The sequence below is a fragment of the Chlamydotis macqueenii genome, chromosome 7 (genome assembly GCF_036417535.1).
Source record: "Chlamydotis macqueenii isolate bChlMac1 chromosome 7, bChlMac1.mat, whole genome shotgun sequence".
Classification (NCBI taxonomy): domain Eukaryota; kingdom Metazoa; phylum Chordata; class Aves; order Otidiformes; family Otididae; genus Chlamydotis; species Chlamydotis macqueenii.
The window spans coordinates 8,220,701-9,374,133 of NC_141562.1; the positions used below are offsets into that span (position 1 = coordinate 8,220,701).

The 1,153,433-nt window shown below is 38.6% G+C and overlaps 3 protein-coding genes and 1 long non-coding RNA gene across 8 annotated transcripts; 2 read left to right on the top strand and 2 right to left on the bottom strand.

Annotated features, from left to right (window-relative positions):
• Window positions 1-15,101: 15,101 nt before the first annotated feature.
• OPN4 (opsin 4) lies at window positions 15,102-39,668 on the bottom strand. 2 transcript variants are annotated; one of them, XM_010116984.2, is made up of 12 exons: window positions 39,481-39,668; window positions 32,165-32,307; window positions 30,099-30,232; window positions 28,742-28,945; window positions 26,730-26,901; window positions 25,668-25,832; window positions 21,757-21,864; window positions 20,448-20,628; window positions 17,233-17,385; window positions 16,634-16,702; window positions 16,142-16,180; window positions 15,102-15,293 (listed from the first exon to the last, which is right to left on the bottom strand). In XM_010116984.2, the coding sequence occupies exons 1-12, from the start codon at window positions 39,505-39,507 to the stop codon at window positions 15,102-15,104; spliced, it is 1,587 nt and encodes a 528-aa protein (XP_010115286.2). In that variant the 5' UTR covers window positions 39,508-39,668. The 2 variants fall into 2 exon arrangements, with proteins under 2 accessions (XP_010115286.2, XP_086608199.1); XM_086752073.1 differs by lacking the exon at window positions 16,142-16,180.
• Window positions 39,669-81,530: 41,862 nt separating this feature from the next.
• Window positions 81,531-152,040, top strand: WAPL (WAPL cohesin release factor). 3 transcript variants are annotated; one of them, XM_086751886.1, is made up of 19 exons: window positions 81,531-81,834; window positions 85,178-85,701; window positions 103,201-104,250; window positions 110,015-110,133; window positions 124,087-124,182; window positions 127,365-127,517; window positions 127,765-127,901; window positions 129,659-129,770; window positions 134,790-135,017; window positions 139,895-140,006; window positions 140,992-141,089; window positions 142,727-142,803; window positions 144,076-144,251; window positions 144,570-144,685; window positions 145,391-145,552; window positions 146,806-147,013; window positions 148,177-148,265; window positions 149,060-149,155; window positions 149,528-152,040. In XM_086751886.1, the coding sequence occupies exons 2-19, from the start codon at window positions 85,200-85,202 to the stop codon at window positions 149,591-149,593; spliced, it is 3,597 nt and encodes a 1,198-aa protein (XP_086608012.1). In that variant the 5' UTR covers window positions 81,531-81,834; window positions 85,178-85,199; the 3' UTR covers window positions 149,594-152,040. The 3 variants fall into 3 exon arrangements, with proteins under 3 accessions (XP_086608012.1, XP_086608011.1, XP_086608010.1); XM_086751885.1 differs by lacking the exon at window positions 145,391-145,552 and having other exon boundaries at window positions 81,701-81,834; XM_086751884.1 differs by lacking the exon at window positions 127,365-127,517 and having other exon boundaries at window positions 81,701-81,834.
• Window positions 152,041-230,883: 78,843 nt separating this feature from the next.
• On the bottom strand, window positions 230,884-231,503 carry LOC147600043 (uncharacterized). Its single transcript, XR_015259026.1, has 2 exons — window positions 231,288-231,503; window positions 230,884-231,067 (listed from the first exon to the last, which is right to left on the bottom strand). It is a non-coding gene; the product is annotated as an uncharacterized LOC147600043 (long non-coding RNA).
• Window positions 231,504-231,923: 420 nt separating this feature from the next.
• GRID1 (glutamate ionotropic receptor delta type subunit 1) lies at window positions 231,924-768,936 on the top strand. 2 transcript variants are annotated; one of them, XM_086752572.1, is made up of 18 exons: window positions 231,924-232,016; window positions 234,143-234,298; window positions 454,787-455,071; window positions 534,750-534,955; window positions 644,111-644,164; window positions 657,480-657,653; window positions 668,126-668,287; window positions 669,609-669,728; window positions 713,099-713,200; window positions 714,731-714,928; window positions 716,971-717,295; window positions 718,686-718,824; window positions 740,126-740,321; window positions 748,608-748,774; window positions 750,098-750,338; window positions 750,595-750,681; window positions 759,810-759,845; window positions 768,330-768,936. In XM_086752572.1, exons 1-18 carry the CDS (start codon window positions 231,938-231,940, stop codon window positions 768,756-768,758), a joined length of 3,156 nt encoding a protein of 1,051 aa, XP_086608698.1. In that variant the 5' UTR covers window positions 231,924-231,937; the 3' UTR covers window positions 768,759-768,936. The 2 variants fall into 2 exon arrangements, with proteins under 2 accessions (XP_086608698.1, XP_086608696.1); XM_086752570.1 differs by lacking the exons at window positions 750,595-750,681; window positions 759,810-759,845.
• The last annotated feature ends 384,497 nt before the right edge of the window (window positions 768,937-1,153,433 follow it).

Here is a 1,153,433-nt window from a genome sequence, read left to right on the forward strand (position 1 = left end):
GGGCCGCCGCCAGGGGGCGCCGGGCGTGCGACGAGGAGCGCGAGGGGGATTTGGCGCCGCGGGCGGTTGCAGAGTGACCGTTAACCGAGAAACCGTTATCTGCGGGGCCCGAACACTTTAAAAAAAAATAAAAATCCGTTTTTGAACGGAGGTCACCTCTTGGCCTTGGTGGCAGAGCAGGAAGGGGACACAAAGCAGTGGGGAGCGGTTCGGCTGAGCGCCGGGGGAGCAGGTATCCGTGGGGGAACTGGGCGTTAACGCGTCTGGGTGCCCCTAGGGCCGCGGCGAGGGAATAAATGGCGGCGGGGAGCGGGGGCGGGGGGACGAGAGGGGTGGGGTGGCGCAGCGCCCTCCGGAGGGACCCGGAACGTTCTGGAAGGCGGCGCGCGGGCGGGTGCTGCCCCGGCTTCCCGGCACGCCCCGCGGGGGCACCGGGCTGCTCGTCTGGCAGCGGGGCGGGGGGGGGGGGGGCGATCGGGAGAGCGGTGCCGTGCCCGAGCTCAGCCAAAGCGCTTCAGCATGTGCGTTAACGCTTTGCGGGCTTGGAGCCTGCGGGCTTCACCTCCCCCCGTTTACTGAGGGCCGGAACACGCGTGAAATCGGTGATTTCCCCTTAGGAAAAGTGGAAGTGAAGGTTTTTTTACCCTCAGTGGTTCACTGATGTTGATAGGTAACGGTTGTTTTACTTGAGTGGAAAAGTTACAACGACAGCCCAAGAGGAGAAGACGGGTTTGGAAGACAAATTTTTAAAAAATAAGAGAATGAACAACGTAATTGCGCACCTGAATTTCAGAAAGTCTTTTTTTTCCCCCCTTTTTTAATAAAAAATTTGGTATGACTGCTGAGTTCTGTCACGAGCCAGGCTACCCACTGCACACATCCAGCAGTGCTTTGTGAAGTTTTTCTAGCCTGCTCCCGAAAATATCTTCCAGAAAGACAGCCGCTTATCTCAGCGTAATGGCTGAGCGACTGCTCTGCCAGCTTCTTTAATAAACAACAACAACCACAAAAACTCCGTTCCCCAGCGCTGAAACACTCGAACCCATCCCGTGCCCCACCTGGCATTTTGCACAGGAGAGAAGGTGCCCTGGGCTGGGGAAGCTACCGGCTGCTCCAGCGGTGACACCCGCCGGGACAGGGGCAGGGAGGGGGCCGATCCCCGCCGGGCGCTTCCCCGGCGGCGGCCCCGTCAGCACCAGGGACAGGCGCCGCGCCCCGGCGGGGGCGGCAGCGGCAGCCCGGGCGGCTCCGCGCGGCGCGCAGCTGCCTGCGCCCCGAGATAGGTGCGGAGCGCGGAAGCACGACCGCCCCCCGGCCCTGCGCGGGGTCTCGGGTGGCAGCGGTTAAGCAGGCCTTTAGAATGCCCGACAGTGTCTGACGGGTCGTGTGCGGGAATAAATCCGGCGGTGGCAGCGCTGAAATACAAAGCAACCGTTATTAATAGGTTCTCAGCGCAGCTCTAGCCTGTTGGAAAGAATTGCAGTTGGAGCTTAGTACTTGTCCTCTGTGCAACCTGAGTACTGCCTGTGATGCTTGTTAAGTGGGGTCTTTCGCTCTAATATGCAGGATGCACAGACCAGGCCAGGAAATAATGATTTAAATTATTTCTATGTTTGTATTTGGCCAAACTTCATATTTATATGGATTGAGAAGTGGTAGTGGCAAGAATATTCCGCTAACGAGTCGGTTTACATCCTGAAAGGAAACATTTTGCACCTTGTCAAATGCCTGAAAACATTGCTTTTCATGGAGCATTAAAGTTATCAATAATTACTACAAGACAATGCAGTTTGTGTGAAAGGTTTGTCAAATCTAAGGCAACATGCCAATAGAGCAGATTCGTTTTACCATGGATTATAAAATCAAAATTCTTGCAACTTTTTTTTTCCCCCAAAAAATATGACAATACAGAAAATAATGGGATGGCTGCTGTGGAAGGAAGAAAAGCATGCCATAGCATTGTGCAAAGGCAGTTTTGTAGATCACTTACTTTTAAACAGCATATCAGATATCACTTTTTCCAAAATTCTTTCATAGCTAAAATTATACATCTCATTAGGGAAAAAAGTGTTGATGCTGACAGTAGTATATTCTATTTGTCTTTTAATAAAGAAAGCAATTAGAAAATTGGTTTTAAAGCTGCTCTTTGTGGTTACTGATGCCCCAGGCCATGGAAATACCAAGGTATTTTTGTTTAGAATTGCTTCTTATTACACGGTTATCAGATCTATGAACCATTACCTGTTGGATTACTCTTGAGGCAGCAGTGAGATTGTATGGTAAAATGTAAGAAATGTACTCAATTTATTAAAACTTTGTGTATCTTTATTTACAAATAGTGATGCTAACCAGTGCTGATGATGATAGATACTTCTCTGTCTACCAGTTAATGAAAATAATGGAGATGTGCAGGGGGTAACTGTGCAATGAGGTACTTTTCACATGAGTGATTATTTGATCCTGAACTTGGTATAACAGAAGACCTAAATATCTTTTCCTTTTCTGCCAGATAGCTTCAGAACTTCAGGAGATATTTCATTTTTCAGCTCTGAATAATGCTTTTATCATGCTGTAAGCCTCCCTTTTGTACAAATTCATACCCTGTTTGCATTACGGCTATTTGATTCTCTTTAGGAAGATTAGGTGGGAATAAATGAGGGCAGAATCTGATTTGACTTTCTGTGGCACATGGCTAGGCACTTCTGTGTGCTCTGTACTAGTTTCATTATATGGTATCTGTATGTGCATTTAAAAACCTCCTCAGACCCTCAGTATTGTGTTTAAGGGGTAGGAATTTTGATTGTCAGAGGCTTTTTGAAATGGGATCTATGTTGATGAATATCAGGATGAATATACATGCCTTATTATCCTTGAAGTTAGCTGTAGTTCTTTGTTGTCCTTTGAATTTCTCATCGACTCTACTGTCTCTTAGAAGCCCTCTTTAAGAGCAAAAGCTGCAAAATGATCACAAGTAGTTCTCCTGCAGGTGAGCTAACCTTGTGAAAGTAGCATAATTGATGACTTAGGCTGGAAAACGTGATCCAGATGGAGGAAAATTATTTTTATTTTATTATGAAATAATAAAAGAGTCACTAATAATCTATTAGAGTGATGATTTATTAGATTATTATACTCTACATGTGATAGAAAAATATATTTAGATTTATAGGCTTATACCTGAACCTTTACAAGGCCTTTAGCAACCTGATTTTCTGCTCCCTAGTAAAGACATCAGCAAGGATGAGTGCAAATTGGTCCATAATCCTGTTCTGATAAGTGGTGGATCAGTTTTGCTTCAGAATTTATTTTTATTTGAAGCATAGTAGTATCCACTAGCTTTTGTGTTGCTCATTAAGTCACTCAAGGCCAGGGAATTTGAAAGTATGGAGCTCTATCTGCTCACCACTCTCTAACAGAGCCTACAAACTTGTTCCCAGGAACTTGTACCTGTCTTTTGGAGGGACAAAATCCTCTATTCTATTTTTCTAGTAAGCACTAGTGACAGTAAGTAAGTATTAAACTTGCATTTTAAATAAAGATTCAAAAATACATTGCTGACCTTCCAATGGCCTTGGAATAGCTCTGTGAAACACCTTCAGGATCAGCACTTGGTACGGAAAGCTGAAGACTGGGACTACTCTGGCCAGGCAATGCTATGCAAACAATCCTATTTGCTTTCTGGAAAGGAGCTTACTGGTAGATTTAGCTGTCCATTTTTCTCTATGACTCACTCAGTGTGATTTGCTTTTGAGTCATGAGTTTCATTCCAGCCTAGAAAATTTTCTTTCTTGGGAAATTCTGATAGTTCTGTCAACTGCTAATTTTGGGTTTTCCACAGGTGTTTATCCAAGTCTTTTGTCCTTATTTCTAATCACAATCTGATCTCCCCAACTATTGCATTAGCTATTCAGCCTCAGATCAGTCATCAAAAGATTGTTTTCCTCATAAATAAGCTCCTAATTTTTCATAAATGTCTGCAGTATGATTTCATTAGGGTTATGAGGCATCTTGGTAAGCTATCCACATAGTTTAGTTGCAGTATCTGTAAACTGAAGGTACAGCCATCATGGATGGAAACGTAAAAGAGTGATTGCTGCCCAACAGGTCTGGCCTCCTCAGCTGCTGAGGGGTTCCTCACCAGTGACGGCGTTAGGAAAAGTAGGGTGTAAAGTAAATACACTGCAGCACAAAATACAGGCGTGCTTTCTCCCCGGATGATGCTTGTGACATCTGATCTCATTCCCTGCCCAGCTGAAGGGGTTATAGTTCCGAGTTCAGAAATAAACTTGTGATGGGTGTGGCTTTCTAGGAGCATCTGCTTGTTTACAACCCATAACAAGGTATTGCCTTTGGTTTTGATGGGCTGTGTAGGTGTTATTTCTCTGTGGTGACTTTGATGTGACTGTTCAGACGGACGTGCTAACTTCTGGAGGAGTGCAGATCTGGGGTGCATTTTGCACTATCATTTACCCAGACTATAACAGCTCCAGTAAATGAGGCCTTTGCATTTGTGATTGCATATTGCTTAGCAGTTCTGAGTTTCCCTGTCCTTTGCAAATGCTACATAAAGGGGCAGGAGATTCAGTTATCTATTTCTTCTGTCATTAGCGAATGAATGAGTAATTTGCAAAACAACTCACAATTTTCACTTCCCTTCTGATAAAAGACTGGAAGGAATTTATTTGAAGTTAGGATTATAGATATGTCCCATTAACTGTCTGATTCACGTGGGATTGTAGCTTAATTTCTGGCATTGGCAAAAAAAAAGACTGCCAAAGGAATCTAATATTTTGGATGTTCAAAATTATTTTATTTTGCAAAAACATTACAGAAAATCTTAGGAAAATGTAGCAAGCACAGTTCAGATGAGAATTGTATTTTTAGAGTGACTCTACTTTGGTAATTTTACTCTTGTAAGACAGAGATTCATCATTCCCATTTTCAGTCTTATCTTAACAGTTTTGCGAAGTTCCTAGTGTTGTCCACATACAAGAGCAAACAAACAGGCAAACAAAACAATCAAAACTTCAAGCTGTTACATAGAATTCAATAAAACATTGTGAATTGCAACTCTAAAGTTTTGCTCAAACATAAAAAAGAAGGCTGTCCCTATGCTAACCTCCTTGGACTGTTCCTGTCATCTCCCTGAGCTACATTATTAGCACAACATCCCTAGTACAGGGGAAAAACAGAGTTATGGCAGTAGGTAAGTCAAGATGGACTGTCAGCAGGATGAACCCCAGCAACACAGCTTGACTCATAACCCAGGCTGCTTTCATACTTGGGGCCAATCCAGCCTCAAAATGTCAATGTTGACTACACAATATCCACAAATCTTGAGCTCCAATTTTAGACAGAAGAAAAGCTGGAATTCTCTTTAAGTTTAAGCTTGATCTGTTTTCAGTTAGTTTGTCTAAATAAGCGTTGGCCTCTTAATTCTAGCTCGCTGTTCAACTGTAAGTGTTCAGTTGTAAATGCATGCTGTTTGTATGAAGGGAAAGGTATTATGGATCTCTTCCCACCTGTTTCAATGGGTATCTCTCTGCATCTCTCAGTTGAAGGCTGATTAATCCATTGTTGCATCTTACTTAAAACAGGCACCACTAATCCTCTGTTTGAGTATGGGAAAAAGGTTACAGTTTGCAACCTTTATGCAAAACCTTCCTAATTTTGCCTTGCAGCACTCCAAGAGTAAATGATATGCCCATTTGCCCATTTACAGATAAACTTGGGTTCTTTCTGCAGTAAATTGAATTGTCAAGGTCACAGAGGGAGTTAATGCCATACTCTGGCTCAGAACTTATTATCTCTGATATCTACCATAAAATAGTGTCAGCTGAGTATCAGTCTTGTTCAGTTTGATTACTTGGTGCCTTGATCTGGTGATTTGTTCAGTTGAGCTTATTGATTTATTGAAGCAATTTTAATTGTGACATCTGAAGACTAGGATAAACTTAGCTGAGAAAGCTGCGAGCCAGTTGGCTCTTTCAAATAAGGGCTTAACTCAAGTGCCACTTTTCCTTGAGCACTAAAAAATTGTGTGAGCATTAAAATATACATTCCCAGAGCCCTTTAAGTGATGGAATTCAGGCAGCTCACACCATTGCCATGTTCATGACCTGCTCTAAGAAGCAATTGCCTTTGTGCTGTGACCCAGTAAACATGGAGCAGGTTCAGTTGTGATGGGGATTCTTTCCATGTCAGGGAACAGCACAATGAAGGGAAGCTGCAAGATGCAGCTTTCCAACGCATGCTGTGGCCTCCTTAGCCCTGTCTCTGAAATCACTATGATCTGGCTCCTTTTTTCCAAGAGAAAAAATCAAGGAGGATTGAGTCAGTGAAAGAAGCAAGGAGGAGTCTGACACAAGATCGTAACTCCTTTTCTGATAGTTATGCACAACAGGAAAGACCAGAGGCATGTTTCATATTAAGTTACTGTGGTTTGCAACTCTTCAGGAATCCCTAGCTTGTTTACAGTCACTTTGTTTTGAAGCATTGCTAATGGGTATCCTGAATTGTTTTTTCTCTTTTTCTTCTTTGCTTTTGGCCATCTTCTACTGTGACAATTTGGGGTAAAGCAAGAATTAAAGTGGATGTGATTTATTGAAGTAGAGTTTCACGTGATGTTTCATGGAGTTTTCACTTTTTTAAATTCCTTCAGTAAAAATAAATGGTCTCTGTAGTGCCCAAGGAGAACAGCTTTTGCTGCATGAAACTTACTTCTTATCTAACTGAACATAATGATCCAGGACTTGAAAGATTGGTATGTTTTTTTTTTCTTTTTCAGAGGAATGATTTTCAGAAGGAATCTATACAGTGAGCATGACCAACCACTGAGCTGCCTGATGCTACTACCTCAACTCTGTCCATCATCAGATTAAGTTCTCTTCTGACTTCACTGAGCAGCAGCAGAAAGTGAGTTTTAATCAGTGAATCTAGAAAACAGCACTTCAGATAAGATGTACCAGTTCTGCTATGTACTTGTGTTATTTGGAGACTTCAGCTGAGGACAGCAGCATCAAAAGGATTCATATTTTTAAATAACAGTTGGAGGATTATGATAAAACTCAGATTCTATCTGCTGACATGCTAAGGTGGAAGCATGTGTGGTTTTTTTAAAAGCCTGGAGTGGACTGTGTTTAGTTAATGCTGGATTTGGCACCTGAGGGCACTGGGGACTGCTTGGAAGGGGGTGCTAGAAGTGTGAACTAGTGAAAACTAGAAGATGGTGACACTGCTGCAAGGCAAGACCCTGGAGAGCCTGAAGGCTGAACTGCTCCAGGACTGTCTCTAGAGTGAGTGGTAAGGAAGCTTGACTGCAGGATCTGCTGGGTAGAAGGGAGCTGAGACCTGAATTGACAGGCACTCAAGAGATCAGGGTTACAAAGAGAAGTGAGGTGAGAAACAGCTATTTCATGCCAGGCCCTTGGAAGGGGTAAGTGAAGGCTGCACTCTGGCCCGGTGGGTTAGCTAGCAGAGTTGACTGATTGCTCTCTACTGGGAATAGGGAAAATTAGAAGAATCTCTGGGAGATATGGACTGAGCTGAGCAGGCTCTCTGCAGCCTGCACAACAGGAAGAAGGTAAGCAGTGGTATTGGGAAAGAATTCTAAATTCGGATCTGAAACTTCGGTTAAAAAAGAGAAAAACAATTTTTCATGGTTTGTTTTTAAACCTATTTTTCTTATTTTCCTCTCTTTTTAGAGTAAGCTTGCAATAGCATATCTAATATAGACAGACAGTGGGAGCAATATTACCCGAAACATTGAGATACATTCTGTTCTCTGGTTATGTGTCCACAACTGTGACCAGTCCAGTGTGTATTAATGCTACCCAAAGTCTGATGGAGAACTGATGTCCTCGAAGTCTCAGCTCAGCACTGGGCAGTTACCTCAGAGAATCCAGCTCTCTGTTATAATAGCCACATGCTCCAGGTACTAGAAATGGTTCTATAAGTTTTTAAGAATATAGTCTTATTCTTCCCTCCATTCCTTCTTTTTATGGCTGAGCCTCACTGTATTCTTAACACTTATTGGAGTTTAAACTTTGATGAATTGCCCAACTTTAAATCCTTTGATATGAATGGAGCTCTTTTGTGCATGAAAGTAGAAGTTGGCCTTGAAAAGGGTAGCTCATGTCTGGACAGGATAGAAACAACTATCTGATGTTCAGAGCAGGCTGCACTATGGAATTTTTTCTGTTTTTCATTCCTGGCAATATCCAGGGAAGGTTGTAAAAATCTTGTTGGCTTGATTTTGTGTGCTTCATCCTATTAATGTTGCCCTTGTTTCCTGGATGACACTGCTGGTCAATGACTCCCTTCTTCCATTGATGATTTTTGCCCCATTAATAGAGAAGAAAAACCTGAAAGTGATTCTACTATCTGACTTTGCTAACTTCAAGGGACAAACCTTACCTATGAGGCCTCAGCTTTCTTTCAAGGACCCCTCTCTTAAATGATCTCCTGTTAATTAGTTGCTTCTCCCCATCGATCTGTTTCAGTGCCTTCTCCACAGATAGTTTTTCTTTCTGCTTATGTACCCAAGAGCAAAATTTGATCCAGTGATTTGGTAACTGAAGTCAGCTTGGTGGGCATCTGTAAGTTATTTCTGTTGAGCAACTCCTGTTGAGAAAAGCAATTACTATGCATCCCTATCCACTTCAGTAACAATCTCTGACTTTCATATGTAATAGTATAGTTTAGACTTTTCGATAACCGTAAAGGAAGGAAATGTGAACAGTGGAAAAAATAAATATTTCCAGTTGTGAATCTTGGAACAAACTGCAAAAGCCAGTTGAGAGTAGCCTCGTGATGATGAAGAGCATACTATCTCTGTTTTACAGGTAGAAGTACTGAGATATGAGAAGATTAAGTAATTTTCCCAAGATCACACAGAAGAGACAGAAAACCCAAAAACAGAATCTTGAACTTCTGATTCCGGCTTTTGTACATTATCTCAGGACTGTCCTTCCTCCTCTTTGTAAGGGTTTGCTGTATGCTTTCTGCATCAAATCACAGTAGGCCTAATAACGATACAGTTTGCAGCCCAGATCATCTATCAGTATTAACCTTTAAAAAATGTGAAACTTAGGAGATTTATTAATGTACAGTTCCATGGAGTCAGCAGCATATACTAGACTGGAAAAATATTTTTTAAATTCAGTAACTTTTAGTACTGACCTGTCTTAACTCCTTCATTTCAGTATTGTGTCCTGAGGGGCTGTATAAATTTTTATGCACATGATTAACTTTAGGCATCTGAAAGACTTTATAAAAATCAATTACACCAATCCAAAGGGTGCATCTGGGCATGTGTGACACATTTTTAAAGTACTGGGGCTTTTGAAGAAAGTGCTACTACGTTAGAGGTACAGTCATTTTCTGTGTGACCCTTCAGGCATGGCACTGTGTGGAAGGTTAGGGATTTTCCATTCTATTTTTCCAGTCAGTGGAAAACATATAGCAACTGTAAGTATGCCTAAGTGTCCTACAGCCTGTTCAGAAAATGTCTTTTATGAAACTTTAAATGGGAGAGCTTGTGCTATCCAATGATGTAGTCTCAGATTTTTGTGGTTTTTTTCCTGAACCATCTTCTTGTACATGTGCGGAAGTCGCAGTGAAGTCTAAATGTTGAGTATTTACCCTCAGTTTCAGGTGAATGTTAATCTTGAGAGCCAATTTAATTTCCAAGAAGTGTTTTGTAGGTAGTATTCCAACCAAAAACCATGAGGCCAGCTTTATAGTCTAATATCACGGGATCCTGACATCTCTATACACAGAGAGGTCATATCAGTGTTTGGAAAATGTACTAGCATTTTCCTATGCTGACGTGACTGTTGCAGCATTTTCTTTGCTCTGCGAGCCAGGTACATAGAATTCCTGTTGCCAGAACTGCTGTAACTAAAAGAAGTATTTTCCTACCAAAAAAAAAAAAAAATCTTACTAATTTTTGTGCTTTATATTATACTGTTAAGGCTAGATTTCCTCTAGAGAAGCTTTTCTGGATTTATTAAGCTTACACTGATGATCTACTCATTCTACTGTCCCTAGAAAGGATGCAAATAGGACAACTTATAAATTGAATACTGTGAACTTTGCATGAGTTTGAAAATGAGCATTTAGGCTGTAAATTTGATGAAGTAAGGAAGGTATAGTAATCTTTTTGTTCCACATGAAGTATTTACTGTATGGGATTATGGCTCATGTCTAGGGTTGCTAGGAATAACAGTACTAGTAATTTATTTATTTGTTTTAAGACTGCTTTTATATAAACCTATTTTTAACATGGGACTCCTTGCATTCCTATGATATTAACAGCTACAAGGCTACAAGCACAAGTGTTTCAACTGAGATACCTGTTGCTCAGCCAATGAAATGATGTTGTCTGATACTGTCGTAGTTCAGCCCTGACTGGGACCAGACTACGCAGTCTCTCTCTCAGTCCCCCCACCCCCCGAGAGAATAGGGGGAGATAATATAAGAAAAAATGACTCGAGGTTTGAGATAAGGACAGGGAGAAATCCTTAAAGTTACCATTACGGGCAAAACAGACTCGACTTGGGGAAAACTATTCATTTATTACTAAAACTAGCAGGATAATGAGACAGAGAAAAAGATAATCTCCCCCCACCCCTCCCTCTTCCCGAGCTTAACATTATCTCTACTACCTTCCCCCCCCCACCCCGAGCGGCACAGGGGGGAAGAGGGAATGGGGGTCGCGGTCAGTTCATCACGTGTTGTTTTACGCTGCTGTATCATCGTCGGGTGAAGAACTCCTCACGTTCCTCCCCTGCTCCGTTGTGGGGTCCCTCCCATGGGCCACAGTCCTTTGTGAAACTGCTCTGGCGTGGGTCATCTCTTGCACGGGTGCAGTCCCTCCAGAACAGCTGTCCCAGCGGGCCCTCCACGGGCCACAGCCGCCTTCAGGCATCCACCTGCTCTGGCGTGGGGTCCTCCATGGGCTGCAGGTGGATCTTTGCTCCTCCATGGACCTCCATGGGCTGCAGGGGGACAACCTGCTCCACCATGGTCGTCACCACAGGCTGCAGGGGAATCTTGGCCAGGAGCTGCATTACTCCTCCCCCTCCTTCTGAACTGACCTTGGTGTCTGCAGCTGTTCCTCTCAGAAGAAAAGTTCTTCACAACAGGCTGGCAGACGCCTCTCAGAATCTCTTCACATCATCCAGCTCATCTCCTCTCCACTTCTTGCAGCCGGGCCGGGCTGAGTCGGGCCCAGTCGGCCACCTGGCGAGAGGCCAGAGGGTGAGGCCTGCAAGGCCCATGAGGCCTGCATCTCCCCCTCTCCGCCTCTGCCCGCGCTCAGCTTCTTCACATCTTCTCTTCTTCTTTTGTTTTCTGTTTTCCCCTTCTTAAATACGTTATCGCAGAGGCGTTATCACAGGACATTCTGCTGCCAATCAGCTCGGCCTAGGCCTGGCCGAGTCCACTGAACAAAGGGGAGCAACTTCCAGCAGTTTCCCACAGAAGCTACCACCTTAGGCCCCCCCCCCCCAAACAAAACCACCACAGATACTAACACTGCTTTGCAGATAAGGACCCTCTTTCAATAGAGCCCTGTGGAAACAGTGGTTTCAGAAGCCCTGTAGGAGTTACTGAGATGGTACTGTATTTCACTGACAGATCAGAGGATAAGGGCCACATTGCAGCACTTCTTGGAATAGCCTAAGTAAAAAATGACACGAGTCACACTGAGGAAATTGGGAACATATGCAACTTACCCATGTTATGCCCTAAAGAGCTGTAGAAGCACCCAAAAAGCACTGGAGATGCCTTTTTTTTTTTTTCCTGAATGTCAAGCTTGCTGTTGGTTTTGTAGATGAGTTCAAGAAAAATACTCTTTGCTCCTCTGTCTTACCTGAGAATGTGTGAAAATGTAGTCAATGTCACATGATATGATGACACTTTTTAGTCCAGTGGTGGATGAAAACAGTTTACAAAAGTATGGAAAATGAGACTTTTACCTGCAAAACATAGAAACTAAGATCCCTGGCAGTATATGAAAATTGGAAAGATTGGCATCTTTTGACTGCTGCTTTATGCAGTACTTAATCTTGACTTGCAACGGCCTTTTATTACACTGGTTCTTGGCACTTTCTTTGCAGGACCACCAGTAGTGACCAATTGCTGAGCAGTTTTTCAGAATTGCTTGGATGATCAGACCAAACATTTTCACTTGTGACCCAAGTCTGAATTTCAACTTGAGCCTATGGAGATGAAGAGTTTATCTGTTAACTCCCAACACCGTTTGCTATTGCCTTGGCCAGCAGGCTGCTCTGTGAACAGCTGCTGTAGCACAAAAGGCCAAAGGGAAGCACCTCAGTTTTGCCCTAATCCTTTCATACCTCCAAGTCACTGGAACATATCCAAGTGCATGGTAAACTACAGGCGGTCTCTCCAGTGCAGAACAGGCTGTACAGTTGACTTTAACTGAAACATGAATCATCTCAGTCCTAAATTATTTTAATCCAATCAGTCATCTGTGTTAAAAGGTGTAAAGAGACAGCAAAGCGGAAAGAATGGCTGCCAAGTAGAGGACAGAGGACACAAATAAAGCTGCTAAGATGAGATGAAATATGAACTAATAATGATTTATTCCAAATGCCACTGGGGTTACAGTGTGAATCACTCAGAGAGATATTCAGGTGAAATGGATTTTGTAGGCTTTCCCCTGAATCATTTTTATAGTCTCAGTAGAGGTGAAGGGAAGGTAAAGCTGTTAGTTTCACAGGGAGTACACACAAGAGTTTTGAAGTGCTCCCAAAAAAATTCACCCTAATTAATATATGATTTTCAAGCCTCTTGTAAGTAGACAAGCACAAACAGCTGTAGTTCTTTTTATAGATACGAACTAATCTCTAGTACATGCTAGAGTTGAAGGATATAGAGAACAACATGCTACGGATTTGTAAGGCTTTTCTAGCCATGGAAGTATTCTTTTTATACCCTTTGAAGATGGAAGAGAATGCAGAAGAGAGTGGAGTATAGTGTGGGAACAAAATCATGACAGGAGCAAAGGGTCTAGATCCTAATGACACATACCTTGCTTCATTAACACATGAAGCAGCATGTGTGAGTTTTGACTTATTTTATTGACAGGTTCAGCCTTTTGTGACCCGTATGAAATGGGCAGCATTCACTAGCATTTCTTCCCAGTTTTCACTAGTATGAATGGCCTTTGTGATAAAGGATGGGAAGAATTACATGCTTCTTGTTTATAAGTAATTTTAAAAGCCTAAGCAATAAGTCATAATAAAATTCCTTAGACTTGATTAATATCTTTGAACTACTTGCTTGAAGATGATATGTTTTCTCCATTCTTTTCCTTATTGCCAGCTGTGCATATATTATCAGTTTAATATTGTCCTCTGCCTGGAGACTATGTCCAGTTGTGGTAAGTGAAGGGAGGAACTGTTAATAGCTCCTTTCCATCTCTAATGCCTATTATTTTATTTACATAAAAACATCCTGGCAGTTTATTATGAGCCTGAATGGCCCAGTTTTTAATGGTCTAACATTTGGCTGCTGCACAAGTCATTTTCACCTCAATTTTTAGTTTTAATAACCTTCCTTTTAATAAACCTCAGTTTTAAGTAAGTTTCCAAAAGTTTGCTTCAAAACAATGCTCCAAATCCTCTGGAACCCACTGATTACCTCTTTTTCCCCTCAAAGGAGTAAGCTGGTTACATTTTTATTGATTTTATGGCTTTTTCTGATGTGACAAAGAAGAACTGATTTAGTTAGGACAAAATTACTTGCTGGATTCCCTTCATTATTGCAACTGAAGGGAGAACTACTAGGGGGCCCATGGGGAGGAATTGTTTCAATAGATCTTTGTGCCTTGTGCTTTTGAGCTCAGAAGGTATATATTCTCACTGTGGACTGACTATACCTCATAATTCTTGTGATGTAGACTGCTATAGGATTGCAAATGAATTATGTCCATTTGTTATCAAGCGTTAGAAGGAGCACCAGGGAAAAGCAGATAGTCATTATTTCATGATGGGCGGAAATAAGTAGAATCTTGTGGGTTTAGTCACTATGGAAAAAAAACTCAGCTATAAGGTTGCTGCTGCTGTTTAGAGAAGGGAAAAATGAAAATGCTAAAGTGGGGATGGTGTGGATTCCACATACCTCTAGAACAACTGTTTTTGGAGAACTAACCCTTCTCTTCCCAATATTTGCTTTAAAAAATACATCTAAAGGTAAACCACTTTGAGGTATTAAAAGGCAGATATATTGACTTGCCCATAACAAACGTCAATACAAACATTGCTTTCAATTCTGAATTCTTACAAAACCTGCTAAAGGAAAGTTGGAAGGAGTTCCTTAATAACTTTCCTTTAGCTCTGGGGAGGTTAGCTAAGAGCGGGTTAAACTGGTCACTTAAGTGACTATTGGAAAAAGAAGCTAAGTATGGAAAGGACTATAGTCTTGTCCTCAGTATGATTGCTTTCTCTTCACCCTAAATCTCAGAAATTAAAATAAAGACCTGAGACTTCTGAAGTACATTGCCTTTCAATTGGATTGTAGAAGAAAATGAGGCCAAATGTATCATTAATGAGAGAAGGGAGCACTGACTGTGTGATTAAGCTTTCATTTGGTTGAGGAACATCACAGTAATGAAGAAACCATCTTCAGGAAGTAATGTACATTTTTCCCCAAGTCTCTCAGCTTTAGCTCAGGAATAGCTTTGAAGTTAAACTACACTAAGTGAAGAAAGGCCAGTTTTGAATCTGATACTTCCCTTTTCTCTCAAGTTAATCCTAGGAGGCTTGTAGGTAAGATCTATGCAGTGGTGGAATATACCTGAGCAGAGAAAAATCCAAATGGAAGAAATTGTTTCATGAGCTGCATAAAGAAGAGATAAGAAAAACACAATGTGACTCAAATCAAGAAGTGAACTACTGGAAAGAGTTCTGACGCTGAAAACCTTACTCCCTTTGATTTTATCCTTGCTTGTCTTGTATTATGTCTTTGTAGGAGCATTTCGTAACAATGTAGGAAGTTTATTCTGGGTTCAGCTGTTCCATAGTTGTTCCAGAGGTATTGGCTAAGGTGATGTTCTGGCTTGCACCACTCACTCAGCTGTTTGACTTCTTGTTCTGCTTGTGGCTGTTGATCTTAGGGTACAAGAAACCAGAGTTGTATCGAGAAGGCAGCTCTACTCCTTGGATATTGCTGTATGTTATTGTAATGCTGGGTATCTGTGCTGCAGATGATCTGTTGTGAGACTCTCCTTTCCTTTTTCCAATGCCATTCAGGCTGTCACCTCTCTAAAGCATGCAACAATTTAAAAGAAATGGAAAACACAAACATCTACAAGGAGATCAGGTTACATAATCTATGAAAAATATCTTACATTTAGCTAAGCCGATCCCCACGACTAACTCAATACCAAACTTAAAGAATCGAGGAAAAAGTAAATGAACATTTTTTTAATGTTTCATTAGTAACTTACGAGGAAAAAAACCTGTTAAACAAGTTAGTGTACTAAGGCACAGACTCTGCATTTACTACTTGAGAGCTGGTCTACTTTGATGAAAGACCTGGCTAATGACAGCACATTTGGCTATGAATAAAAGTGTGGTGAATATGCTGAGACAGTCTATGAATTCAATGAGATAAGGAGTCCCTGCATAAAGAGGGACTGTTTAGATTCATTGGGGGAAGAGGTGATATAAAATGTAGTGATAACAGCATGGATAGTTTGAAGGGGGAAGCAAACTAGAGAATGAAGTGAAAACAAGAATTAAGGGAAATATTAATTAGCATTTTTTGACAATAGCAATGTTAGCTATCACTTGCACAGGACCAAAAAAATGAGAGTGTTAGGGTGAGGCTAGCAATAGCTCATAAGGATCGCTACTAACAATGCAGAGATAATTTAAGATGTTTATATTACATTGGAGTTAATACTGCAAAAATAAAACTGGCTTGTTTTCTCCTGTCAACTCTTTTCTCTTATTTCATCGTCTGTCAAGAATTAAGGCAAGTCAACTCACTTGTGGCAGATGTCAAAAAATTTTTCTCAGTATGCTATAGCTTTGTTACATGGAAGAAGAAATAGATACTAGCACAACATCTTACTGAATAGGTGATATGGCATGTTTCAAAAACTTACCTTGATTTCCTCCCAGTTGCATTTTTTAGATATTTGGTGCTACCCAAAACAGAGAACATTAAATAGGTAACAATGTCATTTTATACAGCAGTACTTGCCACAAGACTATGGCTGTCTCAGAGGTACAGCCGTCAGAATGGCTATCTCAGCTTACTGTGTGTATTATTCATACAAAGATGGCACAAAATTAATGCTTCCATGCTTGACTAAGGAAATCACAGACCTCATCAGGGGACCTACTGAATTCAAGAAAATATTCAAGTTCTTTGAAGAAGTTGGGCTTAAGGAGAACTCTGTAGTACATGTGTTCTCCTTCTGCTTGGTTTCAGCAATGATCTATCCTTTTTGGTCATGTTTTCTATGTTCTGCTAGGAGTATCTCATGATTTCTTAATACCAAAAAATAATTTGTGCTCAGAAACTGGGACTGTCATTAGTTTTTGTTCCCTTGGTTAGTTAGACCCATGCCAAATATTAAAATAATAAGTCTTACAGTAGGTGAAGCAGTGTACTCTGTGACATTCAATTCCACCATGGATATGTCATCAGCATCTACAGCTGTCTGAAAAATGAACACAGGTAAGAAAGACATAAATGATGTACAGGTATGTCACAATATTTTACATATGTGAAATGCAAAGTATACAAAAAGGAAAAAGGGCACAGCAGAAGACTTGCTGAAAACTAGCGATATGCTAAAGATAGCCTTGTTTTTTACCTCTTGCCATATGTATTCATTTGGTAGCAAGTGGCAAGACAACAGAAAGATTGACCAAGTAATTTGGACAGTGAAATACAAATATTACTGAATACACACTTAAAACCGAACACAAGACAACATACCATTCAGATCCTAAGTTTACTAAAACGGCACATTTGCTTGTCAGAAATGCAACAAAGACAGCTGAATGGAACCAGAGTGGAAATAAAAAGCTCATGACCTTTTACAGCCTCTAAGTCATTACTCATTGTGTTAACTCATAGGTTATCCCCATCTTCTTGGCAGGAACCTTCATGATTAATTAAGATAAATTGTGCAGATTTGTTAACCTACCAGTTGTCAGAGAATTTAGATATTATGCAGTCTATTACCTTCTCACAAATCCCAGAATCATGCCGCTTCAGTTTAGGTTTGGCTCTTATGTCAGTAGTTTGAGTTGTGTCTTTACCGGTTTCATAGGAAATCTGTTTGATAGCCAGTCTGGAGAACATACTGGGGCTATCAGTTTCTGTGTCAGTACAGCCCTAAAATGAATACAGCAAAAACAATCACACTAGGTTTCTTAGACTTCCGTCCAGTTTGCCCCATAAGAATCAGTTTTAGCTAGACAGAAATTGTAGAAGAGAGAGACAGCATATAAAAGATACTTCACAAGAGTTATGCCATGTATGATTTAATAAAATATTTTCTTATAAGAGGTACAAACAAAACTATCAAGTCTATGACGCTATAATTTTGGCTTTTTTTTTTTTACACAGAATGCACTGCAAAATTTCAAACAAAATAGTATTTTGTTATAGTCTATTGTTGAAAGTTCTCTGATGCACCTTGTAGCTCTGAGGAGACAGTGTTTCCATAGTAGTACCCAATTAGGAAGCACAGCTGTTTGCAGGAATTAGGGACAAAGTTTCCAAAGTGGCTTGGGTGGAAGCAGAAAGCAGAAATAAATAGAAGATATCTGGGGACTGCAGAATCAATGCTTTAGGAGCCTTGATTTTATGAACTTTGTTCCAATTAATGGGAAGACAAAAGAAAAAAAATAGACAAAAACCCCCAACCCACCAGAATTTCCTAGAAATCAAAAATTCTATTCCTTTTCCTCACTCTGTCAGACGTTTTACTACAAAGGAAGAATCACAGAATTTCATAGATCGTAATAAAAGAATGAAACAGCTAATGGGGTTGTGATGAGCAGCTTATGGCAAGCCAGCCTGTTTGCTCTTTGACAGTGTACCTTGCCTTAAAATGGGGTAACGTAACAGTGTGATATACTTTCTTAATTTTTTTTCATGCAGCAAGGGTTTTCCATAAGCAATCTGTGTGCTTTGGATGTAGCTTCCATTAGATAAGAGTATATAATTGCTTGAATAGACTCTGAGCAATTATTGATACTTTCAATATTTGATACTTTCAATTATTGATACTTTGATAAAATTTCCCCAGGGAAGAAAATAAAATTAAGAGGTGTAGAAAAACAAGAACTTTGGTGGAACTGGAGAAATTGGTCTGATGAGTCTGTTACTATTAAGAGAGAACTCCAGTTAGTGATGCTATACCGGGATTTTAATAGATAACGGATTGATTGCTCTAAGGAAGATGAGGATCATTTTTTTCTGTGTAACTTTGGGGAAGGATAAGGGGAACACAGAAGAAGGGGAAGGAAAAATCAATTTAATTTGGAACAGTGACAGTCGAGATTGTATTTTCAGAAGTAGCTTTCTAACTACTGATGATGCAATAATGAACATGAGTCTACAGAGTGAAATATCTCCAGACTGAAGTGTCTCCATGGAAGATTTTTTAGAAAAGCTTCAACAAAATATCCAGGAGGACAATCTAAAGATGTTTTCCTGCTGAAGTACAAGAGGTGGGGTAGGATGTTTTCTGGATCCCAGCATTTAAAAAAAAATGTGTACTGTGCTTCCCATTCCATGCATAGAGTGTATTAGCACCATTTGATTGACTTTTAAAATGGAAGCAACCTTATTTTCTGAACATCTGTTCCAGAGCTTGGCTCTTTTTCCATTGCAAAGAGCTAACTGGAAACTTGTTTCTTTAGAATTTTCCAAAGTGCAGAATATTTTTGCATCCACAAGAGTACAACAAAATTGCATAAAGATAGTTTAACAGCTTACAGCTTGGTGACTAGCCTTGACGTAAAATACATGGCAGCGTATGTACTGCTGTTTTGCATTGTGAGTGTATGTCTAGAAGTCTTATAGCTTAATTGAGCCACATATGGTGCAAAAAAACCCCAAAATAAATTATCAGTGAGCATCAAAGCAGGTTTTTTTTTTGTTGTTGTTGTAAAATTGAGCCCTTCTTTTTGCTCTATACTTCAGCTGAACTGATATTACTTACTAATAATTCTATGGTCAAATCAAATAGTTAAGGGAAACATATATTTGTGTCAAAAAATCTTGACTCTATTGTTGTTCTAAACAAGATCAAGACTTACTCAAGGCTTCTAGAAAATTCCAGACTGAAGCATGCCAATTGCTTGGAATTTTTTACTTTAAGTAATTTTTGTTCTCTATTCCACTGTTTTACCTCAAGTATTAAGAGTTGCTTTTCTAAGCAAAGAGAACTGTTGGATTGTTTCCATGGTTCCCGTTCTCCAGCACTGATAGTAGTACAAGAACACACAGTGTTACTGAAGGAGTCTGTTGGTTTTTTAAGAATCAGGATTCTCAATAAAATGTTCATTTTTAATTAGCCGGTTTTAAAACCTTCCACCTGAATGGTGACTACTAGCCAGAAGAATTTAATTTTGAATAGACTGAGAAGTCAAGAGACTATAGAATACAAAGAAATTGAAAGGTCATTGTTAAAAACAGCTCTCAGAATTCAACACTTGGTTGGATTAGATACTATGAAAAAGAATCACCAAGTAAATGATGGCTTTTCATATATTTGGAAATCTCATGTAAAACAATTACAGTAAACTAACTAATGTGCTTGGTTAGTTAGTTAGTAATGTAACTTCAGGTTGCAAGAGGGAGCCTAAGATGCCAAATATTTTCCCAGTTTCCAGCTGCTGTGCAAAACATTTGGTCTCTCTTAGATGGCAGAAGCAAGCTGTTGAGGTCTTCTGTGAGAATGATTCTGTAATGGATTTACTGATTTGTCTAAATCTGATTATTAATATGTTTACAAGTACAGCCTACTTCACTTTCAGAAAGCATTGTCTGTTTCATTACAACCTTGCTTTCACTAGAGAACTATTTAGTGACCAGCAGTTTCTTGTGTCCAGACTCCATATCTGTCAGACAAGTATGTTCTAGAAGTGTGATCAGACTTTCAAGTCTGCTTTGACTCTAAGCTTCCTTACTTTCTAAAATTCCTGTTGTTGTATCTTTCCTCTCTGCCTTCAGTGTCACAAACTATCAAGTGTACAAAGATTTACATTCTCCTTTTACACTTCAGCCTTCATCTTTTATTTCACTTTCTACCTCTACTTTTTTGTAACTTCTGTAATGAGCACCATAATGCATTTCATCTGAAGAAGGTACCACTTTGAAGGACACTGTATGAAAATTAGTTACTTTGCAGTTAAAAATGAATGTATGGGAAGTGTCTCCCTTACTGATTCACTGTCAGAGAGAGAAGACAGTCGCCTTTTTCCTTTCTGTGGCTCACTTATCTCAGAAGACTGGCTGGTTACGGTCGCTCGTCTGGAAGATGGATAACTGCTGAAAGACCGTGAGTCTTTAGGTGAAACTCTCAGCAGGGATCCAAGGCAAGGAACATATGTTGCAATGGCTGTTCTAGTGGATGAGAGGTAGAACCAGTCAGATTTTTTTCTGTTAGCACAAAAATTCAGTCATCATAAACAATACATTTATTCAGAGAGATGAACTAATGCTGCGTGGACTGGAAAATTACTGGATACAAAAAGAGTTTTCCAGATATCCAATATATCATACACAATCACCCTGCAAGATCACTTATTCACAGTGTTCTGCAGAACTCAAATTTATTGCTTGGCAGGGATAAGGGCATTAAAATATAACTCTTTGAACTGAAGGGAGCTATTAAAATGATGTTTTATCTGCTTTCAGCTTAATCAGGGGAAAAATAAAGCTCTGTCCCTTTAAACTGAACCTCGCAGAAGTACCACATAATGAATTATTTTAATCTTCCCCTAAGCAGCTATTCTAGCTGCCTGTTACACATCTATTTGCCAGCTATCTGTAGAGTTGTACAAAATGTGCAGTTATATTACAGTATTTTTTTCCTCATATGCTGCGTAAGGAAAATCTTTTGCCTAGCTTTCCTCTTCCTCCTGGCCTTCCCCACTTAGAAGTTCATGCCCACTTCTCTTTCCAGTTCCTCAGTAGGTCTTTGTAAGGGGTAAAACAACAGCATATATGTGGCTTTACTGCTGCCTGTCAGATCTCACAGCATGCATCTGAACTTGATATAGTAATGACCCTAGAAGTTACAACTCTGAAGAAATACTATCTGAAATAGGAAGCCTTGAAGAAAGGTGGGGAGAAGAGGTGGATTGACTTACTGAATTGCATCTCTCACTGGCTTGGTTAATTTAACAAACTGCTATTTGAAACACTGACAAATGTCTGCATCTCTCATGAAGATAGTTAAAAAAATTATGGTGCTTTCCTTTGAGGTGGGAAGGTCTCTAGCAGGTAATCTGTAAGTACAGAGCAGTATCCATAAACATCTCTAACTCCCATCTGCATAGTATTTTGTTCTAAGTACAAATTGCACTGACATTTATATGGCGTTCAGAAGTTTTCTTGGGGAGGGCAAGGATGTCTTGCAGAAGTAAAATGTGCAGGTGAAGCAGAGTTCAAGTACTAGTCCCAAAAGTGACATAGTTACTGTCTGATTTTCTTTGCTATATTAAACATAGCTTATAAGAGTGAACTTACCTGTATTTAGGGTGAGTGATGGCATAAATGATGGGGTTATGGATGACAGAAGCTTTGGCAATCACGGCTGGTATGGAGTTCATGAAGGGTGTTAGGACGTGGGAATACCTAGAGTAATGCAAAATGCATTATATATTTAATATTCAGTTCTATGTAGCCTATGCAGTTATACAAGAAAATGCTTTATTACTGCTCCAGAGAGAGTAAAAGGGGGAGTTCTGTATCCAGACAGTGAGAGAACAAATTTTACATCCCTTGCCTGTAAAGATCAACAGCAAGCTAATTGCATTTCTGAGAAACATTATTTTCTTGGGGCTTCTCTTGCAGCACTTCAGTACTATGAACACGGTGGTAATTCCCATGTTATTTACCCTAGGGACCAAGTCAGCCTTCAATAAGCGCACGTGCATTCGTCAGAGTATCTATCTGTTCCACACTCGGGAGATATACTTGCTGAGCAATGTGTCACTAAATAGGTGTGCAGCATGAGGCATTATAGAGAAAGATAACTAACAAATCTGTTTTCCTGTTCAAACTTTAATTTTTGCCTGGTCTGAGCTAAAAAGTGAAGGGGAAGTATTTTCAGGTGTCGTATATTACGCCTACATGTTACTGTGACCATGCATGCGTGCAGGTGATGTGACTCTAAAGGATAAAAGAATTACGACTGATGTCTATCTGCCATGCTGCTGTCAGCTGGTTAATGTTTTGAGAATAGCTTTAAGTAGCCCATAAGGTCTTGGTCAGAAGAAGATCAATAGAACAGCTCAGACCAAAATAACCATAACATTTCATAGGCAGTTTCTACCAGGCAAATTTTCCATAGACCTGAGTAAAGGCTATGAAGACCTCTTCCTGCAACCTCTTCCTGCATTGGTAGAAAGAGTTCTAAGTGAAATGGCCCAGTAAGTCAATCTGTCTTCCCATGGATAACAACCTTTCTTTATCACTGCTCTTCTTCCTGAGAAGACAGTCTAAGCTCCGTATTTCAATTAGCTTTGTATTCCTATAATATTGTGGGAGAAAATAGATTTTCTTCTTGATCCTCTCTCAGAAGGAGGTTTCTCATGTAAGTACTGCAAACAAACAATGAAGAGAATTGCATAAGTAGGTGGCAGCTCATCATCCTGGTGAAGAAATTTCTCATCATACTATTAGAATATTTAAGTTCTGTGATGAGGTGGAAATGGTTTGCCAGTGGTAATATAGGAATCATTTTGTCAGCTGCATGAATGTTGAGATGCCATTTCACCTCTAATTTCACCTCTTTCTCTGATAAGAATTGTCCAAGTAGCATGTTCTCCATATACAATTTTTAACATGGTTTCTCCTAATCATACTTCTAAAGCATTGGTTAGAGGTGTAATTCTTCACAGAGCCTGGAGAGCACACGACAGTATGACCTTGCTGGAATGGAAATTTTGACACTGAAATGAGAGAGTGCTTTGGTAAGACTGATAGAAAGTTCAGCTAACAGAAACAAACAGTGACAAAGGCTTTTGTTTAAGCTAACCAGTCCCAGAAAATACAACAATATTAGTGAGTTCAATATTCCCCATCCAAAATATTTTCTAACGGAATTAAGGTTCTTCCTTCATTTTGTGTATGTTGTTGCTCTGTCAGATGAGTTGTCTTTAGTCCAAGACTAGCCACAGACTCCCATGTCTGCCTCCCACATGTGGCATGCAGTGATTTTATCTGAGTTCATTGTAATAAAAGTCCACAGAAGGCCTCTGAGCTTGGTCTGTTAAGCTTTGAAAAATCTCAGAAGGGTTCCCTAAAAGTCATAGTTTAAAAATTTTAAAAAGCTGAATGAAGCTGCCTTGCTCAGAAGATGTCTTCATGATTCTCCCCCTCTACTCTGCTCTTGTGAGACCCTGCCTGGAGTACTATGTCTGGCTCTGGAGCCCCCAACATAAGAATGACATGAACTTGTTGGAGAGGGTCCAGAGGAGGCCACAAAGGTGATCAGAGGGCTGGAGCACCTCTCTTATGAGGACAGGCTGAGAGAGTTGGGGCTCTTCAGCTTGGAGAAGAGAAGGCTCCAGGAAGACCTTATAGCAGTCTTCCGATACCTAAAGGGGGCTTGTAAGAAAGATGGGCAGAAACTCTTTAGCGGGGCCTGCTGTGATGGGACAAAGGGTAATGGTTTTAAACTAGAAGGAGGTAGATTTAGACTACATATAAAAAAGAAATTTTTTTACAGTGAGAGTGGTGAAACACTGGCACAGGTTGCCCAGAGGGGTGGTTGATGCCCCATCACTGGAAACATTCAAGGCCAGGTTGGATGGGGCTCTGAGCAACCTGATCTGGTTGGAGATGTCCCTGCTCCTTGCAGGGGGCTTGGACTAGATGACCTTTAAAAGTCCCTTCCAACCCAAACTATTCTATGAGCAAAATTTGCAAAAGCCCATTTGTCACATACTGTAGAGTTATGAAACTGTCCATTTGTTCAGATTTTTGTCAGTGTGAGACATGGGTTGGAAGTCAAGTTCAGTTCCTAAAGTAGATGCTGAATCATATGGGACAGCCAGAGTTCTACATAGCTAAAATGCTTAGCATAAAGCATATACTACTTTTTTTTTTTTTTTTTTTTTGAGATATCTTAGAGCAAGTAGTGCTGCAAGGTAGCTGTGCTGCAAGGTAGCTGTGCGGTGTTTCTTTTGTCTGCTTGGTCTTCCTCTGTCTTTAACTGGTCATATATCACCAGTGGTGGGTGCCCAGTACCTATGTCCCCTTGTGACAGGAAATGGGACACTGAGACACACCCTAAGGATTTGTGTTTTTGAGTGAGGAACCTGTTTAACTTCATGCAGAAAATGTTTGCTGCTGCTTGGAATTGTCCCTCTGGATACAAAAGGAGAGAATCCTCTTCCCATAGCATTTTTTCATCTTAAGGATAAGATTTTAGAAGTGCTATGTTTAGGAAGCTGCCTGTTTGGGAAGAGGCCCTGTAGTGGCTTCTTCCTTACATGTGTAACAAAAATTACCCCTGCCTCTCAAAATACACTATCATAAGTAAACTTACTGTGTTTGTCAATTTTAGGAAGACCTACTTTTTATTTCTAACTTGAAAAATATAAATAGAAGTGTTTTGTACTGTCGTAGCAGTCTTCCACTTGAGGATTTGCAGCTGACAAGGCTTTCTAAAGCAGAGAGTCATAGCCATTTTACAAAGGCTGAACTGCAGTACAGGAAAATTCACATATTAACATGGGAGAAATATCTACATCGAGCCAAGGCATCCAGATTTCCAATCCGTTACTTGTACCTGGGTTGTATCAACTATAGTTTGGTGTCAAGCTATGTACAGACACTGTATTAATAGTATCATGCTTTTGTTGAATTACTGTATAAAATGCTGATGATTAAACAGATGAAGAACACGCTTAGATGGTGCATATTTACGATCTTCTATATGCAGCATCAAAATGCTCCCCAATGCAAGTATGTACTAATTTTGAACTTGCTTATACACGTAAGGAATTTCAGCAGTTTGATGCAACACAAGAAAATTAACAGACTTTTGTAAGTAAAAGAAGTGGAGAAAGAAAAGAGAATCAACCACTAGGTCGATCTTCTTGGGCCCTTTATTTGGCATTTTGGTGCTAAATAAAGTTCAGATAGTTCAAATATTCTACTATAGAGAATCTACATTCAGAAATCATCATCAGGGTAATGTTATGTTAACAGTAATAACCTTCCTGTTTTCTTTTACTTTTTTTTTTTTAAGTCAAACTAAGAAAAAATCATAGTCAGCATGTGCCTCATTTTTTAAATGTCACTCCTAAATATATGCATGTTTTGGATGCACTTCAGGCTTTAAGCTTGACAGGTAACTTTCATCTCTCTTACAGTTTCACACCTTTTACTTTCACTGAATATTCCATTGCTGATACATTCATAATTACCCAGCAAAAGCTACCAGAGCAACAACAGAGTATGGTGACCAGGAAATGACATAAAGCAAGATGACAATCAGTGCAATTTTGGCCATCTTCCACTCGTTCTTCATTCTCTGATACTGTTTCTGGAACTCTTTATTTCCATGTTTGCATCCAAATGTCTGAACAGACCTAGGGGAAATAAACATACAACAGCAAAAAAAAGGAGGTAGGAAATTGAGCAAATAGCTTCATAAAATGAGGCAACAGTTACTCATGTGCTAGTTTATGCTAAAATTCATACACTTTTAATATGTTAATGTATGTATGTGACCAGTCCTCCAAAATTCAATGCACTTTTGTTGCAGTAATCAATGGCAAAACTCAGATGTGCTTCAGTGAATAAAATAGTCCTATACCAGAACAATTTCCACATAAATCAGGTATTCAAGCCAATTGAACAAGCTGTATTAAATATAGTCAGAGAAGTCTTTGCTTCCCTAGGTCCCATTTTGGTACCTTACTCTTACTGAGTACTTCTGAGCTATGTGACTACATATGCTGTTACCTGCATGACAGATATCTACAGATCACAAATGTAGTGGCAGACATTGGCCTTTATTTTTACAACAATAGTTTTTGTTTCAGAGACTTGTGATTAAAAGTTTTACCTCTTTTTCACCCTTTGTCAAACATGGAATTTGTAGTATAATTCCGTCTATTTTTCTGTTGAATAGTTTTTGATACACTATTGTTAGATGTCTCTGATGTCCCCTTAGTATTTCTTTTGGTTGGTTAATTTCTGTAGTCTTTTCTCATCCTTTAGATTTCTTTTGCTGCTACTCAGACCCTTTTCTGTATCATTATACGATATACGGAACAGCTTGGGCTTAAATTTAGGAATGGCCTTTCTAAGGATCAGACTTTTTACTATGTTGACTACTGACAGAATTCTTGTTTGGTTTCCTCAGTCGTACATACAAATTAAAAGTGCAAAACTTCCCAATTTTCTTCTGTTAGTCTTCATTTTAAGAAAATAAGTAGTCACTTAAACAGAAGGATCAACACTTAAGACTGTTGGTTACTTACTTGTTGGCCTTCTTGATAGCCTCGAATATAAAGACATAGCTGTATATGATAGCAATCAAAGGAATGAAGAAGACAAAGCAGAAAAGCAGCATTGTGTAGGCACGGACTGATGGTGTGAAAGTCATGTAGTCCCAGGAACAGGAAGTCAGCAGACCTTCGGGAACGTATGCACCTAGACAGAAACACAGGAGAAGGCATAAACCATGAAGTTGTTCTTCTTCTGCGTGCAGAAATTAGAGAAAGATAGAATAACGTGGGATTTCTATTCTCTTAGAGGGAAAAAGAGGTTAAAAGGAGACATGATTCTTCATTTAAAGTACCTCTTTTAATTGTATTTTACTCTGTTGCCCTATTGTATTTATGTTTAGCAGTCTAAGCCTTCAGAAAACGGAATAATTTTGTTTCCATTCTTGAATACTGTTTAAAGCTCAACATAGTCAAAGGGCATCTCTGCAGATACTTCAGTGGGTCTTGAATCAGACCCATATTGCTTTTAAATTTCTCAATTTCCTGTCAACATGCTGTCTTCCCAAGGAGTGAAGTGAAACTGCTGTAGCTACCACTTTTTAAAGCTTGTGCAGGTGAGATAAATTTACTGTACAAAGGAAAGATATTTATTGTGCAGATCAAATTAATTTTGTCATGAAGTAAAGTTGGGTACAAGTAAAAAAAAAATACATACATAATATTCTGCCTGAAATAAAATATAATCTCCTTAAAGGAACTGCGTCAAACTGTTAAAAAATTGTCAACAGCAATGCCTTCTTACCTTTGTATCTTAATTTTCATTGTTTACAGTGATATTTTCTGTTAAACTCTTAAAAATGTGCTTAAAGATGTGCTCAGATGCATCTAATTATCATGAGAGTTAATACTGTGGGTACTATTAGAATCTAATTCCAGGATAACAACACCTTTCAAGCAATTATTCCTCCTTCTCCAATTAAGAATCTAGAATCTAAGACTATGTTGTCATTTTGTTGTTCTAACAGCTCGCATTCAACTAAAGGCTGCTTCTCCCAGTATTGCAGTCTGCCTGCTTTAACATGCTTCATGTTTTTGGGGGACCAGAATAACAATAACAAGACAATAACAAAAATCTGCTGAAATTCTACTCGGTAGCTGAGTTGGTTGCAGCATCCTTTGGGAAAATCAAACATTGCTATGTTCTCACCTCAGCTGAGCTGACACATTCTGTTCTGGAATTAGGGAGCACAAAAATGGGCTGGCGTTTTGAACGATGAATTCATGCTAACCTCCTCACTGAAACCGGTGACTCATAGGAAACAAGGTAATGGTAGTGAAGTGGATTCAAATGAGGAAGAATAACAAACTCTGTTTGTTACAAGTTGCAAGGATCAAGGTGCTGCACGCATGTTCCAATTTGCAGGCATAAAATTCACATTTACAAAAGCAAATTAGTTAGTTAGTACTAAATGGCATCTGTATTGGAAGCCTTAGTGAAGATACCAATGGCTGAGTGGAGAATGTGGCCAACACCTAGTGTAATTTGTCCATCCAGAACACAGTCAAGACTTACCGAAGATGTATTTGCACAAAATACTCAGACTGTATTCCTCTTTTATGTGAATACAGAAATTTAGATTGACACTACTATCTTACACAGCACCTTTAGGGAGGAAAAAGTAAACAGAAAAAAACCACAAATACATTTATTACACTTTTATATTGTTGAATTTGATTCAATGGAAATAGATATGGGATAATAGGCAGGCGCATCCTTCATAAATTTTGGCCTTGATTTTATCTACTGTTCTTTATTCAGTAAGTAATTAGCTTAAGGAAAATGCCATTGTCTTATAATATGCTGTAATACACACAGGATTCTTTTAATTAGACATTTTCAGTTTCAATATGCATTTTATGAGTTTTCTTCAAATTGATTTATTCAAGCCTAATGTGCAAGCCATTGATTCAGCCCTCTTCTATACCTCTAACTGGTTTTTAATCTAATGCTATGAGGGAAAAAAAACTTATTCCATTTCACTTACTCCATCCAAAGAAGGGCGGGAGGCTCCAAGCCAAAGAGTACAGCCAGACTCCTACCAGGATTATTAGGGCCTTCTTCTTAGATGTCACTCCAACAGAAGCCAGAGGTTTTGTGATGACAAAATATCTGTCCAAGGCAATCACCATCAAAGTGATCATAGATGTAATGCCAAAAAGAGCTCCGCAGAAGGCATACAGCTCACAGCCTTTCAATGAAGATGACAGAAGTAGCAGTGAAATTAATCTACCTATGCTAATTAATCTCTGGGAGAGTTCAAGTCTGTGTTTCTTCTGAACTAATATCTTCTGGAATTTGTAAAGCAATGGAACTTCAGTTTTCCTGCAGTTGTAATGCTATTTCAAAGCTGCTCTCTGTCTTGCTAATTACATTATCCATGGAGATAAACTTCAAAGATTTTGTTTGCTTGAATTGCTAGAGATAGTGATACTTAACATATTTTCTCTCATTGATTTCTGATGTTTTTAGTGGGATCATTTCAGCTATCCATTAATGCGTAATTTAACTCCAGCTTTACTGCAGCTCCTATAGAAAGAGCTGTTTTGCTTAACAATGAGTTATAGCTACTTTGATATCGGGGAACCATTTATATCTCAAGGTCAGCGTAACTGGAGTAAATATGCAGATTATGAATATATTAATGAGTGATTTTAGTTATTCAAACAACCTAATGATTAGAAGCAGGAGTTTAGTTTTTTTTTTTTTATATTTTAACATATATGCAATTGAACAATTAATGGAACTAAAAAAAAATGTGCTTTTGGTCATCAGAGATCAATACAGCAATATTACTTCTCTGACCTTCCGCTCTGTCAATACCTGTTCAAGAAGCAAAGACTAGTCTTTCTTTTCCTGCAGTTATAGAGGAAGAATGAAAGCACCTTCATTACACATTTTCTTACTGAACAGGAAATATTCAGTTAATATTTCTGTTGTCAAAACTCACTTTTGCCAGGCTTTCTTGCCTCACTTTGGCAGGTGCAAGTCCCAGAGAGCTATTAAGCAGATGTGTTGGAGAGTGGGGCTTCACTATCATAGGACTCTGCCAGTAACTAAGTTATGAGATGATTGAGGAAGAATGCCAGCAAGAATATTAGTCCTGTGCCTTAGATTGCTGGTGTCGCCTTTATATCTCATATATGTAATTTTTCTCTCCATGGTAGGAACCCATTTATTGCATACAGACAAAAACATTCAAAAAAACATTTGTGTCAACATGGAAACAATGTCAAGAAATGTTCTCAACATTGCAAGGGTACCTGTGGATAAGGAAATAGTAGATTAACTGCCACTATGGTAAGAACATACTTAGTGATTTCTTAGAAAGAATATATACAAACCTTTCTCACCAAAAATCCAGCGTTTGTGGAGGCTGTTGGTGAAAAAAACTGGAGACTGTGTGATGGACATCAGGAAGTCACTAACAGCTAGATTGATGATGAAAACGTTGGCTGGAGTTTGAAGGCTCCTACTCCTACAAAGATCAGAAGGAATGTTTCTAAACACTGCTGCACTGTTAATTATGTTGTTGCTCTTTCCTGTGAGCCTTGGCAGCTTCACAAATGGCAGGGCACACTACATAGCAAGCTAGAGCAGAGTGCTTCTCATTTCCCTCACAAGAGAACATAAGCAAGGCTCGGTTTTACACATTTATACTCCTGTGCACTTTAGAGGATTGTTTTGATAACCGGCTCAGTGATGGGGATAAATCATACTGTTCTTTAAATATTCTGACCCAGTGCACTCCATGTCCAAGATTAAGAGGAAATTGAAGTTGCTGTGTTCTATGGATTTGCTGGATCTGGGTCATGTTAAGCGGGGGGGGGGGGGCGGGGGCGGGGGCGGGGGGGGAAGAGCACATTTTCCACTGCTGATAAGATCAACAGTGATTTCCAAATACAGGGATTAAGCAAGCTCACTATGTACTACATGAAGCATTTCGGTTTACATCAGTTCTTCTCTATGACACTCGTCTCCCTGGCCCAGACACTGACTTTAAAGAGAGCAATAGCTAGCCTCCAGTGCAACCTGCCTACGTTATTCATAGTATTATAGTACAGTGTTTTAAAGGATACACATAAAAGCTCAACTGAGAGCTCCTTAGTTTGGGGCTCAGTGTAACTTTGTAGCTCCTTTCTCAAATTTTCAGTCTTAGACACAATTGAAAAATAACAGAATAAATGATGATTTCTTTCCAGTGATCAATCACTAGGACTACTGTCCCCTATGTGTCAATTTAGGAATAGGGATATATTATTAGTAGACGCTTATGGGCTGCTTTTATTTGTTCAGTAGTCTGCAAAGTTACTGAACGTATTTCTGTTTCAGGCAGCTGGCTATCTTGCAGTTTGTCATTATTTGAGACTGCTTTGTAGGCACCTGATGTGTTCTTCAAACTTCTGATATACTTTTTACTTTGCTATGTCTTCATAACATCTTCAGATGAAGACAAGCTGTGTCCTTCAAGTGGAACTGCAGCTGCCATGACTGCATTTCCTGTGTGGGACCAGCCAAACAGCTAAGCTAGCTCAAGTACTTCATCCTGACATAACTGGTCTGTATGCCAACACCTTTTCTGTTCTTAAGGCCATATCATTCACACTCAAGTGCTGGTATCTACTCTGAATGCCCATACTGAAACCTACTGTTTAATGCACTGCATAAATGTAAGCTCGAGACCCAGACTACTTCCATCCACACTCCAGTGATTTAAGTTAACACAGCAAAATTATCATATAATTGCTATTATTTTGGTTTATTACAGTAGTGCCTAAAGACCAGTCATGAAGTAAAAGCTCATTGGTGTGGACATCATGCCAATATTCTGCCTCAGTATGACAAAACAGAAACAGGATGAGTGAACAGAAACGGTGAAAATATCGCACTGTTGTCAGCGATCCAATTTCCTTCAAATATAAAAGTTGGAATGTGGCCTTAGTTAAAAGCAAATAAGCCAAGTGTTAGAAAATGTGAAAACAAGAGACATGGCCAGTAAGGAACAGAGGGGGAAAAGAAGGTGAGTAGTAATCAGCAAGAGGAAGGAAACATCTAAAATAAGATATATGGGAGACACAGGTGCAAAACATCCCATCAGTCCAGTGCAGACACAGTTCAGCCAGTAGGAGAAAATTCACTGGAAGGTTTCTGCTTTTCTGGTTTTTGGCATATCTGGGTGACTCTTTGCAATTTTGCTAACAATTTTGCTATGGCTGTAGTTAATGGGATGAAGTCAGAGGGAAATGGCAGGTTGCCACTTTTTTTTTCCTACAGCAATGTCTCTTGGTACATTCTACTATGTACGCATACTAGGCTGATAGTTTGCCTGTGCTGCATTGGCAGAGCACAGTCAAGGTACTGTTAATGTTCATAAGTTTGAGTATTTAAAAAAAATCCAAAAGAAAGATACCTGCAGAAAGCATAGATGACCAGGAAATTACCCAGAGTCCCTGTGATCCCCACTATAAGAATGACTACTCCAATTGTATAATGGGCATGGTCTGGGACATCCACTGTAGGAAAGGCACCAGGAACATCTTGCACTGGCATCTTCTGTAGAGTAAACAAGAGGTCATAGGTATATTGTCAGACTTCAGTGAATAAGCTGGCATGTGCTTCTCTAGAACAGGAAATAGTCAAGAATGCAAAAAGACAGCAAGAAAAAAAAATCAGAATAAGCTAACTGCTTTCAAATTACATTTACTGTTGATCATCTTCAGGGGTTAAATATGCCATCATATTTAAAGGCATATTTAAAGGGACAAAGGGCAGTTTATATGTTTATTATTGATTTAGAATTTTGGTTAAAAAAGCAATCTATTCTCACTCAAGAGAAAGGTAAGGATATAGAACAGAAAGAGACAGAAAGGGACCCTTTTTGTTGCATCTGACATCAAGTAATGCAGTACTTAACAAAAGTAAGTTTTCTATTGTTTTCATTTCAGGGAAGTTTCTGTATCTTTGAAGTATGATTTCTGTTGTCCTCTGACACCACTGGCTAGACTTCTCTAACTAAATAGAAATTATCTTCTAGGGAAGATCATATGCATTTATTCCTTTAGTAGGATGGCTATTTAATTTCTCCCACTGAATAACACTGAATTGCGAGCTTCCCTCAAGACTTAGTTACCAAAAGCCTGGCAGGATTTTGGAAACTGAATCAAGGATCAGAAAAACGAAACCACAAATACTTTATACCTTATGTCTGATTTCCATACCAGTTCTGTTTTTGCTCTGCACTGATTGAAGGTATTTTGCTCTCTGTGAAGTATGTGATAAAGCACTTGATGAAAGCATTTGCATCTTAATCAACTAGTAGCTCATAGCAAAATTCAGTAGCCAAGTCTGAAGACTACAGCGTTTTAAATAATAATTTAAAAACACGTTTTAGTTAAGTATCAGGAGCCACACACACATTTTAGGCCAAGTGACCCCAGATTATTAACGAAGCAAACAATAAGGCTGCGCCCAGGAAACAGGATGACTTGGAAGAAACTGAAGAGGAGAGAACAGCTGTTCTCTCAGACATCACCGTTCTGCTGCCTTTTGATAGAAGGTCAGCCAAAGGAGGCTTGAACACTCACCTCTGTGCAACTGCCACTGTCCAAAACGTGTCTTGGCATCAGCTCCAACCAGCTAATGTAGTCATGAAAAATAAGAAGCCCCATCTTCACTCATCTGCATGGACAGATCCTGTCTCCGTAGCCAGGCTTTTCTCATCAAGCGTGGCACTCTCTCTGGAATGGCATGCCATGACCACTGCTTAGAGCTCAAGCCTGCAAGCTGCAGCCAATGGCATTCCTCAGCTACTGAGCTACAAGAATTACATCAGGGTTGAGAAAAGCCCAGGAAATATTTTGGATTGTTTGTAGCCTGCTTACTGTGAATACTGTGAACCTGTCTGTGGCCTAGGATCCAGGACAAGGGAATTGCCGGTACCAAGGTCTGTGCCTGTACCAAGCTTAAATAATATTATGAGGCTGGATATGTTCCTTCTAATCACCAGTACTCGCAGGTGGTGGTACAGCTGTCATATACAGTCAGTCCTTCTCAGGAAAAGGAAGGTTACCGGTAGGAAAGGAAGAAAGCGTTTAGAGACAGGTAGGAAGTTATCACTTTTATGCTACAGTTTTCTTAGTAACTGGCATTCACAGTTGGAGTGCAACTCAGAAGTGCCTTTGACAACACCCCAGCTATCAAAGGAAATTGGTATTTTCAAATAATAGAGGGAGACATTCCTTGTGAATACATCTTTGAGACTGGGCTGAAGTTTTTAGAGACAGTGCGTATTTAAAAATCAGTGTGCCAGTAGCAAGAGGTGAACCCCAGGGGTGTCTGGAGTTCTGGAAGAGAGTGTCTTTGCTTGTGGGCTGAAGATCTGCCCACAGCAATCCTCAACAAGTAGAGCACGCTCCCTGGGTTTCCACATTAGCAGCAGTGAAATGTTGGTCAAATACTCTGATCTTAGAGAGAGGAAATGTAGCTCTGGCTGTTATTATAATTGGAGCAAAATGTTAAGGTTGATACACTAAGTGAATGACAGTATCGTGACGTTTAATGTTCAGGTTCCTGCAGAAAAAGTGTAAGTTGACATAACATCATCAATGGGGATCTTGCCTAGGTAGAAATGGCTGGTTTTAACAAACTGCCAGTAAAATAACAAGAAATTCCCATACTAATAGCAAGTAAGGAGGGAGACTCCAAGATAAAACTGTTTTAAATAAATGAGATGGGGCGTTCTTTGGTTTGGATTTGTTTTGTGGTTTGTTTTTTTTTTTTTTCTCTTTAGACTTGTGGCTAGAACATTTTTTAACTGCTGTTCTACAGAGGGTTAATTATGATTATTAATGGAATGGAGATTTCTGATGTTTTTCCCTGTAGCTATCCATTTAATCAGAACTGGATCAAGGAAACAGAAATGAAGCAACTAAAGGAGCTTGTTTTGGCTACAAAGAACAGATTAAAATTGCTTTAATTTGAATTAAATTTGTGGAGGACGAAGGACAAGGAAAAATTTAAAGGAGAAATATAAATACACAGAGAAATCACAAGAGAGGAAAGGTTATTTAAGGGACAGGAGAAGACTTCAAAATTACTTTTTCAGGAATGAAACAAGTTCAGAGTCAATAAAAATGTCAAGTGTGAAAAAAGGAATAATATTTATATTGGAGCAATGATAGGACACAAATAATGCTAAATATATTGGCAAAGAAAATGTCTGTGGCAAAGAGGAATAAATTCACATTTTAGTGTGGACTTCCTGTAGGCCTGGGATTTTAGCACAGGATCTGGCTCTGGCCACTCTAAGAGGAAAAAGTCAATTATTAGTAAAGTAATTTCACTGTTTTTATTGGAAGTACAGATCTAATTCAAAGCTTCTTTACGTCAAAGAAAGGTACTAGTTGACTGACAAGACATTAGATGAGGAGTAAGCACGCCAAATTCATCAATAAATTGCATACATACAGCTTCCTTTCTAGAAGACAAAAACAGGTGCCTGTATCAAATTCAGCTCTACATCTTCTAAGGAAATTGTAAGTCAAAAAAAAAAAAAAAAAGAACAGGGAGAAAAAGATAAAGCTTGAGGAAATCAGGTCAGCAGGATAATAAAGAAATCAGACAACTCCCAAAGCTTCTCTCTATTCTGGTTCTCTGGCGGATTAGCCTTGTTTAGTCTTCTGTTGTCACCCGCTGGTATGAGTACTTGGTTGGCAGGTGAGAATAAAAATCACATTGTTGCAATCCCCACTGTAGCAATTGTCCTTTGAGAATACTCTGAACAACTATTTCAGTTGCATTGATAATACATAGCATTGTTGCCTTGCATATTTTTCTGTTCAGCCTACGTCTCGTAAGGAAGATAAGAAAAATGAACAGGCAAAACCAGCACTGAATTATTTCTCTTCCAAGTGATACAACAACAGTTTATTTAATGGAATGTGGTTCAAAACATCACCAAATCCATAAAGAAACTGAACCGGAAGCTAAGAGGTTGGACATTTTCCAGTGGATGGACAATGGACTACAGCTTTCTTGAGTCAACAAATAAAAGATGCTTGTACCTCAGGCTCTGGACCACTGGGTGCCAGTATACCCCCAGGCCTAGTATACTGTTCCTGGCTTAGATCGGTATTAATTCCGTAGGAAACAATTCATTGGGAAGCACCAGCTTCCTGACAGTTAGTCAATATAAATACTGCACATTTCTCAAGCAAGCGAACAAAATGGTCATGGAAGCTGTGGAGGACATCAAGATAATAACTGTAATGTAACAAAATTTCTTCACAGTAAATACTGAGGGTCAGATGGAGAACATAAGTATATATAAAAAAAAATAATAATATTATTTATTTACACTACAGTTTGCAGAATCAGATGGATAATTTTGGTGTGGTAAGGAACTTTGGAAGTGCCCCACTGATTCAGACCAGCATTCCTGACAAAACACTAGCCTACCTTTAGCCATGACTGGGTGTTTCACAGAGCTGCGAAACACGCATAATGAACAGTGATGTGGGAATTTCATTTTCAGTACAGAGTCTTAGCAGTTGGTTTGTACCCTAAAACAGGGTTATTATCCCTTTGAAAGGATAATCATAGTGGAGGATATTTTTATCCTCCATATATAGGTGTAATCCTTTTCTAAATCCTACTCTATCATTTGCCTCAATAGAGTCTGTGGCAGTAAGTTATGAAGTTGCTCTGCATTAGTGTATTTCCTTCCAGCACGTTTAAGTGTGTCCTTGTGGAGACACTAGAATACAGGGAAGCAGCTAGGTTTAATGCAGTCTGCCTTCTTAAAATGCTCATTGTTCTCCCTAAAGGAACGCTTGTCTATTGCCTACAACAAAACAGCTACACCAGAACTGACCATGTTTTCAGTTATTCTTCAGGAAACTTGACTGAGACTTACAAACGTGAGATGCTTTTGGGAGTTTGGAGAAAAGGAAATGTTTGATCTAAATTGTTGCTGTTCTGGCTTTGTCCATGGAGGCTGCAGCACAACATGGAGCCTCGTTGTTCTATATTTATGGCCTGCTGCCACAGCTGGTTACAAGAGAGGCAGAATTCTCTCTGGAGGGCCAATCTGAGGAGCCAGCCTGTTTCTTCGGAAAGAGGCAGCGCACAGTCCCTTCTGCTAAGGCTTGGTGGAAGCAGAGAAAGGGTAAAAATGAATCAGCCACAGAGAACATCATTGTAGGGCAGAATTTGTATTTCACCATGAAGTTTGTCGAGACCCTGCAAGACACTGTTCTGAAGAGAGTTAGAAGGATAAAGGAATTCCTTTGCAGTCCAGCGCAAAAACACGATTCCTAAGTGATTTGCCCAGGTTAGAACAAAGTCCAGATCAGGTACCTGTATCTGTTCTGTCTTGGGAATTGGTTTATTATACACATTTTCCTAAAGAGAAGGTTTTCTAAATAGTTATTTCATAATTGATTAAAAAAAAAAAACCAAACCAACCAAAGCAGCTCACCTCTGAATAACTAGTAGAAGACATACTATTTCTGAAAGTCCAGCCCTTTCCCCTGCCACACATAGCATGAGAAAAATATTTTTGTATAAATGAAAAAAGGACAACGTGCAAAGAACACAGTTCAACTGTTACTGGGGAGAAAAAAATCTATTCTTTTTCAGAGTAAGAAAAAAAATCGTATCACCTAATTACTATTCACTTTGAGATGTTCGATTACCGAATTCCTACTAAAGCTAACAATGGTAGGAACAAGGCCATGCACATAAAAACTCATACTGAACAAAAGCCATAATTGATATAGCCTACTCCTCACATTCTCGCAATGGCAAGAGTATAAAGCAAGGTTTAGTTTATACCTATAGTGAAAGAAGAAATCCTTTTGAGGTCATTTGGGGATTTGAACAGTCCCACATTGACTTTGGCAATGTATCAGGTTTCTTTGCTCTTAATTTTGCTACAAACATGGGTAATGAAGCTGCTTATTTACACAGTATGACTTACACAACCAATGGCAGTGTTAGGCCTTTTACATTACAACAAATCATATATTTTAGAAAAATTATCAGGAGAGAAATACTGTAATTTCCTAGGGTTTCTAGGTGCAGTGTTTGTACTGCCTACCTAAAAGAGGCCTCAAACAACTGATAGCACTTATTTTTCTTCACAGTTCCTTGCTCTGATTTCTCAGCTTGCCTCTGTAGGCACTTGCTCTATGATGACAGGCAGCACAAAGAGGAGTGTAATCCCGCCTCAATTATGGTTTCAGCAGGGTGACGCCAACTGCTAAGCCCTCTTTCCAGTAGGCAGCAGGGCTTTCCATGGATGATATTTGTCCTGTTGAGCAATTTGGATAGCAGATTTTTGTATCCTGCCTTCCGGATTTAATTTCAACCACAAGCAGCACATATTGCTTTCAGTCCTGAAACACTTTTAAACCAATCTTTGTGTCAAATTAAAATGCAAAAGTTTGAAAATACAGTCACTGACCTAGGGAGAGGAAACAGACAGCTAACTACTTTGTTCAGCAGAATAAGGAAAAAATCCCTTTTTAATTTTCCTAGGTAAATCACTGTCCCCAGCATCCTCTTCCATTTTGCCATGTGCTTTCCAGTTCCCCTTCTCCCTCCCTGCTATGTTCTGCTATCCTCTTTCGTATGTTATCCATCTAATTTAGCTTGTAAGCGCCTTGGCTCAGGACACTTCTGTGTTTATTTTGCTGTAATACACTGCACACATCCAGGTTTATTAAAAACTTAAATAAACGGACTGCATTTTTACCATGCAAATAATAAAATATTTACTGGTCCATTGTTATAAATTAGGCTCAAACTTAAAGACCCAATCCAGTATCTTATATGCATAAAAACTTTTGGAGTATTTGAAACTTGCAAACAATTTTAAAGTGTCCGCTGTGTTATGTGGGCCATGCCAAAATACCTGGTATGACCACATCAAGATTTTAAGTTGAGTTTCAGATTTTTTAAAACTTTAAAAATCGTCTCAGGTCATTTTTTTTTTTTATTCTTTACTTTTACACAGGCTTTCATATAAACAGCAGACAAACAAAGCTTTGTAGTCCAAATAGCATACCAAGATACACAACCAGGAAGAGGACATCCTTACTCCTTTGGTTTGTGCTTGTGGGGCAGGTTGGAGAATATTTTTACTATGCCCAAATAAATTCCATCCTGAAGTATCATCATAACAGATTCTCACCTTCACACTTCTAAGGAAATTTTCTTTCTCTTTAGTATTTAACAACTGGGAAAGAGCTTTGATAGAACTTACCTGTGAAAACATTCTGAACAGCTCTCTCGGGTAACTGCAAACAACAACTCTTTCACATTTACATAAGCATTCCACTGCACTTACAGACTATTACAGAAGTGATGAGGATTTCCATCTTAAATAATAACACAAGGGAGCATTGTGTTTGAACTGCTAAACTGCTGTTTAATGCGCAAGAACATGTTGTTTTGATAGTTTGCAACATATTTGGTGTACTTTGCCATTAGACATTCCTCCCTGTCTTCTACCCATGCAACTGCTGAAAAACACTACTTCTAGAGTCCTTTCAGCAGTAAATAAATAGTTAAAGGAATAAAAAGAAGATTTTAAAGTTTTCATTATGTTGTTCATTACAGCGTTAAATGTGTACACGCACTTTAAATGGCCATTTACAGTTCTATAAATGCCAGCTTTGCCAGCAGAGCTACTTGCTACAGCTTTTAGTGACAGAAAACACTTACTGTTGGGGTTCTAAGAGGCAGGTCCATCAGTGTGTAGGCATTGGCTTCCAAGTCATTCCATGCATTGAAGGACTCCGCAATTTTGGTGCTGTTGGGGTCCTCAGAGGGACAAGAGATCCCCTTTTGAATGGGCTGATTATTCAGGTGAACAAAATCTAAGTAAAAACAAAGAAAGAAAAGCTCTCCTCTGAATTGAAGTCAGCCAGTTTACCTTTTTGTGTATGTGTAAAGCAGATTGTCAGATTCTCTGGAATAATGTGAGATCCAATGCAGAGTTCCTCACTAGAGCTTCAGTTTGCTTCACTCCATCTTCAGCTTAGCAAAGGGCAGCAGCAGCGGCTTCCATATAAATACAGGAGGCGGCAGGATCCGCACATGCCCAGTTTGAAGCTTGTTCCATCCAGATTCCAGCTTCACTTTAATGACAGTATAAAACTGATGCTCACTTAGAAGTGCTGTTATATTTTTGCCTTTGACAGACTTATGTCTGCATTTTAATGCTATGTCCACATTATCCCTGTATGAAGACAAAGAAGTTAAAAGGGTGACTTTACTGTCTTAAATATTAGACCTTACTGTTCACTTTCACTCTGTTGGTGAATTAGTTTTTTGTAGTCTGCTTTTAAAGAAGATGCAAGTGTACAGTTCTGCTGAAATTGTCTGAACTGAAATAGATTCTGATATTCAACAATGTGCTTGTGTGCACTTCTGTCTTGTAGAATTTAGGTCATGGTTATTTGTTGGTCCACTTCTAAAAATAAACAACAAAAAAAACCCAGGGATAAAATACACTGACATCATCCTTTTCTGCTCTTCAGTTAAGAACAACAACAAAAAAGCACACAAATACCTTAGGCAGAGAACAGCAAATAACGGCTTGTTTCAAGAGTTGTCTGCTTTCTTTTTCAGTTGTGTTTCGTTAGGACGTACGTGAGCAGATTCTTATTCACACAAATCTTCCTTTATGTTACACTGTGCAGAGAGAGGTGAATTGCTGTATTCCCAGTTGAAGGCTGGTTTTCACTGTGGTTTAATTGCGGTTTTATTGCAATAGAGAATTAGGCACAGAGCGTGAAAAAGGTGTTCTAGCAGATACTGCAGCCTGAATATCACAGAGTTTAGGCCTTTCACCCACTGTCAAAATGACCCTAATGCAAGCTATTCATTTCATTGCAGTTGGTAATAAACATAGATGGTGTGAACTGTTTCTGGAAAGCCCTTGTGAGAAGGCTGTGACATTAATGGTGGGAACTGTATTATCTCAGCTCAGCGTGGATTCCCCTTCTGATGTACCTTTTCTTAAATTAGCACTTGCAGTACCTAACCTTAAATTGAGGGATCACATTTCTTTGCATTAACAGGAGCTGTGCCTCTATATCAAAGACACTCATAGTGCTGCATATTCGCTTTCCTTGATAGTTGTTTAAGGAAGGTAGTGTCTACCTTGTGTCACCAGGCCACTGAACATTAACCAGAGGAGACACTTCTTAAACTCTACAGGCTCTCAAACTGTAGGACCTTAAAAATAATTATTAGCAGACCTATTGTGAAAGGCAGAGAGACTTCATTGAGTACCCCTGTCCTGCAGTGTTAGGTATACGCAGCCAAACCAGATTTAAACTAGCTGTGGCAGAACTGAGCTCAGAGGTGCCTAATCACCTGACAGTTTTTAATTTTGTCAGTATCAGAGATTCTGTTGCCATTTTCTAGGATGTGTTCTTCCCCTCTTCTTTGTATGTGACATCAGGCACATGAATATCAGGGCAATGCTGAATGTGGCATTAGTAGTACGAACTTCAAAAGACACCGATGTGAACTCCAAGCCCGTCACTCTGTGCTCTTGCATACACAGTGCTTGTCAGTGGCTGTAAAATTTGAAAACAAGTTTCTCTCAGAAGTGTTTTCAGAGGCCTACTTTTGTACTGGTACCTGCAACAATCTTATCTGCTTAGATATGCAGGTGAAAACTGGTTGCTCATTTTATACAGAAATCTGCTTTCAACCATCTGTGTTCTTTTTGCCCTTTTGCAGCTAAGATCTGTCAGGCTTCTCTCTCTCCCCCACTTCCTAGCTGTTCCCAGACAGCGTACGGCAATTTTGGCACCCCAAATAACTAGCAGGGAGAGAGTTGTGTAATATATATCTTCTTTGTACTCTATTAATCATAGAAATTAAATCTAGTACTTCATACCTGGAGCAACTTGGCAAGGGGACATGGAGGCATGAACACCTTTTGCAAATAAAATTGTTAAACTGAGTACACAAAGTTCTGTATGGCTTTTTATGGGAGCACACTGTTAGGACTACCCAAAAATCAATAGACAAAATAGAAAACAGTAAATCAAATCAACGTGGTTTCTGCACAGCTGTAGAAGTGAATAATTCACCTCATAGGTAGTTCTAATTTGACAGGGTAGCCAGGATCTATGGTGAGCAGCAAAGGCACAAACCGCTGGGTACAGTCAGCAAGCGTGTAATGCTCTTTAGCCCCACAATGGGAGAGTGAGAATGCCAGGGCTGGACCAAGTACAGAAGGGCCAAACTGGAAAGGATTGTTTAGAAAAGTCAATTCAAACACAAGTTTTTTTCTACAAAAAAAAAAAAAAGTTTATATCCGTGATCTCTTCAACAGTACAGATTTACTCTGTAACATGGCATTAGACTGCCACTGCATGGCAAGACACAACCCAGCAGGTGCTCTGCCTTAGTTTCCCCAGTAGTATTTCCAGCTTACTCTGGCGGCTTGCAGCTTCAAGGCCGGGTGGATTGAAAAGGTCCCTCTTGTCCTTTCTCACAGAGTCTGAAGACAAAGTAGTCACACAAAGAGCTATCCAGACCAGCCAAGCTGGATTTGCAGTGCCTCCAAAAAAAACTTGTTACCCTGTTTTGTGGGCTGAGCTCTCAGATTCATCCTTCTCTGTCTCCTGTGGCTTAACGTCTGTGCAAAGCTTACTCTTCTCCAGGAAACTCTGGTTAACCAGACTGTTCTCAAATAAATTCAGCTGGAAGCTTCCCTACTTACAATTGCCAAATAAGAGCTCTCATCTTTCCAGCCCTTCTCACATGTATGAAATAAAGTTGATTGTGTTGGTGCAGTTTAGTGCCTACTGTAGGCAGGGAGGGACAAATCATATTTTTAAAATGATAGAAAAGTTGCTGTATCATTGCAGAGAGAACAACCTCACCATCTTTCAGGCAATAACTAGATACAAAACCAGGGAAAATTCCCTTGCTATTCTCATGCCCTTAATAAATCAGATCTGTGCCTCAGGCAACTGAGTCTGCAGTGGGCTGAAAGATGGGGTCAGCATACGGTGGTCTCCAAGCTGCATTGTCATCTTTGCTGGAAGTATGCATTATGAAAAGTCTGCTTATGCAGAGATAGAGCAGAATAGTGCATTTCTCAGCTAGGGTAAGACTCAGATTAAAAAAGAATTACTGGTTAGACAAGGCATGAGAAATAAAATTGCAGAGAAATTCTATTTATCAAGCATTTCCCCCCCAGTTAAGTACTGACTGCCATTAGAGGTGCACACAGTGGCCAGTGAGAGACAGCAGCGCCAGGTTTGGGTCAGCATGAATAGAGACTTTGTACTGCTTACAAAAATAACAGTCATAACTCTTTGTTTTTTGATTGTTTGTTTTTTAGTCTCACCTGCTTATGTAGTAGTTACTTCTGAAATAGAAGGAACTCCGTTACCAACGCCTATCATGGGGAGAGGCTGCATAAATATCTTGATAGGTAAGATAGAGAACAGTAATGGGTACAGCCAGGTCTCCGATGAAAAGACTAAGTGGTGAGGAACAATAAAAAGCGATTTGTACCCACATACAGCAATCAAAATGAAAATTCTGGAGTTTGAGCAGTAATAGTTCATGATAACCAGAAGGTAAACAAAGTGTGGTCTCATTATCTCTCCTTAGATAATAGCTCCCTCTTTTCTATTAAATCAGATCTATATTGCTGGTCTTCACTTCCAAGGGCCTTGATGGATTACCTATCTCCAGCTTACCTATAATCTTTCATACAAAATTGGCTTGCCAGCTCTCACATCCTGTCAGCCAGTGATGCTCATTTCCATCAGTCACTGAACACAGTTTCCAACATGAATGAATTTGCTTGTCTTCATGCAGTTCTTCATGCTGGTGGGAATGTCAACAACAGACAGTGACAATAGCTAGGCTGCAGGCACACAGAGCCTGCTGGCCATATTGTCAGCCCTGACCTATATTGTCTTATTGTTACCTGCTACTTTCCTGCCAGTTTGCCTCCATTTCTTGTCTCACTTTGATAACAAGCTCTTTGGAGCAGAGACTTTTTATTGCGTGCTGGTATAATGGATCGACTTGCCTAACATTTTGAGGTGTGAGAGTAGTGAAAACCTTGTGGGCTTCTATTCTCTGGTAGTGTCATGAATTTCCTTAATAAGTGTACTCTGCTTTATTTTTTTCTCATGAATTGGTAAGCAGTTCACAGTATGGTTACAATAAAAACTCATTTGAAGCTCAGGGCTTTCTTTTAACAAAAATGTGGACTTCTCTTTGAAGATTGTTTTCAGAGTTTAAAAAGAAAAACAGAAAGCCTTCTGAATAAACAAACATCTCAAAAACAAACCTCTATGAACTAAAGTTATAAAAAATACTGGCAGTGATCCTCAGAAAGCCAAACTATTACTTCTCACTTTACTCTACTTTTATGATTCTGTCTCCTCCCTACAAAACTGGCATTCTTGTTCATGACTTGCAGATGATGCTGCAAATAATGAAAACATAGTTGGGTAGTAATTTTGCGGCACAGCAGACAAACGTAGACAAACATGTTGTCTCTATTTACCATAAGAATTTTTCACTGAAAGAATACCCTGAACTTCATATATGTGATTGGGAAAGCTGGGCACTGTATTCCTTCTGCTCTTTCTAGATGGCTACAAATATGCTGGAAACACCAAAAACACATTAAAAACATACATCCTTGATTATGGACTTAATTTCTGGGCCTGATTCCCCAAAGCAGTTGAGCTATTTTGCACATCAACATACAGTTTCCTTCTTGTACCGACTAAAACCTAAGAATATTCTTATCACCAGTAGGAAGTGACTGACCTCTCCCTGGATAATAAACAGGTGGATCCCATAATGAGGGACATCAGATGTAGACAAGCCTTACCTCACTTCTGGGTGAATGATTCAGCTACTTCTTATCCTAGTAAGAGAATCAACATGCTCTTTTCTAAGCAGAGTTTCAGTACTGGGACTTAATACTGCAGAACACCTTGATAAAGAGTGGACATTTAGGGGCGTTTTTCCCTGCTTACAAAAACATTTTCTTTGCATGTTTTTACTCCTGTTTGCAGCATTTAGTAACAAAAAGTAATTTGTTAAGAGTAAAATTCTCATCTTCTCCTTGCTCCCCCCTAAAAAGAACTCTACCAAGTCAAAAAGTTAAGCCTTTACCCTTACTACATAAAGAATATTTTACTGAACAACTGCATTGCTGCTGCCTTTGGCATAAGAGGTGAAAATGCTACATTTTTTCAGTGTTTATAGTAACTAATTGTCAGGGAGAAAAGGTAATGAGAAATACAGTCACTTCTGTCTTCACAAATTTAAGTGAGGGGCAAAAAATCCTAGCCATCACTAAAAACTGTTGCTATTGTATTGCTGACTATGGACATACTTAACAGTCTGCTCAGTCTTTTTGTTTTCAGATTTATTGACCTGTGGGAGAGTTACTTTCTTGTATTTCTTTTAAAGTGAGGAACAGGACTGTTTATTTTGCAGTTCACAGAGAAACGTCCTTGTGCAGCAATTGGAACTAATTACCATCATCAAACAACTGCAGTGATCTCAGTGTGCTCTAGTGTCTTGCAGACAGCACGTCAGAAAGGATCACATTGGTTACTCAATAAAAACAACAGAAAAATTGGCAGCATTCTAAAGTTTGATACCAAAGAAACTCAAACTTATATTCTGAGTATGAACATTTCACATTGAAGGAACAGCATATCTGTTAAACCTCCATTTAACAGATATTCCACAAAACATACAGTAAGCTTCCAGGTCTAATCACCCTCACAGCATTTAGCAGTTTTGTACTTTTATAATAGACCCACCCCTCAGATAGCATAAGTCAACATGGCTCTACTAACTCAGCTTCTGCAAAGCTAGAATAAACTGCCCAAAGAAGATGTCTGCCACAGAACAAGTTTCCAAAGCACGTTCCCTTCCTAGGGAACTTGTTATCTGACAGATTCCAGTTTCTGGACGAGCCCTCCAGAGTTGCTTTACAGTGGGAAAACAAAGGAGGTTTTTTTTTCCATTCACTCTGATTTGAACACTACAGGACCTCATTCTCCAAAGGAACTTCTTGTTGCTTTAACAAGTGACCTGGCTCCCCTGCAACTCCAGTTCAATAGAGAAGAAAAAGTGGCATTTCTTTTTTCCTCAGGATGTTTTAAGATGATCAGACACTAAAGAAAACAAACTAAAGTTTAACTAAGAATAAAGAAAAGCAAGAATTTAAAATTATAACATGAGTGTTAGACTATGTTGGGGAACAGCAAAGCTCTGTAGGGGCCAGGAAGCAGAGTGTCGTGCTTTAGCTACAGTCAGCAATCGAGTACCACGCAGCTGCTCAATCACCCTCCCCCTTCCCAGCAGACAGGGGAGAGAATCAGGAAGAAAAGAGAACTCGTGGGTTGAGATGAAAGCAGTTTACTAGGATAGCAAAAGATAAGAAAATAATACATGTATATAATAATGACAGTAATACTAATAGAAAAATGATAAGAAGAAGAATTATTTTAAAATAAAATAAACAGACACAACAAACGAAGCACAATTTCTCACCACTCAACAACCCGATGACTGATACAGCCTGTGCCGAGCAACAGTCACAGAACAAAAAGAAACAAACTTGTAAACGATCCTGGAATGATTCCAAACAGTGAGAGAGAAAAAAAGAAGCCCTTACTGGCTCATCTCCCTGCTTAAGTGCTGAGCATGATATTTATGGCATGGAATACTCTTTTTGGCCAGTTTGGGTCACCTATTCTGGCTGTATCCCTCCCAGCTTCCTGTACCTACACATTAGAGAAACAAAGAAAAGACAGTGACCTTGGTCTCTTTAGCAACAACTCACAATATCACTGTGTTTATCAACATTCTTCTCAGACATCCAAAACACATCAGCTACTGAGAGGAAAATTAACTCCATCCTAGCCGAAACCAGGACACAATAAACCAGAAGGGCAGGAGAGTCACCAGCCAGGGCACCATCCTACAGCATATGAGCGAGGTGAGCCAGGCAAACCTGGGGGTGGGAGCCAGGATCAGCTGAGAGTCTGTGCTATCAGGCAAGTCCATGCCAGCAAGGCAGGTCTGAGGCAAAGCTGGGAGCAAAAGGCAGCAAGTCAAGGTCAATGAGAGTACCCAGGGCCAGATCAGTGAGGTCCATGGCTAGGTACAGGCATAGCTGTGACAGGCTCAGGAAGGGAGTGCAGCCCCAGGCCTCATGGGTGGAGAGAGTTGATGATTGTGTCAGGTGAGGTTGGGCAGGGCAATTAAGATCTATTCTTGCACTCAGGTCCTTGACACACCCTGACTCTCAAATTCTTATTAAATTCTCACTACTAAATTCTTCCTGCTAAACTAAATTCTTAATAAATGAGCACATTTTCTCAAATACAGAGTCTTACCACCTTACACTGATGTCACCCTAAATACTTATTTACCATCTGGCCATGTATTTAGGATCTTAAATTTGGATTTGGAATCTTCTGATATTTTTAAAGTTTAAAGGAAGAGATCTCATGAGGGATTATTTATTTATTTAGTTAGTTTTTATTTTAAATCATCTGTTGCATTAGAGAAAGATGTGTCAGTATTTAATAAGTATCTCTAAAACCAGAAAAGTATGAGAATTACCATTTTGAGTCAGTCCTGAGGTCTGTCTAATCCAACACCCAAAGGCAAAAAGCAGCATGCTGGGAAATAGTGCAAGAATATGGTGAGATTTCCCTGGAATCCTCTTTCAGCCTTCAACAATATGCAGCTCAGCAAATCCATGCCTCTCAAACTATATTTCAGTGATCTAAATCAAACATGGTTGGGGCTTTTGTGGGTTTTTAAAAGGATTATGGATGTAAGTAAGAATGTAGTTTCAAGTTGTCAACATAAAAGTCAGGGAAAAGAAAGGCTGCAGCCTGAACCATGAAGTTATTTTGGTCCATGTCAAATTACTCTTTAGCTTGAGCACAAGCACAGAAATCTGAAAGCTAACACAGTCTCTCTTGGAAAGCTTTGTATAATTTAAAACACAATCATACTACAAAACCAGTTTTCATCTCAGCAACTCTCTTCTTGATATGCAAGTGTCTTTCAAACAAGTTGCCAGAACAAACCAGCTGAGACACGAGCTCCCTTTCCCTTCTTTCTCTTAAGAGCTGGAAGAGAAATAATTCCTCTTAAAATGAATTTTTAGTTCACCGATTTTAATGCAACATGTTTGTTTTGGTTTGTTTTTTTTTTTTTAAAAAGATCCTAAGCAGCCTTATTAAAAGCTCTGATTTTTAAGGCTCAATGATCTGAACATCAGGATTCACATTCCAGAGAAGTGCCTGCAACTGAAGCACCCAGAATGACTAGCTGAAGATTTAGGAACATGGTTCTTGTATAAGAATTAGGCTTTAAGAATTAAACCAGAAATCTAACAGAGTAATGCAACATTAACATTAGCTATATTGGGAATAGTTTCTAATTACTGCTATTCTTAGTCTTTTCTTCCAGTACTTTGATGGTGCCTCTACTGAATTTCTTACCTCCCCTCATGAGACATTAACTGCAGTGAAATGCTGTTCATGATTCAATGAGCACAGAAAAGTAATGTATGGGATACTTTAAAAAGATCAACTGTTGTGCATTCTCCAATCGTTTCACTGAGGCTGTGTTCTTAATTTTTGGTAGCCAGTACAGTTATGAATATATATGCTCCCAAATGGGGAGATGTTTTGCAAGTTTTGCTTTATGATCAGTATTGAGAGCTCAGATTAGAGATAATTCAATGAGAAATAGTCACTCACAGGGAGCTCCTTTAATGATTCTTTAATGATCATCTGTGCATGTGCATTGTGGAGCACCGGTTCTGGAATTTCACCCATATATTTGTGAGGTCACTTGATGCACTTTTCATAAAGTGCGTATGTAAGACTCAAAGACACTGATGATCTCTGTACAGGGTACTTAACTACACTCAGAGGAATTATTTGCAATTTGTTTTTAGTTTTGAAAGGTGCTGCTTTTACCTGCCCTGCCAGCTTGTTACCACACATTGATTTGTATGCATCTGAAAACTATATAATTTTTTTTTGTTTAGTGCAGCTGTTATTGAGATAATGTTAGTATCAGAACAAATATTGTACAATTGAAATACTATTTCAGACTTTTTGCTTTAATATGAAGAATGAGATAGACAGGACAAGAGGCAAAGGGCACAAGTTTAAAAAGCCAGTAGTTCCCATGTGAACACAAGAAAGCACTTTTTTACTGTGAAGGTAGTCAAACATTGAGACAGGTTGCCCAGAGAGGTTATGGAATTTCCATCTTTAAAAATATTCAGAAGCCAGCTGGACACAGTCCTAAGCAGCCTGCTGTAGCTGACCTTACTTTAGCAGGGGAGTAGACTAGATAATCTAGAGAAGCACCGTCGAACCTCAACTATTCTGTGACTGTAGGAAGACAAGTGAATTCTTCCTTGTTGACTGGGGTTTATTAGCAAGAACAACAGTAGGAACATAGCAGAGGTCAAAAAAATCTAACATGGATGTAATATGCAAACAACAGTTCCGCACCAATGAGCTGAGAATGCAGCTTCAGGGAAAAAACCCCATATCTTAGGGAGATGAAAGTCTAAAAAATCTCTCTCCTCTCATGAAGAACCTAACCCCAAAGTGAATGCTGGCATGAGGAGCTACCCATGTGGATATTCATTCACAGACTATGAACTTGTTAAGTACTTTTGGAATAATCTAACTCAAATTTGCTAAAATCTGCTTGTAGCTTGTTTACTTTGTAGACATGAGCAAATGGTAACCAAAGTATTTTTTTCCCAGAGTATTCCCATATACTAATACCTTTTGTTAAAATAAAAATATACTAAAAATCAAATTAAATATTATCTTTGTCTGGGCATTTGCAAGTCATTTCCCTGTTCTGGTACCTGAGAAATCACAATAGAAGCACTTTTTGCCTCACACCTGCTAATAAAAATCCAATTTTAAACTCAATTTTGTCCATCTGACAGAAGTAAGATTTCACAAGTTAAAATAAATGCTCATTGATCAAATTAATATTCTAAGTTATGGGTAGTGTCTTTATTGATATTCTACATTCAATAGCAACTTCTCCTCTATAAAGAAATACATATACATGCATTTTTACAGTTTTTATTACTAAGCAGTCCTACTAGAAATTTATTTGGTTGATGTTAGCAAAAATGTATGTGATTGACTGTGGTGTCTTATTCTGGAACAAGAAGGTTGTTGGCTGCCCAAGAAAACCTCACACTATGCTAAGGAAATAGCCATGAAACTTAGGTGTGCTTTTAGGGCATGTGGGGCTCATTTACATTACTCTCATCAGAATAACCATGGCTGCTGTAACTGAAGCCTTTTGCCATTTGACACAACGTGCAGGTGTTCTTGGAAGTATGGGTGCCCCTCTTCAGTTGAAGACAATACAATAGTTGTAGCATGATATTGATTAAAGATTTACTATTTTAAGGCAAAGAGTCAGAGCATCCACCTATTGGACTTGCATAGCAAGAGATATAAAGTAAGGGCAGTGTAATTATTCTTGTGACAATGTATGTGCAGATCAGCACTTAAATTGTGTTCACTGTAAAACTGAACCTGAATTTTAGACAGGTGGTCCTCCTGCAGCGCCTGGGTTCCTGCAGGCAAGGGGCATGTCAGCCGGGCAGTTTGGACTTCTCCAAACCAGGTCCATGCAGCCCTGGCTGTGAAAGAAAGCAATTACCTTCCCAGGCCTTTCTTCCTTCTCTGAACTATTTCTCCTCTTCAGCATCTGACACTTTTGTCTTGATTGAACAGGACAAAAGTTGAGTTCCCTCTTTGTCTTTCCATTCTTCAGGAAACAGTCACAAGTCTTCAATTATGCAATAGTCCAACTGTTCAGAATCTTTTCTGCATTGGGGGGTTAAGGTAGAAACCTTTCTTCAGGCTGGACTGCAGTATCTAGAATTCTATCAAACATTTTTGTTTGCCATGTTTTACAAGAGGCTTGGAGAGTTTACAGTTTTTCCTAAACATCAGTTGTTAGTACAAAAAGCAAGTATAGAAAAGCTGACATTTCCTCTGTCCTTTTTCAACAAATTGGAGTAAAGAACATTATTTGTCAGCTATAATGTGAATTTCTCATTTCCCCTTTACTGAATTTCAGAAGCAAAGTACTGTGCTGAAACTGAAGTGGTCTTCAGGTAAAGTATCTTTTCAGAAAATGTTGGCACTCTAAACACAAATTGGAATAATAATAGAGGGCTTTCAACTGTAACTTGGGCAATTTCTCAACAAGTCTAGATTATGGTTTATTTCTTTGCAAGATGTTAAACAGTTTGTATTAAACAAAAGAAAAGCAACAGGCAAAGTAATGTATATTGCACAAGATAGTGCTTTCTCCATCCCTGAAGTTGTTGTGGTCAGATTTAAAGCTTTTTCTTTTCCTCTGTCCTATTTTACTTTTTTGTTATTGTCAGCATATTTGAAGTCTTCTGCAAATGAAATAATTTGTCCTTTTGGCATAACTGACCTCTGTACTGTAAGCAAGTATTGTCTGCTAAATACCACTCAGTTTTAAGCTTGTCTGCAAACTGTAAAGAGGTAAGCATTTACCTAGCCCATATGAAGCTTTCATAGGGCTTCATTTTTATTTGTCTTAGTCCATGGAAGAGACCAGCTGGGACCAGCACAAATGCTACTATCTGATACTATGGAGCATACCCACTGGAAATTCCAGAAAAATTGTCTCTCAGGCCAAAATAATCTGTATCCACGTTAAGGATAAGTGACAGAAATGTTTTGATATCTCCTAAGGCTCCTGTAACAGCTTTCTGGCATTGTAAAAAGAATTACAATCACAAGGGATAAAATTCTTATGATTGACAGGAAGTTTTTATGCAGAGATAATGTAGACCTTAGAAAAGTGAGTATTCCTCTTAAATAACCTCAGCCATTGAAAATGTAGTTGTCTCTTCTGAACTAGCTGTGTGCCCTCTCCAAACAGCTCCATCCCAACTCATCCCATTCTGAGATAGGTGTCTAATGTTAGCCAGAATAAGCCACCCTCTAGGGCTGTCTGTCTCTGCTCTACAGAGAGGGCATAGCAGAAACAAGGTGTAAAACTCTTGCTAAGGTTGGCTGAGTTGAATCCACCCTCAGGATACAGCTGTGGGAAAAATACAGCACATGGGAAAAAACTTAGTTGTGCTAGGGTCTGGCTTTTTGGACATTTTTACTTTTTCTTTTCACTAGTACTAATGGACCCAATGAATGAGTCTTGATCTTTCTGTTGTTATTTGGACTACTTCACATACCACTTGAACAGTAGCCTCTATTATTTAAACGTTGTACATTCAAACCACACAGGAGACTGTGGTCTGTGTATTGAAAGCAATTCCTTTTTGGGAAACAGTGTATTAGAATATTACATTAAAAACCACATCTCTCCTTAAATACCTAAAAACCTCAAAGTCTTCATGATGGGACAGTGCCAGCAAAAAGAAATTGTAAAGGACTTACCACTGTAGTGATAGATAATACAGGAAAATTACTGCATCTGTTCCGAAAGCAATCTTAAAAGAATCTACAAGTCTGAAAGAAAAACTACTAAAAATCACCAGTGCTGGAGCTAGTGAAATCATTGCCAAACAGTTCCAGTAAATAACAGTGTTAATGCAAATACAGAGCCATTGCATTGTGTCGTTTGAACAAATTCCTTGTTTTGCTCCTCTGTTTTCATGTTTCTGTGATGATTATTTCAGTTGTTTATCTATAGGAATGTGCTCTTACCAAGTCTAAAAACAAGAGCTTCTCCTGCTGGAGCTAAAGAATGAGGATGATTAAGTTGCAGGGGTTAAGCCAGGCTAGGTATTAGGGAGGAACAAAATAACCTGTGTCATAATGGGCAGTGCAGTTCTGACATGGTGCACATAATTAGTAAACAAATGTACAAGAAACAGATCATAGAAGCCCTTAAATTGCCAGAGGTGCTCCTGGTTTTTAACTCCATCTCTGTATCTCCCATTCATGTTCAAAATCCATCTATATTTAGCAGGAGACAGGGAGGACAAATTCATGCTTGAGTTTCCCAGAGGTCAGCAGAGGCACTGGGGTACAGCTTTCCTGCTGTAGAAAAGGACAGTTCACCATGTGCTCTTCAAGAGAGCACCACAGCCCAGCATTTGAAATTTGAATTTCCTGAAGGTCTGACTCGTTTATGGTGACACTGTCTTGTCATACAAGGGGGCAAACTGTGTTTGAATGGGAACAGATCCTTGTATTCTGGCTGTACTACAGAACCCCTCTGCTTGACCAAGGAGCAATACAATGTGACTGGGAGATCAGAAATGATATTTCAAGTGGCATTTTCTTTGTGGTTGCTAGGAGAGTGACAGAAGGAAATGGGATCTTTTGACTATTTTCTTTGGTTTGCTAGTAAATTGGCGCTAGAAATCCTAAAGCTTAAGGCATACATTTTTCTATAGTTATTTACCTGGGATCAAATAGATACTTCCAAGTTAATATTGCTTATGTGTTCATATTAATATAAACTAGTAGCATCTGTATTTGTCTTTTGAAATCTAAGGCTTGTGCTTGTAGGTGTGGGGGATGGAGTTATAAAAGACTTGCACTGATTATCCCAAATTTCTTGGTTTAGGATAGCCAAAGGAAGCAAGAAAGAAGGAAAAAATGTTCCTGAAGGAAAGTCCTTGTAGTATTTTAAGATTGTTGAAGTCCTGAGGTCCAAAATGTCTTGGGCAAATGACAGTTGTATTTCTAACCATACACCTAGAAAAATATTGCTTTGCAACCATATGGCTCTGACAGTACAAACTAAGTAGCTTGGGTACTTTGAGACAAAGTAGTTTTAGATTACAATCTCTCATGGGTTGCCACTTACATGGGAACAAGGTGCCTAAATGTCCTCCTGTGTATTCTGAAGTCTCTTGTAAGGTCCAAATGCTGGAGAGATAACCAACAAGGGGAAAAAAATTAATGCTAGCAGAAATCAGATAATAACCACTCTTTGCCTTCTGTTATGTAATGTACTATCTTTAGGTGATGAGTGAAAAGAGAAGGTATTGGTGCCAAGGAAAGAATGAATTAGCATATGAGGCAAAAGATTGACACTTAAAATTAAGGATACATCTTTACACTGACTGATTTATTTACCAAAACGTGGATACTACTGAGCTGATTTTATTTTAACCTTCTTCCTTCACAGACATTACCAAGAAAACCTTTTTAACCCCTTGTCACCACCTGAGAAACTTTCTGCTCCACTTCATCCTGACTGCTTGGCTCTGGATCTCCTTGCAGAAAAGCAATGGCTATTAGGTGAAAAGTTCTAACAGAAAAACACCACCCAGACATGTGGAACCAGGTACATTTAAAACATCTAAGGTGTAACTTGTTTTACAGCCACCTGCACTATCTTTTATATCAAATTCCCAAGCCTTAATTTACGTAGGCTTATGATCTTTGTATTGCTTTGTCCCACAGCTGACGGAGGTGGCACATTCTCATTTTTGAGAATTAGCTTAGATGACAATCTTACAGATGTTTGATAACCTGCTATTAAGTAAGCTTTTCCTCAAAGTGCCATTTAAGTACTTAAAAAAACTGTCCTTGAAATATAGTGTAGATTATCAGTGCTGACAGCCTAATATGAAGTCTAGTTGTAGCTGTGCAACAAAACCAGTGAGGGACTTAAAAGTACAGGTGATGAGTTAAATACTATATGGAGCAAAATGTCTGTGGTCTATCAAAGACAAGCTATTAGACATCTATAGAATAGCACGCAGAAAATAACCAAAGATACATAAACTGTACTGAACAGAGATGCTAATGACTGAAGTACATGTATTCAACATATAAAGTAATTTCAAAGTGCAGAATAGGAGAGAATAGCTAGAGGAACATGTACAATGTATAAGTTACTAGTTAAAAAGATAAAAGGAGCTGGAGTTTGTAGCCTTTGAATTCAAGAGATTGAAGAGCTGGATAGGGTTGTATGGGGCTCAGTCACAGACTCAGAGTGCACCATACTGCCCTGAATGAAACATGAGAAAACCAATACTAAGTAAACCCACATACTTGGGCACCACAAACAATCTGGAACCTGGAAGTGGTGGGATAGGAGCTGTTGCAGTGACTGAGGAACCTGCACAGTGCCAGCAGCAGACTCTGGTCCCTGGAGAGCGGTAGCAGCCAGGAACAGAACAGCTCATTGCCAGTGGCAGAGTCAGGCTCTGGAAAGAGCAATGAACACGAAGCATCACTCTGTTACCTTTAAAATATCACTGCTGCATATGCATGAGCATTCCATTTTTGTACTACCTTGTACTTTCCAAAGTTTAGTGCAAATTCCTCTTACACAGAAGGTGGATGGAAAGCACTTAACATTTAACTGAGTATTAGAAAAACATAGGAAGGGGGAGAAGAGTACAGTGGCACGGGACAGACAAGAGCAGAGGAAAAGGAGACACAGCAAGGAACCGGCTAAAGCAAGCAGTAACACAGCATTCATCTAACAACTGTAACAAGAGGTGCCGGTCCTTTATTCTCTAGCAGCAGAAATAAATCTTAAAGCATTATTCAGTAATGCTTGAAATCAATAATACATAACAGACTAATGGATCTGAACAGTCATTAGTGGTGTGTAGGAAGCTTGCTTCCTAAAAGTAATCTGCATGAACATTAACATTAGAGCTAGTCAGAGAATGGATAATCTTGCCTGTGCAAAAACTGGTATTTTTAAGTGATATCAAAAGCATAAATTCTGATTTTTTGCTTTAAAATAAATGTCAAAATAAGTCACTTTATAAGTCCCTTTCAATATTTTTGCATGAAGCTTCTAAACTAAAAATATTATTTCAAAAATGTTGTGAAAGAACGCAGATATTTTCAGGTGGGTTTTTTTTTCAGGATTACATCAGTAAAACTACTGGAAAAATATCTAGTTAAACTGGCTTTTGCTAAGGGACAACTATTTAGAATTTTTTTAGTAAAGCTCTAACTAGCACCAGAAGTTAATGATGTGGGAAATAATGAAATACAGTGACTATACCATCTTGCTACCTTTCCTTTTAGCTAAATAAAAACCCAAATAATTTAATCTATTGTATCTAGACAATAAAAGGCTGCTCCATTGCAGGAATGTTTTGTTGCAGATTTTGTTATTCTTTAGACAGAAGGAAGAGAGCTAACAAGGGCCGTGACAAGACTAAGTCAAATTAAATGTATTTTTTATAAGGAATATCTACTGACACAAAATATGTTGATCTTACTAATGTTTCTGGCATTAACATTTATGTGAGAGGACTACAAAACTGTAAAGCAAGTCTGCCACAGCAATCATCTGTTTAAAGAAGGGACTCCTCTGGAAGAGCAGCTGTACCTAAACAAGAATGGCCTTTGAATGTACAAGGCAGATGAAAAACATCCCTTCCAGGCTCTGCTCAGCAAAAGACAAACATCCTTATTAGTAAGTAGCATAGAAACAGAATAGGAGGAGGTGTCTCTCATTCTCACCACCCATGAAGGGGGAAAAACTTCTAAGATAGATTTTTTTTTCAGAAAACTGTCTGAAATTCTGTATGAAACATTTATAAAAGCAAGCAGCTTGAGACCTCCAAAAGTTAACACAAATGCTGATCATATTACTTTCCTCCTCACTCAGAGATTTAGTAGCTTCAGGCTCCACTACTAGTTTGCTTTCCTTTGGTTTATCCCTTTGGTCCCTTTTCTTTCTGTTTATGCGTAGATGTTACTGTTTCCTTGAAAGGCAGGTTAGAAACTGAGTGTGAGCTCTAACTGGAAATAACAAATGAGGTTAAATTCACTTGTAAAGCAAATTTTATTAATAAAACTGGTTTCTGAAATCTGGGCAAGTTTCCAGAAGTGTTTGTAGATAAAAATATATAAAATAAGATCACAGGTCTGTAAGAAACAGTGTAATAACTTAGTATAACTAGTATCACTTAACCTCTGTCAAACCTGATAAGGACATGAAGCTTATGGTAACTAAAACTACAGCATATGCTAAGTCATACTGTTTTTAATGATGTTTATGTGTGTGGAGATTAAGGCATGGTTAGCTTTAACAGCCCCTTTGCTGGTTATGAAAGTATTGATTTGCCCATTTCACCCACTAACATGAGATCCTTGCTAAACAAGTGAATAACTTCCAGCGCTCAAACCCTAGAGATCTGGCTATAGTCCACTGAACTGGTAAAAGCAAAAACTCTCAGGTGAGTTATCAGTCATAGGAGCTCCAGCCACACCTGAACACAGATGTGTTAAATCCCATAATGGCAGATATTGGAGGGACATTGTGTTCTTTCAGGAGTTAATATATTAAGAGAAGAATCACTTCAAATAGTATTGTACATACCAATCTACCAGTTCAGAACATGTCATCCTAAGGGTTGGAGTCCTATTGAAAAGAAATGGTGAGTATAACTGGAAGAAATTAACAGCAGCATGGCCTCAAAAAATTACTGAGAATTAAGTAGTGTTCTGTGAAAGCTTGAGAGTTCAAGCAACAACTAGTTCATTTGCCCATTTGTGCTGTCCTTGTTGCACTAGAAATATTGGCTTAGTGATGAAGTAATTTATTTTCTCACCTTTTTCACTGTACTCAATTCTTTCTTATTGCCAGCCCAACTTATTGTTCTTTTATTTTCCTCCTACCCTTAATTTCTCCCTTCCTTTCTTCCAAATAGTATCTCTCATTCATTCTTCTCCCTTACTTATCCTTTCTTCATTTTGGTGTCTTTCAGTCTCTGTGGACAACTAAATACTTAGTTTTGTAGGAAACTGGAAAAACACAAAAACAAGCTATTTTTCTTAACAGGAAAGTAGTGGACCATATCTGCAGCAAACTAATCTCTGGGAGTCTGTCATTGCCTGGAATAATTGTTTCATATCTGCCAGTCCCAATCTAATTTGGCATTCAAGATTTCTTTGCACACCCAGCAAGCTAACAAGTACAAAAACTTTGTAACAAAACCTTTAAAAAGCTTCCACTGTAATATCTGGCACAGACTTAAACGTTTTGTTGGCTGGTGAAGGAAGCCTCCTTTATAGAGGATAACATGACTTAATGATAAAATGAAAACAAGGAAACATCGTTTTCCCCACAGAGTAAAGGCATAGTACTACATGTTGCTGCACATAATGCACTAGAGTCAAATTACAATCATTTGGAAAAGTCTACACTTAGTCTGACAAATAACCAACAGTTTAAAAAAGTTCCATGCCTAGTGCTAGAAGAATTTAACTCTATGGAAGCTATTTCATAGATAAGGCTGTAATGTTAAAAAGATATTGACTTGATTATTTGTAAATTAGTTCTAAATTAGCTTTAGAAGCTAGCTAAGTAGAATGGAGGTATTTTCTTTTAGCAGATAGCATTAAGGGGAGCTTTGGTAGTACTTAGTGAACTACTACAGAATCTCTTTTACAGTCTAATAGATTCTGTTCAACACTAAACAATTAAGCCGGGTTTGTGTGTATTGTTCCTTCATTTGATTACATTGTTCAAGCAAATGCAATCACAGCAAGATTAGCTACCTTCTGAGATAAGGCACAGGGCTCAGCCAGAGGCAGCTGATAAAGTTTCATATCTTTCACAAGCAATTAACTTTTCAAGTAAGCAATATCTTATAAGGAAGGGGTGCAGAAAAGCTTATTCTGCATGAAATAAGAGGACAAATTCTGATTTCTTTAAATACAGTTTCATTTGAATAGCTATTGATTTTTTAATTTGAAAGCACTGACAAGGCACAGTCCCTTTACCACATATTTTATCACATGACACAACTACACTGCCTTTTATCTCCATCTCTTCTGCAGCAGGATATCCAGGGTACATTTGTTACATTATAGAAAGTATCTCTTAAAGTTAAATGATAGCTCCAACTAAGAAAGACTTTCTGATATAGTGCAGAAAAAAAGAGTATTTTAGCAAAGAGCCCAAGTCTTTAGAAAGACTTCTTGCCCACTTTTTCTTTTGTTCTGAAGCTCGTCCTCCATAGTCATGTCTCTCCTTCCTTTGTTATCAGCTGTGATGAAAGATATACAAGAACCTTCTGTATCTATGGAAAAGTAATGTTCTGCTATTGGACCTGTCCTTTCCCTTAATGGAACCTGTGAAGATCCATGTTTCTCAAATTTCTCTCCCTTGGTTCTGCTTTGATATAATCTCAGTTGTATACCTCTTTATTCTCCTACTATCACTTGTTCTGAGCAATTCTCTACTTAAAAAGCAAGTTACACCATGACTTACCTACCATTCATTAGTATGATTAGATTATATTATCTGTTAGATTATGATTAATCACTAAGTAGATCTCTAGGAAATTTAATTTTAAGAGAAGCACATACTGTTTCTGTTACTGCTCTAAGCCACCTGCTCTACTGCAGCTGGAAATGCTCCAGCTGTTATGAAACAATATCATATGATCGCATATGTTTTTCCTAGCCAGCTGATCACTTTGACTATAGCAAGAGGAAAAACAACCACAAAATAATTTCTTAATTGTTAGAGGAAAAATTGAATATTCTGACATACTGATCAGGAGAGCTAAGACAAAAAAAATAATCTGAAGCATGAACAATGAGGGAGGAATACCATCTCATAATCACTCACCTTTTAAGGAAGTTCCTCAATTGGGAATTGCAGCAAAATTGATGACACCTTTATGGACCTGGTTCAGCAGAGAAAGGCTGAGAACTGTTGTTGTAATCCACAGTAAGCATCAACAATTATTTCTAGCACTTCTAATATATGACAGTATTGTCCAATTTAAACTGCAAATTTTAATTAGCAAAGAGAGCATCAGTTAGTCTGTTTGTCAAGGATACGGGGGCACTGCCACAAAGCTAGCACTTTAACAAGAGAGACCAACTCATGAAGAGTTAAGTTTCAAGATGAATTGCCTTTCCTAAATGGGGCTTTATTGCAGGAACTCTGACTTTAGCTGAAACAGTAATTCTCAATTGCATTTGCCAGAAACAATTTTTGCATGTAGTAAATCAACACAGGATAATACCCATCAGTGGTTCCTGCTCCATATTTATCACTTAAGATTACAAGTTGAGAAGACTTATACATATTAGTGAGCCCCACTACCTTTATCTGAACCCTGAAATTCAGGGCCAGCTTGCTTCTGAAGGATCACAGGGGATACCAAAGATATTACCAGGGTGCATATAACAGGATGGATGAAGTTGTTAATTTACTCATCACTTAATAGTGGATACCCTTGCTTTAATACTACAGAATTAATATTTTATATGTAGAAAAAGGATTAACACCAGCTTGAGTTTCATATAAGAATCAAGTGCAGTTTATACAACAGTGATTTCTAATGCAAATAAGAGCTTCATAGATACAAGAAAAAGAATGCTTTGGTAATATATTATTAACAGAATTGAATATGAGGCTTTAAGTGAAAATGGAGTCAGTATTTTTAGTGAAACTGACTGCAATAGTCTGAATTAGTCTTTAAAGACCCCTAGAAAAATAGTGGAGGTGATAGGCAATCTCACAGGATCAAGCTCTTACTTTTCACATAGAATGTTTTAAGGCATGGATCACCAGTGGAAGTTTTATTGAACTAAGCCCATTCATGACACTGTTATCAAGTTAGTGCTATTTACTTACAAATGCAAGGGAACAAGAGAAGTACTTGATTTGAAGTATGATTTTCAGCAAGTGAAATTGGCACAGAAAGCTTTGCACCAAGAAACAGCAAGGGGCAAGGAGCTCCCCAAGGGACTGGAAACACATGGCAGCACACCCAAGAGAACAGGAACCTCCACTAGCCAGGGCCCAGCCCCACTATACCTGAGAAAAGCAAACAGGACAGACCACCAGATAGCAATTATAAGTCCCAATCCTTATGCATGCCCATGAGAATGATGAGGCAGACCTGAAGTTAAGCTGAGAATCCATATCAGTATCAGACCTACTAATGATAACCAGGGAAAGATACCTCCACAAGTAGATCTAGAGTCAAGCCAAAAAACCAGAGCCAAAGCAGCACAAGCATAGCAGGACTGAAACTACACACCAGCAGCAAACCTACAGATCAGCTCAAGCAAGAAATAAGCATCCAGGGCTGAGCTTAAATAGAGCTCCTGGGCAGGAGTGGGTGGAGGCAACAGGTGATGCTGGTCAGGTGTCCTCGTTTGGGCTAGAGCTAATTTTCTCCTCTGTAGCTGCTGTGTTTTGGGTTTAGCGTGGCATTTAGTATGTGAAGAATGTTGATGAATACACTGATGTTATTAGTTGTTGCTAAAGAGACCAAGGACACCATGCAGTTGCTTGCTCCCCCTCCCCAGCAGGATAAGGGAGAGAATCGGCAAGAGAGGAAAACTCGTAGGTTGAAATGAAGACAGTTTACTAGGATAGCAAAGGAAGATGACAATAATAACAAAATATAGGGATACTAAAATACACAAAATGAACAATGCACAGTTGCTCACCACCCAATGTCCCGATGACCGGTACAGCCTATCCTGAGCAGCAATCATAGAAATGAAACCAAGCAGCAAGCAAAGGACCAGTTAAGGCCTGTTAGTTCACTCAAGACTGACATTTTGAATGCACTCTTGCTTCCCCTGGGAGTAGGTGATTTACTAATATCTACATAGATATTCTTTTGGCTTTTCTTGCCAGACTTGCCAAGGTAAGAAGTTGAAAAGAGAGCACCTCTTTCAAAGTTGCAATTTGATCACACAAGCTTGCATTACATCCCCAAACATTCCTTGTGTCGCATTGAAGTTCACCATGGTTTCTCTTCAAGTTCCTGAAGTAAATGATATTTAAGTGATTTTCAGCTTCCCTTTACTCTCTATAACTTGGACTTTAACAAGCTGTCAGATCAAATAGACATGAAGCTGTTCATGTTTCCACTCATTGTATCAACAGAGCAAGAATACTCTGAATCGGGGAGAGAACAGAGGGCATGACAACACCATACAATGAGCGCCAAGCAGAGATGGTAGTTTTGATTGTGGAAGCAGAATGGGCACATTGGTACAACACTTCTTCCCAGCTAATTACTCCTTCTGAGCATTGCTTTTCAGTAACATTAACTATTCTAACCATAGTGCTGTGCTAACTTTGTTCTGTAACTTTTGCTACTACTAGCTTGTCTGCACGGCACAACAGCACATGGTATAGGCACACTAAAAATAAAAAGGTACAATAAAATAGGTGGGGATAATAATCAAGAATCTGCACCACCTTGTGCTCTTGGATATCCCTGTGCTGGATACATAAAGATCCCTGATATGGGGAAGGTATATGTATAGCATGTTCTGCAAGGCACTTTGGGATATTCTTTAAAATAGCAGTTGGAGGAAAAGAGAACTGGCTGCATTGATTCAAGGCACATACTGCTGGGCTCCTGCCATTTTCCAAACAGTAAACCGAATGGCTGCAAATAAGCACAGGCAGGGAAAAAAGTTTCGAGCTGTCAGAAGGCTGTGAGGAATGTGATCACATGCTGTGCAAGCACAAGTTACGTGCAGAGCCAGCTGTGCCAATAATCACTTGACAATTAAATGGTAAGAGCAATAGGTCTTGTGTAGTCCTGTGATACCTGTTTGAGACAGTACAATTCTTCCAAAATATCCTTGGTTTGTGCAAATACAGTATTTATGTAGCTGTGGATTCTCTGAAGGGTTGTGTTGCTTTTTTTTTTTAATTAAGATAAATTATTTAAATGTGTCAGGGCCCTGAATGGCCTTAATGGCACCAATCAGCCTCATCTGGGACGCACACTCTCTGCCCATTGGCCCAGGAGCTCTACTTAAACTCAAGTCTGAGCCTTCAGTAACTAAGTTTTGTTGTAGGAGTGTTAGTTTCTAGGTTAGTATTAGAATATCTGTATATTGATCCTAGTTTTGATTTAAAGGTTGCACTTATTGCTTTATTTCAGGTTTGTGTTGTTTTTGTGGGGTTTGCTGGGCACTCACTGGACCAGACCTGATCTGTAGATTAATTTTGGGATTTGACCTTGAACCTGCATCATTACCACCACTTGCTGGATACTTGATTAAGCCTGGTTACTGTCTCTGAGTCTGCTTTACTCAGGTACTGTGGATGCTGCTAGCCTTGTTCCTATGCCTGGCTGATTATCTGTTAGGGAACAACTAGTCCTTGGTGCCTCCTGATAAAAAGCCTAGCAGCTATAGAACTGATCTGTATGGTCTTCAGGTTTTCTCAATGACTATATTTTTATACAATGTAAGCTTTTTTCATAGTGCTACTGTTAGCAATGCCTTACAGTTCAAAGAAATCTCTCTGTTTGTTTTTTTCAGCTGCCCTTCAGGCTGCTCTTACAGTTTGTGATTTATGTAATGCATTGTCACATTGCTTCCTAAAAGCATGGTTTTTCTTTCTTGTGCAATGAGCCAATTCAGAGAACTGAAAACAAAGTATGGCAGAAATGAGTAGAGAAAGTTGATGGAGGCTGAGCATGAGGGATAATACAGCTCTATTCTGGCATCTTTACATATGCCTATTAAATTATTTGTAGTCTTTTTCCTACAGTAAAGAAATGCGGAAGTTGGAGGGTGGCTTTGGTTGTTTTACTGCTTCTTGAAAGCAGTTACAGGGCAATTGTTTTAGTGAAGATTTCTGTTATTTGGTGGTTGAGGTATCCCTGTTGTCAAATCCCAGGAGTAAATTAATGACAGGACAATCTATAGGGCACTGGATTACTATGTGAGCATTCTGATTTTGTCTCATCTTAAAAATATGAGAAGGCAAGGGTTTGTAATGGAGCATCATGGGCCAGACTGCAACTCAAATGTGACCACTCCTGTTGTATCAGGCAAGTCCTACCACACTTAACAAGGCAGGCCAGCCAGGCCAGGTGCTGTCCTCATAAAGCATCCTGCTGAGGAAAGGGAAGTAATAACACTTTGTTCTCCCTGGTGGAGGATTTCTCACTACAGAATGGCTTTTTTAGTGAGAAGCTGTAAAAGACTGCAAGGGTCAGCAGGTTTACATTCTAAGAGTGTCAAAAAAAGGGGGTTTCCTCCCATCCAAAGCCACACAGAAGAAAGATAAAACACAAGAAGGCAAAAGTAGTATCTTCATCTTGTAGTTCAGAAACGGGTAGTGAAATGAGTATGAATGGTGTAAAGCCATTCAGGAAGTCCATAGCAGAAATACAGGCTGCCCAAGTCTCAGCCTTTGTTAAAAGACCTGTCTCCTTGCTTGCACAGAAGGCTGTGTTCTTCTAGAAAGAAAAAAAAGAAATTACTTCTGTCTTATAGCTACTACCAGAGAGGATGTGGGCTGTTCAGTAGCAGAGTCTTTATTTGTGGGTGTGAATTTGCTGAGGGATGAAAAAACTGAAGGCAGAAGTATAGCTGCTGGTTATGACTGCCTGGCAGCCTGGGAGAGGTCCGATGTGGCAGCAGGTACAGCCTACTCAGATGGGGACTATGGCAGCAGAAACTATCTCAGCAGCATAGTTACACAAAACAGACCAGATGCTATTTACAGCATATGAAAACTATTTATTACCATTCAGATACTAATGATAATAATATTAGGTGCTACCATAGGAAATATTTAAAATATTTAGTTAACCCTGTCTGACTCTACCACATACCCAGAAAGGGCAAGAAAGGAAAACTATATCCTCTTCTTGCCTTCTGGAGATACAACTATCTGTTTTCAGTGTAGGACTTGCATATCAAGTAAGTTTCTTTTGCATCAGCGTAGAGGAGGATCATGCCATTAGGCAGGAAAATTACTTTCTCCCCCACCTCTGCAGTTCTCACAGCCTTATCATTCTTCCACCTTCTTCTTAGAGGCTGTCTGCATTTGGTTGTTAGATCACTTTTGCTCCACAAAGAACTGCTTTTTTTCACAATGTTCTGTATGCTATTTACCTAAGTAATTTGTCATGAAACTGTGGTCATAGAAATAATGTTCTACCTAAATCACTGGTCTTTCTAGTATGTCAGGCTAGTGTATGTCAAAGGACATTGCCTTGCCCTTAGCTTTCATGCTGTTCTCCAGCTTCCTTAGAGCCTTTCTTCAACCGTTGCATCCTTCTCAAGGCAAAAGCTTCCAAGGCACCAGTGGCCCTTGGCCCTTCCCTTAGGGAGGCAGTGCCACACTCTGTAAATCTGTTCAGCTGCTCCCAGAAACCTCTAAAGTCATCTGCTTTGTGGGAAATGCTTTTCATAGTGAGACAACTGTCAGGCCTTACACTAGCATGCTCCATTGCACCAAATTAACATATGTAGCTCTGTCGTAACAGTATCAGAAGCAACAGCCCTATACTGACAGAGAAAGATTATACGTAGAAGAGATGCAACTTTTTTATCTTGTAAAACAAGTTTCAGGTTGCCATGTTGAGTTTTTTTCCAAGGAAGGGTGACAAAAGCATAAGACAAAACCAATAAGATATCTGTTAAGGAATGACAAGTTGCATGTTAACTTTGGCTAGTAGCTTTTCTTTGAAGTGTGTAGGAAAACCTAAGCTAAAAGCATGTTACTTTGTCTTCACAGCTATTCTAGTCTGAATTAAGAACACTTACATTTTTTTCTAGTATAGAAAAACCTCTAGATTTGTGTGTATCTTAAATGTTCCTTAATTACTGATACATTGTGACATTTCAAGTAAATATTTAATATACATAGGGTTTTATATAAGGGCAGACACTTCCAAACAATGGAAGTGTAATATTCTGACATGTCAAGGTCTGGTTACAGACTAACTCTTCAGTACACTTGTTTAACAAACAGAGCTGTTCAAACCTACTGAATAGCAGTAATTCCTGCTGATATTTGGAGCTGTTACAGTTTTGTCAGGACCTACATGGACCAAAAAAAAAAATATATATAACTGAAGAGGTTAGGAGCAAGAAGTGGATTCAGATATTCAAAATTACCATGGCACAATACACTGTTTATAAGGAGATAACTGTAAATGCAATTCTGTAGAAGAGAATTGACTGTACTTCCTTTTGGAACTAAATTAATTATGTTAACTCTTTTCCTGAAAGATAAATCAAATGTTTGTGAAGGTTTTTTTTGGTGGTAAAAAATAGTTTTTTATTAATATGGAAATGTATTTTTATAAAATGCATATTTTTTTAAAAGTAATGTTTGACTGAGTTGTGCTCGTCTAGTGATGAAAGCTTTTCCTGAGGAGTGTTGGTGAGAAGGTGTAAGGTTAATTTTAATTATTGGCTTGTATGAAGCCAAGCAATGTGATGGTGTTGTGGTGTGCAGTAATTTGCACTGGGATAGCCTTTTGCTGCTGAGGATTTGCCTGTAAGGAAGGAGCAAACCCCTTTGCCTAGTTAGCCTAGTTTAGTTATTCACTTGGTTGTGCATGCTTCCCTTTAAAAGAACTGAAGCCCAGTGCCTTAGAAAAAACCTAAACTTGTTCTACTGATACAGCCAAAGAGCAAAGTTCCATCTAGCTGGATGGAAGCTAAACACAGTGATAGGGTAGCTGCATTATTGTGCCATCCTCTCTAGGTCCATCTTCTCTCCTCTTAAACATGTCAGAGGAGCCAAGGTAGAAAATACAGGAGAAGCAGGAAAGGAAGAGAAAGAGGTATGGAGAAATGGATGTGGATGTGAAATCTCAAAGAATCAGTGAGCAGATTAAACAGACTGAATGAGGAATGGTGATGAGAGACTACACACTTGCTTTTTGCTTGAGAGTAATGGAGAAGTTTCTGGTTTGTTAGTTTTCACTCCCTGTCTCCATGATGATTACAGACTGTGCAGAAGGACTGACATTCTGCAAGATGCTGTGTGACCTGTCTTCTACAGCTGCTGCTCGGTAAAGATACATATGCTTGGCTGATCTGGGAGTCTGTAGACCATGTCTGTAGTTGCTGTATTTGAGAACTGTTTGGTGCTCTTGAACCTGTGGATGCAGGAGCCTGTGGAACCAGCTGCAGATGGACATTGTCATGCAGTTTGAGGAATATCTGTGCCAGTTGTACTGTCAAGTTTCAAGTGAGACCATTTCATGCCTCTGAGTGGCTGTCCTACTCTAACACTACTCAGAGTCCTTGCTTGCTAGGTTCAAATTACATCTTTTTGTAGCAACTGTCTGGCTATTAGACAGCCAGGTCTGACATATGGAAAAGTAGATCCCTTTTTGTTGAAGAACAGCATTTGCAGAACTTTCTCAAGCAGGCAAAATCAGGAGTATGTGTTACAAAGTTCTCAGTAGAACTAAAACAGCTTTATGAGGGAGTCTTCAGAGTTTGGAGAAGACAAACTTGCACATTAAAAGGTGAGCATTGGTGGCCAACCTCATGTGTTGTTCTGGACTTGCTGCTTTTACTGATTTCCCTGTCTCTGGTAGTCCTTTTGCTCTGTGTGAGAGCTGCGAGTGAGCTGAATGTCACGTTGTATGGTATCCTGTTGTGCGGTGTGTTGGCAAACTCTGCAGTGGGGTGGGACCAATGCTGCCAATACAGCAGTTCCCAGGGAGGCTGTATTTGCATTCCTTGTAAAGTGCTACTGCTGCCTCTGCAGGATTCAATTTCCTTTCTATTTTTGTATCATTTTCTAAGTCTGCAGTTAATATTAACTGACGGGGCCAGCTGAGAATCTTGGGATTTCCTATTACAGATAATTAAGGAAAATACCAATTCATGTACAGACAGTTGCCTTGTTGTAAGTTGGACTGCATGAGTATCACTGCCTTCACTGCTAATTCTCTTTGCTACTGATTACTGAATCAGTCTTCTAGTATAAGGTGCTACGGGTATGCAGCAGGTTTTCCAGCAAGTAGAGGTGTAAAGAAAGCTGCAGAGAAGCTCTTAGTCTTATTGTTTCTGAAGCATTGCTTTTATGGGCCAATTGTCATAAATTATTCTGAAGCTAGAATATATGAGAGCTTGCATTTTATACTTCCTTAATGGAGCTTGGAGAAGGACCTGGGAGGGGAACTTGCATTCATCAAGGACTTTTCCAGTTCACCCTAGTTACTGTCAAATTGGTGTATGGTTCCATATTCAGTTAGAATGGAGCTTCCTGATTTATTCAAGAGATACTGCCATCAGGGAGCAGCAAGAGTGGACTGCTCAGCAAGGTAGGCCAGCCAGGAGCCAAGGATGACAGCAAAGCATGTGGAGGAAGTGGCCTCACTAACAAGGGTCCCAATCCCACAAGACTTCTGCAATAAGAGCAGGGAAGGGCCAGTGGCAGTAACCAGGGGTGGCCACAGTCATCATTAGTCAAGTCTATAGCAATGAGGCATGTTCAAGATCTAATGAAAGCTGAGTCAAGGTTGAGATCAGCAAGGCATGTCACACATAGTGAGGCTTACCTACCACACAGCTCAGGATTAGAGGCTACACTTCAGACCTAGTTAGCCAGACCAGTGTGAGGGTCTGAACTGAAACGCAGCTTGAAGCAAAGTGGAGGAAGCTCTGAGCCTTCTCACAACTCTTGCACACAAGCCTGAGCCAGTGTTGCAGCTGCAGTGTATCTGAGCTGGCCTTGAGCACAGGGTGTGCAGGGGCAGGGGTGTTGGTGCACTCATACAGCAGTTGTAAACTACTGCATGCTTGCTCTGTTCTTGAGCTATTTCCTAGACAAAGAGGCAGGATATTGGGTCAGATGGATCTACAGTCTGCTGTGGTGCAGCCACACCACACATACACACACCACATGGGGTAATGTGTTAAACGTTTCTGGCGTCAGAATAATCTAAATTTGGACATAAAGAACTGGACTTCTAAATTCAACTGAATGAAGTGCCTCAGGTTGAGCAGGTCTGAAGTGTCATACTTTTGTAAAATAGTATCTCCTTATTAGCTGTCAGCATAAACATATAACCAAGTATTTGAACAAGCAGGTAGTATGAATCAGAAGTACGAAGCTTGCCTCTAACATCTTTTGGAATAGATGTGTTTCCTGGGAGACTGTTTATTTTGCCAGTGAAAAGATCTGATAAGTTAATCCCTGTTCTCCAGGAAGGAATGTGCTGGAATCTCCTGACTCATAACTTATCAACAAGCAGAAGGGTTAATGTTGAGTGTAACATGTCTGAGTACAAAGAAACATGAGCAGAGAGGAAGGAGATCTGTGCTTGCCTTTCACCTTCTCAAGTGTCTCTTCCAAAGGATATGACAGCAGCTTTGCTGGAGTCACACTAGATTGCTCTGATCTGCCTGTGCTGGGTCCCAGCAGCAGAGAAGCTGTGGCAGGTCTGGTTTTTGCAGCCCTCTGCCTGACAAAGAGCTAGTTTGAATGTGGAAACTTGGGCCACGAACATCCTGCCTGCGGTACAGATGTGGCTCCCAACTAATTAGAGTTGCTACTTTGGGCAAAAGAATAGTTTACAGTTGTAAATTGATCAAACTTCATCAGGAATCAAGGAAACACACAAGTATGACCTGAAGCAGATCAGAGGTTACACTTCAAACCAGCTTAAGCAGAGGCAGTTCATTCAGTTCAATTTTGAAGTCCTCTTGTTTTATGTCCAAGTTACCAATTTGAGGGCACTTGGGATGAATCAAAGCTACTAGCAGGCATGCTTAACGCTAACTTCCTTGTGCTGTAGAGAAATACAAACTAGATTCCTGGAGTTTAGCACGAAAGATGCAAAATCAGTACAGACAAACAGGACATAAGTTTAATATAGCATGTATGTACTTGGTTGAGGTTGCTGAGTGCCCTTTAAGACAAGAATAGGGCAAAGCGTGGTAACTGGATTTTGACAGGCTCCATTGTAACAACTTGCTTTTCTAGCTCTGTTGTGCCTCTACTTTTGTCTAATTTTATAAGTTCGTATCTCAGCATGGTTAACCCTGATTATGGTCATTCTCATATCTATTAAATGAACTGCTTTTTACCAAGCTTTGTTTCAAAGACCCTTAAAAAAAACCCCAAACACTAGGTTTTGCTATTACCTAGTGACAGAACAAAAGCAATGTGTGCATCTCCAAATGGATACTAATTCTTTATCTCCTCTCCCTTGGAATACTGCGAAAACAATGTCTAACCACACACATTTTTTTCTATTGATCTGAATAACTCTGAGTGCTGAGACTTGTATCTTCTATTCAGGCACTGCAGCCATCCTAACCTACAGTGCTGTGTTACAGAGAATGAGGTATCATGTAGGCTCTATGCAGCTAATATTATAGAGAGCTGAAGCTAATATATTTTAGTGTGTAGTTATTACTGTGTGTATCTATGATGCCATTTTCAAAAAGCATATGGATCACTTGGATGTGTAGTTTATAATCTAATCATAAAATAGTCCTGGTGAGAAGGGACTTCAGGAGGTCTCTCATCCCACCTTCTGCTCAAAGCAGGGTCAACTCTGAGGTTGGGCCAGATTGCTCGGGGCTTTATCCAGTTAGGTCTTGAAAACCTTCAAGAATCGAAAATGCACAGCCTCTCCAGGCAACTTGTTCCCCTGTCTGCCTGAAAAGGTTTTTCTATATCTGCATTTGGAATGTCTCTTGTTATTACAACTAAATCCGTAGTGTAAAACAGGTATGTTGGATTGTAGTTCAGCTGTTCAGTTGGGAGTGATGTCAGATGCGAAACACAACACTGAGAACCTGTGTGGGCCATAGGTGAAGTGCTGGTGACAGGGACAGAGGCTGATGTCTGTAAAGTCTAAGGATGTAGAGATACAAGGCCCTACTCATGTGGTACTTAATTGCACATGGAGCTCAATGTTTGTAACTCAGCCAGAGCAGAGGCTGTTACAGTAGCAGTGCCATGACACCACAAGCACCCCAAAGTAAAAGATGTGTTTGTACAAGTTATACTGACTGGGTCTTCCGTGCCTTCTTTTCCTAACAAGTTTTACACATCTTCCTCCCCTGCAATCTAGGCATGATTTGTGTCTGTGTCTGCTGCTCATATCTTTGTAGAGCAGCAAAACCAGCATGAAATTGATGTGATCTTCTTTCATTGCTGCCCAAAAGGTTCTGAATAGCAGCCCCGGAACAGAGCAGGCTTGTTGACTTCATTCTGCAGCTGCATGACAAATCTGCCTCTAAGCCTGCAGCTTCAAGAAGACAGCACAGCATCTGTTCACATAAAAGATAGCTTTTGGCTTGTCTTTTTTTTTGGATATAATGAGAAATTTAAGCTACTGGGTTTAAATGGAAACTTATAACAGGTGACTTGGGCTTCCCTCATTTGCCAAGAAAAGCTTCCCACTTACTTTTGACAAAGGACTGGATGGATTATCCTCAATTTCAATTAAATATTTTTGTTCCACATGTGGAGAAATTAACACCTAATTTGCAAGCAGCTTTAATCTTGGTATAATAATTACATTCTATTATGTGAATCTCTGTTTAGTCAAGGTGCGAATAAAAGGTCTCTTTGATTTTTATGGGCTGGTTCTTTCTATATGCATCTTTTTCTATATGCATTTGCTTGTCACCATGACAACTTCCTACCAGTTTGACAGCATGCTCTTCAGAGAAGTCACAGTTAATTCAGGGCCTGAACGCACAGTACCATGGAGTAACATCTGAGCATCTGCTTTCCATGGGCTCTGCTGAGGTCTGAATCCATGCATGCAAGTTTAAGAACAAAAAACTACATTTTCCACCAGATCTTCAAGCTGCAGCATACTGCAATTTTTTCAATATCTTTTCATTCTAATTACACAGGTTTGTAAAGCCAATATTATGGATGTGTTTGTAAAATCAGTGTTTAACTATCACTTAACAGATTTGTAGTTATAAAAATATCTCTAAATTTCTTTTAGAATTTTTTCTCTTTATAGTCTAGCTTATAAGGTTTTATTGAGTAGTGGGATCAGCATTTATTTGGCAAGTATTCTACTGTAGAACTAAGCTGCCTTACACCTGTCTCTATCTGCTCTCTACTAACCTAGAAATATTCCTGCCTGTGTAAATCTGCCTGATCTGTATGCTCTGTCAGGAGCAATTTTTCAATTTAAACCTTGGTACTCAAAAGATCTGTGCATTCTTTGATCTGAGATGGCTGGACTGATGCTTTGTGAGCTGTGCTGATTTGTGTTGCTGAGTGGTGGGGGTTCCTCATTGTCATGCTTCCTCACCCTTCCATACAGCACTTTTGTTGTCTTGGGAGAGTTTGCACTGGAGACTGGCAGAGTTGACCAAAATAGACTTTCAGATAGGAAGCTTCAGTTCCTTGAAGGAAGGATTTGCAGGATAGAGTTGAAAAATTTACTTGGGGCATGTGGCTTTGTTCAGCCATATCTGAAAGTGCCTCAGTGTTAGAGGTGAAACTGCGACAACTCAGTTTTCAACAACTGCCAGAGGCAGTAAAGGGCAAAGCTTCCTAATGATGTGTCAATGGATAGACCTTTATCGGTGATGTTTGTTGCCAATTGTTTGGCAAGACTGTGGTTTAAAAACCTTGCATATGTTATTTCCCTGTCAACCTCAGAAGAAACCATTGATCAGAAATGGTCTTTAACAGAAATATTCATGCCCATACACTGAACTAGCTTACACAGTGGAGCCTAATAGTAGATGGAGAGATTAGTCTGCTGCACAGAGCAGAAGTACTGCTTTTGCTTACTCCATGGACTCAGCCTGATCCAGCTAGCAGATGGTGTGTGTGCACATCATGCATATTACATCCATTTTCTGTGTAAAGCCTTCTGTCATGTTTGGTTTTTGAAGAGTTGTAGTTAATAATTTGAAGGGTGCATGGGGATATTCTCTTTTCATAAACTAAACACTTGTCAGACCCCACCTGGAATACTGCATCCAGCTCTAGAGCCTCCAGCATAAGGATGACGTGGCCTGTTGGAGACAGTCTGGAGCACCTCTCTTATGACGACAGGCTGAGAAAGTTGGGGCTGTTCAGCCTGGAGAAGAGGAGGCTCCGGGGAGACCTGATAGTGGTCTTCTGGTACCTAAAGGGGCCCTACAGGAAAGATAGGGTACAGCAACAGCAGGGCCTGTTGCAATAGGATGAGGGGTAATGGTTTTAAAATAGAGGGAGGTAGATTTAGATGAGATACTAGGATTTTTTTTATAGTGAGGGTGGTAGAACACTGGCACAGGTTGCCCAGAGAGGTGGTGCATGCCCCATCCCTGGAAACAGTCAAGGCCAGCCTGGATGGGGCTCTGAGCAACCTGATCTGGTTGGAGATGTCCCTGCTCCTTGGAAGGGGGTTGGACTAGATGGCCTTTGAAGGTCCCTTCCAACCCTAATGGTTCTATGATTCTATTAAAATGTCTCAAGTATCTGAAAAGGAAATTGGTTACCTGTGGCTGCATTATCTGATCAGAAAGCTGTGTAGAAATGTGACAACTAAAGTATTTCCACCATAAAAAGAGCTGCTTGTTCCAGTTTTTGCTAAAACACCACTGGAAATATCTTATTTGAATCATGGTCCTGGAGATGGGCTATTCTTTCTGTTTTGCCATGGAAATAAAGCCTTCCAGGAGCTATCTAGACATCATCATTATAAAATCTCACAGTAAGAGGATAAGAAAGTTAAGTTTTGTTATTGCCTAACAGAAAAAGAAGACACAAAACACTTAAGAAGGAAAAAAAAGGCTCCCGACTATCTTTTACAAGTGCTGACTGAGGTTACATTCAGAAATATCTATATGACCTACAAGACTAATACAAGTATAACAAACCAGTTTAGTACTAGAAACAGCAGGGATTTGTCAGAAGCAAAGCCATTATCTCAGCTGGTTGTGCTACTGGTGATGAGATTTTAACTTTTGGAATCCATGCTAAAATGCATGCAATTGAAAGTAAATGGAGATGTATTAAATTATTTTTTACTATAGTTGTATTAATAAAATGACTAAGGAAATCATTGGAGACATGTCCCACTGTACTCTAGTAAGCTAGAAATCCACCGGACTATTCTAATGTACTGCTGCCAATAGCAAATGTATTACTTGATAATGTCTTTAGAGTGATAAAAATGCAGTTCCAAGTAGTTAATAATCAGAAAGTCAAAATACTGTTTTGAAAAATAAACACAAAATGTTTCATTAACTGCAATACGAAATTGTAACATGGTTCTCAGCTTGAGCTGCCAAAAAAAATTATTAGTGATCCTAAGGTGTATAAATTAATACTTTTACATTTTCAATAAATGTGTGGTAACTTCTGTATTTACCAGTAGGTGTCACTGGAGTCCAGCAGAGAGCTATTGTTACTTCAAAACATCTTTTCTACTTACTCCAACATTTATTTCATAGAGAACATTCAGTGTTTGTGCATGTTGACATACATCCAATAAAACTGAAGAACTGCAATCAATGCTCTTTGAAATATGTTTTTTCCTGCCTCAGATACTGATAACCATTGGTGGATAATTCAATGGACTGAGAAGAGAATTCCAAGGTTTTTCTCTGGAGTATGCCTGATTCTGGTCTAAGCTGATAATGACCAAAGTGGTTATTTGAAGGAGAGATGAAGCCAGTTAGCAGTGCCTGTATGATTACTCGGCACTTGTCCAGTCTTCCTCTTTGCTGGGGGAAGAAGATGGAAAATCAATCAAAAAAAAAAAAACCCCCTAAATCTTCAAATTTTGTCACCTGTGCTGAAAATTAGAGTCTGGGAACTGAATGGGACAGGAAGGACTTGTCAGCCACAGAGCAGCTCTCTGCAAGACTGAGAAAGCATTTAGGGAGGACAAGTAGTGGGAGCTCCACTTTTGGTGTCTGTAGGTACCTACCTCTGTAAATAAGCAGTATGGTCTTACTAATGTCAGATGTGTTTTTCCTCCAGTCTTAAATGTAAATTACTTCTAAAGAAAACAAAGAATCTATATAATCATGTGTCATTAGTTTTATGCACTTGTACTTTACTATATGGATGTTTCTCTGAAGATCTGGATCTTGTTTCCTATACCTTGCATTAGAAGACACAGCACTGTGCTGAACAAGACTGCTTAGGGTTGAGCTGAAGTACAGCATGGAATGATTTTTTTTGTTTTAATAATCTGTAGTTCTTGTCTTCTATGTGTTTGCTAGACAGGTGATCAGCAAAGGTATTTTGATTGAAATGTACCTGAAAGGTACCCTCAGGTATTTGCCACCTGAAAGGCACAAAAAACCACCAAGTAGACACCTGTGGCTACTACATAATGTTCAAACCACTTGATATCATGTAAAAAGACAAAAGTAGAGTTAGGATTTCTTTCCCCCCAAGGTATGTTAAAAGGCTTATTCTTTGTGAAAACCACCAGGGAGATATTAGTTAGCTGAAGCAGTCTTAATTTGAGCCAAGGCTCTTGCATCAATACATTTCTCCAATCTCTTTCAAATGTTTACCAAGAAATGACTGTGCTACACTGTAAACATTTATCTCAGAAATTCAAGGTTGCAAATCCAGTAGAAAACTGTGGCATAAGGATGCTGCTGCAGGCCAATGTATTCTTAGGATAATAATGTGCTTTTGGACAGTAAATGCGCTGCCTGTTCTGTTGCCCTTACAGGTGGCTAGTAATAAGCCATTTGTTTGATATGTCTAAAGAACCAAACAATATACAGGTTGTTTTTAGCCTTTTGCTGTCTTCTTTAAAAACATTTCTGAAGTACTCTGCCACCACTCATTAATGGGCTCTCTATTGCGTGCTGTAGGATGATCTTTGACCGTTTCATAGGACACAGTTACATTGTACATGGTGAATCTTGTTAAAAGCTGACAGGACTGCAGAACTGGCACAATGGATGATCAGGGTCTTGTGCAACAGGCAGAAGACATTGTTGCTTTCTTCATGGTGCTGCATTGTAATTTGAATAAAGGTGGAAGTAATTTGTTCAGGGCTGTATTCTGGCAGGAATCTAATGATGTCCCTATCCAATATTTTTTTGATTCCTGCCTTCCCATGAGGAAATATTAATTTAATTATTTTTTGAACTCTCATGTTATGAGCTTGATTTGCTAATAGTACATTAATCTGCCATAGTGTTCAGGGACATGTCAATCTAGTCCTCCTTAGTCCCATAAGTTTTGGTTCTTTGTGGATTTTCTTTTGCAGTTGTTGTTTGTTGCTGTTCTTTGTACCATCTCGCACAACCCTCAAAGGCCACATACGGGTCTCAGTGCAGCAGCTTAGTTGTTTGACCTGATAGTGCTTGTATGTTTTGTAACTGCTATAGAAGTGCATAGTTACTGACCAAGTTCTATTCTTTCTAAAAATTAGAAACAAGTACTTGGGAAATACAAAGGTGAAAACAAAAATCTTGCAAATAAAAACTCAACAGGGGAAAAGAGTTGTTACAGCATCTGCATATGAGTCACACAAACCTAATCGAAACTATGAGGAGAAAGGAACATAAGGTATAAGTGTTGGTCATGTATGTGCCTTTTTTAACTGAAGGAAGCAAAATAAGCTGCTACCCTGTTGCTGGAAGGACAATAGAATAAGAGAATGACAACCCCACCAATGAACTCTTCATGAGAACAATTTAGAATACTAGCTGCTTGTTGCATGTTTTTCTTTCCCTAATAAGCATTATGTTGGAACATTTTGGTAGCTTTCCTTAAGGGCTGCAATCATAAGACAGACATAAATTCAACAATAATGTGAAACAAGTTATTTAAAGAAGAATTAAAAAAACAGACTCCAGAAAGGGGATAAGGTTGGTATGAAATCTGGTCCTCCTATAAGGCTGCAACAGATCTGAGGCATTTGAGAGAGTCAGCCCCCTTTTATTCCATAACAAAACAGTGGAAACTTTAGCTGACCAAAGAACATAGACTTTTCACTCAGCTTTAAGGTTAGGCTGCATCCTCATTGCAAATGAGGTATTTTTCCTGAAGCACCTTGGCGTGTTGAAAAATCTTCATGGGAAACAGCCCAGGTGGTTACTTTCCCAGCAGAGCTTGCTGAGATAAACTGCATGGCAAAATAAAGTTACGACCTTGACAATTATAACAAGGTGAAAACTACTTTGTGCTTTTCCCACTAGTATTTCACCGCAGGTTTTTCCAGTACACTTGCAGGCCGATCACCTAGGGAAAAAAGACTGCCCAGAACAACCCCTGAGAACTTAGGCATAGGTGAATGACTACTCTTGGTTCGTCGAGTAAAACTAGTCTTTCCAGAGGCTTTTACATTGCAGAGATGATGCTGCCTTGCACAAGATTGCAACAGATGGGTGTGCAGGCTACAGACAAGGTGGAGTAGCGCAGGTTTTTCTGCTGGCTGCCTGGGTCTGGTTTATTAGTGCCAGGATCCAGGAAACTCCTTTTTTTGTTTTGTTTTGTGTTTGTTTTTTTTTTATCATAGAGAACTGGCCCTTTGCTGCACTCCTATAAGTGTTTTTTTGTTCTGTTCAGTGGTGCTTGTTTTAACCTTTCAGTTACTAAACCTAATACCTTGGTTTGACCACCTCATGAGGAGACAGCTACAATTGATGCAAATACTGAAAAACATGATCCAAAACTGTATCAAGAGCCTTCATTTGAATGTCTTTCAGTCTTGTCTTCTCAGGGTTCGGCATCAGAAATAAGCAGTATGCTGTCCGTTGGAAATACCTCACTAAGAAAAGCATATTTTTGACAGAAATCACACTTCCCTGTATGCTGGGTTGCAGACCTGCCCTCCCCACCCGTGTACGTTCTGCTTTATGGTCTGCTCTGATCCAGCAGCTGCAGTTCTCAGTGCAACCCAGCTGCTCTCGCCCACTCCCGTGCTGCTGCTGGTGGTGCTGCTGAACTTCCTCCTGCATGCATTAGTAGTGATACTAATGTACAAATGACTATTTTCAGAGCTGTTTCAGAGAGGTTGACTGAAGCATAGTAATTAGTTACTTAATGTGTCTCTTTACCCGTCCTCCGTCTTTGCTATGCAAATCGCAAGGGGGAAATTCTAACCCCAGTGAAGCGAAATGGCACAGCCCTGAGTGCTTTCACCCAGGTGTGCTCTGTGACACTTGAAGGACAGAAACAGGAGGAGACTGACTTTTTGCAAAGGAAAAGTGAAACACACTGATAAGTTTTAGCATTTTAAGTGGCACTAATTGGGACATGAAAGCACCGCAGCACCTGTGAATGCAGCAAGAGCAGCAGGACATCCTCTTCTTCCCCATCTCTTCCCACCTGGACAAGAAAGGAAGTACTACAGGAAGCTGGAGATAACTTGGGAAGCAAATAGGGACTAGGCTGAGACACTGAAGAGCAGTGGTTATTGAGCTTATTCTCCTTTGGTGGGAAAGGGAGTGAAGCAAGGATGCATTATGCTGTAAATTCATGTACTTGATATAAAGGATACCTAGTTCTATGGTCCTTTTAAAGTCTGTTTGGAGCCTTGCTTTAAGCTGGTATTCCTGCCAAATGCCAGTTTTTGTGCATGAGGCAGCACTGAGAAAGCTTCCTGACACCTTCTGGAAGGATACAGCTGTGTTCCTCTCCCCCCAGAGTATCTGCTGCATGGGAGACCTTCCGTTTTTCTACTGTGTTGCCTCTATTTTCTTTTGGAACAAACTGAAACCGTTTCAAATGTTTTAATGGCTGCCTCAAGACTGAATTGTGTGAAGGGGTCCGTACTAGGCTACAGCTTTTTTTTGAAAGGTCTGTGTTGTTTCCCCCGTGGAGATTTCTGTGCAGAACCTCAAAAAGAGAACTGGGAGGGCTCTAGAGTGTATTAAGAAGAGATATATCCAAATAACTGTTCTGTCCTTCTTGTATGTTTCTTCTGCTGTTACACTTTTCTCTCTTATTTCTAGCTTTGGTGTATTTGAGCTGTGTTTTTCACTGCTTTCTGACTTCATTATAAATAGCAAAGATGCTAGTTTCTCTTGTAGGGAGGAGTAATGGAATGCAATAGGAAAGCTGTAGGACTCACTTTGGCTTTCCCAGAAAAGTTTTTAAGATGGAAAAGCTGAATTGGGAAGATGGCTGCTTGACTCCCTCCACTGTTCTCATGGAGGCAGATGCTGAACTGGAGTGTTCTGTGTGCTGCTTTTGTGTGGTTGGGTTTTGTTTTAATTTGTGAAGGGAGATGGCAACTATCAATAACAGGATTCCACAAAAGACATAAGATGTTCGTTGGATTCCACGCTCTTTGAGAATTAAACTTACCAACTGCCAAACATTGATGGGATTTGGCTTTTATTTGCTCTGCCTTGGTACTTGCATATTTGAAGTAAGTCAGATCAAAATGGAAATAGCAAAGCTTAACATGTTAATTGGCAAGCTTATTAAGTTACTAGGTGTAAAATTTTAAAAAGTATTTAAAGTAAATTAGGTGGAGAAAAACTGGCCCATCTCTGAGGTTCTTGAACATTACAATGTTTGCTTTCCATCATCATCTAAGTAAAAGGTTTCATTAGACTTACAGGCTTCTGCTGATACCCAAGATAGGATAGGCAGCGCATAAATTAGTTTAATTTATCCTCTGTTAGTCATGCGAAATTCCATCACAGCCATGAATCTGCAGTGGTTCAGAGGACTCTGTGTGGGGATTCTACAGAGAATGAAACTACTGTTGGAAATACGAAGCTAGTCCAGGGGGTATGGGGTGTGTGAGAGCTTTCAAATGGCGTCCAATTACAGTCACCATACTGCAGAATTCCCGAAGTTACTGCTTCAGTGACTTTAGCCATGGCTTTAAGTTAGAAATGTATTTAGTTTCAACTTGTAACTTTATAGCCAAATAGAAGCTATTTCCAAATAGTTTATTGGTGTCACTTCCGTACTCTGGCCATATTTTTCACTTTTTCTGGTTCTCAGGACAGACTCTTTTTGATGTTGTAAGGAACTCCAGACCCTCTAAGTATTTTGAGCTCTCACAGTACTGCTTTTTCCTCTGTGTCTAACAGATCAGTTAGTCACCAAATCAGACTTTTAGACTCATGCAATAGTATGCAAAACTCAAACTGGTTTCGCTATCCATTTTACTCTTGAAGTTTAAACAAGCTAATTAGTAGCTCTGATACAGGAATACTCAGAGGAAAAAAAAATTCCCTTTTTGTATTCATGTTATGTATTTTAAAATTTCAATCCTGTTTGCAGTAGCTCTCAATAACTGAGTCAGGTGGTTACATATAAACTTGTCGGCCTTCTTTGAAACACAACACAGCCTCGATCGTATCTCAAACCAACCTTGTACATCTCAGCACAAGACCCAGTCCATTTTATCTTCACTTTCTGTAGCACCAGTTGTATACTGGCTTTAGAGAGCGCATTCAGAGTGTGTCAGTTCTTCAGAAGTAATACCTAAAAGCTACCAACACATCATAGGTACCAGGTAAAGGCCAAAAATTGATTTACTTACAGGATCACTACACAAAACCATAGTCTTGCATGTCTTTATTGAAAGCCAGTAATTCTGCATTGGTAAAATTAAGGAAAAAAAAAGTAATGTTTCTTAACTAGAAGTATAGAGATAACTGACCTCTTCTGTACAGTGAAATCAGCCTGGTTTTTTAAAATTCATTTTGCATTTGGGACCTGTATTTTAAAACCTTTCCTCAAATGATAGATGGCTAGTATGATTGCATGTGTTGTGACACCACTTCAGGTTCCAAGGTTGTGGAAGTGTGGAATTTTTTTATTTTGCTTTTTTCTTTCTTTTCTGAGCTCCTCAGACCCCTTAAAAATTACCAAACTGCATCTGTGAGTATGACATTCTTTTTCAATGCACTACTTTTCTAGTAGTTCATCCTTAGCTTTCTGTTCCACAAGCATTTCATGAAATACTGCTTACAAAATGTAAAATAATTGATTTTATGATCGTTGGACGCCTGTACGTATTTGCTGTATGACACAATGTCTATGGAGTATTTTTTTCACTCTACACAGAGTTATCATTAATTAAAGTGTCAAAGGCGTGCATAAATATAATGTACGTGGGTGGATGTAACTGCTTTGTATAAGCTAGTGCTTGTGGAAGTAGGAGCTTGTGAAAGCCACTGTTTCACAGTCTGCACTATGTTCGTTTCATGGGACTTCTCTGCAGAGCACGTTTCCTCCCCGGAGCGGCTGTAAAGGCTGGGGACTGCACCCGCTGTGAGTAGAACAAAGTGCTGCAAGGAGCGGAGGGGGCTCGCTTCCCCCGGGACAGGCTGCCGGCTGCGGCTTGGCATTACAAACTTTTAATGGAGTCGACCTAGGGCTGGTTCAGTGCCCGCCGCCTTCCCAAACTCCTACGGAGGGTTGCAACCTCAGCGCGGGCCGCCCCGGCTCCTTCCCGCCGCCGGGCCGGGCCGCAGCCCCAACGGGCCGCCCCGCAGCGCGGGGCCGGGGCTGCCCCGAGAGACCCCGGGCCCTGCGCGGGGACCCTCTCCTCGAGCCGCGGCCTCGTCGGGCACTGGGGACGGGCGTCCCCGGGGCTGAGCCGGGCCGGGCCGGGGTGGGCTGCCCACGGCGAGCCCCGCTGCCCGCGTCTTCAGAACTTCGGCGGCGGCACGTCCTCTCTTGGGGGCGCGGGCCCGAGCGGAGGCCGCTGCCGGGAGGCGGCAGGTCCCACCAGGCCGTGCCGCGCCGTCCCGGCCGCCTCAGGCCGCTGTTGAGCGGCTGAGCCCCCGTGAGCGCAGCGCAGGCCCATCCGGCGGCTCCCTCGGGCTGCGCCGGGGCCCTGCGGGGTCCATGCCGGGAGGGACGCCCCCTTCGCCCCCCGCGGGGCCCAGCCCGCGCTGGGCTGCGAACTACAGCTCCCGGCAGGCGCCGCGCGGGGCGGGCCAGCGGCGGCGGGGCGGGCGCGTGCGCGGCGGCGGCGCTGTCGGTTGAGTAAGGCGGGGTGCGATTGGCTGCGGGTGGCGGCCGGGCGTGGGACGCGCAGTGACGGAAGGAGCGGGGCAAATGGCGGAGAGATGGTCCCGGGCCCCGTCCCGAGAGCGGCGATAATCCCGGCGCGGAGGAAGCGGCGCCGGAGGAGGCGGCGCCGGGGGCCCTAACGTCCGCGCCATCCCGGGAGGGTGCCGCCGCCGCCGGGCGAGGGGCGGAGGTATCCCGTCGGCGAGTGCCTTTCGCAGGCGGCAGAGCGGCGGCCAGAAACCGCGGCGAGAGCCACATCCGCGGCAGTGCCCGGAACGCGCCGGGCCCGCGCCTGGGACCCGCCGCCCGCCCGCCCCCGCCGCCACAACCGACGCCGAGGTAGGTGCGGGGCCAGGGGGAGGCCGACTGGCGCCCAAGGCCTGTGCGGGCCGCGGAGCAGGCCCCGGCACCCCGGCGAGTAGGAGCCGCCGGCCGCTGCCCCCGGCGCTGTCCCGCTTCCGGGGCGGTGGCGGCGGCGGCCCTGGGGGGGCCTGGGGAGCAGCTGCGGCCGCCCCCGGCCCGCCGGGAAGTTTTCGGGGCGGGAGTCGCGGGACTTTGCTCGAGGGTGAAGTGCGGGCCGGGGCCGGGAGGGCGGGCGGGGAGCGAGGGAGGGTGCGGCCTGCCAGGCCGGCGGCTGCTGGCGGGCTCTGCCGTTCGCCCCGCGCCGCGGGGGCACTTGTGTAATGGGGGTTGGTTTTCTTACGGGGCGGGGGGAGAGGGCCGGGGAGGAAGGGAAATGACATCAGAAATCGTCGGGCGTGCACGGTGGGGTGACCCGGTTCCGCTAGCACCCTCCCCACCCCCCCCACCCCCCCCCCCCCCTCCCGCCGCGGGGGGAGGGAGGAAAAAAGAAACTGTCACCGTGGGATTTCATCAGCTGCTTCTGCCTCCGTGCATTTAACCTATTTTTCTTTCCTTTGGTTATGTAAGAGGAACGGTGTAGAGAGGAGCGAGAGTGGGGATGGCTGATGGGCTTTCTGGGGATTTATCGGGTTATTTATGTTTAGCTGGTCCGCAGAGTTAGCTCTGGGGAATGCCGTGGATCTGTGTCTCAGTTTTTTTGCTTGTATTTACACTTCTTGCACCGCTCCAAATATTTCAGTGCAGTGCAAGAGAGGGAGGCAGGAAGTAGAAACAGAGTGAAATTGGCCAGTTTTTTTTATTTCACGGTGAGTGAAAAGCAAGGGAGAATTGTAAGTGAAGAGTAAAAATCCTGTTCTATTGATGTTCTTGTGTAAGGAGGTACTTCCTTGTCTTTAATCTCAGTTTAAGATACGAGTTTATAGCGTAGCCTATTTATAGTTTCCTGATACTCATTTTTTTTTAACCCATTTACATCGTACGGAATGTTTATTTGTTTTTTGACATTTTGGTTCAATACTGCTTATGAAATGATCTGAATTCTTAAACTTATAAATAGGAAAATATAGATTAAGGAGCTATATTTTCTGAAAGTGAGGTCTGCTTGACTACGAGAATCTTCTCTTTGAAACTGCAAGCCATAAGTCATAATTTAAATCTACCGTTATTTTTGCGGATATTGGAAATACTTATTTGAGTCAGGGTTTAGGGAAAGAAAATGTACTGTGACTTTCTTTTTTTTCCTGTAAGACTTCTATAGAAACTGAGATGTTAATAAATATGTCACTTTAGTTTCTATAGCTCTAAATCTGGCCTTTTGGTATAAAATATTTTGGTTACTGTTATAAGTATTTTCAAGCATCAGCAAAATAAAAATAAGAAACTAAGTTGGGTTTGTTTTGCTGTTGATTTTCTAAAATATGTGGGAAAGTTTTAGTTTCACTGTTGGATGGAAAATAGGAAATTAGAGCTACTTACAGGAGAGCAAAAGAAGAACAAGTTTGGCAGTGATGTATTTGGAGCACCACAGAGTAGGCTGATGACACTGTGGGGGAAAAGAGGGTGGAGACAGGGTTAAAGAGTAACGTCTACTAGGAGCAACTGGAAGCAGTCTGCAAAATAGCAGAATTCTGGTCAGTAGATAAGCACGTACCTTTGCCATCCATCTGATAAACTGCTGAGGAGAAGAGTATTTCTCAAAGTGATTCTTCCTGTATCTCTTCTGCATTGCAGCAGCATCTGTCTGGTAAACTTCAGAAGTTCAAATTTGATACTTTTAAATCCCTTAAAATTTGCTCATGCATGGATGATCTGATGAATTGCTCAGTTCCTATGAGAAGTGAAAGCTGGCCTGATCTGATAAAGGGAGACAGTTATCATTAGTGAGACAGTCTTGCTAGAACGAGCTGATAGAATGACATTTCTGGAAGCCAGTCTGAGTATTTTGGTAGAAGCTTGTCTAGCGCTTCAGGTTGAGAAACTGTGAGTGTCGAGATAAAAACTAAAATGTGAACGAAGAACAGTATGTCACATTCAGGGGAATAGTAATAAAAACAGTAGTCTTGAACAAATAGATCATGTGATAAGTTCATTAAAGATGATTTTAAGTACTGTTTTTCATATGCTTTACTATATATGAAGGTAATTGATGCTTTAAAAGTTGGATTTCTTTGATTCTGTAGGTTAAATAAATGCCCCCCTTTAACAGAATTTTCTCCAGTATGGAGAGTAATTTCAGAGAGAAGCATGGACTTGATTAGATTCAGACTAACTAGAAAGAATTCCAGTTTGCTATTCATGTTTTGGGAAAAAAAAAGGAGAGAGGGCACTGCTGGTTTACAAAATAGATATGATTGGTTTGTTTTTATATTGTCGTTTGTCCAGTAGTTGAAGTATTTGTCTTGGGAAAAAGAAACAAAGTAGTCTATCTTCCTCCTTGAGTTAAACAAAAGTAGGAGTAGAACACACACAGTGAACTGTTTAGATGTGTTCCTGTTTAATCTGTTCATATTTAAACTCTACTCTTCTGAGAGAGCAAACTGTAAATTGAGCTACAGTTTTAGCAGCCAGTAAACAGTCATGGTTTATGCTGGTCTGCATAAGTTGTCCTCCATGTTCTTAGAAATGGATTGAGAAGTGTCTTTGTTCCTGTCCCTTGATCAATCACATTTACTCGTGGGGAATTGGTATGTACCAGTCTTGACCGTGCAGATGGCATAAACCACACTGTAGTGCCAGATAATATGCTTGCTAAGTAAGTCTGAGTGTGCTAGAAGAACGTGGGGTGAAGCTGTCATCGTTATTTGTGATTAATTATAATTTAAAATGTCTGTAGCAACTTGAGATATTCTGACAGGTTTTTTCATTTAACTACAAAGAGTCTTTTTAGAGCCACACTGTGTTATTGGACTCTAGCAGAGAGCTGCATGTTCAGATGTGGTGAAAATATTGTTCACTTTTCTGAAACAACATAAAGCAGTGCCATCTATACTTGAAAATATAAAATTAGAGCAAAGCAATGCCAAAAATAATGTATTTGCAGCAGATTTTTCTTAGAGATCCATTATACTGTTGTTTTATAAATGTGCAAGTAACTAAGTTTTGAGTTAAGTTGGTAAAGTACATTACTTATTGCAGAAACTTTTGACATAATGACATTGACATGTAAATGAGTTAGTGGATGGAAAGAAGCAGATGACATAGGTGTTTGTTGCTCATGTGAAATGTACATGCCTGGTGCTTGTAGGCCCAACAAAGGATGGAAGTACAATCATTTGTACTAAAAAGTTGATGATTTTGTTTCTTCTTTCTTTTCAAACAGAGAATATGAAACAGGAGCCAAAATGACATCCCGATTTGGAAAGACCTACAGCCGGAAAGGGGGAAACGGCAGTTCCAAGTTTGATGAAGTATTTTCCAACAAACGGACCACCCTTAGTACAAAATGGGGAGAAACCACCTTCATGGCCAAATTAGGACAGAAGAGGCCCGGTGTCAAACCAGATATTTCCGAAGTTCCTAAAAAACCCAAAGTTGAAGATGAGGTAACAGAGGATCCATTTGGATTTGACAGTGATGAAGAGTCTCTTCCTGTATCTTCAAAGAATGTGTCACAGGCTAAAAGCTCCTCTCAGCTGGAACCTGGTGAAGCTCCACAGTCTGAGGACTTCACTCCTCTACTTGAAGCTAACAGCAGAATTAATCAGCCAGACAGTGGAGAAAACGTTGCATCCAGCAAGTGCGTATCTCTTGAAAATGCTGTTCCTCTCTTAAAAGAAAAGAGCACAAGCAAAAATGTGGAAGATGGAGAATGCAAAGGCAGCAGTGCTAAACTTGTAACTGCAGGTACGTTTACTCAACTGTCCAGATAGTTCTGTTCTCTTCCGATTTGCTGCATTCGGACTTTGTGTTTTCAGGGGTTGGCTAAATGTTCCGGTAAGACTGTGGGGCAATTAATTCTTAATTATAAGAAATTGTAAAGGATGTACTATTTAATTAAAATGGCAGGTAGCATTCTGTTTTTTACACACTCATCGGAGATCCTTGGCACTCTAATCCTTATGTCTGCAAACTGAGATAGTGCTTTAGATTCCTTGCGTAGAATGGAATAATAATCTTCCTTTTCTAAAATTTGTTCTGAGCTCAGTGCATTTGTGTTTTTTAACATGTAGTATTTTGAAGAGTGATGAGTTTTTAATAACAGAATGCTTTATTCTTAAGTTCTGACTTTAATGTAGTGCAGGTACGTGGCTTCGAGCTTGCAGGTGCAGATACAGATACATCTTACAACCTGCCTTATTTAATTATTTGGATGGAAAAAGTAGATTTCTGACAGTTGCACTAAGGTAGGTGTTTTTTAATTGGCACATCTTTATCAATATAGATGTAGAAAGCTTCAGACCCGTGAAACGGAATTCTGTAAAACTTCTTTTAGGGGCTGTTTTCAGGCTCTGAAGTGTTTTTAAGTTATCTTAATGCTTTTGAGAGGGAGTTCACAAACCCCGTGGAGCTGAACATTGTTATAGTCATACTTAGACAAGTTCAGATGTTAATATATCTCATTAGAAGTTGTCGTATAATGGGATGATTAAACCGCAGCTTCTAAAACTGGGCAGAAGATCGTGTTAGATGAACCTTGGTGAAGATGACACCTACTGACTTGCTCTGGGTTATCATAATCAACTTTAGTGAGAACAACTTGAGTAACTTTTAATTCTCAGATATAGTGAACTTAACCCTAGGATCAGAAATTTGTGAGGACTTGTTCAGTTGCAGTACTGTGGTCAAGAAGATACTTAATAGTGGAAGATATGCGTAGCTCAGTTATTTGCAAGATAATATTATTAGTGATACAATACAGCAAAAACCAAGAAATGTTGATTTGAACTGTAGTTTGACAGACACATTGGTGGGACACGTGGTTGTCTTTTGATCTTACCCTTGTTTTTGCTGCTGAAATATTTCTCATTTTCATATCGGTTTCTGCAGTTTGTTTATCTCCGAGTATGATCCACCTTCAGTCTGGAAATACAATTTATCTTTTGCCAGGTTTGAATACAGTTTTCATAAGAGGTTGAATAGATTCATCCCCTAGTATTTAAAAGGAGAAGAAATAGTAATGAGTTTCCTTGGTTGTTAGTGAGAGATTGTAGCAGAGCAGGTTTTACAGTGAGATGATTTAGACATAGAAAAGCTTTGTTAGAACAATATTTTTTTGGGTTGGAAAAGAAAATGTGATAGCTGTGGAAGAAAATGTCATAGAGCTCCAAAAAATTCATAGTGTGTGAAAGGCCAAGAGCAACAGACTTCAGCAGTTTCATTGGTGCTTCCTGGTTCCAGTATTGTGGAAAATAATAAAATACAATATTTGGCACAGAAAAACTTTTTAATTTGATGCCTATTTAAATTCTAGAACTCCTTGTTAGACAATACTATATATAGCATAACTATGTACAGCTCTAAAAGGAAGGAAGCTGATCAGACTTGGTGGATAAGTCCGTCGGTGGCTGTTGAGTGTGCTGATGGTCCAGATGCAGAGGGGGAGGTTACCTAAACAGCAGTCTACTGAAGGAATTCCGTTCTTGCGCATTTTCCTGAAGTATTTGTTGCTGACTGCAGTTCTCCCAGAAGTAGTGAAGGACAAGGCGGTCATCACCTGATGATATTGTTCTTTCAGAATCTATTAAATTCTGTTTACATCCAGTCAAAAGAAAATAAAACCCCATTTCATAACTTTCTTCAGAAATCAGATTCAACTGAGAATGAATCTTTGCAAAACATCCTAGGAGGGACTTTAAGTAAGAGTAAGAAAACCAAGACTCTGGTTCTGGTGATACTGTTTGTTTTGGACACTTAGTGTAAATGAACCTTGGGATGGTTTAAGCAGCTATTATGCTTGTATGAAGACTGATCCAAAATAAATAAAAATTGTCTCAGAGTACGTCACTCAGAACATTGAGCAACTAGAGATAGTGGTATAGTTAGCCAGTGTAAATGTAGGTACTTCAAAGGCTTCTTTGTTATATTGACAGTTAAGTGACGTTTGATAGTATGAGGCTATCTTTCAGAACTGGAGAGAGTTAATTTTATTAATTTAGAGTTGGGGATATGGTGTAAGAGGGAACTTGGGGGAGAAAAACTGAGTAACAACAAAAAGCTTGTTTCTTCTTGTGTGGCCTCCTATGGTCTAGTGTATGTACTTCTACTGCTTGTATGTCCTCACCATCCCCATAGCCATTTTCCTCTTCCTGGTGACTCTTGAATTCCACCAGGTTCAACCAGATTTGTTCAAAGGGCTTATAGATCTGTGAGACAGCAAGGTGTACTATTCCTGAAGAGGAGAGGAGAAGGAAAATGGGGGGTGGGGGGGAAGGCAAGCAGATAAAGCAATATTAATATTCCCAGTGTGAGAGACACTGCAATGTGAGCTCAACCTTAACCCACATACAACGGTGTGTCTCTAGGTGTAGGAATCTAGGCTACATTGGTACTGATGTTCATGAAATTGCTTGTTAATTTGTTTTAAGTACAATTTGCTATTCCTTGTCCTCGTACGACTAGACAGCGTGTGAATTAAGGTCTCAAGACTTCCTGATAGCATGTGCCATCATTGTATCTTGATTCTTCACGTAGAGTAAGGTGAAAACTGACTTAACGTGGCTATGGGCAAGCTGAGAATTACAGTTTAGCCTGGTAATTCTGCTCCAAATGTACTGTCCTGCCTCAATGTCTGTTTCTGTGGGCAGTAAAATGAAGGTGATGCAATGTCAGTTAACTTTAACTAATGTTTGGTATTAAAAAGCAGTCAATTTTTTGGGTTGTTTTAATAGTTGTGCAACTGTGTAACGCAGTTGAGGATCTGTATCTTTTATTTACAATGGTATGACTTACTGGTCTTTTTTTTTTTTTTTTTTTTAATAGCTTTCCGCTAGTGCTTGTACCAATCTCATTCTAAAGGCTTTGAGAAACTCTTAATGTGGAAAGCTTCTCATAATCCTACCCTAATGTTGCTTGATCAAGACTTAATACTGTTGGAAGAATGGTCTTGAGTAATCCTATACGTAACAGGTAATTTACAGATAGTAGGAGATCAGGCAAATTAGAAATAGCAAAAGAGTATTAGTATTAAGTTACTATTAGGTCACTTTAGTTAAGGTAGGTGGACTTGGTAGCTAGAAAGTAAGTTGTGTCGTTGGAATATTATTGTACTGGTAATTCATATAAAGTAAAAATGGAACAATTAAGTAGTTAGAAGGTGAGGTTTTTTATGAGAGTGTCTTACAGTAGGGTGAGGTGAACTCCCACAGAGCAATAACTACTTGAATTTCTGAAACACCTTGGTGGATTTTTGTTTATTTGGTTTTTTAACTATTAAGCTTGCTGTGTAAGACAATAGTAAACCCGAATAGTATCTCACACTAAACTGACCTGCACACAAGCTTGAATCTAAAAACAACTATAGCCTTGCAGAGCAACTTGTGAGGTGCTAGTTTCAACAAAATTTCTAATAACTTTGTTCTTAGGATGTTTGTGTTAGCTCGTATGTTGAAATTAATGTAGTATGATTTTTCATATGAAAATTAATGTTTGATGAATTTTAAAAGATGATATGGCATTTCAGAATCTTATTAGTGTATGAATATGTTTCAAATTAAATAACTACTTCCCCTGCTCGGGCTGTTTCAGTTTAGGGAAATGCTACTTCTGGCTTTCTTGCGTGTGAGTTTGCCTTTTGACTTTGGATGTTGTGATCACCTGTTGTCTTTTGCTTGTGTGTCACACCGCTGAGCTCTGCAGCTCAAGCCTTTGGAAGGTGTTGTCTGAGATGTTGATGATTTTCATCAGAGAAGGCACTTGGTTTGAGAGATGTCTCAAGTGGTTGGACGATGTCTCTCATCTTTGTACACCTCATCCCTGTTTGTGAACTATGAATATGAAATAATCTTGCTTATTTACATGAATTCAAAATTAAAATATTGGGTATTTAATGATGTTTTTAACTGAGAATTATTTTAATTGGGCATGGATTAAGTCTGATCTGTTTTAAAGCCTGTGAGTTGATTTCTTGAAAATACATTTTGCTTGCTGTGGATAAATAGAAAACAGGATGGCCTAAAATGTCTTTTCAGAATATAGAGCAGTGTAGGAATAGTGTCCCTTCGTGCTGTGTTATGGTTCTAAGTACAGATTTTGTGGTTATTCCCTCGGCAGTGCCCTTTGAGGCTTTTAAAGATTAAAAGGACGAAATATTGCATGCAAAGTATTTGTGATACTTGCGACTTTCCCCCCTAACTTTTAAAGTAATTATGAAAATAGTTATTCTATGTCTTGTCATCTGTTACTATGTACTGGTGTGCAAACACTTCTTTTTTCTGGAAGAGTTTTAGTTTTTGTGCTGTAAGGAAACATTTGTCTGCTATTTGGTTCTTTTGTGTTTCTAGGTAGTTCTTGATGCCCTCGTTTTTCACTTAGGGCTCATGCACATGGTAGCAAATCAAAATCGCAAATGCAATCCTGCTTAATAACTTGTGCTTATGCAGTGCAGGAGTGAAGGGATACAACTGTGCTTAACCACTTTGTGATCCGATATGCAGAACCTAGTTGAGTTTAGCTGCTTAAAAAGCATACGGAGTGAATAATTTGCAGAAAAGCGTTGCCCTGAAAAGAAGATCAAGTAATCGAGTCTGTTCCCAACAGACTATCCTGATAGTACCTTAGAGAACATGTCTGCAAAGCCTCTGCATCCTGATTATGTGGGTGGGGGAACCCTATCTTTAGAGATAAGTTTCAGCTTCTCAAATGCAAGTTTGTTGCATAATTACATTTGACAATGAGATCTGCCAGAATCTTCCTTTCAGATTGTTTTGGGCTTTTATTTTGTGTTTAACCATGACATGGGCATTTAAGATAAAAGTTGGGTCTCAGTTATCTTATTTATCTTCCTCTGCAGAGTTGTTGAGTGCAATGTATTTACCTCTTGAGGAAGAATTTCAGTTCAGTCATTTTTCTATCCAAAAATGGAGCAAAAAGTTGGGGGAAACCAAATGAGGTCTGAGCATGTGACAGTCTTAGAAGACAGCTGGCAGCAACCATGATTAAAAAGAACTGCAGCTGTGCTCTGGCTGGCTCAAAGCATTAAGAAACTGATAGCATAGAATGGGAAAGGTCTGCCAGAAAACCTATATGCCTGTAGAATTTCAGTGTTATGAGGTTGGTTTAGATGGCAGTTGTTATGTTGGGTTTATAGATAGCTGGAGTTTATCAACAAGTTCTCTCTTCTTCAATTGTTTTTATTATATTTCCCCCTTTTTAAGAAAACCCTTCTCCCCTTACGTTTTCTTGCTGTGTCAGTAGCCCAAGTTCAAACTAATGTGATAATTGTTCTAATTTTTTTTTTCCTTTGGTATTACTCTACTGCTACTTTGAAGATTTGGTGTTGTGTTTTTTTTTTTTCCTTTGATTTTTTTCGGAAGTCTGAAGTGACTGAAATTGTGTTTAAATTTTAGTATTTATACTGGTTTGCTAAAGCAATAACACAGGGAAAAAACCCCTAGTATTTAGGAAGGAATCTTCTGACTTCTGCAACATGTTTCTCCTAACGGCAGGGAAATGCACACTACATTTATCCATGTAACTTTTTTCTGTCATTCTAAAACGCTCCTTTCCCAAACAACAGTGAGATATTCAATACCTTTTTTAGAATCCATGTTTTTAAAATTGTTCTTTCTTTATGGATTTGTACAATAAGCAGTTTTTAAAAGGTCAAACTTTTGACTGCTTCTTAACTTCTTTCATGTTTAAAAACTTGAAATAACTTTGCATTCAAAACAGTTGATCAGTGCTCATAGAAGAATAAAAACCTTTTAACGTGCATACCTCTTAAGTGGGCCAAAGCATGCAGGAAAGCAGAAAACAGTTGGTAAGGAAGCAGTATCAGATTCAAACTGCTGAGACCTTATTAACTGTATGGAAAATGTTTTTCAAGTTCCAACTTAGCTCATATTTTCTTTTAAGAAGCTGGTAGTGTATTCGGTAAAGGGTTTCATCGTATTTATGAGCAGTGTCTGAATTCAAACTGACATAGCCGAAGAGATGCATTTATTTTGACCAATATTAATGCTGCTGTGTGTTATAATATGCTTTGATACTTTTTTCATCAGGACTCACACTGTGAAAGTTGTTGAAAACAAGCTTTTTTGGGATATGCCAGCCCCTTGTGTTGGCTATGATGTTTTGTCTTGTTTTCCCTGCAAGACGGAAGTAGTTAGCTTTCTCCTGCTGCTCTGAGCAAAAGATGCTCTTCTGAGCTTCCAGTGAGGAAGAAACTGCTGTTTCACTGGACTTTCCATCAGAGGTGAACACATGATACAGCTAGTTCAGACTCTGACAGCTCTTGTATTACAGAGTGTAGCAGCTCTTCTGACCACTGGATTTGCATAATTTGCATAATTTCTTGTCTCTTCAGGACCATTTCATTTTTAGATTGTCAACCAAGTGGTCTTGCTTGCGATGTAGAGTTCTTCAAAGCTGAATTCTTTGCTGGAAGACAAAAAATAGTTTTCTTTCTATAGGAAGGGATTTTAGCATTGTTTACTAAAACTGCAATTCATCCTTCGTTTGAGAGTTGTGTACTTTGCATGCAAATTGGGTGTGGGCGTTGCTAAGATACTGGGTGGTATGTTGGGTTTTTACAAAATATCAGTGTCTCTAGAGTCACCTTATAATTTATATTGTTATGAATGTTTAAAAAAATCATATTTGTTTTGTAAGTATATACTCACTAGAAGAAAAACAGACTTTAAGTGAGGTTTTCAGAACGTTGTAGAAGAGTTTTAAGCAAGACTAGAAAGAAGAGTGAAGGAGCAATGATAGTTACATCAGCTGTGAAAGACAAGCTTTAAGACTGTAGGTGCAACTTGGACAAAAATTCTTACCTGGGAAAACAGAAAGGGTCAAAGTGCAAGGGAAGTTGTAGTGCTTTAATTTGATAGAAATTGAGGAACTGGGTATAGCTGATGACAAGCTGTCTAGGTTATTTTTTAGCTATATTTTAATTGGAGAAGGAAATGCCTTCAGTAATGAAGGAGTAAATTAGTAATTTTGAGGTTTGATGTTTTTTCCCCTGAATGTTTGATAAGAAGGCAATTGTGCTGAACATGGCACGATGCGTGGCTTGGACGGGTACCCGTGTACAGATTGGTGTGAAGATGGTATTGAGAGACACAGTGACTTAAGATACCACATGACATCAGTGATCAAGCAGAATATCTAATAACTGCTAACTGAAGAAACAGAAGGGAAAAGCAGCTAGATGATTACTTCAGAAAACATCTTCCCATAGCATTGAAGACTGTGCCTCAGATAAAGGCAAGTGATGAGCTCTGTGAATATTTTCTGCACAAGAGAGAAGGTGGTCACGTCGGCCTGCGCCCCTGTGAAAGACTTCCATTTCCATTGAAATACAATGATTTAATAAAAAGCTGTATACTGACTGACAGGAGGTGTCATTTTTGCACCAGCATAAGACAACCTTTCAGAATACCTGCTGGTAGCATGCTTTTCCAGTGGGGAAGAAAGTCTATAAGGAATTAATTCTTATGGCTAGAACAGGAGTCCAAGGTGAAAAGCAATAATGTGGTGGTTAGAGTTCAGCCTTTCACAGGGTGAAGCCACAGGATGGTGGGGTGTTGTGCTGACAGCAGCAGAGCAGTTCATGTTCTGAAAATGTGGAAATCTATTAGGTTAATGGAATTAAAATAATGGTTTATTAGGGATGCTGAACACTGTGTTACCAAACTGAACGGCTCCGTCTAGGTGATCTGAGAGGAGAAAAGACGTCTTGTGTCTCACAAGCTGTATGTTTAGAAGAATAGCTACTCTAACCGAAATGATGTAATGTGATTGATAACTTGTTTCATACATAGTCTTAATAAATAATAAATTTAACCTTTTTATATAAATTGCATTAGAATTTTGATATTCAGCATGCTGGAAACAAGAAAAGCAAACTATTCTTAAGGAAAATAGTTCCATGATGGCAGTAAACTAAATCTCATCACTTCAGGGTTTTCTGTGGAACTCTTCTGCGAAAGAAGGTACTGCTTAAAACATCTGCAAAGAGGCAAACAGTGTCTATCCAACCTGTATGTGAGCTTGTTGGGAACACATTTTGATTCAAAGAGAGCAAAGAATCAGGATTACGTAAGAATTTATGATCGTAGTTATGGATATGGTAGTTCTATTATTTTAGTGATTGTCAGCTGTGAAACTGGTCTTAAGAGTCTAAATCTTCTGATGCTCTTATGCTTCTTATATTCTGTTTATGCCTGCTAACAGGCACTGCTTTTTGAGATCTTATGGGCATCAATGGATAATGACAGATCTAAGTAAATTTTCCCTATTTCTTAGAGTTGTGTATTTTATATGCGTAAGCTTTTTTTTCTGTGTTTCCCAGATGTTCAGTCATAGGCAGAAAATGGATCAAAGGAGTTTAGTCTGTAACCTTTTCTTCTTACCAACCCAAACATTTCACTTCCAGTGTAGAGTAGAAGAGAGAAACTGTAATGAAATTAGTTTTCCTATTTGGAGAAAAGCATGGTTTCTTTGCAATTGCTGATTTTCTATCCAAATGAGAGAAGACACCGTGTATATATCTTGTTTGGGCTCTCTTCCCAGAAATGAAGAATGTGATACAAGCACCTGGTAAAGATTCGTCTTTCCCGTTGGCTTGGTCAGCTTCAAGCTGTAGTGTAAAGTGATGTAGCTTTATGCTTGGGAACATTGGGGATGGTGTAACAGAGCGGTAATAAATGTTTCCAAGTGTTCAGGAACATCAGGCAGAGCTGTAGCTCGTAATGAGCTTAACAAACTGTTTCCTACATCCTGTGTCAGTATGTTCATGAGCTGCAGCCTGTCAATTTATGTGCCCTCAGTTGCTGGAGGGATCTGAAGGCCCTGGATACGCTTTTAAAAAATATATCTTACTGCCTTCTTTTTCCTGGTGTTTTGTTTTCTTGCTTTTACATCTCTCTTGGTAGCCAGGTGTCAATTTGAAGAGAAATAGAGAGAAGTATAAAATTGGCATCATGTCACCTGCCTACCCTTTTGAAGATTTCATTGTTTCTGACTAACTTCATACATTTGCATTGAGTTCTGTGAATTTGTGTGGCTAATACTAGAAGAAACCTGGTTGAAGTTTGTAGATTTGTTTCCTGTGTATAATAATTCAGTCATGCTTCTTTCAGTATTAAAATAAAGGCTTCTGCAGCTAGTTACACAGCAATGAAGGAGCATAAGGTCTCATGCTACAAAAATAATGTCTTTTATTTGTAGCTTGAAGGATGCTTCGGTTAGCATTCATCAAGATTTGCTAGAAATTGGAGAAAACTAACCTGAATTTCAAGTTAGTAGGGGTAACATTTAGTACTGGCAACTCTTCTATCAGTAAATAGAAGAAATAAGCATTTATTTTGCATATGTGATAGTATTTTGACATCTTAGCATGTTTGCTTAGCATACCAAGGCTAATAATGTCATTTTGTTTTCTTCAATTTCCTAATAACATACATACTTGTTAGCCAGTTTTGATCAAACTTTGGCAAGAAGAGATTTTGAAAATAAGATGCTATTTAAAATGTCATAGAAAATGGTGGAGTGAAAAACTGAGTTGAATTGATTAATCTCTTCCTTTATCTCTCTCTTGTCTGCATGCTGGTAATGAAAATGCGATTGTAACTGGGTCCCTAATCCATTTGAAAAGACAGCGGCAAGCTGGCTAGCCAGCACATGTTGCTGCACGTGATCGGCTGTATGTGCTGTCTCCTGCCCCGTCAAAGAGATTGGTGTTGAGGAGGCTGCGGGGGGTGGTTGTTGAGTTGTGGGGCAACGAGCTTTGTTTGTTCTGTGAGCCCCGAATCGGTTCAGGACAGAAACTCACATTGAGATGTTGCTCTCAGCTTGAGAGACTACTCTGTGCTCCAAGTAACTTAAAAATAGCACTTAAGGTTCTGCAGCTCTATCATGGAATCGTTAACAAAAGCATATACTGTTTGACTTTAGGAAATTAGTGTTAAACTGTTAATGGTGATTTGATTTTTATGGAGCTGAAAATGAGGTTTTCAGACCTAGAGCCAAGTAAGTTAGTCTTACAAGTTAAATGGAAATGAAATGTAATTGAAATTAGGACTAGGCTGGAGGACACATTTCTTGACGGTTGGTTTGGATTATGGTAATTTTTTTTTGCCGAGAAGAGTGTTTGGTTTCCTAAAGGATTTTTTCCCTTCACTTTGTTTTGGATTCCATCTTGATATATGCTATACTCTAAGGATCAGGATATGAAATTATTGACTCTGGAAGCTTCGGTAGTTGATGGAGAGAGTGTTTATCTTTTCTCCAAATTTTAATGTTTCCTCTTCAAGTAAGACAAGAAGCATATTGGAAGTTATTTTTTATCTTCAATTAGGAACTTACCTTGTTTTCTTCATAACATTCAGTTTAAAACTTACTTTATGGATGGCATAAAATAAAAAAAAAAAGTTGATTCTTTTCACTCTGACAGTTTCTGAAAGCCTTGCAGGTTTTTTTTAGACCTTTCACCATCTCAACGAGTCTGTAATTATATAGTGTCTTTTATTATTACTGTGATTGAACTAAATGTTTTGTGGATTGGGGAGATACTCCTTCCTTTTCTCATATAGTGCAATGAAGAAATAGTGCTTCTGAGGGCTATTTGGGAGCACATTTTCAGGTAGACATTAGTTTCTTAAGAAGAAAAACCTTCTAAAATAAGGGTGAGATGTGTTATGGGTACTTAATGAAAAAAATTGAAGTTGAAAAAATCTGAGACGTGTTTAATGTTAAAATTGTGAGAGATGTCCAGCTGAAGGATGTAGGTATCTTATCTCTAAAGAAAATTAATTTCTCTTAAAAAAAAAAAAAAAGTCGAGAATTGCATTCTTCCTTTTGTGCACAATCTTAAAAATGAAAAGGCAAGACAGGCTACCACGAGTAGCCATAGTGAGACTAACATGGCATTTTCTGTTTTGTTGGATATATAGAATATAATTTGTTCCATCTAATAAGTGAGGGCTTATATTAAATATATATTTTTTAAAATATGTAGACAGAATAGTCTCTTTATATCCATCTAGTCTAAATGGTATAATAAATCTAGATGCACATTTGGTTAATGTTTAAATGTTTGTTACTGAAAAAGCAGTGGATTTTTGAGAACTGTTACATTCCCTCTGAATGTTTTCATATATCTAGAGGAGTGTAAACCATTACCTTATACAAACTGAAATCTTGCAGTGTGTGAACTTGAATTTTTGTCTCTAATGGTCATCTTACAAAGGTTACTTGGGACAATAGTAATCCATAATCACTTAAATATAGCTTCAGAAAGTTTGGTTGCGTGCATCTCTGTGTGTGTGAAAACATCTCAGTGTGTTTAGTGAGAAAGACTAGAAGTTTCACTTTTTTTTTTTTTTTTTGGTAATTCATCAGCAATGCTTAAGACATCCCTGTCTTGCTAGTTTATATAAACGAGCGCTTAAAATGAAGCGAGAGGTATGTATAAATGTGTAGATGTTTTTCTTTATCAGTTAATGTTTAATTTAGACCTGCTAGTCATTTAGGTTGATTCTGTTATACTTTGGTAATTATGTTCTAGAGATTTAAACAGAAAACAAGAAATTATTACTACAGGAGACTGTAATGGTTCTTAGGAATATTGTGCTAGTACCTTGGGGGGGGAAAGACACTCTGGTGGATTATTTAGTTGTATGCTATTGCTGATCTGAATTTACTTGGGAGACTTATTCTAGTCTTTGAGCTCCAAAAGAGCTTAATTGCAAATAAAATTGGGAGGAGAAATTACAGTCCTCGTTTGAACTACAGAATATCTAATAATTCAAAATTAGTTAACTTTCTCATATTTTCTCAGTGCTTTCTATTTCTGTAAATAAAATTGTGGTGTGTTTCCTGCATTCATGCTAGCTTCTACAGTAATAGTTACTGCAGATACATACAGTAATTTTTAAAATCAACGTTGTTGAAATTGCTGGTATTGTACACCTTTGGGCAATTAGTAAGTGATTTGCAGTAATTTCTGGCATAGAAGCTTCAGCGTGACAGCGATTGACCCATTGAGCAGTTGGAGAAGGTCCAGAGGAGGGCCACAAAGATGATAAAAGGGCTGGAGCACCTCTCTTATGAGGACAGGCTGAGAGAGTTGGGGCTGTTCAGCCTGGAGAAGAGGAGGCTCCGGGGAGACCTTATAGCGGTCTTCCAGTACCTCAAGGGGGCCTGCAGGAAAGATGGGGATAGGCTGTTTAGTAGGGCCTGTTGCGATAGGACGAGAGGTAATGGTTTTAAAATAGAGGGGGGTAGATTTAGATTAGAAATTAGGAAAAAAATTTTTTATGATGTGAGTTATAGAACACTGGAACAGGTTGCCCAGAAAGGTGGTGGAGGCCCCATCCCTGGAAATGTTCAAGGCCAGGCTGGATGAAGCTCTGAGCAACCTGACCTAGTCATGGATGTCCCTGCTCCTTGCAGGTGGGTTGGACTAGATGACCTTTGAAGGTCCCTTCCAACCCTAACCATTCTATGATTCTATGATTCAATGAGATGAAAACAGTGGCTTGACAAAATATCCTTGAAGGAAGTATTGTTTAAATGTCACTGCTTAGTTTTCCACTAATGCATTATGATGATCCAGTTTTAAAGCCAAACATTACCTGGTGTACAGCAAACAGTTTACTGGTTACACTTTGCATCAGCCTTGCTTATTATTGGAAACAGAAAAACCTCCCTACTGCAGTTACCAAGACTTCTGAAGTCTGGGTGGTTTTCAAATTTTGGTGTCTGATAGGCACAAAATGAAGAGGGTGGTTAACTGCAGCTTATTTGCTGTTTAAGATTAACTTTGTATTAAGTACTAAATTACTATCTGAGAATGAAAAATGAGATGTAACGTTTTGTTGATAATGGTGGAGTCTTTTCAGACACAACTCAAAATTCTAAGTTGCTTATGCACATACTTAAAATGATACATAGCTTCTACAAAGGCAACAGGAGTCCTACCATGGTACAGAACAAGCTGTTAATGATGAGTGTTTGGCTTTTAAAATAGTTTCTTGGAAGCATCAGTAAAACTTTTTGACTGGAATAGAATAGATCTGTTATTTGTTAGTTAGCTGAGCTGACTGGATAAAGTGATTTTCCTCAAAGTTTACAGATGAAGACAAACAAGAAATCCAAGGCAGGAAGGACTAGATGTGTGGGGCTACTGCCTTAATCCAGTCTGAACAAATTTTACTTATATGCAGGTGTGCTAATGCCTTGAAGTACCTGTGCATTTTTTGGTGGTTCTCTTAGAGGTAATGGGGACTGGCATTGAGAAATTAATAGCTAGCTCAGTTTTGCAGTTGGGACTGTTGGGAACGAACACAAATGTGAAATTGGAGATGAGGATATGAGCCACTCTGTGAAGAAAAAAAATGCAACAGCCTCAGTGCAGCAAGTATAGAAGAATTGACATGGAGAAAATAGATGTGAAGGAGGATTGTTCTTGTCATGATACATCTCAACTGATGCTTCAGTTTGTCCAAATGAGGTTGCTGCAGTAAGAGAGTAGAAAGTTTTGTTCCCTTAATAGGTCACAGACGACTAGATGAGACTGTGTTGCTTGCTTAGAGTCCTGCAAATATTAGGCTAATTTTAACACATTCTGTAATATTATAGAACAATTTGTAGAATAGTGTTTCAGGGTATGTAACTACATAATCAGAATTAATATTTTCATTGAGTGAATTTTAGTCATCTGTTTGGATTTTTTATTTCTTAGTGAAATATCTAATGCATGTTAGAAAAACTTTTAAAAATAAAAGCAGCACTGTACTTGCTGTAAGATCATAAGGATCATCTTTCTTACTAAGACCTAGTACATGATGGCTTTAATTCTTGTTTACTGACAGAATAACTTCCTGGCAAGGGACTGAAAAAATAGTGATTTCAACTGCTAAACACTACTTCAGAACTGATGAATGAACAGAACAATTCAGGGAGTATGTTTTAGATGAAATGATCTTAAGTGAAACACTTAAATATACGTTCCCCGAATATATATGCTTTGTGCATATTGAAAATCTGGAGTTTTAGGAGGACATATGTGGAAGTATATACAGGGTAGTAATGATTTTTGTGATGGTGCTAGTGGCAGAGTGTAAAAAAACAACCAAACAAAAAAACCACAACCCAAATTTTTTGAGAATAGTTGATTAACCTTAATTTGGAGACAGAATCCTTGGTAATTTTTTTCCATTTTTTTGTCAATGCTACTGATGTGTATGTGCTGTATACGTATATATGTGTGTGTATGTGTGTGTATCTATCTATCTCTCTCTTTATCTTTGGCCTCTTCGGTCTGTTTTCCAGGCTTGATGTGTTGTTCATCTTTTCTGGTTGAGAGTACAGACTGTAACTGAGAAGATAATGATTCAAACTAAGACAATGTAAAATTAAGTTTCAGCTTTTTTTTCCATCTCAAACCAGATTACTGAATCATTTTACTCTTGAGTTGTAATGTGCATATGCACATATATATTCTGTTCCTTCCCTGGGAAGATGAGATTTGATTTGGTCCTGGTATGAAATGCGGCTTGTTAAAATCCCAGACTTCCTTAGAATGGAAAAACCATTGCCTTTTCAGATACTTATACTGAAAGATCTTCCTGACAATTCAGTAAAGCATTGTTTAGTAAGTCGAGAGGCATATTTTAAATGTATGTATTTTAAATGTATGTATTTTAAATGCTGCTTAGACTTTATTAATTCAAGTAAATATTCGGTCAGATATGCAACGGTAGTGGAAAGGCTGCAAAATAGTGTATTTTAGTGAGGAAGTCTGAAAAATTAAGTTTAATTTGCTGGTTTTAATGCCTAAGTATTATGGTAGTATTCAGTTGTACAATAATATTAAGCATATGGGGGAAAAAAGAACATATTGTACAGTGTCAAACTCACTCTGATTACAGAAAGATTAATTTTGGTTGGGCCTCTTAGATTATCACTAGCATGAGATTGAAATGGGAATAACAAGATGTTTTGTGTAACGTATTGATACTGAAAAGGATTAAACAAGATTCCATCACTGAGATGGCTAGGACTGATGTTCTTTGGGGACTTTAGTTTTGCATTTCATATATTCTGTGAAGAGCTTGCTTTATTTCTAGCTGCATGTGTAAACTTCTATGACAGACCTCGGCTGGTCTCCCAGAAAACTTAGATGCAGTTTGTAAGATATTACTTGTCCTATCTCCCTGAGGTGTTTCAGCCAGAATTAAACCAGTTTTGTGCAAAACTTGATTTGGTAGTAGTTTTCTTTTACTAGAATTTTCTGCTTGCACCTTAAAGTTCTTCTATAAACCATGTGTGCAAGGATGACATTTACATTTAGTTGGTGCCCTTTTAATTTGGAAACAACTGAATAAAAATCCCCGGAACAGCACCAGTGCTCTCTTTCCTTGTCAGGAAGGTTGAAACCTTTTGGTCAGTGCCATGAAACTTCTGTGCCACTTGGGTAGATGGTAGCTGATGAAGTTTAATGCAGTCAGGACTAGTGCTAAAGGATGCTAACGGCTTTATTGTACCAGTGGGTTTAGGAAGTATTTGCTGCCTAGCAAATTTGAACGTTAAAGGTTGCATTCTGCCAGTGGTGCCTCTTCGTTATTGTAGTGCTCTGCACCTGTGTCTTCTAAGCATGTTCTCTTCTAGCATTTTTTTTTTCTACTTGTCCCTGTCCCAGATGCTTCTGTTTCTCGAATTTATCTCATCATGTGCTACTCTTGTATGTGTCAGGATCTTTTGCATTCCAGTCAGACTTCTTATCTTGCTTCTCCTGGCCCAGGCGGCCAGTACAGTGAGCGTTGATAGTAATGGTAGTCACCTTGGTTCCTGTGTTTTGTTGTGCTGTCTCAGAAATTTCAAAGAAATTCCTGCTTGTCTTGTTTCCAGGAAATAACATACTTGTATTTCTGGATATCTTTGTGCATGTGGTGCAACAACAGAGTATGGCAGATACAAGCTTCATGAAACTCTGGTACCAAATCCACGGAGCTTTTTTGTTGGTATTCAAGGAAACTGAAGTGAACAGTTTCCCTACCAATTTAGAGGACAACAGGTTGAAGACCTAGTACTGCCTTTCCTGGCATTACTATTGTGTGGGTGCTGGTCGCCTGGAAACAAATCTTAGAAAAACTGGTTTCTTACAGTGGAATTTGTTCTCTTTGACAGCATAAGATGCAAGTGTGGCTACGGGTTGGAAAAGTGTAAGATTAACTTTTGGCAGCAGCTCTTCTTCACATCTGTATAAGTTCATTGTAAAAACCTGCATTTCAGAAGTGATTTAATTTAAAATTGTGATTCAAATTGCATTCTCTGTATTTCTTCTGGAAGTCCAAATATTTTAATTTGAAGCAGCAAAATAAAATAACTAGTGCTGAGGTTGTGTGCTGTTCTATTGGGGGTACATTGAAGCTTACGATACACTGTGTAACAGGGACTGTCCTGTTTCTAGTACAGATATGTTAGTCGATTACTTTAACTGATTTTAGTAGCTGTACAGTTACTGTGTTAGGCAGTGAATTATAGGATAATTTGCAGCAAATTTACTTAACTTCATCAGTAGGTTCTGTGGCCTGTGCTGATAATGATGCCTCACTACCTGTTCTTTTCAAGTTCTGTGCAAAAGCAAAAAAGTACTTTAAGGCATGTGAAGCAAATCAGACACTAAAATCAGCATTGCAAGACTTTCATTTGGAACACTAGTGTAGTTGCAATAGCTTGATGTTACAAGGATTTGGGGGGATATGTTTACATAAGAATAAAATGCAGCACATTTTATATACAGGAAATAATTTTTTTCTTATATAGTTAGAAAATGCTTTATAATTATCTCTGTTCACTGTAAATCACTTGTCTGTAGAACATTGAATGGCAACTGACTTCATTGAAAATTTCACTGCAGACTCCTGTTTTGTGTAGGTTGTATAGGTAAATAAGTGGCTGTATTTAGGATTTACTGGGTTTTTTTTCATGATGCAGAAGTTTTCTAAGTGCTGTTCATTTCAAGTTAATGTGTATTTTTGCTAGAAATGGTGAGAAGATTTTATTATAGCAAAAATATTAAACTAGAAGGCTTAAAAAGTATGAACCAGGAGGATAAGGACCTCCTTTAATTTTTTTTGTCATTGAACACTACGTATTGTGACTTTTCAGAGTTGCCTGCAAGAGTGATTATTTTTTTTTAATGCTTTTTAGTAATAAGTTTATCTTTTCTTCTAGATAAAGTACAGAATTTGAATGAAGGTAATGAGAAGAACAGCCATTTAATCTATGAGAATGCTGAGGACAGTAACAAAACCAGTGCTGAAACTACAGACACTTCTGGATACAACATTGAAGCCAAGGACTTGCCTGATTCTTGGGACTCCCATGTTGGAAAAACAGCAGACTCTCCATCAGAAACATCTCAGACAAAGGGGCCATTAAGAACTCACTTGTATGAATGGGAGGATGAAACGGAAGACACCAGAACTGGAGAGTATGTATTAGATTTTGACAATGAACATCTCTCCGAGATGAAGAGCAAGGATGAGGAGTGTGATAAAGAAGATACTGAAAGTCCAAAGGAAGCCATTAGTGAAGAACTTGTGCAAACTATTCCTAGGCCAAGCAACTGTAGGACATATTGTCGATCCAACAAAGCAAAACCACAGGGGGCAACAAATTTTGACAAGTTAATGGATGGCGCTAGTCAATCTTTATCCAAAGCAAACAATGAGTCAAATAATGATGGTCTGAATCCAGCAAAAAAAGTTTCTTTAAGTAGCGGGACCAGTTTTAGAGGGACTGTTGGACGGACTAGAGACTACACTGTCCTACATCCATCTTGCTTGTCAGTTTGTAATGTTACTATACAGGATACCATGGAACGAATTGATGAATTTACCACAGCAGCCCCTACTGACTTGGGAGAAGCCGGACGCTTAAGAAAAAAAGCAGACATTGCTACTACAAAAACTACAACCAGGTTTCGACCAAGCAATACTAAATCCAAAAAGGATGTCAAATTAGAGTTTTTTGGGTTTGATGATCAAGATGAGGGAGAGGGAGATGAAGGCGCCTCTAGAAGTTCTGGGAGTTCCAATTACAAAATCAAGTACTTTGGGTTTGATGACTTGAGTGAAAGCGAGGATGAAGATGAAGAGTGGCAGGTAGCAGAAAGGAAAACTAACAAAAAACGAAGTAGAGCTGCACCATCTTCTTCGCTACAGTCAACCTCTGACAGCAATGAAAACTGTTCCCAGGATAGCCAGCTCAGCACTCATGCAGGTCAGCAGAACTCTTCTGGAATACATACTGAACATTTAAATTTAGTTGATCTTTACATTTTGTTATTTTTGCAGTATACCTAAGAGTTTGTTGAACAGTACTACTGATTTGGAAATCTAAAAGTTAAAATTGCTTCTTTCTGTTGTGATCCTGTCTGGTGTTTCATAGCTGCCTTGAAGTATGCTTTATACCCCTTGATCTCTTGCCAGAGGTAGAGATCTTTTTTTTTGTTTGTTTTGAACAGAACATTCTTACCTTTTTGGTGTGTTGAGCATACAGTACCTGTGCCTGGAAGGCAGATATCTTAGCACAGAAGCTCCACATCAAACTAGAATTATGGAGTTGAATGCAGAAATTTAAGTAGCTCGTAGAGATATGAAATATCTTTGTTGGTTTTTTAACATGTTTGTAAACAATTTGGACCTTTCTCAAGTTCCGTCTTATTCAAGGATGCACAGCTAAAGGGAGAGGTTGTGGGGACCCATGCAGTGCCAGTCAGATAACTGGCTTTGGGTGTGCCTCTGCATATTGATGTATTTCTGCTTTTGCTTCCAGTTTTCAGATATCTCCATCTTCTGCATAGGTGGTATATGTGCGTGTATGTATATGTTCACATGCACACACGAGTAAAACTGTTGATGCAGAATTTGCTGAACAAGTTCTGGTGTTTTAATGCCTTTGAAAAATTAGACTTGCTTGTTGGTCAGTTGGCTCCTGTGTAATGACTTGGATCAAGGTTGAAGTGTGTTGGTGAAGATGAAAAGGAATAACTTTGTTGAAAGCTTTTTCTTTTTGAAAAAGTCTAATGCCGAAGTGTCATGCATGTTGGAATAAGTGTTTCAAAACACTGCTGCTGTTGTAGGGAATATTTTGGTCCTCCATTTTTGGAGCATGAAGCATAAGAAGTTTTTACCCATTCAATGAAGTTGTTCTAAGACTTTGGCAAGAGGTATTTCATTGTGCTGGGCAGAGGAAAGGACTCAAGTCCAGCCTTGCAAGTGTTGAAGAAGTCGTTTTTTCCTACGAATAGCTTCTGCTAATATAATCCGGAAATAAAATTTCATGGTAAAAGATGTTCATTTCTTTGTCCTAATTACAGCATTCTCTAAAGCCAGAATTGTCTGTAAGCCTTTTACTCAAAGGTAAACATGAGTGCTAGGTGTTTTTGTAGGTTCCAAAAGGGCTAAATTGATACTGATGTTATGAGAAGATTGTGTTTTCAAACAAAAAACCCTAATGGATTTGTTTTCATGAAATTTAATTATGATGAGACACTTGTGTGCCAGCCTCTTTGGAAAATGGATTTAACTTACAGGGCCACGTACGAAATATTCCATCTGAGTCCCTTTCTCCGATGAGTCTTTGTTCACCCATTTATTCCAAGGAAAAAAGTCGCTTATACAGTTAATGCAGCTGAGATGCTGACCCATCAAATAATCCTTTCAGCTGCTGTCCCATGGAGTCTCAAAATATCTACAGTTTGCATTCAGCACTGCATTCACTAAGGAGGCCATTATAGTAGTAGGTATCACAGATTATTTCTCTGTAATGTTTTCCTGAGAGATTCCTGTGGCACAGGTAGATGTAAATTTGTATTTTGTTAGTTTCTTAATACACTTCTCCACCTCTCTGGTAAGAGATGCCTCTCAGTGCCTCTACTGAGAGATTTTTTTTGCATCTCTTTTGCTCATTTGATAGGTGTTATGTGCTACTGTAGCCAGGTGAGATTTGACTTGGGTTTTTCTTCTGAAAATTGAAAGGGGGATATGAAGTTATTTCCCTCAGTTGCAGCATATTCCCTAGTTCAATCGTGTAGTACAGATTATGAAAATAGGGACTCTGATGTTGCGCTGAAGTTTGTAGGACTCCTTGATATATTTCCAGTATCTTCTCTCGGATCTTTGAAAATTTTGAGCGTCATGATCACACAACAGCCATATTAAGGTCCTTAAGTGATACAGAGTCTGAGAATTTATCAAGGACTTCTGGATTTAAGCCTGAAGTTGAGGTAAAATACGGGGCATTGCTCTGAGATACCATTATCTTTACCTACTGAAAAAAAGTGACTTCTGTGTCCATGTAAAATGCCAGTTCTGAATCTAAACCTCAGAAAAAGCTTTTATAACATCTTGCACAATAAAACTTTTTCCTGAAGTTACAAAAAGTACTGAGAGGTGCTAATGCTACCCGAATTCTGTGTGCGCTGTTCTTTTTTTTTGTACTAATGAATAATCCGCAGATAAAAATCCAGTGTTCCCCTTCCAGGTTAACAGGTGAGATGCCAGATTGCCTCTCTGAATTCCAGCCCCAGAAATTCCCAAGACTGATTTTGTTGTTCTGTGCATGAGGAATGTTACATGGCATAGTCAGTTTTTCAAGAGACTTTATGCTTTCTGTTAGTCTTGCAAAACTTTTGCCATAGTACTGATTTGGTTACTTACGATAGTCCAGGCCTATTTTTGTGAAACATACTTTTTAGAATCTTAGTATAAAACAACACACACAGATTTTCTAACTGAACTGGGAATGGACTATTCCTTCCAGTCTAGTAGCTCACAGTTGAGGGAAAGTAAGTTTAATAATACATATTTAAATTTTTCTGCAAATAAAACTTAAGGAAGCACTAAAGACTAGATGGACAATATTGTTAGTTCAGGAAAAAATGCAAAGTAGTTAAATTTGATGTTAATTAGACTGTTGTTTACTGAAGTGTCCGTTGTTCACTTGGGACACCTATGACTATGTTAATACATGTTTTACTACATTTCATTTTAGCCAGTGACAGTAAAATTATTACAGAACGTGACAGACACACACAAAAAAATCTGATTAAAGCTAAACATTTCCTTATCTCTCTGTAGATTGACGTAAACGGGATAGGGCAGTTACCCCAAAGCCTTCTACTGAAGGAAAATATGAAGATCTGTCCTTTCTGATATAGTTATTTTTATTTGGTTTACCTCGTTCTTCACTATACATCTCATAAGCAGTGTAGTAATGAAGAACTGTAGTATACTTGATTCACATTATAGTAGCAGTTATCCTCTTATTGTAGTATAAGTATTGCAGCTTAGCCGTTTCCTTTGTAAATCAGTTTTGATACACAACTTTACCTTTGTTTCATGCATTCATTTTCCTTTCAGTGACCAGGGTGAGATTCCTATAATCTTTTTGGATAATAATATAGCTTTTGTATATCAGCATCTAGCACTCAGTTCATTTCTGATGAGCAAACTTGTCCTACTTTTTTTTTTTTTTTTTTTTTCTTCCTTTGCATCTCAAAAACTGAATTGCCTTAATTGGGTAAATATTTTTAGCCAGTTGAGAGTACATCAAAGTCCTCAGAGTCCTGTTTGGACTTCAAAATCTTTGCAGGATCACCCTCAGGCATTTAAACAAAACTGGGTTGTTTTCCCCAGGTAATTTACTGTGGTGTTGTCTTCTAGTTGGTCTTTGAAGATCTTTCCAATTTTGACTGAGATAGGCGGATTATCTCAAAGATTATAAATGTCTTGAAAATTATTTGATTGAGGAGAAAATGCCTTGCATGCTCCCATATTGAGAAAAATGTCAATATGTTCATCTTGTCTGTGAGGGTGGCAGGAGGGAACTGTCCATACAAGAGGGAGACAGGGGAAAACAAGCTTCATTAGCATCACTGTTTACCAAACTACTCACGTCTTTGCCTGGCTCAGTTAGTGTTAAAAAAGACTTCTCCACACCCTGCTTAGTTTAGATTTGAAAATCTGGTAGGATGTGTATGCAGAGTGCGTTTAGGGTACCTAGAAGGCATCAAAGAGCATTGCTCAAATAAAAGCATTCCAGATAATCTTATGAAACTAATCATAAAAGTGTTTGATATGCTAGCAACATCAAAAATGCAAGATTATCCTATTGTAAGTAGGAGTTGAAACATTTTTATAAAGAAGTTTATTTGAATTTAAAATTATCTAATTTAAATGGGGTACTTTGGCATCACATAGGAGTAGAATTCAAACAAAGAAAGTTAGATGATTTAAAAATTGCAGCTTACTTGATCTAGAACAATATTAATCATTATTAACCACAATACCAACTCCAAGTCTTAGCATAAGGCACAAATTATTGTGCTGAATTGATGGGTGAAAAGACTTCTTGCGTTTCTAGTGACTTGCCTGTTTGTAATTGCTGTGGGTAACTGGGTTACTTTTTAGCTTTTAATCTATAATAGGACTGTCCAGTTCTATGGATTTGACTTCCTTTGAGAATTCTGTTCAGGGCCTGGCTTCTTCAAAAGTATTTCAGGATTTGTAAGGATGTGTATCAAAGGAATTTGATTTGACTTATTCAATTGGTAAGTTCCAAAGTTAGCAAAGGACTAAGCTGACTTTTATATAGATTTGGAAGCAGTTTTGCTTTATTTAAGTTAATGAGAATTGGTTTGTAATATTTTTCTTCTATTCGATGAATTTTGTCAAAACATCTTTTAAAGTCGGTAATTTTCAGAGAGATTATTCATGTTAGGTTCTTAAGCTCTTGTGCTAACATCCTGCTACTAAACTGAAAACCAGTGGGCTGGGATGCGAGAGGCTGGCTCCAGTAGGTGCCTTACAGTGGGCATGGTGCCTGCCCTGGTGCTGCCAAGGCTGTTGAAATTTACTGCAATTTAAGAAACTTTTGAGCCTTTTTTTTTTTAAGAATACTTACTATCTCCTGCCCGTTCTAGATAAGTTTTGTGTCCTTGTGAGCACAGTTGGAAGTTTACTTGCCTGATTTGCTTTTGATTGCCTTCTTACTTGGGTGCTTGGCCAATCCTCTTTACAGGATGTGAGTGCACTTGGGATTAGAGTAACTGATCCAACCTGCTTGTGTTTTTGTAGTGCAGTTTTCAAATAGCAGCAGCTTCTCTGGAATAAATTGGTTTTCTAAACTGTTTATCAGATAAAACAGTGCTTCTCTGTGCTTGTCTTTATTTCCATCTTGAAATTTATGGTAACTTCTGGTTTGTGCCAAGTAGAAGAACATAAGCTGTTCTCCAAAGGATAGTGCTTAAAATACAGCACAAGCCTAAAGGGAAGGAAAACAAAACAAAACAAAAAAACAACAACAAAAAAACCCAAACAAACAAGACAAGAGTTTAAATTGCAGGTTTACAGTCCAAAACTGATTACTAGGACTACTGGTAAGGCAAGTATTGAATATATTGAAAGGCTATTTCAGTGATTTCTTCTAGCTGACTCCTTTCTGAGCTGATGACCGCATTTTTTTTTAAATACTGATTGTAGCAGAATAAGCAAATATAAACAGGCTGTCTTCATGAGAAGTGAAGTAGGATCAATTCTTTCATCCTGTAATCGTAGTGAGAAGTATTCTTTTAAATCTCTTCATCTCACACTTTTGAAGATCCTGATGTACTGTTTAATTTATCTACTGCTCAGAATTGTAGCAGTAAACCATAAGTAAGCAAATGTAAAAGGTACCCTGGGATTCACAGGAGTATAAAATGGGAAATAATAACTTGAAACTTACACAGTGGGGAAGAGGTGCTATAATAATTATGATTATATACCTTGTGTATCTTCTGTGTGTTATGTTAGTCCAGTCAGTAAACCTGAGCTCTATCCAGAACTGTACTTGGCTTTAAAGATGATTTTTCTGATGAAGATTGATTGTTTATTATATAATTTCAAAAGCTGTACATGTGGAAATGTCAGATGCAAGAAATGCTCTAGCAGTTCAACAGCTTTTGGTATGGTAGTTTCATGTCTATATTTACCTTTTGCAGATCTTCTGGAGTTTTCTGAGGATGCATCTGGTGCGCCTGAAGGCAATAAGAAATCCACAAATAAACAAGGTGATAAATCTAAGGAAAACACCAGGAAGATTTTTAGTGGGCCAAAGCGGGTGAGTAATAATACTTTACACCAAGACAAAGTTCTTATTTTAATTAACTCTTCAGTATTGAAGTTTCTTCCTATATGTATAACAAAGCTTTTGTCCCAGCTTATATCTGCACTTGAGATAATTTGTTGGCTTTTAAGATTATATTTGTAAAAGTAAAACCTTCAAGTGCAAAATTTTTTTATTGATTACTGGGAATTTCACTTTTAGGATTCAAATCTGGAGTTGTATAATGGTAACACGCAAGCTGGATGTATTCCTGTCTAGATGATTGTTAAAACAAAGCACCATAAAGTGCTGTGTGGTTTTTTCTTTTTTCTTCGCTCTCCCAAGAAATATCTATCACATTATAGGATTGAACTTTTTGAAAGCTTCAAATTTGACATTGGTATAGCCTTTATAAGGACAGGTGCCATTATAGCATGTGGAAAGGTGAGATTTTCTTTTAGTTTAAAAAAGTAACCCCTGATCTCACCCCCGTATATCCAAACTATGTAGTATTCAGTATGAATTTGCCCTTCCATACTGTGAATGGAGATTATTCATTTTGTTGATGCTTGATGTGGTTTATCTTACCTGTTATTATAGATTAGTCAGTATTTTGAGGCTTTAAAAAAGTGCATACAGCAAAAATTTTGTTTAGCTATTAGGTGAGAGTTTGCAATAGTGGGGTCCATGTCATCTCCATTAAATGAAGTCTTTATTGTCCACCATACCCATTTCTAATTCTTAAGGCCTTTCATATGCTTTTTGCATGACACATTCCTGTGTCCTGCTGAAGACAGTAGCTGTCTTATCATCGTTGTGATCCAGAACTGCTATAATAAGATGTAGAGGGAAGTGGACTTGTATTTCTCCTTTCCCTTTCAGCTCCATAAGTTTTGCAAGACCCAACAGTTGCTTGTTAAAGTAGAAACTCTCTTTTATATATGTTCAGCAGTCTATCAGTTCTAAGAATTTTTTAAAAACTTATTTTCCATGTTATTTTTCCTGAAGAATTCTCATAATTAAATCACACTTTTTAAAATTTTTTGTGAAGGTAGATAATTACTTGTGTTATATGATAGTTCCACTTGAAGTAATTTTTAAGGTTTTTTATTTTTTTTGTATTCCAGAACCAGAAGATTTATTGTCTCCCCACCTATGTTGATACATAATCATTTTCCATTTTAAATGGTGGATTTTTGGGTGGAGGAAGGAGGACAAATTTTGTTTCTCAAAACATGCAAGGGAATATTTTCATTTGGGAGGACATGTGACTGATAAGTACTGTCAGTGGTAATGCCCTTTTGAAAAGAAGTACGCTTCTTGTTACTTTGTGACTTTGGACAGAATGGGAAGCTCTTAGCTGCTAACTCTTGCCTCCAGAGTTTTTTGAAGTCAGGCTGTCGACAAGTGAGAAGGGTCTTTTCAGAAGTGAGATAGTGTTTCTTGAGGATGAGAGTTCCTCAGCTTCTGCTGGTTAAATAGTAAATTTTTTAAAATCATGTTCCTATCAGTGAACATGTTACAATAGACTGAGAAACAGAGGTACAGGGAATGTAAATTTAACTGAATATTTTTTGCTGTATTTTTTAGCAGTGTAAACCAACTGTGGGCGTTCTGGTAAACATGGACTTTTTTTCCTAATGTTTAAATATTTATATGCTTCAAATACCATTCAATAACAGCATTTTATGTGTTTCTTGTTTAATTTTTAAACTTTAAATGCATGAAGGTTTATATGAAAACTGTTTTAATGAATTTTCAGTGTATATATCATGAAATTATGTGGGAAAAAAACACTTGCAGCAAATATCATACTATATGAGAGAAAATGGTTTCAACTCTAGAAAGTTCTCAGTTCGGAATAAACTTAATTCAGGTGGGAAAGCTGAGAATTACACAGCCTTTTTGACCTTGTAGAGAGATAATGGACCTAGAAGTAGAAATTGCTGTAATTGCAGTTTAAATTTTAAACTTTAATGTTCTCTAATAATACAGCTGTTATATGTAGCTACTAAAAAAGCATATAAAGCTTGTTCTGATGGTAATTAGAGATGCTATAATTATCTTCCTAAACTATAGATACAGACTGTTAATCTCAATTGCATCTTAAGGGAATTCTCATTCTGGAAAATTTTAAAAATAAACTAAAAGTATTAACCTGACCATAACTAAATCATCTTAAAAAAAAAAAAAAAAAAACAACTCCGGAACTTTTTCACTGTCTCATGACCTTTTTTTTTTTTTTTTTCTTGTAGAAACTAGCAGATATAGTACTGATTGTTTTCTCATGAGTGGTGATGTTAGAAATATGGCACTTTGCATCACAGTGAGATGCAAAGTAAACAGCTCTGTTGCTCAGGATGCAACAAGTGGTATTGTTAAACTTCAGTAGATCCTGAAAGCTGAAGTATGTTTTCAGGTTCATAGTCAGCAGGATTCTTGCCCATGTTTGTGCTTTTGAAACCTGACCATTGTACTCTAATTTTAAAGTCCAGTTCCTGAAACTTCGTGCATACGTGTAATAAAAGTTTCCAAACATTATTGACTTACTGAATAACAGTGTTCCTAAAAACTGTTTTTAACTTAAGGAGTCTCAGTGAAATCACTAACTATTCACACACGTAATAATGAGCATGGAAGTTGCAGTAGCGTGTACATCATCATGGGTTTGTAAAGTCTCAGCCAGAATTCTGCTTTTAAGTGCATTAGATATCTTTATGCTGAGCCAGAGTTACAGGGGGAATATTATGTTCCATAGCAACATAATTATGTACTTACAATACATAAATATTGGCATTACTTGACTTGCAAATTATGGGTGTGAAGCATACATGAGTAACATCTGCAGAAGTTTGTTTGCAGCTGTGTACAGTTTTAATTCAACTGGTTCAGTAACTTACTTGTACTCTAGTATGTAAGTTTGGGAACTCTGTGGGGCTGTGATATACCCACCACGTGCTGATCCCTTTCAGCTTAGTTTCCCTTCCACAAATAAAACTAATTCTAAATTATCAGGCAAAAGCCAATGAGGTGTATAAGAACTTTTTTTGTTGCTATGGTCCAAATCTACTCAGACTAAAGACTTGAAAATAGAGAACATAAAAATTATTTCCTGAGATTTCTTGCTCCTGCCCCATTCACCACAGATTTGGGCTAGAGTCAGCAAATTAAGAGAATGATCTTTGTAGGAATACTCTGGAATAGTTCCCAGTGGTCTTAGCAAACTATATATGTCTAAATAGGAACCTGGGGAAAAAAAAAAAAGCCTTAGAAATATAAGATCAAGAGAACTAGTCGATCTCCAAACTTAATCTTTTGGTCAGTCCTAGAAGTTGATAACTGTGCCTGGTATTTTGTGCCAGAGCTGTACTGTCAGTTCAGTGTTTCTGTTGTCCAGCGTGTCATTAAGGACCACCAAAGCCTTTGAACTGCAAATTTTCTGGGATGGCCCACTGCTGTTAAACTTGAAATGTATGATGAAGTGTGGCTTGCAACTCTGTGCTGTCCTAGTTCTGCCTGTGGCCATATGAAGCCAGCCTAGACAAGGTGAATACTAACTACCTTTGAATATTCCTAGGTAAAAATGTAAATAGAGTTGCCAGTCATAATTTAAAGGTATGGGAGCTGTTCAGCTTGAGGGGCAAGGGAGAGTGAGAAGACTATAATCCTTCTGTTAGTGCTCTTCAGTGCTGCTAAGACGTACAGGACGACTAAGTATGTCACATGAAGTGAGACAAAGGAGGTACAATGTAAGAAAGCACTGTTTCTTTCGAGTGGACATACCTCAAAATGGTATCCGTGTTTTGTTTTTTCAAAGTAGCATGAAAATTCAAGGTATTACATGAGTGCTGCATCAGGATTTTTTTTTTTTTAAGAATGAGTGCTTTAAAATAGATGAATTTTATAAATTAGTCTTTTGGAATTAATTTCTTGGATGTTGATATTTTTTTGCACTGAGTCTACTTCACAAAGCTTCCATGCTAGTATCAACAGAATGCAATTTAGCACCTATAAAAGACTGGCATTTTCTTGAGAGGATAAAACATACTTTTTTGATTGGTAGCGTGAGGAAGAAAGTACTCACAGCACAGGCAGTCTACATTCGTGATTCATGGACTACTGTTCAAGTTAAAAACTAACCTAATGACTTCTGACTCCAGTTAAATTTGTGTATTTCCCTTAACCTCCTCACTTTTGCAATGATAATTGAATGTTTGTAAACAAATTTAAACTAGCTTAAATATTTTTTCTTATTCTCTTGTCCTGCTGTGCCTGGAGAAGTATCTCTAAGCTCGCTTCTTCAGGTCTTAGCTCTAGAAAACCTGTCTGTTTTGCAACTGCATACATTTTTCCACATGTACACAGTGAATGGGAAGAACAACATTCCATCCATGTGCTTTTTTTCCCCCTCCTGTGCACGCATTGGGTTGTACAGGAAAGGTATGGAAAATCCTCTTTGCCACCGACTTGATTATCGTAGTGTTTTCTTTGGGCCACTGACTCGAGTACTGAGCCACAGAGATCCCCATGCAAAACACTTTCCTTGTTTTTAACAGTGGCATTACTTGAAAGTTATTCCATTAGTTTGGAATGCATTTGTCAGGACAAGCTGAGATGTTCTTGTATTATGCATTAAAAACAACAACAAACCCACCCACCCACTCCCCCCAAAAACTCAGACCCAATAGAAGCCAAACTACTGTAAGGACTGGTTTTGCCTGAAAAAGTCAAAAAATACTGATGGAAGTATTTGGTGAAGCTGCCTTTGCTCTCCTTTTGCTCCATCTGCTCGGCCCTGTTCCTTTGCTCTTTCAGCCTCCCAAGGTTGTGTATTGAACTACATTGAGGAACTTATTATCTGTGTTTGAAAAATAATTCACTAAAAGGAAACACTTAACATAAATCTCAGGAGGCTGTAAATAATTGTATCCACTCAGCTGAGGGAGCTGAAGAAGAGAGATTAAGTCATCTTAACCTGGTTAAGTCAACATTGCAACTGAGAAATGCTCACTAAACAGAGCTGGCGTTAGCAGGATTACATGCAGTACTTTGATCAAGTGACATTAATAGTTAGTCATGACAGTAGTGTTGAATACATGAATGAAATCATTGGTGAATTCAAACATGGTTTAGCCAACAGAATGTTTCTGAACTCTGTATCCAAGATAAAAACTTGATCCAGTCATAACCCAGTAACTATTTATTGCTTTTCATGTTTTATTCAAGTTTTATGAGTAACTGCTGTGTTTTGTGCCCAACAAGGTACAGAAACGTGCAAGATCTCAAAGTGGGGTTTTTGTACAGATCAGTTGGAAGGACGTGTTAAACCACTGCTGTGTGAAGAGCACTAATTTTCAGTTATCAAGTGCAAAACCAGCAACGAAATGCCACAGTTTTTTCTTCTGCGTAACTTCAGTTTGATCTGCAACTAGTCCATAGTTCATTATTTAATTACATCTTTCTTGTCCTGTAAGCAGGGTTTTTTCCAGGAATAAGTTGGTTTTGTTGAGTTGCCGTATTCCTGTTATAGATTGTAGGCACTGTGAGAAACTGTCGAACCTTGAGAATAAAGCTGTGTGTCATCCTGTTGTTCCTAATAGGATTTGCTGTAATACAAGTTTAAGGATATAACCTATGAGATCTTTTACAGGTTGGTGTGAGCTTTTTCCGCTGGTGCTTCATGGTGACTAGAAGAAGCTATAAATATCAGCTTGAAACAAATGCTGTGTCTAAGTTTACTTGAAGTCCAAGATGAAATATGTGTACCTAATCTTTGAAAGCGTTTTGAAATTGAAGAAATACAAAACCATGCCTGGCTCTTGATTTGACTGAGTCATCTTACGGCTAATATGACAGTGACGTGTGTGTGGGAGGGGAAAGAAACTAGGCTGTGCTGTGATCTGTTGTTTTCCACTTAGCTTGTATTATACGTTTACAGTAGATGGTTATCAAAGACATCCTGCAAGTAACACCTGTTTTTGCTCGCCTCCAAATGAATCTGCATTTCCTCAAATTAAATTCTTAATTTTTTTTTTTTAAGATTTCGGGTTTAATGTATGTGAAGATTAATCTGTCTGAAGTGCACAATCTTAGGTAGTTTTGGTTAATTATTTTTCCATAGCTTATTTTAAGTAAATAATCTTGGAAAAGCAGCAATGGAAGCCGTAATTCTTAAGTTTTGCTGTATCAGTCATAGCCCTTTCTATACATTCTATACATTTAATGGTAGGGTCAGAGTGGACTGGTCAGAACTAATTTTTAAAAGGACCACTTGTCTTTATCTTTTGTAACCCTTAGGAAAAGTGTCTTACCAAAAGGATGAACAGTTAAAACATTCTTTTTCGGTGGTGTTGAACTGATGATACTGCACACATTGAGCTGCTATTTGCATCCTAACTTGGGATGTGAAAATTGTGGATTTTTACTAAGAAAGATTATTAGTTGATATTTGCTATTTTGACTCTGCTAAGGAGTCGAGATGAAATTTTGACAATCAAAATATTCTATGAAATCTCTGGCTGGTATCAGTTTAGCGCTAAGCCAGAAGTCTGTTTCCTCAGCAGTTTGACAAACAATGGTGGTCAGATCTGACAACCTGTGACAGCACGTTGCTGCTTCTGCAGCACATTCCTTTCATTTACTGGTTGGTGCTTCTGGCAGATGGTCTGCCCAGTCCTGCACTGAAGTGTTTTTGTGGGTTTTTTTTGTCCAAGAATTATTTGTTAGAATCATGCGCAAGAGATGAGCTGTTCTAAGTGCTAACCAGTCATAAAGAGCATGTGTATTTTAAGCAACTTTTATATTGCTGGAATAAAAATGAATTTTTAAAAAAGACAAAAAATGATGAAAGGTAAGAATAAATGTTTCTTAAATACTTGAGTTGTTAAAAACCCAAGCTTTGTATTGATAAGATTATTTCACTTAAGCTTTGCAAACCTAGTTTTTTCAGTGAGCGTATTTATTTAATACTGGCTTCCTAGTACCAGGGATTTATCTTTTTTTTTCTATTATTAATATAGATAGACCAAAACCAATTCTTAATTTTTAAGTTGGTAAACATGATGCTAATCAGGACTGACAGGTTTTTAGATTAGTCACCTAATTTGAAGAGTGAGGTAGCCATTGTAATTTTACTGAATTTAATTGGGGTATAACACCTTGAAGCCATCTCGGAGTAAAAGCAAATACCAAGAGTTGGTCTGTTAACCTCAAGTTAGTTGTTTGATGCTGATCAAAATTGTTTTCTTCCCACTCCTTCATATTAAACCATTGTGAAGAAGGATGTATTCTGGCAGACGCCAAGCTGAGATCCATCCATCTGGCAAAGCTGCTTCTTTGTATGTCCTCCATATGCAACTTCTGTAGAGCTGTGGTAGCAACACTATGGGAAGTGCATTTTTTTTCTCCTATGCAGTGTCAAGAAAGATGTTGCCAGTTGAAGCATAGCTTTGTCCTGAGAAAAATAGGGATACGAAGTGCAATGTGAAGGTTACAGGCTAAATCCTTCTGTAGAGGCAAGCTGAACAAATGACAAGTAAGCATGGAAATCCTTCTCCCCTTGTGTGTATTTACACTTTTCAGGAAGGTAGAGAATGAAGGTGGAAAATATTTAATGTCACAGTGGAAACTTTGTCTTCTATACTCCTGCTGGTATTAACTCTTAGGCAAGAAGCAAAGATGCGCTGAAACATTTTTGAAACCAGATTCTCTCTTGTATCTTCACATTTCCTCCCGCCATCAGTTGTGTAGTTCCCAGTAATTAACTCTGTATTTTAGTAATCAGGCAATGCAGGCTAACTGTGTAAGATAAATGCTACGTTGCACAAGGCCTCAGCCCTGTAGAAACTTCTAAAACAGGAAAAATGCTCAAAGAGATTAAAAGATATCAGTTTCATTTGCCAGTGGGAGCTTAATTTATATGTAGATGAATATGCAAAATTGTCTTCACAGCTCCCGTGTACTGTATGAGCATGGTAGGTTCACTCAGCTGTCTGTGATTTTTTGTACGTTAGATAATGTTGTGATGCAACACGAGCACGTCTTGAGAGTGAAACAGTTGGTGTTGAGGGCCCAATATCCCCATTATACACATCTAGAAGGTTTTAATTTCAGTTAGCTTTATTCTGATCTGCTTTAGGGAATGCCCAGTAACAGCTAGCATGAGGTAGGTGCTCTCTGGAAGAGCATCTTCAAGTTTGGTTTCATCGGAAAAGAATCAGGTAAGTGTACTCAGAGACTCGGTCGTGTAAACCACAATGTCATAACTGAGGGCATCTGGGAGATTTATTTGAAAAAATATTTTACTGATCCAAATGAAAACAGTTATGTGGGTGTGCACTGGTACACACATACCCTGACCATATGGCCTCTGGAATTTCATTGCTGTTGCAATTTTGTAAGTCTTTTTTGTTAGTAGATTGATACGCTCTGAGTAGATCAGGATTAACGGAGGGGTATGTCGGGGTGTGAGGGGATGTGCATGTGTGTATGTCTGCCTTTATGTTGCAGGAAAGAGGGCAGAAATTTTGTCTAACAAATTGTACAAGGATGTGTTTGTGCCAGTACAATTACTAGCAGACAGATGTAGGTTTTTCTTTTCTCTTAAGTGATATGTTTCCAGTATTGTGGTGATATGTCTAAACTATTGTAACCTGTACCTTTTAGTTAGGCTTAACATACATTTCAGGCCAAATTAGTAACCATAACCATATGGCTTCAGCTTCTGAGCTGACCAATTTTGAATACACTCAGTGTATGCAGCATACAGAACACCATTGACTATTGCTGTTAGAGGATGAATCTCCCATTTATCAAACTGTCTTGTTTCTTCCAGTTAAATTTTCATGTTTCACTTGAATATTTGACCCATCATCTTGTTCTTCCCTGTAGGCCTCCTTTTGAGCTTTGAGGAAGAAAAATAATTTTGCAGTTCCTCAGAAGTCTGATGCAAGAAAACCTTCAGTGACTCCCCCCCCACCCTGCTCTTTCTGTTGTCTGCTGCTGATACTCTTCAACCTTGTCTGACTAGCAAGTTGTAGCTGTCTAGCTATGTGCATCCATAATATTTTTTGTGTACTGCATTAAATGGTATAGCAGCTCACAGCTAGCTGGTCCACAGCACCCAGTGGTGATTTATTTGCACTAATCTATTGCTGTGGTCCAGATAGTGGAGATTTGGTTCACATTTTGAACACTGAATAAATCACTTGGTCCTCGTTTGTTTCTGGTTTTTAACTGCTGTTGGAAATGGAGTCCAAATTAACTTTTTTTTTGTGCTATGTTCCGATGGCTCAGCCTATGCTGAATTGATATTCTATCTTCCTGTTTTGAAGCCTAATTTCTTTTTCTTTGCTCTGAATGGATGTTCATTCCTTTCCCTTTTCAAAAGAAACAGTTCATTATGAATAGTCCTGTGCTGCATAATATGCTTGTTATTTTTTTTCCTGTTCAAAGTGAGACATGCAGGACAGAGTAATACTTTTAATGATTTTGAATATTGAGTGGTAAATAATAATGTATTTTGATTTATTGGGGTTTTTTTGGGACTTCCTTGTAGTTTTGATTAGCATCTGGCATACAGTCTTACTGAATGCCCTTCAGATATAAATAATGCACTTATGAGGATATCTGTTGAAAATGATTTTGGGGTTTTCCATTGTCTCCTACCTTGGAAGGCTTTCTTGCCTGCAAATAGCTGCTTTCTTGTTTTGCTAGTATTTTCAACATGACTCATGTCCCTGGCTCTTATTTTCTGCTATTCTTATATCTATGAGTGGCAGGCAGTGCTCCATCAGTATGTCCTGAAAATTTCAGCTTGGAGGCTTTCAGGGCTGGGACGTTAAGCATGACCCATAGTTTATGCCATTTGGAGATGATGTTACAAAACTGACAGCCCTGTGCGTTTTGTAAAATCCCTGGCATCAGTTCTGGTTTTGCATCTCGGTTCACCCCCCAGAACCACATGCAGAGTCTCACACTATAATATGCTTTATAACCCTCACTGGGTTATTTGCACTCTTTTCAGACAACTATCTGTGTGTAAACAGCTGTCAGCTCTGTACATATGAAAAAAGGTAACTCTTCTGCTATTCAGGAGAAGCTCTTACAGCTGATTAATATTGCAGATTTTATTTGCCTTAAGAACACAGAATTCAAAGGAGCGGTGTGCTTCCACTTGCATCTGTTCTAAGTTAATCTTGAGAAGAATTCTTAAAGAAAAGTCTGCGTTATTTGAATAATTGCAAGGTTGTCTTGTCTTTAAGAGAAAATAAGTCAATTTCTTAAACTACTGCTGCTTAAATATCACTGTTGCTTCTTCAGGGAAGCTTGTTATCACAAGCATTTGCATTACATTAGAAAAACCCCACCAAACCCAAACAGACAAACCCCTTCGCTTTTGTGATCAAGCTCTTCTGAAAAGTCTTTGTTCACTAGCATTCATTTGGTGTTTGCTTTTCCTGGCTTCAGTTCTGTCACGCAGTAATCTAAAGCAAGTCTATGTGGTACTTATGATTGATCAATATTGATGCAGTTTCTTTGCAATTGTTTTGGTAATTGATCTGTTTTGTGTGGCAAGGGCAAATGTTGGAGGTTGCTTTAAGAGGTGATTGTAAAGGAGGGATGCATTTGCCGCATCCACGTCCATGGGAGTTGTGAGAGAGGCTCCAAAGTCTGTGAATAATGTGTTAGAACTGATGAGAACACATTTCTTTGGAAAGCAGTGTTGGATTTTTGCAGGTGTGTTTGGTGCTTGAGCTGTGTGCAATCAGTGTGAGACAGGATGCTGGGGAGCAGTGTCTACTGTCTAACTAAATATTACAGGAAAGGCATGGAATTACAGGCAAAACTACTTTGATCTAAAAGTGAAAGATATTACAAGGGATAGTGGCTATAACTAACCTTCCATAGGTATCTGAGGTTTTAAATAATTACCACTGTCAGTTACAGTTTAGATTCTGTTACGAGAGGGCTATTAAATGAAGACATCTTCATTTCTCAGAACAGGCATTGATTGGTGGCATTGCTCGATTTCTTACATAAAATGCGACATTCTTCTGTATTGCATTGGTAGGGAAGCAAGCAGTGAAGTGCCTTGTCACAAAACACTTTAGGATGCCCTAGCTTTTGATTTAGTAAGGGATTAAGCAAAAACAGGGAAGAAAAGCCCATTTTTTGACTGTTAAATAAAAAGGATACCATTTTTGACTCGGGAAGCCTCTGAGCCCTGCGTATTTAGAAGGAATTGTCTTTATCTGTTTGCCCTGTTGAGCTATTTCCCACGCATCAGCTGTTGCTCTCTGCTGAAGAGAACACACTAATGCTGTGTGGACCTTTGGATTATGCTGGCACAGCTGTTTGTATGCTTTGTTCTTATTCTGTATTGAAGCACTGAACTTGATCTCTGTCATCTGTGCTTCCTTGCTGTATACGTGTGTACGCAACAGAGGTGCTAAATTTTGAAAAGCCAAGACTGCAAACACTCCTGTTGCGTGGTCAGCAGGGGCCTGTCCCAACTGCTGCCTCACTTGGATGCCAGCGTCTGCTCCCCGTGCACCTGACAAGGCTGCATTTGGTTCATCACAGAGCACAAGGCCTGAGGAAAAAGGAGCACGTAGGTGGGGCACAGGCAGAGGCTTTATGTCCCAGGGCAGTGAGTGTGGCATGCTCTTCCCTTGAACTTCATCAAAATGGGAGTCCTACAGCGGCAACAGAACCTACCTTGGTCTGTGCCCCCGTTGCTCCTGCATCGAGCGAAGAGAATGGTGTAAATCGAGGATTCTGCTGTGTGGGGTGCATCTCCCTGCAGCATCTCCCCCCCAGGTGGGCAGAGCCCGACGGTGGTATTGCGGGGAGCTGAAAAGCTTCTGTGCAGAGTGTAGCTCCCTGACAGGAAATTCGGGAATATTAATACGTTAGTATCCTTTAAGCAGGGATAGAATACTGTTTGAGACTGTAACCGGGCTTTGGGACTATTGATAAGGAATATTCTATGTTAATAGGACTGCTGGCAGCTGTAATGCAGTACACTGCTGTCAGAATTGCAGTACTTAACTTCCCTACAAGGTGGAGAATTATTCATCAACTGAAATATGCTAAATGATACTAAGTATATGCTGTACTTTCATGCTGGTTACTTGATAAGAGTGCCTTATTTCCTTGAATTATCCTGTATACCGGAAAATGGCACCCAGAAACTTATACCTTCTTTTCCCAGTGTTAAGTACGCAGTGAGATAATTTGTGGAACATTTGTGAGTAATTCAAGAAGGAAAAAAGTGACTATCTAGAAAATATTCAGTGGTTCTTTCCCATTACAGACGTTTGTGAAACACTTTATCTTTCATGATTCAAAAAGCATTTTTGTTACTAAGTTGTCCTTCCTTTGTTCATAGCAAACCCTGAGTCACGTTCTGGGGAAGAATTAGCTACTCAGAAATATGTAGGAGAAAAGAGAGTAATTTTGTCAGCAGTTAACTTTTTTTCAAGTAAGGATCTATATGACCCCTGTCTTCCTATTTGTGGACAGAGATGTCCTCTTGTAACTGTAGCAGCCTGAATTTAAAACTGGTTTCTCAGTTTAACTTTGAGCTTGGTGAGATTGTCAGGAAACTGGGCAAGTTAGTGCTTCCGTTACTTGGAAGAAGTTAAAAATTGAAATTATCAAAACCTTTGTTTTGGTATTCCTGCATGTGGCTACTGAAGGATTTTGTATATCCATCACCTGAAAACATATTTTTTAAAAGAGCTTCCTTGTAAAATAGCCAATGCTGTTAAGATGATGGCTACTGTATACTTGTTGCTGAATGGTACATGAGCACTGCTTTAAAAAAATAATTTGAAAATCCAACTAAATTAAGTTTCTTATTACCACATCAGAGCTCACTGTAGGAGGGAAAGAGGCTTTTCTCTGATCTGGAAACTGAAATGCTTTAGTGTTTGATAGGTCTTTTGGGATTTGAAAACTCATAGCTGAGATTTTAATAATGCTAATATTCTTTGAAGTTCTGTTAGTCAGGGCTTTCTCTCCTTGCAAAAAATGGAAGGATGCAGAACAGTATAGTTCTAATAGTAAACCAGGAACTCTTAACTTACAGAATCTACTTCTGGCTTTTGATGTGCCAAAACCTCACTGTGCTTCATAGAATGGTATTCAAGCTATAACTGCTACTGCTAGGTTCGCTGCACGTAGCCCTTCTGTGGGCTATCTTTTTTAAAATATATTTTTTCCACGTTTAAATGCTGTATAACTGTGTGTGAGGAGGTATGGAAAACTGAAAATTGTAATGGTATAGTAGTCTGGAGTATTATTATGTAATTAGTTTCATAAACTCAGATCCTAGAAATGTAATTCTGTCTTTGCTTCATCTAGAAATTATATTTTATTTCCCCAAAATTCAAGGACAGTAAATTTTGATGCATTTTCGTTTGTCTTGACACATTTTTTGAGCAGGAAGGAAAAAAAGACTTATTAAATTATTAATATGGATTAATAAATTTCATTTGAGTGCTTTCTATTCCTCCAAGCATCAAAGTCTTATCAACTTCACATTTTGATTCTAAACTAGTCATATTTTCTACTGACACAGTGTTTGCCAACATGTTTGGTTGGTTGTGGTTTTTTTTTTTTCCTCCCCAATTGGTTTTGTCTTTAGGAAGGTTACAGACCTTTTATCTTTGAATAATTTCTAAAAGTAGAAAAACTGGCAAATTCTTGAAAGACATGCACATCATGTATTTTTGCCATTTTGAATGCATCTGCGTGTATCTTAAACCATCAGATGCTTCAAAGTCTTTTAGGTTTTCTGATATAGACGATATTGAGAGCTTGTGTTGCTGGGAATATGGAAAGCGGGAAAAATGAAGCTCATTTGACTTGTTTGGCTAGATTATTGCTACAGTAATTTTAAAAATATATAGTGACTACTGGTAGATTTGCTTAAAAAAAATAACTTTTATTTTTATATTTTAGTCTCCCACAAAAGCTGTGTATAATGCTAGACACTGGAACCAGCCAGAATCAGAGGTTTTGCCAGCACCGCCGGTTTTGAAAACTCCCAGTGTCCCAGTAAGTAGACTGTTTGTTTTTTCTTAAGTTTAGTAAATATCTTTTTAAGATTCACTGAAGTGTTTTGAAACACAAGTTCTTGATAGCTGGTAACATCACAGTAATTCAGAATGAAGTCCACTTTGTAATGTAAGCCATTGGGTATTTGATCGGAAAGAAATTGTCAATGGAAATACTTTAGAACGGAATCTTCTGTATAATTTCAATATACAGATATGAAAAAATACTTCAGTCAAGTTACGTTCTCTAATCTGCTGAAGTTAAACTTTCTAACAATGGACTCCATTTTGTCTTCTGTGAGAACCCCTAGGATTGACTTGCTAATAGTCATAGAAATCAGCAAGTTACGGGTCAGAAAGGAAAAACTTAAAAACATATTTAATTTATTTTTCCTTTCTAATGGAGTAAAGTATTGTGAATTGCTGACTTGAGTCTTTAGTCAGCATGAAGAAAACAGATTTTTCTGTATACAACCATAAATGCTAATATGAACATATCAAACATAAGCATGTCTACAAAAAGTTGACGAGAGGGGAAAACAGTTCTTAAAGTAATTTGTTTGTTCAAAAATCAGTGATTGTTCTGGGACTTAAGGTAATTGGTTTTTAACTCTTTTGAGACCCTGAGAATACAGGATCTTGGGCCTATATGTGTGTAAGAGTTGTTACTGATTATGCTGAGAGAGCGTTGTACATTGTCAGTTAACTTCATTTCATTTGGTGCCTCGCTTACAGGTACTTGCCTGAGAAGAGAAAAATCAGAAAGTAGATATTTTTACAGTGATAAGTCTTTAGCTTTTGTTGTTTTCACCAGTTTTAGTTGTGGTTTTCTTTTTGGTGTTGTTTTTTTTTTTTTTTTTTATTCCACCTGTATGTGTGTGGTTCTGGTACTAGCCCCTCTTCGATTTATGGTTGGTTTTGGTTGCATTCTCACAGTATTCTGAGCAGCCTTCCTTCAATGTTAACTGCACTGCTTGGAAAATGCGGATGATTCACTTTAAAATAACCATTGCCACCAGTGTTTGAGGAAAGAGCAGAAATATCAGTCCTGGATTTCTCCTAAACCATTTTCTCAATTTAAATTGTATGCATTTGAACTGAAGCTTTTGTTGCTTACTGAGTTGTTTGTATTGATACTGATTTTTGTGAAGTACTCTAATAGCTAACTTGAAGGCAGATTTTGTCTGAGTCTTTTCAGACAGACTTTGTACATATCTTCTTCAACCTAGGAAGATGTCTGGATCATCCATATTCAGACAAGCCATTTTCTCTTCTGTCAGACTTCCACTTTTTAACTGGAACCATCAAATATAAATTGAGGAATATGGCAGAGGTTTGGCTGGACATGCCGGTTGGGGGAATTTGTTATGATGTACATCTGAAATTACTTCAGGCACTTTTTTTAAACCTTGATTTACATGTGTGTAATTAAGGTTTAAGAGTTATAGGATAAATGAGCCTCAATCCAAATGTTCAATGGTAATGCCTGTGCAGATGATCCTGCCTCTTTAATTTCTGTATAAATCAGTTACCTGAAGATCTGGATAAATTTGTCTTAGATTTACAGTGAGAAACCCATAGCATGCAAACTGCTTATGCCAAGTAATCTTTCTTACGACCTTTCCAAGCTTCCTTGGAATTGGCTTTGAAGGGGAAGCCGATTAACCAAGACGTGTATGAGATACTGCAGTGGATCTCCTGTGTTCACAGACTGATAAGATCAGAGTCCTCCAGGATGTGCTCTGAACTTTATTAGCATTTTGCCACTGGAACCTAAGTGAGCAAATACTGAAGTGCTACACAATGATAGAGGCAGCATGTAAAGAGTATTCCATTAATATAGCAGGTTATTTTGACTTATATTTTAATTTTGACTGTCAATGTACAATGCACAAGAAGGCTTTCTCTCAAAATATCCCATGGAGTGAGTAACAGTTAATGCATCCTCTATGCCTGCATATTAATTCTATTTTTTTTCAGTCACACTTCAGAAAAATATCTAATTTTTCCATGTAAGGAGACTATGTGATGGTACTTAAGAGATTGAGGGTGAATAGATGACCACTGGTGTTGGCACTTGTATGTTTACAATTTGGCATTTGGAGATCTTTTTCCTGCATGCCTTGTTTTCTCTAGTTTGTCTCCATATCTGAAGTTGTGCCAAAGAAGTAATCTGAAGATCACTAAGGTGACACTTAAGCTTATAGTAGTCTCAAATGAATACAGAGGTGTAGGTCAAGGAGAAACCTGCAATACTTACCCGAGATGGCTGGAAACTTGTCAGTAGTTATTCTAGACCTAACATCAAGTTCTCTACTACCTGTTATAAGTTTATAATAGGTGTTGCTGTGTTTCATGCTATAATATGTTGCTCCTTAAATATTAACAGTGCAAATATGAATAAGGACAGTGTACAGAGAATACCATGAATTTACAAGAGCGTACTCTACGCATGCATGCACCATGCCTCTCCTATTTCTCCGTGTGGCAGTTTTTTATGGTGCTGCAAAACTTATATCAGTAGTTTTCTGCCTACAGGCAAAATACAATTTGGAGTGTCAGGTTGGAGAGGTTGGTTTTCTGATAGCTACACTCTGAGTACAGTAGTGTGGTAGCCTCCAGTTTTTAGAGATGAGAACCGTAGGCACAGAGCTTTTCAGTTCAGGCAGTCTCGAGACAGTGGTTGCTCAATGCTGTGTTTGTATCCAGAGCAGCGTACTTAATGATGGTTCAGTATAGCAACCAAATTAGTCAATCCTGGAAGCTCCAGTGTAAGGGGGTAAGGTACTTGTAAGTATCAACAAATCATTGTTTTTAAACACTAAACTTGGTTGGTTTACTTACCCTGAAGCTTAAGGAACTAGTGTAAAGGACTACATTTTTTTCCTTTTCCTTCTTTTCCCCCCTCTTCCTTTTTTAGTTTCAGAATTCCACTGGAGCTTTCCTGACTACTTAGAACTGGTTTTTGTATTTAAAAATGCATATAACTGCTGACATTTTTTTTTTTTTAAGAGTAGGTATGTTATCACATGGCTCAGGTACATCTTCGGTAGTGTAAGGCAAGGACTACATAGTCCCAAAATGTGAATTTGACAATTGCACACCTGTACTGTTTCCTGATGTATTTAGTGTATGTTTACATGCTGAAAACATCTGCCGATTTTAGCACTTTCTTATTAATAGGTAAGGCTATCTTCAAAGGAGGCAATTCATAAAGATGATGGAGTTTTTAAGGCTCCTGCACCACCTCCCAAAGTGATAAAAACTGTGACAATACCTACTCAGCCCTATCAAGAGATAGTAACTGCATTGAAATGTAGGAAAGAAGACAAAGAAGTAAGTATTCTTAACAAATTTTTAAGATAAAGAATTATTGGTAATCCTAAGTACTGAAGGAACAGTGTGAATGAAATCTGGCTTTCCTATTAAAGATAATATTTTTATCTAAATAGTTGAATGGCCTTCCTTAACTTCTTAATGTTTCCTTGCACTCAAAACCGAATAGATTTTTAAACTGTACTTGTTAAGGTTATAATCAATCCCAAGAGCAACTTACCTAGGTCAAAATATTTGTCTCTTCCAGTTATACACTGTTGTTCAGCATGTAAAGCACTTCAATGATGTAGTGGAATTTGGTGAAAATCAAGAGTTCACAGATGATATTGAGTACTTGCTAAGTGGATTGAAGAGCAATCAGCCCCTAAACACACGTTGCCTTAGGTAAGATATCTTAATATAAAACACTGAACCTATATTTAAAAGAGGTATTGAATTAAATATTCATCAATGAAGTGACCATACTTTAAAATATTGTTTAGGTAGTTATCTGACACTTCTGCTATAAAGAAGACTGTAAAAGATACTGTTTAAATCTAGCCACTTGTTCTTTATCTTCCTGTTGAGAAGTAACATAGCTAGCATGCACTGGAAGTATTGTAGCCTCACTATTAATTGGAAGCTTCCCTGAGTTGTCTTGAACTATTTATTGCACTTTTTAATATTCAAGTTATACATTTTTACAAATTTAGTATCAGAAATGTTAGTCTTGCTTTGAAAAAGTTTGACTTAATATTGGTTTCTATTCCTTGGACAAAAAAAAATAGTTAGAATGACGTTCAATAACCATGTAGTATTTTTTTTTTTTAATAGTTGTAAATTTTCCTATCTATTTAGCAAAACTAAAATGGTAAAGAAAAGCTTGAATCCACAGAGACAAGTGATAAGGACACATTACTTGAGATTTGATGGTGAATGAGAAAAAGCTTTATATGCTTCTGAAAGAGCTGTTTTAAAAGTTTATTCTTCATGTTCCTCAAAAACTAGCAATGAATGTTGTTGCTGGAGTATAAACACAACATATCTATTACCCAGTTTGTGTGTACATTATGATAAGAAAAAATTCATACCATAATGACAGTTTAGGAGTTTTTCACATTGAGTGCACTTAATGTGCTCATATGGCAAGCTTCCTAAAATCTTAAACTGACTTTTTTACTTTCCAAATTTAAATCTTGGAATGTAACTTGTATAAACACAATAAAAAATTTTTTCTTTCAGTTATCAAATTAAAAGAAAAGTATTTTTCCAAAGGAAATCAATGTGTAAGGATAGGAATAGACGTAAAAGAATCAGAAACTGGTAGGTAAGCTCTAACTGGTGCTGTTGTGACAGAAAGACTGCTTGTTCTTTAAACCCCATACAGTATGAATCTTTCATAGTAAAGATTCCTCAGTAGTCATGGAAGACTTGATTGCAGAATCACTCCCACATTACTCCATGTTTAAAAGCAATATATTTTTAATAGTCTGTATGCTGCACTGTGCTAGAAATGGCAGACAGCTTGCAAATAAAACTAGGGGAAGACTTCCGTTTTTAAAATAGAACTGTTATGCTGATCACTGATGAGATTAATATATTTGCCAGATTTTTCCTGAAATCTATAGTGTTTCCATCAACCATAAATGCAGCAATAAATATTAAAAATGTTTGGTTTTTTGTAGAAGTCCTGTCACATGTAAGTGAGACTAATCAGTCAATTAGCTAGATAACTGTTACATGGCCATGGAAGTTCACATTTATGATTGCTGGTAATGCCTTGATCCGTAGTACGGTCTCCTGTGCCTCTAAATAGGAGCTTCATGCTTAATCCATGAACATTTTACTTCAAGTGTAACTATTTGAAATTATTTCATCTTCTGTTTGAAAGAAGCAAGTTCAGGGTACCCTCTCAAATCCTGTTTTTAGCCAACCTTAAAATAAAGCACACACAGTTTGGTGCTGGTAGACAACTGTTGAATAAAATGCTGCTCTGTCCCCCAATTACAAACTTGCCTTATATGAATTTTAGAAGAAATGTCCTGGCAGAGTTTGTCAGAGTCTCAGGTACATGGTCAGTCATGTTTTGCAGACTTGTTTATCTGCCATTTTTGTAAATGTGTTCATTTTAGTTGTTCTAATCCAGAATTAATTGTCTATAGTGTAATCAGCTTGGCGACAAAGTGCGCCATGCCCAGCTTCCGGATGCATCTGAGAGCACATGGAATGGTAGCCATGGTTTTCAAAACACTGGATGATTCCCAACACCATCAGGTATGGACATACCATGTGTTTCACCAAAGTTTCGTGATACCTGTCTACTTAGTATGATGTGTACATGTAATTCAAGCACAAGCATCCCGTATAGTGTGCGTCTAGGATCAGTGGCTCCATTTTAGAAATCTATAGTGAAGTGAAAAATAAGAGCACTTGTGTTCCAATGACAAATTCCCCTTCTGCTATTTGGGTTTGGAAATTCTTTTAAAAAATACTTAAGCTTTTCAAAAAAACTGAATACTCTCTGGATTGCTATTTTATATCTTCTCTTAAGCTTTTTTCAATAGTTTTATTGTTTCATTTCATTTCATTTATAATTTTTTTCAAATAAAATACATTTGAAAGGAATCCTTTCTCCTTTATATTTAAAGATGACTCTAAGTGCTTATCTCCAGACTTGCTTGTATGTCAATTATTGCTTTTTCTGTAGCCATTTTGGGGTATTTTTCATGTCTTGTGTTTGTCTCCTTGAGCAGTGCTGTAATTGCAGTTGTAGGGGACCTTGAGTATGCAGTGTTCTATGATAAATCTAGGAAAAGTAAATTTTAACTACTTATTGAACATGACCCAAGAGTTAAAAACTGAAGCAGTTTGGATTTTCTTTCTTATCAACTTTACAAGTTCAATTCAACTGTAATAGAAAACACTTCTTGCTGTTTTTCCAGCAGTTGGAAACTGTGCCACTGTGGAGTATCCCTTGAGGTATTTTTACAAAAGCTGCACATAAGACATATTACTTGAAGTGGGTCATAGATAGGTATATCCAATCAGATTTTTTACTTTTATACGGCATACAATGTGGAAGGAAACTTTACACCTGCAGAAACAGACATTTAAGAGCTTATATTTGACACCTTACTGTGGGTGGGGGGAAAAGCTGTAGAGCTTTACGTAACTAATTTAAAATAGTAGCTTATTTTCTGTCTCTCTCACAAATTAGCAATGGCATAGGAATTGGGTTGAATGCGTTAATTATTTTGTCAGTTGTCAAAATAGTGCGAAGTGATAGTAGAAGTAAATAAAGTATAGTCATGCTATTCAGGACAGTTCCTACCACTGAGTTGCAGGAGATCTGCAGAGGACAGCTACGGTTCCTTGGAAAATGTACAAGCTTGCTTGGTGTATTTTTGGCTGTCTTTTAACAGTTACCATTATTCCTTCATTTGCAGAAGAACTAGCACATACAGTTCAAAAGGAAATGGCAAGCTATTATTAGTCTGCAGTAACAAAAACCATTGATTATATTCACTCTTTTCAGTATATTTCATTAAATGCTCCATCTTGTCAGGAAAAAAAAAATGGTAGCTAAGGTTTTAATATAGTTACAGTGCATTTTTGTTACTGGTTATAGAGTATTATAAAATTACTGATTTATCAAACTGGTATTAATAAATGCGAAAATATGTGCTCTGACTACTGACAGTATATGCTTCAACAGTGACCTTCTCTGTATAAGCTTGCTGTCTTTATATACTACCCTTTCATTCACTAATTATTTCACTAAAATTTTAACTTGTTAAAAATGAATAGAAATTTCTCCACTACATCTCAGTGCAAACTAACTTAAGAATACTAAATTCACACTAGGTTTTGTTTGCATGGTTCGAATCCATTTAAGGTTAATAAGGATTGGGGGAAAAAAAATACAATTATTTTGTTAATATTTTCTTTCAAGTGTGTTGGAGATGGGAAAACCACCACAGTGACATTGCTAATGGAAACAGATGTAAGCATGTACAGCGTTCATTCTACTGATACAATGGGATAGACCGAGAAAGTAGGGGACTTTTATGTGTCCATAAGGATATAAAATACCAGTTGCAGAGGGGTTTTTTTTGTTGTTGTTTTTTTTTTTTTTTTTAACCAGCAAAGAAACCAAAATAACCAGCTATCTTACCGAGCTATCCTCCAAGATATTTACATGAAAATTACTTATTCCACCAAATTTTTCGTGTAGATTTGTCTTCAAGCTGCAGTTTCAGTTTTTAACTTTGTCTCTCCAGCTATGCTCTAAAGGTTTTGGAGTGGTATTAATTTTTAAAATAAAAACTATATTTACATTATAGCTGTCAATAGTTAAGCACAGAAATGTGGTTTTGTAATGTCTTCAGCATGTGAATAATTAAAAAAAAAATGCATTAAATGTAGTGCTGAACCCTGGAAAATAACCATCTGTTGCCACAAGCTGGAGTATAAATAGAACAAGCAAGAGAGACAAGGATGAGAGTGGGTGTAAATAAATGGTCTGCCATTTCTGGAGTATATGTTCAACTGGGATGTTTTCCTGAATTCTGTAGAATTATGGAGTGCAACTCCATAGTTAGATATGCCATAAAATTTCTGTCTAGAGCAAATTCTATTTATTTTACTTCTTTTTACTCTCCACATTTCTTTGGAAGCAGAATGTATTTTAAGCATCTTGAGGAACAGAAAAAAAAATCCCACTCAAAAACCAGCTTCGCTGCTGCAATCCATATGGGTGGGATTTTGAGGATTTGATTGGGTTCTTTGGTTGTTTTGCTTGATTTGTTTTTTTTTTTTTTTCTTTAGGATATTGATTAAAAATGAGTTATACTAACAATTTTTCCCCCGTTCTTAATTCGGAATTCTGTGTATGGTAGGGCATAGAACCACAGACTCATAGAATGGTTAGGGTTGGAAGGGACCTTCAAAGGTCATCTAGTCCAGCCGCCCTGCAAGGAGCGGGGATATCTTTGACTAGATCAGGTTGCTCAGAGCCTCATCCAGCCTGGCATGAGATAACTTAACTGTTTTTAACACTTAGAGAAGAACAAAGCAAAATGTAGAGATGTTATGTTCAAGATTAAACCAACTTGCCTGTAGGGACTAAGAAAAACGAGTTTGAGAAAACCTGTATCACTGGCATGTAGCTGAAGCAGGTTTGTTCCACATTATGAGCACCATTCACATTTGAGGTCCTTACTTTTGTAACATCACTATTTTTCTGTTGCATGTTGGCGTTTGGAGCCTTATTGGCCTGACTGCCGTCTGTATAGATGCTGTTGCAGGAACCTAGTTCTTATTACACATAGCTACTCCACTCCTTTTGGCTTTTCTGGCAATCCTCCTGCAGCTTGAAACCTTCTGTGTAATGTCTTAGTCCCCTGCTTGGGTTCCTTCCGGTCACATTTCAGTATCTTAAAGCCCGGGTGGAAGGTCTGATGGCAAGGGTTGAGAGAGCTTATGTGGAGGGAGAACGATTGCTCTGCGCAATAGGAAGTCAATTGGATTGCAAAGAAGGAAAGGAGCCTGGGACAGGCAAGGGCTTGGTACAGAGGCTTGCAAAATGAGTGTCATTGCCCTTATCAGACTTTGGAGTATCTATAAAGAGTTTCTGAGTAGTGATCTAAGAACAGTCTCTGACTTCTAGAAATGCCTAAGTACTGGCAGCCCAGATTAACAATTTAGCAGTTAGCCTCTATTCCCTGCTGCATAATTTCTAGTTGATAGAAAGTCCTTTGGAGGCTTCAGCTTTTTTTTTCAGTAGTGATACTCACAGCTAAGATTTTTTTAATTTTATTTTTCAAACAATGCTGTGTCTTTAAGTTTACATTAATGTTGGAAACTCTTGCTTGCTTCCTTTGGTATTACAAATGCATAGTTGATATTAGCCAGATTAAAGTCTATTCGGCTGAGTGTTTCCTTGACTCAGACAGGAAGAAGTTTTAACATAGCTTTTGATAGACTGTCAGCTGCCTAATCCTGTTTCGGAAATGCTGATATTGTTTAGTGTGACCAGGTATAATTATTACTTGCTTCTAAAATAAATAGAGGCAGCTAATGATTGCTTTGGTGGTTTGCTGAACTCTAAACAAGGTACTCATCTGTTATGACACAGAAATCCAACTCTTTCCTGTTGAGCTGTGCTACATTAACCTCCCAGAATTAGTTTGTCTCGTATTTTTTTTTATTTACTTTATGCGGGGAAAAAAAAAAAGAAATTGATGCATGCAGCATGTTGACTTTTGAGAAATGAAGTCGGTGAGGCACACACACCCCCCCACATGCCTCCTAGCTCTTTTTTCCTCCAGATACCATCAGAGGTTTCTGGAAGTATTGTGCCCAGCACAACTCAGTTCTCCATAAACACTTCTCTTTACTGTAGCTTGGAGCTCGCCTGGATAGATGGGTCTCTTGGTGCAGGTGCTATACTCACCAGGGACAGATAGCTTTGCTCTGATCTCTTCACTGTCGTTTGTCCCTTCCTGACAGTCACCTTCTGTTGTTGCTGTTCTGGATCCTCATGAAGATGAAATTTAATTCCTTCTTGAATTAGAATTAAGTATTCTTTAGGCAGTAAGGAGTCCCTATACACGGATCCTGTGTAAGATAGGGATGGTCAAGATGATAACGTTTGCTTGTTAAGGACTGATGGGGACAGGAGGAAGCTGGTTTGTACTCTTGACTGCTTCCAAAAAGCAGAATTCCCCTGGAAATGGAATGTGTTTGTGCCAGAAAGGTTTGGGTAAACTATTGACTGACAGACTTGCTTGGCAGAATTGGAATGTATGTCACCAGGCTCTTGTTTTTTTTCCCCTCCTTTCACATGCAAACACTGTCTCCATGATCTGTATATTTTCTGATGCTGTCACCAGCTTATCCCATCAAACCAGAATGTTCACCTACCTTGCCATACACCCTGTGCTTTTTTGCTTTGTTCCCCTGCCATCTGTCTCTTCTATAATGCTGGAGTTACCGTTTCTTATTCTGTCTGCAGCACTGACTCCCTTAAAAGTAGAAAATCCTGATTTTCTTCTAGGGTTTTGTTAATGTTTTAAATGATCCTGTCTCAGTGGTACTGGTTAGGAGAATGTATTAGTAACTTGCTAGAAGGAATCTATGTACAACAGTAAGTACTTATACAAGTGCTAGCGTAGATTAGGACGTATTAGGCTTTTTCTTTTGTAAACCTTCAGCTTGTTTATTAAAAATTGTAAAAGATCTGCCTGACATGATTACTAGAAACTAACTCTTTCTTTGTTCTCCCAACCCAAGAATTTATCCCTTTGTACAGCAGCTCTAATGTACATCCTGAGTAGAGATCGTTTGAACATGGATTTAGACAGAGCTAGTCTGGATCTGATGATACGACTTTTGGAATTGGAACAAGATGCTTCTTCTGCCAAGCTGCTGAATGAAAAAGACATGAATAAAATTAAGGAAAAAATTCGGAGACTGTGTGAAACTGTTCACAACAAACATCTTGATCTCGAAAACATCACGGTGAGTATCATGCTTTTATTTGAAAGCCTTGGAACTAGTGGAATGCTTAGTAAAATGGAACCTGTAAGCATCATTTTTCATCTTGTATCTCCCAGCTAAGGAGTCGCAACATTTTGTCTACCTCCTATGTGTATATAGCTGCACTGCAAGTATTGTTGTCTTTAAATTTTCAATTTCCTTTCTAAAAGGCTGTTAGTAAGATAAAGTTACCATGTTCTTCAGCTGTCTGATTCACCACTCACTCCTAAGGGTAGCTAGTTAAAGGTAGCAATTAAAAGCAAGTAACACTTGAAATCACCATGTTAAAGACCATGCTTAGATTGTTTAACTCTTATTTCTTTGCCAAAGTTTTATACATATATTCACAAACAATAGGTGTTCTTACATGGGAATAAGAGTATATTGTGTGTTAAATTAAAAACTAGTGCAAGTTCTTCTGGGGCAGGGGGGGAATCTGTTGTGCAGAAACTGATTTCTCTGTGCCCAAAGCGTAGTGGCAGATCTATTGACTACCATAAATGTGCATGAATTTTTTTCCTTCCCTTCTCAAACATGCTTGTTTTTTATGAATGTATCTTCAGCTGCAACAGAGCGAACTATTTTTGTTTAAAAATAAATTTGGCCATGATTTGATGCTAGCATCAAGCTAGCTTGAAAAATAAAGGGTAAGCTGCAAGTCTTTTAAAAAGACTGTATTTAAAGAACTGATGACAGATTGACTAGATGAGTGGTCAGAGATGGCAAAAATTAGTAATGTGTTTTTGTTTTCACCATATTTCAGTATAACAGATGTTAGTATGATCTTATTTTTTTAAACATCTTGTAATACATTCTTTTAATGTTTTAAAGATTCTTCTTAAGTTTTTGCCATTTTCCATGTAATACTTATACTCAACAGGAGAAGCTTCTGATTTATTGTTTAAGAAGAGTGCTTTTTAGAGCTTTATCTCTGCAAGCAGTGTTCCAACTCCTGCCAGTAATCTGCAGTTAAGATTGTATTCCATCTTAGGTTAGATTAAAAGATGATATACCTTGTTGAGCTGGCATTTTCTCTTGTAGTTTTTGTGAATTTTTTTGTCAGTTTAGAATTTTCTCCAAAATTCTAGCTATGGAACAGATAGCTGAATTGGTATAAAAAGTCAGTGTTATGTGGCAGTAGAAAGAGCTGAATTTTGAGGGAGGAAGATGATATTGATGACGTAATTCTTAACCTTGGTAATCAGTTTGTGGTGACAAGGAAGAATTGTTTCAGTTTTAGGCTTGTTTCCTGCAAACCTATGAAATGTGCATGTAAGGGGCTCATATTAATGTTCTGGCCTTTGAAATCTACAAAGGAAGAATGAATTTGAGGTTATTTTAGCTTACTTTCTGAATTCACATGATACTATCTGAAGATACCAGCACAGAATAAAATTTGTTCTCTAGGTGGTGATCAGCTAGGAACTGGTATAATCAGTGTCTTATTTCAGTGCTGTTTTGGCACTGAAGGCAGCTCACGTAGCTCCCAGTCTGTCAGTGCCAGGATATCTTTTGCACTGCAGAATGTAAGACAGCTCCTTTTATTAAGCATGGAACAGCTGGTACAGGTTCCTCATTGCTAAAGCATCCAGCCCCACAGACCACTGTCTCCTATTTGAGCTTTTCTCATATTCAGAATCTGAGCTAGCCTGATGGTTTTTTATGAACTGTAAGTCTGTTCTTTTGTTTTCTTAGGGATGGGTTTTAAAGCAAGAGGATATATTAAAAGGGACTCTGTCTTGTAAAAAAGTTGTCCATGAGTAAAGAGAAATATTATTTCAGGCCATCAGTTTCAGCTGTTTTGTTGTTGTTGTTTTTTCATGAGACATCTCTGTTTCTTAAAATTATGTTGAGCTGTTGTTGTGAATGTGTTGACTACTATAGTACCTCACAGATGGAAACTGGTTCCCTCCCAGCTGCACCATCTAGAAGTAGAGACTGTATAGTGTTTAGAGAACATATGCAAGCCAAATAAGATTATTAGGTTGTCTTCCAGTTTATGATAGTAGCAACGGTAAGTTGTGACAATAATAAACTTCATATGTAGAAGAGAAAGTTGCTTTCATATAGATCTCTCATTTAATATAAGAAGTAATTTCTGTTTTGTACTAGATGACAGGCAGAAAATGCTAACAAAATGCAAATCTTCTGGAGGTAAAGAAAAGATCTGTGCTTTTTCACACTCAGACATATCCACTGAGAAACAGGAGGATTGCAGCAGATGTTTTGATGACTCCAGTTTGTGCCTAACCAATTATACCTTAGTTTTTTTAATCTTACACAGATCAAAGAAAGATGATCAATACTGCATATCTCTTTCCACAGACCGTGTTGTCTGTGTGACTGTCTAGGAGTTAATCAGACTAATTTTTGAGTACTCAAACAGGTATTCAGAGGGTTCTGTTTTCCAAACTGTTATGAACGTTAAAAATGTGAATCTAGAAATTGAAATGGAGTTCTCCATGGGTTGAATTTGTTCCAGTTTTTTTGCTGGCTTAGAAGATAAAACCTGAAGAAGTTATCCTTAATGTTAACAAATGGCACTTGCGTCTCATGAACACAGCCTGCTGTAGCTGATGTTTGCAGATAGCTCCTCTCTGTTGCATCATTATGAAAACTTTCAGAAGTGACTTCTCTTTTCAGTTGGTGAAAGACATTATTCTGTTTTTCACTCTCAGCATAAGGCTGAAAGCTTAAGGAAACCATGTTTTGAACTGTTGGTGTTAAAATTTTGTAGTAATTGACATCAAAATTGAATAGAATTAATTACTTTCCTCAAAGCAAAAGAGTTAGAAGGTTTGATTCATTTTATTTTTTTAGAAAAGTGAAAGTTGTGTTTTTATGCTCAGTAGTATAAACATAAAATTATATTCTCTTTTTTGAGGTCTTACTGCCCTTTGACAGAAAACAAAGCATCATATTTTAAATAGTGTGTGACTTTTGAACTTTCATGGTGAAGGCATTTAGGAAGTTAAGTTAATATTTTGTAACTATTAACATCTCTTAAGGAGAGTTTTTAATCGGCTTGTATCAATCTGGTTTAGGTTATGCGTGATTTCAAATATCCATGTTACAATATTTTCAAGCTTGATCTATAAAAGTGAAAGGAATCATCTGAAGAAGATGGGAAAGCCAGAGAGAGAGGAATCCGTTAAAGTGCTGTCTTCAGGTTTTCTCCCTCAAAACACTTAGTCATTTAGTTGGCTTAAGAAAGGAGGTTCTCCATCCATTGCTTAAAATATCCTCTTCTTCTTTAGCATTATGTTTTTAACTTACAGTTTCTAAAAGTGTGAGGTTTTGGATCTTGCATCTCCCAGTGATGAGATAAGAACACCCTGTAACCAAGTGTGTTTAGTTTCCATGCTGTTGGAAGACTCCTGCAAGTGACTGTTGGCAATTACAGGTAGTTAGCAATTTCCTGGATGGTAGAACAGTTGCAGGAGTAATTGTAGCTTTGTCTTTGTTTCTTCTGTGGTGGGGAATTGAGATGCTGCTGACTCAGGGAAGAATGATTTATTGTAGATTTGCTGCTGCTTGTGTTCTCTTGTCCTCCACAACACTTCCATGACACAAGGGCACTTCCATTTGCATTGGAGAAATGCTGTTACTGATAGATGCTCATCAGTGACAGTGTGCTGCAGAGCTTGCTCCTAAAAAACAGAAATGTCTAACTTTGAGTAGTAACTCTTCTTTGTCAATATTAATCTTCAACTTTATTTTCCTCCTTGGAAATGAATATTTTTGAAAACAAGGAAAGCAGCTGAAGATGATGGGGGGGGCAGCTCATGCGATTTATAACTTGGTTTTCCAAGACAATGGGGTGTTTACTCAAGCCTGGTGAGTACTGTTATTCCCAGGAGCTGCTGAGGTTTGAACTGGTATCCTAGAACATGCTGCACAGCTCAGAATAAGCACAGCCATCCTTGAAGCATTACAAATCAAATGTGTCAAGGAGGGAAGATGAATCGAGTGGTTAAATTCAGTTGACTTTAGTGCAATCTTACAGCTTTTTCTCCAACCTTTCATTGTTGCATTTATGTACCTTATATGAAATTATTAAGCTTATAGTAGTCCCGATTTGCCTGTGTGTTTTCCACGTGTTTCCAAGTCTATACTGGTCACTTTTGTGTATGTGCAAATTTATATGTGTGGTATTTTTTTTTTATTAACATTTACCTTTTATTAGAGGCCTTTGGAAAAAAAAAAAAAAACAATTTATAGACTTGACTTTATAAATGGTGTTAGTTTTGTTTAAAAACATTGCAGGGGCTTAATTAAGATCATAATCTAAAATCTCTTCAACTTGCTTTTGCAGGGAGTAAACTTGTCTTCGCTGTTGTTGCATTTTGATATGTGTTCCTCTTAAAAAAATTAGTAAATGTAATAAGACTTTCTACAGTGTTTTAGTTTAATTGCTGTCTTAGGTGAGTTTAAAATTGAAAACACAGAATACTTCTGTGAGAATGAAAAGTATTCAACATGCATCAGAGCCAGTGTATCTGGGAGGCAGAGAATCAGTGTTCCCTGTGGCTTTTCTTGGTTCTTTTACTTGCCTGGCTGATTTTTCCATTTCCGTCCTCCACTTTTTCTGTTGATAACAAGATAAACAGATGAAAGGAAGATGCTTAGGTTTTCTAAGCGATTAATAAAATCAAGAAAAAGTTGAAAATGCCAAGTACGTTTTTTATCAGTACCAGGTTATTTTTTAGATATGCATGTTTTTCAGTCTGTCCTTGCTCCCTCTGGTGGTGGTTCTACTCAGAACCCATAATGTTGTTTTTATGGTTTTTATATGATGTGATATATTGGCTACAGCTACATATGATGATTTCACTAATTCTGGAACCTAACTCTTTCAGACTGGGCATTTGGCAATGGAGACGTTACTGTCTCTCACCTCAAAACGAGCTGGGGACTGGTTTAAAGAAGAACTGCGACTTCTAGGTGGTCTTGATCATATTGTAGATAAAGGTATTTTGGAGATGCTGCTTTGACAGTGTGCAATATTTGTGAATCTTACTAAGATATTTGCTTTCTTAATGTTCATTTTTCTGTGGTTAAAAATAGAAACACGAATTCTCAGCAATGTTAAAAATAAAGCACGCAATTCGATATCAAGTCACTGGGAAATATTAGTGACTTTAATATGTTGCATGTGGGATTGAAAGTAGGTCTAAGGTTAAACAGAATGTGTATGAAGTTGCATATGATGTTTGAGATAATAAATATTTTAAGCTTAGACAGTATACAGATTACTGTGTAACATATCTCTGTAGAGCACCCAAATACAGCACACTTGTTCCAGACTAAAATCTCCTTTACTGTCTTCTAGAATTATTTTCAGGCTTGATATTTTTTTAACTGAATATCTCAAAGGAAGTCAACTCTTCAAGAAGAAATGATGGGGGTTTTGTTTCCTTATTTTTTTAAGATATGTCTTGATTAGTTTTTTTGGATCAGCATCTTAGAGTTAGGAAAAAGGGACATTTCTAAAATGAATTCTTGAGCTGAATAAAGCCTGGTAAAGTAAGCAGAGGAGCGGACAAAGGAAGGATTGAAGAAATGAAAGTGTTCAGCTTGCACACGGTTTCAGAGAGAGTGTGCGTGCTATATGTTTTTTATCTTCTACAAAACAATGCATTACAGTTATGGAACATTAGTCATGTGCTGTACAATCTCTTAATTGTCAATAGAAAATAAAATATACAGATAGGTAATTTGTGGCAACAATAACAAACATGTAAAGCCAAAAGGTGGTGGGTTAGTTTTTTTAATTTACTTGGAGAAAATAAAAATTTTGGAACGCTGATCATATTTTTGTGATTGTTTCCTAATATTAGGGTTTTGTAAAGCGTAAACCAAGGTTGATAGCAACTTTCTGAATAGCTGGTTAGTTTGTACACTTGGCTTTTGAAGACCTCTTACTGATAGCGAACAACAACTTCTTTCTGTTTAGTTAAAGAATGTGTGGATCACCTAAGCAGTGATGAAAATGAAGAGAAATTGGTTGCTTCATTATGGGGTGCAGAAAGATGTTTACGGGTCTTAGAAAGCGTGAGTATGAGCAGATGTATTGCATTCCTGAAAGCTGCTTTTTCTCAACCAGACCTTTTCAATGTTAAATTCTTTCAATATGTACTTACATAATAACACTGTAAGGTTGATTATTTTTTGTAGGCAATACTAGCTTTTTGGTGTTTATCAGTGTTCCTAGAATGTTCAAAAATGTCTTACCATTCTGTATGTGTGTACAATACTGTAAGGTGTTGGGTTTTTTTTTTAATGAGAAAAACTGAATGTAGCATGATGCTTTTTCTTAAGTTCCTACAAAAAGCTGCTGTTCATGGATGTTGTTTTTGAGGCATGAATTTAACTTTCTTAGTGTGTTTCTAGTAATAACAGATCCTGATAAAAGCACCGTTTTCTTAGAAGCAATAAATTGATGTATATTTTAAACATTACTGCTTTTAAACGTCAGCTGGCTAAGCACTGAAAGAGAAAACTGCCCTGAAAGTCACACTAGTCCTGTAATCAGCTGAGTGTGTATATTGAGATGGTAAATAGTTTTTTATGAGAACTTGCAACAGAGTTAAAATACACAGTGCTTTTGTAGAGCTTAATTGACAGGAATTGGGAGCATCTGCTTCTTTACGATGCCTTTCATATTTGTTACTAGGGTTACTCTTTTTTTTAGTGTGATACGGTAAGCAAGCAGAAGAGCGTTGTGATGTTCTAGCAGTACATCTCTACGCATCAGAAAGCAACATTTGGGTTCAGAGTACAGGTCAATAAATTTTAGTAAACACCTTAAACCCAAGTTAGGGGGTAAATAGCTACAGCACCAACTTGTTTTCTTCACTAAAATAGGACAGAGTCAAAAATAGTGTAAAAGTAAGCTAAAAACTGAGGAAGATGAACAAATGCTGAAGTACTAATTCCAGTGTGCCTACTTAAAAATTAGTGGCACCTAGCTCTTTACCTGCCTTCTGAACAGTGAGAGAAAAAATTTCAGATCCAATTTTTGCTTTTATAGTTGATAGGTTGAATTACCAAGCAACAGAAGAACCTTGTTTAGTGGTAGAACATTCAAATTTGAACTTGAGGATGGTTTGTGATGTAGTAAGATCCTTAAGAACTTGTGAGAGATGACAAAAATCAACACACTGAATCATGCAAACTTAAAAACTTTTACTGTTTCTGAAAATTGATTCTGAATTTCAATCAAGGAAGTAAAGGAAAAACTTGATTTTTTTTTTTTTTTTTTTTGTGGTTGGGTGCCTAATAAACTCTTAGAATTGAAGTTGATGTCAAGTCCTAAAAATAACATGATGTATATTCTTGTATTCTTTGTTACATTTATACACACACACACACATATACATACACACTTGGGACACTGTAGTCCCAGGATATAGATTCAGAGTTCTGCTGTGACAGAACATTCTGCCACATGGTTTCGTACTTACTACATCAGAGAAGATAGTTTTATCTTCTGTGCCACGATTTTTTGTGATTTAATTACAAGGCAAAAACTCCAAGGAAGTATTGAACAGTGATAAGTGAAAGTTTACACTGAATAATAACCAAGAAATGTGGAACTGAAGAAAGTGGAATGGTAGTGGAAGGGGAATGTTTCTGTTCCAAGGAAAAAAAATATAATTTTTAATATTGTTTTGTCCTTCTCTTTTTAGGTAACTGTGCATAATCCAGAAAATCAGAGCTATCTGATAGCATACAAAGACTCACAACTCATAGTCTCCTCAGCTAAGTAAGTTGTAACAAAAAGACATTTCTGCAGAGCACTGCACATGATAGGGGAAAAAAAAAAAAGTTATACCAGAAGATCTGGGGGGCGAGGGGGGACAACATGACTCGGTAATTTCCACTGTTGGTTTTCATGAAGTAATGCTAAAGTTGATTTAGATGAGCGTATGGGTAGCTACCTGAATACTGCCAGTATGTATTGCTGCTATTATTGATCCGCTAGAAGCTATAAACTGTGGATTCAACTCCTTCTGTACCAATTTAATGTGAACACAGAAGAGGGCAGTTGGGAAGCTATACTTACTTATTGTGTTTTCATTATGCTTAAGTGTTTACTGGAATGGAGCATAACAGACCTGACAGTGTAACTAAGAATTCAAATAGTGAAATTCTGTTCTTAGCTGTTCTCCCTGGCAGAGATGCTTGTACAAAAAACCTCTAACCCATTTATCAATCTGGGTGAGGTCTCAGTTGACTGGCAGAGATTGTGTCCCTCTTGTACCGCTCTTCATAAGAGAACAAATTAAGCTGAAAATTTGACTTTGCAGACCTCACTGGAAACATTATTTCATGGTTGTAGGTTAGGTATTTTCACTATTTCTTTAAATTAAAAAAGAAAAAAAAAAAACAAACCACAGAACACACACACACACAAAAAAGCCAAACTACAGTTTACTATGTTGTTTAGACCAATATATTTTTTGACATTTTTGGTTTTTTTTCGTAATTTAAATCAATGTTGTCGGTTCAACATCAAACTAATGTCATGCAGTAGAATCATGCCTGTGGTCCAGTAGTGATATGAGATTAAGATTTTACTGCTAGGAAGTCATGTGTCATTTATTTCTTACCAAATGGAAATAACTTTGAGAACATTACAAGAGAACATTTAGATAACACTGTCAGAATAACATTGCTTTGATGGTCAGAGGATATGAGAGGCTGGGTTGGTAGGAAGTAGAGGAGAGAACTTGTACTTGTAAGACTATGTGATGAGGTTGAAAAGAGAAATTAACTTTTGCTCTTAGAATCTCAAGTTGATAAAGCTCTAAGCCACGAAACTTTCCAGGTTTTTGTTTTCACAATTTCAGCTGAGGTCATAAAAGATTTTATAGCTGATAAGTTTATTATCTCTCCCTTCAGACTAGGCATCTGAGCATCAGAAAAAAATTAGTGTGAGCTCTCTATTTGAAGTTTTTTCCTGGTGAAACGAGTATAAGGGTGGAATGTCCTGTATGTCATTGAGGTAATTTTGTTTTACATCTTCTTCCTGCAGAGCCCTGCAGCACTGTGAGGAGTTAATCCAGCGATATAATCGTGCTGAAGACAGTATCTGTTTACCAGACAATAAGCCTCTGCCTCACCAGAATGTAACCAACCATGTGGGTAAAGCAGTGGAAGACTGTATGAGGGCCATCATTGGTGTCTTGCTCAACCTAACAAATGATAATGGTAAAACAAACAGAAAAAATTGTGCATATTCTGTGTTAAAGCACCCAATAATACATTACTGTAGCTTTTCTTCTACTGATTATGATTTTTCCATGTACAATGCCATAAAGCAGTTATATATGGTAGATGCTTGCTTTACAGTAATCAGTAATTTGTCTTTGCAAATTGGATAAGTAATTGCAAGTATTAAGTGTTAAATTGTGTGCTTTGGCTAAGAGTCGCATTTGTCTTTAGGGCCAAAAGGTTTTAATCAATTTGCTTACCGTTATGAAAATGAGTACTTTCAAAGTTGAGCCTCTAAACTCTTTTTGTTTCCAGAATGGGGTAGTACAAAAACAGGTGAACAAGATGGTCTGATAGGCACAGCCATGAATTGTGTGCTTCAGGTTCCAAAGTTCCTACCTCAAGAACAGAGATTTGATATTCGGGTGCTGGTAAGCTATGGTATTTATTACATTAACATAAAATGACTTCCCCCCTTCTTCTGCATTTAACTACTCCAGTTCCAAATTAAGGAGCAGCCTCTACAGTTTTCATTGACCTTATATATACTCAGTGAGGTAATTAAAGAAAGTTGCTAGAAGGATTTAGTGGCTTTGAGGTCTGACCGTTTTCCCAGTGTTTTGGGGGAAAAGTTCACTGCTAGACGAATGAAGAGATTTAACTAAAGTCCATGAATTATCTTATTTTCAGATGCCTTTTCAACTTTAGATTTGTGGTGGATTTTACTGTTTGAGATAAAGGCTTTGCCAAATTTACCTCAGCTGATGTAAAATGGAGTCTGTGTGGCCTGAATAGCAACAGTGAAATTGTGTATGTGGAGGGTCTTTTAAGAATATAAGCTGAAGGTTGGACACCTGAATCCCTAATCAGTAAATGAGATATCATCTTGAAAAATGTTTTCGTGTTCAGAATTGGAAAAATGGAGTTTTCTGCATGCAAGTTCTAATATACAGGGATGTCAGTTTTGCTTTATATTTATTTATATCCTGATCCCTCTGTCAAACTGTTTCATAAAGGTTAGTAAATTATGTATCCTCAGACAGGTAAGGCCACAAGAAGACATTTATCTGGATGGTTTTTGCTAAATTATCCTTTTTTAATATGTGTAATCCTCTTTGGCTCTCCAATTCTTGCAGGGATTGGGTCTGTTGATCAATCTAGTAGAATACAGTGCTCGGAATAGGCACTGTCTTGTCAATATGGAAACATCATGTTCTTTTGACTCATTTTGTGCGGGAGAAGGAGATGATAGCCTAAAGATAACTGGACAGATTGATGCTGTTCAGGCTTTAGTGCAGGTAAGAAATGTTTTTCCTGTAATAGTTACCATTTCTCATTATCAGACTGTCAAGGGGAAAGAGAGAACCCAGTAATGAAGTTTTATGAGATGGTTTTTTTTCTGTTTAGTATTTTGAATAATACAGCATAGTGGGGGAAGAGGAGTACTGCTCACAAATTTTACTTTTTCGGTACTGACCATTGCGGAAACACCTTTCCTGATAAAGGACAGTAGTATCATTACTAAGACATCCAAAGGCTGCTCTCATGCTCTATAAAGCTTTCTTGTTCCTATATGGTTTATTTCTAGCTTTCTTGTTCCTAAATGGTTTACTTACAGTTTTGTTTTAAAACAGCTGTAAAAATTTTAAGTTACTCTTATCTTCCATAGATTACTTCTTTGAAGTACTCTCTTTTGGGTGGTTTGCAACTTTAAATTAATAGAAGTGTAATGCTTTATAAAAGCAATAAAAGATGTATGTAATGATTATGGATGTGAAACAGCATTCTTAAATATTGTATTGACTAACTTGCTAAAAAAAAAAAAGCCATTTTGGTGAATGACTTCTACCATGCAAACTAAAACAAAAGAGTTGAAAGGAAATTACAGCCTTTTTATTTCAATGGAGATAGTTCTATGGACACTTTTAGCAGTTCTTCTGTTTAATTGTGTGAAATAACTGTCCAGCAGAAGCCCCCAAAAAATCAACAGTAAAAATAACAATATTAAGTATCTTAATGTATGCAGCTTGGCAAAGCAATATTTAAAACTGGTGATTGTATGACTTGGGAAATAATTCACAAGATAGAAGTGCACAATGTGAGATTACTGGTTCAGTCACATCCTTGATAAGTAAGTTTAAATTACTCTTTCAAATTTTTGCTTTTTTACATATCAAGGGAAAAGCTAGAGGGGATAGCTAGCATGAAAGGAAAATGAAGATTGGTAGAGAACAAAAATGGATGGGAAAATGTCACCTTTTAGTCTTCAAGCTGTCTCTCAAGGAAAATGACCAAACATTTACGATGCCCGGGAGCCTGCCAACTGGTTGAACACTGGGGAGGGAGGGAAGCCTTTTCTGTAGAGCACAGTGTTAGTGTTGGGATAAATTACATTTTTCTTTGAAGAAGAAAAGGATATTGTTAAGAAAAGTATTGAAGACTAACTGTATTAAGGGGCAAACTGTGAAGGGGAGATGAACTTTGAAGTATTTATTCAATGTGTTTAGAGTTTAATTTATAATAGAAATTCTCCTGAAATTTTCTCCGTTAGCTATTCCTTGAGCGTGAGCGAGCGGCACAGCTGGCTGAGAGCCAGACAGACGAATTGATTAAAGAAGCTCCCACTGCTCAGCATGACAAGAGTGGGGAATGGCAAGAGACAAGTGGGGAAATACAGTGGGTCTCCACAGAAAAGCCAGATAGTACTGAAGAGAAGGATAAGAAGGAAGAAGATGATGAAGAACTTGATCTTAATAAAGGTACGTTGTCTGGTCGTGATGAGCTCAGAAAAGGCAGAGAACTCTGTGGCTGCATAAATTCCCACCTTGTCCTCTGCTTCCTATGTACAGGCAGTCTTTTGGGCTGAGATTTCCTCAGTGTATCCATCAGGTGAAACTCCTACAGATCATAAGTAGGAGCAGTTCAGAGATGAGGCATAAGAAGTAGAAGTTTTTACGCTACTTTTTATTTTCTTAATAGTACCTTCTCTCAGTTCCTTCTAAAACAAAAAAAACCCACAACAAACTCTTAACATTTTTAGGGACGTTCTATGTAAGAAATAATCTGAAAGGGACGGCTGTTAGGCCTTTATCTTGTTCTTCTGAAATAGTCCTTGAAAGTTAGCTGCCTTAACTTGTTTGCCAAGGTATCATGACCAGTTCTTGTTTCATGCTACTTCTAGGGTTTTTTCCTCGCGCCCTCCCCCCACTTCCATTTGCACACATGCTGCTTCTATTCCCATCTTCTGTGTCTGAGATACCTGTGCAATGCCTTGTTGTGCTGCATCTTTGATAGTTTGTTGCAGGAATTTGAGTGTCTCTCAGCTGAATTATGTAGTTTGTCTCCGGAAAAACATATTATGTCTTGAAACATCAATCCTTCTCATTTAATCTAATAATAGGTGCCGTGTATTAATTCTAATAGTATTTTAATCTTCTAATAGTAGGTGCCGTATATTACTTTCTGTAGCCTTGCTTTATATCCTTCCTCCTTTTTGTAGCTCCATCAACTGGTGTCTGCAGCGCTTTGTGGCTTGCCCAAAAATGCTGAGTCATTGGCAAAAAGTGCTATATCTGTTATCCTTAATACAATGAACTTCTTTTAGTAGAAGTCTTTACTGGCTTATAGTATCACTTGAAACATTTATATTTGCATTTTGGTGTGTTAAGCACGCAATTAATAAAGTACTATACAATGTTATGAGTTGAAAGCCAATGAACATCAGTTTTCTGTTCAAGAATGTGCTGCTGAGTTAGTAAGTACAGAGTTTATGTGATTCTTGCCTCCGAAGTCTCTGTCCAGAAGCTCATTTTGTTTGAGAAAAAAAAATTCTAAAAAATTATAATGAAAGATTGTATTTGAAGCAGTAAAAGATATCAGCTGCTTAGAGGAATACAGTACACATGGTTGTTTCTCTTTACAGCTCTTCAGCATGCTGGGAAGCACATGGAAGACTGCATTGTGGCCTCATACACAGCGTTGCTTCTAGGCTGTCTCTGCCAAGAGAGTCCAGTAAGAGAATAAGTCAATAACTTGCTTTTAAGTCCAGTGCAATTTTTAGTGAAGTAATAATTTGCAGTATTGAAAGGGGTTTATTAAATTAGGGTTCAATGTGAGCTAGTACATTGATGAAGCTACATTGATGTATATAGTTCCATGGAAAGTTGCCAGAGTTCCATCCAAAACAAATTTTCTGAACATCAGTGTGTTTATCAAAACCAGTTGGAATTGAATATTTAACCTCTTCCACCTCTCTCCCCTTTGCTGTTAGTCCACAAATAACTTGCTTTGGAGAGGCAAAGGCAAATGAGCTTATCTGTTCTATGATTATAAAAGCTTGCTTTACTTTTCGGTAGTTTCAAAAAGCAAGTTAACATTGGACTTACTCTGTTCTATCAGTCTGGTTTATTTTTTTTCTCTGCTGAAGTTACGTGAAATTGTGTATGCCCACATTAGTTGAAGATTATTGCCTCAGGTTGGAAATACATAACAGAAGGCTGAAGTTAAAACTTGGTGGTGATGATCTTTAGTGAAAGGAGAGATTAAAAAAAAAACCACCATTCAACCCGCAAAACAACCAAGAATAGCAGAAAAAGATTTTAGCAATTGTTTCCTAGAAACATAAACACCATAAACATGTGAGTACTGCTTAAGAAAGACTTAAATCATAGAGATGACAGCAAAAGTCATCTTAATAATGCTATGACTGTTTGTCTTACTGCATCTCACATCCAGAGTAATGTAGTTCTGTGTTAGAAAAATAGAAAAATATTTCCCAAATTAAAATAGATTGTTTTATGTCTTAGATCAATGTGACTACTGTGAGGGAGTACTTACCTGAAGGGGACTTCTCGATAATGACTGAAATGCTGAAAAAATTTCTCAGCTTTATGAATCTTACTGTAAGTAACATATATTTTAAATTTATGGAAATAGTTATTTTATAATTGTGTTTTCTGTTAATAGTCCATGCGTTTTTAGAAGCTTTTAACATTTTTCAGTTATTTCTTTAGAAGAGCACAGGATGATTATCTGTGTGATTATCTGAAGACCTGTTTCTCATTATTTTGGTAGTAAACTGAAAGAAGCTGCTTTCTTTCCATTTGAATGTGACTGGTCAGGAAAATATTTTTGAATCCTCTGCCTGAACCTGATTGCTTTTACTTGATATGTAATTCTAAATACTAAAATTTTGAAATTAGCATAGCTCTCAAATTTTAAAGAGGTATTACAAATGCTTTTTTGTTACTTTTGTTTTCTCTTACATTTTCCAGTGTGCTGTTGGAACAACAGGCCAGAAATCTATCTCTAGGGTGATTGAATACTTGGAACACTGCTAGATACTTAACTTCCGCTGCAGGCACTCTAATGCTGGAGCTACCCTTAGACAGAAGAAGAAGTCATGAAAGAAGTCCTTGAAGGATATACCAAGAGCATTCATCTGTGTCATTCGTGTTCGGATTTTTAAGGCTACCTGGTCTCTTAACCATGCATACGGCAATTTCTAAAAGACAGTTACTACATCAATCTGCAACTATCAAAAATGAGGGGAAAAAGGTTCTGAGGAAAGTAAATAAAGAAACCATGCTGTTTATGATGCAGTGCAGTATTTAAATATTTTTTGGCAGGGTTTACCCTCCCTATCTCTCTTTCTTGCTTTGTTCGTGACAAGTTTCAAGGGGAAAACTTGCTGCTGATAGTGCAACTGCTGTTTACTGTTGAGCCACTGTTTCATGCCAGCCAGGTGCAAAGGCAGCTTAGCTACTGAGGTATCAAACAAATATTCTAATAAAGAAGTTCTGGACAGCAGCACCGCTCCTATTTGAGTTTAATTTGCTCTTGCTTTTTTATTACTAGATTATTCCAAATCATAAAATATAAATTTTTAAATACTTTTGTGATTTTAACTACTGTCTATATTTAAAATTTGTTGGAATCCAAAGAGGCGAGGATTGGATAGTTTATTTTTTTATACTGTTTTGATTGAAATTAGGTTGTTGAACTATTTCTCAGTTCTAAAACTATCATGGCCCATGTACTGTAAACTAATAGACCATAACACTTTGTAGTTCCAAGAGGCATGCAAACCCAGAAACACACAAAGCCATTTGAGGGTATGTTATCCACAAAAGAACTAGTAACTGTTCAAAGTTGTGCCCTGATTAAAAAAAAAAAAAAGGAAAAAAAAAAAAGAAAAAAAAAGAAAAAGAACAAAAAGAAAAAACCAACCTCAATCCCAGGGTAGTTTACACTTCTAATAAGCAAAAACTTTGAAATGCTGTTTTAATTTGTTTCAAGGAAGCACTCAAGATGTATTTTATAATGCTCAGTACAAAGAATTTGGATGTTTTAGGGGGAAGAATTCTAAAGAAGCTAAAACACCAATGGGGATTAATGTTTCCAGCTGACATAATCTTTCTATTTCATTCTTCTGTAGTATGACAAAGCTTAAATGCATACAACACAAAGCCTTAAATTGCTGATATAGCTAAGATTTTGTTCAGTCTGAGGTCTAGTTCACAGCAAAGCATTGTGTTTGAAGACTTAAGTGGAACAAAGAATCCCAGAAAATACATGACATTTTTTAACAATTTTTTTTCTTGCACTCGTTATTCAGACCAACAGAATTGGTAATTATTTTTATTAAGCTGGTCTTGAATATTTGCAGACTGTTCTGAGATCTGCTTCATTGACATTTTAAAATACCTGTACAGGTAGTTACATCATGTTATTCCATTGAATTTGTAAAACTTGAAGCCATAAAAATATTAGTTCTATGTATAATGAGGGGGAAATAACAGGAAATCTAACCTGCTTTTAGATCTTGTGTTATCTCCATGTACAAAGTTAAGAACTCGTGCTTTTGTATCAGTGCCAGCTGTAAATTTTTTACATACAGTGGCTGCCTTCTATGTCTTCCTATTTTTGATAATGCAGATTGTTGAGAATTCTGTAAGGAAGTAACTGATTAGCGGCAAAAATCCTATGTTGGTCATACTTTTTTTTGCGTTTTCTCTCATCACCTTCTAAAATTTAGTCTATCAGTGTAACTTAGAAAAGTTTTTGAGGTTGTGTTCCCCTTTGTTTAGAAAAACCTTAGTATTGAGAAAGAGAGAAGCTGTATGTAAATGATCTGCATTAGGAGGAAATTATTGAATATTTTGCCCATCTAGTTTTCTGATTTTGGAGATTTTCACTTATAATGGGGTTTCAAATTGATTATATAGTTTTCTTTGGAGAGATGGCGAGAGAAAATAAAATGCAGATGTGATGATGGGGAAAAGCAGGGACAACTACCTTTCTTTGTTACACTGGTAATTGTTTGGTAATTGATTTACCTCAGTGTTTAACAGTTTTTGGGGTTTTTTTTGTTTTTTTGTTTTTTTTTTTTTTCAAATGTAACTAATTGTCAAGCACTGACAAATGCAGATTTTTTTTTTTTTTTCTTTGAGGGTGGGGGGAGAAATCACCCTGTGAACTGCAGTGCATTTTTGTGTGTTAGACCCTCAAATAACTCTGCATTAAAGGGTACTTGAGGCCAACTTGCAAATTAAAGTAACTTTTTTTTCCACTGTAAATATTTGTGTAAATACTCTCAATTGGAAATTAGAATAGTAGAGTACTTTTCTGAATCCAATCCTATTTTTATTTTATACAGTATTTCTCAGCTGTGATCTTTGGAGCAAAAGCCAACGGCAGGAAAAATAGTTTGTACCAGTTTCATGAAGTATGTCTTTGGGTTTTTGTAAATAATTTTAACTCAAATAAAATTGCTACTTTCAATACATATCTTGTCTTTTAACATGTAATGAAACACTCCTCTGAGTGATTGCGGAAAGAAGGCAGTGTCAGGTGAATTGTTAAAAAGGGAGCAGGGGGGAAGAGGAGGGGAAAAAATGATAGAGGAGCATCCTGAAGGTAGTGTTCCTTTTATCACCGGTGTGTTGGGACAACAAAAATTCAGAGCCTGGACCTGAGGCTATGGTCAGTCAAACCAACTAAGGCTTGAAATTTTCTGGAGATGATGACTCAATCTCTTGATGCATTTTGGAGTTCTCCACACAAGTTGCTATTGATCTTTTGGCTGACGGGACGGGGCATGTAACAACTCTGAGAAACTGTAGTTAATAAAAATATACTAAAGCGTAGGGGAAGTGGGGCAGTTCTTGTTATGGTGATACTTCTCACACAATGGGGGATGGTAATGGCGGCTTTCTTCAGTGAAAAATGGGAAAATTATCATAAGCATTGCTTTGTTTCTCTATTAATATGAATTACGCTTTAATTTCAGGATGGATTTTTTTCCCCATTGATTTTTTTTTAATTGATACAGCTAGGTACAGGTGCAATATGCAATAATTCATGAGCTGTAAAGCGAGTTGAATGTGATGTGTCATCTCATTGCCACTTTAACAAGCATCAGCATAATATAATTTTATTTCTGTGCTGTAAAGGGATGTTGCTGGAATTTGAAATCTGGAGCAGTATGTTAGTATGTTGCACCGTAGGAGGCACATACAGCTTTATGTATGCAAATTTTAAAAAAACCACATAAATATCCAGTAAAAGTATTTCCTCTTGGTTATTTTATTGGTAGATATGTAATGGCAGATTACATTCCACATGATGTGGAATGACATCAGCATTTTCAAATGAACAGGACAACTGTGAAGCTTCTATAGAAGATTTAGGAGTTAAAGCCTTTCACATAAATTATTTCACTTTGACTGTTTTGAAATGTATGACTTGCATAACAACAAAGTGGTCTGGCATGATGTGTGCAGCCCCGATTTATCAGAAGTGTAATGTAAAAGCAGGTACTGGTGCTGCAGATGATTTCGCCAGTGTCCTAATGGAGTTGTTTTTGTATATACAGCAGATTGAGTCTCTGAGCAGAAGACTGGACAGTGATCACAAATGTATAAAAGCTTCCTTCTTCCCCCTGAGCGGAGCATCTGTGCCAAGCGTGCAGCTGCAGTCCTGCGGTTCTGCTAGGGAACTAAATAATCACTGCATGGCTGCTTTTGGGTAGACGAGAAGATCGTCGGAATTCTTATACCAATTTTAGGATGTTACATTTTTAAACTTTTTCTGTAACAGAGTATTCTAACAGGAGTTCTTGCTTTTACTGTGTTTTCAGGTTCAAGTACCTCACTGAATTGATAAAAATGTTTTTGATGTCAGATGCACTAGTGAGTATTCTGTCTCCCTCATTTTTCCTTTCTGGACACCAATGATTCCTCCTTTTGGGAAGCAGAAGTCAAAGCATACTTGGTTAGCTGGGGCTGTTACCTGGCAAACCCACCTGGCTTTTTCAGTCAAGTTTTCCTTCATTAATGTGATACTTATCCTGTTTAAATAGCAAGGAAAACAAAAACGTGTATTTGAGTTCAAAAGGTAAAGAGGACTTAAGTAGCTGCCATTGGTCTGCTTCAAGCCCTTCCTTATAGGATGGCGCACTAATTGGGTTTTTAAAGATAATGAGATTGGAATTTGCCCTGAATCCTGTTAGCCAAGTATTTTCAAAACCAGGCCAATGTAATTCTTGATGCTACTGCTGCTTCTCTGTGTAATATGTTAATTTGTCTCCAGGTAAAGGACACTACTCAATTCTTTTAGCTGTGTGGAACAGAAGCCATTTGTCTGTGTTTTTTTTACCTGCCCTAAAGGTCCCCTGTCTAAGGGGCTGTAACTTATTAAGAAGTTTGCAGTGTCATTAAGTGCAAATAGTCTTACTGTAACTAAAAGGGAAACTGTTATAAATAATGCAACTGCTTGAAGTCCTTATCCGAGAGTAGATTGATTTACTAATGCCACAAGGATCTTTATTCCAAGTGTGAGAATGGAATGGAATTTGCAGCTGTAGAGTAAGCCTTGGGTTGCCATGCTTGGAATGAGGCATCTGTTTGTGACAACAGGCACTCTCTGGTGATGCAGAGGGTGTTGTAAGGAGCCCTGGAAAAAGCAATCTTTACTGGGAGGAGAGGGAACTACACTAGATATTGCCTTAAATTTGAAAGACAGGATATTTTCATCTTTCACCTGCTGTCTTCCAAACTGTATCTCTAAGTCTCCGAACACCCAACTTTTGCTACTTTGTGTTCAACTTCCATTTCATCAGTGTAGAGGAGTAAAGGCCAAAGAATTTCTTGAGATGTATGGAAAGTTACATTGCTAAGTAATAGAAAGAGTTGTTCAGACAGTAGTACCTGTTTCCTTTTATGCTCATGGCATAACCTCAAAATTCTAGTCTGTCTTAGGTGGTCCAGAGTTATTTAGAGAAAGGTTCATTGTTGTATAAATATTAATTGAAAAAAAAAAGTAAACTTTTGCAAGGTAAATTAGGTGATACGGAAAAGGGCTCTCGAGTAAAGGAAAGTAATGGGAATTTTGTTTAGCTTTACTGTTCAGTGTGGAAATTCTTTACATTTCCTGTATTACAACAGAAGAGTTAGTTGTATCTCTGCATTTAATTTTTTTAAAATGGGGAGGAAGAGACTTATTCTGGAGTGCAGTGAATTAAATTATTTTCATTCCACCTGTAAAGCTGACTGTGATTGTGTCCTAGAACAACAGTTCAGTATTGGTCAGGTGAGTGAGGAATAATAGTTCGTGTGTGTGTAGCTCTTTCCCTGAACTTTCTAGCTCTGTCAGCGTACCCTCTTAGGAGCATTAAATGTATTCTCACCACTGAAAATAAGGAATAAATACACTGAAAACAGGATATTCTACCAGGAGAAAGATGTGAGTTAAAGGTGCACCAAAGAGTTTCATGTTTAATTGTGAAGATGACTTTTTACCACCTGGCTAAATATATCTGTTAAAGACCCAAACCAGACTTGTTCAGCAGGTTCTTAACCTGCATTGTTTCTTCCTCAAATTCACTGGTGTTTAATCAGTAGAAACCAAAGCTTGAGAGAAGTTATAAGGGCTACAGTTTGAAGGAAATTTAAAAAAAACAAACAAACCAACCAACCCAGAAATAATTTTAGGTTTTTTTCCAGCCAGTAATAAAGCAAAGAAAATGTGTTTAATGGGTTTGTTTGATGGGAGAAGGACCTGTGAATGTGGCAGTGATTATATGTCCCAGTGACAGTTGCTGCTGCTTAGTTTCCTTCTGCATTACAGTGTGCTGCTTCGTGGAAAGCAAACCTTGATGAAAAATATTTGGGAATTTATGTATGTGTGCACACACATATATACGCATCACTATATAGAGTTATTTTGTTTCTTTGGCGTTATCAGTAGTTAATGCATGAAAATTGAGGGGTGTTTATGCAGAAGTTTGAATGAGTAAGGAAGGAGAAGTGTTGGTGTTGGATCAAATCAGATCATTCAGGAGCTATGCACACGCCTTACTGCCTCTGGGACTGATCCCAAAGTTGTGATACTTTGGGTTTTTTCATGCGTGTGTTGTTGGCATCTTAACTCAAACATGTGGCTCTTGAAAGTGTTCCTGGAGCAAAAAGTTTTAAAATACCTCGATTATGTTGTTTTCTGATCTGCGGTTTAATTTATACTCTCTGTTTGGAATTTAAGTAGAAACCATAAGGAGAACTTGCAGTAAAGATCAGTCTTGTGTCACAGCTTTACGCTGAGGCATGAATTTAAGTTCAAAGCCAGGTTACTGAGCCTCAAAAAGTAGTTTAGTGATGTGTTATATAATCTGCTGTGTAACATCTGGTGTCATTTTGCTGGGTCATATTTTGAATTTGTCTCCGTTCAGTGAGGAATTTTAAGGCAGAGCTAGCTTGTCCAAATTAAAAATGCCATCATGTTTGTCTAGGTTAATGTGCTATAATGAAATTAGACTTTAGCAGGAGAAATGGAGCATTGTAAATTAAATAGAAGTGATGCAATTACTGTTTGTAGTCTCCTTTGCCCTAACTACTTCTAAAACCTGCAAAAAAAAAATGTAACAAGAAAAATGTAATCTTCCTAATGGAAAAATCCGATTGGAATTTGTGTGCTGAGTATATTCATGCATATCATACATCCTATTTTAAGATGGAGCTTCATCATGCAAAACCGCATTTATTTGTGTACCTTAGATTACAATGAGATTCTTACTGAGGGTTTTTGTAAGAACAAATTTGTAGCTATTTTATCCCAGGTAATAATAAAATTTCCTCCTTCCCTATTTGGTGTAGGTTGTAATGGTTCTTCAAGTATTATTTCAAATGTGAGACAAAACCATTATCGTATAGGACTTCAAATGCCATTTATGTATTCCTGTAGAACATAAATTAAAATTGCTGGGACAAACCAGTACTCTAGAATGATTTGCTAGCCTATTATACATCCAGTCTAAGACTGTAAATTTAAAAAAAAAAAAAAAAATCTGTTAAGAGAACTAAATCATTTTTTACGTTCCTCACAATAAGACATAAATATATGGCTATCCTAGTGTTGTCATACAGTGTTAAAAAGTTTATGCAAAGATGAAATATTTCTCAACTGTAATTTTAATTCTTCTGATTAGCATTCGCAAGTTCTCGGGTGAACTGGTTTGTGCTGTTTGATTAACATACATAATGTAGCTTCAGCTTTTTTAAATCTTAAGAAAATTGTGTAGAATGTGCTTTGGTTTTTGAACTTTGCTAGCTGAGACCAAATGAAGTGGGCCTTGAATCGCAGTCTTACACAATCCTACCTTTCTCTGAGGGTGAGGATTTTCACTGAACAGTTTGCAAAATGCTGAATTCAATGCCTGATGCTGTTGGCCTTAGTCTGTCCTGCATTATGCTGATATTCTTTACAGCTGAGCTCGGTGTATATACCTTTTCCTGGGATAAACCCTCCGCAAATGCTCAGTATGTACCTAGTTGGCAGCAAGACCAAAAGTCTTCCTAAGTCAATGTAAGCATGAGGTCAGACCTAGAGGAGGTAGGCTTGTAGAGGCCCATGTGGCCAAGCCTATGCACTTGAAGTCTACAGAGCAGAGTCCACACCAAATACATCTGAAGAAGCTGGCATGTTTATAAGGGTTTTGCTGAGGTCACTAGAAGTGGCCATCTCAGGCTCTGGCCTGGGAGCTCAAGCTGTTCCCAAAGGAAAAGTTAAGATGAAGTAGGGGAGGGTACCTGCTCAGGCTCATTTTGCTGATACTGGAACCCTGCTCTGTGTTTCCTCAGCCAGAATTCAAAACCCACCTGGTTGCTGAGCCATTGTTAGCATCATCCCAGTGCGAGGAGCATGCCAGCACCATTGGAATGTACTTTCTCTTGGGTCTAGCAAAAAAATTGTTGCACTAAGATGTTGGAAATGGTACAACCAAAAGTCCTGAAGGAGTTCTATGAACCTGGACTTCACTACCTAGTGTCTTACGTGAGATTCTACTTAGAATTTGAGAGTATGTGGCTTGACTTCCTAACCTGGAGATGAGCTCTTGCAGAGGTGGAGATTATCTCCCTTTCAAAGAGGATGTAAGACAAGGATATCCAGAAGAGCAGGATTGTTCTGCACAGCCCAGGTCATTGTCTTAATTGATGGTGTTTCCTCAGCACCAGTGAATGTCAGATTATTTCAGCAGCATGTGGAATTGTTGACGTTGTGGAGATTAAGTAAGAATTCTAGAGATTCAGACTTGTGAAAGAAAATAGCATTTGTTAGTGTGCTAGTGCTGAAACTTGCCATCAATCTGTGACCAGTGGTGGGGACAGGGAATACCCTTAGTTAACAAGTTTTCCATGGAGGTGAAATTGGAGACATAGAGGTCTGACAGGGTGAAGGAGGCCCATCATGCCAGTTACGTCATATCAGAAGCTGGATCAACATCTGGGATTGGCATGTGGTTGCACAGCACTTTCTGTTCTGAAGTGTCAATTATTTCTTGCAAGAACAAGATGCCCCTGAGAGCTCTGAAGGGCTCCAAATAGGCTAGCAATTAGCTCACAAGTGCCTTTCACTTCCCAAATGAGATTCTAGTAGTATCGTATGCCATCTAGGATTAGGTTGCTATCTCCCAGCTTATTACAAAACATGTCACCTACAAACAGTTGCCATGATGATTGAGTACACTACTGCACCATAAGGAACTTGGTTGCAACACGGAGAACTTACCAAGGTACAGCTACGGTCACTATTCCGCCTTAAGCTTGGCAGTACGCAGTGTAACTTCTGCAAACGTGACGGCAGGCTCCAGAACCCCGCTGGCACTAGGCTGCCAAGTGCTTTCTTTGGAAGCTACTTTGCTCTTTTCCATTAAATGCAGTTGAAAATTGTAGTAGACAGCTAAGAAATATCTTTATATCATCCTCTCTACCTCTTCCCCCATCTTGTTTCAGTATCACCATCAAAATAAGATTTTACAAAAGCCAAGTCCTTGTCAAGTGGAAGTACCTGAGAGTTGTTCTTCAGCACCAGGAAGAAATTCATTCTATTCTATTCTTGTTCTGGGGGAGGGAATCATCCTGATCCACTGAAAAGACTTCAAATGGCTGCTGCTTCAGGATACTGAGGTTTGCTTCCATCAGTCCAAGGTCCAGGCTGCTTAATGGCTTATGGTTCATGCCCAGCTTTCCAGTGCCAGTCCCACAGAAATAGTAAGCATATGTGAAGTTACCAATGCTGAGTTTTCACAGCACTGTAAGGACCAGCCCTGACTGGTCTGCCGAGTACCACACAGTACGAGTAGAAAATATGAGGTGGTTCACTCAGAAGTGAACTCACCATTCACGATATCCAATTGTAAGAACAGATATTTCCTAGAGTATAACTCTTATTTTTTGAGATGCTGTGAAAGGTGTGAAACCTATAATCTCTTGCTCTCAATGTTTGAGAATAACTTATCGTAAGCCTTAAACTGCAAAGGAACAATAGGAAGATTACAGAAGGCTCTTGCTCTCTTTACTCTCATAAGGAGAGAACCAGGAGGCCCAGGAACATTCACAACTCAGCTTTAAGTAGTACTTGCCAAAAGAAGCTCCTCAAGATCCTGAGCTCAAGAGCAACAGGTATTCATCTAGCAGGTTTCATACTGACTCCTTTATCTCTGTAGCAATACAGTAACTCTTGGAGCCATGTTGTGACTCTGCCTCCTCTGATCTCCCCTGCAGCTGGCAGGAGGAGAGGAATTTTCTTGCGGAGTTCCTGTGGTTCTCCAGAGCACTTGAAGGGTTGTTGAAGCATGTCAGAAATCCTGTCTCTGTGGTGCTCTGCCCCATGGCGGTGGGGGAGATCTGAGATCTGCCCTGCTATGTCTGTATGAGTACCTGGAGCCTTATGTGGGTGATACAGACAGGGAGAGCAGGGGAGCTCATTGCTACTTGGAAGCTGTCGTACTGGTTTGTGCTGTGCTGGCCACACTGGCAGGGAACTGCTCATGTTACTGCGTAACCACACTCTGGTCAGACTGCAGAAGTGTTCAAAGGAGATCTTCTGAACACAGAGATCGTTGGTAATAATGTGGGATTTGGGGTGGGAATATGAGGATTTATGAAATGCAAGTGAAAGTAAGGTATTAAATTGTATCTTGGGTAGGGTTAAATGGATTACAAAACATGAGAAAAGAAATAAATTGTACACGGTTGTAGGATGTGTTTAGTTAGCTTCCTTGCAGCACTTCTGCTTAAACACAGGATTAACTAAAGAGACATCACCGCCAGTGTTCTGGCAGACACACCAATGCTCTGGTCTCTTACTGTTTGTCACTATTTGCAAAGGATTTGAAGACAGAGAGCATATTGATTAAAAATAGACTTCTTGGGAACCTGGTGGAGGGAAAAGTCTCCAGAAGGTGCTATTGTCAAAGCAAGAACTGTATAGGAATGACAAGAGCTAATTATCAGTGACTATCAGGTCCAACTGGTGGGGACCAAGAGCCCTAAAGCAACTCAGCAAATGGCTGTGGTTTATAACTTGTCACTTACAGTTGGAACTAGAGGAAAGACTGTGACCACAGGCTTTCAAAAGAGCTTCAGAAATAGTCCTACAAACCACAGGCTAACAAGTTTAACTTCGTTCCAAAATAAATTGGCAGAAGTTATACGCTTATAGTAAAGCAGAGGCTGCTGATGAGGTACTTGGCTAAAGGCTCGGGGGGAACCAGCTGCTGTAATATTAAAAGGAACCGTAAGTAACGATTGCTCCTGAAGCTCCTAGGGAGCTCATGCGTAAGCAGACAGGTGTGACACAGTTAATATGAAACCATGGAAGTGTTGGTTGAAAGGAACTTGGGAGATGGTGTAGCCCAGACTTGTGCTTGAAGTGAGATGAGTGACCAAGGTAGTTCAGGTCAGCCCTGGCTTTGTCTAGCCAAGTCTTTAAAACCTCTAAGGATGGAGATTTCACAGCCTCTCCAAGTAATCCACACCAGTGCTGTACCACTCTCCTGGCGGGAGGGGGGGGGGGGGGGGGGGAAGGTGTATTTGTCAATTTTGTTTTGTTTTTCTTTTGTTTTAGAAAATAAAAGTTTTCAGTAAAGCTTTCTAAAGCCTCCTAAGCTACACATAGAAAGGTCCTCGATTGGACTGATAACCTTCAAACCAAGGGCATAAAAGGTAAGAGCTGAGCAGAAGTAACAATCCCATCCCTGCAGGAAAGGAGGACGCTGCTGAGTTACCCAGGGATGTGGGCTGGGTGCTGCACTGTTGCGTGGGTTCATGACTGGCTTGACAAGGGGAGAGTGGTGGATGGGAAGGGTGATGGACTGCAGGTGTTCGGCAGTCTGTGGGTATTTGGTTATTTAGGACGGTCAAATACAAAGCTGAATGCAAAGAGCTGCAGAGGCTCTAACAAATGACAGCATGATGAAAGGCCCAATGAAATGCATGTGAGGAGAAATAATTCTATATGTACATCAAGTTAGACTACAAATTAACTGTTGCCACCAGGGAAGGAAGAAAAAAAAAGTCTGACTATTCAATTTCAACAGAGGGCAAAAAGACAATTGTAACATTAGGTGTTACTAGGAAACAAATAGAAGAAGAAAATGGGAACCATCTTCATATCACAGGATGCATCAGTGATGTTGCCTCATTTTGAATACGGCATGGATTTTACGAGACAGCAAGACAGAGGCAGATACACAGCCCAGCCTCTTTATCTTCCTTTCTTCTACTTTATACCCTGAATAACCAGCAATATGGAATAGTTAGAAGAGGTTAAATAGCCCAGAATTCTTCAGCTTGAAGAAGAAATAATGACCGGAGGTATACAACTGGGAACAAAACCACACAAATATGATGCAGATAACATAACCAGGAACATAACAAACACAAACAGGAAATGACTGCTTGTCCCAGAGCTCTCCTTCATTCTTACAAGAGAGAGCCCAGTTCAATCACCAGCTAACAGAATATGAGATAAGCAAAAGGAGGTACGTTTTAACATAACACAGAATTAAACTGTGGAACTTCCTGCCTCAAAATACTGGGAATTGTTTACTCTGAAAGTTTTGCTACTAAGCATTAGTCTTTGCATACTGGGCAGCTAAAATTGACAGCAATGTATGAGGGGGTAGTGGCAGGTCTCTGGTGCCTACAAGAATTGGTCTCTTCTTTCAAATTTTGCATCCGTCCCCTCCTTACTGGGCCATTAGTTTGTGGCAGCGCATATGCTTTCCCGTGTGTACATGCAGGAGGAGCAGCTTTACTTGGAGGCTAATTCCTCAGTTACCTAGCAGTGCCCCAGACACCACTATGCCTCAGGATTAGCTGGGCTTAAAGAGTCGTGTCCCTGGCTGGCAATCCTAGAGTGGCAGACTGCCCAGAACCCTGGCTCAGCTGTGGGGCAGGGAGAGGGGTTTGCACACCCACTGCTAAAGCAGTCTCCTTCCTACTGAAGGATTTCCTTGCATCTGCTTGGATGGTAGCATAGGTCTATTCCCATTTCTTCCGTACTTTTGGTACGCATTTTCTAGAGCTTACTGTATATCCATTTATCCCTTTCTTGCTTTTCTTCTAGTTCTCATTTCCCTTCACTTCCCTGCTTTTTCCCAGTCTCCACATGCCCACCAACCCCCGTATAAATAATTTGTATTCTCTTCAGAAACAGTTTGAGTACCCTCTGAATAATCTGCTACACTCAGATTGCGTTTCCAAAAATACTAAACAAATACCATGGCCGGACAGATATGCCATGGTAGCAGATCTTGCTCACATTTTGACCCTGGGTAGAGTTCCAAATTCTGATGGCTGGAGGTGGCTTCAGTTCAGTTATCACACATATCCCCTTGAGCTGTTCGGGTCACATGAAACCAGGCTGGTGAGAAACCTCCTTAGCCAGCCTTTCTGCTGCTCGCTGCTTGGCACATCGCACATGCCTTTCAGGAGAGCTCAGCTCTTTCTTTAATGCTGTTCTCCCTGTGGCTTCTTCAGAGTGACAGGGAGGGAGCTGTGCGATGGATGTCCAGCCACGGAGATCAGTGAGGGGGCAGCTGGAGCTGTGGGCACGCTCCCACGCACCCTATGAAATGCTGGTCTCAGGGCAGTCTGTATGCTGAGAACAGCAGTTCGTACGCCCATGAAGCGGCAACGCTGAGCTCAGCCCCAGTGCTGTCACACACTGCTTGTTCTGAGTCCATCCAAGGATGCATGAGGCTTTTAACGTCATTAGGAAAGTCAGACTTTAAACAGGGTTCTGTAAACTTAATTGCATATGGAAGTGACACAAATTCGGAGAGCAGCTCGCAGAAATCTATATCGCTCTGGTGTAAGCCCAGCTCTACGTTAATTATTAAGGAGTGGTATTTTTAGTCAGCATTTGCAATAGATTCCACATGTCTGAAACCCTGTTCCCACGAAAGTTCATCACAATGTCAAGTATTTAATTAATTATAACGTTTATTTTAAAGGTGTTACTGCAATTAGTAGAAATGTTTGTAAAAACCTGTTTGCTTCCTCTCTCCCCCCTGCTGGGAAGGTTAAACAATTGTATGAATTTTAGCCATGCTTTCTAACATCACAGAGTGCCAAGGTTGCTAAATATAAGTCCATAGAAGGAGGGAGGCAGGAAGAGTTGGTTTACAAGAATAAGGAGATTCTTTCTAAGACATACAAAAAAATTTTAACAGGTAATCTGTGATTTTGCGAATAAGAAATGTATGCTGTTTAAAACAAGTAAATAAAAAACCCAGTTGCAACACTTGCAATCTTTCCTACAAAAAAAAAAAATTCTTAAACTGTTGGCAGCTCTTAGGATCACTTGCCTGAATTCATAGACTAATTTACATGTAAAAGTACATTGCCATGACAACTTTTAAATCTTGCTGAATTTTCTTCTTACTACTTCAATTATTTTTGCTGTACTTTCTTCAAGAAAACTGATCTGTAGTCTGCAACCTCCTCCACACCCAAGGACCTTAATTCTGCATCTCTAATTCTGAGTGCACTTAGAGTACTACTGCGACAGTGTGAAGGAGGTTTAAAGCATGTTATAATCAAAATCTTGTTTACGAACGAAGAGGAAACATATCATATAGAGTAAGTCAATAATTTAATGTTACTATAATTAGAATCTTAACTCTAAGCTAAGAATCATTATTAGTCCAGATCCTAATTGTAACAGAAAAAGAAAAAAAAACACTTCTATACAGAAAGAGTTGCAATAATAATAAAAATAGCAATACAGATAAAACTGTTATACTCACACTTCCTAGCTTCTTCCCTCTTTCCTGGTGTTACATTCATCCTGCCACTGCTTCTTAGGATCTTAAGGATGATGGCTTCAGCCTGGCATGAGGGGTACTAAGGCCAGTCACCAGCACGTGGGGTCTTATGCTGGGAAGAACGTAGTGTTGATGGCTGCATTTTTCTCACTCCGGGATCTACCTGGGGTCTTTTTGGTGTTTGCCAACAGGCTTTCACACCTTGCTGTTTCATCACTGGTTTGCAATTCTACATGATGTCCAAATTTACCATATATGATGTATCTTGCATATGCCAGAAACTTGTTCTTTGTTCTGTTATCCATAAAAAGGTGGTTTTGTCTAACTCTAGGTTTGTGTTTTTTTCTAATGGAAAATAATTGTTAATTTGTTTATAGCTGTGGGGTCTCCAGTGGCGAGGCTGTGCCTCATTTTTTGTCATCTTGTGCCTGTACTTCTCCCCACCGCATCCTGTGTCTCCATCTCTCGAGGCCTCTGCTGCCATCCCGGGCCTGTATTTCTCCAGGCTACATCACTATGATGGTTCTGCACAGAACAACTACTTGTTACTCCTGTCTGTACAGAACTACAGTGGTACCACAGAAGGACAAGCGAAAATAAAACCAAATCATCTATAGCCATCTGGTCAGAAGAAAAAAATGCTGTTGCAGCTAAGTGAAGTTAAAAGAAAACTTGCAGGCAGGTCAGCAAATGTTCCGCTGAAACAAGCCTGGCATGACTCAGTGCTGAGGCCTTGCAAACTCAGTGCACAGCACGTGGCCCATTACTAACAGCGGCAAAATTTGACACGGGGCTACAGGTTACGAGCAGGCAACTGTCGCATCAGCAGAATGCGGTGAGCAATGCAGTAAGGCTGCTGTGTTACGTTCCAGCTGCAGTTCCGGCAGCGCCTGCCCTGCTGACAAAAATAAGGCTGTACGGGTGCAGAGCAGCAACATCTGGGATCTTAATAACTGCTCGTACAATGAAAGAACCCAGCCTGGCGTTGCACTCTCGCTCTCAGTTGGCTGGGCGGACTCTCCAGTGGAAAAATAGCTTACTGGTGAGATCAGCCTGTTCAACCCAGGGAAGTGAGAAGAGCAGCTCGCTATTAAAATACAAGGCAAAAAATGAGGCAATTCCTCCGCCTGTCAAATAACTGGGTAAATCTCAGAGTCTTTGCTCCATGTGCTTTGTGAGATTAGGCTACCTCTGTCCTATGAGAGTAAAAAATTCATGGCAGAGGAAATGCTTCTTTCACGAGTGCCAAGCTTTTAAAAACTAATACTGTGTAGAGACCATACCTCGTTTCTATGAAAAAGCTGTTGAAACAGCCCAAGTTTCAGGCAGATTTTAAATAATACTTTATGTATTTTCAGGAAGAATGCCTGGCTCTCACTGGAAGCACAAGGCTAGGTGTCTCTGGGTAGCTACAGGTGAGTTTTTTCTCTGTGAAGGGGGAAGGGAAGCAGTAGTCGCTGGCGTGTCTCCAGTCGGAGGGTTCGAGGTGTAGCTTGGCCATTGTGGGTCGGCAGCTTGCGCTTGGCCAGAGGCCTCTCCAGTGGCTTCGACCAAGTGTCTTTTGACGTTCTCCACCTGGAGCCCTCCAAAAAGTTCATCCACACTAATGACAGGCAGGCTGCACCGCTCAAAATTTGATTAAACCTGCAGAACGGACGCTAAGCCTCTGCTTTAGTTTAATTCCCAAATGGGATTGAGCAAAGCATTTACCAGCCCTCCCTGACCCAAATCCCTCAAGGCTCGCTCTGTTCGCCTACGAGCTGTGAGCTTAAACGTCTCCGCAACCCTGCTTCTAGGCCAGGCTGTAAAACAAGGACGCCGGTGTCTCCGTGTCGCCGCCGGCGGGCGCACACGCCGGGAGAAGGGCAGCGCTCCTACCCGGGCCGCCGCCGGCCTTGCGCCGGCCGGCCGCTACCCTGCGCGCAGTGGCCGTTGGCCGGTCCCCGCCGCGAGCCATTTGCCACCCTGAGAGCCCCCCGCGAGCTGCGGCACGACCCGGCCTCCACCGGCCCCGGGGGGGGTTGCGGCGGGGCAGGCGGCAGGCCCCGAACAGCTCCGCGGGGAGGGAGGCGCGGAAACGTGTCGCGTAAGGTTTGCCCTCAGTGTCCGTCCGGCAGTCCGGCTGCTGCCTAGGTGTGAAAATCGAGATGCAGCAAATCGAGATGCAACAAACGCCTCAAGAGGTCTGCGGCACCCCGAGGTGAGTGCCAAGCGCCCGCAGGGTTGGAGGCTGCGGCCCCGGCATGGCACTGAGGGGTAGGGTTGTGCCACCCAGAGAGGCTGACCGCCAGCCCTGCACCACTGCAGCACAGTGCCCGGTCCCCCCTGCAGCGCTGCATGGAGCTGCTGCTCCTCAGGGGCAGCGGGAGCTGGGGGCTTCCAGAAAGTTCCTCAGGTAGGTGAGCGGGCAGGGCCCTCGCTGGGCCGGTGGCAGCTCTGGTGCTGGCTGGTGGTCTCTTCCCCCGGGTTTCGGGCAGAGGTGACAGCTCTACACCAGCAGGTGAGGAGGAAGTGACTTTGTGCCCCCATGCTTGTGCACCACACCAGAACAGAGGACCACCCCTCTGAGAAGGGCCTGGCAGTCAGCGCTGCGTGGCAGGCTCGACCTGTGACCCCTTAAAAAAGCTCAGATGTTTCACTGCTTTTATTTGCTTTTAGAAACCACCAGAGGGTGACATGCTGAAATTTTAACTTTAATTGCAGAAGTGAGGCATTGAATTCCTTAAGGGTGAGAACTCATGATAAAATGCTGCAGGTAAAGAAGGCATTTTCTTTTGTGAGCTAGGCACTCCTCTGCTGCTCTCTAGGGCTGTGCTGGGGCCATGCTAGCCACAGCTGGTTGTGAATTTCCTGTGGAAACCTTTTCCCTCATGGAAAAGCAGTGACTTGTTAAAGTTGAAACTGTGAGAAAATAATTGAGAATTCTGCATTTTCTAATGTGAAGGGGGAAAAAAAAGAACTAATTTTTATATAGTTGGTGTATCCAGTTTCACTAATATTTGCAGTAATATGTTTATTTAATTTACTGTTATGTTTGGAAATTTACATTCTCTTTTTTCCTTAAGAGACCAGACAAAATGAGTAAAGCGTGTTTCTAAATGTTAACATCCACATTCTGAAGGTGTGTTGTTTCTCCTCCACCCAGAGGGAGACTCTGGTCCTCCATGCTGCTATGTCATGCATCTCATTTAACCCTGCCTACCAAGCCGTTATCTCCCCCACGGCAGTAGTGCTTGATGCTGCACGATTTACTTCTCCCCACCGTGTACTACCTAGTTCTTTCATGCCAGTCACTGTCCTCTGTGTCAGCTCATGATCTGCTTTTGTTCTATGCAAAGCCTGAGACCGAGGCTTATGTGTGCGCAGCAGCAGCCTGTGGTAGGATCAGCATGACTGTGGAAAAGCTAGATGTGGAAAGTTAAGCGTGAACAGTACTGATGGTTTGGTGTATGGTGGAGATTGCTGTAGTTTATAGATGTACAGATGGTGCTGATGTGAAACAGATCGGATTTTGAGTGACCAATGTTGAAGACTCATATTTCTGCAGAGATTAGAAAAAAACGTCAGCAATAACTTTGGGCGTGTTTGGCTATCCATAGCAGACAGTTCTGAAAGCTACTTGGTGTCACACGTTATTAGGGAGCTTACGGACAAGTGGATCCGTGCTTAACAACATGATCCATTCAGTTGCAGCTACTTCAGTATTGAACACTGTTGTTCCTGTAGGTGTGAATTCTGTGTTGTCCTGGTTCTGGCAAGGATAGAGTTAATTTTCACCTGAGCTGGAAGAGCAGCTGGAGCTGGTGGCCCCTGTGGCTGGGGCACACAGCTGGGATAGTGCAAATTAGCCAACAGCTGGGATAGTTTACCCAAATTGGCCAAAGGGCCCTTCCATCCCATGTGACCTTGTGCTCAGTAGATCGCTGAGGGGAGCCTCCTGCTAGTTGGGAAGAAGCCGGGCATGGGGATCCACTGTGAGCTATTGCACTGTAAGTTACGTGTTTCAGTATTTTCTGTTATTGCTTTTGTTTGTTTGTTTTCCATCTGTGTTTTCTTTTATTCTGTTGTTCTCTTAAACTTTTTTTTTTTTTTCAGTCTCAACCCATGCGTTTTGCTTTCTTTTCTTTACCAAGTCTCCTCCCTATCCTACTGGAGGGTGGGGGGACTTGAGTGAGAGACTGTGTGGCTTGGCCCTGAGTGAGGCTAAACCACAACATATGTGAAAGGATGTAAGCATCAAACTGCAAACAAAGCATGAAATAGACCCTGTCCCCTAGGGATTCACCAAGGCTGCGCAAGGCACACGCTTCACCTAGATAAAAAGACAACAACACAAAGAAGGTTAAAGCGGGCCTTTAAAAAAAATTCTTTATCACGTATGTGCAAGTGAAATGATGGGATACTCGAAAAAAGCCCCCCGTCAACTAGTAAGTGGCTTAGACTAGCCATCATCATGCTTATACTATTAAAGATCTTTGCATAAAAGAGAGAATGGCACTGCAGGAACTAAGCAGGTGATGGCTGGAGCTTATGCAATTAATAATTCAGAAATAGGAGACAGAAGATGCTACCTGAGAAGAAAAAGTGCTGTGTAATGTAGAAGTGACTGACAATGCGTACTTGGTGAGGATGTGATTAGGATACTTTATTCCTGGGCAGCTTTTTGTCAAAATACAGCTGTGTTGGAGACTTAAGACTCCAATGGAATATAGATTAATTAATAAAAAGGGATCATTATTGTAACTGTATTAGTACTTGCTCAGTTTTGGAAGCTTAGGAGGTTTTTTTACTTCTTAACTAGTTTCACTGCCAAAAGCACTTTCTAATGTCAATGGTTAGACAACAACTTAGAATACATACCTTGTTTTATGTTTGTGGGTTTTTTTTTCTTTTCCCTGATCCTGTCCATTACCCAGGGAATGAAACAGGCTGTGAAGTGGTTCCTTGCTGAAATTCAGGCATAAAGTTTCTATTTTAAAACCCAAGTGTATATTTTTATGCTACAATACTGCTGTAGATATGCATAGTTTCTTGCCCTTTGTCCAAGCCATTTTTAGCTCTACTGTTCTGTTTTAAAGAAAACTAGATTGGAGAAAAACATGCTTCTAGTTCATTATTTTTTTTTTTTTAACCTCCGTGGAGATGAAAATTGAAGTTACTCTTGAGGTAGGAGTAGTAGGTGGACCAGAACTGTTTAATATCAGAGTCATAGTTCATGCTGTTCACATCTCGTCACAGAAGTACAAATTGTACTGTTCTTGGAATTTCAATGCTTCCCCCCCATTTAAAACAGGGATTCAATTTCTTCATTTTGTGTAAAGAATTTGGTGTCTTCGTTGACTTCACAGTACAAAATCTTCAAGCAAAACCTGGCTTCTCTAAGGATTATGAGGTAAATGTTAGCTTGATAGTAATAATTAAAAGCAGATGTTTTGTTTCTGCTGAGTCACTTCTTTTCTTAGCCCATATGTTTCTAGGTAATAAAAAGCTTGTTATAACTTTTTATATATACTTACAAGTATAGGAAGACTTGTGAGTAGGCTGCATTTGAGAAATTCAATTGCAGCTCAGCCAAGTTCCTAATGATTATATTTAATTGTTATGACCAGGGGCCCAACTCAGTAGCTGTGAACTTCAGACAGGCACTGCCCAGTGGCAGAACCTCAGTAGCCTAGTGAATTCAACAGGAGTTTCTCTTCTAGTGAAAATAATGAAGGTAAAAAGTCCTCTTGTGGATCCATGTGTGCCAATTGTATTGCTTCCAAGTGTTCATCATTGCTCCCTGGCTGTACTTTCTTGCCTTCACAGCTGATTATCCATTGACAGCCAACTGAGCAGTCCTGTACAACTCTAGTTTTGCTTCAGAAAAAAGTGTGTCAGACTTACTGTGACCTCAACAAGGTCAACAGCTGATTTTTGTCAACTGCTTGTCATAGTTAAGATGCTGGAGCTGCGTTCTTCACTCTGTTTTTAACTGACATAATTATGCTGTCAGAATGTTGTTGTGTAAACCAAGCTGCAGTGTGTTTGCAACATTTGCACTAATGTAGCTAGCCTAAGGCTTCCTTCTAATTACAATTTGCATATTGGAGTTCTTTAAGTTGAAAAGATTTAGTAGGGTAAGTAGGGTTGCCCTTCTTCTTGGAGCTAGAAGACATGGCTTCACTTTCCACCCAGCTACAGAGCTGTCTCAGAGGCTTTCTTCATGGTAGAAGAGCATACAAGAGCCTTGTTAGGACAGCAACTGTCAGCCTGGATGGATATGTATGCGGTTAGGAAGAGTGTGATGATGGTGGAGACTATAGTTGGCAGAAGAATTGACGCTATGTGGACCCCTGTGATAGAGGCAGTACAGTTTTTTAGCTGCTTTCTACCCAGCTACAAAGATTCCCCAGAAAACTAAAAGGGCCTCTAGACCAGATGATATTACTAACTGTGTTCTGAGATCTGTATTTCAGCACTTGCTGGAAATTTGATGTAGTACTATACATGAGGCAAATACTTCATCAGGCTTAGAGCAGTCATCAAAGAGATTCCTTGGGAGTGGCAGGGATGGCAATAGGTAAATACTTACCCAGACAAGCTTTACAATTTCTTCTGTGACTTGTAGTGCACAGCAGAAAGAGGAGCCAGACGTTTTTCTGTGATAACCATAGATTCTGAAACGAGAAACAGCAGATAGGAAGACTAAGCCAATACAAGACAGGACTATGTAGCTAGCCACTGTAGTGAGCTTTTAAGCCTTTCTGTGCTGTGTCTTCGTATCTGAAGTGTTACCATGCATAGATGTTGTTTAGGAGAGATGTAATGCAAAGAATTTTTCACTTTGATCATCCTGACAAACGCCCTGCAACAGAGAATGCCTGAGTAGGCAGCATAGACTTTGATTCCTTTTTGCTTAGCTCAAAAATCTGCAAAAGTTTTGTGTTGTTAAGTGACTCTCAAATTGTGAGCATCTATTAGTATTAGGTTCCACAGCAGACTTGTTTCTCCTTTCCTAAATCCTTCTAAATTTGCAGAGCGCAATTTTCTGAAATCCTTGGTCTAGATAGTCATCAAAACTTATTTGGGGAACATAAGTGATTGGTACTTGCTTTGGTACACAACCATCAACTGCACCTCAAAGTGCGGTTTTTCTGCTGAAAAAAAATGCCTCAGTCTTACCACCTGCCCTCCCCCCTCCCCCCAAGGCAATATCCAGCTTTTATGGTTAAAATAAATAGCAATGGGCTTCTTCAGAGCAAAGTCACTGAGAACTATCTGCAAACACACATTTCCTTTAGCATAAATAGAGCGTGGCCTACAGCTCACAGAGCAGTGGCAGCCACCTGCACATGTGTCCTCGAGGGCTGGACAACTCCTTGTTGGCTCACTTGGCTTCTGACCTTCCCCATACAGATCTGCTCCTGGGGAACTCGGGCAGATGTTTCCTGATGAAATCTGTTGGAACAAGAATGCAGATGTATTTTTGTGCGTCTCTCCCTCTCCTACCTTTCAACTCTCGTCTCTGAATTGCTAGCTCCAGAGCATAAAAAGAAAACTGATTTTTTTTTTTTTTAATAGGGAAAACAAGAAACAGAAATTATGCTAAATTAACAAACTCATTGATACCCTGTTTGTTTGGCACAGACATTGCAAGACTAATTGGCAAAGAGGCGTGAAGCAGAACTGACTGGCAGGGAGCCCCGTAATGCCCTGCACCGTGGCCCTTTCTGCCTCGCTTGGAAGAAAACATGGTAACTCGCATCCACGGCCTTGAAAGTAATCCTATTAGACAGTCTTCTGAAAAAAAAACCAGGAGACTTAGAGCTTTCCACTTTGATTAATCCAGTGTGAATCTATTGTCAAGACACCCCCTCCCATTGTGCCTCACATTTTCACATGCTCTTGAATAGGAATGAGCTCAAAACTGTTGGGAGCTTTAGCTGTTTCAGAAATCTAGCAAGACAGGAAGATGCTGTGACAGCTTAGTCTGCTCTCAATTAATAGACCATCCAAGGAATGGAAAGGTTATGAGACCTGTCACTGTCCTCAATGTTCCCTTATGGGTTTCAGGTTTTCACAAGAACAAACTGTTTGCTCTTGGGGTGAGGGGAAAAAGACCCTTTTCCATAACTGAAATACCCCAGCTACTCTTTGTCCGAGCCTGTCACCCTCTTCCTTAGACCCTTCCTGAAGCAGGTAGATATTCGTAGGGATCTCTTCTTGGGTACAGAGGTGCTGTTACCACCTTTCAGGGTGGACACCAGTCTTAGAGTGATTTACTTTTCTTCTCTGCAATAAAACAGAAAAGCAAAGGGTGAAGTGAAAAACTTTGGTACCACTCAATGGACTGGGAAGGGGTGGGGCTTTTCTTAGTGAACTTCATTATATGAGTGGTTTTATCTTGAGGAAACAAGATGTGTGCTATTGCCCTGTCTGTCTGCTTGATTCTTCTCTAATACTGTACGAACATTTAGCTAGTTGTCTCAAAGACCAAGTTTCTGTAAACACTATGGAAGATGGTGGCTGCATAAACGGGAGAAAGACCCCAGTGGATTCTTCCACAAAGGCAATACTGACAGATTTCAGGTTATTTTCTCTTCGGTGTCAGCCAACTTTAGAGGAAGCACAGGCTTAGTCCTACGCTGGCTGTCCCTTCCTGTGGAGTTATCCCAAAGAAGATGGAGCTGCAGCTGCTAAGAATGAGGATAGTGGTGGTGGCGGCCTCAAGTGCATAGGAAACAACACTTTGTTGATTCCACTATTCTTGTTGTTTACATGGGGTGAATAACCTATTTTGAGCAACTTGATTTGAGAACCCGAAAGACCTTTAAATCAGCCACACTAACAATTTGTATGCTTTCACTGTCTAACTCTTCAACACTCAGAGCCTTTGGAAACTTTAGTGTTTGGTTTTTGTTTTTTTTTTTTTCTTCCAAATAATTTCTTTTGTCTGTTGTGCACGGCTGTTGTATAAATAAATCTTTTTAGTGTTTTCAGTTAAAAAAAAAAAGACAATAACATGAGTGAGAAAAGCACCTCTGAAACACACTCTGAAGTTAGAGAAACCCCTGCAATAGGAGAAAATACTGAACGGTAGAAGGAAAAGAATAATTTTAGGAGGGGAAATGTTGCTTCATTATTACTGCACTGAATATTAGTAGTGAGACTTGCAGAACTTCTGTCATTGAAAAATAGCTGGTTGGTTTGTTTTGTTTTTTTTTTCTTTAAGGAAGATTTGCAACAATTATTTTAGGTTGAGGAAAAGGATCATGGACCCTGCTATATGTGGGAGGTTTTCTGTCATCAGAAACGTGGAGATTTTTACTTTGTTTTCAGCAGAAGTGATAAGAAGTGAGTGTATCTGCTGGATTTCTGTCCATCCTTGTTAGCTCTGCTCCCATTACAGTCCCAGAAATGTAGGGCTCGGGAAGAGGCAGTGTTTGTGTTTCCTGTTGCCCTCTACAGGGCCTGAGAAGTAAAACTTGAGCTTAAAAATAGGGAAATATGCTGTATTAAACATGAAGCAAAAGCAATTTACACACTATAAGGAAGAAACCTGAAAATATGTTTATGAGCATTATTTACCTCTGAACAATACACTGCTGCTTTTCTACAGCTAAGCTGGAAAACTGCATATGTAAGTCACTTATTGATTAAAACAGCTTTTAAATAACCACAAGACTCCACAGTAATCCTTGCTACTTTCTGTTGTCACTGGATGTGTTGCAAACCCAGTGGTATTGTGTTTTGTGGGTCTGGAATAGGCTCAGATTGCTAACAAGCCCCTCTCTCCCCTGCTCTGAAAGCAGAGTTCTTATTTTCATAATACTGCCATTTGAATCTACACAATTTTGGGAAAATCAGCATACTCCTATCTGTCAAACAGTGCTTTTTAGGGTGAATGTAACTCCACTTCTGAAGAGCCAATATTTGAATGCATTCAGATCGCCATTGTAACTCATGCTTAGAAGATAAGTCAGGCTGGAGATCTGCAGGATAGCTTAGTTACTTGAAAACAAACATCACAGCACTGAAGAAGAGTCCCTTAAAATCAATGGGAGACTTTTTTTCTATTCACTTCCATACATCCTGAGTCTGAATCTCTTTGGACAAAAGGTTTCAGGCAACTGCTTGCACACTCATCTTTGTGTAATGTTTAATGTGTCTCTGCTGGGCAGTTATAAAGATGGAGTATGACTCAGCTCTGCCTCAGCATTCTTATAAACTGGATCTTTTTTCCCACTGTAAGTAGGGCTGGTATTGCTTGGTATTACATCAATTTCTGTTATAACAGTATCTGTAACAGATAAAACATTTGGTCTGAATTTTTTCATACTGGTGCTGTTTTTTTTTTTTCCTGGAATAAAAACGTATATAGATTTTTTTGTTTGTTTTGTTTTTTGTTGGGGAGGGCAGGAGAGAGAGAATGGGGTAGTAATATCTTATTTTGGAACAGAGACTTACTATACAAATAGTAATGATGCTTCATATCAGGGAAAACTCTTTTACTCTGTACCCGACTTCGAATGAATTTCAGATTATCAAAACACTGCAGTTCGTACATGTTTCAGCAAAGACTGGCTAGAGCTTAACAGCTGAAATTTCTACCCAGATTAAAACTTAGTTTGTGAAATAGCTAGTGAGCAATAAGTTCACACCTCCCTTGTTTTGTACTAATGCCCTGTGTAATCAAGCCCTGAAGGTGCTGTAAATTATGTTGCTTATGAAAAGAGAGGTCAGAAAAACAAAATGTACTAGAAAAATAAACAAATCAGAAGTTCTCAGCAGTATGATGAAATGTGATATGTCTGTTGGCACAGGATGCTTTATTGCTAGATATTGCTATAACATCAGGAGGCCACTGAAAGTCAACACTGAAATCAGAACTAATTCCTACCTATATGTTCTTTTATGTTTTGGACTTGAATAACATCTAGCCAATGAAAATTGTTTGTTTCATGGTTTTCTTAAGGCGGAGTTCTAGTTTCTCACATAGATGAGTAATTAAATTTGTATGTGCTTGTTTTTAAATCTGTGAGCAATTGTGTAATATTTGTGTTTTGACAAATGCTACTCTTGGCATATGGGCAAAAAGGAGTAGTAGCCATCAAAATAACTGTATCTACCATGTTGCATCATTAAGAGAACAGTCTAATAAAACATGTCATTCTTATACCAGACAGTTATGTAGACAAACTGCTGTTGATCTTCTGTCACTTCCAGTGATCCATCCTTCTTTTAGGAAAAATGGGTAGGTGCAATTTATCTTTCAAAAAAGAAAGGCTTATTGTCATGTAGATGAGAGGCAGGGAAGGTGTGAACTGGTCTGTTGCTCTTTCTTCCCTGGACAGTTTAAATCCTTAGGCCACTCCTTATTGGCTTTGTTATACCTGTTATGGCCAGATAGTCATCATAGGATTTATTTTTGCATTGCAATCTTACTGAAACTGTGATAATGAGTTTGTCTTACTACCTTAATGTCTTCAGAACACACAGGTTTAGAACTTGTGGGTATGCAGTTCAGGATGATTTCAGAAGAGCAATTAAAGTCACAATTTGTATTTAGGAAGACAGGATCATTCTGCATCTTTTTTTTGTATTGTAATAAGTAAATCTGTGACACATCTCCGTTTCTGTCATAACTGTATTGGAGATACTATTCAAATCTATTCAATCTGTAATGCTGAAGTTCAAATCTTACATGTCAGCTATGATGTCAGGCTCCTAGCATTGCTTTGAGTATGCTGTGATAAATAAGACTGTAGGCTGAATTCCTGAATCAACCCTCATTTTGCCTTTTCTTTTTAACTTTTCATGGTAGAGCTGTCCATAGCTGCTAAATCATGATTTCAATGGAATACGTGATTCAGCATTTTCTGTTACATCTTGTTCCTTTTGTTGACATGCTAGTTAGTGAAGCTAGCATATAGTGAGAGCCATGCTCAGCTGCTGCTCTTGTCTATAATCAGGAAGATAAGGTAACTTTAAACACTTTTCTTTACCCCTCTTACAAGATGAAAGTGGATCAATAGAGAATTCTATAGCAAACTGAGCTGGTTTTGTTATTATAATAGCTAGCAGTTGAATCAGGTAAGATTAATTCCCTCCAATTGCTTATCTAGTGTGGATTTTTTAAAGAATCCTGCTTCACAAAATATCTTTTCACGTGAATACGTTTTTAAAGGAAGTGTCACAAAGCATTTTGTAGCATAAGATGGGTTTCTTTGGCATGCAGGTGACGGCTGAATACCGTAATGAAACATTCAATAACTGCACACAACTGGGGAAACCCTGGTGGTCCCACTGGGATCAATTACCAAGTTCGAGTCATTTGCAGATGAGTGGCTGAGTAAGCAGTTAATCGGGCATGTGCAGTAATAATAGGAGACCTCTGTCCCCTGTAGGAGACTGAGGGCCTATAGTGGGCCTTGTCTCACTTGAATAGTTCTTCTATTAAAATGACTGTATTACTAATTAGACATCTCTAAGCTTGTTTTCTCTTACATCAATATCCATTCTGTTTCCCTTGTCTTTTAATGACCTTACAATTGACCTATTTTCTCTTTGATCATGGTTAGCTGACTGCGGGTGGGAGGAGATGGTCAGTGTTCCATTGCAGTCACCTACTTGTTGGTTTTACTTGCTGATAATTTCCTTAGAATCATTGTTACTAATTTCCATGGATTTATTTTAAGTTGGGAGATCAGAAACAGCTCAGTGTCAAATCTTTACCGATAAATAGAAGGAGGACGGAAAAAGAAAGTTCAAGTTGAGCTCATGTGAGCTGTAAAAGGCAAAATACAAACTGTGACCCTAAAGGAAGAGTGATTTTATTTTTAAAAAGCTTACCAACACAAGTTGCCATTTCAGGCTTTGTGTTATTTCTGATGCTCAGAGGTGTTGAATTAGTTCTGTTTAGCCTACAGAAAATTTAGACTTTAAGAGGTTACTAATCTGATCATCTAGTTAATCACTACAAAAGGTAGGCAGTAATGTAGATATTCAGTGTTTATTCATGGTGATTCACTTAATAATTATAGGCTACTTAGGCTGAGGTAGCAGAATATCATTTTACCTGCAACCTTTGCATCCCTTCATCTTTGATTTGCAGTATCTTTGCTTCCTTCACCTACTCTGTGTACAATTTTAATTGACATAGGGCATAATACTTCTTGAATAAACACCTTTTAAAAGAATTCTATTAAAAAACCCTTTAAATCTAAAGGGTTTTAACTGCCTAAAATATTATGGCAGAGGGTCAATGGGAGTTGTTTGCAATAACTGAATAGCTTGCTGAGTCATGATTTTCTAGGCTTGACTGTTGCTTCAGCATTTATATTTCTGTAACATTTTTATTTTACATCTGTGAGTTAAATTAATAATTGGGACAGTTCACTCAATGTTTGCTAATAGGTGACTTCCAAACGCTTGCAAATGTACAGATTGTGCTAGAGGATGTTGCTTTGTTGGAGAAAAACACAGTTATGTTTCAAGGGGGGAATAATTTTATTCTGTATAGACTTAGTCATGAGCCTGGGTTTGCCAGTCTAGCTGAGTTCAGTGAGTCTGGGCTGAACTCTCTAAATTTAATTTTTAAACTTGAGACACAAAAGAACGAAAGGCTGCTTCATGTTCCACATAGGATACTCTGTGTGGAAGATCCCACTTGAGATGTTTCAGGTTTTCAGCCCCAGCACATCTGGTCACCATTTAGCCTTGTGCATTGATGCCACAGCCTCACTTGGTGAGCACTGTAATGTAGGAAAGCAGAAAGGTAAGTACAATGGTTTGGCCCTTTCCAATCTTTTATGATTCACCTCACCTGCCTCCTCTGTGTTACTGTTCTGAAATGCTCAGGTGAGCTGGGGAATTCAGTGTGTTCTGTAGGGTAAATCTGATCTGAAATACTGCCCCACTGTGTGTCAGGGAATAAATTGAATGTGTCTAATACTGTATTCCAAACAGTTCAGTTTCCTCTGATTTATGAGCGGAGATTTAAAACTATCCAATGAAATATTTCTCCCACTCAGTCTTGGCTTCTACTGATCCTTCAGAGTCAGTTTCCTGAATTGTAATGTACTTACATGTGAGCTGGGGCAGCACAAGATGCATAAACATTCTGTTGTGAGTGCTTACGATTACCTTACAGAAGTCAATGAATTTAATGTGTTTTCTCCGGGGTTCCTTGAAATGTACTGATCAGCAAATATGCATGCCTGTAAGCCAGTTCAGTAGAACAATTGTGAAATAGAATAGAACACAAAGCAGACTTATTGTAGGACTGGGGTTTTAGAGTTTTCAAAAGCATCTAGAGAATTTTGGAAAACAAATCACGTTGAGACAAAAGGATTTGTATGGTTAAAGCCTTCATCCATTTTGGAAAAACTTCTCCTAAATAAATAAAACAGGGAAACTGCATAACAAATCAGACTATCTTTTCCCAAAGGAAGAAAATAATTTCAGGAAACAAATAGATTTCACATGGCAGCAGGCAAAGCAACCTGAAAAACTATAGATGATTCAATGAAAAAAAAGACTCCTAATTTTGCTTGTGTGGGGTTTTTTTGGGGTTGTTTTTGTTTTTGTTTTTTTTTTTTTTTTTTTTAAGAATACTTATCCTAACTGCTGGCTAAAGGCTGAATTGTTTCTAAATGTAACTGCTGTGACATCAGAGGTTCAAATTTTACTCCCAGTGTTTTAGAGAAATAGATTTGGGGCTGGCTGGAACACATAAATTTCCGTTATCCTGCAGTGGATGTTGTCTCCTTCACTGCTGTCTTTCATTTAAAGACTATATAACACTGTGTAATATCCAGCACAACCATATTATATATATTGCTTGCTTGGGAAGATGATCTTTGCACAGGTTGGTGTTTGCTTGCAATCTGTCAAGTAGAGTCTAACTCAGATAATTTGCAGTCTGATACATACTTACCTTAAATCCAAGTGTGTAGGATGGAGCCCTAAAGCCCAGCAGAAGTCCAGTCAAATGACAGTTAGCAGTATGCATCATTATCTCGTTATTTCTGCTGAGATAATGTTTCTGTTATTCTGTTCAGTGCTGAAGAAATGGTCTGCTTATTACTCTGAGGTCAAACATTGATGGCAGTGTAGGTATGGGCATCCATCCTTTTTATATTGTTATCACAGTGCCGGTAATTCCTCCCCAGTTCATATGGGTACATGGAAGTAAATTGTACATGCTCTTTGTTCATTTTTAAAACAAACTAGTCACTTTTATTGTTTATATTTCAAGAAAGGTCTGAAGAAAACCTGGGATTTAAATATATCTCAGCTTCTCTTGTTGCCTTCTGCAGAAACATTGCCTTTGTAGCTGTTGTGGTAGATAACCAGATGACGGTTAGTTTTGTTGGAAGCAAATCCAATCAAAATTATACTAAGACTTTATAGATCCCCAAGGTATTATTTTTTGCATGAGGTGTGATGTAGCAGCACAGAAGATGAAAAATCTGGTTATCATGACATCTAACTATTATCAAAGTTTGAGGGATAGTTTGTGCCCTTTCCTCTTCCTCTGCCACATTTTGCTAGTAAGAGGGATTATTTTCTCTAGTGCTCTGATATATTAATAATTATTTAGATGATTTAATAGAAAAATAAGCACACACCCCAATTAAATTATCCCCCCAGCAGTCCCTGAGTCATAAATATCTACAGATCCAGTTGAAGAAATGCTGTGAAACAGAAGACAGGTTCTTCCACCCTTCCATTCAATAAGCTAGTAGAAGATACATCCTACAGAACAGACCACTCATTTTAACAACCACCACCACTCATTTTAACAACCACCACCACTCATTTTAACAACAACAACAAAAAATACTTTTTGGTTTTTTTTTGTAAATTAAAAATATCTTATTCCTTACATCTAGAATAAATATAATCAATAGAATAGATTCCAAGATCAGTAAATCTAGCAGTGTACTGACTGGGGAGCTCTGACACTGTGCAGCTCTCCCGTACTGAAACATAAAAGATAGTGACAGAGATGAGACAGTGTTACTTTGGTACTTTCCCGGGCATTTACTGCTGAGAAAGCTATCCCCATCCCCTTTTCTAAATTTTAAGACAAGATACTTGGCTGTAAAACATGATATACAATAGGGAAACTGCTGCCAGATCCCAGTAATAATGGTAAGAAAGGAATTTTTGACAAAAAATTATGACAGGAGAAAAGAAGTAACTTTTAACTCTTGAAATGAGGAAACTGTAAAAAGGTAGTGAAGTTCTTTAAGGCAAATTGTATTTACATCAACCTGGAACTCGAATGTTCTGAGGCCTGGAGTTTGTAGAAGGTCTATAGGAGCTGCAGACAACAAGAAAAATGAAGGAGAAAATGTAGAGATGTAAACGCATCACATTACCTATCTGAGGGAGAAAGCTGAGAAAAAGATGAACATTTTGAGTGAGAGAGACTAGAACTGGGGAAGGATCTTTCAGTCTCTTGGTCTCAAATGGCTTATTTCACTTTGAGTGAGTAAATGAGGGACCAGAGGAAGGGCATGATTTGGTTTGGGAGATTGGTTATGAACTTTTAGAAAGCAAAGAGACGACAGGAACAGAAATAGCTGGGAAAAGATAATTTCTGTGTGGAGGTCTATGAGCTTCCCTTATGACTGAGAGAAACAATATAGCAGTGTCTGTGCTAACTCAGAAGAGATGGAATTTGTAGTTAGGGAAAAACAAAAACTGATTGGTGATTAAAGCTACAGAAATGAGCCACTTGACTGTCACAAAAATACCTCTGTATGTGGTCCTCAAATTTTATTCTATCTGAATTTTCAGTATGCAAGAAAAATTCTTTAGGACTTGCAGGAGTATGAGTCTTTAAAGTATCACTTGCCAACACTGAGACACTTAGCAAGAGCAAGACCAAGGGAAATGACTGATTTTGTCGTTACTGGGAACAGATGTGGTTGAGGAGCAAAATTCTGCGTGTGCATATGGCTGCCTAACTCTGCTGTAGTACAAATTTAAAACACAGCTTTTCACTGAGGACATGGACAACTTTGAATCTGTGAAAGGGAATGGCTGAAAAATGTGTTCTGGACAATTAATTTGGCAAAAATCAAGTATCTTGAAATGAGCTATTTATCCATATAATAGAAACAGCAGAAACACAAGCAGTACAAACTGCCCTGGCTGCACCTACTGGTATGCCCCTACATTACTGTAGAGAGCGAGAACCTCTTTGAAGGCACAAGAGCAGTGAGTCTTCAGTTCACTTTGCCATTGGCAGCTTGTCTGAGATTGCCATAAAGATGCTCGCTAGTGCCAACTGTTAATCCTGAGAGGCTCTTCAGATCAGGCACCCTACAGCCAACATAAGGAGACTGCTTTATTTTCACAGTAGTAGTTCTCAATATATTTTCGTTGATGCAGAAGGGAATAAAAGTCCGTTAGTTATGCCAAGAAAAAAAAAGGTGCAGGGAGTCATTTATCTAAAATTCAAAGTGAAGATTATCTAAATTACTGTCTGATAATGGAGGCACACAGAATTAAAGACAAAGGTACTTGCCTGTGTATGTCAGACCTTTGACTTTCTAATCCTGCCCAATTGCTGCAGCCAGGATCATTGAGATTATTTTTGCGAGCTATTGCTCAGCAAAAGCAAAACAGATCAACCATAGTTTGTGGAATTAAATCAGCCCTGTGCTGAGGCATCACGCACAAAATACAAAGCTTGGCAAAAATAGAGAGAAAAATGACCAGCTTGTCCTCCTTAAATCTGAGTGACGTAAGGGCATGTGGTGTAGCCATAAAATAAGAAGCGACTCATTTTAAAAGGAGAAAAAACCATCAAGTTGTCACTCTGGAGCTATGTTTTTTGCAGTTCACAATTGCTGCAGGGATCACAGCAGTCAGGGATAGAAAAAGACTATTAATTGAGTCCATTCTCCTGCACTCATGGATGTAATCCCCTGATGCAAATACATGGTTTATTAAGGTTGCAGTGTACTTGCTATGAGAATCGGACCTCTAATAACATCGTCTCTGGAGCCCTGGAGGAATAATGCTGCTTCTCTTTAGAACTGTGATGTGGATGGTTGTGCACCAATGCTATAGACTGCTAAAAGGAGTAGACCATGGAAATGAACACAGAGCAGTTAGGAAGGCCTTTTGAAAGAAGCCATGAATGTTCAGGTTATCTGCAGGCATTAAGTGCTTTTCAGATAGGTCAATATTTCATGAGAAAACTGAGATATGTTGGCTAGAGACATGCTTGAATTCTCCCAGCAGATCTTGAATTTCAGATCCTGTCCTAGTACACTTCAGCCCAGAGGGGAGAGCTGTATTAAAAGCCACAAAAAGTCTGAAGGACAAGTGTGAAAGAGCATTAAAAATTCTGGTGTTATTGGAATCTCCATCAAATAGCTAAATAAAAGACCAAAATAATAGTTTTAGCAGCACAGACTGAATGCAGGGTAGAGACTTATAGAGTCAAGTAGCTTTATTGTATTTATTACTGATCATAATTCAGTAGACTTTTGCCAAGTTCTCTGTCCTCCTCTCTTCTATGTGGGATGGTCCACAGCTTAGCTGTCCCAGCAGACTGGGAAACACATCCATGTCAGTGGTTGTATCTGGCCCAGAATTTCCTTCCTACTTCTCCTACTCCAAGCTTTTGCAGTTCCTGTGACAGCCTCACCTATACTAGTAGACACAGTGGTAGGAGCACTATGACACATCAAGTGATGGGTTTAAGCCACTGTGTTTGTATATTGCAGTGCAGGCGGGGGCCTAAGCTGTGAAACTTGCAGATAACACACTTGCATAAACACCTAACTTGCACCGGAAGAGTGAGCTTATGATACAAGCCTTATTTTTAACCAAGCTGATGTTTTGGTTTTTTTTTTATGACAAGAGATTAAGTTAATCACAATAATCTTTCACTTGTCTGCCAGATACTCAGGGCTGCTTCACTTTTTTCTATTGTAGGAGACAATGTCTGTGCAAAGGCACATGAAATGCAGCTAAGAATAGTATTTTTCTTTACCACCTATTGCTTTACAAGCTCAATGTAGCATAGGACCATACAGAAAAGAAGCCCTGAAATTGAAGCTATTGGTTTTCCTAGGATTTTGAATGAGGTTTTTGAAAGTTGTAACTCACTCTAGGTTTCCATTTGACTTACTGCCAGGGTCCATAATTGAGGGAAGAAAACCGTAACAGTCAGAAAACAGCTCCTGGTGAGGTTGGTCTTTCAAAAATCAAGACATTTAATTGCTAATGATTTTTAAAAAATATGTCTTTCGTTTAAAGCCTGCTGCTAATTGCTCATCCATGCATATATATACACAAATTTTGGATCTGAAATAGCATCACTGCAAAGCTTTGATGTTCACCTTTTAGAAAGTTAGTTACAGTCATTTTTACCCTTCTTAAAATAAATGTGAGAGGAAACATCAAATTAATCACAGATACAAAGGCTGCCGGTAGCAAGATAGCTCATTAAGCTTCCTTCTTTCAAGCTCTGTGTTTCTTTCAGAATTTTAATCTCTATAGTTGTTTGGTTTTTTGTTTTTGTTGTTGTTGTTGGTTTGTTTTTATTTTTGAGTGTGTGTAGTATTCAGCAACAATGAAATGCTTTGCTGGGTCATTTGTCATCCTTTACCTTGAGGAAAGTCTATACAACTATCCTAGTGCTTGTGTTACACTCGGAAGTTTTATAATCCAAGTGTCTGCAGGCTTCTGGAACTTGTGCAGTGGAATATGTACATTAGAGAAAATGCATTGCTGCTTCTGAAAGCCCACCCTTGAAAGTTAAATAATTACATCCCCTTATACAAAGTAAACTGTTTATTTTTCTATTGCTGTTCTCTGGCTTATAGCACCACCTACAAGTTACTTTCAAATTGCAGGTACAGGCTGATGATCTTTGCATGTGTACGCTCTTCCACTAAGTAGCTGCAATTGCCCGCTCTTCTGCAGCATTAGTGACTTCAGTCACGGCAATTTGCTGCTGTTAAGGATACTGTGGGTCAGTGATTTTGTCTGTCTTGGGAAGCACTGAACTTCATCCAATTCCAAAGGTCAATACAAGTTCCTACATCCTATTTATTCCTCAGCTCTGGATTTTAATTAATGAGAGAGGAGGAGGAGCAGCCATGGAAGAGAGTCTTTGTTGGCACAAAGGATGGTCCATATGCCAAAACTTGGTAAAATAGTGTAAAAGGCAGTGATGTAACATCAGGTCCAAAGACAGTCATTACAGGCAACCAAAAACAACCTTATTGTTCCTTCATCAGGTGGAGCTTCATGCTAAACCGTTGGGTTTTTTTTGCTTCTACCTCAAACTCTTGTCAGTTTAACAAGTTTGACTACTTAGGTTTTATGAAAGTGAAATAAGTTGCGCTCTTGCAGAGGGATAACTGAGTTGCATGCCCCAAATATCAGTAAATTATTGCAATGGTTGTAATGGCTTTGGTTAATTTTTTTCTCCTCTGCCTTTTGAAGAGCACAATATTCCTCACATACTTTCATGGTACTACGTGCAGTTCAGGAGAAGTTTACCTGTAACTCTGCTGTAGGTTAATGCCTCTCCTCAGTGTAGATGATACACTTTGTCTCTGGTGGAAATTGTGATGATACTCTTTATTCTTTCTTTTCTGTTCCTTTTTTTTTTTTTTTAAAAAAAAAAAGGATGTTATTTGTACTCACAGAAATAAAAGGCACTTACAAATATGGATGCACTCTATAGCTCTTAGAACAGTTCACACACTGCTATTGCAGCTACTGTAACAATAGAAAATGAAACCTGGGTTCATACAGGTTCTTCTTGCTATTGTTAAGCAGAAGAGGGAGGAGATTATTCTGTTCCATTTGAGAAAAATATTGTTTAAATTGAAAAACTTTCAATATGCTCCTTAGTTAAACCTATGTTTATTAATTTATCCAACCTGAGCATTAATCATGGCTTGTTTGATGTACGTCAATCTAAAACTTCTTCTACAGCATTTGTAATGCAATCCCATTCAAATTCTCACTGGTTTGACTTGGGTGACAAGGCTAGGATACACAGAAAATACCTGAGGTAAGTATTCCCAGAAAAGCACAGGGAAAATAATAATAATAATAATAATAATAATAATACTGAAAAGTATTCCTAGCAAGAGAGTGCATAAACTTTCATTGTAAAAGGAACTACTACATTCCCAAGTGTATTACTATTAGCAGTGGGTAGCTTATCAAAAGGATTTTTCTGCCTGATAGTAGTCCTACTTCGTCACACAGACGTGAACTTCCTGACAGCGTTACTTACTCTTCCTGGTATACTTTGAAAAGCATATTGTTGAGCTGCAATTCTGCAGACACTTTTGTTTTATTTCTCCTTCCCTCACTTCATTTTTTTTTTTTTTTTATGGCCAAATACTTTTGCATGAGGATGCAATTCAGTATTTGAGAATTCATAGGCTCCTGCTGCCTCTTCCCTGAGTGAAGTTATAATCAACTTGTGACATCAGAGATGGCTGTTGTAGAGGTGATTATGCCATAAGAATGTGGTTTCTGGTGGGGAGAATAAGCAGTAGGAGCAGAAGAAATGTCAAGTAATTATACAGCTTTCATGTTAGCTGACCATAGTAACACAAACAAAAAACACACCTAGTCCCAGCAAAGGGGCAAAATTGTTTCTAAGATGATAATAGCTCAAAAGTTTTACGTGTCACATCAAGTGCTCTTTTGGATTCTGTTAATTTGACAATCAGATTACCAACCAGTAGACAGGAAATGCTTTGTTTTAATGTGTATTGCAGATTTCACTGAGCTTTTTATTATATGTCACAGATAAGAGAGATAATAATACTATGTCTGCAACAGATCACAGTTCTAGTCAAATAATTTTGACAAAATCTGTTACCTGACACCAGTGCTTTAGATGTTGGTAGGAACAACTGAAACAATTATTTAATTATTTCTTTTAGCAGGACACCTTGGTGGCATGCAGAAAAGAGGGAAGGCCAGATGATAGCAGAATACTGGATGTGGAAGGTTTAATTATAAGGAAATGAAACAAGGGCTTTAATTCAGGGGTTTAAGATGCTAGCAAAGTTTTCCACAGTCATATCAGGAGCAAGTCTTGTGCTGTTCTTGCATACATGACTGTTTGCTTGAACAGAACATGTTTTTCTGCAAAGACACCCTCCTTTACTCCCCCCTCTCCTTATTCATTTCAAGAAGAGCAATGGAAGTAATACTCTGAGGCCTCATTTAGCCCAGCATCTTCTCTGTCCAATTAGCAAATATCCTGCATCACTGATTCTAAGAATTAACGTGACCATAGTCCTCTAAGTAGTTACAACATATCGACTCCATCTTGAGCAGTATTAATTTCCAGTTATCAGGGAGTAATATATGGAAATACTGACAAGAAAATTTTGCTTGGAGTCTTCTCCCACTGCTTTTTAAATGAGGGCTCAGTGTTGCAAGTTTTGTCCCATCTGACCCAATCTTATTGCTGATATTGATCTACTGCTATTTCTTACATGGAATTACCGCTTTTGCATCTTGCATGAACATTGCATTCCCAGCAGAGTTCTTGTATTGGTTCCTTAGCCTGAGTTTGGGTACGTAGACCTGATCATAGCAGCTGGGAGCTTTGATTTGCAGATTAAGGAAGTCCATTTAACCTAACTCAGCCACCAAGCACCTCTGTCCCCTTGACGGATTGGTGTACTCTGCTCCATGTCTCAGTTTTCCTTCTGTAAAATGAGGGTAGAATAAATCCAGCTGGAAGGTGAGGAGTGCAAAGGTAGTAAATACTTCAGCAGATAGGAACAGTATCTGCTGAAGCCTCCATCCTTCATTCTCAGGGAAGAGTTAAGCTTACAGGGAAGGTGGAATTCTAAGTCTTTGTTAGTCACTGACCTCATATCTGTGCTGCTCCACTGGCCCTTATGCTACTTCCTATGAATCTTCCCATAAATCCGTCCTTCCTTGTGTGTTTTTTTTTTTGTACTTTTCTAGAGAAACTATATGTACCAATTACAAATACCCTTGCCTAATATTTCCTTTTTTTTCAGTCGTAACCTAACAAAGGTTTCATTGGGAATTCAGAGCAATATCCAACTTTACCACCTGATACAATGGTCAATATCAGATCATTGATCCTGATTTCACAGTCCCCCTAAGTAAATTATGAGGACACTCATCCTTTTTTTTTTTAATGCAGCAGCGTGTAACTCTAGTGGTCAGTGTTTCACAGAATGCTGTGGTCACATGCTATCAAGTCAGTGATCCCACCTGTAGTACAAGATCTTCAGTTCTATTGCTTTTATTCTTACATTTTCTTGTCTTTGGATATCATTGGGAAATGTGATGGTCTTCCCTATTTCACTGTAGTAATAGTAGTAGAAATCACATAAACTTCTTGCAGTTAAGATAAGAGTTATTATCCTGACAGAGCAGAAGAATGTACTAGGTACTAGGGGCAAGAAAAGTTGCACCATAACTTTATTTTATTCCTTTAATAAGTAGAAGATGAAATCAGATGATCTCAGATGGGCAGTCCTCTCCAAGCTTATTGGATTACTGCATTTGAAATGGAGAATTTTTTTTTGTTTATTCTTGCTCTCCAATTTTATCCAAGCATTTTAAAAAATAGGGAGATTTTTCTTTAAGTATTCAGTATCTTCACTTTGGATTTCAATAAACAGTTCCTACTGTATATTTCTGGTTTACGCAAGTAATATGTAAAAAGTAGGAATAAATTTTCTGTTTGAGTATCACCCTCCTGTGTGTATCCGTGCCTTTTTCTTCTCTGCAGTTATGGGCACTTTGATTTATTTGTATTACCTTTTTTTTTCTGTACTCACAGTTGCTATAATTTCTCAACATCGCTTGATAGTCATACCTTTGTCTGAGTGTGTTACTCCTCCAATGGCAAGATGACCCACTAAGCTGACTCCATCCAAAAAAGCCAAATAAGGTACAGATAAAAGTTCCTGGTTTCAAATATAGCTAAAGAACTAACCAACCAACCACACCTTTAGAGAGCCTGTGAGAAGTCTTGAACTGCTTACTTTCCTGCAGAGAGCGATGTGGCTTGAAAAATAATATATTTTTCACTATTTCTACTCTGCAGACCACGTGTGTAATGCAGGCAAAATCTGAGAATCACTGAACATACTCGTAACTCTCTGTGCACACAAAATCTGCAATCAAATTGGCTATCATCATGCCATCAGATTCTCTTCTATGGCCCTGGCTGACTCAAATGGATAGTAAATGCTGGCTTTGCAGCTGACTTCTCAATCACAAAAATACTGCTGTCCTTGCATCTAACTGTTCTCATATAATGCAGGCTCCCTTCTCCCAGGAGTCCATTTCACTGCCACTGAACCAGTAATAAAACCTGAGCACTGACAGCATGAACAATTGACTTTCTTAAAGGTAAACATGAAGCCTTATCACTTGGCGGCTGCCGCTGTAGATTGCGATAGGGAGATACGTGCTGGGTAGTGACACTTCAAGATGAGATATTGCGACAAAGGGGGAAAGAAAAGGCTCTGTACTGGTAATGAAAGTACTTAGTAGTTCTGACATAGATCCTTTGAGCAAGTTACCTCCCAATCAAGTTGTCACAATTCAATACACTTTCAAACCACTCAAACAATGTAAGAACTAACAATATTTTTCACCTTATATTAGCTTGGATATTTTTACCTAATGGGTATTAATGCTGTGAATTTGACAAGAACAGGATGGGCAAGAATTCTAAATGATCCTGTATGAAGGGGTTATCATGTTGAACTCTTTCTTCTATTTCCTTTGCTTCACAGGTTGCAGGTGCTAAGATTTCAGTATTTGAGTGAGAGTTACCTTGATTTCTAATGAGATTGGCCTATCCTTTGCTCCTTGGCTTTGGTTCATAGTTTCTCCAGCCCTAGAGACTGTATAATATGGATGATCAGACCTGAGGCATACTGGCAATGCTAGCCACGATACTAGGTATTTTTTCTGTTTACCAATATACCACGTTTTAGCCTGTACAGGCACTCGTGCTCTCCATAGAGCTAATTTTCTGAAGTGCAAATTCACTCCTGTGCAATTCTGTTTCTAGTTTCACATTTATCCAATAGGATTCCTGGCTGGAGGTGAGTCATCTAATTTCTTTTCAGTATTCCCTAGAGGTCAACATCCTAAAACATCTAGAATGTTTCTTTTGATATCCACCTCCTGTGCAGTCTCTGTAGAGTCATTTGGAAACTTGTGAATTCCAGTTAATCCAAGGTTATCTGAAAGTTAATTTTTGTGTTTTGCTGAATCTATGCTTAGTTTTTAACTTGTGAGGGAGAAGGAAAAAAAAAGAAGAGCAGGTGTGAATGCAAACCAACTCAGAGAGGTAAATAACCTCTTCCTAGTACATTGACAGTTTGTAATTAGCTGGCAAGGTACCTCAATTTCTTACTGGTACAGGATTAAATATGCTGCCCCGTGACAGAGAAAGAACATAGCTGTCTTCTAATAGGGCCGTCACTCCCTATGGGACCTGCAGTAGGTAATTCCACCAAAGAAGGTGATCCAGGCTTCCACTGTGTCTTCTAGACTTCACATTATGAAGCTATTTACCGTGAAGACCATTTATTTCCTGGCCAAGAAAGGGTCAAGTGGATAAATGATTGGACAGATGCTGTATATCCAGGACTTAAAAATACCTCTGTGAATCTGGAAAAAGGCAGAGGTACCCCTCATGAGGGAAGGGAGAGTGCTAATTGTATTTACATTCATTACTTCAGGAGCATGAGCTATTGATAAGGTGTTGATAGCTAAGATAACAAGCTGCATCCCCATGCAGCATCCCATTTCTACTTGTTGCCTTGCTTCCTAAACCATTTGTACAGTGTGTCCCTGAAACAAGGTTTCTTTCTTGACCTCCTGGTGTTTTTTTTGTGTGGGTTTTTTTTTTTGTTTTTTTGTTTGTTTTTTTTTTTTTAATGAAAAAGCTAAGGGCAAGTATAGCACTAAGGCTGTTTCCTCCACTTCAATAAAATAGCAAGTTTCTGTTAAGGGGAGTGGCATCATTCGCGTAGGCTGTATTCTAGACTTGCTTTGCCATTGCTTGGGATATCTAATGCCAGGATGTGCTCTTTGTGAGATCTCTTAGAGCAGAGTAGCTGTGTTTGAGCCCCTCATGAGATATACCCAAAGGCTTTAGACTTCCTTTGAAACATCTCAATGTTGTCTTTATTGTGAGTGGCTTTTACTGCTGTTAATTAATATGAATTAAGCCATATTGTTTCCCAAGTAGAGACAGCAGTGTGAAGAAGGCTTGCTGCAGGAGTTCCTTGATAATGCTCTTTGGTTTTATTGGTGCTGTTTGAGGGGAGAGGGACTTCTGACCTGTTCCCTTAAGAAAAGAAATAGTGTACTAAGCTTGAAATTATGGAGGCTTTTTTAGTGTTCACCTTTAACCTATGCCAGCCTCTGGCATACAGGACCCTGACTCTTACTTTGAGGAATGTTTTACCTTGTAAAGGAAGTCCTGCATTGACCAAAGCTTCAGGTGGGTTTCAGTTACAATCTTTTGTTAATTGTACTCAATCTGGGAGCATGGGACAGCTGGGATCGCTGTCCAGGGTTGAAAATCCAAAGGAGAATTTCTTAAATGGTTCTGGGAAAATTTGTAATGGTTTCTCATCTTGGAATGGGATCTGGTACATGTAGGAACTCTGTACTTCTCAAATTAAGAGGCTTATTTACATTGATAAAGATATATATATATTTTTTTTTTTTTTTAGGTTATAGTTGGCCAACTTATATCTGGAATATTGTGGCATCCATTTTCTCTCATTCTGTTTTTTTTATGCCTGTTATATTAAAAAAGCATTATATTATACCGATGTGAAATGAGCTTTTCACTGCATGGATTGCAAGGTGCTAAAGAGTGAATGCATACTCTGATTTTGCTCCTTTGAATGTTCTTTGTGGTAGTCTTCAGGTTTATAATTATGTTATATTAAAAATTCTTTTTGTTTGTTTAAAAATTATGCTTTCATGTACAGAGAGTGGCAGCAGAATAGACAATGAGAAAGAATAGACTTTTTTCATATTCTGCATTCTTTTTCATGGTGTGTTTGTGTCTGTCTATACAAGCTTAATAATGCCTTAACCTAGTTTTTTGCCTTCTCTATGAAATAAGGTTCATAAAGGCTCATGATTATAACCTCTGTTTTGAATCAGAGGGGGAGGGGAAAGTGCACCTTGAAAATACTGCTTTAGACAGTCAATGCTGGATTATCTGGAGTTACACAGACAAACTCTGTTTAGCTCTTCCCAACGTGGGTTGGCTATTTCAGTAAATATAAGCACATACAGTAATCACTGACTATTTGAGACACCTGACCAGATTAAAATAACTTCCAAGTTGCATTGTCACACTGTGAGCACAGTTGAAATGTTATCTGAGTATGGTAGGAAGATATGATATGAAACGCAAGCTCAATTCAGAATTCTTTGGTGTTGTGTATTTCTTTATGTTGGGAACAAGAGGTCTGGTTTTGAGCTTTAGACATGAGGACGCTGAGGAAAGTAAAAATGTAGCACCTTCATAGCTGGCAGATCTGCTTTTGTGAGGGATGATAAATACAGAGGTTTGTGTTCTGCAGTACAGACAACAGGAACAAACAGCTACTGGAGAGCAAAAAAAAAAAAAAAAAAAAGATTCTCCTTGGCTTTCTGCACAATCAAGGGGTCTGTTATCAGAGGCCCTGTTGCCAAAGGATGGCCTGGAGAATAGTATGTACTGTAAAGAACTGTAGGGAGCCACATCTGCAGATAATCAACTAGAATGAAGGAGTACACCTTAATTTTTTTAGAGCTCAGGTTGAATTTGCATGGCCACAGCTAAGAAAAAAAGCACTTCTTTGCTTATAAACAAGACAAACTTGGTCAGTAAAACAGTGAGACAGAATAAATGTGTAATCTCACAATATTTTACTAAGTCACTTTTCAGAGCAGAGCACCACGTCACCTTCACTTTTAACATTTATTTATCTCTGAGGGACCCTACAAAAACTGAGACAACAAAAAGAAACCCCAAAAACATGAAAAAAAAGTCACACTGAGCTCTCAGATGAGGTAATTTTCCACAAGACTGCAGAAACAAGAATGGAAATTGACCTCCAGGTGTTCAAAAGCAGTAGTCGAAGCTGTTTTACTTAAGCAGCAGAGTTTATTAAAGTTAACTCTTGCATAGTTTTGTCATAGATTATTTTTGTCAGACGGCTAATGTGACACTTAAACCACTGAAAAACTGCTGCCAACAGAATGCAGCTCATTCTAAGCCTCATTTTCCTATCGCAGGATGGTTGACTTTGTATCCTGGGTGAATAATAACATACTCAAACCTCTGGGAAAAAAAATAGCTCATAAGAGTATAATTCTTCTCCTTTAGTCTGCATGCAGATCATTGGGATACACTCAGCAGCTGCTCTGCATGTGAACACCTATATCTGTACCACTTTTCTTCCCTCTTTTTCCTGAATGGAGATGGTGATGAAAACCCCTTCTTGCCCATGTGTATGGCAAAATTATTGCTGAATTAAGTCTTCAAACAACTCCCAAGTATGCCGTGAATGTCTAAACATTCTGTTGATTTCATAGTTTTTCTTGTCAAAGTCTCACCGAGAGAGTGTGTTTCTGGAATAAGAAATTTGAGACAGCTTAGAAAAGTATAAGTTTGCAGTAGTTGTTGGCCCCCTTATTCCTTCCTCCCATCGTTAAAAAGAGACCTAACTTAGAAAAAGTAATTTGATACTGAGCATCAGTGAACATAAAGTAGTACCTGGAAAGTAGCTCTCTAAACTTATGATGTACAAGGGACAGCCAGAAGGATACTACGCTGAATGCTGGTACAGACCTGGTTTCTCAGTAGGTTAATTTAATAAATGCCTTAAAACGACTTTTTTTTTAGTAAGTTTGAGATAATTGCTAATCAGGATTTGAAATGTGCAGTAATGAAAAAAGTAAGTTAGATTTTCTTTCCTTCCCCTTCCTTTTTCCTTAAGGGAGCAAAGAAATCTTCCTTATTTCAGAAGCTGCTAAAAACACTAATTCAAGATTTGTACCTGCAGACTCTGGGCAGTACATGTGAATTGCTAAGTTTTCATCCTCCAAAAGGTTGATTGAGAGTAATTTTCTCAGCTCCTGAGCATAAGCTGAAGCAGAGAACAGATTGGGCAGATACTGTGCAGTATTGTGTGTAGATATTCTCAATTCTGAGACCCAAAGAGCTGTTGAAAATGTCTTGAATGAAGAAGATCTAGAAGCAGCCAGGAGAAGCAGAATTTTTCTGTGCTACCTGGGACATCATTGGTGGTCTATCATCTGGGAATATTCCCCATGGTGACAGGCCAATCACAGGTAATCCTACTTGGAGAACACAAAAATACTTCAGTTCTCCCAGATGCCTTTTTTTTTTTTTTTTTTTCCTCTTGCATTGAAGCATCCCAGAAGAGACATCCTTGGTGAAAGAAGAAATAGGAATTACTGTGCTAGGAGATAACACTTTGAAATCTGATACCCATCTGCACAGTAGATAATTAGTCTCAGAGTTCACTACCAGTAGTAATCACTTCAATAATCACCAGTAGTAAGCACTTCAGTAATCTAGGGCCCACTTCCCTGAGAAAGCGATCAACACCATGAGCCAAAAACTGGAGCAGTACTGTGGGGGCAATACTGTGATCCCAAACCACCAAAAACCTTTGCCCTCAGTGGAAGGGTGGAGAAACCTCCTCACAGCCACCATGCTCTCCAGTCAATTTCACAACCAACGTTGCTCATAATACAGGCAAGGAGATAAACTCAAATGAAATGCAGGAAATGTTAAAGATCATAGAGGAAGGAGGAAAAAAAAAAAAGAACAGTAAAAAAAAATGCTGAGTGTAATTCATAATGATAAAAACAAATTTTTGTTTTCATTTAAAAAAAAACAAAAAACCTTCATTTCTCAGCTAAAAGGAGGATCCAGAATAAAAGTTGTGTTTGCTTTCCAGCTGCGGGGTGGGAAATGATAACAGTGGTTTTCAAGTATGAAAGTCTAGGTGTCTATGGGTCCTCATGTAAATATTGATAACAGTGATAGGCTTTTGTGGTGCTACCAGTTATTTCATCAGACCCCTCTTCAGAGCCAGGAGGTAAAATAATTAATCTTCACATTATGTCCAAAAATGCCATTGTTCTTTCTTCAGATCCTATCTCATACCTCAATCCACCATAACTCAAGCAGAAAAACACTCAAATAATAAATTGTGATTCATATTCTTAGTTCAAGGAAAACGTCAAATCCAGGTAATTCTGTTACTAAGTTAGCCATCTTAACTGGGATGGCATTTGGCCTGCATATAATACTTGCTTCAGGGCAGTACAATCATCTGATTGAGACTAATTATCTACTGTGCAGATGGGCATCAGATTTCAAAGTGTTATCTCCTAGCACAGTAATTCCTATTTCTTCTTTCACCAAGGATGTCTCTTCTGGGATGCTTCAATGCAAGAGGAAAAAAAAAAAAAAAAAAAGGCATCTGGGAGAACTGAAGTATTTTTGTGTTCTCCAAGTAGGATTACCTGTGATTGGCCTGTCACCATGGGGAATATTCCCAGATGATAGACCACCAATGATGTCCCAGGTAGCACAGAAAAATTCTGCTTCTCCTGGCTGCTTCTAGATCTTCTTCATTTTTGGATTTCCAGAGGAATGAGAGTGAATAGAGTTTTTCTTGGTTTGTTTTCATTGTTTTGTTTTGTGTTCTTCCCTCTCACTGCATTCCTAAACTCCACCTGCATCCATACCCTGAATAACAGTGAAAACTAAGTCAAAACAGCCACTTGATCTTCCACTTGAAGTGTTTAAAAAAATTTCTTGTGTATGCATGTGTGGTGGGTTGACCCTGGCTGAATGCCAGGTACCAACTAAGCTGCCCTATCACTCCCCCTCCTTGGCTGGACAGGGGGGAGGAAATGTAACAAAAGGCTTGTGAGTTGAGATAAGGACAGGGAGAGATCACTCAACATTTACTGTCACAGGCAAACAGATCTGACTTGGGGAAAATTAATAAATTTGCAATCAAATCAGAGTATAATAATGAGAAAATAAGAATGAAATTTTAAAAACACCTTTCCCCCACCTCTCCTTTCTTCCTGGGCTTAACTTTACTCCCAGATTCTCTACCTCCTCCCACTCACTGGCACGGGGGGACATTGAATGGGTGTTGCCGTCAGTTCCTCACACACTGTCTCTGCTGCTCCTTCCTTCTCAGGGGGAGGACTTCTCACACTCTTCCCCTGGTCCAGTGTGAGATCCCTCCCACAGGAGACAGTCCTCCACGAACTTCTCCAATGCGAGTCTTTCCCACAGACTGAAGTTCTTCACTAACTGTTCCAGCATGGGTCCCCGAAATGGTCATAAATCCTGCTGGTGAACCTGCTCCAATGTGGGCTCCTCTCTCACGGGGCTGCAGGTCCTGCCAGGAGCCTGCTCCAGTGTGGGCTTCCCATGGAGTCACAGCCTTCTTTGGGCATCCACCGGCATGGGGTCCTCCATGGGCTGCAGGTGGATCTCTGCTCCTCTATGGGCTGCAGGGGCACAGCCTGCCTCACCATGGGCTGCCGGGGAATCTCTGCTCCAGCACCTGGAGCACCTCCTCCCCCTTCTTCTTCACTGACCTTGGTGTCTGCAGGGTTATTCCTCTCACATATTCTCACTTCTCTCTCCATCTGCAGTTGCGGATCCAACTTTTTCTCCTTCTTAACTACCTTGTCACAGAGATGCTACCACCATTGCTGATGAACTCAGCCTTGGCCAGTGGCAGGTCCATCTTGGAGCTGACTGGCATTGGCTTTATCGGACATAAAGGAAGCTTCTAGCAGCTTCTCACAGAAGGCACCCCTGTAGCCCCCTTGCTACAAAAACCTTGCCATGCAAACCAAATACAGCATGGGACTTGTGCTCCACTTAAATTTATTTTTGCCCCAAATAAGGATAAAATTTAAGTTGGAAATTGAACTTTTCTATTTAGTTAAATGGCAATTCAGCTTTTGCACTCACTGCCTAGTTAGTTAAGACCTTAGGAAATTATACTGTTCTCAGTAATGGGTTGTTTATTTTGAACAGTTCTGAAAGGCACTCTAGCATTGTTGGATAGAAATGTTCTATGTCGTGGTACATTTTGTGTAAAATACTTGACATTTTAAAATTTGCTTGGAAAGGTAAATGGATTAAAATGTTAATTTGTTACAATGGATTTCCATGATGAAAAATTCAAAAGGTCTCCTGCTTGCATTTTCAGGTCAGGAGAGAGTTTGACTTCTACAAGTCAAAATAAAAGGAATTTCTACATAATGCATGAATGACGTGTAACTTCAATGGGAACTTACCTGCAGCAAGGTTTCAGTCTGCTCTTGCATAACTCCTCTTTACTGGAGGGTGTAGGAGATAAGGGAATAGGCACATTGTGTTACTTGAAAGATTAGTAAAACAGTAGAGAGACTTTCACTTCTGCAGTACATCATCAACTTGAATTCAGCAGAACTCCTTGCTACTGACCAGCTGTTTAGTGGTCTTTTGCTTATTACTACTCATCTTTACCAAGAGGGTGATGACACTGCAGTGAACATCAACTTGAGCTTGAGACAGAATGAAACACTGAAGTCAGTTTACAAAACTACTTGATCTGAAGACCTAGTGAATTTGTGTTATAATCTATGGAGGGAAATATATTTTTGGACTGTGGGACTGAAGAGGTTGTTGAATTTCAGCAGCTGTGTAATACAGTCCTTGTAATAAATGAATACTCTATATTAGAATGAGTTAGGCTGGGTCTTTGCCCCCGCTGCTTCTGTTGGAATGCTGCACCAGGTTTCTGTAAAGCTCATCTCCTTTGCAGTCTGTTCTGGGCTGACTTTCCTGGAGCATCTTGTCCTGCAGGGCAGATGTGGGATGCATTGACAACAGTTTGCTGTGCTGTGTTTGAATATAAGTCCAGTGTTGGTGGCAAATGCTGTAGTCCCTGAAAGACATTTGAACAGACTGTTGACCCTGTGTGCATTAAAATAATCTATATGTGTGTTCCAATACTTGGAGTTATCTTCTTCTGTAGGAAAGCAGGGGAAAAAATACATGCTTTTTGGTTTGTTTTCTGTTTTTAAAACATGATGCCTTTGTAGTAGGTGTGATCAGGTAATTAGTTTTGAGTTGTTGAACTTGTGTTTAAATTTAAAATTAGAATCTGGACATGTCTCAAAAAACAAAACCAACCAACCAAGAAAATATCTAAGAAACTAGAAACCATTTAAGAAATCATTTGATGGAGCTTAAATTCTATTTTTCTGCTTTGACAGCTATTGTGTTAGTGATCATTTCAACTCTGTTTAAAAGAAATCCAGTTCTAAAAAATAACAGTTGTAAGATAAGTTCGTGTTTCCCAGGGACTGGGAATCATGAATGTAATTTTTCAAATTAATGAGAAGACGTGGATGGAGTGTGTACTCTTAGAACAAAACTGTCTTGTTAAAAAACACTGTGTTTAGACAGCTTGCAGCAAAAGGAGATTAAATTGCTGGATTGGCCTTTTATATAGCTTGATTGATGAGAAAAGTATGCTGCAGTATTCATTGTTTATCAAATGCGACTCGGCCAGTGGCACTAACAAAAACAAATATTTATTGAAGGCAAGATTAAAAAAAGATACTGCAGAAATGTGTGACTAGTTTCAGTAAAGATTCCTGTATCTCTGTAGGGGCAAAAAGGTAAGATATACTGAAACAGTAATGAGAGGCACTGTGCAATGTAACCAGGGAGACATCAGGCACTGTTTCTTTCATAGAAAAGAGGTGGTTGTTCATGATCCCTTACTGAAGGGCATTGCAGGAATAACGTGCATGTGTTATAAAAACAACTGTTTTCTACAATTCCCTTCTTTTCTCCTCCTACTCCTTTAAAAAATAAACAACTTGAGTCCTTGATGGATGTCCTTTTATTGTCACTCTTCAGATGTAGCTTTCTCTGTGATGGGTTATACCTGTGCATTACAATTTATCCACCTAGCTTCAGCACTTTTATCCACAAGCAAGAACAGGAGCTTATCCATACTATTATCTGGCTTAGGCATCATATATGTTGTTTTGATTAGGGGCGATGCTGTGGGCTATCTTATCAGAATGAGCAAGAACCTGAAAGATGAATTATCACATTGTTAACTATTTAGAAAATAAAATAGTTGTCATATGGTGACAAGCACATTCTGGATATATTTGATATACTGTCTTTTCTCCCTATCTGTAGAAGTTAATTTAGCAAATCACAGCTTTTCGGGATTTTTGCATGTACGCAGAAAGAACTGACGTAGGATCCCATTTCCTCTGTAGTTGCATACCATGAATAATGTTCTTTTGCATGGGGTTCTATGTGTGTTTGGTTTTTTTTGGGGGGAGGGGTTTAAAATGCTTATCTAAATATAATGTTTGTGAAAATGAGTCTCGTATTAGCTGTAGGTTAATGTAATGTGAAAGAAACGCTGGGCAAGGTTGTTTGGAAATAGCTATGATCTGTGAAATGTTATCTTGGCTTGTTTACATCATTCCCCAGTGAGTCTGTTTGAACTCTCTTCTTTGACTGGATTATTATTTTTTGGAAAGTAATTCTCAATACATTTGTATTCATGAGGCAATAGACAGTAGGTGGTTTAACATCTGCTATCTACAATCTCTGTCAGCAAATGACCTTCTCCTAGTGGGATTTACAGTTACTTCGTGTTTCAAAGGCGGAGAATTCAAATCCTATTTAGTTTGCTGTGCTGTGACCAGACTTACGGTATGTGCCTTCTTTCCTACCACCTTTTACTCTGGTTTTAAACTAACACTGCTTCTTTTATTTTGAAACAAACACAACCTAAAACTTGGAAGGGTTTAACAATTGTTTCATCCCATCAAGGTCTTTTCCCTCTCTAAAACAGGAAAATGTGGGAGTGTGGTGAAGAAAACTAAGGAAAAACTAACCCTAGTCCCACTTTATTTACTGTGAATATATTATAGGCTTATTTTCTTAGTTTCTGCATTGTATTCTCCTATTGATTTTTGAGGAGGAAGAGTCTGCATAGGTATGAGGGAAAATTGAGATCTAAAGCTGTAATGCCCAGAGGTACGGACTGTATATTTGTGTCTGCATAGTTCCTATTGGGACATCTGGCTTAAGGTCCTTTGCATACCCCTTCAGCTTTGTTTCAACTTCCAGTTCTAGTTTCATACGAAAAGTGTAGAGAAAGTGTAAAATGGGAGGGGAGAAAGAGATTTTAAGAGAATACTGGCTTATCTATTACACCTCTCATTTGAAAGAGAAGAATGTAATGTTTGTGACTGGTTTTTTTTTTTTTTAATTTTTTTTTTTTTTTCTTCTGTACCTGGTCTGTAGAAAGAGAGCATATGCTACCACCCTACTGCAAAGGCCCTGCATTTGGGAGATCATTCATATCAGCAGTGGTTGCTCTAATGTTAATCAATAGGAATAAGCTAAACTCCACTAAATAGTTTCAAAATCAGAAAACTGCCTTTTGGTTAAAAGAGCAATCAGCATTGCCTGGTAGATAATAGACAATTATTGCCTTTTCACAGCGAAATTCTGCATAGAAATATTCACTCTATCTGGCTGAGAGACTGTTAAACTAGATAGAGTATTTTTGGGTATCTTGGCCCACATGATCACTAACTTATTGTTGACTTCAGTCACTTGCTTAAGATGAACTTTATCTCTTCAAAGAAAGGAAAAACATTTGAGGAGGAGGAGTACCTCCCTTCACCCCTCCCCTAGGAGGCTGTGACTATTTACAGTGCTTATCAACCTTTCAAAGCTGTGTAGATGGAGTATATTATAAAGCAAATTCTCCCTCTTCTGACTCTGCATCTTTTTTTTTTTTCCTTTTTCCGTCTGTTGGACAGAGGAAACTCTCTCAGTGTTCTTTTTAGTGTTAGAGTAAAAGCAGCCTTTGCAATCTTACCCTGAATTTCTATCTATCTCCCTAGCCTGTGACTGGGCTGAGCTGAAGAATAGAAAGCCTGTGCTCCTGACTGCATGTCCCCAGTTCACCAGGAATACATTTTAGACACAAATGATAGAGATATGAAATCAGAGATGTAAAAGGGATGTACCAGAAACACTTTGGAAAAGCAGAGAAAGATGTTTTTCCTGATAAGGCTTTCTGCTTGAAAAGTATTGGAGACAGTGGGAGTTTGCCAGAGAACATGCTCAGTATGAGAGAGGGTAGCTAGCTGCCTCGGGAGGAGTAGTTGTTCATAGTGCTTGGGTCAAACATGGACCGTACAGGAAGATTGCTGGTGTTGGAGTGTTTCACACAGAAGCTGTAGATAACCTTGGAGACTGGGAAGAATAGCTGCTTCTGCAGGAGAAAGCCTGTAGCCTCACAGAAGCAGGAGAATGGAGCAGGTGGTTGGACTGAGTTCTGGAGTCAGGTTGTGCATTGTTGGCAGGTCTAGTGGAAGAGAAGGGTTTAAAACACCTTGCAGAGTGCTGCAGCCATCCTATGAGTACACTAGAAAAGCTCAATTTGGATGGTGGAGTAGCCCATCCTTTTCAGCTGTGTTCCTTACTGGTACGCCATGTCAGGGAGCTAGTGTTACTTCTGTCCAGATGAAGGCTGTCCCACAAACAGAAACGATTTGGAGGCATGTCAGTCCAGCACCTCCGCAGTGCACTAAAGCACACCTCCAAAAGGCAAAACGAAATCAACAAGCAAACCCCAAACAAAACAGATTCTTGGATGATATATAAAATAGATTTTCAGCTCTGCTTCACCTTCACGGAAGCAAATACAGTTTACGTCTGTTAAGTAAGGGCTTTCTGTTGCCATCTGTTGAATCTTGCAATTTCTCTTCCCTCCTGCTCTAGCATCTGTGAGTCTCAGTAGCAGAATTGTTGCTTGGAAACTCAATTGTCTTTTTGCATTTACTGATAGAAAGGAGCGTTCAATTTCAGTAACTTGGTTATCACAACTTCTGCATAGATCTAAAGCTCCTTAGCAAAGGCAGATTCCTAAGTGACAGGCTAAATGCTGCAGATACACAAGAAATGTTTAACAGTGTTTTCAGCAGAGGTGGAATTGTTCCGATGTGAACATTTGTTGGTATCGTACTTGAGGCATCAAGTAAGTTGAATAGAAATGAACCTGTTGTATAGGTGTGTATTGATGTGCCACTTCTGATTTTTTTTTTTTTTTTTTTTTTTTTTTTCTTTTCTGTGGAGTAGAAGATCACCTATGAGTATTCAGGTTGCCATCATCTGACTGTGGGTAAAATTGGGTTTGTTTGGGTTTTTTCTTTTTTTTTCTTTTTTTTTTTTTTTTTTTTTTGTTTGTTAAACTTTAGTTTAACAACTGACAATTTATTTTGTCTTCTGGAGAAGTCAAACTTGTAATACATATCAACTTCTGTTAAAGATTCAGTCACAGCATGTTTCTCTGGTGTTAGAAGAGAATGCAACGGTGTATTGAATCTTTTTGTAAATATAGATTATTTGTAATGTAGTTTGTCTGAAAAAAAGAGTAAGTGTGTTTTGTGACTCATTGTATCTAATTGCTTGATTCAGACTGCTTAGGAAATAGATACTCCCTCCTATTTATTGAGATTCATGTTCCTAAATGGAAAAACTGATGTCAGGAGGCTCTCTTCATGATAGATTCACAAATATTATGTTTGATGCTGAAAATTGCTTTTTTTTTTTTTCCCTACACATGTTAATTTAAATAGGTGTTAATTTAAATAGCCATGCTGAGTGTTTGACTTAAAGGACTCCTAAGGCACAAGAAGGATTTTGAGTTGAGGAGAGTTTAGAAAGTAGTCATAATACCAGGAAGCCTGACACGCACCATCCTTTTTAATTTTATAGCTGGTCACACTGAACCTCTCTTATATTTTGAGGGAACAGGTAGAGAAAAGAGATTCTGAATTGCTTCATAACACTCTTGGTTGAATAAATTTTCTGTCCTCCTTTTGAATGTGTTCTTTCTCCAAGGTCCTTTTTTCTCCATTTTCCCCTGTCCTTTAGGAGCTTCTTTGAGGAGCATATTATGGATAAATGTTCACAGCTTGGCATGAAAATTTTTGTTGGGATTTTTGGCTTGATGGAACTCTTCTTGAATTTGGTTTCTTTGGGAGTGTTCTTTGGAAAGTTTGGCATGAAGTCATAGTGAAGTTATTCTTCACTCAGTTTCCAGGAGGTATCACAAGGACTGAAAACTGAGCTAACTGCCAGAGTAGGCTATATGAAGTGTTAGATCAATAATTGAAATTGGCACATCTAATGACAGCTTTGAAACTGATGTGCATGTGAGTGTGATTAATAATTGCATTGAGAGCCTCTTAAGAGAAGCTTGGGGATTCATTTTGTTTAAATTGGAAGGAAAACAGTATCTATACAACACTATCTACTACACTTGATGCTGAGTGTTACAAATGAAGGCTTCAAAGAGTCTTCAAATCCTTTATGCTAGTCATTATTGTCAAGAGTACTATTAAAATCAGCATTCTAGGTTACAGAGCCTGTGGGATGTTCTTTCCCTTAGGATGGAGAGGGATGGTAGCCTTTGTGGTTTGGCTAGTGCTGGGATATTCCCCCCCGCCCCCCTCCCAGGGGAGGATTTTAATTAGCAATTATCTGGATTTAAGAAACACCTATATAACAGCATATTAATAAAAGAATTAATACATTTGTGATGTGTACTTCTTTTAAAGGATGGGTATGCACTAGCAAGAATTATCACTTGATCAGTATTTCCACATCACACCTCTTGTAAAGTTTAGTGGCATTGACTTTATTCTGTGGACCATATGGGGCCTGAAAGTATGGGATGATACCAAGGTACTTAATTACCCCTGTTATTCTGTGTACTCAGAAGCATAGGCTATTTGCACTGCTGAGAAAGTGATTTGACAGTGAACCGGGACTGTAAAGGGTGAAAGGAGAGCAAAGTGCTGCTTTGGTACTTTGCCATAAAAGGCTACTGTTGTTTTCTGGGAGAACATAACCACTAAAAATGACTTAGAGCTTCCCAGTTAGGGACAGTCCCCAGTTGGGGGCTAGGTTATTGTGTTCCATTTGTGGCTTGGACGTTTTTAGCCAAGAAGACAGCAACCTCCTTTTTTATTTTCAGGATTTGAGGATCTTCAATATTGGACCCTTAAGCTCTTTTACTGCTGTCTGAAGTTATTTGGTATCACGTAGGAGGCAGGACAACAGTTGTTCCTGCGTAAGTCTTGCTAGGCTTTGCTCTTAAAACTGACCTGCTAGAAAAGATTTTGTAAAGGACATGTTCTCAAGCATCTTTCTCTATGGAAACTGTTGTTCTAACTTCCACTAATCACTTGGAAATGAATTCTTATAATTTAGTGTTTTTTATCTTGTTTATAGATATTTTCTTCTTTTAAAATCACCCAAGTAGTGGGCCGAAAGTTTGCTTTGGCATAACATAAAAATGAAGATGACCTACCATTTTTTGAAGCAGTTATTGCTGGAGGCATCAATTTAGTGTGATTTTTAACTATACCTGTTGTTTGGATCTGCTTAGCAGTCTGACTTGTTAATGTCTGAGCATGTAGCTATGTTAAAATTGGTCTAAATGAGGTTAACTGGAAGGAAGAAAGCTGCTGTTGGCATGAAAGAGAGGCTGCAGAGAGGTGAGTCAGCAGAGGTTTAAAGCAAAACCTGACTTGCTGAGAAGTGCAAGCAGCAAACTGTGAAGTACGTTAATTAAATGCTAGTAGTGAGCAGGTGGGGAAGACTAAATGTAAGGAAAGAGGGAATTGTGTAGGGTTTAACAAAAAAAAAAAAAGCAAAATCTTAGGACATAAATTAGCTGCTTTTTTTCATCTTTTTTCCTTGCCTAGTTGTAATATAATTTAAAATTAAAAAAAAAAAATCTTTGCATGCAATTCAGAGGGCTTTTAGGCTGATCGGGAGTTTCTGAAGCAGCTCTAGAATCCTGCTGTTGGCATAAGGTTGGGACTGATGGTTCCACTGGCTAAGGCAGAAAGGTCATGTTTAGAAGCCTGGCTGAGACAGTGTAAGCACAGATGTAATTCTGTGCTAGTAGCTTTAAGGATACAAAATGGGGTTCCTGCAAATGTGATGCTTTTCACAATCTGTAAATATTTCCAGTCAGGGCCAACAGATATCAAGAGTTGAAATGTTGTGGTGTTACGAGTTAACAAAAGGCTTTGGATGTTGGGTAGGGAGGGTTGTGTTTTTCTTTCTATCTGTTTATGCTGCACATTCTTGTCTAGAGAATGTGCTGTTAAATCCTTGACCTTTCATATGAAGCCTTGAAACATCCTGTGGCACTTTACATGGGAGTAATATCACTGCTCTGAGGGTGCTGGCTTTTGCTAATTGAATCTGAACTGGCCTATTCTGTGATGCACTTGAAAAAAGTCTTCTACAAACTTTCTGGTAGCCGAGAACGTTTATTTTGGTGTTCTTCTCTCTTTTTATGCTGCTAGTAGATTCTGGGGTAAGAACTCATTTTCTATTGTCTGGTGCAGAAACTGTGGCTGCTAGCACAATATACAAGTGTTTTAAAAGATGGAACGTAGTGAGGCAGATGTTATACTCATAGGATATTTTACTCTTTCTTCTTGCTAACTTTATCTTGACATCTTTTGAAGGCTAAGTACTCTGCCAGCAAGATTGCTTTAGCTTAGGAGGAAATAATTCTGTTTTAGAACTGGCTTAAAGTAGACCTCGTTCTACTTAGCATAAAAATAACAGTATTCTACCCACAATCAACCGCGTATGAAAATGAATTGCCCGTATAAAATTTGTGTGAATGTTTCTTCAGGAAATACTTTTCTTCACTTTTCAAACAGCAGCAATGAATATATAACGGAGAATCTGCTGGAAGAGGTTCTGCATTTTACCTTTCTCTGCTGAAACATTTCTCCAGTTTCCTAAGGTGGTGGAGTTCTTTAGGATTTGGGGTTTTTTTTTTAGTGGCATCGTGTATATTAATCATGAAAGAAACCAAAGAAGAATTTCCATGATCCTGGATCCAAATGTCACTTTCATACCGCTCCAATTGCTTGAGGTTCTATTTCTAGGGAGTAGAAAGAAAATCAGTTGCTTCAGAAAAAGTTGTTTCCAAGTATACTAACTGGACAGAGATGAAGGCCTTCCATGCCTTTGCCAGCTTCTAGGGTAGTTTTTTTTTTTTTTTAGGCACACCATGACTCTCAATATTGAACTAAGAAAAGTTGTAGTTCCATGTAGGCCTCAATTTTGTATTTTCTTCAGTGAAAATGATGATTAGGCTGCTTGTAGTAAGAACTGAAAAAGTAAAGGCCTTTTGTAAGGGAAAAAAAAAATCTCATATCTCAAGAAATGGTGTCTCTTCTGTGTAATAACTACCAAGTATGCATGTTCAAAGGAACCCCGTGTGAAGAAGAGAGCCTCAGAACTAACCAGGTAATTATGTTAAGCTGGTGGAAATAGTTTGCTGTTTCGTGAGTCCAGGACATAGCTTAGGCTTCATATTGTCCTCAGTTTTATCCTGTAGCTTGGACTCCCTAAGTTTTCAGTATGTTACAGGCAAAATCTGTGTATCTCCTTAGTATAAGGAAAATGAGGCTTCCTATAAATTCAGTCTAGGAGTAGGGATGCTCAGAAGCACGACATGAGGAAACCTCTCAGGAAATTTGGTAGAAGTACTAAGATTATGTCTTCCTAGAATAATCCTGCTCCAAGATTATATCTAAATCAGAGAGGGAACTTGAAAAGATGATATCTCTTCAAAGAATTGATGTAATTTCTCTAGTAAAATGAGCATTTCTAACAGTATCACCTGCTGGGTCTCGTAGCAATGTTGCCTCAGTAAAGTATAACTCATGAACTTGCCCCTCTGGAATAGGTGGCATGGGTAATTCTCAGTCATATCGATTTGTCTGTAGTTTTCTTGCTTGTGTACGACTGATCATTGATTTCTGTTCACGTGGGTAGGTTGATCTTAAATTCTTACTAGTCTGAGACTTCCCACAAAACCGCTTGCTACTGTGAGCTTTTACAGCAATTAAAACCAGTTGTTAGATAAATATAGTTAACTCAAGGTAATTGGAAAATATTTGAGGAGGAAGAGGACACATCAGCCTTCATAAAAGATAGAGATGACCAGTTATCTCTAAGGTGAAGTTACCTACTATGTGCTAACTGGTAATTTATGGACTCTAGAAGTTAGGTTTCATTTGTTTTTTCTCCCCTACACCCAGCTTTTTTTTTTTTTTCTGGAATGGCTCTAGCTATTAGTTTTGATTATAACAACCTGTTCACAACAAAGTGGAAGCTGATTTGCTTAGTGCAAGCTTAGATATTAAATAGCTATCAGATGCTGCTTCCAATATAGACAGGATTCAAATAAAATATTTCAGGCTTATGAAAATAAGAAATAAAATATTTTGGGCAATGTGTCCTCTCGTTTTTATCACATCCCACATGGAGCTGCTTTATGAGCTTTGAGCTAATACCAACTGCAGATTGAAACTGGAGCATTAATAGCAAGTTGAACCTGGCGCGCTGGCTGGTTATCTAGAAGATTATTTTACTACAAGGGCCCATAACTGCAAAGAAGAAACCTGAGGTTTCTTGGAAGTATTTTAAGGACGGCAATGAATGAAGAGTAAGGTTTCTTTTCTGCTTTTCCAGGTATGTTTTCATTCTGTTATCCTAAAGAAACATGAAAAGGACATATGTGACTTGACTTGGCCAGGCCTTAGTGAAGTCTCATCACTGGTTCCTTCAAGGAGGGACAGTGTGGGTGTAGATGAGCCAAAAAAGAAGCAAGTCATTAACATTTCAATTTTTCCTAATGAAGCAAGGGAATTACAGGGCATCTGCATAAGAACTGCAAAATATGCAGTTATGTTACAGCAGCAGTTTCCCAAGAGACTAACTGAAAGGGGCAATACTTTGGACTCCAGTGATTTAAAAGGCTGTAGTTCCCTGTACCTGTTTGGTGGAAATGACCATAATAAAGACAATACAAAAACATGACAAATCAGACTCTTTAAAGATGATTTTGAACTCTGTTGATTGAAACAGGGTAATCAGAGTAAACGACTTCTGAGATCTAAGATTTAACGTTCCCTTAAAGTAATCACATAGTAGCCTATAATAGAGGATTGATGGTATGTAAGAGATAGGAGACTTCCCCCTCTTTAGAAGGTAGGCTTGCTCTTGGTTTGCAGGATTGATTTACTATTATACTGGAAGAAGAGAAGATTGGAGGATGTTATGTAAATGGCTCTGGGTTTACTTGCACTTAACTGAGATATCAGTTAGGAAATCAGAAATTAGCACTAATAGTGCAATGTACTAGTTGTGTGGTGTGGGTATTTTTTTGGGTGTTTTGTTTGTTATTTTTCTGCTGGCAAACGTGGATATCAGCATAGAATTTTTTTACATGGTTTTTTGGGGGTTTTTTTTTTTGTTTGGTTTTTTTTCATCTTCAGAGAAGGAGAGACTTGTAGATGACACTTAAGTTGCTCCTAACTCTAGCAAACAATGCTCAGCTTGAATTTCTACTGTCAAATGCAGAGAACTGGTAACTGTGCATGACTAATTTCGTGGTCAGCTTGTTGCTTAATTTTGGTTTCTTCTTGTTCTTGTCCTGTTACCATAAAAAGGATGAAAATTAGCATTTAAAATAGACAAAAAAGTAGGGGTCAGAGCAATTGTGTCCTGCCTGGGCCCTTAACACTTGGAAGTCCCTCTAGGAGTCTTGTAAATGAAAAATACTTGTTGGGTACGCAACAGCATACAAAATTCTGGGGAGGAATACCTTTGAGCATACTTCTGACTGCTTACTCCTAAATTCCTTTGGACTCCTGGTCTGTGTTTCAATATTCTGTTCTAATTCAGTTGTTGAACTCTGTATGTTGAGCTGTGAAGTGTTATAACTAGTACAGTTCTTGGACAGATATTTAATAATAAGTGCTCCTTGCTTCCAGCAGAACAGGAGTGGATGTGCAAGCAGTAGTACAGATGAACAGATTTTCTTCAAGGATGTCTAGAAGTGTGTGGGAGTTTCTTCCTTTCTGCTTACTACAAAAAGTTGCAAATTGCTTTCCCTTTCCCAGACTGCACACTGGATAATATCCCGAAAACTGAGTTTAAATGTAAAATTAGTGGAATCTCTTGCAGTTTATTTTGAGACAAAATTGATGCTGCCAGCTAGAAAGAAAGTTCTTTCAGAACTTAGCTTGTACAGTGAAATTCCCAGCAGCATTACTGCGATGCAGTGCACATGGCACTCATGCTGCTGTTCTCTGGTAACCTTCCATCTAGATACGGCAGGCACTGGTGGAGCGTTTTAGCCCTTGGCTTTTCTGAAAGAGACAATGATTTTTGCAGACAGGGGATGGCACTGTTGCACTGTAGTTCCTCAGCCTTCCATCCAAAATGTCTATAAAAAGAGCTTGGTATTTACCAGGAAGGGAGTAGATGAACCAGGTGCATTCCTGCAAGATTTTTTTGAAGTAGTTCTGCATAAAGTATCAATTTTATATTTTAGTAAAACCTAAAAAGAATGCATTAGCATGCATCCAAATTGGACGCTAGCAGTAGACATAGTTTAAGGCACTCTTATTTATTTTAAAGTGAAAAACACTTGTGTGAAGCTCTGAGAAATCATTAATAATACAATAAACTCACAGCACCATGGCAGCAATAATTTCAGTAAGAATTCAATCAGCAAGCACTTAAAGAAACTCCTTTCTACCTTTCTCTTGTTCTGGAAAATGCAGAAGTCCTTTCTCTGAAGCCTTAATATGTTGTTGTCTTCTGCAGTTCAGCCAGAAATTCCCCAGGGCAAGAAGCCAATTTGAAGGATGCCCGGTCCACATGGGCTGGCACATGTGTGAGTGTGGAAGCAGCATTCAGCTTCCTTGTCTTGGCTCACCACAGCCATAGGAACATGGCAGATGGATGAAAATTATTTCTTTTGAAAGATGGGTTTTGGCCATATAAGGCAGTATAGATCTTTGATGACCACCTTCAGCTTTAGCTGCTAGTTGAGTGCAGTCAGAGCTGCTACTTGAGCACTGACATCAGCAAATGGCAGTGAGGTATCCAACTCAGCTTCAGTCATTTGATGATTCTCAGATGGAGTCCCATCTGGGATGTGCTGTTAACAACCTCAGGCTTGAGGTGATGAAAGTATAGATAAAGGTGGGAAAGTCTGCATTCAAAATACAAGTGGTAGGAAAAGCTGACCAGGCTATTGCTGTTATGTGATGGCTGAAATTAACTCACTGATTTAGCCCTTTTTCTGGGAGGGGTACAGCTACTTCTGGCTGTCTTCCACCAGTCCACTGTGACTCTCTTAGTTTTACCTGAAAGGCAACTGTCTCAACTTCACCTGCATATTTATTTCAGCAAAGCATGGACACTAGTCCTGACATACACCGTACAGGTTGGATGAGGTAAAGCTGACATGAGTCAGTACACAAAAAGTGCTGGCATTTGTATTTCCTGCCTGGGCCTGTTGTCACTGACCAGCCACTTCAAACTGGTGGTGTGAAACCTCTAGTGGAAAAAAAAAAAGGCCATGTACATGGCTGTCAGCAGAAACATCTGAAGTGAAAAGAAAAATTAAACTGTACCAAAGTCTTTATCTTCCTCTATCTCTCCTTTTTTTTTTTTTAAAAAAAAATTGTTTTCACCTCCCCTGAAAATGCATAACTGAGTCAACTGAAACAATCTATGTGACTTCACGTAGTTTTTTTTTGGGAGGAGGGGACAGAAAAGATAGATTGTTTTGGTAAGACAATTTAATTTGGCGCTGCACTTAAAAAAAAAAAATTCAACATGACATTTAATTTCAAAAATAAATGTAACGTGTTCACTATGCTTACTTCCGTGACACACACACACACAAGTTATTGAACTTGAACTCACCTCTTCCCATCCCCTTCTCTCTGCTTGCTGTGCGAAGAACTGAGATAGTGAGCAGCTTTACTGCAACTTGATTTCTCACTTGAAGGGCAGGTCCTATTGCTGCCTGCTGAGCTGTGTAGGTGACTCAATGCTGAAGCCTCCTGCTCTAAGGAAGTAAATTTATTTTCTGGACAAGATAAATCAGATTAGAGATAACCTGTATGCTTCTGTGACAGTATCAAAGGCAGCCAATCAAGCTAATAATAGCAGCATTATTACAAGGCGTCTGATTCTCATCCATCACTAGAAAGAGGTAATTAAGAAGTTCTCTGGCTTATTCTAAGTCCATACCTGGATTACAAGGGCCAAGTGCATGGAAGGCATATATACACTAAGAGCAGTCTCATAGTCTGCCTCAGAAAGAGGAGATGAAACGTTGGTTAGCTATTTTATGATATTCTAGTGATTACTTCTGCAGTATGCTTCTTTCAGAACTATATTCAACTTGTCTTTCCTGAGTCACTGACGATCATTGCTGGCCAGGAGTTTGATAGTTGTGTTTAGGACTCCTTTAGAAAGTGATTACATAGTTCTAGTGGAAAAGATGCCAAATTTTTTTTTTTTTTCCTAGTGCTCCTTGAATTTTAGTGAGCCAGTAAATAGCTGGAACAGGTTAAGGGCCGGCAGAGTAGCCAGGGAGCTGTCTCAGAAGATTCCTTGTCTACCTGCTAGCCGTACAGTGACACCACAGTCATGTTCATGTAGTAGCCTGAGAATAGCATGGATAGAAATACACTAAAAATGTCGCAGCTTTGTTTCATTTGGAGGCTTGCATAGTGAAGGTAGTGTTCTTTCAGGTGCTCGTTTGGACAGACTCCTTTTCATTTTGCTTGTTGTTTTGGTTTCATTTTTGAATTTAGAATATTCCCAAAAAATGTGTTGGACTGAAGTGGATTTTTCACCTTTAAGCTTCACCTGATCATGCTATGCACGTTTGTCTGTGCATAGCATTCCTAAGAGAATTCCTGAGAATTAGGAATTGAAAAAGTGAACTTTTAAAGATAGAAGCACTGTTGGAAAACTATTTCATGAGGTAAATAGTTGGTCACCAATGACAATGATTTGACTTAAAAAGGTAAAGCTGGCCTGGAAAAATCATTTAAAAATATATTGTAAACCTCATAACACTTCAGTAATACAATAAATTGGAAGAAGTAGAGAACAAAAGTTACGTGTATTCATAGTGACAAGCACTTTTTGATAGATATTAACATGATTAAAAATAGAGGTATTGTTATTCCCATTTCAGAATGGAGAAATCGATGCACAGATGCTGAATGACTTCTTCAAATTTACTCACTGCGTTCCTATCAAGGTCAGGCTTCCTAGTAATATCAGAACATAACATAACCTCAGGGAGATAAAGAAGAGTTAAACATTTTCTCACTTTAAAAACAATTATTATCTTAACCTAGAAATTCAAACTGACCACGTGTGTTAGAAAGCGTTCTATGGAATGTCATACAAAGCTCCAAGTGCTCTGCGTTAAGACCAAGCCAAGATACTTGATCATGGTGTTCCTCCTGTACTTTTCTTTTCCCCCTCACAACACTGGTGTGTTCTTGGAACATCCTATCTGAACCTCCAGTGTTTTCAGCAAAGTTCTGCCTGCCATTCACAATGAGAAACGTCCATGTGAAACTAATCTAGGAGATGAGGTACTTATGCATTTAGTGCTGTTGAAACCGGGCTGTGAGTCAAAATGTTGATGACCTACCATGCACTGAAATGAGGCTGATGATGCGTAAAGCAGTGAAATGTTTATTTCAATGCTTAGCTGATGATGCACTATTTATTTTAAGACTATTGAACTGTGTAGTTGTAATAAGATTTTGAAAGGCAGTTATGAAATGTCCTGATTGTATATCTGCCACAGCTAAAGATGGATCTGAACTTTGGAGGCAAATACTGCTGGGTTCCAGTTGTTCGATATCTAAACCTGGTTCTGAATTGCTGTAGCTTAGACATATGTCATCACATGGAGGCATGTATCTAATTACATAGAATATTCCATTATAAAGCATCCTGGTTTGGAATTTCAGATGTAAATTCTTGCAAAGCTCTGTTTGGATAGGGATTTTGGAGGCCTTGTAAGGTCACTGTTGGAAGGTTAATTCAGACTTATTTATTCCTTTACAAGAGGGGGTGTTCATATCAACAAAGTGAAGTTGTGGATTTATGGATAAGTATCCAGAATTTTACTTCCCATCATCCTTGTGTTAATGTTGCCTCATCCATTTAAACTATATGTCTGGAATCTTAATCTTTTCCCTCCTCTCGAGGTAAATTCCTTTAAATTACATAGAGTTTCTATGCAAGAAAATGAAATAAAGGAAACTTTCTTAGAAGGCATCAGGCTTTTAAGCTCTGGGTCTCTAACTATGAAATCTACCTTCTCATAATTTCTTTAGGACTCCATAGATCCCTTTATGTAGAACTGATGTTTCCCCGGGGAATGCAAGGCTTCCCTGAAGGGCTTCCCTGGAAAAGTCGATTCTAGCTTTCTGCCTAGCAGGTAGTCCGGCATATGGGGTGGGTAAAGTCATCTCTTTCTTTAAAGCATGTATTTGCTAGACACATCAGAAATCTGAGAGAAGGGTTTTGGTTTTTTTTTTTTAATGATTTTCATTGAATAATAGAGTTTTCAAGCTCTTTAGCAAGTACAGTTTAGAAGGCAAGTGAAAATCTACTGGCACTGAGGGCATAAGGAGCAGAGCTGGTTTTGGATATGCTTTATGACTAGGAACAGTTATTTGAGAATATAACCTACTTCTACTACTAGGAAATAGTCTATCAGTTGCCTGTTTTTTAATTAGGAAACTTTTTGCATTGTCTTCTGAAGATTTTTTTTTTTTCACCAGCTGTTTAGTATGAAATTGAGGAATGAATTTAGAAATTCTGATGTGCTTTGTGAACCGTTTCACAATGCAGTCTAGTGAGGGCAAACATTGCTGGACCATAAGCCTACTTACTGCATCTAGACCCAAGAGCCACATGAAAGGTTCTGTTTCCTAGTATGTGTTTGACAACCGTTATGGAAATTGTGCTTCATAACCTGTTAAAGAATTTGTGTTGGTGCTGAAAGTACCTAACAGCGTAAGGTACTTTACTTGTAAAACTGTATTGTAAATGAGAGATCTATTTCAAGGAACAGGCTGAGTGATTTTGTTGCCTTCTCCCGTTCGGTGACTTGGTATGCCACATTGTCTGAAGGTATCAACAGAAACAAATGTCTTCCTATGCAACTATGACTGAAACTTGTGAAAAAGTGTGAGTGATGGCCACATTAGTACTTGGTTTTCAGGAAGACTTTTTCATAAAACTGTTACAAGTTGCAAATAAAATAAGGACTTTCTTTAACCTGCTTTACTATAATTGCTTGTATTTTGAAAATAAGATATGCGTTTTTCACTTCTTAAGATTGGAAGTAAGTGCTTTAATTACCTTTTCATTCACCTTAAAGTACCTGATCCACAGTTAATATTGCTTACACTAAAAGAAGAGAAGGATTTGACTGATGTATTCAAGGTCATTGAGTTACAGAGGCCTATAATGAAACTGTCTTTGGGGATGATTAAAGATGCCAAGCAACAGTGGCTGTCAGTGCTGCTTGGGCTGCTATATCCATGCATCCTTTCTGTTTAGAGCTACTGATCAAGGGGAAAATTTACAGCAAAGTCACGTTTTTCAAACTGAGAGGTCTAAGGGATGGCAGGTTCCAAAGTGTAACGTGCAGGGGCTGAGGGAAAAGGATGTGTGGGAAGAAAGTGTGTTATCCAGATGGCTCTGCTTTACTGTTTTTGGGAGACCTTGAAGGAAGCGAGAGAGAGATCAAGGCAGCAAGTTTCTGCTTGAGCATAGTTTCAGTCCAAGGGAACTGTGTGTGCTCTTCACCTCACTGGTTCAAATCAACAAGGCTCAAGGTATATCCTGCTGTCATGGTTTAACCTCAGCCAGCAACTAAGCACCACACAGCCACTCACTCAGTCCCCCCACCCCCCTGCCCCAGTGAGATAGAGGAGAGAATTGGAAGGGAAGGAAAACTTGCGGGTTGAGATATGGACAGTTTACTAGGATAGCAAAGGAAGAAATAATAATAATACATATATTAGTAATGATAATAATAGAAAACATAAAATGGACAGTGCCCGATTTCTCACTGTCCAATGAGCTGATGACCAATACAGTCCATTCTGAGCAGCGATCACTGAGCGGAACCGGGAACAATCCCAAGCAGTGACTTTGGTACAGTGATTTCCATATTTCTTCCCACTGGCCAACCCTACTTATATACAGAGCATGATGTTTATGGTATGGAATACTTCCTTTAGCCAGTTTGGGTCAGCTGTACTGGCCATACCCCTGCCAGCTTCTTGCACCTGCAGATTAGCAAAACCTGGGAAGCTGAAAAAAGTCCTTGATCTCTCTGCAACAACTCATAACATCAGTGTATTATCAATATTCTTCACATGCCAAATCCCATACTAAATCTGAAACACAGCAGATATGGGGAAGAAAATTAGCTCCATCATAGCCAAAACCAGAATACCTGTAAATAAACTCCTTTATGCTTTACCTTTCATCTTTCCAAGCACACTACTGTTGAATTGGATGCTCTGTATGGTACCAGTGGGGATCCTCTTTTTTTTTTTTTTTTCCTGGAAATGTACAAGCCCCTATTTGCCTTTACATTGAGATAATTTTTTTTTTTTAAAAAATCCAATTTTTAAACTGTTTAATTACAGCACTCCTGTTCATTATAAGTTCCAGGCAATGGGAAGCAGTCAGTATTTGGCTCATGGATGTCTGTGTGCCCCTTGGTGACCTTTAGAACAGTTTAATTAAAATGACCCAAAATACCTCTAGAGACCTGTCTCTCCAGGCTAAGTATGGATAGTATCATCCTCTAGGGCTCCGTTTAGGGAACTCTGTACCATTTTAAAGGTAAAGCATATGGGGCTTCTAGGCTACTGCAAAAGCACAAAGCAAAATATAGGAGTGAAAATATGTTGCATAACCTGTAACATCAGTCTAACAAACGTAGCTATTGCTGAAATACTCTGTGGTAAATGATGTAAGAGCAGCCTTTAATCTAACAAATGAGCGGAGAAGGAAAAGAGAAAGATATTATTAGTAAGCATAAGCTGAATCATGACTATATATTCTCCAAAGAGGTGAAAACAACATCTATTTGTGTTTCCACTTAAGGCAGATTTCAGCATGAGGGTACATCGATTATTTATTTGTTGTATCTAGACATAACCATTCATTTAAATGAGTTTGAACAAACTTTAAATAGTGGCATTTAAGTAAATTGCAGGCAATGTTTTTCAATTTTCATTTTAGAATTATTTGTGGTATCTGAAAGCATTTTAGTTCCTCATCTCAGCTTTTCTTGATATTATTCATTATTCCTCTGCTTGTTACTGCATTACATTTAATAAACTAAGTAAGGTTGCTGTGATTCCTGCTGACATGGTTTACTGAATTACCTTGATCTCCTGCTAAATGTGTCTGCTGTTAGCTTAAGACTGTCTGAGTTTTGTAAGAATACCTCGCTGACAGTGGTCAACAATATCGTTTACTTCGTCAGGTATCTGTAGGACACAAATATGAACTTTTCCATATCCACCCTAAAATTGGCAGTCCATTTGCATTCTAGCCTTGATCCTCTGGTCAAATTCCAGTGGTTCCTGTAAACTGTGTCTCTGAGAGAAGAGAGAACACTGGTTTGCGGTTTGGGCACATCACTGAAAAGATGGAAACTGGAGGTTGTTTCATGAAACAGAATGTGGTGGGTTTTTTTTGGTTTTTTTTTGTTTTTTTGTTTTTTTTGTTTGGTTTTTTTTTTTTGTTCTTGATGGTCTTCCTTTTCCTGGACTAACAGAGTCTAGGCTATAGGCAGCACATGCTGCTTTGTGTGTGTAAAAAATGCAAATGTCAAGTTCTTGTCAAAACTTTTCAATTTCCCTCAAATACTTATGCGAACCTGTCTTAACACTGGGAGTTGAGAACAGTTAAACAGCGACCTCATTTTTGGTAGAAATGCAGCTATTGCTACCATTTATCTAACCTCTGAGAAGGAGGTAAATCCTATATTCTGGGATGGAAGGCATTATAATGCTGTTGGTTCAGACATCAGGCTGCTTTGTTGCAGTGCTGTAGAGAAATAGCAAAGATGACAGCTCCTGTCCCAGCCAGCTGATACTTGCAGTTATCTGACAGCCTATGATAGAGGAACACAGTGAAGAACTGTGGCAAGGCAAGGGTGGAAGACTGAGGCAATAGCAGAGACAGCAGTTGAGGTGAAAGCGATTGAAAGTGGAAACAGAAATAGTATGTTGATATCCCTAAGAAACTGCCAAAGTATAAATTGTCCCTGACAGTGCTTAGCTATTTCTTCCTGTGTTTGCTTCCCCTGTGAGCAGCTTAGTGTTTATGGTTTCTGTTGGAGTCAGTAATCCTAATTAGACCTTTAGCCAGTGATACAACTCCCTCCAACTTTATGCTGATATGAATACACAGTGACCCATTTCAAAAAAAATCAATCACCATTTCATTAATTGCATTAAACCCAGCAATTTATGCTCAAAGGGAAACTAAGCTCTGGATATTGGGCCATTTGGTGACTTAATTGAATATAGAAGTCAATGACAGTCAAACTTACTACAGCTGATACACTCCAATAATAAACTGCATTACGAGTGCTTTATTTTCATGGTTAATGTGTGAGAAAAAGGCATCCTTTTAGGTACTGGCATATTTAATGCAGATATATCCAATTCCAACTGTCTGTGCTTTAAGAAAAAATATTTTTTTTTTTCTTATTTTACAACTCTATTTTGTTTGGTGGGTTTTTTGGGGTGGGGTTTTTTTGGTGGTTGGTTTGTTTTTTGTTTTTTTTTTGTTTTTTTTAAGACAAGAAGAGTAGTTGCCATTTTACCTGTAGCAGTTTTAGATCTCTGTTAGCTTCTCTCATAAGACGTCATCTCTTGTGGAGATAAAAACCAAAATCACTTCTATCACAATTGAGGATTATTGCAATGTATCATTTTGTGTGCATCATGCGATTTGAATGACTGATTGAAATAAATTACATGAAAGTTTTAAAATTGCATTTTAAATAGATTAGAATAAGAAAACAGGAGATAGATATCCTGAACCTGCTTCTTGATGTTTAATGGCTCAAGTTCTCGTAACCAAAGGCTTTACTATTACATTTTGTAGCACTGTCAACACTGCTGAACTGCAGCTCCTGAAGTCAGAAATCCTATACATTAAAAAGAAAACAACAGATGGCATTTTATAAACCCCATGTTTCATTGTCCTATAAATACAGATTATGAAATGCATAATGAGCACCTGGCAAGAATAATATTCTTTCTATGTTAACTACTTTATTAATCATAAGCAAGCAACTTTCCTGCCTCTTGCTGGTAATTCTGTTTGTAATATACATGGTGGTGTTACCGTAAGGCTATGCTCATCTGCGAGTTAACATTTCAAGTTAGACACTGAGAACACAAGTGGCACCCAGTATTTTTTGTCTTCTGCTAATCATATTCCTATAATGTGCATATAGTGGCATTATGATTACATTGTAGTTTACAATAAGGATGGATTTCAAATAGTTGGAAATCAGATTTTCTTCTCTAGAAGGCAGGGGGGTAACTGGCAATTAGGTTTAACGTAAGTCTTAGTTGAAAGGAGGTGAAAGAAATAGCTTTTAAAATAATAATAATGCCAAGTAGACAGAGATTGCTTATGGATGGTGTAACCAGCTGTGCAGGAGAAATGTCAAAAGATGGTTATGGGAGCATTTGGAGTATAGAAAAAACAATCTAAAAGGGTGTTACACAAAAACTGTACATTTTATTATGATGTTGCCTTAAGACTATTATCCTGTATCCTGTCATTATGAGATTCTTTCTGCTGTAAACTTACTCTACCTTCTCTCATATAACTCCCTTAATGTTATTTATTGTCCTTTGTGGAAGGAAAGCAATGTGCTGCTTTTAGTCATGTAAGAAGTAATGAGCTAAACCATCTTGTTAAAAGAAAATAGATCAGCAAATCAAAAGTGTGCTTTGGAAAAGAGAAAGCATTAAAGAGAAAAGAACCCTTATTCTTTGATACATTTCCTTTGTGCATTTAAAGTCCTGTCAGCTTATTTAAGGCCTTGTTGATGCTATGTCCATGTAAAGGCTTTGGTTTTGCGTCAGCAGTTTCTAGTGATTCCGTGGCAAGGATTCATCTTTCCCAAGATAACGGGTCATCTGAGAGTTCCTCAGCTCTCAAGAAGGAAGCTAGTTCCTACAAACATTTATTATGACTTGTGGCATTCTGGGGTTGATTTTTACGTGTAGAGAGTGGTACTTATTTTGGATGTTGCTGTATTTTTATTCCAGAAAATACTTATTTTTGTAAGGAAAAATTATTGCAAATATGCAAAGGGAAGCTTTGTTCTGTGAATTTTTTTTTGCACTGTTATTCAGCAGATAATGTCATGAAAGGAATACAACTGCCTCTTTGTCTTAATGAAGAGCAAGACCAGTAGCCTTTCATTAATAGCTATTTGTCTATTAGTCAAAATGCATAAAGAATTATTATAGAACTGGGATTTGGGCCTGTGGCCATTAATGCTGATTTACAAGTGGAACTTGAGCTTCCACTACAGTTTTTGTGATGCAGCCACTCTGCTGCAGTAGGCTGGCCCTGAGAGCTACATTAGCTTTTCTGGATCCCTCCTGAGAGACAGAAGAGGCTGTGGAGGAGCTGTGGCTGTGCTAATCCAACTGGGGTGGGGATGGAAGGAAAAACAGCCTTAAAACTATCCCTGGGATGAGCCCACAGACTTGGTACTGATGCAGTCAATCAATTTGTTGCCCTTGTCTATGAGGGTGTTCATTAAATCATAAACAAGGGATTTTTATGTTCCAGTTGCCTTTTTAGAGCAATGAGATATAGAAGGCTGGATTCTGTTCTAACTTACACATCATTATCAAAGTACTAGAGGCAGTCACACTTCTTGATAAACTTTGCACTGGTGGGAAAATTAAAAAGAAATGGAGAGGTGGAAATTTGATCTACTGCTAAGAAGTCAGCCTGGAAAAATTTTGTGCATTTCAAACTGGTCAAGATTTTCTGGCTACTGTATGAGCTAGAGACCAAGAAATAAAGTATTAGAGAAGTGAGCTCTTAATTTTTATCTCTTGTTCCTAAAGGCACACTTCTATATTTTATTTTTCTGCCTAGTTTTGTAAAAAGTGGGAAAGGCTTGGGTGATTGAAGTCTATGTGTGTGTTTCAGTCACTTCCATACCTCTTCTTCAGTAATTTAAAATAAAAAAAAAAAACAAAAAACCAAAACAAAAAAAAAAACCAACCAAAAATGAAGTTCCATTACAATGCACATGTAGGTAAAGAGGCCAAAATCAATAATCCTGCTGAGAGAAGACTACACTGTAAGTTTATAAAACAGTCTTTTAAAGCTCTGTTGTGTACAGAACCACACGTTGTGTTAGTGGGTGTGTGGACAGATCACCTCAAAAAATTTCCTAAGAGGAAATTCACTGGACTGTAAACAGTGAATTAGTCCAGTGTATAAGTGAATTAGTAGATTTTGAGAACTAAGCAATAAAGCTGAAAAGCTACTGCTACAGGTTGTCTTTTGGTTACTGTAAAAGAAGAATTAACACTGTACAGTAGGATGTGGTAACAATGAAGGACAAGCAGGAAGTGATGTTGCTGTCAAGTCCAATAAGCACAGCCTCACTGGTCAAGAGCCAAAGGACACTGCCCTAGTGTTAGGAAACTTCTCTTGGCTTGAGTTTGAGGTCTGACCTGCTGCTGACCACTTGGCTTTGTTTCCTCACCAATGTTTTATTGTGTCTTGAAGTCTGAAACAGTAAACTGAGCAGTTGCCTGTGCTCCTCACCAGCATGGTTTATGAACTACATACAAGCTCGTGCTGGCTGTGGCCATGTGTTGAGAGGGAGCTGCCTCTTCCTTTAAATCCTCTTTGTATAGCATTAATCCAGATAAATTAATTCTTTTTCCTGCAAGCTAGAAAACTTATTCTTCTTGTGAGCTGATTTGGTTATCCGTTGCTATATTAATTTAGTGATCTGATCCTTTGAACCTATTGATTTAATTGTAATTGTTCACTCAGTTTTGTTCATTGCATTATTCTGTTGCTAATTAGTTTAGTAAAACTGTATAGTCAATCAGCTTAGTACAACTCTGGTTATTTAATTTTTTTTATCTTGTTCAGCCTTGAAACAAAATCCATAAATGCACAGAACAGATTTATTCCACTACATTGCAACAAGATGAGCTCAAGGTTACAGAAACCAACAGATGAGAAATTTGCTTGTCTCTTGGTTTTGTTTCCTCACCAGTGTTCAAGCATCCCTTTTAGTCCCAGGCAGTATCCTGAGTCTGTTTCCCCTCTATAAGCAATATAAAGTTTGATTGCGTGCTAATAGAAAATCGTTTGAGCTGGTGTGTTGCCACCTTCATCAATAGAAGGGTGTTTTCATTCTGTCCGCAGAAAATCACGATTCACTCCTAACTGCAGATAGTGAGAGCTTCCACTCCAACATTTAGAAGTCTAAATAGAAGAAATGATTCACTGTGTTTTTAAAATGGATCCTCTAAGATCATATTGGCCAAAGCCCAATAAAATACGGTGGCCACCACTGATGGAATTGGACAGGCTGCTGCCACTGAAAATGAGAGAAGCTACAGATGTGTGTCTGTGTACCTGGTTAGTAGGTGTCATGCAGGAACCTTGCATGCCCCTTAACCTTGAGGTAGGGTGCAGAGCACTTGTACTTTCCATCCCTTTAATACTGTTTGGCAAATTTCTAGGGTTGTTGTCCATCTAGTGGCAATTGGCCCTGTGGTTGACCTACACAGCCAGGGTATGTATCCACATAATGGAAGCTCGTGATCTTGTGATTGTGCTAGTAATGATCTAGACCAATATAGTATGAGTGCATGAGCAGGTGATGATATGTGGCTTTGAAAGACCTGATAGATTTTACTTCTGCTCATGTGGTTTTGTAGTCAAGCAATGGTGTGTGTGGGTGGGCAAAAAGAAAAGGAACAATGTCACTGGTGGAGGGCTTCACCTTCTGGGCCCAGAAATGCTGCTGCTGAAAACAATACTGAGCTCAGATTATAATACCAAGTTACTGCAAATTGATAAAGTGTACCAAGAAGCATGGTTTTTCAGGGATATGTTTTGTGCTAATTGTTCCTTGCTATAATAGCATTTCTCGTCAGTGTGGAATTGGAGGGAGAAGTTGACTAAAAGGTGTCTGTAATGTATTTATTAAGAGGTTACTTTCATGTCTATAATGTAAAGGTGGCTGGTAGCTAGTTTACAGTTAAAAGGAACTTCAGACCTTTCAAAAGAAATCCAAGTAGATAGCAACAAAACAGCAGGAGAAGATGGAGTGGCTGAAGCAGAACGGTTCAGCAGCTCTCCACGGAGTAACAGTGCTGAGAGCAATTGCATTCCTTTGGGTAGGGAAAGGCTCTGAACAACCATGGCAGTGACATGAGGGACCTAGGGAGAAGTGACAATTTCACTGTGGTGATCCTAGGCCAATCTGATTTTCTTCTCTTATTGTATGGAAATCTTGGTTTTGCCCCGTGCTGAGGGGAGGGCAAGTCACTCTGTTGTGTGGACTATTCCTGAATCAAATACAGAAGGTTTTCAGGATTCAGGAGGACTATGGCACTTGCTGATGGTCCTCCTGTGCCACTCTCTATAAATCCTGTTAATTCAGTTGACACAGATGCAGGTGGTGGAGCAGCTATGGCTTTTATTAATTTTTTAGGATGGTTTGCCCTTATTTAAGGGGAAATCCATGAATGCAGGTTGCAAGGAGAGGCTTGGAGTAAACAATAAGCCGTAAGGGTGGCAAATGCTGCTGTATCACCTACCTCTTCTAAATATATTTTACTTGGGAAATTACAGGGACTATGTGGGGTGACTGAATAATGGATGCGTCTTCAGTTAGTGTTTCTACTGGATTTCTTTCAACCCTGACTGTAAATCTGCCCCTTGAAAGCCTGAATCGGGGTGGAATCAAAGCTCTTTGAACAAACCGCTGAGGAAGGTAAAATATAATTAATCCATAATGGTAAGTCCATCAAAAACATAAGGGACTAATAACAGTTTAGAGATGATGCTGCAAGCAAGGCTCAGAAACAGAATCTTGCTTTATTGTAACACATGACATAAAGGTCATGTATACTGTATACATGTATACTTCAGGTTTTTATATTCCTCATGTTTATAAGTCCTGAGAATGAAACGAGGAGTTTGTGGTAAGAAGGGTAAAGCCTGACTATTCTTGGGTTTTCTCCATCTATTTTGTGAGGAAAAAGGTGTTTAGCTACTTGGGTAACAAGTTTTGTGAATGTGCAGGTGGACTGGCACAGGTGAAGGCCCTGATGCACTCAATGGCCTTCATGGCAGGAAGAAGTCAGAAGTAGAAAAGTATGGTCCTTGTATGCTTTTGCAAGAAACACACTTGGCAAATTGGGATTAAGCTGGCAAAGCGGTAAGATAACTAGGAAATTTGTACCAACATGGGAGCCATTGAGGGTATGAGAACAAAAGCACAATCTTCATAGAAATCTTGGAGGGATATTTAAAAGTTATTTTTGGAATGGAGTAAGCAGCACCCAAGGGAAATTGGTCAAGTCATGATGTGTCAGTGATAACCCTCGAGGACTGCTTGGGAGCATGAAAGCTCTGTAATGATTATACCATCAAATATGTCATTTAAAAGATAAATGCAAGGATACGCTTTGGGTTTGAGGCTGTTTTTTTTTTTTTCTTTCTTCCCCTTCCTGCCTGTGTATAATTTATTTAATGCAAAGTATTCTTCCAAGAGTGGTTTGCTTACTTGCTTGCAGACTCTTGCATGACTCAGAGTACTATGTGAATAATCTGCCTGTGTTTCTAGGGAGCAGAAATCCCTACCTAAGTATGCTCTTAAAAGGTCAAATTCAATTTAATGAATTTATCTCTCAAGAAAACAAGCATCTTAGCTAGTGGGGAAAAAATGATTTTGCATTAAAAAAAAAAAACCTAAAGTGTATTATAGTTGTGTAAGTGTGAAGTGCTAAAAGCTCGTATTACTGAAACTGTACTGGTGTAAATCCTCAATATGTGTTGAAGTCAGTAGCATTACTCGTAATTCTGTTATATTATCTCTGTAAAGCAAGGAGGGCTGCTGGGAAATGCAATTCAAATTTGGTCTTAAAGTACTTATCTAAGGGCTGTATCCTGCTAGCATTTTTAAAATAAGAGTTGTAATCAATGCCATTGCTTAAAAATCAATGTTGCCTAGTATAGTCATGTGTGATAATACAGCACTGCAGCAAACAAAGCTATTTCAACTGCAGACCTGCATTCAGCTGGATAGTATATAGCTGTAGTAGAATACATTGCTGTATAATGCAGCACAGTTGAGAGTGGAAGCATGATAGAGTGTAATTAATGATATTATGAAGATACTGGAGAACTTGGGGCTTTAGAAACCGTTGGTCACTGAAGTTTCAGAAGGGTGCTGTGACGAACTGTGACTCATGGAGCACTGGACCCTTGAAGTGGCACCTGCTTTTTATCCTCCCTGCCCTTTGCATAAACCCTTTAGTGCAATATCTCTGAGTTATCAGAAGACCAGAAAAAATGTTTGGGTCTCTTTATATTCTTTCTCTCAGAACTGGTGAGCCAGGTGTGTAGAGTAATAATTTTAAGTTCATTTCTAACAGGAATCAATAAAAAGAGGTCATTGCTTGCAGGTGTTGTGTGCCAGGAACAGAAATGTTTTTGAGCTCTTAAACTAATTTGTATTTTTTTTTTCTGAGGCTTAAACATACGTACTGTGGCAATAACACTCAAATGGTGCTATGTGGAATGCTGCAAAGCCATGTGTACATGTAAAGATTACTGCAAGTGTATCTGTGCTACACACGTTTTCAACTGAGGCTGTGTAAATGGGAATGGATAGGTGGTGAAGGGCTGAGGCACCAGTAAGACGTGGCTTATGTGGCTTAAGCCATTGCAAAGGCTATGAATGCCCAGGTGTATTCACAAGCAGGAGTGTTCATGCAAATGGCTGCTTTTCAGAGAGCAGTATAAAATGCCCACAGAAAATCAAGCTGGCATGAACAAACTTCTTGACACAGGGAAACTTGGGTTAGAAAGCTACTACTCCATTCATATGCTCAAACACCTTCTACAGCCTAGAAGTAGGAAGGAAGCGATATACTTTCCATTTTCTCTTATCTCTCCCTTTCTCACTAGGCCATATGGAAATATTTCAAGGTGGTGGCTTTCTGGGTTTTTTTCCTCTTTTTCTCAAGAGGTGTATATTCTTTCCTCACTCCTTCCCCAACACCTAGTCATCAGGACACCTCTTTCTCAAGTTGGGAGATCTAGTTCACATGTCTACTCTAAAACAATTGAAGAAGTGACTTGAATGTAACTAAGAGGTGAGTATAACCACCTTGTGATTATGGGCGAGCTTGTCTCTAGACCTTTTCCTACCCATCTCGATATAAGGTGTTTTCTCCTCTTCCCTCCCCTCACTAATAAAAAAAAAAAAGATAAAAGTATCATTAGACAGCTGAAGTTCTGCCCTTCAGGTCAGCAATGGAGCTTGGATACTGAACACTTGCATCCAGACTCAGTTACATGGAACGGACTGGTCCCAAGGACCACAGGAAGCACTTTCTGATTGAAATTATTTTAAATAAGTGAATTTTTTTTTTCTGATCTCTGAATGATTTGCAAACTTAAAATTACTTAGAATTACATGTTTGATCAGCAAAAAATAAATCTACTGTGTTCCCCCTACACCTCCTAGCGAAGTAGGACAACTGACTGACTGAGGAAAGGAACTTGATGTTCTTGTTCACCCTTAAATTGAGAGCTGAATACAATGTTCATGCAACAGTCCACTCAATTAGTCATGAAATGAATCAATGACCGTGGTGGGAATGGAGCCCAGGAATCACAACCCCTCTGCTCCAACTGCTGGATTGCACCGCCTTTAAAAAAAGATACCCTTTGAGTAGGAAATTTAAGAAATACTGTGACAGTTTACCATACAGTTTGTCTGATTTCTTTTTTTCCTTTTTTTTTCTTTCTTTCTTTTTTTTTTCCTTTTCTCTCAGAGAAATACAATAAGCAAAGGCTTTGCTAGGATAAATTTTGAAGTCAGTCATACAATGAGAGTCAAGCTGATGTTTCTGTTATAAAAATCTTCATTTCATCCCTTCCTGGAAACATGAGTATGAATTATGAACTCCATGACTGGCAACCTTTTCCTGAAGAGAACACAGATTCCTAGGAGAATATATTCTTTCCTGCTCTGTGTGTGTGACTGCCATTAATGCTAATGGAGTCACTGAGAAGGCAAATATGTCCTTGTTTGTACAAATGTCTGCAAAGTAGATGTTGCAAAAACATGCTGGAAAAAAAATACTCCATGACACAGCACTGCAAGTCAAAAGAGAGACCTTACCAGCTGGGAGAAGTGGCCCATTGTGAGACAGTCATTAAATATAATATGGTTTAGAACAGACTGTTGAGAAAGATCAGGTTTTCTTAGAGGTAAAATTACTTTCCACTTAGAGTACTTTCCGTTGTGAGACTTCTAAAGGACTCTGCACGTAGAAACTGCACCAGTGTTTAGTGATGGCAGAGGACTGAGTGCAATTGAAAAGGTCCCTATTCTTTGCCTGAGACGCAGCAAAGGGCAATGTTCAAGTTCCTGGCTTGTAGCAAAATCTTTCTGCTTACATCACTTCTCAGTGGAGTTTGCAGTGAAGTAGGAACAAACACAAGATCAGTTACCATGTCTTGGCTGGAGGGCAGAACTTTTCAAATATACGTGTTCAGACTTCTGGCTATCTGCTTCATGCAGCAGTATCTACCAGTAAGGTTTTGCGGCTGTCTAGATGGGTAAAGTGAGAAGCAGCAAGAATATGTTTCCAGAGTCTTCAGCCAGCTGAAGTGAACTGCAGGATAACTTCTAGTAACTTGCTTTTTCCTCTGGCTGACATACCCACCCTGCAGTTTCAAACAATTCTTGACAAAGCAAGGATATAGTCTTACAGTCAAGTTTTGATAAGTTTTATAACAGTGGCAGTACTGGGAAATGTATTCACAATGAAGCATCTACACAACATAGGTGTCTCTCTTGGCTTCTTATTACCCAGGAAAGTGTGAGACTGGTCAGTACGCATGTATGGTGATTAAACAAGTAATGAGACCTGGAGGTTCTCTTGTTCTGGTTTTCCTTTTCAGAATCACCTGTCTCTTTGGGTTGCTGCAATAGCAGTGGACAGCTGTCCCAGCAATGTCTCGTCATCTGTAATAGGCAGCTCATGAGACTGGCCAGTGTGTATGATGTGGACACATCAATGAGAGGCGTGTAAGATGTTTTTGAATAGCTTGTAACCAGCTGGACAATGGATGCAATATAATTTCTACCCTGTTGTCTGCCTTAACATCCAGGAGCAGGAGTTTCCCTGGAGATATTTTATCCATTTTTTTGAGAAACTTGTGAAGTTAGTTCAGAGATTATCTTGATATGGCTACTATTAATTTATTAATAATTAACAGATGTTTTTACTTGGGGATCTCGCATACTTATGTATCTGTACTATAACAAAGATGGCAACCACATCGACTTTGCTCCTTTTTTTAAAAAAACAAAAAATTTAAAAATCCCTGCTCAGGAAAACAAGCTCACAGAGTTTAGTCTTTTCCAGTCAGTGCCTGGTGGATATAATGACAAGGGTCTTGCTTAGCAGTGAAGCAGAAAAGGTTTTTCCTGTAACTATGAATTACACTTGCATCTTGAATGGTAATGACAGAGGATTCTTTGGCCACCTGTGTATTAGAGCTCTCCACAAAATACGTATTGGTGGTATTAAAATGTTGTGAATAAACAGATTCCTTTTTGGTTTCTTCTGAATCAAAATATTTATTAAATACAAATGCCAAGATAGAGAGTAAATTTACCAACACTGATACAGCTTGCCTTGGACTACATCAAGAGTGCATTTACGCAACTACAAAAATGTGGGAGGCTGGAAAAGCCTATATAGGCCCTCATCTACTGTAAAGAAAACTAGGGCATGAAAAGGCACAGTTGGAAGAGTTGAGTAGGGAAGTAAATATGAATCTTATCAAGATGCAACAGCTACTGAACTGATGGAATTAAGCAAAAAAAGTATGAATTAAATCAAGAATAGGTTTTGTGTACCCTGCTGAATTAAATCAAGTAAAAATCTGGAAATAATAGTTCTTTGCCTTCTTTATGGCATCTTAAAAGGCATGTCAATCCAAATAAAGTGTTGACTGTATCAAAGTTTCAGATTGTTAGTAGGCACACAACAAATTAATCAAGAACGTCAACTATCCCACAAAGAACTCTATAATTCAGCAGCCTCTTCTTACAGAGAGACTCTAGTTCATTACTCCTGGAAGATTACACTATGCTATTAACCATGAAAAGAGAAAAGAAGGTTTCAATAAGTTAAAGGAAGCTTCAATAAAGTAACTGAAACCTTGGTCTGTCACGACAGGAGAATGACAATTAAATGACTTTTTAAACATAAACATCCATAAAGTAAGGCATGTGTAGTGGGTTTGAGTTTTTGCATTACTTTTTCAAAAAAGCAGGACTGTTAAAGTTTCTCACTCTAAAATGCAATGAAATTTGACTTTTTCTGTGTGTGTGTATGTTAACTGTAGACATCTTGGCTGTTGGGGAAGGAGGGAGAGTGTTACCGTGTTGTGTGTTAGAATCTTTTTGAATACTTTTTGTTTTCATTTTTCCAACTCTATAGACCGAGCAGCTAACAATTGGAGATAATAACTGCATCTTTATACTTGTATAAATGATACAGAGGAGGAGTTCCGTTTAATTTCAGAGGGAATAACAACATTGCTACATGTACACATACACACACACACGTGTGTGTGTATATATATATGTAATACACACGTATTTTAAGGGCTAGCTCTTAACTTAGCTAGGTGTAAGTGCATGGGCCATTATGGATTTGTGCTGTCAGGGGGAGTAGAGAATGACACCACCCTCCTCCTCCTGCTAGAGAGAAAGATTCTTGAGAAAATTCTAGGAGTAGCTTTGGAGGAGATTATCTAACTCATCTAGACTACCCAGACTGTGTCTTTTTTCTCTTCTTCCCCTTCCCAAGCAAGAACCATAATCTTCCTCCACTGCTTCTCACACTGTTTTAAGCACTTAACATTGTCCCAATTTTTACATGGGGAAGCCTCAGCTTAGCTGTAACAGAATGGGTGGAAGTTAGAAGAAGACAGAAGAAATGCTGAATTCTTAAAGGCACTCCATTTATTCTGAGCATAGGCTAAGATACGATAACAATCTCAATGTTCTAGTCTTGCAGAACCCCTGCTTATGAAGCAGCTTTGTAAATGCTTGGTAAACATGAGGGGCTTTCCAGATCCAGGCGTATCCTGCAGCCACAGTTCTGGTGATGTTTTTCAAAATGTGCCTCGTTCTTGTTGTGGCAGCACAGAGGGGCAGAGCCCAGGGAGGAAGGCTCTGTGGCGCTGCACAAGCCTTTCAGTTCACCTTTCTAGGATATTCTGTGTTTCTAATTGCAATGTAGTTTTCAGAGCCTTATTCAAGCCATTCTTTTGTGGTAGCAAAACCTACTTGGTACAGATGTCATGCCATGTTTATTCTGACAACAGCAATAAGCACAGCAATAGCTCATGGTAGGTTATCTTTACATCACCACAGTGGTTTGCGAAGGTAATAGAGCTGTTAGAAATGTGCGTAGAACTGCATCCGTTGCCACGGAGTTGAACTTTTAATAGTGACTGTCACTTGAGTTGGGTACTTATCTTGTGTATTTCTAATGAGATTATATTCTTCCATTGGTACTGCAAATCCAGTGGTACCTTGTGTAATAATGTGTAATGAGTTGTCCCCTACACAATGATGATGGAATATCACAGTGACTTATAACATTCTTAATATGCAAAATGTTGGCAAAAGGATTAGCCTTTTAGTGCTGACCACTGCATCTAAACAAAGTACACCCACCGCAAAACATCAGTGCTCTTCCGATTGCAAACAATGAATGGCAGAAATTAAATGAGTTCTCTCATTTGTACTGGGCTTACAAATGCAACATTGATAGCTTTTTTTTTTTGGAAGGAGAGAAATAGTAGGAGAAAGAGGAAAGGGTAAGTGTTATGAAAAACATAATCCAAGCCAAAGTGTTAAAAAAAAAAAAAAAAAGAGTGGAGGAGGAAGAGAAAGAAAAGATAATGCAGATAATGGGAAAGAAAGTAACGCAGCCTGACTTAAGTCAAGTTTTAAACCAAATACAATGAAGTTTTCATGCTGCAAGTCTCCATCTTGCAGAGATGCTACTGAAGTTGCAGCTCTCTTTGGTGTGCTGGATCCGTTTAAGTCTCATTGTACTTTGAATGTTACAAATTGGGTTTTATGGCATTTGAGACTTCTTCTAGGCATTTTCCTTGTTTGTTGCTGTGACAAATAGCCTTCTGCCCTTTTTGGAGGCCTGTTTGAGTTGGTCTGTTTTATAGTGTTATGGGCTCCTGTCCTTTTTTCACCCTCTTGGCTGGAACTGGATCCTTTTCTGCGTGCAGAGTGTTTGCTTATGGATGTCAAAAGAAATTTTGTAACTTGTTCAATTAACTGGGTTTAAATTTTTAATAGTTTATCTTACTATTTTACTGTTATTAAAATAGTAGCCAGAGGTGTCCCTGCTGAAGTCAAGACCTCACTTTACAAACTTAAGTAAGAGGCGAGCCTTCTCCCAGGCGCTTGGAGTCTGACTGGTGTTTGGATGCCTGCATAAATTGCAGAGTTAATAGCTGCGTATTTCTACAGGTTTCAGGCTACGATGCCAAAGCACTTTTCAAACACAAATAAATTTAACTTCCTTTCCTCTGTGGAAGTCAGAGATTGGTTCTGTGGTAACGCTTCCCCCCCTCTCTAATTCCCACACATGTACTTGTTACTGGCATATATATGACTGTGGTCAATATAGGTGCTTAACTTTTTAAAGAGCCTGTGTAAGTCACTAAGTGCATATTGATTAGAAGCAAATGTAAATTAGAATTAATTTTGACTCACTAACGTAGTCAAATAAGGAACATTTCTATTGATCTTTGTTCCAGAAGCCAATTATCTAGATAAAGTGTTTTTATTACATGAAATATAGCTTGTGGTATATATCATTCTGTATTGATCAGTGTGAAATTGCATATTTAAGACAAGGACTGTAAGTAAGAGTAGTTAACAAGTTATTTATTTTTTTAAATATGTCTTGTTTTGTTTACCCCCTGCTTTTCCCTGCTCAAAAGCTGTGCTTGTGACTGCTGCTGGATAGGAGGCTGTTGACGCATGTGGATCAACAGGGACTCTTGTTCATATGATTTCCATTTCGGCTTCCTTCCCCTTTGCCCCGCTCCATCTACACTGTGCTCCCTCCCCCTTCTGCCTCCCTAGCCACTGCCAAGCTTTATCTATATTTGCTGCTCCTTAGCATTAAGCGGGTTTTGCCGTTTTGTGATCTGCAAGGGGAAAAATGTTTTCTGTATGTACTAAGTACGTTGCAGCACTCATGCAAGGGAGCGATGCTGAGTATCTGGAGAATTCGGCAGCGCATGTCCAGGGTGACGGCTGTAAGAAATAGGCAGCGCTAGTGCAAGGGCAGGGGGAGCCGGGACCGTTCGGGGAGCCCCCTCCACCCCTGAAGCCCTCTCCCCCGCCGAGCTCCCCGTTACCTCCTGGGAGCTGGGTCCAGCCCCAGCGCCCAGCCGCCGGCTGCGCTGGCGAGACGGCGACCTCCGGGGTCGGCTCTGCCTCCCCCCTCGCCCCGCCGAGCGCCGGCACGACCCGCACGGATGGCTGGGGGGTGCGCGCCTCGGCCCCGCGGCAGCTCAGTAACACCCCGCTCCAGGCCCGCCTGCTTGGCAGTAGTTTTAATTACGTTTCGGGCTCCTGAATGAATTTGTTTTCTCTGGATCCTCGGCGTATTAGGACGCTTGTCACGTTTGGGTGGCTGCAATCAGTGCCGCGTTTGTTTTAGGGGATGAATTCATCTTCTGAGCCTGAGTATGTCCACTTTGAGAGCTGGATTTCATTGAAAGCTAGAAAAAAAAAGAACAAAACAAGAAACGGTTTTGCCCTACCGCTTTTCTCTTCCACCCCTCGCCCCCTGCGCGTGGGGGTAAAAATCTGGCGTTCGCTCGTTAAACGCGGATGATGTCCCGGGCCCGTGGAAGGGGCACCCCCCTCTCCTCAGCGCGGTGGCCCCGCACCGCCCGCGGTCGCTGAAGTTGGGCGAGCGGCAGTGGGCGCAGCCCTTACCTCCGGGGGCGACCCCCGCCTCCGCCGCGTCCGGCCGGGCCGGGGGGTCACGCAGTGCTGGTAACCGAGGGGCTGCGGGGCTCTCTGCGATGGAACATCGGCCGCCGACTCCTCTCCCCCGGGAGACAGACAGACAGACATACATGAATGATATGTGTAATTCTGGCTGTTTAAGGGTAACCGCCGTCCCGGTTCTGGCAGGGCCGTCCCGCTCCCCTCCGCGCCGCCCCGCCGCCGCCCCGCGCCGAGGCTCTGCAGTCACGTGGGGCGGGGGGCGGGCGGCGACGGCGGGGGGGCCGCTCCGCAGTTCGCGGTCTGCCGGCGCCCCGGCACACACCGAGCGCGGGAGGCTGCGCCGCGCCGCCTGCCCACCCGGGATCTACCACCGTGCTTTTTCAGCCCCGGCTTTTTTTTTTTTTTTTTTTTTTTTTTTGGTATCTCCACGTCGCCCGTTTTTCCTCAATCTTGGAAAATTCTTGGCGTGCTGGGAGAATTTGGGATTTTTTTTTTTTTTCAAAGGGGGGGGTGTGTGGACATCTCCCCCCCGCACCCGCTCCCTTGTTCTATCTGTCCTTGCGCCTTTTTTCCTTCTTTTTGCCCGTCTGCCTCTCCCCCAAACCCGGGCTGATGTGCTGTGCGAGAGGCTGGAAATGGAAGTGTTGATGCTCTGGCTTTTCCCCTGGATATTTCAGTGCGTTTCGGTGCGGGCGGACTCCATCATCCACATTGGTAAGAGAGAGAGCGGGGGCGGGGGGTCGGAGAGGGACGCGGTAGAGAAATAAATAAAGGAAGGGAGCGTCTCTATTGAACCCCGGTAATGTCACAGGCAGCGGTTGAACCCAGGTCCACGGAGAGAGAGAAGGGATGGGAGGAAGGCAGCTGAATCCCCCCTGGTTGTAAAGTTAGGGGCGAAACGCGGGCTGCGGGGCCGGGGCCGCCGCTGCGGTCTCCCGTGAGGCTAGGGAGCCCTGTGCTGGGACCTGTGTGCGTGGAAAGGCTTTCATCTCCCCCCGCCTCCCGCGCCACCGAAACCAACCAACCGGCCCCAGCACCCGGGCAGGAGAGAGGCATCACCCGAACGTGCTGGGAGGGAAAACTTTCGGGGAGATAACCCCCTGGTTTTCATCCTCTGCCCTAGCAGGTGTCAGCCGAGCCGGAATGCGGGGGGGTGGCCGGGGGCGGGGGCGGAACTTGGCTGGGAAAGCATTGGAGAGGCGAGATTTGCAGTGGCTGGGTGCGTGTGTGTGTCTATGCGCGCAACTGTTGTGGTTTGAATAAGATCTCATTAAAACCCCTGGGCAGCACGGAGGCTGGATCGGCAGCGGGAGGAAGAGGGGGGTGAATAAGAGGCAAAGGGAAGGCTGATGTGAACTTTTATGGCTGCTGGGAGCGAGGCATGGCGATGTCCGCGGGAAGCCTGGCACGCAGAAGCCAGGCTCTGCAGTCACCTTTTGGCTGGTGTTGAAAGGTAGCAGCAGGAAGGAAAATGAGGATGTGTAGGGGCGGAGAGGGGGGAGAGAATCACTTGTAGAGGATGACAGAGGAGGAGACGGGAGTACGGCCGGGAAATGAAACGCCGTGATTCCCACCAGCCTTTTGGGGAGGATGGGAGACGGAGAGAAGGGGAAAAAAAAAAAAAAAAGGGGGGCTGAGGGGGGCGATCCTGGCGAGGGGAGGCTCCACGCAGACAGAGGGAAGTCCCGTGTCGACCCGGGGCGGGGAAGGGGAGAGGGGCACCAGCCCTCTCACAAGTTTCCTGGCGGGGGCGGCGACGGCAGCAGCGGCTCCGGGGCTGGCGGCGGAGCCCGGGGGCGCAGCCAAGGCAGACGGCATTGCAGAGCCATTAAGGAGACGGGGTCAGCCCTGACCGCAGCGGGGGCCTCCGGCCCGGGGGCGCTCCCCGGGGCTGCGCAGACCCTGGCCGCACCGGACCCGGCCCGGTGGTGGGGCCGCCCGGGGGACGTGCCCAGGCCGGGGGGCGAAGCAGCCTCGGCGGCTCTCCCTCTCGGCCCCGCTGCTCCCCGCGGGTGGATGGTGTCACCTGGGCTTCTCCCCGCACGAACTTCGGCCCGAGCGGTGTGTGCTAACTAACTCGTCGCCGAAAGAGCGGTGCGGTGGGTGGGCGAGGAGAGCGGCTGTGTGCGGAGCCGTGATTTCCCCCGGGCAGCGCACGGAGGCTCTAGCCTCAGGCAAACACAGTGTGAATCAGCAGGACTTTTCCACGTTGGGGGAGAAGGGGAGAACGTTGGCGTGGTGGTTTGTTTTTTTTTTTTTAATTTTTTTTTTTTTTCTGCTTGTTTTGTTGCCAGCACTAAAGATCCCCCAGCGCTGCGCAGCACAGGGCAGTGAGCCTGATGTGGGCACGCACAGACACAGACACGCTCTGTGGAGAGGGGATCTTACGTAACACACATTGCCAGATGTTTTCACGTTAACTGCATAAACAGGACCGTGAAATTAAAGCTTCCAGGTTACTGGACACAAATCCTGGCCTCACGTTCTTGTGTGCGTGTGAGCTGGGTAAAACCGCTGCCTGAAAGGCAGCGACCCAGGGAGCAAAAAGTTGGTGGAATTTCCAAGGCTGCTCCCTTTCCCATCACTAGCAAAGCGCGTCCCTTGCCCCAGCAGAAGGGAGCAGAAGCGGTCGGGAGGCGGGTTGCGCTTCCCCTGACCCGGGATAAAGCCACGCAGCCGGCGGTGGCCGCCCACGCGTGGGTCCCGGCCCCACGGTGCGCCCGGTGCCTTTCGGAGCTGCCCCGCCTGGCACCATGCGAACTGGGTCGAGATTTGCAGGGCCCAGGGAGGAGCGGGAGTGGCCGAGCCCTCCTCACCTGCTGCCGCCTTCCTCCCCGCAGGTGCCATTTTCGAAGGCAATGCTGCCAAGGACGACGAGGTGTTCAAGCAGGCGGTGTCGGATCTGAACCTCAATGACGACATCCTCCAGAGCGAGAAAATCACTTACTCCATCAAGCTCATAGAGGCCAACAACCCCTTCCATGCGGTACAGGAAGGTGAGCCCCCCCGCGGCGGCACCCACGGCGTGGGTGGGTTGGGCGCCGGGACGGGACGGGGCTGCGAGCGGACCGCCCCCCCGGGCCCGGGCCGTTGGCGGGGGAGGAGGTTTCATCTCTCGGACCTGTCTTGGCGCTCGGCTGGAAACTTTTCTTCGGTCGGGGGTTGGCGCTGTCTTACAAGGAAAGGGCTGGGACGGCGCGGTGCGGCGGCGGTTGCGGGGCCCGGCCGTGCCCAGCCCGGGGCTGGCAGCCGCGGGAGCGCCGGCAGGGCAGGGGGGCTCCCGCATCTGCAAGCGCCGCTTCTCTCCGCCGCTGCGGAGGGGAGGCCGGCCCCCCCGCCCCCTAGCAGCGCCCACGCATGGACACGGCGGGGCAGGGGCAGATGAGGAGGGGGGGTTCGTGCGGCGCCGTGGGGCTGGGGAATGGGTGGGGCACGCGGTGGGGCGCAGGCCGGCACCTCTCCGTCCCTACCCGCTCCTGAGGGGCAGCTGGGCCGGGGTGGGCGGCGGCCCGGCCCCCCGAGAGCGGAGCCCCCGCCCGGGGAGCTGGGAAGAGGGACCGGCAGCCGAGTCGCCGGCTGAAATCCTTCCCAGAGTTTACAAGATCTGACAAGTAGCTACGTAGGTAAATAATTTCCATTAGATTTTTGCGAAGGGAAACGTTTAAATTAATCAGCTTGCATTTACAAATAGGACTTTAAAAAGATATTATTTGTGATTTAATGAAGCTAAGGTTAATTATGGCCTAGGTTATTTCAGAAGCTATGTTTTTCAGTAGTAATTATTCTAGAAACAGAGAGCTATTTATATACCCAGACTGGAATATTTAAGAAAATGATTCATCACCAGCCTTACCCTTAGTTTTACAGAGCACAGAGCGAATCTTTCCCTGTATGAAAATTTGCATTAATCCATATGTATTTATGTCTGAGTTGTGTACATGTAAATGATGGCTACAAAATTACACCAAATGTTAATTTTCATGAACTCTGAACAATTTATTCTGCTATCTTTTCTCCTTGAAGTAGGTGCTAGTTACTATCATGGACATTCAGGAGAAACAGAAATCTATGTCTTTTCAAGGGCCTGGTCCCATTAACAACAGGATTCCTCCTGCTGCTCTGAAAGCTTAGCAAGGCAATATGAAAAAAATCTTTGTGAAAATAGGAAGAAGGGGACTCTAAAACAAAACTCCGCCCACATAGTCAGACACCAGAGGAAAATAAAAATCTCAAAATAATGGTGGGTTGATTTATTGGCAAAGATTAACTCTGAACAATTGGATATTCTTACATTTGCAAAAGCTCAGTGTCCTATATTGGAGCTTATTCATATTCACAGAAGTGGCAGTAGTTGGCTGGCTGAACAATCGCTTTCCACAATGTCTCTTCTCAGAAGTAAAACTTTATGAAGCTATTCTGAATGCCCTGGGATCTGAGCTGACAGTCTTCGGGACAGAGACCCTTTGCTCAGTTTTATTGAAAGCAGAAAAGCGTGACCAACTGGAGGATTTTTCTTGATCTAGTAGGATTTTTTTTTTTTAAATTGGTTTATTTGCTAACCTTGACGATCAGTTTTGCATTTATGAAGACTACTAAGAAAATAAAATTTCACTGTTGGAAATCCATGCTGAAGCCACAGAAAAGATCCTGGTCAGGTTTTTAATCTTTTTGATAAAGAATTTTTGTGCTACCTGAGTATATGTAAATAAAGATGTTTCTTCTAATCCTTTCCAATATACTCTTGCAGGGCTTATATGTCCATTGCAGTTAGAATTGCTCTTTGGTTAACTGATCCTACACTGGAGAATTAAGGAAGTGGTTGATGAATGTTCACAATTCCAAAGAGAAATTGTTCTCTGTCACTACTTCATTAAAGCATATCAATGTGTCTTCTTTTGGGAGCACTACGAAATGATCCTATCTGCAAGTAAAACCTTGCCACAGTGGGAGAGCTAAGAGAAGAGTATCAGACTTTTCTCAATTTCCTGGTTTGCTTTGTTGGTTCAGGTCAGATCTTTTTTGTTTAAGATTTAATTTCCTATTTTTGAAACTGTTACACAGCGCGCTGACAGAATGATCTGCAGGATGTACAAGTTGCTGGGCTATTCTTACTGGGAGGTGCCTCTCTACCCAGTGTTACTTGGTGTCATTCTGACTATTCACAATCTTGTTGTAGCTCACTGTACGGATGTCCTGCTCATTTTGGTAGAATATTGCATATAGTAGTCAAAATAACCTGGAACAAATCTGCTGCTCTGACTGCTTGCAGAATCTTGCCGCTGCTACATAAAATGCCCTGACATCCACGTTATTTTTCTGCAGCGTCTTTCGAAGCAGCGCTATGGAAATCAATGTTGCAAGCGTCAGTTTCATAGCAATGGAACTTTTTATAGTAAAAACCAATCTGGAATAAAAATTGACCATTGTGCTACTACCACCAGAATAGTTCACACAATCAAACCAATCACAAGTATTGTTTTTATTTGAAGCATCTTTTGCACGGTCTTGTGAGATGACATATGTTATTCCTTAAGTCCTTTTTAAAGAATGCTGAAAGCAAGGATCTTCATTTCAATGATACTATGCTGGTAAAATTATGGAAAGTCATCCCTCCATGTAACAAGGTCTGTTACACAGTAACAAGCCTTTAATTACTGATGGAGATTTTTTTTTAACATGTCTATGACCTGGCATTTACTGTTCAGCTGGAGAAACTCTGCATAGGTAGGAAGCATGGAAGAACAGTAGTGGTAACTGAGTAGGGTTTTCTCAGTAGGAGCAGCGTCTGCAGAGCTAAAGGCCAAAGAGAAGATATCTTGCCTTTCATAAATTGAGTGGTTTTCAGTGCTGAAAGGTGCTGAGAAATGTTGTAAGGTTTTGAAAAAAAAAAAACTTTAGGGACTTTGCTTTAGAGACAGAAGGGCACCATTGTGATAATTTCTGGTGACTGAAATAGGTAAATAAAATTCATAGATCCTTTTTCTTCAGAGACTTGGTGGACAGTCATATTAATGGTTGTGTCGAGTGTCTGAGAATGGTATAACAAAGAGTGTAAATTGTGTTCCATCTTTACGTTTCATTTTAATATACATTGCAGAAACAATATCCTGTTGTGCTGATAAGCAAAGAGATTGTTTTGGCCCCATCATGCTTATATTCTATAAGAAAGTGTGGCAAGTGGGTGGCAGGAATTCTAGTGGCAAGGGATTTAACAGTAAAGAATAAACAGATCCTGGTGTATGCATAAAATAGGACTTTGTTGTTTGTTTGAGCTTACGAACAGTTGTCGCATTTTGCAGAATATTGCTTTTATGTATATGGCAATTATTTGAGGGAAAAATTGTTTTTTCACTGTCTGTCATGGGAGAAAATATGCATGGGGAATCATTGTTCTTTTGATATGATTTTAAGGAAATGAGCTCAAATCACAAACATGATGTTAAATTATGTTTCTGCTTTGAAAAGAGCGATGTGCTCAGCTTCTGTTAGGTGATTGAGATGTGAGATAATAAGCTCTTGTTTGTGTGTGGTGTGTATTTAAGCCTGTACTGTGGTAACCTTTTTGTGATTCAAGGATTCAAATAAGCTCAAAGGTATGAGAAACTTTAAAGCTTTCAGTTCAAATTGGGATTTTTGAGCCTGCCATTGGTGTTGAAAAGGGATTTTGTATGTAACATATGGGTGGCAAACAAGTTTCCAGCTGGGCTTGGAAACGTGATGGCATGTTTAAACTGAAAACCAAACAAACCTGATGTGTAAGTTTTTTAAATGTTGCTTTTGGAGGGGGAATAGTTAGGCTTAGGTCAAAACTGGGGCAGAGGAAAGCTAATACTTAACTTTTCTAGAGCTCTTTTAGAAGGGACCCAAAGGAGGTAGTTACTCAGAAACTGTGAAATTTTAAAACTCTTTTTCTCAGTGGATGATGTTTGCACATCTATGGAGCTTTCCTGGGGCTGAAACTTGCTGTTCTCTCTGCATAGCAATTTCAAATGAATTGTTTCTAATTTGAGCAGCCTTATATGTGCGCTTGTTGATGTTAAAATGCTGTCAGCTCTGGAAACCAGAACAAATTTGGAAAATCAGATGTGATTTGAAAGCAAGAATGATGCTCCATAAATGGGTTTATTGTCAGTCCTGTGTGTGCTGCTGTGGTTTCAGGGCAACTCAGAGCAGCTGATTTTTTGTGTGTCTGTGTTGTATACCGCTGAGTGAATTTGGTGTCTTATCACAGCCCATAGGACTTGGTAACAATACATACTTGACGTAGTTCTTGAACTATCTTGTCTCAGCACATATATTTCAAGTTACTACTACAGTTGCTTTCTAACAGTTTTGTTTGTTGAGAAGGTATAAGCTGATCATTGTGTAGATAACTAAGATGAAATATAGACCTGGAGAATGGAACTGGATGGCTCCATTGTTACTCTGGCATTCATTTACCTGGCGAAAATTCCAAGCAGAGCTATACCTGTCATACGTGCATTGCGCAGTGCTAGGGAACTGTGGAGGAGCAGAGTGACTGCATGCTTGTGTGTATGCTTGTGTTTCAGGACCCTTACACATAGCTTTTTTTTTTTTTTGCAAATCTGGCACTCTCTTTCAAGGTAGTGCAAGTGTCCCTGACTAGAAACCCACAGGCGGGCTGGAAGCTGCGTCCTAGTTTTGGCGAAATACAGACTTCAGGCTTCAGGTAAAGGACTGTTTTCTCTGTTGGGAGAATTTAAACTTAGGTGGCTATTAAAGATAGAAGAGGAAGACCTAACAACAACCACAAAAAGATACCCCTGGGTCATCGTGATAACCCTCCCCTTGCTGTTGGGTAAGTCCACATCCAGCACCCTATGAAGCTACGCCAAATACGTGTTTGTATAAACGCGAAGTAAGACATTTTGTTTTGTTGAGCTACAGTTTCACATGCGCCAGAAGTGAAGGCCATTGTTTTTAGAGTTAGGATGTTTTAATACAGGAATGGAAGAGGAGAGAGAAAGGAAAGAGAAGCATAACAAATGCAAACAAAAAAAATAGGATGAAAATTCATAAAATATGACATATACAGATTATTTTTTTTTTTTTTAAATAAGAAAGCTTTATTGATTTAACTGCATTGGGTTTGGGGAATTTAATGCCTGGCTAGAAATCAGAGGCTGTACCTAGATTTTTAGTGTAAAACAAAAAATAAAGAATTCTCATCTGCCCAAATTGCAAAGAATTGCTTTATATAGATAAAGCCTCAATTAATTTTCCTCCAGTGGTTTCTCTTGAGACTTTCATTGTCCTGTAACTTTACCTCTGTCTGCTCTTCTTCTGCGGCTTGCTTGAACACAGATTTCACACTGTTTTCATCAGGATATGGGGTCTTGTTTTCAAGTTTTTGACGTGTGAACTCTGAGCTCTCCAGAAAGAACATACTGTTACATATACTTTTTTTTCCCTAGTTTTAATCTGAGATTTCGACACTTTTTAAAAAAACAACCAGAAAGAGTGCAGGTAGGGGTTCCCTCCCATGGTCAGAGAGGTCTTAGTGTGCAACTACATGTTTTTTCTTCAAGTCTGCTGCAGTAAAAAGCTGTTGCACAGTGGGATGAATGTGCTTAACAGTTTTACCTCCTTGTACCCTCTGAGACCAGACCAAGACTTGTTAAGGACCACCACAGCGAAGACATCTGTGACACTGTCATCTCATTGTGCTTGTGTTTTTATGCTCTATAGTCGTGTAGCTCAGTATATTATAAACCAGTGTTACACAGAGCTAGAGGAAAACAACAAATTAAATGGTTTTGTTATGCTGAAAGCAGGGACCTGCAGATGTCTTCAGCAAGAAGGAAAGGAGCCAATAGCCCAGGAAGGAGTCTGCTTGGTGTGGAGGATGCAGGCAGGTTACAGACTGCGGGCAAACAGCCGAATATGTGTTTGTTTTGATGCTTCAGTCCACTTGCCATTTGTTACTTTGTAGCCACAGCTATTTCCATTCTGGTCACTGCTTTACCTGTAGGTGCAATATATTTTGTACTTGCAAGAGGCAGTCCCTCTGAAATGCATCCCGGCCTATAGATTGTTTTTTTTTTTTTTCCCAGGACGTACTGGGGTTAGTTCCACCCCAGCCATATTCGCTGCTTTTGCAGAGACTCCCATTGTTTCGGGCTGGAGCTGAGCTGCCCGGGGAGTGAGATCCAGAAGGTGCCATGCATGCTTTGCAGTTAAAAGGTTTTTATTTTGTCTGAAAGATTTTATTTTTTTTTTCCCCGCTTTCTATCTGCATAACAGACTACGCTCATTTCTTCTCTCTCTTCTAATATGCAGACTTGCTAATACCTTTATTTTTGTATTGGGTGTGGGCCACCCATCTGTTTTAAGGGTCTCATATGCAAGAGAAGCTGCAGGTTGGGCTATAGTTCTTTCTCAGTGATCCTGCTGCCGATCCTGCTCATTCATCAAGGAGCTGCAGTTCAATTTCTTATTCTAGGGTTGTATTGTAGAAAATATGCTACATTCTTAACTAGCATGCTAGAAATTATCCCAGAAGATCAGAAAAAAGGAGGGTTCATGCTAATATGTTTCAGGATTAAAGATTTTCTTTGTTTCTCTTTTTATTTTTGTTTTTTTTTTTTGGTTTTTTTTTTTAATAAAATAATTTTCTGAGTGCTTGCTTTGTCTGTGGTAGCTTTTCTCAGTCAGTACTGTGGAGGAGGATCTGTAAATGTGAATTGAGTATACAAAGCCACCTCAGCCTGATCTAATTAAAATAATGGCTAAAGAAAATGATCCTAAATTGTGAAGTACAATCTATATATATGCACACATATATATACATACATGCATGCCTATATACCCCGTACAAATAATTTAATTGCTAGACTTACTGCAATGTGTCCAGCAGGGAGTATGCCTTGAGCCTTCTCAGAGTCTTCCAGCTACAGATAATTAGAGGATTGACTATCTAAGTATTACATTTTAAATTACATCTTCATACTTGCAGAATGAGGTGAATTTAATATTTTGATGTCATTTTTCATGCTATGGCTGTGACATACAGTGGAAGGAGTTAAAACTACACATTCTTTGAATAGAAGGGATGTCATCATGTTTATTAAAACTGTTCATGGCTTACTATAGTTATTTACTGGTAGGAAAACAAAACAAAGCTTACTTATACAACTACAGTAATGTCTGACCGTAAGACTACAGCAAACTAAGATTGTGACTGAAGTAGTTACTTCGGATTTAACTTTTTGTCATTTCAGAGGAACAATAACCAAACTCTTATTTTTTTAATCTTTGCTTAAAAAAATTAATACTTTAATTCATAATAAATTCACTCTGAGGGGAATTCGTGCTATGTCTTTGTCTGTCTCATCTCATGATTACAGGCGTTTTTTCAATTTGCCCCTCAGAGAAGTGATTTAGAATGCATTGTTGGAATCATACTGCCGTGTGAGTCTTATAATTATATGAAATTAAACTTTGTTTTTTTGTTTGTTTTTTTTTTTAGCAGATGTCTCTGTTGATCTGAAAGCACCCTGCTAGAATGGGAATGGCCCACACAGCTATTGCTTTTTCTGACAAGAGATTTCTCCATAATTTATGGATACTTGAGTTGATGATTTCAAAAAATGGCTTAAATGGTCAATTTTACGTTTTGTCAGGATTGTTTGATGTAACAGAACTTGCAGTGATTTTTCTTACATACAGAAATGCTGTGTGGTTCTTTCCATTTGTAAACCTGTTGAAAGAGGCCAAGTTTCAGACCAAGGAATGAAACATTTTATGCACAGGGCACATACAAGTTGTGCAGGCTACGTTACACAAAAATGTGTCAGCTCTGAATTTGGAATCTAGGTGCCATTCTGAGAATCCTTTCCACTTCAGTCTTCACTGAGGAAAGGGGGCAGCTAATGCTGATCCTTAGTGTAGCTCTTCAGTTATTAGGATGTGTCCATGAGAAAATTGAAGTGAGACTGTTAAATAGCATGCAACATTTTGAGAACTTCATTTTATATCGTATGTAGATCTGTAGTCATTTCAAAGGCAGATAATAATGATATGCTAATATGCCAAGATTTCTTTCATTTACATAACTTTAAGGCAATAAATATGTGAAATGAGAAATATGTTGAAAGGTTTCCTTTTATGTTTTCCCTAATAGCTTGCATTTAATTATAATTTGGAGACCTGACTGCTGTGCTTGAAACTGCATTCAGATTTGTGGGTTTGGAGTGCTTTTTATAGCCTGAAAGGTTTGCCTTGTCAAAAGAGGCTATCTATACTAACCCTGCTTTTGTGAAGTTCCTTTCCTTTGACCCTGTTGTGGCATCTTGGTGCCTGTCCATTTTTTTCCTTTTGCATGTTATATTATATATTCAGATATGCAGTAAGAATTAATACTGGAAAGCACTAATGGCCAGTGCTTAAAGGTAAAAAGAACCAAGAGACATTAATTTCAAGTGGTGTTTGGCTACATTAAAACACACAGCAGGGATTCTACTGCTTGCCCTTACTGAGAACCATTCCCTTAGCAACCTTTCATAGAGGGAGTAAAAGGACAGTAAGAAAACAATTTTTTCCCCCTATATTCAACAGAATAATATCTAAGAACTGATTTTCTTTCTTAAAAAATGCAAAAAGCTCAAACCAAAAATCTCCTAGTGAGACCAAGCTCTCATTGTGTATCCTGTTTCTCAGTGCAGTCATTTAATCCTCTGCTTTTTAACTTACTTATCTGAGTCTTTGAGCTTCTAACTAGTAGCATTGCTTGATGGAATACTTTCAATATCCTCAAAGTCTCATTGGCAATCTGGTTTGTTCTTATTTAGAGAGTGAGTACAAGGATTTTCCCATATAAGTGAATGCTCGTAAAGTTAATGAGAATTGTCTTTGTCAGTGGGTAAATGACTCTACTTTATACCATTACTTGGTATTTAGGAGATACCAGTTATTTGCTGCTTGGTAATACTTTCAGTGGAAAAACTGTATAATGATCTAGAGCAGCATTTCCATAGCCCTTTGTTTTCTTAACCTCTCTACCCCTGGATAAAGATAAAACTTGGGATGGTGGAAGGAGGAGTTGGTTTATGGGAGACAGCTTTTCAGTGTCTTTTATGTGGTTTGTTTTTTTTTGCAAACCCAACCCTTGACTGAATTTTACATTTATTTTAAAAATACTTTAAAGGAAACTGTTATAAATTGAGCATTGTCTTGTGTGGAATGTTAGCTGCTTTTTCATCTAAAGGACCGATGTTTTGTCCATTTTCTATCCTACTTGAGGTTATTTTTGGAATGAGAACAATTATCTGAGAGGCTTAGAGAAGAGGGAACTTAGAGAGTGATGTCTGCAAGGGTCAAAACGTAGAGGGCTAGGATGTTGAAGTGTGCAAAAAATAAAAGGGAGCAACCCAATCATCTGCTTTAAGTTTATTTTAACATAAACTTTATTTTTCTTTTCTTTCAGCCTGCTTTTGATCTCACATAATTCAGTTACTGTGGAAGTGTGTATTTTTGATTTAGGTAGGACTTAGTGACCCAAGCAGAAACAGAAAAAGCTTCTACTTCCTCTTGTCTGAGTGAGATGCAGTATGGGTCTGGATTTTTAAAGAGGCTGTAAAAGGGCAAGGGTGCCATAGCGTTAACAAGTAATCAGTCTGCAACTAAGCAGCCCGTGGCAGGCATTTCCCTTCCTGAGAGAAGAAAAGGCATTTCCAAAGGGTACTCACAGGACAAGATGGGGAAAGATATGGTCTAGCAGAAGTTGAGGTTGACCGATCCTCTGCTTGTAGAAAGTCACTTGTCCAGGGCAGCTTGAAATGAGAGTGCCTGCATCTGGATTAAGGGGCTTCATAGTCCATAGGGAAAGTAATTTCACATTTCACCACTATCTAGCTTTTTTTTCTTTCTTTTTTTTTTTTTTTTTTTTAATCTTTAAAAAAAACCCCAGCAAACTGTAAGGGAGCTGTGATGGACTGTGTGGTGACTTAGGGAACACTTGGGAGGAAGTTCTTGCAGCAAGGCTTCTAGACAAGCAGTATCCTCAGCCACGAGTGAGATATGTTGCAGTGCTTCAGCAGCCAGTGGGCTCTGGCTTTGCTTCTGGATGGGTACCCATGAAATCAGCTGTGCAGGGAAGCAGAAGTGCTGTTGTCAAGCGTGACTATAGCCAGCCTTCTTAAAGCAAGTGGCTGGAGTCATCTTTCCTTCCTTTCTCTGCCGATGGCAGGTGGCACTGGTGTGGCAAGACTGGTTCACAAATGGGTTTCTAAAGACTTAATGCCTTGTCATATATTGAGGGCAGTTTACATTTTTGTGACCATAGTGTGTTCTCTTTGCTTTTACATCAGTGCTTAAAAATAAAATATGTCAGCTAAATCTCAGAGTCGTCTGGGCAATGCAGTGACTAGTGATGCCTGATTCTTTCTGAATCAAATCTGCAGTCCTAGTTCTCAAAAGGCATTTTGCAGTCTTTGATTAGATTTGCAGTAACCTAATATTTATCTCAAGAAGGGCTTCCTTCTGTTATCCGTTTGGTTTATTCTTAGTGTCTTGTTGCCAGTTCAGCGATCATATAATTGTAGCTGGTATCTTTATGCCTGGGCCACCTCCTCACTTCCAGTCATGCCCCGTTTTGTATGAACAGCAGGTTCATCATCCTACTTCCCAGTGGAGTTTGTAAATGTAAACTATTTCTCAAAATTCTAATATCTTTTTAACCTGCCTTCTCTTGTTTGACAGCATGGTGCTCCCCTCTATACTTCCCTCTTCCCTGCCCCTGCTCAATGCCATAGATTTTATGAACATGCTTTTTGTGATTTGCTGGATTATTCTATTTCCATTGCATTTTAATCATCATGATGCCAACATCTGTTGGCAGCAGTACACAGATGCTTTTCAGAGCATATTCTAGGGTTTGTAAATGGTTATTATATCTACATGAGAAAACTAAGGTTTTGATTTTTCCATTGGCTTTAAAAGAAGTGTAACTGCGTTACGGAAATGAAATGTGTGTCTCTGGGAGACTTACCGCCTTTTAGTGACTGTCAGGGGAAACCTTTAAGTTTTGCACAGCTTCCTCTCCGTTACCTGCTGCAGTGAGCCTGGGGTTTGTATCACAGAATCAAGTCTCTCATTCTGTTTTCACTGATATGATGGGTTATCTCCCTCTTTTTATTTTATTTTAGATTGTAACCTTTAAAGCTATGTATCTTTCACGTCATAAGGAAATGGAGAACACACACCAACAAGAAGCCAGAGGTGCTCCTCGAGAGCATCACAGTGGCTCTAAAGAATGGCAAAATATCAGGGACGTAAAAAAGAAATTGCAACAGTCGTCAGTTGTATTTGCTGTGATGCATTTGGCAATGCTGTCAGTTAAGTGCATTCAGACTAAGACGGTAATTTGGTCCAAAAAAACTTCATAAAATGTCCATGAATGAGAAGGCAGATTATGTATTGCCATAACTTTAATGCCTTCTAATTCTATTTCTTGTGCTAATTTTCTTAAAAGAGACATGGTCCTTTAGGTGGCTTAAGGTGCAGAAAAGCACCTGATGGGTATGCAAGAAATAAAGTTTATTGTTCAAAGATGGGAGTTCATGTCCTGCACTCATGGTGGCAATGGGGATCTAAACTGGATTTTGCTAGTTGTTTTTTTATTGTTGCTGGCCTGTAGGGACATTATTTGTAAACTGAAGTCTTGTCTCTTGCACTGAGAAGTTATGAATGGTTGTGTTGAGTCAGTGGAACTGGCACATCTCCTAAAGAAATCTATAAGAGGAAGGCTTGGAGCAGGATATGTGTGATGTTTTGGCTCTGAAATTTATTTTCTCAGAAAAATAAATGAATAAGCTGTTACTCTTTTATGTTTGAAAAAAGATAAAATGTGCTTTAAAATGTTTATGTACTTTTGGGCTTGCAGGCGAGAAAAATTTAGTCTGTAACTTGTGACAGACTTATAATGTATAAAGTTTGGTTTATTTTACTTTTTTTTTTTTTTTTTTTCAGAAATAGCACTGCTAGTCGTTCACAGGTGTAGCTTACCTCTGTACAAACCTGTGCATGGAGTGTAAATTAACTGTAAAATGTGTACACTGTAAAACGCAGTGCATGAGACCAGAGAACTACTGTACAAGGCCCTACAGAAAAATATGTATCATACATACACATGGCACTTTGCCCAGTTAAATTCAAGATTAACTCAGTCACAAGATGATCAAGGCAGAGAAAGGCATAAACCTGCATTGCTCAGTTAACTTCCTGGGTCAATTTGGTGAACTAATATAGTTCTCTCTGAGGTTGAAGAAGAAGTAGGAGAAGTTTCTCTGAACGTAGAACAGCATAGCGACAGCTGGAAATGCTCTGTTGGCTCCAGTGCCCCTGGAAAGTGCCTTCAGGCAAAAGGAAGGCTTGTGTCAATTTGCTGTTTAAGTCTGTTCCCAGCTATTTTGTTGATGAGGTGCATTAGACTTAGGAAGTACAAATAAATATATAAATTTAGAGAGTTCTGACTTTTAAAAATGTATTTCCATCTCTTCAAGGTTACTTGGAATGTATAACTTGCAAATAGCTTGTCAGATTATTAGATTAACTGGAAAATAGTCATAGGTCCTAGAACCTTTGGAAAATATACTTTGAAGCTGAGAATTCTAAGTGGGATATTCAAGATTTAGCATGTTATTACAATGTTAATAAATAGCTTGAGAATTGATAGAAAAGCTTATGATACACTTGATAAACTGCAAACCAGCTGAGGAAGCTGGTCTAAAGCTCAAATAAGCATGCAGGACAGAAAATGAAATAACTTCTGAAAAAAAGATCTGTTTATATGTGAACTTTGCAACTCTCTTTCTTAAAATATTTCTGGTGGTGTTATATTTTTTTTTTTAAGTCAAATTATTTTAGCTTTTGGCTAGATAGCTTTCTAAGAGATATGACAAAATCATTATCTTCATGAAACCGTAGAGGGAGACTAATGCAAATGTACTTGGGTCTTGGTCTCATAAATCTAACTTTAAAAATGTCCTTTGAGTTTCTTAATGAGAGGTTGTTAGCATGAAGTGTGTCTATGTTCTTTCCAAATGATTACCAGTTACCTTTTTTCCCAGGGTATCCATATTTGCAAATAATGGCTCATGTGGGAAAAGTGTGGCCATCAATGTAATAGAGTGTTCGTAGTGCCTTAAAAAAGTGCGCCTGCAATGCATTCATCTGGAATAATATTGAGATTTAAGCTGAAGATGGGAAATATTTGCTGACAGGGCTGGCCTCAAGGCATTCTTTTTTCCTTCCTAAATGCTGATAAAATTGCTTGAACTGTTCTAAGGTATATTGAAGGTTGTCTCAAGATAGATATATTCGCTTAAAAAAGAGTTCTTCTATTCTCCCCATAATTATATTCTCTCTTTGATGAGATTTTACAAGAAACTTATTTTATCTCATTTTCTGTAGAAAAATATTAATATAGGAAGTAAAGTTGTTGAGAGTGTTAGTTATCTTGATTCAGATAAACGTTCATTGATTTTCTGAATGCTGGTCCTGGATTAAGTTTTAAATTGTGAAAGTTTGACTCTAACTCTGGTTGCTGGTGAATGAGAATTGCTAGCTGAAGAGAAATGGGACTCCCAATGCATTTTCTCATGTGCTTGCCAAGCTCTGCTCTGCATAGCAGGATAAGGAGGACAAAGCTTCATGTTTGTGACCTAGAGTTCCTCTTCCCTGTGCTCAAGTACCGTTATCACATACTTCCTACCTCCTTCTGACCTGTTTGTAGGGCCCAAGAAAGGTTCTAGCTCTTGAGACATGGCTTAAAGTACATGGTAGACTTTTGCTTCATCCCTTATTTTCTTCCTCCTTCTCTTCACTCTCATTCTTAGATCACTCAAAGTACCAGATTGGTCAGAGGAATGATGGAGTGTATGGTATGTTAGGCTGGTGCACTTATTGATTAATCGTCACTGCTAAACTGCATTTGCTTAAGCCAGAAATGGTTTAAACTAGATTTGGACTTGTGGAGGAATTTTCTGCCTGGTGAAATAAGTGGAGACTTATTTCATTTTTACTCTGTGTTGTGTGGGTTGTGATAAGTTTCTTAGGATTGTCTGAACTATTTGACATAACATGTTTCTTGATATTGTTCGGGCCAGCATGATGGCCTGAATTTCCTCTGCTCTTCTCTTGAGTTGCATTGTAGAGCTGGCCTTTGGCCTCTTACTGTAGAGTTTGAGATGGCTGTAGGTCAGTTGTTTTCAAGTTTTTTTTCATTTTCTGTGCCTCTGGAAAAGTTTCTGAGTGGGATGGTAATTTAAATCTACTGAGAACTGACTTGATTTTTTTTTCTTTTTTTTTAAATTGCCTAGATTGGTCTGTGAACCACAGGCTGAAAGCAGTGGTATAAGATTTAGTAAATAATCCTTGGTGTTAGCAGAACTGATGTGTTCTTAACCTCTTGATTGTATTTTCCTGTGACTGCAGAGGATTGGAGTCAGTGACCCAAATTATCCTTCCTGCTTTGTCCCCCAGATGTGGAGCATAAGTATGCCAAGTCATTGATCTTGTACTGTTTACTTTTCTAAAAATGGCCTTTTAAATCTTTGTTTTAAGTACTGGAGATTTGTCTTGGTATTAACCAACTACAAAGACTAGAAAAATTGACTGACTTTCTTGAATGACAAGCCATCATCTAAGTGCTGACAAGCAGATGAACAACCCCCTTGAATTTGCTATTCTCAGTTTCTTTCTGTAGGGAAATATAATGTGAAGGAGTAGAACCCTAGGTCTTTGGAGATGTAAGCCTCAGAGATAGAAACTGAACATGGGAATTTAGGATGTCTGACAACCATAAGCTCAGATACTGGTCTGTTTGCCAAGCATGACTGTGCCACTGTCATAATGCAGACCAGAAATCTTTAATAGCTGTAGTTCAGTGCTTGTAAACCAGTGAGTGATTATTTCATCTTCTGTTTATACCATTCATCAAGGCAGCCTGGGCTGACAAGGCCTGGAAAATTCTCAAGGGTTTTGCTGCCGTTAATGCAGTGCGCTGCAATGGCACCTCTTGTACAACAATGTCGCTGAGCACTTCTAATATCGCAGTCTATATTGGCACTAACTCGCCGAATTACAGGAGTTGCATGTTCCTGCCCGTCTGTCTTTTTTGAACTGATTGCAACAAATTCCTTGGAAGTTCTTCCTTCTGTATAGTGCATGTGAACTTTTGAAGTTGCTTAAGCTTGTTGCCGTTAATAGCACACAGTAACTTTTTGATCATTTTGTAAAAACTCACGCCATTTACTTAAAAAATAGAAAGAATTATTTCTGTGTGATTTTGAGGAACTTACCTTTTTTTCAGAAATATGAATAAATGTCTCCAAGAAATCACTATATGTGCTAATATTTTACTGTTCTAATTTATTAAATTTATTAAATGCTTCTGTATTGTTCTGTATGTTATCTGTATGTTCTAAATTGAACAGCCTTGCTCACTTCATAAAAGCTTAGTATGAGGACCACAACCTGCTTTCTTTCTGTTCATAGAGATCTGAAATGATAACCTTGTAACCATCAATAACTGTGTGAACTTTTTCCTGGCTTGATCCTCAAAGACATTACAGCTTAGGTTGTACACCACATGTAACCCCATGGCAACTCTTTGATTTTAAATAGTACAAATCACAGTTTTTTTTTTTTTACAAGCAGGCTGTGAATGTGTGCATAGAGAAGCTTTCCAAGGCCCACATGTGTTTAGACCTGACTTGTGACCAATTCAGTGTAAGTACGGTGAACATGAACCAGATCCAGTCCTGGGGATACCTACAGGCAGAGAATGCAAACTTTGTCTCCTGTACCCTGCCATGTGTAGTAGAATTTGGCACACACATGAGAATCTGCTTTGGAATGCATTTCTTCTTTCCTTCCAAGTTAGCTTGGCTCTGCAGCCTCGGTGAGTAGGCATCTTATACAGCAAAGCAATTAAATTGGTATATTGCTTATGCTTATTGCAGTCACTTGAAATCTTTTGCAGCTATTTCTGAAATATGATACTTGATACTTTGTCGTAGTTCAGCCCCAATCGGGACCAGACTACGCAGTCTCTCTCTCGCTCCCCCCACCCTCCGAGAGAACAGGGGGAGATGATATAAGGAAAAATGGCTCAAGGTTTGAGATAAGGACAGGGAGAAATCCTTAAAGTTACCGTCACGGGCAAAACAGACTCGACTTGGGGAAAACTATTCATTTATTTCTAAAATTAGCAGGAGAATGAGACAGGGAACAAGATGACCTCCCCCCACCCCTCCCTCTTCCCGGGCTTAACATTATCTATACTACCTTCCCTCCCGAGCGGCACGGGGGGGAGGGGGAAGGGAATGGGGGTCGCGGTCAGTTCATCACGCGTTGTTTTACGCCGCTGTGTCATTGTCGGGGGAAGAACTCCTCGCATTCCTCCTCTGCTCCAGCGTGGGGTCCCTCCCACGGGCCACAGTCCTTCGTGAAACTGCTCCGGCGTGGGTCATCTCTTCCACGGGGTGCAGTCCCTCTAGAACAGCTGTCCCAGCGGGCCCTCCACGGGCCACAGCCTCCTTCAGGCCTCCACCTGCTCCGGCGTGGGGTCCTCCACGGGCTGCAGGTGGATCTCTGCCCCTCCATGGACCTCCATGGGCTGCAGGGGGACAACCTGCTCCACCATGGTCGTCACCACAAGTTGCAGAGGAATCTTGGCCAGGAGCCTCATTACTCCTCCCCCTCCTTCTTCACTGGCCTTGGCGTCTGCAGCCGTTCCTCACAACAGGCTGGTAGATGTCTCTCAGGATCCTTTTTACATCTTATTCTCATCTCCTCTCCACTTCTTGCAGCTAGGCCGGGCCGAGTTGAGCCCGGTGGGAGGCCAGAGGGTGAGGCCTGCAAGGCCCATGAGGCTCGCGCCTCCCCCTCTCTGCCCCCCGCTCAGCTGCTTCACATCTTCTCTCCTTTTTTTTCTGTTTTCCCCTACTTAAATACGTTATCGCAGAGGCGTTATCATGGGACGTTCTGCTACCAATTGGCTCGGCCTTGGCCAGCAGCGGGTCCGCCCTAGGCCCAGCCGAGTCCACTAAACAAAGGGGAGCAACTTCTAGCAGTTTCCTACAGAAGCTACCACCTTAGGCCCCCCCCTCACTAACAAAACCAGAACATACTTCCACAGGCAGATTCTGCACATGGGAGGAACTTTTCATATGCATAGGTTTAAAGGCAGGATGGCTCAAGGCACATGCAAATCAGGCACCTCTGGGGCAAGTGACTGTAAGCATAGCATCACCTTCAGTTCTAGCAATGAATTTGGCTGCTCTGTGAGGCTTGCCAGCATTGCTGCTGCCCCATGGAGAGATTTGGGAAAGGCAGCTGTTGCTGGGGTCAGGGAAGAAGCACCACTTCTCATATTTTCCATTGTCTCCCAACTGACATCAGGAATAACAGGATCTGCTTAACTGAGTGCACCAGTGGGACTTCACCTGTGGTTTGTCCCTTCATATTTCTTTGCTATGGCAGAAGCAGCCTGGACTTAGCCAGAAACAACCTCTTATCCTTGTGGCATCACAATTCAGTTCTGCTTAAACTGCTGAGAATTATGTGAGCTGTCTCTGCTTAACAGTCCATATGATATATTGCCTGCTTTGCCTGTGTGGGAAGTGAGTCTGTATTTCGGAAGGGTACAGCCAATGGGAAAAAGATTTCAAAGATGGAGCTGCACCATGAACAAAATTGAAGGAATATTCATTGTTCCTAAAGTTACACCCCTTTACCTCAGACATGGACAATCATCTCAGAGGTGATGGCATGCTCAGCTGGCTAGAGAAAGACAACCAGGACTGTCACTGGAGTGACTGCTTCCAGTTGTGAGTCACAGCAGGCTTGACTGATCTGTATAGACTTGAAGTGGTTAATTTCTAAGAGCAAGAACTGCAGTTGGATATATGATATTCAATATAGACACAAAAATAAAGACTATGCTGGAGGAAGTTATTTGTTGAAAATTATTCAGTCGCCTCTAGAAGAAGTAGGCAATAAATCTGCTTGACTGTCTTCATTAAACCCAAAAGCATCTGTTGCAACACTTGTTATGGTAACTGAAGTAGGTATTAAGTCTAACTGTAAAAGTTATAGAAAGCATAGCTTTAAAAATTCATTGCCTGTTTTACTAGTGATTGGCAAATAATACCTAAAAAGAGGCTTTAAAGGGTTTTGATCTGTGGAGTTCAGAGTTCTCAGTGTCTTGATTTGGGTTTGAGAGTATCTAGCTCTTTAAAGGAGAGTCTGCAGATTTGTGATCAGTATCAGATGTTTTTCTAAGCTCAGAGCTGACTACTACACAGAAGTAAGCAAGAGCTAGCCAAGTATGGACGATGGGAGAACAAAATCAGAAAATTCCCTACAAGGGTCTTCCAGGCCCTGGTGCCAGTCATGCAAATGGAGCTTGGTATCCCTTCTTAGAAATATCCTTAAACTGTAACAAGAGAAAGGATCTACTTAGTCCAAAACACCACACTGCATTTACTGATTTACTGTAGCTTCAGAAAGTGAATCTGGGCACAGACATGGCACGATCTATGGCAGAGCTGTAGCTGCTGTTACAGAATAGTATAAAGCATACAGAAGATAAGAGTTCTGAGCCTATAATTTTTGAACACACAAAAATGCCTACATATAGTACAGAATGTATTCTGTAGTGGATTAGAGGTCTATCATTAGTTTTTAAGCACTTTGAGCAGCAAATTATGAGAACGGTTTTTTGAAAAGGCATGTGAGCGTCTTTGCTCCCTTATCATCTTTCTGAGAAAATGTAAAACAGAAAATGCAAACAAGATTAAACTCCTAACTGTTTTTTAAAAATTTGTTTCATGAGATTGGGAACAGCAGTTGTAAAAATCCTTTAGTTCATCTTTTTGAAAGCTGAATAGAATGCATTTTTTTCTGTTACAGATGACTTATTTAAAAAAATATTCCTGCTTCAGAATGTGTAATTTTTGGTGACAGTGATGTTTTCTGTTACCTCTACTCACTGTCCCAAATAAAATCCAAGGAAATCCTTGCTGTCAGTGCAGATTCTTCTTGTGGTAGGGAACATCTTTGGTCTGAAAACTAAGGAGCTGATCAGGCTTGGGCAGTGGCAGTCCGTAGAGAGAATGACTGCCTTTTTTAACCTCCACAGTCCCATTGGTTTCATATCTTGAAAATATTTTGGAGAAACCCACAACTCAAGTAATCTACAGGGAACTGTTCGTTTTTTTTTTAGTGTAACTGCATATCTGACAACAAAGCATCATTGTATTTTAGAAGACCTAAAAACAAATGGGAAATACATGACGTTTAGGCAAAAGTTCTAGTGGGCTTTGTCTTCCCTATGGACAATGGTTGGTGGGTTCAGGGCTCGCTGAGGCACAGCTGATGCTGTCCTACCGCTGCGGAACTGCCTTACACCTGGCTGGTGTCCCTGCTTCTGTGCAGCTGGTCCTCATGGGAAGGAGGCAGGAGAAGAGTGGTGCAGTAGGCTCTGCTGCCTGGGCAGCCGGTTTGGGGCTACTGAGGCTTACAGACAGGCAGACTTCAGCGGTCTCTGGTCTGACTTTTATGGGCCAGTCACAAAAGGTACCTAACAAAATTGTCCTTGGGACTTTTTTGTCTAGTGAGGGAGCAGGATATTTTGGGTTGCTCACGGTATTGTCTGATCTCTCTCACAAGAATTGCTACTGAAGTCTGTACATGGGCAAAATTTCTTTTTAACTTCAGCAAGGATGGTACAAACCGTGGCAAGGAAAGTGCTGAAGGCTGGAACCTGAACCAATCAATTGACCTGTATTTCTCCCGCCTCTGTGAAATTAATTTCTATGTTTGTGTGTGTGTATATATATATATATGTATAAATATTTGCTTACTATTAGGCAGACTACGTGCATACTAGGGAACACTTCCTTCTCTTTCTAGGAGCCTTTTTCATCATTCCCAGCTGCGGTAAGCAATACACAGAGAAAGATGTTATTTTGTTACGATAGAGTCACTGTTCTTAGCACTAGCCTTTATTTTCTATTGTCTATTATGAGACTTAAACCTGTTGTTTTCATGGAACTTTCTTTTTTGAGTAAGAGTTTCCTAAAATATATGTCTTGTTTTATGCTAAAACTGTCCTTCATAGGAATTTCTTCACGAAAGCCTTGCAGCTAGGACAGGCGGATTGCAGCCCCTGCAGGGCATTGCACAGTAGTTTCTTGACCACTCTTGTATCTCCCCTGCAGGCCCAGCCTCTGCCAGGCTGGTCTTGTGCTCCAGATGACCCAGCTGTCAACTCCTGATGCACAAGGTCCCCGCAGCACTTGCTGACATATGACCTTGTGTTTGCATTTGCACTGAAACTGTTAAATCAGGTACTTAAATGACCATCTCGGTGTCTTTATTTCTCACAGAATATTGAACCTGCCATTTAATATCTCCTTTCATAAGGAAGGAGTCTATACAAGCTTTAACACTACTTGAATCTTATTAAGAATTGCTGGGATGCTTAGCAATATAGTGAGAATACCTAGGGAATTTGCTGTGTACCTGCACTGTGTGTTTGAACATGAGCGAGCAGTGTGCCCAGGTGTCCAAAAAGTCCAACAGCATCCTGGCTTGCATCAGGAACAGCGTGGCCAGCAGGAGTAGAGAAGTGATTGTACCCCTCTACTCGGCACTAGTGAGGCCGCACCTCAAATACGATGTTCAGTTTTGCACCCCTCAGTACAAGAAGGACGTTAAGTTGCTGGAGCACATCCAGGGAAGGGTAGCGAAGTTGATGAGGGGTCTGGAGAACAAGTCTTATGAAGAGTGGCTGAGAGAACTGGGATTGTTTAGTCTGGAGAAGAGGAGGCTGAGGGGAGACCTTATAGCTCTCTACAACTACCTGAAAGGAGGCTGTAGTGAGGTGGGTGTTGGTCTCTTCTCCCAGGTAACTAGTCACAGGATGAGAGAAAATGGCCTCAAGATGCCACAAAGGAGGTTTAGATTGGATGTTGGGATAAATGTCTTTACTGAAAGAGTGATCAGGCACTGGAACAGGCTGCCCAGGGAAGTGGTGGAGTCACCGTCCCTGGAGGAGTTAAAAAAAACGTGTACATGTGGCACTTTCGGACATGGTTTAGTAGGCATGGTGGTGTTGCATTGATGGTTGGACTTGATGATCTTAGAGGTCTTTTTCAACCATTATGATTCTGTGATTAGGGAACACTTTCCTAAAGCATGGGAAATAGAGGGGCTGCCATTCTTACCTCTAATGAGATGCCTCAGAGATGGAGCTGTTAACTGCTCTGGAGATGGCACTGTGGATTTCCCTTTTGAAACAGTCTTGAGAATTAATGCTGCCTCACCCAGATCCCTGGTGACATGAAGGGCTCGGGAGTGTGTATCTCACTTACAGCCTCTCAAAGCCTTCTTATCTAGGGGAAATCTTCCCAAGAGTCTCCAAAAAGAAACTTGAAAAGAACAGGAGATCACTGCTTGCACAGGGCCATAAGATCTGATAAAAAGGAAAAGCTTTGCAGAGTGGAGGATTTTTTTTTCTTCATATACCCGCTAATAATTGAAATTGGTAAAAAACTCCAAACTATAGCCTGTTACACAGCAAAGGAGGAGGACTTGGGTTAGACAATGTTTTTAGCTTGATATAAACCTTCTTTGTGTTTTGTATAATAGCTGTGTGTCACTGTGAAGGACTCTAAAAGGGCTTTTATCAAGAGGGATTCAGATGAATACTGAAAGGCAAGGTGTGATACTGGTACTGACTTGTTTCACATGTAGTCTTTGTCATTTTAGCAATGTCAAAGTTTCTTATAGCCTGGATGTTTTAAAGAGGCAGATAGGTACATGTAAATGCATTCATTGTTCAGGATGGTTGTAAGTTTCAGGCTTGTCAAGCACAGTTCAAAAATCTCAGTCTTTATTCAAAGGAAAAAAAAAAGGCAGTCGCTTTCCAGTAAATCTGTATTTTCTTAAACAGAAATATTTTAGCTATTCCAGACTTTTTTACTGTCTATCACTGTATAGATACTGATATGGTTGCTCTATAATAATATAATCTATCTGTGCTACCTACTTGTGAGGAGCATTGTGAGAATTAATTAACAAGTCCTGATAAGAATATTCGTCACCCTTTCAAGTATTTTATTAAGAGATATCTTGCCTTCACTACAAGAACCGGGAATGCTGTTCTTTTCTGCATTTGCATTAGAGTAAAAGGTCAGGAAACAGCATTGTGGCATTTGACCTGAGGGATATGTTTCAGATGGCGGGAGTAAGGTGGCTGGCTGCACCTCTTACATGAGAGAGTCTCTGAAATCGCTGTTTTGATTGCCTTTCGATGGTTTTGCACCAAAAGTTTTCTGAGCGTAGCTGTCCCTTCCCTACTGGTGTCAGAATTTGAATCTGAAAAAGAAGTTGATAGCACGTCTGGTGAGTCACCAAATTAAATGGAAAACTGGCAAGGTCCTGTGGAAGCTGCAACCACTTGGCTGCGTAGTGTTGCCTATTCTGAGAATGTTTACAACTTTGTCTGACATTTTTCTGCAAAGCATTCAGTAATACTTAATCAGTTGATTAATCACAAAAAAATAGGGGAGCTCAGTGCATGAGGATCACTTTTACTTAAAATAACTATCTTTGGTCTTACAATTTTTTTTCCTGGCTTTTCATCTGTTCCCTGTGATCAGCTACAACGTTTAGAAGGTCTTTCTTCATTGGAAAACTTACTAAGTGCCAGAGAAGGCAGGCTTTTGCATGGAAGGAATTTATATGATATTGACAAAGGACTGTTATTTTGTAAATCTTGAGAGTGGCACTATCCTGTCATTTGATGAAAACTCCCTGGCCAAGTCCATCAAGCCTTTCAATTATTTTTGCAACCTTTTCCAGTCCCTCCTGTTGTCCCTTTGTTTTTACATTTGTCCTCAGAGAGCTGTGTCAAGGCATGATTTGGCCCTTGGTATCTGCCTGTAATTTTCTAAAGGAAAATAAATGAAGACTGCACCATTTCTGTTTACCTTTTAGGCTGATCTTCATTTCGTACATATCTTTGATAGCTGCCAGAATGCATTTCCAGCTTCCTCAAAGGTTGAGTTTATCTCCCTTCAGATCTCATTATGTTCTGCAACTTTACTGCCCTAGGAAGGAAATATATATGTATGTGTATTCATTGTTTTATTGTTTTTTCCTTTACAAACATAATCTCTTCTATTTTCTCCCTTTTCTGAATGTGTGGGTAATAGTGGTTTTCCAGAACATTTGCTTTGTATTCTGTAAATCACCGCACCACAAATAAGTTCCCTTTTTGGATATGTTGATGTTTCTTTGGCCCCTCTTAGTCTTGTCATCACACATTCCTGCATCCTTAAGTGCCTTCTTTAAACTCATCTATCTCCTTCCCCACTACTACAGAATGTACTATTTTTTTTCTCATCCATCTCTTTCTTTTTCCTTGTCTGCCTTTACTTCTGGACCTCTTCTCTCTGTTTCTTCTACCAGTGCAGCCACAGTCATCAAATGTTTGTGATGCAGGATGTCTGTTACCTTAGTACTTTCAGAAAGCTTATGTGAAAAGCCTTTATGTGAAAAAGAAAAAGGAAGCAAAACCACACATTGCTTAGAGGTGAGGGAGGCTGAAGTGCAAGGGGCCCTTGCGCCAGAATAAAATCCTTGTGTTCCTCACTCAAGAGAAATATGAGGACTTCACCAGAGTGGAAGTGTTTTCCCCACACCTTTCTATTTTGCACACGTTCTCCCCAGACTGGATGTACATAAATGGGTCCACGCGACAGGTCAAAGCAGGAGCCGTTTAAACTTCCTTGAACTGTCCAGGTCTCAAAAGCACCACATGTGCACCTTTCCTACAGCAGTAATGCTTTCAAATTTTGCATAGCCTGGAGTGCATTTTCTCCCTCTCTATCTAGACTGTATTTCCTATTTACAGTGGAAGAACTGATACATCTCATCCTTTAAGATTTTTTTTTTTTTCCTTCTCTGTGCATCAGCACAGCTGGAACTCTAAGGGATACACTTCAAATGAGCACTGAATTCTTATATTGTTTGCAACAACAAACACTACAGTCACAAAAAGACTTCCATTATAGTCTCCAGCTTGGCTCTCACCTCTCACTAGTGCCATGGATTCCCCTTTCATTTCTACTATTCACTTTATACAGCATATGTTATCTGCAGACACAATGGAGAGATGAGCTCTTCAGAAACGTGTGTAATAATAATCCATTCTGCATGCTGTTCAGCATGAGGTGGCGAGTGCTTTGGAATTTGTCCTTCTGTAGGAACACAGTGGCATTGCAAATGAACTTTATTTTGGAGAAGTAAGGTAGGGCAGTGCCCTGTTTTCCAAAAGAGTAAGGGAAGTGCTTCATGTTAACCTGGCTTTATGGATTTTATGTGTAAACATGACATGCTCAGTTATTCTCCTGAATCGAGGTGACTTGAATCTAGTATGTTGAATCAGAAAGAACAAAGAGTGTTTGTTTTTATCTGGAGTGTACAGTGGTGACTATCAAACTAGCCCAGTGCTGTAGGTTCAAAATCCATCAGTCTCAAGCTTGCTGGTGAACATGGCTCTTGAGCAGGATAGGGAGATATGGGATTTTGGTCTTCCTGAGATGAGTTCCACTGTCTTAGCAAGTGTGGCGATTTAATGCACTGCAGAAAGTGCATTTTGGGCACAATGATCAGTAAATGAAAGGAAACTTCTGTGTATGTTGGTAGAAGAAGGAGGAAAGCTTTAGTTTCACTTTGTTCCCTCTATTTGTCCGTGCAGATTTTGTTAAGTAGGATGAGTTTTCTTAGATGGGACACCAAAGTAGGCACAAATGCTCTCTTCTCAACTGGGTACTTGATCATTGCCTGTTGATGAATTAACTATGAAATTTGGATGCTCAAGTAGACTGTGGTTCAACCTACCTAACCCAAAGGATTTGATTCTCTGTGTGAGACAAGGGTCCAGCTTTATGTTTTCTAGTGGTTTCAAGACAGCTAATTTGAAGTCTTTGTTAGTAAAAATGTATGTTTAAATGAATTGTGCATTTGCAGATTTATGTTCTCAGTTTGGCTGAGGCTCTGGAGTCAATGTTTGCTGCCATTAAAGGAGGGTTGTTTGCAAGATCTGTAAAGTAACAAGTCCAGACCCATGCAGTCATTGTGATGTAGCTACACGTGAAACTTATACTGTGGTTTCCAGTTTTCTAAAAATTTGTGTTGTTTCTGCAGAGAACAACTTATATATTTAGTAGATAGAAAAGAAATTAGACTCATTGTAAGAGACTTTGTCGCTCCCTCCTCTCGTTTGATTCTCCCTAGTTTTCTGTCTGAGAGGGAAAAATGTGTCTCACGTTACCATTACTGTAAAATATTCCTGCTGCTAAACTCTGCAATTTTGCTGTGACACAGTATGTACCAGGAGGATTATGATCTATATTGTACTCTCCCTGAGCATGCTGCTTTGTGTCTTCCTTGTTTATTTTTGTTTTTTAAATGTCTTCTGTTTCTAGTTTTTCTTTCTAGCAAAAATAATTTATTCTTATGCTTTTTGATGAAGGCAGAAATAGGATGGACGTAATGAAAGTTGATTTTCAAATACTTCTGATACACAGTCATCTCTTTTTGACAATTTAACTGAAATTTAAGATTTCTGAAAAATATTTCAAAAATCTTCATGGCACTCTTAGTAAGAAGGATAATCAAATAGGTGTCTTCTTTAATGCATGCCATTCTATTGAGTACTTTCTTTGGGTTTCCATCAGAGGTTCAAGATTTGGGACTGTGGGACAAGATAGTGACAGCTTCTGACATTGTGGCATTTGGAAATATGCGCCTTAAATGACTGTATATTCACTGGATTTTTTGTAAGTTATACAGAAAATCCAAAGTGCTGAACTTGCCTCTCCAATTTAATTTTCTTCCATTGTTATAATTAGAAATATAGTAATGCATAAAAATTCTATGTAATGTGAGAGTACATGGCTATCGAAAAACTGCTTGTACTATTCATGCGAACTTTTAATTAGATCCTGGTAGATTCTGTACTTGCCAAAACCTGGAGTTTTGGGGGGTGGAAGGAGAAAATAGACAAATTTAGTGTGAAATGCAAGCAATTTTTGACAGAAAGAAATCAAATTAAAAAGATTTTGCAAGTTTTTTTTTTTTTTTTGCAGTGTCTTCACATAAAATATTTTGACTTTTTACTTTTGGAAATTATGTAGTTCAGGGATGAACCCTAACACTTGTTTATGGAAAGCCGTGATTGGGAAGTTTCTATACCTTTTGGCAACTTTCTTATCTCTCCAGGTATTACCAACCAATCTATCCTGATTTTTGGCTATAAAGATTCCCTAAAATATCAGGAAGTATTGTTGAAAGGATAAAAATGACAGATATGCCTTGCATGAAACATTAGGTCTTTTAAGGAAAAAAAAAAAATCTGCTTCAAAGCAGTATTATTTTTTTTTCCCAGTATTTCGGTTCTGTAGCAGATTTTTTTTTTGTGTGTGTTAAACCTTGCTCTAGCTATAATTCTAAAAGCTGTAACTGGTAAATAATCATGGGTAAATGAAATATCTCAGCATATTTCTGTACATGCAGACAACTTGGCATTCTAATATTCCCTTCAGGGAAGGAACACGTTGTGAGAAACCAAGTCTGCAAATTATCTGCACTAAAAATGTATTATTTCTGGCAAAGCTACAAATGGGGTGCCTGTGTTGATGCATGCCAACAGTGTCATTAACCATGTTCCTTAATAACTATTAATTGGTTTCACTGGAGCTCTGGTAGTCCAGATTAATTGCAGTGGGAGGGCCAAGAGGAACTAAACCACTCTTTTATTTCACTGCTGTTAAAGTGGACTGCATTTAATGATAGCAGGCTGCCTTTGGTCATTCTGTAGCTGTTTGAGCGATGTTAGTTTCCTTGGGTCTTTTTACATGTCATGACTGAAATAACACCTATTTACAGTATTTAAAATTATGATTACGAAGAAGAGCACTCTTGTCCTCCTTTGCATGCCAGTATGCAGCTTCCAGGACTGCATGCAGATAGTGAGCAGGAAGCATTATGGGATTTTCCTTCATCCAAGTATTTTCTCATCCGGTACCCTTTGTTGCAAACTTTGTGAACAAAATGAGGACAGAAAAGCAATGTGGGATTGGCCAATTCCCCAATGAACACAAAACAGGAATGCAACAGGACAAGTCATAAGAATCTCTTCCTTTGCTCTTTGAACAAGTTTCTCTTCCCATGAATCATAAGGGAGCTCCCATTATACATCAGTCTGCTTGAGGACAGCTGTTTTGGTAGAAATTGAATCTTCTTTATCAGTTTTAAGAACTAGAAACTTGTGATTTTTTAAATAGTTCTTCAATAACTATATCACAGGATCAGGTCTGTTGGCCCAACTCAAAGTGGTATACCAGATAGCCATAATTACTATTAATATGTAGCTTTGGTTGGGAAATATCAGTATTTTCTCAAATTTATCTATTTCCAGTTATTATCAAGCAGTCCCTCCATACAGGAATTAGCCATATTAAAAATTAAGCCATATTTTAAAGTTGTTGCTGAACAGCAGTTGTTTTTCTCTCATTTCAGACTATTTCATTCTTTTTATCAATTTCTGAATGGTTATTTCTGGTATCTTTGTTCTCCAAATTCCTTTGAGTGCTGTTAAAACTAGTACAGAAGGCTTACCTGTTGTTATGCAGTCACTGATGTCTCCGATATAAATGGTACGAGTATATTGCAGCATTTCAGCAGAAAAGAAAGACTTCCCTGTGACTCCTTACTTGTATACTGTATTTTCCAAATACATTTTTCGGTTTTATATTGTAGTTGAACTTTGAATAAAATACAGTTTAGGCTCTATTACTTCCACTCCCTGTGAACCTCCCACATCCTTTCTCCAAACAAGCATTTCCATGACTGTTGACTCTTCCTCAAACGCTCCATTGTTGATACACCAATGTGTTTTAAACAGATATTTATGAATTACTGATTGTTTTCTTAATTCTAATTCTGTTTTACTCTGATATAGTAGCATTAATTTGTCAAGAACACAACAGTCATAGCTTGTTTCTTGAGAAAAGCAATTTCATTTATTTATTTTGCAAAGTTAAAGTGCTTGTGCTAGTTTTAATTCTAGCTTCCACATCACCATCAATGTGTTGGAAATGCATTGTAAAGTTTGATGATTTGTGTTGCTTACAGATTTTTGGTGGTTTTTCTAATTAATTTTAATTTGGAAGGGATAGAACAGAGCTGGTTGATATGATCGTCTTGTAGTTTATACAGTTGTACTGGAACTGAGTTAAAAATATTAGTCTAAAACTGTCAGGTGCGTTGGTTTAATTAAAGAAGTTAACATTTAATCTTAGACTACTGCAGATAAGAAGGAAGCACTGTCTCATTCAGGTGGCTTTCTAATTAGGAAGGAGGTTGGTTGGACTGTGAGCGAATTGCAGGCTTCCAGCTGTAATAAAGCACTCCAAAGCTTTTAACCCAGTGATTTTTAATCCAGATTTTTATACCACTTGGAGTCCATATGCTTGAAGAATTTTCGAACTGTTGTTAAGGAGACTAAATAATAAAACTTGGAACAATCCAGGGGGAATAAGAACTCCAGAATTACTACAGTCTGTTTTTGATGGCATTTGCTGGTTGCCTTTAGAAATTCTTGCTGTTTTCTGTGGTGTTTTGTTCTCTGCAGATTTTGTGTATTGACTGATCTTTTCAGAGGCAACCTGCTGGGAATTGGAAAACTGCCAGTTTTTGTAATGTATTGACTGAGATCTTTAGAGGTGGTTTAGAGTGGAAGCGGAGGAGGGAAGGGCATGTGGTGTGTGTTAATAAAATCAACTGCACTTATATTCCTTCAGAATATGTCCTCCCTACAGAGCAAGATTTAAAGGATACCAGCTGATACTGGTTACTTCGTAAAGGCAATGGGCTTATTCATTATGTCTTGGGATACTGGTGCTCCTGATACTTGAAGTAAATGTGAAGCCTTCTATATAAGTAGCTAGAAAATTATCAACTGTGGTTGTCACTAGAAAGTTGACTGTCCTCAGCAGCAGGACGGTAGTATTTGTAATGTTTCAGTATTTAATTTGAAGGATACTGAAGTTGTCTTCAATTGTCTGCATAGGGATAAAAATAAATATAACAATAGTTGTGTCTTCATGTGGCATTTCTTCTAGTTATGTTTAAAAATAGTGCATCTTTTGTTCTAATGCAAAGCACTGATAATACCTATTTTTCCTGGTCATGATATAAGGCAGGCAATACTGTATTCTTGTGAATTGGATAAAAAATTATTCTTTCGAATGGATTACCTCTGTGAGCAAGAGAGGTTGCTTTGTACTGTGAGATTTAGGTTGCAACCTTCATTTGTATGTGACTTGCTCTTTCTAGCTTTTATTTAATGATAGACTGATGAAATTTCAGCCTGATACACAACACAACTGAGTGCTGACATTTTGGTTTTATTATAATAATTTTGGTCTTGCTCTTTCTCACTTTGAATTTTTATTTATTTTTCCCTAGTATCTGAAAGAGTGGTGTGGTCATTCTTTTAATATTGATCTATCCATGTAACAAATGCAGGGTTGGTCCACTATTGCACTTTGATTTTGTAAGCCAATAAGGAGTGAAAGATCTTTGTTGGGACTGCACCTGATTGGTCTGTCTGTGTGAATGTGAAGCTAACTTAAAATTGATCTTATTTCTGAATAGTCGCTCTTTGTGATTTAATAAATCAGAAAACATTCACTTGATGAAGAAGATATAAAAGTATCTGTTTATGTATTCATGTTGCCTAATATTTATGTGAAGTTAAATAACCAAAAAAGAAAACCTCAGGCCTCCATTTTCCATTATTTAAAAGGAAGAGATGTCACAGTATCTTAATAGCAGATTGTCTCTACATGTAAAATTCAGAACCATTCTACTGTACCTTTTAGCTCAGGTAGGGTAAGACCAATTTTGTTCTCATTAGATTTATAATCCCAGAATTACTTTCAGCATAGATTGCTTAATGGAATGAAATTATGTCTACATTAGATCATATAGCAAATTTTTATAAAATTGAAGATGTGGGTATGAGCAAACTTGAATATACATCACTTGGAGCCTTTTAAATTATCAATTAACTCTTGGCTTCAGTAATATAAAATGAATATTAAAATGTAGTTTAGTGATTAATCCTTGAGCTTTTCTCTGTTCTTATACAAGTGTTTTTAGTAAAGTTGCAATCCTAATTCTTTGTACAAAACCATCATACATCTGTTGCTCAGAGTAGGCAGGATATTGAAATTTTGAATAGGTAACTTCTTCAGCCTTATGATAGACATTAACATGTTTTTAGTTGTAAGATGTGGGTATTACATGGTGTTAACATTTACCGTCTTATTTTATGTGATACTCATTATGATACTGCAATTTCTTTAAATACTGGTGGACACTTGGAAGCTGAAGAGGGTGAACCCAGGCTTGGATGTGTCACCAGCAACAAGGATGTTTTAGAGGACAGTTTTCTGCATGCAGATTTGTGGTTCTGAGGTTGTGCCTGTGCCACTATGTTTTACTGCTGTAGGTTAGCCTTAAAAAGGAGAAAGAGGCAAAGGTGAAAATGATCTTCTGCCATGGAAATGTAATTGTCTGGTGGCCTTGTCTGGTTCTGTGTGTTATTCTGTGCAACTATTATGAAGGGGGATACATTATATTATGCTAATGTGGAAGAGACCTAGTTTTTGCTCCGATGGCATGCAATGTCTCTAGGATGTCATTTAATCCCAATTGTTCTCAGTCTGTAATTCTGTTGTAGCTGTGATTGGTGGAGAAAAAGCTGCTTGGCATATGGTGGTCTTACTGGGCAGCAAAAATATATGAACTATTGAAAGAACAGCTTGCAGGTGTATTACTGTAAGAAAACAGAATTGCTTCATGGCAGAAAAAAAAGCAGAAATAATGTATGTCTATTTGGGTTATGCTTCAGTGTGGTGCATGAAACTGTGTTACTTTGTCTCTTGGAGGATGAGTCTCAGTGAGAGAACAGATGAAATTCAATATGTGCTGGCTTTTAATCAAATTTTAAAATGCGATAGAAAGTTGTAATTTTAACATTTTTTTTTATACTTAATGTTGACGGAAAACTTAGCCTTTGTAGTCTCACTAGTTCACTGATATATATTGTGTAGCTGACATTAACTTTATCTTGAGGTGTACCAATAAAGTCTGCAGAGGTCCTAGTGAACATTTAAGCCATGTGTAACCTAATGCTTAAAATTTCTGTTGAAGTAATATTGTGGGTTGGTTTTTTTTCTGATTGACTTGATATAGATTTTCTTATTCTAGGAAGTGAGGTCTCCCAGGATATTACTGGGAGATGCAATATGGATTAGGTAATGAGATTCACGAATAACTTTATGTCTACTATTAGGTTTAGTGTTGCATGTATGTTATAAGACTGCTGAAACAATACTGTTAAGTTTAGTGGTGGTGTGAGTATGTGCAAGCCTAAAAATGTCATTTTGCAAACAGTGTTTCCTTCACACTGGGACCATTTGTGCTGTGTTCAGACTTTACCTGTTCTTGTTGAAGGTAAATGAAATTCAAGGAAGAGTTTGTCTTATCTCCAGAATTATACAGGTATAGTGATTTTTAAAATGTGAACCAAAATTTCGTGATCTTTCCCGTTTTGCAGTCTTTGTGTGAAATATTTGACATCATCTTTGAATTATTTGCATTGGTGGAAAGCCTGTGTCACAACTGAAGGATGTAGCCAGATAAGGAGTGAGAGGGAGAGTTGTTGGCCCTGTTCTACAGGTCTGTGGTTTTACTCTTCTTAGACTTATCATAGGCCAAACTGTTTTGTCTGGTACTATTTAGATATGTCCATATCACTTTTCAGCATGCAATATCTGGAGAATGCTTAACCTTTGTTCTTTTATACTGTTCACAGGAGTAAGCCTGCTGGAAGATCTCATATGAATGTAATGTAAGCCTTTATGACTGTAGCTCTGCTGTGATTACCTTTACAAAGGAGGAGTTACAAGCCTTGTTAACAGCCCCCACGCAGTACTGAGCTTATTATACCTAAGGGAAAACTAATAGGAATGATATTGTAGTATGGCATTAACAGGAGGGTGACAGTTTTACTTGTACTATTGGTTTCAGGTTAAAATCCTGGAGAGCAAAATATTTCACGTGCACTTGACTATAATTAACCCCTTGTCTTTCCCCTCTGGTTATGTCATTTAACAAAGCTTCGTTTGCAGTGGCTCAGTAACACAGCACGTGCTCCTAGGCAGACAGAGACCACTTCAGGGGTTCCCTTCTGGTAGAGGCTGGTTACAGCGTAGGGCCCCTTGCCGGATTAATTAGTCGCTCTCTGAGTTTCTCACTGCTGTTGCAAATTTTAAATAGTAAGATAGGAGGCAATTGTGCATTCCCAGAGTCTGTTACTACCTTCTGCTTTGGATTCTGTTTTTATGTAAGTGCTTATTGCTGATTGCTTGGTTTGTTCAGCATAGCATGGGTATATATAGGACATTAAGTGCTGTTTTTCAGGAGAAAAGAGAATGCTGGTGAAGTTGTATGAAACGGAACATTAGTTGTGTTGTAGTTGGCATAGAGTTTGTGCACTGTTTGTATCTTATATCCACAGCACTTAGCTGTAGCGTCAAACTGTGTCCTGTACTGGTCTAACCTTGAGAAGGAGGGTATGTCCCTTTGTCCTTCCATCAACTTGAGTGCTTCCCTTCTCACCTCATGCTGGTGATGAGCTGCAGAAAGGGAACCCTCCACTGTGATACCAGTATTTAGAAGAGGCAGGTGGCTGGATTCTTTGCTGAGTTTGCAAAGGGCTGGGGTTTTTTTGGCATAGTGAAATAAAGATCCTGGCTGGACTAACGTAATAGTAACATTCCCTTGTTACTATTAGCCAGGAGAGTTTGAAATCTAGAATAGTAACTATTCTTACCAGATTTATGGCAAAGGGAGAATAGAGGTTCGTGACTCAGCACCTTGCAGATGATGTTGTTGCAAGTGAAATTGCTTGATAATCTGTTAACTGCAGATCAGTTGCTTGCATGGTGACTGTTGAACTACTAACAAAAGTGTTTTAAGTCCAAGAGCATTGTAAAATATACTAGATACTTTGTAAGTCAAAGTCAGTCAGTGTTAAGAAAGCTAAGCTTATTGAACTGGAAGAGGGGAACAAAGAAAAGTAATGGAACTGGATAAATAAAAAAAAGTTTTACTGTTCTTTCCAACTTGCTTCATAGAAGCATAAAATGCATGATCATGTTAACATGTGCAGTGGTAAAATACTCCCGTGAATGCTCTATTTGCATGTTTTTCTTGCATGTTATGTACCATCCTGTATATTAGATATGTAGGTAAATTTCTTTCCTCTAGGATTTGCATTTGCTATAAATTTGTGCACCCATATTTGCTGAATTTGATCTGTAGTAGACATTGATTAATGGAACAGTAGTCTGCAATAGCAACACAAAAATCACAATGATGTTTTGAGAAATTTATTTCTAGATTGTTTTCTAGTGTTTGAAACTTGCACAAGTCACATGCTTTTGAACGGGAAAGTAAAAATATTACTGCATGGCTGGATTAAATAAAGTAATGAAAGAACAGAACATAGAACAATTCAAATTATTTCTGTTTAAGATTAAAAAAAAAATTAATGAACTGTAACCACTGTGAAAACTGTTGCATCTCCACGTGGTTTTTTTTTCATATTGATTTTAATATTAGTTTAGAGAGAATGCTTTTTCATTTTGAAATTAAGGGAAATGACTGAAATAAACAAATACTCACAAATCGGAGGTATCACCGAGGGAGCTGGTAAAGTATAGCTGCACACTGGAACCATATTTACTTATCAGCTGTTCAGTTTCTCCTGGTCTGCAGGGTCTAGACGAAATCTAAAACTATTTTGTGACTAGTCTGTCTAGACCAAATGAGATACTAACCTTCCCTTCTGCAGCAGCAGTAGTATGATAAATATGCGTGGGATATTCCAGGACTTGTAATCTTTTTTCAGTCTAAATGATTAAATCCTATGTGGGGAATGGTGTACTTTATTTAAAGGGCAATTACTACAGCCTCTACCATTTACTTTAGTCAAAATTAATAATTGATTCCTTTTCTCCTGGTGTGAACCTAGCTATTCAGAATGATATTTTCTGAATTTTCATAATACAAATTCTGAATTGCTTCATTGCTGAGCTTAAAAGATGATAACTGTACCTCAGCTGCCTAAAAAAGGTCATAGAGACTTGGATCACAAATTTCCTTTCCTCTTTTTTCTCAGTCATTTTACAAAACCATATCCTGCCCAGCAGACTACTAAATAAGACAGCTGCAGCAGGCATCCTTGCCGCAATGAGAGACATGACCATGTTTCAGAATTCAGAGTTTTGGACATCTCCACCCTGAAGGGTGATTACGTCTCATAAACATTGAAGACTTGTAAACACTATGTACCAATGACTTATTCAGGCCTTGCATGTGAAAAGCCTAGTATCCTCTTGCTTATGCGGTATTTATCCATGAGAATAGATTTGCCTCTTTTTAAAAAAAAAAATAAAATTGCTGATGCTGTATGACCTCTGAATTGAAATGAACATTTAAAAGTGTGTAAAAAAAATCAGGGCAAAACAAAGAGATATTCTTTTTGTATGCTGCGAATTGCTGCATGGCTGGTGATGTTGTAAGGAGTTAGTGATGTGAGATGGGAGTTGTTTTGCTGGTGATATGTTCTTGTGCATTGCATAACTGTATTTTTATTACATTTGTGCTCCTATTTAACTGTAAGTAATATGACAGCTACATTTATCAAGTTATATGAAGAAAATTATAGAACTGCTCTTAAAATAAATTTAAAATATAGTAAATATTAACATTAGAATTAATACCTTGCAAGTTTGTACTGGAAAAGAGTGGTAACGCTATGATTCTCTCTTTTTGGGTGGTCCTTTTGAATACAGAGGTGCAGAGAAGTTTTTAACAGAACCAGATTCCTGTGAAGTTCAGATGAACATTTCTGCACAGTTTCAATGTCACAAATACTTTTTTCTTCTCCAATATTTAATACAGAATATTTGCGTTTAGTTTTAATAAAGGAAGCTATAGCTTATGTATAATTGAATAAACAGACTTTCCTATTTTGCAGCCACTTCCATTTGTGTACTTTCTTAAATTGTCTGGTAGACTGTTCTTCTAATATACTGTCTGTATTTTTTTCTAAAGAGCAGCAGTTCTTATTTTTTTTTGTAATTCTACTTCTACTGCTAGCATTACTGTCTGTAAAACTTGACTATAAGCACCTGTAACCACCTGCCATGAAACAGAAGAAATCTTCGAAACTGAAAAATCAAATTTGGCTCATAAACTGTTAATGTGAGTCACAAGCCTAGAGATGTTTCTCATGCTCTCTGGAGTTCTCAGAGGGAAGTGAGAAATGTTTCTATCGCTGCCACATACTGATCCTACAGTCTCTGTCTCTGCTTCTATTCCTACAGTGGGAGCAATGTTTCAGGTAAAGCCTTGGCTAACCAAACCTGTCTTAGGAGGTGGGTGTTCCCTTTCGAGTAACTTTCTCTTTTTCTTTTGGTTGTTTTCTGAAAAGTCGCAGGATATGAGTTCACCTTCAGAAAGGTCCACAATGTGTACTGCGACGTCAGTAAAAAGCCACAAATTCTACTACATAGTCAAAACTACTGACTTTGGTGAAGCGTCTTGAACAATTTGAAGAAAACAAGCATTTCTTGCAAAGTAAAGGATACATATCTTATCAGGTGATTTTTTCCTAAAGTTAGCTGAAAATCTAAAATGCGAGCTTCTGGCTGCAGTCTGTTGAAGCAGCAGGTTAGGAAGGTTCTTAATGCTGTTCATTTGCAAACTTAGGTGGGAATGCTTTCATTAAGACTTGCAAGATTACAACAGGAAAATCTTTCTGTTTCTCATAAATGAAAAAAGAATAGAACAGTATTTTGCAAGATAAAATTTACAACAAAATTTGATCAGATGATGAAAGCATTAAACTGAACAATTAGTTTGGTCACCATCCAAGAAATACACTATGTTGGAAGAATCCAAGTGGTGTGGTATGTTCATGAAACATGTAAAATGTTTCTTGTACTCTTCTGGTTAACAAGTGTGGGGTACAGTATGTTCTAGTTGCTCAGGATTACACTGTTTGTGTTTCTCTTTCTTGTTTTATCACTATCAGATGTCAAGCCTCTAAATTCATTGGTGCATCTAGTGATAATAAAATATGAAAATGTCAGTTTTTGTAGTTTTTTACATGTATGTGCATCATATTGGCTTTGATTGCAGTAAAACTCCAAGATAGACAACTATAGTCTGTTCATTTGTGAACTGGATGCCTTATGCAATGTAACAGTTCTGGAAATAAGCATTGCATATGTGCAAAATGTTTATTTTTTTTCTGATATGATATTTACTGTGAAAGTTTAAAACATTTATTCCTTTCCCTTTTTTCTTTTTTTTTTTTGGAGGGGGGAATAATCTGAAAATAAGTTATTGCAGAACTTATTTTAACGGTTACAGGTACTGAATCATTATTAGATGCATTTAAGTGACTGATAGAGTTCTAATTTCTGCTAAGCTTCTAATAGTTTTTCAACACAACTGTCCATTTTCTTCTGAACAGAGGGGTGTCTGGATTACAGAAGAATTATCAAACATGGTTATAAAAAGTCCGAAGGGCTACCTGTGGCAATATTAAGTGCTGTAATGAAAAGCAGACAGTATTTTACTGGTGTCTGATTGTTCAGTTACAATAATAGCTTTCATGTCTGTTGCAGTAGAGTGCCAAGTCTGGTAGAAGATATACATTGCAAGTGTTTTTTTTTTTTTTTTTTGATAGACAGAATCAACTCTCAGAATCCATACTCTGTAAGCCTGGATTCCATTAAATGAAATGTTTGGTTTATTCAAGACTAACCACCTTCTTTATGCTCTGGAGAGTCTGAAAACAAGAAAAAAAACCTGATAGGATTTCTGATGTTCACTGACGTAGGGGTGGAGGGAGTCCCTCTAAATGAACTCAAAGTTCTTTGGAACAGCATGTTGTTAATGATCAAAGCTATGTAAGATGAAGCCTGCGAAAGTTTGGCTTTATGTAATAAAAAGATGTCAAGCTACTTAGCTGGAGCTAAGAGAATTAAATTCATTAAAGGCAGTGAACTCAGGTTTCCAGTGAGTACAAGCATCCCACTGATCAATATAGCATGTTAGAAAGTACTGAGGAGGATCTGTTCAGAATGCGAGTGGCGTGCAGCTCACTAGAAACAACAGCTGCCAGCTGGGGAGCTGGGTCAGGCTTCCTTGTGTGCCCAGTGCATCTCCTGGCCACACAGCCAAGGGGCTGAGCCTGTTTTAACTGCCACTAAACTGTGTGGAGGGAACAGCACAATGGTGGTGATAAGAAGTGGATTGCTAGTCCTGAGTTCAGGTTTGCAGTAAGGCACATTTCCAACTGGGAAAATGCCTTTGTCTAAATGAGACTTGGTGAATTTTGTCTGTCCGGCGTCAGCTGGGTGGAAGGTGCAGCTGCCTTGAGTGGTCAGCTGTTGGTGTCAGCCCAGGGAACCAAAGCTTGTACCAGGTCTTCTACAGTTTTACATTTAATTTATAAAAGCTTTCGGGAATAATTTACTGAAAAAACTTTCTTGACTGCTTACTCTAAGATTATCTGAAGCCTGATAATCTGTGTGTGCTAGGAAGGTATGTGTGACAGTTGAATGGAGCTGGAGATTTTCTGCTGTTTTCATACAGTGCAGTAGAATCTGATTATTAAACTGATTATGCAAAAAGCTGCTACTACTGAGCAGCTTCTTGCACTGACAATTGTGAAAGCAATACTCCAGTTTATGAAGTGAATCAGAATCCTTGAAAAGGACATGAAGTAAACTAAGGGAATGATCTTGTTGGAAGTTTTTGCCTGAAAAAGATCTGTCATAGCCATGAGCCTCGGCACCAAGCCTGTCAGCCATACTGCGAAAGTCTAAATTTAAAGAAAACAATGTTTATAGTAAAAGTTAGAGACAACAAGAGTTATGTAGTTTTTTATTGCCTATGTAGTGAACAGGCTTAGTTGTTTGTTATTTTTGCCCAAGGTAAGTGAGAGGGGAAACAAGGGGGTTTTTTTTTTATCTGGGCTGATGTCTGCTCTGGTTCTTAAAGAGCCTGAGGTTCACATTGCAGCATGCCAGTTAAATTGTTCTGAACAAATATGAATTAAAGAATGATCATCACTGTACTTTCATTGTTTTTGTAGCTAGAGATGAGTACAATAGTTTCTCTTACTTTTAGACTAGAATAGTCTTTCTTACTTTTAGATCAGTCGACTGTACAGACTGGTCCTTGTTTTAAATTGCTCAAGTTCAGAGACTCTTCAGAAGTGTGTAGGTACTTGCTCTCTAAATATTTAAACATTTCCCTTTTTATACTTACATGTGAAGTAATATTTAAAGAACTTGCCAGTGTCTTTCAGGGTGCAATAAGAAAAAAATAATGGTGAAGAATTACTAGAAGTATTATTTAAATGCAGCTCTGGGAGGCAGAAACTTGTGACATTTAATCCCAGTACTAAAACTAATCCTCTGTGGCATTTACTTCTCCTAGGATTCTCCTAATCTTATTACTATAAAATTATTTTTATTACTAACTGTCAGGCACCTAGCTTCAGCCTTTAGTAGTTAATCCTCATGCCTCATTGAACCCATTGTATGGACGAAGATGCTGCTTTTCTGCATTCTGTCATGAACATGCTGTGATTGTTATGACTCGGATTCGGGAAAAACCCTAAAGTCTTCAATCCATTTTGTTTATGACTTGAGCTATACATGTGCACACGTTAACTTTAACTGGATGCATGTGTTTTGTTCTGGGTAAGACTTATTTGGAAGAAGATTAGAAGGGGCTAAGTCCGACTTACTTTAAGTTTAGTGACAATAAAATGCTTGTTCTAATATGTCCTCACAGTAACCAACAAAGGGTTATCCCAAATTTATTCTTTTAAAATTTTTTTGTGAGGTGAAATGACCAACTGGTTCAAGAGACTGGTTGCCTTTATCAGACTATTTCTTAGAAATGGACTGTTGAGATAAATGCTGTTAATTAAATACAAATCATTTTCTCGATTGTACAGAAACAGCTTCGCTACTGGTCCCTCTCCTAATCTCGTTATAACAGTCCCCTGATAAGTCTCATTAGGTTGTCTTGTTAGCTGACACAGGGTCTATTTCACAGCAGAACAGACAGAAAAGTTAATCTTAGTCAGTGGTAATGTGTCTCAACTGCTAAAGGGTTTTTTCCTCTTACGTTATTCACTTTTGTTCACTCTCATAATCTAGTTCCTTTTGTTCTGTTGCACAAAACAATAGGCATGTGAAACTAGTAATTTATTTACTTTGGATAGTTTTTATTTAATCTGTCATAGTTTATTGAATTTAATTACTTTTAAATCATTAACTTAAACTGAACAATGTGAGTGGGGAGAGAAAAGCCCTGAGTGTCTTGTACAGTGTGAGTGGGACATGCCATAAGCTAGTTTCTGATTTGCCATACTAAAGGAACTTCTTCGGACATAGAATTCTAATCAAGAAAACCCTTTATTTTGTCAGGAGAATTTATGGAAATATTGTCACCCATAATGGCACATGTGGGATTTTATCAATTTCTTTCTCTGTGACTTTCTCAGAAAGTCAACTGCAGAGCTGACTGTCTGTTACTTGAGAGATCCAGAAGACCAAGGCCTCTTGAAAAAAAATGACTCTTTGTAAGAATGAACATTTGTATAAAGTAATTTCAGTATTTGGAGTTGTCCATGATTGTACTAATTGAGTTTACTGGATGGCCTGTGCAGAGCTCTCTTCTCTCTGGTACTATCTGCTTTTCCTTCTTCCAATTTATCCCTTTGCCTTTCAAGCCTTACCTTGGTTAAGAATTCTGAGAAGTGAGAGACTGGGGATTTTCCTCTTCCTTCTCAGAAATCTTTGGATGAAGTGAATGTATCTTAAGAGGCGGACATCAAGCTAAATTGATCTTCTCCGCAAAAGACAGATACCGATGTGGAGTGCAGCATCAGGTGCACAACTCATCTGTCCTGGCTTCCAAATCTCCTCCTTTTTCAAATGTAATTTTTTTCTCCTGTCTTTTATGCTCTGTATTATATACATGACAAATCCCCAGCCAGAACTGGCTCTCTGAGGAGGAATATAGGTAGAAATAATAATGGCACTCTTTATGCTACACTGCACATTCACATTTATTAGTCATTCTTGTATGAACGCAGTTGTATTCCATTTGGAGCTGCTGCTCTAACCTTTCTACTGCAGCATTTGTAAATACATCCATGATACTGGCTCGGTGTTCAAAGAGGGAAGAATGAGAGTATCCTCGGAGAACAGTATTGGGAGTCTTTGCCAAGTAGCTGTATGTTTTAAGGAGCAAAGGATGATTGCTTGGCAGATGAAAAGTGGGTGGGCTGATTCAAGAGTGGGTGCTGGCATGAAAGAAGAAATAAAACTGAGAATAAGTACAGGAAACAAGTGTGCAGGTAGGAGGGCCAAGGGAACTGTTTACTCAGCAACCTAATAGACTTTGACTCCAGTGTAACAGAATCGCAATGATTTTGGTGATTTTGACTTAACTGGTCCACAGCCACAAGTTTACTGCCCAAGCCTTTTTAAAATTCATAAAGTGTATGGGTTTGATGAAACTTGTGACCTGTTAAACGCTGTATCTGGCTACGCTGGAGCAAATTGTGGCTTTTAGCATGAATTATCATGTATGGTTTAATTTGAATTAAGAGTGTTCATAAAAATTTTTTGAGTATGACTAAGTGGTCAGCTATTCTTATTTCTGTAAATCTGAGTTCAGACCAGGCCTAAATATCAGCTGGCTTCTAAAATATGTGGTTAAGTTTTGATCTTCTAACACTTTTGTTTTATTTCTGGATAGAGCTGCTTTTTTTTTTTTTTTTCTTCTGTAGTTCAGGCTTTGTGCATGGGTGAAAGGAACAATAAATTCTATTAAAAAGGGCTATTAAAAAGAGGGCTATTAAAACTCCTTTTTGTGTGTAGTGCAAGAAGAGCAAAAGTCATGACTGATTTTTTATTTTTTTTGTCCTGAAAGATGAAAAGTCTGTGGGTCTTTAAATACATCAGGATACACTTGAACGACAGCCATTCTAAATTCTCCTTTGTATAATGTGGATAGTACGGACTTGAATAAAAATTGCTCCCATTTCCCTGGTGAGCAGAGCTCTGTGTATATTCTAGCTATGAGTATATCACAAATTATTCTGTGGGAAAAAATAAACCTTTTCCTCAAGCCCGTATTGGGTTTTTAACATGCATCTGCTGCTTTACCAACAGCCTCCCACATGCTGCCGCAAAATCATAACTTGCACATTTTGGTCTTGCAAATGTTTCCTATAGGCCTTGACTTCTACCTCGGAGTCCTCAAGGATGATTATAAAATGTTTGCATAATTAATTTTTTATGGGATACAGCTTTTGTTTATTTAAATTATACTGAATGTAAAAATATCCAGGTGTCTTAAACTCCTACCAGTGGTAACAAAGGAGAATTCACAAGTAGTATGGGCTGAATCCTCCAGAAAAGACCGGCACTTGCAGGAATACAGTGAACAGCCCCTGCTGCTACTGAAACTACTTGGATGAAGACTGGGCATCTGACCACCTGTGGTTCCCGAGACCTGAAGAGTGTTTGGCATCTCTTGTAGACATAGGCAGAAAAAAATCCTTCCTCTCACCTTGCAAAAGTTCAGTCATTAAATCAAATGGTACTTTCACAGGTAGCTAAGCCCTCATAAAATGTGAGTGTCTAAGCTTTTAAAAAACAGTTCTTTCAATTTTTAAGACCTTTAGGTTAGGAATAGAATAGAGCCATAGATTTAGGAATTGATAGATACCCCAAATTTTAAACAAGAAACACTTGAAAATTTATCCCCCCTTTTCTTGCCTAATTAAGTGCTGAGTTCTGCACCTCACCCTGTCATTATAACTGGCCATGTCAGCAGTGAAAAAAGGAAAAAAAGTTTACATTTTCCAGTCATTGCCAAATAGACATTAAAGAGCAACCTCACATTTCTTTTGCAAGCTTATGATCGCAGTGGTGAAGTACTAAGTGATGCAATGCAGAGCCAGCGCCTTCCAGTGACTTCCAGACCAGATTCTCATGTCTAAGCCTGACCTAACTCCATCTAAATACAATGTAGTGTCTCCTAATATCTTCTAATTTTGTAGGAGTATTTCCAATTTACCTCAGAAGTATTCTTGCCAATTATAGGGGCAGTAGCTTTAAGCTGTCAGTGTCTTTTGTGTGAAGCCAGACAACTACATTGGCTTCCACAGTTATCCAAAACTTAAATGATTGTAGCAGAGTATGGCTGTACAATCCGCAGTGCAGCAAAATAGGTTAAAGTAGAACGGTTAAAGGAGAAATGGGTTGGTTCTTCAGCTATCAGTGATGAGTAAGTCCAGGGACTTTTACTGCCTGCTTAATGAAAATGCTTCCATTTGGGGAAGGAAAGGGATTCATATTCTAAATGCTTTTAATCTAAGGGCTGATAAAATCTCTGATTGGGTCCTATTCTTGCCTGGTCATATTCCTGCAAGCATTTTAAAAAGTAAAATAAAATTGTATGCTAAATAACATGAAATTTCAAAGAGGGATAGGAAGAGATTTTTTTGTTTATAGGTTTCTCTTTTTTTTTTTTGTTGAGTTTATTACCCCATGGACCTGTTCAATTTTTTTTTGTGATTTTATTTTTTTTTTTTCTTGGTTGTTTTTCTGTAGATTTTAATTTATAGTGTTGCATTTACATAATAAGCATAATTACAACTAATTATATGTCATCTCCCCACTGAAACTTGTAATTACAGAATTATGATGTATAATGACATCCATGTTAAATTTAGTGGAGGAAAATATAAAGGAAGACCATAGCAAATTCATCTTAAAAATGAAATGATATTTAAATACACACACCTCCCTCTCCTCAAAATAATTGAATTTAACTAGTTGAATCTTTACTACATGGACAAGTTCTTATTTTGGTAGTATTCACTCTTTTTTTCTTTTTTTTTTTTTTTTTCTCCCCTGGGAAAATGTTTTTTTTCTTTTTTTTTCTTTTTTTTTTTTTTTTCATATAGCATTTTGCTTTCTCAGATTCAGAGACTACATTTTAGGATTTTTCCCCGGCCAGTACTTATGCAATGTTTTGTCTAAGAATTTCACTTATGGTGTACAATTAGGTTAAACCAGAGAATTAAAAAGCTGCAAACTGTGTGAGGAGTACAGAAATAGATACGGATTAAAGGAGAAGATCTTTTGTATCTTAAAATCTTGTACATTTTAAGGAGAAGTAAGGCTTTAGCAGTAATAAATATTTAATCAACAAACCCAAACTTCTCTTTAAAACCAGAAATTACTGCCTTCATTACCCGATTGGAAGAAAGCTGTAATCAAAGCCACAGACCACAATTTTAGAAGTTGATTTTACTGTTGCAAACGTGTAATTAATTTTATAACTGGGAACCCACCAAATGATGAAAAATTTTCCAGTCCTGCTATAGACAGGATAGCAGCTAGATACACAGGTATGTAGCAGCTGTGAGCCTTTAAACAGATGTTTGAACAGACTTCTTTTCTTTCCTGGCACTATGTGATTTTCATCTCAGGAAGGTGAAGGACAGAACTCAGTGACTCTCTGAGTTACTTTGTGCTGAAGGCTGCATGTCTAGCAGAAATGAACATCTCGTAGTGGATTCATAGACTCTTAGGCATCGTGTGAGGTATGGAAGCACTTGTGTAGCAGCAGAGGCCTTTGGGAGAGGGCCACCATGCAAAACTTCTCACCTGTCTGTCTGTGGAGAGTCTAGAACATGTGCTGCTTCTGGTAAAGTTGCAGGACTTCAAATAATTTTAGTAAGGATACTCTGGAAATTCTGAGTAGTCCATGAAGAGGAATGAGGTAGCCTTTTCCAGTTCATCTTGGGCACTCTCTGAATGATGCTCCTTTAATTATTTTGGTGCCTCATACTTATATTGTTCTAATGGATTTATACTTGTTATGAGTGACAGGGAGACAGACCTTTTTATAATATAAAATATTCAGAGCAGACTTTCCTGAGGTCTTGAGAATAAAGTGCAGTAGGTGAGAGATGGGAAAATCCTGACTCCTGGCACATCAGGGTGAAAACCCTAAAAGATTCTGATTGTCCTGTGTTGGTAGCTAATCCTTTCAGAAAGCAATGACAGTTGCTTGCAGTTTTCTAAAGGAAGCTGATCTGGCCCAATTCCACCTTCAAACAACTCCTCTTCTGTTGCCTCCTGAGAGCCTCTTTTGCCTCATCAGTGCAAGGTCAATGTTTGACCTTGCAGTGAGTTATCTTGTGACAGATAATTCTGTTCACAGTGCATTCTTTCCGCAGCACAGCCTTGTCAATAGCCTCCTCTGAAAAAATGCTTCCCGGGATTCATTTTGCAATTGCCACCCTGTTTATAAATGGGCTTTTTCAGGCAGATGATGGCTGAGCTGAATTCTACCACAGTCAAGCCACATCGCTTGTAACATGAAAGGGACTTTCCTCGATAGGCTGGGTTTCTGGACTTGTTTATTAAAACACAAGAGTTAAATGCTGTACGCCACTTCCCCTCGCAGTTTCTTTATGCTCTTCCCCTCTTCTCCATTTCAATCATCCACAGTGGCAGACTCCTTTACGTAACTGCCGGCAGCACACACTTTTCAACTGTACAAACGAAATGAAATCACTGAGCATAGCTGAACCAGAGGCATGATTAAATGTATTATAAACTACTGAGAAAAGGAGGAACATGCCGTGAAGGCATCATCTATCACAATGTATGTGGAGGGAAGGAATCTGTCAACTTATTCTATGCTAATGCTGTGATAAATTGGTACTTACTTACACACGTGTATGTGTATAGCTGTTTAGTCTCAATTTCTTTGTAAATAGATGGGAGAACAGCTAAATGCCTGTGAAGACCTCTCAAGCTATTGCTCTGAAGTTAGCAAATTCTTGGCTCAAGTAGCTTTCTTGCAAATGAAGTCTGAAAGCTGTTTATGTTTGACTGAAATACCATAATAGAGAACAAATGAATGACACATTTAATTACATCTGTGGAATTAAATAAAACACACTGCTAGAACATATGCAGCAAGGAGTTTTATCTTCTGAGAAATTAATTGGTTTGTTTATTATTCATAAACTAAAATCATACAAAATTGTATTTGATATGTCTGTGCTCTTTAGCATATATTCATTTTCTCTGAAACAAGATTTGTTGAAAGAGCTTTTGTCTGTTGATGTTTTCAGGAGATACTTTCTGAACAACCCTTAGATATTTCATAGTGGTTCTTAGTTTTCCACTTAAATTTTTGTTTAAAAAAAGAAAAAGAATAATATATTTTAATATAATATGTGTGTGTGTGTATGCTATTTAGCAAGAAGTTATTTCGTAAAGTGGGGCAAAATATTCATGCAAGAAAGAGAAAAATTGATCATGGTTTGCTGTAGCTGGGATGTGATCTAATTGAGGGGTGCACAGAATAAGTGAGGACCTGCAACTGAGTGCGTGTGTGCACAGTTAAAACGTCTGGTTTGGAGTATCCCTGTACTTGTCTGTTATATGCACAGGATCTGGGATCGGTTTCCTCACCTCCATCTCCAAACACTGGGCTGGAATATGATAAGAAAGCCAAAGTAGCAAGACAGCAATTTACTATTCATATTGATTTGCCTGTGCAGTGACCCATGCAGCACCCTTGAGCTTAAGGAGTCAGAGCAGTTAGGTCTGCCCAGGTTCTCTCAGAAGCAAGTGGCTGAGGGGTAGAAGATTACATCCCTCACCTAGGGGACATTTGGGACTTCTTCTTGCGAGCTGTTAGTTTCTGTTACACCATGTGGCCACACACTGTTTCCCAGAACTGAGTGTCTTACAGTTTCACTGCAGATGACTTTTGTTTAGTCATCCAGGTGTTAGGCAACAGTCTAAAGCTGCCTTCTTTATATTCAGCGATGAGTATGTGGGTTCTGGGCTATACTGTTCACATATGCTACTTGAATCTAGGTGGACTGTTAACTGAGAAACAGTAAGTCAAACATTGGTGAAGTTCTAGTCAGGAAAGAGCTAAAGGTAGTTCTGTGAAAAAAGCAGGCAGAAAGGCAAACATCGCTGCTTCTCTGAATACTGGGAAGGGAAGAAGGAAATTCCCTTTGGAAGAAGAGAAAAAAGAATGAGATTGCACCCAGATGTCTTTGTTTTCAAAGCTAGCTGCATGAAGAGCTCAGACTGTGGCTGAGAGCCACTGAGGAGCAAGCAGACCTGAAAAGAACTCTGAGATGTAGCAGAGGAGAGGAAAAGCCTTAAGGCAATTGTAAAATACTACACTGTCATTCTTGCTGAACCCTGGGCTCCCCAGGATGATGCAGCGTGGACCTGCTGCTTCCCTATCACAGCAGGAGTGGGAACTGTGGTCTTGGAAAGTCACAAGTAAGGATCAGTGTTGACTGCAGGAATAGAAATAATGTTTTCTTCTTTTAGTTCCAAAGCTGCATATCTGAGGAAGGAGGAAGCAGAGGACGAAAATACCAAGGTGAATTCCTTTCTCCTGTCTTCTTTTCTTCCCCTCTCTTCCTCTAATCCACTGTATCCTAGTAGCCAGACTGCAGGTAAAACAAGCAGTGTCACAGCTCCAGAGGGAGCAGTGAGATAAAGCTATTTAAATACCAGGGATTGTGTTCTGGTTAGTCATGCTTGGTTAGGTGGTAGAAACAGTATCAGTAGGTAAGCTGTTGATGACTTTATGTTAGGCACCACTGCCAATGATTGAATTTATCCATATTGCCTGTTTTAGGACAATGTGTCTCAGCAATAGTCTACAAGTGGAACAGCACAGAAATATTTTTGAAGCTGTGTTACCAGTTCCATTATGAACTCCCAGATAACGTTAATAAAGCTCATTCTTTTATACTTCTCATTATTAAAGCTGAATTTGCCATACAATATTTTAAAATTTGTAACAAAACAAGACTTTCCTGTAAATGCTTAACATGATGAAGTTTTTCTCAGATGGCTACAAAAAATATTTGACACGTCAAGCTCAATGTGGTGCTTATGCTATCTAGGAGAAAATCCAAAGTACATTGAAGTTGATGATGGAGTTTTCAATACGCTCACTGACTACTAGAACCCTGACAGATGTATTTTCTTTGGCTGATTTTCAGAAATAGTTAATTAATATCATTCATGCAATTTGATGTTGCCTGTATTGCCTTTGAATGAAATCTGATCTGAAGTTTGACAGGAGTGAAATATCGTGAATTAGTTAAATAAAGACCAGGAACGAATAAAAATGGAATATCCAGTACACAGCTCTTGTGATTGATCGAAAGGCAATTACAGAATCTATGGGCAGACATGAAACTGAAAATGCAAGTTGAAATAGGAGGAATGGACAGAAAATCAGTGAGACCAGATGAAATTTTTTCTTTCATCTATGTGAATTTAAATTAGATATGAATGCCTTTGGAATTAAGTCTTATGGTTTCTCCACCACTTGCACAAAAATGGACAATTTAAATGTTATGTCTAGAGCAAGGGAATGTTTTCTTCATGCCGATCTACCATATGACCACAGTTACCTGTTCCGTTTTTAATGACAATTTTCTGCAAATAGGGGGGATTATTCCCTTTGGGTATTTTGTCAAAGAATAATTATTTCTGTGCAAGCAAACTATGGAACATCTAAATTTCTTTAAGGAAAAGTCACTAAGTACATATGATCCATTTTAAAAATCAATTTTCTTTCATTCTAGGTTTCTTGTACTCCAGACAATTGCTTTTTGTGTCATGATGGCTTGGGGTGACTTAAGGCTAACAAATCTTTCAAAATGACAGGGTGCACTTGGTGCTCTGAGGACATAAAACGGTTTCTGTCTAGCACGGTCTTTAGAGAGTTATATATATGTTGGAAGTTGTGTCAGAATTTATCTCGATCAAAACTAATATTAAAATCACTGTCAGTTTCCAGGCACCTTTACTATATCAGAGAGTGTTGCAATTGGTTAAGGTAGTCATGTTTACTGATGTCAGCTTGTGATGGATTGTGCGAGTAAACTGAGGAAGAAAAATATTTAATATCTATTGTACCAGACATCCACATTTCAGTGAACTATGAAAAAGTACCTATGGGTGAAGTGTGTTATCTCTTAAAGTGTTGCTAGTCACAGCACTTTATATGAAATATAAATGTTCTTTTTGCACTGTAATATTTGCAGTGAATTTCCCTGGAGGAAAAATAAGTGTACAGCCATAAAGCAGAAAATAGTTTTCTTGTTTGATAGATGTATCAAGTTCCATCTGGTAATGAAGACAAGACTGGATGTGAATAGCAAACTTCCCTGGTCCACACACGTTCCAGCATAAACTTGATGTAGCCACAGTTGTCAGAAAAGTCACCTCGTGTCACCTCATTTAACCTATGTGGAACAAGGGCCCCTGAATTCAGTTCCAGTACTGACTTGTGCACTGCTGAGGATAAGAATCAAAGAAGTTAGGGAAAAACAGGTGCTTGAAGGAAGTTTAAAAGAGGCAGAATGAAAATCAGAGGTGTGTTTCATTGGTTGCAAGAGATCAGTTCAGGCTAGAAAATGAAAACATGGAAGCTACTTCTCAGCTTGTTAAAGAGAACGAGGAGTTTCCAGTGTGCATGAAAAAGCAGTTTCAACATGAGAATTTCATACACCTACACCAATACAGCTCTGATAGCTCACACATCAGTGTGATTATAGGTGTAATACCTGGATTTACATTTATTTCTTTATGCAATTCTTACTTATGTCAACTGTATAAATCTGTTACGTGGCAGCAAGGAAGAAGCTTATTTATATTATCATATATAGTATATTGTTTTGGAGAGCTCCCTTTTTTTTGTATACATTAAAATGAATTACAGTAATATTGAAGTTAGAATCCATATTCACAACAATTACATTCTCAACAGCAATTACCTCCATCAACACTGAAGTACGTTCAATTACAGAAGAAATATATTTCCAGCAATACCTGAAGCACATTTTAGAAAATGTATGTAGGAGTAGGATGTTGCATTTGGCAGCTGTGTTTAATTTCGACACAGGAGACAACTAAAGGGACATTAACGCAGTAAGAACGTGTTTTTGCTGTGAAGAGGTTTCACTGTGTTCATCCCCACTGACTTTATAGGGGCACTCGTACAGCACTGGCAGAAGGAATGTTTCAGGCTGTTGTGACTGTTGGATGCTAAACTACTGGGTTTGCAACAAACTTTGAAACTCTGTACCTATCAGAGCTAGGAATGGCACAGTGAATCTCCCGCATCCATTTTAAAAACAGAGAACAGCCTTCACTGTGATGAAGAGTGGCAAGGGGGTTGTACCAATGGGATACTCCAAAATATGCACCTCTGGTCACAACACAGGAGCACAGGCCCACATCTAGGTGAAGTCATACTTACAGAAAGATTTTGAGAAACAGTAAATGGTACATATTTGAAGAATTTCTTCTACTTTGAGAGCTGTTTTGAACAAAACTGTCAGAGTGATAGATACATGAACTGTAGGCACTGCGTTTTGTGGAAAGGAAGGATATGTGAGCTTTCTGAGGATGCTTTCTGTACTGAGGTTAAGTGCTTGTGTAAGTGAGGGACATGAATTCAAGTGCTGCGTGAGCTGGTTTTGCACTTTTTTTCCCAGCACATACCCAGCAGTCCATTTCTAGGCTTTTTAGGTGCAGAAGCTGCACCTTTGCTCAAAAGGAAACAGAGGAGGGTTTATTCTCCTCTACTTTTGGAAAAATATTTGCTTCCTCTTTCTCTCTCTCTTTTTCTTCTTATTGGAAAAATGAATAAGAGTCTCAGAAAAGCCCACCAGAAATGGGGAGATCCAACCTTAAGTTCAAGAGAGCTGTGTTTAGACATTTGTAATCCTACATTGTTTCTTGCAATAACCTTGTGCTCATGAGTTTTCTTCAGTTTCAAGATACAGTTTCTTAATGTTTCTAAGCTCTTTTTAGCTTCTCTGTTTGAAATATGAGTTTATAACTTTACAAGCAGTACCAGCTGGCAGAGGTGAGAGTGTTGAAGGGGCAGGGCTCCTCATGCCTGGGTTGTAGTATTGTATTGGATTTTTGAGTTGGCTGTCCTTAAGTTGTCTTTGATGTTTTAACATTTCTACTATAAAAGCTATCATAATCCAATTTGTATAATGGGTTAATTGGTAATTGCTATCAATTGTTAGAAAAAATAAGCCTGATAATTACCCTGTACTAAGAGCTCTCTGCAAAGAGCAGAATTCCCGTTCTTGTTTGGTTCCATCATTCACTTGTTCATCTTGGAAAGCACAACCCTCTCTTTCATGGGAGAAGTCTCTCTTTTTGATGGAAAGGTATGTCAACAAGGTCTGTCACGAAGAGAGACCAGTTCCAGGAGGGTATGTGCCTCCAGAGAGAGTGCTGTGGTTTTGCTGTTTTATATATGTAAGTTCTCAACTGTTGACTTATATATTGCCTTAAATTAGTGTGAAGTTGATCTGGCTTTAGAATGGGTCAGGAAGAAAAGTAAATGGGTACAGAAATATATTGTCAGTGAACTCGGCAGTCTTAACTGGTAAACAATAGAGCTGTAACTATTTTATTTTGATAATATTCACTAACAGAGTAATTATAATTTTAATTGATATGTATGAACAGGTGCTTACACTGAAAGCAGTTTCAAACTGGGATGTGTTATGCTTGAAAAGTAGCCTAGGTGATTGTTCTCATTAGCCAAACAGATGGCTGAACGTTTGCTTGCCATTTTATGGAGAGAGAATTACAATCTGACAATATTTTACATAGTGTGAAGTATTTATAAATCAATAAAAGATGAAATTTATACTCAGTATTAGTGTAGAGTAAATGCAACTCACATGCTGGGGAATGGCATCTCCGTGATAAATATCAAGCTACTGTTCTAATTAACTCTTTTGGAGGGTTTACATTTTAGTGCAATGAGGCTAGAGCATTGACACACCTAGGTGTATGTGGAAGCAGACCTTATTTTAAATGATGGATTTTAGATGCCTAGTGTCCAGAGAAGGGCACTATCTGTTTTATTCCTATCTATTACCTGGTTTTTTAAACTTTAGGGCTTCTTAGGAGGAGCCTCGCTATGCATCTCTGAATGTTAACTGGGCATACTCTAAATGTTGGCTTGTATATCTTAGCCTTGTTGAAAATGAGGTTGTGTGGGGATTCCAAAATTTTTAATCTAAATTTACTTTTAGGTTTGAGAATCCTGTTTCATTGTCCTCTCTATAGTGTAGGGTATTTCTTTGTAATTTGTGGAACAGCTGTGATGGATATTAGGAAGAAATTTTTTACACTGAGGGTTGTAGAACACTGGAACAGGTTGCCCAGAGAGGTGGTGGATGCCCCATCCCTGGCAACATTCAAGGCCAGGTTGGATGAGGCTCTGAGCAACCTGATCTAGTTGGGGATGTCCCTGCTTCCTTGCAGGGGGGTTGGACTAGATGACCTTTGAAAGGTCCTTTCCAACCCTAACCATTCTATGATTCTATGTATTGTGCTCCCTTGTCTCGATAGCAATGTGGTTTTGATAAGTGTTCAGTCCAGTACTACTTCAGATCAGTCCAGAAATTCCTTTCAATTTGTTACTGTACTTGGCTCCGCAAAAATGTTTGAAAGCTTCTATTTTATGTCAAAATGAGTGGTTTTGTGGGCCTTTTTCTCAAAAAAAATTGAGAGAGAAGATATATTTTGTAAACAAGGCAGTACTTCTAATTTCGAAGTGACAGAACAGAAACGTTTGCGTTGTCTTCCCATATTCCCATGAGTTGCATAGACACTGGGCTAATAAGTGTTCTTTGGTGTACGTCTCTTCTCGTCTTCATTCTGGATCCAAAAGCCCTTTTCCAGTGAGACTCACTGGACCTTGTAAAGTCTCCTGAGAAATTTGACTTCTAATCAAAACCAATCAACACCTGAAAAAATAAATCGCAGAAATCTGCATCAGAGACTTCTTATAGAGGCTGCTTGGGAGTTGGTGGTTTTTTTTTGTTTTTTTTTTTTTTTTTTTTTTTTTAAGGTATTTTAGGTACAGCTGGTTTGTTGGTGGCCAAGCATCTGTTAAGTCTTTTAGATATCAACTTCTGCTCTGAAATTCTGCACCAGAATGAATCTTCTTTACTTGGCACTGTAATACTTTACAGAATGTTGACTGCAATATCTGAAAGCGAAACAAATGATCAGCTTGAGGGATCAGCAATAGCTCTTCACAGACTTAAGAGTTCTTGATGATTACATTGCTTTAATATAATGTTCCTGTTACTAAATGTCAAAGAAAAAGGAATTATTGTATTGTAACATAAATAGAAAACTTAGAAAAAAGAACTCATATTATTAAAAATATTCTAAAGTGCTGGCAACATTTTTTTTTTAACATTCAAATGCTGTAAAAGCTCACATAATTAATTTCCAATTATAGCCTCAAACCTGGAAACAGATTTGGGGGAGGTAGAAGGGCTTTTGCTTAACACTGGCACCGAAACAAAGCTGTAGCTACCTGACCTTTTTACCTCCTGCTTCTTTTCATGCCTCCGTAGCCACATAATGAGCCTTTTTATTTTAGACTTTATTTTAGCCTTGGGATCCAGACAACCCTGCAGCCACACAAACGGTTATGCTGACATAAAGGCTTAGAGTGTCATGGACTAGGTAGAACTTTTGGGACTAGAGGAAAGCAGGACTTCTCTTGGTAACAGCAATAGATTTTGCTGCCTTAAAATATTCAAACTCCTGCCGTGCGTGGAGTCCTTTGAGTACCAGGCTTGATACTGTCCCAGCTGGGGAGCTCCTCTCTGCAACACAGGCTACCCGATCAGAGGAATGGCAGCGTGCTGTCCCTGTTGCACCAAGTGTTACTCTGTTAAATAAGCAGCTGTGAATGTCAGGTGGCATTGAGTTGAATAAAAATTATTTTTAGCACTTCCTTGTTTTCCCTCCTGTATGGGGTAATGTCCCAAGTCTACAGCTTCCAATGATTATCCATAGCTGCGCCTGTACAGTCTGTATTTTGGCTAAGCATTTGAAGCTAAGATGCAGAATCTTTCGCTCCAGACAGACTGTAATGCAGAATGCATCTAAAATAAGTTGTCCCCTCCTTGTTCCTGTGGAGCCAAGTGATAAGGCATTTCATGCTAACCACTGAAGACATTTTTGGTGCTGAACAGCATTCCTCTTCATTTGTTACTGCCAGGGGCTTCAGAACAGTAAATAACATCAACAGATTTTCTAATGTTTTAGCCATATTGTTCTGCAATCCGAAGACAAGGCAAAAGACAAAGCTAAAAAAGAGTTGTTTCAGTCAAAATATGATGAACAGCACAGTTTTCTGAAACTCTGTTACAAATCATTCTGTCAACAAACTGAAATCACTTGGCCTTCCAAAGAGGTGGTCACCATGGTAACAAAATATATGAGATACTTCATTTTCCCCAAACCTTTATTCATGTCATAAATGGAGTAGGAGCCCATCCTTCTTTTACTGAGAGATCAGGAGAAATATTTTCATCGGTGCTTGTTATCTGCTGAAAGATCCTCACAAACTTGCACATTACTGGGAAATATTTGCTAGGGCAGGTGTTCCTGTAGCCCATCTGTGGTGCAGAGACTCACTTGAGAAAGAGCTGAGACCCAACTCGGTAAAGCATAGAAATTGGCCATAATGGCTGATGAATTGCCAGGGGAGGTGAGACGAGGAGACAGGGAGAAGGGAATGTTTGGTACTGCTTGTATATGAGTACTGGAAGATAAAAGCAAACTTTCTCCAAAGCTAGTTATCTTTATTTCCCATGGTGAATTTATCATATTTCAGGGGCCCAGAGCTCATAAACGCACACCTGGCTCTTGAGCTTCAATTTGCTTATTGAAGCCTCTTGTTGTGAGGTTGCTGTATTGGAATAGGCAAAGGTGTTTTACCATTATTGTAGATGCAGTCAGTTCTTGCTTAAATTAATTTTATAAGCATCTCCATGTATTTTTTTCTGCAGCTCTGGTATACCATCTGGAGCAGTCTTGTTTCCCTTCTTTTACCTTTGCCAGTTCCACGTTGAATAGTAGTCCTTCACTTTGTGGTTCAATTATCCTGGGGAATGTAAGGAACCAGAATGAGTCAGTTCAAACTGAAAATGGATCTTGAGCAAAGTTCCACGTCCAAGACCATGAAAAAGAAGCGGTATGAGTACTGAATTTACTTGAAATACTTCAGCAGAGTCTTTCACTGGAATAGGGCACAAAGCCGGAGTAAAAATTGATGAAAAATTAAGTTTCCTCCTTTTTTTTTTTCCTTCAATTTCTCCCTCATTTTTATTTGCTGTAACCTCTTTAAAGAGAGGCTTATTTTCTCAGAGCTGTTTTGTAAAGCTGTTCTTTGCTCGGCCCTAAGAAAAAGCTGGAAATAGTCCCTGATGGAGTTAGTTTATCAGGCTATATGTATGTATTTTTGGGGACTATTGTAATGCCAGAGTAGTTTGATTGTGAGATTTTCTAAAAACATCCAAACTGTTGAAATTCCCTCTGACATCAGCTTTCACTAGCTGTTACCTTTAAGGAGAAAGTCTATTGTTCAGGCTCAGAAATTTGTACAAACAACTATTTTAGTTCCCAAATGCAGAGATGTTTTTGAAAGGCAGTAATGTTTCCAAGTTAGTTTTGGAGGTTTGTTTTTTTTTTTTTTTCCCCCTAAATCCATCCTATGTACAATGTTTTGACTGAAACCAGTAGATTTACTTAAAAAATAAACATGAGGACCTCTTCTATAATGTAATCTTCATTATCGATCCTGTCTTTATTTTTCATAGTAAGATGTAATGGGATTTTCTTTTTTCTGCTCTTTTTGTTCTTTTTTTTTATGTGATTCTATGATGAAACATTGATCTTGAGGTTTCTTGTTTGCAGTCCTTAATTATAATTTAGACTTTAACTTGAGAGTATGGTATTTCAGATTAAAAAAGAAAATAAGGTATAATATAGGTACATAATCACCTGTAAATTGGCTTCTGTTTTAAGAAGAGAAACTAAATGCTAACCAGGATAAATTTTCACCAATTCAAAGGAAAATGTTGGCATTATGAACGTGATAACTTAAAACCAAAGTTCAGATAATTCTATTGCACTATTGAGCTGAACAACAAAACTGAATAGTTCTGAACATACCAGGAGGGAAGTTGTCCAGCTTTCTTCTGTAATTCCTTTTCTTTGTCCTCCCTGGTGATAGATTGCTACTACCACTTTACTACTCACAGAAATATTGTAAAGTTTAGGAAAGCTGCTCATTTGGGATGCTTTCAACTATATGCCTGTTTCCTGTAGTCTGTTTTGCGTAATCAACAAGTAGACCTGGACGACAATATTAAAAATTATGAGAGAGACTAATTGTTTGGCCATATAAGTCAGTCAGAATGAGAACAGCTTGCATATTCTTAATCTTGTTCATTGGTGGTTTGTTTTTTTTTTTTTTTTTTTTTTTTGTATTCTGAAATAGTGCTGTCATGATTATTTTCCTATGAGTACTTATTTATATTAAATAATATTTATAGTGGAATTGCAGTTTTAGTTTGTTAAGACCCAACTACTTGCTTTCTTCCATATGTCATTTTGGTTAAAAGTAGACTGCAAAATTCTTTGTGGAAACCATGCAATGAAATTTAAATGTGTTTATAAAAGTATAGGAAAATATTTTTCCTGCTTTTTTTATTGCTAGCAGGTGATAATATTTAATGTATATGACTGTGATACATAATACAGCCTATCTATATGTGCACAACACAAAGTAGTATTGCAGAACTTAAAACTTTCTGTGGTGCAACTGTTATCGATATGTCACAGTTCCCCCTCCTCCTCCTTTACATGATAAGTATGAATTAATGCTTTTACTCAATCTAGGAAAAGAATAAATCAAATGTCATCTCAGACTATAATGTCTGGTCACGTACAATATATTTTGAACCATGTAATTCCTGAAGGTTAGAAATACTTGATGGAAACCTTAATTTCCATCAAGGAAAATTTTAATACCTGTAAAATTACTGGTGAAATAGGCTGGTTAGGTCCATCGGTGTGAAAGAATGACACATGATATCAAGCATTTGATAGAAGAGATTTCATTTTAATATACCTTTTGGGGAGGTGAGGGGAGGAAATACTTAATGCATGATTATCTGTCTAGGGGAAGTACTTCAGTTTCTAATAACATCACCAGGAAAATTTTGTCTTTTTAAACACAGGTTCATGAAGGCACTGGGCAAGGGTGGTGTGGGATCTTTGTTGACTAGCTGAGGGAAATAGCTTTACACAAAGATCAAAGGAGAACATGAGCAAAATACCAGCAACCTGGACAAGTGTATAAAGATTAAAAGCCATAATCCCACAGTGCAAGGAAAAAAGCTTTTCATTTTGATAATTTACAACAGATGATGAAATCAGGAATCTGGTGAGGTGGTTTTTAATGAATGATTTTATAATGACACAGAACACAAGATTTGGCAGACTGTGAAGTTTAAATAAAGAGGCGGGTAAAAAATTGGTGGATGCTCAGCAGTGTCTTGGAATTCATCAGATTGATTAACTGATAAGTATTTTTTATTGATGTGTTCTTGATAGAGACAGTGTGAAAATGGAAATTGTTCTAACAGCCTTCGATCTGATCTAGAAAATCCAAGACTGAGGAAGTCAAGCTGGGTGAGAACTGCTAGAGGGACAGAGGAAAAAAAAGGTTTTAAGAAGGCAGACATATAAAACTTTAAGATCTCCTAGGGCACAGTCTAAGAAAAACAGAAAGTAAGGCAGCCTGCTTTCAAACAGATGACAGTAACGGCATAATTGAAAATTATCCATGTGCAGAAGAAGGATAGCAGAGAAAGATTTTTAGACTAACTTAACTTGACTAAATCGTGAACTTCTCACTGGCTTTATGTAGAAAAGAAAATTAATTAGTTTACTAAGAACAGATATAACAGAGTAACACTGGTTTATAGAGAGATACTTAGAAAACCAAGACTCAAAATTAGACGCATTTAGCAAGAAACATTAAGGATGACCAGAAATACTTCTATAATTTCTTTAGCGGCAAAAGATAAAACTTCAGTCTGCTTTACTAACAGAAGGGAGATTTCTCAGGAGATGATATTAAGAAGGCCAGTATTCTTAATGTCTGTTGAAAGAGATCAAATACAAACAAGAGCGTAACAAAATTAATACTAACAATAAAAAGAAGAGATATCTCCCAAGTTCACAAAGACCTTTGCATTTAGCACTTGGATAGTTAAAGTGTTTTCACATCAGTCCAATAAGACTTCAAGATATTATGTTTAAAAGCTTCTTGAATGAGCCACAGAACCAGCAGTATCTTTCCTTTGGGAGCTTGTGGAGGGTGGCTAAAGTTGAAAGAAGACACAGGTTTGCCCATCTTTAAAGGAGGTCAAGGAAGAGAAGGAGAAAAGCATTATTGATTTGGGCAGTTCAGTTCCTACATACATTTCTGAAATATACAAGGTTTTTGTAAACACCTATGATTTAAGTAGCAGCCATGCAAGTCAAATAAGTCTCATTTTCTTCTATGCGAGGAAGATAAGGTATTGTATGCAGGGGAGAAGGAGTGGGTGGTTTCTATCTTGGATTTATTACTTTTCTCACTGTCTTACATGCCCCATTCACTTTAAGCTAGAGAAATGGTCTTGATAGAGCTCCTAAGGCGTGACTACAAAGACTATAAAATTAGAAGGAAGAATTAATAAATACTGTGTGTACATATTGGTTAATTTGTCATACTTTAACACCTGTATTTTTCCTGAAGGATGAAACCAACAGAAATACGTTTGTATACATTTCTGATAACATTGCTTGCTATTTCCTCCCCCTCTTCTTTAATCCTTGTGATTGCAGAATTTGAGTAGAACATCCCCGGAGTCATGAGGTTACACTGTGCCCTGGGCATACTCCTCCTGATTTGAGGTTGCTGTTCAAAGTGCTGGAATGAGTAAAAGAGTGGTGTTCCAAAGAAAATTTGTGCAAGGCATGCCCAAACAGAACTACAATAATGTGTGGATATTTGTGAAATGCAAGCTTCATTGGTGACTTCAGGGTTTACTTTTTGCATCCTAGAGTTTTGACTTGTCAAATTTATAGTCACTTGCACTATAATCGCGGGAAGTTACCATTTCTATGTTACAGTTAATTCATATATTTATTCTATATTTTAACAGAACTTGAATATGTTCTTTTATGTTGGAAAGAATTGTGGTTGGATTGGTTAATTGGATACATGATGTTTCTCATGCAAATGCTTTTGAACAAGCTTTCTGCTAAAGTCAGTGATAGAAACCAACTCCTTTTTGGAAATGATTTTTTAAAATGAGTTCTTCATTTTTTTTTTTTATACAGGTGCATAATAAAAAGGTGTCAGTGCTAACCCATTGTATGAAATAAAGACAAATGTTTCAAAAGAACAATTAAAAATATTTTTTGGCAAATTTATAACTTAATCTTGCTAAACTTTAGAAATAAACAGACTTACTCCAAATCAGAATGAAAACAAAAAATTACCTTTTCACAATGAATGGGTACCTCTCTAGTCAAGTGCTTTTATTAAGTGTTAGTGTGTACATACATTAGATGTATACATACATATAACTTTCATCTTCCAATACTTACTCGATTTTTTTATGATTACCTTTTTTTTTTTTTGCGACTGTGTTATGTTTGGATAGCTCTCACTAGCTTAACCTTCCTGTCATGTGTAAGAGTACAAAAAATGTTTTCAACACTTCACAGGAAGTCTCTTGTTTTTAGAAAGCTGCTATATTCTTCTTCACATTTTGCTGTTTCCTCCTCCTCCATCACTTTGTCAGGAATCTTGTTTAGCAGCTCTTGCCTGGTTTCTAATTGTGGCTTGCTGAAGCAAACACATAACCTTGCATTTCTTTCCTCTGTGGTTTCATATCTTACTGGGAATTATGCACCATTGATTACCGTACCCATCCATCAAAAAATATGTAATTTTCTAAGAAACACTATCTTCTGTATCACTCTTCAGTTGCAATTGGTCCTTTCTTTTCTGTCAAGATTCTGTCTTTATCTTTTGATCTGTTGGTTGAAATAGTTGACAACAACAAAAAAAAAGAAACAAATCTGTTTACAAAGTCCCAGAAAGCCTTTTGTTCTGTTTATGCCATTTTGTTTACCATATAACATAGGACCGGGGAACAAATTTGTCAATAGCCTTGAGGAATTTCTTACCTTCAGCTCAGTAAGAGAGGTAATAAGTATTAACCTATGTATCTGTGGCTTTTTGGTGTTTGATTTTTGTTTGTTTGGTTAGTTTTTTGAACACTTTAACACAGAGTCCTTAAAACAGGAGTTAGTTTTCTTTCAACAATCAGAAGAAAATATTCATTTGACAGATTCGAGAGGACCTCTGACTCTGAAGTAAAGGTCACTGTTTTACTTTAAGAAGTTACCAAGAGTAATGCAGCAAGAAACAGAGGTCTCAAAATGGGGCTTGCAAAATCTGATGACAAATGAGAACATGATAGGGTAAAATACTTGTGACTGATTGATTTATAATGTTTTTTATTTCTTTCTGCTCTACACTTTCCATGAAAATACAGAGAAATGATCTTGAAGCACTTGACAATTACTTTTCTGTGAAAAGAATGCAAAGCTATGTTATGCCTATGCTTCATGTGTGGATGAGAAAGGACCCTAGTGAATTTTTTATTGTCGAAGTGGATATGACAACTGGAATGGATAGCAAATTTTTGCTGACTGATAATACAGGCTAGAGAAGGTGTGACACCCTACAGATACTCTATATGCAATGCTGTTTTAAAAAAATAAAACAAAACTTAGCAATGAACTCCATCAAATTCTCTGTTAGCCCTGATATCTCTATTTTGGTAGTCTTGGAGATTCAGAGAAAAAAAAGCTTGTAAGGGAGATAAATATCCTTTTATCTTTCTATTTAGTTCTATTCTGATCATGTTATAAACTTAGGTCATAGTCAGACTTGTGTTGCGTAGGAAATACTAGGTGATGCGAACATGAATGATCTTAACAGGTTACTTGACCTGTGAGGCCACGGAAAGATCCACGGAGCCTGTGCCTTTCCTTTCTTTTTCCTCAGAATTTTCATAATTGCTCAGGGAAGACAGAAGACTTGTTCAAAAAATCTCTTCTCTGCTCCATTTCCTAAGGTCTCATGGTGCCTTGTCATGTCAAACATCATGTGTGTTTTGTGGCTGAAATACACTTGTCTTGCCTTTTACACCAAAGAGGCAATTTTGTCACAAGGTAGGCAAATTTAATGTCACATGCTGAGCACTAGGTAAAGACTGCTGGGATGCCCAGATGATCCTCTGAGATTGAAGATATGGTATGGGGAAGACATTCCCATATAAAATACGATTTTAGACTCGATTATGCTTCAGTCCAGCTGAGGTTACTAGTGGCTAGTCCATCCTCTAGAAGCTTCTGCCAGCTGATGCTGCATTTCAGGCCATGCAAGCTCAGATCACAGATCCTTTTTGGGAAAATGAGGAAACAACTGTACAGAATAAAACCTGCTGTCTTTTTTTGTGTATATATATATATATTTTTTTTTAATGGTAGTTTCTATAATCTTCAGCAGGCAGAGCTGAAATACTGTCAGATTTATGGTTTGGTGATATTTGTTTAGATGCTCGTACCAGATTATTTTTTTTTAAACTTTTAAATTACATTATTGCATCCTAATTTTTGCATAGGACTCATATTCCATTCTATGCACAGCAGGATGCATGGAAGTTTGGTTGACAACAGCCTTTGAACTTAGTTACTTCTATTTTAAGAAACAGAAAAATAAAATACAAGTATTTGAAATATTACATTAACTGATAGTCAAAGTTAACTTTTTAATAACGACAGTACATACGGTACAGTTAGACACCACTAATTTACGCTGCATAAGTGCATAGAACTGGGTATTTAATTTGAATTTAATAGTATAGTAATTGCTTGCAAAATAAATCAGTTAGTAACATGTATATTGTAGATAGATATTAACCATTGCATGAGAAGTAAATGTCTTGTAACTGTTTAATGTGTTTCATAATTATGTATCATTAACATACGATGATTAACATACTATTAAATCCTAAATGATAACAAATTGAATTAGTTAAGCCACGCTCCCTTTCTTCCCCCTCATTACTGCAGCCTTACACTGTAACTGGCCGGCATTCATTATTTATACAATAAATGTTGCTGCCTTTTTTTCATACAGTATCTCTGTGCTGTTTCCCTCTGTGTGGCCTTGTTCTTCACTCCACGTGCATGCTTAGGCTGCAAAAAACGGTTTTGCAAATGCCTGTTAAGTATTGTGTGAATGTGCAGGCTTACCTGCTGACTGATTACTAAATGTATGTGTTGCACCTTTACAGTTTTTCATTGGACTTTCCAGTAAATTGGAGTTACCGACTTTGCGGGCTGGAGCAGGATTGCTAATTGGGATATATCCCCTTAGAAAGTGAGTGCTTGAAAGTACAGTAGGGAATAAAAAGGAGAAGGAAAGGTGGAGATTAACCAGTAAGGCTGTATTTGTTAGATCAATGGGACCTCAGAGTCTTTTTCCTCTCCGAGAGGTAAGAGCCTGCTGTCAGAAGCTAACTGGCTTTATCTTATTCTGGTAAAAGGTAACAGAACCTGTCCCTGCCACCTCAGGAGCTCAGCAGAGGCTGGGAGCTCAGAGTGGCTCTCTCAGCCAGCTCGGCCAGGCTGAGGCACAGCTGTGCGAGTGCTGTGTGACCCTGCCTAAGTCACAGGTAGAGCAGGAGACGTGCCAGCCACGTCTTCTCTGACACCTCCAGGTCAGCATGGGGCCACTGCTCCATTGTGCTTCTTGCTTGTGCTTCCCACTAGTGCCCTGGAAGTGGTAGTGGCAGATGAGCGGGGCACCTGTGAGGCAGTGACGCCAGTCACTGTGGTCCTGAGGAGCAGGCCATATGCTCTGCTGGTGAGCCACGGTCCCGGCTGCCCCCAGGGTATTGCGGGACTTACAGGGCTGTGAAAGTGGCTGCCTTAGATTGTTCTGACATATGTGAAAATACAGACCATCAGATAGCATGGCAAGAGCCTTCCCCTGCGCTGTGTGGCCGCTTTGCTCTGGAGACAGTGACTTATTTGTAGTTAGAGCCCAGGTTTGAAAAAGATCTCATTATGAGGATGGGCAGGCAGTGATGACTGATGCCTGAAGAAATTGCATACTCCCGATGGCAGTCTGGGAGCTGAGCAGAATTGTAGAGATGGAGCCTTTAGTTACCATAAAGAAGGAAACTGGAGAGTGAGAAGGAAGTTAGGGAGAGCTTCCTCCCAGGCAGAGCAGGAGTTGTGGCTACTTGTTCCTGGGTGCCTGTGGCTGTGTCCCAGGGATGGATGTGTGATGGGGCATTGTAAATTGCCCCACCTGGGACTCTGCTGAGGACCTGTGTTGCAATCTATAATATATATGAACAGCATGCAGTCTTGTCCCTTCTATTATTGCCACCCTTGCTGAGTTTTGATGCTTGGTTTGCTTTTCCTGTTCCCTGTTGTCCCTGAAACATGAATAGACAATTTTATTTCTCTAACTACTGTCAGCAATGGGTGATCTACAATTTAATTTCCTCTCTGCCTTTCATTGTGTTGTCATCTAGCTACAAGAAATCCTTATCCTTTATTTCTCTTTGAAAAATTGTGTAGTATACAGAGTTAACTTTTCTGTATTAGGGATAACCAGCCAATAAAATGGGCTAGTGATAATGTTCTATGGTAGTCATATTACTGTTAGAAGTGTAGTTGAGTTCAGAATTACATTTGTAACTTTAGATTATCACATTGGTCATATCTTCAAAGAGGCTACATACCGGTTCTTGTGTTACAGGAACACAAATATTAATTGATGTGCTTCGCATTAGTGCTGAAGAGAAGAAAGTTCTTTCCATTCTTCTGTCAAGGCAAGATAGTTTCTGGCCTGCTGTCTTGTCAAATTACCTTAGTTTTTGCCGTGTACAGGAACATTTATTTATACTGTTTTATGGGCCACCCAAAAGTGGTTATTCTAGTGGGGCAGGAAAAGTAATTCTCATTGTTAATACTGTAGTGTAAAAGATACAATAAGCATTTGACTTCCCATTATCCATTTGGCAGGTAAATTTTTTTTTTGTTGAGTTAAGGTGGTGCCTCTAACCTCTTTTGTCTAATTGAAGAAATGGTGATATTGTACTAACTCATATTTTAAAACTGATAAAACAAGGCATTACTCTTTTAGAGTGAAAGTTAAACTTTGAGCTATGGCTAAAGGAAAATCCAGTGCCTAATATTTTAGTTTAATTTTACCAACAACAAAGTTTTTATTTTCTTTTAAAACAGGGAGCTCTGACATGAGAAATAAACTATGCAAACAGGCTTTTATTGACTCATAGGGTTGGCTTTGCTCTTGTCTCTTTAGTTTCTGAAATTGTTGGCCGTCAGTTTGTCTTATCCTAGGACATTTTCTTGATTTATAGGAGTGAATGTTTTCATTGTCTCTTAGAATCAGAAACTTGTATGTGCTGGAGTATTACTGCCAACAGAAGTAATGTGAGCAAGATGTGGAACTTACTTTTCATTTCTTTAGAGAGAAAGATAGAGCTTCAGCATGTTTTATAGTATATTGCAGGTTTTATAGTGAAACAATAACCGATGAAGAACTGCAACCAGAAATGGCATGCAGCATAATGAATAAAGTTGACTCAAATCTGACTTACCTTCTTGCCAGAATCTTAGGTCATTTCTTTCAGCAGATAGGTGGGAGCAATATTTACGAAGGCAGAGGAATGACATCTGTTTTATAGATACTGGAATAAATATGCCACAGAGGATTAAGACAGTCTTTGCCCAAGGTCATGAAATAATTTAGTCAAACAAGTTGTGAGTAAATACGATATCTACTACTCATATGTTGAAGTGTGACAAACCATTCCCTACTTTTTTACATTCATTATTATTAGGCCTTTCTCCCGTCACTTTAAATCCTTTCTCTATCCTTATTCTTTTTTTTTCCTTTAGGCTGTTTCTCTTATGACAGTTTTATGTCCCCTTTTTTCCAGATATGTTTGTTACTGTGATGTCTGAACATCAAATATACAGATAAATACAGTTTGTCCAGAAAAACACAAAGAGAAAAACAGTTCCCATCTTTGTGAAATTCTAGGAATTTAATAAAATTAATTAAGATTAATTTTGAAAATAAAATGTTAATATTCTTTAAGAAAACCAAAACGTACTCTCAAGAATTTGTTGCTGTCACTAAAAAAATTGTATAGTAAACTGTAAGTAAAAATATTAAAATTAACCTTCCCATTTAGATATTAGAAATTGGTTCTCTCATGAAACCTTCGGATTTTAATGGTTCAACAATCTCAGATTAAAAAAAACGCTGGAGAATTTGCAGTAGGTAAACTATCATTCTCCTTGCTTCCTCCATGAGACTGTGTTGTCATGCTAATTTGTAGCAATAGTGTCAAAGCATGGTGAAAAGAAACCCATCCTTATGGGTTATATATCCTTGATGTATAACCAGTAGTAACAGGTTTCTGTAAAGTGGACTACTGTTCCTTCTATATCTCTATCCTTTTTTTTTTTCTTTCACTTTCTTAAATAAATTATGGTCTTCTGGGAGAAATAAGTTTCTCTTGTTTTGTCCTCTGTTATAAAGTGTTTTGTTGTATCAATTTCTCCTTTGTTATGCTGGCTGCACTGACAATCCTGTTTTTGCTTTGTGACTTGTCTCTACCTGCATGTTATCATTGTTGACTGAGTATTTTTGGGAAATCTGTTCAAGTCTTCATATTGCTTCTCCTACTGGGATTGTTTTCTAGGATGAGATCTCTGTTTGCATATGACATAAAATTTTTGCTCAGAGGCATCTTTTGATGGCGTGGCCATGCAGAGGACTATGTTGAATTTTATGCTTCATGAAAGTTATATGTTGTTTTATTTTCAAGTTAGATTTGCAATGCAGAAAATTAAAATCTTTGTTAATACACTCTCTGATGTGTCTTTGTGGTTTTGGCTTTTTTTTTAATTCAGAAGTTTGATAAGCAGCTGTGTTCTTTTTCTATAATGAAATTTTAAAGATTTATTTTTCTAACTTTCATACTGATTTTGTGCCATTTTATCCATGTGAAAAAAATCTTTCAAACTTCTCAATTTTTATTTATTTTATTATTAATCTACAAATGAAATTAAAATTTAAGAGCTTATTTCTCTCAGGAATGACCTCGAAATTTGAGTTCACGTATTTTCATTTAAAACTTCGGACGAATTGAGTTTTCGATTTGTACTGCACACCTGCATTTTGTCATGTCTCAAGTGCCTGTAACATCTTCCAAATGAGATGATCCTTTTCACACCTTGAGCACTGAGAAGTTTTACTAGGTTTGTACTTTTGTTTGTTTTTATCTTGTGTGTACTTTCAGAGGCAGTTGCTCTTAGGAAAGTATGCCAGTTGGGCCAGTGTCTTCGCTTTCTGTATGCTTTTCTTTAATTTCTTCTGTAGTAGTTAATTCCAAATCAATGTAACAAGGTGCTCTAGAGGAACCCACTAAGTCTCTTCAAGGGCAAGCACTCAAGGATGAGCTGCAGAGGATATGTCGTATGTTCCTGAAGAGGTCAAAGCACTGCTGATACACTGAGGAGCGCTCTGCTTACCAGTGCTTTCCTTTGGAGATTTACAAGCTGCAAATAAATTAATAGGAAGGAGTGGATGTTGCTGAAAGGTAGTGATTAATAGTTAGTCCCTTAAGAAACTGCAACATGATGGCTCTATGGGTCTAATTTTCCCCTTTGTGCACACACAAAACTCCTCCTTCCATTAATGAGAATTACATGCAAGTGTCAAGGGAAGAAGAAACCCTGACTGTAAACAGTTGGAATGAGCTGCCTTATTTCTGTGCAGAAGCGGAGACGGTAAGACTAACTCTCTGCTTTACTGGAGATAATTTCATTAAACTAAAAATCACTGTTGGCAATACATAAGTCAATTTTATAGCAAAATGTTACAAGCTTTTATACAGGTTTAAGCCTCTCCTTGCCATCAAATTCCTAGCCAAATGTGAGGGAACAAACTGTCTCCTGGACCTTGGAAAAAGGAGGGTACTTTTCTTTCCAAAGCATTGGCCTTTGTATCTCCTCAGGGCAGTGATGGCATATTGCAGTAATTACCTTCTATCTCATCTTGTGTAGGCAGTAAAGCTGTGTGCCATCTCTATGCTGAAGTGCCAACACACCCATCAGATCTGTTGTATCATTAGAACAGCTGTGTGACAGTGAGAAAATCATATAGTTTGTGCTGTGAATGCATATAATCGAAGGAGGAGTTGGGAGGTTTGACACAAACCCAAGTATTTCAAGGCTTTTCCAGCAAAATGCCTTACATTCTTTACACTCTGTAGGGAGAGTTCTAGGGACCTTATGGTGACAAAACACCTGTGAGCTCATAAGTGAAAGTGGGGATTTAGCAAGACCAGTAAGGTTGTAGGGTTGTTCAATGTACTGATTTCTTGTGACACTGTGTGGCTTCTCACAGCTTGATAACTACAAAGGAGGAAGAGGAGTCTGCCTTTTGGCAAAGGACGCCTCTCTTTCGTGGTGTTTTTTTTTTTTTTTTTTTTTTGAAAGTAGATGGGGAGGCGACATGTAAGGGAGCAAAAAATATTTTGATGTATTTGCTGATCCAAATGATTAGCAATCTAATGACATTGTTGATGTCTTAGTCGCATCTTCTGTGGGTACCAGCAGTGTGTGGGAGGTGAGCTTTTAGGAACAGAAACCAGCAAAATCCCTGTTTGCTGCTTTATTGATTAGAAGGAAAGTTCAATAGTACTGCTGCGTTACAGCTAGGTAAGTTGCATTCTGGTGTGCTTCTTTTGGTGAAGTCAAGGCATATTTATGCTCTGAAAAGTAATTTAATATTTATAAGAGTTGCAGATTGGGTGACAGTATACTTCACGGTGCCCTTTTGATCTGTTTTCAGAAAGGATTACTCCTTCCATCTTTTGTTAAGTTTTCCTGTAGTTCTGTTTGTCTAGAAGCTCTCAAAAACATGTGTGTTTGGGACCCAAAACATCAGAAGTTGTAGTAGAATCTTGAATAAATATATCTACAGCTATTAATTTGAGAAGCATTTGTATCGAAGCAAAAACGTTTCTTCCTTTTGTTCCCTTCAGCACTTGAAATCTTGCTTGGCAGTAAATGTCTCCAAAGAGAAAAGCCATTTTTGTCTATAAAACACCTGAAAAACTAAACAATACCAAGGATAGTGCACCTCTTTTCCCTTTCTCAGCTGCTTGCCTTTGGCTTAAATTACATGGATTATTTTAGCACTGTACTTAAAGTTGTATTTCCAGAGAAAAAGGGAGTCCTGTAAACAAAATGATTGTGAAATGCACTCCTTCCAATTTTCTTTCTCCATACCTCTCCTGCCATGTTGAGTAGCCTTAAGCTTTGAACTGTGGCTGTGGAAAAATATTGTAACAAAGACATTTTGCCCCATAATATGCTGCCTATCTCTGCAGTTAACATGAAAGCTCTCTGTGGCATGATATGAATTTTTTTGTGTTGACTGATTACTTTTTGATGTATTGTACATTTATGTAACTGAGACAATAATGATCTGGGGATAGTAGCTGTGAAAACTGACAGGACTGCTACTCTGTGGTTTACTGACAAGGAATGAGTTACTAGAAGTTGGTGTTGGTATAATTCTGTTGTATGGTATCTGCCACAACTGTAGAATCACTACGTTCTTCAAAAAATGAGTTTAGTTTTCAGTGAAGCAAAAAACACTCGGGCAAATGTAACAGGTGGTGTGCCTTTGACAAAACACATTGGTTGTTAGGTTATACTTTCTAGCTTTCTTGCTCTCTGTCTTAGTCATTAAGCACACTAGAGTTGCCCAGTGATGCTGTGTTGGGCCAGTTCTGGGATGGAAGACCTTTAGGGACATACCTTTGTGCTGGAGGGGAGTCTAATGATTGTGCACCATTACTTGGACTTGTGTTGTTCCAGTTCTTTCACTTGTCTCTGATGATGCTTTTTTTCTGGCTAGTAAAGAGAGTAGATCCTGCAGCTACTTTATGGTATTAAAAATCTCATAACACATAATGAGAGCACTGGTGGTTGCCACTTCCTTTTAGTGGAGTTTCCCTGTTTGCACGACTATTCCATCATCTTTCGGTGTTTTCATTATACAGAATGAGTTAAAATGCAATTATCTGAGTTTTGTTTTAATGATTGTGATAGGCTTCCTCATTTCCTGTCCTAAAATTGCTGTGATTAAATAGCTTATCTGCATCTAAGAACTGGCTGAAAACCAAAGACTAGTGATGTGATTGCCAGTCTTTACATGTCAGCAGTGTGACAGCATTTTGAGGTATTGGTGCCCTTATATTGTCTGCAGTTAGGTATAGATGCTGGCTAATTCTTGTACTGTGGAAAAAAGTCTTACATTTGGCTAAGAAAACAGAACTTGTAAAATTCTCTGCTGTTATAGTTTCCCCACTGGCCTGAGAGACAAGAGTGTTGAAGGTCGGAAGCCTGTTCCTCAGTTATTTTCCAACATGGGTTTATAAGCAGCTGTTTGTATTTCAGTGTCACTTTTCGCTAAAAATCCACAGAGAAAGGAAAAGAATAGAATAAAATAATTATTCTGTCAAGGCTAATAATCTTCATTAAAATCTAATCTGTTTAGTGGCTATTTTTCAGGTTTTTAAAAAAGTCTTTTAGAAATCAAATTATCAATAGTGTGTTATACAAGTCTTTTATTAATGCTGTCAGTTCGTCTTTTCGAAGAAAACTACGTAGCAGTCTGTTTCTCCATCTTTTTACTGATTAGTGTTATTTTTCAATGGAAAGGCAAACAGTTTGCAGAAATTGCAGTTCATACGTTGCCTTGAAATCACTGGTTTTAGGTTGATTAGTTACATTTCTTTATTTGATCTGATTAATATTTGATCTGATATTAATCTGATTTTCTCTTCATGGTGAGAATTTTGAGATTTATTTATTCTGAAAGAAGAAACCATGCAGTCAACCTTGACACAATATAATGTGGTATGAAATCGTATTATGTTCATCCCAACCAAACTAATCTTTGGAAGCGTTCATCTGATTCCTCTCGTTACACTTGACCCTCCTTGGTATGGTTGATACATGGAAAATCTCAGTGAGAAATCTTAATAAAACAATACAAGCAGATGCATTTGAAGTGTGAAAGGAACTATCGGAATGTCATATTCTGAACAATTTTTTTTTTTATTTCAAGAATACTGAAGAACACAGCTCATTAAACAGTCAGATTTGTATGCAGTAAACAGTCAACATATGTTATTGATGGCGGATTAACCTAGTCCTGTTTTGGGGTTTTTTTTTTTGTGTTGTATAGCAAATATTTTGGATTGGAAAACAAAGCCAGACTCTATTTTCTGTTTCTGTTAGCACCTGAAAGTGTTCAAAGACACAATTGGTTAGGACTGGCTTGTCAGAATGTACCCATCAGTTTTCTACCACTTTGTGTGCATGTATAGTTTTTGTGGGTTACTTTCAAGTTCAAGAAACCTTTGTGTCCTCATGAAGCAAAAATCTATACAATAGAGTTAGCCTGAACTGAGAAGTTGAACTTGTGATTTTAACTGATTTTTCTATGAATATATAAATCACTTTCTAGCTTCTTGCCCAGCTTCAGAAATCTGTACAACAGTGATTGATGTTCACCCAGTCAGTAGCTGAGACTTGTCGCATTATTTAGGTAATGTTGGCTCGCTCTGTCCTTGGAACCATTCACTTTATCCCTGGGATGAAAGAAAAAGCACTTACGGTAGTGCATAGTAAAATTCCAGTAAAATAGTAGGGTTTCTTTATTATATATATATATTATTATAATATAGATATTATAAATATCTATATTTATTCAACTATTCTTAATTGAAAGTTTGCAAGCAAGTGGCATATGTTTAAATCAGTAGTGATATGTTATCTAGCCAGTGCCTGTATTGTTATTTGAATGGCAGTCAAATTTCTTAGTTACCTTTGGGAATACCACCTCCTCCTCTTCTAAAAACCCTCACCATTCCTGCAAATAGCTAACAGCAGCAAATGTGTAGTAGCCAGGCCTAGGCCAGTCACAAAAACTGTACTGTGAGAATTTGACTTGATAACATGCTTGATTTTAAAGAAAGAAGTGCATATACTTCAACTACCTAAAGAACTAATAAACAAAATATGAACACAAAAATAATTGCACTTAGGTCTCTTTGTTGTTCTGTAGTTATTGCTATTGAGAGATACTTACCAGTTCTTCAGATATTGTGCTCTTCCTTCTTTTTTACTTCGCTCCTGAAGAAAAAGTGTGTAGTTTCTGCAGCTGCATGTAGGTCATCTGTTGCAATCAAGAGATTAAACAATTGTTAGAAGTTACGGAAAGATTTAGCAACACAAGCATGATACTCCTCTAAGCTGTATTAGTACTTAATAATTAGCTATCCTGGCTACAGGTTTTTTCTAAGTCTCCAGGAAGTACACACATTGTCAGAATATCAGGGACTTTAACTTACAGTTTCTCATTTAGGTGTACAGGTGTTCTGATTCCAGATATTTTTGTTGTCACTGTCTCTTTATAAAACAAACAAAAATAAAAAATACAGGACTTTTCACAGGGACTTTCAGGGGAAATTCCTATTCCAGTTAATTGCTTCTTCAGTTGAAGATTGTGATAAAAGTTGAAGAAAGAGGTTTGTTTTGGAGAAAGATAGAAATATGATTAAATAGATGTTTTGTTTGAACGTAAATTCCCTACTTTAAATTCAATTAAAAATGAGATTTCAGTCTTTATAACAGGTTTGGATCATCCAATATTTTTTAATTTGTCATTTTGTAAATATAGGACTCAGAATATATTTTGGTCAAATAGATGTGCATGCTCTGCAGAGATACCCTAACAGAATGACAGTGCAGGGCTGTACAGATGCGTGATTAACATTTAATATCCTTTTTGCTAAGTGGTTTTTTTTGGTAATTGATTGTTTTATCACCATGTCTGCAGCGCTCTGTGTTTATCACACTCTCCTTGGATTCCTTCTTCTTAGTTCCCATGCCCTCCTCCCCCATTCTCCTCCAGCTCTGGCCTCTTTCCTGACACACTTTCGTCCTTTCTCAATACACAGTAATTCAAAACACATAGCTATACCTAGTTCCACTAGTGTGCTCCTCCCTCTGTCCAGGACAATGCTATCTTATGTGTCTATACAGTGACGTCTGTGTAATTGCACTCAATAATAATATAGAGCATCTTCCCTCCGCTGATATTTCCTACACCTGAAAAATGATAAGTGAATATTTGATCTTATCTGCTGGGGCAAGAATCAGAAGTGTTAAGATAGAGTCACTGGTTTTGTGGCCACTTGTAAAAGACTTCTGTTCATTTAGATATAATTAATGTACTTCTGACCTGTTAGGGCATCAAGAGCTGCAGAGCTAATTAATTAGGAAATTATTTTTGTATGCATACAGGTGCACTCATTTAAATGTCACTGACTTAATTTAATAGCGCGTTGTGAGTTTGGACATGCTGACAATTTGATAGAGTTGTTTATTTCTTTAATTTATAATTTAGTAGGATTGTTTGGTTTTTTTTTTTTTTGAATCTTTGAAGAGTTCAGATGATAAATAATTTTCTTCCTTTACAAAAAGAAGAACTTTTTTAAAAAAGTTGGTGATTAGACATCTTAAATAGTAACAATTATTTAGAAAAAAATTCAGTTTAAATATTTGGACAAAAAGAAGAGAAAGAGAACTACATCTTTTTCAAGACCAGCGCTTTATAGAGAAAATGTTTGCTTTTTGTAGTGTTTTAATGAAGACTGAATAGGTGTTGGTAGGTGAATTAACATTTCTTGGAAGCATCTATGTAATTACTCATATATTTTTTTTTTTAATGATTTTTTTTTCCTATTTTTTGAGAGGAAGCCATTCATTGTACGGATGGGAAAATAATATTGCAACGTGTTACATATCTAGACAAGTCACCTAGAACCTGATCTTGAGGCAAAAATTCCATGCTGTTCATTCTCTGTCCCAGCACGGTTCCCCAGGCCAGGTTTAGTCAGAACAACTGCCTGGCAAACTACATAAAATAGTGGTCGCCGGAGTGAATCCCATTGGGCGTGCTTCAGGGCTCAAGGGCCCAGAGGTTGTATTTTATTCTTGTCCTGAAGAAATCAAACCTTACTTATTGGAATGAAAGAAAAATGACTTAATGTTCTGTGTGCATAAGACTGAAGTTACAAAATCTAAAAGAGTTCAGAGATAAAATTTTAAGACAAGAACACAGTCAATATTCTTCATGTTCATCCTTTGTTGATTTATTGATATTCTTGGTAGCTTCCTTAGAAGTCAGTTCTGGAGGGTTTAAGGCTTTTAAATTGTTCAGAGGATTAATGCAATGCTCTTAATGTCTGAACTAAACACAGTCCAGTTTAAGCCATTAATTTGCACAGAAAAATAAAGTCCTTCTCCTTCCAATCAAATCAGACTAAGCTGAATTTCTGGTTGTCTGTCTTAGCCAAGGATTTTATTGCCTACCCTGTTCACAGAGAGCACAATCTCTATTACACTGTGATCTTCACTGTCTTACGTTTCAAAGTTTACACGCTATAAGAAGTATCAACCAGTGCAATGACACTTATTCACATGAGGGAACAGTCCTTGACATTTTCAGAGAAGAAAATTTTGCCAAAGACCTTTCTCATGTTGGGAGAAAACTGAGCTTTTTTAAAAAAAATACATTTTAACAATACTGTGCAAGAATCAAAGCACCTTTTTCCTGTGTGAAAGGTATTTAAAGTGCAAATCAGGATAAAATATGTTCAGTTTTGTAGTTCAAATATGCTATCTTTACAATGTCTTTCTAAAAGAAATTATCTCAATTTCTTCAGTATGTGCGTGATCAAATCTATATCTGAAACATCTACTGAAAATAGCTAGGAGCTATTCAATTAAGGCATAAATCCTGTCTCTTGTACAGACCTTGTGTGTCCAAGAGGTGCTAATGCCAGTAGGCCTGGCAGGAGGATGACTGAAACTGGAAGATTCCTGCCTTGCTTTGGGCTGTAAAATGTCATTATAGCTCTTCCCTCAATTATGAACTTGGGATTCACAGCTTAAATGTCTGCAACAGCACCAATGCTTATCCTTCTAATCAAGGAAGAGCTACCTAATGAAGTCACTAACCCCAAACTATTCCCAGACAGACAGCTTAGTCCAAATTGTATTGGCATTTTCTACTACCACAGTGCTTACCAATCTCAGAACCACTTTGTTTCTTCTCAGTGATCCTTAGACTCCCTTAGCACAGCCATTTTTGCAAGTTTCTCCTTTCCATTGCTATTCAAGTTGAGAATTATTTCTGATTCTGATTTTCTCTGGTTTGTTGATTGTTCTCTTTTCCTAGCTGTCATTTTTTTGCACTTATTTAATGTCTCTCTAGTCTTTAAAAAATATTTTCCTGCCTTCTTCACTCCTGTTTATTGCACATTCCCATTTACCAATTAATGTCCTTAACCTTTCTTTCATCCAGTCTTATATCAGATGTTAAGTAACAAGATCTAAACCAAATTATTTTATTTTGACACGTTTTTCTTCTTACAACTACTTAATTTTTTAACATATTTAAAAATGTTTTTCATCAATGTTTTCCATGAATTTTGAATACAAGTAAGAAAAATTCCCCTCTCTAAGAAGTTATTTATGCAAATAAGTAACTATGCTCAGAGTCAAAATGCTTCCTGAACAAGATCTTTTAATAGAAGGCAAAACTCTAGGAAATAATTTACCAAGTTATTGCTGTCAAATTATACAGAAGTTTTGCATTTTTTAAATCTCAAAATATATCCAGTATTGCATGGTACTGTCTTTGTGACCACTTGCTACTCGTCAATCTCTGTTTCGTTATACTCTCAGCTGAAACTTTTTGTTAGTACTTGTTCTGTTATTTTACTTACAGTTACAATATAGATTAACTTTATTTTGTATTCTGAACATCTACTCAATGTTTTTTTTTCTGTATTTTCTATTTGTAAACTATTTTTCATTATTTAGAATAATAGCAGGAGTCACAAAGACATGAGATTTCTTTTCTACATTCCATAAAACGCTAGGATGTATCTTCACTCAATTTATAAACACTTATATTTTCCAAGAACTTCTTATCAGCTCTTCATCAATGACTATTTCTAAACTGTTTGTCATATCGCTAAATTGCCTTTTTTGTTTGTTTGTTTCTATCAGGTAATGGAAGGATATGAAGTTGTATGTGTAGTTATTTATTATGAAGTTTCACACAATTTAGTACGATTAAACTCTGATGAACTTAAGGAAAGAAAAATGATTTTGCTGACTATTTGATTAAGTCACTTCAGAGCTGAAATTACTATAATTCAATATTAATAGTAAGAGAAAATAGTTTCTATAAAACTTTTGCTTTCCCACTTCCTTTCATTTTAGATTTACACGTAACACCAAGTCATCTTTATTTTTTTTTCCTTCCAACAGGGACTTTGTGCTGTTGAAATAAGGAGGAATGTCATCTGTGAAAAGAGGCAGGAATTTAATGGGCCCACCTGCTATCAACTTCATGTTTTGGTACAGCTTGTTTCAGTCTAGTCTTCGTGTTCGTGCCAGGGCAGGGTGTCCAAAGCTACCTCCTCTACTTTGGTAGTTTTTTCAGTGTTGTCCAGGAGGCTGTGAGGTTGGGTTTTGAATTTTGTATTGAGTGAGGCATGCTGCTCTTAATCTCAGATGGGGTAACAAAAAGAGTTGATTTGGTTAAGTGCTCCTAATGGAGTTTCTCTTCAAGAGGTTTCAATTTTTCATTACCCTGCGTTCTCATAGTAAAAAATAAGAACTTATTAAAGTATATAAAAAACAATTGAATCATCTGGAATGACTTAAGAAAGTTTGGGAGGAAGGAAAGAAAAGCATTGTGAAAAAGTTTGCTGTGTGTAGTCTGCGAGCTTGTTTCGTATTAGTATTTGAAAATCCAAATGCCATTGAAGATAGAATTGAGCAAAGTGAAATTCGAAATAAAAAAAAAAACAACAAACCTATGAGTTTTGCATGGTGGAATAAGCTTTCAGTGGTGGTAACAGCCTCATTGCTTCTGTTGTTTTAAAACTGGAGAGGACACAAGTGTCAAGTTTGTTGCAGGAACTGGCTTACACTGGCTTTACGATACGTTGCCCACTCTGAAACATGCTTTCAGTCTGCTGCAATTTTTAATGTGGTTTTATATAAGGATGTGACTCACTTAAGATGATAAGTGCTTAACAAATCTAATCTAATAAATATGTCTGTGGTGGCTGGTAGTCAGAGTTGATGCTTTAAAATTCTGTCATGTCAAACAGAGGGCAAAGCACTGATGAAAATTTTGATGCTCAAATAAGTGATGTGTACTTCCTAAAAACTGACCTCTTCTGAATTACTTATTAACTGAGTGTCTGCTTACTTTTGGAATATCTTGACTGATGTAACAAATGAAAATCTCCATTCCTGAGCTCTGGAGAATGTGGGGTTGTATTTTTGCCCACACTTCTCATGGGTTATTCAAGGTTTTGGAGGAGAGTGCATCAGTTCTTATGATCAAAAAGTTCTTCCGTGAAAACAAAGGGAAAGTTACCTTTATATGAGGCATAAGTGAAAGCTCAAAACTCATTTCTTGATACACGTAAACATATACTGCCTTATCACAAACATTTTCCTTCACTACTGAATTTTTTGATAACACTAAAGCAACTCTTGTCTGATGTTACCTGGAGTCCTTAGATTTCCTTTACCCTTTTCAGACTGGCTTAGGCCTCCCTTTATATGTTAAATGCTATTTAAGTTCTCAAGTTGTTATTGATTTCTAATGGTTAATGGACTAATGCCAGGTGTCTAAATTAATTATTTAAACATGTTAGCAATCTGCAATATTATTGACCATTCAGGAGTATTTGGGTATTTTTAGGACCTTGGACTCATGCTGGAGTAGCTCCATTCCCTCTTCTTTATCAAGGAAGAATTCTTGAGATTTATTATGCACAGGGAGCTTTTTGGTCTCAAGTGGCACAGGCATATGCCATCACCATTCTTCCTCAGATCCATTTGTATTTGAGATCACTAGGGGTAACCATGGAATACTTTGGAGTGCATTGCCATAGGGAAGCAGATTGTATGCTCCTCCTTACTCTGTCCATGTCATGAGACTTGAAAGAGACTGTCATCCAGTGTGTGCTACAACTTTTACCTAATCATCTGGAGTTTTACAATGAGGATATAAATGTAATTGGTTCTTTGTATTTCAAGAACTTTTCAAAATTTAAACTTAAACTGTTTCCTGTAGTGATAGTTCTAGGGCAGTCGACTATCACATGTATTTTATGTAAAAATTTGTTCAGAAGTCAGCTGCATAACTACCTTTTGAAAGTGAGACATTTCATGATAAAAGCATTATCTCTAAACATTGTGTTGCTGACTTCAGTATTTGAAAGCAAAGGTCTGTCTTCCAAGAGCTACGCTTTGTTGATGGTCATCCTTAATCAGTTACAGTGGAATGCTATATTTTCCTTTATGTCAGGAATTCAGCACTACAGGAAAGGAATTTAATTGTTTTAAAAGAAGTAATGTCAAAATGTCCAAATTCCCCATAGTTCAAATTGGGCCACTCGAACCATTGGTGATGACAGTTACTGAAAGAGAGAATACACACATGGTATTTTTTTTTGTGGTGTTGGGGCTGTAAATGCTTCTGTGATTTCTGAAAAGCTCCAGGGTTGTGGTTGGATTTCTCCTGTGATGTACTTCTTGTAACACACCTTCACAACGATGCATCCCTAAAGATAAGGTTATGACTCTTTAACCATTGGGTTGTCTGATAACTGCTTGCTCTTCTTCAGAAATCCATCAGTGACTTTGTTGCTTAGGTACCAGCAACACTGGCTAGAGTCCCTTGCTGTATGGGCAAGTTTCAGATGGCATTCTGTGCAAGCTTCCTCTCAAAATTTTACTCATATGTCTCAAGCTTGCCTGCAATGCTGGCAGCTGTTCTGCATGACACTGAGCCTTCAGCAGAAACTGTGAATTGTGTCACATCAGGCGCTGGTATTGTGAAATGCTATCCCTTCATTCAGTCATTTCAGAGTGTGGATTTGTTCCCCAGGGAGTGAAAAGTCCTCAGTATCTCACTGCACCAGCTGAGATACTAAATGTGCCCATGTAGTTGTACAGTGAAACTCTCCTGGTCTGTGTTAGAACACACATGTAATTTATTGAAAGCTTCACCTCTGGCTAGTCTACCATTCTTTCTGTTGGAGCATTCAAAACAAATTAGAAATAACTTCAAAAGGGTAAATGCTGATAATGAGTTGATTTAATTCAATAGCTTCAACTTCCAGCAAATTACAACAGTGTTCTAGTTCTTTGCATAGGCGGGGAACTTTCGTTGTCAGTCATGAGCTTGTGTCTAAGGGCAAGCTCTGTGAACATTTGTAGAAAGATATTATAGGCATTTCATGTCTTGCACAACTCATTTTAATTATCTTGTTTTAAAGAAATAGTTTAGCTTGCAATAAATGCCATGCCATGTGTGAATACTAATGTTTTATAATTTAGTCCTTAAAATGTAGTACAGAATACAGATAAGACACAGTAGACCGATGCCTTGAGAAGCCCGATTGCTGTTCTAAAATAACTTAATCTTCTTTTCTGTTCTCCCCTGCTCCTTGTCCCCTTCTTCTGCCTCAGAAAACACACAGAAGAAACCACTACCTTCATTTGGAAGAGGAGATTCCTTTGAAAGTCTAAGGGAGATACCATTCCATGTTGTTATTACATTTTTGTTGTATTTTGAATGATATCAATGTGCTATTGCTAAAAGCCATGTACCAGTTTGAGCATACGCTGTTAGCATGCAATAAACTCCATAGAGCTGACCAGATTCTCTGGTGTGTTTGCTTTATTGAAGAGGTCTTTCATTATACAGTGCATTTTTATTTTATTTATTTAAAAGAAATCCTAACCGCTAATTATTGTAAGCCGTTTAATATATACCATGTGTTTAACACAGACTGTGACTTTCCCCTTGCTTTTGTGAGCTCTGTGCTAATGCAATGCTATTTCTGACTCTGGTTGACATGCAGTTCTATAAATGGAGATAATTTGTTTTGCCTATTGAGACGCTAAGTTGTCTGAGCTAGGACTGTCTCCTGCTATAAACAGTACTTAAAATGAGGTGACTGTAACCTCAGCTAGTGTGTCTGGGTACTGTCGCATACTAATGCTTGTAATATACATCAACTGCCAAAAATGAAGGATTTTCTTTAAGGTCCCTTGCTACCTGGTTTTCTCGCATCTGTCTTTGCATATTCCCAAGCAGTTTGTAATTTCACCTCCTTTCTTCACATGTTTTGAAAGTTCAGACCTAATATATTCAGTAGTAAAAGGCCCAAGGCACTGCTGTTGCATAGGCAATTAAATATTCATGCTCTTTTCAAATATTTATTTGAGTACTCTTAATAAATTAGCAGACAGGAATGTGACCTTTTCCTCTCTGTGAGTGAGGACAGCTATCTGACATAGCAATACCTATAATAAATAGGTCTTAACAGTGTAATCACATGGATCTAACACTTAGTTGCCTGTTATGAATTTATTTCTTAGTGGTCATTCTGGTAGAGGGCTCCTAGATTTTCAAATAAGGCTTCCATATATGAGGGTTTCTCTTACGTGGGAGGATTTTGATCGTTTGAATTTTAAGTGAGCTTCTAACTTTTTGACAATACACCACAGGTTTTAAAATGCAGGAATTACATTTTTATATTTCCATGTGTATTTTCATCTTGAATCTTGTCAAAATATATTTCTTCCTCTTTAAATCTTTACTGTTAAAGTGCTGTTGTTGCATACTTGGTTTGTGAAGGAGAGATTGATTTGGTAATTTAGATTGCTTGTAGGATTGTAAGAGGAAATCCAGCAACTCATGGACATACGCAGCTGTGTAGTAAAGTTTGTATGTGTAATATTTATCCTGGCTCACAAAGCAACAGGAGAATTTTTGAATCTGTAAAGTAAGTATTGCCAGCTGGAGCTATTTAGGTGAGTACAGGCCTCAAGGACTTATGTTGGAGGTTCATTCAGGAGGGAACAGCAGGATGCTGGGGTTTAAATTTATCATGGTCAGAGGTATTTAGTAAATCTATACTTTGTGTTGAATATAAAGCACAACAATGTTAGTTCTAGTTCTCCATGGAATATTTGCATGTTATAGTTCAAATACAACTTGCAAACAGATTATTCCAAAAGCAATTTAACTTGATGGAAACACACAATTTCAAACTGTTTTGCTAAAGAACTTCAGTAAATTAAAAATATCTATGAGCAAAATGATAGTAAGCAGGTTAGTGTTAATGGAAAAAGGCTAACACCTGCCTACTCCCCCCAGAAAAACCCCATTGAGTCTTCCTAGTTACTCAAAGAGTTCATTACATAAGCAATTTCTAGTACTTGTAAGTTTAATGAAATGTGGCTGTCGAAATTAACTCAATTCCTGGATTCAGATTGTTCTTAAGCTTATTATGCTTAGTTGTTTCTTGTATTTATGTTCCTCTTCTGAATAAGAGAAATGGGAATTTCAATTTGATTCTCCTAGGAGCTGTGGCTGCACACATGAATGTCTTCCTTAGGATACAGTATAACCTTCAGGACCTTCATTTGTTTTCAAATTATTATTTTTTTATTTCATCAAGGGCTTCAGTTTAATGGAGCCTTACTGGATATTCTGGAAATTACAGAAATAAGCAAGAATGGAGCATGTATTTGGTGATGTTTTAGGGCTTTTTCTAAACCTAGTAAGTTTAGCCATAAATCGTAATTTTTCTAGCAATGTAGTCATTATTTAGATGCTGATTCTAAAAAAGCTATATTCATCCAAAAAGTTAGAATATTTGGAGTTTTGTGAGTTGCTGGGAGATCAAAATTAGAGCTATATAGGGCTTAAGTTTTGTTCTCTCTTCCTTTTTGATCTCCATTTCTCTGCAAAACCAAAATAGTGGCATAGAAAGGGCAGGATATAGGGTATACAAGCAATATTTCCTTCCTTTTCCCCCTTCCCTATTGATTTTATCAGATGTCAAGTTTTTGGAGTATGCTTTATGATTTGCAGAGATGGTTTAGATGTACCAGCACCCTGGACTGCCAAGTGAGATAGATGAGCATTCTTCCACTGAAAGTTTTGGTGGCATTGCTATTTTCTTGTAAAAGATTCTGGTTCAGTTAAATTAGCTTTTTCTTAGCAAAAAGCTTCGGTTTTGGTCAGTTCCCTCTCCTCATCTCTTCATTTGCCTGGTTTGTTTTCTGAGCACCAGTGTATTTTAGGCAAGTGTGTTTTCAAAGCAGCTTTTCACAATTGACTTATGCTTCCGTTTTTCATTTGAATACTCCTTAGTATGGCTGAAACTTCAGGCTTATGTCAAGGCTTGTTCAGAAGCACAGCAGCGTTGGTGAACAAACCTTGGGGCAACCCTGCCAAGTATGATTTGCATTGCTGCAGTCTCTGTATGTTTACAAAGTATTCTTGTTTTGACAGTGTCTTAGAGGATATGTTTTTGTTGTAAGGATTATTTCCAGGTAGTCCCAATTTACCTCCCAATGGTCATATGTCTGCCCTCCAGATTAACTTTTTATTGACAACTACGTTTTCCTGTGTGCCTTCAGGGTAAACATCTGTGGGATGGAAGTGCAGTCTAACTTGTCAAAGGAACTATTTGTAGAGCAATATGCAACTCAGAGCAAGGTATCAAAATATTTTTAAGTTATTTGTGTTACATTCAGCACTTTAAATCTGTCAGATGTATCTGACAAAGAATTTACCTTTTGAATGTTGAGAGTATATTCACAATGTTTGAACATAAAAATATTTGGATGTAATTTTTTCAGGTATCCTTGAAAAGAGTTTAGTGTAGCTTGATAGGAAAATATTCTTGGGCATGTGGGGCTTTTACTTGTTTGTTTGGTTTTGGTTTTTAAACAGTATTTTATTGTTTCATAACAATAGTATGCCTTTTTTCCCCTTCCCTCAAGTGTGTCATTGGTGTCTTATAAAATGAAGCATTGTATACACACTAGAAAAATGCAAATTTATGCAGAGTCACACTGCTTTCAAAATCAAAACTAACAATAGCTTTTCCTGAGTAGGAGAATTCTCCATTCCTTCAGGATTGCTCAGGGGTTCTATTTTCCCATATTCATGGCAAAAAAATAAGACTTGCTAGCTGAATGGTGAAATCTTACCAACAAACAAATTCTTTACATAGCAATGAAGATCTCCTTTCCGTGTGTCAGCTACCAGCAGTTTCATGGGTCCTTACTCTTAATCTGTCCTTCACCCTATCTTGTGAACATTGCTTTTTTTTTTTTCTTTAAAAAAAATAAAAGACATAAATGTTGCATCTTTAATAAAAAAGGGACTTTAATGTGGTTTGGTGTATATTTTTTTCTTACAATTGGAACAGGCATCTGCTCTGTGTATGTGTTGCTGTCCTGGAAGAGAGGGGAGCTTTTAGTACAGCTCTGGGGGCAGCGCTGCTGTTCTGCTTGGAGTCAAACACCAGTCTCTTCCCTGGAGGCAAAGTGACCAGCAGTGCACCTCCCGAGAGTCCTACTTTCAGACAGAGAGAGCCTGCTCTCTGAACATAGCAGTGGATCTGTTGTCATTTTACATACTTTCATACCTAAAGTAGTAGCTGACCTACTTTTTCGCTTTGATTTAAGTCTATTCCTTTCCCCAACAACTCTTTTTCTTTTAGCAGTAGTTACTATAAGTTCATCTGGCAAATCACTGCACATGTAATCCCAACTCTTTCTCTTTCTTTGGATTGCATTTTTGTTGTACTGAATCTGATAATTTGCACTCAAATCTAAGCTTTATTTTCAGATATTATATTTTTTTACTTTCCTTGCTCTTGTAGAATTTTTGACAGGGGAAAAAAAGAAACAGAAATGAACTAAAATTAGTAGAATGTATCAGAAAACATTAAAGCTTTTAGAAAGAGTAAATATAATTGAAATTTATAGTGCTGATATCTTGTGCGTGTCCTCTAAAATGACATCCTTGTTTTTCTATAGAATATGCTTAGATTATGGAATAAGTTGAGACAAAATATAAGGTTCTGCAGGAATCCATGTTCCACTTTAAAGATGATTGTCCAAACTTTTATTCCTTTTTCAATTATTTTTTTGAGACAAGCCCACCCCTGGGCATACTCAGTCTCAAGTGATGAGGTACAAAGCTGGGAAATGGAAGATTCAGATCAAAAGATGGATTGTGTGTGTGTGTGTGTGTGTGTTTATGTGTCCTGAGAGGACGGAGGAGGATGTTGAGCTTCCTATGACCCAGTAAAGTGTCGTAATCATTATGGGTTTTGGAGAAAAGGCATCTCTGTTTCTAGATGTCTCATGAACTGTCCAAAGCACCAAAATATTTTTCAAGCCAAAGGTATTCGATGAGTTTCTCAATTTCACCTTTTTTTCCCCCCCAAAAAAAAGTTATTCTAAAAAATAGCTCTTCCAGCCTCCTAAATTTAATGCGTGCCTTTCACAGACATCTACATATATACATACACAGAATTATGTAGTTTCAGAAAACAAATATATTCTGGTGAAAGGTTTATAGCCACTAAATTGCAAACCAGTTATTTCCTAGTATTTCTGGTTTTGAATAGGGAAGGCTTTGTCATTGTTATACTTCTTACTAAATTTTATGAGCAAGATTTACAAACATGGTACAAATGCTGTTCTGTCAGAGAGAAAACACAGTCTCTCTTTGTATACTTACTTGATTCTATTTGTGCCTGAGAATTTTACATTTAAACTTGAGTTTTATGCTAATAAATAAAATCTTGTGATTGTCCTGGTTTTGGCTGGGATGGAGCTAATTTTCTTCTCAGAGGCTAATGTGTTTTGAATTTTAGTATGGGATTTGGTATGTGAAGAAGTTGATAATACACTGATGTTATGAGTTGTTGCTAAGAGATCAAGGACTTTTTCGAGCTTCCCAGGTTCTTCTAACCTGCAGTTGCAATAAGGTAGCAGGAGTATGGCCAGTTCAGCTGACCCAAACTGGTCAAAGAAGTATTCTGTACCATAGACATCATGCTTAGTATGTAAGTGGGTGGTGACTGGTGGGCAGCTCTCTTTCTCTGGAAATTACTGTTCAAAGATTGCTGCTTGGAATCGTTCTGAGATCACGTTCGGGTCCACTCTGTGATCTTTGCTCAAGATGGGCTCTCTCAGTTGTCAGGTTGTTGGGCGGTGAGAAATTGTGCATCGTTCATTTTGTATATTCTATTATGGTTATATCGTCCTTTGTTGTCTTAGTAAACTGTCTTTGTCTCAACTCATGAGTTTTCCTTTCTTTCCCGTTCTCTCCCCCATGTCACCTGGGAGGGGGAGAGTGAGCGAGTGGCTGTATGGTTCTTAGTTGCTGGCTGGGATTAAACCACAACACCTATATATTTTAATAGACAGTAATGAAAATAATTCAGTATCTTGTCACCACTGAGGAATTTCATTGTCATTTGATTATCCTTAATGATAATCTATTTAAAAAATATTAGTGTTCATTATAGTAGTGGCAGAAGCTTTGCTACACTCAGTCCATGCTTATTTATTGGTGAAAAACAGATTGTGTGATGATGATAATAAGAAAAGAAATGTATACAAGATTGACAAATTAGCCTGAGTTGTGTTTCTGCTCTTACTTAAAGAATGGAGAGCTAACCCTCCCAGTTTGCAAGAGTACTTGTGCAGTGCAAGGAGTGACGTGCTTTCTTTTATGCATGGCTCCATTAGACTAAGCACATTCCCATGCCTTCGTATCAGCTGCATTGCAGTGATCTTGTCTAACACCACAGAACAAACTGTGTGCGAGGCTTAAATATCACATCCTTAGTGGCGGAAGAGACTACTGAAACGTTGCAAATTGCAGACACAGTGAAGAGACTTTGATTTATAGGCTTGTTGTTCTTTCAGCAGAGAGATAGGAATGCTTCGTTTGACTGAGTTCTGTTTCAGATTATGCAAGTTGTGAGGGAGATAGCTGTCTTAAGTGATGAGACATTGGAGTTATTAATCTCCAGGTCTCTGTTTCAGATTCTGCATGAGTCAGAATGATTGTGAAACCTTGCTAGCACATTGCTGTTTGGCCAAACAGTCAAGTTTCCTGTATGTTTTTATCCGTGTTACTGGCTTATCTCTAATGATTAATGTACAGATTAGCAATTTGAGCAGTGACGAAAGCCATTGTAAATATGGAATCTACTTTTTCAAACATAAAGATACCTTTCTAAGTTGATGGCAGTGCAAAATTGGCACTGTAGGGAAGCTTGTGCTTCTGCTGTTTTCTGAGCACAAGAGTTTATTATCCAGAGTTGTTAGGCTGGAATCTTCTATTAGTTTCTTGTGATAAATAATTAGCAAAATCTTGATGATGTGAAATTTGGTGTATTTATGTTTAAGTCTGTCAGATTCTAATTTCCTCAGTATTTTAAACCATTTGTCTTGTCCCACTGCATTTCTCAAAGGGATACATGTCCATATTCAACTTCTCATAGCTGAAGAATATGTGAATTGACTTACAGAAAACCTACAGAAAAAGACCCTTTCATGGTGAGAATGGGCCAACTGTGAATGGTCTGTGTCCCTCTGAAGTGACCATGTTTAGTTTTGTGGGACGAAAAGTTTAAAAGAATAAAGATACTTCAGAGAGTTAGATGCTTTCCTGCTAAAGATGTCCCTTTAGAAGTTTCCATCATGGTAATGTGAGGTGTGGAGATGCAGCAGGTCCAGGCTGGAACATTTTGCTAATTGGTTAATTCTGCTTTAGTGCCTGGCCACCACTTGGCATGATAGCACAGACAATTTTGCACAGATCCAGCAGGGAAGCTTCTGCTTTTTATTATCCTGAAATAAGGAAAACTTTGAAATGAACCTTTTTAGTGATATTTTCTTAAATTTTAGCATGTTTGAAGATCCCCCTCTTTAACCCTGCATGCGTATCACCTTTTTGAAGTTGAAATTAAAACTGAGTCTTTCATTTTTTCGGTAGGATCTAGTAGCCTTAAGATCGTGGCTAGTGATGCTGGAAGTGAAAAACTGCATTTCAGTAAATGTGCTAATAATAGATTTTGCTTATGGCCTGTCATAACTACTGACTAATGGATCTGTGGGCAGGATGAGTGCACTCGACTCTACTAATTCAATAAAGCAAGTACCTTTCTGGATAGTGGGACAAATTTATGCTTGGAATTACTCCATACACTTAAATGCACTTACAGCTGAGCTGAATTTGCCCCCTAAGGTCCTATTTGGAGAACAGTATTCATCATTTGTTCAGTTGTGATCACAAAGTACGGAGGCATCTTATTTTTATTATTTTATTTAAAGACACAGAGAAGTTCATAGCACTGTAGTAATACCAAGCTCTGCAGATCCTACAGTGGGAACTAGATAGTGGGAAAGAAGGGAGTATCTACCTTATGCAGATGCAAACTTGCAGCACACAATTTATGGTAGAGATGAGAGTTACTTTACTAGTTCTTTCTTGAACTTGGCCATTCCTTCTGAGCTTTGGGAATATATGTTTTCATTATTGAAAATGAAGACACAGGCTTCCCAAAGGCTTTATCAGGAATGACTTGGGACTAGGAATGGGCAATTTTAGAAGAAAGATTTCCTCTAAGCGTAGCGTACTTCTCAGCTACTCAGTATACTTATCATAGGTTTGTAACCCCATCTGTTACATTATATGAGTAATGAGTATATGAGTAATGAGTATTACTAGAAAATAAAAATTGATACAGAATTGAAAATGGAAGTGCATAGGAACATGGGCCAGGTTAGCTTTGTCCATGACATGGAGCTTGGGATTTGGATTGAATTAGTCCTTCTGTTTTACTGCCATTTACAACACTGCATTTAACAATTGTGGAGTCATAGAATAGTTTGGGTTGGAAGGGCTACCAGCGCACATTCTCAGCTCATGTCTAGCTTTTCCTCCACCAGTACCTCCCCCAATACCTTTGTCTTATGTACTTTAGCGATGACAAAGAGATATTGCAGATCTCTCTCTCCAGTGAGATTTGCTATGAGGAGAGATAAAGGAGGTTTTTAAAAAAAAAAAAAAAAGGTACAGAACCTTTAGCATGCCCAAGTGTGTAGTAAGTTGGGAGAATTTTAAGAGGAATAGCGTTAAACATTCATGCACTTTTTGTAGAGAAATGTTTATTACATTTTGCATTAGGTGCTTTTTTTTTATTCTCTCAGGTGTGTCAGTTGCCATACTAGTAGGCTATTGCATCTACAGTATATTTACATTTTCTAAAGGCATTCCCATTCTTGGTTTCTTGCAAATATTTTCCTGTTTAGATGGTAGTGGGAGGAAGTAAAGAACCTCTAGTCCTGTGGTGAAGTGAATTTAAAGATTTAAATACCAAATTCAAATCAGAAATGAGACACTTAAAGTGACATTTCAGCAATAATTACTTTCTGCAGGAAGATACATTTGTGTTTGCGTAGGCATGTATATGCACACATTTATACCTCATTTATATTAGGAAGCATAAAAATATATTCATCAGCTATTAAAAGCTGACTTTGGCTTTTATGTCCAGAAATTTCAGTGTGCTCCATGTTGTCATGTTAGCCTAGCCCACGCTATCTCTGCATATCGTTACCTGATCACTGGCTGAGAGCTTTTTTTCATCCTCTGGCATTTGGGAATCCTTTTTGGGAATCTTCTTGCCAAAGTAGGCAGGCATGATAATAACTTTATGGAGACCATAAAGCTCATTAGAAATAGGTCATTAAGCATATATCAAGATAACATGCCTAATGCTTTTGCCTAATACAAGCTAGGTTCTAATCAGCTATCTAGGAGGTAAACAAGTTCATTTTCTCATCTCAGTCTGCCAATTTATCAGTTCTTCTAGTGGACAGTTGTGCTTTTTTTTTTTATCTAGAAAGATTTAATTTTTAATTACTTTTGTTTTGTCAGGTGGTGAAGTAGAATGGCATCTTGTCTTCTCTCCATGACACTAGAACTTTGCAAATAAATTTAAATGAATTTAGAGAACTTTCTTCAGTCTAGAAAAGAGGCAGCTGCAGTAGAATATCACAGAATTCTATAAAACCTTGACTGTCATGGAAGTGGGATCAACTGCTCACTGTTTCTTCTAATGCAAACACTACTAGGGTTCACCAGATGAAAGAAGGAGGTAGCAAGTTTGAAACACATGGAAGCAGGTGGCTGTTCTTGCTACAGATTGTTGTGAAAGTAAAATTTTAAATCAATACAAAAGAGGCTAGAAAAGTTAATAAGAAAGAAAAATACACTGAGAGTAATTAAATACATAGAAACTGTATCCAGGTCCCTAGTCTGAAAACTGTTGGCTTCCTGAGCCGTGAGTATTAGTTTGAAGTAAGGAACAAGTTTACCCTGTTCTTTCTGTCTCCTAAAGGAATCTTTGCATAACCCCTGTGTGGTGTTATGTGGAGGTAGTTGAGAGAGTAAGAGTGTGGGTAGCAGAAAATGTATAATTTCTACCTGGAAGAATGATCAGCTTGTTTATGGTCAACCTGGTGATGAAAAGAACAGATTTATTGAGCATATGATTTGGAAAATATTTATAAACTTTAGCCAGTCAAGATTTTAAAATATTTCTGACGTAATAGTGAAGATAAAAGAAAAAAATGAAAAGGACTGTTTTCTATAACCTGTAATATCTTTTTCTGTTCTGCAGTTTTTTTGGGCATGACATAGTCGTATTTTCATTCATTCCTTTTTCAGGAAAAATACAAGATACAAAGCACGCTTTTGCCAATCAGTAATCAGCTTTGCCCACTATAACTTCTATATCTGCTTCTGTAGGAAAAAGCAATGGTAGATCGAATTAGCTGAAAAATGCCACAAACTGATGGTGTTCTAAACTGTTCAGGCCAAAGTATTACCAAACTGGAAGAGGGTTTTGGTTTAGTGGTATTGGTGAGATGGTAAACATCTGAGTGTTTCAGAAGAGAGCTTTAGAATAGATTGAGTGTGGAAATATGAATTAGGATGTGTATTTGGCTGATCCTTTGGGATTATTAGCATATATTTCAATAGTTGAAATGCATAACAGTACTCAGGAAAAGTGTAGTAGGTAACATGGTTCTGTCTATTTTTGATTTATATCTTGGTTTTATGTATTGTTTCAACGTCAAGGAAAGCATGAATACAGACAGGTAATTTGCACTCAATGTTTTTTTCAATCCCAGTAAACAGAGTTGAGATTCCACTTGGAAGCCTCTCTGAATGATGTCCTGACAGAACCTGCCACCCATACAGCTGCTTCTGCTTATGTTGTTGCCTAATTTGCAGAAATGTGTTATCCCGTTCACATTTTTTTTTTTTTAATTTGTCTTTCCCTTCGTAACTTAAGGAATCTTAAGAGACATATGGAGGTCTTTTCCATGCTCAAGAAAATGCAGAAGGACTCTGCTGCAAGAAATTAATTTGCTGGTGCAGAAAGTAATTGAACACCACCAGGTGCTGCACAGAGCCTGAAGTAGTACAAAGCAAACATGCCCTGAATAGGGCCCTTCGAAAGCGTGTGTCTGCTCAAAGCTTGTGAAAGAATTCAAATACCAGAGGGAAGAAAGCTTTGAAGAGTAGCTGTTTATCACACATTCTTCTCCTTGCTCCTATTTAGAGATGCTTGCAGCTACTTTCTGTTCAAGCCATACAAGATGCATAAAGAGAAGCAGATTGCTTACAGGCTCGTAGCATAATGCTTTTTTTTTTTTTAGCACAGAGAGCACTATATTAGTTCCCTTTAATGCTGTGCATGTCAGTACCTTGCCCAGCTAATACTGCCAACACGTTTTCCCCAGAAAGCTTTAAACAATATGAAAAAGCACTTTGGGAAAGCTTGTAAAATTCAGTCAGTTTGTCACAATGTTTTATGGTTTTATCACCTTAGACAGTGGAGACCGAGTGCCGCATATCAGAACAAGCGGGAACTATCGCTGCTTTTACATGTTCTAAATAGTCTCTGACATGCAAACACCATGTTAAAGGGCTGCCTAAAATTGACTGTAGTAGTAGATTCATCGAAGAATGCATGGCAGACAGACCACCTGGACAGCAAAGTACATATCTGGAGGTGATTGCTCTTATTTTTCCTTGTTTTTAATAGCAAAGGTTATTATGGCTTAGGTGAGTCTCTCTAACTTCTCTTAAAGGTAAGCAAAACAAGTCAGGTGAAACAAAAACTGCAATGGATTCCTTTAAATGCATACAAAAACAAATAAGGTCAGAGAATGTAGCACTGAGCAAATTATTTGTGATAACTCTCAGACGTGAAATATATAACGTGAAAATTTTCTACAATTGGTATGTTTTTTTCTAATGCTAACTATTTGGAAGACAGGCTCCTGTAGCTAAGAAGGATGTGGAATATGAAATTGCTAATTGTATGGGCTCCTAGGATTTTTTTAAAATATGAGTGTGGTGTACATGTATTTATATGAAAGTAGTATTACTTTGATGGCCTAACGTAAAGCTTCAGACATGAACCAAGTGCTATAGTAATTCTCATCTAGAAGAAACAATAGTGAGGGGATGCTGGCTGGCTGGTGTTTTCCTATTCTGAATCCACATTTTCAAGGAGTATTTAGTCTTATCTGAGTCTCAAATGGGCTGGCCCTCCTCATGCTCCAGAGACCCATAAGACCCTAGTGGGAAGTGGCTCTTTATGAAATTCCAGGAGATAACAAGGAAGATGTTATTTTGTGACTTGATTTGGATGAAACAGCAAGTTGAAGCAATGCCCAAGGGAAAGCCTGAGTGTATAGCAGAGTGATTAAAAATTTAGTATCTTATTTTTGAAACCATCATGTCTCTTAGCCTTTGTCTTAGCTGTTCATAAAACACCCCAAACAACTTTTCCTTTGTTTTTCCCCAATAATACTAATTTTAAAGTAATGGATCACGTCAGATGGTCACAGTATGTTGTGCTCAAGTTCTGCTACTGTTGTGGAGCAGCTAGTCTCCTACAGCTATCTTCCCGGACCCTTACGTCCTCCTGCTCTTCTTGTCCCAGCAGACCTGAGTTTTCATTTCTTTCTTTCTTTGTTTTCATACAGACAACTGTTCCAAGATATTCTGCAAAAGAGAAATGTGCAGGCCTTCCTTGACCTTGACACGGTGACGTTGGTCTTAGTGTTCAGGCAGTGCTTGGGTTGCACTTGCTCTGCAACTGGTATTCCACTTGCTGGTATAGCATTTGGTCCTCTCCCCTGTCTGCTCTTTAGTAAGAAAGCAACACCTCTGTATTTCTGCCATTCTCTCACCCTTTGCAGTTTCACTCAGAAGCTGAAATTCTGTTCCAAGGCATGAAATGTCTGCATATACGATAGAACAGTGTGTACAGGGGTTCATGGCCACGGAGCTGTCTGTTCCCCAGTCGGCTGCCCTATGGGGCGTGCCACATAAGTTGCGTGAAACATGGTTGTCAATCAGTAATTGATTTACTGATTATTGGTTTAACAAATGGCAATACATTTGCTTTTGTTGGTTTTGTTACAGTCTTCTTAATAAATTTAGCTAGAAGTCAAAGTGGCATTCAGCACACAAAGCAGAAATCTTGAGGGTGGGGAAGGATGGGGTGAAGCAACTACAGAAACGTAAAATGTTCTACAAAGACGGCAGGTTTGCTTCACTTCAGATGCTGCTTGTACTTTATTCTGAATCTGTTGTTTGTTTAGTGGTTGTCATGGAGAGAAGAAGATACAGTGGACTAATAATGTTTATCAGGGTTTAATTTTTTTTTTCCATCTGATTATTGATGGCCTTTACAACATAAAAATTAACAGCTCTAAAAAGATAGAATTGATAGGCACTGTCAGTATAATGGTATTATTGGAAGCTTGATGTGGAATAAGTACAACTTAAAATTAATCTGGAATTGGAGATGAATGTGTCAGTAGGATGAAAAAATTTGTACCTAAATGTGATTTACTAAGTAATTTACTAAGCATTGTATTCCACATGCAGAATAAAATTGTATGGATACCAAATCTAAGCACTTGCAACATTTCAGCATTTTTAGAGTATAATGATTACTGTAGTTATTTAGCATAATGACTGAAATAGTTGCACAAAGTACTTTATTTATAGCAACATTTTTAATTAGGTACTTGAACATTTATTTCAGACAAGAATGTCCTGTAGAGCTAACCCATCTGAAATTAATTCTCTAGTTAGTGAATTTACACATCATGCTTGTTTCTACGAAAAATAAAAAGATATTTCTTTTTCTTGGAATTTTTGTTACTCTTATTTTATTTTTTCTTTTTTAAGGAAATAGTATAAAAATAACTCTCCTTTGCCTTATTCTTAAAGTCAGTGATTGTGTACTCAGTGAACAAACATCATAATTATTTTCCAGTTGCAACTCCCCAGATACTATTATTTCATGGGCATAAATTGATATACTTATGGTCATGAAGATGCATCTTACTCTTGTAGCTCTTCTGCTCTTCCCCCTTCCTTTGTCCCTGAAAAAGAAGAAAAACTCTACAATACCTAACACAAAAAAACCTATGTATGAAATATTCCTCAAAATGAATCAAGTTAATTCTTTGCAAATTAAATATTATCAAGTCCCTTAGTAAGTTTTCTGTTTCTTTTAGCAATGTTAAATTAATGTAAATTAGCAAATTAGAGATGATTGTGTCTGGTGTACAAGGCACAGTATGATGAAGACTATTCAAATGCAGCCGTCTAGAGGCTGCCGAAGATGTTCCCAGCACACAAAAACTTTGTCTAAAACATTAAGGTTTAAGAAAACTCCTTTGCCACCATTTTGAATACCAAACATAGGAAGTGAATTAAATATTTAGATAACAAAGATTCTCATGACCTCTAGTGAAGTAGTTTCTAACCCCACGGTGGGGACTGAAGTTTTTGTGTGCAGGGGTCTTCTCAGTCCAAATTTCTTTCTCTGTTCATGCACAGGACGTTGTCTTAGAATGTGGGAAACTTATGGTCAAATGCTAGTTCCTCTGCTTGGTTCGAATCAGAGTGCTGAACTCAGGTTTCCTACTTCCCAGGGGCTGTTGTGATTACTAATCCTTGAGTTAAAAAGGATCGTTCCTGGTCTCCTTTCTTCTTTTCCATGTGACCTAGCTGAGATACTCTGTAGATTTAGTTCATATCTTTATTCTCTACAAGCCCCATAGCTTTTGTCGTTTGCATTAGTGGACACTCAAGCTCCTGTTGCACAGTCTGGGGAGTCTGGATGCTCATCACAAGGCTCTGGGTGCCTGTTGGTGAAGGGAAAAGTTTGACACTCTAATGGCTGTGTCCCTGGGGGAGATGTCTTCATTTTAACAGGAAGGCTTGGTTCACCCTTGGTAAGACAAAATATCTGATTTGAAAACTGTATACTGTGGATGTCTATATAAGACTGTATGTGACTATAATGTGTTTCTGACTTAAATGGGCTTTACTAATTTGTAGTTGTTCAGATGGGAGTGACTGCCAATGAAGCACACTGTTATTTCAAGCTTTAATTTTGAACTCTGAAACACCTCAAGAGAAATAGAGAAGTTGTGAAACTTCTACTTTTCTTGGAAGCAAAACTAGTTTGCAGGCAGTATTACCTCAGCTTGCATTTCCAAATAATTTTGCTGAAAGTGAAAGGATGAAGAACTTGTCATGTGGGAGATAAGAAGTAACTATGATTCTGGGATCTAACCTGTTGGACTGGCTTCGGGGTTAAGTCAGTGAAACACTGGTAGTGTTTTACTGTTTAATAGATCAATCTTAGTAGATTAGTAGATTTTTGGTAGTAATAATAACAATGCATCACTGTCTTATGGCAGTTTATATACCTTTATTTAAGGGTGATAGTGCCCCAAGCCAAATTAGGAAAGAAAATAGTCTCTGGATAAGCTCAAGTTGTAAGCATTTACTACTGTGAAAACAAATCATTCATGCTCATTAGCACTGATGTTAGGTTACAGAGGTGTGTTTGACATTCTCTTTTCTTAAATGTCAAATACTGTTAGATACTAATATATATACTTCTATTTCCAAAGATCCTTTATTCCTTTGTAAGAAATTATTGCTGTTCTTATTTTTCTGAAGAAGCAGAAGAGGTGGTTTTGTACAGCAGTTCACACTTTGCTGGGAAGCAGGGAAACAGAAGCTGTTCAAGTACTCTTACTCTATGTCTTATGCTCAAGCAGCTGAAGTGTTTCTATAGCCCTTAAAAACACGCGTAAAAGAATTGGTTTTGATCAGAACATAGCAATTTCTTGAAATGGTACCATCAGGGATAGATGCCCAGGTCCATAACAGAATTTTGTGAGAAGGAGACTGATTCTGGTTTCAGACAAATGGATAGCCTGCTAATTGTGTCTAGCCATCGAAGGAACCTGGGGCCAGTTTGTTTGCTGTTTTACTGAACAGAGGATTTTAAGTCAGGCTATTTCTAGTTGAATATTTAACTGTTTGGCATTGAACAGTTAGACAAAGTCTTGGCATCCCTTGGGTGGGGCACTTGCTAGGGTGGGAGAACCTGGTGTTCTAAGTTGGCCAGAATAAAGCTAATATGTAGATAGGATTTGAATGCTGTGGTCACCAGGCTACTGGCTGATATCTGCATGCTTCTCTCTGTCTTGTAGTTGATGAAGGTTTTCCCCCTAAAGAACAAAATTCCAAAAGTATTTGGAATACAGGGCACAGGTTTCTTATCCTATCTTACTGATGCGTGAAAGGGTAAAGGCCTATGGCGGTTTCTTCATGACAATCTCACATCTCTCACATACAGACCTTTCAATGGCACACCAAAGGCAGTGTCATGGTAAGGGGAACATGGTAAAGATTTTTGCCTGGCCTATATATGCACCTTTTGTTAAGTTCAAGACCTGATTGTCAATTCAGAAGAATGTAAAGCCCTCCTTTTTTAAAGGTGTATGTTAACAGCCTATTTTAAAGGCTATATTTTGGAGAAGCAACACTATATCCATAGTGTAATGTTTTAGTAGGCATTTACAATTTCAAGCGTGAGCTCTGTGAAATACTCTTTTAGCTTACAGAATGAATAAAAAAAGGTCCTATTTCAAATCCTTTCCCTTTTATTTTCTGTGCTTTTTCTGTGAGCTTTCTAATGTGCCTGAATGTTAATCTAGAACATACACTCTGATTTCTAAGAAAATACATTTTATTGAAAATTATTTCAGATTTCTAAGAAGTGTCATTTTCTTTTAAAGTACAGCTTATTGCAGTATGATTGCTTTTGAAACATTATAACACAACACAAATGTGGTGCCAGGTAACATGACTAATTCAGCACAGTCTGATGTGTAATTAATGTAATACTTCACAATATGAATGCTTTTTGTAAGAAATTAAAATGCAGTTTTGTAAAATAATTAATAAGTAAAATAACCTGAAAGGGGTGTCATTTAACTGTTACTCTTTGGAACAAACAATGGCTGTTCAAGACCTGGTAATGTATATCTCACATACTTGCAGAGTACGCAGTTGGTGCTATCGGTAAAGGTAGTGAAGGAATTGATGGCAAAACTTGAAAAAAAAAGGATGATAACTTCCTTTAGTTTGGAGAGGACAACTGGGCATTGTTTGAAGATAGCAAAAGAAAAGAAGATTTGCTGGAATTTATTATTTATAGCTAAGGATTTTCAGCATGCTGAGATTTATTTAGAATGTCAGGTAAGAAGAAAACTGTTTATGCTTTTACCCAGTCCTTGGGATTTGTGTGTGGTTTTGAAAACTATCTTGTGAAAGTGAAAAAAAACAAAACAAAACAAAACTTGAAATCGGACTTTTTTACTGGGAAAAAAGGAGTCCACAATCAGAATAGTCCATGTCTTGTTGGTAAAAGGGATTATGGCAAATCTCAACAATAGTAATTTTGGCATTTCACTTTAAAAAATCCCAAACTTAAAAAAAAATCCTGTAAATTTCAACTTTTCCGAACACAAAGGTCAAAGCAGCCCAGGAGAAAAGCTGTGAGTGGTGAGGAGATGTTAGGGAAAGGCGATATATACTGTTCCTGGAAATGACAGAAACCCTGGTCAGATTGGATATTCTTTAGTTCTACCTCATATTCATTATATGTGATGTGAATCATAGATGAGACTTCCCCCTTCCAGAAGGGAAAATGCCCATGATCTTTCTCAAGCCCTGCAGGCTTTGCCTGGAAAAAGCTGTCCAGCTCCTTGAAGCATTACTGATCTAGTGAACTCTGCGTCTGTGGGAAGAAAAGAATCAGGACTGGGCACCATATAATACCATGTAAACACTGTACACTTCACTCCAAGCTTGAGAGCTGTTTATATCCTGAACCTTGACATGCAAATATTCTTCTCAGTCATTGCCTAGTACCATAAAGCAGCCACTTTCAGGGCAGATTTTTGTTCTCATGAATTACTTCCATGCCTTAAGAGTGCACTTCTTCAAACATTGGTAAACATGAGTATCACATGCAGATTTGAATAGCTGGTAAGTTACATTACAGAACAAACAGTGTGTTTAGAAGCAGAATACCTACCAAGTAAAGGTAACTCCCGTGCATCCAGCAGCCTAAAAATGCACTTAAATAAGACTTACCTTCTAACAGTGCCAGGAGACTGCTTTAAGTGCTCAAGGGAATTCAGAGAAAAGGTTGTCTTCGCTATTTTAAACTCAAGCTGTTTCAAAAAAAGCATCCTAAGCATGTGAGAGCATTGGGTAGTCCCTAGAACCGCAGAAATAGTAGCAGATTTAAAAATAGAGTGTACCTACTTGATAGTCATGCTAATATAGCATAAGAAGGCCTGTGATGGGAGGAGTATTCTGGCTACAGCTGTCTCAAAGATTATGCCTAGCTAAATAGTTTTTAACAATTAGTTGTTCAAACATATACAAAATGCCGGGCTCTGGAGCCAACATAGGGTTATACTGGCTCTGCGAGTTCTTCGAGAGACGTGGAAACTGATCAAGAAAAAAACGCAAATATATTTCTACATGTATGTTTGTGTGTGTGTGTCCCTAAATGTGTGCTGGGATGCAGGGATTCTTCTCCTTTTTGCAACAACTTCTGTGTTGTTTCTGTTTGGCAGCCAAGCAGCTACAGTGTTTTACAAACAAATTTCTCCTCTGCTGCAGGCCTTGGGTCAACGAGGCCCAGAGTTCAGCTGGAATTAGTAAGACTTAGAGATAACAACTAAATGAGATGTTCCCCTTAGTGTTTTGCTGACTATGGGGTGTTTTAATCCTTTGCAATGTCTATATGCCATGTTCTTGTTTTCTCTGCTAGACACCACTGTCTTCTTTTGATTGTTTCTCTGAGTATACCTGTGTCCCTGCAAGGGTCCCGCTGCATGGGAGAATGGGGCGCAAAATCTAGTAGGCTCTCCTTACAGGTGCCAAAGCAGGTGGTTTTGCTCTGCAGCTGGCTGAATACACAAGTGTTTTGGGAAGCCAGGAGTGCACGGCCGTGTAATAGCACTTGACTGGACAGCAACTAAAAAAAAAAAATAGTAACATAAAAAACATTAAAAATAAATAGTAACATAAAAGAAGAATTCATAGTCTGAGTCTTCTAGAGGCTGTGTGGTCATGCACCTCACCAAGGGTTCTCCTTGCCATCCAGCCCCAGGTGCTTTGCAGCAGAAGAAATCCATATAGTTGTTGTCTGCTTTTTGTTCTGTGAATAAATTAACAATCGCAATTAAATATATACTTATTTTGGCATCTTCAATACGTGAACATGCAGGGTGAGATTGTGTGTGTGGGTGTACGTAGTCAGAAGAAAAATAGCTCTAAAGTGAGAAAGGTGTTATTTTGGTGAAACATCTGTATTTCTATATTAGCATGTATACTAAATAGCAAACCTTAGAAAATCATTTAACTGTCTTCAACTCTATATTTTCATAGTTAGCAAAGGATGCAACATCTCATTTTTGCTTTATACCGTTCATCCCTCCTGTGTCTTGTGTAGAATTTAAATGCACCTCATTACTGTTCTCAGTTATTTTCTAGAATGTCTTAACTTAATTCCCATCCGTTCTCCCCTGTGGCCTCCAAAGAAAAGAAAATAGGTGGGGCAGACAAATTGGAAAGTAGGAAAACACTCTGTCAGCTTTTCTGATTGTGTTAGGTGCACTGCAGAAAAAAAACCCAACAATCTACTTCATTATTTCCTCCTTCAAGCAGAATACTAATCAATATAAAGGACTGAAAGAACAGCATTTGACAGATACAAGATGCTACTTGACAGTTCACTTTTTAAAGTGATCTTTCTTTTTTATAGCAACTTGCAGTTATCTATTTTTTAAAATGTTTTTAGGTGGGTAAGTCTTTAAGAGCACTATGTTACCACTTATGCCCTTGAAAAGGAGGTGTCACTGAATTGTCCTTTCAACTTCTTTTCCTTCCCCTCAAAAAAAAAAAAAAAGTGTTAAAATATCTTTTCAGGATCATACAGAGCAAAAACAGTCTTTCTCATGTAACTTGTTCATTTAGAGAATGAGCATAACTAATTCTGTTTTTCTAAAAACTCTTCTTCCTTATGCTACATTTTCCTTTCTGGATCAAGTTTTTTATATGTTTGTATTCATGATATGTAGAGAATGTAGTAGTATTGAAACAAGTTACGTAGGATGCAACCTCAAAAATAAAAAAAAAAAACAGTACAGATATCATGAGGAATATTATCTACTTAAGACAGTTTTTACCCTATGAAGTCTCACTTTGGCCTAAAATTAGTAGAAATCTTCATCTCTAGGAGAAATAACATGTATCACCTTGCTTCTTTTTGATAAATTCTGAGCTAAATCTGAACTCATGAGCTTTATCTTCCCCATTTATCTCTTCTGTTCTCTTCAGCAAGGTTATAATAGCAGCAGCCCTGGCTGGATCAGGAGATTTAGACAGGTGACAATCCACCTTCTTAGATATGGGCTATTTGTAAATTTAGTCTCTTATTTTCAGTACACAGGGACGCAGATCTGAGCTTAGTACCCAGCATCTGGTACTGTGACAACTGAGGTCAGATTGCTAGTGTTGAAATACTCCTCTGGGCTTTTTTTTTTTAAAAAAAAGAAAAACTTGCCTTCTTTATCCAGTATTAAGAAAGAAGACTTGAACCCAGTTTTGAAATTCTGATCACACTGTTTCTGTAACCTGGTATCATGCAGCAGTTAAATGAAGAACCTGTATATTTTCCGTGGGGCAATGGTATGTAAATGAATTTCCTAGGATAGTATTTTTGTGTGATAGACAGTGACTGTCTCTAGATGATTTCTGTAGCCAGCAGACTAAAAGCCATGAGCCAGAGCAAAAGCCATGCAGTTATAGACACTGAATATTAGAACTCATCTTGGTGCTCAGAATTGCAGCATGTGTCATTTTGCGTGGAGGTTTACATTCCTTCTCTGCCAGCACACCTGTGAAGCCATCAGGAGGTGGCTGTGGTGTTTGGTCTTGCTGTTCATTTGCAGATCATTGCTCAGCTGTAGAAGATCTAGGTCCTCCAGGACAACCTTAAAAAGGGGAGAGAAGATTTGAGTGGTGCTCTTGCTGGGTTTGTGCCTGCTTTCCACTTGAGAGTGGGCAGGCAGCTGTTGATGCCCCAGCCCAGGGTCCTCTGTTAGTGCCCCTCTGGGGACATGCAGCCTTGGCTCCAGAGCCCATATGCCCTCAATAGTCCCACAGGGACTGAGCTGGAGCTGCTGCTTCTTGTTTGTTGATGGGAATTAAGACAGCCCCGTGTTTCATCAGTGAAGGTGCCAGCTGGTTCAGCAAAACATGAGGTAGTGTTTTTAGTCTCCAGTGTGCCTGATTATTGTTTTGGAGGGAGGAGGTCAGGAGAAAGAGAAGAGGTCGAAGCTCTCGTCTTGTTTTATCTGTTAAATTACACTTCACACTACTTTGTGTTCTTCACCAAAAAAAGGAGTTATTAAAAAGCAGTCAGTAGAGTGTCAGGGTGGTCCATTTACGGCTCATGTGACTAGAAAGAAGTATAAAATCCGTGTTTAAATCTAGTTCTTATTGCTTTACAATATGATGATGGTAATGATGTAAGTTACTTTATTACATAATGCACCTGTTTATAGGCTGCGATTCCATTCTGCCTATTCTTTTAAAATTGGCTAAAATTTATATCCTTCTGTATTTTGTCTAGTACAAGTTGCAGCCATGAAGGTAAAAAATTTCAGGTCTCTTCCTGAACTCTTGAAGAGCTCTTTATATCAAACCCAAACGTTTCTTTCTTAGGAAATATTCCTCTCTGTATCTGCCCTAGAAGAAAAGGTGTTTACCCCCCTCCTCCTCAAGGTATACTTTGCCACAGTAAGAGGTGTTTACTTTATCTACTTTAATACCAACTTCACATGGTTTAATCCTTACTAATGACTGCAGCTTGGCTCTGTGCCATGAATCCACCTATGTCTGTAGATTTCAGAAAAAAAAACAAACTGTGAAGAATATTGGAAATCTAGCCAGAAAAACCCTCTTTACCTTCTTTGGCAGAGTGCCTGGGAAGGAAGAGAGAACATGGAATCAAAATAAGTTACAGGATTCAGAAGCACATTAAATTAACCCTAAGAAATTGCTTTCTTCTTGTGTTAGTGACTAGTGATAATTTGAAACACTTCAGCTCTGGTCACTTTGATATTTTAAAAGAAATGGAAAGAGAGGTGTAAGAACAGAAAGCTTGAATAATAGGGCCATTAGTTACATTTCAAAATAGTAACTTAAATCAAAATATTTTGGTTAAGAGGAGACACCCTAGTGAGGAGTTAATTTGAAAAGGAGTAAGAGAAATCATAGGATAATTTAGTCTTGAAGGAATTTCTGAAGGTCCCCTTGTCAATCCCCTTCCTCAGAGTAGGGCTGTTGAGACAAGGTTGCTCAAGACTGTGTGAAGTTAAATTTTGAGTATTTCCATGGCTGCAGATTTCACAACCCGTGTGAGTTTTAAAGGATGAGGTACACATTTCTCAGCACACATCTGAGAAGAGTTTTGAACCACAGGTTGCTCGGATTCTTTATAGGTGCCTTCCTTATGTATTTTTGTGACAGAAGTGCATTTTGATTGGTTGAGTTCCTCTCGCCCTAGTTAATAAATAGTATAGGTCTGTCTTTATGAAGAAAAAGAGGTTCAAATTCCAGATGTTCATTATTTAGAACAATATTGTTTGGCCATTGTTCAAATGGTCCTATCATGTTATTTGTTTTCTGTGAGGATTAGGAATCCCCCCAAAGCGGTTATGTAGGTTCAATATAAAGCAAACACTAATAGTCAGTGTTTGTGAACTGACTCATCCATGCAAATCTGATCAGGTTATTTGGTTGCTGTGCTAATCAGCTTCAAAAATAATTACAGCTAGGAGTTTGAAGCTTGCCTAGTACAAGCACGCAGAGTGGTTACTCTTCTGGATGCAAAGATCTTTCCACTAGTTTAGACTGCAACTTCACCTTTTTTTTTTCCTCCTAAAATTTGACCATATCTGTAATGTAGGAAAAATAATTTGGAAAGGACAATAGTTACTGCAGTGTCCTCCATGGCTCAGTGGGGAAAAAGACTGTATTAACAATGAAAAATAATTTACAGAGTATGCAGCACAAAGTCTTCTTATTTCCTATAGGTGAAGATAATCCTTTATTTATTGTGCAAATGTATAATCCCAAAGGTAAGGATTTGATGCAGAAAGTTACATATTCACCTCAAAGGAATAAATGAAAAAATCATCACTCCTCACAGTTTTTACACAATCATTAGTCTTGGATTAATTTATAACTACTAGAATCAACTTCTTTCTGCTTTACTTGTCATTAAATGCTTTTATTAAGAGAATTTCTGAGGATGTACCATAAAGGCTTTATAAATGTGGTATTAAAGCTTTTATCCCATTGGAACCTGTTAAAGTCCAAGGGGAATAGGTTTGAAAAGGATATTCTTTGGTTCATGTCTGCGTCCTGAGTATCTTAACTATTTTTATTTATTTATTTATTGTGTCTTATACATATTTCACCAGCTGTGACTATCAGAGGCATCCTTCAGGATTTGTTTTCCAATATCTGTCTCTTTGTCTTCCTTGATGACTTTATTGTAAGGGAAAAAAGATGCAGTCTGTTTCCCAGGAGTTATCTGGATCAGCATCCTGTTGTCTTAGAAGTTGGAGATGTACCAGGTAATGAATGCAGTCACACAATGGAAGAGACAGATGAATGGAGATGATAATTTTTTTTTTTTTTTTTTTAAGTAGAAAGGAATAGTGTAGACATGCCTGTTAGTACTAAGGGAGTGTAATGAGTCTCCAGAGAGTAATTCAAAGATACTCTTTGGAAAATAAAGGTGGCATATTCCCCTGTAGTTTATAGGAAGCAAAAAGAGGGTAATTGGTAGTCTGTCACATTAGAGGGGACAAGTAAATGATGAGCCTTTACTTCAGGAAGGTCACAGGCTAAGGGATCTCTAGTTACTTATCAAGGATATCACTTTGGTACAAGTGTGAATTAGCTTTATTCTAGTTGTTATAGGACAGTTGTTCTACACTGTAGGTTTTTTATATAACACATCCTGTAATTTATTTTGTTTGGCTCTTTGGAGTCTGTTTTACATAGAATGTTGCTGGCAATTTCTGCGGCTTGCTGGCCTTTGGAACTAAAAAGTATTAGCATATGCCAATGTAACCTACAAATAAGTAACTTGAGGGAAGAAAGGATTTTAAGTTGTTTGTATGAAAAATAAATGAGAGATTATTTGCAAAGAGAGATCCAACGTAAGTTTAATGGAATATATTTGCATTTAGAATGCAAGAGTTTAATAACTGTAAATTTAAGAAATTCATGTGCAATAGTAAGCTGCCTTTCAATGAGAATAATGTGTTGGAGACATTTCTGGAAAAAGAAAGTCTACAATCATATTTTCTAGTATTTCTCTGGAAGAGCCACAGTGCTCCCTGAGTTTTTATGATCTTTTATTATAGTTTGCCTCAGAACAAACTTCTGAGGCAGAAAAGTGCTGTCCTTAGCAGAAAAGGGCCGTCCTTATTTAACAGCTGGGGAACTGAAACACATGATAGACTGTGGCTTTCCTAAGGTGCGGAAGATGTGTGAAGCAGAGCAGAAAGCAGCAACTCAGTTTCGCATGTCCCAGACTGGATTGGTAATTCCCGAATATGTCTGCATTTGAGATTGCAAAGGGATCTGGTTGCCTGGGCTTAAACAAACTGGTTTAGACACTGGTGACAGTTTCTATGGCAGAATAAATTTCAGTGCAGTGCAGATTACTGTGCTTCTCATCTCTGTACGTTATATCCAAGACTACTGAGCTTTGTGAAAACGTGGTTTCATGTTTCTAGTCTAGCTAATGTAAAGGTATTTTTAGGGTCTACCCACTGCACTGAAGTGTGTTGTATAAACACACCCTACTGTATTATTCTGTGGAGTAAGAAAGCAGCTTTTGTAGGTTAAGTCTTTTTAAGTTATTGTGTTAAGTCCAGGGACTTCATAGTTCAACCAGAATCTCCCAGTTCTGCCACGGATGCACGGATGTGTAATGCTGGTCAGAACACTGTACTCTACAGTTTTGCTTCTGTAAACTGGAGACAATGTTTCCTTGCCTCTGGACAGGGCCACAAGAATAAATTTGTGTTTGTTAAATGCCAGGAGCTGGGGGGAAGACAGTCATAAAAATACAGATCTAAACACCTTAGGCCATTAAGGCTTTGCAGCTGTGTAACAGCCCAGTGCTTTATTGCTGTTGAAGAGAAGATGAGTATGGTACAACGTCTCCATCCTGTCAATGTCTAGAAACGCAATTCTGGGAGAGAGTACGGAAGGATGAAAGTTTGATATTTCTCTTGCTTATTGTTTTGAAACAGAAAAATGAATTTATTTTTATTGCTTTAAAATTAATCTCAATTACTGACTTGTAGAGTAAGCTTGCAGCCTGCTCTACGCCTGTCACTGACGTGATTTTGCAGAGCTCAAGAAGAATGTTGTCAAATAAATGTATTGATGAGTTTTCTACCTTTCATTAAATCTTTATCATTATACTTTGTTGCCTAAAATTCTTTGTTTCTTCTGCTGCTGTAAAAGGAACCACAAATGTTTTGAGTGAGTATAATGCCATCTTAATGTAATCACCTGAATGTGGGCTGCCAGAAGGGTGTATACATGCACAGACAGATACACACACGGACAGATGGATACACTGCTGTCCAAGGAACAGAAGTTTAATTGAGGAATACTCTGCAGCTAGGAGTTATGGTTAGGTAACATTTAGTGCCTCTTTGACTTGGAATAACTTAAAATTGAAACAGTTTTGGAAGCCCCTTCTCCCTACCTCAGCTAAAGGCTCCAGGAAACAGGATTTGCAGACCACCTTGTTTTAGAACAGAGTAAACAACTGTTTTAAAGGGTTAGGGAATGGATGGGTTTTCTTCTCCTTAACTGTTGTTATGGATAATCTTTCTGGAGTCCAAAAACCCTATACAAGTGATGGCAGAAATGATCTGTGATTGGATGGCTGAAGTGATTGATGAGAATATAGGATATTTCATGTTTCTGTCTTTTTTTTTTTTTAATCCAGAGCAGGTTAAAGGGTTATGCTCTGACAGTTGCTGAACAGTCTGTGCAAAATAAAGCAGTGCACATTTTACAAAATGTAAAACTTTTGTGAAGAGTTTAGATTATATTTTAGAGCGATGCAGTAATACAAATATTTACTGCAACACCAATGAGTGAGGGGAATTCTTAAGGCCAGACTTTTAGAACTAAAAACTACTGGCCTGAAGTTGGAAAGGAACCACTAGTACACCTTATGCAAAAATACTTACACAATTTCTAACAGCAAAGACTTAATAAAATCAAGAACTTGGAGAACAGTTAAAAATAAGACAGACTTGATGTTGCATGAGGAAGTATTTTCTTGCTCTCCCAAGAGATTGAGTTAGTCCATTCAGGAAGCTTTTTTGTGCTTCATCACCAGATCTATGACACTGGCTTTGTTATCAGCTTTCTGTGTTCCTAAGCTCCACTGAGGAGGAGAATGTTACATCTGAAAGCTCATCATCTTTCACTGCAATTCCTGTGCGTTATCCTATGTCAGACATTCATTAACCCATAATGCAAGATGCAAATTAATCTAATGAACTAGCACATCACAGAGCACAAAAAGAACAGATTTCTGTCTCATAAGCCTAATGTTTGTAAATTCTGCCAGCATAGGCACTCAGGTCAGATTTCTGTGCTGAGAGTTGTCATGAATTTCCAAGTAGTTGTATAATTAAGCAGAGTCAGCAGTAAAATTTTGATCATATTTTGTTTTGCTTTATTATTTTTCCTCAGTTACTAAGGTCAGAGTCAAAAAAACTTGTGAGTAGATGTGATATCTTTTGCCTTTGAGATATTCTTTGAAAGTGCCCACTGTTTACCTTTTCCATATGTTTCCTTCCCTAACTAAGGGTACTACGGAGGTGTAGTTTGGGATGCTTCCTCAGAAATTCACCCTGTAGTGATTTGGGTTTTTCTTCCTCCTTGAATGATATTGGGGAACTTTAAATCTTGGACTCTTACAGACTGATCAAAGTGTATTTTGTATTTCTATGCCTCTTGCCTTGATGTGAGTGTTTGAAAGCAAGAAAAAACTCTATTAGCTTAATAGGTTTGAGAATGAAAAACGCCCCAAAACGGATAACTGAACTGGAGTTGAAAGCCTTCTAATTACCCGGGCAAGAGCAGAAATTGTGCTTCATGAATCATTCAGAAGAAGCATGCTTCTAATCTGCTTCTTGATTATACTTTTCAGTTGATATTCTAGAAACACCCTCCTTCTTCAGTTCATTTTGTCAGTGATGAGTTTGTCTGACAGAACCAGAGCAGAGCTGCTCCTTCCTTCTTGGCTCTGAAAGGTTCATCTTTATTGGTTTCATTCTTTAATCATGGCAAATTTGCAGTTTTTTAATGGAAAGGAAGCATGTAATCTTAGAAGTTAAAGCGATGCATGAATATAACACTATTGATTTTCAGTGAGCAAAACCTTTAATTTAGCATATTTGTATTTATATGAAGTGAATTTGAACTTTTGCTGTACTTAATTTGGTGGTGGCCTTATTACATGGTTCAATACAATCTAATAATACAGGACAGCAGAAGATTTTTCTTTGTGGTTTAGCTGGCAGCAAACACTAATCTTTGTGGTTATTATCAGAGAAAGACATCTGAATCTATAGCAGTATTTGCCTTTTCCTGGCACTCAATTCTCAGTGTGTCAGGGTTTTGTCTATCATTTCCGGTTGTTTCGGGCTCCTAACATTCATCTTCATTTCTGTGGGTTTTTTTCCTTCTCTCTGTGACTCACAGCAATAACTTATTTTCCTCTTAGGTTGGTAAACAACATACTGATATGTATTCTGAATCTGATGTGGGACATTTCTGTTAGATCAGAAGCGGTGACTCAGCTTTCTTTAGCCAGCAAGTGGCCAATTGCTGAGTGACTTTGGCAAATGTCTGTTTTATGGTGAACGGTTATGAATCTGACAGTATTTAAGGAGCTCCTGAATAAAGTTACTGCTCATTTTGAACGCTTTAAAAGCTGATACAGGCAAAACTGAGGGACAAAAAGTGTGTTTAAAGAGTGACCTTGATCATTTGGAAGAGTGCATTCTGCGATACAAAAAAAGCTTGGTTGCTATTCCATTGTGAGAAGATACCTAATAAATTGATTTCATTCTTGGCATAGCTGCTGAATAGGTAAATCAGTAATAAAATTGTCTTCCTTTTTTTTTTGTACTTCATTTTTTTTTTTTTTTTATAAAACAATTATGGAAAAATTCCCCACTTGTTTTGTATGTGTGCATATTTTCTTGATTTGTAGTATGGTATGTTATTTTAGACTGCATAAAAACATTCTTTACTAATGAACCTGGACTGCTAATTACTGCAATATGATCTCACCCCATTCCTCCTCCTTTCCTTGTCTAGTGACTAAAAAGTGATGAATCCAACTCATCAGTCATCACTAGTATAAACCTCTTACAGTATTATTTTATTTTCTACTCTGCAGTTTCTGCTGATAAGCTTTAGATGAAGACCTTAATAACAAGAGAAATTAAAATAACGGGAATCACAGTGGCTTCTAGAGACAGATGGTGTTAATTGATTTCATTTTTCTCCTTCACTCGCTTTCTTAAACAAGAAGATAATAATCCCTCCTTGTCACTGATATTTAGAGAGGTTTGTCTTAAAGCCTTGTACATTTTAAGATTGTAAATAGGATAATGCTGTAAGTGTACAACCTTAATACATGAAGATTGGCAGGACTAATCAGATAAGTAAGAATGTGCTTTTCATACATTTACAATTTCCTCTTGCTTTTCTGTGTTGTGTTTTTTTTTACACTGCAAGGCCCTATGCTATTATCAAGTTAAAGTGATTTTGTTATAGTTAGTCAGATTTTGTGGTAAAAGTAATCTGCTAGGGATGACAAACAAATTCAAATGGAGGAAGGACTATTTTTTAATTTAAAAGTAGGGTTATTATTAAACAAGAATTGGATGTTATGCTTGGATTGAGGATACAGGAACTGGTAGAGTCAACGTAACTGAACTAAGCCAAAGTTGTGCCATGATCCTGACTTTTTGCCAATTCTTTTTTCCTTCTTTATGAAGCACAGTAAACATTTCCTAAAAGGAAAATGTAAATTCATACTTGGTTATATTTCTAAATCTGTGGCTAGATTATCTGGTCTTCTATACCAAGTACTTTGTCTGTCTTTGCAAATGGGTATTGGAAAGGAAGTGTCATCTAATGTATATAATGTTGGATATGCAGCAAACAGGCTTTACCGACATCTGTTCCTTTTAGAAAAGCTTTTTGTTTAAAGGGAGGAAGGTAATTTGATCTCATCCTTTAGAGAATGTGCTGAAAAGCACCAAAGTTAGGAAAACTTGGGTATCTTACGCAATTTCTGAAGCCTTGTACGCTTTCTGAATTACTGTTAGTTCCTGAAAGATTTGCAGAACACATCACAGAGTTTTGCCATTCACACTTGACACACATTTACCATTCTGGCTAACTCAGTAACTGCTTTCTTCATTTTCATGTCTCTACAATGACATCCCTACTGTTCAAAATGGAAAAGAAATGAAAAAAGTGGGGGAAAAAAAAAAGGTAAAAGTGATGAAGCATGTCTGTTTGAGTGAGTAAGTGCGGCAAGGATCACCTAATAAACTGCAAAATAGCTCCAGAGCAGTGGAAGTGTCAAGGAGCATCTTATGATGTCCTTTTCTGAAGCATATGTCTATGGAATCCCAGCAACAGAAAACTGTTATGAAGGATAAGAAGTATTGTTTTGCAATTAGATACTATGAGGGAAATACAGTAGTGGCCTAGTGAATGGCAGAAATCTCCAACCTTTAGATTTAGATTTTTCAGAACTACCTGTAACTTTTCTGGCTGAATGTTTTCTTTATCTTATAAAAGTGAATGGATATGTAAAATAAAAATAGTATCGTATGACTGAGAGCTAGTGAATACATATCAGGACATGGTTTAGTAGGCATGATGGTGTTAGGTTGACAGTTGTACTTGATTATCTTGGAGGTCTCTTCCAACCTTAAAGATTCTATGATATATTTTAGGGCAGTTAAAAAGCAGTGACTGATTTTGTTATAATTATTTACAGGGATAGTCTATTGTTTACTTACTGCTTTCCTTCCACTTTTCTGTGTGTTTGTCTCAAACAGTTGTTTAATCTTATCTTTCATGTATTTTACTGGCTGTTACACCTTGTGAATTATCTTTGCCAGAAATTGTCGTTTATTTTATGTCTGTACAGGGCCTAGCACAAGGAGGACCAAAGCTGTCAAATCTCTGGTTGCAAACAGTAATATTAATAATTAAAAATTGCACAGGAAAATTAGGTTGAGACTGGAGTTTGTATGAAATGTAATATCGAATGTAATAAAAGAGAGTCTTTAACATATAAATGGGTTTGAGAAGATACACAGTAATCAAATTCAACTGCATTTTTTTTAGTACTTTTCATGTCATGTCTCCCAAGGTGCTTTACAGCACAATAATCATGATTAACTCTGGATTTAATCAGTGAACTAGCACAGTAATCCACAAAGTGGGACAATGAGTTAGAAGAGCTTGATGTTAGTGAGGACTCTGGTGACCATGTTATAATTCCTGAAGAGACGTCAGTGAAACCCCTGAAGTCCGGGTGTGACAGAATACATTGGGTGGTCAATTCAGTATTTCAGAGAAACAGCTGGAACAAAAATCCACAAACATTTCTTAGATAATGTAATAATCTGAGGCTGGGATGTTTGGGATGCATGCTTTGTTTTAGGACAATAGTGACAAATCGTAAGAGGAATTTATACCACATTTTCTGATTTACTTCAGTTTTGCTTTCATAAATGTTTGTAAGTGCAAATATCTCTCAAATGTGAACTCTGAATCACAAGTACTGGTTTCCTGGCAACCACATCAGGACTTTGCTATTTGCAGCTAGAAATGAGGGTGCGTTTTCAAATAGACTATAAATTTAAAGGGTTTGATGGCATTGATAGTAATGGAGGTTTGTGGCCTGTTTTTTAATTTTTGTGAATCTCAGTCCTCAGACCCCGAAGTGCAATACACCATCAGTGTGGTGAGTACCAAAGTAATCTTTAATTCCAGAGGTAGTGAAAATGTGGGTAGTTTTTCCTGGTTTTTAGAAGACAATTTTTGAAACACAAACTTTCCTTTTAAGGATATTTAATCACCAAGTGAATTAAATAAACTACTTATATAGTGCATTTTGGTTGGATAATGATAAGGGTCTCCCTCTCCATGTTACTGGGAGGTTGTAGTGACAGGAGGTGAGGAGATAGTGTTCCTGCATGCATGCCTCGGGCAAAGGGTGAAGAGGCTGTTCAGGTATGAAAGGGAAAAGCTGGGAACAGGCAAAGGACATTTGATGCAGTGACCCAACAAATTTCAAGTCTAGTTTTCCTCTTCTTTCTACCTCTCTTTCATCTCACTGCCTCAAATCTAGGGAAAGTATTCACTGACTTGGGTCTCTGTAAAGTACAGAGAAACTGATGGATGTCAGACAGAGTAGGCAATAATCCAGTTGCTAGGGTCCAGATGCCTGATGAACAAGCAGTACAACTTCAAATCTTAAATGTATTTTTCTCTGTCATTCTATATGGTTTATATAAAATAGTATTAAAAAGTAATAGTGTGGATGAAGAATTCCTTTCAAGTCTTATTATGGTGAACAATTAGGATGATTTATATTAAGATTTTATTGCTTACTGAACAAATTAAGTCGGTGGTTATGAGAATTTTTTCTGACTTTGTAAGATACTGATTCTAGTGCAGTTCTAGTGAAGAAAAGAAAAAGGTCAGTGAAAGGAGAAAAATGAGACATTTTATTCTTATTTTGTGGATGTTGGTGCAAGCTCTGGAATGCATGTTCTAAATGTGTGTTGGATCAAGGTTTTAGACTGTGGACCCTTAAGATTAGAGAGAGTTTTACTATTCTACCATGAGGGATTTGTACCCTACTTTGGATAAATGCCGGCTAGTACTAATAAAACAGCATAGTTGTCATGACTGTATCAAAGTTTATTATAATTCTAATTTTGTGGCACTGCAATCTAAATGCCCTGGCACGTTTAACAAATGTAGATGAATTGACCTTCCCATATTTTCAGAGAACAGATAATTTTCCTATAGATAAGGAGCTTGCAATAGAAGGTTCTAAAGGAGTTCCCAGGCTTATTGTGGAGTCACAGCTGGGAATCGGATTTCCTTCTTCTTTGCCCTTTCCTCACTTTACCCACCTTTGCTCATCTTTAGCCTTTTCTTTGGAGTTAGGCTCCTTCGAAGCATGTGTGTTATTTTGATTGGAGAGGTTAGTCCTCTTGTCTTTGTCTTTTTAAAAAAACCTTAACTTTTTTTTTTTGTTCTATGAAATGGAGAGAGATGTGCTTATATAACCTTCAAGGGGTTTAGTAGTGTTGGCTGGTTCAAAGATGCAGAACATCTTGAGCCAAGGAACTGGGATTTTACTTATATATCCAGGCAGGGAAGAAGAAATTAACACTCCCTTCATACCTGGAACTTCTAACATCTCCCTGGACTACTGATGGATGCAGCCAATGGATCATGTCTTTCTCAAGCTTACTCTGCATGAAGTCACATTCACCCATCTATTTATTATTTGTTAAATGAAATATTTATTATTTAACATCCTATTATTTTCAGAATCTCTTGACAAAATTATTGAATTATGTCCGCTTACAGGTATGTTATTTTGTGCAGAGATGAAGACAGCACCACATAGATATCAATTTTTAGAGTTAAGTAAAATCTAGCTGCGTATGAAGAACAACATATTCAGATGAAGTATCTGTCATGCTAAAGTAAGTGGTGTTAGTTTTTGCTACTTCCCCCTGGAAAAGGGCCGTACTTTTGAGATGAAATCCAGCATCTCAAATGAATTTTTTATATTACTTGCATGTAGCAGGATTCATTTCCTCCATCATCTAATGGATCATGTTTATAGAATCTGACAAACCCCAGAAAATGACCTTTCAGATATGGAGAGCAAAAAACTGACTGCAGTTGTTTGGCAGCATTGATTTATCAAGACTTTTCTCTTGTGCAGACGATTATAGGTTAAGTTTCCATCCCTTTGTGAAAAGTTCCATTATCTTTCTTAAAAAAAAAAAAAACAAAACAAAAAACTAGTATTGAGGGAAAAAATTATGTTTAGGAAAACCACCAGAAATATTTTATAGAAATTTTTTAGGGATGCTATAGAGTAAATGAGTGGTTATTGCCTTTCTGTTCATTATTTTGATTCAGTGGAGAGGAAGAATATGATTTCTTGAAGGAAAAAATAGTCTTGATCCTGCTTTTAGCAAGGTCAGTAGCAAAACTTCTGCAGTTCTGCCTCTCAGAGATATGGATACTCAGCTCTTTGGGCTAAAGAAAGATATTTTATTCTGTTGATAAGAGATTTTGCATCTGCAGCACCACTTCTGGTTGAACTGTCTGGTGGTGAAAAGACTGGTTGCTATTGTCACTGTGGGACAGAAACCTGTATCTTTTCTCCTGATGTGCTCCTTTCTGAACACTCCTGGCAGGAAAACTGACCTTTCTGGCCTTGTTGCATTGAAATCAAGTGGAGAGAGTTACCACTGACTTCAGCAGGAGCACAATGCTTTTAGCAGATACCTTAAACCCACCTCTCTTGTGGTTTGTGGTTTCTGCCCGCTTTACACATGCCATAGATACGCAGGGCAGCAGTGGGCAGTGCGCTCAGGGGCCAGTAGCCGGCTGTGGATGGAGAAGCGGGGTAGTGGGCAGGTGGAGGTGATGGACAGCAAGGGAGGGCAGCTGTGAGGGAGCCTGTGATGGGGAATTTGCACCACCTGGGTGGAGGTGGTTTTACCGGCAGCAAGGAACTGGGTGTGCTCTAGAGAGGAGGTGGTCTGCTGGAGATCTGCCTTGGAACAACAGCTCTCAGGTAGGATTTCTGGTTTAGAAGTTGATGATATAGCTCATCTATACAGGTAATAAATAAGGCTTATTTGTTTCCTTTGTGGAGTCAGTTTTCTTATTGTGAACATACTTATTTGTATATGGTTAGAAACCTGTTTTATATCTGTGACCTAGGTAAGGTGTAAGTCCTTTCCAGGATTGCCCTAGAGTGAGAAGATTAATGTGTAGGGAGTATCTGGGGCACGAAAAGCCAAACATAAGCTGGAAAACGTAGAAAACTCTGTTTCAGACATAGTAACCCCGTTGGGCAGGGAGCTGTTGGGTTGCTCCTTGTCTGCTATTTGGGCAGGGAGCTGTTGGGTTGCTCCTTGTCTGCTATTTTGGGCACCTGGGAGTCACAGGCAGATAGCTGTTGTGCCTGCAGTAGACAACTTTATTGTGTGTTCAGTAGCCATATACAATATTTTCAAAGTATATTTCACTAGATGTGCACATTGATTGATTTAGTGCAGCTTGGCTTTTGCATTGACTCTTCATTGTTAGTAAACTAGAATGAGATTAAATTTTTGTGTGTTATGGAATTCAAATAGATGGTACAAACTGTGAAGGATGTAGAGCAGGAATTACTTTGGATTTGCTTCTCGGTTTTTATGCAGGGTGGTAGATGTTACACCCTGTACTCCACAGGTTGATTCTCTCCTGCTTGTTTTATGAAACTTCTTTCACCTGTGAAAGGTGGGCACAAACGGCAAGCAGTGAAGTCTTACTCTTAATGTTGCTATGGGTGTAAGAAACGATTCAAGTTGCAAGACAATCAACTGGTATGCATGGCTCTCTTTTCGTAACAAACTAGAGGATGTATAGTTAGAAGGGTGATTAGAAAAACTTGACTATGCAGTTGTTAAGCTCTAGTCTTAGGAAAGTAAGACCAAATTTCTTCAAGCACCAGCTGAAGCCTGTTGTGGTTTATGACTGGGTACACCTCTCCTGCAGTTTAACAGAGACTTCATTTTTATTCTTCCTCTCCCAGATCCCCTATTCATTCAAATTACAGGAGTTTGAAATGAAACAAGGTGTATGCTCCGGGGCCTTAATTGCTAACTATTAGTAAACTGAAGTTTTTTGCCTTTACTTCTTGCAAAGGCTGCTGAGTAACTGTTGTGTGGTATAGTTTCCTTTTGTTTGGAGAGGACTATTTCACCTTTTGCGAATGCTAATGGCACATTTTGAATGACAAGTATTTATTTCGGAGGCTGCAAAAAAGAGGAGACGTCTATCAGCTGGAAGGGAGCTCAATGTCCTTAAACCGCCAGTGTGTCGATGAACGCTGGGATTGTATTCCTTGGGCTCTGGGAAGTTGCTGTAGTGTGTGTGTCTCCAGCTGTGAAGGATTACTGCTGATCCCACCAGCTCAGCTAGAGAGAGGTTTTTATTTTAGCTCACACTTTGAATGACTGATTCATGTCTCGATGGTGTACATACATAAACGTAATCTATTGATTATTTCCTACTGCTCATAGGCACTGCTTGTACATTGCTTTATCAACCATAAACTTTCATCACTGTCATCGCTGAAAGCTCTTATCTGGAGTGCTGCTAATAGTGAGAAAGCTTATACTGTTGTTAGCTGTCCCTGGTGTGGCAGAATGGCTTGCTTTACCTCTTAGAAATACATCTGGGAAGCAAAAAAGGGGAAATGATTAAATGAAATGGTGATGTCTGCAAACTGTCCTTGGGAACCTCAGCCAAGCCTTCAGCTCCCCACCAACTGAACCCATTCCTGCTTCAGACCTAGAGCAGAAATTGAGGTAGCTCCTCTAGGTTTAAAATAAGGAGAAACAAACTCAATTAGTTGAAAACCAGTCTGAGCCACAGGTTTTTTCTTCCTGCCTCAAGTAAGAATTATGGGGAGGATGTGTTTATTCAGATTTTATAACGGATGTTAGAGACTTTTGCTTTGTCTCTTCACTCTTTAATTCTATGACTTACATCTTCACGGGCAGAAGCAAAATTTCAAGGTTGGGCACTGGCTGTTGATGAGGCATCCCACTGCCCAAGTAGGGCAGTGTATTAACAATGGTTATTGGATGTACTCCAGCACAAGGTGTTAGAGCTACTAGGAGCTGTGTCCTGTCCAGAAGCTGGGGCATGATGTGTTTGGAGGCTTGTATAAACAGTTTTATTTTTTTTTCTACAAGTGATGTCAAATAATTTAAAAACCTAATTGTAAAAAAAATCTAAAATTCAAAGTTAAATCATATTTTTTATGTAAATTCATCAGACTTTTTCTTCTGACATTCAACAAACAGTCAAAAGTTGAATTCAGCCATGAACTGTATTCTGAATGTACAGAAACCTAAGAAGACGATTGATTTCAACCATGGTGCTATGACTTCTCAAGGTTTTCTTGTAACTGCATTGTGCATGAAAAAAACCAACCAAACAAACACAAAAAACCCCAAACCCAACAACAAAACAAACCCAATAGTCAACTCGCTGTACTCCAAACAACATAGAAATACGTTCTACAATCTGAATATTTTAACTGAAAATGTAATTGTTGTGTATAGAAGCTTTTGCTGATTTTTTTTAAAGACATATCCATAACAGTCTTTGTATATCTAACTCTCAATACACTTAGTAAATTTAGTCTTAGTACACTTACACCTTGCAGCTTGTTTTAACCTTTTAACTAAAAATAAAAAAGTACTTTTTAAATCCAGTGTAGGTTGGTTAGTGACTTTTTATAGAGAACTTAAAAGAGGAGGCCTGCACATGGAAGCTGAGGTTTACGAAACAAAAATTGATAGCAATTTACCTCATAAGAGGTTTAAGCTTTTGACATATTAGCTTTTTACAAGTTAATATTGGAGTGATTTTATGCTTCAGAAGGTGAGAAATGGATCATGCAGTGAGGAGCCAGGTGTAGTGTGTGTGTAGGGGCTGTACCAGCAGCACCTGGGTTTCACCTGCCACTGAATCAGCTGGGACTGAGCCTGTACTTCTCAGCACAGGTGAGAGCTGTGATAATATTTACTTACATGTACAAATTAAGATGGGAGATATCATCCACATTTTCTTGTGTGACTTTCACAAAAAAGTTGAAATCACAGCTTGAATTTAAGTGTGTGAGTGTGTGTATGTGAGCTTGAATCACTAGGTTAGTTTTGAAATGGGTCCCTGCTCCAGTAACCACCTTTTGGTTTGTGTCACAAAGCCCTTTCAGACTGCACAAACTAGGCATTTCAGATGAAGTTAAACTGGAAGATGGTCTCCAGGAACACACCTAAAGCTGATAAGAGACAGCCCACAGCACTGGATCAGTGCTAGTCCCAAGTAAAACCCTGTAATCCTATTATTTGAGCACTTGGTCGTCATCATCAGCTTGTTCATCGTTTACAGTGAGACATCTCCTCACATTGTGTTGTTGCCTCTGAATATATACAAAGCGTGGCAACTTTTTTTTTTTTTTTTTTTTTTGGTGCAGTTGGAAAGGGTCATGAAAGGGTCATTTGGGACTGAAGTTGAGAAGTAGAGAACTGTGTAGTATCTGTTGAGGTGAACTGAAAGCATCAGAATAAAAGTGCTTCTTGTTTGAATAAAACTATACTTGAGTGTATATTATTTTAATGAGAATAAATTAAAATCTTATGTTTCCCAACTGTTCACAAAGGACGAGCGATGATTATGACAGCACCGCTCCAGCTGGCAGGAGTCAGTGAAACATGTAGGGTGCTCTTCTGAGACATGGGAGAAACGTCTTTTAATCTCTCCTTTGATGAGACTTAGACTCTTCCAGGAGCAAGGTGGATGCCAGTTTTGTAAGTGACTACAGGAGAGTTTATTTTGCTTTCAGTATTTCCCATGGAGGAGTTCCACTTTACATACAGTGTATTTGCCAGACTAAGAAAGTGAGGGAGAATGACCCAAGACCATGATAATTAACCCTCAGGTCCCAGTCCCTGCTCCAGTCTTACAGGAAAAATGGGGCAGCTTTAGCAATTTGTATTGCATGTGTCATGTTCTTCATAATGAATATTAATCTAATTGAGTGCCAGTTTCAGGACTGTGTTTATAAGAATATTTAAAGAAAATGATAGTTTGGATTCCACAAGATTAAGCAAATGCAGATGGGGAGGAGTGAGGCCATGCCCAAACTCAGTAATTAAGGTTGTGTGAATATATCGCTTTCATCTTCTCTTCTGCTGTTCCAATTTCCCTTTTCATCATATTTTATAGATACTCTTTAATCTGCCTCCTGGGTGATATATTTTTTTTTTTTTTTGAGAGCTTGTTGTGCCATTGTGACTGTAGGGGATAGTGTGCCGTTTCTCCTTTCCTGCCACTATTTACCCTCAAAGATAGATTGTGATTTTTGTATGTTATATCTAGTTTGAGAGCATGCCAAAATTTTTTATAGTTTGACATGCCTGGTGTCCTTTTGCTGAGGGGCTGGACTATACCTTTTGCAGTGTTGAAAAGCTGTTTTCTTTAGGGGAAACGGGAATCTAGCATACTGGAAAATCACATATGCCCGTGCTATTACTTTTTTTTTTTTTTTTTGTAGGTCTTCTGTTAGAGCTTTCATGCCTTAAAAGTAACATGAAAACTGTGAAAGAACTACTAAATGAAAGTAATGCCAATCAAAATGTAAAACTATATATCTTCACTAGAAACTACAATAATGTATTTTCATGAATGATGCATTTTTGATGCGGAACTTAGTGGTAGTTTTTTTTTGGTCTCATAACATAGGAAGTTGCCGATTTATTAAGAAAATAAAATATAGAGTAGTGATTCCTGGGCAAAGTAATTTAATCTTAGTTCCTTTCTTAAAAAGTATTCCTTTTGACTTTTTTTTTTTTTTCTCCCCGATTAGCATTTTTTCTTGCATGAAACCATTGGGTAACTAAAAGTGGTTTTAGGCTTCTGCTTTTTTAGAGGTGAAATAATTCTGAATAGCCAAAAGAAGGAAGAGTATACCTTGTTTTGCCTTTTATATATGCATATTATCAGACATTTATGTTAAATATGTATACACGGACTTATTAATAAAATGGGAAGTTTAAGACAATTTTGATGAGAACTTGTAACATCCACGGCATAGTATGTTTCTGCTTTGCAAGTACACTATGTTCTATGCTAATTACTAGCTAAGAGAAACATTTCGTCTTACATTTACCATTTAATCTTGTTTTCCAGAATAAATTCATTAGTACTTGCATGTGTGTTTCCTCTTCCCTTGTAGTTTCTAGTTTTGTTTAATTTCAGCTGAACTTGTCAGGAGAGTAAAATCCAAAGGTTTGGGGAGATCTCATTAACATTCCCTGTTGTGAAGGAACCCCTGCACCCGCGAAAGTGCTCCCTTGCTTTTACTGCAACAGAAACTCTAGACGGGTGAGCAGTCTTGTGTGATTCTGGCCATGGAAGCCGTGGTATTTTTGAGACAGTTCATGCTCTAGATTCCAGAATCAGGTACTGCCAGGGCACAAATCCATGGGAAATGGCACTTGAGTAGTTCTGCTGCTTAAAGAACTACTTGTTATTCTTCCCTCTCACTCCATGAAACTACCATAGAACAATGGAAAATTACACTTTCTTTCAGAAAAATAAATTTTAGGAAGTGTGTTCTGTTAAAGCAGTAAGTGGACTGCAGTGTCTGATTCTTGTACAAAGAACATATCTTTAAGCTTTTTGGTTGATCATATTTCTAAATTATTTAATTTCAGAACAATTGAACAACATTTCTTGAAGAAATAAAAGCAAATGTGCTAAATATTGCTTTACTTAAGTTTTTTTTCAGGGTAGTTCAAAGTCATGTTGTTGATATCAACTTTGTACGACTATTCTGTATTTGAGCTGTGTGACTGTCATGGTACTAGGTGGAGGGGAAGAAGCCTTTTGTGGTATTTGATGTTGAATGAAATTATTTAAACTATAAACAAAACAGTTATGTTCTTTGGATGGGAGATGTATCAGGAGCAATAGTCTGCATTTATAATAAAGATGATGATCTGCTGTTTTGTAGCAGAGTTGAAGAAAATGACATTTTTGACTTTTTGGAGGCCATTGAAAGAATAAGCATTTCTGTAGGACTGATATATTAGTCAAGCCCAGGAAAGACTAACCTTCTCATAAAGCAGTAGTGGAGATACTGAGCTTCTTATCGGTTCATGGAACAATATATGAGGCAGATTACAAATGTTTGAGTGCTGGACATTCTTGGATGCTGAGTTGTTTGATGAAGTACACATGAGTTTAACAGAGCCTTGAATGTAAATCATCCAGCTGTTATATGCTGTGAACTGGCATGTTCCAAGTACCTGCAAGCTGTATTTAGAGTTAGTGCTTTATGTGCAACACATTAAGTCTTGGATATGATATTGGAAGCTGGGTTGTAATGTTCTGCATAACTCCTGTGTTCTTGGGGAGTGAATAATGAGAAATAGATAATTAGAGTTTTACAACTATGATAGCTCTCTGACTGTAATTGTGGAATGAAGCCAACCAAATACTAATATTTGCTATGTGGCCTCATCTGAAGGAGTTTTTTTTGGGTACTACTGGATTTGTGTATATAGTCACTCAGCAGTTGCCATGGAAGATCCTGGCTTTGCAAAGCATTACACATTTTGACTACAGTTCTGAAAAGTGATTGTCGCGCTTCAGACAGAACACACTGATATCTGACTGCGGGTGTCAGATATATGCAGTTATATCACTGTCTTTTGATAAGGCTGTGAATAACCTGTAGCATATGATTGTCATCTTTGTTCAAGGAATACAAATAATGCAAATTTAATTGGGCCTTTTGGGTAATGAATTTACAGGTTTAAGCGCTTAAAACTTATTTCTGCTCTTTAAACTGAATGAGATATGTTTTGTTAGATGGAAGACTCACACACAGGTCCTGCAGGATAGCCCATGTGGTTTTTGTCCAGCTGCTAAGCAGCCATGCAGCTCATGACATTGTGTGAGGTCAACAGGAGCCTTGCATCTCTGAGCCTAATGTTTGTCTAGCTATCTTTTTGAAGCTTTCCCAAGGAAAGGAGCCACAAGTGGAAGGATGATAAAGGGGGAAATGATGGGGAAATGAGCAAGAAGTACTAGTTTTGCATCCAAAAATGCAATTCTGAACTTTGTTTCAAACTTGACTTAAAACTTAGCTGTATTTTCCTCTTCCTTTTTTATCTCTTGATTCTGCTGGTCCTATGAACCAAGGAGGGAAAAGCTACACCTTTAACTTTTTTTTTTAAAAAAAAAGGGGATTACCTTGGTTGATGTGTGGATTCGTGGAACTGAGACAGAGAAGACTTGTTTGGAAAAAAAAAAACCTTGATTTTCTAAAAATAATTCACTTATCTGTTTTGTATCTAGTCTTTGCCACCTGATTTCTATATGAGTGGAGAGCAGTGCTTGACTACCTTCCAAATATTTGGGATTTGCTGATTATTCTTTTTAAGATACTTGTTACTTACCTGGGTATGCTAGGACCTTTGTATGCTTTGTTTTGGTTTTTAACAGTGGTTATGTTACATATTTTTATTAGAGATTTGACTTCTATTTTACTTATTTTTTTAATATCTCACTAAATTGGAAGTATTTTCTTCAATAGCTTGTCTTGTAGCAAGAGACTGCTCATCTAGCAGTATATTTGCTTGTATGAAAGTTGGTACAGAATCCTGCTCTTGCAATTGTCAAAAAAACTCAATTTGTGTCAATGTTACTGGCCTGTCTTTTGTATAAAGAATGCAATTACATTTACGTATAGTCTAGTTTTTCTTTTTTTTCAAATGCTGAGTCTATTTTCCTTCTTGGGAAAATCTATCCTTTAAAACTACTGTGCTTGATGAGAAATGTATGATGTGGGTCAAGCTATTAAATTTAATTTGAAAATAGAGCTTCTGAGAATTGTCTGCAACTTACTGAAAAATGGTTCTTAAGTTCTTTGAAAGATAAATACAAAAGTAAGTTACTACAGCTTTTTTTTTAAAGGTAATAATTACAGTAAATGCTATTTCCCCTATTTAAAACCAAGACACTTTTAGTATCTTTACACTTGTTGAACTGTTCTTTTAAAAGATAGAGATGAATGCTGTAGAAGATAGAGGTGAATGGTACCTTAGTAAAATAAGGTAGTTAGGATTCTAAAACCAAGGGAGTTAATAAGATAAAAGCTGAATTTTCAGCTACAAAGATTCATTCTTCAAGATTAAGTATCTTAAAAAGATCTGGAGGCGACATGTTATTAATAGTAAAATATTTATTAAAAAATTGTAAAGCCCTCTGAGGAAAATGTATGATTAAGTCAAAGATCCTAATCTATCAGTGTAGCTTAGAGCTGGTTTGATCAAATTTGAATCTCAGTAGTGGTACTTTATTCTTATTAAGCTGAATAAAGTATATTTATTTGAAGCACAGTAGTTCTTCATTTCTATTTGTCTTCCCTCCCCCCTAAATAACCTTAGCCACTTAGCTCAATATTTTAAATACTAAAGCAGGAGGTGAATAGGAGATAAACCTTTCTAAATATCAGAACAAAGATATTTTGAGTTTGTGTGTGGTGTTTTTTTAATTGCTGAGTATGAATTTTTTTTCCACATAACAAGAATAATATGCAGTGCTTTATGGTATTAAAAAGCTTAAAACCTGTCTATAATGTTGGAGTTCAACTTTTTGGTTAAATTTCTAATTCTCCAGAAATTTTTGCTTACCAATTAAAAACTATTCGTTAAACAAAATGTTTATTCTGAAGCTGTTTCTAATTTGAACTATATACTTAGAAAGAATTATAATGTTGATGTCATATCATATAAAATAGACTTTACATGGATTCAGAGGTGTCCAAAGGTATCTTGAATGATTAAATGCTGTGTCATACCACACTGTAATGTATTTGCTATAAGCAGTCTCCTTTATGGAATGAAAGAGTTGAAATATTCTACAGTGTTTTTTTTCTGTTTGCTTTTAATCTGGTCATTTTCTTGTTCCCTGCTACCTATAAAACCTCTCTTCCTTAAAAACTGAACTCTAAGAAAGGGGAAGATGAAAACTTGTAAATTTTAAAACATATCATAAAAGTGATCTAAACCAGCCTCATGATCTATAAAAATGTTACAGATCGTAAGTCATGTATCTGGGGACCTTCCAGAGCTAGGTGCAAGTGCTGCTGCTTATTGGGCAGTTCCCATTTCTAATTGTGTGGGGTTTTATGATGTTGAAGCTGTAACCTGTAAGTGGAGCAAGACTGGATGTGATTTTCTTTTTTTTTTTTTTAAGCTGAGAACTATATTTATTTATTTTCAAATCTGGGGCTGGAGCAATGGGCAAGAATTAAATATTGGATGAACAAATGTAAAAATCTGTGAATCTTTTAAAGGATTAAGTGTGTCAGATGTTAGTATGAATATTGCCTCCATTGGGTGGTATATATGCAGAAAATGAATTATTATATTATGAATGTTAACAGAAGCTTAAATGTTTCAATTCCATTGAAGTTAGAATTTCTGCCTTTTGCCTTCCTCCGGTGGTGTAATAGAAACTCCTGCTCTCACTTGCAATGATAGAATTTGATGTTTTCTTTGCAATTGTTAGGTCCATTAGACCTATTTCCTTTTTCTTATAAAGTGTTACTTGTTAATTTCTTGCTTTATTAGTTTTTATTGCATTAACTTTTGCCTTCTGTAAAAAGGTCTTGATTAACCAATGGGAAAATCATAACCTGCAAAGCAGATATAGGTGTAATCTCCAAGTTTTGCCAATGAGCTGCCTCCGTCCTTGGGGAACTGCTGCAGGAGAGATGAGGTCACTTAATTGCTGGAGCCATGTGGTCTTTAGCTTCTATCTGGAGAGCTGGATATAAAGGAGACAGATATAATGGGGATAGTTTTCTATGTGTTTGTACTTGGAGTAGTGAAATGCAATCACCTGCCCCTTACAGACGTGTCAGAGTAGTCTCTAGACATCGAAGTTAGTCAGATTCTGCTGTCAGAGCTTGAGATCATTTAGCACCTCACAAGATCCAGCATCAGATGGTAACAACCTTTGTGCAGTGTTGACTTGGAAAAAATCCAAACTAGTGACCTATAGCAAGAAAAAAAGTGCTTTTTTTTTTTTTTTTTTTTTTTTTGGTAGAATTTCTGCTGCCAAGGTTTTCTCTTTAAAATTTGACAATCCCACTGGCACTATTTGTTTTTGCACTGCAGGCACAGCATCGATCTTCCCCTTGTGTCTGTGATGCAGGAAAGGAACAAGGCATGTAAGATAAGTAGCTGTGCTCTCCAGGATACCATCACTGTCTCTTTTTGGGCAGGAAAACTTGCAACAATAGAATAAAGCTTGAGATGACTAGAGATTACATACAATTCACATCAGTCAAGTCTTTGTTAGTTTGAAAAGATTTTGTATGTGTCTGCATCTATGTAAATTGGTAAGGATTCCTGATGATTAATCAATGTATATTATATAGTGATGGAGAATAAGTTTTCATTTTGACAGGCTTTCGTATAACAGATTACACAAGATTGTCACTCTGGGGAGTGGTGAGGGAAAATAGGTGGGAGTGAAAGAGGAAGGAGTGTGGTTGTATGTGAAATCCTATGGATTTCACCACTGGGTGCACTTACAATGCCATTGTTATCGAAGATAAAAAGGATACTGAAGAAAAAAAGGACTCTTCTCTGTTGTGCACTGAAAATATCCATAGGAGGTTCTAGTTCCTTCTTAGTAGAATAGGAATAGAGTTTTAAGATAATTTAGACAAGTGAATAGTTAGAAGATTTTTAGTTCTTGCTTGTTAAGGGACTGGAGGGCTACACAGAATTCACGGATTTCTCTTCAGTTTTCTTTTGCAAGAAGAAAACTGTTTATGTGCTAGCAAAATCTTGGCCTTAACTCAGAAGTGCTAATTATCCTAGCAAACTCTGCTGTCCACTCCTGGGGCTGAACATCCAAGGGATTGCTTGTCCAGCTGTGGATGGGCCTCCCTAGCCTTGTCTACTGAAGATGATCATGCTGACCCCAAGTAATTACATCAGAAATTCTTTGACTGTTTGTGGTGTTGGTCTTTCCACCTAGAACTGGGGTTGTGCAATGGATTGTACTCTCAGTATATCACTGTGACACAAGACAAGTTTATTGCTTTTTTTTTTTCCTTTGTAGTTAGAACAAGAGTTGGCCATATGTAAGTAGTTGCTTTTGAAAGGAGTCTCCTGTTGACATTATGGGAAAACAAAGTGCATGCATAGTAATCTAAAGGACTATACAACAGGTTTGTATTTTGATATTATGCTCAGAAAAATTGCAGAATTTTTGTTTTTTTTCTTCCTCCTGCTGTGATTTAAACAATAGTAGTCTCACTTGGTTTTCATTGCAAGCCTGTTCCTGAGTGATAGTCTTCATTAGATTTCCACCCAAAACTCCCTTTGGCTTCTGATCTAATCTATTCCTGCAGTGAATCAGCTAGTTATGACTGATTTTGGATTTAAAGAAATTCAGGGATTGGTTAGATAAAAAGCTGAGGTCCCCATTTCCTAATGTAGTTACCTCATACAGAGAACATCGGCTCAGAAATGGCTGTTGCAGCACACTCTTCCTTGATAAATACCTGTAGCAGTTGCTGAAATGTGACACAAAAGCTCTTCCAGTAATAAAGAATTCTTTTTTTTTTTTGATGGATTTTGTCTTTTGAAAATAGACTCTCTATTCTCACATCCGTGATGGTTCAGAACAAGAATATGCTTTATTTTCATCTCATAGAGAACACTGAAGAATACTGAGCTGACGAAAGTACCAGTACTTATATCACTTATTTTTTTTCATTGATGTGACAAAGCTACATGCCCAGTTGCAAGCACAGGGAGACAGACAAGCCAAAAAGGTTAATTCTTACCCTTATTTTTGTTTCAAATGCTTGTCTCTTTTGGTGCCTGAAGGTGGCCAATTAATCTTATGTATTTTTGTTTCTACCGAAAGAACTGTTGTGGTGTGTCTTGCTTGTCTTTATAAAGGTGTGGAAAGTTTTGCTTTCAGAAGCCTTTTTGAAGGGCTGTTTAAAGCTACAACTTGTAGTGAACTTGGCGTGAAAGTTCTTCAGTCAGGAAGATTGTGGGTTATACTTGGAGAAAACGATGGTGTCTACCTTTTTTCAAAGCAGAGCCATTTCATTCCCTGCAAGTTGTGTTCAGAGGTAAGGCTTTCAAACAGAAACACAACACCAGGAAGCCAAGCCACCTCCCTTAGTACAATGTCTGTACTTCCCAGCTTCTCCGTTGTTAAATGGTTTGCATTGCAGTGGATTTGTCACTGCATACTCTGACTCTTCCCAGGTTGTATAGAACAGGTGATGGAGCTCTGCTTACTGTTGCACTTACTATTTTCATAGCTCCATATAAATAGAATAAATAAGTGTGAGTTTCTCCTGTGATGCCCTTAAATATGAAGCAAACCAAATGCTTGGTTTTTATGCGTATTGCCATCTGTTGTATTTTCTGTCATCTCTATTTTCTTTAAGAAGCTATATGGATACAAAAAATTGTCCAACAGTGTCATGGTTTAACCCTGGTCAGTAACTGAGTACCACATAGCTGCTCACTCACCCTCCCACTCTTGAGAAGAAAGGGAAAGTGATGGGTTGAGATGAAGACAGTTTGCTAGATAGTGAAGGAAGGCTATAATAATAATAATGAAATAATAGGGATAATAAGCAATTATTGACTTCTGTATTCACTGTTAGCTATTATTTTGTCTACTGCATCAGAAACAAAAATAACTTATTAAAACAAGTGTAAGAAAATATCTTCTCTTTCTTTTTTTTTTTTTAAATAATTAGTCATCCTCCCAATATTTTTTTACAAATTCTCTGCCACAGTATAGTGTTGAAATTAATCAATATTCAGTTTCACTATCTGAAAATTGCCTCTTGGCTGGCAAAGAATCAGTAATATATCAGGAAATTTATGTTGAAAGGATGTCAGCATGAAGCCACTGTGCAGAAAGTAGAATCAGAAGTCCAGGAAGCTTAATTATTAGAAATGATGTCTGGAAGATAAAGGCAAAGTACTTTAGAGAAGGACCTAAAGACTTGTGTGAAGGGATCTCTCTGTGATCTTCATAAAATAATCAGATATTTTAAAATATTTTAAGACTTCTAGCTTTGTTTTTTTTTTTAAATAGGACACCTCTTTATTCCTGTTCTTCTATCTTTTTCTTTACTGTTAAAAAGAGTTATTCAGAGCCACCGATGATACCTCATTTAGGACGTGTGTGTCCTAAGGGCGTAAAGGCTAAAAGGCATAACCATAACAATACTTCAGTGCTGTGTAAACTGTGCCAGGAATGTGGTGTTGAAAGGAAAAAAGCAAGAGAAGCCAAGTAATAAAATGAGGATTGATACAGCTGCATTGCCTTTAACAGGTAATCTAAGCAGTCCTCTCAATGTGTGTTACAGTTTACCTTAAATTCATTGAAGGGAACTCCCCAACCCGTTGTTTACTCATAGAAAGTGTTTTTCCTCAACTACTACAACGAAGTTTTGGAAAAAGAGAAGTTTTGTGATGCTCCAGGTGATTCTAGTGAAGCCTCCCTGGATTCATACATCTATTCTTAAATCTGTCAGTGGACACTGGATCATTTATTTTCTTACTGGGAGCGAATGATTTTGGGTGGGGGAGTGCTAACATGCAAATATCTGGGAAATGTGGCTTACTCTTCTTTGAATAAGATGGAAGGCTGTATCTTCAGAACTGAGAAACATACTGTGTGTCTATTCTCCTCACAAAGCTGTGCTTTGTAGCTTTTCTCGTGTTTATCTTGGAGGAAGGATGTGGTGGTACTGTGACTGTATTGGGCACAAGTGGTTTTCAGTAGTTCTTGAATAAGCATCATGCTGGTAGGTGAGAGGCTCTGGAAAGGTTTTTGTGAAATATGGTGTAAAAAGCTATTTATTTTCAAGCATAATAATGACCTAGGAAAAAAATGGAATATTTCCAAATACAATTTTGCTAGGCTTTGCTTCTTGCTGCACTTTTGGGAAGCATTTGTGCTTTGTGATGCAGTATACCATGTAACGGGAGAGCTGGAAAAGTTGGAAAATATTCTTTGACAGTATTTGCTTTGGTATGTATTTATCCTTCGTTACTGCACCCTGACAGTTTAGTCTGTTGAAGCCTTCCATTAATAAATACCATTTATCAGAGTTACGATATTAGGAGAGTGGGAAGTGGTTGGAGTAGTTTAGCAAGTCGAATACCAGATGTGGCCTCAGGAGGTGTCTTCAGCTTTGTCCTTGCTTCTTTCACTCCCCAGAGCATGTCCAGTTTGCTTTGCTATCACTCAGTTTCTTCCTCTTCAGAGCAGGATTGTTTATCTAGAAACAGTTTAAAATAGTATTATCTCACACAATGAGATGATTTTTTTTAACCCTTCTTTCCCCCCTCCCACCTTAAAGTTGCAGTTCAATGGCTCTTTCTATTGCTACTTAATGAAACAAAGACTGAGTTGTTACAACTTTATTGATTGCTTTCCCTTTCCAGCCAGGTCATTTCCCTGGACCTGAATTTGATCTCTGGCCTAGAAGAAACTTGAATAAACAATACTAAGAATTAATGATTTCTCTACTTAGCAAGTTGTGATGAATGCCCTTCCTTACAAGGCTTGAAAAATACCTAATTTTTAAAAATAATTCTCCTTGGATATTTTTGTGCCTGTTCTCATTCTGCAGTAGAGGTTAAGATTTGAAAAACAAGACTTCTCAGACACTTTCTTCTTCTTTCTCGAAGTACAAAGCTAGTCTTTACTGGACAGGATTTAGATTGGATACAATGAAGCTGATGGGTGGTGAAAGACTTCTGTGTAAAATAGCAAAAGAGTGGCAAGAGCATTCATGTGATGTAGGGTATCATCAGCCTCACTGATAAAGGAGATCACTAGCCAAATGAGTGCAGAATGAAAAATTCCTTGCTAAATAAGCTTATGAAAAAAAGGAATGATAGTTTATTAAAGCCTCCTAAAGTTGAAAATGTTCACACTTCCATTTTAAGCCTGTTACAATTGTGCATAACAGAGATCATACAGAAGTCAGTACATATCTACTGTATAGCTCTTCAACTTTTTAGATGGCTGTTTAACACATGGTAATTATTGTATTCGGCTTTAAATAAGTCATGCATATTAGAAACCACAATTTACACATTTTTCAGAGTGTAATGATTACAAAGTTATTTTTGGGGGCATTTCAAATCTTGATTATGAAAGTAAGATTCAGTATAATTGTTTTCCTCTTGACAAGAACTGTTTCTAGTCTAGCTGTCTTGACCTGTCACTCCTCTATCATATCACTCACTACCATACAGTAGGATTTCTAAGTCTGCAAAACTGAGATTGAATGGTTAAGTTCCACTACTCTCAAACCCTGCCAGCCTGTACTCAGTAATCCCAGAAGAATTAAGAAAAAAGGGGATGGACTGTGTCACGTTCATTCACATCATTTTAGCTTGTCATCGGGTCACAGGCTAAAGGGAACAATTGCGTAACTGCTAAGGCAGAGCCTGGCACTGTCATTAAGGAACTGTGAATCAAACAGGCTGCTCAAGAATGTGTGTGTGCAGCCCTTGGGACACTGCTAATCACCAAGATCTCTGTATGCTGAAGGTCTTAAATTGTGGAATGTGTGCACACTGAAGTCACCATGATGCCACATCAATGTATTTATTTTCTCAAATTCTTCTCTTTTTTTTTGAGCTAGAAGGGAAATCCTTAAATATAGACATTTATATGAAACTCTTCAGCAGCACTGTATAGATTGAAAATATGCGTAGCAGTGAGGAAGCAGTGGCACTTCTGTTGGAGGCCCTCTGACTGTGTCTCCTTTACTTCATGAAGCATGACCTGTGCACTCTTACCTGCTTACCTACTGTATGCTTCGCTTCTCAAGACCTGAGCTGGCATCCTCACCTGCAAAAGCACAGCTTGGTATCTGCATGCTGTTGAAGCGGGGGAAGGTGGAAGAAGACTTTGGTCATGCACATTATGAGGTTTCATGTACCTTCTGACCTTGCGAAGAAGCCACTTGATGCAATTGTGCAAGCTCTGTGCTCAAGGTATATCAGCTGCGGCCTCAGGTTGTGGGGGCAGGAGGGCTGGACTGGGAGCTCTAGGGGCAAAGATGCCCCGTAAGCCTCAGACTGCTTGTTGTCAGGATTGGCCTTGCTTGTTGCATTCACTCACAAGCTTTCAGGTGTCTAACTGGATTAGTGAGAAGAAACAAAACTGTGGAGACCCCGTGGGGGGAAGGGAAGGGATTCTCATTGCTACTCTGAACTCTAATTATTTTCATCTATGCTACTGTGAACTTCCAGATGGCGTGTTGCTCTATTTTTTTCCAGTGCAATGCACTCTTTGGGGAATTTTCCTGAGGAAGAATGAAACATATTGGAATCTGCATTCCATCCTAGTACCCTGTGAATGCCTTGTAAAAAAGACTCCCTTGTCTGGCAAAAAGCGTCTGTGAATTAAGAGCAACTTGGGTTAGGAGTCCACATGCCAAATTAACTTAGTTTCCTTCAGCAACCCCAACAGATTTTGTTTAACAGGCAGTCTGTTCCACGTTTCGATGATCTGCTGACATCATGTGCTCCCTTTCTCTAAATAATCCAAGCTGAAAACGGGGATTTTGTCACGCATTGAACACATACCTACATTTGCTCTTTCTAACTTACTACTACAATATGGAACTCGCCTATTTTAGCTAAACCAGCTCTTGACATGCGTACACACGAGTGCTCATCATAAATACTTTCTTTTAAGAGTCCAAGACATATCAGCATTCGTATTTACAAGCCTTGATGCTCTTATTGCAAAATATTATATACTATGGAACAAGCTGCTTGCTACTTCAAATATTTTCAGTTGTGATTTCCTTTTTTAAACTTCCTTTTGTCTCGCCTTTGTACTTGCTTTACTTTTCCTTCATTTAAGCTTTGAAGTTACTTTTTTCCCCATATAAAGACATAATCTGCCCTGCATGATGCCACAACTGATGATGAAGCTGTAACTAATAGTGATTTTATAAATAGCAAACGTAGATTATTTTTTTTTAATAGAAGAGGAGCAACTAGAACATAAAGTCTTTGGTAACGAGTAGCCTGTTTTTTGTCTGTCATAAATTAAAAGAAAATGGAAAAGTATGTGAAATAGTGACAGCTCTTATCTGCAGGTATATATCTCCATTGATTGCTTTTTTTGGTTTATGATTTGAAACCAGCAGGCTCTATAAGAATTTTCATTCCAAGAATTGTACATCCTCTGTACTCCGTAGGTAAAACGCTTAATCTCCAGCTATGACTGGTCGCTATCGTACTGTGATAGAGTTGGCTTCCCAGCCATAAAGCACTCTCCTTTGAAGAGAGGTAGTTAAGATTGGCACAGTTGTGCTGTCTTTAACTTTCTGATGTTGCTTTCCTGTCTGCTTGCAATAGGTGTGGTGATACTTGATGGAAATTCTGAGAGAATAAATTTTTGTGTCAATGTAGCTTTTAGTTTTCTTTACTGGAGTTGGTTCCCTGCTTTAAAAAGGGCTCAGATTCCAATATGCTTGTTTCATAACAACACTTAAGGAAGAGAATTCACCTTTCTGTGAGAGGATTTCCAACTCATGTAGTGCCTGAGCAATGGAATTACAAAATTAGAATTACTGTCTGACTAGCAAAGGGATAAATCCAATTTAAAATAGGGGATTTGTGCTTGTCCAGCTGTGCATCTACTTTAGGACTACCAGTTACTCTGTCAAGTACCAGGCTTCTTAATGATTTGAGAAAGATGTTTTCATGGTAGGAATTGCACTCTAACTGTCCTGTTTTTCAATACATACAAACAGCTTACCATTTATATTTTTATTTCCAGTCAGGTAACTTTCATTTAAAACAACAACAGAAAAAAAACCCTGACACTTCTCAGGGTAACATCTTATCATGAAGGTGAAAAACATCCTGTTGGTGTAAAGTTACTCTGAATGATGCTGGAATGGAATTTGTAAGGATTCCTGCTTTCACTCCAGATCCCCTTGAGTTTTAACAGACAACAATGCCCTCAAAAATCAGCGCAGCCCTGGCAGTTTAGGACCACCTTTTGGGTGACCTTACTTAGTAGAGCAAAACTTGATGGTCAATATGTTCCTTGAATGATGTACACTATAATGTAGGATCTATAGGTGATCTATCTATCTGTTTTTGCTCAGAATTAAATAAAAATTCCAGAAAGCTTTCTTTTCCTGTTTTTGACTCTAGGAAGGAGTCAAAAACATGTACTATATGAGCAGTAGGGAAGAGTGTGAAACATCCTCATTGCTGTTGAGATGGACATAGTCTCCCAGTGGGGGTGTACAATAAAATTATTGTATGTAGGATGCAGTAGGTACCCAAAGACTCATATTTTCTGAAAGTGTCTACTGAGAAATATGTGCAGAAGTAGGAAAAAAGATCACTGTTCCATCTCATCTTCCTCTGTTTTGTGCAGGAATTCTGAACGACCATGCCTTTGGGAATGGGGTGATGTTTCCACAGCTCAACTTTTCATTCACTGGGTCAGCTTGCAGTCCATTGGGGGTGTGGCTTTATGAATTTATCACACCTATGTTTGTCCTGTGGTTCTGATGTCCCTTAAGGAAGGGCTAGCAAAGTCCTGCTAGCTTAGGAAATTGAAACTGTTGTAGCTGTTGCTTTGTACATAGAAGTAGACTAGAAAGGAAAGGACAAGTATCTTTTCTGTACCTGTTTCCCATCTCCTGATGTCCCCTTGCTCCCCTACCCTCTGTGTGTGTTTGTGTTTTGTTTTGCGGTTTTTTGTTGTTGTTTTGTTGTTGTTGTTTTTTGTTTTATTTTTTAACAGAAGCAGTTGAACTCTGTCTTTATGCCAGTGGGTACTGAATAAAATGAAAACTCTGGAATGTGTTTGCAAATTGGTAAAGATTGGCTAATGCTTTCTCTGTGTGATTTATATTGTTACTCAGAAGGTTTGATCTGGTTAGGTGACTTAGTCTATTTTTATGCTGTGCATTTTTATCTGAGTCTTGTGACCAGCTACTGAACACTAATTTAAAGGAAATCTTCTAAATAGCAATGTAAAGTGGTGTACATTTTTGAAAGTTATAACTGAAATGGAGGATGAATGATTAGAAGTAATATCTGCTACCAAAAAGTTTGTCTTACTAGTTCCTTATGCACTGAGCTATGGTAGAATTCCAGAAGCTGGAAGACTTGCCCAGCCTCATGTGGTCAGCAGTAGTAAGACGCAGCATTGAGTGGCTCTAGGTGTGGCCAGCTATTTTCTTCAGTCCTAGCTAGATACAGCACTGGTTCATATCCTCACTGGTGGAATCATGAACAGTGAAGGCTTCTCCCTGGTAAAATGAATTTTTTTTTTTTTTTTTTTTTTTTTTTCTCACTTGCTGCTATCTGGTGACTCTGTGTTTTTTTTCCACATGTAACTTTTGCACAAAATTGCCACTCTGGGGATAAACACTTCTGATTTCAAGACACTTCATGGGAATGAGTAAATCTTGCCATTTTCATTTTATATAGCTCATAGAAACCAGACTTGCAGGTGCATTTCCAGACTTCAGAAACAAGCCAGCAGGTACTGCTGGTGTCTGCTTTCTATAGGCTTTCTGCTCTGTCTGTGAAACACCAAGAGCACCTGTGGCATTGCATGCAGAACAAATGTGGCATAGAAAGTACTTTGTAAATGAAATTGCACACCTTCTCCAGTTGCTTGTACTGAGAAAGAATTTGGGATAGCTAACTAGGAAAGAAAAGTTGTACCTCGTTTGATTCATATGTCATTCCAAGACAGATTCTGCATATAAACAAGCATTACTGTGTAATTACAAGGTTAAATGCATGAAAACTTTGAAAATATATAATGCTGTTCTTTATTGAATCATAGTACTAGCCATTTTTTTTAATAGGCATTTTATTTTTGCTATCATTCATACAGAATGCTTCAATTAATTTCTGTTAAGTTATATGCATAGTCCATGGAAGAAATCTGCTTAAAGCCTGCCTGCAGTTATCAATACTCATCCAGTTTATTGTGACTGTGGTGACTGATGCTTTTGCTTGCTTGTCTATACAGCACTTAAGGAAAGGCCACAGTTCTTAATCAAGATTCTAAGTCTTATCTCAACATATATAATTCAGTAATTACTAAAACTATTTCCTTCCTGCCTCATCTCTTTGTTACTGTAATTCACACTTAATAATTTGAGAGGTTGAGAGCTGCTGGCAGAAAGTCAGCATTTACATGCGTTCATTTACTGGTTTATTACTAGTGTTCTGTGAACTGCAGTAGTCAGTTCTGCCCCCTCTATCATGGACTTATACTCAAAATATAAAAATTAATACCTAGTTACAGATATAGATATTCAAGAGATCAATGAGACGGTACAGCATAAACAGTAGTATTAGGGTGCCAACCACCTGACTGGATCAGCCAACAAGAGTTACAGAAAAGTATTGTGGGACAGATCGTTGAAGTAGTAAGCCAAGTCCCTACAAATCATGTTATTTTGCATTAAAAGAGGTGGATATTTTAAATGCCTCATTTATTGTTTGAAACTCCAGCTTCTGGTTTTATTGCCAGTGGGAAAGGGAGAATGTAGTCACTGAAAGCTCTTGAACACTACACAGTCGCCACCTCTCGCTCTCTTTTCATTTCAAACTGAAGCATCTTCGGGGAGCTTAGTGTGGATGAGGTGGTGTTCTGCTCTTTGCTCTAGGAGGCAGAGTGCTGTTGCAGTAACCGTGTGCTGAATGCATGGATTATGAAATATAAAAAGACTATGTCCCTTTTAAACTTAGAGTAGCTTTCTGTGGTCTGTGTTTTTCTATTGCTGTTGCTATGCTCACCTATACTTGCAACAAGTAGCAGAATTGAGACTAGCACAAATGCCTTTCCTCTGTGACTAGAAAAAATAATTCTGTGGAAAAAAAAAAACAAACCCAACCAACTCCTTGACATCTCCTCTCCTCCTGTTGTGCTCTAAACTACAAGCCAACCCCCCTCAGCTTTGACTTGGAAGTAATTTAGCTCCAGTCTATGTCAGAACATGTTGAATCCTTGAATTTGGAAACTACTACTTATAAGTATTTAAAAATAAATAAAAATGCTGCACTGTGATTGTCATCCTGTGTTGTAATTGGCGTATTGAAAATTGCATATTCTGCCGAACATGTTATTGTGGGTAATTATTTTGGAGGCTTTTTTTTAAACACTGAGGTGTCAACAGTTAGAAATTCTAGGGTCCTGCTTGTGAGTCCTGAACTGTACCACTTCCAGCAGCTGTGTGGCCCTAAAGCAGGCTGCAACTCAGGGATAGAAAGAGTTGTGTTAACTGGATGGTGTGAGGAGGTAAATATCTCAAACTGTTTAGATTAATTTGAAATCTGGGTGTTGTAGTTGTACAGAAGTTCCACAGTCCTTCTGATTGTGAGGTGCAAACAATTTAAGCAGTTTCCTGTGAAGTTTTTTTTGTTGTTGTTGTTTTTCTTTTTTTTTTCCTCCAGTATTAAGTCTTGCTCAAACTATGTAGACTCAGAGTTTCTAACACACTGTCTTAGTTTTGGCTGAAATCAAGTTAATTTTCTTTACAGTAGCTGCTGTGTTTTGGATTTAGTATGGGATTTGGTATGTGAGGAAAGTTGATAATACATTGAAGTTAGGAGTAGTTGCTAACAGATCAAGGACTTTTTCAGCTTCCTAGGTTTTGCTAATGTGCAGATGCAAAAAGCTGGCAAGGGTATGGCCAGTACAGCTGACCCAAATGGGCCAAAGAGAGTACTCCATACCATAGACATCGTTCTCAGTATATAAGGGGGAGCTGGCAGGTGGGCAACATGTTTCCTCTCTCTTTGCTCAGGATCATTCTAAGATTGCTCTCTGTTACATTCTGTGATCGCTGCTTTGGATGGGTTGTATCTGTTGTCAGATCTTCAGGCAACAATTAATCATTAATTTTGTATATTTTATTATAATTATTTTTTATTATTATTACTAATATATACGTATTATTATTATTATCTCTTTCTTAACTGTCCTAGTAACCTGTCTTTTTCTCAATCCAGAAGTTTTGCTTTCTTTCAGATTCTCTCCCCATCCCACCTGGGAGGGGAGAGGGTGAGCAAGCAGCTTAGTTGCCAGGTAGGATTAAATCACAAGACATATATAGCAAAGATGAGATCATCCAATAAAAGTACACAGGTTTAATTAGAAATTTTTGCAAAGATGAAAAGGAGACATTTGTAGCTTATCTTAACTAAACTTCTGTTTTTTTTTTTTTTTTTCCATAGTATAAAGCAGTACAGGACAGTATTGCTGATGCATATATGTGATCAAGTGCTGCGCTAAAAATTCAGGGATTTTTGTGGTGTTCCTCTTAGTGTGAAGTGGTGGACCTAGTTCTAATTTGAGTAGAGAAACATCTGCAAAACCCAAAAATATTTTAAAACCTTTGAATCCAGATGAAACCAAGACAGGTAGAAGTAGAACAGACTTTTATGGTCTGTGCTTTCCAAATCTTATCAACTCTTAAGGGTTGATGAGGTTGTTGTAGGGTAGAACATGGAACAGTGTTCACATAAAAAGGTTTAAATAGTTTTCCTATGCTTTCTTAGAAAGACCCTTGGCCTTCTGGTGTATGCTGTTAGGTGGCCAAGGAGTGCAAAGGTTTCCTAATTTGCATCATAAAAGATAGTGTTTTCCAAACAGTAAAGGGAAGAATGCTTGTCTTGTTTTACAGCCATCACACAGCAAAGGACCTGTTCTAACACTTGCAGTTTTAAATCTAAAAGAATGCATAATATTAATGAAAACCATGATTTCAAATTATGAAAGGAACTACTCAGGAAACTAATAATGAACTTGAGGGGGGAAAAAGTACAAAATCCATGGTAAGACTGTAGAAGTAGTTAAAATAAGAAGAGACTGTGGAGCACTGAGTAATTTTGCGAAGTGTGGCAGTTTCATGTCCAGTTTCCATAAGGTCATATAATTTTCAAAGGGGTACAGCTGCTGTGTGGAAATGATCTGCAGGAAGGCAATGTGATGACAAAGTTCTATATACTAGACATTTCCTCAAACTGTGAAACTTGTGCATGTATTTGCATTTGTTTACAATAATGACAGCTTGAAAATGCTACTTGCCACTGTTAAAATTTCTGTTAGCATTTTGGTTATGTTCTCTGAAGCTAGCTAAAGGTTAGAGAGAAGAAACTAATTCATGTCCCATTAATTAGCAGCACAAGAATAATAGCCAACATTTATTTGAGGTCTGAACTTTAGGATTATTTACAAAAGCTGCAGAATTAGTGAAAACTCAGGAGGTTATTCTCCCAGGTGTAATATTCCCTTAGGATATGGCTTAAGGTTAGGTGCACAGATTGCCGTAACTTCTTGACATTTGATTATGGGGCTGTTTTTGGAGGATAGGCAAGGACATAGTGATACTTACACTGTAAAGTTTCTTTGTTTAAATAATGCAAAGTAAAGCTCTTTTATTTCTGACTACATTTCCAAAACAAGGGTGCAAAACTGCATTTTCAGTATCTATATTTTAATATGAGACTTTATTTTTGGTAAAAAAAAAAAACCAAACAAAAAACCAAACCCAAACCAGTTTGGTTACCATAGAGATCGAGTCTATAGTGCTCACTTTATTCCATACACTGAGGCATGTGGAGCTCATGACTGGACTCCTCTTGCAAAGCAACAGGTTTTGGTGCTCTTTCTGCTTGCTCTTCTCTGAATGCAGCAGCAGTTTGATTGTTTTGAGATGGAGCTTTCCACCTTTTTCCTTTTCTCCCCTGTGCTTCTCCATTATGCACAGGACTATTGCTTCCCCTGAGAAGACTTCCAGCTGAACTGGAAGGTGAACTGGTACTGTGGCAATATGTAAAGACATTAGAATGCACAAAAGGGACCCAGTGTTGAAATGTGAGTGAGTGCAGCATGGAAGACTCATTTGGTTCTTGCAAACAAGACACAGAGGAGAGTAATCACAATACAAGCGAAAGTCATGGCATTTTCTTGTTGTTTCTCCCTTTGTCATGCTGTTTAACAACCAGTACTGTGTCAGTGGCTTAACTAACTGCAATTTTAAGACCAACTCTGGGAAATATGTTTGCTTGCCTGAAAAGGACCTTGTACATTTGTTTGGTATAGAGAACAGGTTTTTTTTTTTTGCTGCTTAAGGGCTGTAGCTCACTGAAAACATTATTGGGTGCTTTGTAGGTGCTGTAGAAGCTGGTTTCCATTATATCAGTAATGACATGAGTCTAGTATTTGAATTCTCATATTCTGGAAGAGTTAATCCAAAACCCTGTGAAGTAAGGGCAGAGAACCTAGTGGCTTTTCAGGACTTAGCATCAAACTGTTGATCTGAGGAGCCTATAGGCTTTTCTACAGTCCCTCCTGAGACGGTGCATGAGGGCTTGTTTCCTGTCTTGGTTCCACAATCACTCTGCATTGTTTAAAAAACAAAATAATGACAACAACAAACACCTCACCAAGCAAATCCCAGAGAGTGTGTTATCGTAGAATCTTTAAGGTTGGAAAAGACCTCTAGGATCATAAAGTCCAACTATCAACCTAACACCACCATGTCCAATAAACCATGTCCTGAAGTGCCGTGTCTACACTTTCTTTGAATACCTAGAGGGATGGTAACTCCACCGCTTCCCTGGGCAGCCTGTTAAGTCTGTTTTTACACTGACAAGTGAAGGTTAATAAGGCAAGAAGAATACAGTTTCATACAGCTCTAGTGTCAATGATGGATGCTGAAGAGTACATCAGAGGAAAACTTGAGCAAAATTTGTTATGGTAAGATACTTACCTGGAAAGCTTTTAGAATGACAGTGTTACCGAAATCCGGAATAAAACTCCTTAACAGCAATGAGAAGTTAAGAAGCAGGCACTTCTTTATTGCAGCGCTGGGCACACGGGGGATCGCTCCACCTAGCATGCGCACCCATTTGATCAACAGCACGGGTTAAATACACATTAATTATACATATTCATTAAATTCCAAGAAATAATATGCATAAACATAAATTTTCTGAGAAACCATTACATCATTTCCCCACCCACTCGCGCATGCCCAGTCTTTTGAGTCGAGGGTCTTTTGGTGGTCTTGGTAGTCGTCAAAACGCCCCCTCCTCGAATTCGCTGGTCAAACTCCTCCTTGAAATCTCCATATATGGTCTTGAGAACAGGTCGCGATGCTCCTTGATTTTCCTGGCTCCAAAGTGATGGCTCAGGGCCTATTTCTGCAGGTGGTGTTTGGGACTTACCATTGTATTAAAGATATGCTAGGCTAGCTTCTAACAAATGCATATTATAATATCTCTAGGGTCCCACTCCCTTTAGGAACAAACAAATTTTATGAAGATTTAACCTATGTGACTACAGTTCTACAGTTAGCAAGAATCACCTCATATTGATATTTAATTTTCAACGTTTATGTCATGTAACAACAGGAGATTTACACCATATTGTGTGATATGTCTTGGAACTCTCTTGAATAGACCTGTTGCAAGCCCACCAGTGTTCCAAAAAAATATTCACTGAATAGACACACAAAAAAAAATATTTCTTTGATAGCTTGCTGTAATTGCCTTTCTGTAGTTCGTTCTAATTTCAGGTTAATTGTATACAATTTGATGATAATATGCGGTGCCTACCAAATGCAAATTCTCCCAAGTCTTCAAGCAGCATTTCATCTTAATGAAAACGTCATTGGGAAGGGAGAAATGTGATTTAAAAGCAGAGGTCAATTTTGGCAGCTAATGAGTTGATGTAAATGAACAGAAATGTCTTGCTAAGGGACACTTTTTTTAAAAGTAGCGAAACATGGTTTTTTTTCTCAGTCAAGTCTTGCAGTGACTTAGGAAGGTAAGTTCTCTTTCTTATGGCAGTTCATGAGAAAGTGTACTTTGGCAAGGCTTTGTGAATCTGGCCCATTTCTGTTACAGATGAGAAGTGCCCCTTTTCTTATAGCCAATATCATGTTAACCAGTGATGTGAACATAGGGACTGAAGCAGCAGACTACGCAGAGTAGAAGCTCATGTGAGTGTTTTGAATAATCCATGGGGACTCAGTAATTGTGTATGATTCTTAACGAGATTAAGATGTTCTAATAGGATTTTTCTGAAGCAAGAAAAAAACTGATATTCAACAGACTGAGAAAATGTAACTGTAGTCCAGTGTTAGCTTTGTTAAAAACCTGCAGTGCCAGGCTGAAAACATTTAAGACTTATTCACATGTCAAGGAAAAATAACATTGACTGAAAGGGTGGTGACTTCCAGTTTATCTGTGGGAAATGACTTTGCTGCATGCTTTCTGCTCTTAAAGGTGGGGGGATGGGAGTCGGGGGGGGGTAATACTTTTTTATTCTGCGTGGTTCTTCAACCTGTGCTGCTTATTTGACATTGGCCAGGAAGCAGATGGGATTTGAACGTTGATTCAGCCTGGACATAGGGACAACTTGTTTTTAATTACCCAGATGGACGGGAAAAGTTTGTATCCCATCAGGAATCCTCAGACTAAAGCACTATAAAGTGTAATCACTTAACAATGTGTGTCTATAGTAGTAAGCACATTTGAATGAATGCCAATGAATGACTTGTAAAATGTAACCAGTTATGAAAATCTTGGGGAATATCTAAACAATGTTCGTTTTAAATTTCAGAAACAAACATCAATTAAAAGCCACTGAAAATTGATTTATATGGTTAGTCTTTTCTCCTCTCAGATGGAAAGTAATTTCCTCTTTGAAGGAAATCTTGTACCATAAGCAGTGTATTCAGTGAATACCAATGATATTTAATTGGCAAACCCATGAAGGAAGATTTTTTTATTTTTTTATTTTTTTTTTTAGTGAAAAATTATTTTGTAAGAACACTTTTTTATTTCTAGCTGAAACCATGGGGTCTGTTGGCAACAATGCTAGCATCGGAATACAGATTTTTCTCAAAGAGAACCTTTGGCAAATGATTGAGCTGTGGCAGGGAGACTTTTCAAATGCCAAATGGGTATTAGGTGCCCAGTTCTCACTGACTTTCAGCATCTAACTGCCGTTTATTCTTTTGTTAATCTCTCTTTTTGATCCAAAATAATTGGCTTCTGCCTGTGTTTCTTTATTTCCTTCTGTGAGGCATGTGTGAGGAGGAATGTGTGGCAGGGAGAGTCAGACTGTTCGGGAAAAAGAGCATAATCTGTGTGCGGGCAGTTTGTTGGATGTGACAGCATGCTGAATGTGGATTGCAGACCTGCAGAGTGGGAGAGGATCAGAGCAGGATTCACCTTCTGGTGACCTTATTATGCCAACAACCAAAATGAATTTGCTCAAATATGCAATAACCAGGTAGAAGCTGGATTCAGTGGATTCACTGCAAGCTCTGTATTGACTGCCAAGGCATCGCTGCTCTGGGTGATAACCTCAGACACTGTCCCACTCCTGGTACCTGCAAGCTTCTTGACTTATGTTTGAGATAAGAGGTCTCAATTTTGTTGCTCTTTCAAAACTTAAAACAGCTCTTTGCTGCTTCAGAATGGAGGGGGAGGGAAACAGAACCAACACCAACACCACCTTCAAAAAAACTGAACCGCAAAGATCAGGCTGGACATAAGGAAGAAGTTTTTTGTAATGAGGGTGGTGGAACACTGGAACAGGTTGCCCAGAGAGTTGGTGGATGCCCCATCCCTGGAAACGTTCAAGGCCAGGCTGGAGGAGGCTCTGAGCAACCTGACCTAGTCAGGGATGTCCCTGCTCCTTGCAGGGGGTTGGACTAGATGTCCTTTAAAGGCCCCTTCCAACCCTAATGGTTCTATGATCTCTTAAGATTCTTTGAGTCTGAATGGGGGAATGTTAGCACAGGTAGTCGAAGTTAGAATCTTTTGTACTGAAGTTTCAAAAAGACAAGAGAGAAGTGTGCGTAAAGACTCTTTAATACTTTTTTTTTTTTTTTTTTTTTTTTTTTTTTTTGCAAAATTCCACCATAATGCTAAGTAAGTTGCCTAAACCAGTCTTTTTATAGGTTACTAATTCTTCCTGCGTTGTCATGATGTCTTAGCTTGATTTGCAAAACTCCTGAGCGTTAACAGGTGTCAGAAATATCACTGGGAGCTGAGGTAGCCTGTGTGACAGATGATACTGAGGACCTGGATCTGGGCTGATTTTACTGGTTTTGAAATGAGTAATCAATGTTTTCTGTGTTTGTATGTACATCAGCCTGTGTGTAGAATGAGTGCAATGTTTTTCTAGTATTTGTATGCTTGATAAAAATTAGCAACATAAAAAAAAATCCTGGTAGGAAGTGAACATTTTTTTTAAAGATAAAATTGTGAAAAATAAGAGGTAGGCATAGATACTATTCTTTGTTGCTCAGTCTACTTAGAGTTCCATTTTTTTTTTTCAGTGCCTTGGATGGCATGGGAAGGCTTATGGGGGAAGTAGGATCATATAATTAACGATTGTATAGCAACACAAACAAAGCTGAACCAATTCTGGTCAGGGCAACCAGTGCTGTGTAGCTGACTTTGTATTGTAGGGGTGTTTGTGGAGATGTGGAGGTGTGTGCAATTCTGTTGCAAAACAAATAACAGTGGGTAGTTTATGAACATTAATTAAGCCATATGGTGTTTTTATAAGGGAATATTGTTCAATAGTTAGAAATGTTACACAATATATTTTTTTTTTTTTAAAGGGCCTTCAGTGACACAAGGTAAGTCACTACACAGAGTAAATTCCTCAGTTCTTGACTCACAGGCATAACTGCAAGGCAATGGTTCTAAATAGTAATGAAGTAGTCTTCTGTTATTTCAAGTAAGGAATGTTGCATTAGGTTTCCTGGTAATTCCTAGGCAATGTGTTTTGAGAACAATGAAAAATTGAAATATTGACAAAACTTTTTCTAAAAAAAATGTGCAGGCAGTTTGATTGTTATGAAGACAAATCTGTTAATACTCCTTTCAGCACCACCTTACCAAATGCTGGTGTTAAGTTCTTTTGGTTTTCTGAGTTGAGAGGAAAATCGGGACTGAAAGATTTTACCCAGCCTCGGCTTTGTATCCTCTTGAAGGAGGCAGATATTGTGAAATAAAATGTTGTTCTACGTCTTAAAAGTTCCAGAGAATCTACTTTTGCCTTTGTTAAAGTGGTCACAGGGTTGATAGTCCCTTGGCAGCTACGTAAGTGTGCACGCCAGCCTTTCCCACTTAGCTGCTTTTGCTCCATTTTACTGTTTGGAAACAGAAGTTATTTTCAGGTTGTGCCTTACACTACTTCACAGCTCTGTCCACAGTTTGGCTCACTTGGTTGCCTTAGCATTAGAGAGGCTGAGAGTGAGGTAACGGGAGGATAAACTGGTTAAAGCCAGCCTGCGGCATGGGGAGGACTCTGCGGGAAAGCAGCTCAGAGCCTGTCCAGGAGCTTGGCACAAAGCACCCTGCCACTTGCTCGTGTTTTCGAACTATTGTTTGATTGTCTTCTTCCAAAAATCAAACACTCCTCTAGATACTGATCTCCTAAGAGACAGTACAGCCTAACAATTTATGTACTGTGCCCAAGAAATAACTGGCTCATAAAGTATATCTTTGTGTTTGGAGGCACTGAAAAGCCAACCGGGGATAAAGTGTCCAATATTGCCAAGAGGAGATAGCGACACCTTAAAAAAAAAAAAAAAAAAAAAAAAAAGGTAAAACATGCATTGGACATACAGTATTTGACTTCATTGCACAAAAGAGACTTGCAAGCCTTTAAGTTTCTTGTCTAAGGGCTCTGTTTGGTATTTGATGTGCTGTAATGGCTGCATGTCAACTCCTACAAAGGTGGCATAAATACTTGTCAGAATAAAGCTCCCTGTGGGAAGATCTAGGAGAGGAAGCTCCTGCTGTGCAAAAGCTGCAATGAGGAAAATCTGTTGCTAGCAATGAGAAAGCCAAATGAGAATCCACTTAACTCAGACCGAGGAATTACTGTTTGGCTGATCTGGATCCAAGCAGAAGTGTTTGTACCTATAAATTACTTGAAAGTTCTTAAATTTCTGATGGGGGAAAAACCCTTTTAGTATGGGCTTGATATTGGGAATAGGATGTATTTCACTGGGACTTTCAGACCACTCCTGTAGCATCAATCTAACCTATTCTGGTGACTTTTTTCTTGCGATTTAATGCTTTTTTTTTTTTTTTTTTTTTTTTCTCCACATCTGTCTGCCATTCCCTGTAGGGACCCTTACTCCTGAGGCAAACACAACAGAGTACTTACTGACTTGTGAGGGACTTGAGTCATTATGGAAGTTTAGCTGGGGGGGGGGGGCGGGGGAGGACCAAGAATTACGTTGAGGTTCTGTTCCTTGGTAGATGATTTTCAAAACTTTGTTTAATTGATATTTTGTGGGGGTGAAAAGAAAAAAAAATTATCTTGGCATGAGAAACCATTTAGAATTGGAAGTGAATGGCTGTAAAAGCTCAAGAATTGTTTGTGTTTCTGGACTGCTAAAAGCCACTATGCCACTCTAATTATTGACTATATTGACTCTAATTAGTTTGGGAAAGGATAGGTAAAGCTTATGTAGCAAAGGTTTTTCAAGTCTGGTTCCACATTGTGGCCCATGCCTGCTCAAAACTTCCCCTTTAAAAATATTTGTGTGTTTGATCACACCAAAAATTGGTCAAGTAGAAATCCTAAGTGGAAACTGAGTCACTAAACTTAATATAAATTTCCTCTCTGTTAGTTCCAAAAATGGTTGGACCATAGGACCGTGTGGTGAAACATCTCTGCATTTCCTTTCGTTACGGGATTCTGCTGCCAGACCAGGATAGTCCCTGGGTGCTCCGAGACCTGCCACAGCTCTGCTCCTGATACCAGCTCAGACAGCTGTGGCTGGCATTGCCTGTGGGTTATTGGCTTATGGCGAAGTGTGACTCTGTGGCCAGTATCCCAAGGTCTCTGCCCTAATCTGAGCCTTATAATATCATATTAACAGATAAATACGACTCCTGACCTATTTATTTTCAGAACGATTTGGGAAGTGCTGTGGGTTGCGTGATGTACAAATCTAAGGTTTAGGGGATTACTGGAGAACATGAAATTGTTATGGCTGGATGACATTCAGTCTAAGAATAGATTTTTTTTTTTTTTTTTTTTTTTTTCTGAAAGTTGATACGTAATGTAATTTTATCCTTAGTCATCACAAGCTTCCTGTTTTGTTTTGGGTTTTTTTTTGTTTGTGGTTTGTTTTGTTTTGTTTTATGTTTGACTTCTTTGCAGAAGCCAATAAGCTACTGACAATATCTGTCAGCTTAAAAATCAAAAAGATCCAAAGGTTCATGAAAATAAAATTCCTACTAAAGACAAGGAGTTTTGTTCCCTATCTGGTGAGCATTATCAGATCCTGTATGACTTGAATGAAGAAGGGTGCGTGGGAGTAGCTTCTTAATACGGCACAGCTCCTTGCACTCTGGTTTCAGTAGGCTGTTGGAGAAGGAGGCATGTACTATTATATTAATGCAAGTAGCAGCTGGAGGCCTCGTTATGCTGCATCTTTAACTCAGAGTAACTACTGGGCTTAATCACGTTAGCAAAGTAAGCATTTCCCCAGCATAGATGGCATCTGTGCCTTTACAGTGAGTAAGGTTTAATGTGTAGTGGATAACAAAGCTATCCAAATAATACCTCGCTTTCTAGGTCAGTGCTTTCCTTTAAAGAGCACTTCTGTTCTGAAAAACAATCAGTACAAACGGTCTGTTGGGCGCCGTATTACGTTAGCGTCATGTTTTCACTTATTCTATATGTTACAGTGCTATATATGATATTGTGTCTGTAAAAGCTGTGCTACAAAAGTTGTCAGGCTGTAGATAAGTGTGCTCTTCCCTCAGGAGGTATCACTCTAATTTTAAACATTTGAAGACAGGATATAACAGGAGTAAAGATGGGGGAGAAAAAGGTGAGAACTGGATGTATTAGATTGGTAAACATTCTGAATTTACTCAGTAAAAGTGGAACGCGTAGAAAGAAATTACATAAAAGAAGGAATGACCTTTGTTAGCTGATCCTTACAGTTGTCAGCATAAAAAAGGATGCAGAGGAGATGTGAATCAGGAGAACAGAGCAGATGGGTATGTTGAGGGTACGCTGCAGCTGAAGAGTGAAACTGGGAACAAGAAATAGAGGTTTTTTTATGGAAGAAACAAGCGCTCTGTGGAGCCTTGTGTGCCAAATCCAACATCCCTGAATATTTGATCATATTTAACTATGGATCCAGATGAAAGAGAGAAAATGTACTTAAATATACAGAGAAGCCAAGAAGGTCAAGGCTAAAAACAAACTTTCTCTTGTGTGAAGAAAAGAGAATTAGTAGAGGGACTTACATTAGTGAAAGAATCAAGTCAAGGAAATGCAGCTCTTGGCAACTGGATTTTGCTGGGAGTGTGTCCTTATGTCTTGTGTGTGCAAAATGAGAAGGTTTTGCTAGTCAAATCTGTGTGATGAGGGCCTGGATGAGAGTTTTAACTCTCAGAGCTGAAAGAAAAGGTCACTTCCTAGACACTGTGGTCTTTGTCCTTTTAGTTTTGCTCTTAGGGAAGGCTCTAAATGAGGTAGTACAGGATGAATATGTGGCCTATAAAGGGTTTACAGTGGAAAACAAACTGCATTAAATTGAAATATGCATAAAAACTAAATTAGACTAGCTTATAAAGTGAAGTTGAAGCCAATTATGAAAATTAAGCATGATGTAATAGTTAATGAAACCAGTGTAGCAAGCACAGTGAAGCTGTGCTGATTGCCAAGAATGTCTTGCTTTTACAGTACTTATGTAACCATCAGGAAAGGCCTCAGAGTATTTTTAATAACAATAAGCCTTTTTAATAATGTTTCTTTTCACTTCTTTTTTGCTTTTTTTCACTCTGTGACATTCTGTGCTGCAGGTGGAGTGGAGGAAGGAGTAAAAAAAAAAAAATTGTTTGTAATTTTCCCAAGCAGTATTCCAGGTTATGCATGTATTTTTATTGCCATTGTGAGCTTCTGTGAATTGCGTATGTGTACTTCATTAACAAGGAAAATTCTATATCCTGAGGACTTTAATTGCCCTTACAAGCTGATTGGAAGATTTGTGTGGTTGTCTGCCTTGATTTTCTTCTGTTTTCAGCAGTTCAAATTCAATTTTTTTTAGACGAAAGAAATACCCAACAAAACACAAAGCAATGTAATATTGTGTTGGTTCTGTGATAGTAGCTGCTCTCCAAACTTAAAAAATGGTGTAACATGGATCTGAGCATTACAGAACTTGATTTGTCACTTCTCAGAATTTCTCAGCCTTGTTTCCTTCATGGAAAAGTAGATTTCACATTGCAAATGCTCGTCTGACTAAAGTAATCATAAAATAAGCTTAGTGAACAGGAGTCTGCATTTTAAAATAAAGATATGTTCTAGTATAAGCTGATAGAAATTTACCTACTACAGATCCCCTTTTGTTCAGCATCCAGCAGGTTTTAAATTAATTCTGTGATCTACAGATATAAAGTAAAAGCTAAACTTACGACTAACATGCTGGCCTGGAAGCTGAGATCATCTCTTCATGAGCTTCTTGTAAGATCTTCCTATGTATATAATAAATGTTAAAAACTGAGAGATTAGAAGGTTTAAAAATGTTCTCTGCATTGTCAAGGCCAACTTCTTGTAGAAATACCAGTATTTGACAAAATTTTATATGAAAGAAGCATTGGTGGACGAGTATGTGTACTTGGGCATGAGAAACTAAAGTGCCGGGCTCTGCTGTGCCTAAACCTTCAGCGTAAACCTTATTCCTGGCATCAGAAGGCTGCTTTATTGTGGTTTTGAATCACAATTAAATGCTACAGTGTGGTGCTTTTTTTTTTCAGAATACCCAAAGCATTCATGCTTTTTCATGTTTAGCTTTTTTTTTTTATACTTGTAACAAAGATCCTCTGCTTGCCTTAGTATCTGGAGATTGCTATTGTGGTTACCCCTTCTGTTTCTCTGATTTAGGAAGGCTAAAGAACATATTTATTCTTTCTTGTATCGTGTCGTCTTCTGGCTTCTCCTCCTGCAGCCAACTATTTGGTTCGTCCTGTATTTTCCTCAATTAGCTGAATTTTGCTGGCTGCTATTGGCTGGAAAACAGACCATTAGAACTAAACTACTGGGTGGAGCAAGGGATTTACCAGACATCAAAGAGTATATTTAAATAGTCCATCCAACTGTAACTCTTGTTTGCCTTAACAAAGGACCATATACTCAAGACTACTGTTAGTCCCGTGAGAGAATCTCTAGATCATCTGTGAATTAAAGAAGCAGGCTGTTAGCCTTAACCTGAGAAGGTTGATTCAAAGATGCTATCAGTTTGTTTTCAGTGAATTTATGAGAAATACAAGGTAGATTAAGTAAAAATTTTTGTTTGAGCCATTGTTGTTTATTTGTGAAACATCATCTCTTAGTTGGAAAGTGACCTGAAATGTTGAAAAAAAATAACAGAAGGAAAACATGGCTCTTAGACTTGGTTGCCTTGACATGTGTTCTCCTGGGCATCTGTGTTTGCTCAGTACATGTTACTTCAAGTTGTAGAGGAGAATGTCTAAAGAGGGTTGTTAAGAGTTTTGCATCATTAAACAGGCCATAATCTGAAATTGTGTTAATATCATGCAATGAAGAGAAACTGTTTCTAAGTACTTAAAAGTTCTCCCCTCTGAGTTAGACACATGGTAGCAAGATACACCAACTAACTAGCATTTTTGTCCTACCAAAACAAATATATTGAGATGGAATCAAACCCTGGATTTGAATTACTAGTGTTGGAGGGAATCAGTGTAGGTACAAAATAATCAGAAGCAGTTGATGCATAAGATAGTGCTTCAAAGAAGTGCAAGCTTTTGAAAGTGAAGTCGTACTTTATTTAAGCTTCACTCTTCCTGGAATGATGTGGTATGTTTTTGATAATGGTGCTACTGTGTTTGTGATCCCAGGCTAGCTTTAATTAATTTTTAAAAATGAATTGAATAGTTTTCTAATTTTTTTTTCCTCCTCCTTCTGCTTAGGGAGTTGCCAAAAAGAGTTTGAGTCACTTTGCAAATAATTTCTGAGCTTGAGAGCACTGGCTCTGTTAGACATGAAATATTGGAAACAAGGCAACAGCTCATTGCATTGTATCTGTGTTTTTCCCTTGTCATCTATTCTGCCTCATAAATCAAAAATCCCAAACAAAGGATAAAAAAAGAAAGCTTAAAAGGAAAGAGGAATAAGACAAGAATAGGAAAGGAAGAAGTAAGCAGATTAATATTATTTCTTTTGTTTCAGAAAAATTGATTATAAATGAGACATAAATGGGTTTCTAAAATACTAAATATCACTTTCTTTCCTATATTGACCAAACACAATGGTATTTTGTGTCTGCATTGAATCATCACATACAAAGAACTTGATGTTTCTTGTTTCTATAGCTACAGTAAACATAATTGCTAAAGAGTATCTTTTGCAGATTCTATTGTAACTTCAGGTAACTAATGACATTTACTTTAACTGTCTGGGGCAAAATGTTAATTTTGAATGTAACACAAGTAATACCATTTTTTTTCATCTTAGTTAAGTACTTTGTCATAAGACTTATCTCTGCAGAGCCTGAGGATCTGTCTGTAAGCACCTTACAAATATTGTTACTTATTTTCTGGAAGGAAGATGCAGTACTCTGCATGTCCAGAGAAGCTTCTCTTCTATTTTTACTGTTCACTACATACCACTGCAAATTCAGCATGAAATCACTGCAGAGATAGTTCATACTATTTTCCAGTATCTTCCATTAAACCAGAGGCATCTCAGAGACCATAACATTATCTCTGGGAATACAAACTATGTAAATATAGACTTGGGATGCAGGGTTATGTTAGACTGCATAATTTTCTTAACAACAAAAAAGAAACCAGGTAAAGAATGTTTATTTTTCTTTTGTCTGTGAGAACCAGTCTTTTGCCTAACTGCTTCCTAATTATTCTGTGGGAGGAAGGAGCCTTTTTCTTTTTTTAGGAGAGGTTTGTGATGAAAAATGATAAATTCAGACTGAACAAACTTTTAAATTGTGGAATATGAAGCATTTAAGGGATATGCATATGACAGGAGTTTGTTCTGAACCCATGAAGGACACAGCAGAAAATATGTATCTGAATTTATCTTGGAAACGTGGAAAATTAGCCTGGAAAGTTGTATAACCTCAGTTATTCTCTCAAAAGAGCTCTGGTGAATTTTGACTAGGCTAAAATCAAGGAAATAACTTTTATCCTTTGTTCATGACTAAACACAGGCTCCAACTATCATCAGGTCAGATTTTCAAGGTAATGGGTAAATTAAGACTTCAATTTACTAGCCTGAAACAAACAGTAGAAGCAAAATTAACCCATTTAAGGATATTCTTCTTATTTGACCTATACTTCTTAACTTTGTTCATCGCTTACACTGTGCAACATGTTGGTTTTGTAAATAACATATGCAAAAAGCATTAAAAAAAACATTGCTAGTCCATAGACAGTTTTCTGGGATGCCAAAAACTCTGAGAGAGTAAAAAGTCTGCAGGGGTGAACATTTTGTCCCTCCAGAAGAACAAACCGACTTCAGTGTCCTCCTTTCTTGTACGCAGGAAATGCATTTTGAAATGTGGGTTTTTTTTTTTTTTTTGTTTTGCATATATGTATGTGTATAGATATAGAAATATGAAACCCCTTTTATATATAGCTATATGTGTATATAAATTTGGAAGTGTCTATATATTTAGCGCTTTTACATTAAGTCAGAAGAAAATAGTTTTTATTCTAGTACAGAGTTATCCTTGTTGACTATATTGAATGGACTTACTGGTCTTGATTTTCAGTGCATTGGTTAATGATACTTCTCTTAAACTACTTATAAAGATACAAGTTTATTGGTTTTGTACATGAGACTTTGTTCCACTACCATCTTTGTCCCTGGTGGTATTTATACTTGTCAGATATTTGCCATTTTTGTTCTATTTGTCATTTGACAGATTTAGAAAATTATTTGTGAAATTGAGCCTAACTGGGCCGGTATGGAGCATGGTCTAAACTATTCAAAATGAGTGCAGTGACAATGGCAATGAATTGCATGGCCTGAGCGCGGCCAGCTTTCCTAACCCTGTGCTACATCGTATTGTGGCCAGCAGTCTCAAGACATGGATCAGATACCTTGTAAAACTGGAAGACAGGAGCGTTCCAGTAGAGTTTCACAAGCAGAACCTGACGGTGGTTGCTCCAGACTTTCAGGATGGAGTTACTAGTGGGATGTGTCTTAGCAGTTCCCTGTCAGTCTGCTTTTTTTCCCCGTAGCTGACAGCTGACTAACATGAAAGCAGCTATGCCAGGGAAGTCCTGATGCTAACTCTGTGATTCGCCTTAGCATAAATAACAGGCAGTGCTTGACCACGGCAAGAAAAACCAAGGAAATTACAGAGTTGAAGTTCAGCAGGCAGGGGTTGCTTGCATTTCGCCTGCAATTCTTTGGGCATCAAAAGGCATAGAAACCAAGTTCACAGATTGCTAATTCTTTTTCTTTCATATAACACCCGTTACAAAAATAGAAAAGGAAGGAGGAGGTTTGGGCTTATTCCAGTCAGGATCCCAGTTCCCTCCATTTGGTACATGGGTGGTGTTTCCTCTTCTGGCACTTGGGGATTTGATTGTTTACACAGGTTTGCTTAGCGAGTGCACAATTTAAGAAATGATTTGACAGGAAAACAGACTTGCACCCATGTGTGCCCAGGCACATAGAAATTTATAAATTCTGTATGAATCCATGGTGTGGATAAGAAAGAGCATGTTCCTTTTGACAGTGCGACGGTTGGGAATGATGGAGATGTCACAGAATTTTGCCCTGAGCTCAGATTTTCTCCAGCAGCCCGTTGGTGTGTGGTGCCCTCCCTGCCAGCTTGCGGTTTGCTGGGTTGAGCAGAGAGGTGGCCAGTACGGCTGCTAGAAGAGGGGACCTGAGGACCAGAGGAGAAGGATGAAATTATTTTTCAAGACTGGCAATTATTACTTCTTACTGTAGGTACTTGGTGTTTGGGGCACTGAAAGCCTACTGGGGGTAGATGGAAGGAAGACACAGTGTCTCACTGTGGCTTGCTCAGCTGTGTGTGTGCATTTACTTTACATGCTAGTAATAGTGATTTGTGTATGCATGGCATCTATATTGCGTGTGATGCAGCAGTGGTACTAGCTGTGGTTGTGTTGTTGATGACAATGTAGATAGTTTAGGAAAAACTCAGAAATGCAGAGCAATGGCTAAAAATATTTGGATATTAATTGTATGCTTAGGAGGTTCTTTCATTTAAGTTCATCAGGGCACTCAGCGTTGCCCTTACATGTTGATGAAGGTCTGTCTTCTCTTCAGATTTTTTTTTTTTACTACTTAAACCATACTATTTGAGTCTTTCGGATTGTTTTAATGACAGTTCTTTTAAATGAAATAAAATGTGAAGAGAAAGTTAATCTGAATTTCTCTTACATTCACATAGTTAATTGTATGGTTGCTTAGCTTGTGTTTTTCTTTGCGACAGATCCTTACAAAAGCAAACATACAGTTCAAATTTTCAAGTTTGATATTAAGATGATGTAATGCCAAAAGACAAGTGAGTACAGTATAAGAGTTATAATTGAGAGAAGTCTTTTTAAAGCCTGCATAAAATCTAATGTTATTAGAAGTACTACAGTCTTGCGTAACAGATTGCAAAATCTTTGGGTGTCACATGTGCTGCTGCTTTAAACTTAACTGATTGTCCTGTGTAGTCATCCTGTTCTGTTATGTGAATCGTAGACTGAGTTGAAGAAAGGAAAGGTATTATACTATTTCACGACAGCTTCTTCAGTGATTTCAAATGAATCAGGTTAGCACTTTCAGTCATCTTTTTCTCAATTCACATTACTCCATGGCAACACTGATACAGAATAACATGCAGGGTGGATTGAAGGATGAAATGACAATCATACAAAACTTAGAGCAACTTTTTTTCCCTTCTCAGTCCAGTGAGGCCAGTATTGTACTCGTATCATTTTGCATTACATGGATGTGGTAATCAGGTTAAGTGTAAGTAGTGGAGGTTTTATCAGCAATAGGGAAGCAGAGGATGTAGTCTGAAGGCTTTCTGGGTCCTCCTGTTTCTGGGGATGAACATGCCATGTTTTACAATTTGAATTTTTTTTTCAGTAAAGTTGGACTGGACACACTTGTTCATTCTTGTACCTGCTACGCTTTTCTTCCCATTTTAACTCTGCTGCCAGCCGCGCATTTCCTGCCTGCTGGGTGCTTTCCATACTTCTCTATCTTCCTGATGTCTTTCTACATCTCTGCATTTCTGTCCCCCACTTCCTGCCACTAATTAGCACTTTCTGGAAGTCATATTGACAGAGATCCCTCAACCTGATCCGTGTCGATTGTGCAGCCAACAAACAATGGCAGAGCCAGGGCTGTTCTCGAGCCCTGGTGTCAGCATTGCTTGGCAATGTTGTAGCAGCCAAGAACTGGCTGGTGATAGTGGGATATTTTTCTTTTCAGTTTTTCAGAACCGAACAATTTTTCTGAGCAACCTGAAAAAGACTGGTTTTGACTTTTGTTTGTTTGATTTTGTTGGTGGTTTTTTTTAATGAAGTTGAATCAGTATAAATTTCTTTAAGACTGATCAGAGCAATGCAATGTAATTAGATTGCATTTGCAGGATCTGGTTTAACTTCTGGAAAATAACCTTTCAACTGACAAACAACCCTTAATAATGCTGTCTGACTCTCAAATAAAAAGATAAATCTTGGGCAAACGCATCATGGCAAAGTTCTTTCAGATTTTGAGACAGGCAAAAACTGTTTTATACAATGGTGTCACTTTGTGTTGTAGGAATGACAAATAACAATCAGCGATTATGAAATGCTTTTGTAGAGTTATTAGAGAGGCATTTAATAAGCAAGAAAAGTAGTTTAGAAAATGCCAGTGTATGCTGAGGGTATGGTTATAGAAGGGATGGCAGCATTTTCTGTGACCAATAACCTGTCTAGTGTTGAGAATTCATTTGAAACGCAAAGTATAGGATAGGTCAAATAAATTGTCCATAGCATATCTGGAAAAACTGAGTGGCTTATTACAAAATGTTAAATGATAAAACAAAAAATACATCTTGATACCAAACCAGCTCATGCTTTTTTTTTTTTTTTTTTTTGACAGAAGTGAGTGTGAGCTGTGTTGTGGAGGCAGTTTGGTCCAGTTGAGTAAAACTGGCTTCCAAGTCATAGCCATTTCCTGAGTTGGCTGCTCAATAATGCTTCCCCCAAGCTGTGCAGCCTGTTATTGCTGGCCCATCTCCTGGGAGCTGCACTTCCCGTTCCTAATTAGATGAGAAAAAGGATGAGCTGTTCCTCTCTTTCTTCCTTCAAGCTCATGTCTGGAGGATCCTGACTCCAGTGCTCAATAGCACAGCTCACTGACCTGGCTGCTAACCTGAGAGCCCACCTTCAGTGAGAGGATCTGCTTTGCGTTCTCAGCTTGAGAAGAGTAAATTCCAACTGAAATTGCTCCTGTGTAAATATCAAACCCAGTGTGACTGTGGTTTGGAGGAAAGAGAAAGTGGAAAGTTCCCAATGTCTTTGTCATTTTGGGTATCTTCATAGTTCTGATTTAAAATCTTCCTTTCCTGCTCTGAGTTATGTCAATATGTGGAAAAATACATCCTCTTCCCTGATGGCAAAAATGAGTCCTGGCAAATACAGTCCTCCCCGTACCAAGCAGCCAGAAATGGCTCAAATGTTCCAATATGAGGAAACATCAAGCTTGTCTGGAAAAGCCAAATCTAATAGAGGCTAAGCTGGATCAGCTGAGTTCTTGGTTTCTCTAAAATGATGTGCAAAGGGTACTAATCAGTACCATCTCGGCAGGCCTATGTTTGAGTTTGTTGGGTAAACCACCAGTGATGAGACTCAGTGGTAACATTTGCACCAGCCTTGTCAGTAAGGATTAAGGTTCACACACAGGTTGTAAGGAGGTGGTATTAAATGGGTCAGCTGCATTTAGTGCCTTCCATCCCACACAACTGGGAGATGGGGATAGAAAGCAAAACTGTACACTTGCTGTGGCCGCTGTTTTTATCTGATTAAGATAAAGTCTTTGCTATATCCGCTAAAAGTATTCACTTTGTTGTTAGAATGAATCCATTTGGGTTACCAGTATTTAAATGCAAGGAGAAAGAAAAGTTTCAGGGCTAGAATTTCTCTAGCCTAGGTGTGCCATTTCCCCTACTACTGTGAGTGACCCCATGCACTTCTACAGTTGTGGGACACTGACTTCCCTGCTGGGAAGTGACGTGGGAGCCCTGAGGCTGCCCTCTTTCTACCCACTCCCCTCTCACTAATCCATCTTCACTGCTACCTATATGTAGTTTTGCCTTTTGCATTATAACAGAGTAATCTCAAATTAAAATTATATTAACATGCATACACACGAGCAATTAGTAACAGTAGATAATTACTCATCTTTGTTTATAAAAATACGTACGTAAGGATCGCTTACCTTTCTAAGGAGGATGCAGTGAATAGCTTATTGTAAGAAGTGAGAACAAGACTTCTTAATACATTTCTTTTGAATTTAGCAAAATATTGGGGGAAAGTGGGAGGAGATCAACCTCACTTGTTACAGTATTTGAAACCCTTAACTGTTCCCAGGTGGTTATAATGAGTCCTCTGAAAAGCTGTTAGAGGATTCAGACAAAGTTCTGTCATTCTGGTGTCAGAAAGGTCAGATGCTAGAATTTGGAAAAATTCTTCACCTCAGATGCCAAGTGCAGATTATCTGAAAATAGCCATATGCCAGTTTGTTATGGTGATGTGCACATGCTTGAGCTAGTATGTTGCTTCTGATGCCAAATGTCTCTCTCAATGAGACGAGTAGAAGCAGAGTGATGCAGCGAGTATAATCCATTCTAATATTAGAACGTGGGGCTGGGTCCTGCGAGCCAGCCTGCTCTGGCAGCTCAGCAACTGCAACGGCAGCTGAGGGTGCTCAGGACCTTAATGGTCCATGCAAATAGCATTCACTGTTTCTAATAATTTTCTTTCTCAGAAGTATGAGTAAAGAACAGCTAATGCCCTCACAAAATATAGTTGCAGTAGAAAATATGGTCTAGTGGAAAAGTACTATGTTGTATTTTTTTTTTTTTTTCCCCAATTAATGCACTTCTATCTTGATGGACAACACTATCCATAGTCATCGTATCTAGAAACAGAGTTTTCAAGGGACAGCAGTAATACCATAAAAAAAGACACGAAAACTCCCCAAACCCTAGCTTTAACTTACAGCCTCCTCTGGATTTGAATGCAAAGGACAAAGGCTTTTGAAAGTTATATTGTATGTGAAAGTTGCAGTGGCTAAGAGTTGGGGGATAGGTGGATAGGCAGGTGTGAAGTGTTACTTCTTGGACTCTAACTTGCTTTGTTGTTATGAAGGGAGTTTTTCAGAAGTGTAAGTGGCAGGCAGGTATCTGTATCCCACTCCAATCTCTTGGGAAAACCCTGCCCCAGAGACCTGTGTTGACTTTGAGATTGCAAACTGGGTAAGACTGATAGAAGTGAACTGTTCAGAGCTGATTGCTGCCACCTTTAGGCCAGCTGGAAATTATCTCCCCATGGTGTTATGGATGTCTGTCAAACTACCAGTTGCAAATATAACTTCAAATTCCCTTAATCTTTAGAGATCTGGAGCGTTGATCTAGCCCAGAATTCACCTTCATTGCCGACTTGAACTAACCTTAAAAACAATATAGCACCTACATCACATTAGGCATTTGTAATAAAATTTACAGCTTGCAGTTGCAAAGAACACGAGTGCTCATTTTAGTCGATACTAAAATTTACTGTCTCCTACCTTTTATTTTATTTCAGTTGATATTGACTTCTAATAAATACATCAGTGCTGGTGTTTAATTCGGTAATGCATTTGCTTAATACTCGTGTTAAAGCATAAGAAAAATAATGAAGAATCTTTTTCTTTGCAACCCCTTTCTACTTAGATTTGATAGGTGGAAAATGCTGTCTTTTTAAATGCTTTTGGTTTTTTGATCTGTTTTAAAAGCATTAGGGGAGGATAAAGAGAGTTCTGTAGTTTATTACAAGAGGACAGTTCTGAACATAATTGAAAAATAAATATATGTTGCCACGAATGTCTGTTGCTGTGTCTCTGGCTATGGTACATATAGGAAAACCATCACCATAGTAATTAAATCTCTGCTAAATAATTACCAACAGATCTGTTCTTTTTTTCTCTTCATCTAACTTGTATAATATGTCTAGCCTTGACTATAGTTTTAAGTATAAGAGGTGTGTGTGTGTATATATATATTTGGACACTGCATTTGTAGGATATGCAAAAGAACTCGCCATATATGATCCTATTCTTGCATATGCAACTTCTGGATTCTAGGTGTCCGTGGCTGTTGTGTTCTCACAAATGGAAGAAAACTGCTGACAGTTTTAATAAAGGCAGTTTTAGTGTTAGAGTAAGATGTAGCTATCAGGAAAAAGCAAGCATTTTCTACAAAGCTAAAGCAATTTCTTAAAAGACATTAGATTTGTATTTAATAAGCAACTACTTCGAATACTGTAGCTGAATTCCCTGTCTTGACTCTTCCTCCCACTCTACCAGTAGCACTTGGGCAGTACCTTACTCAGCAGCAGGTTGGTGGTGTTGCGTTTCACCTGCCTTTTTTTTTTTGTGCACTGTATGGAGCAAAGCAAATCTACAAACTTGATTTGTAGGATTTACTGTCCTGCAGGCTATAATCTGTGTGAACACTGAGCAGAGAAGCCACCTGTAGACCGATGGGCTTTATAATTTTCATGCACTTTTTCAGTTGCTGATGATCATTTCTCTGAACTCTTGTCATGCAGAGTGACTATGCTTACTTCAAGAGAATGCTGGAGTGTTTTACAAAATCGGTGGCTTCTTATGGGGGAAGTGGTCTGTTTCTCCGTTGCTTTGTTCCCCAGAAATGCTGTTTCATGGGCATATTCTGGTTGATTGTGTCCCTCTTCTTTTGGGAGGAATCTACCAGCTTTTTGTTCTACTCTTAGCAGCGAGATAACTTCTCAGGATTTCCTCTGCACAATAAAGTCTTAGTTCTTAAAATGTGTTCAACTTGATCAGTTAATCGTAGCCATACCTCAAACACAGTCTTGCCAAGCATTGCATTTGGGTTGAGTGCTGCTGACATGGTGAAGTTTTCGTGCTTCTGGCTGAGCTCAGTTTAATCTTGTTGGGAGATCAAATTGGTTTATTTGCTCTAGCAGCTAACGCAGCTTGGTGCTTCCAAGAGCTGGCAACAAATGATCTCTGACTTCTAGGGTTTTCTTTGTAAGAGAGTTGTTGCTCATTAAACAGGCCATGAGACATTTAGGACCAGACTTCTGAAGCCAGCAAATTAATTTGTCTGTGTACCTGTGCTTACAACAATTAATTGAGGTGAGGCACAGATAAGCACAAGTCTGTAAATTGATTGTTCACCTTAAATTATTGCGTTAAAATGGCCTTTTTTCCCCTGATGAGAAATAGTGTCCAGATATCTGACCAAGGACAAGGTTCACTTTGTCTTTTTTCTTTTTTTGGGGGGTGGGGAATGGAGGGAGGAAGAAAATATAAGCGCCAAGTGTGTTCTTGACTTGCTTGTGAAACTCTGGCTCGACTTATAACAAGCTGTGGGATTAGGGACCGTTATTGTAGAGGTTGGGATAGATTTTTCTGTGGCTTTTTTTTTCTTTTTTTTTTTTTTTTTTAATGCTGCTGTGTGAGTTGGAGCTAGTCCATAAAACATTAAATATTTATCTGTTTGAGGTATAGGTATGAGGTCTCTAAAGACACTGGCTGCACTATATGGTCTTGAGTAGAATGTGGGTTACCCTAGAAACAGTAATAGTAGCAAGACCAGTAGCACAGAGGATCCTGTCATGTGGTATGTTGAAATTACGACAAGTAACAGCAGTAAACTTGGAGCTGTATTACACACACCTTTCAACACTATAAAAGCCATTGGTTTTAGTAAAACATGTATTTAAAATTGGATTTTTCTAAATATACTCTTCATTATATTTGTCTAATTGTTCAAGGATTAGGAGATGAGAAAGTTCAGAGCAGTTTTTCTTTCTATGACTATCATATAGGAGGCATGTACAGACATACAGTTTAATAATTGAACTGAATCAATGAAATGGACCAAATATTAAACAAGCTCAAATTGTTTTCTAAGGGATCAAACAGCAGCACTCCTTTGAAATATATGAACTTAAACACATTCCTGAACTGGATGTGTAACATCTCAGTAAATGAGAGGGTAGATCCACTGAATGTGTTATGAAATTTGTTAAGCTTTGGTTCAGCAGGACATAAAATGTACATACATAAACTTCATTAGCTCAACTCATGTAACTTATAGCTGTGATATGTACTATCTCAGTCAGTTATCTAACAGCAATCTTCTAGAAGGCAATATGTTCAAACTCCAAAAATCTTTATTAGCGTAATAAGCGAAAACAGCTTTTCCCCTTCTGCAGATATGATTCATTTTGGGAAATGCCCTTGAAAAAATATCCTTGTATTCTAGCTGAGGACACGCATGTTAAGTCTAATCTACAGTTTTAAATTCTACTGGAGATGAAGATTTATGATCAAGGTTAGACTAAACCATGACAATATTGTCTTGGTTAGTATAACAGCAAAGTATCTAAGTGAATGTTAAGCTACAGAAAGTACAATTTCTTGTTCACAGTATCTATCCCATTTAATCTCTATCAGAGAATTCATGGATATAACGTCTCAATCATTATTACTTTTAACAGACAATTACTCTTCTACTGACTCATGTCCCCTGACATACGGTTTGCTGCTTTTCAAGCCACTTCCAGACTGTTAAATAGCCACATGTCCAATCTGAAGTAAGTCCAGGGACTTTCAATTGTAGCTTCTGTTTATACATTTGACTTTTTTGTCAATGTCTCCCATTACTTATTTTGGCTTACATATCCTAGTTTCTTTCCTTTTAATGTCTATCAGTGATTCCCTAAAAACATGACTGGATTTAATTTTTTAAAATTTATTACTGATCTGAATTGCCTTGGAGGATATTATTATTACAATAAACCAATTTGCTCTTGCATACTGAACAATACTGAGCTATATTTCTAGGAATTAATACTATTCAACAACAGTTCTGCATGTTAGTGGTCACTAAACAGTAGTAAGTAGTTTGACAAAATTTTTCCAGTTTCATCTTAAATGTTTTGGTTTAGTATGTTTAGTTGGTAATTTTATTTACTGTAATATGAATATGTAATATCACTCAGGAACTTGCTTAAAATTATTGGATATAAATCCATCACAACTGAACTGAGAGAGATTTTAATCTACATATACCTCACAGTTTCAGACTTCAATATCACCATTTCCATTTATGTTCCACCAAAAGACAGAAAATCAATGCAGAGACTAGATTTCTTTCAAATTATTCTCTGACCTCTATGTAGTGTAAAACATGAAGTACAGAAGGATTAACTAGGTCTGGTTTGCTTAGAAAATGGCATCATGCCATGTATGTTAAATGACAGTCTATGTTGGGGAACCTCACTGATTAGGAAAACCTAGTCTAACTGGATTTTGGCAATAAATAGTGTAACAATCAGTGTGAGTGAACAGCTTATGAGAAATGTGCTTTTTAATAAAACTATGTAGTGTTTATATTGCATAATATTTAAGAAGGGAAGCCTAAGAATTCAGTAGGGATGAAAGCAGCCACATAGTACAGAGTTTTCTCTGAAGAGTCTATAGAATTAAATCCTTTATCCTGAAGAGGGATTTTCATGCCAACTGCTGAGTTGTGGAAAAGTTGTTCTACTCTAATGGTTCTGGGGAACCTGCTGTCACTGACCCTGCATGAGTGGAGTGGAGTCCTGGATCCTTGAGAAGGAGGTACCAGGGAACTCTGATTAGAAAATAAAACCGCACATAAAAAACCAAAATTCCTTTAGTTGTCAGCTGAATTCCATAATTTGTCTGCATGATTTAAGGTTTCTAGAAAATAGTTTCTGTGGTGATTAAATCAGTCTGCACAATGTGAAGATTTCTAGTAGATTTTTGAAAACAAGATTGCAGCAATATAGCTTGAAAAACTTGTAAAAGTGTTGTTTTCCTTAATTATGAGAATCTTCACACTTTAAAAATTGAGATGGTTTTGCCATGGAACGTTAAGTGCCATAAGGGACCTCCAATTGATATTTTCAGACTGTTCAGCAGCCTTTGATTGTAACAGTCTTTACTATAAGGAATTGATCAACATTTTTAAAAATAGAGTCTTTGTTCGTGAGCTTATAGTGAATTTCAAAATCTCCCACTGTTCACATAGAAATAATAGGATTCATTATGTCTTAAATTTTTATTACTTATCGCCTGACTGAAATACATGTCTCTCTATCAGGGTGATCTATATGCCTATTCTCTACGAGCTATTCATTGCAAAACCGCTAAGATGTACCTTGATTTAAATTATGGAGAGGTAGATGTCGTGGCAGAACACAGCATGCTACATTCGTTGCCCATTGAAGCTGATTTTAAATCCAAGTTTCTGACTTCTTTACATGTTTATTAAAACCATAAATTTCAGTTATTTATCTGAACCTCTTATTCTGAGTGTTCACTTATTCCTTCTCCTCCTTCACCTTATTTTGAATAAATTCTCTGTATATACCAAGAGCTTTCCTGTGTCCATATTTTTGTCATTTTTAAGAGCTACATGAAAAACATTGTGTTTTCTCTTGTTGAAACAGATAACATGAAAAAGATTCAGAAACTAGTGTCATGGGTATTTCCAAGGGCATAACAGTGCTAATGTAACACAGAACAAATAATAAAATCCACAACAGGTGTATTTCAAGTCTACAAAACAACCTGCATGAATATGATAATAGGCTGATTGGATATAGAAGTGATTTGCATTGATACAGCTACAGGTCTGTTTTGAAAAATGTAGCTGAATATCGATTTGAATATTTTCATAATCTGAAAGCATCACTGTCAACTTTCTATTCAGAAATTCTTATGCAGGGATTGCAAGAAAGCTGTGTTAATACAGATAGGTTGGAAATAACGACAGTGTGAAAGAGGTTACATAGCTGAATATAAACATCTGAAAAGTGGAAAATTAATTACTATTTTTCATTTTCATACTTGAAAATTTTAGCAGGAGAGTTCAAGTTTGCCGTAAAGATATGCCACAGGATGTGCCTTTCATTAAAGACTTGTATTGAGCCTTGTACAATTTTAGCTTTAGTAAGAGGCGAGTGGAAGCAAAGTGATGAACACTTTGAATTGTTAGCTTTCACTGTGCTGTCGCATGAGCTAAAGGAACAAGCAGCCTGCAGGGCGGTGGAAAGACAGAGCCTTAAAATGACTTCACACGTGCTGGGATGAAATATGCTAATGCTTGGCCCCTTCCTTGGGCATGCTCTCACTTTCCAGTAAGTGACCATGTGTGCAGGCAGATGTATCTGATACCACTCTGATAGATGGGATGTCCTTGCTACTGCAGCGAGAACTGTAGAGTCCTGGAGCCCTGATCTCCTGCAGGCTGGAGGCCAGCAGCACTGGTTGCCCCAGTCGGTGATGAAACTTGAGGACATAAAGCTTTGAAACCACTGTAACAGTATGTGTGTATTTGTTATATTTATATACATATTTTAAAACATGAATGTAATTCTTTTTACTCTGTGAGATTGTTACTGATTGATGCTTGTGTAAATGAGAGCAGATTATGGCCTCATTTCTGCTAATGTGCCTGTGGCTAGCTCTGGTTATGTGCCTACAGGATATAACCATAGAGCTGGGTGCTTTTTCTGCGTGTGCAGTCGCTCAGTAAAGGCATGTGATGAGTGTGTGTAGATATTAAATTTATGAAATGAAATTTCAATGAAATTTCAACCTGATTAAAGCAGGTAAAAAATAACTAAACTTGTTTTTCAGGGGTGAATTCAATCCTTAATAGAACAAATCAAACAAAAGCAAAATATTAATAAGAATAATTTTCCGAAGGTGTGTGTTGGGGTGGAAATCCTTGAAGTCAGCCTGAATCATGCCTGCTACAACATAAATACTTGAATAAAATAAATTTTCTTCAGTTTTAATTCATTTTGCAGCTTAAAAACAAGCCTGCATCCTAAAGATACAGGTTCAGATTTTGGTTGTGTTACTTGTTTTTGCAGTCTGAAGCTAGTTACTTAATCTATATTTTACAGCTTTTATTCAGTAAATTACTTAGACAATATGCTTTTCTCTTTTTCTGTGTGTCTTGTCTGAAACTTACTATACTTGCCTAGTAGAACTCCCACTGCTGGCTTGACCTTACTTGGTTTTTAGGTACAGCTGCTTTGCAGTTTACTAATTCAGACCTATTTCAAGCTAACTGAATTGTTACTTCCCAAGAATTAGCCCATTATGAAACTCAATTTTTTCAACAAAAATTTATGCCTATAATACGGAACAATTCAGCAATACAGATACAGTTAACACCTCATTCACACCTCAAAGAATTTAAATGCTGACTCTAGGAATTTAAGTGCTGATTTTAAATGCAATATTCTAGCATCATTTATTTTGAAACTTGTAGATAAAAGATGAGTTTAATAGAATTGTGGCTCCTCTTGTCTCATGTCTAACAGTGTAGATATAGATCATATATCTCTTCAGTGTGATTATATACCTGTTCAAAACAGCAAAGGACAAATGCAGCCAGTAAAAACACCTTTGAGGGACTAGATCAGCCTTACACTACATAACTGGGGCAAAATCAGATACAGAAGGTAACTGCTTAAGTCAAATGCTATAGTATGATCTCAATGTAAATTAGCTGGAAGTTGCATTTAGTTTATGAACATTGTGTATGTGTTTGGTTTGACTGTTGTGCTATTTTGTGTGGGGATTCAGGGAGCTTCTGACAATAAAAGGTGTAAGAGGAGTCTAGAAACATACTATTAAGGACTTTATTGACTTTATATTGCGATGTCACTTTACTGACGCAAGTGTGCTTTTACAGTACTTTTGCCACTGATGCTAAAACTGTATTTGATGCCCAAGGTTTCACAGGTCTTCTGGGGAAAAAATAGTATGATAGAGTAAACTTCAATCTTTGAATTTAGAAGACAGTGTTTTACAGAATTGGTAGTGACTCTAATCCCACACTTTGGGGATTACACACTTAAGGTTAGTCTGCCTAACCTGATCTAAGCATGGGACAAATCTACTGGGCATTTTGTATTGTTTTCATTGAATGAGGTATTTGATACAAAATCTGCTCACTGGTTGCAGCTGCTGATATGTGGTGGCCTGTAAGTGTAAAACCTCTTCGCTTTGTTAAGAGTCACAGTTGGCTGCAGACCAGTGGTCAAATCCCTGAGCAAGTGAGGAGTACAGCCTGCTAGTGAAGAAGGAAGATGTTGTCCTCTGTAGCTGCGCAAGCCGAACAGAGGCTAAAGAGAACCTGGAGATGCAGGTGATGAATATAAAAACAAAGTAAATCTGTTTCTCCCAGGGCAGTTTTGCAGTGGGATATAGGATGGGAATGATAAGCAGGGAAAGCAACTGCTCTTTTTAAGAAAACCCATTGAGGACCCAAACCTTTTAGATCATCATTGGCAGCTCAGATACTTAGAGGACTGAGGGGAATTTGATTTAGCTTCATTAAAAGTTCATGAAGGGAAAAGATTGAAAGAGCTTATTTTCCAAGCTATCATAGAGAAAATCTCTGAAGACTGCGTTCTTGAATGTAATTGTCTGATCAGGATGGTGCGAAGAGGGTGAGTGCCATAAACGTACCCCTTGTTTTTGTGAGAATTATGTGGATTGAGATTCCGTTTTGGTGAATTGGTTATTTAGCTCCGGCATGGTCTGGCAGAACAAATGATGTAAGATAATATCTATCACAGATAAATTAGTTATGCCTTACCACCAACAGTGGGCAAATTCGGGAATGCTCCCAGGACTTACTCAGGTCTCTGAGAAAATGTCAGCTCCCACGTAGGGAGTTTATTTGCCTCTAGGTGCGAAAAATGAAGATGCTTGTGTTACTGTGTGCTGGGAAGCAACATAAAATGAGCTACTCCATGGAAAACAGCATTAAGGACAGGGAAGCTATAACAAGTGCAGTTAGCTGTCAAGTAGCCACAGGTGTCAGCCTGGCTCATGTGGTTTTTGCTGCCAGACTCAGCGTTTCCTCTTTCTAGTTTACAGGTTCTAACCTGGTAAGTACTACATGGCGCTTCCACCCAGTGGTGCGGTTGGTTGTGTATTTTTTTAGATCCTCAAAGCACATCCTAAAGCTCTGTCCAAAATGAAAATCTGAGTAGTAGCAGTGCACTGATCCTAGGAAATCCCAGTAGCTATTAGATGGTTAGCAATAGCTAAAGCTGTGGCTAGTGGTGTCATTTTATGGAGAGGCTCTGTTGACCAGTACATAATGAGTGATTCCCTCTACACGTTTTGGAAAGAATCCTAGAGTCCTTAATTTCTCTTTTAAAAAGTCACTAGAGATAAGGAAAATAGACCTTGTTTTAAGTGCTTACCTGAAAGCCGGTACTTCTATCAGCATAGCAGAAGCTGTGCCGCTTCCCCATGCTGCATAGTGCACCAGCAGGAGTACTTTAAGTGCCGTTTTTTTTCTGGGGATTTCCACGTATAATTCCCTTCTAGTTCAGCCAGCCTGCTGACACCTCTGAGCTGATGTTGTTGATCAAGTGCTTAGTGCATTCTGTATCCACACCGCCAGTGCTGCTGGATTCCTGATCTTGAAGAAGCATGGGTAAAAGGAAACTGGCTTGAAAGACACACTTTCTCTGACAAACTCTGTAGCATACCTGTAGTTTTTTGAAATAACAGTACTTGCAGGCTTCACATACATGCAGTTCATTCTGCTAATTCACTGCTCAGAATACGATACTGAAAGGATGTTCAGTCTGCATTAGCAACAGCAAAACTGCCAAAATCTTTTATATAAATGACAGCATACTGCGGGGTTTTAAACCCTGTTGGTTTTGCACAAAGAAAGCTTAAGGTAGAGATGTTGCATGCGTTCAGGATGCAAAGGGTTGAATACTTGCTGAATGATCAGATTGTGCTGTTGGACAATGCCATGTCTGATGGAGGTGTGTGTGTGTGTATTTGCTTATGGGTTTTAAGAAGGGTGTGAGTTTGGGGGAGGAAGTTGAGGTGTCTAAATTGGTAAAGTTACATTGCTTTGAATGGAGGTATGTTGGTTTATATTAAAGATATTTGCTAGGAAATTTATGTGGGCCTGGTAATGGCTGGGTTACTTCTGAAAGCAAAGATTGAAAAAAAAAAAAAAAAAAATTGGGCAGAGTACTTTTGAGTGACATGTCATTAAGAAACTACCATAGTTTGACACTATTATTAATGTCTACTGTCTTCTCAGGTCCTTCAAGGTGAAAAAATTCTCACTATTAACTCTTCCCAAAGTATCATTAAATCTCCTTGAAAACTGGTCAAACAGGCAGTATTTGGCTTGTAATTCAGTTATTACTGATTACTTCATCAAGTGTTTTAGTGGTTGTGTGTATAAGCATGTTACTCTGAACAGATAATTCGCATCTTAAAGAGATCCTGCAGCCTTGGATCAGTGTTAATATTGAAAAGAATTTTTCTTCAGACAGCAGTATCTGTCAGACCCTGATTTTAGGTTTAAGTACTTGGAAGGAAGATGTCACTGAAAGGTGATTTTGTGCTCAAGTATTAGAAACTTACGTTCTGAAAATACATGTTAGGATTCTGAAGCTCTGGTCTATTTAGGAGCTGTGCTTTTCATCTGGATCAGTGTATTCTGAGAAATAGTACCTAAGTGCTTTTTCATTTTACAAGGAAAAAAATGTTTTAATGAAAATCCTCTTAGTAACAACTATATAGCAAATAACAGCTGTTCGCATTTACTGCTAAACTCTGTCTGCGCAAGAGTGAACTTGCAATCCACTGGCAGTAACAACAGAGCTCCTTTACTTGAGTAAGAAAATAAAGCTTCCAACCTACTAATGCTCTTTGCCCTGCTCAGCGGGTACTTGTTATCTCAGTGGTGACTGAAATTTATGGTAAAGATAGCTTACTTTTTGTTATTGTGAGCCATACTCTTTGTGAGCTCTACTGTATGTTTTGCTTGCCTTCATGCAGCAGAGCTCCAAGAATAAAATGGTACCCCACTATGGCACTCTTGGCAGCCTGTAGTGGGCTTGAGAGAGTCACTTAGAATACAGTCTGAACAGGAGATGGTTGTGTAAAGTGAGAAATAGCCTTGTCAAAAGGATTTAGGGACCCACCTTTTGCTAGTAGCTACAGTCCTATGTCATACATTGCAGATATCTGCTAACTCAATTTGGAAGAGGAATTAGGAAGTGAATTTGCAGATTTGTCTGTGTTTTTTTTTTTTTTTTTTTTTTTTTTTTTTAAATGGCAAACGAATACATTCTGCTTTTGACAAAAGAACTATTTTGCTGGGAGGGGTGGGAAAGAGAGAGGTTAGTCAAGCCAAGTCGGTTTTGAGCCTCGTAGCAGAGGCAAGGCTATGAGCTCAGTCAAGCTGTTCCTTGCAAAGAGTAATTTTCACATGTGCAATGCTCCTTAATGTGATGTGAGGAAAATAGTTTCATCTTACTTGTTGATTTAATTTTATTAGACTTGTTGCTTTGTCATTGCTCATACATTTTCAACAGCAAGAGACTACATTTTTCAGTCCAGGGAAAACGCAAATGGAGGAATTGGGAGTACATGCACCAACAAAGGTTCCTCCAGTGACTCTTAAGGCAAATTTTAGATTCTGCTAGCCTTTTGCTTTTGTAAAAGATGGAGCCTACTTCCTTGCCCCATTGATCCTTACAGTGGATTTTCAAAAGAATTGCCAAAAAAGAAAAGGTGAAATTTTACTGTCACTGAATTCCAGTGGATGTCAAAGACAGGCAAGTCCTTGGTACTTGGTTCTCTGCTTTGGATAGTCCCTGGAAAGAAGAGGAGCATAGGAAGGGAGGATAAGAAGCTAGGTCTGGATGTGCAGGAAAAATAAAAGAATGACATCTAAAACTAGGAGCGTAGTTTAAACTTTCAAGATGAAGTGATAAAAGCTGTCTAGAGCAAGAGGGATGAGCTGTGGTTCTGAAAGCATAGCAATATAACAAGATAATTTTTAAGGCAATTTCAGTAGTGGAGAAGAGAAGGAAGTAAGACTTCTACCAGAAGCAAGGAACAAGGTAGAGATTAATTTTGGCAACTTTTCCACTGCTGCTCTTTAAGTAGTGACAGTTACTTATGCTCAGCACTTCTTTTTTTTTCGCCTGGGAATGGCAAACAATTGCTTCTACACCTGGTGTCTCTGATAGATGTGGCCAGTTGGCAGGGAAATGCTTCTTCATGGGCTGAATGACCCCGTCCCCTGGGAGACTGAATGCGCCTGCTGCCTCCACTGACCAAGGGAACGAAGGGCATTCTGTGACTCTCTTCTCCAGCTTGTTTCTCCTGACTGGAGCTCACCATGCTATTGCACACCACTGCTTTGCCAAGAATGGTCTTGCAAAATCCTCTCTTTGAAGCCTAATGAGCTTGGGGTGTTGCAGAACTGGGGAATATAGGTAGTAAAAGGTCATGCCCCTGGGCCTTGACTGTGCTTGTATCAAAGGATACTTTTAAAATTCCTGATAATCTGTCAGGCACCACGATGAGATGTAGAGTAAACCAGAGTCTCTTTGATTTCTTTGTTGGTAAGGTTATCTGTATGCATGCCAGTCTTGTTTTTCTGTTCTTAGCCTTAGGCTTTATACAGCTATTGATTTTTATTTTATTTTATTTTATTTTATTTTTTAAACTGGTTGTTACAACATTAATGCTTATTCAGGTAAAGATATTTGTTATTTTCCCAACACAGCCTCACAATTCATTAAGAATATGATGGGTTCCTGTGTGCTGGTAATGACTGCTTTAATTCCAGCAAACAGGATGCCTTACAAACAGCAGGTTAGATATTCACAGCTAGTTCTGTGGTCTATTACAACAATTCCTTTTTGTTTTTCGCTACAGCTAGCATTAGTATTCAAAAGCTGAAAGCATGCTGGTGGAAAGCTACCTAAATATTTATGGACTATTGCTAGGGTCAGAGTAACAAGGGCAGCAAATGAAATTTAAGATTTACACCAAGAAACAAACCAACTTATCAATCACTCTTTGCCAAGTTGCTTATGCTGTTTAAAGAAGAGATTTTCTAAGAAGATTTTTTTTAAAAACGAATTTCAGCATGAAATTTTGATCTGTAGTTTCACTTCAATGTCTACATTATTTTTTTCCAACAAGATGAGCAGGTGGAGAAGATATTGCACAACTGAAAAAGCTGGCTGTTGCATAGCTGGATTTCATAAGAACAGTACTGCACATCTTTTATCTGAGTATATCAAAGTCTTTACCAAACTTTAGGGTCATAAATACCAATGTGTGAGGAAAGTAATGTAAGGGGAAAAACTGAGATGCAGCAACTTCAGAAAATTTGTATGCCAAGTCAGACTTGAGAATAGAAACCAGGAGTTGGGCAGACTTTGCAGTTAAACTTTACAGTCAAACCTCGGGCCAGACAAGGACGCTGGCTGTGCTGAGCAGTGAGCAAGCTGCGATAGTTTTACGTTTTTCTGGAGGGGTAGAAGAACCTGCATAACCTGGCATCTGCTTTAAATGAGAAATGACACTTTTCTGTTTTGTGGAAGCATGGCAGAACATATATTTGAAATGGAAATTGCCTTGCTTATTCAAATGAAAACCTCTGAGCACAGAAGCCCTGCTTTCATTATTTTGATTAGAAGCTCAGTATTTTGCAATAGCAAGCAAGTAGGAAAAAAGCCAAATGGGAGAGAAATAAAATATATTTTCTTTTCCTTCAAAATATGACTTTTTTGCTTTGAGATGTGTGTAAATTCATAAAACCTAAGTAAAACATGATTTTTTTTTTTTTTTTGTTCTGAGGTAAACGTAAGTGATTATCTAGTAATGCCTCCATAAGGTGACAGCACAATGTGAATAAATAAGTACATCACCTAGAGAAAACGAACTGAACTGTAAGTGGCTTTAATAAGCAGCATGCCAACTTTTTTTTTTTTTAATTTTAGCTAGAGATTGCATAAAACAAAGCCCCAGGAACTGACTTAGCATTAATGCATTTTCTAGTTTTCTCCCAAAGTAGTGTTCAGTATTTAAGCAGAATAAGGTGGGGTATTTTATTTCAGTAGAATAATGATACATTTAAAAAATTAAATTTATGTAAAAAGTGCATGAACATCTGTAGGATATCCTTTGGTTTGGCTAGGAAAATTCTAAGGTAGATCAGAACCTGTAAGAACAGGCATACAATCTTCCAGTTGAATATTGAAATAGCAATTATTTGCCCTAAGTAGTGCACGTGCGTACCAGTGTCAGTACAGTTGTGTAGTTTGGAATCAGCATTTGTATTTTGCAAATGAAACTGGTCTCTTTTAATGACTCACTAGAGCAAAGTTGTGTTGATAATCACCCGAAAGGGATTTTGGATACGCTTGGAGAAGATACACGCTTTTTTCTACTAGTGGACTGCCTGAATGTTAGCATTTGCAAATGTTTTTGTTTGCTGATAATTTGTGGTGGTTCTGCTTTCCAGGGAAATAAGACCTCCATTAAGGTGAAAGGGGAAAAAACAAAAACAAACAAAAAACAAACAAACAAAAAAAAAACCCAAAAAGCAAAAGAAAACTAAGAAAGGCACAAAGTGATTTTCATTCTTATTATATAATGCCAAAGGATTTACAGAGAGGAACTGAAATTTATTGTCTCTAGATGATGTTGCATCCTGTCCTGTCATCTTCTCGCCCCCTGCTCTGAGGACGAAAGTATCTGCAACTTTACTGGAATTCGTAACAGCTTTAGGCTTGGCATTGCCCAAAATCACATCAGTGATGAGGACTTTAATTCAGAAAAGTAATTTTACATATTTTCCAATATTGCGAACTGCACTGTGATTTAAAATGTAATATTTTTCTTAGAACCACAGCAATTCAGAGCCTGGATATATCAATCAAAGAACATCAATTGGGTCATAAAACAAAGAAATTAGGCTCTCTAGAGATTCAATTTTTGCTGATTCTTAGCCTGAAGAGAATCTTGACCTGAAGAATAGTTCTGTTGCCTAGTCATTAAAGAAAGCTCTGACTCTGGTCTCCTTATTCTGGCTCATTAATATTGGGCTGCTGTTATGTATGCTGTACGGCCAGTGTGGAAATTCCAAAAAGTTCACCAGCTTCAGAGCATCCCCCCTTATTTAGCATTCATAGACATGCCTGTCTAAACATAGAGCCTTCTGTATTTTACTTAAACTGTATAATCTTTTCCCCAGTGAGAAGGAAGGCTTACACAGCCACAGATGCTTGAGTGAAATATTCCTCTTACTGCCCTGTGAAAAAATTCTGAAAAGTCCCTATCAGTTAAGAATTTTAGATGAAGATATTTACCACTAAGGATCATTAATAATAAATATTCATGATTTTTTAATTAAAGCTTGAACTTCTGATAAGTGGTTTCCTCAACTTTTGAACCCTGTGCAATATTTAGTTGAAAATATGAATGCCTCTAGATGAAAGACATCTAACACTTCACAGGTATTTATTTTGGCTAGAAGAATTAGTTTATTTTCCCTGTGAAAGAGAGAATTTCTCCAGAGCTTGTCATGCCCTCACTCTCCATTTACCAGCTACGGTACTGCGTGTCTCTCTCAGCCAAGGAGATGCTGACAGCGTCAGCAAAATGTTTCAGCGCAAAGAACAAGTTACAGAGCAGCTTTAACTAGGTCTGAAGAGTGGCTGCAGGGAGTCCATATGCTAAATTACCTTCTGGCACCGACCACCTTGAGAGATGTAAAGGCATGTTGTAGAAAGATGAGGTTTTATTCATGCAGGTACTTCATGCAGGACCCTAAATACATAATCTTGTTTTAAAAAATAATTTGGGGAAAAAAAAAATAGTTCCTGATGATGACAGGGGAGTTAGGTATGTTGTAGCTCTACAGCACAGAATACTGGAGTCTGAGTAGTAATCTGTCTAGAAAAATGCACGGGAATGTGGAATGGATTTTCGTTGCTTCATTTTTTTAATATGAGTAAATGCACACTGGAATACAGTGCTTCAGACACTGAAAAATGTATGCCTGCTGTCTGTTTGCCGTATCTGTTTTCCACAATGTGGGCTGTAGGATGAGCTGTACCTTTCACACTTCTGTCAGTCATCTTGGACCAACTCTTTTTGTATGAAAGACTCCTGAGGATTTTTCCTGCTGTTGTACAGAATTCTTGGGTCTCAGAAATCACCTTTGAAGGGGACTCTTCGATGGTGAATTCGCAGTACTGTGGATAGTGTGTTATACACTTACTCTGTTTTGGATTAGCTGTGTCAGAAGAGATATTTTCCTAAGATGTATGTAACAATTTTTGCCTGTGTGGAAGCTGTATCTATATGGTTGGTTTTTTTCTGTGGTTTGTGTTTTTTTTTTTTTTTTTCCAAGCAGCCTTGTAAGAATTCTGGTTGGTTCCATGTATGATAAACTAAATACAATTTTGGTTCCATTCCCATCCTCAGGTTTCATTTATTGTGAGACATGTCTGACTTCCCTGAGCTGGTAGATTTGAGGAGGGGAGAAAATGAAGATATATTGAATATCTTGATATGATACTTGGAAGTACACAGTTTTTCTTTGCCAGCAGGATCTGGTTTCCATATTGTGTCTATATGTTTTTCTTACCTTTCTCACAGAGAGGTAGTCAGTCACCAGACAAATGGTTTTGCATGGAACTGCAATTCTTACATGATATTTTCTACTAAAGGTAGTTTTAAATGGTAGATGAACAAAGTGTTGTCTGCTATTCGCACTAAGTAGTGCAGTTCCCATACTTTCCCAATTTTGGTGGGGGCTTTCACATGGGGTACTGTAGTGCGAACAAGGCCTCAGAGTATGGTTTTTTTTTTCCTCGAAATTGAAGGCAATTTAATATATGTAAGACTAGCCTAGCTAATCAAGCTGTCTTATGTATGCCAGCAAATGTAGCCTACTGATCAGGAAGACAACAGCAGAGACGGATGGCTTCCTGTCTGCCCACAGGGAGCCTGGCTGTAAGCGACGTCGCCAATAACTCTTCAGGAGTTACCTCTCTCAGTGGCATTTGGGAAGCTCAGCCCCACGAGGTGCACAGTTGTCCTGGTCTCTGTGCTACATTACTGCGTGGTTCATTTCCGTACTGGCTTATTGAAAGAAAAGCAGCTAGAGGCATAATCTCCTAGGGATATGATTTGCATTCTGTGTTTAATTAAAGCATGACAGTTTATGCCAGAGGGTGATAAAATGTGAAAAGAAATGCTCTTTGCCAAATATTGGGATTTTATAAAGACTTGGAAACTCGTTAGTAGAGAATTTTATTCATAATAAGTGTGCAGCCTGTTTTGCAGGGCCCATTGATTTTGGTCTTGTTTTCTTTTGGATTTCTCCCTCACTGAGTTGTTATTTCAGCCTCACATAATGTTGATGGAAATACCCTGCTCAGTGACAAAACTATTTGAGAAACAGGGCACTAAGCAAAATGTTTGTCTACTAAGGAGTTGCTCCAGGGGATTGTTAATGAGATAGAGAACCTCCTTCGCACTAGGTCACAGGCTTCAATTTGATCACATCAGTCAAGTTTTAGCCACCTGGTAAGTTGCTGGATGGCCTTAAGAAATGTGGTAAGCATTTTATACTACTTGTTAGTTTTTACAGGACACTTGTGCAAACCTTGTGACCTGACAGCTTGATTGGTAGTCTCGGAAGTGAAGTCAAGTATTAAATAGGGATTAAATGTGGGTAACTGTGCATAAATACTTTGTACAGTGGTTCAACAATTCATAACAAGGTACAAGTATTTATCACCTCCCTTTGTGAATTAGATCACTGTTCTGGTTTTGTTAGTGAGGGAGGGCCTAAGGTGGTAGCTTCTGTAGGAAACTGCTAGAAGTCGCTCCCCTTTGTTCAGTGGACTTGGCCAGGCCTAGGGCGGACCCACTGCTGGCCAAGGCCGAGCCAATTGGTAGGAGAATGTCCCGTGATAACGCCTCTGCAATAACGTATTTAAGTAGGGGAAAACAGGAAAAAAAAAAAAGAGAGATGTGAAGCAGCTGAGTGGGGGGCAGAGAGGGGGAGGTGCGAGCCTCATGGGCCTTGCAGGCCTCACCCTCTGGCCTCCTGCCGGGCAGCCGACTGGGCCCAACTCGGCCCGGCCTGGCTGCAAGAAGTGGAGAGGAGATGAGAAGTGAATAAGATGTAAAAAGGATCCTGAGAGGCATCTACCAGCCTGTTGTGAGGAACGGCTGCAGACGCCAAGGTCAGTTCAGAAGGAGGGGGAGGAGTAATGCGGCTCCTGGCCAAGATTCCCCTGCAGCCTGTGGTGACGACCATGGTGGAGCAGCTTGTCTCCCTGTAGCCCATGGAGGTCCACGGAGGGGCAGAGATCCACTTGGAGCCCGTGAAGGACCCCACGCCGGAGCAGGTGGATGCCTGAAGGAGGCTGTGGCCCATGGACGGCCCGCTGGGACAGTCGTTCTGGAGGGACTGCACCCCATGGAAGAGATGACCCACGCCGGAGCAGTTCCACGAAGGACTGTGGCCCGTGGGAGGGACCCCACGCTGGAGCAGGGGAGGAATGTGAGGAGTTTTTCCCCCGACCATGAAGCAGCAGCGTGAAACAACGTATGATGAACTGACTGCAACCCCCATTCCCTCTTCCCCCCCGTGCCGCTCGGGAGGGGAAGGTAGTAGAGATAATGTTAAGCTCGGGAAGAGGGAGGGGTGGAGGGAGGTTATCTTGTTCTCTGTCTCATTATCCTGCTGTTTGTAGTAATAAATGGTTTTCCCCAAGTCGAGTCTGTTTTGCCCGTGACGGTAACTTTAAGGATTTCTCCCTGTCCTTATCTCAAACCTCGAGCCGTTTTTCCTTATATTTTCTCTCCCTGTTTTCTCGGAAGGTGGGGGGAGCGAGAGAGAGACTGCGTAGTCTGGTCCTGATCAGGGCTGAACTATGACAATCACAAACATCATTTTGAAATCAGCTATTAGCAAATGAATTGACTTAAAGTATCTGTCAGTTTTGATTAAGCATGAAAAGTAGTATTATAGTTACAAATGCTTAAAATGTCTGACCTGAAATTTAAACAACTTTTTTCTACAAAGTTTTAACAGCAATCTGATAGTATTTACCCTTCTCTTAATTATGAAGTGAGGTGTCCAAGATGGGGGTCCCTTTCCCCTTTTTCCTGACCGTGTTGTAACCACACTGCAGCGTACTGCAGAGCTGCTCACTGGGGACAGGCATGGCTGGTCAGTCAGCTCTGCCCATGAGTTATTAATGTGTAGATTCCCAGTTGTTAGAATTATTTGAAATCCTGTTCTTTCATCAAAAATTGAGCTGTACCTTCTATGGTAAGAAGTGAAATTTTCATGTGCATGAATTGAACCTTTTAAAAAGTCCTTTCTTGATATTGTCAGATAATGCACACAACGTCAGAGAAGGCAACAGAATTTGCTATTGAGGGTGAGGGAACTGGCAATGAGGGTCAGAGACTGGGAAACTATTGGTGAAGAGTTTGTGTGATAGACTTTTCTTGTGATTACCACAGACATCCAAAACATTACTTGATTTGCAAGGGTCTAGTTTTTCAGATAATCCCGAATGGTGTGTGCAGTTATTTAAATATTGCTCTCTACTGCCTACCTAATGATGCTGAAGGGTTTACCTTGGAACCAGAGAATGGAGACAAGTCCCTGCTCTGCAGACTGTGTGGATTAGTGTAATTTATGCTAGAGTCCATGTAGTCCTAGGCAAGACAGGAAACGGTAGAAGTTAGAGCAGCCTGGACCATGTTAAGCTCCTATTAGGTTTAAGATAATTAGCAGTGGATTCCACTGTGAGATTCATCCCTGAGTTGAACCAAGGAATTTTGATGAGTTATAAATTTCTAGCGTGTCTTATGATCTTGCTTTACTTTGTATAAATTTATAGTTTATAATTTTGTCTTTTTCAGTTTAATGTTAAATTGTACCTATTTAATGAAACTTGTTTTGCTGCATAAGGAATAAGGCCTTTCAAAGATGCCTCTCAAGGTGACATTTTTCTGGAGCACTAGGAGAAGCTAGGTTGGGCCTTCTTAAAGAACAAGGGAAAGGCCACAGGGAAAGGCTGCTGTTGTTAACTTGTTCTCTTGTACTTTTTCCATAGCTATTAATACAGAAGAATTGTACAGTGAGTGATGCATTTTGAGTTAACATCTTCAGTTCTGTCTGACACATTACCCCAGTGTTTCAGTAGCATGTCCATTCAGGTCTAAGTGTCAGTGGTGGTATTTATCTTCCTCTGGAAGAAGACAGTGGTTTTGCACCCCTGGATTTGTAACTCTGGGCTTTCATAACTTTTGTCTGTGTGTGTGGCTTCTGTTTGGAGACTGTGATTTCAGAAGGCCTTGGGAAATAATAGATGCAGCAAAGGGCTAGGTTTTTCCTGGTTGTCACTCCTTGTTGTGAGGGCTCATTCTTTCCTTGTCCTTTTAAGTCATGGGCAGTCTCCCACCAGGTCTCAGCAGAGCATGGGCAAAAGCCCTTGCTTCACTCCCTTGGGCTGTGCTGCTGCCCGGCACTTTCCGTTCTGCAGCTGCAGGAGTTCTATAAACTGAAGCAGGGCCTGCAAAAGCATGTTGTAGAAAACTAGTTTCTAATGACTTATTTGATACAAAGGAGCCACAATAGTGTTTAATAGATGCTTTAACAGAAAGCTCAGATGTCCCATCATGGAGAAGTTTATTCTACTCTGAAATACCGATGTGCCATGTTAAATTTAACTTTGAATTGTTTATTTTTTGACCTAAGGCCTGAAATAAGGGGGAGTTATGGTTTTACCCATAAGTAGTAAACACTCATGCTTTTAAGTGAATTTCAGATTGTACCAAGATAGTTTCCTTTGTAATTAATAACACAGATATAGCTGATTTCTTATTTAATTCCTACTCTGGAATTGTCATGTAGTAAATCATATACTGGACTGTGATTTCCTGTTGATGCAGAACTATTGTAATGTAATGGTCTACTATGCTTGTTCATGGACATCCAGAAATAGATAAATCAAAGGAAATAGTCTGTTAAAACACAGTTTCAGCATAATTACTAACACTTTAGATGAACAACTCTGTGTGCTATTTCTTGTAATTAAAAGATATGAAAGATGTGGCTTTTAATCAGTTTCTGTGGGAGAGGCTTATTAAAAAGATCTTTGGGGATTAAAGAAGCAGAGCAGAAGAGATTAGAGTTGTTAGTGAGGCATCTTTTAGAAAAATTTCTTCATATTTTTATCAAAGATATAGTGTAATCTATGGACACATGATGACAGAACAGACAGCATCCAGAGAATATCCTTTGCAGTACTACATACGTATGATAAGACCATATTTTTTGTTGCGTCTGGTTATATTACATATTATGATGTTACATCACAGCCTGTTACATAACGTAAAGCCTTAACAATGGGAAAGGGGGTGGGGAACTGAGCAGAAGTGTCTGTGATCTAGCAGAAATATGGCTGAAAAAATTCAGCAACTCAAATATTTTTATGTATAACTGCAAATGATTAGAAAATGAGGCAGATTTAGCAGCTTTTGCAGCTGCAATACTAGAATTTTTCAACGATAGAGCAGAATTGCAAATGAGATATTTAGAAAATTGTTGTATGGGCTTTTTAATGTACAGTGCTCATAGCATGTATTCAACCAAATTTGAATACAGAAAATAAAATTAGATTCAGATTGCAACTAGTATTTTTCTGAAATTAGAGATTCTGTACTACAGTGCACTCCCCCCCCCCCCCCCGATCAGTGGAATTTCTATAGTCATATCAGTTGCCTTTTTAAAATACTGTAGTCTTGTACTTCCGGTTCATCTTTTAAAATACGGGTATCATTTTTATTTCTATGGTTAGGTAAGTATGTGTCAAATACTTCTTTCTGAAATAATTCTGGGATCTGATCCTGTAGATGTGAACTGCCAGCATACATACTGTGTATCTCCACTGAATATGCAGTGCTGCCGTAAACAGATAGATGGAATCAGACCTTTTACCCAGCCAAGGACAGGTGGCCATCCCAAAGACTTGTGGATGTGCTTATAGGATATATGTTTACTGCTTTATTGTGCCATTTAGGTGACAGTAGTTCAGTGTGAATTAATAGTAAATACAAAGCACTTTGTATTGTCGTATTAAAAAATGATGTTAGTGTGTCTTCTAGGTTGGCTACAACCAAGGTGTTTTTGTTTGCATTGCTACTACTTTCACTGACAAGATTTTCATAATAATTGCAAATAACTTAAGAAGGTTTTTCTTTTTTTTAATCTCTTATCAAATCTGTATTGTGGCTGGCAATTCATTCACATCTGCAAGAGATGTTGGTGGGCCCGTGCCAACCTCATGAAGTTCAACCAGGCCAAGTGCAAGGTCCTGCATCTGGGTCGTGGCAATCCCAAGCACAAATACAGGCTGGGCGGGGATTGGATCGAGAGCAGCCCTGAGGAGAAAGACCTGGGAGTGTTGGTAGACAAGAGGTTCAACATGAGTGGGCAATGCGCCCTTGCGGCCCAGAACGCCAACCGCATCCTGGGCTGCATCAAGAGGAGCATGGCCAGCAGGTCGAGGGAGGTGATTCTGTCCCTCTACTCTGCCCTGGTGAGACCCCACCTGGAGTACTGCGTCCAGTTCTGGAGTCCCCAACACAAGAAAGACATGGACCAGTTGGAAAGGGTCCAGAGGAGGGCCACAAAGATGATCAGAGGGCTGGAGCACCTCTCTTATGAGGACAGGCTGAGAGAGTTGGGGCTGTTCAGCCTGGAGAAGAGGAGGCTCCGGGGAGACCTGATAGCGGTCTTCCAATACCTCAAGGGGGCCTACAGGAAAGATGGGGAGAAGCTGTTCAGTAGGGCCTGTCGTGATAGAACAAGGGGTAATGGGTTTAAATTAGAAGGAGGTAGGTTTAGATTAGATATGAGAAAAAAATTTTTTACAATGAGAGTTGTAGAGCACTGGAACAGGTTGCCCAGAGAGGTGGTGGATGCCCCATCCCTGGAAGCGTTCAAGGCCAGGCTGGATGAGGCTCTGAGCAACCTGATCTAGTCAGGGATGTCCCTGCTTCTTGCAGGGGGGTTGGACTAGATGACTGTTGAAGGTCCCTTCCAACTCTAACTATTCTATGATTCTATGATTCTATGTTGAATTCTACTGATAGTACCTAAAAAGGTCAAAAGCGTATACTGGCTCACACCTGAGACTTGCTGTGTGACTTGAGGTCCAGAGCAAGCTAATTAAAATATCATGAGACAGACAAGCTCTGAAAATCTTCTAGGCTTCTTTCCTTACCTGAAAATCCACGTGGTTGTTTTGTTTTTATCAGAAATTAAAGAATGATTTTGGCAATTTTCTCTGTGGTCTGTCATACTTCAGTCTGTGTGAAGGGAGCCAGAAGGCTTCAGTGAGTCATGAACCATTTTACGTTACCTCATAGCTCTTTCTCATTCTAGCTCAAGGGTCATGCATTGCCCAACCTGTAGACTCCTCTGTGTAAAGGAATGTCTTTGGAGTACATAGAGAGAGTACCTGCATGCCTGAGAGTCTTTGGGGAACTGGTAGGAAGCCATTACCTGGCCTCCTGGCCATTTGGAATAGGGTACTTAATTCTGATGAATCTCTGACTCAAATACGGTTGATATGGTCATGAGTGAATAAAATCTCTCAGGGGAGCCTGAATTTTTTTTTTTTTTTTTTTTGCCTTGAGGCTTTTCTCAGAAATGCCAGGTTTCCATAGCTAGGAAGCAGTATGACAGTTGAATTCTGCAATGAAGTAATAAAATTAAGAGTGGGCTTTCACATAAAATAAATGTCCATTGAGAAGTATTTTATTTGGGTTTCAGTCATAGACAAAGTTGTACTCACATACTTTCAGCATACCTTGTTTTTCAAATCAGCAGCCAGGAAATACAGAATGCAGGTGGGAAGTTGTGAATTAAAATTTCTTGCTATGGAATATTTGTAAGCATCATGCTCAGTATTTTAAATGGGGGAGGATTAAGACATAAGCACCAGAAAAAAAACACCAGTGTTTGTATCTGCAGAGCTCTGTTACCCTAGGTGGTTAGGTGATAAGGTCGAATTTGACCAAGGTGAAGGACACTCATCTTAAATGTGTAGTGACTGGGATGTTATGGGTGGATTAGAGTACCCTGGAATCTGGATTGTACCTTGAAACTTTTCAAAATCGTACAATGTCTTTCTGCCTGCAAAACAGTAGTAGAAGATAAATGCAGTTTTGGTAAAAATCCATTGTGGGAATGTTTGTATTTTGGTGAAAAATTATTTCCATTTTTTCTTCCGATAATAGTTAAATCTTTTGATTAGTGTTACACTGTTTTGTTTGTTTTTTACATGTGTGTTTTGAAACTAGTTTAGCTAATATATAACGTATGAGATTTTAATTTGCCTTTTCCACCACCATTGTGTCATGCTATGAAATGAATATGACTTAGCAGCCTTAGAGTTTTAGTGTTTTCTTCTGGTTTAGAAAAAAAATTATCTGAAATGTCAGGATTTTCTATAGAATGAAAAATGTATTTTTACTCTAGTTATTTCCAATTTGGTTGTAACTGCAAGACAAGGGAGGATCTTTTAACATAAGGAGGAGGATGAACAGAATTACAGTGGAAGACTATCTGTCTTGAATTTCTCAGAGATTTAACTTGAACTCTTATTGAAATATTGGGTGACTGCTAATTGTCTGAGCTGTGTTTCTCTGAGAAAAAGTAAAATTTCAGATTACTTTATATGAAGGTGGAGCAGAATCACTTTTTTTGAGGAGAGGAAAAAAGTGAAGATCTGGCCCTGAATGAGTTAGGGAGAAAATATTGAAGGAGAAAGCAGGGGGAAAAAAAAAAAACAAAAACAACAAAAAACCCCAAACCAAGCAAAAAAAAAAAAAACCACAAAAAAACCCAAAAAAACCAACAAGCAAAACAAACAGGAAAAAAAAAAAAAAACCCCCCACAAAAAACCCTAAAATCCCAGGTTGCAGAGGTTGAAGACAGAAGAGGATGATGTGGGAGGGGAACATGAATGAGAAATTTCTTTTTGTGGGTTGCCCAGTATGCAGTGGAAGAAGCTGAGGCTTGATTTTTAGCTGCCTTACAAGGTACTCTATTACCAGTTTCCCATGTGTGTGCCTGGTCTTAAACAAGGCTTAGATGTGGGTTAATCTTTCCGTTAGCTGTACACACAGCCCTCTGCAGAGGGAAATGTCCCCATGCTGCCCCAAGTAGCTGAGCAATGCCTTCCACTATGCTAGGGGGAAACAGCAGTGGTGAGTGTGTCACTCGGCATTGTTGGGAGGGTGTTGGAGGCATTGAGGGGTCTCTGATGAATGTGGGGAGCTGCTCATGGTGTGGACATGGCATCATTAGGCTGTGCCTGGGCTGGAGAGGCCCATGGGATGGCAACTGAAGAGCTCTGCTGTGGGAAACTAGGTGTGATAATTCAGACATCTGAACAAGGTCTGTAGCATTACAGTCAGTATGAAAGCTAGCATTAACAGGCAACTGATTGTGTCATTTCTGCTTCTGGAGCAGGATACATGTGAGCTTTTTAATTTCTTACTGTTTATTGTCTCTTTTTTTTTTGGTCTCAAGGCTATGTAGTGTTTTATTACCTGCTTTTGCCAATACTTGTTATAAACACCTACTGAAGCTTCATATTAACGTAGTCTCACTGTTTGTATTCCAGACTAGACTTCTCGATTCAGATTTGCGATAAATGCAGTTTGTGAGCTAATTGTATTAGAGAGAACTGCACTCTGCAAAATGCTTTAAAAGCTGGAGTATAATTAATTGTAAAGTGACCTCTTAAAGAGAGTAGATTTATTTCTTTAGCATGAATTAATTTCCTGATAGAGATTTTGGATTGCCATCAAAGCAGAATTGATTCTGTCAGTGTCTGTGTCGCTAATACCACATCTAGCAATATTTAGCATCTTTGATGTGATGGGAAACTCTTCGGTGGGAGAAAGGGCTGCTTGGAGGCCAGAGCTTTCCAACCCTTTACTTCCCTTCCAAGTGTCACAGTAGTGCTGACAACTATTGATGTGTCTACCACAACTTACCAGAAACTGTAATGAGATCAACGGCTCCATTCACAGAAGTGGCTGTGTGCCAGTGAGGAGTCAGCTGGTTCAGTCCAATTTGTATCAAACTCTGATTAAGACAAGGATGATGGAGGTTTGTAGTTCTTTGCCACTGCACTGCCAGGGACCATAGCATTGATCAGCATCTCGGGTTTTTTTTGGTCTTTTTAACTATCTGTGCTATATCGCTGCAGGAGTTCCAAGTCCTTCAATGGATAAGCCTTGTTTTTCCTTTGTTCATTTAAAAAAAAATACAGCTTTTTATGTATAAGCTAGCTAGACAACGGTTCATTTTGGATATACTCTCAATTTCTCTGTAGCTGCTGATGGTTCTGACTTAAGCTGTATTTAGCTCATCCCCTGTTGAGTACCGAACCTTTCAAAAGCGCTTGGCTGTGGCCAGCTGATGTGGATCGCCCTGTGCAGAGGCTGCTGTTGGTTATACCGGTGGGTTAGAAACTGTGATGTGAGGCTGAACACATCTTTCTGATTCATGGGTCTGAATGATAACTAAAGCCACAAGGTAAGCAAACTAGGGCAGGGGAGGAAGAGAGGAAGTATCTTGCTGGAGCTGAACTTCGTTGGAAATGTATAAAATAACTTAATGAGATTAGAAGGCATTTTGTTTCACCTGAAGCAACAGGTGGCTTGCACAGCTTTAGTGAGAGAGTAAGTAGGTGCGGGTTTTGAAACTCTTTATATTTTTAGTAGTTTTAGGTTAACTGAGGCAAAGAAAGCTAACAACCAAAACCTATTAGAAAAAAATCTGGTAAGAAAGACGTAAGAATTAAAGGCGAAAACCGGTATAAAAATTTGAGTTCCAAGATTCTGTAACAATGCATTCTCATTATGAAATGAGGTTGTGGTTCAAATGTGCAAAACTAATCCTGGATTTTCCACAAACCCATCACTATAATGTTTGATAATGTGTTAAAATTTAGCCAACTTAGAAATAGCTATCCATTCCAGCATGAAGAGTGGGCAGTGCACTAATCCCAGGGATAGAACAGAAAACTGTAAACACTTAAAGAATACTTGAAGGAGAAAGGCATTTAGAGCTGAAAGTCAGGTCAAGTGTCAGCCTGGCATTTGAAGAAAGAGATGAAATTGCAGTACGTAACATGAATTTGCAAGGACCAATAAATATGTCCAGATGACAAGGTGGTGATCTTAAAAAGTACTTCTTTTAGAAGCGGAGGATGAAAGGATACAATAGAGTGGGACATTTATGAAGTAAATGGGACTTCTACTGACTTTAGGGTAAATGTATCAGTGCAGGACCAGGAAAACCAGTATTATCTAAAGAAAAATAGCATATGGGTGAAAATGAGGCTTAACGGCATCATTTCATCCTTTCTGTACAAGTAAAGAGAGTGTCTACGTAAGAAATAAGAACAGTAGTGATTTTTGTTGTTGTTGTTGTACTGGAGGAGGGATATTCTTTACTGGAAGAGGAAAGAGAATCCACTCCTTAGGCCACTCTTATAATTGGCTTGAACTCGATCCCTATTATGCTTAATTTAACAGGATGACAGAAAACAAGTGCAGTAGGAAATAATAAGATACATCGTAAGATGAGTGCATTTAGAACTGATCATAGAGCTACAGTAATTAAACATCAGCGGTCACCCTCTGCTGACTTCTTCAGTGGGAGAAATGAAAATGAGAACACTTCTCACAAGGTGGAAACTAATGACTGAGATGCTGTGAATTACATATGTCCAAAAAGAAAGACAAGAAAGGCAGAAAAACACTTGGGTGTTATTTAGGGTCCCAGGTGCTGCCACTACTTAGGAAAATGGTTTGCATTTTTTTCCCAGATTAGAAACAAGTCTCGGAACTGCCAAATTATCACAAGGTAGAGCTGTGCGACCATGTGTCATTTCAGTGTTGGGCAGCAATGTGAGGTTACCCCATGTGGAGCATTGCTTAAAATGAAATTAAACAAAAAAACCTCATAATTGAAATTGTTCCCAAACCATACATTTTGTCTGAGTCCACCTTATGCTATAGACTCCTCTTCTTTCTTTCATCATCTGTGGGGAATTGTTTCTTGTGATATTTTTTTTTTCTGTGCTTGCAATGGTAACTGTGGCATTGTACATTAGGCTCAGGAGAAAGTGTTTGTGGGAGAAACACACTGAATGCAACACAACTCCATCCAGTGAGCCCTGGCACAGCAATACCTTCATTCTCTTTCTGTGGTTTGGTCAGGATGTGCTTCTGCTTTTTACCGTCTATCAGCATTGCATGTGTTTTATTTCCTCTTTCTCTTTGTGTTTGTGTCACTACTTCAATTCCTAAACACAGAATTAGATTATGTTGCATGGTCTATCTATGCTTGGGGAATTTTTTTTGCATTAGCACAGTAATTTTTAAAGTCATCCCTCTGGATAACAGCTTTCTGTTATCTCCGTCAGCTGGGATGCCATATGCATAATACAAACATTGTACTATAAAGTAGTGTTACGGAGTGGAACAGGGAAGACAATCAGAAGTGATGCTATTGGTACAAATACTATGCTGAAACCGGAGCTGAGATGACAAAAGAAAATATCCAAGTGACATTGTTTGCAATGTAATTAATAGATACAGACCCCTAAGAAGGGATGGGGGAACAGTGGTGATGGCTCAGTAGCTACTGTGCCCTAATAATCTGGGGAGCTGCTGTCTGTCAGAGGGCAGGACTTTCTTGCAGTCTTTCTTCCGAGACTTTGGTACCAATGAAATCAGGGATTCGGGTTGTGTGGATAACTTTTTTTTTCCCTTTTAAAAGATCAGTAATTTTAGTGCCATCTATGGCATTTGGAATAGGATTTACTTTCTAGAACTTACTCCTTTGAAGTCTGGGTTAGTGTGGTGAGTAATAGTGTTTTAATAGTCTATAACACATTAAGTAAGTGACTGTAAGTGAGACCTCATTAGAATTCAAGTATGTGGTACTAAAATGGCTCGATGTTGAAGCAGCAAGGGCTGGGAAGCAGTTTCGATTAAGACGCTTCCAAGAACATGGGCTCGATAGCTAAGGACTTTCAGGGACATTGGTAGGTAATACAAGAGTATTTATGGAGTGCTGAACCAAATTATACCTGACTTTGTGGTGTAGCTATCCTTCAGCTTCTATATATGTAAAATAAATGTCTAAACAAAGAGTATCTGAATTTATGGACTACTCTGGTTTTGCCAGGATGCTTTATTTCTGTGCTGATCATCTTTGCTACATCTTGTGTGGTTTGTCTAAACAAGAGACAAACTAAAACCTTAGATATTTTTCTGTAGTTCATTTTCTAGTGATTTGAGGATTAGAGACGATATCTCAAAAAACACGTATAGACAGTAGAGCACTGAAGAATTTTAAAATAATAATTGTTTTTAATTTACATTTAATTCTCATTGTGATTTAAACTATTCATTATAAGTCCCTTAATTGTAATATTACTAATCCTATAGAATACAGGTAGTGCATCATTTGTTAATGTTGAGATTTTTTCATGACTGACAGTATATTTACAAAGAGTTTCTGCTCCTAGATTTACCTCTATTCAGCCCTGATACCAATGCCAAGTATATGAAATAGATTTTGTTGTTTTTGTTCTTGATCTTCTGTATTTCGACAACTTAAAAGTATTGGCAGTGAGTACTTTAAAAACAGAAGAAATGGAATTATATCCTTGAGACAGATTGGAGTATTTCTAGTTTGAAAGGTGGTTTTGTATGTTTGTTTTGGAGTAGTCAATTAATTCTCTTTTCAATGCCAGGAACAAGCTACCTTGTGCTGCACCCTGGCATGTGACCGGCACAGAGGGTAATGCGTGCTGCTTTGGCACTGTCAAAGAAAATCGCTAGCAGTGATGTCAGATTTAGCCTGTCGCTGTGGGGACTAAGGAAGCCTGACATCATGATTTGGAGCCTGCCACCTGTGCTCAAGTGGAAGAGTATCTGATTGCATGAATGCTTGTGCTGAGTGGAACGTGCTGCCTAGGAAGCCATAATCAGAGTGAGCAAGAGCGGCAGCACTTGCTGCACAGGAGTGTTACTGCAGCGGGCTTTGTCCCAGCCACGCAGCAAGGTGTGCCGCAACGAGCGGCTCACCTCATTCTGTGTCGGTGTGGTAGTGGATCTTCAGAGTAGATAAATAACTCCCACCTAGAAGCATGGTGGGAGAAATTGTCACTGAAGGATTCACAGCAGTACAAGAAAAGGAAAATGCTGATCAACAAGCATGATTTTTGTGTGTGTAATTCTAATTCTGCTGCAGGGACCAACTGACACATCACAATGTACTTTGTATGTCTTAGTGTCAACTTGTGATTCTCCCAAGGGGAGATGTGTCCCACTGGTGGCTCTGAGATTAGCCTTTCACTGAGGACACATGAATATAAATATCACAAAGCAGCCAGAGCAGAGTGAGACAGCATGCTCTAGAGAATTAGAGTGAACTGTATTCTCTTAGATCATTTTGCTTTTTTGTTTTTATTCAAAACCATAGCATGAAGAGCTAGTAAGCTGTACCCAGTGATCTACCCAGCCACCCTACCTGGGGATCTGCCTCTCACTTAATGGGACTTGAAGCCCAATTCACTTCACTCATGCAGAAAGTTGGTTGTTTTCTGGAAACAATTAGCTTTGACTTGTACTCTTTATGCAACTGTCCCTTATTCTTTTAAAATAAGATGGTCTATACTGGTGTAATTGGGGATATATTGAAGAAGGTCTTGCATAGCAATATTCAGTCTATGCCTTTGTCCAGTGGTTGTAGCCTTTTGCTTTCACAGAGCAAAATACATGCTGCAAAATAAATGTGGATATTTCTATATTTGAATCAAAAAAAGGAGCCTCCAGGTGCAAGCTGAGTAAGGGTGATTCCCTAGCCATCATAATATGCATTTCAGAGCCAAGAATGAAAGAGGCTAGCAGATGAGAACAGTGATCCGTAATTTCTGTCTTGCTTCTACTGTTATCACAGCTTGACCTCAGAAGCAGCCATGATGTCTGGCTTTGGGAGGAAAAAATATAGTTGGTGTGTATTTGTTCATTAAAGGACATGTTTGTTGTTTAGCATTAATAGAATGCAAAGCCAAGTGGGTATGGAAGTTGATTGCATGCTGTGATTTGGATTTTGGAGCTATATACAGTTGTACAAATTGTATCAAAGGCAGCATAATCACCCTAGATTTATTTGTGTAGATGCTGAATGACAATGAGAGGTCAGCTATCTTATGAGGAAAATGAGATTTAAATGCGTTCAGCCTGTGCTCGTGCAGTGACATTTGCTCCACCTCTGGGACCACAAAACTATTTCTTTTCAGCTTTGCATGTACAGTGGTTCTGCATTTTGCAAGTACAGTGTGATGAATATATTTTGGCTTGGAAATGTGAAAGTTAAAAGTGTGGCGTGAAAGGCATATCAAACTAGATTACCTTTCTGATAGAATTACAAATTTAGTGAATGAAGGGAATGCAGCAAATGTAATATATTTGGACTTTAGTAAAGCATTTGATACTCTGTTTCATGAAATCTTACTTGAAAAATTGATTCAAATTGACTGTGATGGAGATGCTGCCATATGATCTAAGACTTGGCAGCGCAACTGTAAACAAAGAATAACGCTAACTGGATGAGACTGGAGCTTTGGGAAAAGGCTCCAGTCTCCAGGGAATAATGCTATATGTGTTCTAATGTTTAATATCTTTGTTAATAGCACAGCAAATGAAGAATATAAACTAAATTCTGTGGAGGTACTGAACCATGATAGCTCCAATACAGAGGAAAATAGTCTACACAAAAGAGCCTTGAGAGTTATTAGAAATGTGGATGAAAAATAGGAAGAGAAGATGGATGTTGAAAAGCATAATCTGAATCATGGCTGAAGGGAAGAATAACACATAACAGAAAATTCAGAACAAGCTCACAGTGAAACTTAAGAAATAGTTGTGGTTTTCTTTCCCCCCCTTTCTAATTAACTCTAATTGAAAATTGAAAAAGCTTTTCTTCAGATTTTCTCTGTGTTATGCACAAAGACAGTCAATTGTCTTAAAAAAATAACATACCCCCAAATCCACCTAAAACCACACACACAACCCCCTCTACCTGAACCACCCCCTCCCTCCCCCCCCCCCCCCAATAAAACACCAAACAAATAAAACCTTCTTCTCCTCACTCTACAGTGCTTGAATTGAAGTGTACTCATGGAACACGGATTGCTGAATTGCTAAATGCAGAAACTGATGGCTACTTTGAAGCTTAAATATATGTTCCTGTTGTGACTGGTCCTGAAAGTGAGCCCCTTCTTTAGGATGAGAATCCTTGCTGTGTGTCTGGCTTTTGTTGAATTCATGGCTATTCTGTTGCATGCCACATGCTATTCAGGTAGTGAAATGCTTAAAAAAAAAAAAAAAGCCAAAAAACCTCGAAACAAACCCTGAAACCCCACAAAATTGAAACCTTTAAAGAAACTGTCCTTAACTCCTTAGTGCTGCTGCTGATGCTACCTTTTTGTATTACTAATAAAATATATATGTATATCCAAATCTACAACAATTTAATTTTTTTTCAGGAAAAATCAGAGGCATCTTGACATTTCTCTTGAGAAAATAGAAAAGGACACCTCTCAAAACCACCTGTTCCTGTTCTCTCTTGGTATTAATGAGCTCAATAGTTGCTGATACTTCTGTATGGGAATTCTGCACTTCAGTGTTAGGCATTTCAATACTACAATTGTTAGGAGTGCAGATCTTTCCCAGGAAAATGCTCCCATTCTAAACTGTACTCTCATGCTTGGGGAAAGCACCACTGAAATACACAGCCTAGGACAGCCAAAGAGTTTGCCCAAGAGCTCTTACAGGAATTGTTACTTAGCAGACTACAGTTTGGAAGAGCCCTATTGGTGAAAGTGTGGCTTCAAAGACTAAAATGTTATTTGTAAACCTTATTTTTTTTTTAATCCCCTAAAATGGATTGTTACTATGAAGCCTGTCAGTGAAAAAAAAGAGAGACATGGAAACTAATGAAACTCTGGTTAAAACCAAACAAAAAAAACCCCAGCAGCAAAAAAACCCACACCTCAACACACCCAAAGGGAAGGAGGAATGGATTTAGCCTTCTAATCTCATTATTAATATGGGTTTTGATGTTCCCGTTAAATAAAGAGAACTTTTCTTTCAATACAAGGACTTTGTGGTGACCCACCCCTAAATCGCTACCTGGCCCTGGCATGACCAGTGCTGAAACATCTCCTGTCCAAAAGGGTTTTGGGAAGGCCTGCTTGTTGTCTGAGGGGATTGTACTGTGGAGCTGAAATGGCAGTGGATGGCAAAGCAGGTCCCTGGGACTCTGTGTTTGGGACCCTGGAGCGCTGCTCCCGAGGGCAGGTGAGCAAGTTTGCCAGCCTGGCCCTGCAGCACCTCCAAGTACAAACCACGCAGAGAACTTTCAGCCAGCACACACACAGTAGGCTGCTGTATGGTTAGCTATGAGGGATAAAAGTGCAAGGACTACTCTTCACTTGGAAATTTTTTTTTTAATATCATGATTGAACAAGACTGATAAATATACAGTCAGTAGGAAACAGATGTGATAAAATAACAAAAACAACAGGAAAAAAGCCGCCCTTGCTGCCTTTAACATACAATTAAATTTAGGTTTTCTATCTGCATAAATGCATCTTGGGATTAACACTTGTTGTACAAGTGATGTTTGGCAAAGTGGATATGAAAAAAATGCAGTACACGATTTCTCTGACAGTGTACATGTAATCAAATCAAAGTAAAAAGCAAGGTCACTTTGTACTAATTCTCTTTGTATTTTATGAAGTTGACCTTTTCCTCTGTATCCTAATTAGTATATGCAAACCTGCTGAGCTGTGACTATAGATTCTAGGAGCATGCAACCTTACCTCTGAGGTTCTTGGTGGTCTTTGATCATCCTGTAGATTGGAATTTGTATTCGCATCCCTTCTGAACGATGGACAAAGTGAGTTTGGCATTTCTCTCACTCACATAGTTTTTCTCTGACTGATGGATGCTGGTGTTACTAAAGATGAAGATAATCAGCATTTGTAGTCTGGATATGCATAAATCTAGATGTAGAGTGGGAAAATACTGACTTCCGTTTTCAGTAATTCATACGCCTACCTCTACATAACACCCTGTTTAGGATTTTTATCTTGGGAGGGTACCAACAAACTGCAGCTTCGTTGGACATGGATGATTTTTTTATATATCAGTAAAGAAGGGGAGGAATCATTAAATAGTAAAATGGTAACAGATTGGTTAAAAACATGAGTTTGTTATAGTCCTATGTTCTCTACTCACCTAAATGTAGTGGCATCTTTGATACCGGTGAGTTACTTGTGTGCCTAATAATAAGTTATTATCCAACACCTTACTGGTGTTGCGAAGAGTGTTTCTGTTATGCGATCCTATTAAATGATGTGAGCTCATGTTTCTAGGAATGTAGGATGTGTATAGTACTTGCATAACATAGGAGGGTATTTTTGAGGACTTGTGATTTAGTAAACAATATGGATCATTACCTTCTGTGACTTCTAAATATAAACTCTTAGAGATTCGTAGCAGCTATAAGAGCAGAATATTGAGTAACAGTGGTAGTACCACTGTGTTACTGTAAACAGCCTTAAAATAGCCTGGCTCAGTTGTGTGGGCTCTATAAAGGATATGGGCAAGCCACTACAGGGCTGATTTGACATCTATTTCTCTTGTTCAAATAAATTAAACAAGGTTCACGTAGTTCAGAAAATAAAAGTTTGTCAATCTTTATGTAATGATTTTGAGACAGTACTTTAGTAGTAAAGAGCTCCATACTCTTGTAGAAAAGGCCTTTACAAAGTGGAGGACCTGGAGTTAGGAAGAATTGAGGCTGGAACAAAAGAGACTTTCTAAAATAGAGTGATAAATTGTTGAATTCGTGAAGCTGAATGTGTTGTGGTTCCTAGAAGGTCTAGACTTGATGTGAGAGTCGTTGGATAACATTTCATAGCAATATGATGCAGCAGTTCAAACTAGATGTCTATAATGATACCTTCTGACCTTAAAAAGTATGAATCTTTATTATACTCATTTCTAGATACTGAAATGAAGATGTCAGATTTTTAAAGGGGGAAGCATTATTACTATTGCTTTTATATTACTGTTTCTATTAGATTTTACCAAGTGATCAGTGACAGCTGCATATTGACATGGTGTAAATTTGATGTAGCTTATTTTGGAATATATAAATTTTACTGAGTTCAAGATTCCTATTGTGGAGCCTGGAAGGGAATACTACAATCTCCTTGTTATAACATCATCAAAGTCTTGCTAGCCATCTCCTCTGACCACCTGCATGCAACAACCAGAGATTCATGTCCCCTACCCAAGTGTCATTTAAAAAAATCTTTTGGTCAAGTATTTGATATTTTAAAGACTGAGAACAGCAGTACGTGTCCTTTCCTCAGAGCTGCTCCAATTTTTGACTCTTATCACGTCTAAAAGTTGCATCTTTGGTTGGAAAAGAGGTGGGCAGAGCATTGAACTGTGCTGTCACTGTGGGGACCGCAGGAAGCAGGGATGCAATTGGGCCACCTCCACAGCGATGAGCAGCCCTGTCCAGCCCTTCGCTTGCACGTGGTGGCCCAGGGTAACCGCTTCTGCCTCCAGTATTCCTGTGGGGACATTGCCAAGCTCAGTGAGCTGGGAATTGCTCCAGAGGCTTTTAGTGCACGTGCCCTTAAGACTGTCACTTCCAGACTTTGTGGGGAAAAAAATCTCATTTTAAAAACGTGCAGATGACCTCCTGCCTGAATATCAGCTGCTTTTATGGTGCCTCTAACTCCATCCCTAAAGCTACAAGTTTCTGAAAGGGGTTGAGTTCTGAAAATGTTGCTCTAAATTTTTATTTGCACAGGTATGCATTTATAGATTTTTGTGCTTTGCTCTGATGACTAGATGATTTCTGCTGTGCTATAGTCAGTGGAGTGTTGCAACTGAAATTACTCAGAATCAAGAAGCAGTGATTCTGTAAGATTTATTACATCCTCAGTTTACTTTTTTGGTTTAAAATATGCTAGTATGCCCAGTAGCAGAAGGATAATGACTTTTTGAGGGGAGGGAAAAACCATACCCATCTTCCTAGCTTTATAACTATCTTAAAGCAGTAATTTTACATATATTATTTATAAGTGTTGTTAAGTATTGCTTATGATGTATAAATCATAAAGCAAATTTAAAATACATATAAAATACTGTTCATGCAAGACATTCCATATATTACAAACTTTTGAATACTGAAATGAAAGATTTTTCCAAACCAAAACCAAATTAGTTTAATTTGGTTTTCAACGTTTCTTGTAATTTCATTCTCATTTTTCCTTTTCCTACTCTTGTTCATCGTAGGCCACTTAACAGTGCATTAATCTTATAATTGTTGGTGTCACTTCCATATAATTTCCCTGAACTAGAAAAAAATAACTTGCACCACTAATTTTTAGTCAATGCTCCAAAGCCTCTTGGAGTGCCCTGGAAGACTGCTAAGCGTTTCGGAGAAGGTGGCAAGGTGAGTCAGTGGTATTTGCTATGCTGCTGTTTTGTGAAACTTTCAGGGTCCCATCCCTCCACTGGAAAACCTTCCTGCAAAGAGAGAAAACCACTGATGAGAATGAACATGATCAAGACTTAAAAAATGAATGATGTTATGAATAAACCTTCTAAATATTGATATGAGACAGATTGTTACAGGTGTCCAAAGACACAAATGCAGTGAGTTAAAAATGTAACTCTGTCAGTCTTCTGGCGTGAGGCACCACAGAGCCTGTGAATGACTGCGTTTTATTGCACAGCATCTGGAACCCACGTAAACCCCTGTGCCCTTTGAACATCACCGATGTGGTCTTCATCCCTCCCTGGGTAGGAGCCATCGTTCAGCCTCTCTTTACCTACCTATCCCTCCTCCAGGCAGTGCTTTTTCACACAGTTGCATCTGTGACCCTGTGGGCAAGGATCACCTGTGAGCAATAGAGCTCTAAAGCCTGACTAACTTTTCAGCATGTTGTTGTTAATATGTCTCAGACAAATAGAGCTCCTGAAAGACAAAGGATGTTTTCTTTCTGCTTGCCATCTTTTCCTTTTTGAAGTAATGCTGAAGTAAGTACAGGGTTGTCATCAGTTCTTTGTGATATGAATCAGGCCCTGATGTGCAACACGTATGTTCAACTGCATGATCTTGAGCTGCTATTTTAATAAGGAAAAAACAAATATACATACAGATCACATTGCTCAGTGAGAGAATTTTACTTTCCTGAACTTTGAATGTGGAGCGATTCGGGCTTATAAAACAAATGAAGAGTTATTTCAAAAAGTAAATTGGTTAAACTCCTCAAAACAAGCGTGACACGTGTTTAAGGTTAAAAGGTTGGCTGGAGATGAGAAATGTCTGCCAGGCTTCCAGCTGTGTGTGTTAGAGTAAGAATTTCTGTACTGCTTGGGAAGTGTGTGAGACATACAAAAGAGATGTAGAGAAGTGTAAGAAGTTAATGTTATGAAAAAAACCACTGAAATTTTATGTTCTTGAATCTACACCACTTTTTCCATTAACTATTTACAGCATAAGACATGCTGCTTCTGATAGGATCCACTTTGAGCATTATATGAACTTGGCATTTTTTGAATTAGGGAGTATATAAAGGCTATGTCACAGGAATGCTTCGATTGATGTGCAGAAATTGAAGGCAACAAGATTACATATAGCCCATTCTTTAGCCCTGCTAGGATTGCGCATCTTTCTGATGTTAAAAACAAACTCTGTAGTTGTTTGCTGCTGCAGTGTAATTTTTCACTTATTTGAAGCAACATGACCTGTCCCGCTATTCTTTTCTCTCCTTTAAATTAACTGTGGATAATGGAGGATTTATGCTGCAAGTACAGATAATAAAATAGGTTAAGGAAGTATTTTTTTCCAAGGTGGTTAGGACTAAGATAAGATTTCTTGGTTTCCTCTGCCTTATAAAATGAGAATTACTGTTGCTAGTGTGTAGTTCTCCTTGGGCACTCAGGTTCATTAGTTCCTGTTTGTGGTTGTGCCGTTCCTTTCCACCGCTTGCCCCAGCATCTCTGAGCACGTTGCTGGAGCAAGTCTTAAGGAGATGAGAGCTAATGTAAAGAGAAATCACTCTTCGTTTGTGCAAATAATTTGCAGTGGCAAGTTTGTAAAATTGAATAAAGTAGCAAAACAGGATGATAGATGCTAGGAGATGGAATCACCAACTGGAAAACAAAAAGTTATTGCAGCAGATGAGCAGGTCAGTACAAAGGAACTGGTGATGTAGCAGTGCTCAATTGGGTGCAAATGAAAAAACACCCAGACAATCAGAAAACACAAATAGAAAATCTGGCAAGGAAATAACTTCTGGTGCTTCATAATATGCTATTTGATTTCACTGAGACAGGTAAAGATGTTCACCATGTTTCCTCAAAAATATGAATTTAAATGTAGCACAGATTTTTTAATTTTTTTTTTTAAGGAACACAGTTTTATTTATTTGCAGTTACTAGAGTTTGAAAGAATTTCATTGTCCTGCGCTTCTACAGAATAATTTTTATCTTTCCATTTTCCTAACAAACGCATTCATGCCTACTCTCTCTGGTGTATCTATCAAGCGTTTGTTAACAGGTATGTTCAGCCCTGTGTGCTAGTTATTTTCCTGGGTTTAGATGCATGTGTTGACAGCAAAAAACAGTTCTGCAGCCTGGATGCAGAATCCTCCAGTCAGAGCACGGATGTGCGCACGCACACGTATTGACATGGCCAAGAGCTCTGTATGGCAGCCTTCACCCAGCTTTTTCTTACAATGCCCTGAAAGGACCTGAAGCTCAAAATCTCACGTGCTATGTGCAGCGACTTCCAGTGACCTTGAGGTGTCCTAGATCAGGCTGTGAAGTGGTCTTGCAGTCCCTGCATCCTGTAAGCTGCATATTAGCTGACAAAGCAACTTCTTTACCTCTTTGAGCTGAGGTGCTGTTTCTGTTTGAGCGGTCTGAGAGCACTGACAACAACCACCTGCAACAGATGTGTGGTGTGGGTGGAAAAAGCATTTGGTGGCGACTTGCCTTACTAGCTGGTGAGGAGGACATACTTATGTTTGACTTCTTTTTGGCCCCTGGTCAAACACCATATGTGCAAACGTGTGTCCTCAGTTCCCTCTGTGTGCTTTTATAAATAATCGTCGTTTTGGGGGGAACGGACATAAGGACGGGTAGATGCATATAGTTCAGTTGTTATTTTGATCTGTTACGACAGATTGTGGTTTTTTTTTTTTTTTTTTTTTTTTTTTTCTTCTTCCTGGGCATTTTGTTTTCTTAGCATTGTGGGGCTGTCAAGAAATATTTCCTGCTGCAATATGCTTTGTGTGTGTTTCCACACAGAATATATATGCATTTGTGTATGCAGTAGTAAATTCTAAACCTATTATTACCCCTCAGGAAAGAGATCTTGCATCTATTGTGGATATTTCTTGGAAAACGTTAGTTGAATGCTTGGTGGCAGTAAGAAAAGAAAAATAAATCTTAGGGATTCTTAGGAAGGGAACGGAGAACAAAACAACCTCATCTTTCAAGTGTATCTCTACATCTCAAATTCTGTGTGCAGATCTGATGATCTTGTTTCTAAAAGGTCACAGTAAAACTGATAAAATATAGAAGGCAGCCAAGAGAATGGTTAAAGGTGCGGAACTGCCTGTAAGGGAGAAGAAACGCAATAGATTAGGATAACAGCATGAAAATATATAATAATAGTATAATAGCAGTATATAAAAATATAGTTAAAATATAAATAAGGAATGAGAATTATCTGCATTTTGTAACACGGGAACTAAAGGGTGTCCAACAAAAATAGGAGAAGATTTAAAATGAGCAAAAGGAAGTACTTTTCTATGGAAAGCACAATTAAATTGCAGAGCTTGTTACCACACAATGTTAAGGAAGTAAAATTATAAAATACTTAAAATTCATCAGTTTTTACCAGGAATAGTTCTTTTGTAGATTACTGAAAAAGTGAATCAGTAGCCAGCTCTAGCTGGTTAATTCTATTAAGCTACTGGAACTGTTGTCACTATATGGACAGGAGAGTCACACAAAAAAAGTAGTGTGAAAGTGGTGCCATTTCGACATCACGTTCTAAACTACTGTCCAATACATACAGTTTTTCTTTTAAATCATTGCTGTAGAGTTTCAAGCTAGGAAAGCAGAAGATTTCCTGTGATGTTATTGACTTTTTTTTCGTGTCTGCTCAGAAACAGAGTTTTCAAAGCAATGACAGGATACCTAATGAACAGAAAAGCAACTGTCAACACTGCAAAAAGTATTTACTAGATAGTCTCAGTTTTCTACATAGTGATACCAGCAAAGCAGTATATGAGAGATGTATTTACTATGAATGGCATACTAGATCTGCTTTCTTATTTCTATGTTGTAGTTGAATATTTTAAACATAATATCTAAAATTAGTTATTGTTAGGTGTTGCTACTATTTCAAGAAAGCATCTCAGGATAGTGCTTTTTCCTGTTTTAACTAAACTGAGTGTCAATATTTGCCTTCGGTTTCATCCCTGGGCAGGGGATGAATTTTATCATGCAGCCAAGTGTTATTCTAAATGTTTTTTGTGTTTTTTTTTTTTTTTTTTTTCCAATCTGAATCATTGTGTAAATTTCTAGAACCTGTATTTTCATTCAAGTTCTTCTATAATAAGAACAAAGTACTGTGCGCTCAAGTATCTAACATTATCTGAAGTATCTGAAGTGGTCCATATTGTTAAGCCGTAAAGAAGTGAGTATGTTCATTAGCCCTTATTAGCCCTTTTCCTGTTCTGTTTAAATCTGGGAGTTGTCCATTTTGGCAAAGCCAGGTTTTGAACTGTGATCAAATATTTCAGTTGTGGGAAGCTGAGAGAGGAAGATAGGCAGCAAGAAGAATGGGGATGAAGGTTTTGGGGTTTTTTGTTGTTGTTTGTTTCCTTCTCTCTTTTTTTTTTTTTTTTTTTTTTTTTTTTTTTAAAATAATAATTCAGGCCATCATTTACCTGTGTAGGGAGATAAAAGGGTAAAAGAAGATTTTGAAGTGTGATAACTCCTTCCTAACTCAACTACCGTATTTTTCTCAGTGATTTAATGAGCATTTGAATTTCAGATTTAGCGTTCCTCAAGTTTTGAAGTAGGGGCTTCTAGTGACATCAAGAAGCTGAAGCAGTGAGCAATAGTTATTTAGGCATACTCCTAAGAAACTAAGCTGTAGTACAAGCTGTAGTTTACTGAAGAATATAATGTCTAATTTTCAGTTTATCTTAAATCACAGATCTGTCCCAAGAAAAGACTGTAAAGCCTCTTGTCCCCTTGGCTACTTGCTGTACATTAAAGGACTACTTGTTATTTTTTCTATGTCAAAAAGGGAGTAGTGGAGTTCTTTAGAATTAGTTTAGTTTCTTTGTAACTGTTGTCAATGCCTGTGTTTCTCTTGGATGTTCATGGCTGGATTATGGCTGAGTGCAAAGCCCACGAAGAGCCAGTAAATTACTAAAGGTCACAGAAGAGCATTATGCAAGTCAGTTGACTTTAAAATGGATGTGTACACACACACGTAAAAAAAAAAAAAATCATGTTAATATGGAATCTTATTTTTATTCTAGTCCAATGTGTCTTATTCCAGCTCTGACTAGTAGACTTGTCTCAACTGTTTTAAGATTAGGTCTGAATTTCTATTCTGTGTTCTCAGAGGATATGAAATGGAGAAGGTGTTATGATAGTCCAGCAAAAGTAATGCAAACAGAAATGTGTTTTGTCAGGGGTAAGTGAATACTTTTGTACAAGATATAATTGGTGGATCAAACAGAGTAAAATCAGCACTGCAAACTCTGAGATGGTCCTCTTCAAAGGTGGGAACTCTTGATGCTGTGACAAGGCTCTGTTTACATTATTTGCTTTTTGTTTTATCCAATGGTGTATGTGAACCCAGTGTTTTTAATTGATGGTTGTTGAGGCAGTAAAATGAAAACTCTGACAGTGATTCTACTCTTTAGGTCAGAAAAAAAAAACTTTGATTTTTTTGTTTTTAGTGTCCTCGAGGTTCATTCTTAAAAGTGCAGTTTAAATACTTAGTGTTGGTCAGTAAAGTATTGGGATGAAATACTAAGGTATGTGATGTGCATGGATCTCCACCTGCTTTACTGAACTGCAACAAAAGTCTCCAACTGCAAGAAATGAGATGAGTGGATTATGAGATGCATCTGTGGGTCCTGAGGAAACTGGCGGAGGAAGTTGCCAAGCTACTGACCCTCAGCAAGTTCATCACGACCAACAAGCTGTGTGATGCAGTCAACACACTGGAGGGAAGGGATGCCATCCAGAGGGACCTTGACAGGCTGGAGAGGTGGGCCCGTGCAAACCTCATGAAGTTCAGCCAGGCCACGTGCAAGGTCCTGCACATGGGTCGTGGCAATCCCAGGCACAAACACAGGCTAGGCAGAGAAAGGATTGTGAGCAGTCATAAGGAGGAGGACTTAGGAGTGCTGACGGATGAGAAGCTCAACATGAGCCAGCAGTGTGCCCTTGCAGCTCAGAAGGCCAACCACATCCTGGGGTTGCATCAAGAGGAGTGTGGCCAGCAGGTCGAGGGAGGTGATTCTGCCCCTATACTCTGTCCTGGTGAGACCCCACCTTGAATACTGCATCCAGCTCTGGAGCCCCCAACACATGAAGAACATGGACCTGTTGGATCCAGTCCTGAGACGGGCCACAAAGATGATCAGAGGGCTGGAGCACCTCTCTTATGAGGACAGGCTTAGAGAGTTGGGGCTATTCAGCCTGGAAGAGAGGAGGCTCTGGGGAGACCTGATAGCTGTCTTCCAGTAGCTACAGGAAGATGGGGAAAAACTCTTCAGCAAGGCCTGTTGTGACAGGACAAGAGTTAATGGTTTTAAAATAGAGGGAGGTAGATTTAGATTAGGTATTAGAAAGAAATTATTTATGCTGAGGGTGGTAGAACACTGGCACAGTTTGCCCAGAGAGGTGATGGATGCCCCAGCCCTGGAAACATTCAAGGCCAGGTTGGGTGAGGCTCTGAGCAACCTGATCTGGTTGGAGATGTCCCTGCTTCTTGCAGGAGGGTTGGACTGGATGGCCTTTAAAGGTCCCTTCCAACCCTAACAATTCTCTGATTCTAAATATTCTGAGCTGCAACAAATATTCTGAATAGAAAATTTGGTATAGTCATGATCCAAGTGAAATATCAGATAAAACTTCCTCTAAAATCAGTAGCAACATTGTAGAAGTTCATGATGATATAATAAATCATTCAGTGTGTTAAAAGGGTTATCTGTATGTTCTGAAACTGTGTTTCCATTTTAAATGTCTTATGAGGGTAAAAGAAATAAGTCAAGAATTCTTATGCTGACAATAAGCAGTACATGGTAATTTTTTGCACCTCAGCCATGAGAAGGAACCCTCATTTCCAGTTTTAAGTGGTAAATCCTATGTTTGAAGTGCATAAAGAGAGATTTGTACTGAGGGGAATAACATCGTCTTCCATTTCAGCTGAATAATGGAGTGAAAACCTTGTTGAAAAGTTCTGTACAGAATTTGTGAAGAATTATGAAATATTTCTAAGGCATTTTTAGACCATGCCTTCAGCCCATGAATTCCAGAGCAATGGTAACAGCAAGTTAGATCCGGTTCAATACTGAATCATTCCTCTTTTGTGGTATCAATTTTCTAAGGAAATTATGTAGGCTTCTACAGCAGATTCTGTTTGGCTGTTGAGTCTTGAATTGCATCACATTTTGTAAGGCTTGTTGATGAAGGAAACCAATGCAGTATAACTACTGCATTGTCTCTGCATCAGAAACGTGAGACTTAACTGTAACGTCAGACCTCCTGCCCTACTTTGCATTTGTGAGATATGTGCCACTTAGAAGCTTGCCTGCACTGCTCAGTGCACTGTAGCACAGAAAAACGCGAGTGACTTCAAAATTACCTAGCTCACATAGCAGAAGGTGATGCAGCTGTAAGCTGCATGGTGTAGACAAAATGTAAAGTCTTTTTATAGGTTTATATTGGTTTGACTTTTCATATTTTTTTTCCCAGAGATGGCAAGATTTGACACTACTAAATCTTTTTTTTTAAAAAAGTAGAAGCAGCTTTAAAATCAGCTCATTATTCTTTTGGTTTTGTCATCTTTTCAAGGAATCAGAATGAGATGTTTCGTTGCAACACTGTGAAAGCAATTTCGTTAAAGCAGGACTGCTGTGATGCCTTTTGGATCTTGTGAGAGAGCTTGTGGCTTTTGCTAAAGCCACAACACAATTTCCCAAAGCAATACCAAATTAAACACATAGTTATAAAACAACGTGAACTTCACCAAAGGGAGAAACATTGACTCTAAGGTATAGATAATTTTTTTCGGAATGCTCAGACAATGCTATTGTAGGTCAGTGGGTTACTATATGGAAAAACTGTGCTCTGGTACATGCTCTCAGAAGAAGCCAGCAGTGAATCTCCGCAGTTCTGGAGCAAGGGAGAATGGAGGTAAGAAGCCATCATTAATTAGGGAGCTGTCTATGAAAGCATGTGAAACACAAATGATCAGCATAGCAAAAACCTAATGCTGAGATCTCCTCAAGTTCTGTACTGTAAATAGTATTTAATGTTCTCATCTCTAACCTGGAATTGGGAAGAACAACTATGTACGGCTGACGCACGTTCAGATTAGAGAAGGCCGGAGCTTTAGAGACTCCTAACGAGAGCTGGTGAGCGGGTAGCCCAATGGTGGGTGCAACTCACTGCTGAGACTTGCAAGGTTGTGCTCGTGGAAAAACAATGAGTTTCACAGCTGTATTGCAGTTTGGGGGGGGGGGGGGGGGGGGGGGGAAGGGCCCAACTGTTGCTGGAGAAAGGTCAATGTAAGCATGTTAGAAATGTAATATTTTTGCTCTTTCTGGTGACTTTTTTTGTGAAGATTTATGCAACACAGGCGTAAGTATTTAGAGGGAAGAGAAAGCTGATTAAAGGTGAGGTAAAGCGCAAAATCTTGAAGCTGTTATGTGAAAAAGAGTATTCATAATGGAAATAGGAAAAAAGGTGGTAGAAAGAAAGCAAGTGGGATTTTGCTATTTTAACTGCATAGGAAGCAGAGTAACAGCTTAAAAACAGCAAGAATTTTCGGACTTCAAGAAGTTAGCATGTTGAATGCTTTAGGATCTTAGGATCTTTAATTTTTTTTAAGGATTAGACTTTATACAGATAATTAGCAAATGTACAATCATATTTGATAGGATTAATAAATTATAAAGAATTTAAATCCTCATACTCCAGCACAAAAGCTAATGAATATCAGCATATTCTGAAGAATATTCTCTTGTGAGAGTTTGGTTTCGTGTATGTCTTCAAAAGATTTTGCAAGCTTTAGTAAGACCTATGGTATTGGTGTCAGATATGGGAAAGACACTCCCCTAGGCAATCCTAGCTAGCTAATATGATAGATTCAATATTGTACCTACCTTCAATGAAGGTGTTGCTTATGCAAGGAGTGCAAAATTGAACCCTGACAGAGGAACAATTGGAAGGTAACAAAAGTCCACAAAAAATCCCCAAAAGTTTTGCTTCAAAAGGAACTTCATCCTTAATTTATCTTTCCATAGAACTGTGCCAGATGACTGCAAAAACATCTTGTATCATATTGTCTAATGGAAGTGAGCAGATCCTGAACTGCACAAGAAGTACATGGACGGTTATTTACATTAAAAATAGTTTATAGGAATTCAGATTTCTGGTCATTTGGTTTTTATAGCATGTGCACTGTTTTGCTTTCTGTAGCCCAAAATAATATTACATATGATTTTGCTGTGCAGGACCTGAAATGTCATGACAAGTATGGATTCTCTTCATGCTGTATTAACCTCTCAAACAGAATGCAATTGCCCGCCTCATGCAAGTATTCCAGGAAAACACAAAGAAAAGAAATAAACAGGAATGACTACACAAAGGAAATGAGACATTGCTATCATTCATTTGTCTGTATAAATTATCCATGTGACTCCTTTCTGTCTGTGTGTAGAGATCAGAAATAAAGTTTCCTAGCTAAATCAAATTGACCTTGTAGGTAACCAAAGTTTAGTCTGTTCTAATTTGTTTAAGTGGCTTAAAGTGCTGTGCTTATTGTGGCCCTGACTGCATTCTAAACAAACATCGGCATTCTTGGTGAAGTAGAAAGCCTGTCATTTTTGGACAGGGTTTCTGAGCAACGGATACCGGGAATTGTGTTTGACAGATTCAGTCACCATTGTAGCTGGCACACACCCAAAGCGAAGAGGGGAGCCAGGCAATGCTTTATGCTGAAGGCTTTGTGTGTAACTTGCCCTTCAGATCTCAGACTCTTCATAGCGAAGAACTGAAGCAAGAGGTTGCCAGCTGACACTCACCCCAAACTGAGTTTACAGAGGTCAGTCTGTTGCCAAAATCTTTTAGCTTGCAGATCCTTGAGAAAAGGGACTGTCTTGTGGGCTGAAGTAGCATATGGGCTGTATGAGGTGTCGGGTGTGGGGACTGGTTAAACTTCAGCTGAGACCTACAGGATCTCCTGGATGCTTGGGGGTGACATCAAGTGTGGGTCAGTAACTAGGGGACTCAACCTGAGTCGTCAAGTGAAAAAGGAGGAATGGGAAAGCTTGGTGGTGATAGGAGAGGGACCAAAAGTCTTCTGGAGAAATCACCTAGCAACTTGGCAAGGGTTGTCAGAGCTTGTCGTGGCCCTTGGCTGACACACCAAGAACCTCCACCCCTGTCTGTGGCACCTCAGAGAGATGGTCAACTTGAACGTTACCCCATGAGGAATATAAAGGGCTCTGTGAAAAGCGCACACTTTGGGATTTACCACAGTTTAGTCTACTGTATAGGTGTGTTAAAAATTGGCCGGCAAGGAATTTACTTCTTATTGCATCAACAGATACTATATGCATATGTTAGATTGAAAAAAACACTGTATGTGCACTTGTGAGTTAGTGTTGTCCCAAATACAGCTCGGAGAAAGCCTGTAGGTGAGTGCAGGGGGGTGGTTAGCAGTACTGATTTGCTCTGGCAAGACAGGAAGTGTGTGGTGGATGTATCCATTTACAGTCATCGCTGCTAATCAACATCATGTTTGCACAAACCTTTTCCTTGAGGGCTTCAGATAGAACATGAGCCACTGAACCACGGCTGCTCATTTTTTGTTTGTACTGCCTGGTGGTGATCCATGGGAGTGGACTGCTGGGATGGACAGGTACTGAAGAGATTTCAACTGAGAGTGCAAGTTCCAGCTGATGCGGGATACTTCAGCTCAGTTCTGATTTTCAGTTTCAGAATCAAAATCAAATTATGCATTTATGCTTGCTTTTTTGCAAGTATATAGGTTGTGAAATTAAAAATAAAAGGCATTATCTGGATTGAAATTTCATTAGATTAAAATAAAATTTATTTAGTCTTTGTTTAAAAACAATTTTATATGTTCTTCACATAAAACTTCTTGTGGTTGATCTTTTGCTTTGTAGAGCTTTATATTTAAATGGCTTCAGCAAGGGTCAGTAGGGAAGAAAATTGTAATTTCAAAATACTTATTCTTTTTGGATCATATTCACTTTCCAGTGCATTAGCACATTGTGGGGCACGGAGAGACCATTTAGCTGCTTACCTCATATGGGGCTCTGCATGCACCCCAGGTGCCTATTGTCACTAGAAGTCTTGTGTTGGCTTCTGGGGCTTGGTGCAGTCCAGCTGGTTGGGTTCTGAGAATCTTATCCTGAGTGTTAAAAAGGGTATGCTCACACAACGTTAAAGTTTTCTTCCAATTAGCGCAAAACAGAGACAAGGCTAGCTGAGCCCATTGGTAGAAAACACTGCCTTTCTTTTCATTATGCATTTCTGTATGTTCTACAATTAGTCTTTTCATTGATTGTTACTTATATGGAAAGCTCATCAGTTGTCCGTGTATCTGAAGTATTATTCTAGTATTACATTAATGAGTCTTCTTCATTCAGAGCACATCTGTTTGGTGAAAAGATGGATACGATGCAAGCTGTGTGTGATTTTCTGTATCACAAGTGACCTGGTTGGTCAATTTGAAATCTTCAGACTTGTTGAGCGTAAGATCATAAATAAATGACCAACAGATGTTGAAAAATGTCTTGCCCAAGGTTTGATCTAGTTGTCATTCTCAAGAGGGAGCTAGTGAAGACTTTGTATTAGGACTCTATACATTCTTTTATCTAACTTGTACAGTCTTCCTGTTTTGAAGTCTTTCTGACAGTTTAGCTGATATGTTTGGTCATTACTCACAAAAACCTTTTCATCCAGTTTTGATGTTCAGAGAAGCTTAACTCCTAAGAGTTACCTGAGAAGTTGTGATCAGTGCAGTTACTCAAGTGTGTAGTTAATCTGGAAAAAAAAAAAAATATGGACACTCCTCCCATTTAGAACGCGCCCCCCCACACGCTTAAACAGATGCACCACAACACAATCTCCTTCATTCACAGAAGTCCGAAGAGATTGGGAAAATCATAAGTGAGAAAACAAAATGTTGCATTTCATTACATTGCACAGAAACGTCTCTTGGACTGGAAGGGACTTGGAGTGGAAGGGAGGAAAAATGATTTTCCCTAATTGTCCACGTTCCCTGTCACGAAGTAGGTTTAAGTGTTCTTGACAATCACTCTCCTGCTAGAGAGACCTGGTCATGCAGCTGACTTGCAATATTTTGCTATGCTTTGTTGTAGCCACTTGGTCAAGGAAGAGAAGCAGCAATGTGTCCTTACAGTGGATGTTGGCCTTGGTGTCCAGAGTGCCGAGGCTGTGTCTGGTATGTGGCAGCCAGCTAGCACTAGGAGAGGGCTGTGAGGAAGGAGCATCTTGTACATGCCTCTGTTACACCTAGATGTAATGTGTAAAGTGTACAAGAAGGGGCTAAATTTCCCCCAAACTTTAAGCTTGCTTCAGGCTGGGACTTCATTAGCTCCATTGGTGCTGTGACCAAGGATATTGTATTATGCCTTGGGCTATACAGCTAAGGAACTCTATTATCAATGGAAAAAAAGAATAACTTTTCTCCTGTAGAACTGAAGAAATACTTGTCAGTTTAAATATATATATAAAATAAGACTGATTTCCCTGAAATTTCAAATAGTAATAAATGTGCAAGATTGTTGTTTGCCAGACAGACAGTTTCAAGATGTAGGTTTGAACTATATAAAAATATTCTTATCGTGTAAAGATGGAGAGTCTCTCTGACAAAAAGCCCCCCTGAGAAATCAGCTGACATGTCTTATCCAGGAGATAGTTTTCCCTATTGCACAAAATAGTTTCAGCCTGGTGAGGGAATAAATTCCAGCTGATTTCAAAGAAGTTGCTTATTTGGATGAATCGAGTCTGAAATATGAGTGGTACTGTCTGTACAACAAATACTGTAGAAAATACTCAAGATCTCTGTAGAACTAACTTTAGGGGATGTGTAAGGACTGAGTAAGCGTGTGCTTTCTAAAGTGTTTTTTAGCACCACTGTGCACTTTCGTTGCTGAAGAATCTGGCTGTCAAGATTTCAGGAGTTTTCAAAGCTAAGGCACTAGATAGACTTAGCTAAAAATTTGATTGTCATGGTCCTAGCTTTAAAATGTAATTGGAGAGAAGATAAGTGAGCTGTGACAAAGGTTGAAAGGGACAACAGTAACAGAAAGCATTTAGATAGGCTGTTAATGTGCAAACCTATCTTAGTGATTCAGATCTGCGATAGTACCAGTCTGAAAGTACTGTTTCTGGTACAACAGAGAGTTTTCTGTCTGCATTAACCAATATAAGCCCTTAACATACCTGATAAGAGAAAAAAAGAAAGGGGAAAACCAAAGCGTAGCTCTTTCCTGAAGATGAGGGAGTTCTGTAGTGATAAATGATTTACCTTGTGCGGAGAATGCATCTGCTGTGCTGTTAAGTTCATATGAAAAATGTTATGTGATATGTGAATCATTTTATTTTGAAACTTCCTTCAGAATTGGCTTATTTACAATGTGTGATTTCTTTGCAAGATTGTAAACTCTATACAAAGATACACAGCAGCTGAAAGTCTGCTTTAAAAATGGATAGTCTCTCTTCCTTTTGCCTCTTATTTTTGACAGAATTTTTTTAGTGGTAATATGAAAGTAGGAATGGAAAGATCCACAAATCACCTGTGATTGTGTAAGGTCCTTGAAGCAAGGATTGGTTACTGTTCAGGAAAAAATCAGTTTATAAAGACCAAACTCTAATTAAGGCAGGAAGCTAAGTTCTTGATGTGTTCTTCAGTCAGCTGATGATAAAAGAGTTCATCACAAAGTTTACCATATTATGAAATAATCATATAAGGTTATAAAAGCAAGATCTTTCACTGCTCATTTTATGGAAGGAGAAGTAAAAGGATACATGAAGGAATAGATTCTATAGTCCAGGAAAGAAAGACGGTTAGATGAGTCTTCAGTCTGAAGACATCAGGTAAATCTGGAAGAATCATCCAGATGAGGCTAATGTGTTCAGGAGGTTGGAAAATGGGGTGTTAGTATTTCTACACTATTTCTTGTGTTAGCAACTACTTCAAAAGCAATAGTATGTATTTTAACTGTTAGAGATACTTCAATGAAAAATTATAGCCTAGTCTAGCACTCATGAAACTGGATCTTTGGGAACAGGTTATTTTAAGTAAATTGGGAAGCTGGGAACTAATAGTAACCATTGAGTGCACAGAGGCAGGCTAGTGTGTTTGATCTCTCAGAACCTGCACCTTCGTGATGTGTCTAGAGAGCTGACTTAAGATGGCAGTGCCTCACTTCTGGAGAGATTTAAGAAACTTTAAAACCCCACAATGCCAATTATGTAGGTTATTAGAAATTAGAAAAGTGGGATTCTAGAGAGGAAAGTACCATCAGGCCTGAGTGTTGATTTCCCCTGGCACCCCACCTTACAGTCAAGTTACTTTATGAAAACAATTCAGTGTTTATGAGAAAATAATAAAAGGTATAAAGAATGTGACAATTTAGCTGGTATGCATAGCATGTGTTCTTGATGGGGCAGTGATTTTGTAAAGATGATGTACAATAAAAGAAAAAAAAATCAAAGCGAGTATAACAGTCATACAATGATAACTGAAAAAACCCTTAGCCCCACAGGGAATTTAACATAGTTATTGTCAGTATGTCCAGGCTCCAAAGCTGACATTGTGTTGCCTATGGTGCCCTGTGTGATTTTTAGCACTCCTAGAATTTGGGTAGTTCTCTCACAGTAAGATTCCCTAATGCTTGGGACGGTGTGGGAATTGCAACAAGGCTGTGGCTGCTGTGGTTTTCTAACATTTGGCTTCTGAATTTTTTTACTTGGCTTATGGCTTGTGCATGTTCTCAGAAAATTTGTGTGACCCAATAATGAATGCACGCTTAGAGATGGGGTAAAAACCTTTAGTGAGAATTTGGTTACCTATGAATAAACAAGCAAGTATCTTCATTTGTAGTGGTATTTCTGATGAGAAATTCACTTTTCTAATAAGTCATTTATTATTTTTGTAACTAGTAAAAAGAGAATTGATATTTGAAAACAGGATCCTTCTCTGACCTACTCCTTCTGCTTCTATATTTGAGGTGCATCTTTTCTTTAAACCAACCCTTCTGCCTGCCCAGGTTGGAATTTGGCACTAGCTTCTGTGATATGGAGTCTATATTGTCAGTTTAAGCGCTTTCCTTCCATCTGTGTTTAACTCTCTGCACAAGCAATGGTTACTAGTGTTACGATGCCCTGTAGAAACAGATTCAGGAAGATGTGATATTGTAATTCCTTATGCAGCGCTACTTGTCCTATCACATGTGATAATGTCTTAGTAGCTGCTTGTCCTTCAGTATCGAATCCTCTGACCACAGCACACTAGTGGCTCCCGTGGTCTTACACAGGATTCGCTCAAATCCTATGGTAGAAGAACAGGGGAAAAAAATCCTTTTGGTTTTAGTCTGGGACTAAGAAAGTTACCTGGAGGTTTTACAGAATGAGATTTTATGAATGCAAATGTAACAGTCGGTTAAACTTTACTAGTAACATAGCCTAAGTAGTACCTCATCGGAAGTGTGGTAAGATATTTATGCATAGATAATGCCATGCGGCTCAAGTTATCCTCTATTATCCACTTTGATAATTTTCAGTTATGCAGTTACTGAAGTCAGATGAAGTTGAATGAATTGTATAAGAGTGGATAGCAGAGTCTTTCAGTGAAACAGTATCTTTCAGCAGAAATTGAGGTATTTTAATAGCAGATCCTTTATATGAGGTTTCTTCTGGATTAGTCATTTTCGGCTTGCTTACTGTTGAAACTTTTGTTGGTTAGATCTCTCTTCCATTGTGCAGTCTATAGTCTTTTTAAAAATCTAGTTTAATAATTAGTTTCTTAAATATGACTTGGTATCTTATTTACCTCAAATTATTCAATAAAATGTGTAAGCGTTGCAATAATTAATTACAGGTCTTTGAAAATATGATGCTTTAGAAAAAATTAGTAGTGATATCAATGGTCTTATTAATAAAACATTTTAATTGTTAGCAGAGTATTTTATCCATAGAAACCTAATTACAAGAAGTACTTTGTGTAATTATAATGAAGGTGAAGAAGGAAGAAATATAGAGGACAAAGCTCAAAGTGAAGGTCAGATGGGCTAGTTGGTGATGGACATCATTTAGGGCAGAATAAGAGACTAGTGGAAAATATTAATATACATTTTTGTTCAATTAAGTACTGTATAAAGCTGATTTTTTTTTTTTCCCCTGTATGAATTTGATATACCTGTTTCCTATCTCTGGGTCACTTCAGCAAGTAATTTTAAGGCTTATGCAGTAAAAAGTAAAATTTGCTCTGAATAGCTTACTGAAACTTGAATTACATTAACAGATTCCTTCACAGCTATGATTTGGGTGCTTTAAAAAACAATAATTCTCTGAGTTCCTAGAACCCAGTCCCTAGCTGAACAAAGGGGAAGTAAAACTTTTGTATTAAAAAAAATAAATAAACAAATGCAGTTACTGTAGTGCTCCAGTTCTAAGAGAGATTCCATGGAATCTCTGTGGGATTGTAGCCCTGTGGCTGCACCCATCCTTGCTGATTTCCTGGAGGGATGTGAGAGGATTCCCCATCATGCTATCCTCTTGCTGTTTCTGTATTTGTGTGCATACACTTGGTGTAGGCCCCTTTCTGTTCTGTTTTGCCCTTCTCAGAGTGTCTCTTGTGCGTGTCAGCCTGTGCCCTTGCTCATCAAACTCATTCTCCACTTCCTCACTTTATTTCCCTTCCCCGTTCCTCCTAGTTTAAAGCTCTCTTCTCTGGTTTAGCCAGGTAGTGGCAAAGATGGTTTGATACCACTGATTAGATAGGTCTTCTCTCTTCTCAGAAGTCCTTGGTCTTGAAAGAAGGTTCCTGGTTGTAAAAGCCCTGTTGACACCAGCTGTGCAACCAGGTATTAAAACCACAGGCTTTGTCTACTCCTCTGCAAGCCGTTTCTCTTCACCAGCAAGATCAAGGGGCGAAACACTGGTGGAGTCCTGCTCTTAGCCATTGCTCTTTGAGCTATGTAGACATGCTTGAGATGCTCCACATCTCCCTGGCACTGTCGTGGGTGGCCATGTGAAAGAGCAGCAAAGGGTATACCAGTGTGTGGCCTTTGTGTGCTGGGGAGGTGTGTGCAATAGAAGGAGAGGGAGGGAGACCTTCAGAAGCTCTCTATAGCTATTTGATAGGAACATGAATAGAATGTGTCCAGCCAAGAGAGAGGCTTGGCTGCCTCTGGATGGCTGTCCTTGCCTTTTAGTGTGACTTTTCTTTGCATTTTCCACCTTCACAGTAGATGTAGCTGAAAAGGCACTTGCCTCTATCAAACCTGTCCACCACTGCAGGATACCTTGCTAGTTTTCAAATTAGTGTCTTCCCTAGAGTGACTTTTATGTGTAGAGAAACCTTAGGTGCAAGGTGTGATTAGGCCAATTTTGAAACAATTCTGAATAATAGGAGATTAAAGAAATATCCTGCATCTGTGCTGGTGTGAGGTAAGCCTGATTCTCCACAGTGTAATGTCTGTTTATCTACAAAGATGGAGGTGAGATAGTTAAAAAAAAAAGTGCAGTTCAGAATGAGAGCAACTTTCAAGAAGCCAGGTCTCATTTAAGCATCAAAAGAAGTGGCCTGGTCTTCAAGCAGCTTCTAGGCAAGAGCTCCATAAATATTGAGGTTTTTTGAAAATCTGTCCTAAGGTTCAGGGTGGGAACTATGAGATTTTAAACACATTTAAACAACTGGCTGATTTCACGTATTCAGATGAGAACTCTTGAAAAACTCTTGAAAATTTGAGGATTTTTGTTTTTCCCTTAATTTGACTCATGCAGAGCTGAAGGGGACAGAGAAATTAATAGTAACACTCCAGTAATTTAGAGTAGCTTCATTAGGTGTTTAAAAAGTTACATGTGGTGTCTGAAGTTACTCTGGGTCTATTGCTAAAAGGAAAACTGGAGAATGCAGATTTCTGGTATTTTAATGCCACCTATTTTGTAGCACTGGATAGTCATGGGGATTTGAGATCCGTAAGGAAAGTGGTTTTTATGTAAGGAATAGTGGTGTTGAGTGAGGACAGGATCTTTTTCTTAGTATTGAGCAAAAATAATTTTGACATTCATTATGTGTTTCATGGGTGAGGAAAGAAGAAAGTGTTCCTTTTCAAGTTGATTTTAGAAAATGAAATAGCAGCTTTAGATTGCTGCTAGTCTTGGGATATTTGCATAATCCTTGAATGCAATTGCAAGTATGTGATACGTTGCAGAGATCTTTCAATAGATCAACCTCCAAAACATGTCGATAAATATATGCTATAAATATGTACTGAGTCACAGCTAGGTTCATGAACACTACAAGTCTTTCAGCAGTTGGCATAGATGAATGAATATTTTTGGATACGTTGGCTCCTTCACCATGGGCATGCTTCCCCAGCTATGTGAATTGATTTCTGGTGTCTTGTCTGCCTTACATAATATTGCTGTCCACTTTACTGGTAGAAGTAACAGCTTTTGGAGAGGGGAAATCATAGACACGATGATAAGGATAAGTTTTAGGGCTGTACGTTTCTTGAGCTGCTTGTTGGAGTATGGATCTTGCTGTCCATGCATGAGGCAATGGTAGCTTTTGTGAATTTGCCTTTGGTCTCATAACTTTTACCTTCTCATAATGCAGCAGCCCTGATAGTATTATGTATACTCCAGAGGCTCCTTTTTGAGTCTCCTGCTTAAAGTTTAGGCTAGAGGGCATGAAATGCTGCTTTGGAGTGATGTAGGCAGTTGTTTGAATTTGTTGTTGTTTTCAAGTAGGCATTTTAATGAGGGACAGTGGCAGATGGGTTATGGAAAAGAGATCATGCCCTCAGTGTTTTGGTTTGCTTGAAATATCTAGGTGAGTATGACTGGGCCGTGAATGGTACGTGCCCCTGATGTGCTGGGGAAACAACAGAATAGAGAAATCTCTTGTAGTTAGTTCAGAAGCAGCGTTGTGATGCTTAGACTGATGTTCATCCCTCCTGCTTTCAGCATAAGGCATAATACTAAGGGGAACAGTCTGGGGGGCGGGGAGACTGCCCAGAAATTGGATTTTCTATTGGCACTTTCTGCGCATATGTATCATTGCTGCTAATTAGGCAGACAAGCAGGGCTAACATGTTCCTTGCTTGTCAATACTGCTCAGAATCCAAATGAGTTTCTTGGTACCAAGGAACTGGGAGGTTTTATCAGCTTGTCTAGAGCTGCTATGTTTGACTGCTTTTTGTAAATGGCAGGAGAGCATTTTCCTTTTGTGCGTGCCGGAACTGAGCCTGAGCCACACTGACGTTAAAATAATACTCAGCCTGTACATGTAAAATAGTCCCAAAGGAGACAGCAAAGTCAACCATCCCTGCAGAATGCTAATGAAGGCATGGAAAAAAAAAACTTTGATATCATTATGATTTGTAATGAAAGGCATGTAATGAAAAGCAGAGGGTGAGAAAGTGCAGTTTATTCTATGCTGAAGGGCAAAAGAAAACATAATTATGGAAGAACTTAGGAAGAATGGAAATAAAATACACAGTATTCAGAAAAGCACTTGTTTGTGTCCCTTGAATAACTGAGATGGTTTGCAGTTAATTCTACCTCAGAATTAGTGTTGAAGGGAGAAAAGAAAAAAAAGCCAACCACAATTCTACCTAGTGCCTTAAAATAGTGTTGGTGTCACTGTGATTAACGTGTAGCTCTGTAAAACCATGCTCTATTCAAAATTATTAAAAATGCTTATTCACATTTTTAAACATCATACCAAGCTATGATTCCAGGAGAAAAGCATTGCTAATGAATTATATTCACTATATTTTGAGGAAACAAATACAGTTATTCTGGGGAATTTCTGTGCTGTCAAGTACTATTTATCTGCTTTAAAGATTTATTATTATTCTTAATAATTAAGAAAAAACTCAAAAATGTTCAAGTTCTGTGATATTTCACATCCTTAACTGCTCACATTGCAAAATTGTCTAAGATGTTTTAATTTTTTTTTTTTTTTTAATACATAATGTAATCTTTACTGGCTTGGTCTTCCAAATCCACCCAACTGCAAAGCCAATAGCGAAACTCGGCTGTAAAGCAGATTATTAGCTGTAAGGCTGTTTCAGCTCTCAGACTCTTACCTTCTCTGGAGGAGCTAGAGAGCAGTATCAGATCTGTCTTTTGTAAAAACAAGGCCATCTCTTATCTGTCATTAGTGCTTTAACTTAATGCACTTTTATCAGTGGAGTATGCCTTGTACTAATTTCATGGTGGTAGCTTATCCACGCAAAATGTAGTGAGTTCAATGAAGATTAACCCAGAAACCTTACTTGGAAAACAACTTGTGCGTTGACCACTTGATGGCATCACTTAGTTGTATGGAAAGTAAACTGTTTTGCTAGTAGAGTAGTTTTCCTTGTGTGCTTGGTGTGAGAGCAAGCATGTTTAATTTTAGACCATTAAAGACCGAAGAGAGCTATTAATACACTCCCGTAAATTAAATGAAAGCCCCAACTCCAGTTTTGATAGCTGTTTTCCTTTTCTATGGTATATTACTTACCATTTTGAAATAATTTCTTTACCTACATAAACACAAACAAAAGAGTGGTCTAGACTGCTCCTGTTCCTCTCCTGGTTAACTTTTAACAGACAGCAGCTAGTGGTTTATCAGGTTGATACTGACACAAAGAACTTTGTCGGGCACTGAAATATCTTTTTGGTTTGGTTGTCCAAGAAAATTGCTTTAAACCTCCAATTGCTGCAGTCAATATACATTCTAGGAAAAGGATTTATGCAGTTTTGTGTTTTCACTGTAGGTCCTGTAAAATAAGTGTTTTGCAGCCTTTGTACCCCAAACTAGATGATCTCTGTGTGTGTGTGTGTGTGTGTGTGTCTGCGTGCAAGCCAGCAACGACAGTTTACTGCAAATGCTGAACCAAGGGGGTAATGGAAGAAACAAGGCACAATGACTATGATTTAGAGTTCTGGTAGTGTCAGGGGAGCTCTGAGAGTTTGTACGTGTTGAGAATTGCTCCACAAGGCCTCAAGTACTGAAGCATATATTTGAAAGCAAGTTGAGGATCTAAATACTGCTTCTTCTCTGCAGCCAGTGTCAATGAGAAGTAGTAACGAGGCGCCCTGTTATTGCTCCCAGTAGTGACACAAAGGAGATGGAGCCAGCTTCTGAGCCCAGAAGAGGTAAATAGGCAGCGTGGGCAAAGCAGCACAAGGAAGGCAATATTGTCAGTGTGCGTGTCTGTTCTGCGAGTGATAGTTATTTCATTTCTGGAGGGGAAAAAAACCTATAAACTTATAAAAATATAAAATTCCATTCCTCTTTTTTTCCTCTTTCCCTTATTGCTCCTTCTTGTTCAGCTGAGGCTGCTGAATGCTGGAAAAACAATAAAAACACAGCCCAAGAATGAGGTGGGCGAGGATCTTCAATAACACTTTCTCTGAAATTTTTTTTTGTAAATGTTTCAAAATCTCGTGCTTTCTTTAGCTTTTGAGGTGTTTTTAGATGTTGCTTTGTCAGGGATACTCTGATATACTGTTTACACATACGCTTAAATATGCACATTAATATATGTATGTACCGGTTTTACTGAATACATGTACTAGTTTTCTGGATTTTTTTCCTCATAACTGATGGCCTACTGAAATAATTATCATCATCTTATAAAATATAAGCAGTGATATGTATCTAATTTTTGGATCATGAAGTCCTTCGAGCTGGCCTGCTGAGAATTTTACCTAAGTTGGAGGCTGAAATGTTCAGCTATATATATCCATACTGTTTATGAGACGTTTTTCTGAAAGAAAAAAAAAAAGTGTTTATTCACTGACTTAGCAGTATTATTTCGGTTGCTAAGATTCAGTTGCTAAGAAAAGACACATAAGATTCCCTTATCTTGTGTTTGCTAAAAAAAAAAAGATAATGAAGGATGGAGAAAGAATTCAGAAATAGAATAAATGTTAATTATTTAGTTTTTAAAATATATTATCTAGTGTAATGGTTTTGGTTGGTAGTTATTAGGTGACTAAGTAGGAAAAAAAAACATGGAAAGCTCACAATGACAATTTCATTGCTGACAAATATTTCCTCCACAGTTGCACTGAAAGGAAAAATTCTGGGGGTCAGCAATGAGCTTCTCTAATTTTCATGGAGTTTAATGGTAGTCTGTGCCTAGCGGGCAGTGTCTCATCCATACATAGATGCTAATGATCCTGCTACAGATTGGCTTATACATCTTTTAAATTTGTTGCTGTAAGTTTATGATTTTAGGGCACTAGGTTTTATTGTTGTTGCAAGTCATTTTTTAAGGACGTTGCATTGTACACATTTACACAAGGGAATGTATCAGCATCTTGTCCAGAGATGCTCTGGCAATAGGGTGCGTGTGTCAGATTTTGAAGCTCTTCCTGAACTTGTGAGCTGGCAGAAGATGCACTTGGCTTCTTGAAACTGGAGAGAGCCCTGCAGTGATTTATTGTGAATTCTTCCCAACGTGAGTTTCATGGCTTCAGGAAAAGAATACATAAAGGGAGGTTTGTTTGATGTGAGAGTCCAGAAATTGGAGATTTGGAGCATTAGTTTACTTTGTCTCTTTGTTGGGTGTATGGTTCCTTTGTTTTGAGTTTATATTTTGTTTCTGTGAAGTACAGCTAGAGTGTTACTTATCTGACAAACTTCAGGCACGTTCTGTCCTCTTCAGTTCTCAGACTGGCTATTAATTTATTTATTTTTATTGCAAGAGAGTCTGCAGCATTGATCATTGGTTGCATTTGGAATGCCGGGCTTGTCACTGATGCTCTCCAAGGTCTTTCTTGCAATACTTTACTACATATGGGGAATACATAGATGATTTGAAATTCTCATCTCTGGTGGAAGACTTGGCATCACATTTGGCCTCTGAATGCTAGCAAGCAGGGGAATGCAATTGCCATCAGGAACTACAGTAAGACTACGTCAGACTTTCATGTGGCTTCCAAAATAATCACGTCAAGAACTGTGGGATTTAAGAATGCCTGTATCCTGGTCCCAGACACAATAGAGCTGTTTAATGAAAGGGAGGAAATATTTATTGTTCTCAAATCTTATATCCACAAAACATACATATCTAAGTTGGGGTCGTTAGAGGTTTTGGTTGGTTTGATTTTTGCATCAAACCACAGTGGACTAATTGCGAATTTGCTTTCTTATTTTAAGATGCATTTTGTTTTGATTGAATGTTTGTGTAACGGAGTAAGAAATATTCATCTTCACTAAACATAGGGTGATACAGCAGTAAAAGCACTACATAAAATAATTTTGCTGTCTATGTTATCTATCTTTCTGTTAACAGTTATTCTGTGATGAGTAACTATAGCTTTTTGTAGGGTTTTCATAATAAAAATAATAAATTCTTAGTTATTTGAAGAAACATAGTGTAAGTACAGAACATAAAGGTAAGTAAAAGCCTTCATAAATAGAACAAAGAAAAATGTATTTATTGCTGAATATCCAAAGGAAAGACAACTGCGTAGCATGACATTAGGTGCCAATGATGCAAATTCATTATGAATTGCCTTTCTCAGTAAATAAAAGAAGCTGAAGAGTCAGTAAACATCATAAAACAAAGTAAGGAAAAAAATATGGAGAAACTCCATTTAGTGAAGCATCAGGTTGAGTAAGTTCATAGATGACAAATTTTGGTGTTGTCCTTAATTCACCAATAGAAGTGAATCTTTCTGTGGATCAATATTTTAATGGAAGCATTTTCAGTGATATTAATAAAATTATTCTATAACTTTTTCTGCCTGATGGACCGGTTTAGCACAAAAGCATTGAAATTTTAAAGGTCTTTTCAGGCCTAAAGAGAATTAGAATGTAATTCTAATGGTCTTTTGACATTTTTCTGTGTGATTGAATTAGCTATAGGTTTGTGCCCCAGATTTTCTGGAAGTTACTTGTGTACTACAACAGAAACATATGGGTTTTGTTTAAGTATGTGTGAAAATGCCCACTTCTCTGGTTTGTGTTATTTTGGTTTTAGCTGAAGGAATTGTATGATCATCTTCTCGATTTTTTTTTTTTTTTCTTTTTTTTTTTAAGTATTGCTTGAGGGGTTGCAGAATTTTTCCTTGTATCGTCATCCTTCCTTTCTTGTTTCAGTGCTCTAGACAAACCTACCAGGAGGACTTTTCTATTTAATTTAAGAATAACATTATGGATGCATTTCCTGAAGACCTTATTGTCTTGATTAAAGAAAGACACAGCTTATCATCTTTCTGGACTGATATATTTTTATCTTATGAGTCTTTTGTCATTCTGGTGTTTCACCCAAAACTTTTGTTGTGTGTATCTGTTTATATATAAATTGGCTAATGAACCGATTTGCTGACTAAATTTTGTACACATGAATAATACAATAGCTAATTCCTTGTGTGTTTATTTCTATATAGTATATGATATTCTGCATCTGCTTGCTAGGCCAGTTGATAGATTTTCTTACTATGCACTTTCAGCAGAATAAATTCCAGAGTTTGGTAGTCTCATGGAATACTAGGATTTAGGTTCCTGAAGTAGTTGTGTTGTGTGGTTGGTTGGTTTTTTGGTTTTTTTTTTTGTTTGTTTTTGTTTGTTTGTTTTTTCCTTTTCCCTCAGAGTTTGCTATGTTATCTGGAATTTGATGTTTTAATGATCAAATTATATTTTTTTCCCCTACTGGTTATCAAAGATAAACAATGTGAAAAATAGTTTGATTGAGACGATAGTACTAATGCAATCATGAAATTCCTCATCTCATCTCACCTCAGCAGGATGTTAGCTTTGAAACCTGATTACAAGCACTTTAGTGTCAACTTTGTTAATTATTTCATTGCAGAGTACCATACCAGAAATACCAGGTATATGCAGTACGGCTGAATTTCCATTCTCTTGCCAAATATGAAGTTTTTTTCCTTGATTTGAAAAATCTTTCTGAGCAAAGTGGCAGTAACCTCTCAATTTTCACACAGTGTCATTTTTTAAAAGGCCAGTTATTTGTGTTTAGGATGATTCTCCACTTGCAGTGCAGTAAAGACCTGCTAAGGGTTAGTCAAACTGAAAAAGAAAAAGAAAAAGAAAAAAAAAATTGAAGTAAAAATAAAAAAACAATTTGGAGAGGATTTGTCAAATATTATCAGGTGGTGTCCAAAGTGGGTAGGACCAGCTATAGTGATGTACAGAAGTGAGAGACAGAAAGGCACTGGAGCTTGAAGATGTGGTGTGAGTGCCAGTAGGTGGATATATTGTTACATCTGATATTACAGTGGCAGTTGGTCTGTTGATAATTGTGGAAACAAAGGAACAAGTTTCTACCCTTTTCTGAATAATAGGAAATTACTGGAAGGGAGGCTGAAATGCAGTCCTATCGTCATGTTGCCAGGAGCAAGATAACAGTTTCACTTGGAGTATTTGGATTCCCTGCTGTTTTGGGACGGGGGGAGTTAATTACAGAGACCTGAGCTGAAGCTGTTAATACAAATATCCCTAGGAAGATGGTGACAAATCAGGACTTTGCCATCTGCATCTGTCTTCAGAAACAGGATGGCAGTACGGGAGGGAATGGTGGAAGAGCAAGACCTTAAACATGGTTGTACCAAAGCAGGATTATTGCATCATCATATGTGCTCTGAGGAGTCCCCCTGATTAAATAGCTCACACGGATAAGGTGCAGTCTGAAAAATAATAGCTGCTCTTCCAGTTGTAAGTGTTGTCTTAATGGGATATGACTGGAGCTAGAGATGTGGGTCACAGAATGAGAGAAAAGTTTAGTATCTGTTGCTATGATGTAACAGTCAAGTTAGACAAATGGGTCTTAGAAGATGCCCAAAATATGTTAACTTGTGTTACTTCTGCAAACGTCATGACAGATAACGTGGAGAAGCTAAATGGAAAGAAGCAAGGCAATAGATGGAGAAGAGAGCAGACAGTGTCTTGTGAAACTCTGTAATGGAAATAACAGTTCAAAACGTAAAATGTCAAGCAGATGTGCAAAGCAGAGTTTCTGAAAACAGACTTCAAAAGAGTAGGTTAGGAGAGATATTTCACTGAAACAACTGAAAACTTGGATTAATCAATAATCTGGGAAACTTCAATGGAATCCAAGTATAAGCTTGAGGTCTGTTAATGGAGGCCGACATTGATGGACAACTACCATGACACAATTTAATCTACTCAAATAGATGAATGCAGATTTCTTCTTTAGCTATGATGATGTTCATGTTTTTGTTTATGTTAACATGCACGCAAACTTGATAGAATCATAGTGATTTGTGTTGGAAGGACCCTTAAAGATCATCTATGGTTTGTAGGACTTTGATATCCTCTTAAATTGCAGCCTGATTGTGATGAAGGCATTCAATACACTAAGCTAATAACTGTTGCTACTCATATTACAGTGAAATCTGGAGGTAGGATTGCTAGAACATTGTGTCTGTTTATCTGTGGAAAAAAATACTTCAAAAGCATTTTTTTTTCTTGAAACATCTACATAAATTTAGAGGATAAATAAATATTGAAAGCATTTTAGTTATAAAAATATGAAACTCTTATAACTACAACTATAGTAACTAAAGATCACTGAAGATCTCAGGGTGTTTTGATTTTCCCTTTCCTTCCTGTTAGTAGGTTGACACGAACCAAGGCACTTCAATTCTCTGTATTTCAGCTTTAAGGAAATCAGAATGGGGGTTATGAAATTCACATGCAAAACTTGCAGGTTCTTTTGAGTGCTTATGAAGCAGCAACTGACATACAGAACTAGTGATTTACTCCACTACGTAGTCAGAGATGTTTGACTGTTGCTGAAAATCCATAGGAAATATGAACTAAACCAGAAAACTACATGCCTTTTCTCATGTCATAGTTTTGTAAGCAAGGAAGTACAGGCATGTGTGGGGAAATCCCCCCAAAAGTGTCACCAGAGTTTTCTTCTGGGCGCGTATAATTCTTGAACATTCTCTTGCTAAGTAATTTCAAGAAGTCTTAGGAGTTATTGATTTTTTTTTTTATTTATTTTTTTTTTAATTAATTGGAGTGTGTTATGTAGTTGTTCGCCGTTGTGTTACTCGTGTAGAAAGTAGTACTTTTCTTCTTTATGTGCTAAAAGCTTATTCTCACCCGTCGATGTAATAAGTGTGGAGAGATTGAACTTCTTGGAATCCATTGTATTTCTATATCGTGCAAGTCTTCTGTTAGAAATATGACACTGTTTCACATTCTGTAATTTGACTAAAGAAAGCAATTCAGAAAATATGAAACCTTTTTTCCTTAGTCATTCCAGTTTTTTTTTTTGCCTGCTGTACTGTTTCAAAACAGAAAGGGAAGAAGAGATAACACTTACTGTGTACCATATGCTTTCAGGCAGAACATAATCAATTGACAAAATATCAGAATGTAGAAGCGTATTGACTAATTCTTCATTTTAACCCATTGACACAAACTGCAACACATGGGAAAATGCCTTAACCAAAATAGTCTTTGAGATATTTCAGCTGCATTGGGTGAGCTGTGCTGAGAGATAAGGGAGACCGTTTGCTGTGGTCTGTTGTATCTCCAGTCTTTTTGCTGCTAATAAGTGATTAGCGTCCACCACTGAATGAAGTTGTCTCTTGTTATACGACTGATGATCAGGTCTATATTTCACAAATAAGTGATTCTCTGAATGCAGCCTCCTGTCAGAAAGGGCTTTGTTTTTTCTCTCCTTCTGTCTGCTTTGCAAGTAAATTGTTCCTTCTACAGACGTGTGTGGCTTGCTTCTCATCCTCAGCGACAGCAAAGCTCGCTGGTTGGTGATCTCTGCAGGGGGTTATAGCTCAGATCCTGCTGTTCCTTCCCTCTGTTCCCACTTCCCTGTTCCCTCCCCTACTGTGACTAAATAAATTACCTGTATGACATGTTCAGTTTTCTCTGGCAAAAAGCCTGGGAAATCAAATCTGTTCCCAAACCTGGGTCTCCCATTTGGCAAATGTAATGCCTCCCTGCTGTTAAATCAGGTCAGCTCTCAGGAAAAACAAAGAACAATTTCATGTAACTATAATCAAAACAGAGTAAATTTAGATAATGCAACTGACATGTTTATTGTGAAGACCATCAAGGAAATAATTTTAAAGGCACTTCATCTTTCACTGTTGCATTAGGATGCATGTTGAATGTTCCGTGCATAGAGAAGATCAAACATTATCTTTCTGTTATCTCATATGAAAGTGAAATATATTTATTTTCTGTTTGTATTAAGAAGATATTTGATGAAATGGTTCATTGCTTGCATTAGAAATGGTTTTATGTATGTAATTACTGTGGCTTTAGGTAATTAATATTAATTGATAATTAACTCTTAATTACTGTTAATTATTCATAACCTGTCAAGTCCCTTTGACTTCTTGGCCTCTGAAAGTGAAGATACACTTAAAAGTGTTTAGAGGAAGAAAAAAATAAATAATTTTAATACTTCATGTTCATTTTCCACATTTCCACCAGAGCTTGGAGGTGGTGTCCGGTAAGAGGGTACCAGCGTCTCTCCTCCATTCCAAGACCTTGACACATGCCCCAGCAGTTCTGCAGCACGTGCCATGCGTGGGTGGCCAGCTCTTTTGCGTGCTGAGGCGATCACCTTGGATGGGGGAAGCACCAATGCAGGCAGCTTCCCCTCTTCAGCTGAAAGCTGAATCTCCTGCTCACCTACCTCTTGTGTGTCCCAGAGGGGCTCTGAATCACACCCTGGAGGCTGGGGTTTTTGCTCGGGGTCTTGGCTGGAAACATTTACCGACTCCAGCTGAATACCAGCTTATCTTACTGGAGGGGTCGCAGGAAGTGTGAGACATGCGAGAGGCTGCTGGCTGTTTTGAACAGCAGAGCCAGGCTGCACAGGGCTCTGCCCAGGGCTGCCCCACCAGCATGGTCTGTGCTTCAAACTCACCTAACACTTGGTTCTCAAAAGCAGAGGGGCTCACATGAATATGCTGTGGTTTTAGGTGGTACATGCTTTTCCAGATCTTTTAAAAGACAGCTTCAGTGTTATTAATAAGTTTAGGCATTCATGACCTGGCTTTGTTCTAATGAGTGCCTTTGCTGTTTCTTCATTGCTCTGAGACACACACAGTGAATGTTTTTTCATCAATTTAAAAATCCTTCAAAACTCTATTGTACAAGACAAATCCTTGAAACTGCAATCAGTCTTTATTGTTCAAAGTCATCATCCAATGTGCACAACAAAGATTAAGATGGGAAAGCAGTGAAGTGGGCTTTAAAAGATGGGAGTTCAGTTCCTGCTTCCGCCAGGAATGACCTGAAGTGAGGACAATAACCTCCATCCTCATCGCCTCCTGTCTGAGGAAATGACAGGAGCAGTGTTATCTGTCCTCAACTTTGTCTTATCAGTGCAGACTGCAGATACTGTCTCGTACTGTAAAGGTACAGGACCTATCTCTGAAAAGCTTCAGCTGATACCGTAATAGAAATAACTTCAGCTCTGTGTTAGTGGCAAGGGCAAAGCCTGTCTTGTTCCATTCTTGGCATCTAGGTTGGTCAGAGGATTTGCTGAGCCTTGTCCTAACCCTGCGTTACTTCTTGTGTTCTCTAGCCTGTGACCTGATGACCCTGGGGATCTTAGCCTTAGTGACGTCCACTGGTTGTGCCTCAGCCAATGCCCTGCAGTCTCTAACGGATGCCATGCACATCCCGCACCTTTTTGTACAGCGCAACACAGGAGGCTCCCCGCGCACGGCCTGTCACCTGAACCCCAGCCTGGAGGAGGAGGAGTACACGCTGGCCGCCCGCCCGCCGGTCCGCCTCAACGATGTAATGCTGAAGCTGGTCACTGAGCTGCGGTGGCAGAAATTCATAGTATTTTATGACAGTGATTATGGTAAGTAAAGTGGAGAATTTCAGACACTATTACATTAGTTTCTTTTTAACTGGGAAGTGGAGAGGAAAATATAGAGGGAGGGGTGGAATATAACTTGCTGGATTCTTCATTGACAAAGAGAAAAGTGTTTCAAGTGGACTCAGGTCTTTGGTTTGGAGGAAAGGTTGCTGTGAAAACTAGTTCTCAGACAAGCAGCAAAGTTGCTTAGCAACACCTACCAAGACAGCCAAGGTTTGAATAATCTCATACTTTTTCAGTAAAATATTAATAAAGTGTTGACATTGATTGGCAGGGGTCACGCAGCTGTGCAAGGAAGTTCAACATGGCCTCTACCCATTCTCAGAAAACACTTCCTATCAAAGCTGAGTACTGTTCTTTTTAAAAATTAATTTTTACAATAACTGTTATCACTTATTTTTTCACATGCATCCTCACACTATTCTCCATTTAGACTAAATTTCACAGTGATGTATTTCCTGGCATTAAACCAAAAGGTAGAGTTAGGATTTTCACTACATCTGATGCGTTTCCTTCAGCAAAATTTTTACTTTGGCCTGAAACTTGAGGAAAAGGAGTCTCTGTCCAAGCAAAATTTAATTATGATAAGTGTAAAGAAGCAAAGAAAAAAATAAATAAAAATCTTATTGTGCCAAGCTCTCAGAGTGGAAGGGAACTGTGTATGTTTAACCTGCAGTATTTTCAGCACTCTCATCTTAGAATATAGGATTTGTAATGGGGAAAATAAATTTTCTACAGTATGTTTTAAAACCCTGCGAACACTTTTGATTTAAAATGTGATGGGTATGCTTTTGGTGTGGTAATTTACTACGAACAGAATACAAAGGAAGGAAATGAAGATTAAATTGCAGTTGGAAAAATAATCTTACGTGTATTTGTGCACATAGTTCAGATTTTATACATAGTATTTCACAATTGCAAAATAGATCTTTATTTACATTCTTCCCATATAATGACAGATTTTCAGTGGTAAATCAGACAGAAATAACATCTTTGGTTGTGAAGTTGAGCTACTCCTAGTTTTAAAAAAACCAACCAAACAAACAAACAAAAAAACCCCAAAAAGGCTATGTAAAGGATCCTGAGTTCAAATGAGTTCTGAAAGTCTTGAGTGTAGCTTTCTGCTCTCAGTTGTTAGGGATGTCACTTGCTGTTTCTTCAACAGGCAGTTTGAAGATGATAAGGGTGATTTTAAGTGGGATGTCAACTGAGACTCTATCAGCATTTTAATTGTATAGAAATATTTTAAGCATGAGAAGGCTACCATGATACTTGTGGAGTTAATCTATGGACTCAAAAACCTACCAACCCAGTGAATAAACTGCTGTGTAATTAGTGTCCTATGTAACACTTGAGCAGTGAATACTTTAAAAGCAAAACCCACAACGTATGTGGTAGATGTCTTCTGGTGGCCTTCTGATAGTAATGAGGAAATTGCTATGTAGCAGAGGATTGGGCTTAAAAAGACAAAATTATTCTAACAGTTACTTCTAAACATGAAAAGTGAATTTTTTTAAAGGGATGTCTTGCAAATATCTTTTTGTAGCTACTGTTGTTTCTCTCCTACTAATTTGTGGCTTTAACCTTCCAAAACTGTGTGACTCTGGGATTTTCAAAGAGTGTGATTTCAACCCTAGGAATCCTGGCCATGGTTACACCACAGATGCTCTATGTACAAACTGCTGTCACCCATTTTCTCTCTTAGCAAACTTGGTCACTGTGCTACGCTATCGCTTATTCCAATAGTAGATCCATGTTTCATTGCCTCTCTCTGCAAAGGGTTGATATCTCGGTACAAAATACTGAAACCCTTAATTCACATACTCTGTAATTTGCTTGTGATCAAATTTATCTTTTTCCATTTGTCACAGACTGACCTTTGGTCTGTACCAGTAAGGCAGACACTAAAAGGGGATAAAAAATTGCCACAGACATTCTGCTCCTTTCAGTGTAGAGCATGTTGCATAATGCAGCTGACCACGCGTTGTTTCCTCTCCTCTCAGATATGCCAACCACCTTATACTAATTCCACTAGAAGGATTTTTTTCCTAAGAATTTGGTGGGAGGAGTTTCTGTAAAGAAGCTAACTGACTCTTGCCAGCTCTAGGCAGGCATTGGTGCATAGGGGATGAATAACCTAGTTCCCAGGATATGGCACACTGAGCTCAAGAACAACAGCCTGGCTCTCTGGGTGTCCTCATTGCCCTCGTCAGTTAGCTTCAGCAGAGCCGTGCTTATGCATCTCTGGCAACACTTCCCCACTTAATGTGCAGGAGTTGACAACTGACCATGAGGAGGGAGGTCACTTGAAGAACACGTGTTTATGATTACGGATACTTTCCAGCACTGGGCTTTTGTGGTTTACTGTAATAAATGGTTCTTTTCTACCTGCTCTCTGGAAGTTATACTATTCCCTTGAGCAATGTTTTAATTTGTCCATCTGCTGATCTCTAAAAACCAACTAATCCCTTGGTGTCCTCCTTGTGGAAGCTGTCAGGTTTTCTAAAGGCAAAATAACATTGCATAATTTAAAGAAGTCCCATGTTTATAGTAATGCTGTGCTGTACTGGAGCTGAAAATTATTACCTCATAAATTACTTGTCACTTATCAGATGTACGTTTTGCATTATAGTTTCGGCACTGGCTAAATTAAGGAGAAATAGCAGACTTGGCAATTAGAAATAGAGCAGTCACTGAACAACCTAACAAGCCCCTTAATATTGTTGTGTTTGCCATAAAATATGCCTTATTTTACACTGAAGCTACAGATAGAAAACTGCACACACAACTACTGTGAAGGTTCTTTCCAGTAAAATGTCTTAAATTGTGTAACAAGAAATGGAGAGATTTTATAGGAAAGATGTGGAAATTTTAAAGAAAAAGATTGCTAGAATGAAAATGGTAGAAGCAGAGTACTAACTGTGGCATTCCACCTAATCTGATACTAGCTTTCAGATTTTGTCACTTATGGTGAAGAAATGAGTAATAGCAAGAAATGAGTAATAGATTGGTTCTGGAGAAGTGACCTTTCAAAGACCTCAGACTTGATAATTGCAGCATTCAAACTCTTCTTGATGATACACTGTTCTCCTACTGAGCAGTACCAAAGGAGGAAAGGTCAGTTGATACATATCTATACAGTTCTCTTGTAATTTTATAAGAAAAATAAGGGTTCATATAGATACTGCATCTTCATGACTCAGACCTTATTTTTCCATTTCTCTCATTTATGGTTTGTGCATAATTTCAGAAGCTGCATGGAAATCTGCTCCCCATTGATCACAATGGCTTTCTGCTGATGAGACTGCTGCCTGATATAAAAATAATGGTTAGGCACTGTAGCAGTTCAAGTAAGTCATAGCTAAGAAAAGACAAGTCTCTGCTTTTGCTAACATGCTGTAGAGCTGTTGGAGCTCAAGGCCAGAATGAGACAGTCTGAGCCCCTCTCTCTGTCCCTGCTGTTCTTTGCCATGTCATCTTGAGAGGCTTTCTAGCCCCTGTATGCTTCCCTTTGCCATTTGTGAAATGGAAAGAAAAACCTTCCTCCCAGGGTGACAGAACTGGTATTTGAAATTTCTTTGACCCTGCGTTTGTCAATGTCTGTCAGATGGTTCTCTGTGGAAGTAGGTCTACCCACCTGTTAAAGAACCTGCAACTGAAGTCAGATCTGTTATGTCATCCTAAAAAGCTTCAACTATGCTGAATTTTTTTTTAATTACTTTTTTCTCTACCTGAGCGTCTTTTGGGCCTCTACGTACGTTGCATCAGTGTGTAAAGGCCTGCTGGCAAGTTTAATTTTTATTTTGCTGACCTCCTGGATGTAGAATAGAATCATAGAATAGTTTGGGTTGGTAGGGATCTTTAAAGGCCATCTAGTGCAACCCCCCTGCAAGGAGCAGGGACACCTTCATCTAGGTCAGGTTGCTCAGAGCCTTGTCCAACCTGGCCTTGCACGTTTTCAGGGATGTGGGGCATCCACCACCTCTCTGGGCAACCTGTTCCAGAGTTCTACCACCCTCATCATTAACAATTTATTCCTTATATCTAGTCTAAATCTTTCTCCTTCTATTTTAAAACCATTACCCCTTGTCTTATCACAAGACTCCCTACTGAAGAGTTTTTCCCTATCTTCCAGTCCCTGAGGTACTGCAAGGCCACTATAAGGCCTCCCCGGAGCCTCCTCTTCTCCAGGGTGAACAGCCCCAACTCTCTCAGCCTGTCCTCATAGGAGAGGTGCTCCAGCCCTCTGATCATCTTTGTGGCCCTCCTCTGGACCCACTCCAACAGGTCTGCATCCTTCTTATGTTCAGGGCTCCAGAGCTGGATGCAGTACTTCAGCTGGAGTCTCACCAGAATGGAATAGAGGGGGACAATCACCTCCCTTGAGCTGCTGACTATGCTTCTTTTGGTGCAGCCTACGATGCAGTTGGCTTTCTGGGCTGCAAGCATTGCCGGCTCATGTTAAGCTTCTCATTCATTGGTTACCCCCAAGTCTTCCTCCTTAGGACTGCTCAGAATCTATTCTCTGCCCACTTCTGCAGCCTCTCAAGGTCCCTTTGGATGGTATCAGTAATCATATTTTCTGACACAAAGGTTGGTAAAGTGGCAAGTTTCACAAAGGATCTTACCAGCCTCTAAACTTACTATATGTTAAAAGCAATGGGTGCTTCCCACAGTAAGATGAGACTGGGTAATAAACGAATAAATGTGTGCTTCTAGGGTGAGCAAATAAACAGATGTCTGATTGGAAGAAAGATTTGAGAAGTTTTTAGAAGCTGGATGTGAAAGTGAAAACAATGAGGAATACTAAGTCATATTTCTGAAGAGAAATGTGAGTAATAGCTATGTTTTCACTAGATTAATCTTACTGTTGAAAAACACTTTGTGGTTATATCAAGTCTCTGCTCTCCTACGTATATGCACACATATCCCTATTACGAGATGTAAGACAAAACGGGTTTTTTGAGACTTTGTTTTGTTAATTTAAATGTTATTAGACTTGTAAAAGGGAGCTGTAATATTTTATTCATAATTTTGGATGTCAGTAAGTGAGTGTTATCTGATTAATAGGTCTTGGTACTTAAGTTTAACAGAAGAAACTTTTGAAGAATTTTGGACCTTTCAAACCTATCTATAGAGCTTTGTTCCTATGGACCAGGGAGAACAACAACAACAATAAAAAAAACCAACAAATCCAAAACCTCAACAACAAACGCACAATTTATTGATTTATAACTTTTTTCTTTTTTTTAATGTTAGAGATATACTTTTTTTTTTTCATTTTGGTCATACCACACTAATTTTGAATGCTTCCTGATGAACCTTTCTATGTAGAAAGAACTTGGTTTTCAATGTGGTGAGTTTCCTGGGAAGTTTTGTTTTCTACAGCAGTTACATGGCAGTTTTATTTCCGAGTCCTACCTGTCAAGGGCCTCACCTTTGATTGGAAGTTATAGGAATTATGCAATCAATAGTTTTACAACTAGCTATTGATCCTGGATGGACTCTTCTTTGTAAAGGTCCCTTTGTGCAGGCTACTACCCTTGCAATTATTTCATTTACAAAGGAAGATGGTAATGAAAATTGAGAATTACATGCTTTTACACATTCCATGTGTAACACTGCAAATCAGTTGTGATGTGAAGCATTGGCCATCGTGATAAAGGCTTTTCCAGTGAGCTTGCCTTGTTTAATGCAAATAGAGGGAATCTCATGCTTAAGAGTGTTGAATTAACTGCACATGTGTTGGTAGGTGCTTGTTCAGCAAATCTGATGCTACCAGAAAGTGTTAAACTTTTTTTTTTGTTGGTGTTTTTTTTTTTTTTTTGTATATGCTGTGTGGCTGACTTTGCATGTATTATTAAAAATGCCTGGGTTTTTCAGTTGGTTGGAGCACCCCAGCTGAAACTGTTGTAGAGAAGTTTGAATTGGTATTGCTGTGTTTGAATACTAAAATGTATAGAACTTAAGCAACCAGCCATAGAGAAACGTAACTTCTTTATAGTCATCAGTCTACAACAGCAAAGACTTAGGGAGGGGATCCTTGGACATCTCTGTCATTGGTGCTGCTGTATAAGATGATTAAGGGAGGAATAGACTGGGTCTAAGCACCTTTTCATCCAGCAACGAACAGAATCCTCTGAGCTTTTACTCTACACAAATTCAATATGACCTAGTTATTCATGCATAACCAGGGATATTGGATGTCTAGATGTGAGACAAATATAAAATCTTCAGTTTCTACCTGGAAAAAAAATGAAGGCTTTCCTGTGAAAAATGTGTGTGTCGTAACATAATATATAACCGTAATTGCTGCTGCAGAGAATGCCAGGAAAGAAAGAATTCAGCCAGGTTCTCCAAGTCCTGCAGGGAGTTTGTGGTGCCATGGAGTAGAGGGGAAAAAAAAAAAAATAACCTTTTGACTTTTACATTGAATTTGATCTGGAAGCTGTTGAAGAAATGGCATTGTGTGTTCCTATATTTATCCTTGAATCACTTTTCTGACTGTAGCAGCACTTAAAGTAATTGGCCTACTTAAATTAAGAATGGATTTTTGTCATTTTTGATAGTATTTTTTATTTAGTAACGTATTGCAGTATATAACATCAAATGTAATTAAAGAAAGTCAATTTCACTTCAAATTATTACTTATAAATTAATTTAGGCACTTTGATTTTTTTTTTTAAGGTATACGAGTAAGCGTGCTAATAGCAGAAGTAAGACTTCCCCCCTCTCTACTGTCCCCAATTCCTAGCAGGGTATAGGAGCAGTGGACAAAGGTTCTTTCACATAAAAGCTATTCACTAAATACTTTCAGGGCAATTCCTGACATGATATACAAATGATCTTAAACTTATGGTAAAGCCTTTATTCTGAATGAATGCTATCATAGTGTACCTGGAAGTTCAATGTAGTAGAAGCGAGTTGAAGATCTTTGGACGAATAGTTCGGGCAGTTTCAGGCAACTTGTCTTACCCATAAATTCAAGGCAAATTATGGAAATAATTTAGACCTTTCAAATAGTTTGAAAATGTTTTGCAAAGAGAGAATGCAAGTTTTTTTTTTTAAATTAAAAATACTGTGGATTGACACTTTGAAAACAGAAGACTTGCTGTTTTTATTCAAAGTCATTATTTAAAAAATCATTTTGGATGTTAAAGGACTTCGGAAGTATGTTTCTAGGGGGAAGCTCGTGAAAAAATAAAATGAAAGGCTTTACCAGATGCAGTTTTCCACCAGTCTTTCAGCTCAATCATTGGGTCAAAAGTGATTATTAGTCTAGTCCTGAAGGCACTCATTGTGCATTCTTTACTGTCTCTTTTTTAACTCATGGTAACATTTTAGTGAACAGTCTCCAGGCTCAACTTTGCAGAAACTAGTGGCTACTGGGGACTCTGTTTTTTTCCCCTTTGTATTCTGAAACAGAGAAATGTTTCATAATACAGCACACACTGTCTAAAGAAATGCAAAGTTCGTCAGCCTGGAACTGGAGAGTGCAAACTAATTCATTTTGAACAAAGAGGTCTTTGAAAATTGTAGATGTCATCTGCAGAAGGTCTTAAGTTCTTGGATTTTCTTTCCCTGACTGATGGTAGTTTGAATCTCTTGACTTTTCAAGCCATGGCATAAGGCTAAACTGTTTGTTCAGGCATGTGCAAGAGACAAGGAGAAATGCAAGGATGATTTGGTGTACTTGAGCTTGGAATCTGAGCAACTCATTCCAGAAGGGAGTCTCTTTAGTTCACATTTATTAGAGAGTGAATGTTTATACATCCATTTAGAAGCTGTTTGACAACTACATAGCTGGAAATTGAACAGCAGAAGGATAGAAGTCTCTACTGGAGGACGTATGTGGGGCTTCAGGCAGTAACACTGTAGTTCTGAGAAAATATATTCACGTATCTCAATATGCAACAAACTTTGGTGGATAAGTCCCCAGTCTCTATTGTCTTTCATGGAAAGTGGTAGGGGAGAGGGAGAGAATACATGTGTGTGTATATGTATATATATATACACACACACACACACACACACACGTGTATTTATATATGGATTTCAATGAAAGTGTCATAGGAGTGTTGTGTATATTTACATAGATATGTGTATATGTTTGTGCATTGTCTTCATAGAAGGGATTAATTTTGAGGACCACAATGAATGTGAAACTTCTGAAATATTTTTAGAGAAGTTTGAGGGGGAACATAATTTTTAAAGCCCTAAGGGTCAAAATGGCTTTCTACTTATTGTGTGACTATCAACAAATAAATGCTATTACCGCTCCTGCACGGTATTCATATATTTATGATATAGTCATACATTTATGAAGTGGTAGACTAGTGCATTTTTGTGTGTATAGTGTAGCAAAGTTGTTAGACAGATCTAGCCTTTTTTTTCAACACTCAGGAACTGGAAAGTCCTGATCCATGCAATCCAAGATTACATTAAAATGTAAAGCCACAATTTATTTTTTTTTCCTTCCCCCTTCCTTTTTTTTTTTTCTTCTTCTGAAAGACCAGTTAATACTGTAAATAGTCTGTACTGCAGTGATCTTTGTGGAATATTAAATAAGTATCATTCATACTGTGAATTAAAACAAACACAAGGGCCATTTTTCTAGCTCTCATGGAAACACAAGATAATTTCTTATTTTGTAACAGCAAACAGAAAAGGAAGATACTTTTCCTTAACTGAAAAAAAAAGGGAAGAAATCATCAAGAAGGATATGCAAAGTTTGGTTTTTCAGGTGCAAACAAAGATATGATATGTAGACTGCTTAGGAGATTGTTAAATGGTAGAAAATGAAGAAGTGTGAATTCCTGTCAGTGAAACACTCTTGGGATTTGTACTGTACAGGTTTCTATCTTGATGCTCTCTCTCTTCAGGAAGTAGTCTGTGAAACTGTGGAGACTCCTTCGACCATACGGTTCTTAAAGCCTTTGGAATTGTTTGGGCTTAGAGCAGAATGCTCAGTCAATACTGGAGTCATCTGTGTTGTACACTGCCTTTATGACTTTATGTTGAACTATCCGTTTGGCGAGGTTCTTTTACAGTAGCATCCGAGCAATTCACAGTTTATTGCATCCTCCTACAAGATAAGGTAGCTGTACCTGTCCCATTGTGTAAAAATTGCAGAGACGTGGAGGACTATTGGACCACTAAGTTATTTGTGCGACTATAAACTAGGCATCTTTCAGTAAGGTTCTGAAACTTGCTTTTAATGTCTAACTAGCTTTCCACGGCTATGCAAGGTTTCCTTCCTGGGAAGAGGCGTGCAAAGGTGGCAGAGTTTTGCTCTTCCTTGAATTGTGCCTTCTGCATTTATGTCCTGGTGTGTTTAATGTTTAGATCTGTTGCTTTGGGAGTTATTTTAAGAATTACTTCAATAATTTTAGAAGCAAATGCATCATTAGACTGTGGAGAATTAAATGAAAAGTGGAGGAAAAAGGCTGCACAATTTGGATTATTCAGAGTCAGAGCCCATTAGGAATGTAATCTGGATGTCTGAGTTCCATTGGAGAGTGATTTACTATTAATCGTGTTATTAGAGCATTTGTTTACATGGAAATAATGCATTATTTTTTTTTGTACAAATTGAGTAAATAGGATTAGTCTCATTACTGGGGAACATCGAGTCCTACAGAGATCCTTTTAGTACTAGCTATTTTGTTTTTGTGTCTCACACTTTAGTAATCAAGACCCAAATAGGCTTGGGAGACATATGGGAGACTCGTAGATGGCTTCACGAAAGAGAGGAAAATTGAGTGAGGACATACCTCTTAATAATTTAAGTGATGATTCCCTGAGATGGGAGAACTCTGAATGGAAACATAGATACTGTAGCACTATTTGCAGGCAGTAGCTTAGTTCATCATTGGAAGGCCTGATGGGGTCAGGAACTATTGACAGTCCCCATTTCCCAGCAGCCCTTCTCATCTATCAGTAAGAAACAAACCCTTGGATGGATAAATCTTCAGCTATTGCATAGCAGACTTGGAAGGGAACTCAGGATAGTAATTCAGCTCTGACATATATTATGGCTGGCTTGAATTTCATTTCCAATGTGATTGTGATTTCCTCTGGTCTACTTCTAGCCACTATTGGCTTTTATCATCAGCAAAATATTTTTTGTGACAAAGCACCCATGCGGAGTGAGGAAAATAGAGAAACTATACCATGGAAGAATGATTGTTATGTTTATAACAAAAGACCCAGGAATATTCAGTCCCTGAAAACAAATGCCTTCCTTGCATTATGGACCATAACCCAGACATCTCATTTGTCCTAATGCAACTCCTGAGTGATTTTGAAAGTAATTTTGCTTTGGCCTACTGATATTAATATTTGACATTGCCATTAACAGGAGTTAAGATATATCTTGTCTTCCAAAAGCCATATTATAACATCAAGTCAACTTTGTTAAGAAAGGAATATCCATTAACTAGAACCAATACTTCTCTGTAATCACCTTTATCCTTCAAATGACAGTCTTTACAGGAAGGAACTGTCTTTGTTCCATTTATTTTTGTAAGTAGGAATATGAATCCCCCCCCCCCACCCCCTCCTGCTGTAGAAGAATAATTAAAGGTCAAAATCTGGCGTTGTATTCATAAAGCAGCACAGCCTGAGCACCAACACCTAGCTGGATACCCTGCCAGGCGCTTGTGTAATAGAAATCCTGTTGGCTGAAGGAACAGCAGTGTGCTTTAATTTTCAGTGAAGATCTTCCCTTTTGCTGTGCATTAAGGATGCTGTTTTATGATTACCTTGTATGGAAGTATATATAAGCTCATCAAATTTTATAAAAAATAAATAAATGAAAAATAGTGTGGAGTGCAGGTATTTGATTCCAAATGGCAGTTCTGGTGCCCGTGGTGCAGTCTCTCTTTAGCAAGCAATATTTGGTGCTATACTCTGTCTCTGCTACACAAAGTAGTATCTGTGGGAGTCTTTATGGTGGTTTGTATCTTTCATTGTTGCCCATCTTGAGCAGTTGCAAAGGCTGGACAAGCTGTAATTAGGTGAAACAATACATTGCAGTATTAAAAGAGGAATAACAGGGGCATCCTTGCAGTGGGAAGGGTGGGAGGCAAAGAAAGAGAGACACTTCATATGTTGGATTATTTGTCAGTTAGTGTCATCTGAGTACTGATGACAGGTGTATTTAAATTTTCTTTCTCTCGAGTACTACTTGCACCATTGGAAAGGAACAAAATTATAAAACGTGGTAACAGAAGGAATTGGAACCCTAGAGGTAAGTGAGGATCCTCTCGGTAACCACAAACTGGCCACAGGGAGATGTTACACTGCTGTAATAGCAGTAATGTCACTAGGTGAAACAAGTATTTTTTGGTGGAATCTCAGACCATCCTATTCCCTCCCATGCTCATAGTGGTGCCCCTTTTGGCACCACTCTCCCTTTCTTCAGCACTTCTGTGCTTCCTGTCCATCTCTGTATGCAGAACAGAAGCAGACCCTGTATTTATTGACTTTTCCGTAGCGTCCAGCAATGCTCTTTCTGTTTTAACCAGATCACTTTGGATCTGGTTTAGTAACTCCTGCTGTGCAAGAGTAACAGAAAATTATCTAATTAGCAATAATAGAAGTCTTGAATGTTTTCAGTTCTGTCAGAGAATAATAAGACTTTGAGGGCCTCTTCAGACAGTTGTATCAGAAAATAATTTGATGGTTTATAAAATGATGTGATTGAAAAAATTCTTATTAGACTTAAGTGGTGAGAGTGAAAACTACAAAGTTAGCAGTGAAATTTGTATGCTTCCCTTTGTGGGCTTAGCTCATGTAGTGATAATGACAGAAGGGCTGAATTTCAATGACTCGGTAACTTCACTGCAGTTCATTTAAAAAAAATATAATGTAAAAATTAACTAGAAGCTTCATTGGGAGGGGGAAGAGAGAAGGAAGTTTTTGTAGACCAACATCTATTTTCATGTTTAAGTTAAAGAATCTGGATTGGATTGGTTTAAATAATAAAGAATAAAAATGAAAACCTTATTACCTTATTTTTCAGTGAAAGGACATGTACATGATTCTTTAATTATGTTGTAACTGATGTACCAGTGTAACTTTACATGAGCGAATACTCTCCTTGAAATCCAGATATAAAAGAGTAATCATAGGAGGGGAATTAAAAAATTTATAGCCTATCTAAAATACTCAGAATGACTCCTGAGTTCAAATCCTTTGGCAGAAAGGTCTGCCTGATGTGAGGAAACACCTGCATGAGGCACTTCTAAGCACCAGAGTCTGATACTTTTTTGTGTCAGAAGGCCCGTGAAACAGGACCAGCTCCTGTCCTGCACAGTGCATGCGTGTGCCAAGTGCTCTATCTTTAGACTGAATAGATGGTCTGTAAAGGCTAAATATAACCCCAAATTAAAACACGCATAACTGTTTGTGGAATGAGCTATCTACATGTATGCAAGGACTGATTTGTTCAGTTTGTGTTGAATTTTACTTGGGTCCTGAAAAAATGCGCCTTCTGTCATTACACTCTGCACGTGGGAGATCATCTGTCTGCTGGTGTCCTGAATAATTTTGGTATTGTTGAGCAGTTTCAAACCAATCTAATATGGCAGAGGCCTCAAGCCTTTTCTAAACATTTAGAAAAAACAGGTGATCAACACAAAGGGAGAGCTCCAAATTCCTGCTGTGTGAACTCAGTTGTAAAGCTATTAGACAGCAAAGAATCAGCCCAGCAGCAGCGGGTGCTCCCTTAGGTTTGACAGTCAGAGAATCCCAAAAGAAAAAGGGTCTTATTGAAGATTCAAGAGTGCTAAAAGTTTTAATCAGACATTATTAAACATGAGGGAATCCAGCCATCAGACACAAAGTCACAGGGCTTATGACTGCCGTTGCTCAGGGAAAGGTTTGTTTCTAATGTTCCAGTGTTTAATCTCTTTTGTGTGCTAATTAACCTTCTGTGTTTTATCTTTCTCAGCCTATGTTGGGAAAACTTATTGTTGTTACAATCAATAATAGATTGGAATGGAGTAAACCATCTGTAAAATGGATTTTAAAAACCTTGGTATGCAATAGTCACTGTGATGTCTTAGGACCTGCCAAAAAAAAATTTGAATTTCATCATGGTTAATGCAACATCTACTTTTCTTTTATTTACTTTTTAAAAAATTCCTCTGAAGGAGACCTTTTCATGATGTCCCAAGCAAAGGAAATTTATTCTTCTGTGCACTGTGGTCATTAATCACTTTATAGTAAAAGCAGACAAATTTGAAACCCTTCTGCTCCCAGAGGGCTGGCAGTGTCACCTGAGGGAAAGGAAAATCCTGAAAATAATAATCGACTGGGGCAGGGGCGAATATTTGAGAAGCTCTGACTCTTTGCAGGAGAGGAGTGCATTTTTGTTGCAGGTTTTTAATATTAATGTAGGAAGAAAGATTACCCTTGCTATCTAGCAAAATAGCTAATTAGACCTTTGTTTCTTAATAATGATGAAAGCTTAAGTGTTCGAACATCAGGAGAACCATCTGGTGATTTGTAATGATTGTTTAGAAAACAAAAAGCCTAGTTGAATTTTCTCTTGTTTGTGGTCACTGCTGTTTTTCAAGTATTGCTCCAGTAGAATCTATAGGGACCCTTTTTTTTATTTTTTTGTCATGGATTTATTAGAGAATTAGGAGGTAAGAATACCTATGGCTTTTGCATGGAAGTGTGAGTGATTTTGGAGGTATTTAGATCAATGTGTTCCTGAATGTTCTTATTTATTTTACCCACCCAAGTGAAGAAAAAAAAAAATCCCTTGGTTGAAATGCTGCTATGAGGAAATTGGTATTGATTTGAATATTCTCTTTAAGAAAACATGCTAACAAAAATTCATAGCTGAAAGTTTTTTTTTTTTTTTGCCTTAATGACTTAAAGACTGGAAATTGGCAAGCAAAAGGAGACCTGTGGGGATATATGCAAATAGTTTTGTTTCCCATATGTCGTGGGTGGGAGGATGACTGCTTTTTATGTAGCTAATTTTTTATATGCTAAAGAGATGTTTTGTTAGGGGAAAACATACTTTCTTTTTTTGTTTGTTTGTTTTAATTTTAAGGAAATAGGAGAGATTGATAATGATCTGAAAGAAGAATTTTAAACATTTAGTGTTTATTACTGTTAATTACTGTAGTAATTGCATAGAAATGGCAATGTGTGATGTTAATTCTTAGTTTTTTATATTTGAAACATGTAAATGCATTTATAAGCAAGTTTTTCATTAAAAAATTGTGTAGCACGTAGCCATGTTTTCAGACATCAGAATGTCCCTACAACCTGTCTTATTGTGAGACATCTCTTACAGAGCTTGACTTGTTGATATGAAATGTCATATGTTTTAAACAAAATAAAGCCAAAATAGTCCTTAAACTTGAAGACCACAGAAGCTGGCAAGATGCTTCATCTCTATGCTTTGAACTTTATTTAATTTCCAAGGAGAAGTTTTTAGAGGTCCAATAGCAGGGAAATGACCAAGTTCCATTGGCTTCTAAAGTCATCTAAGTGCTTAGTCCAGTGATTATTTTGCTTTTTCCATATGTTTTTACTAAGACCTTTTTAAAAAAAATGTCAAAACTTATTTTTACTGAAATTTAATGGAATCTTCCATATATCAGTCTAATATAGGAGACTGCAAATCCGTATGGAGAAGGATTTATTTATACTCCTATCATCTATGTTTGTATGTACATGTCCTCATTAATCATATTAATACTGGTTCCAATCAGTCAATTGGACTTTAATGCACCTTGTTGTTATCAGAGTAGTTTGCACCTGGCCCTCATCAGTCAGATTTGCATACATGGCCCATAACCTTCCAGTTGTCACATGGATTGGATCAGCACTAAATCTTGTACTAAGACCAAGTGATCTTCACATTCCTCTTGCTGTGACTTTTCCACAGCTTCTCCATCATTCTCAAATGTTCAGGTCTCAGGTATGAGAGGGGTTAGATTTGTTTTGGTTTTTTAAAAAGTGATAAATACTTATTACGAAGGAAGTTGATGGCTATGGTGAGAATTGAGCTGAAGTCCAGCCCCTAATGCTTCTTATTAAAATGGCAGCAAGAGAAGCCAACCTAAAAACTAGTTGTTCATATGTTTCAAACAGATCTCTTGTGAATTTTTACATTTAGAGAAAAGATGGTATAGCCCTACTTTATCATTAGTTCTGAAAAGTCTGACTATTACTTCATTATAGGGGTTATATTTGTTAGTATTGCTGTTGGAGAAGGCTCTTTCTCCTCTTTTTGATACTTTGACCCAAAGTGCTTAATAAGGCAAGGAATTATTGAACTGATGTTTATATTTTCCCAAAGTACAAACTTTGGGAGGTGCCTTACTGGACTCACAGGCAGTTTTGTTCTCTTTATTTTAAGGATGAGGAAGTTAGATCAGTATTAAGTCCGAAGTGGCTTCTGTTTTCATTTGTGGTTGATCTGACAGCCATGCACTTTGCAGTTAGTGTGTCTATTTGAGATACAGTCTTTGTCTTTTTATTTCCTTCATGCAGCAGTGGGGATGGAGCCACCCCTATTAGAAGTAATTGGTGAGAAGCCCTAACTACTGTCACACTATGCAGCGAGGCTTATATCTCGCTTGAGTTGCTGAGGCTGCATATCAGAGCCTTCAAAATGATCTGCCATTCTCCCTTTGTGATCACACAGTGCTTCAGAGGCTTCACTCAAATCTAAATCTCATGGACTGTATTAGGGCTCTGTCCTTCTCCTGCTTGTGTGCTTTCCCTCCTGACATGAAAAGCTGTGGAGTCATTCGGGGGACATTAATCAGGGGGCTAATCAGGAGCTGGTTGTCTTCCTTTCCCTGCAGTCTTTGCAATTAGGGACAAGCCTCTTTGATAGGGGCTGCTTGTACTGTGCCCTAGCAGCTAACAAAGCACAGGCAGCTTTCTGAGAAAGTGCTGTTTGTTTTGGAGGTCTGTCCTTACGGCTAGCCACCTGTTGCTGAGACTAATTGGTAATGTTTGAGGATCAGTGAGGGAGAGGAGAAAAATGAGATAAACACATATTCACACAACACCCATTAACATATGTGCTTAGACTATTTTAAATGTGCATTTCTGTGTTTGTATTCATGTCCTCATGCTCTGTGTGTCTAGTCCATATATACATTACGTATGCACAGACATATATAGAGCAGTCTGCACACACGTGTATGCGTGTGTGGAAACAAAGAGCGAAGTCAGTTTGGGCTTATATCAATGAACATCAGTTACCTGCAATCTGTAATTCAGGTTTATATACAGAGGTAGCATCTCTATGCTTTTTAGGAATAGAGGTTTGGTTTGGTATCATTTAGACACATAAAAAACCTTCATTGAAAATGTGTACAATTTCTTGTGGTAGCTCCTTTGTGTGCACACACAGGACAAATGTTAGCTGTGTGAACTATCTCTGCAAGTATACATGGAAAAAAACCCAACACAAAAACCCCTGGAGAGAAGGAGTGCCTGTTCTTGTTAGAGCTAGAAAGCTTTTCAAGTTATAACTTTGTTTCCATGGAGCCCAGGTAGCTTTATTTACCATTCTGCTTTCTAGATTAAATTTGTTATGTTTGGTCTGTCCTGGAGAGTGAATTATTTTGGCAAGGTCAGGCTATGTAGGTAATGTGGTGTTGATTCTGAATACAGAGTATCTTGGCAAACGCAGAGGAGTTTGTGTATTTAAGTACTGTGAGCTGGCTACCTCCTAGGATGATGTTCTGTTCTTGCTTTTTCCCCTCTGTCTCTCTGGTATATCAAATAAAAAAATCTGTGATTTCTATCACACAACAGAGCATACAACCAAGAAAACACTTGGTTATCAGGGACTTTCCAAGGTAAGACAGCTCTGATAATGATGTCTTCACCATACATGTATGGATGTATGAAGTTTCTTCTCCCTGACTACTTCTTGTTCAGTCAACTCTCCATTATTAACACGTGATATAAAATGGGTGGTGCAAAGAAGTCTGTGTTACCTTAGTTAGCATTCATGCTCAGACTTTGCTGAGAGCTTCTGAGAACTTAATTTGATAGATGTCTTATTTGAAGTTAGTTCCATGCTTATTATAATTAAAGTCAGACAAGCTGATAAATATTGAAAATGGTTGGCTGTAAATCCTGATGATAGTTGAGGTAAAATACGTTGTAACCTACATGATATTGAAGTAAAATAAACTGAAGGACTTGTCTCAAGGTCAAATTAAACTTCTTTTCAGAGATTAACATATGTCTTATGTTAAATTGAAAGATAAAAATTAAAAGTAATTTTAAGATGCTTGAAAGTTATGAGGTAGTAGAATATTTTAGTCTGTATTTAATCACTCTTCAAAGGACTTCCACCTGAATGGCCATATGTTAGAAGACTGAGTGCTTAGGAGACTGTGAAGAGACATGGCCTTGCTGTGCTGGTCTTCCCTTTTAAACAGCTTTGTTTACTGTTGGGAATTTAAAAAAAAAATGTTAATAAAGCCTCCCTACAGTTTTCTTTCTATAATGTGTTGTGTTTCACATCACTATTAAGGCAGTTGATAGAAGGTATACAGGCCAGCAGAGACATCGTAAGCGTAATACAGCAGAATGAAGATGGCTAAGCTAGTTCCCCACGCCCAAAGACATTTTGAGAACTTGTTTCTGCTACCCAATGTGCATTAAAAGGGCAATAATTGCAGAATCTCAGTCCTATCATGCAGTATTAATTTTGAGTTCCCACTGCATTGGTCTCTGTTTCATTATACTTGGACACTTATATGGCAAATATTATGACTAGAAGGTAATTTGCTTCAGATAATACTCTTTCTCTAATGTCCTTGTGTACTGATGATTGAAAGTTTAATATGCTTACACAGAGAGGTTTTCTGCATAAAAGTGATTGTTTTCTTTTGAGAATGGAACTTGTTTAGTTAGTAAATGTTTAATTAATCTTCCTATTTTCTTCTCATGATTCAAGATTTTTTAATGGAAGGCATCTATTACTGAAAGGGGAGAAGGACATCAGGAGAGCAGAGGGGTTTTATTTTTGCGGTTTTGTTATTAAGAGTGTATCAGGGTAGGAACTATTTTAATAATGCTCTGAAGGGTAATTTGTTTATTAGAGTCTTTTGTGTAACATTATGCCTAGACAGTGAGGGATATGCCTGTCCCTTGGCAGTGAAAGGGCCGTGCCACCACTCAGAGAGCTCTGCTTTGTGCTGTAGAGCTGGAGAAAAGGTTTGGTAGCAAAAGCAGTTTGGGTTTATGCAGTACCAGAACAGAGGGAGTGCTAGCAAACCTTAATGGTAGAGACCAGTCATGGAAAAATGACTCTAGATCATAGTAAAAAAGGTATCTTTCCCGCAACTCTCCTCTCCTTTGTCACAAATCATTATGTATTACATGGATTCAATACAAATTGACAACACAAACACATACGATCTGTTTCCAGTTTCACAGTGGTAGCCATGAAGGAGGCCTGGGTTTTGGTATTTGCATGGGAGAGTTCTCTGCATCCACTAAGGGTTTCTTGCAAGTGAGGGCTGATGAGAAAGCAGCTACGATGTGTTTAAGAATAATTGAGCTCTTAGTCATTTCTAAGCTGCAAAATACTCTAAAAACTGTTAATATTTTTCTTTCACAAAAGTGAGAAATAGTTTTTGCTAGTAATTCCTGACTACCAGAAATACAGAGACACTAGGATCTTCAGACATTAATAAGGAGCTGAAACTCCAGAAATACTGTTTTTGTTGTGACAGGACAGACCTGCTGCCAACAGACATTTGAGTCAGTTGGGCCTGTTTGCTCCATGGAAAAAAAATTCAATACCTTGATCATGAGTTCAAAATCATAAGATCATAGAATGGTTTGGGTTGGAAGGGACCTTTAAAGGTCATCTAGTCCAACCTCCCTGCAAGGAGCAGGGACATCTCCAACCAGATCAGGTTGCTCAGAGCCCCGTCCAACCTGGCCTTGAACGTTTCTAGGGATGGGGCATCCACCACCTCTCTGGGCAACCTGTGCCAGTGTTCTACCACCCTCATCATAAATTTTTTTCCCCTAATGTCTAGTCTATATTTATGCTCTTTTAGTTTAAAACAATTATCACTTGCTCAATTGCTGTTGAAATGTAAATCTGCTTTTATTTGACTTCATTTTGATTTTCTTTTGGAACTCTTTAAATTAGTTTTGTCAGCATATACAATAAAGTGCTTTAATACATATATATTTTATCTTTAATAGATTTTTTTTTTTAATCTTTAGAGGTAAATATAATTCCTCTTGCATACACATCTTTCTGGAAAATATTTACGAGAGAAGGACCAAATTAATTTGATACAGATGCTTCTTTTGGATGTTGATCTTCCTAGAACAGCAGTAATGAGGAGTGATGTTTTGAAGGCAGATGTCTCACTTTATCTCCAGAGCTTTTCTGTATTTTTAAATATATTGAACAGAAAAGCAAATGGGAAATGTTTATTTTTCTCTGGAATTATTGTTTCCTAGTTTTCTGCTTGTTGGTAGGCAGGCACTTTGTATTTCATTACCGCACAACTTCAGTCAGCACATTGATCTTTATATTAAACAGGCACTTAGTGTGGAATTTACCAACGTTTGACATCTTTTCCTTTGCTTGTTTCCTTTTCACCCTTGTATTTAAGAGCCCTTTCAGTACATCAAGCTCTACAGCCTTATTATGTTTTGCAAGTTCTACTGTACTAATAAAATGGAAATAATCTACAGCATTTGAAACACGACACTGTTGATAAGCTTTTTAGGGGACTTGATTCAGCTAGACTACTAGGTCAAAAGCTCATAGCTGACTTACTCTATTTTTTTTGTATGTGCAAATTGCTTTTCAAATTGTTATACACATATACAACATCAAGTATTAATGAAAGATTACATTAAACCTAAGCATTCTTTCCCTTTCTACAGATTTGTAAATATATTTCTGCCCAGTTTGCAATATATGCTACTTGAAAAAAATAAATTTATGAAAAAGTGTTTTCTTTGCATGATTTCAAGGTTTTGTCTCCAGTTTAGAAAGCCCAATTTAGATTGCCTGAATCAGAAATTAGCATTGACTAAAAATTAGCAAAAAGCATTGACTACAAAGGATTATTTATTTTATCCCTTGTCTTTTCCAATTTTTAAAAGCATTTTAAAATTGCTTCACATTTTAAAAATGCTCACACTTTTTCCATACCTTTATAGAACAAATTATTTTAATTTCTCTTTTTCAATTAGTTGTAAATCCTTTTGAATTTATGTAGCCACATAGACATCCTTTAAAAACACGTTTGAGGAATGCTTGATTGTGTACGTGCATATGCATATGAAAGTATTTATAAGTAACATGATTTGACAGCTATGTTAAACTCATTGTCATATTTTTGTATTTATCAGAAACTATAGGTCTTTGTACATTATTAGGAAAGGCTTGGGTGGAACCAGTTTTTTTCTGTAGCAGTTAATTTGTTTATTTCTTTGCACCAATAATTACAGTGATAAGAAGAGGTTCAAAACTATCCTGGAGTGTTGGGAAAGATTTATTTATCCATATTCTCAACACAGAATCCAAAGTTTTGAATGGAGTTTTTTGACCCATGTGCTACATGGCCATGCCTATAACTGAGCATGTTATTGAGGCTAGCAGTCGTGTGTCCATCAGTCTCTGTTGTTAACCTGTTGTAGATGAGATCATTCAACAATGGATTCCTTGACAGTTCTTAAATTATGGTGTAAAGAGACATAACATATTGCCAGAGAAAGAATGAACGATCACCTAATATTTTCTCTCTCTGGAGGGTCACTTGTTGAGGGTCAGTATGTTACTGCATTTGCTTTTGTAACCAATATGTGTTTCACTGTATCATCTGCCACATCATTTCAGATCAGATTTGCGGGGTGGTTTTTCACCGGTCAGGTTGCACTATGTGCTGCTTCAAGCTGACAATATGTAGCAACGTGGGACTTAACATGACCTGACATAACAGAGTTGGAAATTTTGTTAGAGGTGGCCTACGGTGGTCTTTATGGGGTGACTCAACAGGCCAATGAGCTGTTGGTTTCGTAGGCTGCTTTGCTCACAAAGTAAGCTCTGTAAGTTGGGCTGGAAAACGAATGCTCTTGTTTCTGGTTGCATCCTTTACAATAATTTACCAAGATATGAAAATACAGTTATGTTAGTGCCAGGTACCTGTTGGATTTTAAAATGATTGGAAACTCGCTCCACTTGCCGCTGCAGAAGTAATGAAGACTCAGTATTGGTATGTTAGACAGCAATAATGCCTAATCCTTTTAATATGTTCACTCTAGTATTGAAAACAAAAAGAAACTCCGAACGTAGTAAGCATAGAGAAAATATTACAGTGAGTATTGTAGTGTGTTGAAAAGAGTGGGCCAAAGACCTGCCTGTGGATGTTGCTGCACTCTGAGATTACTGCCTTATTAATAGGACTGTGTTCTTTAAAGTCCATAGATCTTTAAAACTGTTTGGAACCGAGTTCTGTGCTAACTTGATAGTTAGCAGAGCATTTGATGAAAAGAAGAAAATAGGTGACACTAATGTCAGAACATAGCCTGTAGAACATAACATCATAATAATGCATGTAAATGGACTATTTCTTGTCTGTGCCATGTGTTGTGTCATCTTCTACAAATTACCTATTTTACCTATCTGCTTCTGAGCGTTGACATTAGCTGTCAAGGCTAGTCTGATAGTACTGTGAAAGCTGAATCAAATCAGAGTTGAGATTCCTAGCAATAATGCAATACAAAAGCTTTTAATAATTCTGGGGAGCCTCTGTGTGTGTGTGTTGTGATTTCTGCACAGAGGTAGTGAGGTGCTTTATGAGCCATGCTACCTAAGAGAAGCCAGAGGGAATCCCAAGCTTTCACTCTGTTTGTATCTATATATTCATTTTCAAATGAGACCCGAGTGCTGAGATGACATGCTGAAGTGGTATTGTTCTGGGGTGATGTGACACCAATAGCATCCTTTAATTTGCAGGCCTACACATCAGTAGATTTTGAGAGAAGACATGCAGGAAGACACATAGTCATGGGACGAATTGCAGTCATTTTTTTCTGAAGAGTATTTTCACTGACTTTCCTCTGCACAAGGTGTGCTTTCCTACGCACAGTCTGAGGGGACATGCAATCACTGAAACATCATGGCCTTTCAGAGGAGAGCCAAAAGTGAGGGGCAGGAAGCAGGAAAGCTCCTCTAATTAGTATAAAGATATAATAAAAGAAAATAGTAAAAATAAACTTGCCCCTCTTGCCCACTCATTTGTTAGGGTGCAGGAGAGAATGGAGCAAACTTAGGATTTTGTACAAAGTTCGTTTTTGGACAGCTCATAGTAAAAGATTGTTTCATTGGAAAATACATGTTTTAACATGGTAATTACTAGTCACTTGCTGAGACTGATTATACTGTAAAGGAGCAGTCTAAAGGCCCAAGGGGAAATATATGTATTAGAAGAAAAAGTTGTCAGCCACCCATGCAATCACCAGAAACAGAGAAAATTTTTACGCTGTAACAGGTACAATTGTGGGGTAAGGAGCCAGGAGCCAAGGAATCGTCAGCCTGAAAGGCAGCAAGAAAGCGTACAGTGAGGAGCTACTCCTGACAAATCGGTCTCCATCTCCATCTTAATAAAGCCGTGGGTCAACTGAAAACCTGCTCAGAAATGAAATTGAGTATTAATATTGATTGATGCTTGGATGATATTATTTTTTAATTTTTTTTTTTTTTTTTAAGACCCACTGGAAGAACTAATTTGAATTCCTAAGTTACTTGTAATGTAGTTCTTTGAATGGCTGGAAAAGGCACTGTGTTTCTAGAAATACAATTTGGAGTAGGATTTGGTTGTACCACAGATGTACCTGATCTGTTGATGATGAGAGCCCTGTGCTGCTTTTTTAGGTATTATTGAATTTTTAGTCAAAATTGGAGGATTTTGGTAGTTCTTCAAGCCTTGGGTTTAATCTCACGGTATGTGAAGGAAGCAGCTGTTTGCCTAAGTTGCTGTAAGAAATGAGAGAAAGAAAGACTCTGTAGATACATGGTTATATACAAATAATAAAAAAAATAACTTGAGGTTGAGTATGGTAGTTTTGACTAACTGTCAGCTAAGATGAATAATACAGCTAATTTAATTCTGCTTTTGTAGGTTTTATGTTAAATTAATTTTAAACAGCAGAAGTATGAAGATAGGAACTATTTTCTCTTTTTCAGGGCATTCTTTGCTCATTTTTAAAACTTTATTTCTTAATCTTGGCAAGTTGAGGAGGATGAGTTATGTTGTAGGGACTATCAGACATTACTGAAACATTCAAGAACTTACAGATGTAAGAATCAGTAAGGATTCTACATCATCCACTTTCTGTGAGTATGGGAGTTAGATATACTCCAATGCAGTGAGAGTCCAGTCTTGGAACTCATGTTCTTGAGTATGTGGAGTGTGTGCATTAATAGTCACTTAAAGAATATTTCCAAAGATAAAGAAGTGGAGGGAGTCAAAGAATCAAATGTTAGGGGAAAGATGTTTGTGATTCAAGGATGAACATTAATGCTCAGAAAAGAACACTTGCAATGTTTTTTTCTTGTTTTTTTTAAGCTGCTTTTCTGTCTGTGTTGACCTGGAGATGGAGCAAGATACTGCCTTTCCCTTTGATCTCTCTGTAAGAAACCGTAGAAGTAGGAGAAAGGCAACAACATGCCTTGCTCATCAGCCTAAGTTTGAGATGTCTCTGTGGTTTAGTTCTTTGTTTCATCTTGCTTGTCATTCAGTTTCCTTCCAACAGCATCTGGCTTCTCCTTCATGCTGAGTGTATTGAATGTGCAGAGGCTCACATTGGTCTTTTTGAATGCAGGAGAACACAGGAGCACTTATCAGAAGGAAAAAAAAAGATGATCCTGAACCATTCTTTGTCATCCTGGTTTAAAGAATGTAAGAAGCCTGAATCAGCCTGGGGTTTTTTGCTTGTACAAAACAGGAATGAGAGCCTGTGTTAATGTAACAGATGTTTGGCTAGTGAAGACTTGCAGGCATTGAGGTCCTGTAATGTTTTCTGATTTTACTTTTCAGAAAAGCTATGAATAAAACATTATTTTAACCAGGTCTTCTCCAGCAAACCTGGGCATGCCATAGTCTTGTATGTACCTGCAAATGTAAAGACCTCAAAGCCTGACTTTCTACATCACCTATGTTATGTGTTTTCCTTTTAACTGTCGTATTAAAAAGATTATTGGACCCATTTATTGCACACTTCTGTCCACAGGAGCTCAGATCTGTATTTTCAACTTCAAAGGTTAAGTGCCAGATTTTACAGTTGGGGTAACTTGGACAGAATGCTAATCAGCAGCTCTAGAAGCTCTGTGAAGGGCTTGTTATAGTCCACTTCAGGACTTTTTATTGTGAATAGGATTATCATGAAAAGAATAATTACCAGAAAGGCATTTTGTACTTTGTAACAATCACCTCCCGCTTCCTAGTGAGACTACAGACAATTTCAAAGTTACTTGCTTTCTTTATAGCACACATGTCATAGAAATATGGACACTGAATTTGGCTTCCAAGTGAGACATCCACAACCTGGAGTGAATTACACTCTAATATTCATAAAAGTTCTTGATATTTCAAGGAATCCTTCCACCCAAAGATCTCAACTGTTCATATGCATGGATTAATATGGCTGACTTTCACTGCTGCAGGAATGAGCCTCATCCAAACAGCAAAGCAACAGCAGAACTTGGGACATCATATTTCCCACCACGTTCTTTTTCCCTTGCAGTTCTTTCTCCTCTTTGCTTTCTGAAGTCTGTTTAGATGTAGCTTGTGCTGCCTGTTTTGGCTCACACGCCATGTAAATCTGTGATATCTAAATATCCATAAAAAACACTGTTTTATTTGACCACTCTGTTCGTATAGTAGAAGCACCTTTCTATATTCAGCCAGAGTTGATTCTCAGGTGAATGTGGCAATGTAACATTTGTGAGGATGGAAACACCTATTGCTGACCTGCATTACTTTCTTCTTTAAATCATGAGGTCAGTTTCCTGAGCTTGTCAATCATAGTAAGCCGATTTCCTTTCTGATATCTCTCTCCATTCATAAATTATTTTTCTCTTTAGCTATATTTTTCTTTAAAAGAAAAAAAAAAATCTTTAAGATCAATCCTTTCCAACAATCCCTATCATTCTCTCTACAGAAGACAATTCTCATTCTTCTCTTCTTTAAAAATATAGAATGTACTACTAGAGTAATTCCTGGAATGATTATTGATAGTCCTTGAAGCCATTGACAATCTAACCAAGACACAACAATGTCAAACTGTGAAGAGGCTGGATAACGTGCAAAGTAACTGTAAATGCGTTTCATGAAGAAATAACAAAGGGTAACTTTAATATACACACTAAAATCTATGAAGACTCCTTAATATGACTAGGACAGACCCCCGCCCTGGCCCCTGGATATTTCATTGCCTTCAGCAAAACTCTCTGGGACTGTTAACCAGTTTAAGAAGAAGCTGAAAAGACTGTAAGATTTCTGTTTTATTTATGTGTTTAAAAAGTGACTAGTGGGTATCACAGATAATCCTTGAAATGTCCTTGAGAAGATTAACATTGACTTTCCAGTGAATGGATAATTATCTTACGCTATCACATCTGAATTCATATAGAGTGGGTGGGCTTTGAGGTGTATGTGACAAAGAACTAATGTAATAGCTTCAGGCAGAACGCTTTGTAATTGAACGCAAGAGAGTTCAAATGTACTGCAGGCCATTAATATGTGTCTAACTTCTCTCCTACCTCTCCTGGGTAATGAGGTGGAAATTAGGAGAGATCATTCTGAAAAGTCAGTTGCTAAAGATATTGCTGTTTATTGGAGATTTGGTTTCAACTGTTGCTTGTGGGTTTTTTTTTTTGTTGTTGTTTTTGTTTTAATCTGAGTTTTGTTTGTATGATGGAGATGTGTAAACTTCTGGTAGTGGATTCTTTCTCTTTTTGATCTCTTTCCTCATCTGTTCTTCCTTTCTTTATTTGTTTACAACATTTAAATGTGGTTGGTTCTTTATTTGTAGAGAGATGCCTTAGATATTAATGGATTTGAGGAACCATCCCTGAGACGCTTACGAGAGACTGTGCAGGTAGAGGATCAAATCCCGTTTAGTTCGCTGTAAAATGAAACATGTCTTACACAGATGGACGTGTGTACCTGACTTCACATTGCGAACATGCTTCTGCCCACATGAGGCAAGTGCAGTGTTTTGATCCCAGTGGACTGAGAGAAAGGGGCAGGATCTGTGAAGCAGGGCAGGATGCGTAGAGGAGCTGGCTCAATTCATATCGCAGTCGCTGGGGAATTTTTTTCAATTACTTCCTTCATACTGTCCTGCAAACTGATGGAAAGGTTCATGTGCTGTGACTCTCCGGGCAAAACAAGCTCTCACACAGTTTTGCTTCTTAGGCATATTAGAGCAGATATTTGGAGTCTTTGCAATATTCTGTTGCTTTTAATTCTAGGTGGGAATGCAGCGTTGGTACTGTAATGGGGTTCTGCCTCTCTGACCTCCGACTACAGGGAATACTTTATGGGAAGGAGCAGTGCTGGAGTTGTGGGCAAAGAAAACCTCCACTAATTTGGAGTATAAAGAATCTCATATAAAAAGCAAGGGGAGGTTTTTCTGGACAGTGACAACAAGTGCCTGCACTGTGGTTTGTTTTCTCTCACAAATTATTATTCTTTTCTTCCAAGCACAGCTCCAGCAAAGAATCAGGTCTGTTCTCTCCTGGGGAGAGGATATCCAGCTAGCTAACAAACTGATTCTACCTTGCCACTGCCAGAAAGCAAAATTCCTACTGACTTAAATTTAAAGAAAAACAACAAGAAATAATGCTTATGGTGGTATCTCATAGTGCTCCTTTCCTCCTTTATCTCCTAGAGCTCTGTGAAACTGTTTCACTGTTTTTCTTCTGGAGAAAATGACTTCATCTCACTTTTTGTTGTCGCTTTTCTTTAGAAACAAAAGGGAGACAGGCAGTAAATAGCCTGTTTGTTGATGACAACCTGATCTCACTTTCTGCCAGAAATGTGCTTAATTGATGCAATACTGATGAAGTCAGTATCTTTTTCTCTTTAATTTTCAGGAGCTTTTGTCACAAAGGGTTGGACAAGGTTTCCCGCTACCTATAATAATGTAAAGGTGCTTAATTTTAATTATTTTTATCTTTTAATTTTACCTTGGCTAGTTAGCTCTCTTCTAGTTTTTAGCCCATGTACAAAGACCGTATCTTCCATTGCCTCATAAAGAGATATAGCAATGGTATGTACGTGTATTTAAAGCTTATTGTATTAAAATATTCTTAATATAGATTTAAAAATTATTAGTTTAATAACTTCTAGTCTTCAAGTGAGAACAGAACTACTGTCTCAAAATCCCCTAAAGCACTGCAAAAAGAAAATCTGTAGCCTTGTAAAATTTGGAAACAAATTAAAAAAAAAAGTTTTCATTTGCTATTGTTTGAATTTAAAGGCCAAATTGAAGCACTACTATTGGAAGACAAATTAAGCAGTACAGCAGAGGTGTTGTGCAAAGAAAGAAGGGTCTTGTCAGTAAAGACTGTGCAGTGAATAAATCTTTACTTCCTTTTTCGTGCATAGCTTAGGAAGTCCAAAAGGAACATGAGAGAGAAGTTTGCAAACACATACTAAGATCAGCTTTCATGAGAATGGGATTAACATTTAAGAATTATTTATATCCAAGGTGTTAAAATAATAGTGAAATTAAGTAGTAATCAAATTTTACCAGAATACAACCACTTCATTTCTTCAGTGTTTGTTATGGTTAGCATGAAAATAAACTTTGAATTTAGTATGCTGTTTCAGCAGTTAGAGCTTTCTACTTACTTTTAAGGACACAGATGGTAAATGTCTATTGTCCCTGAGTTTAAGGCAGTGGAAAAGAGCAAATAATTATAAGATTTACCATAGGGTTTTAGTGTATAAAACTGCTGTTATGCGAGTGTGCTCCTTGTGCTTTTTACAATGGTTTAATTAGCTGTATTTTACATTTTTACAAACTTATGTGGTGGGGTTGATGCAGAAGAGAGTCTCTTTGCATAAAGATTGTTTATGGATTATTTTTTTTCCCCTGTGTTTTTTTTTAAAGCCATATGTTCATCTATTGCCCCAAGATCAGGGGATGGTAGTCAGGCGGCAAAATGAACAGAAAGCACCAAGTCAAGTAACTAGAGCAGGAAGCGATATCCAAGGTTGTCAGTGTCTGGTTTAAAAAAAAAAAAATTACTTGACAGCCACAGCTTCAGAGCCAAAAGGCAGTAGTTTGCATTCTGTCTTGCAAGATATACTGCCACAAATAGAAAAGTAGGCTTGAGTGTCATTGGCGTAACAGTGATACAATTGCAGTGATAAATTAGACATGCAAATTCACCGAGAAGTGCCAAGGAATTTTAGTTATCTATTTTTAATGCCTGTAACTTTTTTTAGCTGCAGCAATTCCTAATATTAGATTACAACATAACATTATTTGGAGGATATTGCACGTTTGCAAAATATGTTAACAGTGAATCCAGTGTTTATGGAAGGTAGGAACTAGTGCTCCAACTTAGACTTTTTTTCATGTCTGTTAACATGGACCTGTCTCATTTTTTAGCCTTAGGATTCTTTAAAAATTGCCAAGCAGAGTACTTTTGTTACACAGATAGAGCACATGAAACACTCCTCGTTCCTTTCCACTTCTGTATAAACTAAAATTTGGGTCAATTTCTTTGAGGATAACTATGGAGGATAACCAAACCAGCCCCACCTGGAGAACTGCTTTAAAGCAGAGATGGGATCAGCCTTCAAGTCACTGAACTTTCTGTAGCAGCAGAGTCTTTTAGTCTGTAGATGCTGAGTAAACTGTAAATCATCTGTTGTAATCCTGTGTTTTGACTGTTTGAATATAGGTGGGTAATACTGTGGGCCAGGAAACAGAAATACACGTACTGGCAAACCTGTATTCTCTGTATTCTAGCTGCCTCCAGGAATTAGCGCGGGTTACTGCTAGCTGTTCATGTATCTCTCTAGGCTTAGCTGTCATGAAGACTCCCTCCTTCGCCCTTTACAACACCTGCCCCCTCCTTCATGACTTCTGTTTAGAAAAGATACTTTAGCACAGACCTCGAAGGGTGGTATGTACAAGTGGATGTAACATCCCTCTGTGGATGGATTTGCAGAACTTGGGGCTGGAAATATTTCTGGAGCCTTTTCACCTCTTCTCCTCCACTGTGATTAACCACAATTTAAGAAAAATCTTGCATGTCACACTTATTTCTCACTTTGATTAAGAAATAAACTAGAATTGGTGTTTTGTAAGGCTGTGTTGATGAAGACATCAGGTTAAAAGTATTTATCTGGGCAGGAAGTAAAAATAATTTTATAAAGCAATGGTTTGGGGTTTTGTTTCTGAGCCCTCTCTTGGCCTGTTGCTGACCTTTCTCTGTTTTCTCGTGCTTTAGCTTTTCTACTTGAAGATTGGTACTTCATTTTTCTGTTAAGTATTCTGGGGTCTGTTGAGTAAGAGCTTTGTGGCAATGTTTGGGAAATAAAAACCTTTTGTAATCAGTTAGCCTGCTTTTCATGTTTGAGATCTGTGTTGCTTTTCTGTTGTTTATTTAAAAAGAAAATAGATACACAAGCTGAAAGAAAATTTACTTAAAAGGAAAAAGGAAACCAACAAAAGCAAACAAACTAAATAAACCTTCCCCCTGCCCCAATTATCCTCCCCAAATATTACTCTGAAACTAGTATTTTTGTGGCTGTCAGGGAAGAGGCTGAGTAAATATATTTAGAATTCCTTCCTACTAAACTGTTATTATCAGATAGTATAGATAAAGTAGAAGTTTGATTTCTATGGCATCATACTTTTCTCAGATGTTTATATATAACTTCCTTAGATCAGTTTTTAGGGAGAATAGTATCCATAATGACGTGAAAGATGAAACAATATCAATTTGAACAAAGTATATCAAAGTGATTTTTTACTACGTAAACATGAAAATATTTCAGAAGGACTTCAATTAATTTTTCCCCTGCCCAGTTATTCAATTAAAGAAAGATAAATCCTACGTATGCTTAAAATATAAATATGGACTTACATGTGTAGATGTATCAAGACCAAAAGACAAGTCCTTGTGAGTTTCATTTTTTAATAAATTGAAACAACAATATCAAGCCTTGGTCAGCTCAGCAGAGAAAGTGCAAAGCTGGAAGTTAGAGATGATGATCAGCATATCAAAGTTTCAGTGTCTTCCATTGTACTTCTAAAGATTTTTCTTGTATTATGTATATCACATTAGATCTTCATATTTTCAGCTTGATCTTGCACTTCACAAAGTGCACCCAACCTTTTGCTGAATATATGTGACATCTTCAGTATCTATTATGTGTACAGGATGGGCTTTTAAATATAATACTGTTTACTGCCCCTGGGCCCTGCCACTTTTTTTTTTTTTTTTTTTTTTTGTCTGTGAACGCAGCACACCTCTTTCAAGGACTGGGACTAAAAATTTAGGGTGAAGTTTCCATAGTACTTGTTGGACGTTTAATAATGTTCTCAGTATTATTTTTTTTATGAGTCTACTTTGCTCAATTACCTGTAATTCCTTTGTGTATGTTTTATTAACATGTTTTTTCTATGTCTTCAAGTGAATAATTTTCTCTGGCAATATGTGAAGAATGACAGGTAGATTTAAAGGAGTATCTTAGCAGTGAAAAGAGGAGCCAAAAGAATAGGTTGCTCAGCTGTGACTATGAACACTATGGGGAGTGACTCTAAGGGCAATACACTGGCACTGAATCACCATCAGATTTGTTTGTAACTTTACTCCAGTGACGCGAATTGAATTCACAGCTTCCTTCAGCTCCTTCAGCAATCAATGCAGCAGACAGCAGACCTACCCCAAATAGAGTGCAAAGTCCCCTAGGCTTGAACCTTTTGCCTCAAGACAGTGAAATCTGGTGTGGTGATTTTTTGACATGCTCAGATGCTAACTGATCTGGTGAGCTTTTCACCAAATACATTTCAACTTCTGGGTTTAACTCATGTTGTGACTGCTGCAATGATATGACCTTATTCAGAGCACTCGCTTGCACAATCAGTTTCTTCAATAATGAGACATTAATGTAGAAAGGAGCATTGTTTATTGGTTAGTTTGTGTGGAAATACAAGAAGATAGAAAATGTTAAATGTTCTTTCTAACATCCCTGCTTTCTATTGCAATCTGCTCCCACTAACCCTTATGGCAAAGTCTGGCTTCTGACTTGCCAAAGTTGGTGTTAATTGGAACTGTCTGGACAGTCAGAGGTTTTGGGCAACTATTGGGACCTGGGTGGCAGCAGAAGTCAGCTGGCTATAGCCTGCCTTGAGACAATCACTCATCTTTTGAGTGCTCATTTCCTAAATTTTAATTCTAACTGATGACATAGGAAAACTTCAAGGTACTTTCTCAGCAATTCTCATCTGTGTGATGGGACTGAGCCTAAAGGTGTCTCGTGCAGAACAGTGCTGTGAGTGCACAGGTATGGCTTCTGCAAGGGACTTGGAAATGGCTCATGAGGCAGGTTCTACACAGCTGTTTCATGTTGCATGTATTTCCAAATATGCTAGTTATTGAGTTAATGTTTTTCTTGTATGCTATCTTTATCATTATGACAAGTGTTTAGCAAACGATTTTATTTGAATTTGCTGCTACTTGCCTCGTCATCATTTGTGCTATACTAGCATAATGTCTTTGAGAGAAAATGAGTTTATATTAGGTTTTGTCTTTATTGGAGTCCAGATAATATTTTCCTTAAATTCTTTGGCTAAGTCTTTCAACAGCTTAAGATATTTAAAAAGCCTCTCTCACACCAAGGCAATAATATTTAATGAAGAAAATTCTGTTTTGCAAATAAGGATACTAAAAAAAAAAAACATTTTAACATTTGTTGCTTAGTGCCTCATTTTCAACATGCCGATGTTGGGCTGAGGATCTCCCAATACAAATGGCAACAGTAACGTGGAATAACAAAACCCATGACTGTCTCGAGTTCTATGTGTTGAAATGAACTCAAATGATGTAGTTGTCTATTTAAAATGTAAGAATACTATTGTGTAGGACTACTTTATTCTAAGGCTTTGTCCTTTGTCTTATGTTTGTGTAACTGGGTGTTGTACATTTAACTGAATGCGCGATTTAACTGAATGCGCGATTCTTCGACTCTCAGTTGCATATTTAGTGTTTGTATATTCCTGCTAGTATATCTTCTTTCTAGCTTTGTTTTGTTTCCTTACTTTATTAAAGGAAACATTATGCAAGGACTCTCAATGTCAAAAAGGGGGAAAAATTAATATTAAGTTTCCTACAGTAGCTGTAATGTAACTTCACAAAGGGTATATAGTCAGGCATAAATTTAAACTCACATTAAGTATGAAACATGAAGTGTTCTGGGGCAACTTTCAGTGCCAGTAATAACTATTTTATTGTACTTGAAGTCTCTGCCACTGAGTTCTGTCTTTGTATCTTAAATATAAATTTTCTGTCATGCAAACTGTAATCTTGTGTGCAATGGATTTTCAAGCAAAATAACTGTGTAATTGCAAACTTGGACTGGAAAAATCTGCTGCATAAGAATACCTGTTAATTTTGAGAATACAAAAGGTCTCAATCTTTCTTTTGGGAACTTGTTTGATTTGAGTTGTTGGTGCTCTCTACAGAAGAAGGAATATTATTGAACTTTAAGAAGTGATAAATAGGAAATACTTGGAAATTTCATACCATATGCTGTTTTTGAAACCTACCGGGTACTATTTAATAAACTACGGAATATCTTCTTTGAAAGGTGCAGAGTGTTATGGAGAGTTGCATCCTAAATTTTTTTTTAGGTTTTTTTTTTTTTTTTAAGTTAAAACTGTTGAGATAATTGTATTTATTCAGTGTTGGAAAGAAAATAATATTGGAGAGTACATATCTATATAAAAATGAGAATTATGCTCTTAAAAATTCCTAGTGTGGTTACACATTTGTTTTGAAACTTGAAAACAGTGAGAATTTCTTTGTTACCCTTTTTGAGATAGGTTATATCATTCTTCAAGTTTTGCCCTTCCTATCTTGTAACCTCTGCTCACTTCCTTCCTTCACTATCTGACCCTTTTACAAATTCATGTATTTTAAGGCCAGAGATGATTATTTTATTTGGTCTATCTTGAATATCACTTATGCAGTGAACTAATTGAGTAATAGTATATTGCTTGGAGAGCTGTTCATCTTGACCAGAGGATCTCAGGTGAAGGAGAATCTGCCATTTGCTTCAAGTAAATGGTTTACGTGGTACCACTAGTCCAATTCTCACCTCCATTTTTGTCTTGCCTTTTTAGGCTTTGCACTTGGTTGTTTCTTGAGAAGTAGAAAACAAAACAAAAAAGTCGTCTTTCTCAGACATTCCTTTCCTCTGTCTATCTTTTTCTGTTAACCCCTCCACATATCTTTCATCCTTACTTGGTGATAAATACATCTTTTAGCTTCCTGTTCCAGTGAGAAGGAGGGATTGATAGATATTCCTCCTCCTTGGACCTTTCCTTTCTGATCTGCTCTTGTTCTTTGACGTTTGGGCCCACAATTGCCAGCCAAGACAGAGCAGCTGCATGTCTTCTAAAGTTTCCAGGAAGGCATTGTTGAAAAGGGTGTTTTCATTGAATCATTTCTGTGTTCATCTGTTTTGATCTGAATCTGGGAGCACTGCACAAGGAGAAACAGGCTACTGCATGGCAGGAACTTGTAGGTAAAATGAAATGAAAGGGCATTGGCAGGAACATTATCTTAAAACTCATCACAATGTGACAGGCTTCAAAAAAATGAGTTTGGAAATGTTCTACAAGAACCATTAATGGTGCCTCTTCTACTGCATATAAAAGCAAATGAATTATGCAAAGGTCACATAAGAGCATTTTTGGTTCTTAGGCTTATTGTCGACATTATTGCTGAAAATCCAGAGAGTTGTCTTCATCTTGGTCTTTGGAATTTGTAAGCTATTATGAATCATTCTGTTCAGACAGTCTTGTCTTGTGTTATGCACTGTTCCTTTCATGGTGCTTTTATGATGATATAAATTTTTATGAAACTAAATGAAAATTCCTTTCCTGTGTTGCACAAACTATATTGAGAGATGATCACATGCGCAAAGATTTATTAGTAGGATCTGTAGCTGATGTCATACCTTTATTGTAATGATGAAGATTACTTTTGGGGAAAAATTAGAACAAAAGAAATGTGTTGGGAAAGTGTGTTACGTGGCTGAATTAATATTTATAAATGTTTAGTAATCTTCCAATAAAGGTGCATTAGAAGGGACTCAGGTATAAAATGTATAAAATATACTAAGCTAGTGTAGGACTTAGCACCCCAAAATTAAGTGACTTGTACTGCATGGGAAAACTCTGGTCAGGTATTTCTCCTGTCCTTTTTTATATCTTCTTTAACTTTTTTATTTCTTTTTCTGTCTGCTGTCTTTCTGTTGCTGGTTTGGTGTGGGTGTGTTATGTTTTGTTTTGGGGTTTGTTGTGTTTGGTTTTTTTTTCTTTTTTTTTTTTTTTTTTTTTTTTTTTTCCTTTTCTGTCCTGATTTCACTTTTCTCTTTGCATCAGGTCAAACATAGCAGCTGCAAAGGAGTTGCAACAGAATTAACACTTGTGTACACAAGTGCTGTACTGTATGAATTGCTCCAGCTAGCCTGCAACTGGCTTCTTATATAAAATGCTTCTTTCTCTCAACATTACTTCTTCTGCTGATATTCCCCCTTCTGATCTTCCAAAGCACTACATGTGGAAGGCTGGTCATTGAGAGATCTGGTGGTTGTATGTGTGTCATCTTTTAAGAAAATATTATAGCTTTGCTGCTTGAATACAATCCAGGTTACCGGTTTCCAAGTTCAGCAGGGATAATGAAGTTGCTTTGTTCACTATATTTATTATTTTTCCAAGGTGTCTTGCTGTAGACAGACTGGTAAAATGCACATTGCATCTCTACAGCTAGAGACTCTAATTCTAGCTGACTGTTGTGTCAGATCTGCTGTATTAGAGTTTTCCTGTGAGAGCATTCCACTTTGCAGCAGTAATGCTCTTAGTATTTGGCAAATGGTATTTTACGTCCTGATGCCTCCTTCCAATTACTTATTTTCAACTTTGAAAGTCTTCCTAGCTTACTAAGAGGAGGAGTAGTAGAGAAAGAATACTGTTCCAGTCTGCATGCTGGAAAATGAGCAGAGTTGAAAATGCGTGGGCTAAACTGTGAGCACCTCTATGAAATATGATTGCCATGTAGACGCCTGATGACTGTCAGTGTTGATCTCCTAGGCTGCTGATGTACTGATTTAGCTGAGATCAAGGTAAGTGTTGTACTCATAAGTTATGTTGCTGTGCACTGAACAGAACAGAATGAAGGAACTATGCTTTTGAAAGGATAAATGGCTATTACTTTTTCCAAAGTATCTTATCATTTATGCCTGCACAAGGTAAAGTATGAGTCAAGAGTAGTTTGGTTGGATATTAAGCATTCCCTTGACATGTCTGTATAGTGCTTTTTAGAAAGGGTGTGTTTGCTTCAATTACCAAAAGGAGTGAATGGGGATCAGATTACAGTCTTTCACCTGTAGCTTCAAATACAGAGCGTGTGCGTATGCAGGTACCAGGACTTTCTTGATGATGTTATAATTGATTAGTTCAGAATAATTTCATACCTCAGGATAGTAGAAGAGCCAAGCAAATGATTGTTTAAAAGCATATACAGTAGAAGCATTGCATTTATTTGGTGGGGTGGTCTTCCTCCTGTCTGAGAATCATCTGGTTTGTCAGTTGACACTTTCAGTGAATACCCTGAAAACTCTGATCCTATTTATTAAGAATGAAAGTCAGAGAAGCCCTTGTTTGTTTGCTAGAAAACATTTCTTTAAAACCTAGGTTAATAAATAGCATGAATATAAAGTGTAGAAGTTCTGTTTTGAAAGCACTTTGCTGCAGAGACAACATCGCAGGAGGGAGCTCCCTGAATTTTTCTCAAGAATAGACAGCAAACATTGTGAGTGAAATATTTCAGTCTCTTCTAATATGTGATTGCATATAATTAAAGTATCACAGGAAGAAATGCAAAACTAGCTTTGACCGTGTTTTGATTCAGCATGAAACTTTTGTTTGAAGTAAGGCTGAAGGCATCACTGCCCAAAGATTGCTGGAAGGAAATTGAAGCCTGAGGCCCCCTGTTAAAGTGCACAAATTGAGGTGTGTCTTGCTCTAAGCATCACTGCCCAGCCTATTGGGCTAATTGCATTAGTCCCTTTGTGTAACCTGCTAGTGGCCAGAGTCACAGAGAAGAAGCCAGCTGCACCTTCCCTAGAATAGCATCGCTATTTCTGGCATGGCCAGCTGAAGCCCGGGGCACAAATTTAACTGACGATTGGCCCTGAGCCCAGAGCTTACACAATCTGTTACATGCACCAGTCTCTTCCTGAAGTTTTCTCTGATCTTCACATTTTCTTATTTTAAAAGAAGACAGAGTCTCGTGCTCCTGTCTGTTCATATTTTTGACTTTTTCTTTTCTGTATCAAGATCAAGAGAATAGAGCATTTGGATCTCTGAGGTCCATCCAAACTGAGAGAAGACAATAGTTCAAAACATATGGGATTTTTTATTCGAAGAAAGATTACATTGCTTACAGGTCTACTGTACCAACAAAATACTACTTCAGATTTTCTTCTGGTAATAGTAAATTTGGTAAAGAAAGAAACTTGGACAGCATGAGAATGAAATAACTGATTTTAAATTAAGTGGAAAGGCAAAAGTTGGTCTATGTCTGCAGTTCCTTATTTCAAAAGGTGAAATTTTGAGGGAGTAAAGGAGATAAATCTCAAATGCTACTGAGCTGAATGGCTCAAGAACTTGAATATGGAGGAAGTATGACAATTCTTTAAAACACTGCACACACACTCTTATTAACCTAGATGATTGCTCACCTCAAAGAACATTGGGAACAAGCAAGGAAGGAAAAGATTAAGTGAACTACATAACATCTTAGAAGCATTTTACAGCTAAATGAGAATCCGGAAATTCAAGCTGAGGTAATTCTTATAAACAAAGAGATAATAAATATACAAATAAACAAAAAGAAAACAATGAGAAATATGAAAAAGAAAAAAAAATATTATCTGTCTAGGCTCACAAAGATCAGTAAATATATTTGTGTTTGGATTTCAGTAAGATTGATGAATATTGACCGCTTTGGCAAAATTAGAATGGCTAATTGAAGGGAGGCTAAGGCAATGGACAGCAGAACAAGTAAAGCTGAAATACTTTCTGAAGAGTGCAGTAGGGTTGCACAGGAGAGACCTGCTAACCTCTCAGTTGGAGTTTGTAAAGGACTGGCTTACAATAATACAGAAATACATTTGTGATGATTGTACACCCTGAGCAGTATTACTGTGTGATTGACGAGAAGCAACCACAACAGTGTATTTAAGAATTATGCTTTAGCAATTCATGTGGTGGAGGGGCAGAGGAGAGAGAGAAATAGTAATCCAGAGAACAACAGACTTTGTAAGTCCACCTTGAATAGAGAAAAAGAATTTAGAGGAGGGGGAGAAGTTTTTTGGTTTTATTTTTTAAAAGGGTAACGATACAGATATTAAAAAGAAAATGGGATAAAACCAGATGACATTTCTAAAGGCCGAGTATACTAAACTAATGTGATATCTTTCCTTGGTAAGGCTACTGATTGGTTAGGTGTAATAAATGCAGTGGTTCTTATATGTCTAAGTTTTAGCAAAGTTTTCCATGCTATGCCGTGGGGAAAGTTGTTGGTTTGAATGGATGTTGATGTAAGAATGCCAGCAATGGCTAAAGAGAGGGGGGTAACCTGCTGTGCTGAAAGTGGTGTGGATAGGTCAGGGGGATTGTATGAGCCAAGGATTCATTTTGGAACCAGTCTTGTTTTCATTACTGGCTTTGTTCTGAGAAGTAGCATAGTGTGCTTTTATAAACGCAGAGTTGCACTAATTGGTGGGTATCTGAACAGGCTCTAAATGCTTAGGCTGCCTTTTTAGCAGGGGCATCTTTACACTGTTCCTGGTGTTTGCACGTTCTGCTGCTGTGCCAGTTCACAATGTGGCAAAGTGTCACGCCAGCATTGCTGTCAGTGAACTCGCCTCTTCTTCTTCAAAAACCAGGCTGAGGCACCTTCCTAGCCCTTGAAACAGGCAACTCACCTTCTTCCAGGGACTTCTGAGCTCCCTCCTGCTCTGAGTCACTTGTGATTTTCTCTGATCTTTGCCATTGTTCCTTACAGAAGAGCTGAATGGGGGCCAGGATGGCAAATACGGAACTGACACTTCTCACAAAAGTGCATGGGAGGATCCTGATGAACTTTTCTTCATTGCCTGTTTTTTTTTTTTTTTTTTTGAGATATCTAGAAATAGTCCTTCCACTGTTTCGTGTGTTGGGATATACGTATTATATAGTAAGGAAGTAAGTACTCAAATATATTTTGAAAAGAGGGCTATTAATCTCTAATCCTCCTTAAAGGGATATGTAACAGCTGGTATGCTGTTGACAATGGAAAGATAAAAATAACTGAGCTTCATTACAAACAAAATAATGCTGACTTTCTTTTGAGGGATTGTATCGAACAAGTAAGTTGTTTTTTTTTTTCATGCAGGAAGATTGTTACAGGTGCTGCTTGCACAAAACCTGACAGCAATTATTAATGTAAAAGAGTGCTTTTATATGGTAGAGTTCATAAAGAATATAGATTGACATCTTTCTCTCAGGAAGTTTATAATCAAAAGTGTAATCCCAACCCACGGGATTTTTCCTTCTCTCTACTGCTGATAAGCTCCTGTCTTGAAGATGTTATCATGGGAGATTTAGATGACAGCTCTGTGCTTTATAAGTAGGGGAATGGACAGCAAGGCATTATTGCAATAAATTTTAATACATTTTAAAAAGTTGTTATTTGGGATGGAATGTTGAGGATTCAGTAAAATTCAGGTTATCATCAAAGAGATTGTTTTGGTCTTTTCAAAGTCCCCTGTCTTGTCAGCAGTGTATTGTCAAGTTCTGTGACTTCATCAAGAGTATTGTGCCATTTAGTTTCTTCTTTTCCCATCCCAGCTCCAGGAATTATGATGGAATGTGATTGTTGTAACCCTTATTTCCCTGATTGTTTATTTAACATGAGTGTCTCCTGTGCTTGATTTTAGGAAAGGAAAAAGTTAAAGCTGGGAAATCTAACTGTAGTATAAGCTGAAGGTAAAAATAATTTTGCATATCTTTCCTAGCTATCTACATTTTTAAAGTAAGTATTACTGGTTTTGGAGTCCTTATGGTTGACACTAGTGACACTTACGTTACAAAGCTATAAAGCTTTAAAGGGTAGTATTGGTATTAGGAAACATAATAAGAAAAAATACTTCAGGGGTCTCCCATGCCTGTGAGTAACCACAGGGTGATGTGACATCATAGGCATGAGGTGATGTCACCATGTCTCAGTGTTCTCTGCTCCATAAGGAGGAAGGAGAGCAAGCAACAGGCACTTTGCTGTGTCTGTGGTTAGAAGCCATAAGGCAGGGCCATGTCAGAGAAGCAGTAAATCTCGGATAGCTATGCAATGTTTCTCTAAGTCTCTACATTTTTATTAGGTATATGATTTGGAGGAATGTTCCTCAATGTGAATATTGACTGCAACATTTCTGCTTGTCAGTACCCTGTCTAATCCTTAGGTTCTACAAAACCCACTGGACAGTTCTCCTGTCTCTTCCTTTTGAGAAGCTCTGACACATAAGCACTTTTGCTGGCCACATAAAAAAATGCATTCATACATGTATAGGAAAGAGGAGGAGCAGATGGCAGGACTCACGTAGGCTTTACTTAGACCATTGTTTGGTCTAGCGCTATTAGCTCCGGCTTTCTTGATGAAATATATTTAAAAAGCCAGTGTTTTCTTGGACTTACTGGTGCTAATAATTTATGGATCCTGCTAGCCCAGCCTGTAGATAGTAACCTGTATGTAGTGCTAGCAATGCAGCTTGCTGCTAAGCCAGTGTTCAGTCCTTGGCTAACCAAGCACACGTGACAGCCCAGGCTCCTTTCAGCAGGCATTAACATGAATTAGAGCTGAGATGCTGACTGTCGGGGGCAGGGGGCAACAGAACCCCATGATCGCTGTATGCATTTGCAGATTTCCTCCAAGAAAGTCAGCTGCACTACAAACTGCTGCTTGTTAAGGCTGGTACGCATTTCATTTGTAATATTAAGTGGAAATGCACACGATTAACCCATCCCTCTCTGCGAAGTTCCTATGAAAGTGTTCACCAATGATTACTCAACATTACATCAAAGGGATTTTATCAGTTTCACGGGTGCTCATCTGTTAATGATAATTTTACAATTTTTTTCATAATCTGCACAATTGATACCGTTGATTGGCACTGAAACTGAGTCATCTGAATATGAGGTGAGGAATACACTTAGCAATACCTGAAATTATTCAGGCAGCAGTCAGCTCTGAGGCGTGAATATGAGATGATTGTGTGTAGACGGTTTCAAAGTGGTAAACTTGGGATAAATTGTTGTCAAAACAGTCTAGACTGTGGCTTTCTTACTGGTGATCTTCGAAGCGGATATAAGAAACTTGAAACAGGTGTTGTGTCTATTTTCTTTGGGACATTTTCCTCCAAATTTTATGGTAGAGAAAGAAATTATAACAACTGTGTGTTAGTGAATGAAGATTATACAGGCAGAGACAATTCAGATGTTAATTTGTGTAGAAAAATTTTTGTTGTAATATGATTTAAGTCTAAAGTACAAAAATTTTATGGACAGCTACAGACAGCCCTTTTGTTTCCTCTCTATGAAGAGCAAGATAGTCTTGATGTTTCTTTATGTTGAAGATATGGAGTGGTCATGGCAAGGATGTTGTGGTGCAGTTTTTAATATTTTATCTACATCAATTTGCCTATTTAAAAAAATTCTCTTTAGTTGATTATGGCTATGTTTTCTAGATGGTAGACTAATGCAACAGAAATTGCTTCTTTATTTCTCTTTGTGGAATACTTGTAATGTGGGTTACAATGTACCTAGAGTTGATTTTTACCTTCAAAGGACTCGGGTAGTAAAATCTGAGTGGAGCTGAGCATCCTGCCAGTATAAGGAGGCACCAGCAGTTTGTGGGAACAAGCCACAACCTCCATCGGTGTTTTCAGTCCACATGTCGCAGCCCATGCTAATATCCCAAAAAGCACACCTAAGCCACCATGACAGAGGAGAAAAGGCATGCCATGTGAAAAAAACAGATTAGGCTGGCTTGTGATGAAAATGCAATATTTAACTACACACTGGTGCGTTCTCAAGCAGCCATTTCAAGTGATAACAGGCTTGTGAATGCCCAGAGGCAGATGGGAGCCTGCTACACCTACTGCAATCGTGTGATTTCTTGGTTGCCTGGGCTCTGAGAGTCTACAGACATTTCATAAAGTAATAGTAAAGCTACTGAATTCATTAAGAGTAAGAAGAGAGTTCTCCTTATGAATCAATGAAATTAAGTTTAGAAAAGAGTGTTTAAAAAGCCATAATAGATTTAAACAGTCCCATAATCTGGTAGGAGGCACAGAGCCTGACACTATTGCACAGCAAGACCATTGACATTTTTGTTCTACGTGCAGATCATTTCTGTACTTACTGTAATTGGGTTTTCTTCATGCTTCATTTGCTTTAAAGAACTATACATTTTGGCAAGTGAACACTAATTGTTGCCCTGAAATTTCAAGGAGCAGACATCCCTGGTCATAGTGGACTATGGACTGCTTTCCCCAGAAGTGTTCTTTCTTGTTTCTTGAATGTTGTGCTTCTAACACACTTCACGGCACTCATAGGTTTCCTTTAGAAAGCCAGCCTGACACAAAGGAGGTCAGCTGGTATGTTTTTCTTGTAAGCTCGCTTTTTTTTCATTGCCTGGCTAAAAACCCTCGCTAGCCTGTTTCTGTACATTATGTATTCTTCCTCTCTGCTTAATTAAGTATTTCTTGATTGAAAAAGCAGCTGCTCCAGCTGAACACCCTGTACAACCTCTGTGTCTTCTCCAGGAAGGACTGACATCATTGATAAAGCTCCAGTTAAGCTCATATCAGAGCCAGTGAAGCGGATAAATAAGGTTCCAGCCTTAACTTCCAGTGATTTTTGAATATTTTTAAAGCCTGAGTAGAAACCTCTTGAGAGGAGGGAGTCAGTGTGGCATAATAGTTGCTGTATCAGAAATACACAACTGAGAGTTTGCTATATTTTCACTGGTTTTCCAGGCACAAAAATGTTCCCTTCCTGTTCATGCTCAGAAGTGTTCCTGTCTTTGTAGAAGTGGGTATCTTGAGCCCATGTTAACTTATGCTTGTTCTGGGATCCCAAACCAAAGCTTTCTGAAAGGGACAGCCTTGCCATTGCCTTGCCTGCAATGCCAGCCCGTGCTGCACCTTCAGGCACTGGGGTGCTCTCCATTGCCCAAAGGAATGGGACATACTGGGGACTGTGGGCTTGTGCCTAGTATCCTGCCTTGGGAAGGAGGAAACTGAGGGGTTTTTGTACTCATAACCCCTTGTCTCTTTTCTCCAAGTAGAGCTTTGCCTCCTAATGGGTTAAAATTACTGTTTGTGCTTTGTCTATTTGGATCAATGTATCTTGCCTACTTTTCACTGCAGTGGAACAGCTTTGGCAGAAGGGACAGGGAGCAGTTGACCTAAAACAATAAAAATGAAGCTTGTCAGAGGTGCAAGCAGGCTGAGAAGACTGGTATTTGCTTCCCCTCCTGCTGAGATGTGTAGGTGTCTCGGTGACTGTAGAGTGGAGTAGACAAATTTATTATTACTGCAGAACATTGGTCCCTGCCCTTTGCAGAAAGCATACAGAAAATAGGACTTGTGCTCAAGAATCTGATTACTTAAAGGCCTAATCTGATACCTGTGGAGGGAAATAAGAAGTTTCCAGGTAAATACAACGGATAGTTCTTCACACCCAGCAGCATACACCAGCTGTATGCTATTTGGCAGCAAAGGGAGGAGACAGAACATGTGGCTTCATCAGCATTGTGCGTTAATGAGGTGGATTGCAGCAATGGGACTAGGCAGGTATTAAATTTAGACAAACGTAAAAAAAATGATACAGCTCTTAGATTGCCTGACTGATGGTAATGAAGACTTCAGTTTCTTCCAGCAGTTGCCTCTGTAAAAATTACATAAATGTGCCGCAACCTCTGCCTGAGCACTGCAGAGTGGTGGGAGAAGGGTGGTGTCAGGCTGAGCTGCTGCTGGTACCCCCACCTTTGCCACCTGCGACCTGGCTGGACATGAAGTGTGCTGCATGCATTTACCTGTTTGCCAAAGAGAGGGCACTGTTTTACCACATCAATAATTTATTATTTCCATGGCAACTAGCAAGTAGTATGGATTTCAGAATATTTTCCCAGTATAAACTTTGCATTTTGTATACCACCTGAATGACGCTAAGGGAAATAAACTTGTCTGTTAAAGAAACGTAGTTAGATTCTTATTAGACTGTGATATAGCATGTTGAAATCAGTGAAAGATTTTCTCCAGTCTGTGCGTAGATTGTTGGATTTAGTTGTTTTATCTGACATTTATACTGTAAAGGTCAGCAAAAAAAGAAGTGGGTACATTTTAAAAGACAAAAATCTGGTAAAAAACCCCCGCTGAATTGAAAATCATGCTTTAAAATGCAAGTAATGTGTTTCCTGAGAAATTTTTACCACTTTTTAATGGCAGAGTTCTTTTCGTTAGAAGGAAAGGAATTTCTCTAGTGAAGTGTATGGAGAGAAAATCCAGAAACATTGACTTTGAAGACAAATGCGTGGAGCACCGTTGTGAATTTTAAACATCACAAGATGACATGCTACCATTAGTAATAATGTTTTAGTCTACATGATTTGGTTTCTGATAATCTGTTTATATGTGTTCAGGATGTATACATTTTAAATTCCAAATTGGGGAGGATTTGCTAATGACATGTTTTTTTCTTTATGTACTTATTTTTTCATGCTAAAATGCAGTGGTAGTAATTAAACTGTTGCTGGCATGTAAGTGCAAAAAAGCTGGATGGAAAGTTAATTTTCTAGTGAACAACTGTCTGTTCAGACATTGTCATGGAAAGTCAGAAAGAGTTGGGTTGTCTAGGATTTGGAAAATACAAGTTAATGTGGATTACTGTTACGTTGCCTTCTGCGCGTAGGTAGGGCAGTGTGCCTTCTACGTCCATTAACATGCTGAGTTAAAATCTGCTGGGCTGTTTACACAGTGGCTGATACCTTCCAAATCCTGGTTTAGAGAAACCAGCATATGACATTAGAGGAAACTAATCTTTTGTCCCAGAAATAAGCTTCTCTGAAAAAATGAGGCAGTCTTTGTGCTGTTTCAGCTGCAATTGCTCTGACAGTTTTCCTTGCAGGTCTTTTGTAAAATGTTGACATCACTAACATATTTTGTCTATCCCAGATTTGCTTAAAATTCATCACAAATTTGTGTGAAAGTCACCCCAAGAGGACTAGAAGCCTAGGATGCTGGAATTTTTAAGGTCAGAATTAGAATATGTTGGTAGTATTAGGATCATAGAATCACTTAGATTGGAGAAGACCTTTAAGATTACCAACTCCACCCGTGAGGGGGACCTCTGTTCAATACGCTGCCCTTCAGACAGTTCTACCACTGCCACACAGGACGGCTCTGAGTTTACGCTGGCAGCAGTTCAACCTGTGTTATTCACAGATTTTCTGAGTTGACACGTCTTGTGGAATGAATATTTAGAATTATGTATTTCTTATTCTGAAAATGATTTCAAAAGATAAAGTTTAGCTGATTAGATAAGAAAAATGACCTGGCTGACAATAGTAAAACATGAATAATGCCAGATTCTCAGCGTGTTTGAATTACTCTAAAAGTATCTGCTCAGACTACTAAAAAAGCTTGGGAGAGAAGTACTTGGTTTTTGTGTCCATAATCTCTCTACTCTCTGACTAGCAGGATTAAACCACCAGGCTCAGAACTAGCCATTGTTATTATTTTCATATATTTACTGCTCTCGTTTTGTGCAGATATGCAGCTGAAGATGTTGCAGTTATCTTTCTGTCAGAAATGAGTGCTACAGAGGTACCAGAAGGAAGGAAATGGAAGGACAATGGTTCTTTTCAAGTCAGATTTGAATTGTTAAAGTAGTCATCAAAGTGTGCAAATGAGAAATGACTCTGATGGGGGGCTGGGGGAGACCCTTAATTTTTGGTTCCAAGATTGTCAAAGGACTGCAGCGAGTAATGGGTTAAGTTCTGAATGTCTGGACTATGGGGATTCAGAAGGTATGCCCGACTTTGAGAAAGTTTAGCATTTCTTTTTCGATCTTTTAATTTGGTCATTGTCCAGTCTAGAATATGCTCCTTTCCTTTCCTTCACTGAAAAAGGAAGACATAGACCTTTAAGTCTATGCTATGTAGTGAGAAAATGAGAGGAAAGATTTGGTCTGTATAGGTGTAAACTGCACAATACATAGTAGTTACCCTACTTGGACTTGTTTTCCAACTTTTTCTTCACCTTCCAGTACTTTTTCTGCTGTTATGGATCAGGGAATCTTAGAATGGCAACTTTGCTGTACTTACTTGTGTCATGGGAGAAATATTTTCCACTTTGGAATCTAATGAAACCCTGAAAGTTTGAATGCTTGAGAAACTTGGTCTTTCCTTGTAGGGGAGCAAGTGGAGATGGGTTTTTTATAACTTAAAAATTTTACGTATAGTTGGTTCATTTTCATACGAAAAAAGTAAATTCATATTTTCCTAATAATTTGTTTTCTGATTATGCTTAGAAAAATATTCTGTTATTCTGAAAGTAATTGGAGAGCACTAATTATACCCCACCTTCCATTATTAATTGACAGTATGCTTTTTCCATCACCATCTTAATTCTGATTTCCACATACCCTTTAATTAGAGAGAACTTCAAGTGCATGATTAATATCACTATTTAATCAAGCTGTGATGTGTACAGTGGAGTTTAGCCATTTGTGGCTCTGGAAACTGAGGTTCTGTTGAACTCAGAATTCTTAATTTGTTGTGACATTTTGACAAAAATAATGTATCGCGAACTGCAGGTATGATGTATATGTGGCAATTTGGATATGGTTTCATTTCGGGGTGTGTTCCCTATAATTCGTTTCTCATTAAGTCACTGAGATCATCTCTGTCTGCCTTTGTGCAAGTGGTTGTGGTTCTTAAAGGGTGATTTTGGCATGAGAGCACAAAACAACTGTTCACAATATTAAGAAAAGTTCACAATTGCAAAAGTATTTACTGGCCCAATTTTTCTTAGTTTCTCTTGTTGCATTTTGTTATGGAAGAAATTGAGTCTTTTTTCCTGTCCCAGAAGTAGAATCTACTGTTCTAGATCCAAATATTGAATAGTTTCAGATCTGCATTGGAAAGTGCTGCCTTCTACCTGTTGCTGAAACTTGGAGAAATACTAGGCAAGAAGTTGCCCTTGGATCCCATTGCTCATCGTAGCATGATAAAGAAACCACAACAAGTCACTCTCACCTGTCCTATGTGAAAAAAACATTTCTATATAATGTTAAAAAAAAAAAATCATACTTGCTTCCTCTTTCTAAAGGGCTCATATCTGAGGTATCTTTACAATGTTTGCACTTCCACTCACCCGAATCACAAATTTCCTTCTCCTGGTGATTATGAAGCTTATCAGTACTTTTGAATTTCCAATAATAAATTTCAGTATGAATTTCCAAATATATTTAAGACTTACAGTAGTTTCATTTTATTATTTAACATCCTTGAAAAGCTTGTGCCAAGTAAAAAGAAAAGACACACTGGTGTGACTGTACCAAAAGCACCTTCCAAGTTTGAATTGGTGATTGTGGGAAATAATGTCATGTAAATCATGTCACGCCGTATGTCACGTATGAAAAGTTTAGCTTCTGGGAAATGAATTAGTTTTTTTTTTTTTTTTAACAATTCTTAGTTACCATGTTCATGTAATCACATTGGGGTGTGATTTTTTTTTTTTTCTGACTTTAGAAGATATCAAGGGTATTATGAATGTCTGGCCTTACTATTTTATCACTCTAGCTGTGAGCAAAGTAAGGTCTTTACTCTTGTTGCGTACATGTAAACCCATTTAACATTAGCAAGTAGTGCATGTACTTTGGCAGAAAGGAATAATATATGATTTTGTATAGCCTATGAAAACATGGAGGTAGTGAGACTGTACCTAAAAATAGGTGGTAGGTGCCTGGGGTGATATCACAATAGGCCCTTTACATTATCTTCCATTAAGCCACTATACAACAGGCAGAGGTCACTTGCGGGCCCCGTGTTGTATCTCAAATGTCATGAGACACCTGTTTGCAGATGTTTGAATTGCTCCCAGTGTGTCTGACAACCAAAAGCTTCAGTTAAGCTGGGTAACAGATGAGGATGTAAAATTAAGTTTTATTTTACTGGATTTTTTTTTTTGGACATTGATTTTAAAGACTATAAAAAATACTGAATAAGATGCGTAAGTTAAAATGTCCAAGTAATAACCCTATTAGGTTCTTAAATGAGATACAAATGTATTATTTCTTTGTTCTTTGAGGTGCTCTGGATTTTTCCAGAACACTTAAATGAATGTCTAAGTATCTGCAGAACATGGTTTAAATTCTGGACTCTAAGCGAGTCCAGCTTTTTGTCTTTACTCCTGATCAAACTGGTGGTGTTTACACGTCAGAGAAGATGATATGAGCTGTGATTTTTTTTTTCTGTGTCTCTTCTGGTGATGGCTGTGGAAGTGGAAGCTAGCTATCCTGTGGCAATACTAAAGAAGAAAAGTGGGGAGTAAGGGCTAATCCTGACATTGTGTGCAGTAATGTTTCCCATTAAATAAAGTTCTAATGGTCATAATTATAAGTAGGTTATTTTAAGTGTACAACTACTGATACTTTTGTTTCCACTCTCAGCCTTTGCATGACAGTGTTGCATGTAACCTCTGAGTCCTACATCAGAAGATTTTTGTGAAGGATTTTATACCGTAGCAGTCAAAGTAGGTAGCCTAAAAATAACTGAAAGAAAATTACCAAAAATAATAGTTCAATGCAAGTAGTTTACATTGTATCTGTTTTAAACTAAGTTAAGTGTCTGGATTGGTTTTTGGTATGACAAGACCTTAGTTCCTAAGCTGTATCCCATGCAAAATCAGTGTAAATTATTGCATGATTGGACAGGAAAGAACACAGAGTATGCAGAACACAGGCAGCATAATCTGGTACTAATCTATCTCCATGGAACTTTTTGTAGCTACTTGTGCTATATACCTTGGATAGGCAAAGATCTAAGACACCACATTAGCCTTTTTATTTTTGGGTGGAGGGGCAGAGGAGCAGGGAAATGCTGTATCCTTGCACTGATCTGTTTTCTGTTCAGAATCCCTAGTGCATAGAGCTGCTGGCTGGTTCACTACCTTGTTCAGTCTCAGGGAAAGAAATACAGAGACAACACCCTTCCAACTTTTACTTGGTCATCGTACAAAAAGGAGAGATGTGTTTGGAAATAACAGTTCAAACTAGAAAGGAATACAAAATTGGACATTGGGTTTTGAAATTTTTCCAACTTAATGACACTACTACAAAGTCAGTCATTACATTACTTGCACACCGTAATTTGTTTACACCAAAATCCAACTACTAGAAACAAAAGAATCTTGACCATCAACTGTTATGTATTCACTGGCATGATTTTGAATGAGACTGAACAGGTATCTTGTAAAAATGTGGAGGGAAATAAAAGCCAGGCAAAATGTTTTGCCCTGGCCAAGGTCATTTTATTGCAAAATTTTTACAATGCAGCCTGATAAACTTTTATTTTTATTTGGAATTCTTATTGTAAACAAGATTGTAAGCTATGAAACAAAGAAAGAAGAGATAACACACCCAATACTGTTTTTCTAATAACCCCAAAAGGAGGAGAAAATGTGGAAGTAAAAAAAATATGCTATTAGAGGCGTAGTTTTTTTTTTAAAAAAAAAAAAAAGAAAACAAAACAAACTAGTTTTTTTTTAACATGTGGTAAATAAAAATGAAAGTGAAATGTACTCTATATTAATTTTATTTAGAAATGTGAGTATGGTCAGCATTATTTTATACGTCCTTTCATAGTGAAGGTAGAGCTTTCCGTTGCCATCGTGACATTTGTGGTACTGTCATGTGTATGAAATGGATGTGAGTATAAATAATTGCACTGAAAATTGGCATATGCTTACCTGGAAGGCAAAATAGGAATATTTTGCTCTTTGCAAGATTTATGTTCACTTAAGTGAAGAGACCTTAAAAGTTAAGGCCTTTGGAGATGTTTTACTGCATGTATTAGGGGAAGGCTTAGTGCTCAGTTGACCACAGCACAGCAAGTTGGTGTGTGAGGTTTCATGTACACTTTTGGCAGTGCAACTCAGTCTTCGCTCAAAGCTCTTTTCCCTTCACATTTTAAACTTCAGATTTCTGAGCGGCTTGTAGGGACTGGTTGACTTGGTGAAAAGCTATAAGCCAAAACCTACTCACTGGTTCTAGGGTGTCTTCAAATTGTTTGGCAGTTTCTGGAGAAAGGGAGTGTTAGGTTAACTGAGATCTGTGCCTCTTCCCTGCCTTTGAGGCGGAATGGATCAGAGAACAAGATACAAATTACTCTTATAGGCCACCTGTGAATGCTTCCAAGGTCAGATATCACATAATGAAATAGTGCACTGCTTTCTGCCATGCCCTGTTCATTAGTGAAATACCTTTAAAAAAAAAAAAAATCTTGCTGAAGCTGTTAAACCAGATGTCTAAATTTGACACCTCTAAAGAATGGAGCAGTGGATATTCCTCAGGTATTTGAACCCGAGCACAATTTGCAAGGCTCCATCATAGTTACATTGCTAGGAACTTTTTGTGAATGGAAAGCTGGAATGCTGAAACGTAGAGTAGGAACGTGGAAAGTGGAAATGCTACCGCAACAAGCCACTACCGCCTGTTCCCTTTGGAACACAGCAGGTATTTGCTGCTGTGTCTAAACAGGGAAGAAAGTGTGCTGTGGAACAAGGCTAGTTTGTTCAGATCGTGTTTAGTTTTATGTACATATTTTTATGATCACTGCAGAGGTCTTCACACTGTCAGTCCTGTCATTGTCTCAGTTCTTGCTGTTTCTCCATGGTGCGATGTCTGATCCAGTCAACTCTCTGGTTCTGACATCTGTCTTGTTTGCCTGTAAGGCACCATGCACACCTGGGGCATGAACCCAGTAATAAAGAATGGTAATAACTGTGATTAGAAGCAATTATTATGAAATCACAAAACCACTCAATATATCACAAGCTTTCATTTAAGCATTTGCATACACATGTACAGAAGTGTGTGTGTGCAAACACAGATAATCTAATTGATGTGTACTTGGTAGGATGTGGAGAGGAACACATTTGTTTGAATAAAGAAAAACAAAATTTATGACCAGGATTGTTTAAGCTCTCCAAACACCAGTTTTGCAAAATTTGACTTGTATGTTGTTTACTCATACTAAATATTTATATACTGCTTTCTTAAAAACTAAAACATGTAATCGTAAAGACTATGTAGAGATCTAATTTCATGTGAAATGAACGCATCTATCAAGAATGATGTTCCTTCATGTTGTGAGATTGTTCCAAACACAGAAGGTGATTTTCATTTGTTTGTTCATCTGTTTGTTTAGCCGTGGGTCTAGGTCTCTCAACTGGACCAGAATTCTTACTGTTGGTTTGACTTTGAAGCAATTAAAGTAAACAAAATGGTAATATGTAGAGATCTAGTCCATGATGCAATGCTGTGCAAGTAGTGTAATAAAGTCTTATTAGCTTGAGTCTAAGAAGTTAAAGTGTTTAAGAAGTTAAAACTCTTTTCAATTTAGTTTCAGTGCTGTTTGATTTTAATATTGAAAAATACCTGAGAGTATTGTCGTAGTTCAGGCCCGATCAGGAACAGACTACGCAGTCTCTCTCTCACTCCCCCCACCCTCCGAGAGAACAGGGAGAGAAAATAGAGGGAAAAACGGCTCGAGGTTTGAGATAAGGACAGGGAGAAATCCTTAAAGTTACCATCACGGGCAAAACAGACTCGACTTGGGGAAAACTATTCATTTATTACTACAAATAGCAGGATAATGAGACAGAGAACACGATAACCTCCCTCCACCCCTCCCTCTTCCCAAGCTTAACATTATCTCTACCACCTTCCCCTCCCGAGCGGCACAGGGGGGAAGAGGGAATGGGGGTTGCAGTCAGTTCATCATTCGTTGTTTCACGCTGCTGCTTCATGGTCGGGGGAACTCCTCACATTCCTCCCCTGCTCCAGCGTGGGGTCCCTCCCACGGGCCACAGTCCTTCGTGGAACTGCTCCGGCGTGGGTCATCTCTTCCACGGGTGCAGTCTCTCCAGAACAGCTGTCCCAGCGGGCCCTCCACGGGCCACAGCTGCCTTCAGGCATCCACCTCCCCCGGTGCGGGGTCCTCCACGGGCTCCAAGTGGATCTCTGCTCCTCCGTGGACCTCCATGGGCTGCAGGGGGACAACCTGCTCCACCATGGTCGTCACCACAGGCTGCAGGGGAATCTTGGCCAGGAGCCGCATTACTCCTCCCTCTCCTTCTGAACTGACCTTGGTGTCTGCAGCCATTCCTCACAACAGGCTGGTAGATGTCTCTCAGGATCTTTTTTTACATCTTATTCATTTCTCATCTCCTTTCCACTTCTTATAGCCGGGCTGGACCGAGTCGGGCCCAGTCGGCTGCCTGGCGAGAGGCCAGAGGGTGAGGCCTGCAAGGCCCATGAGGCCTGCGCCTCCCCCTCTGCGCCTCTGCCCCCACTCAGCTTCTTCACATCTTCTCTTCTCTTTTTTTTTTTTTTTTTTTTTTTCTGTTTTCCCCTTCTTAAATACGTTATTGCAGAGGCGTTATCACGGGACATTCTGCTACCAATTGGCTCGGCCTTGGCCAGCAGTGGGTCTGCCCTAGGCCTGGCCAAGTCCCCTGAACAAAGGGGAGCGACTTCCAGCAGTTTCCTACAGAAGCTACCAGCTTAGGCCCCCCCTCACTAACAAAACCATGACAAGTATATAGAGTTGCATTTGAATTTTTGCTGCTGATGATTTCTAAGTGGTTCTTTGATTATTTTTTTTTGCCTTTTCTCATTTTCCTTGGCTTCAGTTGTTTGAATTCAACTTATTAATAGATATTGACTCTGTTTTACTGTACTATGAAAACCTTGGGTTAAGCATTTACTCTGTTGGATTCACACAAACAGTGTATAGGAATCTTCTGATAATTAGGCAAGTTTAGAACAGCTTATACAATAGTTTATAAGAGTTTTTACAACTGAGCGGGATTACTGACTCTGCTAACTCTGACTCCTTTAAACAATGGTGAGAATTAGAAAATTCCATAGTCCTCAAGTGTCTGGGTATCTGGTCTGAGTACTTTATTTTTAGAAATACAATACAAACTCTTGGCTGTACGAATGCTTTTTAAATTTTCACTTGCAGCACAAAACGTACCACTATGTATTGACAAGCTTCTCGTCCTTACATGACAGTGGTTAACGCTAATATTTGAAGTACATGACACAGGTTTAATTATACATATGAGTTTTGCTTTTAGTAAAAGTACTCATACTGGAAATTAACCTGGAACTAAGTATATATTTGATCCTTAACTGAGCTGAACAAATGAACTCTATTTACCTGCAAAATGATCCTTGTGGCACAGAGAACAGCACAGTAGCAGCTTATGTTAGAGCTTCTTACACTGTATTTATTCAGGAAGTGAGTGGAAATCTTTAACGTTTAAATGCTGTGGTTTTGGTTTTTCGTAGCTGAAACTTGAGCAGCACTGATCGAAGTCATGGCTTTTAAAACAGTTATTTGAAACTCGGCAGTTTCCTCTAATCTCAGACTGCAGTGTGGTACAATGGAACAGTCACACTTTGACAGAGTGGCTTAATGTGAAACTCAGGATTGAGATCAAGCCTAAATGTATTGAAGTATTAAAATGGGTTAAAATGTGAAAGAAAATTTCTCCAACGCTTTTCCAAAGTTTTGTGCTGATATAAGGAGTGGCTGCTGTTATATTCCTCACCTGGAGTCATAGATGTCACTTAGTGGCATCATTGGTTAGGGCTAAAATAATGACTATGTCAAAATACAGGAGTGTAACTACAGGGGAGGGAATCAGCAGCAGTGGAAGATTGCAGCTTGCCTCTTAAATCAGATAAAATCGTTGTGCAAATGTCCTTTGCGGTATTAATAATTTAAGAGCCAAACTGTGGTTAAATGCTTGGGGAGTGCTAGAGCCCTTAAATATCTTTGCAGGTTAAATTGTTTGTTATTTATATTTCCCTTGAACTGTCAATAGTCTCTAATACATGTATGCTGGTTTGTTTTCCCAGCCTGCCAAGCGGAAGAGGCATTTTGATAAAGTCAGTGAGGCTTTGGTCCTTTAAACTGGAGGAGAATGCTGTGTAATGGAGTTGATGGGTTTTGTCTTCTGAGGGGAGAGTTTGGGCTGCTTCACGCCGCTCCCTTCCTACTAGACAGTCAAATGCCATGTCCTGTAAAACACGCAGTCAGTCACAGCCTGCCCGGCCTCCCAGCTGGAGAGCTGTGTCTGGTAACGGAGACCCTGTTTTGTACAGTGCAAAAAAGGATTTTTTTTTTCAATTTTTGTTTGTTTAAGCCCAAGTGCACACTGGAAAAACCACTGCATTGTGTATTGAGAAAGTGGGTGACTGGTGTAACCGTATAGACAAGATACTTTGAATACAGTTGCTTAAGACTCTTTATACAAGACAACATATACACATGATCTTGTCAAAACACAGGAGCTTTTTCTCTTATTGCTTGAAGCATATTCTGTAGGGGGCTGCCTGTTAACTTCAAAGGAGAATTCGCACACTTGCATGCAAAGAGATCAGAGCAGAGCTTACGAAACTATGTGTATCACTTGTAGCTGTCAAATCGTTTGTGCTTGTCTCCTCCGCCTGTTTGAAGTCAGCATTGTTCTTGCATCTTGTACTGTCCGAAATCTAAATGTGGTCAAACAATTACAAATTTAATCTAATCCTGTATATATATGAAATTAAATACCAATCGACTGCCTACTTGATTTACAAAAGGAAACATGACCAGCACTGTGGAAGTTTGGAGCTAGGTAGGGGCTTCATATCTGGTTTTCATATGATCTGTCATGCTTATCATGCTAACGCAATTAATTTATTTCCTTGACAAGCAAGTTCATCTTCCACTGAGCTAACAGTATCTATTTTAGTTGTCTATTTTGACTTGATGGACTGTGGGACAGAGGTGGGTTGGGATGTGAGTGAAAGTGGGAATATAAACTGGAGCGGCACCAGGAGGGGCAGGGTGAGGGGGCTAGGATGCTCTGGAGGGGCAGGAGTCAAGGCAAGGACAGGGCTCACTAAAGAGAGCAGAGGCTGTGCTAGTTGGGGCTGGGGATGGCTTCAGAAACTGAAGTCCATGAAAAAAAGATGGTATCTGCCTCCACAGTTCAGTCTTTGTCCACAGATTTCTATGCTGGTTTATCGCTAATGAAGAACAGCTTCACTGTTCTTTTCGTAGCACACTCCCCCGTCGCAGGACAACTGCATGGTGCTGAATACGTTTTTTTTGGTGCTCTGGTGTGTCTGTCCTTTGTGTTCCTCTGAGAGGTAACCTTCATGGCTCTTTATCCACATTTCTGTCTGTCTTGGTTTGTTCGGAGGTTGACCCCTAAGCCTCTGACCTCAACTGTTTGATGTGAAGACTTGCCGCAAGCAACTTCTAACCCCAACTCCTTCCCAGTCTGGGAAGATCCACCACCAGGCATATTACCTCTAGGGCTGAGGGAACTAGAAAATAAATGTCTTTGTGTTTGTTTTTTTTTTTTTTGTTGTTGTTGTTTCCTTCCCCTTTCACAGCAGAATTTGCAAATTTCTTTCTTCTGATACTACTTCATGCTACAAGTTCCACTGCATGGTACTGAGGCTAGTGCTTACCTATAGGCATAATTAGTTTGTATGCAACAGACCAGAACAAATCATTGTATTTAAGCAAGCCAGGAAACTGGAAAGGTTGTTTTGTATCTGGAGCCAAGTTCCTCAAATCAAGTTTATTTCCAACAGTAAATACTATGCAAATACCCTCTATATTTTCTTTCTTTTTTTTTTTTAAAGATTCGCAGCTTCTGTCTTACTCAGAGTGGGTCCTCAGCTACAAGGTTGCATTATGGACTTGTGTGTTCTCCACTGTTGTATTTGGAAGAGAAATACCTTGGAAGCAAGTGTTAGGCAGAGTTTAGAAGCAGAGGTCAGACTGACCTTTCCCTGTGTCTGAGAGCTATCCTTGCTCCAATGTACTGTTAAAGCAGTAATTGAATGCATCTCACAGTGAATAATAAGAAATGAATCATGCTTGTTTAATTTTTTTTTTAAACTCTCCACCAGCCTAAAAAGAAATTAATCTGGCAGAAGTTGCACATATTGCCTTTTTCCCTTTCTCCTGGGTTTCTGCATTCCCTGATTACCATGACTGGGCATAGAAATAGTAAAGGTGAAAGAATACTTCTAAGCTCCCACTCCACATGCCGCACGTTGGAAGCAAGACAGTCCCACAGTCCCATATAGGGGAAGCAGACTGCATCAAGTCAGGAATGTGTGTGTGCAGTCGTGCGTGTAGGTGTGCTGGGACAGGGGACTGCATAACCCCATTTCGCTGTTCTGGAAATTATATTGCCCATTCCAAAGGCACTGCAAAGTAATTCAGTACTGCAGTTAGTGCAAAACTGCTATTTTTCTATTAGGTCTGACCCTGATTTTAGGGAAAGAGATGGGGAAAAAGAGAGGATTGATTTAGTTTCTGTGTGTTTGCCATCTGGTGAGGGAGCATTAGTCTGCACTTGCGAGGCGGCCGAGGTTGAAGGATGTGGAGCCTGAGTTGATGGAATGATAGAGAGGAAAGGATGGTGGGTGTAAAACAGTTTTTCTAGGAAGCCCATGCAACAGGTTGCACTGAAGGGTTAATATAATTTTATCTGTGTTACTCTTGTTTACTGAATTCTTTAGGATGGTTGTATTTATCTTTATGACCATGTGGGTGTTTCTAGAATTATTGAGAAGTTATTACATGCTTAAGGGATGTTTTGCAGCCAGCAGTAAGAGCTGATGTGGTCAGACATGTGACGTTAGCCCCAAATTTTCATACCTCTGCCTGCGTTTTTGAATGTACAAGTCTCATTAAAATAAGTGGAAATTGTGGAGCTAAGTGGTTGCAAGCTAGTATGGAAATCTTCAGGATTATGTGTGTTAGCCAGCAGAAGGGGTTTACTCCACGAACGCTGGACCAGCATGCTTAAAATAAGGAAAATAGGAAGGAATAATGAAAAAGAGTTTACGCTGGGTACCATGGTGACAAGAATGGAATAAATGCTTCAGTTCAAGTCATTAGCTAGTTGCAGAGTTCCTAGGCTGTGCAAAGCTTGTCCATATTAATAAAGCTTTTAAGGGGAACTATATTAAAAAAACAACTCTTAAGGGGACTTATTAAAAAATATTTAAGCCTTAATTTTTGTGATTGCTATTGCTCCTAAAGAGCGTTAACATCAGTGGTGAGCTCTGGATATTAACCCATACATTTGTTGTTAAATAATTAAATGTATAAATGAAACATGAGCTGAGTGTGTCAGTAGCAACCTTCCTGTACTAGGATTACCCCTAGATTCATATTTGATTCTGCAAGAAGGGAGTTTGTTACTTGGTGAAGTTGAGGTCATTGTGGACTGTGGTTTCCTACAGAGCAGCTCTGTGTTAGTTCTATCTACACTAATTATACTGCTGTGTATATCTACATATACTGTTAGGGGAAAGATTTCCTTCCAGTAGTTTGTCCACATAGGGCCATTTTCAAGAACAATCCACTTGAAATTGCATGCTGAGCCCAAGTCAGTGAGGTAAAAAGCAGAAAATAGTTAGGTCTTTCAAGTGATCCAGTTTACCATTTGTTTTTCCTGTCCCATCTAAAATAGTTAAGATAATGAAAGGATCATGGCATCTGACTGAGGGGATGTTAAAGGTCTTGAGTTTGTTGTTTTTTTTCTTTTTACTTAGCAGAGATATATTTTTTTTTGAATACTTAACAGCATAGTTTTCAAAATTAGGACTTTATTTTTCATATTGCTGTGTTATTTTCAAAGTCAGTATGTGTAAGCTTTGAAAAACTAGGATCCCACAGAATCACTTTGCTTGGTGGCTTTAAGGCAGCTTTAATTAGTTAAATAAGCTTTGTGCCACCTTCTCATAAACTTCACTGAGTCTTAGAATTGGATGCATTCTTGAGTGCATCGTTACTGAGTTTACACCTTGCTGAGGGCAGCTCTAAACACCAAGGCGCAAACTCATTGGGAACTTTTGCAGTGCCAAGAATAGCAAAAGCTAAGGAGAGTGTGCTGGGCTATTTCTGGGGTCCAAGATGGCTCAGATATCTTTCTGTTCAGTACTATGTATAGGAAGGGAAATGGTACCCATTAATAACAGTTGAAATCTGACACATTATGCATTAGGTGTGACAGTAGCTTTTTCTCATCTCAAATTTCTGCTGAGTTCCCAGACATAACTATTATTAGACTTGCTTTTGAACTTTTAAAAGTAACATAAAAATAAAAATCTGGGGAGAGAGCATGTGTGTGTATAGATATAAATAAATGAAATACATGAGAATGTATTAATTTTCTAATTTCACTTGCATCTGTGTAATTAATGCTGGCATTTCTCATAGACGAAAGTGGATGCTGGATTTTTGTAAGCAAGGCTGATGTCAGAAAAGTGTTGTGGCCTGATAGGATAAAATTCTAGTTGATGTTCCTGAAAGTACAGCAAAAAGGTACAGGTGGGTAGATGCTAGGAACGTGCAAGTTGGTGGATAAAATTGACGTTTTTGCTGAAGCATGCTCAAGGTAACATGTAATCTGTAAAACAGCAGAGTGGAAAATGGGGAGGGAACAGTGTGAGGAAGGACACCGCTCTGAGCTTGAACTAACAGGCTCTCAGTTGTGCTGCTGAAAGTTTTCTGACAGGGGAGATACAGTGAACTGTTCAGCAGGAAGATAACCAGCATTTTGTGTGAACCAGAAAAAGTGCGATGACTGTTAGGAAACTGTGAAAAAGTACATATTCAATGCCAAAAATGAGAGACTATATCACAGTGTTGACAGGATGGAAACAGCAGAGAGTAAAAATATTATGAAGAAAGGAGCGAAAACTTTTTGACTCATCCTGTGTATAAATATAAAGTATCTGGGCAAAAGACTGGAACTCTGGTACTGTGGCTCAGCCGGGGAAGGGATGAAGGAAAGACCACATGGGAAAGATACCACAGGACAGAAATGGTAAGGCCAGCCTGCAGTAAAAGATCTTAATAAAACATGCCAATTTGCTTAAAGTAATTTTATAAGCAGGTATGATTTTGGATAACAAGTTTTCTTACAGTCATATTCTAGTCAAAATGACAAGCATAGTTTTTCCAGGACAGCCATTCCTAAGATGATGGGAGGCCCAGGCTCAAGTCATCGTTTTGTTGGATTCCACAAACTCCTATTAATATTAATACTTATTGTGTGCAGCAATTGGAGACAGACTTGAAATGACATTTAGCCTTCTCATTACATTTAACTGTGTATTTCTTCTGTGCTCAAATGTCTCATTTTGCATTAGAAAAGAGGAGGTAAGATTGACCTTTATGCGGACAGAGGGTTTGCAGTTCCTTTCTACCTTAAAATATAGTAGTGCTCCTCACTGGTATTTATGCTTGGAATTTGAAGAAAGAAATAAGTAAAACTACTAGGCTGGCACCATAATTATCACTGATCTAGAGTTTATGAAGGAAAGCAGCAAAGCTGAAATTGGAATTTTAGAACTCTGTTAAGGACTTTGACACCTTACTCTGCCTAGTGAGCTACTGCCAAATAAATACTCAATTGAATCTTTTTCATCCTAGATGACAAGATTTGAAATGAAATAATCATATTTCACTCCCAACTGAATTTTAGTGCTACTTCAGAATGGAAGAATTAATCTTAAATGCTTTCCTGGATATTAATTTCCTTTAAACTGGAAATTGCTGTAATCAGAATGAAAACTCTTGACAGTGAATTTAAAGGTTCATCTTCTGTTTCTCACCATAACTTCGTTTAATAGACATCTACAGTTTACTGGAAAAAAGACATTCTAATTCCTCACAGGAAATGAAAGCAATTTCTGTATTAAAATTTCAGCTTGTATGGTGAGTGGAGGGTAGACTACATACTACTTTGCTTTGAAATTGTGCTTCATTATTTGTTTCTTACAATTTATTGCATGGAGGTATAAGACTTCAGATAGATTGCATGGACTATATGAGCAGACTGTGAAGAAGATTTATTCCAATTATTCAAGTTAGATTTATTTTTTGAAAGTGCAAGTATAAAATCATCCATCCTGGTAAAGTCTTTGCATAAGGTATTTGACTAAAGTCTACTCAACTTTTCTTTGGTAGCTATCCAATAAGAAGTAAAAAGTTAATGACTTCTTACAGCATCTAAGGCTGTCAGAATGCTTTCTGTTAGCAAGATATATGGTTGTAATATAAAAAAATCTCTGAAATAGCTTAGTAAATTATCTAATGTGATGTTACACATTTATACTTCCGGATTTTTTTGGTCATCCATAGTGACATTTTCTTTTGGAATAGGCTTTTCTTAGAATAAAACTGTGTTATAGACCTGATGTGGACTGGTTTTTTTTCACTGAATTCTTATTTGTAAGTATGAGTAGCCTTGAGTGTATCTTTCCTACAAATTGAAAAATGGGCAAATTTCTTGGTTCCTGTACAAATTCCATCCCCAGAACTCTTGCTGTTTGAGGCTCCTTCAAAACAGCCCCCAATTATGTTCTGGTAATTGGTGATTTTTCTACCTGACTAACCCTTTCACAGCTTAAACTTCTTCCAAGGTCGTTTGCATCCTCTGATAGAGTGGCGTACAACATCTCTTCTGAGTAAGCTTTTAATTTCCAATGTGTAAATAATTGCTCTCTTCCATGCACCTTAGGCAATGTAGCTTTGCTTCAACTGAATCTCTCTGGTGGTTTTTTTGTGGGTTTTTTTTTTTGTTTGTTTGTTTACTTTAATTAGTTGTTGTATAAGGTTTTATTAGTCCTGTGCATTCACTCTCCACTTTTTTTTTTTGACATTTACTAACATACTCTATCATGTATAACCTGAAATGTGTGTACTGACCACAGCGGTACCGTTCCTACCACTTGTTCTCACATGATTGATTGTAACCATTGAATCATAGCTTTGATTTATTGTAAGTCTGGGCAGTGGTTGTGGGTGATAGATCATGACAGTCATGATATTTCAGAAGTAAAGTTCAAATTATATTTTAAAATAATTTTCCCCTTCTTTGAAGCATCACATTTGTAATCTTCCCATAGAGTTTGTGGCAGCAGATGTTTATAGTGATTGATTCTTCCAGGATCCTATTAGACTAGCTTTATTTTGCCAGTATAGCTTTTTAATTAGTGGGGTTTTTTTTTTCAAATTATTAGCAAGAATTGATTTTCAAAAAAAAAAAATCACTGGTAATATTTTTAATAAGTCACTCACTGTAGATACTAAATTCCTTCATGCTGGCAGTAAACAATGTAAGGGAATAGATTTTTGTCAGAGGGTGCAAATGGTTTTAATCTATCCAGTCCCTGGATATTAAAGATTTTGATTTTTTTTTATTTTAACTTAATAACTGAAATCTAGCTAATATCTGGTTTTAAAGTTGAGTTGATGGTGCTGTTTTGATTTTTTGGTAGTACTGTGAGGTTGCAAACCCATCCCTGAGTAAAATTCTGGAGCTGATCCAAGACAGGCCAGGGAGTGAAACAGCAGCAAACATTGCCAGAAGGGAAACGCAGGGAGTGACTTGTGCAGCTGTACAGGGTTTGGCTGGGATGGAGTTCTTCATAGTGACCCATACAGTCTGTACAGTAGCTCATGACAACACTTGCTGGTGTTCCAGATTAGATCTGAAATGAGGAGCTTTCAGTAAGGGAAAATACTTCTTTTACTCAGTTTTAAAACATCTCTGAGCATGTTACCCCAGCCCAAGAATAGTATAGATACAGCTGAAATACTTTGTAAAATGCATCATCATATGAAAGGAGAAACATGTCCGACTTTTAAATGGGCTATGTGGAGGTATAGTTGATAGAAAAGTCAGAGAAGACAAAACTACATATGTGTATGCATTTTCTCTTATGTGATTGTCTTCTGTTATAGCAGACTGCAGCAACATCCTAAAATATATAAAAATTTTTGCTCTGCTTTGCCTCCTCTCTACTGAATCCTGAAGAAAGAGGGTCAATGTCTGTTGCCCTGCCAGAGCTATTTAGGTAGCCAGACTTTGAGTATGCCTTTCATTATCTAAAAGTGAATAACGATGTAACATCTCTTTCACATGTTTAATGGTATCAAATAGGTGTTGTGCTTCTAGGCTTGACTAATAAGCATCATCTCAAGTCTCCATCCAGTAACCTGGGAAAATGAAACCAAAATGTTTAGGTCATGTCTGCTAATGAACCTTCTCCACTCCTAAATGAAGAGCCAAGCAACTTTGTAATTTTTTTTTTTTCTCTATACATGCTTCCATGTGTGAATCTTCTTGCCAGCTGCTGATTTTTCCTTAGATCTTGCTCACAGAGCAGCAGCTTCCAGTGAACCTGTTTGCACTCACAAATACCCCTTCTTGCATGGGCAAGGGAAGAGAGCAGGAAAGATAAACAAACATAACAAAGCTGTCTGTTGCTGGATTAAGTAGGTCTCATGTTTGGATCTTGATGAAGATAAAATACAAGGAGTTTCTGAGCGTTTGGATGTGTTTCTTAATGATCTATTTAAAGTAAGAGAGTATTGCTTCTGTTCATGTAGAATCTGGATATTTTACCTGCTTTAAAGCATTTTAACTTGCAATAGCCATGTGAAGAAATGCTCGTAATACTTTAGATGGGGAATGGAGGCACAGATATCCAGAACCAGATTAATATTTTCTTTTAGAAAAGCATTAAAAGTATCTGATTGCTTAATGTTTTTTTGGGAAGTAGAATAAAAAATTCTGAAATTGTCAGGAGGCATCTCTGCAACATCAGACCTCTGAGTATGTCAATGAATGTATGATCTTGTGAGACTTGCCAGAGCCGCAGGTGGGGCAGAGACCTGAAACACTGGAAGGATTTAAGATCTACTACAGTTTCTAATGTGACTTAGAAAAGTAAATAACTTTACTCTATTTTTTTTCTTTCCTCACCTGCCCTTTCTGTTTGAATTTGTATTTCCTCGGAGAAGGAATGCTCTCATGAAGTGCTAACAGCACCTGTTGCTGGGTAGATGACATGCAAGTTAGGCCTCCATTGGCTGTTAACCCACAATGAAGAAAACACAGGATGATTTGATTATAAAGAAACATGAAGAGCATGGGCAAGATATTTCTTCAAATGTGCCTTTTATACTAGGAATTTTTTAAAGATAAAACTAACTGTTATATTGTTGAAAAGATAAATTTTACTTTCAGCAATAGTTGGGAATTCCATGTCTAAAATCATAGTTACAGATATCATTACTTTGTATCATTTCGGCCTTTTAAATGTCTAAACGGAGTCTGAATGTCTTCCGTCTTGTTTTCTGGCTCATGTCCTTCAGGAGCTATGCTCTTTTTATGAATATAATAATGACATACCTACTTACATTGATAATAAAGATATGGAATTTAACTTTCTAGTTTTCTAATTCTGACTTTATTAAAACAGATTGAAATTAATCTCTGCCTATCTTATAAATCACATTTTAATACAGTTTATATTTTTGCATTGCTGGGTGTGCTGTGGCTGGTGGCTAAACTGTTCAATTCTTTCTACCTATACCTCCCCTCTATGTGATGAACAAACCCAGTGTTCTTATTATTTAAATCATGAGTCTGTTCATCTGAATAGCCCGGTACTTTCAAACTTTTTACCTAGAATTATTTTTCTCTCTTTCACTATAGTCCAAGCACTTGGTAAAGGTTAATATCAGAACTTGAATATTTATAGGCATGATAATAAAATTCCTTAGATGAGTAATAAAATGTGTGTATTTATCCAGTGTATCAGATTTAATAAGCTTTATCATGATCAAAATCTGCTAAAAAGACCAAAAGACTCCTTGCCAGTGCTTTTTAAAATGTTATTACCTTTCCAAAATAGTTGGATAATGTTTGCTGCAATGACCACCTGCAGAGAAGGGCATGTCAGCCTGATGAGCACAGACTGATGAAAACAGTTGGCTACAGATTGTTCAGGATCAAGGCAGCAGGAAACCACCAAAAAAACCCTCTGTTCCTGTATGTAGAGTTGGCACTTCTCTCTGTAGAAGCTAAACATGCCACCTCTATCCAAATGGACTGGTTTTGCCCATTTCTTTCTCCATCTGAAAGTGTTAGACCAAGCTGTCTTTTCTGATGATATTGTCTGTCAGCCAAATGGAGGGGAAAGGGAGGGGAATATTGTGCTAAAAACTTACACATGCTGAGCCTTAGAGTCCATGCGAGAGGTAGGGTGTACCATGCTACTTGAGTGTGGTGAGAGAATTTTGAGGTGTGCTATGGAATGTCACCTTCCTAACTGTAGTAGTAAGTAAAAAGAAAACATACTGTTAAACTAAAAAAACCCCAACACTCTCTTTAGAATGAATTTCTTCTTGTAAGGAAGACCTGCTTATAACAAGTTCTTGACTCTCTTCATAAGTTTGATGTTGCTGAAGTGGCACAATGGATCTTCAGCAGCTGACCAGTGACTTTTTGAATTACAGCCAGGTCCTATCCTACAAGGCAGTGGTTCCCCAGTCGTGGGGAGGCCTTTGCAGAACAAAACACCTCAGCCAGCTCTGATTCCTCTTCTTCCCCACTCTTGTAGATCTCTTGCTCTCTCCTCCATCCTGCCATCCCCTGGGAGGTGTGGGAAAAGTAACATTCATGTGAAGTTGATGGGGAATTGCAGAGAAGCATCTTTGGAGATGCAAGAAAGGATCCTGGCATCACTGTTAGTGAAATCTATGTGGTTGTGTCACCTGTAGCAAGGGGACTGTTGGGGTAAGATGGTCTGCAAGAGTAAGAACATGTGAATTAGGAAGGGTTTTTGGGACTCTCTATCTCCCTGCCTGGCCAAGTCTCTTACAGGGCAGTGGCCACCCTGACTGACTTGCAGTCCTTGGGAGTGCTCTGGCTGCTGTTTTACTGAATCCCTAATGGGACCACACTCTGTTTTAGAGACACTTTAAAGAGAGGGGTTGTCTTTTGGGAGTTAAGGAGAGAAGGTGATAGACCATTAATGATTACATGGGGTGAAAGTGAGGGCACGCTGTTGTGGAGGTGAGTAGTTGGGGACAGAGTTGAGTCCAGAGAATTGCTCAAAATAAACAAGTGATGTTTAAGATTTGATAACTGCTGCCATGAAGAACTGAATAAATTCTGATTTTTTTTTTTTAAAGTTTCCATTAGTTATATGCACATATTGAAAGCAAAAGTACAGACTTATCACTTTCCATGTAGCATAATCCCTAAATATTGTATCAGATAAATTTAATGAACCTGCAGGACACGGTAATTTTAATTTTCAGTCTAATGTGACTTTCAACTGCTGTTAGTAGAGGCTAAAAAGAAATTGGGTAACTTTAAGGGGAGCTTAACCATTTTGTTTGTAACAGTAATGAGATTATGCAAAATCTAATAATTAGAGAAATAATAATAGACATTCAAATTAGTTGAAGTGCATGCTGCAAAAGAAATAGGCACTGGATGCCTGGTGAGTCTGAGATGTCAGACATTCGAGTGTGTATATTTACCTTTGGAAATTATTTAAGAGGAAGAAAGTAGTAGTATCTGTCTATCCAACCTTGTTTTTTACTTCTCCCTAGTATAACTTGTCCTTCTTTTAAATCTCCAGTCCTATTATTTAACTAGAAAACTGCAACAAATGGCTGTTTATATCTTTAAAGGCTGTATTTGCAGCTTATTTTCATCTTTCCACTGACAATGTCACAATAAAATTGTAAACACAATTATAAGTAGGAAAAAAGAAAGTTCAGATCCTTGTCTAACAAAAAAAACCTACAAAATATGAACTTCATTTAGTTGTGTTTTTAATTTTTTTTTCTATATATATAATCCTATTCAGTTGTCTGAAGGGAATTGTAAATAAAAGTGACTATTTATTGCAATGGGAATAAGGGATAGGTTGGATAAAAAAAAATAGGAAGAAAAGAAATGAAGACATCGAACATCAAAGACAGTGTTAGATAAACATCACAAAAATTCATTTGCAGTAGTGAATTAAAATCAGAAATGAGGAAAAGTTTTTTTTAACACTTATTCTGTAAAATTATTTTTATAGTAGTATGTGTAAAATGCAGATTTTTATGATTATGTAAATAGTTTTTAGTATGATTTCTGTAATTCAAGCCACATAACAATTTTTGTTGGATATTTTCTGAATATTAATTTAGATATTTCTCTTAAATGTTTTAAACCTGAAGTTTTCAGAGTATCTGAGCTTTTCTACTAGATTTTTTTTTTTAAATTATTGTAAATATTGGAAAAGTCCTATTTCAGAGGGAGGGAGGGAGGAATTAAGACAATAAGTCTATACAACTGAGTTTTCTTTCTTTGGGATAGTTCTTTTCCGGAGTCATGGTTTTGTCTACAGATGGTGATAGAGAGGCAACTGGTAGTTCCATTTGAATTGTAGAATCCTTAATGTTGGAAAAGACCTCCAAGATCATCAAGTCGTTTGCTTTCTTCTCAGTTTTGCGTTATTCAGTGTATATAGTTTCTTTTTTTAACTTCTATGGTCAAGTTGTATGAACCCTTCATGCTGATGATTTGATGGAAATTTCCATGAAACGTTTTGTGTACTTCCTTGTACTCATGCAGGCACCTCCTCACAATGATGCAGCTCTGCTGAGGATAATACTTGGTTTTCTGCTCAGGTTTATTTTCAGGTTTACATTGTTGATTACCTTTGCAGATATTTTTTTCAAACAAAAATAAATGTTTATTAAATTCATAAAGTCAAAGATCTAAAGCCAGAATGTTTTCACTTATGTAACACGAGCTACAGAATAAAACATTTTCATTTTCAAATTAAACTTATGAGTTATTTCAGCTCTTGCACCTCTTTTAGAAAACTCTCATATGGGGACTTGTAAACATTTAATCTGAACCACCACCTCCCAAGGGAAATTATTCTAATAAGTTAAGTTGTTTTCATTAGTTTAAGAAATGTGTTTTGTTTGTTTTCTGATTGTTTTGGTTTAGATTCTGCCAGCAGACCTTCCCCTGCTATTTTTCTGCTCGATGAAAGAGTTGTCCTTGTTCACATTTTCATTAAACTTAACCTTCTTTTCTATAGGTAAAATAGATTGAAGCTCTTCAGTCTCTCACTATAAAGCACACTTCCCAGATTCAATAATTTCTGTGGATCTGTTCTGAGGCTTTAACATTTCCGTTGAAGAGTGCCCTCTGATCATCTTCGTGGCCCTCCTCTGGACTCTGTCCAAGATGTCCACGTCCTTCTGATGTTGGGGGCTCCAGAGCTGGACACAGTACTGCTTGGAATAGAGGGGCAGAATCACCTCTTTCGACCAGCTGGCCATGCTTCTTGTGATGCAGCCCAGGATGCAGTTCGTTTTCTGGCCTGCAAACGCACATTGCTGGCTCATGTTTAGCTTCTTGTCCACTGGTACCCTGAAGTCCTTCTCCTCAGGGCTGCTCTCAATTCATTCTCCGCCCAGCCTGTGTTTGTGCTTGGGATTGCCCCGACCCATGTGCAGGACCTTGCACTGAAAGCCTTTTGAATTTGGAGTATTCAAACATGATTTAGAAATAATTATTTACCTTTAATTAATTTATTTTTAAATTATTACTGGAAGCACCCTCCATAGCAACATCTTTTCTTTTCCCAGCTGTTCTTTTGGAAGATTAGGAAAATAGGTTATTTGAGCATAAGAAAGCAGTGGCATTCACAGAGGATGAGCGTTGCACTCTTAGTGTCCACTCCTTGGGAGCGAACACATGATTGACATATATAGAAGAGATAAGCACAGGGAGCAGGGGACCTCTGGCCCTGTGCGGGACGAGAGAGATGAAGAAGAGCTGACGTCCATGTGGAAACAGGGAGATGGCAGCACAGAGAATAGAGTTTTCTGGAGGTGGAATTTAACAGGTTTTATGAATAAGATCATCCACTTCAATGGATGCTTGTCCTGGATAACCACATGTGGCCTGAAATCTTGCACAGTGAAGCTGATGCTTGCTTTCTGGGTAAGAGTTTAAAGCAATATGAATCTTTGTCTCTGAGCGAAGGAATCCAACTGTCTGAATACAGCACAGACATTATCATGGAGGGGTTATCTCCCTTACGTAATGACTGTTACTTTTTTAAAAATTTTTCTTCCCCCTGCACCTCCCGCCCTTTGATAATAGAAAGATTCTTTCCACTTTTCCAGAATCTAAGCTTGAAAAAGATGCTGTGGTGTTTTCACTGTTCATTTGGACTATTCCCAATCATTTTTAGTTTGTGGGTTTTTTTTTTTTTTTTCCTTTGTTTGGAACCAGGTAAAAAAAAATGTAATAAGTAACAGGCTTGAGAATACACTTCAGTTTGTGTTGTTTTTTTTCCCTTTATATTCTTTAGTAGTTGCTAAAAGAGTTTACCTCAGTATTCCCGTGGCGCTCTTCAGTATCCAGTTCTTTCATTTTCACAGTCAACCTTGCTATCTCTCTTCACATCTCTTTAGCCCATGGGACTATGCACTCCCTAAATCCACTGCAAATTTCAGATGATTCATTCTCTTCTCTTCTAAGTAGATTTTCTTACTCACTGTCTTTTCAAATTGTTATCAGCATATTGCAAAGTTCAAGAAGTCAGATTTTTTTTTTCCTGGTATGTTTATCCTCAATTAACTACTTTATCTTCATTCTAATATTCCTCCTTTAGCTTCTGCACTTAAATTGTGCCATGTTTGCTCAAAGGAAATATTTTTATTGCTTGTTATTTATTGCTATAGCAATAGAGTCTTATTACCCCTCCTGGTTTCTCATACTACAGACACTTATGTTTTTGGTAGGACCTTTCCTAGTTGGGGCTGGGAAAGACTACTTAAACACACATAGATAAATGTTGCAACATTGTAGGATCAATAAATCAATCATTAATGACTTCAGATGGAAATCAATGCCTATAAGAAAATAGTAGAGAGTTATTCCACTCTTTAAAAATCAATTTAAGTTGTGTTTCAATCAGTGAAATATAAAATATAAAATTAAGATGATATAAATTCATATATGTATATATGATCACATTTTACTTGTATGAACTAAAAGAGGATGTGGGAGTTACCATACTGGAGGGGAATGTCAGTATGCAAATCACAGACACATGAGCAGAAAGAACAGGAAAATGTCTTTTTTTTTTTTTTTTTTTTTTTTTTTTTTTTTTTTTTAACTTGGAAGACTTGGTAATAGGTAGTGAAAGAAAGCCGAAATCCAGATACTATTATAATCTAGCCAGAAACAGTTATTTTTAATATTGGATTCTTTCTACATAGAATATGAGGAAAAAAATAGATCCTGCTGTGTAAGGAATTTAGTCAGTGACTTCCTAACTCTCAAGAGCCTAACTTCCATATCTCTTTTTTTTTCTGGTGTTAAAGCACATTTTGCTGGTCATTCATTCCACTCTTTTGAACATAAGAGCTGTGTTCATACAACTGCTGAATGCTTGTTTCCAGGGGAAAAAAAATGGGTCTTTTTCATGCAAACAGTAGATAGTGTAATAGAGCCTCGGAGGTGGCTGAGATGTGAGATTTCAAATACTGTCACTAGATATGCTCAGCAGTGGTTCTGGGGACATGTCAAAAGAAGTGAAGTGTGAAAGAGTATCTGCAACCTCTTGCCAGAAGGTTTTGAATTAAGGGTGTTTCCAGCAGTTTACATTGCTGTCTCATTCCCTGAAGTTTACAGCTATATTTTCTGCACTGCTGTAGAAGTCATTGTAGTTGTATGTCAGGAGATGCATCTGAATAAATATTAAGGATGAGAAGGAAGAAAGTGCAGATGAAATCCGTTAATGTACTCAGTGGCCAAGAGCAATGTCATGATAATAGAGGAATGATTATATGAGTGAATGAAGAGATTTGAAGAAATACCTGAACTGGAAGGAACTGTTTGAACATATTATGTAGCATCAAAGCGCTATGATTATTGTGATGATTAAACTCAAACTTTAAGACAACTAAAAGAGAGAGGCATTAGCTGTACTCAGTGCCTGAATGTTCTAGTGGAATGAGAAATGTTAGTCTTTATCTGGTCATTTTCATCATTAATTGCCGTACATGGAAGTTATCTTAAAGCTGTAAAGAGTCAGAGCTTGATGTATCCCAGGAATAAAAACTTGGGGTTGATTCTACCTGGAGTGAGGAACAGAATAACAGATAAAAATAAAAATAAAAACTCTTATGTTAATTTGAAAAACTGCAGCTGATTCATCCAGAGTTCAAAAAGACTTTGCATGCATTTATATTAAAACATCACGAGGTTAAATTGTTCTCGTGGACTCAGCAGTTTTAGTTTTTTTTTCTCAGAAATTGGAGTATATAAAGGTAATGTGAATTTACAATTACTAGTTATATTTTTAATCTTTTGTATTTTCCTTTCACTGCATTGTAGTAATATAATATTTTCTTAAGGACTATGTTCTGTTTCCCCCCCTCTAGCTAATACCCAAGAATAGAAAAATGAGAAGTCATTAGTTATGTTAAAATCTTGTTCTTACTTGATTGATGGATTTTTGGATGCCCAGCAGAGTAACATATTATCCTGTACTTTCTGGCACAACATCTTGTCCTCTCCCAAGCCATTGTTTTATTTAAAACAACTGAAATTAGCACAGTGTCTGCTTCTGTGAACTAAGTTAAGGTGTGCAGATTTGCCAGAACCCACCAAAGATACCAGTACCTGCATTGGGGGAGTTGCTCTGAAGTTTTGTCTCTGATTCCCACAGTCAAATCTCAATTTAAATTTACTAAGGCATATAGCTCTCTTGTTTCATTTACTTGTAAATACATGTAAAGGAGATGTTATAGTAACCCCTAATTTTATACATATGTCAGTAAAACCCTCTAGTGTCACCGAAGTAAACTGAGAACCTTGAACACTCCCTGCTTTTGAATGTGAAGTTTTGTTTCCCTTGTCCAAGTACTTGGGTATCTCGGAGCATAGATTTCAAAATACCTTCCCAGTCAGTTGCGAATGGAATTTTTTTCTAGACTTCTGCTGTCCAACTGGAGACGGTTTTGACTAGCAAACAAAGAACTCTCTTCCTGTACTTGACTGCTTATATTCAAATAAAGGTGTTTTAATTAAATTTGTGTGGACACTGTAATGGAGTCAGATAAGTCTCTGTAGCATTATGTTCCCATTTTCCCATTATCCTTTTCTGCAGCTGAGTTTTTAATGAGGAGACACTATTTTCCAAAGCCTGCAAATACTTCTCTTTGCTGTTGCTCTATTGAAATATAGTAAAGAGAAGAAGAAAAGCTTTTGTTACAGATGGCTGTTAATTTTCTAATGGCGTGCTTCAGTGAAATCTGGATAATTGCTCTTGTGTCTGGGCACATATGAAACAAAGCATAGGCATGCTTTTCAAGAGCAAGTTTACTGTGCCTTCACAAAGGCGGTGTATTCGGTCATGAGCACAAGCCGTTAAGATATCGGGGTTGTAATTTGGAGAGGAATGTTGCACAGGAGCATTGATTAATAAAGTGTGAAGTTTTTTGCTAGTTTTTTATTGTGGTTTTTAGAAAGAAGGGATTCACATCCAGGAAGGTGGAAGTGCATTCTACTCATTTGAAGTGTTTATCTTGATTATCATCATAGGAATAAATCACAGTGTGTAGTAGCTATGTGAACACTTATTCATGTGTTGAGAGATTTCATACGTGGGAGGAGACTTTGCACTGGGTTTCCTCACACAAAGCTGAATACACACGTGAGTGTTCGTAGGACTAAGGCCTAAACGATCTCATTTTTCAGTCTGTTAAAATGTGTTACTTTTGTGTACAATACAATGAATATAGAATCTTGGTACAGTGTACCACCTCATTGTTACCAGTTGTCTTTTCAGTAATCATTACTCATTATTTTCCAAAAGCATGGAGCTCACAGAGGGATGCCTGTGGAGATTGCAGCTGATGACAAAGTATAAGCAGATTCATGTTTTTATTCTCTAGCATGTTGGTGGTTGGTTTCTTTTTTCCCAACTCTGGGATCAGAGTCATGTTGTTACAGAATGGAGTACTTGTATTTGCCATCATACTAAAAGTAGTTGTCGTAATGGAAATGAATAATTGACAATTGATTTTTTTTTTCCCCTGTTTGTTTATTATTGGCATATTCCTACAAGAAGGATTAATTGATGGTTATTATATATGTGACATTAAGTCAGCTTTTGTTTTCAACTCCTTCCCGCTCCTGCCAAGAGATTTGTTATCTCAGTAGGGATCCTTCTCATCTTGCTTTTAGCAGAAAACACTGGAGAACAAGAGTCTATAATTGATTTTTGTATCCTTTTGCATTTTCGTGCAGAGTTTTATGGAGGCTGTATTGCAAAAATAGGCTTTAAAAGAGATGTAGAAAATTAGAGAAATTATGTATCCTTCTTTAGTTTTCTGAATTCATTGTCTATATGAAAATGCACTTTGAGTCAAACAGCTAGGCAAGGAAATTAAACTTCAGATACCACCATCCTCATTACAGCATGATGGACATCATTTAAGTAAAATAAAGGCCAGAGGATCCCTCTTCCTGGCTTCTGAGCTAAAAATATGCGCACAATTGCCCTTAGCTTGCCAGTAGATCACCAAATATTGGCCAGGTAGTTCAGGATGGGTCTGTCAGGGCAGAGGAGCTCTGTGTAGCTCAGTGCCATGCTCAGGCTCCATGTAAGCTGGCATCCATATGGTGGTGACTGACAGAGTCTTACTGATAATTGCAGCCTGCTGCTGGCTAGGTCAGAGTGCGCTGTACTAATGGGGATAAGGCTCAAGACAAGGTGTGGATTCAGTGCCCCTGTAGCACCTTGTACAGAATGCTCTGAAAAACGAGCAATGGAGTGAAACTGTGGCATCTGCCAAAGTGACATCTCGATTTCTCAGTGTAGAAGATTGCAGACAGTACCAAATTAACATAAGTAAGGACTTGATTGTCCAAAATCTAACCCCTAGATAGTGACAAGAACATGAGAGCTGGCACCTCTGACAGCCTTTTTGCTACTTGTGTGCACAGGGCACCTGACTTTTACTTGAACCTACAGAAATACTCCAGTGGGAGAAAGTTTCTTCAATAGAGTTGAATTATTATTTGCTGACATGTAGTTAAGTAATTATAACAGAAACTAGCTCCTGTAATGTGTATTTATAGTGTATGCTTTATTATACTGTACAGGTGTTTATAAAGTACATTGAGATCCTTAGATGAAATGTGTTGTATAAATGCAAGCAATAATTATTGTTACACATATAAAAGAATAAAGTCTTCCTGCCAGTAGTCTTTCCTCAAGGGGGAATTTAATTTCTTTACCTGAAGTAATTTTATTGCAGTCTCTCTTGAGATCGAAATGTGCAGTATTTAAAGTTGATTTAAACAAAAGAGAGACTCACTCTGCAATCCATTAAAACCAAAAGGATGTGCTGCTGCCATCTTTCTGGATGCTTGACTATGCACACATACAGAATGAATCTCTATCAAATTCTCAGGTGAATTCTGGTTTTCCCTGAAAGAGAAGAGACACCTTTCGTCTCTCTATTTAAGGCATTCGCTTTGCACATTCGTTTTGTTTCAAGATGTGCTTATTTGCATTTGCTTATCCCTAGTTTAGGGTTACCAGTTACCTTCAGGCTGCATCATTTCTTTTGAGTAGGAAGTATCAGTTGTTCAGAAGACTTTTAAATATTTTTAATAGTCATGTCTGCCTTCTATGATAGGTTGAATCTGAAAATACCTGTTTGTGCATGCAACGCATCTGGCTTTATGATGTGTTCTATTCCTTTCCCATCTATTCAGGAGTGAAAATTCCCAATGCCTATGATTTGTCTCTATTCAAAGTCCTTTTTGTATTTAAAAGCTTAATAACAAAATCGATGCATGCAGTGTACCTGCCCAATAAAAATTTTCTGCAGCCGTTATACAGACTTCAGCCTTTGGTATCATAAGGGGTCTGTGCAGACCTTTGCATTTGATTAATCCTGATGCTTGTATCAAAACACATGTGGTAAGATTTTCAGTTTCTACTGGGAGGTGGTCAAATGTCAGCCTGTGATCTAGATTTAAATGGCAAATCAATGTTCCCTGTATTTTTCAAAGATTATTTTTCTGATAGCCTGCTTTATTCTTTCTGGAAACCTCTGATTTCTTGCTTTTCTCTTGTCTCTTTGAGAAGGGACTACACAGCTTCAATGTCTGAATGGCATTATTAGTGCCTGGTTGGTCAGGCAGTGCAGGCACTGGCACATTGCATTGTGTTTGATCAATATTAGTAGAACTATCCAGGAGAGAAAGGTGTAAAAAAGGGAAAGGAGAGTCCAATGAGATCCTGAAAATTCCCAGATTAAAATGCTGAAGGTGAACTGATCTGGATGCTCATTTCCACGAGGAAATGTGGTACGTGGAGAGAGATGTTGCATGGTTGGAGAGAGATTGTAAGAACAGAAAAACCTATAAAAATAGAAAATATACCTTACTGGTATCATTTCACATTTGCACTAGGATCCAGTAAGTGCTCACATTTAATGTAGTCATATCTATTGTAACAGAATTTGTTGTTGTACTTTCTGGTCTAATCACTCTTTGAATAGTTTTAAAATCATGTTGTGAGTATTTTAGGTAGAAAATTTCAGTGCTTGCTCAAAGCCTAATTCTTCTATATAATATGGACAAAATAATTCCCTTTTGGAAGCATAAATAGTAATCTTCTCTCTATTGTTTGAAGGAAGAGAATTTTGTTATTCATTAACTTAAGAATAAGAGCTACTTCTGAAGTATGTCTACGTACTAGAGTATATTCAAATCCTTCAAGTAGGTTATTATCTGTAGCAAGGACCCAAAGATGATGTTCAAAACCATTCATTTAGAAAGCTTACAATGCAGCAAGAGTCTAATAATCAGGATGTGTGTTTCTGTTTCTTGTACCAGTCTCGTTATCCCTTATATCTTATGCAAATAATTTGCAGTTGCAAAAATGAGGGACAACAGCCACTGTAAAATAAAATGAATTAAACCCATGACACTGAAGTGGTTTAGGAAACCTGTTTCAGAGTGCTTATATGTTATCTTCCAAATCAGTGAATCCAAGAATGTGTATTTTAGTCTGTCTTAAGAAATTAAATAATAAACAGAAAGTATTCTGTCCAATTTTCAGTCAAGAGAGACAAACCTACAATAAAGCAAGAGTGTTTTTGTATTAAAGGTAAGAAATTGTTATTTTTTTCTCTTGGAGCTTAAGTATAAGGAAAAATACCTTGATATTGTTCCTAAAATGTTGGAAAAGGTGAATATATTTTAACAAGTGTATAGATACAAAATAATGAAAGTATTGAAGTCTCCTTGACGCTTTTCTCACTACTTTAACACCAAAGTAGTGCTCCAATAAAACAGTGGGGGGAAAAAAGGTGTGAAGTGTAAAGCCTGCAATCAGCAAATGAGAAAACTGAAAAGCTCAGTGTTTCCTTCCTGATCTAATTGTTTTTCACACTTATTTACTTTTGCCTTTTACAAACATACAAGTGAAAGGATTGATATAGGTCGTTTGAAAGTAGAGCTTAGTGATGATACTTCAGTTTTCCCAGAATTTACTTGGTGATGGATACAAATGAAAGGGTGCATAATTGTTTCTTGGTGCTTCTTTACCCTTGCCTTCAGCTCCAGCTTGGTACTTCAGTTTGCTTCCAGCTCTTTGCTACCCAAAGTAAAATGTTTCCTGCCCATGTGCTCTCTCTATTTCTGTCAAGTGGGGTTAGGAGCTGGTGTAAAAAGACAATATACTGCTCTCTACCTTCTGGAAATTCCTTTCTACAGTGAGCCATCCGTAAAGGGCAGCTGTGCCCAACCACACAGCTGTTTCGCATGAAAACAACAGCTTAAAGCTGCTCATGTCAAAGCTAAGAGTAAGATCCTGTAAATTTATGAGAGATGAATGCTATGGTAGACTCTGCAAACTTTAAATATAAACAAGATTATAGACAACATAATAAAAACTAATTACTTTATAGATGACAACGAGCTTTACAGATAGGTAATGCCACATTTAGTATTATTCTTTTATGTTTATGTTCCAGTTAACCAGCACAGTGACCAGCCTAAGCTCCAGCAAGAAATGATACATTTCATTATTCCTTATAGTATAATGAAGCCCTTTATTTATGGCAAACATTAGTTTTGCAGTCACAGTGACAGAATTCATAGCTTCACAGTGCATCAAAGCTTTCCTTCCCTCCTTATAATAGTTATCCCTGAAATTGTCTCATTCTTCTGTTGTCAGACCTCTGAACATAAGGTATATCTGTCAGTTGGGAAGAAGGTGCTCAGCCACAGAGATTCTCTCTCCAGCCAAATGTAGCAGAAGAGACACAAAGTTCGTATCAAGTTTGCTTTTCTTATGAAGCTCTAGTGAGTTAGTTCCAATTCCAGTCTGCTAATTTCACATTATTGTGGTTGACACTAGAGTGTTATAAACATATCTAATTATTATATGACTTTACAGATCTCTTTTATGAGAAATGCTCACCTGAGTGCATTTTGCAGTGTCATTTTCCTTCTGGAGTGCAGGTGTTGCGTTATCTTCAGGAAACTGATGTTCTCTAAAGAGAAATTTTCTGATATTGTATCTGAAATTCTGCATGTTGAGCATACACAAATCAGGTAGGCAGTTAGATAATTAAAATAGCACTATGTGATTTTTATGGTTGAATATAGGCTACACCCTGAGCAAAACTAACTAACGGGAAAACTGAAGGTGGAGATAGCTGTAGATTGTATAGTCAGGGCAAACTGGTCTTTCATTTCTCAGATGTTCTAGATAGAAGTGTTTGAGTTTGGATTGCTGTACTTTTTCTATAAAGTATGAAATAAACAGGCATAAGGAATTATTTTTTTAGTAATAGTTCAAGATAACTCTTTTATTAAAATTTGAAATTTTTAATAAAAATCACTCTTAAAACTACAAGAGACAAAGTATATGTATTTTAATGACAAAACCATTTTTAGAATATTTTATTCAATTCTGTGTTGAATTTTAGACAATGAAGGATTAATGATCCTAAATTATGAGAAGTGGAAAGAAATTGATAACTGTTTTTGTGAATATTTCTGTATGAGCTGCCATGGAACAAAGCTCAGTTTTTCTTTTACGTTGTGTCGATTTGTGATCTACTAAATGGATGAAAAGAAAATGAGGGCATCAAACTTCCCTTATGTGATATGTCAGATAAAATAAAGCTGAGCTTAATTCATTATGATTTATAAACAGATATTCCTGCATATGCTTGTGTATTTATATACTGATATATTTTAAGAAATGATTGCCCCCTTGGTAACGATTGCAAACAATTACTTGCGAAAAAAAAGATCCCATTATGTAGGCACCTAAATTTCTTTGTCACCTCTGAAAACACTGCTCTTCAGTTCCCACTTCCACCTCTGAATTGCCACCAAGCCTTCTCCTCCTCCCCAGTGTCACACAGGGACAGGCATGTCAGCGTTCAGGAAGATATAGTCGTGCAGTTCTTTCTAATTGCCGACACTGAATAAATGCACGTGCACTTATATCCATGAAAAACTGACAGATTGTGCTTGTACGTTTGAGCTTGAACAGTCTCTCCCATTTCAAATTTTACTTTTTTTTTCTCAAGCTGGAAAAAGTCTTAATCCTTTCAATTTTTCAAACTGGGAAATAGCCTGTTTTCCTTGGGGGAAAAATTTGTAAGGGAATACAAAATGCTCGTCGAAGTCCAAATAGTCTTACCATGTGCATCAAGTACTTTGCACTTGTTTACAATAATATTTCTAACCAGTAGTTCAGCAGGTCAACTGAAAAAACAGAAGGCAAAAAAAACTAGAGCAATATCAGCACAGTTAATCTTTTGTAAACAGCTTTGCTTTGTGCAGTGATAACTTTAGATGCTTGCACAAAAAAACAAGTCATTACTAAACTACAAAAAAGGGAATTTTCTTACTGCCTGTCAAGCACGGCAGTAATTTTGAAGGACTAAACATCATTAAAAGAAAAATCTTTGTGTTCCATGTATCACAGATCCATAAAGTGAGCATAAGTAGAGTAATGAATGCTAGTTTACTGAATTTAAATTAGCAAAATCCAAACTTACCTTGACAACTTTAATAAAATACCTTAACCTGTAAACAATAGTTGTTTGTCACTGTCATTATTTCAGCACACCTGCAATATTTAACAGTCGTACGAGTGCTAAATTCTTCTGGCATTTTCCATAAAATGCCTTCACAACAATAAACCCCTTCCTTTCCTCAGCGACTCAGGATTTTAGACAGTAAGCAAGTCTAGCAGGTGCTTGGTGGTGTTATAAACCTGCTGTAGACTTGCCTAAGTCCCCAGCAAAATCCTCACGAGTGCACCTTTCCTGATGGTGGGGTTGGCTGGAGTGATGGTCATACCAACTAAAGGGCAGTTAAATTCTGCTCTGGTTGGCACATCCGTAGCTTAATTTTGATTTCTTTCTGATGTTTCTTTGTAATCCAGCTGTTTTCTGAAGCTAAATTAATCACATTAACAAGCATTCTCATCTTTGGGTAGAAGTGTGAAGCTGGTCAGTGCTTTTCTTTTGGATCTCACGTTTTCCAGTTACCTTGTTGACCCTAATATATTGCACTTCTACAGGAGGTAAATTCTTTAACTGGTGTATCCTTGCAAGATGTTACTTGTATCAGGTTTTATACAACAGTTTTTAGGGGGAGAAAAAAGTAGTTCACATGGCATATTCTATGGGCATGCAACACCAAGATCAATGGTGGTCTAAGAGCCCTCTCAGATAGGGCAGCAAGGAGTGCTACTGGCTTAAATTAGTTTGATTTTCAGTTCTCTGACTTTAGCAATGTCTGTGGTATTGATACCTAGAATTTTATCAGAAAATGGTTACTTCCAGGATTAAAATTAAAAAAAAAAAAACAAACCCTACCAGCTGTCACAATCTAGTTTACAGAAATTATTAGAGTTAGTTTTCTGAAGTGCGGGTTTATTAAGGGAACAATAAACGTACTCTAACTCATACCATTCAGCTTCACCCATGAGCTGAAATTTGATGATAAAAGTGTGAGAAATCAATGTGAGAAAAGAGGGTTAAATACTTTCTTATTCAAGACAAGTTATACATGTTTCGCATAAAATTAAGGACTCCTAACGACATGGTACAGCTGTGATCAGGTCACTGTTAGTTTTGAAAGCCAACCCCGTTCAATATAAGCTTTGACTGCTTTCTTGCTGTAAATTTCGCTACAAAATAAAACCTCATATATTTATTATGGAAAAATAATAGAGAGTCATGAAGACAGAGTACAATTTGAACCAGCAGACTTCAGCATGAAAATAATACAAAATGTGTGCTCCTTCATTTTAATGTCCTAACAAATGTGGTTAAGAAAAATATTTGGTCAGTCATCCTGAAGTTGAGGGGCAGAGCTTAAAGTAATAGGTTTTGAAGGGGCTTGTTTGCATGATTTCCTCTACTGAAAGCTAATTTGTTCACTCTATAATATAACCTAATAGTTTGGCGCTTTGTACTGTTTTGTAGGTTTACAGGTTAATGTAAAACCTCTGGTTAGGCAGGTTATTTATAGGAGAAGAAGAGACAGAAAACAAAAAAAAAAAGGTCAAAAGGAGAGCTGTGTATATTCTGGATATTGTAATTTTTTTTTCTTGGGAAAAGCAGATATGATCTTATGTAAGACAGGTTGTGGTAGAAGGAGAGAAGGTTAGGGGTGAGTGATTTATCCCTCTGCTTATTCATCTGTTCCTGGATTTCTGCGTTTGAACTGTGATATTGTTGGTGTGGGACTGCCTTTTTGGTTGTGCAGTGTTAAGTCCTGTTGCCCTTCTGGGGAGGTATCTACAGCCACCCAAGTACATGAACTGGCTTTTCCTGAGAGTTGTTCAGAGACCTCTGGGGAAAGGTAATTCAATTGAGTTTGCATTGGCTACAAAAGGGAGCTGTGGAAGATGGCTGTGTGGAATACTCTTCTGACAGCACTGCAGCAAAAAAAAAGCCTTTTCCCACCTTGATGCTTGCCTGATTGGCGAAGGTTGATGCAGTGGTTTTTTTTTTTCTTCTTTTTTTTTTTTTTCTCTTCTCTCTCCTGTGTTACAGATATACGCGGACTGCAGGGATTTCTTGATCAGGCCTCAAGACTGGGACTTGATGTGTCATTACAAAAAGTGGACAGGAACATCAGCAGAGTCTTTGCCAACCTTTTCACTACCATGAAAACAGAAGAGCTGAATCGCTATCGAGACACATTGCGAAGGGCTATCTTACTTCTAAGCCCACGGGGAGCCCAGACTTTTATTAATGAGGTCAGTGCACAGTTGTTTTTATTATCAACATTTCAGGAACATATATGATGGCTTATGTGATACCTTGCCACATTTTCTGAAGTAGTAAATTTTGACAATACTTGTTGGTAAATGTCAAATAAGGTTGTCAGACTCTAGTGTTGGAGAATTGAAATATCAAGTACTCCATTACTCCAGTAATGCATACTTTGTGGTTAATGCAAATGGGACAGCTTGGGCCAGATGGGCCCTTTTAATATAATATACAGCTCTATCGGACAATTATTTTTTTTCTAGTTATCTTCCATACCAATACTTTTGACCTGGGTTTCAAGCACTGTCAGCAAGTGACCAGAAAATCTACTATAGTCTATTAGAAATGAAACATAATGTGCCTGAGAGAGTCATCTTTACTGTGGAAATCTACAAATTCACATGAAAAAGGCACATTATTGATGTTTGAAAGATGAATCACAGAGTTTTTTTGTCAAGTATGAAGTAGGAATTATATGTTTGTCTTTTTTTCTTAGTGGTTTCTTGAAATCAGTAAGGCTAATTAGGACAGGGAAGTAGCTGGTGGGCAAATTTGTAATTAATGTTGTCCTGTGGGCTAATTTTTGGCATTAATTAGTTTTATCCAGCTTTTAAAATACTAAATAATGATTTGTTTTACAGTGCTTTATATGTCAGGGTTGAGAATGAGAGTTGGATCCTTGGTATAAGTTTACATGTATTTAGTAGCTAGGAATTTGGTAAAGTAGTAGGGTTTTAAAATTCTTTTTTAACTAAGCAGGGATAAGACTGAACCAAGAAATTAAAATGTGGATGAGACTTGTTTCCAATTATCACTTTTGCGGCATCAAAGCCTGCTAAATAAAAAAAAAAATCCAACACAAATTAAATTAAGTTAGCTCATTAAGTTTTTTATTTTATCAGCGTAAGTAAATTATCCACATTTGTATTCATTGGTGATTTTTAAATTAATAGTGAAAATTTTAGCATAAATAAATAAAACAAATGGGAAGCTTGGGAAAGACTAGCATGGGGACAAATTCTGCTCATGTTTGTGCATACGCAGGGATTTTACATAAAGGAATGAGGAACTACTTGCCCTCAAAGTGTAGTAAGCTATATGCAACTCAGTGTTTTTGTCTACTTTATAGTAGCCCTCCAGCAAAAATACACATTGCTTATTTCGTAAGTGAGTTCTAACAAAGTATCCAAACCAAGTATTAAAAACAAATCAATACATGTATTTTTTTCAGACCCACACTAGTAGAAAGTCTGACCCCCTTCAGCGCACAAGGCTCCCGAAATATTTGCAAGTTACATGCGTGCACTTCCGGGACTCTACAGGTCTCTTGAGTGTAGGGGCTAATGCATTAAACTGTTTTACTACTCACTTCACCTTAAAGCAGTGTGTATTACAGGCATTAAGGCTAATGATCTTGGTATGTTTCCAGATCCCTGCAGGAGTTTAACTGTGGGCAGAAATGAAAAGTAATTTATTTGGCAATCTTCCTATATTGAATGTTGATTGATTCAGAAAAGCTTTATAAAAGAAAATTTAAATCTTAAAAAGGAACTCTCAAAAGGCTTGAGATGTGAGATGAGGTACACGGCATAGGGAAGAATCCTTCACTAGTGGAGTCTGGGCTTATATTTTGTGGAGAGTTACAATAACTCTGATTCCTTAACATCTCAATCAATAAGTGCAGCTGATTATCTACAGCACAATTTCAGACAGTCTAGAATAACAACTTTCACCTTAATGAAAGACGTGTTCTTATATAATTTACAGAAATACATAATTCACAACGTGCAGCAGTAGGTGCTTTTGATGGGTTTACATATTTCCACAGTTAGTAAATATTTCATGCTATAGGTACTATATAGCTGTATAGTGACTAGTATTGTTACCAGTCCAGCTCTGCATCTTGGAAGTTGTTTGAAGTTTTGAAACAGTTTTGGGAAAAAAAAAAATATAAGTCACTAAAAACTGTAAGTAGTAACCTGAGAAGAAAATTATTTTTAAATTTTGAGTATGTTTATTATCATATTTTCTAGTTCAAGTTACAGGTAAGAATGTAAAGAAGAACTTAGATTTAAAGCTTTGTTTCCATAAATTTCTGGAAATTTAAAATTCTATGTGAAAAAGAAGTTCCTTATTAAGATTTTCAGTTTTGCTGAGTTGTTATTTTTGTAACGGGGGAAAGATGTCTGAAAAACTTCAACTAGGTCTTATTAAAGTTTATTGGCTAATAACATATCTTCATAAAAACCAGGTGTTGCAAGCAAACTGTCCTACAGAACAACAACAACAAAAAAAGAGATCTTTTTAGACATTGTCTGGGTTGTGAACCCTGATGTGAGTAGTTTTAACAGTTTTTTTCTTAGCACAAGTCATAGACATCAGCTATTGGAAGCTGGTACAAGATTTATTTTGCCTGTTTTGATATTGCAAGTGATAATTTTTTTCCAGCTAAAAATATGGATCCAGATTTCAGCCTCACTTTTATCATCTCTCAGGTGGGCCAGAAAGATCTTATCTGACTTTGAATATACAGAGGTAGGGGACTCTGACATCTCATATGTGAAAAACTTTCTAAATTCAAGAATGACTCAAATTTAGGGGTATTTCTTTAATTTTTGTTTACACGTCATTTTCACTTTACTGACTTGGCATCCTCAATGCCTGGTTCTGTCACGTGTCAAACTGCATCGGAAATTACTGACGTTTTCAGAAGAGTTCAAGGTTTATTATTCTGCTATAAAACTGCTTTAACTATAAGAATAAAGAGAGGGAGAGAGGAAAAAAAAACCTTTTCAATGATATAGGTATAAACATGGAATTAGCCTTTATTCAGAAAGCAGAAGATAAATGCATTTTTAAAATGTTAGCTACCCTAGGTTTTGTATTAAAGGGTCACTTTGGGATTAAAGCAAACCTAATCTAAAGAAATTGTGTTCCTCTTTAATAATTCTGAGAAAAATACTCCTTTCCCCACCTGCAAAAATCCTAGATGTGTTTGGCCTGGTGCCATTGTTCAGTTTATATGCAAACCCAGCCTCAATTGTACAGGCATGCATGTAACAGCAAAAATGATTTTCTCTTTTGAAATCTATCTGTTCTCCTTGCAAGAGAATGTATAGAAAGAAAAGAAGGAAAAACTAATAATTCAGAAATAGGAAGAGGATTTGTTACTTTCAACTATTGTGTTAGTCTCTTTGACACGGACACAGGATCTGAGATTCAAAAGCCTCCCTCTTTGTGACCTGCCTGTAGAGACAGTCAGATTTCACTGCCTCTTCTACTTACCAATGGGTAATATTTTTTTTTTCTGTTATTGCAAGTAGAAGTACATTCGTGTGGATGGCTTTTATCATTAAGGGCTTTATACACTACATAGTGACATGAGTACACGGAAAACAGTTCAAAGACAGGTGACAAAAATGATAAAAGGATAGGAGAGCATGACCTATGAAGACAGGTCTCAGGAATGTGCTATATACAGCCTGCCTAAGGGAGTATAACTGACAAATACTTGAGAAGAAACACGAGAGAAGGAGGAGGAATTATTTAAGGTGGTGATGGGTGGTCTAACAGGAAGTAATGGCATAAAGCTAAACAGGGAATGCTTTCTAACAGGGAGGTCAATTAGACGATGTAAGAGCTTGACAAGAGAGGTCACTGAGGCATCGTTCTTCAGGGTGTTAAAGAGTTCACTAAGTAAAGAATCTGGGTAACTTAGTCTAGCAGTCTTTCCTGAATTAGTTTGAAGGATGTTCTAGATGACCCAGGGGTCTTTCTGAAGACATATCAGGAAAGATTTGTTGTGTGAATAAATTCAGACTTAGTATATTTTGCATGCGATGTATTTGAAGAGGAGGAAGAGATCTTGTAGTTTAGCGTTTCTCAAGTTTCCTATTGCAAATGTGCAGTAACTGTTAGCTGTGGCAGGCTTGTTTTGTTTTTTTTTTCCTTCTTCACAGAACACATGATTTGGGATATGTATTTTAATGAGTTTTTTTTTTTTTTTTTTATTTAAGACCATAGATGTAATCAGTTGCTTTGTAGACTTCAATCAGCCTTCTTTCCAGTGTCTTACCTTTGCTTTTGAAAAGCAGTAAAATGGAGGCTGTAACAGAGTTGCATGTGCTTATTGATTTGAGAAGAGAAGGAATTCTTGGCTTTACAAAACCTTTAACTCAGCATGACTGGGTTTTTGGCAGCTTCACTGAAGTGCAAAATATTTCTGTTTAGGTGCATCTTTGAAAATGATATCATTACTTGAGAGTCTGTCTTCCCTGTAAGCCAGTAAGCTTGCTGCAATAATGTTACGGGTGTATATGCATATCACTGCAGCATGCAGCTGAAAGCAGAACTCTTTGCATTCCTAGTACAGTAAACAAGTTAAAAAAAAATAATAATAAGAGAGAGCAGTTTAATTGCATTAAGAATTAATACTAAAACCCTGTATCATTGCAGCAGGGTTATCTGAACCACAGCAACTCCAATTTGAGCTGAAGCTATAAACTTCCAGAGTTGTAATAAGTTTCTTACACAGTTGTAACTTATCTCTGCCCTGTCTATGTGGTCATCTCTGTGTCCTCACTGGAAAGCAAAGACTGCTCTCTGTTTCTTTTTTACCCCGGTTCATGTTGAATGTTCTGACTGGTTCTTTAAAAAAATATATATATTCTGCTTTTGGTTTAGGCTTTTGGGATCATTTCACGCTGATTTGTGGCCTCCCTTCATTCCTGATCATTGAGGATGCTGGGTACCTTACTCTCAGAGCGCTCCCAGCTGGCACTTGTTTGTGAACAATGCTACAGACTTCTCTTTTTCCCTTCTGCAGTTGGTGACATGCTATTACTTGACTGGAGCTGTAGGAGTTATTTATGGCATCTTGAACAGTCTGCACCCACAAGGAATTGTATGAAATTATCTTTCATAGGGAGCAAAGACCTTTATTTTTCAGAATTTAACAGGAAAAGAAATTTAATACTAATTTTCTGGCATTTGGTGTTTCGTATTGTTATACATCCCTTTTTTAAATTTACATTGGAAATGTTCAATGTGTTAGTCTGTATCTCTGTTTTATATACAGTATATAAACATCTCGAAATATTTGTGAATAATTTGGGGAAAAAATTACTATGCTTCTTGCATTTTTAGAAGGCAATTTCTTTGTTTAAAGAGCTGGTAGTGATTTGTGAGTGCTGGTAAAAGAACTGTTGAAATACTACATTATTCTTTCAATAGTTCAAATTAAATTATACACTCATTTTTTTCTAAATCCTCTGGATTTCTGTTTCTTCCTCTGAGCTAAAATCTTGTCTGCTATTGCTGACATTTGCAATACAGTAAGACTCTTTGTGCTTAAAGAGAATAATAATTACAATTAAAACCCAAGCAAACCTCAATAAACTACTAAAACTTAACTGAGAACAAAACATCCCATTTTGGGATAAATTGGCTTAGAAGCAGGTTTCTTTCTATTGGGCCAAAAAAAAAAAAAAAAACCCAAACCCTCACACACTTTGTTTCACTGTGATTAATCTAAGCTATGGAATCACTGTGAAAATATGTTTGGAACAACCACTTACATATATTGTTATAGGTTTGTAGGCACTGTGAAGAGAGGGGGGGAAAAAAACAATCGTATTTTGGTGAATAAATGACTTTATGAATTGCTTACCAAACTTCATGTAGATGACATTCCTTTCTCTACTGCAGGTATGTCTAAGTGACAAAAACTAAAGAATCTTTTTTTTTTTCTTTGACTCCACTAGTATTGTTGCATCAGATTTTGAATCTGAATATTTAAATCACGAGAAATATGAGGCTTGCATCCAATCTTGTACGTGTCTAACAATAACCAGTAGCAGTTTTGTGAGGCTTTGTGGGTCAATTGAGAAAAATATTATGGAAATGGAATACATTGGCAAGAGTTACCCTAAGTCTTTATGAGTTTAGAAACTGCTTTACTAGCAGTCTTACTGAGTCACTCAATGTCGGTAATATGCCTGATCTGAAGTAACTAGATTTTTCAGCTCATACTTTGAATCTGATGACTGGGCACTTGTGCATAGATGATGATTTATTTTTAAATGTCATTAAATCTATATGTACAGGAACTGGGAGTTCCTCTTGCTCCAAATGCTTAATCCTTGATGTACTTTTGGGTCCTCATTTCATTGCAGATCTTCAGTTTCTAAAACATGACTCAGTTCCTAAAAAATGTTGCTATTGTCCACAAGTAAGGATATCAGGTCTAAAGGAAACTGTGCCAAGTATCTCCCTGACAAAATCATTGAAATATTTAAAATTAACTTTTAATTGTTTCATGAGCTTAATTAATTATATATTTTTTTACATTTTTAATTAATTCGTTTTCTTCATTCTCTTTTTTAATTTTCTCATCTGTTACATTTTTATCTTTCTTCAGTCTCTCTGTTAAATATTGAAACTTGAAAGGCGCAAGGTAAGCCTGTTCACATGGGAGGGCCCTGCAAAAACTGACATGTCCACACAGTGGAAGGTGATGGGATGCAGACACTTGATACTCATGTCCTGGAAGCAGGAGCTGGTGTTGCTATAGAGTCTTGTTGAGATTTATGGGTTTCTTCTTTCAGGGTAGCCCCATGTTAACATAGTGAGTTCCAGAAGCAGCTCAGGTAAAATCTGTGTAGATTTTACCTCAAAGATTTGGGAATTCTAGCTGTCAGGAGGGGATGTTTTTGTTTTGTTTTGTGGTGGGTTTTTTTTTTTTTTGGTTGGTTTTAATTAATTTTTCTTTTGTTTTGAGGGTTTTTTTGAGGCTTTTCTTGAAGGAAAGAGGAGCTATTAATGACTTGGAAGCACAAACGTGTTGTATTAGGCCATATGCAGTTCATCTTTAATACTGTCTTTAGTAGCACCCAGTGTTGGCTTTTGCAAGAGCTGACACAGAACACCTCTCTAGTTAGCACTTAAAAAACAAGGCTAGCAAAAACGGACGCCACCTCCATCTATTCCTTCATGGCTGTTTTTTTCCAAGTTATTTTACTTCAGATTGTTTGACTGACTCCTGGAATACTGTGTAATTTAAAGATAAAGATCTTATATAGAGAGGTATTTTCAATGCAGTGGAAAGTTAAATTAAATACTCTGACAAATCTGTGGTCATTATAATACATAAATATATGCAAAATGTTTCTCTAAAATACTGCAAATCTGTGATGACTTTATCGTTTCCAGCAAGGATAATTTTCTTCAATTTAGGTATAATTTACCAGAAAGCAGAGATTACTAATTAATCATGGATGATTAATTTTAAAATATTCTCCTGCATTTGCATTTCATCACTATACCAGTGTTTGCCTATTGTGAGACACTAGCAGAAGCAGTACAGGTACATGAGAAAATGTATTTACCTTATAAAAATCAGGAAAAAAGTAATGGTCATGCAAAAGCTCTTTGCCATCTTCCAGTTTTACTTTTTCATATAAATTCAGTGAATTGTTCAGCTTACTGTGCTAGGGCAGATTTGAAATTATAAAATACATACTGCAATATTATATATTCAGTTTTTGAACCTTCAGTTCCAGTGTGTACACATCGTAGCTGCAGGTTGACCTTTTCCATGAACACATCTGCAAGTGTCTCTAAGCACAAAGATTGACTTGGAGTACAGGGTTTTGCATGGTCAGTCAATCATCCCTCTCCTAAAATGCACTTCTAGACCTGGTGTTCTGGATTAAGGAAATTATTGACTCATTTCATTAGTTGTTCCAGAGGTTGTAGAAGAAGGCCACTTATGCTTAGAAGGGATGGGTAATAATTGCTGATAATAACTTGCACTTGCTTTTGCATCTTTTCACAGGAGGTTTTTAATCACTTTTAGTGGGTGAAATAAAATTATATTCACACAGGACTTATTTTTAGTTTCAAACTAATTTGGAAAATGATTTAAGTCTTCACTAATTGCTTGCAGCATACAGTATAGTGCTGTCTGTGTGTGAGATAAAAGCCTGGGCAAGATTTACCTCTGCTTGAGAAGATTAATCTCATCAAGTTGTCCTAGGACTAACGCTCTGTTTCTCTTAAAGTTATTTCTATGTTGGGCAGGCAATGCATAGCATAGATGAAAGAGTTAGCATTGTTGATGCAGCACTGCCCAGTGCTAAGAGAGAACACTGAATGTTATGCCCATTTCTTCACAGTTCTAAGTGTAGAGCTTGGAAAAAAATCCGAAATAGATGCTCATGGGAACTCTCTTGAAATGTAAGGAAAGAAATATTTGGGAACCTTGTTCATCAAGGACAAGCAGTTAGATCTGATTAAATTAAGCTTATAATTTGAGACAGTGTGGTAACTGTGCAATAAGATTGTCTTTTCCTCAGGCAAAGAGTGTTCTGCGTCAAAAGAATAGAGCAGTGTATCATCAGCATAAAGCATGATGTGTCAGTTCCTTCATTTACCTTTGTACCTTGGAGGGTGGCAAATACCTTAAAAATTAGCAAGGATTTAAGAACTGTTTTGAAAAGAGAGTATAGTCCTACGCTAACAATTATTTTTCCTACTGCTTCTGTTAGTACTGGTTCTATAATAACTAGTATGCTTATTATACCAAGTGTCTAGGTATGAGTTGGGATGTTGTTTTATGAGGTACTGTATTAATATTTATACCCAAAGAATGTACAATGTGCAAGAAATGACTGATAGAGATGTCTGGAAAGGAAAAGGGATTGATGATGAATGTTGGTCAATGACAGGAAATACTATCTTCATACCAGGATCTTAGAAGCTACCATTAAAAAAAAAAAAAAAAAGTATAAGGAATTTTAAGATATTTGTGGAAAATTTTTAATAAGTAGAGGTAGGTGAAGAAGGTTGACACTAAGGCCAAAATCTTGATGGTTAATTAGAGGTAACCTGGAATCGTGGAATAGTTTAGGTGGGAAAAGACCTTTAAGATCATCTAGAGTCCTACTATTAACCTAGTGTTGCCAAGTGCACCACTTAAATCATATCCGTAAGCTCCACATCTACATGTGTATTAAATATCTACAGGGATGGTGACTCCACCACCTCTCTGGGCAGCCTGTTCCAATGCTTGATAACCCTTTCAGTGAAGAAGTTTTTCCTAATATTCAATCTAAACCTCCCTGGTGCAACTTGAGATTGTTTCCTCTTGTTTTATCACTTGTTACTAAGGAGAAGATACTGACACCTACCTTTATATAACCTCCTTTCAGGTAGTAGTAGAAAGCGATAAGGTCTCCCCTGAGCCTCCTTTTCTCCAGGCTAAACAACTCCAGTTCTCTCAGCTGCTCCTCATAAGACTTGTGCTCTAGACCCTTCACTAGCTTTCTGCGCTTCTTTAGAAGATTGGAATAAACAGAATATGGTTTTGGAAGTGAAGATAGCTACTGCATCGTTGATGTGATGTATAACAAGGGAGCTATTGAAGCAATGTGAAGAGATGGGTGAAATGACCAAAGCAAGGTATTAGACACCCTCTTTGTAGCAGAAGTTTCATTGAGATGTGAGAAGAGCTTGTAATGCTTAAGGTCAGAAAGGTGAACTTTGTAGTGATCAATACGTAACATCAACAGAGCTTGGAAATTAGTTTTAATATTCTAGATTGGTAAAAATAACTGTTTATTAGAAAGGTTATGTCTAATGAATCTGTGAGATTTTTGATTTATCCTGGATGAGAGGCTTTGAGAAAAGTAAGAGTCAAAGATGACACTTGGATTGCAGTCCAAATTGGCAGGTCTGATGTTCCGGCTGTCCATTTTGACTGAGAAAAAGGATTTCCTTTCCCTAAAGGCAGAAGGTTGAGAAATCTCCTTATCCACATGAAGCTTACGAGGGTATCCAGAAATAAGGCTAACAATTTAGACTGAACAGAATATGAAAAATGTATCACAGAGAAGTAGATCAAAACTCATCAGCATGTGAGTGCCAGTGGATTTTTCACTTATTTGCTTGCTGGATTAAGTTAGTCTAAGGAGGGGAGATTACAGATTTGAATGACTATGGGACCTTCCTTGAAGAGTATCAAAAAGCATCTCCTAGAAAGGCTGTACTGAAGGAATGGTGTAGGAGGAAACCCAGGAGAGAAGTGCTGGGAAGGTGAGCTTTATCAAGAACAAATGTGATCAGCTGTATTAAAAACATCTCACAAGTCAAAGAGAAGAGAGTAACAATTTTAGAGTTTGCCTTAGAAAAGTGAATTATTTATGTCCATAAGAACAGTTTCAGTCAAGCGCAGAAGGTAGAAACTAGAATGAAGAGGATCTAGACTGAGACTAGAAGAGAAGATTCAAGGCAGCACATGTTAAAGGGGCTGCAGCTGGAAGGGAAAAGGAGAATGGGGTGCTGGGTATAGAGCTGTAAAGAGTCTGAGAAAGGAGGGGTCTAAAATACTTTCTATCCCCAGGGAAAAGAAATAGTTTTAGGTAGTCCTGAGAGGAGCAGGGAGTTGTACTCAATGATCCTTACGGATACCTTCCAACTTGAGATGTTTTATGATTCTTACTCTAAGTCATGTAACTAAGAGTGTCATCCGGGTGCTCCTTGAACTCTGACAGTATTTGTGTGGTGACCATTTCCCTGGGGGCCTGTTCCAGTGACCAACCACCCTCTCAGTGAAGAACATTTTCCTAATGTCCAATCTGAACTTCCTGTGACACAGTTTGATTCAATTTCCTTGTGTCCTGTTGCTGGTCACCAGAGAGAGGAGATCAGCACCTGCCCCTCTGCTGCCCCCCATTGAGGGAGTTGTAGATTGTGAAGTCACTCACCTCTTACCCTTCTCCAGACTTAACAAGCCAAGTGACCTCAGCTGGTCCTTGTAAGTCTTACCCTTGAGACTTTTCACTATCTTGGTTGCTCTTCTGTGGACATATTCTAGTAGTTTGATGTCCTTCTTATACTGAGACACCCAAAACTATGCACAGAACTCGAGATGTGCTCTCCAGAGTGACAAATTAGGAGTTAGCCCTGTTTGTCTTTGCAATTCTTATTCAACATGCAGTTTGCTTGTTGTGTTGTGCTCCAGCCATTGGAAAGCTATATATTAGTAGGCAGCAGAGATTTTACACCCCATTGTTCGTAGTTTTTTTTTGTTTTTTTTTGTTGTTTTTTTTTGTTTTTTTTTTTTTAAATGAAGCCATGTGAATGATAAGGGAATAAAAGCAGCTCTGACAGCATCCTCTCTGGTAAGGACAATTTCCGATAGTTTTACTTTTTAGTAATGTCTTTTTACTGGAAAAGTTTTCATGCTGAAATTTTCATAAGGAAATATGATCAGGATTCTGTACATGGAAATGCTGGTTTTGCCATTGCTTTTGTTCACTGCTTGTTCAGAGTTTTCTTAAGATATATTTTTCGTAACTTTTTTTCAAGGATCACTTGTCAAGGTTGATCTCTTTCTGTTGAGGCAGGTACCTAATGATTATCCCTACAGCACGTAAAATGTGGAGGTAAAGGATTATTAGTCCCCGTTTTTTTTTCTAGCTGGGGCGTGGGGGTACAGAGAAAGTAGGCAATTCACTGAGTTCTCTTGAAATGGTAACTGAACTTCTAAATGTCAAGCCAAGAACTTGCCCAAAAGGTCATCCTTTCATTTGATACTGCCAGGTATGTCTTTGCCACCGTTGACCCCTAGTTGTTTCATTTGACAGAACTGATAGTCCTGTCAGTCTAGTGATCCTTTTGTCAGACATGCAACCTTTAACCCATACACACTGTGTCAAATATTAAAATTCCCTTGGAATGATGCATGTTGGCTTTAGTTTTAGATAAATAATCCAGCTTGCACATACAGTCCTACAGAGTATTTAAAGAGCTGCTCAGATAACTTTAAAAATCTGTGTTTTGTTTGTTGAATTGAGCCCTTTCATTGTACTGGAGTTAGTTTGCCATAGACCATGTGAATGAGATCAATTTGTTTGGCACTGACCCATCTGTTCAGCTTGAAGCAATGAGATTTAAAAGCTTTGCACTTTATTAATGTGTGTGCAAATAGCAACTGGATTCCAAGGACACTCAAAGCACGTTGAGTGATTGGTCTTGATATATAATTCATATTTTGCTTCCAACTTTCCAAAAGAAAAAAATATTGTTAAAATTATTTTTAGATAATATTGAAAAGGGAAGAAACTCATGCCTTGAAGTACAATGACTGTGTGCTTAATGAAAGTATAAAGACTTGAAAATATTACAAGTTCCTCAACATGTTTTCCCATAAAATTATTAAAGAGTATAGAGAATATTTTGAGATGTGCATCAACACATTAAAAAAAAACAAAACAAAACAAAACTCCATAACACCATAGTTTTCATTTTCTAAACTGTACTAACGTTTAAGATATTTTAAAAATTTATATCAGTTCTGAATGCATCTTGATTTAAAGTCAGAGCAATCTAGCAAATACAGCATTTCAGCCTGGATATCGTTGTGAATACTTAATAAAAGCATGCAGTTCAAGTCAGACTCATCCCTTGATAGTTCGCATAACCAAGAGGCACCCTGAAGCGGGAAATGCTACCATATAAATAAGATCCTTACATCATCCAGGCCAAGTGGAAGTGTCTGATTTGGAAAAATGTCTTGCATGTACAACTGCATGTAGGACTGCTGAAAAAAAATACCAGAGACAAAATTCTGATAAAGAGATGACGTCCAGGCTGCAGGCCAAGCCCTCTTAAATCTTTGGGAATGCATGCCTGGGATTCTCACTGCCTGGATTCCCTCATTAAGAGCCCAAAGTGTGAAACATTGCTGTGAACACCACTATTGAGGACTGAGAAGTTGTCACGCGTAAAGATGCGTAGGAACCTGTGCATCAGGGCACCTCCTCTGTCAGCAGTTAGAACATCCATCCTTTGTCTTCCTGCCTTCCTTTGGGAGAACTGTTGTGTAATGTAGTAATTTGTATAGAACAGAACTTTGCTTTTGTGTGTGTGTGTTTCTCTAAAAACACTTTATAAATGAACTTGCAAAGAATTCTTCAGAAGGGTTCAGACAACCCAAACCGCTGGAGAACCAAGCAAATCTCATGTTTGCTTCCTGATTTGGATACTCAATAACATCAGTTTATATTTAGGTAATCAACTTTTTCAGTCTTTCTCACTATGTGTGAATATATTTTTTACTGCTTTTTAAATATATGTCTGGATTTCAGTAGGGTTACTATTCTCTGTGGATAGAGATTAAAAGCCTTTAAAATAATATTACCCATATAGTTTTTTAAATGAAATATCTGTCCAACATTCATCTAATTTTCACTCAAGTAATTTTTATTGTATATATGTATATAAAAATAAAGTTAATTACTAATCAAGCTAGTTAATAACAATTATATTTAACACTAAACATGTTTGAGTAAAGTATATATACTTATGTTATATATAAAATATGTATGTATTATACACATAGCATGCATATTATACCATACATAGGTCAGTCACTTAAGGAGGAATTTGTCTGTGTGGAAATATGGAAGAACAGAGACTAAATGTTTGTGTTCTGTGCAGCTGGAAAATGAAAATAAATATACTGAAGCAGAAATGAACCAGAAGTTCCTCAGAGCTGCTCTGTTTCAGCTCATTGAGAATATTCACATTTTTTTATGTGCTCTATTGATATTTGCAAATAGAGGCAACATCTTTCAGTGTAAACTCGGTGGAGAACTGTATCTTTTAAAGCCTGTTGGAATCGGGTATCATGTGATGCAGGGGACTTGCAACACATCAAATGGAACGGAGATAGTGCAGAAACCCCACCTTGCTCAGGCTCATTGGCACTGAATTTTCTGTGAATGGTGAAGATACAGAGTAAACTGAAAAAAGCTCAAAGCCTGAATATGTATGAGAGTGGGCAGGGAAAAGCCACCCCAGCTGTAGCGTACTAGGAAAGCACCGAGGCCTCTTAGGGAACGTGAGGAGTGCTTCAGTGTGAGCGGTAAGGTCAGCCAGGCGTTGGTCTCAAAATGCTCCACAGTTTATTGCTAACTTTTGCAGAAGCTGTTATTTGTTATTTTTAAATTAAATTTGTGGAATGCTGCAATCCAGCTGAAAAGGAAAACACACCTGAATTAAATGGCTGAGTAGAAGTGTTGAAAGATCAACAACTTTGTGAATAACCTGAGGGTAAAGAGTCAGTTTTGCCAGTTGGAGGCTTGTCCTGCTGGTGTCTGCAGAAGAAAGGCCCGGCTGGCTACTTGTTTTCAGTTGTTCATAATAATGTGAAAGGGACTCCCAAGCTCTCTACAGTTTTTTAAGTAGAAAAGCTATACGCATGTTGATATCAAGCTGGGTATACTGGACAGCTTGCGTTGCTGATAGCGGCTGCCTTATATGTCAGGAGTATAACAGTCACATTCATGTTCCCACAGCACGGCGTACATAATCTTTATTGCTGTTCTGGTTTTTACTACTTTGGAAAATGAAATTCAGCTTCTCTAACCAGAGAATTTGTCTTTCTCTTGTTCTCTTTCTTTCGCTGCCCTTTCAAATGTTTCCCTTTGTTATAAACTGAACTCACTACTTGTGATAAATAGATTAAGAGTTTAAGAGATCCTAACAGTAAATAATAGTGGTGCTGAAGTTAAAATGAGCTACGTAGGCACTTAATGAGATAGGTTTGCACTGTTGCAATTGCTAATCTAAAATTAAAATTAAGAGTACATATAAATCTTTACAGGCAGGTAATGACCCAGTTAAACAATTGCTTTATCAAGGTACTTTGCTTATGTATGAAGCTGAAGTCAATTCTTTTCACCTTGACCAAAAATTTATCAACACTCACCCAAAAAAAAAATAGCCCCAAAACCAAAACAACTCCCCAAACTGCTGAAGCTTTGATGTAAACTGCTGTAATTAAAAGTGAACACTTAGATCCCATCTGTTCTACCACATCACTGGAGCTATGAACACTGTCAGTGGCCGTGGGTGAACAGATAAATCAAGAGGCTAGTGGGCTGCTCTAGAGCATAACAGCACCCCTCAATTTCCAGCTCAGCTCATTGATATTGATTTGCAAATGAATCTGCCTGTTTGTTTATTGGAATCGCATCATTACTTCAGTGAAGTGTTCCAGCCAAGATGCAGCAGCTTTCCAAGGGCTCTGGATTTCATTGTTTATCACTGTCATTTGCCTATGGAAGGATTAGGAAAACTAGCAGTGGGGACTTGTAATAACAAAAAACCCCCAATCAACCAATCAAATAAAAAAGTGAGTTAGAAAAGTACTTCAGTACTGAAGTTTTTAAAGCAACTATAGGAAGCCTAAAGAATAAGGATGCAAAGATTTCAACTGTGTTTCAATAAAGACAAAGACCCATGTAGTGTGGGGAATCATACCATGTATTCTGCAGCTTTCACTAATGCTCATTATTTACTTGTCGATATAAGCAGTTCTCAAACAGATGCTTGTCTTCTACATCAAAACTAGGGAGATGGAGATTGTATTTGCAGTGGATATAATTATATGGATATTTCAGGGATAACACCTTTCTGTCATGAGAAAAATGTGAGGATAAAATCCAGTAACACTCATGAGATGCCAGACATCAAAGTAACAAGAACAAGACAAGCTAAGTGGATGGATAGTTTAAATGACTGGGCAAGTCAGATGTTTGCAGAAGAGAGTCGTGTCAGTGTCTGGATTTGAACTATCTATATAATGAGTGTTTGAGAATACTTTGAAAAAAATTTTTTTTTTTTTGTCAATCAACAATTTCCTAAGTTATCAAGAAGGACCAGTTTCCATACACTATGTTAACATTAGGAGGATAATTAATGACTTTAAAACACTGCCCTTCTCTTGAACTTACCTACTTGTTGTAGTTTATGTTTTCCCACAATCTTGTGCTGTTTTCCCTTGGTCTTTTGCAAGAGTGAACAAAAGAGAACAGGGTTTTTCTTCCTAAAAGCTGGGCAAACTAACAGCATCTGTATGTGAGAAGAGAGAGAGAATGGAATAGTGGAGTGTTGTGTTTGTCTTGCCCTCGTTCAAGTAGTAACATTTCCGCTTGTCAGCTGAATCTTCTAAAAAGTGTCAAAATGTTATTGAAGAAAACCCCATGCAAACTCCCTCCAGTTCTTTGTTGCTTTTGACAAGAGTACATGAAGTCTTTTTATGTGCAAAAGAACTATATAAAAATGGCTGCTGTTGTGCATTTCCTGCCACTATTTATTGGCAGAATGGCTTCTGAAAAGGTTAAAGTAGAGTCCATTCATCCAGAATTCTGGCAGCAAAGGTAGCCAGAGATTTGCTGCCAGTCTCCTCATTTGAGCTTGACCTTGATTTCTTCTTAGTGCTCCCTGCATACACTGCCTCTGTAAAACTCCACTGTTCCAACACTAGAAATATTTTTGAGAATCCTGTGTTCAGCTGAGTTTGTGTGAGAGCTAGGCCACCTCTGCAATTCTGTGCCTAACCTTTTGAGATTCTGTAATGACAGAGGAGAAATAAATGATTTATTTTCCTTCCTGGTGGTAAATTCCTAGAGTGGATGATATTCCAGGCCAGAATTAACTTTTTACTTTCAAATACATTGAGTTTGTAGGTCATTTAAAGAATAGTTTCTTGCTCTTCCTTGACTACAAGCAATGATCAGCTCCTGAGAAAGATTAAAATTTTCCACTTTGTTTTCGCTAGTTAGTCTTAAAAGCAATTTATTATGAATATACAACAGAGTAACATAAGGTACCACTGTTTCATAGTAATTGTCTAATAGGCAAAACCAGTTGCAGATTTTCTGTGAAGATCTGGAAAAGCTTCAGTTGTTCTTTGATTTTTGAGTCATGTCATAATGACATAAACCTAAATGAATACATCTGTTGGAATTAAGAAATTTAAATAAGGGTATTTTACACTTTTGACACAATGTAACTTAATCTATTGATTTGAGACAATGAGCAATTTGAGTTCCCTCCACCCCCAGATTGTAACTATGTGACATACAATGAAATCTTGTCATATATTGTTATAGGAACAATTCTTCTTTTGATTGTTATTTTCATATTGAATGATCACAGACTTCAGATTCATTTTGCATAGAAAAAGCTTTTAAATGTCAGTGTGGGTCAGCCAGATTACCACCGAGTACAATTTTTCCACTGTCTGCTGTAATATTCTTTGCCTTAATTTAAGAAGCACTTATGAAAGGTATGAATCTTGCTTTCACTTGATTGCTTCAAATAATTTGCTTCCACATCTGATCTTTGGGTAGGACATGTTATTGACCAATACAAACACAAGGCTCCAACACATTGACACTAGTGGAAATGGCTTTTGGAAAGTAAATTTTGATTGATAGGCTGGGTTGTTCATAGTAATGTTCTCTGACAGCCATGTGCTGACATTTCCATCTTTTGTATTGCAGTAGTGGTATATGTGTGTGTGTGTATATATATTAAAAAACCCAAATAATTATTTTAAATTATTATTATTTCATTCTCTTGAATTAAAATGATGACCTGGTCATGACCAAACAACGGACAATTGCTTCTGCTGCCTGTTTGCGGAGTTGTCAGCCATTTTCTCCACAGATATTTTAAGTCTCTGGAGGTGCCTGTGCCCTCTATTCATCCCTTAGTTTCTTATGTTAGTGCTCAGAATACAGGCTCTCCTGTTCAACACCTTTACATGAGTGTAGGAGACCACAGGGTACCTCTTCCCAAGACCAAGTTCAATGTCTCCAGGTTCATAACACAATGTAAGCAATTCCTATCCCTAATCCCAGCAAAAGTGACTTTTCAATTTTACAGATATGTTTTTTTAAAGGCATGGATGAAAATAAGTATAGGCACCTGTTTAAAATTAAAGGCAAACAGAAAACCACCCTGTCTTCCCTCTTTTTAAATAAGCAACATGAAAGGTTTCCAAACCTTGTGATAAAATTGATACTTCCCTGTAGTGTTGTGTCCCTGCTCAGTGTCTCTGGCAGTGCACGCACCTTCAGAAAGCAGGCTCCACTATAGCATGTCACCAGGCTTTCTAGCTTTAAGTGCCCCAGTTAGGCTAAACAAGATGTAGACTAGCATTAAATTTTTCAGTGTATCTATGGAAAGTGGAAATTGCCACTTTTCCACCTGGTCTTTATTAGGGTTTTGAAATGCTGTCTGTTGCTCTCTTTCCTGAGTGCGTTGGAGTTACTCGGTGGCAAAACAAGATCTCTACAGACAGGGGTGCAGGTGAGAGGCGTCTTTGTCTTTTCCTTCTCAAATTAGAAGAGAGTCTAGTCAAAGGGAATTTTTAGACTTCTATGCAAAGAGCCTTCTGGTTGTGTATTTATTGCATTTTTCTTCAAAAAAAAAAAAGCTGCTTTTTTTTTTTTTTCCTGAGAGCAGGAAAATAATTTTTTCCTCTTATTCTCCTGACACATTTCCAAACCATTTGGGAGCAAATACTTGAAAAAAAAATTGACTGTGCATCAAAGTTAAAATCAGGATGGTAGAAAAAGGGAAAGTATAGAGTAAAGATGAGAATTTAGACTTTGCTGCTGAGAGTGTTTGACGGTACTTGAAGAATAAGTTGAAAGCAGGAACAGGAGCATCAAGAAAGGCTGCAGGGTCACAGGATTTTATTAGAATTAGAGGAAATGCCTTTGGGGATCAAGAAACACTGTCTGCAATTTCATAAAGCTAATATTCACGTTATATCTCATCTCTGTAGAGGAGGCCAGTAGGATTAAATGGGAGGCTAATGGCCTAAACGAGGATGAATTTCACCCTCAAGACCTTAGAGCTCAATAAAAGTGCTAAAATGTGGAGACTGAAAATTGAGTGATACCCGTTTTGTGTAGAAGACAGTAACAACAGTGCACATAAAGGAATATTTGATAACATACATTGATGCCTCAGAACAAGCGTGTCCTGGAGGGAGAGGATTCAAGAAACATCTTGAATTTTCCTAGCCTCTGCTTATCTCATATTTAATGTTGTTTGTACTATTGTTCTCCTATTTTTAAAATACACACTTTTTTTAACCTCAAGCATTGAGAAGGCATACTTAGGATGAAAAGGAGATACTAATTTTGGAGACAGCATGCAGGGACTGGTATTTGTTTTATGGGAGTCTTTTGGTGTGTCTTGCAAGAATCCTGTTTGTATTTAATTTAAATATTTATGAACAAGTAATGAATTTTAAATGGAATTTAGTGGGAAGGGTTTGAGATAGCTGCTAGTTCTGCCAGTAAATAGTAAATTCCCTTTAAGATTACCAAATGAAGCATGATACAAGCTATTAAATATACTACCAGTGGAAATCTAGTTCATTAGCTACGTTGCTAAGGCTACAAATGAGTTTCCTCAAATTCATAAGCAAGTTCTATATACATGTGTATATAGAACTGAACATCTATTTTTGTATATTGGCTATAACTGCATATGATGATTGTAATGTATATTGACTTCATGGTAGTTAAACAGTACGAGTATAGGTATGTTGTATGAGTTTATATGCACAGACTATAATGGTTATCTATTTTGAACATATAACTGCAACTGGACTCATAAATTTGGGTGTTGGACATGTAACTACCCTCTTCATATCCAAGTACTTGCGTACTTTGCACGTAGACAGTTTATCGGCATTATTGGAAAGTTGTACAAACTGCTGCGTGTACCATTTTTAATGCAATTTACAAGAAAGCCTCTATATTTTTGTTTTGGGTAAAATACCTACTGTCAGCAAGTAAACCACATTTCCAGACATCCTCAGTGCGTGGCATCTTACATATCAAACTGCAAAGGCACAAAATCACCTTAATAATTGCCAAAATCTGGGATTGCAAAGGGGCAAGGTGGAAAAGGGGAGTAGTGGCTGAGAAAAGTAATGGCTTTACTGCGTGGTTTACTTATCTGTTGTTATATATCTGTGATGGTGCCATATTTCCTTGGTCTTTGTCTAGGGACCACTTTTTTTTTTTTTCCGTTTCTCCTTGATTTAAGTTTATTTGCATTATCCAACCTGGAGATTTTCCAAGCCCATCTCTTCCTGCTTGCACTTAGCTTGCTTTGATTTTTCTGTGCAACCTCAAGATTTTAGGAAAATCTTTTGCTTTAGAGTTTTGATAGAGAAGTAAAAAAAAAAAAAAAATGCATCCAGTAAAGTGTTCTATCCAATTAAATATGTGAGTGAGTTTTGGTAACGGCACTATTTTATATTATTTTTCTCTGAAATTTGATTTCTGCTTTACCTTGTTTACTCTACAGTTATATGCTCTCTGAAGTGATCCCAATGATCCCCCTCGTTTCCCTGACTGTGCAACTCTCAGTAGTTCATGCTTTGGAATAGCAGATTGACAGAGTATAACAGAGATTTCCATATTTTCTTTGTCTGATTGGATCTTAAAATTGGTTGGATGATCTTTATTTATAGGATCAAAAATTATTTTAGCCATGCAAATGGCTTTTGAGATAAGTAAAAAATTGAAAAATGTTAGGAATTCTACTTAATGGCATGCCTCTGATAATAAGAATTTAAGCTGATATTAATGCATTATTCACTTTTGTCGTGCTTAGGATCAGATCATATTTTCTTCCATGAGATGTCAGGAAAAAAAACCCAAACAGCCAACACAAAGTTGTCATATCTGTACTGAGCTACCTACAGAATGTGTACAGAGAGTGCTAGAGATATTTGAGTGATTTTATTGTACTGTTTTAGTGTTTCATCATAGACTGTTTTTCTTAATGAGAAAGTTGATAGCTAGATTCTATTAAACTAAACTAATCTCTGATTTAACCTTATGGCTTGTTATTTCAGCTTCTTCCATGACTCATTAGTTTTCTTGCTGTAGCTCAGCTAGGTCCCTGGAGAAGCAGATCAATAGAAATACTTAGATGCATAGTCGTTTGCAGATCCAGCTGTCTCACATACATGCAATTTTGAACATTAGTGCCTTTCAGGCCTTTCCAGCACTTGCTTGATTTGTAGCAGTGCTATCATTGTTCCATATTCTTTCAACAATAAAGTGCAATTCAGATGCTCTATCTGTTTGTCAGAGGCTTTGCACTATTTTTACTATTGCTTCTGAGAAATCAAGGAGCTGAACTGTGGACTTAGGTGAAGAGGACTGACTGGTTTACAATCAGCATCCCTCTTGGAACTATCAGCTAGCAGTGGGTTTATTTTGTCATGCAAAGCCATGTGGTTATTGTGTAAGAGAAATTAGGGAGATGGGGCCCTGTATTAGTAAAGCAGAAGACTATAATTCAGTTACTTCAGTTTGACTACTTTGTTGTGTTGAATTGTTTTTTAGTACATTCTAGTACAAGCTCAGGTCATAGATCAGTTAACAGATTGGTTAGAGCTGACTGTGGCATTCAAAATCAACTCACTTTGTCAATCAGAGATAAATGCCATTGGAGTAAAATTCAAGGAAGTCTTAGAGGAGGAGAAATTCAGACACAGGATGACATCAGCACCTTGTATAACAGAGCAACATCACAAAAATCTTCTTTCTGTCATTGTAGAGAAGAAATAATGGTTATGAGGGTGTGTATGGATGGACTCATAACACTTATTCTAGAGTGGTGTATGTGTTTAAATAATGCTACTAATTTCTGTGATAAACAAAGTTTTTCCTGTCCTGATACCAGTGCATCCAGGTTCTGAAAATGTATGACCAGAAATTCCCAGTGCCATGTTACCCTTTCAGGCTGACTGCAGGCTCAGGGGAGCGCTGTATCGTCTCTTACCCTTAGATCACAAACTGAAAATTTGGTCTTTGTCACAACTAGTAGAGCTAAAAATTTACTTCAGCTGTAACAAGGGTTGGATTCCCTTTGTTCTCCAGACCTTGGACACTTCCAGACTCGGGGGTGTCTGCCTTTATCAGGCCGTAGGAAATTCTCCTCCGATCTCAAGTCTGTATCTTCACATCTATATCAGCTCAAATCTGAGATAGACTCCACACCTTTTGCTGTGTCGGGCTGGTTTCATTTCTCAGGGCTAAGTTTCAATTCCTGAAAAAGGAGATCAAATTAGAGGCCATTAAAGTCCTCCTCTTAACTCTTCTCACGACTGCTCCCAGGCTTCCTTGCTGGTGGTCTTGGTTCCCTCGGAAAGCAAATTCCCAGCAGCTGTGTGGCAGGGCCAATAACAATAACAATCAGCAAACAAGGTAGTTACTTTTTAGCTGTGTGCTGGTTTTTGACAAACACTTGCCAGACTGCTGCAAATAAGTTGGTATTGACCAAAGGCAATTACTTCCTGAGAGATGTTCAGTGCAGAAGGCTGTTCATGTATCTGAAACCATCCTTGCATTCCCTGGAGACCATACAACCAGTGTTAAGACCCAAGAAATGATTCGTTATGATCTCAGCCATTTCTTTCTCATGGCCTCAGGTGTCCTGAGGTGGGTGAATTGACACTTTTGTCTCTGAAGTGATTGCAGTGCAGCTATGGCCTGGCCGCACCAGATCTCAGAGGTGTGTAATATGGAATCAAGGTCTGTTAATGCCTGGCACCGCACGGGCTGAAGGAAACCATGGAAGCTCTAGAGTAGGTAAACCCCCATGCTAAAGTTGCTGATACTCTTCGAGAGACGTCCTATAACATAAGATTTGCAATCAGTTCCAGAATATTTATTATAATTGATTTTCTTAATTCTATGTATTTTACATATAATCTATGTCCATTTTAGTGTCAGTTATTTTTAAAGCTTGCTGAATTCTTGATCTCAATGATTTCTGTAATCAAATTTTAGTTTACTTAATGTCACATGAGAAAAATGTTCTTTGTTTTACTGTGCTCTGAAGCAAAGAAAATAACAGCTCAAAAGCTGTTTTCTCTAGATCATTTGTTGCTCAGTGTATTTTAATCACATCCCCTTTTATTCATCATCTTGCTAAATATAATGTCATCTTTTACATTCTTACTACTGATTTTCCCTGGCTTTGGAGAACTCTTATCACTTTTACTTCTTCAGGTTCTTTTACCTAATATAGAAGTATCATGACTTTCTGTGCTGTCCTGCAAACTGACCCCATCAGGGAGCTCTAGAAAATGCATTTATTTTTTAAACATACCAAGAAATATTGAATAAAGGAAGCATAAAGTATGTATGCAGGTTATCTAATAATAAGTTGATGAAGCAAAGTGGGCAGCAATACAAAAGAATATCACTGGATGCAAATTATCAGACAGAAAGTGGTGCAGCATAGAAATTACCTCAGATCGACTTTTTTAAGCTGTCGTCTGATTTGAACTGGGAACAGAATGCATTAACCAACCAAAGACAAATTCAAATTTTTATTAAATACTGTGGCTCTGTTTTAAATAACCCTGTGAAGACTGATGGATTCATTCAGATGTACTATTTGTCTTTCGGTCTTCTATCCATGAATCAATGTCTTTTATTTGACTGGCTGACAAGTATTTAATTTGGTGTAATATATGATACATGGAAAATGCTTTTCAGTTTGAAACATTAATGACTGATAGTTACCATCATTCAAGTTCTGCCTGTTAACAATTCAGTTTTTTTTTTCCTCTACTCGTCAAGTTTACTAATAATGATTAAAGATTTTCTTAGTTACATTGTCTTTGACAGCATTGATGATTAAAGAGATGGGCAACTTGTAGTATGGAACATTTCACTTCTGTTCATCATTGATCTTCCTTTCCATATTATCTGTTGGATAGATCTAAGCAGAAATAGAGAAGATCAAGGTTATTCAGCACATTTGGATGAATTATTAATGAGTAGACATCAGTTAACCTAATAAAATATATGTTTTGAAACTGATAATCAAGGGAATGGTATTTCATGCTTGTGAGAAGATTGTCATTACATTGGAAATTAGATACTTGCAATTAAGACATAACATATTGCATTGTGATATATAAACCAATAGTAGTACATGGATTTCAAATAATTAAAACTTACACTTCATTTTCAGTTTAAAACTTTGTTGAGAATTCTCTGTCTTGTTACACGGAAATCTTGCTGCCTTATATGTTTTTGGTGAAGAAATGCTACTGTTCCTTAAAGATAAAGACCTGAAAAATAAAATCAGTACATAAGAAAAAAAAAATGTTGAAGATGATACACATGACTGATCTGGAGTTTTACTTAGCAAGGGCACGCAGTGCTGAAATGTTTCCTGGCTTAGATGATAGGCTTGTGACTAGACTGAGCTGTTTTGGTTTCAGTTCCCAGCTCTGTCACTCGTTGGCTGACCTTGGCAAGTCATTACAGTGCTGGGTGCCTTAGTTTCTACACTGTAAGAATGAGCTTAATGATAACTGGCCTCCTCTTCAAAACTTATTGAAGATCAAACATATTCTTATGAACAAGCATAAGCAGCAGTTGGTCTTTTCACCTCTGTTTAAAAGGAGACTATGTCTATTCATCCTCATATGAGAAGAGGTTTCTGGTCAGTCACTGATACAGAAATCAGTGCTTTTTGTTCCAGGCTGTGACAGAAGGTGTAACTTTGGGAAATTGCTTTGTCTTGCCTCTGTTTCTTCTATTCCCATCTGTCAAACGGGGATCACCACCTCCTTTTTGACATGATTTTGAACCTATAGGGAAAAAAAAAAAAAAAGCTATGCAAGAGATACAATTTACTTGTCCTCTGTTTTAAATTTTGTGTTCTAAGTGGCCTAAGTCTATCAATATTTGAGGAGGCTTCATTAAGGTTTTCCATTTTAAAGAGGTAATTGGATACAAACATTTATTCTTAATGTGTAAATGAACTGTCATACACCATTTTCCCCCTGTTTTTTGCCATTTTGTAATGATAAGTTACAAAATCCTCCATCAGTTACACTTCTAATCCATCATTAATACTTCCAGTTCAGTAATTTCAGACTGAGAAGTCTGGCTTTCTGGTTAATGATTTCTGTCCAGTTTCTTATTTTTGTAAATAGACTTTCTGGCAAAATTGAATAATAAATCAGAATAATTTCAGAATTATTTATCTTAGGCAAAAAGTGCTTAATACATTTGGATATCATATTTCATATTTTCTTACAGACATTTGAACACTTTTTACATGTGATAAATGTATATGAAAATACTGTTTAATGTAATATTTTAATACTAAATATGCATAATGCACATTCTGTAGGTTATAATGTATTTAAGTATTTATTTGTCCTTATATTTACCTATTAAATTATATTAAGAAATATGTTTAAAAGTCTTAACCATGTAGATTTTAGATTCTTGTGATTGAAATAGGTAGAGACGTACCTATGTATTACTATTTTAGGCATACATTTGTGGTAATTATTCTGCAATCTTTGTTCCTTCTATTTAAATTGACTGTAATTTAACAGACTGAGATCTTAAGCCGTAGTACAAGGGCACAGGTGCATTCTCTCAATGACTATACTTATTAAGCAAGTGTATCTTCTGGTTGAGGATGTAGAAATATTCTCTTTGCCTTGAGTTAGATTTTCAAGCTTGAATTCAGAAATTCACTCTGACCTCTTCCTTGGTATTCACTAGATCTTACTGAATTGTAAAGCAGAATATATGATCATGTCTTCATTTTCTGTCATTGTTATCGGGTTCCTTGATCTTGTGTGTGTCTGGGTCTGTCATGTAAGGCTGAATAAAAATCAGTCTCTTTTAAGAGTGTTCATCTCTTGGGTAGCTAAGTGCTAGACTATTCCTTGCATTAACTGTTGACTTTCGTACTTCAGTTGCAGTTCTGACCTGACTACTTGATTCTTCATAAGATATGTAGATATTTCAGCTGGATTTTAAACCCATGGAATCATGCCTGACTTAATGTTTAGAAATGTGTTGATCCCTCATATTCTAGAACACGCAAAAAAGTACAAGTAAAATATGAGCTGTATAGCTTATGTGGATCTTTTTTCTAGATTTTGCTGAGGGGATAAGAGTAGAAATTAATTGAGGTACAGTGATACGTGTTTACTCCATGTGCAGTGAAGTAAACCCTAAATTATTCTTACTTTAGTTTTCTTTTATCTACAGTCCTGCAGGTAGTTTGTCAAAGCACTGCATGCTCAGGTAAAAGAGTGCTACTTTAGCAGCAAACATGACCTTTACATGGAACAGGCAAAACGGCTTTGTCAAGATAAGACAGAACAGCAAAATGGATCTGAAGTATTTGTAATTAAGAAAGACGGTATTTTATAGACTAAAAAGGAAAGTTTTACTACAACTAAGAAAAAAGCCATTGATAGTGGTAAAATCACGTAAAATAAATTACCTAGCTCAAAAATGGGTTTTCAGAAAAATAACAATAACAACTTAAATTCTCTTCTGGATCAAACTAACATTTCAAGCATTCTGTCTCTGACGGTGACAGTAGGAGATGCTAGTTAGGGACAGTAGGCAAGCCTAGCCACCTTATGCTGCCCATCATCTACGCAGCATCCACATTTGTTGGATTAGGAATATTAAATATAAGAGGCAGGGACATATCTTTTAGTATCTTATTTTTTATTTTTTCACCTGTTATTTATTACTTTGAACTTATTGGAAATGTTTGCCTCCACAGAATCCCATAGCAACAAATTCCAGTTCCTGACCTGAGACGTAAAGTTCCTACGGGCAAGAAAGGCTATGTTAAAAGTATATTGATACATGATCTGAGCTGTCTGAGCCTTGGGGGCATAATACCTAGTAGAACCACCTCAGTCAGATTTTTTGGACACAAATGAAATGAAAATATTAAAAGGGATGTAATCTAGCAGGGATGAAGTTGTTTGGGTTTGGGGAATAAATGGATTTGCAAAATAAATAATGACGTCCTGGCACAAGTTGGTGATGCAGAGATAGAATGGATTTCAGCAAAAGTTTTCTGACAAACGTTGAATAAGAACATGTTCAGCTATGGAAATTCAATGAATTTGGCTGTGTTTTGGAATGAACCTCACTACATGTTTTGTGAAGGCCAAGTCACATGCTCCTGTTCGTGCTCAGCTACGTCTTTTAAAAGTATATGGCTTACTCCAGATGAGACTGATGTGTACAGGAAGGGTTTGGCTTTTGGGATTTTGCTCTCTGTAGGAAGATTTTGAAATGCCATTTTTTTTTTTACTAATGGAGCTGCAAATTATCATTCCCATCTAAGATAATTAATAAAACTCATTGAGAAAATAGTGCCCTCACTTGATCATTGATTACATGACCAATCTCAAAACATCTATTTTATTGATTTATGGAAAGAAAGCAAATTGCTCAGAATTAGTCTTAGATTTCACTCAGTTCTTTATGTTGGTTTAAAAGACAGTTCTTAGGAAGGAGGTTCACAGCATGCTCCTTTTTTGTCATGTTACACAAGTAGATAATCCTTATTGTACAGCTCAGACCTCTGCCGTGAGTAAACTGTAGGGCATTCCTACTTTAATCCTTCATTTGTCATTACTAGCCTTTTCACGGTGGTCTTTTGTATAGTTTAATTCTTTGTTGTTACTGTTTTTTCAGTTGTTGACAATTTGAGGCACATAATTTTTGTAAAATGCGATGACGCATGTCAGCTAATTAGGCTAGCAATACACTTTTGAAGAAAAAAGGAGAATAAAGGAAGTGTATCTGGAGACTCCTTCCATTGCTATTAACAGACTGAGGAAAACAGATGTTCATTTGAAGATTTTAAAAGAAAAATACAAATGTTTTGAATTCAGCTTTAAAGTGGGAATAATATTTGGCCAAATTAATACAAAGTGATGAGCAAATTTATCTTCTGAAATAAGGGCAGTAATTTCATTATATTCAAGTGCATCTCCCCACACTAGTAAGGCATTTAGATAATTTGTTCTAATTGCCATTCTTTCTTATACCCAACACCTAGAATTAAGAAATGTGGGTTTCTTCAAATCTTTTTGTTTATGAATACACACTCTCTCCAGTAAACTCTTGAAATAAGAACAATGAAGCCAACAGCAGCTGATAACCTTCTCACATCTTGCAGATAAACACGTTTCAGGATTGGGACCTTACTGCTCCCAGCTGTGTTTCAGCTATAGCTGCTTGTCTGACAATATTTTAACTAATTGCTCTGTAAAGTACTTTTAGATACCTTAAGTAGGACTGACTATATGGAAAGAAAAACTTCCATCTTCCTCTTCTAAATAATGGACAAAAGATTTACTCTATTGGACTGTTTCTGAGTGCTGCCCTGTAGTAAAGGTGTGAGGTACAGAGGGAAGATTATATTCTGTAGTAATTAAATGGATTTAAGTGTTGTGGTTTTTTTTCTATTCCACTTGTGTTACTTCTGTATAAAATTTTTCTGCAAATATATCAAGTTGATGGTATCCAGTGCAGAGACTGTCTAGAGTCGTTCTTTCCAAATGAACAAGCCTGTTCATCTTTTTAGCTTTTTTTTTGTAGAATAAATGCAGTTGTAAGGGGACTGATCATTCGCTGAAGTTCTGGAATAGATTAGTTCTTTTGTAAGGACACAGTAATGGGGTTGTCTGTCAATAAGGGGCATTGTTTGGGAGTTTATCCACAGCAGCAATGAAACAAAAAGGCACGTTATTTTTCAGACCATAAACCTCCTTATTGCTGTTTCTACGTTTCAATGGCAGGCTCTGCCCTAAACAATGTAAAAAGGACCACTTGTGCTTTTTTTTTGCATCTCAGCTGTTTTGAAAAATTGTAAAATTCTTTTCTCAGATATACAGGAGAATGCAACCCTCAAACTGCAGTTGCTATATTGTGTAGTCTTGTCATGGCATTTCAGACCTGGATTTGTAACACCGATGCCCCGTAGTATGGGTTCAGTTCAGGTAGCTGTAAGCGGGCTGTCTGAGGTGCAGGTAGTTTTCTCATTGTGTTAGTACTGGTTTTAGCACTAGTTTCAGCAGGCCTGCAAAATGCTTAGCCAAGTTTAGGCAAGGGGTGTGTGAATTAAAAATAATCACAAAATATCATGTATATATATAATATATATATATATATATGTGCATGGTGATATGATGATTGATGTTTCCTCCTTTATTAGCTCTTCTTTTGGAAGAACTGTTTGATGTCAGCAGCTTCACAATGACCATGTTCTAGTTTTTTTTTAAAAAAAGCTTTTCTCCTTGGTGATAAGCTTCTGCTCCAGAATGGAAGTTTTAGTCTGTCTGGAAGGATGTGAGGTTAATACCGTTTCAAAGTCACAGGAACTCATGGGTAGACACAGGCCTGTTTCTCAGACTTCTGTTATTAGCTTTATTCCCTCTATTCCAGGAAAATTAGAGGGCAGCGCAGCAAGTTGCCCAAGGCCGTTTGCTCGGTCAGTGGCGGAGTCAGAGAATCAGCTCTCAGCTGTTGTATCTCTGTCCAGTGCAGTAACTGCTAGGTCGCCGTGCCTTGTCAAAGAAACCCTTGCTAATTATATTAGAGCTTTTGACAGACTTCAAGGATTTGACAAGGATTTGTTGACCCTTTCCTAGAATGGGTTACTGTGGCTTTCAGTGGGTTTGTTTCTTTTCCTGACAGGTCATGAAAGCTGCTAGTAAGATAGTATTCTGCAGGCACCAGTGGGTGTTCTTTTAAGTCCTCTTGTTGATGCTGATAACTGAATAATCATCCCTGTTATAACTATCCTCTGAAAAACTATCCTGTTCCCAGGAGATTCTTGTCAATGGAATTCTACATTTTCCTGCCGGAAAGTAAGCAAAACATACAAGCAGGAGTTGAAAGATATGGAAATCTAGAGAACATTCAACACCTCTGTCATTTCAGACCAGCCAAGGTTGACGTTTACCTGCTGTGGAAAACTCCGGTAGTTAAATACTGTGCTTTCCTGCAGGTTCAGCATAGGCATAGCAACTTCTATAGTATTTCACTTTGACAGAACACTGTCTTACTGTGCAATATATGAGTGGGTGTTTTCATTACGGAAACTCACTCACTTGTTTACGTCAGTTTTTGGCTTTATTGCAAGACTTGAGGTTTCATGGAGTTTACTCAAAACCTGAAATGAATAAATGGGGAAAATAGTAAATATAGTTTGATTTTTGCAATGTAAAATTGCCACAGGGATTCAGCTGAATGCCCTTTACTTCAGGAAAATGTAGTGTGTGGGCTCTTGCTTTTAACATCAATTATTTGTCTGATGCACACCGAGCTTTTGAGAGACTGCCTTTGATGTGTAGTGGTAGCTGTGTCTAGTGTGACCTTTGATGCTCCTTCGTGGTCGGAGAAAAAGTTGGTTGTGAAAACATGGACAAAATCCCATTTAAGCTCATTATGTTTCTATTGAGTTTTATGCTGTCCTTCTGCATATGGTCATTTGTTTTATAAGAACAACAACACGAGAAATCTTGAACATGTTTGCATTTCTTTCTTCTTTTTGTGAACTCTTGACTCTTTCACCTTGGTTTAGTCTCCTCTTTACACTTGGCTACCCAGCAGCAGCTTTATGAGGCTTCATCAATTGATATTAATAAACTGCCTTGAAAGATTTGGGGACATCACAGATTTAAAGAATTTTATTTTGTATCATTGAAGTAAATTTGCATTTTGCATTGACCTCAGTAGATGAATATTCCTAACTGACGACAGCAATGTTTGGGACATGGCATAGAGCCATAGGAAATGGAAACTAGTTTCCCTCCATCTGCCTTGCTGTTAGATTAATACTTTTAAACGAAGCTATAAATTAAACATTTACCAGTACTGAAGTTTTCTGGGTAATAAATCTGTGTCAAAGTATGTTGAACAGTGCTGACACTGGCGCTGCATGTTGTACAAACACAGCATTACAAGTAGTTGCAATTTTAGCCTTGTAATGAGGTAGCCACAGACAGCAAAAGCCCTCCCTCTTCTCCTCTCAGTACTCAGCAAAAGTTCTCCCTCCTCTCCTCTCCTCTCAGTACTTCTTCCATTTCAATATGTCATTGTAAAAATTATTTTTTGATGAAAAGGACCAAAATAAAACTTCCAGTTCAGTGCGAGTGGCTACCCTTTTAATTCTAAAGGATACATAGTTTTAGTGGACATACATATAATTGCTTCCCATTCTTTCAGATAACAGTGGGGGAAGTTAAATTAGCTGCAAGTAACACATCCAGAGAAGCTGAATGGGGAAAAAAAAAGATAACCATTTAATTTATATCATGAATTTATAGCAGAAAAGCAGAAAACAGCCAGTAGACAACAGGGTATTTATTCCCTTTTGTATTTAAAGCTTGACAGCCCTACCTCACAGCATTTGTGAGATGTATTTTGGAATGTTGAAAATATGAAATAAACTTCCTAACTTCAGTTCTGGACATCTTTAGGAGCTCAGAAAATAGCTGTCTTGAGTCTGTCAGGAGCAAGACGTTGGACAAACAGCTCTCGAGTTCACTTAAAACCTCTTTGCAGTTTCTTTGACCTGGTTCAGTTGAGTTTACTGTTACTTGCAACTTTATATGTGTAGTGCCCATCACTGCAAAGGCTGGGTTACAGGAGAGATTAGCTAAAGATATTTTTTAATTTATTATTTGTTTATCTTTAGGATTTATTATTCTAAAGCTTGAAATGATATATCTTTTTTTTTTTAATGCATAATCCATCTTTATAGATTCTTTTCTTCCTCCTAGGATGAGTTGAGGTTGTGGTGATATAGTAAAATTGTTTCAATGCCACAGCTGCATCAGTCACAAGCAGCGATGTGGAAACTCACTGGCTCCATTGCTCAGGATATACTTTGAAATTTGACTGATCTACCTGCATCATCCAACCAGTCTGGGCCCAGTGCAGGGCACAAGTTTTAGGTGGACATGAGATATGAATTTCAGCAAAGGATTTGAAAATTTGAAGGATTTAAAGACAACCCTTTTACCTTTCCTCTTTTTGGTCAGTTAGTTTAGACATCTTCACTCAGGTGCAGAGAGTATCTGCAGTGAAGATGTGATTGACTCAGATTCCCTCTAGCATACAACTAGTTATTATCCCTATGTACAATAAATACCTTTGTATACCTTTTAAGGTTTTCCATTCCTTAGTTTGGGAACCAGGAGTGGGATATGAGCTCTACCAGAGGAGTGATTCTTTAGTGAGAAAATTACAAAAAAAGTACATGCATTGAAAAGGCAATAAATACATCCAGAGCAACACGCTGCTTTGGAGGTTTGGGATGTCCTCAGGTAGAGGTAAGTACAGAGCTTAGTAACTATTGGCTTTTATTGATAGTGAGTGTCTATGATAAATGTTTTCCTTATTGCTTTTCCTGAACAGATTGTACCATGTTTATTATAATCATAGTGGGTGAAAAGGTGACATGTATTCTGCTATGCAACTGATTTTGCATACACTGGACTCTATTTGAGTGTGTGAAAAAGCGTGTGTGTGTTTACATTTATATTTTAAGCTTACCTAGGACATAACCTTTTTTCAAAACAAAACATTCCTAAAATGACATTTGTTTCTTCATATTAATTTGAAAGAAACTTGTGTATAACATGATGCCAGATGTTCGCCTCCATCACAAATCACTCTAGAAGAAAAAAAAATGTGGGCCTAATTACCTAAGGAAATAATGAAGCTAGAAGTTTGGGGGAGTCATTTGTCAGGTAAATGAATCTCAACATGAACTGTATGAGCATGGGATGACACCTTATTTGTCAGAAAGCTGTTACCTACTGGGGAGGACAACTGCTTCATTGCTTTGTTTATCTTCGCTTCTCTTCCTGGCTTTCCCTTAGTAGACCATAAAACTCTGAACATCCAAAGTGGCAGGTATGAAAAACTCTGGAGCTCAGTGAAATAAAAACTGATGGAGGAAACTGAGATCCATGTGGCATTACAAAGACTCTGCTTATAACTGTTGAAGAGCACAATGTGGCCAAAACACATTGCTTCTATTTTCTTATTCTTCCTGAAATATTACTCATGAGTAGATTTTTTTTTTTTTTTTTTAATGCCAAACCTCATGTAAAAACAGTTGTTTGCAGATTTATTTCAGGTTCAACATGCAGTTGAGCAAATGCAGGGGGAATTCTTGATCTGGAATCTGAAACAGTCAGATGCAGAATCAGTTAGGATTGAACCAAAACATTTTCTTTTGTTTGTTTGGAAAGAAAAAAAGTTCACTCCAAACAAATAATAGTGTTTTGGCCAAAAGAAAAATGTTTTCATCTGAGGTAACTACACCTTTGTATTTAACATTTTAAACAAAAACCCTCATGCTTTTTAAAATGCTAAACAATCAAAAGGAAGTGAGACTATGTGATGACCATGTGTGTGACTTGTCAGTCCAGAAATTTGAACTTGTTGAGCTGTTTTAGCCACATTTGATGTGGAAGTAGAAACCTCAGAGCTGTTACTATCCAATGTGTCTTCCCCGAGAGAGGGAAGAGAGAGTAGGGGCATAGCAGTGTTGCTAGACCTGGAACTTCACTTGCAAAATTAAAGCCAGAACAAGCATATCACTTAAAAAATATTGTCTGCCTTTTATAATAAATGAACAAATCAATCCAGTGAAAAGGCTATAGAAACATAATGCACTTCCTCTAAATAGGACATAGAATAAGATTAATCAAAATCTTCATCTTGGATGAATCAAGTTACGTTGGCTTAAAAACTTAAATTGTTCATTTGTGACAGCCTCCTAGTTTCCAGGAATTCAGACACTGGGAATAACACCAACATGTCAGTTAAGCTGCTCAGAAACCGACTTATTTGAGTTTTAAGTGACTTCCTGTTATTATTTACCTCTTATGTAAGTTATTATGTAAACAGAAAAAGGTTGCTTTAATGTTCTCATGCAGTATGCTGTTCCCATCCGTGCATACATCCACATACTCATGCAAGCCATGTTCTGCGATCCAGCTTCCCTGAACGCTGGCTTCAGCAAGTGCTGTGGAAGGGTGTTGCTGCTTGTAAGATCTTGCTGGGTTTTTTTTCACACTATTCTGCTCTGGCTTCTTAGGGTATAATTTCACGCTGTTGTGTCTCAATCAATTTCTTTCACGCAAAGCAGAGGTTGCCCGTCTTGCGTTCCTAATTGTGGACACTGGTGCTATTCTGCTTGTAAACAGCAATGACATTTTCCCCTGTTTTCCATAATAATAAAACGAATGTATGTGTATGTACACGCTTTTGCAAGGAGAAAGATATGGATTTGAAATAGGCTGGGATGAGTATTTAGATCTAGAGACCCATATATTTTGTGATTAAAAAGGATTTACACACCATTTCTTGCTTTTCCCAAACCTCAGAAGTCATTGGAGCAAGTCTTAGAAAAGAGTGGCAGATGTGAATGTAGTGGAGTAGGAAAGAGGGGTACAGCACCAGTTCTTTTGGAGATTGTGAAGAATAGAAGATTTTTGCGAAATAGAAAAATGTAATTTGGGGAAATAAGAGTATAATGGAAGGTATTTTGTATTATATGGTACCCATTACTGGAAATAATGTTTCCAATTTTTCTTCTTAACTTCCATAAATATATTTGTTAAGATCAAATGACAGTATTAAACAAGAACTAGAGCAAAATGATGCATACAGTTGTATTTATAGGATGTTTTCCACCTGTTAAATATAATATTGATGGTAAGATGATCTAAATTGCTGATGTCAGAAGTCGTAGTGTGGATGTAACTTTTTTGATCACCTGTGGACAGTCATCACTGAGAAGAATGAAAAGCAGTAGTGACCAAACCTCACAGCATTAATAGAAATAACAAACTAAATGGTTGGGTAAGATTGTTCCCTAAAAAAATATGAGTCAGGGAAGAATCAGAATTGGGAAAGCAGAACAAAAGTTTTCAGAATGATATTGTTAATTAGTAGGATATATTGTTAATTAGTAGGATTTGGAGCTCTAGTAGAATGAGAATGGGAAGGAGGAGAGAATCCACTTCGAAAAAAAGAAGGAAAAAAGCTATTGAAAAAAAAAAAAAAAGTTGGGATGAACTCACCTAGGGGTCCAAATATTTTGAAAGTTAAAAGAATTTATTTTCTTTTAAGGTTCACTCAAAACAGTTCCCAGTGCATTATAAACCCACATTGCTAATTGTTTCTCCCACAATGTATGACAGGCAAACAGACTTTTAAATACTCTTTCCAATTACTGCCACAAAACCCTTTTTATTGTATCAGTACAATGAACTAATTTTTACGGCAGCTTGCTATGGTGTAGCAAATACTGCATTTTCTGCTTTGCTGTATTCTACCATTGGGAGACCCTAGATCATTTACTGAAATAATGTCTCTTATAAGCTGAGAACCTGCCTTCAGATAAGTCGGTGACCTTTGTAGGCACAGTCCTGTAGTGGCTCTAGGATGTTACCAGTAAAGCCAACAGAGCTGTAATCTTTCGAGGATAAGGGGGGGAAAGGATTAGCGCATCTTGATGTACTCTCTTTCTGCTCTCCCATCATGTGAAGGCATGAGTGTCTCAGGCACAATGTAGGTCTGACCATACACCATCACAGCTGCTCTTTTTGAACCAGCTCTCTTTGAAGTGGAGCTTTGCCTTTGTAAATATTTTGGGAAAATGCTAGCCTGGCATTCCCGAGGGAGCTCCCCACAGTGTGTTGGGTTAGTGCCACAGGGAGCAATGAAGGAGCAGGGAGCGACTGGGTCAAGCATGGTCCAAAGATGTAAACAAATCCCTGTTTCAGATCTTTCTTAATTTAGTATTGTGGTGAGGTGATGAAGACCACAAAAATGGAACAAATGAATGGTAGTATACTAAAGTAATTAAGGCTCAATTGTTTGTGTATTCCCAGGAGCAGAGCATGAAGGTACTGGTCAACAGTGAAATCTAATCATTGCTTTGTTCAAAAAATGAAGAAATCTAATATTTTTTTTGTCCTCTGCTGTGAGTTCGGGACAGCCCAGGAGTTTGGTGTTCATGGAGGCTATTGACTAGATTTAGATTTAGCTTCCTGTTGGTTAGGGAGGGCAAGAGCAGCTGTCAGTTCAGACTTTGTACCTGATTTTATCATCAGTTTATTGCAAAGGAGTCTGACACTTAGCACTGGGTATTCTTTTACAGTTTTTATTGTACACTGCAAGAAATGATTCAAATACAGGATTGAATGAGGTACACAGCATTTTTGAGTGGGCACTTTGACTGTTAGAGAGGCTCACGAGTTGGCATATAAAAGTAATGGGAGTCTCTTCTGTGCATACCAAGAAAGGTGGGAGGGAAAAATGACCATCCTGAGACTAAAAAAGCATATCAGCGTAGAAAATATGAAATGCCCAGATAATGTAGGATGCTCTAAATGGTTCTACATGTAGGTTCTCCTCTTTCATATTATGTTAGCAAGCACTGTTTTTATTTGATAAAAATATAATAATGTGCAAGATGTTGTGCAAGGGATATCTTTTGTTGCTGAGTACATGCTAACATCTGTTTATCCCATATGGAAAGCTTTAGAGCAGTCTGCATGGAAACAATTCTGCTAACTGAGCTTTTTTTTTTTTTTCTCCTGACTCATTATTTATTTTAAGAACTCCTGTTTGGTATAGCAGCTCTTTTTTTCCTTAAGAGCTTCTTCCCTTATAAGTAATATTTATCTATATTTTATTTTCCTTTGTGAGTTGTGAGTTTTTCTTGTTTCTACAAAAGTTTAACTGTGATGTGCTGGAGAATGGCAGCTTCAGGTGAGAAGGAAACAAAGGAAATAGTTGAGCATCCAGTCATGAATGGCTCATGGATTGGGCTGTTCCAGGGGGTGGTTTGGAGGAAGACCATGCAGGGAATGTAAGAGCTGTTGTGGAAACTGAGATTTATTTACTCTGTATCGCCTGTCTCAGCACTGTGCTTGGCTGTGATGGCTATTCAGCATGTTATAAGACTTGGTTAGTGCTGTTGGACCCTACTTATGAGAAATTTTCACCCCTGACAAGGTCTTACATTGAAAGCAGTGGAGTAAGAGAAGGATAATAGCACAGAAAGGATTTCTTTCCAAGCCTGACCATGTTTTGTGTTAGACATTTGTCTGTATAAAGAGTAAACAGACAAAAAAAGCCTACCAGAACTGCTAGAAAGTAGGAGAGGAGTCCCCAGCAGGTCCCTGACCTGCGATGCTCTGTTCAGGCACATGACACTCCATTTGCTGAGTCTTGAACCATCTGTTGTGATGCGTTTGGCTGCCCGGTGCGAGCCTCAGTGGAGGGCCCCGCAGCCGATAGCAGCAGCTCCTTACTCTGCAGGCACAGGGTCGCAGGAGGCCAGGGCTCCTCATGGGCTGGGGCGACTGTGCCCAGGGTTTCCCTGGGGACAAGTGGATGCTGCTGCCCGTGAGGACCCTGCTCTTGTAATCAGTGCTCTGCTGCAAAGAAGGGTGGTTCATGTTTATGGAGAGGCATTTCATCCTTCACTGAAACCTGGATTTTCTTTTTTTTTTCTTTTTTTTTTTTTTTTCTGTGTCTCCACATCAATATGTAATGCCCATTAGCTCTCTTGTAGTACTTTTCCATGCACACATCCGGCTGAATGCTCATCTTTATCATTTACAGATGCTTTTCAAAGCTCCTTTTCTGTACATTTTCCTTCCACACAGGAGCAAGCTCCGTAACAAGAAATTCTGTGACTCCATTTGAATGTCTTCATTAAAAAAAATAACAGCAAAATATATTTTCCTTTGGAAAGCCAACTTTTGTCAGCCAGTGCCTCTCATTTATCGCATACAGATTCTACTTAGGTATAGATGATCCCCTTGTAATCTCTGATCATTTTGCATAAGCGTTAGAAAATGCTGACCTCAAAGTGGTGGCTGCTGTATTTATAAATGGAAAAAAAAAAGATTGCTTTTATATGCTCTAATAAAAGATTTGAAAGGATTTTTTTTAATGGAGTGTTAGTCGCAAAAAAACTTGCCCCACCAAACCTCCATAAAAATGCAAATACTGTTCTTTCAAGGCTTGTTAATGAATAAATTAATTTGCATGATTAAAAAACATATCTGGAACAAAATATATAAAATATAAAACATTCCAGGTGAAAGTTGTGTTCTATAATGAAAAGCCAATTGAAACTCTTTTACCAGTTCAGTTTATTGTTTATATTTTAATTAAGTTGCTCCTTAATAGAATATCTTCTTTTTTTTTTTTGTAAGAATAATATGTAAACAATTGTATTTCAAACCTTTAGCTGAGTAATTATGTACATTTTAATTTTGGCTCTGGGGAAGTTTTAGGACTGCTCTTTGGCAAATACTTTCTTTGCTAATTGGCTGCCTGGAAATATTATGATGTCAACCTCAAAACAATAGAAAACTAAAGAAACACTAACCCTTCTGAAAAAATAATTTCTTTTAATTGAGGTGAACTTGCATCAATTTTATGTGATATAAGTGGGAGTTACTTTTGTGAGTCATAGGTGGGAAGATACTGCAAAGAATGAGTAGGAGACCTGCAGTTTTGTGTGACCTGAGTGGAGAAATGGACTTGAGGAGGATATTTTGTAGCAGAGGTGCACACTAGAGGGTGCTAGTATTTAGCATCATTACTATCAGTTGTATTCTTTTGCTATTAGGAAGTAATCGGGGTGCTCTAAGGAATTTCCTACACAGCGTGGGACCAAACTTTGAAATTTCTGCTCAGTGTTTGCTATGTTATTCTCATAATATGTTTACATTTTGGAGTTCAGTGAAGTTTTTCAAATGGTGTTTATCAAATATTTGTGACATTTGTTCAAGGTCCTTCCCTTTATTGAAGTGATAGACTTTGCTTGAATTTTAATAAAATTTGAGTCAGCCCTCAATATTTTTAATAGACTCCTTATGTATTTCTAATATTTGTCCCCCTCAACTTCTTTGTTAAACTTTGATTTTAGTAGGGTTTGTGCCTTCTATTTGTTTTGTTCATCCAATTAAAAGCATCAATTAGAAAATTTGAGGGTTAAAATATGTTTGCCTCAGTGTTAAGAGCATGGAGGTAATGGCACAGGATTTCTTCTTTGCTCACTGCTCTTCTCTACACTGCTCTTTCTTTTTTGATTCTTTTATTTCATAATTTCATCTGTGAGCTTGTCTGACACATTATCTCAGGACTTAATTTATCTGTCTTTAACTGCTACTTTTGAATGCTGCACCAATCAGTTCCATAATATCAGAGGATTTTTTACGGCAACAAGTAGTGTCCTTCACTGTAACAATAGTTCTGCCTAATTCATGCCATAGGTGGAAGAGAGAAGATGTGGAAAAAATGTTCACATGCAGGTCTACCTCTGGGGGATTTGACTGGTGTTGGTCTGTCCTGGGGAACGGAGCCCATCATGGGCAGTGCAGCGCAGGGGACAAACCCTGCCTGTGCACAGTGTGTGGGGGTGACTAAAGCATGGCAGGGGGTGCCCAGAGCCCTTGTGGAGGAGGAGAAGAGGTGATTCTCATAGGGCATGGTTTGAAGGGAAGGGGTAGTGGCATGGGGAAGATGGGCATATGTACAGAAACCCCTTGAGATATAGTTAGTGATCACTAGATGATGGAGGAGGGAGGACTCCAATCTCACGTAGGATTCTACAAAATTGGAGGGAAAAGATCACAGCAGGTCTCACTAAGGGATGTTTAAAAAAAACTTTTTTTTTTCTTTTGAAGGAAGGTTGGCTGACAGCAGTGGGAAGTGAAGGGTCAGTGCAGGACCTGTGATTACAGGGAGCAGGAAAAAGAGAACTAGAGATCACGTACACTCTGGACACCCTCTCTGTGGGATGTTGGAGGGTGTCCTTGCCAGGGAATAAGCAAGCAGATGCTACAGGGGACAATGGGGTGGGATGTGTGATGAATGACAGATCTGGTCTGCAACATAGAGCATGACCTCATTTGTTCTTTATTGTGTTTTCCCTGCCTTTGTCTCACTTCACACCTCCCTCCAGATTTCCCAATACTTGCTTGATCCTGCAAGGTTCACCTTGTGCACTTGGCTGCTGGTGGGTTGCTGACCTCTGCTGTCTCTAGAGGAACCATTGCTCTTGTAGCTTTTTGTAAATCATGCACACCCGTCACAGGGCAGCACAGCAGAGACTGGCCCGGAAGCTCAGCACTAAATGCTGTCTTTGATAAAGCTGCAGGTGGGTGAGGTAGCTGCTTTTTTTTCTTATTTTCATTTGGCCTCAGTCACTTGCTGTCTAATTACTGAGTGCCTTGTGGAATGAACCATACAACTGGCCTTTTCAGTCATCTTGTAATTCAGTCACTGAATCATACTTACCCTCCTTTTTATCTTTTTTCCTGAGGTATTTATAAACTTGCTATGCTGTGCCTGAGATAGCAAAAGTTATTTTATAACTTGAACATCAAAGACAATGAGAAATTTCAATTCTCAATGATTTTCTTGTGTTTTCTACAAGAATAAGGCATGTCTATGATTCTACTTTCTTCTACTGCACCACGGTAGTCTTGCATATGACCTGAAAGGAGGACTAAACATGTTTAATAGTCTTTTGTTTTAAGGCAGAGCTGAACTTCAAAACTTCACTGTGTATGTGAAGATATAAGAAAGTGTATTATACGGGGAGGTGGCATAGCAAAGCAGCACCTGTCAGCATTTAGCTTGCAGGTGTACGTGCCAGCTTTCAGTGTTAGGTGCTGTGCAATGTGAGATCCATAAGCTCAGCAGCGTAGATGCTAAACTCAGAAGCGCCAGATAAAATGCCTGGTTTCAGAACAATGCTACTTTTAGTCAGTGTTGTCTAAATATGTGACTTCTCCTCATTGTGCGTGCTACATATGAATGTTTTTCTCCTGCACATCAGACCTTGGGATTGTTCATTCACAATTCCCCTCCTCTGCCTCAGCGTCTGTTGCTAACAAACTTCATGGGTGATTGAAAAGCTCTGTCCATTTGGAAGTCTTTTCCACCTAATTACAAGGACAAATAATATAGTGCTTAAAAATCCATCTATTTTACTCAACCCGGCAGTCAAAAAGTTAGAGCTTGTCTCAGGGAAGAACATTCGGAGTGTACTTAAAACTGCACTTAAGCTTTTGTCAGTCACCTATCGCTACCGACCTGCAGCTTCTAATGGGAGCAGACTCTTTTAGGGCACTGTCAATTATTTTCTGCATCAACTTGCTCCTCTATGTAACCATTGTAAAAATACTTCTAATCTGCTTCTTTTGATGTGTTTGCTCTGTCAGGAGAAAAAGTGCAATTTTGTTCTGTTGTGACTAGAGGGGCATGTATTATAAAAATACCCAGTATTGTCAACCTTTCCCTTAAAACATAGATTTTTAGGCATCTTTGGGGTGAGGGGTGCGGGGGGGAATCCTCTGAAACCACAAGACTGCTTCAAACAGGTATTTTGTAAATGCAAAATTGTGTCATTGGAAAAATGTTAACAAATGTCTAGTAAATAACTAGGAGCCCCAAATGCTCCTGAGACATTAACTTATCACTATTGTTTTCCCTCTAACGGTGGTTTTCCCCATCATCTGTATTTCCTTCTTCAGTGGCATTATTAGCCTCTGATTAAATTGATTGTACTCTTCTTTCTCGAGCTCTGACAACAGAAAAATTCTCTTAACAAAAGTATTCAGCAGAGCAAGTTTGGGCACTTTGTTATTTTTTTCTCTAGTAGTCAATCAAAAAGGGTTGTGTTTTTTTTTGCGGTGGTGTTTTGTGTTTTTGTGTTTTTTTTTTTTTTTTTTTTAAGAAAACAGAAGAACTTCAAATATGTTGAAGTGAATGTACTCAAAAATGAAATGCATGACATTATTGCACTAATCACATCTGCTGTTAGGATTGGAGTCTGCAGGAGAAAAATGAGAGAAGTCGCTTACAGTCCCACATCAGATGATGCTCTCTACCTTTTAATCACAGCATCTATCCTTTCTCCCACAGGCATCTGCTCTTCCCACCTACACGATGCATTCCCTTTTGGAGGGCAGGCACAGCAGTCTGTTCTGGCCTAGAAGACATATGATGCTGATGCATTTCTGGTTCAGGTTCCAGGAGCTGCATGTACTTAATGCTCCTAAGCAATGCCATGATTTTTCTTAGCTGCCTTAAGCATCTCTACGTGGCATCTTTCTCTATGTAAAGATATCCTCTAAAGATGATGCTGAGCAGTGATCCTTTTCTCTTCCTGGTTTTAACGTGCCCTCACCCGTCTCTTGTTGACCACAGAGCTTTCTCTGACACACTTTCAGGCCCTCTTGGAATAAACGTGTGTGCTCTAATCCTCACTGCAAGTACTACTGTTATCACAGGCTGGAGGGATTCTGTTATAGAATGCAAGGAAAGGGTTTGTTGGTGTTAGCTGTGAACAATAAGGCTTATAAGCATGCTTTTTGTAGCTCACAATGTTGATTCAAGACTCAAGATAATTCAAGAATGTCACTAAGGCAAGGAGTTAGAATATCTCCCACTGTCATTAAGGTCTAAGAGAAGAAAATAGTTTGACTTTTCCTTAAGCAGACAGTAGTGGTAATAGTATCTCTTTGCCCTTCTGATTTCTGGACATAAAAGCAAGAGCCAAGATGATATGAACTTTTTCAGTGCATTTCCAGGCTGCTGGTGACTTCAAAGGGTTGGCGTGACTGATGGGACAGAGCTGCAGGCTGCACTGGGAGCGCAAGTTAGGTTGGGTAGTTGCTAGGAGCTAGGCAGTTTAATAGCTGCTACCTGTACTGGGACTTGCAGCTGGTGAAAAGGTACTCTGAAGGAAACTGAACTGCATATAGGTGAAGCAATATTGTGGCCCTCTCTGGCTTTGAATTCCTCATCTTCTTCATTCTTGTACCTCCTTTGACAGTTTTTTAGGGCAGAATTAAGAGGTTTTTTGTCTCAAGTTCTGCTGTCATGCTGTGGAATTTGTTGATCCCCATAAAAACATCTGGAAGCAGCTGTTTGGCCATCATGTGCTCTTGTAGCAATATTTGAAGACTAGAGGGAATAGTGAAGTGTGGGTTCTGGTTCACATGAGGACATGAAAATGGCTGTGCTAGAGCACACCAGAGGCTTACGATGATGAGCTACTCTCCATCTGCTGGCGCAAATGGGAGGAATAATCTCATAGCAGGTGAGATGCTAGTCTCTGAATGGATAAACAAAAGTTTTGGGTTGTATGAAGAGGTTAGTGAGCATGGAGAGTCCATCACACCTGATGGTTTCACTAGTTCCCTCCTTGGGTTTGATACAGTGTAGTGAAATAAATTAGGTGTTTTTGCATTATACTTAGAGAAAACTGTAAGTGATACTGGATATGACCTGCTCTTCCTTGCATTATTGTGGTGACACATATGTATATAAAACTTCTTCTTTATAAAATATTCAGTAAAATAGAACAAAAATAAATAGAATACTTTGAAGACATAAAATAGTATTTTATTTCCAAGGTTTATACTATGATTCACTCCCTTGATTTACATCCTAATAATCTGATTTATACCCATTTATTGTTTACTTTTGTTTATATATAATCTGATGTCTGATCCTGGTTATCTTCTTTTAGGGCTAAAAGAGGATAATAAAGTTGTGATGCAAAACAACGCAAATGCTTAATTCTTCAAAGTCACCATTTTTCATTTATTGCAATAAATACAATAGATTAATGCAATAAATTATGTGAGCCAAAATGGTTGTAATTCTTCACTTCTCATTTAATCATAACAATTGCAATACTCTTAGTTTATTTAATATTTTCCATTAAAATGGAGATTTTCTCCATGAGGCTATACTGGGCTATCCAGAAAGGAACCAATAATAATACTACTCCTTAAGTGATCAATTAGTAATGTTCACACTCTGAGCCTTTTAAAATCAGTTATTCCTCACACTACTTCTGGGAGATGTTGTGGGTAAATATATTAAGTCTATATAACTATTATGAAATGCCATAAATTGTAGCTGAAGAAATTTTTTTAAACTGTATTTTAAGGAATCTTTTTCGGTTTTGATTTCCTGCGATTCTGAAGTAATTGTAAATGGGTTAAAATAGATCATCAGTCTAGCAATCAAGGGACAGCAATGGAGAGTGAAGTGTGCATGCTGATATAGAGGCGTATTGTCATTCTACGTAAGGAGCTACATAGATATCTGAATATCACTTTAAAATATTTTCTGTTTTATTTATATGAAGCTGATATTTAAAAAAATTATCCTGTATAAATTATAGAAAGTTTTTTTTATGATCTGCCTGAACAAGTAATAGGAGTCTGCCAAAACAATTTTGATCTGTTAAAATCTTCATGTGAGTAAAACAGCCAAGAAATTGAAAAGAGAGGCTCACATCTGAGTTCAGAGAAAGATTTCCTACTGTGCTGCATGAAATATTGTGTGGAATTCTTAAGTTTGTTCTAGCTTACACCGAACTGTCAGGGCAAACAGACTTAACTGGTGCAGACCTGATACAAGGTGCTGAAGATCATTTGCTTGGCGTATTACAGTGTCCTGACTTTAACTTCTTGAAAGAAGAATCAAATTAATATTTAATCATTATAATCCAAGTATACATTTTCTGTCTATTTTCACATTTTAGTTGGAAATGCTTAATCCTAGGAATTGTATTCTCAGTTGTGCACATACCAAATATTTTGAGTGCCATCTTTTCACCTTTAGATTTCCTCCTTTTCTTTACGCTGAGCAACCTGATTAACAAAATCTTTGGCAGAACATTGAAAGAAGATTATAATTGCCTGCATGTAATTCATGGCACAAGGAATGTCTCACTTCTTGTACTATATTACTGTTGGGGGTGGGATTTTGTGTGGTTTTGTGTTTTGGTGGGTTTTTTTTTAGGAGCAACAGTTGAGAGGAAAGAAGGATTGTGGCAGAATGTAGAGAGGAGCTAAGCTGTGTAAGAAGTGAAGGGTGGTTGACGAGGTAGCACGACATGAGAGGAACCCATGGACCTGTCCATGGTCCTGGCTGGGACGCTGGAGAACCCTTTTTTCTTACAGTCACTTTGACTCCATGCAGCAGAAATTACTCTCTTAATAAAACCTTTTTTTTTAAAAAAAAAAAAAAAATCCATCTTGGAAAGAATTTTTGGATCCGAGAGAGTGTTTGCAGATTTTGTTGACCAGGTGACTTTAAGTTGGAAACAAACTCCTTTTTGTCTTTCCATAGAGGAAGGAAATCTGAGACTATAGTACAAATTGATTTAATAGCAGATTTTTTGATAAAGTTAAGTGAAGTTAGAGATGGAATTGATTTTTAATAAAATAGAGTGGAGTAGAGCCCTTAGAATAGGATATTTCAGCCTACCTCTCCTGTAACTTGAACAATTGGCCTCTAAAAGTCTCCACACAACTGATAACAAACCAGCTGATGCACCTCACTTTGCTCCTTTTGGCCAAGTCGCTTTAGTGTGGAGGAGCATCCTTCCCCAAAGACAAGTTCAGCAGAAAGCTTGAGTGATGAATTGTCGGTCGCATTGAATTATCTACCCACTCCAAAAAGAAGTTAGGCTTTATCATTGTGGAATAATACTGAGCACAGAGTAAAAAGGGAAGGAGGGAAGGGAAAAGTGAGAGGAGACATTTTGTGTTAGAGTCATCATTGGTACTATAAAATTACTGATGGTATTGAGGGTTCTTCCATTCACACTACCTTTACAAATACTAAATTCATTTTAAGTAGCATGAGTGTTCCCTCACTGAGCCTTTATGTGCTGAGTTTCTGCCCAGAGCACATCTTTATGATTGTCATAAGTCCTTAATAAAAAAGTTTCTGCAAGAAATACTGTCAAAGATCTAACTACAACATCATGAATAAAGTTGCAAAGGAAAGTATAGTGAATAGAAAGTCAGTACTCTGAAGCTTGTGTCATGTGGAGTAATTCTCCCAATATTCCTACAGTAATAAAACAATTAAAAATCAGTGCCTCATTAAAAAAAAAAAAGCAGCATGTGATCTGCTGGACAGCTGGAAGACAAAGGTGTGTTGGTGCTAATTATATTCCTCTCAGTGCCGTAATCCATATTGTTCGTAAGCTTTAGTAACAGCCACCTCCTGCTTAGGATTCAGTTCACATTCCTCTGCCACATTCTGCAGCCATCACATTATCTGCAGAGGCAGGAGCGACTACCAGCCACACCAGAATGGAGCAGCCCAATGACTGACCTGGGAGATGGCAGATGTTTGTTGAAATGATTAAAAGATGAAAGTGCTCACAGCACCCCAGACGTCTCCCCAACAAATAGACGTATTTGGCAGATTTCTAACGCCTTCCACAGGAAATCATCACAAACCAAGAACAGAGAGAAGTGAGGGGAGATGGTCTGTTGCATCATTTGTATTTCTGTTCTTGCACACTTTGGAAGAAAGGATAAGTGAATGTGCTTCTTAAGTCCAAAAGTGTAACAAGGAATGATTTGCTATATAATGATGGCATAAAATGGGGCTTTATCCAGATTCATTCATATAAAAGCAGTTGACAGTTGCTAACTCCTTTTCATGATTAACACAGGATCACTGGTATTAATGCCGTGTCTGAATTGCTGAGTTCCACTTTATTGATTTTGTTTTGATTGGAGTAAGACTGATTGCCACCTTGGAAAACAAAGTTGTCCTTGAATGACATGATTTAAGTATTGCATTCCCTTAAACATTCATTAAGCCTCATGCTTTAATTAAACCTGAGTATTACTGGTAAATATTGGAGGTGCTAGAGCAGAAGAAAGAGAAACCGGACATACCTGAGAGCTTTTTTCCTCTCACTAGGAAATGTCTAAATCACGGTGGAACAAATAAACCAGTGAGCTTGTTGAGTTTTTTTTGAGAGACCAAGTACATTGCAATGTGGTGGGGTTTTTTTTATTTTTTTTTTTTTTTGTTTTTTCCTCCCCTGTGCATTTGTGCTTGATGGATCGTAAAACACTTTTTACTTCTTCCATGGAAAAATTATTTTATGTATGTATATGTGTCTCTTGCTTTTGTGTTCTTTTACTGACTCTGTGAAAGCTAATGAGCTTTGGGGCAAAGGAGGAAGCAAGCCTGCTAGGCTCCTGTGCTGGATTCATAAGGTCTAGGCCTCTGTTTCTATTACTTACGGGCTGCATTGATGTTGGACAACTGCTACTTGTTTTTGCATTTCCTCTCCCACACGTTTTGCTGCTGCTTAAGTTTCTTTTTAATGAGAACCTCGCTGAGTTTGATTAAGTTTATAGATCATTGTTTTCTTCCTTGCTATTGTTACAGGCCACTGTATTTGTTTTGTATGACATCTGGTGTTAACCTGTCTAATGGTTTTGGCATGTCCCACATACCTCTGTCAATCACCACATTGCCACTTCTCACTCATCAGTGAAGATCCACTTCTCTTGGCTCTGCCACGCTGCTGTCACCCAATATTCAGCTCATGTGTGGAAAGAGCTAAAAATATCTCCCTTTTTTTTTGGTGTGTGTGTAGAACTTTTTATCTATAGATCCAGAGTTGTTTAGCAGTTCACATCTTCATTTCCCAGTGTCATTACAGGGTGCAGAGAGCACAAACTAGCTTCCCAGGGTCACATAGTCAAGTTAAGGTCAGAATAAAATGCTAGAAGCAATTTTATAGCTTAGCTGCTTGTGAAAAAGTCTGTGTACCTTCATATTGTACATAGCTCATGTTCCCTAGAGTGAACAAGACTGTCTAATAGGAACGTATCTGCTTCTGTCTTTGCATGTGTATCATCATTGAAAAGTATTCTGCTAATATTTTCTGCCTGACACATCTGCGCTTATTTAGGAATGTATTCCTTCTACAGCAAAAATAGCTATTCTTGAGTCAGCAGTTTCCTAATATGATTTAATAATAAAGAATGTAAGAGATTTTGGCAAAAGAATTTGCTTAGTGTATACTCTTTTATGATTAGAGGTGACACCTGGGCTTTCAGGTAAAGTGTTTGAAGAATTTAGATAATACAATACTGTGTTTTGTGCACTTTTGCATCCTAAAAAGTGACGTATGCATTTTAGAATAGAGATCTTAACTAAAAATTTGCTTTGGCCCAGTGAATTCCAAAAAAAAATAGAGAGATTCTGTCTGTTGCCCTTTATTGCTTATCATTGCTCACTCAAGTGAGCAGGCTCAAACATTGCATTTTGGGCGTTTAATTTACCAACATTGCTATCTGTAGAAAATGCAACAATGTATGTAATGAGACAGCCATAATCAGAATTTGCTAAGGTTTATTAATGCCTTATCAGGATTTTGGAAGGCTCAGCACATATGCACTCTTCGTTTGCATTATTTCACTTCACAAAATTTGAAAGTAGCCTAAGCTAAGGTGTTCTCCCATGGCTCGTTAGCTCCTCAGAGCTTTGACAGAGGGGCATTGGTCAGACAAATCAATGACATGTAATGCTAAAAAAATTTTGGATTTAGTTTTTAATTATATAACTGCATGCAGGGCCGGATGCAAAAGCAATGTCACGGCTGCAGAGACAATCCATGTTTATAGAATTATCCCTGGGTAATGGCAATTACTTTGTGGAGGCTAAAGGGCTATATTTTTTTCCAGTGAAGTCAGGCTATGAAGAAACAAAATGCCGTGTATTCTTTGCAGTAATAGTTGGGACCAAATGATACGTTTGAAATCTGACTACAGCAGATATAGCCTAGTGTAACTGAAAATGGTTATGGTGATAACAGGCAAAATACCGTGTAATTTGTGACAATTTCTATTGGTAGAAGAATTCTGGTACATACAGAAAAGAGAAAAGACCAAATGAGTCAAGGCTGTGAGATAGCATTACCTTTTTGGGCTGCGCTATATGAGTGTGTTTCTAATGGAAATACCATCATCCTAGAAAGTGAGCAGGGCCTTTCAGTATCACAGGCTGTGAATTTCTACCTAGTTGCATTTGGGGTGAGTGGGAAGGGTGGATTTTAGTTTGGATGTCTCGGAATTGAACTGTTTGAAGGTTTTGTTCTCAGATTAAATCCTAACCCAGACTGGGCCTGCTTTTTTTTGCTGTCATGCCTGCATTTCTGGGAAAATTAATTTCTCTATGACATTTAAGTCCTTTTGTACATATCATCTAGTCAACCTCTCCACCTTGACCTAGCAGTAAGCCACAGTGTGTGTCTACTGTAGAGTGGAAGGCTCTATAGATGGCCCCAAGTGGCTTGTTGGGACAGTTCTGGGCTGGAAGCATTGCAATTGTACCCTCCAGGTAGGATTATTCTCATGTTATTGAGCTGAGGTCTCTGACTACATTAGCTGGGAGCTCCCTGCTCTGCTGTCTACTGTGCAGCACGGGCTTGCCCTTGATTCTCTTTTTGTAATGTGGGATTCTCACTCAGTATTGAAATAAATGACAGAAACTTCCCAATGATTTTCATCTATTACAAAAAAAAAATCAGTTTAGTCAATTTGCCCTAACACAAAAGTTCCTTATTTGAATTGTTCCTTCTGGTGCCCACCCTTACCTAGCAGTCGCTGGCCAGAGCTGCTGGCAGTTTTAGTATTACGGAGTGCCCTCTGCTTCCCCCATCAGCCACTGCTGGCTGCTCTGCAATCTAGGTTCACCTTTCTTAGGAAAATGGATCGGTCAATATTGCCCAGAAACCGGGATCAGTCCAATGCTGGTTTTGCCATACAGGGTTCATTATTCAGGGCAGTGGGGTACCGTTCTGGGTACTGTGACTAGCTGGTGCCTATTGCTGTCCCACCCCATAGCTGCCCAAATTCAAATAAACCAACTTGTGACTTCTTTAATTTCTGTAGTTTTGTACTATGTATCAATGCAAATTACCCATTCTTCAGGGGCTTTTTATTTGGGCATTTACTTTCTCCATGTCCTAAGCGCACAAAGAGGAACAGCTCTGTTTCAGGCATGCTGCCTTTGAATATCATCTTTAGATTTTGGCCCCTCTGCACCACCTTTTCTCCACAGGTGTTTTTTTTCAGATATTTGTATGTCTTTTATGGATTGCAGATATACAACTTCTAATTTCATCATCTGACTCTCATCTTTCACACTCTGAAACTGCTCTGTACTTCTGTTACACAGCTACAGTAATTACAGTAGATATTTTCAGGCCTGCTGTAAGTTATGCCCTATGATCTTGGCCCTTCTTTGGGACTTGCGACATTTTGCCTTTTGTAGATTTTCATGTTTCCTGTCTCATTCCCCTGGAGTCAATCTTTCCTTCCTATCAGAGAAAACTTGAGACTTTGGTTCAAGACATAGGGTGTATACTTTACAGGTTAACCCACCTTCTAACATGTATTCCCAGGCTACCTTTTCAGTCTCTATAGACTGCTTTCCTCTGGAAGTCTGATTTTCAGCAGTCGGAGATGTTTGTTTATCCTTTTACTTATTCTTTGCACTTACCCTTGAATATGACTCCTATTATGTGCTTATAACGTCATTTTGCCTCATCACTCCAAGGCAGATGCTGGACCTGTGTTCCTTGTAATATCTAAATTTTACCTTGTGACGTTACCTAAATCCTGGCCTGACTATAGCTTCAGCTGTGCATTAAGCCTGAAACTAAGAACAGACATTTTCCTGATTTGAATGCAATGCTGACAGCTTAACGTATCTGCGGCCAGCCTTCAGAGAAGAATATCAGTACAAATGATTTTATATTATCAAACCAGTGGGCAGGGATTAAGTCAGTAATACTGAGGTATAGATACTAACTCCAATCATTGATAGTCAAATCATAATTGCTCTTTGCCTTCCAGTCTTGTAGCTTTTTATTTCAAGGTATGATAGTTTTCCAAAATCATGCTTCAAAAGTGAAGTGAAACTTGACATTAAATTTAATAAACAGCATTGACTGCAGGAGCAAATACAGTCCGTCCTCAATAGGTCTGCACAGCTCCGTGGCTGCCGCTGTGCTGGGTGACACAGAAGCATATTTGGAGCTTTGCAGAGCACCTGATGGAGAAAGAGGAGCCAGAGCAGAAACAGACACCTTTGTTCACATCTTAAAATATAATAGATTTAATTTTTTTCAGATGTATTGCTTCACATCTGAAATTAGATTGTTTCTAATTAGGTAACTCAAATACTCTGTATGCTTTTTCCTTATAATTGCTGGCCCTTTATTATTGTATTAAGAGTCTCTTGACCTTTTTTGGCCCACATGTAATGACTGTATTGGCTTAACTGTTCAGCCTGTCACCCACAATAATCCCAACGTCCTTTTTGGGAGAGGTACTACCCAGCTAGTCCTGGCCTTTACCACTGTATGAAGAACTTCTCGCTTTCCTTTTACCTTGCTCTGCCAGGCAATATGTCTGTTTCCCCTGTTACTTCAGTGCCACCTGCAAATCTGCTGAGTGTACCTGCTGGTTCATGATGAAGATAATGAAATAAGAGTCCTGGCACCAGACCTCTAGGATACTTTGCACACAACAAGCTACAGTCAACAACCAGTGGTGAACTGTCGATTGCTGCCTGCTGAACCTGCTGCTTCAGCACGTTTCCAGCCTATTAAACTGCCTGTTCATCCAGGCCCTACTTCTACACCTGCCAAATGAGCCTATGTGAGACAGCCTCAGAGACCTGGTGGAGATAAGAGTTTTGGTTCTCCTAAGTTCTACTGTTTCAGTGTATGTTTAGTTTCAAAATGGAGCAAACTTCAACTTTTTAAATAATTTTTTAGAACATCAGAGTGCCATTGCAGAAATATTAATTTTTCATGAGGTTGAAATATTGTAATGAAGTACAATAGAAAAAATATTTTTCTGATATTTTAGGTGAGTAGTCTGAATAATATGAGAAAGTGTGAGGCAAATGAACCTGCTAGTTTTTAAATAATTGTTAAAATTGAAAAATTTCACTACAGTAGCATCTTCTGATGGAAAATAGTTTTGGCAAGGACTGACCAGTTTAATACATGTATAATACAATGCAACTAAATGTGTATATGTTCCTTTATGAGTCAATACTTGAAGTCTTAAGTTTTATTTAAGGAATTGCACAATTTTAGGCTTTTTTTTTTTTTTTAACTATCCTTTCAAAATGTTCTGTCAATCAGAAAACGTTGTCAGTTGAAATGCTTGCTGAAGAAAAGTCTACATTACTTCTCCAGCACTCGAGGAATCTGAACTAAAGAAATGAAATTAACTTGTATTGTTTAGATTGAATTTTACTAATCAGAACTCTGGTGTAACATAAGTAGTTTGACTAATACCTTGTATTTAGGTAACATTTCTAGAAGGTTTCAGGGATATTTGACAGGCTTGATTGAACAAGAGTAAATGAAAAGAATAAATAAACTTAATCATCATTTGTGTAATGGAAGAACTTATTTTAGAATTTAATAGGGATGGAATGACTTCCATTTGTGGAAATTGATGGATATTTCTTTGTGATATAATGGGAGGAGACTAGCTTTGTTGAGTAGCTTTTGATGAACTTTCATCAGATCTGATGTGCAACCTCAGTATTGTGTCAGAGGGAAGACACAACCTAGAGTTTGCCACCAAATACCCGAAAATTTGTATCTATTCCGTCATACTTGTGTAGTGTAGTGAAACTGATTTCAACTGGACTGTGCAGTTGAGGATAGGAACTCTCTCATTACAGCTTTGAGCCTGGCTTGTTCATCATTCTAGACCCTTTTGGGAGTTGCTGGGTTTGGGTATTTGGTGCATTCTCTTTTTCACTCTTCCAATACTGTTAAATTAATGGTAAATAATTCTGACAAGAAAAGAATGGAAGAAAAAAAAATCCCTCCCCTCTTCTTCCATTCCCTCTTCTCCTTTCATCTGAAGTAAAACCAAGTTTTTTCTATACTTTGATGACTGTGACTGACTGAATGGGTTTTCTGCAAACTTTTAAACAAGTTTTACCTGTAAGCAACCTAAGCAAGCAAAAAGATATGCAGCATAAATTCTATCTAGGGACTACAATACTCTAATAAACTCTCAGACATAGGCTGATTAAAATTACTTTCCAACAATTAGTCTAATTCTATTATTAACTTTGAGGAGTTCAGTAAAATTAAAAGGTTTTGGTGGGTTTTTGGAGTTTTCTTTAACATGGTTACTTAACTTTAAAATAACTTTTTTTTTTTAATTTATGTCTTACAAAAAAGAAAATAACATTTAGCTTGTTAATCATTCAAATTCAGGTGTTCATCATGTGCATATAACACTATTCAGAAAATGTAAAAGGGCTGACATCTTGCTGAAGATAGTTCAGAAAAAATACAGGGGTGGGAAGAATCTCTGATATTTTCAGCTTTGAGTGTTTTTGTCTGCCTTTTCCCATACTGAGCTTTAGTGCTTTCAAATACATGGTTCTCTGTTGTGCCTTCATCCATTTCTGCATGGTCTTTAAAGACGATGAGCCAGTAGTTAAACATAGTGCTGACTTTCACAAATAATGATTGATCCAACCTTCCTTTTTGTAACTCTAAGTCATGCTATTACATAATCTTTAACATGCTGCTTATGTGAAAGTATGCTGCCCAAGGCTAAGTCAGCATATAACATGTTGATGGTTAATGGGACTGTCTGCATAGAGCAGCAGTAGTTATTAAAAAAAGCAAATATTTTGTCTGTGCAATAATTCTAGGTTGATGTAGATGACATTTTTTTCCCCTGCTATATTGCGTGTTTACATTGGGCAGGTAGAATTATTTGTATTTGCTTACATATACTGCAGGCTTGAATTTGAAATGCAATTTAGACATTTTTGCCCTGAGATTTAACATAACATTTGTGTTTGGTAGATAGAAGAAAAGGTAATAGGGAAAGCTTTTGAAGAGTGAGAGCTAGCAGACTATAAAATAGAGTGAAGTCTATTAGGCTGAAAGGTAAATTAAGAAAGTCAGGCCAGCAAGACTGGAAAAAGCTGAAGTCCCTGACAAAGGGACAATTAAGAAACCTACGCAGTCTTTTCTATCTAATTTTCATAATTTTGTTAAGTTTTGAGAGTTTGAAGATTGAGAGGGTTGGTTTGAGGTGGTTGAAAGACTTGAAAAGACAACAATTTTTAATTGGGTTAGGCAATTTATTAATTGTAATTTACTTTGTAACAATAGAAATGTTGGAAAACTGATGAGACTAAGACCAGTGTTTAGAAATGTAATGAAATCATTCACTAAGAGTCTTAATTAACTACCAGGCTGTATGAACTGCCCTTTAGTGGCAAGTCTTTTTAACTTCGTTCTTCAAAAGAACTAATTGCATCGTTTCTCTGGGCTGCTGCAATACTGTAGCAAAGGGCCAAAATCATTAATCATCATAATGCAGCATAAGTCAATTCAAGCTTGTGTTTTTATAGTCTCTGCTCAGCTCACTGAATATGAACCTTCCATTTCACTTATTCCTGTATGTTTGTACATTACCGTACCTGCATGTTGATTTTGGTTTGCTAACTTTAATGTGCCTAGGTACAGTGACAGCAGTTACTAATTTTCTAGAGCTCTCTACATTTCAATATGTTTATCTATATCCAGGAAATTCTTTATTTGATAAATCAATTTTGCATGAAAGAGAAGTTGGTGTTGAGAATAAATAGTTTCAGTCAATCACTTGTTCTGAAGTTGAAAGATTTGGATTACAAATCCAAGTTAATATGACTGTAGGTTTTCTGAAGAGTGGCTGACTGTACAACCAGAGCATTACCCAAAGCTCTAATAGTCACTGAAAATTTATGAACATTTGTGGCTAATTTATTTTCAGAAAAATATTTATATTGTTTTTCCAGAAACAGAAAATGAAGTTCCAAATACCCAGAAAGCAGCCTGTGTAAAGACAGTAGACTTTTTAATAATAACTTGTTTATGATTATTCACATCTAAAACTATACAAAAAAGTTAATTAAGCACACAGGCAAATGCAGTTTGAGTGTTGTACAGATTCCCTCTATGCAATGTCAGTACAAAAGTCTAAAATGCAGTTGCAATGTGTTTTTACCATAACGACTTTCTCTAATGTCTTCTCTTCCTTCACATCTGCTGCTCAGTTTTCAATATTGATTAAATGGTAATGCTCTCTTTGCTGTAATCAAACTATTCAGTAAGTCCTGCTAAAATGAATAAAACAATAATTAAAATAAAAAGCTAAAAATTTTTTTTGTTGTCATAGAAATGAATAAATTAATAATAAAATAGACAACAATATCATTTTGTGTGAACACTGTCAGTGCATGAGTGTGGAACAGAACTTGCAAAATTGCAGTCCAGTATTTTATATGTATTAATAAATAAGTGTGAATAAGAATATTCTAAGCAACTCCTCAAAGAAATGCAGAGATTATATTATTTCTTTGTATAATTTTTATCCTCATGGATGGCTAGTGAATCTAAGCACATAGCGTTCTCTGGTTAAGGAAGCATTCTCTCTCTTTTATAAAGAGAACTGAAGTAGAAATCAAATCATTTTCCCAGTGTTTTATGTAGATTCTGTTGTACGGATGGAATTAAGTAAATCCATTACTGTCTTTAGATATAAAAAAATGAATTTCAATCTTCAAGGCTAAATATAGAAGCATTGTTCTCTCTTTACATACTTGAACTATGTCTGTGGTGGTGAATTGATCTTTAATAGTGCAATCTTTTTATTCCCCCCAGCTAGTTTTGTTCCATTACCTCATTTTGTTGCATATACAAAGGTATTTTGTGCTGGGATCTTAATGTGATGTTTAGATGTAAGCACATGCAGAGCTATGTTGAGGTCAGACAGCTATTCCCACAGGATGAAAACAAGCAAGGGAGAAATTAAACTATATGGCAAAAAAACTTTATGGCAGAAATATATTAGGTTGTGAAACAGTCATTTTAGGGAAATATTAGAAACCCATTCACTTGAGACTTTTATAACTAGAGTTGACAAAACACTGGAAAATTTTCTGTAACGTGAAAGTTGTGCAGTGTGGAGAGCTAGACAAAATAGGATAAAGGAGCTTTTCAATCTTTGAAATTCAATGATTTGGGGACAGTGAGACAAATCACATCTGTGGTATATACTTCAGACTTCAATATGTTATCAACACATATCTAAAAATGGATCCATTTAGACATTGAATATCTAATCTTGTTCTCCCTTGATAGCTAGCTTGAAAGAAATAATTTGGATAATGGTAGCTTGTTCCATTTACAACACATGATGGTGCATTAAAGGAAGGTTTGCAAAAACTATACTTGAAACAATTCTGGTACTGATAGACTTTGAGGTTTTATTGTCCTTTTTTTTTTTACTTTTTTTCTTACTTTTTACAGCACTGTTAAACTGTCTGTTGCGGTGTTTTTTCTTGAAGTCCGCTTTCATGTCCAAGTATGAAAACCTGTTCATTTTCAATAGTTGGAATGCCTCAAACTTAATGACCTACAGAGCTTTGTAGCCCTATTTCCCTTACAAGTTCATATTACACTATTAGATTGTTGACATTCCCTAACAATCTTTTGTCAGTAGAATTTCCTATAGCTATTTCATATGTAGAAAAGTGTAAGATCATGGCCATTGATTAAAAAACCCACTTACTCATGCAGTGACTTTTAAAAATTATTCAGATTATTTCTGTGGTGTTTGGGTTTGAGGGGAGTTTGTTTGTTCTTTCAAAAAAAAGAAGAAATCGGTATTTTTCAGAAACTCAGTTTCATCTCTTAAGATCCACTGCAGCAGTGATAAAAAGTCATTGCTATCTGCATGAATATGAGTTTGCTGCTAAATTAACACAAAAGCTTTAGGAAACATTTCTAGAAGTTGTGAAGTTTCCTTAAGCTGAGGCTTAAGGTATAAATCTGTTAAGGCACTTAAAGCAAACTTGACATACAATATAAATGTCGTTTGTCTTTAAAAGCCTCTAAAGTTAGTGTCCTGAAAGAAGCTCTGCTTAGTTGTGCTTTAGTCTTTAAGGACACTCTAACGAAAAACATCTAACTAGATGTTCTAGTTTAGAACATCCGCGTGCTGACGTTATTTTAGTACAAAAGGCATGGAATTTTGCCTTAAGTTAAAAATTGCAAAAAAAAAAAGGACTCATTTGACTATTTTTTCTACTTATGTTTTTTTTTTTGATCCTTATAGACTTTTCTTGTGCAGAACTTCCATTTGCAGCATTTATCTTTATGTAGTTAAGATATGGGGTCACGTTCTGATATAATAAATCCAGAAATGAGAGTAAAGCCCAACCTAAGGTTATTTTGGTAATACTTGGTACCTTAGTAAACCTGGGACCGGAAAGTTCTTCTTTGTTTAAAGTCAATGGTATTTCAACTGGTAGAGGTGCTGATTACATCAGAACTGAGTGGATTTTGGCTGAATTCCCAATATGTTACTCTGAAACATATAGCTTCATATTGGAAAAGCAGATTATTTTCAGAATCAGACATATTTTATGTGTTGGATTAGAAACTAAATCAGGGCTAAAGTCTGGATTTGCATTCCCACCTAGTGATTGAAGTCTCCCACAATGCTGGAAGACTTTTTCTGCTTAATATAATGGAAATTACATCTGAATGTCATTTGGGAAACAATGTTTTTCTACTGTGGTTGTGCAGTGGAGCAAAACTGGATTTAATATTTGGGAATACTTTCCAAATCTACAGAGATACTTGCTTTAGCATGTTAAGATGTCTGTATTAAATCTTCCCAAAGAGGATGTAACCAAGAATAATCTGTTAAATCAAGGTGGTTTTCCCTCTCCCATCTATACTTTGGAGAATTTTCATTTTTTTTATTAGTTAATAGAATCTCAATGAGGACTTGAAGTTCATTGTAGAAGATCAATAATTTATATGAATAAAAATTCCCAAGAAGACCCAACTTCCTATGACAGAAAGTTCCCAAAGAACCTCAATGCTGATAATTTTCAACACTGGAAAAGGAAAACAGTGTTTTAGTAATGGAACTGTTATTTACTGTTTCCTGACACTAATTATATCTTTGCTTTGTACTAATCAGCAGGAGCTGTTGCTACCTCTGTACCAACTTTTGTGTGCTCAAATCTCTCCTTAATATTCTGCAGTAATTTTAATTCTTTCTCTGCTTCAGAAATCTTGTCTGATGTGATTCTAGAGTAACAACAACAACAAAGTCCTGAATTGTATTGTACATCCTCTTTGTATTACTTCTTTTAGGAGTGCTTGTCACAGGAAAATATTCTTTCAAAGCAAAATTTTGTAGGTAGTGTTTTTCAGGTGGCACTGCATAATATTATGAATTACTTCATCAGCTAGTGAGTAATTGTAAAATGTGATTTGCTACATGCATTCCGGTAGAAAAGAGTGTGTATAAAAATGTTATTTCATTTTCTGAATGCTCTGCTAAACCAGTTGTGCCTTGTGAGCATCACGGTTAATGGGAAATGGTTTGTAAAAGGACCCCGCTCCTGTTGTCAGACCAGTGGTTTACATGTAGGTGTGCATGTCTATACATGCAAGTAGTGAGAATTTGTAATTTCATATTGATCTTTTCACCATCAGAGACTCTAAATCTTACAGTTATAATTCAGAATTGATGGCTTTGAAAGTTAGGCTGTCAGATATAAATGTTTCAAATGTTGCCCTTGTTTCAGTCATGCCCAGAACATTTTTCCAGAAATCATTCTACTGCAGGAGACTTTGAACTTGCAAGGTTTTTCTGCTGTTAAAATGCTAGCACAGCTCCACTGCTGTTAAGAGAACTACTTGGCTCTACCAGATTGGTGAAACAGAGAGATACCTTTTGGATTCTTTTATAGTTTGTCTTCTTTATTTGTCTCAAAGCACATAGATGAATAATGTAGTTGGTATTAAACCGAAGGAAGCTGCAAAACTTTGAGATTAGCTATGTAAATTTCTGCCAGATATCAAGTACCTTTTGAGAATGAGCACCCTGTTGATTAAAATTTGAATATTTGTAGATTTGGACAACAGAACTAATACTGCACTGGCAGTGTTTTGCATCTGTTCACAACTTTAGAAAGCAGCAGTTTAAAATGTGCCATCTGTAGTCACCAACTGCTTAAAAAGAGGATAATGAATGTTTTCTATTAGCTATTAATGTGGATCAAGACATCTAAGAGATCTTGTGAGCCAAGTTACGCGACATTTCTTCGTGTAATGCTCTATTCCTGTTGACTGGGAATGAGCTGTAGGTATGAACTGTGCATCACCAGTCCCACGTGTTGAAGGCTCTCTTTCCCACATCATAAATACAGTAACATCTAATCTTTTCTTTGTTTTCAATGATCTGAGACTCTGCTGGATTAATTAATTCTCTTTCTCCCAGTTTTTTGTCACCTCCTCCTGTGTTTCTTGCTGGGATGCTTATTCTCCCGATGGCATTACTCAAGGCAGTTGTGCATTCTCTGCCTCTGACCTCTTGTCTGATTGCTGAGTAGCAATTCTGTCTTTGAACATATTTTGCTTCTGGTGGTGTTAAATTGCTGTGGTACCTGTACAGTTGGGAAGCAGGCCAAAACAATTCCTCCATAATAGTGAATAAGTCTAATAATAAAAAAATGTGGCAATTTGCTTAAATTTCCATCTTTTGTAATTAAGGAAGGTGTCCTGAGTTTTCTGGTGACAGAGGCTTGTGAACATCAGTATTATGTCAGACCTCAGCAGCTAAAGATATGTTTAGGTCTCCAAGTTACCTTCATGATTTTAGTACCAAGTATTTAATTTTTGCAGATTAAACAAATGTAGAAAATCAGCAACTTCCCACTGGGATATACAGTAACTTTCTCCAACAAACTATTTTAATTGCCTGCGTTTTAATGAAAGAACATTCTGTGATGGAGATTTTTAAAACTAACAAACTGTTAAATGATTGGTGCAGTTACAGCAGTGGTGGGAGATTATAATTTTGGTTTAATAGAGGGAGGACACCTTTTAAATTCTGTATTCTGAAGATGCAGTCTTACACGCTGTCGTGTGTAAGACTGTATCTTCAGAAATTTCATTTGTATGCAATTATTTTGGATTTATATGTGATTCTTATGGTCAATGTGGCTATTTCTCTTAACTTTAATTGCTACAGGAACTCATAGTAGGTTAGGGAATAAATAGAATTAGGCTGAAAGCTGAAGACGGGCATGTCAGGCAGGTTAAAATAGAAGAAATCTATTAGGAATGTCTTCAAGGAGATAAGTATTTACTTTATATTATAAATCTACAAAAATCACATGCAGGAAAATTTGACTTACAAGTGAAGATTTATACAATAAAAATACTAGGGCTCAAAAATAAATTCATGAAACTTGATTTTGTTAGAAAGTGATGTTCACAGGTATTTGGCTGATGTGTGATTATACAGTGTAGGTACCTTTTTCTCTACATTAATGCCAATTATATAAAACACTGCTGTGTATCTAAGTAGACTCCCTTGATGGAACTTTAAAGTGCAGAACAGTAATGCCTGCAGCATGGCATTCTGTAATGGATGCAGTGTGTGTATGTAAATAAAATTGGATTTATGTACCAAGACATAAACAAAGGGGAAATATTATGCTATAAAGAAATCAGGGAAATTTTTAAGAGAATTTTGAAATGAACTCCAGGGTAACGATATGAGGCTTTAAAATGTCTAGGTGAAGCCTGGGAAAACCTTTTTGGAAAGCCAGTGAATTTCTTGGACTTTTCACTGAGAATCTGAGCAGCATAATGCAGTGCTGTGATTGCCGATCTCTTAATTTTGTAACTCTTTTTGTTTGTTTGTTTAGGGTTTTTTTTTTTTGGTGGGGTTTTGTTTTTTGTTTTTTTTGTTGTTGTTGTTGTTTTTTGGTGGGGGGGGTTGGGTGTGGGGAATATTAACAACAGAAAAGTCCTGGAGAAAACCAACACTGTTGTAAATATCTAGTGGAGGGTGATTTGCAGTGCCTGCTGAGGGAAAATACATGAGATGAGAAGATATATATTAAAAATCTGGCATGTTCCACCTGGCTATTTTTAACACACTGGAGAAAATGTGACTGATTCCCCTATCTGCTCACACTTTTTTCTCTTTGAGCACTGGCTGTCATATTCCCGTCGCATGCACCACATTTTTTAATAGGTTGTCTCTTTTCCATCCTATATCTCCTCGTATTACTCCATTATGAAGATTATAAATATATGAAATTGATCTCAAAATAGAACTACACAGTCCTATTAACTTTGCTGACTAAGAGTGACATGTCAAGCTTTTTACTTTCATCTTTTAATTTTGAATTTGATCCCATATTTCTAATAGGTTTTTTTTTGGTGTTTTTTTTTTGTTTTTTTTTTTTTTTTAGATTTAGGTATTAGAGGTTGTTTGATTTTTTGTTTGTTTGTTTTGGGTTTGTTTCCTTTCCTTTTTTTTTTTTTTCTCGTTTGTTTTTAGTATGAGACTAATAGAACACTGGTGAAAAATATTGACAAGTACAGAAATAAACTGTGTTAGACTTGTATTTACCTTTTTATTATGGAGAAAATATTTCCACTTCTAGATTAACTCGGAGACCTAGCATTTAACTGAGGGTCAGTCTTTAGGTTTGTGGTGGTTTGGTTTTTTTCACAGAAGGTTTGGCAAATCATTTATGCAATAAGCATTTGGACAAATAGCAACCGTTGTTATAAATAAAAGTTATGTGGATTCTGTGTTTTATTGGCTGTGGAAAATAGCAGATGTTTCCTTATGAGTAAAAAGTTCAAATGCCCATTGGATAGCTTCTTGTATTTAGACAAAAACATCTTTAATAGCTTAATTCATCATCATGTATATATTGACAATAATATCTGTGCTTTTTCAATTCCATCTCAATATTTACGAAGCTCAAAGCATTTTTTTTTTCCAGACTGATTTTTTTTGAACTAAATAGTAGCAAGAGAAGAACAGTGTCTCCTTAGATAAATTTGGCTCTTTTCATTATACTAATTAGCTGGTATTGATTACTGTAGCATACTGAAAATATATAATGTATCAAAATCTGAACAAGTCTCATTTATCTGCACAAACATTGCTATTTCTTTAATTTTCATTGAGATTTAGTTTCACTTGAGAAACACTATTGTCTGGCTTTAGCTATGATAGTCTATATCTGCAAATATTTTTGAAGTATGTAATACAAACTCATTAATGTCGATGGAATGGACTTTTCTTTTGGCCTTAACAACATTCAATTTAGGTACAGAATAGCACCTGGTGAAATAGTGAAAATACTGAAAAATATCTCATTATACCAAGATACTGAACTAGATGGTGACCCAACTGTATTCTGAAAATAGAAAAATGCAGCTCTCCCTGGAATGAAGTACCACTGCAGCAGAGATGCTAATTTGGAGTTTATGACCATCGCCTTATCTGAGAACGCAGGGCTGTAGTTAGAGAAGGGCAATGGCTGCATGCCAGCCTGTGTCAGGTGGAGTAGCCCCTTTGTGGCTGTTGATATACAGGCCACTCAGAGCTACTTGTGGAATTAGAATTTTAAAATTAGATTTTATCTTTAAATTACTATTAATGCCATAATAATAAAAATAAAATATCTACATTTTTTTCATTTGTCCTCCATTGTTTTCCATTCTTCACTAGTAGAGACCTAAGAAGAAGTTCTAAAGAATTTAGAGTAGCAGTGTTCTGAGTTGATTATTGACCGTTGCTATTCACTGGGGAATGCAGGTTCCATAGAAAATAACCTATGTAATGCTTGTGTTTTAAAATAAGCATAATCTATAAAAGAATATAGAGAATGAGAATTATTGTGTGTGTCAGCGTTTTTTAAAAATTATTAGAAGGAAAAGTAATATACATCTTACTGAAGTAAGCAGAGACTCCTGTTATTTTCATGTGTATCAGCAACTTAGAAATATTTAATCATTTCAGAAAAATCTCACTTGAAGCCAATCATATTCTGGCAGTTAATGTTATTAGAATACGGTATTATGTACTTTTATTTCCTTTTACTTCAAATTCAATTAGACTGATGCTTTAAAGCAATCAAGGTTGGAACTAATCCAATCCAATGGAACTAATATGGTCACGTTTACATGAAATCACTGTTTTGATTTCAGATCTATCTTAGGTTGCAAATGAAAAAACTAAGAGTTCAAAAATATGCATGATGAAGTAAAAAAAAGTGGGAATGCCATCAATAATGGGACCTCTGAGAAAAGCCTGACTAAGGAGAATGATGGCTTGCACCGACTGGATTTTAAAATGTATAGGCGAAGGAGAATCTTTCCTTTTGTGGCATCATTTGCTCCCAGGTCAATAAAGTTATGATGGCAGTGCTTGGGTTGAGAGGGTAGTGATTTAAACAAACAAGAAAAACAAAATGAAAGCAATCATATTGAGGTGTATCACCATTCCTCCCCACATCTGTAACACTTTTTGTAGAGGCAACTCCCAGCTATACACATATGCCATTGTAAGGTTCCTCTTTATCTGGGTACTCTCCAGGGAAGTTGTGGGCAGTTCCCTTCTGTGGTATCCTCTGTGAACCCACTTTCTCTAGGCATGGTAGAGGTGAAGGCTGACATTTCTTGAGTTGACTACAGCACTTCAACATCCCTTTCATTTTGGTAAAAACTGTTTGAGTTACTCAGGCAGCTTTGACATCCTCAACTAAAAAGTTCAGAATATTGAGCCGTCTGTTCTCCTGGCTCCTCTATGGTTAAAATGCAGATGGCACACAGCACCACGGCACTGACAGAGAGATGTCTCATTTCTGGTTCCAGATACTTCCCAGTCTGGTCTTTGAGCATATACCAAAGATATGATTCAGCCTGACTTGGACCATCCCGGATCAGTTCTCAGGTGTGGACAGCACAAGACAAATATGTCCTGTTCCTTCCCCATCCACCCACACTCATGCCCTACCCATTTTTCAGATTTGAGTGATGGCAGGGAGATTTGAGGAGTTGGCTGAGGCAGAATGAGCAAGCAGGTCACTGGCATCAAGCACTTCATGATCACCACAGCATGCCAGGAGTAAGGGCAGACGTGCCCTATCTTGACTAGCTCTTGCAAGAGGGACACACTGAGGAAGTGGTGGGGTCTGCAATGTGGATGACAGTAGAAGTGTGTTGACCTCAGTGGGAGCAGTCTAATGGGGTAGTTTGTAGGTGGCTGAGAAGATCATAACTTCCCTCACTCCCCGCTTTTTTTTTTCTTTTTTTTTTTTTTTTCCTAAAGAAAAAGGCTTTTTTTCTTAGGCTTAGAAACATGCTATAAAATAACAAATCATTGTGATAGTCTGGAGGCTCTTAGGATAACAGCAACTCTTAAAACACATCATTTTTCCCAGAGCTGCATATTCTCTTACAATCAACCTGCTGATGGGAGTGAGATACCTAACATCACATATTTGTGTCAGACCCTGAAAGGGAAGTATCTTTTGGCCAAGTTGTAAAAAGAATAAAATGATTATTTTCTGGGAATGCAAAGCTGGAGACTAAATAATTCATTTCACTATGTGTGGCAGATAGATTAAAAATATTCGTATCTTGAACTCGGGGTACTCATCAGAAAGCGATGTCTTTTTAGTTGCTCAGTTAGTTCTTGCTGTAAATGACAGACTGGGATCCTGTGATACATTTCAACAAATGCTTTAGTTACATATATATTTTCACATTGTGCAGTATGTCTTATTGTTAATTGACTATTGTTTCAAAATCTTAATTGATTCTCCATACTCTTTAATTTAAAACCATTTTAATGAGTATTTTATAACATTTTGAATTTTTTGAAAATAACTATGTTCAACACAGGTCCAGTGGATAAACCTATCTAATTATTGCATTATAGAAAAAAGGGGAATGTGGTCGAGGGGCTTAAGGAGATACATATCTTGGGTGTATTTTCTATGGGAAGCAGACACTTCTGAAGGCACCGGGTTTCTGTGAGTGGATTTCAAAAGGAGGTGGTTGTCGTTCAGGTCAGACATGATTTTGCCAACAGAGGGTTTTGTGTGGATGAAAGCACTGTAGTTGCTGATGCAGAGACAGGAGTTAAAAAAAATAGGCTTGATAACTCAGGAAGAAAAGACGACCCTGATGAGCAGAGTTTGGGTTATTTCTGTAACATATTAAGATAAATAGATATTTCTCTCTTTTGAGTTATTTATTCATATTTTTCTGAAGATGTTGCTACCAACACCATCTCTTTATTCCTCAAGTTAATTTTTTGAATAAAATTCTATTATTTAACAGCCCTGTACTATAGGTAACTTTTATTAGGAATTATCAAGTGAGGTTCAACTTTTAAGAAAGACTGATTTACCCCTCCCTTCTTTTTTTTTTTTTTTTTTTCTTTTCTTTAAGAAGTCCTATAGTTTGATGGCAATGTTAACTTTTCATTGTGCATGTTGTTTTCTGGTACATCTTTATTCTTAGTGCTAGGAGAATGAATACATAAATAAAAATCCACTGTTCCTCTGCTGCTCTGCTGCCATTTAAATCCCTATTTATCTCACTCTAGGGTGCCAGAGAGGAAATTTAATGTTGAGTATTGGTTCAATAAATGTCAGGGAGGGCAGGCAGTTTATATCCTCTTTTGCAATAAACATTTAGTTCTCCTGACAGAGACAGCATCAGAATATTGGGAGGGAAAAGCTGGTCTAGTAGCCTCTGCTTCCTTCGGTAGCTGAAAATGCAGAGCGGTAATGGGGATCATGCACACAAAGCTGAATCTCCAGAAGTGGTTGATACGCTGTCAGGGATTCAAATGCTTCTCTGACAAAAGTAAGCTGGTCTTGTTTAGGATTTTGAGCTACGTGAGACTTGGCCATGCAAAATGTCAGTGCAATTTTCCTGTCATCTGCAAGTACTGTGTAGGTTTAAACTTTTCATGAATGCATTCTCTTAGCACAAATTACTTTTTGTATGCTTTGTTTGCGTTACAATAAAAGACAATTACATCTCTTGCCCATCAGGTTAATGAATGGCATGAGACTTATTGAGCTAAATTTGCTTGTATTATAATCCATGGTGTGTGTTACTTAGCAAAAGGCAGAAAAACAGATTTAGAATACATCATGCAAGTTATCTAAGCATTGTTACCTTGTCAGGTAAGTTCAGATGACAGTTTAAATAAATTAATTTTTTTAATGCGTAGTTAATATATGTCCTGTGCATTTTACAGTGAGGAAATTAAGGCCCAAATGGATATGAAGGATTTTTTTTTCTAAAATGAAATGTTTATCAGTTAGAGATTCTGAAGTTAAATCTTTTGAGTACCAGGCATTTACTATACCTATCAAGATGGTCTCTCCTTTCTGTATTCACTAGGAGACTTTGAAGTAACTAAGCTTAATTTCCAAGGGAGCTTCACTAAACTGATGAAGTGGTGTTGTGAACAGACATAAAGACATCTGAACAAAACTAGGTTAAGAATTAAAGTTAAGTCTGTACACCTGTAGGCCTTATTTGATATGCTGGACAAAGCTTGATGAGATGCAGCATTCTAGGATTGCTTATTTGGTATAAAATGCATAATGGTTTGCAAAGGCTTACAGGATTAAATGTGTTATATATTGAAAAAGGTAAGTTCTGTGATAGCTGGAATAGTCTAACTAGTAGATTTATAACATTTTTTAGAAACAACTACTATGTCACATACATAATAAATATAAAATACATAATATATTAAAATACATACATATGCATTTTATGTATATAACTTCCTATACATACATAGAAACAGAGAATGCTTTGGGTAGGAAGGGGCCTTTAAGGGCCATCCAGTCCAACCCCCCTGCAGGGAGCAGAGACATCTCCAACCAGATCAGGTTGCTCAGAGCCCTGTCCAACCTGACCTTGAACGTTTCCAGAGATGGGGCATCCACCCTCTCTCTTAGCAACCTGCTGCTATGCTTCACCACCCTCATTGCAAAAAAGTTCTTCCTTATGTCTAGTCTAAATCTACTCTCCTTATTTTAATGAGACATTATTTTGTGTTCTTTGCCAATACCAAAGATCCTTATCAATGAGCTTTTTAAATACGTGTAATTAAAAATTCTTCTCATTCTTCAAATCTAGTATTTCTCATCTTCACACATCCCCATGACTGTGATGTCTTTCCATTTCTTTCTGCACTTTTCTTACTACCTTTCTGTTTTAAGCTTATGTCTAAAAACAGGAGGAAAAAACCTCAAAATGAAGCCTGCAATTTGAATAAATAATGGAATTAGAAATACAGTTTAGAGATAGACACTCACCCCTAAGTGTGGTGAATCCTTTATGCTAAAGCTCTTCTATTAGAAGGTGTGTTCCAGCTACTTCTTAATCAAACTAAAACTGACTTAGCCAAGTAAGAATTTCAGTTCTTTTGTCCTTGATAAAATGCACAGGTGTAAGCAGATGGCTAACTAAAACCATTGATAAAACATAACTTTCAGCCTAGAAGAGCAGAGAAAATTTACAAAACCTCTCTCTCTGAACTTCTCCTAATCTCCCATCCAACTTCAGATTGGATGAAATCTCCAAACATGAGTTTATTTTTTTGACCTTGCAAATACCAAGGCACTGGAGAGCTGAGGACTGAGTTATGTAAGGCTGGTATGTCTCAACCAGATTGTATCTGTATTTAAAAGGAGGAAAAAATATATTAAGGCCACCTGGCTAGATAGGTGACAGTCCATTAGGAAGGCATCTGATGCTCATAGTGTGTCACAAGCTGAAATGTGTAATTGCAAGAGCAGCAGGTGTCCTACTGGGAATTACAGAGAGCAGTATCACTTGCAAAGCTTGATGAGCAGCTCCTCTGTGTTTCTCAGCACTGTTGACACCTCATCTGGGGCACGGCAGTACCCCAATGCCCGGGCATGGCCTCGAGGGGAGCAGAAAGAGCAGGCTTATCTGGAGCACACCACCCTCAAAGGAAAGACCAATTCAACAGGATTTGTCAGCCTTGACATGGGAAGTCTGGAGGAGTAGGAGGACTACGGTAATAGTGTCAGAGCACCTGAATGCCTCTTGGAAAAGAAAGATTCTAGAGAAAGAGGCAATGAATGGTGTGACCTTGCATTGACGCAAAGACAATCACAGCTGCTACTCTGGCTGAAGAAGCCCTCTTGGGGCGTTAAGCAGGGTCTGATGGTGAGTGCCTGGCAGACTTATGCAGGCAAACAACTGCTTTCTGGACCTGGATTTAGCTGGAGTAGGAACGGCACGTCAAAATTGTCCTGAACAGATGCAGAATTTCAAAGCACTGGGAAGCACGAAGGCTGCAGAGTGCGGCTGCAAAGTGCCCCGGGCAGTGGCAGGACTGTGCCTGCAGGCTGCGGTGCAGGTCTTCTCTTTCTGATGTGCTCTGTATTCATCAGGTGTTCTTCAATCCAGCCCCAAGCTTTCAGCCGACAGCAGCCATATCCTGGAAGTAACGAACCTGTTAAATAACTATCATGCGAGCTTGTCATTTAGGCTGTCAAGAACACAGAGGCCAAGCGTGATCATTTCTTCTCCCCTTCCTTTTTTCCCAATTAAAGAGCTTGTTACATCTTTCTGATAGTTTAATCATCGAAAATTGTGCCCATGAATCTTGACGCTATGCAAATCAGGGATGCCATCTGTTGATCAGTGCTGTGAGCTCCCCAGGTTCGGCGCTGAGCAGTAAGCTGGTGCTAGGTGTGCCTGCTTTATTTCCCTCACACATGTGAGTAGTCACGGAGGGAATCTGATTGAGAGACATGGAATGAGATGTCCTCTCTTCACCCTCACAATGAGGTTATTTCAAGCAGCAGAAGGACGTGTTTCCTTACAAACACCCACTTTACCATAGTCTGAAGGAAAATATGCATATGAAATTAATGTCTGTTCTCCTGTCGGTAACTCAGCTGCAGGTGCTCCCTCTGACTGTCCAGACAGGACCCTGCTGGAGCCCAACAGGCTGTTTCCCCCTCTCCTGCCCTGCCCAGTGCACAGGTATCCTTGCAAAGGGAGGTCAACACCTTTATTAAAAAATTAATATCTGCTATTCTGAGTCAGAGCGGCGGCCCATCTAAGCTTCTGTGTAAAAGCGGCCGGTAATAGACGCTTAACAGCAAAGGCAGTGGGCACGTGAAGATGTGCTCTCTCAGCATCTGTTTTTTCACTGTTTCAATACTCATGGAGCCAGAAGCTGCGTGAGAGGTGGAGGTAACCTTTGAGAACGTGCCTCCTCCTTTCTTGAAGGCAGATCTTTTGATTTCTACTCATTCTTCAGAGGTGAGTTACATACTTCAATGTGCTTTATGTGGAGGAGTGCTTTTTTTAAGCTACAATCTGATAATATCATTTGGCTCTGTCTAGTTCTTGAATCGTGAATAATCATTTCCTATTCACCTTTTCCAGGCTATTTAAAATTTTAGAGCTGCTATTCTACATCCTCTCAGTCATGTCTTTTTTCAGCCAAAAAGCTGTAGTCTATTTAATCTCTTCTCATATGGAGTAGTCATTTGACTGACATGGCCAACTTGTTTCAAGTTTTCTCACTGAAAAGCTGTTGTACTGGAACCATTTTAGGTCATCAAGGAACTAAGAAACAGTCATGTTTTATTTGAAATTGCTTAAAATATTGTATTGTAGTACCAAAAAGGTTGCAAAATCAGTATAAAATCCTGAAATGCTGCTTCCCCCCTACCTTGCCCACTCCCAAAAAAACCCCTGAACCCAAAGAAAGACCTACATATAGTAATTCAAAAGGAAGTCTTATGTATAGTAATTGATTGCAAGGATGTCTGTTCCTTCCAGGACAGATTCATATAACGCATATTGACATTTAGCTGAAGTTGTTGCTGGAAGTTGAAGCAGAATAGAACACCTAAATTTCATTATAAATTGTTTACGGCTGAAGCAAAGTTAATGTCTTCTATAATATACCACAATAGGACCACTAAAACATCAATTATCTTAACATCACATAATAGTTCATGTTGCAAGGGATGTATCAGGGTCATTTGGTCCAACCCTGGGCTCAGAAAAGGGTAGACTTTGAAGTCAGCTCTGAACTTGAAAGCTGGATAAGCTTTCTCATGGCACTGGCTCAATAGTACTTTGACTGCCTTTTATTTTGCATTGTATTTGTTGTTTTTTTTCCCTGATTTTGATTCTTAAAAAAGAATGTGGGGTGTTTTACTTGCTTGAATAATAGCATTTTTATGGTCTGTGTTTTCTTTTAAGTGCGTTTATGTACATCAATGCCCCAGGGAAACTTTAGATTTAATTCTTAACTTAAAAAACAACCCCAAACTTTAATTTATCTTTCTTATTTTAATACTTAGACTCCTCGCTACCGTTAATTCAAATCCTGAGAGCAGCAACACAGTCATCACATATCTGAGCCTATAGGGGCCCTCAGGATTTATTGTATGAGTCTTCTCAGCAAAGACCTTTCAGATAGATTCATTTCTGCTCTGCCTTTAGTATTTACATTGGAGAGAAATTTTGTCCAACTTTTAAAAACTAGTAACGCCATTGCTCCTATTTCCCGCATTAGCTTCTGATGTTAAAGAAAAAGAAACCCAGCTGTACAGTTTTTCCTGAGTTAAAGAGCCAAAAGACCCTGCCTTTTTGTTACAATGGACTCTCGCTAGATCTGTCTCAAAGTCTGCACCGTGCTCTACTACAGTTAGTCATCACTGCAGAAGCTGGTTCCTTGTGTCTACAGCAGGATTGGTTTTGAAGGTTTCAGTTATAGAACTTCTGTGTACACTAGCAAGCATTTTTTTATTTGCTGCGTCCTCTTTTATGACCTCCTTGACAATTTGTTTCTCTTGTGCGTGCATGAGAATAGTGAGATACTATGTCAAATAGTTTCCTGTCTGGACTGAGAATTGAGCAGAAGGGATTGAGTTTATTTAATTAATAACCTTTCAGTTTTTTAGAAACTGGATTTTCACAGCGTCTTTCATGGGAAGAAGTCCTTGGACCTACTATGGTAGACACAGGGTCCAGTGTGCAGGTTCAGCTGATGAAAGATGGGAGATTCATTCTGTGAGAACTTGAGTTGTCCTTTGCTACTATTTTTCAGTTAAAATAAATGCAGGTCTAATACGGTGTAGAATATGACCAACTATAGTATAATTTAAACTGCTCATTGGAAAGACACTAAATTGAACATGGTTTCTGATTAATAATTTTATGATCTCATCTCACATAGCTTCTAAGTATCTTGTAAAATAGGATTTCTGTGCAGAATGGCTGTTATTCATGATGCTTTGGAAGCTGAAATTCTACTGGTATTAAATGCACATAGTTAATAATGGCTTATAAAGATGCCAGAACCCTGGCATCTAAAGGAGCAGCTGTATTTGAAACGCTTATACTAAATGCCACTTATGAGCTAATATAACCCAATTTTTCTTTCTCCTATTTTGATAAATTGGCTTTGCTGTCAGTTAGATTATGTGAAAACATGGACAACAGAGTATCTTGAATTCATTAACTTAAAAGCTAAGTTGTTGTTTTTTTTTTCCTTAAGAATTTATGTTACCTTATGGAACAGAAGTCACCTGCAAAACAGCAGATGCAAATGACAAAGCATCAGAGATTTTGGTGGGTTTTTTATGTCTAGTGGAATAGTGAATCTCTCTAAGATATGTCCACGCTGATGAGACAGATGTTACAGCTATTTTGCCCTGAACATTGATACCAGAAAGATTATTTACCCCTCAGCATACAATAAAGAAACAGTAAATTAATGAAAGTGGACTTAAGATGATGTAAAAGTTGGACCCGATAAGCGTCTTAAGGTTTGGTTGTTTATCTAGATCTCTCTGTTTTGCTTTTCTTGGAGGAATACCGCTATTTTCCTTTGACTGAAACAGTGTAAAAATCCATCCTTCTGGTATTGTTCCACTTTTGTCCTTCTACCTAAACTTATCTGTTTACCCAGAAAAGCTATATTGCTTTTCCAAAGGTAGCATCATTCTGTTTCTTATCTTTTATCAAATGACTTTTTCACTCCTCATTTGTACTATGAATGGTAGTGTGCTCGCCTGCTTCTGATCCTGCGATTTAGTATTTAAGTCTGTATAACACAAGACAGAAAAACAAAGTTTATAGACTTTGATTATGCAACATTTGCACAAAATATTCAGCTAGGCACAATACCAGGTGCTCGAAGGTATTATTTTTGATGACACGGAGGTAAGGTATGGCCTGCTACTATTACAGTGCTGAAGCAGAAGTAGGCTTCAGTTCATTCAATGTGACATAATTCCACTGCTAGTTGTGTTTCTCTAAATGCAAGATACACTTTTTGGTAATCAAACTGGAGACAATCATAATAACCAATATGTGGCTGATGGCGTCTGCTTTGGATAGCTCAAACTTTTTGAAAAAGCAAAGGTGAATAGAAATGTTCTCTGCTTTTTTTTTAGCTTAATTTTAAATTGAAACAGTTTGTTTTAAAACAAGTCAATATCCCTGAATTCTCTGCAATCCAGCACAATGTTAGGGAAAACCAAACAGAACATAAACGTGCCTAATGCGATTAATTTTCTTTGTCAGATACAAGAGCAAGATACAAGGTAAACTAACAGTACTTCATACAATGGCATTTATTTCTTCACAGTGTGACTTTTAAATGTCACTATTCTTTTAAATTCAGTTGAAACCAAAGAATCAAATTTACTTTTTCATTATTATTTTTGCATTAGGCTATGAGAATTTATGGCTTGTTTATTGTCTTGATCCCTTCAACTCCTCAGTCTCCGAATTACATTAGAGCTGTTCAGATTGTAAAACATTCCAGGCAGACACAGTTGTCTTTGTGTGCCACACAATGTATTTTCTGTATTTCTCCTTATTCTTGCTGTAATTACCAGGAAAATTTCCATGAAATGGGATTTTATTTTATAAGAATTTACCCGCTTGTGCTACTAAATCCCATTGTGGAGAGAGCATACATTAGCATTGTCAAGCGGATAAGTAGCAGGAGGAGATGAAATCTTATGAAAAAAGCATTTCATTTAAAATGAACCTAAATATATGTCTGAGAGATTTGTAAATTGTCTGCACAGGTGAAATATTGTACCTTTACCTCTAAAAATTTTTCAGTTTCCTTCAGGAGTCTTCACAACAAGGAGGTTTTTTTTCCTCTTTTATTAACACACTTTATGAGGAAACAAAATGTTCAGAAAATAGTTATTGCAATATTAGAAAGAACCCATTAATTCTTATCTTTATTTGTTCAGTATGTAATTTCCACAGAAAATTATTTTATTCAAATTGATATGAGCTCCAAGAGAGCATATTTCTACTTCATCTTACTTTTAAGGTTGCAAGTCATCACTCTATGGTGACTCTGCGGGTTAAAAAATGGGAAAAAGGAAATTTGCTGGCTAATTAATGTGAAAATGAACTTTTAATGCCCCTTTGTGATTTGCATCTTTGTCTCTTACCATTGTCCATAAAGAACTCTAAATTCTGTCTGTCACATTTATTCTCCTATACTGGGCTAGCACTGTGAGGATATTCTTATGCTAACGTAACACTGAAAATTTTTCCTGACTGATAGGTATCTTCATAGATATCCTGTTGCTTAACTTGAAACCACATTTCTACATAATGACTATGAAGTCAGGGGATAAGAACTGTTTATATAGAGTCTCAGAAAGCCTTTAATACTTTTTTAGAAAACTCATAGTTGTCAGGATTGGAGAGAAAAATTACATTTATATAACATTAGCACCTGCTTGTCTTGGGTATAGTGCAGAGTTTTGCAAGTGCCTCAGTTAGTGATAGGGGATGTGTTGCTCTTGTTTATTTAAATAAAAACTTGTAGCTTGTTAGAAATCGACGATGAGAATATTTTACTGAGACAGTGCATTACTGCCTAGTATTATTTTTGTTTATTACATTTAGTATTGTATTCTCTTTTTCCCTTTTCCATTTTTACCTTCATAAATCTTAGTTTTAAGGGTCTGAAAGCGTTTGGAAGTTTTTCCAGAAAGGTATAATGCAGCAAACATAAACAAATGCTGAGGTCAGAGATTTTACTCTTTGATGTTTGACTATCTTACAATTAAGGTTGACTATTACAGTTAATTACAGTGTTCCAATTGAGATGACTTGTTGCTATGGTTATCTCATTGCTCTAATCTGCTCGTATCCACTGCATTTCCTGTTGAAGGCTGTCAGATGCCTTGCTGAGAACTAACTTCACATTGCTCAGAGTGGCTGAGAAGTTGTCCTGGGATGATATGTTGCAAAAATCACAGCTACTTAAGCAGCACGAGGAAAGTATTACTTATACTTTTAAAACAGGAGATTCTTCACGGTGGAAGAGGCTTAGAAAGATACAGCATCTTATGTATTACTGCCGAAGAATTCTATATTCTCTTCTTAAAGTATCTGTCCATTAAAATAAGTCTGCGCACCCCTCTTGCCACAGGGTCTAAGTTTCTCACAACTTTTTATGTTCTAATTATTACCCTCACAGCCTGACAGAGATGTCTGCCTCTTCAGTGTGGCAGGAGGGGGCAGAGACTGTAAATAACTCAGGCGAAATGCATCACGTAGAGCACATCTGTAGTTTATGGATTTGGGCTGCCTTTTCAATCCCAGACCAGCATTTCTTCCCAGCACAAAGAAGCTTGTGGTCACTGTAAACAGGATTTTCACAGGACTGCCATATGCTACGGAGTTCTTCCTGCACTGAAGTGCTCAACATCTTCAGAGCTGAATACATTTATAAAATCATTAATACATTCAGAGACTCTTATCATGCTACTTATGTTCCATCTGAGAAGTGGTAGAGAGAGAAATTGCTATTTCTATTTTTAGAGTACTTTCAGTGGGCTTACGCTGAAAAGATCACCTATGTATTCCTGTGGTGCCTTGTGCCAGGGAATAGGGTCTCTAGGCTCTATCATGAAAACAAATAGTATTTCCTAATTATAACAGAAGCCAAGGGTTGTTGGAGGTGGAGTATGAGTCATAAGTCTCCAAAGTAAAGTAAATATTATTTAACATTTACTTTGCAAAAGCACTTAGGAATGTTTCTAAGGTTGGGATCTTTACTAGACTAGACGCTTTCCCGAGTTTGAGTGAATGACTGTCCTGCTTCACTTTAATACACTCAATGAAAAAAAAAAATATCAAAGCAGTCTATGCCCTGTTCACAATAGAGGTCCATTATATTTCCATTTATCAAGGATGTATTTGCAGCCCGTTTGTAATAAATTTCTTTCCTGAACGTGTTTTAACTGTGTTAGGGTTTTTTTCAGTAGTGGCTGTGATGATGTATGGTATGTGGTGCATCTGACATGTTTGTCCATGTTTCAGATGCTGGGCTGGCAGGTGCATCAGCCAGGCAGCTTTTTAATAATCTCTCTTCTCATCTATAGCTGCAATATTAGCAGATAGGGTTGAAAAATTCTAAAATTCTAACAAGGATTAGCTACTTCTTCAATTTACTGAATTTACCGTTAAAACTGCTAGATCCCTGCAGTGCCTTTTTTTTTTTTTTTCTCTCTGTGCTTTTTAATTTGCTAGGCTTATGCTTGTTGTTTGTGTTTGTAACGTGATGGTGTTCAATCTGGACTCATGTCTCACTATCCTGAAATTACTCTGAGTTGTTTAATCATAAAAGAATCTCAAATTAGTATGAGGGGTGAGGAGGCAAAAGAATGAGTAGGTGGTGGTGTTGATTTTTATTCTCCAGAGATACAATTTACACCACTTTGATGCACGATGCTGTTCCTGACAGTGTGGCTTTCTCAGCATCTCCATTTCAAATGCTGTTCTTCAGAGTCAAGTGTAAAAGTATCGTCTTTCTCAGATAAACATTTTCTTCTTGCCTCACTCTTTGCAGTCCAGAGAGATGTATCTAACTAGAAACATTCCAGACTTCATTTGCCTCTGTTGTTGGGGTGAGAGCTGTTTTTGTTTGGGGACATGATGTTTCTCACAGTGATGAGCAAGAAATAAAACCTCTTCTGACAGGAGAGAAGATGATCCTTTATGAGCAGCTTTGTCACTATTGATAATGCAGTGCTGTAATTTCTCCAGATTGAAAAAGAATATATATTCTTTATTTTTGTTATTTGTTCTGTTCTTGTGGGACTCGGTAGTTCTCACATATGTGACCAGCATAAGTCACACTCTCACTGTGTAGTTAATTTTAATTATATCCATTTGGATGAGAACAACAGCACAATGAAATGACTTGCCCTTCTAAGAGTGACTGCTGTTGTACTTGAGGAGTTATGTAATTTGGGCTGTGACTGGTGCAAATGTTTGGTTGGAATTAGAAGTCATCATCTGGAAAAGTAATATGAGGGAAATTCTGGTACTTAAGACTTTTCCTTACAAAACGCTTGCTCTGTGTCCCCTCATGAGGAATGGTGTTTGGCTACTCAGAACTCACATAAAGCACTTTTCATAGGGTTTGGAGGAAACTAGATGACTTGTATGTCTGTTTGTTCTTATAACAAATAGGGCCTTACAAATCTTCTGAATCTTCTGCTTGGGACCAAAATCTCTTGGTATGTGTATTTGGGTGTCTTAGGGGGGAGGGGGTTTACTGATCTGTAGTTGTATGTCTGTATTTGCTCATGCCTGCTAAGACAAGTAGTTCATCCCATACTGTGTGCAAAATAATGTACTTGGCACTTACACAGAGATTTTCATCTCAGAGCTTTGAATCTCAAAGATTTCAAGCATTAAAAAACTTTCAAGAGCAACCTACTGGGAATTAGCAGCATTGTGTGCAATGCTAGAGATCGAGGACAATATTCTGATGTTAACTTTCATCAAGCTGTGTCATTAAATTAAAGCCTAAATTATTTGTCAGGGTCTTTTTGAAGAATGTCATGCTGGAAAAATAATCAAATGAGTTGTTTTAACATTTGCTAAATAAAACCTCTTATTTAAAATTAGTTGTGAAATTTTTAGAAAAATATAATATTACAAAGCTTAAGAAATGGGGAAAAAAAAAGTTGAATTTAAATTTTCATGTCAGATAGGAAAGTAACTTAATCAGGCCTCTAGGATATGCATAGTATCAAAGGTCATTCAGGTGATGAGGGTGTAGGAACACAATGTAGTCCCAACAAAAGCGTTGCTTCCAATGCCTATAACTGTCTCTTTATTTTTTATCTTCCAGTAGCCCTCTTATAAGTAAATTATTATTCATTTCCTTGGCTATATACATTTGGGAAATAGCTAGTTCCTTGTGATTTAAATGTAATGCCTGGGACACATATTTAGCAAACAGTTTGTGTATATAAAAAAAAGTATGTAACAACACAACTGTTTCATAGTAAAATATTTTGTTGTTTTTTGATCTGATGGTTAAGCAGAGCTACAAGAAAACTGTAAATTCAAGCCGATGCAGTTTGCACGTGATGCACAGTAAAAAGCCCCCCTGGCACTTCCTCTTAAATTACTCTATGAGTAATGCCAAATCCCTTTATTAATTTTATGTTTGCTGCAGTAAAGTAGTAAAACATTAAGACATATCACTCAACTATGTGAAGGATAACTTTAGATAAATATAAATTTTTGAACTTTTGGTGGAGAATAAGGCTAGTAAAATTTTGCTGGAGGTTATATATCAGTGGGAACTTTTGCTTGCAAGTATTTGGTAAGGATCTTGACAACCAATAGAGAGTCTCCAGCAGTAAAAGCAGTAATTTTTTTAACTTCCAGCATGGTAAAGCTTAGCTTCAAGTTAAAGAACACATCTCCTCTTTCTGCTGGTGCCCTATATGACCTATATAGGACAAGTTACTCTTTGAAAATGTACCTGAGGTTTATGAGCATAAGAGAGCATCCTAAGACCCAAGAGAATGGAAAGAATATTTTCTCTTTAATTATATCCTTATGCTTTTTCTTCTACTTGCTTTCTCTTACTTTTGACAGCTGTTGTCTTGACTATCATATTTTTGAGCAAAGAAACGTGGAATAGAGTCAGAACCTCCTAAATACTACTAGTCCTTGTTTTTATGTAATGTGGAAGCCGTTAGTCCACATAGGGGTGAAATGTAGCTCTGCCTGTTCTGATATTAGTAAAGTCTGGGCAGGAAAGGAAAACTTCCAATATTGCTGAAGTGTTTGAGTTTCCTCTATTGTAGGAATGATGCTAGGAATGCATCGTTTGAAGAAAAAGATGCGATCAAGTAAATAACTTTTGTTATATAAATTAAAAAGCTTTAGTCATGAAGTTTTGTTGAAAGCTCCAGTCATGAAGTTTTCTGAATGAGTCTCACATTTCAGGTGCAATAAAAGGCTACATATGAATTTTAAATTGGTATGTGATAATAGATACCACAAAATCTTTCTCTCTCATTTAATGAACAGGGCTTTTTGCTTCTTGCTGGACAAAATGTACTATTTTCTCTTTAGAAGAGCTGTATTTTAAAAGATTTGGTTTTGTTTCCTACATGCTTGAGGCAGAATATATAGTAACTCTTGGGAAGAGAAATCTTTCACTGCAATTTAAAGCCTCATTTGAAGAAACAAATGAAGAGACCTGGTAATTTTTGTAGTGTGAATGTTCTTGAAGTCCTCAGATTATAACAAGGTGGTATCGGATAGTGAAATGTGATCCCTAGAAAGTATTAAAGCATGAACACTAGCAGACTGTAAGTCAAAACTGCCAAAGAGCAAATATTTTCTTGCTGTTACTTATTAATTGTTGTTATAGGGTTCTTAAATGAAACCCAGCAGGTGAGAACATCCTATATGGATTTTTAAAATTATGCATTATATTATACTTTCATTAATGAGTTGCATAGGAATAAAGATCTATAGCAGAAATAATGAGAAAGTTCTGGTAAGCTTTTCTCCAAAAGAAGCATTGACTTATACTACAGAGCCAACAGTACTGAAACCTATTCTTTCCTCTCTCGAGGATCACTGATGATATATTAATGCAGTTTTCAGTCATAAATATGGGTCAAAAAACTGTATTTATATTTTTTTTAATCTTACAATTTTTTTTTTCTCCTTGAAGTTCTTACAGCTTAATAAAATATCAGCACTGGAAATTCAAATCTGGTAAATAAACAAACACGTAAACAACAAGGAGAAGATGAAAAAAAGAATACTTGAAATAATTAAATTTTGGCTTACCTCTTTTGAAGCCTTTAGCAAAATCTTTTTCATAAAGAAAAGAAAATTAACAGTAATTTGTGCCAAAGTGAATAACTGGAAAACCAGGACAAAAAGAACAAGGATACAGGAGTGAAATCATGACCTAGTTCAAGTTTTCTTTGGAGGAATTACTGTCCCTCTTTTTCCTACTGTGGCCTGGCCAGGTCTTGCCATCTAGTTCTTATGTCTTCGGTTATGACATTTTTAGTTTTCAGCCTCTTGAAAGAGAATTGATATGGTTATGCAGCTTACATTAAGTCCAAAAGTTTTCCTATAGACTTCTATCCATTATCACCCACCCCAAAGTTTCAAGGGCTGAATGCTGTATATGAAACTCAGTACAAGGTATTTTTCAAATACTCTTCTCACAGTATGTAATAAACCTGTATATTAAGCCTTGAAACATCCACATTCCTGTGGCGTCACATCTGACGCAGTGAGCTTCCTGACCTCCCCTTAGTGTGAGACTCTCTGTGCTGTGGTGGAGTGATGCAAGATATGGACATACCTGGTGCTGGGTCCCCCAGGTTGGAGTACCAATGAAGAAATACAAAACATATTTATTATTTGCTTCCTAATGCGGTTAGTACTCCATTATTATGCTGTGGCTAAGCTCAGCACAGAAATGAGAAAGCTATAGAGGGAATTATCTCACTTTCCAAAGCTCTGTCATAAGCTATTTGGTGGACTTTTACAGTGATTTTAATTTATACATTATTTGTGGCTAAGACAAAGACAGAACTGTACTGAAGCACTACCCCTAGCCATTTTCCAGTCTACCCCTCTGCATATAACACAAGCCATTATTGGCTATTTCAAAATAAAACAGTATTTCAAGAGAAAAGAAAATGTTCTGATGTTTTCTAAATGCAGTGTTTTGACTTCTCTCACATTTGAAAAGAACATTTTGTTGAAAGGAGAAAAGCAGCTACCTTTTAGACCTACACAGAAAGTTTTTATTTTAATTACTTTGGTCAGTTGACCTAAAACTGAATTTCTCACTATTTTAAAAAAGTTTTTTTTTTTCAGAAAGACTATTCTTAGTATTGTTTCAGTTAAGTTGAAACTGTGTTTTATGCATTTTTTAAACTTATCTGACAAACCAAAAAAAGACATTATTATTTAAGCTCTAACCAAAAGTTTTTCAACCGAGGAAATTTACAGCAGCATAGAACTTGCCTTGCAAGCAGGTATATGAGGCATATATGTTCATGTATAAAGAACAGATTTTACATCGATCACAAAGAGCATGCTTTTATGAAAGGGCAAAGCATTTTAACATGGCACATATGGAAAACATTTTATATTCCTAATCAAATTTAACATAACTCCCCTTTGTCTTCCTCAGCAAAATCTTTTCTGAAAAGAAAGGTGTTCTTTAACTTGTATGAAAAAAAAAATTCTATTATTAAATTATACTAGAAATACATCAGGTATCTTTTTTTGTTTTTACTCTTGAAATATAAAAGAGGGTGTTGGTTTTTTTTTTGGAAAAAATCAAACAAACAACAAACTTCTGAGTTTTCATAGAAGAGATTTATTAATTGTCAAAATTTCCTACATATAAGTGTCCTGCAGTGGAAGCATCAATATATTCAAGTGGTGTATTAACCTGTATAGTTTTTGTTTTATGCATATATTGCATGGAAGAAGGGATTGTATTAAAGATACATCATGAGTCATGGTCAAAGTTGCTCTTTTTCTCAAAGTTGTAGCATATATGTTATGATACTTTCTTGCTGGCAGAAAGAGATACTGTAAGAAAACTGTTAATGGTATGACAGAAATTGCACTGCCATACAGAATTTTAAATACAGATTTGCAAGATTATATTTTCTTTTGAGGCTTACATGGCACTGTTTGTTAAATGTTAACACCACCATTATCTATGTATATTATTCACTTTTATTTGTTGTATAATAAGATTTTAAAAAAAAAAAAAAGCAAAAAAAAAAAGCCTCTTATCCTTTGGAAGCATTTATTTGTAAATCCTCCTTCCTTTATAGAAATGGTCAAGGAAAGGAGGGAAATTGTTGAAAGATTATAATGTGGAATGGAAGGACCTGTTGAACTTGAGGGACAAAAAAAAAAAAAAAAAAAAAGTTTCACAGTTCCCTTCGTACTACTTCTTCCGTTGCCCCTTTTAGTGGAATTTTAATGTTGGAGCCTTTTTTAAATACCGCTAAAATCTTTGTTCCCTAGCTTTGATCAACGTGTGTTTTGCTTTATTTACAACAATATTTTCTATTTCTTTTCCTCTAGACTGTTGCATTTTTTATAACCATTTAATTTTATATTCCTAAGGGGATGTATTTTAAGTCAGCAAGTATAGAGCCTTTGAATTATACAATATGGCACTTTTAAATTCAAGTCAGTATTTAATAAGCAGTTTATGGTTTAAAATGTTTATAATTCATGCTTTCAGATTATATGTATTTTTGCATTTTCTGCTGTACTAACACATAAACACGTAAAATCAGATATTTCAATCAAAATTTGAATTCTAGTTCAGGAAACTACCTAAGCGTGTATTTAGCTGAAAATGAACAGAGACACGTTTTCAGAAACAGGACTGAGAGATAACTAACTCAGAATTCATCATGATTAATTAAGAGCTTCACTGAATCAAGGGCGTGGCTGGCAGTTCTGGTGTGGTGTAGGCAGGCAGGAATACATTTCTGTATACTTTGTAGTGCAGACAGTGACAAGAAATGGGTTACACGGAGATTTTCATTGTATGACTCATATCGTAGTTGCTCTTGATAGTGTGATTCATACCCATGAAAACATTGTGTAATGAAAAGCTGTCCACTTTGCGGGTTTGCAAAGTGGATAGCTTTTTTTCCTTTTTTCTTTTTTTATTGTATCTTCACTTGTTGAAGTGAACTAACTCTCAATATTTGAAGATTACTCACAGATTTTTCTACTGAGCATTACAGAATTACAGAAATGTCTGTTTTAAGTTATCTTTGCATTTTGTTTTTAATTTTAAGAGACCATTTGGCCCCTTCGTTATAAGCCCCTCTAGAAAGTCCCTGATGTTTGACTTCTGCTTCCCTTAACACCTCTCTCTTGGTCTACACTGGGTCTGTAACCTAGGAGCTCGGATGCAGAGACAGAGGTACTACCATTAAAAGTGAAAGAAGGACAAAGACCCAAACAGAGAGTTTGGGTGTACTGCGCTTGTTGCTGCTACTGCCATTAGAAAAGCTGGAAGGGAGATTGTCAGCTGCTGTTTCTGAAAGCAGCATATTCCCTCCAAGTCCATCTGTTGCCTCTCCATGACTACAGTGACTGCGAAAGTTGGATTTGACATAGGCAAAGCAGGCTCTGACATCACTGCCACTTTGCTGCTGTGGGCAGTCTGCTTATGGATGTGGCTGAGGTGCTGAACTCACTGCACAACTCCGTCAGTTAGTTGTTGGCCTGGTCATGGCTCGTTCTGTGAGACACATTAATTTCTTAGAAGGATTTTCCGGCAAAAATCCTACCAGAGGATTTCTTTCTTAGTGATAAATAAAAATAGGTTGTAGATTTGGAAAAGAGCAAGAACTCACACTTAGAGGAACGTACTTATATAAAAACATTAGTGTTATACTACAGAGAACCACTTTCTGCTCTAATAGAATAATAATTGCTCACCTTTTATTTTTTATGGGATAATACTGCTAATTTTAATTTTCTCATGTTAAACTTGAGATACTCTGTTCTTTTTTTCTCCGCTTTCTTTTGGTAATGTGAGTGACATGCTGTTATATCCCGCAGCAGTTAGACCTTTTTTTTCTTATCTCTCTCTATGGTCTCTAAATGAGGGAAGAGTCTATGCTGCAGAAACAGATTCTCAGTTTGAATTTTGTTTTGTTTATCTTTCCCTAAACTCTCTTAAAGAGAAAGAAGAGTCTTCTCTTGCCACACAAATTAACAGAAAGTAATAGAGCTCTAAAATGTTAAACAGAGCACTTTATATACAGCACTATTATACAGAAACATCAGTGTTGGTTGTGTTCATTCCTGCCACTAATACAGGCTTCCAAATATTACTCTACAGTTATCATCCTACAGTGTTTATGTGTTTAGCTGCAGATTTGTTATAATGGTGTAATGGAGTAAATGCCAAAATCAGGGATATTCAAATGACAAAGAGGAACTGAAGAATCTTTAGAGAATAGTGAAAGAAACAAACAAATGACTTAATAATACTAGAATGTTATTTGGGACATATTTTTTTCTCTTGAAGGCACAATGTTAACTGTAAATTCTGTGTTGCTCCCTAAAAAGCCTTTCAGAGAGTAACAAAATATGTATGTGCTCAAACACATTAATATATATGTAAACAGATAATATCTATATTCATTTATACTTCTAAGCAATAAAACACCAAGTTTTCCATGGTCATACAACTGCAATAATGCATTAGTTTCAGAGTAGCAAGCATAAAGATGGTAAATATTAAAACTCTTGCATTTCCTACCATGAGTAAATTCTCGGGGAATTTGTGCATTCCTATTGGCAAATAACAAGTTGTTCAGAATATATTTCAATATGTATCAGTCCACCTCCCAAAGACTTTTCAGGTGTTCTTGGTTTTTTCTATTAAGCCTTCCTTTTTCAGTAATCCTTATGAGCAACATTTTCATGAGAATAATATTTTAGCACTCAGAGTACATAGATTTTGAATATGTTTTGAAAAGATTTTTGAAAGATCCCTTATTACACAAACCAGCTTTCATCCTTCAGAAAATCTCTTTGCACATATATAACTTTAAATGAATGCTGTTAAAGGAGCTGCTGTTGAAACATCCAGAGCAGAAAGCAGCCGACTGCAATTCATGTCTGAATACAAACTTCATAGCTGAGGAAACTCACAAGAAGACTTCGTTCTGAAAGTCTGCTCTGTAACTTAGCCTTATTTCAAAATGAAGTACAGCAGTTGGGTAAATGCTGAGGAGAAATTTGGAAGGTGGGAAGGAGGTGTAAAGAAAAAATACTTTCAGCCCTCAACAGTTTTTTTTTTGTTTGTTTGTTTTCACCTGTTGTTACTAATCATTGCAAATGTGACGAGTTGAGTTGGCTGCTTTGTTGAAAGTGAGATATTTTATGAAACATATATTGGATTTGACCAAGCTGTTACTAGGAATATGCTTTAGGTGCAGGATGGGTGTTCTGATCTGAGAAAGATAGAGCAATCATCTCTTTCAGGTCAAAGCTGGTAGATCTCAGGGCTGTGGTAAAAGATGGAGTTGTCTTTCTGTTGGTTATTCTGAGGTGTTGGAGATGTATTCTTCATGAGAAAAAGTTAGAGAAATTTCGTTTTCTTTCAATGTGAAACAGAAAAAAATTATGAAGCTGGGTTTTTTTTGTTTGTTTGTTTGTTTTGTTTTTTTTTTTTGTGAGGAGGAGTTGTTTAACACCAATTCTACCAGTATTTTGATGCTTTTCATCTTTAGTTTGTGTCTAGATTGGTTTAGGCAGCATTTCCACACAGCCTCTTTATGTCCAAGGCTGTAGACTTCAGAGGCTTACCTATGCTTGCCAATTAGAGTGTCAGGGTATGAACTTCTCTTTCCTTGTGCAGAATCTGAAGCTAGCAGCAGCTTCCCTGTATAACAAAGTCACAGTGTCAAGAGTTTTAGCAAGGTCCAGACTCTCTAGCGTTAATGAAATGACTCCTGGATGTTGCATGAAAATTTAAACTTGTAAATGGATTTATAAATGTGTTACACTTTACCCATTAGAAATCATATGCAATTATCTACCTGTCAGATGATCTGTGTCCACAAGCAGTTGAGCTTCATGTATTTTCATTGTCCAGGATCTTCTTTTCTTTGGTGTAGTCTTGCCTTTCATAGTAGCGAGCATGCTGCTCAGAAAAGACCTTGGTCCTTCTACGGCTTTCCAGCCTTCTGTGTCTCATGACTCTTCTGACCAGCCTTCAGAGGCTGTAAGCTGATCAGTTTCTGTTAGTGATGGATGACACCCACATTGTGCTGAGGTACAATTATCTGGAGAATTTCTAAGGCAAATCGTAACAGGAGCTATAACTTTTGCACATACAAATTTACAGACTGCTTTTGTTGCTGAAGCCAAAGATTTTTTTAAGTAAGTTTTAGTTAAGGTTTATGTATTTACATTTAAAATGGAACTTTGTACCCCAAAATATGCACCTGTATCTTTTGTACTTTTCTGGGTTTTGCCTTAGTAGTTTCTGAGCCTTAGAAACATCAATAAATTTTACCCACACAGCAACTTGATGATATAAGGAAGCATTAATATTCTCTTTTATTCTGGGCAACCAAGTATTTGGATATTGAATCACCTACTCAAGGTTAAAAATGAGATCTGGGAAGGTCAAGGAGTTTAAAAGAGTATGTATTAATTTCAGGGCAGTTACTTCTTTTTTAAGGATCTACTTTACTTAAATACACAAACATTCACAGTAAAGATACTTCAAGTTACCGCTTTTATTTTGGTTGGTGGTTTTTTTTTGGTTTTTTTTTGTGTGGTTTTTTTTTTTTTTTTTTAGAAGAGAGGGATGAATTCTGACACATAGTCTGTAGAAGATAAATTGGAAAGTACTACTTAGATTTATTTATTTATTTTCCATAAATGCACTGTGCTTTGGAATGGAGCTTCAGTTTGCTATTGAAAGTATTTTTAAGCATGTTTTCTAAATGTGCATATTTATTTTTTTTCTCAAAAGTCTAACTGAATTCCTTCCCTGTAAACTGCAGCCTTCACCTGCCACCCAGGATATCAGAGACGTGGATTGCTCTGGTGAGCAAAACTCATGGTTCTTCTAAGTATAAATGACTAGAAGGCAATGCTAAGGGTTTTATGTGTTGAAGTATCTAAGAACTATCTCTGATTTTGTCTTAATACTTTATAGCTTCACAACATGTAATATTAAAAGATATCTAGCCTTTTTGGTTATCACAGGTTGTGTAACTTATTCCACATTTCTTCTTAACAGAATTAGCATAAGGACAGGGCAAGGGGAGTTAATCATTCACTAATCCATCCACTGTTTGTTCTTCTAAATCCACATAAAATCTCTATTTAAAAAAAAATAAACATTGTATAGTACTAAGTTGAATTAGTTGCTAAGTTGAATTACTTAAAGACTTCAAATCAGTAAATTCTTGTTCTTAATCTTACCAGTAATTTTGTTAAAAAGAACCCACCAAAAATCCCCCAAACCCCACAACAAAACAGATTCTACAGCATGCTAATCTATTAAAGTAACGTTCATTGTATTCTTAAATACAAGGGACTGCGAGAATGAAGAAATGCCCATTGTACTCGAAGAGCAGGTTCGGGGTCATCTAAGGAACCTGAAGGTGCACAAGTCCATGGGTCCTGATGAGATCCATCCGCGGGTCCTGAGGGAACTGGCGGATGAAGTTGCCAAGCCACTGGCTATCGTATTTGAGAAGTCGTGGCGGTCTGGTGAGGTCCCCGATGACTGGAAGAGAGGGAACATAACCCCAATTTTTAAAAAGGGGAATAAGGAAGACCCAGGTAACTACAGGCCGGTCAGCCTCACCTCTGTGCCTGGCAAGGTCATGGAGCAGATTCTCCTGGAAACCATGCTAAGGCACATGGAGAGCAAGGAGGTGGTTGGTGACAGCCAACATGGCTTCACCAAGGGCAGATCGTGCCTGACCAATTTGGTGGCCTTCTATGACGGGGTGATGGCATCGGTGGACAAGGGACGAGCAACTGACATCATCTACCTGGACTTGTGCAAAGCTTTTGACACTGTCCTGCACGACATCCTTCTCTCTAAACTAGAGAGACATGGGTTTGATGGACGGACCACTCGGTGGATAAGGAGTTGGCTGGATGGCCGCACTCAGAGAGTGGTGGTCAATGGCTCAATGTCCATGTGGAGACCGGTCATGAGTGGCGTCCCTCAGGGGTCCGTGCTGGGCCCGGCCCTGTTCAACATCTTTGTCGGCGACATGGACAGTGGGATAGAGTGCACCCTCAGCAAGTTCGCCGACGACACCAAGTTGTGTGGTGCCGTCAACACGCTGGAAGGGAGGGATGCCATCCAGAGGGACCTGGACAGGCTGGAGAGGTGGGCCTGTGCCAACCTCATGAAGTTCAACCAGGCCAAGTGCAAGGTCCTGCACCTGGGTCATGGCAATTCCAGGCACAAATACAGGCTGGGCGGGGAATGGATTGCGAGCAGCTCTGAGGAGAAGGACTTGGGAGTGCTGGTGGATGAGAAGCTTAACATGAGCAGGCAATGCGCCCTTGCGGCCCAGAAGGCCAACCGCATCCTGGGCTGCATCAAGAGGAGCATGGCTAGCAGGTCGAGGGAGGTGATTCTCCCCCTCTACTCTGCCCTGGTGAGACCCCACCTGGAGTACTGTGTCCAGTTCTGGAGCCCCCAGCACAAGAAGGACATGGACCAGTTGGAGAAGGTCCAGAGGAGGGCCATGAAGATGATAAAAGGGCTGGAGCACCTCTCTTATGAGGACAGGCTGAGAGAGTTGGGGCTGTTCAGCCTGGAGAAGAGGAGGCTCCGGGGAGACCTGATAGCGGTCTTCCAGTACCTCAAGGGGGCCTACAAGAAAGATTGGGGAAAGGCTGTTTAGTAGGGCCTGTTGCGATAGGACGAGAGGTAATGGTTTTAAAATAGAGGGGGGTAGATTTAGATTGGAAATTAGGAAAAAATTTTTTACGATGCGAGTTACAGAACACTGGAACAGGTTGCCCAGAAAGGTGGTGGATGCCCCATCCCTGGAAGCGTTCAAGGCCAGGCTGGATGAGGCTCTGAGCAACCTGACCTAGTCATGGATGTCCCTGCTCCTTGCAGGGGGGTTGGACTAGATGACCTTTGAAGGTCCCTTCCAACCCTAACCATTCTATGATTCTATGATTCTATGAAATATCTAATTATTGGTTGACCAGGCATGGATTGTTTTATTTTATTACCTGAGATGAACATCAGGATCCATGGTATATAATTTTTTACACCACCCCTTAATTTTTTTTATATTTTAGAACTATTAATACTTCACATTTTCCTTTGCTTTTTGAGATTTGTTAAAAACTAAAATTACCATCTAGCCATCATTTAACTCCTTTAAGGTTCGGTTCTGGTCTGTCTTTTGAAATGTAATGGTAATACTGAAATATTTTTCATTATATGTATTTTCTGAGCTGTTGTCATCTAGTAGGTGAAGATTCTTCATTTTTATCTAGTAGGATTCCTAAGGAAAGATTACTTTGAGCACATTTGTAAACCAATGCATCCTGTTCAGCTTCAGCGGGGTAATGTGTATATACTGTATTTGAGTTACAGAATATTTAGATGAGCTGCCAGAAAATGAATGAAACAGCAGTCCTGAAAAAACAGTTTTTGAAAGGATGACTTTGTAATGTCAAGTAGACTGAGGAGATTTTCAGTTTATTTGAGCAAGCAAATGAATACAAGGTGGAGGGAGGGAGAGAGTTCCCTGAATTATCCTTTGATATGAATCACTTGATATCTTGTAAGACTTTTCTTCATGTATCTCTCTGTGTCTGTCAATCAGAGTCAGTCTCCTTATGGGCCTGAAAGAGGCTTGAGTCTGTATTGAATAGACATCTTCTGTCACAAAAGCAACAGATTGTTTTATTGATTTTGATTGTATACACTCCTTAGCAGAAGTGTGCAAGTAAGGGTAAATACAGAAGAAACCATGTTTAATGCTTAGACCTGTCACATCTGCTAATAATACTTTGAGTAATAACCCAGACCTTGCATAAAGATCTCCGAGTCTGGTAGGAAGTAAGCCTGCTTTCTGTAAGATAATTCAATGAACTATTAACAGTCTCTTAGAAAAAAAAAAAAAAATCTATCCAGTGCTAGCAATTGATCCAGATTTTTGCTAAGAATGGAAAATAAATTAGTTTCCAATCTTAGTAATTGTAAAGGCAAGACTTGTGTAGTCATAGGTTGACCTTAGCTGGAGATAACCTCTGGCCGAAGCAGGAAAGGCTCTACTAGAAGCAGAAGTGTCACCATCACAGCCTCTTGTTCCCACCTTAGGTTTTCTGAAGGAGAAAGCTTTATCTTGTTCTCCCAACCACTGTCTAAGGGGAGGGAAAAGCAAAACAGAAAGAAGAGCTACAGCTTGAGACAATGCACCAGAAATGTCAGATTGTCTTAATCTGGCTTTGGGGAGAAGGTGATGAGAAATATCAAAGGACATTCTCAGTTTGTTGCTTCAGTATCACCACCATATGTGTCCGATGAGAGCATGTGAATACCTGAATACTTGTGTGGTGGCTTTTGTCCTTCTATGGCCCTCACACATAGTGAAGGGTTGTTGTGTTAACTGCTGCATTGGAAACCATTCTTTCCCCCAGAGATCTAAAAAGTCTTGACAAATTAGTGTAAAATTACAGAATGTATGAGGGAGAATAAAACAAATATTAGAGCTAGCTGCAAAGTGATTAGACATGTTTAATGCTGCAAATAAAGAATTTTGTTTTGTTTTGTTTTTTCCAAAATAATCTCAGCTGTTGTGGCCCCTGCACACCTCTCCCTCTCTTATTTCCTCTCCCTACTGTTTTTTAAGGGCAGAATTTAGGAAAGTGATACTATTTCTACGTGAAAGGAAATAGAAGGATGTGGGGGGGGGGTTGAGTTACAATTTTATCCTTTTGTAGCATTTTGTAGATAAACAATATATTTAGAGAAAAATGTGAGCTGTATTTTGCCATCATATTTATTTCAATTCTAACGTACACTGATACATACATTTGCAAAGGACTAGTAGACCAAATAAATGTCAAACCTCCTTGTTAATCATTTTGTGTTGACAATTTTTCATGGGCATCATGATAGAAGCATTAGAAAGGATTTGAAGGATGATGAGATCTTGGTTTTACCTTTAGAAAATATATGTGTGTCATACATTTATATGCAAATGAGAAAATTGTGCTGTGTGACAAAAGGAGAAAACTCTGTTGGTGCTTTCTGTTTCAGTGAGGTGTTTGATGATTTATCATATTTACTGCAGTATATTTTTTCAGCTAATACCATACCTACTTAAAAAGGTATAAAGTCCTTTCAAATTTCTTTACAATGCTTGTGGTCAGCCTTGCATGAAAAGGCCATTTGTTCTTCCTGTATTAAAGCTTGTGCTTTCATGTAGTTCTGAGAATTTCCTATTACTGTAAATTAATTTCACTTCATTAAATGGTTGGGTCACAGGCAAAGGCATAATAGCAGTCAGAGACAGAGGAGATTACTAGTTTGAATAATCATAAATTGGCACCCACATGCATTCTCTAATATTGGGAAGAAGCTGCTGGCTGTCAAAGCCATTTCATTAACTAAAAAAGCCTATGAATGTGAATTTTTAAGTTAGACAAGATAAAGTTATTATCCTCATGAACAATATTTTACAGTGTGGAACAATGGATTCTAGTCCCTATGGGAGCCAGTGACACGATGGTAAAGATTTAGTTTTCTGTGTTACTTTGCTGTTATTTCAGGTCACTTGTAGTTATTCAGTCATCCACTCAGCAGTGGTTCATTATGCATATAGGGCTTAGTCATGAAGAGATGACTCCAGAGCATGGAGAGTTTATTATTTAGATATTAATTTGTCCTCTCATGTAAATTATTATTTTTTCTTCCAAGACATTCATTAAAGCTGTTGCAGTATTTTTCTCCCAGAAGAAAAAATAATAAGGTCTAATGAAAATGTTTTAATGAAAACAGATAACTAGTGTTTATTTCCTAGTCTTTCTTCTAGGCCTGGCTCAATGCATATTGAAAACAACTAAAGAGAGTCCTACCAATTTCAGGAGATTTCTGATCAAAGCACTGATCTCCAAAGAAAGCTGAGGGGAGTCATTTATCCAGGATCCACCTCCCCTGATACTGAATAGGAAGAATGAAGTAGCATAAAAGGCCCTGAAAAGCATCGCCAGCACAGGTGTTTCAGAGAGGACTGGAAGACTACCTTTTGAAGAGCAAACTGGAAACTACATGGCCAGAGAGGCTGCATATGGGGTGTTGCAGCTGCAGCTGTTGCAGCTGCAGGGAGCTGCAAACGAATTAGCCAGGCCCCCGGACTGGTTTCCCAAGCTGCACAGTCATCTAACTCAAGAGCAGGACTTGAGAAGCAATCAGTATATTGAGCAATTAATCATCAGTTATTAAATGAAATAAAGTTCAAGTTTGGTGAATTAATTTTGCTTGCTAGTCATAGAGAAGGAATCAGGCCCTTGTGAAGCCTGGGAAAGCTGTATGATATCCTAGCTGTTTCTAAGTTACGTGAATGAAATTGTTTAATATCCACCCTGGGGTTACATTTTTTAGTTGCTCTTAATCCATCATTGGTTATAGTAGTGGAATTTCAAATGAGAACAGTGGAAGAATGCCAGATAGTTGTTTTGGTTGTTTTCTGTTCTTATTGTTTTTTTTGTTTTTTTTTTTTAATTCTAGCAAATATTTTTTTTTTTTTCTGCTGAATTTATGACACTTGGCTTGGATAGCAGCTATACTCTGGCAGAGGATATTTGAAGGTGTATGTGAGCACATACGTGTAGCTTTTACACAAATAAGATTATGTACCTGTAGTTATGTTAAATGAGAATTTAAAATTGCAGTTGCTGTTTATTCCCATTTACTAAGGCCAAGAAAAAAATATACTCCACGTTTTATAACTAGATGGGCAGATGTGGTGAAAAACAATTTTGCTTGGCTTTTGAGAGTTGGTGAAAACTTGTTGCATGTTCTTTTCTCGCAACACAGTTTCAGGTGGTGCAAAGTCACAGCCCTGAAGAGCAGAGAGGGCGAGAGGTGGTGAATCGTGTCATTGGCTCCATCCCATGTATAGAGGCAGAGCTATGTAAGCAAGAAGGCTTGAGTATGAGGAGAAAAGGTGTTGGAGTAACCAAAACCGAGTAAAAAATGCTTGGATTGGAAATTAAAGTATTTTTTAATATTCTTTATTAAGTCTAATAGACCTTATGTAGCCAACATGCAGAAGATGAGAGACACATGGCTCAAAATAGCAGATTCTGTCTTTTGTTTTAAAAAGAGCAGGAAGATCAGTGGCATAGGGTGTTTGAACAGCTGCTGTAGACTCTTCAGTCTGTCTGGGGAGGCAAGAGGAAAAGGTGGTATAGAGAGAGAGGAAGAGGTTTATGTTTGTAGAGTTTTATGTACAGATGTGGACAAACGTCTCCATCTGTCTCTGGGTTTGGAACGGAGAAAGCTGATGAGGGTTTCAGAATAAAGACTGGTCAAGTACTTGTAATTAGTTTTGGAAATAAATCTTTTTCTGAAATAGCATGGAGTAGCTAAGAGAAAGCAAAATAATAGCATAGGAGTGTGCTGCAGTCTTCTCACTTGACTGATAGTTTTTCTGTTTTGGGTGTGCAGTGCAGATAAGTGAGTAATGTGTTGTGCTTGTTGAAAGAGGCAGGAAGAAGTCACCTGACAGAGAGACAGCCAAGACACAGATTTTAGAGAGAATTACTGAGTAGACTTAATGAAAAGAAACAGGGAACAATCAGAGGTTAGGGAAGGTGATGTCTGAGCGTGGTACATAGGCTGCTGTGAGAGGCAATTTGCACAGAGCTCAGCCACGTGGTATCTCATCTGACACAGCTAACTGGAGTGGTGAAATGTGCTCTCAAAGGCAAGGCAACAGTAAATCTAGCAGGGGAAATGGCTTCTTGCCACTTGGCCCAGAAGTAGTGCCCCGGGTAGGGAAGGCATCTTTCTCCCAGAAGCAGACAAAAGGTTACAGAGAAATGAACATATTTGAACTGTTTCAAAAGGACAGCCCTCCTCTGTTTTCTTATTCATGAAGCCACAGAAGTGAGTGAATACATGGCATACAGGCAGAAGAGAAGGGGTGATGCAAGAGGGTAGATCTAGAATAGACATCAGGAAGAAATTCTTTACTGTGAGGGTGGTGGTGCACTGGAACAGGTTGCCTGGAGAAGCTGTGGATGCCCCATCCCTGGAAGTGTTCAAGGCCAGGCTGGGTGGGACTTTGAGTGACCTGGTCTAGTGGAAGGCGTCCCTGCCCAGGGCAGGGAAGATTGGAACTGCATGATCTTTAAGGTCCTTTCCAACCCAAACCATTCTATCTTTCTATGGGACTCTGTGGTCTAATGATTTATATTGATTTCCAGGTAAGTGTATAATTTGACCAATAAATCCTACTTAGATATAGCCAAACTTAAAAATCAAAGGCCAAAACATATGCAAACAGTTTTTACTTGTTAGTATAGCTACTAATACAGTTCTGCTGTTCTAGATGATACAGGTCCCTGAACAGTTGCAACAGTACTTTGCGTATCTCTGTTGGCTTAGATTTACAGCATTTTATGTGTGTAGCTATTCAAATGCACATATATAATATGGAGTTAGTTATTTCTGTATATCAAACTCCAGAAAATTTGCTTGTATTTTTCCAGGAGTTTTATGATACATCAGGAGTCAGTTTCTCTGAGTCTTTGTTCAGTGTGGTGACAACACAACTTTGTTTAAAACACTCTTTTTGCTTGGAGCTGGATGTTTTGGATGTTTCTGCTGGTCAGGTTTTCTTCTCTTCATTTTCCTTTTTCTGTTTGTTTTGTGTTCCTATCCCCGGACATTTGTGCAGGTATGCATATAGGTGGTACACATTTGAGTGTATCCACCCAAATGTGCACACACAGAAACACACGTGTATATTTACCCAGGGAAGGGCAGGGTGATCTGGATTGTAACTGAACAATTTTGGCTATAAGCTTCAGATTCATGAAGAAAAAATACTTCTGCCACCTTCCAGCATTCAATTGAGAACAATCAAACGACAGGCTTAGGAGTAGCTGCAGGCGTGATGCTATAGGATGTGATTTGCAAGTGCAAAGTCGCAGTGATAGTCTTGTAAGTTACAGTTTTGTTTTCAGTTTGAATGCTGTAATAGAGAAAGCCATAAAAGGCACAGATTTATGTGCATAGCCAAGAGTATGCATCTTTCAAGTACTTTTCAAGCAGAGATATCAAATTGGGACAATGGTGAGCGTGTGTTTCTAATGAGAGTCTCTGAGACACTGACAGAGTATCTCCAAGTGTGTGTTGTCTTTTCCCTCTTCTGGAGCAGAAAGCAGCAGGTTCAGCAAACCTTTTGCTATGATGAACCCTTCTGATGCTACTGAAGGCAAGAAAGCATCCAGATTTTTAAAGTAAGGACTACAGTTGAGGGCTTTTAACCAGGGCAAGTGACTTGAATTTCAAACTGCAAAAAAAGGTCTAATAGTACTTACCTCATCATGACATTTTTTTTTTTTCTTCTCCGTTCTATTGAAAACTCCTTTTATATAATCTTGGGGCTCACAAATTTGGGACTGATATCACCCTGATTGAACACTGCACAAAGTAGAAGGTGTGTGGGTTTTTCCCCTCCCCAGAACTCTGTCACACCTACTTCCATCAAGAAAGTAGAGCCCAAGATTTCTTTGCTTATATTTGATGTGTATTTGTTTGTAATAAATAGTCTTTTGTAATGACCTGTTAACTGACTTACTTTACTAAATCATACAGACTAACTGGGTCTTAATATAATCTTTTAAATCTATCAGATTTGCAGGATTTGAAGCAGTATTTGAGAGATAGAAGACTCCTGAGGATGAAATCTTGTCCCCCTTGTCTTGAATGGAGCTAATACCCATCCCATATTCCGTTGTGAATTCTTGAATCATATGGTTTCCTTGGAATACCATCACTTCTTTTATCTGAGTTTTTCAGAGCTGAAGTAATCAGTCTTCTTTTCTCAGCCCTAAATACAGAAAATAGCAACTCGGCTACATAAATAGTCTTTGAAAAATTAGCTCCTTTTCTTTGACAGTCAAGTTTAGTAAATGATAAAGATTATGGTAGACAATCCTTATCACAATGGTGAAGGATTACTGCTTTTGTACTTATTGCTTAAAAAAAATAGAACACCTTAATCTTTTAAAAACAATTTGGGTTTGGAAAAACAAATTGCATTGAAGCTGACAAAATGCTTGCCAAGTTCCAGGAGATGCAATTTGGAACGTCTGAGATACTAAACCTGAGTTCCTAATAGAAACAGGGACTCAGTATTAACTCTTTCAGCTCTACTGTAGCCTATAATGCATAAAGTGCAGATTTTTGTATCTTTCTTTTAAAACCTGGGAGAGTGCTGCTGGATTTCTATACTGTCTCAGGGATACAAGACGAGAAATGAGCTCCTGGCCTACTTGCTCCAGTTCCCTAAGAACAGAGGCCACCATAATACATAACTATATATTTCATAATAACTTTCATAAACTGCTCATGCACTCTCTTGAAATTGAACTGTATGCATTTTGGTCTGCCACTACCATTGTGAGATGAATTCAGAATCTCACCATAATACTTAGAAACCTTTGTATTCTCCGCCAAAATATACCTGTAGTCGTCCTTGTATCCATATCTCTGTGCTAGCATGGCCATTTGAGTTTACCAGTTGGAACGTTTTGGTTTTTATCCTCCCAAGGTACTTAAAATAGTTCTTGAAATACATCAAATGTATTGTTTTGTGGTTCTGCTACTAAACTATCTGAACTTAAACTCTGCTCACAACCTGCTAGTGACTATAGGAGTGTCTCTGTGTTGGTATTGATACTTCCTTTCTTTGTTGACAACATTTCAGCTGATACATCTTAGAATCTAATTGTTCATGTGTACACAAATTGCTACATCACAGACAATAAACTTCTAATAAGACTCTGGTGTTTTTCAAACTGATGAAGTTTCAAATAACAGCAACTTTTTTGTTGTTGTTCTCTGGGTGTATGACCTTATTTTTCACAGTAGTGAATTTCATCATAATTATGTTATGTCATTTCAGAAGTCATAATCTTTTAAAACGCTCTCTAAATTCCTCTGTATTTATTATGCTTCCTAGTTTTCTATCATAGTTAATTCTTTTAGTAGTATTTGTCAGGATCATTACTGATAATATTAAATAACCAACTAAAGCTCTTGGGTTCTAAAGGAGTAACTGCTGAGAAAATGGGATAACTGAAAAGCTCAAAATCTAAGGATGGCAGAAGAAACTTGGCATTCTCTATTATGATCCTCTATAATTCTATGATTATGAAGCTAGGAACCTTGTCTGTAATTAGTTTCCTTTAACTTGTTATTATGATATCCAACAAGATCAATTGTATTTTTTTCCCTCTGGCTTTATGATTTTAAAATTTATTAAATGCACACCAGCCCTGTAGAATTTTTAGTAGGTAAGTGGTGTTCTTCTGTATTAACTTTGACTGTAGGACTGCTATCCCAGGAAGTCGTTCTTTCCTTTGTTATGCTTCCCCATATTACACAGATTCAGTCTGTTTATTAGTATAATGTCATCATATTTGTGTTCTTATTGCTATTTTTACATCTTGCATAGCTGTCTCTGTTTGGACATGGCTGTTAGTATATCCTCACTAACATGTTTCTATAGTCTCACAAATTAAAAGTAGTGTTAGAGACTGAGCCCTGTGTGCTCTTTAATTTTCTTCTACTAGTTTCAGACTTAGTCACCCAAGGCCAGCACTGAAAGTATTATCTAAAAGAATCACCTAAGAAGAAAGGTTCATTTTAATGAGAATGCTTTTCAGCGGTTACATTTACTGGCTGTTCTTTCTACCACAAGGTTTTTTTCTTGTCTGTTCATCTTCATTAGCTGCATCCTACTTTAGTTTGCACTGTGCATCTATCTCACCTATGTATAAATCTTACTTTATCCAGCAGTAACTTTACAATGATACCTTGCCTAAGTGAAGAAACATTTTTTTTTCTTTCGTATTTCTTTTCTGCCTCAAGGCCATGTTTCTTGTTCTAGCCTGCTGACCTCTTCCTTCTGTGCTCTCTGATGACAGGCCAGTCAATTTTTCCCTCATGCAATTCAATGGTTCCTGGGATTGTGTGATTCTCCAATCTTTTCAATTTTATTTTTTCTTCATCTGGTTTGTGGTTATTTCCTACCTCCCTTGTCCCCTTTCCCCTCTCCTTCATTTATGTTTTTTAATCTTTTATATGTTGTCCTCATCACCCGTAGGTCTCAGCCCTTGGATTTTATCTCCCTCTGTGCTTGTGAGGTTCATCTGGTCTCTTGTTTTGCTAGTCTGTTTTCTCTATGAAGCATTTGTATTTCTCTGTGCAGCTGTCTTTCTCTGTTACCAACTCTTTCTCTTGCGATATTTGATCACTCCTGTGTCTTGTCTTTGTGGTCACATGCTTTAAGGCTTTCTGTTCTATTTGCAGATATTTACAATTCTCATTATGTCAAATTAATATTTTTTTCTCATTCCTGTGTGTTCCCTAAAAAAAAATTTCTGAATATTTTCCATGTCTCCAGATGCATCTCTAGTCCTTAGTTCTTCTCTTCCACGATTTCTATCAGGTGATAGTGTTATGTTCCTGTGGTGAGTTGACCCTGCCTGGATGCCAGGTGCCCACCAAATTGTTCTATCACTCCCCTTTCTCAACCGGACAAGGGAGAGAAAAAAATATAATGAAACACTCATGGGTTGAGATAAGGAAGATCACTCACCAATTACCATCATGGGCAAAAGAGACTCCACTCAAGGAAATTAATTACCAATCAAGATGAGAGTAGGCTAATTAAAAAATAATAATAAATCTTAAAGCACCTTCCCCCCACCTCTCCCTTTGTCTCAGCTCAACTTCACTCCTGATTTTCTCTACCTCCTCCCCTCCCAGTGGTGCAGAAGGATGGGGAATGGAGGTTGCAGTCAGTTCATCACACGTAGTCTCTGCTGTTCCTTGCTCTTCACACTCTTCCCCTGCTCCAGCATGGGGTCCCTCCCATGGGAGACAGTCCTCCGCACACTTCTCGATGTGAATCCTTCCTGTGGGCTGCAGTTCTTCACAAACTGCTACAGCGTGGGTCCCTTTCGCGGGATACAGTCCTTCAGGAACAGACTGCTCCGGTGTGGGTCCCCCACAGGGTCACAACTCCTGCCAGCAAACTTGCCTTGGCCAGTGGTGGGTCCATCTTGGAGCTGGCTGGCATTGGCTCTATCTGACATAGGGGAAGCTTCTAGCAGCTTCTCACAGAAGCCACTCCTGTAGCCTCCCTGCTACCAAAGTCCTGCCACACAAACCCAAGACAGTTCCCATCAGGCAAATACTTAAGGATGTATTTATTCTTTTTTTTAATTTTTTTTTTTTATTTTCCAGCTAGTTACATATGCCATGACGTTCTTTTCAGTCTCCTATAAAAACAGATGTAACCCTGATATAAAAGCAGGGTTGGGTCTGATGTGATCTTTTTCCTCCTCTCTCTTTATCATTACATTTAACTTTCACAAACTTCCCTTTTTGGCACCTTCTGCTTATTGACTTTACAAGACACTATCTTTTCAAAATTTTCCCTATGTCAAATAAATTTTTAAGAGTTTTGCAGTTAAACTGCTCATCAGCCATAGCTGAAAATACCTGTAATATGTTGTCAAATACGTGGCCTTTGTCTTACTCAAAAGTTTGGTGTGTCCAGCTAGATACTACAAACTAGAAACTTTGACCACACCACAGACTTTATGAACAAAGCTATTGTGTAATAGGCTTGGTTCCTGTTTCCATCTTCCATAGATTTTTCCCTCAAGGAGGACAAATTTCATGCCAAAGTCTTTTTTCAGCTCTGTTTATTGTATTGTTGCCTTCACTTTATCTTCAGAAAAAGAAATTAACTTCTGTTGGATGCTTTCATATATTATTCTGAAATCTGAATCCCCTTTCATGGGATATATATAAAAACAATTTTTGTTTTCTAGACATTGTTTGACACAAACCCAGTTGTTAACTTAAAAAACAGTGTTCATCTCATAATATTAGGGGACTATGGGTTTTATTTAACCTCAACTGGATATAAGAGGCTTAAAATACAGACTTATAGTCCCTTATATAAATTATTCTGCTTAAATGATATACCATGTAGTGTATTTTATTTTTTTGTCAGTGAGATGTAAGCTACTTTAATTAGAGGCAAAGGAAGTTTCCCTTGTGAATCTTTTCACACCTGCATGGATGGCATAATATAAATCAGTGCTAAGGATAGTATGTCACAAGTCAGTCAGGCTCAGATATTAAAGTTAAAAAACTATTAGTTTCACATTTTTCTTCCTCTGGACTTGCATGGAGGCTCAGGTACATGGACATTCTACCACAAATCTGTGGGGTTTTTTTTCTGAATTCTACCTCAGAAAAAATGGAAAGAAAATTACAGTAGTTAAAATGCTAAAAATGACTCAGCTTCAAAAACAGAATCAAGGCATAATCTGTAATGAAGGCTGGTTTCCCTGGATTCAGAAGATAAGCTGTTGCTCCTGACAATGCAGAAAGGTTCATTCTCAAAAACCTTTTTTTTTTTTTTCTGTAACTTTGCAAACACTGTGTTAGTTAGATGAAGTGGAAGTTGTTTCAAAGGATGAAATATGTATTTTTAAATTTATAGCTTTGCTTCATTCTTCTGAATAACTGTATGCAAGCATTAGGAAAAGCAAGTATGTTTTCCAGTCAAATCTCCTCATGCCCCATTACTATAATATATATTTTAATATATTTTTAGTGTCAAAGATTTGCCAGCTGATACAGACACTGGCAGTAATGAGATAACCACAGGGGCTCCAGTGTATCTCTGCAGGCTTTGAGAAAGTGCGGGTGCAGAACATTCCGAGTCTTGAGCCAAACAGTGCATATTTGAACACCTACTTGGAAGAAAAATCTGGGAAAACAGACTAAACTTATCTGTGCCTCCTTCCCATTGCTATGTGCTGTGTATGTACGCTATGCTAGGTGACTGCTGCTTTGCTTACCTTTGTTAAGCCTCTAAGGCTTTGCGTAACGTCACTAAGACAGTGGACATACAAAGGGAGAGTTAGCCCTTCCATTACCACCATTACTGTTCCCCAAGGGTTTCTTTCCTCCTAGAGCAGCCTGAAAGAGTTATCACTTGACAAGTGCACAGAAGCCAAGTATCCTCATGCAGTATTCACATGCAGAATATTCTTTCCTCTTGGCAAAGCAGATCAGAAAGACTCTTCTGGTTTGAGATGGTTAAGGTGATCTTTAAGGTGCTCTTTAGTGCTCACACAGCCTGTGGCACTCCTTGTGCATGCAAAATGCACTATGACTGACAAGATGGTCCTCAGACCTGTAAGGATTTTGCTTTATTTATGTGTTTATTTTGCAATTTAAAATAAGAATGCTCTAGGCGGAAAAGGACTGGTTTGAATGTGATTATGTTTGAGGCTGAGGCAAGACTAGTTAGTGTCATCTTCTTTCCTTTAAAACCATTTAGGATTTTAAAGGAATTTTAGAGAAGAGACTGCACAAGTGTGAACAGATGGATATTGGATAGGGTAACCATTGTGGATATACTTGTACAAGTTCATAGGAATTAAAAACCTGTAACCTATGTAAAATAACAGCCTTCCAGTGTGATTGCTAACTTTGTGCCAGAGGCAACGAATCAGTATTAAAACCATAAGTTCATGAAAATCTTAAGTAATCTCTTGACCCTATAGCTGGCTCTTTCAGTTCAGAGTTTATGCCATGATACATGATTTTGGGAGCTTCAGCTATCATGCTGTCAAGACAAATCATACTGCTTTTAAAAGAGGAAATTAAGAATGTGTAAGTTGTGTTCGCATCTTTAATGATATAGTTACCATCTGCTGTTTATACCTACAAAAAGATCAAACTCTGGAAAACTCTCTGCAAACTCTATAGTTATGTTGAGCTTCCAGCACAGGCTGAAGTTAGAGCTTAAGATATTGTTTCTGAATAGAGCTTGAGAGGGCATGGTGAATGGGACCGGAGGTGTATATTGAAGTGTGTTATACCCTGACTGTGGAATGGCTACTCATTATGAGAATAGAGAGCAGTCATCCATGCTGAAAATAGGTCTATTTACCGAGGATCTGTGTATGACAAGCTCTTTTCAACCTTCATGCCTATGTCTAGTCAACCCCTTGTAGGCATTCCAAACAGAAAACTTAAACTACTAAATCGTTTCAGATGATTTATGTTAATGGGAGGCAGGAGGAGAAGCAAAGCAAATCCATCAAAAAACCCAAGCTCCAAATGCTGGCCAGTTCTGTGAATTTTAGTTTGGTCTTTGTAGTGTGGCTCTTTTGAGAGTACAGTTCTTAACAAAGCATTACAAAATTGTCTCTAAAAAGATGAGACTTCTTAATATAATATAGAGGTACAAAGCCATTATCTTAAAAAAAAAAATTCAATGTCTAAGTGAGCAAAATTTAGTTATTCTTTTCAGAGATTTCCCTGGGTCTTCAAAGTCATCTCAGTGTGTGGCTTTGATAAAACTTCAGGTGCAAGATTTCTGAGAGGTTATGTTCTTTAGTTAACATTGGATTTATGTCTTTACAGAAATATTGCTTTCTGACAGCTGTGCCATTATCTGGTGTCACCACTGTGCCATGGAGTTAAATGGTCAACAGTTACTACATTTATAAATAGTATGTGACGTCTGAGCTTTGAAAAGTTGGTTCTTGCTGAATGCTTTTGGACGAGGTCCTTATGCAGTACTTGTTTGTCAGTGGAATATGCATTACATGGAATGACAATGGAGATTGAATATAATAAGCGTTACCTATAAAATAGAAATAGGATTAAACAGAAATCCCAAGGCATTACGTTGAAATGATTAAGGCTGAAACAATAGGCAATGTCATGCATATTAGAGTAATTATTCAAGAACATTACAGCTGCGTAGTCAAGAGAAGTTACAGTGTGCAGTTCCTCTCCTCTGTAACAGGGAACTAGCACAGTGCAAACTTTAAAAAATATTATTAGTATATTTCAGTTTGGGTTATTATCAAATCATATTTTGCAAAATGTCATGTACCCCTTCTAATTAGCATTCATCAACTGTAGGAGTGCGTGCTAAAAGCTGCTAAAGGTTCTGGTCGTATTTGCTCCTGTTTGTGTGAAATGTCCCGTTAGCAACTAAAAATGGAACTCGGTTGTTGATGGTATGGGTTTTTTTCCTTTGTTTTCCCTTTTTTTTTCTTTTTTCCTCTTTTCCCTTTTTCCCACTCTTTTTCTTTTTTTCTTTTTTTTTTTTTTTTTTTTTACTTTGTTTAGTTGAGTTATTTAGCTTGTGGAGGAATTGATATAGAGGTCAAGAAAGGACCATCTCAATTCTTTTGGACAGAGACCATAAATGAAATATTACAGAGTTTGTGGGGAACAAGAACACTGGGATACTTATCCCAGACTAATGACCAGACAACTGAGTGGGCGAGTATAGAGATTTATATGACTGTTCTGGCCTATCTTTTATGGGAGATTCAGGCTGAAGAGGCCAGGTATATACACTTATACTACTGGAGAAACCCAGAATCGTTAAAATACCATCCAATCTCATGATAGCCTTTTAAATAATTATTTTGTTGCTTCATCAGTACCACTGAGAGAAGAATAGGTTTTCTAAGCAATAGTGTTCCGCAGAAGAGTAACAAGGAAATACCAGGCTTCATTTTTTAATGTAACAGTGCATAACAACTTTAATTTATCCCCACTGCAGTTTTTATTAATATGTTTGTAGAGCATAGACCAAGAAAGAAGTTGCGCACACAGCAAATTATCAAGAAATGTGGATATTGAAAGCATGTTATGCTTGTGGTTCATTAATGACTTGTACAGAGCTAATACGTACCAAGATTCTGAATTGACAGCTTCTGTTGTAAGTGTAGGGAAAGTAACTCTGTCATTGACATGAGGCAGTGATCACTGAAAGACAGGGACTCTGTGAGCCTGTGAAGTGTTTTCTAAAATTGTGTACGTGCACATTTCTGGGAAGATGTTCAGAAAAGAAAAGAGTATTTGCCAGAATTTCTGGCAAAACCTTTTTTATTAAAAGTACAAATTCTTCATGGAATGATGTTTCATAAAAAAGGGTCAGGTTCAGTGGATTTTCTGATCTGAAAAAGTATGTCATTTGAATTCTCATTTCACCATTTAGAGAAGGAAGAATTTCATATTTCACTTTAAAATTAAATTTAGAAATCTTAATTAAAGCGTATTAAATAAGAAAAATAAACTTACAGTCCTGATTGTTTACTGCACCTAAGTTTTTATCTTCAAGATTCTTAGTCCAAAATGTCTTAGTAAAACTTTTCATCTGGAGTTGGGATGTTGTACTGTGGCCTGGAAAATTTTGTTTTAATCCCTGTGCTAAGGGTACTGTTACCAATTAAGCTTTAGAAACAATATCAATTTGGAGTATGGTTTAGTATACTGTAAGTATTTTAAGGATATTAGACTAGAATGGCTTTTTTAAAAAATTATTTTTATAAAATACTTCATTGTGTCTAGCAGTGCTTACTTTATTTATTTATTTTAAATCTATTAAACACTATATGTTTTAAACTCCTCTGGAAATACTGAGCCAAGAGGTACTTATTTAACATGCAAAGGAAAAAAAGTTTCTAATGAATTGTACAAGTCTCAGTATCTGCTACAGAGAAATGGTTTTTCTGTGAAGTTCTATTACCTATGCAAGTCACTCCTGGACATGAACTGCACTATTTTAATTGAAGGAGTTTCTAAATATAAATCAGGTATCTAGGGAATATAGCCTGAGCCCATATACTCTGCAGAATTGACTTTTTCGTATCTTCTGTCTTAACTTATTGGTAAGAGATATGCAAAGCTTCTCAGATAAATAGGTGCACTTTGATAGTATCCAATTAATTACTGTCAGATGTATTGCATTGGAAACCTGTTCTATATCTCTTCTTTCGGATCTAAACCAGATCACTGATTCTTAGGATGTTTTCTGTGACGTTTAACTCAAGAGCAAAGCTACTTTAAAAAAATATGGGTCCATCTCCTGCAATGAGAGTCAGCAGATGGGGCTAGGTTTGGCTCAAGATTGCAAAATGCTATGAAGAAGGTAGTGACTTATCCCCCCCAGCCTGCTGTTTTACTAAAATAGATTTCAGTAGATTCTGAAGAGTTTTTCATATTTTTTTTTGTGGGGGGAAGAAAAGACAGTAGTTAAATAATTTCTCCAAGTACGTGAAGGGGAAAAAAAAAAAAAAAGCTGATTTTGGAAGCAGGTCACTGGCTAGAACCTTGCTTGGTGCAATAGGAGCTGGAAAGAGTTTTATTTTGTAACCTGTCCAGTGGCAAAGGTAAACTGAGCAGGTAGTGAATTGTAAGGGCTGAGACTGATCCCTTATGGAAGATTTGCAAAGAGCTGAGATTTAGATGTGATTACTTCCCCAAGCCCTACTTTACTTATGCCTTCATTATCAATAATAAAAAAAAGCCGAAAGAAAAAAGAAAATAGAGAGGAAAAAGAAAGAGCTTTATCTGCTATTGTCATGCTGGTTGCTTTAGAAATGTGAAGGAAAAGATGACAAATTACGTCAGAAGAACGAGAGATTTGTGATATTTTCCCACGATGAAGGTGTGTCTTTTTTTTTTTTTTTTTTTTTTTTTACTTATTTCATAGTAGTAAAGGTGACCTTGATATTTTCTAACCTTGTCCCCACTGTCCTTGTCTCTGAAAAGGACTCAGGTCTCCTGCAGGCTCTTTCTTCAGATGTTCACTGACTAGCCCTCTCTGTGCCTGGTTTTCTGCTGTACACATCCTGGGGGCTGGCTGTTGGCAGGCTGGCTGGCTGGCTGGCAGGGGTCTGCAGTGGGATTGCAGGCTAGAAAACAGCTGCACAGGAGGAGCTTTGTAACGGGGCCCGCTTCCCAGAGCTGTGGTCTCGAGATGGTAGGGTGTATCTGCTGGTGCCTCCACGGAGCACTCGCTGCGTTACAGGTGTTCTGCTCTCTGCTGCCAGCTGTAATTAGTCATCGGTTGACAACAAATTTGGTTTTGTGTTCCTTTGTTGTCTCTTAGGACGCTCTTTCCAAATTATTTTCTAACTGAACTCCCCAGTTTCTACTCTCATTCATCTTTTTTTCTGTAAAGCTATGATGCTTTTTATCCTTACCGTTAAGGTGAAGGATGTGGAAGTAATACCCTTTACTACTTTGATATTCCTCCTAGCAAAACACTCTGGTGGTTCCTTTATATCACACTGATTTCAGGGTGGCAGCCTTTGTTTCCAAAACCGTAGACACGACAGGACCATCTGTATTTGCCATCTGCAAGACATTTCCTTCTAGGATCTCGGGCTTGATTATGGGACTTCCAGACATTCCTGCTGCCTGTCGCCCTGGGCACACAGTAAGGGGACAACAGGTGTGTAGCTAGCGCAGATGCGTGTAAGCCTAAACTCCTCAGAACATCCTGCTGTCTCTGGAACACAATCTGCCCCTGTCTGTCTGAACACTCAGCAGCATCTCTCTGAGTTGTGTCTGGCCACTCATCCCTGCGTTCCTTTCTACACCACCTGCTTTTTGCTGTTAATATCAGGGCGCTGACCTTGGCAGAGCAGCCAGGTATTGTGGAAAAGCCCTGTTCCTAGCCAGCCATTATACACTTGGAAATGTTTTCCGTTTCAGATTGTTGGAGAAGGTCAGGAAAGGAATGTTCTGTTCTATTTTTCTTCCTGCAGAATTGCTTTATTTCTGAACATAGCAGTATTTATTGCTTACTTTCCTAACTTCTTTTAATCCTGCAACTGCCATTAGATAAAATAATGAACCGAGTTACTTATTCATAAAAGAAATGTAAATATTTGTTCTCCACTGTATTCCAATAAAATAATGTTGTCATGGATTATGGGCAGTAAATTATTTTATGCTATATATTTGCAAGTAAACAAAGCCGTATACATGAAAGTATCTTTGATCATTTTTCATGAAGCATCTTATTATTTTCTTTTATTATTGTTGGTATGAGATGTGAAATCTTAATGCTCATATTTTGATTTTCAGTGTCTCTCTATTTCCTTTCTATTGCAAAAGCTTTCTACTGAGAAATTTTAAACAATTTTCTATATTTGCTGCTCCCCTTCCCATCTTCCCAGTCTGACCTGATTTTGATAATATCACTTATATGTTGTCCTTAATAGAAGTCCACTGAGTTAATTATAATTTTCTTATTTAAATTCTGCATTTTAACATTTCACTGTTGAAATGTAGTTAGGGAGGAAGGAAGGACATACAGTCAAAAACTCCTCTTTTGTCCAAATTTGTAGAAGCTATTTGCCAGTTTAAGAGAAAATAAAATAAAGATGGATGCTTTTTAATTTCTAATGTGCTGTTTATCTCAGAAGCAGATTTTCTGTTTGATAGAAATGTGTGAGGCATTACTCCCAAGTGTCAGTTAGACCCTATGTACATATAGAGTGTATAGAGAGCTAGGATATTTTGCACATATATTAATCACTTTTCCGCAAAAAAAACCCATAACATTTTAGCACATGAATCCTGCCCCAATAGATGGCATAGCTTTCCTTTAGCCACAGTGATCACACAAATTCCTAGCCTACTTTCTTTAATACAGGGTGCATTTGTGAAATAGGCTGTAATAGATCCTTCAGGATGTTTCATAGACTTTTTTTTTTTTTAATGGATGGAGGCACAAGCCTTACAGAAATGGCAAGATCTTGAACAGCTTGAATAACTTAAAACAGGTGACCATAATCTCCCAAGTGCTGATACTTTTTACTCTTTAAAAAAAAAGAAACTCCACAAGTTACAAACATATGTAATTTATTTCTTACTCTGAGAATTCTAAATAAATTTGCTCATGATATGCCAGGTCTCTAGGAGCTTGCTCTTCACACTGCTTAACTTCCATGAGCCTCTAGAAACACACCTCTGATATACACCAGTGCTATCAGAAGGTTGAAACCTCCAAGATGTGTCTTTCAGTAGTTTGTTTTAGGATTCTTTAGGACAGCAAGTGTGTAATCATGCTGCAAAACTCGAAGCACAAAATGCAAGAAGTTTCTACTTCCCCTCAGCTTGTCTGGGTTTAGAATAATGCTTTCTGCTATGTGTTGCAGCTCTATAAATGGAAGATATTTATAGATATTTAAACTTTCCTATCTACGTTTATGTTTCTAAATACATTTCAGGCTTTCAGAGTGCAGAACCATTGACTTCTGCAGGAGGTGCTGAATGGTCTAGCACTCTGATGACTAAAGATAAACTCTTAGCAACCTAAATTTAGGCACCTCATTTTAAAAACTTTGGCCCAGGTATGTGAACCCAGAAGAATGAGTTACAATAATTCATTTCAAATTCCCTGACTCTTGCGGCTCCCCAGACTTAGCATTTATTCATATAAATTGCTCACTGTTGCAGATAAATCACAAAATGTAGCCAATGCAATAACTCTGCACCTGAGAATTATTTAGTTTTCCTTTGCTAATGTTGGCAGTGCTTTGCTTTTCCTGTATACCTAGCTATTTTGGCTTTGTTCTGAATGTTTTAGAGGGGTGAACAGGGAGAAAATCTACATGTTTTTGCCCTCACTTTCACTCCTGCTAGCTTTCCTGATAGCTGTGATTCCTCAATTAGCTGGTCAGTTTAATTTTCCTGCCAGCTTAAAAGAAATGCATGGGAGAAAATTACCAAGGGACACAATTTTTAACTGCGTGCTTAGCAGAGAATTATCTTGCAGAAGCATTTTCTCTAGCAGTTCTCGTCTGCTTTGACACCAGGGATAGTTAGTTTCCCATAATGCTGTTTATGATGATGCTGAGAAATACTGTGTCCTGTCTGTGTTGATTTGTCTCTTGACTTCTTTGTGGTTTTTCTTTTGGGATTTTTGTCTCTTTAAGAGAGCACTTCAGATTGTGGACATGAGAAATAGATTCAGGTATGTGCATTGCCCACAACTTTCCTTTAGATTTGTGTAGACTGAACAAATGAGTCGATCTTTAAAACACAGTTACTCAGCCAAGTAATTTATCCTTTTTTATTTTTTTTAAATACAGTACAAACTAAAAGCAATGTTAAGAATGTTGATGTTGGCTACTTAGCTAGTTTTTGTGTTACTTTTTGCTAGGATCAAGTAACAGCACTCCCTTTGCCTATATTAAGGATGGATATCTTGTCATTTCACTGCAGCCTTACAAGTCGTGGGCGTTTATTCTGAGCCAGTCATCTGTAGTCAGTGTCATGAGAGAAGGTGATTCATCCCATCTGATGCTAAATATCTGAGAGGCTTATTATGCAAATGTGTTCTGGAGAGGAAGGTGGCTGATGATACTCCTGCCCAGCCCAGTGCCGCAGTCTACAGAGCCTCTCTGTACCGATGCAGTTGTTTCTGAGGCCACACTCAATGAACAGAGCGTGGAAATCATCCAGGTTAAAAACAGTAACTGGAAGGATTTTGTTGATCTGTATTTATTTTTTTAACCAGGTTCATTTCAGTGATTCATAGGACCATTTATAGCACAGCAAGAAGTATATCTGTTCAATAAATGGGGTCATATTGGCACAGAAGAAATAAATGGTTGAAGGCAGGGACATTCAAAACTTTGTGTAATGAACTGCCTTCTGAAAGACGTGTGCACTGGGACTGTCCTATTTTATGAAGTGAGATGAATCCACAGTAGTTGTTTAATTGCGTGTTGAGCAGGACATTAGCGGTAGCGTTATCACTGCAGTGTACACGTCTTGATGCTTGATATTGCTTTATTAGACTATAAAATATCTTGAAGTAAGCTTATCTATGAGAAACAAAGGGGGCAGTTAGAAACTTCTATGTATATTGCCAAATCCTTCCATTAAGGTCTGCAGTACTCGTAGTGCTGTTTGTGCTAGCAGTCTTTCCAATTTTAGCATCTTAGTGAACCGTGAGGGATATATGTGTACGGATAAATACGCTGTCTGATGAGATGGGCTGTTTCTTTATAATATATAGTGACTATCTAAGTCCACACCAGGAAGCCAGAAAAAGTGTCCATGCAAATCATAACTCTCTCTTGGGTCTTACATAAATCTGAAGAGAGGATGACTCATGTGAACTTCACCTGAGTGTCTCAGAGTGATGTTTTTCATTAAATAGGTTAGCTAACAGTTAAAGATGTAATGAGGCAGAGGCAGCATATTTTGAGAGGCATGTTGAAAAGAAACCCAGCCTACTAGGATGCATTAGATGTATCATATGAAAGTTAAATCTCATGAACTGCATGTTCTGTGTGCAGAGGTTCATCATAGGATCTCTTATCACGATGATGTACCGCGTGGCTCCAACATGCTTTTGTGGTACATCTAGGTGATATTTTCATGGTACAGGGTACTTTGGTTTAGATACTGATGTCAGAGAAATGTAGCTACCACTAATAAGGCTCCTTTTCCATGACGCATTGGAAAAGATGAAAAGAACTATGCTGAAACAATGCCAATAGCAATGAAAGCAATTAAAATGAGCTTCATAGTACCTTTTAATGCAAGTTCTTTCTGGAATATGTTTCACGTGTTTTATTTATTTTTATTTTTATATTTCTTTTTGTTTTTGTAGGCTGTGGAAACCAACCTTGCATCAAAGGATAGTCACTGGGTCTATGTAAACGAGGTAAGAAAGTCAAAAGAGATAACATAGCTTGGTACATTCACTCGTCACCATCTTTTATTTCCTGTTTTTTGACACACCAAACTGAGCATACACTTAGCATTTTTGCTTTTTGAATGGTACAAGATGCAAACTCTGTGGTGTCATTACTTGTCTGTCTCAATTAAATTGGCATAGGTCGAATACCAAAGGTCAAAATAAAGCTTTCGAGACACCTCATAGCAGCTGGGAGACTTCATTTTTATCTTCATGTTGACCCTACTTCATTAGCTATTTAGGAAGCAGAGGCTATCTCAAAAGAAACCTCAAATATATGCATCAGTATCTGCCAGAATCTCACCCCTCACTACTATGAATGCCTGCGCTCAGATACCGGGAGAGGAAAGAGCACTGAGGCTAGTTGCAGGCTTAACTCGTTCAAATGTGCATTTACATGATACGCAGGTTTTCTCTAGTGCAGAATTGTGTTGGCGTTTTGGCCAAGACCCAGGATAGCATACATTTAAAATGAAGTGTTTCCTCTCCGCAGCAAATGGTATCCTGTCCTGCTACTATGATTATTTATTTGACCTTAGTATCACGATGCCCTAATGGGAATCAGTGCAGACTTGTTAAAAAGCAATGGAAAGCTTGAAGTTTGTACTACATATAGTAATTTATAAATCACTGATTTTTAAGGATAAATGGGACAACTTTATATATTTCTGGTTTTAATAATGATTCGTTAAAAGATAGTAAAATGTCTAAGTTAAAAAAATAGTGTTATCTGCTTTATTTTTATATTATAAATGCATAGCCTCTAATTTAATAACCACTTCCTTTGTTAATTTCTCATTCCTTTCCTTGCACCTAACTAATAATTTCGGCTAGGCCACTTTTAATAGTACCTATAAATTGTATTGTGTGGCATTAGAAAGGCTCTGTAATTAAACAGGGGTTAGGGAAAGTGAGTGAAATCTCTGTTTTATAAATTCGTTCTAGTCCTTGTTACATTTAAGTACCTCCTGATTTGTCAGCTGCTGTGATGACCCACTACAAAATATCTGCAAGATGCCCAGAGAGTAAGTGTTTATATTCACGTAAAGATAATACAGCGTATATTTCCCTAAACATTTATAGAGAGGGAGTGTTTATGGATTTGTTATTGCTGCTGTTATTGCTCAGATGTTAAAACTCACTTCCTGAAGCCTCAATCTGTAACATCGCAAATAAAAACCTTCAGCACTCATACACAAACGTGCATACATACACAAACACATCACATAGGGTATCAATTCTGCTTTTATTTACTTTTTCTATTTTATGGCTAGAGACTGGGTAGGGAAGCTACCATAGCTAAATGTAAATCTAAAGTGTAACTTTTTAGTGACAAATACTAGCGCACATACTTATGAATATCTCAAAATGCACTTAAATTCAAACAGACAATCGCAGAAACTTTTTGAATTCATGAAACTTTTGAAAACTCTTTGCAGGCAAAAGAGGAGAAAATGTCTTGATTATCTGATTTTTAACAGAGAAGTGTTGATCTTTCTGTGCTTAAAGCTACTGTGAAAATAGGGTATGTTAAGCAACCACATGGATGTATCTGTAAAAAGATGGAAGTTCCTTAGGGCTTGCTTCTTATTTAACAGTGTGCATAGCCCCATGCTAGCAAGAGGACAGACAGATTATGCTTTCCATCTACGTGTTTCCAGTTGGTATCAGTGAGAACTGCATGGGTACTTGATGGAAAATCTTATTCCTTGACTGGATGTTGATTGGTGCTGTGATTTGTAGAATGGAATTAACTTTTAATTCCCAACAGTCAAATCAGATCTTTTTGATGTAATTCCACAGGAGCAGCAAGCCAGATGTAGCCTGATTCTGTAAATGGACCAGATACTTAGCCAGTCCTTTCCTCCTCTGAGGCAGATTGAGGATCCCATACTTTTCTCTTCCCACTATGGTCTGTGGGACCTAATGATCCCGTTGCAGGGCAAGAGAGGTATAGGGCTAACTGACCTGAAGAGAACACAGTGACAGTTATTTCCATTGAGGTTCTTTGTATGAAGAGCGTTGGATTGTAAACAGGCTCTTCAGGCCTTCCTCAGTTCAGGGAACAATTTAAGGGCCTGGTACAGGTTCGACTTCTGAGGTCTACTAATCCTGAGCACCTTCTCACAATCTGCCCTCTCTCCCACCTCTTATCAAGCCAACGAGGATCTGAACCTTGGAGTTACTTTGCCATAATAAAAATGACCATATAGTACAGTATTATTTCAATAAGTAATTTTATTATTGTCTTTCTTAATTAAATCTCCTTTACTCTGTCTCTGTTGACAATCAAATAAATATTTCTTTGTTTGTTTGTTTTTCTTGTGCTTCTGCTCCATATGGCAGGATAGGAGTTAAGTTTTGGAGTTTAAACATATTTTATCACTTTAATTTTGTTAGGTAAGCAACACCACCAAGCTTGTGATGAGCTAACTTAAAACTATGTGACTGGTAAGCTTATTACACAGCAAATGAGCAAACATGGAATTTAAAAGCTGGTCTCAAATTATACAACTGTACTGTCAAGATCCTGCATTTACTAGTTTCCAATAACCCAGCTCTCTGTGCTGAGGTATCTGTTCAGTTTGGATGCTATTTGTGGTGCAAAAGGACTCAGTCATCTTTAGAAAAAGGCTAGTGAATTGGAAGTTGGATTCATTGTATGGGATTGGGAGGCTGAAAAGACATTTTAAGTCTTTCAGGACAAGAGAATACACAGAGATGGGTTTTTGCAGGCAACATCATGCCCTTATATGTCCTCTTTGAAGCCAAAGTTATAAAAACCTTACTGTTTTAAAAATATATATTTGTAAGTATGCCTACTTTTCTCATTTCAGATATTTTATGTTTCAAACTTGCAGAGCTGTCAAAAGTAGTGGAGATTTGAGGAAAAAAAAAATGTAATTCTAAATCTCTCTCCCCTTTTTAGATTTATATTTCATCATCTTCACTTTTATTCATCTAAAAATACTAAATCAGTCCTTGCATTCATTTAGCAATTCTACCTGACTTCTGGGTTAAACATGCCAAGTAACTTTTTAAAAGCAAGAATATTTGGGATTTCTTTAAAATTCCTTGCAAAAGCAAACAACTCTTTGGAACAATGGCCATGCTTGTCTTTGTCCCTAGAATAGTCCAAAATGGTTTATTACAATTGACTGTGTTGGGAGTTGTCAATGACCAGCAGTACCTTTTCTGTTTATGGCTTCAAGTGTTGATGAAGTAACTTCTCAGCTTTAATAGATGTGTGCCATTTCTTCCTGTGGCATGACTGGCACAGTTGTAGGTGCCCCTCTTTTTTTGGTTGTTTATACCCTGTCTATTTTCCTAGTTTTCTTTGTTTTTATTTTTCTCTTATATTTCTTTCTCTTTGATGCCTAACATCAAGGATCTCTGTCAGTTCCTCCTGACATTTTTCATTCTCCCCTTCTCTTTTTTGGCCTGTTCAGAGAAAATGCTGTGCGTTGCTCAGGGCATACGTCTATGGGAGAGGCACAAGAGCAATACTTGAAACTGAATTTGTATGTGGTTGTACTAGGAGCAATGCTCTAGGAGTCTGTGTCTCCTTTTTTATTAGCAGCAGAAGAAAGTCAGGGGTTATAAATAGCACTAGGCATCATGTTTCCTTTTTTGTGGGACATTTCATGGTTTTGAAATTTTCTCTATTCCAAGGGGAGAAGAAAGGTAAAATAAATTGTTCTGCAAAACTGGAATTTGGATAAAAAAAAAAACCAACAAACCAACCAAACAGTATTTTATTTCCTCATATCAATATATTTAATTCTACTGCCAAGTTTCTAGACATTCATTATTTTTACATGTAAATTAGTAAAGTACACAAAATAATCATGGAAACGGAATGGGTACTGAATTTGCCTGATAACTCAAATGAGTTGCTTCACCATTATCACATCCTTCCTTTATTCTTTTTCAATGATCTTTTAACACTATTCAGAAGTTGAATTGAAAGTTGTAAGATAGAATAGGACAAACCACAAGGCTATTCGTTGAGATAAGAGAGAATTTTTTTTGAAGGACAGGTAGGGATGAAGAGAGGACAGCGCAGCGTTGCATGTCCAAACCATATGTACTTGCTCTGAAGCTGAGGAGAGATGAGGGTCAAATTTCTTGAATAGCTGTGTGGAAATACACAAAAGATACTGAGAAAGATGTTTTTGAAAGTCCATTTTTGACAGAAGTGCCCCAAAAACAAAAAATTGAAACAGTGGAGGATTTTAATTTCCTTGGCAGTTGAATAAGTAATGGTGGGACAAGAGTTCACAATTTCCTGTGATTGGCACTGTTATCCCTACATGTTTAAAAAGTTAATGCAGCCATCAGTTCAGATTTTGTTATGGCTGAGGAAGCATGGGTGAAGGAAAACAGAATATAATTGGTGTGAAAGTGGTTGTGAGATGGTAGCATGCACTGTTTGAGGAAGAGGAAGAAGTGAAAAAAGGACAATAGGGATAATCTGCATCAATAAAAAGATTGTCCAACTTCACATATTTAGGGAATTAGTAATTCTTTTGGAAAGATAATGTGAAGAGTAAAGAATGAGTTCTCTGAAGATGAAGGCATAATAAGGTATCGTTATGGTTCTGATGGTTTATCTTTACAGATCTTGAAATCAGAGAGGAATTCTAAACAAAAAGTGATTAAAAAAAGGACTAAGGAGGAGTGTAAAGGTGTAATGAAGTAAATGAGTCTAAAATGAAGCTGAGGTGCAAAACAACTCATACCAAGGGTCATAAAAAACTGCAAGAAAAGTATAGATATAGCAGAAGACAAAGGAAATCGTAAGGTGGTTACTTAATGGAAAAATGAGATTTTAATGTTTTTACTGACTGACTTGAAGCTGACTTTATAGAAACTGTTAATGGTAACTAGACTGTGAAAAACATAGTTGTAGTAGTTCCAGTTTATTTAGATAAATCTGAGGCACTCCACCAGATAAGATTCAACATAGAGAAGTTCTGAGTACTTCCAGTGTGGCTACAAAATGAGGCATAATTTATGAGCATCTCCAGGGGCAACTTAGAATTCTTGTGGATAAAAAAAAAACGTTTATCAAACAATACTGCTGTGCTCTTGCAAAACTGATAGCAGCTTGACCTTCTTGGAATAGTATTGCAAGTTTTGGGCTAGACACTGTAAAACAAAACAAAAGAATGCAAAACAATTTTGAAAATCCAAAGGAGAGCACCTAGTACAATGAAAGCTTAGTAAAAGATGATGCATGAGAAAAGATTGAAAGAATTAGGTTTGTCTCCTATGAAACTCAGAAGATGGTGCAAGGATATATCAGTAGAACAGATATAATTAAAAGAAGAATATGATCACATGTTCGCTCTGGAAAGATAAAGGAAATGCAATTTAATTTTCTGCAGTAAAAATTAGATTGAGTATTGGGAAATGGTTTATAATCTAAATATGATAATGGATACAAACAACTTCCTTGGTTACTTTCTTCCATCTCATTACCTCTCTGTCTTCACATCTGTTTCTGTTGGCTTTTTTTGTTCTTTGTTTTTCAGAACGTTTTACTAACATGTAAGTCTACTAAATATTTTCAAATCTCAGTTTGGAAAGACATATACAACAGTGTTATGAACACCACTGGGGTTTTTTTTTCTGATCTGCACCTTCTGTTCTGGGTCTTTTTGCATATCTCTTTTCAATATGGGTATGGCAGTGACAATTATACAAGTAATCCTTACATATATTTCTGATCGAATAATTTATTTATTACTTTTGCTGACGAACATGAAATTTATGGGAATTGTGAGCCATATTTGATTTCCAGTCAGCATGAAACTCATCCTTCTCTGTTTACTACTGAGGGAGCTAGAACAATTGCATTTGATTAGATTCTGTCAGCCAAATCCACCCTTGGGGTAGCCTCATTGATCTGACTTAGCTGAGGATGAACATAGCATCATATTTCTTAGTATCAGTCATTTGAAATGGAGGAGTATATTGTAATTGTATGTAGTTTTGAAAGAAAGATGCCTAGTAATGAACTACTGGCACTTTCAGTGCTTTAAAAATAGATTTAATTATAAGGTGTAAAAAGTAAGTCTGAAAACCCAAAGTTAGAACTTCTACTTGACTACAGTTTTCATTTGTTGCTTTTCCATTATTGATTCTCATTGATTCAGATGAACTCTCATCAGATCAGATACAGAGGAGTATTTGTTATTAACACAAAAGAACTTCTTATTACCTTGATTTTTTTTTTTAGTCTTAGAATGACCACATTCTGTACCATATGGAAAAACAAGTGCTGAAATTCAAACAATATTCACTTATAAATTCTCAGACTGGAACTGTGGGGAACTAGAGGAAATTTCATTACATTAGTTCATTACTGTCTAAATAATCAGGTACTCTATAGGAAAAGAATGTACTACAGGGGGAAAAAAAATCCTCTTCCGTAGGTCAAGTACCAGCCCATGTGGGTATTTGTTACAGCACGACACTTCAAGAAGGGAAGAGTTTTTTGTAATAAAGCAAAACTTTATTTAAATAACAGTGTCATGCGTTCTATATTTTGTTTTGGGTTTTTTTTGTTTGTTTGTTTGTTTTGGGGGTTTTTTTTTTTTGTTTTTTTTTTTTTTTTTTTGTGAGATACTCTAAAGTTTCCAGAATTAAGCTTTGTAAAGGAGGGAGGAATCATACTCTTGATTGTCCTGGTAGATGCTCTAGCACAGTTCCCAATGTTTGTGTGTGTTCACGGGGACTGCACAGGGCGTGGCTGTGCTTCTCTATTGCACAATTCAACACACCGTTCAATGCTGTGCAGAGTAGCTTGACTCTAAGGTTGAATAAGGGCTCATTCTTGATCACTGAAAAAATCTTGTGCTGTTATTTGTTTTGTTTAAAAACAAACAAAACCAAACAACTTATGCCGTAACACTGCAGAGTGGAGAGTAGAAAGGTAAGTTGTATTCATAATGGCTCTTGCAAAATCAAACATGCTTTTTTATTGATAGAAGGTAGTAAGCCAGCTGATCTTCTTGTACTAACTTGAGCTTCATAACTAGGGCTTGTAAAAAATCATTAATAGCTTTATTTTGCTTCTTATGTACAGTGCTAACTATAAATACATATTTTAAAAACCCTCAAAAAAACAGGGACCAGTTTGTTGTTTGTGAAACAACAACTTTCAAATGCTTTGATTGAAAAATAAAATTAAACTCGCATTAAGATCCAGAAGAGAATACTTTTGGGTATTTTTCTCTCTTCAATCCACATAAAAGAGCCTAGTTTGGAAAAGCTGGAGGCAGTAAACACAGAGAAACTACTACAGCAACTGCAGCAGTCGAGTATTTGGTTAAATTCTTCCCAGCTATGATGACACTTGTCAGAAGAAGCCCTCATAGTTAAAGAGAAGGAGAAGAGAGAAGCGAAGTAGGAAGAAAAGGTCTTGAAATTTTTGCAGGAGAAGTAATAAAAATATTTGGAAATACAGCAAGAGTACATGTTTTGTCAGTAGTGAGAAGCCTTAGACAGAAAGTTAGTGCTCAGGGCTTGGGGTACTCTGAGCCATGTTGAGGTGATGTTATCCACATCACTTGAATGCAAGTCAAAAATTTTAGACACCACTTGATCTTATTCTTCTTTTTTGGACAGATGACACTTTCCAAATGATGCTGGTGATGCTGCCAGCATATGAATTTCTAGACCTTCAGCTGATTAATAAAACTTTCCCAAACTCAACCTAGGTGATCAGTCAGAAGAAAGTGCAGAAAAAGATTATTGATGCTTTTTCCTCTCCCCTTTCAGAGCGTTCACTCAAAACACATTTCTGCTAATCCTCTTCTGGATGTTTCTTATTTCTATTGTTTTCATAGGTGTCTCTTCACCACTGTTTCATTGTCCATAGGAGGCAGTTTGTTATATCAAGCATGAGAAAGTGTGCCAACATCTTTCTCCTGGTGTGACGTACTTTCCATTTCTATCCTGCAGCTCCATTGCTTCTGCCAATTGTTGTTTTATTTCTTTTTATCATGTCAGACATGACCATTATATCTGTAGTTACTTATCCCCTTGATTAGAGAATCAAATGGCTTCTTAACTATCATGTGGTCAATTTTTTTTTCTTATTTTCCTCTATAAAACATTTTTCAAAGATTGAGAAAAATGAGCAGAGAATAAAATAGTAATTATGAGGTAAAGTCCAACTCAGCAAACTACTTTTTCCCCAAGGGTGGCGTGTAGGAAGGTGTTAGGTAATGCATGATAAACAGTGTTTTCCTAGTGCAGGACTTGTACAGTAATCTTGGGAAAACTTAGGACTTCTGAAGAAAGATACCTTATGAATGCAGTATTTGTTCTCCACTTATGTTTGGAAAATTGTTCTCTTTTTTTTTTTTCCCTAGAAATTCTGATGTTATATGTACTTCGAGTGATCAACTGTTAGACCCACAAATGTGTGCAAAATTGTTACGGCTTCATTTTTCCTTGGGTAGTGCCAAAAGATTTATTTATTTAAGCATCAATCTGTGTAATGATGCTTGAGTATACTCTGATAACAAGAAGTTAATAAATCATTTACGCTTCCTCATGCCTTACTTTTTCTTGGAAAAAACCAGACTTTTAAATGACAGTTTATGAATGCAAGTAGGTCAAATGTTTGAAGAACTTTTCAAATTATACAAAAATGCACAGACTAAAAAAAGTAAAAAAAATTGCAAAGAAGTACAAGGAACATACTGTGGGAAATTTTGTAAGATTTAGCAAATTACACAGTTCAATGCAAAACTAACTATTTGCAATTATGATTTATTCCAGAAACTCTATATTTACTACTTGCCCAAAGAAATCTTCGCTTCTTTTTGCTGCTGTCTTTGACTCTGCAGAATTTTTATTTCTTTTTTTTTATTTTCACAGAAATGTATAATTTTCTTACATATACTTGCAAGGTATAAATATACATGAAACTGTAGTGCATGTGTACCTGTATCCTGCTCAAAGAAATATGTAGGGTTCAGAACTGACCTGATTCTGAAACAGTCTTAGCTAGGAACAAGGTTAGATGAGCTTCGATGAGTTGTTTTATCAGTGAAATACACATTAAAATCAATGGTGATTTTTTTTTTATTTTGTCAAGCTTTTGATACCTATCATTTTGTGTGCTTTTCATTTTTTTTTGAGATAGTTACTTTTTACTATGCAATAATATTTTGTTAAATCAGAGGGTCTTTTATTGTTTAGGCACTTGCTGTCATCTAAGAAAGACTTCTGGGCATTCAGTGCAAAGTCCTTATATCTAGAAATAGAGCTAATTCAATTAAATTATAAACACATCCCTGTAGGGACTTTTAGGAGCATCAGGTAAAAGGAAGAGAAGTGAGGAAGCGTTGGATGTTTGGGAGGACAACGAGAATGGGAGTTGGACAGGTGGTCATGCAGACTTGTATTAGAATGTTTTCTGTGCTATGCAAAATGGATTGTGCCCTTGCCCTAAAGGATTAACCTTTATATATGTGTGTGTCTGTTCATGTGGGATGCAGAGAAGCCAGCAAATAAAGTTTAATAAATCTATCTACAGGGTAAGCTGTCACGAACGTTTTTAAAAACAGCTTATTGAAGGGTGTTTTCTGGATTTTCAACAAGTGAAGAAGTGTCCCTTTATAGATGGACATAGCTCATTGAGGGGAATTAGAAAATCCAACACAGTATCGATTCTAATGCAAAAGTTCCACATAAATCTCTAGCTTGTCTCCATAAGCATCCTTGTCCTCATTGCCTTTCAGTTTTATCCACCAGTTTTATCAGAGATGTGCTTTTTGGAAATCTTTTTTTTTGTTCTTTAAATTATTAATGTCATTAAAATTTATAATTTTCTGTCATTACCTCTAGGAAAATAGAGATTGTAATATGAAACATAATTGTCTCATTTTGCAATTTGTGTTCTGATAGTTGAACACAACTAGAGCAGATTTAAATATTCCCCTGAGCAATATGGCTAGGTATTACAAACTAACTGCAGTTCTTTGTGTGCAGATAAATAAATAGATAAATGAATTCCCCAAATGACCAATATTTGTGTGAAAATAAATAGATAAATGAACACCACAGATTCTTGAAGAATAAACTTTGCCTTTAATGTGCTGCATGAACAAAAAGTACAGTCTTTAAAGGAATATGGTTTCTGTGTTGTGTCGGGAGGTGAGAACGACTAACTAGCCTGTGTGAATAGTCAGTCTTACACTTATGTTTGCCTACCAAGATATTTAAGTGCTCCCTGAAATACTTGAAATATCCAAATTATTTCCCTTAGTAAAGGAAAAGAACAGAATGAGAGCGCTTAGGTAAGAGAACATCTTTTATCCTTGGCTAAAGTGCTCTCTCTCCATCCTCATTCAAGAAATTCAATATTTACAAGCCCAAGTGCAAATTGCTATTAAAGATGCCAAGCAATAGAGAGTTAGGCTTTTTAACCTTCCTTAAAGCATATCCCTGCAACAAGCAGAAGCTACTGTCTATATTAAGCAAAGATTCACCCCGTGTTGCAGTAGCAACATGATGGGATCGTGAAAGCCAGAAAGTGGGCATGTGATATGGAATTTTGTAAGGAGCACTTGCCTGGCCAAACTGGCTGATAAGTGCTGCTTGGAATACAGCATCTATGCGTGGTATGAATGGTAATTACTGTGTGCTGTCTTCTGCTGTGTAACGATCCAAGAATAAGATTGGAAATTTGGGATACACTTGTTTGAGGGGAAAAAAAAAAAAAGCCTCTAGGACCAAATTAATTATTTACTTCTTTGTCAGTTTCATAGTGTAAAGAAAATTTTTGTATTCTGTACAGGAAAGAAAACATTACTTTTAAACAAATAACTATATGAACAGACTTTAATTGTAAGACTCATGTGAAACATTTTTTCTCCTGTGACTCCAAGGCTTAGAAATATTTCTTGGATATATGCTGTTATTCTGATGAGTGCAAAAGTAAGAGCCAACTTCACATATACTTGTTTTTCCTTTTTTTTTTTTTTTTTGGCTTGGGTTGTTTTGTTGGATTTTTTTCCTCTATTTGTCAGAGTCAAAACACAGGTGACCTTTGTGTGTGACATTTAAGGTTTCACATGCTGCTAAGCCAGGATCGTGAGCTTTCTGGAAAGGCATCTGCAGGGCCTGCCTGTGCCAGGCAGGGGAAGGGGGGCAGTGCCCTGGACAGGGAAGCCACAGCCGGCTGCTCAGGTGTCCACACAGGAAAAGGTGGCACTTCCACTGTTGGATTTAGCCTAATTTGTGTTCTGAATTTTCCTCCAGAGGTTGTTCTCCTTTGGCTGTACAGTGACTGGGCTTTTACATTCAGGGCTCACTTGGTGCCTATAGCCAAGTGGGAAGAACCTGGGTTAATGCGTCTAACATAACTGATCTCCTCTGCTACCTTACCTCTGGAAAATCCCATGGAGGAAGCAGTTCTGGTGTGCTGCGAATAGGCTTACGTGTCTCCAATCAAGCATTTTGACATGGGTTATGAGATGTCTTTGAAAGGTTTTGCATCACTTGGGGAGGACACAAAATGTGTGTGGTGTGTAATGAACTGAAAGGTTAGATGATTCCTGATTTTTTTTTTTTTTTCCCCTCCTTCCAACCACTCAGTCTGAGTTTGCCTGCCAAGAAATACAGCCTAGGGGGTTATGAGTTTATCCCATAATATTGTCTCCCCCTCAGACCATAGCTTAGCCACATATGTGGCTTTAACACCCCTTAGCAGTCTGGGAGGGATCTGTAGAGCTTGTGAGCATCCTTCGGTGTCTCCCTGCAAGGCTACAGGTGCTGCCCAACATTTTCTATTAAGCCTCAAAATCTTTGGCTTCTATAAGAATATATTTATTTTCTGATTTTCTGTTTTCATGCCACACCAATTCATTGTCATTAATGCAATGAATTTTATCTCCTGCAAAGTTAAAAATTCGTGTCCCTAAAAAAATGATGGGGGAAATTGGCAAAGAAGAATTAAATTGAGCCAAAGCTACAGTACTAGTCAACCGTAACAAGTAATTATAATAACCCCATGGTTATTTCTCTCACAGCTTGACAGAGAAAATGGCAAGAAAACAAATTCTTTTTTTCCTTATATATTAAATTACTGGGCCAGATTCAATTCTGCTGATGCTACATCACAAGGTGTGGACTCTGTTGACCGAACAAGTACAGCAACATGAATTATCTGCAGCCCCCTACCCTGCAAGGGGCTCAGAGCTGTGCAGTCAACACGTGATGGAGACAGGCTGATGTGATGTGCAGACACTGCTGGTAAAGAGCTGGGATGGAAAGCTGCTCCCTGCAGAGGATGCACCTTGGGGAATGAATGCCGTCAGTGGTGCCACTGCCTGTTTTTCCTCACAGTGAACTCCTTACAGGAAATAACCATCAAAAGCTGTACTGCTGTTACTGTTTCAGCATCAGCTAAGCCCATGATTTTCAAAGTAAAACAGGAAGTCTTGTTTTTGTGAGTTTTTTAAAAAATATTTACTATGTAAGGCATGTAGTTGAGTTGGCTTCAGTCACAACTTAAGGGCAGTAGGTGCAGGCTCTGTCCCTGGATGGATTAGGAGGCTGGGACACAGAAAGATCTGCAGAGAAGTTTTACAAAGTGCAAAGCGTGGAAACAAGAGCCACCTGGCCTTGAGATCTCCTTGTGTCTTATCCCATATTATCCTGTGTGTGGAAACTTGCATTCCTAAATGTGTCAATCTTTTCAATGAAGTTCCTTATATTTTTTTATTTGCAAATACAGCTAACATCAAAATACTTCCTTGAGTCATTATCAGGATTAATCTGCAGAAATTGTCCACCGTTCTTATGGGAAAAGTACTCTCTTTAACGTTGTTCTCAAGTATAAGGGCCATAGTTCCTAAAGATGGTTATGTTTTGCATTTGTTTTTTTTTTTTGTTTTGAGGATGTCGTGAGGTTCTATTCTGTTAAACCAAAACTTTTTCTATAAAAATTTCGTTTGAAGGCTCTTGTGTTTCGCTTAAACCTGTTGAGACCATCTTGGTGCTTTTCTGTGAGGTATGTTAGTATTGCCAAGATAGATGGTATTGGGTTAAGCTGTTTTCTTTTGTTTCAGGTGATGTGTAAAAAAATACCATTATTTTTATTAAGCAAAAAATAAGAGTGTTTGGACTAGACTAAGCATGTGCATCTCTAAGTTTTTTCTTCTGTTGTCTGTTTAAAAACATTTATCAAATAATGAAAGGAATATATCAAATATCTGAACAAGTATATGTTTTTAAAAGACTGTGTCTCCATTCACAGGAAATCACTGATAATGAAATATTAGAGTTGGTACATAGTGCTCTGGGGAGGATGACAGTTATCCGGCAAATTTTCCCTCTCTCAAGGGACAACAATCAGAGATGCATGAGGAACAATCACCGGATATCATCACTGTTGTGCGACCCACAAGAAGGCTATCTCCAAATGCTGCAGGTCAGTAGCTGTGCCCAGCGGAAACGTCCATCTTTGGAATTTGACCTGAGATAATTTCTGTGAATATATTATCTCAGAAGAAGAATAAAATGAGTACAGATAAATCTGGGCATGTAACCTTTGGTCAACATTTCCTGAATTAATTATTTATTTTATTTCCCAGGACTGAGTGCTTCTGACGTGATGTTATGTCTATAAAGTACTAGCAAGTGGTTGCACTAACTCAAAGCTCATTTGGGATATTTGATTCTCTTAAGAACTTTTTTGAATTTGAAAAAAGAAAAAGTTACGCCATTACAGTCTTGTGTTGTTACTGTTTGTTTTTATGCCCATTAGACATCTGTTATGAAGGAGTTAATTTGGGAGGATAACAGAACTCTGATAAGTATTGGGCTGTGGAGCATTTCATATTTAGTTAAATGGACTGAATCCAGTTGATACATTCAATCTGTCCTGTTTCAGTAGTCTCAGAAGTTGCTAGCAGCTGACGATTGTCTGAGAGTGTGAAATATGCATCACTAGCTCAAGTTTCAGATTTTGGTAACAGATTTGACTTTAGTGTAAGCAACATCTCAAGATTTCTTGGCAATTTATCCCAGATATCAGAATTTTTCTTGCAGTAATTTAAATACAGTTTTAGATGCTATTTCCAAGGATTGTAACATAATTTAGAAACACAGGTCTTGGGCTTTCAATGAGACTCCCTGTGTTTCTGGTTTACTTTAGACACTATTAAGAATTTCATTTTTAGCACTGTTGAAGCTGTTGGATAAAACGGAAAACTTTAGTGAGACTGAGCATATAAGCTCAACTAGAACCTTTTTATTGAAAATTTAGTCTTAACCTGAGATGGATTGAGTGAGGACACGGTGGCTGAGCCTGTGAGCTGGCAAGCATGGGGTATTGTGTGTTAGTGTGAGTCTAGAAAGGGCTTGTTTAGCCTGTGGGGAGGGGGCTGTCGGCAGTCTGGGCTGCTGCAGCCTGGTTAGGAGGGCGATGCAGGGTCGAGGGTTCCTTCCCACAGGGCAACTTGTGCTGCAGAGCAGGGAGTGAGGCTCATGGGAAACCAGGAAAGGCAGGGAGATTGTCAGGAAGAGAAAAGTGAGTAGGTCAAGATTTTCCAAGGAACATGGATGGGGATGTTTGTTTTACTTGTTTGTCCACTACTAAAAAATTGTAACTGCGAGACTAAAATCCGTTGAGGGAGGATACAGATGTTTCATCCTCGAAGAGAACCACTGCTTGATTCAGGTTCTGTCATAGCAGTGGTAAAGTTTGGGAAATGCTCATCACATGCACTGTAGTTCTGAGCACTGGTTTGTTCTTTCTGCACAGGAGAAAGTCTATGCTTATCCTGGCTTAGGAAGAAACAACACTTTTAATCTTTGCTAGTAACTCTGATATATGCTGTAATGAGAACAAAGACCACTTCTTTCAGAGGATCAAAGCAATTTCCAGTATGTTGGAAAATTTATCTATCCTGCACCAACAAATCACTCATTGGGGAATAATCTTACATTACAGCAGGATTTTGAGTATTGCTGTCTATGCTGGTTTATGCATAATCTAATTCAGAGACTCATCTGAAGGGCTCTGACAGAGCTCTCGAGCAAGTTCTTATTTACTAAAGCAGTAACTGATGCGTTAGCATGGATAGCCTCATGCCCTATTTCTAAACTTCACTGACAAGGACCCTGTAGGAAGGACCCTCTTCATGCTGCTTCACAAATGTGGGTTTTGGGAAGCAAAACATGCTCAGTTTCTATCTTTCAGAATTATTATACCACCTTTAGGAGAATGAAACAGTAATGTTTCATTAGTTCCTTTTCTACAAACTTACAAAGAGATATAAAGAAGTGTGGAGGTATAAAGTTTGCCTTTTGGAAGCTGATTCCATAGCCACACTGGAACAAAATATCTTGAAAAGTGAAGGGCACATGTGAGGTCTCTCAAACTAGCTGCCCCCACTATATTTTATGTTATCTTTAGGTTTCTACAGATTGACTATAGGATGCTTTCAGCACGTGCAATTACATCTGAAACATTCTGTTGCTGCATTTTTTTCACAGACTTTGCCAAAACATCTTACGTAAGCCCTTGTGGGCATACAGCTCATATTAATTTCCAAGTATGACTGACATGTTATTAATGGTCCTGCAATTCAGGTACTTCCAATCGTCTGTTTCCCTTTTCTTGCTTAAAAAATAGTTTTGACCTTTTGCTGTACAGAAGTACACCACTAAATTACCCCTGCTGCCAGAGGCTGCAGTAGCTCCCAGCTCTGTGTCAGGCTGGATGGATCCCGCCGAGGCAGTGACCGCCTGCCAGCACCGAGTCCTTGCGTTGCTTTGAAGCAGTTTGATTAACACCACGGTTTGGAAATCCCTGGCTTGTTCTCCCTTGGGCAATCTCATATTAATAATTCTTTGTTGTCAAGGTAACTTACCAGCTATTGTTGGTTAATTATTTATTTAATGACTTTGAAGAAGAATAAGCTAATCTCTGTCAGCCTCTAGCTGTAAGAATTTTATAGGGGAGAATTTAGAGTTTTTAACAAGCTCGTAAAGAAAGAAACATTTACGTCATGGATTATTAACTTTGTTCTGGATAAATTAATGAAAATCTTTTTGGAACAATTTTGTTCTCAGCGTCTTTAGTACCATATCCTTGGAAAGTTGTTTTTCAGTGGGTGATCATCACAGTTTGGCATTCTGACAGGGCTTTTAAAGATCAGACTGTTCTGCAAGCTCATCCAAAACCTCATCTGTTCTGAATGCTTTGTGGAAATCCAATCTTATTCCATCAACCCACTTGTCAAAATTTTGCTCATGCCCTTATTTCTTGCACATATAATATACCCAGCTGGGCTTCTGCTTCAGCTGGAGAAAAGGTTTTATAAAGTTTCCTGTCTTGGTCATTTTATTTGACTTCAGAGAACTACATTTATCTCCTTCTTATTCTTCATATATGATTTTTCTGTGTCCATCTCTTACCTTTTTTTTTTTTTTTAACTGGGAAATGGACAGTTTAGAACTTGCTGCCTTTCATTGGTGATGAGTATTTGGGCCATCAGCATTGTCAGCATCGCCTCATCTGGAAAGAGAACACTGAAGCACTTCAGGATTTATAGCTAAATCCAGTTAGTCCTGGATATGCCTAGTATGCATCCCTGCACAGTATCTGAATGATGTTTAGTGGGATTACTGCTATTGAACTGTTTGTATTATTTCACACATAGTTTTACAGAGTCAATTTGAAGACATTTTAATGCATAATATGCTTCTTTCCAAAATCTTCCCCTTTAAATGTTAGTTTTGAAACCTGTCTACAAACTTGATTTTTGATGACGATCTTTCTTCTTTTGACAGATTATTAATGATGTACTCAGTTATAAAATATTTTTTTTCTGGTTATATTTTAAAGAAAGATTTCTCTTTAGCAATGTAATTCCCATTACAGTTTGTTTCTTCCCATATTTACCTTTTATACAGTTAATAAGTTCAATCTATGCGAGACTGTTTATATTAAAATATATTACAGGGACACAGTGTATCTGAAATCATTTAGCATAGTCCAAAATGTATAGTAAGATTAAAAAGGCAAAAAGAAAACCCCAGCAAACTGTGTCACAAAATTAATGAGGTTATTCCTCACAGGATTCGGAGTTCAACCTTTCTCCTGAAGAACTATTCCAGGCATTGCTTTGACGTGTTTGAAGAGAAGATTTTGACAAATGTGGGAGGGTATTCATTGAAACAGCTACTTTTCTCCCTGTATAAAAATTTCATTCTTCAAAGACCTGACCATCAGATATCTTTGTAGGCATCGCTTAGCAGTTACTCCTACAGAGCTGTGTTTTTATTTATGAACTATCTTCTCTTCAGGAATAATTACAATTTAACTACTGTAAGTGGAGCTGTTTTTTGGAGATGTGTTTGGCTGCCTAAACTTAAGGACCTAATCCTGCAGTTTTGTCCAACTAAATAGCCTTGGTCTCATTTGACATATTTACACTGCTGTTATTACAGAGTTATTAAGTGCTACTGAGGGCAGTAAATATTGACTAAACCCTATTAAAGCATTCACTTTCTCGCATAAAGGATTGATGAGTCACATTTTTCTTTTCCTTTCATTACAAAGCTATATATATATATATATATGTATTATATGTATTACAAGTCTCTTTAGTAAAGTTTAATTTGGACTTTTGGCCAGATGTTCAGTCATGGTGAAACAGTTTCTGAGTACCATATGAATTAAAAGTATCTTTTAACTGACTTTACTGTCCATTGCGCAACATAATTTCTCCCTGAAGCCCAATGGCATGTGTTTTATACAAGGTGCATTAACAGAACTGGTTAAAAAAAACCCAAACAACTGCAGGTGTCCTGTGGGCATGTGGGATTTTGTGAGCACTCTGAAGGCTAGAGCCCCAGGGGTGTTCTGGAGCGAGCTTTTCCTCTGTACTCAGGCTGCCTCTTTTGACTGCTGGAGTTCTCTATTTGCATAACTATTTCATTGAGTTTTTGTTCAGTGCTCTGTCAGGGAGCAGACAACAGTGGCTAGAAGAAAGGGTCAGTACCTCATTTTTTTTATTTTTTTATTGCCTCTGAAACCCAATTTGCACCCATATTTATTTATAAATGAGGTAGAGTAAAATAATAATCTTATACTCTGTTTTGCAATTCCAGTTTTACCTCTTGTCCTCCTGTCTGACTCTTAGTTGTGTTCAGTTTTTTTTATTAAATGTCTCCTGCTAGACTTACCCACACAGTTAGCATTAGCTGTGCCAAATTCTTGAGACATTTAGTGAGTGAAGCCAATGCCTGCAGCTAACAAACTTGAGCATTACAGCGTAATCCAGGCCTTGCATTGTTGTTAACATGTTGTTATAAAATGTACTGAGTAAGAAAACACTCATAATTATGATAAATACTCATAACAAATAGCTGAAAGACAATGAACATGCAGAGAACAGAAAATGTTGGTAGAGAAAAGTGGTGTGAGATGTGTAACGCAGTAAAAAGGGAAAAAAATTAAAAGGATAGAAAAGCTGTTTATCAAAGAAAAAAAAAAGTATTCTGAGAGTGCAGTCTTCCAAAGAAATCTTTGGAAGCTTCATTGTTTGCCTGAGATATTTAAGACTAGAATGGGCAAAGCACTAAAAAATACACTAGTTAGATTCTTTACTGTCAGACGACTTGAATAAATATACAGTTGAGGTCTAATTTTGTAGGGTTTTAGGAAAATTTTATTCAGATTTTCATTTGCCTCAGTGATAATAAATACCCCTTTGGAAGTTTGAAGCTGACATTTGAGTCTTTAATGAACGTTTGCTTTTTGACTGGTTTTCTCGTGAATGCCACACTGCGGGTTGTGATTTTGTTCTCCATGAGCAGCAAAGCATGGATTTAAAATATAGGCGTTCACACAAAGTCTCACAGTGGGCTCTGCAAACTAATTTAAGAAAGTGGGATAGGTCAAATTTTCAGTCTCTCCATCCCTGCAAGCACTCCGTTATACCATCAGTAAACCATAGATCTTCACTGCTCCTAGTAAGATGCATCCTGCCATTAGAGACAAAAGTGCATAACTGTGTTTTGGCAGTACTTGAACTTTGAACATTGAAACACAGTTTTAGGGCACGCTGGTGTGTGCATATGCAAACACGATGATATCACTCCCCAGGCAGAAAACGCTTCTGCTGCTGGCAGGCTGCGCTTGGTCTAGGCTCCTCTTCCATCTGCTTCATCCTTGGAGCCTGCTGCTGTGGCTGCTCACAGGGTGATTTTGGCAGCAGCAGGGTACAGATGCCCAGCTTGGGAATGAGTCTTTGAAGCAGTGGCATCTGGGTGTCATCTTCCCAGCTGGTCTCTCCAACGGTCTTGTCTGGCTTGACTTCTGGGTCTGCTGGCAGCTCAGAAGTTGGGGTCAGTCTTTGTGCCTTGCTGGCCTTCCCAGAAGAGCCAGCAAGGCCTATGATTAGTTCTTCATACATAACTTTAAAAGTAAAATCGCTCTGGAAAATCTCATAAAACTGACATAAAAACCTCTATTAAATGACATTTAATAATGTGATAGAGATTTCCATTCTCATTGAAAACTTCTGCTCTGCGCTGTTAGTGTATGGTGGATCTTTTTCTTCATTACAAAATAAAGGTTCATAAAGTCAGGCATAATTTTCAGAAGATATATTAGAACATGCCTAAAATTGCTCATGTACAAGGCAAACTCTTTAATATATTGGTGAAAGTCACCATCATTCTTATAGCGGACAGATCAAAAAAAGCATTTCAGTCACAATACCTCCAGCTCTTACAGTTCTCGGCAATGAAGTGAAACAGGAACTGAAAAGTACTCTTTCTTCCTCCAAACAGGACAGAAATTAAACACTTCATTCTAATGTGGGAATTTTTGTTCTGTAAAGGGGAATCCCTACAGGTGGATATATCTCCTTCCCTCCTTCATTCCCCCTGTGAATACATAAATAGGGGAAGTAAGAAATGCTCCAGAGCTTGGAAAACCCAAAGTAGTCAAGCACATTGCCTTATTTTTTATTTTATCTTGCTTTGCTACCAATTCTGAATGCTACCTGAAGATTAACTTTAAAATTTACTATTTTCTCATGCTTCTGACAGCACTAGTAGCTGATCCCTCAAGTATCTCACAAATTCCCTTTTGGGGGCCCTGTTTGTATTCAGAGGGAGTTTGATAGTTAGCTGAAAATTAGAATATGTGTGCTGTTGCAGTAACAAGTGCATCCAGGCTTTGTTCTCTGAACCATTTTTCTGTTCACAGCAGTGCTATTCTGAAGGTTATAGTATACTTGTGTTGCAAATGCAATTTAGTACATATGCAGAGATTTTGCTGAATTGAAAGGAATATAATATGAAATAAAGGAAATTATTATAGCCCTGGATTTACTGTGAGATCAGGCCAGAATTTGTCTTGTTTTAAGTAACTTTTTTTTTTGTACAAGAAAATACATATATAGTAATGGGTTACGTAGAGAGTGAATATGGTTTTGAAAAGAGGAACATATTCAAGAAGTTTAAGTATTCTTATTTTTCTACGTCAGAAAGGAGTTCTGAAAAAAAGAAGATAAAAATATACTTCACAGTAATTTAATAATATATCTTACTGTAGGTATTGAAGGAATCAATAGTTCAGCTACATGCACACAACACTACTTAGGTATCAGATTAGACCTGGTTCTGTAATTCTATTTTCTAGCACAAAGCTGGTTCCCATTTGGGATTAGACAAAAGCATCCAATCTATGCTGCTGTGGATGTTCAGGAGCTGGGTTTTGCTCTGTATTCTGTGAAGGATCAATCCAAGTTTCCAGGATATTTTTTGTTGTTCTTGATTATTTTTTTGCACTTCAAAGAAGTGATTCTTGACCTAGAGGACTACCAAAATAATACTATCATGTGAACATCCTGCCTTCTCTTGTTTTAAATAAACACACTGTTTACACACTCAATTTTATCACTGTGCAGACCCAGATGCTTTGAGTCATAGTTTGTCAGTTTTAAAGGATTCTGCCCTTAATAGGGTGAACTTCTACACTTTGTGTTAATTTGTGACTTGACTAGCAGACAGAACAAATATAATATCAAAAAAAAAAAAGAGAACTTTAAAAAAAAAAATATTACAAATCCAGCCTCAGTTGTGGAGAATTTGCTGCTGTGTTTTGTTTTTTCTACCTTGCATATTTTATATTCTAAAAAAGAAATGTTGATGGTGTGAATAAAATCCAACTTACTGTTCCATAGGATACTGACTTTTCAGTGAGTAGGGGGTAAAAAAGGGGTAAAATGTGGTAATGCATGTATGTCATTTTTACTGGAGTAAATACGCAGAGTATGATTACACACAGACAAAAAAAATAATTTTGCTGACTAAAAAGTACCATACATATATTTCTTGGACGAGATTTGCAGTAGAATAGAACTGGAGTGGCAAAATACCAGTGGATAAGTGTGTACAATAGGATGTGCCCAATAGTCTTTCCATGGCAAAAAGTAACTTGCTGTGTCTTCTACAACATTTTCTTCTGCCTTGGTACCTGTCTCCAGATGTATGACAGAAGGACCTAAGTAGGAAACTCCCTTTCTTGCTGTCATTCCGTTTATATCATTCTTTCAAAAGAAAATAATGAAACAATATCGATACAAAATCTGTTATACATCTAACTGAAATACGTGGATTAGGTCAGTAAGTAAGTGACTGTTTTGTTTTCTTGCACAGCATAGGGCAGTTCGAGTTGAATGCATGGTCATGTAAGCTAAGATCTTCAAAAGCAGTTCTCTCAAGCTGTCAGTCCATTACACATGCAGAGCTGTGACTGCTTCTCTAAGAGCATAATAAGTAGAAGAAGGAAAGGAGTGTATGCAAGTGCATCTTATATTTTGCCCTAGAGCTCTCTGCTAGCAAACCAAGCAAAACTGTTTTGGGGAATGAGGTTGCAGTTTTCCGGAACAGAAAAAGAACACTACCAAACTGAGGAAATACAAAGCATTTCTGATTTGGGGCTGTTCCAAGGCAACGGTCGGTGGGTTGTCAGTTAAAAGGGAGGGTGTAAAATCAAATTCAACAGAGAGTGAAGAGGATCGTGATGGCACATAAGAAACGTCATTTTTCCTTATGCATGTAAGCATGTCAGTTTTGTGGTGTGTCATTTGGGATGGTTTATTTTGTGGGTTTGGGGTTTTGTTTTGAATTTCTCTTTTGTGGAAAGTAGCTTAACAGAGAAGATAAAAAGTGCCCTGTTGAATAAGGATTTGCCTGCCAGCTTTATTTGAAAGTCATTTTGAAAATATCTGCAGAGCAGGGAGACAAATGCAACTGAGCAGAAGATACTTGGTTGCTGGGACTCTTATTAACTGTTTAACTACTTACTTTTCTTAAAAAGAGAGGAATGCTTTGCAAACTCTTTTAAAAGGAAAAGGATTAACTGGATAAAAGAACAAACAGGGAATGTGGACTGCTTGTGTAGGAAGGCTGAAGAGAAAAGGAAGGAAAGAAGATGGCAATGTCAGATGGGAGAGGTTCTCAGTGATAGTGTCTCATAGAGTTTGCATTATTTTTGCATTAAGATCCCTTTTTATGATTAGTCAGCTAAATAAGTGGGTATGTTTTCCTCCTATTTTGATTTTTTTTTTTCAAAATAAATTTTTGGTTTTATATCTTTTGTTCAGATTTACTTATACTAGGTTTTTCAACATGCCTAGGTTCTCAGTTTGTGTTGAATTCCAGATTATGGAATATGAAACATTTTGTTTCTGAAGATTAGGATCTTAAGAGATCAGAATTTTACTTGGAGCCAGTGATGCAACAGTAATATGTGTTTAAGCTTTCACAGCTGAGTGACACTTTTAGAGGAAGTAGGCACCTGCATTGACTTATATGTGTAGCCGTTTCCTGGTCCTTAGACACCATATTCTATGGTGAATTAGAGAAATCCAAAAGATAAATGGCAAATTTGTGGATCATAATGGGTAAGGCCTTCGGCTAGGAGAATATATTTTTAATTATAATTTTTAAAATCTGTATCTGGCACCTGATGTTAACTGGAAATTTCCGTTTAGTAAAGAGTGAATCAATACCCCTCAATCTGCTTAGATTTGAAGAAGAGTACACGTAAACTCTGGAGATAGGTGAAGAGTATCTAATTAATTTTTTTTTCAAATCATTTCTCTCAGCTTCCACTGCTAAAGTTTTACCACTTGCAGTGGATACTTCTGCATGTCAAAGATCTGATCTTGTATTGCTGGCCCTGTCTTTGAAAAACGAAATACAGAGTAGAGCATTACTAGTGTGATGTTCTTACTAGAGCCTTTGTCATCAATTATTGTTCTCTTTCTCTCATGTAAATTGAAGAATAAGGAAACCAAAATCAATAGCTCAAGAGAAAGCAGAATAGTAACCAGTCTGCTGTATATTTGGTGGAGAGAGATGGTAAGACCAAAATAATACTGTCATTTCTCCTCCCTCTGTTCTGAATAGTTGCATTAGTATTATAATTTGCTGTGCCAGAAATTATATGCAAATTACCAAGGAGATTTCTCAAATGAACAAAAAGAACAAGAACTTAATTCTATTCTTTTTCTCCTTGCTGAAAGGACTGACCAAGTAGTAGTCCTTCTCTTTCTTTGATAGATAGCTGTACTCCTTCTATAGCTTGAGTTTATATTTGAACTGGGATCTCTTACATCTTTAGAGCACTGCATTGCAGCGGTGTAGGTAATGCACAGGCAATGGAAATGTGCCAGAGCCCCTTGGCAGGAAAGAAAGTGGGAGTGAGCACTGGTATTTGTCTAATTGCCTTGTGTGTTGAATGTGTCAAACATACCCAGCTTTTAGTTTTGACTTACATCTTCTCTTGTTCTGTTTGTTTGCTGCATTTTACAGTTTCTTTGAAAGGATGCTCAAATAATCAAAGAGGCTCATTCTTATTGTTGTTTGCAGGTTTCCAACCTGTACCTGTATGACAGTGTGCTCATGCTGGCCAATGCTTTCCACAGAAAACTGGAGGACAGGAAATGGCACAGCATGGCAAGTCTGAACTGCATGAGGAAATCCACCAAACCTTGGAATGGAGGACGATCCATGCTAGAGACTATTAAGAAGGTGAGAATAGATGAACCACAGTCGTGTGAGCAATTGAAAGAGTTGCTTCATTTCTACTTGTGCTTAGCTTTTGAAGAAGCTTTTGACCTCTATTCAACTTTTCTTAGATTTATTACAAGTGATTTACTGCTGCCAGGAATGATGTATAGCTCTTAAACAAGTGAATGATTTATTACAAACAAATTACACACACTGCAACGTTGCTCCAATGGTGTGTGTTCTAGTTCTGTTGTTCTCATAGCTACCTTCTGTGGAGGTAGTGTGATGAGAAATAGTCATACAAATTAACGTGTGCATGTATCGTCATAATTTCCTCAAGATAAGAACATAAAGAGCTCAAGGGGCCAACTAATGATAGATTTTAGACTTATGTTCCGTTTGCTGCAGCTCGACTAGCTTTCTAAGTTAGCTGAGCATTGGTAAGTATCTATTTGTCTACTGTAGCCCAGACCAAAAGGGATCTGATTCAGCTAAATTGTCATTAACAGTTACACTGTCTTGCAGCATGTTGAATTACTCAGATATGGATGGTACAGTGTCTTTGCAGATGCGTGGTAGTTTCTGGTGTGAAAGTTATTTGATCACAAATACTACTGGAAAAAAATACTAATTTTTTACTATACTGACTTTAGCAGTTATTTGGGAAAAAAAAAAACCTGTTTCCCCACATATATTGAAGAAATGGTTTTCCTCTAGTAAAATGATGCAATTTGATCAAGCGTTACATTATGCTCTGACCAGTCCTAATGATGCTATCCTTTGTTATGAAATTAATTCAAACTGTAGTGTCATTTCAAGCTTCTTTGCTACAAACCCAAGATCAAACTCTGTGATATTTTCACAGAGAGGTTTTAATAATACTTAAATTTTTATCTTGTCTTCACGTCTCTCTTGGGAGCACAGCAGACATACTCTCTCTTTTGGACTTGGAGTTCATTCCTTTGTGTTCAACCCCAGAACTGAACCTGCTGCCCTCAGTTACTCTGAAAGGGCTGTTGTCTCATGGTCCACCAAGGTCCCTTTCCTTTTCTTTGGGGTCTGTCTCTGTGAATCATGAAGACCTGATCACTTTTTTTTTCCACAGTATAGAGTGGATATATCAGTGCTAAAGCAATTTTCTCACCCAAAAAAAAAAAAAAAAAAAAGAAAAAAGAGGTATTTTGTCTTGTGCTATGTTTGAGCTATTGAAGAATGTGTAATTGCCACATTTAAGTTCACTGTAAACATTTTCAAAGCCTATCTTGGCATATCTTTAAAGAAGAGGAGTGTTTATAAAGACACATTTGTTCTATTCTAAAATTTCTGTAATTTATTTCCTTAGGGCCATATAACTGGGCTTACCGGTGTTATGGAGTTCAGAGAAGATGGCGCCAACCCTTACGTTCAATTTGAAATACTGGGCACTAGCTACAGTGAAACATTTGGCAAAGATGTGCGGAGGGTAAAGATAATGCTGCTTTTTTCTCTCTCTTGTTTTCCTCTAAATAATATGCATTCTACTTTAACAGGATAAAGTGTTATTTTTTAAGAATGAATTAGTACTACACTGCAGAAGAAATTTACTATGAGAGAAATATTTTCTAATGTCTTACACACTTAAATCTTGAAAGTTACCTTTGTATTGGTAGGCACGAGTCCTGCAAGTTGTTTCCACATTTACAGTAATGATGCAGTGCCATAACAATAATGTGAACATAATAGCGAAGACTGCACAATTCTGCTCATGTATTTTATTGTTAATTAAGATATAATTGATATAACTGTCACTTGTCTTGCTAAGGAAGCTAACTGAGAATATAAATTACCTAAACATACAAAGATGTTTCAAAGCATAGCTGCTGCAAGAATTTGAGATAAATAAATAAAAAACTCCAGAGAAGATAATTTCCAAAATGGATGATGCTATATCGTGTAAAATAAATGGTGACCTGTCAATAGTAGCTGGTGGAACAAGGACTGGGGATTAGAAGGCAGAGTGATTCCATGGGGTTACTAACATAAATTGCCCAAGGCTATCTTGAACATATTCATGCAGAGGGGATGCTCTGAAAATACCTGAAACTGTTAATTGAACAGTGAGGTTCCAATTGGAACCCAAGCTACAAAATGTCCCTAAACTGGTCAACTGGTTGAAATACAGATGTTACCACTGTATGGTTAATGGGTCCTACATTAAGCAGAGCCGAACAAAGAGGATTCCAGGAAGAATTAAAATTTATGACGTTTTCTGTTTTCATTTGACCATTAGTTTCTGTGTTTTGTTTTGATTCATCTGAATTACACGGGTCTAAATGGAAAAACAGGGAAAGAACTTGTGTTTACATTATCATCTTAAACAGCTAAACCTGGGATTCTTTCAGAGTCTAATTTGGCACAAGGATTCTGGACACGGAGCCAAAGGCTTGCAATATCTATTAGAATTCAACATAAGGAAAAGAAGTATTTGAAATGCATAAAGCTCCAGGAGATATAATTGAAAAACTTCTGTTGCCAAAAAATGTCTCTGAAGACTTCAGGTTGGCTAGGCACCCTCTGGTAGAAAATGGCCAGAAAAGGCTAATTCTCAGTCTGCTTTCATTTCTGGAAGATTTCTACTGCAAATGAGGAGGTCTAAGTTTCAAAAACTACCTAATAATGAAAAAATATCTTAATTTTGGAAACAATGTTGCCTATTGAGTAAAATGTTGTTGGCTTAGGAGGTCTAGGAAAGAATTCCTATTCATAAACAGAAGTATACACCTCACTTTAGGCATAAGTATGCAAAACAGAAGTGTCTGGTGCCATGTGAGATGCTGTGGACTATCCTACTGTGTTTCCAACTGCCACTGCAGAAAAGTACGAATGTCCTCTCAGTGCTGCGTTATCCCTAGCAGATGGATGCCATGGGGCATTTGAATTTGGTTCCATTTTGTTAGAGATTTCCCAAGTGACTTGAGTAAGTCACATAATCGCTTTGTGCTTCGATTTACCTTTCAGTAAAATTGGCATGATTACCACTCAGAACATATTTGAGGCCTTAAAGGGAAATGATGATATGTGAGTATACATTATTACTTTTTTCTAATGTACATTTCAAATGTACATATACAAAAGCTCTCACTTCAATATATGTAGCATACTGACCAAATTGAGATATAATCCAGATGTGTGAAGTGGAGGTAGCTAAAATATCACTCAAAAGGGACCACAAGGCAAAGAAACAGGTAAAATGACTAAATATGAAAATTACTAAAATGGCTAAACTGATACACTACTGGTCACTTTTGATCCCTAATGTGCTACTTTGGGATTAGGTGGTTGATGTAGGAAGGCTTAACTCTTTGGATGTTAAATGCAGAACGTTATACAGTTCCCAGAAGGAAAGGGGGTATAAATCTAAATGGGTAAAAAGCTACTGGCTGTGGAATACTACTCAGAGTTAAGATGAAGTTCTGAAAATGGTCCTTTTAGCCTAATATATACAGAGTAAAAAATCAGCAATATGCTAGAGAAGTCTATAGAAGAACTTGGAAGAGATGATATTTCTTAGAGCAAAATTGCCATGGAACTACTGGTATTCAATTATTTAGGCGCCTGACTTTTTATTATTGCAGCAAAAATATGTTACAACTCAGAAGTACTTTTAAAAGCTCAGAAAGTCATACTTGTCTTGTTTATATTACTTGAGTGAGAGATCAATTCTGATTTATTCTCAGTTGTTTCCGTATCAGCCTCTCCTCAGATTTAGCTGTGGACGAACATATTTTTGATGAAAAACAGAGGGTTCTTTCTGGATGTTTTTTTTTTTCCTTTGTATGGACACCATCTGTATCTATTAATCCCTGCCCTGACCCTACAAAAAAAAAACCTTTGCAGTTAGGATCTGTGACACAGTAGGGCAAAAGAGTTTAACATTGAGTATTGAGCCCTTAGAGAGAATCCAGTCAAAAGCTAGTGGACTTTTAATACTCAGCATCCCTTAGAAAGTTTCTCAGGGATCATTTCCACCAGAAAGGTTCCTAAGAGGATATCCAAGATATTAACCCAAATCTGTCAGTAATTTTCAGGGCCTTGCTGTAGAGGTGTCTTGACTCTTCCCAGTTGTCCTAGATCTTGTCTTTCTGCAGACGATTGTTCCTACTACTAGCTGTGACTGAGTTATGAGTGTAAGTAAATATATGTATTTTCTCGCTTAGCATACCTTCTCCTTTATTCCACAAGTCTAGCACCATATTTCTGTGGTAAAGGCTGATAGTGGCTTTTGTGTATTTTATGGGTGTGTTTTCTTTTTCCTTTGGTTGTGCGTACTTAGTGAAAGGGAGACTTCAGAAAATGCTATAATTTCTTTGGTTTAAGCATAAAAGAACACAGTATGTCCCTTAAGGTGTACCGCCTTGCTTTACAAAAGGCTTGAGGCTTCTATTCACTGTGTGCATGTGGAAGTTGAGAAAGCATGGTGTACTCACGCTTGAAAAAAGAGATCACTGTGGTGACTTCTCAGGGCGTTTGAAAGTTGAAGGATAAGATTGTCAGAGACGCTGAAAAAGCTTAAATGCCTAATGCTTGATGATTGCCAGTATAATTTATGTTCCTAATGTCTGTAAACACCTTTAAAAATAGCAACCTGAGTATCTGTATATTAAAAAAAAAACCCAAACAAACAAACAGAAAAACCCAACTGAATATAAAGATATAAGGGAACTGTAAAAAGTATAAAACTGTCCTGGTTTCAACTGAAATTGAGTAAATTTATTTTTTTACAGTAGCTGCTGTGTTTTGGATTTAGTGTGGGATTTGGTATGCGAGGAATATTGATAATAGACTGATGTTATGAGTTGTTGCTAAGAGATCAAAGACTTTTTTTAGCTTCCCAGTTTTTGCTAATGTGCAGGTGCAAGAAACTGGCAGGGGTATGGCCAGTACAGCTGACCCAAACTGGCCAAAGGAAGCATTCTGTACCATAGATGTTGTGTTTAGTATTTAAGTTGGGATTGGCCAGTGGGCAGAAATCCAGCAATCACTATTCTGAGATTGCTGCTTGGGACTGTTCCAAGATCGCTCTTAGTTCCATTCGATGATCACTGCTCAGGATGGGCTGTATTGGTGAGTCAGGACTCCGGGGTGGTATTCCCAGCAACTCACTAACTCACAGTGAGCTCTTGAGGTGTAAACCTATTTGTTCTCATTTGATCATGTATACAGAGAATACCATAACAACTAACTGCCTTTGTAGGGATGTGATTAGACTTAGTTAGACAATGCCTGTAAGGACCTTCATGATTATCTTCATCCTTGGCAGGAAGATCTTCTATAAGTGTGAAATGATGTTATTTAGTTTATTTTATGACATTTATAAAGCAATCTGCAATTCTTTCCCAAGCTGGCTGTAATGAAGGCAAAATTAATGGTTTACACACATGCTGTATTTCATAAGAAACATTCTGTTCAAAATGATAATGTTTACCATTGCTTATTCATTTCTGTCAGTTGGTATGTTTTCATTTTTTTTAAATTAGATTTTCTTGAAATATCACATGCTTCATAAACAGTCATACTTGTTGCCTCCACTGCTTCTGAGGCAGATTGCAGAAGTCACTGTAAGTAGTTTTGTGATATGTTTCACAGTTGTTGAAGCCTCACTTTTGAAGTCTGATATAGTGCTTTAATTGAGATTGTTACTTTTAGACAGAATCTCATCATTATCGTGATGAGAACTCCTATGCTGCTTATTCTTTGCAAAAAGGAACAATATTTTTAGGTGTCTGCAGTATTAAGTGCTTTCATCTGCAAGAATACTGCCATGTCACATTATATGCTGTTAAAAGGTATATACTGAAGAGAATTATCTTAGGTGGTTACTACTGTAATTGAATCAGTTTTACTCACATGGAAAAATACATAACTAAATTGTCTGAGTTTAGCTGTAAAACAGATGCTTGCCTCCTGTTTGAGCACTTCATAAGCAGGGACCTGAGTACAGTAATTCTGTTTAAACTGTGTTGCCAAGGTATCTTTCAGATGAAATGTTAGACTGAGGTCTTGGCTGCTTGTGATCACTAAGGGTCCCATGTTACCTTGCGAAGAGAACGGCTAATAGTCCTCTCATTCTGGGTAAAATACACTTTCCACGTATTTACTTTTGGTTTAACTTTCTGCTTGAGTTGAGTGTCATGGTAGAATAATTTGGAAAAAGTGTATTGCGATTCGCTCTAGAAACACATAGTTTTAAACTGAAGAAAAATCTGGAGTATTTTACTCAAAATAATAAACATCCTTCATTTTTTTTAGTTGTAGTTTTCTGTACAAGATGGATTCGGGCAGTAAAAATGCATACATTCTCTGCAAATTCTATCAGTTGAATTATTCATGGTGAAAAATACAGGTGAACGTATGGGAAATGGCTATAATCAATTTTTAAACTGTAGAAGAATAGTAGAAAAGAAACATGATGAACCTGAACATTTTTTTTCTGAAATGGAGTCTCTGTTTGTACAAGTTCTGTAAATTGGAGGGTTTTTTTGTAATTGAATTATTTTGTTCCATATGCTTTCATTGTAAAATTACAGCTGAATTATTACATTCACTAACTCAAAAGTAGGCAAGCAAGTTTAGAAATGCATTTTTTTTGGTTGTTGCAAATATGTGATACACAGTTCTTTTAAAGTTTATTTCATTTTATGTTATGTTTTTCAAAAACATTGCCAATGGGACCCATGCTTTTGTGTAAACTTTTACTTGCATTTGCAAACACAAAATGCTGTATGTATTTACAAATTATACCAGTGTCAACCCCAAGTAAAAGGAATGTCTTGCGAATTTCAGTTGGAATTCCTCCAAGCACAAGATCATACTGGTCTTCTCCTTTGGAAGACTGTTCGGTTGTTTATAGGACATCTTCACAGCATGAAGCTTGAGGCTAGATTTTAAAAAGCAGCCATATCTGAGTTATGAGCAGGGCCAGGATACCTGCAGCAATTAGGATGCTGCTGAACTTTCCACAGCCTGTATGTTTAGAAATCCTTTTTAATTCATAAGTTACATATTATATCATACTTACCAGATTATAATGAATCTTGAGTACAATATTCTCCTTTTTTAACATGTATGCAATATTACATAAAATTGCTATGTTAGTACAGTTAAAATCAGCCTTCTAAAAACAGTTACATCTTTAATTATTGAGTTTTCATCAAAGCTCCTATAATTTATTGATGGATCCTAGGAGAGTATTCAGAATGGGATGAAGAGAAAGCTGTAGCTCAGCTCATGAAGAATTCTGCGCTCAAGTGTGCACACTATGAAGAAAAATGTATTTCCATAGGGAAACAGGTCAAGATTTTCTGAGTGTAACACCAAAGAAAACAGAAAGTATTTGGAAAAAAAAGCTTCACAAATTATTTTTACCTTTTTGGAAAATCAAAGACAGAGATTATTTGCTATTCTCTTTTGCACAGCATCAATCTTGAACAAAGGCAATAAGCCCACTACTCCAGATAAGAGTGACAGTCTGTCTTTTTTTTTTTTTTTTATTTCCTGCCCTAAAGAGGTTGTTTAAAAATAACACCAAAACCAGTATTTTCTGTTGAGTGTTAGACTAGTTTTTTTTTTTTTTAGGAAGATATTAATGATAATGCCAAAATACAAGCTCAATTATTTTAACTAACAAATCAAATAGATATTGTCTTGGCTTTCATAAGTACGCAAACTAAGGATTTCTAACATCTCTTCATTTGTAGCATGATTTCAACATTGAGGATAGTTTCAAGGACTCTATGTTGAGAGAGACCATGCAGAGTTTCCTTTCTGTAGTGTTTGAAATGCATTTAATTCTTCTAATTAACATTATATCATTTGGTAAACTGCAAATACTTGTAGGTGTCAAGCATAGTTTATGAAGTAATTTATTTCAGCAGTAATTTTAAAATCCAGGACAACTATATTGTCTTCATCTGTTTACTGCTCTGATATGTTCAATATGTCAAAACAAGGATGTTTAAATAATAGGTAGTTAGTTACGCTCTTTAGTCATGCTACATCAAAGTTTTGTTAAGAAAATTGACAAAATTTTGTGTTTTCTGTTTAGTCCTATTAAAATAAACAACAGAAACAGGAGTTATTTAAAATTTCCCTTCTATTTTTGCTTTTTTTTCCTGCCATTTTATGCCAGATTATATTAATGTATACCGGTAAACACTTTCACATGCAGGTTTTCAAAAGACAATGGCAAGATACCTTAGTGGTCAGCCCAAATGTGGGACATAAGATACTTCTCTGTCACAACGTGCCACAAACTATCTGACTTGCTTTGGCTTGGTTCCTTAATTTCATTATACTTCAAAAAAAAGAATAACCTTCATTCCTCAGCTTACTCTTTTGGAAAGATACATGCAAAGGGGCATCAGAGTTCTGATTAAATCTCTTTGTCCGTATTGCCTAATTTACTGAAATAACAGTACTTGGCAGAGATTACCTGCTGGTGTTCCATTTCCTGGCAGAACTGCCTTTAAATGGAGGACTTTCTGCTTTCATACCACACAGAAAACACTCAGTTTTACCTCAAAATAGGTACAATCTATAATCAATGTGAGCCTGTGTCAAGGAAAGAATTCTAAAATACGCCTGGTCCAGTATCAAAATGTCTATTGCTATAGGAGTGAATTAATGTACACACTTGGGTAAAATACACAGATGTCACAAAATAAAACTTGTTCTTAATTTTGCAACAACCTCCTTTTACTGGAATGGAGACAGTATCAGACATAGGTAATAACTCTCAAAATGGAATATTCTGTGATCTACAAATACATAGTAGAGGTCCCCACAGTATCATTGCTAACAGGACACATTTTTAAGTTGTATGTTGGCAACAAAATATATTTTTTTAAGCACTAGACAGTATTATATATATATACACACACACACACACACACACACATATATATATATATATATATATACTTTAAGTATTTTCTAGACTCAAGAGAGCATCCTGTTAGCACAGTGTCAACCAGACAGAAGGGTCACGTAGGAGATCTGAAGCCTGGTATCGTAAGTGGCCAAATCACATTTGCAGTTAAAATTCTCTGGTGAAAAGGTATATACGTGTCCTGAAATTAAATTGCAAGTTGCAAAAGTATCTGATTGCATACCTTTAGTCCATTGAGTTTTTATAAACAGAGTTATATAGAGCATAAAGCATATAGGATGCCAGTAGAGTATTCTGCCTATGAATGTAAGATGTCATGAAGAACTCAGTGATGTAACTCTCTTTCCATATTCATTATTAACTTTTGTACTGTGTTTTGAGATCATTGGAGGAAGGATGCTATCTATGATCATGTAATTCTTCAAATGCATTAAGTATGTAAACAGAGTACTACTTTAATGCAGTAAATCAACTTCAGCCTGTCAACATCTACTTCACTTGCAAAAATGTCTTTTCTGTGAAAAGGTAAGTTGCGAAATCCCACAGATTTTATTGATGAGGTCTGAAGAACTTGCAGGCATTGGGCTTTGTTGGAAAGCAGATGTAATGAAGAGTAAAAATAAGAACAATCCAGGGACTCTCTGTTATAGTGGAGGAGTTACGGAGAAATATGCTGCTGCTCATTATTGACCAAAGCAGGTAGTCAGATCTAAGCTTTCCTTTAGGAAAAGAAACAGCATAAAATTAGTTAGATCTGACATTAATAATTTGCTTTAAAATTGCTTGCCACGGTCAGTTTCCCTGAATGAGACAACTAAGGAGAAGAAAGTAGAAATTCCTCTCAATTGGAATGCCCCTGAAATGTTCCTTCCCAGCGCTTTACTCAGGACAGTGCTTGCATTTGTTCCCACTGCATCTGACGTTTCTGTGCTGTCTTGCCGGGTCGTGCTGCTTCTCCCACCATCACAAAGCTTTGGGAAAACAAATGGGGAGGCAGATCCTTTCTCCTACATGTGCTGTGTTCTGGGGTAATGTGTCTGTGATGAAAATGGTGATGACTCCTTCATGTTATGTAGTTAACTAGCAAACTGGGGATTTTACCAGCCTGTCAAGTGAATCATTGGTTTCAGCAGGTTGACCACTATATCTCCCTGCATTGCTGATTATAAAGGCTCAACTTCTTAAAATTTTATCCATTGATAAGATTGATTAAAATGCTGTGAGATAAATGGGTATGTTTTAAAATAGTTGAGATTATACCATCCTAGGGAAGGTATCTGGGTGGCATCAGTTCTTGAGCATTTATTTTGGTTTGGTTTTAATTAAGGAGTTACCCAATACACACAAGGTTTACACAGTGCAAAAATAGGTATTCTTTTACAAAGGCTAAAGCTTTCCAAATACATTGCTTGGTAGATAGGCGACAAAGTACCGAAACATTTAGTCCCTGGAGTCTTACCAGCAAGCAGTCCTAGACAAGTACAAGAATTGGCAATTGCTTACAGGGAGGAAAAAAAAATGCTAATATCCAGTAACTAGGAGCATGGGTGATATTTAATAGTATGAGAACATTTCAGTTTGAGTAGTTTTAGCACCATCTATAATTTTCTTACAGCTTTATGTGCACTTTATTCTGCCGTAAGATTAATAATAGAGTAAGGCATAAGTCAGTAGATGCTTTGCAAGATTGCTGTCTGAGCTGTACTGAGTCTAAACTGAGTGCTCTCTCACTCTCTCTGCTCTTATTCAAGATGCCTTTCAATACCAATCTACAAGGCCACTGTAGCTATTTACATTTCAGCAGCACCTGGAGGCCATTGTTTTCCTACACCAAGAGCTGCCCAGGTAGTTAGCTATAATATTCCTGTGTCATACATAAACCATGTGGCTGTGTGTTCAAAAACCTGCTCTTGCGGTTTTGCCATCCTGACGGAAAGATGCTATCAAAATCTAAGTTTTGAGAACTTATTCAGTATTGGGACTTCTCCAGGGCATTTGCCCAGAGAGGGATGAACAGTTCTGTGGATGAGACGTAAGGCATGTTTCTCAGGCCGGGTATAGCAAACACTGCTGCTCGTGGTTCAGACTCGAGGAGGGAGCAGCTCACTCCTGGAGTTGAATCTGAAGTTTTGTCTGCTTTTTCTTTTTCTTTCCTCTCTCCTAAGTTTTAAATTAAATAATTGGGAGTAAAGTTATTTCTTGGTAGGTTTTCTGAACTCACTTAGTGATATTACCAGGTAATTTCACTAGATATAACTGTTGTTACTCCATGTTTTTATTAGGGCAAGCAGGAGCAAAAGAAAGCACAAAATATTTACTTCATGAGCATGAGGGAAGTGCGCTGAGATTTTGTTATTATTTTTCATTAGCTCTGATTGGTTTCTGAGTGTTCAGTGGAGGACTTTTCCTCGATAGACTCACTGAAAGGACATTCAGCATCTAGAGCATTTTTTCATTTGAACACAAATAGGAACACAGTAACCAGTGAAGCAGAAAACACAGATTTGCTGGCTGAGCTGGCTTAAAATGGAAGAGTGAATCTGAATCTAGGGTACAGCCCAGAGTCTGCTACTGTACTGTGGTTCTCATTACAGGACATTTCAGTGGCTTTCTTAATTAAAACAAAATGTCCAGTCTTCTCTGGATCTCAAGATTAATCTCTCATGTCAGGGGCTTGCTCTCAGAGTTTGTTTCTCTTCCTCTCACACATCCCCCAGTTTCCTCCCCAGCTACACGGTCCTCACTTGTGTATTGCATCCTGCACCCTGGAAGCGTCTCTCTGTTGAGGACAGTCATTTGCCTCCACGAAAGCCACGATCTTCCCTATTTCTGCAAGCAATTAAGTGTGGCCCTGTGTGCAGTCTGGCTCTGAAAGATCGGTATCTTCCTCTGTGCTGCCTAACCACAGCTTTTTAGTAGAACACAACATAGAGTCGTACAGTGAACCGAGAGATTAAATAGATGCCATCCATTCCACAAATCAATATGACAGAGCAAAATTCAAATCAATATTGGTTTCCTCTCTGTTTCTATTTTGAATCTCAATAGGAGGTTTGGGCAAAGACAGAAGATTGTTCCAAGGTCTATAACTGTGTTACTTTAACTATGGTTTGATTTAATAACAAAAGTAAGGAAAAAAAAATGTAAATAAATGCCTAGTGTTAAATCGCAGAAGAAGAAAAGGGGAAGTTTTTATATATGTTTTCATTATTTATGTAATGTATTTCTGTATATTTTGCCTCTGGGTGGTATTACAAGACTTTGGTGCATTATCAATTCTACTATGTTAGCCATGACTTACCACCTTCGTAACACTTTATCCAAGATGACTCCTGTTGAATTTTTTAAATTATCCACATACCATGATCTTTCTCTATTTCTTCCATTCCCAAGACGCAGTGCAAAACAGTCATTTATTGTAGCCAGTAGAGAAGAACAAACAGAAAATATGAATTGGATTGCTTTTCATTAATATACTCAGCTTTTGGTGAGAGTCAGATTTCATAAGGAAATGAGTTCAGATTAGACTAGAGGGGCATTTTTCAGAATTAATAAAAATTTTAAGACATTAAGTAGTTTTGGCTTTAGAACAATTATGGCAATTACATTAGTTTTTCAGTATAATTTATCATGATTTTTCAGGTTCACAAGAGACAACTTACCACAGTGCTAGTACTCTGTTTTAACAAGCACACCGCAGGCAAAACATCTCTGTAGCAACGTGCTTTGTGCTTCAAGGTGGTACGTTACTGAACCAGCCGTGGGGGCAGGGAAGCTGAACATCCCAGCAAACCCCACAGTTTCCCCATTGCTGACTTGGTGTGATCATTCAAGTGAATTTGTTAAGTATACTGTAGTTCAATATTTGACAGTCTGATGAGGATATGAGAGCAATCATATTCCTGACAGCTGAGTCATCTCTGAAAGGTCAGAGCCACCCTCGCTAAAACCTTTGTGTCTGCCACAGAGGGACTCTGCTTTGGAAAACAAATAACCTCCATCTTAAGGGACGCTTTCTAGTTGGAAAGGGGCAATATTGGTGGAGAGGATGAGGTTGGACAGTCCTCTTCCTGTCTTTCTGACATATGTGAAGCAATCCTCCATTTCTTACTTGCATTAACTGCATGCTTGTGATGTTGTCTAATTGCTTTTGCTCTTATTCAAGAACAGTGCATTGCCTGCAAATTTTGTTTATGCTCTGTGTTCTTTATAGCACAGGTTGGCTATAAAATGTCACAGGAATTCACTGCATTTACAGGTTGAGCTATAGCTGCCCTTATAATATTTTATCCTAATAAAACCAGGAGAGAAATTTCCTTGCTTAAAATACATTGGTTGCCCTTACTATATGTATCCTCTGGCTTCAGTTGAGGAGAACAAGTACAGCCTGTTTCTGGACCATTTACAGCACTTCAGAGAGGATCTTTACCTGTCTGCTGCTCCTTCCGCCTGCCAGATTATCCTTCTCTGTTCTCACAGAGTTTCAGCAAAATGTACTTTAAGAACCTTGTACTCCTTTTGCTGGTGTCTCTGTACAGGAGGATTTATGGTTGGTGCTTTGAGTATTGATACTGGATTTGGAAGATAATTTGCCCTGTTTTCTCACCCTTTATGAAGGAAAGAAAAAGAGTCAGCAGGATCTCCTGGAAGAACAGGAGGAACTGGAGCAGCAAGGAACAAGTATCTCTTCAGCTCCCTTCCCTCCTATGACTCCCAACGCAGCCTGCCCAAATTAATAGTCCTCTTGCTCCATGGGAGTTAGCCAGGCTGCAGCAAAGATGAAATATCCTTTCCTGTAGCTGAACTAGCTTTCTTAGATGTAGGTGGTATAAAATAGGTACATCAGTGTACCTACTGCCTCTCTGATTTTAATTATTTTGGAAATTCTATCTATTCTGAATTCATAATAACTATAACTATGAGTATTTCCAAGACTTGTAAGTTCAGGATCAGACCAACAGCAAGTCTCTGTAGAGGCAGACTTTCCTATTGAAATGTTATAATTCTGATTTTAAAACATCGTTCTAGGCTATTTCACTTCCCTAGCTCTGGCTTGCTTCAATAGGTATCGCATGGTCCAGTCCAGACAGACAGTATACGGATTAATGCTGCTCCAGATCAATGAGCGAAGGAACTGATTGTTTTCTTTCCTCCTCCTCCTTCTTCTTCTCCATTAGAAATTATCACACCTTAAACCCAAAGCCATTCATGTGTTTGTGTACAGCCATGATCCCGCCCGCTGTCGCTGCTTCAAATCCTGTGGTGTTTCCCATGCTTCCTATCACCAAAAATAAGCCTTAGCAACAGCTTCCAGGATAGAAATTGGGATGTCTGTTCGTTTGATCTCTCTTAGTACTAGAATTTCTGCAGAGCCCACAGCATCTCAAAATGCCTGATGACAAATTAAATGGCGCATAGACCCAGGCAGCAGAGCAATGCTGTGTGGGGGAGTGCACCAAGGGCACGGGCAGCTGACAGGAGCAATCCCAGAAACCTGAGGATGCAGTGATTAGTGAGAAAGGGACCTCCCGCTGGCCTGTAACTTAAGCAAGCTGACAAAGTCTGTTGAATTAAATACTGGTTTGATTGACAGCATCTCTACTGAAATCCACATCAGGACTAGTTCTACTGCCTTCCTGATGTATATTTATTCTGAGGTATGCCTGGTCTTGGCTATCTCAGACTTTTTATGTCTCAGTATGCTGAATTGCAAATCTAGATGTTCTCCTTTTGTTTGTTGTTGTAAACCACTTACATAAAAATGCTGAGTCTTTAAATTGTGGGAAAGATTATAAAATACGCAAACTCATATACATGCATATATAGATTTCACTGTATCTTAAATTTCTTCTGTGGCATATTAGAATCTGCTGTTCTTGTCAGTCACTTAAAAAAACACAAGTCAACAAAAAACAATTTTTTGGGGGGCATTCAAAGGGCTTTATATGGTCACATTTAAAGATGGAAAAAGCATAGCAGTAAGAGTCATTATTTTACTTTGTCATGCTGACTAGGGCTGTCAAAACTATGAGTTTTGAGAAACAAAACATGCCCAAGGGAAATAGAAATACAGGGATGTGAGAAAACCAGAAAGGATTTATGGATGATAATCATCAATAAACATGACAGACAATATGAGTACTTCCTTTCGCTGATTATAAGCTAGAAATACAATTATGCTTTCCAGACTGTACACTGGGGCTTACATAAATGTTGCTGTGAGGAAGAGTCTTTCCTTATTTTCATTATGTAGTATTTTGAAGACAGTCATGTAATCTCCCTTCCAGTGCTCTGGGCTAGCCCCAGCCGCCTGGTCGGAGCACAGGCGGTGCTCAGCTCTTGGCCTTCCTCTCTGCAGAGGATTTGAGCTCTGGCACCCATCAAGGTAACACACCTGGGTGGTTCCTGGTCTGGTCACCACACAGGAGAGTGGCCTCACATCTGCTCAAAGGATGGACAGACATGCTGGAAAATACTATAAAGCTGGTGACTTCCGGGATGCTTCCATTTACTTTAGTATGGGAAATTGGAAGTTACTGTATCATTTATCAACTGATGAGCATTTGATAGATATTTTGGGCAAAAATTGGCAACAGTTTTTCTGGCAGCAGTTCAGAAAGACATAGAAAGAGGGCAAATTTGGATATAAACAAAATACAAGCTAGTTTATAGCCTGAAGAAATATTTTAATGTTTAAATCAGGTATAATTTTTTTCAAAATAATAGAAGGTTTTCATAAACTACGAGATAGTTGACCTAGAATGCAAACTTTTCTCAGCATTTTTCAGAAAGCTAAGAAATATTTTTGCTATTGGTTTCAATATTTTGTTTTTCTGTTCCATGCATTAATTCCATGTATTTTTTTTGTATGTATATATATACATACATACATTATCCGCTTTCATGTAAAAGATGAGGAGCTCTGTCTTGAAAAACTAACTAAACATCACCTCAATTTCACAGAAAATAAGCAAATACTCTACTGCAACTGGCAGGCAGTGAGTGTGACCAGTGCAAGCAGGGGTTCTGATTGCGGAAGGGGACCATATGTAAGGTAATCTAGCTAAACATGCAAAACATATAATGGTCCTCTGTCTTGTTTTTCTCTGCCTGTTGCCTCTTTTTGCAGCCATTCTAAAGACCTTTGATTGGACTGTGTGTCATTACCAGGCATAAATATGCCTCAGTTGAGAGATTATTAAAGGCATGTATTTTTTATTCATGAATGTGTGTCTGATTCTAATTTGTGAAGTCTACTTTATTAAAATTTACTCTCATTTGGCATTTCTTTTAATTATCTGAGAGTGCTCAAACTCTTTCTTTTTATTTCTTTTTTTTTTTAATTTTTCCTTTGTAAAGACTAAAATACTCATTTCAAGCTAGCTGGATTTTGTTATCTTTCTTGCTACTGCTGCTGTTTTGTCTCCATAGAAATACTGCCTTCCTAACGTTACCATCATATGAAGACCTTTGTACATCTCCAGATCTTTATTTTTTATTATAGAGGAAATGAGCTTCGAATGGGTTTTAAAATTCTCTGATGGTCAAAGAAAAACAGTTAATTTGCAATGAAAAGAAGAACATCTAACGATAAGTATTCTATACATAAGTTTTTCAAAACTATTATATTTTGTTGGTCATGGCATATATGATAGGACTCCACAACACTACTTGCAGCCAGTCACAACTTTTCTGAACGGAAGCAGGCTGAAGGTTGTTAGCACAGATATCCTGACCAGAGGGAGAATAGCCTTATTTGGCCATTTAGGTTATTGCCCGTGTGCAGTATTGTGATGCTGCATGAGCAGGGGCATCATAGTTAGCGAGGTAAGGTGTTCTTCAAGGTTCAGACACAATTACGCAGCTGTGGGTAGCTATTGGCTATCTTACTTCATGAGGACACTGCCACTGCTTGACTGACTGATGGCTGCAGAAAAGCAACAAACAGTTATGTCAAATAGTTCAAACAGAATTCATTAATGACACAAAGAGGTTCATTTTCTTGAACCAACCTTGTATGTATAGTGAATATGAATTTTCTTCCTGAAGTCCAAGGTGGAGAACAAAGTGCATAGTCACACTGATCTCGGATATGCTTCCGTACCCAAACCACTCCAACTGCCTCCAAATGGCAATAGATGTTTGGTATCACTATACTCTGTATCAATTTATCTTGTTTTTAAAAAAATTTCTTACCGTTTTGTTGTAATACACTTTAAAAAAAAAATTCCAGTTCTTTGCAATTACACAGTATGTGATCTACCTGAACATCTGGATGGTGGATGAGAAGCTTAACATGAGCAGGCAATGTGCCCTTGTGGCCCAGAAGGCCAACTGCATCCTGGGCTGCATCAAGAGAAGCGTGGCCAGCAGGTCGAGGAAGGTGATTCTCCCCCTCTACTCTGCCCTGGTGAGACCCCACCTGGAGTACTGTGTCCAGTTCTGGAGCCCCCAACACAAGAAGGACATGGACCAGTTGGAGAAGGTCCAGAGGAGGGCCATGAAGATGATAAAAGGGCTGGAGCCACCTCTCTTATGAGGACAGGCTGAGAGAGTTGGGGCTGTTCAGCCTGGAGAAGAGGAGGCTCCGGGGAGACCTGATAGCGCTCTTCCAGTACCTCAAGGGGGCCTACAAGAAAGATGGGGAAAGGCTGTTTAGTAGGGCCTGTTGCAAGAGGGCGAGGGGTAATGGTTTTAAAATAGAGGGGGGTGGATTTAGATTAGAAATTAGGAAAAAATTTTTTACGATGCGAGTTATAGAACACTGGAACAGGTTGCCCAGAAAGGTGGTGGAGGCCCCATCCCTGGAAGCGTTCAAGGCCAGGCTGGATGAGGCTCTGAGCAACCTGATCTAGTTGGGGATGTCCCTGCTCCTTGCAGGGGGGTTGGACTAGATGACCTTTGAAGGTCCCTTCCAACCCAAACCATTCTATGATTCTATGATCTCCCAGCTGGATAGTTTCTACCTCTTTTCATATGCATGTTTGGAAGACAGTGACTTATATATTGTGATTTATTTAATTTAAATTTTTAATTAAATATAGGGACCAGGATACAAGTGCATAGAAACCATTTTATTTATCAAAATGCTTCTAACCAGTGTTAGTAGTCCATATTGGTTTTGTATGCCTGTTTTAAGGGATATATCTGAAGAATATGGGGTTGTGGGGAAAGAATGTCCAAGAAGAGCAGCTGCCTGGCTTCTTGTGAAAATCAAGTGCCTTTGAGGTGACCAAAGTCAAATGAAAGAAGTCCAAATTAATTTGCATCTGATCACAGCATGACTGACCCTATGGGTCTGTCTCTTGTGCTCAGCCTGATCTGTGCCACCAGAGCATGATGCCAGGTTGCTGCCTTGTTAAAATATTGGCCCTGTCCCAAGGCAAGGGCTCACACTGCTGTGCTGTGGGCACCTATCCTCTACAGCATGGCGTTATCCTTTCTGCACTGTCCCGTTCCTATCCTAGCCCACGTTTCCTTCACATGTATAATATTGGCCATTATCTTAAACTTACTTACTAAACTTACTTAACTTACTTGCTTGTGTTATAGTGCAAATTAGCCTATTTCTGCCTAGCGAGTTTCTCCTTGAAGTTTATTTTCAGCTGTGTTGTTTCTCTGTGTTTGAAGCATATTCTTAGCTATGTTAGTTAATGCATGACATTAATTGACTTCTATTGAGATAAATATAATCTGCTAGTATCCATCTCCCTTGACTTTCTCCCCTTCTCTGACTGTTGTGCACTTTGAAATGGCATGTCTTAAACTGTTAACATTGTGAAACCATTGTTAAGTTTCACCACAGAAATGACCAAATACATGTGCAGAAAGATTAAGGGGCCTTTAGAATGAAAATCGCTCTACCACAATGATTATTCCCACTTATGAAATTCTAAACTGCATGTGTTTTTTTTTCTTCTAAACAAGAAAAAAAAAACACCATTAAAACATTCAGACATATTATAAATTTCAGATGTGTTTTTTTTTTTTTAAGTAACATAGCATACATCTACCTCAATAAGGTTTTAAACAATCTTTCAACTTCAAGACTTTGTTACATTATGCCCTTAGGAACCTATTCTTATTATAATTATGATCCAGAGGAAGCATTATTGAACAGTAACACTTTTCTATGGCAATAGCACAGTAGATGTTATACTGAATTGATGATTGTTTAAAAGCTTTTTGCCGGTATGAGGTAGAATGGTCCAGCATCTTTGAAACAAGATACTAACTTTGGGTTGAATCAAGAACTGTAATAAAGGAGAAATACATTCTTGGGGAATGCATTGAAAATTAGTAGGTTGAAGATGAAAAGACTGAAATTATTAATGAGTTTTTCTTTCATTGCACAAAAATTGCTGCCTTTTGTGCTGTTGGAAGTTTTGTGGTTAAAATTAAAGGATCTGTGTTCACTCATTGCTATTCTCCTGTCACCTGTTACTTTAATGACAGTGAAAGGGTATCATGGGGTCAGCTTCATAACCAGCAAATGTACAGGGTTTTGTGAATGTACAGGGTAGTCTGACGAATATTATCAGCACCACAGCCATAATAATTATTCTATATTCTAGAATTTATAATGGAGCCCAGAACAGTGGCACTTCCAAATTTGTGAAGATAAGATGGTATGAGTCAGTGCATTTGTAGCCTTCTCTCCGTTCCAGAAAATAGTCAAGGCAGCTGAAGTTATTTCCGTGCTATCAAACTAGCTTTGATAGATGGCATTCATGTTCTCCTTTTATTTTGCTGTTTCTATACTTTAAAGTTCTCTTTTGGGCAAGAAACTAGGGTCAACATATATGGAAATCAATTTTTTTGTTATGTTTTTCAGCAAGTATTGAAAAACCGGGCAGAACGCTCGTATCTTATTTACTCTGTAGACTAATTGTGAAAGTGATTTTAATCATTCTGTTAGTCTGTAATCTGGTTAGTATCCTGTTTGATATCAGAAGTATCTCTTCTAGGGTTTTCATGTATTTCTAACTAAGATGAGGAAAATCCTACAAACCAGATCTATAAGCCCCAAACCTCTTCTAGCTTTCACTTGCTTTCTTTGGTTGGTTTTTTGGGGTTTATTTTTTTTTGTGTGTGTGTGTGTGAAGAAGAGGAGGCTCAGGGGAGACCTCATTGCACTCTATAGCTTCCTGAAGGCAGGTTGTGATGAACAGGGGTTTTGCCTCTTCTTCCAGGCAACAAGCAGGACCCGAGGAAATGGCCACAAGTTGTACCAGAGGAGGTTTAGATTGGACTTGAGAAAAAACTTTTTCTCCCAAAGAGTGGTAAGGCACTGGAACGGCCTGCCCAGGGAGGTGGTGGAGTCTCCGTCCCTGGCAGTGTTCAAGAGGCGGCTTGATGAGAAGCTACAGGATATGGTTTAGTAGCTGTGGCAGCAATGGTAGTGGGAAGACGGTTGGACTAGATGATCTTATAGGTCCCATCCAACCATGTGATTCTATGATTCTATGATTTTTCTCCACTTTTAGAGAGGAAGAAAGTCTATGAATTTCTTCTTTGGTTTTTCAACATGAAGATAACTAACAGTTGAATAACTTATTTCTAGTCATGGAATATCCATGAGTTAATCTTTTAGGCCAAACTTGGATGTCTAATAGACATGCTATCATTTTAATAGAGGCTTCAGGTCTAAGTGGCTATCTTCAGTCCTTGTACTACAGGAATCCAAAGTGGGGTAGTCATAGTGATCTCTTCTGGTCTTAAAATCAAATCTAATAGATCCAAAATCTGATAATGGAACGGGCTTTCACAGCTAGTCTCCATCATGGGGAAAAAACAGTGTTTTGGATTTCAGTTGCCTCTGATTTACCTTGTTTGGGTTTCTTATTTTTCATCTAAGAGGCAGGTTCAAACCTAGCAATACAGGGAAATAGCCATTAATATCAAAATACATTTATTTATCTGATATTTTTCACCGTAGTAAAAAAAAAAAAAAAAAAAAAAGCTTTGTTTCAAAGATAAGAATTCTTTGTACTAGTGTGAGACTAAAAACCCACAGTGGATAAATTTCTGAAGAAGAGAACTTGGCTTGAAAATACATTTGGAGCTTGGGTTTGGTGGAAGTGTTGTTTACATTTTTTGTTTTTTAATTCAGAATTTTGGAATCATATACATTTCACTTTTTTTCCTTTTCATTGTGACAGAACACTCTGAAACAAAATAGTGGAGGTGCCTAATATCTGTACATAAATTGTGAAAAAAGAAAAAGTGAGCTTGTCAAGGCTTCTTATCCATCAGACTTGATATATGTCTCCAATTCCATATTTTAGAATGTGTATGTAATATTGAAATGAAAGAAGTGAAAAGCTGGTGCATAAGCTTGGTGGTGTGTTCTAAAATTTTGCATTTATGCATTTTGAGCTACCGTCATTTTTCTGTGCTATATCTGCCCTGAATATCTTGCTTTCTAAGAATACATACAGATGTCAGGTCATAATATGCTTGGTGATATGTGATTTATGTGTAACCATTCAAAAAGTGAACTTATTTGACTACAGGAGCACAACAGAAGTTGTAGTTAAATATGGAGTAAATAGCCTGATAAATTACCTTGGGGAGTAATGAGAGGACAATGTGAAGGAAGATACAGAAGTGACTGAAAAGGGAAGAACAGAGTTACAGAGTTGGGACAATTTAAAGTTAGAAAACAAAGGATAAGTGACAAACAATTGTATTTCTGTATCAAAATGTGGCCACTGTTTGTAACCATTACGATAGTCAATTGAAGCAGTGTCTAAAAAAAAAAAATAAAATAAACCTGGAGAAGGAAAAAAGAAAAAGATGCCATACATATCTGTAATAATTACTGAAATACCACTTTGATAGACAGATCTAAAATTAAAGTTTCTCTCACTTCTTTACGTTGTAATAGAATGTTTGTCCCGTGCCTGTTATAAGAGATTAGGAGACATTATTGACTGTCCTTCCACAAGAAAACTGATAGCAACAATCGCCTGCAAGGGGAAGCTAGACTCCTTTAAACCAGGTGATTAACCTTGTCATATTTCTGCTACTATAGCAGATAATACTGTCAGATGTTTTTGAAGCTCTTTCTGTATTCAGTATGTTTTAATTAATTGAGAAGAGAAGGGAGATCAGTGTAGAATAGGAGGGAAAGAAGACCACTAACTTGTTCTTATTTTCTTGTGAGCCTCAGGTATGTCTTGAGCAATATACACAGCTGAGTAAATGTTACATTTAAGATTATATTCGTAAAAAATATTTTTCCTTTCATTTCTAAACATTTGGAAAACCTATAGTTCTGTAAAGCTAAATATAGTTTCATTTTGTGCTATAGTTCCAATTGTGGTTTTTCTCTAAATGGAATGGCATGCTGACTACTTCATTACACTGAAACAATTTAAGGCTTCTCCTTTACTTTTAAGAGACTGGTTTGCCATTCACTTGTATTAGTGGTGAGTTAAAAACGAGCAAATGAAGCCAATAAAAAGCTGGCAAAAATAAAAGGCTGTAAATAAGATAATTAATCTCTAAGAGAACACTTTCACAGAGATTTCTCTATGATAGTTTGGTGACATAGTCTATGACACAGACATCCACAATACTGTAGCCTAGAAAGCAATAATTTAAGAGAAAGTGTACTGCAGTGTTCCTCTTAATGCAGACAGAAAATCACTAGAAGCACCTAGGAAAGATACTACTGGTAAAGAGTCAACTAGAACCTCAGTTGACATAGTAGTCATATCAATGCAGTCAGGTCAAGGGATCTTGATCGGATTTTGCCAATTAAGGATCTTGGGATAGTTTTCCAATAGGATTTATAACATTTGTTTTGTTCTGCAGTACATGAAATAACAGTTCACCTAGCCATATCTAACCTACCTTTAAAACAGCTAATTTAGGCATTGCTAGTTTTATTTTCACAGCATCATAGAATTTGTACATAGAGTGCAAAACCCACTTATGTTTATGCAAAAACCCTTGCAAGTACAGTCATGTGGATTCAGTAAAAGTAATGCAAATTATTGTAAACAGGACTGCTATATATATTCCTGCAATTTTATGTTACTTTTGGCATTATGATAATAGATTGGGATTAAGTAGGAGAATATCAGTGTTCTACTAAAATACTTAATTGTCTTAACCACATTATGTTCCCTCTGAATAACTTATCATTGTTTCTTAACAAGTGATTTCTCAAATTTGGATTCAGCCTGTCTTGAAATGTTCATTGATGTAAAAAATTTATACACTGCTGGTGTCCTGTAACTCTTTTGATGTGCTTGAGCACAGCATCTGAATGTAGTATATGTCTGCTAGATAGTTTACATACACCTGATTCTGATCTGAAATCAAGAATAAACTGGAATTACGTTAGTGTAAAATAGATTGGTTGGCTGTCTCAATAAGGACTTAATTCTATACTAAACGAGAACCTGACCTGAGTCTGAAAGCCTGCCTTCTCACCCAGACTTAAATGAGTGGCTGGAATTGTTGAATTAGTTCCTCTAGGGTTCTTGAATATGGATTTCAGGATCAGAATCTTTATCTGATGTGTCCAGGTGTAAAAGATGATTAATGGTTTGTTGAATAATGGATGATTTTGCAGCCTATCTTGAAAGAGATGTTTTTTAAATGTTTCTGTTTCCTTGCACTTTATCTCTCCACTTCCATACAATAAAGTGATCCTGGAGAGGGTGAGAAGTGCTGGTGGAGGTGAGGGCAGCTGCAGTGATCAGACTCCTGTACAGCTGTGTATCCTTTACCACATCATGGAGTGGTGAGATTTGTCTGTCTTAAACCTCTTGTGGTAAACTCAAGATTGTGAGGGCTTTGAAGACTAGAAGTTTCTGAACTGGTGTTATTTTAGACCTCTCTTGTTCACATTTTACCTTAGTCATGGCCACAGTTAGAAAGCATAGAAAGCAGTGACATACCAAATTCAAAGTGTGGGGATGTTTTTTTTTCCAAAGAGTTTTATATTTTTCACAAGATTCTGACTAGCCAAAGCCAAGTTTATTTTGTGTTCTTTGTTCATGCTAGATTTATCTGAGCAGCAGAGGAATTATCTAGCTAGCTCATGAGAAAGGCTAATAATCATATCTATTTGTTATGATGTTTTAAATCTCAGGGAAGAGGTCCTGATGCAACAAGGCCTTTAACCTGAGTCTGAAATTCAGAGTAACTGTTGGCATGTTTAAATTCCTTATATTCTCTGTTATATGCTATAGAGAAACTATATATGTTTGTGTTAAAATACAACATCTTTATCTATTAAGTAATTTGAGACTGGTCACGTTATGGTACCTGCAGAATGGTGGAAGGAGGAAGACTTGGAAGAGGTCTTTATTAGAGACACAACTAATAATATTTTGCCATGACATCAGAGGCTGATCTGGGAGGAGCAAATAAATGTTCCTCTCTTTCTAAGGTTGCTATTTGGCTAATATGCTGATCAGCCTGTCAGGTGCATTAGCAGTAAGCGATGCTTCTGGTGTCTGCAATCAAGGAAAATAAGCATAAGTCTTTGCTTGCCTGCCATCTCTTTTGCGCTGTGGCATTCTTTCTACTCAATCCATAGTGCCTCTCCTTTTCTCTCCCTCTGTCCATCTTCCTCCTACCTCCTGACCTCCTTGTTCATATATTTCCTGGATATTCCCTCCTCCTTCTCTCAACCCTCTGTCCCACTGCTCTTTGAGATTCAAACTGTGTCCGCACAAACATGCATATTCTCTCTTTTATGTCCATCAGCTATGTAGTATCATTAGGTGTGTCAAGTCCCCACAGACCTCCTATGACCTTTCTTTTCTGTCTGGTTTTGTTTCAAAAGTTATGTTATTGTCCATTGTTGTTTCTGTAGTAAACTAGTATTAAGATTGGCAGTGTTCTTTTCAAAGAAATTGGGCTTCTTGTGTTTTTGTTTGTTTGTTTGTTTTTTGTTGTTGGTGGTGGTGGTGGTGATGTTTTGGGTTTTTTTTTTTTGTTTTAATTTTACTCCTCACCTGAAGAGTTTGTCTTATATCTCAGTTCTCTGCATGAAGAATGATTGATTCTCACTTCTGGGAAGTGACCCCCAAGTCTAGTGATCTGCACTGTCTTAGAAAAATGCCTCTATGGTGTTGGTTTATAGATCAAAATATAGTTGGAATTTTACGTAGTGATTGATTTATATATGAAGAATATTCAAAATGAATATTTTAATACGAGGCTTTAAAATTATCATGGAAAGTTCACAGGGAACCTAAGGAGGAAGGCACATAGCGTGCAACTGAGATTTAATCTGAACCATAGGTGGCTTTTGTACCAGATGAAGTTTTCACATCTTTTCATTCTCTGCATTTAGTCTTGTGTATTAGAGATTTTTCTAATGCATGGATTGCTATAGCCAGATCTTTGTTGAGGAGAAAGTTGATAAACCAGATAGTATTATCGTTCAAGTTTGGCAAGAACTCAGATAGGACCCCACAGGTTTTGCAACTAAGTTAGCTACTGTTAGGCATTTCTGCTTCCTCCTATAATTTTTCTCGTTTCCCTCTCTTTATTATCGTATACTTTATATTAGAGAGGAGGGTAAGCTGAACTCTGAATAATAATCTTGTTTTACATGCCATTACTTAAAACATTTTCTCTCAACAAAAGTATTTGATACCTCTTATGTTTCCCAACAAATATTTCCCTTCACAGCTCAATGCAGAGAGAAAGAGAGGAAAATAATTTTTTGTCAACTTGATTGCTTTAAGCAAAATTATAAGGGCTTTTTAATTTGTTCAAGTGTGAGTACATTGCACTTTAACACTGTCAGTCTCTTTCTCTAGCCATAAAGGCTAGAGTTTTCCTTTTTAAAATTAGAGATATACTGGCCTTATAATCATATGACTCCAGCATCTGGATACTTCAAAGCTTTTAATCGGACTTGTGGGCAACATTGCAGTTAATATTCGCAAACTAATTAAAAAACCAGCTAACCTTATACATGTTGCATGAGCAGAACGACTACCACTGCTTGACACCAAATCTATAGTCTTCTCTTTTGTTTTGCTAAATTTCTTTAGCCAATAAAAAAGAATTTATATGCTTTCTAAACAAATTCGTGTTCTACCTATTAGACGTGTGAGATATGCAGATTTTCCTCAGACTTTGCCCTAAATGTGTTCTGCCATGACTTTTGATTCAATTTCAGTATTACATATTATTGAGTGCTGATCATCCTAACAGTGAAGTTTCCCTGGAATCTCACCTCCAGAAGGTCAGTGGCTAGCATCCCCAGTTGCACAGATGAACCTTGCTGATATTAAAAAGGACTGAGCTTTGATAACTCAGACAACCTAATTAATCATGTAGACTAATGAAAGCTTTTTAACATGGTGTTTAGAAAATTCACACCAATAAAAATCAGCTGTAGTGATAGAGTTGGCAGGTTTTCATTGGAATGATTTTTATGGTGGATGAATTTACAAAGAAAATAATTTATTTTTGGTAAAAACCTATTAAATTGAAATTTAGAATTTTAAACTGCCCTAAAGGGTTTAATTTTGACAAGATAATAAAAAACCTCACAGTATTGAACTGTTTTAATATCTTCTGTCTTGTATAGTGGGTCAGGTTTTCTTATCTATTTCCTGTACATGGTGATCCTGAGGGATTGGACTGTATTGTAGGAATTTATTCAGTGGGATATATAATATAATTTAGCAAGTAGTCCACAGGAAGAAATTGAGAACTAGGATTGCAGTGAATAGAAAACAGGGAAATGTGTTTTAATACTGTACTGGATCTGTAAAGGATTTTTCCAAGGATTCCACTTTGTCAAAACATTTTGCTTGAGTTGAAAATGTCTAAACAAAATGTTTTGACACTGCCCAACTTAGATTTATCTCTGTGGAAAAGCTCAGCTCTACATCTTATTTCAAGAGGAAATCAAACTGCCTGGCTTCTGTGATAGCAGTTCCAATTTTTTCTCAAGTCTAATCGTCATGCCTCCTTCAAATATAGACATAAATTAGTGTGATGTTTCAGATGAGAGAAATTCTTGGGCTGCTTCTGGAAAGGCAAGCATTCTCCTAGAGGAAAGATGATACTTAAATAGTGGAATGGGTTCTGAAAGGTTCTACAGCACCTGTGTTTTGGGAAGGAGGCAGAAAAGTGGATCCTGTTAAGCATTCCTGCTGGGTTTCTTTCCCATTCGAGTGGGCTTGTGCAACATAGGTAAATTGTTATGCCAGTAGTTCCAATTCAGGAACATTTTACTAGTGAACTGCTATAACAAAGGAAGGCTATATTAAAGTATGCATTTGGGATTTTGGTTATTATAAATTATGTTCTTTGAAATCTCATTTAGAACCAGGAACTAAAATGATGTTGAAAAGCTCAGAGGATTAATTCTTCCTGAACAATAGACTGTCACTGATCACTCTGTAAAGTAATTATACCAAATTTAATTATAATACAAGCACATAGTATGATAGTCATAGTGTGCCCAAAAGAGAGTTTGAAAAGGTGCCTCACAAGCATATGGACTAGCTCTGGGAGCACAGTGGCGAATTACGCATGTTGTAATTGAGTACAACTTAATATCAGACTTTCTTAATTAAAGGTTTGGTGTTGTGTGGGGTGGATTCTGGCAGGCACACGTTGCTTTTCAGTATCGTCAGCATAACGGAACAAATGAGCTCTTCCCGCCCCATTTTATAGATTCTGCCAAAAGCTCTTATGCCTTCCAGTAGCATTAATGTATTTAAATCAATTCCAGTATCACTGTAGTGGTAGACCAGGAGTAATCAAATTGTTACAGGGATGGAAAAATAACTGTCCCTCCTTCTGATACTCCAGCTGCAGGAACTGCACTATCTTTCATTGCTGATCTTTCAGTATAATCCACTCATGCAAACCTAAGGCTCCTGCTTCACCTTTTCACTCTTCTCTCCTTTTTTCCGTTCATCTTCATGTTGGATTGGACTAGTTATGGAAATACCATTGACCCTCTAACGATCAAATCAAGCACTGACCTTGTTTACAGTCCCACCCCTGTGGCAAGCTGGAGCCCAAGACACTCACTAAGCTGAGGGAGCCACCAGGATCATGGGAATGGTGGCAGAGAGAGGGACATGCCTTTGGTTTGTATCGCAACACAGGGTGTTTACTATAAAGCAACAGAAATGGTTAGGACCACAGGTCAAAACTAGCAAAATGAGTGCAGATCTGCTGAGTTTCCTGGGTTTGTACTCACAGCAGACTTCAATTTGGCTTTACATCTCAATGGAAAAGGTCAAAAATTAAAAAAATCTTTGAAGACCAAGTAAGTAAATCTAATCTAATATGCCATCTTTTTTTTTTCTTTCTTTTACCTTATTTCTTTCATATGCAACTGCTTTATTACATAGGAAATCTGGTATCTGGTCAAAATAGGAGTCTGATGTTTGTCTTTCTACATCTAGCACAGAGGCTCCTAACCTCCTGAGCTTCAAGTGCTTCCATGTAGCATAACTCCTAGTTATGTGGGAGATGGTGCCAGCAGACGCTCTGCACTTTGCTCCCCCCATTCTCCCTCCCTCTGTTGAAAATTGTTCAGTAGAACTAGTGAAACTTTAAATAAACTAGAGAAAGACGTTTTCTCTGTTTTCCTCTAGTGTAGAAAATTCTGTTTTCCAGGTCATCTTTACAGCAGTATTATATTTTCAGGGAAAGTGTAGGAAAAAAAGGTGTTTAAAAAAAAATAATCAAAAACCCTATGTGTCTTTTGGTTATATTGCTTACTAATGTGACACAAATATTCACCTGTAACATATTACTAGCTAGCCTTCTGGAGTAGTTTACACCATCACTGAAATGTTTATCAGATCTTAAGCCATACCTGCCATAGATGGGAAGTGTCGGTTTGTTTTACTGCAGAACACTGAATATGAAATCTTGCGTGAGCTGTAACATCAGCAGTTTTCATAGCATCCACTGGGTGACATTTAAGGTGTTTGTGAAGAAATGTCTGTTGATATAGCGGGCTGTTATGAGGACAGGAATGACGTGCTGGTGACTGCCGTTGTTTGATGTGATTGCTGGTCTTGTAGTCTTGTGAGATTCCTTAACCAAAACTTTGTGACATATCCATATGCAGTCCATTATGCCTTGGATAATTAAGTCCATGTTACTCAGCAGGGTGAAGGTGAAGTCCTTCACTGGAGGAGCTGTCTCTAGTCAGGCTCCGTGTTCTGAAGGACCACTTGAAGAATCACATCTTCTCACTCTTGGGATGCAGCACCTGTGACCTGGATACCAAATCCATCCAGCTAGCCAGGCTTTCCAATATGTTTTGGATGAGAAACGGTCAATTTGTTTTCCCTTCCTGGACTGTAAAAGTAAGTGAGTACCTGTGTGATACCAGACTGACAGCCCTCAGTGTAGGAGCCCTCCTGTCTCTGAGCTATGAACAGTCACAGCTCTCACGATCTGAGCAGCCAACTCTGGAAGGACCTCAGCTATCAGATTTTTTTCTCCATCCTCGACTATGTCCATTTTGTATGCCCGTGTGAGCACAGGTTGTTGACTAACTGTGACCTTGGAGAGTGCTAATTAGCAGCATTTTGGTAGCGCCACCTGGGCTGATATGATGATGCTATTTGTCACATATTTCATTCCCTCCCTGTAGTTGCTACAGTTCGAAATCTGTCATGGAGCTAGTTATTAATCTATTTAATACAGGCGCTTCTAGTTCAATAATGGGCAAGCTTTCACTCCAGTATCATGAGCTACTGAGTTTATGGACTGCCAGCAGATTGTAGGGCCTTTCAACCACTAGTGCTTGTCCTAAGCCTGCTCCGAAGCAGCTGGGAATATTGTACCATGGAGGGGTGGACAACAACTCATAATTATTAACACACTGTTAATTTTGTTTCCTTTAATTAATTAGATTTGTGAGAAACTTCTGTATCCTTCAGACATTCTGGGACCTGCAAAGCAATTCTGTGAATTAAAAAAAAAAAAAATCCATGTTGGCTGAAACATTTCTAGAGGCCTGATGTGCTTTATGCAGACAGAAAAACAGTCTACAGAAATGCTGAAAGTTCAGCAATTGCTGCAAATTCTCCTTAGCTTTATGAAGAGTTGCAGGCAGCCAAATGCCAACAATTGATTTATTTCCCTCTGAGCCTAGTGAGAGGAGGGATATTATTGTCAGCTCATAGCTTTCTACTTTGTGTATGCCACTTTTTGGTTATACAAGGAAAGGGTTTTAGGAAGAGTTCACAACTAATACAATGGAGGGTGTTATTTTTCCTACTGAATGAAAGTTTATTTTTCCAAGAAACATTAAATAATTCCATATCTTATGGGGCATATAGTAGGTAAGCATTTATTTTCCATTTTCTAAGTATATCTTATCTAAATATATTAAATTTCTATTGGCAAATTTGCTTTTCACTTTCCTCATTCAGCTGTGTCTGCATTTTAATGCTGAAATGCAGTGTTGAGGAAAAAAGTAGATTTTTAAGGCAACTCTTCTAAGACCATTTTAAAATAAAGGTTTGTCCTGGTTCTGACTGGAATACAGTTAATTTTTACCTGAGCTGGGAGAAGAACTGGAGCTGATGGCCCCTATGGCTGGGGCACACAGGTGGAACAGTTTACTAATTAGCCAACAGCCAGGATAGTTTGCCCAAATTGGCCAAAGGACTGTTCCATCCCATGTGACATCATGCTCAGTATATCAGTGAGGAGGGTGCTGAGGGGAGATTCTTCCTACTTGGGAGGAAACTGGGCATCAGGATTTGCTGTGAGCTATTGTACTATATTTGTTTTCTATCTCTGTTTTGTTTTCTTCTGTTATTTCTCTTAATTATTTTTTTTTTGTTTCACATCAACCCACAAGTTTTGCCAGTTTTTGTTTACCAGTTCTCTTTTCTTTCCCACTGGAGGGTGGGGGGAGTAAGTGAGTAATTGCGTAGCTTGGTCCTGAATGGGGCTAAACTATGACAAGGTTTAATACTGTATCAGAAAGTTGTCTTTCCAAAGCCAGTTTTCCAGTTTTCTATGGGCTGATTTTTGGCCAGTCTCTTTTATTTGGATAGGGTTGGGGTTTTTTTTGTGGGAGTTTTATTTTTTTTCCCTTCCTTAAAATATATGGAAGAACTTGAAGAGATACAGAGGAGGAAGAAGGGTGGTTGGAGATACCAGATTGCTTCTATATGAACAGACTACAGAGACCGTAATTCTCTGGTTCAGGGAACAGACAGAAGAGGGGAGTGTGGCTAGGTGTTTATGAAACAAAGAGATGAAAAGATGAAATGGGAACAATAATTAATTTTTTCCCATAATGGAAACCTAGAGGATGCTTAATAAAATGAACAGGTAGCCAGCTTACAGCCAATAAGAGAAAGCACATTTTCAAAGACTGTGTGCTTTTATTTTGGAATTCATTGGCACAGAATGTGTGGAAGAAAGAAGTTTAAATGGACACAGAAGACCTTAGGAAAATGAATGCGTGATGGGTCCACTGAGGAAATAGTCTTTATATTGCATTAAGGAGATATTTCTCACACTTAGAATTTCATGAGAGGGAATGGTGATTTTTTCTTTAAATGTATAAATGGTTGGATAACAATCACCATAGCAACGAAAAGTATCAGGTTAAAGCAGCAAGAAAAGGATTTAATGAATGTAACATGCGTTTTTTTTTTCCTCCTAGGATATGTTTGTGGTGATTCTTCACCATATTTCTGCATCCATATTCCCTTGAAAGCATTACCCATTTTAGCACTAGCGCTGCGTACAAATACAATTCTGTTCATTGTTGCAAGTCTACCTGCCCCACGGTGACCAAGAGTCACTTACACTGTAGGAATAGCTCTTGAAATATTTTAAGCTAGGCTGATCCACAAATGAGATCTGACCGGTGGGCCATTCCCAGAGAGCTGCTGCCTTTCCCCAGCATGGGCTCCTCCTGCAAGGTCAGGGTTTGGTGGCAGGACAGGGCAGAGCCCAGACAAGTGATGGAAGCTCAGGCCGTCACTACTTACCTGTGACTTTGTCTCCTCATACTGAGAAGTCTGGACCATGCATGAATCATGTCTTGTTTTCTAATTTGATTGGGTTTGACCCGTCAAAAGGCTTTTTTTCAACATTTTGGGAACATCATAAATCAAAGCATCAGGTGCAATACTAAATGAGCTTTGGAGTAATTGCTTAAGCTTACTAAATAATTGAATCCTTCCAAACATGATGTAGGGCTCTCTTATAAAACTTCTTAGAGATCTGTATTTATTTTTAAAGCTACAGTAAGGAATCTGAAAGGCGAGTCTTTAAGCACTTACAGATAGTAAGCTGTCTGTCCTACCTTCTTTCATTTCTTACCTTTGAGGACCTTGCTGAAATTACCACATTCTTTCTAATGATGGGGTTTTGCTGATACGTGTTAGCTTGTGGAGCTGGAGAAAAATGTTTATTACTGTAATCTTTCTTATATACCCGATGTGCACTGTCTGTCACTGTGTAGAATTGCTCAGAAATTCTGGACTTCCAGATTTTTTTTTAAAGATAAGAAGTCTCCCAATGTTGATTTGAAGGGAGGGTGAAACAAAGGAGGGCAAAAACCATGTAAGAAAAAGGTTTGTAAACAGTAACATGGAAAAATATTTTCCATGCTTACCACATTTTCTTTATGAAGTATAATCAAAGATTAGCTAAGTGTATTGTAATATTCCTTGTGAATACTTTAGTAACTGGTATATAGTTTATATAAATGATAATATCTATAGATATAATGTTTGCATATTATCTGTTAATTGGCTTTGTGAGCAAGCTGATTTTATTTGCCTTACAAAACCTGCTCTACGTACATAACAAAGCCAAAGGGATAAATATATTATTGAAAGCTGTCTCAGTGTAGTCTGTGGTTAATTAAAACCATTAAATGTATGTCATTACACAGAAGAAAATTCATATTTTCCTTAATACTATCTACAGTTCTTCTGTTTCTTGGAGAGGTAATTATCCATTACCAAACACCAAGTTATGGTTTTTTTACTCAATTGTTTTCTTTGTTGTTGAGAGAAAAAAGGTCTACATATTGTGAAGCCATTCTGTGTCAATTTCTATGAGGAGCAAGGAAAAAGATGAAGTTATTTGTAAATATCAAAATACGGGAACATTCAGTAAAAATTGAACTATTGCAGGAATTTTCAGTGTTCCATAGATATGGGCCTAGATTCCAGTGCCGATAACCAGAGCTGGTCAAAATCCATTTAAACCCTTTGGCAGGGAAACTTTGGCATTTATGGTTGTTACCGATGTCATCAGAGAATATTAGCTTCTCTTGACAGTAGTTCTGATAAAATATTATTTTGTTAAATGTTCATTTTAAACTACTGGCATTTCATCTAAGACTTTGGCCTCTTTGTGCTGTTTTAAATTTATTTTATAAGCTACATTTATAAATCCACACTTTTTGCATTAAAATGTGACTAGGATATTTTTTTTCCTCTAGAACACTGTCATTATTATATCAAGGGTGCCACCAAAATATCATGAAGTAATTAGATAATAGCAATGGTAGGAAAATGAAATAAAATAACAAATGTATACAAATTTAATGGAAAATGTAAGATACTGAATCTCAAAACTTTGCAATTGAAAATTTTAGTAAGATTTTTATTTTTTTAAATAATTTCCTACTAAAAAAAGTTTTGGAGCTTTTAAAAAATATCTGGAGTTTGAGAGAACAGCAGTTTTCAATATAGGATTGAGAGCTAGCTCAACGGGTGATACCAAAGAGTGGGCTGAACTTCACTTTCTTTTTGAGATGACTCAGTGCCATCAGCCAGAATCAGAAAGTGAATTCATGACGGCCAAGCTTCAGAAGGCCTGCAGCTGGTGAAATCACACCATGGTCACTTTCTCACATGACAACAGAACGAGCCAGGCTATGAAAAGTTCAGTTGCTAGAGCTGCAGTTACATAAAAGTTTCTTGAATATGTAGTGAGAAGTGAAAAGGATAATATTCAAGGAATCCAGTAATGAATTGCAAAAAAAGAGCAGATACTGTGGCACAGCCAGCCAATTCTAGCATGCCAGTTAATTGCCTAGGTGCAGAGCTCTCACGTAGAACGACTGGAAAAGATGCAGTTTTCCAGCTGCACAATCCTCTCTTGCTCTCCCTCCTCAGTAAAATTCTCAGAACATCACTGCAGGGAGGTATTTGGTTATTATACTGCAAAAAGCAGGACAAGAACCTATATAAAATAACTATTATTTTGTATTTGTTGTTAGATCCAATTTTTCAATTATTTTTTTTTTTTTTGTTTACAAAACAGTCTACTGAGTTCACTATTGCATAGATAACAAGGGTCATTCTCTCAAAAGCTAGTAATTTCCCCCCAAAAGCATTTGGAAGCTTTGAAAAGAGTCTGTTCTCTGTATGAAATGAATTTGTTTCCATTTTACTCACACATAATGAGTAATGACAGGGAGAATTGGTACAGTTTCGTCCACAAGCAGCTACTCTTTAACTACCTGACTTTCAGTATTTAACAGCAGTGTTCAGAGCATCCTTGGAGGCCAGCACCCACCATCTCTTTCCGAGCAGCAATTTTATTTTTAAAACTGCAGAAGGAATATGAGGGGGTCGTTTGTTCCTCCAAATAGACAAGCAAGGAGCTCAAGCTGTAGAGCTTTTCAGCCAGTCACTTGTGACACCTGTTGCAGACTTTGTATTTGGATTGGTCTAACTTTTGTGATTACTTATCAGTTTTAATTTTATGCTTAGAGGCCTGCTTGTTCATATCAACTGGTAATTTACAACGCCCCTGGGAAGTGCCTGATTCAGCACTATCTTAGGTACTCACAATTAGTTTATTCAACCCTTAGAAGAATTGTGATGCTGCATGTAAATCTTTTGCTATAGCAACACTGCCATCTGATTAAAAAACAGCATTGCTACGTTACAGTAGGTTGTTCACATCTTAAAGCCTTGAAAAGAGGCAAAACTGCAGATGGACAGGGGTGGAGGTTACCTGCCTGCTTTACAAGAGAAAAGCCTGCGAGATCCTGGAAGAAAATAGCTCCAATGTATTTTCAGCACCATTTTTGCAGCATTTTGATTTTATGCTAGGAAAATTAAATGCAAAAAAATAGGGATGGAGTAATACTTGCCTGCACTTTATAGAGAAGCCATCAGAGGGTAATACTCTTGTTTGTATTCTTTTCATCATTCTTACGATTGCTTCATTTAATACTACATCTTTTCTAGTGCCTGTGTTGCTGCAGTGTCCCCTACTAATAACACCAGCATGTTGCAGTCACTGCTCCTTCAAAGACTAGTATTAATTGAAGCAATTTATTCTACCAGAGCTGAAGATGGCCTATTTATACTTTTATATTATGAATATTAACAGGCTACATTTATCTCGTAATGTCCTGTCAGCTCCTTTTTCTGCTTCATGCGGATTTGCAGCCCCATACATGCTTTACTCGGGCTTGGCGCAGTAGGGCACAGGTTGTTTCTCTGTGTTACCCAAGAGATCAGAGATGCTTACCAGCTATCACAATATGGAAAGAGAGGCAATTTTGAACTGGTATCGTTGCTCCTGCATTCACTTGCTGGCAAAAGAGTGTCTTATTCTGCCGATTAATGGAGCAATATCTTGTTTCAGCAAAAAGGTCATATTCATAATTTATATCCTTCACCATAATATTAAATGTGATGCATATGCAATATAAAATATAAAGTAGATGGTGCTGATCTATTCCCATGGGGTATGAGAAATCTTACACAGTGTCAATAAAAGCTGTAGGGTTACAGAAAACTGCTACTTCAATTCTGCATGAAACTCCTCAGTCACAGTACTGCAGAAAACTACTGTATACACAAATGCATGTACAAGAATTCCTTAGCTTCCTTAGTATTAGTAGCATAAAGCATAGTGCATCTAATCTTCATTTATGTCATAGAGCTCTTACTATATGTAAAATAGTTGGCTTTTAATAATATGGCCATTGCACTTAACTGAACTGAGCTTTGGCTAATGAAAAACATAAAGGAAACCACTTCCTCTCCCATCAAAATGTTTGATATTCTCTGCAATGAAGAACCATAAAAATAGCAGAGCAAGATACTGCTGAGTTATGCTAGCTAAGGTCAAAATTTTTGGTTGAAGTGAACAGCCGAATTTGTAGAGCAAGAACTGAATAAATACTTTTACACAGGCTTCTAGAGATTGAAGAATATTAATGCTGAAATATCTCTACCAAAGTCCCTGTTTGTAGTCCTTTGTCATCCTAAATTAGCCCCACAGTTCTGGGTTAGGTGTTGCAGGTTTTCCCCTCTAGGTTTTCTCTATTTATTATGTAGAAATTATAGTAAATTACATGGAGAGAGACTCTATAGCCTAGACTTTAATTACTCTTTAGATGATAGTGGTTTAATACTGTAATTGATCTTACATGGCAAAAACATGTTTCTGACAATAGTTTGCATTTTGTTTCAATGTCATTTTTATCAATTTTTATTGGATTTGAGCCCTTTGAATTATTTTTATTTCTTTCTTCTAATTTGTCTACATTTTCTGCTTGTTATTATGCAGCTTCTTGCTGAAGTACGTTTTGTTCGCACAATTGGGGATTTGTGTTTTATTAAATCTTAAAGAAGAATTTCAAGGGACTATCTATGTGATAGTGACTCAGTTAATGCTACTCTTCTCTCTTAATTGCAAGCCATTTCCCTTACATGGTTTGAAGGGCATTATGCCACTTCAGGAGCGGTCTTCATGTGGCATCTTAATCCTAGACATTTGCCATTTGTCTTGCTGTGCTTCTCAGAAAAGCAGTGGTGTATATCTGTTTCCTTAGACATTTCAGTTCAGGTCAATTGCTCTTTTCCACTCAAATCCCTCCTTCAGTGTTCTTGAACTTTATTTTCTATTCTAGGTCTATGCTCAATTAACTTTAAGCGTAACTCAGGATGCAATGGTATTACCTAAGCTAACGCACAATTGTATGTGATTGTAGGCTGGGACCTTAAATCGCTTCTGTGTGCTTTCTACATAGTTTCTCCCTGACTACTCCCATAGTAGGAATTTAATTTCAGCAGTGGGGAATGGATTTTTTCTATTGGAGATTAAAATATTTGAGGTTTTCAAGTTATTCAGGAATTATGCCATTCATCATAAAGACTTAACCAATACCTTTGACCTTTGTGAATGAAAAGGCCCCCTGCTAGCCTTGAAGATGGTGATTAATCCACTCACCTGAGATGTGGCAGATAAGATCACAGGCTAAATCTTGGACTCAGGGACTTAAATCAAGTTGTTCCACTTTTGAGAAAAGTATCCTGATCAGCTTTGACTGGGAGCCAGCATTATGTGAAACACCAGTTCAGTTCTGGTATCTCTGGTAAATTCAGGAACCACTGGGCTGTCTGGCTGTTCTTTGATTTCCTTCGTATATGCACTTCCTCATATTCTGGATGTGCCAAAACTTTCCCATTAAAAGGGTTTTTTTTTTTTTGTTTAGAAATATCCAGACAGGCTCTGCCCTTTTATCTATTTCTCATTTCACAGTATGCATTGGGAATGAATAAATGTTTCTAGGAAATGGTTTGTATTTCATGTGAAAGAGTCTCTGTAGATTATTAGAAGTCTTCTGTTGTCTTATATCTAGTTTTGTTTCTAATTTTCCCATTTCTTAGTCATCCTTATCTTAGATATTCACAGTCGTGTCTTTTACTCTTCTTGTACAGACTGACTCCTCCACCCCAGCAGTAGTTCTCCTGTTCTCCCTTGGTTTTCTTCCAGCATGCGTAATCTTATTCAGACAGATGCTAAACACAGTATTAAGACTGTATATTCTTCTCAGCTCTGTTGTGACTGCTCTCTGTGCAGCCTACGCCATGAGACCTGTGGAGTTCAAAACATGCTGGTACTCTTGCAGCCATACTGCATTACAAGTTCATCACCCATTTGCAGAATTCCTGTCCTTCTTTCTTCAGTTGAAGTATCTCTATTTCTCATTTTTCCTTTTCATAAGTGTTTGCTTCTAGTTACACAAGATGTATATTATTATTTCATGTCTGGGTTCTTACCACTCTCATTTATTTTTCTCGCTGTTCTATAGTCTGACATATTTGCAGCACTTCCCAGTTTTGAGATATCTTTGCATCTTAGACATTTTAATTTTAGCAATTTGCTATTTCCTGTTCCAGATCATTAAAAAAGCTATTAAGTAAATAAGATCTTAATACTGACTTGCTCTAAGCTACCTCAAAACTTCTTTCCTCATCTTGATATATCATTCTTCATTGTTGCTTAGAAGCAGTCTGTAAATCATGTGATATTATCCGCATTCAGGAAATGAATTCAGATTGTCCTAGGTTTCACAAGAGCCTGTATGAAACAAAACTAAAATTCAGATACGAGTATACTGTCATCTTCATTTCAGTTACCTATTAATTCTGCAGTACTATTGAAAAAGCAGTTGAGTTTGTCCAGAGTGGCTTGTTGCCTAATGCTCATCTTCCTGTGATTTTCTAGAGAGGTTTTATTATAATGTATATAGCACCATAAATTTGCAAACCACTGAAATTAGAATAAGATGCATACTTCTCCCTGATGACCTCACATTCTTAAAGGCCCATTAAAGCAGCAACAGTCACACAAATACACTTCACTGTCCTGCACAGAAAACCAGGGTCCTGTTGGACAAACGAGTGGCATAGTAGTCATAGAGGAGTTAGCCCTTCCCTACTTCTCCATTTTTTTCTTTCTTTATATTGGCTAGTCACTGTCTTTAAAGAGCTAAATGTCTCAGGAGATGGATGATGCTGTTTGCTGAAGAATGGGAGAGAGAAGTTTTCCATGATCTCCTTGCCCTTCTCTAAACTTCTGCCGTACAGATGTAATCCTCCTGTGGCACTGTAATGGTAAACTGAGCATTTTGAGCACTGAACAGGATGTGATAAAATTTTGACACAAAAGACTGAGTTTCTCTGCCACTTAAGATGACTTGGTTTGCAATCCTCTGCTTCAGTTTTAATATGTTTTTGGAATTCTTGGTGGCTATGGGTGCATAGGTATTCCAAACCCCCTGCAGATGTTTGGGAAGCAAGCTACATCATTAATACAAACAAATTCAGAATACCAGAATAGAATAAACATCTGGACATAGCAACCTGCAGGTATTTCACTGAAAAGAAGGTTAAGTTATGCTGGATCACAGAATACAGCTTAAATCAATTCAGCTGGTGATCTTGTCCAGTATCTTATCCCTAAGAATGACTATAAGCTTATGCTTCAGAGTAGAAAGGTTAGAAGTTTATAGAAATACATTTTATCAGTGTTTGGATTTGCTTGCAAGTATAAGAATTGATACCTTTACATTTTCCTAATCCTGTTTATGTAATTATACAAATACACAGTCTAAATTGTTTTTTTTTTTAATTTTCTTAATTATGATCCCATATTTCAAATGAAAAGCTTTTGGTGCCTTCAAGGCAACTCCTGTCATAAAAAAAAAAATGATGGAAAAAAAGGGAAATGATGTTTCAGGGAATCCTGTCAGTCCCTTAAGCATGACACATAATCCAATGTGTGAATCCTACTAATACCTTACTGTGAATGATATTGAATGACAGCAAATTCCCTAGATTGCTGACATACTGCATTTAAAAAAGAATTCTGGCTCAAATGTAGATATTTGCTTTACTTACTATTTAAATTGAGTTCCTTTTATTCCTTAGAACTGCAACACAGGAGTGTCCAATTTGTTCCATTTACTTAATGGGCTACTGCCTTATTTCATATTTGTCTCCTGTAAACATTCTTTTTCTTGTTTACATTTTGTTTGTTTGGGGTTTTTTTTTGATTATCATGTTTGCTTAAAATCTGCTTATATAATGTTAAATGTTTCAGTAAGTGTTTAGCCATACTGCGAGACTGGCAAAGGGAGACCCCAACATGCAAAATCCACATATATGGTCCAAGGACATCATATTTGATATATACTATGTTGACTTCCAGGGTAAGAAACAAGTTGTCATTGAAGTGAAATCCGCTTCAGTTTCATCTAAAAGCTTTATCAGATTGTGCGTGGCGTAGATAAATTTATTTAACTTCATGCACAGAACAGCTTTCATACTCACAGAAAATGTGCTCCGGGTTGTTATGGGTGTCCCTGTCTGATGCCACAAGAGCTGCCTGCCTCGCACTCTCTTCCATTTCCTGTCTGTTAGAAGATCTTCAGGTTTCAAGGCAGGAATTCCCAAATTTAATTTGTTTGGATAGTGTAACCTTAGCTCCAAAGGAGTTACCAGACAGAAGTTTTCAGGTTTTAGTAAGATAGAAGATGCATGCTTTGCACTGATTATAGCCCTTTCAAACATTACCATACATCTGCTGAAAATTATCTTATTTTATTTCTTATGAGAATCCCATTTTCCTTGAAAAGTAGATCATGTTTAGGATGGCACCATGCTGAAAATGGTGTTAGACAGCAGTGACATGCATTGCTTAGACAGAAGCTACTGCATTATAAACTATAATAATGTAGATTATTTTATTCACTGTTGTGACATAAACATTAAATACTCACTTTTTTATGCTAATATCGGTTTTCAACTGTATTTACTAGTAGTTTTTGATTATTTGAGCAGGCAATGCGCCCTTGCGGCCCAGAAGGCCAACTGCATCCTGGGCTGCATCAAGAGGAGAGTGGCCAGCAGGTCGAGGGAGGTGATTCTCCCCCTCTACTCTGCCCTGGTGAGACCCCACCTGGAGTACTGTGTCCAGTTCTGGAGCCCCCAACACAAGGAGGACATGGACCAGTTGGAGAAGGTCCAGAGGAGGTCCATGAAGATGATAAAAGGGCTGGAGCCACCTCTCTTATGAGGACAGGCTGAGAGAGTTGGGGCTGTTCAGCCTGGAGAAGAGGAGGCTCCGGGGAGACCTGAATAGCGGTCTTCCAGTACCTCAAGGGGGCCTACAAGAAAGATGGGGAAAGGCTGTTTAGTAGGGCCTGTTGCAAGAGGACAAGGGGTAATGGTTTTAAAATAGAGGGGGGTAGATTTAGATTGGAAATTAGGAAAAAATTTTTTACGATGCGAGTTACAGAACACTGGAACAGGTTGCCCAGAAAGGTGGTGGAGGCCCCATCCCTGGAAGCGTTCAAGGCCAGGCTGGATGAGGCTCTGAGCAACCTGATCTAGTTGGGGATGTCCCTGCTTCTTGCAGGGGGGTTGGACTAGATGACCTTTGAAGGTCCCTTCCAACCCAAACCATTCTATGATTCTATGATTTTCATCTCCATTTGTTTGGGCCCGAGACAGACGTTTGCCATAGTCCAGTGGTGTGAGCATTCACAGCAGAGTTAGAAAAACTAAATTCAAGTTCCCGATTCAAGGAATAAGTAATTATTGTGTAGTAGAGCAGCACAAACACGCAGACGTTGCTGACAAACAGATGTGTAACAAATAACTGAATTTGTCATCGGTTTTATCCCCTAAAGGAAGCGGCACACAGGCTAATCTAGTTGATCAAGTTCACAGGAGGCAGCAAATCTTGCAAATCAGTGTTTAATGCATGCATCCTTGATTTATTTCAGCGGTAGGATTGTCTGCCTCATCGTGCTGATGAGGGTCTTCACACTTCCCGTGGAGTTGTTTCTGCTATTCTCTGGTGTGAGTTTACCACGACAGCTCAACATGATTTCCCCTGGGGAACCAATCACTCATGTGAGTGTTGGGCAGCCAGTAGATGCAACAATAACGAAGTCGTGAAACTGGTTTGTGGAATTTGGCTTCTAATTTTTCAATGGGAACTCAGGAATCCCCAAGTTACATTGACATCAAGGTTTCTTTGGGGGTTTTGATAGATATCAGTGCCTTTCAGGATAAAATCCTAAACAGCAGGTTCATGAGGCGTACTTTGGATGACATCCTTTATCATTTGACACTCCCAGGTTGTCTAGCCACGTGATTGTTTTGCTTGTGTGTTGAGTATGTGTGTTTGGAGCTATATTGCTTGTGGAGGTTGAAAACAGTGTTAAAATTGTGACTTACTCTCTCCAAGTTTTTCCTTGCAGTTCTGATTAAAAATGCAGTAAATATTGATAAAGGTTAGAAGCACGTCTTAGAATTTTCCAACAAATAACTTTTTGTCTGAATTTCAGTTGTTTCCTCTGATTTGTCTTTATTGGATGATTGAGCTTCCAATGTATGGCTAGAGCTACACGATTCCCAGCAATATGGCTATTTCAGAAAGAGAAGCTAGGGAGAAGGTTTAAGTCGAAAAGCTTTATTAAAGCAATTGTTTTCAAAACTTGAACTCTCATAATTCAGTAACTTGGGAATAAAAAAAAAAACAACCCACCCAGACTGCCATTAAGTATATGATTCAGAGACCATTGATTTCTTAAATATGTCCTATAAGTGCTGATTCTGCAAGCAGTTGTTTGTTATAATCAGATCTAAAAGCCCTTTCTCTCCTACCAGCTGATGGTTGTGCTGTAACCTTTGGCTTCAGACTTCTGGTAGGAACATGGTACATATTTCTACAAAGAATGAAACTCCAACGGCCTTATCAAATAACAGCAGTACTCATTGTGTTTAACAGTGCTGGAAATTAGTTTCTCGGGCACTGATCTTGACAGGTCAGCTATCACAAATTGGTAGATGTATCTGTAAATACATCGGTCCTATAAACAAAATTCTGTCTGCAAGAAGTGGAAGTTAAAATTGGCACACTTACAGAAAAAAAAAAAAAAATGAAATGTTCTGAAGCACAAGGATGCACAGGAAACATCCCTTCTGGAAAAGGTTTTGCTCATGTTCCGTTTATCAATTTTATCCTCATAGTTTGTGCCTCCATGGAGAATGCTATGGAGTTCTGTGCTCAGGTGAAATATGCTCCCCCTCCTTGCACCTACTCCTGCTGCATAAAGGAGGAATCATTATCTATCTCCTTTTGAATAAAAGGATATAAATTTAGGGTTTTGCACTGGCATGTTTCCAGCTCCTTTTAGGAATTCTTAGTGTTAACACAGAATGCAAAATATAGGCTGTTCAAAAAGTCTAAGGCCTTGACATGAAATCAGGTAGAGTTTTTGAAAGGTAAAAGGACTAGGAGAAGGAACTGAAATGTCAGTCCACCAGTGGTGAAGTAATAAATGAATGTGTTACACTTCCCGTTTTTAATAAATATTTAATCATCATCTCTAGATTATGCAAGCCATTTTGGCCAAAACCTTCCATGCATCTTTATAATTTACTTATTGCATAGGACAGCTGAAGAAGACTTAGACAGTAAACTTTCTTTACAGATTTGAGACACAATATATACCACATGCACCTATACTGGTCTTTGGAGTCTGTTGAACTGTATTGATTTATGTCAACTGACAAATTGGTCAATTTTGTTTGGCAATAGCAAAAGGTAAGAAACATCTGGGCATATTTCAGAGCAAACATCTATGCTGGAATTTAAAAGATATCACAGCTATAGGTACCTGCCTGTAGTGCTGCAGACACTTCTAAGCTCATCTGTCACTCCAAACTGGCGTCACAGGGGATCTCAATGTGAGATGTTTAGCTTTCAGGAGTATCATTAGAAAGCTGAATAGTATTCAGTGGTGCTCCTCCTCCATCTACCAGATCTGTTGGATAAAAGCAGGTTTGAAGATCTAGAGACTATAGAATAATTTTCATCAGTTGTGATAGTTATGATGACTGAATATTCACTGAATGTCCTGTTCTTTTCTAGTTCCCTGTTTACTAGGTTAGTGCAACAAAACAAAAATAAAGCTATACAGATCTCTCCCATCAGATTTTGGGTTTTCGTTTGATTTTTGAGGCTTTAGGATAAAACTGAAGTCATAGAAATAAATCATGTAGGACATTTAGCCATAGGCATTTTCAGTGAAATAAGTTCTTTCCAAGAAGGTTTTGACTTGTTACTTGAAAATTAGCTTCTGGCAGGAAGAAGCCACGTTTCACAGATCTTGGACTATGTTTAATTTCTACAGGGTATGCCTTCACACTGCTTCTACATATGTGAGTATAGTATTGGTATTTAAGAGTAGAGCTGAAAAAAAAGAAGGAAACAGTTTCTGCTTGATATTATTTATGACTCTGAAGGCAAAAGGAGTGTCTGACTGCTGAAGAGAATATTTAGTTTGAATAATCCAAAGGTCACTTAAGATTGACTTTTATATTCAGCCTATTCTAATGAATTTTACTGCATTTCCTTTCAGAAAATGCAGTAAAATTGATTTGTAAAGAGATACGTTTAATTGAAAAATAAAATATTTAGTTGTAATGTTCCAGGGAGATATCCTGAAAACATGCATCCAGGTACATCTAGCAGGTGCATGAAGTACTGATAGATGTAAGATATTTGATCATTAGGAGCCTGGGAACTTGAGAGGCTGTCATTGTTTTACTGATGAGGTAGAAGCAGGGCAAGAAGAGAGAAAACAGGACTTAAGATAGGATCTGAAGAAAGTCTGAGAGAGAAGAGGAGGCAGTTTGACACCATAGAATCTGTGTCAAGAATTTAGGACCATCAGTGAAGAAGAATGTTATGCAGCAGGAAAAAAAGATCAGTCTGTGATAAGCAGTAGGGAATGCTTTGAAAAGTAGGAGGGGATCTGAGCAGAGAGAGAAATGTGGGACAGTGAGAACATATATAATCCTGAGGACTGTCAAGAAATATAAACTTACTGGAAAGAAATATCGTATCAGAGTGATTTAAGTGAAATAATATGATAAATGCAGGCAAGGCACTTGTTTATATCTGTCCTCTGAATGTCACTAATTCTGATTCTACATTTAAAAACACACACTTTTCTTATCCTCTCTATATCGGTTCTGGATTTGGCCAGGCTACTGTTAAATGTTTATGTAAACACTGAAAGATTTCTGCCTAACAGTCCTTCAGGCTCACTGTACTTTCTGTTCCAGCTGGCAACGTGGGACTCTGAGAAAGGGCTGAACGGCAGTCTACAGGAACGGCGTCTGGGCAATGACTTACAAGGACTGACACTCAAAGTGGTGACTGTCTTGGTATGATCCTATTTGAGTTCAGGAAAAAAACGCTCAAAATAAAAATACTCTGACTGAGTATTTTGGGCCCTTCCCCCAGTATTTTTTCCTCTCATTTTCGGTTCTTTATTTTTAGATGATCAGTTAGATAAGCACGGAAAATAGATGATGGTTTTTATTACTTTATGTGAAGCTGTGCACTGTCAGAGACACAGAACATTTGTTTGTTTGCTTATGCTGTTTTTCTGCATTGTAATTCCTGCTGGGCACGGAACCAGCACAGGGCCTGAGTGCACAGGGGTGAATTCCAGATACCGTATTCTAACTCGGGTATGCAGTTTCCAGCATTTCATGGATTTTAAGATCAGATGGGCCAATTATGATAATCTAATCTTGGCCCTTGTACACTGCAGGCTGTAAAATTTAATCAAGTGTTTCCTCCATCAAGCTCATAAATTCCCGTTGAGATAAACTGTATTTTTTAGAAAGGCATAGTCTTTCCAAAAAATCATTATGCTTTTGGGACTACTGTCAGTATGCGGAGTGGTAGTAGAGCTCCTGTCAGCTAAGTGCTAAATTAGGGGCAAATCAGGGCTTGAATGCATTCCTGTCTAAAATATTGTCATTTGCAGCTTGCAGAATATGGTATCTTTTTTTTTATTTCTATTTTTTTTTTCTGAACCATGGTACAAACAGGAAGTAGAAAATAAGATATTTAAGGCACTCCCCCAGCCCGCAATTTTCTCTCCTCTGGCTGGTGACAGGAGAGCTTATGCTGCAGCTTTTGTGGGAGGTGAGCAGATCCCTTCCACGAGAACGTCACTACCAGGTTGCAAAGGTGACCAACAGCGATGGTCATGCTGCCAGCAGCCCCGACGTGTCCCCCGCAGGAGAGCCTATGCCTGACAGAAAACATACCACAAAATACTGCATTTCCTTGCTCCCGAAACATAATTTAATATAAAATATTCCAGTAACCATGAAGGTTGTTCTTTGAATTTTCAAAATATTTTAAATATTCACAAAATGCAGCATTTTTAGCTCTTGTTTCAGTATGTCTTCTGGATAAAAGATTAATCATTGTCTGTAAAAGAGGACTTTCTAAGTCTGACATGCTCGGAGATAGATGGGCAGTAGTAATGTTCCTATCTAGGACTCAAGTGCTTAACTTAATATCTCAGGTAGGTACCTGTGCCCTCTTTATAGTCAGTGAGAAAAGGCAGGTATTTCAGAGAGCAATTCATCCTGTAGATATCAGGGAGCTGCTAGTGGTGGGGCTGAATCGTCCTCTAGAGCCCAAGCCTTTGCCTCTTCTCAGGAACTCTGGAAAACCCAAGGCCACAGACAGGACTCAGGTGCTGAAGCACTGGTGTCTGGTTGGGATGCCTCATAGTATCCCGCCCGGCCTCCGGTTTTTGCCTCTCAGGGTTATGTGTGTCTCAAAATCTGTGCCAAGTTGTCCAGAATTAGCTCAGGAAACATCCTTTTGCCAAGATAAGTAAGTTAAAAAACTAATTTCAAGTATCAGTTAAGATATTGTTTTGTTCTTAGGAAGAACCTTTTGTGATGGTGGCAGAGAACATACTTGGGCAACCAAAACGATATAAAGGATTTTCCATTGATGTCCTGGATGCACTTGCCAAGAATCTGGGCTTCAAGTATGAGATATATCAAGCTCCTGATGGTAAATATGGACAGCAGCTTCAAAACAGTTCCTGGAATGGCATGATTGGAGAACTTATTAACAAGGTACACAGAGATGAAGCTGCAAAAAAAAAAAAAAAAAAAAAAAAAGGGGGGGGGGAGAAGAAAGAAAGAAAGAAAAAAAAGCCTCTTTGGAGTAGGGTGTCAAAGCTTTGTAAGGGGGTTGTTTAAATTCTTCCCTTCCTTCATTTCAAATTACAAGAGAAAGAATTACGATGAAAGCACCAGTGCAGAACACTTCTGAGCTACGGGTGGTTTGAGTGTGGTGTAAAATGTGTGATTTAAGACCCTGTACACAGGATAGGAACTGGAGAGTCTGCTGTTCTATTTATTCCCAGCTGTTCTCAACTGATCCCACTGATAAATTATATCACTGTAAATCTATGTGTTTACATAGTTGTAAAAATAAGAAGACAGGACATGCATGTACGTCTGAATGAATTATTATAAAAAATAGAGAAAAGATAATGTATCTTTCCTAAAACATTAATTACTATTATTTAAAATTTTGTCATTATGTCTTTGATACTTGTTTGTAGGTATAACTTTATTTGGGTCACTTATTGGCAATGAGTTTGATAATCATCAACTGTTTGACTCCAAAACAGGAAAAGTGTCCCTAGTAATATACCATAAAGAAGTGTTTTGAAGGACCAGAATTCAAATTGATCTCAAGATTATTCATCCATTTAAAACAGGACCAGAATTTTTTTCTGAATTACAGTCTTGCAAATTAGGAGTAAGTTAATATAACTCCACGAAAGTAAATGGGGAAAGTCCATAGCTTGGAATCTCCTAGAGAATGAAATTAGAGTGTATTTTGTTCATGTTCTTGCTATCTGACATGGGACAAATGTTAATCAAGAAAGAGAATCAAAGGAATTAATATTCAATGTTGCTGCCCTTTGTAGGAAAGGTTACTCCTCTGCAATGGAGTTATTACTTAAAGTAAAAGCTTTCTCATTATCTAGTAAGTAGGTGGCTCAGTATCAGGTAAGTAGATGTTTAGGAACAAATAGAAGCAATTAAAGCAATAGCAAATGTGTATGATAATGGGATATTCTTGGTTGGTGCTAGGAAATATAAAGATTTTTTCTTATTTTGCATTGACACAAGCTGTTTGAATTTCATTGACTTGAAAATGTGGTAAGAAATTCTGTTGAATTTCTTTTAAAAATCCTTTGTTCAAAGCAACAAAGTATCTATTGTGGTATTTTTTAATGGTATTTTTGCTACTAGCTTTTCCACTGACTCCAAGGGATTTCAGAGCAGTTCTCCCTCACTTAACATCTGCTTTACTTTAGAGATAGGAAACAAAAAGTACATTCTATTTTTTTAAGAAAACTGTTTTTATTAAGATGGAAAACTATTCAAAATCTAAATGCAGCTCTTCAAAAGCTTTGGGAATCTTATTTATTAACTCTTGTTTTATCTTTCACTGAGTTTGCGTACTCTTTAAGGATCCTCTATCTCTAAAACCTACTCACTTTAAATGTCGAGTTCAAAGCAGTTTCCGGAGATAAGTTGCCTCTGGTGCATTCTTCCAGTTACTAGTTTTTGCAGTCGCTTTATTCATTCTAGGAAAACAAACAAAATCTTCCCCCCAGTTGTCATATGAAATCCCTTCATGAATATGGGCAGTTGGCAACTTTGCAGGGAGAAGAACAACCATTAGCTCTTCACACTTTGCTATCAAATACAACATAAATGGTGGTTCTTATTGCTTGCAGTGCACCAGGTTAATATGGTTTGGAGTTTCAGGCATCCTTTATAAAACAAGTGAGGGATAAAGGTTAAATAAATTGCACTCATTCCAGAGAAGAGTCAGGGTGATGCTTTTCTAGAATACTTTGACAGGTTATGTTTCACTATTTTGCTTTAGACTGGTGCAATTAATTAGTGTTCAAATGATTAAACTAATTCTGGTTTTATTTTTAGTCAATTTATTTTAATTTGCCTAAATGTGTTAAATTATAGAAAGACATGCATGGAGTAACTTGGTTCTTAAAAAGCTTCTCCTTAAGGCTCACGCTGGCAGAAGTCATGGTGTTAAGGAAGAGATCTGATCTGTTGCGTTTGTCTCACAGAGAGCAGACCTAGCGATCTCAGCCATCACTATAACACCAGAACGAGAGAGCGTTGTGGACTTCAGCAAGCGGTACATGGACTATTCTGTGGGGATCTTAATCAAAAAGCCTGAAGAAAAAATCAACATCTTCTCCCTCTTTGCTCCTTTCGACTTTGCGGTGTGGGCTTGCATTGCTGCAGCCATCCCTATAGTTGGTGTCTTGATATTTGTCTTGAACCGCATCCAAGCAGTCAGGGCACAGAACGCTTCCCAGCCAAGCCCTTCGGCGTCCTCCACTCTCCACAGTGCCATCTGGGTCGTGTACGGTGCCTTTGTTCAGCAAGGTACTTACTCTCTTATAAATACCACTGACGGATGTTCAGAAATGTCCTGCCTTGTGTAAAGCACGTCAGGACACGTTAGTCTTGGCCAGAATGGTCTAAAGATGAAAGAGAAGGCTCATATGGGGAGGCAATATGTTTTATTAGCCCAACTGATGAAAAGTGGGAAGAGGTACCTAAGTTTGGGTAGTTATGTTCTGCTTTTTTTTGTCTCTTAGTAAGTCCAGAAAGAACACTCCATGCAGGATTTTCTGCTTTGGGAAAATTATCGCATGATGAATAAACTTCAGATCTGCTTGGTGCAGAATTACCACACTTCTCCAACTCTGAAACTGGCACCTTTTCTAATTGTTTAAATTTAATTTTAGAAATTTATGTGTTTTTGAACTAATGTGAGACAGTTTATCTTTTGGTTCTTAGAACTGAACAGGAAAATTATTTGCAGTCATGTAACTAACTTTACACTCAGGAATCTCTAGGAATAGGACTAATCCTATTGAATTCAGTAGGACTGCCACCATTAAGAAAGTTACTTTTGTGAATAATTGTTTGCAAAATCTGCCCAGGCAGTTTTTGTCTCATATCTATAATGCTAGAACTACTCTTGGAAAGCAGGTTTTGTTGATACAGCCATGTTGTTAACTTTCTACAATGTTGTTTTCTTTTTCATTGTGATTGCAAGCTTATAAAGCTTCAGCTGGAAAATTCTTACTATTGCTGTGAAACTTGGTCCCTCATCTCATTAAGGTGGCATCCCTGATGGGTTTAAGTACAGTAAGATATGATCAGCACAAACATATGCTGAAGAGACTAACACCAGCTGTTTGGTAAGGTTTGGTCTCCTAGCATAAGTAGGCTTGAAGCCTGCTAGAAGGAAATCTTCACGTTATTTGAAATGTTGTAAAGAGTAATAAGTAATGACACTAATGCTTCAGTCTTTGCAGATTTCAATACAGCACAGACAGCACACAAACCATTGGACAATTTTGTGGGTTTTTTCCAAATCTAAAACGGTCATTGAAAACAGACTATTGCTGTATTCTGAACACTAATGATTTAATTCCTGCATATTAGTCATGCTTCACCATTAAACTTTCTTTATTTAGAATATTTTTCATGTTCTGTAAACTTGATCCTCAATAATTCCCAAGAGAAATATTTTAAAAGATGATTTTTCTAGAATAGTTTCCAAGGCAATAGGTTTACCAGGTAAATGTTTGTAAATTATCAGTCTTAATGGAAGCAGCGCTTTTCTCACAGGGAAAGGGAGATCTGGAGGGGAAGTAGAAATGCAGCGGGTTAGCTCCAACGAAGGTTAACATAACAGAGCACGCAGAGGGTGATCATAAATGGATGCTGCTGGGAGACCCTCATTTTCTCTGTTTATTTGTAGGGGGTGAATCTACTGTCAATTCTGTGGCCATGCGCATTGTAATGGGAAGCTGGTGGCTCTTCACCCTTATCGTGTGCTCCTCCTACACAGCGAACTTAGCAGCCTTTCTCACAGTATCAAGAATGGATAATCCTATAAGGTAAGAGCCTCTTCTTAACATGAAGCCGGAAACTTGGATTTCACAGAAAGGTATTATCCATTTGAGCACTCATTCTTGCAAGAAGGAGATAACTCTCTAATAAAATACTCGGCTTATTTGCAGTGGCTGCTTTTCTTTTCCCACCCCCCTTCTCCTTCACTGCTACAACCTCCAAGCAGTTTTGACAGGTGCATCGAGAGGACAATGGCACTTTAATTGTGCGTTTTTCCAGCAGACATGTCTTTCATGTTTATACGTATTTTGCTTAACTAGAGCTCTCACTGCATCCACTGTCTTCATTTCTTTGTTGAACATCAAGGGAATGGTCACCTCCTAAGGAATTATCTAATATTTCACTTCTCACCTTCAATGCGTAATTTTATGTTGTCAACATTGATATACACTGGTTTTTATACTATTGTTTGCATGTAAGGTAATATAGGTGGTCTTTTAAAATATAATGGCCAAAATATAAATGGCCAGATTCAGTGGCATTGTTTGCAGAAAAAGCTTCTTCTCAAGGAGTAAAAGATAACTGAACCTAACTCCAGGATAATAGATGTAATATAGCAGTTGTTTTATTAAATATATATAAAATTCTTTACAGTTTTGTTGGCAATATTGTGGTGACAAATTACAGCTTCTGTAACAGACGCAATTTATCTTGCACCTTTGACTTCTTTCCCCTGCCGTTTGCCTACTAATCCATACCCAATGAGAATATTTTCAGTACATCAGACCTCTGAGCAACTCCAGAGAGCTGCTGGCTGTTTGGTGGCAATTTGTGTGTGTAATTTGTTTTTCTTCATAAAAGTTAAAGGCTAAAGAATGTTTTCATTTTTTCTCTCAAAATATGGACAAAATTTCTAACTTCACGCTGCCATGGAGCACTGGGAGGGCTGTTGATCTCCCATAGTCAGTGTCGACAGGATTAGAGTCTGGTATCTCATGTTTGGTCTGATGGTGATGGAGTGAAGAGGTGGCCAGAGGATGGGCAGCGTGGCACAGGCTCTCCTACTAGAAAATACTGAGCCGAGGATTTTAGGTGCTAGAGAGATCCAGTTACTCTGTTGGTCTCACTTGGGATTGCGCTGGAAAAACTGGGACTAATTTTTATGCTTGACACCTGAAACAGAGGCATTGGTGCTTAGATGAGGCTGTCACTTAAAATAACTGGTTTTGCCTTCTTTGAGGTATCTGCACAGAAGGACATAAATAAATGTGTTTCTCATAAACATGAGTTTAATAGTTTTTCCGGTTTTTAACTTGCCATTGTGTGCTAGCAGGTAATGTAACGTTTTGTATTAATATAGTGTTATAATAATAATAATAATAGCCCAATACCATAAAAAGTTTTGGTTTTAAATCCATTTTCTGCTAGTTTGGCCAAAATAAGTGGGTTTTAATAGTAATAGAAATAAGAACTGCAAGTAATTTCTGGAAATAACATAGCAAACTAAATAAAATAAAGTTACTGCAGAGTATCTGTGAGGCCTGGCTGTAATGAAAATGAGGTTAAGCTCAATGAATAAATTGCTCTTGAAACCCAAGACAGAAATAATTATCCAGAAAGCATGAATAATGATGTTCTCAAAAATTTCTAAATGTTCCAGTTCTTCCATGGGAGAAGAAATTGTCTGTTTGGTTTACTAGGCACCTCCCAAAACCCAGCAAATTTTACAGAAGGACAAAAGTTGGGGTCAGATGCAGTGAGGAATCTGCAAAAAGAGATCAAGGTTTCAGATCAGAACTATGAATTATTAGAGGAAGCTTTTGAGGCTGAGCTATTACAACATTTACAAGGGGTTTTGATTCCCTTTCTTAGTTAAATGAAAGGACATTGCTAAGGATCTTGAGGGAGTGGGAGAAGATCTTTGGGTAAAGGAGCTGCTTGGTGTTGTTTTGGGCCTTTAGAGCCCAGATGCCCTTCTACTGTTAGAGATGGCAGCTGAAGAATTATAATTAAATGCCTTTCTACACCTAAGAGTAGCTGCCACTTTTCAGGTTCCTAATATCACACCCCCTTGTACAAGGTGAGGATACAGAAGAAAGAAAGAAAGCACTCTACTGTGATCTGCAAACACCAACAGAGTAACAGAGTAATTCAGGTGCCAAACCAGAAATGTCTAAAGTAATTTGAGTTGCCGTAAGGTTCACTGCCTGTGTTCCAGCTACATGGCTATAAGGGCAGAGGTCTCTATTAGGTGTTGTCAGCCACAATGTGGATTATTCATATTGCCTGAGGTGTTTAAAGTGGTCCCAGATGGTTCCTCTTAGGCACCCAAATAATTCCCTAAATAATCTAAAATGGTAGCTGTCAGAAAACTCTTTGATTTGATAATGAGTTGGCATAACTGAGCCAGTTAAGGGGCTTGCTTGTCTTGGCTTACTTACGGCTATTTGTAAAATTTTGCAGAATCTCATTCAGATCCGGCTACTCTAATAGAGAGAGAGAGAGAGATCTGGACTAAACCCTCTCATCAAAAACTGCTAGTGCCTTAGGAGAGAGGGGATGGGGTAAAGAAATACGTTCTCTGGAAACTCTGTTGAGCCTTCATCCATTTCTAAGCTATGATGAAGATAGTTTCATGTCTCCGCTCTTTAGGACAAGCATCTTATAAAATGTTGTGTCAGATTTAGAAGAAATATTTTTTCCCAAGAAAGTAAATTACTGCCTTACATGAATGCATGATGGCCTGGTGTGTCAGCTCCCAGTACCACTTCACTTCAGCATCACATGGTGTGGAGTGTCTATTTCTGCCTTTCTAAATTGGCCACTCAGTTTGCCTGCATTATATCTTTCCTGGGCCCAGAAATGAATACTACTTGAAATCCACTTTTCCCCACCCAAAAAGGCACAATGAGTTGTAGCTGAAAATTTGCTCACCAGCTGAGAACTACCAAATCCATCTGTGTACACGTCCATTGTTAAGGCACCAACCCCTCTTTCTCTCAGTAAATGTGTGCCGTTATCTCTCCCTCCATAGGAAAGTCCTCTGGTGTTCTGTACTGCTGCTGTAAATTGCCAGCAGGAAAGAAAACAGTATTACTGAGCTGCAGTAGCTGCAACATAGTTAAAATTTTCATTACAAGACTGATTTTCTTCCCAAGCCCTCTCTAAAATGCCTAATAAAAGTTGTTTCAGCACCAAATTTGGCATGTCTGCTCTGTGGCTAGCAGAACAGGAGCATGTTTGATTGAATAACTAGATGTCAATCAACCCAGTGATCCTCACCTCTGCAGTTTTGCTGCAAAATAAGTATGTTATAGAAATCATAAGTTCTATTTATTACAAGGGGCTTGGTGAAATGTTCACTGAAACAAAAGTTGAACTGATGGAAGGCAGATTTTTAGAATTAGCAAGTTAGATGAAAGCCTGCTGATGAGGGAATATTATTTTTTTTTTTCTGGTATTGGCAAATCTCACAAGGCTTTTCTACCTTGCCATGAGTTTCAGGGGCTGCCTGTGGCTCACAGAAAGGTAAAATACCCAGAGTAGGAGGCACAGCAGAAAGGAGCTTTCATCTGCTGCCTCTATTTCTGTATTTCCTGACAGAGACTTCCTAAATCCGAGATGGGTTCCCTAGTGCTGTGCTGTCCAGGTGCCAGATCCCATGTAAGAAACGTGCCTATCTTGGAAAGAACAAAAATCTCCTTGGATTTTCCCAAACCCTCAAGGGCTTCATGACAAGTGTGATAACAGGGAGAGGCACTGGCTTTCTGGTCTGGCACAACTGCACGTGCTGCCTTGCTCCTTGTGTGCCCTGTGTGCCCATCACTTGTCTCGTTGTGACAGGGCAGTGGGGAGGGTCACAGCGTGGAGTTTGAGACCCACATCAAAACTTCTGGCACTTCAGGGGATTGACGATAGCAACCTGATCTGGTTGGAGATGTCCCTGCTCCTTGCAGGGCGGTTGGACTAGATGTCCTTTAAAGGTCCCTTCCAACCCAAACCATTCTACGATTCTATGAGAGCAGAAAATAGTGGGAACCTTCCCTAGCTGTCCTCCATTTTCCAGTTGCTAGTGGTTGGTAATTCTGCACCCCTTTGCTCTTTTAATACTGCTTCTCGGAGCCCTTTGTCCAAATTAACTTTCCCCTTCTCTCTGCCCCAGCCTCACAACAAGGGGACAAAGGCAATGGAGTAGTTACCTCAGGATTTCTGTGTTTGTGGAGATTCACAGGCAGGGCAGTGAGCCATCAGGCAGATTTCCCAGCCACATGTGGACAGAGGAGCAAGATGTTACCCAGTTCCAAAGGAGAAGGCATTTTTTTACAAATGTGCTGGTGGCAACTACTTTGGAGCTCAGGCTAGGCAGCTGTGATCCATGTTTTAACTTTGTAAATGAGCAGTTATTAATTTTTGTTTATAAATAGAAATCTAGGTAATGTTTAGAGCTAATCCTTGACAAACTTGTTTAAACCCAAATGATTTGCATTTATTATTCTGATATTTGCCTTCAGAACTCTGTGCAGCTCAGAGACCTTCTAATAGGCCAGTCTGCCAAGAAAGGGCTGAATTATTACATGAGAGTTTGTTCTTTCTTTTGTCTTACTACATTTTCAAACAGCCCTTGGATCTGCTGTCCAACCTTCCATTTGTGATTATGAGTTTAATTAGCAGTGACTTAACTTCCAGCTTAATTTCTTGTTAACAAGCAGACTACATGCAGTTCAGTAGCTGCACAGATATTCTGAAGCTCAGGTTCAGGCGAGCTTTTCTGACAAGAGGTTAAGAATCATGCAGGAAAAATAGGACATTAAAAAGTAGGTTATTTGCAAATTCAAAAGAGTTTTAAATTTAAGATTTTATCAAACTGATCCTTAACATTTGCAAATGCTATGGATGTTTTGAAAGGCATCTGCATAAAATACACACATATCTGCTTTTAAGTTCACAGGTGTTGTTTAATGATTTGAGATTTCCTTATTTGCATTTTGATCCCCAAATTTCACGTGTTTTGGTGGAGAGCTGAAGATTTACTGCAGCTTAGTTGGGGTGACAGATGAAGCACTTGGGTGCAAATTCTTTTTCTACAACAAGCTTTGTTTGACTTTGGCTAGCTTAGCCTCCTCTCTGTCTAAGTTCCCTTTTTGTACAGTGGAGTAACAATTTTTTCATATCTTATATGGTGCGTTGTCAGTTTAGCTGCTTTAAAGATGACAGCCAGAAATGACCATGTAATAACAGTTCTGCATGTATCAAAAAAAGATAGATTTTTCTGGGTTGCATACAGAACAGGAACAATCTCAGAATATTTAAAAAAATGAGGAAAGTATTTTGAAATTATTTTGAAGATGCCAGCTAGAGAGAAATGAAAAAAGGTTTCATCTGCTGTAGTTAAGTGGATTTGATAGGGTTGGTAGGAAGAATGTCATAGGAATCCCTCTGTATTTGCAGTGATTTTAGCTTGAAATTCCTCATGTTTGAAAACAGCCTTTCTATTGTTAATCTCATACATGGCTTTCCAAATATTTCATTGGATTTTCTTTTGTTATGTTTAATTTTGTTATGTTCAGTTTGCACTATGTTTTGCAGTGTCTGTGCAGCACCTCAGGCACCTTGGCAGGAGGCACATATGAATGAGCATGATCAAAAATAATTATCATTATTATTATTTAAGGCCTGTGAGCAAAAGCTTCAATAACTACATTAAGTTCATCCATAAAAATAAAGACTAAAAAAGAGTGCAAAAAAAGATGCAAGTGAATGAGCAAGGACAAAAACTCAAAATTTTTCCTTTCCACAACATTCCCTGTTTAGACCACACGGAAGGAATGTCATGGGAAATGCTCTGCAAGCTGTGCAGCAGGGCAGCAGCGCTCAAGGGCAGAGCTTGCCATCCATTTGCTTCCAGGCACTGTTCAGGACACGACACTGTGTTGTTTGCCCATACTAGAACCCCCATCGTCTGTCTTTTCATTTCACTTTCATTGATGGTGTTGCCCAGTGGGTGCTTCTGGGGAAACCCAGGGCTTCACAAAGATTGGAGCCTTTTAAAAAGCTTTCTGAATGTTGCCGTATGCAGTTCAACCGTGGTTTAAAATGGATCCTAATTACTCCTGTAATTGAGCAAGTAGGCAAGCATGTAAGTGTAAATATTTCCCAAGGACATTTTTCTGGGAAAAATGAGAACGCACAGCTGAAAATCAACCTTGCATTCCATCTCTCCAGTTGCCATTATAAAAATGTGGCATATATTGGAGATCAATGGAAAACCAAGAGATTTGCGATTCCACATCCTCTTCAGCTCTACTTTTACAACACCTATATCACAGCATCTGTTCATTTGTTCTTGTTACTGGCAAGTTCTGCAACTTAAGTGGGTTGAGGCATTAACGTTCAGATGCACATACAGTTTAGAGAATAAAATGATTTGGATATGACGGTTGCAAAATCTACCATCTGTGCAGGTAATAAAATGATTTTTTATTTTTTTTTTCTTTTGCTTTAGAATGGTAAAAATCTAGGAAGAGCAGCAACCTCATAACAGCCCATCAAATTATACATGGATTGGTTAAAATCTGAGATTTGATGCACAGTCTCTTCTTCCCAGCTCAGATTGTGTCACCTTTTAAGTCAGATTTTCTCATGTTAATATAGGTTATTCACTGGTTGTCCACAGAATAGAGTAGCTGTATGCTTTGTGCACACATTAAATCTCACTGGCCCCTGACTTCAGCCTTCTTTGTTGTAGTATGTGGTTTCTTTTTATTACAAGGATAGTACCTATAGCTTATTTTGTTAGATTTTATTTTCTATTTGACACCTAAGGGATAAACAACACAAAATGCAGTAACGGAAGATTTTTGCCCAATAGGGTGTATATATTTCTATTGTTTTCTCTGAAGAAGCTATTTAATGTCTTATATGAACTGATAATGAAATTTAATATAACAGGATATTAAAAACATGAAATAATGATTACTACAGCAATTCAAACAGAGACGACCTTAAAGCTTCAGACATCTCCCAACTGTAAAGACTACCTCAGCTCACCATTTTTAAAAAGATATTTATTTGACAATGCAAAATTAACCTAACTGCTTTTTGCATGTTAATATACTATTCCACATATTTGCTGCTGGCCATTTTGCCATTCTTTTCGATAGACAGATACTGTTACATGTCCCTATGGTATATAGCTTTGTCAGAAGAGTATTTAAGAAAAGACTCTCAAAGTGGGAAGCCAGGTAGAACCTGAAAAAATTTTATAAATATCTTCGTGACACTTGCTAGTGAAACAGCAAACAAACAACCAACCTGTGAACTTACTTGTATTTTACACTATTTATTTGTGCTGGTCAGAGACAGTAGGGTAACAGTGGGCCCTATTGTGGGGTAATAGAGTGCATATTTCTGCATATGTTTCCAAATCATCAGGAGTCAGAAGGTCTCTTTGAAAGCAACCCTGCAGCCAGAACAAGCAAGTAAATTGCATTTGCAAAACTGCCAATAATTAGTAAGTACTTTGTCATAGTAAGTTACTCCCTGTGAAACAGTGGGACGAAGTTGAAATTAGGTGTAGCTACTTGTAAGAAGGGAAAGCTGTAGCTGTTTGCTTACTTGCTGCCAGCTCAGACAGGGCACATGGGCTTCCAGCTCTGTTAATCTGTTGCACATTTTGGGAAACACTTCATTTGCTTGTGTGGGGGAAAAAAAAAAAATTATCTTGTATCATGGCTGTTCTGCACCAGAATTTCCCACCCTCCTGGCCGCAACAGTAATTTTCCCGCATTCTGTTCATTGTCGTGTATTCAGTGTCAGTAGGATGACTGTGAGTACAAGGAATACGCACTGAATTGTTTATTTCTTTAGATTATTTTGGATGAAGGGAGAAGAGGGGAAAGAAGGGAAGTTTCCAGCAGGAGCAGAGGATGAATGCTTGGCTTGCCCAGCCATCGTCCTGGGCAGTGGCTGGTTGGCTATCACTGACCAGTCACCATGCTGTGGCCATTCCTGTGCTCCACTTATCTGACCCATCTTTCACTTTGCATGGTTTGAATTAATAGCCTGCAATAAAAATTAAGTAGTGATCATACCTCCTATAGCCCAAAAGTTCAGTTCATAGAATCATTTCAAAAGCTGACCTCCTGGAGCAAAGTTCAGCAGCTGTTCTTTCAGCGACTAAAGACTGAGCATGCCTATACTGTAAGGTTGCAAGGGTAAGAGTTTCAGTTTTGATGAGCTCAGTGCACTGTCATCTGTTTCATGTTGTGCTGATGAATAACCTATAAAATAAGAGCTCAAACTTTGTATGGGATATCTGGGTACAGGCACGTGTCTTTTTGCCAGTGCTGCTGTGGACACAGGAACTTCAGTCAAGGGAGGATGCAAACAGCTCTGTGCGGTAACGTCTTAAATCTTGTAAGCTAGATTCATTGGTGTTGTGAAGAGGATTTATTTTTCATTCTCTGTTTTTTTCTTCTCCCGTGCATTTGTATGATTGTCATGCATTTGTAGTACGTATGCATATTTAGTCAAATGGTTGCACTACTCTTTTATAATCACTTAGAAAAAAATGCTTTTAGTTTTCTAGGTTCTGAAAGAGCTTTTAGTGACATTATAACAGCTTCTTATAATTTCTTCTTGTAGATCCTCACGTTAAGATAGTTTGCGCATCTGTCTTTGATACAGTCTCTTTAAGGACTGCCAACCCTTCTGTTGTCCTTTATCTTTTAAATCAACTTCCCGAGAGACTTTATCCTCAACTTCCTGAGGTCTGTTGAAGTCTGATCTTTTGAAATCCATTATTTTTATATTGTTACTGTTTCGTTTTCGTTTTTTTTTTTTCCTCAGGACGGTGAGCTCCATCATCTTGCAAACAATTTTGATCTGGTTACTTTTCTCTTCGACTTTTTCATTCAAATCTAAAATAGACATTCCCCTTATAAACATCTCCATGATAGAAGATCATTCTTTCTCACATCTTAAACTCTTAACACCTTAAATGATATATAGGATGGTATTTCGTCTTCTGAAATAAAAGTTATTCCAATATGTTCTAAAATGTTTATAGACCATCTTGCATTAAGGTGGGAAACTCTAAACATGCCATTTAGAGAAAAGACTTTAAAAAATGAATATCCTTATAAGGAGATTTAGAAACTATTCCTGATGGTGTTAAAAAAAAAAAAGGAAAAAAAACCAGCAAAACACACTAGAGATGGGTGTTCTTTGTTTCCCTGGAAACTGAAGTGCTGTTGTTTATTACCATGAGTGCTTTCCCATTAGTTCTTAGTTCCTGTGTTGCAAAAGATTTTTCTAGAGGCAAAGAAAACTTTTCTGGAAATAATACTGCGTTGCAAAGGGAAGGATTGCACATGTTCTTCCCAGTTCCTGGGCTCATCTGCCTTACTGAGCAATGTTCTTCTCTTCTGCACGCATGCCCCCATATGATATAATGCAGGAGCATTTCCAGGCTCATCTGGAAATGAGGGAGAGAATGATGTTGCTTAGAGAAGCTATTTAGATAGAACTGCCAAAGTTCCATTAAAAGAAATGTAATCGCATGGACTAAAGTTGTTTGCCTTCTAAACCATTAAAAACAGCCTAGGAGAATAAGCCGCTGATTTAATTTAATTGATTTATGAATAGTCATATCTATCTAAAAAAGAATAGAAAACCATCAGTCAGAATGGGGTGGATGTTAACTACTGCGTTTCTTTCATATGGCAGTAATGCAATTTCCAAGCTTATATTTCAAGGTCTGTAATTAGGCTACCCAATAAACTAATTAATCTCAATAAAAGGAACAGCTCATTGGTTTTGATGTGGTTCTGCCAGTGTTTCTAGTTTGAGGTTCGGCATCCAGGTGAGACTCGTGTTCAGGGTGAGGAGAGAGGGGCAAAAATGGTAAGGTCTCCCTTTCTGCTTGCCTCACTGTACGTCAGGATGAGGTGGGAAGTATGCCGTCTACCAAGTGCTTGCAAGTTCCTCTGAGGAACAGGCAAGTGGGCCTCCAGACTTTAAAATATGCGTATGTAGTGCATGCACTTTAGACATCAATAACAACTAATGAATGCTATATGTGCTTTCAGTATTAATGAAGAGCCCTATGTTTTGATTTCCCAGGAGTACCTAGCACATGTTCTAGCAATCAGGATGCCTCTTTAGAGCCCTTCTGTTTTCTTCTCTTCTTTCTGTCAACATTGATAGCTTCTTCTTTACTCCCTGTGGTGAGGGAAGGGCGTGAAGCTGTTTTCCAGCATCGCTTTCTACCTCTGACATATCTGAGCCATATGAATTCATCCAGCCCTGAGACTGCTGGCACTGGTGTGGGCAGCAGCCCAGACCTTTCCACACCGAGATCCTTGTTCTTGCAGCGTGAGACAGCTCCTGATAAATCAAAAATTAATAAAGTGTGGAGTAGGACCTTATCCCACACTGGGATTTCATGGACTTTAATGGAACTACTCACAATGTAATGATATCCTAACAGTGATGGTATGAAGTACCACTCGCCTTGAGTAAGGGCTTTATAAGCCAGCACCAAGATGCCAAGCTTATTCCTTCCCCACTCTATTTAATTAAAAAGCTATTCTTTGTCATCTGAGTGCAAAACAGAACGGTAGTGTTATCAGTACCTGTAACACCAGTTGAGAAGGAAGAAAGCAATTTCTTCCCTCTCGATCTTAATCATTAATCTTCATTAGGATTTTTAGCTTCCAAATTTGAGTGGTAGAAGACATCAGTGTAGCAAAGAATTTAAAATGCATCTGCATAAATAATAGAGGTAGTTTGTTATTTTCATTATAGGTAAAAGCGTGTGTCAGTTGCCAGATGTGTTTGATTCAGACAATATGATTTTCATGCCAACTTTATGATATGTTTGATTTAGGTGATGTGACTAAAACCTGCTGTTGGGACTGAATTGCTGTTAAACACCAGCTGCAGTTTTTGTTCTAATTAATAATTTAAGGTGTAGAATACCTTACTTTAATTAATATGTTAACCCTTCAAGGTACTCAGAGGAAGGTCACAATGGCAAAGTGGTTTAAATGTACAGCAAGAAAATATTCAAAACTAGCCCAAATTATGTATTTCTTCTCCCTAAACATGCTACAATCTCTTAAGATGTTTTCACTTTTTTTTCTTTGCATTTAATTTCCTCCTCACTGTTGAATAGAATATGGAGTTTTGGGTAAAGGACTCAGGCTAACCCAGATTTTTTTAGCAGGACTGATTATTTTGGATTTGCAGGATGAGCAGCAACTGCTCATAGCTGCTCTGAATCCCTTTCCAGGCTCTTAACTGAATCTCCTAACATCTTACAGATGTGCGGTTGTGCCAAAACTTTCCTTGATCCATTCTGAAAATCTGCCCAGTCGTGTAGTAGTTTAAATGTGGATGTGAGCATACAAATTAAAGCTCCAGCTTTTCAAAACCTGGGCCTGCATCTTAAAAAGCTCTAACGTGATTACTGTGAATGTCTCTTTGTCAGTCTACTTCTTTCCATTGTTAAATTACAAACATGGTGGCTAGACTGGGTAATATCTCAAGGGTATTCATTTGTTAGAATATGGAAAAATGCAGTGGTGAAGAAGGGTCATATAAATGCCCCTTGTAAATAAAAAGGAAAGACCACCTTCTGACTTCACTGCCTCAATTAGATGTCAGATGGACTCATAGGCGATCATAAATGCCCAGCCATGAGAGAAACTTCATCCAGAGATAACAAGCTATTGGGCACCACTGGACCCAGGTTTGAGATACAAATCCTCATTGCTACGGCTATTAATGGAATTATTTCTTATTCTATTTTAAAAAATATTTTCAAGCAAAGTAATCATAACATCTTCTGTAAGGACAATCATGGTTTCTTTCCCACATGATAGCAATGCAGAAAATATAGGACATCCAGAAATAAAAGATTTATTACAAATAAGCAACCAAAAAATCCCTAGTTAACGGAAAGATCAGCAATCTAAGTGACTTTTGCGCTTATTGCCCAGAGGAGGTTTGGAGGAGAGGGAGGTTGGAAGCATAGTTAGAAACATTGGACTGGCAATCCGGAGATGTTTAGCTTATTTCTAACTGTTTAACAGATTTCTTTTTGTGCCATGCTGGAGCAGAGCCAGTGTCAGCTCTAGGCAAAATGAACTTCTACGATCCAGCGACAAGTCAAGTCACACTTGTGTGGATCACTGCAGATGACTGGAGTTGCCGACGTGGTCCTGAGGGCATCGTTTAGAAATAGGAGTGGATAGGAATAACTAGAGGTCTAATTTTGTTTACAGAATAACCTGTTTTACTGATGATGATGAGAATCCAGTTTGATTTCTGGATCCAAATTTGAGTCTCACAGCCAGAAAAACCATTAAGTCTTCTTTTGAAAACAGGCATGTTTCCTAAATAAACCACCAGAAGATATTACAAAGTTCTGTGAGCGATAGGACACAATCTAGTTGTATGGATTTTTGTCCTACCTTCCTCACACTTTATCTTTAGCAAAAATGCTGCAGATTGTTCTGAGATCAGTAAAGTAAAAGTGAGATTTCAAGTAATGGTAACAGCATATTCCTGCTGCTTCTCAGACTCTTAGAAAAAGTACACAAACCCTACAAATGTTTTGTGAATAAAATGTGTGCAGCTAGTAATTAATTACTATTAAAATCATAAACCTGACAGTGTATCATTTATTAGTAGCTGGACTGTCTTTCCATTTCAGTGGGTACACATACAGTTTGTTCCCTTCTTTTAAAACTTAATTGTGCAGTGGATCTGCAGGAGCAGAGTCCCAGGGAAAGCACTCAATCTGCATTGAAAGCGTTGCTGTATTGGGAATGTGGAAGACAGTTTAGTTTAGTTGTCTTGTCTTTCCCTTTGCATGTGGGAACTGAGGCTGGTGGAAGTTGTTTTACAGAAACAAAATCATTGTAGAGGCTGTACAGGTTCTGTGCTTCTAGTATTTTGCATGCATACTATTTGGCTATTTTGTTTTGCCTTTTTTCTTACTGTTTATACTTCTGTCTCCTATCCTGGAAACCCTTGAGCATGTGCTTTTGTGTGCATCAATAGTTTAATTGATCTCAGCAATACTGGCCTACTTCTTAGGTATTCTAGGTACCCTAAAAATACATTTCTTTGAGGCAACAGGAGGGAGGTCCTGGTCCTGTGCTGGAAGGGTGACAGAACTGTTGCCATCACAAGTAGCACAGGGGGCATGTAGCAAACCCCCTCCTCCGGTGGCAGAAATAAAGCTGGCTTTAGCTTCCTTCTCCCAGTAAATCCATAACTGAATGTTACATTTTGCATTTGGTTGCACCTACTATAGAGCAGTGAGCTCCAGTCCAGATGAGGGCTCAAAGATGCCACCACACTGGCAGCAATGACCATTATCATCACAGAAACAGCTGCTATGATAAGCAGCTGCTGCAGTGCCATTACCTGCTGAGAAGTTCAATTGCTGTTTGCCTTAACTATAGGAAAGGTATGTAGTTGACATAGCAACGTGTTCTGTGACACATGCCAGTTGATTGGTTTTGCCACTGGAGGAAAGTCCCTGCTTCTTTGAAATCATGTGTAGCAGCTGTTCCTGCTCCACTGCTGATGACAAGCGCGCACACAGCCCTAACTGTCTGCACTGTTTGTCTCCTTCCGTGATTTGGAAATGCTTAGTCCTGGTGTGAAGGGCTGCAACTCCATTGATTCAGTGTAGTTTAATCTGACTGCTTATAGCTTCCCTTGTAGAAAGTCCCAGGAGGCTTTTTCTGCTAAGGCTTTTGTTTAGAGTGAAGTGGATGGTATTTTTCACAGGCAGCTGGTGAAATCAGTTTTACATGAACTACAGAATGATATATTTGCTGGTGAAGGACTTGATCCTACAAAGTGTATAGAAAGCATGCAGGTACTGCTGCTGATTTCTACTGGACTGCCTCTGTCGCTAAAGTTGAAGATTTTGCTTGGTGTATTTGTTGAAGAAACTCATTGCTCTGCACGACTGCACTGAGGCAGAACCAAGGGCATTTAAAGTGACTCGATTTGCAGTGAAATGGAACAATGCGGAATTCGATCATGTCACTATAGAGAAGTTGGCAATCGAATGATTGATTTAAAAGCTCAGCTTGGTTATTCCTAATTTCAAAGAAAGTCAAAGAGATGCACAAATTAAAACCATGGACCTAATTCTTCTGAAGTCTAATGTATTAGATGTGGAGATAAACTTGCTTTCATTTTAATATTCTCTGTAGCTACTGCCATTCTAATACCTTGAACAATTTTATTGACCTCACTAGAAATAATCTTTTAAGTGGCCCATTTTTTTAGTTTATGTATCTTACATCCAGTTTTCCCCATGCTAGTAACATTCCTATATGGACCTGGAACAAATGTTGGAAATTTTTAAAATATGTCAAAATACTTTTTTTTTTTAATGGATAGTTACTTTTTAGGCTCACGAGTGCTAAAGGTAGGTCAATTCTAATGTTACCTCATTGTTCAGCTAATATATTGCTCTTTTCTGTATAGCTGAAGGCTTATCAAGTATTGGCGGTACTAACATTTAGGGAGACTAACTGCTACTCTTCCTTCTGTTTTAAAATGGCCTTGTGCTTTTGTAACTTGGCTTCAGTAAGACAGTGAAACTTTTAATCTAAGTCTCTGAGTCAATGAGACTATCATCACCTAGTGGCAATTTGTATCCATAACAGGTGATTTTTATTTTTTTCCTGGTCTTCAACCATCTAAACTATCCAACTTGGGCAGATTAGCTCTAGAGAATATATTTTTTGTGGAAGTTTGAGCTCATTTTCAGATGTCTTAAGGCATGATATACTCACTCATAAATCTTACTTAAAACTGGAGATCCAGAATACAAAGATTGTTCATCTGCAAATGATGGGCTAAGGCTCAAATCCTTTGCCTTGCTGGTTATAAAATGGTTATAAAAAAATACACAGGATTTAGGTCAGGACTTGGGTTCTGAATGGAAGGATCTTTGCTGATGTAGAAATTATCTGCACCGCCACACTACATTGATTCAACTTTGCAGACTGTTCCCTCACAGGAGACGTATACAAATGAGAGGCTGATCCTGCAAAGCTTGCCTGGCTTCCAAGTCTGTTTCTCAGTGGGTGGACTGATGTGGTCACCAACAATAAACACCATTTTCTCATTTAGAATCATAGAATCATAGAATGGTTAGGGTTGGAAGGGACCTTCAAAGGTCATCTAGTCCAATTCCCCTGCAAGGAGCAGGGACATGCCCAACTAGATCAGGCTGCTCAGAGCCTCATTCAACCTGGCCTTGAATGTTTCCAGGGATGGGGCTTCCACCACCTCTCTGGGCAACCTGTGCCAGTGTTCTACAACCCTCAGCGTAAAAAAATTTTTCCTAATATCTAATCTAAATCTACCTCCTTCTATTTTAAAACCGTTACCCCTAGTCCTGTCACAACAGGCCCTACTGAACAGTCTCTCCCCATCTTTCTTGTAGGCCCCCTTGAGGTACTGGAAGACCACTGTGAGGTCTCCTCAGAGCCTCCTCTTCTCCAGGCTGAACAGCCCCAGCTCTCTCAGCCTGTCCTCATAGGAAAGGTGCTCCAGCCCTCTTGTTCTCATTGTCTTGGCAAATACAACCATGGAGGGTGTAGTTGTGAGCAACTTTATGTCTCAAAATGTGAATGCTTTTCTGTGGTTCACAGTAGGCAGAATTCTCTTTCAACTCATTGCTTTCCACTGGTGATAACTTTATCAAATGAATCTCTTTTCAGGTTGGATTTTATATTCTAAGTTTCAATTCATAGGTATTTCTTGGGCTTATACTGGTGGTATAAGGTTGTCAAATCAATTCAGCTACTTTTATTTTTACCTACTAGTTTAGTGGAATTACTTTTTTCCCAATGCATAAAACACTTATTTCCCTCCCATATATTCTGTTGTGAGAACATTTACAGTTAGGAACTGCGCTTATATTTAATTCTGTAGATGTCATGAATTCCTAGTGTTTGTAAAAAAAAAAAAAAAAAAAAAAAAAGGTTAAAAGAAAATAAAGTAGCTTCCAGGTATTTAAAAATAGAAATTTAGGACTTATGCCATACATTTTATCTATGTGTTTCAAAGGCTTCATTTAGGTAGACCAGCATAAAAGCACTTTATCTTGATGGCAGCCATCACCTAAAACATTATGCTGCGTTGAGCAAAAATCTCAGGGTACTGGCTTTCTTGGGTAAAAGAAGAACATAACTTCCTCTGCCAAATGGGGAAAAAAGCAGTAAATTTATTTTATTGTCTGTATATGATTTAGAGATTAATATTAATTAAGAAAATTAATTTTAGTTGAGGGGAATTATTTATATTGTATTGTTTGAATCATATGTAGTGCTGCAAAGGGAGAGATTGTGCTGAAGTGTACCTACAATGCAGGAGAACGAGGGTAGAGAGCTGATCAGTACTTCTACGTCTAAACTTAAGCTTTATTATTCCTAATGGTATCTGTGCAGATGAACAAATAGGAACTAAGCATGAGAAATCTTCTATCATTTTTAAATAATGCTGTGGATTCAGAAACTGCTGAAATACCATTTTTTCCATAAGTAATAGCAGACTGGAAAAATCCCCCGTTTTACAGTGTCAGAACACAGACAGTTGTGAATGCTAATGAGAAACTACTTCTAAATCAAGGAGCTGTCAGGATTTTCCCATTACAGTTTCTCTAAGGCTGAAGTCAAGACAAAATGCTACCATTATTACCGTGATGTAAAAGACCAGTACTGCATGACACCTCAGGGGCAGCTGATTGGCTTGTTTACAGTCATAGACTTCACACACAGGAGTCCAGATGTGCAGCTTGCTACAAACGTTTAAAAAAAAAATAATTATAAGAATGAGGAAAAACTCAATAAGCAAGTATTTTTGCCTTTTTTCTTTGTTTAAAGACCTTCTTTATTTTTTTTATTTAAAAAAAAAGTTGCTATGAAAAGAAAGAAAACCACGTTTTAAAAAATTTAGAAATTGACAGGAGCCTGTTTCCTTTTCTTTTTTTTAATACTTTGATCATATCTGATGATCCTGATCACTCCAGTTAAGTTGATAGATCAGCAGTTACTTCAGAGCACCTAGTGATGGGTTCAGTCTGTCTCTTAGACAAGATTTGTTTGTATGAAGCATCCAGAAACTCTTAGGTCTATAGCAGTTCCAAAGTAAAATAAACCTATACTGGCAGCACATTTTTAGTCTGGATACCTACAGCTACACAAATCTTTTACTAGTGAGAAATCCTCTCCAAAAAGTGTAACTTAACGAGTACTGTTATTCTGGCAGTTATTTCTAGAGGTTTACTTACAAATGCTAGTATGGCTATTGCCTGCATGTTTATTCTGCGGCGTATGGTTTATGTCAACGTTTCTAAAAAATAAACCAAGCAGAGTCCAGTTTTCAGTTGACTCTACATGAAGTAATTGCAACTCCACTGGAAATTACGTATCCATTGTTGCATTTTCTAACAGGCACAACTACATGCGTTAAATATTTTGGCTGGTAATACAGTTTTAAAAGATGCTGCTTTTATTTAGATTGACCACCGGTGAATTTACTTAAATCAATTGGTTTACATGTACCTGCCTATTACAGCAATCACACAGTGGATGTATTTATCTGTAAATTGAAGTTTGGCTCCTATAACTGTAAGTGAGGAACATTGGCTTTTTCTGCTTTACTGGCTTTATCTTTAATCACACTTACAGAGAGTCCTTAATGGATTGTGAGATCCAATAACTGAGGTGGTGAGGTTAATGGGCCATCTTGTTACGCTACACATTTTTGTTGCAAATAATTTTATATATTAAATACATGAAATCTTTGCCACAGGAAAGTGAGACAAGAATTTGTCTAGCTAAAGACAGTGTGCCCAGCTAATTGCTGGTTGCAAAAATAAAGTCTTATGATGATGAGAGCAGCTGCCTTTATGGAATGACACAATTGTAGATGCAACCAGTATCTGAAACATTGCAGTGAATGATTTTGTCTAGCGATGGCAGATCTGAGGGAGTTAAAATAACGACAACTGAAACTGGTACTTGTGATTATCTTGATCCATGCTGTAAAAGCCAGGAAATACTCATCACCATTCAGTGCCTTTTATATATGTGACTGTACCCCCCATGCCCAGGTCTTTTGATCGCTTCCCTGGTCATGGAGATGCTAAGCATCGCCTCCACTTTCAGTGCACAACCTACAGTACAGAGACATTTTTTATAACAAGAACAACCTGTGGTCGAGACCATTCTCCGTCAGGATAATTTCTGAGATAGTTTTTTGGCTAAGTGGTCCATTTGGTGAAGGCATAAGGTTATTTTCTCACTCAAACCTTCACCATCCTTCTGAATTTATGCTGCAGGAACCAATCGTAAGCTTGGTTACCTACTGTGACCCTCACTGTGTCCTTTGGCAATTATCTGTCTCTCTCACAAGGTATTTCCATTGGTGGTGCAGTATGGAGAATTTCCTGTGGCAGTGCCTGCTCCTACAACACATCAAATGGGGCACTGCAAGAAAGGCACGTGCGATCCTTAGGACACAACAATACTCTGTGTTATGTCTTCTAAGGAAATTCTGCCAGCTAACGGGGCCCCAGTTGCCTTACTCAGCATGCCCAGGCAAAGGCCGTGCTTCCCTCCCTGCCACCAGTACTGATTATCTATTTACTGGGCCAGCAAAGCACTTGATTTAAACCCCGAATTTGCTCACTGTGCCCTGTGATGTTTAGACAATTGAAGAAAATGTGCTTCTCGAAAAGCAAGAGGTACTGTGCTTTTGTTATAGCACTGATTGTCGATAAAATGTAATTTAGCTAAAACAAAAGTACTGAGTGTCGATAAAGTACAATTTAGCTAAAACAAAAGGTATATTTCTGACAAAAAGCTTCCACAGCAGTAGAGGCAGTAGAAGTGACCCAGACAATACAGATTTTATTAAAACTGAAGGTTTAATTTTTTTTTTTTAATACCCAAACTCTCGTGTTCAAACTTTCAAACGGAATGGCAGCACAAGCAGCAGGCATTTGTAAAGCTGTTATCAGCTGAAAGCTGTGCTAAAGAACATTAGCTAAAGCACATTTCTGCTACTGTGCTCCTACCAAACGTGCACTCCTGTGCACGCTGAAATCCGTGCACCAAACCTGGTATGAAAAAGGTTGCCACAGAAACCCTTCTGTGTGCACTGAGTACCTTTCTTCATCTTTTGTACATAGAATAGACAGAGATGTATCTTTTAGCAGCCAGATCATCCGTCCCCAGGATGTAAGCAATTCCATGGGATATGATGACACCCATTTTTAAAAATAAAGAAGGAATTAAACGTAGCATGTAATCATTTAGATCAATACTGGAGGAAAAATGGTCCTGTTCAATGAAATGTATAGGAAACATTTAGGAGACTAACATATAACTTTGGGGATTGTTAAACAAAGAGGGAAAGAAAATTGACACGAATTCTCTCATTTTTCGTTAGAATTGTCAGCAACTTCCAGGATGTTCATTTTTTACTTTACCGAAGAGCCACATACAGACCTAGAGAAATAACAAGAGATTTGGGGTTTGATGGAACTCCCAGAGTTAGCCCAAATCCACAAATGTGCAATGTATATAGAGAAAAACTCTTCACACAGTCTTACTTAAAGCTGCTTAACAGCTTAAAATGATAAAAAGTCCTTAACACAATTTAAGAACTTAAACCACTTAAACTGTCCGAAGCCACCTGTGAATTTGAAGAGTTTTGGTGGGGGTGGGAGAGGCATCCCTGTCGAACTGCCGCTCTAGGGAGGGAGCTGGCAGGCTCCCATGCTGTGTCCAGGCAATGGGACCCTTTTGGAGCCAAACCTGGGAGGCTGGGAGGTGACGTGATGGAGAAGGTCAAAGAGTTTTCTACATATTTTCATGTAGCATTGTGGATGTGCCCAGGTTGCTTTGCTTTAAATTGTACTACAGGGAATCTTACAGGGATGTCAGGTGTAAGCAGTGGCATCCCACCAGTGGAACAGGGAAGAAGGTGGCAGAAAAATATTGTCTGTGACAAGTTTTCAGCTGTGGAAAACAGCTTCAGCTCATAGGGAAGGGAAGGCTCCTCAGGAGCATTGTGAAGAAATCTTCTGCAGGAGCTGCAAGGCAAAATGTTTTGCTTTTGTGGCTCCATAACTTGGAGGCAGGTGGGAGGTGGCATGAGTGGGCCTTTCAAATGTTTTCAGGAGGATTTTTTTTTTTCTTGAAAGATTGTTTTCTGGGAAAAAGAAATGGCGGGGCAGAGGGAAAGAGGGTTGCTTTAGTGTGACTGATCTCAAACAGTGATAGTCAGCTGGTTGTATCAGAAGTGTGTCGTTGTTGTTATGTGAAATTATACATTTATAAAACATAAAATAAACCATTATTTATGAGATCCAGTTTTGTCTTTGCTGCCACATGTGGTGGTCAATGGTTGAATGTGGATTTGTATGTGTGTATGCTCAGAAATGGTGGTGCTGCACAGAAGCAATACTTGAGGACAAAGAAGGAGGCACGGGAATGGAAATGAATGTCTGAAGATGGAAAACAGCTAGGATGCTGCTTCTGATGGCAGTGATGCTACCTTAAATGTTTTGAAACTCGACCTGGTTTTCATTGATGCAGGTGGTGATTTACACCTTCCTCTGCAGAAAAGGCTGTAAAACAGGAGTGAATTACATTCTGTACAATTTCAAAATAAATGGTGCATTCACAGCCACTCACATCGAGGCCCATTTACACTTCCAGAGTGGTATGATGAGTAAATGAAAGTTAGGCCTGTGTGTGAATGAAAAATGCCTGTTTTACCACAGGCTGAGAAAATAGAGAGAGAGAGAGAGAGACTTAGTGGAAATTGGAAGCAAGACTCTTATTTGTTTGTTTAAAACAATTGTATTGATTTGGAGTCAGATGGAGAATTGGTGTAACTGCAAACTAATTCCACTGAATTCTGCAATGTGTTTCTGGTGATGTTGATGGGACTGGAAGTTTGTGTTTATAAGCTGAGTTTTTCTTGTGTTCAAGTCAGTCTTTATTGCACTACATTCTTGTGCATACCTGGCATCGTAATATTTAACATCAACGTTATCTGTTGAAAAAAAAAAATTACTGGGGTGAAAAAGAGCTTGGGCTTAGTTAAATTTGTATGATCTCAATACAATTAAATTACTCCTTGGTTTTCTTTTGTGATGAGGAAAGAGATATGCAAATGTTACTTGGTCAGTGTAAGTGCTTCCAGACTAATGACAGACAAAGAAACTATTTGATGAATGAAATCTTGGTAATGTACTATGTAATACTAATCTCAATATCACTTGAATTTCAGAACATTTCAGGATCTGTCCAAACAAATGGATATATCTTATGGTACAGTCAGGGATTCGGCAGTGTATGAATACTTTAAAGCAAAAGGGACAAACCCTTTGGAGCAGGATAACACATTTGCTGAACTGTGGAGGACTATCAGTAAGAATAATGGGGCAGATAATTGTGTATCGAACCCTTCTGAAGGCATCAGGAAGGTAAGACTGGATCAGAGTTTTAATTTAATTTTTATGCTGTTATCAGTGTTGTTTGTGTGGAGTTAATAATGTTAAGTCAAAGGAAAGCAATTACATAGTCATTTAAATTAAAAAAATCCCAATCTAAAGTTCCTTTTAGTAACTTGGTGGCAGATAAGAATCATATGTTGAGGTCATGGTTTTGAACTTAAGTACCTTAGCTCTCCCTAAGTCTTCAGTATATAAGTCCTTCTTTGGATCTGGCCATAAGGTTTCCAAGCTTCTTGGGAGCTCCGATAATACTATTTTGAGTGTCATTCTTTACATTATCCAGGTAGTGACTCTTGTCCGTTGCTCATTCGAGTGGGTTTTTTTTCTGAGTTGATGGATTGAACTTATTGGAAACATGAGTAAGAATCAAGAGATCACTGAACGTACACTCATTTCTTTTAGAAAATAAATTTAATGCAAGATTTTCTTTGTTTATTCCAAGCTTAAAAAAAAAAATGCATATACTCTTTCACATGTCACCATGCTTTCACATAACTTTTATTTCTCTCTGATATGACTACATATTTTTTTGGTGAAAGTGAGCATTGATGTGGGATTCAAGGACTGATATATAACAGCTTGGGATCCTACATCCTTGTGCCAAGTCCTGTGATGAACAGCCCTGGTTCAGATCACACAAATACAAACATCCACATCTTCTCACTCTTAGTCTGCCTTTCTTCTCTGCTTCCCATCTTGTAGCTCAGCAAAACCAGATAGTAAATAACATCAAACCACATGTACCCAGGAGTGCGCTCCAGCAGAGTGGGTGCAGACATAGTGGAAGTTTAATGTGGTGCTCCTTTAGTGAAAAGCACCCTCTTTATTTGTCAATTTTTTTTTTTTTTTCATAAAACAAGCTAACAGCTGTTATTAACGTAGTGATTTTTTTATCAGTTACTCTGTTGTCAGTGAAACACTAATTCTGAATAAAATATTACTAGTTCTTCATGCTTTTGTAAGTGGGAAATAATAAAAAGGTTGGAGCTTGGGTTTCTTTTTCTTCTTTGATTCTTTGAAGCCTTTTCTGAACAGTGAGAGGGAAAACATCCAAAATTTACTGGGTTTTACAGTGCCATAAGGGAGATTAACGCAGTAACACAGGCCATCCCATTTCCCAAATCAAAGTCCTTTAACATCAGATTCCCAGCTGTTTGTGTAACTTTTGGACAAAACACTTATACAAACACTCTTATGTCTTCTCAGCACAGGATTATTTAATCGATAGTTTTGGTTCACCTTGCCTTTTCTCCCATCTCCCAGCTGAGCTTTCCTAAAGGCTTCTGCCCTCGGCTCAAACAGCCTTTCTGCCTTGTGACAAGATAGAGCTCTGGCAATAGCAAAGTCTGCAGTGTGCTGATTTTTTTTTAAATCTCCTCAGCATTTTATGAAAATGAGGCCTCTATTTCAAGAGATTTTTTTAGCATCTAGAGGAGGTAGAAATACAGACATCAGGTACTTTTCTATGTACCCTAGCATTAAAACCAGTAATAAAACAGTTTACCCTAGAAAAATGCACAGTATTTTACGTTTTTTTTTTCTTTTTTTTTTTTTCCACCATTCTTATGTCAGTGGATGCTCTTTAGCCATGACATTGTAAATACTCTTATTCTGTAAGCCTACTGCATGCTGCCATTTATGACAGCTAGATTTGCCTAAGCCAGAAATGTAACTGTAGATTGGCAGGCTGTTTAGAATACCAGTTATATTCGCTGTATGGAGCTGGCAGCTCTAGCCTCTCTGTGATAATAACTTTTCATATTAAGTTTGATTTCAATATTGTAGAGTGATTCTTATATAACTTGATCAGCTCATTCAATTAACGTCAACAGTAACCAAATTTACTTCAGTCCCCAAAGCTGACAAAGGCTGCTATTTGATTAGACACCTACACAAACTGGGCTTAACAGTTAATAACATTGTCAACTAAACTGTTGTGTTTGTAGTTTAAATGTTGCTCTTCCTAGCTCATTGAGCTCTTTGAATACACAGGCAAATTTTCCATGTCAAGTTATTACAGCTAGAAATTCTGGTTTTTTCTAAAGGAGGATTGATGTCAGCCAAGGAAATGGGACTTTCAATCCGTAAACATGTACAGCTGCATGAAAGAGATGTAAATGTGCCTTAAAATGTATTTTTTAGGAAATGGGAAATCTAAATCTCTCTAGCATAAAAAGATCCCTAAAACATTTTTCTGAATGAGGACTTGCCCGACACAATGCAAAAAAAGTCACTACTACCTTTTCTCCTCTGCTTCCCCTTTCTATTTTCTTCAGACAGCATCGCAGTTCAGCTGCAGTTACAAACAGAGCAATGCCGCTTCAATGCAAAACAGGAGAGAGCTGCTTATTTATGGTGCAGGCAGGTATTTCAGATGTGTACCTCTATTCCATTTGCCTCTCTCCATCTTGAGATTTTCCTACTCCCTTTGATTGCCTGAAAACAAAAGGATAGTACTGGAAGAAAGTCCTGAAAGCTTTTGTGGCATTGGGTTGCCATGGCAAAGGTCTCTCTTCAGACACAGCATAGTCCCTGTAGCCACAGTGACCATCTCCCATTGTCAAGGCACGGGTTCTGCAACACTGGTGGAGCCACAGAAAGGGCATTCATGCACTGCAAAGTCACGTAAGCAACAGAAGGATGTTTTAACTCGAGGGGGCAAGTTGCTTTTGTTGTATTCCCAAGGCAGTTGAAAGGGCTCATTGCAGATGGAAAACATCCTCCTATTCATAAACATCTCTGCATAGCGTAAGAGGAGGTTAACAGACAAATCGCCAATCCATACAAAATGCTATTTTGCCACTTGAGTTTTCTGATACTATAACAGATGAGGATTGACTAATGTTGTCGTATGGAAAGTTTCTTTCTGGGTCAAGCTACAGCCAGGATCCCCCAAGAAGCACGCAGTGGGTAGCTACTGCCATCTTCTCCTGGGTGGACATTGGTACGGGAATTGTGCACATTCCTAAGCCATTTGTAAATCTCAGCAAACTGTTTGCATAATACCCAGTGGCAATCCGTTCTTCAGGGTAATTATTAATCATCACAAGAATGAAGTAATATGATCTCTATGTAATCCCATATATATCTTTTATATACATATAAAAGAATTAAATAATTATTGTACTTTTTAAAAGCCTTGCTTTGGTGGAGAATGTTTGTTCCCCTGTCCAATCAATTTGGTGCCAAAATTTCTCTGAATCCTTTCTTTTCTTCCTGTATATCACTTTTGATGAAAAGTGATCAAAACCAAGTACAATACAAAATTATTGATTTAGACAATGGCACAGTAAGAGTTTATTCCTTCCCTTTTTTGCTTCCATCAAAAAGTTTATCTCCCTTAATGAACACTAAGCATTCAATCAGTGTGTTTTGTTTTGAACAGTCACTTCTGTTAATTTCTATTTTGAGAGTAAAAGTAATTTAAAATTCAATTAATAGGATTTTTTTAAAACTATTTTTTTCCAGTAATGTATTGTCCACAATGAATTTTGTATTGTGAGTTGTGATTGCTCATCCATTTGTTCTCAGGGCTCCTCATAAATTTCTCCATTTCTTGACCCATCAGCCTTTGAAGTAAAAACAAATGCTTTCTTAAAGCCTGAATATATTACATCCTTCAGGGGCTTCTTAATTACATTAATTTTTAAATAATTTGAACAGGATGAAATGGCATGTTTTCTTTTTGTTAGAACTATGTTGCTTCTCTTAAAGTACATTTTTATAGATAATAAATGTTATCCAAGCATGTTTTAGAACTACTCCACTAATGCCAATGTAAAGGTCACTTTTTGATATTTCTGTGGTACCAGCCACATAATGGGATCAGCTACAGTGACACTCTGTTCTAGCAGTAAATTAATGATGAATGTTGCATTGTTCTGGCCCTTTTGTCTTTAGGAAGGTAGCTTCTTCATAAGTTTCAAACAAATCACAGGCATATCAGTGATTCATCTAAAATTCATCTTTTGTCAAGTTATTATTATTTTTTGCCATGCTTTCTTTGAAAAGGCATCATTTTACCTTCAGTAAGCTAGGATCCTTTGAACAATATTCTTCCATCTCCCTCCATGTTGAAGAGTGACATTATGAGGTTGCTTACTGTATTACTATTCTCTTTGTGGTCTCCTTCTTATGTCTTGGAAGCAAGCTTCCTTGGCTTTTTAACTTTTTATGATTGTGAAGAAGAAATAATTTTAATATAAGTTTTGCCTAGGGGATTCTTTTTTTTTCTTAAATCTCTTCAGCCAAAGGGAAATTGGTGTCTTTGGTGTAAACCACCACAGTAGTTCCACCTGGGTAGAATATGAGTGCTGCTTTGGCTGAACTTCTGTTAGAGAGGTTTTTTAAAATTTAACCTAGCTATTTTTGTTTTGTTCTGCAATGTGCCTGTATGCTGAGAGCTGCAATACAGCCATAGCAGAGGAGCAAAATATGAAAGCCAATTAAAATCTAAAGAATAAATTTTAGCTTCATTTCAGTCATTCTTTATTCAAGCTATCTTACCTATTCTCAGCTAGTATTTGCCACCCTCCCTTTTACCATCTCTCTCTCTATGTATTATCTTTGCAATGATGTCTGATCACTAGAACATTTTTATTCTACTTTGGGCCCTAAAAACATACAATGCAGGCTTTAGATGGCTGACCTGTGAATGCAAGAGCCTGAGGATATGGATCTTTGCTGTGTTGTGATCAGGACTCGGTTGCATAGGTAGGTACATCTGTGTCATATGCAACTAGGGAGCCTTGATGTGTCTCCTGCTCATGCATCTCATAGGTCCGTGCCAGCTGTTTCCCGTAATTCTTAAATCTTCCTACTTCCAGTACCCCTCTGACCTGGAAGCTATGGGGTGCACATGTGCACACATGCATTCGTTCATATGACAAAAATGAAAAGTTTAAATTACTTTTTAAAAGTTTTAGGTTGAATTTTTTTTTTGTGAAAATAAATGTCAATTTGATTTTATTTGGCTTTTACTGTTTGCCTAGTAAAGGCATATAAAAAGTAAACGTATTTCAAACACACATGTATGTGTGTGTTTGTGTCTCTTGTACATATGTTTTTTTTAAAGTTTGTCAGTTTTTCTTTAAATTGAACAAATGATGCTGCTTAGTTGTCACAACAGATTTTGCAGGGATGGGAAGGATGCTGAGTTTAGACAGCAGCTAAACATTTGGTGTTTCTGGGAGTTGAGAAGTATGCATAACTAAGAGTTTAAAACTCAGATTCATGTTTATGTGAAAATGATTGGGCTGTCAGAGGAATAATGCTCTACAGATGTGATGTCACTGGACAGAATGATTTATATCACAAAAAAAAATATAAAATTGAGATGAAGAGACCTGGTAGACTTTGTTTATTGACCACTTACAGTCACAGGATGTAACTTAGGATAGCAATCTTGCAAATGCAAGAGAAGTAAGACTTTCCAAAAGATCTGCTGTCTAACATTGAAAGTCAGTTTACAAAGCTCTTCTATACAAAATAACATACAGAAAACTGAGACTTGAAAAGTAGAATCAATAATGTGATTTTTCTCTAGACATATAATTGAAATTGAATATTTGAGGAGGACTGTGTTCCTCAAGTGTTACCAAGAAAAAGATGAGGAATGTATGACATGCTGTCAGTGTTCTTTTCTAAATTGTACATTTGAAAAGATGATTTAGAGAGCAAACAAACAAACATACAAAAAAAATCAACCAGAAAAATGCAAGACACATTTTAGCACAGTGAGTTAAGCCAAATTTTTCTGAGTCTCCTCTTTCTGTACATCCATCAGGTAAGTTTTTATACTCTCATAACAGGATTTTGAATAAATTCTATGTACAATAACAGGTTCTGTTGTCTTTAGTCCCATGAGTACCTATTTTTAATGCACTTGAACTTGGACAGTTTTCTATCATAGGTAGCAAAAGCCTGTGTACTATTTACCATAGAAAAGAACCTGCCTGAGGTGTCCAGAAACAGGGCTTGTGATGGCCCATCACAGGAACATCACTGGGACTGATGCTCGTTGTCCCTACCCAGACAGGAGGCCTATCAGCACCATCACAGATGTGAAAGTGTAAAATGTGAATCGTTAGAACCCATCACAGGAAGAGCAGAGGGCAAGATGCAGAGATTTGCCACTAACAACCCAGTTAGTTATGGGTACATGATCATTCAGAAAATAGCTTTGAAAAGCACATTTTAGGCTTCCAAGAGCGTAAGTTGCTGGCTGAACACAGGCTAGATGCCTTGAGGAGTCACTCCCTTGCCATCCTCAATTTTTTATGCATCCTTGTGTTCATAGGTTATTAAGCCTTTCCTGGCTGTCACATATAGTAAAGAGCGATTTGTTTGTTCTTTCCTCCTTTGTGCCACAATTACCAGTTTAGGTAGACAGCCTGGTTTAGTACTACAACACGGATGTTGAAGTCTTGCTCTGGTCTGGTTTCATACAGTGATATTTAAGGAAGAGACAATTTTATGACCATGCTAGTTTTATAATAAGTTGTGTCAGCTAAATCAGCTAAATTTTAACAGTGAAGTCCTGTGGCTCCTATTTGAATAACTCCTGTAAGGCCCACACTGTAGTTCAGATTTTAATAATGTTTTGTACTAGTATAGCAATAGCTCTCTGGGGCCATAGGCATTAATTACTGTTACTCTGATCTGACCAAGGAGGTGGCAAAGGAGAAAGTGGGGACAAACCCACAATGGTGGCATACCCTTAACAAAAAAAAAAAAATTGTTTTCAAAGTAGTCAGTTCAATCTCATTTAAATCTTACCAAAGGGGAAGGATAGAACATTTTTTACTCTGGTTTAATTCGGAATAAAACTAATTTGGAGAGCTTTGCTTTGATGAAGGTAAAAGGGAAGGTGGGAAAAGAGGTGGATTGTGGCAAGTAGCTTACAGAAAATCCAGACAACTTTTAATCTTTATTTCCCTGGATTCTACCCACTAGAGGATAACTTGCTCATTTGATTTATTGTCATGTTTAAACAACTGTCAGGGACTTCAGAAAGCTATGGTTTATATCAAAGCATGGTGAAGTAAAATTAGCTTAATTGCTCAACTGAGAAATCCAATACAATAAAATAACTGAGAGTATTATAGGCTTACAGGTGAATTCAAAAGTGAGCTTACACAAAAGTGAAAAATGTGCAGAAGGATAAATTAATTCTGTGTCAGAGCTGCAGACATTTGCTAGGGCAGCTTGGCGATTCATTTCCCATAAAGAAATAAATGCAGGACTTCAGCTCTCTGCCTTGCTCTGTCCTCACCTAAAGAAAGATCTGAAATCACCCAAAGATTTTTTTTTTTAAAGTCTTGGGAGTCTGCATTTGTGACTACTCATTTATTTGCATTAGATGTTCCACCCCATCTGTTCCGTTGTGCTCTGAATGTTCGCTAGAGACTTATAAACATACTACTTAAATATATTAGGAAACCAATGATTACTTTAACCAAACAAATGATGACTTTCCTTTACTGAATCCCTATCCAGAGATGTTTCTTACATCTTATGTTAAGTAAGGCAATTTACATTCATCATATGCACTGCATGCAGGCATTGCTTTGAATCCCAATTAAGGCTGACATTTAAGGACATCTGTGTGGATGTGTGCTAAAAGAAAACAATATTTCTCCCAAACCTGAGAATAATAGGAGATGCTGGTGACTCTTCTTACCTGTGCAAAAAAAAAAAGAGGGAACTCATTAAGCTCTGAGCATGCCTTTTATTACAGGACTAACATAGCTCTCAGAAGGGGCTTTGTTTATTTACATGTTTATATGAGGAAAGCTGTAAAGTTACCATTTTGGTGACTGTGATGACTAGGAAGCACCGCATAGTGCTCATACTGTACCCATCTAGTTACAGGAATGTATGGAACAGGTCATGCTCCTGCTAGTCCATGTCTCCTACAAAACATACAACAAATTTCATCAGCTAAGGCAATAGCTTTCATTTATAATTACTTGCCTGTTACATAAGCCTTGCCTACACTTACAGTTGGCTATGTTATCCTATATATTCCTATTAAAAATGGAAGACTTTTTAGTGAGGTTTGAAGTTGATGAGGTACTGCTGGGAGGGAAAAGCGTTAGAAAGGTAGTAAGATGTTGGAGAGCTACAGATAAACTGTGACCTAATGAAATTCCACCATGGAGGCTGGTTGTTTGTCAGGGTTTGTTTGCTTGGATTTTGTCCTATCTAGTAATGTATTTTATTTTAGATTGTGTTGTGTTCACGCTGCATTCACAGGCAAAGAAAGGAAACTATGCTTTCCTGTGGGATGTGACAGTGGTGGAATACGCTGCGCTGACAGATGATGAATGCTCTGTGACAGTCATTGGAAACAGCATCAGCAGCAAAGGATATGGGATAGCACTCCAGCATGGAAGCCCTTACAGAGATCTTTTCTCCCAGAGGTAAACAGAAACAAAGCTCTGCAACCAGCAAGGCGTCTCATTTGTGGTTCACAACAATTTTGGCAATTATTAAATAAAGGACAGTGAACAAGTGACAGCAGAGAGAGGTTACGAGTTCAGGCTTCAATAAAAGTTGCTACTTCTGCTCCAGGTACATGTGCTTAGGGAGGAGGGGATCGGAGGTTGTGTGGCCTCACAGCTCCAGGCATCACTGCCTCTGGCAGAAAAAGGGCTGATGTCCTCAAAGCTTGGTATGAGCTAGGCAAGAGATTGAAGAAAGATTTTTCATTCATGCTATGTTTGCAGGCTATGAGGCAATGTGTTGCTCCCTATGGTAAGCAAGTAATAATGCCCTGGCTTATACATTAGGGTAGAGAAACAGGTGGAAGCCTCACAAAGGTACAGGAAAACAAATTGCTGAGTATTGCATGGGATTGCCAAGACTATAAAACTATGCCACTTGGTGATCTCTGAGCTATCAACTAGGTATATTTTTTTTGTGTGTGTGAATATGTGTACACTGAAATGAAGACATGCAGTTGTGTAGGCATGTGTAGCCTTAGCAGAAGGTCAGCGGGTGCTCTGCTCCAGGCATGGAGCTGGAGCAAGATTTCCTCCTCTCGCTCCTTCTTTATAAAAAGGAGTAAAACTCCAGCTGCACAACCAGAGACAAAGCTGCCTCAACAGAAACGATTGTTAGTAAACAGCTAAAACAGTTATCAAACCAAACCCAAAATGAATCATTCATGGAGAGATGGGACACTTCACATGAGGCAAAACAATGATTAATTAGCAACTGCTAACACAGTAATTCAGACATGAAGTAACAGCACTGAAGTAAAATCTTTTTGAATAAAGTCCATTTGCTGAAGTAAATGAGTTGGTTGCTGCTTAAACAGATTTTTATTAAGTGGCGCACAAATAGTAGCATGTTTAGTCTCACATGATTTTGAAATTATTGTGGGAGAGCAGCAGTGGAGTGGATTGAGTAGCGGGACGAGCTGTTTCAGCTGAATACAGCCAGACCAGCCATGACTAACTGGAACATGGTGATTTCGCCTGGAAATACTTCTTGCATTGCAGTGGAATTTTTGACAGTCTCTCTTTTTTCTAAAGTTACCCAGTGGAGTTTAGCTGCTGCTGTGAGTAGAAAGAAATCCGGATATAATGGAGTTTCAGATGAAGAATACTACATGGTAGTGGTGGGATGGAGTTTTGAATTGTGAGACGGTAGATTTGTCAGTTATGTGACATACGGAAAAGACAAAAAAAATTTGAGAAGGTATCATTGAAAATAATATTTGTCTTTTGAAATTTCTGCAGGATCCTAGAGTTGCAAGAAAGCGGAGATTTGGATGTTCTTAAACAGAAATGGTGGCCACGGATGGGACGTTGTGACCTTAACAGCCATACCAATGCACAGACAGATGGGAAGGCACTCAAGCTTCACAGTTTTGCAGGCGTTTTCTGCATTTTAGCAATAGGCCTTCTTCTTGCATGCTTGGTGGCAGCATTGGAGTTGTGGTGGAACAGCAACCGTTGTCATCAAGAAACACCAAAAGAGGTCCATAACTTTTATTCTTATCACAATTAAAAGTAGAAAACACAAAAAGAGAGAGCAAGTGAAAGTTGTGGGATTTTAGGTGCTCTCATACAATAAATTTGATTTATTTTGATTCGCCATAGTAAGCTTTGCATATAACTTTTTGGGTGGTTGTTTCTAAACAAATAAATAAAAACAAAACATGTCTTTCATGCACATGGAAGGTGCCAAACTGACAGCCCTGGAGACTAAAGTCCTCTATTTATTTATAGAGCAGATACAGCATGGGCAGCAGCAGTGCAAACTTCCCCACATTGCCCCACCAATGTGCCTCAACCCTGAGCTGGAGAGACCACCTTTAGGGGTAAGAGAGTAGTTAAAAAACATGCCCTTGGCCTCTCTGCTGTGAGTGACGGGGAGGCCAGTTGCAGGCACCCAGTTGTGCCACCTGTGGTAATGTTTTCTCAGATCTGACACCCCATCCATCGGCTGGGAGAACCGTGTCCATTCTGCACAGCTGCCAGCCAACTGGTAGCTGTTTTCCTTCATGGCTGACCTAGGCTGAGTTTGAAGAGGTACACAAGGAATTGAAAACAAACCAGCTAGTTATTAACTGAATAAGCCATATTGCCGTGACACTGTCTAAATGCTTCCTTTCTTTTGAAATCAGTTTTATTTCTAAAAGTAGGAGCCTCTGAGCAAACAGACCTCCATATGACCTATTTTACCTAGGAAAATACATCTGAGAATTTATCGGGTTTGAAGTTTTCATGCACAGTAGCGAGTAATAGTTAGTAATCCTAGGACAGAACAATCAGTCCATACTCAGATCTGTCTTGCATGAAGCCTGTACTTGTTTACATATATTAAATGTTTAACAAACTAACCTCTTGTAGTTTTGGAGACACTGAGGCATTTGTAGGTGCTTTCATCTTGGAACAGATGTTTGTTACAAGCAAACAAATAACAGCAGCGAGCTGCAGTACAGCTGGAAAACAGTACATAGCCCATCAATTCCAATCTATGTTTCTCAGGTTGCCAGGAATACTACACTAATTGACATACCTATCACCTGTAAGCAATTCTGGCAAATGGGGTCTGAAGATATATGTTGCAGTCTGTAATGCTGTGAAATATTTATCAGTAAGATTCTGTTCTTCTGAGTTCCTGATTCTCCCATTTGAATTCATCCATCAAGTGCTCGATGATAAACATCTGTACCATGTTTGTGAGACAAAGCTGCAAAGTCACTTGCCTGTGGCTCCATGACGTACAAAAGTGAAAGGGAAATTTTGGCAAAAGGAAGCATGTCTCCACTTTGCACAATGCAGCACCTGCAAAAGCAGGCACAGGGAGAGCACCAGTAGGTACTCTTGCTTATGAGGAAGCTTTCATATGAATGAAGTGCGTATTTAATTGCCGTTTGGTTAAATACTGTAGCATTTTGCCCTGTGGCCTTGTAGAAGTCGCTCCTGCTGTAACCCTGAAGGCCCCACCGCACGCTAGCATTGCTAAGGCCTAAACCCCAGCAGCAGATGGTTCACTGCCGGCTGTGAAAGCCGGGCAGGGCAAGGGGCAGGGACGGTGTCTGAACTGTCCTCGTGCTGCGTGTGCACAAGCATCCCTCTTGCCATACTCTGCAGTGCGTTCCCCTCTCTACGCTCAGGGACTCGCCTTTATGTATCTTTGTAGGGTGAGATGAGAATATGCCCCAAAAGCAGTTTCATGTAGGTAAGGTGAAATAATTCACTCTTTTATTGCAAGGAGTTTTAAATACTGGGTTTCCATCTCTGAAAAAGGATCTGTCTTCCTGACAGATAAATATTTAAATACCTTTAAATATTTTCTACCTTAAAATATTTACTTTTTGCCTATCCCTGCCTACCCACCCCATCTTTTCTCCCCATCCTGTCCTTCTCCTCTCCTCTCCTTTCCTTCCAGTGTGTTCTCGATTAGGGTTGCTCTGTACATCCTCTTTTGCAGTTTCTGTGACAAACAACAGGACACTTTTAAGCTTCCATTTTTTACAGTATACTGAAGTTATCCATACGGTAAAGCTGTACTTGGGAAGATCACCTGTGTGCGGGGCTGGATCTGCCCTTAGGGTGCAGCCAGTCTGGGCTAAGAGAGGCAAACTAAATGCAGGCACAACAGCCTCAGAAAAGGCTGGTGATGTGGATGCTGCTGGGAGAGAACGGAGTCAGAAGGAGCCCTAGCACAAGTAGGTGTTGAGGCTGAACGAGAAAGTGTGTGGTTCCTTGGAGAGGGCCTGGGTGAGGGCTCACAGGGTGAGCTGTCCAGGTGTAAAGCGTAAGGAGGGTGTGTGAGGCTGACAGGATGGAACATAGCAAGGGGTCCCTGAAAAGGACAGCTGGGTGCCATGAAAGGCAGGTGGCTAGAAGCAAATTTGGACCAGGTCACAGCAGCTGGAGGGAATGGCAACTGCCGCCCAGCGCCAGGGTCTGGCAGGGTCTGCAGGAATCCCCTGCTTAAATGTGACACAGCCACGCTGTCGGTATCATCTAAACTCTATTTTCACCCGGACCTTGTGCAGATCGGGTCGTCTAACACACTACCCGTAACCTGAGCTCAAACCTCACACCCGGAGCCGGCCCAGCCCCACTGGCCGACCCAGGTCTGGGGTCCCGGCCCCTCTCCCCGCACCCTGCAGGGGATGGGTGCACAGGCAGCGTGCCGCGCGGCCCATCCTGATTGGCCCAGGCCCACGTAAAGCAGAAGCAGGTGCCTGCTGGCCGGTTCGCGGGCAATGGCGGCCGGACCTGCAAAATGGCAGAGTGGGAGTGGGGGCCCCAGTCACAGGGGCCACGAGGTCCATGCAGATAAACTAGGAAGTGAATATAACAGAAATGTCTCAGTAGATTAGTAGGCAGAGATATTTTATTTATGTACTACTAGAGAGGAGGGCTTGCTGGTGGCTACTGTAATTAAGATAGGAAACCAAGTTTCAGAGGAGGTGGTGTAGGTTGGTTGAAGATTTTCAGTGTATTAGAACCAAGTTTCAAGACTTTGGAAAGGACAAGATCCAGGGATGAGGGGCACGTTGAGTTCTGAGGGTTCCTCTGCTTGTGTCATAGAGGAGTTTGGGTTGTAAGGGACCTTCAAAAGATCATGTAGCCAGGAACAGTGGCTGAGCATTGCTGAAGGGACCAAAAGCGGAAAGAGGATTTGATTTTCAGGAGGAGTGTACTTGGAATATCTAATTTCAATCCCTGAGTATCATTCAGCATTTCTGTAGTAATAGCCATAATAACAGCTATATAGCATACATCACATATACAGAACATTAACAGTCTGCCTCTTGGCTGCACTGATACTCCAACCGAGTCATTAGTTCAGTAACACCTGCAAACTTAAGTCATGCTGCTGACTTTTTTCTGCTTTTGGGGAGGCTTTGGCAAAACATGAGTGTTGTGATATCACCTAAAAATGGTGGGAACTGAATTGTCTCCTAACCATTTCCTTCTGTGAAGTGCAGAGCTTGTGGAGGGTCACAGAAGGGGCTGATTTTTTTTCAGCCTAAGATTAGACTTTGGTGGTCACCTCATGTAGGAGTCACCTCATGAGGCGAAAGACAAGGAGGCAGTGTTTGGCTTCTGTGTGACCCTCACCCTGTTAGGAACTTTGTAAATCCGTTGTAGAAAACTACAGTGGATTCCAGATTGAATGAGGAGTTGTCATAACTTGCAGAGCCCTTGCGTAACAGTCTCTCGTTGGCTTTGACCCATTTGTTAGGCTGTATCAGGCCAACAGTTGTCAACTCAAAAAACTACGAAGATGGATGCATGATTGCTCTGGCAGATTTATGAGAGGGTTGGGGCATCCATGCAGCTTGCTGGAGAGAGAAAGGATTTTTTTAGAGACTATCGTTTTGTATGTAAACGGTCTCTGAAGTCTGTAGCTGGAAGAACATGCACAGCCTTCATTATCATTGGATAAATGTTTTCAGTTGACATTAAGGTGTTGATATTTGGCAGTTCGTTGTCTTTTCCTCTTCCACTTTGTATTTCTTTGGCTTTTGTGGAGGTTAGCCTGAGCCAATACATTGAGGTGTTCAAGGACTCAGATGTCTGTGTGTTGTAAATCACAACTCTTAATTACAATGAGTATGAAAAATGTAGTGTTCACTATATAACTGGGAGGAACGGGAGGCCTATCTTTTGAAGCCTCACGGCATTACTTGGACTTTGATATTAATGTGATCTACATTTGTAGAACTTTTATAGGAAGAGTTATGTCAGATGGAGACTACTTCCAAGTGGAATATTTTTACATTGTTCTCATATGATGAAAATCTGCCCCACTCAATTTAAAAAAAAAATAGTATTGTTTCTACCCGTTAAGTCAGTTAATTAAGATAAACCTCCAGGAAAGATGGACTTCATTTACTTTCCCCAAAACACAGTTGTCATTGTTCACAGTTCTATGATGCAAGGAATAGTGAAATTTCTTGCTAAAAGAGCGAAGGCTGGGTTGATTTTCTGTTTCAGGATGTTGATACAATGTATTTTTTTTCTGTTTGAAGCAGATTTGTAAAAATGTTTCTAATGAGTTCTGATGTAAAAATCTTGATATTATCGCTTTTAAGTCTTCATTTAATCCTTATCAGAGCAGATTAACAAAAGGAAGATTAGCTCTAATATCAGGAAAAAATGTATAGCTGCAATGCCATGCCACGTTCTCTTATGAGGGCTCAAGTTTGTAATCTCTTAAAGTTTGAAAGATATCTAACAACATTTAAATCTGCTTATTATTTTCTAATTCTGGAAAAATTACATTTTGTCATCTTTTTCAAATCAGATTTTCTATAATTTATAACCATCCTCTCCTAGTTGTTTTTAATACCCAGCCATCCTATAACTACAGTGAAATTTAGACAGCTTATACACCTATCTCTGTGTGTTAAAATCTTGAATTTATGCAGCTGCTACTCAGCCTGCAGTACTGATACCTAATCTTTTGACTTTTATAAGTTTCAGAAATTTGAGTTGTAAAATAAAAAAACCCAAAAGTTGATATTTATTCTCGAATCTTTGTTCAGTCATTCTATGTCCCTTTTGAATAACTGAGTAATCAGCAAAATTTATTGAAACCTGGTACAACAGAAATGTTGAGCCTTCAATAATTATCTCTGGGTTTCTCTATCTTTTAGTATGAGTCTTATGCATTTATTTCATTATATCAGTAAGCTATAATATAGTTTGGAACATTTAACTGCCGAGGGCTTTGTCACATCATCAAGTTGTCGGTATCTTTTATTCAATTTGACAGACTGAAAGACAATTTTCAAATCTTCATTGTCGTTATGATCAAGTGTAGCTACTTACTGCAATGGACTCCCCAGCATCCTCTATTCTTTATCAGCTGTGTCTTACTGTGATGTACTGCTGTTTCCCTTGAAGATTATTATTTCTGAGATCTCTTCAGAACTATTAACAAAAACCTCCTAGTTCATCCACGTGTTATACTCTAAAACAATGAAAACTTAGAAGGAAAGATGTATTACCCATTGAAAGAAAATTGAATTCCCGTATTTTTCACTGTGCACAAGATGTATTCAGTAAAAACAAATTAATGGGCAACCCAACATCCCAGCATTTTGCTGGGAACTGATACTTTTTGCCTCTTCGGTAGAAGGTGATATTGATTCACTTATTATTAGTATAGCTCTTGAAAGACAATGTTAGAATCATCTCAAGAAATTCTTGGTTTGATTCTTTCTTAGTTCAAATTATATATATTATAAATCAGAAATGCATTTTCTCCAAACTGGCTGTGCTACTCCTAGCAATATGAGTGTTTCAGAAATGGTAGCCAGTATGTTTGTGATTTTGTATAGCATGAAGATTTTGGTTTTTTACTAATTAAGGAATAGCATAGTTTTCCACCTCTTGAATTGCTACTAGTCATTGCCTCATAATTTGTGTCCAATTTACAATTCATTAACAATCAGTCTTCACGGCTAAGTTTGTGATTTCTTAACTTTCTCATGCTTCTGCAAAATCATTTTATTCAACAGACTCTTTTCACTTTTCTGTTTTCACTTTTTGTTTTTAAATGATTAAAAGGGGGCAGCAATTCAGGTACTGTCTAGAGTGGGAACAGACTCCTGTACAAGTAACAGCATCTCATCATTCCCGTTTCCTGCTACTTTGAGCTTAATCATGTTTTAAATGTTATTGAATCTCAAAAAATCTAGACTCTGCAATATTTTCTAGCTCTATAGGATAGTGGGAGGTAGCAAAATTACTCAAAAATTGTCACAAATGTCTTGGCAATATGCAGGATAAAGAAAGAAAACCTGTATCTCTGGCCAGGGCAGCCAGCCTTGTATGATTTGCCTTAAGTTCCTCTGTTTCCATATTTGATAATATGCAAATTCCAGCCTACCTCAAAAATCTGCTTTAGCAGTCATGAACATTACCCACTAGGACTCTCCTCTGGCATTAGAAGAATATCAAACCCAGTGTACCTTAGAAGTGGAGATATGAACTAGCACATACAAGTCCCATGGATCAAAATTTGTCACTACTAAGAATTGCGGTTTGCACTGTATTTGTCTCACTTCAGTTCTCCAACCAGATATTATTCCATAGCAATCAAGGCCTCCATACCTTCAGCGTGGTGTCAGCAGTGTTGTTTTTGATTATTAAAAAGTCTTATGCTTTCACCATTATTTTCATTTTCCTTGTCTTTTTCTTTGTCACTTCATTTACCTTGTCTCCTTTGTGGTGTTATCTTTTTATCTGACAATTTGATTTCCCCCAGGATGGTTCCTTTTGAGAGTGAAAGGAAACATGAGATCATCAAACTGATATTTTATTTTCCCTTCATTGCATGTCCTCTATATTTTATCTTGTTTTTATTTTAAATTATTTTTTTCTGTATTTTTTATGACATGTCTGAAGTCTTTGTACATTTTTTGCTCAGTTGCATATAAATGATCATTTGTTTGTACCAATGTATTGTATGCTACTTTTCTAAAAATAAATAAAGTTTTTTTGGGGAAAATAAATCATGCAAACACTGGCAAAATAATGCATTTTAATGCCATCTAGAAATTCAGTTTCAAACTAGCTTTGAATATAATAAGCTGAGAAACTTCATTTAACTAGCATTTTTAGATCAGCGAAGCAGTGTTGGGAATCAGTCATCCCAGAATGCAAAGTTTAATGTTGTTTGATGATGAAGTATAAGCTGGAAGAATCAGTTGAAAAAAAAAAAAAAAAAAAAAGAGGAGTGTGTAATGTATGCATTGCTTTGTACAGAAACTGATAATAGCTGGAAGGGCATCTTAACTAACTCAGTGTTGGCTTTTTACATGAGTGAAGAAATGAGATTTTCTCATTAGAGGTCCCTAACAGTGAAGCAGATATTCTGCAATATCTGGTCACAGACAGTGTGCTCATCGAGAATTCAGAATTCAGTGAAATCAGTCAGCTCTTGCTATTGATCACCATAGATTTAGGTCAAGGCTGTAATGGCTTTAGAAATGACGTATCATCCCCATGATTAATGACACCAGGCCCAAGCTTCTGCTTCCCAATGCTGCATGGAAGCATTCAAATTTGGTTCCAGCATATTTCCCTAGCTGCAAGGAAGGGATTTTTGTGTTTGGTTTAATTTTTCTCTCAGTCATATAAGAAAACCCTGCTAATGGGATTTTTAGGGATATAATCTGAATTTACTTGGCATGAACCTTAGGTGGGGGAAAAAAAAACCAGAACAAAACAAACAAACGTGAACAGAAATAAGCTTAAAAAATGATTATTGCCATGTAGGGAAATCAGAAGGAAGCAACCTGTTTAAAGTTCCAGTTTAGTGATGAATTTAAGTACTTGCTTAAGTTGCGTTACATGACCTATCCCAGAGAGCTTCTGTGGCTACTCATGTGCTTGGCCTGAGCTTATGTGTTTTACTGAATTGGAGCCTTAATGTGTCAGATTCTTTTAGATTCTTCACACAGTGTTTACAGAGCTAATGTTTGTATATTTTGTCTCAGCCTACAGTGGTATTTTAGATTTGACTTTTTGAGGGGGCTTTGAATGTTCAGTAATAACGAAATCAGTAAAAGTTTGCAATAAAAAAATACATAAAATGTGACTGTTTTCTCAATATTTTTAAAATATTTTTGTCGTTTGTAAAATGCCTTAGGCCTTGATCCAATTAAGTGTTTAAACATGTACGTAAAATTAAGTAAGAGTTTGTTCCTGATCTCACCCAAATCACCAAAACACATCCGTTCGTTTTAGTGGTGTAGGATCAAACTTGAGTTGCTTTAAACCCAACATATATAAAGCATAAACCAAATGTTACTTGTGCATTGAACTCATTTGCTGAAGATCGAACTTACTGTACAATAATATTAACAAGCGATTTATAAATCTATTTATCCATTAAACTTAAAAAAAAATATATCTGAAATAACTTGTGCACAATATTAGCAAAATATTAAGGAATCACAAGTATTAACACTGTGGAAAATACATATTTAAAAAAAAAGATGGTTTCATTATGATTTTCCATAAGTTCAGAACCATATTTGTAAGAACATATGTAGAAAGGAACTACTCAGACTTACTCAGCGTAACAAGTACTATTTCCTCAGAGGTATTCGGTATCCAAGAGTTCTCTTTTGGGAAACTGGTGGCCAGACTTTATTATGCTGAGATATTTTAACAATTTGGCTGTCCTTGTCTTTTCCCTAATCGAAATAGGAGCTTGGCCAGTTTCCAAAATATAGCTTGAATGGCAGTGCAGAAACCTTTTCAAAAATCAGTTTTTAATTAAAACATTTGTGGCTAATAGTCAGGGATATGAATTTTCTAAGGCAAGGCTGGAGTGGAGAGGAGAGATTTCACAAGGCAACTATGGCTGGGCATCAGACAGGTTGTAAAAGCAGCTCTTTGTGTCTCCTGTGCCAACTCTCTCTTGTACTCCTGGAATAATAGGAAAAAATGGGAACTTTTGAGATTTGGGTTAGACTAGGGCTGAAATGGTGAGGGAGGGTGATGATAGAGCAATCTGTTACGCCTCGTGCTCCAGTGGAGTAAATCAGACTGTTGAAGGGTAACGTTGCTTTGATTTGGGTTCAGTCGAGTGAAAAATTACATGCCTTATGGAATAGATAATAATTTAGGATTTAAAAGCTGTGTAAAGCAATGCAAAGAATCCATTAATTTTGAGTGAGTTTTGGAACAGAACCTTTATGAGTTTAATCTTTACTTCATAAAAGAATAATCTGTCACCTCACAGGTCATTTCAGACGATGTTGAATTCTGAAATCACCACCCTCTTAACGGCCATCCTCTTTGGTTGCAGCGGCTAGAATTTGCTATTTCAAACCAGAAGTATAAGAAGTAATAAGTTCATGTTTGCTAAAAAGAGTGAAATATTACGTACATTATTAGCCTCACTATCTCGATCCTTTTTTTTTTTCTCTCCCCACGTCTTCCTTTCTCTTTCTCTCTGGAGATGGCCAATGATGTGAGGTTGGGCTTCAGAAGCATGGTGAGAATTTATAATAAACATACAGATACTTGGTTTGTTGTTGAAAATGCATGCACAGATCAATCCTTTCTAGTTTTCTCCTTATCTTTACCTATCCCTGGAACTTCCCTTGAACCTAACCTTTTTGTTGTTGGAAATGTCTGTAACTACAACATATGGAGTGTGTGCACAGTAAAGGTTTCCCCATGCCCAAGTTCTCCTTTCTCCTGAAAGAGTTCCTTTGCAGAGACGTTGGCATGCTCATCAACCAGCCCTCATTCAGTACTACATTTTGCTGCTTGCTTTGAAAAATGTTTCATTGCATTCTCTCACTTTCCTACTTATTTTTAACCTCATGAAAACTGTGGAAACATCTGTATAATGTGAACCAGTCATTAATTTCCTTTGTAGTTGAGTTACCTGCTTCTAATGGTTGTGAACCAAGGTTGGTGAGGATTTTAAAGCTTGAATATCTCAGCATGAGGCTGAATGTCCCATTTTGTATTGAGTCACAAATGAGGATGCTATCACAGCCTGTTACCTTGTGAGTTTGAGTCTGCTGTTGATTGTGAGGACTAGTTAATGGATTGTAGTGAATGAGGGAGCAGATCGATGCAAGAGACTGTGGGGCTACCTGCTGTCACCTAATCTGTGGTGGTTGTCCCATTGGTACCGTGTCCTGTATATTTACTCACACAGTGCCATAGCATGTGGATGCAGTTGAAGAGGAAAAAAATAAAACAAATAGAAATATTTATCTGGTTTAAATTGGTGTGTATTATCAGCTTCAATGGCTTGGTGGGGAGTTTATTGTCTGGTACATTTCTGGACAAGGCTCACAGGCGTGAACCATAGAACAGTTACAGCTATCTTAAGAATTACAAGGTGTAATTAAGGTGTGATTTCAAGTTAGATAAATCCAACCTGAGAAAGGGTGGGCAATGTCAGTGTGGGAAGATACAGATTTCTTCATTAAGCTCCTTGCTACTTGTGGCAGTTCTGTAGCAAGTCACTGTCACTTGATCATTCTCTAGGTTTTTTGTAATAATTTCTTACTTTTCACCAATTAGAGATATTTTCTGGCTGTGGGTAGGTGGGAATAAACGTTGGCAATGTATTTGAAACAATTTTCTATCACATTAACATAATCTTTGCAGTCTTCTGTTACTTCTCGCTTAGGTTTACTTAAAAGGGAAAAGAATATTAGTGTCTTTTCATAAAGGAATTTCTGCTCTCTGACGAAGGAGAGCAATTCCTAGGGAATAAGGTTGCCTCTTGTACATATTTTTTATGAAGTTTTGTTTATTTGAAGATGTTACACATTGAATGAAATTAATATACTGCAAAACTGTTTAATTTCTTTTATCCTTTCAGTTGGATAACAGTCTACTGGACCTCAACCTATGTCAGTCTCTAACAGCTGTTTTATGGCTGATAGCTTAGTTAATTGCTAATTTAAAATACATGGTATAGTTTCCACTTATAAGAGCAGAAGCTTGATTGTGGAGTTGGGCCTATTTATAAAAGTAGTTTTTCAAGTAGACTCTTGAGGTGCATCTATACTTATTTCTATTAAGATACTGTTACAGTCAAACCAGCATCTAGCAGAGTGCACTCAGAAACCACTCAGCAAATTTTATATAACATTAAGTGCTATTTGACTAGGTCAGTTGCCTGTGTTAAATTAATGACAGCAAACATACATCATCGCTGCATCTGTTTACACGTCTGTCTGCATTTCACTGCACTGTCGACTGCAGAATCTCTAGAATAATGACTGTGGTAAACTGAGTTGTATTAAAAAGGGGTTGTTTGTATTAATATAACACCATACTGTGCTGTCATTGTTTTGCAGTACATCTATTACATATATCATCACTGCTTTTTCTTCTTGAGCAAGCCAATTATTTCTGGTTTTGCCACTCTTGTCAGAGCCTGCTGGAATAAATTAAAATTACAGCTTTACATATGCAATAGCTGCAGCTGAAAGTGATGATAATGACCCTAGGTGAATACAGAATTTCAAAATAATCTTAAACAAACGTACCTATGCAGAGCTGCTGCTTCTTCTTTTCTCCTTAACAAGCTAAATATTTGAGTCCATGACATCTGAAAGCCCACGGGCAGAAGCTAGTAGCTGGGTGGAGCTGTGGGTTTTGGTGCTGAGCTAAGAAGAGATTAGCCTGTGGGTACCTGAGAGTGGAAACTTTGCTTTTTCACTTTTATTTCTCTGCTTTGTTTCTCAGTTATGCAGTAGGTCTGTCTTGTGCATGGAAGTGCCTCAGAGACTTCCTTTCCGCCTGTCTGGGTACATGTGTGCCTTTCATCTTCTGTCTCTCATGACCACTTTTTAATATATGTGTATAGGTTAAGAGGTGTTTTGTAGGGATGCTAGAGGGATTGGCATGTAACCTGGTCAAGGTCAGAAGAGGAAATGTCTGTCTGAGGCTGGGGCTTGACTCAAATTTTGAATCCCAGTCCTAATCACAAAATTGTCTTGGTTTTTTAGATAGTTCTTTCACAGAATGAAAATGTAATATTAATGTTTATGTCTTCATTCTTATGATTCTTATGGTTTCATTCTCTCACCAAAAGATAATCCTTCATATTGTCACCCAAGACAGAAACAAATAAACAAACAAATAAACAAACAAAACAGATATGTGCCGTGATTGATGATTGAGACTATGTTACTTTAAAGGCATTATTTTCTGCATATCTCCTGAGGCTTATTAAGAACTGCATTAACAGGCTTCTAATACTTGGCACAGTCATCAGCATCTGACTGGGAGGTATCGATGCATTCCTGATAGTCCCTGTGTGTATGTGAGTGTCTGCCCAGATTTGCTCCAGTTCTGAATGGTTAGTGCTTGCTATTTAGAGTCAGGACCATCAGTCTTTTTCTTCTCCTCTAGTCTAATGTGGTTGTATTTACATGTGTGAGATGCAGATGCAACTTATCATAGTTTTAGCATCCAGTTTCTGCAGATATTAGGCCTTCCTTTTTTAGGCATTTGTCTCCCTTTTTGGCCTTACTGAAACTGCTTAATCAGCTTGTAACATTTTTAATATCTTTGAGTGGCTTCTCTTGAACTTTGTGACAAGATCAGAGAAATCACGAGTAAGAACAAGAGGCCATATTAATGTCGTTTAATAAAAATATTTTTCTCAAAAATTTTCCCTTTGGAAAACCCCAAGCATTGCAAACCTGGCAGCTGAACAGTATTACCTTTGAATTCATTGTGTTTAGAGTGAAGTAGGCAATTCTTGAAAACATCAGCCACTAGCTCCTTTCCAACACTCAGGAGATGTCTCTCAAATTTGATAATGTTAACTGGCTCCAAGCCTCCCAAGTAGTTTCATATTCTTTCAGTCTGACTGCCTGAATGCTTTTATTAGAGCCCACTGTCAAAAGTCACAAAAAATAAACTAGAAAACAATATTGATTACTCTGAAAATCAGCCTGTCTGCATTTATATCTTGCCATAATTTCTCTCTGCATGATAAGACCGAACATGGTTAGCCCTGAAAGGGAGTCCTAGGTTTTTGCAGAGGCAGTCGTGCTGGGTTAGTCATTCCCAGATGATTCTGGTGAGCATCCTTCAAGTCCACAGTCCAATTGCCACAGTGTGCTCCTGCTGCCAGTCATAGGCATCTGTCACTCATGGTCACGTGCTTGGGACATATCAGAAACATGCGCTTCATTTGCCCTTCCAGAGCTCAAACTCACTGGGGAAGAATGACATTTCAATTGGTATTTATGAATAAGGCAATTTCCTGTCCAGAAGTGATGCTTGGTTAGCTGTTTTCCTTAAGCTTGAGGAGGATAAGGCTGTGTTTACGATTCATTTTCCTGACATGTGATATTTTTTCTTTCCTTCACTGATTAATTTCTTCAAGTGATCTATTTGGAGTACAACATTAATATTGAAAATAGAATTATAAAGGTAGCAAAGGAAAAATATTTGATCTCATTCTGGCAGCATGGCCATTTATCCAATGTAGCTATATATGAAAAGTGAAGTTGAATTGACCCGAAACATTTGAGATGTGACATAATATTAACTGTTTTGCCTATTAAGTACAAAAAAAAAAAAAAAAAGAGAAGAAGTGCCTGTCAAAGACACTGAAATATGAAGTTTGGAGCTTATTCATTCAGCTCTTGAAGAGACCTAACTGGAGCTCAGTGGAGCTGAAGCCAGAAGCCTGCGTGAAGAGTAGCGGTGAGGCATCCCCCAAGGGGCTCTCCTTTGGGTAACGGAGGTCTCTGTGCTAGAATATCGACACACCAGCCTCCACTACGGCTCCTGTTTTTTTCCATCCAGCTGCCAGGTCTGATGCCTCTGCCATTCCCTAGCTCCAAGCCTCAATTTATTAATTGATAGTAATTTATTAATTTTAATTCATTAATTTTGTCATAGAGAAATGCAAAAATAGAGAACACTTACAGCATCAGAAGACATTAAAATCTTTTGCAATGCTACATTACCATTTCACAATTAAGGTGACAAAGCCTCAGGAAGTGAAAAAAAATGCAACCTGACAAAGTGCTTAAAAATTATAACAAATGGCTCATATTTAATTAGGATTCTAGAACTAAAACCAAGGGAGAACAATGAGCTGACAAGGGAGGAAAACATTATAACTTTTAAGATTGATTTTTCTGGCTTTATTACCATTTAACCCTTTTCCCGTTTACCTTGTTACTTTTCAGTAACACATGCTTTGTTACTGAATTTTCCAGGAGAACAATAAAGGAAGAAAAAGATGAGGTTTACAGAATTTACAAATTCTGAAAGCTCGGCTTGTCAAAGCTATCCTAAAACCTTCAGTTCTGTAAATCTTGGGATTCAAGGCAGTCTTCTAGTATGTCTTGACAAACTAATCTTTTCAAGGGTTTGTAATTTTTATCTTAGGGGGATTTTTTAAGAATTTGAAAAATCATTCATTAAGCATTAAGATAGTTTCATACAAAGCTTGACATTTAGTTATTTAGCTGCTCTTCATCTAATAAGACAAAGGGGAGAACCTTTAAAAATGTGTTTTTATTATTCCTCAGAGATGAAGTTGTTTTCCTTAACCTTTACAAACATTTTATTTTAACAACAAAAAGAAAGAATAATGTGAACTTCTGGGCTCTTGAAAGCCTTTAAAAAGTTTTTTTTCTGATCTTAAGGCCAAAAAGTTGTCCTTAATGGTGAAGAAAGAGTTACAAGCAGGCAAATGAAATCCTCACCCCTACTTCTTAAAAAAAATCCCAAGCATTTATTTCTCTACTTACTTCATAAAGTGTTCTGTTGTAGATAAAATGTAATGTCTGTGTATAGGAATTATGTTTTTCTTTTTCTTGATAATGAAAACTTTAGCGCAGTGGAACATAAGCAACTGCAAATCCACCATTTTCTGAGGAATGCTATCCCAGGGCTGGACTGTGTGTAGTAGAAATAAAGAGGGCCACTGGAGGGAAACATTCCAAGCAACCTGATCCTTAATAACCGCTCTGGTCTGGACATCTGTGACTCTTCATGTTTCCATTTTAAAAGAGCTCAGCTAAATACATAACCAGGATTAATTCATCCTTTGGATTTTATGACCCTTTGTGCACAGATGCTCCAAACAAAGACTAACTTCATTTAGAAATGTGTTTTTCCTCTGCAAACAGTTAATGACTGCATGTTGCAAATATTGAAACTCTACCTTTCCCTCTGGCTCGACTGGTTATCCCAGTCACATTATATTTGTTCCCATAGCAAAGAAGGATGGAATGCACTAAGGATGTGCTTGCAATCAAAAAAATACAAATACAAATAAAATGTTGATGTATATTTTCACTTGAAATGATCTGAAGAAGGCATTAGTATTTGGCAAAAGCTCAGAAAAATGCAAATGAGTCATGGACATTTCTCCCAAGTCTTATTTAGGAAAATTTATTCCAGTATTTGCTTAGGTCTAACCTGATTCTCTACTTTTTTCTTATTTTGCAGCAGGGGCTTAGCAAGAATACGAGTCCTAGATAACTAGAATGTCAACCTAGGAGTTTAAATCAAAGCTAGCAGCATTTTTTGAAAAAAAAGAAATAGTACAGGGTACCTAAAGCAGCATTATATAACAGGCTTCTGGGAATTAGGTTCCTGAGACACGTACCATCATACATGATGGTAGCTGAAGTTTGTGGATAAGCAGAAATTTGCAGCAAGCTTTCATTGGCAGACAGCTGAGGAAAACACAGCAGCACGCAGCCGGACGTCTGCAGAGGAGGAACCTGCCCATAGACCTTGAGCCCTTACTCCCAAAGGGGGATGATAGAACATTTCTCATGCTTACCCTTGGTCCACCAATTTACTTCAAGAAATATAAATAAAATTATGAAATAAATCTGTATAATCCTCTGGCCATTGTACTACAAATCCTTAAGTTACCTACCTACAGAGTTTATGAAAGGGCCTCTGTGTTATCGTCAGCTTGGTGCATTGTCTAACTTACTGAATGAAGAGCCTGACAGGTCAGGTAGGGCTGTTGGCAAGAAGGACTTAATGCAGCTGCAAGGGTTATTCAAGGGTTATATTGTGGTCTCTTTGTGCCACAAAAGTTTTATTTTTTTTCTTTATTGCCCATTGATTTTTCTCTAACTCAAAATTTTCTGCTTAGAGGATTTAGCTAAATAATAGTTTGTTTCTTTGGTGAGGAAGATGGTATCCGCTGGGTTTCTGGGAGCTTCATTGGGATTTTGGTGGATTTGTGATGTAAATGAAATAGGAATTAATTTTCTGCTGATTAGCAAAGGATGTGCAACGTGCAGCTCAGTCCTGTAGTTGTTGAACAATAGTACTCCAGTTGAAATCAATATGTATTTAGCCTAAACTGAGGACACAGATTCGGGTTCATCATCGTGTAACACTAATTCATTTCCAAATCCATGCAGAGATGAACAAATCCAGTGGTTCTTGACTAATGTGGAAGGGGTGTTAAATCACAAGATTAGAATCAAATCTGTAGTTGACATTGGCTGGAATCAAGGGCTTTGGAGCTGACTTGTCAATTTACAGGTGAAAGCAAAGTTGCATAGCAGTGGATACCACTGGGATAATATTGTAATTCTCTGTGCTCCACCTGAACACCAGTTCATGAGATCATGAGGAGTGGGTGGCAATGGCACTTCACTGTTCTCTGTTCCCAGACCCTAGTTTTTAGTGTGAATCAGAGCATCTGCAAGACTGCTGGTATTGGGTTCAAACAACATTTAAGCACACGTCGGTCTGTGGGCAATCAGGGATTACTGGAACACAAAAGTTTCAGGTAGTCTTACTTCTTAGGCTGGAATGTTGTTGACTACCTAGTGTAATTACAGGTTTCTGTCAGACCAGGGAATTTCTCCAGTTCTAGGATTGTTGGGCTTTTGTAGATGCTTTGCTGCTAGTACACTGTATGTTACACTTGCATCAAATAACTACAACTGCAGATCATAGCTGTGCTTTATGAGATACAGATAAATTATATAATACCTTTTTATTGGCAATACAAAGCTAGCTGTTAAAATTCAGTCATACAACATCCCAGGTAGTTGACTTTACCCTGCCAGTTTTGTTGCTTTCCAATTAAGAGCATCCTGGATGTGGCACTGAGGTGATAAAGAGCCCATTGTAGGTCTTTGCTGCTTCGGGTTTTAAAGACAACTTATTTTGCTGTATTTCCTCATAGGAGCTAAAACATGATGAGTATATGTTGTGATGCATTTTCTAAAGACTAGTTTTACTGTCCCAATATGTGACCACAGACAGATGATGTGTCAAGATGACAGACAGCTTATAGTTGGTTGCACAGCTCTTCAAAACAAAAATGAGTTGTACTCTCCCCAGGGCTCCCAGAGTAGGTCGCTCTTATTGCTGTTCCTGTAGGTCTATAGTCTGTGCCACATAGGTGACCCAGGGCTTCCTGCTGGAAAGGGAAGACTCCTTCACCACCACAACCCCTGGCCAGGTGATTTTGGCACATGAAGTAACTACCCTGGAGTCAGCTAGGCTGTGCGTGGTGTTTTACCGACATGTTCCTTAGAAAAGGCACTGCAGCTGCCTGAGACAGTGGTGAGCTGTCCAGTGGTTACAAGGTGGTGAGCTGCTTGCTGGAATTTGGCGTCCCACCTCACTTGTTTGCCTGACATGTACTTTTTCTCTGGGCTTGTGCAAAGTGAGCTAAGAGTTTGTGGGATGTGCTGGTCCCTGGTGCCAGTTCCCATTAGCTGAACCAGAGCCACCAGTTTACCTGCAAGGAGGATGAGACTGACAACATCACAAGCTTTTGCAGGCTGAGACTGAGTTGTTGTTTTCTTCAGCATGTGTTTCTCAGCTGGAGATATTGGGCAGACCTTGAGGTTTTGCATAGGCACAGATGAAATCGAAGCGATGTAATAAGTGAACAGCAAGTCCTGTCACACAGAGGAAGTGGAGGGGGGCCCGACAGGATTGGAGACTGTGTTTGGACTGATTGTTCTGGTTTCTTCCTCACTAGGACAAAGAAGTGAACCTGGAGCAAGTCCACAGACGCATGAACAGTTTAATTGATGAAGACATAGCCCACAAGCAAATCTCTCCAGCGTCCATTGAGATCTCAGCCTTGGAGATAGGTGGCATGCAGCCAACTCAGACCCTGGAGCCGGTGCGCGAATATCAGAACACACAACTTTCTGTGACCACCTTTTTACCAGAACAGACAACTCATGGTGCCAGCAGGACACTCACAGCTGCCTCTGGCAGCAACCTGCCGCTGCCCCTGAGCAGCTCAGCCACCATGCCCTCCATACAGTGTAAACACAGGTCGCCAAATGGAGGACTATTTCGTCAGAGTCCCGTGAAAACCCCGATCCCAATGTCTTTTCAGTCTGTGCCAGGGGGAGTCATTCCAGAAGCAATGGAGCCCTCGCATGGAACATCCATATGATGAAAACAAACAGTAAAACAACCAGCAGAGCTTTTTAATACAAAATTTAAAAGAAACAAAAAAAAAAAAACCACAAAACAAACTCTCACATTTTTCTTGTATATACCTGTAAATAATGAAAGAATGAAGTGGGGTAAAAGTGTATTTTGAATATTCCCAATTTTCGAAGTCAGTAAAAAACAAAACGAAAACAAACAAAAATGTATGAATGACTTTGTAAATTTTGTTCTATATGAATAAAAAGGCAAACTACTTGTGATCGTTCTCAAGTGCCAAAGAAGACCAGTTACTGGGACTGAGGGCCATGTTTTTTTTTTTCTTCCCATGGATTTCAAAACTTATTCTTTTACTGTTCTTCTTTCTTTTTCTTTTTTTTTAAGAGCAAAAAAAAAAAAATTATGTGTTTCTTGCTAGAAATGTTCACCATGTTCAGATCTCTCCTTTCCCCAGAACCCTGTTTTATAGTCAAGATGGCAATTCACTTGGAGAATTTTACAGCTGGTATTAGCATAGCAGTAACAAATGTTTTAAACATGAATTATAACTAAAATCCAACAAACAATAAACAGAGAAAAAAGAAAACTTTTTCCTTCTAACAGGGATTTAAACTTCCACACAGTTTCTAAGTTTAAGCACAGGATTATTGAATTGTGTTTTTAAATGTCTGCTGCGCAGTGTGGCTCTTTTTGTTTAACCTTCTGAATTTTGACCTATATATTATATATATAAATGCTTTGATAAACAACAAGTTTTATGTTAAGGGGAAAGCTTTTAAGAAAAACTGATCAGCTCCTTTTTGTGTCTTGTGTACACGACTGAAAATGGGGAGGAAGCAATGGCTGAAAGGAGTGAGACAAGGAAGAGCTTTAATGGGCAGGAGATAATAGTGTTGCAGTGACTCTGCCCTCTGGTCCCATCTCTTTCTTTAAGATTTCAAAGAATTTGCTGCATAATGGATGCAACATTCTCTACTGAAGTCGTATCTCTGAATGACAAGGCTAAGCTCATGACTGTATGCACAGCTCTGCTTTTTTTTCCGTTGATTTTGTAAAGAGAAACATTTTAATAGCCATGTCTATAATCTTGAGAGAAATGGCTGTAAAATGCCTTTTTTTTTTGTCTGCGAAATGCAATCAGAGGACAAAGGTAGAGCGACACATATAGCAAATTTGATGTCTCATTCTACAAATATTACCAGTGCAATTTCACATGACAAGAAAATAAAAACCAAACCAAACCACATTGTTTTCTTTCCAAATAGTAGTTCAAATGCCCAAGATAACTGATCCCTCCCCGCCCCCCCCCTTGCGAATGGACCATCACTATTTTTCAGAATTGGGATAATTTAGTGTCTTCTCAAATGTGTTCCTATAGCTAGGTTGTAATTTCCTTTTGTAGCCGGATTTCTTCACTTTATTAGAATACTGCTGTTTGGAAAAGGCTGTAGGTCTTGGTGCAGCAAAATCACTGCCTACATTAAAGTGAACAATTATGTTTGAACAGAGGTAAAAATGTGTTCACATCCCAAGAATGGATACAGGCAATCTGGGTCAGGTTTTTGGATAAATAAGCATTCAATTGATGGCTCCTAATTTGATTTGCATAATTACACAACAGGTATATTTATGAGACGATAAGAGTCCCCAAATTTTTACATTTCTAGTTTAAGCGGTAGGGAAGAAAAGTCAAACTGTGATGCAAAACCAAAACCAGCCTAATGAAAGAGCATACTCAGCAGACTACTTTTTAAATGAGGAATATTGATGGTGAGCTTACAGGAGTAGTCTTGCAGGGATTAATTTGTCTCTGTTGTCAAGCTGGTTCCTTGTGAAGACAGTGTGATTTTGTAGCACAAATTGCACTGTTTGCTTCAAACTAATTAAAAATGAATAATGCTCTAGTGAGCTGACTAGATTTATCATATTTAGAGACTTTGCCCACAGAAGATTGGGATTTTTTTCTTTCTTTATTTGTCATATTCTTTCTTATCATTATCTTAACAAACCTGTGGCCACAGGAGAAAATAGATACTTCTTCCTGTGATTTTTTCCCACCTTCCATGAATACACTAATTAGTTATGGCAGAAATAGCTGCACAAAAAGACAATGCACACCTAGGTATCTGTAAAGACACTTAGGAGAAAGTGTGCAACTATTTGCGTTGGAAAAATCCCTCATTTTTATTACCAGTTTAAGATTTTAGCAGCTGCAGAGGAATATGCTTCAGAACAGGTGGAAGGAGATGCTTGTGCCGCTACAAGGGTACAATCTGCAAGCTAGGGCTTGGCTGGAGCGAGGACTCCCTCCCTGGCAGTACTGGAGTGAGAAAGCCCTCGACCCTCGTCCTGAGCATCTTCCGAGCAGCTCACTCGGCCACCTCAGCAGCATGAGGCGATTGCCCGGCCATGTCCTCTCTTATGGATGGTGAAAAGGTGTGCTAAGCTGCTGGTGCATGGTGGCATAGCCCCTTCTGCCAGCTCTGCACCAGTGTTGTAGCAGACAAGCTTGTCAGAGGTCATTTGAGCAGCTCCCTTGCTGTTTCCCTGCAAAGCATGCTATTTATTTGCTGCAACAAAGCTCAGAGAAGACTGAAACCTTCTTTTACTGAGGCATCATTACTTTCACAAAACATACTGGATCTTTTTTGTATTATAGTCTAAACCCCCAGATTGAATAATTTAATCTGGAGCACATTTGTGGAATAAATTGCAAATACAGTATATTTTGGGGATTAACTTTAACATTCTCCATCTTCAGTGTTTTCCTCCTGGCTTAGCCTTGCCATGTGCTGTAAAGTTTGGAAGAGTGGTTTAATTTATAAACAATGTTGGCTCTCACTGATTCTTATTCATAGAATATCACTTTCTTGTTTGAGTGCTCTACAGGATTACATCTAAGATGATGAGGATCTTGAAGAATCAAACCACACAATCCCCTTTCAGAAAAGTATTTAAGCATTTGTGTAAGCCCTATAGAAAGCAGCTGCTTTATGCACAGGCTTAAGTGCTTTGCTGATTAATGATGGAGTTAAAATGTGCTTCTCAAATGAAATGTATGGCTAATTTTGAGCAAATTAGTGAGCTTCCCAAACTCCCTGGGACTATTCAGTTGCTTAAAGTTAACCATCTTGAGTGCTTTGCTGCACCAGGGTCTATGCTGTAAAAGCAGGAATCCACAACAGATCTGTCACTATCTAGTGATTATTTGTTTATAGAAAAGTTACCAAGTCATAGCTTGAGCCTGTCAACCATGACAGGAAGCTGTTAAATCTTTCATGTGATGGTGGTTTGGTTTTAGATTATTTAAGCAAATCACAAGGTTCTCCTTGAACATAAACAATGTTTCTTTTCCCATAACTTTCAGTTTTCAAAGTAAATGCAGAATGTATGATTTCCATATCCTGTCTCCTGTTTTATATTTATATCTTCATTTTGACAGATCAAAGCATTCACTTTCTGTGTAATATGTATTCACTGCACACTCATGCATATATATATCCGTGCGCAGTTACTCACAGAAGAAGTGAGAAATACCATTTATATGTGATGTAAATAAGCACAAGCTCAAGGCTCTCACAGAGCTCTGCTTCTTTACACCACCTGCAGATTTGACCCGTCACTTTTAATATCTGGCAAGTTGAAGTAGAAAAACTGCAGAAATTCCTGAAAACTTTGAAGACAAAACTCTGTCCTTGATTTTAAAACAGAACTTCCCCCAAGTGTGCTTGAAAAAGATAATAATGTATGATCCCAAATGTTCCTGCTCCTCCGGGATGTTTACATTGCAAAGGTGGTTGTACATGAAATGGAAATCGAGTGCCTATACCTTCCTTTTATCGTGCTCTTTTGCTGATGAACTTTTGCGAAAGTGACATCTGTGGCACAGCACTTGTAGTGCGTCTTGTTCTATCGATCCGTTAGTTTAGAAATGACTTTATTTTCATACAAAAATGTGACTCCGTTTCTTCTATTTGCTTGCAATCCACGGGCAATCTGCTTGCAATCTGAATAATGCATTGCTCTTATTTCTTAGTATGTCATGTTTTCCTATTGCAATGGAAAAAAAAAAGAGTAATTGTGCTTTTTAATTTCAGAGTTGAAACCTGATAGAACATTTTTTATGCTGAGTTACAACTACATGTGTGCAATATTTGTCTTGCAAAGTGAAATTCCCAATATCTGCCTTGCTTTGATAACCATTGCTGCACTGTAGATGAAGTCTCAGCAAAACAAAGCACTTTCTTTTAGTCTGCTGATAGAATAAAACACTTAAACCTGGGTTCTCACCTGTGTAAATCAGCATCCTTCCAGTTAAAGGGACAAGCATACTGAGTTTCAGTAGGTGAAGATTTGGCTTTTAATATTGAGAGCACTGCTTCCCATAAACTTGTATTCAACTGTAGCTCTGAAAAGGAAAATATATTGAGAGCCTCAAAGATGAATCTAAAAGAGGAATATTTATTACTATTTTGAGCATTTAATATAGATTTAAGTTTAAACTGTATGCTGAAATAGCTTAGAGAACAAATTTCTCAAAATCCATTCAAATTTAGGTATGCCTCCTGTAAGAAAGGTTAAAAGCCGTTGGCTTGGTGGCAAGTGGAATGTTCCTTTCAGAGGAAGTCGTGGTACTGAGGCAGTACAGCAACCACAGTGCTCAGACCTTTTTATTCTATTTTATTTTGCTTTACTGACTTGAACTTATGTTGTGAGCAGCTAAACACAACACATTTGGGGGACCCTGTTGGAAATTTTACAAAGAATCCACGTCCTTTGGCAACCCTGGGAAAGGCAAGGAGAAAGTTAGAAGAAAACTCTGAAGAGAAGCAAAGTCAAAGGTAAAAATGAACACATGGTGAAGGGGGAGGGAGAAAAGGGTGATTACAACTCATGTCTAGCAAAGCTGTGTTATTTGTATGAGAAGCCTAGATTCCATCATACAAGCAATTGCCTCAGTTAATTATTATTTTTTCTTGATTTTTAGGAAACAAATAAAAACAGCATTTGTTCTACCATAAACAGTTGTTCTGTTATTTAAGAATTGGAATTATTTGTTTGGTGATGCTGGTTTATGGGCTTGATTCTCACTCAGCTGGGGAAGATCAGCTTCCATCAGTGATTTGCACCTACACCAGCTGTGGGCTTCTTGCTGGATGACACTCCCAATGGCTGTTGTGGTCTGCAGCTGGGAAAAATCAGCCTCACCCAGCTACCCAGAAACCTCTGACTTCTCTGGGTTGGGGTAAGAGTCAAGGCTTGGGCAGTATTAGCTGTATGTGTCTCTGGGTTCTTGAGGGTGCTGCTTTGTTAATGTTTGTATGAGAGGGAAGCAGCACTGAAACGTGGCCTCTCCAAGCTCGCAAGGTAACTAATAACAGAAACAAGTAATGTGTAAGGCTTCAGTCTTTTACTGAGTTTTATTTTCTCTTAAGTTTACTGTCAGGCTTGTTAGAGGGTTGTTTTTTTTTTCAAACTCTTACAGGGTACTACTTAAATTACTTTTTTTTTTTTCCTGTTTAAATTTATATTAGTTAATTTGCTTGGAAATCAATTAATGCTGGTAGAAACTTTATATCATGTTGTTGTGGAGCATCCACCATAAGAAAGTTGTTTTGTCTTTTAAAATTGTTTTTCTTGTTAAGTGTGATTGGAAGATGTCTCTTCTCTCAGTAACTGTTTGGTTCTTTTGTTACAGTTATAAAGCTTTGTAGTTTTGAGAGTGTCAATGTTTTTGTCTGTTTTGGTTGCTGTATAACATAAGGGGAGAAAAATAAGTCCTCACAATCGTTTACAGGCACAGATATGGGAAGTAGCAGGGTAGCCAAAAAACTTGAACAAGAAAGAAAAAAAAAACGTTTGTACATCTTGCCAAAGCTTCAACTGCTTGGGTGACTGGCTGGGACAGCAAATTATTTCTGAATAATATGTTATGTGTGACTGACTGTACTGCAGATATCATCTGAAATGTTTCTAGGTGGGAAACCACACATTGCAGCTCAGCATGCCCCCAAATTGTTTTCAAGATAAAGAATGCTTTTTTTTTCATTATTAATTGTTTTGTTATAATGTCATAACTGAAGCTGTATGTGAAGGGATGTGGAACTAGAAGTTTTAAAACAGCTTTAGTTAATTATCGGACTGCTTTTAGACTCTAATTCTAAAAAGTCACTCATTTATTAAAGAAAATATCTTTGAGATTTTCTATATTTCAGTTTTTCTTAATTTCTTCCCCTCTTGTAAAATGTGTGTATTTTTTTTTTCTGATGGAATTATTTTCAAAGTGGTTAAATATAGCACAAAGGAATCTGGCACTTCAGGTGAGAATTGCAGCTAAGAGAACAAAAGAGCATAACACCATGACAGTGAACTGTGAGGAAGAGATTCCAGATTTATGTATTTTTTTCTATATATCAGCAGAAAAAACTTTAATGTGCTTCTTACATGATTTATATTGAATCAATCCCATCAAATTAAATACTTACGAGAAGTAAAATATTCCAGCCCACCAAAGTGCTGAAATGCATATTTGCAAATAAATCTAAGTAGATACTGGAAATGTTTCCCTGTCTTATATAGAAACCATTATTTAATCTGCTGAAGTGGGTATACTTATTGGTTAAAGATCTAAAGGACATAACTCAAGCATTTGGTAGCGCTGTCCTGAACCTGGGCTCATTGTGCCAAGTGCTTCTGATGTGGTGTAGCTTCCCGTAGCCATCAGTAGCTACACCAGCAGCACAGGGAAATGGGGATGAGTTGAGGTTTGAGAACTGCTTCTTTATACTGAGACAGAGAGTTCTCACCCATAAATAAATCTGAGATGACACTTGGTGAAAATCTTTATCTGCAGTTGCAGACCCATTTTCATCATGACACATTCGTAAGGATCCCAGAGGACTGAGCTTGGCAGAAGGGACAGGTGTGTCCTGCTCTGGGTGAGGAGAGGGATGTGTCCATGTGTGCTATGGTGTGGGGTTTGCCCACCCGTCAGGATGCTGCTTTCCATCCGGCTGTGTTGCTGCTGATTGGTGGGTAGCGTGTGTCAGGAAAAACTTCTGGGGAGTGCTGGGTGTAGATGGGTATAGCACTTACAAGCTGTTGCAAATGCGTAGCTCCTGCATTTCAGCTGTCATTTAAAAGCGGGCCAGGAAAATGCATTGCAATATTTTTCTTGGTTCTAAAGCCAGCTTGAATTATGGTGAGAACCAATTTTTGGGGGGGTGCTTTGAGGGTTTATGAAAGCTTTCAGCTTCCAGTATGGCAACCACTAAGGTGGCAGTAGAGCCCACAGCCCAGCACGCACCCTGTGGGGACCCTGAGACGATGGCAAAGCCAGGATGGAGTGAGGCATTTGGCAGCGTTTCCTGTGAGCTTGCCAGAGAGGTCGTGCCTGCTGTGGTGGCGGTGGAGGAGCGCAGGAGAGGTCCAGAGCAGCTGTGGGAAGGGGAGTTGCTGGGGTAGGGGTGTGTGAGTGCATCCCAGAGAGCAGGGATAGTAGCTGAGGATGCAGAGGTCTATGGAGAGGAGTGTTGATGGTGTAGGCACGGCAGCGGGGTGGGAATTACCTGTCAGCAAGGATTGGTGAGGCTTGGAAATAAAATGGGAAGAATGCTGTACCATAATATGACTACCCACCAGGGTGTGAACCGTGGACAGGGAGGTTGCTGGATGCCACTGGCATTATATACATAAACGTTTCCTAAAATCCATGTGATACTAAATAGGGAAACTTGGGTCAGACTGATCCCGGCACGTGGAGAGAACCAATAGCGATGGTATCGGGCGGTGCAGGCAGGGCTGCGAGTTCCTGGTCTAAGTCTGTGCTGTTTGATTTCCCCTCCTGTTCTGTGCCTGTAGACTGGCTCGCTTGTCTCTTTTGGGCTGTGATTGCTTGTGCAACATTTACCCAACTCTTTGACAGGGTGAATGCGCTTTTACAACACAAGAACAGCTTCCTCTTGTGCATTTGCATTCCTGGCTTTGTCTTGTCATTCATGTCAAGATGTCAAGCAGAGCAACATATGCTTTCAAATGGAGTTTCTGCAAACCATTTGGATCAATAAGGACTGTCTGTCTGCATATTTGTAACATCTGCCACGGAGGAATATGAAGCTCTATCAATTCAGTGGCTTAGCAAACCATATTTTACTCCAGACTGTGGCTTGTTTACATTCGGTGACAGGAAAGAAAAAAATTGGTGCTCTGGGCACTGCAGAGGTCTATTGTAAAGCAAGTCTTGCTTTTTGGAAACTAGATGTCTCATCTTTTGTGTGCAGAAAACACATGCCATCCTGACAGGCTGGGGTATGAATCCATAGACGTGTCACTTCGAGCTCCTGACAACTCAATGCAGATGCTGATCATCCTTGGTCTGTTGCAAAGGCTGGTGCAGGCAGTAGTTTTGATTATTCTGAGACAGTATCTGAAAAACTGCCAGGAAGTCGGGAGGAGAAGCCAGCTGCCTGTGGACAGCAAGAGGGGTTTGGTGTGAGGTGGAAGTAGTGTCTGGACACGGTTTGTGGAGGCAGTGAAGACTCAGGCTCCTCCATGCTCTGCTTGGTGGGATTTGGAGGATGAGGTGCATGTCTAAGGGCTGAAGGATCAGCTAGACAATGATGGTGAAGGGCAGTGATGGGAGAGATTTTTTTTTTTTTTAAATGAGAGACAGTTCCATAGTGTGGGGCAAGTTTACAGCTTGCTTGACCCCGGAGCAAAGCTCTTGAAGTGATGCAGGTACATTGCCGTAAGAAGCCATGAGGTTGCAAAAGAAGAATCCTACAGTGCCACCTTGGATATTAAACCATTGTTGGGCAAGTACCAGGCCTTTGGTTATGAAGCCTGCTCAGTTCCACAGTCTGAAGTGCCATGAAAAGTGTATTAAACCTTTTATTAAGAACTCGAACAGCAGACAGTGAAAGCATGCAAAATGTTAGGTGTTGAATTAGACCATCAATTTAATTATTCTTTATCACTTAATCCCTTTACCTGTGTGTCTTGTTAAAGGGAAACCCTTCTCCACTGTTCGGGGAGGAATTGCAGGAGACAGCAGCAGCAGCCCTTCGGGAGGGGAGTCGGGGAAAGCTACTGGGCCTGGGTGGAGGCAGCTTCTCTGTGAGAGGCAGGCTTGAGCTTCAGCAGGAGGAATGCATGGGGAGAGAGTGATGGAGGAGGCAAACTGGGTCAGCAGCGCACTGCCCCTGGCTTGCCAATTTGGTGTGGGTGGAGTGGGGCACAAGGCGTGGTGCCAGCACCCAAAAGCTATCCCCTTTTGAACTGACAGAGATCCTGGGGTGTAGTTTTATCTGAAGGTGAAGAATGGAAAGTAGTTCTGCTACAACGCTCAGGCTGTGTCAGCAGCCTACGCCCGCTGGGGTTAGGTGGTGCCTCGAGCAGATCAGCAGGAGCAGGCTCGGCGCCAGCCACTTCGGGGCTGGTGGCAGGTTTCCTTCAGTGGTTGTGACTTTGTCTTTCTGGCTTGAACATAGACTCTTATATACAAGTATTGAGAAGATAGATTAAATATATGTATTTCAGTAAAGCCTAAGGGAAAACTCTAGCTCTTTCCTCACCAATAAAGTGCTTATTTTCTCAGAGACAAAAGCTTTTGTATATGTGGGATTTGATGAGTAGATGAGATAACAATGTGTTAAGGGGAAAAAAAAATTTTAATAAAGCCCTACTCTGAAGTTTCTGATGCTTGTGGAGATTTTTTTTTGTGTTAGTACATGTTGTTTAAAATTTTCTTGAGTTGAATTTTGATCAAAGCTTACATTGAAACTGAGGGTCTATAATTCATCTGGTTGGGAAATTGATAGGATTTAGTGTTTAAATTAGCTGGTCAGTATTACTCAAAAACCAGGAGAGGTTGAAATAACTCCTCAGTGAGTTGCAAATTAAAAGTCTTTATCGTTATTAAAGACAGAAGCATTAAAACTTCATTTTGCTTTTGTTTTTAAAAGTAGTAATTAATTGGAAATAATTAGCATTAAATTACTTACCTGGCTTTAGTTATGATGGGTTTATTAAGTCATTATTGAGAGATTGAATGGTGGCACATGTTGATTATGTTTAGATGTCATTTGTCTTTGTTTTTTTCAAGCACTAGAAAGAAATACCTCAAGTCTTCTGACAACCAACAACAAAAAAAAAAAGGTAAAAGTTGATGCTATGATTTAGTCTAAGACATTTAAAGTTTCCAAACTATTAAATTTCAGTGGGGCTTATAAGCTTAACTCCATAGAACCCCTTTGATAGTCCCTGATCAAAGCGGAAGTGATCTCACCATTACTTTGTGCATGTCATGTCAGATGCACGGATTGAGATTTCAAAGCTATTTCACTATTTTGGATGATTAATTCAAACCCATGCCCTAATATTTGTGGAAGCTTTTGGATTTTTTTTTTGGTTTGGTTTGGGTTTTGATTTTTTTTTTTTTTACTTTGATCAGTTTTGAAACTTTCATTATTTTGAATATGTTTCCATCTTACTAATTGAAAAACTTGAGACAACAAGTTTTGCATTCTTCTGCCAGGAGAAGAGAATACTGAAAAGAAGACTTTAAATTGCAGGTTTTAACCAAGACATCCAAAGCACCTGCCATTTTTCTTGTGCTTGTGGGCAGAGCCTCCTACTGTGAGGTCTTTGGTCATCTGCTGGCATCCTCTCTGTTGTGGTCCTACAGATAATATAGAAATAGATGTGTATTTGTGGAATTCTGGTGGTGTAAAAGGTTTCAGATTAATCAAATCTTCAAATACTTCGTGTTTACTTATGCTGGGCTTCTATTAGATATCCTGTATAACCCACCTTTGTGGGTCATACAGACTTCGAGTCTCAAGAAAAGATCCAACTGTTCAAAAATAAAAACAATATAGAAGTTGTTCAGCACTGTAAACAGATGTGCTCTTGTATATATAGAGAAAGTACATTTCAAGGACTACTAATGCAGAGACCATTAAATAAACGGCAAGTAATTTTTGTTTATATTCTATTATTGTTGTTTGTATTTTTCAGTATTCTTTGGTTAATTTAGTTCAGTAATTCATGCAACATCTGCCATCATATATATATTTGTTAAAAACATGGTATTTGTTAGCATGTAAAACACAAAGGCAATGTTACCTCATGATGAGAGTAGGAAGGAATATTTACTTTTATCTGTATTTGCTGTGTTACAGCTCTCGTATTCAAAGTGCAATAGTTTAAAAGCACAAAGAATTACCTCGTGTAAGTGAATCAATCTGGATGAAAAACTGAAAGCATTTTTTAGGAACTGGGCACAAAATAGGGTTCTTCTGCCTGCCTGAAAACCTTGAAATTAAAATGTTTTGCTATTCTCTTTAGATTTTTTTTTTTTTCTGTAAAGTGTGTTTGAAATGTCTTTTGTTGTTCTTGGAGAGGAAGAGACAAAATGAGTAATGTTTCTCTGACTTTCCTTTGCATTTACCTTTAAAGTTGCTGTGATACATGTGGCATATGTAGGTTTTCAGGGGGATGTGTTTGTATGCGTTGGGGTTTGTTGTTTGTTTGTGGGTTGTGTGGTTTTTGTTGGTGAGATGAAGAAGAATAATATCCCAAAGAAAGAGCTCCCAAGGTTTCAGCCTTAACACGAGGGAATTATTTTGCTGTTTAGCAGAATCTTGTATTTCTAGCTGTCATCCTAATGGCAAAATTGTAATCTGTTCCTCTAACTCAAACTTCCTAGAAAACAAAATATTTGATCTATTGCTGCGGCTGGTGTAAATAAGGATAATTTTCTATGAAATGTGATCTACCACATAGTGTCTAATTATGTCAACCTCAAGGCTTGACCCCTCTTCACTCTGACAGGCACCACTAGCAATTTTCTCAGACTTCCAAACCAGGATAAAAAGCCCCATCTGGTTATAACTGAAGGAAAAGTAAAGCAGTGGGAAGGAGAAGCATTCAACTCATCCCAATGCGACGGTGTACTGTATTCCTACACATCAGGCATGACTTCTTACCAAGGTCGCAGGTGGATAATGACTTTTTTTGTAAGCAAGATTTGCTGGAGCTAAAGGTCTTCTTTACTGCCCCAGGAAGATGAGTTTTTTAACTAGGTGTCTTGTTGTCTCCTTCCCACATGCTTCAACAGTTCCAACTGCAGATGTCCAGGTCAGCTTATCAATGCTTTCTAATTGCTCCTTGCTCCCCCTTTTGGGAATTGCCTATGTGAAAACTTTTTTCCTTCCCAAAGGAGTGGTCGACTTTGCATTTGACGTGGCTCGCTTATTTCCTCCACTAGACTTGCCTATTTTTTCATGGACTGCCTTGGGAACTTAAGAATAGCTGTCTTCTTACTGCCTCATGTATACTCATGCAGCTGAGAGAGAGGAAAAAAAGGAGGGTGTGGAAATCAGCAGATGATGAAAAGTAAAATCCTTTTTAAAATCTGAATTCCTAAGTTTGAGGATAATTCTGTTTAGCTAGTATGCAAGGGGCAAAGTTTCAAATCTTTACAATATATTAAAAATTTTGTGTTAAAATAATCACCAGTGTGAGCAAGATTTCTCAACCTGGCCTGTATTTATCCTTGAGGTTGGCTTTGTCACCTGCTGTCCCAGCTGCTTCTCTGTATTTCCCCATAGCCTAGCTCCTCTACTCTTGGTATAAAATTTCCTCTGCTTTTTACATTTTATTGTAGGCAATTATAAGATGTGACTTCATTCACAGGTTGAGTACAGGTCTCTGTTAGCAAGTACATGTGCAGCATAACTCAGGCTTGTTTGCACATGTTAATTCATTTTATACTGGGTAGCTCCATTTGCATGTGCAAAATGCTGAAGTTTTAGTTGTGTGACCTTTTTAATTGTTTGGCTTTTACATGTAAATTCGGTTCTGTGTCAGCCAAATACTACCTTAATTAGAAAACAAAATGTGCAGCCTGGCACCTAATGTTTCCATTAGCTTGTTTAAGGAGTCTGCAGACTTGGAGCTGGGCCAGACATTTTATTCGGAGTGTATTTTTAATTGAATTATTGGTATGTAATAATTGATGTATCACTGATCCATTATTAAAATATAGATGTGTTCTGACACATCTCAGTGGAGTTTAACTGGAATATTTACTCCTATAGAGCAGTATAGGCCTCTCTTCTTTTAAGAATAAAAACCAATTAGTTTGATATATTCAATATATACCTCCCTCTGTCAAAAATAGATTAATCTTTTGCTCATATTTAAGATGTGTCTTTGAGATTTTTAATGTATAAAGCAAGCTATTGTTTTTCTCCAAGCCTTCAGAATGCATATCCCCATTTTTTTAAGTAGGAAACTGAAATAAGGGCTTTTTTTTTGGTCAGAAAACTAGGAATCTTTTTTTTTTTTTCTTGGCATGTACTTCTTTTGAAAACTGACCAATTGTTTTCATTTTTAAAAAATCTTTTAGTCAAGCGTGAAGAGAAGTTGCTAAAAGATAAATCCATTCTTAATCCGAGAAAAGATCTCTTGCTATCTCTTAACTACAGAGATGTACTAAGAAGCACTTTTGAGGAACAGCTTCAAATGATTTTTTTGAAAATACACCTTTATTATGTCAACTGGATCATCCTTTGTGACCCTTTCAAAAGGAGAATAGATTTAAGAAGCCTGGCTTTTCCCTTCTGCACAAGCACAGTGGTTAGTGTGAGGCGCTTTGTCTGTCCCCCTGCCCACCACCACCCCTGCACACAACCTGTTCTTGTGTAAACCCTGCTACATGGGCAGCAGGTGATTCGGGAGGAGGGGACTAGAAAACGAGCAAGACTTGAGCATTGCCCTGCTCAGCTGTGGCTTCCCTGGCAGCTTGCAGTGGGGCTGCTGCCTCTGAGACCCCTTGGGTGCCCGTAGAGCTGTGTGGCCGAGAGCGTGCAGAGGGTCTGTGCTGCTGGTTCTGCTCCTGCCCTGGCACAGCCCAGTCCCATAGGAGCTGCACCAGCTCCTGTTCACCTCTGTTGTGATGTTACGTACTCCTGAATGTGCCTGTCTCTGGTTGGCTTGGTAATTCGTAACTCACAGGCCTGAAGTCTGTGTAGAAAGCTGCTGGTGAAGCATAAATCAATTAAACAAAAATATTAGATGGGGTCCTTCTTACTCAATCCACCTGTACATCACTATGAGTTCATCACTTTACTCTCAGCCTTCTCCTGGCCATAGATGTCTCCCACCCCACAAAGTCTATGCCCGTGCTCAGTTACCATCCCTTGAACCAACTGTGTTAGTGGATGTTTTGGAGGCTTCTGGTCCAAAGGACTTGCTAGCTCAGACCCAAGCCAGTCTCTCCGTGAGAGGCAGCTTTTCACTAAAATCTCTGTATTTTTGTCTGGAAGGATGTAATCATGCCCTGTCTCTCAGAGCTGCTCTGTATTTTGGAGAGAGTAATGACATTTCACCACATTTCTATTCTTGAGTGATGTGCTGATTTTTTTTTTTCCAGTGAAATTCATGATAAAACTAAAACTGTTTTAAGTAGGCATTGGTTTCCAGTAACTGTTACTTTCCCAGACAGAATTGGATGAATTTGTGGTGGTGATGTCAGTGTTCTTAGCAAGCAGCTGTGTAAATGTGCCAGCCTAGTTAAAGCCCTTACAGCGGACTTTGGTAGCTGTTTTCCTGAAGATGTGAGATGTGTGTGTGCTAAAGCCTGGAGCCCAAGGGAACAGCAGCGTTGTGGTGCTCTCTCCCGTGCAGTATTTAAACCCCAAACCGAAGTCGGAAAGTTTGGATTGCAGAACTTTGAGCTAGAGATCAGCCTACGCAATTGGTGAGAAAATGGATTTGTTTTGCGTGACTTCAGTGACTGTTATGTTGATGTTTATCTGTATGCTTTGAAAAAGAAAAGGAGGGGAAGAAATGTGCTGATTTACTGCTAGATGGGTGCAAGGGTCATGACCCTTCTGTGTCCCTGCGAGTTTCCAGCTGGGATCTGAACCACACCTCACTTTGCATTGCTGAGTCAAGAGTGACCAAGGGTACCTACCGAGGCAGAGAAAATGGCATGCAGCCTGTCTGTCCTTGCTGATCATCTCGTGGAAGGAATTTTTGTCCGATGCTGCTGAAAATTTGAGAAGGCTGGAAAGTGGTGTCCTTTTGGGAGGCATAGATTTGAAGCTTCTTCCCCTTCCTACCTTGCATATCTTGCAAAATATTTAGCTGTTGACACCAACTACGTGTCTAGATCCTTTGACATTTTCTTTGCTAATCTGAAATCTTAAATGATTTGTGGGTTTAGGGTAAAACCTTTGTTTCCAGTTCCTAGGTAAAATGTTTTTATTTGTACAAGTATCTCATCAGAAGAATTAAGCCCCTTTTCCTTAATAACACCCATTGCTGAAGACTCTCTGCACCTGCCTGCAAAGCGGTGTTTCTGATAGAAGGAAGATGAGACATTTTTAGTCAAATAGAATGACAAGTTCATTCCAGAATACCAGAAATTATCCTCTGCAGTATTGCTTCTCTTGCTACCAAAGTCACAAGATCCTTCCAGTTTGAGGTGTATCTAAAATGCCTACCCTGCCCTAAAGGTTAATGATGGAGGAGCTGGAGCGGGGGGCCATCTCCCACTCAGAACAAAACACCAAAATACCACCTCCCTAGTTTGCTAAACTCTGTAACCTTCCTGGCCAGGATAGAGAGTCATTGCCTCATCTGCCACTTGATTTGAGTCTGGTTTCCTTCAGCTGGAAATAGTTTGTAGCTGTTGCTATCCCAGTGCAGCTCTCTGAAAGCTGAAGCCGTCTGCCTGTACACTGAGCAGCCGGGGGTACACACTACTCGGTCGCATCTCAACGCAAGAAACCCTTTTCCTGTTTGACGTGACAGGTCACTGTGGTTCTTGCAATCAGAATAATAATTGTGGGTGTCACAATTAGAATATGGTGAAGATGACCCTCCTGGTCGCTACTATGTCACCATGGAAGCTGACTGTTGGTGGAGAGAGATAGATATCTATATATTATATATATTTTTTCTTTATTTATGTTTGGAGAAATTTTACTGAACAGATTTCCATGTTGATTGTGAAATCTGGGCTTTTATAGAATTCAGAGCTGTAATTGGGGTACTTCCACAGGGTAGGAAGTGTGAGAAAATACAACCATCCCTAGCATACTGATAGCCAGTACAGTATTCTGATTTATCATGATTCTTAAAAATGAAAAAGCCTATTTCTCTGTTGAAAGAGCAAAAATGCCCTGGAGGGACAAATAGAGGTTTTGTCTTTTACCTCAGAAGGTGGAAGAATGAAAGTGTACCTGAGGCAGCTTTTGTTCACCTATGCCATGGATTTGCCTATTCCTTTATCTGTAGGTAGTGCCAATGGTCAATTTGAATCCTAGGTCTTTTAAGAGTAACGAAAGCCTCGTCAGCAACGTCTCTAATTCAGCTTGGTATTTCTGGAGGGAACTATATTTTTGCAAGAAATTTGTTTCCTGGAGAAGGGAGCAATTAATACCTAATACTTTGCTTATATTCTCAGATACTAATATTCTTATTATAACATTGCACAGGCAATTTAGGATTAAAAAAAAAAAATCACACCAGGATAACGCAGAAGAACAGATACAGTCAGTACTGGGTAAGGCTACCAGCATGTTTGGGAAATGTAGGGGCAAAAGACAGAATGGTTTTCTTTTCTGGAGAAAAATTTATCAACTCTTTGCCTTTATCAATCACTAATTTCCTCTGGAAGAAAAGAGTCCCAGCAATCTTGCTGCTTCTATGCCTGTTCTTCAGCCAGAATTTACAGTCCTTGGTAGATTCCCAGCACCAGTGTGCTGTTTCTTAAATGAATCTTAAAGGGCTCATTTCCTTAGTTATATTCCCATTTTATTTAATTACCCTTCCTGAAGAGAAGCCATTCTATTTTATGTTTAACGCTGCTGTCTGCAAGGGAAGTGAGAGGCAGATAGAGCTGGTAAAAATCTATTGCAATGAAGCTTTTTTTTTTTTTGTGACAGTAATGAAGGTGTGACCATACCATAATGATATCTGGAAAATACATTTCTTCAGTATTGTTTTATTTGTTTGGGTTTTTTTTTAATTCTTTGAAGATTTCAAGCAAAGCATTTTATAAAAAATATTTCTTTAAAATATTTTTTTTTAGAAAGTAATGCCTTTTTTTTTTAAGGTTTGCTTGCTGCAAAATTTAATCTGGTTCCAACTCCTTTGTCTGAAAAGCTTGAAATTACTTCAGTTTAGCTGAGATAAATCTTTCCATGAATCCGAAGGGGAAATTAGTGTTTGCTTCAAGAGAGACTGTTTTTAACCTTTTATTGCCAGTAAGCAGGCCGGTTAAAGGGGGGACGTAACTGATCGTTGAAGTGCATTGCCTCCAGGTCCCTTAGACACAGACCCCTCTGAATGGGGATTCAGTGTGAGAGGAAGGGTGAGGGAAAGCAGGCAGCTTTCTTGCTTTTTCTGAAATGCCCCATTATGACTCTTGCAACTGTTCTGTCTGCCTTTCCCTAAGGTAGTAGCTTAGAAGTATTGGTTAGAAGTGTTACTGCTTCTCTGGTTTAAGTGTCTTTCAAGGGGGATACAAAGCCAAGCTTAGTGCAATAAACCTGTTATTCCTTCTAGCCAGGTCAGAGGATTGCTATGAAGACTGTCACTATGCGTTGCTGTTTTTATACGTAGAAGTGGTCGCAAATGAGAGATAAAAAGATGAAATTGGTTGCGTAACTGTAGCAGTGAATATCGAAGAATAAAAGACAAACCCATGGTCTTTACCAGTCTAATAGCTTTTCTGCAGCCTCCCCACCAGGGCATGCTCTTGCTTAATCTCAGCCCTAACAGATATCGATCAACAAAATTACTTTTCAAGGTCATCGCTCTGGACAGAGCCTTGCACCAGAGATAAGCAGCACCTGCCTCACAGGAGGAGCGATGCCCAAGATAGCTTGCGTGAACTGTTCCTCTAGCAGCCACGGAGGCTGTGATCTGCCTTGGCAATGCCGGAGGCTCCTGAGGGTTTTTTGGATCACCCAAATGCTGCCTGAGAGCAGTCTGATCCTGTAGCTTTGTTAATTTGAGCTGCATGGATAACCCAAGCTTTATCTGAATTTAAAGGGACCATTTTGACTTTTTTTTTGTGGTTTTTTCCTGTGTTTATTTTTAATGTGAGATTCTGACAATGTGTTTGGTTTGTTTTTTTTTTTTTCTTACTGTACGTGAGCTACTTGATCTTTCAATTCATAACCAGAATACTTTCTTTTTAAAGTTTTAAAAGTTTAGTGAAGCACCTTTAAAATTAATGGTGCCTATGCGAAGTTTGTCTGGGGATAGCTGTAATGAGCTTAATCACTACTGGGAGACTTCCCCTCCAATTAAAATATTCTTCCAAATGACAAAACCCCTTCTTCACCACTGAGGACAACTGAACTATGTGGGAACAGACACTGGAGTGATTTTCAGCTACAACAGATTGAAAAGCTGTATCCTAGTAAATAACAGATACTTGATAATTGTAGCAAAACCCTCAGAATTTAGTTACTAAAGGTTAAGGCTTCTAAGTCACCCAAGCACGCTGTTTTGAGTTGATGTAAAATTTGGAGCCTAAACTATTTCCTGTTTTCCCTGCTAAACCACAGTGATGTCGCCCACCTTTGCACCAAAGGCATTCTGAAACAAGTCCAAGCTGCTTAAGTTCCCTCTGTTGGGTGAGCTGGTTGTGTAATGAAAATCCCAGGTTAACTATTAAAAAGGAAGAGGACTAGGAAGAGACCTGATGGATGGCATCCTTTGTGAACTCTGCTTCCCTTTGCAGTGAGGGACCAACTATCCAATAAATGGCAGGGAGACGCTTCAGTCTTACCACGTCATTTTTGGTGCAAAAGGATGGCAAAAAAAGGAAGGTATACCAAGTTCAGCCTCTTTCAGAAACTGTCCTATTAGATTTCTGGGTTGGATTTGGACTTAATGTGCAAGTAGTGTGTTAAGCCATTTGACAGCTTGATCTCTGGACAGTAACCTGTTTTCTGGAGTAAACTGGTACATCTCCAGTGACACTGTAATTTGTATTCATCTATACTGGATGTTAGTATCTACAATAGCAAATTGAGCTGTTGGGGCCTCTGCAGTATCCCCAAAACAGCTAATTTTCCTTTCATATGAGTGCCCTGTGAACATCAGGCTTGAGTAGATTTTGTAAGTACACCTCCACTTATGTGTGACAGAAAAATCAGCTGACACATAATCAATTTATTTCTCCAGTGCAAAGAAATAATAGGTTGCAACTGCTTACCATTTTCTAATGATCTCTGGGCATTGGAAGAGTCATCAGCTTTGTTCCGTGTAATCGCATTCTTTAAATGTGGCTATTTGTGGTACATTATAGCTTGCAACTACAAATGCACTGGAGTAGACAGCTGGTGAAGTCCATTGGTTCTCCTTTCAGCCTTACCCAAGCAGCTTCCTTGGTTTTAGTGCAGTGACAGCTGGCTTCCCTCCATAAGAGGAGGTAAAAGCAATGTCTGAGGTGCAGTTCAGTTCCACAAAAAATATCCAGTTGTATTGGCCTGCTGCTTCTATTTCTTGAGTTATATATCAATATAACTACAGAAACTTCAGTTTCCACTGCTATGAAATATTCCTTAGAAAACTACAGAGTTAGCAAGGAACTTCATGCAAAATATTAAGGCATCCTTTCATTATTTGCTGCATATTTTATACAATATTTAAAATAAAATACACGTAAAGACAGAGCTTCTGTATGTTAGCATAGAGAGTTGGGGAAGGTCTTTGCTATCTTCACTATAGGCTGTATCATTTTAAAGTCAATACTGATCCTATTTTCAGTGCATTGCGTAACTTAGGAACCCAAAGAGCAGAACTTGCAATTTTTAACCTTTAGTTCTCATGTAGTAATATAGACTAGTTAACTATTTTTTTCCAGTTTATTATAAGATTTGAGTGGTAATTCAGTTTTCATGCTAGCTTAATCTTCAGCTCAGTGAGTGCCAATTACTAACAGAAACACACTGATGTTGCTTTAGCAATTATGATCTCAAAGTCAAACAGAAATGAGAAGTGACTGCTCTTGTTTCAAGGTGCACAAGCCTGAGACATGCAGGAGTCACTTCCAAACACTGATCTTGCTTCACTGAAGAAGAACCATACCAACTTTCCCAAAATCTTAATGACTGTCCATCTCTTCTGCTCTGCCTCTCCAATTCTTGTTGTACTAGTAACTGTCACCTGTGTCTCAAAAAACATGGTAGGTGGATGCCTGTGGACAGAAAACATGGGACTGTCTCATACTGAGCTCATGGTGAACCTCTCTCAAAAAGTAATCAGGAAGGTCTGTCTTTTTACCTGTGCATGTGACTGTGTGCACACACAGAGTTTATTTAAAACATGGTGAACACGGTTATTCTTTGTGTTAATAAAAAAAGGTTTTTGCACTATAAAAGAGCTCTTTTAAAAAAGGCAAACAAAAAAAAAAGCATATGTGTTGGGTGGAGGGATGCTTCCCATGTGGTGTCGTGTTAGCTAGGGGTTAGTTTCCTCACGCAGCAATAGTGCTGGATAAATGAGCTCCAGAACATGTTCCCACCCACATCCCCGTGCAGACAGTCAGCTGATACACCTCACTTGAAGCAGTGTCTTATGTAGGGAAGAGAGGAACCGGGGCACCTGTCATGGCAAAACAGAGTGAAATTATATGCCATTGAGACTGCCAAGGGAGGGGAAGGTCCTCTCTTCTCGTTACTGAAGGTAGAGGAGGTGGCAAATTAAATCCCCACTTATTTATTTTAACGTGCCAAGGGGTGTTGACTCTCTGAAAGCAGACATCTCTCCACATGTTCTGTCTCTCATTCTCTGATTAGAGATGACCTTGGCTCTCACAGCCAGGAGACTTGTCTTTACTCGAAAGGGAGGCTAATTTTCTACAGTTCTAGGGCACTGCTCCACTGAAAATCATCCCTGTTTTTTTTTTTTTGTTTTTTTTTTGTGCAGGAGAACTGAAGGGCAAGTTACTTGAGAATCCAGAGGAATCTAAACTAGTATCATCAAGAAGGAGAAACTCAAGGACTGTACCTAAGGAACTTCCAAATATCAGACCCTTATAGGGGCAGGGGGAAAAACATAAAAATGTGCTCCTCTGAGGCTGTGCTCAGTAATGCATCATGCACTGTCCTAGCACTCATGAACCACAAATCCTGTCTCTTGAAACTGCAAGCCCTGACTTAATTTCTTACTGTCAGTTTGCTGCCAATGTATTCATAGATAGCAAATGCAGTTTGTTTTTTACATGATTGTGCTAATGGGTTGCGTGAAAGAAGATACCACTTGCAGCACGTATAGGTAATTTAGGAACTTTTACAGTGAAATACCATTAGCAGATGGCAGAGGAGTATTACGAGTTGCACAAAGTCCAAGTTTAGTAGCTAAGCAACTGCCTTGCATGCTTCTTTCCCTTTGGAGAGAGGTCTCATGCAGGGGGGAGAACAATAGCTGGTGTTAGTGTCAGAGCTAATTTGGCTGGCTTTCCCATCTAGCTCCTTCCCTTCTCTTACCCTGTTGTTAGGTACATTTTATTTTACATCTCCCAGATCCTCACGGCTGTTCAGAAGTACTCCCTCCCTGCCCAAATGCTGTTGGGGGTAATGCCACATGGTCCTGGCTGGAGCTGTGCAGCCTGGTGCTGGCATGGGCAGCTGCAGCGCTTGGGACTGTACGTTGTCCGCCCACCCCTCCCTGGGCAGTGGCATCTGTGCTTGTGCAAGAGAACTTGTCTTGGTAGTTCCTACTCTTTAAAGTTTCATCTGTCTTAGTGGAAGTAGTAGCAGGAAAAAAAAGCAAGTGAAGTAATTTTTATTTATGCCTCTTGATTTCCTAGCTCTCCCTGATGTCCCCCAACATGCTGAAGAGCCTGGATCTGTATTTAATGTTTGATCAGAGAGATGTGGTGCTTTTGGGGAACTTGACTTTAGTCTATTGTTAACAATTATTCAGTGGGAAGTGACATGGTGGGCTCTCTGGGTCCTGCCCATCTGCCAAGCCTGCTGTCATGGGTGCTACTATGGTTGTTTTTGCGAGGCATATGTTAGCTTGAGGCGAATGAATTCAATTCCTGTGGGTCAAACCCAAAGGTCCCTGTGAGAGATTTCAGGGCTGTCCATCAGATGTGTTTGAAGGACAGCAGGGGAGCAGGAAATTACGTAAACTAAGCGTTGTGGGAAACCTTATTTGCAAACTTTCTTGTGTCAGCCCAGGGCTGCTCAGTCCAGCCGTGGCTGTGTGGACCCCATACTGGCAGTGTGCAGGAGTGGGGCTGTGCCCATGCCCTTCCCACCCTTTTTGTCACGGTACAGGTGATTGGCTTTCAATCCAGCAGACTTTTGGGAAGGTGCTTTTACTTGTGAAACTTCTAGTGCTGGTGCGTGATTTAATCTCTTCGGCCTCACTAGCGTGTCCCTGCCAAGGTAGCTTGTGCACCCGCCTCCATGCCTGCAGTCTGCCAGCACCCTAAAGGAGGGAGGCAGGTACGAGGAGGGACTGCATGAGTTTAAAACCTCAAGCAAATGTGCCATACCAGTGTGAGCAGCGCTGGGAAAAAGGCAAGGAAAAGGGGACCACTTAAGCAAAAGTAAGTAAAGTAAGTAAAAGCACCTTCCCAAACATCTGCTGGATTGAAAGCCAATCACCTGTACCATGACAAAAAGGGTGGGAAGGGCATGGGCACAGCCCATGATCATCTGAGGAACCTGAAGGTGCACAAGTCCATGGGACCTGATGAGATCCATCCGCGGGTCCTGAGGGAACTGGCGGATGAAGTTGCCAAGCCACTGGCTATCGTATTTGAGAAGTCGTGGCGGTCTGGTGAGGTTCCCAATGACTGGAAGAGAGGGAACATAACCCCAATTTTTAAAAAGGGGAATAAGGAAGACCCAGGTAACTACAGGCTGGTCAGCCTCACCTCTGTGCCTGGCAAGGTCATGGAGCAGATTCTCCTGGAAACCATGCTAAGGCACATGGAGAGCAAGGAGGTGGTTGGTGACAGCCAACATGGCTTCACCAAGGGCAGATCGTGCCTGACCAATTTGGTGGCCTTCTATGACGGGGTGACGGCATCAGTGGACAAGGGACGAGCAACTGACATCATCTACCTGGACTTGTGCAAAGCTTTTGACACTGTCCCACACGACATCCTTCTCTCTAAACTAGAGAGACATGGGTTTGATGGACGGACCACTCGGTGGATAAGGAGTTGGCTGGATGGCCGCACTCAGAGAGTGGTGGTCAACGGCTCGATGTCCAGGTGGAGACCGGTCACGAGTGGCGTCCCTCAAGGGTCCGTGCTGGGCCCGGCCCTGTTCAACATCTTTGTCGGCGACATGGACAGTGGGATAGAGTGCACCCTCAGCAAGTTCACCGACGACACCAAGTTGTGTGGTGCCGTCGACAAGTTGGAAGGGAGGGATGCCATCCAGAGGGACCTGGACAGGCTGGAGAGGTGGGCCCGTGCCAACCTCATGAAGTTCAACCAGGCCAAGTGCAAGGTCCTGCACCTGGGTCATGGCAATCCCAGGCACAAATACAGGCTGGGAGGAGGATGGATTGAGAGCAGCCCTGAGGAGAAGGACTTGGGAGTGCTGGTGGATGAGAAGCTTAACATGAGCAGGCAATGCGCCCTTGCGGCCCAGAAGGCCAACCACATCCTGGGCCGCATCAAGAGAAGCGTGGCCAGCAGGTCGAGGGAGGTGATTCTCCCCCTCTACTCTGCCCTGGTGAGACCCCACCGGGAGTACTGTGTCCAGTTCTGGAGCCCCCAGCACAAGAAGGACATGGACCAGTTGGAGAAGGTCCAGAGGAGGGCCACGAAAATGATAAAAGGGCTGGAGCACCTCTCTTATGAGGACAGGCTGAGAGAGTTGGGGCTGTTCAGCCTGGAAGAGAGGAGGGTCCGGGGAGACCTGATAGCAGTCTTCCAGTACCTCAAGGGGGCCTACAAGAAAGATGAGGAGAGGCTGTTTAGTAGGGCCTGTTGCGATAGGACGAGAGGTAATGGTTTTAAAATAGAGGGGGGTAGATTTAGATTAGAAATTAGGAAAAAATTTTTTACGATGCGAGTTATAAAACACTGGAACAGGTTGCCCAGAAAGGTGGTGGAGGCCCCACCTCTGGAAACGTTCAAGGCCAGGCTGGACGAGGCTCTGAGCAACCTGATCTAGTTGGGGATGTCCCTGCTCCTTGCAGGGGGGTTGGACTAGATGACCTTTGAAGGTCCCTTCCAACCCTTACCATTCTATGATTCTATGAAAAGGAAGTTTGTTCCTTCTGCCCTGGGCTCGGAGGTGGCCCCGCTGCCTGCAGGAGGAGTAGGCTGCGAAGGGGACGCCATCACCTCGGCTCTGCTGTGGAGCCAGTTACTATGGTTGCTCACTGCTATAGCACTGGTAGCAACTTCTGCTATTGGGCCTTTCCTAGTAAAAAAAAAAAAAAAAAGAGGAGCTTGGAACAACTAAAGTCAGTTAAAAGTGAATGCAAAAGGGACAGAGAAAGCAGGTAGCTGCAGCAACTGGGAAGAGGGAAAGGAGAGAAGGAAACAGGAGGCATCTGAAGTGGCTTATCTCCTCAAAGCCTCATTGTTACCCATCTCTTTTTGCCCTTCTTCTGTGCCCTGCCCTCCCTCTCCCCACCATTCTCTAATCATTGTTTTCATTGTGTATTGCTCCTTTTGTTGAAGCTAGGCTGTCTGGTCAGGAACAAAGGCCTTAATATCAGACTTTATGGGACCAGTTGTACAGCTGGTGTGCTGGACATCACCTGCTAGGAGGAGTATATCTACTCCAGAAGCTTCCAAAAATGCCATAAACATTGTCATGTACTAGTTTTGAATGTGGTGCTGTGTCAGGAGCTTTACGTGTGACTACATAAGTATTCCTTGTGGGTGGTTATTCAGCAATAGTCTTGCAGTAATGAACTATGGTAGAGGTTTGGTGATTTAGAATAATTTTGAGGCTTGTCATGGTTTTTAAAAACTTTGTAGAAAAAAAACTCCATCAATTTTTTATGGTTTCCCTGAGAAAACAAAATGTATATGGACAGTCAGCATCTTGGAAAATCTACAGCAAACCTCACAGAGGGAATTCAGTGAAGTCTTTTCTCTGAAAATATCCAAGGCCAATCATCTTTGACTATCGAGTTTTACACTATTCCTTTTTAGTGAGTACCTACCAAAATAAAACTAACCTAGGCTGTAAAATCCAGAATTATTAGGGAGGGACAAAATCCTCAAAAAACCTAACTCAAAAAGATACATACAGCAGAAGTACATTTCAAAAATGACGCTATCCATTTCTATGCAAATTGTCCTGTAATTTTCCAGTACTAAATCCTTGGTGAAAATGTTGTGCTCATCCTTAATGGGAGAAAGAAAGCCTGGAGACATTTCTAGTCCATGTTAAGCATTGCTATTTCTTTGCATGCTGTAAAATGCTGATCATAAATATTGCATATTGTTTCTTGTCTTGATTCATGTCTTGAATCGGCTTCAAAATCAGTGAAATCATTCTCACATATAATTAAGGAAGAAAGGCTATAGTGTCCCAGGAAGGTACCTCGCAGTGCCACTGTCTACCTTTTCTAGCAAAAGCATGAAGTAGGTAGCAGCCCCTGACAGACAAGAGTGTATCAAGATAGATTACCAAACATTTACAAAGTAGACCAAGCAGAACAAGAACTTTGTTTGAGAAATGTTATATTAATGCTTCACTAGACAGACTTCAATACTGTAGAATATTAATGAGGCATTATTTGTTAAAAAAAGGGTGGATGGGTGTGGATGTGTCTGTCCATACCTATATATTTCAGAAGAGCATTTATTTTGTGTTATTTTGTAGAAGATAAACCTCTCTATCTTTCAGAACAGGAGGCTCTTTCTAATTGACTACAATCACTTGCTATAGAGGTATTCTAAGTCTCTCCCCAAATACTATATGAGGTGCTTAACTGGGTTATGTGCTAATATTGTAATGGATTGGAACAAAAGTTATCAAGTTCTCCAGGAAAGAAAAAAAAAAAACCAAAACCCCAAACTTCTTATTTTTAAACTAACCTCTAGTGCTGGTAGCTACCTCTGGTATTTCCTCTCCATCCCAGAGAGGGATGTTCCTGTGGTTTGAGGCACAAAGCAGTCAACTGCCAAGTGGAGGCAGGGGACTCTCCAACCCACAAGGCTTTCCAGATAGCACAAAGTAGATGCAGTAGACTTCTGCAAGTCTTTCTTAACTGAGTGGGCCTCCAGTGTTTTGGAGGGCTAACAGGAATAACTTAATGTGTTCAGGGCTTCACTTGAAAGAGATTCACATGCTGAAATTGGTTTGTCAGCTGTAGTGCTGAGCCAGGCCTGATGGTGGCTGACCTTGTGATGCTGTTCACAGGCACACACCTTTTCCCAATGTTTTCCTTCTGACAAGAAAAGGAAGGGGCAGATATCAAAACCTTTTTTTTATATACGTCTTTGACGTTTCACAATAAGTGCATTTGTTCATCATGTATACGTGATTTGTGGGTACTGTGTGTTTGTGATGTGCTTGTCTCGCTCTGTAAGAGGGATTGTCTGTAATGTTGGCAGGAGCAGAGAAGGCTGGGGCTAATCCTGGTAATCCCTCTGATTTGTTTATGCTGTACATATTTATTTATTGTAAATGTACGTTTGATAGGCCAGGAGTTCAACTGAACTGAATTTGTGTTTAACCTTGCAATAACATCGTTGCTGCCAAATCAGTTCTCCGGAGCAGAGGTCTCTGCAACCTCAAACACTGCTCGGAGTGCTGCTTGCACAGCCCTGCTAACATTTAAATAAGCCTTTTCCATGCAAACAACTATTCCTTACTGAACACAGGATAGATAATTTGTGGTCATGTGTTAGCAGTAAAGCTTAGGAGATGGTGTGCACCTTGGGAGGGTGGCCTGCTGTTATGTACAGCTTCAGCTCAGCCTTTATCCCAGGCTGGCAGCACACTCTATATTATCTAGGTTGGCTCAGGCCACCTTTAGACCTATTACAGAGATTTACAGCAAACTTGTGCTTCACGGAACTGAGCAGGGTTTTATCGAAGACTTTGTGAGTTCCTGTTAGCCACAATGAGGGTATTATTGCTGCTAGTCTTGTTATCATCAGATGAATTACTAATGTGTCGCTCACCACGCTGCAGCACATGCCTGCAGCGGCAAATGGGACAGAGCTGGCTGGCGGCCTCTGAAAGCCTCTGTGGGATGCAGATAAATGGCAGAAGGCTAGAGCTGGGCTTGGCGTGGAAACAAACTTCCACTGAACCAAAAGAAATATACATACTTTTCAACACTTGTTTGTTTGAGTCAGCTGGGATAAAAACTAGGCACTTGCATGTTCAGAGGCCTGAGGGAGGTCTCCAGAAATAGCACAGGGATTTAGAGCCTCCCAGGGACAGGGATGCCATATCAGTAGCAGGTGCCTTTTTGGCAACAGGTTGGGGTTTAAGTCTCATTTCCACTCAGCTGCATGCTCTGAATCTTTTTTTTTTTTTTTTTTTTTTTTTGGGCAGGGTGGGGAGTGGGTAAGCATTTAGAAATACTGTCCTGAGAAACACTTTGTTCTCCAACTGATATTTTCTCATAGAAAGCTTCTGCTTCAATAAATCCTCACTTTGAAAAGGCAAAGGACAGCAACTTCTTTTTATTTTTTTTATAGAAGGTTTCTGACCTGCTACATTTCAGAGGATGTGCTACTGTGAAGGCTTGGATATCGCAGAAGTAAAGCTCCTGCTATTACTTCTCAGTTGAGATCCTAAATCCTTTAGCTCTCAAGAGTCAAATCAAAGCTCAATTCACGCAAGACTCTGAGGCTTTTGCTAGTGTGGGATGTGAAGTTTCTGAGGCACTTGGATGTACATAGGGAAGTCGTGGGGAAGCTGTGATGGCTGGAATTAAAGGTCTGCTCTAAAGCCCAGTGATTTCAATGGGTCCCCAATTAGCTCTTACGGTGTGCTTTTCTCTTGGTAGGGAGTTGGCAAGAGGGTCATAAATAAACGTGGCTCATCCTCAGGGAGCTGCTTTGGTTTTGGTTCATGCACGGATGACTGCTTTCTCATCTCATAACGTATATAAGATGAGCAAAATCAGGGCGCCACGTTTGTGAGAAGGTGTTGTGGGAAGCGTGGGGCTGAAGCTGCTCCACAGCTCCTGGGTGTGTTGCAACCCGTGCTCAGTTTAGCTGCATGACCAGCACTTGTCGGCTGACTCTTCTCCTTTGTTAGTTACTTGCAAACTGCAGTAATACAACATAAGCCTGAAGGTTCAGTAAATTCCCTCTGTTCTCACAGGAGGTATAGTGAAGGTACTATTTGCATGCACACTGAATTACTGTCTGGAATAAAAATTAAAAAAAAAAACAAACAACAAAAACTACTGAAATAGAAGCATAAGAAAAACACAGTTTGGGTTTGTTTATTTGAGTTTTTTGTTTGTTTTATTTTTTTAAGGCTCTTGGTTAACTCTTCTGTAGCGTTTGGTGATAATAAAAAGATGTGCTTTGGGGCTGGAGTAGGTGTATGTCTTTTCTACCAGAGGAGGTTTGGGGGGGGGGGGGGGGTGGGGAAAAGAGAAGTCCTCATGCACTGGTAAGGGGTTCAGGTGAGGAAACAGTCAACATTGCACTACAACATTGCACTAATATGCCACTGGAGCAGAAATGTCAGGAAAGATTGTGAAAATGCAGTGATGGTAGCAATTATATTGATAACCTACCATTTGCAGAAGCAGAGAAATCAATCTTGCACTGACGGGACTCTGACAAATTTCTATGAAAATCAGAAAGGAATCAATATTTGTTGGGTGATAGAAATAGCAGTGAGGACTTTCTTGTTTTTCATGGTTTTCCTTTTTTTTTTTTTTTTTTTTTTTTCCTTCTTCTTCTTTCTCCAAACAGCATGGTTGAAAATACTGTAAGTGAGGGAAGTAAGAGAAACATTAAAAGACAAGTGTCACTGGAGTGGCTGCCTGACTAACCTGGCTTTCTTTGTCCACAGGTCTATGTAGTATTTTAATAGCTTTGACATTTAGGAGGAGTGCTCTCTGTGAGTCCCTTGTTCCGTGCTGAGGAGTGTGGAGGGGCGTTACATTATTGATATTGAGTATTACACGTTTTTTTCCTCTGACAGCTCTACATCAGAGCGTTATACACAATTTACCTTTCTTCCTGCCATTAGTTAACTAAATTGCTCTGTTAAAGGGACACAGTCCTACAGCTTTGCCTCCCTGGTTGTTCCTTTCCTGACAGCTGTGTGTCAGGTAATAGTTTAATTTGGTAGTAAAGGAAAAGTTTTGGTGCTCCACAAACTGCCTTACCTCTCCTTCTTTTTAAAGATGTTACAAAAACTTATACTAGCTCGTCGATCTGTTTCCAACCCTTTGGTGTGTCACCAGCCATACACTTTGCACTGCATTTCATTTTGGTTTTCACACTGTTGTGGGTTTTATTTTAGTTCTAACACATATGGAAAAGGGAGCATTTGGACCTCAAGAAAGCTTTCCATTTTGAAATATAAGTGAATTTGCAATGGGGAAGCTGAAATAAAAAACAAGTGTTTGAACACACTAATTTTTTTTTCTTCCAATTTTCAGTTTGCTCCTTTGAGATGTTTCATTTTAACCCAGTTTGGAGTGGGGAAAACTGTATAAATGTTCTGACACCTGTGAGCTGAAATAGTTTATGCAAACTTACAGTGATGTAAATAAGGGAATAAAGTTGACTGTCTCATCTGCGTTCTGTTGCTGCCCTGTTACTCAGTATGCTGAGAACAAAGCATAATGTTTGGCAAAAAAAAAAAAGGTGAACTTAATGTGAAGCCATATAAATCCTACCAGATTAGAAAAGACTGCAAAAGATATGAAGGAGGTGGTTAAAAGTCCATGAGCTGAAACCAAATTGCATACCATTCATTGAAGATCTGCCACTTTCAGCCGTATGTGCAAGAAAACCAGAGGCTTTGGAGTGTATTAGATTTGGGAGCATTAAGTTAAACAAGAAATTGCTAAATGAAATGTTTAATAAAATCTCAGTAAGGAATGAAAGAACACTTTGCTCCTCAAAGCCATATCTCGTAGGAAATGTACATGAACCCAACAGTCTGGGCAGAGCATTGACCATGTATTGCAAATTTGTGTGATAGAGATACGTAATGTGAATCTGCACCTCTAGAGAGCCAAACCTGCAAAGGTCCAGAAAGGACCAATTTATTCTTGCTGTGAATAATAACCAGGCCTAAGTCATGTACGCTGCGAAATGCTACATTTCCGCAAAGAGCGGCGAGAGGAAAGTTTGCTTTTTCATGATGAGGAAATAATGTAAATGTATGTAATCTCATAAAGGCCTACAAAGGTGTTTGAGGAACACCAAGGGACTGGCTGTACCTGCTCCCTCTCTTGCTGTGCCCTTGTGAGATGGTATTTAAAAGGGCAGCAAAAGGCCTGGGCTGAGCTCTTGCAGGTGCCTCTCAGAGCCAGCACACCCAAGGACTGGAGGGTGCCCTTGAGATGGGGCTGGAGCAGGAGGGAAGTGCTCTGGCATCCCAGGAGCATCTGTGGGTAGGAGGGTGCCTGTAGGGGTACAGTAGCTTGATCTATAGTTGCAAGAACCCTGCTCCTGGAAAAAGTGTTAGTTAAGATAACCCCGATATCCAGTGTCTGCTGCCCTTTCTAATTTTTCCTCCTTTGTCTTTCTAATGGTTGAAGATTTTAAATAATCTCAATGTGGGGAAGTGATAGTGTACTGCTGTGAATGTCTTGCCAAGAAATGTGGATAGCAAACCCCTCTTTGTTCTACAGTAAATGGATTTAAGGAACATGTACTTGCCATAATTAGAATATTGCAACAAGTCTTAATTAGCACTGCCAGATTAACAACTCAAAGAAAACTGTAATGCCAGCACCTAACAAGCTTCTTGAGTCAAAGGAAGCTAATCCCAAATTACTCACAAATGGCTCGCACGCTGTGAACATAAAGCAGGGGAATCGACTCCATTGACTCCGGTTACCGAGTTCATTTATAGCATTTTATTTCTAGTTTCTTTAATTCTATACTAACCTATCTTCTGAAACAAAAAAAAAAGATGTCGTCCTTCATCAAAAGAAACTGTGTTTAGCAGTGTCATAATATCCCACTTTTTTCAACTTTGTTATTTTTTAAAATATAACTTACTGTAAATAACTCTCTCTTCATGAGTAGCTGAGCTTTAACAAAGTATCATTTTCTGGTGGAGAAATATCTCTTTGTAAAAATCCCCAAGAGTTTTCACAGCCAATGATGCTCCATAGGAACTAATGCATTGTGGTTTGGCACCCCAGTGCATTTTTAATTCTTCCAGCAAAGCAAAATGTGTGTTGAATCGGTCATGCCCAGAATATTGTGTTGTATGAATGTTCCTGTCGTGTATAACTCTTGTGGTTTTTTTTCTTGTTGTAGGTATTCCAGCATGCTTTGGCACTTTTTCTTTCCTGTTGAGCGCATGCCAAAACGTAATTCTCTCTAATTTTAAGTTCAGATGCTGAAGTTGTTGCATCTTTCTTCCAAGGCAGGCCAGCGTTGCTGTACACAGCAGCAAAGTTTGTCTGGCAGCTGACAGTGACTCAGTGTAGCACTGGAAGCACAACAGCTGGACCGTTAGTTTATTTGCTAGAAAAGGCATCACCAGCTGGGCTCTGAAAGTTAGGACTATGGACTGGCCAAGCAGGTTGCAAACCCTTTTTATAGGAGTCTGTGTATCTGGCAGAAAAATGACCTAAGCTTTCAGTGTCCCTGTGAGACGCACATGTTTTAGTACGCAGAATATCTTCATATACTGAGGTGGGTCTCTGAATTTCCTCAGTGCAGAGGTATTGCTTGCATTCTTTCGTGCTTCATTCTTTTGTGCAACTCTCTTGTGTGGCTGTTACTGCTCCTGTTTTGTTTGTTGGTTTGTTTGTTTTTTAACTAGGACTGTTTAAATTCTGGGAAAGTAGCCCTTATATTTGGCAGCACCAACTCCAGATATAGGCAGTCAACTGAGTATATTATATATGAAAAACATTTTTTTATTCTATGTCCATTTTTTGAGACTAATTTATTCTACTACCAAAAAAATCCTTTTTATTTTACTTCTCTCTTTCCTAAACATAGTAAATTTCACTGATGCCCATGCTCATCAAATTGTTAAATGAGTTTGTGCACTAAACATACTGAGTATTATTTTCAAAAACAAATGTTGCATTATTCTCTTGGTTTATTATACTGGCTCTGAAGGGTAAGTTTGGTGTTCCTTGACTTCCAAAGCAGAGCTAAGTAATCAAAATAGTGTTGAAAAAACATGGAGGTTGGTTTTAATTTGGCTTGTATGTCTCATTCTTGCACACAAAAGCTCTGAAATTCTTGGTTGAAGAATTGAAATCTGTCAAATACAGAGACATTGCTCTGGTTTGAGGCTGAGCCATCTTTTATCTTACTTTTGCTAACTGTTTTGCTATTTGGTTAAAAATGGTATTTGGTTTTGGTTAACTTTACATCAAAAAGAATTTTCTGGTTTGTGCTGACAGCTTTGTGATGTTGCTGAAGCACTGTTTTAGCACTTTACAGACAGCATTTAAACTCCAGTAAACAAAAAAAAAAAAAGGGAAAATTCAGAACCCACCCCCTGCAGATTCAAATACAAGTTACAAATCACTCCACTCAAAGTGAAATTTCTCCAGGCTTTCGTGTTAGACCTTGACCCTCTGTTATATAAAGAACCCCCCTCTGGAGGGTTCTAGGGATTGCTAGAGCATCTCCATTTAACTTTTGGAGAACAGGTATGAAAGCCACTTGATAAACACTTGCCTGTCTGTTGACACCATTTCTGCACTTGTGCAGTGTGGGTAGAGTAGTATAGTAGCACCCTTTGAGGAGCTACAGGATATAGCCTCTCGAGCGTTAATCCTGAAGCAAACACAGAGCAATTCTCCACGCTTTCTGCATTTTTGTATAGCCTTATGATGAAATCTTCCTGCCCAGATTTGCATGAAAGGTTCTTAAATATCTCTTGTTTCCGTTTCAAGAAATGGTCATTTAATTTTCTTTCTGAAATGGCTTTTGGAAAAGTCAACCATATGCCTCATTGCTTATAAGAATAATAAATACCTCTGGGCTTTGGCAAATCCTTAACTAAATTACTCCAGGGTCAATTTTCTCTAATAGACTTAGTCACTTGGTGCATGCTAATTTCTGAAGGAAAAAAGAACAAAGGTGGTATAAATTGAAGAGCAACTTTGTGGTGGCTTTCATGAGAGTGAAGCATCTCGCCGTAAATCCAGAGAAGGGGCTCTGAGCCCTGTTTGACCTGCCTTTGCCTGACCCTTAAAAAGGGTTCCTGGAAGTATGGCAAATGGTGGTGAATTAAATGCAAATGAGCACTAACTGAATTGCTCCCTTTCAGTGTGCAGGAGCCAAGTGCCCACCACAGGCTGCTACCAATTCTGTCATGTTTTTACCCTGGGTGTTGAGGCAAACGAGACCAAGCTCAGCACGGGTGCTTCAACTTGTACCTGACAGGAGGGTCTGAGCTCGGTGTTACCATTCCCAGTCCCCCTCCTGCCTTAGGAGGTCAACGAGCCTTGCACTAACCCTTTGGCCAAGGCAAATAAGAATGTGTTCCAGCTGTGCCTGTATCTTGGTTATTCCTGCTTTTCTTGACCTGATTAACCCAGTTAAGCCTCGCACTTCTACTTGTGCTTGCAGCTTCTCTTTGAAAGGGAAGAACAAAAGCATAATGCTTGCTGTTTTGGCTGATGAGCTGATCACAAGGAGAACAGTGACAAATGGCTGTGTTTACTGGGAAAGCTTTCATATTTTGCATTTGATGGTGCTGTCAGAGGTTTTGTCAAGAACAACTTAGGAGTTTCAAAGGTGCTTGTGGCACTGATGGTCAGCAATTGTCAAATAAAATGAAATGGCAGCGAGTGAGGCAGCACTTCAAAGAGGTCTTTCTTGGGCACAGAGAGATGAGACTCCAGTTGAGGTCCTTCAGAGATCCTTCAGCTCTGACCTCGTAAGATAATTAGTGATAAATTATTCAGGATCTTTTCTTTGTGTTGAAACTTTTTTTTTCTCTCTCTCTCGGGATGCTTTTAGTGAACAAAACCCTAAAACAGTCAAAAGCACTGGGACTTGAAGGAAGGTCAAAAGCATTGGGACTTGAAGGAATGTCTATGCAGACACTTGGAAACATTTCCTTGATGTTTTTCTTTTTGAAGAAACACTCCAGAGGTCACAACTCCTGTAGAGGTCGGTGACAGTGGGTCAGTGCTTTTGATGCCTGAATGTGGTTAGACCTAGTCCACAATCCCCTGGTGCAACAAGGGTTTGTCAGTGTGTGCAGATTCGTTGTTATAATTGTTCCAGAGAGACTATTTTAATTGATGAGAGGCTGACAAAAGTCTTCTGTGGCCTCTGGCCAGTTTGCTGTGCTGTGTAAGACCCCAAAATAATGAAGAGAGAACTCCTCAGAGGCACAAGCTCCAAGACTTCCCAGTCAGCTGTCTGTCTGGGTTCTCTCACTCAATGGGTGAGTTAAGGGGGAGACAAAAATCTAAGATCTTTGAAAAACAGTGTGGCTAGGGCTCTGGGCTCCCGGACCATTGGAGATTCCCAGTATTTCCAAACTGGAATAAAGGGAAATGCTGAAGCTCCCCAACTCTCTGGGAATTATCATTCTCTGCCTCAGCTCCCAGATATATTTAGAAAATTAATTTCAGGCTCTTCTGATTTCAACTTTTTTCCTCTTCTTTAAAAGACCTCAGAGCTGAATTAAATTCAGGATCTTCAATGTGAATTCAGCCCCTACCACTGGTAATTGCCAGGCGAGCACTGTGTGAAATGAACCTCTGGTCTGGCATGGGTCTTCTGATAACAGTAGCCACTGTCTCACATGATGTAGATTGCCTTTTTGGCTGGAGTCTCATTAGAGAGCTATGAATAACTAATGAGTCTGATAGATTAATTGTCCTTTCCTCCATATTACAGGATAAGGCTGGATAGGAACTGAATGTCTTCAATTGGGCAGCAAGGACTACTCTCTAAATAAATAAATTATTTCAGTTTTGAGGGTTGTTGAACTAGAATTTACAGCCAGTGCAGAATTCAAATAGACCCTTTGCAGAGGTGCAGGTGTAAAATAAACAAGGCGAGGAGGTGGATGGTGCCAAGCAGTGCAAAAAGCACAAGGCAGTTTGTGAGTTTTCATGCTGTGGTCTGTGCCGAGCAAAGCGTTTCTTCCTCTTTCGCTTCTTTCCATTTCTAACCTGGGATTGGCAGTGTCATATCTCACAATGGTATTATAAAGGAGGACTTGCTTAATCATGGAATGATATGGGAGAATTCTAAAATAAATAATAAATTATAACACTAGATATAATACCTGGAAACTTTTTTGTTTTAATAAAGGACAGTATCTTATTTCCCTGGTGTTTCTGAATTTATCCCTTGTAGGGCCAGTTGCACTAGAAACAAGAGCTGTATTCTACTTCTGCTTTCCAGTAATGTCATGTGTAAGTGAAGAGCATTTTCTTGAGGGCTTCTTAGATGGAAGACACTGACATGACAGCTTTAGATGGAGCAGGGCAGAGGGGAAGGTTTATTTTGTCAGAACTGAACTGTGGTGCCCTGAATAGTCTCCAGGTTGCCTATGTACCTCCACTGGCTGCACAGTGGAGGTTTTGATAACATTGCTGTGGTGAATCTCCTGCTCAGGTCAACAGGGATAAAATGTAGATGAATACAAATGTGGGCTGGTGGTGCAGGGGTATTGAGGAGGTGAGGTAAGGAAAAGAGAAGAAAAAAAAAATTACAGCAGGTACCCAGTTTGTATAGAAATACCACAAATCTAAATAAATGTATAGAAATGGTAATAAATTTGTTCAACTATTCTAAAAAAAAAAGTAGAGAAAAATGGGAAAATTGAAGGGTTAAAGCTAGAATAGAAGGATTGCTCAGATAAAAGGCTGAGCCTTTTATAAGTAAAAAAACCCCTGTATATTTAAAAGACATGCTCATAAAAGGATGCACAGTGAACCTAGACATTCTGTACAAAATAAACACTAAAGCACCGCTGACTAGTAATAATTGAAGCAGTGTGGTTCAAAGGAAGCAAAAAGCTAGGAAATCCAAAGCTCAGCTTGAACTGCTAAAATAAAGGGAATAAAAATCAATTCATAGGAAGGTACAAGCCAAAATAAGATTACATTTGCTGAACTTGACAATGCACACATTAGTAAGCGCGATGCTGTGGCAGAGCTCCCAGTCTGCTCCTGGTGAGCTGGCACCCTGGCACTGATCGGCACAGGGACGGTAGCCTGGGGCTGGGCAGTGGTGCCAGGCCAAAGCGGAGTCCCTTTGCATGGGCTGTATCCAGCACAGATGTGGTTCAAGAACTTAAAAATCCCCTAAAGGATAAACAGGAATGTTTCTGTGAGAATGGTAACTGGAGAGTTTCATCCGAGGGCAGACAGAATTTTGCTGTGATTACGAGCAGCATGGAGAACCCACCAACTGATGTAGGAAACCACTTGGGTTGGGTGTGACCCAGTACTTGCAACATCAGCTGAGGTGGGATCAGAGTTCCCACTCACTCAGGATCTGGGCAAATAAATATTTGCCTTGAGAGCTGGAAAACATGCTCTTCCTTCCTCGGTCTACCTTAAAGTTAATAGGGGCAAATGGCTCCAGATGTTGTCTGTGCTGGAAGGAGCTTTGATGTTCCTCTAGCTGTTTCAGGAAAGCAAGGCATCATGTTGGCAGGTAATATCAACAGCGAAGCTTCTCAACCTCTGAGGCTGTATCTTGTAGAGGATGTTAGTTGTGTCTTGGCTAATAGATAAGCATTTCTCAGACATCATAATGCTGGGGGCACCTGCAACAGAGAAACAAAATTTTTCCTCATTATCTTATGCATGGCAAGGCACAGACTGTGTGGCCTGTCTAGAGGTGTAAAGGAAGATTTCTTTCCTCTCTGTTTGAACAGGCTGTTATTTCCTGATTGCATTTAATTTTTCTAAGGTTTTGAAGCTTGTGGCTGTATTTCCTTCTTGACAAGAAACCCAAGGCTATGTTATTCCTTGCGATGCATACGTTTCTCACCAAGGCTATGACAACACGTTTTGATCGCCTGCTTTGCTCGTGGTTATTCAATGCTCCCTTGCAAAGCGGCAGGCTGAGCTGGGGTACGGGGAACTGCTTTTAACCCAAGATACCTGGGAATCTTCAGGGCATGCATGGGGAAGAGAAGAAAAGACCACGGGGATGGGAGGCATGACACAGAGCTGTGTGGTTTAACTTTTATTGCAGATTGTTGCAATGAGGAGGAGAGAGCAGCCAGGACATTGACTTCAGAGGTGATAGCAGGACTTCATTAGGGTCCAAAGTGCACTGTACTATGTCTAGTGATTAAGAAGATCATTGAACAAATAAAACCAAATAGTGAATCTGCCTGAAAAGACAAAGCAGGTGGTAGGATAGCTGGTCAAGATTTTGTGTGCTTTTGTGGCTTTTTTTATTTTCCTTCTTTTCTGTGGTCTACCTTACTTGGAATTGTATGTATGTCAGAAGTTAATTATTTTAGCTTTTTTTTTTTTTGCAAAGCTCAATAAAAGATGTTTATAATCATATCCATTTCACACTTTTAACCAATTCAGGGCCACAGTAAGTGCATACATTACTAAAAGCAGTCACTCTTCCCAGATGCCCAAAAAGTTTACTTGGAACTGTAATAGTATATGTAGCTATGACAGTGCTCAGTAGTGCTTGACTACTAGAAATGTAGAGTAAGTTGGGAATGAGAGGTGAAAGAAGAAACATACCAAGCAGAACAATATGTGAAGAAATCAGTATTTCCCACTTCTGCAGCTCCCACATAGGGAAGGAATGTAAATTATTTTCTCGGTTATTGTGAAAAGCATAAAAACAATAGTTGCTGCAGTAAGGAAAGTATTTAAAAGAAGTCATGGGGAAATTTGCAGTGATGGAAAAAAAGCAGGCTTCAGGTTGCTCATTTCAGCTCTGTAGGTGATCTGTAGCTAGAATACACTGGAAAAGGGGCTGCTACGCTACTTGCTCATCTTGCAGGTCCCTGACTCGGTCCCCAACTGAGTCCAAGCTCATTTCATTCTTATGATTACATGATCAAAGCAGGAGCCCTTTTAGCAAGTTTAATGTGGTGATAAGAGAACATTTGCCACGATGGAGATAAGGTAAACTACATTCCCAATGAATTTCAAGGATGTTAGTACCAGAGACTGTACAACAGTTAAAAATAAAGGAGTTTGGGGGCTTTGTTAGATGGTATACATTTTCTCCTGGATTTCAGTCATAAATCAGTAGAATATGGAATCTGTATGGTTAAGAATTTCTACGAAAGCACTCAGCACAAAAGTATTCTCTTAAAAGAAATAATACAACAGCCTTGTAGAAATCACTGGCAGAACTTCAGTACAATGTGTGGTCACAGGCATTAGCAGATGAGCTGCAATCAGAAGACTGCAAATAATCCAATGATCTTTGCAAGTGAATAAGTCTCAGAACATGTGTATAAGACACAGTAATATGCTTTTCTGTGATGCCTGGCTTAGATCCTTTATATTACAGAAAGCTAAAAGGAATATGGGCATTTAACATTCCAGGTCAACTTTGCAAGTCTCTGCTTTTGTAAAAATACAGCAGGAGGGTAAACAATCAGAATAAGTACCCCCATTCGTAGCTTGTTGATCATAAAGGGAAAATATTTGATGATAGATGTATGAATGCAACCTGGGGGCAGAAGAAGAATTGCCCAGAGGAATGCAGCAAGAACCAGTACTAAACTTCTGTATAGCTTGGGTTTTTCTTTTTTTGCATTTCTGTCTGAGACACATGCAAGTTCAATAAGCTTGAAGCTTGTCTAGGCATAGGCATACCTTTCTTTACTGCAAATCCAGAAATTCCTGAAGATGCTTATTGTCATGTAAATTGTGAGGGAAAAATATGCCCAGGTGAAGATTTCTTGAAGTTTACTTGGGGAATGAAGAAAACAGAGACTTGTAGAAAGCATTTTGCCCCTGCAACGCTGCTTTTGGCTTTTGCAGATTCCTGAGTGTATAGGAACTGTCTGCAAAGACTGTAATAACTAATATACCATTTTTGCAGTATAAACTGCTTCTTGTTAGAAGTTATCCAACATCCTGCCTTAGCCACCCTTGCGACATGAAAGGCATTACCAAAGTGTCTGCTTTCACAGAATTGCATGAACCATTTAGAATGTACTTTAAGCTAAAAAAAAAAAAACAAAAAAAAAAAAAACAAAAAAAAAACCCCACCACTTGTAATGGAAATTAGTTGTTTGTTTTGTTTTGGTTTTTTTGTTTTGTGTTTGTTTGGTTTTTTCCTCTGCTCCAGGAAGGGCTGTTTGAAAGCACAGCAGTCTTGCACTGACATTCTTGGCAGAGACAGAGGTAGCTAAAGAAATCAAGTTCTTAAGTTCCGAACTATTACTGAGGTAACACAGATAGTCTGTAGGAGTGAATGGCTCTTCTAAGAGACTTATGAATTAAAAAAAAAAAAAAAGTGTTTAATGTTACTTACCTAAGACCTTACTATTCTTATGTCAAACAGGAGTGTGGGGAAAGGGATGCTCTGAGCAGAAGGGAGAGAAGAAAGCCGATTGCAGTTAGTGACAGCTCTCTGCCTACTGTTGCAGGCATGGTGCTTCCAAAGACCCTGGCTATGAGCAGAGCTACTGTGTGCATCACTGTGATCTGCTCCTAAAGTAACCACAGGACTGGTGGCAGGGATAAAGGTGACATTAATTTTCCTTTAAATAAGGGTATGTCTTTTCACACCTTTTGCATGGAAGCAAAATATACAGACTTTTGTTGGCTTTATCAAGTACGGAATGCAATGCTGATCTTAGGCTCTTGCTCAGGGTTGTTTATGCACAATGACAGGCTTTAGCAGTGCCAGTGTTGGGCTAATTTCTGCCAAACTGAAGGCAGTCTGATCTGCATGTACACAATGAAGCCAAATTAGGTCCACTGTGCTTTTATGCATCCATTTTGGATGTAACTCACAGTAATACCTTTTTTTTTTGTCAACAATATACCCATATCAAATTTCCATAAAAGAGCTATTAGTATTAAAAAAAAAACAACCCACAGTCATGTAACTGCAGAAGATGCACAGGTTACCAGTATATCTCCCAAAGTAATAAATGAGTTAGTTAAGGAGGGCAGCCAAGAAAAGCTGTAGGGAAGGACTTGTCCCTGGGAATGTGTCTCTGAGTCTCTCTGCAGTTTTTGAGGACTTTGGCTTTCTGCCACTTGTCCTCCTCTGCTGTTTGGTTAAATGCTAACACCACCCAAGAGGGTGTTTGGGCTGTTTCTGCAAAGAGTGGGCTCCTGATGCACAGGAAAGTGGTTGTGCTGAGACCCAGCCCTGACCTGGGGAATGGAAGTGCTGCTAGTGGGGAGTTTCTGCTGGATGTCCCCTTGTGTGGGTGTGGCCTTTCTGCTCTTGACACTGCAGTGTCATGGTTGTGTTGTTATGACATCATCTAGAGATTAAAGATGAATTGTGGCAAGACTTGCAAAAATACATAGTAAGAAAGAGCCTTCTGAAGAACTTGATTCTAAATAAGAAAAACTGATGAAGAGTAAGAAAGGACACAGAGCGACAAAGCCTTGCAAAAGATCTCACAGTAGGGTCACTGGAAGACCTGGCAATTAGAGCTGGTCAGAAAAGTCAATCTTTTTCCCAGCAAATGTTCTCCTTGATGGCAAAAAGTGAAATTGCAAGAGCTTTCAAGAAGCTCGCTGGAAGATAAACAGCCTGACTCTTTGCCTCCTCAGCTCTCTGTGGTCTCTTGGCTGTTGGAGAGGTATATGAACCTTGATTAGGAACAAAACATCCCAATCTGTTGCTTAAAATTGTAGCAAAAGGCATATGGCAGGAATGCTTGGAGCATCAGTAGTTATCAAGCAAATCTATTCACAGATGTCAAGAGTACTCACTGAACACTCAATATATTGACTACTGTATTTAGTAAATCATATATGTTAGCTGGCTAAATGTGTATTTTATTATAGATGAGGAAGTATTTTCTTGCTGGGAACTGACTGACTGTAAGGCCAGTGAGATCCCATTTCTAGGGGTCTCTGTTGAAGATTTGCAGCACAACTGGAGTTAGCACCACCTAGACATGTAAGAACTAAACTAAGAACACACAATGACACCAGAGCCAAGGACTTCCCTGCCTGATGTTCATTAACAAACTCAGAAGAGTTAGAAGAACAAAAGCATTCCAGCGTGGCGGAGCAAGGAAATGCACTAAAATCCAGGAAATGTGTCTCTGTATTAGGGGAGCAGATTTCACCAACTTGAGCTACATCGGCCTGGGACTTTTCCCACAGCTGTGCCTGCCTAAGGACCTTGTGAACTATGCTTAACTCCTGAGGCCCACCCACCCTACTTGTGGCTGACCCATGAGCCAGTGCTTTTTGCCAGAGTATCGCTACCAGTTCTTCACTCTCAGCCCAGATAAGCACGTCTTGCAGCCCTGCCTGCTGCTGGGCTTCCCCTGGCTTAGGAATCAGCTTAAATCCCCACTGCCACTGTAAGGTGCTCCTGGATGGAGTTTGTAACTTACTCTGTTTCCCAATGCTGCTGTAACAGACGCATTCCCTTCTGTGCGGGGACTCTGTCCTTCAGAGATTTTAGGAGGCACTGTTCTCTGCTGCGTTACCAAAGGCATTAATTATTTTCCCCATGTTGTCCTAGGCAAACATCTGCACATGTTAAACAATGAGTTAGCTTTATATTTTGCTCAGGCATATAGAAACATAACCATGTAAAAAAAGTACAGTGCTTCCATCAAATACATATTTCAGCTTTTAATCTTTTTGTCTTTCTTTTGTCTTCTTAGAAGGCCACTAAAAATCAGTAGTTCTGCTTTAAACTTAAGCTTTTAAAAGTGTCGAGTTTTGTTGATAGTGTTTGACAACTGAGATACTTCTGATAAGGAAGTCAGTGAAAATATTGTTCAGGATGTTTCAGGCACATTTTTCAAGCATTATGTCACATCATATGCTAGGCTATAAAATGTTTTTGAATTGAAACAGAATAATAAGTGGTGAAATGTATACTTTTTTTTTTTTTGCTAGCCTTTTCTCTTGGACACACTTTGCTGCAAAGTCTGTTCACCAGTCAGGTCACTCCATAAAACTGTATGCCCACTTTTCAAGAAGTGCGTAACAGTTTTTATTGGAGAGCAGAAACATTTGCATCCTATCTTTGATTCTTGGAAGACCAAGCAGTAACTTTCCTCTTTACTGATAAAGAAATCCTTGGGAATTTTTATTTTCCTTCTGGTGCTCATCCTTGTTTGTCGGAGTGCTTCATGGGCAGCTGTTCTCAGCCATCTGTTGCGCAGTCTGGGGTGCTGCTTGAGCCCATATGGATTAAGATATGGTAGTCGGGGTTCGATGGTTTGAGTGTGTCTGGTGCTGAGCTCATGAGAACTGCCTCCAGCTGAGCCGTGAGTGCGTGGCTGGCAGTTCGGAGCTGGGAGCGAAACATCGATGGATGCAGCAGTCCTGTGTCTGGGTTCCACAACTATTGAGGAATAATGTGCATTATCTGGACTAACTCACTGGGTTTTCTAGACTTGAGGCAAACACTTGACTTAACTGAAATTTCTTTCTACCACATGTACATATATATGCTCTGTCACAAAAGAACTGCCATGTGGTAGCATGACTAGAGTGTTGCTAGGTCTAGGTTTCTAGGTTGAGATTTGCGTTTGGTTTGGTGGAATGAATAAACTGCCCTAGATTTAAAGCAGTAGCAAGCAGAGGTTAGTTGCTTGTGTCAAGAAACATCAGGCAGAGCTGCTGCCTACCATGCCTGTCTCAGCCAGTTCTCTCTGCCTCAGAGGTTGGGAAAACCTTCATGTTGTCTAAAATTGCTGCCCTGTATAAGGAATGTCTCATGTTTTCTGTACCTGCTGCCCTTTCAGTCTCCTGTAAGGACATTTGCACTTCCCTGAGTTGCTTGTGCTTTGGCAAGGGTTGCGGGGATCTCTGAAGGAGGGCTGTCTTAAAACACTGCTGTTCCTCAGAACCGACCAAAAATTATGATCACAAACTGGGTCAGGTTAATGTGGCTGAGTTCTTCTCAGTATATTGCCTTAATGGCAAGGGGATGGTTCTCCTTTCTCATTAGATCTTTTACTTTTGTTACTTGAGTGCTGGTACCTCAGTAGCTTGCCCTGATGAGTAAAGCAGTGGCTGCCATTGCTGACAGACAGGACTTTCCTGAATTTTAGAAAAGTTCAAGGAAGTGCTAAAGCTATGCAGAATTATTTTAAAACCAATGAGTCAGGCAGAATAATTGGCATAAATGCAGTCAGTGTTTACAGCCACTTTGTATGCAGAAGTTATTTTGGGTCACTGTAGTATAAATAACAGTGGCATAACTGAAATGTTAACGTTCTTTCTGTGTTCTCCAACTCATTTTCCATCTTGATGGCTACACTTCAGATCAGGGCAAGTAAAGCCATAAGGGAAAAAGAGGTAACAGTATTTTAAGACTGAGAAACACAATGGAAATATCTGGGGTGCGGACCACAATGTGGTTTAGCTTTGAACTTTGAGCCCAGGGTAAATTAACTGGTGCTGAGCTTCCTGCTTCAGTGTCTTGATTAGTGCCTGGGTTTGCACCAGGTCTGTTAGATGAGGCTGGGTATTTCTAAACTATGCTGCAGACAGGGCAGCTCGGTTTGCTACCCTTCTGCATCTGAAGGGATCACAACCAGCAGCAAGAAGTGGATGGGGCTGCAGTACAGAGTCAGCACACAAAAGAAGAAAATTGCATGTCCTTTCAGTTTCTCACCTGTGCGCACCACCATTTAAATAACACCAATTCAGCCTCGGGAACTTGGCTGTGTCATATGGCCAGGCCAATTACTGCGCGCTTTGAGTGATAATGGAAACCTGTGATGTTCCAGCCAGCGCTCCAAGCATGCTCAGGGACCTTATTGCTCGGCTTACAGTAAGATCCTGAGTTACCAGATGAGCTGTGTTTTATTATGGCTATTGAAGAGGCTATTAAAACTAGACAGAAAGGAAAAGCCCTGTTCAGCCTGGCTATGATCTCTTTAAATTACCTTTGCAAATCCCCAGACCTGGGGGTAGCTGGAGGCCAACCTGACCCTCTGCGGGCATAAGAGCAGCCTTGGGGCTGCCTTGCATCCCGCCTGCTGCAGTACGGTGGTAGCTGTCCTCCGCTTGAGTGCTAGTCCAGCCTAGTTTCTCCCTGCCCTGAGAGAACAGTTGCTTGCTTTTCTCTTTTCTGTGTTATTGAAGTGAGTGGATTCAGGACTTGGCGAGCAGGGCACCGTTCCAAATATCAATAGGATTTTGGAGATAATGCCTAATACTAAGGATGTCTGGGTTTGTTTCTGTTTTGTTTTTTTTTTTTCTGGTTGGTTTTTTTTTTTTTTGGTTTTTTACTTAGGTTGGTGAGTGTGCACTTCAAAAAAAAAAACCCAAACAAAAAAACCCCACAAAAAAAAAACCACCAACAAAATTTGTTTCCCAGCTACTGAAAGTGGTCTTTTCAGCGGTTCTCTAATTCCCTGCTGTTCTTCCCTTCCCTCTAACAATTTTTGTACCTCCTGCTTTTACTTCTGTTAAAATTCTGGAACTCAGATATATTTCATGTTGCTTTCCTTCCCCCTATTTCCCAAGGAGGTTAGATGCAAGTATCTAAATCAGAGATGATGAGAACTTGCGGTGGAAGGTGTTTGAAGGAAACCTCTTCCCAGGTGCTTTCCAGCTTTTGCAGTCCAGCACCATGAGGGCTCTGCTCTGTTCTCCTGCTGTGCGGTTGCCTGTTGTTTCTCTTCAGCTGGAAATGGGAAAAAAAAAATTGCTAAAGTGGTCAGCCAACTTGCTTGTGGGGTGGAATGTGGCTGTCTCAACTGACAGGTGATGGAGATCAAGAGGCAAAGCATGGGATAAGAGATGGCAGGTTGCAACAAAAAGCCCAGGATTAGAGATAAGGTTTTCAGAAGAGTCTGGGGCAATAGCCGTTATGAAAATAATGGAAGTTACTCCACATGCTTATGGCTTGGATGCTGTGTTGCCCTGGTGTGTTAATCCTGAACTGCCTCCTATTGCTAATGTAAAGGACATGCGTTGCATTTAAATGATGGCCAGCCAAGATTCATCACAGCATATAAATGATTCACCAGTAGAGTTCAATCCATACTAATATGCCATAGATTACAGCCAGATCAGTTCTTCATAGCAGACTAGATCCTACTGCAAAACTTCCCTGCCTCATGTGTACCTGCCGTCCAGTTGGGTGAGCTGAACATTTCCTGCTCCAGATCGAGGGAGGATGTTACCAGCTGACTCTTTAGCCAGCAGCACAGTTTTTTCTAGGGCTTAATTGCCTTGGCTGCCTGGCCAGGCTGTTCGACTGTCAGCCTGGGCAGAGGGAGTGCTTTACCAGGTCTTTTATTTATTTAGCTGTTGGATGCATCATGCTTTTTTCTTATTACTTGTCATATCTTGCCCCTTCTTGTTTGCAAGGACCCCATTCCGCAGCAGGACCCCGGACTGTCTGGCAGGAAGATGGAGGTTTTGCTCCGTACAGCAGTCAGGAGAACAGTGGGGGCATGGTGTATGTTCGGCATTTCTTCCTTTTCCCCCCACTGGCTGCATATATTATATCTTGAAAATCACTGAGCAAGAACAAAAGAGCCCAGTTAAGCATCTCAGTGATTTGAATGGTTGTAAGGCAAAACACAAGTACTGATAGCTTCAGTGAATTGCACCTGTAAATTTCCTGAGGAAGAATTGCACAGAGGACACAGAATTAACAATCAGCAAGCAGTGTCGATGTCCACAGTCTTGCTCTTTTATTAATGGGTATTTTGACAACAGCGGTAAATATCTTCAGAAATCAACATGGGTAATCAAAGGATATTTCAGTATTGCAACTGATAATTGGTGAAAAAAAAATCACCAGGAAATATAATATATCTGGCAAGTATGTCAAAATGCAGTCCAAATTGCGGCATTGATTGGAGTGCTGCTTTCGCTAGAAAGAAAATTATGGTCAAATTAACTGCTGACGTGCCCTCTGCAGAGTCACTGTCCTAGCAGAGAATGAATTGAAAATGTCACCAAGTGAAAAAGGTCTGATGCCAAATCTTACATGTGTGTAAGTGGCTGTGTATGGAGCAGGCCAGTGGAGAGGCTAGCAGCCAACGTTACGCTTCATGGGTTGGATTCTTCTCTGCCTGCCTGCAAATGCCTGAAGGGTGGGTTGAAAGCTATTGAGAGCCTCTGTTGCTGTGGGAAAGAAAGCACTTCCAGAGCTCAAATTATTTACTTCAAACCAGTCAATTTTGAGTGCTGATTAAGTGTTTGGTTTTGGTTTTCTTTTTTCTTTTTTTTTCTTTTTTTTTTTTTTTTAACATGGAGCAATAAAACTATGTAGACAACCCATTGAGATGGAGAAGCTTACATTTAGATGAATGAATTGCACCCTGTGTGCCCACAACTTCCCTGAAAACAATGCCAATTACCAGCTCCTGCTGATTTGAGTCTTTGACTTTTTGAGGAGAGGAAAAAAATACCTCCAAGCATTTAACTCTGAGAAGAATGCTGGACAAATTAATGTATCAAGAAACATCCCAGCTATCACAATTTGGCGAACTAAAAGTGGCCTGTTTTGTAATTATGATTTTTTTTTTCCCTTCTTCCCCCATTGTTGCTCTCTAGTTGTGGGGTAAATTAAAATTGAGCAGGGATCGATAGCTTCCTCATTGACACTCTCCTGAATTAGATTCTTGGGATTTGATTTCTTAAGTATCTTCAGAAAGTTGGTCTTTTTCTCATGAAGCAAGCTTAACCATAACATACCCTTCTTTTCCTTTTGAAATTTTCACTTCCTTAGAAAATTAGAGTGATTATTGTTCAGAATAGACCATATTTGATCCTGGATTGTTGATAAACCTAAGATTTCTAACTATGTGGCCATCCAGAATTGTACCTAGAAGTTTTTCACCTTTGAGAAAGGGGAAACTATAATTGTCCAGCAGGACAGCACTTCAGGCTCTGATGGGTCATGAGTTCTGAGAAGTGAAAAGTTACAGCAGTAAGTTTGAGAGATGTTTTAAATTTTCTGTACATCTGAGCACAGTACAGCATGGCTTATTTTAATTAAAGTCTGGTTTGCAGTTGGGAGGGTAGAAGAAATGATCTCCATAAAATTTTTTAAGACTCTCTAAAAAGTGTCTTATATAGCTTTTTCCTTCCTGTAAAGTAAGTTGCATATGTAGAATATATGTCAATCTTGTAGAAAAAGGTTTTATTGGCACTTGTTGTAATGACTTTCGTAACTTATTCATGAGTTCATTGCTCATGAGTAATTTGGTCATCCAAAATACAGGCTAATAAAAGTTTTATCTCATCCCATATCGTCATGTCTTCTGCACTTTTGGGTAGATGCGCAGATGCATACCAGAAGCATGTTGTAGATCCTTCAAGGGAAGAATCAAAATAGAATATAAGTTCAGTTGTAGTGAAAAGAGATTATGTGAAGAGAAGATGATAAAAAAATCACCAAGATGAAAGCAAATGTGTTTAGGTTTTGACTTGATAAAATTGATACAGCCCTTTAAACTGTCGAGGTTTTATATGCACTTAGGGGTCAGAAGCTGGTGCTCATGATGTTTGCTGCTTATTCTTGCAGGTATCACTTCTTTCTGATTTTTTTTTTTTTTTTTTTTAAACCAAGTGAGTGGCAATGGGACAGTTGTTCTTGTATGATCCAGAGCTGTATTACAGTGGACTTTTTTTTTATGGTCTCTGAAGATGTTCAGGAGGGAACATTTCATGGGGCTGGAGCGTAGATTAAATGTAAATCTAAAATCAGGCTGTCTGTACACAGAGAAAGCAATCTCTTGTAAATCTAGCTTGACATGATTCCCTGTTTTTAGCTCTGTGGTGCGGTATCATATGACTAAGTGCCCCGGGAGTATCTGCTGCTCCCACGAAAGAGGAGGACTATCATCTCTGGAAGGCAGGCTCATATTTGTTATGCTACTCAAGACATATAATGAATCATAGAATCATAGAATGGTTAGGGTTGGAAGGGACCTTCAAAGGTCATCTAGTCCAACCCCCTTGCAAGGAGCAGGGACATCCCTGACTAGATCAGGTTACTCAGAGCCTCATCCAGCCTGGTCTTGAACGTTTCCAGGGATGGGGCCTCCACCACCTAATGAACTCCTGACTAAAATGATGTTTTATGACCAAGAGAGCTTTTAGGTACCTGAGCTTGGAGATAACATACTGATTACCATTTATTTTATTTCTCTACCACTTTAAATCAGTGGTATGAAATTTATCATCTTTGAGCCTGGTTTTTTTTTTTCTGTCAGACTACTCATGCTACATATGTCCCCTTCTTGCGGTATATGAAGATCTATGCTTATAAACTCTTCTCTACCTTTTTTTTTAGAAAGCATATACTGTGCGTGTTCTCCTACCCAAAGCAGGGTGGACGTCTCCCCTGCCTGCCAGCCCCTACCCATTTCCTAGGCAGAGGCTGTTCCTTTCTGACACAGGGGGCACGACTGTGCAGCTGGTGCATTTGTAATAATAATATTGACCCTTTAGTGGCTTGGCAGAGAGCTGGCACTCTCACATAAAAACGCCATACCGGCAAGCGTGGTACTTGCTGGCTGCCATGAGTAAGGCTGATAAAGGGTACGAAGGGGAAGGTCTTGCTTTGGCACGAGTGGCATAAAGAGGGCTGGCTGTAGAGGGACTTTTGCAAGGCAAGAAGGTTTTCCTTCCCAGTTAAATGAAGGAAATTTTCAGTCTGAGTAAAGGAGAGAGAATTTTTACTTAATGAGCTGAATGGCGCTGCCTCTTTTCCTTGCTGTGAAACAAAACCTGACTTGAAGCCATTCTCTTGGAGCGACTGGGATTCACTATCCTGGATATGCTGGAAGTAAGACCAGGCTGTGGAGGGAATAAAAAAGGGGGATGATGAAAGGGTGGAAATGTGTAACTGTAAGAACCTAATGCGATAACTGAGACTGGTTCACAGATTGATTTATTTATTTATTTATTAGTAATTATGAGAAGAGGGTAACTTTAGGGTCACCTAGCCCTACAGAACTGCAGTTCTTTCTTCTTGATTGAAGACAAGCCCTGTGATGGATATGCCCTCAATTAACAAAATTCTTAAGGACTTTTGCCAACTCAACTACTTTAACACTACTTTTTAGGGTTACAGAAAACACCTGGCTCAGTAAAGTGGGTGACTAAGCCTTGTAAGGCTCTCCCAACATTCAGTCTAGTACTTCCGACTCATAACACAGTATTATCTATTGAACCCCAAATGCACACGTAATAGTTGGAGAGGTTTGTAAGTTAGGTCTGTTTTCCGGGTGTTCTAGGTATTGAAAATGCTGTCTCATATTTACAGTCCTGTTAAATTTGGCTTATTTTATTTGAACAATTTCTCAGCAGCAGAGACCTTGTAATCTCTGATTCCTTGAATTATTGTACAACTATGCACACACATCCACTGTTCCTATTATTTTTTTTTCACAGATCTATCATTAACCTTTGTCATTTACAGTGGTTCTAGCAGAGGCTGTGTACATCATGCACTGATTTTACTGCAGTCTGAAACACTAGATAAAACTGTATACAGATAGTTTGTGTATGTGTACACACCACCCACATCCCATGAGTTAAAACTCAGAGACACAAGTGTTAATGATAACTATTACTTAAAATAGGATTTTAAGGGGCTGTTTAATTTGTTATTTACTTTTGATTCTCTCTGCTGGGGAATAGTGTGTTTCTCTCATGCCTGCATGCAGTTACAGCTAGTGTTGCTGCACTTAACAAGGTAGGAGGTCCCATCAATTATATTTTTCAATTCACCTGCATGGATGCTGCAGCACGCACTTTTACACTCCACTGCTAGCATGGGAAGATGATTGTCAGTCCTCCAACTGTACAAGTGCAATTTGCAGGTCCAAATAACTATAAATTAATTATGCCTTTTTGGAAGGTGGTGGGAAGTGGATAAAAGTGCCTAGATCACATAACTTGTGACAGCTCTCTGCTGTCTGCAAGAAGGGTTATTATTTTTCACCTCCTTACCTTTCCTTCCTGTCTGTTCTAAAGGTCAGTAATTGAGGGTACTACTTACAACACTTACAACAGCAAAGTGGCTGTCCTGTTCATTTTGTTACTTATGTTTTGTTGTTTTTTTTTCTTTGCTCTTCTGGATATTTTAAATTTTTATAAATGGTGAAGGGGAATATAATTTAAATGATGGTTTTGTAATTTGTGGTGCTCTGGGAATGAAGGATGGGGGAGGTGAGTTTCACTGGAATCTCCTGGTGGTGTCCTGGGCAGAGATCGTACACAGGTTTACCTCAAACCAAAACCTCATCCTTCATTTCCTTCTATTTCTGCCCTCCTTACTGAAAACAAAATAGTTCTCTAAATAGTATAAAGATTAGATCCACAGGAAGAAAATGCCTTGTCTAATGGCTTGTCTAGGTAACAAAGCCTAATACATAAATGAGCCATAACTTGTTCTTCTGCACCTAACTGGACTACTTCAAATTGTATTGGTGTCCATGGTAAAACTCCCTTGTTACTTACAGTTATGCTTAGGTATGCCTAGAAAAGCCATACAGGCTAGGCAGCTGGAGCCCTAGAAGTATGAGGATCTATAAACCTTACAAAACTACTTAATTTCACCTTCAGTTCTAGCTCTGAGAAATCCCAAACCATGTTTACAGGATCTGGTCTCTGTGCGAAATGAAAGGCTTCTGTGTGGTGGCTCACACAAGCCGTGTGCCCCCTCTCAGCAGTCTGGGCTGCTGCTTCCCTGCCCACATGTAAACTCTCCTACCATTCAGCTCTGCAGAAATCTGCACTGAAGCCTTCCCAAATTTGTCTGCTAAAGCTGTTTTATTTTGTGTATTACATGGGTCAAGCATATAAAAGTGGGGACATCACCACATAGACTAGTACGTTTGTCAGGGCATTCAATGAGTAGTTCCTTTGCTGTGAGATATATAGGGTAGGGCATTGCAGCATCCACAAACACTAAATCATAGGATCATTAAGGTTGAAAAGGACTTCCAAGAGAATCAAGTCCAACCATCAACCTAACACCCCCAATACTCAGTGAAATTTGGTATTATTAAACTGTTTTTCTGAAAAATAGCTCCATTTGCAGAAGAATGCGTAGTCCTTTCTGAAAATCAGACCTACCTCACTACCCTAAATCATTACTAAGACGGAGTACTTGCTATTTTAAAACACAACTTCATGAAAAAGATGCACTGTGATGTATTAAGATACTGAAAAAAACCCAACTAGATAGTATTTTCAATCTCTCAGTAAGTTACTAAATGTACTTCAGTGGTGTAAGGAGACTAGTTCTTTCAGTGTTTGATATAAATCATGTTTATCATCAGTAACATCCATAAAGAGAACAGTATCCTTTATACGCGTGGCTATGTTTGGCTGTAGCCTGCACACCGTGAATCATGAATGTGGTGGTAATGAAGTTTATTATCAACAACGCATTATGGAATTGCAGTTTCTCTTCCAGAAATAATGCGAGTTTATGCATATTCGTCAACTGTTACAAATGCTTCTCAGCTGTTGTGTAAATCATTGATTACAGTGATGACTGGAAAATGTGGAACTTTCTGTAGAAACTTCAACTGGAAATATTTTTTTTTGTTTTCAGCTGCAAATCAAGACCTGACATATTCCAGTTGCAAATGAAAAAATATTTTAATTCTGAATTACCACTATGTTTCATCTGAGGAGATGATTTAGGTGTCTTGTGTTTGTCTGTGCCATTTTCAGGCTCTATGTTCAATGATGCATGATAATTTTTCCCTTGTGATGGGACTTAGTGGAGTGTGGTGCTAGATGTATGAATGTAATTTAATGGCAGAGAAAGAAGAGCAATGAGGAAAAGACATTTGTTTTCTGTGAAGTATTGATTTTTTTTTTCAGATTGAGATATTTTGCTATTTGTTATTTTGATAAGAAAGTGAACTTTACAAAAGCAAGCAACATCTTGTCGTTTAAAAATAAAAAAAAATGCTCAGTTAAAAACTCAATATAAAAAAACATTGACCTATCATAGTGAACAAGAACACTGAGCTGTAAAACGACTGTCAGTATGCAGAACGTGTCTTTTGGTCGTAATACATATGTATGAGCAAATTATTCTGTGAGAGGCATATAGTGATTGCTTTCTGGTGTTATTTAGATATTTAAATTAGACAAAATTTTAAAATTAGTATATGCAGAAAACAAAGGGGATATTTAGGACATACCAGAATGTTACGATAATACCTTTATTACTAATAATTACTGTGCTGCAAATCTGATACAACTCCAATAAGTCTCTTAATTTACACCAGTATGAAATATGAAAGATGAGAAACAAGACATTTTAATTTTAACGCTTTTGATATAGTGAAGAGATCATCTCTTAAATCTAATTGGCTTGGATAGAAGAGTTGTTACAGAAGGCTGAAAAAAAATCTTTGGTCCACTGTCAATCTGTATCATTGGCTCCAATATGTTGAACAGAGAAATTGTTCAGTGCTGACTGTCTTTCCATTTAGTGAAAAAAAAAAAAAAAAAAAAAAGCTATGATTGTGATGGGTGTTAGAAAGTGTGTCTTCAGGCCAAGAGTCCTCTGAAAATCAAGTTGTGTAAAATGGAGGCACGTGGAGAGGACCTCTGCCTTGCCAGACTCCGAAAGAAAATCCTTTGTCGTCGCTATTTATTACAGAACAGAGGCTACAATGATGTGATCTTATTTTTTGCAGTGTATATTTGATACTGCTACTTGTTTAACTCTTTCTTATGGTGCACTTTCTCCTCTCACTTACGTGAATCTAATCATTTCAGGAGGTTTTTTTTTTTTAAATCTTTAATCATAATTAAGTGAATTGATTTGTACGTAGCACTTGTAATCATATTCGAGCGGATGCAAGAAGGGCTTAGAAAGGACTTTCAAAGTGCCAATTAACTGTAGGATATAGATACTGGATGATGACTTATGCATTGCCAAATAAATCGGTCTGCAACACTACAAAAATCAATTTTGCTTCATGTTGTTCACAAAACAATTAATACAAACAATCTGACTTCAAAACTATAAAATCAATTGTGGCTCGTGCTGTTTCATAAAGCAATTAATATGAACCATCTGACTTCAAATGTCTACTGTCATGTAAGCTGCTGGATCATTAGCCTTAAACATATTAACAACTCTCCAACGATTTAAACTGAATTGCCAGGAGAGGCAGCATAAGACGTGACATTTTAGCTATTGGTGTTTCATGATCAAAGTGAGCTCCATCACTTCTGCTCCACCTGCCCCTGCCGAATTGGGGCTGGTCCCCTCTGCAGAGGATGATGTCTCTGCCATGCCGCAGGCACCTGCACAGCTCCTGGCTTGAAGCTGAAATTTTGCCTGAGAGTCTATGCTTGAAGCCCTCCTTGGAGATTTAGGTCGTAATTTCTTATTTCTGAGCAACCTATACACCATTCAAATGATTTCTTTAGGCTGTGTTAGCAGAGGTAATATTGGAGAAAAGAAAGTATCCTTGCTTTACAAGAGTTAAATAAATACAAACAAGGAAAAGGAATTCAGAAGGATTTGTAGACAAAGCATAGAAATGCTCACAGAAGGCTAAGATAGTGGTAAAGAAAAAGAATGAAATATTTAACTTCAGACAGATCTAATTTTGTCTTTCTCAGCCGTAGCGGTGACCCATTAACAGACAGTTTCTGTAGGAGGGTAACATGTAGGATATACATCTAACAGACTGCAAATGGAAAATTCTTGGAGGCAGAGGGCTGAGTGAAACTCTTTGCATGAAACCTTTCAGCAAAATATGCAAATTTGACAACAGTGTAATGTTTTGCTAATGTGTTGACTTCAGTAATTTTTTTTCCTGTTTCTGAAAGATTAGAAACTGTAGTTTCAGTACCTTTGAACATATCAACTTATGAATTATAAAAGATTCTTATATTAGAAAATACTTTTAATAGCATTTTTAAATATGTGAAGTAAAATAATAATAGAATAAAAAAGACTTCATACGATATTTTCTATAACTATGAATTTGGCATAGATATAAAAAAAATTCTTTTCACTGTGATCTAATTTGTGTCACATTTGGTAGGTGCCTACAGACTGCCAAATTGTGTTTGTTACCCTAGGAACGAATATAACAGTGATAATTAATCATACAAATGGAAAAATAAAGTTTCCATGGAAAATGCTGATAGGAGAGTGGTACCATGCCTGATCTTGCATAGTGCATGTAAAAATCATCATTAAGTGGGTATATCTCCTAATTGTGGTACTTAAGTGCGGCAGATGTCAGTGCTGGTTGTGCTGATCAGCAGAGGAGCTAGGATGGCACAGGATGCTTGGCAGGAGTGATTAGAAAGTGTTTTGGCTGTTAACTTTGCCTAAAGCAATAACATTAATGTTGGTTTTCTAAGCATTTCACATGGTGTCAGTAAGTCTGTACTTACTGCCTTGCAGCTGATCGGGGGTACCCGGGAGCCTCTGTCTTTCTAACAGATTCTTCATTCTTTTATTTCCTCTGGAGAAAAAAAAAAAAAAAAAGCAATAAGGCAGATCTGTCACTGCAAACATGGGACACACTCCAAAGGCTTTTTAGGCACGATGACAGATGTGGCAATGTGTTCGCACAGCTCGTGGAAAATCCTCAGACACTGCCGTGGGCTTGCTGAGCCTGCTTCTCCTAGCTCTGGGTGAGGAAACCCGGAGGTTGCTGGCTGGAAAGCTGGAGAAAAGGAGAAGGGGGAAAAAAATGCTCCCCAAAACTAGTGTGCTTTGTCAGGCAGGGCTGAAAGAACTGGCAGGCCAGTACCACTCTTGCCAACGGACTGGATTTTAAAGGGGTAATTTTAGTGAAACTGAAGTGCTTAAATGGCTTTTAAAAACCTGTGCCCAAGTGTGAATGCAGGTGGAATGGGCGTTTTCAGCAGAGAACTGAGGAGAGCTGGGAGCACGGCTATGGGCACTGGTGGCTGGCGGGTTGGTCCAGCATGCGGGAGAGCTGGGGAGGCCTGTCCTACACGGGCTCCATTACTGATGCCTCATAAGAAAGATCTGCATGGAAAGTTTATGTTCTGGTGATGCAGGTCAGTGCCTTGTCTGATCATAACCCTAGGCAATACAGATTTGCTGCTTTCTTCTATTTAGGGAAACACGTATTTCTACTTATGTTAGCTGATCGACATCTAGTTGGGGGATTCATAGCATTGTCTCCCATTGACTGCTGTTCTGGGTATATTTATAGTACAAATTTCCCTGTTAAATATAAATTAATTATCATTTATATTACAATATTATTCTTGGGCCCCCAAGGCTCCTAGTTCTGCATGAATTTATGCTGTGAAAAATGCTTCATTCTCAAAGAGGTTACTATTATTATATGTAAATCTGTAAGACAAAGAATGTCTGAAAAGGCATTATAATCTCCATTATTTTCTCATCCTTGTTTCACATAGGAAACCTGAAATAGATTAAAGTTGTGGTTGGTTTTTTTGGGTTTGTTTTTTTTTTTTTTTTTTTTTTCCCCCTAGGTCTCAGATAATTTCATACAGGAGACTGAGAATTCAGCTGAAAATTATTTCAGACCATATCCATGAACAATCAGTCATACCAATAGTCCACATCATAGGTATCTATATTGAATGTGTGTAAATATGTATAAATAAAACTAAAGCAGTGCAGTAATTGATGCTAGAGTAAAGAGATTACAGTATTTTAATCTGGAAGTCTAGAATCTAAAATGTACTTTCTGCCATATTACAACTGTTCAAGTTAAAAGTTCAAGTTGTATTTCCTGGGTGGAGATCTGTGTTGATGAATATGTGCTACCCGAAGCTAAAACCTGAGCCTTGCAGAAATAGATTACATTCCTAAATTTAGAGTCTTTCAAACTCTTGAAGTACATGCACAGTATATAGACTTACCTGAAAGCATTTGCAACAATACCAGCTGGTGATGTTAAAAACTTCGTTTTCAGATGCTGCTGACGCTTTACTATTAAATGCATTGGAGATAAATTTTGTTTTGTCCTGGCTGTGGAATAGCCTCCTGTCTTGTGAAGGACTGTGGTCCTGTTGCAGGGGAGCCAGGGCTCAGTGGAGCAGCCAGGGAGTAGGGAAGTCCCTGTCCTGAGTGTTTCACTCCACGTGGCGGGTGGGAGGGCTCCTAGGTGGGCTCCCACTGCAGGGCTCTGCTGTCTCCAGTAAAGTTTGAGCTATGGGATCACTGGGGCGTGACGGGAGGCACCCTCCCTCCCTGGACTGCTCAAATAATGACTGGCTCTAGAATGCTACACAGGATGGGAATGGGAACCTCCAGTTACCTGAGGATCTTCAGTTAAAGATAAATAACTTTTTTCTTACCTACTTTCAGTAGCCCCTGGAAATTGTAAAAGCCTTGGGTTTCACTCTGATCAGAACAATATCTGTAAAAAAGAAAGGGGACACTCTGTACTAGGGAAACTTTGGATCTGTCTGGTTTATATATCGCAAATCAGTGTCTTGTTTATAGCTAAGCTGACTAAACTTTACCCATCCATTTTAATAGAACCTCAGTAATAGTTTCACTGAAGTCAGCATGAGTAATATATGTCAGGTATGACTCAGGTAGAGATGTACGTGTTTCTGTGGGAAGAGGCAAGTGAACTTCTAGCTTAAAAATGTTCTTAAAGCAATTTCAAATGTGGTGTGTTTGTTTTGTTGGGAGGATGAGGCTGATACAGACCTGCTCCACATTTCATTTAGTGAATTCCTGATTGAAGAGAATCTTGGCATGATGCAAAATGAGAGATGCACTAAGGCCCTCTGTCATAGCGGCTGGCATTCTGGCAAAATTTAATTTCAAATCATGCAACTTGTTTTACTCATATACGGTACTTATCCTTTTACTTTGGGTTTTTCCCTGAGTACCATATGAAGGAAATTATTATTACCATTGAAGTCTCTGTTAACAGATGAGGAGCTACAATTTGCAGGGGAATAAATTATACTAATCTATTGTTACATTCTTGTGGTCTGAGAGACATTTCTTCAGTCCCTAATACCAACTGGAAGATAGCTGAGGTCATATATCCTAGAAACCTGCCAAACAAAAACACTTGTTTTGGCTAACTTTCCCAAATGAAGCTTTAAATCTGTAGGCAGTTAACATAATGCATCTGTGTAGTGAGTTTCTAACTCAAAAAATTGTTAATGTGAAAAAGGGGAACCACCTGGGTGACAATCAGTGGTGGTAAAAGTTGCACTCACTGAAAACTGAAAAATCCAAAGTCCTCAGAGTCCTCCTAACTCTAACCTGCTGGCTTGGTGACCTAGTGACAGGAATGTCCTCCACAGCACTGAAGTTCAAATACAGCTCTCTGCATTTGCTGGACTGCAGACAACCAGCAGCTGCTTTACAGGAGGCTCTTGCACAGTTTCCCAGCCCTTTAGGAAGAACTGCTATCCCCGGTGTTAGGGCTAATTTTAGGAGTTTGATGAACCATGGATTTCTTTTCGTTTGCTCATAGGGGTTGTAAATTGCTAACGATCTGCAGTAGAAATTAATTATTGCTAATTATTCCCTTTAGCTGCAGCTCAAATCTTCTTTTAGCACAGCGTGTGGATGCAGGTTAAATGAAGTCCAAATCTCATTCCTTTTTCTGTCCTTGAAGTAAACAGCAGATCCTGCTCACTCTTTGCATCCCGATTGGCTCACAAAGAATGTGAGGGGAGGATGCTCGTGGTGTTTTTAGAGGCAGTGAGAATTTCTGCACTTAAAGCCTAAAATGGGATTAGGGCCTTTTTTTTGTCACAGGTTCACTCTTTCCTCTGGGGCTTTAAGTGGGACAAGGTAAGACTGATGTGTCTTCCAAATAAATATATTGAGGAGGATTCTATTTATGAGGAGAAGAGTGCATCTGAGTTCATGTAGATGAAGGGCATGATAATACTCCACATATACTATACAAAATGATGCTATCTTCTGTGCAGTCTGCATATAAACATATATGCTGTTATTGAAAAGTATAACTTGCAAAATTAAAAAGATGGAAAATAATTATATAAATTAACTCCAGAATAACTGCTGTTGAACTGGTAAGGCAAACTAGATGAAACATCACCCAGTCCATGGTTACTTTGCCTAAGTGGGACATGTGGCTTTGATCAATGCACTGAAGCTGTGTTTTACCACCACCTCTGTCAGTTGACTCTGGTGATGGACAGAGAAATCTGAAAATGCTTACCAGCAAACCACAGTATTTTCAGGAGATAAGGAGAACTCAGTGTGGGTTTTTTTGTTTTTTTTTTTTTCCCCTACTTTGTCACAAAGTTGTTGCCACTTGGCCTTGTAGCAAGCTATCTTTAATGAGGCTAGTGTGTGCTTGCTGGCAGGGTGATGCTCTTCTGTGTCTAACCTTGGAAACGTGTTGGTTCTGAAGGCACTTACGAAAGCTTGTTGGCAGAAAAGGAAGTGCCTCAATTTCTGCATTTCATCACAAGCATAACTGCCTGAATACTGAGCTACGTGCTCGTATGTAAGGGCAGAGTCCTCTTGGCAGTGGACGTGGCACTTTCTGGGGCAGGCCAGCACAGCATGCTTTCTTCCTGCAAAGCAGCCCCAAGCTGCTGGCCTGTCTTTTAAATAGCCCAGTGCCTGAAGGACTCCTGTAGTTTGCAAAGGTGTTTTGAATCTCATCTCTCTCTGACTCAGAGCTGTGATTCCAGCTAGAATAATAAGGTAATGATCTTCAAGATGGGAAGAGTTCAGGTGGTTTTCTTAGTTTGTGGTAGAAGCAGTATGTGATTCAGTGAGCCTCTTCTGCAGAGGCAAGCTGGGACCATCAAAAGCCCTGTTTTTAGGTGCTGTCATTTTGAGATAAAATCCTCTGAATGTAGCTTCCTGTTGACTTCAAACCATCAAATGCAAAGCTGCTTCCGCTTCTTTCACCTGTACCTGGCAAATCCTCACATAACTCATTTGATGTCAATCATTCACTGGTGGGAGTTGTGATAATCTTGTCTCCTGTTTCATTTGAAGTTGCAGGTTAAAAATCTGTCCAGCAAACCTCATCGTTTTGACACAAACTACGTAGCTAGAATATTCATTCCTTGAAAGGGACAGTGTTGTTATCTGAATAGGGACAATGAGAGCTGTTAATTCCCACACGCTTCTTAATATCACAAATCTGCTCTAAAGAGTGGTTTTGTTTCTGTGGAGACATCTCTTTGCCTAACCATGTATTACTATTATAAACCACAAAGAATATGGAGTGCACTTTGGTCCTTTTGTAGTGTGGAAGGCACAAGTACCAATCTCTTCATCGAAGCGCTGTTGGCTTTCCACTGCCCCGTACCACAGGAGGCATGATCACTCAGGCTGGTGGCAGCTAGCTGTGTGCTGAGAAATTGCCTCTGCTCCCCCCAGCACCTGCTGCTCCTCCATAAGGAACCTGAATGATGGCCCTTCCTACTGAGGTGTGCTGGAGAGTCGCTGTACGTAACTGCATGCCTTGAGAGCTCGTCTGCAGTGCTTATTGCAGCAGGTACTGAGGATCATTTGACTGTAAATGCTGGCTTGCTCTCGCTGTGAATCAGTCAGTCGTTAACCTTAGCAGTATTGACGTGTTCTCAATATGCATTTCAAGCAGATTAATAAACAAGAGAAGAGTTAAGAGCCCATTCTGCATGCTGTGGCGTATTCCGGTGTTACTGGATCTGGATAAACACAGTGACACTTTATTGTACTGGGAGAGATTTATGAAGGAGCTACAGTGTGGGGGAGAGGGGGGGAAAAGAGAGGCTTGAGCTGAGAAGCAAAGAAGCAAAGCTAGACAGAGAAATGAGAACAACGTGCACGCACGTGCACATCTGAAAAGCAGGCATCTGACAATAAGCTCACACGTGCTAGGCAGGAATCGCTTTCAATCTCTTCTGTCATGTCACTGTGATTCTTGATGACTTTGAATCATTCCGGGAACAGTCACCATCAATATGTTGAAGGGAAAGGAGGGAAAGAAAGAAGAAAAAAAAAAAAAAAGCACAAATGTGAAAGTAGCTCTTTTTGATGTGTCTTTTTAGGTGACTGCAGTCAAGAGCATAGGCTTGAGTCTTGTATAGTCCCATGTATTATGTTGTCCTTGACTATTTCAAATTAATCTTTAGTAATCCAAAAATGCATGAAACAACTGAGTCATTCAGAAAGCCGATTTCTGACAGTGTATCAAATGAGTTGGAGGTCTCTTCTCTCCCGCCCCAAAAAATATTGGATGACGACTTTTTAATTCTCCTTGGCCAGCAGTCCTCAACCAGTGGTACTGGCCAACATGATGCCTTTGAGGGTCTTAGACTTTTACTGGAAAAATATTTCTGTAAATAGTCCAAGTTGAAGAAATATGATGTTATGTGCAGAGCTGTCATTGCCCAAGACTTCTGCTTGCAACAAGGAAGGGCTGGGGATCTCTGCTTCAGGGCATCACAGCCCAGCTGGTGGCTGTGGTGACTCTGAGTGCACGTGGGTCTTGAGGGCACTCAGAAGTCCACTCAGGAGTCAGCAGCTTGCAGGCACAAGCCCTCTGAAAAATTTCAGATAGTTATTTCCAAGCAGATTGGTCTAAAGCTCATTGTTTTGTCTGTTTTACCTTTATTCACCTTTTTAAGCATGTTCATTCAGGTCCCAAGCAAGACCTTATTAACGATCTCCTGTTAGCATCTCTTTCATTATTGTGAATATCTTTGTGCAAGGTTTTGCACATTCAACTTCATAAAAACATGGCTTTTAAAATGGGCAGCCAGGGTTTGGAAGCTCTAAACAATCTTCATGCATACTAAAGAATTTCAGTTCCCTTTTTAAATTCTCAAATAATATTTTATATTCTAAATTAATATATATAAATAATTTTTAAGTATACCCTCCTGAGTTTTAGACCCTCTAGCTAGTTTTATTTTACTGTCTCAGACTATATAATTATATAGGACATATTTATAGAATAAGTTACTGTTACAGCTGAGTATTTAAACCAAAATGAGTAATTTATACAGATTTTCTACTTTAGATTTCATTAGAAAATCAGAATTTTATTTATAAATTCAGTGTCTTGTGTTACTTTTATGTAACTATACAGATGCATTTTTGGGGTGAGGGAGAAAAGAACAAAAAGAACTAACAAAACCCCTCTGACTATCTCAATTTTTAATCAATCTATACCGATTAGTTGTGTTTGGTCAGATGTGTAATATGACATTGCTCTTCTGCTGTGACTGGATGAATGCACAGATAATATTGATATGAATCATTACATTTGCAAAGCAAAATCCATTTTCCACCAATGCGCTTCCCATGAGTATTTTTTATAAAGACGAATTGCTGAAAGGCAATATTCTAGAATATGTTGGTCATTTCTAAGTGTCTTCCTTGAGCAGCTTTAGAAATTACTTGTATCTGATTTTCAGTGGGGGAAGGAGCTGGGGGTCTGAATAGGACTTCTGCAGGTGTTACTTGTCTGAGTTATTGGAGTCAAAGGTGATTAAGTTGGAGGATGGGGCAGACCTGGCCTGTCCCATCTCATCTACTCCTACAGCCTGGGGGCTGACCTGCTCTGTAGAGGATTCCCGAAATGCGTGGAGGAGGTTGGAGGCATCGCTGAGCGTGGGTCTGTGATGTGCGCCATGACCGTGGAGGCTGAGCCTGTACGTGCCGCAGAGCAGCAGGTCCAGGGGGCGACCGTTCCTCTGTGGCTTCTGAAACATGGCACCTCAAACCAGTCACCCATCGAAGCAGTGCATGGCCAACTGGGGTGCTTGCAGGCACGCTTCAGAAGTGCTCTCCTGTGGTCTGCACTAAAATACTAATGCTGTTGCGTTTCTGTAGCAAATGTTTATGCTTTTGTAAGCGGAGATACAGTTTGTGAGTGATTTCCCACTGACTTCCTTATGGAGGGAAACACCAGGAGTGACTGTTTCTATTTCATCAGTGTTTTCTGCCTGACCTCTCTTCAATTTAGATGTTATGTTTTTGGGGATGTGTTTTCCCCTGTAAGTTTACCTTGGTCAATAGCCACACTCACAGCCTGAGCAAGCTAACCTTGAACAAGTCTGTACATGGATGAGAAGATGCAGGAACAGGAGAAGGTAGATGGTCTCATAGTTCCTCCAGCTTGTGAGGATCAGGCCCTCTGATTTCTTGTTTCTTGTGTTATGCTGGGCACGTTGGGGATCAGTGCTTTCCTTCTCTCAGCCTGCCCAGTCTGTCTGTCCAGGTTCTCAGATGTGCACAGCACTAGGAATTATTTAGGTACAGCATCTGGTGCAACTGGGACCCCATATCACAAGGTGTCATTAGACACCATAGTTATGCACAAAATGGCAAAACCAAAGCACCAGAGCAGGTTAATGCAGAGACACACACATAAAATTATACTGCTGATAGCTCTGTGCTGATAAAGATTAATATCTCATAGACCTCCTTGAAAGCAGAGAGAAATTCCAGCTCTTGTAAATTATTTGCAATGATGATAGCATCTTATTGCTGTCTTTAAAAAAAAGTAGATGAGAGTTTCCCAGATAATGTTGAAGTTTCCCAGTGCCTGGAGGAAAGAGATGAGAAAGAGTTTGGCTGTGAGTGCACATGGCAGTGCAATCATCACCTCGTGGTACATCCCAATGAGCAACTCCAGGAAACCAAGCACTTGGATTAATACTACAAAAGTGGGATAAGGCTTTTGAAGATCTTGTAGGCAGTTAGAAGCCTTAGTCTCCTGTAGATTTAACCTCAAGTGAAGTACTTGCAGGTTTAAAAAAAAAAAAAATCCTGCTGTGATCGGGGAGACAAAGAGGTGTCAGGCAGCTCTCCTCTCGGCAGCCCGGGCAGGCGCTCTGCGGAAACCGAATGGTGAGCACAGGGGAGAGTTTCTCTGGGCGGAGAAAGTCCTGCCTGTGGACAGACCGGCATGAAGGAGTTCAAGGCACTGATTAGAAGGTTCTTATTCTACCTTTCATGAAGAACAGCGAAAGGAAAAAATAATTTAAAAACCTCAAGAACTAGAGGAAGCAAATTAAATTACTGTACGAAAAGAATAATCACGGGTAGAAGTGTGAAATGTTGATCTTAAGTATTTTTTGCACATTGTAGAGATCCTTAAAGGCTGTCAGAATTTTAATTAAATATGACAGCTTGACAAAAGGAGCAGCTAGGTGTGAAACGCATGTAATGCTGGAGGGAGGCTTTCTGCACAGCAGTGACCTGAAATCGGGAAGTCTCTGACTGTGACCTTCGCTGCGCTTTGTGGAGCAGCCAGAGCTGCAGGCGGGGCTGTCAACTGTGCAGTCGCCAAAACTGACACACCACACTCATTGCTGCATGAGTCAGGCTTGGCGAGAGCACCGCCACTGCTGCTTGCTGCTACTTGCGCTTGCGAGTAGAGAAAGGAGCTGCCCTTCTCCTTGATATGGAAGCTTGGTGCAATGGACCTCGCCTGAAAAAATGCTGAGAAACTGCATTTTTTCTAACCTTCTTTCTGTTGGAGGGAAAAAAAAAAAAAGTATCTTTTTGTAGGACTCTGACCCTTAATCTTATTATTATCAGAGCCCAGCTGTGACTGTAGACTGTAAGTTCTTTCTACCATTACATAGCTTTTCCATTAAATAGTCCCTCCACCGTAAGACTTTGTAGTTCAGTAACACTTTACTGCATTTCAGGCATCTCTATTATTAACTAATTTGCTATTTCCTGTCATAAACTCTGTCACAATGAATTTATTTAGCACCATGTAGATATTTCATATCTTCTGGTTATGCTTCCTTGACTGTTTCAGTTGCAAGATTTCCCTGCTGTCAGGACACAGAACCTTCTGACATCCCTGGAAATGTTCAAGGCCAGGTTGGATGGGGCTCTGAGCAACCTGATCTGGTTGGAGATGTCCCTGCTCCTTGCAGGGGTGTGGACTAGGTGACCTTTAAAGGCCCCTTCAAACCCAAGCTATTCTATAATTTTATGGTTTAGTGTGACTCTTGGGAAGCTCCAAAAACCACAGCCAGGCAGACCTTGGCAGAGCTGAGCTGCCTTGTGAAACTCCTGTGCTATCCTGGGTTCAGATCCTAAGAGCCACTGATGTAACTTTCATGAACAGTACTGCTGACATTAAATCTACTTCTATGATATATTACATAGCAGAAATGTTTTCTTCCGTGTAATTTATGAAGTAAAACTGCTTTTAGATTAAGGAAAAAAAAAGTCTGGATTGCTCAAGAGTATTAGGTTGCACGTTAACTTGTAGCTCAGCTTGGTTGCTACTGTGAAAACTATTTTAGGTAAGAAGATATATTCAGTGGGGAGTGCATGTTCATTAACATCTGGAAAAGGAATGAAAGGGAAATTCTGTACAGAAAAACTTAATAGTCATTGTTCTTAGGTGAATGTAATTGAGCTCTGTTTCCATGGTGCACAAATAAAATCTCCCTTGCCTCAAAGTAGTTGAAGAGTTCAACTAATTCCTCACAACCACATAATAATTTATCATTTGTTATTATCCGAATGGATTTCTAGCATTCATTCTGCCATAATTTGTCCCCCTCATATCCTCAAGCGTAAATAGTCATCTATGTACAAAGTCTTGAAACAAACATCCTTTGAAAAGAGCAAATTAAACATTGTGTATCAATAACGTGATTCAGTGACAGTTGTGGCAGAGCAATCAGTACATTGGTTATTTCCCTGTATCAACATGTAAACAAGATGATTAATGACAAAATCAGATGTTCCCACTCTATTCACACACCAGTAGTCATACCTAGAGCTGCACGTGATTTGTTGCTAAAACTCAAAAATTAGTGTGTAACAGAGATGAGTCCAACTGGTTGGTGCTGTGGAGATGAGCTGGACAGGGCTGGGCAATGCAGTGGGAGCTTTTCCAGTGGAGTGCAAGGTGACCTGTGTTAGAAGTGGAAACCCTTTTGTCTTGGAGGGACTGGGCAAGTGCCACTGAAAGCAGCAGAAATACTCATTCAATGCCTGGTGACTTGATCTGGCTCACACATCCCTGCAACAATTTCAGAAACTTGTAGAGAAGTAAATAGCACTGTACAGCCCAGCATGGGCAAAATCAGAACAAAATATGTGTTCAGCAGGGTGATCAATAAATGTGGAAGAAAAAAAAAAACAAAACCAAACCAAATCCCCTTTTCCAAAACTGTAAATAGATTCAGCTTTGTAGTTGTTAAAACTGTGCTAGTTCAACCATATCAGCTTTCAAACAGTTTCAGGTTATGAATTTACTGGGTTCATTTCATTTGTCAGCTTTTTTGTTACTTATTTTTATAGACTTATTTACAGAATGACAGACTTTTTCGCGTGCTGTCCTCCATCCTGGAGAAGATGGCATTTTATCTGGGCTCATCTTATCTGTCTGCTTGCACACTGGTCTATTTAAAGCAAGGAATCTTTTACAGTATACGGGTGATTTTGATGTATGCTATATGCTTTAGCATTTGTGTAATGTCTAACTGAACAGCCAACCATTATCTAGTAGTGTTAGGGTATGTGAAATAAACAATAATTCTACCTGTCTCTTCAGCTCTTATCATGAACACAGGTGTATATTTTGAGTCCTGATCATTGTCCCCTTTGGGAAAAGGAACCCAGAAATCACAGACTGTTGCTAGCCTGATGTGAACTCCTAATGCAGTAAACCCAGGTTTTAGATTGGCTTCTCCATTTTTGTTTTACTCTTAAACACACTTACCTGTGCTACTTGGGATGATTTCTTCTCAGTGCGGGGAGAGGAGAAATGAAAGAGCTGAGGTTTACCAGAGCAGCTCTGGATATAGCTGTATTTGCAACAGCATACTGCTGCATGTGAAAAGATGCTGTGTTCAACTGTGCTGAGTAACCCAAGGAAGCTCCTGTTACTGGCACATTTATTTGGAAAGGGTTTCCCTGGATCTGAGAGGGAATGTGGCTGTATGGGTTAAGCAGAGTATTGGTAATGATCTTCTCTGTGGAGGGACCTAATCCCACTTCTCTGGTTTAGAGCGCAGGACTCAGTAGTAATGGTGGTCATGCAGATATATTTTCTTGCAGTTGCTTTGCTGGATTGGCATGGTGCACAAAGGAGGAAATAGCTGTTATCACAGACAAGCGATGGAAATTGCCTGTTGTATATGCAGTGAGAGAGGGGTGGGCTTTGGGTGAGAGCTCAGGTACGCGAGTCCCACCTCTAGCTGTGGAGGAGCGGGCCTGTGAGCCGGCGGTTTCTACACATCTAGTGAGCTGCTGTGTTACTGAACTTAGTCTGATGTAATTCTCCTGGAAGAACCAGGTGGTGCTTTGGATCCCTTCCCTAAGCACTTGGAGGCTTACTCAGGCTGAAACCTGATGCATAACTTCCAACTTCTAGGTCATTTCTGTTCATTCTGCTGTTAAAACACGGTTGAGCCTTTCAGGAAAAAAAGTTTTTATAGTATTAGAACAATGTTATTGGAACAATAATACTTGAAAATAAACTCTATCAGAAATCAAAACAATACTTATAAATACTTAACGTGTACATATGGACAGCTGAAAATATTATGCTTCTGTTTCCTGCTGCATCTTAGATAATGTTAAATGGTGCAAAGGAACACAGTACCATGTTTAGGAAAGGAGATGGCTCATATTTCTTCCAATGCATTTAAAAGCTTGGTGTTTTTTGAGTGTTGGTTTTGATCCTGAACACGACAGATTAAAAAAATGGGAGAGTTGCAATGCCTGTCGCAGTCTTTAATGCAGAAACTTTACCAATAACCCATCCTTCTTACCTCCTAAATCTCTCCCATATAGGTTTTTGTTTAATTGGAAAGACAACAAAATCTATTTCTAGATGAACTCTTGCAGGAAGGGTTAAACTGGAAACAAACCTGATCACCTTTTCCAGTTTAAAGGGTATTTTAAAGAAGCAGCTGAGCCAGAATTTGCATCACTTGCAAACTGTTTCATACTGCTTGAAATGGTAATTTTTTCTCTCTTTCAAATTGAACTGTTTTCTGTCAACAAAAAACATTTGATTTTTTTTTTCCAAGATCCAGAGAGTGAGAATGTATTTAATTCAAAAAAACTTTGATAAGGAATTTTTTTTTTTAAATTTTCCCATTTTATTTCAGTGAGCCCAAATTGGCCTGTACCATCTCTTCTTTGGTCTAATTAATTTTGGGATTTTTGTTATCTATAGCGTATTTGCTTCCTTTTCTAGGTCTTCCTGAGCCACAATTTACCTTCCCAAACTACCCCATCTTCCATTGCTCTGAAGTGAAATCATTAAATAAAGATCATAAAGAATAAAAGTAACTCGCTTGGATCCCTCATTAACAGTGTCCTCTGGCTTCCCCAAATTGCTTTTGATGAGCAAAATGAGAGGGAGCAAGACAGCACTACAGCTCACTCTTTACACAAGCCCTCAGGATGGGTATAGGGAAGGAAAGCAATGTCTTGCATCTCTATACAAGCCAATTTTTGGACCTTCACCTCATAGCTCTGCAGGGAGGACAGACATGCGTGTGAAAACATGCGGCACGTAGTTAGAAGCAGTCCGAGAGTGATGGTTACTGTCCACTGCACAGTGCATCCTCAGCAAGCGGAGAAGCAACTTCTTACTTGTTGCTGCTGCTCTGGGCCCTGGAAGTCAGCCAGGAAAATGTCGTCTTGCAGTGATTTGCAAACCTTGGTACAGTGCTACTTAGAGGAAAAACTGTTGGCTCCAATCCTGATCTTGCATGAACTCTCTGCACATAGCTTGGTATGAGAAAAATATTTTCAGGAGGCTTAGTAAAGTCAGACTAATTTTCAAGGCCAAGGAGGGAAAAATAACAGATCTGTATACTCTTGATGAGTGAACCAAAGTTTGTGTGATTTGAATTTGAATTTGTTCATGTGAAGACTAGAAGGTGATATTCTTTTGAAACATCAGTTGGAGATCGTATGGAAACTCTCAGGGGAAAGATAAATCTCAGAGCCCACCTCCATCCTTGGCCCCTGAACTCTAAGGACCATATCTGTGTTGCAGCATACCTCCTCCTGACCATAATCTCCTGATTGTGACTTCCTGATCTTGACTGCAAGCCCTGAACACCCTTCTTTAGGGAAATTCCAGCTGGGGACAGCTTCTGGTTTGTCCCCATGGTGATAAATTTAGATGAAAACTAGGGCAATCAAGTAGTATGAAAGCTGAAACTACCTTGGGGAATACTGCAGAGGAATGTGGAGGCCTGATCACCCCTTTCTTCCCATCTTCTGGTCTCTGTATACTCAGGGATTTGGGTGGTTTTACACAGATTTACAGTTCTAATCTCAATTTATCCTAAAGCCATGTAATTCATACTGGACTAGAGGAAAATACTTTTTTTTTCTAAAATATTGAGATATCCAGGCAGGAGGTTGTTTTGCTTTTGCTGGCAGAAGCATTTTTTGAAGTTAACTTCTGACGATTGTTTTTTTTTTTTATTTTATTTTATTATTATTATTTTTTTAATGATAGCTAATTAACAGATGTTTGGCAGCGGAGCTGTTTCTACCCACATTTGTCTGAATGGAGCCACCTCAACTCTTCAAGCAAACCTGAACAGGTTAACAATAAATATATTTAGGGGTAAAAAGCCTTACCTGCTGCACAAAGGTTAAGTACAGGGGAATCCAATCCCTTCCTACCACTGCTTCAACAACATTTCCTCTCCCAAGTGCTGTGGGCCAGTGCCTGCTCTGTGTGCCGTGTGTCCTCCACCTTCGCCCATCATTGCAGCTTCGCCGCGCTCCTGTGAATGTCCCCTCGCAGCCCAGCCTGGAATTATTTGCCGCTGAGCGAGTCTCGCTGCAGTGTCCTCGCTATGCACAGAGGTAAGTTGCAGGATTTATCTGTGCAGTTTCTCCATGTCCCATTGTTCTTCCCACGAACAGCAGAATAATTACATCTGAGCACAAATAATGAACGGAACCAGAGCTTTTGTCCTTATCTCTTCCTGCCTCCTTGTTTGTTCTCTTCCTATTCAGTCATGTTTGAAATGGAGTTTTCCTTTAAACATTTCAAAAACTTCCCCATCTACTCTCTTGATTTTTAATCTTTTATGTTAAACATTATTTAAAAAGAATCTCCACAATTTTTTTATGGTGTGGTTTTTTTTTTTTTTTTTTTTTCCCCCAGAAAGACCTCTAGATTTTGAAAGAGAGGTCCATTTTGAAGAAAGGGAAAAATAAACCCTCAGGTGTTTGAAATTTCTGTTCAGATCTGCTTTTGATGCCTGCAGTGCTCTCCCACGAGTCAGGGCAACATTTACCGCTGAGGTAGCAATTAAAGTTGTAAACTTTAAGGGGAGTTAAACTTAGTTCCCAGGAAAAGTCTGACTCTCTTTGACTAATTCCTCATATTATGGGACAGGTCATTTCACAAACCTCGTTATTCTGGATTGGTTTCTACACTGGTTGTACAATTTTTTGTGAAATTCACCACAGTATTGCTCATTCAACATCCATTAAGATTTTTTTTTTTTCCTCTCTAAGAAATAAACATTCCTCTCTCACTGTCAAACATCTAGTCATTGCAGTGAGTGCGTGGGGGAATTTTTTACTGTGCAAAGCATTATGCAAGCTCCTCTCTAAAAAAGCACCTTTCCAGCAGATGATCTGAAAACACTTCTGTTATCTCAGTCACTTTATAAACAGGAAAATAAGAGTCAATTATTATAACAGTCAATTATTATTCACTCAGAAGAAACCTGGGATTGTCTTGAGGCTCATGACAGTGTGTAAAAAAAAAAAAAAAAAGTTGAGAATTTGAGTGACACAAACAAAATACAGCATATTCTATATGTGTTGTGCTTTTACCTCTCCGTGATCCCATTAGTAACATTTCAGGCAGCTCCCTTTTCATTTATTTCAGCCACTGTCCAGGCAGTGGCACAGTTTGTAGCACTGATTTCCCCTGCTGCCCCCAAACTTCAGAATAATTTTCAAAGTCTTTCCATCATTTCTAGTCATTCCTTCTCACCTCTTAATGTATTCCTCCTTTAGGCTTAGTCTGAAATTCTGAGGACAGAGTTTTTATGAAGAACACTGCAGTTCTGAGTTTTGTTTTGTTTCTTTTCATCGCTGCGTTTCTTTAAATTGACTATACACTAAATAGAAATGTCAGCTTCAAGTAGGCTCTGAGCAGAGACAATGCTTTAGTGCAGTATGCTTAGGCTTGCTTTCAGTTGAATGAGTTAAATAAAAAGTAATCAGTGTTTATCTCTGCCGCTCCAAACCCAAAACAAGCCTTTCAGGGCTTCAGGTTTGTTTGGTGAAAGCCGAAAGGCATTCTGTGTTCTCTGCTTCTGCGAACACCTCAATTTTCTGAACTAGAAATATCAAAAGAGCACATCTCTTACATGAATTACATTAATTCTGACCTGTCTAAAATCAGCAGCCTGAGATACAACCACTGGACAGCTTGTGATACAATCTGTACCCATACACACAGCCCTCTGCTTTCCAGAGAAAAGGAGGCTGGGTGAACTTGATAACCATCCGGAGTTTCAGGTGTTTATCCAGAAAGAAGCCTTTGAAATTCATCAGCTGCTGTTTGGGATATCATAGAGACTCCTGCTCTGTGAAAAATGATACCACACATTGAGACTTAAAAGCTTTCTTCAAAATCAAATGCCAGAAACTTAGAAACTCCATGAGGAAAAAAAAGGAAACCTGGGTGGAAGTATCTTTTACATCTTTAATTGCATCCCCTGCAAGAATCTATTCCTATAATAGAGGGCATACGATAATTAGTGTAAAGAGGCAAAGTACGAGTGAAAAGTCAATGGAGTTGTGTTAAAGAGGGATATAAGTTTTCTTTATACTTGGTTGGAAAGTCCTTTTTTGAAGCGTTTATTGCAGGGTTGTAAAAAATAATCCATAAAGGAAAGCAATTTTGCCAGGAAAATGATGTCTTAAAAGCTGTTTTCCACTTTACAGTGCATTGCTTGTCTTTTGTCATGATAAAAATGTTCAGTGTGTTTTGGGGTCCCTACTTACTTATCCCTTCTTCTACTCAGAAAATGTCAATAATCCTCAGAATGAGATGGAAATGTTGGCAGTGCTGTTCTTAGCAGGGATTACGCATTTCAATAAGTAATACTTGGTATCTCATCATAGAGACAAACTGGTATCTGAACCCCTGCAGACAACCTGAGGCAGGTTGTCACCAGGTTACAGTCACCAGTGCCAAAATTCACACACACAAAAAACCCTCTCAATTTTTGACCGCTAATTATAATTAAAGCGAGTATTTTCCTTCTTTTTTTCCAAACAGATGGGAAAAATCGAAATGTTAAGTAGCTTCATTTTCACCACAGGGCTCTTTGAAAGCCTTTAAACTTCTGGATAGCAGCCAGATTTTTGGTTGGGATTTTCTCCTTGTGTTTAGTCCCTACAGCTGTAAAGGCACGAGAAAGAGGAGTTACATGCAACTCCCTTTAGTGTGCCCTGCTTGCTTTCTCTGCTGCTCAGTTAGCAAACTTTACTCAAAGTAGGTTAATGTTTCTGATGCACAACAGGCTCCAAAACCAAAGCTTGATTTTGACTTTTTTTTAAAAGCTGTCAGCACTCAGGCATTCAAGGACCAATTCTATCTCTGTGTTTAGCTGTAAGAGGACTTTTAAAAATGAAAGTCTCAAAGACTTAGGTACTATTTTTAGAATTCAGAGAGATTACTTTAAAGGTAATCAACCATTTTGTTTTTCTGCAGTGACAATTGTGATTTATCTTATTGCTAAATAAGGCTTTACTTGTGAGAATTTGCATGGGGAGTCATCCAAGAAAAACAGGAGGCAGTGGGACTTGTATCAGAAGGCAGGTGTATTTTTGGGTCGTTCTTGTTTAGCATCTCCCCCTCACCATTACACTTGCCTAAACTTTTCAGGCTCTGAAGACTTTGGACCGGGGCTCTGGATCAAGACTCTGTTGTGATGGTGATGAAGGCAGGCATGGGGCTGCTTGTGGCAAAGAGAAAGGAGACGCAGCGTGGAGGAGGCAGTCGGGGTGTGTGTGTGTATATATACCCTTTTCTTCTTTCTTTTGAAGTCAGAGACATTTTATGTCCCCTTTCCTTTCCGTATGTAAAACTGACTCAATGCAGGCAGGTTCCCTGACAATCAGGTCCCAAGGGGTGCGTTACCTGTAAATTTGTGTACGTTTTGTTGCATGTCCTTTCTGTTACTTGCCAAACCCACATGTGTGCTGGGCAAGTGTTTGTGGTGTTTATGAGTCTTTAGGAAGCATGCATAGAAACTAATAACTGGATTTTGGGAGGATAGGACTGTGTCTCAAAGAGGTGGGCTCATTTGTCAAAAAAATAAAGCAAATAACCAGTGCAAAGTGCTCGCTGCAGTTTGTGAGAGGCTAGAAACTGGAAACTATTAATGCAAGTATGTGGCCTGCAGGAATAAATATATTAGATGATCTCCTAATGAATGATTTTAACTTTTACCTTGGGGGGAGGGTGGCCAGGAGAGGGGAGTTTATATTGCTTACGTTGCTCTGAGTTATTTGCCTGACATTGATGGTAAGTTTTTCTGTGTTACTGTAGTGAAGAATTAGAGGAAGTTTTTTATCTGGGATAGGAAGAAACTTGATGCTTCACATTTTAATATCTCTATGCTTATGAAATATATTACAACTTAGGTGCTTCTCCTGAGAAGCCCCAGAAAGCAGCAGAAGTGGTTTTAAAGGCAGGAGGAGAGTTAGAAGTAAAAAAGCAATCTGTGTAAACAGGTTTACAACTTAAGAGTTATGCAAAGCTGTATCTTACCTTGGCCTCGTGCCCCAGATTGCACGTCCGTAAAGCACTGCAACCCTCCTTGACACATTTTATTAGTATACTTCAGCTTTCAGGAAAATAACCTAGTTGCTAAAATGCTTCTGCAAGTCCCATGGTTCATCCCACCAGCCTATGAACAAGTGGCCCTCTGAGACTGTCTCCTGTCTACGTAGGACGAGAAGTCTCGGTGGCTTATGTGCTTGATGGTGTTTGTGCTACGAGTGAGGGGCACTTACTGTTCCCAGTAATGATGATGTATAGCTGTACAGTAAATATGTGTTCCCGACTCCCTGCCACGTAGTTATCCAGGTGATTGCACGTAGTTGATTTTGTACAACTTTATGAAATTGCTGCACTGTCTGGTGCATAGTCTAATCATAAGTAGTAGTATTTGTTTCATAACAACTGTATCTTCAGCTTAGAAGGAGTGCTTTTAAAAGATGAGATCATCAGCTTCTAGAAAGGGAAAAAATGGATCTAAATCATAATTCCTGTGAATAACAATGAGGAACTGATCTTTCACGTGCTGTGCAGTTTGTGGTGTCTTAATTTTGAGTGCCTAAATCAGAACTCCTTCAGTGGTTACATACATTTATCGTTTTATGCATACAAAAACCTTACAGGACAATCCAGCCTGCAGAACCCTGAAGCTCTGGCAGGAGATAGGCAGCAAACCATGCTGAGGGCGATCGTCTGCAGCTATTTCCCTAAACCACCCTTGCGACATGTTGTCCTGCCCTCTGTCCTCAGGGAACCTCCCATAGCACTTCTGTGCTTTTACACCTGATCAAAGGTGGCTCCCACATTGCACGAGGAGGAGGGGAAATGGAAAGCTAATGAACAGAGGATCTCAAAAGCAAACTGTTTTTTATCTATAAAGTGCTTGATCCTCATTGCACTGACATATTTCTTGCAGTGCAAAGGAGGAACTGATGTGTCAATTAGAGCAATTTATGCACATTTAAATAACTTTATGATGCTGTAATTAGATGGGCATCTTTAAAGAAAGTACATGTCAACTGCATAAATAGAAAACTGATACATTTTCTATTGCTCTCTGTCTCTTTTAGATCCAGTACAAAGGCCAGCTAAATGTTTCTCTAGATTTTGTTCCCACGAGAGGCTCTTACTACATCAGCATCCTATTAAGAGGGGCTTTTTATTATTATTATTTTGAGGGTGTTTGTGTGCACTGGGGTAATGCTAGTCTATAAACAGAATGCTTTTTGCTTTGTTTTTTAAATAGTTTTCCGCTTTTAATGAAATAGTTTTTAAATAGTTTCTTGCTTTCAAAAGAGCAAAATACAGCTGCTACTGGCATCTGATTAATGCTTGCTATTTCATGATGACTGTAATTAAATTCAGCTAATTTTCCACTGCAATATTTATGGAAAACAAAGCCCAGTAGCTGTAGTTAGACATTCATGCTGAAGGGTGTAAGAGCACGGGAAATAACTATGCAAAGCTGCAAGGCAGGGGCTTCGGGTGGCCCGCAGGACACCCAGAGCTTTCCCTTTGTGTCCTACTGGGTGATGTGGAGCCAGTACGTGCACACCCTCCCTCAAAACATCATCTTCTTGCCTCCATTTCTTTTCTTCTGCGATGAAGGATATGTTAGCAGTGAAAAGCAGTCTTGGAGCTGTGTTACAGAAAGGACGGCTGCAAACTGTGCCTCCTTGCTGTGGACGTGCCCTTCTGACCGGGCAACCATCAAGGGAATTTACAGCTACCTTTGCGTGCCTTCAGTTTACGATTTAAGGGAAGAACAGAGACACATCATTTCCCTGGAGACTTCTCTTTTGTGACAGCTTTTGAAATACCTGAGTTCTGACAAATGGACATGGTAGCAGTTCAAGGATATGCTAATAGGTACAGCAGTGCCACTGCTCTCAGCTCATCACAAGGACATGAAGCGATGATGAGGATGTCTCCAAAACTAGTTTTTTTTTTTTTTTTCCCTGAGTGGCTGTGCTTGTTCAAACTGGTTATAGGAATTTCTGCAACTTTCCAAATAAGTACCTAACCCCCTCCTGTTTTACTCTGCAGTGGACAACTGTTCTGTTAAAACTAAGTTTTCGCTTTGTGTGCCCTCGGAACGGTGGCATGGTCTGCACAATGGCAGTCAGGTAATCCTCCACCGTGAACGCAGCTTGGAGTAATGTAGCGTGGGAGAGGCTGACTGCAGGCAGACAGTGAAAAGTGCTTGTACATGATGACTGACTTGCTCTGATTTTGCTAGCATGTTTTTTGGAATGAACACCATGTATATGTGGCAACACCATGTATCTCAAGTGCAAAGACAAATTCTGTTGCTCAGAGAACAAATATCACAATAGACTATTGGGACAGAAAAATGGAGCATTAATCTTGCCACCGCCAGTGGGGAAAATTTAAACAATGCCCTCTCCCTACCGTCAGCTGCTGTGCTTAAACACTAAGACACATTTCCCAGCCTCAGAGCTCCAGGGTGTGATTTGTGAGCAAGCCTTTGACCTGATCTCACAAAAAATACAAGTTTTGTCTGTTATACAAACGATGGATGCATGCCTGGGTTTGATCTGGAAGAGCAGATACATTTTAAGGCATATGCCAGAGAGCTGCCTATCATAAAATATCATCCAGAGCGTGCCCATAAGCGTACGGAGGAACACATCATTCTGGTTATGTATTAGGTGGATATCTTGTCATGTGGCAGGAAAGATGCCAGGGCATGCACTGCTTGAGTGTTTCCGAAGAGGTGATAGAGGCTGCACTGTCTGAAAAGGCTGCTGAAGTAACCTGTACGGTCACTGTCTTCCAGCTGCCAATTCTTTGTCAGTCTTCTGTTGAAGATGGTTCAGTGGCTCAAATGTAACTTCAGCCTTGGGACTTCTTGGTTAAATTTCAACCTTGCAGTGCATTTGTGGTGCTTCACATCTTCTTTCTTTTCTTTTTTTTTTTTTTTCCCCTTCTTAAATACGTTATTGCAGAGGCGTTATCACGGAACATTCTGCTACCAATTGGCTCGGCCTTGGCCAGCAGCGGGTCTGCCCTAGGCCCGGCCGAGTCCCCTGAACAAAGGGGAGCGACTTCTAGCAGTTTCCTACAGAAGCTACCACTTTAGGCCCCACCCCCCCCCCCTCCAACAAAACCAGAACGCATATATTAAAACCTTTTCATTAGGCTATTTCCTCATCCAGACAAAAACATCCTTTCTAGAGGAGAAAAGAAACCAGCCCCAAAACCAAATATTTTTGATAAGCCTGACAAGTTTAGAATAGAATATATCGATTTTTAGTTTCGGTAGTAGACACTTTTTTTTTCTGTGCCCTACTTTCTCAGGCTTTTTTATAATGTTATTGTGTGTGGCTGAGAGAGAAGAACTTGCTTGTCTTCTGCAAGTTTATTTAGAGCTTTTCATTGACTAATGCCTTTTGTCACAAGTGACAGTGAAGGACCTGTTTGGTAATAGAGATCAATGGAAATGAAGGTGACATTTCAGAGCAGTGTTTTAAAAGTAATGCATAGCTATTTATCTGACCACGGCACCTAGGAACATTGGCTCGCAGTCTGAGTGTCATGACCCTGTAACTTCTGCGCTTGCACTCTTCCTCCTAAAAATGCACATTTCCTTTCACTGTCACTCTTCTCCAACCCAGTACTTTTCCTCTTCAGATTTCTTCTTGCTTCCTCTAGAAAGCTCTTTGTCGCTTCTCACTCTGTCGGTGGGTTAGGTGCCTGTTGGCTGCAGCGGGGCTTTATCAGCAACCGATTGGTGACTTTCTTCCCCTGTGGTGAAGAGGTCCAAGGGGACGAAGGGTGTCACTTCCTTTTATTCCACAGCGAGAAAGTGTGGTGTTGGCACTGAGTGATTTAAGGAAGTGTGATTTCATGCTCTAGCTCTCTCTACAAGTTTAAATGCACTAAACATACTTGTGAAAAGTGCTAAAGTAATGGATAGTGAAGAACTTAAGGCCCCTTTTTCCTTGGAGAAGAGGTACAGCAGAAGCTAACTGTCGTCCTACGTTATATACTGGAGCAGTCATCTTTGAGTATAGAGTACAGTTCAATTCCCAAACACATTTAGGATTTAATCCATATCTTCTTTGCCAAGAAATCCAGGAAGGGTGGCAGCTTTCAACTCTGCAGTGGTCCGAGACCACCACATACTCAAATAAGTTTCAAAGAAGCTGCCAAATTAAAGCACTACCAATGCTGACTGGATTTGAGTAAATATTTACTGCCTTGCATCCAGTTACTGCTCTCTACATGTAAGCTTTACCATCTGTGTCCAGAAGTACTGGCTTTCGTGACCTGTTTGCTTGACATTCTCCACACTTAATTCTAGAATAAGAAGGTCAATTCATAGTGCAATTACATGTAAAACACAATCTCAGTAGCTTCTGTACATAAATGAAATGAAAATATATTATATACCACACATTCTGCCTGATTGTCTCTCACGATGTCATGGCAATGCGTTTAGCACAGACCAAGCAAAGGAAAGATGGATTGCTTTCCCAGAATTCGCTCAGTTAATGGAGAAAAATCTGCCCTGATCTAAGCTGGCTCCGACAGTTTCTCAGAAATATTAATGTCTCAAGCTCTCCTGCCTTTAATAAAGTAAAATATAATGTATTTTAGTAGAAAACAAATTCTCCATTTCTCTTCTTCCAGCATTCAGTGCAGACGATAGCTACAGTACTGGTTTCAAGCAGAGCATGCTGAGCTAATTATATTTCTTCTAAACACTGTTGATTTCTTGATTGCTAATGTGGTATTTGAGAGTCAGTGATTCTTAAATGTCAGCTTAAGAATCCATCTTTACCACTCTGAATCCCCTAAATGCAAGTCTTGTTTTACCAATATTCCCAGCAAAGAATTACTTTCTCTACTGCTTGTCTGGCAAGTGAGACCAATAACAATTTCCAAAGGCCGTATTTTTTTCTGCACCACATTTAATTGGTGGGAGCATAGAGACACAGAAACATTTTCATTAATGCTTCATTATTAATGAGTGAAAGATGGATGCGGCACTTGAGGGAACCACTGAATGGAGAATTCCCTAAACAATTTACTGTAGCTTCCTTCAAAGCAGCAGCTCTTTGAAAAGATGGACAGCCCTATTAGTGAGAATGTTGTAACAGCACGACAACAATGAGCTCCCCTTTTAGTCTGCTCTTTATGAAAAGGGAAAAATTCCCAATAACTGGATAACTCTAAACTGTTTGATAAACAAATGCAAATGTTTTTTTTTTTTTCCTTAATTTTGCTGAGGTTCTGTGGGCACACTATTCATACAATTTTTGGATGATGAGTCACATAAATACTACCTTTGTATTTTTAGTATATTTCCACTTCTTTTTGCTTGTTATAATACTTTATCTGTTATTTCTTTTTACATGTTACAGTATTGCAACACAAAAGTAATTAAGCCTGTTTGGTTGTTTTGTGGTTTTTTTTGTTTTGTTTTTTTTTTATTTAGATAGAGACATCTCTAGACATCCTGCAGTGAGGATCTACCATCACAAATCTCCTCTTGGAGAGGAGGAGGAGGAGGAGGACCTCACCGACTGCTGTTCAGAAAAACAGTGGCTCTTATTCCTAAACTTGCTTTAGGCATGGAGCTGAGCAGCGTGCAAGGTCTCGAGCAACAACAGCAGGGACTGTGAGGTGCAGAGCAGTATGTATATGGGAAAAGGGGAGGGAGCGAAAAATGGGTCCCTGATTGCTGGCGTGAAAGTACATGAAAAAAGTTTTGAAAAGAAATCTGGATACATAAATTGTTCTCCAGTTCTTGCTATAAATCTGGATATTTGGGAGCCTGTAAGGATTGGTTATGGGAACAGTATGTGAATTCGGTTGCTTTTGTAAGTAGAATGCTTGATTTTTAGAAACTTTTCAGAAAATATCTTGATTACGTACAGAAATCTTTTCTCACTGTGAGGAAAGAGCCTCTGTGCTGCTACTGGCAGCAATGCAGAGACTTAGGTAACATGGCATCCATTTTTACTGCCTTAGTTGCGTTGGCACCTCTAGGCAATAACAGACTGATGGGATGTGATGGATGGAGCTGTCATAAAACAGCAAACCATGGAGGTGTTACTTCTTGTGGCCCCAATGTATGCCAAATCCCCCTGCTCCGCCTGTCAGTTAATCAGCTAGGAGCGTAGCTCCGCAGAGTGGAATACAGTCACAGTCTACTGGGGCCAGACAAGCTGATCTTTGCCTTTTTGCAGGAGGTCATGGTCTGAGTTAGGGTTCTCCTGGCATCACAAGTGAAGGCAATGGCCAAAGCAGCTCTCCAGTATCGGGCACACATTACTGTGTGCTGAAGATAAAAGAACCTACTCTTCAGTCTCTGTTTATCTCCATGCAGCTTCCTGAAACCTTTAGCTTATCTCCTGGTTGAGCTAAATCTCTCAAACACTGCTGCTGTCCTGATTTGCCTGATGCTATGTCTCCTCCTCTTGTGTATTTCTGGTTGGGTGCTATCTAACTTGTTTTATTTCTTCTCAACCAATGCTTGTAAGCCTTTTGGTTTCCTTGGGAGCATTTATTCATACAGAGATATGAAGTGGGGAAAGTATCCTATTATCCTATTTCTCAGTGAAGTAATATTCAGGCATGAAATGCAAACATCTGCAGATTTGTAATCATTTTGACCCCTTTGGATGAAAATGTTAGGAAGTGGAGAAACTGAGGAAATTGAGAATATGGCACAGTGTATTCTCATCCAACATGGAAGAACATTGTCTGAATGAAAAAAAAATAGCACATCTTTTTGCCTAGTTTTCTCTCTCACAGGATTTACTTTTTCAGCAATGCAAATCCAATCAGATACATTCATGAGACTATTTACTGCTTTCAGCTTGAATGGGAAGTGCAGCAGGTAAAAACTGGTATATTTATTTTCTGTTTAACTCTCAGGAGCAAGTCACAAACCTGGGACCTATCATGATTGACATAGCAAGTCATTAGATAATTACATGGAAACCCCTTTTATTGAAACACCTGTGTTAAAATGTGCATGCTAAACAGAATTTTAATAGACTGTGAGTCTAACTCCCTAAGCTTTAACTTGGTAGCAGAGAAACTTCAAGCATTTTCAGCACTATTTCAAAAACACGAAACAGATCCCGTTATAGGGCAAGAGTTTTTGGAGAGAGACATTATTTTGCTTTGGCATCAAAGCAAATGTTTGATAAAAATGCTTATTATGACATAAAGCATATGCACAGTTTCAAGCTATAACGTCTGTGAATTCTCTTCAGTTTCAGCCTTTCTCTCTAGTTCCATCTTTACCTTTCTGCCAGGTCTCCAGCAATTTCACTCTCGTTCCTCTACGGCATTTTATTCTTTTCCACTGGCTGAAGAGGGAAAAAGCCTCTATGTTGCTGTTTTGATTCTTCACCAGGCATTACCCTTCTAGGTTTCTCAGTCAGTGAAGTTCCAGCCTGCACACCTTGGATCTTCTCCCAGTCCTGTATCTCAAGAAGTCACGGTCTTTTGGACTGTGCTGACATTAGCAAATTACTACAGCCCAAAGGAGCAGATCTGCAAAGGACAGTGGATGGTGTCAGCAGGTGGCTGACATCCATCCTGTACATATTTTAGGAGGTTTTGCCTTAGCGAAGTTCTAGTCTGGTCCTGTGGTGACTGGCTGGTTAAACCTTTCAGTTTAACTTCATCTGAAAGGAGCCCAAGGTGGCTGTCCTGAGGCTGCTTGCTGATGGAAACTGAGACACAGGGATTTGCAGAGGTAGAAGAGCAGTCTAAACTAAAACACTAATGTAGGTGCCTGCTCCCTCTTTCCTGGCTTTGCATTTCAATCTCTAGCCTTTCCCATTATCCCTTCATCTGGTCAAGGGGGGCTTTTTCTGTTTTCTAAGTTGTGTTTATTATGGGTGTCTCCATTCCTGACATGAGCTTTCCTGGCTTACCCTTCCTTATCCTCACTGCCTGAGTTTCCACAAGAAGAGCAGGAGATGCTCTTCCTGCTTGACACTTGCCAGGAAAATCCCATAGACCAAACCCTGGAGCATGCTTATCTCACAACAGAATACATTTAGCTTACAAGTGCCCAGCACTGCTTGGCACATTTGAACTCAGCCTTTCCCGTGTGTTAACTTGACAACATTTAGGTAATCTCTTCCCATGAAGAAGTCTAGGCACAGGGCTGTATTTCTATTCCTTCAAAATCATGAAGGATATCAAATCTCTTGATAAAGCAGTTATTAAAAAATGTATTTGTGAGAAATATTATTTCCTTAAGCTTAAATTTAGCCTGTTTTTTTTTTTTAATTTGGCCTAAATAAGGAAAATTTCTTCTTGAACTCTAGGAGTTCAGCCATAGTATGAGCCCTGAATGTACAGTCCTATGATAGGAAATAGCATACACCCCTAAATTCAGATATTGCTACTCTTTTTCTTGTGATACAGCACCCTAGGAATCATCCACATGGCATAGACCTAGAGCTGCAGTTGATCATATTTTTATTAATGTTTATGCAGCAATATATATATATATATTTTTTTTTTTTTTCTTTTTCCCCCGGCAAGTCCACACACTCAAGCTTCTCTCTGTTGTAAATCTGTAAGAAGTCCTCAGGAGACCTAGACTCACAAGGCTGCAAATCTAAGATGCTTATAGTAAAAGCTTCTTCATGAAAATAACTTGAATGACTAACTCTACTGATGTCTGTGGAATTACTTGTACAAAGGCGAATATTAGAATGGTTTCATAAGTTGGTAATTCATGTGGGTGTCTATATGAAGTACCTTTATCTATGAACTTCCCTTTCTTGTCTTGTTTTTCTCTTTCTTTTTCCCCTAAAGGAATATAGAAATTTTTCCAAGGCTATAAATCTAGGATTTTTTCTTTTTTTTCCCCCTCTCTCACTTTGAAACAAACGCATGAAATGTTGCCTCTGCTAGTGTTTACCCACTAGAGTAAACCTTCACATGAGAGCGTTCTTCTAGCCAGGATGCAAATAAATCTTTTACATGTATAAAATCTGAAGCATCCCATAATATCTATTTATTTTTTACATATCAGCTGTAAACAGCAGCAGATGGTGAGTGTAATAGCTACAAGAAAATAGGGGAAAAGGTATAAAATGTTTACGCATGGCAAGAAGAGTCAAGGATCTTTGGAAATTGTGTCTTGTGTGAAAGTTACAGCATCATCATTCTTTCTGTGTGACAGTCATATTTGGTTATTTTGCTTTTCAGAACAACTGTGGAAATCTTTTGATGCATGCCATATAACAATTTTGGTCATATTTCTTTGACTTTAGTTTCCTGGTCTCATACTGTACATTTGTGAAACAAAGCTCTCAAACCTTCAAAAGAAATTTCTCCCTTTTCTTTTGATTCTGCTTGTGGGAATGGAAGATTTATGTACATTGAAGAAACATAGTCTAAAACAGCCATTAAATAAAATTCACAAAGTAGCATCACTATTTAAAATCTGTAGGTTTTATATTTAATGGACTAGCCAATATCTAAAGAAAATGAAGGGACAAATAATAAGCAAACACTTTTAGATGAAATCTACAAAATAATACCTTTGACATGAAAAAGAATTTTCTGAATCATGACTTTCATACAGAGATGCAACCACAAGGCAGTGGTACAGACTCGCAAGTTAAAATGGCCTCTGGCTCTCTGTGTATAGCAGAAACCCATTAAAAATATAAAAAATTATCAGGTCTATATTAGCTACGAGACAATGACAATCAGGGTAGCCATAGCCAAGAAAAATCAAATACCATCTTCTTTTATTAATAAGATTTTCTTTAAAACTGTATTGATTTTCTGTAGTTGCATTTGTTTTCTCTATGGCCAAACAAGCAATGAGAAACAGTCTTGGCCCATGTCTCGAGGAGTCCGCAATTGTAGGTGCTAAGTCTTACAGTGGCATACACACAGAACTAAAATATCAAGTTGAATTGCTTGCCATGTAAATGAATTATTCCTCCCTGGGTGAAATCTCTGGGACAGGAAGAAGGCACTGGATGCACCTAGCAGGGGGCATGCACAGCCTGGCAGTGCAGCTGCTCCCCTGCCCATGGCCACTGCCCAAGAGTGGGAGAGAACTTGTGCCTCACACCATCTCTACTATTGCAGATGGAATTACCTTTTCAAGTGTCCCCTCCCCTGCATTCCTGTTGCCAATCTCAGCATCTCGGACACCGAACGATCTGTGGAAAGAAAGTGCCAAGTCTGGTCCACTGCTGCTTGTTCACTGGCTTGTGGAAATATTTTGTTCTGTATTGTCTGGTGGTAGGGGCAATGCTTGCCATAGCCTGCTTCATCTGAAATCAAAATCTTTCAGTTACCTAATGCCTTAGTGATGCTGCTTTGTTCAACAAAGTATCGAAAAAAATCCCCATTTATTGCTCTACATGCTTATGAATGTTGTCCCTTGGTAATTTTCCAGGACAAAAACTGTTGACGCGGAAGTAACGGACACTGCTGACGACCAATATGATCAAGTAAATGCCAATTTATTGTTGATACATCCCGGTTAATATAGCCCTTCTAATTACGTATCATGCGCAAGCTCTCTACTAATTGGTTAACTATATCATGCACGCGCTCCTAGCTAAAATATGATTTGTTAAGTCTTTATGTTCACGCGCACGGCTCTCTCCACCTGCACCCTGCTTCACATTCAGCCCCCAGTCACGTATGCCAGCTGTTTTCCTTCTTCTCAAGGTTGCTTCGTTTACTTTCTCACAGGAAGCTTCATTACTCTCTCACAGGCGGCCTCATTATTTTCTCACAGGTGGCTTCAGTACTTTCTTACAGGCAGCTTCAGTACTTTCTCACAAGCGGCTTCAGTGATGTCCTTGAGGCCTGCTGCTCACAAACATAACTATTCCATTCAGTCTGGATTGTTCACTAAGTGCCCCTGGTACTCCAGGTATCCAACAAAAAAACAGTTGTGCCGAAGCAATTTACTCTAGTGAAGTTTTCATCAAAAACTATTGGAAATATGTAAAATGCCTATGGGAAGATGCAGTGGTCCAAGCTGCTCGTTCCCTTGGCATCCATATTGGCCCCAGGCTGCCTACCTCTCAGCAGATGTTTTTCTCTGCATGCAGTACAAAATCAAGCAGGACTTGGCTCTAAAGTACCTTTATTAGCCTCTAAAGTACCTTTATTAGTGTTAAACTTGATCATTTAAACTGTTATTCTAACATACTTAATTTGGCATTTGTGTTTTCCTAAGAGCATGGGTTTGGTTTAATTTGTTTCATTTCATCCTGTACCCAGCTATCTGTAATTTTACTATCAATTTCTGTATTTTTATGGTGACTTATGTAAATATTACTACATTATGGAGATTTTATAAAAGCCAAACAGGTAATGCCATTAACCTCAGCCAGTCAAAAATAATCCTATTAATTTCTAGTCAAATTGCCACATGACGACTATGCAGACTCACAAAAATTAAGCATTTCACTGCAGATCAGTGTATCATGCACTAAATATTTTTCTTAATCCATTGCTATAACAGCGTGTCACCACAGAGCTATCAACAGCCAGTGGGTGGTGATACAAGTACGTTCTGGTCTGAGGTCCACCTTGAGGTCACTGGTGGTTTCAGACACCGTGACTACCCGTGTAAATACACGGTCACATTTGCACTGTGAAGTAGCCTGTCTTGGCTCTGGCCATAGGAATGGCTTCTCCAAAGACCTCAAAGGTCAATGAAATCTGAACTGATTTTTTTTTCCTACTGTTTTATTTACCTCAATGGAAAAATGTTTTTCTATACTTTGAATCATTTCTGTTCTGAGGAATACAAGAATTTTAGACTGATGAAGCTATACCTGCTCTTCTGAAGACTCTAGTAAAGCTATTGGATTAGGAAATTGAATCAGTACAAAAAAATCTCCATATGGAGATTTTTATTAATAGCTTTGCATTTTTATTAAAGCAGGATAACTCTTAAAGCCTCAGAAATATTGATGAACTGAAAGAGAAGTTGGTTGGTTGGCAATTTCTACTTTGTAGAGGTTTTCTAGGGGCTTGTTTCATTCTCTGTCTGAGTTCTGGCTGATTAATCCTGGATTATGGGAGCTGCACTGTATGATGGCTGGATCCAACTGGCGCCTGTCAGAGCCTCTGAATAATAGAGTCCCCTACAAATTTGATGAGTTTTGTTTCTTTAAGGCTTTCTTGGGGCTTAACATTTTTTAGCGTAATTGGGAAGAATCACAGCTGATATTCATAACGGAGCAATTGTCAGTCCAAGCCCCAAACCCCTGGATGATAGCTCAATGCATCAAGTGACTTTCATCTCTGGATGAAAAATGTGAAATAATTAGCCTGAAGAGAGGCATGTCTGAAAAATGTTCCAAATGCTCCGAATTCCCAACCTGGGCAACCAGTGCCTTTTCTTGGTAGTGGACTCCTGGGTAGTTCACCATTTATGTTGGTGAAAAGCTCTCAGATCTAGGTCTGGACCTCAGTGTAGGCTTCTCACATCCTTCCACGCCTCTCACAGTGATCTTTCCTCTCCTCCTCACCCCGGGGCACATTCCCCCAGAAGCAGCTGGTATGGAGGGAGTGAGAGGCTGAGATTTCAGGCAGTTGTTTCTGCTCTCTTCAGCATTTTTTTTCACTCTGTTCCTAATAATAAGCAGCTCAGCCTTGAGTTTTATCAGGACTGTCTACATCTCCAGCATCTCTGAAGAAAAACCGGACTGGGGAAAACACCTGGCAAAACAAATATATTGGGGAAGGGAAGAAGAGAATTGTCCGCAAGAAAATAAGGGAGAAGATGGAGGAAGATGAATGAAGGCATGAGAGAGCATAAAAACAGACATACAGAATAAAGGAAAAAAAACAAGAGGAGACGGGGGGGAAACAGACAGAAGGAGAAATGGAAGCATCTGCTGGGGGGGGGTGGGTATGAGCCATCCAGGAATTTTATTACACTACTAAGGGAGTTCAATATAAAAAAAAAAAAGGGACATATTGACTCAGGACTTTCTCTTCCCCTGTTAATGACATGGATTATACTTGTCCATATTGTTTCTTACATTCTTTCTAGCAAGAATATATATTTCTTTTGTCTGTATTATACCCCATTCTTTCATGTCTATTATTATTATTCTTGTGGTAAGGACTGTTACTTGAATACACTGCTATATTTTCCTTATGAATGTGATTTTTTCTCTCCCTCTGTTTCCTATTAAATATGCCAAAACGTAGCTACTATTATTAGTGGAGAAATTTGGCACTTGGTAGCAGTAAAGCAGCAAAATCTGCTTGAGAGTTGTGCATGCAGAATGAACACACAAGGCCTCTAAAATCTCACTCTAGGATGGGAATTACAAGGCGTAAAGCACAGTTTCAATGTATTTAAATAGATAAGGATAGCACAGTACTGTCAAGGTACAGTACTATCCATTTGAAGTATACCAACCTGCCTGTTAAATAAATCCTTTCTTTTAGTACACAGAACTAAACGTACAAAACTCCACAAAACTGCTTCTCTTTTCACAGCCCATAAATCACATGCAATATCTCTGCATTACATAGCTTCCATCATGCCCACAATCATGTTATTGGAGTCTAGGCTCAGTGTAACCATTATCCAGCAGCCGTCTTATCTTTTAGTGTGCTGGAAAAAATGCACACACATAAATTCAGAAATTATTTTATCCTTAGAGAAATGAGTAGCTCCAAGAAGTGTCACTGTTCCCAGCCATTCTTCTTGCATTTAACCTACACAGTTCTTCCTTTTCCGGGGGGTATAAAAAATACTTTTTTTCCTTACAGCAGATACGAGTCAAAAATAAATCTAAACGTGCCTTGTCGCTTCAGCTGGGAAAACACTGGCGCTCAAGATAGGCTACAAGTGCTCACTGAAGTCACCTTTTGTCTCCATCCTCTGCTAATTTGTTTTTGAGATGTCATAGTGCGATGGGTGAGCCCGCACCCTCGCTGGCTGGGCTGGTGTGTCTGACTGCTCAGAGAGCTTTCCTGGGGCGTTCAGTGGTGGCAAAACCTGCCAAGAGCATCCCCTCAGAGCACTTACCTAAAAAGTTTGTCCTCAGCCTGTGTGACTCTGGGCAGCTGGCCATATGGGAATCTACATTCTGACAATAAAGTCCCATGTTTCCTGTCTTTCACTGAATTGATCTTCCTGTGGCCCCAATTTCCAAACAGCTACTTTCACTCTCTAATTCTGCATGGTGTCCCTAAACTGAGTTTCCAGTGTTCTTTCCTTTTTTTTTTTTTTCTCCAGAGATCATGCCATCTTTCCAAAATCTCTATTTATTTTGGGGGATATAGTTCCACTTGGGATTACCTATATTTTGCTATTTCTGTTGATATATTTATGGTAGATGGCAAATGAAAGGAGGACGCATATGATAAATCTCTTACTATCTTACCTGGACTCCAGAGATTTATATTCTGTTGAACTCTTGCCAAAAATTACAAGGTGTGTAAACAGAGCCCAATAAGAAACCAATGGACCTCTAAAACTGAGAAGTAGATTTGTTCATAACATGCAAAGGTGATGGGGAGGAGACACAGGTTCTGAAGGTGCTAAGCTGTCAACTGGCAAAAATCCTCATCATTTCCCTGTCTTCTGCTTTTCACAGAAATTCAGAATCTTACCTTTGAGTTTATTTCAAGAACGATGTCAGCATTTGGTTTATTTTTTTTTCTGCTTCAGTTAATTTAACCTTAATAAACTTCTTGCGTATTGCAAGTTCCTAGTTTTATACATAGAAAATGTGTACTTTACTCCTCAGATTTGTGAGTATTTTGAAACTCACATATTTAAATGAGAGAATAAAATCTGTCTGTTATGTCTCTAATGCCATAGGAACTGTCAATGGCTTAATTAAATCTTAGGGCTTCTGATGCAACTGTGGAAAAGCATAAGGGCCTGACTTCTTGTAGGAGCTCTCGGCAAATAAGAGCTGACTTGTGGGGAAGTGCACAGCATCAAAATGGCATGGCATAACGTTGTCTCTCGCTGAAATCAGGAGTGAGCATGTTCACTGCCTGCTTTATGCACTTTTGGTTTTGGTTTTGCTATAGCTTTCAGGGTCCCTGCCTGACTTTAGGCTTCCCATGGCTCCAAGCCCCAAGCAAACCTCCAGGCATTTGTGCCTAATCTAAAGAGACAAGGTTGGGAAGAATTGCTGTTGCACCCGAGTTGGAAATATAAGGCAAGGGAAAGTAAATCTGTTTAAGGTATTATTTGGCTTTTAGTTTTGCCTGAGGTGATATACGAAGTCTAGGGCAGAGGAGGGAGATGAACCTTAACCTTCCATTCAAGTGCATTTAACCATAAAACTGTCATTTGTCATAGCATGCATGATGAATGCACAAATACAACCACTTTCCACTTTGCTCCTCGTGGAGGATTTTACAGTCGTGACACTGTGCGGGAATCAACTGGCTTGATTTAGTTCACTACATCTGCTGGAGATCCTCCTCAACACCATGAGGAACCAGACCTCAAGGCTGACATGCCTCTTTGGAGACATCATAAAAATGCACATGTTTGTGTTTGGAAAGCTTTGTGGCGGTAGGATGCTAGGGCCAGTGAGACAGATAAAGATTTTAAAACTGCTTTCTGAAAGCCACTTCTGGGAAGTCTTTCTTTGCAAGTTTTCAAAAGCTCTCTTAAAAAGTTATACTATCAACACTGGCTGAAATTAAATTAAAGCATGTGCAATATTAAAAAAGCAAAACCAAAGCCAAACCAGCCGCCTTAAAAGGGAGTTGTGCCTCCAAGCTGTATGTGTTTTGGATAGACTGGATGCAACCCATACCAAATGTCTCAAAATAGTCAGAGCCTCAAGGGACCAGTAGAATTTAGCGAGCAACTATGTAATATTATTCCTGTGACCTACATACTTCTTCCCTTCATCCCAATACTAATGTGAAATTCTGAGCTTCCTGGAGCCAACTGAAAAAATTGCACTAACTTCAGTGGGCCAGTAGCCAAGTTCCTGATGCATATTCTCACTTGTCTTCCATGCCCACTATTTAGATGGAGGGGTCTCCACAGTGGGCTCCTTTCAGGATCCTTCCTGTCCCATGCAGTTGAGCCCATGGAGTATTCCTCCTTGCTGGTGACCGCAATGTGCTCTGAAGCAAGGAGGGAGCTGCGTCACCTGTCCTATGCCTGTGCCAGCTAGCCTCAGACGCTGGAGCGTGGGGATAATGAAGAGACCTGATGGCTGAGGATCACTGCCAGAAGAAACCAGCTGTAGATGAGTCAGATCTTGAGTTGGCAGCCCAACATTTACTTTACCCCACAGATATAGACACAGTTATCCCTAAAGGGTCACCCACAATTGCTGTCCTTATGACTGTGAGTGAAGTGATACATGCAATGCATTAGCAGCATTAAAAAAGGGGACGGCAATCCTTTTTTTTTTTTTCTTGAGAGTATAGATAGGAGCCAGGAGCGCTGAGTTAAATTGTTAAAACTTTCCAAGAAATCATAATTAAAGCAGCATCCAGTCTACTCTTTACTTGAGATTGGTACCATGTGGGCATTTTGACTTCAATTGTGTTGGTCCATTTAGTTCTAGTCACCTGTTTCTTATATTTTCAAAGGCATTTTCTTTCAGATGCTGTAGTTTAACACCTTACCACTTCACATATTATGTGGTATTCAAAACTTTTTACATTATCTTATTGTAACTTCAAAAAAGCCAAATTATTCAGTATGTCAAAGGAAATAGCTTCCATCCAGTGCAACCTTAGGCTGAAAGCCAACTTTATTAAAAAACATAACGCATCAGCCGTCATGCAGCTCAAGTATATTTCCTTACATGGTGACATACCATGTCTAATACCATAGAATGAACTTTATATGAATTTCTATTCAGTTAACTCAGTATACTGAATATTATTTCATTCTCCAGTGCTGTGTGATTGAGCACACTGAGCATGGAAACAGAATAGTTGCTCTGCCTTGCACAGCCTTGCACTGCTTTTCTCTGCTCTCTCTCATTGTTTGTTTTTAGTTTTGTTTTGGTTTTGATTTTGTTGTGGTGTCGTCATCCCCATGCCCCCCCCCCCACCATCTGAGGAGTGAGCACTGCTCTCTCCCTTCCTATGACCAAGAAGAATTAAATTCTCAAGCCCTGTCCTTGGTACGAGGGTTGCACAGCCCTGCCGTGGCACGTCTCATCCTATGCAGCAGCCATAGCTCTCTCTGTACATACACATATGTATTTATAGCTAAAAAGGTAGAAAAATTGATAGTGTTAACCCACCTCAGATTTCTAGTCTGTACTGTCCCAAGGACCTCTGAGGCAGTAGCATGAGGGTTCTTCTGCCACTGCTTAGTCCAGAGTTTCAGTGGCACTAAGGTTTCAATATGATATACATAGAGCTAGACATTTGGGACAGGCAGCTGTGTCTAGAGATCTAGAACAGATATTCAAAATTCAGGAAAACCAAATGATTTTATGTAATTGGGATAGAAGCTAGTATTGAGGTTAACAAGGGAAATAATAAACAGTGTTTTCTTTTCAAGAACAAGGCTCTCATTTCTCAGACAAACTGAAGCTATTGACTTTTCGGCAGATAATGTGCCACTATGTACACCTGTTTCTAAGACGATATCTGTGCCTGGTAGTATTGGTTTTAGAAGTTACAGCTGGCCTAGAGGAACATGGAAAATGGAGAATTTACAGGGCATCAATGCCCATGGCTCACTCAGGTGCTGTGATTAGAAAGTTGTTTTATATTACAAAGGATAAAATTTCTGCTTTCTCTGTCACGTCTTGTACAGACTAAAGGAAAGATAACCTGCCCAATCATCATTATAGGCTCAAAAGTATAGATGGAAAAATCCATGTGTATCAGTTCTGTAAGTCTCAAGGAAATTTGCAGAGGAAACAAATGACCCACATCATAGAAAATGGATAATACTTTACAAAATTGGTACCTGGGAGCCATGTGCCTAAATTAGCAGTAAAAATGACCCACTCTTTTCAACATGAAATTAGTTATCTGCTGAAGTACAGTAAAGAGATTATTATTTTAGGCTGTTTTACCACCTGCTCCTCATCTCTGGGATCGGTGTATTCAGTTTTGATTTATGAGGCAAAGCAGAGGGAATCAGGTGAATTGTAAATGACATATATCAAGATCACAGTGGTTTGGTCTTTTCTTCCAGGCTCTATTATTTTTTTATCCTATTTTTATACAATAGCAAAATTTTAACTGCTTGCAAAGGCAGAGAATTTTGAGTTGCTTCTCTTCCACTGTTTTATCAATCATCACTGCTCCTTTATCAAGTAATCCTTTTTGCTAGAAAGTGAGCTATTTAATATGCAGTGAGGCTAGCCAACAGATAATTTGACCATTGACCAGATCAACTCTTACAATTACTTTCTTTCTTGTTTCTGTTAATAGCTTTTATGTATGTATACATTTGTATATATAGGTGTATTTAATGCTCTCAGAAAATGTCAATCTAACTTCCCTGTCATCAGACACTCTGCAGCATAGTTTTGCTATTGCTCTTCAGTATGTGAAACAGATTATGCTGGACATATTAGAAGGGCATTTTAAAAATAGAAATAAATAGTTTAACAAGCTAAAAAAACCCTCACATGCAGTATATATATATATTTAAAAAAATCTCACTTTCATGGAAAGCCTGCAATTTGCACTCAGAACTTCTATCAGCTATCTAAATACCTCACAGAAACAAGTTTCTGTTAGCCTGAAGAGAGATGATAGTATAATAATAATAAAAAAACCCACTACGCTAAGGCACATGTAAAATGAAGAGGTGAATTGCAACAGCCAGCAAGGCTTCACTAAGGGCAAATTGTGCCTGACAAATTTGGTAGCCTTCTACAATGGTGTTACAGGATTGGTGGATAAGAGAAGATAACTGATGTCATCTGCCTGGACTTGTGCAAAGCATTTGACACTGTCCCACACAACACCCTTCTCTCCAAACTGGAGAGGCATGGGTTTGATGGACGGACCACTCAGTGGAAAAGGATTTGTCTGGATAGTTGCTCTAAAAAAGTGTTGTGGTCAGTGACTTGATGTCCAAATGCAGATCAGTGGTGAATGAGGTTCCTCAGGGGTCCACATTGGAACTGGCCCTATTTAAGATCTTTGTCAGCAACACGGACAGTGGGATAGAGTGCACCCTCAGCAAATTCACCAATGACACCAAGCTGTGTGGTGCCGTCGACATGCTGGAGGGGAGGGATGACATCCAGAGGGACCTTGACAGGCTGGAGAGGTGGGCCCATGCAAACCTCATGCAGTTCAACCAGGCCAAGTGCAAGGTCCTGCATATGAGTCAGGGCAATCCCAGGCAGAAACACAGGCTGGGCAGAGAATGGATTGTGAGCAGTCCTAAGGATGAGGACTTGGGGGTACTGGTGGAAGAGAAGCTCAACATGAGCTGGCAATGTGCACTTCCAGCCCAGAAAGCCATCCATGGCCAGCAGGTCGAGGGAGGTGATTCTCGCCCTCTACTCTGCCCTGGTGAGACCCCACCTGGAGTACTGTGTCCAGTTCTGGAGCCCCCGACATAAAAGAAGGATGTGGACCAGTTGGAGAAGGTCCAGAGGAGGGCCACAAAGAGGATCAGAGGGCTGGAGCACCTCTCGTATGAGGACAGGCTGAGAGAGTTGGGGCTGGAGAAGAGAAGGCTCCGGGGAGACCTTATAGTGGTCTTCCAGTATCTAAAGGGGGGGCCTACAGGAAAAATGGGGAAAAAAAACCCTCTTCAGTAGGGCCTGTTGTGACAGGCCCAGGCGTAATGGTTTTAAAATAGAGGGAGGTAGATTTAGATTAGATATTAGGAAAAATTTTTTTACAATGAAGGGTTGCAGAACACTGGAACAGGTTGCCTAGAGAGGTGGTGGATGCCCCATCCCTGGAAACATTCAAGGCCAGGATCAGGCTCTGAGCAAACTGATCTAGTTGAAGATGAACTTGCTTCTTGCAGGGTTAGTCCTGGTACAGCTCTAGTTGTGGCAAAGATCTTGTCCCTGTAGAGTTGCTTCCACACTTCAGCACTTTTTTTTTGTGTGTGGATGGTCCTGGTCCCACATACCTTGTGGTTCTTCTGGGTTTCTGCTTGCTCAGAGGATCCAGTGTGCGCTTTCCCTGTGTGCTAGTGCTGGCTATAGAAACAGGGCAATAGGTGCAGTTGCTGCCCTTGGTTTGGCTCAGAGCTTCTCATTCACGCCAACAGCCCATTCCAGCTTCCTCAGACTGACACAGGAGTTGGCTAAATAAAACCAAAGGCATTTAGATCCATTTCAGGACCTGAATCAAACCTAATTTACTCTTTTATTGATCTATATTGGGTTTAGTTACCTTTAAAAGTCAGGTCCCTATTTTGGATATAAAAACCTCATCCTTCATAGCTTTTCCATCCTTGCTTCTGCTTCTCTACCACCATTTATCTTTATCAGCTTCTACAGCATTATGTCCAGGACAGTGCACAACAGAGGAAAACATCTAGTCTGTGATGGGGGAATGAATACAATCATGCAGGGATCCATAAATATAGGAATTTACAAAATCATTTGTTTACTGTCAGCATTTCTCACTTTTAATGTAGTATTTTTGAAGATATTATTTTAAATCTCTGTTCTAGACCTCGTTGCATTTTTTTATAATAAGGTGAATGCAACTTTTTTTTTTTTTACATGATATGATGTACAAGAATCATACTCTATATATACTTGTTAGTGCAGTGCTTTTTTTTTGTTCTTTTAGTTTTTTTGGGTGGTTTTTTTTAATGCAAACTATATTTGATAATGAAATATTCACAGAGTAAGAAGGATGATACTGCAGACAGAAAGTGTTAAAATTCTACAAGCAGGATGTTTGTTTGCTCTGCCCTGTTGCCATTAACTTTATGGTGTGTTTTAAGTGCTAATGAATGAGAACTGGAATTTCTAATTGTGATGAGGCTTTCACAAAACAATAGGCAAATAGTGAATATTGAAGAAAAAAAAACAACTGAGAGACAATGTTACATTGCAGTTGTTGACGTCTCCTAAAGGAACTGGCTGCTGTTGTTATCGGGCACATTATTTAGTTCTCCCCATCTATCCAGCTACCTATTTTCTTTTTCTCAAATGAAAGACAACTACCTCCTCCAAAATATGAAGAAAAGACTTCTAGGGGACCATGAATGTGCAAACGTAGAAGAGAAAAAAGCCTCAGCATTTTGCATAGCATGGGCCACTATTACAGATAAGTTTTTCTTGAAGAAAAGAAACACTATGATTGGATGAATTCATTTGAGGATGGTCTTCACTGATCCCTCTAAGTGTTTTCATTAGGGTCTAAACTCAGCTTCACAGTGTGTAACTACACAAGAAATAAATTATATCCCTTTTTGACTCTTTGTGCAGACTACCTGGGCTAGCGTTCATTACAGTTAGCATAATATGCAGGGTGGCACAGATGTACTTGCAATGTATAGGGGTAGAGAAAGGGAAGGGAATGTGGACAAATACAACAAAGACATGGTGCTGCTTAACTAGTAGCTCAGTATGACTGGGAGCTTAAATTTATTACCCATGAAACATGCAGGAAACTACCAAGCTGCTGTAGGAAGGCAGGACCAGGAGGGTGAAAGCAAGGGGTTTGCACACTTTTATTTATGTATGTGCATCTCTGTATTACTCCTGTCTTAATGCCATTTATGTGATTTAAAAGCAGCTAAATGTAGCTTCTGTGCTGCCTGTACCAAGGGCTGGGCCTCAGCCAGCTCCAGCTGATGATCAGGGTAAAGCCCTTTAAAAGAGCTGGCAAGCTAGGAGGTTAATCTGCAGTTCCTGAATGACAATTGTGCCTCCTAAGTAAGTATCCAGTACTGGAGTCCTGCAAAAGACCAGTTAGGGCTTCTCGCTTTTCCATCTCTCTCCTTTTTTCCTCAGGAGAGTATTTTTGTTTTCAAATGGAATTATATTTTCCTCAGTCTTTTTGAATCTTATATCAGGGTAAGCACAGTCTACAGCAGAACTGGAAGTATGATTGCATTCCCTGTTTTATCCAGGCCATCCATTGAACAAATCTGCACCAAACTTGATAGCATGAGGATAAAGAAACAGTTTAGGAGAAACATATGTGTAATAATTTTAAATAGAAATCCAGGATGGTCAAATAAAGTTGAAATTTAATTTTAGAATATTCAGAAATTAGATGCCTGATTTTTTTACTATGAATAGATCTATCAGACTTTCAAACATTCAGATTAAGCACCAGTGCTAATTGATAGCTGTGTGCTGAAAGAATAAGAATTTATTCCAGCTCCTCAACTAGAGACATTATCAGTCTTTGACAGAGACAGGAAAAGTTTTATTTTTAAAAGGGCAGGATAGTGAAGAACGGTGGTGTATGTCCAGTGCAGAGGGACCAGTCCTGTGTAGGGCTGACGGCGAGCTGGGACAAAAGTTGAAGCAAGATGCTCAGGAACAGATCGCTCTGGATTCTCAGAGATTAAGACTACGGCAGAAACAGGAAGATGGGGTTGTGGTTTAGACAGTGAATAGCTGAGTTAACTACCAAGGTAAGCAAGTAGGCTTGATGCTCGGGCTAAGCGGGAGGAGTTATACACAGCAGACAGGCTGAAGCAACATCACTACTGTCCTATGGCACTTGCTCGTTGCACTTGGAACTTCTAGTCAACAACCAAAGGCCCCAAAAGACAAATAGCATCACTATAATGTACAGAAGCTAATAAATTCCCTGAATATCTCTTTGCTGCAGCTGAAAGGATAGAAGAATGGACTTCAAGAGCATTCATTAGACATCAGGCTTTCTTCTCCTGGGGTAGGGATATGTTTAGAGAAATTCAGTAAATTGTATTTACATACTGAAAGGCCTTTTTGATACAAAGTAGTCATGGTAGTATGAACTAGGCATTCATTTTTTTTTCAGGCAGTTTAAGCTGAAAGTCAAATATTTAAGACACATAATGTTTTGTTTTTCTTGTGCAACCCAATTAGATGTTTCCACAATCATAATACATTGGCTAACAAAAATCTCACACAAAAAAAAAACTGTACAGAAATCAGAACGAATTACTGTCTGAGGCGATACCTCCCGTAAGTGCTGCAGTGCTGTAAAGGTATTATTTGTCATTTTGGGGAAATGAAGTCTCAAGAGCAGAAGCTCAAAGCTCATCTTGTGTTAGTGTCTGCCTGCTGGAGGGTACTGAGAAGGAAAAAAAAAGGGAAGGGGAAAAAGAATCCTTCTATTCATGAAGGGTCCAAGAAATTGCAAGAGTTAGTTAATGGCTGAGTCCACTGTCCTTGGAGTCACTGGGACATTTTCTGTTGATCTGAGTGAGCTGGAGTCAGGCCCTGCGTGACTGACTTACAAGATTCCAAATGGGCCCACTACTGCCCAAAATCAATTCTTGTGCTATTTCTACCCCTTTGCTGTTAGGGTAAAGGGACAGTTCATTTCTAAGCTAGTTAATTGCCCTACTTCACAACCTGCCAGCAACCACCTCTGCAAGCCCCGCTTCCCTTCATTTGCTGCAAATCTAACAACTTACAATGTTAAAAATTACAGCCTCCGTGTATCATAGAATCATAGAGTCATAGAATGGTTAGGGTTGGAAGGGACCTTTAAAGGACATCTAGTCCAACCCCCTCACCCTCCCACCCCCCCGCAAGGACCAGGGACATCCCCAACTAGATCAGGTTGCTCAGAGACTCATCCAGCCTGGCCTTGAACATTTCCAGGGATGGGGCTTCCACCACCTCTCTGGGCAACCTGTTCCAGTGTTCTATAACTCGCATTGTAAAAAATCTTTTCCTAATATCTAATCTAAATCTACCTCCCTCTATTTTAAAACCATTACGCCTGGGCCTGTCACAACAGGCCCTACTGGAAAGTGTTTTTCCCTGTTTTTCCTGTAGGCCCCCCCCTTTAGATACTGGAAGACCTCTATAACATCTCCCTGGAGTCTCCTCTTCTCCAGGCTGAACAGCCCCAACTCTCTCAGCCTGTCCTCATAAGAGAGGTGCTCCAGCCCTTTTATCATCTTCGTGGCCCTCCTCTGGACCTTCTCCAACTGGTCCATGTCCTTCTTGTGCTGGGGGCCCCAGAACTGGACACAGTACTCCAGGTGGGGTCTCACCAGGGCAGAGTAGAGGGGGAGAATCACCTCCCTCGACCTGCTGGCCACGCTCCTCTTGATGCAGCCCAGGATGCGGTTGGCCTTCTGGGCCGCAAGGGCGCATTGCCTGCTCATGTTAAGCTTCTCGTCCACCAGCACTCCCAAGTCCTTCTCCTCAAGGCTGCTCTCAATCCATTCCTCGCCCAGCCTGTATTTGTGCCTGGGATTGCCATGACCCAGGTGCAGGACCTTGCACTTGGCCTGGTTGAACTTCAGGAGGTTGGCACGGGCCCACCTCTCCAGCCTGTCAAGGTCCCTCTGGATGGCATCCCTCCCTTCCAGCGTGTCGACGGCACCACACAACTTGGTGTCATCGGCAAACTTGCTGAGGGTGCACTCTATCCCACTGTCCATGTCGCCGACAAAGATGTTGAACAGGGCCGGGCCCAACACGGACCCCTGAGGGACGCCACTCGTGACCAGTCTCCACATGGACATTGAGCTGTTAACCACCACTCTCTGAGTGCGGCCATCCAGCCAACTCCTTATCTACTGAGTGGTCCGTCCATCAAACCCATGTCTCTCTAGTTTAGAGAGAAGAACGTTGTGCGGGACAGTGTCAAAAGCTTTGCACAAGTCCAGGTAGATGATGTCTGTTCCTCGTCCCTTGTCCACTGATGCGTCACCCCAGCATGTTAGTGATGCCATTAGTCTAATCACCAAGCTACATTTTACTGAAAGCTGACAAAACTATTGGGTTATTGAGGCTCCATTTTAGCTTTGTCTATGGATGATTTAATGTAGAAAGAAATCAGGTTAGGGAAAGCTCTGAATATATATTTTCTAGGGGGAACAAAAAAAGTTTTTCTCGCCTCCTCTCACTGCCTCTCAGTCATCGAGAGCGAAAGAAATGATGAAAATGACACATGAGCTGCTGCAAAGCCTAAAAATAAGATAGCTTTTATTTTATATTTGGAAAGGGAGATTAGTTTTTTCTGTGGCTATTTTCCTTTTTTATTTTTTATAATCTTTAAACAAGGTGACATTTAAAGTAGACATTCACCATGCCGGAAAAAGCAAACAAATTTATTGCATATTATTGCTAGGGAGGTGGATAATGGGAAAAAAAACGAGAAAAGTGGAGGAGAGGGAGGAAAGTGGGGGCACTTAAAGTAAAATGCATTTGTGTGGGTTGGGTTTAGCAGTTTGAGACAGGGACGTAGTTAGTCAAATCTCATTTACACCCAGAAATGAAGAATAGTCTTTCTCTTAAAAGGAATTACCTATGAACAATCCTTGAAGCTAGCATTAGGTAGGCAGGATGGAGGATAAATGTGGAATTGTTAACTGTGGCTAAACATGTGTAACCTTCCAGTTCAGCTAAAGTAAAGGTCCTGAGGTTAAAAAAAATATAAAGAAGACAACTGAATGTTAAGGGATTTTATGCTTTTTTTTTTTTCTAAACTCTCTCTATAAAATTAGTCCTGCTCCTTAAAAGCATTTTGACACTAGTCTCAGACAAAAAGTGCAGAAATTTAAAAATAAAAGCCATCGAGCTCATGCTTTGAAGTTCACTAGGATTAGCCACACAAGAGCAAATTCCAGGAAGAGAAGGTAATCAAAATGCAGGCAAGCAATTAGATCTGCATATTAAGTATGAAAATACACAGTGCTGGGTGCATATTAAGCTACTGCAGTAACCTTGTGCTTCCGGAGCTGCTCGGTAAGGTTACTGTGCAAAGGAGCTCAGAGGACTCACCTCCTGAGGGGAAATTGCTTTCCTTCAGCTATAATCATTGATACGGTGCTGGAAATGTACCTTGCGCTTGATCATGATTAGCAAGCTGGCTGGGGACAGCAGGCCACAGTGAGCCCTGCCCTGGCTGGAGAGAGCCCGGTCGGGCATCATGGGTGTCGGGCAGGGCTGTGGGGGAGCTGTGTGGGGCGAGCAGCCACCTGGGCAGAGCTGGGGACAGCCAAGGCGGATGGGGCATGGGGAGGTCTGTAGGGCAGCTGCCCACACCGTGTGACTCATGATGCCGCTCTGAGTCTCTCACTTTCCGAATCGTTAAGTTCACTTCAGAAAAACAAAGAGCAGCAGCCTGGGGAATTTTTTTATTGTTACTGTTGTAGTGGGATTTTACTGCAGTAGAAGGAGCCTATTCTAATTTTGGAAAGCAATGCTACTGGAACAAACTACATTTTTATCTGTAATTATTATTATTATTAGCTTTTATCCTTCTGTCTTTAAAATTGAGGACTGGAATTTTCAAACACTCGTGCAGCTGTGTTGGGTTCTCCCTGCTCTCTGCTGTTCCTTGCTGGCAGTGATGCACAACTGGGAAAAGGTCTGGCCATCCAGGCATCTGTCCAGGCATCTTGCGGTTCATCACTACCAGCAGTTCATGAGTTTCTAAGGTTAGAGTTATTTCACTTGTAAAGTTTTAGCATAGAGCTGTTCCCTGTGCCCAGCTCCTGTCCCTGATTGTCTGTGCACACTCAGTAACAGCCAAATATTGACAAACTCCGTATTAAAGGCCCAGACATATTTGATCCCCCAGGATCCTAAATGCTTCTGTTGATTAGGACCCCAAGGGGAAGGGGGAAAAAAAAAAAATCTAGTTGTCTATCCTGTTTTGAGAATGACTTGAGTGTCCATTGGATCCAAAGGCAAGCAGAGTAATTGCTTTCTAAAATACATTGGCCAGCTTCACATGGAGGATAACCAGGTGTTCCAATGGAGATTTATCCTCACCCTCCTCAAGAAAGATCACTAGCTTTTAGTGAGCAATACAACCACAACACAAGTCTGACAGTTTATGTAACATGGCATATACATAAGAAATAAAATAAATGCCACTCTGTCTTCCTGTCCTGCCTGTTCGAGCCCTTAATTTCTCTGTGTACCTCTACCATTTATAAAAGTCTCCAGAAGATGAGGTACTCACTCATTGAAAGCTTTTTTTTTTTTTTTTTTTTAAGAGCTTGATATTGTGAGAGGGAAGGAAAGTAATAAGAAAAGGGTGGGAAGAATGATCATCTCTAAGGAAAGCAGCTTACTATTTCAGGAGGCAGGCAAAATCATTTTGAATGAGCATCAAGCCTAGAACACAGCCAAAATGTTTTATTTTTATTCCCCCCCCCAAAATAGCACTTCTGACAAAGCTGTCCCTTTAAATCTGCTCTTAACTTTCTCACTTCACCAAGTTTGAATTTGCTGTATTTCTCAGCCCTGTGTGGCAGTGTGGGTGTCAGAAATACGCAGGTGATGTCATTTTTCATTCCCTAACCCAGAGTTTAATTGACACCATCATTCCACACCCCTCCTCCCACCCTTCTTCCACCTCTTCAGTTTAAACCTTGTTCTCCCAGGCCTTTTGGGTCAACACACTTCAAAAATGTGTTACCTTCATCATTTAAAGTCTTCTCTAAGAAAGGGAAGCTTCATTTTTACATCCTGGTTGATACGGAGATGACAAATATGTCCAATATGGTTTTGCTTTAGTAACCAATGATTTATCCAGTGATAATCTCTTTGGCACACAAAATGAAGAGATGACACAGTATCAGTGGTGGAGAGAGAACTGGCCATCAGTATACTTTGAATTATAAATATTTGTTGCCTTTATTATTTTTTTTAATAAACAAAATATATGCCTTGGTGTTGGAATATCTTTTTAATATAGCTATTACAAATACATCATGGCAATAAGCCCTTGGGTAAGGTATTTTGTCATACGTTTAATCCACTCAGCAAAGATTCCAGGGTAAAGAGTAAAAGTTTTACCGTTTTTTTTTTTTCCCCCCCAGTGGGATATATCATTACTAGAGGAAATGCAAGTTTAGAAAAGAGGTGGTTGGGAAATAAATAAAAGAAAAAGGTAAGAACTTATTTGCATTGACAGAGAAAAAAGTCTCAGTAGCCTGACTCCTCTCTTCTTCAAAGGATCTTCCCCCCCTAGTATCCTAGGGGCTCTTCTGAAAAAGGAAAATAAAAGCCCAAAGACCAGCAGTGATACATGGACTGCACCATAGACAAATGTGCTTGGGACTGTACTGGCAACCAGAAGTCAACCCATGAGGCAAAGCTCTGCCTCTGCCTTGTCTTCACACAAGTGAGTGAATGGGGACATGTGATGTATTCAGCTCTCATTTCTTGTTCCCAGCTTCATCTGACTCAGATTCAATATAAGGAAGATGTTATTTACTATGAGGGTGGTGAGGCACTGGAACAGGTTGCCCAGAGAAGTTGTGGATGCCCCATCCCTGGAAGTGTTCGAGGCCAGGTTGGATGGGGCTTCCAATGACCTGGACTAGTGTTCCTGCCCAGGGCAGGGGTATTGGAACTGGATGATCCTTAAGGTCTCTTCCAACCCAAATCATTCTATGATTCCATGATTTCGATGAAGCTGTGACTGTAGTGCTGGCTGGGAGGTAACACTTAAACCACTGGAGTAACTCAGGACCATAAGCCAGCCCTTTCAAAAGCTGGGCTTTCAGGCTTCTGAAATTGTTAGGCGAAGCCACAGCCTAGCCTGTGGTCTTTTCGCTTACTTAATATCTCCCTCATTATGGTTACAGTACAGATAGTTGTCTGTGATTACTTACTGGGTCAATTAATGAGATAAAGTAAAAATGTGAGTGAGAGCATACTGGGCAATTCAAAGGTTGAAAGGCTATATTGAAACACATCTGGTCATAATTAAGATTAACTGTACAATTTTATCTGGCCAAACATAATTACATGTAACTAAATGTATCTCAGTATAGCTGATTGACACAAACACTATATAGCCACTGCAAGCCAGGGACAAGAGTTAGGAGGTGACTTGCAGGAAAAACTAAAGAGCACGCTTCTGGGAATGGAGAAGAAGAAAAGAAAGGGGGGGGAAGTATTCCTGCCAATTAACTTCACACAGAGTTTAAGATCCACTTTTGTTAAAAGTGATTTCCCATCCTAGAGCAATATTTTCTTTTACCTTCTTTTGGACTGTCTCTTCTGTCAGGTTAAAGGCAGGTACAATACGGAGTTACAGTGATTATGGTTTTGTCCTTCATTGCGATCAGCTAATGCTATGAATGGAAAGAGTTACTGAAAAGAGGAAGGAAAACGGTGTTTTAGTGTGTGCATGACGGGAATCAGCAGAAGCGACTCATGGTAATCACAGAGGTTGGTGATTTGCCAGTGCTAAACCAATGTTGAAGCTGATCAGTTGTTTTTTTTTTTGTCTACCTACATGTCCTGCTGCACAAGACAAGTCTTCTCCAAAAGAAAAAAATAAATCTCTTTGAAGTGTGATTTGAATAATGTTTTAACCACTACTACTTTCACCGTCTTATTTCTCCATCTACTGCACAATTACTCCAGTAAGTGTTGTGGTTGTTCAGGCATTTGTTTGTGGGTGTCAGGCACAAAGAAACCTGAAGCCTCACTCCAGAATTAATCAGAAGGAGTTGGAGAGAGGAAATTCTTAATTGGAAATTGCTTCTCACTAAATTTTTCCTTGCCAGGAAAGGCTGACTTCCAACAGATGCCATACTTCACCATGGGCTCTGTAAGGATGCCAGTTTTACTTAAAATTCAACTGCTTTACTACAATAGAAGCCCAGCTGAGCTGCCATTCAGAGCAACACTGACCTAACCCAATGCCAACACTGTGTGACTCATTGATTATTGTCTGATATTACTAATGAACTTTCACTTCTAACTTTGAAAAAAATCAGACAGTTGAAACTTACTGTAAAGGCAGCTGAGCAGATTCAGTTGTAATGATGAGAAAAAGGAATAATTAAAACTCTATGTTGTACTGAGAAGCAGCTGGGCCTATGCTACTTTTTTTTTTTTCTTAAATATTATTTAGACTGCTGCAATTTTGTTTACAGCACATCTGAACATAAGGTGCCATATAGCAGTAGTTGAGTGGGTGCTAATAAGAGCACATAGGAGACAACTGTGTTTCTGGGTAGCCCTTTCCCAGTCACCCCAGGAGCACTCCAAGTTGAGGCTTTAGCCTGGAGACAACTGAAGTTTGCTGTAGACTTTTCCTGGTATCAACCCAGCTGTTTGGGTTGCCATCTGGCACATGAATAAATTAATGAACATAAAGACTATTCCAAGCCTGTGTCTTTCAGGAGGATGTATCACCAGGATGCTTTGTGATACTGTTAATTACTACAGAGGACTTGAAGATCCAAAGGTTGTCACTGCAGGTGATGATGCAGGTCTCGCTGCACTCAGTTCTTTATCCACCTATAAGCCACACAGCCAATCCGTAGCGATGAGACAGGGCTTCCATCTGGAGCTGCCCCCCAGAAAGGTAGCTGAGTGTGGGGAAAGGCTGGGGCACTCCGTCCCCATCCCTCCCTGCAGTACAGGAACAGCTGGACTGCGACTGCCAGCACTGGCCTTGATGTTTGGTTCATTTCCCAGTCTTATGCCTCTTGCTTATTGGCTGTGCCCCATGCCTTAGTTGGGGACTCTGCCAAATGCACAGTCAGTCACCTTTTTTTTTTTTTTCACTATACCACAGAGCCTTCCAGGTGCCTTGCCCAGGTACCACCCATGTGTGCATCTGAGAGACTCCACACATCAGTCTGAGAAAGATGATCTCTGTGGCCTCTGCTTGTTGCCATCATTTGAAAGGATCATTTAATAATATTGACTCATTTGGAAGCCTTACTGGATATATTCCACACACACACTATTTCATCATTTTCAAGGAAGTAAGAGTTTAAAAAGGAGATAAATCAATATCCAATGGAATGGATATTGATTCCTTTTCTCACCTTTGGAATGGATACCTTCTGCCCAATAACCAGCTATAAAGGGGAAGCCATTGTTCATCTCAGACAAACAAGGCTCAATAAATCTTAATCCTGCTAAAAGATAACTCTGGGGGGGGCCCAGAGATACTACAGTCCAGCATGCCTGCAAGCAAACATGACAGTGCCTTTCTCTTTTACTGTTAGATCTACTGCTTGGCCTCTATTTTTAACGTAAATTTTTTAAAATGTGGGGCTAAATTCTCATTTTAATAGCAAAACTATTCTCATATTCTTCTATTTGTTCTACTTACCTGGGGAATTCTGGATTTCTTTCATGGAACATCTGACTTCAACCTGTTGCAGCACCTAACGTATGTCATTCTTGTCAAGGCTAACATTGAGTGTAAGAGCTTCCAGTAGAACATCTTCATGATGCTGGACCAGCAGAAACCCTAATCTGTTAGTCCTGTCTCATCTGATCCCTGCAAACTTCTTGAGACTGCTGAGAGCAGATGCAAACTATTTAAGAACATAACTTTGTATTAAATGCAAACCAAAGCAAAAAAGCAAGGACAATGCAAAGTATATTTGAAATTTTAAGTTCAGTGTATCTCATTAATCTCAGAAAAAAAAACCAACCCAGATGAAATGCAGAAGGATTTGTCTCTTTGTGCTTACCTAACCTCCTGTAGGATATGCTTCTGTCTCAGCTGGATTGAGATGACAACTGCTGTCAGATATAGCTGCACACCAACGTTTCAGTCAGTGACAGCCACCGGACAGCCCAGAGAGCCTTGATGATGGCATACTGAGAGTGGAGGCATCAGGGTCTGCATAGCTGTGGTTGCAAGTACCTTTTAGAAGGCACTGGGACCAGCATTCCTCTAGTGCTGGTGTTCTGTAACCCTGCAAAGCACTGTTTACGTCACGTGTTGACATAACATCAACAAATCCTCTACACAGATGTAGAAATAAAAAGTCTTCTTCCGTGTTTCTCCTCAGCCCCAGTGTCCTAAGTTCTCAGCTTTATTCATGTGTATGAGCTGTTGAAGACCTAGACCTTTTTCAGGAATCTGAGGATCTGCAATCTAACTGCAACCAGGTACTTAAAGCTGGAGAACTATTTCAGTAACTTCCAGACGCAGGCCCCTATTCTAAGCTTATGCTGGAAATATTTCCTATGAATATTTTACAACTCTTTTAAAATGTATTCATTTTGCACAAATACCTTTTGTATTTGCTTTCCATGAATATTTATGCAGTTGGCATTTGCTGAGCAAAATCTGCATGGAAAGGTATTTTAAATTGCTCTCTGGGCTATGCACACTGGCACTACCTTCACACACAGAAATGGCACTAGGGATCAGTTTTGGGATCAGCTGCTGCTCACTCTCAAGCTGAGAGCTTCGTCAGATAGCAGCAGTTTCTTCTCAAATGCATGTTAAGTCTGTTCTTAGTACCCCCACATCCCCAGGCAGACAGCATCCAAGTCTACCTTTCTGACTAGTGCAGCTGGTATAATGGCAAAGAAATGGCATTCAAAACAATTGCAATTGGACATATTTTGGTTTTTTTTTGTGGTTGGGTGTGTTAGGAGCTGCCTAAAAAAAATGGCTCTTATTTGAAGCTTTCTTTTGTACCTGCTTTAAGACATTTGCAATGTGAGACCATTTAAATTATGTATCAGATTGACACAAGGATAAATCTGTCTCCAGTAATCCACAGTAATTTCTTTCCTGTTGCTACTCAGTCTTTGTTATTCTGGCAATGTGCTTCCTAGTGGGCAATTATAGAATGACCTGTGTGTGGAAGAAATTACTTTTATCTGAGATAATTGTCAATCAACATACCCATAGAGCATGATAACATCTCTCTTCTATATACATCTTATTTTTATGTGTGTGTGTATATATATGACATTTATATATTTTATAAATACCTAAGAAAAATTAATAAAATGCTCTATTGGTGTTTATATGTTTATTTTAATTATGTGTAATATACCTAGGGATTTTCTTCTTATCCACCTAAATTTCCTTTATTTTATTTCCTCATAAGTCTTTGTTACCTGTGACTCTATGACACACAAAAAATTTGTGATTAACATATTAAGACTGTGTTTGACATTATTTTTCATTTGTTATATATATATATACACACACATACACGTAACATTACATGATATATGTTTATATAGTATATTGTATATATTATACATAATGTATATACATGTAATATGTATTATAATGCAATATAGTGTAATGTAATGTATGGTATTATATATTAGAATATAATATGTAATAAGTAATCTAACAACATATGAAGTATATAGCTTATGTAACATATAACATACTATAGAACACACAATGTGTGACGTGTAAGACATGTAATAGGTAACATGTAATATAACCTATAATGCATGATATATAATGTCTAGTCAGCGTAAGCTTTAAAATGGCTATCACTTACCATAATTAAATCATGCTTTGTTTTTTAAAACTCTCATTAAAGAACAACTCTCTGAGCACAAGTATGCAATTAATTACTTTGTCTAACAGGAGCTTGTTCTGTCTGATTTATCTCACCGATGGTAAACAGGTACTGTCATTTCACGTTCTCTCCCTATGAAAGTTTTCTATGACACCAATCATTTTATCTCCATTCTCTGAAGACCTGTTTCTGCCATCCATATTTTTGAGACGCAGCCAGCAGAACACACTGTTCAAGATGAGGGAGTACTGATTTATAAAATGGCATTCTACTACATTTCTATTAACCTGTATTCCTTTTTCAGCTGTGATAATGTTCTGGTTGCCCTCCGACCACTCTTGTACATTGAGCAAAGTTGTTTATGACTACAGATCCCTTTCCTCAGTGATCTCAGTTAATTTGGACTACAAATGGAAGACAGCTGCTTAAGCGTTTCCTGACTGGTGTTGCTTAGTACAAAGCACCGAACATCAAATTGCTCAATACACTGGGGTTGAATTTTTAAATTTTTTTTTAGTGTTCATTTCAGTCTACTAAAGTGATGGCTGTTTTGAAATAAAGATTTTTGGTTTTTAATCTGCATGTTTCACGATTTTTGTGGGTTTTACTGTTTTCTAACTTGATCAAGTAACAGCAGCTTTAATAAAAGACTCCTGTCTCTCTCTCTGTGGGTTTCCCACCAGGGTTTCCAAACAAGAAGTTCTCTTCCACGCTACAATACCAGCTTGTTCCTCCACTACAAACTGGTGCTGAGATGGCCAAGGCCTCTGATGCGGGAGGAACAGGCCCCACATGTCTCTGGCACCAAGGCACTGAGAGGTTTCTCTCAGTAGGTCCCCGGCAGAAGCAAAGAGAGACCACAGCTCTCAAATTTTGTGTTATGGAATACAAAAGGCCAAGGAAGCAATGGCAACAGCTCTAAAGCTGTATTTGCTAAGCAGAATGGTAAAACGAAGCAAATACTTCTTAGTGTAATTAATACTACAATAACTGTCTCACATACCATACTGCTTCAAGAAACAGACCTCAGGGTCTTCCCCCAAAATGGGTGCCAGAAATCATCTCTTTGCCTTCAGCAGTGCCAGGGACAGGATTTACCTGTCCCATTTCTGCTCATAAACTGACAGACTGATGTAGTGTTTTCATAAAGGAGAGCTGCTCATATGGTTAAGTTGTCTACTTTAGTCTCATGACATCTCACTTTGGCTGTGGGATTCAACTCTGTGTTGTGGGGGCTATTTCTCTGCAAATAAGGTGTTACATATATCTAAGTCTATCGTTTGTGAAGGGAAAAATTCAAGTAATGGTTAAAAAAAAAAAAAGAAAAAAAAAAAATCAATCAAGCAACTGCCATTATAGACTCATTTACATACCATAGTGATGCATGGCAGGAAAGCTGCTTGTGGTTTGAATCTCAAAACTCTTGCAAAAAGTAACAAACACACTGAAGGGCCTTGATTCTGACACCACTTTTACTGTCCGTGATTTTTATGCAGAGCAAATGTTTTGACATTCAGTGCTGAACAGAAGTTAAGCTACACTTTCAAATCAGAGTAAGTAGCCTAAATAGCCCACTGCCTCCTTACACAGAGCAACCCTATTCCATCACCTGCTAGGGAATACTAGTGGGTAAAAATAAACTTCCATTTTCTGCACTTCAGGCTTGCAGACTTTTTGTTATTGTTCAGTTTAGAGATGAGATCTTGTGGGATTTTTTGGTTTTGTTTTGTTTTTCTTCTTACAGTGTGCACATTATTGTCAGTTGGAATACTAATGGACATCAACATAAACATCACCTCCAGGGTTGTTCAATGAAACTATCTAAGGCTGATTATCTTGAAATTAGCTTGACTCATATTTGAAAATTGCCAGTGATTAGCTGATTATGGTTTGAATTGAACTCAGATTGCCACAAAAAGCTACAAAACGTCATCCTCAGATATACTCTAGTAAATGACGCCACAGATGCCTCAGTTGCTGCCAGCGCTTGCATTAGGGATGAAGGTCTATTACCACATCACATTGACGGCAGTCATTTTAAAATATATATTCTGCCTGGGGAGAATCTGTCTCCTGGGGAGAATGTGGTCTTTTACTTTTTAACCTATTCACTAGGTGAAAAAAAAAAATTGAGGCATCACAAACAGCAGAATAGATTAAAACATCTCCCTGTGAGAGAAACTTGTTTCCCCTCTGTAAATACAATTATTTTAATTATAGTATCTTACCAGGGATCATCCCTTCTATACTGATGGTATGTGACATTTAAAATAATTTTAAATAAATCAAAAGCCCAGTGCTAAAAATGCCAATAGATGTCAGTCCTATTTAATTTTTTTTTTAAAAGCATTATTTTGCCATAATTACAAAGTTCTGTGAAAACTTCTGTTTCAATTAAGTTCTGTGGATTTAAGGGCTTTGATACAAACAACAGAAGAGCTTATCAATTTCACTGTCCAAAACTACAAAGACATACATTTTGCACATATGTCTCTGTATTTCTTAGAGCTGAAGTAAATATAGTTCAGCTTCATGAAAATAAGCAAGTCTCTCATTGTTTCAAAACTGGTCACTTTTGAGCAATGTCACTGCATGGTTGACAGCCTGCTCTGCTCTCAAATGCCTAATATTTGTTTTCACCCCAGTGAAAATGCTCACGCTCTTTAATGTGAAAATGCAGTTGAGCTCCAGTCCTTCTTGCATTGCGAACCATATTGCACAGGGAGATATTCAAAAGACCCTCCTGGAAACATTAGTGGTAGAAGCCAACACGTGACAAGCTGATGAATGCTAATTGCCAGGACCAGCTGGCAGTCACAGACCTGCAGGACACCTCAGGTGGAAAGAACCTCAGGGATCCCCCCTGCTCCAAACCCTGCTCTGTGCCAGGCAGTGATGTTGGCACACCAGGTTGCTCAGCGGTTGTCACTCATTGCAGGGACCCAAGGATGGGGCAAATGTGCATCTGACTGCCATGTGCAATACACAGGTTAACACCGTCCTGGAAATAGAAACTGGAAAATGTCAGGCTTCACGTCAATCTGAATTTTTACCATTTCCAGGCAAGGTCCTGAAGAACAGGGTCCAGTATGACATGTGAGTGTCAGTTTTTACAGTAGAGACAGAGGGCTACAGGGGAGGCTTCAGGGACCAGTGCAGGCATACCCTGTCAGAAATGATCTGGAAAAGTGGCTTAATGGGGAGGGGATGACATCTGCTCATGATACCAAATGTAGTTGTTAAAGGAGAGGGGCACATGCTTAGGACCACAGAAAGAACTGCTGAGACACATTGACTCAGAAATGATTAAAATAAAATTATTTTTAAATGATAAAAAATAGCAAAGGAAATTCAGTGAAAGAAATGAACACTGGAGATCCTTCCTACCCCCTCTAGCTTTTCATACGAAACTCTTGTTTCTGTACCATCTCTAATCACCAAGAAATTCCATACCTACAAGCTAGAATTATCGCATCATCAGTACAATGCTCACAGTAAACAGCAACAACAACAAAAATGAAATCTTATATTAGGACTCTTAGACCAGGTACAAAGCACAAAGACAGACCATCAGCAGTCTGGAGAAGAGATGGCTCCGGGGAGACCTGATAGCGGTCTTCCAGTACCTCAAGGGGGCCTACAAGAAAGATGGGGAGAGGCTTTTCAGTAGGGCCTGTTGCAATAGGACAAGGAGTAATGATTTTAAAATAGAGGGGGGTAGATTTAGATTAGAAATTAGGAAAAAATTTTTTACAATGCGAGTTATAGAACCCTGGAACAGGTTGCCCAGAGAGGTGATGGAAGCCCCATCCCTGGAAACGTTCAAGGCCAGGCTGGATGAGGCTCTGAGCAACCTGATCTAGTTTGGGATGTCCCTGCTCCTTGCAGGGGGGTTGGACTAGATGACCTTTGAAGGTCTCTTCCAACCCTAACCATTCTATGATTCTATGATTCTATGATTAGACATTATATAAAGCTCTGTTTTGCCTACATCATGATTACTGCTTGTCGTGCTGCCTGCTTCCCTCTTCTCCATCTCATAAAAGGATGTAGTAAAACTGAAGGTGGTATGAAGGGTGATTGGACATTAACCAGCTTCTCCTGAAAGGACAAGGTAAACAAGACCACTCCAAGGTGAAATGTGGCCGAGTAAGGCTTTGCAGAGGAAGATAAAATCTGCGCAACAGGCAAGAGTGTATGTCAGGAATAGTCATATTTATCTCTAATACAATAATTAGGAACAATTGAAGGAAATAAGCAGATTGCTGCTAATTTCAAAACAAACAAAAACAAGTATTTCTTCTCTCAATGTGAATTTATGCTGAGAAAAAGCATTGCTTTAGGATGTTGTGAATGTTAAATGGCTGCAGAGAATCAAAAGTGAACAAAACACAGTCAGAGAGGAAGAAAAATCCAGTGAGGACAAAGAAATTAAAACATGGCACCTATGGCTTGGAAATTAGCCACCATATACATTCTTCATGGGTGAAAGAGTACTCTTGGGACATCAGTGTGCACTTGCCCTGTTCCCACACTCACACCCACGTGTCTGGGACATGTTGAACTAATGCAGCCTGGCAAACCTCATGTTCTCCTTCAGACCCTCCCCATGGCATAACCATGGCATAACCAAACGAAAGAGCTTAAAAATATTAAGATTGCTAAAACTATTAACTTCTGCTTGGATGGAATCAGTGCTTGATGATACAAGATTTGAGAAAAAATATGTGATGTCTGTGCTGTTAAAAGCACAAGGTGGACCGCTTAAAAGACCCATGCTATTTAACACCTAACACTGAATTCTGACCTTAGTTGTGTAGAATATATTCCTTGTCTGTTCGCTTGCAAATTAAATAGTGACTAATTAGTTAGGCTTTATGAATAATTTAAATAACCATTAGAATCTCTCTTGTTACATTAAAGAAAATGGGACTGTCCCTTACTCTTCATATTTAAAAAACAATTTTAAAAGTATTTACATTTTCTCTACATGCCCTCAAAAGTTTCAAAGTCTATGCAAAAACAAAAGCAGAAAACATAAAACTGGAATTTAAACATTGTGCTAATTAACACCTAAACAAAAGGCTTGCAACAAAGGTGAGTCTGACATTCCCAGGCCTTTCTGTTCAGCACCGTGATGGGAATAAACTGATATTTTATTTTACTACTACTTCATTTCAAATTAAGATTCTTGAGTACAAGGCAGCCCTAGTGTCTTAGGACTTTGAAATGGTCTCCACAAAGAAACCTACAATTTGAATAACAGATAGATGCATAAAATTCACACCTAAAGAGGTAAAAATCAAAGAAAGTGTGCAATACTAATTTGACTCTCTTCCTCTAGTAACTTTCCTTCATTATCTTATTAAACAGTAGAAAAGTGAAAGATACAGACTGAGAAACCTCAGGTAACCTGGAAAAAAACATTAATTTTTATGACTACTCAAACGACCTGCTATTTTTCTCCCTGGTTGAAGTCTGACTCCTCTTTCACCAAGAAGGGAGATGGTACCATAAGCAGGACTGTTGCTTCATCTCAAGGGCCTGGGGAAAGTCTGCAGTGGGCACCCCAAAGCCCCATCTCCTGCATGTGGTGGATCTATTGAGACTCCATAAAAACTGCTCCAGGGCATTTCTCTGTGTGCCCATGGCACCAGCAGCTAGGCCATTTGTCCTGGACTCACTCATGGGGTGGGAAGAGCTATAGCCCTTAAAAGGGGGTTAACACCCCATTTTTTGTGTGCTTGTGTGCGTGAGGTGTTGATGTGCGGGTGCAGGAGGACCAGCTGGGCTCTCAAAGGCTTTAGCTCCCTCCAGAAGCTCGGCTGCTCAGCCATAATGCTGCAAACACATTTCCCCAGAAGTGCCTTGCCTATGTAGTACTGGAGTGCTGAACTGGCCTTAGCAGTGGTGGTCATAAGAAAACAGTGAAGAGCTGAGATCCCCTCAATACTAGCTTCCCACTCCAGTCCTGTCAGTACCAATCATGGTACATTAACAACTAAGCCAGGATGGCAGCCATTTAGCAAGCTTAAATATTTAATTTAGGAACAATAGTAGGTCATTTAAATAATTAAATTCAAAGAGACTCTCAGCAGACTCACAACACCATAACAGCTTCATTGTTTGACATCACTGTGTACATTAACTGCATTAACTAACATTTGCAGGTCCTCACATCACTTCTCCCCACACCTATGCACACACATGTACACCCAGCCCAAAGAGCCATGCCACTCCTCAGGCCGCAGTGCCAAAAGAGAGGATGGCTGCCCCGCCAACGGCTTCTTCGCAAATGGTGTCTAGAAAACATCATGAGGAGCTGAGGGTTGCCAGTTTGTATGAGTGTGCCAACTATCAAAAAAGGTTTTTATTCAAACTAAAATAATTAGTAACCAAAATCTTTACCGAGTTTCAGACTCAAATGGATTTTACATGAGCACTGTTGATGTTAGCTACAAGTGGTATATAAACATAAACTAATTATATATGTTAACTGTTTCAATGTACCTAATTATTATTTCTTAAATAACAGTTTGGTCATAGGTAAGTAATATTTAGGAACATGTTCCCTTAGCTATGAATTAAAACACTGCCTCGGTGGCCACCTTCACCAATCTGCAAAGTTTGCTGCTCCCGGAACGCATTCCGCAGGGTGTAATGGCTGTAATTGAGTGCTGAGTCAGTAGGAAATTTCACACGCAGAGTTACAGTGGCTAAGGACCAAGCATGAGAACTGTTTGGCTGTTTGCAGAGACACCAAATTTCAGTAAGGCCAGGAGGCAGATTATACTCTCATTAGCTGTCACAATAAAGGCCAACAGCGAGGTAAAGCCCTAACCTCCACAGTTATCTAATGCTTAGAAAGAGCTATTTACTTTTAATAAAATCCTACATTACATAAACATACTTACATAAACATATCTATATACTAAATATATTAATTTTCAATAGTCAGAACAGTGTTGACAGTCTCACCCCTGCTTACCTCATTTGCATCTGCTTGATTAGAGAAATAGAGCTCCAGCGTCTCTGCTGGTTTTTTATTTCTCATCTTTACATATGGTTGCCTGAACTCACAGGCAGCCTCTCTGGGACTCCACATTCCTCTCAGGCGTCTATCAAGGCACGACAATTTTAGTGCCCAGTGGAGGCTGTCAGGGAAATTCGCTGACTCAGTGAATCCTCTGGTGTCATGACTCCTTGCAAAGCCCTTGTGCTCCCTTTTCCATCCAGTACCATCTGATTTTCTGCTCCTGGACAGATGCAGCCTGCAAGCCAATGGGAAAGTGAGGTGACATTGCCTGTTGACAGCTCACAAGCACCACACCCTGAGCAGCAGCCCTGTCCCCAGACACCCGGCAAAGCCACCTTTAGGATTATTTTTTTCTCTTCCCATCACAAAACCCCTTTATCCCGTCAACCTATTAGCAACTGGATATTTGACTTTACATTCAACTACATTTCTAGAGAAAGAACAAGTTATGAAAGTGCCTTTTGGACTAACATCAAATGTATTTCTTGATGAATTGCAACCTGATAAACTGGTTGGAAGCTTTTGAACCATAAAGTCTATTAAGTCTTTCAATACAGTAATGCTGCAACATACTGTACTTTTTTTCCTCCAAGGATGGCAAATGTAATAGAGCAATACCTGCTACTGACGGGAACTTGTATTTGTCAGTGAGTGTGTTTTCAATCCTGTGTTTTGTGGGATCTCAAAACCCCAATTAAGTAGCGATGCACCATCACTGTGACAAATCCTGCTCAAGAGGTCCCCATCAGCCATAAGAGTAAGTAGAGTCCATGTGCCATTGAATGGGTGATCCCTGAACACAGCCTGGTGGCCTTGGTTTTAAACACAGCTCACCAAACTCTGCAGTCCACATCTAAATAGCTAATAGCAAACAGTTGTCTCTTTAAACTAAGCTGAGCAAATGGATCCATTTCCATTTTCTGGGATCCCTCAGGCAAGGGTACTCATCCTGCAGGACACGGCTCACATCTTCCAGAAACCAGCCACAGCCCTGGCTTAAACCCTGATACGGATCCTGAACTAGAAATACTTGGTAAAGTTAAAATATTGTTTGCTATCAACCTTAAATATAGATGACTACATATGTTGAAACCTAGTTTAACTGGAGGATGTGACCTTAGCAAGGCTAAATGGCTATAAAAAAAATTATGAGCAATTTTCTACAGTAGATGAAAAAATTAAACTTTGCTGGCTTTCAGTTTCTGTTGTGAATACAACCTTAACATTAACCCTGATACAGAGAGAAACCAGGCAAGGGACTATAACCTCAGCTCTAACAATTTGTTCCTAAAGGATAATGGCAAATGTCCTTAAACTTGCTCAGCAAGGTCTTGCACATAGAAGATTTTTTCCAAAGCACCTACAAATTTAGCTGTCTCCTAACTGTCTTCTCCAGCATGAAAAAAAAAGATTCCCCAAAACATCATTTCTGAGATTCGCTGCAGAGCCTGCAACTTCCCCAGAGGATGCTACAACAGCTTGGGAGAGGCTAAAAAAGGGGAAAAGATGTCCAACTTGTTGCAACATATTTATGAACGTGATTTCCTAAAAGAGTCACTGTTTATTGTACAAGAACACGGAAATACATTTGGAGTCTATTTTCTAATTTACTATGTTGTGAGATGGGTTGGGAGGGGGTTATGTGGAAACACTTTTTTTTTTAAAGCACATTGAATTAAAACTGCATTAACACATAAACTGATAAGCTCTTCTTAGTCGGAGCACTACGTACTGAGTTGCAGAACGCCCTATGTTCTCCACAGAGAGGTCAATTCTGCCCTTCAGGTAAACTTGAATCAAGACAAACTTCAGTCATAACCTTTTTCCCCAGACTTGGCTGCTTTCAGGATTGTGTACCAAGGATTAATCTTTTCCTTTCAGATGGCATTCCCACTTCCCTAAATGTGTGGCTGAAGTAATGAATTTTCTGCAATAATGAGCTTGGTAAAGAACATTTCAAGTGTGTCCCTAAAATTGCTGGGTTTTAAAAAGGTGGGTTTCCAAGCGACATATATGCAAGGCTTAGAAACCAACAGCAATAACCATCCTTATGCACAGGAAGCTAAATGAGGAGTTTGTTGTTAAGTAAATAAAAACTTTCTTCTTAACAGATTAAATCCTTTGAGATTTACATTTGAAATGTACCCTCTGCCCAGTTGTTCAGAACTGTAGTGGCCATAACTAAAAAAAGCATCACGCAGGCAGGGTTATATGTCATTGAAGAAGCTCCCTCAACACATTATTACACAAAGGAAAAAAAAAATCAATTTTATAAATTTGGGCAAACCTCAAACAATAAAAGAGAAAAGGTCATAATAAAATCAAACAATTTTGCAAATAATTATGCAACAATAATCCCCATGAGAATGATGTTCTGAAAGCAGTTACTTTGTGGTCAACATTAATGTAATCTACTAGCATTTTAATTTTTATTCTTCTTACATATTTTAACAGTCAAGTAAAAATGGTAGAAAAACAAATTTTTGTGTTTAAAATTGCTGGGGTTTTTGTGTGGGTGTATGTCTGTGTGCATAATCATAGATTTTTCTACTCCAAGTACTGTGGTTCATTTATCACGAGCCAGAGATAAACATCTATCTATAGACCCTAAGTAGAATCAAGAGGTTAAATCACTGAAAGACCCTATCTTTGAAGTGGCTGAGTTGTGATCCCCTGGAGACTCCAGACAGATGGTTTTTTTTGCTCAGAGAGGCTCCGAATGTCATGATATCATTTTTGCAACACTGGATCTAAAGTGCCCTAGCTCAACAAGACAGTTACGGGAGGATTAAGCAAACAACCAAACAAAACCTCCAAAAATGCTACAAGTCATATGCTAGGCCAGGACAAATTAATTAAGAGCTTTTGAAAGCAATTTCTGTTTACACCAAAAAAAAAAAAACCAAAACCTTGAAGAATCCACAAGATCAGAGACAGCAGGGGAAGCTTTAGAGGAGGTCACCATTATCATTTGTTATGACCAAGGAGAAAAAAGTGGGAGGAGTATTCTGCGAGGGGTACTAGGAAACAGATGAAAGTACAAATATAGAAAAAATTTATCTGCATAAACTTTCAACTCATCAGTCTTTCAAATGATGCTCTGAAGTGCCTTCCAGAGCTGTACAGAAATTCTTAGTCAATTGTAAAGTAATATCAAACAAAAAAGGGGGAAGATCTTTGAAAGATGCAACCCTAAAACAGTAGATGCTTTTTCACCCGTTTGCTATTTATTGGCTTTCTTCAAAAGAAGACTTTTACAAAGAAGAAACTTCTTGGTGAAATTCAGCTGTTTACTTAAATCTCAAGGCAACCAAGAGCCAGTACAAATAAATTCTAGAGAGAATTTCCTACTTAACGTGTAAGAAGCTGAAATCAATATAGCTGGGTTAGACAGTAGATCCTCAGAATAACTCTTTTATTATGTGGGAAAGAAAAGCCTTTCTGACTGCAGTGCTGTATTTAGGCTTTTGGCTGGATTTTTTTGGGTCCACTAATAAAAAATTATATATAACCCTACATACAGCGTAGGAGATGGGAAGAAGGAAGTCATAGATAAAGAAGTTTATGGAAGTGGATAGAGAACTGGCATTAAAGGCTATTTCCTTGTTACAGTACTTTTTATTATTTATAATTATTGATTTTTCTGTTGCCATAATTACTGATGTTGATGCTCTGCTCTCTCATGCACTAAGTTTTCTCCTGGTTTCACTAGCAGCTGAAGAAATATATCCAGGTAAACACACCCTGATTAGGTTTTGCCAGCATCTAAATCAGAGCTTCACCTAAGTTAATTTAAAATCATAAGTATACCCATAACAACCAGGGTTTGCTTCTGCTTTCAGCTTCTGCATAAACACTTGTTCAAGGAGTCTGTGCATATTATGCTCAAGCCTAAGACATAATTTAACTGCTCAGTTAAAATAATAACCATACTTGGGAATATAATCATGTCATAGCCTATGCCTGTTTACGATGGAAATATTGAAGCAGGTATGGATAAATGCAGCCATTGACGCAATACCGGTTTGTGATAGCGCAGATGTTGCATACTGAGTATAATGGGCATCATCTCAAATGCACAATAATTGTAATAAAATATTTCGAAAAGTGACAGAAATCTGAATGACAGGAGAAACACCTCCCAGAGACCCTCAACGTTTTTCCTAGCAAGAAACCAGGCCATAGTGAAGATCCAGCAGATGTGCCCTATCTCATGTGTGGCATCATGGCATACCCAGACCTTTTATTGTCAAAACCATTTTCAGGTTAAAGCTATTTTGCAATAAAGTAATATTTTAAAGGTACTGATCACATTTGTGTAAAATGAAATGTTGAATTGGGTATTTTATAATGAGCAGCCAAGATATGCCCCCAAGTTTGCACCTTTGCAGCCATACTGAAAAACACTCTGGTTTAAATGACAGTTTTTTGATACAAACTCACTTCAACAACACTGAGGCTTACATCAATACGAGTAACAGAAAGGCATTATTATTGTACACTAAGGGAGCGATGTGGAAATTTTATGCAAGAATTTTACATCAGCTGCTAATTACCAGTTTTGTCAATATAGACATGAAATTCTCTCACAGTTAGTGTTTTAGAGAAGTGGCATGTGAAATACTACAAAAAATATACAAAGTATTTGCTGTCAGCCAGCTGTAGTGCAAGAGTACACTACAGAACATATTTTTTTAAAGAGATGATATAGAAAGCCAAAATAAAATAAAAAAGATAGTACATTCTCTGTGCCTTATCTGCTGCCTCCAGATCAACTTAAGCTTTGCAAAGAGGAGGAAGGAAAACAGTGGTCTCTCCAGAGCCACAGAACACTCAGGGAGCCTTCTGCAATGTGGGTGATCCCACCTGCAAAACTCCTGAAAGGAGGAGAGGAGCTTGCCGCCATGGGGGTTATGCTTACAGCCAGCTGCAGACACATGGACGAAATGGTGGAAATGCAGAAACTTTTCTAAAGGCTGTGGACTAGGCGTGTGCTGCAAAGCAAATATGCCGGACTTTAATAAATACTGGAAAAATATCTCTTGACTCTGCAGCTGGAAGTCTTCACATGGTGGTCAGAAGAGGACTGGTTTTCAGGCTTTCAATTTAGTTCATCTTAGCCATCAACCCAATTTAGAAAGTGGCATTATTCTAATTTGTTCCATGACCTTACCAAAACCATAGCTCTAAAGATCAGAAAGCGCTGGGAGAAGGGCCCATTACAGCCCTAGTCTTCAACTGAGTTTGAATTTCTTTAGTGTGGACTGCTGACAATTATAAATTATTTTGTTAGAACTGATCATTAAAAGAGAACACTTAAAAAACAATTTATTTTAGAGGTTAAAGTGTGCTGGCTGTTTTAATTTGATTGGTAGTCTTCAAAGAGGCAACATTTTAATTTAAAGGTCAGCTTGCTCTGAAAGGCTAACCAATCATGTAATCTAGATAAGTCTCAGTCTAAATAGGATAAAGATGGCCGTGTATAATTAAAGTATTCAAAGGCACCTTTGTCAGTTCACTGCAAGCTTTTGGGATGCCTTGAACCATACTAAAGGAACACTCATTGAAGCAAATAGCTTAAGAGATCTATCATATTAGTATGGGTAGTGAATCCTACTTTATACTAAGAACTAATTTCAATATAATCATCCCTATGTGATGAGAATTCATAAATTAGATTCGCAAGGTTTGATTATCTCTACTTGAGAAAACTTGAAATGTTCCATGTTAAATTTGCAAGTTTAACTCTGTTAGTTCCTTACCACTCTTCTGCTTTTACCTCCCATAGCTCCTTCTCTAGTAATGTCACTTAATAAAGCATAACAGTTCACATAGTTCCACCTTTAACTAAATATCAAGAAATCCAGTAGGCTAGTGAAGAATATTTTATAGGTTATTTTTTATTTGCTTCTCATTACAAAGCCTTCTTAGGTACTTAGCACATAAGTACTCTACTGTAATGCAAATTTCTTTCTTTTTTTTTCTTGTTATTTCTTACTCAGAAAGCAAAATTTGTCTTGAAAAAACAACAGAAATAGAATAATATTGAGTTTTGAAGGTCCAAAAAATAGAACTTTATTTACCTCTTCGTACCTATGAGCTATTGCTGACAACACACCTATCGACTAATACCTAAGGGATCATGTACTTTGTTTGCCCCTCCTCTTAAGTAACATTTGAGTTTATTGACCTCATTTATGTAGGAAGTGAAGCAACAACAGTTTGTTCCCATTTTCAGAGACTAAGAAACTTCATCCCAGCCCCCCCGGCTGGAAGTGGAAGAGTAAACACATGCAGTGGACACTTACTCTCTGCACAATTGCAGCAATTTGAATCAGATCTCTTGACCGATTAATCTAAGGCCCAAAGCCTCAAAATCTAACCCCAAATCCACCCTTCTCTCACGAACCAGCAGCAAAGGAGAAGGAGTTTGCCAGGCCTGGAACAAACGGCTGGTTGGATACCCAGAGCAGGCCCTGTCTGATGCTATTAAAGGAAACTGATGATGTAAGAGGGAGAGAAGGTACCATAGGCAAACTAAACATGGCCCATATGAAGTAGAGTAGAGTAGTAGCAGAGAGCTGCTCAAGTCTAACCTTATGTTTAACTAATAGATTTCACTTGTGTGAACATGATCTTGTATGGAAGCCAGATTCATATGGGGAGGAGGTAGCTCCTAGTAGTACTAGTGGTGGTAGTACTAGTATCATTTGAAAGCACAGAAAAAATTACACAGGTCCTTCTTCAGCTCTGAAAGCTCTTTTCAAGGTAAGCTGAGGCTGAAACCAGGCCTGACTTCAAACTGATTGTGCTTTATATGGCTCCCTGCCAATGTTGTGATTTGATGGTGAGCCTAATTACGATAGATCTGGTTCATTGTAAATTTAAGGTACCTGATGCAAATTAAATCCTGTAACAATACTGACTCCCTTCCCTAGTGGTCATTTTGGGGACTTCCATACTCTGGGCATACAGTTGACAGAGTAAAATCTGTTACAGTGAAGGGTTCATATTAATAATTAAGGTCATTGATATAAAAATAACTACAGTTGTATAACCGAGCTCTTTATGTTAGTAAGATTTATAGTAAGAATTATTAACTCTAACAGCTATTTTATCTAAAGCAATGTCCATGAAATAGGATGACCTTTTATCCATTACCTGTTGGGCTTACAGCATCTATGAGTTCCAGATTGATGAGTTTCAGACTCAGGCCATTTTCATTATATGTTCTATTTATACCACACTTTTTTTTCCCTGGATAATTGTTTTCTCAAGAAAAGCAGAAAAAACCCTGTACCCTGAACCCTGACATGTTTATGGCATCCAAATTTGATCAGATAACTACAGTGATTATAGATCAGATAACTACAGTGGACTCTGAGCCCTTGGATAGGGGAGATGAAGCACTGAACCTAGCAACCCAGCAGGTTAATAGTGGTAATTATTGCATTATTTGTCATCCATTCCATTATTTTCCCATCCCTGGAAAGATTCAAGGCCAGGTTGGATGAGGCTCTGAGCAACCTGATCTAGTTGGAGATGTCCCTGCTTCTTGCAGTAGGGTTGGACTAGATGACCTTTGAAGGTCCCTTCCAACTCTAATGATTCTACGATCACACATTCATTTACCACATAATAAGATAAGGCTTCTGTGATCAAAACTAAAGTTGTCATAGAGATGTTTGTAGGCTTTGAAAAGACTGAAATTCATAGAACAACTTCAGATTATATGATTCTATGATTATTAGGATTACAGCCAGGGAAAATGGTCTAAGCAAGCAGCAAAAACTTTCAAAACACTTCCCGACATTCAAGGAATCTTCTCTGTGTGGATATCACTGCCTAGGCTGCCACATAGGAGTCTGCATCAAAGCAAAGACCATCTCTTATTTTAGACCTTAAAAAAACAGCTGGAGTTTCAAAAGCCAGCACCAGGCAGATCCAACTGGTACTACAATCATACAGCAATCCAACTGAAGGATGCTCAGCGAGATGAATGGCAAGTAAGGGGAAAGGGTTACTTTAAAATACGTGACGAGCTGGCTGCCAGAGTACAGAGAGAAACTGTAACCACTTTACCATGTTCTCCCCTCAGAATATTGCTCAAGTGCTTTCAAACCTGCTCTCACAACACCTCTGAAAGTCCAAATGAATTATAGAATAAATCAGTCATACTGTGGTTGAATGGTTTTAAATAAAATTGACTATTAAAATGATCTAGTCCCTCTATTTCTCCTAGAATATCTTTATTTCCCCTCTGAGATCCACAAATCATGCCTCCCCCTGCTTTACTCTCTCAGGCTCTCTACTGAAGTACAAAATCTCTAATTGGAGTATTATTTGATCCTTTATAGCCCCAAAGTTAACTTTTGCTGACTGGCCTCTTAAAATGCTTCAAATGACAGAAACATAGCTAGAGCTCTCCATGAAATAATTAATAGTGCTGAAATTTGCACCATCATCATTAAACCTTGAGACTAACAGCCAGATGAGATAACTGAGGCCTTTTGTGGTTTTTTTTTTTTTTTGGTAGATTAATGACTTTATGTTTTCTGTGGGAGAAGATCTATCAGCCTGAATTCCTCTGCAGGTGGAGGAGTAGCCTCATGATAAATACAGCTAGAATTTCTTTGCCTTCTTCATAACACTCTGTTAAACAGTTAAAAGTTAAGAAAACAACATAAACAAAAAAAAAAACCCAAGAAAAACAAGAAGTCAAATATTTCTAGAGAATTTGAGCAGAACACATACAATGGCATCTGTTTCCCTACAAATCAAGATTGAAACGTACGTTGTGCCAGCTCTGACAGAGGGAGGCTCCAGATCAACTTACGTCAGTAGTGATCAAAAGCAATCCTATTTCATAGCTGTATCATATCTCTGACATGATAAATAAGTAAGCTTATCCTATCTGTATCAAAGAAATTTTCCAGCTACAAATCCATAACAGGAAAGACTGACGACAGACCTGAACAGTGGAAGATACTACCCATGTTAATCACTAATAACTGTGGGGGAAGAATATAGGGTTATTAAAACCAAATAAACTTTAAAAAAGAAAAAAGAACCAAACCTTACAACTGATGTTGTAAGTGATGTAAAGCACAGCGCAAAAGTTAATCATACAAACATGCCTAAGTAGACACCTCCAATAAATCTTCAGTAGGTGTAGAACAACTCCCACAGCGTTTCACATGGTGGGAGAGGTTCTGAATTCCCTGTTAGGCAGGCATCACAGCAAACCCCACTGAAGACAGGGGTGACACCTACAACATTAGGGCCGCAGCCCACTGCCCTTGGAAGAAGGTGAAAGCTTTGAAGACAAGACCATTGATTTATGTCAGTGAGAAGAACATCCATTTTATCTTGGGTACTTGATATGGGTTAAGACACAATGCACCCAACTAACAATATTAGTGAAAGAAGAAATCAGTGAATTTTTAGATCATCCTTATTTAGCCACCTGCTCTGAATAAAACACCTCCTTTTTTTTTTTTTTTTTTTTTTTTAATAGTTCTACTCCCATCAAGAAAACCATTTATCATATACTCTACATCTGGTAATTACTTTCAGGTTCAACACCCCAGAGTGGATATAGACTAGAGTTTCACACACATCTGTATTTAGACTATTGTAACCTTATTTAGGTGCTTAACTAAGTGGTTTCATATTCAAAAGTTCAGATTACCTAACAATAGGTCATGTGGGCTTTTGACTGACTTCTAACTTTGTGAAGGCCTTCATTTTCACAATCATAGAATCCTAGAATGGTTAGGGTTGGAAGGGATCTTCAAAGGCCATCTAGTTCAAACCCCCTGCAAGGAGCAGGGACATCCCCAACTAGATCAGGTTGCTCAGAACTTCCTGCAGCCTGGCCTTGAATGTTTCCAGGGATGGGGCATCCACCACCTCTCTGGGCAACCTGTGCCAGTGTTCTACAGCCCTCAGTGTTAAAAAAAAATTTTCCTAATATCTAATCTAAATCTACTTCCCTCTATTTTGAAACCATTACCCCTAGTCCTGTCACAACAGGCCCTACTGAACAGTCTCTCCCCATCTTTTCTGTAGGCAATATTTCTTTTTGTTCTAAGCAGCAAATACAAACTTTTACCATACACACTAGTGGTTATGATTATATGCACTGATGATAGCCTGTTTTGTTTTAAACCATACTGCTGCACTGTTAAGTACAAAACCATAGAGCTTTTTGGATTACTGATTACTTCTCCAAAAGGGCATCACAGCCTCAAAGATTTCTCTCTTCCTAGGAGAGAGATGAGCAGAATCTGCACAATTTGTGTTTCATGACAACACAACGGCTCACACTCTGAATTACTAGTGTTATACTCTGATACGTGTCAGCAATGGCAGTGCAGTGCTGGCTGGTTATTTAACAAAGCTGAATTAATTTGTAGCTGTCAGTCATATTTGCCAGATTTGCTTACTTTCTGAAATTTATTGACAAGCTATAATAACTGACATTTAAATTGTCTGTTCTTCTAGAAGCAAACATGAAGCACGGACCTAAAATATGGCATTTAGTTCTAAACCCTTGTTGCAAATCAGAGAAATCATTTGCTACTTCTGTAATTCTTCTGTTTAAAAAAGATATTCTCAAATGGTCCATTATCCTTTTAAAGTAGCATCTGAAGATCTTAAATTTACCTCTTCCTGAAATACTGATATCTATTTCTCAAATTCCTTGAATGCAGTTGATTTTATTTCAGCAGACAAGTGCTAAAGGGTACATTCATCCCTCTCTGTACCTGCACTACTGGCTCATTCAAATCATAATTAGCGGGCAGTTTGATGGTGAGGGGATTGAGGGGGCCTGGCTGCAACATGTTTGCTGCTTCTACGTGGGAATGAGAATTTCAGTTTCTTGTGTGCCACCTTCCCTCTCTGCCTGACTGCCCTGATGCTCACACATTTATAGCGATGGCAAGGAAACGGGCAAAACTTCCAGCTTCCTCTAATCCTCTGGCAAGGCGTTGGAGAGCAGAGGAGAGACCTTGAGATAGCTTTGTGCCACGGTACGTGAGTCGATCACATGGCCCTGATGATGCATCAAGGGCAACTGTATTATTAAACAGCGACAGTAATGCTATAAGCATATTATACAGCAAACCTTTAATAGAAAAAAAACTCGCAAACTGCAAACCTTTTTTTCTTCCTCTTGATGTCAAATATTCACTGTATGAGGAATAGCTTGAGGAGCTGGCCACTGTCTGGTGCATAAACCTCAGGTCCTTGCCTGACTTCAGGTTTTAAAATAAATGCTTCACTGCAAAACAGACCTATAATCCATGTTAGACATCTGTCCTCCCATACTGACTCTACTATAAATCACAGAACTTGAGCATATGTAATAGGCGGCATTATCAGTCTGAAGGGTTTGGCATTGAGGTTTGGCTCAGGCGCAGACTCAGAAGCTCATTTGCTCAACTGAACTTGAACACCTGAACAACATAATCTCTCATGGCTGTGAAAACAAATGAAAAAATTCACAGGAATTGTATGTTCCTCCTGGATTTTGGACATTTGGCTTTTATCAGAACCTCAAACTCTGCACAGAAAATAAAGGAAGCAGTCAGACTAAATTGTCCAGGAAAAAAAAAAAATCTGAAATTAGAACTGGGAGATGCGGGGAGGCTGATGTCTGACCTGCACAATGCCACCCACCCCTCCACCTGTCTGGATAGCTTTTTTAATGGCTTGCCCTTTCAATCCCTCTGATTGTAACTACCAGCATGTAAAATCAGCCCTTTGTGTAGATTGCTTTTAGCTGATCATTGTAAAGATCACTTCAAGTAAGGGGTTAAATCCTCTCTCTGTTACATAAGAATGTTTTTCTTCAAGGGGTTTGATTGGACTGGTGCTCATACATTCACTCAGTGGAAAAGGACTGGGGCAGTGATTGCAAAAATCACACCTAGCACAGCTCCATTAAATCTACTATTGTGTCAGAACACAAAGAACAAAACTAGTTCCTGGTTGCCTTAAAACCTAGAAGTAATATTTTCTTTCTTTTAATAGTGGACACATTTTTGAAAAGCAACAACATCTGATGCTTTAAGGTCTTCACTGGTCCCCTAATGATGACCAACCGGAACATCAGAGCATCCTTGGCTTCCCTTCAGGCCTTTTAACCACTCCAGCTGGTCACTAACTGCTCTCTAAAAAGACCTCCGTGTGAGACATTTGTACACAATATGGATCCTGCAGGTTCTCTATCCCCACAGCACTAGTTAGGTAAGTGTTCCCTTCATGTATTGGCTATGCTCTGCTTTTTAACAATATATATACCTTTTTTCCCCCCCTTTTTGCCATCTTCTGTGACTTCTGTTTTTAATATTCAGTTAACTTTGTAGAAAGTAATTATATTCTGCTCATTCTACACCAGCTGGTATTTACTTCATCCTCCATCAGGCATCAACAGAGCATGGGGCTGCAAGACAGAAATATTACTCTGGCAAGCATAAATATTTCATTTTTCACACCACAAATGCGTTGATGATTTATTAATTAGCCTAAAGGCCTGCTGCTTCTGCATAGCTGAGTAGCGAAATAACTCAGCTACGGCGACTGAGAAAGTCTATGGCTCACATCCCATTGGAAAGCTTTGGCCAGCAGCACGTCTGAAGGCTAAAAAACATTTCCAATGGGCCAAGACCAAAATTACCAAGACAAATCTTGGCCATTACAACCTTTGGACTGGCTTTGGAGAAACGCCTTGTCGAATTTCAAGCAGCTCAGATGCTGCTTAGAACCTCGTGCGGGTTCTGCAGAGGGAACCTGTCTGGCTGCTGTCAAACACATTCTCAGCAGAACTGATACTCTATAACAGCCATAACACTCAAGCAAGCCAATAAAGGAAGCAGGAAACTGAGCAACAGTGAATTATTATTCCTTGGTGTTAATTTCAGATCCAGGCTAGCAACCATATCTGGCTTTTTGCTTTCATAAAAAAAAAAATAATCCTGAAACTCTCCTTTAAAAATTCAAAGGATCATTCTTATGTCTTAATATTACCTTCAGAACAGGCTGAGTCAGTGCCTACTTAATTTTATTTTAAAATGTAATAATTTAGAAGTTGATTCTAGCCATCTCTTAATTTTAAATAAAAAGCAGAGAAAGGAAAGATGAATATATCAAAATAACTTATACCAGTTTTAAAGTATGTGAAATACCATTTCAATTCCGGAAAACATGCCCATGTTTTCATTTTGATTTTGTCTTCATTTTTAATTATATTAAAATATTAAATATAATTATTATATTATTATAAATATAACGATCAATTCTCTTTAAGCATGGGTAAAAATCTGAACTGGACTACTGGGTTTGAATGAGCAGTGGTTCAAACCAGCAGCCAGTTATGAGTGACATCCTTAGGAGTCAATACTGGGGCTGATATATCTCCACCAGAGACCAAAATAACTGGAAAAAATGCACCCTCAGCAAATTTGTGGTGACACGACATTGCAGTGCACAGAGGATCTACCGGAGGGCAGGGCCACTGTTCAGGGAATGTGGCAGATTCCAAGGATGGACCCAGAGAAGCCTCAAGGAGCTCAGCAAAGGCAGATGCAAGCCCTGTAACCTCATTCTGGGCAGCTTTAGCAAGAGGGTAGCCAGCAGGTTGGGAATTAATTATTTCTCTCCACTGGGCACTTGCAGGGCATATTGCATGTGCAGTGTCCCGAACACTGTCCCTCACTAGGGGAGACGTATTGATATCTCCATGGAGCAGGCTGGAGCACACAACTTCCAGGAAGGGCTGAGGGAGCTGGGCTTGCTCAGCCTTGAGATGAGAAGGAAAAAGGATGACCTGGTGCGGTCTTCAGACACCTAAAGGGGGGTCCAGGCAAGGTGGGGCCAGACCCTTCTCAGAGGTGGGCAATGAAAGAATGAAGAAATGTTCATAAATCACAGGGGAAAAAAAAAAAAAAAAAAGTTGGGTATAAGATGAAGGGGGAAAAAAAACCCAAAGAAAACACTATTAAAAGGTTAAGCACTGCAATGGTTATCCATAGAGGCTGTGAAGTCTCCACCACTGGAGCTGTTGAGTGGTCAGCTGGATGAGACTCTCCGTGAGCTGACTGCTCTTTGAAACTAGCCCTGCTTTGAGCAGTAGGTTGGACTATTTAACCCTCGCAGTGGCCCTTTATAACCTGAATTATTCCATTTTTTCATGACTATTCCATTATTTCATGATTACTTAGCAGTAATTGCTATTTATATAGCCTGCTTAATAATGGATGTTATTTGATGGTTATAGCATTATATTTTGACCCTATTCCTAAAACATATCTGTTTTCTTTCCCTGCAAGGAAATACCTTTTGCACTCTGGAAAGTTACCTGACACAATCAACACAGCAGCAGTTCCAAGTACATTAGGGGAGCATTTTAGTGTCAGGTTCACAAAACGTAGCCTTTTCTCCAACTTGGATTGAAAACACGTTTTAGCATATCAGAAGATTCCATGGAGTCCAATTCTGCCTGGTAGTCGCAGTGCGCACACACACACATCAGTTTAACTTTTGCTAAAATAAAGCCTGTGCTTTTGTCTGTCTTCCCCTCTTGCCTCTTACTAAGACTTTTTAGCAGGATGTTTTGAAAATGAAATATTGATATTGGTCTCACTTTCCCTTGACTTTCCTTATTTACCTTTTGCATGTAACCACAGTCCCCAGTAGAGACTTGGTAGGTGGTGTAAAAGCGTGCGGCAGAGAGCAGTCGCTGCCCGAGGGAGGTGGTGTAGAACATGTCAGGTACATGGTGGAAGGGCTGGAAAGCGATAAGGAGAGGTACCGAAAACATCAGAGCTGGGAGTACTATCTGTGTCTCTGGGTCTCCATACAGTGATATGTAGTAGAAAAAAAAAGTGGTATAGAGAAAAAAAAAAACAAACAAAAAAAAACCAAACCACATTAAAAAGTCTGTTTCTGACAACAGTCTTGCCTGAGGTTAAAGAGAGAATGAAGCTGGTGTTAAACTTCTTCCCAAAAGTTATTTTTAAGGTTACTTCTGCTTGCTAGATAAACATCACAAGCTAACACAAGGGGAAAAGTAAGGGAGACACAGATACCTGCTTTATTCATATGCTGGTGGCAGGAGACAGCCTATGGCCAGGACAGTGGGAAGCAGCAGCATTTTAACCTCTGGCGAGCACGATGCCCACCAGCTGCCTGGCCTCCCCGCGGGGAGAGGTGCCAGCTGCTGTGGTACCACGGCAGCGAGGCCAGGGCTGGATCAGCTCAGCAAAAGTACCAGGCAGCCAGAAAAAGAATGGGCATTTAAACCTCAAAAAACAGCAGTGGCAGGATTCAGCAAATGTGAAAAAAAATAGATATAAACCCTTCCTTTTGGAGAATTTCTTAAGTGGGTTATGCTTTGCAGGGGACTCACAGGTGCCAGGAAATCCAAGGTGCACCAAGACTTCCCCGGACACTCAACATTTCCTCAAAAATGTTCATAACAGACTCACCAGCTCTGGTTGTTTCTGTGCGTGCTGAAAACAGGATGGGTAGTTCATTGTAGAGCATGCCCAACCAAGCATCAGGGGAGCTGGGCCTGTGCTCCAGTTTCATTAATTTGTGAGAAAAGTATCTTTGCATTAAGACCATGTTTCCTTCTCAATTTTATACTCCACATTTTTAAGTTAAAAAAAAAAAAACAACAACAAAACAAAAAAAAAAATGGGTTTTGGCCAGCTTCAACATACTTTACTTCAGCATGGTGTTAGCAGTAAGGCTCTTCTGCAAGGATGCCTGACAACTGTGTTTTAACATAGCAAGAACTGAGTTACACCTGGATCCAGTTCTCCTGACACTTTCTAGCAGCACCTGTCAAATGCCACTTTATACTATTTATATTATTTGACTGTATTGCACATTAATAACGCATATGTTATTATCAACATTAATATCCAGTAAATAAATGTAGCTTTACTGAATTTTTTATTTGTATTACAATGAATACACCTGTTAATATACCTGCGATTGCAAATGCTTTTTAGATGGACAGTTGTCCATTAGCTTCTTAAACAAACAGTAGCATCACCTCATTAATTCGCACAGGAAGACACTGAAGGTTGAATTCTCAAGACAGAAGTTTTGATTTTTTTTTTTTAATAATTTTTGCAGTTCTGTGCACAATAAAGATACAGAATATAACTTGTTACCGTAAGGAAAGAGGTAATGCAAAGTCTCCCTTTTTTTTAATGTGAAAAATTCCAGACTTTTCATTTCAAGTCACTGCACAAAAATGTGTGATATCTCACACATTTAAGACATCATCACGTTTTCTGCCAATTTTATACTTATGAGCCAGAAGGAAACCGGCATAAGACATAGGTTTGTTTGTTTATTAACTAAAAATGACAATAAAATATGATAACTTATATCTGCGAAATCTGTGTCTCTGCTGCACACATTCAATATTTCACTTGCTTCTTCTAGGCAAATCCTTTGTCTCATGATGCATTTTCAAATGGTAGGTATTATGGGAATTATCTCATGAACACCTTTGCCATTCCTGTCAGCGCTTCAATTGCCTTATGCCCTCAAAAAACTTTGCTTAGTCAAGAATTGGAAGTTATTAATTGTCAGTGTGCCAACTTTTCTGTCTGCCTTGAGCATATGTCACCTATTACAATATATAACGCATTGTAGCTGTGAAATGGAGCACCATAGCAACAAGGGCACGTAGCAGAGGGCTATTAAAGCAGAGAGGTAGGTGTGACAGAAGGCCTGGGGTTTGTCAATAATTCATACTTTATGGCAAGAGGAAATTGATAAAAGGCATTTAAAAACAGGTAAATCCATTCTATTTCTTTGATCACGTAATACGTCCTTCATGAAGATGTGAACTAACACCTCTAATAAAATGTAAAGGACATATAATTCAGCAGCTGGTCACTTCGATTTCCATTTCCTTGCTGTTCCACACAAATCAAAGTGAAATACTGTCCTTAAAGGCAAGACACTATAAGTAGCTTCCTAGAAAAAGAAGGGACAACAGCCAACATGGTAGGGACAAAAACATTCAGCACTCTTGGTCTGACTCTGCCTTGCTGCTGCAACGCTGCCCTCGTAATCTGTGCAAGTGCTTGGCCTCGCAGGAGCCAGGCTGAGGGACCTCTGAGTACAACAGGGATGGAAAGTATAGAGGAGAGATCAGGGACTGAACAAAACAGCAGACTTGAATGTGCTTGAATTCTATAATACATCAGAAACCTTTCCTAAAGATCAGGCTGTGCAGGGACAAAGCCAAAAACAAACACCAGATACGGGTAGTGTGTTCATCCAGGTCTTAAACGTCAAAGCAGCTGAAAAACACTACTTCCGCACAAAGTATGATTTATAAGGGACATAACTTTGACATGCTTGAGTTTTCATTGCAGCAGTTGTCTGTTCATAATATTTCACTAACACATCACCAGAAATAGTGTGAATGAGCTCTTCTCACCTATTCCAACCTGATCTGGAAAAGTGCCTTTTGAAAATTATGTTTTGCGCTGATTTGCTTCTCTGTTCTTAACAAAGAGAAGTGTGTTTCTCGATGGGCTTAACAGAAGGTATACCATCCAAAGAATATATAATAGACAAACAGTAAAGTGATGGTATAAGGAAATGTCTTTCTCTCAGATACTGCACATAAGGAAACAGTAGTCAGGAAATATGATGCTTCCAGGGCAGATGAAGGGAATGGATAGTTACAAGGTGAAGGAAATGATAATGGTCTCCTGCCAAATGCAGTCAACAGTGACTGAAATCTCTGCCTGACACAGCATGACCTCAGCCACATTGCTCTGCAGTTGGATGGAGGAAAAAATGGTTTTATGGAAGGAGGAAAGGCCTTGATGCACATTCCATGTATTGAATGTACTTGCTGAAGTTATAGGAAGTGTGGTTGATGCTTTTCTACCCAGAGAGATAAAAATTTCCAAGTCCTCCTCTAACTTAAAAGGAGAAAAAACAGTCTCCAGGATAGCAATGTCATCAGCACTCAAGACAAACATACTTGTTCTGCTCATCAGCTTTCGTGGGAGCGAAACTACCTAATGTTTTGCCAACATACAGTGCTTGAGCTTATTGTGGCTGAAAGATTTGCTGTCTTGCAGAAATGAATTAATCATGAGTAGTGCTGCGGGAAATAGTGGAAATATTTAGGTGGACAAATACTATCATGGTTAGGAAGATGGCTTAGTCTAATAGTAAATAATAAAAAATAGTGAAAAAAAGTGAAAATATTTAAAGAAACAAAAATTTCATGGTTAAGTGCTAGGAGAATTTTGTAGACAAAATATAGTGATAAAAGCTCCTCTTACGGACATCAGATTCATAGCTCTTTGTTAAAATGTTAAAGGGAAAGTTGATGCAAGGGAAAAAATAAGAAAAAAAATAAGCAAGGACTAATTTAATTAAGAACTTGGGAATAAATGCCTTGGTTAAAAGGCATTTCCAGTCTTGTTTAGAGCAATTTAGTTATCCAGCAAAATCTAAAAGTTTTTCTGAGCTGATGTTGCCAGTGATGGCTTTTAGAAGATATTGAAAAATACTTTATGAAAGACAGAGAAAGGAAAAGTCAATCTAAAATTAGATTATTTGCTTGAGTGTATACAAATGAGATTATGGTGTGAAAACCTACATATGTTCAACTTTCAATGCACCACTAACTAAAATATGCAAGACTTGCAACATAAAACTAAGAAGGTGAACAACTGGTGCAAAACAAAAGAATCTTCCTCAAATATATCACTCAGTAACTGTGTTAGCTGGAAATCCCTTTTGCTTTGATACTCGTTCTGCTTTAAAATCTCTGGTGCAGCCTCCGAATAATTTTACCAGTGGCAAAACCCTAAACTTTTATAATAAAGTACTATTAGAAATATTAAATTATTCTAATCTACCGTTCTAATGTAGAATGAAAATCTCTGAGGTCTTTATTACAATCTGCATGGTCAAACAGCTCAGATCTCTCTCTAATCTCAGCACCATCTCCTAGCTGTGCTGTGCATTGGAGCAGCAAAACTATGACTGTGTGCCAAGAAAAAGACCAAAATCCACCCTGAAATGCAATTGGATGGGACAAATATTTCTTTATCCACAGCTTAGGTGCAGTATCTGGCAAGAAGAACTTTCACCTTCCAAAATGAATACCACTGCATGGAAAAACCCCTAAATGAAGAATGATTTGTGCCCTCACTTGGAGGTTAAATATATAGAAATGTATTTCCTAGTGTCGTAAAAGCTTCTACAAAGTAGCTCTTGAGGCATTCTATTATTTCAAGTTATTAATGATTTCAAGCAATGTTTCAAAGATGAGAAACAGTTGATTTAAGGTCTGTAAGAGACAAAGCCACGTATCTTGTGCAAAGTGCTAACCTGGCTGCAGGCCACAGAGGTGCAGATAGGGGCTTTGCACAGGTTCCCTGAGATCATTTCTGAGACACATCTCACCTGCTACACAGTAGACTCAAGGATACACCCAGCTGCAAATCCTCATGTGACTGCTAAACCCCCTTCCTTGCTATACATGCAGGAGTAGGAAAAAAGCAAGAGGTTTCGATGGTATAGGAACCACATAATGATGCTACATCATTACTTTTGTCTTAGACTGACTTTAGTGACTAAACATGCCCATATTTCCTGGCTCTCAAAGAACAGAAATTTCCTGGAAGCATTATAGAAATAGGGCATTAGAGAAAGAAAAGTGGCAGTTTACAAAACCCTGATGATGTTCAATGCAGCTATTTTCTGCAGCTGAATGCTGCCAAATATTCAGTGTGGGGAAAAAGTGAAAGGCTTTAGGGGAAAAAAAGACAGAGACATCTTTTTGGAATACATGGAGTCAGCAAAAAAACTCTATCTATAACTGAGTTAAAAATTGAATTGACCCAAGTGACATAAGTCCAGAAGAAAGTGGTTTCATCAGCTGTGCTTGTTCGGTAGTTCCCTTTGGGACCAAGGGAGACCCGTTCCTCTGCAATTAGATGTGGTCTCAGCTAGCATGAAAATGAATGGATAGTGCATTAGCCTGCAGCACCATTAAGCCTGTATAAACACATCAAAGGACACAGCTTTAACATAGAAAGCTTTTGTAGGCTTGCTTTTAAAGTTTTGCATGAAGTTACATTTAGATAAATGTCCTCTTTGCATTTGCTGCATTTGAGCAAAAGCTCCCACCAGCTTTTTGCGTAAACCTACTGCGTCATCCTTATGTGATCTGAAAGATGAGGAAGCAAAATCCCTAAGTGGAAGAGATTTCTACTGATGATACTGGGATTGCTACAAATAGTACTGTTAACAAGTTCATGCCTAACTCTCTGGGAAAGACGGGCACAAGCCAGCCGTACTGGGCCACATGTGAAAGTCATGCAGACTTTCAGAAGTAGCATGCTATAATGCTAGATGTTTCTGAAAAGCTAGCTGTTGTCTTGAGTATCTTATTATTGCCTTGCTTTGTTCTTCTGAAGATCATCTTAATGGCAAATACACTTTTCTTTTTCCTAACACAATGGCCACAGTGGCAGATGCTCCTCAGAGGAGTAATCCGTCTTTCATTCTTAGTTTTTTATTGTTTTAAAAGCTGCAGAAAATTACATTGAAAGACATTCCTTAAGAATCATGAGAGCTTATTATATTATATTCTGTCAGAATGGAAGTCTAGAGTACAATTGTCTCCTCCTTTGCAGCTTTTGTTTCAAGATAAATGTATTTTCTTCCATTTATCCTTCTGTATACATTTATTACATTTTTTTCCATAGTATTTCACATTCGGCAAGACTGCTAACTTACTAGCTGTTCTTTGTGGTCCCTTTTTATTCATTACTTACGGACAAGTTTACATCTACATTATATACTTTTACCTTTTTATCTGAACAAACGGCAGTAAAAGCACATTTGATATAATACTTACATCCAAACAAAAAAGCATCAATAACTAGTCATTAATTTCCCAAGGTCCTACAACAAGAAAATAAAATACTGTGTTTTGTCACCTAGTTATGCCTATAGTGTGAAGTAGATTGAGGTAGATGTCTGAACCTGCACACTGGGATAGCAGGTTAAAAAAACCTACAGGGTTCTGAGCTTCACTTCATCCCACAGTACTGCCCTGCCTTTGGACATGCCGACCATTCCTTAACAATCTTAGCATTTCCTACAAAGCCAAACATCACCAGTTTCACCACAAACATAACCCTTTCTTGTCATAGTCACAGAGCTCTTGGGAGAGCTAAAATACTCCGTCCATGAAGGAGAGTTGCAGACACATTTGGCTCAGACCTTCAGCTACTAAATGACTCTGCAAACAATAAAATGTCTCTTATCCAGCAAGCCAAGAGAAATTATCATCTGCACTAGTGAAAAAGCCAGCTCTGGAAAACAAGAATCCCAGTCTCCTCGTTGTTTCTGACTCTTAGTAACCTTTGGTCTCAAACTACATTCGTGCCACCTATTGAATAGGAATAGAGTGTAATAATTTCCAGAAGCAGCTATAGCAATAGGCCAAACTCTGCCTAATCATCTTTGTGTTATCCACAGAATTATTGAAACTGTTTCCTTGTTAATCGTCCAGATGCTGGTGCTGGGGAAGACTGAATTATCTGAGTTATGTCTTCCACAGCAGTAAAAGTTCATTTTTCCAATAGATTTTTAATACACTTTTCTTTTTCTCCCCACTGCAAAATTACACAGCAGAGTTTAAAAACCTAAACCTTAAAGTTCTCCTTGAATGTAATAGAGTCATGCTTTTTTCTGTCTTTTTTTTTTTTTTAACCTTTGGCAATATTACTTTTTAAAAAGGATAACTGACACATAGTAACTTTCCAAAATCTGAAAAACTTTCTTCATCCAGGTTTCGTTTTTGCTACAGAAATGGAGAAGGGTTAGAAAAGCTGCAGAGTAGCAACAGAGAAGGAAAAAGGGTAGGCAGATAAAAATAACCAATGATTAAAACCAGACATCACTTGCTGCACACAATGGCAAAACAGAAAATGTGTGTGTTATGCCTATGCATTCCCAGGCTCTGCTGGGAGAAAAACATTAAATATTGAAACACCTCAAGATATAATTTATTTCAAATATTGTGTTGAGAAAGTAATGGAAAAATTGGGAGAAAACACACAAGAATAAACAAGAATTGTTTAATTCAAATACCTTAAAATGGTAACAGCCTCAAGCACCGGAGGAGGAAGGTGAGTGGGGAAGAGAAGTGTCACTGCTTCTTGAATGAGCTCGGGGTGGGTCTCATTTCCAGCTGCCAAGGTGAAGGTGGATGCCTCGTCTTCTTTTCCAAAGCAAGGCAGGTGATAAGCACAGCTCTGCCGCTCTGTAAATTCATACGCAGCACAACTGTGCACACTGTTTCACATGCCACCTGGCAAATCACCTAAATATTAGTCCTACAGGTCCTTGGCCTTGCAGGCAGGGGCTGTGAGAACACAGGTTTGGCAGAACAGGGCCCGGCAGTCCCGAGGGAGGTACTGGTCACGAAGCTGAGCCTCAGGGCCTTGTCACATACAGCAGTCACACCCCACGGTGGCCTGGCCACAAAGGTGGGGAAGCCACTGTGCCATGGGCGGCACTAAACACCCCACAGATATCAGTTTAAGGAGCAGTGGAGGAAAAAAGAGAATCCCCTGAGGATGCACAGAGGAGAAAAGCACAGAACAAACTACCCATGCAGCCAAGTTAACGAAAGCAGCTTATTTTGAGGTTTAGCTCTTGCTGCTGCGCACAGGGCTATCAGCAAAGTGGGTGCGAGAGAGCAGATGACACTGAGTTATCTGAGCCCTTGCTTGTGCCATGCATGGGCTCTGGGGGCCCCGCCGATGTCTGGCTGGAGACGCAGCTCATTGCTACTGGTCCTGCAGGACTGAGAGGTGAGAAAATCCCATTTTTGACACTGCGTGGGGCGCCCTGTTCTCCATTTCCCCAGCTCCTGATGCTCCAACAGGAATATTTTAAACCCATGAATTCAAAAGAGAAACAAACATTTTCCAGCAGTAGCAGAAGGGTGACGAAACCATCTTTTCACTGCAGACGATCCTGCACAGGTCTATTAACTTTATCGAAGAGAAGACCCAGCTGTTTAAAATAACAGCACAACAGCTTTTCTGTCTGTTCTGCTCCAACAGTAGCGCAAATCCCCCTTGATGTGTCCCCTTGCAGAGCTCTGGCTGTGAGATGCTCCTAGGGTAATGAGTTGTAGCTTGGGAATTTGGAAATACTATTCTACTCTTTGAAGGGGAAAATAAAAACGTGGGATATTGTAAGGACAGAGAAAGCTAATGGTAGGTTAACATAAGGTTATGGACCATTTTCACAAAGTTTATCTGCAGCAGATATAATTTTCAAATGTAAAAGCCATTCAAGGAGAGAAGAAATCAAATAGAAATATACTGAAGAATGTATTCCTTGATCTTTTCTCAAGAGAAGGAAAGAAAGTATATTAGAGCCGGTTGAACAATTTGTAATGAATAATGTAGCTGACGAATCGTACCTTTGCTGTTTGTGTGTACTCTCAGTGAACGCAGGGTTTCTCAACTGTTTGTTCATTATTCAGAAAACATTTGCCAAACAATTCGTGTGCATAATCAGTTCTCAAATACAAAATATGCTCTCAATATGACTACACACTTACAATTTAGGAAAAATACTTCAGCAATGCAGGTGTGTTTCATAGTGTGCACAAGTTGTAAAGCTCAAATAGTAAATTACCATGATTTGTCCCAAGGTGTCTTTCAGTGAATAAAGTGGCTGAGACCTGTCTGCTGAGGAGGGCAAAAGAAGTAGTACAGTTTGGAGGGAGCCTGGCACCAGCCAGCCAGGCCCTGAGCTCTCAGGTCCCAAGCCACTGCTCACAAATGCAGGGAGGCTTCTCATGGCTTTGCAGTTAAGCTCACAGTTAAAAATACTGACTTAAACTCAACATACCCACAGCTCTGCAGGGCTTTTCTTTAAGAATATATGATAAAGTACCTCCTACAGCCACCACTCTGCTCTTTTCACACTTTGCTCCCTCTTTCTGACCTTCAGCAAGTAAATTAGAGTTATTTCTCTCCCTGCTATTGCATTTCAAGTCCAAGCAAGTTGCAGAGCTAACATGTTTACAGACACTTCCCGAGCTGGAATCTCTTCACTATTATATTGACTCCAGTTAGTCTTCAAGTAACTTGCAGCACAAAACACATTAGTGCTCACATCCTAATGCCCTGGGCAATCACCTCCATTCCTACAACCAAGGAAGATGGGACACAGATGTAAGAGTTTGAGGACACAAGGATGTGGTTGCAGTGTAGCAAGAAGAGATACGGCCCAAGCAGGCTGGATTTCCTGCACAGGTAATCCTGCCACCTTCTCCAAGAAACTGTGACCTGGTCTCTAATCACTAAATTTCTAACAGTTTATTCAGTCATTTGGATCAAATCCACAGTTTACCATTGCTTTTTATCACCTATGAAACATGACATAGGGCTCTATTTGTGCCACGGTTTAGTAGAAATGAACAAGAATAAATAGTAAAAAAAAATAGGGAAACAACTCCCCCATTTTCAGATTTTTCAGTGTCCACTATTAAGTCTGAAGAAAGGACAGACTGAGCCTGTAAGAGCAGCACATCAATTATTTTCTTTTTGCTTTTGTTATGGAGAATGGTTAGACAGAAAACAGACCTGGCATCACCCTCCATCAGCAGATTTAGCACTTGCTGGAATAGATGAGAGCACCATAAACTCTGATCCTGTTAGATTGAAAGAATGTTTCTCTGCTTAGAGGAGAAAAGACAATCTCCCTGGATGTGTCTCTTTTTAGAGACACCACAGGCTTCAGTGATAAATCTACCGTGCTGAATAGCAGCGTTATGCTGTCAGAGGCCCAGTGGTGGGGAAGGTCAAGAATAGCTAATAAGGGTATAGTATTCCCCCTTTTCATTACTAACATTTAGGAACACAAAACCTTGATCCTATTGCTGAACCCGTCAAGAGAGAAATCAAAGGGTAGCACAAAGGTTCTACAACAGTAGAGGAGGGGTTCATTCTGTTCCCGATCCAAGTTTGCGCTAAGCTTTGAGGATGTATAATCACAGAATCATAGAATAGTTTGGGTGGGAAGGGACCTTTAAAAGTCATCTAGTCCAACACCCCTGCAAGGAACAGGGACATAATAAACTGCTTTCATGCTAGACCAACTTGATTTGCTAGAGAAAAATCATCAAATAGGGTAACTAAGTTCACTTTGGAGAAAAACAAACAAACAAAGATGATTTTTCATTTAGAAGACAAAGCTTTGTTGGATGACAGTAGAGGAGATGCCAACACCAAACTTTTGTAGTAAAGCTGCTGAAACGGGTGGGAAACTCTGTTCAAATGCATGTTTCATTCAGTTCCTGGTTCCTGTTAGTCTTCGTTTCTTCAGCAACTCAAAATGCACTTAACTAGAAATAATGTTTAGGAAGAGTTGTTCCACTCTTTACTACAGCAGGCTTCCACAAGACATGGGCATTACCCTAAGTAAATTACTTCCTACTTCTTTCTCTTGTCTTTGGCTGTGCTGGCCTTCTCTGCTCAGTCAATGAAAGCTATTATATAGCTGACAGGACAGTTTAGGGTGGCCAAACAGATCAAAGTTGGATAGGAAACAGGACTGTTACTAGTTGTTAGACTCTGCTTCTCTCTCTATTCACCCCTGCTGCCTCAGTCATAGTCCTTCACATCTAAATGCCACCTGTGCCCTACTAACTGAAATTAATACTTCATGCCCATAAATTCCTTCCATCTTTATGTCTGATCTGTAGATTTTACTGAACTAAGCCACTTGCACATCTAACAGGTTTTATCTACACTTACAGGAACTGCAGCCACATTTCCCAGTCTCCATTTGTCCTAATTTGGCTCAGATAGAACCACCTCCCTGAAAAAGCTTTAAAAAGTCAAGTTGCTATGCACTAAGGTTACAATTCTGTCAAAGTTCACATTCTTCACATATCTTTCTAGGGCTATAAAACATTTAAGAGACTAAAAACTCCAGACTATATTTGTTTTAGCAGAACAACACTCAAAATTTACAAAGGTTGCTTTTAGGCATCTAGTTTATATTCTAAACTTGGTTTAGCCCTGAATGGTCCTTCGTAAGCCATTTAGGTTTCTCATTTAAAGTAGAGCAGCTCAAAATTCTTCTGTTATCTAACCATGTCAGAAATGAAAATTAGATTTTTTTTTTTCATTTCTTTTATCGTACTAGCTTGACTCTATGCCACACAAAAAAAAAAAGCTTGGTCTCTGCTTTCTTCCAGCCAGAAGAATTTAATCTTCTTAATGGGTGACTCACTCGTCTTACTTAGTCTGGTCAGATATCATCTGTGCAGCCAAAGAATTACAAGTATGGAACAACACTGCATGAAATTACCTCAAGGATTTCCATATGGTTCTTGCTGTCTACAAGACTCTCCTATCTAATAAACCCAGGGGATTCACATAACATGTTTACAAACCCCACTTACATAGATTTTTTTTTTTTTTAACTCTTTTCCTCTCCTCATTAAACAAGACAGATACCCAATTTAAAGTCACTAGTCAACAGCTAAAAGCAACTTTTATAGGTTTTGTAGCAAGTAGGAGTGACAAAAACACCTCTTTTATCACTTCCTGTAGGTCAATAAAATATAATATGATGAACCATCTGCTGCTTGTATAATGGGTAAAGACTGGAATAACACATCAGAACTAATCTAGTCTTTTCAAGGTTGTCTTCATGAGTTTGAAATGTAACCCTCCCACTGGCTACATGGAAGAGCTTCTGACTTAGCTCTGGGACAGCTGAAAGCACTCTCTGCCCTAACAATCTTCTCTACTTCCATTCTCCCTACAATCAGCTCACCAGGCAGTGAAAATATAAAGTAAATTACCAAAAGCATCTTTATATCTTTCTGACAAGTCCCCAGAATAGACTAGTAGTTTAACAGCACAGCCAAAGAGGTAAAAACAGTGAAGATATATTATAAGGGTCAAATCTTGCATTTGGGATGTTCACATCTGGGAGAAAAATCTCCACGTATAACAAGTCAGGGTACTTAGACACTGCACAGAACCAGATGAGAGGTGGATGGTGGGCTGTTGTGAGGCAGGGGCTGAAGGCCCCTCATGCCAAGCTGCAGGAAGCTGGATGGCCTTGGCAGGGGTACATGTGTCAAGGTGCATGTTGTGGAGCAGGTGATGGACACCCCAGCCTCCTATTTGGCTCCAGGAGTCCTGAGAAACAGTGCAGTAAGGTCAGTGGGACACAGGAGATAACACAGAGGCTAACACCCATCCCAGACATCCACTTAACCTAGTAAATCTGGAAAAAGCCCAGCAGCTTGCTGTGAAAACAACCACCTTCCCAGAACCTGCCCTAGCTCAGCTCAGGCAAAACTCCCACGAGATGCTATATATGATTATTCCTTGCCTCTCCACATGTCATCAGGCTCTGCAGAGAATACAAGGTCCATAGAGAAGATGGGATTTTCCATGATGCTTTGTAACACCGATCTGTGCCTTTCAGCTGGTGTGAAAGCAGAAATGTAGGAGATTAAACTCCTACTGTTTTTTTTTCTTCTGAAGAATAAGAGAGAGTTTAAAAATGAAGAACTGTGATGTAAAAGGATATATGCAGTTGTCCTAGCTTACTCAGCAGTTAAAATTACATTTAATTAAGAAAACAATAATCTTCTTGAAATAGTATTAACTTTAAACCAACCAAATCCATGAAATATCTTCAGCTTAATTTCTAAATACTGTCAAATAATTACTGTATCTCTTCTGATATCAAATTAAGCTGAAAATTTAGTCTCTTGAGGCATGTTGGACAAAGGCTCAAACATTAGCATCAATATCTCCCTGTTGTTTCCACAATTATCTTTCCTAATACTAATCACTAAGTACAGTTTAGATGTGGTACTTTCTCTAAGTCTTAGCTTGCTTCGAGTTTCTCACTTGAGCCGAAATTCAAAGAAAGCAATGAGAATTAACGCAATAAGACAAAAAGAACACAGCTTCTCCCATCAACAACTGGAAAATTAAAAAAAACAACTATGCTGAAAAGAAAGGGAAATCCCTGCATATGTAAATGATATAAGTCACAGGGATTTTGGTTTTTTGCTTTATTTCATCCCATGCATAGTACTGGCACACTTTAGCTGGAAGCAGCCTGTTAAACGTTCAGTTAAACTGTGGCTTCCTAAAAAGAGAGATACTCATACTATTCTCTTTCAGAGACATTTCTCATGGTAATTCTTTATTTAAATCCTTGTCTTGATACATAAATGTAAATAAAAATATTTTGAATATTTTATGTATTTTGTACTTTTGAATGTAAAACAGAGGCTCCTAAATTTCCCAGTGTTTCCATTAAAAGTTAGCATCTGAGGTCCTCTAGGGCTGCTTGAAACTGAAGGTGAGAATTTTTAGATGTTTCAGAACTCTACAAACTATCAAAAATGCAAAGAGATTAATGTAGCTTTTTTTAACTCTTCATCTCTCAGAACTCAAGTCTCTCAGAAAACAGAGATTAATGCATGGATTTAAGAACAGGAAGGTTCGTACAATAAATTATGGCTCAGAATGATAAATAACAAATCATTCAAAATCCATCTGAATCATCTTCAAAACACTAAGGCAAATACAAGACAGCTTGGTTTCTGAATCAAATTTGCCTAAGCTCAGATGGGGTGATCTCATGCTCATGTAAATTAATGAAACTGTGGCAATGAGATGCCTTTCTAAGGCAGAGTCCTAAAGGGGTTGTGAAGCCCTTAACACCTCTAAACATAAAGTGCCACGTGCATGTGGCAGCAGTCATTTCAGGGAAGAAAGAACTTGCCACATTAACAAGACTGTGGCCCTTACAAAAAGCAGAACAGACCCATCAAGAAGAATCAAGGTGCTGATACAAAAAAAAAGCACTGGAAACCTGGTGTCACTGTGTCACTTTTCTATGGCTGCTGTCCCTAACCCTGTCCTAGGGCTTAGAGCATGCTCTGAACATGACTGCAACTTAAGAATATTTTCTCTATGCCAAGGGAATGATGTCTTACTCCTCGCTTCCCCCCTCCCCCGCCCCCCATATCACTTTAATGTTAGACCCTGTCTTTAAGCTATTTAATCCATCCAGCTAGGGGACACTGATCTTGTGTTTCACACTGACCTCTGCATTTTGGCAGAAAGTGCATCTCAATATTATCTGTGCTCACCTGCAATTACATACTTCCCACTCCGTTGTGTTTCAGGACATCCTTCTATCTTGTGTGGGACTGTCACACATTTCTTCCCGGTCTACTGTGCCTTACTGCATTACCCTACCCTACCAGGGGGCTGCAGGGTATCAGGGGGGCTTTGCTGTCAGAGCAGAAACATGTTTTTCAGTGAGCACAGCAACGACAGCTACTGCTTCTTCTCTGCAGAGATTGCTGTGGATGGAGCACACTCTGCCAGGGATAAAAAAGTTTCTGTCAGCCACTGAGATTCAGATTCTGTGCAGCAGTCTTGCTTTGCAAATGATGGTGTTTATCCTAGACAGTTGGCAGGTTTGTCCCTCTCAGGAGTCTTTCAGCTGAATCCAGGCCCTCCCATCATTTTGACTGGTCTTAAGAGAGAACCAGTATTTAAGGTGACAAAATGTTGGCTGTCAGACATCTAGAGGGAACCATATCACTGTCAACAGGCTCTCATGTCATACTCTAGTAATAACAAGAATCGACTCATTTTGAATAATTAACTTGTAAACCAATTTTTGGCTAGGAAAGACCTCTTCCTTTTCAGGACTTTCATCCTAGTGAATGAAGCAGGAGTGAGGCTCCCTCCCCTTCCCCCAGAAGATCCTGGGACATCCACCCATGGGTGCTCTACACTGAAGCTGAGCTGCCATGCATTACTTCTGCAGCTAAAAACATTTGATTTTTCTTCAAGGGTGTGATATGTTGTCCCCAAATAAATGCATGTTTTTCCTAGAAGTATGTGGAAAGGGTGATTCAAAGGTCAGCAAAGCGCAGTTGTGTACGAAGGTTTAAAATACTCAAATCCCAACAATATCTTGGCTGACTACCCACACCAATATTAGAAGCTTCTTCCTAGCTCAAAGTTTGGTCTTTAGATAGATTTTCTGAAAATTTAGTAGTGATGGATATTACATATCCTAGTAATGGAGATAAGTGACTATCAATCAGGAGCAATGTGTAATCCAAATATTTCTGTTACTGAAGTAAAATGTCAAGGAAATTAACATCTCCAGGCATCCCAGAGCTAGTACATGTATCAGCCTCAGAAGAATCTAAAGTTTGCTACAGCTCAGGCAATCATCCACATACCTGGAAATATGTGCACCCAACTCATCTGCAAAAACTGGGCTGAGATCACGTGCAGAACATATCACCTTCACCCAGACAGTGCAGGAACTAAATGCATTTCATTCAACATTGCAAGAAACAGGGAAGACCTTCATCGCATGGTATCTCTTTCCAAATATTGCTATTAAGTGTAAACCCTTTGTTTTACCATTGTTTTTGCAAAATTCAGTTCTGCTTTCATCTTTGTCACCAATGCTGTTTAACCCAAGTTGGCTGAAGTGTTCCTTCACTGTGTATCCTACTGCTTCTCAATTGCATTTTAGACTGGGTTCGATTTTTTCCCCTCACTCAGTTGAAACATTGATCATGTATTTCCATGCCTAAGCCACGTAATTCAGAATTAATCATTCCACGCTGCTAAATGTCATTGACTTCTGCTCATTTCTCTAACATATTTTAACTTAACGGCAAAGTAAACGGTAGTAGACAAGGATAGCTTTATCCCATACATAAAGGGCACCTTCCTTTTAGAACCCTGAGGGCAACATTACACCACAGTATTCCAACAGAATTGAAGCAAAGGTATCAATTAATGTATGTTTTATTTCTGACTTCAATAGTTACTTTCCATCCTTCATCATCTATTTTTTATTTTTTACAGACTTGCAAAGAAAAGCAATCCAACTTGCTTTTCTAAAAAAAAAAACCCAAATCCTCACAAACAGCAAGAAACCGTCTGAAACTTTCCTTTGTCAAAGTCTGAGCTTTACAGAATTGGCCGGCACACACAAGGAACGTGACACAAAGTGCGCTTTGTGTAACATGCCAGAGATGGAGGCTTGACAGACAGCTGCTGCCGCCATCACCAGCATCACTGCCTTTTCTTCTCACACTCACAGGCAACTTTGAGACTCGCCTGCAGTGTCCTGACCTCCTCTGCAGTTCGCGTTTTGCACACCTATGATGTTTGCGGAGTCAAGGCACAGTAACAAGCAGTAGCAGAAGGGCTTCTGATCAGGGCATGCCAACCACTGCTTCAAAGTGAGCTGCTTCAGGCTTAGTACTGGTCTTTGGCTCAGAGGCACTTTTCTGAAAAACTTAAGTGGCAAAGTAAACCTGACTCTGGTGTCTTCAGCCCTATTGCTGAGCCAGAGCAGGGAATATTAATGATATCAATAACCTGTGTCGAGGGAAAGGGGCCAAAATGGGCTGATCTGAAAACATGACAAATGAGGGACATTGCAACGACTGTGCTGGTTCTCAGGCCTGCAGGGAATTGTACGGTGCCCTTCGTGGTTGTCTAACACATTTAAAGAAAAATAAATTAAATAGGATTTTTCTCTTCGTAGCAAGATCTGCAGGGCCATGTCTCAAACGATGCACAAGTCTTCCCAGGAAGCACTGGGGTGGGGACAGCAAGAAACGACTCTTACAAGGCCAGCTTTCTGACTGAGGGCTGCACCTTCTCAACTGGCTCTTCCAATAAGCCATTTTGTGGCCATAGCTTTTCTCTGCCTAGATTATTTATGTTTGCCGAAGAGTACTAATAATATGCCCTATGAAAATCAGGAATTTTTTTTTTCAGAAATTTTATTTTTGTGGTTATACAGGCAGAATTTAATTTACCTGTATGCAAATGTAAGTTTCTAGGTAAGTTTTGTTGAAAAACTTCTGCTTACTTGGAGTTACAACTTCTTCTGTCTCACAGCATCTTAAAGAAATAAAGCTTAAATATTTTCACCATTTTCCTTGAGCTACTCCACCTGAATCCAAACAACAAAGCTAACTACTACAAAAAAGCACTGGCTACAGGTATTGCGGTACACAAAGTCAATGAGTTTGCTCACACACATGCACTCTTACATAGGAAAGACATTTCATGCTGCTGCCCCATGAGCTAGCAACCTAACCCTGGGAAATACCATGCCCTATCAGAATATTATCTTGTGGCTTCAATGGAAACAGAGGACAGTCAGACCTCCTCAGAGCCACTTATCCAGTCAAAGATCAAATTTAGTATTTTTTATATGTGCTCTGGAGAAGAAATATGAAAACATTTCAGAAGACTAGTTTGTTCACAGAAAAAAAAAAAAAAAAACCACAACCCTCACATTCATTTACCTGAAGGAATTTGTGAGTCTACAATGACTGGTCAAGCAATTTCAACAGATTAAAGCAGAAAAAAAAAAAAACAGGAAAAAAAACCCAAAACAACAACAAAAAAAACAACAACCAAAACAAGGCAACAGCTTGGAAACAGTCTTTCCTTTTCTCATATGGAAATAAGAATTTTGTTTTGAAATTCATACAAATTCACTTCTGAACACAATCTCCTGCTCCATACAGAGAGTAAAATACTTACTTTGGGATTAAAATAAATTTGCTAGTTATTTGTTGTGGTTTTCCTTTTTATTTCTCTCCCCTTCCCTCCAAAACTACCCCAAGCAAACCAAAATTTCATTCCCATTTGACTAGAATTATTTCTTCTTGTCTGAGTTGCCATCAGTACAAAAAACTGACAAAACCAACCCTACCACCCTCAAATACTTATTTACATTCACATGTTTCATAGCCCAAAAGAAAAAAAAAAAACCTTTTCTGCTTCCATCTAGGAAAAAACAAGCTTCCTTGCAACAGAGCACAGGTACAGGTCCCCTACCAGCAGACCTGAGAGCCCAGCAGCTGAGGTCATTTTACACGCCCTGCCTTGCCAGGTTTTGTCCTTATTAGGGTTGCTTGGTGCTTTTGCAGCTGAAGCTCATTAAGGGGTGGTGTGGACCTGCAACACCCAGGTGCAGGGCAGTTTCTGTCCTCCCTGCCTCTGGTTCCCTTGCAGCTGTTGCCACGTTGGTGAATGGTGCAACAGGAGATGTAATGTGCTCCTGTGTTTGATACCAGGTTATTAACTTCTCTAGGCAAGCAGTGCTGTGCTTTACTTTCCTTTTGAGTTTAACCTGCCATCCTTCTCTTCCACGTAGATGTGGAATGCCTCCTGAAAATGAGACAGAAGCTCCTAAAAACAGATCACTTGTAGATCTGCTTTAGCACTCTCACTGCAATATGAAATTATACTCATGCCTTGGTTTGGGATTTCAAAAGCAATGCAATCACTTTTCCTTGGGAAGCACAAAACCCTGAGACAACTGGGTCTCTTAAAAAATTAATGTATTTTCAGTGTACTCCTTTTTTTTTCTTTTCCCATAATTAGTAATTATTTTGACATGTGGTTCTGTTCAGAGTCTGACACTTACAAAGTTGGTGAGTCTGTGTTGAAAACGCCAAAGTAAAAGCAACAAGAAAGAAAAATGAAGAAACCTCACATTACTTGACTTCTCCACCTACAGTGCTATGTGTCTATGAATCCACTGATATTTTGCTTCTTTCTAGTAAATATGCAACTTCTACATTTTAGATAACACACACACAAAAAAATGGTACTTTATTTTGTTTGGTTTTGTTTTTTTTTTTTACCTATCCTTCTGATTTTTTTAAACTAGGAAATATGACTTACATTTTTGAACATATGAAGAGTGGAAAATACCTCATCATTAAAAACACAAGGGGAACAATTTTAAAGCTGGTAATTTCCATAAAACATTTGGATACATTTCAAATCTAAATGAACTGCTGATGAGAGAGTTATTTTTTTTTGTGTTATGTGTTAGCAGAATCCTGAAATCCTGTTCAACCATGACTCTCACTGAAATTTAGAAAAAATTTGTCTGAGTCAAGACAGCAGGATTCAGATCCAGGGAATTTTATGCAAGACCCTAGAGCTAAATTCATATTTGATTTAAATCACACCAGCAGAACTGAAGTCAATAAAATGCCACTGATTTATATCAGCTCTTATTTATTGCTATAGCACCCATGCTTACTTCTGTGCCCCCACGGTAATCATTCTCCACCATTCATTAGGTGCATATATAAAAGCTGTCACAAAGCACTAGATAACTGACTGCTCTTTGTAAAACTCCAAATGTCAGATTTCCCTCATCTGCAAAACAAGATCTTGATCTTACTAATGGTGGTGGAAATAAAGATTCCTATAACTCAGCCTCACGCTGCTCCTTTGAGATAAATGAGATAAAAATCAAGACCGGAACACAGAGAAGGTTTCAGCTGCTGTAAGCATTAGCAATTGTGTTGCTTTGAGGTGTGACAAGCAGGGAATTTTAGGATTGGCTCTTTCTGGTAGGATTGGCTGTCTTACACTGGTAACTTCATTTCTATTTAATAATGTGAAACCTCCTAGTGTTGTTTCTAGGCAGATTCCCTGTCATCTCCTACTGAGTTGCTTTAGCTTTTTTTTCCTTTGTTCTCGATCCACAGAGATGCTCAAAACTCATTTGCATCAAAATGCCCTACCCTATTATTTATGCAAAGTGACAAATCACTACACTGTCCGGAGGCAGAATGGAGAGATGCTTGGGCTATGTCCAAGCTGCAGACCAATGGGGCAGCTGTGAAGTGGATCTTCTGACTGTCCATTGGTATACTTCTCAGAGCAATCTGGTGCCCCCAGAGCAGATTCCTCTTGGAAGAAACCCAAGTGACAGCTCCATGCCAGAAGCCATGTAGTTCAAGACGCCCTGCTGCTTCTCCATGGCTCTCTCAGTACATGCCTAATACTTATTTCCAGAAAGCTTCAAACCACAAATCCTAGAGGCATTTATCCCCAAAGACTAGATTATATCTCATCTGGAGTAAATCACCCAAGACATATATAACATAGGTATATAACAATTCTGCATGAATTGTTTTGGTGAACCAACCCACTGCTCTTAAACTGAATTACTGCTAATATAGAGGTAACCACTCTGCTGTGAACTTTTAGGTTCCTTCCCCAGAACCTCCAGTGAAACTCAGACTTATAATGCCACTGGTAAGGTCATAAAACAGAAAGGAAAAATTACTCTTGATCTACAAACCTTGTGTAGGAATTTCTACCCTAGTAGACTGCTATCTTCCTTCATTATCTTAGTGGCTTTTAAGAGTATAAAGATATAATTTTAATACATTGATCATTTATCCTTTTCTCTGACTTCTGCTAATTTTGAAGGATCAAGAAATTTTGAAGGATCAAGAAATTGCCTTATGATTCTAGTCTTGCTTCCCCTTTTTGTTCCCTTTGAGAAATACTACTGAAGCTTCATTCAAAACAGGAAGATCTTGTCTTGTATCCCACTGCTGCACAAAGAATTGCTCTCAACTATGCACTATGCTATTTAATTTCTTAGGCATTTACTACTTTAAATAAACAGATCACAATCTGAAAAGTAAATCTAGAACACTTTCAACCTGGAAATAGCCTTACTTATCTGATAGAGTCACTTTCACATGGGCAAAGCACAAAACCTTTGGTCTAAGTTCATGAAGTACACGATCATCTTCTAAAAATTGCTTTTTGTTCCATGCTAGCTTGCTTTTATATGAGGAGATCACATTCAGAGATGGACAGATTGTTTGTAATTAAATGAGTCAACATGACTGTGAGATAGATTACTATTCTGGTGACTAAGTGCTAAAAATCATGGGAGGACAATGGAAGCGTGAGCTTAGAGAGGTTTTTTCCCCTTTGTTGTCCCACTAGTTGTAGTTGAATCAAAACTACAGTCCTTTAGGTGCATTTTAGTATGTGGAGCTTGATTCTGATGAATTAAGTCAGCATAAAGATGACATAATCCAGCAGCTTGTCCAGCAGCAATTACCCACCAGAATTTTGGACCTGATTGAAATGCCATTGAAGTGAACTTGATTTCATTGACTTTATCATTGATTTCAACTCAACTTGAATCAAGGCATTAATTACTGCCTTAAGATATTACTTAGCCAAGTTGCTGTCTATAGATATGCTAAAAGTTAAAAAACTCAAAAGAATACCATCTGAACACAATAGAACTGGGCTACTCTTTGTTCCTATTCAGATATGTATGTAATCTTTTTAAAAAACTTCATCAATCTGCTTCCCTTATTAATGTCTTGAGGCAAGGAATATAATGTATAAGGTTGATTTAAATTTGTTGATTTTTTGAATGTTCACATCTGTAATGCACTAGGGTAAATATACGCACATACAGCTATGTTCTCCATCATATACATTAAAGTGTCTTTTTAAAAACATTCTGTATCTCTTTTAAATGTCAAAACTTTACAGCTGTTATAGTCAACTTACAAGCAGAAAATTCTGGCTAAAATTTGTAGTTCAGTAATGTTTGCCTGAAATTGAAAGACATGTAATCTTAATTTAAAGATCAAATCTCTGAACACCTTGTCCCAATGACTTCATAGGTTGTGAGACTGCTTCTATTAACATTTTTCCCCAATAAATTGTCTAGATAAAGCAAGTAAGATTAAAATGCAGAAGCTAAATGAAGCCACTCATCCAACTGTCTAAATATGCTTTATATTTTCAATGATAGTAAATCCATATTTACCAATCAGTGCACCTGTTTTCTAAGACACTTCACATGCATAGCTCTCACGAAACAGAACATGTTGTCACACATCACATAAGATGCTGTGTCAAATGAATTTCTCTGTACAAGTTCCTGTACTAATCTAGTAATCATTCCTCAAGGCTTTCTAGCTCTGCTGCCATATGGTTGTCTGCAGGAAAGAACAGTGGAGCTGAATTTGGTGGTCAGTATTTGATTAATTGACAGGAGAATCTTTCACTGAAACAGATAACCATGTATAGTCAATAGTCATGATGCTACTGTTACGTTTCCCTTACTGCACGGAATTGACATCTTTGCCAAGTCACTCACCTGATGGAACTTCCTTCATTTAAAAAGCCAGTTTAGCTATAACTGATTTATTCAGAGTTTGTGTGCATTTTTATTCTTCTCAAATGACTCTGCATCATCACCTCCGCTAATCTCCTTAGCTCTGGAATTCCTTAAAACTCTTCTTAGAATTCATAAAGCAAATCAATGTGTACAGCTGGGAAGTGACCCTACTACTCTTGTCCTTGCAACACATGGCAGCACATGTTTGTCATACTAAACAGTGTGTGTAATCTTGAATACCTAATGTAGAAAGTCCTGAAAAGGCACGTGGACAATGACTTGCACTTGAACAGAAGGAATGAAAAGGAACAATGCTATTGCAGAAGGAAGTCAATCCATAGAAGTGGAGACAGATGTATCAAAGGAAGGAACCAATACATCAATGTATTTATCAGCATTTTTCTGGGATGAGGAACATCGGCTGTGAAAAAAGGGACTGCTCCTGAAAAGCCACAACAGGTGGGCTGCCTACACAGATCAAATTCTCTGAAAACAGCAAGGGGGGGAAGTCACTGGATGTCACTTCTCTGAAGAAATCCAGCTGAGGCCGTGTGGTGCTCCATCTGGCAGAAAAGTAGTTAGACCTACAGAGGAGGAATTTTGACTGTGATCACTTGAGAGAGGCTGAGACATACATCTAAATATGAAAAGCCTTTCATGAGAAAGATTAAATTTAATTTCTCACTTCTCTGTCCCATTCATTTTTCCCTTGTTTTTCTCATGGGGGTGATTTTCTTCATCATTACCAGCTGGTCTGACAGCAGTGAAATATCTAGAGCCTTCCAATATTATCCCTAAGGGTCATGCCATCTCAAAAGGCATTTTGTTATCATGATATGTAACTTTATTTTATCATTTGTTTAGCTCTAATTGTGATATGCATCTTATTTTTTAAATTCTCACTTGTTAAATTTTCTTGCACATGCTTGAGGTGTCCTAAATGCTTCCCATTTGTCAATTCTTTATTTTGACTCTGCAGCAGAACAAGAATTGTAAAAGATTACATCCTCTCTAAGATGTCCTGCTCATTTTTTTTTCTTTGAGGTGTTCTGAGTGTGCCCTTTCCTTTGTCACATACAGTGCTTTCTTGCAGCAACTTTCAGCAATTGTGATTGATTTCTTGGTTTTCCTTTTAACCACAGTCTAAAACTTTAGTTTTCCAGTTGCCACAGTCCTTCAGTTTCCATATCTTGACATTTTCTCTAGGAATTTGCTAAATGATTCTCAAGAATCCACATTTTAAAAATTCTTCTAAATCTATCATTATATAATATGCCTTATCTATATGTAATAATAAAGCATTAAGACATTAAATAAAAACTTAATTCAGAATTCTTAATGAATATTAAATTAATTTAAATATTTCTGCCTTTTGTATTGCTAGAGACAAATGCAGTTACCATAAACACAACAAGGAAGTGCTTGATTTCTCCTGAAATAATACAGCTATCTCATGTCTTCATTCAAATGACCAGGTTTTTTCTTAAGTAAAACCTAGGGAACATGAAGGCATTGGTAACAAAACTTCATGGTGTCACTGAGAGCACGTCTCAACTATATAATGCCTTCTTATACTCTCAATACTGTTATCAGTATGATATTGAGGATTCAAGGCAGTTACCTAGGCATCCGCATTTACAGAATTTTTAAATGCCTTTGGCTATAAGCAGGTGGGACTAGTAGATATGCCATTCATCTAGAGGAAGACATGAAAAACACTAGCTCAGCAAGGCCCATTGCCTCTGATTTTATTAAGAAATTAAAATCATGCAAGATTTAACAGCATCCCTTTGTATTATAGTCTTCTCTGTGAATATGCCAATTTACTGTAGAAGGCCAGAGGAAAGCAGAAATTAAAAGCACTACCCGAGACAGTTATATGTCCAGTATTGTGTTTCAGTGGTGAATGCAAAGAATTAGCCTACGTCAATTGTTCATTATTCTCCTGTTTCAGGCAGGGCAAAGTAGCCAGTGCATTTTTTCCAACATTCAGTATGTTAATCTTAGAAATAACCGTGATATTACAGGAAAATTTGAGATGTCGGTGGCAAAGGAGAGAAGTCACACAACCTTCTCATTTGCAATCTATGTGCCTGATACGAATAATCTCGGCAATTCTCACAGATGAGTGAAGTGGGAGTTGCCCCACAGCCAAGGAAACGTTAATGTTTTTTCTTTTTTTTTTTTTAAAAAAAAAGAGAGAATGTCATATAAATAAAATGTTATTAAAACAGAAAGGTTTATCTCATGATGAAATCTTAATCCTCTTTCTGAATATTTTTTCTGCAGTTTATTTGCATTTTGTGATATTTCATACAAAACAGGATATTGATTTATTTTAATGCAGAACTGAAAAAAAGGCAAGTGGAGGAGATGGGGACAAAGAGAATAAATTAATTATCTAAGATAACCCAACTGTGCTTTGCAGATGTATTATGCTAAGTACAATGCCCAGGTGCTGGTGATTCTTCCTCGTACATTGGATTATAAAACTCCAGAGTTCAGCGAAGTTTTAGGAAAGGAATAACAGAGGAAATGCTAGTTCCTGCCAGTAGTGAGAATAGACTAAGGGAGCAGAATCTCTTCAGTGACAAGCATCAGCTGCAGAAGAGATACTGAAATGTGGTATTGGTTGACCAAAGCAATACAACTGGTACTTTGGCTGGTGCTTGGTTTGATGGAAACTTATAGAGGTGGGTGCATTTAACCAGGTGAGAACTCTTATGTATGAAGTTAAGACTTTAAAAGGTAGAGTGAAGACGTTAATTGCAGTTGGCAGTCGTATCTGAAGTGTGTACAGATGGATCAATGTGTTTTCTTGTCTCTCTCCAATACCATATACATCTCAATAGCACTTAGATGAATTGACAGAAGAGAAGACCTGAAAAAACAGTTTCTCATTGGCCTAGGATCTCCAGGACATAGTTTTTCTTTTTGTCTTCAATGTTATTCAATATAGCCTATTTAGAAATTAATCGTCAGTGAAATTCAATCTTTTTGGAAGTTAGATCTTGATTTCAAAGCAAAAAATTCTCATTTGAAACAACCATTTACACATTCACTTTTCAGCAAACAGTTGAATTTAAATATGTGTAAACCCAACACCCACAAACTGACCTGAAAATTTCATTGGGTGCACACGCAGGAAGCAGTTCCTCACTGAAGACAATATGATTTAAATAAGTGAGATAAAGAATAGACTAAAAGAGTATGATTTCTGTAGAGTGATAAAGACAGATAAACCTGGAGAATTAGGCACATTATTAATCACTGCATAGGGAACGTCTGAAAAAGCTAGGAATTCTTCAGCACTAGTTTAGTTGTTTCACCTGAGGAATACATTTCCTCTTCAGCCCTGACTTTTTTTCAGTACTTGACTCTGGAATGTTCCTGAAGTCAGGGAAGATTGAAAGAAAAAAAACAAGGGAAAAATGTTACAGTAATGTATATATACATTATTCATCATCATCATTATTATTATTATCATCATCATTGTCTCCTCATCAGGTGAAGTATCAGGGACAGCCAAATCTCAGAAGAGATCCAGTTCAAATTTTGTTTAACTTCTAAGTGCAGGGTGGAGCTGTTCTCTGATTTACTGAAGAGATTTCATAGGCTACAATATGTGGGACTGGTAATCATCCAGCAAGCTAGGTGAGGTGAATGATGAGTGATGTCAGTACTGTCCTGATCCTGGTCAGAAATGCTACTTGCTGTTTCCACATGTCTTTTGAATCTGCAGGTTGCCCACCCCACCTTCTTCTGCCAATCTGTTATATTGCTCTGCTGCAGCATAGGCAAAAAGGAACCTGCATTAAATGATCTTTCTGGAAGAGGAAAGAGAAAGAGAGCAACAGTTTCTATAATCCTGTGTAACCCCACATATCTCATGAAGACCGCTGAGATCAGTGTTGCAACTGCTTAAAGATATGAAGGCAATTACAATAACAAGGAGAAATAAGTCATTGAAGAGAGAAAAAATCCATCATTATCATTATTGAAGTTCTTAAGCTCAACTCCAAACTCAACAGAAATTGTATTTAATTTCTATGAATGTCCATTTCAAGGCATCTATATTTGAATAGTGATGCAAACTCTCCACTCCATCAAATTATTTAAGCCAGTTCTTCTCAGCCTTAGACCAGCAGGATCTTGGACCAAAGCACTTACACAAAACCCCGGGGTTATACTTGTACCCATTTTAAAACTGAGAAAAACAGAATTCAGAGAGATTAAATAACTTGCTCAGGTAAACAAAACTAGTCAGCTACTGAGCTATGAAGAAACCCGTTTTGCCTAGTCTTCACAAAACAAGATGACTGTGTTAGCATTATTCATACAAAATAATTTACAACACAGAGATTTGGCCATAACCAAAGGAAACACAGTCAGTAGGAATAGGTGAACAATAGGGAACAGTAAACATAAAGGCTGCCAACAGCTAGCTGTGGTTTACATTTTTCTCCCTCTGTCAGGAAAAAGGCCAGATCTCTAGAAAAATGGAGCTTTGTGTGTCTCTATGTACAATCTTCTGAGAGAACACAGAAAGGTAATATTCCTTTCTTAATGCCTCTTTGTCTGTAGCATTTTCCTGTCTAGGGTGCTGTATTTGTTTATAAAGGTTATAATATCAAATAAGGCAATAAAAAGCAGACTGTGCAATGAAGAATCAGTCACCCAAGCGGTGATCCCAAACATTGTACAGGTATGAAAAGAGCACTTAATCCAGACAGTTTTCTAACACTTAAATAAACATATGTAGTCATAAAACTGTATTGCTATCTTTTCTTGCATGATAAAAAAGACGTCTAAAAACACTGATTAGATTGTTAATGGGTCATTTATAGAAAAAAGGCAAGGGAAAGAGTTGACAAATACTTTTTTCGACTGCTCTGTTCTTGATATCCATATGGGGAAACTCACTGGCAGACTAGGTGAAAATAAAGTTTATAAAACAATCCTTCCTTATAAAAAGTTTCAAAATTAAAACATATGTGCCTATTTGAAGCCTATAGTTAGGTTTTCTAACTACGTAAAAGCTATTATTCATCAGCTTCCTTTATGTTATGAAATTAGAAGTGTATTTCAACTGATATTTTTAGAATGTTTTGGCTTTGAATACACATTGTCCAACAGAAAAAAAAAAAACAAAAAAAAAAACCAAAAAACCATCGTAACCCTAAACCGTTAAAGTTCTTGAGAATACCTTCCACAATTTCTCTCTTTCTTAGTTCCCCAAAGAAGCAGTAAGATGGGACTGTCTCTCTGCTTTCTGCCATCCAGCATCTCTGATATCTGTGAGCAGAGGTAGGGTTGCAGGCCCTCATAAAAAAAGACCACTGCACCTTTCTCCACCCCTTGCTGCTCCAGCTCTGAGAAGATGCACTCTGCTGATAAAACGGCCTTCCCCAATGTTCCTTCCTCTCCTCAGAGGCAAAAGAGGTGAAGTCTTTCTGGAAAGGAAAAAGAAAACTAATTCTGCTAGGGAAAAGCTGCAAAACTGTGGGCCCTAAACATTAATTCTTGGGAAAAGGAGTCCACATTTGGATCTTTAATTGTGGGGACCGTTGGACAAATCTGGGTTTAAAGCAAAGGAAGGGGCTCCAGGTGACTCTGTCAACAGCGCTATTAATAAATGATGGGTTTCTCAGATAGGGTACACAGAAACAAGCAGCTGCCTGCTGCTCATCTGCACACTGCTGAGAGCAAAGCATATTTGCACAGACCATTTTTGGCACTTAGGAAGGGGAAAATTTTTGTTTGTGCTGAAAGATGAAATGCTTTGTTTCCAGATCAGCTGTTGATAGCACTCTATTCCTAGCAATAAGAAAAAGAAGTTTTAAATATTGACAATATTTCTTAAGCTCTGCATGGAGAGTAAATGGATGTACTCCTTTCTCTCCCTTTATCCTTTCTTACCTTGACTTTTGTTTTTCTTCACAATGTTTCTCTCCATTTAAAAAGCAGGGAAAATTCATATTTCCTCAGTTGAAGCAATATTTATATCTAATAACTTCCCTGATTCTATTCATATTTGCAAATTGTCTATTCAGTTTTATCTCCTTGCTTTCATAATTCTCCATTTTGTTTAATCTGCCGTACACAGGAGACTGGTAAGATTACAGAAAGAAAATCAGCTCTGTAATGCAACCTGAGGAGGGTGTGGCAAAAGGAGATTTACTGCCAAATTGATCCAAAGGGATTATTTTCAAGTCATCTTTTCTAAAGCTCTATTTTAATGGAATTAGACAGATGTCTGATACATATTTGATTTCACCAACCTTTTAGAGACCTTTGCTTGCCTATGATATCTCTGTGTTATAAAGGATGCTGCAGCTATGATATTTGTTTTATTTCTGGGTAAATTCCATAGGAAAGCAGAGTATTTTAAAGCTGTGCAAAAGATGTCAAGAAATCAGAAAATACTGACATTATGGCTTTATAAATATCCTTTCCTTTTTTTTTTTCATTCATCATTGCAGCCTACAGTTACAATATCTAAGGAAGAGCATCATTTTCTCTTATATAAAAGATTGACATATTTTATCAGTTTTTATGCATTCCTTTTAAATCTACAGTAACCTCATTGATATAATTGTTCCATGTATTTTAATTTACTTAGATTTCTGGCATGAGATCTTGACTCTGGTGAAGGCAGTGGTGAAACTATGATCCCTTACAATTCCATCTTTCTAAGTACTACTTTAATAACTGATCTTACTCATACATTTTCTTCGAGCTTTCCTCGTGCTGTGCATACAGCTACGAGGTGAAGTGCTCTGTCCCACTGGATAATAATCCATGAATGCAGTTTGCTGAGGTACACAAGGCAATGCTGCTAACAATGGTGAGGCCCCAAAGTTGATGTTGTCTACCTTAATTTTGGCATTTCTTTAGATTCAAATGCTTATTTCTGCAATAAGCTTATTCCGCTTAGCATGAAGCATGTCTAGTCTCACTGGGCTGGTGCTACCCAACAGAAACACAAATTGACTGCAGTTTTTTCTGTGTTGAGTGATCCCTCGACTTTTTGGTGGATTTGGTCCCAGGGTTTACAACCAAGTAGGGATATTGCACCCATTTCACGCAAAGAAAAAAATCCAAGCAACTCAGAGAAATATTTTTGTTTCTCTCTTTTACTCTTCTCTGAATATATTTAATACTCTTCTGCTAAACAATGTGAGATATGGGGATAGCAGAAGGAGAAGCCTTTCACAGAAAATGATAAGATTATTATGTGAAAGCAAAGACTAGGTAAGTTCATTTATTTATTTAAATTTTACAGTATTTCACTTTTTTACACAAGAGTGAGCTCAAGAGGCTAAACAAGTGTTTCATCCTAGAACAACAGCCTTAATTTACTTCACAAATGAGACACAGGAGCCCCGGAGGCAGAGGGAAAACATGAGATAGACTGAGGTGAGGTTTCAGTGTAATTAGTTCTGCTTAATGTACTTTCAAATTTACTGTGGGGTTCAGCTCTTCCAGTTCACCTTAAAAAGATAATGGGGCCCTTTTAAAACTACCAGAAAAGATTTGGCTCAGGGACTGAGGGCCCTCCAGTGCAAATTTACTTGTATTATTAGAAAAGCCATTTCCTTTTACGTGTGACCCTAATGAAAGTACACTTAATTTGTAATTTTGTATAATTATAGATCTTGATGAGATAGATGAGTGTGAATTCAGTATCAGCTAGTGAGTTCATCATTCCTTGTATCATCCATTTCTCAATTATCTCTAATGGTTGTCTTCAAGAGATTTATATCTTGTCATTTTCGTGCTAACCCACGTAACATATCCTAGCAGAATTGTACCAGTGATTTGTCCTAAGGAGACCAATTTCAGTGTCCCATACCAAGTTTCTGAAGGTTAGGCTTCTGAAATACTTCCAGACTATCTTCAGATATTTCCAATGTAGATAAGATTTCCTTCCAGCTCACGGTATTCTCATTGTTTAGTGTTTACTTTCCAGTTCCAGAAAAACAGCCAGGTACTCCAGTGCTGATGTCGTCTTATCTTAAATTTCCATCCCCTTCCTTTGAAACCCTGCTCAGGTACATGTTAGACCTTAATCATACAGCCAGTTATTTCTACATACACTTCTTTTTTATACATAAGTACTATTTCCTGAATGTCATGTGGGGTTTTCCAGTTCTCTGCTTTCTTTTTTTCCTTTCCTCTTATATCCTCACAGATAGTTCAATGGCAAAGTGGCCTCCACCCTGGGCTCTGAGCTATATATCACAGGGGCCTTCTGGGTCTCCCATTGCTCCTCTTATTCATCGTAATCTTTTCCTCACAGTCATGTTTTTTCGTTTTTTTCTAAACTGCTTAACTTACTTCCAGAAGCAATGCTTACAAGAGAACTATAAATCCTAAAAGTAAACTTGAGGCACCCTGGGAAAGGCCTGCATGCTTTTCAGAATTTATTAGTGTTTCTTCAAGGGAGCTAGGTGTATCTGAAAAAAATGTGTTAAAGACAAAGACCAATGGTTCCTCTTCCACGTATCTCTCATTAGCGAAGAAGCCATCTGAATCATTCAGCTACAAATAAAAAAAACCCCACCCATGTTTCTAATCTTCCTTTTACCCCTTTTCATGGTCATCTCCAGATATCTGGGGCAAGGATTCATTTCCATTTTGAAGTATGGAAAAAGTAAGCTCACGTATTGTGGTGGTTTTTCTGTGCTCATTCATCTTGCTGACTTTCATCTTGAAAGCTTTCAGGATTAACTGAGAACACTTATTTATTTTTTTTTTTCATACTAAAGTGATGGAGGCAACAGCCTTAGTAGAAACAAATCCTTTTCCATCAGAAGAATAAGTGTTCATAATGCAGCTCTGTTTATCATCCTACAAAATAAGAAATATTGCAGCTGCTCTGTCTGACACTTTGAAATGTTCAGAACCATTTATACTTTGTCATTACAACACCTACCATTATTTGTTTGACCAGGAAAGTATTTCAGTGCTTTTATGATAAATATTTTGGTTATGAGTATTGTTAATTTTGCTGCATATGACATAATTGAGTTCCCTTAAACATCCATAAATTGTCAGGCACTCCAGGTACCTATCAGAATCCTGTCTGATTATTAAAATGCTTGTAGGTAATTTTTTTCCCCAAATTTAATAAACATATGTCTGGTTTTATGTAGTGAGATAGGGCCACCTATTTTATGAAATACACAAATAAGCAATGTCTAGAGATATGCAGATTTGAATAGGTTAGAAAGACGTTAAATAAAGGTAAGGTAGATTCCATCTGACAGCACAAGAAAAGATATAGGTGACTTTCCATCACCAACTGATCAATCCTGATTGCATTGCAAATGCTAAAGCCATTTTGTTCAGTTTTATGAGCAATAAGCTGGTTGTTCAAGACTACAAAAGGCTGGGCAAAGATAAGGAGGGGAGAGTGCCTTTCCCAGAACAGAACTACTTAATGGGACTGGCCTTGCCCTGCCTTTGTTGGAGAAACTATGATTGATGTAAGAATAACTCCAGACCAAAAGCCACAGCACCACTCCACACTTCCAGCAGCTGCTAGGAAATATGGTCTCCTATTCTACTTAAGAATGAGGCAGAAATGGTAGTTTTCACACTCACAGGATAATAAGATTCTCCAAGGGCTCTCATAACTTAGTGTTACTGCTAAATGTGGTTCATGTTTGGATGGTATTTCAGAGAAGTTCTTATGTAAAGAAACTGTGCGCCCTTCAGTGCCTGCTACCACATACTGACCTGGGTGAGATCTTGCCCTTCCAACAAATATGAACAGGCAAGTGGGTAAAAGCCCGTCATCAGGCTCTCAATTGTCACTGCAGCCTGATTTAGATGATTTCTAGCCTCAGGTATCTTAATTTTAAAAAGCTTATAGAACAACAAATACAGAAATTAGGCATAATTTGGAGAGAGAGAAGTGACAAGGGAAAGAGTATTGCTTAAAAAGAAATATATATGGTTATATAAATGAAGAATTACGAGAAAAAATGTACAGGGAAAAACTATGAATTTTGACAAAGTTTTTCATTAAAAGGTAGAATATGGATTTCAATGTAGTTTTTTGTAAAAATATATTTACTGCAGTTTTTCTTGGCTTAATAGTAATTCTTGGATATAAGTGGCTGAAAATTGACCCTGGAAACCATTTTCAAAGAGAAAAACTTGGGCTTAGATCTTTGGCTACTACAGTTCCACAATTCTACTTCGGACAACTGAGTACAACTCACTCTCCCCAGCACAAGGTCTGCTCCTCTCCCCTGTTACAATCCTGATGACTAAATAGAAGCAGAGATGGAAAAAATTCTCAAAGAATTGTGGAAAGAGAGGTATAATTCTCGAGAATTGCTCAGTCAATAACTGTAGTACACAAAACTAGATTTGGGAGCTGAATAAATATCCAGCTTCTAAGTGATGTCTCACTCCTGCAGTAAAAGTGCTACATATTTGAAGAAACATGGAATGAGAAGTTATTTTTCTTAAACTGAGAGAAGTACTACTCAAGGTATAAGAAGATCAGCAGAACAAAGAGATACCATGAATCACAATTGCCTCTGTTTTAATCTTTTCCTTTTTCCATTTATAGAATGAAAATATGAAACATGCAGATAGCTTATCCATGTAATGTTTCATTTTATAGTTTTATTGAGAGAAGGCAATAGAGGAAAAATATAATAATCACATTTTGCCTGTCATATCATAACCATATTGTAACCTGGAAGATTTAGAAGGGGGAGCAAAAAACTGAAATGTTTAGAAGATTGCAATGCATCAGTGTGTATTTACAAAATAAATCCTTGGCTAAGAAGTGATGTTTCTCACTTTTCTTTGCTAAAATGTCATGCAGACAAGGGGATTTCTATTTAAAGCAGCAGCAATAATCTCTATCCCTCTGATTGCCACAAGGTTTTACAGCCACTTGCATAGTAGGAATTTCTTCTGGATTTGCTGACCTCCCCACAGAGCTCATCATATGGATTTCAGTATTTTTACATAGCTTTGTTTTAGCCTTATATGCTATGTTCTTGACAGTATTGGCACACAGTAGCAGCTTAGAATATAATAAGGTGTTAGTTTTTGCTTGTTTCCGTCCCTGCTGCAGTCACTGGTGTGGATAATTACTGTATTCCTTTCTCTCTCCCCCTTTCCATTTTAAGCCCATTGTTCCAACTCCTGGCAATGGAGAAAATGCTCACGACGCCAGTGTCACCTCCATTTTGCTGTTGCACTGCTCTGAATCTGTTTCCCCGAGCTGGTTATTCCATCTCTCTGCTGCATATGGAAGATGACCAGGAGCAGAGGGAGGGATGTGGGAACTGCAGAAAATAGCCCTGGAGAGGAGGAAGTAGTTCATTTGGCCTCATGATGTGGACAAATCTTCCTGCACCCAGTGGCTTGGGTTCATGTCCTCCTGTAACTTTATACCTCAAACTTTACACCTAGCTCAGGTAAAGGTTGAGAAGATCATCTGAGCTGCCTTTAACTTAATTTCTTTAGTCAAGGATTTAGGAAGGAAGAGAAAATCACCAATTGTTGTTTGCATCAGCAGACTCAGTTAATAAATCCCATTGTGACATTATACTCTTCTTTGTCTTAAAACACACTCCTACTCCTTATTCTCTTTTCTTCCATATTTTTTTTAGTGCTTAGGTTTTTCTCTCTCAGTATGTTAACAGAAAGTGAAAAAACATTTGAAAACACAGTATTAAAAAGATCAGATATGACAGTCAGGTCTGGCATAAGATAGGACATCATCATTATCTTGAAGTCAGCTTAAGTCTGTTTCTCTCGAAACAGTGGGCTCTAGAGAAAGCCCTCAAGCCCCAATATTACTTTTAACTTTTTTTATTCCCCACTTGCTTTAGCATTGATCTGACAAACTGTTTTGCTAGTGCTGACCTCTCTATTATTGAATGATTGATTGGCAGACTTCTTCCTTCTGAGATAGTGTGGCTGCTGCTGAGCCTGTGCTCCTTCAACTGAAAAAGGACCAATGAATTTAGAGATGCTTTGCTCTTTATTATCCTCCAGCTCTTCTGACACTTTGGAAATACAAAGTAAAGTTTCCCTTCTGCCTTTTCCATGTTCAAAATGATTGTTTTGTTGCATTTTGGCTGCACCAAGGATTGCAGTTCAAATGTAGTGCCAACTCTGTTAAACGAAAGCTAGTTGTTAATCTACATCCTTTGGCACTGGATGCTCTAGTACACATCCTTTGCGTACTAGAGCACAAAAGTTTACCAAGTAGGTGAAGACTGGGATGGGAACGGAAGTGAAGTTGGGCTGAAGACATCTTTTGCACCTCAAATACTCAATGAAGCCTTGGCAGCGGAACAGAAGGAAGAAGTGAGTTTATCCCAACCTGAAAGAAAAGCTTCATTTACAACAACAGATCTGGATTGATCTTTCTTGTGGTCTTGGATTAAAACCTTGTTCTGCTTTCATCTCTTTTCTTCCACATTGCTATTGGCATAAACTCTAACGACCCCAAATACATGAGATTGGAAGATCACCTATGGCACTGGCAAGATCTACTTGCTTTCTTCTGGAAAAAAACTACTGAAAAGGATGCTTCAGATCCCCAAATCCATAGATATTGGCTTCAAGTTCATTTCCACGAAGAGCCCCCACACTAACAACAGCTGTCGTACTTGTGCCAGAATGCTTAAGAGATATAGCAGTGAAGCACATATGAAGAGACAGCACCTGAGCTTTTCTGAATTCAATCTAATGCAAAATGTTCTTTATAAACTAGAACGTTTAGCCTCTGTGTACCTCCTCCAGAAGCAAAGTATGCTAAAAGAAGTTCTTTAGCGTTGAAAATGACGACTTTTGACTAGCACTTTTTGTTTCAGAAGCTAGCTGCTAGTATTTAAAAACACCTTAAGTAAATACATATTATGTGCATATGTATTCAAATTTCACTAACACAGAACTACTGTCATAGTGATTAGTTAAGCAATTATTTATATTAATAACAATAACAAATAATATTCTTCAGCTTCAGCATAATCTATACTTAAATATTTTGAAGTTTGGCAAATGTTAACCCTTACACATCTCTAAGTCTGAATGTCATATCATCCTCTCTTTGAAGAATACGAATGACAAATATATTAAGTAATTTCTTCCAAAGTTTCTCATTGAGATACCTGATACTTTCTAGCTTATTTTCCTTTCTCTTAACCATTATATTTTATTGATTTTCAAGAAGGACCTAAAAAATGAGGGTAGAAAATAAAATCCAAGACTGTTTGTGTGTGGCAGCATAAAAGGAAAATCTAAGTGAGATGGATCACAAACAAACTGGAGCTTGATTGTAAAAGAGGATTGGTGCTCTTCTGTCCCACGACAATCCTTTTCAAATGTCTTTATCAGATACAGCGCTAAGAAACAACACAGCGTGTGTAGGCAGGCTAATTAGTTTGTTAGCAAGGTTAATCATTGCATCAGTACAGTACCCTGGCCTCCTGCTGTTCTCTACCCAAGAAAACTGGCTAATTCAGCTAGATGTGGATCTTTTTTAATAGTAGGACACAGCTTTCACCTTTTACCCTGTACTTGAGAAGTCGTCATATTTTAGAGAGCATTGGTGAAGAAGGGAAAAGAATATACCATGGTGATTTATGTATTTAGCACTGTTAATGGTCTTTTCTGGAATCAGAAAGAGAGATCAGAATTGAAAGAAAATTTCAAAAAATGGTTTATGTTGCCATGGTTTTGACAACTGAAAAAATCCCACCATTTTTCTTTCTATTTTTTCCATGAAACAATGTGGCTCCTTTTGCACTAACTCCAGCTGCAGTTTAATGTTCTCTGTTCACTTTCCAATTATATTTTTGGTTGTCAGACTAAGCTTTTTTTGCTCCTTTCCTCACATTTAAAGGAAATACACAATCATTTTCTGTTTTATTCTCCCCTGGCTTTAGTTTTCTGCCATTGCATAGATACTTCACTCTGACACCCCATGCAGACTTATGATGAGTTGAATGAATTGCAGTGCCCTGCAATGAAGCCCATCGGTGTAATCAGACTCTAAATCTATTTTTTTTTCCTTTCTCTTTCTTTTGTTTTAAAACCTTTTCCAAGAGAATGACTGGATTCCCACCTAACCCATTTAAATTTTGATCTCTGAGGTCCTGGACTCCTTACTATCTGCTGAGACAAAAGCACACAGGCCCAAGAAACATGATTAAAATGCACAACCATACCTAAGATTTTAATACAAATATTTGCAAAAGACCAGAGAAGATTGAAAGAGAACAGGATATAACAGAAATGCTGTAACTTTGAAACTATTTTTTCAGTAAAATAAAACTATGGTTGAACTTCATGTTGGAATTCCAGGATGCCATGATAAATGGAGGACTCAATTCTGTTTCACCTGCAGGAAAGGGAAACAAATTCTTTGCGATGCACTTTATTAAAATGCTGATTTTGACTTTTTGCCTATGACAAGGCAATCTGTAAGAGAAAGTAGTAAGGAAGTGAAGTTTTGAATTTTAATACCTCTCTTCCTCCTCTTCATATTTTTCTCCCCTCCCTTGGCTAGCATAGGATTGGATGATTATGATTGAAGCACAGACCAAATTAAAAGCCTTCCCCTTGCCTGCTTTGTTATTTACTCATGTAACTATTATCATAAAAATCTCAATAGCCCCAAGAAGAGGTTATCTGAGAGTACCAATGGTGTGGCTATGTAACTCTTTTCCAGAAAATTGACTTAAGTGGATGCTCTTAGGTCACTGTATATGAAATCCAACCTGAAACTGGTTTAAAATCAAACTCACACCACTTGGTGTAATTTCCTCCTGCCTATTTCTTCTTAGTGGTGGCTCATGCTTTGTATTACAGATAAAACATCCTGCAGAAGTGTTATCTAGTGGATTTAGAACAAAATTAATTATCTCCCATGTTGTGTGGTCATCAGGTTATTTAAACCGAAATAATTGATTTTTTTTCCAGTCAAGTGTCGTGCTAAAAGCAGATCTAGGAAGACAGTCGGTGTAAAATGAACAACTAAACAAACCAACAAAAACCAACCATGAAGGCTCTGGGCAGAAAAGACTTCACTGATACTAATAATGTGCAAATTTAAGGTCATGGTACTGGGACTTCGGCACAGGAATGCAGTCTTGTGGCAGAAGTAAACAAAGCAAAATGTTGTGCAAAAGGAGCATTTCCAGATTATACAGTCCTGGCTTAGCCAATAACTTCATGTACTACCATAGATAAATCACTTGTCTGATTATATCTCAGGAAATCAGATGGAAAACAAGTATAAAGTCTGGCCTCTCTGACAAGCTGCTTTGAACAAACTGAAATGTGCTCCTGTGGCATCCCTTACTGACATACATTTCTTTAGATAGAGGATTGCCTAATGGGTACATTGGAGAGGAGGGGGAAGAATAACCAAACATGACAGATGCAAAATGTACCTATATTATTCTACTGAATGAAAGGTTAGAGTTCCTACTCATTTAAGGTTAACAGCAGTACACAGGATAAGACAGGAAAAGATTGGTAACAAAGTAGATGGTTTTCCAACTTATTTCTTCAAATTCTTTAAAAAAGTCAGATTTGAGTGGTTGGTAAAAGGTTCAAAATTAATTTGACTTTTATCCCAATCTATCTCTCCACGCCAAATAGTACAGCCTGTATATGGATTTAAACATCTCAGATGGACACAACTATTGAATATGAATCCTCTGGCATGTGAAGCCTTACCTACTGTTTCACCCAATTCAACACAATCTCAACCAAATACACACACATCACGGACTTCGCAGTGATTCATCACCCTCATTATGAATGAAATATTATTTTTTTTAAAGAGCTGGGAAGCTGGAAGAAGAGGAACAAAGTTGATGCTATGGCTGACTATCTGCTAAAAGATGTTTCAGAAAAGTTTAAAGAAAAAAATGTACCATTTATGTAAGTGAGTATATGTAAGAGTTAAAAAATCCGCAATATACCCTATGTTCCTGGTGACTGTGCAAACATTGGTGCTTTACTTTGTTAAGCTCTGCTTCTTGGAGCAAGAGTATGTATGCAACTTGGCAGTTGCTAAGGTAACAATCATTTGGGAGAAACAGCAGAGTAAAATAGACTTATAAAACCTACATAAAATTGACATTTCATGGCAATGTCTTCCCCAGGCTTACAGTAAGTCCCTATATATTCATGAATATACATATCTAATACAAATGTTTCCATTTCCCAAGACTTACCTAATTATGTTTCTGTTCTGAAGGTGAATGGCAGTATCACTTGCATTTGTTTAAAAAAGAAAAATATGGGTTAATAATGGAAATGTACTCTTGTCTAAACCCATTACCAGTTAGTGCTTTAACACACGAAATATTTACATCTATCTCCTGCCACTGCTTATTCTCTAAAGGGACATTCCTCAGCACAGCTTCAGGGGCTGCGGAGGGACCTGTCACCTGCTGTCCCCACCCCGAGCCTGCCCGTGCTCTGGGACACAGGATACACTAAGAGCCGTGACAGTTGTCTCTTCCTCCCCAGGCTCTTTTCATTATACCCAACACATAACACTGTCATAACTGCCTTGGATTTTCTTATGCTATTTTATTATTGTAATCCCAGGAGTTTCCCTAGCAGTGTGAGCCCCAGACAATTTGAGTGTAGCTGGATACAATATTTGAGATAAGGCACATCCATGGCAGATGGATTCATCCTGCACCCCACATTGCCTTCCAAGCTTTAGTTTCATGAAAATAATATAGGCTGGCTTAACTAATGAAGATATTCTGAAGCTGCTTTAGTTAGTAATAAGCTATATAGGGATACTTCTTTTATTTTAAGTAAAATTTTAACAAAATAGAATTGAAAATTAAAGAAAGTCATGCATGTGACTTTCTTGTGTAGGAGTTTGTCATCTTCCCTTTGGGAGCCATCTGACTCTTCCTGTAGGTCTTGCAGAGCAAGTCCTACCAGCCTTGGAGGATGCTTCACTGATGTCAGGAAATAATTCATTCACCTGGGAAATTTTTCCCTTATATAAAGCATCAGCATTACTTTTTTGGTATGAGTGAGACATGCATATTAGATGATGATGACCGAGAGCTGAACATCTTTGTTAAATCTATGAGTAAAAGAAGAAGTGTTTAAAATAAAGAGAGAGAAATGAGTGAGAGGGAAAAGGAGTATCCTGCAGGTTACTAACACTTTCTAATGGGCAACAACTCATCATGGTCACAGATGGGCACACTCAAAGCACTTGGGGTGACTGTTCAGCTTTGGCTTCTTAAAGGCTCAGTCATCATTTTCTGATAGGGAAGCAGAACAGAAGGGTGGTCACAGCCATATAACAAATCCAAACCAGATAGAAGCACAAGAGAACAACAAAGTACTCCAAAATTGAACAAAACTCTCAATCCTTCCTTTAAAAGTAAACATGTACAAAGGGCTATATTCCTCTAACAAGAGTCACTTAAGCATTCAGTTTTGTGGCAGTAATCAAGGAAAAGATAGGAATAAAAACCAGGGTGACTCCTCTAGCAAAGACCCACCACACCCAGAGAAGGAATCCAAGGTGTCCAAGGTGCTGTGACAACTCAACAAAATGCCTGAAGACAGGCATGATACATTCAAGTCACAATGTTCACTGAGTGCTCTCAGCAGCCCTCAAGACTTTAAGCTGAAATCTGGACATAATTTTCACACTGGTGAAAGATTGCTTGCATTGCTGTATATGTTTCATTTTTAAGATAAACAGAGGGAAAACGCAAGTCTTCAGGCTAAACATTCCCCAGATGTAAGATTGTACTTGCCCATAATAATGATTACATTAGTTCAGATGTATTTTGTAAATGTCTTTGAATGTGTTTGTCTACCTGCAGGGTAGGAAAAAAAAAAAAAAAAAAATAATAATAAAAGAACAAGGTAACTTTCAGCATAGAAAGATGGCCATAGCTAAATAAAGCCTCTCAGAATCCAACTTGTACCCTGAATGTCCCAGGGGAATCAAGTTGTGTCTGCTGTTGTCTATCTTGATTCCCTGACTGTCTGTGACTCTCAAACAGCGATTTCTAAAATGTTAGCCCCACTGGCAGGCTCTGGCTAGGTCTCCCAGGGAGCCTAGCGAGCAGCTCCGTTCTGTTTTCAGCAGAGTTGTGCCCTGTGGTGTGTGCCCCGCACACAGGAGGAAACCACTGCAGGGAGGGAAAGGAGGCACTCGCTCTGTCCAAGGAAGGAGACAGCACAACTCCACTTTCTTTAGTGTTTCCTCCCTCTGGCAATCGGAGCAGCAGCGACATGGTTTCTGGAGAGAGGCATTAAGAGTCCCAGTTAGTAGGCACCCAGCAGGTAGCCAGAGGGAAGAGGTAGTTTGGAGATGCAGCTGGGAAAGATCCCTTCTGCTCTTTTTGCTCCAAGTTCATGTTTTTTATCTGTACAGACTAGAAAGGTTTAGCTTCTCCTTGTGTTGACATGAATACGAATGAGGCATTTGCCTCATGAAAACACAAGGAGCGTCGACTTAAAAAAAGGCTTTCTTCTTAAATGGGCATTTCCTCCGCCGAGAGTGGTTTTTCTCTTTACTAGCTAGCTGCTCAGTGTCCTCTACAAGGCTTTTGCTATTAAGGAGAGAAAGCTGAGGGTGCTGCATGAAACACTTGATTTCACACTTCACAGTGGCTCTCTCTGCCTGGGAATTTACAGCCACTCTTCACGACAGGCACCAGGCAAAAAAGTGTGTGCACGCGCACAGGGCAAAATATTCCAGTCTGTGATATGTTGATGAGTTTATAAGTGCACAGTAAATCTCAGTGCAGACAAAAGCTGCCATTTGTTACTCCTATTTTGTCTATAATTTTCTTCATTACATTTTAATACCATTCCTGTCTATGAAAAGAGAAATTATGGGGACCATTCAAGTACTTTCTTACCATCAGCAGAAGGGGAAATCTAGGACACAAGCCAGCGCTTCAGAAGGATTTCACTGTATGAATTAACATGAGTGCAAAAGAAGAAAAAACACCTAGTTAAAAGTAAGAGATATTAAGCAAAAGTCAGCTGACACCAAAATCTGCAATATAAGCTGGTTACAAGACCAAATTAATACCCCAAGAAAGCTGACAACACCACACAGATGTTGCGGCAAGCCTGGAACACAAAGTCCTCATGATACTTTCCCGTTTCAGTCCAGGATGTGCCCAGGCAGTTCCTCACCCTCTTAATGATCTCTGAGTCTACGTAATCAATTCTCTCATTATCACATCACTTGGAGAAGGCCAGTGTGTCCAAAACCACCTTCAGATGTGCATTTCCTTAAGTTAAATTCAATAGGTTTCAGTGAAGCTTGTGCTAGGATTGTCAGGTAGGTCTTTCGAAGCTTGCCTACCTCAGAGAATTTTTTCAGCCCTAGAGCCACTATTTTGGAAGAGCTTGGACATGGCAATAAATAGTGGAAAGAAGATTCTTATGGCATGACAGTGATTTTCATTGTAATCTAAACATATGCAAAATTTCATTTTTAGGACAGACTGAGGAGTGTCAAGAAGAAAGAATCACACAGTACAACAGTAATTTAGTATAATTTACATAACTAACAAAACTTTTCCTGAGGTTTTACAGTGGCACCTGACAAGAGATATCTATTAGTTGTATTCTGATTTACTTGAAATCTCTCTGTTGACTTAAATGGAATTTTTCTTCCAGGAGACAAGCAGAAATGGATGTCCTTCTGAAGGAAAACATACATTGTCTATTAGCCAGGAATAAGTAACCTGAATGCTTGCACATTCAGAAAGTCAGGGGAAGCAAATGGTTAGCTGTACTGAAGGTCCTCAGGGCTCTTGGGGATCCTTTGAGCAGAACTGGTTTTTACTCCAACATTTAGCAGCTCGTCCTCTATTTGATAGTGGAAAAATGGACCCTTATGATCCCTCTGGTAGGGACATAAGATATGGAAAGAAACAAACCCTATGCTAAATTGGACCTGATCCTCTGGCTAGCAAGTCTGGCGCTCCTGAAATTATTGAATTCACTAATGAGATCCTTCTCTGTGAGGCAGGAGATAAATATCCAGACCATTTATCACAATCAGATTATTAAACTTTTACAAGTGACATTAAAGGGGACGCTACTCAGACTAATGCACATACCAGAACTGGCAGCCCAAAAGCATATTAGCAGTCCAAATTGCTAAGCGCTGAATCTAGAGGTGCTAATCACAGTGTGCTGGGCTGGATGTCTGGTGGAAATGAATATCGTTTGCCTGAGGCCTTGGTGCTGTAGTTTGACTGTTCAACACTACAGCAAAATCAGTCAAACAGAAAAAGCAAACCAATATTCAGGAGAGCTCTGCGTAAAAGCTCAGATCCTTGACACAATCACTTTGTTGTGGTATCATCTTTATTTTTAACATATCTTGATAGAAGAGGCCTTTTCTTTTTGTCTCACCCTGATGACAGTTAATTAAATAAATATTTCCCTGGATCCTGATGCATATTTTATGTGATAAACTGGTTCAAAGAAAAAAACCTGTTTGAGCTGTGGTGGGTAGATGGCAGGGGTTGGGGGGGGAGGGCGGGGTGAAAGCCGTTACATAAATAATCACATCATTTTATGAATCATCACTTTGCATTTTTCATCACCTCCTCACCTCACTGATATTCCTTCTCTAGAAGTCTGTTCTGTTGCCTTTGTTAAATTGACATAGGAACAAATCAATCTGTCTGCTACTGAGGAAAAAAAAAAAAAAAAGGAGGAGAAATTCTTTCTGGAGTGCATGGAGAAGATTTGTTCCTTCTTTTCCTGGCAATTCAGTTAAGCCCTGAACAGCTGTTCACTGGGTTTTGATGTTGGATTTCAGAGCTACTAATTGGAAGCACCAAATGCCATACGATCACTTACGTGCCCTGATCTCAAGAGGGAAATCAAATACATCCTTAGAAAGAAGTACAAGAACACAAATTCACTGCACCTCCCACATACTCTGTGGAGCTCTGCTGAGTAATTTAAAGGACAGGAGGAGGCTGAAGGAGACCTGGAGCCTTTCTCACCCCTTCATGACCTGAACCCTAAAGAAGGAAGTGAATGTGACAGCCTGTGTAGCAGGAACAAGCAGGAAGATGTTCTAATTGTCTTCATGTTGGTTTACCATCATGAAGGACCAGAACAAGCCCTGCCTAACTGACTACCTCTATCCCTGTGGATACTGTATTAAAAAAAAAAAACAAAAAAAAAACAAAAACAAAAAAAAAACCCCAAACAAACAAGAAATGAAATGTTACTCCAAGTAATGACCCAATTGCAGTTATGTCACTTCTATACTACATCCCAGAGAAACACTAGTTTTAAAATTTTATGTGGCTGGCCATAAAGAACACAGCAGGGATTTCCTGATAGCAGCTAGATCCACCCGATTACCCTTACCTGGACACCAGTGGCTTTTCTCCCGTGCAGAAAATTTTTATTCCTGTTCTATCACTATAAATATTTTTTAGTGTATATTAATTATCAATACCATGGGAGGTAGCAGAGGAAAATTAATGTGGCAAAAATGTAATGGATTTCAATGAAGAGGTCTTTCAAAGTCTCAAAGATTTTAAGCATAGGATAAGCCTCAGTCAGTTTGTTCTGGAAAATTTAGGCCACCAAACTTCACACAGCGACTTCTGTAATGAGCCTAATAACTTAAAGATAAACTAAAGCATCTATTTTAGAGAAAGTCCAATCCTACAGCTGAGAGAAAATTTACTGCATCACTTGGAAAGTTCTGCAATTACAATTATCCTCATTATAAAAATGTGTTCCTCTTCATTATTTTAGGTGCTGTTTTTGAAAGCTTAATAGTTCACACTCATTTATATGGGAAAAAATAAACAGTTTATTATGAAGTATGGAACTACAGTATAGTGTTCTCAAAAATTAGTTCAATTTTAATGAGACTGCAGAAAAAGTAAGTTATGTTTTCATTTTTGTTCTGGCTAGGAGCTGAAATGCAGCTATAAGGGCTGTTCCAACCCAAGCAAACAGGCATAGCTGAATTCTCACACAAACCCCTGCCCTCTCAGGAGATGATGATCAAGTTTTCATTAGGACCTTTGAGTCTTTCTGTTGAAATACTTGGCCTATAGCTAGATCCAAAACAACCTACTTTTAAACCAAAGTGTTTAACCTTGTGGGGACTTTTTTTGATATGAAACACAGCTGCTTTTAGTTTTTTAAGTTGATCAAAAACTATGCATTTGAAACCCATCTTGGACTTTCAAGTTCATATACAGAAGCACTTGGAAATGCAAGTATAGCTCCATATTATTTTCCTACAGGATGATGGCAGGAAAAGTTTACAACATTCAGGACAGCCCCTGAATTTTCACACAATTTCCATTCAGTTTTCATGTGAGCCTTTGTAAACTGACAGTATTTACCTGGAGAAAACAATTTTCCCCCATGCCAAAAATGAAAATGGAAATGTAACTTAGAATTGAAACAAAACAAAATGGTTTTCATGACACTAGATTAAAAAAAAAAAAAAAAAAAAAAGACATATTGAGGCTAAGCCAACATTTTGTTTCAGTGCTTCACTTCATATAAATAAATCTGTGCCAGAGGAATAAGATAGCTTAGCATCACTGGAAGCCGAACAGATGCTCATTTCTTTATGATTCTCAGCTCATCTCTGTGGTACCTAGATTCCAAATTGGTACTAAAAACTGGTACTGATAACTCCTCTTTGACACTTTGAATTGCACCATAGATGAAATCTCCTTTGACCTTCATGATTCCCATACACTACCAGTAAAAATAAACAAACCAAAGCAGATCTATTTTTCTTACACTGAAAGAGAACAACGGGGCCTTTTAAAAGATGGAGCCTCCCTTTTGTCTGTACATATATGGATACACAGACACACTCACATGCCAGCCTTCATAGATATTTCTGATATCGTGAGTCTTCGCTATAAGCCACACCAGAGAAGAAACAGGCATAGTTTCATTGCATGAGTGACATGCAGATTTGTTAACCGCATAATCCACCTAAGCAGCAAGACGGAAAGATGTAGCAAGTTCTAACCATAACTATGTTATTCCCCTAGGGAGAATCCTTTCTTCAATTAGACTATCCACTTCCCAAGGTTGCTTTGTAGTTGAGTAGAGTTTCTTTGATTAATATGTAAAAATATATTCTTTCTGTTTTCTTAGATCATTAGTAATTGCTGCTTTGTGGCATATATTTCCAACTGAGATTTTCACCGAGACTATTAAACCTCAGCATCATCCCTCCTCTTCTAAGTTGCTGAAATAACCATCTATTCAAGATCTGCAGCATAAGGAAAATGTCACAAATACTTTAGAGCTCTTAGCAGAAGAGGGCTCTGGCTTACAGACGTATTTCTATGCTCCTGGATTTTTTCAAACAGTCCCTTGTAGTCCTGGGAAGAAAAGTGGGACAGATCTTTAAGAGTGGCAAAGAATCGGCATATCCTACAATTTATGCTTTTAAAACAAGTGTGTTGTATGTGTAAGACTTATTCTGGATTCTTGCAGCTAGCCTTGAGTACCTTTTCCTTACAAACCCTCATAATATGAGATATTGATCAAGGTAAATCAAGAGTCAACATTCACTCAGATTTCAAACAAAAAAAAAAAAAAAGACAAAGCATCACATTTTCCTTGAACAGGTGGCAACTCCGAGGAGACAGAAGCGCTGCCCTGAGCATTACAATGATTAAAAAAAACCCCTAAACAAATCTAAAACCAGAAATGGTTTATTCAAATTTAGCTTTGTTACCATTTGCACTAATATTTTCCTCATTTTCTTTTGCCATATAAAGTACAAATCCGCAGTGAGCTTGCAATAAACCGGGTTCAGTCATCAAAAAACATCGATGTCATTTATAGTTTTATCTTCTTCCCTTGTTCTGGGAGATACAATTCCTCTCAGCATTCCCTTTCCTCCAAAAATTCTGAGTCAAGGAATTAAATCATACTCAAGAGTCATTTTTTCATAGGCAGAGAGGAAAATTATGTTTGAATTTATATGTATATTATGTGCATAATATATCAATCATGTAAGATGGACAAACAGGTTCACCATTCAAAATGTTTTTTACAATGGAAACTGAGGCTCCATTTAAAGGTTCTACTTCAGGATTCAAGGAAAAACATTTTTTTTTTCTGTTGTATTTTGACAAAATTCAAGTTCTATATATATTAAGTAGTGTGCCTAATTTGAAGACAGCAACTCACTTGCAGAACAATTGTTGGGTTCTGAAGATTTTCTTAAAGCATTTGACGTAAGTTATACCTCAGCAAAGGTCAGCTCTTGCTTTAAGACTACTGAGAAGGTTAATTTGACCAGATGAATTCAGACTTCACTCTGAAACTCAGTTGACATTTTTAGATGAAAAGTGAGTGATGGTAGTAAGGGAAAAAAATAGTCTAAGTTGTTTCTATTCAGTCACCAGGGGAATTGGAAAATTTTCTATCTTACAGAAGAGACAACATTAAAACCTCAAACTTCTCAATAATTATTTTCATATGGAAGTCAGATCCTGGAGCTCAACAGCTTCAAATAAGTTTTGTCACACTGTAGCAATAGTAATTTATACATTTCTGCCTTGCCTATCGTCTTGGCACCTCTCAAAAGTTAATTTTTGATCTTACGCTCCCCATCCTGGTGTAGCTTCAGCAGTCAGGCAGGAGCAAGAGGGAAGGATGGGATGGGGAGTGCATGTCTTTCCAGACTAAGGCAGGAGCCCAGGTAACTGAGGAATGGACCGGCTGGGCTCCAGTGCAATAAACGGGCCTCGAAGTGTGGGTAACAGTCCCTGCTCACTGCACTGAGGGGCAGAGAAACAAGGATCTACAATTTCAAGGACTGCAGTTAGAGTAGAAAATAGATGTTGGAAATAATCTATATTTGGAGGAAACAACAGACATATATGTCTGTGTGTACACATGCAGACCCACATATCTATAAAATATGTAAATATATATATATATATACAGCCCCACACATACATACATGTAAAGGAACTCAACTGAAAATACCTGAGAAATGCCTACTTCTTCACAAGACAAATATGAATGTTTAAGTTGCCATTTTTACCTACAGCACACAATCTACTTTTGTAGCTCTGAGTAATTTCTAAGCAGGCATACTGCCACCTTAGCAGATGGGCAAGAGCACAGCCATGCCAGCGAACCAGCCTGTCCCTGAAGTTTGAGACTCCCTTACCAACTCCCCATCCTAAAACCCTTGAGCAGCACTCATTGTTTTGCTTCGGTGGCTGGTGGGGATGTGTCACTGCCTGAATTTGGAGCATGGATTAACTTTTAAAAATCCCCAATCAGCAGAATAAAATGTCTATTCTGGGAAGCAAATCCACTCGGGTTTGGATTTCCTGTGAGAGTGAACCAGGAGAAGCAGCTACGCGCAAGCGTTATGTGCCGCCCTCGATCTGCCAGGAGGGCTCGCACCCTCCGGAGGAAGCAGCAGGAATCGTGGAGCTGGGGAAAGGGGCACAGCGCTGGACTGACACGACTGCTGCTTCTCCAGCTGCTCTCAGAGCTTGGCTGAGGTGTTCCCAACCCTCTGGGATCTCACCCAGGACTCGGCAATCTCGGGAGTGGCAGAGCGAGAACAGGAGTTTGCTATCCCTGCCTTGAGCAGGGCAGGTCTCTGCTCTGCTAACATGACCTCTGTCAGCATGTCTCTGGTCACAGACATTTACCCACGGGAAGCTCCTGAATATTTCCTGGGCTTTTTCTACAGAGAAGCAGTATGATTTTTCATGATACACGTTTTTTTTCGCACTGCCTTCTATGAGACAAATAGTTTACATAAGTTCTGCTTCATGTAAAAACAAGATACAAAACATGCCTTTAAATTCATTGTTACTTAATTCTTTCCAAATAGCCAAAAGCAGTACCAACATCTGCAGGTGCTAAGACTGAAATTCTAGGGATCACGCAACAGCAACAGGTTTGGGTTTTTTTTGTCTTTCTGATAACGCTGTATCAAAGCACAACAGTCAAAGGACCTGCTATAAACTACTCGTTGCTCAGCAATTAATTTTCATTTCCCACTGCTGTCATTTTTATTTATGGCATAGTTTTCTATTGGGTAAATCCTCACCTGTAAGGGGGTAACAAAGCCATAGGTAAGCTGTTTGAGCTCAAAACCAGTTGTATTTTCTAAAGTGCTGATGTACATAACTTCAAAAGTGTTCACCTTAACAAAAGTGAAAAGAAAATATCAGAACAGTGTTTGTACTCTACCAATAATTTAATTACTATTGATTTAACATTGAATATCCCTTGCAAAATATGGTCCTTAACACTTTTTTTACTGTCAAAGACGCATTTGCTGCGAACTGTTTACATACATGTATATGCATGCATGCACATTCAAATATACATTAAAATATATATACATAAATTTGTAGCCTTATATTAACATGCTAGTAAATTTAGAAACATGATTTGGATCTGGATATGTCATAATTTGCCCACAAGTGGACTAGCTGGACAAGAGCAGCTAACAATTTTCCTTAGATCATGACTGTAATTAAGTAGGAAGAAAATGGAAGTGGCTGAAAGTTCATCCTAGAAGACTGACATGATGTCAGGTTTTATAAGTAATAAGATGTGGAAAACGTCAAATTATTGCTGAGGGATAAAATGTCAAGGATGCACTTAAAATTAGACTTCTCATGTAAAAGCCTCACTGAACGAGAGGATGCAGAAGAAAGATTATGACCAATGTCCAGATGCTGCCCTTCGAGACAGTCATGTCTCAGACTGAAGTGCAGAGTTCTGTTTCAATTCTTCATTGACACCTGGAAAATATTTCAGTTCTGTGTCTTTTCCTAGCTATCTCCACAAAGAACTCAGCTTCTTTATCATGGTTAAAGCGGGATAGGACATACCTTCCTCCAGCTTTGCAGGTGTTTTGTTTGCTTTTACTCCAGATGAGGATTTGTCCCTCTTTTGTGTCGGTGGTTTGTGGGTTTTTTTTTTTGTTTTGGTTTTTTTTTTTTTTAAACCTTTCAGAAGAGCTTTTGAATATGGAAGTGCATAATTTACTAAACTAACACAATCTGAAATTACATGTCATGCCAAGAAACACTTAATGTCTCCCAGGCCCGGCATGCCCCAGTTTAGGGAAGCAGGGCAAACTGCAGTCAACCCCCTCAGTCCTCTGTGATCACAGTAGTTGAAAGTGAGTAGGCAGCATTTATCAGTAAATGCTTGGTTTTAAATCATCACAGCTATTCAGGTTTCCTTGTCCTTGTTTGTAAATGGCTTACTTTTTTCCCAAATGTTCCAGACATCTACCAAGGGAAAAACCCTAAAACTTTATGGTGCATCTGAGTGGATAATTAATCAATCTTTGAACTTACAACTTGAGAGCTGCACAGCCACAGAAGCTGGCTGTTAGGAAGCATTGCAAGTAGGCAGCTACCCATCAGTCAGTACACATTTCTTCTCTCTCCCCTCTCCATTCCCCGTTAGAACTTCTGTTTCCATATTGCTAGTAAATGCTGTACATAAAATAATACTATTTTTATGTTTTAGAGATATATTGTCTATCGAACAAATGAACAGCCTTTAAAAAACCTCCATGGGCACTTGTTTTCAAAACTGGGATTTTTCACCTTTTTTACGATGCTGTACCTAGCTGAATTTCTGAAGTGGAAGTCACAGTTTTCTGACAAAAGGGTAATATCAGTAAACAGAAAGCCAGAACTTCCCTGAGCTGCAGAGGGACAGTCACTACATATTTTGCTCTGCCTTGTCAAGTGTCTGTTACGTTTGTGTAACTCTTACTGCACACTTTTTCTGTAGAGTAAAAGAGGAGGAGGGGACCTCAGTGAGGTCGCAAGAATCCTGCAATAGTTAAGATTCACATATTTTACATCTGGAAAGCTCTGTACATGTAGTGTATATACTCTGAATTTCAAGAACCACAATCAATCTGTTTTAAAATTACACTCAGTGTTTTAATTTTGTGATGCTTATTTCTCTTATGACTGGATATACTAGCACTGTATCTGAACATAAGTGGTGGCACTGGTGACAGATAACACTAACTCCCCTCCGAATGCTGTTTGAGTAATTTGGAATTATATTGTGGGTGGTTTTATAACAGAAGGAATAACTGGTTTAGAGAAAGGGCTAGATAATGAAGAGTAAGGCACTCCTAAATATTTTGTTGCAAGTCAGATATGTCTTTGTTACAGCTGAATCTTCAATGTCCTTAAAGAGAGAGAACCACCTCAGAATGCTTGTGTAATCTCAGAGTATTCCATTTTAGACAAGATTAACATCAGTTGGGCATTAAATATGAATATATCTGCATTGAAAAGGCTGGTATTTGCATTAAAAATCCATGCTTGATTATGATTTCAATATTCTATACTGATTTTCTTAATGTAGATTTCAGTGTTTCAAACTTCAGTGCAGTCTCATCTATTTTTCATTTGGGATAAAACAGTTTATAACTGCATCATCTTCTTCCCTACCTAATATAATTTGAAAAAGATATTTATCAGTAGTTAAAAATACTATTTCATTTTCACACCAACTCAAGATTGAATTATCTATATTAATGTAAATTTTCCCAGAGAAAGCGGGTGTATCGGTGTGATACTCAGTAGGAGATAATTTGTTTTTTTCTTAGAAGAATACCTGGTTAACAGAAGGTCACTTTTACTTTTAAATGTATTTCATTACTTAATTAACTTTCCAAAGATATAGAAAAGAAAAAAAAACAACTCCACCTGGTAAGATGGTAATATATATATATAGAGAGAGAGAGAGACACACACACACACATATATATATATAATGCAATTAATTTTTTCTCTAGCATAAAAATAGGAAATTCAAAACAAGAATCCACAAAGAAAATTAACTTTATGCCAGATCCCTGGGGGAAGCCCCCTTTTTTTTTTCAGAACAGCAATTCAGCTGTTGCTTACTTTTAGCACTGGATAAAATCTGACTGCAGTTAGCATTAACTACCTGCTTGTTAGATACTTTCCTGTATTAAATTGGGTTTAACGTGCTGCTGAACTGGTTCTTTAACCATGAGTATCTACTTAGGAGCCTTCACTGAAGCATTCGTGTGCTGCTACATCAGACCATCACCAGGCCTATGCACCGAGCTGGCGGGAAGCAAGAAGGAGGGCCACAGGGAGCAGAGGGACTACTGAAGCCTCAGAAGGATGTAAAACATTCATACCATAAAGCTGCGGGTTTGAAATGGAACCATTTTACCAAAAGAGATGACAGGACAGACTCTCCCACACCTGCAGCCTTCTGTGTAACTGATACAATGAGCAGGAGTGACAAAAATCTTGCTGCTGCTCCTGGGAAATACGCCTTCTCCGTATGTAGTTGAATTGCCTCTGACATTTTTTTAGGCCTTTAGGTAACAAGTTGAGCAAGTAATGTTTTGCAGCCTATGCTTTGATCTTCTGGTCAAATGGTTTTCGTGAGATCAGACTAAGAAAGTAATCTTACTGCAGTCTTCATCTTGCATCATGTGGAAAACACATAATAATTTGAGATACGTATTACATACATACAAAAGCTGAAGGAAATTCAGGTGCATCAGCAGAACTAATGATCTGAGTGATGTTAGACCGGACTTCTATGTGTCACCAGTTAAACAGCACATCATATGCTATAAGCTTACGTTGTCTTGCTTTAACCCTAGTGCATGTAAGTTTATGAACCAGATGTCCTGAGAGAGTTACTTTAATAAGCCTGGCAAGACAAAGTAGGAAGGCTATTTTATATATTCTAGAATTCTGAATTGTATTTATTTTTCAATAATTTGGACCAAAAAGCCTTAAAGTGTACACATTCCCATCAATACACATAATTTGACTTCAGATCTTTTAATCTTTAAACTGGATGCTTGCATCCTATTTATTAACTTTTAACTTTTTAACTTTTGAGTTATTAATCTTCTATTGCCTCTTTATCTTATTGCAGTCAATTCTTCAGCACTTTGGAATATATGACTGATCTGTGTGAGGCTTTTTCCTTTCCCTGGAATTATTGGTTTCATTTTTCCCTATCATGTCCACTACATTTCCTGTTATGAGGTCTGACATTAAGAGGTTGTGGCAACTGAAAAATACAGCAGGAAAGCAAAAAGAAAGAAAAAAAATCTGCTTTCACTGTTGTTTCACTTAGAGTTTTCACTGTAAGGTAAACCCCAGATATTTCTAAATAGAACTGGCAACCCTTCTTGTGCCATGAGTGTTATGTTTTGTTGCTTATCTCTGGATTGTCAGGAACTGCTGCTGTTTTCCTCTTAGGTTCCTGTGGCTTTAGTGGACCTAATCACATTAAGATGATGGGACACTAAGCCAAGGAGATACACCAAAAGCCAATGAGCAGCTTTGACTCTCTGACCACCTTACCATCTTGCAGACCACTGAGTACTTTTTCCTTATCTCATTACACTTTCTTTCTTATATTCTCCCTAACCCTCTCTGTTTCATATGCTTGCAGTGCTATGGATTTTAAAGAAATCACAAGATTCCTTGATGTACTGATGAAATTATTTACATGTCAAGGATGCCAGCTAAACTGCTGGAGATGGTACCACTCAACATCTGCTTAATCTTGTTGAGAGGATGCAAGAAAAATACAGGTTGTGAATAGAGCTTTACTGGAGTGCCTTGTAGGGATTAATTTCACCAGAAAAAAAAAAAAAAAAAAAAAAAAAAGATTACAGCAGCTGTTAGCATTGCTTTCTAACAACAATCCTTTCTGCTTTAAGTTGTGAAGATTTTATTTGTCCCCTCACTTGGATGAGAATATTCAGGAATGGTTTTCTTGGGCTGCGTTCCAGCCCTTGCATACCTAAACCAGGGCTAATCTCACCTGCCAAAAAGTTAGATGTCTGGTCTAAAGTAATTGCCTCCTGTCATGCTTCCGGAGGGCATGCAGCTCGCTTGTCTTAGGTACCAAGCTGCCATTGTAGCCACTTCCCTGGTGCCGCAGACCAGATGAATAGCTGTGGCAATGGGTGACCTGCTTGTTTGGGGAATGGTCACTTAGGTGCTGGACTATCATACAGCTAAAGGCCGACATGCATTTCCCCACTCCTGATCACTACTGGTGTGTGGATAAAATGGCAATGGTACCCAGTACCGCTATTTTTGGTGCCTAGCTGCACTATAAATAACTAATACTTGAAATCAACAAATATGGCCAGTCATAGTAGTGGGAGCAATCCTGCTTAAAGCAGAGGTTGCCAGTGCACAGTGCCACCATGGAAAACAGAGCACAAAGCTTCACAAAGTCCTTGGAAAATTTAAATCCCTTTGCTGCAACCAGAGACTGGGATTACACTCTGATTCTTCTACTGTCCTTTCATTGGACATGCACTTTTTTTTCTGGGCTCTCTTTGGAAATTTATTATCAAGTATTTTTTTACTTTTTTCTCTCTCCTAAATGTTCCAGTCACTGAGAGCAGAGTACAGAACATGAGCTGCTGCAGCACTGATCGAAGCAAGCCAAAATACCTTAGATCGGGATTTGATCCATAGGTGTAGGTAGGTAAAATATGGATTGGTGTCAGCAGCTTAAAAAGAATGATAATTAGAGAGTGTTTGAACCTCCAGGTGGCAATGATATGTGTTTACTTATTTATTTTCAGCACGACACTTTTGTCTAACAAGAAGAGAGATTTACAAGACCTGATATCTGGAGAGAGAAGTGAGGTTGTCAGGGTGAAAAAGAGAGAAGTAGGGACCTAATAGTGTATCTAAAGGAATCATTTTAATTTCAACTTTTCACTGTATTTTATCAATATTACAGAATTAGCACTCATGGAGATACAAAGCCCTAAAATTATAAATCCATCCTTATGGTACGATGTTGTCTAAGATTCACTCAGGCTTTTCCCAAGACATTGTATTAATCTACAGTGTTTCCTGATTGATGTGCATCTTTGAAGTCCATCTCTCTTCAAACAGCTTGCCAGTAATTGTATCCTTCTGATTTGCTACAGATTCTTCCATGCCAGCTGCTCCTGCTCAAACCCTTCATAGATCTGTTACAGGGAGATGGAATTGTTGTGCATGCTAATTTTGCATTATTGTCAACAACAAATCCATCATAAGCTGAGCTGGTAGACTATTATTCAGAAAATATGTTCCTTGATTAATTTTTCTATTTTACATTTCACTAACGCAAATTGTCTTCTGCTGTGCTTAAGAAGAGCTCCAAGACTGCACTAAACCTTAGCACGTTCATCTCATTCAGATTTCAATGCAGTTAAATTATTTTGAATTCACTCTGTATATAGTTCACTGTTCAGTAAATATTTATTAGACTACTTGGATGCAGCAGTGAAATTCAGCAAGTAATAAGATATTTGTAAAATAATTTTGCTGTTAACCAATTAGCTCATATACCATAAATGACCCACACACAACAAGGACCATGTGAGAGACACCGGAGATTTCTCCTATTCTCTGTGAGCAATAAATGTCTCTTCCACATCCTAGAACATGGAAAGAACATGAATGTGACTCTACATGTTGATTTTTATGGATCTGAATTGTCTTTTAGGAGCAAAACATAAATAGACCTAACTAAAAATTTCCTAAAATTTTCTTCCATTATGTGATATCTACTTCCTCCTGTGATATTTAATTTTAACACAAGCAAAATCTCATGCAGATGGAACTGTTTATTTCTAGCTTATGTATACTCGTTCAGTGTTTAACCTTCTACTATCTTAAACTTAATCAAAGACCCATTTTACAACAGGATCTTAATCTGAACGAGCAGCGTTTCCAGAGAGAGTGCTAAAAGGAATATTTTCATTTGTTCACAGAAAACCAGTTTTCATCCAGAAATAATTTAGTTTGGTTTGCCACCTTTATCCTCAGCTTTCCTCCCTGTGTACCACAGACCCAGTCATAAAAAAAAAAAAAAAAAAACAACCAAACCAAAGAACAAAAAAAAAAAAAAAAAAAAAAAAAAAAAACAAAAAAACCTACAAACAACCCAGATTCAGATATATTGATTTTCCTTCTGACGGCTGTCTGTCATCAGACAGGTGTGGGAATCTCCTGCAGAGGGAAATGATTGAGTTTATTGACATGCTGCAGTTTTATTTTCTGCCTTTATTTTTATTTTATTTTCTCACAAGCCGTGCCAGCTTAACCTGAAGGTGAGCACAAAAAGCAGTGAAACATAAAATACGAAGGTAATTAATTTGGCCTCTGACCAGTCACATAAACTTTGCTGTCTCGACACTAGTTTGTGTTACACTACCTGCTTGTGCCTTCCAGTCCCAGAAACCCTCTTGAACCCAAAAGGATCATCAGTATGAGCAAACTACTCTCCAACATGAGGCAGAAGAGAACTACCTGTTCTTACGGGAGAAGGGGCTTAGTAATAGTGTTGGTTTGTTATTCTGTCTGCATCATTTTGAAACAGGTAGAAAGGAAATGATACATTCAATACACGTCTAACCCAGGGACGTACGGCTGGTAGCTTTTCCAAAAAGTGTTACTGCTCAAATAAAGCTGATCTATGAGCCTCCCAGCTCAGAGTTTTACAACGTAGCCAGCATTTTCTCCTTTGTTCCTTTGACGGAGCAGTCACAGATTTAAAACTGAGAGATTTGACCAGACAGCATGAGAAGGAACACAAAACATATCATTTAGGTACCCAGAGCAGAGCTATACATCCCATTGCAAACCATGGAAGTCAGAAGGCAAAGACTTTCAGGGTCATATCTGAAAGTCTTTGCCTTCTGACTTCCATGGCGTGAAAACGTGCAAGAGAAGGGAGCGATGCCTGGGAATGAATGCTCTCAGGCAAAGGGTTTGAGTACCACAATAAAACCCTACCCACGTCAACAGCATCCTGACAACCACCAAGACACCGGGTGGCTGCGCTCCTCCCCTTGCCATGGTCAGTACATGATACCGCTAGTGAAACATTGACAGGAATTTAGCACGGCCCCAAATGGATCCACCTAATCCTGTTGTTAATCAGATGTGACTTGAGGTGGAGCAAATGTGTGGCACTGATGCTAAGGTTTGGCCCAGGTAGTTTAAAGTAATAATTCCACATCCCAGAGGTGTTCAGAAAGCCAAGCTCTGAAATAGATGCTAACAATAAAATAGCAATTTCTTTTTGCCTCAGCAGAAATTAATATAATTTCAAGTGCCTATAGTTATAATCTCTGCTGAAGACTGACAGATCAGAATGCATTAGAACCAACTAGGAAAGTTCTTTGTAGTTTATAACAGGGTAGACACAGTGATCTGGATTTTAAAATAAAAATCAGTCTGAATCCTTGCATGGAAATGAAAGAGAAACCATTCTGATTACTGACTCAATTAGACTGGCAGCTTTTAACTACCAGTTTTTAAGATTTGAATTGGTTATTCCAACTCAAGTCAGAAGTGAAAATGAGTGCAGGGGCTGTAAACACCAGGTGTCCTCCTCACTAGTAGTGTGATCCACGGAAGGGATGCCCAGGACTGCAGTCATCTTTGGTGCTTCATATCAACACTGAAGTGGCTGGTGGACGCCCAGGGAGCCAGGAATGAGAGGGTGACCGAATATGGCCAGCATATCTCAAAGGCACAGCCACAGTTCTGTCTCCACTACCATACTATGCTGATAAAATTTTTTCCTCTTTTTTTTTTTCTTTTTCTTTAAATGCTTATCTAGTTCTATTTGTGTTGTTGTTGTTTTTTTTTTTCTTTTTAGCTGTCTTTCATTTTGAAGAGCACTCAGTCCCTTGAACTATGAGGAAAAAAGTGCCCTGTGAAGACATTTGAGGCTCTCCTTTTCCTAGATCAATAGAAAAAGCTAACTTCTGCTATTTACTAACTAAAACTAAAAAGCTAACTTCTGTCTATTTATCTGCTTGGAAGCTGTCACAAAAGTTATGGTCTCTCTGTGTGACTTACTGCACATGCCCTTTCCCTGCCGCATTGCTCATAAACCCATCCCTGCCCCTTTCTGCTCCAGGAAGTCAGGAGGTGCCAAACAAATGAAGTGCAGATCACTGACAGTTTCCCAGAGAAACACAAATCAGAGAGCAACCCTGTGCTTTAACAGTTGAATGCCTTTCTGTGTCCAGCGTTTGGATACACGTGACAGCTGTGGACAAACTCCTGCCTGTGGGAGTGATGCTGCTGAAGGGATGCCCAGACCAGAAGCTCTGTGCAAAAGAGGATTGTTCTGCATCTTCATGCAGAGACACTGCTTTGGTGTCATGTTTGCTTTGTCACAATGCCTTCTTGAGATGGAATTTGAATGAAAATTGATAGCAGTTTTGCTGTGTAGGTGCTGGCCTAGAAAGCTGATACAATTCTGTTTCTCCTAGTAGATGGATTCTCACATAGGCCTGTGAGTTTGGGTTCCAAAGCTACAAATATTTTCTCACATTTATGGTGGACTATAGCTGTGAGGAATGCTGCCATGTGTTGGTATCATACCTCCTTCGGATGGAGTAAAAAAATAACTCTGACAAAGCAAAGCTTGCATTTCACAAAGTATGCCAGGATCTCATTTAAAGACACTGTGGCTTAAAATGGACCAGATCAATTTCTGGAGACCTATACAGAGGATGAACTTGATCTGGTGAGCTCCACTGAAAAGACCAAGCACAAAGGCAGAAGGGCAGGAGGGATGGGTTCTTGCTGGCCAAATGTGAAAGTTGTGAGATAGGAACCAGATGCTGAAAAGCTCGTGTGTTGAATAGAAACAGGCAAGAGCTACAGGCTGACTACAAATGCCAGAATCAAGTTTTGCTGCTCGTAAAGCAGTTCCCTCGATTGTCATGAAGAAACAGTGGCTTTGATACTGAATAAATTTATATTCTTATCACTGAGCTAATTAGGCACAATGCTTCTTCCACATCCTCTGTTTTCCATGGAAGTCTCCTGCCTGAGGTCTGTGATATCTGATGAGATCTATGGATTAGCAACAGGCACTAAGCTGTGCCTTCAATCAATGCAAGATCCTGGGGCTGAAAAATATTTATGCAACGGTTGGAGACTAGGAGCACTGTGCAGAAAATTTAAGAAACATTGACTACAAAAAAAAAATCTTTGCAAATATTTACCAGAGAGCTGTTGCCTCTTTTCTAACATTACAGTTAGTATAAAAAAAAAAAAAAAAAATCTGTCATTGTTTTAGACATACTGCAATCTCTATTTATGTAGCTAACTAACACAGTAATCTTAGCAGGGTAAAGAACAGTTCTCCTATATGAGGAAGGGCTAAGCAGATTAAGACTTTTCAATTTGGAGCAGAGATAAGTGAGGAAGATATGATAGAGGTCTGTAAAATCAATGGAGCAACAGAAAAGTGCGCAGAGGACAATTACTCATTTTTCTTCAAATGCAAGGATTAAGGGGAATTAAATGAAATGAAGAGATGACAGATTTTAAAAAGCATAAAAAAAAACTTCACACAAAGTGCAATTAAAACTGTGGAGCTCATTACCACAGCATGCTGGAGATGTTAAAAGTTTATGTGAGTTCAAAAAGTAACTGCAAAACATATTGGAAGAAAAATCCACTGAGACTTGTCTCCACACAGGCACTACACCTGTCTCAAGATTTAAGCTGCAATTCACAGGAGGTTTGGAGAACATACCTTGGAAATATCAGTCTGTCTTAGATGTCCACTGCTTTCTACTGTAGGAGGTAAGATATCTTGCCTTGTCATACTTTCAGGCTGGCCTGGTGCAGTGATCTTATGTCATTATTAACAGATTTGCAGCCACAGAAATCTGCAAAGCTGAGACAAGGCCAAGGATACTGAGCTGTAATCGAAGCCACCGTGACTATTGCGCCTGTTGGATTTAAGCTTGCAGAGGAACACCTATCTCTCCTAAATACATGATTCTAGGGAAGAGCCACAACAATGCTGTGGTTGTTAGCTTGGACATCTCCCATTTTGCCATCTGTAAAGAACTAAAAATAACTGATTTCATTTCAGCTTTTATATTTCTTCAACAAAGTGATCTGATGATGGAAAATGAACTTCAATGACTTGAATAGTAGAAAAGGAGGTAGGAAATGGCACGTGACTTGAATAGTAGAAAAGAAGGTAGGAAATGGCACGTGACTTTGCCTTGAGTGAGACAGAGTGTGCTCTGAAGAACTAAACCCTACCAGGGTCAGAGCTCCTATGTATCCCAGTGCAAGTCCACAGGAGAACCTGCTAGTGCCGAGCAACAGGAAAACTCACACGGGTGCCATGCAGGAACCTGATAGATAGTTATGCTATAATGCAGTCAAATTGAGCAGATACAGTCTTCAAAAAGGGAAACACAAGCCTAACGTGACTTGATTTCTTGACAAATCTGGGATGGAAAAGGTCAGCCTGCTTTACTTCAGCTTCCAGTGTTCTCAGGTTGTCTCCCTTTGAGATACATTTTGACAAAGAACTTTGAAAATTAGAACCAGAATCAGTTTAACTCTAATACAACAGAAGTTCTCACCTTGCAGTAATACTCTCTTTGCAGAAAAAGGGGGGACAGCTCAGAAATATAACAGTTATGGTATATCAAAACTTGCCTGAGTCTTCCTTCCTTCTACTTATTTTTCCCTTCGTCTACTTTTATTCCTGATTTACACCAGTACCTCTGAAAAGACAATGAAGCGTGAGCTTTTAGAATTGATATTTCACAAGGCAGGGTCCGCAGAGAGAGTGCTGAGGCGTGTGCTTGATGCGATTTCCAGAGTGTCTGTGGCAGCATGTACAAAGCACAGTAATCTTTCTGCCACTTCTGTCAGACAGAAACCTGTTGCTATATTTAACTGGATGTGCCCAGTGTCTTTTAACAAGAAACAAAAGACATTCAGGTGTTTATTTTATTTTGATTAACAAAATTGCCGGGAAGTTCTTGCCAAAACATTCATGGCAGTAATTTTAGCCATCCTTTGGGTCTCCCAGTAAACTCACAGAAATAAATTTAAAATTAAAAAAAAAAAAAAAAAAGAAAGAAAGAGGAGAGGGGGAATGGATCAAGACCTAGATTATTAATGAGTAATTAAATATGTATTAACCTAGAGTCCAGTCATAGAAATTTAACTGTCAGAATATGTGGGGGCTGGCTGTTTTGAGGGAATCTGATGAATGGAGGCTCATGGGAAGCTGTCACAATGATGAAACAAGCCCAGCCTGGGCTAATAGATTTATCTATTTCTACCTGGCAGATTATAATAGGATCTGGAGTCATCCTGCTGATCAGTGGATATCCGTAGAAAGCTCATGACACAAAGAGTGTCATTAGGATTGAAGGGGAATATTTTTTGGAGCTAGATACCCAGAGACATCATCACTTGAAGAAAAGCAGAGGGGGAAAATTGCATGTTGGGATATAACTTGCAACAGATTGTCAAACCATCTGCAAAAAAAAGTAACTAAAATAGCTGATATGCTGCTGTTGCCTGTTCATGAAGAATTCTCACAGGAGGTTCCCTCCTTTCCCATTTCCCTGGAGAGCTAACTGTGGTGTAGACCTAGCGCTGTGTATTTTTGTCTGAACGTGTAGACATTTTGATAAGGAGAGGCTGAAATACTCAGTACTTCCAAAACTTCTAGCTGAAATTCTGGAGGAGTCAGTTGACTTTTCCAATTTGCTGAAGATAGGTGCTAATAGATCTCACTTGGAAAACTGGAGACAGTATCATTAAGCAGATGACTGCAATAGAAGACAAGATGACAGCATGTGCAATACCTCTATTAATCACGTGTGAAACTAAGCCCTCTTCTGTGCTGGAACTCGAGGTCGTTCCCGAATGCAAACAGAAAGCAACTTCGCCTTTACTGCTCAAAAGCGGAGTGGTGAGTGCTGAAGAAAGGCGCTCAAGGCATGTGCATGCCATCTATATGTTATGTCTGCCAGACCTACCAAAAGAAAGCAAATATGGAAACTCTCAGCTGACTCCACAAATATGCGTGAACCCATGCACTGGAGAAAATGTCTGCCAGTGAGCAGGTTACTCCTATGCCACATCCAAGTCCATGGTAAGGATTGTCAGTAATGTCTCGACGTTGATTTGCCTTGAGCCAGTCTCAAACACCTCATTTTACACAGTCCAGAGGACTGACCATATTTGTATGAGATGACTGTCAAAGTCATACTGTTCAAATCCTAATATAAGTTGCTAAAGTCATTAAATTTCCCTTTTATTTTCTTAAATCTATTAATTCTGGAGAATAAAAAGAATTTTTTATTCCTCTCCCTACCAGTTTTGAGTTGCTTCATGCATGACAGTAGCAGCCATCAGCACACAAAAAAAAATGCCCAACACAACTCAAACACAGCTGGTCTCTTTTTTTTTTATTTTTAATATTAAAAAATTAACAACCTGGAAGCTGCTTAAAAAATAATAAATTAAAAAAAACTAAGCCCACTCAAAAGTCAGTATTTTTGAATACAGATTTTGCATGTATGAAAGGGAAATTTCTGACAAAAAGATCAGATTAACTAAAAAAGAAAAATGTTTTTAAATCACTGCTTTAGTGTAGAAAATGAATGACCATGACATTATTAGGAACAAAGCACCAGAAAAAGAAATTCCACTTTCCAAGATATTTCATCATAAATAAGCAAAATATATAGCGTACAATGAAATAATATTATTCTTATTTTTCAAATCAGAAAGTTCAAACCAAAGTACTGCTAAAGGGAAATTGTTATGTACATATCATACCAAAGAAATCTATAAAAAAAGCAAGGTTTATGCAAAATCCCTAAAAAATTACTCACTTTTTCTTTCTTCAGTATTTTTATGGTCATGCTTTTCAATCAAGAAATAAAGTGCAAGGCATTTGATTCAGATATCAACAGCAGTCAAGAGCAGGATTTTCAGAAGCTGCTATGTAAACAGAACTGATATTTTTAATGGGAAAAAGAAATTACAAGCAATTTGGGAATTCCAATTTATCTGCAGTGGCCACTGGATTTGTATGAAGATAAGAACATAGTGTTGTGATCCATGAGCCTTTCATTCAGTGACAAAAGATAAGAGGTTCTTTAAAGGTGGACCCCTGGGTCCTGGCATCTGGCATACAGACATGCAGCTGCTGCCCTCAGTGGGAAAAGATGGTTAGAAAACAGAGAGGTTAAAAAAAAAAAAAAAAAAAAAGTGGTGTGAAGGAACATCTCTCAACTCTTGAACTGCCAGTGAGGGTCTTCAAAGACAGTGAGACTACAGATACTTCCACAAGTACTTCAGACAAGTACTTGGTCAGAAGATCAACTTCTTGTCCTCCAATTTTCTTCTCGGAGTGCAAAATGCCAGTGATTCATGAAATGGGCAAACAATAAATGGTTTTAGAAACAATACTGAATTTCCGTCTTTCTCCTCTGAGCACAAAATGATACATGTTCTTCCACACGCTTTTCTGTACCTGTGATAGACCTTCACTTATAAAAGTTCCTTCTATTGAATGGGACATTTAATGAAATCTCATTTGTCCCTTTGCTAGTGTCCTTCACAGTGAAAATCTAGGATCTTATTGCTCATGTGGGATCTGAGCCAAAGCTTCTTGTTAAATTCTGTGGGTGTTGTATCAAGAGGCTCTAAAAAGTAATCAGAATAAATGGGATCTCCTGGCTAACCTTTCATTTTTCTTTTTAAATAATATTTCATATGCTTTGCCATTTTATGTGCACACCTCTGGCTTTGGACCAAATCCTAGCTGGTGTAATCAGTCTCACGCCACCCAGTATGTGCAGTGGAGCTACGTGAGCTAACAGCAAGTCTGGAACTGGCCCCACCGCAAATAAGTTATAGATTTACCTACTTGTGTATCACACTACCTGTTCCTGTTATTGCTTTGTAAAGTGCTTTGGGAAATTAAGGGAGTAGTGGGAGCTACATTAAATTAGATTCCAGTCTAATCCAATCTGACCTGTATTTCACAGGAAAAGGACTTCTTCTGAAATGCTGAACAACAATTCTGAATAAAGCATTCAGAGTAAGGTACTTCAGATGGCTCTATGCTACCCTGTATGGGAAAATCTACTACTGGCATATTGTTTTTCCTTTGTCTTAATTATCATTAATGTTAATTAATAAGTGTATGCTAGTTCAACCTCCTTGTTACTCCATAACGTATTTTTAAAAATTACGATAATTAATTCCAACTTCTCCAGCCGAATGTAATAAAATGGTGATTAATATTCTCCAGGGCTGGGACGGAATACAATTCAGGGTAATCTAAAATGGCTGTAAGTGAAAAGTTTGATATTCATTGGTTCCTGAAGCTGACACAGTAAATGTAAGGTGTAAGGTGTAGTAGTGTGGTGAAGCAAGCAGGTCACTGCTCTGTGCTGAAATCACAAGTCCTGTGGTCGCCGTGACTTGGTCAAGATTGCTTGGCTGAGTACGAACTGGTTGTGTCCTCATTTTCCCCTCGTTCAGTTCTTGTGTCTCTATTGCTCTTGAAATCTGCCCGCATATAATGCATACTTCCATGTGAAATGAAGAAAGCAAACCTCCCACTTTGCTAAATAAAAAATATTTTTCCATGGTTCTAGGTAGGAAGTGCATCGTTAAAACAGAACAGAAGTTTAGCACAGTTCAGAGACATCTGATGTCATGTCAATGCACTTACAATCAAAAATTTCAGGCTCTAACCAAGATGCAAGTGGCTGTCATAAATGTCACCTACCCTCTCATGACAGTATCCCAAAAAAGGTTCCTAAGCAGTTATGCATGCATGGATGCATGAAGCGACCTTGGTGAGGAAACAGCAGGCAGGTGCCCACATGAGGCTATGACAGCCACTGGTTCTGGGAAACTGTGATAGGTGGGCCAAGACCACATCTGTGAGCCCTCTTCTAGTGTCAGATTTTCCAGAACAAACCTGAAGTTTTTTTTTGCCAGAGGACATGCAACAGGCTGAGCACTCGAGAATGTACAATGCTTTTATGAAAATGCGCATTTTCTGTTATCTTATATCTTCAGTACTGCCAAAATGCTGTTTTCTGTAGGAACAGGAGGTACAAAAGTAGGAGCTCTTGAGCTCTGAAAATAATCCATACAAATTCATGCCTGAAAAGTGTTACTTTACATAATCCAATTTATATGAACACGTTACTTTAGTCATATATTGTTCTGACTGCTGCAATCAAAGGAGTTATAGAAATGGAGAAGAGGTACAAACCTATGATGAATCCCATCCTGACTAGCTACCCTCTCACACCGCATTACACATCTCCATCTCCCTCCAGGTTCCGTAAACCAAGAAATTTTAGGTAAGAGTAATAGCAGAGATGCACAGAAGCCAAACCTTTATGGCAAAATTGGTTTTATAGCTGCAGATAGATCTTTAAAATGAAAATGTACACAGAGTTTAATGTCTCTATTTCAAACACTGAAAAACTGAACTCCTCTTATGATTAAAAAACCCCACAAAAAAAAAAAACAAAACAACATATACACCCTCAAAATCAAGAAATGACTGTAAAATCCAAAGTGCTTGAAGACTTGGTAACAGGATTGCCTTAATACTATAGGAGGAGATCTGACTATGGCTCTCAGTCTTTCCATCCCTCATTTCCCCATGTATAAAGTGACAAAATATCTTTAACTAACACAAAATATTTTACAGCTGCTCAGGTGACAAGAGGTTATGCCACAAACAAGTGCAGGGTATGAAGTATACACAAAATACTGAAAAAAAACTGAGAAAAGTTACAGCTGGCTTGCATTCCCCGACAGTGCTGCACATCCAGATAATAAAGAGGTGAACTTAGTGAGGGGCTAAGTGTTCCTATCACCTAATAGCTCCTAAAACCACACTTATCTTTATTTTGGAGCACTTCCTGAAGCAGTTGAACAAAGGCAGTGCAGATTCCATCCACTCTGTCCCATTGCAATCTGGAGGGAAACTGGAGAAGCAGTTACAAAGCTCCATTCAAAGATGGCATTCCATCCATCTGTTCTTTTTTTTTTTTTTTAACCCTAAACACTGAATATTTGTAAAACGGCTTTGCTTACAGGTCACTCAGAGGCAATATGCAAATTGTTCTTGTGTGCTACAGCACAAAAACCTTGAACTTGCAGAGGGAAATCACAACCGGTGGGGTACCCGAGGCCTGTTTACTTATGGATTTTTACTTACGGCTTTATTTTACACTGTACTCTTACTTGTGTCACCCTTAGACTTCATCCAGGAAGGAACAAGTGACATGGACGAACGTGCATGCAAACCCACTGCTCAAAGCCCTCGTGCTCTCAGATCAATCAATGAGTGGCAGAAGCTTGTGTCTTTCTTGCCTCTGATGGGGCATGGAAAAGAGTCTCCCTTCTTACCCGGGGAAGGAGGCTACTACTTTAGCATTATCTGCTTTCTAGAATAAGCAAGCAAATGACAATTGAAAAATAGGTTAGTTTTTTTTTTTTTCCTAACTGGTAGGATATATACACAGAACACCGATTTATTTAAAAGCAAACAAACCAGCCCCTCTATGCTCTCATTTTTGCAGTGGTGGGTATTTGCAGTGAACTGGAAAGCTGTTGGAGCAGGAGAGATGTTACTTACTTGAATTCTAGAGCACTGTATTTGCTAGCGAAGTAAAAAAAGTAGAAGTCTTGGAACATGTGAAAGTAAATCAATGCAAATAGAGGAGAAGAGGACTATCACATTGTGCAATCATAAGGCAAACTCAAGAGTGACAACTGAAGGGATAAGTTTATGAAAAAATCATAGTTTTCTACCACAGGATTTATGATTTATTTATACTGAAAAACTGCAGAGCATAGAAGTTAGGGTTTTTTTTTTTCTTTTTTTTTCTGAAAAAAACCAGTATAAAGTATGTTCAATTGTTTCGGCACCAATTGCCTTCTATTGGTTTTAAAATTGAAAAGAATATTTTTCCCTTCAGTCATAGAAAGAATCCCTTTCTATCCATTGACAAAGGAATGGAAGGCTTATAAGAGTAAGAAGTGTTTATTCAAAATACTTGTTTAAAAAGCAAATCAGCACACCTCCAAATGATGTTAAAAACCTGTCCATAACACTTTATAAAACTCAAGAACAACTCTCAAAATAGATGCATGGGTGGTCCCTTGAGTGTCAGGATGGTATAACAACATTTCCAAAACTCTGTTCCACTGAAATCTCTTCTTAGGAGAGAATAAATCAAGACTGAAGTAATTCAAGATAATGGATTTTCAGCGTTTAAGTTTTTATTATCTAAACCTGAAGAGACTACAAGGGAAAGGAAGAACTTGTCCTTAGTGCTCTCGTCAAGAATTTGTGTCAGAATGTCAAAGGCAAATTATTTATTTTCCTTTCTTTGGTGTTACGGGATGGGTACCAATGCTCTGAGGAGATGTTACGTGGATGAACAATGAGATTAAAGATATTTAGGAATATTATACCAAGACTATTATGGGAGCCAAAGAGAAAAAAAAATTAATTGATAGAGGAGAAATGAAAGATTTCCATGCTTTTAAGTGAGGGCACAGCAAAGGTCACTGTATTTGATCATCACTTTATGCAGCTACCTATCACAGCACGCTTCCCCCATCAAATGCATGTCCAGAAACAAAGAATGTTCTGTCATAGTTCCCCTCAGTAAGGTCAGTAACTGATTTGCCACAAACAACTGTGTTATTTGTTTACCTCTAAGTAAAAGCAATTTGCAACAGTGTGACATTTACCCTCCCATTTGAATATATACAAAACAAAAAGGCAGAAGACTTTTGTTTGTTTTTACTGAATGACATCTCACTCCAGTTGAGTTTAAAACAATGCAAGTCAACAGTCAGTGCTAAAGAAATATGAAATTTGATTAGACAAAAATTCCAGAAATAATAGCTGCAGTATATAATCTGGCCAAGGGGAGTCTGCTTCATCATTTAAGTGGCACACAAAAAAAATAGATTTGATCTATGTGATCTATCTAATGACTGTAAAAGAGCGCTCAACCAAAGGCCAGAAGAAATTTCAACAATAAATATTTGCAGTCACTCAATGTATCTTTCCCAGGTGTCCAGTAACAAAGTCTGCATGAGTTTATCTGGTGATCTTAGAATCATAGAGTGGTTTGGGTTGGAAGGGACCTTCAAAAGTCATCCACTCCAACCTCCCTGCAAGGAGCAGAGACATCTTTGACTAGATCAGCTTACAGAGAGCCTCCTCCAACCTGGTCTTGAACGTTTCCAGGGATGAGGCATCCACCACCTCCCTGGCCAACCTGTGCCAGTGTTCTACAACCCTCAGATCTTACTTGAGCTTGAATACTTGAGTGTAAGAATAACTGAAAAATGCACTCCAGGAGCACTTCTGGATGCCTTCTACCCTCAGACAGTCCACAGGATCAGACTAGACCTAATCTGAACTGCAACTTCCCGAGATGTCCATCATGTGGACATGAGGTCTTCAGCACCAGTTAATTTACATTATGAATCCACTCATATTGATCCACACTACTTGCCAATGTAAACATACCTGGAAATACACAGCTATGTGTGTACATCTGACCCACAAAGATCACTGGATTTAAGAAAACTTTACTTCCTGGTTAGAGACAAGTTAAAAGTTGCTTTTGACAGAGTAACTGGGATGAGATTTTGCAAGAGAAGTCTCCAACTCCTCTGCTCCAATTGTGCTAACACTGGATGTTCTGGTGCTAAAAATTTAATTTGATCATATAAGTTCACTATCATGCATTAATTATGTTTAGGAGGCAATGATTCAGTAACCTACTCAAACAGATTTACCTCCTGCCTGCAAGGCTCAATTCTTAATAACACAAATAAAAAAAAAGCTGAGTTGCACTTCCCTCAAATATTTTGACTTGCACTTTGGTGTGTGGGAAGATTTTAACTAAGCAGCTGCTAATGTAGTAAATAATAAAAATAAAAGTGAAACGTTAATTATGGTTTGGCAATTAAATAAATACACTACCAAAGAGAAAACACAAAAACAGGAAAAGGCTTTCAAGGGGAAAGAGTTATCTTAAAAACACACAAAAGACATTAGAAGTTGAAAGCCTGCATCAGAATACAAGTCCAAATTCTTGAAGTTTACTCTGGTCTGAAAGGAACAACCTTTTATATGGGCATTCAGTGCCACTAAATGGAATACATCCTGTGGAACATAACGCCTGCTCTGGTCTTTATAAGAAGTATTTATTTAATTAGTTCATGTTACTGGTTATAAATGAGAAATTCATGTACTATAAAATGTAATAAAATAGGATATCTAGTTAAAAAATTTTAAAAACAATAAAGCTCGGGACGCTGAGAACAAAAAGGAAACTGCTAGGAGCTGGGGTGATCTAAAGTAATAAAGAAACTGTTCTGTTAACTCTGTGTATCACTTCACATCTTGTGGAAACTATGGAAATAATAAACACTTTTTTCGCCCCAAAAAAAAGCTTTCAGCAAAGTGCCAGTTCAACGTGTGATAGATAACCTAAGGGGGGGAAGAAGAAAGAAGAAAAAAAAAAAAAAAAAAAGAGAAAAGAATACACAACTTCAATAGCAAATGAGTTAAAATGGATCTCACTCATCATGTCTTCAGTAGAAGATAATGCAGGAAAGGACGAGCTTCATTAGAACCTCCTGCTATTACTTCATACAGCTTTCCCCTATTTGAGTATCACTGAGCTTTGCTTGTAGTGTCAGAAAAAGAAACAGCAAGTTGCTTAAACAAAAGTTTTGTGGCGAGGAAGGGAAAGAAGTTGATCTAGTGAGGCCCCTTTGTGCCCCACGTTGGGCGCCAAAAAGACTGTGGTGGTTTAGCCCGGATCACCACACAGTTTCTTATTCACCCTCCCCCTACCCAGTGGGACGGGGGAGAGAAATTGGGAAGAAAGGAAAACTCGTGGGTTGAGATAAAAACAGTTTACCAAAAATACTAAAAACTACAAAGCTAACAGGATATAAGGATATTAATATCTACAAAATATACAAAATGAACAATGTACAATTTCTTACCACCCGATGTCTGAATGACCGACACAGCCCGTCCCGAGCAGCGATCACAGGAACAACACCGAGCAGCAAGCAAAGGGGGGACAGCAAGCTAGCAAGGTAGAGGGAACGATGCCAGCAAGCAAGAGAGAAGAAAAGGATGCTAAGGGTGCCCGAACGGATACCCAACAAGAATGCCTGAACAGAAAAGGAAAATGATGCCCCCTCCCATGGGCAACCCCTACTTATATACTGAGCATGACGTTTATGGCATGGAATACTCTCTTTGGCCAGTTTGGATCAATTATTCTGTCTGTCTTTTGCCCAGCTTCCTGCATCTGCACGTTAACGAGACTTAGAAAGCCAGACAGTGTCCTTGGTCTCATTAACAACAACTCGTATCATCAGAATGTTTTTATCAACATTCTTCACACACAAAATCCAAAACACACCGGCTACTGAGAAGAAAATTAACTCCATCCCTGCTGAAACCAGGACACACTGCTAAAATATCTATGCATTTCATGTACAGTGAAGCCGAGTGCACGTAAGGTTAAGGCTGTCGAGGGAAAACTCATTCTGACTTACTGATGTGCCCTGAGTTACAGCCAACAATTTTTGTCTGATTTTCCAACAGAAAATGAGCAGACAGGCAGCATTCACATGGGTATACATCTTCCTTCAGAGGCTTTGTCTGCATAGGAGTGAGAAGCACTGCTTGCTGCTCAGGTACCCAAGCCACCATGTAGTATTCACCTCCCGTTCCTCATCAGCATTTCGAGCAAATTGCCAGCTGACCGTCAGCTGTGCTCCTGCTATGAATATGTCTGACAAACACGGAAAGAAGGAGTATATACAGCAGTATTTCAAAGATCTGTCTTTTCAGAGTAGATAGCACACACTGACAGGCAACCAGAGAGTTACCACCTTTCAGGCGACGCAGGAATAAGGGAATGGTGTGCCTAAGCTAGGGTACTTATACAATAATTCTGTGAAATGACAATAAGGCAGCATTTCTGGTTTGTGTTTGTAGAGGGCTACTAGCTCACCGCCCTCTAAAATCAATGAAAAAACATAAGTACTTCCACTTTGCAGCTCAGAAGAACCACTGAACACTTAGGCAAGATAAAAACACCTTTCTTGGGGCTTTTTAATACATTTTTTAAGAATACAGAAAATTATTTTACTATTATCTGCGTTTCATTTAGGTTTGTTTTTCAATAATCATGAAAAGGCTGTTCAAGCCTGTAAAACCATTACTTCAGAGTACGACTAGGACAGTAAAGCAACACAAAGAGATGCCACAGAAAGAAGTGAAACACGTTGGGAGACAAACACAGTCCCTTTCTGAGCCCTCAAATCTTGTCATTTTCTGAAAGGAAAAAAGCAAATAGGCATGTGCAAATTAATTTTATTTGAAAAGCCTTTATATGTTTCTTTGTGAAGGTGAACCTCAGAGTCCAAATCACTTGTTACAGGCATGCCCTCTCTGCTCTATTTAAACAAAACATTGTATTATTTCAGTTACGGACGTAATAAGGTATAGATGTCGGGGGAGAGAAAGTAAAGCTTATGACAGTTGTGCATGCATTGCTTTTTACTGAACAATAATTAAAGGAATATTTGAACACTTGATCAAGCTGCAGTTCTGAGAGTGCTGATGGTGTAGGGTGGTAGGTTTGCCGTTTTCCCGGTGAAGTTGCCGGGAGGGCTGCAGGCGCTGCGTGGTGTCCCTCATTGCCATGTAGTCCCTGGTAGTGCAAAAAGCCTCTCTCTAATTCCATAAATTAGCAAACTGTGCAAAGTACAGTAACGATTTCCAGCAATAGGGACAGATTAAAAGAGAAACTGCTGTAAAACCTCTGATTCAGATAAAGAGAAACACTGAAGTCATGAAGGACAACGTGGTTATTTACTACTTAACAAGTCTGGAACTTCAGATTCTGGTTTGATGCTTTGAGAAGCAGGCAGACAGCATTTCAGCATTGCTAAAGAACATAGCATAAACTAAGAAAAAGGAGTTAAACATTCAGTTGTGAATAGTGCCCTCCTTTTGCAGGCCATGCATATCAAATAAAAAAATTGCCTGAGTCCTTGTAGCACAGGCAGCATCTTTGGCAGGGTATTTCACACACTTGCACCTCTCTGTCTTCCTTGCCCTCCATCCCCTCCCAGGAGCATGCACAAGCAATACATTTTGAAGCTGCTAATCTTTGCTTTTACCTCTGTCTGTTCCTAAGTCTTTCATAGTTATTTTTGTCTTTGAATGTAGAAGAACTCCAGGAAACAAGGACAACAGCCAACAACCAGCTATGGGCACTGACCACGGGTGTATGGTGTATTGGAGCGAATAGATTAAAGAGCAACTATGGAAGTCCTAAGAGAGAAAGTGGTCTGATGTTTGGGGCAGCAAATCAACAGCTATTGTGTCTTGCTGCAGCATGCGTTTTTGTGACTGCCTCGCTTTACAAGGTAAGTATGCTGAGAAGCAGAGGTACAACACTGTATCAGACAAATGAGCAAAGCTGAAACAAAAAAACATCCCTTATACCATGGGTTAGGAGAAACCCAAGATGCACAGAAGTACATCAGCCATGGCTCCAAGAAAGAGGAGATGCTTTTTGTACAGTCGTTATGAAATTGTGAAGATGACCGCAGATATTCATTGCTGATGCTGGTTTTTAGATGCACAGGCAGGTCTAGGAAGTACAAGACAGATAGAAGTGGAAGAATTTATTTTGCTACATCTGAATTACTTTTACTCAAAAAACATAAATCTCTGAGGAAAATCAGAGGCTGTTCCTGTGCTGCTGCTGCCTGAAGGAAGGCGGTGAAGAGTTCATTGAAACCCCTCCTGGGAAGCTGGTGGGATGTAAGGCAGCACCACTGGGTAGACAGTGGTAAGCAGCCATAAGAAGCTCTGTGCCAGCCCAACAGAGTTTGAATGAGGGTTTTGGCTGCATCACAAGCTTGATGCAGCAGTTTGACAGTTCCAGCTGCAGCAAGGGAATCAGGGGAAGGTGCTTTGACAAGCAAGTATCTTTATTTAATCTTGTTAGCAGAGAAATATCCGCACTAAACATCTCTGTCTTGTTGGCCATACTCCTAACACGCTACAGCAGAGGCAAGATAGCTACAGCACTGCATGCAGCTCCTGGGGACACATGGCAGTATTTGAACCTGCATTTTCAAGCACTGTTGGTGAAATTCCTGAGGGTGTTCAGGCTCTAGTCATCCAGTGAAAACTCAGTCTTCTCTCTATTGGCAGAAGCAGTCCTTGGCCCTACAACCTTAAGCAATGGCTGGGCAAAACTTTGTGGATTACTTTCTTCCCTCACCAGTGAGGCTTCACCAGCAAGGGACCTTTAGCAGATAAAGGAGTTATAGACTTGAGACTAAACTGGATCACACTGTCCTTGAAATCAGCTATCAGTCTAAGAGGTAGCAGAATTTCCTCCTGCAGTAAGCCAAATAGTTTCTAATCAGCTAAAGCATATCTTCCCATCTTCTTCAGAAACTTTTAAGTGAGAGGTATGCTACCTCCTCCTTTGTGCGTTTACTCCAAAGGCAAATCCCCCTTCACTTGAAATTACTTCTAACTTGAATTTTGTTTCAGCTTACAGCCCCTGAAGTTTGAGATACAGGTTTTACCACCTAATGTGTACTACTCAATGTAAAATGCAATTACTGCTCTTGGTCATAAAAGCAGACCTCTATTGAGGATGCAAAATATCAATAAAGAATGCTGATCTGATTGATTTGTCATTGACCTTCTGGGATTTCCATCATTGCAAACTAAGTCCTGAAGAAGTTTCTGCAATATGTATAAATGAGCCTTTAATCCACTTTCTTTATATCTCACTGTCTTATATTGGCAGAGTGCTTGGTGCCCCTCTGGGAAATGCAAGGAAATAAATATCTAACTCTCCTTGTAAGATCTTATAATCAGAGAAAGAATGTAGCTCAGATGCAAAACATATTGATCTAGACATACACTCTTCTTAGAGGATCTGCAATCTGCAGTTTTTATCTTTCAGTTCTTTCTGCAGGATTGTTCCTCTTGTGATGGTGTTCCTTTCAACCAAACCACCTAGCCTGTCGCTCCTCCTTTGACTTACTCTATTTAAGACTTTTTCCTTAACACTGTTTTTATGTGCTGACAGTTTTTTTGTGATTTTCTCTGCAAAGAACACTATCTAAAAATGAAACTCCCTATAACATCTGTCACAGGAAATTACTCAAAAAACCCAGGCAACTGCATAGTACCCAAGACTCTCTATGGCAGATTTTCCTATGGCATTGCTCCTTCCAAACGCCACAAAGTGAAGCTTTAATATCACTTTCCATACTAAAAGTTAGCATCTGCTTCAAGGCTGGATACAAAACACCTTCACAGCTGAGCTTTCCCAAAGTCTGCTAAATATCAAGGTACTTTTACTGCATCTAGCCCAAGGTACCGTCTTGTAAAAGGCACTCAAAGATTGGGAATGAGGAGGAGGGCTTAGGTTAACAGCAGCAAAGCTAAAAAGTTATTGTCAGTGAGTAGCAACATGTCTGTTTCCAGATCTCTGGCAACAGGAATAGGGGGATATTGAGGCTCAGACCATAAGAGCAGATTTGAAGATTGCCTTTAAGGCAGCATCTCTAACTGTCCAGTGCTGTGGGGACTTGGCAAGCCTTTTATGGAGCCTGATCATCTCTAGGCAACACTCCGAGGAAACTTGCCCACCTTACCGTTTCTGTGGAACGTGTATGAAAATGTAATTTGCTTGGCTTAGTTTGATGCTTGGACAGGGACACTGCCTCTGACTTGTTAATTATTGACCTGTTTTATTACCCAGATGCAAAATCCAAGTGGTGAACTATGCAAAAATCCCTTTTCTTCCCAAAACCAACACTCAAAATTTATTTCCATAGAGGCTCAGCTATCCCCTTTCTGAAAAGGGCACCAAGTAGAAGTATAATACAGAATCCACAGGAGTCATAATTATTGCTGTCTCCTTTTTTTTGTTCGTTTAATGGGATCATGGTGAGCAAATGTTATGTGTTGGCCAACAGCAAGGGGAATGACCACAGGCCTCAAGTGCAATTACACCCAGTAAGTAATTCCCAGGGAAGGCAAATGATTCATTTGTAACTAGTCATCCCTTTCAATTACAGGGTACTTTTCCCAGGAAGCTGTTTTCTTGCTGATCTCTCAGCCGCCCTGTGCCCTCCGTTGCCCTGAGACATTCAGATACTCTAATAAGCTGAACTTTGTGAATATAGCAATTACTGTATGTTGGGGCTGAAGAAAGCCTCAGACACAAGAAGACATGTAGGCCCCCAGGCCAGTAAACATTTACTTAATATCCATCATCTTCCATCAGCCTCTGTCATGTGATTTTTAAAGAACATAATTGATTTATATTAATGTACTATAAAAGATAAACAGATTGCCCAGAGAGGTGGTGGATGCCCCATCCCTGGAAACATTGAAGGCCAGGTTGGATGAGGCTCTGAGCAACCTGATCTGGTTGGAGATGTCCCTGCTCCTTGCAGAAGGCTTGGACCAGATTGCCTTTAAAGTTCCCTTCCAACCCAAACTATTCTATGATTCTATAACTTATAATTTGTGTTATCATTATGCTGTTGCTGAGTTACCACTTTCTGTTGCATATGTTGTTGCCTGTACCAACTTGTTAGATAAGATCTTTTTCACAGTTTGCTGAAACTCAAGAAAATAAAAAAGGTGTTCTACTTCTGAAGAGAGTTTTGTGACTACTGCGACTGCATGTATACACCTGTTCCTTGAATAATTCACGTGTCTTCCCAGTACTAAGATCTGAAAGGGAAATACTGCAATAAAGAGGGCAGGATATGGACAAAGTCTAAAACCAACAGACAAAGGGAAAATGATCCTGGGGTAAACATAATGTCACTTTGTGACACGTCTGAGGTAGACACAGACTAGATGGATAAACAGAGACAGGTCAGGAGCCTGAGCCCTGCCAGATCAGGGCACAAATGAAGCTGCACAGCACGTCAGGTTAGGATTTCTTATGGATGTATTTTATCCTGTGGCATTAATCATGATAATCACATCATAACTGTGTCCTGGTGGGAAGCAGATACTCTGCTGTGAGCTGTGTTGCTTTAAAAGGAGTAACCATCAGGCCCTATTCTCCACATGGCTCATTGTAGGAAAGACAGACGTAAAGATCAGGGTGAATTTTGAAGTTCTACCCATTTTCCAAAGTCCTGCAGATCCTAAAACATAACTGTGGAATAGGGGGTAGGAAGCCCCTGATCTGAACCACTTGTGCAAGCTGAAGGAAAAGGACCCTGCATTCTGAGATGTCAGAAAGTGCAACTGAGTGTAAAGGGAAATGTGCAGAACAAATTACTCTTCCTTGAAGATAAGGGGAAGGGAAGCCTAGGTAACATCCTAAAATACCTCTTTGATACCATCATGCAGCATATTGAACTGGATTATAAAACTGCCATTTAACTCCCAGAGATTTGATAAATCTAACACTATCACTCTACATTGACTGATGAGCCACTCACTTAATTTGCTGAAATTGGACTGTGTTCACAAACCTCAGAGGCAAAAAGTTGCCATAGCACTTGCATAAATTACGACTGCCTCATCACAATATTATTCACCACTCTGTGGTAAATTCATTCTTTTTCTCTGCTCTCCTGCAAAAGAGTACATAGAAAGCAACATCTACCACAGATGAAAACTACCACAAAAAACTGAAAAGCTTTCGTAGTCATTTTCTTGTTTGTTTTTTTTTTTTCCTCATTTTTTTTTTTTTGGCCAAGTACTTAATCCTATAAACAAAAACAAAAGCCCTCCCACACTATTTGTTACAGCTGTGAGCTTGTTATCAGAGTGCTAGGGTACTTTAGGCAACTTTCAGTTTTAAGAACTGCCCAAGACAATATTTATCATGTCATCAGGAAATGAAGGCTAAATCTTCTTAGGCTGTTGAGAAAATAGACACTTCTTTTAAAGTGTGCTGTCCTTCATCCTCTTACTCTTATTTAAGTACCACAAACTGACTTTTGGCAGGGCTGGAGTATGCTGACATACAGAAAGAAGTTGTGTTTCTGGATTTCTCCTGTGCAGCAGAGATGCTGCCTCTTCAGCATCGAGATCCCTTTCCTAATGGCTAGAAAACAAGATTTCATTACATTTTTCTTCTCCGATTTCTTTGCTAGGTTTCACTATTGTTTCAGATCTGGTCATTTTTGCATTGAGAAGAGGTTTCTTCCCAAATGTTACTTAATCCTCAAAACTGTCTATCACTTTTATAAGGGTCAGTTAGAAATCTCATAGGTTTTGAAACCTTTTAAAAATTACAGAGTCACAGAAGGCTGGGTTGGAATGTGATCTTCAAGAACTTATCTATTTTATTGCTTCTAAGCAGCTTGTCAGCTTCCTACTGAAACACAGTTTAGTAATTGCATAGCAAATTTAAATGACAAGGTAGCTTTTTATTAGCACTAAATGATCAGGTTGATTGACATTAGGGATCGTCTTCATATAATTTCATTGACAAAGTAGGTGATGGAAGGTGTCTCTATTTTCCAATAACACGTTTCTACATGTAATAAAAAAACCACTGTACAGTATTAAGCTATCATGTTACTGATCACTTGGAATTTGCCTCAATTGTAATTCCTCCTACCAGCCACATCAAAAAAATGTGTTAACTCTTCTAAAAAAAATTTTCTTTAAAAAAAAAATTTACACCTCCCAATTCCAAAAATTACTTATAATTATTTTGTCTATAGTCTAAGGTTCTCTGAATTAAGCATTCCACAGTAGGGAACTCCTGAGAGAAGCTTTCATGTGCTTTTAGGAAAATACATTTCTTTAATTCTCATTACATCCTTTCACATGGCTTGTAGAAGTCCACAGGAATCCCTTCCCCTATCACAAGGAGGTTTCATATTTACATCATATTTCTGAGAACCAAGCACAGGTCAGCCCGAGGCATGCAGCACCTCATGCACTCATGAAAGAAAAGAGATTGCTATCACGAGATAAAGGGGTCCATAACAAACTGAATTGAAGGTATGCAATTTCAAATTTTGTTAGCTGTTGATCTAAGCCTCCCTAAGAGAGCTTTCTGTGATAAAATTTTTACCATTTCCTCCAGACTATCATTTTCAGAATGTAACTTCTCTCCATACATGTTTTTCTTCTATATACAGAAGCCTTTCATATTTGTAATGTTGTGTCTGCCCTCCTCCATCCCTTTGGTCTTCTTTACAATCTTCTCTTACCCTCCACTATTTTATTTCCATTCTACTAATTTTTTTCTTAATCCTGACCTTTTCTATTGGTGTCCCTCAATTCTCTGTATTGGTTATTTTCTGTGTTACATATCGTATCAGTCACATATGACTGAAAGGACTGGCTGAGACCAGAGAGAACAGATGTTTTGCAAAGTATTTCTTTGTAAGTTTTACCAAATATTGGTCCTCTAGAAATATTGTCCTTAGGCTTTTTGGGACAATATTCAAAAGAGAAAGCCAGAAACCATCTGATCTCTCATCAAGAACTAAATTAAAGAAAATATGCCTCCAAAGCTCAGTCTGAAGTTTCACAATCTTAATTATTCTTTGATGCTTCAAATTTCAGATACCTGGGCCAGTCATACAGCCAGATGGCCAGCAAAACTGAGCACCTGCAGTTCCCAAGATGGAAATGAAACCAGAGGGTAAAGTAGGAGCCCCTGAGAGAAACCCTGCAGGTGAGTACCAAATCCTTCAGTAGAACCTAATTTATGGGACTACGGTAACTCAGTGTGTACCTACTTGCTTCATTTGTTACCTCTGGCCAGAGGTTAACCACAAGATAAGCTAATACCAGATATCTCATGCAAAGGAAAAATAATGTCCTGCTTTGCATAAAACTATATTATAGCATAGGAACTACCACAGAGGTAAGAAAACTTACACAAAGGTGAAAAATTATTTAAGCAAAAAAAGGCTGAAGCCTGAAGTAGTCCTGCGGTCACAGAACTTCTCCTATATTCCTTAACAAATTAAATGCTTAGATTAAAAAAACCTACCAAACAAAAAAAGAGACAGTACTGATGGCCTGAAATGTACACCATTTGCAAATTCATTTCCAAGATATGTCTTTTTAATTTAGTAAATTTAGTTTCCAGGATAAAAATGGAAACTTTGATTGAGGAACTGTTTTTCTTACCATTACTTTTTTTTTTTTAAGTGGTGCTTAAGAATGCATGAAAAAAAGAGTTCTGGGTTTTTTAAGATTCTGAAACTAGCTAAGTCACATGAAGTGCAGTTGTGATACATCTAATTGGTTTTTATGAAGAATGCAATAGTTTCATGAAAATTATTCTAAAAATTATCACATTTACTTTTTTTTTTATAAAGTGGGTGGGAGTTGAACATGAACATTGCTACTGCATTAAAAGCTCTCTTTGGGATTTCTTTGACTGGATTGCTTTTGAACAGTCACATAGCTCAGTCAGTGAAAAGATACGAGTAACTAGCTAGTTGTAGGAATATTAGCACTCATGGTAGGCAACCTTCCCAAAGCTGAATTTAAACGAAGGTTTTAATTCAGAAGAAAAACTATCATCCCTCTTGCTCACCTCCTATTTAAATGCAACACTATTCAGGGGAGGATACATTAACATCTAGGGCTCTTTGCTGATTTGTTAAGTGGATATGTGAAATCATGTACAACCTAAATCAAGATACTATAATACATTCCAAAGCCTTCTATGTAGTTCTCATTTACTAAAGGGTTACTTATTTGCAAGTTCTTCCTCTTTCTTTGCCACTGAACCCTCAAAGATCCAGGGCTGAACATGTAACCTTAGAGCACCCTGTCACCTAAGCGCCCTGGCAAAGCCAGGAACAAGGAGCAAAATCTCCATCCTACTGCTTCTGGTTGTGCTACTGATCTGCTGCTCTCCAAGTGGATGGCAATCCCTTAGCGAGTTGCTGGGTGAAAAAAAGGAAGAAAAAAAAAAACATTCCCAGGACAAAACAAAATACTGTTTTTAGTTGAATCACGCCTTCTTTGTTTTAATTGTTTATATTAGATAAGGTGCTTTTTACGTCATGGTTTTATTTTTCCTTTTCTACAAAACCCGAGTTGTTGTTGCATGTTCTTCAAAATGACAGAGCTAGTGCTGCAACATGTTCATGTGAGAAGTCTAAGCATCAGGGAAATAATTGAAATTAATAATGAAAAATCTCAGAGATAGATGTCCAGTAGCTCCAGAAAAATGGCAGAATTGAAGGAACTGATGTGAAATAAGAAGAGTGAGATGGAACTAGTAGAAATATAATGACAGTTGCTTCTAACTGGGGATGATTGCTTCCTGGTTTGGCTTGTGAAAATCAAGAGAAAAAAAAAAAAGAGTAAAACAAAAAAAAGCTGAGGTGAAAATAAGAAAATAAAGTAAGAGAGGAGGAAGCAAGCATTGTAATCAAGCAGGAGTAAAAATGATGCCCAAGATTATTAGCTGATACTCTTCTAAGGAAAGAAACTGACAAGGACTTACATAAACTTCATGGAAGCTTTACTCTCTGCTATTTAATCACTGGCATTGCAAAACAATGGTAGCCATAAAAGCAATAGTTAGAAATACTAAATAGATTTATTGGAAGTCTCTCTAATTTCTACCCACTTTCTTTCATTTCCAAGTAAATCATGAGTTGTTAATGGAAGCATTTCTGGAAAGATAATTTTTTGCCCCTTTTCCCAATTATCACTGTAAGGATTACCACACATTTATACAACAGAAGCTTCAATCCACAATCACTCAGAGAAGTAAACCCATCTGAATAAAAAGACCAGAAAGGACATGTAACTGATAGCTAGTCTTAAATCACAAATCTGAGTTTTCTAACATGTTGGCACATCACTTCTTTCTGTTACTCCTCCTGTCCTGGTAAAGCCCAAGCTGATCCACTATTTCTATCCCTTACATAGCCAATGCATCATTCTCACTCATGCGCTTATGAATATGTTATAAGTTGTGACTAAATGTAATTATGTAAATGATAGTCATTTGTTTGCTATACAGATTAATGTTCTGCTTCATTGGGGTCCCAATGTGGAGCGGCAGAAGTTTGAGCTTTGCAGCTGTGCCTCTGTGTGGTGCTGCCTCTCATCTTAAAATTAAAATGAAGATGAAATTTGTCTTTTACTCACAATGAATGGAAAAAACCATCTCTGTATTACTTAATACATTCTCTATTACGTTCTACAGGTAGCAGAATCAATCACTATTCCCAGTGGTGGTAAACTCCTGGGGAATAATTTCATATACCTCCAGCTCTACAATACAACGTCAAAGTGTTGATTAGAATCCCAATAATGGTTTTGCTTTTTGTAGTGATGCTCTCTAAAGCTAAGCCTCCTTTGTCAAACTGGGACCTGTCAAGAGGCACGAAAAGTAAAGTTCTGCTACACTGAGAAGATTTGACTAATAAAGATTTATGGAAAACAGATTTCCTATCCTGTGAAGTGTTTTGGTAATTAACAAGTTTTCCCATTTTGCGTCAGGATTAATCTGAGAGCTTTTAAGGGTGGGAGGAGTATATAACAAAGAAAATATCTTCAAAAAATGAAATACCTGGGTGCTCCATAAACTTGCATGCACACACGTTTCCTTTTAAGACAAATCACCCTAGAAATTCCGTGTATTGCTAGCTCTTTTTCCTCTCTGTCTAGCAAGTTACCTGGAAGGGCTACACTGCTGCTGTGAGGATGACTGGTTCCATATGAAGTCCCAGATCCAACTGGTTCTCAAAATTAGGTAGCTTGTTTCTCTTGTTTGAAACAGTAACATTATATGCAGACTAAACACAGCTTCATGTTGTTACACTAACAGTTCCAGAGTTCATAATACAGTTAGCCCAAAGTGTTTATATTCAATTTTCTAATGATGTCCTTTGAATTATGCATTTCTCTGTCTAATACAGAAAATGCAATGTAAGTAGCTCTAGGGAAGAAGAGTAAAAAAACCTGCCAGACTTAGAGAGACTTACAAAGGTAGCAGCTAGTTTGTTAAAAGTGAGCCCCAAAGACATACAATTCTCTTGCAAAAGTTCCTTTTACTGACAACATCAATCCTTAGACTTGCTGTATAATCACTATGGCACAGCAAGGGAGGCAGGAATAGACTGCCTACACACTTTAATACTTTGTTAGTAAAAAATCAATATTCAGAAAAAGGAAAATTGTCTCTTGGGGCTATTGTATTGAGTAACAATGAAAACACCTCGGCTCTTCTGCACTTCAGGTTCATGGTATTGCCCAAACCCCTTTCCATGGAATTTTAGCCCTTCATTACTTTATCAGCTTTCTATTAATTACACATACAAGAAAACTATTCACATTTTCTCTTACTTTTAAAACCATAGATTATTGTTCTCCAACCATGGTTACAGGAGAACTAGTTGATAGATGTTGTTGGGATCTCAGACCTCCGGTGGTGCCTGGGGAGCACTTGGTGATGCAGAATTGAGCACGAGATGTGTTTGGATCCCCTCTGGAATCCTCTCGGGACATGAACCTGTGTTTCCAGCTACTCAAGAGTAGCTTTGGAGCAATCCTTACCATCTTGGTGGTGTTCCAAAATCTTGTAGGAACTCTGAGACAGCAACACGTGTATCCCTGAACATGACACTGATTTCTTGTACTGACTTTCTCAGGTAATCTATCTCTCATTCTAAAATCAGAGATATTTACACAATATTTACACAATAGAAAACAGAAAAGTGGCTTTGTAGACAGTGACCAGCGTGCTTTTCAGGTTCCTTGTATTGCTCTAGGTGATGTAGTAACACTTTCACACCTTAGAAGTAGTCCTGCTTGTAAATTACTCAGAGCTTTTTAGGTGAAAGGAGGATCTTAACCTGGAAAATAGTATCTTTAATAGTGTGTTGACTTCACAGCTATCATCCTTTCACATCGTACCCCTTTGAAGGAATATGTCCAGGGCGTCTTTTAAATGCCACCCACAGCAGGAAGGAGCGAGTTAAAAATGTTTAACATATTCCTGATTGATTCATGAGGATTAACCTGCATTTTTTCATTACATACACACACAGTGAAAATTACAGGAGGGCAATTCATACAGCATGCTCCTCTTTTATAATTTAACAGAAAACATTCTTTATCCTCATTTTAATCTTCCCCTACTTCCATGTGCAGAATGATAATCAGTGTACAGAAAGTCTGCCTCCAGCCAAGCCAGATCCATTTCTCACAGTACTCGCACATCACAGAACAGCATAATTGTACAGCCACAGCAACAGTGACAGCAGACCTGACCCACTAGGACACTCCATGAGTGCAAACAACTCAAATATTCATAAAGATACTAATTTATGGCAAGTACTTGTCTCCCATCAGGGTTTTCCCTCTGACTGCATGCAGATTCCCAGCTTAATATGTCTTCTTGCAATGCAGAACCGTAAGAAATAAATATTTCAGCAAGTGGAAATAGGAAGAGGGAACAATGCCATGGCTTTCCATACTTTTCCTAAAAGAAATATTTTCTAAGTAATTACCAATCATACGTGTAACTGATTATGGTTGAACAGTTATTTTGTTAAACAGCAATATATTAATGTTTATTGATTTTTCATCAAATTTCAGATTTGTAGAATTATGTTATTCAAAGATATTTACTTGTTAATATTGTTCTTTGTAAACACTATTAAATGTCAAAGAATTTTAAGCTGTCATACAATAATGCAATTGAATAATTTTTAATATGTTTGTCACTTCTCATTTTGTTACAAGGAAAACGTGTGTTTCCTTTTTTCCACCAGAGTGAAACAAAACAGTGACAAGTGACAGAATAAACCCTAGAGCACTAACTACAGAGCTCTTGTGGCAATAAAAGCATTTTTCTGTCAGAATATTCCAGTTAAAACTCTATTTCAAAACAGTTGTTTTCTAAGGGTTGGTCTGAAGTCACTAGTTCCAGTCCTTTCTAGGTTATGAATTAGGGAAGATGTAAGAAGTAATCTGTAGTGTGATCAACTAATGTTCAGACTACAAATTCTAATACACAAATTAACATTTTTTTTAAAAATAAAAAAATAAAAAAAATAGGGAAGAAAAAATGTAACTAGCAGCATTTGACAGCATGAGAGAGTAATAAATACAAAGTGGTCACGCACTACAAGCACTGCACAAGCCAAGCTATAAGATTGCAAGCCAGCTCTATGCACATTGTCTTGCCAATGTGTGTCACAGCCCTCCTCTGGAAGGCAAATCGTATCGATGCTAATTCAGTCCTTGGCTGTTCAGCTAAAACTACTCATTTTTTAAATCCTTTTTTTTTTCTTCCCTATCAGAAAGTGAACTCTTGCCACTACTTTGGATCTACAAGGTCTAGGACCTATTCTCAAGATCAAAAGTCAGTAATGCATCTAGAGGAGGCACCTAAGAACTTCTGGTAACTGAGATAAAATTAACTGCTTTGGCTTCACGCTAGGTTTGCAATCTTGATTCTCAGAGGCTCACGAGTCAGCCTGGATAATAAGGCCTTCCTCACAGGGAAGGAAAAATGCCTTTTTGAATTCTGCTAGGATGACTTTAAGCTGCAAGTGTCAAGATATTTGTGACAGTGACATCAGCTCATTTTAGTTATTGAGGTAAATCAATGTCAGTGTGAAGAGGCTGCAAAGAAATGCTAAGCTGATAGATGGCTTTAGTCACCAATAAAGTGACGAGTCTGAATAGTCACTCACTGCTGGAGGGCCCGTAAGCTTCCCAAGGAGTCTATTAGCTCTTAGCTCTCCAAGCGAAACCGCTGCTTCCCTCTGTAAATGCTTCCAGTCCTCCTAGTTCCCTTAAGGCTTGGATTTGTCTCTTTACCAAGCTCACCGTGCCAGCTGTAGAGAATTGTACTTTAAATGACTCTGGCAAAAGGCAGCTGGAAATGGTTCTTTTACTGTAGTGAGAGGTTCATGTTATGCGTTGCTGATCAGGCACTGAATGAAGCAGACCTCTGTTAGGCACTTTGGCTCTGTTATTTGGAGTATAAGAGATGAAAGCACTCCAAAAGGAAACAAATAAACAAAACAAAAAAAAATCTCTGAACAGTCAACAGCTCTGCCAAAGTTGGGAAACAAAGACAAACACTTCAACAATGAGAACAGTGACTAGAGAAGGTTAAAGACCTCTTACCGAGTCTAAAAACTAGACTTCATGGCAATGAAAATGAACACGTACATTAAAGGATTTGACGTCTTATAGTGTTTAGGAGCCTAACATAGCATTGTACTGGCATACTTTGTGGACTACTGACTCTGAAGACAGGGGAAACAAGGGGTTTGTTTTTTGTTTGTTTGGTTTTTTTAATCATATAGTTGATTTAATAAAGGTTAAAAAAAAAAAACAGAGAAGGATTTTTGAAGTTCAGAAACCCATCTTATGAATTTGGGAGCCTACACAATTCCCTAATAAGAAATTTGTTCCTTTGGACTGAGACAGAACATAATCTTGAGTCCTGTGCTCATGGCTGAAAATAAAGTCTTTACAAAGAGACTGCAGTTTGCCAGGAAGTCACCTACAAAGCTCAAAGTCAGGTTCTGCAGAAATGGGAACAGCCTGTGTTGTGAATAACAGCACCAGCCAGGAGCCTTAATGAGAACAGTGCCATGGGGGATGCCACGGGGAAACAACGGTAAGAGCATTTGTGGTACCAGATGAGAGCGTTCTGCCATTGCTACCACACACACCATGTCTCAGAAGGGAGGCACATGCAGGTGATGAGCTGACAGTTAAAGAAAATCCTAGCTAGAAAGAAAAAAAGAATTTTAAAAACCACACACAAAACCAAGACAGCCAAGAAACCAACAGAATCGTCTTCTGACTTTATCTTTGTTGCCTAAAATCTCATCTGTCCTGGATCTCAGAACACATGTACCTGGATGTGACCAAAAACTGTTCTTAACAGGGTGCTTACTGATATTTGAAATTGCAGGTACTATCTTCAGGTTGGCTGCTGCTAATATTATGCTTAGCTTGGAGAAAAAGTATTAGAGCTTAAAAAAAATAAAAGAAACAAAGCAGTTAACTCAGTTGCTGTGTCATACAGTGGCTCAGATACGCAACATAGACTGTTTAGAAGCAGATACTGAAGGAAGCAAACTTCTGTGGTCTGGGGTAATTCCAGAGCTACAACCAAGACAACAAATCATTTTCTAACTGGATAATGGAGAAGTTGAAATAAATGTGAGTATGAAATAAGTATGTTAGGCACAGGGAAAAGATAAAAATCAGCCCATAACACTATACTGAAAGTCAAGATTGCAGTCGACTCCTGTGTGTGCTACAGGTTCCTTCATCTCCATGCCCAAATCACCTCACTGTTTACAGGACACACGGTCTGGAAATTTTTGTAGGCACAAACTTAAAAATAGGGTGTTTTATTAGGTGATGATCCCTCCCTTCAAAAGCCAGGCAAGGAAAAAGACAGTCAGAGTCTGACATGCCACAGCAAGTTAGCTCATTACGAACAAAAATGGAAGTGATCACAGCGTAGAGAGATGCTAAGTCTACAGGCTAAACATGCTTCAACAGCCAGGGTGTTATCTCTCTCCGCTGGGTCTAGCTGCCACCTCTCAACCCCTCTCCTTGTGTGACTATGGCACTTGCAGCACAGCCAGCCACCATTAGCCACTTCCCTGCTAAGTTCTCAACAGCTCCCTTCTCCTTTAAACATTGTTTTTAAAAGTCTCATCATGAGCTGGCCAAGCACAAGGGAAGAAGCACTCAGAAGTCTTTTTCTCCCTGCAGCCAGCCTCAGAGAAGAGGACTCTTGTCTCTAAAGGCTGCCTCTGTTTCCCTTTACACACAGCTATTTCTGCCAACACCCCCCTCACTGGTACTGCTTATGTGGAAAGCCCTTTTATTTATTTGTGTATTTATGGGGTGGGAGAGTTTATTTCGGTATGTGTAAATGAAAGCCTGCAGGAGAGGAGGTAGATGTTTCGAATTAAATTTGCCCATGGTGCAGCTACTAAGTTTTCATTCTATCAGCCTATCAATTAATATTCATAAGCATATCAACTGAAGCCCTAAGATCTTTGAAAAATCTAGATTATCATAATTCAAGATTCTTATCTAATCTTCACCCTCTACCTCTTAAAACTATCCCTAATGACAGTATTTGCTTTCCTAGACATCACTACTTTATATTACATGCCCCCTAAAATATCAGACAAACATTGATATATGCAATGACCTTTTGAAAAGATTTGTATTTTCTTAGTCTTTCCAGTAGTATTATCTTCACTGTTCTGATTGCTCTGGTCTCTTTATTGTTATTATTTTCATTTACTTTCCATTTCACCAAATTTTCAAACTTATACTGACTTGAAATCATTGCAGAAATGCTTTGTAGGCGTTTACAAGTGACTGGGAAGGATACTCAATGCACAAAGCCTGCTAGCAACGAAGTGTGGATGTTTTAGTCATTCCCTGGGCCATGGATCCTCTCCCTCCCATGGAAGCCACCATCTCGCTGTTTGTGGGTGAGAATCAGCTTTTCAAAAAAATAGCTGGGTGGGAACTCACAGGATTCTTAAGCACAGTTAGCGAGCTGATGCCAGACTACTGAACATAATAAGGCTGATCTAAAGCCAAGACAGAAAAATAAGGCCCTGATTACATTAATTTGAAGTTATCACAGCGGGCATAAGCAGAGTATAGCCACTCTTGGCACACAGGCAGGTAGGAGATAGCATTACTAATGAAGCTGCATATTAATCTTACTCAGAAGTATCACAAGGCTTTAACTCTTTGGGCAAGACTGTGCAGGAAGCATTGCTGCTTCTGCCTGGGCACATGGTCATTAATGGCACCTGAGGATCATGTGGTGGCAGATGTAATTGCATAGTATCTTCTCAGTGCAATAGCTGGTTGTTAATGGTTTCTTCGGATCACAGCAAGTGCTCTCTTCACTGGCAGTTTCAGCACCTCAAGCCACTATTTTCATCACCAGGTGTGGCTGCACTAATAGAAGCAATCCTCAGGTGTCTGACATGTCACTTAAATGCTTACTCCCCAACTTCACAGGAATTCAACTGCTTGGCTACTGAACTTCAGCTACATCAGCTTTCCAGCTCTGTTATGAAGAACCTTTTCAAAGATTTTAGAGTTATGGAGTTTTATTATAACAGGATCTTTACTGCCTTCCCCCAACCAACCATCTTTCATTTACCATGATTGGTAATGTTGGGAATCAGGAGAGATGCTTGCAGATGTTATTGATGTCAGCATCTTGCTCAAGATGTCAAGATGCACGGCCAAAATTCTGACCACACAGGTGAGGTTTGAATGCTCTGCAAAACCAAGAAAAGGTTTTGAAGACCTCCTCTAGTCTTGTTCAGGATCTGCTTTACTGGGCCACGGGGTTACTTTGCTGCTAGCTCATGGAAGGATGAATTGAAAACCACAGAAATTTTTCAGGGGTACATGCAGATCCACAAGCCATAACGAAAACAGTATTGCATTTGGTGAATATTACCTTGGACTGAACTCATTACAGGCAACCGTGCCTGCATTGGTGCTTTCAGAGCAGTTACATAAATACTTACTCATTTCCTTTACTGTTTCTGATAACATCTTTATATACAGAGCAGTCACTGTATCTCATTCACTTGTTCGTTTGAGTCTTACACATTTTATCTTTTGTTCTCATTTGTTTCATTTCAGTCTTTCTGAAACAGTGCAGGAACTGCTCTGCTACTGGAAATTGTTTTCAGGACAATATTGCACCTTAAGCTTCACCTTTGTGGCGTCAAGATCAAACACAGAAATCTCAGCAACGTAAAAGCTGTGCTCTATAGAGAACATCTTTGAGTTTTGTGATACTTTTTAACTACACAGCCATACAACGCACACTCCTCCTGCAACACCCGGACACATTTCTGACATCCAGTGATAAGAGCTAAGGACAGCAGAGCTGGCATCTGTCCTTGTGAGCCAAGTGTCACTGGAGAGTTTTCTTGCAAGAATATTTCCTCAGCTATTGCTTCTGAAGGACCGATTTTTAGCGTTTTGTTTTCTAACCTCAGTTTTGTTCAGAAAGTCTTCTCTATGTCCCAGTTACTCCTTAAAGATACCCCCACCTACTTCTCCTCAATGTGTTATAGAAGTGCTATGACTTCTACTTACCTAGAGTAACATAAATAGTGTCTAATCATTCCTAACCTAATTTTCCAAAGGTCAGAAAGAGCTGTTGCTTCAAATGGCTTTATTCTCAGTTTGTTAGAATCCAGCCCAATTACTCCTCTTTCCAAGACATGACACAAGCAATTTGTTTTCTTAGCACCGATTTCATTTTTCTGTAGTTCTTTTTAACATTTAAGTTCCCTTCATCTGCAGCCATGCAACTAGTTTTGTCTTGGGCTTCTTTCAGACCCTACCATATGCAAAAAATGATGTAGCATGATTTCTGGAATATCTCTTGTGCTGAAGACACAGCAGAAGATATTCTCTTGAAATGTCATATTCCAAATGGAGTTTTGAAAGCGATGAATTCTGTTCCCTTTTTGTCTAATAGAACCAAATTAAACACACTCAATTATCCAACGAAGTCTGGAATAGACATATTTTTATACTTTTGTAAAGAGCTTCCGTTTGTTTGGATAAATTCCGTCATTTCAGTATTTTCTCTTTTGAGGATTTTCACAGGTCTGCATCACATTTTTCTTTTCTTTCTTAAAATAGCCACATATTACCTGACAAAAATTTCTTAATTTCATTATCCTCCTTTACTTTGAGCCTTATTCTTAACAAAAGTTAGTTTTGTGAGGCTTATTCTTAACAAAAGTTAATTTTGTGCTTGGAGGTTTTGCAATGGCCAAGTAGACTGCCCTAAACATACACATATCTAGAAAAATGGCATCTCCTTTTTTTCCCCCATTACCTTTTTTTTTGTGATGCTTGTGCCACATAGCACCTTGCTGGTAATATTTTCTCTTGTGCTTATCAGTGCAGTTCCCTGCTATGCAGAGGAAACAGCTTCTTTACCACATCTCAAGCAGATATTTGTGCTACAAGCTGAACTTTCCCTATCTTTCATCTCTAGGATGAAGTTTACATTTGTCTTGACATCAGCTGAGAACGTTATAGATCAGTTAGAAAAAAATATCATTCTATTTTTTAAATTTTTTTTTTTTTTTTTTTACACTCACTTTGCTCTATAGTCACAACCAACTCAATCACTGCTTGAACCTGCCTGAACATTACGCTCTTTTTCTGCTCCCCTAGAAGCAGTGGTTTGCACTGGTTTCCCATTTGCAGGTCACTCCTCCCGCTGCCTGTGCCACAGGTCATGCCTGCTGTGAAAGAGTGATGACTAGGTCCTTCCTGAGAGTTTTGTGCAGGTCACGGTCAGCTGTTAGTGCATATGTGTGATTCTTGGTGGCATGTCAGGTTTATCAGATATGTCCAAACAGGTTCTAATGAGAACTTTTTAATATCTATTCTGTTTTCCCCCTACACATTCCTCAGCTATTCTGATGACTTTTTCCTCACATTAAATTGCCCATTAAGATCCTGCCCCTCAGTGGACCAACTCTACCTGCAGAAGATATTTTCCATGTCTATATGCTTCCTGGCTGTCTCAGATATTCCCTGACTGCTTCCTCAGGAAAGTTTATTTTCTATGAAGCTGTTATTCTTTTGAAAAAATAAGCTCAAGTAATCAACAACCTATCTGGATTTCTCCTGTCTGTTCACATGAGACTGCACAAAGCACCTGTGTTCTGCATCTACCCTTTTCATCCCTCCCAATAAGCCTTAAACTAAGCAGATTTCTTTGAGAGCCTACCCACTTACCTCAGGATGAGGCCAGTTAGTGCCCTTCTGCATAGCTCTGTTCTCCACAGTGCTTTTGGGTAAAAATCCACAGGCCGCACTTTTTCACCTTGTTTACATGAATGCCACAGTCTATTTTTCCATCTTATACCATACTATTTTGATTTAGATACCTGCCAGCAATAGAGATTAACAAAAGATAGGATGATCTGAACTGGCTTTTATTACAACCTCCCTAAATGTTTCTGTCTTATCATCGCTACCCACTGCATACCTAGAGAGCAACCAAGCTCTTAAACCTTTATATCTCTTAAAGCAGCAATATACCTGTACAGGGACTAACACACACCTGAGTAACATGCTATTGACTTTATGTTGTTGTGATGGTTTATTAGATCGTCTGCAGTCGCTACCCTTGGGCATCCTCTAATCCGAGCTTCTGAAGAGAAACTAGCTCAGGGATGCAGAGAGATGATCTTTGTGTTTTACAGAGGGTTTTTGCTAAATTACAGGTGAAGCACTCCTGCTGTATTTAAAAAAATAAAAACTAGAAAGTGTATTGACGTATGCAAGTGAAATAGAGACATGAACAATCATTCTGTTGTTGGTACAGAACAACTGGTTTACACTTCTGCAGGGATCAAAGCAGATGAATATTCCCATATATACTGATCACTTAGTATTGAATGGATGCACAAGGTCAAAGAATACAATGCTTTGATAAAATATTAAAGGATTAAAAAATAAAAGCTTGAGACATGTCATTTATAAAGATTTTGAATTTACGGGAAACAACCATGCAAAATATTAATAAAGTAAGCAGCACCTCTTAAAATTGATAGGCACTTGCTGGGATATTGCTATGACATAATAAATAACTTTATCTAAAAAATATCCCACATAAAATAATCCAAATATATTTTCTTGCTGAAAATACCAAGGAGCACTTGGTGAGCTGTTGCTGTTTAACTTAGGTACCTAAACTACCAGTCTAGACTCCCTGTGTTATCAGGGGTATTTGTCAAATGGTGATTCAGAACATCTCAGATAAAAGCTGAGTCTTTTTCACTGACTAACCAGAAAGTCTTTGAGTTATACCCTGCAAATATCCATCTTTAACACCTTCATGATGACTGATACTATTAAACTACTGGTGGGTTTATCACTGACAGGTCTAAAACTTAATTTCTCACCTTCCCCCCCGCCACATCCAAGAGAGCACACCTGCCTATAAAAGCCCAGTTACAGATAATCAGATGAAGATGTTTTGTTTTGAGTCTCTAAATCATAAAAGTTCCAAAACAGAAATATGATCTCACATTAAGGCTCTGAACTGTAATGTAAACAAATTGATTTGAGAAAGCTTCACTTTTACAGAGGTAGTGATTTTTTTTTTGTTATGTTTGAGCTGGTGTGTCTTATGTGTGCAGGAGGCAAGGAGCCGACTGAGGCCCAATCTTCCATCACATCAGGTAACATATTTCCATCTTTTCAGCATTTTGTTTTTGAAGCTTTTACTGAGAGACTAGTAGCTAACAGATGAAAACTGCAGCTCACAAGGAAGATGCAAGAAGCATCAGAGCGTCTTGAGTGAAGGCAGCTGTCAGGAAGACCTATCCTGGACTTCAGAGAGGCTAACACAGCCCTCAGCCTGATAGACAGGAAAGTAAGAAATGTTCTGCAGTAAAACTTTTGAGAAAGAGATCACAGAAGGAGCAGCAGTGCGTGTTTGTGACGTAAAGCACTAAAAACGGGTCAAACTCAGCTGAACAGACAATTGAAGCATAGCATACTTTATAGGTCATAGAGTCATGACTAGGACTCTGTATTCATACTCATTATCCACAGACACTACCAAAGATTAAAAAGTAAGGCAAGTGGAGCGGTAAAGTTACATACATAATTCATTGTTGGAACAACAGTGAGAGGAACTTCATGGAGTAATATGCCTGAGAAACAGGATCATCACCAAAATTGCCATGTTCAAAAATCAAAATATTAGATTGCATGTCCAGAAGAGATTAAAAAAAAAAAAAACAAACAGAACCAAAGAGCATGATAAGTAACTAAACTGTAAACAATGGACAGAAAAAAAAATTGTTATATTCTTCAAACAAAAGTAATAACTAGGATAAATTTTCCCTGACACTGTCAGTGATGTTTCCTAGACAGTCGACTGATCCCTGGACAATGTCCTTCTGTTGTGCTATTGCTGGAACCCCATGCTTGCAACTTGGCTAAACCCATTATCTTTCCAGCTTTAGCTGGATCTTTACAAGAGAGTTTAAAATCTCTCTGTTCCTCCTCCTTTCTATTTTATAGGTGTGGCTTTTTTGGTTTGGTTTTTTGTTTGTTTGTTTGTTTTAGAACTCCCATTTTACCTGTGTCAGCTGCCTGAGAACTTTCCCTCATGAATGATATACTGTGAACGAGCTTTCAAAGTGAGGAGAACAGAGCTGGCTTGTTATTTGCTAACAAAAAAAAAAAAAATCACGTCCACAGGGAGATAGATTGCTTTTTAAAACAACTGGAAGATTAAATATAACCTATAGGTCTGACTAGAGAAATGTAGTATAACTGCCTGAAGAAGTGTCTTTGCCAGGACTCCAGGAAGCTTCTAACACAACAAATGTATCACATTTTATCTGATTCAGTTACTAGAAGAGACACCTTTCTCTTGCACCTTCCAAATCTACTCTAGATTACTCTTCTATTCTCAAAGGCAAGGAGTCTTAGTGCTACTAAATGAGACTGAACATGGATGTTATTGTAGCAACTATACTTTGCTTGAAGGACAGTTTGAGAAACATTTGCCGTAATGCTACAGCCTGAGCTTTCTCTGGCCATCTCACTTTGTAGGAGGAAACAAAGCTAAGATAGCAAAATTCTACCCTGGTATCACCATTAGGCTCTTTTCTACAAAGAGGAGTCATCTTCACCTCATGGATAAACCCATCACCCAGGAGTGCTGGGAGGTGGCTGGTAGGCTGTTCCTAGGAAACATTTTGGAGAGACAGAGAGTGCTAGGATTACTCATTAGAAAAAAAAAAAGAAATGGAGATAAATCCCAAATTTGCATTTCCAGATGTGAACAGCTACCTAGTAATGTTTTATGGTTTGGCAATATTAACTTCATAGCCACACAAAGACAGCTGACAAGCAAAATTCCTCATTATATTGGACTTCAAAGCTTTTTCAGTAAAATTACAGTTTTTGTGAAGTGTGAGTTAGTACATCATGCTAAATTAAGACACTTGCTTATAATGCACCAGTATTGCTGACTGTGGCCTGAACCTGCTTGTTTGCAGAAATAAAGGAGTCTGGTTGCATTGTGCCTGGAGGGCCCCTGGTGCACAGCTGTCTTTTTTCCAGTGTCATCCTGCACCAGTCAAGCATATGCTTCTACAGCCCTCTTTGCAGGTGATGTGAAAGCATTTTGTGCTGTACAAGTGTTTTACATCAAGCTACTCTCTGGGTTGGCTGGATTTCCATTAGCCCCATCCTCCTGAGAGCGCAGCATGGCCTCTCAGTCACATTACAGCTGAGTCTGCCATGAAAGCCTTCCACCCAGGAAAAGGGAGCTGACAAAAAGCTGATACAGCTCTTTAATACTAAAGAGATGTTGCCTAACAAAGAACAGAGAAGAGCGAGGGGATCTGAGCTGCTAAACCTTTCTCCCTGCCCACATCTGGTTGAAGACGTCCCTGCTCATTGCAGGGAGTTGGACTAGATGGCCTTTAAAAGTCCCTTCCAACACAAACTATTCTATGATTCTGTCTTAAACAGTCAGGTGTATGAGAAACCATGGCATTCATGCTGTGCTATGCAATAAAGCGTCTAGGGGACATGTACATGAAATGTTCTTCACTTTCACATCAAAACGTGTTTCAGTGTCCTTAAGAAGTTCATTGTTTGAAAAACCTCCTGATTTTACTGCAAAGTTTCACTTTGATACCAGTGGGTTCTTGAATGCTTACATATATGCCTTTGCATATTGACACATCCCAGTCCCACTACAGCACGCAGTTCTCTTAAAGCTTGTTCATTAAGCATTTTGGCAACCAACCCTTACATCAAAAGACATAAAACTCATGGTTATTCCTATTTTTGTAGGAATCTTCCTTCTTTTAAACTTAAAATACTGAACAATAGGGCATTTTATCCTTTATACAAGAGATCATACTGAACCAAAAAAAAAAAAAAAAAAAAAAAAAGAAAAAAGTTAACAGCAGTGTAGCCTAGGCAGTTAACTAACAGGGTATTTCTTGGATTGCGCCTAAGGAAGGCCAAGTGCCAGAACAGCTGAACATTATAATTGAGAAAGTCAAATGAAGTTTCACTTGTAGACAGTTATTTCATTATTTCATAACTGGTAATATGTAGCATGTAATTATTGCCATATGTAAAATGCTGTATTAAACATTAATTTATGTCTTTATAGATTGTGTGAAGAACCATTACACATGCCATGAAAGAGTACACAAGAAAACACAGTTAATTATCTCCTTTTTCAAAAATGAGTAAAAATTGGGAAGATGTAGTCCACATAAATTACTACATCACTATCAGCCCGAAAAGCCAGGAGCAAAACCAGATTGAATTTGTTTAACTAGGTCCAGATCCAACGTAGTATATACATAACTGTAAGCCAGAGAGGGAGCCTATGGACAGCAAACAACTTAAAATAACTATGTTGAAATGGAGTATGAAGCTAAATATAGCACAGGCTTCAGCTTCAACATATGATTTCTCACATGCTTAGGATTATCTGCATGCTCAAGCATTTTACACAATCAATGTTTTGTCTCTTGTCAGAGAATTGCCTAGTATGACATTCTAGAAAACTTGTTTGAACACCCCATTTCATTCCTCCTCATTTCTCAGTCAGCTTTATAGAAATAAGTTTTCCTGTAAAGGAAGAAAACAGCTATGAAGACTGCAGATTGCTGGGAACAATGTGTAGGAAACTATGGATTTAGGAACATCTAAAATCTGACGAAAATGTACTCAAAGTGTCCACATTGTAGTTCAAAAACACTGCAGAAGGAAAAAACTGCTTGCCACCAGGCAAAGCAGAAACAGCATGTGTTATCAACTTGTGGGTGACACCTGATTTTTAGAGATATTTTCTATCTGCACAGCAAGACTTTTTTTTTTTTTTGTATTTTCTTGAGATAAGACACCCATCTGTCAAATCATTACAGAAATGATAGAGAAAATATTTGCCAGTACCTATTATTTGACATACTGTGGATATAAAGCAGTTCTTGACCAGAGGGAATTCTTCAAACATAGTAAAACAGGACACAGCTCAGCTAAGGGGTAAAGAATGTTACAGGTATTTTGCTTAGCTTCCAAGAAACTCGCTCAAGATGGTCCAAGTCATGCAGAGGGACAACGCCACAGCTCCATAAAGGAAAGAGCTCACAGGCCAGCCACTCATATTGATTGACATGTGTGATAGAGATAAATTATGCTTGATCTGCAACAAAATAATCATTAACTTCCCACTTCCAGTCTAACCCAAAACCTAAGCAAAAAGTTTTATCTAAATGGACTTCTCAAAAAATTCCAATGATGTGATAAAAGAACTAATTCTAGAAATACTTCAGAGTAAAAGAGTGAGATTATAAAGTAGGCAGTATAACTACAGAACAAAGTAATCCCAAGTATTTGTTAAAACTTTAAGCCAAATTTAAAAGTTTAATGTTTTCAGAGATGTTTACACCTAGAGCCACTCCCAAGTCCAGAAATAGAAATGTTATGCTACTCCTGGAAGACAAAAAGTTTGAGGCCATCATGTGTTTAGATAACTCAGGTTAACAACTGAGACTGAGGGGAAACAGCCACGCTGAAATTTGACCCTTTTGAAGTCTGAAACTGTTTTGCACTACAGTATACTTTAATATTCATCTAATTCTTTTCTAGTTCTCTGATCCCAGGGAAGAAATAGATCCTAGGTGACAAAGGCTGAATAACCCTGATCCAAATAGTAGCTTATGATAAAATTAGGGATGCGCAAAGACAATTTTGTTGTTTTTTTTTTTTTTCTCCTCAGATATTTGCTCAGTTACTTCAATTTTCTTAAGAAAGTGAATGTGTCTTTAAAGAGAAAGTGAACACACTGAGCCAGCTTATGCTGCAAGTAGCTATGACAACAGACTTTGAAACAAGTGTGGAAAAAGCTAGACCTGAATCTTAATTTAATTAAATTTTTTTTTTCCTCAGTCTCTTCTTCACATTGACTACTTTGCATTTTACTCTGAAATTCTACAGAAATCATTATTTCTTTTTGACATCAGATGCATAGTGTCTATATTCTATAAATGTTGAAGTTGGAAAATAAAATACTTAGAAAATTAGTGGGCATCTCCTAACATCTTCAGATGAATGCCAGACTCCCTTCTGAGGAATATGCTTTACCCAAAGATGCTGGGCTTACTACAGATGGGCATGCGTGAGAGAAGTGATTTCATGAAGCAATGATCCCATTGAATCAAGTATTACCAAACTGTATCATATTGTCTATTAGAGATGAATTTTTCAAAATCAAAAGGCAGGAGAAGAGGTGGAGTTAAAAGTCAGATTTTCAGTTGATTCAGTAACTGAGCTGGAGTGAGAAAGAAGAGACTTAAGTTCTAGCATGTCTGTCTTTTCTTCCAGGCCTTACCATCTCCCTTGGACCAATCTTTTATAGATGATATACACAATCATGGATACTATCAGCTTCACTAGACAGATGTCCTGGCTCCCTGTTCATGCCTCCTTTCCCATTCCTCTACATTCCTTCTAGCAGAAGGTACAGAGAGCAATTTATTTCCCCCCCTCCGTCAAGCACAGCAGTTTAAAGATTAAGAACACTCTTTTTTTTTTTTTTTTAAAAAAAAGAAAGAGACACTCAGACCATTACTACTAACATATCTTCTTACTCCATATATGTTCTATCAGGCCTCTCTATTTTCTTTGAACAGGTCCAAGGCTTCACAAGAAAGCCAAACCACTTTACAACCATGACTATACAGAAGAGGAGTTACTTTAACCTCTTTGGAAGTGACCCATGTCACCTGCACTCCCAAAGCACCTTATTGAACTACAGCCACCCGTAAGCTCCCATCACTGACCAGGCCAGGGACATTATGCAGCACCTTCCCCCACAGGCCCAGCTCAGCTTCTCTGGGGCCAGGGTCCCCTGAGCTCAATGTGGTGGATGCTAGGGCACCATTACAGGGGTTGGCACTATGAAGCATACAGACATAAAATACAGAAACAGATGATCTTCATGCTACTAATTGCTTATTAATTCCCATAATAACTGATTGTTGAGTAATCAATTCTCATAATTCTTCCAGAAAGGAAAAAAATGCATAAGGAGTGCATAAAACATAAGTAATTATTTTTCTTAAAGTCTGATACCTTCAACTTTTTTTCACTTAGCTCCCTCTGCTTTCTCAATATGGTGCCTCCTGCTGCAATGAATGAAGACAGACTGGCTGAACAGGGACTGTAAGCAAGCAGTCTTAATCTATATTATTCTTTTTACTGGTGCGTTGCTTGTTAGACTTAGCTGCCTGACTGCTACCAATTTGTCCTGTGACCATCTCATGTGCAGGTAAGCAACTACAGATACATTCACAACAGGAGGCTCAGGCCTTGCTCATCAGGCATCCCCACTCACTGAGGAATAAGGGCTGCTCCACATTCAAACACATTGCACATTCCCTTGTTTATTCTCTTCAAAATGCAGCCCTCTCTCAAGCTCTTCTAGATTCTCCCTGCATTTCTAACATCTTAAGTCTAACTGAATTTTGCAGTGTCCCGTCTACTATTTGCAGAGCTCTGTAGAGCTTTTAGGTACTTACAGATTTAATCCACAGCTTGCAAGCAACTGAAGACCACCATCACAGAAAGTCCTCAGTCAGAAAAGGAGATACAGGTTTTACTGCCTGCAATAAATGAAACAGATGTTTGTGTAACCATTAAAAAAGAAGAGATGTGAAGGAACACAAGAAACAAAGCCTGAAACCAAGCATAGCCCCATCTTACCCAGGCACCGGCTCCATTTCACCCAGGAGCACTCTGCCTGAAGAAGGCTGTAATTACAGAGGGCCTACTCCCTGCACAGCTGCCACCCTTTATCCTGATTTCCTTCCTTGGGGGTGGAGAAGCAGCATTAACTCTTCAGTGGCTGGTTCAGGGAGGGTAGGGCAGGGTGCAGTGCTCAGAGTACTCCTTATTTCTGAAAACTCCTTGCCATTTCATTTGGAAATTCTCCCAGCATACTATTTGATTTCCATTCTCCTCGCAGCAAAGCTCTTTCTCTTCCATCCTTGCCAGAATTGGGGTGAAAGTGTCTCACCATACATTTTGTTCTTCCCATATGTCTTCCAAATAACACCTATTAATAGCATATTGTTTCTGCATCCGCTACACTCAGCACATAAAGCATTAATTTCCTTTCTGATGATAAGGCTTGTGAAGTGCATGCACAGCTAATTTCAAATTCTTTCTCTTTAAAGCAGATACGATATTGTAAAAACATTTTTCCATTGACTGCAGTGCACACTGAATGCTAGGCAAGTAAGACAGAGCCACATGTTATACTAGAGTTGGTATAACCTTTCCATTCTTCCTCTCTCCTCCCATCAGTAGCATTTAAAACCCTGTTTCAGTCTCTCATGTGGCAAATGTGAAAGATATTCTTTTTTTTTTTTTGTAATCATGGAATGAGTCATGGGCACTTGAAGTTCAATAAATCCCCAGAGGCAGCCAGCCTGGCTTATTTTCAGCTCTGATGGTCCACAGAAGGAATTTTTTTTTTTTTTTGAGACATGTAAATGGGATTTTTTCCTTATTATATGTAAACAATCCCCTTAACATAGGAGAGAGAAAAAGTTCATATAAAAAGGGAATGTTTACTAAAATATCAGCTTGTCCCTGCTGCAGGAGGATTATTAGCATCACTGAATTCCTTCTCTGTTCAAACAATCTATTGCCAGATTTCTCAGAGAAGCACTTTTGTGGTGGCTGCTCCCTGGCAGCAAGTGTCTGGGCAGTTTATCTTCTGTGTGAGGACAGTTGCAAAAAGAAAAAAACAAGGTGCTGAGTTTCCTGGTGAGGGGGGTGACAGAAGCAGTCCCCTTTCAGATAAGGCCACTGAGTTTGAGGTCTTCTGCAGAAGCATGAGATGAAAGGAAAAAATTTTTTACGACGACGGTGGTGGAACACTGGCACAGGTTGCCCAGAGAGGTGGTGGATGCCCCATCCCTGGAAACAGTCAAGGCCAGGTTGGATGAGGTTTTGTGCAACCTGGTCTGGTTGGAGATGTCCCTGCTTCTTGTAGTGGGGTTGGACTAGATTACCTTTAAACATCCCTTCCAACTCAAATTATTTATGATTCTATGAATTGCTTCCTTTCTAGGAATCAGTCCGATACAGCCTGGAGAAATATCTTCTTAGGAAAAGAGGCATTTTTACATTTACTGGTGCATTTCATACATTGATCTATTACATAGAAACATAGACACAGTGCCCTGGCAGTATTAAAGGGAGGAAACAAGGATGACGTGCTAGTCATGAACAGTGACATCTGGAGATGAGAGAACACAGAAATGACACACTCAAATGGTGCAGAATGAGTATAAATTGGCTCATATCATGTCTTAAGTATTGCAGAAGGCTCCATGTAATATATCACTGGGAAAAATTTTTAGTTCATTTAAGTCTTACTGCACTACATTTTTTTCTACTTATTTCTTAAATTCTTAATGCCCAAAACAAATTCCAACTTTCAGTGTAGAGATCTAGCATTTAGGCTACAGAAGCAAATTTAGCACTCAGGATGCAAAAATAGTGCTGTCTTAAAAAGGGATACTGTTTTTTTACTGATTCTTCGAGAATAAACCAAAAAAGAAAATCTAAATGAAGTGTTTTTTAAAAAAAGAGAAAAATGTGTGAGAGACAACATACACTTATATCTTTAAAAACCTGATCTCTTCCATGAGTTTAATTTTATTTCCATACTATGAAAACATATCCTTCTCCTGTTTCTCCCAGTTTTTTTTTCTAGAGCAGACACTTAAGTAAAAACACCTTTTTATAAAGCTATCTGTATATTTGCTCAATATATTTTTAATCCGTGTTTCTTTGCAATGTTTGACGAGAAACTACTGACCATTTTGCTGAGAGAAAATTGTTCAGTTAAAGTTCCATATCTAATTGCAGAATATTAGAAACACCTCTGTGCACTCTAGCAGTAAGGATGACTTCCTTATGTTCAACTCCTCTTCTGTTTCTACCCAGTGTCATACTGATTGCTATCCAGGTGGGACTTTAAACCTCCTGGTGTGACCAAAAAAAAAAAAGAGTCTGGTGACTTTCAAAGATTCAAAGAGTCTTTTCTCTTAAGGATATACAGGTACTTTGGACAATCTCAGACTTCCTTTCTAGGAATGTCTGCCTGCCTTGGATACTCCCTTGAATGACCAATTTGTGATAATATAAAAGGTCCCACACGCAGATCCCCGTTCCTTCCACCAGTCATCAGACAACTGACATTTTCTGGGGTTTTTTGATTATTTTTTTTTAATTGAGTCCTTTAGCCACTGTCAACATATAATTTTGTTTCTTTGTGCTTCAGTGACTTAGAAGAGGTGTTAAAAACCCTTCTGTATAGGACGTAGTTTACAGGGATATCCTTTTCTTTTTCTGTATATTTATATAGCACATAGTATGAAACTTTTTTTTTGGTTTGATACTTTCTACTAAGTTCTGAATTGGGAAATAATTGTGAAGTTGTGATTTGTACTACTGCACTTCAGCCTTCAGACCCACCTGTGCTTTCCTGTAACAAGTCAGAAAAGACCTAACACAGGATAGTCAAAGTTTTCTCATCTCAGAACTGTTTTATTTTCTGAAAACCAACACACTAACTGTTCAAAGTTGCCATGACAAGCACCATCAGCCCCGGTTTGCACTTTTCAGAGTGCTGCAGACACCAGCTTCAGATAATTTATAGTGAATGAAGAGGCTACATACACAAGGCAGCAGGGGTAGAGGTGAGAAATATGGTTTTGAGAAGACCTGGCTGCTTTGTGCTGGTTTTACACTGCAAAGTACACTCAGTGAGTACTAAACATAACAGAAACATTTTAAGTCTTGGCAGAAAAACATGCAACGTCTTCCTAAGAACAGTTGGGTCATTAGTGGTCATTCAGTCAGACAGATCGAGGCTGTCTCAAAGCTATAAGGTAGATGGCGGGAGGTTGGTTGTGCGAAAATGTTGTACTGGAGGATCACAGTGAGCAATTACTTGGCTCAGCTGTGTGCAGAAAGTCAGTCCTTGCTGCAGGGCCAATAGATTGGTGGAAGCCAAAAGGGAAATCAGCACTTCATAAAAGTTAATGACCAAGGATATACTTCTTAGGGGTCCTGATGTTAGCAGGATTCAAATGCAAAGTACAATATTATTTCCACTTCCATTGCTCTCTCCGTTTTGGACTAGTCTCCCTTTCTTTTTTTAATTGTTGTTACTGTTGTCTTTTAATGTATGCAACTTCTGAGAAAGCTCTGAATGAGATACCCTCTGTCATTTTCTACCACTTCACTATCAGATCTGACTCAGCTAGGCTACCCCTTTTTTTTTCTACTTTCCCAAAGGTAATACCTCAAGCGAGATTGAACACCCTGTTCCAGATGGCTCATTTTTGGTAAGAAAGTTCACACATAAAGCCAAGCATTGGCAAACCTTAAATCAGCATACTGCACAGAGGGGAGCACTGGCATTCTGAGTACTAGGCATTTTGACTACTACTATCATATTGTCTGTACCGACATTTATTCCAAACAAAGATATTTTTCATGAATGTTAAACACTGCAAGTCTGATTGCCCACCTCCCAAAGGTTATTGTGTTATGTTTCATAATTTTATGAGTATTTTACTATTATTATAGCTCAAAATTATTAATAAATATTTAAGAAAGACAAATAAATAATAGCGAAGAAATTGTTATCTTTTTGTACTGGCTGGAAACAAGAGAATACAGTAATATCCAATGCAGCTTTCAGCCCTGCGGCACTTAAGTATGTATATATCTACGTTGAGGACTGAAGATCTGTGACACACTAAGTAACAGATTAATAATAACAAATGTAAATAAAACATCTGATTTTCTTAAAAAAAAAAAAAGCAACCTTCTCATGATCATTTCTTTTCTTTCCATCTGTATATATCCTTCTATTCAACCTGGCATATTTTAATACTTTTCTGTTCTGTAACCAGCTCTGCAAATAACACTCATAGTTAAATATTTTTTTATTCATACGAGTGGGAAAGACATGTGAGATAAATTACAGTGTTTGTTATCAAACACAGGGTTGGAAACACAGATTGTGCATTAAGGAGGTGGGCATAACACTGACGATGGTGCTCCCTGCAAGAAGTGTCTACGCCAGCTTCACAACTAGAAGCACGATGGTTGTGTCTGCACAGCACAGCCCTGAACTCATTAAGTCTTCTTACTGGTCTAAAAAAATCAGAGTTTTATTCCAAACACTGTGTGATTCACTAAGTGACCAGAGGCAAAAATTTCCCTTTGTTTTCCATTTTCCCAGTTGTTAAGCATGCATAAAGATGCTTCTCATTTTTAAGGCATTTTGAGCCTTATGGGGGAAAAAATTCATGGAAACCTTAATATCAATTTTAACGATTAAGATGACTGGCATAGAGCAAGACAAAATTCAAGAAAAAAATCACTTGTGAGTATGGTGCCATAAAGCAAACTCTGGAATATGTAAGCAAAAGACAAATCTAAAATCTGGATAATTCCAATACAGCTTGTAAGATATAGAATATACATTACGTATTCCGCTTTATCAAAACTGCATTTATGTTGGAATAAAAAAAAATATTGTGTTGCTAAAGGAACAAAGGACAAAGTCATAACTGTGAAGAAAAAATGTTGAATTACCATGGCAGATCACACAGCAACAGAGCATTTATGGCTCTGCTCAGGGCAGACTGCTCAGTCAGGATTTTTCTCACGTGTATTGTATAAACCTCCTGTGTCACATACAGTTTTGTGGAGTTCAGGTGGTGAAACAGCAAGAAGGAGATAACTTATTGCTGTGGAAACCTATTTGTCATCCACATCTGGAATGATTGCCTTTTTACTTAAATTAGAAAAGTTTTCATTAACTCCCCAACATCTTCCCTTCACCTCAATGTTCCTTTCTTCACATATACACGCACATCATTTTTATTGGACGATGTGCTTTTATGAATTGTAGTACCAAGGTTGTTACTACCTATTTGCCATCATCGTGCTGCACTAGAATATCAGGTCAAAATAAATTATAATAGCATAGCACTGTCCCAAAAGTCAAACACATGAATAGCAACCCTTTTTTTCTGACTATTTCTGGGATAATACATAAGCTCAGTGGATTGCAAATTAAATATTTCATAACAGTTATATGATTAACTCATGAGATTTTTGAGGTTTTACGGGGAATATGATCAGGTCTATCTTTGTCTTTGTCAAGAAGATATATACTTTTGGTCTCCATCTAAGGTTTCCTTTGCCGTCAGTTCTGCAGTAGGAGAACAAATCCCAGTCTTGACCAGGAAAGGGAAAGGGAAAGAAGGCAAAGGGAAATGCCCATCTAAAGTTTGCCGAAATCTTGAGCTGTTATTCTTCCTTCAAACTTATACTTTTCCACGGTAAGACCAAGGGAAAGTACAGCATCACTGCTGCAAACCTAGCTTGGAGACAGCTTTCGAAATATCAGAATTTTTTTTGCAGGTGCAGATGATATTGAACATATGGTGTTTGAAAGAGTGGACAACATTGCAAAAGCCTTTGGAATCATCTGATGTTTAATTTTGTGTTTCCTCACTTTCAGTTTTTAAGTCTGTCATATTTTCTAGTAGCAATATAGTGACCCATTTATGGCAACAACCACACATGCAACTTGTTACTAGTGATGCTATTTACCATAGTGAAAAGGAAAGATTTGAGACTGCAAATATGAGCCTAAATGTGAGAAAAAAACCCCCAATGTTTATACTTCATTGTATGGCCTGGATTATCTTCCCATAACATGCAAAGATTACTTGGTAGGCATTAGCTGACTATACATGTGCATAGTACGTATGCAGCTCAAGCAATACTCCTTTCTCATCTATGAGTACAGTGATCTAGATATTTCAGACAGAGACCACAACCTATCCTATCATTGATGTGAAATGTCAATCTGAACTGGGAAATGCCACGAAGCACGAAGTGATGAACTGCCATCATTTTTGCCAGACTTAATAATGCACAGTGGTTTTGGTTTCACATTATAGTATTTGAACTTGTGCCTGTGTTACTAATTTGGTTATGAAATATCTAAAAAGTAAAGCCTTAAAATAGTGTTGGTCTGTTTCCCTCTCTTAAATTTTGTGCAGTTTTCTCAACCTTACATCTAAGAGAAAACTGTTCTTTCTCAACTAATTTATTATGCAGTTCCCAACTATCTCCATGCATCATCTGCCTCACACTGAGGTGTTGTAGTTGAGACAATTGCATCATACCACAAACCTGATTTTCTGCTATTTATACTATGGAAAAATTACTCTAGAATAGTTTAATTCCCTGGCATTATCTAGGTATCTTACTACTCGTGAATTCAGGCTTCCCAAATGTGTCTGTATTAAATGAACACCCTAATGCCAAGGTGCCAGAATTCAGGTTTGAAAAGTCTATAAACTTCTGCTTTTGACTGTACTGAAAACCCGTACATCAGTACTTTGGTGCAGATTCTCAGTGTTGACATTACATGTCATGAAACACTAATCCAAAACTGCATTAAACCAATCATTCAGAAGAGTAACTAAATAATTTATTCAGAAGGTGACAAAGAGACATCCTTCATATTTCATATGTATCTGTCCATGCTCTGTAGCTAGGCGAAGCTGAATGAAAATTGAAGCAGGATGCTAAGCCTGTATATATTTTTCAAATTGCTTGCATCTGCATTTCAGCCAGATCAGTTCAGAGTAAGCATGGGAGTCTATGTGACACTCAGTTTCTGCTCACATTTCTGCAGTTTCAATCAGTTTACAGTTGGGATTGTCTATAATAGCTGGTAGGAGATTGTCAAACTTCTATACGCTGACAGACTTCCACAGGATGTACAGATACTGTATCAGACAGAATTAAAGCAGATGTTGGGAGCTCATTAAAAGAAGGGCATTCAGACTCCCATCTCTGGAAAAGGATGTAAGAGCAAGTGAAGGGTGATGACAATATTCATTGAAAGCTCTCTTGCAGTCAGCTCATGAGAAGTCCGTACATTGCTGAGGGGAGTTTACAGTCAGTTATGGTCTTCAAGTGCTTTTTGGTTATGCAGGGCTTCTGAAGTGTTTCAGGGGAAGAAAAAAAAAAAAAAAGAGCTGAACAAATATATGAAAACAGATGCTTTCAAAAAAAAAAAGCTTTCAAACACTTAAGGAGGGAATGTACCTTAATATTTGGAACAGATAGAGATGGAAATGTCAAGAACTCAACCCTATGGCATGGGTCTTCAAAATCTTTTATAAGGAAGAAACTCTTCTCTTGCTGCTGTCTGGCTCACTGAAATCTGAAGGACAGCTTCTACACTTCATGCAATTTGGCCAGCAAGTGGAGATAGTGTGGGATACGGGGCCTTTTCATAGGTCAAGCTTTATAATTTATTTAACTAATCATTGGGTTAATTGATTTGTAAGTGATATTTCAAGCTGGTTTATGTTGCTTGATTGATAAGTCCTGAGCACGAGCTGCACAGGGCATGGTGGTGGATGCTCCCTAACCACAACAGAAGAAAATTGTTGCAGAGCCAGCCTAGGTTAAAAATTTAGTTCAGAAATAAATGGGGATGGATGAGGATCCAAATAAATTGGATAAGGCTCTGAGAAACCTGATCTAGTTGAAGATATCCCTGCTCCTTGCAGAGGGGTTGGACTAGATGACATTTAAAGTTCCCTTCCAACCCAAACCGTTCTATGATTCTATGATTCTACAAAATAGCAGAGGAACTAGTGTGTGTCACAGCTCCATTTGTATGTTTCTGCCTTCTATATTAATTCCTTGGCTTTGGACTGAGATTTCCAATAAGGGTGCCAACTGCAAAAATGTTTTCTCTTCTGTATCATGAACAGCTGCTGATTAGGAACTGGTTTGATGCCATGAAATACTCTTTAACAAGCCATAAAAAAAATAAAACTATCCTTTGATTACAAATCTCTGCTTGGAATGTGATAATATCCATTTCATCATTTGTAGCCAGTTTTTCAAGTAGTAATTTAATACTTTTTTTTTGCAACAAAGGAATCCGCCATTAACAAGATTTAGATATACAATTGCACGAGATTCCAGGACTGAACTTTTCCAGGATGCCACTTTAAACTTGAAAAAGGTTTCCATAATATTCATCTCTTAAATGTGGCCACTGGAGATGGGTGAAGGGGACAACTTTTTGATTATATTACAATTCTAGTAACGGAGATGGCTTGGTTTTCAACTTAGAGTCAGCTGGTTGAAAGCCTGTCAGCAGTCTGCCTATTCAGCGTGGACTGTCCACGTCAAGTAGGTTGGAAAAGTTTGGACAAAATCAGTGTGAGCTGCTGTCTGCCCTTATAAAACACAGGACAGAGAAAGGTGACCTGAGGCCATTCTACATGGAAACAAGTCTGTTAGCTTCAACTTGCTGTTCTCTTAAAACTCTACAGCCACTTGCAGCATGGCTACAAATGCCCTACAGGCAGCATATGAGAGAGCTCCAGAGGGTTGCTGAGATCTTGGCTGTCCATAAATACATTGATCTTTTTATGGGCATGCATACTTATGTATGAGTATAATAAATATACATAAAGGTACAAACACACTGATGTATGTGCATCTATGTCAATGTATATGCCCACAGAAAGGGCTGTACTGAGTATATCTCTGTGGAACAGCACAATCAGATATACAGGATGAACTTTGCAACAGTTTACATTATTGCTTTTTAATGCCTTTTTTTTTTCTACAGAACTTACATTTTAAAGTCAAGGGTGCAAAAAAAAAAGAAGAAATAATAAGATTATTGCAGCTTCTGAAAAGCACTTTCCCCTGCAACTCTTTTGCAGCCAAAATGATACTAAAAGGATTGAAGTAACCTTAACGTCTCTTTGTAGCAACACCCACCTTCCAGCCAGGCAGTGAGATTGTCTTGGGTATTGTCTCACCTATTCAATAACACAGCCAGGGTATGAAGAGGGTGAGAAAAACCCTTCCTTCAGAAAGTAAAGTAGAAAAGATGAAAATTTTACCAATGGAAACAGAAGAAATCTAGGGGGGGGGGGGGGGGGTCGAGCAAAGAGAGACACCGACTGACATTATAGTCTGCACACTGTATTCATGACAGCCTCACCAGGGTGAGCAACGCCACCCTTTTCTTTCTGTGTTAGCCAGCTGGAGAAGTTATACCTTAACATATGTTCAATGTCCAAGCCATCCTTTACATAGACCTGGGCTTCTGTCCAACTCATTCCATTTCCTGCATGATTTTATTCAAGTTATAGTTTAATACTGCAGTTAGTTGCAGTGTAATGGCTTTTGAGCTGAGAAAATAGATGTGCAAAAGACGATACGAAGCAGGTCAAAATGAACAGAGGGGATATGGCTGTACACAAGAGGGAACAGTTACATTGTCCCCCCTGAACTTCCATGAAATCAAAGGCAGCCAGAAGAAGGCAGTAATCTTCATATTTACAACACGGAGGCAGTTTTTTGTTGTGTTGCTGTGAAGCAACAGCAAAATAAAACAAAAGAACATTTCATCTATTCACTTTAAGCATCTAAAACCATGCCTTTGTGAAAACTGCAGCTTGGTTTCATTGTGCTACCAAAATGAACCCAAGATCTTTTGTGACATTTCAAATAACAAGAACAATAGATTGCTGCATTACTTTACTTTAAGCACATGTGGTTTGTAGTTAATGTAGTTCCTGGTGTTATGAGAGCGCAATGAAATAAAATCCATGCTTAATGCACTGAACTTTGACAACAGCAGCTGCAACTCAAAATTAAAATCCACTTCTTTGCTTTGCTCTAAGGGTCTGAACCAGCTTTGGGCAAGTGCTGCAGCGTGCTGCAAATGAGGATATCTGAAACGAAAAATGCCTGCACAACTGCCCAAAGAACAGATCAAATGACCAAAAGTAAACAGTGATGTGCTAGGCTGGTTGCTGAATACGCAGGTGAAATCAGACAAAACCTGTAAGCCTTGGAAATTTCAAGACAAAAGAGAGATACTGAATTTTTATCAGCTGCTGAAAGGCACTAATCATGGAGATAAAGGACTCATTGATACTGGATGACTTGACCCAAAAGCCAGAGGAGGCGATGAAGGCAATGAGGTTTCTGCTATTGTTCTCAGAGCACTTTAGATCTGGCCAGAAGACAAATCCACTGAAATTTTGGACTGAGTTTTTTTAGGGGGGTTGGTTTTGTTTTGTTTGTTTGTTTTTCCAGAAAGCAGCAGTGAACTGAGCATCAGTCATTTTTTAATATGATGGTTTCGAATCATAGAATGGTTAGAGTTGGAAGGGACCTTCAAAGGTCACCTAGTCCAACCCCCCTGCAAGGAGCAGGGACATCCCCAACCAGATCAGGTTGCTCAGAGCCTCATCCAACCTGGCCTTGAACGTTTCCAAGGATGGGGAAATCCCACTGATGTCCTTTAGATGTTTGATGTCCTTTGGATATTTAACTGCATTTTATAATGACTTCATATGTTCAGGTTTTGTTTATTTGTTTTTCCTTTGTATCATCAAGGACCTGCTTTGGATTTGTGGTTGAAGTAAGAATTATGCAAAATCTACTCTGTCTCTGAAGGAGGGTTCATTCAGATAGCCTCTGCTGAGTGCCTGACAGCTGCCACTCTGTATGAGTAACGTTAAATTCTCTCCAGTGATTTTAAGTACCTAATACAGTGACAATGGGAGAAAAACCCCAGAGAAAAAGGCTGTGCAGACACTATGATCTTTAAAAGATTATGAACGAGGACTTGGCAGAAAGTGCTGCTGGTGCCATATTTGCCTGCTTCCAGGGGATGGCACCTGTGCAAGCCAGGACTCACAACTTGAATATGGAGTCTTCCTACTGCCTGTCCTCCACTGAAGAGGCACATTTTTTATCATACAGGGGCCCATTCATGGAACAAAGTCACTCCTGTAGGGATAAACGGCAGCTAGGAAAATAATACGGCCCCACTGTGTCTCAAAATTGACATGTAAAGTTAGTCATTTAAAATGAAAGAAAGTGCCAGGGTTTAGAGCTGAATTATGTTCCTATGATGTAAAAGATTATTGATTCAGTTAAATAATAAAGTCACATTACCGAGTGTGCTTCTTATTATATGTTAATTGCGGTAATGTAAATATCTTGCAGATCTTTTTGTGCCATTCACCGTTCATTTTCAATGAGGAACAGCAGTAGCAGGAGTCAATAGGTCTGACTCTGCAAGCTTTCTTTCTCTTTGCATTTAACTTTCTATGTATTGAAATGCTCTGAATACAGATGTAGTTACTTTGTTCGATATTTATTATTGTTCCACTCACATCAAAATGGGAACAGCAATGGCTTTGATAAATAGATTCAAAGGCAGCCAAAATGCATTGTGTCTTTTCTAAATGCTTTTGTATCCTCCATTGGAGTTCTCTTGATAACCTCTTCCAGCAACCTCTTGAAATCAAAATAGATAAGTTTCTTGCTTCCATAGAATATCAGTGCAAAACTTTTCATTAATCCAGGTTGTCCTATGTCACATATATGTCCAATGTTTTTGCTTTTTTTCTAAGAGCCAAAGCTGGTTCCTCTTTCCCATGTTCAGAGGTATGGTACTCTTTCTTAAGTAAGTGCAGCCATGTACATGATAAATGATAGATAATTAAAAATAAAGGTGTCAGAATCTGGCAGCACAGCTTCATTAGCCTTCTAATGCATACAAAAGAATATTTATTTATCACAGTATGAAGTATCATAAATAATTAGCACTAAACCCACACACTCCAAGTGAACGATCAGTATAACTTCATATTGTGATCAGCTTGCCTGTTTATTTTATTACTGTGCTCATTTGCATGCTCAATATTTTGCCAAATTCTGTCATTTGCACTAGTTCTCCTAGTATTTGTGTGAAGAAAGAAAAAGCCACTGTCTTGCTATTTTCTATAAATCAGAACACCAACTAATTGTAAATATTTCACTGTACAATAACAGCATAATCTTGCTTTAACTCATCCTCAAGCCACTGCACCAAGACTATCTCCCTCATTTTTTAACTTTGTTTATGAAGGTAGAATTATGTTACAAATTACTGTTGTAAAATAAGGCAATATTAACCATCAGGATGATACAAACCTTCCTAAAATGAAAGAAAGAGAGTTTGAAGATGTCCGTTGTGTGTATAAATTGTGTATACTTCTTCAAGAATTCATGTTTGTGCCTGTTCCCTCTTCCTCTTGTTCATGTACTGAATGAGGACTCTTCTTTCCCAAGAGGAGAAGAGAGCACACAGAAAAAGAACACCGAAACGATTAACTTACACACGCACACACAGGTTTTACGTAAATACGCCTTTAATTTTATTTCTGAGATTATCTTTGTCAGCAGCTATGATGTAACTCGCTGAATAATGAAAGAGGGGCAGCATTAGTTTAAAGTGATTGTTGTGTTTGTTCTGTTATTAAGTTTTGATGCGTGGTGTTACAGGGTAACGCAACATGACATGGCTAAGCGGTGAAATGAGTACTATGAAAATTTAAACTGAGGCACACACCAAGGAGCTGGAAACAGCAGAACACAAATTGTCTAAGGCATTTGAATAGCAAACAAATGAACAAAATAATCCACTCATCCTGTTATGCCTGCTTTCCTTTCTTCCTCTACAGATGTCATATACCTGTGTCTAAAACACACCTCCTGCTTTCACCTTTCCGTCCAAGTCAATGCAGACGTCTCTCTTGGACTATCCTATGTATTAAAAGCATGTTGATGAATTTACCATTACTGACAATTCAGCTAGCTGGAGTCCCTGGAAGTATCCCCAGGACAGGGAAAGAGAGCGGCAGCCCGGGTGAAGTGAGACAGGTGGTCAGGGTACCGAGATGCCTTGCTAACCCTCCACACAGCACAGTGCTGGGCAGCACGGCACAAAGGGCTCATCTGCGTGCTCCATGTGCTGCCAAGCCATTTGAGAAGTAGCTAAGAGCAGACCGTCCTGCTGTGCTATTTCCTAAATAATTCACAAGCATAATAGTAACAGGTTATCCCCAGTCAAGATTATCAGCAAGCTAGTCAGAAATTTTCCCATTTCTTTTTTTTTTTTGTAAAAAAGATGTAAATTTACCCAGCAGAAATGGGAAATATCAATTATAATAAAATTCCTGATACAGAAGGCAGAAAAACTAAAAGCATTTTTAAAATGTTGAAAGATTCCAATTAATTTCCCATTACAGAATTGCTCATTGTTTTGAACTTGTACAGAATTATCACAGCAGCATAATTCAATTTACAAAGGGTTTTTTTTTGATTTTTTTTTTGTTTTTAACCTTCCTGACATTTGGGGATGGGGAAGAAATGTACACAGTCTAAAATATTTTCAGAGGCTCCATAGCTGAGCAGCAGCTGCCAAGAGGCCGTCTGGTCTGTATTTTCTGTGAAAACACTAAAGTGGCAACTCCCACGGCAGACCTCAACTGATCCCAACTTTTTGTTAGATGGAGTAAAACACAAGGCTGCTAACAGCATGCACTGAATTGAAGGGACGCGAAACACAGCCAGGCTTCTGCCACTGGACAGCATCACCCAGCTGAGGGAAACAAAGTTCTGCTGGAGCTTGGCACAGCTGCACATGAAAGTTTGCTTCATCTGGTGGTGCAGCCTTCCCTAGAAGAAGCAGGTAGATGTTGAAAACAAGAGAACAGGGGAAGGAGCTGGCTCTCACATTGCACCCAGGCCTCCCCTGAGTCCTGCTGCCTGGCTTTGGACTATCCAGTCCTACTCTGCCTGAGCATCACGAGCCTTGCAACTGATTTGGTACTGCAGCATCTTAGAGTGGGAAATTATTACAGCCCTGAAAACCAGATGCCTTAGAGCAGACAGAAGTAGTCCTCATGGAGTTTCCAAGTCCGCTAATATAATTCACCAGCTTCGACAGAAAACTAAATAACAGCTTTGTGTGTCAGACTATAGGCAACTTGGTTGTCATCTACAGAAATTCATGGGAGAGATTGTGTTCCTGTTCACTGTTTTACTCAATTTAAAACTGTCAGCTTGTTTATCATAAGAGAAAATAGATTAGAGAGCCTGAGAAGCTGTCTTTTTTTTCCTTCTCAATGGCCTCAAGCAGGCTCCCCAATACTTCAACTGGCCTGGGCAGCTTCCCTCAGCTCCTTGTCTACTGTCTCCTTGGGGAGGTATATCATAGAGAGAAATCAAATCAAAATTTACTGCAAGATTAAAGGTACTGGAGATCAGAGCAAGCTGCAAGGAACTACTGTGCATTAGATTAATGCTCAGACCACTGCTGTTTTGAATTCCACTCCAGCTTCTCAGATTATCAGGGAACAATAGTCAAGTTGAAACAAAGCCGTTTCTTCTTAGAAGAGATGACGCTTGGCTGGAAGTTGCTCTGTCACTGTCTGCACTAATCAGGCACTTCACAGTTTGCGGGGCACCCTCTGGGGCTGCCCCACACACGTAGCCCCTCCCTCGCCTCTCACTGCAACTTCTTCCCAACTTCTTAGGCTGGTGGGAGAGAGCTTAGACAGACATCTCACTGGATGCAGAGCACAAACTTCAGAAACAGAAGGCTAAATCCAAGCACAATGCAAGATTTATTTTGTGAACTTGGTAGCTTGTGGATCTACTTTGTTTCCCAAGGTAGATTTCTCTCTTTCTTTGCATTGACAAAGCAAACCTTTAGCTCTGCTCCTTTCCTTTTTTCTCTTCCTATTGCACAATGAAGAAAAACTGACTCAAGGCTAGGTGTAAGGGAGAGCATAGTCTTTAACTACTGCACTTCTCATACAGCATTTTGCTAACTCCTTTGCTGATAGAGCTGGTAGAAAGGAGAAGGAGAGAGAGGAGGCCACTCTCTCCTTGCTCTTTTTCTTTTTCACTGCTTTGAAAGTTTCGAATACTTTCACATAACTACAGAGCTAAGAAAAACGAGAAGTCAAATTCCTTTTGAAATGTGAAAATTCAATATTAGAAATGTGATGACAAGACATAAGTGTAGCTGTTTGAAAAGGTTTGCTGAACAGGGAACATAGGGCTGTTGTATAGAACGTAAAAGGAGCAGGCTGTAGGCAGACAGAGCAGCAGATAGTCTGAGATTCTTTTAATTGAAAATTGAATCCAGCTTCATTCATTATATATTTTTTTATGAAACTGTGGAATGAAACAGAAAAGGTTTCAATGAAACATGGGGCTTCCAGCTTGCTCAAGAATATCACAAAAGCCCTTATTCAGTTTCCCTTGAAGCCAAAAGAAACATGTCTTTTCTGGTTCAATTTTCAGCTCTTTGAAGCAGAAATTCGCTCTTTTACGTGTCCCTACAGTGCCCAGTGCAATAGGTCTCGTGTCTCAGCAGGAGCTTCTAAGTGCTATTGTAATAAAATTAATTAATCATAATTTTTAATGAACTCCTTAATATCTTCAGTATCATCCTTGACGAAAAAATTATGCAGACTGAAAAGGCATGAAAGTTTAATTTAGAATATGGTGAAGAGAACTTTTTCCTGTAACAAAATTTAATTCAAAAGCTGGTAAAAATGCTGTTCATACTAAGCAGATGCAGAAAGAGAATGAACAGTGTAACAAACCAGAAATCTAGACTTTACATCTATTTGTAGCATAAACATTAAGTGTAAGGCGGGCGAGTTATGCACTAGCATGTAGGGCTGCTATTTATGACTTTAAGAAGACAGAGATGTACTATTATCTAGCTCCATCTGCATGGAAATGAAGGGCCACTCGGAGACAGATGTGTAAATCTTCCTGATGTGATTCCTCCCTACTCTTCTGCAAAGTAGCATTTAATATTGACTTCTGCACTACTATCATATAACCTCTGAGTCAGCCATTAACATGAAAGGGCCAGTTCATATCTCTTACTGGCACTGGTTCAGGTTGCAAATGTGGGTAGAGGCTGCTGCATCAATCTGTACTTCAATAAATGTTTTTGAGGCTTATTTTTCACAGCAGGAGCAGAAATGAAAAATGAGATTCAATTGTACATGCTGGCAGCCTGGGAGAAGTGCCAATATGTCATAACCCCATGCACCAGCCCAGCCCCTTTACTTTGTAAAGTACAATTATTGTAAATTGGTTCAGAGCCCAGCAAACATACCAGAGGCATACATATGCCTCTCTGTAAACATGCATATACAATATGCATAAACGATCCTAGTTTTCTTATTCTTTCTGGTAAAAATAAGTTTAAAGCTTTAAACCAAACTACCCTTTTCCCTCGGCTAGGGCAGATTTCTGTTTGAGGTAGTTTCTCTGGGCTCTCCTCGAAGTCAGTGAAGAACACAAGTATCAAAAAGGGGTTCATCTCTGCCTGCAGGAGGCATTTGAAGCTTGAGCACTTCCCATCTCTCTCCATTAACTACAGTCTATCCTAAACATCTTAAACTTGGTTGGATTAAATGCTTGGTATTTGGAGGTCTAACATCATTTGAGTTGAACCTTTGTACAACTCCATATCAAAGAGCCACAAATCTATCACAAATATTTTGGTTTTATGTAGGGAGAACTGTCAATTTTAAACTCTACCATCTGAGGTAATCTGCGACCAGAAGAAAGTATTAAGTCCATTGAACAATACAATATTTACCTTTTGTAATTTACAGTTATAAAACACAATAGTAGCATAGAAATAGATAAGCTTTTACCCCAGAATTTAATCTTCTGTGACATTAAGCAAAACATGTCATAGAATCATAGAATACCAGATTGGAAGGGACCTCAAGAATCATCTGGACCACCCTTTCTTGGCAAAAGCATGGTCTAGAGAAAATGGCCCAGTGCTCTGTCTAGCTGAATCTTAAAAGTGTCCAAAGTTGGGGAATCCACTACTTACCTGAGAAGGTTATTCCAATAGCTGATTGTTCTCATTGTGAAAATTTTTCCTCTTGTGTCTAATCAGAATCTCTCCAGGAATAACTTGTACCCATTACACCTTGTGTAATTCCATGTGACTCCTTGTAAAAAGGAAGTCTTCATCTTTGTAGCCACTCTTTAAATACTGGAATATGGTGATAACGTCTCCTCTAAGTCTTCTTTTTCTCAAGGCTGAACAAACCTTCTCTTAGCTTTTCCTCATATGGCAGGCTTCTCCTTTGATCATCTTTGTGGCCCTTCTTGGACACTCTCCAGCCTCTCCACACCTTTTTCGTATAGCAGGGTCTGAAACCAAACACAGTATTCGAGGTGTGGCCTGACAAGCCCTGAGTAGACTGGCATAATGACTTCTTTATCTCTGCTGGTGACGTCCTTGTTGATGCAAGCCAGCAACCTGTTGCTTGTTTTGCCACAGCAGCACTGTTCACTCATATTGAGCTTGTTGCACACCAGGACCCCCAGGTCTCTTTCCACAGAGCTGCTCCTCAGCCGAGTAGATCTCAGCCTGGGCTGCACTCCTGGGTTATGTTTTCCCACGTGCAAGACCTTACATTTGTCTTTGTTGAACTTCATAAGGTTGTTGTTACCCCACTCTTACAGCCTGTCCAGGTCTTCCTGCAGGCTGGCTCTCCCATCTGAAGTGTCCACTTCCCCACTCAATTTGCTATCATTGGCAAACTTCATCAGGGCACACCTTATTCCATTATCCAGGTCACTTATGAAGATATTTATCAGTGTTGGGCCCAATATTGATCCCTGGGTGACTCCACTTGTGACAGGATACCAGTTTGAAAAGGAGCTATTTAGCACCCACCTTTGGGTGTGGTTGGTCAGCCAGCTCCCCACTCACCACAGAGACCACTTATGTAGACTGTAACACATCAAGTTCTCTAGGAGGAGACTGTGGGAAACTGTAATGAAAGTCTTGGAGAAATCGAGGTAGACAAATGTCCATCACTCGCTCCACATCAACCAAGCAGGTTACTTTGTCGCAGAAGGCAATCAGGTTTGTTAAACACGATTTGCCCTTGATGAATCCATGCTGGCTTTTCCTGATCACGTGCTTCATTTGTCTTGTTATAGCCCCCATGAGGATTCATTCCACAACTTTCCTAGTAACTGAAGTAAGACTGACGAGCCTATAATTTTCTGGATCCTCCTTTAAGCTCTTCTTGTAGGTAAGGATGCCATTAGCCTTCATCCAGTCTTCTGGGACATCTGCTGGTCTCCATGACTTGTCAAAGACTATGGAGAGCGGCCTCGCAACAACATCAGACAGCTCTTTTAATGCCCATGGGTGGATAACTTCAGGGCTCATCAATTTGTAGGAGTCAAGCTCCTGTAACAGTTCACATACCAACTCTTCCTTCACTGATTGTGGGTCTGTGTTTGCATCAACCCGGATTTTTGTTCCCAAGGCCAGAGGAACAGAGGAGAAGAAAGTGTTGAGAACTTCTGCCTTTTCAGTGGTGTTGGTGACTAATTCACTTCTCCTGTTTAACAGCGGCCCAATATTTTCCTTCTATTTCTGCTTGTGGTTTATGTACCTGAAGGACTCTTTATTATAGTTTTTTGATGTATCTGGCCAGTTTCAGTTTGAGCTGAGCTTCTGCTTTTCTAACTGCATCTCTGCATGCTCTAGAAATGCCCATGTAGTTCTCAATGAATGTTCTTTTGCTTTTCCATCTCTGGTATGCTTCTCTTTCAGTTTTGAGCAGACTCAGAAGCTTGCAGTTCAGCCATATCACTGAACAGAAAATCCCATATGTGGCTTAAAGGGAACTTTTTTTCCCTGCAAATTATTTCTCAAAAACATCAGCTGTGTGATAAAGCTGTGGGATTAATTAATTTAGCATGCATCTATAATTGCCTTCTTGCAATCCCTCTCTCCCAGGACTAATGCTAACACTCCAAACCTCTAAGCATCTTCAAACAGCAGCCTTTTTCTAATCATAGCATGCCACAAATTAATTTTCTTAGCTTCAACACATATGGAATTTTTGTACCTACTACACACAGGTACGATATTTATAGACAGACTGCAAGAGTGCATAGATACTGCCACTACCTTACAGTAGAAACCACTTTAAAATGTAGTTGCTTTTTTTCCTGTTAATGCTAAGTACTATTGGGAAGTTAAGTGCAAGACGTAACTCAGATACAGGTGTAGACCGTTCCTATGCCACAGCTAAATCAAAGTATTTTAAACAAGGAGACATCATTGGATCTGCTGCTGAGAAATCATTTAATCAAGTTACTCTTTTAGAGAGACCAATACCTCACGTTTAGCTTAGTAATACCTCCCAAAAACTATGTAGTTATTGATTTGACTATTTTAACAGGAATTTACATTCTTACAGTGGTCTATGCCACTCGCTTTTATAATCACAAGATGTAACAAGGCACAGGTGTTTTATTTAACCATGAATATTTATTTGCATGAACACATTAGTTTACTTCTATGATGTTCACACTTCTTGTATACCTTTGCTAAGCCAGTGAATAAAACGCGTCACGAACAAGTATTAGGTAGCACTCAAAGAGAGAGATTTTTGAACTTTCACCCGTATTTAGCAGAAAGATCATTGTGAAGAGTTTAGCTGGACAGAGAAGAGCCAGTTGCCTGTCCTATTTGAATTTCACAGATGAAACAAATCCTAAGAATTATTCATAGAAATTACTCAACCGATAGTTAGAATAACTATATTACATTCAGGACAATTTCAAACTTATTATAGATGACTGGCAACAAAAAGAAGATAAATTATAAATTGGATTTAAAAAAAAAAATTATTCCTGACAAGAGTAGTTTTTTTCCTTCAAGATAAGATGTGTCCCATGATTTTATTTAAAATCCAGGTCTTGCGTAATGTCTGATCACACGAATAAGCATAGCAGGTGATCAGCAAGCTTTTATGGAAACTGAACCCATCAGCCTGCTCAAAAGCATAACTCAGATGAAAGCCCAGCAGTCCTTGCCATGTAGGCCAGAAAACAACGGTAACTGCATTTATTATTTAAGGAAAGGGATAGCAAAGTGATGAGCGTATCTGGCAGCAGGTATCTGCAGCCTTATGGGAGGAAGCAATGTGTCCTACAGCCCTCTGGCGCTGAGTTTTTTACTTCAGCAAATGCGCCACTTTGTTCCACCACCATATGTGAGCAGTCTGGAAAAAGCCTGTTGGGGGAACAGTCACTGCAAGTCATCTTGGTTTTCTACTACCTTAAATATTTTATTTTAATCCCTAACTAAAATACATATGTGATGAGCAAGACAAAGCAAACTCTTTAACAACCTGTCTCTTCTTTTTGAACAAGCAACCCCCGACTTAGAACACACAGGAAAAGATAATCAGCACTTCCCAAGATGGCTCCTCTTTAAAGTGACATGTTGTTAGCATAATTTTTATTCTGGTTTCCAAAAAAAAAAAACAAGACTTGCACTATCTATCTATGTGTGACTGTTCCAGTCCATTCATTAATAATTGTTGTCATGATTTAGGTAATTTCAAATTCAAATTCAACAGAGAGAACTTTCAAATATATCCAATTCCTAAAAATGTTATTTAGCAACTGTGTCAAATACAGACAACTACTTATGTTCTGGAGGAGAGTCAGTTACAACTCTGTAGATTTATCCTGCAAAAGTCAGGAGCCAGCCAGGAAGTCTCATAGCATTCACCCAGCAGCTGATGGGCATGTTAGCTACAAGAAGCAAGGAGAGGAGACAAGTAAGGATTATAAGAGCATCAGATATGAGCTCATAGGAAATAATATTCCACTAGATTATAAAATATCTTATTTTTAAGGACTGATTTTTTTAAAGTTTTGTCTATGAGTCTTTCTATCAAGTCTTTTAAATCCATTTTTAAGTGTTATACCAATTATTTTTTTTTTTTCCTTCTGGACTCCTGTTTATAAAAGTGCCCATTAAATAAACTTCTGCAGCACTGTAAATACTTTTTCTTACATCTTGTTCCAGCCACACAGTGGCCTTCAGTCTTCAGTAATGAAAATACGGCAACTTCACCAGCTGAAGTTTGGTGGAAGGAGGAAGAAAAAGAAGCACTGGCAGAAAAAATGTGGGTGAGAAGCTAACACTGACTGCACTTTTTGGGAGCAGTGAAGAGCAGAAGTGCTCCTGTGTTTCAGCTCATACTAGTCTGCTAGCCTTGTCAACCACTGTCCAGGCCTGCTACAATTATGAGGTGGTCTTCAACAATTTTCTATAACCTCATGGTTAGTTTTCGTGTTATTCCTTTAATCACTAACGCATTTTACCTCCAAAGAGGGACACATTTCATTAGAAAATGACACAATGACTGAATCTTCCCTTCTTGCTTTAACTTTATCAACACCTTGACTTCTCTGGAGCTCTTTCCCAGTCAAAGAGAGAGGGAAGAAAGGGCTCATGATCTGAATGAAAGCTTGTCTCATTTCTTCTTTCTTTTTCTATTTTAATTTTTATTTTTGTAATTCTCACTTTTCCTCAAGTTATTTAAGATGACAACCTCTTGCCTCATGTGCTGCAGAACTAAAACTATTTTCAGAAGGAGCAGACTCAAAGAGTGGGAAATAACATTTATAAAACTTGTCCAGTTGGTTTACTTGATCTGTGTAATACTTCAAGACACCTATTATTACAGACTTACTGGACTTCCTCAATCCCCTTGAACATTGCACACTTGCCATCGTTTTTCTTGTTAAGAAAACCAACAGTATAACCCTAGCAGCATTTTTATTTTCCCTTTTGAGATATGTATCCTTATAGATTGTAGTCTGTGATCCTCTTGTTTCAAAAGTGTTCCCTGAGTAAATGCTATTGAATCTTGTAGCTACAACGCTACTCCCCCACCATATGCATTTTCTATACAGATCATGGCCTTTTTCTCACTTCTTGCACAAAAGCTTGAGAATGAATGTGTGGAAGGCCCATGACATCTCCGTTACTGCGCATTGTGTTCTCTTTCCTTTAGCCCATAGAAGGCTGCAGCAACCACAGCTGATAAAGGACGGAGATAAAATGTGTCACAGAATAAAGCAACGATGCAACAAACACAACTCATGTGAGAGAAAGGATGTGTTATTGCAGGAAGGCCATAGCTTTGTGTGATGCCTGTGGTCAGACTGTATGGTCATAAAGGCAACTCCTGGCTTTCTGACCCACCTAGCAGAGACAGTGCAGAGGAAAAGAGGGAGCAGATGAACCTCATTTTGTCTGGTCTCAGTGTCAATGCATCAACACATTGGTGTGGAGAAGCAGAGATAAAGGGCTACAGGGGGCTACCCAGTCTAAACACACACTTCTGTGAGTTCCATCAGAAAAAAAAGAAGCCTCAGAGCCAGAATACGTGTATCTCTTGAATTACTGAACAGAAAATAAATCAGACCCAAATGGTTCCATCTCTGTTCAGCACGTCCAAACTCATTTGCTTGTATTATTATTACAATTCAAATGAAACTTTCCTCAAAAAATAAACCACAGTGCTAGGAAAAAAATCATTGGTCCTGCAGCTGTGTTTGGGGAATGAATGAGACATGACAGTGCTTGTGTAGAAGTTCAGACAGCCTGAGTTTGCCTCAGTTATCTTTTCGCGCGGTCGTAACATCTTGCAGGATGTAGTTCTGTGTAATTTCTGCCACTGTCATTTCAGATGTTGTGAAATCCTGTAAGCAAGAGAAGGGGGAAAAAGGAGAGGAAATAGAAAAGAAAATACCATTTGACAACAAATATCCAGCCCCTTGCATCACTGCAAGATTTGCATGACTTGCCAAGATAGCCACCAATCTGATCAAAATGTGCCTGTAGGTGGCATGGCCAAAATGCCGAGTCTTGGAAACCACCTCTTGGGTTGTTGCTATAACCTACATAGTGGAGGAGCCCTTCAGCATTTGGTCAGTTGATTTGTTTTGTTTTTTTTTTTTCACATAGTAGCCTTTCTTCCTTCTGAGCAGAACTTAGAAGTTTGAGATTAACGCATTTCTGCTAATCAATGATAGCAAACTGGACAAGAGAAAGGCAGTTGCATGATCGGCATCATTTACATAGGGTACTTTTCTGCATGTTTCTCAAGAGCTGATTCTCTTGAGTCTCTCACTAGGGTTGAGCTGGCTTGACAGTCTTCCGTCTAAGAGGGTACGAATTTACCTGTGCACATGTTTTTATGCACATTGATAGTAACAGAGTTGTCTGAAGTCTGTCCTACTGTCAGGCTCCTCAGATTCAAAGAGAAGTTGCCAGACAGAAGAATGGACATCTAGCATAACTAGAGATGACAGATTTCTTTAGTAAATCATCATAAAACTAGTTGATAAAGGATATAAGAACATTTACCTCTAAATTATATCTGCCACTTAAATAATTAGAGCTAACCTGCTAAATTGTCATGACTTTCATATATAGTTCTCTCTGCCGCTATGAGATTGATGAGCTTTTTAATGCAAATTCTTCTCATCATCAGATTGATTCCTCAACATTTGATGGCCTCCCCTTCTGGCTAATTAGATGGTCAAAAATATTCTGGATTAGTCTGTGTTTAATCAAACAAAAGCATTTAATGAGAAAACTGTACCCTTCTAAGAAGTTTCAGCAAACATAAAACTTTTTTCTTTTTTTGATGGGCATTTATCTGATTATTGACAAAATTCCATCTCTTCTCCTACCCCTCCCTCCCCCATCTGAGTACTCTGTGTGCTTCAGGTCCTGGATCCCAGAGCAGTCTAATGGAGAGATATGGAGAGCAGTGTTTCTGAGGCACAAATTCCAGGCAATACTGCAGGACAAAAAAAAAAGAGGTTTCAGGCAGTCCCCAGTGGCCAAACTGTTCAGGGAAACCCAATCTGGGGCCCCCTGTAGCTCATCAGTGAAACCATAATTATCAGTTATGGTGACCTCACATATGCACTGTGTATCTTTCAGATGTGATAAATTTGTGGACAAATTGAAGACGGATTCGCCAGGGCAAAATATTTAAAGTAGCTGCATGGATGCTAAGTTTTTGCAAAGTGATTCTTGATTTAGGCGGCCTTCAGTTTTGAGTTCCTATTTCTCAGAAGGTATGAGTTTTTTTTCAGGTAAAAAGGCTTTCAGATTTTTTTTTCAGATAGTTTTCAGGTCCTCCAAATATTGAGCATCTTTTCTGTGAAAGTCAAAACCCTCAGGAGTCTCTAGTGTCAGAAGTCCGAAGTGGAACTAACCAGAAATCTCCTATCACTCTGTAGTGGCAGTTTGCTCTGCTTTGTAGTTCCAGCAGATAGATAGTTGAAAATGGCTCGGTATTTCCTGACTGATTAAGAACAAGTATGAATTCTCATCATCCTTAGATATCAGGTCATTAGATCATTAATTTCTGGGGTTTTTTTTGTGATACTCTCCTAAGAGAGTGGAGACTTTTGCTTACAGGGAAAAATCAGAACAATTTTAGTAACTAGATAGTCTGACATTTGGTGTATTAATTAAGAGGTAACTGTGGTTACTAAAACAAATGCACTACAGAAATAAGAAATTACATATTTTGCACACCACAGCTAGAACGAAAACATAGGACCACATTACACTCTCATAACAGTTACTGTAATTCTTATTCTCTTGCTTCCGGACTAATTGTACCTGGTTTACTTTAATAAAAGACCATAATCTGGTGCATATTTTAAGGCACTCCCTATTTCTTTCTAAGATATTTTTGGGTGCAAAACTGAACAAGAATTCCAGACAGAGGACTCTTCTGTCATTTAGCAAAGAAAAAAATGGTTCTAGTCTTGCATTGGCTGTGTTACACTGGTAAATGTAATGAGTGAAAATTCATGACCCAGATTATTTCCAAAGTATGAGATCACAATACTGAAAACTAATTGCATTCTGAGATCTTTTGATTGTTTAGTCTACTAGTGGTTGAGGAGTTTTTCCCTGTAATAAACCAAAGACTTGCTTGAAAAGGAAACAAAAAAAAGCCAAACTGAGATTCTGGGTGAATTCTAGACTTACAGAGAAATACCAGGCATGGAAAACTCACAATAAAATTACAGGACATGACAACATTACACTTTCACACTGTCTGGTCATATAAAGAAAATCAGAATTAAACTTTGAGTATTTTTTCAATAGAAATAAACTAAGAATTAAGTACTATTTATTAATTATTTCTGTCTGTCAGTTCTATATTTGTCAAAAATTACGCCCCTTTCTTAAATATTTTGATGTTGTTACAGTTATTGTTACATTACTGTGAAAGGAATAAAGGGAAAATTTATTTATAAATTTTACATCAGCCATTGAACACCACTGAATTGTCTGTGTTACTCTACAAAGCCAGAAGAAACACAAATGAAGTACAGGCTGGTGGGGCTCACCGTGTTTAGGTGATCATAATTGATCTTGTAGAGACTGAAAGCAGAAATAGATCTGAGTTTCTTTAAAACACAAACTTTTCCTTTGGCTTTAAAATGTTCTACACATCACAAAAGTTTGTAAGTTACAAAGTAGAAGTAATTTTAAAGAGGTCTTAGCTGTTCAATAGTTCTGTTTGTTAGTATTTAGCTGCTACACAATGGAAAAGAATGTAATATGGTTTAATTAGCACTGTCAGAAAGGTACTAAAATTACTTGGCAGGGGAGATAAAGTTAACAAATCTTAGCCTTTTGTCTCTCCATGTGATCAACACTCATATACCAAAGTTATTTGACATGTCAAGAGATGCATAAAACTATATCACCAGGCCCTATTTATTGTAGCTTATTGTCTTGGACACCACAGGAAGACAGACAAAACCGTAGTAATGTGGTTTAATTAGGCCAGAACTTGATTAACTTTGCACATTGGGGATCTCGTCCAGAACTCACTCATGTAGCGCAGAGATTGCTGGTTTGTACCAGCTGGTGGAAGGCTGCCCGTTGCCCTGCTCTCCTCCAAGCACTGAATCCAGCCCAGCCCTGCTGCAGTGAACTGGCTGCCTTCAAATCACACAGGCGTGAAGGGTTGAAACGGAGACTTTGGGCCTGGGTTCTTGCGGCCAGAGAAACCCTGACACCCTTTCACCTGCTGAATCACAAGATACCTCTCTAACACTGTTTTAAAGCCCTTCTTGGCAGGAAATTCAACTCTTGATTGGCAGCTACCTTGAATGGATAAATATGCAGCTGCAGCAACATGAATAAGACCTGATCTAGATTCTCTACATCATCCTAGGCGAATGAGATTGGAAGAAGACAATCTTGAAGCTCAATCTTGTTTAAGACTGCTATAAACTACCTTCATAGTTCAGATTAGTGACATCACTTACAAAAACATTGAAATAAATATCAGCTTCTTATTAAAATTAATTTAAAATACTTTTTTTTTTTTTGCTGTAACGTTTTTTTTTTTTTACGTAACGTCTCTTCCTAAAATCAGGTCAGATATGAGGGTGTTTCCTGAAGAAGGGAGCAGGGGCAGTGATTTGTGTCTCATCCAAGCATTCCATTTTCATTTTCCTTCTGATGTTGCCTCTTCCTTTCCCTGTTACAAATATTTCAACTTTATCCCATTTAAAATTATACTTGAATTGCTGTGTTTTGCAGTGCTAAACTGTAATGTTTGATCTCACAAGAGTGCTGCCTTTTTCTTCAATGAAATTCAGAGAAAGTCAACCTGCAGCCATGAAATATTTCATGAAATTGGAAAGACATTTTCTATCAAAATTTCTGAGAACAGTAACACTCAGTATGTTCAAATCATCCTTTCATTTCAGCTGTTCTAATACAACTATAAAAGACTTAAATTCAGCACTTCCATCTCATATAGTATCACACTGGCATGGTAACAACTCTAAACATAGTAATGATCGTCCTCCTGTGATCACAGTGCTCTGCCAAAGCTATGGTTTTGAAATGACCATATGCATTCCAAATCAGCAGGTTTTCAAAAGACATAATAGCAACCTGTATGGGATTTCAAAACGTGCTTAGCTGCCTCAGTATATTTGTGAAAAGGACACGAGCACTGCAAAATAAATTCCTACAACGTGTTCTGAAGTGTTTCATTCAGAAAGTTGACTTTACTCTTCTTCATCCTTGCACTCACACACAGCCATTCATCTCACACACTGTTCACCCTCCTCCCCTCATGACATCTGCTCTCTCTTCCCTGTGAAGACATACATACACACTCTACGGTGTTTAGGAAATTAGAAATGTCCCGTGCATTTACTATTGCTTTTGCAGGAAACATCAACCCACAATCCATGTACAATGCAGCAAACATGACTGTCTGTTGACAGTCGTCGTACAGTAAGGTTATACTTTGTGTGCTGAGCACTGAACGCCATCGGAACACATCCACATCTGTATTCAACCACGAGCACTGCTAGCTCAGGTTTTGTGTTAGAAGAGGCTTTCATTCTCTCTTTCATACTTTCATGCTCTCTTTCATGCTGTGTATAGACTTTTCCTTTACAGTAATTTCTGCAGAATTTTAGAAGAAGCTGCAGAATCTTCTACAGAACACGCTCTAGGCAACTCAAGTGAGAAAGAGTTGTCTTTTCCATTAATTTTTCTTCAAGCAAGAAAGATGTATGTAAAATAGTGTATATAATTTAGCCTGAGCAAAGTATAACATGTACTATGATGTGAGCATTGATGTGTTTTATTTGCCCATCTATTACCTCAATCAACATATCTGGAGAAGGTACAAGAGTAAATCAAGTTCTGGAAATGATCCTTGAATTAATCTGAGCGAGAAGAGAATTCACAGCATTGTCATCTGGGCACATATAAGAAACTGAGTTACTATGCTAACCTTCTCCATTAAACCGGTGTGTTAGAAAGGTCTGATTTCTTATAAGTCATTTCATAAATACAGTATTATCTACGAAGAGGCAAAAAAGCTACATAACTATCTACATTATCTACACTTCAGCCAGATTCTGGAGGGCAATACAAATGGAGAATGGATAAGCTGACAGACATAATACATCAAAGGAACTAAAAGCAGCACCTGGTAGTGAATGTGTATTTTATAGCTGCTTTCTGATCTGGTCCAGACAGTACCACTGTTTGAATCCACAGTGTAAAAAAAAAAAAAAATCCAGATTTTGCAACCTACCTTGTAATAGGAATGTAATTGCTTTTATAGTCCGTATCTGCCTCCCTATTACCTGTCAGCTATAGCATTGCACAGCTTTGTGCACTCTTTTCAGTCACACCTACCAAAATACAAATAACTTCATTTTTTGAGGAGGAATAAAAAAGTTTCCATTTAGCTGCTGTGTGGCTTGTTGCTGAAGTCATAGAGACATTGGATTTTTACATTGTGTCTCTGCTAGACACCATTCAAAACATTGCATTTTCCAGCTCTGTACCTCATTTAATGTGTATCTTCACAGGCACACAATTAAACTCAGGCTTAATGCAATTTGACTAGAAAATCCATTAAAATTGTTCACAGAATAAAAGATTATTTCAGAACAAGGCGTCTAGACAGCACTTCTATTTAACTTATGGTGAGATCATTCTACGTCCACTTCCAGCACTCGTCCAGGGGATTTTCACCACCAGCTAATGCTGCATTAAAGGCTGTGTCTATGTTGGGGTTTTATTCTGATTCTTGATGACAGAGACCAGTGTTGCTTCACTAATATGAGCCTGGCCACGTACTGCCGTGTGTACTACTAGAGATTACTGTGGGCTGAAAGTGGGTCGGTGGCACAGGAGCAAGGAGCAGCTCTGTGGGCAGCTCGACATTGGCACTGGTCACTGGTCACTGCCACAGCTGCTGGTAAATTCCTGCCACTTGTAAAGTCACTCGAAAGTTACAAGGCCCTTACTTCGTATTTCTAATCAGTGAGCAAAGTGATAAAGAGGGCTGTCCTACCCGGTCTCACCCTCCTGAGATCTCCATTACCCCAAGCAGGATGCACTTGTCTCCTTGGAAACCAGTGCCCTGCGCATAGAAATCCTACCCACACTGCATTCGCAGAAGCAGGTCCCAGGTGCCCGCTGAGAGGAAAAATATAAGGTTTTACTCTTGCAAGGCACTTCCAGTAACTGAATCCAAGCAGGCAAAGTCATTAATGTATATGCACAAGTGACTTTTCAAAATGAAACATAAGAATACAGCAGCAGTAAGGGATCCAAGAAAGTTTTCTTTCCTTTGATTTATGAATCTGTCAAGACATGTCACAGAGGAATTGTGAGTATTGTTTTAGTGATCAGTTGAGGGCACTCTAATTACAATACAAAATCATCTGCTTCTTGGGGAGTGCCTAATTACTGCGTTTCAAAATCAGATTAAACTTGCATTCCCTTCCACCTCATTCTAACCTTATCATGAATTGATATCTGAAATCCAGACCATTAAAGAGAAGCAGTAGACAGTCTTGTAAGAAATAAGTTCGTTCCTTTGTCCTAGACTCTACCACAATCCTCTTTTAAATGAGTTGCTATTTCCCACACATTATCGTGCAGTCATCCCCACTACAGCACAGTGTTCCTCTGTGCGTAGGAAAGAGTTTCTCACCGAATCCTCTCCCACTGGGAGCCAGCCCCACACTAGACCGGCCCCCAGCAGCTGGCGGCACTCCTGCCATTTTTCTGACAGGTTAGAAAAGCTTCATTTCGCTGCTGGGATGGCAGGGGATGCTCAGGTATTTTTTTATTAAAAATTTTATAAAACGTAAATTTTAAAAGCAAACCTATCCATTAAGCCTAAAGTTGCCTATATTTGTTCATGATTAGGCTTCAGGCAAACCCTGCCTTTTGACAAACTTTCCTGGTAACATTTCTGCAGGTTCAGAAAGTGCTTCTCTTATCTGCCAATGAGAAATTAGATTCAGTGAGTCTTCCCGTACCCATAGCTGACCACTTTCCATATACTGCAAAATTTTATACTGAAATAGGCTACTACAACACACAAATTACTGTGAGAGGAAAAGAAGAAATTAAGTTCCCTTCCACTCCTCTTACTTTCTCCCTTTCCCTTTTGTCTCCAAAAGGGAGTCTCCTTTTCTTTAGCTGCTTCACATTTAATTCCTTCTTCCACTCATACAAATAACACAATTATTTGGCTATTTCTTTGCTACTGCTATGCATAGCTAATTGGTTTCATCAAGAGAAGAATACTGAATGGTTAAGAAAGGTTTGCTTACTTTTAAACACCATCTGATGGATAAAATTTCTGTTTGCCCTAATGGGAATGAAAAAAAAAAGCAATTCTTGTCTTTCATGCAAATAGGAATCATGACCTGACAAACCCCTCATGCTGCTTTCAGTGTTCAGGGTGCTCAGGGTGGCAAATTCAGCATAGACCCACCTTCAGCCCCACCTTTCTTTAATCTTTAAAGAAAGCATGTAACAGGTAGAGATTTTAAACATGAAGTTTGACCTTGCATAAGAACAAAGGTTAGAGAGGTAAAATGTAATAATTTAAGAGATTTTTCTTCTCAAGGACTGTATGCTCTCTCATAAATCTGTATGTACTAATAAGACTCATATATCACTTCCAGTGCAATGTACAGGACAGAATTAACTGTAATTCTTGCTTTTTCTTTTAAAAGAAAATTATGCTTTCAAAAGATGCTAGATTCACAGCATTAGCAAGTGATAACCTCTGTTTATGTACACCTAAGAATTTATATAGCTAATGGTATGTTTTTCATTGCTATATTTCATTAAAATCCTTTAGCTTTGACCTGTAAGAAACGGCTCTGAAGGTGAAAGATTATGATCTCCACATCTGTTCTTTGTAAAAGTGAACTAAAAAGAAGGTGCAGCAAGGATGCTAACTGGGGGAGGACGACAACTCCAAGGAAAGGGGTTGTTTTTGATATGCAATAACTAGTCCACCCATGAGCTAGATAAGGCCATCAATGCATTTTAAAAACTTTATAAAAGAGCCTGCCCTCAAAATTACCTTGAAATGTCATGGTCTTCACTACTTGCACATAAGGAGCTTAAAACTTTCTTATTCCTAACTAGCTGCTCTGGTAACTGTAAACTTGTAACTTTTCTCTGTTGTTTGCGTTAGCTGCTGCTGAGTTGAAATTACAGGCATAATAAAACTGGAAAATACATTTGCAATGTAAAACTGTCACATATTTTTATTTTATTTTACCAAAACTAATTTTTTTTTTCTAAAGAAAAACTTTCTAACTAATTAAAAATATGTTAATGCATAATATTCATATTGTGGTATACAATATATTTTGGTTTTATGTTAACAAGTAAAATATATTTGAAATTGGCAGAGATTTTTCATAGATTAGTCTATAGATTATTCTGTGAGTATTAAGTCTGTAATATGCTGTTCCCCAGAGTCTTAGGAAAATGCACCCTATTTTTGTTACTTTCCTTACACACAGAATTCTGTATAAATGAGCACATTCACAGAATTATACTTCCCTCCTAAAGAAAACATCAAAATAATTGTATTTTTTCTATCACTATAGCAATTTCCATCGCAGATCCCACTGTTAAATGGAAGACAAGGTTATGGCTTCCTAAGAGAAACGAGATGAGCTATTACACTGAAGTGGTAGGACCTGACTTTGCATCTGCTAAAGACAGCGTGCACGTACGCACACCAAAAACTCACATTCATGCCTGCCTTCCACAATGATGACAACCAGCTATGTATTTTACCCAATTGCTTTTTGTTTTATTTGGCTTTGTGTTGATTGTATATATGGAGCTTACATGTTCCCAGAGTATTAATAGTGATAATGACATTCCCCCCCAAAAAAGAGATGGGCTTGTATAGTGCAAACAGAGGCACCTCGCAGGACAGGATGTCAGAAATGCAAACCCATGGATCAATAACAGCCACACTGGTTTTAGGGTGAGGAGCTCTGCCTTGGGCTGCTGTGCTGCACCCCGTCATATGGTGGGTGCAAATGTCAGCAGGAGCTACCACGCGCTCCCGGTAAAGGAGCACATCAGTGGCAGCTAGCTCTCCTCTGTTAACATTTATACAAGGATGACCACGCTTGTCCTTGCTGATCTCTTGATTCTGTTCCCTAGGATGCTCTCTGAACTGCGGCACAGTACCCACTGCTCTCTGTGCTTTGGTGGCCACGCAGGCTTAAAAAGAAGGCGGCAATTTTACACATTCATGTCACTGTTGTCATAAATACAGGATGTGGTAGGGGTCTGCGAGTGTCTCCTCTGAGGCAGAATGCAAGTGCTGTGGAAATGCGCAAAATCTGAAGTGTGAGGAAATGTTAGGTGAATTTATGAGCTGTAAAAGGAATAAAATCAATTCAGAATTGCATAGGTGATCATTTCCATGTTTCTTAATACCCTGTTTTTTCAAATAGTATTTTTATACAAAGTTTGGTTATTCACTGTGTTGAACTATTTTGTCGTTTCATAATGTATCTATATTATACACATAGGCTGCACATGAAGTACGTCAGAAACACATATTAGCCCATAGATTTTTTGCAAACTGAATTCTGACATCAGAGTGCTAATAAGTTAAAATCATGTGGGTGTACTGAACTTTCAAACAGCAGTAATGCCTATTCTTCTTTCCCTTCTTTTTGTATTAAGGCTCTGAGCTGATGTTGTGGACTCACTGCAGCACCCTGGGAACAACGATGCACAAGTCAGAGAAACCACTGCCCCACGCTGGGAGCAAGTGAGAGCGTATGGAGAGGGCTGGGCTGCACCATCAACAGAAGCCTGCCCGTCTGTTTGCTGTGTGAGGCAGTCACAAACACACAGATTTGTCTCAGAGGGCTGGCAAGCCTAAGGGGAGTGAGAAAAATAAATGGCAGTTAATGTACGCTAAGTACTGGGCTTATGATTTTAATTGTGAGTGACTATTCACTCATTCACACCGATCCGCAGGTGATCATTGGAATAAATTGGTAAGGTTTTTATTTCCAGAGATGACAGAAGCACAGTTCTATTTATCCAACCAATTGGTCACATTTGATTAGTTTAACTACTTTAAATCTGAAATAAGAATTCAAAACAACTGTTTATAATACTATGAGCTAAAAGGAGAAATTTGTTCAGGATTGCCTGCCTTACTGCCGCAGCGTATCCCCGTATCATCCCTGCTGGGGACAATATCTCTCTTTTTTCCCTCATACTTTTTATGCTGAGGATATTCTCTGCCTTTCAAGCTTTGCTTCCCTCACCTCTGCAGGTGCTTAGTGACAACTTCAGTCCCCTGAATCTCTCCCTAGGCCTTCACAGTACAAATCTTTCACTTTTGTCTAGATGAAGCCTCTAGAGCTTTCCTCAGAGGCAAGGAGAAGCTGTACCATGAAGCAGTTCTACTGTTAAACACAATTCAAAAAAACATACAAGGGAAAAAGAAGTCAAGAACATGAAGGAAACAACAGTGTATTTCTGCTGTTTCCTTTGCAGTCTCGTCAAAGGAGGTCCTGAATTCTGGTCAGAGCCTGACTGACTTGCTTTTCGCACAGTGATTTATTTTAAATTGGGCATAGTGAGCCAATGCTGTGCAGGTATGAATGTACACAGCTATGGCAATCTGCTGGAGCAGCACAGAGGAGGTGGGAAGGCTTCCTGGGGAGACAACCACCGCACAGGAGGTATCCCAAGCTGGTCAGAGAAACACTGCTCATGACTATACTGTGATGTGAACATTCATCTCTTTCTCAATGAATTCATTGTAAGCAGCAAACCCTCAGACCCAAGGGTATATTTACCCGGAACCCACAATAAATTCAGATTGGATGCAAACTCCTGTTTGAAAACAGATATGTTTCAAAATATCGCAGTTATGAGTATAGTCTCAAGGCTGCAAGCTGAGGCAATGCTAGTATCAAGTGATAATTTTAAATGGACAAAAGGTTCCTGAGTGCTGTTCATTTTTGTTTGGTTCTGAGAACCCTTTGCTCCCTCTGAAAGGAACGTGAATTGGGAATATTCAAACTACAGAGGTCCTGACCTTTCCTCACATAAAAGTGTCTCCATACATATCTCAAATTAGGGTTGGCTGTAGGACTTAAGAGGCTTATTTGAAAATGACTTAGAGACACAGCTGAACACCAAACAGTTAAAGTTATTATAATTACATAATGGTTGGCATGGAAGCAAGGACAAACAAAAGGTATGTCATTGGAAGAAATTCTCAAAAAGTTTTGAAAGATACATTTTTCTCATAGTTTTTTTTCAAGATCCATTTTCCCTGAAAAATTCATTCTAATTTACTCTTGGTCTATTAATAAATTGGAATTATTAGAAAGTCATTCTACATTATTTTTAGTGGTTCATTATCTCTCTCCCCAACAATGTAGTGAAACCCTTCTTAAAAAAAAGAGAAAAGCCAGAATTCTGCAGTAGAAGAGGGAAAAGACTTGGCTAGATGCCCCTTTATTTCTTTTCCGAGTCACATGTTTGTCTTGCTGAACATTAAGTATACTTCTCTGTTATCTTTCTTTCTTTTTGGTAGAAGGAATTCTTGAGAAAGAGGCAGAAGCTAGGACCCCCTCATTACAAAAAGCTACACTTTCAGAATAAAACATGGCAGAGATCTCAGGCTTCCCCTTTCTTCTAGCCACTCCACAGACACCTCACAGCTCCCACACCCTCACAGGAACGCCTGCTATCACAGGTATTAGGCAGATAGTAGTGAGTCTCTTTCTAGTTTACCTTCTTTCTCAAATTCTGGTCTCCAACATGCCCTCCTGGCGTGTTTTCCAGGTCTCTGGCCTTTACTTAGGTAGGTTGATGAAGACGGTAAGAATCCAGGCTTAGCTAATGAGCTTTTGAAACGACTTCATAGGTCACCAAAGAGAAATTAGAGAGGGGGATTTGTTAGCTCTTCTGCTCCATGTTACCAAGTTATCCTGTCACAGCTTTTTGACCTAAGAAGGAGGCTCTGCAGTCTTCTTTTATTTTCTCCAGTCATTATATCAATCTTGTCTTGGAAGATTAAAATTTAATAAAGAACAGTGACGAAAAAAGAAAAGCCTGAATAATAGAGCAAATACAGTAAAAGACTTTAAGTAATAGAGCTGCCTTTATCCAAGGATATGATATAGGTTGTTGTTAGCAGACATGTTAACAGATATGTACTTGCTCTTTCCCCCATTTTTCTTTTTTTCCTTTTGTTGTATCTGCTCCAAAGGCCACTACTATCTTCTTTCTGGCAGATGATCAGTTAAATCAATAGCTCTTCAGTAATTTGTCAGGAATTCCCAAAGCAAAGGATATTTTGCTGTGGATCTGATGGACATTTACCCCATTAATTTCTCCCGTCTTCAGGAGCACTTGGCTCTTGACGTTTTAACAAAATCCTAAATCCTTGTAACTCACATGACCAGTTGCAAGGCGTCTACTGGGTGGGTTGGGAAGAGGAGGGGTCATTTCGGTGTGGACTCCGCAGGCATCAGGCTGCATGTTGAAGTGTGGGATTTGATTGCCCTCATTATGGCGGTTAGTGTAGCTGACTGATTACAGCTGTAACATCACAAAGGCCTTTGTAAAACCCAGAGTTTGTTCCTATGATCTCCTGTGGTGGTAAATTATAGGATGAATACAAAATGTGGCAGAAAGTAATAATCTTGAGTAATGTAGCTGATTTTATTGCTCTTTAATTTCATTAAGTGTATTTTTGTCAGGCCAGGGACAGGCTTTCAGCTCCTAGGAGCAGATGCTCACATCCTAAAGCTAGACCTGAAATACCCATCATGAAGACAGAGGCCATTTGCACAGTCCAGACTTAAATGAAGAGGGATGTTGGTATTTTTGGTTCAGAATAATTTCCATTTTAGAACAGATGTATGAAAGAAGACAAGTGCTAATTTATGATCTGTGCATTTCCATTCTTTATGGACTTTACATGTGGTGCCCGGCAGGACTCACCTGGCAGAGGTGAGCAGGCAGGCAGTATGAACGGGATTGATTTGTCAGCCAGGAGCCCACAGAGAGGGTGCCTAGAGACAAGCTTTTCTGTGTTCTGTACTTCAGCTCCTGTCAACAGCAGGCTGATCCCACAACTTCATGGAAGAGGGAAGTTAAATCACTGTAAGAGGTGTGGGTTTACACTAAAACAACAGATATGGCACTAACGAGACTGGGGCAGGAGAACGTACTCCTTTCTACTGACTCTGCTGTGAAATATCTGGGAAAATGATGAAACAAGAAGTATTGTTTCTCAAACTAATGAACTAGAGTTTCTCAAAGCTTGTCTGTAGCCATATAACTCCATCATGTTAGAGTGGAATCACCTAGATTCTCTCACTCACACACAGATAGAGGAAGCCTGTAAGAATTTACAAGAAAAAATAGAGTGGAATGAAGAGGATCACATTTTCAAACAGAAGAGTAAAGAATTTTGCTATCAAAGAAGGTCTCCCTGTTTGTATTGGGTGTTAGTATTAGGAATGCATTTTTCATTTCCAGGGCATGCAGAAAAGGTTATTGCATGTTATCCAGTGAAGTGTATCCCAGCACTGAATAGACTTGCTTCACTTTCCACGTGACTTTCTTTCCAATTCATTTACTAAAGAGGCAGGTAAATTCCGTAAGTCCTTCCCCCTCCAGTCCTCTCCTTAATTGTCTTCCAAATTTACTAAAAACATCTAAAAGCCTTTGGGAAATTGAATCAAAAGTTCATGATGAAATGATGGAGAAAGAAGCAGCTTTACTGATGATTTGTAAAGGCGTATTTTCTCTCTTTCACAGCGAAGCCTGCATTGCACTGTCAGGCACAAAGATGATGTGCTCACAGGATGAGCATCATTCGCTCAGGAAGAGACTGCTGTTCCACCTTGCATGAAGGCACATTTCAAACCTCGCTTGATGGGACTCTGAGACCCTGGCAGAGTTAGAGTTTTATAATTTTTTAACTGCTGATCCTGTAACATGGTACACAGAGGGACCCCATGTCCAGGACTCAGTGCAGGACTGAGGTTGTACTTATTCTTCCAATGCAGTACAAGGGTCTTACTCTGTGCTTGAAGCACCTTTCCTTGCTGTCTTGTCTTGCTCTGGAGTGCAAACACAGGACTTTCCTCTGCCTTGGTGGATCTGAAATTTGGTAGAGACTGATTTAAGCTTCTGTATGGGATAAGATGGGGCAATGGTTACTGAGGGTCACTCAGAGGGTTTATTATAAAAACTATATAGATATATATAGTGTGCACCTAATGTCCTTTTCGAGCACCATGTTCAGAGACGTCAGAAGGTTTTGGATAAATTATTAAAGTTTGATCATCCATTCTTTACTTGGAAGACTCTAGATTAAAGACCATGATTATGGACAGGTATTAAGGTAATAAACTATTTTATTCAGAAATTGAATCATCCTGTATATTTTTATATATCACATAAATATTGTATCAGGAAAAACTGGGACAAAATTTCAAGAAGGAGATGACAAAAAAAAAAAAAAAAAACTAGTTGAAGGAGGTCCTGAAGTGCTAATACACATATGCACACACATTTCCATTTTGTGATCCCCAGTGTGGTAATCTAATCCAAATTGAATTCTGAAAATAGTATTAGTTTATACAAAATAGAGTGTCTTTATAAATTCACTACAGAAGCAGAAAGCTTTATACAACTAGCTGATTAAAAGATTTTTTCCATAGCTCTTTAATCTAATTTGTGTGTGTTACATCCCATTAGTGAATTCTTAGAGAATAAAATACTTTCAATACATAATACCAAATAAATTAGCTTCAGGTTTGACAAGCCATTGACTATACACAAGATAAAAAGTAAGTATTGAGAAGAATGAAAAAATTAGCAAAGCCTAAACTTCTTTATGTATAGCTTAGTTATTGCAGCAGTACTGGAGAAGGAAAGAAATAATTACAGTGGCTAATTCCCCTTAGAATAACAGAGTGTAGTGAACTAATTTCTCATGTGTGTGCAATATTGCACTCTACTGGCTGCTGACTGGATAGGAAGAGGCAAAGTTTAACCAAAGAAGCCTTCATGTGGTCTATCAAATTCTAAATCTATCTGTAAACTGACAAGCTAATGCCTAAGAGGACTGATCACCCAGTAGCATCCAACTGATTTCCAGAGAGCTGCTGGATATCCAGCTCCTTTATTACAAAGACTAAATAGAGAATCAGGGATGAAAAATTTGAAAATCTTTTCAGTGACTAGCAATCTAAGAGGAGCTGGTATGACATTACAGAAATAAGGATAATAATATTCAGTGTGAAATAGAAACAAACTGTATTATTGATACTAGAGAAAGGAAACCTCTTTTCACTCACATAGAAAAGGTTTGCAATTCTGTAATAAATACAGTGCAGTTCTAATCTCTGCTCCCTGGGTACAAATTTATAATTTATTTGAGAACTATGTCTGCCATCTAAAGCCTTTGGCATCATTATTTTAACATTCTAAAAATTATTACTGAGTGGAAAAAAACTATGAAGGAAACAGAAGAGGTGGTGTAGATCCCACTTCTGTTAAATATTACTGTCTGTAAGCTTGTTCCCTGCAGTCTCCAGAGTTTCCTAGTGATTTCTTAACCTCAGAGTTACCTAAATATGATGCTGCTGATGATCAACGAAGGACTTGCCCCTCTGATGTATGTATATGGCTTTCACACAAACTTGTTAGAGATGTGCAGGTGATGAAAGGTGCAAGGTGTAAAACATAAGTACTTCACCTCTTTTTCTTCCACAGCCCCAGTCACATCCTGACCTCTGAGCCAAACTGCTAAATGAATAGCAATGTGCGCTCCCAAAGATCCAGATGAAGTCTGACAACAGTGGTTGCCCTCGGAGAGGCTGGAAGCTTACAAATCTGTTCCAGACTATAAAAGGGAGGGAAAATCATCATATTCTGGGACATGGAGAATAGTTAAAAAAATCCGTATCTTTTTCACTTGCACACTATCCTTTTTGAAACAGAGACTGTAACTGCATACATGTAAAAGACTGTGTCAAATATTTGTCTCAACATTGTCAAAACATCAAACCACTACCTCAACAATGGCTTCCTGTTATCTTGCAAGCCAACTCATTGTCTTGCGAACCTGAATGCAGAGCTGATTCAGAGAAATTTAGCTGCAACCCCCCGCCCACCCGAGACGATAATGGGCATGCATATCACCTCCAGGTGAAGGGTGCGGCTAGGAAAACCAGCTCTTGACATACAATGAAAACAACCAACATAAAAGGGGAATACACATCGACGAAATATTCATTTCATTCAATGGAATCCACATTGACAGAATCCACATCCACAGAACCAACATCGGACGGATCGTTCTCCCATCAAGTGAACTGGACTATTGGGACACGGCAGCTCCGTGGTGGTGCAACTCTTTTCCCTCTTTCCTTTCTTTCTCTCCTTTCTCTTGCATGCACAAACTTCTTGTCAGGTTAATAAAGTTACCTGGCGCTTGACTCCATTTTGAGTCTTAATTCTGTTCCCGAGAATACGAGCAAAACCACGCTCTGGTGCGTGAGAGGTTGGTCCAGCCACCCCTAGCCTCCCAGACTCATCTGAGGTCGGCTAGAACGCAAGGGGGCCTTCCTCTCATCTGAAATCGGAGCGCGACAATACATGCAGGCAATATTCAAGATACAAGCTTATCTGGGTAGTATTCAGGGGCATAATGATGTTCTCTACTTTGCTTCCTAATTAAATCCTGATAATTCTCAACACTTTTTTTTCTTTCTTTCTTTTTTTTGGACTGCTATGGAGCACTGAATTGACTTTATCATAGAACTACCATTACTCCAAGGTCCTATTCCCAGTGGTCAGCTCAGACCTTATTTTATATGCAAAGATAAGGCTCTTGTTTTTTGCAGATGCATCATGTCACAACTATTTACACTGAATTTTACTTGCTAATTTAATAACCACTATTGCAAAAGCCTTATGCAGCTCTTCATAGCCAAGCGTCCTCTTCTCACTCTCTACAACTTATCAGCACCGGCACACTTCGCCATCTTACAAGTCACTCCTTTTACAAATCATTTATTTGTTGAACAGTACAGATCCCAGCACACATCTCTGAGACGCCCTTCAGAAACATGAGACTCCTCTCACCATTTACTCATACACTTTTTTCCCAGCTTTTTAGACTTTTTTTTAAATCCATAAAGCATCCTCCCTTTTATGGCACCTTTGTCTCCATAAGAGCTTTTAAGAGCTCTTGCTGATAAACCTAGTTTACAAGCCTTTTAGAATATAATCTACACCAGTTGGGCTTTGCAGTATCACAGTATTCAATGGAAAACGGATAAAACCATTACTGAGCAAGGTAAATTAACAACATATAACTTGGGCAGTTACCCTACATCATGGTGACCTCCTCTATGCAGCTAACCTCCCAGAGGGAGGACAACAAAGAACCTTGACTGATAGCCTGGAGTGGCAGTGAAAATAAATATCTTTGCTAGAGGTTTAAAAGACCATCAATTGCAGGATATCCTACTGGTGAAAAATAGTTTAAGGATCAGTCAAAGTCTGACCCTTAAGATTTACCTAACCTAACCTAACCAGAGCTCATCCATTCACACAACCTTACTTCAAATTTCTGCAGAGATGTGAGGGAATGGAGTAAAAGGAGCTGGCAATGTCACCAAAATTTTCAGAACATTTGCTTGGTGTCTACTAGAATATTTCCTGGGTGTTTAGAGTATTGTAATATCAAAACTGAAATGAACACTGATAGTAGTGAAGTGCAGCCAATATTCACACTCCTTTTTTCACTGTTATTTTCATCAGCCAAAAAAATCAGTTGATAAAAGCCACTCATTTCCTACTGACTGCATGCTTCAGCAGCACACATCATTCTTTTATGAGCTGAACTTGGTACAAAGCTGGACTTTCTTGATTTAAAATAGCCAAAAAGTAGAAATTAAAGATTTTAAAGGGTAGTGCGAGAAAAAACTCTCACTGAACATCTCAGAGAGTCTTGGTCTTGACTAATGTCGTGACTGCGGTGACTATTTTTGATGTTTGATTTATCACTGTGTAAAGTTAAATCTAGAAGGAAATCAAAAGACAGATAACTGAGATGGCCTTTCTGAAAACTGAAAGTTGTGTGCGAGGAAAGAAGACAGGGACAAGATCAAAAGTTAATGTCTTATCTCAGGAGACAGAAAAAAATATGGCTCTGGAAATGGTGGAGCCAGTTCAAGAGAGGACACAGAGTATATCAGACAAACAGATACTGTCGGCTGTCTAAGGAGCTTGCACCTTACTGTCTTGAAATGCTGGACTGATTTGAAGTATGATGTGGCTAAGACTTACAAGAACTGAGTAAATGGAAGGGCTGGTAGGGATGAAGGTAACTTTACAACAGAAAAATGGATCATTACAGGGAAAGAAAGATAGAAACTTCTGGTCTGAAAGTCTACAAGCTGATCTGGAAGAGCACAACCTTTGTTAACTTCTAGAAATAAGACCAGGGACAGCTAAGGGAAACTTGAAAAGAGAAAAATATGATAAATTTTTATTTTTTAAAAAATAATTTTATTCTATTCACTTTGTAGAATGTCAGTTCACTTATCTAAACGTTCATGATGTACTGATCAGAAAAATTGGGTTAGAAACCACTATTTAAAATTATTTACCTCTTCTCAGATTTCCTCATATAAATCTAAAGAAATTCAGAAAATTCTAAGCTTTCCTAAAACACCTTTTACTTCTTTACTTCTAATGTTAAAATCTACACTGCATTCAGCTTGAAATTGAACTGATTCCATTAGGGCATCTTTCAGTACATTTGAAATTATTTCTAAAAAAGGTACAAGATAGACAGAGCACTGACAGCAGCAATCCTGGCATGGGGCTCTCCTTCTTCTTTCCTATCTCAGAGCAACATTCTCCCCATGCAGTAGTTCAAAAATGCTGTTCCAGGAATCTGACGCTTTAGTATCCTTAAAGATAATGAAATTACTAAAGTTTTGTCCTTTCAAGTTTTGTCCATTAAAAAAATCAGTTGAACAGAAAGGTGTTTTGTTACTGCCAAATAGAAAATCAAGGATGACTTTTTTTATTACCCTTTTCTCATTTTTTAATTGAGAAATTTTGACCAGGCCCAAAAGTTGGATGAAAAAAAAAGGTCAGCCTGGTGCGATGCCCATGCATACGCTGTGCTGGCTCCTTCTCCCTTAGCCAGGCAGAAATGAGCATCACTGCTCCAAGGAGAGAAGGTTGGGTGGAGGCTGAGCACTCCTGCTTGGGGAAGGGAGAGCAGAGAGAGCCAGGGAGATGAAGGGGAAGCGACAGGGAGCCTCACGAGTCAGATTTGCCCCTCCGCAAGTAGCACAGTTATCCCTCCCTCCCTGCCCCTCTACTTGGGGCAGCCAGGGCTGCTGTTGCTGGCACAGCTTCCCCGGCAAACCAAGCCCTGGTGGCACTATTCCACCCCTATATCCACTTCAGTTCATGGCTTAATAATCCCCGGCAGGAGTATTGCACTGCCAAAACTCCCGCAACTAGACACAGAGGAAGCAATTAAGGTTAGTATGACGGCATTTGTCTCTGCACCACTAGTCTCTGGTGAGCATACGCTAAGACTTTTAACATCAATTTTTTCCACAAAGGTTTTGCATTTAATTATAGAGTAAGGGCACAGTGTGTTCCAAGAGCAATCATCTTGCTGACATGTTATTCTGAAGCCAGCCTTCATTCAGTGTGACACATGCTGGTTATGTACTACAAAATAGAGCTATAATGAAGTGAGGCTGGGGAAAAATACATCGGAATCTGAAGTAAAGCCAGCTAAGAAAGCTTATCTCTACTTTATTATTATTATTATTATTTTTAATAAACAATCTTTCTTGCCCACAGAAAAAAAAAATGAGAGCTTTCTAAGGTAGGTACAAAAGCCTTGCATAAAAAATATGTTTACTGAGTTGCAACTACTGAACTTTCCATTTTGCTCTAAAGGAAAAAAAAGAAGAGGAAAAAGAAAAAAAAGCAGTCTGAAACAAACATAGAATGGTTTGGGTTGGAAGAGACCCTAAAGATCATGTAGTTCCAACTCCCCTGCCCTCGACATGGACACCTCCCAGTAGACCAGGTCGCTGAAAGTCCCATCCACCCTAGCCTTTTCACACCTCTCTGACTCACTGTGGGCAAATACCAAAACATTGACACATTAAGAGTACTTGAGTGTACCAGGGTCTCTTTCCTCACTTCTCATGCCCACTTAGTGTAAGTGCATGCATTCTATAGGTGAATCCATCCCTGAATGATCTACATTGCTTTACAGGGAATCTATTACAGGAATAGTGTCATGAAACATACCTGTTCAAAATTAGGGCAGAGTCAAAGCCTGGTGAGAGCTCCATGATGTACCCTTTTTGTCACATTTTTTTATTTCTTTTTTTTTTTTATGATTCTTATTATAAAAAGACATGGCATAGATTATTTTGTATGTTCTAGCTACAGTCACAGAGATGCATTCTTTATTAATTTCCATAATACACTACACATCTGGAGGATATTATTTGCATAGCAACAGTTTCTGCCAAGACCAGCATCTTAAACTAAATTCCAAGAATATTAACTCACAGCAGAATTTTATAGCAAGCTCAATGTGACTACTACTCAAAAGAAAATAATTTCCTAAGCAAATATGCTGATTTCTGTGCTGTACTTGGAAACAAAGCTTCTGGGGGCAGAAACAATCTGTTTGGAAGCTGGCTGTGTTCCTGTAAGGACACATAACTTAGTGCCAAACTGGTTGTACCCTTAATTAATTTGCAGTCTGTATAGGCCAGCCCAATAAAACAGTAGTATAATGTAGTAAATTCCCTTTTCCTCCATCTGAGAGGCACCAGTTCCCTACGTTCCAATAACACAGAGCCACAGAGTCAGATCTGGGAAATATGCAATAGCCTTACAGACTGCGAGCTTGGGCTGAGAGACAAGAAGTGATTCAGATAGTATTTCATCCTTTTACTAACTTTGATTCTGACCTGCTCCTCAAATTATTACGAGTTATTAAGGAACTACTTCAGCAAAAGAAGGAGACAAAGTTAATATCCTTTTATCATTAAAATCAAAACAGTTTTCCATAATGGTTTTGACAAACTCTTCTTTACTTATAGCACAACCTGGCAAAGTAAGAAGTCTTCTGACAAAAACATTGCCCTGAGGCAAGCTTCAAAATTTGTCTACCGCATGCATATCTTTGTATCTTCTTTTTTGTCTCTTCAGGTTTACATTATTATTTCTGCTCTCAAGCGCTTCCAAACTTGTATGTGACTTGTATATTATGGTTTCCAATTCTGGCAACACACATTTTCTCTTCACATCTATGACAAACTAAAATCAGTACTTATTACTACTGTAATTACTCCAAATTAATCCCGCACTTCATTACAAACTCCAAAGAAACTTTTAAAAATGAAAAAAAAAGCCCAAAAACCTCATGGTAGCAATCTGAATAACCCCCCAAAAAATAGGAAACTTTTTTCACTTCTAAACTAACAGAGTCATCATAATCTTTTGAGTTACAGAGTAGCTTCCGTGTATTAACACATAATGTCTTACAAAACAACTTTCTATGCCTAAGTCTTCCTTACTCGCAGTTCTACAATAAATTTTCTTGAAGATGCCAAAGCCCTCAAAGTCGACAGTACATTGTTTTCTAGGGAATGTAATGGTAGAAAGACAGATGTCTAAAATATTGTCACTAAAATTCCAGAGATTAATCTCAGTTTATTTGTTTGTTCACTAAAGCAAATCCAGTATTCCATGGCATTGTTTTAGCAAGAATAGGCAGACTATCAATTTCTCATAGCCATAGCCATGTTGTCAAAATACCCTTTCAGATGAGACCAATATTTTAGTAAGAAATTATACCTGCAGGAAATAAGCAGGAAAATTTTGTCATTTTTCTTAACTAACCATTTCAGAGCTCTAGAAAAATCCTGGAAAACGCTTGCTGATATTCTGTTGCTAGAAGGTTGCCATGGTATTGAGTTTTACTGCTGCCTTTCTTCTCCTGTATGAAAGTGCAGCATATTAGATTCTCCATATGTGCTATGCTCATTAAACTAGCCAAAAATGTCAATAATTTTCCAACAAATTGTTGTAGAATTTTAAAGACTAAAAGCAACATTAAGAAACATCCTAAAAACCACAAACTCAAGCAACTAAACTTGAGTAGTAACTGTAAAATATATGCATATGCATACTATATTCACGTTCATTTTGAAAGGTGTTCTGTATTATTCTGCAATAACTGAAATGATTATTGCTTACAAGTAACACTATTCCCATGTTTATAACCATTGCAGACCTTAACAGTATAGTATTTTGGCATTTCTATGATAGACATGATTAAAGGCAGTGAAATAAGAGAGGTTAATGTTCGAGGCCATGTTAGCAGTGGTACGACTTCAGACGTCTACTATCCAACTCTGAATCACACTTACCGTTCCTGTCCTAGCTTTCCCTCCATATAACGGGTCTTTAGCCTCGTTAGTTTAACTCAACCCACTAGTCTAATATTTTTTAAGACTTGATTTTCTACCATCTGCAAGCAGTATTTTTTGATTCATTAATCACATCCTCTGGTAATCTTATAATCTTGTTTTATCATGATAATCAAGGCTTGAGCCTCCCCAGGTAGACTTCAGAAGCTACGGGCTCACAGTAGATCCCTGAATCTAGCTCCACTTAGCCATATCGCCTGCCCTAGAGCACTTTAATCTCACTGTGTTTCAGTGAGCTGATGCTTTTCCCAGGACTACCTGAGTTCAGAGTATCCAATCTAGTCCAATTCTTGACTATCATTACTGGAAGTCCCAGTAAGAGAGAATGTGGTAAACTTGTCTATACAGTGTGTACTTGTTACATCCTTTTTGACATAAAAAAACATAGTGTGAGCTCAATGTTGGAGACACTGTGTCACCTGCTGTGAAGCACTGTGGAATACACGCTGCTGCTACTTGCACTCTAATTAAACTTTTTCTTTGGATGGAAAGCACATCTAGACATCAGAGTGTCAATGCCCGATTAATTCCTATAGAAGTGATAAGAATGGCAATTGCAACAAGAACACAAACATGAATTGGTCATATAGCATGGTCCGGTAAAGCAAATCTCTTTTCTGACCATAAGCTGTTTCTTATAGCTGTATATCTTAACCAGTCAGCATATGCAACCACAATCTTGTTTTCTTGGCTTGCTTGCACATTTGCTTGGTTAAACATGACTGGCAGTTGCAAATTGAGTTGTTGCTAACTGGTACATCTGAAGGAATAAACTAAAGCAGTCCTGCTAATTTCAATAACTTAAATGCTTCTACACGAGAGAAAAGAAACATAATGAGAGAAAATTCTTCTATCAGCAGCCAAATTGCATAGCCTTGATAGTTTCCAGAATAGAGATAGTTTCATGACACGGCAAACAAAACAAACAAACAGAAGTCTTTGTGGAAATGGCATGTTCATGCAGTTTGAATTCATTAAGTTCTCCATGGTAAAATGAGATAATTTTCAATTTTGTTGTTGCAAATATAGAAAAGGAAAAAGTCCTTCTCAGACAAAACAATATATATCAACCCCCCTCTGCGACCTTACAATAAAGGAAATCATAATCAAGCATGGCATAAGAAATGTGTTTTTCTTTCCTAAAAATTCTTTACTTTTTTGAGTTAAAAGCTTCAGCTCCGAGATTAATATTCTGTACTTTTTGCCTTCCACCAAATGTCAGTCACTTCAGATATTCTCAATTATTGCACAGAACAGATGCCTCTGACTTCTGTATTATACTGAGATTATTAGTTTCTATGAGAATAACAAGAATATGCAACTGTGTGAAATAACAGTTGCAATAGCCACCTGTACTGACTTCCACGTACCTAAAGCATCAGACCCTGGTACATACAAAGATTCCTAACGGGATATTTCTCTGTGTGAAGCAGAAATGGCTAATGCAGAATTAGTGATGGAAGCTTGTGTGTGTGAGTGAAGAGAGACGGGGGCCTTTCATGAAGGTTTCTTCCATTTCTGATAGGGCAGGAATTTTAAAGATTTTTTTTTAATTAATCTTGAGGCATTTAAGGATATTTCCTTTTTTCTCTCCATTCCTTTTGAGAACTTCCCCAGATTAGACCACAATACTTTCCAGAAAAATTCATCCAGAAATCCCTTAATTATCAATTATGGTTACATCTAAAATACAGACTATGAAGTGGTGAAGATTTGATTAACCATAAATTATAGAAAAGCAAGTCTTGCAACATCCTTCATAAGTTACCTAGTTTAGCCTCCCATTTTACAACGGGAGATCCATTCCTAACAGATTTTTTTTCTAACCTGCTCCAAAAGATCTGCAGTGATGGAATTCCACTCCATTATTTGTAATCTCAGTGTTGAAACCTCAGCAAACAAGATGAATTTCCCGTGGAAGATGGGAGGCCTGGTAATGAGCTAGCTGAAAGTAGCCTTCTGGAGCCGACCAATTTCATAATTCAACTTGGGTTATTGACTTTGCTATTATTATTTTTCTTGAGAACAGGTAATTGTTTGTACCTTCGTCCTGCAGGAATCCTTAATGCTGACACCTACACTGTGACCACCTAGCCATCATTTGATTTTTCTTCTAGAGATTGCTTTTACTTGAGGTAATGCAGTATTTGCAGATGGAATTGTATTACTAATAATAGGAGCAAGCAGTAGCACAATTTTCACGTTTCTTCCTTAACACAGGAAAATCTGCCCTTCTGACATTTCTAGCTCAGGTGGAAGCAAGAAAAATCAGAGACCTCATAAGAGAAGTTCAGATTAAGATCTTCAGATAGTTAGATATTTGAAATAAGTATATTATCTGTTGAGTCAGCCCAGGAGTGGACATTTTTGAGATTTTCCCACTCATAAGTTCAGGCACTTTTGCAGAACCAAATTCCACCACCATGCATGCTGCTAACACAATGATCCAAATAAGGTGAAGAGATTCAATCTACTATTTTTTTGATACCTAAAGCCTGATTAAGAAGATCACTTTCTACAGAATAACACCAGCTGCCTTGCTTTCTCTCTCGGCTAATCGAAATTTATGCAGACTGAAGTTTTCTTTAAATAAAATTTGTAACATTTCAGGGAGGGAAATCCCTGTATCTCTCCCACTTGTATTCTTAGCAATTTTGGGGGTCATATGCATATTTCTCCATGTGTCTCAGACCATGGACTGAATCCGTCTGGTATGTCTCCTGCCTTGTGATAAATCCAGTACTGCTCCAGCATCAGGTCTGCCTGCTTATTAGCAATTGCTCTAACTTGCCTGGTCTCCAGTCCATCAGGTCTGACACAGAGGTGCTTCCCCTAGGTAAATTATGATAAATGGTGACACACACACACACACAATTCACTTCTGGTAAGTGTATTTCAGAACCAATTATTTATCTCCCTCTAACTTTTAGAGTTAGATTTAGCTGAGGAACAAAATGCTGTATGGTCTGAACAGTCTTGAAAGTCTCACAATATAAATTGCTGTGTTATAATTACAGTCCAATTAAAATTCATTGTTGCTCTCTTCATTAATTATCATCTCTAGCCTTACAAATAATTTGGGAGATACTGCTGTTCTGTAGATTATGTAGCTCTCCTCCCCCTGCTTTGACTTTGAGAATACCACGGCTAAGTCCTGTGCTCCAATAACAGAGACTGCAGCAGGTAAAACCCCTGGTTTACACTCTCAGTCACATAATAATCCCATTCTGTGACTCAAAAATGCTCAAAACTCTCCACTGAATTCAAGTAGAGTTCTTGCTTTAGAAGGTATCAAGAACTCAAAGGCCTGTGCAGAGCAATATAAATGGAGGCCATGATATGAGGATTCACAGAAGCTGTTGACAGGACATCTAAGCCTACAGCAAAAACCTCAAGGCTGCACAGACTCACGTTCTGATATGGCATGAACGCTGCTTCTAAAACCACAGAAGACTTTGCTGGGTTTACTGTGTATCAGAAGGCTGTACGTCATCTCTAGTACCATACACCTCACTACTTTAACCTTAATTTGGGAAGAGGTTTCCCTTGTTCTTCTGGGATCTCGATAAAAAAATCTCTGCAGTAGGCTCAACCTGGATCAGGCCTGTGCTGGCAGGTGATGAGCAGTTCACAAGTTCAGTTTCAGACTGTGTTTGTAAACATAACAACACAGGAGCTCATTGCAATTTAAGAATTTAGAAATCGCTAAAAGCAGACAATACTATAATTTAGCTTGTATTATTAGACACACCTTACGTTTCACAGAGAATGGCTTGCTTCAATTTCTTTGGTGTTAATTCTTGCTTAGGCTATTAATGCCAAGGTCTGAGTGCCATGCACTAAATTAGCAGGAATCAGACCAACATGAGTCCATCATTCAATGATGGACACTGTAATGTTTCACGGTACAAAGCAAGTGCTTCAACAAATTGTTGCTCAATACCTTACCTATATTTTTGGCTTGACCAGAGCTCGATCACCCTTCTTTGCACCAAACAAATATGGTTACAAACTGAGCAAAGATACCATTTCCCCTATTTCCTCCTCATTCCACAACTAACTGAAATATCTTTTGTTTGTCAGACTCATCATTCAGACTGATCACCTGTTGTGTTACTTTGCTGCTTGGACTGTCTGAAGTAGCTGATTTACTGATTCAGCATTACCTGATTTTAATTGGTCCAATGCATTATTCTGTCTCTAATTAGATGAGTAAAATCATAGTACATTAGCTCTGCAATATCTTTCTCTCTTTTTTTTAAATAAAAACCAAAAGTACAAAAGGCTTTTGTTTTCAGTTAAAGCACAACATGGATCTAACCTCAAGTGAGATGTTTTCCAGCAGCTTGAGTCTTATTCTAAATGAGTAACCGCATCCCTTGCATAGATGTTGAAAACCCAAAAGGATTCAGTTATCATTAGAAGAAATGTATAAAACTGTAATAAAAGAACAATGTATTGCAAAGGGACTATAGTAAAAGAATGAATAAACAGACATATAATTTAAAAGATGTTCCTGCCTTAATAGCATCTGACAATTCTTCTGTTGTGTTTAGAAACTAAAGATCAAAGTGTCTCTCGCTTGGACAGGTTGGTAATGGGGATCATGACAACCAGCAAGGAACAAGCTGCTTCAGGCGCAGGCTTACATGGAGGTGTGGAAGGACCGCAGTAGCTACTCCCACACCACAGACTGAATGGAGGATGGCTATAAGGATGGTTTTAAACAAGATCTTATGATTTCTCACACTTCTCCAAGGGTTTCTTATGAACTTCCCCCTTTTCTTCATGCTGGACAATATCCCAGTGCCATATGTCTTCTCTCAGACTATTATTGAACATGAGGACAGAGATCTGTACCTGATATGCTAAGCACATTAATTTATTCCTTTTTCACCTCCTGATTTTATTTGCTGCTCTGTACCTATGTTTTAAATATGCTTTATATTCATCAAAGGGCTAATAGTTATTCTGAATTAAACAATTCCCAGGAACTAACAGAGTTTTCTTCTCCAATATGTATATACAAAACAAAAATAAAGCTCAAAAGAAATGTCAGGGCTTATTAGTTACAAGCGTCATATACACTGACAAAAAGAGATTGCATCAGGTAGCGTGTGTAAAGTGAGATTCACAGTCATCAAAACACTCCTTTCTAGTCACAAACTGATTTTTATTTCCTCCTCTCTGGCATTGAAGCAGCGGGCTTTGGAACCTTGCTGCGTTTTCTTTTAACTTTACATCGGTTATATATTTGGGAGACATAAATGTTGATTTTACATTTCTTTTAGCATACAGCCAATCAACAAAATCAGCATGTCTTCCAAAACCAGAGTTAGCTTTCTGTCTTTCCTCAGAGGGACTGTTAAGTGTAATTAATGTTTGCAAAGCACTAGAATATTCTTGCATAGAAAGTGCTAACTCACTGCCAAGTATGTAATACAGGCAATGCCGGTTCTGTCAAAGTTCCCAAATGTGACTCGGGCAGATTCAGAAAGGAATATTCACACACAGATGAAAAACAGCTGTGGACTTTTGATGCACAACCTAAGAGCTCCCAAAACATCTACCACAGGACTACTCAACTCTGTAAGTACAAAACTCACCAAGTACTTTCCTTCCAACATCAGAGCTCTCCAGGCAGTAAGAGTTGGGTTTCTGAGCTTCCTCGAGCTGCTTAGCCCTGGCCTGACAAGCTAGATATATAGCTCCTAGACACCCAGAAAGTAGACAGGCACCTGAAGAAATTTAGTTTTCACTTACGGTGCGGTTGAACATACTTTGACCAAACATAGTTGTAAAAAGCAGCATCTCAGAGGTAAGACAGTGGTGGTTTGAACAGCTAGGGTGTTTGTCCTCTGCTTCTGTTTCTTTTCCAGCAATTACTTCACATAAAATGAAGAAATGGTTTTCTGCAGAGATTTAGCTCCTTTTAAAAGCCCATCTCTAGCTATGAGGATTAAGCCTAGCATTGCCTTCCATTTGCAGACCTGCTTGTACAATTGGTCAGAAGGAGGCTTCCCACCCCATCTCAAACTCTGCAGGCCAAGAAGAGACTCAATACAAAAGTACCATACCTCATGGTGAATGCTCCAAGTGCCAAATACAACTGCCTGTTATACACTGAAACTGCAAGATTTAAACGTCATTTTGCGCATCACAGTAGTTCTGTTTCCAGTCCTACTTTGACTTAAAGACCACACTTAACATTAAAATTATTAACTGTTTTCAAAAAAAATAGTATACCCATTAACCAGACACACTTTCAGATCCTGTACAAGCTAAGTTTCACTTGGGATCTGTAGCAGAAACAGTTTCATAGTGAAGTCTCAGGGCTATCACGAGTCGCAGGTTAATAGGTGACATGTCTTGGGAAGATAACCTTCTCTATAGCTGTGCTGTGTGATCTTCACCACAGCTGAGTGAAGTGGGGAATAAAATAGCACAGGCTGTTCACCAGAGGTCACATTTTTAATCACAAAATATTGAATACATCCACCCTAAACCTATTAATCCTTTAAACTAAAACAAAACACAAAAAAGTAAAGTTAAAAAGAAGCACTCCCACTAAAGATTTGAGCTCTGTAAATGTCTTAAAAGCAACAGTAGAGAATAATGAAAACACAGAGGACTGAATTTGTTGGCAGACTGTCAGCATTTTTATCAGCCTGGGGGCAGAAAGTTTGTTAGAAAGATGGAGGTCTTTGTAAAGCCTTCGTTAGCAGTGGACTTAAAAAGTATGGGTTTATAACAATTGTCGTGCTGATCTAAGTCAGAGGCCATCCAGTTAAATGGCTGCCATCAGCTGTGTCAGAAGAAAGCCAGAAGCATATCCTATGCTTATCAAATTACTGTATTTGACCTTGGCCAAAAGGAAAGCAGAAAAGCAAATCATAGGCGAGAGGCGTTTTGTTCATGGAGCGAGGTGCTCCATGGGTCAGCAGTAGTGCCGGGAAGCCAATCGCTGTAGGCTTTGTGTGATGCCAATGAAGAGACATAGCTGCTTGGAAAAGCCCTAGAGGAGCCTAAGTTCAGCGCACAGGCTCTGAATTGCTCTTTGGAGGTGCTGCTTCCTTTCCCTGGTTTCATCATCAGGCTCCTGCAGTGGTTACAGCCCAAACTGCGGGTCGGAGTGCTTTCTGGTTGCTCTGCTTGATCCCTACAGTCAGGCAGAGCCCCCTACAACAGACAGTGACAGTGCCCTCAGTGTGCACAGTCAGTTTCTTAAGCCATAAAACATGACTTCACTGGAACAACTAATATGGCAGGGTAGATCTCTCATTTCTGGGAGCTAACTGTGAAAACTGTTCATTTCCACACAGGCTTTGCAATGAAACTTGAATAGAGATGTTGCCATTGTTCTCAAGATTCAACAAATTTAACTGACATACACTACAGAGTGTAATCATACCCCAGAGACTAAGAAATCCTTCCTGAAAAAAGATCAAGGACAATGTTTATACACACTTATGTTTGAAGTATAGATGTGTAAATGTTACGTTGTTACATTTAAATTTAGACAAAATCCAAGGCAGAGTGAGGGAGAAGAATCATGAGGAGCACCAATAGATTTATTGCCGTAGATACAAACCTATATATTAATATTTTAATTGCCCTTTAGAACTGCATCAAATTATTTTAAATTTTTCTCTGTTCAATTAATGCTAGATTTTCTAAGAATTCATGTTACAGTTTCTATAAAGCATGAGTGGAGACTCCCCAGACCTGTTTACGGAGTTGTATATGCAGTAGCTTAGCAGTTTGACTGTGTAGTGCCTACAGATATTTCCTGAGAAGAGAGATCGAGGACTTTGAGGTGAAGAGATGTACAGGAGAAAAAAGGAATTTTTTTTTTTTTAATGTGACATTGCCTCAGTTTCTTATAGTGTCATTAAATATATACTTTTGCCCCCCTGGAAAAGTTTTAAACAAAGCTTTTTGAGGCATTAATACTGTATGTCATTGTGAAAGAAATTATAATCTGACAAATTTTAGCATTTAAAGAGAGCTTGGTTTTGACCATCAGACTGCTCTCTTTTGCCTTGTAATGAGATTACTGAGTCAAGCTGAAAGAGACCATTAAAAACAATGACCTAGCAAGGAAACTGGCTGCATTTTATTCCAAGTCATTTATGCCCCCAATCTTGCACAGATGGAGAACTTTAATGATGCAGACTCTCTTATAGGAACAAGTCTATGTTCTTCAGTAATACAAAACAGAAGCAAAATAGTATTTTGAGATTTGGAAGCTGAAAACAGATTGTTGTTCTAACTTAGTGCATTGAAATATCTGTAAGAAAAGGAATATCTGAGCAGTGAGGAGATTATTCTAATGATGAGTCTGTTTGTCTCTGCCTAGAAAACATACGCTTGGGGCAGATGCACTATATTTGATGATGCAGAGGTCAGGGAATTCTGAAAAGGTCATTCAAGCTGGTAGATAGAAAAGTTTGACCAGTACTTCAACACTTCAGAGACGTCCATTAAATCAGTCATCATATTTTGGTCACACTTAAACACAGCGATTCAAGATTTGCCATATAGTCGTAAGGCAGTATCTGTTTTGAAAACAGCATTGTGACTAGCTAAGCCAGTTGATTTTAAGGGGCAGCAAAGAAAAAAAAAAGGTGGTGTTCATTATGGAAAACCTTGGATTCCTTCAGCACTGTATTCATGTACTTTAGTTTGATCATGTACATTTAAGGTCAAGCTGTATGGGGTTTGTGTCTTTCTTGGCAGAAAATAAGATTAATCTGAGGGGGTTCATATTTTTATGCTAATATAAAATCCTGGTGGAGTGAAGAGGCAGCAGAAGCAGCATCTCAGATTTGGAAAGAGTACCTTAATGTTCTGGTAAACCCTAGGTGTTAAATAACTGTTGTCATATAGTTAACCAAAAATGAAGAAATCCAGGTCATAAGAAATATAGTACGTCTATGTGCTTTGCTGTTTTGTTATTTAGAATTTGGCTTCTTGAGTTTGTCAAAGACCTACTCTTTCCTCCACCAGATTTCCAGCCACTTCTGCTCATGAAGTACATTGGGAAACTGGGGAGGAACAAGACAGGACCGATACATTACCAGCTAGACAAGAATAATTGAAGAAAAACAGTGCATCGTAGCCATACTTCTTGCCAAAGAAAAATCTAGCAGCTCTTAACTGGAGGAGAAATGGGACCTAGTTTTACATATATCATGAACTGCAATTAATATCTGAAGTATGTTTAAGGTTCTGGTACATGAAATGAATGACCACCTAGTACAGCAAAGATAGGAAAAGGTTTAAGTGGTGTTATAAATACTGTTTGTAAATGCTTTGCCGAAGTCATTTTGCCCAAGTGCACATTCAACTGAGAAAGCTAACTGAAGATGAGACTTGTGCTTTCCACACAAAGAATTATCAAAGCTAAAGAAGGAAAACACAATGTTTTAAAATGTATTTCAGTATTTAATAGCAGCAAAATACTATTGCACCTTAATCTCTAAGAGTCCTGTAGTACCTTGTTGGATGTGGTTACAGATGAAACAAGTATTCTTGAATGACAAGTATTTACTCATAACACAGTGCAAGAAGTACTTACTAACGTTACTTTCCAGATTAAAAGAAAGCAAACAAATAATACCTTTCAGCTTCCAGTCAACATTGGTGGACACAAACAGACACAAAATATTTTAAATACTAAGACAGAAATAACAAACTTGCAGCTTCATGCCTAATGATAGGAAACATGGATTAATGGGAAATCTTACAGAACATATGCATCTGCCTCATGCAACAGTTAGTGAAATCACTCTGCTCAATGCTTAAAAGAGTGAAATGACTTATGTAAGGTCATAAGCAGGAGAAAGCACCTCCGGAAAACATGACAAATTTAAAACGTGTAAAGATACAGAAGGTGCATGTTTGCTAACCAGGTGACAACAAATGAAGGCTTGTTCTAGTGGATGCAACTGAACAGTCACTGCCAGGCTCACTGTGCTAGGTAACTAGCACTAGGTTTTAAGGAATACTTCTTCACATGTGAGCATAATTTTACTTCTGCTGTGTTTGCATTCCATCTACACTGGCTCTCCAGGAAATATAGAAGAAAATTAATGCTACCTGTACAACAGAGTTAATTCCAAAGTTATTGCTGGAAGAATTTTCAGAAAGTTAGTTGTAAATGAAACATCAAACATGATAAAAAAGAGAGAGCTTTGCTTTTGAGAGCAGGATGACGTGTTGGTGAGTAGTTACATAACACATAATACCATCATTTTAGTTATTTCTCTATTTCTTCAGCTTGGACAAACACAGCAACTCTCTGATGAAGATGTATCAGACTAGTAGTAGACTTATAATACTGTCAGCATTTTTAAGGATTACAGCTATTTCAGGGCAATGAAAGCAATGATATGTTTGACATTGCTTCCTTCCAGTTTAATCTAAAAAGGATGCTTTTACTAAACTTCATACTAAACATGGCCAAGAGGTCATTAAAGGTATCAAAATCTAATTAATCAAGGACAAGTGTATGCATATATAAAATATCTAACATACAGCTTCAATATTACTGGAGGTTTGAATTTTGGAAGACCCATGTGGATTAGATTAAAAAGAAAACATTTTATGAGATTCTATTGGTTTTCTTGTTTACAATTTTCTCTGAAAAAGCTTCAGTAGCTTCTAATAGACATCCTGGTTATACAAGCTATGTGTAGTCAATGACTTCTTTATAATGAGATCAAAGGAAATTTTTTTAAAAAGGTTTTTTTATTATAATAAAGTTTTTTAATAATGAGAAAATTATGTTTATGTCTGTTGTATGACAGGCACTAATGTAAGAACCTAACTCGATCAGACAGTGATCTGCAGATGAACACTACATTCAATTCAAAGATGAAGAGGCTTCACTAATCAAATCCATTATCTATTGAAAAAATGTACTCAGTTCAAATAATTCTTACATCCTCACACTAGTCATGCAGCTGCTGCCTCAGCAACAATCTGGCAGAATGCGCTGAGGTGAACAAAATGGCTGATTTTAGAGAAAATCTTTAAGACATAACAAGACATACATAACAAGAAACCAGCTTGAATGCATCTTAAGTACCCTCTACTCCCAGTCAACCCAACCGGAGCATGAGGTGGGGGGTGGAGGGGTCAGAGGTCTTCTCATGACCTTTGTAGTGCTGTTCAATGGAGTTTTGCAAGCTCACTTTGCTCAAGAGTACCAGAAACTTCAACTGGAGGAAAGAAGTATTCCTCCACCAGCACTGCAGGTTGATCTGTTTGCATTAATTGACAGATTTAGCCTATTTACCTCTGAAACAGAGATGTTTATATAACTTCTATCCTTCTAAGATGAACAGCATAATTCACAGCTCCAGTAAGGTTGACCTGGTTACCTCCAGTCACCAATAGAGAGAAATCAGTACCCTTACAACCCAGTATGCTAAAGCATAGCTGGGCTCAGCTGTCAACTCCAAATGGTCTTCCAGTCCTGCCCTTTGTGTGGCAAAGGGTAGCAATAAGCTCTCTATAAGCAGAAAGTAAAATGTTGGACTCTCAGCTCCAAATGAGAGTCTCAGACCCTGTCGTAGTTCAGCCCCAACGGGGACCAGACTACACAGGCTCTCTCTCACTCCCCCCACTCTCCGAGAAAATAGGAGGAGATTTGACAAACAAAAGAAAACCAGAAAAAAAACCAAACACGCGGGTTGAGATTGAACAAAAAGTAAATTTAACAGTAATGACAGAAGAAAACAAGACAGTGATGGAACACAAATACAGTACAATAGCTCACAACAGATCTCCACATCCAGTCTCTTCCAAGTAGCAGGGGGCCTCCCTTCAGCACCCTCCTCACTTATATACTGAGCATGATGTCAGATGGGATGGAATAGCCCTTTGGCTAATTTGGGTAAATTAACCCCAGCTGTTAGCTAATTAGTTAACTATCCCAGCCATAGGGGCTACCAGCTTCAGTTCTCCACCCAGCTTAGGTAAATATTAACTCTATCCTGGCCAGAACCAGGACAGACCCCTATTGTCAAGTTTCATTTCCACTTCCATGGCATTACTGACCTGTTCCATTCTTTCCACTTCTTTGTTTGTCTTACAACTTCATGTTAGAGATGGTCCCTCTTTCTTTAAGTTGCACTAAGAGCAGAGCATTGGAAAAGTCTACTGTGTTAGTTTTCTTGCCTAGGAAACCTACTGCACATCTCAAAGTTGCATTTCAGTCATCTTCAGGCTCAGGCAGCTAGTTTACATTTTCAAGACTTTCTTTACAAGCGCAAAAGCTAAAGGAATGTGTATGTGTTGGTTTTTCAATAAAAATGAACAGACCCAGAGAGTTCCTGACAATTACCTAATTTAAAAAGCCTAGGTTGTAAGCAAGGAAAACTGTGTCACCTGGGATATATTTTATCTATAGACTGAAGTAGTAGAATCATTTATTCCTGACTTCCTGGCCCGAGCCTCTCTAAAAATCTAAGACAACACTCTGAGGTTATTATAACATGTTTGAGGAATAACTATATTTTCTATGACATCAGATTTGTTTCAAGATTATTTTCTGGCCAGAAGGAGAGAAACTGGTTTGGCTTTTTGTTCTCCTTACCCAAATGAATAAAAATGCCTTTGATCTTTCCATATAAAATTATATTAGCTTATATAGAAGATGGATTCATACTGCGATAAACACTGTATTCCTATGGTATTTCAGTTATTTTTTTTGCCAAAAAAACCCCCTGAAAAGAACAATCTATCCAATGCCATCATTCCTTACCTGTATGAATCAAGTAGTTCTTTATAAAGCCCCTGATGTGCATAAAGTTCAGTATGTCATCATGTTAGCACTCATCATGTGACTCAAGAAGTAAAAGAGAAACAATATTTTTAAAACAATTCATAGCCCGCTTTTTCCTACTTTAAAGTTGAATGAAATTAACAGCCTTAAGTTACATAGAGTAGGGTTCAAAGTAGGTGCACATCCACAAAGGTGGATGCACGCTTCTGAAAGAAGATGCCTACTCCTGAGCAAATACTGTCCCAGAAGAGCAGATGTCAAAATTATCTGTTTAGAATGGGCTATATTATATCTTGGAAATGTTTCTTTTCAATAGCTATAATAAAAGTCTAGAGGGGTAGTTGAGATACACGGTAGGTGTCTGCAGTCATGGTAATAAATAACAACTTAGTGGCCCTAGCTTCCTGCAGACAATATCTCTGGGAACTATTGAATATTCTGAGGAGAAAAAAATGCAAACAAAAATACAAACAAGAACTCATGTTCAGGCAGAAGAATTGAGAATAGTTTGCCTATAACCTGAGTAGTTGTGAATGGAGACTCATTCCACTGACCTTGCAAATTCATTAACACAAGATTTTCTTATTCTGTAAGATTTCTGAGATCCATTCACAATACTAATGCAAACTCTTGCTCTGCTCTCTGTTACCGAGACAGTTATATTAGAGGGTATTTTAGAGGGTATTGTCCAAATGGTTTTTTTTGATGGGCCTAGTTCTAGGAAGAGAGGAATATCACTGTTGAGCATAGCTCAGGAGGAATACAAATTTCTTTAACAGACTACCTCACTTCATTGGTGAGAGGATATGAGAACTTATTTCCATTCAAATAAGGACCAGGCAGGAGAAAACCTCAGAGAAAAACTAAAAATCTGTGATAGTCAAAACGAGTTATAGCACCATGCTTATGATATGGGAAGTGCCCAGCCTTCTTACCTTAAATAAGATTTCCTGTTGCAATTCTTTGTTAGATGACATTAGTTGCCCTCAGCAAAACAATTTTTTATGGATAGTTGCCATAGGGAAATGTCTAGGAGAATTAAACAGTTCACTGTACTATGGTAGCCTTAGATTAGGCACTGCTAGCAGCTGCAACACTATGCCTTTAGGGACAAAAAGGGAGAAGACGACAAGAAGAGAAGTGAAAGAAGAAAAATGATGAAGAAAAGACAATACAACAACCAAAATGAGTGCAGCTGGGGATACAGAAGGAGGTCTTAAAGCATTATAGGGAGAACATATTAAAGTGTAGGTTATTGGTGCAGAAACACCAGACAAACCACAAATTCACTGGATTCTGTAAGACTGTCTGGTTTCTACAAACTCTGAGATTAGCAAGCTCCTGCATGGCAATTTGAACAGCAGTTTTATATACTCTTATGGGATCAGGGATAGTCCTTGCCATGTTTAACTAGGGTCAAAATTCTCCCATCTCAGAAAAAAAAAAAGGCGTGCCTGAACAAAAGGGATGATGAAGTAACTTCTTATTTAGCCATGACATCTAACAGTGCTGGTTTAGGAAAAGATGTGTTTTCAGCAGAAGACGGAGGTGAGTGCTAACAGTTTTCAGAAATGTTTTCTCTTTGTATGTAAGGTCAAGTAATTAAGAGTTTAGGAGGAAGTTTTTACTAAGATCGTATTTCTCCACCTCTTTTAGAAAGACTTGTTGCTCAGTTGTTTATAAAAGTACTTGTACTTGATAGTCTGGAGACTTTATACTTAAGCATTTGTAAACAAGCAGGTATGGTCTAAATTTAGCGTTGACCCTGGCTAAAGCAAGAGACTGGATAAGACGACCTTCTGAAATCCTTTTAAATCTGAATTATTCTGTGATTTTGTCATCCATTCAGTTGTTCTATTTGCTGTTCCAATTGTTCCAATTAACAGTCAACTTCTTTAACTTGGGATTTTAAACCTTCACAGTAGAGGAGAACTATATTTTTGTACAAAGAGGGCAGTACCACCTTTGCCCTGGTTAGCTGGTTAATTAGACTCCAAGTAGATCTTCTGAGTTCTTGTTTTAGTAGTAGTTCCTGGAGTAGTAGGTCTCAGCTACCAAGACTTTGATTAGGCAAAAATTAGCTTACTTGGCAAATTTCAGGAGTCCAGCACAGTTGGTTGTGAACTGGGGTAGAGACCTCTTAGCCACCATGCTGCTCCATGACATAACACTCCCTCAGAACATGTTTGAAAAACAAAGCATCACTGCAGTTTATTTCTTTTCCAAGCAAAAGTAAGCAGAGTAACTGAACATCATACCCTCATCTCCTCTTTGCCTATGTTTCTGGTAGCTCGTCCAGCTCTGTATTTATTTACATTAAAGGTTTTTCCAACCTTTAAATGTGTTGGAGACTTCTAATAATTCTACTGGGGAACTGCTAACTTCTTACTTTCACATCTTGCCCAATGTTCACTTTGACTAAATACTTTATTCTACTCATTTTTCCTACACATCTACACACCTCCTCCTTTAGTGTGTTCACATTTTTCTGACATAAATTTAGGTTTTCTTCCCTTAGCCTTTTTCTGTCCACATGTAATTCTCCTACAAATATACAGACTTCTGTTAGTCTTTTATTTGTAGACTGTCTTAGAAATATGTTTCTTCTTGTCTGATATCTTTAGGGTTGGTGTTTTTTTTCCCGTTAGGGGTGTATGTATATTCCATTGTCAGACCATAGTGAATTATTCTAGGTTCTGTTCCCTCTAGAGCTAAGGAAAGAGGAATAAGTATGTCACAGCTGCATGTTGAGAAGCCTACATTTGAATCATAAAATCCTACTGGGCTTTTTTCCCTAACGTATCTTCTTACAAAATCAGATCTAATTTACTGCTGGCTATTTCAAGCTCTTCTTTTCAGTATTACTGATTTCCATGTTCCTCCTTCCCATTGAGTATCAATGCTTCAAATTATATCCCTTCAAGGTAGCAATGTCTCCTGTGAGAACAGCAGTTGCTGGTTACCACCTGCTGGCCAGCGAGGAAGGTATCACTGAATGTTTGCTTGTTGCCTTTCATGCAGAACTCTGTGAACATAAAAGTCTGAACTACTTGAATTTAGTGGATATATCCAGACCTTCTGACAAGTTCTAGAGATGAAATCCAAAGCTGATACAATCAAGTTCTCAGATGTACATAAAACAAAATTTGGAAGATATTCAGACAGTTGCTGTGTGAACTCCATCAGATACTATGGCATGTGGCACTGCAAGCTCTACACACAGGAAAACAAACCTGGAGAAGTTCTAACATAAAATCAGGCTCATGGGAGGCTGGAATCATTTCTACATGTGTAGGAATAACTCATATCTTTCTTGGTTATGTGGAGAAAAATGCCCTGTTAAAGGGTTAGGTCCTTCCTTCTGAGGGAACTAGATTTCTTTGGGAGACAGAGAATAAGTTCCACCTACCACATAGATTAAAGTCTCTACCCAGTACAAATTCAAAGGTGGAGGGAGAGGATAAGAGAAGCGGTTACTGCAGAGAAGTGACTGAGAAAGAGATGCTGACACAGAGAGAGTAGCTGAGAGCTGAGGTGCAGCCCATGTGAACACCAGAAACAAGATCTGGGGAAAAAACCTAAGATGGAACATTCAACACTCAGCACTGAAAATGCATGAAGATCAAAGGAATGGCACCTGCCATTTCAAGACTTTGTGTGCTGTGCAGTGCTTAACAGCTCTGTGCAGAAGCTGTGTGCTGTGCAGAAGCTGACTTGCCTGGCCTTTGTGGCATGACCAAGATGGTCATAGACTTCCTGTGCTGTTGACTTCCTGATTTTCACGCCTGACATCTGTGCAAAGACAGAGCATAAATAACTGCTAAAAGCCTCATATCTAGTGCCTTAAAAATATTTTCTGATACAATAAAACTAGAGCCAGCTGACTAGGAGACCATGTTGCTGAATTTCCAGGAGGATGTTACATCCATTTCTATGTAGTCTCTTTCAAGGTCTTAGCCAAAAAAAAAAAAAAAAAAAATTCACATTACTTAAAGTGGTGTTATTGATATAGACAAACCTGTGTTCCTAGTGGCTGATCTATACATCAGCAGTGGTATGAACTTCGCTACTCTTTCATACTTTAAGGTTTTAATCTATGGCTCGTGAACAACTTCACTGAGGTGTAGAATAGCCTCTAGGGAAGAATATTTTTCAATAATAGTGTATTAGTAGAAAAGCAGTACATGCATGAATAAACTGATTGAAGGATGTTTTTCCTCAGTCTCAGCTCTGTTATCATATTCTGATTTCCCACAATTTTTGCAGTGTAATATTTCTGTTTGATAAAAAGTTAATCCTGATACAGAGGATTTATAACATATATGAGAATTAACTACTGATTTTTGAGGCAATTTGAACTGTATGAGATTAAATTAGAGCTATTAACATGTTTGCAATTGCTCAGACTGAGCAGAAACCTTGACATTCACAAATCACTTGAGACACAGAAAGCCTTGATATCTTTGTCCTAATCGCACTTCCTTTACTTGCCACAGAAGTCATCGCCTGGTATTCCAGAACAGATTACAAGATCTCGTACCCTCGTGGTGCTCTTTCAGAGGTGCTTCAACCCATGTTTGATTGTCAAAACCCCAATCTTAACCTCTTATCTTCATTTTTTAATTATGTCCATTCCATACAGAAATGGCACATACATTCAAGAAGCATATAAAAAGTTATCCAAGTCGGAGTAAAAAGAGTGCATTATTCAAAAGCAGTAACATGACATAGATCTAAAGTGAATGTGATATAAAACTCCTGCAAAGAGAAGCATCTAAGCTCATACTCTATTTAAGACTGAACCCTAATCAAGGAGTTGCTCCCAGGAATAATTGAACCAGTAGCACAAGATCCAGATAAAATTCTGGTAGAAACACAACAATTCATGAGCAAAACCCCTCTGTAATTCAGAGTAATACAGAGAAGAAGCAATATCTCCTGGATCCTATGCTATCAATGCAGTCTATATGAGGCAGGTTCTCAGTTACAGTGAAGTTCCCGAGATGCACAGCAGGCTGGCATGAGAGACTACAAATGTGCCTACCGATTCATTTCAGTGTTAAAAATGAAGCATTTTACTGAAATCTGTGTGTGCATGAACAGTGCAGCCAGGGCAGGAACTCCTCAGCACATAAAGGAGTTGTTCAGATATTTTGTCCAATTTCTTTCCTCCTCTCCTTTTATTGCATTCCGGGACTTGTAAATCAAATTTGTATTGCTGAAGTTGTCAGGGAGTTTATCTGTACCCAAACTGTTCAAATATCCACCTTTCCCTCTGCTTCATTCCTAACATCACATCAAGCTTTTCATACGTCCATGCTTTGTTCCCAGCAATAGATGCCTATCCACATAAACCCATTTGTATGGTAAGAATTTCAAATATCACTGTTGTGGTTTACAATGAAGCCACTGGAAATCCTCTTGACTCCACCTAAGGATATTGAGAGTCTTATACACAGAAGTTTTTCCAAGGCACTTTGTGATCTTCTCCCCTTAATTTTGGGTAGAAACTCCACCTGTCAGAATAGGAAGATACCTTTGCTGTATCCCTGTATCTCCACAACCAGAAAAGAAGCTTTAAAATTCTTCCCAAAACTGATCTGAACTTTTTTTGTAGTCTAGTGAAAAGTTTCTGCTTGAGGGAAGTTTCAAGAAGGTCCCAACTGTATTGAAGTTTCTTTTCTTTATTCTATTTTTTAGCCTACATGTCTTTCCCACATGTCCCTTTTTCCAGGTCTTCTTCTGGGAGTAGATGAGCTTTCTGCAAAGGTATTCTAAAATTACAACTTTATTCAAGTTTTCTGAGTTGCAGAAGAAACAAAAAGCCAGGATGGGTACATAAAAGAAAGGAAGAAAATAACACCCTTCAATTTTTTTTTTTTTCTCCAGAAATTCTAAATAATAACATCACACCTTTTTCAGGAAGAGAATGAGTGAATGTGTGAGTACATCCAATTTATGTTATTGTTTGGGGAAAAAACACTGTGTGACAGGGAAAAGAAAACTTAATAAAGGGGGGAAAAAAGGGAAAACTGACTAGCATGTACTAAGGGAATTCTCCTTTTGTCTCCTCTCTCGCCAATATGACTTAGAGAGGAGGATCACTTCTCATGACGACATCCCTCCTTCTTAATGTTCTCTGTATGCCATATCTAGCACAACAAGACACCAATTCCAACAGGTTCCTTCATGAATAACTGTAATAAACGTATAAAGCCAAATTATCCTATACTTCCTCACATGGATATCAACTTTTTTTCCCCCTTAGTGTTCATATAGGCTACAATCCTGTTTATCCCAGTATATTAAACTGTAGCAGCTACGAGAACTGTCAAAAACAATTATTGTTTCCTTGCACTGGAGAGGTTCAGCATGTGTTATGGCTTTACAGTTAACTTTCATTAAAACCTAAAAAATGATACATACAACACCACTGGGAGATAATGAACTAAATACTATGCTAACTTTACAGACTCAGAAAATGAGATGTCAAGTGTGGAGAAAAAGAGACAGCTGGAGCTGATCACTGCTGCTTCTCCACAAACAGCCTGAATGAAAAGACACCTCTGGCTCTTCTGAACTCTCCCAAAGGGTCAAATTTCACTTCAGCTGGTGTAAAAATCTCCCACTGATTTACTCTACTTATTAATTTCTGTGTAGTTCAACCTTTCTTAGCCACTTTGCAGATAAAATAGAACCCACAAGCATCCTCAGAGTGCCGCCTTTGAAAAACTAATTCCAACAGATACTCCAGGTTTCTGGGCTAGATATATTAATGTGTATATATACATACACACACACGCTATATGTATATCAAATCAATCTGCAGTTACATTAATAAGAAAGTTCTAAAAGCAGTGGGACGGAAGATTAGGTTACTCAAGTCCTGTTGATAAACGCATGCCCAAATCTCCATACAATCTTTCGTCAACATACACTTTTCTTGCTAATATAATTGTTCTAGAGTAATTACATTTTTTTTCTCTTTTCAGAGGACAAGTTGTTGTACATCTGAAAGAAAAAAATATGCACTGTCAAATTCATTCAGGAGGAGAAGTTGAAATAAACAGCTGAAGTTAACTGCAACACTAACCTTCCTCAAAAATATTTTAAAGAGGTAATATTAGATTGCAGCCAGAAAGTGACAAGTGTCAGTTTTCATTAAAATCTTTAAGTGTGTTCATCTAATTGACAACCTTTACGAGATGTTGAGAAGTTCTGCTGCTTTTCTACCCCTTTATTCTCTATGTGTTTCCCATTGCAAATGGACCCCATTGCCTGAGCAATAACATCCTCACATCAGCAACAGAGAAGCTCAGTCTCTACTCACCACCTCATACCCTACCAGGATTAGAAACATCTTACAGAAAAACTAAGGCTATTTCATTTAAACTCACCAACTTTTGGAGTCCCTCTTTTTGTGTTTGAAGTTTGGACTTGTATATTTTCAGTGTTTTATTTTGCCTAACTACTACTTTACGCTTCCTAGATTTGTCAGGATTATTTTTCTTTCTCCTATCTGAAGAGAAAAATTTGCTATAAACTCTGAAGTATACTAGAGTACAGAAGCAGCCTATGGACTCCACACCATGTTGGAAGAAAGTGTCTTTCCAGCCCCGTGTTGGTAAGCTCCATCAATTCATTGTTCCTACAAGGGTCAGTTTTCATATACAAAACATTCTTCAAAGGAAGTTATGCAGACTGGAGATTACATTAGATCTTTGGTGCAGGCTGAGAAATTGTATAGAAATCATACTTTTGGCTCCTGAAATTTTGGAACTTCAGGTGTTTAAGAAGAATAAATTACTTTCCCCCTTCATGTTGCCACCCCTGGTACTGCCTTACATCAGCCCCAGAGAGAATCCAGGGACACCTATCAAAGGCAGAAATGACAGCTATCCATCTGCCTCTTTCTCAGCATGCTATTTACCTCAAGTAGATTTTTTTTGGCGTGGTGGTAATAGATTTTTATCATTTCATTCAATCAGTCACTGTCTATTTCTGTTTGCACTGCCAGTAGGATCAGCAAACACTTCCTAAAACCCAGAATCCTTCTAAGCACAGGAGTACAGCATTCCCTCTCTTACACCGCACAATTGACTGCAAAGCAGGGCTACTCACATGCATTCTGCTCATCTTCCATCCTGAACGGCAATCTCCAAATGGCTGACATATTTGGAGAAGTTTTATGTCCTTGAATTACTTTTATTCAGGCAGGTACTTTTTGGATCATTCTCCAACCAGAAAGAGGGCTTAATATATGGCTAAAAACTAAACTCAAGACTCTGAAATTAAACCAGGGGACATTGATTTTTACAACAACTATTTGAGTCCCCAATTCTGGCACCCATTGTAGCACAAGTACTTGGTGATAACTAGAAATTGGTCAAATATCTTTTGTTCTTTCAAACTGGAGTGCCAAGTTTTTGCAATTGCTGAATTGAGCAGGTTCGTGAAGACAGTGAGGAAGCTATCCTGTCTGTCCAATCCTAGGGCAGTAATGTTAAAGCTACTTTAGAAGGAGTAATAACACTTTTGTTTCAGAACAGGTTTGTACTCATGGTTTACTTTCTGCCACCAGAAAGATCAAAGCCCACACCCAAGATTAGCAGTTTTCAACCAGTGGCTGTTTTTAAAGACAAATACTCATTGAAAAGGGGCGAGGAGGTGGAGAGGAAAAAAGTAGTAAAAACATGACCCAAAAAAGTCACTGTCTTCCACATTCCCGAGTCAGAAACATTCCTGGTAAGGGCTGGCATTTCCTCTGCCTCTCTGGCATTACAGATTCACCCTACTCTTTCTCAGAAAGATTACTATCTGACCATGAGTTGGGCTACAGTAGACAAAAATGACCTGCTTGCTCCACAAACTGCTGGTAAATTACATTCCTGTTTCTTTCACCTGTGTATGTATAACAATGTTTTCTCCAAATATTTTACTGAAGTGGCTTCAGTCTATCACATGTAAGGCTTCAGTTATGACCCTTTCCCTTTTACTGAGAATAAGAGATCTCTTCTCTTTATTTGTAGGCAGGTACATTACCTATATAGTTGTCTGGTCTTTTTGGTTTTCCTCTCACATCTCATCCTCTCTTCTTAAAAGCCCTGGCGAAGAATAAAAACACTACAACCTTTCCCTTACTTTAACAGAGAACATTAAGTAATCTTATTAAATTGCATTTTCCTCTGCAGTATCAGAGGTTTCTATCTACCTTTCAGAAAGAAAGAAAATGAAATTTGGTTTGCAATTCAAAAAATAGCCTAAAGAAGAAAGCTCTGAATCTTTTCCCCATTTTGCTATCAGCCACAAAACTACCCCATTAAAATCAGCTTCCAGGCAAACTGATGTTTTCATAACATATGTTCCTCAAAGCAGTGCCAGCTGTAGTTCTTTCTACAGCCAATCACTGCATTAATCGAGGTAAGCAATGAAAACATAAACACCTAAGTTACAGCAGCTTCTAAAGTATTTAAAGCTGACTTGGATAAGCTATGTTAAACTACTGAAATTGTGTTTCCTGTCCTTTCATATTTGAAGTAATGAAAGCATTTGTCACACTCGACACATTTTGTGGCTCATAGGAAGAACAGAAACACCAAATGTAGTTTTGGTTTCTGCTTCTAAGCTCAGAATGGCCTTAGAAGTGTTTATGACAAGATCCAATGTGATATATGAAGTATCTGAATCTTTATCAGCATCGTATTTGGTCCAAAAGGTTTTGCCATTAGTCATTTTAAGTTAAACAGGCATGAAAAAAAAAATTACAATCTTTCCCAGCATTCAGAAACTCAGCAGGCTTACTAAGGATGACTTTCCTCTCCAGCATTCAGTTTTGTTTATGAGATTTAACATGCTGTCAAAAGATATTCCCGATTTGTCTCATAACTCCATCTAGTAGATCAGGTACTGCCCAATTTTTAGACACCTGGACCCAAGGGTGGAAATAATACTATAAAATAAAGACCCCTAGATTCCTATGTCGTGCATCTCAGAACAGAGCCAAAACTCTGGAGGAGAGCTACGTAATTCTGCTGAGAGTGACAAAATAAAAAGAATCCTCTACTGGGCTACCTTGAAATGTATGAAAGTGAAGTAGCACACCTCTAACCAGTGAGCACATTTCAACCAGCGAGGTGGTCAGAAAACACTATGTCCATAGCTTTGATGAGCTGTCAGTACAGAAAGCCCAAGAACAAGATGCAGAGTAAGGACACAGTGACAGATTGGCTTCCTCTGGAGAGCCCCGTACCACTATTTTAGCTCATAGATGCTGATCTCATAGGTGAGAGCACCAAGGAAGCTGGAAGAAAATGGAATTGCTCATTCCCATCAAGATATACATGCAATTCGGATTTTAGGCAGTATTGAGATAAAAGCTTCAATTCTGTTTAAACCCTCACCTTTTTCTGCTGAAGAACTGACCTTCAGGAGTGTTAGCAGTATGGAAATTTATATAAACTGGAATTTTTGCCCTCCTGACTCTTTTTGTGTTAGAATTTCACTATGTCAGCAGTTCCTAGATGATTAGCCCAAAGGCAGGCTGTATTTTTACACAAATCATAAGTTGTTTAAAAGAACAAGATCACTTCATAATCATTTTTGTACATGTAAAACAATTTTCTACAAAAATCACAACTTCCTCTTTTTTTTCACATTAGCTTTAAATAGAGACATTGTCCATGCCTTTTCAAGAATGCAGAAAAGTCCTACAAATCCAGAGAACTTTCATGCTATACCCTATTAAAGGTGAATGATTGCATTACAAGATGTAGCCCTCTGTCTTGTAGCTCATTATTTACATCTTTATTTACTATGATCTCTGAGATGCCGTGTCATCTTGAACTACAAGAATGAGTTATTAACTTGATGAGAGAAGCAAATGGACACAAACTACTTTCTCCTAGTCTGCTGAGTTTTGGCTATTTTTTTTTTTTAACAGCCTTTACAGTTCCTAAAGAATATGGCTTTAAATTAGGGTCTTTGACAGCAAAAGCAGAGCACATTTTATAACTCCCAGAGCTACAAGAAACAGCTGTATATAAGCATAAACCCAGACAGCTTCGGCCTTAAAGTGCTCTGGGACACTGTTGGCCCAGATCTCAGTTGTATTACAGCCCCTGTCGTGCCATTTCTCTTGCACAAAGAGGCTATAAAGCCATCTTCTGCAGAAATCCTTTCAGCAACGGGTCAAACACTGAACAGTGCAAAGCCAACATAGCTGTTCATTGCCCCAACTTCAGTGGTCCAGAGCCCTAGGAGACACACAGCTCTGCTGTAATGTCACTTGTCATGTCACTTGTCTGATCTCTCCAGAATAGCTTGGCATGCCAAGAAACTGGGTTACTGCAGTCTTCGAGGTATTCTAACTTTTAAGAAGGGAAAAAGCCTGGTCTAGGAGATTTTTTTTTTATTTATTTATTTTTTTTTTTAAATTCACATTGTCTTCTCTCGGGGAACTGTCCTTGTGCCAGAAACTCTCCTGGCAAAAAAAACTTGGGACAGTGTTGTTTTTTTTTTTCCCCAGACCACTGTAGTCATTTATTGCTAATTATAAGGTAAAGGTGTTTTTTTCCTCTCCCCTAATGGATTAGATATTCCACAATCATATGTTCAACCTAGATTAAAAAAAAATAGAAAATATAACCTTCCAGGCACATTCTTTCTCCTAGACTGCACAGAAGTAACTCCACAAATATTCACTGTCATTTTGTATATTACACAGGACTGAAAATGAGTTTGAGCTGTTCTTGCTTTTGCATGGATGTTGTTGTTGAAGCAACTTTTCAGAGAGCATACAGATGGCCTGGTGATTACTGAAATGGTAGGGCCTGAACACCAGAGGTAGTTGAAGAACAGGAATTTTTACTGAAGAATTATGATGACATAAAATAAGCTTTTATATTTTTTTTTCCCTTACATTTTCCAAGCACAGTGTCTGAAAACCGCAATATTTTATCTGATAAAAAAAATAATGATGCCAGCTTTTTCCATTTTTAATTTGTAGGAAAAAATGTGGCAAGGAGATCCTTGTTACGAGGTAAAAAAAAAAATACATAGAAAACCCAGTTCTCCAGTGCAAGGCAATTCCAGTAGAAAATTTCTGAGGAGACTTCTTCAGTTGCAAGCTCTTCCCCAGATTTTCTTAAAGTCTCTGATCAAGCCACTTCATTTCTCTGTCTCAGCAGCATAATTGAAAGTGGATAAAATAATGCTTTTTCATCCATCTTTCTTTGAGCCTTGGCTATGCAGACAAAAAGCTACTTTGGATGGGTATTCTCTTGTTATTTTCTGTAGGACACTATTGCACAGTAAATTATCACCTATCATTGAGAGGTTCTAGGGAGTGTCCTAATACCAATGATAAATTAGAGTAATTCACATTAGCTGAATATTTTTCCCCAGGTTTACTTGTGATTTTCCAAAACTATAAGTACTATAATTATAGAAGTACAGCGCTATGAGGATTAGTTGCTTGCTCTTTAAATTAAATCAGTATGTTTTCATAGTATCCTTGAATATGTTCCAACACTTGTATTTGAAAACTTACAAAGTGAACAAACTGTATTGCAAAGTGTATAAAACTCAATAACCTGACACTTTAAACAACAGTCAGCCTTCAGGGATAAAAGTAATAGTTCAGTTTTTTAGTTACATCACGGAGTTTTTGTGAATTATGCAAAAACATATTTGTTCAGCTTGCTTGCTGCCAGATGAACTCCAAGATGATAGTTTACCATGGTTGACTGAACATAAGAGACCTGTGCATATGCTTAAAAGGTAACCCTTCTGATGGCATCTTTACTTCTTATAAAGGCTAATCATATTTTAATGTAACTTATTATGAAACAGGACACGTTATTTGTTCTGCATCTGTGAAATCAGCACAGTTACCAATTTGGCCCATGAAACAAGCTCCTCTTGTGTCAGATCTCTGGAAAGGTCCTGTCCTTTGTATCACATTGCACTTCAAGAACTGCAGCTCTCAGTCTAAACTGTGTTTTTGCTTCTCTGGGTGAAAAGGAAAGCATCACTATGTGGATGGCACAGCAGCAGCAGCACGCTCTATGCACCTTTGTATGTGCCTTAAAGCCATCTAGGATAGCCTAAAGGGACTTTGAGTACCAGGCTGAACTTAAAGCAAAACCAACGCAAACCATAATGCAAACCAAAATCTTTTTTCTTTAAGTATTGCATCAACAAAGTTATTAAAAAATCCTTCCTTTCTCACCGCTGCATTCTAGGAGAGTAAAATGAGGTTGGGCATGGGGAGCTCCTTGTTAACATGGTGGGTGATTCTCAAAGTTGAAGCTCTTCACCCTCAAGCAGAGCAGATATTCACCTGAATGTACAGCTGCAATGGTCATTTGATGAGGGAACATATTTTACTCTGATGAGAGCTAAAGGGGCTGCAAGAAGGACATTTGACTGTCATGTCAGACACCCACAGAATACAGGACAAAGAAGTAATCTCACTCAGGCACTATCAATTCTCACTGAAGGAGGGGCCACCAGACCTCTCACTCTTTCATCCCAGCTGCAATATTCAGAGGGTGAGAAATAAAGGAGATGCCTTTGAATCCTGCATACCTGAAGCTGCACATCAACTGTTTGTGTCGGAAATGGGAACGCAATGTAACGGATGCTTGATTTGATGAAAAGCTCAAAAGTGTTTCTTAAGCATAAAAGAAAATGCTCTCTCTTCTCCGAGAGCTGGGCATAGTAGAAGATAAAGAAATCTGGGTCCAAGGGACTTCAGTAGAGGGATAACACAATGCACACATCCCCCAACTGTACACATGCAGAATCAGCAGCAGAACCCGTGGCCTTGTGCTCCACAAACACAGACAGCTCACAAAGCAGTGACACCAGCTCATCTAGCAGAGGGAAACAGCGCAAGCAAGTGGCCTTGTGCACTTTCCCCTCTGGAGGACAAGATATCAAGGGTCAGTATATGAGAGAGGCTCGTCTTCCAGACTTGCTGTTGTCACTTCTGGAGGTCACTGTCAGTTCAGTGCCGCAGCAGGACAGGATGACTACACAGCCAGAACTTCTCTGGGGGTGTGAGCCCATCACGTGCCGCAGTGGGGAAGCAGCAGACGTTGCAGGCAGTGGGGTTCAGTCCCTAATGTCAGCTGAGCGGGCTCTGCTCTCCTCTCTCCTCCTGCCTCAGTAGCTGCAGCATGGTCCTTACACCCTGCAACTTTTGCTGCATGCAACCCAAGCAGGTTTGTCAAATGACAGCTTCTCTGCGTCTTCCTTGTGATTTCTTTCAGCCAGGTTTTAAAAATAGTTTCTGAGCAATTATGTGTCACATAAGAATAAACCTGCACGCTGGTGCATCTTTCCTGTCACTAGAAAATAGCAGCACTACAGTTTCTACATTTCAGTCTTTTTTTTTTTTTTTTTTTTTTTGCAGAGATCAACAACTTCAGCAGCAAAAGCACACAGTATAATCAGGAGATCATCAGCCTGAAACAAGTATAAAACTTGCAAAAATTATGTATGCACTTTGTGGAGAAACCTAATGCTGTTTTTAGCATCCAAGCACTCATACTGCAAGGCCAACTGCATCTATAAAATAAGTCAACACAAACCGCTTCATATCACAGGGGCTGCACTTACTAATGAGGACTATATATATATTTTTTTTTGTTTTCCCTTGAAACCAGATATTTTGCATACTTCTGATTATCTGATGTTGCTGGGGCTGCTTTGCTAGCTGCTTTGTTTCACGGTGTTGACAGAAGCTTTCCTGAGCCTGGTTCCAGGCATTTGCACCAGTAAGGTGAGTCTCTGAGATGTTCTGCCTTTCCTGTGTTTTAGCCAACTACTTAATACATCAAAGCTGAGGAATTACCATTTGTATAGAAGCGAGCATCTCATGCACACTGCGCGGTCACATCACATAAAGACAGATAAAAGGTCACTCATGTTCTCCTCTATCCACTGCAATACTAAGAAAAAAGCTGTTGGTTTTCCTGACTTTTCAAATCAGGAGCCACGCCTGTTCCTCATGTCTTCAAATAATACTGTGCTTTTCCTCTCCCAGCAAAGCGATTTGCCATTGTCTGCAGCTACCTTGAACTGTTCCAGAGCTTTTTCTTTTTGAAGCTGGAAGGCTTCCATTTGCAACTAGGCTTAATATCGCAGCTTCACGGTTCAAAAAAAATATTTGAGCTGTCTGCCGATGGAAGTTCATGGTCACTCAGGGAACTGTACCACCATTACCACCCTGTGGGGACCAATGGATTTGTTCCAATAAAGGAAAACTTTGGTAAAGAAAGCTGTCAAAGGACTCCAACCCTAGATCTCAAGAGCTTTGCTGTAGCAGAAAGTAATTTCTCAAAGTATTTAATAGAATATCACAAAGCTGTGTTTTAAGTTGAGATTTCTGTGTGTTACTGACACATCTACTTTCATGGGTAGTGACTGTGAACATCTTTTGTCCAGTCTGCCTAGGTGACTACAGATACATCTGAGAAGAAAGCTGACAGAATGTCTAGCAGCTACTTTTGTATGGATCACCATGCATAGTAAAAACCTCGGCTCAGCTCTGGGTTAAGAAGTCAAAAGGAAGGGACTTGAAATGACCCTGGAATGACAGAGGGACAACAGCCGAACAAGCGCAATAAAACAAAACGGGTATCCTTAATATGAAGGGGATTTGGCAGGAGCTATGGTACATTCATTCAACATTAGCAGGATTTCTTCCTGGCTTCTTTTAGGGTGATAACTCCAATAACATTGCAGGATTAGCAGGGATAATAAAGAAAAACAACACCAAGGAAAAACTCTTCCGGGGTTTAAGCTCAACAGCTTCTTTTTCCTAACTCAATTATTATATGTCTAGTTTTTCAAACCCTTGGAAGACTAAAAATAATAAAATCTCTTTCATTTGTAAGTTAAATAAAAGGACAAAGTTACTGCAGCCTGTGTGACCCCAGTCTGTGAGCTTGCCGTTGCTGAGTGTCTGTCGCTTGAACAGAGTGGGTGGTTGGTGTTTTTAAAGGCAACAAGACCAACAACATATGCAGAGTGGTTCAAGACGACATGCAATTACAAACATTTCCCGCAGAGCACATTAGGTCTGCAGGTTTATAAGTGCCTTTTAGATTCTATATTTTAATCAATGGTCTTGAAACAGGCTGGAAAAAACTGCACACGTCCAAGGTCAAGAGTGGAATGTTTTTTTCTCTTGAACAGGAGGAATGATTTTGTGACTTTGCCCTTCTCAAAGACAAAACTATTGTCTGTACTTGATGCTGCTCATAGGCCTGACACCGGAAGACAGATCCATCCGTATATTTATAAGGCCGGATACTCAGTTGGTATAGATCAGTGACCTTCCATTGACTTCAGGTGTCACCATGTGGCATGGCAAGAGCTGCTCCCACCAGTTGGCTGGCCTCAAGCTACTGTTTTGTAAACTTAAGCTGCTACCAAGGAATCATTTACAGAACAACAGGGGATCGCTCATTGATTTCTCAAACACTGATGAAGCAAAAGAAAAAGGGAAGAAAACAAAATTCTAACTGTCCTGAGCAATCAGAATAGAAACAATCCTCCCCATCTCGGCAACACCTGGAAAGGCTGATTGTAACTGTAGATCCAAATTACAGGACAATAACACAGCAGCATGGATAGCTCTTTAAAAACAAACAGAGATGAAGTAGTGCTATTGATCACTATTATTAGCATAGTGGGCCAGCATAATTTAAACCTTTCTGTTAAGGCGCAAAGATGGGTTTTCAAGATAGGGCATCCGTGCAATTATTGAGCTGAGTAGGAGGTAGAAATGTAATTATGTAAACTAACTAAATTAAGAGGACTGCACAGTTCATTAGAGTCCATTTTTTTTGGTCAGCATTTTGGATCACCAGCTGCTATAGAATTTCATTTCCATTAAAAAGCATTAATTGCATCTCTTCCGTGAAAGCAGAGCGGTTGTGCTAGTGTGAGCAGCTCCATCCTTGCTATTGTGATGCAGGTGTGGGAAGAGCCTTCTGCACCCTGCCAGTGCTCAGGACAGCCAGCCCCTGCTCCCTCACTGAGCCTTCATGGGGACAAAATACTCCTGCCAAGCATGTCTACAATCACACTGGTTGGTAGGAATTGGTATAGTTGATATTGTAAGGGATTTAAGGTGATTTATTCAGGAAATACGACTGAAGAGAGCATCCTACTTTGCTAAGTAATTTATAAACACAAAGCTAGGCCCTTCCCAAAGAAGCATCTCTGTGTCCAGAAAGAAGAGAGAGTGGAGGCTTAGTTACCACACGTTACACATACTGAGCTGGGACAGAGAGCTTATTTCAGGCTGGGCCTTTCAAACAAGCCTGAGAGAACTAGGCATGCTATTCCAAGTTAATTGCAGTCAGATATCAGTTACCTGTTTTCCAGAGAGTGAAATATCCAACTGAAAATACTTCCCTGGAGTCAAGTTGAGAAATGTGGTCTCTACCACACACCCATACCATTGCTGCTGTCTTTTGGTCCACTTTCTAATACACTCCATTGAAGGAATAAAGAAGCCTCTGCTGCCAGATAAAGAGTCCAGGAAGGATCTGGAAATGTATGGGTCAATCTACGTTCAGACATCATTTCACAATTTCTTGTCTCCGGTTTTATTATCCTTCATGTTACTGTGGGGTAATATTAAGGTAAATATTGCTTTATGTCCTGCCAAATGTGAACCACGCCTTTGGCCCTCAGCAGCAGCAAAGTTTCCCATCTCTAAAAGGAGATGGGAAACTGAGGATAAAATAATCTTCATTCAAAAATGGAGACTTTGGTACTTGTTACTTTTATGTAACTCTCCCTTCCTTACAGGGACATCTGGTCGTCATCAACCTTTTCTCTACAGACACTGCTGGCTGACTGGAGCCTGTGGCAATGAGCCAGCAGCTGCTTTTCTGCCTCCAGACAGAGTGTTCAGTCTACAATAGGCAAATCCCACCCTGCTTCTTGGGGTTTTGTTGAGTTTAGCGTTGTTTTTTTTTTTATTATTGTTTGCAGGTTTTCCCTAAGGACAGGGGATGCTTTTATTGCAAGGCTTTAATATGTTTTGCCTCACAGACTGGTCACTCAAGCTCTTCACATATGAAGGTTAATGCTGAAGTACTCCACAAAAACAAATCTCTTGTAAGCGTAAAAAATGTAAAGGGAAATAGTACAGTCAGAAGAGTGATCATACTGGCTTTATTTGCTGAACAGTTACTAAAAAAAAAACCCCTAATTCTCCCCTCCTCCAAGGAAACCACTAGATACAGGCACAAGTGCTTGCGGGGAGAGAAATGGTTGCTCACCCCAGAGCTTGTTTACATTATATTTTTCTATATGCAGGGGAAAAAAAGAGGATTTGGACATCCACGAAAAAAGATTTATGCTTGTGCTGTGTGAGTCTGCTAAGGCAGTGTATTTGATTTTTTAGTTAATAGCTTCTGCAGGCTTTACCTGCAGTAAGCATCAGACTCTGCACTTGTTCTTTATAAATGAGCATCCTGCGGATGACTAAGCAAAAGGAACCTATGGAAACCTCCTCTTACAGCATGTAAATCATTGCCAAAACATTTCCTTTTCCCCTGATGACATTATTAATGTGTTGCTTGCATAGATAAATTAGGTACTCGAGAGCAACACATTCAGCAGCCCTCAGTGCCCCCACCTACACGTCCCTTGCTTTGGCACAGGGATGACTGCTCTGCGCACGGCCGAGTTTGCTGTGATGATTCATTTTTAATATGTGGATGTGATCGTGCAGAAACTATCACAGTGCAAGTTTACAGCACCAGGATCAACACCGTACCTTAGGGTTGCACTTTGGGATGCCAAGGGAATTCATAAGGTGCTGACAGATGGAGTGCTGCTGTCCCGGGCTCAGCGGGTAGCACAGGTCTGCCACTTGTACCCAGACAGAATACCTCAGCTCCATAACCCTGCCTATTCATTTTCACAGGATTTCTTAAGCTTTTACAACAAGTGAGCTGGACTGCATTTTTCTTTCCCAAAGCAGAAGCAAAGTATGGCTAGAAAACGGCAGCAGGAGGGGCGAGCTGCTGTCTCTCGAAAAGACAAGAACTTGCCAGTCACCCTCTTGTCTCCGTGCCGGGCAGAGGCTCGTGGACCCCAGGCCCAGAGCAGCAAAGGAGGAGCATGTATTAAATTGCTGCTCAAAGATCCAGAGCACCACAGGGCAGCAAAGCCAGATTTAGGAGCCAGGAGCCAAGTGCCATCTTCTGCATGTGCAGCGTGATGTACCTCACCATAGAGCAGCAGCAAAGGGACAGAATCTGGCTGCAAGTGCCACAACTTCTGCTACACAGAAAGAAGCCGATTAAGAGAGATGTTGTGAAAGAACAGCTGTTTTAAAAAGCTTAACTTAGGTCTTCCTGTAAGTGGAAAGCTTCTATTATTTACCAGGATGGCTCCTTCACCATAGTCTAAATTCATATCCAAATGCTTAAATAGAGAATCACTACAAGATTCACAGATTTTTTTTTTTTAAAAAAGTAAAAATATATACAGAAAAGAGATGCAGGAGAATTCAATCATGTAAACAAAAGAAAATAATAAAATAACAAGGTAAAACTAAAGAAACAAACACATTTTCAATACAAAGCAGAGAACAAAAATAAATGCTACCATACCATCTTTTCCAGATATAAAAATATATTTAAAATATCAGTGGAATAGTCTCAAGCCCTTTTTAGCCTTCCTTCAGCCAGGTCCCTGATGGTGTCTGTAGTACCTAGTTCCACTTATGGCACACATGCCCAGCTTGGATAGCAAAAGCAGAGTAACACATGAGGTTTTTGTGTCAATGCCATATCTTTTGTAGAGTGACACAGGGTTCCAGTATTTTCTCTAGGGCTGTGTTTGAGAGAGCATGTTAATTTTTTTTTTTTTTTCCACACTGAGTTTCACAACAACTTCCCGGTCACCTTTAACAAAAGTAAAATCTACCCTGTTATGTTTATTATTAACATCTATAATATGATGTTCATCATAGACTATTTATTATCTTCTTTCTGACTCTTTAAAGACAAAAGAACACAAGTTACCATGCCTCCTAATTTTAGCCTCAGAATATCCACAAAAGTCTCTTGCATATAAAGAACAACTTTACTTCTGCAATAGGAAGTCTGCAGCCTCTTTTCTTATTTTTTAGCTCCGTGATAAGAATTCCCTGGGAAGGTGTACATCACTGAGTTTCAGAGGAACTTTTTAAAAGTAGTTCTGTAATTACCCCCTTTATTAGTTGTTCAAGCATTTAAAAAGTATACAATCCTTGTACTTTTCTGTACAAGTAATTATTTCTCCAGTTTATCTGCCTGGAATACTTTTTTTTTTTTCAGTCACATTGTTTCTCTTAATCTAGCCCTTCGTGTAAATCTTCCCAAATGACTGATGCTAATGCAGCTGTCAAAAGGTTTGAAAATATTTTACTTTCTTTTCCCTTTTCACTATCCTAGATTCATAGTTTTATACATTCTGGATCTATATCTTCATCTCAAATGGTACAATGAATAACATTTTACTAGGTTAATCAATACATGCCTTACATCTAGCAATAGAAATTTACAGTACAGTTAATGAATCAGTTTCTAGGATCAGAATTAAACAAAGGATTTATGCAGACTGTGGCCACTTCTTGATAGCTATCCCTGTTTTAGAATCAAGAAGTGAAAGCAGGTTGGCCTAGCAGCACTGTTACTCATATTTTACTTAAACTTCGATATTGCAAATATAGAACCATATAATAGTTTGAGTTGGAAGGGAGCTTCAAAGGCCATCTAGTCCAACCCCCTACAAGAAGCAGGGACATCTCCAACCAGATCAGTTGCTCAGAGCCCTGTCCAACCCGGCCTTGAATGTTTCCCAGGATGGGACAATCCATCACCTCTCTGGCCAACCTGTGCCAGTGTTCCACCACTCTCATTGTAAAAAATTTTTTCCTTATATCCACACTCTGACTCTACCTCCTTTTATTTTAAAAACATTATCCCTTGTCCTATCGCAACAGGCCCTGGTAAAGAGTTTTTCCCCATCTTTCTTAGAAGCACCCTTCAGGTACTGGAAGGCCGCTATCAGGTCTCCCAGGAGCCTTCTCTTCTCCAGGCTGAGCAGCCCCAACTCTCTCAGCCTGTTCTCACAGGAGAGGTGCTCCAGCCCTCTGATCATCTTTGTGACCTTTCTCTGGACTCATTCCAACAGGTCCACATACTTCTTATGCTGGGGGCTCCAGAACTGGATGCAGTACTCCAGGTAGGGTCTCACAAGGACAGAGTAGAGTGGCAAAATCATCTCCCTCAACCTGCTGGCCATGCTCCTCTTGATGCAGCCCGGGATGCGGTTGGCTTTCTGGGCTGCAAGTGCAGAAAATAATACCTCCGAGGCAAAACGGTGTTGTGTCTAGGAAATGTTTTTGCCCTTTCCTCCATAAGCTTTATCACTTCTTTAGATAGTCTGTCAAAAATGAAATAATCCGTATTTGCTGTTTCTTCAAATGTATAAAGCTTTTAAAATTTGGGTTTGTCTTCTCATTTCTGTTGGTAGAACTGATATAATTCATCATTTGGAAATTCCTTCTGATCAACCAAGCTCTGTCTTTCCTCTTTCTGTGTTTCTAATTGCTACTTTTTGATTAGGCTCCCTAATAAACATTGAGAAGATATCAACGGACTGAGAGGCAATCCTGGTTCAGATATTCATATGTATCATGTCCCACATTTTCATATTCTTCTCTTTTGTTATACAATCACCTCTACATTAACACTTTTATGCTCCAAATACCAGGGTCCAGCTGCTCAAATTCCCTTATTCATCACTATTACACAGAAGACTGGTTTGGATATCCATTCCAAAATTTGCTTTCACTAGCTTTAATTGTTGTCTTTCATCACTGATTTGTTTGGTGGTCTCATGTAAAAGCTGAGAATTGATCAAGTTATTAATATTCCTTTGAATATTAATATTCTCTAGCCAGTTGCAGAGCAGGGCTTCTAATTCTGATGACTAGTAACTTGTATGTGTTTGTCTACCTAAATTTAAAATACTCAGTAAGCTCAGACACTTGCAGTTTTTATGGACCACTTCTTTGTTGCAGAAATTTAATTCTATGTTAAAACTAGTTTCATATTTTCCATATTCTTGTTGCCTTCCCTTGCATCCTGGGAAATAAAATACAATTCTATGTCTGCTTTTACTGGTTGACCACACATAAAGAGCATCAAAGAAAACATTTTTGCATAAAATGTAATCATAATCTATCTAGAGATCAGAGTTGAGATTTTCACTGTGTTGAGCCCACTGTACAGGGTGCACTCGCATCTGGAAGCATCATTAAAAAAGGCAAGGCTGGACAGCTATTATTCATTATTAATTTGCAGTTGCTTTCAAATGCTTTTCAACATCATCAAACCAAAAGAAGGTATTATCACCAAGCAACTCTGGCATCACTTTTGAAAACATCTCTTCTGTTCTGCTGTACTGTACCATCAGGACTTGACTGAACATGTCAAATCATACAGTTCTGCAGGAACTGTATAAAAATACAATAGTACAATCCATAGTTCTATCACATTTGTGTTGGAGGGATGCCAACCAGCCTTGGCACTGCGCAATAAATTAATAATACGTTCCACTGGTAAGTTTCACTTTGAAGTGTTGCTGAGTGGCTGGTAGTAGTTGAGTGGAAAGTAAGCATATCAGAGTTAAGCAAAATTAACTGCCAGGGCTGGACCCACCACACAGAATAGATGCATTTCCAGGCAGAACCGTAAGACAGCATATATGTGTGGGATAGGTACTTCGGCATTATGATCATTATGGCTAGTCTTACAGCTTTATCTCCCCAAGTTTCATCTACAGGGATGGAAAGGAAAGAGTTCTGGATGAGGAACCCAACAGAAGTGTGTTGAACCAGTCCTTGGACTACACTGGTAGAGACATTCGTAGCAGCTGGGCTGCTTTCTGTCAGAGTATTCTATTGGTGAGTGTGGGACGTGCAGTGCATCATTACTCCTAGTGCTGCATTACTGGCTTTCTTCAAAGTAATGTAGATAAGCTGTAGCACATGGAAGTGATATGGTGAACATACTTGCTGCATTTGTTATTACCATGACGTCATATCAAATGGAAGTGAAATGGTGCATCAGACTGGCCACAGAACCTGCTGCCTACCACATACTCATGTAAAACTCTCCCAGCGTCCTTCACATAGCTTCTGTTCTGAATCTCCAGCAGCATCAACAAGTTGCAATCCCTCTTCTCAGCTCCCCACTGTATACATACTAAAATAAAACTTGTGATTTGCTTCCAGATAAACGTAACTTGTTTCATTGTTATATAAAAAGGTCATGTTTGAAGGGCAACTTGCAGACCCATATAGCCAAGACTGGTGCACTCAGAAACAATCAGGGCAAGCCACAGCCTGACTGACAGATGCTCTCAGCCCTCAAAACTGCTGCTGAAAAGCCGCCCTCAAAACTGTTTTCAAAAGTCAAGGCCAGAGCACGATAGCACATAAACAAACAAGTATTAGATCTTGCATTAGCTGAAATTCCCAGGGAAAATGAAACTATGAAACATAATGCACACTGCTATTGTTCCTCGGTTGTGCTATGTTCTACTTACTAAAAATGCCTGAATATCTTTAAAACGTATTAAAAGGTAAAAATGATGTTGTGACACGTGTAAGAGGAAGACAAAATATCAATTCTAATAATGTCTAATAAAGCCAAAACCTTCAACTAGAATCTTGAACTCCATTAAACTGAATTTGAGGTTCAAAATCCAGCTACTGATGCTTTTCTACTTTTCTTCTTTCTCCAACTTTTACTATCTGTATTTCGAGCATGCTATCTACTACAAACTCCACAGCAGAACGACTTCTTTATTGTCCTGTTACTTCAATTGCTTGGAAGAGGCAGGAACAGTCATGCAACACAGAAAAAAGTGGCCATAAAAGGTCAGAGAAAAGATCCCTCAAGTCTGTTGTCCTGTCTTTAGTAGTAGGTTGTAAGAGGTAATAAAGGAACAAGTTAGGAAACTAAGATTCACAATGAGTTATACACATCTAAAGGAAAAATAACCAAACTGTAGAATATTTTGTCCAAAAGTTTCAGGTATGTTTCAGAATTGATTATGTGTACATCAGAGAAAAGCCTCCAAGAACTGTTTATCTCACCAGTGGGATCTGGTGTCTGTCCACATCAGGGACTCTGCAAGAGCCTGTTGCTAATTTTATGGAAAGTCATCTGTTGCACATGCACAGTGTGAGGTTCTCAAACAGTAACTTTGCAACATCTGAGACAAATTTTTTTCGAGTGAGTCAAAGCGGCTTTTCCTCTTCTGAGGAGCAAGCTCATGCCAAGACAGAAGTTCTAAGAGAATCTATTTCTGAGTTATCCGAGTGCATACATAGCCCCTGAAGATTTTTTTTTTAAAGAATGGAAAAAACTTCTTAAAAGAAATAAAAAGAGGAATTTTTTTGCTTTGAATCAATGAAAACTGGACAAACAGAATTTCACAAAAAGTAGCAAAAAGGAAAAACTAAACCAAAACCTTTTGTCCGAAGAAAAAGAAGCAGAATTCAGATAAAGTACTTTAGAAACTGTTAGTGGCTACTAAACTAATGCATTTAAAAGGAAAGTTCTTACTCAAACACCAGTAGTAGAAATTACTGTAGGACTTCAACTTTTTACTAAAAAGGTTGGGTTTTGGCATAAGCAGCTTAGCCTGTATTTTCATTAAACTTATCAGCAATGAAAATCCTCCATTGATCAAGGCTCTGGACCTGCCTAAGGTGTAAAGAAGCTCAGATCCAAGGGCCACCTTTATATCACAGCACTTTCTGTAGGTTTTTTCTCAACCTGGTAACTGAAGCTGCACAATCAAACAGCAATAAATATTCAGTCACTAGCTACCCATGCTTAGATACAGCGTATTTTTTAGTGATAAAGATAGCTCAAGCTACCACTGATTAAGATTATTCAGTTGTAGTGCATCACGGAAAGCCTTTATTTCTTTTCCATGCAATACTCAGAGTACCTTGGAAATAAAATGAGAGAAAAAAAAATCCTTGTTCCAAATAAGCAGCAAAACTCTCAACCAGAATCCCTCTAACTCCCTCTCTGGTGCATAATGCTTTCCCCAGTTGCTTTACTCAAGACACTTCCTCAAAAGTTATTTGGGATTTTTTTGGAGAAAGCATAACAGCAGCAAGTCTGTCATAACAAGGGCAACACCTGTGCTTCCCCAGCTACCTGGAATCCCAAATTCAGTGTGTATCTTTTTGTGGTTTAGAAGTGAGGACCATGTTTTTCAGTTGTGACTTGACAATGAAACACAACAGGATACGATTATCTGAATATTTAATATCCCCTGAGCTTTCTGAGGAAGCTGCCTGTCTGAAATCTTTGCATTTTTATTAAATCTGACAATATGCATAGAAATAAAAATAGTCAGTGACTACATTTTGTTATTATGGTAAAAAAAGACTGCCTTAATGTTAAGGTTCCAGATTGTCTAAAGGTCTACATTTTGTTAACAAAACTTACAGTCTGTAGTGCTGCTTGGACAAGCTTGTTGGAATGAACACATGTGGGCAAAGAGATACCACTCAGCATGTGTTGTAGTAGCACAGTCTGTCAAATAACTATTCAGCAAACTAAGGTGTTATTTGGAGTGAATAGAAGCAGCGTAGTTTAGTCTTAGACTAGCATGGAAATGGTACAGTAACCTGGCCCATGAGCCAGGCTATGGTTGAGGCGTGTTTGTGGTGTTTGTGTCACATATTCTATGGTACTTATTCATGAAGGCAGACAGTTACGCACCAGTTCTCAGTATCACATTTGTTTAAGGAATTGTAGTTCACTGTCCCTACCAGATACAAGATATGCAGGCAGCTTGTATATATCACAAAACACAAGATACTTCTATTTCTATAGTCTCAGTAACAAAGTTGTAGTAATCCATGCCAGAGAGCTCTCCGCTGGAGAGGCAGTTCAGGTGGTTGTTTATTTCCAGCATTCTTGCTCGCAGATATTTTCCAGGCATTACTAAATTCCTACTCCCTAACAACCAATTCTCTATTATTAACATGCATTGACAGCCCACTCACTACCTGTAAATGTACAATGTATTTGGCACCAATCAAGCTTCATTTGCTGCCTGAGAGTATGGATTTAGTTTGATGGACGCTATCAAAAACAAACCACAGAACCGCTTGGAGCTAGATAATGCAGATAAGCCGGTGCAAACTGAAATTCCATCTAAGAACTGGAGAAGTCAACTGGACGTCATCACACAGTGCTGTAGGGTATAAAATGATAGAAGCAATTGACTGCATTTCTAGCAAATTACAGTGTATTTTCCAGGCTCACAAAGATTTTACACTCCATTATTAAACAAACAAAAACCATGATTGTTAAAATTGAGGAACATGTCTCTATTATTTGTATGACTATTACAAATACATCTGTTAAGTTGATTATTAATGCATCAATAGTTAACACAATGGAGCACCAAACCAAGAGGTCTTTCCAGGTACCCAGGAATAAGTACATCAGTTTGCTTATCTAACCAGCAGACCTCAAAGCAGACTCCTTTGACAGTCCCCCTCACACCCCATTCTGTTCCAGTGTGGGGCCAGGGAGAGCTGTCCTGGTTTGTAATGCAAGGGATCTGCCTGTACCACTCTGGGAAGTGAGGTTTTGAACACTTAAAAAAGGTGCAGTCATGAGAACTAGAAAGGTGGAAGTAACGTTTGCAAAGAAGTTTACCTTAAGTTAGTCAGCAAGGAGCTAAGTCTAATCCAGAGATGAGTTGAGCCTACCTCCATTCTGAGGAAAACACAGGACTCATACATATAAACTCCATATTGCATCAATCATTTTCCCTCTTCTTGCTAGGGTCTATATAGTACTTCGTTTCAGAGAATGAGCCTTCTCTTATTCATTTCCTATATTATTTGCCATCCATGAAGGGAGTCTATATCAGGGAGCAAAATTGGCTAGCAATGGTGAGGTAGCAAAACTAATTAACAGAGACAGTCTGATCAGGAAGCATAATCTAGAAACTCATGGAACTCTCAGGTTCCTTGGCCAAGAGAAGTGCAGATAATAAATCTCACACTAAAGAAAGGTTGAGTTTGTGGGGGCTTTTTTGGAAAGGAGGTACTGAAAGAGAAAAGGTCATGGCTGGTACTGGGATTGCTATGATAATAGTAAAGGGAGCTATTACAAATGGAGCTTTTAAAGCCTCTTGAGAAAAATCCATTATTCTTTATTTTTAATTTTGTTTCCAGAATACAGTGTCCTAACTTTTCAGCCATGGAAAAAGCCTGCAACATTTTACTGAAATTTCCAGTAATGTGAACAATCAGTAAGTGACCAATTTTAATGAGACCTCCAAGAGTCATTAGAAAGCTAATGGTTTCTCAGACGGATATCACTTTGTCAGTTGATTACCTTGCTTCACGTTGGGAATGCATGTGATTACTGCCTTGCAGGGATCAGCAGCAGCACCCCTTATATCAAAAACAATGGCAAGTAATAAAAAGTCTGACTTACACTTCCTGCTTGCCCTGGGCTTTGCTCTCAGCTCCTTCCCAAGCAGGTAGCAGAGCTGATCCTCATCTTCGCTCTGCAACCTCCATCTTGAGGTCAGCAGTAGCCAACGAGCTACCTCACACTTGTCTTGACTTACTGTGACTAGCTCACAGAGACCTCATTTCACAGAGAACTCGAGCCCCAAGAGGAGAATAAACACTTACACTAGTAAAGTTTAATTTATTTCCAGTAATATATTTCCATGTTGTTCTGGTTTTGTTAGTGAGGGGGGGCCTAAGGTGGTAGCTTCTGTAGGAAACTGCTAGAAGTCGCTCCCCTTTGTTCAGGGGACTCGGCCGGGCCTAGGGCGGACCCGCTGCTGGCCACGGCCGAGCCGATTGGTAGCAGAATGTCCCGTGATAACGCCTCTGCGATAACGTATTTAAGTAGGGGAAAACAGGAAAAAGAGGAGGAGAAGATGTGAAGCAGCTGAGCGGGGGGCAGAGAGGGGGAGGCGCGAGCCTCATGGGCCTTGCAGGCCTCACCCTCTGGCCTCCCGCCGGGCAGCCGACTGGGCCCAACTCGGCCCGGCCTGGCTGCAAGAAGTGGAGAGGAGATGAGAAGTGAATAAGATGTAAAAAGGATCCTGAGAGACGTCTGCCAGCCTGTTGTGAGGAACGGCTGCAGACACCAAGGTCAGTGAAGAAGGAGGGGGAGGAGTAACATGGCTCCTGGCCAAGATTCCTCTGCAACTCGTGGTGAAGACCATGGTGGAGCGGGTTGTCCCCCTGCAGCCCATGGAGGTCCACGGAGGGGCAGAGATCCACCTGCAGCCCGTGGAGGACCCCACGCCAGAGCAGGTGGAGGCCTGAAGGAGGCTGTGGCCCGTGGAGGGCCCGCTGGGACAGCTGTTCTAGAGGGACTGCACCCCATGGAAGAGATAACCCACGCCAGAGCAGGGTCTGTGGCCCGTGGGAGGGACCCCACGCTGGAGCAGAGGAGGAATGCGAGGAGTTCTTCCCCCGACGATGATACAGCAGCGTAAAACAACGCGTGATGAACTGACCGCGACCCCCATTCCCTTTTCCCCCCCCATGCCGCTCGGGAGGGGAAGGTAGTAGAGATAATGTTAAGCCCGGGAAGAGGGAGGGGTGGGGGGAGGTTATCTTGTTCCCTGTCTCATTCTCCTGCTAATTTTAGAAATAAATGAATAGTTTTCCCCAAGTCGAGTCTGTTTTGCCCGTGACGGTAACTTTAAGGATTTCTCCCCGTCCTTATCTCAAACCTTGAGCTGTTTTTCTTATATCATCTTCCCCTATTCTCTCGGAGGGTGGGGGGAGCGAGAGAGAGACTGCGTAGTCTGGTCCCGATCGGGGCTGAACTACGACACATGTACAGATCACCATCTTTCATGGTGTTTAACCCATACGAGACAGCACTGGCATGTACCCAGTAAGAGAATTACTTATTCAGAGTACGTACAACAAATTTTTCTCACTACAATTCCACCCCTGATAAAAATAACAAGAGGGAGAGAGAGATGTTGGAAGTCACACTGATGCCATTTCCAAGGGAGGATCCCTGGACATGTGCAGTCCTTAGGCAATAGCATTTTTTGTTCAAAAGGTGACGATGGACCTTTGCCAAAGGAAAAACAAGATGGTTTCGAACGTGATTATAGTACAGTTACTGTTAACCCCTCTGGAAATAACTGCATTGTCTTGAAGGCTTTCCAGGTTAAATGTTTTCACGTTTATCATGGCAAATCCAGAATATCACCAAGATACCCGTTTGCAGATCTTGGCTAATAGCTAAAAACTGAATCATCTCTATTATTGCCTTTATTGCTGACATCTGCTTCTCCCTAAAGATGTGTAAATAACTGCGGCCAACACAGCTGACAGAGAGGGGAGAGATACAAACCAAAAATGAAAAGTGCCTCTGGGATATTTTCAGGCCCATTGATAATAAATTTCAAAGCCTGCTGCTTTCTTATGGCAAGTACTTAAACCTTAGGCTAAGAATACAGTGCTGTAGTATAGATGCCCCTTTTTCTGAGATACAGTCTTTGTGTTTATAATACAACAGAGTTGTACTGCCAGTGTTTCCCATACTAAGGAAGTGAAGGAATATATGTTTAGCCATAAAAGCTGTCATATTAAGGTTAAGAACTTGAAGAAATTTAAAAACAGGAGACCTGGTGAACAGAATTATCCTTCCAATCACTTGTGCTGAGAAGGTAAAGAGAATTTGCAGCCCCAAATTAAGTGCTGTACTACTACTGATTTGAAACAGACCCAGTGAAGCCTCCTCTGAAGATTATTTATTGTGTGCATTTGGAATATCTCATCTGGGTTGTTTTTTTTTTTTCACAGAGAATAATTTAAATGTAGTGAAGGATTCATTCCTCACTCAGACCTATCTTTGCACATTGTGAGTGGAGAAGTGACAGTGCAAAGGAGAGCTGAGTCAAGTGGAAGAAAGTCACTATTTTGTTTATTGTATTCATTACAGTCATGCCCAGGGACACGATGAGTCTAGGGCCTTGTTAGGCAAAAATCACTGTGAAATACAGAGTGAGAGCTGGTGTGAGTTCTGAAAAGCTTGCAGCCAAATAGATAAGACAGAAGCCACTGCAGAAAGCAAGCATAGAAGAGGTCTGAGAACACAGCAGTCCTGGTAAACATCTCAGAGTCATAGAAATAGTTTTATCATTTTCTTCATTTCATGATTGATTTGGGGTGGGTGAAGACATGAACTTCTGGTAGGAAAGGACTAGCAAAATGGAAAACCAAAGGGACAAGACAATGAGAAGAGGAAGGAGAAAGACAGCAAAAGCAGAAGAAAAGACACCGAGCTGCATAGGATCCTGCAAAGCAGCACTTGATTTATGAATTCAGGATACAAACGTGTGAAGACACTTGCCAAAACATTAACAAAAATTGTAGAAGAACAAATGCAATACTCAGGATATTACTGTTCATACCAATATCATTCACTGATTAAAATGATGAACACCAATTCTACACCAAAACTAGATACTGACAAATCACATGGCTGAATTGTGCTCTCTTTTGCCGAGTGTATAGTTTTCCTGTTCACTAATACACTGCAAAGGTGTGAATAAAAGAAAAAAAAAAAAGTAGCTCTAGTTGAGCAATTTTGTTCCCAAAGCTGAGCAGTCTACAGTTTTCCTGCAGTTTCATCCTATGCTCTAGTACAGGGCAGAGACAGGTACTTCTAGAAGAAAACCATCAGGGCTTACAGGTGAGCTACAAAATCACTCGTGCCAACAAAATGCTTTTTGAGAGTCTACTGTTATCATTGATCTAGACAGGTTGGAGAAAATATTATCGAAAAGCCATCAGACACATTAAATATCCTCATTAAATACTGTCAAGCTGATATCATTAAGATACGAAGATTGATCAAATATGTTTGACAGAATAGTAGCAGCAGAAGGCCTCCCAGTCATTGCGTGCTAAAGACAGAGCTGCTACAGCGCTGCAATTTTCTCAGGCTCCAAACTGTAATGGGGATGTTATATTATAACTGTTAAAACCATTTCAGAGCTGTCTTTGAACTGTGCATAGGAATAATTCTGGGACAATTGGCAATAAAACGGGGAGCCTATAATTGCTTAAGTCTTGAGGGAAACAAGAATCAGTTTTGCACACAAATTTCTGGGAACTTTCCAGTTCTTGGAGACACATTACGATAGCTTACTATCAAACAAACAAGTACTGTTTGCTTGTTTATGCCAAAAAGAAAAAGAGCAGAAAGATATATGTACAGAAAATAATCTTCACTGCCATCCCCAAACCCAAACGTAAGCAGTTTCTGTTGAAGATACAGCCTTGCAGTTTTAATAAGAAGTGTGTTTAAATACTTTCTTTCCTGGCTCACACTGTATCTCTCCCTGCTCACACCTGCTGTGGACTCCTCTGCACGCAGAACAGATGCCTGCGTGCTCAGAAGCACGGCTAGGACCAATGCTACCGCCACCCTCATCCTAATGTAGCACTATTTTAAGAGCTAATCGAGAACTGTAGTCTGCTTTCCAAAACTATATTAATGAAAATGAGGTTGTATTCATTTTTGTGCTTAGCTTTTTTACATACTTTCAATTGTTCAAGCTTGATGTTACACTTATTCTTCCTCTAATTAATGTGTATTTGACCCTCAAGTCAAAACTTCTGAAGGAGAAGCTGGAAGCTAAAAGAGGAACAAAATGTGATTTCAAGTGTGGGAGTTTCCTAATAAACCACCCTTCAACAAATTGTAGAAATTGATCATGTTGCTAAATATATTTTCATTTTCCCAAAAAGGCTTTTTAGTTGTGGAAAAAGAAAATAAGTGAGAGAAGAGAAATTTTGCTTACTTCCACTCCCCTCAGGGAGACAATCAAAGTGAAAGTCAAGGTCCTGCATCATCTGGTGCAAAGCCATTTCTTTCTTTCAGCCATTAATCTTAGTGCCAGTGTCCCTGGAGGTTTCATCATTCTTCTCTTTATCCAGAAATATTTACCTTAGCTTTCAAACTGTTTGATTGTAGGAAGAAAAGACCTCATCATTTTGTGTGTAATTTCAGCTGAAAATAATTCTGAAAAGCTTTGGTGATACATACTTAAAATTCAAATTGTACAGTGTAGCGAAACCTCTCAAATTGCTGCTCGAGGGACTGACAGAAGTTGGCTGCTCGGGAGAGGCGGTCTGTCGACAGGAGCGGAGCAGACTCATACTCACTGAGACACTTTGGGGAATACCAAGAGGGAAGCCTGGTAGCATTTAGCAGTTTGTTATGGTGGTCTCATACAAGTTTCAGCATTTGTACGACATAAAAAAATTCCTTTATCCCTAAGTAGACTGCAAGAATGAACTAGTTTCGCTAGATGTTACCAGATAAGACTTCAGGGTATTAATTATGCTGTTACTTCCAAATGGCATGGAAATTCTGCACGATAATATGTTTCAGGTCAAGTTAAATAAAGAAAACGGTCACCGCTTTCTCCACCAGGCCAAAATATAGTTGCTGTATCCCCAAATCCACAAAAGATTAAATGAAGTTAAAGGATTTTTCCCAAAACAAAGCAAAAAAAGTAACCAAAGATAACACTGATCAAAATGTCACTAGGGAAGAGAAAAAGCTGCAAATATACTTTATCTTCAGCACCACCATCAGAAAGGACGCTTGCCCACAGCTCAACTGAAGACCCCAAATATGCAGCGGTGTGCCTGGAGGAGGGTCATTCCCATGGCAGCACACCACACCTGGCTGCTGATGGGTCGCTGGGCCCTCTGACCAGACAGCTACTTGCTCTTCTGCAGAACAGCTCAGGCAATGATCAGCCCTGCAGGCAACAGCCAAAGTTTAGGCCAGAAAGTACAGAGAAGCAAGGAGGGATTATTAAAACTCTAGGTAGAGGAAAGGACCTTGATGATGCTGTACTTGACTTGCATATGAACGCTCTGTGCTTGTTCTCTGCGTGAGACTGGACGCCAGCCTTGCTGAGAGCACACATCTCCAGAGGAAGAAGTGGAAGACACTGCAAGACGAACAACCGTAACGTCAGGGGCTGCAAGTATTTCCATTTTTGCCAAGACAGCCACAGCAGCACCCATGTCATCACAGAGCCCAGAAGATGATCTGTGTTTGACAGCATCTCAGGATAGCTCACGGCACCACACTCTTGTCTCGCCCCAGCCTGCCTGCACTGTTCTGCCTGCCTGTCCTCCTGCAGCACCTAAACCACTCCCTGAAGTAGTGCATGGGGTTAATCTGGATGAGAAACTTTCATTTAAGATGGGCTGGTTAAGTGAGGTGTGCTGTACACGTCATCCCTGTGCTGTGTGTACTCGGGAGTCTGACTGCACATTGAGCTCATCTTGTTCCAGCGAGCGCACACACTCACTTCTGCATTTTGCAACTCGCGATGAATGTTAATTCACTAATGCTTTGTTTTCAAGTAATGCTCTGCTGCGTGAATCCCCCAGAAGATGGCTGTAATTCAAAACACGTCACTGAAAACTAGCACAACATAGCCTCAGTTGTCTCCCTTTAATATATTTCTTCCAGGTTATAATATGTCTAATTTCACTTCCCCAGAGTTGCAGACATAAGAGCAGCATCCCCCCCAGCCCAGCCGGTAACTATGGTGACCAATGCCAGTGCGATGAACACACCTTCTCTTCCAGCAGGAGCCCGGGAGCACTGGAGTTAATAAACAATGTAAATAAAAACCCAGTTGAAAAGAAAACTAAAGCATTGACAAAGCTTTATCTGGGTTTTAAATAAAACACTAGGGAATGCATTATCCATTAATGCCTGTATACCTGTATCTCTCACAGTGTTGCAACCCTTCACCACTTAAAAATGCCAGATAAAACCAGCAAAGTATATTTCTTTGTGTGTAGATGAAAAGGATAGAACAGATTTATTGCTGCCCGCGCCACACATACACAGGCACATGCAGTGACACTTTCGTGTAGCTAGCAGCTGATTTCCCCTTTACAGAGTGTTATTACGGGAACTTCTGGATCCAGTCATGTCGGGTATGTGGCACAAATGTGATAATAAGCAGATGCAGGCCTGGAGGACTTAATAAATCTGCCCCAATGTCCTGATCTGCAGTAGGCATGTTCCGCTGGGGTAGGAAACGCTAGATTTGCGTAATGGACAAAATGCTGCCCAGCCTTGTCCCCTAAGTACGCTTTCGGCTGCTCCTGTCTGCTAAGCGCTTCTGGGCTCCCCTTCCGAGCAGAAGCGTGACAGTTCAGGACTCAGCGTCTCACCGAGATTGCTTTATATCACACAGGAGAGGTGTTGCCCGTGCACATCCACATCCACACTGCGTCTGTCTGCACAGCATGCAGAGGCCCGCACTTTCTGTTAACGCTAAAGCCGTCTGTGACTTGGAGGTGATTTTTCTGTCTGGGAGAGAGACGTGTTGGGATGTTGTCTTCATCTGAATTCTGTCTTAGGTGCTCCCCACTGACACTAAAGGGTAAACTGAAAGGAAGTGATTTACGAAAAGCCTGCATGATAAAGGATTTTGCCAGAATTAGAAGCCAAGTTTTTTGTCTACAGTTAAGCAACGAGCTATCATACATTATTCATTTCACACATTAATTAGTAGTAGTATGAATATTCTTCTCATTTTATCACTGATAGTTTTTTGTTGCTTCCTAACTGTGCAACAAGAACTTTTTTAACCTCTGGAATTTACACAATACATTACATTGTGCCTGTCTTTTCCTTCTTCCACTTTTTTAGAAATATGTTTCTGTTTATCCTAAGTATGCCTGAAAGAAATTTCCTGTGCAGCTGGCAGCTGGTTTGCTGTACCATGGTGTTTCACTGGTAGTATTCTAGCCAGAAACACGAGCAGCGGACAGAGGGGGAAATAATCAGGCTGGTTAGAGAGATGTTTTAAAGAGCAATGTGCGGGTTTATTCCCAATGAAAAAGTGGAAAGGAAGAGCTATGGGTTTGAAGAGCTAAACAGACAAGAGGAGAGGTAAACAAAGAAGAGAGATCTTAATTTACTTTAATGTCTGTGCTCACCTGTCAGCAGGTTTCAGGGTGCTTACGTATCCAAACTGATCAAATGCTAGTTTCTGTGTGACAGTCTCTCCTCCTCGCTTGACACCCCTCAAGGCTACTTTCAGCTTGCTGAAAGTATTCAGACACAAAGTCTGGAGAACCTGAGCCAGGCATGTATTTTTGCCAGTGAGAAAGTAGAACAAACCCCAGAGCACATTTCATGTTCTTTTTCATGAACTATCTCAAGGCCTCCTCTCCCTTCCTCTACAATGCAGTCCCTTCCAAGTAAACACACAAACAAAATAAAAAGCTCTCCTTTCCCCTCTGAAAAAAAAAACCAAAACAGAGCAACTTGCCTGAGCAGCCCCAGTACTTCTGAATACCCTCTGCCAACATCTGCCAACATCTATTTCCCCTGTCTGTAGTTAAAATGCAAATACCATCATCTGCTCTCTCCCTTCTCCTTTCCCTAGACTACTGTGAGATCTGCTACCTGATTTTAGGCAAAGTAAAAGAGCTTTTCCTTGTTGTCTCTCTCCAAAAAAACCATAGGTAACAAAGCACTTTTTATTTTTAGATCCCACGGTTCCACTCCTACTTGTCTCAGCATGGGAGACTCTCTGTCCTCAAAAGATGAGGATTCTTATACGTAAATTGAAAAATACTTATTGCACTGCTGGTTTAACCACTTATTTTCGGAGTGCTGCATTCAGAACTTGCTAATGAAAGTAGCTAAAAGCTATTAGAAATTTCTGCTTGTCCAAGTATCCAAAGCTGAAACATACAACCAAGACTTCTCTGTACACAGCGTCAAACTCATCCCTTCTTATCGTTGTAACCCCATTATTCCAGCCTGATGGTTCACTCCTTCTGTGCTCTGGAGCCTTCTCCCATCCGTCAAGCCACACTACTTAAGGTCCTTCAGGTTAAACTTCTTTTGCTCGCTGTTGTCTCTAAAAGATCGCACTTTAGAACTAAGTAGCTCTCTGTCTTTCTCATTCCTCCAGATGCTCTGTGAAGGTATTCTCCACATCCATGTCACAGGCATCACATCACTACCTAGTGAAGGTGGGCTATAGGGTGCAATCCAATAACAAATGAAAGATAACTTCAAAAATACAAGGTCCCTGGAAAACTTAGCTCCTCAAAAGAGGGCTGAGGAACACAGAAAACAAGTGAGATGTAGACCAGAAGTCTGGAGGGTGGAGAGGAACAGTAGACTTCAACATCTTTGAGAAGAGGAGCTTGAGAAAATCTTTGGAGGACCTAAATATATGCCACACTGGATTTGCACAGTAAATACCTCTTAGTATTGCTTAGGGGAAAGCAATGCTCACACCACCACACAACCTGCCAGCATGTATTTCTCTTCTCCCTGGCAAAATCTTGGAAAGCAACTGTCCTGGTTTTGGCCAGGATAGAGTTAATATTTACCTCGAAGATAAAACAAGCAAACAATCAAAAATATTGCAGAAACTTATTAATTAGGGGCTGAATTGAAGAGAGATACCCAAATTAGCAGTTGCTGGAAGGTATTTTTGGAATAGGCCCTAAACCAAGAAATCAGACAAGTATTTGATATGCACTATGCTTGTGACTAGGGGGTGTTGAGGTGAAGAGGTTCACTTGTTGCCTGGAAGGTATGAGCACACAGAATTGCTCTGTTGGATCAGAACCATCACCTCTGCAACATGGTGCCTCTTCCAAAAGAGCACCGAGTACATCAGTTCCCTGTGTAGGTATTCTATCATTGGAACCAATTGTATTGCATATGGGATCATACATACGACATGAGGTTTTTCAAGGAGTTTGCACTTCAGATCATAGACACATGAAAATGCATTATTCAGTTCAAGTAACTAAGATCTGTATTTTCACAAATCTTCACCTTTTCCCAGATACTGCACAATATGCTTGCATATGCCTCCACCCCAAAAGTGTTATATTTTTAAAAAGAATCAAACTTCTTTTTAGTCCAATATTTTTAATCACTGTTGCATATAACTATTAGTTATAAAGCAATTTATGAACGTCAGAAAATTATACATAAAAGACCAAAAAGATATTTTTCTCTAACGCTACTTCTCCCTCCTAAAGCAGAAACCATCATTAGTAATAAGTTGATTATTTAGCAAGAAACCCTCAGCACTCTCCCACAATAGCTATTAAATGACTCCATAATCTCTGGATATTTTAACAAGCTACTTAATTTTGCAGAGGGATCCTTTATTATCTATATCGTGTTGGACCACAAGCACAATAAAATTACTCTGTTATGGTATATTTCAGTATTAGCATTCTCAAAGGTCAATAAAATAGAGACATACAAAAAAGGCACTTTTTCTTAATTACTCTTTTAGATATCAAAACATGTTTAGATTAAGTTGTGAGCATACGCTAGAGGCAAAGTATTGTCTATTGAGAATGGTTTCCATGTTCCAAAAGTAGTAAGCCTTATTCTTTTGATACTAATGCAGATGTAAGGAGGAACCACATGAAAGTAATGAAATTACACAAGTACGGCATCAGAGTAGAACCCAGTTGCATTTTTAAAGAAATTTTCTCTACAGTCATAATTTGAAGGGGAAAGAGAAAATAAAAAACCACCACCAACAAAAAAAATGTTAACAATCTCAATTACGCCATGACATTTCTGTCACATTTGAAACTGAGATTGTTTTGACCAAGAAATGAACACCAGCATTTGGGGATGCTACATAGCAGCTTTGTCAGGATGGCTAAGGAAGATGCTTGGAACATCCTCACTTGACTCGATATGTTGTCACAGCAATTTGAACTGATGGCAGTTTTGAAATCCGAACAAAACTTTGTGCCTTGACACTACCTGGAAAATCAAGATGCAGTCAGAACAGCTTCATCCAACATTCACAACTGCTCAGATTACATTAGTTCTCATTCACTAGCTTCTATCCTCTAGATCTAACATTATGCTCAAAAAATAAGGTAAGTGGAGAGGTGAGATATTTCTTAAAGAAAGCTGTTGTCCCAGAACAACTCCCAAATGGCAGATAGTGTTACTGACCTAGCACGGATATGCAGAATTCTGGTGCATCCATTAACCTCACGGTCTGCATGTTTGTAGAGCTCAAGATCTTTCTCATCCATTTTCTTTCCTCTCCCTGTTTCCTTTTTTGTTTCTTTGTGTCTCCAGGAACTGAGAATAAACATACTCAGAAAAAAAAAAAAAAAAAGAAACAAAGAACAAAAAGCCTCAAGCAACACCCTGAAGACTTTGGCTTTGAGAAAGAAGTGAAAAATCTACTTAAGGATCACTGTTTCCTATTCTGTCCCTAAATTTTATATAGGACACTACTCCAAAGTATGAGGCTATGGAGAAATACTTAGCCCAAAGAATAAGCTAACCTGATGGAGCTCACAAATTGACAATTCATTCTCCATGACAGGCCTCGAAACCTCTTCTCCTTTCTAAGGGGTGGATGGAAGAACAGAGAAGGAAGTAGTGCAATAGTTAAATACACCAGGCTAGCCTCTGTATTCAACAGAAAATATGTTATGATTAAATGCATTTCTTTTAAACCCCCACTGCACAGGAAAGACTACAGAGAAAGAGAAGAACTGCATCACCCAGTAACGACAGGGTAATTTCTAACGGCAGAGGGAGAACGCACCTGACAGGAGCTGGGCACAGCTCTCTCGGCATGATGTGTAGCCATTTCCCTGTAGACACAACTGCACAGTCACCCCATTCAGACTGGGGCTGCATCGAGCCCCAGTGTTGAGAGACCACCATAACTCATTTTTTTTCTGTTAACTTCAGTTGTTCTCATTCTGTTCTGTCCCACTGCCTGTTAATTGCAGGCCCTTGGAGTTTTTTTCCTCTATAGCACCAACCCATTGTCCTGTGTCTCCTGCCTGCTGGGACCAGAAAAGAGGCATGTAGTTCTCCGGGGCACACACGTGAGTGACGGCACACACACACTGTTACACAAGGCTACGTGTTTTGACACCTGTGCTGTTTGCAGCCACGGCTTCCCATCACAGACATCCACAGCTTCATTGTCATGAAGCAGTTGCTTAAATCATACTGAGCATTTTTGTTTTGTCTTATCTGTCGCTCTGCATGCCTACAAGTACCCACAAGTACCTGACATCCACTTCCAGCAGCCCAGGCAACCCTGTTTTCAGTTTTCTGTTGAACACAATGTCAGCAGACGACAACCCATACTCCACTGATGTCATTCTGTAATGTAACAATGTTACATATAGGTCAGAGTCTGACCCCCATCACCTTTTTAGTAGGGACTTTATTATTTTGTTTTCCATCAACCACTTAGACTGGGGATAATGGGGATATGCGGTGCCACAATGCATTGCAACAGCTTAAGCATATGCTCATGGAATGGCAGCTTGTTGTCAGACATAATTATGTCAGGCTTATCGCAGCTAGCAAAAGCAGATTTAGTACAAACAATCAGCTGCTGAACTCTACAATCTTCTAATAGAACTATTGTAAGAGATATCGTCAAATAGAAGTTGATGATAAATAAGCTTCTGAGATTTGCTCCTCTCCATGTCTGTATTATTTTGTCCAGTAGACCAGAATTTTTCTCCTGTGGAAGCAGCAATAGTAGGTCTCTGACTTGGCAATTTCATCTTTTTTTACTAGGATGTATGACAAATCTTAATCTTTTCCTGAAGGTCACTATTCAGGGGAGGGCAGTACAAAATTTATATGGTTCCTCTGAGAAATCCCAGTCGTTAACTGACTTTCTTGCCCGCTTTATAGAGACAGTTGCTTGTAACACCTTCAGAACAACCACCCTTGTGCTAGCATGAAACAGGTAAAAGGGGCTATAAAGGCTCCTTCTAAGGCCCAGCTTTCCATAGCTACTATAGATTTAATCTGCCAATTTACCATTGCTACTAAAAAAACAGGGTTGCTTTCCTCTTCTTTTGTGGAGGAACCTTTACAGTAACTCAATAATGCAGCAACCAAAATGATCAAAAGAGTGCAGGAGAGAATACTAGCTACTGTGCCTAGGTATGTGTAGGATCCATGGCAGAGAGTGAATCTCACTATTCTCACTTCAACCTGAGCTTTGGATTGACTGTAATGACAAAAAGCCCCTGCTATATCTGCAGTATCCTTTCTCTGGCTTTTGATGGATGATTCTAATCAAGGCAAAAAAATATCCAGGTGACTGAAAATCCTTGAAGTATCCTGGAAGAATCCTGGAAGCCAATTCATCTTACAGATTTGAGCTGGGGAGCCCAAATGCCTGCCTCGTACTGAGTTTGAGAGCAAGAGTAAGCAACTGCTGGTGTGAATTCTTAGCTGGGACAATGATGAGGGGCAGCCTCAGGATCTGCACCACAGCAATTGAAGTAATCACAAAAAAAAAGATTGCTCTCCCTGAAAGACAGAAACTCAGGACTAGTGAGGGAGGTTGTACTATGTCTATCCACTGTTTCATTCCCACTTGGCTTCAGAAGACAACTGTGGAGGACTCAAGACAGGTGGGAATGCCAGACAGGAGGAAGAGCAGCAAAAGGAGAACTACTAGACCTTCAGAAAACCCTCTGCAGACTACAGCTGACTTTCATTTGCTGGTAAATAAGCATGTATATCATGTGCTCTAGGAAGTCTGGTAGACATACAGTCACACACCCGTGTTTGCTCAGGTAGTCCCCAGAAACCCAGTAAAGCATAGATCATCTGTCAGTTCATCATGAACTATAGCTTCACTTCATTCAGTATTTCAATGCGTGCATCTCCTCTGCTTTCCCTCTGATTTCTTCTTTTGTAGAGTCTCCTAGTAAGTTAGCTTATTTCTCCTACCCCCTCATCTCCATAATGTGGAAATAACCTGACACTTGCTGTCACCAGTTTTCTCCCTCCCCTTGTCAACTCTGTGATCTACTGTTTCCTCTGCTGGAGCTATCTTCTCCCTTCCAGCTGTGAACTGCCTTTTGCAGCAGCCCTCTGACCAACCCATGTTCAGACGGCAGCATCACTCCAATAGGAGCAATTTACTGTCCATTTTAGTTGCTCCTTAAACACAACCACAACAATATTAATAACTATTTACTATATGTAATAACTATATGTAAATAACAAATTCTTAATTGCCCCTCTTGGATTCTCCATACTGCAATTTGTAGCCAGATATATGTACATTTGCAGAAAGCTGTGAAAAAGCTTTAGTCTTAAAACACAAAGAACAGTGAAATACGACAATTTGGGATGCTCACAGCAGCAAGTGGGAACTGGTACATTTGCCCACTGTGCCAGAGCTGTTCGAACGTGCTGGGTCTCACACGCCAATGACAGAAGCAGATACCATTGCAGAAGCTGTCATGCTGATGTTGTGCCTGCAATCTGCTCTCATTTCATGTCTTATTTCCTTTGAATTAAAAGTTGAGTGGTGTGTGAAGCACCACCCTTCAGGAGTCTTTCTGCAGTCGCCAAGGTCTCCTCCTTAGCTGGGTACTTCGGAGGCTGTAAATAAGCCGTTAGTTTCTCTGATAAATAAAATAAGGGCATAATAAGAGAGAAGGAATTGGCACCACTGTGTCAGTTTCATTACCTAGGAAAATTATCCTTTTACTCTTCTGGGCACAGAATAGAGATCTGCATTCTAAGCTGTGCAGGTTTAATTTGTAGCCTCCCTTCCTGCACTGTGACTCAGACCTGGAATTACAAACCACCAACATAGAACAAATTTGGAAACAGTAGTGTCGCTTTCTTTGTTTCTCTCTTTCTGATTGCCACCTTGAAGTAGTATGTTATGAATTTTCCCTTTATTATCACTATCACTAATCTTGTTTGAGATCCTGTATTAAATGGTTCACAGGCAAAAGTAAAGAGCTGTAGATGTATTTTTGTCCTTATCTCAGCCCTATGTCTGCAAGAACACTGATATTTTTATTTCCTTCAACTTATTTTGTAAATTCAGTTTCACTTCTCTCCAGTAGTACTCTTTGCTTTTAAAGAAATAGAAGCATTTTTCTTCTGACTGTATCCATTTGAAAAACAAACTTCTATTTTCAGATGGAGTTGATGTGAACCTCTCTTTTTTTGATCTGACAACACCTTCATTACATGTACCCTTTTGCTGAAAACTTGTTTATTTGTACGCCAAAAGAAATTATACTGGCACCAGGGCTGCAAGGATTTTTTCACTGTAGCAATTGTGGAGTTCTTCAAGACAACAATTCTACAGTCTTTAAAAATAGTAATGTAAGTCTGTCTGCATGTTTATTATTTCACTCTGACAAAAAAAACCCCAGTGAGAAATGGTTTCTCCTTCCTGTAAAGATATTGTGGGGGAAAAGAAAAATAAGTATATCCTTTTTCTGACAATATTTTAAAAATATTTGTTTTACTTTTTCCGTTTTCATAAAATTTTACGTTTTCATAAAAGTTTACCTCTTTAAGCATAACATGACCTAGAGACATCATAAACTCAGAGCACTAAATTAAAATTTACCAGGTTTTCTTTAATATACTATTACACAAATCAAGTAACTGGCAGCACAATCATTTCCCTACCATCTTTGGAAGGGTTTTGTAGAAGGGAATATACTGAAGTTTTAGTTCTTAAACATAATTCGCACTAATGACTGGATCACCCAGTGTGAAATACTGAATGCTGCAAATCAACAAAGAAAAGAAGACACTCAATTATTTTAAAAAACCATGCCTGTGCTGGCGATCTCAGCGTAGTGAAGTATGGGACAGGGAGGGTCACCTGGAGTGTCACCTGCTATGGTAGCACATGAGAAAAAGACAGAAAATTGAGGTTTCCATTTCAGGGCAAGGAGAGTGAAAAGGGACTTGAAGCTGCTGTCTAGGAAGCGCCTGGGCTGGAGACAAAGAAATCTCAGCAGTTTCTGGAGCTGTCATTCACGTTCCTTTTGCTAAGACTGCTTTAGGACCCAACACCCTCTACGTAGTGTAAGTGTGTTAATACTCTACAATGCGCTCCCAAAGGACTCAGTAGTCTCCAAGATGCCAGCTCACCTTCTCAGCTCCTCGAGCTGCTGGTGCCACAGCACGCTGGAAGGAGTTCACCAAAGCGAGGTAGTGTTCTCTTCAGCAAGAGTAACTCCTGCTATAAGTTGCATCTTCAGGGAGCCATGGGGAGAAGTGACACACACCCTTTTCCTCCCAACACATCAGAACTGAGATAATGGCTCTGTGCCCTTGATAAAGAAGTGGACAACTCTGCAACCACTAAAGTGTGATTTTTTTCTACCAGATATGACTGCAGTACTTGATAGAATAACATTGCCCCACTCTCAGCACTTTGCTGCTATTGACCGCCAGCGTTGTCACAGGAGCACCACTACAGTCGTTATTTACTTAAACATGGAATGACAGAGCTGGATGGAAATGGCAAAGATATGCATACAAGTTGACATGAATGAATCTTTGAAGTCATATTTATTAAAAAATAATGGTTAGGAAAGACAAATGCAATACTACTCTAAAGTCTCCTTATACAAACTGCAGACCCTCCTGCTGAGATTTCCACCCCTGCTATTCAGCAGCTATTCAGACTGCTTTGAATGTTTACTGGGGCTGCTGCGCTTAAGCTCCTTTAAAGCAACGCCAGCTTTCAATTTGGCTATTGCTAGCTGTCCTCATTTTCAATAAAGTCAAACACCAACACCTTTAATGCATTTCCAACTGTGTCGGAGTGTGTTCCTAAAATGACTCCAGTTTCCCAAATTACTCCCGTTAAGGTAAAAATTGTCATTTTTTTTCTCCTTTGGCAAGAATTCCATCTTATTGTGAAAATAACTGTTTTCACCAGCAAGGAAAAAAGCCTGATATTATCAGGCCCAGCCATCATTAGCAGCTCTGAGTCTATTTCAGATCAGACAAGGCAATCAGCAGCAGCTGGGAAGCGGCAATTGTCTCCTTACAGAACGTGAACCCCACTCTGAAGCCTCTCAATGGAGACATATGCTGGCTTCAAGTTCCCAGCCATGCAGGACAATACTATATAAGATTTCCTTACAACTTATCTAACACTGTATAAAAGCCCTGTCTTTGGTACAAGCAAGGAACCGCAGAGTTTGCCTGCATGTTTTAGAAATCATGTAGATCTGACTGGAAGTGCTACAACCTATTCAGCTTGAGAGTTGGCTTGCATACTCGCATTTTTCCTTAACCCATTTTTTGCTAGACAAGTCTCCTGGCTGTCATTGTAAATCACAAATAGGGGTTGTTGAAGATTTTCCCACAGCTCAATTGAGGATACGTGGAAAATGGATCATAGCTGATCTAGATATTGATTTAATGAAAAAAAAATCTAGTGCAGGCTTCTCGACATGTTATTCCTCTGGTGTGCAGACATTTACTAAATTATTTGTTCTTGTATTTTTTTTAACTAAGATCTATAATTTTCCCAATTCTTTTTTATCCTGACTTTCTAAAGAGACAACGCTTGTGCAAATCAGCTGGCAGACACCCAGCCCCTAAAGCTTGGAAAACAATTTAAATCTTGTTTGAAAGAAAGCAGAACTCTCAAACATGCCACTGTTTTTATGAAAAATGGTGTTTGGCTGGAGGAGAGGGACCACAGCAAGGAGAACTTGGTTGCTACACACGGCCTGCTCGGTAGTAACCAGTCAGTCAAACTAAACCCCCATGCTAGCTGGAGCACATGCTTGCTCTCTTTTCCGTGGGGATATTTCAGTACATAAAGGGGTAAGAAGGAGGCAGAGGTACCATAGCAAGGGAAAGGAGCCAAGCAGAAGACAGACACTCTCTATGAATTTCCAGAGAGGTCTCCCAGGTCATTGCACCCAGATTTCCTTTGACGAGGTCTTTCCTCACAGCCTGATGAAAATCCTCATGCCCTGCCACGTCAAACCTGCAGATTCTTCATCGCAGTTCTACCCTGCTCTGGGCTGGCTGCTGTTCCTGCACCGAGATCTCCTCTGTGAGGATGCCAGCCCTCTTCTCAGCTTTTACATTCTAGTAACTCATTTTGGGCCCCAGCTTTTCAGGTTTTATTTCAGCATGTCCATGCCAATCACCCTTAACCCTGTGTCTTATTTATACTTGATTGATTTTTACCTTGTTTATGCTTTTGCTTGGTTGTTCCAGTCCTTTTATCCTGATAGAGCCATACTACCTCCTACTAGTATTCTGTTTCTCCTTCTCTTGCAGCACTAGAGTAGTTACTGTTTTTTTTCCCAGCCTAATTCCTAACAGTAACTGCTGGGATTGTTTAGTTTGGTTTGGCTTTTTGTACACTTCAATCTGAAAACTGACCTTGGAAAACTCAACTTCTGAATATTTTTTTTTTATTTTTGTGAGGACCTTTACATTTATTCTACTTTCTCATTCCTTTGTTTCTCACTAGGTCATTTTGTAGTCTCTGTCACCCAAAAGATTTCTCACCACTGAAACTAATCAGTCAGTTATTTCCTTCTGATGAGAGTGAAACCTAAATGAGTTACTGGTCTGGAATCCCTTCTCCTGACATGGAGAGCTGTCTCTGATGCAATACAAGAATGTGGTAAGCCATCAGTATCCTGTCATATTCTATTTCTAATTGCTACCCAGTCAATTAACCTCATTGCCTGGGGTTAATTAACCCCAAAATCCCATTAGCATCATATTCTGCCTCTGGGAGGCTTCTGTCAGCTGCTCAGAAACCCCCAGCCTCATCCACTCCAAGGCAGAATCATCTCAGAAGCATCACTTAGTGAAAGTGTTGAGTTAAACTCTGGCATATATCACAGACTTTGCATCAGAGCCACTTCTATGAGTTTGTTGTGATCCTACTTGGGAAGGTCATACGAGAAATGTAAAAGCTTTTATTTAGGACTAAGATGTAAGGGCCAGGTAACTGCAGGGGGTGGGGAACAGAGAGAGGGTGACAGAGAAAGAAATAAGGGAAAGGAAACTAATAAGGGAGAGGAAACTAGCTTACTCTTTCCGATGATCTATTTATGCTGAGGGGTGTTAGAGTGTATCTCTTCTTTACATCCCCTTGCTTCCCACACATTTCTCCCTATTTTCATTTTGGTGATCATAACTCCTGCATTTCTGAAGACAAGGCCAGCCTGAAGAATTTCAAAGCTTAGCAAGTATACAAAGCAGTGATAACGAAAATGTGCAGTAGATGCTTTTTTTTTTTTGTAGAAATTAAAGCAGTGATGTATCATATTAAGATTCTATTTTTACAATCCTCTTCTTTAAAGAGTACAAAATTGTGTTATTTTTTAACGTAACATCAATTTTGTTCTCTTCCATTCTCTGATATGCTCAATAGTTTAATAACCTAATTGTATATGAAAATTACTTTTTACAAATAATTGTAGGCAGGCTAAAATTTCATTGAAAATGTTATCTTAAATTGAGTTCCGTAGTATTTTTGAAAAGCCCTGTAAAGAATGCCAAGTGGAATTTATCTGTGTAACTTGTCTGAAGAATCTTATCCAGAAAGGCAAACACGGTATTAAAACACTGCAATGCTGATATTTAAGACTCAGCAGAAGCTCAGGGGGATTTTGAACAAAGTGAACTGGAAATGTTTCTGCAAACCATATCCCCATCCCTCCCAATATATGATACTGAGATTTTTTTTATCATTTGTTTAAACTTGAAATGCTAAGAAAATTAAATGTTTCCATATTTCTTAATAATTTTTTAGTAGTTTCTTTTAAGTCAAATGTAATTCTTCTTTAAACTTTGAAAGATAGTCTGAAATATTGGCATTTTTTACAGGAAATCTAACTCCCCTCACAACACTGATCCTCCCCTCCTGCTTCTACCCATATTCTCTTGCTCTTTACACTTTATGTTCTTTGGGGCAGGGACCTGACCAATCAATTACTCTCTATCTGCATAAGGCAGTACACAAACCTTCCAAACCTTCTAAAGCCCCTACACCAACACCATCTGTTTGGCACGAGTTTTGTGCGGTGACTTAATGGGAGCTTTGAGTTGACTTTACCTGACGCTGGGGCAGCTTCTACATGAGGCCAGACCTCAGTAACAGTAGTTTAATGCTAGACATGTAGTCCTGTGTTCTTTCACTGCAATTAATGAGCATCAGCTCAAGACAAAGTAACGACAGAAGACAAACTAAATCTATTATGGATCTATTATGCTGTTAGAGAATTATGCCTATTAGCACAGTCATACAGAAACTTCTTCATCTGTAACAAAATTACAGTCTATTGATGGGAAACAAAATTATTACATGCAATAGATTAAGAGAGAAAGGGAAGAATATCATCCATCATGAGAGTTCTAAGTTTACATCTTATAACCTCTCCAAAATACTATAAAAATGAACTTCTGTCTTGCAAATATTATGACACATTTAACAATAATCACATCAGAGCTGTTTCTCAGTACATGTGAAAGATGTTACTATCAGAGCAGAGGAGTTTTCCTTTGTTTGGAAGTCTTAGCTCAGTTACACAGGGGTAAAGCTAAGCTTTTGCACCAGACACTGCTATTTCATTGGTTCATGAAGAACAACAAAACTATTATATACTTGGAGAACTTCCATTTTTGTGCAATCAGAATTTAACAGTGATCAGCTATAACCCTTTTTGACTGAGTTTATCCCTGTGTGTGCATCATGTTCATGATTAGCCTGTGCTGTCAGTCCTAGAGCACATTCTAGGATGATACAAGGAAAAATCAAAAGATAGCAGATCAAATGAAGTTTTAAAAATATCCAGATGTGAGATTAGATCCATTTTCCCCAAAAGAATAATTCAGATCATTGTTGAATGGTAAGCGAATTATTCTCTATCATGCTGAGGCATGAAATGCTGATTCCACCAAATAACTTCATCTAATTTTCATGAAAACATCTTGTGACGTAACCTCCTGCCTATACTCTTCTTTATGCTGTTAGTAAAATTAATTGATGAGAGTTATGCAGTAAAATAAAACCCTACTCTCATAAACATTCTACCAGACTTTCTGCTGCTTTTGCAGATGGTGATAGTTTCTTCCCAGGGGACTGACAAGCCCAGAATTGAACCACTCTTGATAGTTGCCCCCATAATCAAAGACTATGATAAATTCAGAAATGCAACAAAGGCAGTTTTTTGTTCAACAATAGTTTCTTCCCACTTTAGATTCTAGTTCTTCCATCGTAGAAAAGTACATGTGTGTATCTTTACAGGATAGATAGAAGATTTTTTTTTTTCCACATACAGAGACTAAAGAGTACAAATGAGTATTTTTCTCCCTAATCTTATGGGTGAATTAAGTTTAACATTGTGATTTTATCCTAGTGTTAGAGACCATTCCATTGCATTTTGTGCAGCTACCAGAGTATGAAATTATATGTGATACCAGCGAACTACCCTCACATATTTATTAAAGGACTCTTTTCACTGATAATTCAACACCGGCACCTACACGCACACAAAGGTTTGTTCTCAAATACTTATTAGTTGTTTCTTATCAATAAACAATATTTTCAATATTTAACCCATACAGCATTATTTACTGAGGAATATTTGTAGGTATTTAAGTATAAGTAAATCTAAATACATTAGGTACACGCTATATGAACACAGGGATGGCCCTCCCACATAACATCTCCAGATTGTGCACTTAACCTTGAAATGACAACACTTTCTGGATCAATGGGCTCAGCATCTGATAACAGGTTAGAGCTGGGCTGCTGAAATGCCCTTCCCAGCTGCTGCTGAGCGGCTCCCTTCCACTTACGCCAACTGCTGAGTTCTTGTCAGTGCCACAGAAGCCAGTTTCAAACGCAGCAGGACAGAGCAGACACTACAGGTAGCTGAGTGGAGGAGTGAACAGTATTTGTAGCTGCAATGAAATCTCCTAAGGGCTTACTTGCAAAGCCCTTCAAAAAGAATTTTTTATATTAAAAAAAAATATTTCTAATAACAAGTGTATCTCTGCCTTATTGTTAGCCAATCACCAGCCAACAGTACCCAGCATTTTAAAGCCTTGCATTCAGGTTATTTCCTGCAGCTCTTCCTGTGCGAGATCCAAAGACCACTGAAGTTATTGGTAATTGCCTCTGTGCCTCACAATAGACCCCTAGTTACAGGAGTAACTACAAGGAGATTATCATTTTTAGTCCAAGTGGAACAGTACCATATTAGAGATCCACAAGAGGTGACCCATGGGGGAAATATTCTTGCCTGAAAAAAATAGATCAATAAATGCTGAGGTAATTTACCTTCAGCTACACATGTTGAACTGAAGTTCAACCATGAAGATGTCAGTGTAATATGTCACATTATGCAATTACTGACCAGAATTTTGTAGTCTGGGTGATATCTCATTGGATCCTTGCCCTAACTTATGCAGTATCTTCTTTCCCAATAGGTACGTGGGGATTGAAATTCATGGTGCAAAGGGCAGGTCCTTGCAATTTTCCAGTGGGCTCCAGGTACCAAACACTATTCTTGAATAACAGCTCTTCAAGGACATTCTTCAGAACATTTCTTTTATTATAACAGGATGTTTAAAAAAAATGAAAGAAAATAGTACGCTGATGTTTCTTTACACTTTCAACAAATTGGGGGAATCCGTTTACTTTTGTACCACATGCCTTGGGGTAGAAGGGCATGTCTTCATACTACCATGAAAAAAAAAAAACAAGAGAAGGACACTGAAACTAAATCTCTCAAGTTATCAATCATCTCTCAACTAAACCAGATGTTGTGAGATATACAACCAATGGCACAACTTTGATTTTTATTCATTGTGTGGGCCTAGAAACGCTCAGCTTTGGCTCATTGTTCTTTCACTCACGCTGCTCACAAAGCTATACTGTTAAGGGCTGTAAAAAAAATTAGCTCAGAGTGATTCACAACTTTGAGGCGCAGCAGACAATACTAGAAAGGCAAATTTCCCTGCTCACTAGTACAGCCAAGAGACCCAAATCCTGAACTGTTCACAATGTCTAAGAGATCTAGCAAATTCTTCACCACTGCAGCTTGGAGTAGACTGGATTTTAATAAAAGAAACAACACATAAACGTTTATCCTCTGTGGCTTAGTCAATCAGAAGAAAACTGATCAGACCTCAGGAGTCTGGGTTCATGTTCATTCATTAAGTGTAAATATCAAGCCAGAAATATAAAGATAAATATGTGGATATTAGCAAAGGCAAGGAATACCACATTCTTTGAAATGTCAAAGTTCTTACAGATTAATTATGCAACTATGAAAGATGAGTAAGACTTTGTTTGCTTGAACTAAAGAATAGCTGCTTAAATGACAGAAATAATAAAAAGTAGGCAGAAGTGGTCATGGATTATTTTTCTGCACCCCAAAAGTTTTAGTAATAAAGGAATTTAAAATTGTCCAATCTTCTCCTGTGGAAAGATTACTGGTTCTCTATGAAATGAGGAAATTCATAGAGTGGGGGAACCTAAACCCTGATCTGAACTTAGATCAGTGAAGTTTTCCTGCTATAAACATCTGTGAAATTTAGGTTAGTATCAGGTAAACACAGATACCCATGTAGTTTTACTAACAGACCATGTTGCACACAGATTCCTTCAGGGTTTTTATTTCTGTTTTCTTGCTCTGTTTGGAGACCTGTTTGCATATTTATTTACTCGGTGTCCTGGTTTCAGCTGGGATGGAGCTAATTTTCTTCCCAGTAGCTGCTGTGTTTTGGATTCAGTATGAGAAGAAGGTTGATAATACAATAGTGTTATGAGTTGCTACTAAGAGATCAAGGACTTTTTTCAGCTTCCCGGGTATTCCTAATGTGCAGATGCAAGAAACTGGCAGGAGTATGGCCAGTACAGCCAATCCAAACTGGCCAAAGGAAGTATTCCATACCGTAGGCATCATGCTCACTATGAAAGTCGGGATTGACTGGTGGGCAGCTCACTCTTTTCTCTCGCTGCTCAGGATTATTCCAGAATCACTCAGTTTTGTGCCATGATTGCTGCTCAGAATAGGCTGTATCAGTCTTTGGGTTGTCAAGTGGTGAGAAATTGTGGATAATTAATTTTGTATATTTTATTATCCCTATTTTTAATTATTATAATTATTTAAAATATATAATTATATATTTATATAAAGGTATTTTATATATTTTTTTAAATTTTGAAATATATAATACACATTATTATCTCTTCCTTTGCTACCCCAGTAAACTGTCTTTATCACAACCCATGTGTTTTCCCTTCTTCTTAATTCTCTCCTCCATCTGCCTGGGGGCAGGGAGGATGAGTGAGTGGCTGCGTGGTACTTGATTGCTGATTGGAGTTAAGTGATAGAGAGAAAGTAATTTCCACTAATTGCTAGGATAGGCATTAGTAAATCAGAGTACCTGGAGCAATATTAGATGGCTCTTGTGCACAAAACAGGAGTAAATATCTGTCCCCATTGAGCTGTGCCAGCCCTCATGATCCCTAGAGGAAGAACAAGCTTGTGTCATCCTGATGCTCTGTCATACATTCACAGCACTTACAGTTCTTGATATTCAACTTAAGTGCTATCTTTAACACAGAGATTGTGTTGTCTTACACACAACTAATTCTTACTTCAAGAAAGAGCTACTCTTTCAGGAACAGGGATGAACTCAGGCTGATCTCGTCTCTCCTTGCAGTTAACCTACTTTTGGCATAAATTCAGATGTACAACTGCTGACTGTTTACAGTGTCATACAGCCTCAGGGTGTGGAGTGTGGAATATTCTACTTTCTGACCTGGAATACACCCAGAGCATGTTTTACTTGGGACTTGAATCAGATTTCACTTTCAGAAGCTCTGTATTTCTTGCTTTTCATTTGGATTGGCACAAAGGAATACAATGTGCATGTCCAGATCACAAGGCATCATACTTTCCCGGTTCTAGCCTATTAGATCAGTTTCTACCAGCTGACTCAAAGGTAAATTAACATTTGAAAGTTATATTTTTAGATTAATATGAGATAGGGATGTTGGAGAAAAAGCTTTGAACTATTGGTCAGCAGTGGAAATATGATCAAAGACACTGAATCTGAGGATCTTAAAGTCATGGCAGACCATTCTGGCCCAAGGGAAAATTCCAAGCTCAGGAAAAGGCCTTGAAATGAGGTGAAAGAGATGGATGAGTAACGTACAAAGGTTGGAGAGAAAAGTGCATTGCTAAGAAAGTAAAAATGAAAGGCAAGAGACAAACAGGAGGAAAGCCGTGTGCAGTCTCTGAGCAGAGCACCTATCCCTATCTGTATTTTATAAGCATCAGTCATACAGGTATGTCACTTCCAGAAGGAGTATATAAAGAATAAAGTGTTGAAATACAAAACAGACTGGAGATCAGTGCAAGTATGTAAGGATGTGGGATTACATCACTGAGGCAGTAAGTAAGGTGGATGACTTCCTCTCTGTCATAGACTTCAGAGGATTCTGGTAAGCATCAAACAAGTCAGAAAGAGAGAAGATTATAGTTTCCAGACACTGAAAGCACATATTTTTTGGTTTAAAATCCTTTCCTTTTCAACCAAATCCTATCTTCTATTACACTGATTTATACCTGGAGCAACTCAGCTGAAGTCAGTTGTGTCAATGGAAATTAAACTAGGGATATGAGACCAAAATTTAGCTCAAAAGCTGTGCAACTAGCATTTAATGGACAACTGACTTTCTGGAAATTGGATCTCCAGCAATGAAAGCACCTAAGGGCAAGTACTTAACGAGAATTTGTTACAGAGAACAGTAGCTTGGTGAAGATGACAGATCCCCAAACATACTCAGAACCTGAAACTCTAACAGTGCAGCATCTCTGGGAAGCATGCTCTGTGCGATGGTGAATGAGGCTACGATTACACACAGACCCGTAAGCATGATAATTCATTTTCAGAGAAAAGAAAAATGTGTCATGCAAGCCAACAGTATGTCAGAAGGAACAGCACTGCATACTCAGCAACAGAGTTGGAAGTAACCAACGTATTCAACACTTTTCTGTTTTTCTTGCTACTCATGCAGTTACTCACATGTCAGAAATTTCTGAAAAGGCAACATTTCAGCACTCTAATTCAGGCAGAAGTAGGAGCTCCACCAGGAAGACATAAAGCAACGGCAATGATCCGGGAAGCAAGACATTTCTCATGTGCAAACTTAATAGGCAGTGTTGCAAAGAACCATTACAGATGCAGGATGTGCCACCACACAGCATCTAAAATGAACTTAGGAAGGGTTCGTAGTCATTTCCATTCACACCCGACCCCTTTATGGTGGTAATCACAACAGTTACTAATGCCTTATTAACAAAAGCTCTTGCCTGAACCTGCAGCAGCAAAGGCCACTGCTGAATCCTGATCCAAGATACAACTAGTCTGCAGTGACAGAACATGTCTTGTGCCTTGTCATCTGCATTCCTAAAATACCCTGGAGACCCCCATTAGACAGTTTCAGCCAGGACTGACTACTACTGCCCCAGTTGTAAACAAAGCTGATCAGCATGGCAGACTAGAGATCTGCACTGCTTCTCTGTCCATCCTGGGGCAAATGACACCTGCCTCCTCTGTTCTGGCAACCCTCAGATGCTCAGTGATCTCCCTACAGCAACCTCAGCTTCTGCAGAAAACTCAAGCACTGATGGAGATGGGAAATCAGGACTTTTTAAAAAAACTCACCTGAAGATTTAATTTACAGAGCACAAACTCATCTCATGATTAATCAAAGCCAGCAGTTCAAACAAATGAGAACACAGCGGATGATACTTTTTTTTTCCAGCAAGAATTTTAGTATTTCAGCAAAAGTAAAACATATTTGACATAGTAATGACATGTGAACATAAATACAAATTTTGCATATATTTATGTGACTAGCAACTACCTTAACCATGCACCAGATCAAAAGCCTTAGGCATCCAAACGCTCCCCGATGTGAAAAGCACTATGCTTGTATACAATGAGAAAAAACTGTCACTGCATAGTTGAAAATCATGGCATTGGTAATCAGGCAGCTATGCCATAAATCATAACATTCTGATATGTCCCAGTCCCAATTTATTCACTGAAGATCTGCTTGGATTTTTTTTCCCCCTCTTAAAAGTGTTTGCAGTGGTGCTTAGCACCAAGCAAGTCAGCACTGAAACGGCATAATTTAGTTATTCCTTCTAAATCAACTTCTGAAAGAAAGGTGCACGCAAGTCAGATCTCAGCCATGCCTACACTCACAGCAACAAAATACCCAGTTCTTTGTTTGCAGCTGACAACCTGTCAGTTGTGAGCGTGGCAGGGAAATAAAGTTTGTAAAAATCATCTCTCTGGAATAGACATCATCCTGATACTAACACAGCCACGCGTGGAGAATATCCGTGGTACCCTGGGTGCAGTGAAGCAGTCTGCCCACTCCTTGCCCTGCTCTGCCTGCTGAGAGATGCTACAACAGACTTCCCTTGGCTCTGTGGTCTGACAGTTTGTCTGCCATGTTAACATAGGATAGTATGCCAGAAAAGCATCTCATGTTCACTTAGCTACACAAATCTACAAAAGATTGCCACCAAGTTTAGATCAGTTTCTAGCATGTTAACTACACCTTTTATGCTAAAAAAACTTCATTATGTTACTAGGCCAATGTCATTGCTTTCGATACGGCTTTATCAGTTGCCTTAACTTTGCCTTCACAGACAGCAATTATTTAAATATTACACATCTGGCAGGACAATAATCCACAGGTTTTTGAGAGTAATGACAAAGACCATCACTGGGAAAGATGAATTATATCAGCTCTTTATTTTCCTTGATGTTTGGCCAAAAAAAAAACCCAACAAATTCTCTAATTTTATTGAACATTCCAAACACCACATTCAGTGACACTTTCGCAATGAATTCACTGCCAAATGCAGAGAAGCTCCCCAGTGACCACTGGGAAATAAGAACGTACCTACTTCAGTATTTGGTATCTCCTCATCACCTACGCCGAATGAATTACACAGACAAAAAAAAATGCAGAGAGATTGTCATATTTCATGCTCTATGTCTACTTTTCTAACAGCCACATTGTCAGAAATCCAACCAAAATGCTGAGATCTTCCAAACATCTGAGTGTGCATTTGCTTTAAATGGCAGCTGTGGTGTTATGCATATGTAGCTCTACATGTAATTAATGTATATTGTGATAAAGCTGCTAGTTATTAATAAAGTTCTAAATAGAATCAGAAATCTCTTTTGTTAGTGCACTGTGATTTTCTATATATGATCAGGCATTACATGGAAATTCTTAGCTGAAACAATAAATAGCATTAATTCAATGTTACAGGAAGTTTTGCATTAGCCTACATTCCTTTCTTTGGCTGTTATATCCTTTCTTTTAATCTATTTCCCAAACTTTGGGTTTTTCTTATTAGTTCTAGAATAATCAGCTTTGGCACAGTGAAAACATTACCTCCTTCCATAACTGTTTCATACTTAGAAAGCAAAAGAAGGTTGTATTTGCTGGAGGACTGAACTTCAGTGACCCTTTTTATCACTCATATTCCACATTTTCCATTACAAGTGCTTCCTGCTTTCACAAAATTAGAGCAACAGAGGCACTTCCCCTGGGTGTATTGCATTCGATGCCTCAAGGTTAGTACTGAAGGCAAGAATTTCTCCTGCTGCACTGAAGGGACACACCAAGTCAGGCAGATGCCTCTACTGTTCGTTGTACTGCATGCAAACCCAGTCTCCTCCTGAAAGTGGCAGAGCGGATGGAAGTTCTCAGACTAACCCACTCCACTCCTAAGGATTTGCCTCTTCCCCGCCCCCCCCCGCCAAGTTGTCCTGTTTTACCCTTCCTTTCCTTCACTTTGTATTCTTCCTCTATTTTTTACCCTAGAATAACCTGCCTTTCCTTTCACAAACATCCTTCTATTAACTACTTGTCGTATAAACCCTTAACCTACTAACGCTGCCCCTGGTTCTGCAACAAGGACAATCTCTCTAACATTCAGGGAAATGCATTCATGTAGCCTGGCACAAAAAAATGTCACTGTTCTCTTTATTTGTTTTCCACAAAAAAAAAAAAATGTCCTAGTAAGAAAACTCAGATTTAAAACCAACCATCCACCATTGCTGCACCAGATTTGTTTAAATGCCACTGGTAAACACCACTGATCCATCCATAATAGGCACCCTTGCATTATTTTGGTTTCAGGTAGAAACTTTATACTGAGTGAAGGAGAGGGGAAGAGATGAGAAAACCTAAGACAATAGTGAAATTAATGTAAACAAACAACATTTTCTTTTCATATCAGAATGTATTTGTTATGACATACTGCATCAGAAATTATTTTACAATTAGAGATTTCCATTTTAATCAAGAAGCACTTGTTAAATAAAAAGGTAGAAGTACAGACAACTAAATGAACTCCCACACATATTGAGCTCTACCACCACATCTCATCTTAATCATGGTAAAATGTGTAAGCTCACTTAATTAGCATAACTAGCTTGAAATAACTTTTATTTCACATTGACTTTCTTTGCGCTTTATTTATTCTGTAGTTCCTTTTATCAAAGCTATGCAGCATACTAGGAGTCAAGTCTGCTCCACAGAGAACATAACTTGATTATTCATTTACAAGCTTATTCTAAAATAGATCATTCTAATGGAGGAAATACAAATACGCATCAGACCTATTAACACATACATTGATCAGTTTGGCTCTACGGACAGCAGCAGACTTGATTTGTCCACAGCTAAACAGCGCACCTCAGCATTGCCAGACCATTTGTTTCTCCAGCTGTTCAGCGCACCCATGCTTACCAAACTCAAACTGAAAAACCAGTGCTGTTACTAATTATCACTGTACCAGTGCAGACCTAAAATCACAAGCTCCTTCTCACAGGTCATCATACACCCAGTGAACCTTTCCAGCCTTCATCACAGCTCCCAGAGCAGAAAATCACAGAAAACCAAAAGAATACTTATCAAGAAGCAAAACAGAACAGCTAAGGTTTCAGCAATCTATCCATCTTTCCATATAAACTTCTGCTTTAAGTAAAATGTACTGAAGGTAGCAAGCCTTAGCTTCATGTAGGGTTATCCCTGACTGTATCCTCCATCCCCAAATCACCTGCAGCCTCCAGACAAACACAAATTCCAACAGACTGGGTGAAGACAACTGCTTTCCAGCTCTTGGAAGAGTGAACTATATTTTTGCCACTCCAGTGGAATAAGAAATCTATTTCCCAGAGATGACAAATTGGAAACTTTTTGAGGTCCTAAGGAATGGAGCTGCCTAAGGAATGGAGAGGTAATGAGAGGACAGGAGCACCCTGAGTCTGACAGCCACCGTCTGTGTGTTTGCTTCCCAAAGCTTTGTCTGTTTGTTTCATAGGGTGACATTCTTGGAAGGCAGAACATTTGCTATGGAAATATTTGAGTCCCAGTGAGAAGAGTTTCGAGTGAATCACAGATAGCACGGCATATGTGTCACATGGTGTGGTTACTGCCTTCTCATTGAAAATGTAGGTGTCATACTGTCTTTGGATGAAGACAAACATGTCAAGACAAATCAAATCTTTGTCGCTACACTATAGTCACTATATTATGGCATTATACAATGCACATTTAAGTTTGCAGTAGGCTTCCTCTGAATAAACAGGAACATTCACTAAATGAAACTATTATGCATCTTTTGGATAGGAGAGTCCTGAATTTGCTTTTTTTTTTTTTTTGACAGCACCTCACATACAGGCCACTGTGCCTGTGTTAAACTATGCTTATCTGCCTCAAGGTTTGTTCATTTGGCTTGAGAATGATGCATTTTCCTACAAAGCTCCCCTGGAAAGTTATAATGCCACCAAATCCTTGCACACTTTTTAGATTTGAGAGACTGGAATTCTTTAGCATTCAAGACTTTGCCTGGCAGTCCCCTTTGTAGTGCCTGGCCTCTCCACATCCTTTGGTGTGCCCTTGCACTCAATGAACCTTAAAAATGATTCAGATTTAGTGTCTCTCTACCCTCTTCCCAGTCCTGTTCCTTGGGGGTTGAGGAGAAGAGAGGACCTGACAACCCTGTGGCTTTCTTCCTTTTTAACAATTCATCCTTGAGTAAGCCTGCAGAGGGAATCTACAGATGAGACTGAGGCTAATAGAGAACACATCCAGCTGGCTCTTTACTTAAAACTCCCTGAAATACATACCATAATTAAAACTGGTGATGATCTGTCATCTGTACGAGCTTCCCCTCCACCCACCTCCATCCCTTTCCTTCTCCCTAGGCAGCCTTTGTGGAAGCTCTTGACCTGAGTAGGAACCACAGCCGCTGCTGTGAGATCAAGGAAACAATACACAACTGTGTAGAAAGCAGTTCCACTGCACAAATTTATATTTTGCATCACATCAGAAGAACAAAAAAAAAAAAAAGAAAGAAAAAAGGAAAAGGAGAGGACTGCAATTAGGGCCATTAATGTTTCATGAAGCCTCTCACATCCTCCCTTCAACTGACAGGATAAAAAAGATACAGTCATTAAAATTCAGATAGCAGGACACTGCCTTGGTGTTCTCTAGATTAAAATTCTGAGCTAAACTATGGCTTTGTAGAAAATTGTGTCTCTCCATATTCTCTTAAATCAGTGTCTCCAGAAAGACCTAATACTCCGGTTACTCCAGGATCAGTAACAACTGCCAGCATTGCTTCTATAGGGCAGTTTGTTGCCTTACGGGGAAGGGTTTTCTTACATCACAATGCCACAAGTCCACATCACTGAAAAGTTTACTGTAGAGTAAGGTGTACTTTTGTTAACAATAAATGTTGTAAACACTGAAGTTGGAGAAAAAGACTGAAGTGCTCATGGGTAAAGTTTTATTCTACCCTTCCAAGCTCTAAGAGCCATTTTGCCAAGGAAGAGTTTAAGAACTGGAATCAGGATCCATAGTTCTACTGTGTTATTTTGCATAATTACTGTTACCAAGGTGATAAAGAGGCAGTGTAAATAAAAATCAATTTCTGAGAAAAACTTGAAACTTTTGAAGCTTTAATTCAATCTAGCTTTTATGAAATGATAAAGCTTTGTTTGGGGTTTGTTTTAACACTGTTCCCTTAGGAAGCCTAGGGGAATAAGTAAAAGCTTTTTCACTGTATTAAGAAAGCTTTACATAGCGTCCATATTTAAAAGAGAAAAAGATCATGAACCAAGGAAGAGTTCTACAAAACTGTATCTGGTGAAAATATTTTTCAGATTTTTTTTTGATAGCAAAACAACATTAAGTTTTCCTATCCCTACTTTTTAGAGATTTTATTTTTTTTAACCTTTTCCTGCCTTAAACACAGGGTTTTGGTAGAATACTATAAAATAGAAGAATGACACACTATCTATTCATGTTTAACTGGAGCCCATCATTTATCCACAGATGTCCATATAGCCTGGGCTGATTCATTACCGTCACACAAATCATCACACAACCCAGGCTCAGCACACCTGGCAGGGATGGCTTTTCTAGTCAAGCATGAGCACTAACAAAGAAAGGAAAATTTGTTCCGTGAAGAATCCAGGGCATTTTACAAGAAGATACAGAAGGAAATAAAAGGAGGAAAAGGCAGATATTTCAGAAGTTTGACTTCCTTTATGAAAAGTATGATTATTAACCTTTCTTGGCATCAGTGGAAATCCTGAACAGATACAAAAAGGAAAAGATCTTTGATTACTTGTGCAACTCTTTGAGTGTATTTTGACAACACTGCAGCCTCTTACATCCACTAGCTCTAAGAAAAAGCATTGGGAACTAAGTGTGCATCTTTAAGTTTTCTACATTTCTTAGTATATTACTCCCTGATATATTGGTAGCTCAAACAATAGAGCATATTTGCATAGCATGCAACAAATCGTATAAATAATGTCTAAAATAACAACAAAAGCAAACAAAAACCCATTTATGTGACTTATGGTTGTTTTCTGATGATGAGCATGGCACATGTCACTGGTTCACAAAGCTTATGAAAATAAATTACAACCCCTTGCTGCCTTAAGTTCAAGTAAGAGTGATTAGAAAGATCTCTCTGCTCAAACTATTTACCATTGTTGGAAAACACTATGTAGCATTCTTTCCAGCCCCAATCTGAGACCCAGCTCAGGAAGAGGAAACTGTTCTGCTCCTGCTGCCTATCCAAAGACTGCCTGTTCAAAATATATTTCTTTCTCTTAATTATGGTGCAATCTAGCACTAGGACCATCCTAAAAATGTTGGATTTATAAATAGGGCCTCAGGTTCATGAAAGCCAGTGTACTACTGTGCAAACACTTTGTGTCTGATTTAAAGTTCAGTGCAAAGTGCAGCATTTTCTTTACACATGTTCCCCTCCTTGTAACTGTTAGTAGAGTTCTGAGTAGCAATCAAGGAAATTTATATTCAGTGAAATTCATTTTTCCCTGGAAAGTGTACTTGAAAACATTTTCTTGTGTCTCTCTGAATATATGAGTCTCATTCCTCACAGGAAAAAAAAAATTGGTTTCCCCTTATACTGTGCATGTTATGTAGTTATGCTATTAAAAAGGAAGTTATAGTTAAAGTTTGATAGGACATTAAATGTTTGAATTATTGAGAATGAAAATACTATTATTACTAAAATAATGCTTTTTTAAAGAAGTATGGCATAAGTACACACTGAAAATAAATTTTGATTTTTTTTTTCTACAGTAACCTTGACATTTCTAGATAACTCTCCTTGCTTTATAGCCAGGCTTATATACCAATCTGCACTTGTAGGAGGTCAGCATCAGCTTTAAAAAAAACCTTGTGAGATTACCAGAGTTTTCCCCCGTCTTTGGAAGATACCTGTGTTAAGTGGATGACAACTGTAGTACCTGTGTATGAGCTTCTGTAAGAAGTGTGAATAGACACACAAACACACACGCACACTTCTCCACGTTTTGTATCACCCCACCTTAGGCCGCCCTCACTAAACAAAACCACAAAATCAATCAAGATTGCGTTGATGATCTGATTTTTTTCTTCAAATCTCAGCTCACCCTCTAATTTTGCCAACTTAATTTTCCAAAAATAAATAACACGGCCCACTGCTGTGAACCTATAAAGAGCAGAAACTAAAAATGTTAAGTTTGAAGATTCCAGCAACTTGAAAACTGACCTCTATGAAAAGGCCAAATTTAAGTCCAAATATAGGAAGAAAAGACAGTCTGAATCATCATTATTCCTCTGGAAGTTCTATACAAATGATAGAAATTTTTGTTCCTTCTTTTCCCATTAAAAAAAAAAAATAAAGACTTTGATAGAAAAACAGATCCTTATATTGCTCTTCCTCCCTACTTTTTTTTGTCTTTTTGGTCCTCCTCCACAAACATGAGAGGAGGCCTAAGCCATGAAAGAAATGCTCGGTCCCGCAGTGGAGCTGGCAGAGGTCTGCAGGCCTCACAGGGCTCCACACCTGCCCTCCTTGGGCACAATGACAACGTGGGTATTTTTGGCAGGACTCTGCAAGACCTCATGACATTCTAACAACCAGCAGGAGGCTGAGACAACTGTTATCACAAAAGCAGGGTTTTTTTCAGTAAACAGACATTAATAAAACAACATGCACTGTTCTTTTTTTTACGTTTGTCAGATATAAGAGTCTTTACTAATAGTGAAAAAAATAAAACAACTTTTAGGACATCAGTAATTTTGAACTATCTTTACACATCCAGCTGATACTGAAGTAATACTTGACTAATAATAACAGGAAAAAAAAAGTCTCCTTGATCATAGGCTATGGATCCCTGGCAGGATTCATTATGTTCTGTGTTTTAGAAACAAGTGGTACTTAGTAAATACGTTATCTGGATCTCAAACTGCCCAGGAGGTCCATCCACCAAGAGACGCGAGGAAAAAGACTGCATGATCTGTCTCAAGGTGTCTCTGTTTTACAGCCTCTTCCCCTGTCCAAACTCCCTGGCCAGTGCTGCTGCTCAGGCCAAAGTCTGAGACAAGGTCTGACCAAACTGCAAACTGACAACAAAATTAAGAATGTATTTTAACCTGACGTATCTCTCTCTTTCTTTCAGTTTTCTTTCTGTTTATTCTTCCTTTTTATTATTCTAGTTATTATTCATTTTTATTAATTCAAGGGCTTCATTATGTGGGACCAGAGAATCCCAAAAACCCCAAACATCCCCGCTTCGTATTGTGGAATAGAAACAAAGCAATGATATCCACTGTGCAGACTCAGAAATAGGACTGGCCACTTTACCAATTTACACTTTTCTCTTTGTTTTTCTATGACCTTCTTAGTACCTCAGGATCTGGCATTGCTTAGGAAGTCTAAGGTGCCTCTTTTGTACTGCTATCTGCCTGTCAGTACTGATGCAGGCAGGAAAAAGAATGCAAGGTCCAGTCCTTGTGAATGGCCATGGATTCTGCTGCTACTGGGGGGATGCAGAGAGCATTAAGGGATGGAAATTGAAGCTGGACAGGAAGGGAGGGAAACACAGACTTGCTCAGTTCACTCCATGAAATAAGTTCCCAGTGGAAGACTTGAGACTATGCAAAATATATTTTCAAAGGTCAAAGAAATTCTTCCTGGTTCACATTTTTTCAAATTAAAATGTCACAAGGGACTACCATGGATGTCTTTTGGAAAACAGGCTAGGATTAGCACAGTAATGAATATACTAAATAGGTGTTTTCTGACTGCCCTCATTCTGTAACAACGCTGTAGGAGAGACACTGCTCCGTCGAAAGCATTCTTGGCATATGCACCTGTATTCCCATTACTTATTCACAGCAAAGCAAAAACAAAGTAAGTATCTGTACAATTGATTTCCACTTTTCTATCTGTCTAAAAGAAGGTTACAAAATTGCTTGATTACAACAAGTATCAGGGAACACACATGATGCTCCTTGAAAGTGGTCGTTTGTAAGAGACTTAGGAAGCACTGCTACAGAACAGAGACATATCCTCATGCGCTCTGCAAATACGATGTTGTGTGTTGCCTCACTTCTGCAAAGCTTGGTGGTAAAGTTCCTGATTTTTTTTTTTCTCCTGTATCAATTATTACCCGTTCAGTAATACGTACAAAATCCTCAGCTTTGGTAAAATAACATTTCCTGGGCTTTGGCAGGAAGCAGAATTAAAAGAATCAGCCTCTGAAGGTTTCCTCAGTCATTGCAGGACCCCCCTGCCCAACAGCAGTAACCTTTGGAGCTGTCCTGACTTGTAACAAAGTAGGTTGGTTTCCTTCCTATCTGCATGCTTTCCTGTAAAGTCCATTTCCCTGAGGACCATGTCTACAGATGTGTCTGTGTATTTGTCGAACCGACGTATTTTACCCCAAGCCACAATTCTCACTGGGCTGCAACAGTTGACACTGGGCAGTAAAGGAAACGCAAAGGACTCCCACCTGTAACACTGATGTAACTAATCCTTTTTCTCGTATTCCCTTTAAAGTCAAAAGGACAGCAAGTGGTGACATTTAAATGCCATTCTGTCTGTCTATAGTATCTTTTCCTTCCAAACAAGATGGGAGAAAACAAATGTGGATAGGCAGGAATAGACAGAGAGTGTTTGAAAACAGGATGCCTAAGTCCTTAAATCCCTAACTCTCTTCCCTACTGCTTTCAGATGCTGTCTATGGTTTGCTTTTCCAGTGATGAGACCTTAGCAGCTCTGCTCCCCTGGGCCAACCAACTCACTGTGCCATCACACACAGCCCACTGGTCCACAGGAGCAAGTAAGGCAGTCGAGTACAGTTCTCAATTTAGCTAAAAGTATCATTTGATCTCCTAGTACCTCAGACATGTAGCAGTTTCCTTCAGAGACCCCCTAATCAACTGTCCCCAGTAACCCAGCAGTCTGAAAGAGATTTATCTTCCTGTCTCAGGTCCCTCTCTGCCAAGTCTAAAGTGCAGCCTGTCCATCTGTGACTCTCAGTATCAGCTCATTCAGACAGCCACTTTTTTGGAAAAAAACATCAAGATGCTACACAGGGAAAAATAAATGTATCTTAAAGCAAACAAAATAACCAACCAATGCATAAATATGACTGACATCAACAGCAGAGTAAGCAAAAATGCAAACATCAGATGTCTTTCCCCAAAGAAAACTAGAAGAAATAAAGTGTGATCTATTAGAGTAAATCAGGAGAGGCAATTTTTCATCTGCCTGTGCCTAATATCCTCACCTCCTTTAGTGAGAGGAACAATACAGCATTATCTTTCACAAGGAAAAAAAAGAAATAAGGACCAGCTATTTATTCTTTCTCCAGAGCTTGAAATATCAATGCTTTTTCACCCGCTAAACATCCACCACAGCTGGTTTTGTACCAGTGAAGCCGCACTTCAAATGAAGCAGTAAGGGTAACACAGTCACCAAAAACAATTACTAAATAGCTTGCCCAGAAAGCTATCAGACAGTTTGATCAAAAGGGTGTTGCACCAAGTCTGTCTGGGGTATGGCTGAGCTCCTTCAATCTAGTTTGACCAGCCCCCAATCAACCATCTTTTTATAGCTGTAGTGATTAGTGCTGAGTAGATTGGTGAGGTGATGGTGTATGTTCACGGAACATAACTGCTAGTCTCTGGGCTACATGAGAAAATTTAATCACCCAGTTCCAGTGCACCTCCTCTCCAGTCTTTCAGTTTTGGATTTATCCCTCTAAAATTGCTTTTCCTGAAAATTTTACAGCTAGCTAATTGACTTTCTGTTCCTTCTCCTGCACTGTGCATGAATAAGGTCTCGTCAGAGTTCTGCTAGCAGCACTTTCCTTTAATAAAAATATTGTATTCATAAACCACTTGTATGGGAGGAAGGTTTCCAAAAAACACAACAGTAGTTAGAAGAGGAATAATAATAAAGAGATATTGAGCATTATATAATCTTTACTAGACCTCTACTTCATGCCAAAATGCCTGAGACAGGCAGCTAAGGATGCCTGGATTCTATCATATGCTGAAATGACAACCTAAGCTTCAAGAATAATTGACAGAAAAAAAAAAAGTTATTTGCTTTTCTCTTTCTTCTTTTCTCTCTTTTTTTTTTTCTCTTTTATCTTCTCCTCTATTTCAGTATTTGATTAATTCTGGTATCTGATTCCATCAGAACTTTGATTATTTTTCATCAATTTATTTTACACATAGATTTCAATTTTTCAAATGTTATGGAAATCTGCATTGATTATTAGAAGAGTTTTGATCACAGGTAGATTTGATATTTTATGGTGATTGATAAAGATGTTGAGTGAGTGTCCAGGATTCCAGGAAGCACATTGAGGTTTTCCCACCGCGGGTAAAAGTCTTGTTATGAAGTGGACTTTTGGGGGAAGGAAAGAATGAAACAGTAAAAGCAACATACATTATAGGCCATCTTATATCTGCACACAAATCCAGCAATGGAAAAATGTAAAAATACAAATTATTAATTGACAATTACATAGTCATCATTACGTTTCAGAGCCAGAGCTGAAGTGTGGCCATTCTTTCTGCCTTTTCAAAATTTATTTCATTGAAGGTTCATTTCACCTCTTCGACACCATCTCTGCACCAATAAGAACCAGGGAACACGACCATACACAGTATGAGACACACTGTGTGTGTATATATAGAGATGCAGTTTTACATAAAAGAAACATCTTTCTATAGAAAGATGTTTAATGAACTTCCAGTTTCTGGAATATTAATCTAGATCTTGAATTAATCTGATCTTGAGTCTGTGACTAAAAATGCATTTTCCTCATGGATTTTACCCAAGCATTTTTTTCCTTCTACTGATCTCAGAATTACATAAAACCAGCATGTTGTGGGTCTTTTCACATCTTTGCTTCATTCAAAACAAGAAATTTAAACTGCATGGAAAGGTGAACAATTGAGGAAATGCCCTGCTGCTTTCCCAGAGAGGTTTCTAGTGTTCAGCACAGACTGCCTTTTAACCCTGAAGGAACAGATGAGCTAGATCTTACTGTCCTTTTCTTCTAATATGGACATCCAAGATGATGTCTGATACTGATTTAAATTTAGGAAAAATTGTACCTCTCAGAACATCTGTGCAAAGATGGGCTTTGTGGGGGGCCCCGAGTTTTCTAACAACCATTTCAGTGTCTCACTGTTTTCAGTTACAGCTGTTTTCTCTAAACACCCAACCTGACCATGAGGTTTCCAGGGAACAAGATGCTGACAGATTACCTTTTTTTCACTAGTTTATTTTAAAAAGCAGTATGTTAAACAATAAGCAATAGTTCACAAGTCTCTGAAGTCAGGTAACTTATCTGTTTATATAGACAGGTGGTAGATTTCTTTTCCAAAGAAGATAGCAACCATAAGGTTCAAAAATATTCTCAAACTTCTATTCAACATCCAGATACAGAAGAGGTCAGTGACAGAGAACAGCCCCGCTTGCTGTCGAATGTGAGAATGGATATATTAATGGAAACACCATTTTCTGTCCATTGCTGTACGGGAGATGCTCTATTGACCAGGAGGTGAGTAAACAAAGTGAACAGACTGACTGGGGTATGGGCACGTATGAAGATGTTGTCCCTGCTTTCCTGCTTCCTACTCCCTGTTGCATCAGGCAGATGAAGAGGAGGGAGCTGTAAATGTCCCAGAGAATCTGGAAACGCATTTGTGCCAGCAAAAAGCATTCAAGTACGTATTTACTTTAAAAAGACAGAGTCCTCTCTGTCCCACTGTTTCCCCCCCACAAAGTCAGAAAAAAATGTTAAGCCTTTTTTTCACTCATGTACTATTTTAGCAATTAATGTATCTACCATAGCAACACATTTCAAGCTTGAAAACATATAGTACATTTATTGTTCTTAGAAACACTCTCAAATAGACAGTACAACTACTTATCTTTCCTGTATCATATTCACAACAGATGTTTTTCCCCTTGTACAATAATTACTTGTACTTTATTCACATTAGGTACGCACTTAGAGAAAAATGATATGATTACTACTTTGTTGTTTTTAGCATGAGTAGCCTGGAGGATTCTATTTTATTATGCATTTCTAATCACTGTATTATGGAAAAATGATATGAAACAAGTCCAGAGTTGGGGCTAACCATCAACCTACGGACAGGGCTTGGCAGGGATGCTCCTGATGCTGAATTAGTCTTCTGGAAGTCAGCATTGATTTCACAATCCCTCGCTTGCTGGAGGGATAGGTAAAACCAGCACTGAGCTATTTTAGGCTACTAAAAGAGCAAGAGGCTCAAAGAAGGAAAAATGCCAAAATAGTCTGTCAAAAATGAATGTGCTACTTGTCAAGTTGGCGTTAGTGAACTTTTTTGAGCTGTTGTAGTTCCCTCTCATCAGCAGTCTGAAATGGCTGCACAAAGTTGCCTAGCTACTGCAAGGCTCCTGAACCCCCAATTCCTCCCTTTCCAGCTCTCTCCAGCTCCTCCATTTGGGCACATTCATGCCTCATCATTGCTACCTCTCTCTCTGTGAGACCCTAGGTGCCAGATGCAGCTGTTTAGGGTGGGATCTTCTATCATAGGTATGTAGCGTGGATCCCAGAGCAGCAGTGTACTGCATTGTACTGCAATCAGTGCAAGAAATAAGTTGCATTTTAAATCTCCAAGGTGGACACAGCCTTTGTTACTCAGAAAAAGCTCTAAGCCAAAGAGTCTGACCGAGGGCTGCTTCATTCACTGTCAGAACTGACACAGCAGCATGGACCAACCAGGGCTTCTGCCTGATGCTATAACAACTGGTTCCAGCTGACTCTTGCTCTGAAAGACAAACCTTCTCCGAGTCTGTGTCCTCCTGATACATCCTTTCCACTGTCATCATTTGGTGCTAAGTCAACTGCCATATTCTGGCACTCAGTCACCATAATCCATGCATTTGCTGTGTGGGAAGGCCTCAGACTGAATCATCAAATATTAAGTCTGGGCCTTTCAGTGCCATCTGAGAGGCCTGTTTTACTCCAGGCCTCAGTTCTGAGGTAGCCATTTACCAGGGACACAGGCTAGCCTGATAAAATTGCTCTTCAGCCTAGATTTTCTCTTCAGTCTTAACAAGTCACTAGTGCTGCTGTTCTTTTTCCTTCCTTTTGTAAACTTTATTTTAAAGCCATACTACATAAATGTTTCATTTTTACATAATGAGCAATGTTCCAGAAATTACTGTAATACAGCCTCCTCCAGCTGGAAAAAGAAAATGTGCTTTAGCTATTCTGTCAGAAAGGAGTTTATCTCCTGAGTGCTGCTCTCCTTCCTACCACCTGTTGTGTGCAGATACACTGCAGCTTGAAGCTTTCTGCAGTAAATCTGAATTAATAGTGAAACTAGTCTACCTCTGAAGACAGCTGGTTCTGCTAACTTTTGCATTATGCCACATCATACCTGTAGATTTGCTCTACTGATTATTAACATTTATCTTCAGCATTTCTGGAAGTTTTTGGCTTTGATAGGTTAATTCCACACTTTCCTTTAGGGTTTCTTCTTCATTTACATTATTCCTGCCGCTGCACTTCATTGTGAAAACACTCAAAACCAAAAAATTCTGTTTAAACTGATTCCCAGACACCGGAACTTGACCGTCCTTACTGTCAAAGCGTTGCACTGACTGCTGATCAGGGTCAAATTGTGCCAATCTCCCAAAACAATTCCCAGACACAATTTATGGACTTACACGAGCTGGAAACCATTCCCAGTGGCATTACACGTATACTCGTTGCAGTTTGGAGGCTGATTTTAATAGGGAGGACTGGTCATTCTGCACAGCTGGGCTTGGAGCCGAAGGATGCTTCTGCACGTGTATAATTTACTAATACAGATATGGCCAAGGAGTCTGACACGAAAACACTTCATTCAGAGCCTTCATCTCACCTGTCTCGGTGCAATACTTCTGTCATACACAGCAGCCTGTTCCAAATTACACTCTTCTACACACATAGCCAGCATAAATCTGTCCACGTGAAAAATATACTGAGTTTCTATCCATTTCAATGACTCTGGGACTAAGTACACATCCTCTCTGTTGACCCTACTATCTGGCACTCAGCAAGACAAGCAATCAATGCTAAGGATTTCAGTGCGGTTATCTGTGCATAACACCAGCTTCTGATGCACCAACATTAAAAACTGCAGGTAAAACTTGTTCACCGTCTTATTTTACTCTCTTTTCACACTGGGTAAACACAGTCAGGATGGGAAAGAGGAGCAAACAGGGTTTCCCCTTGTGCCCCATTTCAGTGTAGATACCATATCCACCAGGACAGGTTTGAGTCCCTAAATCCCTTCAGCCTCTCTCAAAGCCTTCAGCACCTTGCTTCTTCACTTGATGCTGATGGCAGTCATGGTGCCCAGTTGCAACAAGTGAAAGAGAACTAAGCTCCTTTAATCAAATCCAGCCCTATAATCCAAATGTTCTTATTTAGGTGTCACTTCCCAGAGAAAGTCTGAATCTCTCTTGTAATGCCCTTTCATCCAAATATGCTTAAGAAGTAATGACAGTTCGTCCATGTAGTCCTATGCCTTTCTTTCTGTATACAATACAGCAACAGTTGTAAGAAACTGCTGTAGTAAAAGACAGAGTAGGAAAGTTATTGTTAGCCTCCGAACATTTACCTTTAGAAGGCAACTTTAGCTTTGTTCAAATACGCCTGATAAATGCCTGATGAACACTACAGATACTGTCAGAAATCTCCATTTCTCTGCCTTCTTCCCTGGCCAGTTTTTCAATCACGCTACACACTGGATCATACAAATACAGAAGAAGCTTCTAGTGAGTGCTTTTATCTCAGCCTGTTTGTGTAGAGGAGAGGTTTCTGCAGTAATATGTGAGTCATATCTTGCTTTTATCATGAGGGACCTACATCAGCATAAAAAGGGAAGACCTTACTTGACATTGCTGATATTTCTGCAAGACAAAAGAAGGGAAGCTAAAAAGCTTCTTTCCTTAGAAAAAATAAACACAAGCCCAAGCCATTGCACACTTCTGACATATATATATAAAAGAGCAAATAAAATAAAAACATGTTCTTTTTCCCCTATAATATCTTTAAAAGAAGTGTGATTGAGGCGTTAGAACGTACACTACAGAAGAAAGAGTTTGAAGGGTTGCTGGTGATAGAACAAGATAATGGCAATTCAGAGTCCCTGAATACATGGAGGAAAAATAGCAGTGACACATCATTCAAATCTGTTGCGTGTTCTTCAGGAAAGTTACCTGTCCCTTTTGCCTATGGATGCAACACTACAACCACAACTAAAACCTTGACTACATACAGAGTGGGGCATACATCCTGTGCAGTCCCAGATACCATATCCTCATTTCAGAGGTAGAGACATAGAACGAATAAGAAAGATGTTCCAGCTCATGAATTTTTGTAGACTCCAAAGGAATATCTGTCAATATCAGAAAGTTCCAAGAAAGGAGAGAAACTTAAATTCTGAAATCTGAAAGCAATTTCTGCAGTTTGAGACCTCTTAGCTTCTATGAACTGTTTCTCAGTGAAAGTTCTCCTGATGCAAAATAGGGTAGGTCATATAATGGAAATCACCTGCTACTTTTCCAATCACTTTGGAAGTGAGCATAGAAATGTCTTTGGATACCACTGAAGTGAATCATAAGGTATTTAGCAATTACTTGAATATCAGAGGACCAAGTCGTTAAAAAGTACAGCCAAAGGAACAGAAAAGATCTTGAAAAGTAAGTGTTGGTTCAGAAGATACAGACTGATTGGGACATACAACAATGACGGAAAAAATCCGTATACTTGCATGTCTTACTCTCTGGAAGTAGAAAGTGTGCCCCATAGATTCCCCTCTGAATAAGTGTCTCTTCTAGGGCTACTACCAGTGACTACATTACAGAAGGACACCATTCATTCCCAGCAATATTATACGCCTGGCTTCTGTGACTCAGTGTCCTGCGTAGTATAAGTGATTATTTTTGTGCCCTGAAGCTAAGAACCATACTGGCAAAGGATGCTGTATGGCCACCATACGAGATGCATTGGGTTCAGTGTGCAAAGCTGACAGTCTCCAGGCCAGCGATCTGTAATTCAGAGCTCCTCTCTCTCCTCATTTATTAAGTGAAAGGGAGCAGAAAGTGACAAAGGAGAGGGAAAGAGCTACTTGCATCACTACATGGCAAAACAAGTGCATTTAGCTGTCCTGTGCTGTCTTCCACAGCTCACCTGCAATGTGCTCTTTAAAGACTACAGCTGGGTGTTTCCAAGGCTAAGGTCAGAGAGCCCATCACCAAGTGACAGGTACTGATAGAAGGGCTCACACTGCAGTCCTGGTTCGGAGGTTGTAAGCTGAATATATTTCCTGATTTTTAGAAGGTCGCTTAGTCTGAACCTTTTTAGTGATAGTAATCCCAAAAGGGAAGTGCGCCAATGGATATCCAAAATATTGCCAAGCCCTTCAAGTATATATACTTGGAACATTGGCCAAGAGAGGTGGAAAATTCTTTTCACTCATTTCAGACACATTGTTTTTCATTTTGAGCTTCTGATTAGATGTCTTACCCTCTCTGACCTCTATTTTCTCCAAAATTTCAAAATCATAAGTTCAAGCAAATCCAGCTCCAAAAGGTTCAGGGCCATTTATGCAAGGGCTTCCCACATGAAACTACTGCTACTTCTACAAAGCACATACGATGCAGACAGGCACTCACTGGGAGAAACTGGCCTGCCAGTCTTCCCTACCACTTCACATCTTACAAAGCTATCTCAATGTGACATAGAGAACTTAAAATGACAACTAATTCAATTTAGAAATAACTCTATTATTCATCACACATTTTCTGCAACTTTGTTCTTTGGTTTTTAATATTAAGTATAGTTGTGTAAATATTGGGCTGTTTGTTTCTAAATTTATTTTTCCTTGGCAGTTTATCCCTAAACTATTGCTGTAACTAATGTTATCTAATAATTTATTGGATTAATTTAGCCTTTTTTAAAAAAAAAAAAAAAATGCATTTTGAGGAACATGCTTCTTATTCAGGAGATTTTGCTAATACTTTTCTACACACAATTTAGCAAAAAGTTTTTATGTTCAAAATGGTAATGATGCTAATGCATTTTATCTCAAAGCATAGCTTGACCGGATACTTTTTTCTTCCTAACCAATAGGATGGAAGAAATTAAATTCTCATACTGTTGACTTTTAAGAGAACAGGAATAAGAGCAAAAGAACTTCTCAAAAAAACAAAGTCCTATCATTAAAAGAACAAAACAGAGAGAAAAATAAAAGGAAGAGCGTGATGTGTGAGATAATCTCTTTAGAAACAAACTTCTTCACATTCTTTGATGTCTCAGTCTTGGCTTTCACTGATTTTAGTCAGTAGGATCTGGGTCACTCTAAAAGTTTCTAAAATAGCCACACTTGTCATCCTTCCTATTCACCCTGTAAAGTTTACTTTGACCTTTGTATTATAGATCATCTTAGTGTTGGTTTAGCACATTCAATGTCCTTGTCATAAGTCTGCTGCCAGGGTCTGTTGCAGGGGAATTAGCTTTCTCAGGGTGGAAGAGATGACATTTTCAGCCAAACAAACAAACAAAAAAAAGTAGTAGTAAATAGAAATATCCTCTCCAAGTTTTGATCCATCACGTTTAGCGTTGTTGACATTTCCAGACAGAGACAAAACCACTATGCTCAGGCTGCAAGGGGGAGGAAAAATCGCAGTACCAATGACATCATCTTATTACAGCATTGTCACAACAGCTCTTTGTCACCAAAATCTCTGCCAGTCCCCTTTATCTTTCCTTGAGTGATACTTCTGCTAAAACTCATTTACTGAAGGAAAAAAAAAAATCTTTATCAGCAAGCCATATTAACTAAAAATAAAAATAATAATGAAAATTTCTATTGCAGGCAGATTTATGTTTTGCTTTTCTAGCTTCAAATAGCTTTTATTTTCTATTTAGTTTGTATTAAGGAGAAAAAATATTTTTTCCTACAGTCCCAGTTACACGTGTGAAGTAACATTTTCTGTACATTTACGCAAACATTTTATTATTAGGAACATCTTTCTATTTCAAATACGTTTATTAAGAACACTTTATCAGTAATTCTTTCTCATGATCTGTATTATTTCTCAAATATAATACTTTAATATCTTTAATATCAAGATCTCCATTAGTCGTAGAAAAGTTGATGTTTTTTACAATGCCATAATAGTGGATTTTTACTCTAAACTTTTGGTCTAGATAGTACAATTTTACTTTGCTGTAAAGACAATAAATTTTTATAGAGTTAATGCTTGTGAAGAATTCCACGTTCCCTCAAAGAACAACTCTAGAAAGTAGGTATAGATCATTTTGTTTTCAGTATGAGCAATGAAGTGTAAAAATATGATAGTGAAACAGCAAGAGTTGTTTATTTCTATGTCAATCATCTTAACTGGAGAAAAAAAAAAAAAAACAACACCACAAACCAGGAGGGGAGTTTTCCTAGATAGCTTTTATAAAACTTATCTCTAATGAAGTCAATGAAAACATTTGCGTTGGCTTCGATAAGGTCAAATCCTACCCTAAGCACCTCACCACCTCCCATGCTGAGCTACTGCACTTAATATATCTTTCTGCAACAGTTACCTGTTGTGTACAGAAAAGCTGCAACATCATATGTTTTTTAAAAAGCATATGCAATACAAAATAAATCTGACCCAATTTACTGCTATAAAAAATATGTTCCGTAAATATGACTGTGGGGTGTTTTTTTTTTGTTAATTCATGTGGTGACTTGAGAAGTAAAAAGTAGAAATTATATCTAGTTTGCAGAAGAGTAACTAATGACTTTCCCTTAAAAATTAAAGCTTCTCCCATCCTGCCTCTACTGAATCCATAATGTTAAACAAATGCCACTTCTTAGTCACAAAAAAATGCGTGGATTTGCACGTGTGTGAAATTTCCATTGACGCAAATGAAACTTCAGACTTCTGAGGGCAGGATTTAGCCCAGAGTACTCAGTGTGTGACAGCTCATTTATTCTCATGGTGATGAGCTGATGAAGGAGAAAGACTCTTAATGTGACACAGAGAGCTTTAAAAGCAGAAATGGGAATTCAGGAAGTTGTGCACAAAGTCAATTGCTTTTTAAAAGATGTTCCTGCATTTCATGTTTATGCTCAGCGTGGTGGTCCCTGCTCCCTCCAGTCTCAAGAGTTGATTCGTCCTTCACCTATAATTACAGATGTTGAAGGACCTGTTCTTAGACTGTTAAACAATTCAATTCACAAGCCATCTACACAGACCAGTTCAAAATGAAAAATTATCATCCAGAAGAGAACTAGAGAAGCTGCAGATAGAAGGAAAGCCAAAAGACTAGGAAAGTCTGAACTGCCAGACCCATAGCAAATGATAAATTGAAGAGAAGTACCTTCACTATCATATTCTGTATTTCTTCAAAATCATATATTAAATTAACTAGTTCAGTTGCAAACCCTGTTTTTCTGGGGCTCATTGGCCCAAAATTAAGCCCTGGAACAAAATGAAGATAAAAAAGAAAATTCAAAGCAAATGCAGTAGAAAAGAAAAGGAGAGAAAGAGAGGAAGTGCCCAGAAATTTCTGTTTCTTTTTCTTGTTAGCAAGAAGCACACACAATTCTCTGGAGAAGGCCCATGTACTTAGACAGTAAATTGACAAGGGATACCAAAGGTGGTGGGGGAGTTTTAATGCCACACAAAAAAAAAATTCAGAGCACCAATATTTACATTTGATGATATTTTTGCTTTCTGAAGATCTTGCTATTACTGAAAAGTTATTTTTTTGTCAGGAAAAAAGAGAGCTTTAATTAAACAGAATGTATCACTAATTAGTTTTCACACAAGCTAGTAAGATGGAGTGGAGAAAGAGAGCTACTACTAAAAGAAAGCTGTAGAGAAATTACAGGATTTCCTAAAGGAGGAGTGTCTGTATTTTCCAAAACATAATCACAGTTGACAGAAATTCACACCTCTACTTACGATCTCAGATGAGACTAAGGATTGAGAAAGCATAGGAGACTGTTTAGTGTTTTGTCTTTCAAAATGATCTCTTCATACTTAGGGTGAGCAGAAATGCTGAACTGATGTGAGGACACTTGCACTATCGCTATTCAATGTTTTATGTGGTGTTCTGTGGGGAGCTAGATGATTTCGGTCTCTCTTGCTCCTAGCCTGGCATTTTTCACCAAAAAAAAAAAAAAAAGAGGAGTAAAAAAAGTCATGGATGATAAAATCAATCCACTCTGAAAAGACAACCAAGGCATTTCATAACAAAGCTTAAGTATCTGCATCAGCTCAGTGTGTTCACCTCACAGACACGCACAGTAAAGAATTTTTATTTGATAGCTGACCAGTAGGGAAGAACCAAATGGCCAAACTAATGATAAACATAACTCAAGAGCACAGTTGTTGGGGCATGCATGCAGAGTTATCACAAAAACAATGTGCAGCCTTACATTCTGAAAACTTCCAGAAAAAAGGGAAGTGACAAGGTTTATCAGGAAGAAAATCAAGAATGTGCCAGCATTGTGTGAAAGCAATAAGCTAGACAACATCACAAATGTGGCACAAACAAGAGCTGTCAGGACAATACTGGGAGCCAAAGAGATAGCGTCACTCTCTAAGGAACCCAGGTGTTTTTAATGTAATACTACAAAAACAAATTATATCTCCTATATGTTCAGCACCATAGAGATATTTCATATTAACTCTACCTCTAGCAGTAGTACTGAAAACATCCTCATCTGTTGCAATTTTAGCCTAATACTCAAGAATAGACATTTAAGGACATCCTTAGCTCTTCAGTAGCATCTTCAGAAGCCAAACAACATAATAGCAAAGAAAGTAAAACAGGCAGCAAAAAGTTATCTGCTTTGGTTTTATTTCTGTAAGGATTTAAGAATCCCTTGTCATACTGCCAGTTATACCTACAAAATTAATGAAAGTACTGCACAAGACCTGGCACCATTTACTTGTCTTTCTCTCCCTCCCATTCTAAATATTAGATTCTTTTTTTAAATCGAAACATATTCTGGACTTCACAGCAAATGTTTCTGCCCAGTATGAATAACACAGTAGAGTACTACGGTAGCGTGAACTGTTAGAGGAATCAGAGCTGCTGGTCTGCACTGCTTGTCTACACAAAAATTAGGTGTTACTATGGTCTTGATGCCAACTGGACACTTCAGGACAGGTACTGAAATACATATTTCACGTGCCATATTAGTTCTGTGAGCATATGTTAAGTAATCATGTGTCCCCATTGTGTCCCCCCCCCAATCTGTTCATCTATCCTTTAGATGTTGAAACTTCTACTGTCTTGGCATTTTCTCCCTGGATCATCAGCTGCAGAGAACTGAAACCAAGACACGAACCAAGAGTAGGTATTGTAGATACCAAGCTATTTCAACAACAAACTAGAATCCTGTGTATCAAAAATACTTGTCCGTTAGCATTCATTGCATTTTTTTGCTTGCTTAGCTTTTCCACAGTGTTGTCCGGGATACGGCCCTTAGAGCTAAGCCAGTTTTTCTGATTCTCAAACAAATCTTAAAGCCTAGGTGTATATAAGACAATTTTACTTTTTCTTCTCCCTCACTTATTGTCTTTGCTTCTTGAAGCAATGCTCAGCTGATACTCCAGAAAAAGAATCCTCCAGCTCTTTGTCTCCTCAAGCACAGCACCACAGCTTACCAGCTTTCTCTCTGTTGAGGCCATAAGCCACTACTGCACCTTAATTTCTGCTGTCTGAAACAGTCAAGCCCATTAGTCTGCTAAAGAAGTCAAGAATGGGGCTACTATCCTTCAAAGATCCTACAAGTAAAGGGTTGAAGTATTATGTGCCAAGTGAATTCCTATTCTGGCCTGCACTCTGGACTACGGCAGTGGTTCAGTTCTCACCCTAACAGAGGAGGAATTCCTCCTGCAGTTCTTAGCTATGCTCAAATCTGAACTTAGAATTTCAGGAGAAAAGAAAAATGTGCTAAAGAAAAGTGGCTGAAATTTAGAGAGCAGTTAGGAGGGTAAGAAGGTGCTCTCATTTCTATTTTATAACTTTTGTATCAATTACAGAAGGAACATTCCAAATAAAATCAAGTACAGTCAGCTAAGCCTTCACTTAGGGAATAAGTATCAGCCATGCATCATTACCAGATGGTACCGACAATTCTCTGTTGACTCATCCCTGAGTCATTTTTTCATTGGGTTTCAACTGACATTGACTTTACATCGTGTTCATCTGAACAAGGAGCCTCTGCTCTTTCAACTACTCCTCACAGTTACAAAGAAGGAAAATCACAGCAAGAAAGAGGGAGGTGAAAACACTATGACTAAAATTTATCTTGTAATAGAATAATATTAAGCTTCTGATGGGGTACATTTCCTTACTTTATGAAGGAGTTTAATGATATGTTTTAAAAGCAATAAATAAACGAGTTGCTTGAAAGCATTCTCAAGTCAGTGTTGCCTTTCTTCTGCTAAGTCTGATAATTACGGCACTTTTCCATTAACTGAGAACTTAAAGCCCTTAAAATCAGCTTTGAATCAGTTCTCTGAACTGTAGTGGTTCCTCAGAATTGCACCAACATCAAACTAGTTTCACTTTGCAGTGAATACACTCAAAAAGGGCAAGATTTCTGTGTCTGACTGCAAACTCCTTCCCTGACAGCATGCTTTCAGGAGTGACCAAGCCTCAGTCTCCATTTTTTTTTCTAAAAAAGATTGACCCAGACATTTCAATTTCCACAAGGAGCATTGCTCGTAGCATGTAGAAATATAAGAATGGATCACTAGTTAGGTTTCCAGCTACCAGACGGTATGGCTTATTTCTAGGTTTCATTTTATGAGTACTTGAAGCAATAAAATTCAGAAGTAACTTACCTAAAGAAGCTACAGGCAGAGTAACTAGTTTATCTGTGTTAATCTCTAATGAGCAAAACCACTGCATACCATCATATTAAATATGTAAAGCCACTTCCCCATGATAAATTTGCATCAGGTCCAATGTATTACATGTCATTAGTAAGAGTTTGTCAGCAAAATCCAACAAACTAGTTTGCACTTTCTCATCTATTCTTAGCCTTCTTTTTATTTATTCTTACTTGTACAAAGACGTCTACAAATCTGATCCCACTCTGTCAACCAGGCTTGTGTCTACAGGATACATGCAAAGCTAACTTCAGAGTGAATTTTTAATAATTTCTTTTTAAGGCTGAGAACAGAATGGATCAAACATTGAATATGTTGTAATTTTCCAAGTTCCTCTTGTAGGTTTTTTTACTCTGAAGTGAAGAAATAAGATATTTATCAGTCCTTAGTTTTTCATCTTCAGAAATACAAAATTCTCCTTGAGACAAGAGTTGTTTTGCTACCAGGTCTCAAAAAAAAAAAAAAAAAAAAAGAGTCCAAACAAAACACCCAGCAACCCAGGAGAAGTTATTTTCTCTTTTTACAATATGATACACTATAAACATTATATTTAGCTGTTCTTTAAAGCAGCATATGGGCTGCCATTTTCATTTCAGAAGCGGGGTAACGAGAGAGTCCAATTTCTTGATCTAGTTTACATACTTCCCTCAGAACACACGGAGATGACTGGAAAACATCTTCTAGACTCCTGGTGACTTCCTAAAACTTATATTCCAGATATGAGATAACGGTCACTCTACCTTTCATCAAATTATGGACAACAATGTTAGAAAAAGTAAATATCTCCTGGCAATTGTTTTCCTCCTGCCAGCCTGGATTGTGGCACAGTATAGAATCATAGAATCATAGAATAGTTAGAGTTGGAAGGGACCTTCAAAGGCCATCTAGTCCAACCCCCCTGCAAGAAGCAGGGACATCCCTGACTAGATCAGGTTGCTCAGAGCCTCATCCAGCCTGGCCTTGAACGATTCCAGGGATGGGGCATTCACCACCTCTCTGGGCAACCTGTTCCAGTGCTCTACAACTCTCATTGTAAAAAATTTTTTTCTAATATCTAATCTAAACCTACCTCCTTCTAATTTAAACCCATTACCCCTTGTTCTATCACAACAGGCCCTACTGAACAGCTTCTCCCCATCTTTCCTGTAGGCCCCCTTGAGGTATTGGAAGACCGCTATCAGGTCTCCCCGGAGCCTCCTCTTCTCCAGGCTGAACAGCCCCAACTCTCTCAGCCTGTCCTCATAGGAGAGGTGCTCCAGCCCTCTGATCATCTTTGTGGCCCTCCTCTGGACCCTTTCCAACTGGTCCATGTCCTTCTTATGCAACCAAGACTGCACGAGCAATGTGTTGCCAATATTGCCAAACCCTGCTCTGGGTTTGTATTTAGATCGTAAGAATACTGTGGTGGGTGCCCACCAAGCCACTCCTGTCACTCATCTCCTCAGCAGGACAGGGTGAGGAGAAAATAAGATGGAAAAAACCTCATGGTTCAAGATAAAGGCAGTTTAATAAAGCAAAAGCAAAGGTCGTATGCAAAAGCAAAGGAATACAAAAGATTTTTTCTCTAGTTCCCATCAGCAGGCAATATCCAAGGAGAGAGCATTGATGCTGTGGGAGTACTGCTCAGCAGCAGCCAAAACACTGGTGTGTTATCAACACCTTTCCAGTTACCAACACAAAGCACAGCACTATGGGGAACATTAACTCCATCTCAGTCAGACTCAATAAAAATTTGCACTAGTAATAAATTATCTTTCATCTCCTCAGAAATACAGCATATCTCTGAAAGTATACACACACATACTGAGTCAACCAGTTATGAATGTTGAAATAGAATGTTACCTTACTTGTTTATTTTCTGGTTTAATGTTAAATTATGTGCATAGAAATTCATAACATATTATAACTTAAAAATATGTATCTTCTAAAGTAAATCAAAACAAAGTCTAAATTGTGTCTATGATTATTTCAGCTTACTTCCCTTCAGGTTGCTCAAGTTGTCTTGTTTATATAAATCTGATTTTTGTTTTCAATGTATTTAAATTATTTGGTATAAGATTGCCTATTAAATAAACTGCACTGAGTACGAGGGAGAAGAGGCTATATTCTATTATTTTTATTTCGAAAAAAAAAACCCATCCAAACCTGAGTAAGAGAAATGTAGATTTTTTTTTTTTTTCAGCCTCCTGAGATTTCTGACAGATTATTTCATGTGCATTTTCTCTCTAACAAATACACAGAAATCAGAATAATATCCTACAGGGCACAATTGATTGAACTGGCCAGACACTGATGGTAAGAATGAGTCTAGCAACAGGAAATTGGTGAATTCAAAAATGAGGAATTATGAAGTTAGTAATTATCATTTCAAGCAAAGGAAACAAAGAACAATTTCCTACTTCCTTGGAACTCAGAAGTAAAAGATTGAGATGATATAAAGTCAAATAAATGTCTCCAGTTTTACTAAGTGCAAGTGTAAAAATCCTGCTTTTGCATCAGTCCGAAAATACTTTAGTGGAAGTTGAATACAATGAGAAATGAAGGATTTTCTTAAAGTTCTCAAAGGGGAAATGGTATGTCTGCTTAAAGAAGGAAACTCAGAGGTGAGATGGAAAAGACAAGGGAACTCTTTGGAGTAATGTATCTAAAATACAATGTGTTTCAGATATGTTCTTAAAGATTTGCCAGAAAAGCGTGCGATACTTAAGCAATGTGTATTATTTAAGTGTTACTTCAGAACTGTGTTCCTCTTTAGAACGCAGGCATTTCAGAAATACAAAGACACTGACTCAGGATTGGAGCTATGAAAGGACAAACAAGTGCAATGAGATTAATAGCTTTGTCTATGCAAATTCAGATATTCACATCCTTTAACATTAGAATTTCTTTTTCCAACACCCCATGATAGAAAGTTAATATTAATAGTGGAATTTAATGAAGGGAATTGAAGCCCAGAGAAGTCAGGGTGAGGGGAACTCTACAGAATTGCTGACATTTAGGTATTCTAGATTCCAATATAAAGGTGGTCTATTGTTCTACAAAAGGAAAAAACAGTGTACAAGCTCCACAGCACTACTCTATACCCATTACAGCAACTTTCTAAGCTAGTACAAAAAATTTTTATTTGATACTAGTAGGGTAATATGCAAGGGTGCTTTTGCAAAATCGTTGTTTTATAACTTTGGTACAAGATCCCAAACATTCACAGTGGCAAAAAGTCAGTCAAAGTCAATGTCCAATGGTGATTTAGGATGTGTTGCACTCTCCTCTCCCTTCAGAAGGACTTAACCATCTTTGTAGATCCAGTCACAGAATAGCCCTCAAATTGGGCAGCAACCTTTCCTTGTCTAAACATTGCTGAAGAATTTACTTAAACAGCTGGAATTGCCATCCTCACAACTATCCCAGTTTGGGAAAGTAATAATTGCCCATTCAGATACAGTGCCTGGGTGTATAAAGATGGATCTCTCCTCAGTTATTTCTTCTATTTTGAACTCCAGGAAGGATACAACTTTGAAAGAAGTGATCTGCAGAATACTGACCACTTGTCAAGGCTGATTAGAAATACAGCTGACAAAGGTACCTGGAAGGTGTAAAAGTAACAGTCATGTCCTAGCTATTTTGGAGGTGCAGACAGGACATAAATTGCGTAACTACAAGATCAGAGACAGACTTTGTGATTCATAGCTTGTTGAATAAACTAGGTAGGAAAAAAAGCCCTGTTGGTCCTGTTAGCTACAGTGCTTTTTAGAGTCACCAAACTAATATGTGTATTTACTTCCACTATTGTTTATCCCTGACTGGACTGCTGAGAAATGGTATGTTTACTGTATTACAGATTTGTCAGTGCGGAAAGCCAGATCTGCCCTGGCTTCAGTTGGAAACCCCACAGGTTGGACTGACACAAAGAATTAGAGACTAAGAGCTCATACAGGGCCCACTGAGGCCAAGCAGGAGTTCAACAGCACATGGTTCTAGAAGATATCTTGTTTAGGTCCTACTATGAAGGCGTTACCAAGCCTGCCTTTTCCTGAAGCAAAACCACACCTGAAGTTATATGCTTCAAAGAGAAAAGTTGTTTATAAAGGACCACATCTAATTTTTTTAACAAAATGTTTATCTCGAAAAGGCACTCACAACTCAACTTTCATAAAGTTGAAACCATGGACGTAAATATGCTTTCTTCTACCTAATCACAAATAACCTCTAAATGGGATAACTGGCAAAGAATTCTTATCTTGTTTCAGGAAGAATTTAGGTTAACAACTTATACAGGGGAAGCAGTGCACCCCAGTGTCTTGGGCGCCCAGGGGAGAAAGAACAGAATGGTTTCCTATGTGGATTTCTGGTGAATACCTGGAAAAACAGATCTCACTCTTCTCAAAGCTATCTTTGAGGCCAGGAAGTAGAAGGTACGTTCTCTAAGTTAGCAGGCACTGGTATTACACTCTGCTTTAGTTTTCAGTATGCTGCATTCACTGAGTACGTTATCGAGAAACTAGGACAAAGAACTCAACTTCAAGAAGCCCGTGAAAACCATACATGAAGTGTGCTCCTGGGTGTCCGAGAGAGAGAAGGGAGATAGAAAACAGTGAGAAAGGTAGACAAGAAAATCCCTTCCAGAATCAAGATATTACAATATTCCAATTAAAAAAAAAAAAAAACAACAAAAAACCAACAACAACAAAAAAAAACCCCACTTGATTAATACAAATAATAATAATATCTATGTTTTTATTTAAACAACTACCAGAAGCAAACTTTTCTGGTACACCTTTATCAATTGTGGAATATTCATAAGGTCAACCATTTACAAAGGAGGTTATTTTGAACATCAGAAACTTAGCCTTATCTAAATTAGTTCTGCCCACAGTCTCAGACAATAAATTTCTCCACCTGTTTGCATATTGATTTTCTCCTATCTTTTATTTATTTCAGCTTCCTCAGGGGTGAAAAGAAAAAGTCTATTAAGCAGCTAACAGGAAGTATGAGTTCTGAAAGAGTTTTTTTGCTGTCAAATATCTCTCTGGCTGGATCACCTTACAAATGTAAATTAAAAGGTTTAAAATGTAGCAACCCAGTGTACAATCCTAATCTGACTGAGACAACACCTTGCTGATCTAGATCAGGACCCGTTAGCTCTCAAGCTCTCTTCTGGTATGTAGAAAAAAGATTGTCTAAGGGATCTTTATTCTGTTTTTCTAGTCCATCCATTTTGCTTCCCTTTTTCTGAAACAAATGAAGCAATGCAACATATTGTGATGGTTTTAAAATAGAGGGAGGTAGATTTACATTCGATATTAGAAAAAAAATTTTTTACAATGTGAGTTGTAGAACACTGGAACAGGTTGTCCAAAGAGGTGGTGGATGCCCCATCCCTGGAAACATTCGAGGCCAGGTTGGATGAGGCTCTGAGCAACCTGATCCGGTTGAAGATGTCCCTGCTCTTTGCAGGTGGGTTGGACTAGATGACCTTTGAAGGTCCCTTCCAACCCAAACCATTCTATGATTCTATATACTGATCAGCCCCATGGACCTTAGCAAGTAAGCATGAGAGTTAAAGCAATAACAGCAGCAGCTTGTGAGATTTTACAGATCTATGAATACTTCATTTCCCTACACTTGTCTCTCTGGTTTAAAATATCCTTTGGATAGATTTACTTTCCTGTGACACTCACTGGCCGGGGCCCTGAACGTTTAACATCGCTATGAAACAGTGACACTTCCCAGATGCTAACAAATTATCTTTACTGATTTAACATCGAGCATTTAATCTCGTGCAAAGGTGTGACTTTTCCGAGAGATCAACAGCATTACATAACCAAATGAATACAGAGATAATACTCAGATGGTCATTTATTAGCTCATTTACAGCACTTTGTGATTAAGTTTAATTAGTTTTTGTTTATGATTAAGCTGTTTTAGAAAAGTTTTCAGTACAAGAAGGATTTACTGTTCCTTGGAGACACAGCGCTCCCAAACCAGCTTTGGAGAAGCAGTTGGTTGATCTGAATCTGCCTAGAGAGGAAAGCAGGTAATTCTTAGCCAGGGATTAATGCGTGCTGGGCAAACTTCCGTTTAGAAGCAAGAGAAGTGCTAAGAGTGTGCATTAAGAGGACTGTAGCTAATCCCTCTGGTTCCTAAGAAAAAGCAAAAACTTTTAGCATAGCCGTCGACACTATCCTATTGTGGTCCTGCCTCCAAGTAGAAGAATTTAGGCAGAAGTTTCCAATGCTAGTACAGTATGGTCCATAGCTGAGATAAAGTAACTTTAGTAAATACAGTATATAAAATATATAAAAATCATAATTTCCTAAAATAAATGCATGAATAAAATAAATAAATACCAAATCTTACCTGGGGCTAGACACTTTTCTGAGATAATAAAACACATTGGAGATACTATATATCCCATCCTGAAACTCACATACTGACTGGCCCACAGTACAAGTGCTGGTTTTTCCTGACCTACTCCACGCCAGTGATTTGTCCAGAATACTCTGTCTTTGAGGATTCCCTCCCACCACAAGTGGCAGACAGAGGTGGGATATACTCAGATAAATAGTACAGAGACCTGTATTCAATTTAACTCATTGCTATCCTGCTTAAGTTCCAAGACAAATTATATGGGTTTTCTTATATTCATTAAACATTTTCAACAACTTGTGTGGTTTTATGGCTTTGCAAATAGCTTCTATTGCAATAACCATAAATGTTTAAGAGAGATGAATGGGAAATTCTTCCAGTTCTCTTCCACTACCTTGTGGGAAAAAAAAATGGGAGAAACTGGAGTAACTTTATAGACTGCAGGTGTCTTGTGGGAGCATAGAAAGTTTCCCGAATGTGACTTTACATTGTATCACTGATTGCCAGGATCTGGCTAACAAGTTCTGCTACAGCTTTAATTCATTGACCTGCTAAGGTTCACTGGTTGACACAGAGCTCTGAAGTGCTGCTTCAAGGTGTTTTCTGGGTAGAGATTTCATTTTAGACAAGACAGGAACAAGGATCAAGAAACTTAGGTCAAAGCATTTAAAATACTGAATAATAAAGTCAGTAATGTTTTACACCTGCACTGAATATCATTAATGGCTACAACAGAAAAATAGTCCTGCAGAGAACTCGCTGAGCTGCGCTCCCTGTTGTATCAGGCAATTGTATCATGCATGCCTTTTAGGCTGACTGAACCATCTAGCAGCAAGCTTACTGGTTTTGGTTTTGTTCCCACTGCTCCAGTGGGAAACAGCATCCTTCTGCTCTGAGAGCTGAGATTTCACTGTGCTTTGAGACAACGGCTTTTACTTCAAACTAGAGCAGGCTACAGATCCCCAGGCAGCCTCCTGAGATACTCCAGCTGGCATCCTGAAACTCAGTTGCACATCTGAGCTCAGTGCTCTCCTTCAGAGCTCGTTCTAGCACAGGACCAAGTTATTGTAGTAATTCCTTGCCTTCTCTCTTCCAAGTTTGCCTCTACCTTGAATGTGTCTCCACCCCATTAGCTATCCCATCTTTGTTCTCAGGTTCAACAACCTCTTCCTTGCTGAAGAGAGGCATTTTAATTTGGGGCCATGAGTAACACCTGCAGCCCTCTCTTTTTTTTTTTATATCACTGACAAGCTTTTTGCATGTTGGTGACCAGTTCAATATGGCAAAGTAATTATCACCTTGTCCTGACTTTCTGTGATGCAGCTCAATTTCCTGGTCAGGTTCTTCTGCATTACTTTAACTCCTAAATCCTGATTTTTATTTCAGTGATTTCATAACCTTTTTGAACACACAGCCCTTTGCCTTGAAGGCTTCTTCTGTTGTTCCTAAAATAAACTCCATATGGCTTTTCTACCTGTAACTTGAGGACACTGCTAGTATTTAAACGCTTTAGAGTACCTGACATTTTTTCAAAGCCTTTTTGAACTCAAGAGCAAATACAATGGGCTCTTCCCTAGGCCTTTTAATCATTACTCTGTTCTCCAACGATGCCCCAGAGTCCCAGCTACTTAGCCTTGTAATAACAGAGAAATCCCAAAGAGTCCTCGAACATCCTTCTTAATCCTCTTAATTTGTTGTTCTTAACCCATGACTATGGGAGGCAGTCAGCCATGCCCAGGCACACCCACCACTGCAGAGACCGAGATCTTTCTGGAACATGCAAGTCTCCACTCAGCTTCTTGAAAGGGTCTCTGCCACTTCCATGCTGCCTTCCCAGCTCGTGTCCCCTCCCATAGAGGCTGTCCCCGCTCCCAGCCATCCCTGTTTACGAGCTCCCTGCTGTCGGAGAAAGCAGGGCACCTTCTGTTTGGTAGCTCCCCTTCAAGGACTTTTTCTTCAGTTCTCCAGTGCAGGATTTCCAGTTCAATCATACCTAGTTAGAGACCTATTTTTACCCTTCTGATTAATTCTACTTAATTAATTTTTATATTTCATAACAATTTCAGCATAGCTTGTGTATGAGAACTGCTTTACCACCCTCCGCCTAAGCAGTTTGATCCCAGAAGCATCTATTTCAGCTGTGCTTTGCCATCTTCCTTCCGCTCCATTGTAAGCATAAAGTCTTTTTTCAAATATCACTTTCTGCTTTCCTGATTTGCACAGGTCCTTCAATACTGACGTCCCAATTAAAACCTTTATTCCACCAGGTTTTGTCATCCTGGATATCCACCTTCAGGTTCTGCCTCAGAAGCTCCCTTTTCTGCACTTTTGCCCATGTTCCTTTGATTAACAAGAATGGCATCACAGTGCTGCTCACTAATCACACATATTTTCTTTTCAGTATTTAGTACCACACTTTAATTAGCTGAATCACTTATGTTACTACCGTTCTTACAAGTGTTGTTACATCATTTTTCCTTGTTGTCTATCATCCTATCCTTTATGTCTGCATTTTTTTCATTTACCAGATTTTCCTATTCTTGGGCATTGAAAAAAAAAGCTGGAAGGCATTGGGTGTTGAGGCCCAGCTGATATAGAAAACACGTCTTACATCGCCTACCCTAACTGCTGTGCTCATTATCTGAACATGCGGTTCAGGTGATGGTAAAAGCAATATATGATTCAAAAATTCAGCAGTGCTTTGTCACTATTTTACATGCTCCTTCTCTCTAAAAGAGGTGACTTAGAGTAAATTAAGTCTATTTATTTCTTTAAAAGAAAGTGTATTTCAGGGAGTAATAGTAAAACTACATGTCCCATTACCTCTGTGACTCATTTTAAACGTGTATTTTACAGCAACTGCCAGGGCTGATGTTAATTGTGCCTGCACTGTATCACACTTGCACACTCCTTGAAGTCATAAAAGTGTTTAAAGAGGCTAGATTTTCTTTTTAACTTGTCTCCTAGCCTCAAGAAAAATTAATAAGATACCTGAAGGAGACAAATGGCTTTATGGAACTTTTGTCTCTTGTGCTTTTTGAAAGAGATGACTTAACTACCTTTCCTTCCTGCTTACCTCTCCCACAACAAAATACATGAAAGCACTGCATCTTATTTCTATGTTGTCTCAGAAGCAGAAGCAGTTACGTGTCTATGCTAAACCATAAGTAATGCAAGACAGACACACAGGCCAAAATCTGAGAGGCATGCAGCCTCTGTAACAGAAGTGGACAGCCTGATGATTTGCAGTTCAAATCATGATCAAATCAACTACCCACAAAAAAACTATGACCATTCCCTAGGAAACTGGTGTCTCTGTAGATTGAGGAGAGCTATAAACACAATTTCAAAAATTACGTAGTGCTTTGAGCTCAAACAAAAACTGTTAAGGAAATATCCCATGATTTTTCAAGTTCTTGGTGAGATTCTATGTTCACGTGGAAGTTGAAAGAAAAGCTGGAAAGGTAAATATTTGTTCTGAGAAGTCTGCAGAGACTACAGCTGAAAAAGCTTATCTGTGCCTATTACTACTATATTTAGACATAAGCAGTGGACAAAAAAAAAATAATCATACACTTTACCTTTCACTGATTTTGAGATGTCTAGATACATATGTTGCGTAGACAGTTCCTTCATTTGAGGGCCACAGACAGAACTAACAAAAGAAAAATAAAAAAGAAGTCAGCTTTCCCAAATCAATTTGCCAAAGCAAACTAAACCATTATTTCCTCACAGTTCCAGATTTTGTTGCTAATCCAAGTTATTTGCAGAAATGTTCAGATCAGTGGAAGAGCAAGCAACAGCCTTTTGGAATAAGGGCTTCAAAGAAATGTTCCAAAGGTGACAGATTTGTTACTTTGACAGCACCTAGGTCATATTAGAAATGTTTAATCTAAATTTATTTTCAAAGGTAAACTCAGTTTTGGTTGAACTTGATGGGCAAACACACAGAAGTGCAGAAATGTTTGCTATAAATTTGAAATTCATCAGTGGTTTAATTGTTTGGTAAAAATATGGGAGGGCTTCCTGGTTTATGCAATAAAATAATACTGTCTGCAGGGATGAAAAAAAAAAATTGTCTTTTTCCAGTCTAATAACTGGAGAAACCTGTGAGAGGTTAGAGATATTTCATCTTCATTTTGTATATATCCAAGCAAGCAGACTGAAATTCATTTACAGAGTAGAGAATCTGTTTTGGTCCTAGGATGGTATCCCAAAAGGCATTTTAATATAAAAGGAATACATTTGGTATATCATTTTTTTTTTAAAGGTGATGCAGGTATTACCAAGAGTCTGTACCCTATGAAAAAAAATATCAGCAAAACACTGGTGATTATAAGTATATAACAGCATTTCACCGTACCAGCACTTTGCAGAGTTTCAAACAAGTATACACGTAATTGTCTTTTTGCCCTCGTGCTAGAAATAGCCAAGACTTCCCTCAGTCTTTGCCAGCTCTTATTTGAATGCATTATGCAGCTTCCTAGCCAACAGCATCCTAGTCCAGCTCTAACAGTAAGGGTGAGTTCATGCTGCCGAGAGGCTTCTCTGCCAGAGCTGCTTCTGCCACAACGCAATGCATTCTTCCCTGAAGACCTCATATCTCTGAGTGCAAATTGGATAGATAAACCCCTTACCACAGCAAAACTTTTAAATGCCTGATAAGGACAGATTCTCTACCACAACATAAATTAATTCCAGACTGTCATCATCATTTTGTTATTTATCAAGTATTTGGTATAGGAAACAGTTTGTGTCTTAAACTTCCCCAGGAAAGATAGACCTGTTTTAATTCCCTCCAAGTTTTACATATGAAGCAGGAATGTTTTTTTCTATATACCACAAAATGTCCTGCAAGTGACAACAACAAAAGAGTGAAGCAGCTTTCATCTCGCGTAGTGTTGGGATAGTGTGGGAGCCAGCCACAGGCTGCTTTCTACCATCAAGAGGGGTCATCTGGAAGAAAATGCAAGTGAACCCAGATTCCTCGGCTGGGAAAACAATTCCATTCAGGATGTATGGGTTATCTCGTTACATGAGAGCGTGTAAACCAGCTTGTTGCTTTGTGGGCAATTATCTTGGGCTTTATGCTACTGCTGTTTTATAAGTACTGCAGAAGGAAAATATTTCAGAGTTGAACTATATCTATCTCTTTCAGAAAACGTTTTCACTTAGAAAGCTAGCTTAGCTTTTTCTACAGAGATGAGTTATAAAAACAAAATATTTTATGTAGCTACTTAAGTGGGGATCGATAAAACTCATTTTTGTAGCCATTGTGTTGATGCAGTAGGGACTGCTGAATTCGCCTCTCTCTCTGCAATCCTGAAAATTTAATTCAGAAAACTCCAGCTCGCTGTAAACTGTAATGCTACAAGATAGGGATTTAAGTAAACACAGAAAAGACAGTGAACATAACTTCACATACAGAAAATTATACTCTGACTGCTGTATTTGTTTGATTTAAAATCAAATTAAAAAAAAATGAAAGCATAATACTATAGTAGCTTGTTTCTTTTAAATGCTCTACTTAGGTAGGGTATACCACTTCTCAAATCGCTTTGCATCATGTTGGCCGCATCATCAGTAACTACTCCAAATCATTCTACAAAACAAAACAATTCACATTGTCCAAGCTAAATTTAATTTCATTCATTCAATTCTGCTTTTCAAAATTCATTCATTGGTTTAGTGCCACAGCCTTCAAACTAGAAGTGGAATGGGTAGCGGTATCACGAGCTGCTAAATGGTAGACATCAAAAGCAGTTGGGCAGAGTGCTGTCTCTGCAAGTTGTGGGGAGCACTTCTCAAGCCCCTGGAAATGCTCATCTGGGTTTCCCATAGTGAGAGAACTACTTCAGGATCAAAATCTGTGAAGTTTAAACCTTTCATGAATAAATGTCCAGTTAGCTGCAAAATGAAGCTCACAGAGCTGAGAAATGTCAGAGCTAAGTTTGCACAAAATTAAGGCTGCCCTTTGGGGAGGTGCATTACAATTTGGTCTTTAATTAATACGATCACTTACTATTCATTCTTCCATGGGATTCCAAGACTGATTTAAGAATTCCCACAATAAAGGAAGGAGCTGTTCATTCAAGTTCTACCATCATTTTTCAATATATCCAGCCCCATCTCACCCTCTGTGCCTGCCTCCTCACTCTTGCAGCCTCCTGCATGCCATTGCACATCTCTCAGCTGACACCAACACAGGCCAGGCCGAGGGAGCATCCCTGCCTGCTGTACCTGCACCCCTGCAATTCACCCCAGTCTGAATGGGACACCATCAGGTATGCACCTTCAGGAAAAACACTGGCATTTCCTTACTGAAGATAATATTGTAGTGCTGCCCCCTGTAACCAGGAAATATAAAAAATAAGTGGGAAAATTCTGACTTTTTGACTGCCATGGTTTTGTTTTGTGACTGTTGATGCTTTGTGAGAGCTTCCTTTTCCTCATTTCTCCTCAAAGGAAGAAATACATAAATAACACAAACAAAACAAACTGTGACAAAACAAAAAAACTGCTCACATGGAACTATTTACTTAACACCACACAGAAATTTATGTCCCTTCATCTCTACTCCTTCCTCCTCAGAAAGAGCTACACCTGCATCCTACTCCCATGGAAGCCAGAGGGAAACACAACAATGTCATTAGAAACCAGCATCCCACTGTAACTGAAGAAAACTGTTAGAAAATCACCTTTATAATAGAAACTCTTTGGCTACCTTACCTATAGCTCTCACCACAGACATCAATACAGCTTTGTTTAAAGAGATAAAAAGTGAGCTCTTGGAAAAATTCATACAGTGATGAAGTAGATGTCACAGCCAGGGTACTGTAAATTTTAGTTAAGTAGTAAAGGTAAGTGATATTTAGAAAAAAAAAAAAAGCACTAATAATAGCATCAACAAAAGCAACACCAACTGGAGATCCCCTGCAGCTTCTCAACTTCTCTGTGAATGACTGTGCTAATAAAGGATGTTGAGAGAAGAAAATAAGTGGAAACAGAATGTTCAAGGCAGAAACATTTCTAAATATTCACTAATATGTCTGAAAAGTTTCCAGAAGATGCCAGTGGCTGTTACAGCAAGGCAAATCTACTTGCGTGTTTCTAATGCAGAGACAATTTTGTTCATGGCAGATGGTTGTCAGTCACACCTTACATGCCCCAAAACAGATACATTGCCCAATTAAACCAAAATGCGCTTAGGGCATCTCTTGGGTCACATCTGGCTGACTAACAGCAGCTATGTTGGAGCAAAGGTAGGCAAGTTTCCCTGTTATGTAAACAGCAGCAATCTCCCCTGAAACATTAAGAAGGAAAATTTGTTAAATTCATTGTGGTTTGGTTTCCTCTCTCTTCTCCTGGAAAACATATGAACTCATTTATCAAGCAAGAATCGTTTTCAAGTTGGGTTAGTTTTTTTTTCCCCTTTCTAATTTAGCCTAATGTAAGATGTAGGAGATTGGATTTTTTAAAGTAAAACGTCTACTGCAGCTGCCTACAAAGGTGACAAAGGAAAGAAAAAAGGTACAAAGCTAAAACTGGGTCAGAGAGGTCAGCCAGGTTAAAAACAAGTTTGATCATTGCATTTCCTAAAAAGTAGAGAAAATAAACTTTTTCTTAGCTGTTTCTATTAAACTAAGAATGACAAGCAAGCGGTAGAGTTAAAATTGCAAATCATAGTTCAATATTTGCAAGCAGGGCTTTTCAAGTATTACACACACCAAACCTCGGTTCCTGCAGCGTGTGAACACAGGGCTCTGCAGCAGGCAATGCCAGGGCAAGCAAGGGATGCTTGATGTGCTGTGGGCTTCTCTGTTTACTGAAGAACTCATTACAGATGGGCTACAACAGTCAGAAGTTTTATTACAAAATATGAAGTCATGGCAGTGCTGGCTACCTAGACTAGAACAACCTCTTCATCTTTGACAGCAAAAAGATGAGAAATAATTCAGAGCTTCTACCCCACCTCCTCTTGGGCTTGTATATGAAAAATCTAGGACTAGAGGAGGGATAAGGGCTTATATTTTTTTCCATGTCCCAACTGTCTATTATAACTTATTGAACTCACTATTCTTTCTATCCCATTTAGGAGAGGAATGGGATAGTCATCTTCATGCAATTTGCCTAATTTCTGATGGCCCTCCTCTCCAGTATGAAGTGGCTGTAAGATGGGTAATACCCTTGGATATTCTGAAGATTTCATTTGGAGAAAAGTGCAAAAAATCTGTTTCTCAAACTAGAAGTCTGACAGCAGATGAAGGGTTCAAAAGATTGGTCAGAGACAGTTCAGGGAGCACTTCAAGGATTGCTTTAACTGACAGATTCATTCAGTTATGAAAATGCACAGTTAGCTTTTACCGTCACACAGTTGTCTTTTTTCCAGTAAACAGCTACTCAAACAGAAGCGGAAGACGTCAGATGAACTGGTTAGTATTCGTTAGTTAAATGCCTGCAGTCACTTCATTTAACATGTTTAAAAGTTTAGGAATTCAAAGGTGAAACAAAACTAATGGACAAGGCTAGGTCAGAGAACTGCAATCATGAAGTACAACCGAAACCAAACCTACAACCTTTACTGCTGAAGAGCTGCTTCAGGCTGTGGCCAGAAACAAGAAACCCGAGTGTCCTCAAACAAAAGGAGGTGAGTCAGGGCTTTCAAAAAGACTCAACAAAATGCCTCCTTTACTCCTTAAGCTTGCCATCAGCAGCTTCCTTCCTCCTATACTCATCCACAAATCTCATCCCCTTAATACAATGAATAGAACAGAAATTTGAGGTTCTATTTTCCCTTTGGCTGGAATAAGAAACACACTTTATAGCAGAAACCCCTAATTTTCAATTGTTATAATTTGTAATTATTATGCCCACATAATAACATATTCCTAAACATCCAAATGAAAGAGGAATGATTTGAAAAACAATGGAAGGCAGATGCCACTAGCCTGCAGGTCAAGGAAATCAGACTGTAATTAAAGTTTCCTAAAGAACTCGTTCTTCCTGATTTCTTTTCAGTAACTTGAAAAGAAAACACAGAGGGGGTCCTGCCTTTAAATACAATAATATTCTCCAAATCCATTTGTAAATATTAGTTCAGTTAACACATAAGATATAAAATGTAATTAAGTTCTGTATAGATTTCACTTTCACGGGAGGCTAAGAACAGCAAGGCACAAATGATGTTATTCTGTTTCTAGAGCTCATTGAAACCACTAATGATTTCAAAAGCCCAGGACTCATCAGTTGCAATTAGAACAATGGCAATGACAGTGACTCTACCAGAAAAAAAAAAAAAAAATTACATAGGAAGCAAGCAATACAGAGATATGAATCTGGAATACAGATATTACTGATTTGTGGGATGCCAAAGAGAATTCCAATTCCAACTCACTGTACATCTCTGACTTGATGATTTAACTTCCACTTTGGAAAAAAAGACACCTCTGCAGGCTGCTCCTGGAGGCAAAGTAAACGTAGCCTGGAAGAACAGACCCTGGCCGGCAAGTGAACCATGTGCTGCATACTGCCAGCCTTTGGCTTTTGCACATCCTGAGTTGATTCATTTATTTCATTTATTTACTTAATATTTTCGGTAATAAAGCAAAGGACATCCCAGTTTCAACAAAATAGCTTCCACAGGAATAAACCCAGTTTCATACAATCGTCTTTATTGCACCTCTGATGCACTGCTACTTTGATTAGCTGAGATGATGAGCGAAATCCTCAATATTAAAGAACAAGCAGTACCCTATCAAAAAAACAAACAAACAAACAAACAAAAAAAAAACCCAAACAACTAACCAAAACCAAACCAGAACAAACCAGTCTGTATTTCAGTATCTGGCCATTATTCTCAGCAAAGCCTCCTTTCCCACTTTCTCCCTCAAATCTTTGCTTTCAATATCATCATCTTGTGCAGATTTGTTGTCCTCTCTTCACTCGCTGGCTAATCACAGCACAGACTTTGGCATTATTAGGCACTCTCTTTTCCACGGGTCGGACAGGTTATCTGCACTTACATAATTATCTCTTCCTCCTCCAGTCTCACATTTGTAGCTTCTTTTCTGAGAGGCCTGATAGCACCACTGCTGTCCTCCCCATGGGATGCTCAGCCCATACCAGCATTTTCTCTTTTACAGCTGGGCCTCCAATTAGGATGATTGCACTTTTTAGTATGTCAGAGACAGAAACAGCCAGCAGAGCCATATAAAATGGCTGCATCCAATTTAGAGCATTACTTATATAAAAAAAAAAAAATATATATATATATCACCCAGTTAAATAGCTTTATTCGCAAAAGAGCTTGGAAAAATATCTTCTAAAAGTCACTGCCCCCTTGTACCTGGCTGCTAAGATGCCAGTGTAATCATCCCCTTGGTAATTTCAATGAAAACAAGTCACGTTTACAAACCCCTATTGTTTTGGCAAACTTGACTTACCCAGCCAAAACAAGTCAGTGGGCAGACCTAGTCCTCCTTCAGGATGCGATATTGGGCAGCTCATAGCTCAAAGAGAACCTGTGATACAAAAATCACTCTCTCTGATCCTTTTCTTGGTCCTTCAGCAGTCTGAGTTGAGCCCAGCTGAGCCTACCTCCATGTGACAGCTTGCAGGTAAACCTAATTTGATTAAAACCTTCTATTTATTTTCACTTCTCCCCTCCAATTTACTTGACATGTTTTGGGAAGTCCCAGAGTACACTGACTTCAGCTAGAAGTGAAGCTAGTATGCAGGTTTAAGGAAAAAAAAAATATGAGAGAATTTGTGAAGTTCAAATTTTTTCTTGTTTTCCTTCTATGTTAAATCTGATACTTGTTTTTATAATTTGGCCTGCATTTGGCGTGCATTTATTGCTGGTGGTAACCAATGAAAGGAAAGAACCTGAGCTTGTCTTAAAGATTCTAGGCTGGAAATTATGAAACAAATAAAATCCAGTAGTCATACATTATGGATATCAATATGAAAAATTATGAGACACAAATAATTTTCTGAGCACAGAACTAGACAATAAATCATTAATAACACAGAGACTTCACAAGAAGAAATTCTGGGAAAGAAACAATGTATTTCTCCCTGTTGTCTCTTGTGGTCTGGACCATTGTTTGAATGCTGACCTCAAGATATCTCACACACACTGTTAACACTGCAGTGAAAGCTGCTCAGGAAATAAATCCAATTGCTAATTCACAAAAGATTTCTTCCCTGATGCCTTTCTAAATAACTAATAGCTGGATATCTAAATATGTATTTTAAAAAGATGCTTCTTAATTGCTTATGGTCTAATAGTTTTCAAAATCTCAAACTAGACCTGTAGGATTGAAAACTTTCCCTAGTACTTAGAGACAATACTATTCATCCAGGCCAAACTTTCTGTAAACAGATAAAAAGCTAATGAGTCAAACACTCCTGAGGTCCACCATGGTCTTTGTTCTCCTAGTCTGTTTTATATGGTACATATAAAACAGTGACTGCAGTCATGGGTGGCAAAACAAAACCCTAAAACAGATAGTCCCACAGTTCCTCGACACCTGAAGGCAGTTATGAAAAGCAGCAGCTAACACCCACCTTCATAAATTCTTTTTTGTTTCCAGATGAGACCTGCAGTCTATTAGCAGGAAGAAAATCACATTTTCAAATCCACATTCTATTCACAAGCATGTAGCAAAGGAAAAGAAAAAAAATAATCTTACAGTTAGTTTTGCCTTTACAAATCCATGTCTCCATTTGGGAGACACATTCCAGTTCCTAACCAGACCGCTGGTGCTCCGGTGAGAGCTGAAAGGGGAACAGAGGGAAGGAAAAAGGGGATTAAACAAGAAAAGGAGGGATATAATTGTGTCCGTCCTCTGCCAGATGCTATGCCAAGTAATATAAATTAAGCCAGAATTTGGTACTCTGCTATTCAAGCTTAAAACTCTCCCTGCTTGACGCTTAATGACACATCCTGGATATTCAGCATACAAACGTATTCTGTTAGATAATAACAGTTACAAGGGAGAAGCAAAAAAGCTTGTGGCACACACACAGAGTCAAAAAGGCCACTGATTCTTTACTGGGTTTTGACCATGGCGGGAGGGGGAGGGAAAAAAAAAAAAAAAAAAACAAAAAACCCAAACCCAAAGCAGAAAGGCTCAGTTTCTTTGAAGCTCGCCATTTTGTTAGCTTTTGGCCTGGCTGCAGCTGTATTTCCTAATTGGGAACGACAATAGACATTTTAGAGAGTATTTATGCAGTGACTTGCAGGAAAAGCCTCCATAGTTATTTGTATAATGAAAGAGAGGTTCCTTTTACATGAAATTATATAAACTTATCCTATGAATGAATGGGCATTCTAAATGCACAATAAAAAAAAAAATAAAACCAAAAAGTCTGGTTTTGGTGGGTGTACCTTAATCCATGAAGATCTAAATACAGGAAAAATTGAACAAGATTCCTACCTAAGAAAGAAATTACATGTTTCTTGACTGAATTAGGAAAAACTCTTTTCTCCCTATGGGCTTGTAAGAAATCAGATTCCGGTTTTAAGAATTTCTTAGGAGAGAATTTTGGAGGAACTTGAGAAAAAAATGCAGTAAAGACTTCATTCAAATTATACTGCTATCTAAAATGCTCCTATGTATTTGACTTGGCTTCAGATCAGGGTCTTAAATTGGAAAATACAGTGAAATGCACTGTGGATACAGTGGAAAACACAGTGCTATGCACTGTGAAGAAGAGAAGAACTGCACTCAGTGTACATAAGGAAAGGAGGTGCAGAATGGGTGAAGTCCCCCAGCTTCTCCCTCTTCATCAAGGCGGGCTACACAGCTCTGCCAGCAGCAGGACAGGGTTGCCCTGCGTGGCCTCCTCCCGTCACGCAGCCAGCACGCACGCCAGCGCCTGACACTCAGGCAGAGGTAGCAGGTTTGCTACACAGCAACCCTTCCTTTTCAGCTTGTGCTGTACATGTCATCCACATGTATTCCCCATGTGGCTGTCACCCCCCTGACCTGGGGGCTTCTGAGAAAGTCCATGTCCCTTGTCCCAGAGGACTATCACTCCTGTAAGAGCTAATACGTTTCTAAAATGGTATGAAAATCCTCTGCTTTGCTGTGACCCCAGTGCAGGACCCAGGTGGAATTCACCTGATGTGTTGAGGGCACAGCTGGGCTCTCCTTAGTCAGGTCCTGCTTGCCTGCATTCACCAAAGATTCTTCCTCGGTCCTAGTTCATCTCATTTTGTGGCTGACACTGAAGCAGGTCAAATGAATTGTCTCTGAAGGGAAATTTGAACTGCCTGCACAGAGGCAGATGACCAGTTTTCTAACACTAGGTAAGGTGATTCCCACCCCAGACACTAGCTTAACAGACTGTTCTGGCTACAGCAATTACATTGTGCAACACAAGCACCATCATATACTTTTGCTGCAGATGCCTCCTCCCTCACTCCTGCTGTTTTTGTGAGGAGCTGCAGCAGTCTCCCAATGTTCAAATGATCTGCAGTGCATTGGACATATCTTTACAAAAACAGTATTTAAAATTAATCACAGTTTTCCCTGCCCTAGCAGTACTTCCAATTTGAACCAAAGCTGCCATCTTCAAAACATGTATCAGCTTGGCACTGTATTAAAGAGGGAGAAAAAAGAAACCTTCCTCTTCATACACCTGGTAGAAAGTAGGTAAAGGAAAAGGACAGTAGCGGCGAGCACAGCACTGGCACATTAAAACTCACAAAACTGCAGAGCCAGATGCTGTTGCTATTACAGGATTCTTTTGGTTTTCCCAAGCCAGACACATAAAAAATGATAAGGAATATTGGCTTTTCTATTTGACTGGAAGAAACACACCTTGAATACGAGCCGGCTGCCTGGCACAATAGAACAGCCGGGTAAGTTCTTTTGGTCTACACAGCTTTTACATTAAAAATTGTATTAAATTGAGAAAGATTTCATATCAGTAAAGCAAAGCTTGTATTCCACCAATATTTTCAGGGCTCATTTAACTTCTGTGCTCTGGTTAACGTTACTGTGACGTTAGTATTAGCCAGAAAGAAAACTCTTAAGGCAGAGCCGGGACCCTGCTGGTGCTTCTCCATGCATTTTGGCAGCGAAATGATGCTGCCAGCCAAGCTTCAGCATCACCGGCTGTGGATCGGCAGTGGGGCACAGCATCAAGCAAGCTTGTTCTGAAAGCTCAGATCCAACAAAATACTTGACCGCAGCTCTTGTTTAAAGCATTGGAGTAACTTTGCTAAGCTGCACCTCCTTGACTACCTCGAGCAGAGCTCAGTACCACAGCAGCAGCCTGCCCCGGCCGGGGTGACCATAGGATTCACATCTAATTTGCATCAATGTCCAGGGGGACTGTCCCAGTTGAGAAGATATAAGACACAATTTAAAACTAATAGTGATGTGAGACCTTGTCTAACGATAGCACCTTTTCCCCTGCAGCGCTGACAGATCGTCACCCAGTGCATCGCGTACATCGACTTGGCACCTCCAATTCTCTTTTCAATGACTATTCTGAGTTTTATAGCATCTTTTGTAGTTGAAAACCTCACAAACATTGCCTCATTAAGCTGCATAGCTCCTATTTCAGGTAAATAATGGTTATTATCCTCATTTTAGAGCCCTAGAACATAAGATTCAAAGAGATTAATTAGGCCGCATAGTAAGTCAGTGTCAAAGGCAAGACCATACCACCAGTGTTCCTCACTCAGTCCCCATGCTCACAGTGACAGGTAGTGAAACACTACAGCCTGAGCACACACACTGTTCTGCACAGGGGCCCCTGGTTTCCACTCACAACAGCCCTGCTCTAGAGTCACTGGGGGGGCAAAATGTACATTTATGTACATTAGTTCTCCCCTTGAACTCAGCAGTGTTTCAGGTTCGGGCACAAAAGTACCCTTTGAGAAATGAGTACGTGTTGCATTTGCACTGACACAGAGTGCCAAAATTACCCGATCAATTCCTTTCCTATTTGGCAAAAGAGATGAATGTTTACATTCCTCTAAAGAGCCCCCAAAACATAACCACTGCCCCCTCCAACATCACCGTAGCTAATTCATCCTACAAGCTTGGCTAGTGTCAGAGCTAAAAGATTTCCTTTGGAAACCCACAACACGCTCAGTAGAGTTTAAATTCTACCCACTCAGCTGTAGTCTTGGCTGTGCACGTAACCCTGCACTCGTTTTATGCGCACGCTTATTCCCACTGTCAGCAATCCTGACCAGTGCAAAAAAGGACTCACAACAAGCAGTAAAAATGCCCACTGAACACTTTTTAAATTTACTATTTTCTTATCATCACTATTATTATTTCAATAGCTTTTTTGAAATATGTTCCATGTAATTTAAAAGAATTGTGAGAAAAAAAATATTTTATTATTACTATGAATTAATAATGAAGTTATGAGTACCAGGAAGTCTTTTCCAAAGCAGTCACCAAACAAAAAAAAAACCAAACAAAAAAAAAGAAAAAAAGAAAAAACCTACTTGTTACAATTATAACATTTTATTTTAAAAGTCAGACAAAGTAATTTATTTCTTTTATTTAAGCATTTCATTCAGAGTGATTTTTCAACAGAAATACAGCTATTATACCAAGAAAAGTTGAAGATATTTAAATTTAATAGAAAATGCATGTTTTAGTTGATGCAAGACATTTTGATTCCATTGTTTAGTATTTAGACAATTCAAGAAAAAAATTAAAGGAGATGTACCTGCAGAACTCAACACATGAAATATAAACCAACAGTGGGCTTCAGAATAGGTGGGCAGGTTATGTGAGTGGGAAATATTCCCCAGGATGTATGAAATGACCTA

Excerpts from the sequence above, each read along its gene's own strand:
- WAPL (XM_086751886.1), top strand. The coding sequence starts at position 85,200 with ATGACATCCCGATTTGGAAAGACCTACAGCCGGAAAGGGGGAAACGGC. Across the intron at positions 141,090-142,726 it reads GTTTACGGGTCTTAGAAAGC|GTAACTGTGCATAATCCAGA; the intron begins GTGAGTATGAGC and ends TTCTCTTTTTAG. Across the intron at positions 144,686-145,390 it reads GATTTGATATTCGGGTGCTG|GGATTGGGTCTGTTGATCAA; the intron begins GTAAGCTATGGT and ends CAATTCTTGCAG.
- GRID1 (XM_086752572.1), top strand. The coding sequence starts at position 231,938 with ATGGAAGTGTTGATGCTCTGGCTTTTCCCCTGGATATTTCAGTGCGTT. Across the intron at positions 668,288-669,608 it reads TGCTAGAGACTATTAAGAAG|GGCCATATAACTGGGCTTAC; the intron begins GTGAGAATAGAT and ends TTATTTCCTTAG. Across the intron at positions 740,322-748,607 it reads CTTCTGAAGGCATCAGGAAG|GCAAAGAAAGGAAACTATGC; the intron begins GTAAGACTGGAT and ends CTGCATTCACAG.
- OPN4 (XM_010116984.2), bottom strand. The coding sequence starts at position 39,507 with ATGGACCTGCCTCTTAGAACCCCAACA. Across the intron at positions 17,386-20,447 it reads CTCTCTCTGACAGTGAATCA|GGCTGTACTGACACAGAAAC; the intron begins GTAAGGGAGACA and ends TATTCATTTTAG. Across the intron at positions 16,181-16,633 it reads AGTACACTGCTTCACCTACT|CACCAAATATCTAAAAAATG; the intron begins GTAAGACTTATT and ends TGTTTTGGGTAG.